General features: G+C 37.5%; 10 protein-coding genes across 19 annotated transcripts; 4 read left to right on the top strand and 6 right to left on the bottom strand.

The window, feature by feature from the left end:
* Positions 1-1,441: 1,441 nt before the first annotated feature.
* Positions 1,442-136,682, top strand: LOC131433834 (uncharacterized peptidase C1-like protein F26E4.3). 3 transcript variants are annotated; one of them, XM_058600439.1, is made up of 9 exons: positions 1,442-1,994; positions 21,913-21,944; positions 134,203-134,386; positions 134,464-134,638; positions 134,698-134,990; positions 135,056-135,239; positions 135,297-135,496; positions 135,559-135,716; positions 135,786-136,682. In XM_058600439.1, the coding sequence occupies exons 3-9, from the start codon at positions 134,239-134,241 to the stop codon at positions 136,014-136,016; spliced, it is 1,389 nt and encodes a 462-aa protein (XP_058456422.1). In that variant the 5' UTR covers positions 1,442-1,994; positions 21,913-21,944; positions 134,203-134,238; the 3' UTR covers positions 136,017-136,682. The 3 variants fall into 3 exon arrangements, with proteins under 3 accessions (XP_058456422.1, XP_058456424.1, XP_058456423.1); XM_058600441.1 differs by lacking the exon at positions 21,913-21,944; XM_058600440.1 differs by lacking the exons at positions 1,442-1,994; positions 21,913-21,944 and adding an exon at positions 113,934-114,350.
* Positions 69,840-85,148, top strand: LOC131434397 (uncharacterized). The gene is made up of 2 exons (XM_058601065.1): positions 69,840-73,253; positions 84,807-85,148. The coding sequence occupies exons 1-2, from the start codon at positions 69,840-69,842 to the stop codon at positions 85,146-85,148; spliced, it is 3,756 nt and encodes a 1,251-aa protein (XP_058457048.1).
* Positions 136,683-164,290: 27,608 nt separating the features above from the next.
* On the bottom strand, positions 164,291-165,330 carry LOC131438182 (trypsin-like). Its single transcript, XM_058608018.1, has 2 exons — positions 165,210-165,330; positions 164,291-165,153 (listed from the first exon to the last, which is right to left on the bottom strand). Exons 1-2 carry the CDS (start codon positions 165,304-165,306, stop codon positions 164,309-164,311), a joined length of 942 nt encoding a protein of 313 aa, XP_058464001.1. The 5' UTR covers positions 165,307-165,330; the 3' UTR covers positions 164,291-164,308.
* Positions 165,331-287,123: 121,793 nt separating this feature from the next.
* Positions 287,124-860,329, top strand: LOC131439112 (RNA binding protein fox-1 homolog 2-like). Of its 6 annotated transcripts, none has more exons than XM_058609730.1 (16): positions 287,124-288,353; positions 404,414-404,937; positions 655,558-655,899; positions 655,968-656,222; positions 712,325-712,795; positions 721,268-721,321; positions 743,113-743,205; positions 770,348-770,402; positions 770,970-771,011; positions 790,619-790,648; positions 791,657-791,954; positions 828,476-828,542; positions 833,905-833,952; positions 852,998-853,140; positions 853,210-853,273; positions 853,342-860,329. In XM_058609730.1, the coding sequence occupies exons 2-16, from the start codon at positions 404,545-404,547 to the stop codon at positions 853,384-853,386; spliced, it is 2,400 nt and encodes a 799-aa protein (XP_058465713.1). In that variant the 5' UTR covers positions 287,124-288,353; positions 404,414-404,544; the 3' UTR covers positions 853,387-860,329. The 6 variants fall into 6 exon arrangements, with proteins under 6 accessions (XP_058465713.1, XP_058465712.1, XP_058465711.1 ...); XM_058609729.1 differs by having other exon boundaries at positions 712,310-712,795; XM_058609728.1 differs by having other exon boundaries at positions 712,307-712,795.
* LOC131439114 (PI-PLC X domain-containing protein 1) lies at positions 317,285-335,612 on the bottom strand. The gene is made up of 3 exons (XM_058609734.1): positions 335,155-335,612; positions 334,655-335,077; positions 317,285-318,302 (listed from the first exon to the last, which is right to left on the bottom strand). The coding sequence occupies exons 1-3, from the start codon at positions 335,252-335,254 to the stop codon at positions 317,308-317,310; spliced, it is 1,518 nt and encodes a 505-aa protein (XP_058465717.1). The 5' UTR covers positions 335,255-335,612; the 3' UTR covers positions 317,285-317,307.
* Positions 860,330-868,019: 7,690 nt separating the features above from the next.
* On the top strand, positions 868,020-963,589 carry LOC131434714 (CYFIP-related Rac1 interactor B). The gene is made up of 4 exons (XM_058601751.1): positions 868,020-868,858; positions 961,242-961,505; positions 961,573-961,835; positions 961,896-963,589. Exons 1-4 carry the CDS (start codon positions 868,676-868,678, stop codon positions 962,158-962,160), a joined length of 975 nt encoding a protein of 324 aa, XP_058457734.1. The 5' UTR covers positions 868,020-868,675; the 3' UTR covers positions 962,161-963,589.
* Positions 963,590-970,389: 6,800 nt separating this feature from the next.
* On the bottom strand, positions 970,390-972,530 carry LOC131438442 (zinc finger protein OZF-like). Of its 3 annotated transcripts, none has more exons than XR_009230939.1 (4): positions 972,312-972,530; positions 971,899-972,204; positions 971,057-971,821; positions 970,390-970,992 (listed from the first exon to the last, which is right to left on the bottom strand). XR_009230939.1 is itself a non-coding variant. In XM_058608467.1 (4 exons), exons 2-4 carry the CDS (start codon positions 971,914-971,916, stop codon positions 970,590-970,592), a joined length of 1,212 nt encoding a protein of 403 aa, XP_058464450.1. In that variant the 5' UTR covers positions 971,917-972,204; positions 972,312-972,529; the 3' UTR covers positions 970,392-970,589. The 3 variants fall into 3 exon arrangements, 2 of the variants coding, with proteins under 2 accessions (XP_058464450.1, XP_058464449.1); XM_058608467.1 differs by having other exon boundaries at positions 970,392-970,992; positions 971,873-972,204; positions 972,312-972,529; XM_058608466.1 differs by having other exon boundaries at positions 970,398-970,992; positions 972,005-972,204; positions 972,312-972,529.
* An 8,610-nt stretch (positions 972,531-981,140) lies between these two features.
* LOC131438303 (U3 small nucleolar RNA-associated protein 4 homolog) lies at positions 981,141-983,389 on the bottom strand. The gene is made up of 3 exons (XM_058608208.1): positions 983,206-983,389; positions 981,868-983,147; positions 981,141-981,803 (listed from the first exon to the last, which is right to left on the bottom strand). The coding sequence occupies exons 1-3, from the start codon at positions 983,325-983,327 to the stop codon at positions 981,184-981,186; spliced, it is 2,022 nt and encodes a 673-aa protein (XP_058464191.1). The 5' UTR covers positions 983,328-983,389; the 3' UTR covers positions 981,141-981,183.
* A 3,265-nt stretch (positions 983,390-986,654) lies between these two features.
* On the bottom strand, positions 986,655-988,627 carry LOC131438533 (zinc finger and BTB domain-containing protein 24-like). Its single transcript, XM_058608625.1, has 4 exons — positions 988,412-988,627; positions 988,133-988,323; positions 987,261-988,064; positions 986,655-987,201 (listed from the first exon to the last, which is right to left on the bottom strand). The coding sequence occupies exons 1-4, from the start codon at positions 988,529-988,531 to the stop codon at positions 986,733-986,735; spliced, it is 1,584 nt and encodes a 527-aa protein (XP_058464608.1). The 5' UTR covers positions 988,532-988,627; the 3' UTR covers positions 986,655-986,732.
* A 5,603-nt stretch (positions 988,628-994,230) lies between these two features.
* On the bottom strand, positions 994,231-995,455 carry LOC131434396 (uncharacterized). The gene is made up of 2 exons (XM_058601064.1): positions 995,087-995,455; positions 994,231-994,897 (listed from the first exon to the last, which is right to left on the bottom strand). The coding sequence occupies exons 1-2, from the start codon at positions 995,383-995,385 to the stop codon at positions 994,231-994,233; spliced, it is 966 nt and encodes a 321-aa protein (XP_058457047.1). The 5' UTR covers positions 995,386-995,455.
* Between the last annotated feature and the right edge of the window lie 7,666 nt (positions 995,456-1,003,121).

Below are 1,003,121 nucleotides of genomic sequence, written 5' to 3'. Positions count from 1 at the left end.
GGACATACGTGGAGTATCGTGATGTCAGATCTAAACTAATAAATTCTTTGCGTACCCAAAGTAGACTATCCAATGTCCCAGTTCGCGACATTCTTGCTTGTCGTGACCTTTCTTACATGAAACTTTTTTATCATTTCATAAAGACAATTGAAATTTCAATTTAATAATTAATAATAATAATAATAATAATAATAACCCTTTTAAGGGTTAGTTCTGACTCCTACTGCGTCCATTAGTTCATCCAATAGCAAAATTTTAATAAAAATGATGTGCTGATAAAAACAAACTCAAAATAGGTTACGAAATCAACAACAAAATAAATAAAAAATTCAGCTTATTTTATAATTTATAGCAGTTAATCAGTTGGTTCAAATAATGTTCTTAAGTAGATTTAATAATAAATAACGAAATACGTAATATGACATTTAAAAAAATAAGAAGAATATGTTTTATTAAACTCAAATCGTTGTGACTATATTAGTATTATATTAGAATAAGAATTTTATGTAGAAAGTCATGCTACGGCGAAGAAAAACTTATGTAAATTGCCTTAAGAAATAAAATTACAGTGTGTATAGATTAAAAATTTCTATTTCAAATTACTTACTCACTTTTCTTAGATTTTCACAAATTTAGGTTCAAATGAAACGTTCTCAATTGGATTGGCATCGGGCGACTGAGAGGGTCAATACAAGGTCACGACAACATTTTGCTCCTTTGCCGATTCAAGACAGTTTTGGACATATTTTGCACTCAACATCGGTTTTTGCAAAGTACTTCGAAATTTCAAATTATTTGCGATCAAATGTCTGCGAACAGTTCCGTAAGATATATTTAAACCTTTTTCGGCCAATTTTGAAGCACCTTCGCGTAAAGTTAATGTCGGATTCTTCAAAAACAGGTTAGATCTATTTAGCAGATCTTGTTTGATTCCTGATTCCAGAAATAGTGGTTAAAAATTCCAGAATAGAAAATACTTTACTTTACTTCGATTTCGGAAGGGGACAGGGCCCCTTTAACCAACTTTTCTGGTGTACATAATCAGCATCTCTCGGAATCTATCGCGCATCGGTATACGATGAAAACGCCTACCGATAGGCTTCCGAACTTTGGCTGCTCATCAGCCGCAATCCAGTTTAGAATTATCAGAGAGAGAAAGAGAGAGAGAGTGTCCGGGTGCATTTTGCTACTCAACACCACCCACACCCGTTCTTCCACAGGGAAAATCTTCAAAACAATCGACCACTCAGCGGCGGCTAACATACAGTTTGAATTTGAGTTCCACCGGCGCGCGGTATGTAATCGATATGCACACCAGCGACCCACAGTCCCGTAGTCAGTGCTGTCGTTCGTCGATGGGATTTGCAAAGAATGAACGGCGGAGGTGATAGAGAAGGAGTCCTGAATAATAAAATATCAACAGTTTGCAGAGAGCGATTGTGGTTAGTGTTTTCCGCAACGTCGAACTTCGAACATCGCGCGCCGATTAACGCAGCATTATTTCCACGTGAGCAGCCAGTCATCGGTGTGTGTACGTGTTGGTACGAGTGTGTTTGTGTGTGGGCGCAATACTCCAGCGGAGATCCTATGATTTTTTTTTTGTTTCGGGCGTAGTGGACAAAATTTAATAGGTCTTTTTTGCCGTGAGGTGACTGGGAAACTGCGAGCCCGGGGTGTAGTTGAGAGGTGACTGCACAGCACACCACTCTGGTAATCGGAGACGGACTGTGAAATGAGCCAGTGCATGCTTGGATGTGCAGTTTGGTTTTCGGTTCCCTTTCGGAAGGTGGCTGGGAAATTACTAGTGGATTACTAGATTTTGCACTGTTGACAAAAAATAAAAACACAAAAAAGCGCCGAATAGAAACGAAATAAATAGTGTGGCCCGGAATTTGTCGGGTGACGAGAAGAACTTTGATTTATTTGTTGTGTTTGAAGCATTCGGACTGAGCGTGTGCTAGTAAGTGTCCATTGCCCACTGATCGAGTTCTCAGGTATGTTCTTTTTACTTGATTTAACTGAATATATGTTAGAAAAAATCGTGCCTTATCTTTTTAAAAATTTATTGAAAAATTACATTTAATTAAATTCTAGATAAAGTGACAGATTACAGTTTTTATTTTGCAATTGAAACTGTATCCGTGTTAATTAAAATTCAACGTTTCATTTAATGTTTTGTATTTAGACTGAATAATTTCGAGTGATTTAAATCAAATGAATAATTAGAGATGACAGGGTCAAACTTCACAAACCTGGACTCAAATGAACGGGTTTTATGCTTAAATTGCTCTTCGCATTTTTGAAATGCTTTTCTAGAAACAATTTAGACATGCATCATCGATTTGATATCTCTCAGCTACAACTTGTATGGCATCTAATTTCCAACCTTCTTTTTGGATCCTGCAAAAATACTTAAAATCACATTTGAACCATTGGAATCTCTCACGATACCGTCAATTCATGAATCTTTCCGCTCCGTACGTATCCAGGAATAACGCTAGGCCTCAGGCGCACTTTTCTTCACATAGAGAATGGAAACAGCGCAAATTAAGCTCATTTCGTAGACAGAAAAAAACAGATGCTTGTAGAAATTAACAATCATGTTGATGACAGATGTCAATACTTTCAGTATGACATATGAAATCTAAGTCTTTTTCGGAACATTGGAACCACACTTAGGACGAGTCATTGAATATCTAGACATCTTATTCCTAGACATAGATATTTCCCGTGTAGTCCAGAGACGTCATCTGGTAGAACTGCGTGTTTTTCGCACCGAGCTTAACGAACCAAACAAATAGGAGAACAATCAATTATTTACGATGTCAACATCAACAGCTCTTTTCACCGGTCCAGCAAAGTGCAGCAGCAGCACCACTGAAGACGCTGAAGCTCGAAACATTCGAGTTCTATTTTCAAATGAATGATCGAGTTCGTAAATTACCTCGAGTCGAATGCAAAATTTTAAACGGACAAAAACAAACCCATTTAGATTCCTGGTTGTTGGTTTGGCGGATGCTGCGTAGGATTTCGTTCACCTTGTTGCGTCAAGTAGGTGCCCGATTTGCGGCAGAAAGCGAAATCAGCAAAAATACCTCGACCAGGCGAAACAACGCAAAACTGCGCACACAGAGTTCTCGTCCTGGTCCATGCCATATTAGAGTACGGTTGCGATTTGCTAATAAACGGACGATTGATGGCAGATAGGTGTCAATGAAAAAGTGTTTTTTTTTATTATTTCTGTTCAAATTAAGACTACAGATGTTGGAATAATTTTACGTATTTGATTAAGAACTCGTGCATTGGATATTGTTTTCTATTAGATTTGATTTCTACGATCTATTTGATCGTTTCTACGATTGAATATGACGATACTAACATTATGTGTTTGTGTTTTCTGATACATCCGCGAATAAAATTTTGATTTAGCAAGGGATATGAAGTTGCACATAGAAGCTAAAGCCTTTAATCACAACGACAAGAAAGGCAATGTTGAGCAAAGTTCTCTGAAGCTGAGGATCTATAAAAGTATTATCTGTTCACTTATACCGACATACATTGATGAGGCAGTAGGCGTTCGCGTTGGACATGGAAAATATCCACTTCCTTAAAAATTTTGGTAAAGTGCTCTGAAAAACATGAAAATAATCCCCTATAGGCGTTTAAAAAAACCGACAAGTGTTTAGAAACACGACCGATCACAATGACATTGAATATGCACAAGCAACAAGAGTGTAAGTCGGTTCGATACTGATCAGGGTTGCCATAGATACGAATTAATCTGTGACTTGCAGATTTTTCAGACAATTTCGTGATCTTGATTCTGTATAAACAGGTTACAGATTTTTTTGCCAGTTATACAGATTTTTATATATACGAATTATAGAATCAATAGCAATTGAAATCCGAAAAATTAACAATTTTTCACATTGTTTTCCTAAGGTTACGGAGAAAAAGTGATCGTTGAATAATGTCTGTATCAAATTGCGTACAATTCTCGTGTGGCAGTTTCTCTTAGTGTGCTTTCTTTTGCAAAAAAAAATATATCCTAATCTTTTTTTTCTGCGATTGATTTATGAAGTAGTTCCAATAATATCTTTTTTATTCGGAATGTTACGATTTTTGGACATTTTTTTGTACTGATATTCAATACAGTTTTCTGATTCTCTGATACCGACTTTCCTCCCAAATAATACGGATTAAGATGTGGTAACCCTGATACTGATCAGCAGTGCCAGATAATTGTATGGTCATTTCTGTAGATTGACTTTTTTCTCGAGAACTCCAGCGGTGTCAAACACGATACATACAAGAGAAGACCTTTCTGTTTTTAACCACCATGGAAAACAGTTTCCGTAGGAACATTGAAATTACCGTAGATTTTTTCTGCAGATCCGTAGAAAATTTCCAAATCCGTAGATCAACGGAACTTCCCGTGGTTCTGACGTCGTTGCCACACTGCAAATTGAGCAGTTGACTATTCGGTGAACGGATGACACAGTGAATATTTCGCCGATCCGCTCTACATGGAGGCAAGCGTTGAATGAGTAGAAAAATGTGACAGAGCATATATTTACAGATTCCGTTTGGTCTGAAAGTTCATACTGTGCACAATGGTGCGTCATTTTTTATGCATAACGCAAAGCCGAACGAAGCAGAAATGCTACTGAAAGAAATACGAGGTATGAATTACGAATCAAAACCGACGGCCGCATTAGGGGAATCAAGTGGATGACATCATTATGACATGCTGTGACTGGCTCGTAAAAACATAGGTTTATTTAAACTAATTTTTCAATGGTAAAATGGTTATTGAAATTCAAAAAGGACGTTGTAATACCTGTTTAAGTTGAATGTTTCCGGCTCGATTAGCAAGATATTGCTGGGTTATGTGCGTTCAAAATCATGACAGAAAATCACACACAGCTAGTTTTGAATTTTATAATTAGCACCCAGCCCCGTATAGTAAAGAGTAAGGCATTTTCAATGCCAAAAATTAGTTTTCAGTTTCAATTACTACGCAGAAACAGTCCAAGAAGGATACAATACGGAAAACTCCCAATTCAAAAAATTCAAAAATTAAAAATGTTGTTTCAACTAAAGTATTTCTGATTTAACTAACGCATCTGTTAATGTTCTAATTCCAACCGCGAGTATTGTTTTTTCGGACATTCCATGGCAATATAATTGAAAATACTCAAAAATCAAAAATCGCTTCCGAGATGAAATTATAGTATTCGTATTTGCTTGAAAGGGCAGAGTTGCTCGAAAATTGAGCGTCACTCAATTTTATAAAACGTGCACGTTGTCAAAATTTGAGTTTCCTTCCATCTACTCATTTTTCAGCAACAAAGCTATCAAGTTATTTTTTATTCAAAATATTAAAAATGTATTATCAAAATTCGAATGAATTTGACACTAAATTTTATGGAATTTCACTCAAAAATTCGCTCTACACTTATGTCGAAATACCTAAAATTCCCTGATTTTTCTGATTTTTCAGGTTTTTCTTATATTTCTGATATTTCTGATATTTCTGATATATCTGATATATCTGATATTTCTGATATTTCTGATATTTCTGATATTTCTGATATTTCTGATATTTCTGATATTTCTGATATTTCTGATATTTCTGATATTTCTGATATTTCTGATATTTCTGTTTGTTCTGATTTCTGATTTCTGATTTCTGATTTCTGATTTCTGATTTCTGATTTCTGATTTTTGATTGCTGATTGCTGATTGCTGATTGCTGATTGCTGATTGCTGATTGCTGATTGCTGATTGCTGATTGCTGATTGCTGATTGCTGATTTCTGATTGCTGATTTCTGATTTCTGATTTCTGATTTCTGATTTCTGATTTCTGATTTCTGATTTCTGATTTCTGATTTCTGATTTCTGATTTTCTGATTTCTAATTTCTGATTTCTGATTTCTAATTTCTGATTTCTGATTTCTGATTTCTGATTTCTGATTTCTGATTTCTGATTTCTGATTTCTGATTTCTGATTTCTGATTTCTGATTTCTGATTTCTGATTTCTGATTTCTGATTTCTGATTTCTGATTTCTGATTTCTGATTTCTGATTTCTGATTTCTGATTTCTGATTTCTGATTTCTGATTTCTGATTTCTGATTTCTGATTTCTGATTTCTGATTTCTGATTTCTGATTTCTGATTTCTGATTTCTGATTTCTGATTTCTGATTTCTGATTTCTGATTTCTGATTTCTGATTTCTGATTTCTGATTTCTGATTTCTGATTTCTGATTTCTGATTTCTGATTTCTGATTTTCTGATTTCTAATTTCTGATTTCTAATTTCTGATTTCTAATTTCTGATTTCTAATTTCTGATTTCTGATTTCTGATTTCTGATTTCTGATTTCTGATTTCTGATTTCTGATTTCTGATTTCTGATTTCTGATTTCTGATTTCTGATTTCTGATTTCTGATTTCTGATTTCTGATTTCTGATTTCTGATTTCTGATTTCTGATTTCTGATTTCTGATTTCTGATTTCTGATTTCTGATTTCTGATTTCTGATTTCTGATTTCTGATTTCTGATTTCTGATTTCTGATTTCTGATTTCTGATTTCTGATTTCTGATTTCTGATTTCTGATTTCTGATTTCTGATTTCTGATTTCTGATTTCTGATTTCTGATTTCTGATTTCTGATTTCTGATTTCTGATTTCTGATTTCTGATTTCTGATTTCTGATTTCTGATTTCTGATTTCTGATTTCTGATTTCTGATTTCTGATTTCTGATTTCTGATTTCTGATTTCTGATTTCTGATTTCTGATTTCTGATTTCTGATTTCTGATTTCTGATTTCTGATTTCTGATTTCTGATTTCTGATTTCTGATTTCTGATTTCTGATTTCTGATTTCTGATTTCTGATTTCTGATTTCTGATTTCTGATTTCTGATTTCTGATTTCTGATTTCTGATTTCTGATTTCTGATTTCTGATTTCTGATTTCTGATTTCTGATTTCTGATTTCTGATTTCTGATTTCTGATTTCTGATTTCTGATTTCTGATTTCTGATTTCTGATTTTTTATTTCTAATTTCTAAATTTTTATTATTTAGCAATTCCAAGACACGAACAAGATATATGTCCTAAAAAAATTCGTATTATTTGATAAAATTGTTCTTCATCGAAAAATATTAACCCCGTACTTTTTGATTTTGCCATTAGGGTGACCATTTCCATGTTAGGGTGAATAAAAAAAATCGATCTTTTGGAAAACAGGCTTTTTTGAAGTATTCCTGACTTGGTAATCAATTACCAGAGTTTTGAAATTTTCGTATATGTGATCAAGATAGAGGGCGCTACATGTTTTAATTTATTTTCAATTTTTACGTAACATATTTAAAATTAGCCAAACGAAATTTTTTGTTTTAGAATAAAAAAAATATTTTTAAAATTTCAAGTTTAAACTAAGTACAAATTATGAAAACTTCTATTCATAACTACCATTTCTAAAAAAAGTTCAAAAATTATTTTAAAAAATCGGTTCAGTGGTTACCAAAGTATGAATTATAATTTTACTTTCTAAAATCGATAAAGCTTAAAAAAAAATTAAACTTAAATTCAACTGATTCCCTTTAGCAAATGTAGAAGCGAAATAAAAAAACAACATTGTAAAATCATCCGATGATCTCGGTTGGCTTGTCGCCTAGCCAAAACTTGTTTGATTCACTACTAGAATGTTTCGCCAGTGACGTTTAACCAAACAATACAATCGACTGATTCCTCCCAAACGGACAGTTGCCAATTCTTGTGTTCGTGAATTAGAATGGAGACTGGCAGAGCCGGTTTAAATTCGATTGTTTCGGACAATATGCAGTGTAATTTGGGGTAATTTGAATATCGATTTAAGTTGATTGATGTGCAGATAATAGAAGGTCAAGCAAGGGTACCGATACAGTTCAGTCGATTCAGTTCGTTCGAATAAATTATTTAAAATGAACAGACTACTTTCATTTAGAAGTAGAACACATTTTTCTTCCTCCCAAGCCGATGATGGAATGATTACCTCGGATCGTGTCGTGACAGATAATTTATCAAAACGCAGCAACCCGGGAATTCATGGGCGCAGCGCGCGCACACACACAGTCAGATTACGTCATTCACCGCAATAAACAATTATCTTCCACCAGCAGCAGCCGATCCAGCCGCCGAATGCTTCTGCGATTCACGTGCCACCCAAGATTCGGCCACAGGAATGCCGCGTGCGAGTTTGAATTTCGCTTACCAGTGGCAATTCTCTGCGCATCGGGAAAGGCATTAACCATTAATCTAGAAGCGCCTCGAATTTGACACGCTTCCATCTGTGCGAATGTGTGGCGGCAGTGGCACAGGTTGTAACCGTGTGAAAAAAAGCGTTAAATCGTAGCACACTGTGAAACACGTTGGGAGGAGGGCCAAAGCCAAAGCTGTCAGTTTCAACTCTGTTTTCGTTCGTCAATTTACTTTACTTAGAGAACCTAACTCTCCCACGACTGTCCTCGCCCGCGTGAAATGTTCGTTTCTTATCGTAATCAATCACAATCAGCCTGACTTATGCTTTGTTTACCCACACTTGATCACTCTTTTGTGTTTATCGGTTGTTTACTGGTGAATTTGTGCTTTGGTAGACGAAGAACTGATGACCCGCTAGACGGCGCTAGTTGCGTGTGCAAATAAAACAGTTCTACATTTTGTTTGTGTGTACTGCGAACGAAGTGCGTTTTGTTGGGCAATCTTTTTTTTTTCAAGCTAAACAAATCTGATCGATATATGTTTCCTTGAGGAGGCGCTACGAGTTCCTAACTGATAAGATAAAAGTGGCCAAAAATAAAAAAAGGTCGGACTCTCGTGCGGCACTTATCTTCCAACTATTGTGGTACCTTCTTGCGAATAGTCACTTGCCATAAAATCCGTAATCTGAATATGAGGCAATTATTTTCTCGGAAAACAGTGACTGCACACTGGAATTCAAAACAAGGAAGCTGCTGCTCCTGTTTGACAAGATTTATCAGCGAGTGTAAATCAGTTGAGCGGTGTTTCGGACTGACAGACAGCCACTTGAATTTCAAGTTCGCATATTTGTTTGGGGCTTTCGACGTGCGATTGGCGACAGGAAACATTTGTTCTGGAACTGAAGAAGTAAGACAATATATCATACTAGGAATGCGATAGCACTCTCGTGGATGACTAGGAAATATCATTTTGTGTTTGTGATCGGGTTATATAAGAAAATCTGTGGCACACGTGGACCTAAATGAATGCGATAACAATAGGGTATTCGGTGTAATGTTTTCACAAATTGAGTTTCATTGGAATCTTGGATGATTAGTTTAGCTTTCAGTAAAATCACGGGTGGGTAATGTCAGAGACATACATGGATGACGTGAATACGAATAAAACTGGAATACTTTCCCATACTTCGGATAATTTTTTTTTAGTTTGAGCAAATTCTATACCTATGTGTTATAAGAAAAGTAAACAAACATAATTAAAATAAATTTTTGTCAAGTCTTACGAAAAATTTTTGAAATGATTGCATTTTTCATGATACTGTAAGTCAAACGATGTCAACGACCAACGTCTAACATGTAAAAAAAAAATCAAGAGAAACCGAAAACTTACAAAAATGCTCGTATTTAAGTTAATATGTTTATGTTTTCTTTTAAGGGTCGTGAAATACTCAGAGTATGAAGTGAAGAGAAGAAATGTAGAAAAATTCTTTCACGCATTTAGAGACACGAGTTCTTGTAGCATCTTCTACTGGATTGAAAATGTTGTATACAACATAGATAAATATCGAGCAGCTTCTGTCAATTTATCGTCGATCATCAACACTGATCAACCCTCCGGAATCAAAAGTCACTCTCACAGATCTTTGAATTTGATCGATGACTCAATAGTAGCTTTCAAATGAGCCTAAGCTCTTTTAAATCGGTTTGGCAATTTCTGAGAAAATTGCGTCGTAAAAAAACAACGTGTTTGTCGGTTACCTCATTTATATCATCATATCTCCATAACCAGATGTCACAACCATTCGATTTTTGAACTTGATCAAAGAAAAATATTTTGAAGAATACCACACATTTATACATGAGAATGTGAGAGATATGAGAAAGGCATCATTACACCACTAGGTGGATTAAAAAAGGGTTTCGATTATAAGTTTTTAAGGTAAACTTTTCCAAGTGTAGGACTCGATAAGGATTTCATCCAATATTTTTATTCCAAATTTCACAGATTTTTTTTATTCACTAATACATCACTTTTTTGTAGGTGGATTTGGTGTAATCTCAAAAATTTTTGTTTTGTGAAAATCGACTTTGGGGCTTGAGAATTTGAGACCATGTAACTACGGAGATCCGCGTGGAAATAAACCGCATGATGGGAAAAATATTTTTTAATGGAAATGTATGAAACGTCCAGATCTGGTATAACCTGAAAAAAACAAAATTTGTGAATATCGACTTAGGGACTTTGATAGTGGCATAAAGCGATAATCGGTCAAAATAGTGGAGTACAGGGTTACCAGATAAACGGATTTTTCAGATACTGAATTTTAAACGAATTTTGCAAAAAATGCTGATTTCATACAGATTTTTAGGCGAGTCTGTTTTTCTATAATATAATGAAAGAGGAGCGTTATTAATCGGTTGGACAAATTTCACTGGATTAAATCATTGAAAACATGCGCAAGTTAAACTCAGTAGCACTAATGAACTCTTGAACTTCCAGAATGCACCCATAGTTTGTAGTACATGTCATAGTTATGAACGATAATAGCTAAGTCATTTTTTTCGAGATTGATATAATTTAACAACCAATTGATCCGGAAACATTTAACTTAAACATGAATGGCATCGTCGGTTTTCAGTATTTCAGTAGCGTACTATTGAAAAATTGGTTTGAATTGAGCTATGTTTTCACGAGCCAATCACAGCATGTCATAATGATGTCATCCTTTAGTCACTTTTGTCACTGGCTGCCTGCGAACGAAACATGTAGCTTGTATAGTGAATCGGCAACAAATCAGGAATCAGAACAATTTGGCTCGAATGGCACGTTCTCCTTGATATTTGGAGATTTGTGGCTTGCCATCCATATTGTTTGTTTTCATTATTTTCCCGATATGTAAGAGGGAGGGATCGAAGGGAAATGGTAAGATTTGAACTACAAGAATGAGGAAAATTGACGACACAAAAACACATAAAGCAGAGTTGCTATTAACACATATAGCAAACAGAGTAACATCCATATCCAGCTCGCTAGATAGTCACTTTTACGCGATGTATGGATGCCATTTTCCGTCTGCTATATAGCGTGTTCGCTTGAGTATATTGAATACCGATCAGCTGTTGATTCTCCAATAACTAGCAGGGAAATTTAGAACTATCGGCGATAGATTTTTCGTACCTAATTTAAAGCGCTTGTATCTCGCCTATTTGTCGATGGATTTGCCACACGTGAATCGAAGTCATTACTTGAATATTGTAACTTAAAAATAAATTGATTTTTCGATGGGATTGTGCGTATACGGAAAACTCTAATGGCTTGTTAATGGATTCTAGATTCTAACACAATACAGTTATAACATAAAACGTATGTCATGTCAATTTTGGAATACAACAGCATACTATGGAACCTATGTACTTCCGTACACGAAGAATGCATCGACTCTATCCAAAAAACAATTTATACTGTATGTGTTTCGTAAACTAAACTGGACTAAATTTCCCCTTCCATCATATGAGGCTCGTTGTAAAGACTGTCCCAGAAAGTATGGACGCACTTTGATTTCGCTGTAAATAAGTCACAAGTGTTAGATATTCAAATTTTATTCGATATACTGATAATATTAGACTACAACAACAGAATATTATTCTCAACATTTGCTACTTAGCCATTGTAGACTAGCTGGCGCACCTTCTTGCGAACGTTCCTCATTAAATTCCGTACAGACTTCTTGGCGACAAGTTTTGACACTTTTTTCCAATCTTTTTCGAACTGTTGAATGGTTTCGGCTGCCGAGACATGTTTCCTAAGATGTGCCTTCGTCAATACCCAAAATTCCTCAATTGGTCGAAGTTGCGGGTAATTTGGTGGATTCATGTCTTTTGGGACGAAAGTGACATTTTAGGTAGTATACCATTCTACCGTTGATATCGAGTAGTGGCTAGAAGCAAGATCTAGCCACAAGACAACAGTATCATTGTGGCTTCGAATCATGATTAGAAGTCGTTCTTGTAAACATTCCTTGATGTATATTTCGCTGTTCATTGAAGCAGTGGTAATGAAAGGTTTCGAAATCTTACCGCAGCTAAAAATTGCTTGCCAGACCATAGCTTTCTTATCAAATTTTTCGACTTCAATCGATGTCTCGGACTGGTTTAACACTTGCCCTTCTCGCACCATATAATATTGTGGTCCCGGCAAGGATTTGTAATCGAGTTTCACGTAGGTTTCGTCTTCAATGATTATGCAGTTTAAATTTCCAGCAAGAATCGTATTGTACAGCTTTCGAATCCTCGGCCTGATCGATGCTTCTTGTTTCGGACTACGTTTTGGTTGTTTCTGCTTCTTATAGGTTCGAAGATTCAAACTTTCTCTAGCACGAATAACATTTGACTTCGAAGTGTCCACTTTTTTGGCCACATCCCGAACTGAAACCTTCTTCTTTTGCTCGAACGCCTTCAGTATACGTTTATCCACCTGAGGGTTAGCAGGACCTTTCTTTCGATACGTTTTCGGTTTATCCTCAAAGGTGTTATCCTCATCGAACTTCCTGATTGCATTTCGCACAGCTTTTTCACTTAATCTTTCCATTTCTGCTATCTTTCTCAGTGACAGTCCGCGTTCTGTGTACCATTTGTACACAATTTTTCGACGTTGTTCTGCTCAAAATTCACGCATTTCGAAACAAACTAATGAAAACGAATAAACAACTGCACAAGTGGTTAGAGAAGAGCGTAAACAACAGAACGCAGTCAGCATTCGACAGAGTTTGGCACAAAGGTTTAATAGCAAAAATGTCTGATTTCCAGTTTCCTATTTATTTGATCAAAATGATTCAAAATTATTTAATTGATCGTACTCTTCGGGTTAGCTATCAGAATTGTAAATCTGATTGGCTACCCGTACGAGCCGGTGTTCCGCAGGGTTCGAGTGTAGCTCCAATCTTGTACAATATTTTCACTTCTGATCTTCCAAATCTACCCGTTGGTTGTCAGAAAACGCTATTCTGTGACGACACAAGTCTGTTAGTCACAGGTAGAAATCTAAGAGTGATCTGCAGTCGCCTACAAAGAAGTTTTAATATTTTCAGTGATTATCTGTCAAAATGGAAAATTAAACCAAATGCAGCAAAAACGCAATTAATTATCTTTCCTCATAAGCCAAGAGGTGCTTTTCTTAAACCAAACAATAATCACATTCTCAAATTGAATGGCTTGGAATTGACATGGTCTGATCAAGCTAAATATTTAGGTTTAATGTATGACAAAAAACTCACTTTCAAGGATCACATTGAAGGAATCCAGGCAAAGTGTAATAAATATATTACATGTTTATATCCTCTTATAAACAGAAATTCTAAGCTCTGTCTAAAAAAACAAATTATTAATTCATAAACAAATTTTCAGACCAGCCATTCTTTATGCAGTACCAATTTGGTCAAGTTGTTGTTCCACCAGGAAGAAAACGCTTCAAAAGATTCAGAATAAAATTCTGAAAATGATTTTGAAGCGTCCTCCCTGGTTTAGTACAAATGAGTTACACAGACTCACAAATATAGAACCAGTAAGTTAGTATATAAGTTTCTTTTCCTTATTACACAAAACAAGTAGGTTTAGAATTTTCCCTACACAAAAATCTCAGAATCGCGGAAGCAAATGATGTCTTCGTAGCAAAGTCCTGGTATTACATTCCTTTTGTGGAATTTTGCCTTTCTGTTTCAACAGACTTCGCAGCCGATTCTTAGTGTACCGAATCATTGCATGGCTAGTACTATGGATCCTACTGACACTAAGAATCCTTCCAGGTCAGGGCTCGAACATACGACAACTGGCTTGTAAGACCAGCGTTCTATGCATTGAACCTCCAACTCGGGACAAATGATGTCCTCAAGGTAACAACTTAATCATATATATATATATATATATATATATATATATATATATATATATATATATATATATATATATATATATATATATATATATATATATATATATATATATATATATATATATATATATATATATATATAATAGGGCTGAAAAGTCACCACTTGTGGCTGAACACCCAATGTAAATCCTAATAATTTAATTTTAACTAATATTCCAATAAATAGTTAGTTAAAAAAAAACAGAACGCAGTCTTGAAAATTGACAGATTCTGAACCACTGCGAAATGGCAGCGGTTTTTGGTTGCGTCCATACTTTCTGGGACAGTCTTTATGCTCTTAAACTTACAAACACTCGAATAACGTCGCAAAGCTACAATGCTTTATTTTATCAACGACATTGTTTCTCAACAATTGCTGAATTATTGCTGTCACAGCTAACATTTCATGCTACTAGCAGCCTCTTAGAAGTCGTCAAACCCTGTAATTTGTTCGTATTAAATAAAAATTTGTTCGAAAACCAAAAAAAAAAAAGCCTTTACATAAATTACGTAACAATTGATATAAAAAGATGTAAAATAAGTTATACGGATTTTTTCTCCTCTGCCACCATGACACAAAATGAAATACGGAAATTCAAAGCGTCTGTTGGCAAACACAAACCCATGTTTGATTTCAACAACTCAAATTGTTTGATATATACTGAAAATTAACTAAGAACTCATATGCATTTCGGCCACTGTATGGTGAAGTGACTCAGTAAAGCAGTGCTGGTGACTGCCGATAATTTGGCAGAGAGCGGCTCGATATTTCTCTACATTGTATACAACATCGTCATTCTGGTAGATGATGCTACAAGGACTCGCTGCCTCCAATACATGAACCGTGAGAGAATTTTTTTAATTTTTTTCTCTCCGCCTCATACTCTGAATATTTTACGGCCCTTACCCAAATAGATACAGTTTTGCAATGATCGGTGTTGTATGGAATTTACCAAGAGAGAATCACAGATTAACAATTAACAATCGCAGAAAATCGAATCGATGATTCGACTTGATAATTCTCATACTAGGTTGCAATATTCCAAAACCCTTGTGTGGATCATTCGCAGGCATTTTCATAGACACAACTTATACAAAGGGTATATAATATTTTTAAAAGAAATTACTATCAAACAAAAAATCTATTCAACAGAATTTTCACTGCCTTATCGTTTAACCTTTTCTATCTACAAACAAAACTTCTCGTAAATCTTCTCAGCAAAGAAATCATTGTTTTTTGAATTAACAAAAATATTACTGGTTTTAAATCTGTCAGAGCAACACTAGTTGTTAAATGGTTTCCGCCAAATTATACACTCCTTTTCATTGAAAAATACTTTGAGAGTTCCTGTCTCAAACTCTAAGCAAGCCGGGATAGGTATCGAACCAAGATAATTATTGTGAAGAACGGAATTCTATGTTTCTTTCGACATAGCAACCGGGTTAATTCTAAGTATCTCTTACTCATTAGTTGCATTTTCAATGACATCGTGATCATGTCCACAGAACACACACAAAAAAAAATCGAACTCAAAAATTTTAATCACAAAAACAAACTTAGCACAAATCGATGCTAATTTGCTCGTCGTAAAAATTAATTCAGCTGTCACAGTTGTTCAGAGAAAGAAATGTGTCGCTGCACTCCACAAATTTTGGACAGTGTGGACATGTTGGTCAGGTCCGTCGGAGTGGTGCAATGGTAAAAAAAATCAAAATGCAAATTTGGCACTTGAGCGGTAAATTATGATTACTGCGCGCATTCGCCTACAGCAAGCAAGGTCCTATTCGGAATGCGATTTGCCACCACAACCCGTCAGAATTCGGAGCAATTATATCGAGTCCACTTGTGTTGAACATATGAAATACATGAAAATAGAGCTATCGGCAAAGGTTTTTATGAAAAGAGGGAGGTAGGTGGGGGTCAATGTCACTGTCACCAGCAGTTATTTCACTGCGACTTAAACCGAAGGCTACGAAAAACATATTTGTTTTCAGTAAAGAATGCTGAAAACACTTGTGCCAATAAAAACTCTCAATGTTCGTTGTGTGGTGGATCCGAAACGTTGGAAGTTCCAGAAAATTTGTCATGTGTTTTAACAGTTAAGTTTCATGTTAAGCCGAGCTTGTAACTGACGTCACAGCCTGTCACATGCAAATAAGTGCCACGTGACCGTTTTGTTTTTATATTCAACTTTTGTTCTGACATTTTTTATCGGTCAACTCAGTCGATACTTAGAACCGAAAGCTATTCAAGTCGAGTTCACCGAGCCGAAGAATTTCGTCACCTGTATCGATGTCGGCGACTGTCGTCATAAACTTCCTTTCCTCACCACCGATCTTTACTTGTTTGCATCTCGTTTCACTTTTTTTTCAGCCTGAATCCGCCTCGTCACTGTCACTGCATTGTCGCACTCTCTCGGTATCAAACGACGGCACTTTACCGGTTTTCGTCAGAGTCTGCGGCTTCGATTGGAACAGCTGTCAGCACGTTTCAGTGCTGCGGTTTTTTCTATCCAACCATCCTGTCCCCCCGCCCTCTCTCGGTGTAGTGAGTCATGGCTACTGGATTCTACCGGCCTACTCGGATTTGGTTCTTGGACCGCGTTCTACGCACATCAGGAACCAATCAGCTGAGGTTGGCGTAATTTTTGCTGGGTTTTGTTTTTGTCTGCGGTTCACTTTGTATGGTTTTTTTTGTTGTTGTAAATACTGCTGCTGCAACCTGTCCACAGCACATGTCAATCGATCAATACTGGATGTGTCTAGAAAATGAATACTCTCATAGCTCCACTCTTCCGGAGACTACAAACAAAACTTTAAAATGCGCTTTCCTTTAGAAGTGGGTAACCCATATTTCCAATTCAAATCAGTCGAATCTGTGACATCATTTTCAATTCGAAAGATGTTTTTGCGTCTACCCATTCAAGGGAATTCTGTTAAAGATTGATAAGCTTTGAATCATTATTATTATTATTAATTTCAACTGTTGGGTCCTAAATAGTACAAAGGGATAACATTAAGTGTCATTTCTCACGGAAAGAAAGAGTTATTCTGGGAAGAATTAAACATTTTCCGACAGAAAATGTAAACTACTAGGTTGAAACAACAGATAGAAACAACATCAATTTGATCTTCTTCAGCTTCTCAAACTGTTCTACAAACCGAGTGACTCTGGAGATGCGATGAAGCACAGTTCCGACCCTAATGAACGGAGCATCGTACATGTACGCTTTGTACGTTCGATGAAATTTTTTTAAATAACTATTTAACTAATGAGTTAAAATTAAATTATCAAGATTTAAATTGGGTGTTCAGCCACAAGTGGTGACTTTTCAGCCCTATTATATATATATATATATATATATATATATATATATATATATATATATATATATATATATATATATATATATATATATATATATATATATATATATATATATATATATATATATATATATATATATATATATATGATTTGGTTGTTACCATGAAGACATCATCTGCTTCCGCGATTCTGAGATTTTTGTGTAGGGAAAATTCTAAACCTACTTGTATTGTGTAATGGAGAAAAAGAGTTTATATACTAACTTATTAACTAATACAGAGAGCGAATCGATTCAATTGAAGATTGCATCGATTTTTGTCGGAATTTGCTTATAATATTATTTGACATTACATCTAATGGTTCTATATTTGTGAGTCTGTGTAACTCATTTGTACTAAACCAGGGAGGACGCTTCAAAATCATTTTCAGAATTTTATTCTGAATCCTTTGAAGCGTTTTCTTCCTGGTGGAACAACAACTTGACCAAATTGCATAAAGCATGGCTGGTCTGAAAATTGGTTTATAAATTAACAATTTGTTTTTTAGACAGAGCTTAGAATTTCTGTTTATAAGAGGATATAAACATTTAATATATTTATTACACTTTGCCTGGATTCCTTCAATGTGATCCTTGAAAGTGAGTTTTTTGTCATACGTTAAACCTAGATATTTAGCTTGATCAGACCATGTCAATTCCAAGCCATTCAATTTGAGAATGTGATTATTGTTTGGTTTAAGAAAAGAAGCTCTTGGCTTATGAGGAAAGATAATTAATTGCGTTTTTGCTGCATTTGGTTTAATTTTCCATTTTGACAGATAATCACTGAAAATATTTAAACTTCTTTGTAGGCGATTGCAGATCACTCTTAGATTTCTACCTGTGACTAACAGACTTGTGTCGTCACAGAATAGCGATTTCTGACAACCAACGGGTAAATTTGGAAGATCAGAAGTGAAAATATTGTACAAGATTGGAGCTACGCTCGAACCCTGCGGAACACCGGCTCGTACGGGTAGCAATTCATATTTACAATTTCGATAGCTAACCTGAAGAGTACGATCAATTAAATAGTTTTGAATCATTTTGATCAAATAAATAGGAAACTGGAAATCAGACATTTTTGCTATTGAACCTTTGTGCCAAACACTGTCGAAGGTTTTTTCTATATCTAGAAGAGGAACCCAGAAGATTTATTTGCTTTTATCATGTTCGTTACTCTGACAAGTTGATGAGTAGTTGAATGTTCATGACGAAATCCAAACTGCTCTGGTAAAAAAATTGAATTTTCGTTTATATGAGACATCATTCTCAACAAGATTTCACTTTTATTCAATATAAGATAGCTGGCTATTGGTTGAACTCATGGAAGAGAAAACAGTCTAATTTGCCATTTTTTTTCAAAGTTATCCGTTGCAAATTTTCGACTTCGAGATTCAAGTCAACTCTATAACATTCGATTTAAAAAAAAAATCTCGACGTTTCTAATTCAACGCTATTCTAAGACATATGACATAAAAAAGAATCGGAAATCTCAAAATTTCAAGTCGATTTTTTTGTTTAGTGGTGCGAATTTTTTCTACTCGGATTTCTGAAGTAGCGCGGTTCCAAATCTACCCTAGATCACGACGTTTCAAAAATAATTTTTGATTTTAGAAATTTCGAATATTTTTGAAGTCATAGAGTCGATTTAAAACTTTGTTGTCGAGTATCAAAGAGGATAATTCATAAGGCGCGTTTGCCTTTCTCGTATTTCTAAAGCTCATAGCTCAGTAATTTGTGAAAGGATTTATATAATCTATGTTAACTACCAAAAGAATCGAAATTTTTCAACTCAAACGTGTATTGCAACAACATTGAAGTATTTCAATAGTACACTATTGAAAAACCTATTTCATTTGACCCATGTCAACACCAGCCAATCAGTACATGTTCTAAGGAAGAGAATTTACATATCTGCTGCTGTACAACAAATCGTTCTAGAAAAATGTTTCGAACAGTGCTTAATATCGTAGTGAGTTCCACAATTTGGTCCTTCTGAAAGGCAGGAATGAATCCCGTACAGCATCCTGATAGTTTCTTTCAATGAGACGCAAATGTTAGGACCACCTATTAGTGAAAAAGCTACAAACGAAATCACGTAAAAAGAAACCTCTTAACAAAAATTGGATAAGTTTGGATTCTATCGCCACTGCGAGCAGATGTATTGTGTGTCGTTTGCACAGCTAGTTTCGCTTCCGACTACGTCACAGCTGCTAGTCGTTTGCATTGGTGAAAAAACAACGAAAAGAGGACAACGGTGGGGAGCATCACACAAAATGAGCCGTTCTAATGGCTTTAAAAGTTTTCTAAAGATCTATTAGGATTTCTTCTTCGTGCATCGAAGGTAAAAATCCTCAGTTTAGTGCAACTATAGAACAGTTTGGTTAGATTTGTGCACTTTTCGCTGTGTGAAATTCACAGTAATCGAGATCAAGTGAAACCTTCTTTGTTTTTGCGAAAAATGTGAAAAAGGGGAATGCTTGCATAATTCATACAATTGATCAACTAATTGATATTCTGAAGTGCTACGGAACATGCCAGTTGTTTTCGTATTCACGACATCTAGTTATGTCTCTGACATTACCCACCCCCCTTTTTGCTTTCTCATATAGAAAGGTTATGCAATCACTTGAAAGACCGACCCGGAGGGCCAAGTGTCATATACCATTCGACTCAGTTCATCGAGCTGAGCAATGTCTGTGTGTATGTATGTGTGTGTATGTGTCAAATAATCTCACTAGGATTTCTCGGAGATGGCTGAACCGATTTTGACAAACTTAGATTCAAATGAAAGGTCTCGTGGTCCCATACGGAATTCCTGAATTTTAGCCGGATCCGACTTCCGGTTCCGGAGTTATAGGGTAAAGTGTGTTACATATTGTACACCGTAACTTAAACTGGTGGAAAAAACCGTAAAAAATGTTGTAAACTGGACTCAAAACCGTTATTCCCAATCTTAGGGTCAAATGGACGGTCTTTTGGTCCTACCAAAAATAACTACGGGTTCGAATCCTCTCTCTGCGGTAACATTTTCGCAGTTTTGTTAGATATTGATCCAATTAAAAACTAACTCAAGACGTCTCTACGTCTTAAAAAGACTTGTTAGTCATTGCAGCGTCATGAGTTTTTCTCTTTAATACTCGTTGAAACTAAACATTTTGGAAAACTATAATTTTGAGTTATTTGTGGTTATTTCGTACTACAGAAAATTTTGTCATAAATTGCTGATCATATTTCCGACATCTTGGGGAAGAAATTTTGTTGTTGGTTCAGATACAACAAGAGATATTCACGATTAAGTTCTACCCATTCCTGTACAGGGTAAATTTTCAAAAGGCGCCCCGTATTCACCTCAGACAAAGGAGACCTCAGTTTATTGAACTTAGTATAATAAATCATCATTACAAACTTTATTGGAAAATTATTTTGTCGTAGCAATCTCATAACAAAAATTGTTACACTTCAAGCATCCTAATAGCTTGAAATTATAGAAAACTCAAGTAGGTTGGCATAAAGCGTTTTTTTTATTATAACAACAAAACAGTTCTGAAGCTAGCAAATACACCAAATAAAAGATACTGGCTTTGGGCCTTGCGAAAGCTAAATCATACTCTAAACGATTTTAATTACCTGCACAGACAGAAGAAATGTTGCCCTTCCGGCATTAAACAAGTATTTTTGGCACCGGATCGTGTCGAGAGATGAGAAATAGAGTTATTTAGAAAATCTCAAACATATTAAATCATTGGTCGACCTTGGTTCACCATCGACATCAACAGCAAAACCTAAACACTTCGGAAATAAAACGATGCTGTGAGATCGAGAAGGTATCTTGTACTATGAGCTTCTCAAATCAGGGGAAACTGAAAGTACTAATCGTTAACGAGACATGGGAAAGTCATTTTGCATCATGACAACACACAGTAAGTACGGCCTTAAGCAACGTTTCAGAATGTAGGTGGAAACTTTCGCCCCACACGTCATATTCCACGAATTTGGTCCCCTCCGACTATCATTTCTTTTCATCGTTTCTCTGGATAGCACTATTATAGGAATGGCTTCTTGATTGGTTCGCTGTTAAAGACCTGGTTTTCGTGAGTTGGTGAAAAGATGAAAAAAATTATAGATTTCGAAGGTAATTATTTTGAATAAAGTATCTGGAACTGATTACCTACAATAAACATGTTTTTTTCCATTGGAAAAGTGTCGCAATATTACCTGAGGCAACTGGAATATCTCCGAAACTGGAAGTGTCTGTGTTTGTTCTTCTAACTTGGTCTATTAATCAATAGTAGAATTCAAATCGGCAAATTATCGGATTAAGGGAATTGACAAATGAGTAATTGAAGTTTCAATATCTTCTTTTTGCAGGGTTAAATCATTTCTGGAGCGCATTTTGCCAGGTAAGTAGTCAGGAATATTTTAAGGGAAGATAATTTATCAACAATAGTTTTTAAGAGAGGATTGAGGGCCATTTTTCGACACGAATACGTGGCTGAACCTAAATATCGAATATCGAAAAAATATGTTCAGCAGTTTGCGATAAAATTTTCAGCGGTATGAGATAATTACAAATAACTCAAAAATGAAGTTTTCTCAAATGCTCGGTATGAACGAGCATCTATGAGAAATTCAGTGTCAAAGTAAGGCGCGCAAAATTTCAACCGCATGAATTAAAGACTGTCCCAGAAAGTATGGCGCAACCAAATACCGCTGCCATTTCGCAATGGTTCAGAATCTGTCATTTTTTTATGGCTGCGTCCTGTTCTTCACACTCTTCTCTAACCACTTGTGTAGTTGTTTATTCGTTTTCATTAGTTTTTTTCGAAATGGGTGGACTTTCAGCAGAACAACCTCGATTAATTGTGTACAAATGGTGCACAGAACGTGGACTGTCACTGAGAAAGATAGCAAAAATGGAAGGAGTAAGTGAAAATGCCGTGCTGAATGCAATCCGGAAGTTCAGTGAGGATAAACCGAAAACGGGTCGAAAAAAAGGTCCTGCAAACCCTCAGTTGGATAAACGTATACTGAAGGCGTTCGAGCAAAAGAAAGAGCTTTCAGTTCGGGATGTGGCCAAAAAAGTGGGCACTTCGAAGTCAAATGTTCTTTGTGCTAAAAAACGTTTGAATATTCGAACCTAAAAGAAGTAGAAACAACCAAAACGTAGTCCGAAACAAGAAGCATCGATCAGGCCGAGGGTTCGAAAGCTGTACAATACGATTCTTGCTGGAAATTTGAACTGCATAATCATGGACGACGAAACCTACGTGAAACTCGATTAGAAATGCTTGCCGGGACCACAATATTATACGGTGCGAGAAGGGCAAGTGTTTAACCAGTCCGAGACATCGATTGATGTCGAAAAATTTGATAAGAAAGCTATGGTCTGGCAAGCAATTTGTAGCTACGGTAAGATTTCGAAACCCTTCATCACCACTGCATCAATGAACAGCGAAATATACATCAGGGAATGTTTAAAAAAACGACTTCTAATCATGACTCGAAGCCACAATGATCCTGTTGTCTTCTGGCTAGATCTTGCTTCTTGCCACTAGTCGAAATCAACGGTAGAATGGTAGCGAGATACCTCCCACCGATGATAACGCAAATATGTTAATAATTTGTTGCTAATCAGTTAAGGTAATTTAGAATTTGTTGCTCAATGTTTTCAAATTTTTAGTTCATATGAAGTTACCAAAGCACTCAATTCTGCTCAATTTGTTTTATTTTTCCAAGTACTTGGCTAAGTTATTATGAAGTTAACGAAGTACTCCTTTCTAAGTAAGTTTGAAAACAAATTAAAAACCATTGGATTATTTGTTGGTATTTAGTCACGAAAATTTTGAATTTGTTGCTCAATTATTTTAATACTTCGATAATTTCATATGAAATAACCGAAGTAAATTAGAAACCCAGTGGATCATTTGTTGCTTATAAGTTGCTAATTAGCTAGAGAATTTTGAAATTGTTGCTCAATTTATTTTATTTTATCATGTACTTTCCTAAAACATGACTGGCAAGACTGAACCGTTTTTCCTGGGCAAAATAAAACAGTGCCTGAACGACATATTGAACAATAATTATCTAATCACTATAGTCTGGGTCCCGGCTCACTGCTCCATTCCTGGCAATGAAGGAGCCGATATTTTAGCCAAACGTGGTGCTATTGAGGGTGAAATTTATGAGCGACCGATTGCTTTCAACGAATTCTATAGCGCGTCTCACCAAAGATCACTTGCCAGATGGCAAGCTTCTTGGGATAGAGATGATCTGGGTCGGTGGATGCACTCAATTATTCCGAAAATATCGACAAAGGCATGGTTCAGGGGACTGGATGTGAGTAGGGATTTCATTCGTGTGATGTCTAGACTCATGTCCAATCACTACACGTTAGATGCACATCTCCTTCGAATTGGGCTCTCCGAGACTAATCATTGTGCTTGCGGAGAAGGTTATCGGGATATTGATCATGTCGTTTGGACATGCGTGGAGTATCGTGATGTCAGATCTCAACTAATAAATTCTTTGCGTACCCAAGGTAGACTATCCAATATCCCAGTTCGAGACATTCTTGCTTGTCGTGACCTTTCATACATGAAACTTATTTATCATTTCATAAAGAAAATTGGAGTTTCAATTTAATAAAGGCCCCTTTTAAGACTTAGCTCTGATCCCAGCTGCGTCCATGAGTTCAACCAATAGCTAAATTAGAATAAAAGTTATGTAATGATACAAACAAACTCGAAACAGTTTATGAAATTATCAACAAAATGTCAAAAAAAACAGCTTATTTTATAATTTATAGAAGGTAATCGTTTGGTTCAAATAATATTTCCGAGTAGATTTCATAATTAATGACGAGTTACCTAAGATGATATTTAAGCTATAAGAGAATATGTTTTAATAAATTCAAAACGTTGTGACTATGTTAGAATTAAATTAGGATAAGAATATTATGTAAAAGTGATGCTACGGCGAAGAAAAACTTATGTAAACTGCCTTAAGAAAAAAACGTATTTATGAAAAAAAAATGTACTTTCCTAAATTCCTATTAACGTAACGAAGTACCCTTCCTAGTTAAGTTCGAAAGCTAATTTAAACCCATTGGATAATTTGTTGCTAATTTAATTATGGCAATTTTGAATTTGTTGCGCAATTATCGAAACCCAGTGGATAGATTCTTGTTAATAAGTTGCTAAATAATAACGGTAGTTTTCAATTTGTTGCTCATTTTTTTCACATACTGCACTAAGCTCATATAAAGTTAACGAAGTACCCCTTCTAAACAAGTTTGAAATTAAATTAAAACCCACTGGATTTTTTATTACTAAGAAGTTGCTATAATTAGTTACGGTTAGTTAATTAGTTAGTTATTTGGAATTTTTTTTTCAATTTTTAGTGTTCTTCACAAAGTTCATGTGCGTTAATGAAGCACCTCTTCTAAAAAGGCGGATGGGTAATGTCAGAGACATAACTGGATGTTGTGAATACGAAAACAACTGACATGTTCCTTAACACGTTCGAATATCAATTAGTTGATCAATTGTATGAATTATGCAAGCATTCAACTTTTTCACATTTCTCGCAAAATCAAAGAAGGCTTCACTTGATCTCGATTACTGTGAATTTCACACAGCGAAAAGTTCACAAATCTAATCCAACACATCTAGATTTGCACTAAACTGAGGTTTTTTACCTTCGATTTGCGAAGAAGAAATAATAATAGTTCTTTAGAAAACTTTTAGAGCCATTAGAACGGCTGATTTTGTGTGATGCTTACCACCGTTGTCCAATTTTCGTTGTTTTTTCACCGATGCAAACGACTAGCAGCTGTGACGTAATCGCTCTTGTCGGAAGCGAAACTAGCTTTGTAAACGACACAAAATACATCTGCTCGCAGTGGCGATAGAATTCAAACTGATCCTTTTTACGTGATTTCGTTTGTAGCTTTATTACTCATGGGCGGTCCTAACGGCTATAAAAAAGCAGCATACAGAATTTTCTTGTAGATTATTTTATTTTGGATTTGCATTTCATTGAAAGAAACTATCAAAATGCTGTAATGGATTCATTCCTGCCTTTCAGAAGGACCAAATTGTGGAACTCACTACGATATTAAGCACTGTTCGGAATAGTTTTCTCGAAAGATTTGTTGTACAGCAGCAGATATTTTATTCTGCTCCTCAGAACGCGTTCTGATTGGCTGGATTTGACATGGGTCAAATGGAACAAGTTTTTCAATAGTGTACTATTAAAATACTTCAATGCTGTTGCTATACACGTTTAAGTTGAAAAATTTCGATTCTTTTGGTAGTTAGATTATATAAATCCTTTCACAGATCACTGAGCTATGAGCTTTAAAAATACGAGAAAGGCCAACGCGCCTTATGAATTATCCTCTTTGATACTTGTTTACACCAATCATTTCAGAAAAGTTTAATTTTGAATTATTTGAGATTATGTCACACAACTGAAAATTTTATCATTGTGATCATATTTCCGATGGCATGTAGCAAAAATTATGAGATTCGTTAGATACAACAAGAGATATTCACGATCAAAAACTTATCACTCTCTCAGAGGGTAAATTTTAAAAAGGCGCCCCATAGTAAAGTAAGTCGTATTCACGACAAAAGCTTGAAAACAAATCGAAACCCAGTGGATAGTTTCTTGTTAATAAGTTCCTAATGAATTACGGTAATTTTTCCAGGACCAGAATTCAGTTGTGATTCCAAAATTCAATGCTTAAATGCATTCTAGAATTTAGGAACTCAATTTGGAAGATTTTTGAACTATCTAGATACTGAGTTTTGTAGCTGAATTCTGGATCTGAATTTGAGAACTTAATGCTGGACCGGAATTCTGTAACTAAGATTCAGTTGCAGACCAGGATTCAGGTTTAGAATTCAATCCCAAACAGGAATCCTTGTCTCGAATTCAGTTCCAAAATTTAATTCTAGAATTTCGTTTCAGGATTCAGTTTCCGAATCTAAGCATGAAAAATTAGTTTCAGAATTCAGATCCAAAATTCAGCTCCAGAATTTGAGGTCTAGAAATCAAATTCTTCAACATCTTCGTATTCACGTCATCCGGCTCTGTCTCTGACATTACTCACCCGCTTCTTGTTCTATTTGCCCTCGCGGTTTCAGAACAGGTCACGAGCCGATTTTTACTCTTGCGTTGTCGGAAGGATCAGCTGAAAGTGAATTTCAAACATTCCGCCGGCAAATTCCGCTCTGCTGAGTAGCTGACGGGGAGGTCTTGCAATATTTATGTAAATAGCGTGTCGTATCGTGTTCGGAATAGAAAAAATATGACTAAACGTAAATCACTAGACAAACGGGCTTGCACTTAGCTAAACATTCCGATAATTGTTTTGCGAAATTACCATGTTCAGTGTATCGTTATGGGGTAAGTAAGGATTGGTGTCAACCGTAATCTACTTGCACAAACACAAAATGCCCCCCCCCCCCCTCTGATCCGGCCGATCGGTTTGTGATTGAATGTTGCGAGTATGCTTGGCATGAAATTGCCTAAATTACCATTATCTATGTCACAATTTCAAACGGCCTGCCTAAAGCAACCGCTAAGCTTAAGCTTCCAAACAGTATTTCGAGTAGACCAGGGTAAACCGGGGAAAGATGCCAATCGATCCTTGAAACCACTAGCTGCCATCCAGTAGGCCATTTTACCCGCCAGATCCCCTATAATTGAATGTTTGCAACTCGCATATCTCCGTCCATCGACTTGAGGAACCGACAGAACTGGGTGCGTTCCGGTCCCCGACGATTATCGGATTAGTTATTGTTGTAGGCATGTAATCAAACTGCCGGCTGCATGGCACTTGAGGGCGGGAACTGATTCAGCCAACAGTCGTCGTCGTCGTCGTCGATATCATCGTTGACTCATATTTGCATAAATTATTTCTGCCTGCTGCGAAACGGCCTTTGGAAGCCCGAAAGGAACTGCCTATCGGAGATCTCCGCTAATGCACTTTCCTGATAGCGTCGAGAGGTGGCAGAAGAATTTTCCCCCCTACTTCCTGGTTTCGATAGTTGGCTCCAGTATCGAATATCGGTTTGACGCCCGGTTGCAACCGTAGACCGATATCAATTCCAATGCAATTAAGTTCAATGAAAACAAATGTCGATATTCGCTGATGTCATGCGGTAAATCGACGGTAGCCTGCGGCCAGTTATCGGAACCCAGCAGTCGTGATCGTGGAAGGCGATACAAAACCGACCCCACAAAAGTGGGTCGGTCGGTCGGTCGTCATCGGAATACCCGATTGACTGATGACCGAGAAAAACCAAGCCTCAAACGAAAATTTCAGCCTACTGTTGGGGAACCGATTTTAAATTGATTGGTGTCGCGATTCGTTTCATTGAAATTAATTCGCAATCACGAGAGTGATGAGTTATTTATGGTTTTTGCTTACGAACAATCCAATCATAGTTTTATTATGTTTATTGACGAATTTTCTTCGAAACACTCGGGCAGCCCAGAACAACGCATTCGCAGAATTTCGCAACGAATGCCATTCCAACCAGGCAGTGACCCAAGATGATCAAATCAAATGCTCAAAGCTTTCAGCATTCCCTTCCATCGGAACAAACGCCGCTTATTTGCACAAATTAGTTCAGCCACTTGTCAGAAAGGTAAACACAACGCACATTCAATCGAATCCTCTTGAGTTGCATGCGGGTGCATGTTTCAATTAATCCACTTGGCACGGCTTGGTCGTCTGTGATCGCCAATGACCATTTTAAGGCTTACTCCGGCTTATTAAGCTGATCATCGCGCAAACTCCGACCAAACGACTTGGATATAGGTTTTAATTATTTTATGACCGATCTGCCTATACCCGATGCCGGATTCAGTCATTGGATTAAGTAAAAAAAAAACAGGGAGTGGCTGGGGGGCCGAGAGGACAATAAATTGTTGGCACGTGCTTTGGCACTGAGCCCCGCGCAAGGGTTTACATGCTACTGCTGGTAAGTGCAGCACCCCAGTAGGCTATGACTGAATAAAAGAGACTGTCAACAAGCTGTCAAATAGTGAAAAAAAACCTATAATCGCTCTATCGAGTGTGGTAAGATTGTGAAATGAAAAAAAGAGGGGAAAACGAAGGAGCAAATTAGTCACCTCCCGTCCGTATGGATGGGATCGGCCGATCAATGCGAAACTGACTAACGTGTCACGCAATTTAAAAACAATCATCTACTTAATCAAAGTCGTGTCTTTTCATCCATTCTGCACCCATTGGTTTGGCCCCATTCGATGCCGAGTGCTGTTGATTCTGTGCGGTAATAAAGTAAAAAATAAGTGTTTATTAGTAAGCACTTTATAATCAGCGCGTAGTTCGCTTTCTCAGGAAAGATCCGTGTTCGTCGGTCGGTGAACTTTTCAATCGCACGAATCCACTTCTGGTGGATTCTGAGAAGTTTTGTTGCATCTTGATAGAACTGACGGGCGGAATTAATTACCGTCAGCACCTCTTCGCTACGTTGCCTTTCAGTTATGCGATGAATCGAGATTTCTTTTAAACGAATGATTCAGATGAGTTTTTCAAATTGCATTTTGATTGACGTGTTAAGTGATGCGAATGTGTTAATGATTTCATATAAGTGAAGTGTTACACGGAAAACCGTATGAATTTGAAAACTCTTTAGTATAGAATGTTAGTAGTTTGTATTACTCAAAGAATTAGTGAATTCATCTTAAAATAAAATGTAAACTCGTTAAATAGTTTTTAGCTCATTCCTCGATAGTAACTGGTAGAATTCAATACCTAACACAAGGTAATAAAAATGTTGACTCTTAGTAAAAGTAGTTAAATGAACGATAACAAACCACACTAAAACTAAAAACGATTTCGTAGAATCAAGAAGAGAATACAAATTTAAAATATTGTCAAATCGAAGAAGAGAAAAACATCTTTACGACTTGAATAACCAACTGTAGGATACACTTGAATACTGTACGACAAGCTACAAACTAATAGCTTCGATGTCGATGCACTGAAGAGACTTTTTTTTCATAGTATTCAAGAAGATGCTTCGTACTGATAATCAAAGGGACGTTTTTCATTTACAGCACTGTCCCATAAGAGTCAAGACCTAATGAAGAGAAAGGAGCATTCTATGTTCTAACTAAGATGACTGGCTGAATTTGAAAATTTACATCGGCGAAATGAATGCTCAAGTCACAAGTAATAGTTACGGTGATGCTGTTACGAAAGTGTGGTAATACGCACTTTGATTACTCTAAACTTTAAGCAATTTCATAGAGAGCCGTTTTACCGAATTACCAAATGGACTGAATTAATGAAATCTGATTCGTCATATTCCATTTTTTGTTATTTGAAATTTTTTATCAACAAACCTGCGTTGTTAATAACACGAGTAAAAATCCATTTCCGGTACCATGATTAACAATCATGAAATCATGAATAATAAATCATGGTTTCATGAGCAAAATGATTGATATCATGAACAAAATCACACATCTTTCATAAAAATTTTCATGATATCAATCGTTTTGCTCATGAAATTTCTTGAGAAGGCATAGTTCATGATTTCGTGATTAAAAACCTGTTTTAATCCACCTAGTGGTGTAATGATGCCTTTCTCATGTACATATAATATTGTGGTATTCTATTCAAAAATTTCTCTTCGATTTTTGAAAGAAACCAAGTGATTGTTTATGCATAACATACAGAATAAAACAGTGCTTTGATTGCGTAAGCCATCCTTAAGAGAACGAAATGGGTTCACTATTATATGCACTTCCGGCACCGGAACCCGAGAACCGGTATAATCGAAGTCGGTTCGTACGGCCACCAACTAACATGACACACAAACTTTTCTAATACGCACCCTATAACTCCGGATTCGGAAGTCGGATCCGGATGAAACTCAGGAATTTCGTATGGGACCGGGAGACCTTTCATTTGAATCCTAGTTTGTCAAAATCGGTTCAGCCATCTCCGAGAAAACCTAGTGAGATTATTTGACACATACACACACACACACAGACATTGCTCAGCTCGATGAACTGAGTCGAATGGTATATGACACTTTCACTTTTCAATTTTCACTAGTCGGTTTTTCAAGTGATTGCATAACCTTTCTATATGAGAAAGGCAAAAATCATGGTACCGGTAATAGATTTTTTTCCTTGAACGAGTGAGCTTGACACTGACTTAACATGATTATAATGAACACTTTTATTTTTCAGTATCATTGGATTCTTCTATATTAAATAATTATTAGTTAATTTAATAACGTTTTATTAAAATTTAATTTAAAAAAGTTTCGAAATGAGAGTATCTGTTTTGTATTGTAACTGTAACGTATGTTACACTTATATGATAGTTTAGTGACTTTTGATCCTTAGTTATGAATTTTAAACTATAAATTTGACACTTTGAATTTTAAGCTCAAAATTCTAAACTCTAAACTTAAAACTGTGAATTTTAAAAAAAATTTAAAGTTCATATTTATAAACTCTGAACAAGAAACATTAAAATCCAAGCCCTAATTTCTGTAATACAAACTATTTATTTTAAAATTTAAATTCCTAACAAATTCTTAAACTACAAATATAATACTTTTAACTCTGAACTTTGAACTCTGATCTTTGAACTTTGAGGCCTAAACTATTGAGTCGTAACTCGAAGCTTTAAATTTTATACGGTGAATCATTAGTTTTGAATTTGAAGCTCTAAATGCTGGACTCTACAATCTAAATTTGAAACTATAAACTTTTAACTTTTTACTATAAACTTGAAACTCTGGACTCGAAACTAGGAACATAAGAATCTTGGCCCTAATTTTTATAATCTGAACTCTGAATTTTAAACTTTAAATTCTTAACATTAAACTTGGCACTTCCAACTCTAAATCTTGAACTCTGAACTCTGAATTCTGAAGTTTGAACTCTAAACTATGCACTCATAACTATGAACTCTGAACGCTAAACTCTAAGCTCTGACCTTCTAACTCCCAACTCCGAGCTCTGAATTCTAAACTCTGATCTCTGAACCCTGAACCCTGAACTCTGAACCCTGAACTCTGAACTCTTAACTCCTAACACTGAACTCCGAAATCTTAATTCTAAACTTTGAACACTGAACTCTGAACTTCTAACTCCTAACTCTGAACTCTTAATCCCTAACTCTAAACTCCCAACTTCGAACTCTGAATTCTGAGCTCTGAACTCTGAACTCTCTACGCTGAACTCTGAACTTTAAACTGTGAACTCTGAACTCTGAATTCTGAACTCTGAACTCTGAACTCTGAACTCTGAACTCTGAACTCTGAACTCTGAACTCTCAACTCTGAACTCTGAACTCTTAACTCTCAAATCTGATCTCTCAACTCTCAATTCTTAACTCCTAGCTCTGAACTCTTAATCCCTAACTCCAAACTTCTAACTCCCAACTCCAAACTCTGAATTTTGAACTCTGATCTCTGAACTTTAAACTCTGAACTCTTAATTCTGAACTCTAAACTCTGGGCTCTGAATTCTGAACTCTGAACTCTGAACCCTGAACTTCTAACTCTTAACACTGAACTACGAATTCTTACTTCTAAACTTTGAACACTGGGCTCTGAACAACGAACTCTGAACTCTAAACTCTGAACTTCTAACTCCTAACTTTGAACTCTGAACTTTAAACTCTGAACTTCTAACTCTCAACTTTTAACTCTCAACTTTTAACTCTTAACTTTTAACTCTTAACTCTTAACTCTTAACTCTTGGCATTACGGAGAAATGACCTATTAGACGAAACGGACCATATTCAACGAAATAGCTTTCAAAGGGATTGTTGCTTTTTACCTTTTTTTATAAATATAAAAAATAGGTATAGAATTCGCTCAAACTTTAGAAAAATTTTCCGAGGCCCGGAGGGCCGAATGTCATATACCAATCGATTCAGCTCGACGAACTGAGCAAATGTCCGTGTGTGTGTATGTGTGTGTGTCTGTATGTGTGTTGTCAACAAAGAGGTCGAGATCTCAGAGATGGCTGGACCGATTTTGATCAAACTAGTCACAAATGAAAGATCTCCTCGTCACCCACAACGCTATTGAATGGTTTTGAGATAGGATTTTAAACGAAGTTTTATGTCAAAATTTTCAGTTTTTTGACAGTATCTGTCACAATTGACCTCAAAAACAGAATATGTTTCCAGACTTAGATTCCGCATGGTAATAGCTATCCACGAAACCATAAATTGTTAAAATCCGTCCATTTTCAACGGATATATTGTTATTTTTGTATAAGCGACTTTTCGCCTTATTCCAGTAGTAGGAGTTTTGAGCGCTGTATGACAAAGCAATGCTTATGTTATGAGCAATGTGAAATACGATTTTTTATACTGTAACATACAATTGTTTCTAAGTACCAAAAAGAAATCATCGCTCAGAGACAGGACTAAATCTAGCAAAATCTAGTAATCGTGTCTCTGAGCGTCTCTGTTTTCGATGCTTCCGGAATCGGAAATCGAGAGCCAGGACAGCCGGAATTAGTTTGATAGGCTGTCTACTAACAATGGATTTAACAAGGAATTTATCAGTCAGTTCTGAAGGATTTGCACTTCCGAAACCAAAAGTCGGATTCGGAAAGAAATGTCCTGCAAAATTTATAATAATTTTACAACCTTTCGTTTATGAAAATCGGTCAAGCCTTTTCCGAGAAAATCGACTGCGTATTTTATACTTAGTTTTCACTTATTAGCCTATAACTCCGGAACTGGAAGTCGAATCCAAATGAAACTCCATAGCAGGCTATGGGACTATAAGACCTTTCATGTAAACCTAAGCTGGTGAAAATCGGTTACGCTCTATCTGAGGAAAGTGAGTAAGTAATCAGCTTAGGTGCTGGTGTTGGTTTTCTTTATAGCGTGTACGAAATTGCACAAAACCTCCTGTGTGCATTGTTTGTGAAGGCGAGTTGTGTTTTCTTCTTCCGTACCAGCACGTAGTGGTTGTGTATCGTCTTTTTATATGGCGATTTGAAAGCTTTGACACTCATCGCCCTGTAATTGCGGAATCGGAAGTCACGTCTGGATGAAATGTTACAGTAGTTTATAAGTCAATATGAGCTGCATTTTAAATCAAGATGTCCAGCCAGCGACTGGCACCATTAAAGAAGGTGACAAGCGATTATAAATGCACTATCCTACTCAATGCTTGATCGGAGAAATAGGTATGAAGCGAGAAGATTAGTGTTTGATGGACAGAGAAGATGTTTGGATGTAAGGTATCGGTCGGGTGACGGCCAGGATGTAGACCATGTTCGGTGTACGTTATACTGTGTCTGACTGGCGTTTTAGAGTGACTAGAACAAGTTTCAGAGTGGCGAAATGGTAGCGCGTATGCACGGAATGCATAAGAACGCAGGTTCGAGTCCTGTCTCTGAGCGTATCTTTTTCCAAAAAATCATCTTTTCTGTTATTTTTCATTCATTTGACTTCTCCAATAGATGTTTCCGCTGGGTCATTGCAAAACTGCTTAAATTAAAGCTGGTTGATTACACTGCACTATTTAGTCAAACCGAATAAAACGCTTTTTAACAGAAATTTGATTTATATAAATAACAGGAGCGCAGCATTGTGAGCATGTCTAGAATACATAGTAGATGCAGTGTTTGAATTGACGTAGCGGTAGTCTGCGCTCCTGTTAATTCTGCGTACGTTATTCAAACAAAATTTGCTAATATTTATTTAATTATTTGCAGTTAGTTTTTATTATCATTATAACAATTATTAATAACAGCACTTGCTGCTTTTATCAATGATATTATTCCACTAGCACGGTAGTACCGAATAAATTTCAAATACATCACCACTATTGATCCACTTATCAACCACCCTTCGCACACTGAACACTTTCAGAAAGGTTCACTTCTTGTCCATCGGCGAATTTATTCATCAAGTATTCTGCAAAGGGTTGAGTCATAACGGCTATGAAAATTCATTTCACCAAAATCTTCTGCTCCAGAATCATATCAGATATATTCAATATCATCGAGGAAAATTTTCGCAAGTGAACTTTTCAGAACAGATTTTTTACCATGTGAAACCAGTTTCAGTGAGAATCGCGTACTGCACTTTTCTGCAGTGAGTTTTCTTATCGATGATTTTCTATCTGAAACATACTTGTGAAAAATGTGAGTCTCAATTTCGAAGTTTTGATTTTTTCCAACATGAAAATCATCTTCATCTAATGGGTCCATTTCTTACCAATTGGGCTAATGTCACTACACCCAAACCTCCGTTTACGAACACTTTTTATACGTTACCTCTTTTTACGTACCTCTTTTTACGAACCAAATCCCAAACAACGTGAACTTTTTTTACGAATCTACTTCGTAAAAAGAGGTTTTGTCATTCATCGAAAGCGATTTCCGACTCCATGGAAACTACTACAATATGGGTATTTTTGGAACGGGTTTACAGAGTAGATTCCGGAAAATGATGTTTGAGGTATTTTGGAAATCCAAGATGGCGACTTCCGGTTGATTGATATTCCTCGAAAACCCTTACAATAAGGGTATTTTCGGAACGGGGTTAATGAGTAGATGTCGGAAAACGATATTTGAGGTGGTTCTTAAATCCAAGATGGCGACTTCCGGTTGATTGATATTCCTTGAAAACCCTTGCAATATGGATATTTTCGGAACGGTATAGTGTTTTAAAGGAATACCAAGTTAAAGGAAAATGGCAAAAACTTTCAAAAGATACTAATGAACCGGAAATCACTGTCTTGCATTTCAAAACCACCTCAAATATAATTTTCCGACGTCTACTTTTAAATCTCTTGCCGAAAGTACCCATATTCTAAGGGTTTTCAAGGAATATCAAGAAACCGGAAGTTGCCATCTTGGATCTAAGAACCACCTCAAACATTATTTTCTGACATCTACTCATTAATCCCGTTCTGAAAATACCATTTATGTAAGGGTTTTCAAGGAATATCAATCAACCGGAAGTCGCCATCTTGGATTTCAGAACCACTTCAAACATCGTTTTCCGACATCTACTCATCAATTCCGTTCCGAAGATACCTATATTGTTAGGGGTTTTAGGCGATCTCAATAAACCGGAAGCGCCATCTTGGATTTTGAAACGAGCCCAAACATCATTTTCTTGCACTTACTCTTCACATCCGTTTCGAAAATAAACATATGATGCGCGGTTTCCACAATAATCACACAAAACTTGTTTTACGAAGTAAATTCCAAATAACGTAAACTTTTTTTACGAACTACCTCTTTTTACGAACCCCCCGTTTAGTTCGTAAATGGAGGTTTCGGTGTAATATGTTGAAGAGCAGAACGGAAAGTCTGGTACCGATTGACAATCGGTAGAACCTAACCTTTCAAAATTACGTGTGAGCAGAGTAATTGGAGTCATATTCGGTCCTATTTTCTGAATTGTTAGAAACGTACCGATTAAACGAAAATTATAGTTTTGTAATTATTCAATCTCACATCAATTAGTACTGTGCAGCACAAAGGATCGTGAGAAAAATTACGATAATTTTTATTGCAGTGTAAACGAGCAGACGATTTGTCAAATGTGACAGATGCACTGAAAATCTATTTTTAAACTTCTGTTGTCAGCGTTTATGGCTTCTAATTGTAGTGCAATAAACTGAACCGCGCCTGCATAGCATATTTTACGATCCGCTGAATTGGTAGGCTACTGAAATTCTCCGAACAATGAATGACAATTTCACACGCGTTTTCAGCGATCGGCAGCGAATCGCAATTTATAATTTATGAACTCTTCAAGAGGCGTGAAGACAAATCATGCAAATCTTGGACGCGTGTTTCCCGTGCATATTTTGATAACAGACGAACGGACAAACCAATCGGCTCAGGAAGTCTCATGTCGAGACGGCGGTATGCAAATTTTCTGATTGTCAAGTGTCAAAACGATCGTAAAAATAGTTGACTTTACGGCTTGTTGATTTTTACTACCCATTGTCGGTGAGTACTATTTTCCAACAGACGGCGGAATCCTGCCGGAGCCGATCGTATTATGATATCACGTCCAGATTAAACGGTGGTAGAGGCGAAAACTTCGGTAATCAATCTCGTCCCGGATTCATTAGCATTACAAATTGGCACGGTTTTGTTAGGGAAATTCTCCTGGAATTGGCTTGGTTGGTTCAGCAGGTGAGACTATTCCAAACAGAAGAAAAAGCACCGTGATTTACGATCTCTGCACAGGCGGGATTGTAAATATTCCACCACAAATTTGGACTAATCGCATCATCGATGAATTTACCGCTCTTTATTTGCCTGCGATCTTCTCAGGTTTTAATCGGTCTCCAACCTTGAAGCCGCTGCTGTGAGAAAAGTGCGCGATGATTTGCATAACAGAGAAGGATGATGTCAAGTTGAAAGCCGTTGGCAGTTTGGCACATTTTTAAGACTCGTATGAGACGTATGAGACGACTGCAGTTTAAGATATTCCAAACATGGCTTCTGAAATGTTGACCATACACGCGACATACCGAAGTGCGATGGCAAGTCGAAGTTCAAGGTTATGAACGGAATGTTAACGAATCACATGGGTTGAGTTCAGTAATTGCGAGCGATCGAATACAGCTTTCAAATCGCAACACCGAAAACTTATTTCACCATTTGGTGTAGATTTGTTTGTTTTCCTCAAAGGTTTCATAATTTGAATCACTCGTCTTCACAGGAAAAATAAACTAAAATTCACTTCTACGAAGCATAGAAATCACAATCACAAAAATTTCATTTATGACATTTTCCATAGGAAGGTGACAAAAAGTAAATTTTGGAAATTTTTTTTTTTACGGGAGCGAAAAATTTGTCCTACGCGCACGCCTACTGCGATCGTTCAATTAATTGTGGGAATATTTTGAGGATAAGGCATACAAGGCATTATCACAGACAACATACATCCGAGCTAGTACAAACTTTGTCAAAAAAGCTGTGTAAAGCAAAGTAAAATACGTTGAATAACCTTGAAGGGCTTAGAAAGTAACAATAAAAGTTGAAAGTTGAAGAAAAAAGTTCAATTAATAATTCTGGTGAACTCTTAACAATGAATTTTGACACAGGACCACGTCTTTATTTTCTATGCGAATTTAAAATACGGAAAAACTGTACAAACAGTGGTCAGATTTTTAGCATCTTGAACTCAACCAATTTTAAACATTCTTTCGATATCATTACATTTTAACATATTTCTACACATCGATTTGCTAAGATAAAACTGTATAGTTTAGACCATTGGACGGAGAAACTTCAAGTAATATCGAACAATGTCTAATATTCCATGTTTTTTATACCATTTTCTTGGCTTTCCTAACAGAGATGTTTTTATAAGAATTCAACTCTTCAATGTGTTTGTTCGTTTTTAAGAAAAACCTGTTTTAATGCACCTAGTGGTGTAATTAGTCCTTTTCTCATACTACTTATATTTTCATGTATATCTTCAAAAGATATTTTGAACTTGAACACAAATAATAAAGTTTATTCGAGAATAAACTAACATAACCTTTTCAATTTATAATCAGTTATAAACGAATAATTCTATTGTTTTTTTTTTTTGCATCGTCGCTCTAAGTAAGTATTTAAAATTCTGAACATACTTGACTCTACTTCCGGAACCGGAAATCGGACCGGCACAAAATTGAATAGCAACTCTTAAGACCATAAAACTGTTCACTTGAGTCTCGGTTTAGCCGACTCTGGAAAACTCAAATGAGTTCCAATTTTTTGACCACGGTTTCCGGTATATCTGGAATCGAAAATATGGATCCGATGTGGTCTAATATAACCTACAAATTGAAATAGTTTTGTGTTTTATTAGGAAGAACTTGTCCATTTTTCGCATCATATATGATATTTGGACATATGGGTCAATTTCGGCTAGTCGATTTTTTAATAATTGCATAATATGAGAGAGACAAAACGAGAATTGGAATCGAAGCAACTTCCACTCTGTGCGGCTCGTTAAAGCCGTAGATAAAGTTGCTATGCACTTCTGAAAGTTGATCGTTTGTGGATTTGTTTTATGCGCCGTTCGCCTTGCACAAAAAACGTACTCAGCGAAATTCTGCTGTTTATTCGCATTCGATGAAAACACAGGATGATCTCGATCATGGAGTGCTCGTTGAACGTGATCAGCACTTTTCATTACCTGCATCAGCAAATCGAACGGTCCTTTTCAGGGCATCCAAAAGTCTCTAAGTATTATTTTCGAAAGAATATTTCGCATAAACACAAATAAGTGCTTATGGAACACAAGAAATCTGCTGCATAAATATTCAAAACAAATGTTAGCAGTTATTTTAATAATAGTAATCCATCGTAAACAGTTCGAGATATTCCGTAGAGCTGGTGCTCCTTGCAGTTTTTTAACTGAATTAGAGTTCAGAATTTAAAGTAATAAAATTAGAGTTGAAAGTAAAGAATATATTCAAATTCTTTGAACTTACAAGTTTTGAGTTTGAAAACTAGAATCAAGAGTTTAAAATATAAAGCATAAATTGGGGGTTAAGATTTCCAAATTAAGAGTTAAGAGTTAAGAGTTAAGAGTTAAGAGTTAAGAGTTAAGAGTTAAGAGTTAAGAGTTAAGAGTTAAGAGTTAAGAGTTAAGAGTTAAGAGTTAAGAGTTAAGAGTTAAGAGTTAAGAGTTAAGAGTTAAGAGTTAAGAGTTAAGAGTTAAGAGTTAAGAGTTAAGAGTTAAGAGTTAAGAGTTAAGAGTTAAGAGTTAAGAGTTAAGAGTTAAGAGTTAAGAGTTAAGAGTTAAGAGTTAAGAGTTAAGAGTTAAGAGTTAAGAGTTAAGAGTTAAGAGTTAAGAGTTAAGAGTTAAGAGTTAAGAGTTAAGAGTTAAGAGTTAAGAGTTAAGAGTTAAGAGTTAAGAGTTAAGAGTTAAGAGTTAAGAATTGAGAGTTAGGATCATCTTTTCTGTTAGTTTTTTCATTCATTTGGCTTCTCCAATATATGTTTCCACTCAGTCATTGCAAAAAAAAAACAGAACTTAGTTATGGCGGCTTTACGTCAAACAAACTAAAATTAATAAATCATCGGAAATAGTGTTTAATTATTCCAAAATAAAACTCGAACTATTTTCTTAGAAATAGTTTGCCCGATTTTCATGGACTTAGGTTTATGTAGAAGGTGTTATAATCCCAAATAAAATTTCTGATTTTTATGTGGATCTGACTTCCGGTTCCGGAGTTAAATTATGTTATTACGGTGTTAACATTTTTTCGGTGACAGAGCGCCATATAGCTGTAAATTGCAGAAACCATTTCAATCATTTATGTTGATTGAAAACAACGTTTTATTTCTCTAATTCAACTAAAAAATTAGTTGAATGGATATGAAGTGTGCCTTAGCTAAGAAATGACAATCGGTGAATTTAACTAAAAAAATAGCCATTTCAACAAATATTTTATTATTATCAAGGGAATTAGAATTAAAAAACCTAAATTAGCAAAAGTAAGATTTTTTTAGTTGTCTCAAAAACTAACTAACTAAAATCAGAAATCAACTATTTTTTCGCAAAAAATGCTGATTTCGGTCTTTCCGTGTAAGTGTTTTTCTCTTACTAAAAGAAGAGGTGAATGAAATACAATCTACAATACACCATTTCAAATCAAATAAGATACGACAATAATATTTTACATAAAAATAATCTTAGATAAACTCAGATACAATCGATACAAATATTTTATATAAAATCTTGAAATTTGTACATCTAACCATAATGAATTTATAACGAATTCTGATAGGTTTTGCTTAGTTTAAAATATCTAAATTTGATACAATTTTAATCATCACATCTGATCGAGTAACGGTGATTCGAAGGTGATTCCAGCCCAGCAAAATGAAGCATTGCACAGTGGGAAAAAAATCTATGAAAACCCGCAAAGAATTCTGTAACTCATGAACTAATTGAGATAGGTCATCAAACTAAAGCGTTTCTTGTGTAAAAATGTCCAAGGAATTCAATGGAATGGTTTACAATGGCCGCACGAATCGCAATCCTGCTCGTTTTACCCCAAATGTATAGCAGTTTTGGGGTTTCCTATAACATTCGCTCTGTAACTTGAAAAGAAGTCGAGTCCGGTATTCTGGAATAGCCTACTTTTACCCCATTTCCTCCATTTTATAGTATTTTATTGTAAATCGGTCTTAAATCATGGTAAAACTTATTGGAAGTTTACTAAATCTAGCTTTCTTATAGAAAAAAAAAATCTGTAGAGCCGAATGGAAGAACCTACACTGGTCGCACGAAACGTTTTGATGACTATTTTACCGAGATTTAAGGACGATTTACAATAAAATACTATAAAATGGAGGAAATGGGGTAAAAGTAGGCTATTCCAGAATACCGGACTCGACTTCTTTTCAAGTTACAGAGCGAATGTTATAGGAAACCCCAAAACTGCTGTACATTTGGGGTAAAACGAGCAGGATTGCGATTCGTGCGGCCATTAAAAACCATTCCATTGAATTTCTTGGATTTTTTTTTACATAAGAAACACTCTTGTTTGTTACCTTTTTCCACGGTTCCCGATTTCTTTGCTGGTTTACTGGTTTTTCTTCCCACTGTGCATTGTTTCTCTAATTATTTCACACTGATCTATAGTGTGGATACACAAATGTTAACACTCAGAAACATTCAAACTTGCATAGAATTTATAAACATAGTGTCATTCTTTCCTGTTTATTCCAATTGATCATTTTATGATATTTTTTTTCATTTCTATGGACGTTAGTCGAGACTGGTTAGGTTAAAACAAATACACTTAATTTTTAGGGGAATCTTAATTTTTTTAACTCAAAGTATTATCCTGTTTTACCCATTTCTCCAATCTTCTAGATATTATCCCGAAAAATGCCTTATTTAATTCTTTCTAGTAGAGATAGTCGGGTATCGGGTATTTTACCCGAAACCCGACCCGTACCCGTACCCGACGGGTTTTTGGTCGGGTACGGGTAAAAATTTTTATTTTCAATCGGGTACGGGTCGGGTACAGGTAAAAAAAATTTACTGCTTACTCGGGTACGGGTCGGGTCGGGTAAAAAAATTTACTACTCACTTTTTTTTTCTGATCGATTACCCGACCATTTGTACTTCACATAAATATGTTTACACGTTGACGAGAATTTTTTATTGCAAAACAGTTGGTCCAAAAAATAAACAATTTGATTCAAGGGGTTTTGACATTCGCGCCTAGAACCAGACCTGAAAACTGGCATCTTTTTCCAGAAAAAAACATTTCTTTTCTTCATTTAAAAAAACAATCAATCATAGTTACATGAAAAGTTATGTGAATATTTTCCACCCTACTTTTTTATAACATATTTAATAAGACACACTGCCTTAGCTCTAAGATGTTGCGGTCAGACCCTACTTTCCACGTAGGTTTTAATGGACTGCCATTTTAAAGCTGTTTAATGCACAATCAAGTAAAAATTATTTGATTAATATATAAAATGTAGTGTAGTACTCATATCACATTCAGATACCAGAAAACTGTTATTTTAAATATTGGTTGGAGATTTTCTCAAATTGTCATATAAATCATTAGGATTCTAACCATGAAAACATGAACATTTATTTCAGAAAATCTGCATAGAAGTTCTTCTTATTCTTCACTTCTGGGTGGTGTCACCTCACTTGAAATGACACCGATACGGGTCGGGTACGGGTAATTTTTTAAATTTTTAATCGGGTACGGGTCGGGTACGGGTAATTTTTTTGCTGATCACTCGGGTACGGGTCGGGTTCGGGTATAAGAATTTCTATACCCGTCCATCTCTACTTTCTAGCCAAACCATTTGACGAGCCATATCTCAACCTCTTCGAAATGGGCAACGCATTGCGCTGCATTGATGCAGGAAGGTTACAGTTGGACGGGGCAGTTATTACTCTGAAATGGCTTAATTTTTTGCAGCGTGTTTTGCGGTGACATGTTTGTTTACATGTCAATAACAGCTGCGCAATCGATTGGTTTCGGTACGGTTTTTCGTTTCAATGATGAGTCGAATTGATCCGGAAACGCGAAAGAAAATTCTGCACACTTGGTGCTCAGGAAGTGGTTTCACGTACAACGAAATTGCAAAACGGGTGAAAGTGCACCACACCAGTGTCAAAAATATTATCGAGAAGTTCGGTAAGACCCTTTTCATGAAGGATTTGCCCCGATCCGGTAGGAAAACGGGTCTCAGCCAGCCCGGCCGGGACTTAAAAGTGGTTGAGTACATCAGGAAAAACCCATCGGTGTCGACGCGGGATTTGGCCAAGCAGTTCAACACCAGCATCGGGATGATTCAACAGATCGAAGTTCGGAACTCCCTGGAAACCTACAAGAAACAGAAGGTGCCGAAAAAGTCCCTGGTACAGCAAGTTCAGGCCAAAATAAGAGCGCGAAAACTGTAAAACCGGATTCTACAGAATAAAGACGGATGCATCTTGATCGACGAAGAAACCTACGCCAAGGAAGACTCTCGAGCGCTGCCCGGACCGCAATATTATACGAAATCGGTGTACCAGGACCTGGACGACTCTGACACCACGGTGGCGATGGAAAAGATTGGGCAAAAGGTGTTGATCTGGCAAGCAATTTGTATCTGTGGTTTGCGGTCGTCGATTTTCTTTACGAAGGGCACAATTAACGCCAAGGTGTACGAGAAAGAATGTTTGAAGAAGAGAATGCTGCCAATGTACAGAAAGCATAAGGCTCCTCCTCTCTTCTGGCCGGATTTGGCTTCAGCCCACTACGCCAACTCCGTTCCACAGTGGATGTCAAAAAATAATGTACAATTCGTGGAAAAGGACATCAACCCACCGAACTGCCCGGATCTTCGGCCAATTGAAAGGTATTGGGTAATTGTCAAGCGGCACTTTCGGAAGGAAGGTACAGTGTCCCAAAACATGCAGGAGTTAAAAAAAACTGGACAGCTGCCACCAGGAAAGTCACAAAAGTATCTGTGCAGAATTTAATGAATAATGTCAAGTTCCAAGTGCGAGCGTTTCACAGAAAATAGGATTTTCTTCAATATAATCAGTGAAATGCATAAAAATGTAATTTTTCTACAATATATCGAAAACTGATGTCAAAATATGTTTTTTTTTCGCTTTTTTATTCAATAATCAATGTTGCTAATTACTTTTCGATACACCCCTTAAGCTCTTTTAATGTGTCCTTTGTTGGTTTAGTGCTATGATACGGCTTTGCTATGTTTTCGAGTCTTTTTTTGCAGTTTTCAGATCAGCGTATTTTTTAGATTGATAATTTTTTGTCGGTAGCGAGCTTTATTAACCGTTACCCTTATGTGATTTGGAACGAAATTCAATTTATTTATTGAGGTAAACAATTTCAACAGTAATTAATTAACACAGTTAATCAAAAAAAAAATTGCTGTTGCCCTGATACATAGGCTGTTTCACAGAAAAAGATAATTTCCCAGATTATCAGCGATTACTAATTTAAACAGAAGATTATCGAATTATTCAAACAAATGACAATAATCTCCGATAAGGTCTCACTGCTGACACTGCTGCTCGAAGAAAATATCTTTTCTGTTAATCTGTCAAATATTATAAATCGATTTGACAAAATTTACACTTTAATAAAATATATCATAATCCATCCGATCCATTGTTCGGTACTTAAGGCAAGATCCAAGATATGATGATACAATGATTCAGAAGCGATTCTTGGGTGGTCGAATGACTTCCGAACTTGAATGCTCAATTAGAACCAATCAATCGTTCTGCCTATCGGTAGAATCTGAAGGTTTTCGCCAGATGATATCATCTCTGGTCGACTAGGCTCGAGGTACTCTGGCCACGTCTGTCGAATGAGAAGCCACGCCGTGTGCTAAGTGGCCTTTACCATTGACAGCAGCTGCTTTCCTTCGTTGGTCTCTTCTCCAATGGCCTAAGGCCTTCGGTGTGATTTATGAGTGTGAATTACAGCATTGCCTCTTGTTGTTCAAATCTCCTAATGAATGATCGGACAACGAGTTCAGGTATTGTACGCTCCCCCCACAACAGGAGTCATACGGATCAAAAATTTCCATCCGCCCGGTTGCGTCCACCGGTGGAATTCCGCTGAAGGTGAAGGTATGATTTATTTGTACTAAACTTCATTGTTTGGAACGATGGAACGATCCTAGATCTTAGATAGGATTTCTTCTATTTATTCATCTACTGAAGGTGTGTTTCTTTTCGCTGCAACTAATAACGGCACAGGTTTATCGATGGCGCTTGGGGTTTCACTGGAATGTGACCTATTTTCAGGTTCTTGCAATTCCGCTTGTATACAAACATGATAAATCATCGTGTTTTATTGCTGCATGGACGTGTTCAACCATTTGGACTGGTTTTTTCACGCCCGTCGGTCGATTCATCATCCAGCGGACGGACGGACGGTTGAAGATGTGCAAAAGGGTTTATCTTTTTGTATGCAGATATCGTTTCCAGTTATCAACTTGTCCGACGAGGCGTGGTTTCCAACAGTTACCTTAGAAATATTATGACTGGAATATGACAAAATACCGCGATGATCACTGGTTTTGATGACCATTCGCCATGAACCTTGATCACATAATTATTTTTCCGTTATTCCGATGCCTGAGAAGCTATGACTGTAATCGATGGCACTTGATCAAGTACCAAGTTAGTGCTACCTTCTGCTGATACTAACCAACTAAGCACAGGTATTGCACATCGTCACCCCAGGCTACTCCCAGGAGGGGAGGCGATCTCATTAGGTTGACATGACAAATGATTTCTGTCACGAATAATTACCGGTGGCGCCAATCAATCAAAGCACGGTGCCGGTCTTTCACTCAATCTTCTGTATCTATCTGTCTACTGTCTGTTTTATGCAATGGCGATGCCCGGCAAATGAACGAAAAATGTCAGCAGCTTGAATAACATCACAATTTAGCACTTCGGTCGAATGAGTAATTAAAAACAAACAAACTCGCGAAGGTACTCCGGCTTGTCACATTTGTGGTGCAGGCGAAGCGTTCGTTCAAGTAAAAATACAGGATCCTATTCGGTACTATTCTGTGTCATTCGACTATTAGTTTTATTGTAATTCGAGCCTCATGGTACTAATGATACTCGTGTGCCATTCGATCGAATTCCCGTTGTCTTATGCATTCCATTCTACTTTGTTTTCTAATTATGACTACTGGTCGGTAAAGGATTCATGTTCATTTGATAATACTTACCCAACTAGACAGAATTAGGTACTGAAAGGTTATGACAAATATAGTGCTCAAAATGAATTCTCAAGTAAGAACCAGGAGGTTAAGATTATGTCTCTAGTTAGTTTCGAAACTTCACACTTTTTACCGAAGCTCAGTTTAATCACCGTCAGTTTATCAATCGAAGTAACAAAAGATCTACAATTGAATGAGAGAGCGGACTCTAAGTGAGGTTCATGTAAACATTCGAATTGGTTCAAGATAATGGATGAAAACATTAATCAGTCATGATAACTGAAATATCAATTACAAAATAAACATTATTTAATTGTTCCCTCTTTCAGTTGTCATTTTTGATACTTTGAAACACATCTCAATTCATTTCAAACAGTCGAAAATTATCAATTCAAACTTGCTGGTGATAATTGAAAACCTCTATTTATCATTATGGTGGGAGAGAGAGTTTTGGTTATCGAGTTGATGTGTATGCCTATTCATTCGCACTTGCTCACTACCCACAGTGAAGACAATGGAACAGGTAGACTACTTGGCACTACAAACTGAGCAAAGAAAACTTCAAGATGAATTCTGCTAGCTTTGGCAACAAAAGTAAAATGAATGAGAAGGGATATGCTGGCAGTCAACGGCCATTAATTTAATTTTCTGCTAATAAAATGCGAAATAATTTTTTATTTTAGTAAAGTTGTTAAAGGATTTTTTTAAAGATTCTACAATTACCACCTGTTTCAATACGGCTCTAACTATTGCATTGTATTGCAAACAATTAATTTATTTCAAAGCTGTCTTTAGTGGTCCTACAAAATTTTCTCGACGACCATTTCCTTAGCCTGATTTTAGTCACATTTTTGGATTTTAGTTATTCAAAAATAAAATCATCATTGCCATTAATCTCAATGTCGCTCTCGAAACTTCTTCATTGAAACGATGTTAGTACACAGAATAGAAGATGAATTTTACAGGTGAACTCATCCCTCATACGACCTAATTTGTCTAATGACGCTAAATTTCATTCAACTAACGGTCGTAATTCCATATAATGGAATTTTTCAATTACTCTCCATATTTGCATGAACTGCGAAGCTCCATCTATGAGCATCTTATGAGATGTAAAATCGCAGGGTATTTTTTCCTAAGTGTGTAGTGAAAACCTTTCATAATACTGTTTATGTTTTCGTTGATTTTATTTAATTCCGTTAGCTAGTTTTATTTAATAATAAGTGAAAAAGAAAGAAAAGATCCAAAAACTACAAATGACACCCCTATGTGATTGTTCAAATAGTTGACAACTTTTGGCAAAATTACTATCAACATTTGTATTGAATATTTAGGAAGAAGATTTTGAGTGTTTCATATAAACTGTTTTAATTTTGGAACAACGAGATTTTGATGTAAATGTCTCTCGATCGAAGCTAATGGCACAGCAAACAGATTCACAACCGGCCAGAGATTATTCGTTACTAACTAAAGCTTCGATCACCAATTACCTGAAATACATGGTTTTACCTACTCGAATCGACGTGTGGAAATGTTTTCTGTTTAAAAAAGACCACTGTTTGTACGGTTTTATTTTCCGTATTATAAATTCGCATCCCTGTAAGGATAACGAAGATGTAGTCCTACGCCAAAAATCCAGTGCCTTCCAAGCGTTGAAAGAAAAGAACACAGAAGAAAAAGCAACTAAGAGACTGTATTAAGAAATTGAGATTTTCATAGACAGTCGTATGGTTTTTCTATTTGTTTTTTTTTATGTAGGAAATCATTATTCGCTTTATGGATTTCATCAATATGTCATAATTTTGTCTTATAATCTCGTCACGACTTGACATTGTTGAAATTACTTTGGGGAGATTTTTCGCAGAGCCATCAGACAGAAAAAATGTATCCAAACGATAGGAAAATCAATATTATTTTGATTGAGGTGAAAATTTAACTTGTACTCTCTAATCACTGGAATCACGAGATATTAAAGTCGCGAATGTATTGGAAATAGCAAAATAGTTTTTTTAACAGTAGGCACATGAAATAGTAAAAATCAAATTTTAAATTAAATTAAAGAATAGAATTTACTATATTACAATTATTATTATCATCAAACGTAACGTATGAAATTTATTTAAACATTTTCGTGAATTTCATTAGACTATCTTTTATATGTTTTCTACACAGAAGCAAATTATGAATTTTACAGGTTACATAATTCTACAAACGATACAATTCGCAACTACTTAATTTTTCAAATGACGCAATATTCTACTGGCACATAATTTTACACGCTACGAGTGTAATTTGCACTCCGGTATCCAGGGGCCGCTGCATGGATTTATATGCATCAATTATTCAACAAACAGATAAGTGCTTCTGTGGTTCAGTCGAGTAACCGGTGAGCTTATGATCTAATGTTTCTCTGTTCAAGTCGCCCTGCTATTATCGATATTTTGTTTTTTTTTTTATTTCATTCGAATTGAAACCATGTAATTTTCAAATCACACAATCTTACATGTTCTTGAATATAAATTTGTGTTTAATACGACACTCCATTCATGTGCATCTTACAAAATGTAAAATGGCAAGATTCTATCGAACTGTGTAAATTTATATCTGAAGTGAAATATTGAAGAATTTCTCTTTTATATCATAAGACAAACTTATTAAATACATTTATTATCTTTATGTCTGAAAATCCTAATTCAATTTATTCCATAAAATTTTGTCTGGGTGAAACTTGACGCTATCTAAATATATAATTTCACTAAATGCAAATCTATGACTTCAAAGTTGTTTTATTGTTGTTTTTATTTTTGGGAGCTACAGAATTTAACACAACTCTAATTTTGCATCATTAGTTAAAACAAAGTATGATCGCCATTATGATAATATACCGTATTTATTAGTATAATATGTTTCTAACTTTATACTAAAAGCGAAAAAGTTTCATACAAGAATGAAGTTACTGAAACTAATTTGTAGATTTCTTTTGTAGATTTTTGTTGAAACTACGCATTTTAAAAGTCGGTCAGAAATAATTCTGTTTTGTATCGCCACTTTCAAGATTAAAGTTTTAGCGCATGTTTATTAAGTTTTATTATTTAATTTAATTTTATTATTTAATAATATTACACACTTCACTATTATTCGTTCCACAAGAATGTGACGTTCACTATTCGTTACGTTTCGTCTTCGAATCGTCAGTGCAGAGCAGTTCAAATAGAACTGCTTACTGCAAAAACTGAAACAGTTCAATTTGAACCGCTAAGCAGACTTTAAATTAACGCTATTTGCGAAACACATTTTCAAATTGCGCCGAAGCGCAATGTCTTTTCTGACGTCCCGAGCGAAACGAATAGGCGATTGAATTGGCCGACCACATATTTTGGTTATTTATGGCAGTTTTAGTGCTTTAGGCACATAACAGATTTCACAATTGTTCACGTTTCGTATAAAAATGACAGTTTTGTTAATTGAAGAGTGTTCAAAAACCATACTCTTATTTCGTTTTCGCTTGGCGCTAAACCTAACCCAGTTTCTATCCTAAATGCTATCAAACCGTTTTTTTTGCAATCTGTTTTGATCCTAGTTTCAACGTCTTTGAACTGAAAATCGAGTCATTTTCGAACCTGATTTTTATATCCCGTTGCTAAGTGTGAACCCTACGCAGTTTCGTGAAATGTGTTTGTTTAATGGCACTACCCAGAGCCACTTTCAGTTTTCTCAAACGAAACGATGACACGATTTATTTTTACATGCTTTGGATAAGTAAACTTGAGTGAATTGTGATCCTTTTTTTATGTGCTACTTTTATCTACAAAACGTAAATTTACATGATATTTTTTAAGGGTGCACTGTTCGAAAGATGGTTGGTTCACTTTGCTGAGACATGGTTCAGTTGGTCATGGTGGAGTTTTATGTTCCAATACTAGTTATATGATTTAACCTTTTAAACTGTTTAGTTTATTTCAAAACTAAAATTGTTACTTGAGACTATAGGATGGCCGCTATATACCAAAAAGCGAAATAACCTAATTTTTATGTTTTTGGGGTGAAAATACCCATTGCCTAAGTTCATATACAAACTACAATGTATGTTTTTTATAACATACAGTCTTGTTTATTGAAAAATCAATGCATTCCGATTTAATTTAACATCAATCATGGTTTTAAATCAGATTCTCGATTCAATAGTACTAGTGATTTACACTTCGTGAAAATTTCATAATTTTTTTCTGTGTGATTATTTATTTGAGGGAAGAGGGGCTGCAACTATCTACTCGGGCCTAAAATCTTCTGGCAGGTCTGTCCGGAATTTAGAATAAAATTTAATAAACCAGTCTGAAAAATGGGACTCGAAGTTACTACAATTTGTTTGTTTTACTGAAAGAATTGTTCTACTCATCTCTTGTTTTATAAGGGAGACTTTTGGTCTTGTGCGGAAAAAAATATTTTCACTCGGAATGTTATATACTGTTTAAAGCTATACACTTTAATTTAAAATGGGTGGGACGAAAATTTCTTATCATATTTTGACGCATAAAATAATCAAACGTAACCAAATATTGTGTGTAAAGGAAATGTTCTAGCCTTATTGGTATTTTGCAACTGCTTCGTACAAGAAACATATCAATTCAATTACTGATTTTGACAAAGCAGTATGAAAAATTATGAGAAAAAACTATGTGAAATAAAATGCGATTGTCCTTGAATTAAGACCAAAATTCAAGTAAGTAAAAAAACGTTTGATATACACCATTTTCCAACCAAATGCTTTTGTGATTCAGTAGATTAACGGGTGTACTTTGCGATCCAATGATTCTCGGTTCAAGCCGCGGCGTTCGCTTTCGGCATTTATTTTTTATATGTATTTTATGCCTTGTTATTTTCCAATCACACAATACTACCCGTTCTTGTATTTAAATTAGCGTGAACTACGACACTCCATTTATATAAGATATAAAATCACAGGTTTTTTTTCGAGATGTGTTAGATTAAATAAGTCAAATGATTCGATATTTTGTAACCAACACATCTTCTCTGTTCGAAACAGTGAAATAGGATGCATATTTCAATCCTCTATCTTAGTAAAGATCACATTCATGTGTCATTTGTTTACTTTAATTCAATTTTACCATGAACCCATCGGCGGAGTCAATCGCCAATCGCCCTGCAAGCCACTTGTAATCCACCCTTTCAATTGTCGCCATCGCATACTCGAATAGGTTAATAAGATTAATTAAATTAGTAAACAATAAGTCCTCATCCGATCTTGACGGAGTACTGCGCCGTATGATCAAACTAGTCAGAGGTATTATTTAGAAATGCTTATCCGAAGTGATTATTATGGACAAACTTGGCGTCTCGGCAGCGAACTACCGAACCGGCATAATTTAATGAAGTGTTTATTTTGATTTGTGGTCCTCAAGCGAACCATTCTAAGCGCGATGGCGTCGTCATTGTCGTCAACAGCAGTAATGCTTTTTATGGTGGCATAAAATAGTGTCAACAATCGACTTTCCGGATGCACGATGGATGCAAATACTGATAGAAGAAACTATACTATGAATGATCATACAATGCTCGGAGACACAATCAGTTCCAAAACATTCTAACAGTCTATTATCATAAGTCAATTTGGCGATGCAGAATATTATCGCAGTAAACGAAATCGCGATTTATTGGTCGGTCATCTGCAATCAAATGATCATAAATCAATTAATTTTTGTCACTTTCAATGACGCCTTTTCGTGACATTGTAACCTGAACAATTCAGGTCGTCAACAACAACGACGACAAAACAATGGTTAGACGTTCCAAATAATTTTGTCATGCGATGGATGACGATGTAGATAAACAAAATACACACGTCACCAAAACATAACTTGGATTAATTTTGAAATGAAATATACTTAACTCATTTGCCACACTCGTCCAACAGTGCGAAGAAATAAACGTCAGGCAGAGGCGAATTAATTGCACAGAAGAAAAACAAAAAAAAAACAATCATGACAATAAATTCAAAAAGTAGTGATCTCCTCTAAGATTGGACTCCACTGTCAAGGTCAGCTGTGTCGTTCGTTTCACGCAGTAGTGGACAACGAACCGCTCGCACATTGATAGGCACAGAAAACAGCAACAGTGTGAAATTCGCGCACTCGTGACGCCTCAGTTCGCGATAAAAATCGAATCGAAGCCGGCGGCGATTGTGCGAGTGCAACCAAACAAACAACAGTAGTAAGCTCTGTGTTTTTTGTTTTCATCTGCTGACGGAATGTGGTACGTTTCTGCCAGTCAGTTTTGCTGCGTTTTATGCAGTACAAATCTGGGTATTATTTGTTGAAGAAAGTGAACTGCTAAAGTTAATTGAAAATTGAAGTTAAAATTAAGTTAATCGACGAATTAATGCGTAAAGCGCCGTTGGAAAATCCAATCTATCCATCGAAAAGTATGCAGAAAACTATCTTATTTCCTTTACTCTAACTGGAGAGATAACCAAAATAGAAATAGAACCCTACACATAATTTCGCAGCCAAATCGTATTCGCTGTGTGTAACACTCTCTCAGACTTGAGTGAAACTTTCAGGACATGTAGACTTTATCAAAAAGCCAGTTACTTTGTTTTCCCAAATTTGAGATATGAACTGCTTTTTTGAAGAGGACTTCGTTTTTAACATTTATTTTGCAAAAAATATAGTCCAAAAATGACAAATCCCTAAAAAAAATGGTGCTAATGATATTAACATAATTAGTTAAAATTAGTCGAATGAAAATACTAATAAAAATTGCTTATCAAACGATAAACTGAAAAAATTGATACTTTAAATTTTAAGTTGAATTACAAGAAACACCATGCTTTATTTGAATGAAATTTTCCCAATTTCTGTCAACTAGAGATGTCCGATACGCGAGTCGATACTTTCTTTCAAGAATCGGGTATTTTTGGTATCGATATCACATCAGAGCGATACTGTTAGTATCGATACTTTTGGTCTCGATACTTACAGTATCGCAACAGATCAAAGTCAATTCTCATTACGACGGAATAATTTTTGTTTGTTTCAATTATAGAGGCATAAATCATTAAAAATTTCATAAGCCTGTGTGCGGGGTTGGGAATCGAACCCAGGTGGGCTGCGTGAACAGGGTTACCACTGATTTTCAAGTACATTGGTAAAATTTACTGAATTTCATACGGATTTTGTAGAAAATACTGATTTCATACAGATTTTTACGGAAGTCTATTTTTCAATAGTATAATGATAGAGGAGTGTGATCCATCGGTTGTAAATTCGGGCCGATTCTGGCCGACAAATTTCGCTGGGTTAAATCAAGTATGCACAAAAATTTTGTAGCACATGTTATAATTTTGCACGATAATGACTCAGTCATTTGTTTCGAGTTTGTTATAATTTAACAACCTATCGATACGAAAACATTTAAATTAAACATTAATGGCAACGTCGTTTAAGTATTCCAGTAGCGTACTATTGAAAAAATTGGTTTGAATTGATCTATGTTATCACGAGCCAATCATAGCATGCCAATATGATGTCATCCCTTAGTCACTTTTGTCACTGGCTGCCTGCGAACGAAACATGTAGCTTATCTAGTGAATGAGTTACAAAACAGAGTTACATCCATTCGCTCACTGGATAGTCACTTTTAAGCGGTGTGTGTATGCCATCTTCCGTCTGCTGCATAGCGTGTTCGCATGAGTGTATTGAACACCGATCAGCTGTTGATTCTCCAGTAACTAGGCTCTAACTTCCTAAAATTAGCTTTAGTTCAATATCATTTAGTAGAAACCCTATGTCTTCTTCTATTGAAATATATTTACGAAACCAATCAGTACAAAATGTAAAATTATTAGAGGCCTAAGCGTAATTTTAGACCCAGAACTTACTTTTGTAGAACATTATAATACATTTGTCAATAAAGCAAATAGTATGTTAGGCTTCATTAAACGTTTCAGTTATAAGTTTCAGGACTCTTACACAATAAAATTATTAGATACAACTTATGCTAAATTTGAGATACTACAGCATAGTATGGAACTCACGTACTTCCGTACACGAAGAACGCATCGAATCTATCCAAAAACAATTTCTACTGTATGCGTTTCGTAAACTAAACTGGACTACATTTCCTCTTCCATTATATGAGGCTCGTTGTATGCTCATAAACTTACAAACACTCGAAGAACGCTGCAGAGCTACAATGCTTTATTTTATCAACGACATTGTTTCTTAACAAGTACTGAATTATTGCTTTCACAACTAACATTTCAAGCTCCTAGCCGCCTCTTAGAAGTAGTAAAATATTCTCGGAAAAACAAATAATATAATAATAATAATAATAATCCTGTTAATATTATGATGCGCTTTAACAACGAAAACTGCCAAAAAATTTAACAAATTATATCCAGAAAACAAATAAAAGAAAAATTGAGACCAAATCGTAGAAATAATGAATAGTAGATAAGAAACCCGGGTTGGCGGTTCAATGAATAGGGCGCTGGTCTTACAAGCCAGTTATCGTATGTTCGTGCCCCGACCTGGAAGGGTTCTTAGTGTCAGTAGGATCCATAGTACTAGCCATGTAATGATTCTGTACGCTATGAATCGGCTGCGAAGTCGATTGAAACAGAAAGGCCAAATTCCACATAAGGAATGTAATGCCAATACTTTTTAGATAAGAAACCTTTGTTACTTTTTTTTGTGAATTTGGAAAAAATGCCTTCACGAATTTCCATACATGACAGTCACGATCTTGTTTGGCGCACATCTACGGTCCCCCGTGAAACTGGCACCAATGGTGATACATTGGTTGCACTGCTGAGTTCCCATCATACATTCATAATGCAAATGTCAAACCGTGAGAACCCTTTCGATTCGGTAGCTCATTTGTATATATTGAGATTTTATGGCACACTTGGTTGAAATGATAACAATGCAATTAATCTTGCGTTCCACCAAGCGATGAGTGCGGTCATTTCAGAAGGTACCAGGAACAAACCACATTTTTTTAAAATATTTATAAGCACGTACATGTCTTTATTATTTATCTTTGGTACACAACCGTGTAATTTTTTCGAATAAAAGAAAAATTTCCTCAAAAATCAAATAACGCCCTTACATAAAATACGCGACAATTGATATAAAAAAGATATAATAGATGTAAAATAAGTTATACGGATTTATACAGATTTTTTCTCCTCTGCTACCACGGCACAAGATGGAATACGGAAATTCAAAGCGCACGATCTGGCATCGCTGTGCGTGAAAGGTATAGATTATACCCGTTCCCAATGGAGCATTTTTTTTATTCGGCTTTGACGAAGTGCCAGGCTCGTGCATGGATTGGTATGACGTGTACTAGCCGTCATTGAAACTCGTTCCCGACAATCTCGCTTCGTCCCACGAGTGCACTGAAAGAGAGTTCAATGAGAGAAAACCATCAACAAAACACGCCCATAAAGGCCATACTCTCAGAGGATTCAATAGTATCATTTTTCGCACTCCTAGCACTTTCTCTCAGTGCGCCTGTGGGACGACGCGAGCTTGTCGAAAACGAATACCAACGACGGCTAGTCCACGTCATACCAATGCATGCGCAAGCCTCCTTCTGCTTCCGTTCCGTCCGTCCCCGGTCCCGTCGTAATAGCAATAGGAATTGTTTCTGTCTTTTCGCGTTTCGCCTTCGACTCATCAGTGCTTAAAGCAGTTCAAATTGAACTCATCTCGCGTCTAGCAGTTCAATTTAAACCGCTAGCTTAGCACTGATTATCCGAAGGCGAAACGCGAAAAAAAAGTGCTTTTGCACAAACCAACAAAATCCCTAAATATTCAATAGGAATTTGCCTTTAGTGTAGCATCCGTGTATCGACATAAAGGTTATGACATGAAAATTTTTGAGAAAATAGGTGAAATATTTTATATGTATAAATTTTTATTTTTATTTAAAAAAAACAAGATTTTCGTTCTTTCAAAAAACATTTTCATGAGTGCCTAAACAGCCAAAAAACATAGAAAATGCTCCTTCAGATTACACCGTGAAATAGATCAAGCTCGCAGCGACAAACCCTACGAAACGGTTTCAATAGATAGTATCGAAACTATTTAAAATGGAGCAGGATGATTCTAAAGTGAATGTGCGCGAAGTAACAGATGCTACAAGGATTACTACTAAGCGCACACGTGTCGTTGTTTGGGGAAGATTCTGCAGATTGGAAAGATATCCAATGAAAAGGAAAATAATGAAAACGGTTATGTGCCCTAGCACAAAATTTGGCTAACCCCTAAATGAAGATATCCATGCTTATTCGGGCGAACGCGAGTGCATTTCGGAAGCATGTTTGGCATCCTAAACGGGAACTTAGCGAGACAAAAACATTTTCGCTAATAAATATAATTTTTTAGTAGTTGGTGTCTTCACAAAAGTCGTATTGTAATCAATGTAAAAGATCATTAGTGTGGTCCATGTTTGGATTTAAATCTGAACTCAAACTATCTTAAATAATAATTTTGAAAATTATTGCGCTTTACAGCAAAATTGTAGGAAATTTTATGTTGAGCAACTTTGCTGAAGAAGCTATCTTCCTACCTCTTCGTTTGATCGAGTTACATCAATTTTTCGAAGTAAACATAGGATTGCTCTCCAAAAATCACATTTTTTGTTCTAGCATTTTACTAAATCTAACAATTTTGCCCAAATAAGGTTTTCAATTTAGGCTACCAACCAATTTTCAAAAACTAGTTAACCTTTTAATTCAACAGATGCCAGATCGATAAAAACTAATCTTATACGGTTTTTGGAAGGTCATAAAATAAGAAGAGTTTAATGAGAAATCTGGAAGGATGTTATTTTTTTATCTCATTTAAATTAGTGTTCAAATTGCCTTACAAAAAAATATCAAAAAAGTCATATAACTCTTAAACGCCAAAATGTAACAACATACTACATTCAGCAAAACGGTGGTTTTAAATGAGTCCTATGAGTGGTGAGTTTGGTAACGCGCCATACGGTATTTCTGGGCAATATCAGCTGTTTAGCTAGCCTAGGTGTAGACCACAATGGATTTTCCAAATAACTGTGCACATTTTTTTCCCTTCTTTCGGCTTCCACAAAAAGTAGAATCGATTGCTTCGGTTTTTAGGTTTTGATGACGGGTGAATGACTGAAGCTCTGTTGACCCCATTGGTTTCCAGAAGTTCCGGAAGTAGCAGCCCAAAGAGTAGCAACTCTTCACACGATTGAATCAGCGCCATTAAAGAGAGATGGATATCATCGCAACAACAAAAACCCGGCATGCCTCATTTAACATAGAATGGACACCAGTGCGAGAGCGAATTTCTCTCGATGACATTTCTGAGAATCAAAGCTTAGCACGCTGCTGTGAGGATCCTCTCTGAAGCAACAAACGGTCGCTTATTTTCGTTTCGCGATCCGATTCTTCTGTCAAATTATCGGCAATCACCAACACTGTTTGGAGCTGACAATGTCAATCACATTTGGACAGGTTATGGCGAACATTTCCGGTTCAAAAGATGTACTGTTATATGTGACGTAACCGACAAATCCCAGTGCTTTTCAATGCAACAAACGTTTGAAAGCTACTATTAGGCTATTTGATGAGCTCACAATAGCGATGGCCGAGGATAGAAGCTTTCAAATGTTTGAAAGAAACTATTTGAATGGCAAGAGAAAAACATTATCACACCACTAGGTGAGTTAAGAAGAGTTTTTGTTTTGTTTAATTAGAATTTGACATTTTTGACACGAATTCGGGTTCAATTTTGATACAAATTCATCCAGATTGATTCAGATAGTTCACAAAAGCATGCATCGGCGTTTTCGTCACAAACCAAATGAATCAGCAATACACTGAGGTCTCATTTTTCGCGGGGTGACGTATCGCGTAAAAAAAACGCGTAGCTTCGGAAATTTGCATAAAAAAGTTTCAAAACTAAAGATCTGATGTTTTCCAAAACAAAATTTTTGTTTGTAAAAATCAACTTTGGGACCGATTTTGAGACCGCGTAACATCGGAAATCCGCGAAATAGAAGAAAATTTTTTTTTGTTAAAATCGACTTTACACAGATTTCCGAAATTACGCGGTTTTTTTCGGAAATCCGCGTAAAAAGAAACCGCTTAAAAAATCACGTAAGAAAAGACCCCAGTGTAGTACATTGGAACTTCATCATTGGTCACATTCTGAAGTAATTGGTTCATTCATGTCCACGAAAATTGAGCTGTTTTGTCGTTTATGTCACTTTTACCATTATTTCTCCGGAATCGAAAGTGATAGCAAATTGATATTCAATCGTGATTCACAACTCAAAAGTATTTTTTAAACGAGGCTAAGTGATTGAACAATTATGCATGGAACACCAGCATAGAAAAAGGCAAAAACAATTCCTACTTCGCCTAGTGAAGTGAGGTAATGTTTGAAACAAGTTTGGGTAGATACAAAAATTTCCAGATTGATTCGGGTAATTCACAAGTTGACGCTTATTTGATAATACTATTTTCGGTATCGCAAGTATCAGCAACAATGCAGTTGAGTGTTATCCTTGACTTTTTTGCAGCTTTTAAATCATTGAGAAAATTGTGCGTATTGAAAATCCTATGTCGCTTACGTCACATATTCGGTTATATCGCTGAAACCGAAAATTTCTACTATAATTGTAGTAACACTTGATCCAAGTCCTCATTGTAGCTTTCAAATCAACCCTAAATAGCCGGAACCGATTGAATCATAGTTGAACCATGCGCTTAGCATACTCCCTAACTCATTTGAACTTGATAATTTCAAGGTGAAGAAAGCTTACCCCCAAATTTATGCTAGGTGCCATTTGAAATTGATTGACGACTTCAGTTTGAATGAGCTCAAGTTTGTCGAAATCGGTTCAATTAAGAGTGCTTATAGAAAAAAATTACGATTTGACGGTTACGCCACTTATACGATCATATCTTCGAAACCGGCGGTGTTTGCCATCATGAGCCTTAAAAACTTGATCAGTGGCTAGATAAGGTCTTTCTAACTAGCCGTTATTTTTTATTTGTTTTGTGATAGATGTTTGAAACCGACGTTTCGAAAGAATTTTTCCTTCATCTTCAGGGTAAAACGACAATAAATATTTGAATCAGTCTACTTGATGAAAAAATATCACTCAATTAAAAAAAACTATCTTCCAGTACATAGCAATTACAAAAAATACAAACGTCTCATTCAGAAAATGAAACGCGTGACGTAAATTTAACAACCAATCAGTATCGGTATTCATTTTGGTGTTCGAAACGATTTCGGTCCATCAGCTTGAAATCAGTGAACCGTAGATGTTTTCAGATCGAATGCACGAGTTGAGCAGAACCAAAACGATCGAACGATGTTGTGTGCAGTTTTTACAAACTCTCGCTAATGGAGGGTGCCGTGTCTGTTTACGGATTTGACGAAACTGAGCGTGTAGCAATCAAAAAGCGTACGACTGATGTTGGTTTTTTCTTTGTTTTTGGAAAATTCGTTCGTTCGGTGCGAAAAGCAAAAATAAAAACAAAACTTCGACATGGCATGTTAAAGGTGTTAATAATTTCTTCGTGCAGTCGTAAAAGCATTTGCCGATGGATGGTTGGATCAGTCCGTCAACAGCCGTCACATGTTCGGTGATACTCTGGTGTTTTGTTGTTCTTTCCGATGAGCGTGTTTCGTCGGATGTCCGGGATGTTTAAATTAATCTACGCAAACTGACCGCCGTAGGAGTGCAGTTAGCAAACTTGACCTTGCGAGTGGTGTCTGTTTGTTTACATGGCCAAGAACTTCGCGCACTGCCGAATAATTACCCGAAAGATATTTAAGGAAATTACTCAACGGGATGCCATTTATCAAACCGAGTAATCGTTTGAAATTGAATACAAACTTTTAAAATACTTTGATGGGCTATCTGTTTCATTGAAGTAACTGCTGATTGGGTAAAGCAAACCTGACATCCGGTGTAACGTTTCGGCTCAGATAGTGTCAATCACAGCGCACGCTAACAGGTGATAAAACTCCTGTGACATGTGGACAGTGAAAGACAGCGACCTTGGCGGGGTGCCGGCAAGACCGGTAACATATCATTGTTCAAACATCTTGCGTTGCCCGGGGTGTGACGAATCACTCACTTCATTCAGCAATGTACTTATCGGTAGTTGTTATAGTTTTCATGCATGTGTGTGGGCTTCAAACAACTAATTTTCTGATTATTTGCATGATTTAAATAAAGAAGAAACTTCCTTGAAAATAAGTTGTAAAGTGACATTTTCAGCAGTTTAACACAAACCGGTTGGTGAAAAACAATGCGTTAAGTTTCCCATTCTTTTCGCTTGGGACATCAATGGAGACGCTACGCTTCAAATTTTTCCATTTGACAGACGATTCAAATTGAATAGAGATTGTAGCTTGTAGTAGCGGATCATTTTAGACATATTTTTTTTGCATACGAAACGTAATGCAGAAGGAATTTCTTGTTTACGATAACGAATGGAGTAGCAGCAGCAAAGCAACGCCAAACGTCCCGGCTCCCGCGACGAAATTCAATACTGTCTCGATTCGCCATTCTCCGTGAAAGTGCTTCGCCAGCATAACAACGACTGTGCTTCTGAAGTGTTAGACAAATATATACACTCCTTGTGAAATTCCTTTCCGCTGTAGGCTGTGTGACGTTAATTTAGCATTTGGCAAGTTTTTAAAAACAAAAAAAGCCAGCAACATTCTTTCCATTCGACATATGGTTTGCTTATTAAATCGTTCGCTGAGAGAGAGAGAGCAGAAAAACATGCTGTTTATGTTTGGTTAAAGTTATTTATTGTTAGAAAATGGCACATTTTAACGCAATGATTGGCATGATTCTAACTTTGTATCTCTATCTATTCTGTAGCAAGATGGATTAGAATTTTAAATTACAATCATTAAAACTTAAACCAGCTATGGTTTTGATTGCTTCTTTTTTTAATTGTAACTTAAACTGAAACAAAAGATGCTATTCAATAAACGAATAACCATTATAAATCATAATCTAATGCTGCTTCGGGCCACCCTACTAGATGGCATTAATTGATGATTTCCATTCAGATATGACTTTGATCCACGTTCAAATAAACGGGTTGAGAGAAAGCGGTAGAACGGGTTTTTATCTTTCTCTGAGGAAAGGATATATCATTGCTGGACAAAGCCACTTTCATTCGGAGCCTCAGAGATTCCTAGAGATTTTGCCGAATGCCATATGAAATATTTTCGGATATTATCGTCTTCCATTTGTCTTTATCTTGAATCAATTCCAATTACGATATTAACACAATTGAAGAATTTGGCGAAATTATCCTTTCGGCGAAATGGCTTTCGGCGAAATTGTTTTCGACTAAATGGCTATATCTTTATCGACGATATTATTCACCGAGTTTTTCGCACTCAAACGAACTGCGCGAAACAACACAAGTAAATCGAACCTCATAAAACAAACATTTTATCGAAATATTAAAAATTATTTTTGTTATAAACCGCCGAATGATTTTTCACACTTTTTGGCGAAGCTGGAGAAAATTATACTATCAATATTTTCTTCGTCATTATTAATTCTTAAACATTACTTTTTGCTTCAAAGTTTGGACCAAACGGTTTTGATCATTGATTTCCTTGCTTCATTATTATTGAAGGACACCATCTCTTGTTTTTTAGTTGACACAGAAGCACATGGATTTTCAAGCATCCAAATCTCGAAATTTGATTTTAACTTTTTCCGAGCTTCTTCCACGAATATATTTTCGTAATCCAAACGTGTGAAATGCTTTGAGCAAACCAATACGCTCTTGGTTTTCTTGAGCTCGCTAAACAGCAACCATTGCCTACGAATTTCCTTTCTTGCTAGCAATTGGTGTAAAATAACAGGGAAATCATTTTTTTTTCACTCAATAAAATCTTGAACTACAACTTTTTAACAGTATACGAAGGAATTCATCATAATGTGCCTGGCGAACAACAATTGGTATGACGTACTTTGATTTCACGAATTCGTTGAGCATTACATTTGTTTTTCAAATAGTAAAGTGTCTTTATTTCCCCACCTGGATGCGTACCGGTTTTGCATCATCATTTTGTATGACAGTTTGAAAGTTTTGATACTCATCGCCCTATAACTTCGGAACCGAAAGTCAGATCTGAATGAAATTGTACAGTAGCTTTAAAGACACTAAGAGCTTTAATTCAACTTTAATTAATTTTTTTGAAAATCGGTTTAACCGTTGCTGAGAAAGTCGAAGTAAGTTCCGTGTTACGAGCTTTTCTTGACTATTACCGGTGCGTTCGGAAGCGGAAACCGGGCACTAGTGGCTCCAAAGTAGTTTTATATATTCACTAACTAACAAGGTCTTCGCCATCGCTTGTGCGAAAATACTCATGAAATTGAAATGTTTTACTAATCGCATTTTAATACCAGAACCGGAAGAGGGATCTGGATCAAATTCTCGATGACGTTTTAAAGAATTTCAAGACCATTTATTTGTAAAATTCGGTTAAGAAATTTCCGAGAAAATTGAGTGTGCATTTACTCAATTATTCGAACATGTTTCCTGGTAATTCCGGAACCGGAAGTCAGATCAGAATATATATTCTATGGGACCGTAAGACCTTTCATTTGAATTTGAGTGGAAACTGGTTCAGCGATCTCTGAGAAAATCGAGTGACATTATTTGTCACATACACACACATATACATACAAGCACACACACAAACATTTGCATAGTTCGTCGAGCTGGGACGAATGGTATATGAAATTCGGTTCAAAAGTCGGTTTTCACCTTTCTATATGGAAAAGGCAAAAATTATTTCAATTATTATATCGACTTTGGGATTCAGAAAAAAAGATTGAGATTCCCGAAATCGAAAATTTTTTTTGACGCCAAATGTCTTAGAAACTTTGAGATATGGTGTTATCAAAAAATATTTTTTTGGAAAAAACGTTTTTGATAGGTATTATCGCCTGGTAGACCACTATTTCCCTTTCTTGACGCGAGAGGTCTATTATGTCTTTTCGGGATTGTATTGGATTCATCAGAGTGATCCATATTGGTATATGATTCATTGGAACTCAACAGTAATATTCAAATGGATATTTGAGTCGTCTCATAAATTCTTTTGGAATTATTAAGATTGAGATTTATTTTTATATCTATTCAACAATGTTCTGCTCTACGTGAAAATCTCATTATTTCAGTCATAGGGATATGAGGTGAGACCATCATCATCATCATCACCATTATCATTATGCATCAGTAAGGCTCGTATCCGTACTGTATTTTACAATATTTTACTGTATTTTCGACTCAAATACTGCGTGCTGTATTTCCCTCAAATGTACTGTATTCTAATATGCACTGTATTTTTCAACTGAAATATACTGTATTTTTCACGTCAAAAAATAAATTCAGAATTTTTAATGTTTAACGCATCGAATTTCGATTTGCTGCAATACAAAATGTCAGAAACAACTGTCACAACACGTAGTGAATAAAAATACACGAATACAACAAATAGGTTTATCTCTTTCTCTGCTTTTCATGAGGTTTTCACGTGAATACGTCTTACTTTACTACCCGGGTAGAAGTGATTTGCAAACCAATACCAAATTCTGTCATTAAAATTAAACATCTCAATGGTAGAAATTAACATTATTTAGTTTGAAATAAGAGTTAAAATATCAAAAATCATATCAAAGCTTGCATGAGAAAATAGTAACAAAATAAAAAATTCTGTCATTGTAATATCAAACCAATAACAAAATATTTATAGAAGATGCATTTGGTAATTTTTTTATAATCTAGCATTTAGAATAGAGTAATATCTTAAGTATTTCTCTTATCTGATTCTGATGCAGTTTATTCAATGGTATTTTATTTGAAAATAAAACTACTGGGTCAATTTACTTAATGAAATTGAAATAGCTCATCAATAACGAAATAAGATATTATAACTAATTTTGATGCTGAACAGATATTATACAATGTCTTGATCCCTTGATGAAATATCACGAAAATATCAAGTATCGCTCTGACAACACAGAAACATCAAGCCAAGATATGATGGTTAAATTTTTGTTATTATTTTGACCTTTGTTTGTTATTTACACCTACCCGGGTATGCGACGCCTATTCAAAATTCGCCATGTGGAGTGAATATCGTGAATATTTCGAGTTGTAGTAAACGCAACAACAATCTGTCACGCATGCGGTAGAGGATTGACATCCTTACTTAGTATGTAAATCCACAAAAACAAATGTAGCGTTGTTTGTCGTTTGGTATTACTCTCATTTGTTTAGCTTTATTTGTGTGGTAGACTATGTTTTTTCGCCGATAAGTCGGAACCGAAGCAAAATTTACACAATCAATCAACTAACACAAACTATTATTGATAATCGGAAGTGTGAAAGTTGCATGCCAGTTTTATTCGTATTCACGTCGTCCAGAAATGTATATGGCATTACCAACCCGCGTTTTTCATTAATCTTTCTTGTTCAGAGCGCGTTTGAAAAAAAAGAGAAATGTCTCTACAAAAAAAAACCTGTTCTAATCTACCTAGTGGTGTAGTGATACCTTTCTCATATCAATCATACTATCATATATAATACTGTGGTATTCTTCACAATAATTTTCTTCGATTCTTAAAAGAATAACCAAAATCGGTTTGTTTGACCGTCTACTGATAAAAACTATCAATTGGAGAAGATTTGAGGTCGACTTAGCAAACTTTTTACGGTTTTTCGCCCTTTTCAGTGATGGTATAAAATTTTCAACACACTTTACCCTATATTTCCGGATCCGGGTTAAATTCAGGAATTACGTATGGAACCACAGAACCTTTCATTTGAACCTAAGTTTGCCAAATCGGTCGCGCCATCTAAGAGAAAAGTTAGAACACATATTTTCATTTTTTTGCACATTTTACCCCATACCTCCGGAACCGGAAGTCGGATGGATTCAGCCATCTCCGAGAAAAGTTAGTGCAAAAAAACGTCTCATACACACATACCCACATACACACACATACATACACACACAGAGACATTTTGCGTACTCGACGAACTGAGTCGAATGGTATATGACACACGGCCCTCCGGGCCTCGGTTCAAAAGTCGGTTTTCACAGTGATTGCATAACCTTTCTATATGAGAAAAGCAAAAATGAAACTCGCTCACTTTTCTCAGAAATGGCTTGACCGATTTTCACAAACCTAGATTCAAATGGAACATTTTGCAGTCCCATGCTTAATTTCTAAATTTTGAGTTTGACGAATGCTCAAAATTTCAAGACGTCGTTAAAAGCAACGATGCATAAAAGGGCAAAAAAATCTTAATTGGGTTCAAAACTATTCCAATTTGTACGATATATTTGTTGCTGGTCGTTTGAATCGACTTTGACTCTAACGGCTTCCGGAAACCTGGCTGGAAAATCTTACAATTTCAGTCGTAGGGGTATGAGGTGATACCATCATCATCATCATTATGCATCAGTTACACGCTCTTTGAACGTAACTCATGGTTTGAGTTGCGATTACTCAAATTCATAAACTGGAACAATATGTCAAAATTTGAGTAAAACTTACTCAAGCCATGAGTTCTCTCGCTCTTAATAATACATTAGAGTAAGCAAAACATTTGAGTGAGAAAAATGCTTCTTGCAGTTCAGTGCGTTTTTATTCTCGGAATATTCTTATCGAATTTAAGAATACTAGGTTTCTGATACAATGAACCACCAATCATAGATGATTTTAAAAAGAAATTTTGTGGTTTCAATTATGCTAAGTGAGACGTCCAATATAAGAGTATCAAAATCGTTCACTATTGACTTCAAATCGGTCAAAATGAAACGACTTTGATTCGCTTTTTGCGCTTCCCATTTAAAAGAAAGAAGAATGACTTTAAGTAGTTATTTTATGTATATATATATATATATATATATATATATATATATATATATATATATATATATATATATATATATATATATATATATATATATATATATATATATATATATATATATATATATATATATATATATATATATATATATATATATATATATATATATATATATATATATATATATATATATATATATATATATAGTGCAATGAAGTCAAATTTTGAATTAAACTTACTCAAATTTGAATAGATATATTTTTTTCTTATTTTGAGTAAAAAATACTCAAATTTTGACAGCTTCGTCCCTTAACTCAAGTTTAGACTACGACGTTTATGAAACGGTTTGTTGTTTTGTCTCGCGTTTTTCATTCACGATATTCGATATTCCGAAATCGAAAAAAAAATTTTTTTTTAGATAACACTAAATCTCGATGTTTCATGCAATTTTAAGATTTTTGGCATAAAAAAAATGTTCGATTTCGGAAATTTCAAGTACTCCCCCCTATGGTGCTTTTCCAAGATCGAAAATTTTCAAACTTTAACCGCTGGGCAGCATCCCTTACCCATGTCCGATTTAGCTCAAATTTTGCATGAGGACGTTTTTCGAGATGTTTAAACTTTTGAACAATAGCGCTTAGAGGTGATCCCAAAATATTGGCACCCTTATAAACATTAGAGTGGTAAAAACAACGTGTTTTGGCGGTTACGTCACTTATACCATCATATTTCTGGAATCCAAAGTCTCAGCCATTTGATCTTTGAACTTGATCAATAACCCGATAGTAGCCTTCAAACGAGCATAAGTTTGTTGAAATCGGTTCAGCCACCTCTGAGCAAATTGAGCGCGTATAAATATCTTCGAAAAATGCACACACACACACATACAATTCTTTCAATAAAAAAAAACGTTGCGTGAAACCCAAATTTGGTCATTTTTATAATTTTGTTCTCTGCGTTCTCCATCATAGAAATGTTCACACCTATATTTGAGCATCTTGCGAAATGATTTTTGACATTTTAATAACCTTTTTTGACATAACAATGGAACCGCGATGAATGTGGATACATTAATGACAAAATAAATGAAAAGAGAGATTTCAAGAAAAGTTTCAATTGTATATTCGTAAGTGCAAATATAATAATTTTCCTGTGATTAAATTATCAATTTTGCTATCAAACTTTAGTTTTTCATATACGCATAATACTTTGTTTATGATAGACTAGTTTTTATGTTGTCGCTAAAATGTTTCAGTTCGTCAACAAGGCAAAAATAATATCGCCAACAGTGTATGATCACAACCGGGGATCCGAGGGGGGTCCACCCAGCGTGCATCCAATTACCAAAGCAGTCGATCAAGGCTTTGGTTGTTTGTGTATATGCGAGTGTTGTATGAAAAGTTCAACTCAGCAATAAATTTTGCTCATTTCACTTTTCATCCATTCAGCAGCATAGCGTTCATTGATTTCTCTGACCCGGCTGATCCGCGATGGATCTCCTGAGGATTCCTCCTTCCACCTACACCCGCTGTTAAGCGCACGAAGTGTTTGACGATCAACGGCAACTTCTTCGTCTCCCGTTTGAAACCCCGTACCCTGCTCGTCCACCCCTCCGCAACATACTTCTATTGGGAGCTATTTCGGCCAGTACTGCACAGAGACCAGTTTCCTCGATTGTTTGTTGCGTTTTCACGCCGGCCGAGTGCAAATATTGTTGAAAGTAAACAAAACATTAAAAAGTTCCGCTACTGCTACTGCTGAGCTAATCAGCGGTTGGGGTGCAGTGCGATGAGGGTGGCGGCTTTCACACCACTAATTAAGTCCACCGAAGTATTTGCGATCGATTTGCTGCTGCCTTCTCACTTCACTTCACTTCACTGCGGTCTGTCGTCTAGACAAACGAAACAAATTTTTTCGAGTGGTTTGCTATTTCACGCCACATTCCACGTTGACGAGACGAAGGGGACGCAAGCATCGGGGAACGGACCCGGGGTTAGAACTGTTTTTGGGCATCGGCCCCTGAGCTTCGGTTGTTTTCTTTTGCTAATTAATATTGCATGTTCTTCACCGTCCCGTGCTGTGGGAATTTCCGTTGAAAAATTGGTAAAACGTGCCACCTTCAACACCTTTCGTTAGTTATGAGGGCGCGCGCTCATGACCCGGAGTCGGATTTCTTGTAGTCGTGAGATGTCGTGGCTAAATTTTCGTCAGAGTAATTTTCGTTTCCCCCAATATCCGTCAGTTTTATTTATTTTAAAAAAATTCACTGTTCATTTGATCTCGAGTTCAGCAATTGAATGCCGCTTGAACTACAGCTCGAATACCGCAGATACTGTTCCGGCAGATTAGGTTTAACCCAATCGTGACACATTCGCACGCAAGTGCAATTCCGAAAGAGAGAATGTATGCACCGTACCCGGCTGGATATGGCGTCCCTTCGGAGGATCGTGTCATGCACTAACTCGAACTCGGGCCGCTATTTGCATGCACACTTTCGCTTTCTCTCTCAACGACGACGACGACGGCTGCGGCGCCAAAGATGACCGCTGGGCGGTTGATATACGGTTTACAAGTACCCCATCAGGCACGCCACGGTACGGTGCGAATAACGTCCGAAGCCTGCCGTCTCATTCAAACGACCCTCCAACGACCAACGGAACACGCGGGTAACAGTTCGGAAGTGGACACCCATTAGATCCATTCCGCAGGTTGAAGGAGAGGCAGAGGGTGTGTAATAAGCAATGAGACCGGATACCCCGTCGGGCGTGCCACGGACAAGTATCGCGCGCAAGAGTGTGGCGCCAAGAAGCGGCGAGGCAATCAATCGACCAAACAACTTTTGGCCCCTTTTGCAGCTTCTCAATTGCTTCAACTACGAACCGATGGTTTACTGGCACCTTGGTGGTGATAGAAGTAACGATCGGTAATTAGGATGCGGTGTCGGATCTTGAATTGACCTGGAAAGTTGGCTAGGGGCCATGATTTTGGTAAATGTTTTTGAAATTGTTTTCCGTGACGTGTGAGATATTAAATAGACACACGCTTCGCTGAAGTTCGTAATGTACCGTAAGCTCTGATCGCTTAAGCAATACGCAAATATAGCTGAGTTTCTAAACATTCAGTTGTTGAATCTAATTATGTTAGTGATTTATCTACATTGTGACGCTTTATGGTTTGGTCATCTCTTCGAGACACGACTGTTGGCGACCTACCCTATTTTTCTGTCATTCCCCTGTACTGAAGTAGCGCAATTTTGGTTACCCAGCGAAGCTCGAGCTACCAGAACAGGCAGCGCGGCAAAAAAGGGAGTTTTTTTTTTGGCTTCACCACGCAGCATCCCAGACAGATCAGAATTGGCTTCCAACGATTAAGCTGCGCCGAGTGCTCCGAGAATTTTTTTGTATTAGTTATAATTGTGTAGCGTTAAATATAATTAGATAATAAAGTTATTAAAGTGGTTTGAGTAAACGTTTAGACTTTATTAAGCCGAACTGGCACTGTCTCATCGCACACTTGGAAATAGTAAGAACTAAGACGAGCAGAACAGCACAATCCCGTGATCATCGGTAATAAGTATTGGCCAATCGATTCCGAATCCTATGAACTATCGAACAACTGGTCCTTCGAGCCGGATCGGTAATACGGACATCTTAAACCCGCCAAACTTACCGTTACCATTTATTCATCGTGCATTCACATCGCGTTCGTGGGAGACGCCATCTTGTTTAAAGCGTCGGTAGCATCACCGAAACGATTTCAGTGGATTATCCAATAATACAAGGCCTTATTCCTAGGAAAAAATCGGTGAGTGCAATTCCAATGATTTAGCTTCCAAATCCCAGTACTGCTCGCGGTCTTTTGTTTTACAAACGAATAGGTGCCTCGACGCATCACTAACGGTTAACCATCATTCGGAACAATCACCAATTATATCAACTTACACAAGTAAAACATTATTATCTCTGGTGAGAGACACTTGGTTCGAGGAGCATCTTTAATAATACACAAGGCTCGTTTCATGAGCCATCAGGTAATTGGCTCTCCAAACACTTCACCTCCCCCAAACTTTGCTACTTTGGTCTCATTTTTTGAGGAAAACAGCATGCCTGCTGCATCGAAACAGAAGTCACCACCACTGAAAGCACTACAAACTAAACTTCGCGGCTTGCAGACATCTTTCAACAATATGTACCAGTTCATGCAACTGTGCCGTACCGATACTAAGCTGGTAGAGGTCAACGTTCGACTGGAGCAGCTGGATCCAATGTGGGATAAGATGATAGAGGCCCTTGACGAACTAGAATCTCACGAAGAGACACCCGATAACACCGAAGACTTCGTTAAAGATCGGATTGACTTCGAAAATCGATTTTACGAATTGAAATCGTTTCTCGTCGACAAAATTAAAGAAGATGGTGATACAAGTGCACTCAATCAGACTACTCGCTCACTCGATAATGCCCCCACCGGTTCCACTCCACATGTGCGTTTACCGCAAATAACCCTTCCAAAATTTGATGGAAAAATTGATGAATGGCTTACATTTCGTGATCTTTACACTTCTCTTATACACTGGCAAGCAGATCTTCCAGATATAGAAAAATTCCACTATTTACGTAGTCAGCTGGAAGGAGAAGCACTAGCGGTTATAGATTCTCTTCCTTTAACCAAAGCAAACTATACCGTAGCATGGGAACTGCTAACCAAACGATACTCAAATACTAAGGTTCTCCGTAAACGACAAGTTCAAGCTTTGTTTGAGTTACCTTTCGCTAAACGAGAGTGTGCTGCTGATCTCCATTCATTATTGGATACATTCGAAAAAATCGTAAAAACCTTAGATCAGGTGACACCTCAGCAAGCTGATTACAAGGATATGTTGTTATTACACCTGCTGAGTTCTCGTTTAGACAATGCTACAAGACGAAGCTGGGAAGAATGGTCATCAACCAAGGATATTGATACCGTGAAGGATCTTACTGAATTTTTACAGCGACATATTAGAATTTTGGAATCGTTGCCTAATAGGTCCACTGATCAGAAAATGGAACCTTCCCAATCCAAATATCCAAAGAAGGCATCAACGGTGAAGGCATTTAATACTACGGTTCAGAACCCTTCGGCGTCGGCAAAGTGTGTGGCATGCTCGTGTAATCATCCTCTTTATCAATGCCAATCATTTCATAGCCTACCTGTACCAGAAAGAGATGCACTACTACGAAGTAACTCATTGTGCCGAAATTGCTTTCGGCGGGGTCATCATGCAAAGGATTGTAACTCCAAGTTTACTTGCCGACAGTGCAAGGGGAAACATCATACACTCGTTTGTTTTAAGGGGAAGGCAAACGAAGGCAAGCCGAATAACAATACGGATCTGAAAGCGTCTGATAAGAGTGAGGAAATACCCGAAGCAAAGGTGGTCAATCTGGCGACTACTACCAATACTACTTTATCCTGCAATACGACTACTAGTTCTACGGGTGTACTCTTGCTCACAGCTGTCGTTATTTTAGAAGATGATCAAGGTCATAAGGTTCATGCAAGGGCACTGTTGGATAGTGCAGCAGAATGCAATTTGATCAGCAAGAGGTTGAGGAAATATTTATCAGTCAAAGAGGAAAGCAGCATGGTCGAAGTAGTTGGGATTCAAGGTTTAGCAACAAAGGTGCATGGGAAAATTACAGTACATATTCACTCTCGCGTGTCGGATTTTAAGCAAACGATGGAAATGTTTGTTTTGACCAAGATAGCTGCCCAAATGAATACAGCTTTAATCGACGCTGCCAAATGGAATATACCAAGTGGGATAGAATTAGCCGATCCAAATATTCTCCAAGATGATCATGTTGATCTCGTCTTAGGTGCAGAATTTTTCTTTGAATTCTTTTCCAGTAACCGTCGCATTCGATTGGGAGATAATTTACCATCGTTAGTTGACTCAGTCTTTGGATGGGTAGTTACAGGACGATATGCTGTGAATGCTCCTACTAAATCGGTTTTATGTGATGTGGCACTTACGAGTCGGTTGGAGGATATGCTAGAAAGGTTCTGGAAATGTGAAGATGTTGGTTTGGAAACTAATTATTCGCCAGAAGAAACTAGATGTGAGAATTATTTCCTTCAAACCACACAGAGAGATGCTTCAGGTCGGTATATAGTATCCTACCCTAGGATTGACGAACTGCTGACAAAGTTAGGCGAATCCAAGGCGATTGCGGAACGGCGATTCTTGCAATTAGAAAGACGGCTCGGTCGCGACGTAGAACTCCAGAGGCAGTACAAGGCATTCATGCTAGAATACGAAACTCTGGGTCATATGAGGTTGGTCTCCCAGGAAGAAAAGGCGGATATCACCCGTTGTTATCTTCCACATCATCCGGTGGTGAAGAACGAGAGTACTACCACCAAGGTACGGGTGGTATTCGACGCTTCTGCTAAAACTGCATCAAATCTTTCCTTGAATGACAGTTTATGTGTTGGACCGACCATCCAAGAGGATTTACGCTCGATCATCTTACGCAGTCGTACCCGTCAGATAATGCTTGTAGCTGACATAGAAAAAATGTTTCGACAGGTGGAGGTCTGCCCTCAAGACAGACCCCTTCAATCAATTTTATGGCGTACTTCCGCAAACGACCCACTATCAACATATGAGCTGGCAACTGTAACGTATGGTACCAAGCCAGCTCCATTCCTCGCTACCAGGACTTTAGTGCAACTTGCAAGCGATGAGGAAACTCGATTTCCTTTGGCAGCGACAGCGGTTCGAGAGGACTTTTATATGGATGATGCCATAACAGGAGCAGACGACGCTAATACGGCTAAAGAGTTGAGAATTCAGTTGCAATCTATGTTGGAGCTAGGTGGATTCAAATTGAGAAAATTTGCCTCCAACTGTGAAACAGTACTAAGCGGACTTCCGAAGGAAGACCTTTCGATTCAAACAGATGATGGAATTAGTTTGGATAATGACTGTATGGTTAAGACTTTAGGTTTGATATGGATGCCACACACGGATGTTTTTCGGTTCAAATTCGATATAATACCACTCCATTCTAGCGACCGATTGACGAAAAGGAAAGTGCTATCCATAATCGCCACCCTGTTTGACCCTCTGGGTCTCATCGGAGCCGTCATTACCCGTGCAAAAATCTTCATGCAACTTCTGTGGCAACTGGAAGATAGTTCAAAGGGAAAGTTAGCCTGGGATTCTCCTCTACCTACAAATGTAGCAGAAGAGTGGATTCGATTTCACCAACAATTGCCATCGCTCAACAACATTCGAGTTGAACGCTTAGTAATGTTGAAACGACCAAAATCATCTCAAATACACATATTTTGTGATGCTTCGCAAAAGGCTTATGGCGCCTGCGCATACATCAGAAGCGAAGATGTATTGGAAAGGATTAAGGTAGCCCTTTTGTCGTCGAAATCTCGAGTTTCACCGTTGAAAACACAAACCATTCCTAAGCTAGAGTTGTGTGGAGCATTGTTGGCAGCTGAGTTGTATTCAAAGGTGAAAAGGGCTGTCCGGTTCGCATCAGAAATATTTTTTTGGACGGATTCTTCCACAGTTCTACGTTGGTTAGCTGCCACACCCTCTATATGGACAACTTTTGTGGCGAATCGCGTAGCCAAGATACAAAACTTAACTGAGAATTGTCATTGGTTTCACGTACCAGGAGAGCAAAACCCTGCGGACCTCCTTTCGAGGGGAGTTGCTCCTGAAGATTTATTTGATAATAAATTTTGGTGGGAAGGCCCATCTTGGCTAGGTAAGAACCCTGAAATCTGGCCAAAACAACAATCCTGGTCGTCGGAATGTGTAGAGGAGGAGAGGAGACGTGTTGTGCTAGCGGCAAGTACTGAAGGTCACAGTTCCATAGAACACTATATATCCCGATTTTCCAACTATACGGCTATGGTTCGATGTACAGCATACTGTCTTCGATTTATACAAAACTCTCGGAAACGGAAGAAAGGTAACCGAACGTTTGGTGCTCTAACGATTACGGAGTTGCAAGAGGCCGAATTTAAGATTTTACGGATTATTCAGGAGGAACAATTTAGCAGTGAGATGAAGGCTATATCCAACGGAGAATGCTTGTCACGATCATCGCCTTTGCGTTGGTACGTTCCATTCATAGCAGCTGACGGCATTCTAAGAGTAGGAGGAAGGTTAGGGCAATCGAGAGAGTCTGAAGAAGTGAAACACCCCATCGTGCTTCCCGCCAGACATTTAATCACCAAACTTCTTATGCGTCACTACCATTTAAAATTGATGCATGCTGGACCTCAACTGATGCTGAGTAACATTCGGTTGCGGTATTGGCCTCTTGGGGGAAGGAACGTGGCGAAAACGGTGTGTCATCATTGTTTAATATGTTACCGCAGGAAACCTAAGGCAATTGAGCAGTTTATGGCGGAGTTACCTGCGCAGAGAGTAGCTGTAACGAGACCATTCTCAACGACAGGCGTTGACTATTTCGGACCGGTGTATATACGACCAGGATACAGACGAATTGCAGTGAAGGCGTATGTTGCCGTTTTTGTGTGCTTCTCTACAAAGGCAGCACATTTGGAGTTGGTTACGGATTTATCGACAGCACGGTTTATTCAAGCATTGAGGAGGTTTATAGCACGACGGGGAAAGTGCGCCAATTTGTGGTCCGACAACGGCACCAACTTTGTAGGAGCACGAAATCAGATGAAAGAGCTTCTCTTGAACCTTAAACGTAAAGAGCATCACGATACTGTGGCGAGAGAGTGTGCGGACGATGGAATACAATGGAATTTTATTCCCCCCGGCGCTCCTCATTTTGGAGGTCTTTGGGAGGCCGCAGTCCGATCAGCAAAAACACATTTACTCAAGGTATTAGGTGACTCGGCGGTTTCTTATGAAGACATGGTCACTCTATTAGCACAAGTGGAATGTTGTTTAAATTCGCGGCCATTAACTCAGCTTTCGGATGATCCTAACGATCTACAACCGTTAACACCAGGCCATTTTTTGGTTGGGTCTGCCATGCAAGCTTTACCATCAGCAGATTACACACAAACTGTGATAGGACGGCTAAACCTTTGGGAGACTGTTCAGCGAAGACTACAAGACTTCTGGAAACGGTGGAGGACCGAGTATCTAGTTCAACTTCAAGGAAGAACTAAATGGTGGAAACCTCCGGTAGGTGTGAAGAAAGGTAGCTTGGTGGTAATACGTGATGATAATCTGCCACCAACACGCTGGAAATTGGGGAGAATAATAGAAACACATCCAGGACCAGACGGTGTAGTTCGTGTTGTTTCTCTTAGAACAGCAAGCGGAAGGGTGGAGAGACCAGTAGATAAAATTTGCATATTACCGGTTGCGACACCCGACGAAGAAGAACACGTGAAGAACGTTTAGGTTCAACTGAAACGATGGTCGTTTCAGGGGGGCGAGGATGTTGGCGACCTACCCTATTTTTCTGTCATTCCCCTGTACTGAAGTAGCGCAATTTTGGTTACCCAGCGAAGCTCGAGCTACCAGAACAGGCAGCGCGGCAAAAAAGGGAGTTTTTTTTTTGGCTTCACCACGCAGCATCCCAGACAGATCAGAATTGGCTTCCAACGATTAAGCTGCGCCGAGTGCTCCGAGAATTTTTTTGTATTAGTTATAATTGTGTAGCGTTAAATATAATTAGATAATAAAGTTATTAAAGTGGTTTGAGTAAACGTTTAGACTTTATTAAGCCGAACTGGCACTGTCTCATCGCACACTTGGAAATAGTAAGAACTAAGACGAGCAGAACAGCACAATCCCGTGATCATCGGTAATAAGTATTGGCCAATCGATTCCGAATCCTATGAACTATCGAACACACGACAATAAAGAGAAACGAGATCCAGATTTGTTTTAGCTTGGCTATAATAAAGATGTGTCTTGCCATTAGAATTCGACAACGATGTTCATTCTGGTACTTCATAATTATGAAAAAGTGGATGAAAATCCTCCTTTTGAATTCGTCTTCGGTTCAAGGCATTAGCAGTTTATGCTGTGCTGCTAACGTCACCTAACAGTTCAAAAGAATGCGCTAAGCAAATGCGAAGTTAATACGCTTTTTGCATCTAAATGCCATGTCTTTGCTGTGGTGCCAAAAATTTTTTGCTTCTGTTCAACCAGGACTATTCCGAATTATTTTTCGATTTCATCTGATAGATGGCATTATACTACCATGGGCAAAAAGTAGTATGGTTTTTGAATTATATCTCGCGCGGATACAATATTCGTCGAAATATTTTTTTGTCGTGAATACGACTTACTTTACTATGGGGTGCCTTTTCAAAATTAGCCATATGGAAGAATGGGCAGAACTTAATCGTGAATATCTCGACTTGTATTAACGGTAGCAACATAATTCTTTCACCATTTCATCAAAAATATGATCAGGAATTTAGGATAATATTTTGAACAGCGTGAGATAACCACACACAACTCAAAAATTAAGTTTTCTCAAACTTTGAAAACAAAACGGAAAACTCTTCACTTTTGCTTGGCTTTTTCGCGCAAGGACGACGATATTGACGTAGTCAGGCACATATCTTCAACTGAATGCGTATAAAAGGGGAACCGTGGTCGAAATTCGATCATTTCTTCTTGTGCGTTGGATGCAAGCAGACGTCGTGGGACCAACAGCTTCGCAGAGTGCACCTACTGCGTGGTTAAAAACCTTAAACGCTCAGGTCGTGCTCTCATTTGGACTTCAGCAGTCAGGTGGAGCAGTAGTCAATGAAAGCAGACCTTTAGCGTTGTACAAACCCTCAAACGCTCAGGTCGCAGTGCCAGTTTCCCTTCGAAGAAGATCGATTACATCATCCTGTTGGTGGTCGTTTGCATTGGAGCAAAATACAACGGGAAATGGACAACAATGTGGAACATTATGCAAAATCAGCACTTCTAATGGCTCTAAATGTTACCTAAAGAACTATAAAGATTGCTTCTTTGTAAATCGAAAATTAAAATTATTTTATCATAAAGAACTATACTGGTAATTTTGTAATATTTGTGTGTCAGAATGTTAGATGTAACTAATCTGTACTGTAGTTTGGGTGTATCGTTTCAAATTCTAGTAGTGAAAAATGGGAAAGCTTGCACAATTAACACAATCGATCAACTAATTGATATTCGGAAGTATAAAGAAAGAGTGTAAGTTTTATTCGTATTCACGACATCCAGTTATGTCTCTGGCATTACACACCTGTACTTTTTCTAGTTTTGTATGACTATCAATGACATCTGTGCCAAGTGTCGCGTTAAAATATTCATTAGTGTTTAGTATACGTCTGTCTTTCTTAAGTATTAAAAATGCAATCGGCGATTTTTACAATGAGTAAAACTATTTAACAAAAAAGTTCCTTTAAATTGAATTTACTTTGAGGGGGGCGAAATAGATGTGGAAGAATAAATAAAGAATTTTGAAATTATGAACAAAGTCTTACTATTTTTAGCCCACAGTAGTATCAAATACAAATTATAATACGGAATACTTCGACAAATTTTCAAGGACACATTTTGCATCGTGCGGTACACTGTCATGTAGTGAAAAATAAACTTGAACTATGTTGTTGTGTATGATATATGGTTATTCCATATCGGATTTTGTTTTTTGTCCTCCTTGGCTTTTCAGAAATTTGCTCCTTGGCTTTTCGGAAATTGCTCAGTATCATATGTTAGAATGTCTCGGCACTGTTCACCGAATCGTTATGGTAGCCATCCGTTCTTCTCATTGCAAATCACTCCCGTCAGAGGAGTAGGAATTTTTCCAACATCTGCTAAATGCGGGGAACCTTTACATCATAATACTAATAGAAAATAATTCAATTAATAAGTTTATCCATCGTGAGAGAAAAACTGCTGTGTCTGCCACCATTCGGGCTATAATCAATTTGTCTGGGTCACGCATAGATGAGTGACTATTGGGAAAACGCATACACAGCTTGCATTTGTTTCTCTTTTAACTTTTATTTTATCGTGTAGAGCGCTAATCGCTGTTTCCGTGGTACGTATACGAATCGTACCCATGTTCCACACCAAGGCCCGTTTATGAAATAAAGTCCCATCACTGCCAAAATATATCGCAATTCTTCATCCATCGATTAGCTGGAGTGTACCTTTGAATTTGTTGCAATACAGCAACGGAAAACATAAACAAACAAACTTGTTTTGCGCCGTAGCAACTAGCATAAAGCGTTGCCAGAAACGATCTCCTTCCAAATTTTCAAACTATCGCAATGAAAGGGAGTAATTTGCTAGGCTTACTTGTTCAGGCTGTGAACCAAACATTGGCGGTTCGTTTGTATGGGACTTAGGGGTATTATTATTTGTATTTGGTAGCATGTTTTGTCATATCCGACACACGTTTGTAACTACAGAAACCAAGACCAAACTCAATAATACAAACGCTCAGTTTCGTACGTTCGAAAGTTAGACCAGACCGATTGATAAAAATCGATCGCAGTAGGCTTGCGCGCCCGACAAACAAAATGTTTGGTCCCGTCAATTTTTTTTGAAAATTAACTTTTGCTCGATTTTAGGTAAAATGCAATAAATGAAGTGCTGTTCCTTCGTCCTTCAATTGAATCTTGTGCACGTTCGTTGAATCGAGCTGCATCTGCTCTCTTAGCAAAAAGTCAATTTCTTTTAGAGAAATTAATGCAATTTTTTTACATTTTTTGTCTCGACTGTAAGCGACTTATGACCGTATTAAACTCGTAACCCAATTTTTCAATTTCAATTCCAATCGATTTTAGTACAAATAACAAAAAAATTATACGCAAAAGCATCTAGGACCATCTGAGTATTTGCTGGTATTATGAAAATCAGTAAAAGATATTCCAAGGTCCAAGAACTACTTGGAATATTGTCCTTAGGGACTACACTATGCCACAGCAACTACAATGGATAATGGATAATATGACTGCTTTTCCAATCAGAACACTGAAACAAAGAACCACAAATATATCAACCATTTCTACATATGAACTGGACGAAAAATACTGTAAATACGGCTTAAAATCCCTTATGATATAAGTGTATATGAAATTTATTTTCGAACTATGAAAAACTCTAAATGTTAACAACTAACATGACCTACAAATTGGATCCAGTTTTGAGCCTCATTGAGATTTACGTTTGATTCCGTGTTGAAAATAAATTCAAAGCGTCAAAATTTAAAAAAAAAAGTAACTCACCTCCATATCAAGGTATGACCGATTTCCACATATTCAGATTTAAATTAATGGTCTTCTGGTCGCATACAAAATTACTGAGCTTTATCCTGATCCGACTTTCCGATTCTGGATTTACTGGGCGATGAGTCTTCCAAACGAACAGCTGTCATTAAGGTCTGAGGCCAGTGTTTTTAGGGTGTTTTAGAGGGCTATTTTCACGCTTCAAATCAGATTTTCTCAGAAACGGTGACGAATATTGAAATCCCAACTGACAATCTCCTAGAAAATTAGTTTAGATTATTCTGTGAAAATTTCAGAATGATTCATTGACTTCAGCGGTCGGGAAAGTCTTTTTTCTGAAGGAAGAATTGCAAAGTTGAAAGCGGCAACTTTCAACTTGTTCAATTAATATCTCGCCTTCAAAGGCATGCATCAAAAATCTATCCTGATAAGGTCTAGATAATTTAATTTAGATGCAATTAGTGCATAAAAACATATATGTTGTCGCGATAAAAATGAAGTGAATGTTATTTTTGTGAAGGTAAGTCGATTTCTATGCACGCGCCATTTTTTCTGCTCCAGTTTTCTGGTAACGTAACGAAAAATGAGAGAGAGAAATAAAATCAGCTCAGCAAGGCTGCCAAACAAGCGGTAGCTTTATTGGATGGAGACACATTTTATGCTTATATATGTCAATCCCATTCGACCGATTTATGTAGTCAAACTTGTAACCAAAAATATCGAAACTTTTCTGCCCACCCGACCCATCGAGAGTCACTTTGCACATATGCGAGAGAGCATGGAGAGAAATGTAGTACGTAGAGCAAGTGGTTATACGCAACCTACTGGCCTCAACCCTTAAGGGCTGAGACCAGTGTGTTTTAGGGCGTTTTAAAGGACTATTTTCACGCTTCAAATCAGATTTTCTCAGAATCGGTGACGAATATTAAAAAACCCAACTGACAATCTCCTAGAAAATTAGTTTAGATTATTCTGTGAAAATTTCAGAATTTTTGTTTGACTTCAGCGGTCGGGAAAGTCTTTTTTCTGAAGGAAGAATTGCAAAGTTGAAAGCGGCAACTTTCAACTTGTTCAATTAATATCTCGCCTTCAAAGGCATGCATCAAAAATCTATCCTGACAATGTCTAGATAATTTAATTTAGATGCGATTAGTGCATAAAAACATATATGTTGTCGCGATGAAAATTAAGAGAAAGTTATTTTTGTGGAGGTAAGTCGATTTCTATGTCGGCGCCATTTTGGTTCCCTGGTAACGTAACGAAACATGTGAGAGAAATAAAATCGGCTCAAAAAGGCTGCCAAACAAGCGGCAGCTTTCTTGGATTTTATGTGATGTAGTCAAACTTGTAACCAAAAATATCGAAACTTTTCTGCCCACCCGACCCATCGAGAGTCACTTTGCACATATGCGAGAGAGCATGGAGAGAAATGTAGTACGTAGAGCGAGACACGTGGTTATACGCGACCTATTGGCCTTACCCTTAAGGTGAAATGTAGTCCAAAAAAATGCGCACAAAGTTTCAACCGCTTGAGTTGAACGAATCGTCACACAAAGCATAACAAGTAAAACCGACACAGAGAAATCAGGAATATATTCTGCGTTTGAGCGCAGCGGGCTCACCACACGTTTGTAAAAGAGACTTTTATTGGTTCGTAATAGTTTTTGAATATTTCACACTGAATATATCCTAATTCAATCCGTATTGTTATTGATTTCAATAACACTAGAGTATAAGATTTGGCTAACATTAGGTTATATTTATATGTATTGACAAACATGGTAACAGTGTGTATGCCTAAGTTTAGTAGCAAGCAAAGATTCTTCTTCTACAGAATGATTGAAAACAAGAGAACATTCAAATATTTTCGGTATCTTCGCCAGTAGTTTACCAGGCCCTTCCCGCCGATGAGATGAAATTTACGTAAAAGTATTCACTTGACACGCACAATAGAACGCGGTCAACTTTCATTATCGATTTAAGCACTGTCGAAATAAAAAATTACTGGACATTCACTTTCGATACATTCCATTCCAATTGACTTTCGTAGTCGTTCAGTGACGTTTTGCGTCATATATTATATACCAACAAGTTCGAAAAATTGACATACAAATTTTCATAGTTTATGCAAATCAGTTAAAAACGAATATAGAAATCAAATTTTTAAAATATGTTGAACAATGAGATGTTTAAATACTTATACTATCTAATGATATTCACATAACATTACCACTATAGTCTTTTATCGAAATTATTCCATACAACAACTTTGATGTACTAGCATTCTGCTAGACAACGAAACAACTGTACCAAATAAATTATGTTCTGATCCTCTATACAGTATAATGATATATTTTCCAGAATTGCTACAATTTGAATCAATACCTATTAAATAATATTATTGTGTCAGCAACATCAATGCATAGAGCTCAATAAAGTTGGATATTACTGGCATTATAAACGACAGTTACTTAGAAAATAAACGATTTCTTACAATACCCATTTTATTGTATTCAATTCATTGTTATTTCAACACAAAACCCATTATTGCATAAATTCATGTCATTATTTGGTATGTAATTTTTGCTGACGATATAATGCCACTGAACCCACCGAGAATTTTTCACACATACCATCATCATACGAAACAGCAGCGTGCGGTCAATACAGAATATGCTGAAAAGTTTATGTAAACTTGACCGAATTTCGGTTTGTTTGGGAAAAGTTTTATAATTTTGAGTTGTATTTTTATATTCTTTGTGAAATTTTACAACGAACACTATTTTTCAGTTCTAAAATCAACAGTAACCGTTTGAAATTTTCAAAAACCAATTATTGCTCGTCCAAGCAAAATTTCAAATTTCCAAGAATACTCAGTTGTGATAAATTTGGTTTTTCGAAAATCGGTCTTGTTTTAGAAAAATTGTGTGATTGATCAAAAATGCGACGCGCCCAGTAACGTTGTAAAAAATCTAAGCCCAGTTTTGTCATTGAAGACTCGAATCCTAAGCTTAAAACTCCAAAACTCATTCCTAAATTACACCAATCTAGATCTAGTATGAAGTTCCCCGATCAATTTCTTTTGTTTAAAAAATCAGGGAAAGGTATTTTGAATAATCACAGAGTAATATATGTGAATATATAATTAATAGAATTATAGAAGTAGAGGATTTTACTGAACTGCTCTAATATGTTAAATGGGTACACTCAGACGCAAACGTGATGTTTGTACTTAGGTTTGCGCACAAGTTTAAAACACGATTTTCAAACTTGTATATCGCGCTTGTGTACAAATTTGAGTACGATTCAGCGTGTACAAGCTTAAATATATATATAATAGGCCTGAATAAAAAATCTTTTAAATAAAAAAAAAGCTTAAATTCTTCAGCGTAATCTCCATTTAGAGCGGTACACTTGTCCTTCGGTCTTCCAACAGTTTGATGCCCTTAGAAAAAAAATGAATTGTCAAGGCCTTCAAAATAGGCTTCCGTTTCGGCAATGAGCTCAACTTTCGACCAATTATTACTTTCCCTGGAGAAACCTTTTCAAGTTTGGAAATAGATAATACTCTAGTCATTTAGGTTTTGGTACCTCGTGGGTACCGATTTGTGCAGAAGTGCACATGACTGTTTTGATTGTCTTACGTTTCGCATTCAGCTCATCAGTGCATTAGCAGATTATGTTGACTGCTAATGCCACCTCGCGGATCAACATAATCCGCTAAGCAGACGTCAAGTCATTGCTATTTATAATGCACTTATTTACACCGAAGTGCTATGTCTATCCTGACGTCTCAGGCGAAAACGAATTTACGACTTTATGGCCGCAAACATATTTTAGTCATTTAGGTTTTGGAACCTCGTGGGTACCGATTTGTGCAGAAGTGCACATGACTGTTTTGATTGTCTTACGTTTCGCATTCAGCTCAGATAATAGTCGTTGGGGGCCAGGTCTGGAGAGTACGGAGAATGGTGGACCAATCCGTTCCACAAATCATTCAATTTCACCGTTGCTTTTATGCATCAATACGCTAGTGCGTCTTTTTCTATAGCCTCATGCAAATCAGAACTAATTCGTCTGACACGATCAGCTGGTATTTAAACCTAAGAAAATATTTATCGTAGTTATCCTTAGATCTAAGAAATGTTTCTTATCACGCATAGTATAGTTTTATAGTATTTAGAATAACACTCAGATGTCTGATTAGTTGTTCTTAAACATATCGATTCACAATATCCTGAAGTATGCTTTATTGAATTACGAAATAATATGTTCAAACAGACTCGCTCCAGATCTGTTCCTGTGCACCAGACGTTAAACCGTCTTTCATCTAACGATTCCATTGAGATCTCCAAACCCGTGTGGTACCCGGAATAGGAGTGTCTGGGATCGGAAAACGGCTGAACAAAATCGAGCGAGTTCAATTATCCTTAGGCATTCGTGCAGGTGGTAGCAGCCACCATACAGCCGGACGAAAACCTGGCATTTTATCATAAATCTCCGATGCTATTCGTGCAATAGGAACAACGGTCCCGACGGTCCACATGCGCGATAGCCAGTCTCGACACGCTAGATTTATGCCCAAAAATAATGATAGGTGTAAAACATCAAAACAAAACAAAAACAAAAGGTAGTCCCCTCGTCGTTCGTCGTTTCTAAATGGGGGTAACTTTAAAATTGCACGTTTTGGTCCTATTAATATTGGGTTGGCCTGAGTCCAAATCGGATCGTATCGGGCACTGCGGAGAACATTTGATGCTGAATTTTTTTTCAGAGAGTCGTAGGAAACATCGAAAATCACATTCGTCAGGTACAGACAGAATCCACGATGGCTACGACCTATTGCGATTTTGCTCTAGAAATAGACTGCTTCTTCAGAGTATGTTTTTCCGGTGCTCGGAACGAACGGATGGAATTCGCGCTGAAATGATGAAAGATCTCCGACCGGAATGTATGAAAGGATTGCGAAGGGCGGCAGCGAAACGCGATCGAGACGAACAAAAAAAAAAACGTTCCGAGCAAAGCAATCTCTAAATCTTCGCGCTGATCCTGCACGGTACGGAAACAAGTTCCGGACATGATTTTTTCCCAAACGCCCCAAAGGGACTGGGAACTGCCTCTATTCTATTCGGCACGGTGACGAGAAACAATGAGAAGCCGTTCTCGATCTATCGGATCTAGATGAAATAGATGAGAGTGATCAAGCTTCTGCTCAATCAATCGCCAATGGTGTATTCGACAAAAAACAATCAAAGCAACCCTTGCGTTCGAAACACCGTGCCGGTCATTTTTCACCCTCTGACAGTTGGCAAATCTGTTCACAAATTGTTTTGACCAGAAACCAGCGTTTCCTGGCACTGCCGCACAGACCACCGACGCCAGCCAGCCAGCCAACTTCTGGGTGGCCGTGAATGAATAAAGGTGGAATTTCGAACACAATTGACATCCAAGGAAGAAGCGAAGAATTGATGACTTTATTATTGGGACTAATTCAATTCTGCCTCCAATGCTGGTGACCACCCGGGACGTGAAGGGGACGTGCAGGGCAGAATCTAAACATCGACAAGCATGACAAGCGCGACCAAAAACATGACCCAATTTTGGGTTGTGTCGTCCCCGTCGGTTGTGCTCAAAAACATCTGTTAGCACACGTGACATCACGCCGATCGATTACTTCGCGCATCGATCGCGATCGTGATGACAACCGCTCGGTACCGGGGAAACTGTTTACCAAACGGAGGCATGACGACGGCAGTGAAGCGGGAAAGAATGCGTCTTTCTGATTGATTTATCGCTTGCTTGGATCGGACCTGAGCGGGATTGAACGCATCTCTCCCCGGAGATTAATCGGAGCAATAGCGGCAAAGATGATCAACAAAAGTTGCGCAATCATTCCTTCGTTCCTGCACTATATGAAAGAGGTTGTTTCACTTCACCCTGGACGGGCGGATCGGATGATGCGAAGGTGAAATCGATCCGGGTTTCGGCCGCTAATGGCATTGAGTTGTTTGGTCATTGTTCGATGAGCTTTGTCCGTCGGCGCCAAGCTGGAAACCTTGACGTCAGCCCGAAGCGAGATCAAGCCTCCGCGTGGCGTCAGGAAATGAACCGTTACGCCTACTGCACCACGACTGAATCCCATCTGGCAACGTTCGAGAACGCGAGCACGGCGCAATTGCAGTAGGCTAAGCGAAAGTGATAAAAGTAACTTTCTCGATCGCCATACAGCCAAGGCGGTGTTGGAAAATTTATTGTTTGTTGATTAGAATCTGACGAGAAACGATTTTTTTTTCGCGCGGTGAGTTCGAACTCGCTCGAATGTCCGCTCGCCATCAGAGTCAACTTTCATCGGATACCGTGAGCAGCAGCGACTGCGGGTTGAGGTTAGGTACCCTTCATGATCCGACCGGCATCACTCGCAACTCTAATTAAATCCAGTGACATTTGCGCAGCCCGGGTTGAACAGCTGAGCTGATCTCGCCTGCTTCGTCGTCGGTTTTCACAGTCTTATCATGACTTGCTGATCTTTCCGTTGGCCTGCGGCAACAATCAGCCCGATTTTAATCGCACGCACTGGCTGTTGTTTGTTTTGATTTGTCGTAATTGGCTAATTGCTAGCATAATTTAGCGATCAGCTCAAGCTGATTAACGGCGGAATTCTTTGTGGCTAGCATGCAAATATGAAGTAGTTTTGTTTTGCACAAAGCCCGACCGACATGTGAGTTACGGTCCTGAAGCTGAACTCACGTTGCATGAAAAAACGTTTAACCTCACTCTCTCAACGTGACGTCCTGCCCTGTACCGATGACGTACCGATTGGAAGTACTTCAGTTGAAATTTATGATTTAAATAGTCCATTTGGAGGCGTCATTCTGGACCTCCGCGGCACTTGAAGCCGTCAATATATTCGCGAAGATAAGCGGCCGCACCACAGCAGGAAGCCAAGTTCTATTATTACTTCGTGTTCGCTTCGGAGAATGTTGATGAATAATTGATGCGAACAGAGCCTAGCAAATGGATTTTTTTGCTACCCACCACCTCGGTACTTGAGCGCGGGTTCACATCAATCTGCCGGGAAGAAGTCACGAAGTGAGCTCATTTGGCGATACTTGACCCAAATGTCGACGGATGACGCATCTTGTCAACAGCTCTTCCCGGAATCGTTCGAAACTAATCACATTACGAATGGAATTTACGCAGAAATATTCAAATTGCAGCCGAATTAACTCACACCTAATGAATGAAGTAAACAAAACAATCGATTCGACTGCACCTGAAGCTCATCAACCTCATGGTTGGTCATTACCGAATTTCCCAAAAATAAACATTCATTTTAGAAGACCAAAAAAGAAACACCATGTTCCATTCGCACTGCTGAGCCTGCCGGCGAATTATCCGCTGAACTGGTGTAAGCTATTTCGAGCTCTCGTCAGCAATTTGAATCGCTTCGAGAGTGCACATTCTCAAATAAATTCCCTCCCCGAAAGTACAAGTGGTTGTTATTCGATGCGATGCGCCCCACGGAGGAAATTCTCTGTCCCGGGAATGAGAAACATCCAAGAGTAGAGAAAGAGCTAATTAAAATTGTTGAAATTTTCGATTCTTGTTCTGTCGTTTGTTCGGGCAATAGCGGAACGATCAGCACGTATATGAAGTTTAGCGCGACTATTTGTCGTATCCATTAAGTTTCAGTGAAAACGGTTGGAGCATATTGAAGGATAGGCTAAACGTTTAATTGTGTTTCAAAGTGAGCAAAATGAGAATAAAATTTTATCTAATTGGTTGCCGCTGTATTTAAATGCAACTATAACTATAACTATAACTATAACTATAACTATAACTATAACTATAACTATAACTATAACTATAACTATAACTATAACTATAACTATAACTATAACTATAACTATAACTATAACTATAACTATAACTATAACTATAAACAATACAACAATTACTTGAGAAAAAGGTTTGCAACCTCTTAGAAACTCTTAATATTTGGTACAATCGTTGTCCATCAAAAATATTGAACCCGTATTTTATCATTTTGCCGTTAGAGGTAACCGTTTCTATATTAGAGTGAATAAAAAATCGATTGCTTCGATGTTTTGGAAAGAATATGATTTAATAATCACTGAAACAATTTTTCCAATTATCTTAATAGATAAAGTTCGATTTTTATGATTTTTGTAGTAATAAAAACATGTAGCGTCCTTTATCTAAAACAATCGATTTTTTTATCCACCCTAATATACAAAAGATTACCCTAATGCCTACGTGGAAAATGCATACCATAATGGCAAAACGAAAAAATTACGATTGTACCAAACATTGCGAATTTCTAAGGGGTTGTACATCTTTTCCTCATGGAATTGCTGTAAAACTTTAACTACTTGGCTAAAAATGGTAAAAAACCTATTCTTAATCCACGTAGCGGTGTTTTAATGCTTTTTTTTCATCGATACAGTCTCATTAAAACATTTTTTGCCTTTTCATTGATGTAGATTTTTCTCGTAGATGGTTAAACCGATCTAAGATTCAAATGAAAAGTTTTGAAATCCTATAAAACATCTTACTTTTTAGTCAGATCCGACTTCCGGTTTAGGAAATACAGAGTGATTAGTATAAAAATGTCCATTTCACATAAATTAATCAGGTTTATCGGTATCAGGTTTGAATAGCCGACAACCAAATAAACTTATTTCAGTTTTAACGGTATTCAATTTTTGATGTACACTGATTTTCAAACAGTTTGAATCAAATGTAAAATACAGCTCCTCAGGTGAATTTAACTGACTTCGGTTAAACCGACGTTTTCTTAAAAGAAGGCCAAATCGAATTTCAAAAACAAAAATTCAAATTAACGGATTTGTGGTCTCATACAAAATTAATGAATTTTATCCAATTCTGACTTCCGATTCTGGAATTACAGGGTGATTAGTTTTAAAATTCAAACCGATATAGAAAATGACAAGCCCGAAAAGCTTCAAAGTTGGACTCAGAACTTTTGTAATTTATTCGTCATATGACCATACGAATCGGTTTGGGTTATGCTGGTTCCTGAATACCGGCTCTGGAAGAACCTTAAATGTATGTATGTATGTATGTATGTATGTGTGAAGCCACCATCAGTTCAAGGCATTACCAGTGGATGCAGGTAGACTTACAGTAGATCCGAATTTGATTATCAGATAACTTTCATATTACTGCTGTTAAGAAGGCCAAAATGGGCTTTGAGGACCCGGCGCCTTCCAGCAATAACATCCGGCCATATAATAAAAGAATTCGCTGTACCAGCTTAAACCTGCCTGATGGTTTGTTTGTTAGAAGGGTGCGTCTTACTCATTTCAGACCTTCTGGGGAAAATACACAGCTTTCCCCTGTGAATCGGGTTGACATTTCACTCCTTCATCCAGTCATTCACTTGTAAGATACCCTGATGCACTCCCATCCCTCTTCCCTTACAATGTACTTGAGCATAGTATTATATAATGTAACATAATACACTTTAATATAATTTCCGGCAGTATAATACAATAAAACACAATATAGTATAAAACGGTGCAAAATCGTATGGTACAGTGTATTATAGTCTACTAAAATATTTTTTGATGAATATAATAGTATCATAATGTTATGTGACATAATATAGTAAAATATACCATAATATATTATAATATAGTTTGGCCACTATACGACACTGAATATAATAAAATATTATTATGCATAAAATATAAAAATGTAATACATCACAATGCAATATAATACACTTATAATTGTGTGTTAAAAAAAATGCATTACAATATTATATAAAACAATACCAAACATTGTACCATATTATAGTATAATATAGTACAATGTAATATAATATAATACCACAAAATATGACGTAATATAATATGATACAATTTAATAATATATGTGTAAAGTGAAATGTGTAGTATGGAAATGAAAATATAGCTGATAATGATAAAGATTATAATAATGGTAACAATAGTAATAATAATAATAATAATCATAAAAATAATAGTAATAAAAATAATAATAATACTAATAATAATACTTAAATACTACAAAATAATATAATATAACATAATATAGTATAATATATTTTAATTTAATATAATATAGTGCAATGTCAAACAATATAATATATTATAAATCAATATAGAAAATAACAGTTAGTGTAGAGTGTCAGTTATGCTCTTCTATCTTCGCAATACTGCAGGAAGTAGAATATTTCTCTTCTAATGACAATAATAATATCCACATCTATAAAAATAATATATGTTATTATTATTGATGACAAATTAATATTAATAATAACAATAAATATAATAATGAAAATCATAATAAAAAACAACATAATATAGTACAATGAATTATATAATAAATAATAGAATGAATAAAATGATATGTTGCGGTATGCTATGATATTATATTACTTCAATTTATATGTCATTTCTCATCCTCTCATTCTGCCATCAACGCGTTCCATCGACCAATTGTCACCACAGATACACGTGTAGGCATGAGACAGGAACCAGTGAGGACCAAGCTCACCTTGTGACGACCTTGATATTTAGGTAAAATTTACTTTAAAAATGATAACTTATAAGGAAAACAAATTTATATTTTGCGCAGAGGTACGTAGTACTAGTCATAATAAAACCTATAATATAATTTAATATAATATAATACAACATAATGCAATACAACATAACATAATATAATAGAATACAATATAATATAATAAAATATAATATAATATAATATAATACAATATAATATGATATAATGCAATGCAGTATAATACCATACAACATAGTATATAATAACATAAAATAGTGTAAGACGATAATATGTGAAATAATATGCTATGATACAATATAACAGTTAATAATGTGTAAGTTACTCTTTCTAATAATAATAATAATAATAATAATAATAATAATAATAATAATACAGGGTGATTTTTTAAGAGCTTGAGAACTTTTTTAAACAATAAAACGCATAAAATTTGCAAAATCTCATCAGTTCTTTATTTTAAACGTTAGATTGGTACATGACATTTACTTTTTGAAGATAATTTCATTTAAATGTGGACCGCGGCTGCGTCTTAGGTGGTCCATTCGGAAAATCCGCTTTTTTATCGACAAATTTTGTTCAGCGATGAGGCTCATTTCTGGTTGAATGGCTACGTAAATAAGCAAAATTGCCGCATTTGGAGTGAAGAGCAACCAGAAGCCGTTCAAGAACTGCCCATGCATCCCGAAAAATGCACTGTTTGGTGTGGTTTGTACGCTGGTGGAATCATTGGACCGTATTTTTTCAAAGATGCTGTTGGACGCAACGTTACAGTGAATGGCGATCGCTATCGTTCGATGCTAACAAACTTTTTGTTGCCAAAAATGGAAGAACTGAACTTGGTTGACATGTGGTTTCAACAAGATGGCGCTACATGCCACACAGCTCGCGATTCTATGGCCATTTTGAGGGAAAACTTCGGAGAACAATTCATCTCAAGAAATGGACCGGTAAGTTGGCCACCAAGATCATGCGATTTGACGCCTTTAGACTATTTTTTGTGGGGCTACGTCAAGTCTAAAGTCTACAGAAATAAGCCAGTAACTATTCCAGCTTTGGAAGACAACATTTCCGAAGAAATTCGGGCTATTCCGGCCGAAATGCTCGAAAAAGTTGCCCAAAATTGGACTTTCCGAATGGACCACCTAAGACGCAGCCGCGGTCAACATTTAAATGAAATTATCTTCAAAAAGTAAATGTCATGTACCAATCTAACGTTTAAAATAAAGAACCGATGAGATTTTGCAAATTTTATGCGTTTTATTGTTTAAAAAAGTTCTCAAGCTCTTAAAAAATCACCCTTTACATGATGTAATAAACAACAGAATTATATGTTGTAATATACTATGATAAACACTGCACTTTAGGATGGGCTTCAACCTACAAGCCATTTCGCACCCTCTCATTCTGCTACTAATGCAGAAGGCGATAGCACCCAGTCGACGCCGTTCTATTGACCAAATGTCATCATAGACGCTCGGGGAGGCATGAGATAGGGACTTGTGAGGACTTAGTTATCTCACCATTTGACGACCAGGCTCTGGAAGAACCTTAAATAACCGTAAACTCTAAAGTGGAACCTACCTCGACAAATCATGGAATGTTCAATCGATTGTCACACCTTTCGATTCAAATTCGATCCGATTTGCAGTTTCGAAATCACAGTGTAATGAGTGATTAAAATCTAAAATTGCCACTTAAAACGACGGCCATTAAAATTCTGTCATAAGAACCAAAAAACGCCGAAGAACATCATCGCACTGCTAGGTGGATTAAGCTCGTTTTTTTTATACCCTACTTTAACCTAGTGGCGGTCGTTCGCCATTATTAAAACTAGATTTATCATAAATCAAATTAAAATGTGCATTATATGAAGCGGAGTAATTAAATTGTCTTCAAGAAAGACTTTGTGTCTTACTTATTTTTGTGTCGGATTTAGCCCAAATTGGGTTGGTCATTTCATAGTGACTTTAGACCTGTGCGCCGATTAAAATTGTCAATATCGGTGGCTAAAGCGTCTTTTTGACCAGCGGCGGCGACGAATCGGCGTGTTTTATCTAGTTGAAATAGACAAAAAATATTATTCTTTATATCTACCGTTTATTTCGGCATATGCTAGTTATGATGTCAAACCAAAATCGAAGAAACTAGATAGTCCGTATTTAAAAACAAAGTTTTACGAATTTTGCATTCAAAAACACTTAAACTCTATGAAGAAAGGTGACTAGAGAAAGCATTTAACCATTCATCAAAACACAAAATAACATTCCTCTGTTCAGTATTTTCAATTCAACGAAACAACCCCGAGCTAGAGTCGTTTTCTAACGTCCAAATATTAAATGAATCGAGCATTAATTGCAGATTTAATCGTTAATCAATTATTAAACTATTATTGATGCAAAATAAGTTGTTCTTTGATGTTATTTTATGGAAATTGTACGAGTTTAATCATTAGGTTGTTATGACAACATCAAAATTGTATAATGTTTGATCGATTAGCTCGTGTTTACAAGCAATATTATAATTAATTAACATACTTCTGGAAAAAGAACTAACGTATCTATGAATTCGAAATAGGCATATTCTATTATTCAATGTTAAACATTAAATAAAAACTATGGTTTGTGCATCATGAACATCAATTTCCTTCAAAAGTCGAAACTCCGCACACATACTCTGCATTCAAACTTGACCGTGACTTAGAAATAACAAAATCCGGCATTCTTACGAAGCTTACCGCAGCAAAAAAAAACCGTCAGTACACTTGCTTTACCGAGCAGCAGCTGATGAGTGAACGGTGGGCGGCGAAAGTAAAATATGTGTACATTTCCACTCCCTCGCCACTAACCCCTTTCCGCTGCGACCGGATCGCTTGTCTTTAATTCACATCGGCAGCGCAATCAGCTGCTCACGTGCACTCGCCCAGCTGATCGTGTTCGGCTCAGTTCGCGCAAATAATTGATCGTGAAGGTCGCTCGGTTGCAACAGTGTACTGCATTTTTGTCGCTCTCTTCACGAGGTCGAAAATAAAAATACGAGAAATGAACAAAAATTAAGATCCGCATGATAATCCGTGCTGATCCGTAATGACCCCCCCCCCGTACGATCGCGTGCAAGATTACATCAGAACGCGTCGCGATAACGCGATTATGCTGCGTGTTCTACATACTTTACCTTGTCCACCCACGACTCGGTCGGTTAAGTGACAAAGTCGTAGATGAAACCGCGCCGTGCCAACTCTCGCCTGCCGGCTCATTTGAAGTGCTTTCCCGAATGCGGGAAATGAGATGCGGTTCGCTGTGAATGCGATGGGCCTGAATTTGTGCAGCGTAATTGATATGCGCGCTTGTTTATCGCTTGTTTGATGCGTGATTTCTAAGTCGACTTGCTGATCATGCGGTTCGACTGACCGACGACCGTAGGAGGATCGGGAAGCGAAAATGAAAACAAATTGTCCTCGGGCTTTACTTACTTGCTGACTCTTGACGGTAGCAATTGACAGCTGGTGGAATCGACCGCCACTTTCAGGTTAGTGAGCTTCCCATCTCTGTCGGTTCAAAACTGAAACGGGGGCGATACCGGACTTCTGTACACTCGAACACGTTCTCAAATGATATTTTGTTGTTTCGTTTTCGTCCGTCGGGGGATACTAATTAAACTAATTTGCGTTTCTTAAGCTGTGTTCAAATTGTTTGGTCGTGTGATGATTTTTGTCTGTTTCTTTTATTTAGGAAATTTTGTTTATCTGTACAGAAGTAGTTATTTAGTTCACTCATTTTGTGTGCCACAATAATATATATTTAGGCGATTTATCACTCGAAGCCAAATCTCTCTAAAAGAACTATAATTAATTAAATTTTTTACCTAAGTTTAAAAAATTTTTTCTTACCCAAGTTTAATCAATCACAATCGACTGGCATTGACGTTAAAGTGTTAGTTTTTGATGCATTTTTGGGGTTCTAAAAGAAACACGTCTTATGAGTAAGCTCCTATCTCATACCGTGAGTCTAGTGCCGTTTCCGTGCAGTCGAGCGTTACAAACAGGTGCACTGCTTTTCATTGATTTGCTATTGAAGTGCTTCAAGGAAGTCATTGTGGACCGTTTATATTTTTACTCTATCTCATTGACCTCACCTTAACTGTGAAATGTTTCGAACTGTCATTAGCTGATGACTTTAAACTATATTACAAAATGGTACTGAATGTTTCGAAATGTTTCGTCTACCAACAAACTACCAAAAAAAAAGTTCTTAAATGTGAATCCTTTGTGAATGACTTAGGAGTTATTCTTAAACACAAAATAGAGGATACCAAACTCTTAGGTTTCATCTTATGTGTTACTAAAAACTTTGTTAACAAACACTACTTAGAGGTTCTATATTATGTACTACTCCGTTCAACATTCGAATATGCAGCTATTTTTGGTCACCATACTATAAAATTTACATCGATCATGTCGAAGCCATTCAGCGAATATTCATTGGAATTGCACTCCGCAATCTACCATGGAGAGATCTATTCATCCATCCAAATTACGAAGATCGCTGCCAGCTAATTGACTTGGATCAGCTGTCTGTTCGAAGAAATATGATGCAATTATAGTTTTTTCCCAAAGTGGGTTTTTTTTGCTTTAATAGCTACTCTTGTGACTTTGATTTTCATCTACACTCTTGAGAAAAATTGACTTTAATCGGTGATGACACAAACATGTCAAAATAATCTTTGTGTCTGTATCGATGTAAACATCAGCTAAATTAAGGGACGTGTAGGGTCAAACACTTTTGGGAAATCATTTACTGTTTTCTTTATATTTTCTTATAGTAAATCATTTGAAGAATTTTCTATGAAATTTTCAAGCCTATTGGAACGAAACTCTGGAAGTTATGGACCTTTATCTATGGGTATCTCATTCTACGAAAAAGCAAGAACTCGACGCACAGGCCCAACATTTCTACTTCGATTGACTTCAAAACTTGACAAAACATTTTTGAAATGTTTCGTTATAATAAATTATAGAAGAAAAATATGATTTTTGAAAATGTTAGACCCTATGGGCTCCCTGCAGTAATTAATTGTTTCCATTAATTTTATAGACAAAAACCTTTAAACGCGTTTTCCTCGAAAGCAGGTTTTAAAAGTCCGTGCCCATCGTCATTCAAAAACTACTGCACCAATTTTTTTTCAAATTTTGCACACACTTTCTACATATAAAAAACCAGACCCCAACGTTTTCCTTTTCGTTGTTTGTTACTTTGGGGAGGTTTAACAGCTACAAAATGGCGGATTTTTTCGTGAAAAATCGTACTTTTGAATTTAAACAACCACCAAAAATTTAAATTATTAAAAAAAATCAAACAGAAACGTTGGGGTCTAGAAAAACTTTTACTCTAACTATGCTGCGTTCACTTGTTCACTTCTGATTAGTCTGCGAGACTGAGATACAGTGGACACCGCAAATTATGATTTTAAAGAAGCGTTCTCAAAAATGCCTCTTCACCGACTTTTTTCTCAATATTTTTCCACTAAAAAACTCCAAAATGTTGTTCGAATTATGCTTTTTATCATGCAAAATATTTGAATTTATTTTGTTGAACGATAATTCTGGAAAAAATTCGCAAAAATTAAGATTTTTTTTTTCATCGTTTAGACCCAACCTCCCTCCCCCCTTTATGTTAATGATATGATTTATCTTTACCTTTTTTGAATTGTAAATTTATGTGAAATATTACGGCTTGTTGATCGGGTACCGCTTCATTATTGCACAAAATCTTTCGTTGGTCCGAGAAGGCGGGCAGTTGGGTGGATTTATGTTTTTATCAATGAAATCTACGTTATTATCGTGGCACCATGGGATGACTTCCCAGCTGAAGTGGTAACTCGCCAAGTCTATATTGAATTTAATGAAAGGTCGTACACCGTTTTTTGAGGCATTCTTTCTTGTACAGCTTCGAGTGCATCATCTTATTCGTCACAAAAACTTTGGTCTTTGCTCCGCAGCTGCATATCCCTTGCCAAATCTTGTCCATAAAAGCAAACTTAAACTTCGCAGAAGCATCTCCTCGTGTCGTCACCATGTAGAATTTTTGGCCAGGAAGCTGTCCGAAATGCAATGACGACGTATTGATCGTCGATGAGCAGGCATCCTTGGTACTTCGTCAAAACCTGCTGCTAAATTGTACCACTTGGATATTCTGAATCTGTTTCCAACAGGATGTTACCAAACGAGGAAGAGGTTTTATGTTTATTTGAGAAAGACTTCATCTCCCGAAGGCTTTTCTCAGTTGCCAATAAAATAATAGTTCAGCTTCAAATAACCCTTCGACTTCATGCAAAATACAATCAACATTGTTAAATATTGAAGAAGCAATACCAATTGGCCCTTTCAAGAACCAGCATCTCGATACGAATAAAGCAAAGTCTTGGCATTACATTCCTTTTGTGGAATTTGGCCTTTCTGTTTCAACAGACTTTGCAGCCAATTCTTAGTGTACAGAATCATTGCATGGCTAGTACTATGGGTCCTACTGACACTAAGAATCATTCCAGGTCGGGGCTCGAACATACGACAACTGGCTTGTAAGACCAGCGTCCTATGCATTGAACCGCCAACCCGGGACAAATCGATACGAATAACCTAAGTACTACATTATACTAGCAAAATAGGCACTGAAAACATCAATTCTCGTCAACGAGTGAATTATCTTACTGATTTGACTTGTGCGCCATGTTCCTGACTTGATAATAAAGAATAAAATAATTTAAAAAATCATAAATTAATAACGGAAGGATCGGTTTCATGGTTGTTTCTTTTTCGTTTACGTTAGCTCCGCCTCAATTGCTGACAGTAAACAGTAATACAGATATTTAAACAGAGCCCTGCCACACAATTAGCATTAATATTGAATAGATTTGCATTGTGTTCCGATTTCAAGTAACAGTTTGAGACCAAGAGTAAATTATTTCCTATATAAATTTAAAAAATGTGCCTTTTGTGTTTGTTCTAGTTTTGCTCGAATTAGTAGTGTATGGATTTGAACTGCGAGCTGTTCGCCAGCGCTTATTTTACACCAATTTGATAATATGGAAGGCTCTTTTCAGAACCAAAGTTATTATTCTAGAAGTGAATGTGCCGAATCACAAGTTTGCAGCATTGTCTTCAAAGTACGATACATGCTTACTGAACAGCTAAGGGGCTGGGGTGTCATTCACTGTATCAAGCGCATACGAAGCCAACTAATTCGTTTTATGGATTCTCGTCGAAACTTTAAACTTGATATTTGTATACTTTGAAAAGGAAAAAATACTTTAAAAATCTCTGTGAGAATACAAACTGTTCTAAATGATTTAAAAAACAAAACATTATATCCTTATATAAATTTTAGTTGGTATCAAATCAGGTAACAAAAAATCTTGGCTCGCAAAATCCCGAATTACCATACGTTTTAAAAACTTTTATGCCGATATAAATTTTTTCAAGATTGTTTTAGCAAATATGGAATTATTCTTTTCAAGTAATCACATGGAATGAAAAATCATTAGCCTTTCACAGAAATGACGTGAAAAAATACGAACCGTGTATATTTTTGTTGAGAACAAACCCAAACCCAAATTTCATGATAATCTATCTACTAGTGTTTGAATAACAGCTGATCGTATCAGACGAGTTCTAGTTTTCATCAAGCTATGGAAAATTTGTAAAATTTAATGATTTGCAATACGGATTGGTCCCCCATCCCCCGTATTCTCCAGACCTGGCCCCCAGTGACTATTATCTATTTCCAAACCTGAAAAGGTTTCTCCAGGGAAAGAAATTTTCGTCGAATGCCGAGGTCATTGCAGAAACGGAAGCCTATTTAAAAGGCATTGATAAATCTTTTTTAAAGGGCATCAAAATTTTGGATTGCCGATGGGTCAAGTGTTTCGCTCTAGATGGAGATTATACAGAAGAATACAAAAATTTTCACGCTGAAAAATCGACATTTTCTTTGTTAGGCCCGGGACTTTTTATTCCGTGTAATAGTTATATAGGTTTCATTTTTCGATAAGTAACGAGAATAATAGATTCTGAAACCAAGAGTATTGAATTATTTTGGGCTTATTGCTGGAGAGGAATTATTTTCATCTGAAAATTATAGCTGGTAATTTAAAAATCTCTCGGTCAGTCAAAAATAACGTTCCAACTCTTCACAGTATGACTGGTCAAAGCTTTACTTTTTGTCCTCTTGTTTTCCAAGGTGTTTAAAACTACAGATTTTGTTCTCGATTTTCAAAAAATGTTAATGTTACACGAAAATGTGGTGCAGTTTTTATTTGTTCTAAAGACAAAGTTCAGAATAACTTAATTCTTTCCGACTACTCAATAAGGTAGAGTAAACAAAATTATAATTCACTATGCCAATTTTGATTTTAAGAAAAAATAAAACGATAAAATCTCTCAAAGTACTGCTCAATTTATTCCATATGCTGAAATAATTACCTGTTTTCACAATCAGGAACCTGATGCACACGTATTTGAAAAAGCATTTTTCAAGTAATTGAGCCTGAACCCTTCGCTGCGTGAACAGAAGTAGTATTTTAAAGCTTTTAACGATCCATTCAATTGACACTACAGCGTCCTGAATCAACAGAAATACAGAAAAAAAACCTTTTAACACACTAATCGACTGCGATGCCAATCTTTGGCCAAAACAAAGCTGCAGGAACGATTCAATAAAATATTTACTACATCCGCGACAATTACAGCGACGATTTGGCTTCGCCACGGAAACCCATTTTTGCGAGTTTCGCTGGTTCCACTCTCGCCGTACCACGAACGGAACCGAACATGACAATAAACATATGCCCCAATTTATTACTGTCACCGATATTCAGGCAACCATAATTGGTTCGACAGCGTGCCAATCTGTGCGATACAATGATGGCGATAGAAGAGAGGGAAATCGGGTGTAAAGTTTCTGCTCATGTTTTGACAGAAATGCTATCTATTTTATAGAAGAAAAAAAAGTTGGTTATAAGTTGTAGTACAAGTTTTCTCAAATGAAAATGTAATGCATGTGGAAGCTTTGTTTATTCAATTTTTTTTCAATTTGATTTATAAACCACTCTCAGTTCGAACTACAAATTCAGCTACCAATGTATACAAGATACTAGTTCAATGAAAACGTACTCCAGGATTTCGCATAAAATACTTTGAAGTTTTTTGTGCATCTAGTAGTCATCTCATATACGAAAACCATTAGTTAGAGTGAGATCTGTTGGTGATTAAATTAGTTGCCTTCGCTACGAGTCTTCGCGTTGCTATAGCAGCAGTATTGAACAATTTCGAGCTATTTTTTCTGCAGTATTGTTTCTTGGAGCCGAAGCAAAGATATTGTATCCGATTTTATCAAAAATTTGTTCATCGAAAGTCGCGTAATCGGCAACATAATATGACGACTCTACTAATGAGATGACTATTGGTAAAAATCGCCCTGCAGAACACATAACAATTTTCAAAAATCTGCTTGCAATAAAAAATCCACTTTAGAAAAAAATAAATTCCATTTACTTGAACCTTTTCAATTTGTAAACAATGTTCATCCAAATTTGAACGATTTTTTTCTGTTTCCCGCATCGTCGCTCTAAGCGACGGTTTTAAAATTTAAGCCTTTAGCACATTGTAATTCTGGAACCGGAAGTCGGATCTGGATAAAATTTTCGAGTTTTGTATATTACCACAATACCGTTCATTTGAATCTAAGTTAATGAATTCGGAGTAAACTCCGTTTTGGAATATTGAACTACTTTTTCCGAAACCGGAGACTAAGGACTGGTATAACTAACGCTCGCATATGTATTTTGATGAAAAATGGTAGAAAAATCAAGATAACTCATTAAAAAAATCAGTACATTTTGCAGTACGCATTTTTACTAAAAATAGTGAATGAACAACAAAAGCAAAAAAAATTGACTGATATCTAAGAGGAAAATAGATTGGAAAAATGACATGCGAATGCAACTGTGTAATGAAAACCACGATAAAGCTACCGTAGAGACGGGACTCGAACCCGTAACTAGCTCCCATTCGGTGAAATCGTTTCGTCAATCAAGGCCCGGTTCCACCAAACAATTTTCAACAAATAGAAACAAATTGTCCGAAAATTGCTAGAAAATACTCTTACAAATGATATAAAATTATCCGCGTAGGTACGCGCGTCCGCAAAGTTGATCGAGAAAGACGGGATTATGCGTGCCTTCAAGACTATTGCATATATCAATAGGAACCAAACATCATTTTTCCGTTGGATGTCTGGATGGCCGAAACTACAATCAAAAATGTTCATTGTTGTTAGAAAAATTATTAACCAATGAAAGTTCATATAAAGATCGAAAATCGAAAAATGATCTCTATTTTGTGTTTTCTTGGTGGAATTTTACATTCTAGAGAATATTGTTTGCTTTTTACTTTCTTACGATTGGTTTCCTATAAAGTGTCGCCTTATTGAAAAAATAAAACGAATTAATTTTTTATGTTATGTACTTTTATCTGTAAAAAGTAAAATTTTGAAATATTGTTCAAACAATAAGTAAAATTAAAACAAATATGTTTTTTTTTTGAAGAACCAGTAATATATCTATAGCAACCCCACCGCCTGCTGTTTCAGCCCTCAATTAGTCTGTTTCTTCATGTGCTTCACATGCAGGATAGTTCAAATGGAAACCCGATTTCCCCCGATAGGAGGTAGCTACGGGTTCGAGTCCCGTATCCGTGATAGCTTTTTCGCGGTTTTCATAACAAAGTTGTATTCGCATATCATTTTTCAATCTGTTTTCCTCATTAACATAATAGTCCGAATCGATCAGTCGATTGAAAATTACCACAATGAAACAGATCATTAACAAAATTCCACAACAATCCATTCTCCTACGGATCATTTTACCCCATAGGAGAACCCTTAAGACCCATCACCCTCTCACAACATCTTTTCTCTGTCCATATCGCATTCTGCATCAGCCCCACGAACCAAACGTCGCGAATTCCGTTGGACCATGCCACGGCAACCAGCATTCGGGTTTTGTCGAGTTCCTACGAAAAGGTATCGGATATTTTTATTTTTTGCATAATCAACCGTTCGCTAGACGATTCGCGTTGGTGGCTCAGTCGTACCGTATTCCACCGATTAGTACACCTTTTGTTTTGCGAATTTATGATGCTTTTTTACACACACACTCCGAGTTCCACGACGACCACGACTGTTGGTAGCTGATTCGGTTAAACTGCGACCCGGCCGTCGATTTCGTTTTCGCGATATGTCCAACCGAAAGAACCCGGCAGTTAATCTTAGAATGATGTAAGCAAATCAGTTGGGATCGGTGGAATTTGATACCTCAGAAACGGGACACATTCAGCGTGAGCGATTTGTCCTCTTTTATCTTTCCGTTGGCGATCTACGCACAAGTGACAGTTAATTAGCATACTCTGCTCGTTAATAACATTGTCAAAGAAACGACATTCAGCCGGCTTTTGATCTGACGTGCGAATAGAATTAATAGCCAATTGATTAGTCAACAATTATATTTAAAAGGTGTCAACCTCCATCGTAGACTGACTTCCCTCTTTTCGTTCCATTGTTTATCAACATTCCTCGTGAGACGTTTAAAGCCTATCGCCGGGTCGATCGCGATTTTTTTTTGTACTGACTAAAAACAAACCTGTCAGATGAAATCATTCCTCCAGTTTGTTTCATTTCGGTCAGAGAATGGTGAATCAAAAAAAAATAAAGTCAACAGATGTGGTCATTTTTTGACTGTATTTTGTGGCTGGAACTGCACGCGACTCCATCCTGGTAGGATTGCACCTACGCTGGCCGGTTGGATGTTATCTCAAATTTGATTGATTGGACATCCGCAATCTACGATCACTGAGGAGGTGAAGAAACCGCAAAATGGACCCTGCGTTTTTCGAGAATAAAACAGGATCTCCTTGAGTGCACGAATATTTTACTGTGACATCCTAACCTTTTTTGATGGTTATCGGATGTCATTTGTTTCGCTGACTGTAAGGTTCTTTAAACTTTAAGCTATCCCACCTGATTTTTTTTGCATTCAATATATTTCTGAAGTTGTTCTTTTTTTTTTTTTTTTATATCGTTTATTTATACCCGGTTTTAACCTAGTTGCGGTCGTTCACCGGGTTTGTATCGTAATGGGAGGGGAGGGGGGTATCAGTGGGGTGAGAAGGGAAAATGGTTTGGGGGGAATTTGAGGTGGTGTATGTCTTGACAAATCTTTAAAATACATATCATGTTTAGGTTATGTCTTATGGTGGCGCGATATGGGTCGAGGTGTGGAAGCACTAGTGTTCTAAAAACCGCAGACTGGATCCGTTTGATTCGTGGTGACTCTCTGCGTTGCTCCGACTGTCGGCCGCGGGGAACATCCCCGGGGCCCGCCCCGGCGGATGGCCGCTTTTTGGTTTTGGCGTTGTTCGTGAAATGATATAGATGATACAGTAATATTAGAATTTGTAATTTAGAAATATAGGAGGGATGGTTAATTTTGGTGAAGGTGGGTGTATCTGGTGGTGGATGGGGGTGAGGAGAGGTGTTCCTCGGCAGATGTTAGTTCGCTGTCCTGGGTTAAGATCTTATTAGTTCTGCGTCATAGATGGTGGAACCGTACCTTGAAGACCGGGCGGATGTTAGAGATCCGAATTTGGAGTTGCGGAGGCGGTGTCTATTTGTGGCCGAATTTAGGCCAGGAATCGTTTTTTGGTGATTGGTTGTGGAGGGGGGTAGTTTTGGATTAGGTTGCGGGGGGAGTTTGGTTAGGCGGTGGGAATAGGGTTTTGGGTTAAGGCAATGGGTTTGTGATACGAGAGGTAATAGGTGTTTGGGAGGAGATCTGTCGGGCAAGAGTCCGGGTTGCTATCCTGTTGAACTGATGTGTGTGATTGTCATGGGAGAGTTATGATAGGGGTTGTTCGATGGGTTATATGGAGTTGAAGATATTGCCTTTTTTGAGAAGGAGGATTAGGGATGTCTCTGCTACGGAATCATTCGAGAGGATGTTTCTGATGGAGGTGCTCATGTTATGCTGTACTCGGAGGTTTTGAAATTCCGGACAGTTATGGCGTTTTCGTTTTTAATTTGCACTACACCGGTGCAGTGCTACACTGAGGCATGAATAAACGAACAAAAACTACGAAAAGAAAAACAGTAACCATTGACTACAATAAACGATTCCATTGCACAGAGCTACACCAAACTTTTGATGAGTGCTACACCAGTGGCATCGGTGCAGAAAAAGTGTAGCACTGGTGTAGTGCAATTGGTAAAAACGAACGGTTTCAGTGCAGCTTTCGCTACACCGGTGTAGTGCAATTTAAAAACGAAAACGACATTAGTTAAGATGTGCTCTACTGTAAGCTGGATGTTACAGGAGGAGCACATTGGTGGGGGTTGCCTCGTGATATAGTGAATGTGGGTGATGCGAGTATGACCCGTCCGTAGCCGAGACAGTACTCGCTACAAGTTGTTCTTCTGCTGGAAATAACTGAAGTTTTGTGATCGAAGTAGGCACTGTATATAATCTATGTCGGGTTTTCGTAGCGATTCCAGTTTTATTGCCAGGTTGGCAGTTTCAATGAATATGGTGCTGGTCTTACAAGCCAGTTGTCGTATGTTCGAGCCCCGACCTGGAAGGATGCTATATACATGCCATTATATTGTTATTATAAATCTGAAATGATCATATCATTTCTTTTTTATGCATATGAAAATTATTTATTTCCATCACTCCAGCAGCCAAATTCTGCTCTCAAATTTGTTTGAAAGTAAACTCACTGAATTGGGAAAAAATTAAGCTATTTTCCGGTTATTCGAAATGGATCTACTATCTTATTGATTGATATTGATACTGCATGGCTTAAAAAATGCTTCACTTACGGGGTGATTATTGATTCCTCGATTAACTTACCACTTTCCCGGATCGTTTAGCGCTGATAATGCACATCGTGCATTTGTCTGAAAAAATCGTAATCAGTTCTAGGAATTGCGGATTTAATGTCATTGTGGGATTTCCTAGTAAAGTCGAGTCATGGCCAACTGTGCAACATTTTAACTAAACGTGTAATGAGTTGAAATGAAATACTTCTACAATAATTTCTACGTTTCGCCTTCTGCTCATCAGTGCGGCAGATAGTATGTAAAAAACAGTCGATAAAATTATTTGATTTCGGAAGAGGACAAGGCCTTTCGGACCGCCCTCTGGGTACGTGGCAGCCGCATACAATGAACTGTAGGTTTGGGTCTCGTCTCTGCGTAAGTTTTTGCTTCCGCACATTTTCAATTCCACTACTTCACTCATCATCATTTTTTCTTTCAGTTTAATTTCTCGATAGGCGCTAAAAAAATTTTCCAAGATCAGATTGATGCATGGTTTGTCGAAACAATCCATTCAGCGAGACAAAATGACTGTCTTGCGCAGCCTAGACGGCTGAATACCGGCAATCGTCTTTTTGGAAATATTGTCTCGCGGCTAATGGCTCCAGAAAACTTCGGGAAACGGTGATCAAATGTCTCTGAAAAGGGTTGATTTCTCTTGTTGAAGTCAAAGTTTAGGTATAACATTTTTTGTGAATTTTGTCCATTCTATTTTAACAGACCTCGCAGATGATTTTGTAGTGTACAGAACCATGAACGAACATCCTGACTTGTTTCGGCAAGTGACCGGGAAAATCGGGAAAAAGTTGGGAATTTGGTAAAACTGTTACGGGTTCTATGCTAAACAATGGATATTCGGTCAGCACCAGTTTTGAACCAATCAGGAAGCTTAAGAGCTTAGTCGTAGTTGATATCGATGGCAGCACAATAAAAGCTCATAAAGAAAACTAAGGATAATTTGGATGCTTCTGTGGGATATTTATTAAGTTTGGGAATGAATATACAATTTGTTCAGTGGAAACATATATTGAAGAAGCCAAATGATCGAGAAAACCACAACAGAGATGATTTGTTGGAAAAAGATACGCTCATAGGCAGGACTCGAACCTGCGTTCTCATGCAATCCGTGCATATGTGTTTACCATTTTCGTCACCCTGGACTGTGGTAGACACAGTTCCTTTACAGCACCAAGTTGGTAAGCGTACATTGAACAGTGATTTGAATCAATCACGAGACAATACTTGTGTTATGCTCATATTTGTGTGAGATATTGGTTTCCTTCCCAAAATTGAAAAAGTTGTCGACATTGGTTTTATCCACCGTTTGCAGGAAATATTTGATTTCTTTTTTTTTTACTCCTGAGGACTTGTAAAAAATAGAAGGTTTGATTTGTTGAGTGAATCTATGCTTAATTTTTTTTAAGGTCCTCAATCATGGTAGGATCACACGAATGTTGATATTGATGTCGATGAAGCAGCAGTTGATAGACATTGATAGGCATTTCCCAAAATAATTTCAGGTTTTACATCGCTTTCGGTATGAGGTCTGTATCATAGCCGATTAGTTCTAAGAAGGGAGCTTTTATAACCAATTGAATTAATTATTGCTCTATTTGAAATTCTGATTCTGTTCGAGTAATTAGTACACTATCAATTGTAGAAGGATTTCTCATAGAAAATAACCAAGTTGGGCTGTTTGGAAATAAAACTGGCTAAAAATCAGCGTTCTCTCGTTCATTATGAAGAACTTGTACTTTTTGAAATTTTTCTGGTTATTCCACGAGAGATGCTTAGCATCTAGAACCCTAGTTAGGAAAAAGTGGATGTGGAATGTAAGAGACATAACCGGATGACGTCTATACGAATAAAATAGAGGATTCAGATCCGGAATTCAGTGCCGGAAGTGCGGAATCCTGGCCTTGAATTCAGTTTCGAAACTCAGTTCCAGAACACAGGTTCAGTGATCAGTTCAACAATCCGAATCCCGATTTCTGTTCTAGAACTCAGGTTTAGAATTCAGTTTACGAGTTCAGACTCAGCATCAAAATTGAGTCTCAGAATTTAGGTTCAGTTCTTGCATTCGGCTCCAAAATTCGGTTCCAAAATTTCAAGTCTAGAATTCAGGTTCTTTAATCTTTGATGTTAAAGAACCTGAGTTCTGGAACTGAGTTTTGAAACTGAATTCGAGGCTAGGATTCCGCACTTCCGGCACTGAATTCCGAACTTGAATCCTAGCACTGACATCAGCACCTGAATTCTGATCTGCAGCTGAATTTTAGACACCAAATTTGGGACCGGGATTAAATTTTCAATTTCGGATTCAGAATTCAGCTCCAAAATTTAGTTCTAGAATTCGGAAGTTTAGAAGTTAGAACTCTGGAACTCGACTCTGGCCTTGGGTTCTAGACGAGAAAACAAATTTTAGATCTGGATTCTGGACCTGAATTCTGGTCTAAACTGAACGGGTCTATTACGCAGACTAGAATGAATGAAGCATCAAAGTTTTACCTTCTTTACTTATCAATTTAGGAAACTCTAACATCGAGTTGTTTGTGCTTATCTCATGAGAAAAAATTATTTTGATACGTTTAGTAAAATAAGCGATATTCACTATCTAAAACTTCTCACTCACGCATTTGATAAATTCTGAAAAGACGCTCATCAACGCATTGAAATTGTAAACAAGTCGCATTTTGAAAAAGGAATGGCATGATAGATGTGCCAATCGCATATTGACTATAATTAGAAAACAATTGGTGTTTTGGAAGAGTCAGGCTTGGGAGCAGAACAGTTTTGCCTAATTTTAGGTGTGATTTTATGTTAGATTTTATTGGATGAATATTCATTTTTTTTTGTCTGACGTAATATAATCGGTAACTGAATTTATGGCTTTCATTACAATTAGAGCATGAAACTCTCAGGGTTGAGCTCAGGGTTTCGTTCTATGAACAGACGTGTTTGCAAACAAATTATCACAATTTATACAGTGTATGTTCATATGACAATTTGTTGTATCATGACGACCAAAATGATGGCATTGCTGACAAATCGCTATTTGAGAAAAAAAAATAGCTTCAAGGGACGCGGACGAAATGAGCTCACCACCACTATTTCGGAAGTTCCGGAAATAGTGGTCAAAAATTCAAAAACGGAACTCTCTTTTTTTCTCAGCAACGGCTGAGTAGACTTTTGTCTCAAATGAAAGGTTTTATGATTTCTTAGACTGCTATTGACTTTTGTTCAGATGCGATTTCGGGATCCGGAACAACAGAGTGAAGTGTGATTTATACTGTCATGTAGAGCGAAAACGCAAAAGAAAACGAAAACATGACTCAAAACTTTCTATAAATGGAGGTGATGCTACCGTGTGCTCAAACAAACTTGTTTGTTCTTATTCAAGATTCATTTGGAAGTTTCTTGAAGAATTCCTTTAGTAACATTTATGAAAACATGAGTTACATGAGAAAGGTAAAATTACATCACTAGGTGCATAAAAACAGGTATTTTTTGATAAACTGAATTTGATATTGTCTTGTCCCAGAGCTATATTCTTTCATGACAGGAGAGCAAGTTTTTTGTCTGACATTACGCTGCCTAAAACGGCTTAAAAATTCTTTCAATTATTTAAAGTTCAAATATTTATTCATTGGTAGAAAAACGTGGACTACATGTAAAATTCACATTGTTCACTTATATGCTAGGCATTATTTGTAAGGTTTAGCTGTAGTTTTGGGTGGGTTTGACATGCCGAAAATTTGTATTTTGAACCCTTCAGCCTATTTGAGTAACTCCCAAAAAGATGTAAGCATAATTTAATTTTTATTTATGTTTAAAAGGTACATAACCATTTTGTTTTACCTTACCTTTCGTTTTCGACTCATCAGTACATAACATTAATAATTATGCCATTTAGCAGTTCTGTATGTATGTATGTATGTATATGTGAAGCCACCATCAGTTCAAGGCATTACCAATGTATGCGGGTAGACTTACAGTAGATCCGAATTTAATTATCAGATAGCTTTCATATTATTACTGTTAAGAAGGCCAAAATGGGTTATTTGGACCCGGCGCCTTCCAGCAATAACATCCAGCCATATAATAAAGATTTTCGCTGTACCAGCTTAAACCCGCCTGATGGTTTGTTTGTTAGAAGGGCGCGTCTTACTCATTTCAGACCTTCAGGGAGAAACACGAAGTTTCTCCCATGTGACTCAGGTTGGCAATCCACTCCATCATCCAGTCATTCACTTGTAAGATACCCTGATGCACTCCCTGCCCCTCACCATTGTAATAAAATAATATAATATTTGTGACGAAGTACAATATAGTAAAATAATAAGACATAATATAATATCATTTAATATAATACAATACAACAAATCGTCATACAATATAACATAATAAAATATAACATAGAGCAATATAATATCACATAATATAACATATATACTACAATATATTATCCTATAGAAGGGTTCCGTCATCATCCATCATCTCCGTTCCGCTATCCACTCATGTTCGAAAACTGACAATTATAGTAAAATCTGCTATCTCTTATCGATATGTTGACTATAGTGTTTGTCCGAAGAAAAGATGCCTACATTCCGTATCTCCTCGAAGTAATGACAGCAACATTATTATATAAGTAAAATCAAATAATATAACTCATTATAATATAATATAATATAATACAATATTATATAATATAATACAATACATATAGTATAACATAATACAATATAATACAATATAATATAATATAACATAATATAATATAACATAGTATAATATAATATAATATAATACAATATACCATACTATAGAAGGGTTTCCGTTATCATCCTTCATCTCCCTCCGCTAGTCAACTCATGCGCTAAAACTGACAATTATAGTGACATAAGCTATCTCTTATCAATATGTTGACTATAGTGGTTGGACGAACAAAGATGCCTACATTCCGTACCTCCGCGATGTTATAACAGCAGCAGTATTATATAATTAAAATCAAATAATATAACTCATTATAATATAATAAAATATAATACTATATTATATACTATAATACAATACATATAGTATAATATAATACAACGTAACATAATATAATACAATACATATAGTATAACATAATACAATATAATATAATATAATACAATATACTATACTATAGCAGGGTTTACGTTATCATCCTTCATCTCCCTCCGCTAGACAACTCAAGTGCGAAAACTGACAATTGTGAAATATGCTACCTCTTGCTATTGTCAATTGAACAGAATATGAAAAAATGTTTAAGGAACGATCTCACCAGTATCCTGAATCCTGTATTTAACGTATTTTCAGTAATGTGTCTTGGTCGATCGCTTTACCACCTAAATTACGTGCGGTAGACACTAAATCATGCGGCCAAGATGACGCGCCAGTAGCAAAAACGTTGAACATTCGCGATTTCGATGATAGCCATCACTATAATGATCGTCCGAGTAAAACGCAGCAAATGAATTTGAGCGATCTTACGCGACGAGTGCTCCACACGAATCACTACAAATACATCGTCCGATTGATAAATCATACATGAAAAATAAAACCTTGCGACCGAACGTAGTTTCAGCCATTTGTCGTGGAGAGCACACTAAAATGAAAAATCTGTTCTCTACAGCAACTTCTGCTACTTGTCGCAAGATGGCACATCACTTTTTAAAATGTTCAGGTACTCGTGTTAACTATTTCTATTTTGGTGGTGAAATACACGATAGCGACTTGCGTGTTGCAATAATGAAATGATATCAATATTACGAAATAAAATTTGGGATTCCGCACTTTTGATTTCAGGGCATTTTCAAATTTTCACATCACTGCATCATCAATAAAATGACTTCTTTAGCATATAAAACCATGCGAATCCGGGAGGCGGAAACGGAATACGAAAAGACCGACCGGTACAGCCCGAGCGAAACACAATTAACACTGAGAAAGCAGAAAATATGATCTTATGCGATGAGGGCTCTAAACCTGGTTCCTGTCGTTTTCTGCATGCGAAAACTCCACAGTCAGAACACACTAACACTTGCACTTTCATGAATCCGGGTGGCAGAAACCCAGCACACATAGCAGTCCGGATGGCGCAACCCGAGCGACATTCAACGAAAGAGCACAGAGCGAAAGAAAAACACGACCGTGCGCGATGGATGTTATACACGAACTGATAATTATGCCATTTAGCAGTTCTACGTATTTTCTGAGATACTGAACGAAATCATGTTCCAAATACAAGCCGAAAACGAAATATTTTTTACCATTCATTTGGTTTATCATTACGTTGAAACTATTTTTGAAAAAATTTTAAGTCATTACATAGAATATTTTCGGAGGTACAAATATCGACGGAATTCATATATTCAAAACCCTTCTCAATCCACCTAGTGGTGTGATAATAGATTTCTCTTTCTTCATAGCAGTCTCAAGAAATTTGTTTCCATTAAATAATTTTGGACACTACTTTGAGATCATTTTTGACACCAATTAATTCAGATTGATTCGAGTAGTTCACAAAAGCATGCTTCAGTGTTTATGCCACGTCATCATTTTCCAACCAAGCGCTTGACATTTTCGCTACCTATTTGTATGACGCTAATCTAAAAAACCCTTCTTAGTCCACTTAGTTGAATTTTTATAGATCTTGAAAAATCACCATAAATTTGATGCCATAAGTCTTAGAATTGCATAAAACGTCGAGATTTAAAGTCATTTAGAAAAAAAAATTTTTGAAAAAATTGACTTTCTGGGACTGGGAGTTTTTTTAGGACACTAAATAAGCAAACTCGACGTTTGATTCAATTTCAATATTTTCGATTCAGAAATTTCATGTATTTCATTTTCAAACCTTAACCGTCGGACAGCACCCCTTAATGACTATTCACACATTTCAGTTCCGTGACGGTTCAGTGAAAGTGTCTTCAGTGAGCCGTCAGTGTTCTTTTTTTGTCGGAACCCTTCTGTTCTGTTTCCGTGCTGCTTCCGTTCCGGCACAGCAAATGCAGTGAAATGCCGACTTCAGTGAAAATAAAAAAAATATCGGTGACGACGAATTTGTGTTTGCCGGACGGACGCTACACTGTCGGTGAGCTGCACTGAAACGGTACGGTGCCGGATAGGTGTGAATGCGCGCATAGAAAACGAATGAAATAATATCAGTATCCGTGCACGGTGTCGTGCCGGCACTGAACCGGACCGGATCCAATTCAGCTTAAATTTTGAATAGGGACTTTTTTTGAAAAGCTCAAACTTTTGAGCACTACCGCCTTACGAAATTAGAGGGGATCTCAAAATATTCGCACCCTTATATGAATTAGAGCAGTAAAATACAACGTGTTTTGTCGGTTACGTCACTTATACCATGAGATTTCCGGAATCAGATGACGCAGTCATTTGATCTTCGAACTTGATGAAATGCCCAATAGTAGCTTTCAAACGAGCCTAAGGTTGTTGAAATTGGTTAGGCCATCTCTGAGAAAATTGCGCGGTAAAAAAAATCGTTAAAAGGTGCACGTACACAGACATTCTCCGATCTCGTCGAGCTGAGTCGATTGGTACATAACACTGTGGGTATCCGAGGCTCTGTTGGATAGTCGGTTTTCTAGCAATTCTAATACCTTTCTATAGAGAAAGGCAAAAAGTTCACAAAAGCTTAGGTCGATTATTTGGTAACACTTTCAGAGAAAGAAGGCTAATATAAAAAGTACGACTTGGCGGTTACGTCACTTATACGATTATATCATAAGAACAAACAGTATTCGTCATGAGGTTTGTGAACTTATCAACGAATCTAACAGTGGCTATAGAACGCGTCTAAGATATTTGAAATCGGGTCAGACAAAGTAAATCTTTCGTGAAAAACTAAAAAAACGCGAAAGAGAGCACACGTACAAAGTTTGCCAAACAATGCATGATTCGGCAAGCAATTTACTCATGTGGAAAGGAAAGCACTCCATTTGTGACAACCGGAACGATCAACGGGCGATTATACAAAAAGGAATGCCTTCAAAAGCGTTTACGTTCACTTCTAAAGTCACACGGTTTTCTGGATGGATTCAGTCTTGAGGCCAACGTTGAACCAAAACCCCTTGATGACTAAAACGGTTTTTTGATTTTATTGTATGCACTAGTAATAATTAATATTTATGCATCAAGATACCCGAAAAATACTAAAATCCTCTATTAGCGGGCCTATAATAATACGACTCACTTTACTATGGGGCGCCTTTACAAAATCTACTCTCTGAGAGAGTGATAAGTTTTTGATCGTGAATATCTCTTTTTGCTACATCTCACCGGAAAAATGATAATCAGTTTATGACAATATTTTCAGTTGTGGGGCAAAATGACAAATAATTCAAAATTAAAATTTACTGAAATGTATGGTATCAGTGATTATCGAAGAACAAAACTCAAGACGTCTATCGTACCTGGGTAGTTATAAAGGGTTAGCACTTGATTTATTTCGTCCATTCTTACTTGCACAGTTCCAGTTTCAGTTTCTATTCAAAGAAGATCAATTGCGTCATTCTGCTGCTGGTCGTTTGCATGGGGGAACATTATGCAAAATCAGCCCTTCCAATAGCTCGAAATTTTATCTAAAGAACTATAAAGATTGATTCTGTGCTAAACGGAAATAAAAATCATCAGGTTTGTGCAAATCTAGAATAGTGCGATTAGTTTTGTTAGCACTATTCGCAGTGCGAAATTCGCACCAAACGAGTGCGAATAAAGCCAACACTTGACTGCTTCGCGCTCGAGAAAATGGCGGGTGGGTAATGTCACAGACATCGCTGGAGGGCGTGAATACGAAAACTATTTATTTCGTGTTATTCAAATGTTTGGTAGAATATGTTTTTCTACAATAAGTCGTACTTTAGTGTCGATGGAAGTTTCTAAACTTAAACAACCTATTAATACGAACGATTATCTACATTCGATAGTGTGAAAGAAGAGTGTCAGCTTTATTCGTATTCACGTCCTCCAGTTATGTCTGTGCCATTACCCACCCGCATTTTTTACATGAGACATCTGTTTGAAGCTTGAATTAAAGCAATATTAAAAAAAACTGAAAAGAAATGATTCGAACCTATTCTAAAAATCGCCTATTCTAAAAATCGCGCAACGAGAAAAATCGGGAAATTGGAATCGGTAATCGACAATATAAAATCTATAATATATAAAATAATAATATACGAGCCGAGCATCATCACACCGATCGATGAAATGCCACCGGTTTTTTTTTTCGTCACTTTGAGCTATTTGATACTTCCGCACTAGAGAGAAATTCAATCGCGAACATTAATCAGCTACTGCCCAGAGACTCTAGGCCTTGAGCCTTCAGTTGGAAATTTAATCGGAATTTGTTTATTCAAATGACGAATCAGCAAAACATGCCCCACGGAATCGATTCTAGCCTCGACAATATTAGCCATTATAATGAAGAGCCAAGTTTTCTTATAGTTCTGTATCACATCTTAGAAACGTTTTATTTATTTTTTTGTTTTGTTATTCTGAGTTCCGACGGATCCAATTCAAAATGCGCTGGGGATTTCATCATCGATGACGCCACTGACTGACTGACTGACTGACGGTGAACCGCAAATATACATACTTGAACGAAATTGAGTCACGCTCCAACTGCACTAACAGAAGACTATCAATTGACCGGGCGTCCCAGAATAAAGTATGATTAAACGTTTTCCAGAAATAAAATTCCATCAAATTATAATCCCAATGCCAAGTTGGGCGCTAACAATGTGAAGGCTTCGCACTCTTGGCTAGAGGGGGAGGAAAGGGGGGGCATGTGGAACAAACAACACCCTTGAAATTTTTTTATCGATGTAAACAAACCTCAACTTCGGTCAAATTGTCTTAGGTCACCGCCGGGCTGCCGAATGATCTCCCTCCAATAACAACCAATTCGGGAGATTTATTACCAGCAGCTACTGTCATCTTCGACCAATCACTCAATCGGGCTGCGACAATCAATCAACCACAAGTTAAATCACGCCTGCACTGAAGCCGGAATTGTCGCAGGGTGGTCCCTGACTGAGAGAGGTCAAACAACCCCCAAGTTCAACCCCGAAACCTACCACGGCGCGATTTCTTTATCTCCGGCCGGCAGCGTTTCTATGATGACAGATTTCGGTTTGATAAACTCAGCGATGCTAAACGGTTCCACATGCCAAGAAGGATCAATCAACGTGTACCGAATGCTGTGAGGAGGAAGAGTCGTAGATTGAGAGTGAGAGAAGAAGGAGGGAGAGATCGCGAACACGAACGATAAGATTGCATAATTTGCTGACTAAAACTGGCAGCCAATGTCATTTTTATCGCTGTTTTCGTGCTTCACTAGAAGTGTTCTTAGTCATATCAACGGCGGCGAAAGTCGACGCGGTACGGTGATCTCGTGGCAGTCCTGCAGTCTGCTCCCGAACGGCGACCTGAGTAGACGCGAAAGAATTTTTCTAGCCGAACAAGCGCACAAGCGGTTCCTGTTTGTAGTTCGATTCGACTTAGACTTTGACTTCGGTCGTACGTCGCGGCTTTTGCTTTTTAAATCGGTGCCGCACGCGTTTAGAAAATAGATTTGCTGGTGTGCAACTGCAGGAATATTAGAAATAAAAAAAAAACAAGCACAAGAAGAAGAATCGACGGCGACGGTGGCAGTGCGGTTCAGTGCAGTGTGAAGAAAGTGAGAGTGACAAATTGTTTCGACCTGATCCAGATTGCGGGATAAAAACCCATTCCTGGGTCGGATTCGGTGCAGAACGGTCTCCGAGAGTCGTCGTACCTTCGCTCTGAGTCAGCAACGAGGTTTACTGCCTTCATTCTTCGCGGTAAGCACCGAGGGACATTCCGAGACATTGTGTGTGGTGAAACATTTGCGCAAACATTTGGTTAATGAATAGTTTGTAGCGGATTGTAGATGGAATATTACAATCGAGATAGTGTTCGCGAGATAACGGAAATTTTGCCTAGAGCTTCGAAAGACCGGGGAACCTCGTTCGGGTTGGTTGAGATACTTTTCTGGGACGAGGTTCCCTAGAAGGTTTCAAAGAATGTTATTGTAACTGAGAATTTCTCACACAAGCATGCTAATCGTGGGACTCAGGTCGTTTGGTGATGGTTGGTCACATTAGAAAAAATGCTATTTCGTATTCTATACAATTAAAAATATCTCATGAATTTCATCAGAATAATTAAAAAAAAGTTTGAATTTCACAATGGTTAGCAAGACTTCTGAAAAGCTTGGCCTTTGAAGCATGTTAACTATTCTAAAAAGTGTAAAAAAAACTTTCATCAGATCATACTAAATTCTTTCTTGCGCTGATACTTTTTTGTTTCATTCAAATGGAACCGGTGATCTGTACTGGAATGGAGCCCGAGAATATCTCCCTACTCTTATTAGTTTTGTTGCGTTTGTGCGTTCACGGGTCCGAATTCCGAATAATACCGTGCGTTTTCTCAGATCTATCTAACTTTTTATTCAAGTGTTTAAGGTGAAACACAGTGGAATGCGCGCGTCACGTTTTTTATCATTTGTTTAAAAAAAATTGACCAATTTTCGAAAAAAAAAAAGTTTTCACAATTAAATTTATAACAACTAAGTATTCTAAGAATTATGAAATTTTACTTTACCGATCCGTAATTGATTTTTGAAATATACATAAACGGTTACTGTTCCGTTTCACGGGGATGATTTATGAACAGAAAAGTAGTGTTTGAAGCAAAATTTCGCAAAGAACTCGAAAATTCCACTCAAAATTGAAAAACTTCAACCGAATTAACCGAAATTTCAAGTGAATTTCATAAACTTTTCACCGTTTTCCGTATTGCTTGCGTATGGTATTGTGGTTGTGTGAGAAATGCACGGTGGGTTCGGGGGCATTATATCTTAAACAAAATACATCGTAAGTATTGATGAATAAGAAGTGTATCGAAAATAAGCTATCCACAAATCTTTCAAATTATGATTAAAAATGAAATATAAAAAAATTGATCCTTTATTGTATGAGGTTAAACTTGAGCATAACAAAAACCAGATGGAATTCAAGTTATTCCTCCACGAATTCTCGAACTTTTGATCGAACGCTCTTCATCAAGTTCCGGACAAGTGTTGCATCGCATTTTCTGGACGCTTGAGCCCAAATTGTTTTGAACTCCTGCATGTTCCCAGCTGCCTTACCAGTCTTCTTGAAGACCCTCTTCACGATTGCCCAGTAACGTTCGATGGGTCGAAGCTGAGGGCAGTTTGGTGGATTGATATTTTTCTCAACGAAATGTATACCCTTTTCCGCAAGCCAATTGAGAGTGGTTTTGGCATAGTGAGCCGACGCTAAATCTATGCTTTTTATATAAAGGCAGCAATATCTTCTGGAGACACTCAGATCGATAGATTTTTGCATTTATAGTTTCGGTAGTGGTTGTCTTCAAACCACAGGAACATATTGCTTGCCATACCAGTACCTTTCGACCGAATTTCTCCACTTGAATCGACCTGTTCGCATCGTTCACAACCTCCCCAACCTGTGGACCTGGAAGGGTTTTTGAGTCCTTCTTTACATAAGTCTCATCGTCCAAATCCCGTATTGACATTGATTTGTTCTTCATGATTAGAGATACCACTTCCTGGTCCAGTTTTGGGTTGGAAGAACCGGGTTTTCTGCCTCTTCCTGGTAGCTTATCCAAAGAATAGTGTTTCCCAAACTTATTAATGATGGTTTTAACACTGGTATGATGAATTCCAAACCGCTTCGCCAATTTCCGCATAGTAATACCCTTCTCACTTAGCCATGTGTCCAGGACCTTAACTTCCAATTCCTTTTCAATACGCGACATTTTGAAAACGCAGAATTTCAACCGCACAAACAAGTAAACAAACATTAGCTGACGGCCAAACGTACAGCATGCTGTGATCTGAGCATAAAAAACCATTGTTACGCCCTTTGCTAAAAACTCCTCTGTCTAGCGAGCGTCTCGGTCACACCCAGAGCCAGTGAAGGGATTGATGTATGGGGACATCGTAGGTGATATGAGACAAAAAAACAAATCATCAGTGAGCAGCGAAGAAAACGTCTGAAGATTGCTAGTTTCTTAAAATTTGCCTTATTTTTATATCAAATATTAAATTTATTGTTTGAACCAGGACTGAATTCTTAGGATTGGTAAATAATGTGCTTGAAGTGATATTCAAAATATTTAATAAGCGAATTATTGTATTTAATATTTAGGATCGATTGATTGGTATTGTGTTGAGGTTAGCGATAATTGTCGAAATATTGTTGATACCGTGACAGGTAATATTCTATACAAGCTAATGGTTTAAACTTTTAATATAATTCAAACGTTCAATAGTTTACACAGCACAATTAATCCACAATTAAATACATACACGGATATAACGAAATACTGTAATTGACATTAAACGTAAGTTGAAATATTATATGAACTGAACTGTAAAAATTATACGTTACACATTTACAGGAAAAATTTAACAATATACCAGAAAATAAATTCGTTAAATTTTTGGAAATCCTTGTTTCGAATTATCGTAACAACCATCACAAATACATGTACGTGGATAGCTTATTTTCGATACACTCCTTAAGTTAAATTAATCACAACTAAGAATTCTACGAATCATGAAATTTTACTTTGAAGAGCCGTAATTGGTTTTCGAAATGTCTAAACAGTTACTGTTCCGTTTCGCGGGGATGATTTTTGAACTGAAAAATAGTGTTTTAAGCAAAATTTCACAACGAATCTGGAAATGCAATACAAAATTATAAAACTTCAGTCGAATTTATCAAAATTTGAAAAAGTTTCAAGTGAATTTCGTATTATGGTGGTGTGAGAAATGCACGGTGGGTTCGGTGGCATTATATCGTAATCAAAAATCACATATTACATTGATATAAAGAAAAATTTTAATATAATATAACCCTCTACTTCTTCGAAGATGAGAGTGAAATTCAATTGTATGAAATGAGATATATTAACGGTGAATGTTCAGTAATTTCTCATTTCAACAGTTTTTTAAACCGATAATGAAATTCAGCCGCGCAGTCAAATGAATACTTTTTCGTATATTTCATCTCATCGCACAGTGGTTCAAAGGCCCAATTTCACGCTCTTAATTGATAACTCATTAAAAACGTGGCTTTCGAGGTACAGTATCTTCAGCAAAGTTGCTCAGAATGATAGACGCCATCTTTAGGCAAAACTCATTTATAGGAATTAATCACCTCTAACAGTGATATAAAAAGGCGGGTGGGTAATGTCAGAAACATAACTGGATGTCGTGAATACGAAAACAACTGACATGTTCCTTAACACTTCCGAATATCAATTAGTTGATCAATTGTATGAATTATGCAAGCAAGCATTCCACTTTTCATATTTTTTACAAAAACAAAAAAAAACGATCTTCACTTAATCTCGATTATTGTGAATTTCACACAGAGAAAAGTGCACAAATCTAAGTTCTAGATCTGCACTAAACTGAGGTATTTTACCTTCGATTTGCGAACAAGAAATCCTAATAGTTCTTTAGAAAACCTTTAGAGCCATTAGGACGGCTGATTTTGTGTGATGCTCTCCACCGTTGTCCTCTATTCGTTGTTTTTTCACCAATTCAAACAACTAGCAGATGTGACGTAATCACTCTTGTCGGAAGCGAAACTAGCTGTGCAAACGACACACAATACATCTGCTCGGAGTGGCGATAGAATCCAAACTGATCCAATTTGTGTTAAGAGGTTTCTTTTTACGTGATTTCGTTTGTAGCTCTTTCACTAATGGACGGTCCTAACGGCTATAAAAATAGCCGCATTACAGAATTTTAATGTCGATTATTTCATCTCGGATTTGCATAATTTATTGAAAGAAACTATCAATATGCTGTAAGGATTCGTTTCTAGCATTCAGAAGGACCAAATTTAGGAACTCACTGCGATATTCACCACTTTTCGGAACATTTTTCTTGAACGATTGGTTGTACAGCAGCAGATATTTTGTTCTCTTCATCAGAACGCGCTTTGATTGGCTGGTGTTGACATAGGTCAAATGAGACAGGTTTTTCAATAGTGTACTATTGAAATACTTCAATGCTTTTTCTATACACGCATAAGTTGAAAAATTTCGATTCTATTGGTAGTTAGATTATATAAATCCTATCACAGATTACTGAGCTATGAGCTTTAAAAATACGAGAAAGGCAAACGCGCCTTATGGATTATCCCCTTTGATACTCGTTTATACCAAACATTTCAGAAAAGTTTAATTTTGAATTATTTGAGATTATGTCACACAACTGATAATTTTATCATAAGATTGTGATCATATTTCCGATGGCATGTAGCAAAAATTATGTTGATTCGTTATATACAACAAGAGATATTCACTATCAAAAACTTATCACTCTCTCAGAGGGTAAATTTTGAAAAGGCACCCCATAGTAAAGTAAGTCGTATTCACGACAAAATATTATTTTGGCTCAGGGCCAACATAGGGGCTAAGTGACTCCGACAAAGTTGTGCAGATGATTGCTTTTTTTAAAAGTAGTGACAAAACAGTTACTAAACATATTTTGTGACAAGTACCATGGTAACGAATATGAACTGAAATGTGATCTGATATACAATGAACCTCATCATTGCAAATGTCAAGGGCAAGGATATTTGAAAAGTACATATCTCGCCTGCAGACGAGTAATTCTACCACGCTATGAAAGCTCTTTTGAAGTAGTTGTATATCTAAGTAGGCTCATCTGCACCATTCTGCGCCTTTTGATGATAGACAAGTTGGAATTTTGTTTAAAAAGAAACATGAAAAATGGCTCTATTTCATTAAACTGAAATTTTTACTTTTTTTCGTTTTTTAACGATATCAAACTAACTAGAGATTATGAAAGGAGAAAGAATATGAAATTATAGAGCCACAGTACTCAAGGAAGAGCAAAGATGTGAAGATAAAGTGCGGAAAAGTGAGACGTGACAAGGGTCATTTAAGTAAGCAGAAGGCTTCTCGTATCTAAACTTTTACCTTCTACCTCTCCTCCTCCTCTGTTAGAAGGTAAAAGTTTACATGAAAACGTCGAGATCTAGTGTCATCTCGAATACGAAAAATTGTAAATTCCACTGGGAGATTTCCAATATTGAAAAAAAAAATCGAAGCCAAATATCTTAGAATTACATGAAACATTGAAATTTATTGTTATCTCTAAAACAATTTTTGATTAATTCTCGACTGGGAATTTTGATATTTCCGAAATCAAAAATTTATTTTCTATGCCAGATATTTTAGAATTCCCTGAAACGTCGTGATGAATCCATGTTTCATCCATTGTTACATATCGACGCAAACATTCCGGTTTGTTACGTTTAATCATGGCCAAACACTGCTCAGAATCATCAGCACGTTCTTGTTTTTGGTCAACAGTCAACAAACGCGGCATCCATTCTGAACAGAGCTTTCTCATAGTCAAATGCTCATGAAATATAAAACCAATACGTTCTTTTGATATCTTTACGATGTCAGCTAATTCAGGCAACCTTACTTTTCGATCATTCAGAACGATTATATGGATTTTTTTTATGTTTTCTGAGGTTACCGTCTCATTTAGATGTTCAACTTAATGGAGTAATTCAACCACGGTATGAAAGCTCTTTTGAAGTAGTTTTATATGTAAGTTGTCTCATCTGCATATTTAGTTTCGATTTCTTCGCGTTTCGCCATCGGCTCATCAGTGCTTAAAGCAGTTCAAATTGAACCGCCATCTCCGCCTAACAGTTCAATTTGAACCGCTAAGCAGACGCAAAGCAAACGGTCACATAAATAGTGTGGACTTTGCGTCTGCTTAGCGGTTCAAATTGAACTGTTAGGCGAAGATGTCGGTTCAATTTGAACTGCTTTAAGCACTGATGAGCCGAAGGCTAAACGCGAAGAAATCGAAATTATATAAATGGAAAATACTTACAAAATCTGGTTGTTGGACATCCTTTTCAGAAAATACATTAAATAATAAATTACAATCAAGTTACCGGAATAGTATCTTCTGCAAATTTGTTTGAAATGACTTTCTGCACAACTTTGTCGAAGTAACTTAGCCTCTATGTTGGTCATGAGATAAAATGATATTTTTATATCACTTTTAGGGGGATTCATCATATAAATAAAATTTGCCAAAAGAAGGCGTCTATTATTCTAAGCAACTTTGCTGAAGCTACTGTACCTCGAAAACCATGATTTTAATGAGTTATTAATTAAGAGCGTGAAATTGAGCTTTTGAACCACTGTGCATCGGTGGACGGTGGGAAACAGTTGGCGAAATTTCTATTTGGTACTGGCAAAGATACCGAAAATACGAGGATTTTTTTCCTATATTGAATAGTTGTTTAGAAAGAGAATCTATGCTTGCTACATTAGGGTGCCAATATTTTAGGGTCATATCTAATTTCTTTAAACGTTAGAACTCAAAAGTAAAAGGACCTGGAAAAAACCATTTGTAAAATTTGAGCTAAAAATCAAAAAGTGTTGAGGCGTATTTTAGGTTGAATGGATACGTCGGTACCGTATTTGGAGCGAATACAATCCACACGCCGGTCAAGAATTACCTATGCTTCCCGATACGGCCTATGGGCTGATGAAATAATCGGTTCTTATTTCTTAAGAAATGAATGAAGGACGACGCATTACCATGAATGGAAATCGATACATAACCATGATCAATAAATTTTTGTTGCCAAATCTTCAAGATGAAATGAGGTTTCAACAGGATGCTGTCACTTGTCATACTGCGGCCGAAACAATCGACTTATTGAGAGAACATTTCAACGACACCATTATTTCGAGAAATGGACCGGTAAATTGACCTACGCGTTCGTGTGATTTGACGTCACTCGATAATTTTTGTTGAGATACGTGAAGTTATTGGTTTATGCGGATAAACCATTAAGCAACGATCATTGCTCAAATACGCCCTCAAATGCTTGAAAAAATGACCGAAAATTGATCTTTGGCATTGAACTGCTAGGCGGAGATGGCAATTCAATTTTCAAAGCACTGATAAGCCGAAGGCAAACGCGAAGAAATTATTGAAAATTGTTTGTGTTTTGGATGTTCAAAACTTGACCATAGTTTGTACGATGTTAGTTTTTGTATATCCCTATATAGAAAACAAAGACGTTGTTCAAAGCTGTTGGAATCTCAAAAATCACTTGATTTCCCCAGAAATCACAAAATACTTTTGATCGGCTCGACTGCTAAAGTGGCAGAAGTTTCGTACAGGTTGATGTCAGAAAATGACAGATAAGACTAAAGCTGAAGGTTCAAGATTCCTTTCATTCTTCTATTGTTTTGTGGTGGTATTTGTTTGTTAGATTTACTCATTTAAATTGTTTTATTGTCCACTGTAATTTGTATCAGTCGTTTAGGCCGTAATCGATTTTGTTTTTTTTTCTCGACTGTCTCGGACGAGATGTGAAAGCGAACTGAATTTTCAAAATGGCATTACATATATATCAATTCTAACATACTCACACCAAAAAGCTCCGACTTCACACGCTCAACCTGACAACGGTCGTGCTACTTTGTATCACTGTTTGACTTTAACTAAATGACACATCGGCCAAAAACGGTCGCCACCGAACGGAAGCAAACTCATCGCCACAGTCGTCAATTCCCTCATCTCAGCTGATAGGTCGTTCGTTGATGTGTTTTGTAAATTTCCTTAATTTTTTTTTGTTGCTGTCCTCATCTTCATCTGTTTACAGCAAACAGCTTTTCATCCCAAAAAGCAACCTCGTCGAGTGGGGCACGAAGAGTGTTTGCCAACAAAACAGCTCCCAATCGGCTCGATGATGGCAGAGCAGAGAATATTTGAAGAATGCGCGCACCTTAGAATGAATCGGCTGAAGACGTTACCGGGAAGGTGGGGGCGGTGACAGAGTGCAATGACTATAACAACAGAGAGTATTAACTGTCGCGGCCCCGGGCCTGTGCCCGTACGCTCCGTTCGTTTCGCCGTCGATGGTTCATCACAACCATATATGAGGCGATATGAGGTAATACGCCCAGATTAGCCTCCCAGCAGCAGCATCTCAGCATCGGTTTCAGCCGTCATCCACCGTTCATCCAATAAATGAGGGGAGATGCTTATTTTTAGGGAAATTATTTCACATCAACATCATCATTTTCACGTAGGAAGGTAGCAGCGGTCAATTTGATTGATGGGCTCTCGAAGCTCGGCTCCGATCATCCGCACTCGGAACATTGCTTCTGATTGACGGACGAACGATGATGATGATGATGATGATAATGGCGTGTTTGTCGAGTAGGACGGATTCTTAACAAAGGTGCTAAATGGGTGGTGAGAAAATGTTGCCCCGATGAGCGCATTTGCATCGATCGACAGAATTCATGTCATCGCGCTCTGGTAGTAAACAGAGAAAGTTTGCGACTCGGTGCGAAAATGCGCCTGAGATTTGGTCTGACCGAGAAGTGCTGAACTGAACGAAGTTTGCACTGCAAATATTTATGTCTGACTGCTGTGTTTGTCGAGAGGCTCACTGAACTCGCTCAATGTTTGATTACAGAATGAGTTTCGTCAAAGAGTCAATATTTTTGAAAATCTCCGAAAAAGAATATGGTTTTATTATTAACTATTAGAATGCAACCGCGGATACGTGAGACATGCAATGACTTCTGAAATGGGACAGAATAAGTTTGGATTGCATGGATTGGCATGTGTTTCCAAACACATATTTCATATGCATTTATTCCGTGAAAGTTCAGCATGATAAGTGGTTTCATAACTCAGAATTTCTTACGGTGTGTTCAGTTAATTCTTTTCATAAGACCACCGATGAATTTCAAGACAGAAGAAAGATAGAATGTTTTAGATTTTTTTTTGCTCAACGGAGCAGATTGGAAAGCGCATTCCTAGGAAAAAGTGGCTTCTCAAAATAATATTGTAGTTTTTCAAGGTTCGTATGACTAAAAAAATAAATAGAAATAAATATTCAATGATCCGTTACTTCACAAATCCACAAATACGATATGGCATACTATGCACGAGAGCGGGTCATTTCACCGAAAGCCATTTCGCCGAAAGTCGTTTCGCCGAATGCCATTTTGCCGAAAGTCGTTTCACCGAGTGCCATTTGGCCGAAGGCGTTTTGCCGAATGGGTCATTTCGCCGAAAGGTTCATTTCGCCGAAAAGGTAATTTTTTAGGGGCAAAAATATCTTTTTGTTTATATATCTCCGCATGTGGCGCAGCCACATAGTCTAAGCCAAGATGGCTCGGCGGCACAAAGCCGTCGAGGCGACGCCAGCTGAGTTGGCCACTGACCCACCGACGGAAGCGGCGGCCTCTTGCATACAAACCTGTAGCCGCCTCGTTTGCCCGGTCTACACAAAAGCTGGGTTTCATTGCTTCTGTTAGGTCCGAACGAGCGGTAGCGAGGTCGGATAGCATACGAAAAAAACGATGTGGCGAAGCCGCATTAGATAACTGATCGGCTGAAAAGTTATCGTATCGTTTCTATGAGAGGGCGCCACTAGAATTAAATCCATACCATTTTCAGTTAGTACCAACCTTCAAAAGATACGTGTATAAATTTGACAGCTGACAGTCTGATTATTAGTTTGTGAGATATTGCATTTTGAGTGAAGCTACTTTTGTTATTGTGAAAAAAATGGAAAAAAGGAATTTCGTGTGTTGATGAAACACTACTTTTCGATGAAAAAAAGTGCCGCCGATACCAAAAAATGGCTTGATGAGTGTTATCCAGACTCTGCACCGGGCGAAGCAACAATTCGTAAGTGGTTCGCAAAATTTCGTACTGGTCATGTGAGCACCGAAGACGATGAACGCAGTGGACGTCCAAAAAAGGCTGTTACCGATGAAAACGTGAAAAAATCCACAAAATGATTTTCAATGACCGTAAAGTGAAGTTGATCGAGATAGCTGACACCCTAAAGATATCAAAGGAACGTGTTGGACATATTATTCACGAATTTTTTTCGTCGATATATAACAATGGACGAAACATGGCTCCATCACTTCACTCCGGAGTCCAATCGACAGTCAGCTGAGTGGACTGCACGCGATGAACCGAACCCAAAGCGTGGAAAGACTCAACAATCGGCCGGTAAGGTTATGGCGTCTGTATTTTGGGATTCGCATGGTATAATTTTCATCGACTACCTTGAAAAGGGAAAAACCATCAACAGTGACTATTATATAGCGTTATTAGAGCGTTTGCAGGACGAAATTTCAAAAAAACGGCCTCATTTGAAGAAGAAAAAAGTTTTGTTTCATCAAGACAATGCACCGTGTCACAAGTCGATGGAAACCATGCTGAAATTGAACGAATTGGGCTTCGAATTGCTCCCTCATCCACCGTATTCTCCAGATTTGGCCCCCAGTGACTTTTTCCTGTTCTCAGACCTCAAGAGAATGCTCGCTGGTAAAAAATTTAGAAGCAATGAAGAGGTAATCGTTGAAACTGAGGCCTATTTTGAGGCAAAGGACAAATCGTACTACAAAAATGGTATCGAAAAGTTGGAAGATCGCTATAATCGCTGTATCGCCTCTGATGGCAATTATGTTGAATAATAAAAATGAATTTTGGCAAAAAAATGTGTGTTTCTATCAAACGATACGAACTTTTCAGCCGAACTGTTATTTTTACATCTGCACTCAGTTATCAGAAAATTCCGCAAACAATTTCACACTAATAAAGTCAACAAGTTATTTTTGAAATTCCGTTCAGAGGATCATGAATAAACCTACAAAAATTATTCAAGTCTCTGGATCATATCAGAAGTACGATTGTAGGTCAACAAAACGGGAGTAAACATAATCATTTTTTATTTGTTTTTTTATCAATTCCAATTACGATATTAAGACTAATGACGAATTCGGCAAATTTACCCTTTCGGCGAAATGGCATTCGGCGAAACGGCTTTCGGCGAAATGACCCTGATCCACTATGCATCAATTCCTGAAGTGTGGTCAATACAATTTCTTCTCAAGACAGACTATTAACACTTTTCAGTTCTTATAGTGTTGTAAATTGTCGATTATCGTTAAAAATTGTTCGAACTATTATACTAAAAGGTATTAAAATCTGACGAACGGACAAGCCAAAATATCGATGTTTTCGGATTTCAACCACGTCAATGGCTCCAGCACTTTTACTTTTGTGGATACTGGCATTATCCTGCTGGAAAATAAGACCTACGTCTTCTTTTGATTACTGGTAGCAGACCAGCTTTAAAAGTATTTAAATAGTCAGAACTTTTCATTTTGTGCGACACAAATTAAAGTTCCAGTTTGCTGGTTGCAATAAACACACCACAAACCATCACACATCCAACGGCAAAGTTTCTCTTTAAAAAATAGCGTGGTTTCTTACCAAGATCACGCGAATATCCGATAAATCCATCTGGTCCGTCCAGGCTGAACCTTATTTCGTCCGAGAATATCACTTTTCACACATTATTTCGTAAAATGTTTAAATGCGTGATTTTTCAGTATCGAACAACGTGATCTTACATTTATCCAATCTTGGGGCATTTTTCGAAGCGCAAAATATAAGTCAAGCTTCTTTGTCGCGAGCTAGTACATTAAGGCAGTGTTGATGATTGTCGATAATTTGGCAGAAAGCGGCTCGATATTTGTCTACATTGTATACAATTCGCTGCCTCCCAATGCATTTCCATTTTTCTACATTTCTTCGCTTCACTTCATACTCTGAGTATTTCACGGCCCTTACCAAAATAGATACAGTTTTGCAATGATCGGCGCTGTGTGGAATTTACCAAGCGAGAATCGCAAGTTGATAATTATCACAAAAAAAAAACGAATCGATGATTCGACTTGATGATTCTCATACTAGGTTACAGTATTTCAAAACCCTTGCGTAAAGCATTCACAGACAGTTTCATAGACACCTCTTAGACAAAGGTTATATGCATATAGCATATAGTAGAATAAGCGGCAATAGCAAAATGATTCTATCGCAGTTATCCACTGCCCGTATAGAATAGGATCGCAAAACGAGAATGAGTGACCGTTTGTTGCTTCAGAGAGCAGCGTGCCAACTCGCGATGCTCAGACAGGTCATCGAGAGAAATTCGCTCTCGCACTGGTGTCGATTCTATGTTCAATGAACTACACTGAAGTCTTTTTTTATGCGAGTTTACGTACCGCATAAAAAACCGCATAACTCTGAAACTTCGCATAAAAAAACGCATAACTCTGAAAATTCGCATAAAAAAAGTCGCATAAAAAAACCGCATGAAAAAAGACCGCATAAAAAAAGAACTCGGTGTATACCGGTTTTTGTTGCTGAGATGATATCCGTTTCTCTTTGATGGCACTGATTGAATCGTGTGAAGAGTTGCTAGAGAGCGTTCTTTGATATGATAAAAGCCATCCTTGGGGAATACGTACCGCGTAAAAAAAACAGCGTAACTTTGAAAGTTCGAGTAAAAAACCGCAAAACTAAAAAATTTTTTGAAAAAAAATCAACTTTGAAAAAAAATTTTTAGGTCAAATGTTTTAACACTGCATGAAACATTGAGATATAGTGTAATCTGAAATTAAAAAAAAAAAACGTCTTTGGGACTTGAACTTGAGACCGTGTAACTTCGGAAATCCGCGTAGAAAAAAACCCGCAAAATTAAAGAAAATTTATTTTTTAAGCCAAATACCTTAGAAATGCATGAAACGTCGAGATCTGGTGTAATCCAATTTTTTTTTAATTTATCGAAAATTTAAAAGTCAGAGTGTAGACTTCAAAAAAAAATCGGGATAACACCAGATCTATACGTTTCATGCATTTCTGAGACAAAACAAGAAAATCGGAAATTGGTATAAAAAAAACTTCGGAAATCCGCATAAAAAACGCAAAAACCGCGTAAAAAATACCTAAGTGCACTATGTTTGGTGAACGTTTCCATGCCTTTCAAACTGTCAAAATTAAAGTATCAAACTTTTGTTCAGTTCGAAATTTTAGGCCACTCAAGGTAGAATTTGATGCTATATTGACGATTTGACGGGTATCTGACGGTTTCTTTCCACGTACTGTACTATGTTTTTGGCTATACTTTCCCGAATTTTTAAAGAAAATTAACATTTAATTGCTTACTTGTTTATTGTTTAGTTAAAATTTTGCTACGACCAATTTCTCTTGCGATTCTTCTAATTTCATTCTTAAGTAGCACAGATCGGAATCGAAATATATAACGAATATGTTACGAAAGTTTCGCCTCGATTAAAGAACGATTTTCAGGTATTGGTACCAGAATATATACTGGTTTGATGAAATGACATCTTTTGATTAACAGAGGGATTCAACAGTAGCTATTTTTTCACCATTCCCGTACATCACAACGACTTCTATCTTTGCATGAAGAATTATCCAATGTTTCTAGATCAAGTAAAATTGAGGCAATGGGGTGGATTGAGGTCCTTTTCTAGGATATCCGACACGATACCTCTGAAACATCTCTCGTCTGTAGTGGCAGCTAGCGAAAATAGCCTAAAATTTGGTACGTCGGTGGATGGTACATTGCGTTTTATCAGGCACTGTTCCTTCGAGTTCAAGATTTTATAGCAATTCCAAAAAATAGCTCTCCACATCTCCCAATCGCTTGCCGAATCCTAAATTTTCTAGTAATCTGATAAAGGACTTTCATTTCTTTGAAACTTGCAATACGTTATGTATGTAAACTGAAAACTAAGGTAGGTTCTGAAGTTCATTCAAAAATATTTTGTTTATCTGAGCACAAAGCATAAAGCAGCGAAACTTTTAGGAACTAAAGTTTCGGTTAAAATGAATATACATGGAAGAAATACATACACGGACGCTTTTATTCATTGGGCTGGCCTAATGCCTGAGCAGCTCAACGGACGACTTATGAAACTTTCGGGGAATTGATATTTGTATATATCTATGTATGAAATGTGGAAAAATCGTGTCAGTAAGTTTTAAAAGAGTTGTAATCAGCAATTTTCAATAGTGTGAGATCCACAAGCAACTCAAAATTTAAGTTTTCTAAAATGTTTTGTATGAACGAGCATCAAAGAGAAGAACTCGTGATGCCTGTGTTTACCTTTTTCTGTCGTAATTTTGAGCAGTCAGTTAATTGGTGGTGGATTTATATAACTTAACTACCAATCGATTCGATACTGGGCTGCCGAGAGGGTGTGGGAGTCCCCCCGGGCCCGGACGTTTTCATGGGGACCGAAAATTCGAAGATTTTAAATTATCTTTAATTCCCCATAGTAATAAATATTAAAATAAAAATTCACTTGACCTGGTGGGTAAGAGTAAGGGGGGTAAGAGAAACCAGAGGTCATAGTGCGGAAAATAATATTTTTACTCGGAATTTTATATACTGGTCTTATTGATATCTTACAACTGTTCCCTACATGAAAAATATCATTCTATCTTGAATTTACTGATTTTGTCAAAGTAACATGAAAAATGATGACTATTTGATCACGGATGCTTACGTTTGTCTTCTAGGAAGTAAGGCGCCAGTCCAGTAATATGCTTTATCTTTATCTTCCGATTTCCATACTTCTAAGGATAAGTAATTCTTATAGCTGTTCAGTAAATATTTGTAGGGTCGATTCGAGAAAAATCCTCCGTCGTCGTTCGGTTTCTGTTGTATTTGTTTTCAATGTAAACGACCAGCACGAGATGATGCAATCACTCTTATTTGAAGCGAAACTTCCACTGCGACTGTCCCGTAACAGAACTGCTCACAGTGCGGATTGATTCAATACTGAGGCAATTTTTATGTGTTACTTCTCGTTGGCCCGATTTGTTGGTGTCCGTTGTCCAATGCTGATGATATTTTTATTTATCACGAAGCAGTAGTTGAATATTTCTGGAAGGTAGTCTCACTCTCTTGACGTAGATGGCGGTCTGCGCACTCGATGTGTCTCTGTTCATGCATTATCAAACACTAATTGGGTATGTTTATAGATTTTTATGTCTTGTGTTTAGACATAATGTTTAACTATTTAAACAAGATTTACGCAATAAACGTGATATTGGCAACAATCTTACACCTCATCCCATTGGTTACTGAAAGAATTGAAGAAAACACACAAACAGGGAAAAAGTTAAAAAAGTTTCTGGTTGCGTCGGTAATCCTCCAGGATCCTTCGTGTGAACTTTGTTGTATAACAGTAGAACTCGTGTTTTGACCATTCGGTTCTGCTTCGAAGCATTATTTCCCCTTCAACTGACTCGACCTACAACGTTGCGGTAAGTTTCACGTTACATAATACTAATAGTTATCAGTTACCAGTTATCAGCTATTAATACTTGTTGAATACAAGTACCACGGAATGGACAAACCACTTGAAAGCACATTGTAACAACAAATCAATCGAACTCTGTCAAGTGTTTTTCCGGAATGTAACTTGATTGTCGGAGAGATTCATTCGGTTCGAACACTTTATTTGGAAAGTGGTTTCCACTTAAAAATGGCGCCGCTATCCCGATCCGGTGGTCGAAACAAACTGTCAACAAAATTGGAGTTTTTTTTATCTCATAGAAATATTATGAAAGAGTTATCAAAAAATATCGGGTGATCTCGGAGGTAAGTTAAAATCACCGTTTTCCTATATGACTCCTCCGGGGAACGATGGTCGTAACGAATCGATTGTTAGTCGAGCTGTATGGCATGTTGTCCCGTCCTGTTGAAATCAGTAGCCATTAAAACTATTTTCACGAACAATGGGCCTCGATAAAAATCGCCATTGGCAGTTTTCGTTGCTCCATCATCGTCATGCAAAAATAGATAGAGGCTGTACCTCAATTATTGAGGGTTTTCAGTGGCATAGAACTGACAATTTTGCTTATTAACGCATCTACATAACTTTCAGTTTTGGTTTTCACCATTGAGAAGTTATTTTGAATGTAAAGCGGAACAGTTTCAGCGCGTTGTTTTGGTGTGTACTGTTCTATGGTGAAATTATTTTGGAATGACGCCTCCAACGAGGTATGTGATTAGTCGATCTGACAATTCTGTCAAAAGTTTGTGGATTGCCCGAAGCTTCCACTTTCAATGGCCCACCCTGTAAACACTGGTACGCGCAAAAATTGGTCAACAAAAATCGTTCTTTTCAGTCACAATTCATAATAAATCATCTTTTTATATTTCTTTTGGTAGTTCAATTCATATATTTTAAGAAGAAAATGTTCGTTAATTCATCCTTCCACTAAATTTTGTACAGTGGTCTCATTGACCTTATTCGCCGCCGATTGTAAGTTAGATTTAAATTGATACTCGTTTTCCATGGATTTATTTGTTTTCTTGAGAATCCGTTTGACAAAGGCCCAATACCGTTCCATAAGGCGGGGTTCTGGGCTGTTCGAAGGGTTCTGGTCTTTGGGTACCACAACCACGTTGTTCGCATCGTACCACTCGATTGCCTTTTTCCCATAGTGGCAGCTCGCCAAGTCCGACCAGAACAGCACAGGTCTATTATGTTTCCGCAGGAATGGAAGCATCCGCTTTTTCAGGCACTCCTGGGCGTAGATCTCTTGATTGATGATTCCCGTTGTGATTGTGATGAGAATGTCGCATTTTAGACCACACGTGCATATGGCCTGCCAGACTAGGTATTTTTTTTGGGAAATTCGATAGTTTGATGGGTTTGAAAAATTTCGGATACCATCCCTTTTCCTGATGCGATATAAAACTCTTGTCATTAAGTGTCGTCGTCCACGACGACACAGTATTTTTTTGTGAGAATATTCGTAAACAACATTCGGAAGCGCTGCTTTGCCGACGTGTTTTGTTTATAATCTCGGTTTGCCGGTTCGTTCCTTGGCCCGCTGCACAGTAGTATGGGAGACTTCGAGCTCGCCAATCACTTTTAAAACGTTGGTCACGGTCGATTTGGCCACATCCGGCAATTTTTTTTATTTAAAAGACATTTTTATTTAGGCCTATTTGCGTACAAGCTTTACGTAGCCGATTGAGCCGATTTTTTAAATAAAAATTTTTTTGTATTCGATCTCGTTGTCACCCTTTTTCTAGGAGAAGAGGAGCTTCCAGATTGTTCACAAAACGGACATGTAACCAGTTGATTTTCATACGTAATCAGCGTTTTACACGGATGTGTCCCACCTAGACCACAAATGATGTAAGATGGAATTGCCTTACGTAGATGCATACGTACCACTCGCACGCCATTTCGAATACCGGGGAAAAAATCCGCCATACTTCCCTTTCGATGAAAAGAACTTCACCGTACTGCGACATGTTTTCCCGAACGAACCCATCGCTGGTCTGCGCTGGAATGTCATGCACGCGTACTTCTATTGCATTGTCCACCATGTACACAGGGATTTTATATTTAACATTATCATGATCAACACTGTGCACCTCGTTGTTAACCGAAGCGAATGCAATTGCATCTCTTTCACGTTTGAACATAATGTACACACAGTTAGACGCCTCGTTGAATTGAATCTCACTTACATCATTACCGTCTAGATGCATTCTTTCTTTAAGTAAGATTTCAATTTCATTTGCTGCTGGTCTAACTTTGCAGCGCTTGAATTGTAGGCCAAGTTTCAGGCTTTGTTTGTCCATTTCGTACACTCTATTGTTCACTACACTGTATTGTCTTTGTTTCTGTTGTCTCGACCGTAAACGATTTGCGACTGTGTCGGATAAGATGCGAGCACGAACTGGGGTCCGGCAATTTTGACAACTTGGCGTGCGAGAATAGCAGATTCTCTTGCTGCTCGAGCAAAATTTTGACACGCTGCTTCTCTTGCTTGGACGTCATTTAAAACACTGGAGAACAAATGGTGAAAACTTATCATAGCATCCATTGTATATACACTCTACTGGGTCTAAACGATGAAAAAAATCATAATTTTTCGATTTTTTTCCAGAATTATCGTTCAACAAAATAAATTCAAATGTTTTGCATGATAAAAAGCATCATTCGAACAACATTTTGTAATTTTTTCGTGGAAAAGTATTGAGAAATAAGTCGATGAAGAGGTATTTTCGAGAACGCTTTTTAAAAACCATGATTTGAGGTGTCCACTGTATCTCAGCGCAGACTAATCAGAAGTGAACAAATCAAAGCAGCATAGATAGAGTAGAAGTTTTTCTAGACCCCAAAGTTTCTGTTTGATTTTTTTTTTAATTTTTTAAATTTTTGGTGGTTGTTCAAAATGAAAACTACGATTTTTTACGAAAAAATCCGCCAGCTGTTAAACTTCCCCAAAGAAACAAACAACGCAAAGGAAAACTTTGGGGTCTGGTTTCTTATATGTAGAAAGTGTGTGCAAAATTTGAAAAATAATGGTGCAGTAGTTTTTGACTGACACGGACTTTCAAAACCTGTTTTCGAGGAAAACGCGTTTAAAGGTTTTTAATTATTCCAGGGAGCCCGTAGGGTCTAACATTTTCAAAATATATTTTTTCTTTTATAATTTATTATAACGAAACATTTCAAGAATGTTTTGTCAAGTTTTGCAGTCAATCCAAGTAGAAATATTGTTCCTGTGTGCCGATTTCTTGCTTCTTCTAAGAATGAGATATTCACAGATAAAGGTCCATAACTTCCAGAGTTTCGTTCCAATAGGCTTGAAAATTTCACAGAATATTCTTGAAATGTTTTACTAGAAGAAAATATAAAGAAAATAATAAATGATTTTTCAAAAAAGTTAGACTCTACCCGCCCCTTAACGTGGTTTCAAAACAAAACCATCCTGGGTGCACTCCGTTCTCCCTTTTCTCTATCAACTTCTCGATTGCGCATACCTTCGGGACTAATTCTATATCTCTTCTAGGAGTCTTTTCCAGCAATTTGGGGAAAACTTTCGATTTTTTCGAATATTGCTTTCAGGAGCCTAGCCTTAGGATTACCGCAGAAATTGTTGAATTTCTCTAGAATTTATCTACGGGACCGTATAAATTCTCAAAATTCAAAAATTTAAGTAGATTCCCATCGAACTGACCATTGCCGGCGCAAAGTAGCCCCACACGACGGTTCGCGGTGGTGGTTCAATGCAAACAAAACAAAACAAGATCCCGTTTTCACGGCAACGGCTCGTCGGCAATAGTAAACAACAGCCGGGACCACTCACTCCCTCACAGCTGACAATGTGCACCGCGTGAAGGGAACTCACTCTCTTCGCGTTGCTCACCGCATTTTGTCCGGCAAAAACTACTCACAGCGGGGGCTCGCACAGTTTGATAGTCTCGAATTCATAAACAGAGTGATGTTTATTTTTGCTTTCATCAATCAGAAGTGGTTTGGTTTGGTCGCTTGCTGATGATGATGATGATGATGGTTTCCGTGGGCAGTTTGCGTGTGTCGATTTTCGACAATAAACAACAATCACCTGCAGTGCCGCCGTCTCGAGTACTGACACGTTCCTGTTTGCAACAACACACTCCATTGATGATGTCACCGGTCTTCACCGAAATTCCTGATATGATTGTGTTTATTTCGGTTGCCCCCTCGCACTTGAACTTCCTGCAGCAGGCGGGTATCATCATTATGGGTCATGGCCATTGAAATTATGCTAATGAGTATGAGTTCCTTGTGCCCCTTAATTTATGTTACAGAACTACATGTGTCTAGAATATCTCGAGTGAAAATGAGTAATTTGAATTTTCTTTCCAGTTTTCAGAACAAATAATAAATAAACCCTGACTAAGCATGTTCAAGTTGACAGCCGTGCTGTTGGTGTTCAGTCTGGTGGAAGCCAATCGGTTCCGTGCGGAATTCCCGGGTCCCTATTGTGCCGCACGAAGATACGACAAATGCTGTACCCATCGCCAGGATGGCTGTTCGCAGCCCATCTCCAGTGAGTATTGGTTGAGGGAAAAACTGGTTACGGAGATTGCTAACGTAGCTTGGTTTTTTTTTCGATTCCACAAACAGCCACACTCTGCTATTGCGATGAGTTTTGTGAACGTGGCGAGTCCGGAGATTGCTGTCCGGACTACGAAGAGGTCTGTTTGGGAATGATGCCGGAGCCAATACACGAAGCTTGCAAACACAAGGGTCACAGTTTTACGCCGTTCGATCCAGCCGTGATGGATAATTGCAACACTTGGTGAGTTAAACGAACGCGAGAATTGTTTCGTGAAGCTTATGATCGATTCCTATTTTCAGTAAATGTCAAAATGATGGCACCGTTAGTTGTACGGAAGATATTTGCTTAGCAGATGACGATCTGTTGAAGCAGCTAGATCATTTGCAGCGATCGATTGGATGGCAAGCTACTAATTACAGTGAATGGTGGGGACACAAATACGATGAAGGAAAGACTTTCCGATTGGGCACATTTTACCCGAAGTTCAAGGTTAAGTCGATGAGTCGTCTGACCAATGGCCAGGAACATCTGCCGACGCATTTCGATGCAACCACCTACTGGCCAGGTTTTATTGGAGAAGTTCGCGATCAAGGTACAATCAAATAACGCCTCGTATCCGAAGTAGTAATTCCAATTGCCATTTTTTTTTTCATTCAGGATGGTGTGGATCATCATGGGCCATCTCGACAGCTTCCGTAGCCTCCGATCGGTTTGCCATTCTGTCGAAGGGACGTGAAATAGTGCAGCTAGCTCCCCAGCAAATAATATCCTGTGTGCGTCGAACCCAAGGCTGCAGCGGAGGACATTTAGATACAGCCTGGAACTACGTTCGTAGAGTAGGGTAAGGAAAAAGCAAATCTAAATCGTTCGCAACTAAATCTTCCCCTTTCCCCGATAGAGCCGTCAACGAGGAGTGCTACCCGTACATCTCCGCCCAGAATGCGTGCAAAATCCGTCACTCGGACACGCTGGTCACTGCCAATTGCGATCTCCCGACGAAGGTGGACCGCACCAACATGTACAAAATGGGACCGGCCTTTAGCTTAAACAACGAAACCGACATCATGATTGAGATCAAGAAACACGGCCCGGTGCAAGGTACGGTTTTGTCTCGCTTCGCAATCTAAGTTCTGCCCACCAAATTTTATCTACACTTTCAGCTATCATGCGTGTCCATCGTGATTTCTTTTCGTATAAAAGCGGCATTTACCGTCACTCATCGGCATCGACAGCAGCTGATCAACGTGCCGGCTATCACTCAGTTCGAATAATCGGTTGGGGAGAGGAGCGCGACGGCTACGAACTGACAAAGTATTGGGTGAGTTACGTGCTGTTTGTCTGTTTGCCTACCGGTAGGCGCTAATATTGTGAAAAATTTCCTTTCCAGATCGCTGTCAATTCTTGGGGAAAGTGGTGGGGTGAAAATGGCCGGTTCCGGATTGTGCGTGGCTCCAACGAGTGTGAAATCGAAAGTTACGTCCTTGCCTCCCTTCCCTACGTTCACCAACAGGTGAAACCGATGCGACAGTTTGGTGAACTGCAGGAGATGATTGTCGGTACCGGATATGTACCTCATCCCAGCAGGAGGTACCCACCCTACGGACGCCGGACTGGCTGAGTGTGACGGAGAGACAGGAGGACGGGTAGTTGTCAACGAACGGTTAAGAACTGTACAGTATTAAGTTTAGGGTGGAAGCAGCGAGCATCAGCGTGAGCTTCCTAGATTAGCGCGGTACGGACCTGTGTTTTATTTTACTCAGCTAGCGGCGAACCGAGAAAAAAAATTGTCGATATATGTTTTCCTTTTCGAATGTTTACTGCCTAGATCGCTTAGAAATGTTGTATTATTTAGTTTCTCTAATGAGCACTAGTCGAAAGCTCCAGTAAAATAGTGTATTCAGCTTAAAGTGTTCAACTACTCAAAATTATTATGTTTCGTCAGTAGTAGTAAAAAAAACAGCTATAAACGTTTACGATAAGTTATAGTTTCTGTCAGAATAATGCAGTAGTTTATGTAAAATTCAATGGTGCCAAATTTGAACGATACAAAATAGACGATTTATAACGAGAGTTAAGCGAATCGTGTTAAAATCTAAATTCCATGATACTGAACCAGACAGAAAGAAAAAAAAAACTTTTCGGTTGTATATTATTATTTTTATATAACTTTTTTATTACGCAGAAATATTATTTAGGCTAGAACGAGGAAAATTATTATTTGCATGTAAATCTTGGAAGTAATATCATACTTTAATTTGTTTAAATAAATGTGTTCAGAGATCAATTGCTTCGTTCGTTTTGATTTGCTCCGCCAACGAGAAACAAACTCGTTTTCTATTTTGCACGTTAATCTTTATTCGAACTGTCCGATTACAATGCTTAGCCAATGCCAACACAATAATGAAATTTGGTTTGTACGTCTTTCTTCAGAGTAGATTGGACTTATATTCAGAACCTTAGTTCAATTCAAACTACCTGGAAACTAGAGAAAATTAACGTGAACATTAGGGTCGGACAAGATTGTATGAGAAAAAGATGAAAAGGCTTATTCTCTCACTCCATCAAACTTTTCATGTTCCTTCTGGGTCCCATAAGAGTTATGCAAAATTTTAGCTCGATCGGTGAAACTATATTTTCGCGCCCGAGCCTTAAAGATTGTATAAAATTTAGTATGGAAAATTGGGCTTTTCCGAAAAAAACGGTTGGAGATCAACCTATAGACTCTAAAAATCAGAACATGTATTATTTTCGTAGCAAATTTAACGAGGAAGAAACCTTTCGAAGATCGCAAAAAAACCGACATTTGTAGAAAAAGCCATAAAAGCAAAACTAACGCATGGTCCGAGCAATGACTCATTCTTTAATATACCTAGTACTATTGCTGCTAGCGGTCGTAATATGATTTGACATTCTTCTATTATACTGCAAGGATCAGGGTCATTTCGCCGAAAGCCATTTCGCCGAAAGAGTCATTTCGTCTTAAAATCGTAATTAAAATTAATTTAAAATAAAGACAAATGAAAGATGATCGCGCCAACGCCCAATTTGTTGACCTACCTTATGATAAAAAAAGAACCGGAATTTTTATTTTAAAATTCCCGCGCTTGTCCAATCGGTAAACTTTTATTCTCTCAACGTTGGCATCACTTTTATACACATTCTGTCAAATTTTGACGCATATCGTACGATTAGTTTTTGTTTGGCGTCTATACAAAGAAGTTGAAAAATTTTCGTGTGGCGATTTTTATAATGGATGAAAATTTAGAACAACGTGCGTGCATCAAATTTTGTGTTGCAAATGGATTTAAGTGTTCCGAAACGTTGGAAATGTTAGAAAAGGCCTTTGGTGAATCGTGTCTAGGTAAAACACAGGCATATGAGTGGTATAAACGCTTCAAAGGTGGTCGTACAAGCTTGGATCATGATGAGATCCCTGGTTGCCCAACAACATCTGTTACTGAAGAAAACATTGAATCGGCGAAGCAAATCGTATTGCAAAATCGGTCTCTACCGATTAGAGAGATTGCTGTGTTGTTGGGCATCTCTTATGGATCAGCCGAACACATTTTAACTGATGTTTTGGGTTTGAATCGCGTCGCTTCTCGGCTGGTCCCAAAAAGCTGAATTTCATTCAAAAACAGCGTCGGTTGTGTCGCAGTTTTTGGCCAAAAACTCAACCAATATCATCAACCAAGCACCGTACTCTCCAGATATGGCCCCGGGTGACTTTTTCCTTTTCCCCAGACTCAAATTGCCATTGCGTTTTGAGACCATAGAGACCATAAAAGAGAATTCGCTGCGTGAACTAAAGGCCATACCTTCGGCGGCTCATAAAACTTGTATGGAAAATTGGATCAAGCGTTTGCATGCATGTATTGCCGCAGGAGGAGAGTACTTTGAAGGTGATAATAAAGAAATTTATTAAAAATTGAAATTTTGCGTTTTTACCTTTTTTGCCTTTCTCATATAGAAAGGTTATGCAATCACTTGAAAAACCGACCAGTGAAAATTGGTAAAAACGCCCGGAGGGCCAAGTATCATATACCATTCGACTCAGTTCATCGAGCTGAGCAATGTCTGTGTGTGTGTGTGTGTGTGTGTGTGTGTGTGTGTGTGTGTGTGTGTGTGTGTGTGTGTGTGTGTGTGTGTGTGTGTGTGTGTGTCAATTAATCTCACTAGGTTTTCTCGGAGATGGCTGAACCGATTTCCACAAACTTAGATTCAAATGAAAGGTCTCGTGGTCCCATACGGAATTCCTGAATTTCATCCGGATCCGACTTCCGAATCCGGAGTTATAGGGTGCGTATTAGAAGAGTTTGTGTGTCATGTTAGTTGGTGGTCGTACGAACCGACTTTGATTATACCGGTTCTCGGGTTGCGGTGCCGAGAGTGCATATAATAGTGAACCCATTTCGTTCTTTTAAGGATGGCTTACGCAATCAAAGTACTGTTTTATTCTGTATGTTATGCATAAACAATCACTTGGTTTCTTTCAAAAATCGAAGAGAAATTTTTTGAATAGAATACCACAATAATACAGGGTGATTTTTTAAGAGCTTGAGAACTTTTTTAAACAATAAAACGCATAAAATTTGCAAAATCTCATCGGTTCTTTATTTTAAACGTTAGATTGGTACATGACATTTACTTTTTGAAGATAATTTCATTTAAATGTTGACCGCGGCTGCGTCTTAGGTGGTCCATTCGGAAAGTCCAATTTTGGGCAACTTTTTCGAGCATTTCGGCCGGAATAGCCCGAATTTCTTCGGAAATGTTGTCTTCCAAAGCTGGAATAGTTACTGGCTTATTTCTGTAGACTTTAGACTTGACGTAGCCCCACAAAAAATAGTCTAAAGGCGTCAAATCGCATGATCTTGGTGGCCAACTTACCGGTCCATTTCTTGAGATGAATTGTTCTCCGAAGTTTTCCCTCAAAATGGCCATAGAATCGCGAGCTGTGTGGCATGTAGCGCCATCTTGTTGAAACCACATGTCTACCAAGTTCAGTTCTTCCATTTTTGGCAACAAAAAGTTTGTTAGCATCGAACGATAGCGATCGCCATTCACTGTAACGTTGCGTCCAACAGCATCTTTGAAAAAATACGGTCCAATGATTCCACCAGCGTACAAACCACACCAAACAGTGCATTTTTCGGGATGCATGGGCAGTTCTTGAACGGCTTCTGGTTGCTCTTCACTCCAAATGCGGCAATTTTGCTTATTTACGTAGCCATTCAACCAGAATTATGTAGACCATAAATCGGGCGTAAAGCGCGAAACACATTTCGAACCGAACACTGATTTTGGTAATAAAATTCAATGATTTGCAAGCGTTGCTCGTTAGTAAGTCTATTCATGATGAAATGTCAGAGCATACTGAGCAAATACTAATGCATGAAAATCCTAACCTCAAAAAAATCACCTCTTATATGTACATGAGAAAGGCATCATTACACCACTAGGTGGATTAAAACAGGTTTTTTAATAAAATTCCGGTTCTTTTTTGATCATAAGGTATACCTCCTTATCTCTATTGTGAATTTTATGTAAACAGACTTTTTTTGTAATTTATACATAAAAATTGAACTTAGAAATATGTTGATATTTGGCCCAAAGCACCTTCCATGACGGGTACCTTGGGTCACAGCTATACACCCTCAATCTTGTTTACGGCCGTATACGATACGTTCGAAAGTATATCAAATTCGCATTCTCGTTTACGTTCGAATCACACTTTTAAACATCGTACATGCATAAGAACAACGCCAATCAAACTTCAAACTATCAGTTCTGGTACAGACTTAAATTTGTAATGAAAAATGTTTGATATCATTTGTTATTTGAATTGCTTTTTTCGCTGATTTTGATCATCATGCTTGCTTACGTCGGTATCGACTATTCGACGAACACATACTTTCGAACGAATGCGAACAAGCTATTCTTGTTTTCACTCGAATTTGTACGAACGCAATAAAGGCGGGTGAGTAATGTCAGAGACATGACTGGATGTCGTGAATACGAAAACAACTGGTATGTTCCTTTACACTTCCGTATATCAATTAGTTGATCAATTGTATGAATTATGTAAGCATTCCCCTTTTTCACTGCTAGAATTTGAAACGGTGAACTAAAGTTCAGATTAGTTACATTAAACGGTAAACTAAAGTTCAGATTAGTTACATTAAACGGTAAACTAAAGTTCAGATTAGTTACATTAAACAATCTGAGACACAATTAAATATTATGAAATAACCAGTATAGTTCTTTATATAAATACATATCAATCTGTATAACACATGGATCTATAAGTCCCGAGACTAACAATAGAAACAACATTTTATTTGCAAAATTTTTTTTTATTCATCAACATAATCACCTTTTAGGGTGATATATTGGTTCCAACGTTTTTCCAATTTTTCAATACCATGTTTGTAAAAAAAATTATCCTTCGCTTCAAAATAAGCTTCAGTTTCAGCGATGACCTCCTCATTTGAGCCAAATCTTTTTCCCTGGAACATTTTTTTAAGATCAGCAAAGAGCCAGTAGTCACTGGGGGCTAAATCTGGCGAGTATGGGGTGTGGGGAAGCAGATCAAAGCCCAATTCGTTCAATTTCTGAATCATCGACTCGTTGCTGTTTTTGTTCCATCGAAAGCAATCGCGGCACCGACTTGGAAAAAACCTTTTTCATGCTCAATTTTTCATGAAGGATAGTAAATACACTTCCATATGATATCTGTGTCATCTCAGCAATCTCACGGAGCTTCACTTTACGATCTTTCATTATAATTTTTGTCACTTCACTCACATTTTCCGGTGTAACGGCTTCCACAGGTCTACCCGAGCACCATTTGTTTAAACTCGCCGAACCACCGACAAATCGTTGCTTTTGATGGACAAGAGTCCGGATAACATTTTTCAATCCATTGTTTCGCTTGCACGGTGTTTTTACCCATTAAAACACAATGTTTTATCTAAACACGAAACTCGTTTTTTTTCCATTTTTAAACAAACTACAAAACGACTTTACTCCAACCTCGATAACTCAGCTGTTTCTGGTCGAATCGACTTAAAATTTTGACCCGTTTCAAGCAAAGGTTAGTACTCTAGAAAGACGTGGTTACTGGTTTACTACGAGCGCCATCTCTGCTTTAGTCTCGGGACTTATTGATCCATGTGTTACGTGGCAACTCTGTTTCGCACGGCATATTTCCAAACTACACCCGTACTAGTATAAAGATGTGTTCTATATCAATACTTTCATTTTCGCTTTGTGCGATTTGTAATTGAATGTGTTAGTGACGATGCAAACTTTGTCTACTTCTATTTTGATAAATCTGATGCTTTTGGTACGAAAGAGAAAATTCGATTAATTCTTAATGATGATCTGTAGCACTGAAAAGTGATTTTAACTGTCACGACCGACAGGATCTGCATGTAGATCCGTGATAGTTCTTTGCGTGTACACTGATGACTTCAGCTGGCAGGCTTCTGGTGTGGTTTCACTGTGTAGCCGGCCCGATGTTACTCTCGTGTGTGTTTTCCTTCTGTTGCTCACAAAATGATAGAAAAAGTAGCAAAATCACCTTTTATATCACTGGAGCAGCACATATTTTGTTCTCTTCCTCAGAACGCGTTCTGATTGGCTTATGCTGAAATAGATCAAATCAGACAGATTTTTCAATAGTGTACTATTGAGAAACTTCAATGTTGTTGCAATATACGTTCAAGTTGAAAAATTTCGAATCTATTGGTAGTTATATTATATAAATTCTTGCATAGATCACTGAGCTATGAGTTTTCGAAATACGAGAAAGGCAAACAAGCGTGTCATGTGTTTTCCTCTTAGATTCTTGTTGATACCAAACATTTCAGAAAAGTTTAATTATGTCACACAACTGAAAATTTTATAATAAAATTGTGATCATATTTTCGATGGCATGTAGCAAAAATTATGTTGATACGTTAGATGCAACAAGAGATATTCACGATCAAAAACTAATCACTCTCTCAGGGGGGAAATTTTGAAAAGGCGCCCCAGAGTAGAGTAAGTCGTATTCACGACAAAAAAGAAGGATCAGCTGCGCAGGTAGCTTTGGTTAGGAAGATTCCAAGCATCAAAAAAGTGACGAATGCTACATAATAAATAAATATCGTACTCAGAGTCAATTTTATTCGGTAATCGAAATTTTCAAAAGAAACTTTATGTCTATTGTTATACTCTGACAGAAACCATAATGTTTTACCAATAACATACTTATGTGATGTCCAAACGTTGCTATTCATCCATGATAATTTGTATAAATCCACAGTACACCATAACCTACAGTTCCCAACTATATCCCATTCTAGAACAACACGCCGTAGTAACAATTTGTTTCGTGTTCGAGCAGCTACAAGCCTTGGTCAAAGACGGATCCTTTTTGTTGGTCCAACTAAATATAATGCACTTCCGCCTGACATGCGAGGAATAAGCAATCGTGCCACATTTGCGGCTAGACTAAAGTACTATTTTAAGCACAGACTGAACGAGATATTTAGCTAATTTAGTTTTTTGTTTTATAATGTAATGTATTTATCGTCAACAGTATTTCATATTAATAACTAATTACCTAGCGTAGTAATTAAATTGTGGATCCCTTAAAAGGAAATCTTTTCCACTGGGACTCCACTTTAATAAATTGCACATCAAACCATGATTAAATAGAATCTCAGCGGACTTTGTATCAAAATTAAATTTGTATATCTAGTATTATTATTGCCAGTGTCTATTTGTTTCTTGTTTTTCCGCTGAGACTAGTTGCGTCCACTACCAGGGGGCTTCAAATGGAAGCTTTTTGGTGTGGGGGAGTGTGGGGGAGTGTGGTGGGCAAATTAAAAAAAAAAAAAAAAACTTTGTGCAAAGTAAAAAAAATGCATTGAAAATAGAAATCCGATCAGTAGTATGCGAAAAATATGTTGCATTTTTCTTGCAATTTTATCATGTTTTCGATAGTCTACATATTTTTTATATTCTTTACCAATGCATTCAAAATAAAATATTTTTCATAAAGTATCTAATAGTGAAATTTGATGCGTAAAAACTTGGAACTGCGTATATATTCGCAGGCTATGACTATGACCGCTATGCTTTCTAAATGTTTTACTCAAAAAAACAAATTTATAATTTCAAATAACCTTTACATTCGAAAAGAAATTTGTTGGAAATCGGCTCAACTGTTTTCAATGTATCCGAACGGTTGATTCGCAACATCAAACTGACGAATCCACATCACGGCATTTCGTCTATTCGTCCGTAAACGAGAATGGGACTTATCATTCGTTCGAATGATGTATGGATACACGTGATTTCATCATGGCTTAGGCTTTATTTGAAGAAGTTTACTGATATTTGAATATTGTGTAGCAAACGAGTTGCGTTCGAATTCCTTCGAGTGAATACAAGAATGTTTTATTCGTATTCGTTCGAAAGTATCCGTTCGTCGTATGGTCGATACGGACGTAAACAAGACTGAGGGTGATGATAATTGAATCTATAACTGTTTCAATTGATAAAACTTTGAATAATACGAGAGCAAAAAATTGAAAGGTTGTGTAGGGGACAAGACCGATTACGATGACATTAAAAATGCAATGTTTAAATTCATTCATAAATTCGTTTATATGAGAAATACTCACTACAAATCATTTGTGAGAATCTAGGTTTCCTGAGTACAAGTTAGGAATTGATATGACATTAATTTCAATGACTTACTTGTCAAGCCCGTCTTGAAAATAAAATAAATAATACAGCGATTTGAAAGAATATCCACAAATAAAGAGCCACCAACTCGGATATTAGAATTCTAGAACTATAAATTATTGATAATCACTAGCCAGGCGTCAAAAACAAAATACATGAGAGGAAGAGGCTCTAGAGAAGAAACACTACGCCTCCCACCACGAATATTGATAGACGGTGACGATATCGAGGTGGTTGACGAGTTCGTGTATTTGGGCTCACTGGTGACCGCCGATAATGACACCAGCAGAGAAATTCATAGACGTATTTTGGCAGGGAATCGTGCGTACTTTGGACTCAGAAAAACCCTCCGATCGAGAAAAGTACGCAACCGCACGAAATTGACCATCTACAAAACGTTCTCTATGGCCACGAGACCTGGACTATGCTGGCAGAGGACCAACGCGCCCTCAGTGTTTTCGAAAGAAAGGTACTGAGGACCATCTATGGCGGCGTGCAGATGGAAGACGGAACGTGGAGACGGCGTATGAATCACGAATTGCAACAGCTGCTAGGAGAACCACCCATCGTACGGACAGCTAAAATCGGACGTCTACGATGGGCTGTCATAAGGATGTCGGACGACAGCCCAGTGAAAATGGTCCTTGAATCTAATCCGACTGGTACAAGAAGAAGAGGAGCGCAGCGAACAAGGTGGATCGATCAAGTGGAGGGTGATCTCAGAAGCGTCCGTGCCTTGAGTGGCTGGCGACGAGCAGCCATGGACCGAGTTATGTGGAGACGTATTCTTGATACAGCGAAGGACACCCCAGAACTATAGCTGTTAGGTAGGGTAAGTAACTAGCCAAGCGTGGACAAAAAGTACCTATAGTTCTTCCAAAAAATCATGAAAATAGTTTAATATTATTCACTTATAACCAATATTTTACACAAAATTAAAACGAAATGCCATCGCGGGTACTAGAAAGGGAAGCAAGCATGATGAGTTTTCCTTATTGTTTCCAAAAGTTAGAGAAAACTTAGATTTTTAGTTATTTATGATTATGTCAAAGTGTGGAAAATTTCTGTAAATAAATTGCTGATCATGTTTCTGATAACATGGAGAAAGAATTATGTTGTTGCGTTTAGTACAACTCAAGATATTCACGATTAAGTTGATAACAGGTTTAGCTACATCAACTGATCTCCAACCGCTAAAAAATCTACTTCTCCAAAACAATAATTACAATCTCCAAACAAAATGATTACGATACTCAACTCCACGATATTCTCTGAAAGCGTTGCAGCATCAATGAATGATTTATGAGAAATTGAAACGTGTAAATAAGTGACCCCAGTACCAGAACTTGAGCTCGTCATTAGAGTATATTATAACACCGTATTCCATTTTTATTTCATTGAGTACTGAAGAAAAATTAATAGCGACGTCATTAATCAGACTTGTCCATACATTTCCGTGCGTTGAAGTACGTAAAAATTAAAATCTTGAAGTATATCTTCGAAAACATCCGAAACTCGATTTTAAGTCACTGCAATTACGTTCTCAAATAATCATCGATTTAAGCAATAAAAATTCGATTTTCCATAGAGTGGCCCCTTACTGTCCCCTAGTATTTAAAATTTTCGTATTACATTTTAAAATATCAATACCTTTTGACAAACCATCCACCGTGTCGCATTTATAAACGTGACACATTCAAGCAACAAAGTTTGCATGCAACATAAAAATGTTGTGCGCCTGTTTCACAATAATACGTCGCATCCCTCTTTGGTCGTTGAGGCAGCTTTCAAATCTGTCATTCTGTATAAGTGACAAGGATGTAAACAAACAAACACTGTGCATTGAAATTCAGTCGGTTTAACGACGAACAAAACAATAATTTCAGATTTTCTTTCGATTACTGTAATTTCATTTCATTTACAGAGAGGTAATTTTGTTCTACACAACGAATCCAATCGCCGTCTGAAAGAACAACCACAATGTGCAGCGGTCAGTAAAAGCAATACAAACTCGGCCTTAGAATCAAAATGGGAATAAACCGAAAACTAGTTACATACAAATAACGTGCATTCCACATCAGTAAAAAGTTAAACACGTGAACGCTCTAAACGAAACTATCTTCGAGTTTATTTTGAAAGAAATTATTGCTAAATTAAAATCTCTATTTATGCTTTGAAAGATCTTTGAAGATTCTACAACATTTTTAAATCATATGGTCGGGAGATGAAATATTCTGAATAAGTGATGATCTCTGAGTTTTTGTTTGTGGGAATCTAATTTGTCAGATTTGCAAATATCGTTATTCATCGATCAGCAGAAAATCATCTGTTCTGAGTCCATTTTACCGAATAGCGTAATAAAATCCTTTTCTGAGTGAACATTTTTAAACTGTAATTTGCAAAAAAAATGAAGGATTCTAATTACAATTATAAAATATAATATTGACCCATGATAACGGGGGGTTTAAAATTTGAAATGAACTGATATTATCATTTCTATCATATTATGAGTTGAAGATTATGGGGAACTCAAAACCACTGCTAGGAATCTGTTTTAAACAAAAAAAGCTTCCCGTATTATATTTTTTTACAAATGTTAGCATCAAATTTTACATTTTTCCACACATCATTTCGTTATTTTTTGAGATATAATTTTTTTAAAGTCTCTGCTAATGTTTTGTGACAAAATATAGGTATTAGCGTGTAATTCGACCTATAAATACCAAGCAATATATGACTAATTTTTGCACTGCTATTTCTAGTAGTTAGTAAACAAAATACAATAATATATAAAAAATACAAATAGCAACTTTATAACAACATTTTGAATTTTTTTTTTTTGTGGAATAATATTAGGAAATAAATCAGTGAAGAGGCATTTTTGAGGACGCTTCTTAAAAATCATGAAAAATCAAAGCAGCATAGATAGAGTAGAAGTTTCTCTAGACCCCAACGTTTCTGTTTGATTTTTTTTAAATTTTTGGTGGTTCAAACAAAAGTACGATTTTTCACGATTTTGGTGCTGAAAAATCTCCCCAAAGTAACAAACAACAAAAAGGAAAACGTTAGGGTCTGGTATTTTACATGAAAGTGTGTGGAAAATTTGAAAAAAATGATGCAATAGTTTTTGAATGACGATGGACAGACTTTCAAAATCTGCTTTCAAGAAAAACACGTTGGAAGTTTTTTGTCTATACAATCGAAGAAAATTACTACTCTAGGGATCCTAACATTTTCAAAAAAATCATATTATTTCTATTGTATTTTTTATAATGAAACAAATTTAAGAATGTTTTGTCAAAATGTCAAGTCAATTGAAGCAGAACGCTTGGGTTTGTGCACCGAACTCAAAACATTGTTAATTGCTAGCCACAACATTTTCTCATCTTTCGGGCAATTCTCGGGAAACCTTTTCAAAAATTCCATCGGATTGGCCGCAGTCCACGAATCGATCCATTTTTTTTTTACTTCGTCTTAATTGGAGAAGTACTGGTCAGTCAGTCAGTCATGCTTCATCTAGCTAAAAAATAGTAATCGTAAGGAGCAATGTTCAACCTATACGGCCTGAGGGGTAGGACTTCACATTTGAGCGATTCTAAGTTTGTTTTATTGGCTCTGCAACATGTGGGCGGGTATTGTCATGTTGAAAAATTACTTTATCCTATCTCAAGACTGTCCCAGAATGTATAGACGCACTTTGATTTCGCTGTAAATAATTCACAAGTGTTAGATATTCAAATTTTATCCGATATACTGATAATATTAGACTACAAAAACAATATTATTGGCGCACCTTCTTGCGAACGTTCCTCATTAAATTCCGTACAGACTTCTTGGCGACATGTTTTGACACTTTTTTCCAATCTTTTTCGAACTGTTGAATGGTTCGGCTGCCGAGACATGTTTCCTAAGATGTGCCTTCGTTAATGCCCAAAATTCCTCAATTCGTCGAAATTGTGGGCAATTTGGTGCATTCATGTTTTTGGGACGACCATTCTACCGTTGATTTCGAGTAGTGGCAAGAAGCAAGATCTAGCCAAAAGACAACAGGATCCTTGCGGCTACGAATCATGGATAGAAGTCGTTTTTGTAAACATTCCTTGATGTATATTCCGCTGTTCATTGAAGCAGTGGTGATGAAGGGTTTCGAAATCTTACCGCAGCTACAAATTGCTTGCCAGACCATAGCTTTCTTATCAAATTTTTCGACTTCAATCGATGTCTCCGACTGGTGGAACACTTGCCCTTCTCGCACCGTATATTATTGTGGTCTCGGCAAGGATTTGTAATCGAGTTTTGTGTAGGTTTCGTCGTCCATGATTATGAAATTCAAATTCCAGCAAGAATCGTATTGTACAGCTTTCAAACCCTCGGCCTGATCGATGCTTCTAGTTTCGGACTACGTTTTAGGTGTTTCTGCTTCTTATAGGTTCGAAAATTCAAACGTTCTTTAGCACGAAGAACATTTGACTTCAAAGTGCCCACTTTTTGGCCATATTCCGAACTGAAACCTCCTTCTTTTGCTCGAACGTCTTCAGTATACGTTTATTCAACTGAGGGTTAGCAGGACCTTTTTTTTTCGACCCGTTTTCGGCTTATTATCAAAGGTGTTATCCTCACCGAACTTACTGATTGCATTTCGCACGGCTTTTCCACTTACTCCTTCCATTTTTGCTATCTTTCTCAGTGACAGTCCGCGTTCTGTGCACCATTTGTACACAATTTTTCGACTTTTTCTGCTGAAAGTCCACGCATTTCGAAACAAACTAATGAAAACGAATAAACAACTGTACAAGTGGTTGAAGAAGAGTGTAAACAACAGGACGCAGCCATAAAAATTTACAGATTCTGAACCATTGCGAAATGGCAGCGGTTTTTGGTTGCGTCCATACTTTCTGGGACAGTCTGCATCTGTGTACTATGATCGTTTTTCTTGCAATGCTCAGCTCAAATGCATCAATTATCATTGGTGAATTTCTACCGAGATCTTTTCACTCGATTCCAGTAGCTCATCCCAACTAACCAAAAGTTCGAATAAAGGGAACTGATTTGACTTAAGCAACTCTCAAAGTCTACCAATAGCATTCTGAGCAGTTCATTTTTTATGTAATTATCCACACTTGAAAGTGCCCGCGACACAACTGAACGAACTTCTAAGCTGCTTCTAGAATACATTGTTCAGTTTCTATGCAGCGAAAAAGTTCACAAGGAACTTGTTCTGTACTTTCAAGTTGCCAAAAGTACCAGGCGTACTCTTAAGCAGCGAGAAAGTTCACGCGGAACTAATTCTGTACTCCGAACTGTCAAAAATTGCCACGTGTTAGGGCAGCTGTTGGCTTCAATTCATGCTGCACCCAATTAATTACCATTCGGATTATTATTTTTGCTGTTACACGTTGGCAAATGGATGGCTGTGTAGCTTCGACTTATTTTACAAGTTCTTCTGACGTTTGTGACGGGTCTTGATGGAATAATTTCTCCAATTCTTCTTTTTCAAACTCTAAGCCGGAGCGCCGCTCGTTCGTTGTTTTTCAAATCAAAATTGCCACGTCTGAACCGTACAAACAACTTCTGACACGATCGTTTAGCTAGAGCATACTCACCATACGTTTCCACCAAAATACGATGACTTTCGGTTGCGGTTTTCTTTATATTGAAATAACTCCCTGCAAAAAAACTTTATTCGCATCAAAACTCGTAGATTGCATAGTGTTGCTGTATTGTTGCTTACGCTTCAGAAAAATGATGCATAATGGATGGATTTTTTCGAATGCAAACTCATTATCAAAATTGTCTGTCATTTTTCGATATTTGGAACAAAACTCGTCGTACTAAAAATAAGTACGTAGTGGTATAAAACGTTGCCTGTTGTAGATTGAATATTGTTGACAATATTTGTAAGCAGCACAACTATCTTAAATATTGTTCAGAACTTCAATATTTGGAGCCATCTAGTATAGAATTGGAAACTTACAAAAAAGATTAAATGTTCGTATGTAAGAGCAGTTACTTGCAAAGCATCATGTATCGAATGACGAATATTTAAAAAAAATATTTTCGTTCACTTGAGATACGTTAAGTTGATTATTATAAGTGTAGGTTTCATTCACTTCAGTGAATGTCACGAAAACCACACTTTTCTCGCTTCTGTTTTACAAAATTCCTTCAATCGACCGAAAACATAAATAATAATGCTGGTCTCTTTGTAGAGGAATCCATTATTTTCCTGTGGCAAAATTCACACAAACTGTGAACATTTTCAACTTTATTCATACTGAGCAGAGAATACTTGTTTTACAGCTCTATTATCCCGTAGCTCCATTCCATTATAATTGAAAAGAAAAGCAAGAGCGAAAAAGTGGAATTCGGTTCAACTGCTTTCCATCACCAAGCAGTAACGACCGGAAGCAGTCACTTTCGCGAGGGATAAGCCAGCTGAAACCCGTATTTCTTTCACCTAACAATAACAATAACAACAACAACATCTCGGGACTCCCGCCCTGTTTCAGGTGCATGGCTGCAGTTGACGAATGGTTCGGATAGCGCACACAAATTGTTTCCTTCCATTGGATTTGGTCGATCTGCCGAACAGCAGCCGAATGCACAGAACCAAAGTGTAGGTGTATAAATAAAGGATTCTGTGCAAACTAACTTTTTACTCGACCTTCGTTTAATAGTTGCCGTTTTGCCACGGATATGAGGTTGGGTTGCTGGGGAATAGGAAGTTGGACGCTATAAACACGGACTTTGCACCGACACTGCCAACTACTAACTGGCGCTAAAGGGATCTGGAATGAGCAGTGCGAATGGTCGAATGGTTCGCCTTCGGTCCGACAGGAAACTAACAATAAAATTTACTTTTCAAAACAGCATTTAGCTCGATGAGAGTCACGGGTAGGGTTTCAGCTTTTGGGGTGAAAGTTGTAGTTGCTAGTAATTCGTGTTGATGGCATCAACTTGCTATTGTAGGAACGCAACTATTTTCTCGTTCGAATAAATATTGAAAACGATTGAGCTTCGACGGAATCCAAATTGTGATCACCAACTTTCGAAATGTTGATACATTACTTCCCAGAGCCATTGGTATTCTGTTTTAGAGATCAAAAAACACAGTTTCATTCACTATTTACCGTCTGGTTCGTCCAGCAGACCATGAAGCGGGTCGAACTTCATGTCTTCAAGGTAATGAAAGAGTCTAACCGAATCATTAAAACAGAATACGATGGCCGAATGCCGTGCCGAGAAGCTGTACCGCGAGTGCTAGGTGCAGCCGAAATGCATTGAATTGACGACCCGTTGTACATTGAATCCCTGGCCTGGAGTTTTTAGTCCCAGCCGGCTGTTCCAGATGAAAAAAGTCGACAAATTTAGCAAGAAATACTTGGTTTGGCGGACATTCTGTAGGCGCAGCAACTTCTGGATTAACCGAAATCGTGTCGAAAAAAAAGGTCCTGCTAACCCTCAGTTGGATAGACGTATACTGAAGGCGTTCGAGCAAAATAAGGAGGTTTTAGTTCGGGATGTGGCCAAAAAAGTGGGCACTTCGAGGTCAAATGTTCTTCGTGCTAAAGAACGTTTGAATTTTCGAACCTATAAAAAGCAGAAACACCTAAAACGTAGTCCGAAACAAGAAGCATCGATCAGGCCGAGGGTTCGAAAGCTGTACAATACGATTCTTGCTGGAAATTTGAACTACATAATCATGGACGACGAAACCTACGTGAAACTCGACTACAAATCCTTGCCGGGACCACAATATTATAGGGTGCGAGAAGGGCAAGTGTTAAGCCAGTCCGAGACATCGATTGAAGTCGAAAAATTTGCTAAGAAAGCTATGGTCTGGCAAGCAATTTGTAGCTGCGGTAAGATTTCGAAAACCTTCATCATCATCATGCTTCAATGAACAGTGAAATATACATCAAGGAATGTTTACAAAAACGACTTCTACCCATGATTCAAAGCCACAAGGGTCCTGTTGTCTTCTGGGCAGATCTTGCTTCTTGCCACTACTCAAAATCAACGGTAGAATGGTATACTACCAAAAATGTCACTTTCGTCCCAAAAGACATGAATCCACCAAATTGCCCACAACTTCGACCAATTGATGAATTTTGGGCATTAACGAAGGCACATCTTTGGAAACATGTCTCGGCAGCCGAAACCATTCAACAGTTCGAAAAAGATCGGAAAAAAGTGTCAAAACTTGTCGCCAAGAAGTCTGTACGGAATTTAATGAAAAAAGTTCGCAAGAAGGTGCGCCAGCTAGTGTACAATGGCTAAGTAGCAAATGTTGAGAATAATATTTTGTTGTTGTTGTCTAATATTATCAGTATATCGAATAAAATTTTAATATCTAACACTTGTGAATTATTTACAGCGAAATCAAAGTGCGTCCATACTTTCTGGGACAGTCTTTATTACATTTCTTTGCGTTCACTGTCATGTTATTTCTGTAACACATGTCTAAGACCTTCTAAATATTCATATTGCACAACAATATTGTCTGGTGACCTGTGATGGTGTGATTATTTTCTGATTCCTAATTTAAATGACAACAACTCACTGCTTAGAGTAGCACAACCGATTCGTGGAGAACGGAAAACATCATCTAAATTTATAGGTTATATTAGTAGATGGTCATACAAATTTATTTTGGCTATATTGGTTTCAGATTCAGGTTCCGGAAGTAGTGATCTGAAATTCCAAAACGAAGCTCACATAAATTTCTCAGAGATAAATTACCGTTTGAGCATAGATAATAGTACGAGGAAGCCAAATCAGGTGAACGAGGGTACTTGAAACCTAAAGCGTTGATTTTAACCATTGTAGCGATGCTCATGTGTTTCATGTTAGGCCATTTCACAGCAATTTCGGTCTTCAATCGCTTCATTAATGCACGCTAGTACTGGCTTTTTTCTTTTTGTGGTAGTTCTCCAAAAGTATACTATGCCGATCTCAGAAAACCGACTTTATGATCTTTCCGTCCCATTGAGACGTCCTTCGTGGCACTCGTGCCACTTCGGAACACTCGTGCTGACTTTAGTCTAATTATTCTGTTCCCTGACGTAGAACAATGGATTCAGCTAAACATGTACTCGAAGTACGCTTGCGTTCGTCTTTCTAGTCCTAAATAAGTATGTGCGGGATCCAGTGGCAGGATATCTTTCTCATCTTGCTTAACTAAGGCATGCTCGTGCACTTTCTCTTTTCGGTTGTTCAGTACAATTTTATTATTATTATTATTATTGTCATTTATATTACCCGGGCTTCATCCTCTATTTTATATGGTTTTGACTCTGCCACTGCGTGCTTTATCGGCAGTGAAATTTTGATCTCCAGGATCAACAGCACCATAATACTTTACAAACTTTTTGTCGTGAATACAACTTACTTTACTATGGGGAGCCTTTCCAAAAATTAGTTATATTGAAGGATGGGCAGAACTTAATCGTGAATATCTCGACTTGTTTTAACGGCAGCAACATAATTCTTTCACTATTTCATCAAAAATATGTTCAGGAATTTAGGATAATATTTTGAACAGTGTGAGATAAACACAAACAACTCAAAAATTCCGGCGAACAACCGCAACTTGGTTAAAGCCGGGTATAAATAAACGATATAAAAAAAAAAATTAAAAATTAAGTTTTCTCAAAATTTGAAAATAACGCGAAAAACTCTTTATTTTCGCTTGGGTTTTTCGCGCAAGGACGACGATTTTGAGGTAGTCAGGCACATATCTTTAATTGAACGTTATGAAAGGGGACACGTGGTCGAAAATCGATAATTTCTTTATGCGTTGGATCGAAGCAGTCGTCAGGGCGAGAAGACGCATTCAAACAGCGGCATCGGAGAGCGCACCTTCTGCGTGGTTAAAAACCTCAAACGCTCCGGTCGTAGTTCTCATTTGCCTTCCGGTCAAGGCGAGAAGACGCATTAAACCAGTTTCGCATCATTTGGCACTGCGAGCGGATGTGTTGCGGTTTGTACGCAAAGCTAGTTTCAACTCAAACAAGGGTCGTCATATGGTGAGATAACTAAGTCCTCACAAGTCCATATCTCATGCATCCCCGAGCGTCTATGATGACATTTGGTCAATAGAACGGCGTCGACTGGGTGCTATAGCCTTCTATTTTATGTTATTATATACTATGTTGTATGGTATTATACTTCATTACATTATATCATATTATATTGTATTATATTTTATTATATTATATTGTATTCTTTTATATTATGTTATATTGTATTGCATTATGTTGTATTATATTATATTATATTATATTATAGGGTTTATTATGAGTAGTGCTACGTACCTTGTTTTCCTTATAATTTATCATTTTTAAGGTAAACTTTTAACTAACTATCAAGGTCGTCACAAGGTGAGCTTGGTCCTCACTGAGGATGAGAAATGACATATAAATTCAAGTAATATAATATCATAGCATATCGCAACATATCATTTTATTCATTTTATTATTTATTATATATTTCATTGTATTATATTATATTGTTTTTTTATTATTATTTTCATTATTATATTTATTGTTATTATTGTTAATTTGTCATCAATAATAATAACATATATTATTTTTATAGATGTGGATATTATTATTCTTATTAGAAGAGAAATATTCTACTTCCTGCAGTATTGCGAAGACAGAAGAGCATAACTGACACTATACATTAACTGTTGTTTTATATATTATTTATAATATGTTATATTATATTGTATAACATTGTATTATTAAAATATTATTAATAAAATGTATATTATATATTTGTAATCTATTGTATCATTTTATGTTATATTAATTTCATTACACTGTTTCATTGTATTTATCAATATAAAACATTTTGCACGGGGGCGTAAAGGGTAGGGAGCATCAGGGCATCGGACGAATTGATGACTGGACGAGGGATTGTGGATAGCCAGCCCAAGTCACTTGAAGGAAACTTGTTTCCTTCTGAAGGTTTGAAATGAGTCTGACGCGCCCTTCTCAAACAAACCATCAGGCGGGTTCAAGCATGTATAGCGATATGCTTCATCCATGCACTGGATATTATGGTTGGAAGAGCATCTTTTATTCCCGCGGAATACGAGTAAGTGACTCTACTTACGTATCCGCCCAACCCCTTTTGTTCGCTTTTCGGTAACAGCTATAGTAAGAAGGTGAATGGATGAGTCATATCGGGGCTACTGTAAGTCTACCCGCATCCACTGGCAAGTCCTTGAACTGATGGTGGCTTCACTTCACATCACATCACAAAGCTAGTTTCAACTCAAACAAGAGCGATTGCATCATGCAACAGAGCTTCTGGTCGTTTGCATTGGAGAGAAAGAAAATGAGAAGTGGACAACATTATATAAAATCAGCCGTTCTAATGGCTCTAAATGTTACCTAAAGAAATATAAAGATTGCTTCTTTGTAAATCGAAAATTAAAATTAGCAGTATAGTACAAAACTTATCAATTTGATTAGTTATTTGGCGATTTCCACAGTGCTTAATTCGCAACAGTGTTTAAAATCATTTATATCCAATCAGTGTTTAATATTTTAGAGAATTATACAACTTGGCCCTTCTGGGATGCCAGAAATTAATTCCGTGCTATATTTTGATTGATTTGAATATACAATTGAAATCATAATTGAAATACATAATTGAAATCCGAAATGAAATAATCGACATCAAAATTCTCTAAGGTGCCATAATTTTATACCCAAAGAATTATGCGAAATTTTACTTCTCTATACTGTATATGTATTGATATCGTGACGCCTGTAACTTACAAAACGTAACGCTTCGTAACTTTAAAAAAAGGAACGCATGTAACGCATCAAAACGCTTGTAACTTACAAACGAGTAACTCTTCGTAACGTCTATAACTCATAAAAAGTAACGCATGTAACGTTTCGTAACACCTATAGCTCACAAAAAGTATCACTCCGTAACGACTATAATTTACTACAAAGTAATGCACGTAACGCTTAAAACTTAAAAAAGTAACGTATATAACGCTTTAAACATATAAATGAGTAGCGCTTGTTACGCCAGAACTCACAAAAAAGTAACGCGTGTAATGCTTCGTTACACCTATAACTTACAAAAAAAGTAACGCATGTAATGTTACGTAACGACTATAACTTACAAAATAGTAACGCATGTAACGCTTCGTAACGCCCGAAACATACAAAAAAGTAACGCATGTAACGCTTCATAACGCCTTTTAATGACAAAAAGTAACGCTTCGTAACGCCAATGACTCACAAAAAAGTAACACATTTAACGCTTGGTAATGCCTATAATTTCTTTAAATGTGACGCATCGTAACTTGTTTACCACAAGAATCTAGCCCGTTATAAATTTTTAACATGCATAATTTCGATTTTTTTGCATGTCGTGTGCTAGAAACTGCTATCCGGGAAGTCATATATGAATGTCGCGCGAATCGCACAGATGAAAGTCGCATGTGACAGTCATGAGCGAGCGCTACGTGAATGTAGTGGCGACAGTCTTACTCGTATTGGGTGATGAAAGTAACGAAAGAATGATAGTCATCAATAAGATCGGCTGCATTTTGTTTTCAGTGCGAATTACATTGCAGGTCATAACTTTCATAATGGCGTCACTAGTTACAGTTTTCATCTCGATTCCGTTCCATGAAATGGTCACATTTCATACCATTATTGTAAAAGGAGAACGTCAATGTCAATAAAAAATCTCGGATTAGGGTTTCATTTTCACGTTTGAAAAAGATCACTGGCCAAAGATAGGATTTTATAAATGGTTTAATGATACTATTTAAACGGCAAGAGTAAGACATTATCACACCACTAGGTGTATTAGAAAGGGTTTGAAATTTTTTGAAAATATTTGCTTCGATTTATAGGAAAATTAGCGGCGCAATTCATAGATCACTTGTAATAGCATTATTTGTTTAGTGGTATGCAAAATTTATTCCAGTGAGTTGGTTTGACAAAATGTACAAATATTTTCGGACGAGGAAATTATTGTATCCTTACTCGTCACGGCCTACTGTACTAGCCAACTTTTCCACCAAACGCTTTAGTCGATGCCATCTGCTGGTCAGTAGAAAACCTAACCACTCACTCTCACAAGCGATGAACACTACTCATAAACACCCGTAATACTCTCAAGAGAAACATAGAAAAGGCGAGCGCCAAAAATATTCTCTCATGAGAACATTGTTGTTGTGGCAAAAAAAGAGCACTGTTTGCCTCCTCGCAGCATCCAGCTGATCCCGATGGATTACGACAACCGACCAATCCGCTCTGCTAGACCACATCAAACGGGGAGAGGGCTTCGCATATCAGCCTGGCGCGTGCAGCACACCAGCCATCGTAAAGTGTGCCACTGTATCAAACTCACTGAACCAACGCAACGCAACGCAGAGCAAGGACTGGCGAAGGAGGAAAAGCTCTTCATATAGCACACATAAATTTATCCGGTTGGGGTCGCTTTTATGTACTGCCAAGCGACCCCACTTCTGGCTTGCGGTGGAGTTTATTTCGGTTCAAATAAAAAAAAGGGAGAGAAGAAGCCTAGTTATACTTTCATGCTGTTCTTTCTGTTTTTTTCTCGATGGCTTTAATGTTCTTGATAGACTGCGTGCTCCGGCACTGCACTCGTAGTCCTCGCACTTATCTGCCGGTTCGATACGCGTGGGCCCACAGACCTATCCTCGGTTGTGCGAGCCGTCCGTTGTAGAGTTCCGAAAAAGGGTGATCGGTGGCGGATGATTTCCAGACATGAAGTTACAAGTTATGAAGCCGACTAATGGTTCTTTTCAAATTAAAGCTTGCTTCAGATAGAATTGGAACAAAGACAATTGCCTGTATTTCAGTTATTTATTATTAAATTCAAGATATTTTTTTATACAAATGTAGCGTTTTCTTCATACTTTTAAGAAAAAATACGGATTAAATTATTCGTCACGGTTTCGAAGAAATTCTCGAATTTTTCCTTAAACACAACTCTTTAGGCGGCGCACATCTTCTTCGTCTAGCTATCTTATTCCACCAGGTCGTCATCTGATCGATGTCTTTGACAACCTTTCCCTTTGCCTTGAGTCCTCTCTTCATGATTGTCCAGTATTTCTCAATAGGGCGGAACTGAGGGCAGTTGGGTGGGTTAAGGTTTTTCGGAACAAACTGGACCCCTTTCTCTGCATACCATTCTTGAACGACTTTGCTGTAATGAAAGCTTGCCAAATTCGTTTTTGGAGACACTCTTTTTGGTCATTGTCATATTTGTAACGAAAACTTTCGTTTTTTTGCCACAGCTGCAAATGCCCTGCCAAATCATAAATTTTCTTGCAAATATGTTGGCAAAACCAAACTCAAATTTGGCTGGAACACCCCCCCGAGCCGTCGCCAAGTAAAATGTTTGACCTGGCATTTGCCCGAAGTCAGCCTTGACATAGGTTTCATCGTCCATCGGAAGACCCCCGTCGAACTTGGTCAGCACCTAGTCATATAGTTTCCGAGCACGAATTTTGACCAGACTATTCTGTTTTACGGTCCGATTTGGCTGTTTGCTAGCGCGATACGACTTGATTCCTTCCCGGAGTCGAGTTCTCCTCACGGTACTATGGGCAGCACCAAATTTTCTGGCCAAATCACGGTCCGACAGATTAGGATTCCTCTTAATCGTCTTCAAAATTTTACCACGCAGTTTCCGGTCGACACACAGTGGTCCAAAACTGGAAAAAAACGGTCAAAAGTCTGTACTAACTTTCTCTGTATTTTAAGAGCTAACGTGTTTTCGAAGAAGTTTTTCAAGATTATATTACGCTTCTTTTGAAAGTGGCACCTTAATTTTTGTTAAGGGGGTAGTACCAATTTCGAATAAAATTTTTTTTTCACAAAAAAAATTTTGTTTTCTATCTCATTTTGAAGAAGAAAACATTTGAAGTATTTTTGCTGAAGATATAAAAACTGTAAAAAAATATATTTTTTGAGATATATTCACATTATTTTAAAACAGTTTTTTTGAATTTATCTATGTAGAATCTCCCTCTATTACCTAAGTATCTACTACAAAGTGCGCGTAAACACGCAAAAACAAGCAAGCTCATGCTTGCACGCGCAACTTAAGCAAATTGCTGTAATTTTTGTCTTGTTTACTTTTTGACAATTACCAATATTAGAAAAAATCTAAGTGGAACTCGATGCAATTTTTTGGGCCTTTTCAAAGTTAGTTTTAAATATTGAAAATCCGAAAAATTATCAAAAGTTCAACACATATTAAAAAAATGGAAAAATGTTTTCCAAACAAAATATGAAAAAGTATTGTAAAAGTACAAACGACGACACGACCAGGTACTTCGAAGGAAAATCGGAATAAAATATGTTCGTGAGCGATTTACCGCCAGTTACCGCAAATATAGCGACCCCTTGTTAATGATAAAAATGAAATTCTTAAGCAACACTGTTCTGGTTGCTACAACATAGTTACCAAGGTACCCTAGAAATAAAAATTAACAAATAAATTGAGAAAGTTCGTCTGAATTCGAATAACGCAAGATTGCTTCTGGGAAGTTTTGAAGATTATTAAAAATATTTCTCACAACAGATTTATTATTTCAGTTTGACCAGATGGTGGTGTTTTGGAAGAGCCTACAAGCTTTTTAATTCAGTAAGCTTTCAAATATGAATCTCCAGAAAATATACGAAATCTAGCTGTGTATATACCAGATTTCGCTGTGGAGCTCTACATAAACTTCGACTGCGAACTTCACTATCAATATATTCGAACATTTGACGAAGTTACCATTTAATTTTTTCCTGATAAGAAATGAAGAGAGCGTGCCTAAGAGAGACAGCCCAAGAATACGGGCGGTTACTCACTCAAATTGTTATGTGTCCATAGAATAAATATCGATTCTACTATGACACGACCGACCGCAGTAAAATGCCTAAAGATTTATTTTTCAATGAAAAACTTAAAATAGTTGTTGCAAAGGTATTTTACTTTACATCTCGTTCATGGATGTTCTGTTTGTACAAGTACCGAGTGTTTGAATACGGGTGGATTATCTTAAGTATGACTCGCAAAACTTTTAATTTTGTCATATCAAAAATATTTCTTCACTAAGAATCTTGGTGAAGTTAATCTAAGTCGTCTTAATCCTTTTAATTTTTCGTCATATTTGCCCTGTATGAGTTTTTATTGATGTTGGTTTTTATTTTATTGATTCTAAGCATAGGCGCATAAGCTAACGATTTCGCAGCTGTTTTCACAAAAATCGTTAGATGGAATATAAGCTAACCATTTAAATTAAACTCATAATACATTTATAATTGCAATTTCGTCTTCTTCCTTTGCGACATACAATAGAACCATGGTGAAATACTTATTTATTTGTGTTGTTTTATTCATTTTTTTCAATTGAACAACAAACGTAACCAAGGATATTGTTATTCTAGAATCATCAGTTTATCAACCTGGGTTGCCAGTTGCAAACATATTTACCAAGATCTCATTTTGACATTACGAGTTACTGAGTAATTTACGATACAGTTTTAAAAGCGAGTGGCAGGTCGTGTCGTCGGTACAAACCTTTACCACGAGGTTTCATTTTTAAACGTGTAAATAAATTGAGTTATTGCAAAGCAACACGTTTTATAAGACGATCGCTTAGAGATGTGCGAAACAGCTCATACCGGTGAGCAGCTCCGAACAGATCAGCTCACTAAAGGGAATCGATTCAATGTATCAGCTCATCAGCTCATTTAGATTGAACTGAAGGTTTGATTTGAGCGCCGTTTTTTTGGCGCCGTTTTTCTTACTCCGTTTTTCTTTCATATGCATGATCGAAATCATTGATGCGCAAAGAACAATGCTATGCGAATTAACTTGTCTGCGAATTATTATTATGTCATATTTGAATATCTGCATTTTTATTTGAATATGGCATCCCTGAATGTATCTTAGCCTACTGAGTGAGAGGTAAAATTTCTTATTGACAACGGCTCATTCATAGGATAGATGCACATTTGGAAGAACGAACAAAAGCTCATGCATACAGTTCTTCTCATTCATAACTCGCTCTTCAAGAGCCGAAGATCCGTTCAGCTCGTAGCTGGTTGCCACCTTACCAGCAGTGATGCCAGATCATTTTTTCAAAAATCTGTGACCATCCAAAAACTCTCACTATTTCCGCTCTGTAATTTTTGGTGCTAAACTGTGATCAATTTTAAAAATCTATGTTCGATTTCAGAATCTGAATAAATCTGTGACTATTTTCAAAAATCTGTGAGAATCTGTGCCATTTTTGAAATCCGTGCAAAAGGTTGAAAATCTGTGAAATACAGATTAATCTGTGAACCTGGTATCCCTGCTTACCAGAGCGGTGAACTGGTGAGCTGCGGTTCTTTTAAAAAGAGCTGTGAGCTATCAGCTCACTTTAAAGATTCGATTCACTGGAATAGCTCAGGAGCGAATTGCACATCTCTACGCTCACTGCAAAAGTGAGTTACAGAAATAGCAGGCGCGTAACGCCCTCCGTTTCTTAACCATTCATGGTTTCAGCATGGCCATAGTGAAAATGAATCACACGAATAGTACTCAGGATATTCTCATCGGAAAATAAATTGGATTAGGAATATATTTTCCTATGAGTATTGTAAAAGTTTGCTGCATTAAGTTGCATATTTCGCTTCGGTACAAGGTTTCCTAGGTAAAAATAGGTAAAATGATGTATAACTTTTCCAGAAAAGAATAAACCTATGCATTACCTTCTACAAAATTATAGGATTTTATATTTTCTACAATTATTCCAAACAAAGTATGTATAAAAAAATAACTTGAAATTCGTTATGATTAGAAAACTAGGTTTAAGGGGGTTGTCATAATTCAATTACTAAAACTAACTTTGAAAAGGCATAAAAAAAGTTCCATCGAGTTCCACTTAGATTTTTTATTTATAGTATCGTGCATATCTTTTCCTATAAATTTAGTGAAAATCAGCTGCATAAAGTTGCATATTTCGCTTCGGTGTAAGGTTTTATGATAGGTTAAAAAAAGGTTAAATGTTGTATAACTTTGCCAGGAAACAACAAACCTATGCACTACCTTCAACAAAAATATGGGATTTTTTATTGTCTTCAATTATTCCAAAGAAAGTATGCATGAAAAAATAACTCGAAACAAGTTATAAATAAAAAAGTGATTTTAAGGAGGTTACCATAAAAACGCTTTGTATATCCGAAACGGTGCGACCTAGACTTTTGGTATATTTGACAACGTAAATTATATTCAATTCTAAAACATTGTAGAAGAAAAAATATTTCTATCTCTTCAGAAAAAAAAGTTATGGTTACATTTTTTGTCGAAGTAGGCCATGAACAATTAGGGATAGAAGCAAATTACGCGGTATATGTTTGTAAATAATTTCTTAAAAGCAAATATGCATTAAAAGAAAGGTTTGACAGCTACTGATTTATGTCCACGTTTTTATTGATTCGAACCACTGTGCGACAGTTCCACTCCGACGATTGGCTGCCGAATCGTCGTCAATGTTTTCTTATACCGTTTGATAACGCGCCATACGGTATTTCTGGGCAATTTTCAGCCGTTTAGCTAGCCTAGATGCAGACCACAATGGATTTTCCAAATAACTGTGCACAATTTTTTCCCTTCTTTCGGCTTCCATGTTGATTGTTTACAAAGTACAGTCGATTTGCGGAATGTCAAAAATCATATGTGAAGCTGACAAAATTCCCGACACGTGGGCGCCAAGAACTTCCAAATCCGTCCACCAGGAGCGCCACAATATGCGCAAAATTTTTGTTCCAATTCTAAATAAAGCAAGCTTTAATTTACAGATTTAAATATTAGAACTGTCATGAATTATGCATCTAGAACTAGAACACTCCTGAATATGCCCTAAGTGGCATTCTGTAACAAAGTCTACATGTTCAGAAAACTCTATTCAAATCTGAGAGGACGCTGCCAACTCCGAATACGATTTGACTTTTGATAATTTTTTCAGCGCAGCTGGAGAACACAAACTTCAAATAATTTTTTTATACTTCTTCTACACAATGTTTTACTGAAACAAGTCATCAAGTCTGTGTGGCATGCTTCAACGCCAGTGTACTGGGAGCTTAACCCAACTTCGGTTGTGAGCGTAGCGTTCGGCAGCACTGCCAAAAGCGCCATTTTTGGAGGAACAAGAATCCGTCGAGCTTAGTTCACTTCGCGCCCCAGACCGCATAACAGGTAAGAAGCTTCATCGGGTCCAGAACTCAAACAGGACACAAAATGGAGGTTTCATCTACAAACCGAGATAAACTCGGTTTTGCACAAAGTCATTGTTAGTTAGTGTTTGATTTATACTCAGACAAACACATACAAACTCCCACAGTTATCCCCAGCGAAAAAGTAACAATTTGCCATAAATCATCAACCTTGCTGGTAATAACTTTCTGAAACTCATCCACTTCTCGCATAACATTTTCCACTATTACCGCCCAACTTATCGAAGCTCGACTGCAGAACGAGAGGAAACGGAGAAGTACGCAAAAATCTTTTACGTGACTTTTGCACTTATGACTGTTGTTTATTCTTGTCAAGCCGCAAGAAACACACCAAACTAGGGTGGCATCATGTTTGGGGACCAGAAAAAAATTTGGGTCACATGTGGCATCCCGCATAAAAAAAAAAAACACCCCCGGCAGGATTCAACTTTAATAAGAGAATATGTTTTAATAAATTCAAAACGTTGTGACTATGTTAGAATTAAATTAGGATAAGAATGTTATGTAAAAGTGATGCTACGGCGAAGAAAAACTTATGTAAACTGCCTTAAGAAATAAACGTATTTATGGAAAAAAAAAGGATTCAACTTTTTCGAAAGAGCAATTGACAACATATGGAAATATACGGATGGTATCAGATTTTGAACTGTCACCCTCAACTGAGCTCCCCTGTTGACAATGTCGATGCGTGATCTTTGCTGTACTCATAAATCTCATTATATTCATTGGGCTCACATTGCTTGATGGCACAGCAGAACCGAGAAAGACAAACAGATAAAAATCGTGCTCCCGGAAGTACCGATAATCTAATTTTGAAATCAAGCTTCGAATCGATAAATCATCGTTGAGACAGTCAGTCGTTTCTATATTTTTCCATTTCGTTTCAAACTTCAATCAGAAGTCTTATCGCCACCGTTAGCAGAATGGTACAAAAGGATAACAGCTTTAAATTGGAACCATTGCGGTCAACTTCCCGCCGAATCCAATCCACATAGTGATACACGTCCGTGTACAGGCCGGGATGATTGGGCTCGGCACACGCTTTACCATAACTAACGATTCCGTACTGGACCCCGTTGCAAACCAGCGGACCTCCGGAATCACCGGTGCAAGCATCAATTCCGCCTTCGAAAAAACCCGCACAGATAAAGCCATCTGCGATTGGAATGGTCTGCCGTTTTCGGCACTCAGCCAAATTGAGCACCGGAATGATGGCTTTCATTAGACAAGTCGGTTTACGAACTTCATAAAAATCCTGTCTACCCCATCCCGTGACGATGCAGATGGTTTCCTCGGTGACGGGTTTCACCGGAAGAGCAACAAGCTGTATGCTAGATGTTTCACTAGCATCTCGATCCATCATCACCAGAGCCAAATCATGCTGCACCGTTGGAGCCATGCGAAACCTCGGATGGACGGTCACCAAACGAACGCCTCTTCGGTGTGAACTAGTCGATTGCCAAATTCGGTGGGCACTTCCCAACACTACCAGGTATAGTCTCGGATTGACAGACTGGGCTTTCCTGCCAAAACAGTGTCCGGCCGAGAGAACGGCTTTCGCGGAAATTAGCGATCCTCCACAGTGGACGTTCGTTTTCCAATCCGCAGAAAGGTACGTTCGAATTGACACTTGGTAGGGTGCCTCCTCGATGATTGCCGGTTTACCACCCACGATCCGGAACGTTTCGAAGCATTCGTCTTTGATAGTAGTAACAGTCGATACTGGAACTATGCAGAGAAGGCTTTGATAATATTCAAGGTTTTCGGTAGGTTCTGCTACTTACTGTTGGATGATTTGAAAGTTCGCAGCTCTGAGCCATTCTCGAATGACAACGCGACGTTGATGAACAAAGACAAAAAATTGACAATCAAAATAACCATGGTGCAAATTAATGATTTTGTTTTTTTCCGGAGAACTAGATTGAAAATTAGCGGAGAACTAGATTGAATTTTTCAGTTGTTCCAACAAAATTAGTGTAGCAAATTTTAGAAGCGAAGACAAGACGCATTGTAAGAGATATTAATTTATATTCAAATTAAAACTCAAACATTCCAAGAATCACCATGTCCAGTCGGACGGATCGTTTATTTCCGCTGCTCACACAATTACCCGACCCGCCATTCTTCCCTCATTCATCAGCAAAATAAAGAGCCGGAGAACCCTTCCCGGGATTCAACTCGACATGAATAATTTACACGCAGTACAGCAACCGAAGGAGAAAAATAATTCAATTTTCGTCGGTCGCCACCAAAGTTTTACGACAAACTTCGGCCCCCACCCGTCTTTCGGATTGACTTTTTTTCCATTCCACTCCACCCATCTCTCCCCTAATCAGAAGAAAGCCGTTTTGACCGCTGACTTGCGACTACTTGTCATTAGGAACGGGTGACGAAACATCTGTGAAGAACGATGCAAAGGGACCCAACATCCGTTCGGAGACCTTGTCCAGGCATTTAATTTTACGGTTCAATTAAACTGTCGACATCAGGTAAGCGAGACCGGACGTAGAAAGGTGCAACCATAAATATGGAACTACGATGCCTCCCGGGGGTTTACTCTGTTATGGAAGAGTGTGGGCTAATGCAATTTTGTTAAATTTTCAACTATCAAACTTTCTTCATAATTTGATGCCTAATGTTTTGAACCCGGACATAGATAAAGGTTAATTTTAAGGGCTTTCTGAAACAATTCACCTTCAATTTCATGACATACCTGAAATTAAAGAACGATTTCTCTGAATTAGGAAAATTGTTATTTCGAGTGCCGTCACTGAGGTTATTTTTTTCGCAAAGTTTCAATTCTATTATTTCATTCATCAGTTTTTCACCAAACTGTTTCATGTTCATTTCTCAAAAAAAAGTTTGAGCCTTTGTGTCCACAACTTTACCGGAATCGATTCAAGTTGATTATTTGATGAAAGTATTCAGAAAATTATATCACTTTTTATCTTTCGAAAATGTACCTATTTTGAGACATTACTCTCAACGAAACAATCAGTACTAGGTAATTCAACCTCATTGCGAATGGAAAACGGCTTCGAACGTTTTTGTTTCCACTTTATTCAAATTTCCTCTTAAATCGAAATACTTAATGCAATGATTTTTCAACAGCTTTATTACTTTATTCCAGCTAGCATGTTTTGTTATATGTCACAAGAGGAATACCTTATGATCAAAAAAGAACCGGAGTTTGCATTTTAAAATTCCAGCGCTTGTCCAATCGGTAAACTTTTATTCTCTCAACGTTGGCAACACTTTTATACACATTCTGTCAAATTTTGACGCATATCGTACGATTAGTTTTTGTTTGGCGTCTATACAAAGAAGTTGAAAAATTTTCGTGTGGCGATTTTTATAATGGATGGTTTCGGCTCGCCTTCGAAGCGCCATTCGGTCGATTGTTGTGCGATTTCGACGTCATATGCATAGATCCACACCTCATCACCAGTTATGATGCATTCGATGAATGTGGGGTCACTATCTGCGTTGGAAATCATCTCTTTGGCCACATCAACACGATCGATTCAATATATATATATATATATATATATATATATATATATATATATATATATATATATATATATATATATATATATATATATATATATATATATATATATATATATATATATATATATATATATATATATATATATATATATATATATATATATATATATATAAATGCACAGGTGATTTTTTGTAATTGCATCACGTAAGAACGGATGGACGGATTTGCATGATTCTTTTTTTGTTTGAACAGTTTTTACCGCCACTAGGTTCGTACATCAAAAAAAAAATAGGTAAACTTGCCAGAAAAGTGAGAAAAATCTATAAGATGTTTTGTATGGGCAATGAAATTTTCCGGTAAAAAAAGTCGTCTATGCTAACTAGATCATCAATAAGTGTTTGGCGCATAACGAGTTGTTTGACCGTCGAAGAAAAGAATACTAGATCGTTGTAGAAATCGTTTGGCGCGCTACGAGTTGTTTTGTGTGGAGATTTCACAGGCATACTTGATCCATGTGAAATTTCGAGCCACGTACTTAATTTGGTATCAAAATTATGGCTTGCCAAATGACTAAATAACGGAGTGTATACGACTGTTCTAGAAAACCGCTGTAGGCAGGAGAAAATTTTCTAATATCATTTCAACTGGTGATGAATTGTGTTCAATGGAGTCAGATGAATAGTATTGGTCATCGCGGTAAATTTTTTAATGAATCAATGAAAAGATTGTGCTGTGGAAGCGATAATGTCAAATTAAGAGATTTATCTTGCATTTTTCTTTCTTTTGATTCAAATTGGACTAAGCGCACAAGACGTGGCATTCAAATATCAATGTTGAAGATGATTACCATAATAGATTGAGACTGCGATTTTATATTTCATATTCTGAGAAGAATGTTCAAATTGTTACGATCAATATACAATTTAAAACTAAACGTCGTCTCTCCAAGCAACTAAAAGCTTCACAGTACCTGAAAAATATCCACTTTATTAGAGCTCTGAAGTACGCGTGGCACTTTTTGGCAACTTTCTTGCTGCTTGAAAGCTGGAGGAGAGAAGAAGGAACAAGGAACTGCTTAAAAGTTTGTTCTGTTGCGTCAGGTGAACATTCAAGTATGAGTAATTCCTTATAAATGGACTGTTCAGAATACTTTGCTTAAGCCTAATCTTTTTTTACGAACTTTTGGTTACTTGGGGTAAATACAAATTGAAAATATATCCTGCTCTACCGAAAGCACAACTTTGGAAGAGAAACTCTTCAACATTGTGTTAAGTTTATCAATACAAAATTCTGGAATCACATCTGGAAGAGAAAACGTGGCACCTTATATCCTTTATGTCGAAGTCATTAGAAAGGGATCTCTGTTAAGTGCATTGATTCAAAGCATGGAATGACAATCTGCGCATTTACTCAATTTTTGCTTAACAGAAGTATTTCACATTTTCAATTTAATTTTTGATGATATTTCTTTTTTGAGCTGAATGTTTGTCGAATTCCGTTGATTGTAGGTTAAGTAATCAGAAAAATAATGGAGAGAAACGTTAACCACTTAGTCGTTTGACAATTCTGAGCTCCGAACACATAAATTAGAACAAATAAGTTATGGGCGAGACAAATGTACATTTTCACAAACCAGTGTTATTTTTTTTTTCAATTTTGTTTTCAAAATATCTCGAAAACAACTGCTTGCATCGTCTTGATGTCAAAGAATAGTTTGTTCAAAATTTTAGGAGGATTTAAGAAATAATGAATTTGGTGATGGAGAACCCAGCCTAATGTATAAAACCTGCTTTAATCCATCTAGTGGTGTAATGATGCCTTTCTCATATCTTTCATATTCTCATATATATGTTAAATTTGTGGATTTTCGATAAATAGTTTTCTTTGATCCTCGAAAAACAAAAAGGTTTGTCCATCAACTAGTATAACCTACAGAGTGATACAGTTCTCAGACCTGTAAGACCATCTCTTAGTAAACAAAGTGAGTTCCACTATTGCAGGTACTTCCGAAATCGGAATCCGAGAACGGGTATTATCGAGGTCGGTTCGAGAAAAATGAAAAATGGCCATTGTTGAGTCTATAGTCACAACTTTCGGTCGATAATCGAAAACCGGGAACCTGCAAACCGAAATTAATTTCTTGGGCCGTCTATTAACAATGACTATCGATTGGAATATAGTTTTGAGGCAAGCTTAGAAGTTATTTTACGAGTTTTACTCACCGCTTTTAGTGACGGTATAAATATTTTAACAATCTGCACCCTGTAATTCCGCAACTAGATGTTGGATCCGAATGAAATTCAGGAATTCAATATGGCACCACAAAACCTTTTATTTGAACCTAACTTTGAAAAAATCGCTCAATCCATCACTGAGAAAAGTGAGTGAGATGCTTCCGGAATCGGAAACTGTGTGGGTGCAAATGAGTTTATAATAATCCATGCATAGCATGCCATGACAACTGCAGTGGGGACGATTGCACTACGTCAATTGAATCATCGACCATTCATTTATTGCATCACGGACAGCTGCACAGGTAAAAAGTGATTTACTCTGGGTGATTCCGTTTATAAAGGAAAGTTCATTATTCGCAGAAACCGGAAACCAGAATAGCCGGAATCGATTTGTTTTATTTGTCTACTGATAACGGCCACCGATTGGAATAGTTTCGAGGCCAGTTTAAAATTTGTTGTTTGCGTTTTTTGTATCGCCTCCTTAAGTGACGGTATCAAATTTTTAACACACTTTACCCTATAAATCCGGAACCGGAAGTCGGATCCGGATGAAATTTAGAAGTTTTGTATGGGACTATGAGACCTTTCATTTGAAGTTAAGTTTCCTAAAATCGGTCACGCCATCTTTGAGAAATTTGAGGAATTGAAACGAAATAAGAATTTTTACACTAATCACCCTGTAATTCTGGAACCGGTAGTCAGAATCAGGGAATTTGTATGGGATTTCATTTCACCAGGGTATAATTAATTGGCGAACTGTACTGAGTATAGAAGGAAATGTCGACCACGAAGTAAACAAATTTGATCAAAGTGTAAACAATATATAAGCAGAAACTAATTGCTATATAGTACATATGTCAGACCCATTTTGGAATATAGCGGCTAGTATGGAATCCATACAACATTATTCACGAAGAACGCATTGAATCGACACAAAAACAATTTCTTTTATATGCACTTCGTAAATTAAATTGGACAGCATTTCCGCTACTATCATATGAATCACGCTGCATGCTTATAAATATACAAACACTTCAAGAACGCCGCGACATTGCAATGCTTCATTTTATCAGCGACATTATTTCTCATTTTCAGAAAAACATGCTAGAACAAATTATACAAAATACAGTCCAGTCAATCGAATAAAGCGTCATTACAATCAATACTGCAAACCTTACTATGTCAAAAAATTAAATAAATACTCAGCTTTGTCGTAGAAATAATGCGTAGTATGTAAGTGAACATTGTAAACAATTTATATGTAGTCTACATTTGCTTGACGAAATAAATAAATAAATAACAATACCTTTCATTTGAATCTAAGTTTGTAAGAATCGGTTCAGCCATCTCCGAGAAAAGTGAGTGCAAAAAAATGTTACATACATACATACGCTCCACGATCAGATGCGCATAACAAAATCATAACACAAGTATATCAACAGTTGATATGTATAAAAATTTGTGTTATTCTGAGATATTTAACGAATGAAAACAGTTGAAAGTTAAAACTTATGATAACAAGATAATAACAAAATCAGTCATGATGTTTTATTTTCATTTGCAAGATTCATGATGAAGTTCATTAATTGAAAAAATGAGTTCTTCCTTAGCTTTATATCGAAATTTTATGATCAGAATTTCAAAAAACTAAAAGAAGAAATCAGGTCACTAAATAAATTATTCAATCAATAAAAAAAATCTTTCAACAATTTCGGATTGAAACGATTCTAAAATTTAGCTGTGATATAGTTTTTCTGTGTTAAATTTACTATCTAATTTTTTGCAACTATTGTTATAAATTTCTGCTCTCGGACTTTTGTGGTTATACAAAGTTCAATAATAATTGTGATACAAACGTTCCAAAATCTGTTACGATTTCATTCCCGCTAGAGTCTTTCTAAAATAAATTTCTCTAAATGTTATAATTCTGTTATTACCATCTGATCGGGTCACACACATACATACATACACACATACATACATACAAATACACAAACACACATATACAGACATTTTGCGTACTCGACGAACTGAGTCGAATGATATATGACACTCGGCTCTCGGGCCTCGGTTCAAAAGTCGGTTTTCACAGTATGCAATCACCTTTCTATATGAGGAAGGCAAAAAGTCGTATTTTCATGAAATATCCATTTTCTCGATTTTGTCTCTCATATATCTCGGAAATGACTGTGTTTAGAAAATAGTTCTCTATGTCCATTTTTATTGAGCGTAACTTGGAGAATATATCAAAGATAAACTCAAGATTACAATCCATTGAGAAATGTTGAGTTAGTAATCGGTTCAGGAGGATTGTACTTTTATTGACTCTTCCGGAGAAATGCCATGGAAACAATACAGGTTAAAAAGGAAGCAAACATATGTTATATTCAGCACATAATGATTTCTTGCTTCAATTGACTTTAACGCTTCGTGGGATGAGGCAATAACAAACTAAATAAGTTCTAAACAGTCATTCCACGTAGTTTTTACTGCCTTATTTTAAGAATAACTGGATATGAAGCAAAGTTGCTCAATATCGTACAAACTGTAACTTGATATTGTGTCAAACATAAACAATCATTGTCATAATTACGACGCATCTAGCAATCAGTCGCTTGTTGTTTTGCTTCAAAAAACTGAAACTGACAGGGAACCGAACTCATCGCAGGGTACTATTCTAATGATACAAAAGAAGACACAGACCACTCTATCTTAAGTTTATCTTTGATAATATTTCATTACTCAGACAAATTTATTCCTATAAAAACATCGATTTTCGAAAATCGTTAAAAAGTTTTTCTTTGGGAAACTTTTCCATCTTTTCCGTAACTTGACGTTTTTTTGTGATATAAAATCAAAAAACCCCGAACGGAGGAATCACTGAGAATTTTGAAAAATAAAATTTATTATTAAGAAGTAGCAAGACTTTTTATGTAATATTATTTAAAAAAGTCCAATTCATTATTTACATTTTCTTCTTACACACAATTTTCGTCCAAGCTATAAATGTCGAGTTGCAATTGTTTAAAAAAACTCTAGAATAGTGAATAATGCTTTACTTGCCATACCGATCACACATGCAAAGTTTCATGCAAATCGAAGAGGGTCGTACCAGCAGTCAGCCGATTCCGCGTGGAATTGCTCTATATAAACAAATTCACTAGTAAAAATTAAACATATCTACTGGCTACCTTTGTACCACACTGGATTTATGGAAAGGCTAGATAGCCATGATCCCATGATAGCTTCTAGATTTCTTGAACTCCATATTTCAGATCGATACAATATTTGTGTTGAGTCCTGGTTACTAACACTTCACTCAAAAAAGTCAATTTACTAACTAAAAATGAACCTTTTTTGCCAAAAATTGATTTTATTCGTCTATTTTCAAGACCAATACAATCTTTCCAACGTATTTGATTATAGAAGGATATGTATTTTGCCTCAAAATAGGCTTCACATACAGTAATTGCGTCTTACCAGCGAGCTTTTCTTTTAGATCGGCGAATAACCAGTAGTCACTGGGGGCCAGATATGAACTATACGCTGCATCCCCAGAAACCAACTCCTGCTCTCAAGGAAGGAAATCAAATACTTCTTACAAATGGCGAAAAAGCTCAAAAACTTGCTCAGCAGTTCGAGAGTGTACACAATTTTAATTTGAACGTTGTGAGTCCTATTGAAAATGAAGTCTCACTGAAATATGAGCATACTTCAACCCAAGTGTTATCACACGATGACATTATTGAGACGACTTTTGATGAAATTAAATCAATTATTAGGAAACTTAAAAACATGAAGGCTCCTGGTAATGAAGGAATTTTTAATATTCTTATTAAAAATCTTCCCGATGTTGCCTTGAGACTCCTGGTTAAAATTATCAACAAGTGTTTTTCATTAGCTTACTTCCCAAAAAGATGGAAAAACGCTAAAGTAATTCCTATCCTCAAACCTGATAAAAATCCAGCAGAAACATCAAGTTATCGTCCAATTAGCTTACTTTCTTCTATCAGTAAACTTTTTGAAAAAATTATCTTGTTGAGAATGATGACTCATATAAATGAGAATTCAATTTTTTTACCAGAGCAGTTTGGATTTCGTCATGAACATTCCACTACTCATCAACTTGTCAGAGTAACGAACATGATAAAAGCAAATAAATCTTCTGGGTTATCCACTGGAGTTGCTCTTCTAGACATAGAAAAAGCATTCGACAGTGTTTGGCACAAAGGTTTAATAGCAAAAATGTCCGATTTCCAGTTTCCTATTTATTTGATCAAAATGATTCAAAATTATTTAACTGATCGTACTCTTCAGGTTAGCTATCAGAATTGTAAATCTGAATTGCTCCGTACGAGCCGGTGTTCCACAGGGTTCGAGCGTAGCTCCAATCTTGTATAATATTTTCACTTCAGATCTTCCAAATCTACCCGTTGGTTGTCAGAAATCGCTATTCTGTGACGACACAAGTCTGTTAGCCACAGGTAGAAATCTAAGAGTGATCTGTAGTCGCCTACAAAGAAGTTTAAATATTTTCAGTGATTATCTGTCAAAATGGAAAATTAAACCAAATGCAGCAAAAACGCAATTAATTATTTTTCCTCATAAGCCAAGAGCTTCTTTTCTTAAACCAAACAATAATCACATTATCAAATTGAATGGCTTGGAATTGACATGGTCTGATCAAGCTAAATACTTAGGTTTAACGTATGACAAAAAACTCACTTTCAAGGATCACATTGAAGGAATCCAGGAAAAGTGTAATAAATATATTAAATGTTTATATCATCGTATAAACAGAAATTCTAAGCTCTGTCTAAAAAACAAATTGTTAATTTATAAATAAATTTTCAAACCAGCCATGCTTTATGCAGTACTAATTCGGTCAAGTTGTTGTTCCACCAGGAAGAAAACGCTTCAAAGGATTCAGAATAAAATTCTGAAAATGATTGTGAAGCGTCCTTCCTGGCTCAGTACAAATGAGTTACACAGACTCACAAATATAGAACCATTAGAAGTAATGTCACATAATATTATAAGCACATTCCGACAAAAATCGATGCAATCTTCAATTGAATCGATTCGCTCTCTGTATTAGTTAGTAAGTTAGTATACAAGTTCCTTTTCCCCATTACACAATACAAGTAGGTTTAGAATTTTCCCTACACAAAAATCTCAGAATTGCGGAAGCAAATAATGTCCCCATGGTAATAACCAAATCACATATATAATGGGGCTGAAAAGTCACCACTTGTGGCTGAACACCCAATTTAAAACTTAATAATTTAATTTTAACTCATATTCCAATATATAGTTATTTAAAAAAAAACTATGCGCTGCACGAGGAAGAAATTCGACTTAAAATTCGTTCCAGTTAACCATAGTTGCCATCGACCTGGTAATTGATCTTGGGAAAACAGTGGTTTTTTCTTCTAGATATGAGATTGTTTGATTTTACTTTCAAACGACCTATCAACGCTATGTAGTATTCCCTCGATGAAGATTATATCATGTGCATCCAAAAATACTGAAACCACATCCTTCCCAGCTGACTGTTGTGACATTGAACACTTCGGACGCCGGTGTAGTCTACTAAGATGATGATCGTTTTGATTCCGCAGTAAAGTGATGGATCCATTTTTTCGTCCATTGTTACATATCGATGCAGAAAAATCTGATTTGTAACTTGTAAGCAAGACCAAACACATGCTCTGAATCATCAACAAGTTGTTATTTTTGGTCGACTGTGAGTCATGCATAATTGTAAGCTCACTGCCTTCTGATATCTTTGCGGAGTAAGCAATCTAATGCAATTTCATAATATATAACCAATATTTGGACTTTATTGGTGTTTTCTGGAGTAATTTCCTAAATTGGACGACCAGAAAATTCACCATCATCGATGTCTGTACAACCACGTTTAAATCCGGCAAACCAATAACAAATTGATGATTTGATGGAGCAGAGTCCAAATAATACTTTTGAAGTCTTTGCTAAGCTTATACAGCATTTTTTTCATCCAGAAACAATGGCAAATTAACACAAGAAATTGAATTTGAAAATGACAAAAGTAGCTTCACTTAAATGGCTATCCATTTTTTTCTGATCTATCGATATGTCATGAAATTTCACACATAGCCTTTTGAAAGTGGGTACTTCATAAACATCATATGAATTTGACAATGGTAACGCCATCTGTGCGTCAGCCATACGGCTTCAGTTTGAAAATATGCGTAGGAAAGTAACAAAATTCGCATTTGGTTATAGAAAGAGTTATTCTTCTTTTTAACCATAAAGAGCACAAGACCACATGAATCGAGATTCTCACTTCCTTCTCAAAACCGAATCAATTCACCTTTCATTGGTAGCAAATGCTATTCCTCTTCTCGTTCTTCCCAGAAACCCAACTAAATAAAAAAATCTCGGGATTCAAAATCAACTTCGAACTTCTAGGTTCATTTTCATTTTGAGGTGCTGACGATAAATGCATGATAGCATACAAGGATACTCAACCCGAAAGGAACCCATAATGGCCACAGGCTGTTGTTGTGATGCCATTGAAGAGGCAACGTGAGCTGGAATTTATTGGAACTAAATTAAACAACCTAAATAGAGCAATGCTTTCCTAACTTGTGCAGATAAGGGTTGAATCATTATCATTCCTTCACTGAGGTGAAAACAGATATTGAAAAATTTACTTGTAACATAATCTCTTATCAGAGTATTTGATTACTGGGTATAAATTTCCGGACTGAAAGAAGCATCAACAGGAAACAGTTCATCCGCGGCATCCCGGGTCGGTTTTTTATTAAAACGTTAAAACGTTAAAACGTTAAAACGTTAAAACGTTAAAACGTTAAAACGTTAAAACGTTAAAACGTTAAAACGTTAAAACGTTAAAACGTTAAAACGTTAAAACGTTAAAACGTTAAAACGTTAAAACGTTAAAACGTTAAAACGTTAAAACGTTAAAACGTTAAAACGTTAAAACGGTGAAACGGTAAAACGGTGAAACGGTAAAACGGTATTTTGCTAAGTTAGTACATTTTATAAAAATTTTTATGGAATCACACAAACTCTAGTTTTTCTTGCATTTTCACGATTACGAAGTTACAGAAATTTTATAACAATTTAATATATACGTTGGTGTCATACCTCCATAAGTTATATCTATATATATAAAAATGCAGAGATCATTCTTTGTAATCGCATCACGTAAGAACGGATGGACGGATTGAGATGCTTTTTTTTTTGTTTGATCAGTTTTTACCCCCACCGGGTTCGTACATAAAAAAAATTAGGAAAACTTACCGGAAAAGTGGGAAAAACCAATAAAATTATTTTGTATGGACAATGGAATTTTCCACTGAAAAAGTCGCCAATGATTGCTAGATCATTGATAGCTGTTTGGCGCATAACGAGTTGCATAAGTGTTTGGCCGTCGAAGAAAGGAATACTAGATCGTTGAAAGAATCTTTTGGCGCGCAACGAGTAGATTTGGGTGGAGATTTTACATGCATGATTGATTCGTAATTTGGAAACACGTGCTTAATAGCGTATCAAAATCATTACTTGCCAAATGACTGTTTTAGCTATACCGTAAACAGAAGCAAAAGTTCTAATATCTTTTACCAGTAGATGTAGTTAGATGAATAATGTTGGCCATCGTGGGCGTGAGTTGAACAAATCAAATAATGTAACGATTTTTTTACGTATCAATGATAGGATTCTGCTGTTGAAATAATGAGTTCAGATGAAAATATTTTCCTTGCATTTAGCATGCTGAAGTTTGTTCAGCCGATTCGGGTGAGTTTTCAAGAGTGGTTTACTTCAAAACGGATGGTATTCATGACATTTGTAAGCTGCTTAAGTCAAATCATTTCATTTTCCGAACTTTGGATTATTTGACGAATTGGGATATGGGAATCGTGAATATCATATCTGAAGGAGAAATCGTGGCATGTAAGAACCATTAGTTGTGAGATCTGCTGTTTTATACATTGGCTTTAACGATAAGAAGAATACTGGTATAATCACTCCTCATGTTCACTCCGCTAGAACAGAATATTGATTCTCAGGACTGAATACTAAGAAAAACGATGTGGTGGCTCGACGAATGAGAGACCTTTTGATACAATTCTTGAACGAATCCAGCGTTCATGTCAAAGTTAATGGACACAAAATTTAACAAAAAGGGTAATTTGAACTTTCGAATGTCCAAGTATTTTTCATTTTATCGCTAATTCGTTAATCGAAAATTGATCCTGTCATTATCCTGCTACGAACATTCATCAAACACGACTAAATACTATCACTAGCGGTGAAGCAAGTTATGGACAACCGTTCAAAATTAGTTTATTACTTTCGATAATCCCTAAGGATTTGCTATTAAATTTTTAAACGTCTTCAGTACAAATAAGTCTTAACATTCAATGACAAACAACCATCCCCGAGGGCTGCTTTTGGAAAGTATTGTGGGGTCAATTTAAAGTATTTATCTTGGTCATCTCTTTTTCATCCATCTGTTAATTTGTTTATTTGTTTATTTAGGAGCAAGGGAAAAGCCTGCTGGAGCTGAGATTTTGGTTCTCCTTCTCCAGCCAGCATAAAACCTTCTCATCTTTTGTATCAACAGATAACATTTGACCAAATGATACATAATGAAATATACTCTTATTTAAACTACAAAGCTAACTAACAACTATTCATATCGTCTAACTAATGTAAATAAAACTAGCGGGAAAAGATTCGGAGATAACGGGTTTTAATGGTGTTACGAGATAAATTGAAATCAAATTCATCAGAGCAAGTATTGAATACGCGGCACATACTCGAAAACGGTTCATTGAAGCCATAGTTAGTTCTAGCACGAGGAATTCTGAGAAAGGGATTAAACCGCAAATTACGCCGAAGAATGTCAAAACTTAGCTGTTGTAGGAGATCTGCACTATCAATTCGAGATTGGATGTGGTCTAATAATTCATGATGTTGGATATGAATTTGTCGTAATTCGTTTATTGTAAGCCAAGTAATCAGTAAAATAATGGAAAGAAACATTAACGTTTGACAACTCTGCTGTCCGAAAACACAAATTTAAAAAAATAATTTCAGGCGAGACGAAGTTCGACGGGCCAGCTAGTTATATCTAAATAACTTATCTCTAAAAACCATCTGAATGCCATTTTAATAATAAAATAGTGCCTAAAGAAGCAATTATAGTAAAATAAACTATTGCTTTGATGTTAATTGGTTATCGCTTTTTATTCGGTGTAGAATGCTGATCATGTGGCTTTGCTCTCCTTTCACAAGTTCATATACCTTGCCAAATCTTCAATTGGCGAGTAAGTTTATCTTGACAAATGTAAGCTTAACTGGAGCACCGCTGTTAGGTTTAGCGAGGTAAAGCTTTTCAATACGAAATCAATTTTGAGGTAAGTTTGATTGTCCATCGGTACCCATCCATTATATTTGGTCACAGCTAGATACATGATAATTCTGTGTTAAATTTTTAATCACTTTTCGAAATATGGAATTTCATTCGCTTTAAAACTAAAAAAATATCTTCAGTTTTTTTTCATTTCCAGTAATTCTAGACACTGCACACTGCACTTTGCGTTGTTCCGATACACGGCACGCGGCCATACATCGAGGCACATTGAGAAGCCATAATCCTCTCGATCATAAATTATCGGAAATTATTGCTTGTCATATTTCAGCACTCGTGCCAGCTAGGATACCAAAAAGCCATTAGTAAGAGGTCGTGGCAAGGCCATCGCAAAATACTCCAGAGAGTCAGCGCGCGGATCCCGGAGCCGGTTTTGGCCAAGGTACAGTACGGTAGGTCGTATAATTTTTCACAACGTGTACTCGTGCACCTTCCGCTTCCTTCGGGCCGGCAAAGCAAATAGCCGGAAAAACTCCTCGCGAATACAAAAAAAAACCATCAACATCACCACTTTTTCGCACGGTTCACATTTTAGCAAACACACTCCCGGCTGACTGGCTGGCCGGCTGACTGCCTGCTTGCCTACCGGGAGGGTGGAAGTGCATTTTCTGGGCAATGTAAAATGCATATTTATGACCTTATAAGATGCAAATAAAAACGTTCCTGGCTGGGTGCAGGATCCAAGCTGGAATGGAATCAAGTTATAAATATGATACCCGACCTGGGGGTGTTTCAAATGCCAAGTCTGGCTGGCTCGTGGCTGCTTCCCAGCATTGAGCCAAACGTTTCGGGAATCGACCCAATCGGTCACGGCGAAACAACAGCAACTACAAAGTAGGGAATAATAGAATTGTTATACTGCCTTTTGTGGGTCGTAATTTCGTTTGAAGCGAATGGTTGCAACTTCCGTTCGTGTGAAAATGGCGGGAAAATGGCTGCTAAAGTGGGGCTTTGATTTTTCTTTCCGCTTCGCGTCAACTGAAAAAAACGGTTAGGTAGTTCTGAAAGGGATACAACATCCGCTGTCGTCGTTCACCTCCTCATCCTGTAATGTGACTAGAAGAAAAAAAAACATGAATAGAAGATTTATGACCGTTTTAGTGGGAACAGCCCGCCCGAAGCAGCTTTGGTCAGTTGTGTGACCCTCGTATGACGACAAACGTTCCCATTCGATGGTTTGCTTGAATGAGGAAAAACAGTTGACGGAAGTTGTACATCGATGTGGTAAGACTTCATGTGGAGAACTTTCGGAAAATTTTACTACCAAGGATGTTCGTGTAGCTGAATGAACGATTGACGAACGGTGGCATGTCGAGTTTCCGGTTTTGTTGGCAGTATCCGGAGGAATTGACCTTTTTCAATTAAAGTTCTTCAAGAAATTTACATGCACTTTTCAACAATCCATTAAATGGCAATCCTTTGTTGCTGTCTTTGTTTGAAAAGTACTATTTTGAGTACATGCAAAGAAAATCGATTAGACGCACCACAACTTCAATCGGTAATTTTTGAACAACCAGACTACCGAATATTTCTAATCAACTGATGTATCATTACAAATAATCATTTGTTGACAGAAGAACTTCAAAGTACCGCTGTAATGGAACGTTATTTTCACTGAAAATATCACTCACCGCGATTCTAACAGCTGAGAACCCATAGCTCTTTCCATCCCGAAAAGTCTATTTGTTTTCTTTTAAAGTACTGTTTACTATTCGAGTACAGGCAATAGTTGAAAACTAAGCTCCAGACGGTAATTGAGAAACAACGAAAAACCAATCGTCGCACAAACTGCCCAGTTCACCACCGTTCCACTCCTCCGCCTACTCGGATCGATGTTTTGTAAAACAAATGCATACCAATTCAGGATAACCGCTTTTTCTTTAGAGCAAATCAGATTTATTCCAATCCATGCTTGACGTAGAATCATGACCGGAAAACAATCTCTGTTTTCTGAACGATACAAAATCCCATTGAATCCAGGTGGAAAGTTTAGCTAAAAATGGCGTAAGCACCGTTCGTTTTTGGTTTCAAAACTTATCGATTGATTGTGATATTAGTTTTTAATTGAAAAACACAAAGGTATTTTTCTCCAAGAAAATTGGGTAAATAGGACTCTATCAAGAATATAGTTCTCCTCCTTCCTGGTCTATGAATTCAACCAATAGTCAGCCATCTTACTTTGAAAAACATTCTTAAGGGCTGAGGCCAGGGTGTTTTAGGGTGATTTAGATGATTTTAGATTCTCAGAAACGGTGATGACTATCAAAAAGACCAACCGACAATCTCTTAGAAAATTAGTTTAGATTACTCTGTGACAATTTCAGAATGATTCATTGACTTTGATGGCCGGGGAAGTCTTTTTTCTGAAGGAAAAATTGCATAGCTGAAAACGTCGTCTTTCAACTTGTTCATTGAATATTTCGCCTTCAAAAGCATGGATCAAAAATCTATCCTGACAATGTCTAGATGATTTAATTTAGATGCGATTAGTGCCTAAATGCGAATGTTATTTTCGTTTAGGTCGCTCCAGTTTCCTGGTAACATAACTTTTTCTGTTCCAGTTTCCTGGTAACATACCGAAACATATGAAAGAAATAAAATCGGCTCAGAAAGGCTGCCAAACAAGCGGTAGCTTTATTGGATTTTATGCGATGTAGTCCAACTTGTAACCGAAAATATTAAAACTTTCTTGGCCACCCGGCCCATCGAGAGTCATTTTGCACATATGCGAGAGAGCATGGAGAGAAATGTAATACGCAGAGCGAGCCACGTGGTACGTACGCGACCTACTGGCCTCAGCCCTTAATCCACCTAGCAGTAAGATGATACCTCTTTTATCAATCCGCATGTCTTTGTTGCATGAATATTCTTCGAAGTTTTAGTTCTCATGACATTATTTTAATGACCGTCGTTTTAAGCGGCAGTTTGAGATTTTTATCATTCATAACTTGAAATTAAACGTGAGACAATCGGTGAGATGGCGAAGTAAGTTCCAATTTAGAGTTATTCTTCATTATTTACGGTACTTCCAGAACCGGTACTCAGGAACCAGCATAACCTAAAACGATTCGTATGGCCATAAATTAATATGACAAATGAATTGCAATAGTTTTGAGTCCCACTTTGAAGCATTTTTGTGATTCTATATCGGGTTGAATTTAACAAACTCATCACCCTGTAATTCCAGAATCGCAAGTTGGAATGGGATAAAATTCACCAATTTTGTATGAAACCACAAATCCTTTAGTTTGAATTTTTGTTTATGAAATTCGATTAGGCCTTTTTTAAGATAATAATTGAGCTTAGAGAAACGATTCGATACCGGAACCGGAATTCGAAAATCGGTGTAGCCGAAGTCAGTTCAATGCACCTGAGGAGCTGCATAGTTTACATTTGAAATTCAAAATTTTAGACAATCAGAATAGATATCTTTGAGAAATCGTATTGAGAATTAAATTCTTTAGTAAATTCTGGATCGGAAACTCAAAACCGCTTGAACTAAAATAAGATTATTTGGTTATCGATTATCCGAATGTGCAAACACGACTAAAAAGCAAGATGTTTTATAGGTTCTTAAAATCTTTCATTTGAATCTTAGATCGGTTCAGCCATCCACGAGAGAAATTTCGTTTCACATATCATCCTGTAGTTTGGTTCCGGAACCTAGAAAACGGTCGAGCAATCTCCGGAAAAAAAATGAGTGAAAGTATTTGCCACACACGCATTTGCTGATCTCGACGAACTGTTTCGAATGGTATATTGGTGTTATGTTCTTCCAACATTTATTGCTGTAAGTAGTTTAAATCAATATAACTATGGAATTGCTATCAACTCGAAAATGTTGCCATCATCTGGTCTAAATATGTCATATTCGAACGATTATGTTGCCAAAAACGAACCGTGCTAAAATCGGTCCGAGGCAAAATGTCATGAAAAAGGACACTGTACACAGTCTTTTTAGTACTTAGAAACTTAGCACGCTTATCACGTTGCTATCAAGTAATGCTTTATCATACAACATTAAAAACTCCTACTACTAGAATAGGAGGAAAAGTCGCTTACACAAAAATATCGATATTTCCATTGAAAAAGGACGGATTTTAACAATTTATGGCTTGTTGGATAGCAATTACCGTGCGGAATCTAAGTATAAAATCATATTCTATTTTCAACGTCAATTGTAACAGATATTGTCAAAAAACTGAAAATGTTGACATAAAACTTCGTATAACTCAAAAAGTAAACATCCGATTTCTAAACCATTCAATAGCGCTCTGGGTGACGGGGATACATTTCATATGCGACTAGTTTGATAAAAATCGGTCCAGCCATCTCTGAAATCTCAACCTCTTTGTTGATAACACACACACAAATGTGTCTTAAAATTAAATAAATTATACACGCTATTGAAACGATGTCGACAATTTTCCATTGAATGTTCTGGCCGTATGTGTGCGATGAAATGAGCGAAGAAGAAACTTCATTCTCTGTAATGATCTTCCCGGAATGTTGAAATTAATGTCCTTCCAGTATTATGGGCAATCGATGTTATCATTTAGTAAGTTGAAAGAAAAGAGATGCTACAGGAATAATCGTCTGTCTGTCGAAAACAAATAATTGCATTACATTTCTCAACGTTCACTATCATGTCGTTTCTGTCGCACCATTCCAAGATTCGAGCAATGTCTATTTGTAGAGCACAGCAATGCACAAGGCTTGAACTGATGCGATAAATTTAGAGATCGTCTGCATATATTACATTACTTACTGTCATTCACGAATATCATAATTAAATTATCAAAAATATGTAATACATATGTTATGCATTTCTAGGCTTCTATTTTCATGATAAGTAATTATGATATAGGCATATCAAGTGGTTTTTTTTTACCAGTATTGTAGTTTGAGCTATTATTATCTTTCGTCTACGACTCATCAGTGCAGTAGCAGTTTATTTTCAACTGTTGATGCCACCTCGCGTCTCAACATAAATCGCTAAGCAGACATAAAGTAAAAGCTTCCTGCATCTCGCTTATGTTGCACTTGTCTCGGACGAACACAAAGATGAGAAGGCAACATAAACTGCTTATGTAGTGATGAGTGTAGGACGAATGAATACAGTCTAAATTGATCATGTTAACGTAGCACCAACCGGCACCGTTCAGGCCTCAAAATGACTACTGTTTGCTTGAAGTCATGAGGTCGAAACTCCACTTTCAATTAGAACGTTAGAAAAACATTGCACTTTGGTGCAAAATAATTCCTTCACCTCTACCAAACGGTTCATTGGCAGTTCAACATTAACTGCTAATGCACTACACAGCCGAAGAGACCTTAGTGCAACCGTAATAATTTACGTACAATGTTGTCTAAGAGATATAACCAAGAAATGACCGAAACGATAGGCATAAAATCTTACAACAGAGTTCCGCATAAGAAATAACGCCGATCGGAAGGACACTACAAAATGAAGAAACTCGCGAACTAACCATAGCACTTAAAAACCACACCTCAATGTTTGTAGGGCAACGGCTCCCTATTTCATCTGAGCTCCTATTTTTATCTCATCCCGTCACCTCATTACTTTGAACATGAATAATATTGTACAACCTACCTGAACCAAACTGTGGAATGTTTTAAAATGATTATTCAAGCTATTGTCACACTTTCTCATTGGAAGAAATGGTTTTAAATTCTTCGGTGATCGTTTTTTTCTCATTTAAAACAAACTCACTTTTCAATTTAGGACACATTTTCGTCTCAAGATTTACAGTTCGTCATGTTTCTGACTATCTACTAATCGATTCGACTCAAAACATGATTACTATTTCTCGCAATTACACTACTATTGAATGCTGGATGACTTCATAATTAGTAATGTTAACTTGCCACTTGTTTAATTAACGATTAAAAACTTAAAAAACTACCCGACAAGCAATAAAAGTCTTCAAGAATATGAGATGATTACTTAGTTCACTTGATTGCGCTTTGTTTTCATCTCATTTGGTGTCGCAAAGTTGCCAAGTTTTCTCATAATGTTACAAAAAAAATTGTTTTCCTTCTTCAAATTATCATCAACAAGTTTTTTTTTGGTATCCGTGACATTAGTTTAATTATATTATTGATATGAATATTTCAATAAAACTGTTTCAGCTTCGAATATTACCAGAAAGAACGTGTAAAATACTAATGAAATAACCATTGTGGCAAATCTAGTAGCACTGGTTTCATTCCGCTATACGTCAACATAACGCTGTGAAGTGTGCGTGTTTCATCGGCTGTGCACAGAGATGCCAGATACTTTCATAGAAAATATGTATCTGCTCTATCTGTTTTCACTAATAAAATGAATCAGTCCAAATTTTAATATAAATGTTTATCAGTGTTCACCATCAAATATTTGAACAAAAGATTTCCATTTTAACATGTGATTTGTCCGTTTATAAATAAACTTTTAAAGAAGTAGTGTAATCAAATACTAACAGATACTCAGAAAGAAAAGTCTAACTTAGGGGACGGGTATAGCGTGATGGGTAAGTCGATGCCTTTCACGCCGCCCGCCTGGGTTCGATTCCCAACCCCGCACATAGGGTCAGAAAGTTTTTCTGGCCCGAAGAGGCGAATGACATTAATGTTAAAGCCTCTATAATTGAAACAAAAAAAAAAAGGCTAATTTTTTACTTCTTACTTTTTATGAACCTTTACAAATCTGTATGAAATTTAGAAAATTTGTACTCTGATTTAAATCAGTATCAGTCGTGTAACAAGTGTAATTCTTCACCACACTATGCCAAACACTATGTCAAATATTTTGGAAATGCATGAAACGTCGAGAGCTGGTGTTACCTAAAAAAATCGATAGTTTTCCAAGTGTCAGTGAGTTGACTTTCAACAAATTTCGGGATAACACCAGATCCCGATGTTTCATGCATATCTAAGACAAAACAAGAAAACCGAATAACTTTGAAAATTCACATAAAAAAATCACGTAACTTCAGAAATTCGTGTATAAAACCGCGTAACTTTGGAAATCCGCGTAAAAAAGACCTCAGTGTATATTTAATATGATATTGAATACTCTATGCAGCTATCATTGGAAATTCCAATAGTGGAAATACATTACAATATCATATAATGTGAAAGAGAAAATTTAACTCAGTGTAGGTTTAGCTATAAGGTTAGTTTCAATACTTAGTATTAAGCTTCCACATATCAATATCCAGCGGAGTGACAAATGGTAAATTGGATTGGTGATTGTTTGTATGAGATTTTATTTCAATAAGATATCCTTCTGAATTGTGTTTCCTATTCTGAGTAATTCAATTGGAAACATGAGGGGAATATTTACGTTATTTGGTTATAACATCAGTTTTATTTTGCCATTAATTATTAATCATTAGAAGCAGTACTCGAACCTAATTTGGTATTACTCTTCCATGGAAATGTTCTGAAAATGAGTTAGGCAGAAGTGTATATAAATGCGTTTCATACACAGAATGAAAAACATTTCCACGCCCCGGTGAACGACTAGATAGTTAATGACGGGGTAAAATAAACGACATCTAATTTAATCTAACATTCCCACGCAGTGAAAAGGTTGAAAGTTTCAAGTCTTGTCACTTTTATCGTAAGTTTTTATTCTGCTATTTCCTGCATCTGACCCTTCCCAATATGTTTCTTATACATTACATATCACCAAATTCTTTGGGATAGTTATTTAGCGGTTTTGGTACCGGTTTTGTGCTAAGTGCACATAACTATTTTCCATTTCTACGTTTCGCCTTCGGCTCATCAGTGCATCATTAGTTTATGTTGAACTGTTAAAGCCACCTAACGGTTCAACATAAACCGCTGAGCAGACGTGAAGTTAATGCTATTTGCCGAAATGCTACGTCTTTGGATTGTTTAAATCTTTTCAATACAAACATTTCCCTAGGACGGGTTTGATAGATAGAAACACATATCCGGAATTTTGTTTGCCTTGTATTCATACACGAAATGAGTTATTGAAATTGAGCAAACATCTACCCAAATTTATCATTCAAACACGCATACAAAATACTTATTTTCCGAAACCCGTTGCCAAATAGTAGAATCAGCAAGAGGTTAAACATATACCTATCACTCCATTTTAGCTAAACAATTCCTTCCGCAAGCCTTGATCAGCTTTTCAAGCAGGGAAATATTGAAATTAATATTTGTTTTTCGTATCCCTAAGCGAATCTAAATGTTTGAGTCCGAAAAATTATACAAATATTACATCCCGAACATGTCATGCTCTACTACTCCCGAAATTATCCAACTTCTATTCCACACAGACTCTTCCTATACGTCAATTATACATGCAACAGAACTGGTCATTGCCAAAAATTTGAAACGCTTCCTGTTGCATATTCGTAGTCGTTACATGTACTGATTCCTTGTTTCAACAGGAGCTTGAGCATCATATGATTCCAGTGGCCTGAAGCACGAGCAATCGTACCGTCTACAGGATGTTTGAATAGTCCAGTGATAGTCTTTCCTTCGTACGATGAAACTGGGCCTTGCAATGCCAGCTGTTGCCCATGTCCTTTCGATTCCCGTTCAATGGGTGCTTTTTTCGTAGATGCCAAATGGGTGGATATTATGCAGTTATCCATAGTGGTTGTATCTGGATTCAATGCATTTTAATTGAATTTTGGGGGTGAGGGAACCGTTGCTTCACAAGACCGTTGATACAGGATAACACGCTCAAATTAGTTGTGTGGTGTTTGATTTACTGGTTTATCGGTTTTCTGGGAAACAAAAACCTAAAATGTGATCGAGATTTTTTGGTATTCTGAATTACTTAGTAGCGAATCGATTGCTGTACTAAATGCAATGGTGCATTAGGATTATCACTCAAAGCCGTCTAACAATTTTTCTAAATCGAGTTTTTCGGTTGTGTCGCTATAGACATGTAAAAGAGAGAGTTGGCATCACTTGGAGTACGATGCGGTGCTGTGTTGCCCTAGAAAAGTCTAATTACAATGTGTATCAAACAACTTATAGAGAAGTGATTGATCGAAACAGTTATATTGAGTGATAGTGCAGCTGTGACAAGTGTGTGTTGATAAGTGAAAAGTGTTATTTATTGAATATTGCTGATTCGCGAAGCTAGAAAAAACTCAAGCGACGGAAACTGCGAATTTACCGCCCAAAATTCTAAATCACTGTCGATGTTATCAGATTTAGATGGAATGTGAAAATTTATTGCAACGTATTCTCGGGAGCCGGCTATCCAGAGCAATAAACACATGATAATATTAAATGTCTACAAGCTCCCTCAGACTATTTGCCTGTTCATTTTACCTTTTCAGTATCTTTCCTTGTCAAAATCGTTCCCAAAACATTTCCCAGTTTCATCGATATCTGCAGGCTGACCAACTGCAAATATTTCCAATAGTTTGAAAAATCGCGCAAAATTGTTTTAGAGTTAACTTATAAGTGACGGAATCAATTGATCAAAAACTTCAAAGTAAGATTTGCCAACAAAAAATCTATCGATTCTTCAAATTCAAAGCTCTTCGTCTTTCCTTGCTCGAAACGTTTTGAAATTTTCCGTCGTCCAATGTTGAATCGCGTGAAGCATTAAGAACAGCGGAAACTGCTTATGAGAAAATACACAATTCGATGAAGCAAAGAGTACACCTTGCAAAAGAATAGTATACCCAAGTAACCAATAAGCATTAAAACGATCTTGCATATTTTCCTTACATACAAATATGAAATTGCCATTAAAGTCTCATCAGTCCTATATGCTATTGTAAAGCTGATAAAAAAGCCCCAAAGGCGAAATATTTAACTGTGATAATGCAGAGGTTGATTGCTTGATTTTTGCACTAGCAATGTTATTATAAAACATAATGTGAAAATGTTAAAATTGAAAGCCCGAAAACAGCTTTCCTAATGCTATTAAAAATATGAATAACAATTCGGCTGAAAGGTTCGTATCGTTAAATAGAAACACACATTTTTTTGCCAAAATTCGTTTTTATTATTCAACATAATTGCCATCAGAGGCGATACAGCGATTATAGCGATCTTCCAACTTTTCGATACCATTTTTGTAGTACGATTTGCCATTTGCCTCAAAATAGGCCTCAATTTCAGCGATTACCTCTTCATTGCTTCTAAATTTTTTACCAGCGAGCATTCTCTTGAGGTCTGAGAACAGGAAAAAGTCACTGGGGGCCAAATCTGGACAATACGGTGGATGAGGGAGCAATTCGAAGCCCAATTCGTTCAATTTCAGCATGGTTTTCATCGACTTGTGACACGGTGCATTGTCTTGATGAAACAAAACTTTTTTCTTCTTCAAATGAGGCCGTTTTTCTAAATTTCGTCCTTCAAACGCTCTAATAACGCTATATAATAGTCACTGTTGATGGTTTTTCCCTTCTCAAGGTAGTCGATGAAAATTATACCATGCGAATCCCAAAATAATCTTACCGGCCGATTGTTGAGTCTTTCCACGCTTTGGGTTCGGTTCATCGCGTGCAGTCCACTCAGCTGACTGTCGATTGGACTCCGGAGTGAAGTGATGGAGCCATGTTTCGTCCATTGTTATATATTGACGAAAAAAATCGGTTTTATTTCGATATAACAGCTCCAAACACTGCTCAGAATCATCAATTCGTTGTTGTTTTTGATCGATTGTGAGCTCACGCGGCACTCATTTTGCACAAAGCTTTCTCATATCCAAATATTCGTGAATAATGTGTCCAACACGTTCCTTTGATATCTTTAGGGTGTCAGCTATCTCGATCAACTTCACTTTGCGGTCATTGAAAATCATTTTGTGGATTTTTTTCACGTTTTCATCGGTAACAGCCTCTTTTGGACGTCCACTGCGTTCATCGTCTTCGGTGCTCATATGACCAGTACGAAATTTTGCAAACCACTTACGAATTGTTGCTTCGCCCGGTGCAGAGTCTGGATAACACTCATCAAGCCATTTTTTGGTATCGGCGGCAGTTTTTTTCATCAAAAAGTAGTGTTTCATCAACACACGAAATTCCTTTTTTTCCATTTTTTTCACAATAACAAAAGTAGCTTCACTCAAAATGCAATATCTCTCAAACTAATAATCAGACAGCTGTCAAATTTATACACGTATCTTTTGAAGGTTGGTACTAACTGAAAATGGCATGGATTCAATTCTAGTGGCGCCCTCTCATAGAAACGATACGAACTTTTCAGCCGATCTGTTATGTTATTTAGCTACATTTAGCTTCTATGATTGGTATTTTGTCTTTGATGCATCTCGAACCTAGAAGCTTTTTCTTGGTATTCTTTGTTGAAGTGCAGCTTCTTCTATTTGACCCATGCCGAATATATTCGAGCTTGGTGAAATATATTCTATTTGAATCTATTTTCTTCAGAAACTTCTCTTTAGTAGTGCTTTCTAGTCGGATTATATGATTATTCGATTTTAAACTACATTCGTTTTGCATGAGTAGAATTAGCCGAAACAATATTTCAGGAATTCGATGGAGCTATTAATTTGTTAACTGGCGAATCTTTTGATGTAAAAGATCATTACGGTGGTCCATGTTTGGATTTAAATCTGAATTCTAACAATCTTAATTGAATTTAAAAATTATTGCACTTCACAACAAAGTTATATTAATTTTATTTTGAGCAACTTTGCTGAAGAAACCATCTTCCTGCCCCTTTATTTGTTCGAGTCATCAATTTTTCGGAGTAAAAGTAGGGTAGTTTTCAACAAATCACCTTTTTTGTGAACAGTTTTCCGAGAAAATCGTCTTCCGAAAATTTGTCGAGCTAATTATTGCACACAATTTTACTAATCCTAGCTTAACAATATAAGCTTCGATTCAAAAGATATGTTTGTTTTTTCGCCAAAAACTAGTCAACCTACTAATATAAATACCACATTGATAAAGACTAATCTCATGCGGTTCCTGAAAGTTCATAAAAAAACGAAAATTTGAAGAAAAATCTGGAAGGTTTTTTAACTCATTTAAATTAGTGTTCAAAAGTGTTCGATTCCTTACGAAAAATCGAAAAAGTCATATAAATCTTAAACGCCAAAATTTTTTGTAACTCGAACAAATAAAGAGCTTGCTTCTTCGACAAAGTTACTCAAAATAAAATCTCCTACAACTTAATTGTGAAGTGCAATGATTTTTAAATTCAACAAAGAAAGTTAGAGCTCAGAATTAAATCCAAACATGGACCACCCTAATGGTCTTTTACATCAAAAGATGCTCCAGTTGTCTCGCTAATTTCCTATTTCGGATTACTGAGCAATGTGAGCAGAGCTTAAAATTGTCACGCATTCTCAACGAAAGAATCTAAGCCAACAGCCTCTTTTTCAATATTTTACTGTCTCATTCGTAAATGACCGACACCAGAATAAATGAAGAGAGACGAATCATTTTCGGCTCTCATTGAAAAAAGAGAGAGTATAATTGCCAACGTCACTCTTTCCTCTATGACAAGACGAAACCAAACTAACGTCTTCAGGGAGCATAAGCAGAATTTCAATTCTCTTTCTTTGATCGATGTATCGAAAATCTGTTTCGCTTGGCTATAAAGAGGGACTAAAATATGACAAATCGAAGTAATTACATCCCAGAACCTCTTTGGAAACCAAAAATACTACAAATTCGAGCAGCGACAGATAAAAGTCATTGTGAAACCTTTTTCTGTCATTTTCGATTCTCAAAGCTTCGGTTGAATATCGACACGGTATACTATGGGATTTTCACTGAAACCCGCAAATGACTGAAAGAGCAAATGAAAGAAAGAACACAATTTTGAAACTACTGTCCCGCTTATGCCCTTGACTGGACATGGATTTCGTTTTCATAGTTTGCAAGCGAAGCTGAGAGTGACAATAATTTCTTGTCATTGTCGTCTATTTCGAGTGAATAAAAATGCCTTTTACTAGCTCTGAATGGGAGCAATTCCTTCGTTTCTACTTGATGAATGCAAAGCTTCACTTTAAGGAAATTAGTCTCAATATCAATATCAATATCAACATTATTTTTTATGCTCATGTTATGTTTTCGTCAGGCAATCTTGACAACGTAAATTTTCAAAAAAAAACGAAAGAATTATTTCGGTATTATACTTGTTCAATAGTGGCACTAAATTAATATTTACAGTATAAAATCGCTAATGCTTGTACATTCTATATAAATATTTTAGAGCTTTATAATCACATCGAGTCAACTATGATGCTACGTAATTGCAGTGTTTCTATACATTTAAATTTCAAATATATAGCTTCAAAGCAATGACATTTATATCATGTTGATTTTATACCAGTTCAGTGCAATCACTTATTGGTAACAGTTGCTTGGGTAGGTCATTTTCGCATCGTTTTACGCATTAATGTGCAACTCCTTAAATATTGCAACACGCTTCGATGAATCTCTTACAAAATTCATTAATTCCTTTATCGTTCCAATAAATTTTCTTCAGTTTTGCAATGACTGAGTGGAAACATATATTGGAGAAGCAAAATGAATGAGAAACTTAACAATGATTTATTGGAAAAAGATAAGCTCAGAGACAGGACTCGAACCTGCGTTCTTATGCATTTTGTGCATACGCGCCACCATTTCGCCACCCTGAACCTTATAGTAGACACAACTCTAAAACACGGATAGGCATGATATAACGTACATCGAACATGGTCTACATCCTGGCCGTCATCCGACCGGTACCATACATCCAAACATCTTCTCTGTTCATCAAATACTAGTCTTCTCGCTCTATACCTATTTTCCGCTCAAGCAATTAATTTTCTTGCCCACAAAACTCTTTCAATTGAATCTTGAACAAAATTACTTTCATTATATGTGTGTACTATATCCGTATTCTATACGAAATCGGTATGTGCAAATACAAAATAAATACAGTACGGATAAATCTGAGTAAATGGCTACTCTGATGACAAATAAAAAAATAAACTCAGTCTGTAATACGAAATGGGTGTTTTTGACAGGGGAACGGGTGTGTTAGTGGCGCCATCATGACACATGTGACTACAGTACCACTTAATGGCTGAGGCCAGTGTGTTTTAGAGGGCTATTTTCACGCTACAAATAAGATTTTATCAGAAAACCAACCCAACTGACAATCTCTTAGAATATAAGTTAAGATTATTCTGCGAAAATTTCAGAATGAATCATTGACTGTAGCGGTCGAGAAAGTCTTTTTTCTGAAGGAAGAATTGTATAGCTGAAACTTGTTCATTGAATATCTCGCCTTCAAAAGCATGGATCAAAAATCTATCCTGACAATGTCTAGATAATTTAAATTAGATGCTATTAGTGCATGAAAACATATATGTTGCTGGGGGACGGGTATAGCGTGATGGGATAGTCGATGCCTTTCACGCAGCCCGCCTGGGTTCGATTCCCAACCCCGCACATAGGGTCAGAAAGATTTTCTGGTCCGAAGAGGCGAATGACCTAAGATGTTAAAGCCTCTATAATTGAAGCAAAAAAAAAAAAAATATATGTTGCTGCGATAAAAATGAAGGGAATGTTATTATTATGAAGGTAAGTCGAATTCTATGGCGGCGCCATTTTTTCTGCTCCAGTTTCTTGGTAACGTAACGAAACATGAGTGAGAAATAAAATCGGCTCAGCAAGGCTTCCAAAAAAGCGGTAGTTTTATTGGATGCAGACACATTCTATGTAAACTTGTAACCGAAAATGTCGACACTTTTCTGGTCACCTGGCCCGCTGAGAGTCATTTTGTACATATGCGAGAGAGCTTGGAGAGAAATGTAATACGCAGAGCGAGACACGTGGTTATACGCGACCGACCGGCCTCAACCCTTAAGTTCCATCGTGAATGATTTTAACCTTTGGTTAAAATTTGACATTCACAATTCAAAGCATGTAAAGATAAGTCATATCATTAACTTCACAGTTCATTTAGCTGAAGCTTACATAGACACAGATGCAAAATTTATTTTTTAATGTTAGTAGAAATAATATTATGTCATCACCGAAGAAATTACGGCATGCTTTAACCATCTTTACGTCAAGCGTAAATTTCATTTTTTTTAAGAGTGTACGGCCCAATTTGACGGATGGAAAGTTATTTGGGTTAATTCTGCACTGGAAATAGAATGATAACAAGTGGAATTCTTCTGCAATTTTTTTTTTTTGCTGTGTCGAAAAATAGTTACCGAACTGTCAAAAATAACCTTGCTCTCAAACGCGGTTATTTTTGACAACGAAAAAATAACTGTTCGACTGTCAAATTCTAAATTAAAGTAAAAATAGCTCGTGAAATAGTTCACAACCTATGTTTTATAGATTTTCATAAACAGTTCTATGATTTTCTGAACTGTTCTTTAGGCATTGTATTATTTTTCATTACATATATGCCTTCAACAACTGGTACGGTGCGGCTCGACAGTATACAAAGTATTTTACCAACTCGGTTGGTTTGAAATAACTTTAACCATCTTTTCTAGCATTTACTCGTAAAACATATTCCGAGAGTAACGTAAGTCCTGCTGAGAATAGCGTATGCGAAAGATTGACTGTAGTGAAAGCAAACAAAACGAAAACAATGCGAACCATAACTCAATGTGATATAATCTAATAATCAACAACTATTTACACATCCTAAAATCAACAAAGCGGTCACTGAAGCAATAAATTTTAGCCACAAGTCATCACAAATCAATGCGGCAAATATCGAAACCACGGAGAGACTAAATCAGATGATAATTTGACTTGATTAACAGTATGGCTTTACACGTTTAGGTTGGAATGTATATTAAATTAAACAGTAAATCATAGCGGTGCTGAAGGCTGTAGTGCTACGGCTAACTACTGGACATACATCGCGTATTGGTTTGTTTCATCAGTCATTTAAATCCATGGTGCAACATCATCAAACTCGAATCATAATCAATATCAAGCGGCCTAAATGAACCATTATCAGTCACAAATATTGTCACGTTGTTGCAAACATCAATTAAACGTGTATCGGTATTCACGCAAAGTCAAACTAATAAAATGTAGCAACAACAAACAAAAGTTTTCAGATTAGTCAAATTCGAATCCAGTCAGACATATGCATATATGCAAACAGAAGTCACAGACAGTCTATCGATCCCTTCTCGATACCACACTGATGAACTACGAAAATTTCTGCTTCTGCTTCTGGGACTGACGGAGGCATCCAACCAACTATTTTGCCTGTTTCGAATATTGATTACATTACGGTGGTGCTGCCTCATGCTGCTGAAAATTTATGCTAACTAGTGAAGGTGATTTCTGATTTCGATGTGCTATGAATTCAAAACGAAACGAGATAAATATTTAACCCAGAATCTATGTACAACCTACCTACCATATGTAGGGTCAATAACAGGGACAGTATGAGATATTTTCATGCAATTTTCAACTTTCACATACGGGGAGAGGGAAATCAGTACCGTCGAAGCGTAAACAGGTTCAAATAGTTGTCAATCTGTGCGTCACATGTTACCTTTATGTTGAGTGGATGCAATATGCTTTCGATTATAAGTTTAACTTTGTCACTAAAACGATGGTAAAGCGAAACCATGTCAATCGATGTTAGGATCTGATTGCAATAAAATTGTTGTTTAAAGGACATACCTCAGTATGTAAACCGTAACCATGAACAGGGAAAGGAAAATATTTATTTAAATAATAAAATTTTTTCACATCTCTAGAGGTCGCCAAAAGGTTAGATAACTAAGTGCTCACAAGTTCCTATCTCATGCCTTCCCGTGTGTCTATGATGACATTTGGTCAATAGAACGGCGTCGACTGGGTGCTATAGCTTTCTGCGTTAGTAGCAGAATGAGAGGGTGCTAATTAGTTTATGGGTAACAGTTCATTTAAAACGCGAAAATTATTAAAAACTTTTCAAATAGGTCAAGTATTTCGCATTTTGAAGCTTTACAGAATGGGTCGGTTCATGTGTGACGTCAAAAAAATTCTATAAATTTCAATTTGTTTTAAACTTGACATTAGTTTGCAAGTAAGTTTTTTCTATCGAATTTCATGTGTTGGCAGTTGGAATGAATGCGGCTGGTAAAACAACTATCCTGTATAAATTAAAGCTTGGCCAAGTCGTGAAAACTATTCCTACGATCGGTTCCAATGTGAAAACAGTAGAGTATAGGAATATTGGTTTTGTGTGTGTGTGTGTGTGTGTGTGTGTGTGTGTGTGTGTGTGTGTGTGTGTGTGTGTGTGTGTGTGTGTGTGTGTGTGACAAATGATGTCACTCGATTTGCTCAGAGAAGGCTGAACTGATTTTCACAAACTTAGATTCAAATCAAAGGTCTTACGGTTTCATGGATCGCTATTGAATTTTATCCCGATTCGACTTCCGGTTCAGGAATTACAACGCAATATGTGCAAATCTATGATAAAATGCGCATGCAATTTTCTCGGAAATTTTTTAACCGATTTCTACAAACTAAGATCAAATGAAAAGTCTGGAAATTGTTTAAAAAGTCCCCAAGAAGATGATCTAGATCCGATTTCCGGTTCCGGAATTACAATGCCATTAGAAAATTTGTTTCAATTCAGTGTGTATTTTTTCTAAAGCGATGGCGAAACGAAGAGCACATTTTTATAAAATTTACTGGTAAATTAATCTAGTTGGCAGACCTTGTTAGTTGGTGGATTACACTTTTGGATAAAAAAATTACAAATAACTAAAACAACAGGGCGGGTAAGTTCTAACACTTTTGAAGAATCATTTATTTTGTCCTTTGTATTTTCTCATAGTAAAACATTTCATGAATTTTCTGTGAAATTTTCAAGCCTATCGGAACAAAACTCTGGAAGTTGTGGGACTTTATCTTTGCTTATCTGATACTGCGAAGAGACAAGAGCTCGGCGCACAAGCCCAAGAATTCTGCTTCGGTTAACTTGAAAATTGGACAAAATATTCTTTAAAAATTTATTGTGACAAAATACAAAGAAAAAATACGATTTTTCGAAATTGTTGGACACCATGCGTTCCCGTAGAAAAAGAAATTCTTTTCTTCGATTTTAAACTTTAAACGCGTTTTTCTTGAAAGCAGATTTTGAAAGTCCATGCTCATCGTCATTCGAAAACTGCTTCGTCAATTTTTTTCAAATTTTTGCACACACTTTCTACACGTAAGGTAATAGACCTTAAGGTTTTCTTTTTCGGTTTTTTGTTACTTTGAGGAAGTTTTACAGCTACAAAATGGCGGATTTTTTTGATGTGGAGCACATCTTTATTTTCTATATAGGGGTGCGAATCAAAAACTCATGGGAAAATACACATAGTGGTCACGTTTTAAACATTCACAGCTCAGTATATTTTGTATCAATTATTAATATTATTTCATTATTTCATTGGAAATATTTCTAAGATTCGATTTGAATGTATTAAGCCACGTATTTTCAATTATAAATGATTGAAATTTTGATTAGTAGCGAGCAGTGTCCGATTTTGTCTGCTAAAAATCTCCGGCATATCGGATTTCCCTGCCATAGTCTACGGTTTTGAAGGGGTAAGCGATATATCAAAGGGAAAGCATCGCTCTGATTGGTTAATCGATGCAAAAGCGAAACTGTTGGAAGCACGCGAATCTATAAATAGAAGCAAAATTATAGTTAACGTTTCAGTCCTACGCGTAGCATGCTAGAGGTAGGTTGTTGCTAGACAGCAAGACGAAAAGTGCCATAAAACGATTTGAAGCTTTAATTGGTATGCTCTGATCTTGTGTCATGCAAGCTCGGATGAAATTAAATGTCATGTCGTTTCACCTGAGAAATAGACAACTACCCCAGGGTAAATGTTGAGTGCGTAAGATTAATTCCTAATTTTTATATAAAATGAACTCGATTGATATTGAGAAGAAGTTTATCGCTTCAACCGAAGTCGCAGAATGGGAGAGAAACCTAACGCTCTAAAAATCACTGCTTGCATACAAAACCTGAACACAAGCTTGACGAAGAGAAGCTTTAATATCAAAATACGTATCGCAAGTATGTACAAAGATATAATTGCATACATTTGGGATATTGGTGTAATTTCGTCGGCTATAAAACAAACAATTTTCGGTGTTGGTTCCTAATCATCTCAGTCAACAAAGAGAAGAGAAGTTCAACCAACAATGTGTAGAAAATAATCTCAGCACACATTTATGTGCGCATAGAGTGAGTGTGCAGAACTGTGTGCACATTGAGAGCCCCACTGTATACGCCCATTGAAAATACATGGAACGACACTGACGATTTATACCACACTGCTAAAAATCAACACTTTTTTCAGAAGTGCTTCTCTACATGAATTTCATGTTTCTAATCGCACTAAAAATCAAGTACGCTTTATTTTCAAAAGTTTAACGCATAATTAGAAAGTATGTGGTCATACGACACGTGCAAGTTTCATCTCTTTTAAATCCTAGGTGTGGAAATATTGCTATCGAATGCTTTAAAAGTAAGACTAAAATCTGTAACAAATTTTCTCCATATTATTTATATATTCTGACAATTGCGACAAGTGCCAAACATACGAGTAAGAAGTATTGAACAAAATGGTTGCCAAAGTCTTCGTGCAACCAATGGCATCTGATTTAATCTGACTTTTAACTACATGTTTTAGAGATTGTGATGAGTAAGTATATTTATTTAAATTCTTGGCGCATTTTTCAACAGCCCGTATTAGCAGTGACTGTTCCGTTGTGCTCACTTTCTTTTCTATTAATTACTAAACATTGCTCCCAGTTTCCTCACAACTCTTTGTAAATGGAACGAAGCCTGAAACTATCGAACACATGTTATTACTGGGAACATAATAAAAGTATTCGTGAACTGGCTTGTTGTTTCATTTTTATTTTTATGATTCATAAGATGTGTTTGTTTTTTTTTCAGGCAATGGAATTGTGGATCATCAAAAAACATGATAGTGTTTATGCACGACAAGGATTTTTGATCAGTCTTCGAAAAAAAAATTTATTTGTATAAAATTTACAAAGAATGAATCATATTTATCATGTTATTTAAAACCTTATTTCATCACGCATTCAATAAGAAAATGTATTCTACATGATACTTAAGTCTAAGATCTCCTGAAATCTATGAATTTTTATCAGTTTAAATGTAGGGGAGAGTGTTCGGTTACCGGCACCCTTTTATTTTAAGCTTATAGAGCTCTGACTAAGTTCACATTATGCGGAAATATATGCATCAATGGACAGCTAAGGTTCTTTCGCCCTGGCTCTCTTGGCCGGTGGCGCCGTTGGTGTTGATTTGGTCGGTCTTCCACCGGCTTTGCTAATACTGCAGTCGAATTTATTAGATTCTTATTCACTAAGCAATGTTTAATGGCATTATTCAGTGCAATAAAGTTTATTTTCCTTGACTTTGACGATTTGTTTGGAGTCGCCATGGCTAACAGAACCAGAGAACCAAAGTTTTTACTTATATGACGGATGTATTGAAACTGTCAATTTGTCCACGTGTTGCGTATCACCAGAGATGTCAGTTAATACAATAAGTTTAGCTACCAAACACAAAAAGGGCGCACCAATTTTCAAAAGTCTGTAAATTCTGACGAATGTCTGCAAGCAATCGAAGTTTCAAAAGTCCGCAAAAAGTTTTTAGACGAAAAAAGGTTTGCAGTTTAACTAGGAAATTTGATAATTTATAGACAAATTTGCAGATTTCTCATCACTGCATGTCACTGACAATTTTTCACGAATTGTCGAAAAATGGGGTGCCGGTTATTGAAATCGGTAAACATTTTGAAAAAAAAACTTTGGTTGCGAAAATATGGATAGCATTCGATATTAAACTGCAAAAAAGATCGATTTCACCTCATAGATAATCAATCCACTCACCTTTTCGATGCTCTTCAATTTATGATACTATGAAAAAAATCAGAAAAAACTTTTGTGTTGATTTTCACGCAATTAAAATTTGTTTTGAGCGCAGCACAAAGTACACGCGTCTGTTTGCTTTGGCATTCGGCACAAAAAGGACGTGCTGCTATTACACACACACATAACATTTGTCGAAATGACGCTATCTGCTTTCTGTCAAAAGTTACGGTGAGGTGCCGGCAACCGAACACCTTCCCCTATTTTTCTTATAAATTAAATTTCAATATCAAGCAAGTTGAATCATAAGTGTAATACAGTTGGAATATATTTACTGTTGGGTTGATGGATTTTAAATATAATATCTATGGGTATTAATATGATTCCACTTATAATAGCTGTGAAGTGATTTACACTTACAATTTAAGTATCGAGTCTTATGCGGCGAAATTAAGTGTAAAACACTTTTAATTTCACGAATATGTTTATATACATGGTGACGTAATATCGAAAAAAAGTCCTTTACATTAGAATAATAACTCCTATACTGTGATTATTTAGTTAATTTTGTTACGTCGGTTCCAGAAGCACTGGACATAGTGGTCAAAAACCCTAAAACGGAACACACTTCATTTTCTCAGAAATGTCCAAGCCGATTTTCACAAACTTAAACTGTCATCATAGATTGCTGTTGAATTCACCCGGACTTGATTTCCGGTTCCGGAACAACAGGATGAGGTGTATTAAAATTCTCAATCAGATATTTAGAGCAACGACGCAAAATACGGAAAAATTCTTCTAAATTCTGATAAAAATTCGGACTTTCGAACTGATTTCTGCTTTATCGGATTCCTGTTTTCAGTTTCGAAACTGCCGGAAATGGTGGTACAAAACTCTAAAACCAGAGCTCATTTAATTTTCTCAGAAACGTCTGAACCGATTTTCGATAACTTAGGCTCAAATGACAGATCTTATGATCCAAAAAGCTGATCTTTTGGTATCTAAATTTCAGGGCGAAACGAGTTTTAAATTTCCAACCATCATTTAGAACGAGGTTGCATAGACTTGTTACAAATTCTTGTTTTGCTGGGCAAACGAATCGATCTCGACTATAGTGGATCGTAGTTCTCAATTTCAGAAGTACTGTTAATAGTGGTCTATAACTCAGAATATGGAATTGATTTCATTCTTGATTTTATTCAAAATTCAATGAAAAGTTTTTCAAGAACCCCATCGTTCAAGACGATATTAATGATTTGAGAAAGAGAGAGAAATTTGAGAAATTTTTTCTCCTTTTTTGTCATATCAGTGTGCTAACATTACCCGCAAATTTGTCAATTTGTCGAGTTAAGCAATATCTGTGTGGAAACAGTATCTGTATTTGCAAATAACGTCACTCTCTTTTCTGCGAGATTGCCTAACCGATTTTTTCAAACTTCAAATGAAAGGTCTTGCAATGCCATAGACCTTTATTTGATCTAGAATCTAGTAACGATGTCGATAACGGAAAGCGGAATTTCAGTGAATAGTTTATTTCTCTAGTTGTAGTAAACAGTGTTTCAACTTCTTATATTTGATCACATAACCGTTTTGTATACATTATGTTTCGTCTTCGAGTCGAATTCGAGCATAACAGTTTATTATGAGCTGTTATGCTACCCATCAGTTCAACATAAATCGCTAAGAACATTTTATAAGTTTTATCATGATTGATTTTTAACACATGGAAATGAATCACCATGGTTGGGTAGATTCACGATTATTGTTGGCTTTTTTATTTGTGGGACTAAACAATAAATGACTTTGAAAATAACCTTCAAATGTTGGTGTAAGAAACTTTCAAGCCTCAGTGCTATTCACATTAAATCTAAGACGGCCATGCGATTACTCATCTGCCTTCATAAGTTCCTGTACAATATAAGCAACTGCCCCAGCAGGTTAAATCAAGGCTTGCTTGGTTGATCGACGTTCAAATTTTCGATTGACCTCCCCCATAAACACTAGATTTATATTTCTCGTTTCAGTAGTCAGGTACGGAAAACGCTGACCATATTTCCATAAATTTGTCAGCATTGCAAATACAGTACTACTATGTTGTGGGTGCATATCACATACGTATATGCAACTGGGTCATCCGGCAGAATTATTTTGATTGCACAATTGAATATTTAAAATGTCACGGGAAGCTGGCTCGAGGTTCTTCATTCAATTTTGCGCTCACTCCACCGGTCGCACGAATGTTTGTAGGCGAACCTTCATCCGACTGTATCCCAACTCATGTCCGGAGGACAGTTCACAGGCTGTATAGTGCCTGTTTTGGATTCTCTAACGGAACGCTAGGACATCTGTGTACCGGTAAAATTTTTATTTGCCCGCACGAATTTGTCACTGAGGTAACCGATCAAAGCCCTTCGACGTGAGCCAGATACGCAGTGCCATTGAAAGGGAATGCATTGTCCGGTTGCGGAATTCCGTGCACCGGCTGTTCGCCATCTGTATGATTTCAGACTCACCGTAGGTGCATGTATGATATAATAGAATTATCCCAACTTTGTCGGTAAAATGCACGAACCACAACGACGTGCATTTGATCATGCTCGAACAATAGTGCTTGAGTTTAACATTCAAATTGGCGGTCAGATGACGGAATGCCTCGAAGCAATAACACACGTCCCGTTAGTGTGGGATACAGATAAACTGTTCACCATTTTCAACGTGAAACTTTACTGTCAGAGTTTTCGAAATTAATTACTAATTTAATTAGACCTGTGTGTTCGAGTTTCAACAAGAAGAAAGAACATTAAAAACAGGATCGTTTTTAATCTTATACAACTAAAGCTGCTAGAATAATTCGTGTAATAGCTCAACGGATTCTGTAATACAACAGTTGGACCTTTTCTGTCGAAGGAAAATCAAGACATCATAACTCATCGTCCAATAGAATGTATTATGGTATTAAATTCATGAGCGAACAAGTTCTGTAATGAGTTTCTGAAAACTCTGTTAGAAAGCAGGGTCGACGAAGCCCTTGCCGGAACAAAGCTCCGATGGCCTCATTCGGTACAAAAATTCAATTCGCAATTAATCTACTCGGAATTCCGTTTTCTCGATGAGCCCTCAAAACAATCAACCCATGCTGGCACCGACATCCGTGTTACGTAACCAGACTGTTTGCTTTGCGCACTTTCAACTGCCTAATTAAAAGCTTATTATGTCTTCATTAATTAGCCTTCCGAAAGTGCGAAACATAATGAAGCAACGGAATATTTCGGAAAGGGCAAAAATTGAACTTCCCGCTTTAGTTGAATGGAATGGGAATGCGAATTATTTCGAGATTCGGTCGTTTCTCTCTTTATGTGTGAGCATGCCATTCTCTGGCGCTGCGTGGAAATGGTAGAGACACAATTGTTCCTGCACTCGTCGAAAACCGCGTGCCACAATAATGTCATTAACTTTGATTAGCGGGTGCTCATGAATGTCACCTGATAGTGTCACGTTTTGAATTGGCTGAAATTTGAAGCTCGACAACGGATTCTAATCGAAGAAAACTTGCGATTCGATTATGATTGCTGTAATAAACCTCACCCGTTAAGCCCCTTCGAACCCAATTTATTCAAATTATCTAGCAATAGTCTAATTATCTTTATCATTCCCATCACATCATGATCACATCACAATCTCTCTTCAACGTGGCTTCTTTGTTCCATTTTCCTGTCATGTACTTTATCCAAGAGCAGCCTGCCACCTCCGGCTATGATTAGTAGAGCGATGTTGAGATAGCGAGTGTTTTTTTCTTTCTATTCAATGCCTAATTACCGTGAACTTTCCGTTTCCGTGATTATGCGTATTAATTTGGTCTACATCGATAGGAACAGACCAGGATGACAGCGAGGATAAACTGCCTGTTTCAGAATTATAATCCTTGGATTTTCAATCGCGATGTGCTCCGATAAATTCGATCAAAGCAGTCCAGTTTTTTTGAAAGGAAAAGATGGATTTTCGAGATTCAACTCCAATGAATGGCACCGTTGAAGGGAAAAGATTCATAACTAACTTTGGTTGTAATACACATTTAAAAGCAATTCTCAAGCTCGGTACAGTAAGATGCCGAGACAGTTCTAAAATACGCACTTTTGATAATTACTCAGTAAACAGAATTATGTTTTCCGAGATTCGTTTAGTAAATTTATTGATTTTTCGGTAACTCATCAGCACTGCACTTTACCTCTCTTCTCGATTGTGGTTGTGAACCTGGACCTACCAAAGATCTAATTTTCAGAGAGCAAACCTGCAAACCTCTTAAAAAGCAAAAATTAGATTTTCTAAAAGGTTCCCTGAAAGCGATTACCATTCCCGAAAATGGACTATTAATCAAATGTGCAAGTGTACTACTGTTCACTGAACTGATATCGCACGTTTTGACGTGGGACTACTCTTTCAATTCTACATAGGAATGCGAATTCAAAATACGAAAAAAAATGCAAACAGTGGTCAGGTCGCATCGATTTTAAGAGATAAAACTATATATTTGAGATAGTTGGTTGCCGAAATTTTAATTAATAACGCACAATGCATAAATTTCCATCTTTACCAAGCGGTACAAATACTATGTATTTGGTCATAGCTCCCACTAAATAAGATGACAATTTCGTATACACTCTTTGAAATTCGCATAAGGACTGTTCCAGAAAGTATGGACGCAACCAAAAACCGCTACCATTTCGCGATTGGTTCATAATCTGTCAATTTTTATGGCTGCGACCTGTTGTTTACACTCTTCTCTAACCACTTATGCAGTTTTTAATTCGTTTTCATTGGTTTGTTTCGAAATGAGTGGACTTTCAGCAGAACAACGTCGAAAAATTGTGTACAAATGGTGCACAGAACGCGGACTGTTACTGAGAAAGATAGCAAAAATGGAAGGAGTAAGTGAAAACGCCGTGCGAAATGCAATCAGGAAGTTCGGAGAATAACCGAAAACGGGTCGAAAAAAAGGTCCTGCTAACCCTCAGTTGGATAAACGTATATTGAAGGCGTTCGAGCAAAAGAAGGAGGTTTCAGTTCCGGATGTGGCCAAAAAAGTGGACACTTCGAGGTCAAATGTTCTTCGTGCTAAAGAACGTTTGAATCTTCGAACCTATAAGCAGCAGAAACAACCAAAACGTAGTCCGAAACAAGAAGCATCGATCATGTCGAGGGTTCGAAAGCTGTACAATACGATTCTTGCTGAAAATTTGAACTGCATAATCATGGACCAACGTGAAACTCGATTACAAATCCTTGCCGGGACCACAATATTATACGGTGCGAGAAGGGCAAGTGTTAAACCAGTCCGAGACATCGATTGAAGTCGAAAAATTTTGTAAGAAAGCTATGGTCAGGCAAGCAATTTGTAGCTGCGGTAAGATTTCGAAACCCTTCATCAGCACTGCTTCAATGAACAGCGAAATATAAATTAAGAAATGGACAAAAACGGCTTCTACCCATGATTCGAAGCCACAAGGATCCTATTGTCTTCTGGCCAGATCTTGCTTCTTGCCACTACTCGAAATCAACGGTAGAATGGTATACTACCAAAAATGTCACTTTCGTCCCAAAATACATGAATCCACCAAATTGCCTACAACTTCGACCAATTGAGGAATTTTGGGCATTAACGAAGGGCACATCTTAGAAAACATGTCTCGGCTGCCGAAACCATTCAACAGTTCGAAAAAGATTGGAAAAAAGTGTCAAAACTTGTCGCCAAGAAGTCTGTACGGAATTTAACGAGAACGTTCGCAAGAAGGTGCGCCAGCTAGTCTACAATGGCTAAGTAGCAAATGTTGAGAAGAATATTCTGTTGTTGTAGTCTAATATTATCAGTATATCGAACGAAATTTGAATATCTAACACTTGTGAATTATTTACAGCGAAATCAAAGTGCGTCCATACTTCCTGGGACAGTCTTTAGAATGGGCGCGATCATTTAAACTGAGCCTCTTTACACAATTGAAATTAGTATTGAATTGACTTACATTCTGTGCTGTTCGTTTGTGTCGTGGAAAAGGATTTTATGCTCATCAGTGTTCTGTGGGTTTTAATGCGCTGTACGTCTTTCATGAGAGATTTTCGCAGGAGTTCTGTCGATTTTTTCCATTCGTGATGCTGAGCGCTGGGAATTTTGAGATCTTCGAGATAGTAAATTTATTGCTGATGCTAAATATCTTAAAATTGCCTTAAACGTCGGGGTAACACCAGATCTCGACATTTTATTCAATTTTAAGACATTCGGAAAAAAATTTCGATTTCGGAATTCCGTTTCAGGCAAATTTATTACATTTGACATAAACATTTCTTCAACCTCAAAATTTTCCTGAGTTTTAGAGTCAAGTTTTTTTAAATAAATTTTCAAATTTTAGATCTCGATTTAGGAAAAAAAAAATAGAGGGTTGTATTCAAGACACAACCGAGCACAATAACATTAAAAATGAAACGTTTCTAGGGTCTTCATAATAAATACAAAAATAAAGAAGATAATGATGATGATACACTAAACTTCACAACACTTCAAATATACTTGAAAGCTCAATTTTGGATACAAAAAACGTGATTAATCCACCTAGCAGTGAGATGATACCTTTTTTTTATCAATACGCATGTGTTTTTGCATGGATATTCTTAGGTGTTTTAGTTCTCATGACATTATTTTAATTATCGTCGTTTTAAACGGCAAATTGAGATTTTAATCACTCATTACCCTGTGATGCCGAAACTGCAAAACATATCGAATTTTAATCTTAGCGTGCGACAATCGATTGAACATTCCATGAGATGTCGAAGTAAGTTCCACTTTGGAGTTTTTCGTCATTATTTATGGTACTTCCAGAGCCGGTATTCAGGAATTAGCATAGCCCAAAATGATTCGAATGGCCATAAATTATTACGCCAAACAATTTACATGAAATTTATAAACTCATCATCTGTAATTCCAGAATCGGATAAAATTCACCAATTTTGTATGGAACCTTAAGTCCTGTAATATTTGTTTTTGAAGTTCGATTTGGTCTTTTTTGAGAAAATGATTGAGCTATTAAAATCGATTCCTTGGGGGACGGGTATAGCGTGATGGGATAGTCGATGCCTATCACGCAGCCCACCTGGGTTCGATTCCCAACCCCGCACATAGGGCCAGAAAGATTTTCTGGTCCGAAGAGGCGAATGACTTTAAGGTGTTAAAACCTCTATAATTGAAACAAAAAAAAAAAGAATCGATTCGATACTGGAACCGGAATTCTAAAATCGGTGTAGCCGAAATCAGTTAAATTCACCTGAGCAGTGTGTAGACATCTTTGAGAAATTGTAGTGCGAATTAAAATTTGGGGGTACATTCCGAATCCAAAAAAGAATACCACTTAAACTGAAATAAATTTATTTGGTAATCGACTATCCAAATTTGCAAACCCGATAAACCTGATTAATTTATGTGAAATAGACATTTTTATACTAATCACCTTGTATCTCCTAAACCAGAAATCGGATATGACTAATTTTTATAGGATTTTAAGACCTCTCATTTGAATCATAGATGATTCTTAGATTTCATTTGAATCTTAGATCGGTTCAGCCATCTACGAGAAAAATTAATTGCATTATTTTAATTTCGTTTCACAGATCATCCTGTGGTTCCGCAATCAGAAGTCGGATCCAAACGTAATTCAGGAACCTTGTTTGGGAGTATACGACTTTTCATATGAATCTGAGTTTGAAGAAAACGGTTTAACCATCTGCGAGAAAATTGAGTGAAATTATTTGTCACACACGCATTTGCTGATCTCGACGAACTGAGTCGTATGGTATATGGAAGTCATGTTCTTCCAGCATTTATTGCTGTAAATAGTTTAAATCAATATAATTATGGAATTACTTCCAACTCGATAATGCTGGTATCATCTGGTTTACATATGCCATATTCGAAAGATTATGTTGCCAAAAATGAACCGTGCTAAAATTGGTCCGAGGCAAATTGTCATAAAAAAGGATGCTGTACACAGTCTTTTGGTACTTAGAAACAATTATATGTAACAGTATAAAAAATCGTGTTTCATGTTGCTCCCAAGCATTGCTTTTTCATACAGCGCTCAAAATTCCTTCTACTGGAATAAGGCTTACACAAAAATATCGATATCTCCGTTAAAAATGGACGGATTTTAACAATCTATGACTTGTTGGATAGGTATTACCGTGCGAAATCTAAGTCTGGAAACATGTTCTGTTTTCAAGGTCAAATGTGACAGATACTGTCAAAAAACTGAAAATTTTGACATAAAACTTCGTATAACTCAAAAAGTAAACATCCGACCTCAAAACCATTCAATAGCGTTCTGGGTGACGGGGAGACCTTTCATTTGCGACTAGTTTGATCAAAATCGGTCCAGCCATCTCTGAGATCTCGACCTCTTAGTTGACAACACACATACAGACACACACACAGACATTTGCTCAGTTCGTCGAGCTGAATCGATTGGTATATGACATTCGGCCCTCCGGGCCTCGGAAAATTTTTCGAAAGTTTGAGCGAATTCTATACCTATTTTTGCCTTTCTCTATAGAAAGGTATTAGAATTGCTGGAAAAACCGACTTTCGAACGGAGCCTCGGAGACCCATAGTGTTATATACCATTCGACTCAGCTCGACGAGATCGGAAAATGTCTGTGTGTGTGTGTGTGTGTATGTGTGTGTGTATGTGTGTATGTGTGTGCACTTTTAGAAGATATTTGAACGCGCTCAATTTTCTCAGAGATGGCTCAACCGATTTTAACAAACTTGGGCTCGTTTGAAAGCTACTATCGGGGCATTGATCAAGTTCGAAGATAAAATGGCTGTGACTTTTGGTTCCGGAGATATGATTGTATAAGTGACGTAACCGACAAAAAGCGTTGTATTTGAACGCGCTCAATTTTCTCAGAGATGGCTGAACCGATTTGAACAAACTTGGACTCGTTTGAAAGCTACTGGCGGGCCATTGATCAAGTTCGAAGATCAAATGGCTGTGACTTTTGGTTCCGGAGATATGATTGTATAAGTGACGTAACCGACAAAAAGCGTTGTATTTGAACGCGCTCAATTTTCTCAGAGATGGCTGAACCGATTTGAACAAACTTGGACTCGTTTGAAAGCTACTGGCGGGCCATTGATCAAGTTCGAAGATCAAATGGCTGTGACTTTTGGTTCCGGAGATATGATTGTATAAGTGACGTAACCGACAAAAAGCGTTGTATTTGAACGCGCTCAATTTTCTCAGAGATGGCTGAACCGATTTGAACAAACTTGGACTCGTTTGAAAGCTACTGGCGGGCCATTGATCAAGTTCGAAGATCAAATGGCTGTGACTTTTGGTTCCAGAGATATGATTGTATAAGTGACGTAACCGACAAAAAGCGTTGTATTTGAACGCGCTCAATTTTCTCAGAGATGGCTGATCCGATTTTAACAAACTTGGGCTCGTTTGAAAGCTACTGTCGGGCCGTTGATCAAGTTCGAAGATCAAATGGTTGTGACTTTTGGTTCCAGATATATGATGGTATAAGTGACGTAACCGACAAAACACGTTGATTTTTACCGCTCTTGTATATATAAGGGTGCCAAAATTTTGGGATCAACTCTATTTTCGTAAAGTTCTAGTGCTCAAAAGTTTAAGCACCTCGAAAAAAGCCTTCATGCAAAATTTGACCTAAATCGGACATGCTTAAGGGGTGCTGCCCGGTGGTAAAGGTTTGACAATTATCGATCTTGAAAAAGCACCATAGGGGGGAGTACATGAAATTTCCAAAATCGAAAATTTTTTTTGATGCCAAAACTCTTAAAACTGCATAAAACATCGAAATTTAGTGTCATATCAAAAAAAAATTTTTTTGAAAAAATCAACTTTCTGGGACTTAGAAAAATTTTCATTTTTCTAAGTCCCAAAAAGTCGATTTTTTCAAAAAATTTTTTTTTTCGAGATGACACTAAATCTCGACGTTTCATGCAATTCTAAGCCTTTTGGCATCAAAAATTTTTTTTCGATTTCGAAAATTTCATGTACTCCCCCCTATGGTGATTTTTCAAGATATATGAAAACATCACTAAGTGGACTAAGAAGGCTTTTTTTTAGATTAGCATCACTGTTCTCATACAAATAGGCAACGCAAATGTCAAGCACTAGTTTGGAAAAATGATGCTGACTGTGTGACATAAACACTGAAGCATGCTTTTGTGAACTACTCGAATCAATCTGAATCAATTGGCGTCTAAAATTATTTAATAAATGTATGAAACATATTTTCATGAGACTGTTATGAAAGAAGAGAAAGGCATTATCACACCACTAGGTGGATTAAGAAGTGTTTTATATATATAAAAAAGGTAAAACATAAAGATTTAAACCTGAACAAATAAAACTATTTTATTTTATGATGATAATTTTCGAGCAACGTACAAACTTATTAATTTGATTTATATCGTTTATTTACCCCCAGTTTTAACCTAATAATGGTCGTTTCGGAATTTTGTTCATATTGTAACTTGATGTTATTAACACATAAATGAACATTGTCATAGTTACAACGTGTGTAGCCATCAGACTCTTATTGTTTTGAAGCAAATAATAATTGAACTGAAACTGGCGGTTAACCAAATTCTACGAGGGTTCCTATTCAAACGATACATGTAAAAACGCAGGTAAACTTACCTTGAGTTTATCTTTGATACTATATGATATTGCATCTAATTGTACTGTATATGTGAGCCTGTGGAACTCAATTATACTACTAAACCGAGGAGACCGCTTTTAGATAAGTTTCAGAATATAATTTTGAATCTTTTGAAGCGTTTAATTCCTGGTGGGACAACAACTTGTTCAGTCACATTGTCACGTTTTGTTCGTATGGGAATGGAGATTTAAGTATGCAAACCGATCCGTTGACAAATTAAAACATTTTTAAGCTTACAATATTGAAGCTTTGGAATCATTTAAATGAGGAAAATCCATTAACAAATCATCGAGGAACAAACGCTGCAAATTAGATCCGAAAAATCTATCGCCGATAATTCTAAATTGGCCTGATAGTTACCAGAGAACCAAAATTAAATACTCAATTCAAACCAATTTTTCAATGGTATGCAATTGAAATATTCAAATGAGATTATCTCATAATAGGCATTTTTAATGGTAAAATCGACCAACAATTTGCGAAATACATGGGATATTTCAAAAGAACCGATAACCACGCTAATTCGGTTCTTCAATAGCTAGATGATATATAAGATACTCAAGCGAACACGGTGTTGCGCAGACAACAGGAAATTTCACCAACACATAATGCAAAAGCGACAATCCAGTAAGTGAACGCATATACAATTCAGTCATCAGCTCACTGGACGAGCTACTTGTTTCATTCACAGTCAAACATCAACTAGGCAAAGAAATTTTGTGCACCCTCTGTTTATAGATTTCTATTCATACTACGCATAACGATACGGTGTTTTTATGCATGACGCAAAGCCTCCTATGCCGAACAAGAAGTTGACGTCATTTTGTACAACAGGGATTGGTAGATGAAAACATAGGTCGATTCCAACCATTTTTTCAATAGTATGCTATTGAATTGCTGAAAAGACGTCGTCATACATGTTTAAGTTAAAAATTTCCGAATCGATTGGTTGTTAAATTATAACAATCCATCAACAAATGACCGAGTTATTAACGTTCAAAATTATGACACAAAAAGGTTACGCGACTATTTTTGAAACTTTTAATTGACACCCGGCCCCATATAGTGAAGAGTAAGGCATTTTTAATGCCAAAAATTTGTTGAATTTGAGTTCCCGAAGTTTTAAATTCTATGACATTTGACATAAAAAATATCATACCATTCTAAGATAAACTTGGTACAAATTTTGGTGAACAGTCGAGGAAACAATTATATGTTTTAGTCCTTAAAAACATCGCACGCCTTGAAATGATCTCGACAGCGGGAGCGATTTTTTTGGGAAACGTGTTATTTTACTCTCAGGTTCGTCTTTTCAGGATGCGCCGAAATTGCTAAACATAATAATTTTAACTCTTTACCATCTGAAATATGTTTACCTATTTTCGATAAAATTTTCAGTAGTATGAGAATCGCAAAAAATCGAAAAAAAAATTTCTAAAACTTTTGGTCCTGGGTCAGAATCCAGTTCCAGAATTTTGGTTTAGAATATAGGTTCCAGATTTCATTCCCAGAACCTAGGTTCAGATTCTAGATGCCGAATTCAGGTTCATAATCCACGTCAAAAATTCATGTCCAGAATCCTAGTACTGGTCAAAACTCTGAAATTCATGTCCAAAATCCAGTTCTATTATTCAAGTCCAGCACCCAGGTCCCGAATGCTGGTCCAGATTCCAGGTTAAAAATCTAAGTCCAGAAATCAGATTCAAAATCTAGGTCAAAAATTTATTTACAAAATCCAATTCCAGAACAGATTTAGAATTCATGTCCAAAATTCAGATACAGAATCCATTTGTAGAATTCTGGTCTAGAATTCAGGTGCCGAAACCAGACCAAATTTATTTTTAAGATCTTGAATTCAAGTCCAGAATCCAAAGTTCCGGACCAAAATCCATTTCCAGAATCCAGGTCCAGAATCAAGATTTAGGATCCAGAATCTGAGTTCTACTCCGAAGTTTAGTTAAGAATATAGTCCTAGAAGGCGGGTCCAAAGTGTACGTTTAGAATTCAGATCCAGAGTTAATGTTCAGATTTGGGATTCAGATTTCATTTTCAGGAGCAGAGTCCGATTCCATAACTCATGTCCGAAATCTAATTCCAGAATTCAGGTTCAAAATACATTTCCAGAATCCAAGTACTGGTGCAGAATCTAAAATTCGTGTCCAAAATTCAGGTCTCCATTACATGTCCAGAAATATGAAGCAGAACCAAGGTCCTGATTTAAAGTTCTGAACCCAGGTTCAGAATTCATTCCCAGTCGCTAGAACCAGGATCCAGGTCTAAAATTCAGTTCCTAATCCAGAATTCATTTATGGAATTCTACTCCAGAATACGGAGCTAAAATTCATGTCCAGTATTCAGAATACAGTCATTCAGCTAGTATACTATATTATCGCTTAACCTAACTTATACTAGAAGTGCAGTGATCGATAAATATCTATCTTAAATTGCTAAATGCACATAATCAACTTTATTTCCACTTTTCGTTATCGATTGTTATTCCTCGATCTCTTTAGGAATGAAGAACATCCATTCTCCGTAAAACATCGAGAATGATATAAGATTTGGGTGCACTTTCTTAAACAATAGAAATAATTATCCTTTTCGTTAAGCAGTAGTTCGAATACCAATTTGTTACCAACAGGATACCAATAAATCTTCGTTAGATGGTCTAATTTGTTGTTTCGCTTTCCCCATCCACCAGACTTCCCTCATCAGTATTATTTTTTCATCATTTCACTTCCAGTGATCGCGGTGCCACGGTCTTCTATTTCCCCATTCTCCAAGAAGCTTGTAATTCAAAGACTAACACCCAGTGCCGTGTGAACTATTGGACCATAACTAGATAAACGACGTGTGTGTGCCATATCAGCAATCGATCTTTGACGGGATGCTGTGGCCCAACCAAACGGTTTACACCAAGATTGAATAATAACCCATGCCCTGCCGCGCTCTCCCGGGCGGTCCAACGAAGCGAGAGACTTTGATCAATTTTTATTCTATTTCCACGCCAACCATCGCGAACCGTCGTGGGAGAAGTGCTCCGTGTTGATAAATTGATTTTCCTGTACTTGGCCCCCGCACTCACCCGCCGTTGTGTTTTCAAGAACACTTACGTTCGATTACGCACCAAGTGCTCTCCAGGCAACACTCGATAGACATATGCTGGTGCTAGAAATACTTCTCGGAAGATATTAAAATTGACGTTAGCTGCATCGAAAGAAAATTTGATACGTTCTAGAATGAACAGGAAATACGGAAATCAAATCTTCCTCTTCCGATGGCAACAAATTGACCGTGTTTTCCGGAACATTATCCACTAAAGTCCAAACCGCAACGTGTTCCAACCGATAGCCCATCAATAAAGTCCGTCAAAACTCGGTATCACTTTGAACACCAATGGATCCAGTTCCAAAGGCGACGATGATAAATTGTCCATTCAAAGGGGACCATAAATAATTCATCCATTCGTTCCGCTCTTTACGTTACCGTGCTCGCGAAAGTGGATCCCGGGTAGGTAGAACCGACAGGGCACTCAATTAACGAGCTGCCATTCAGGTTGACACCATTTATTCCTACATGGTTGCAGGACGAAAAAAAGGCAAATGTGTGATAAGGATTGGGCTGTATTTGCCAGGAGCTAGCCGGGGCTTTGTGATCTCTGATATATGTTATTAATACAATGTTTCAACGAGTCAAATGTTGTCCAAATTCAGCATCAATGGAGTCGTAGTTTGATGACTTAGGAGAGCGTATATGGAAATTTTGAGTTTATCGGAACAAGTGAAGTGATTGAAGTCAAAATGATTCCATAGAACTGTTGAAACTAACAAATCTGCGGAAAAAGTCATATCAGTTTATTTGCACTCCCGTCATTCTGATGATGTCCCTGATGCGACTTCACTCGACAGTAGCTTCATTTTTTTTTATAAATTTTTTTTTATTCAGGCCAATTCGCGAACAAGCTTAACGTGGCCGTTTGAGTCATGTTTTTATTGGATAAAATAATTTTTTACCGTGAAATCTCGTTGTCACACTTTTTCTAGGGGGAGAAGAGCTTACATTTCTATCTTGCGATGATTGAGGGGCACTTTGTCCGTGGCTCGTCTCGTCCTCCATTGCCGCATCGGTGGTATCGTTGTATCGCTTCGTACGTTCTCAGCGCATTTAGCCAAAAACGAAGTTCGAGTGGTTCAGATTAATAACATTTATGCAATTTTATAAGAATATTAAACCCTACATCAATTTATGATCTAGAATAAAGAAAGAGTAATCACGTTAGTAATTTGAGTTATTTTAAACTACTTTTTAAATCTTATAATATCGTTGGTTGAAGTAATTTTTTACACTTTAACCACCCGGTGAATGACAATTAATGGTTAAATCCGAGATGAATTAAAATAACAATGTAATAATAATAATAACAATAATTCACTTTAATGAATTATGATTCCGAAAAACATTTTAATAGAAATATATTATCGAATAAGATCAAAATAAAAATATCTGATTTCTATACAATTAGATTAAAATGAAAGGTTCGTCCTCAATATCCCGTATTCAAAAATCGTAAAAAATTTCCATGTAAAAATCAACACATTTGTTCTGAAAGTACCGGCTAGGTTTTTATCCGGTTATCCTATTCAAAGCTTTTTGCCCGGTTCTTGCACTAAAAAAGGCTCTAAACGTTTTCTGCTCTGGAAAGTTCAAGTCCGATTTTGGCATACAAAGTATTAATTCTGTTTTCGTATTCAAAACTAATTAAAGGGGGTTTCAACGATAAGTTGCACTTATCAGCCGTTCATATAACGCTCAATCACTTTTTAAAATCACGCAGAGATTTTTTGATAAAAAGCTTTGGAAATTAATGTTTCATTCATGTTAACTTGAATATTGAGTATTGGGCCGCAGATTTTTTTTAGATTCAAAACAAAGCTATTATGAATTGAATTTTATTCAGATTCAACTTCCGATTTCGCAATTTCTGAATTATGAGGCTTTTCACCTCATGGTTCATCAACTCTTCGGATCAGAAAAACTGGCATATAATTCCACACAAAAAGGTTATAAATCTTCAAAACTGGTCTCACACATACATTTCAAATTACCTTTTATGTCGAATGAATAAACAGAATCAGTAATTTATTCAAAAAAAAATTACGAGTTTGATTTTTTTACTTATTTGACAGAACGTTTTGCTGAGAATCTACGAATAGTTAGGGCATCATTTTTTTATCTAATTAGAAAATTATGTAAAAGATCCTGCAGTTGAATTCTTGAACTTAACAGACAGTGAAACTGTTAACTTCGAAGATACTCTTGAATCAGGTCAGAAAAAATCATAATCAAAAAATCATAAAATCATAATCACTAGCGAAGATGATCGCTTGTGATCTTTACCAATAAAGATCACTACTGAACTAACCCTTTTAAGATCAGTTGATCAGTGATATTTGAATCACATCGATCTTCCGTCACACATAATCGGTAGTGATTTTGAGCTACTATTTCCCCGATTGCTGTAAAATCAAATCACTGGACGATAGCCCGGGTTGGAGGGTCACTGCATAGGACTCTGGTCTCACAAGCCAGTTGTAGTATGTTCGAGCCTCAACCTGGTAGGATTCTTAGTGTCAGTAGGATCGTAGCTCTAGCCATGCAATGATTTTGTACGCTATGAATCGGCTGCGAAGTCTGTTGAAACAGAAAGGCTAAATTCCACGAAAGGAAGGTAATGCCAGGACTTTGATTTTCGATCAGCTTTGAGCATTGTGGAAGAAAATCACACATGAGCAGAATTAGACATGAGTGCCGATTGTTTTACTTCTAAAATCGTTGATTACGATGAGAGGTCCTACAGGAATTTTTAACTATGCATGACGCGTATCAATGAGACTTTAAAAATCATAGAAAAACTGCCAATTTTGTACCTTTGGGAAGTTTAGTGATGGGTGATAAGGAATATTAAAAGAGCATGTACATCAATGTTTTTCGTCAGATCATATGCTTGAGGATGCTCAAATTGGGGAAAATTGTCAATTTGTAACTTTTCGGAATGCTCCTTCAGCAGTATCAGGGAAAAATACCGGTTTCATGGTTTGTTCATGCACTAATTAGGTTAAACTTAATAAAACGCTATTTGACTAGAATTTGATTATTATAGAAGTAACAAGACCGCAGCATTTGGCGCAGCGTTTGAATTGGTGTAGCAAATCCTGCACTTCTGTTACTTCTATGTATGATATTCAAGCTTCAAGCACTTTGTGATTGGACATGTTTTTCTTATCATTATAATCATTATTCATTGCAGCATGTAGGTTAATATTATTAGCTGCTTTTATTGATGGTATTTCTCCATTACGACGGTATCACTAAGTAAATTTCAAATACATCACGAAACATGGAATTTCGATGCGATCGATGAAATAAACTCACCTAACGAGCCTAAAATTATTAATATCGGATAATCCATATCCGAGAAAACTGAGCGGTAATCAGTTTTGACGTTTTTGTCACTTATACCATTATATCACCGGAACCGTAAGTGACAGCCCTTTGAAGTTCAAACCTGTTTAAGGAACACAAAGTAGCATTAATACGAGCCTAACTTTGTTGAAATGTTGATTCCGGTTATCAGACAGTTATACTGATAACGATGAAGACATTTTTAAACTCTATGTGAAACCAAAATTTATCTTATCAAAAATCATTCGTTTCAAAATTCATTATAATATCTACAATAAATATGTGATACGAAAAAATAATACTGACTATTTTTATTTACTGTGAATCAAAAAAACCCCTTTTCGTACACTCTATTGTTCACTACACTGTATTGTCTTTGTTTCTGTCATCTCGACCGTAAGCAATTTTCGACTGTGTCGGATGAGATGCGAGCACGAACTGCAGCTTCAAATTTTATTATCAATCTAAATTCAACATACCGCTGTATGATGGAGTCAAAAGGGGTTGGGTGGCACTGTGATTCAGAAAATCTCCTTCCAACAGTGAGATTCAAGTAAAAAGAGAGAAGCCACTGGGAGTGTGATGCTGTGCCCTGATGCTGTTCTCAAAAAAGTATAATTTCAATGTGTTGTTTGATACGTATAGTTAAAATTTTTGTTTAAATAGTTATTTTGAGTGATAGTGCAGGTGTGGCAAGTGTGTGTTTAGTAGTGAGAGTGCTATTTATTGAACAATATTGATCCGCGAAACTAAAGATGCTAAAGCGGACAAAACTGAGAATTTACTTCCCCAAAATTCAACGATGTTAACCTGTTAACCGATCGGAGCGCCGTCTGCCTGTCATTGTCGGTGTTGTCGGATTTCTATGGAATGTGTGAAAGTTTACAAGTCGATCGTGTCATTCAGACTGAAGGTCTAGGGTTGGTCTGTAGCGGACCCATTCGCGAGTGTTTTTATTTTATTCTTTCAGTGGTCGTGTTTCATCTTGCGTTGCTGACAGCAGTGCGAGCAGGAGAAAAGGAATACTGGTGAGATCGTTCCTTGGAGATATTTTATATTTTTATTACTTATTACTTAGGGAGGGCTAACAAATCTGCTATCCCGTGATGCTCGTGGAGATACAGTGGTACCCGCGGTCTCTAGAAACAACGAGTATCGGACTAACATTCCTTCTTTTCCCTCAGTAGCACAGCGTTTGGTTGTAGCCAGCGTCGTTATTGATCATTTAATAAAAAGTTAGGAGTGAGCGGGTATGTACAGTGAAAATGATTTGCTTCTCCCAAGATTCATTTTCTTGGTTAATTGTACATTTCCACTCTTTCGGTCAATCATGAAGTGCAATTACGGGCGATTTACTTCTTCATCTTAGCTCAGCTCAGCTCTAACAGTGAGATTCAAGTGATCAAATAGTCAAACTTTCCACGAGATGGCTTGTTGATGGAGGACGCGTTATAAACCGACAAAAGAAATATGATATCCACCTCCATAAGCTTCCCGCTTCAAGGTCATTCCGATTTTTTTCGATTTCCTCTCCAATAACCACTCTTGATATTATATCTTCTCGATCTTGATGTATATTTATATATATATATATATATATATATATATATATATATATATATATATATATATATATATATATATATATATATATATATATATATATATATATATATATATATATATATATATATATATATATATATATATATATATATATATATATATATATATATATATATATATATATATATATATATATATATATATATATATATATATATATATATAGCAGCTCTCTCAAGCAGGCAGGAAACGTATTTTTTTCTTGTATCATTACAAATTAGCATAGACTATTTTATGTTACTTTGGATTCAGTCATTCAGTAATGAAACGGAATAGATATGTTACTGAATGTTTGAATTCAAAGTTTCATTGAAAACTGGTGCGTAAATCTAGTAATCAACGAAAAGAGAAAAGATCGAAAGATCTTAGGCAGCTTGAGAAAAAAGAGTCATTCGTTTGGTTTTATAATTACAAGATTACTATTTACAAGTTTGATAATTATATGGAGCTCGCTTGTACCTTGTATAAATAATAGAAACAGTTTTACAGAATGGTTACAACTAAATCGATTACCTTCACTATGGCGACCAACATTGAATAATACGTTTGAAAAATACAGCAGCAAGTCGAACTACTTGACTATTCATGAATAGTGCAATTTCAGATTGGCAATAACTTACAACCCGGTTCGAACCCTCTAAATACAAGGTGAGATGAAAAAACTGCAACCAACTTCAGACTGCTGTCATTTCTAAACCGCTCGTCCCACAGCTGTCAGATTTATTCTAGTGACAGCTCATTATATTATTTACAAGCGCACAAAAGCATTTTGGTGGGAATTTTTCAGAAAAAAAGTTATTTGTGATGGAATTCAAGTGTGATAGTGTGATTGCTTTGCATTTGGCTGGAAAACCACAAGTGGCTATCGTTAGAGCCCTCCAGCATTTAAAAGTGAATAAATCTTTTGTGTCTCGTACCATCGCTCGTTACCGTGATACTGGTAGCGTAGCCCGACGTCAAGGAAGTGGACGAAAAAAAACAGCAACATCGGCAGAAATGGTTCGAAAAGTGAAGAAGCGAATTGAACGAAATCCGCGTCGCAGTGGCCGAAAAATGGCTCGTGAGCTGAACATATCGCAATATGCCATTCGGCAAATATTGAAAAATGAGCTTGGACTAAAGCCATTGAAGTTCCAAAAAGTGCAAGATCTTACTGATGCGCAAAAAAAAGTTAGACTCGAAAAAGCTAAAGAGTTGCTTCGCTTGGCCGAAAGTGGTGAACTGCCGAATTTGGTTTTCTCCGATGAGAAACCATTCGTTATCCAGCAGTTTGTAAACAAACAAAATGATCGTGTTTACTTGCCAGAGAGGTCAGCTGAAAATTTGCAACTTCGGTTGGCCACCAGAACTCAAAAGCCGGCCATGGTGATGGTGTGGGCCGCCATAACAGCCGATGGTCGCTCGCCGCTCGTATTCATCGACCGTGGGGTCAAAATAAATGCGCAAATCTATCGCGAAAATATTTTGGAGGGAGTTCTGAAGCCCTGGGCATGCAAACATTTCGGCCGCAGACCTTGGACATTCCAACAGGACTCAGCACCATCGCACTCAGCACGCGCCACCCAAGAATGGTTAAGAAATGAGGTTCCTCGCTTCATTTCCACCGCACAATGGCCACCAAAATCTCCGGATGCCAATCCGTTGGACTATTGTGCCTGGGGTATTTTGGAAAGCAAGGTTGGCACTAAAAAATACCAAAGTGTCGATCATCTCAAGCAAGCGCTTCGCCGAGAATGGGACAAAATACCGCAGAGCCACTTTCGGGCAGCGTGTGATGGTTTCATTGGCCGTTTGAAGGCCATAGTTCGTGCCAAAGGTGGCCAATTCGAACAAATCTAAACCGATTCTCAAATTTGATGTTATTTCCGACATTTTCTGCTTTCATTCATTAAAATTTAAAAAAAAATGAAAAAATTATGGCGTTTCACTTTGTTGCAGTTTTTTCATCTCACCTTGTATGTTGCTCGGTTGATAGTACGCGGTCAACCCTGGAAAATGCTTTACAAACCAGTAGCAATTTTTTTTATTTATCGCAATTATAAAACCTAGTAGTAGTAGGAAGCTAGTAAACACTTTGCCATCTTAGCTTTTGTCGTCCCAAAATAAATATTCCAACAGCTATAAACAACGTGTATCGAATTCATATATCAAAATCATAATACTAATACTAGGTGTGCGGAATCAAATTGCATCAAGAAAATTTTCGTAAAAATTAACTCATGCAACCGTCTTTCAAGGGAATCAAAACAAAGACATTATTTAACTCTTCTGTTTTAGTTTTATTCAATTCAACACCGTATCCAAATGCACGATCCTTCTTAAAACTATACATGAGATTCAACATTATCTTGTCCAAGGCCTATATTTTTATTTTGTGTGGAATCTTCCTCAATCAACGGGAGTTTAAAACAATTATCTTAAAAAGTTCTTTACGTTACTTTTGGGGTCCTGAAGAGGACCGTCTTGGAAATGACTATTTGGTTAAGGATGATTAAGTTTGTATTCCAGGAAGTAGGGCGCCATTCAAAGTCATTTGTATGTTTGAGCTTCGATCTAGAAAAAATGATTACATAAATACAATCGTAACACAAGTCGTACAATAGCTCAAATATTTCAATATTTCATATATCTCAATATTTGTGTGAAAAAACTATCAAAATGCTGTACGGGATTCAATTCCGGCTTTCAGGGAAAAATTGTGGAATTCTATACGATATTAAACACTTTTCAAACATTTTCTCGAACACGAACACTTTCGTTATTGTGAAATTTTGAAAATGCATCCAGGTGAGCATAGTAAAGAAAGACGTAGTCCTACGCCAAAATGAGCTTTCACATGCAGGGTACACAGAAAACATTATGAATTTTACAGGTGACATAATTTTACAACCGATTCTAATTCTCAGTAGACGTCGCTTGAGCTACCTTAGGATGTTTCCGAAGAACGTGCTTCATGATTCAGTACTTTTCAATTGGCCACAATTTCGGTGTGTTTAGGGGGTTTAAAGTCCTTCGGCATGAATTTGATCCCATTAGCCTTGTACGGCTCCCAGGCCCGTGCGCAGAAATCGTTCATGGGGAGGGGGGGGGGGGGGGGGCAGGATGCAAGAGAGGGTTCAAGGGATGGTTCAAAAGGGAGAGGGGGGTTCAAGGGAAGGATGATGGGGATTCAAGGAAGGGAGGTTTCAAACGGTGGGAAAAACGCAAAAATTTGAAATAAAAGTCAAGTTATTTGCACTTTTATATAATAAGTACTCTATTGTTCATGGAACTGAATATTGAAAGATCTTCGCACGGGTCTGACCACTCCAAAAAATCTTTCGGGTAATGGCACGAAGCTAAGTCCTGCTAGACAAGCGTAGGACCATTGTATGTCCTTACAAGTGAAAAGAAGATGCTTCTGAAAGCATTCTTTAGCTATACCAGCCCATTGATCATCCCGGTTGTCACATATGAAATACTACTTCTAGGGCATAAAAGTTATGGAAAAACAGTGAACAGCAGGATTCCCGGAAGCTACCGGAAGTCTACATTCACGTACATTTCGTCATCCATAATGAGGCAATGCGGTATTGTCAACATCTGGATGTAGAGCCAAATACAATTTTTTGTATTTGGTAGAACTTCCGTGCACCTGATTTTCCCACTGTATTATTCCATTTTTGCGATTCGGTGTCTTGAAATTTGCATGTTCTTTTCGATCTTGCACGAAAGTTGAACTCAACATCTCTTAAATAACTGTTTCTAATCCTATTTAAAGCTTGAGGCTCTTTCCCACTATACGGAGATCTATTCTGAACACTTTTTATTCTACCGATCAACAGTACAATGTTCGTTGAACCGATTAAAAATACGAGATAGAGTAGATTGTACAATTCCCAGCTTCCTATCGATGGTACGATGAAAGAGATAGGGATTTTCAAGGTATGTGTGAAAAATTATTTTGATTTTCAAAAAATACAAAAAGTTTGAGAAAATTGATGAATGTTTTATTGGAATCGATAGAACGATCAATATAATTTAATGTTTGAAGAGGATTTCATGCAAATGTTGTCCGCGGGTCCACTTTAGATGGCTCATGCGCAAGGTCCAATTTTGGTACACTCTCTCTCTTCAACATATCGGTTGGTATTTCACGAATAATGCTACAAACAGTTCATGCAATGCTTCTGACTGGTCTTCACTCCAGATACGGCAATTTTGCTGGTTGACGTATCCATTCAACCAGAAATGAGCTTTGTCACTGATCACAATTTTTTGATTAAAAAAAAGTGGATCTTCTTCCAACTTTACCAGCTCCCATTCATGATTCAATTATAGACCAAATGACGATTCATGATTAAATTATAAATCAAACTGAACAAGTTTGACAAAAAGATACTAGCAAATTATCACCCTTTACTACTGTCACTTATACAATGTAAAAATTAAACATTGAAGTTTATCAAAAAAATTTTAAAGTGGCAGCGATTTGAAAGTGACGCAACTTGATTCCGTACGAGATCTGTTCAAAAAGTTCCCGTAATTTTTTAATTGTGCGCGTCTGGAGAGTCCGGTGGTCAAAATTTTTTTTATTGTGTTGGTACATATGTCTCTAATGTATGGTGAAATTTTCAGCTGTATTCATTGTTTACATTCTGTCTTGTAGCGGCTGGTGTAGACGTGTTTTTTTGAGCTCGGCGATTTTTCTTAGTTTAAACAATGGAAGAATTGAAGAGTCAAAGAATTTGTATTAAATTTTGCGTGAAAAATGAAATAAAGTGTAACCAAGTGTGCGAAATGTTACAGAGAGCCTACGGTGAGTCTGCTATGAAAAACACAAGTGTTTACGAGTGGTATAAGCGTTTCCAAGATGGCCGCGAAGACGTTGAAGACGACGAACGCTCCGGTCGACCCAGCACGTCAATAATAGATGAAAATGTGAGAAAAGTGGAAAAAATGATTATGGATGATCGCCGAATCACTATTAGAGAAGTTGCTGATGAAGTTGGCATATCAGTTGGCTCATGCCATCATATTTTTTCAAATGTTTTGGGCATGAAACGAGTGGCAGCAAAATTCGTTCCAAAACTGCTGAATTTTGATCAAAAAAACAAACGCATTACCATCGCTCAGGAGCTGTTAAACGACGTCAACGACGATCCAAATTTACTTGAAAGGGTCATAACTGGTGATAAAACATGGGTGTACGGTTATGATGTCGAAACAAAAGCACAATCGTCCACGTTGAAGAGATAAAGGCAGAATCGCTGAGAGTGCTACACAGCATTACAAAAAGTGACTATCAGGGGTGTTTCGAAGACTAGAAAAAACGCTGGCATAAGTGTATTATATCTAGGGCGGATTACTTTGAAGGAGACCATATAGATGTAGACTAATAAATAAATATTGTTTTAGAAAAATGAGAGTTCCGGGTACTTTTTGAACATGACCTCGTATATTAAACACAACTCATAACAAACAAATTACTAAGCGTCTCCATACCAACAGGAATAACACGTAGACCAAACATCATAAACATAAAGAAATATCAAACATTAATAAATATCTTTGTTCGTTCGAAATCTGTTGGTTCTATACTAGCGATAAACCGCCAGTACAAATAATACAAAACATGCCCAGTCAACGTAACATTTATTTGCTTTGAAGTGAAGAAATCCGGTACAATGTCAAAATAATCAATCACCTGCATTTTGTGTGCATAAGAAAATATTTTCAATTCGAAACATCCCGGTATCAAGTCGGATCAGCAAACCACAACCCGGGTGAAAGTCGCTGCATTCATCGATCCTTCGTTCAATCAGCCGAAACTCGATTTATGTAACACAGAAAGAAAATCCATTCAGATCCAGACATGGCATCCAGATGAGCTTCATTCTCCAGTCGGGAACGATGTCGTAATTTCATTTTCTACCGCGAGTATTGAAAAAAGAAACCTTTTTTTGCTGAACGCTATTCCTTCTGCCTGAACGTCAACTTTTCCGCCGAGTTTCACTCTACTGTCGCTAGTGTCAGGCGACGAATGATTGAAGTCTGATCGAAGAGTTACACAGAATGAGTTGACCTACATGACCAATTGTGCATAACTGCATCGAAAAAAAACACTTCTGAACGTTCCTTTAAACCCTTATTTCCTACATCGAATCGTTTTTATTGCTCAAACCAGTAAAAACGAACTTCACTTAATGCGACTTTTCCATGCAACACAAAAACTTTTATCCATCAAGTTCCGGTTAGCGACAGGAAGCTTCGGCACATATCCTGTGCTGTGGCCATTATCTCCTACAATGAGGTCATTATTTGTCAACCTTCCAGACGTCCATTTTTCTTGTTCCTACACTCGCCTTTGTTCCAGAAACGTTTTCTTCTGCTGAATATTAAACAAAAGGCTCATACGGTGAAGGTTATCATCATCGTATTTCAAAGCCTACTGAGGCGATTAATTCATTGCAACCGGAGCAACACCCACAAACACACCGAGACACCATTAATTCTGTTACGGTTGTTTAGCAATCAACGGGTGTTAATTATCGGGGACCAAATTATCCAAATCCGTTCCGATGGAAGCCACAGCAGCAGCCAGCAGATTCAATTACCTAATCGACGGATGGCGAAGGAGGGCCGTCGCCGGGTCGACCGGAGCTCGTTCGTGTCTGCTAATTAATGGGCGGAATCTATTCGGGCGTGTGTTGCTTTGCGGTTATGGGAGTTTATCTTGTTTACGAAAATTGAAACGACCTCCAATTATGGTTGAATTGTTCAACTTTTTGAGCCCGGAGCGACGGGGGCCGTAGGCAAAAACGGGTAAACTCTGCTAAATGTTTGCCGGGTATCCTTACGATCGTTGCTCTCCGCGAGGGATTACATCACCAATCAATTTTCGTTCGTTCAATGAGAACCGATTATCTAGCATAATTGTAAGCGGCTCTGTGCTAGACTAACTATTGTTTCGTTACAGTTCAGTTCTGGAGAAATTTGTAAACCTACTCTTCTCGTTAAGCGGGAGCGAGAAGATGAACTTTAAAACTAACTTACTAGCCAATATAAACAGTGAATCCACTCAATTGAACGATATTTTATTCAAACTAAAAATTGTTCCTTTATTGTACGAGCTTAAACTTGAGCATAATGAAAACCGGATGAAATTTAAGTTATTCCTTCACGAATTTTCGAGCTTTTGATCGAACGCTGTTCATCAAGTTTCTCCACTTGAATTGACCTGTCCGCATCGCTCACACCCTTCCCAACCTGTGGACCTGGAAGGGTTTTTGAGTCCTTCTTTACATAAGTCTCATCGTCCATCAAAACGCATGCATCCGGAAACTGCAAATGACGCGAATGCAATTTCCGGGCCCTTGTTGCTGCTCGCTTCTTCTGTTCTACACTTTTTTTCGCGATTTTCTGCTTCTTGTAGGTTTTCCGGTGATTTCGCCTCTTGATACGCTGGATCATTCCGACAATCGTTCCTACTTTTTTGACATTGATTTGTTCTTCATGATTAGAGATACCACTTTCTGGTCCAGTTTCGGGTTGGACAAACCAAATCCAAAATCCAAAAAATAGTGTTCCCTAAACCTATTAATGATGGTTTTAACACTGGCATGATGAATTCCGAACCACTTCGCCAATTTTCGCATAGTAATACCCCCTCTCACTTAGCCATGTGTCCAGAACTTTAATTTTCCCTTCCTTTTCAATACGCGACATTTTGGAAACGCCGAATTTCAACCACGCAAACAAGTAAACAAACGAAAGCTGACAGCCAAACGCACAGCATGCTGTGATCTGAGTATAAAAAATCATCACAAATACATGCGTACAAGACAATTGTATGTGGATAACTTAGTTTCGATACACTCCTTATTGCCAAAGTTTTTTTTTTTCTAAAACATCATCTTTATTTAATACATTTAATATTACATTGTTTACATGTTCCTATTTCTAAATATCCCTGTCATCTCAGCATATATTTAGCCATACACCGAAATCCCGTTTTATTATCTCCTTCCTGTTCCACCTAAATTCTCTTATACTTTTTTGAAAAACATACAAGCTAAGATTGGGAAACCTACTCACACAGTATGCAGCGTAGTGTGCTGTTAACCATACTGCAGCCTTCTGACGATCACATGTTTGTTCCATTCCCCAGGACAAAATATCTTCCAGTTCCAAAGTCTGTATCTTGTGACGCACTCTAATCGTTTTTAAAACCCATTGTCGAACTTCTTTACCAGCACTGCATGTTCGCAATCGATGGTGATTGGTATCAACTTCTCCACATACATCAAAATTTTCATTGCCTACTCTCCCAATGTTATATTGGCGTAGTTTGTATTTATTGGGTATTAGATCATTAAAAAGAAGATATAATTTAGATTTTTGGTCAGCAGTTATGAAAGGCAGATCGATGGTTTGCCATAATGGCTTCCAACATATATCATGGAATTCCATTTCAACTCGTGGTATAAACGCATTTCTAGTAATGAATATTCGATACATTTGCTTGGTAGATGTGATTGCAATATTTCCACTATCAATTTCCATGGCTTCTTGAATCCACTCCCGTGCGTTTCGAGATAATCTGATTGGATGTCTTAACGTTAAAAGGTATTTCTCATCTGGGTCATTTTCTTTAAGCATATTTTTTTATGAATAAAGCCTTACATTTTGCTTCTGGGTCTATCAGACCCAAACCACCTTGGTCAATATCTAAATACAATTGTCTTCTATCTACTCGAAACAACTGTGTTTTCCATAGAAATGTACCTATTGTTGTTCTAATTGAAGCAACGTGTTTATTTTGTGAAGGGAAAACTTTTGCTAGATACCATAATTTTGATAGTAAAAAGATATTAGTATACCATACTTTGTCTAGTACACTTAAGTCCCGAAAATTATTTTGACTAATTCTGAATTTTATGTTATTTATTGTTCTAGTATAGTTAAAGTCGATCTTATCCTTCCAAGTTTTTTTAAATGTCACTCCCAGTATTTTTAGATTCTCGGTTTCGGCTATTTGAAATGGACCTCCCATACAGTTATTAATTCGCAAGAATCCTGATTTATGAAATTTTACTTTTATTTTTGCACACTTTGAAAATTTTGTTATGATCTCTAGAGCTTTGTCAAATTCTTCAGCATTCCGAATAAATATATTCAAATCATCCGCAAAAGCTATCACTCTAAGGAACTTACCATACGTAAGCACCCCGAGTATGCTCGGATCAATCTTGCATATCAACGGTTCAATGTACAGCACGAACAAAATCATGCTGAGAGGGCAGCCTTGTCGCACTGACGCCTGTATTTTAATTTCATTTGTAAGAAAGCCATTGTATAAAACTTTCGATGTTGCAGTTTCGTAGAGTCGTTGTATGCACAAAACAATTTTCTCAGGAAAACCAAATTTCGCTAGAACTTTCCAAAGAAATTCATGATTAACTCTGTCGAAGGCTTTTTCGAGATCTAAGCTCAATAACATTCCTTTGAATTGTTTATTCTCGATGGCTTTAGTTAATACACGACGAGCATCATTCAAATTGTCTGTACATGACAGGTTCGCCCTACATGCACTTTGTCCTTGGCCTAATAGATCAATGGCTCTAAGTTGCATACGATTTGCTAGAATCTTATGGCGTTTTCGTTTTTAATTTGCACTACACCGGTGCAGTGCTACACTGAGGTATTAATAAACGAACAAAAATGACGAAAACATAAACAGTAACCATTGACTACAATAGACGATTCCATTGCACAGAGCTACACCAAACTTTTGATGAGTGCTACACCAGTGGCATCGGTGCAGAAAAAGTGTAGCACTGGTGTAGTGCAAATGGTAAAAACGAACGGTTTCAGTGCAGCTTTCGCTACACCAGTGTAGTGCAATTTAAAAACGAAAACGACATTAGTAAACAGTTTATAGTCAGTGTTTAGTAAACAGATTGGTCTGTGGTTATTCAATAGAGTGATGTCTCCTGGTTTCGGGATCAATGTTACTATTCCACTTGTAAATTCTTTTAAAGGAATGCATTCCCCATTTAAATATGAGTTGAATAGGTTGCAAAAATCGTTCTTTATGGTTTCAAAGTTTGCAATATAAAACTCGTACGTCAATCCATCCGGACCAGGTGATTTGTTCTGCTTACAACATTTTAAAATATTATAGATTTCTTCAATTGTTATTGATTTCTTTAGGTCTCTCTTATTCTCGTCATTTAAATCTTTATTTAAAGATCCAAGAAGGTTGTCCATTTCATTTTGTTCACATGTCTCAGTCTCACTGTTGAATTGTTCGGAAAAGTGGGCGTGGATCATTTTACCTAGTTTTTTATTGTCGGTCATAAGTTCATTACTCAAGGCATCTTTTAATTGAAGGCCGAATGTACTTCCTCGATGAATATGTTTTGAGAGATGATAGATTGTAATTTTCTTTCTTTCTACAATTGTACTTGACATTTTTTTTTCAAGATTTTTTAGACGATTTTGCTCCAAGTCCATCAGTTTTGACTTAACTATGGTTATGTCATCTGTCACATTTTCACAATTCTTCATTTTTTCCGATAAATCATACAATTTTTTCAACAACATTTCTTTAGAGTTTCTATTTAATTGATTCATCTGCCAACTTTCTCTTTTGAAAAAATTTCGAGCTTTATTTTTAAAATGTATATTCCACCATCTGTTCAAATTGCATGTGTATGCATTTATTCGTTTAAAATTATCATATTCATGCTTAAATTTATCAATGACTTCATTTGAAGATATCAGCGATGGATTAACTTTCCAATATCCACGACCCCGTGTTACCAAAATCTTACCATCAATTCTCAATTTAATAATCACCGAGTGATGGTCTGAAAAAGCTAACGGTACAGTGGAGCAGTTTGTGATTTTTTCTAGCAGCGTATCTCCTGCATAAAAACGATCTATCCAAGATGCTGAGTCTCCTCTAAAGAAGGTAAAATTATTCACTTGCCTCATTTTTGCAATGTCTTTGAAGTCAAATAAGTTTATCAAGTGTTTTAACCCACTGGAGAAGTACTTTTGGGTTCCCCTGGTGTCGGTTGCTTCTAAGATACAATAGAAGTCCCCTCCTAATAAAGTTCCTGTAGAACCTGGCTTATTCAAGTGAACCGTCAAGGCCTCTGTGAATAGGTTGTCCCTTTCCCTTTTCTTGTTATTTCCTGAGTGAGCATAGATGTTTATCAAATTTACATTGTTGACCGAAACTGACGTTATCCTACCTGATATATCGAAAACACAATTTGAATAAGTAAAGGACTTCCTAATCAGTATAGCTGTGCCTCTTTTATCACTGTTAATATTCACTAAGGCGTTATGTGTAAAGACAAAGGAAAAATCTTCGTAACTCACTTCTTGTAGAAATGCGACATCGATATTATGATTGTTAATAAAATCATTCAATAAACTTTTGTTCACTCTGGTATTGCTGCTGTTCAGATTGAGTGTCGCAATAGTCATTGTATAGTTCATAATCTGGTCAGTGTTGTTGGATTTGTATTAGTAACTATATATTTAGTGTTAATGTACAAGACAATAATGGTAGTACGAATCGTTAGTGTAGTATAATGGTATATGTGAGATAGTAGTATTCAATATGGCGTTACTTTTCTGATAGATTACTGGAACGGTTTTTTGACTTTGATCGACTACGATTAGCTTGTTAGCGAAGGAAATCGATTTTCGGTGTAGGCACAATAAACAGCTTTTTACCTACCGTGTCTGTCTCAGATGCTTCGGAATCAGTACTTTTTTCCGGACAGCAGCGCTTCCCTTTCTTGTGTTCTATACAATCCATTGTTTCCTCATGATTTGTCTCGTGGTTCTGCTCAGTATTTTGTGCATCTTGCGTTTGGTCCAAGGTCATTTGCATAGACGAAGTTTTATTGGTTCTGTCTAGGTTCAGAGGTGTCTCATTTTCTGGCACCGGTGCTATGACCTCCTCGTGTCTAGGTTTAAGCTCCGCAGCAGATTGTAATGCCGGTGACTTATATGTTTTGAGTACAGTCATTTTGGATGTTGATGGTTGGTTTTCTTTTTGACCATTTGCCACAACACTCGCGAAGGTGTCAGTTTCGTTCGTTATATTTTCCAGCCTTTTATTCACACTTCTTTTTTTAGGACAATCGGCTTTTAAGTGATCTAATGAACCACATCCGAAGCATTTGTTAGGAATTCCTTCGTAGTAAATTCGTGCCTTACCGTGTTGGATGTTAAGCTGCGCGGGAATTTCTGTGAGAACTTCCATGTGGACTCCACGTTTTCCACTCCATATTGGAAAGCCTGTTCCTACCGGAAATTTTTCACGTATTGTTGTCACAATAATCACTCTTGCTAACGGGTTTTCAAATCTAGAGGAAACAGAGGACTCTGACTCTGACGAAAATAGTGAAGGTAATTCGTTTATCACTACCCAAGGGTCAGTTAAGAGAAAGAAGTCTTCTTCCAAATTACCAAAAAAGACACCTAAAGTTTCATCTTCAAAAAAAGATCCCCGTGTTAAACAAAAAAAGTCAAAACCAAAGACTGTGCCTCCTGGTTTGTCAAATTCACAAACCAATCCAGGATCTAGCACAGAAAAAGGTAATAATCCTGTGGGCTCCATTTCACAGCCACCAACAGGATTACTGAAGTTTTCGGAAATTGTTGAATGGATTTTCTCAGCATTCAATATATCTGAACCCTTAAAGACCCTCATAATGGCATTCCTTCCAATAGCTAGAAATTTTTTGAAGCAGTTATCAGCTCAATGGCCAATTGTCTCAGGTTTTGTATCTTTTGATGGATAATTTATCACCCGCCGCAAATGATACAATCACTGTCCTGCAGTGGAATTGTCGAAGCATCATGCCAAAACTTGATTCATTTAAAATTTTATTGCATAGTCAAAAATGTGATGTATTTGCTTTATGCGAAACATGGCTTACTTCAAACATAGCTTTAAATTTTAATGATTTTAACATTATACGTCTCGATAGAGACTCTCCGTATGGTGGAGTGCTTTTAGGAATTAAGAAATGTTATTCCTTTTATTGATTAAACATTCCTTCGACTTCTAGTATAGAAGTTGTTGCTTGTCAAATAAACATTAAAGGAAAGGACATTTGCATTGCTTCGGTATATATTCCTCCAAGAGCTCAAGTTGGACAACGACAGCTTAATGAAATTGTCGAAGCCCTTCCTGCTCCACGTTTGATTTTAGGAGATTTCAATTCGCACGGAATGATGTGGGGTTCCGTTTACAATGATAGCAGATCATCTCTAATATATAATATTTGCGACAATTTTAGCATGACGGTACTAAATATGGGTAGCATGACACGGATCCCAAGACCTCCGGCACGTCCAAGTGCATTAGATTTATCTCTTTGTTCGACTTCAATTCGACTAGATTGCACCTGGAAAGTATTTCCTGATTTACATGGTAGCGATCATTTACCAATCATCATCTCAATTAGCAATAACAAAGGCATTGCTAATTCAGTTAATATTCCATATGATTTGACAAAAAATATTGACTGGATTAAATACCAAAGTAATATTTCAAGTGTCTTAACTTCAATGGAAGAGCTCCCCCCACTTGAAGAATATGACTTCCTCGTTTGTTCGATTCTGGAGGCCGCAGAACAAGCCCAAACCAAACGATTTCTTGGTCCATCGTCTAACAGAAGGCCTCCAAACCCTTGGTGGGACAAAGAGTGTTCAGATGCTAAGCACGCGAAACAAAATGCTTTCAAGACGTTTTTAAAACGAGGAGGAGGAACTCCTCAGAATTTTGAATATTTCTTGACTTTAGAAACCAAGTACAAGAGCATACTTCGGGCCAAGAAATGTAGCTATTGGAGACATTTTGTCGAAGGTTTGTCAAGAGAAACCTCAATGAGCACTCTTTGGAATACGGCCAGACGAATGAGGAATCGTAACGTGGGCAATGAGAGTGATGAATACTCGAACCGATGGATATTTGACTTTGCTAGGAAAGTTTGCCCAGATTCTGTTCCTACGCAAAGCATTATACGGGAATCTCCTCCAAATAATGGTTTTATTAATAACCCATTTTCAATGATAGAATTTTCTATAGCACTCTTATCTTGTAACAATAACGCCCCTGGGTTGGACAGAATTAAATTCAACTTGGTGAAGAATCTGCCCGACCTCGCAAAAAGACGTTTGTTGGAATTGTTCAACAAGTTTCTTGAGCAAAATATTGTTCCACCTGACTGGAGACAAGTGAAAGTTATCGCCATTCAAAAGCCGGGGAAACCAGCTTCCAATCACAACTCATATAGACCCATTGCGATGTTGTCCTGCATCAGAAAATTGTTCGAAAAAATTATTCTACGACGTCTCGACACTTGGGTCGCGACGAACGGTTTGTTGTCAGATACTCAGTTTGGCTTCCGTAGAAATAAAGGGACGAATGATTGCCTTGCATTACTTTCGTCTGACATCCAAATTGCCTTCGCTCAAAAGCAACAAATGGCATCTGTATTTTTAGACATTAAAGGAGCATTTGATTCAGTTTCCATTGATGTTATTTCAGACAAGCTCCACCAACATGGACTTCCAGCGGTTATAAATAATTATTTGGTACAACCTTTTGTCAGAGAAGTGCATGTATTTTTCACATGGCGATTTGGCAACATTCAGAATTAGCTACATGGGTCTCCCGCAAGGCTCATGCCTCAGTCCGCTCCTCTATAATTTTTACGTGAATGACATTGACAGCTGTCTAGTAACCCCATGTACACTAAGACAATTGGCAGATGATGGCGTGGTTTCAGTTACTGGGCCCAAAGCTATTGATCTGCATAAACCATTGCAAGATACCTTAGATAACTTGTCCGTTTGGGCTGTTCATCTTGGTATCGAATTCTCTGCGGAGAAAACAGAGTTAGTCGTCTTCTCAAGAAAGCATGATCCCGCGCAGCTTCAGCTCCATATGATGGGAAGAATGATCCAACAGGTTTTAACTTTTAAATACCTCGGGGTGTGGTTCGATTCCAAATGCATGTGGGGAGGACACATTAGGTATCTGATAACGAAATGCCAACAAAGAGTAAATTTTCTTCGAACAATAACAGGATCTTGGTGGGGTTCTCATCCGCAAGATCTAATAAAATTGTATCAAACAACGATACTTTCAGTGATGGAATATGGATGCGTTTGTTTTCGTTCCGCTGCAAACTCTCATATTATCAAACTTGAGCGAATTCAGTACCGTTGTTTGCGAATTGCCTTAGGCTGCATGCATTCAACACATACAATGAGTCTTGAAGTTCTGGCGGGAGTTCTTCCATTAAAAGATCGATTTTGGGAGCTTTCATCACGCCTGCTAATAAGATGTGAGGTGCTGAATCCCATGGTAATTAATAATTTCGAACGACTAGTCGAGCTTCGATCTCAAACAAAATTTATGACAGTATATTTTAACCATATGTCACAGGAAATCAACCCTTCAAGATATATTCCTATCCGTGTCAGCATCCTAAGTGCCCCTGACTCAACTTTATTTTTCGATACATCCATGCAGCGTGAAGTGCGTGGAATCCCGGATCATCTACGCTCGACGGAAATCCCAAAAATATTTTTAAGTAAGTTCAGGCATATTGACTCTGAGAAAATGTTTTACACGGACGGATCGCGAATTGAAGAAGCGACAGGGTTTGGTATGTTCAACAATAATGTTTCGGCCTCATTTAGGCTTCAAGAACCTGCATCTGTTTATATAGCAGAGCTAGCAGCAGTTCATTATAGTTTGAGTGTAATCGTCACATTATCTCCAAACCATTATTTCCTCTTCACAGATAGTCTGAGTGCAATTGAAGCCATTCGCTCTAACGCTGCTGGCAAAAATGAACCGTTTTTCCTGGGCAAAATAAAACAGTGCCTGAACGACATATTGAACAATAATTATCTAATCACTATAGTCTGGGTCCCGGCTCATTGCTCCATTCCTGGCAATGAAAGAGCCGATATTTTAGCCAAACGTGGTGCTATTGAGGGTGAAATTTATGAGCGACCGATTGCTTTCAACGAATTCTATAGCTCGTCTCGCCAAAGAACACTTGCCAGCTGGCAAGCATCTTGGGATAGAGATGATCTGGGTCGGTGGATGCACTCAATTATTCCGAAAATATCGACAAAGGCATGGTTCAGGGGACTGGATGTGAGTAGGGATTTCATTCGTGTGATGTCCAGACTCATGTCCAATCACTACACGTTAGATGCACATCTCCTTCGAATTGGGCTCTCCGAGACTAATCATTGTGCTTGCGGAGAAGGTTATCGGGATATTGATCATGTCGTTTGGACATGCGTGGAGTATCGTGATGTCAGATCTCAACTAATAAATTCTTTGCGTACCCAAGGTAAACTATCCAATATCCCAGTTCGAGACATTCTTGCTTGTCGTGACCTTTCATACATGAAACTTATTTATCATTTCATAAAGAAAATTGGAGTTTCAATTTAATAAAGGCCCCTTTTAAGACTTAGTTCTGATCCCAGCTGCGTCCATGAGTTCAACCAATAGCTAAATTAGAATAAAAATTATGTAATGATACAAACAAACTCGAAACAGTTTATGAAATTATCAACAAAATGTCTGAAAATAACAGCTTATTTTATAATTTATAGAAGTTAATCGTTTGGTTCAAATAATATTTCCGAGTAGATTTCATAATTAATGACGAGTTACCTAAGATGATATTTAAGCTATAAGAGAATATGTTTTAATAAATTCAAAACGTTGTGACTATGTTAGAATTAAATTAGGATAAGAATGTTATGTAAAAGTGATGCTACGGCGAAGAAAAACTTATGTGAACTGCCTTAAGAAATAAACGTATTTATGGAAAAAAAAATCGCTCTTGGTCACCCTAGAAATAAAGTAGCGCCAAAATCATCTTCTTCTAATGCCAGTCTACCTACAAATATTCCTTCAATGCCATTCGCTTCTTTAAATGAAGTCGATTTAGGCGATATAACTGAAAATAAAATGATCTACCTACAAGATCAACTTTTTCAAATGATCATCCAAATGAATTCGACTTCATCACTTTTTGAAGCATTTCAAATCGGATGGAAATTTGCAAATAATATTATAATGAATTTAAAATTTAACAGTGATGTTAAATAATTATTTGAATATTTTAAATTGGAATGCTCGATCTTTGAAATCGAGTGAAGATGAATTTTATAATTTTCTCAAAGTTCACAAAATTCATATTGCCATTGTGACAGAAACTTTTCTTAAACCAAATGTAAAATTGAAAAGTAATCCACATTATGTGGTTCATCGATTTGACAGGTTTACTGGAATTGGTGGTGGAGTTGCCATTTTTGTCCAACGGCAAATTAAACATCGAATTTTACCTTCTTTCAATACTAAAGTTATTGAAAGCTTGGGAATCGAAGTTGAAACCATTCATGGAATTTATTTCATCGCTGGAGCATATTTGCCATTCCAATGCACCGGCGAACAATTAAATTTCTTTAAAGGCGATTTGCAAAAACTTACAAGATATCGATCGAAATTTTTCGTAATAGGGGACTTAAATGCTAAGCATGTCCAGTGGAATTGTAGGCAAAATAACAGTAATGGTAAAATACTTCATAATCAACTCTCAGCTGGTTACTTCACAGTTCTTCATCCCAGTAATCCTACTTGTTTCTCTTCCGTGAAAAACCCGTCTACAATTGATCTGGTTCTAACAGATCAAAGTCACATTTGTAGTGAACCGATTACTCATGCTGATTTTGACTCAGATCATCTTCCAGTAACATTCAGACTTTCCAACGAAGCTATAATTAATCCAATTAGTTCTATTTTCAACTATCATAGAGCTAATTGGTTGGATTACAGATCTCACATTGAAAATCATGTGGATCATGAAACTATTTTAGAAAATTCTGCGGACATCGACACAGCAATTGATAATTTGAATCATTATATTATCGAAGCTAGAAATCTTTCAGTTCCCAAAGCTCAAACTAAATTAAATTCTCCTATCATCGATGACAATCTTCAACTGCTCATTCGGTTGAAGAATGTTCGTCGACGACAATATCAACGTTCTCGTGATTCTAAACCTTTCTGGAAACTTTCTAAGGTTCTTAAGAAACCTCAGAAACCAATTCCTGCTCTCAAGGAAGGAAATCAAATACTTCTTACAAATGGTGAAAAAGCTCAAAAGCTAGCTCAGCAGTTCGAGAGTGTCCACAATTTTAATTTAAACGTTGTGAGTCCTATTGAAAATGAAGTCTCACTGAAGTATGATCATATTTCAACCCAAGTGTTATCACACGATGACATTTTTGAGACGAATTTTGATGAAATTAAATCAATTATTAGGAAACTCAAAAACATGAAGGCTCCTGGTAATGATGGAATTTTTAATATTCTTATTAAAAATCTTCCCGATGTTGCCTTGAGACTCCTGGTTAAAATTTTCAACAAGTGTTTTTCATTAGCTTACTTCCCAAAAAGATGGAAAAACGCTAAAGTAATTCCTATCCTAAAACCTGATAAAAACCCAGCAGAAACATCAAGTTATCGCCCAATTAGCTTACTTTCTTCTATCAGTAAACTTTTTGAAAAAATTATCTTGTTAAGAATGATGACTCATATAAATGAGAATTCAATTTTTTTACCAGAGCAGTTTGGATTTCGTCATGAACATTCAACTACTCATCAACTTGTCAGAGTAACGAACATGATAAAATCAAATAAATCTTCTGGGTTATCCACTGGAGTTGCTCTTCTAGACATAGAAAAAGCATTCGACAGTGTTTGGCACAAAGGTTTAATAGCAAAAATGTCCGATTTCCAGTTTCCTATTTATTTGATCAAAATGATTCAAAATTATTTAACTGATCGTACTCTTCAGGCTAGCTATCAGAATTGTAAATCTGAATTGCTACCCGTACGAGCCGGTGTTCCGCAGGGTTCGAGTGTAGCTCCAATCTTGTATAATATTTTCACTTCTGATCTTCCAAATCTACCCGTTGGTTGTCAGAAATCGCTATTCTGTGACGACACAAGTCTGTTAGCCACAGGTAGAAATCTAAGAGTGATCTGCAGTCGCCTACAAAGAAGTTTAAATATTTTCAGTGATTATCTGTCAAAATGGAAAATTAAACCAAATGCAGCAAAAACGCAATTAATTATCTTTCCTCACAAGCCAAGAGCTTCTTTTCTAAAACCAAACAATAATCACATTCTCAAATTGAATGGCTTGGAATTGACATGGTCTGATCAAGCTAAATACTTAGGTTTAACGTATGACAAAAAACTCACTTTCAAGGATCACATTGAAGGAATCCAGGCAAAGTGTAATAAATATATTAAATGTTTATATCCTCTTATAAACAGAAATTCTAAGCTCTGTCTAAAAAACAAATTGTTAATTTATAAACAAATTTTCAGACCAGCCATGCTTTATGCGGTACCAATTTGGTCAAGCTGTTGTTCCACCAGGAAGAAAACGCTTCAAAGGATTCAGAATAAAATTCTGAAAATGATTCTGAAGCGTCCTCCCTGGTTTAGTACAAATGAGTTACACAGACTCACAAATATAGAACCATTAGATGTAATGTCACATAATATTATAAGCAAATTCCGACAAAAATCGATGCAATCTTCAATTGAATCGATTCGCTCTCTGTATTAGTTAGTAAGTTAGTATATAAGTTCCTTTTCCCCATTACACAATACAAGTAGGTTTAGAATTTTCCCTACACAAAAATCTCAGAATTGCGGAAGCAAATGATGTCTTCATGGTAATAACCAAATCATATATATATATATATATATATATATATATATATATATATATATATATATATATATATATATATATATATATATATATATATATATATATATATATATATATATATATATATATATATATATATATATATATATATATATATATATATATATATAACAGGGCTGAAAAGTCACCACTTGTGGCTGAACACCCAATTTAAATCTGAATAATTTAATTTTAACTCATATTCCAATAAATAGTTATTTAAAAAAAATAAAAAAAATAAAAAAAAAAAATAAAAAAAAAAAAGTAGCGCCAAAAGGTTGTGAACAGTGACAGTTTATATTATACGAATCACACTAGCAAATATTTCTCATTATACTTTCTCCTTTGATTGAATCAGGAACATATCGTTAGAAACATTACCAGCAAATTGAGTTTGAGAGTGTTTATATTATCGGTTTGAAACCAAAGCGCCAAGGCAAGATAAAATACTCAAAATTGTAGGTACAATAATGTAGCATTGATTTCGAATAATAAAATAAAATTATACAGTTGAAGCTGATCAACACCCAACTGAAACATCGAGTATAGATCTGCTATCAGAATTCAATACGTGTCCCGCCCTGGTCGCAACACGTATCAACTGTTGTACCCTACCAAACTTCGACATGACCATTGCTATGTGCTTGTCATCCACTTCCGGTGGAAGTCCAAAGATCCGAACGTATTTGAATGAACCTGTAGCAGCAGTAGCAGTAACTTCTATTGTTGTTTCGTCATCATATTCAAACGTTGTTTTAGGTCCGAGTTGGATTAAAGCCTTTTCCATTATATCATCCGATTTGAAACGAATGAGAATTGAATAGTCTTCCCGGTATATGGCACTTAGGTCTTCAATTGTCCATTCCTGTTTCTGGAAAAACTTGAAAACTTCCGCATTTGTAGGATTCCGTGTTTGTGCTCCGAAACGGAGTTTGATGGTATGTTCCCGCTTGGGTTCCATTCCTAAGCTGTGCTCACAAAATTAAATAATAGCAATTGTTCCGGAGAACAAAGGCTTTTTTCTATTCTGTTGGTTTTCACAGATTACTCAATATGCGATAGCTCTCGATAACACGTCTACTTCACTTGAGATGATGCTGTAAACTGCGATCTGAGCAAAGCTCACAGCTCGATCTATCAAAAATCTGCTTGTTTTTAAGCACTGCTCGTTAATTGAGCGTTGTCAGACAATTGTATGTGGATAGCTTATTTTCGATACACTCCTTATTGCCAAAGTTTCAGACTGTTCATCATGTTGGAATACATTCGTCTTAAACTTTTCATTCTTCACTTAATACCCAATTCATTATGCATAGCTCAGACATTTTTCGACATCTATCTTATTGTCTTCCGACGATTCGAATGCGAAACAACCAAATAACTTTAATTCATGTTCAGTGCCACCATAATCGTTCGAGTGTAGGAAAATTGGCCGCATTGTCTACACAACAGCCGGAATGCTCGAATGCCCCGAAGGTGCTGCTACAGAGTGCTGATGCTGTTTGTAGAAAAGGAAAATAATCAACACACACAAAAGAATCAAAAGTCTTCATTGTAAGGAAAAACAATGTCCTCCGGCAATTTGCCCGAGGAATGTGGAAATTTAATTTCCACGTATGAATGAATCGAGCCAACCGCAGCTTCGTGCCGGAGAGGGCCCGAGAATCTCTTTGTTTGTTTTTCATTTCGTATTTTCTTTTTTCCCTCAAAGTACCTTCCATGTGAGATATAAGATTAGTTGTTGTCGTTCTGTTTTGGAAGGAACATTGAATAGGACGCATCAAGTGATGAATGGTAAGTTCGAATCTATCCGGCCTATAGCGATGTTAATCCTTTTCGTTTGATTTATTCATTGCTTCAACAAGGTTAAAGGAAAAACCAAGCTCCAGTGGAAACAGAGAACTGCCACCGCTTCGGGCTTCAAATGAGATCTGTTCTAGCGAATGTTCCCAGTTCTGGTTAATGTTGTTTCGCCAGATTCGTTTCCGAGTCGTGTCGTACGTGCTCTAGTTGAAGTTAGCAATTTTAACCGGTGCAAAAGATCCAACCTCGAATGGATAATGTCACACCTTTACCGATAGGCATTGGTTGATCCGATTATGCGGCGATTTCTAAACATGTACCGAATTTCAATTGTCTTCCGGGGTTTGCAGAACTGAAAGTTACGATTTGCGGGAGGGCAGAACGACACGAACGATGCTCTAACAATCTGCAGGGAATTCAAAAACCAATTTCGCAGATTGCGTGATTGGAATCTGGATTAGAATCAACTGTAATTTCCGTTGGTGTAAATTGGGAACTAATCCCAGGTGACTGTCGGCTTGTTGCTGAGTTGACTCATGCAGATGACTGGCCTGGAAGTCACTTTGCATATTTCCAGTTGCTAGGCTGCCATTTCCAATAGCAATAATGGTAATTGCAGTTTGGCGTGACCCGGCATCTCCGGCTGTATCAGATGTTCAAACACGAACACCAAAGAGGACATCATCTTATCAGAGCTCTTCCGTATCTCAGATACAAGCCAGCCAGGTCAGTCATCTCATTCTCCTGCTACGTTCCGCAATCACTTCAGATGGACAAACACATTTCCTTATACAAATTGTGATTTAATGTATGTTCCGAAGCGTATGCTCCCTGAGCAAAGCGCCAAACAAACACTGCAGAGAACCTTTCGGTTCGGCCGGGCTAGTCTGCTCCAGAGCTTGACCCTCATCATTAAACATAACGTAGTCACGGTATCAAGTGAAAGGATCTGGAAGGATAGACAGCATCTCTCTTGGGAACAATCTTTCTACCTTATGACGTTGTCTTCATTGTCGTGTCTTCGGGTGGAGGCTACTTGGTTAAATCTCACCCTACCGCAAGGCAAATACATAAATATCCGAGACAGTGCTTCAACCGTTGTTGCTCCAAGCTCCCGTTTGTATACTCACTCACTCGCTCGCTCTCTACACACTCCGTGCTTTCTGACTGGTTTTCGAGCTCACATTTGATCTGAATAAAACAAAATAATCGGAATGTCAGATACATTTTTGATGCCGTTTCATTGGACCCCGCCTACTTAGATTCTACGAAATGATGGTATTCGGTAAGATTTTAGGCAGGAATCTTGCCATTAGAATAAATTTTCTGTTCGTTGTGTCATTTTGTAGCAACACTAAACTTAATGGGGGAAAAAGGTATACCGAAATAAGCCGATCATATCAACGGATTAACGGGAACGAAGGGCCAGCGGTGAGTTTGCATGTTAATATTTTAACGGTATCTTGCTATCTGGCTACAAACGTATTGTTATAACAGCAATTAAATAAGATGAATTTAGATCAACCCATAAACTGAAATAACTGTAGCACAGTATGATTTTTGACGAGAATACATCTTACTTTACTATGGGATGTCTTTTCTAAATTCGCTCTGTGAAAGAATGGGTAGAATTCCATAGTATTTATCTCGAGTTGTATTAAATACAATCAGCAATTTATGATAAAATTTTCAACCCTTTGGGAAAAAAAATTAACTCAAGAATTAACGATTTGAGTTTTAGTTTTTGCAAGACGTACAGCCGTCTTGAGCTAGTTTAGAAATATGATCAGTACGGAACTCGAACCCGTTAGAGTTCCTCCTAACCGAGGAAATTGTTTTGCCAAATAAACGACCCTCAGTCGGTGTTGAACAGTCGTTCGCACCGCACGCGTATAGCTCTTGGCTCCTGGAATTTTTTCTGGCTACCTAGAGTTTCATTGATTCAAGGCTTCAGTCTTTTTCAAGGCTACCTGAATCACTAACAGTCTTTTTAAAGACTAACAATTAGACAGCCTCTCTCAAGGCTATACAAAAAGAGTGATATTCTAATATAATCAGTCTTTTTCAAGACTAAGAAATTAATCAGCCTTTCTTAAGGCTAGCTATTTAAAGAACTATTCTTCGAACTAATCAGTCTTTATTAAGACTACCACAAAATCAGTCTTATTCAAGACTTTTCCAAACTAGGAGTCTAATCGAAGACTAATTTAGCCTAGTTAATTTAATTTAAAATTTCATTCATTTCAAAAATGCCTGCGTCCAACCGGAAAGCCAACAAGCCTAAGGCTTGTTACGGAATAAATCACAATCCGCTATTCAACATTTTTCTAATAACATTCACGATCTTATAAAATTTGAATGTAAAAATAAAAGAAATCTTAAATAGATAGGCTATGCAATCACTGTGAAAATCGATTTTTTAACCGTCATATACCATTCGACTCAGCAACATGACGAATAACAAGTGTGCATATAGCAAAACTGTGCAGTCGATTTTCTCGGAGATGGCTAGTCCGGTTTCCACAATCTTAAATTAAAATGAAAAGTCCCTTGGTCCCATAGCTTGCTATTGAGTTTCACCTGGATCGGCTTTCCGGTTCGGGAGTAACGGTGTAAAATGTGCAAAAATTGAAGTAAATTTCTTCAACATAGATTCAAATCAAAGGCTCTATGATCCCATAGCCTGCTATTGAATTTCATCTGGATTCGATTTCCGGTTCCGTAGTTGCGGGATAAAATGGGCAAAATGAACTAAAGAAGCTCAACCGATATCCTCCGACACTGCTCATCCTATTTTCTAAAACTTTTAAATGAAAGATCTTACAATCCAATATATAACCCTACCGACATTCATCGCAATACGACTTCCGGCTCCGGAGTTACAGACTGATAAGTACAGGGTCCGACACTCGAAGTGTAACCAATGAAAAAGGCCATAAATTCAGTTTGGAAAATTACTTTTACTTAATTCAAAGTACAAAATGTGTAAAAATAATACAAAATTCAGAATCAATTCACTTTTGCTCGATATGACCACCTTTTGCCTTGACTATGGCCTTGAGACGGTCAAAAAACGAATCGCAAGCTGTCCGAATGTGACTTGCAGGTGTATTTTGGCCCACTCGCGGACAATAACTTTTTTCAGCGCCTCGAGACTGGTGTATCTTTTAGTTCGGACTTTGCTCTCCAAAATGGCCCAAAAAGAATAATCCATTGGATTCGCATCTGGTGAATTCGAGAGCCATTGTGTGGACGTGATGAAGTTCGGAACGTTGTTTTTCAGCCATTCTTGGTTCACTCGAGCTTTGTGAGACGGTGCCGAGTCCTGCTGAAACGTCCATGGTCTGCCACCGAAATGTTTGTCTGCCCACGGCTTCAAAGCAACCTCCAGAATATTTTCCCGAAAATATGTCGCATTTACCTTGACGCCAGGCTCGATGAAAACGATTGGAGAGCGCCCATCTGCGGTTACAGCGGCCCAAACCATTATCTGTTGCGGGTGCTGCCTCCTGGTGGCCAATCGATGACTCAAATTCTCGTATGAACGGTCGGTCAAGTAAACCCTATCGTTTTGAGAGTTTACGAATGGCTCAATTGGAAAAATTTTCTCGTCAGAAAATACAATGTTCGGAAATTGACCGCTTTCGGCCAAACGAAGCAACTCCTTCGCTCTCTCAAGTCAAGATTTTTTTTCGCGTTCACTTTTGGCAAAATGCTTTCTTGCGCTTGTAAACAATACAACTCCGAACTGTCATTTTGCAAATTTCTAGAGAGCTGATGCCCGTGCGTCAGCTGCGCGAGCGGTCTGAAGTTGGTTACACTTCGAGTGCCGGACCCTGTACAAAAATTTCATTTTAAGTATAAGGACTTCGAGTATACCGATTCATCGTTTTTTGTTCCGGAAATACCGGAAATCACACCAATTTCTCTGAAACGGCTAAGCCGAACTTCGCAAATTCAGATTCAAATGAAAAGTATTATATTTCTTTAATATAATACTTTTCATTTGAATCTGATCCTGCACCACAGCTCCGGAAATACAGGCCAGTATGTATGAAATTGGAGCCTGTCATGAAAGCATTATTTGGTTCAAATCTGTTTCAATTTATATGTTATGCTAGTTACTCGACAAACGAATTTTCTCAGAAACGGCTAAGTCGATTTTCACAAACTTAAACTCAAATAACGTTTATAAAAATAGACTACATTTGACCTTTGTTCGGATCTCACTTCCGATTCCGGAACAACAGAGTGAGATGTTTTTAAAATTTCAAATCGTCATTTAGAGCAAAAATGCAGAAAAACGAAGAATTCCTATTAGCTTGGGTTGAAACTGTTTAAAATTGAAAATGTTGTACTAATGTATTGCCATACAAACTTTTTCGCTTCTATTCAATATTCAAAGAAAAGTTTTTTGATGAATGCCTTAATAATAATAATGTAAATATGAGCTATTTGAGAAAGGTCAATTAAAACAAGTTTTTCGTATGAGTTATTTAGGATTGTAAATACCGTATGGGTACTGGTTTGTGCTCCGTGAATAAATTCCATATTTTTACATTTCATCTTCCACCCATCAGTGCATTAGCAGTTTATGCTGAACTTCTAACGCCACCTTACGATTCAACATGAACCGATAAGCAGACGTAAAGTTAATGCTATTTGCAAAATACTTTTTGCACCGGATATCCATGTATTTACTGAAGTGCCAAAAGAACGAAACTATTGAAGTCGTTAAGTTGGAGTGTGTAAATATTACTAGCTATCAACGTCATCAACAAACTTGAATTTATTTTTGTTGATAAGTTTACAAGGTGATTTTGGACCTAGCACGTGGTTTTTCGTTCAAGTTTGCGCTACAAATTAGCATTAGCATTAGAGCCCGTCCGTGTGTTGCTACTCCGTTCTGGATCAGACCCAATTAAGCTTGCAAAAAGTTTTTCTGAAACAACTTTCTTGGGAATAGCACGTAGCTTTACGTCCACGTCTGAATGCAGAAGGAAGGCTTATTAGCTCAATGCATATTGCTACTAGAAACCGAGGAATCCTCTGTATTTCCACATGCATCACAGGAAGGGGTTGTTTACTAGTAAATTTTCGAATAATGTAATCATGTGTTTATTGCTCTGGGTAGCCGGCTACCTAGACTACGTTGCAATTTTATTACGTTTTTTATTAATATGTGCTTCCTACTAAAATCTGAAATTTCTTTCGAAACTCATGAAACTCCGGAAAGCCGACTGTCGGAAGGTTTCCTTCTAATTCTTGCATTTAATTCATTGTGTTCTGTTTTTGTTTTTTCATTAGACAGCCGTAATACTGGCAAGATATCACTTGATCGTCATCAATCGATGTCAACAACAATGTTGATATCTACTCCATAACCAGAATAATAAAATGCCAAGTGGATCCTCCTCGCGGTCTAAACTATATTTACATAAGTTCTTGTTAAGCACGGTCGCCAGAAATATCTGCGCGTTTATAAACTTAGCGTTAGCATTTAACCCGTCTTAAACTTAGCGTTCAACCCGAAGAAAAATAGATCCATTGGACAAACGTTCTCCGAATAATCAAAGGAATTTAATGTGGCCCGATTTTTAGTGAGGAGAAATATAATAATACATGGTAAATAGGAAACAACGAACGATCTCAACAGACTGCATCTGTCAAAAAAAAACTCGTTTAAAAAATTCAAAATGATTTGACGGAATATAATCTAGGTTTTGAGTTTAATTTTTCCACTAAAAACAACGGGAACGTTCTTTTCCTGTAATGCGGGAATATTATTTTCTGGTTTCAATATTCAGATCAGGCTTTCTAATTCAACGTACAATAGCTATTATCACATGCATTCCTACATTTTTTCGAAAAATTATGACGAAAAATTCTATAACTAGAGTAACAAGAAACTCTATTAACGAGTCTACAGGATATACTTTTAGGGATTTACAAATTTTTAGCATTCCAACTCATTATTCTAGATGGGAAAAAATAAAATATTCTCATATATAAAGGTTTTACAATCACTGTGAAAACCGACTTTGCAACCGAGAATCGGAGGGCCAAATGTCATTTACCATTCAACTTCGCTCGACGAACATCGACTGCTATTGAATTTTATTCCGATTCGACTTCCGGTTTCGGAATTACAGGGTGATATGCACCAAAAAAAATGAATAAAATTGTCACTTCTTTTTTTCAGAGATGACTGAACCGATTTTCACAAACTTAGATTCAAATAAAAGGTCCCATGGTTCCATAGGTTGCTATCGAATTTCATCTATATCCGAGTTTCGGTTCCGGAATTACAAGGCAATATGTGCAAATCTATGAGAAAATGCGCAGAAAATCGAGTCTCGGAAATTTCTTAACCGATTTTTACAAACCAAAATGCAAATTAAAGGTCTTGAAATTCTTTTAAAAGTCTCCGGAAAGTAGATCCAGATCCGACTTCCGGCTCCGGTATTACAGCGCGATTAGTGATAAATTTTTATTTTCATGAGTATTTTTTCACAAGTGACGGTAAAATGAGGTGCGAATTTTTATTAATCCTACTGATAAATTCATCAAGTTGGTAGACCCTGTTATTTAGTACATATATAAATCTACTAGTCACCGGTTTTCGCTTCCGAACTCACCGATAATAGTGAAGAAAAAACGGAACTCGATTTCGCACCAACGATTAAACCAATTTTCACAAATCATGATTCAATTTGAAGCTTTGAACTTCATCCAGATTCGACTTCCGGTTCAGAAATTATATGGGCAATGAGTATCAAAAATTTCAAACAGTCATACGAAATGATGCAAAACCGGTACGCTTCGGTACATGCTGGTACAGAAGAAGAAAACACCACCGCCTAGCAGCGTGCTTTGTTCACTTTTGTATAGCGTGCAGAGTTGCCACATTTAAACCTATAGTAACTTGATATAACTGTTTTTAAAAATTGAAAAGGTTATAGTAATTTATCCCCAAAGAAAGGTTTTGAACAAACAATTCTTGACATTGAAAATTTCTTGTCATGTTTTTGAAAATTTAAGTAATATAGGAAAAGCATTACATCACTAGGTGGATGAAAAACGACATTTGTACAATATTCGAAATCATCTTCAGAGCCATATTATCCTAAGTGGCATGTTAAGTTGTTGTCCTGTATTTTTCTACTGATTGTGCAATTTACCAAGTTAGTTTATATTACGAATATTTATTCACAACGATTGTGCAATTTATATAAAACTCATGCGTCGATCCCATCACAAAGGCAGTAATAAAATCAGCGAAAAAACAATTGTGAAACTCGTGAAAACTAATACGTAATGTAAACAAGATCTGGAGAGACATTTACAAAAACATAACAAACTTAATTTCTAATGAATAAGTTTCACATTTAATTTTCAATACAACTGCTCTTAACACAAACGAAAAAAAAATAACCTGCACATGAAAAATGATAATGCTACATATTGTAGAATGGACTTTTGTGTTTTTGTAAATGAAAAATCGACAACGAACTGCATTTTTATGGTGAAACATGTATTCCCACACCCGAAATTTTCAAGCGCCTTCAAATTAACGTGTTTTGATGATTGTACACCAATTTCATCATCGGAATGGTCTTTAAAATACGTGTATTCAAACAATTTTAAAATTTTCAGAAGATTTTGATCAAAAAACATTAGTTGAACATTCTCATGTCTGCAATTTTTGCGTTCATTCCAAACAGAAAAGTCATGCACACATTTATTTGCAACTTTTGAATTTTATATCATTGTTTTTCTAAAACTAACTCAGCAGAAAAATATGTTTTACAGCAAGGTTCTCTATTCGGCTTATCATTTTTTGCATTGCGGAGAGCAGCATTTCACTAATTTTTCTTCCACAAGAAATTCATAGCAATTTCGATGTCTATTGTGTTCGATACAATTATGATATCCATTTGTACAAATTTTGATAAGTTGCACAATTGTTATAGTTATTCCCGTTTTATATGACGTTGTGAATTTTTTTGCAGAACTTCTATAACTGCTAGTTAAACATAAACAAGTTGGTTATTTGCTGCACTATGGGAAATTAGCGTGACAAAAATATTTTCACTATTAAATATTAGTTGTTTGTAGTTTTTGTCTTCACAAAAGTTTTTTTTTTTTTTTTTTTTGTTTCAATTATAGAGGCTTTAACATCTTAGGTCATTCGCCTCTTCGGACCAGAAAATCTTTCTGACCCTATGTGCGAGGTTGGGAATCGAACCCAGGCGGGCTGCGTGAAAGGCATCGACTATCCCATCACGCTATACCCGTCCCCTTGTTTGTAGTTTTTGTCTTCACAAAAGTTGTTTGTAATCAAATGGCGCTCCTTTTGTTGAAAACAGTTACTAGGGTGGTCCTCATTTAGATTGAAATCTGAAATCTAACTTAAAGTTGTAGAAAATTTTATTGCGAGCAACTTTGTTGAAAAAAGCACCTCTCTAGCTCTTCATTTGATCGAGTTACATACATTTTCCCGAGTAAAAGTAGGGTGGCTCCCAAAAAATCACTTTTTTTGTTCTAACTTTTTTGTGAAACGTTCTATCGAAAAGTTGTCTTTAGAAGAGTTGTTGAACTAATTTGGCAATAAGTGTTCTTTTATAAAAAAACGTCGTTATCATGATTATGTGATAATACTAACAAGTAGGTACATATCGAATAAAAGATTTACAAATTTACATATTTTTCACCTGAAAAATATAGATTGAAATGTGGCCACCCTGCACCCATACGAAATTGAACAAAGCACGCTGCGATCGGTGCAAAGCCGCACGTACCGACGCGAATGAGTTTTGCATCGTCATTTTAAATGACGATTTGAAAGTTTTGACACTTATCACCCTATAGTTTCGGAGCCGGAAGTCGGATCTGGATGAAAATACACAGTATCTTTTAAGACAATGAGAACTTCAATTTGAATCATAATTTGTGAAAATCGGTTTAACCGTTGCTGAGAAATCCAAGTGAGTTCCGTTTTACCTTTTTTTATATATATAAAAAATAGGTATAGAATTCGCTCAAACTTTCGAAAAATTTTCCGAGGCCCGGAGGGCCGAATGTCATATACCAATCGATTCAGCTCGACGAACTGAGCAAATGTCTGTGTGTGTGTGTGTGTGTGTGTGTATGTGTGTGTGTCTGTATGTGTGTTGTCAACTAAGAGGTCGAGATCTCAGAGATGGCTGGACCGATTTTGATCAAACTAGTCGCAAATGAAAGGTCTCCCCGTCACCCAGAACGCTATTGAATGGTTTTGAGATCGGATGTTTACTTTTTGAGTTATACGAAGTTTTATGTCAAAATTTTCAGTTTTTTGACAGTATCTGTCACATTTGACCTTGAAAACAGAATATGTTTCCAGACTTAGATTTCGCTCGGTAATACCTATCCAACAAGCCATAGATTGTTAAAATCCGTCCATTTTTAACGGAGATATCGATATTTTTGTGTAAGCCTTATTCCAGTAGAAGGAATTTTGAGCGCTGTATGAAAAAGCAATGCTTGGGAGCAACATGAAACACGATTTTTTATACTGTTACATATAATTGTTTCTAAGTACCAAAAAGACTGTGTACAGCATCCTTTTTTATGACAATTTGCCTCGGACCAATTTTAGCTCGGTTCATTTTTGGCAACATAATCTTTCGAATATGGCATATGTAAACCAGATGATACCAGCATTATCGAGTTGGAAGTAATTCCATAATTATATTGATTTAAACTATTTACAGCAATAAATGCTGGAAGAACATGACTTCCATATACCATACGACTCAGTTCGTCGAGATCAGCAAATGCGTGTGTGACAAATAATTTCACTCAATTTTCTCGGAGATGGTTAAACCGTTTTCTACAATCTCAGATTCATATGAAAAGTCGTATATGGCATTGCCGTTTCAACCTTCCGAGTGAACGGACGTGCTTTGTGTTTACTGCGAAAGCGTTGAAAACCAGTGCCGTGTGTGATAAAGTGACCGGACGATCAAAACTAGATCGCTATTGTGTAATAGACAATAGTGCTTTTTCCTGTGAGAGGTTTTATGCACATTATATACTGAAGCAGTGTATTGTTGTGAGCGGACGATCGAAACAGTACCGTTAGCCGGTGATTGTTCGATCGATCAAAACAGGCCCAGCGGTGTACGTGATATCACTGTGCGGATTAAAAATAAGTGTGTTTTTTCCTCTCGGAGGTTTTTTGCACACCATCGCAGCGGCGATACGCCGATCGACGAGGGCTAGGCCTTGGTGGCCCCCGTTGGATTTAAGTTAAGTATCATTATTTAGTTTTTTTTCCTTCCTGCATTCGACTGTTCTATTTCTCCCCGATTCACTTAATTCTGTGCGGAGGTAGCTCCGCAACATGTCTAGTCTAAATTCTGACCCCCCCGTTCCCGATGATCAAATGGAGACTTCCCTTGACTATAAAAAGTCTCGCATAAAGAGCTATCCGGATGGGCTCGCACTACCGGCCGGTCCTTATGCGGTCTATTTCCGGACCAAATCGAAAGAAAAAAAATTAAATATTTTAAAAATATCGCGGGACCTGTCCTCGCGATACAATACTATAAAAAGTTTTGATAAGATACGTCCAGACAAGCTCAGGGTCCTGTTTACCAGTTCAAAACAGGCTAATGAGCTCGTTCAAAATGATCCTTTTACGCGGGAGTACCGCGTCTACGTGCCAGCTCGCGAAGTAGAAATCGACGGTGTGGTCACCGATTCGAGTTTGACTTGCGAGGACGTTCTTAAGTACGGGGCGGGTTGTTTTAAAGACCCCTCACTTAAGAATGTCAAGATACTGGATTGCAAGCGATTACATTCAGTATCGATCGCCGGGGATGGAACAAAGTCCTATCCCCAATCATACTCTTATCGTGTGACCTTCGCCGGTTCTGCTTTGCCCAACTACATCCTCTTGGACCGGGTTCGTTTGCCTGTTCGCCTATTCGTACCCCGAGTAATGAACTGTACTAATTGCAAAAAACTGGGGCATACAGCTACCCATTGCAGCAATAAGCCACGTTGTGCTAACTGTGGGGAAGCTCATGCGGACGGCTCTTGCGGTAAGGATGCTGAAAAGTGTCTCTACTGTAAGGAGGGTCCGCATGACCTCTCTGATTGTCCCGCTTACAAACTGCGAGGTGATCGAATGAAGCGTTCCCTAAAGGAGCACTCCAAGCGTTCTTTCGCAGAGATGCTTAAAAGTGCCACCCCTCCTAAACAGACAACGAACCCATATGCCTGCTTGTCAACTGACGAGAGCGATTCTGACGACCCTTTGGAAGGTCCATCTTCGGCGGTCCCTCATAGCTGTAGGAAAAGAATAAATAAATCCTCTCATAAGCTACCTAGTAAGGGTTCGAAGGTGTCTTCCGAAGGGCTTCGAAAAGTTACAGCTAACGGGAATCGGGACACAACACCGAAGCAAAAAGCTCCTGGTCTCGGAAAACTCAATTCCGAGATGGAATTCCCACGACTTCCCGGGACTACAAAATCCCCAAGCGTCCCAGAAAATCTACCAGAGAACCAACTAGGTGCTGGACTTATCAAGTTCTCTGATGTTGTGGACTGGATTTTTACAACTTTCAATATTTCAGACCCTCTTAGAAGCATTTTAATTGCTTTCATGCCAACAGTAAAAACATATTTGAAGCAGTTGACTGCAAATTGGCCCCTTCTCTCAGCGATTGTATCCTTCGATGGCTAAATCATCCACCGAGGTCACGGATCTAATCACTGTTTTACAGTGGAATTGCAGAAGTATCATCCCAAAAATAGATTCTTTTAAATTTCTAGTAAATAATCTGAAATGTGACGCATTTGCATTGTGCGAAACTTGGCTAACTTCTGAAATATCCTTAAACTTCCACGATTTTAACATTATTCGCCTGGATCGAGATGATCCCTATGGAGGAGTACTTTTAGGGATCAAAAAGTGCTATTCTTTTTATCGAATTAACCTCCCCTCGATACCAGGTATTGAAGTTGTCGCATGTCATGTTACAATCAAAGGTAAGGACCTTTGTATTGCTTCCATCTACATTCCCCCTAGAGCCTTGGTTGGGCATCGGTGGCTCAGTAATATCATAGAGCTCCTTCCCGCACCGACGTTGGTTTTAGGAGACTTTAACTCACACGGTACGGGATGGGGCTGTCTTCACGACGATAACAGATCAGCTATGATCCATGATATTTGCGACAACTTCAATATGACAATCTTGAATACGGGAGAAATGACACGGATTCCTGCACCACCAGCAAGACCAAGTGCGCTGGATTTATCCCTTTGCTCGACATCGCTACGGTTGGATTGCACGTGGGAGGTAATTCCTGATCCCCACGGTAGTGATCATCTACCGATCGTAATATCAATCACCAGCGGCTTAAAACCATCGAAGACAATCAATGTTTCGTATGACCTCACACGAAATATTGATTGGAATAGCTATGCGACCTCGATATCTGAGAAACTTGAAAGAACTCAACAACTTCCTCCGGAGGAAGAGTACACGTTTTTGGCTGGCTTGATTCTCGATACTGCGATTCAAGCTCAGACGAAACGTGTACCCGGCGCAAAAACTAACATCCGTCCTCCCAACCCGTGGTGGGACAAAGAGTGCACAAATTTAAACGCGGAGAGAGCCTCCGCGTATAAAAAATTCAGAAAAAATGGAACACCTGATAATTACCGGAATTACGCGGCGTTAGACGTTAAAACTAAGAACTTGATTAGAGCCAAGAAACGCGGTTACTGGCGTCGGTTTATAGACGGCTTAACGAAAGAAACATCTATGAGCACTCTTTGGAACACAGAGCGACGAATGCGCAATCATAACACCACGAATGAAAGCGAGGAATACTCCAACCGCTGGATATTCGATTTCGCTAAAAAAGTATGCCCAGACTCTGTTCCGGAACAGAAGATCACCCGCGCCGCGACACCAAATACAAACGAATCACCGTTTTCGATGGTAGAGCTCTCACTTGCACTTTTGTCATGTAACAATAAAGCCCCGGGATTAGACAGAATAAAATTCAACTTGTTGAAAAATCTGCCTGACCCCGCCAAAAGGCGCTTGCTGAATTTATTCAACAAGTTCCTCACGGGTAATATTGTCCCACACGACTGGAGACAAGTCAGAGTTATCGCCATTCAAAAACCAGGGAAACCAGCCTCCGATCACAATTCGTATCGGCCGATTGCTATTCTTTCCTGTATCCGGAAATTGTTCGAAAAAATGATTCTGTTTCGTCTAGACAATTGGGTCGAAACTAATGGTTTACTTTCAGATACACAATTTGGTTTCCGCAGGGGCAAAGGAACGAACGATTGTCTTGCGTTGCTCTCAACAGAAATTCAAATGGCATTTGCTCGTAAAGAACAAATGGCGTCAGTTTTCCTAGACATTAAGGGGGCTTTTGACTCAGTTTCTATAAATATCCTATCTGAGAAGTTGCATCAGCATGGTCTTTCGCCAGTTTTAAACAACTTTTTACATAATCTATTGTCTGAGAAACACATGTACTTTGCGCATGGTGATTTGTCGACAATACGATTCAGCTACATGGGTCTTCCTCAGGGCTCATGCTTAAGCCCCCTTTTATACAATTTTTACGTAAGTAATATCGATGAATGTATCAACACATCTTGCACGCTAAGACAACTTGCCGACGACAGCGTTGTGTCTATTATAGGACCCAAAGCTGCCGATCTCCAAGGACCATTACAAGATACTCTCGACAACTTATCATCATGGGCTCTTCAAATGGGTATCGAGTTCTCTACGGAGAAAACTGAGCTGGTTGTATTTTCGAGGAAGCGAGAACCAGCACAATTACAGCTTCAACTAGGGGGTGAAACCATAGCTCAGGCCTTCACATTTAAATATCTCGGGGTCTGGTTCGACTCCAAAGGCACCTGGGGATGTCACATTAGGTATCTGAAACAAAAATGCCAGCAGAGAATCAACTTTCTTCGTACAATAACCGGAACTTGGTGGGGTGCTCACCCAGGAGACCTGATCAGGTTGTACCAAACAACGATATTGTCCGTTATGGAATATGGATGCTTCTGCTTCCGATCAGTGGCGAACACTCATTTCATCAAGCTGGAAAGAATTCAGTATCGTTGTTTGCGTATTGCCTTGGGTTGCATGCAATCGACTCATACGATGAGCCTCGAAGTGCTGGCGGGCGTTCTTCCACTGAAAAACCGGTTCTGGGATCTCTCATATCGTTTGCTCATTCGATGCGACATTTTGAATCCTCTGGTGATTGAAAACTTCGAAAGGTTAGTTGAGCTTAACTCTCAAACCCGTTTTATGTCCTTGTATTTTGATTACATGGCTCAGAATATTAATCCTTCTTCGTTTGTTTCCAACCGTGCTCATTTCTTGGATACTTCTGATTCTACTGTGTTTTTCGACACATCCATGAGAGAAGAAATTCATGGAATTCCGGATCACGTGCGCCCTCAAGTGGCCCCAAATATTTTTTATAATAAATTTAGAACAGTCAACTGTGAAAAGGTGTTTTACACTGACGGATCAAACATCAACGAGTCCACAGGCTTCGGCATCTTCAATCAAAACATCACCGCTTCTTACAAACTCAGTGATCCGGCTTCAGTTTACGTCGCAGAATTAGCTGCTATTCAGTACACCCTCGAGATCATTGAAACCATGCCCAAAGACCATTACTTCATTGTCACGGACAGTCTAAGTTCAATAGAAGCTCTCCGGGCAATGAAGCCAGGAAAGTATCCCCCATATTTCCTGGGGAAAATACGGGAACATTTGAGAACTTTATCTGAACGGTCTTATTTAATATCGTTAGTCTGGGTCCCTTCGCATTGTTCCATTCCGGGCAATGAAAAGGCAGACTTATTGGCTAAAGTGGGCGCATTGGAAGGTGATATTTATGAAAGACCAATCTGCTTCAATGAATTTTTCAGTATTTCTCGTCAGAAAACTCTCGAAAGTTGGCAAACTTCATGGACGAATGACGAACTGGGACGATGGCTACACTCCATTATCCCTAAGGTATCGACGAAACCTTGGTTCAAGGGGATGAACGTGAGTCGTAATTTCATTCGCGTTATGTCACGTCTCATGTCAAATCACTATACATTCAACGCACATCTCCGGCGTATCGGGATCGTGGAGAACGGGCTCTGCACCTGTGGCGACGGTTATCAGGACATCGAGCATGTCGTGTGGTCGTGCGTAGAGTATCGTGACGCCAGGTCGAAGCTACTGGAATCCCTCAGGGCCCGAGGTAGACCGCCTGAAGTTCCGGTTCGGGATGTGTTGGCGAGTCGGGATAGTTCATATATGCTTCTCATATACCAGTACCTTAAACACATTGATATACAAGTGTAATGTGTTATTCCTCGCTCAGAAAATATAATCTCTACCTACAGGTTCGACACTAACATCCGCCCGATTCTCTCGATCCCCGTCCCTGTCCACCATCTTCATTGGAATTAACAAGATCTTTTTTTTTGTCACTAACTTTTTCGTTCCCCTTTCCCTGTTTTTTCACCATCTCGATGGCAACTAATTAGATCTCTGTCGTTTTCAAACATTTTGTTCCCACACCCCTTTTTTACCCCGTTTCCCACAATATTTACTTCTTTTTTTCATTCTCTTCCGTAACATCACCATCACCGGAAGACCGCTCCAGTCAATGACCAGCATGCGGGCCACCCGCCGGGCTTTCGTAGCCTGGGGGTGTTTCCCGCGGACCCTCACGGACCGAAGAATGCGGCCAACATAGAAAATTACCATCGCCATCTGGAATCATCTCATCCTAAATTCAATTCACCGGCCACTACCGATCGCCAGATACTATATTACATAATGATACTACTCTAGTTTTAAGTTAGACGATAATTAAGATTAGTAAATACCCTTGGCATCTTAGAGCTTAAGCAGTGTGCCTTAATATTATATTATATTATTGAATAAAAAAAAAAAAAAAGTCGTATACTCCCAAACAAGGTTCCTGAATTACGTTTGGATCCGACTTCTGATTGCGGAACCACAGGATGATATGTGAAACGAAATTAAAATAATGCAATTAATTTTTCTCGTAGATGGCTGAACCGATCTAAGATTCAAATGAAATCTAAGAATCATCTATGATTCAAATGAGAGGTCTTGAAATCCTATAAAACCTCTTACTTTTTAGTCAGATTCGACTTCTGGTTTAGAAAATGCAGGGTGATTAGTATAAAAATGTCCATTTCCCATAAATTAATCAGGTTTATCGGGTTTGCAGATTTGGATAGTCGATTACCAAATAAATTTATTTCAGTTTGAGCGGTATTCGTTTTTGGATTCGGAATGTACCCCCAAATTTTAATTCGCACTACAATTTCTCAAACATGTCTACACACTGCTCAGGTGAATTTAACTGACTTCGGCTACACCGATTTTAGAATTCCGGTTCCAGTATCGAATCGATTCTCAAAGCTCAATCATTTTCTCATAAAAGACCAAATCGAACTTCAAAAAGAAATATTACCGGACTTAAGGTCCCATACAAAATTGGTGAATTTTATCCGATTCTGGAATTACAGATGATGAGTTTATAAATTTCATGTAAATTGTTTGGCGTAATAATTTATGGCCATTCGAATCATTTTGGGCTATGCTAATTCCTGAATACTGGCTCTGGAAGTACCATAAATAATGACGAAAAACTCTAAAGTGGAACTTACTTCGACATCTCATGGAATGTTCAATCGATTGTCGCACGCTAAGATTGAAATTCGATGTTTTGCAGTTTCGACATTACAGGGTAATAGGTGATTAAAATCTCAATTTGCCGTTTAAAACGACGATAATTAAAATAATGTCATGAGAACTAAAACACCTAAGAATGTCCATGCAAAAACACATGCGTATTGACAAAAAAAGGTATCATCTCACTGCTAGGTGGATTAATCACGTTTTTGAAGCTTCACTTCACTATCATCGCTGCTTTCGGAAACGGAAACCGGGAACTAGTAGTCCCAAAGCAGTTTTATATATTCACTAACTAACAAGATCTGCCAACGAGAAGAATTTAGCAGTAAGTTTTATAAAAACTTGCATCGCGTTTCGCCATCGCTTGTGAAAAATACTCATGAAATTGAAAATTTTCACTAATCGCACTTTAATACCGGAACCATAATTCGGATGTGGATAAGTTTATTGGAAACTTTTTAAATAATTTCAAGACCTCAAATCATACTTCTTGTAAAAATTGTCCCGTTGATTTTTGAACGCACCTGATCTATCACAGTTCTTATGTTTCTGATAATTCTGGTAAATTTATTTCAAATTTGCTTGAGGTTCAACAACACTACTAACTTTTTCGATGAATTGAAATTTAGATCATTAAATTGACCAAAATCGAAACATTTCGCAATATTCAGTTTTCTGAAACCTACGATTTTTTTTGATAAACGAGAAGATCATCAAATCATTCATAGGACACTTTGTGTCATACGAGAGAACTTTGGAATATTGTCGATACTAGATGGCAAGTGCAGAAGTAGCTATTGGAGACATTTTAGTGAGACTTTGATGCGAGAAAACGTGACGAATACAGAATACAAAATTCGAGAAACACCCTCAACCGAACGAGGGAATAAATCGCAACGAAAATTTAAATTTATTGATTTAGTCTTCGTCAATTTACATGTTTTTAATTACGGTTTTTTTTTTAATTCATTTTCGCTATAATTTTTCCAGTCTGAACTGAGCTTTGAGAATCCGTCTGGCCTTTCTACATGACGCTTGAAGAAATTGATAAGACATTTAAAACCAAAGCAAACCATTGTTTAATAACAACTCATATAGAGCAATCATGACCTGCATGGCGACGATTCTAACGATTGCACTATGGTCCGAAACGGGAAATTAGCGTGACAAAAACATTTTCACTATTAAATATTAGTTTTTTGTAGTTGGTGTCTTCACAAAAGTTGTTTGTAATCAAATGGCGCTTCTTTTCATGAAAAAAAGTTACATCAATTTTCCCGAGTAAAAGTAGGGTGGCTCCTAAAAAATCACTTATTTTGTTCTAACTTTTTTGTGAAATGTTCTACGGAAAAGTTGTTTTCAGAAGAGTTATTGAACTAAACATTGCGCACAATTTTGCTCAACCAGGCTTTTTCATATGAGCTACCAGTGAAAAGTTATGATTGTTTTTTTAATCAAAAACTAGCCAAGCTTCAAGTATCAATATTCATTAGATGCCAGATCGATGAAAATGTATCCTATGCGGTTCCTGAAATGAAGTGCTTTGACTTACAAAAAATCTATTTTCGGCTTTAGTTTTTGTGTGTCTCATTTCTCGAATGTACAATGTATGGAACACTCGTAGGACTAATTTTATACTATTATTTTGCTGAAGGAAGTATGTTGATACGTTGAGGTGTTTAAGAGTTATGCAATGTTTTTTGTTTTTTTAAGGTATTTTTAAAACTAATTTAAATAAGTTAAAGAAAAAACACCCTTCCAATTTCATTTAAATTTTTACTTATATTACGACCTTTCAGGAACCGCATAGGATACATTTTCATCGATCTGGCATCTAATGAATATTGATATTTGAAGCTTGACTAGTTTTTGATAAAAAAACAGTCATAACTTTTTACTGGTAGCTCATATGAAAAAGCTAGGTTGAGCAAAATTGTGCGCAATGATTAGTTCAACAACTCTTCTCAACACAACTTTTCGATAGAACGTTTCACAAAAAAATTAGAACAAAAAAAGTGATTTTTCAGGAACCACCCTACATTTACTCGGGAAAATTATTGTAACTCGATCAAATGAAGAGCTACAGAGGTACTTTTTTGAGCAAAGTTGCTCGCAATAAAATTTTCTACAACTTTATTGTACAACGAAATGATTTTTGAGTTCAACTAAGAAAGTTAGATTTCAGATTTCAATCTAGAGGTTTTAGATGTACTTAAAGTAGTTCTACAATGATTTTTTCGCTAGTATTGTGAAACTTAACAGTGATAAGTTACACAACCAATTTTAATATATTTAAAAATCTTTCTGAGCGTATCTAACATATATAACAATTCTAAAACAATTGTTGACCATCATGAAATTTTAATAAGTTACATTAGCTACTGGGATGTATAATGATTATACCCGAATAAATAAATAAATCAGGGTTTGAATTAGTGCACTTGTAACTGCACTAATTCAAACCGGAAAATTAAAAAAAGAGCGTATTGCAAACTACTGACCTACTATTCTATTCAATTCACTAAATGTACGGCATATATGGAAGTTACTGATGAGTTGTTGTCTTTCCGTTGGGTAGGTGAAGCTTTAGTGTGTCATTTTTTCCTTATCCTGTACCATTCCCTGAGGTCGAAGGAGATTGGGATGGTGGGCAACGGCAGTTTTATTGATTTGAAATGCGTGATTTGAATTGGTATGAATTCAAAAGTACTATTCTGTGTGTGTGTGTGTGTGTGTGTGTGTGTGTGTGTGTGTGTGTGTGTGTGTGTGTGTGTGTGTGTGTGTGTGTGTGTGTGATTTCAATACACACTTCTGACGAGGTCACCGATTGTTGTTCAGTTAGAAAGATGCAAAATTAATTTGCAACTCGTTATATTTAATTTCTGGAATGAAGTCAACCCCTTCAACAAACTGTGGTTCTCGTTACTAATTGCGTCATTATATATTTTGCAAACATATTCCATCATTCGGCTCGATAAATCCTTCCGTCGGCTCTGCGAGATCAAACTAATGAGAGTACATCGAAGTAGCCCGTTTTTTTGCCTCCATTTCCTGCTACTCATTTCCGTGGCTGCTGCACGGAAATGAGTAGCTAGACAGTGATAATCAAAAACGAAGACTACCGCAGTAGGCCTTAATTGATAGCATTAAACTGCGGAACGTTTCATTCCGGCCGAGTAGAGGCCAACTCAATGGCACCGACAGACTCGGTACGAAAAAAAAACATCCCTGCTAACTTAGAACATCTTCCTTCAACAAATTTCTTTCCCATCTCAAGTAACCTATCTGAGGGGCCATCCCCCAATCGAGTGAGACGATGATGGGGAGAGCAGTGCCGACGAGCGAACGCATGTCACAGTGGAACAAGTGGCATCTGCCTTGCTCGTCTCACCCTCGTCTACTTTTTACAGTATTATAATTTTATTAGCATACGAAGTTCGTTGCAAGGCTGGCGGAAAACTCACTTCGTCGTAGTTCCCAGCAAGCAAATATATCACTGATGCTAAAATCCTCCGAAGATGTAAAACATCGAGTTCCGGTTTCAGGGGAAAACCTTGTAAAAATACTGCTAACAGTAAGTACTTTTGATAAAAAAAAAGCTTTAATTTTGTGACCCACAAACCATGCGCCTCCTTCTCGCCTGTGCCTTCGGGATTGAACCGAGCGAGCGACGTCTGACTGGTAGACAAACAAAGGGAAAAGTTTTTCCGCTACTTTCCATAAGCGTGGCGCCTTCCTTCGAGTTTTTCGAGTCTCGCTTGCTGGCAGTTAGCACCAAGAGTTGGCAGACCGACCACCTCCTTCCTCTTCCACACTACACCCACACTCACTCTCACACACACACACACACACAAACAGCTACGATTTCTAGAATTCCTGAGACACTGACTGTCATATGGTTTGCGATTGCAGTAAATGAACGGGAACGGAGATCTTCTTTTCCTTATCGTGAAAAGTGGCAATAATGCGTAGCGGGCCAAGTTGACAGTGGTGGTCTGGTACGGTTTTGTACAGAAGATAAAATATGATGGAAATTTGCATATGGCACCGTTTGTCTCTCTCGTACCGTTTGCTGTCAAGACTGTGTTCTTGTCGGTCCGGAAGATGCTACGGATAAATCACATGAAGAATGATTTCATAAACGTTTATGAGCAATAGAGCTTTCCATTTCATTTTTGCCACACATGTCGAGAAACGTTTTAGTTGAATGGATGACACCGGAGGATATTCACCGTTCAATTTGTCGTCTCTGAGCTGAATCGGTTTAGTGACACCTTGAGATCAATTGAGATCACTGGGCATTATTTGGCTAAGACCGTGATGATAACATTGTGATGGATTTAACGAAGCATTTGATGCTCTTTCTTGTTGCGATATTGCGACAAATATCACGGAAGCGAGAATCGAATTAGTGTAATTTAGTTTGGCAATTGAAGCAGGTATGAATTTTCCAGTGCAAAAACCGGATCAAAATTTCATGGTCGAAACTAATAGTTAAATTTTATAGCACAGAACTGGTATAGCAAAATTAGGTTTTGTGGTGAAATACAGTTAGCTTTTTCTTAGATTTTTTTATGTTTTGAACAATTCCTGAAAGCCCCATATTTGAATTTGATATTTTAACGCAGAATTACGTCTTTATAGGGGAGACGGAGGCTGGTTGACCAAAATTTGCTTTCGGAATTTATATACTCATTCTGGTTAGACTTTTTGATAAACGGTTTTGCTCTGTCATGAAGCACCTATATGATTTTTTTTCGTTCCTGAATAAACAATTTTTTAATTCCTAAAAATTAGGGAAATAGTTATGCGGAGAAAAAAATTGACCAACCAACCCTTGAGCCGAGTTTGAAAATATATATAACAGTTCGGCTGAAAAGTTCGTATCGTTTAATAGAAACACACATTTTTTTGCCAAAATTCGTTTTTATTATTCAACATAATTGCCATCAGAGGCGATACAGCGATTATAGCGATCTTCCAACTTTTCGATACCATTTTTGTAGTACGATTTGCCCTTTGCCTCAAAATAGGCCTCAATTTCAGCGATTACCTCTTCATTGCTTCTAAATTTTTTACCAGCGAGCATTCTCTTGAGGTCTGAGAACAGGAAAAAGTCACTGGGGGCCAAATCTGGAGAATACGGTGGATGAGGGAGCAATTCGAAGACAAAAATACAGACGCCATAACCTTACCGGCCGATTGTTGAGTCTTTCCACGCTTTGGGTTCGGTTCATCGCGTGCAGTCCACTCAGCTGACTGTCGATTGGACTCCGGAGTGAAGTGATGGAGCCATGTTTCGTTCATTGTTATATATCGACGAAAAAAATCGGTTTTATTTCGATATAACAGCTCCAAACACTGCTCAGAATCATCAATTCGTTGTTGTTTTTGATCGATTGTGAGCTCACGCGGCACCCATTTTGCACAAAGCTTTCTCATATCCAAATATTTGTGAATAATATGTCCAACACGTTCCTTTGATATCTTTAGGGTGTCAGCTATCTCGATCAACTTCACTTTACGGTCATTATCAACACACGAAATTCCTTTTTTCCATTTTTTTCACAATAACAAAAGTAGCTTCACTCAAAATGCAATATCTCACAAACTAATAATCAGACAGCTGTCAAATTTATACACGTATCTTTTTAAGGTTGGTACTAACTGAAAATGGTATGGATTTAATTCTAGTAGCGCCCTCTCATAGAAACGATACGAACTTTTCAGCCGATCTGTTATGTGAAACAAATCAAATGCAACAATGGAAAACATTTATTAGTGAAAAAAAAGAAAGTTAGCATGCATCATTTTGTATTTTATATGTACGTAAAAAAATGTTCCTCCTTACTTTTTGCTAATTATTTAAAACATAGTTCCAGCAGCAATAATTCTATACTAGAAGATTCTATACTGATGGACGAGTTTTGTTTGGGGTTGAGTCAATCTGCGACAAATCCTGCCTAGTACTCTAAATGCTTAACGTTTTGAGAGCAATTAATTCGTAGAATATTGGAATCATCTTTTGCAAAATGTCGATAAGACAATAAGAATTTAATTCTGTCACGAAACGAATGAAAGAAGGTGTACGATTGTTGTTAATATCACGAGTATTACGCAAGTGTTGTTTAAGTAGTAAAAAAATACCAACCACAAAACATGAAAATAAACCGAATCAATAAATAGACCCTGGTGTACGCTTGCTAGCTTCAGTCTATGAATATCCATGAGCGAAGACACATCGGGTGCACAGTCCGCCATCTATGTCAAGAAAGTGGAACTAAACCCGGTATTATTCAACTGGTGCTTCGGTCAATGGCGAATATGAGTCTCCGTTCCTCAAGCCTAAACGCAAAAAAAACAATCGGTTCTTCTGTGAGCAGTTCTACTGCGGAACGTTCGCAGTGCGAGTTTTGCTTCATACAAGAGCGATTGCTTCATTCAGTTGCTGATCGCATTGCTTTGAAGAAAAATACAACGGAAAGTGAGTAACGACGGAGGACGTTAACTAAAGAACTATGAAGACTACTTCTCTGCAAATCGGATGTAAAAATCATCAGTTTTGTACAAATAGAGAAATTATTCAGCTGGTGAAATTCACGGATCGGAGATAAAATTAACATTTTAGTGCACCGTTCGCCTTTACGATGAATAAAACCAACATCCAGCTGCTTAATGCTACAGAAAAATGCACCGAACAGTGTTCAATATCGAAAAAAAACTCCGTAATTCATCCCTCCTGAAAGCCAAAAATGAGTTCCGTGTGACATTATGATAGTTTCTTTCGTTGAAATATGCAAATCTGAAATTAAATAATCGACTTTAAAGTTTTGTATGTTGCTATTTTCCCAGACGTTAGGATTACTCATTTGCCAGAAAGTTTCGAACTAAACGACATAAATTGAAAACTTCACCAAAATTGCCTCAGTATTGAATAAATCCGCACGGTGAGCAGTTCTGTTCCGCAACAAACAAGAGCGATTGCATCATGCAGCTGTTAATCGTTTGCATTGGAGAAAAATACAGCGAAAATTAGCCCTTATAAGGGATCTAAATGCTAGCTAAAGAACTATAAAGACTAATTCTCTGGAAATCAACAAAAATGATCAGTTCTAGAATAATTTTATTCCAGATTTTCTCTAAACTGATCATTTTTGCTGATTTGCAGAGAATTAGTCTTTTTTTTTTTTCATAAATACGTTTATTTCATAGGCAATATACATAAGTTTTTCTTCGCCGTGGCATCCACAATACATAGTAGTTTAAACCTAATACATTTCGAATATCATATTAGTATGTTGGTACTCATTAGTTAATCTAAACACTGTTTTTATCAAGCGAGTTGCTATTTTAAATTACATTAAATAAAATACATTTATTTTGTACATGATCTTATAACTATTTCAGGATTGTTTGTATCAGTTCACCACTTATATTCAATATCCTATAGTTGGCTATTGGTTGAACTCATGGAAGAGAAAACAGTTTAACATAAAATAAAATTTAAATTGGAACTCCAATGGATTTAATGAAATGATAAAGAAGTTTCATGTATGGAAGGTCACGACAAGCAAGAATGTCGCGAACTGGGACATTGGATAGTCTACCTTGGGTACGCAAGGAATTTATTAGTTGAGATCTGACATCACGAAACTCCACGCATGTCCAAACAACATGGTCAATATCGCGGTAACCTTCGCCGCAAGCACAATGATTAGTCTCGGAAAGTCCAATTCGAAGGAGATGTGCATCTAACGTGTAGTGATTGGACATGAGTCTGGACATCACACGAATGAAATCTCTACTCACATCCAGTCCCCTGAACCATGCCTTTGTCGATATTTTAGGAATAATTGAGTGCATCCACCGACCCAGATCATCTTTATCCCAAGAAGCTTGCCAGCTGGCAAGTGTTCTTTGGCGAGACGCGCTATAGAATTCGTTGAAAGCAATCGGTCTCTCATAAATTTCACCCTCAATAGCACTACGTTTGGCTAAAATATCGGCTCTTTCATTGCCTGGAATGGAGCAATGAGCCGGAACCCAAACTATTGTGATTAGATAATTATTATTCAATATGTCGTTCAGACACTGTTTTATTTTACCCAAGAAAAACGGTTCATTTTTGCCAGCAGCGTTTGAGCGAATGGCTTCAATTGCACTCAGACTATCTGTGAAGAGGAAATAATGGTTTGGAGATAATGTGACGATTACACTCAAACTATAATGAACTGCTGCTAACTCTGCTATATAAACAGATGCAGGTTCTTGAAGCTTGAATGAGGCCGAAACATTATTGTTGAACATACCAAACCCTGTCGCTTCTTCCATTCGCGATCCGTCCGTGTAAAACATTTTCTCAGAGTTAATATGCCTGAACTTACTTGAAAATATTTTTGGGATTTCCATAGAGCGTAGGTGGTCCGGGATGAGAATTAGTCTTTGAAGCTCTTTAGTTAGCTTTGTGCACTTTTCGCAGTGCGAACTTCGCACCAAACAAGCACTTATAAAACTAGCATTTGGCTGCTTCGCGTTCGAGAAAAATGCTTCAAACAGTGTTTAATATCGTAGAAAATTCCACAATTCGGCCTTTCTGAAGGCCGGGTATGACTCCTGTACAGCATTTTGATAGTGATAGTATTCAGTGTGAATTAATAAATCGTTTGGATAGCGCTTATAAATACCACCAATAATTAAACAAATTCATCTTCCAGTCGTTACAACCATCATAAGTATTCAGTATGTAGCTATTTTTGCAGCCGTTAGGACCACCCATTTGTCAAAAAGTTACAAATGACATCACGTAAGAAGAAAACTCTTCACAAAATTGCTTCAATATTGAACCAATCCGCACTGCGAGTAGTTCTGCTACCGGGTGGATTAGCAAATAGTGATGCCAACTTTCCCTGAAGTAAAATCCGTGGAATCGGTTTCAAGCGTACCTATACTCGTATATTTAAATCTAACAGCTTAAAGCTCTAAGCCATAAAGACAGGATTTCAAAAATGAGTGATCGGTGACGAATAGATGAACTTTAATTAATAAATTTTGAAGTATTGATTTTATGAATGACTCTTAGTGAGCATCGTTTCATTCAAAATCTTTCTTTTAAGTGAATGTTGACATATTTATTGGCCGTTATCAGAGAAAAGTACCGAGGAAACCGATGATTGAAATCTGCTTTGTTCATCGCTCGCACCGTAGGATTCGTTTAGTGCAGAGTTCACAGTGCGAGTCTCGCTTCAGTAGGATTACATAATCATTCAGTATTATAGTGAAATTCATCGAAAAGTGAACGATAAAAAATTCAAATAAATGGCTCTTCTAAAGGCCGCAAAATTTTCCCTAAAAATTGTAAGAGATTCCTCCATTGAGATATGTTTGCAAATCAAAAGTAAAATTATTAGTTTAGTGCAAATCCAACACAACATTATCAATTAGTACACCGTTCGCAATGCAAACTTCGCATCAAACGCAGATAAATGCAACATTTAGCTGCTTTGCATTTAAGAAACACACACAGTCCAAGTAACAATTCGAATGCCTTATGGTTTTGATTATAATTTATAAGAGTTTTGTAATTGATTGTTCAGTCACTACTTGTTTTATAACAACTATAATAAGTGTCGCTTTTGACTAGTAATATCATAGTTTTTAAAGCTTCTATAAAACCTTTTACCGAGACCAACAACTGGACTGAAAATAAATCAATTTGTACTAGAATAAAACCATGCAAACGCTCTTAATATTGCTTTAAAAAATTTTCTTTAGAGCATTATTGTCAGTTAAATTCTTTCATAAATCTAGTTTTGTGTGTGTGCGTGTTCATTGAATGACAGTTTCACTCAGAGTAAATTTGAGGGTTCTAAAGTACATTTATGACACTCTTGTTGTGGGCTATTTAATTTATTGCTTCTTAGATTAAGTGTAATTTGCATTAAAGAAAATTTCAAGGTCGCCATTATGATGTTCTTTGCCGTAGCCATTATTGACATCAAATAATCTTCGAAATGCAAAATCGAGGAAGTATGATGAACTGTTATGATTCATTTTCAGAACGTATGCACAAGTTTTATCGTCACGAAATAGTTTTATACAAAAAAGACGATGAATTATAGAAAATTATTTTCATAAATCATGGAGACTGTCACAAAAACCGTATTTATTTCAAGGCGATTAGTTATAATTCTCATTTTTATCCATACATTCACGATAAAAATAAAAGCGCATGAAGTTTTTACGTTCGGTAAAAGCCTCAAACTTGTAAATAAAATCCAATAAATTCTTACTGTTTGCATTCAAAGCAGACATGACACACATATAGTGAAGAAAAATATTATCAAAACGACAGTTTATTCATAGCGGAATTCATTCCATCCAAATAAATTTAATGTTGATCGTAAAGCTGGTTTCAAAATTTTCTTGAATTTGAAGTTTTAACGCAGCTTTATGCTGATTCTTTAGTTTGCTTTATAAACCTTATGAAGAATGGTCCACTTGGCAGGAACATGCTCTTATAGAGGTTTTCAGTAGGCTTTCGTGGAGTTTAAAGTTTTAATGCAAGATTTATTATGTAGCATTGCAGATAGCTACAAGTATTTATTAATATTAAAAATGTTACTTGGGAGAACAGTTTTCAGTATCGAAAAAAATTTCACAATGCAGCACTTCTATGGGTCAGCAATGAATCTCAAGTAGCATTAATCAGTTTTTCACTGAAAAATACAAATCCGAAATGAAGTAATCAACCTCAAAATTTTGTATGCGGCTATTGTATTAGCCGTTAACACTTCCCATTTGGAAAAATGTAAAAAAAACCCTTCACAAAAATTGCTTCACTATTGAATTAATCCGCACTGTGAGCAGTTCTGCTGCAGAACGAACGTGAAGCCTTCTGAACCAGGGAAAAAACGAACGACTTAAATCATCATTGCCATCGTTGGATTTGTTACGGTCAAATCGTTTTACTCCTAGCTATTTTTAGTGTCTCCACATCAAAACAAGCAAAGAGTTAATTCGATTTCCCTCTATTCATAAATTTCATTTAAAAAATAGAATTCCAATAAAAATAATACATACATTGTCCAACTTCAGTATGGGGGCTATCTTAGCGTTGCAGGGAAAGGCACGCAAGCAAGTGATAGATTTATTTTTAGCTTCGTTCGCCACACAAGAGGCAACCGATATTTTCGGAGTTTTGCTGGTGGAAATAACTCAACTGTGATGAAAATCGGATGGTAACTTTTGATTCTTTTCAGAACCCAAAACATTTTACAAAGAACTAATGAGCCTTCGACGAAAATAGCAGTAATATTGTATCAATCTGCACTGTTAGCAGTTCTATGGGGGAACAATTTTGTCGTGAATACGACTTACTTTACTATGGGGCGCCTTTTCAAAATTTACCCTCTGAGAGAGTGATAAGTTTTTGATCGTGAATATCTCTTGTTGTAACTAACGAATCAACATAATTTTTGCTACATGCCATCGGAAATATGATCACAATTTTATGATAAATTTTCAGTTGTGTGACATAATCTCAAATAGTTCAAAATTAAACTTTTCTGACATGTTTGGTATAAACGAGTATCAAAGAGGATAATTCAAAAGGCGCGTTTGACTTTCTCGTATTTTTAAGGCTCATAGCTCAGTGAGCTGTGAAAGGATTTATATAATTTATCAACTTAAACGTATATAGCAACAGCATTGAAGTATTTCAATAGTACACTATTCAAAAACCTGTCTCATTTGACCCATGTCAACACCAGCCAATCAGAACGCGTCCTGAGGAAGAGAACAAAATATCTGCTGCTGTACAACAAATCGTTCGAGAAAAATGTTCCGAACAGTGCTTAATATCGTAGTGAGTTCCACTATTTGGTCCTTCTGAAAGACAGGAATGAATCCATTACAGCATTTTGATAATTTCTTTCAATGAAATGCAAATCCAAAATGAAATAATCGACATTAAAATTCTATATGCTGCTATTTTTATAGCCGTTTGGACCGCCCATTAGTAAAAAAGCTACAGACGAAATCACGTAAAAAGAAACCTCTTAACAAAAATTGGACCAGTTTGGATTCTATCGTCACTGCGAGCAGATGTATTTTGTGTCGTTTGCAAAGCTAGTTTCGTCTCCGACAAGAGCGATTACGTCACAGCTGCCAGTCGTTTGCATTGGTGAAAAAACCACGAAAAGAGGACAACGGTGGAGAGCATCACACAAAATCTGCCGTTCTAATGGCTCTAAAAGTTTTCTGAAGAACTATTAGGATTTCTTCTTCGCAAATCGAAGATAAATATCCTCAGTTTAGTGCAAATCTAGAACAGTTTGATTAGATTTTTGCACTTTTCGCTGTGTGAAATTCACAGTAATCGAGATCAAGTGAAGCCTACTTTGTTTTTGCGAAAAATCTGAAAAAGGGGAATGCTTGCATAATTCATACAATTGATCAACTAATTGATATTCGGAAGTGTTAAGGAACATGTCAGTTGTTTTCGTATTCACGACATCCAGTTATGTCTCTGACATTACTCAACCGCCTTTTTACCTTTTTTTATTCCAATTTTCAACTTCTGATCCTTTTTATTTGAGTGAAATGTAGTGAACAGTGTAAAAAATTAGAGAAGTAATATGAAGCATTACGATATTATCAATTGATATGATAAATAACACTTTTCAGAACTCCAAAGCTTCAAACGGTTCTTTTCAGAACCTCAAAAAGATCATAAAGAAAGTATTCGGAAAATTTGAACTATCAGCTGCAGAATTTTGAGAAGTAGTAGGACACAGAATTTTAATTTAGTTCGACAGCAGTCCTACGTCAATCTCGCGTTTATGTTTCTGACATTACCGACTCCTATTTTGCAGTAAATGTATACTTACATTACTTTACTTTAGATTTCCAGGACACTCGATCTTCCTCGATAGCGCACATCGAGCGAGTGCGAGTTCTACCCCGCAGTCGACGACCTTACAGTGTATAAAAGATACTGTTATTCAAATGCTTTGAAGAAGTGGTTTACTGATCACATCTTCGTCCCTTATTTATCGTCGTTGTTGAGGTTGTTACAAAAATCGCTTTGTAAAAACAGTAACAAATAATTTCTTTTAATGTGAATAGTATGGAATTATCGTACTTTAGTATGGAGAGCTTTTCACAAAACGTGTTATTTTCTTGAGCAGCATTGATAGCCCGAAAACGAAAATTTTGAATAACCAATATCCTAAAATCATATTTCGTCGAATCCATAGACGAATTGGTCGAATCGAGACCATATATTTTTCATTTACATACATTCTTTTTTTTTTTTCCATAAATACGTTTATTTCTTAAGGCAGTTTACATAAGTTTTTCTTCGCCGTAGCATCACTTTTACATAATATTCTTATCCTAATTTAATTCTAACATAGTCACAACGTTTTGAATTTATTAAAACATATTCTCTTATAGCTTAAATATCATCTTAGGTAACTCGTCATTAATTATGAAATCTACTCGGAAATATTATTTGAACCAAACGATTAACTTCTATAAATTATAAAATAAGCTGTTATTTTCAGACATTTTGTTGATAATTTCATAAACTGTTTCGAGTTTGTTTGTATCATTACATAATTTTTATTCTAATTTAGCTATTGGTTGAACTCATGGACGCAGCTGGGATCAGAACTAAGTCTTAAAAGGGGCCTTTATTAAATTGAAATACCAATTTTCTTTATGAAATGATAAATAAGTTTCATGTATGAAAGGTCACGACAAGCAAGAATGTCTCGAACTGGGATATTGGATAGTCTACCTTGGGTACGCAAAGAATTTATTAGTTGAGATCTGACATCACGATACTCCACGCATGTCCAAACGACATGATCAATATCTCGATAACCTTCGCCACAAGCACAATGATTAGTCTCGGAGAGCCCAATTCGAAGGAGATGTGCATCTAACGTGTAGTGATTGGACATGAGTCTGGACATCACACGAATGAAATCCCTACTCACATCCAGTCCCCTGAACCATGCCTTTGTCGATATTTTCGGAATAATTGAGTGCATCCACCGACCCAGATCATCTCTATCCCAAGATGCTTGCCAGCTGGCAAGTGTTCTTTGGCGAGACGAGCTATAGAATTCGTTGAAAGCAATCGGTCGCTCATAAATTTCACCCTCAATAGCACCACGTTTGGCTAAAATATCGGCTCTTTCATTGCCAGGAATGGAGCAATGAGCCGGGACCCAGACTATAGTGATTAGATAATTATTGTTCAATATGTCGTTCAGGCACTGTTTTATTTTGCCTAGGAAAAACGGTTCATTTTTGCCAGCAGCGTTAGAGCGAATGGCTTCAATTGCACTCAGACTATCTGTGAAGAGGAAATAATGGTTTGGAGATAATGTGACGATTACACTCAAACTATAATGAACTGCTGCTAGCTCTGCTATATAAACAGATGCAGGTTCTTGAAGCCTAAATGAGGCCGAAACATTATTGTTGAACATACCAAACCCTGTCGCTTCTTCAATTCGCGATCCGTCCGTATAAAACATTTTCTCAGAGTCAATATGCCTGAACTTACTTGAAAATATTTTTGGGATTTCCGTCGAGCGTAGATGATCCGGGATTCCACGCACTTCACGCTGCATGGATGTATCGAAAAATAAAGTTGAGTCAGGGGCACTTAGGATGCTGACACGGATAGGAATATATCTTGAAGGGTTGATTTCCTGTGACATATGGTTAAAATATACTGTCATAAATTTTGTTTGAGATCGAAGCTCGACTAGTCGTTCGAAATTATTAATTACCATGGGATTCAGCACCTCACATCTTATTAGCAGGCGTGATGAAAGCTCCCAAAATCGATCTTTTAATGGAAGAACTCCCGCCAGAACTTCAAGACTCATTGTATGTGTCGAATGCATGCAGCCTAAGGCAATTCGCAAACAACGGTACTGAATTCGCTCAAGTTTGATAATATGAGAGTTTGCAGCGGAACGAAAACAAACGCATCCATATTCCATCACTGAAAGTATCGTTGTTTGATACAATTTTATTAGATCTTGCGGATGAGAACCCCACCAAGATCCTGTTATTGTTCGAAGAAAATTTACTCTTTGTTGGCATTTCGTTATCAGATACCTAATGTGTCCTCCCCACGTGCATTTGGAATCGAACCACACCCCGAGGTATTTAAAAGTTAAAACCTGTTGGATCATTCTTCCCATCATATGGAGCTGAAGCTGCGCGGGATCATGCTTTCTTGAAAAGACGACTAACTCTGTTTTCTCCGCAGAGAATTCGATACCAAGATGAACAGCCCAAACGGACAAGTTATCTAAGGTATCTTGCAATGGTTTATGCAGATCAATAGCTTTGGGCCCAGTAACTGAAACCACGCCATCATCTGCCAATTGTCTTAGTGTACATGGGGTTACTAGACAGCTGTCAATGTCATTCACGTAAAAATTATAGAGGAGCGGACTAAGGCATGAGCCTTGCGGGAGACCCATGTAGCTAATTCTGAATGTTGCCAAATCGCCATGTGAAAAATACATGCACTTCTCTGACAAAAGGTTGTGCAAATAATTATTTATAACCGCTGGAAGTCCATGTTGGTGGAGCTTGTCTGAAATAACATCAATGGAAACTGAATCAAATGCTCCTTTAATGTCTAAAAATACAGATGCCACTTGTTGCTTTTGAGCGAAGGCAATTTGGATGTCAGACGAAAGTAATGCAAGGCAATCATTCGTCCCTTTATTTCTACGGAAGCCAAACTGAGTATCTGACAACAAACCGTTCGTCGCGACCCAAGTGTCGAGACGTCGTAGAATAATTTTTTCGAACAATTTTCTGATGCAGGACAACATCGCAATGGGTCTATATGAGTTGTGATTGGAAGCTGGTTTCCCCGGCTTTTGAATGGCGATAACTTTCACTTGTCTCCAGTCAGGTGGAACAATATTTTGCTCAAGAAACTTGTTGAACAATTCCAACAAACGTCTTTTTGCGAGGTCGGGCAGATTCTTTACCAAGTTGAATTTAATTCTGTCCAACCCAGGAGCGTTATTGTTACAAGACAAGAGTGCTATAGAAAATTCCATCATTGAAAATGGGTTATTAATAAAACCATTATTTGGAGGAGATTCCCGTATAATGCTCTGCGTAGGAACAGAATCTGGACAAACTTTCCTCGCAAAATCAAATATCCATCGATTCGAGTACTCCTCACTCTCATTTCCTACGTTACGATTCCTCATTCGTCTGGCCGTGTTCCAAAGAGTGCTCATTGAGGTTTCTCTTGACAAACCTTCGACAAAATTTCTCCAATAGCTACATTTTTTGGCTCGAAGTATGCTCTTGTACTTGGTTTCTAAAACCATAAGTCTTTCAAAATTCTGAGGAGTTCCTCCTCCCCGTTTTAGAAACGTCTTGCAAGCATTTTGTTTTGCGAGTTTAGCCTCTGAGCACTCTTTGTCCCACCAGGGGTTGGGAGGACTTCTGTTAGTCGTTGGCCCAGGAAAGCGTTTAGTTTGGGATTGTTCTGCTGCCTCCAGAATCGAACAAATGAGGAAGTCATATTCTTCAAGTGGAGGGAGCTCTTCCATTGAATTCAAAATACTAGAGATACTACTTTGGTATTTAATCCAGTCGATATTTTTTGTCAAATCATATGGAATACTAGCTGAAGTAGCAATGCAATTGCTATTGCTAATTGAGATGATGATTGGTAAATGATCGCTACCGTGTAAATCAGGCAATATTTTCCAGGTGCAATCTAGTCGTATTGATGTTGAGCAAAGAGATAGATCTAATGCACTTGGGCGTGCAGGAGGTCTTGGGATCCGTGTCATGCTACCCATATTTAATACCGTCATGTTAAAATTGTCACAAATGTTTTGTATTAAAGATGATCTGCTATCATTGTAAACGGAACCCCACATCATTCCGTGCGAATTTAAATCCCCCAGAATCAATCGTGGAGCAGGAAGGGCTTCAACCATTTCATTAAGCTGTCGCTGTCCAACTTGTGCTTTTGGAGGAATATAAACCGAAGCTATGCAAATATCTTTGCCTTTAATGTTTATTTGGCAAGCAACAACTTCTATACTAGAAGTTGAAGGGATGTTTAATCTATAAAAGGAACAGCATTTCTTAATTCCCAAAAGCACTCCACCATACGGAGAGTCTCTATCGAGACGTATAATGTTAAAATCATTAAAATTTAAAGCTATGTTTGAAGTAAGCCATGTTTCGCATAAAGCAAATACATCACATTTTTGACTATGCAATAAAATTTTAAATGAATCAAGTTTTGGCATGATGCTTCGACAATTCCACTGCAGGACAGTGATTGTATCATTTGCGGCGGGTGATAAATTATCCATCAAAAGATACAAAACCTGAGACAATTGGCCATTGAGCTGATAACTGAATTTGACAAACCAGGAGGCACAGTCTTTGGTTTTGACTTTTTTTGTTTAACACGGGGATCTTTTTTTGAAGATGAAACTTTAGGTGTCTTTTTTGGTAATTTGGAAGAAGACTTCTTTCTCTTAACTGACCCTTGGGTAGTGATAAACGAATTACCTTCACTATTTTCGTCAGAGTCAGAGTCCTCTGTTTCCTCTAGATTTGAAAACCCGTTTTCGGTTTCCAAAGGGGGGACATCAATGACCGTTTTAAGCATTTCTGCATATGTGCGCTTAGACCGTGCTTTTAAAGAAAGCTTAATTTTGTCTTTGTGCGTTTTAAATTCAGTGCATACTGAAATATCCTCATGAGGACTTTCCCCACAATAAATACATTTTTCAATTTCCTTGTTGCAATCATTATCTTTATGAGGTCCTTCACACTTAATACTTAATTTTGGTTTATTGCTACAGTAAGTAGCTGTGTGTCCGAATTTTTTGCAGTTCGTACAATTCATTACATTTGGAACAAAAAGCCGCACAGGGAGGCGAATTTTATCGACATAGACATGGGACGGCAACGCAGATCCGGCAAATGTCACTCGAAACGAGTCTGATGGGCGATAAACTTTTTTTCCCTCTTCATAAACTACTGAGTACAGTTGTTTGCACTCCAGTATTTTCACACCCTCAAGCATAGAGTTCTTGAAACGACCAACACCATGCTTGAGTAAATCATCTACCGAAAGACTCGCTTCGGTAACAACACCGTCAATTTCGACATCTTTGGAGGGTATGTAAACGTTATACTCTTTAATGAAATGTTCCGAAGAGACAATATCATTCGCGTGTTTCAAATTATTTACCACAACACGAATTTTATCGTTATTTACTTTTATGATCTCTTTGATTGAAGAGTATCGTGATGTCAAACCTTTATTAATTTGTAAAATGTTTAATGGCTTTGATATACGTCTAAAAAAGACTATCCAAGGCCCAGAAGAGCTCTCCTGATATTTTTTCGTTCGTGGGGGTATAGGATTCATGCTAGGATTTACGTCCATGGATTCATCCATCACATTAAAATTTTTAATTAAACTTTAAAGTAAAAAATGAAACCAACACTACACAGTACTCAATCAAAAGGAAAAGAAAAAACTTCTACCTTGAAATTGTTGTCTATCTCCGTTGCACTGCCGTGTAGATCCTCGTTGCTCTAGATGTTCTTGTTGGATGCTGATTGTTGGATGTGATGCTACTGCTACCTGACATCCAGCACCACTCGAATTCCGATTTGCTTTCGTCTTCGCCAGCTGTAACCAGCGCAGGTCACCGGTGTATACCTGCGTGTTGTATGGCAGTGGAAAGACCGAGTTGTCTTGTCTCCTTCTTCCTAGTGCTCCGCACCGATATGCTTCTGCACCGAAGTGCCTTCGCACCGGTGTGCCTTTGCACTCTCCTGCTTCTGTGTGACTTTGCACTCTTCTTCTTCGATGTGCCTTTGCACTCTCCTGCTCAGCACTTGTGGCTGTATATTGTGGCCTGGGTAGAGCTTGGGAAACGCCCTTTGTTGTTTCCTTCACCAGCTTGGCCCAGCACTAGGGCTCTCTTATGCAGCACGATTTTACGTTTTAACGGCTGCTGCCAACAGGTCTCTACCTGTAGTTCAACCGTTGTCGTATTTAACGCGTGTAAACTAACCAGCGTTATTAAACTGTACGCTTCTATACACAACCTTCTCGGTTGAACGGCTATTACTGAATGAACATACATACATTCTTGTTCCATGCATTTTCCTCATTGAAGCTTGTTGATTCCAAGAGCTTTCCTTAGGGCGAGCCGTTAAAAGTAGCAGAATGTGCGGCTAACATCTGCCTCTGGAAGAAAATTTTTCTAAATTTTCAAATCGACTAAGTTAAATAAATTTCGATTTTCTGTTATATTTTTAATATTTCATAAATATGACACTGGAAAATCAGTAAACCCTTGAAATTCAAATTCTACAGAACAACTTTTTTATTTAACCTAAACCAAAGCTGACAGCCTTTTATTCATGTCTGTGAAATTCGAACGTTTCGTATAACTTTTATTCATTTATAAAATTGTAAATGTCTCTAACCTAAAAATAATGAAAATGTTTCTCAAGTTATTCAACAATGTTGTAACTGGCTGTTGTTACTGGCGGCACTATGACATGGGTTAAAAAATATCGCAGAAAATCAACTGCCATTGATCTTTACAATCCATGCCAAACAATCACTGCTAGCTAGACTAGACTAACTCCTGTCTTGTTGTCCCGGAGGGCACAATCAAAGCGATGCAGTCCATTTCAATTTGGCAGCCTCCTTCGGGGGACAGTAATCAATTCCTAATTGACACCCGAACCCGCTCGGTTGCTTAATTTTGCGAACGACAAACCGATGAGAGCTGATTGGTTCGTTCGAAGCGATGTTATCTTGGCTTAATTACAATGGAAAGGACAACAATCAGGATAGTGCTTCGAGCTGATTGAACATTTCGTCAACGTTCCGCTGCCTGCGGGCAGGAAGTTTGTTGTATTAGGATAATTATCCTAATTCTGTACTTCTCGACACTGCGATTAGTAATGTAGCCGGAATCTAATTTGTAAGTAATTGCGATTATCTGTAATCAGTGAACACTTACTTACGAAAAGCAACACATTTTTGTGGATAGCCGACTGTTTATGTGTAGGTTTTCTGGAAGGAAATTATGTAACTTAAAACGATAGGGTTTTGTTGTGCGTTATTGTCTGACTCCGATTTTTTTCTTTCCGTGTTCCTGTTCGTAATACTCGCATGATTGGGTCATCTCGTTCTACATCATGCATAAGTAATTTATCTATCTATCTATCTATCTATATAAAAATGCAGAGATCATTCTTTGTAATCGCATCACGTAAGAACGGATGGACGGATTTACATGATTCTTTTTTTGTTTGACCAGTTTTTACCCCCACCGGGTTAGTACATCAAAAAAATTTGGAAAATTTGCCGGAAAAGTGGGAAAAATCCATGAAGTTGTTTTGTAAGGACAATGGAATTTTCTATTGAAAAAGTCGCCAATGCTTGCTAGATATACGATTGATGTTTGGCGCGCAACGAGTTGCATAAGTGTTTGGCCGTCGAAAGAAAGAAATACTAGATAGTCGAATAAAATTTTTGGCGCGCAACGAGATGTTTTGTGTGGAGATTTCACATGCATACTTGATCAATGCGATTTGTCATTTCGAGTCACGTGCTTAATTGGGTATCGAAATTATTGCTTGAAAAATTACCGGATGGCGGAATGCACATGACTGTTTTAACTGACCCAGGGTAGTTGTAGTTTCATCAAACAGACACTTTTCACGAAACTGTGTTGGGACCGCACTTAGCAACGGGGGTTTGAGCAAACCTGATATAAAAACCAGGTTCGAAAATGACTCGATTTTCAGTTCAATAACGTTGAAACTAGGTTCGAAACTGACTTTAAACAAACGGTTTGACAAAAGTTGGGGTGAAAACTGGTTTAGGTTTAGAATAAAGTGAATACGACATAAATAAATTAATGGCGAAATGCATATGGCTGTATGACCGCTCTACTGCCCATACTTGCATATCAGTCCCATATGGAAAACCGGTATGTCAAGAAAAAGACGATTGTGCTACCTAATGCTAAATCATGGTATTATTACATAAAAATCGGTAATACACCTTATCTATTCCAATATTGCAACAAATGAAGTTATTGAAATTTGCACTGAATGGGACTGATATGAGTTGATATTTTTTCACATTTTACTGAACAAACCCTCAACTTTTATTTCAATTTCTGAGAGTATATTGACGATAGATAGCATTCTCAGATAACTCAAATTTGGCCAAAATAGATATGGGACTGATATGCGAGTATGGGCAGTGTAGGCAAAAGAAAAAGTTCTGATATCGTTTAGGGGCTGTCCATAAAAGACGTCATGCTTTTTTTTACTATTTTTGACTCCCCATCCCCCCTTTGTCACAAATTGTCACAGAAGCAAAGACCCCCCACCCCACCTATGTCACATGTCACAAATTCAAAAAAAAAATCATCTCAATACATACTCAATATGTATGACAAACCATACAAATATGAGGGAAAAAACGATTTATTACATGCTGTCATTAGATTGAAAAATATCCCTAAAACTACAAAATCATCGGAATTATTTTATTAATATCAATTATATAAATTAACAAAAATATTGGGTTGGAATTGATGAAACATTTAAATCATCTGTTTTATTCCTCCTAGGGGTACACAGATATATTGATGTTTTAGGTAAAGAATAATATTTCCTTAGTGTAGCATACAGAGCTGAGAAAATAAAGACCAAACCATCATCAAAACGAGATCACTGCCGGAGAATCTTTTCATGATCAGTTGATCAGTGAATTTTAAATCACATCGATCAATATCGGTACTGATCTTCCGTCACACAATGGGTAGTGATTTTGAGCTAAAATGATTCTTGATTTATGTAAGTTCAATCATTGGATGATTCGATAAGCTTTGATGTTGGTGGAGGAAAATCACATATAATCAAGATAAGACATGACATGATCTACGTCTGAAATCGTTGATCTCCCGCACTTTTTCAAATGGAGTACAATTGAATAAACTGCATCAGAATCAGATAAGAGAAATTCTTATGATAAACTATTAACAATGCTACAAAATCAAATTACTGAAAAAATTGTCAGTGCATAACTTAAGTTGAACCGTTTGAAGGCATCTTTTTCTGTTTTACTTATATTAGGCAAAATTTATTAATTTCGCTAATTTATTCGCTCCTCCGTGCACTTTTGCTGATCACAACAGAAATGATTTCCTGCATCATTCCTTTCCGAATTTACAAGAAGAAGCTTTTACATCAACAAATACACGTTTTCCTATAGAATGTAAACGTTTATTGTGGAGATTTTTTCAGGAAATAGGGCAAAGCAGTAATATAATTAGGTATTTATAAAAAATGCGCTCATTGAAAACATTGGACGTCACATTCCAAAAACCTCCCCCCTTCCCCCTGTCACAAAAGGTCACGTTTTATGAAACACCCCCTTGCGGCGTGACGTCTTTTATGGACAACCCCTTACCAGTTAAAGGATTGTGTGTGATGAAGTCAGATGAATAATATTGGCCATTGTGAGCGCGAGATTAACAAATCAGATTTTTTTCAATGAATCAATGAAAAGAAGCTCTAAAGTCAAACTAAGAAATTTTTCTTTCATTTTGCTTTCGAATGAATTAGACTACACTAAGCGTACATAATAAGTGGCAATTAGATCAATGTTCAAGATGATTACAATAATGGATTGAGACTGCAACTCTATATTTTCTGTTCTGTGAAGTTTTTTTCAAATTGGTAAGATCAATACAAAATTAATATTTAATCGTCGTCTCTCTAAGTAACCAAAAATTCCACAGTGCCTGAAAAATATTCACTTTGTTAGAACTCTAAAATACGCGTATCACTTTAAGGCAACTTGAAAGCACAGAAAAAGTTCTGAGGATACTTTCTCGCTGTTTAAAATCTGTATTAGGAACTGCTTTAAAGTTTGTTCTGCTGCGTCGGGTGAACATTCAAGTATGAGCAATGCCTTAAAAACGAACTCTTCAGAAGGCGTTGTATGTTGCTTAAGTCAAATCTTTTTTACGAACTTTGGTTACTTGGCCTCTTTAATTTAAGATTCAAGATTTAATTTTGCTTAACAGAAGTATTTCACATTTTCACATTATTTTTTGTGATATTTCTTTTCGGGCTAAAGCAAATGTGTGTCAAATTCCGTGGATTGCAGGTTAAGTAATCAGTCGTTTTACAATTCTGTTGTACGAAAACATAAACTCGAATAAATTTTTGGGCGAGACGAAGTTCGACGAGACAGCTAGTAGTATATAAGTATCTTTGGGAAAGAAGATCGTACTTTCAAAATAAACTACATCACATCATGAATATCGTGGGAAATTTTCAAAATTATGAACATGGTCCTCCAAATTAATGTGACGATTATAATCACATACGCTGGAAGTACTATCTTAAATTGCAAAAAAAGACAAGAACCTATTGATTATGTAGAAATCAAAATTTCCAGAGCAGAGTCGATGTTGAATAGTCTTTCGTACCGCATACAAATAGCTGTTGGCTCCTGGCAAAGTCCGGGTTGGCGGTTCAATGCATAGGGCGCTGGTCTTACAAGCCAGTTGTCATAAGTTCGAGAATCGACGTGGAAGAATTCATGGTGCCAGTATGATCGTAGTACTAGCCATGCAATGGCTATTCTGTACGCTAAGAATCGGATGCCAAGTCTGTTGAAACAGAAAGGCCAAATTCCACAGAAGGAATGTAATACCAAGACTTTGCTTCCTGACAAAGTTTCTGGCATTCAGAGTTGATTTGATTTAGCAGTTTTTTTTTTCCAATACACTCTGAAACACTAACAGTCTTCTGTAAGACTAATAACGTATTAGCCTTTTAAAGACTATTTATTTAAAGAAATTCAATCTAATCAACGATTTTTAAAACTACTACTATATCAGCTTATTGAGGCTTTATGAAAATCAGTCTTTCTCAAGACCAGGCATCCCATAAGTACCGCCGCACGACAGTGTTATTATTATTAAGGTCATGCTCCTCTTTCCATAACAGCCTTCAGATTGCTTTCATTGTGACAGCCCGCAAAAAGACCGCAATGTACGTCCAACGTTTCCGTCTTTCACAACACTCGACAGTTTGTTACCTCTCATGACAGTTTTTCGTTCTCCGCGACAGCTGGCCAAGCGTACAGTTTTCGTTGTTACTGTCGAGAGCGAAGTCTCACTCTTTCTTTCAACAGCACTGCGACTGTACCCGGTGCGGTTTGAATTTATTTCTCTCGGCTTGCTATGATGATTCGAGACGAGCATGTGGGTTTTAAGTCTTATCTTTGGTGGTTGCAATGCGCAACGGTTTCACGTAATCTGTTAGGATATTAATAACAGTATTAGCGTTCACTGGTGAGTAAACAGAAATTATGAAACTACTAACACGAAATAGATATTCTATGGATTAACGTATCGACTATTTTGATCAATGTTCTATGAATCGATCAATCAATGAAATTCAATGAATACACAGAAAAAAACCTGTTTTAATCCACCTAGTAGTGTAATGATGCCTTTCTCATATCAATCATACTATCATATATAATACTGTGGTATTCTTCAAAATAATTTTCTTTGATTCCTAAAAGAATAACCGAAATCGGTTTGTTTGACCGTCTATTGATAAAAACTATCAATTGGAGAAGATTTGAGGTCGAGAAAAGTTGGTGCATAAAACGTTACATACACACATACGCACATACACACACACAGACATTTTGCGTACTCGACGAACTGAGTCGAATGGTATATGACACTCGGCCCTCCGGGCCTCGGTTCAAAAGTCGGTTTTCACAGTGATTGCATAACCTTTCTATATGAGAAAGGCAAAAATATGAATTTTACAGGAGACATAATTCTACAAACGATACAATTCATAACTACTTAATTTTTCAAATGACGCAATATTCCACCGTCACAGAATTTAACACGCTATGAGTGGAATTTGCACTCCGGTATCAAGGGCCGCTGCATGGATTTATATGTAGCAATTATTCAACAAACAGATAAGTGTTTCTGTGGTTCAGTCGAGTAACCGGTGAGCTTATGATCTAATGTTTTCCTGTTCAAGTCGCGCTGCTATTATCGATCTTTTGTTTTTTATTTCATTCGAATTGAAACCATGTGATTTTCAAATCACACAATTTTACATGTTCTTGAATCTAAATTTGTGTGAAATACGACGCTCCATTTATGTGCTTCTTATAAAATGCAAAATCACAAAAATTTTTCGAACTGTGCATTTTCATTGGGCGGCTCATCAAACCCATCCCGATAATATCAAAATTGTAAGGGTTTTTAAAACCTCACGAAGTTGGTAAAAAAAGGTGAATTAGCGAAGCAGCAAAGCAGTGAAGATACTCTCTTTCGCAAGTTTCATTTAATTATTCATTGTTTCGTTGTTCTTGATCTATCTCAAAATAAGTATCGATATAATAGTCCAGTTTAACATTGAGTGTTGACGGTTATAAAGCTTATTCGCGACAGAATCTGGACACCCGTGAATACGTATATCTCTGGATGACTGATGAATGTCCTATATGTCCGTTCATTATTTATTCATTCATGGCGTCTAAAGAAGAGCAAGTGCAAAAAGCTATTGTGTGGGGTCTAGAGCTGTGCGCCGATCAAAATTGTCAACATCGGCGGCTGAAACGTCTTTTTGACCAGCGGCGGCGGCGAATCGGCGTGACGCTATTTCCTGAAAACATCGGCGGCGGAGGCGGCGCGATTCGGCGTAATCAATTATAAACATATTAAAAATTTTAATATTGATTCACACAGGACAATTTCTCTATCTTATTGTTTTGTCGACCTACAATCAAAGATCCTAATGTTTATGTGATCCATTAAAGCAAACGTAGTGAATAGAGATGGTAAATGGTTTCGATTGCATCGAATTAGAGGAGAAGTTGAGATGAATATAAGTGCGATTATTTGGAGATGGTTTAGTATTGTTTAAATAAATATTTCATTCATATACAAAGGGTTTTTTTTTATTATGAGCAAGAAATATGAACAATTTAATAATTTTTTAGTTTGACGTAAAGCCGCCATGACTAAGTTCAGTTTTTGCAATGACTGAGCGGAAATATATATTGGAGAAGCCAAGTGAAAGAAAAACTAACAGAAAAGATGAATTTTTGGAAAAAGATAGGGGTTTGTCACAATTATTTGTCACATACGCATTTCCTGATCTCGACGAACTGATTCGAATGGTATATGGCTGTTATGTTTTTCCATCATTTATTGCTGTAAATAGTTTAAATCAATATAATTATGGAATTGCTTTCAACTTGAAAATTCTGCCATCATCTGGTTTTCATATGTCATATTCGATCGATTATGTTGCCAAAAACGAACCGTGCTAAAATCGGTCCGAGGCAAAATATCATGCTGTACACAGTCTTTTGAGTAGTTAGAAACAAATGTATGTAACAGTATAAAAAATCTTGTTTTATATTGCTCCCAAGCATTTCTTTGCCAGACAGCGCTCAAAACCTTTTAAATAAAGACAGAAAATAGACTTTGAATCAAATGACATTGGCTTCGGTTGACATCGGTAGTACTGATTTTCAGTATAAGTAGGAGGAAAGTAACTGTACTGTAATTTTCAATGAATTTTCATAAAAACTGTAAACAATTTTCCACATTGATAAAATCATTTTTTCGGCTGATGTAATATTATCGGCGGCACGATTAAAATGTGATAACCGGCGCGCTGATCATCTTTTTCTTAATTGGCGGCGTGGCGCGGCGGCGCACATCTCTAATGGGGTCGCAATGAAATCCGGATCTGTCAGTAAGAAAATTTGCTAAAATGCTTGGTTTTCCTGCAAGCACTGTCCAAATTGTTCTTAAATCTTTCGATACACGTTCGACAACAGTCGAGAATGCTAAAAGGGAAACAAAACCGGATCTCATGAACCACCAGAAGGACGCGCAGGTGACGCAAATATTGCAGATATAACCAAATCTTTTGGTACGTATTATGGCTAGAAAAATAAAAATGTCTCCAACTTTCGTGCATACTTTAAAGCACCGGCAAGGTATGAAGTCGTTCAAAATGAAAACTGTACCGAACCGTTATAGTGAACAGAATGTGACGGCTAAAACCCGGGCTCGAAAGTTGCATCGTGAATGTTTGAAAAGGTTTTCCTGCGTGATAATGGAAGACTTTATGCTGCTTCCCGGAATGTCTTTTATACTGCCATTTCAGGACGAATAAAAAAGTTGTTTTCCAAAAAAAATTAGTTTGGCATGCAGTATGCAGCTGTGGTCGAGCAAGCCAAAGCGAATCATTACCGGAACGGTTAACAAAAAAAATACTGTGAAGATTGCCTAAAGAAGAGCTTTTTACCATTCCTACTCAACCATGACCTTGTTATTATGCCAAAGACGTTTTGGAATGGTTTAAAGTGATTGCCCAAAGTGACGATCTATTGAGCGGTATTTGGGCTCTCGTGAAGAGAGAACTCTTTCAATTTAAACAAAAAAGCTACAACTATAGACAATTCGAGAGAAATCTGCACAGACCAATGCTGTAAAATTTTATTTTCTATCGAATGATAACAGATGAAAATGAAATTTATGGCCACTGACCGTCAGCATATCGATACCAATTCATATGACTTTTGCTGCCATTTTCAAGTCAAGCTCCCAGAATTCATCGTCAGTTGAATAGTCGTACCTAGTCAAGTTTTGCTTGCTCAGTTTCAAGTGCCAAGTAGTCTAGCTCCATCATTGTCTTCGCTGTCGGTAGTGAGCAAGTTCAAATATAATTATAAAAGGAGTAAAGTAATAAAAATGAAAATTAAGGGCTGACGCCAGTAGGTCGCGTATGCGTGCCACGTGAAAATTTTGATTTTTTCGGTTACAAGTTTGACTACGTCACATAAAATCCAATAAAGCTACCGCTTGTTTGGCAGCCTTTCTGAGCCGATTTTATTTCGCTCTCATGTTTCGTTACGTTACCAGGAAACTGGAGCAGAAAATATGGCGCGTCATAGAAATCGACTTACCGTCACAAAAATAACATTCACTTCATTTTTATCGCGACAACATAGATGTTTTTATGCATAATTTGCATCAAAATTAAATTATCTAGACATTGTCAGGACAGATTTTTGATCCATGCTTTTGAAGGCCATATATTCAATGAACAAGTTGAAAGACAGCTATGCAATTCTTCCTTCAGAAAATCGACTTTCCCGTCCGCTAATTTAAGTGAATCATTCTGGAATTGTCACAGAATAATCTAAACTAATTTTCTAAGAGATTGTCAGTTGGGTTTTTTTGATATTCGTCACCGTTTCTGAGAAAATCAGATTGGAAACGTGAAAATAGCCCTCTAAAACGCCCTAACGTTGAGTGCGCCAGAATGTGAAGTTTACTGCAGTGTGTTTCACATTCGGTTTCAATTGAATTGAATGAAGTTTTACTACAGTGGCACAGACCTCAACGGCTGAATAAACTCAAAAGTTCATAGTTTCTTCATGCAGCCTAATTGGATTGAACTAGGAGCAATTTTTTTTTATTCCAAATTAAATCTGTCCAGATTTTGTCGCGAACAATATTTAATTATAATGGTTAATGCTAAACCTAACTAACCCAAGTAGCATTTAAAACTGGTTAGAATTGGTATGTTTTACAATGGCTACATAACGGTTATTAATGTGGAATATGTTAAACTCTCCACTGTAGTAAAATTCACTCTCTGACACACACAATGTTTGCTGACGACCCGAACGAGCAGCATTCATTTCTTCAATCGATTCTCTACAAATCAAAGCTCAGTTTAACCACTGTCACTTGATCTCTTGAAGTAACAAAATATCTCTTTCAATAGTGTGAGAACGGCCTTCAAATGAGGTTCATGTAAACATTCGAATTGGTTCAAAAAAATAAATGAAAGACAAACCAGATAGCTGAAATATCAATCACAGAATACACATAACTAACTAATTGTTTCCACCTTCAGTTTTCATTTTTAATACTTTACTCCTTTTATAATTCTATTCATTCGAACTTGCTCACTACCAAAAGCGAAGACAATGAAGCAGCTATACTACTTGGCACTTGAAACTGAGCAAGCAAAACTTCAAATGACTAGGTACGATTATTCAACTGACGATGAATTCCGGGAGCTTCACTTGAAAATGGCAGCAAAAGTCAAATGAATTAGTAGGGATAGGCTGACGGTCAGCGGCCATAAATTTCATTTTCATCTTATATTATTCGATTGAAAATGAAATTTTACCGCACTGATACTATGTAATTTAAAAACTGTTTAAAACTATTTTCAGCGCTCAAAATTTATTTTTGCGAGAGGTCCGTGGGAAATAATTATGTATGCAATAGTGTCCGCGATATGCAAAGATTTATGTAACAAATGAGAAAATATTGTGGATGCCACGGCGAAGAAAAACTTATGTATATTGCCTATGAAATAAACGTATTTATGAAAAAAAAAAATGGGAAAATCATTTATATTACTGCTAGCAAAACAAATTCAAAAAGCTTCATTACCGGTTTCCACTTCACAAATATTGCTACTGTGAAACATATCAAACAAAAAACTATTACCCCAAACAAAGTGCGCTATTCAAATCGCACAATTATTGCGAAAAGAGTTAAGAAAAACAGTACAAGAACAATCCTTGCTTGGCTAGCTTCCACTCTAGTTGCAGGTAAATCATTTGTTTGGAGCCAGTTGCGCCACAAGTTTGACGCGATTGAACTGAAATTCATGCCAGTTTCGAACCTGATTCTTATATCGGGTTCACTAAGAGCGCACCCAAATCAGTTTGTGACAGCTGCTTGCTTGAAGCAACTACCCCAGATCAGATTTAAATTTCTCAAGCGAGAACGAAGCTTAATCATTATTATTTCACACTTCTCATATGAGCTGTTTCTGTGTTTAAATGACTTAATTCGTAGAATCTAGGCTAAGTTTTGACACCGGTTACGGTTCGGTCAGTAAACAGGTTTACTTTAAAATTGATATCAAGTTGTGTTTTCAACTGTTTTAAACCATCATTCGTCCAAGATCGAGAAAAAATTCTTATCAACCCCAATCGAAGCGACACCTACATAATTCTAGTCCCCCGATGAATTTCCAAGTGAAAATGAGATCCCCGGAGCGAACAGTGCGCACCTACTGTAGCTCTCCTTCGCTCACAACCGGTCACTCACATCCTCTCACACAGCAAACGCTGAATTTTCCGGCAAACGCGCGTTCCTTCTGCATTTCCAGCAGCCTCGGCCTTCTTGGATGCGTGGTGCTTGTGCAGTTGACGAGCATCACGAATGAAAACAGATCTCTGCCCGTCGCCATCGGAGTCAGTCACCAAAGTTTCAGGTCGGTCGGTCGGTCGGTCTGTCAGTCGGTTTATGTGCTAGTGTTTGTGTTGATTTCTCCGCACTACTCCGCTAGTCGGCCGTGTGCCATACGAAGAAGCAGTTTCCCCCGTTCCCTTCCGGTTAAACGCTGCTGGCGTAGTCTGGCGTGGAAAATTGATCGAAGGAAATTGCGGAAAGCGACGTACGGAAGCTCGGCATCCACCCGTCAATCGGTGATAGTGGTTTAAAAGATTGGTGAAAAGTGTCGGCAACAGCAGCAGCAAGTGTTTAGTCGCAGTTTGCGAAGATTTAAATATATTTAGCGTGAGTTTCGCTTTGCATTCTTTTTTATCAAAAGTATAAACAAAGAAAAGGGGTACGACGTGCTCCGGTAGCAAAAGTTTTCTGGAATTTGTGAGCGCTTCTACGGCTGATGGTAGGTGCTGATAAAACCGAGTCCAACGATACTCGATATTTTGAGAAAGGTGAAAAAGTTTTCTCCTAAGCTAAAACGGTGATAAAAGGAGTGAGAAGTGAATTGCGAAATAAATAATCACTGGATGATAGATAACAAGAAGCAAAGTGCCATTTTTCTCGTTTCGCTTCATGAATATTTTGTCCATGAATAGAAAAAAATTGTGAAAAAAGTTAAAAGTCGAATAAAATTTAAACTTATTCCAGTGGAAGGTAAAAAAAAGCAAATCAAAATAGTTTAGCTACCAAAGTGGCAACACATCTTCACTTTATTGTAGGAAATTCATTGTGTCGAAGATAAGCAGAAAAAAGTTTGAAAAAGTTGTGTAAGTCGGATTGCGTATTCCAAGAAAAATTAAACCCGAATTATTTATTGTTTCACAAGGAGCTAACGAAAAAAATTGTTGTCTTCTAAGTGGAATAAAATAAGAGCAGAAAAAAGTTGTGCGAGTGTCAACGGCAATTCAATTTGTTTTCCGCCGCTGCAACCGGAATCACGTGGAATCCCGCTATATTTTTTTTCTGATCGACGAAGGAGCAAATTCAGCAGTAGTGTGAACGCGACGAAACGAAACACGATCGAGTCGATCGGTCAATGCTACGGCACTAGCAAGAAATCGAAATCTTAATTGGATTATAACTTTCGCCGGAAGAAGGTGGGAAACGAACTAGCCGCGTGCCAATCGTAAATTAGTAGTCGATTGCCAAAGCGAGCGAGCAAGGAACAGGTAAGAAATCTTTCAGAGGAAAAGAGATTCGGAAAAAGCAGCCAACGGAAAACATGTCGCGCTTGTCTCGAAGTTGATTGGCAACCGTCCGTCGATCGAACTGTTTGCGAACGACTCACCTCAATTTCCTGGAATACTCTTGGGATTTGGCCGTTTGGAGAAATCTATGTGTGAAACGTAATTGCGTTTTCGTTTTTCTGCACCAATAGCATACTGGCGTTGGACTGAAAAAATCTTTTTTTTAATCCACCTAGTGGTGTAATATTTTCTAAACCAAAAGATAGAAAGATTCTGTCTAGAAATTTGTTTCAAACTTGAATAAAAATTCAATTTGTAAAAAGTTAATATAGATTTAAATGTGGCAACCCTGCACGCTATACGAAATCTAACAAAGCATGCTGGGTTCTAGGCGGTGATGTTTTCTTATTCCGTACCAACGTCGTACCGATGCCTACTGGTTTTGCATCATTTTCTATAACAGTTTGAAAGTATTGATACTTATCGTCCTATAATTTCGGAACCGGATGTCGGATCTGGATGAAATTGCACAGCATCTTTTAAGACAATGAGAGCTAGAGTTTGAATTATGATTTGTGAAAACCGGTTAAACCGTTGCTAAGAAATCGAAAAGAGTTCCGTTTTTGGAGCTTTTCTTCACTATCACCGGTGCTTTCGAAAGTGGAAACCGGAGACTAGTAGTCCCAAAGTAAGTTTATATATCCAGTAACTAACAAAGTCTGCCAACTAGATGAATTTACCAGTAAGTTTTAAAAAAATTTCAATCTAGTTTCGCCATCACTTGTGAAAAAATATTCATGAAAATGAAATTTTTTCGCTTATCGCACTGTAATACCGGAACCGGAGGTTGGATCTGGATAAACTTTTCGGGGACCTTTTAAAGAATTTTAAAACCTTTAATTTGCATCTTAGTTTCTAAAAATCGGTTGAGAAATTTCTTGAGTGCGCATTTTCTCACAGACCTTGTAATTCCGGAACTGGAAGTCGGATCGGGATAAAATTCAATAGCAGTCTATGGAAACATAAGACCTTTCATTAGAAACTGAATCCGTCAAGTTCTAAAAGCCTTTTTTTGTGCTAAGAGAACCTAACCGTTTTAAGCTGCTCTGCATTGACGAATCAAAGACTTTTTTAAACAAAAAAAAATCATTCTTCTATTTCGGTTAGAGTATCCAATCGAAAGCTAATGGTACTGTATTTAACTCTAACAAATTTCTCGTGGAAATGAAATGCTGTTCATTTACTTATTAAAGCGATACTAGAAAAGACACATCACTAAATATGTCGTATAACCAACTAAAGCTTGCTTCAGATAGAATTGAAACCACGACAATTGCCTGTATTTCAGTTATTTATTATTGAATTCAAGATCTTTTTTTTATACAAATGTAACATTTTCTTCATACGTTTAAGAAAAAATACGGATAAAATTATTTGTCACGGTCTCGAAGGAATTCTCGAATTTTGCCTGTAACACGGCTCATTAGGCGGCGCACACCTTCTTCGTCCATCGTTTCAGCTATCTTATTCCACCAAGTCGTCTTTGACAACCTTTCCCTTTGCCTTGAGTCTCCTCTTCATGACTGCCCAGTACTTCTCAATAGGGCGGAACTGGGGGCAGTTGGGTGGGTTAAGGTTTTTCAGAACAAACTGGACCCCGTTCTCTGCATACCATTCTTGAACGACTTTGCTGTAATGACAGCTTGCCAAATCTGGCCAAAACATTACGGGATGGTCGTGGGATCGAATGAACGGCAAAATTCGATTTTGGAGACACTCTTTTTGGTATAGTTCCGATGTCATTGTCTTATTTGTAACGAAAACTTTCGTTTTTTTGCCACAGCTGCAAATGCCCTGCCAAATCATAAATTTTCTTGCAAATTTGTCGGCAAAAACAAATTTAAATTTGGCTGGAACATCCCCCCGAGCCGTTGCCAAGTACAATTTTTGACCTGGGATTTGCCTGAAGTCAGCCTTGACATAGGTTTCATCGTCCATCAGAAGACACCCGTCGAACTTGGTCAGCACCTGGTCATATAGTTTCCGAGCACGAATTTTGACCACACTATTCTGTTTTATGGTCCGATTTGGCTGTTTGCTAGCTCGATGCGACTTGATTCCTTCCCGGAGGCGAGTTCTCCTCACGGTACTATGGGCAGCAACGAATTTTCTGGCCAAATCACGGTCCGACAGATTAGGATTCCTCTTAATCGTCTTTAAAATCTTACCACGCAGTTTCCGGTAGACAGTTCCACTCCGACGATTGGCTTGAGGATTCCGAGTCGTCGTCAATGTTTCCTTATACCGTTTGATAACGCGCCATACGGTATTTCTGGGCAATTTCAGCTGCTTAGCTAGCCTAGATGCAGACCACAATGGATTTTCCAAATAACTGTGCACAATTTTTTCCCATCTTTCGGCTTCTATGTTGATTGTTTAGAAAGTACTGTCGATTTGCGGAATGTCAAAAATCATACGTGAAGCTGACAAAATTCCCGACACGTGGGCACCAAGAACTTCCAAATCCGTCCACCAGGAGCGCCACAATATGAACAAAAGTTTGTTCCAATTCTAAATGAAGCAAGCTTTAATAAAGAGTTTTCACCAAAAATCGACTCTATTCTTCAATGTAATCTCTTTCAAGAGTAATATAAACATTCCATCGCTTCTCTAGCTCCTCGATGCCATGCTTGTAAAAGGATTATCATTTGAGTTAAATTTCATACCGGCGAGCATTTTTTTTAGATCAGAATATAGTAACTAGGGGCCAGATCTGAACAATACAATGGATGAGGAAGCAATTCGAAACGTAATTCTTTGGCATCGACTTGTTAATCGATGCCTCGTCTTTTTGAATCAGTGTTCTGTTTTCTTCGAAAAATGGCAGATCCTTGATTCTTCTGCCTTCGAATGATCCAACACAGCTATGTAGCATTTGCTTTTGATTGTTTTTCCTTTCTCAACATAGTCGATGAAGATTATACCATGTTCATCTTAAAATATCGAAACTATATCGTTCCTAGGAGACCGTTCTGTCTTTGTACGCTTCGGAAGTGACTGCACTCAAATGATTACCGTTTTGATTCCGGAGTGAACTAATAGATCCATGATTCATCCATTGTTACATATCGAAACAAAAAATCTGATTTTCACTTGTAAACATGACCAAACACTGCTCTGAATCAACAATATGTTGTCATTTTCAATCGAGTGTGAGTAAGCGCGGCACCTATTTTGGAAAGATTTCTCGTGGTAAAGTAATTAGTATAATTGCAAACGCACTGCCTTCTGATATCTTAACGGCCTCAGCTATGTAACACATTTTCAATTTACGATTAGATATAACCAATAAGTTGACTTTTTATGTTTTTCTAGAGTTACAACTTCAATTGGACGACCAGAACGCTCACCATCACGCTGAAATTCAGCAAACAACTAAAAATGTATTTTTTTTTTCGATGGAACAGAGTCCGGATAACACTTTTGAAACCTTCGCTAATCTTGTACAGTATTTTTTATTCATCAAGAAGCAATAATGAATGAACGGAAATGTTTTGAATCCATCCAAAATGACGAAAATAGCTTCATTTAAATGTCTTTACGTTTCGTCTTAGACTCATCAGTGCAGAGCAGTTCAAATTGAACTGCTTACTGCAAACTTAAACGCAGTTAAGCGGTTCAATTGAAATCACATTTTTCTGACTAATCGAAATGTCTTGAAATTTTACACATAGTCTTTTGAAAGTTGGTACTATTATTACGACTTATTGAGTTGTTCGGACGATTGTCTGTTGTATGGTCGTACTGGTGCTGGTATCTACTGTCGTGAAATTATCCGAGAGTAATTTCTTTCATTAGGTAGATACTGTGCTGGGTTTCAAGTTGAAATCTACACGACTCTGTGTGGTGTACAATCGATGCTTATGTAGATAATCTGTGGTTCTATTTATTTATTTTCGTTCTGACAGTCGCCCGACTTACGGTCGAATATCGTCCTGGACATTTCGATTGCTTCTTATGGGTACTCGGCTATTCAGGCGTTACTGGAAATTATGGCCTGATAAGTTGACTAGAAATAACGAATGATATCGTTGAGCCAGAACCAGCTTTACCACTGTCAAAAGCAAAACCTTCTTATTACATTTCATTTGCGGAATTTGAGCTTCTGTTTCAACAGACTTCGCAGCCGATTCATAGAGTGCAGAATCATTGCATGGCTAGTCCTTCTGACACTAAGAATCCTTTCAAGAACCGGGTCAACTAACAGGATAAAGCACAAGATTCGTTTTTGGGGCTGAACATACCAGCTATTAGCTCAGCTCACTGAAGTATTCGAATCCAGGCTTTTGGTTCTCTATATATGGTTAAATCTGTGTATGGAGAACTAAAATAGAAGATATTTCATCGATTGTGGTAAGACGCTATAGTCAGAGGCATTCATCATTCAAATTTTGAGTAAATACCTGATTACTCTTTCTGTTTTTATAGTAATTAATAATTAAATCGCTTAAATTAAAATTAATTAAATAATTTTGACTTGATTGTAAAAAAACCTCATTTAATTCATCTAGTGGCGTAATGATGCCTTTCTCATATAACATAAATTTAAAAAAATACCGCTTGAATATTCTGTCAAGAATTTTTTGTTCAAACTTAAATAAAATTTGAGACTTTCTTCGGGTATAAACTAACACAACCTTTTCACACCTTATGTGTTAGTTCCTTAACCGGAAGTCAAACCCGGTTGAAATTCAACAGCAACCTATGAGACCTTTCATTTGAGACTATGTTTGTGAAAATTGAGTGAATTTCGTTTTAGAGTTTTAGACCACTATTTCCGGAACCGGGAACTGGAAAACGGTACAGCCAAAGTCGATGCGTTTAGTAAGTAGCTGATATAGTTTACAAATTAAATCATTTTGAGTTAAATCTAGAAGAATTTCACCATGCTTTTTTGCATCGTCGTTCTAAATGACAGTGTGCAATTTTTAAACACACTTCACTCTATGAAAGCATGATGAAATTCAATAGTAATCTATGGGACTATGAGATTTTTTATTTGAGCCTAAGTTTGTGAAAATCAGTCAAGCCACCTCTAAGAAAAAATAGAGACATTAGTTGACACATACACATTTTGCTCAGCACGACACAAATTGAATAAAAGATAATATCAAGGACTGTAAAAATTACAAATGGTTCCATCTGCTAATGACGGCTTATCTATATTGCTTTTGTTGCAATTATTTTGGCATTTAATTGGTATATTATGATAGTAAAATAAATGTCAATTACATTACAATAAACGCTATCTTTAACCAAAAAGTGGCTGTGATTTGTAGATTAGGTTTAATGACTTTCTCCTTTCGTTGCACTTTAATTTCTTATCAATTTCGTATACAGATTTTCAATACAGAATTTTGATTTCCCGATACAGATTTACAGATTTTTCTCCTGAAAAATATAGATTTAAATATGGCAACCCTTCCCGCTATATGAAATTCAGCAAAGCATGCTGTGTTCTTCGAAAATAAACGAAAATAAACGGTTGTGCAACAAAATTCAAAATTCTTAGAAGGGTCTAGAATAGAATTAACGTCTTCTCAGAAAAAAAAAATTGCCTTTCTCATATAGAAAGGTTAGACAATGACTTGAAAAACCGACTAGTAAAATGTGTCATATACCATTCGACTCAGTTCATCGAGCTGAGCAATGTCTGTGTGTGTATGTGTCAAATAATCTCACTAGGTTTTCTCCGAGATGGCTGAACCGATTTTGACAAACTTAGATTCAAATGAAAGGTCGCATGGTCCCATATTCGGAATTCCTGAATTTCATCCGGATCCGACTTCTCGTTCCGGAGTTATAGGGTAAAGTGTGTTCAATATTGTACACCGTCACTTAAACCGGCGGAACAAAAAACGTAAAAAAATTTCTAAACTGGTCTCAAAACTACACAAATCGCTAGTCATTATCAGTAGGCAACTAAACTAACCGATGCCGGCTACGCTGGTTCCCGGTATTCGGTTCCGGAAGCACCGGAAATAGTGGTAATATATACCAAAACCACTCCTTTTCTCAGCGATGATTTGACCAATTTCCACAAACTTAGATTCAAATAAAAGGTGTTCCGGACCCATACGGAATTTCTGAATTTCATCTGGATCCGAATTATTATTTAGATACTAATTAAAATACCATGACTTGTGGTATGCGAATAATTCGATCGTCACGTGACAAAAAGGTCAAATGTCTTGAATAGCAAATTATAATTGGAAATATCAATCAACAGCTTAGTTTTTAATAATTCAGAAATGAATATAAATTGAAATAAAAGTTGTATCTAAAATTATCTTGCATATTAGTTTTAAAGAAATCAATACAATTATTACCTATAACTAGAGTTCGTTTATTTAAAACTAATTCTTCAAATTTAGTTTACTGTTGTGTGACACCCAAATTCAGTTATGTTTACAATTTTTTCCCTGCGTGTATGAGCTGCCCAAAATTAGGCATGAAGAAAAATTTGGCTGCCTCCCAAATTTTGGGAAAATAACCGATTACTCTTTCTGAGTTCATAGTGGTTAGAAACAGAATCGTTATCTACTCAAAGTTTGACTTGATCGTAAAAAATAGGTAGTAAGCATTACCAAAGTTGCCATGACAACACTTTAGGCAATCTCTCATTTACCTAAACATTGAAATTTATGTAATACGCTAGTTACCTAAAATTTACGGAAATGCACTTTAGTTGACTTTGGGTAGGTTTCGACTCAAAATAAGGTAGCGGCTGGTAAGAGTGGAGCGTGATGAACGAGGCGAGGCCTACCTGGATTTGTTTAAAAACTCTACACAAAACAAAAATATACTCTTGCAAAATGACAAGCAGACATTACTTGGTTACTACAGTCCTAAAAAAACGAAATCTTCATTTTCAGACCAAACAAGGAACGATTTGCTTAAAAGTAAATAAACAAAGGCTGTATACTGCAATTGTTCTGCAGTAACACCTACCGTATCACTGATGTCAATGTGATATTGCAGGGATTTCTGCTCCAAGCAAAGACGTTAGCATCCAGATCCTCAACCCCAGTCAGAAAACTACCTGCGACGGCAAACTTCAGCCCAAGCAAATTTTCCATTCGTTCTTGAAATGTGATAAAACGCAGCAAGCGCTGAACGAAGATAATGCAAAGTTTATAATCACTGTATAATCGTCCAACCGGGTGAGTGAGTGTATGTATGTGTATGTGTGGGTGTTTTTCGGTATGGTGGATATCACAGTGGATGTTTGCGAAAATGGGGATATAAAGATACGGTTTATCGTTTATATTCTCAGCCCCGGTGTAAAAGTTGTTGAATTTGGAAAGGTACTTTGCAGGTTACTTCCGAAATAAAATTAGCCATACTATAAATCCTGCCTTCAGCTACCGGTAGCTCGCTCGCTTCTAAATTACCATATTTAAATACTGTTGTTTTAAGACAATCTTCTTGATTTAGGTACACACGCTAATGGATTCTGGTCTCATTTGTCACACACTTTCCGTTTGAACGCATGAACGTAAATTCATCTTTGCTCAACGTATTGCTTTTGTTCAAACGGCCAGCACTTCTGGAAAAACTTCTCCACAAAAGCCTCACAATCGGTGATTTGCTTCTCTTTTCTGCACCGGAAAAAGCTACAATATTGGATTATTATTATTAATTTTCATTCAGGTTTTTATTCCCTACATATACTCTTATTAAATTCGTTATGTTGCAAATGAAGGTGAACTATAATAATAAGCTTCTATGATGGTTTCAAACGACACTCAACATCTCGATCGATTTCAGTCTGGTCCTCGAACTAAACAAGACGGGAGAACTTCTTTAAGATTTCCATATTTGTTATTGGTGACAAATTCATCCGAGTTTTCATGATCTGGCAAGGAATTTGCGGCTCCGTACTCATAAATCGCCAGCAACAGTGTCCGATGAATTGTGACTCGTCCTAAGCAAATTTCACAAGCTACTCTTACAGATGAAAGGTACTATATTTGTATTACGACAATGATGTGAAATCGCATGTTTTCATGACACAAACAAAAAAAAAGGGGGGCGGGTGGGTAATGTCATGAGACATAACCGGATGACGTGAATACGTATAAAATGAATGATTAAGTTTCTTTGATGTTAAAGAATTCTGAATTCTGGATCTGAAATTCAGGAACCGAATTTTGAAGCCGAATGCTAGAACTGAATTCTGAAACCTAACTTTGATACTAGATTCCGGAGCTGAACTCTAAACCTGAACTCAGACTGATTGTTGAACCGATAACTGAACCTGTGTTCGGGAACTGAATCCGAGTATGCGATTCTGGTTAGACACTAAATTTTGAACCTGAATTCTATCACAGAACTATGGAAATGAATTCTTGTATGCAATTGAATTTTAGCTTCAGAGTCATGGTGTAGGATTCAGCTTTTAAATTCGGATCCAGGATTCAGCTCTGAAATTCAAGTTATGAATTCAGAACCTGAATTCGGGCATGTATTTTAGTATCGAACACTGGAAATACAACTGAATTTTAGTACCAGGACTCAGTTTCAATATTCAGATTCTAGTCCAGAATTAATTTCCGAAATGTAGTTCCAAAGTCCTGGTCTAGAATAAAGATTTTTACTCCAGATTTCGATTCCAAAACCTAGGTTTGTAGCCATGTTCTGGAATTTGGTTTCAGTTCCAGAACACTGCAACTCGAATTTGGCCTCGGATTTTTGATGGGGAACTGAATTTTAGATCCAGATTCTGAAAGTCTGGTCTTAGGTTCTGAAACTGAATTGTAGACCCTGAAGTCAACAAACGCATTGAAAACAAAAAACCTGTTTTAATCCACCGAGTTGTGTAATGATGCCTTTCTCATGTCAATCATACTATCATATATAACACTGTGGTATTCTTCAAAATAATTTTCTTCGATTCTTAAAAGAATAACCGAAATCGGTTTGTTTGACCGTCTACTGATGAAAACTGACAATTGGAAAAGATTTGAGGTCGATTTAGAAATTTTTTTTAAAGTTTTTCCCCATTTTCAGTGATGGTATACAATTTTTAACCCACTTTACCCTATATTTTCGGATCCGGAAGTCGGATCCGCATAAAATTCAGGAATTACGTATGAGACCACAAGACCTTCCATTTGAACCTAAGTTTGTGAAAATCGGTGGCGCCATTTATGAGAAAAGTTAGAACACATATTTTTTTTTTGCCCATTTTACCCCATAACTCCCAAACCGGAAGTCGGATCCAAATGATATTTAGGAATTTTGCATGGGACCACAAGACCTTTCATTTGAATCTAAGTTTGTGAAAATCGGTTCAGCCATCTCCGAGAAAAGTGAGTGACGTTATTTTCCCAGTTTTGGTGCATATCACCCTGCAATTCCGAAAGCGAAAGTCGGATCCAAATCATATTCAGGAATTTTGTATGCGACTATGAGATCTTTTATTTAAATCTAAGATTGTGAAAATCGGTTTAGTAATCTTTGACAAAAGTGAGTGACATTATTTTCACATTTTTGGTGCATATCACCCTGTAATTCCGATACCGGAGATCGGATCCAAATGAATTCAGGAACTTTGAATGGAGCCGTAGGGCCTTTCATTTGAATCTTAGTTTGTGAAAATCGGTTCTGCCATCTCCTAGAAAAGTGTGTGACGTTATTTTCCCATTTTTGGTGCATATCACCCTGCAATTTCGGAACCGGAAGTCGGACCCAAATAATATTCAGGAATTTTGTATGCGACCATGAGCCCTTTCATTTAAATCTAAGATTGTGAAAATCGGTTTAGAAATCTCTGAGAAAAGTGAGTGAGTTAAGTTATTTCACCCTTTTTGGTGCATATCACCCTGTAATTTCGGAACCGGAAGTCGGATGCTAATGAAATTCAGGAACTTTGTATGGGACCTTGAGACCTTTCATTTGAATCTAAGTTTGTAAAAATCGGTTAAGACATCTCTGAAAAAAGTGAGTGATATTTTTTTCACAATTTTTGTACATATCACCCTGTAGCTCCGGAACCGGAAGTCGGATCCAAATGAAATTCATTAACTTTGTATGGGGCTATGAGACCTTTGCTCAGTTCGGCGAGCTGAGTCGAATGGTATATGACATTCGGCCCACCGGGCCTCGGTTCAAAAGTCGGTTTTTGCAGTGATTGTATAGCCTTTCTATATGAGAAAGGCAAAAATCTAAATTAATAAAACGAGAAAAATTTTCGAAACCTTCACTAAACTTATTACTTTCACTTCCAATTTGCATATTTCAACAGGCAAGTAATTCTAATAGTATTTTAGTGAACATTCATAGCCCTTAAAAAGGTTGATTTGTGGAGGTTTTCACGGTCGCAGTTCAATTTCCGGGGCATTTTCCTCCAATGTAAACGACCAGCAAGTGGATGACGCAATCGCTTTTTTTTCTAAGCGAAACTCGAACTGCGAACGACCCGCAGCAGAACTACTTCCTGTGAGGATTGATTCAATACCGAAGCAATTTTCGTGAAGGGGTTTCCTTTCTCGTTACTTCGTTTGCAGCTTTTTCAGCCCACGAAATAGCAAACTTACTGAATTTTGATGTTGATTATTTCATTTCGGATTTGCCTATTTCAACGGAATTTCAGGAGGGTCGAATTGTGGATTTTTTTTTTCGATATTGAACACTGTTCGGTGTATTTGTCTCGAACGCAAAGTTGTCAAATACTGCCTTTATTTGCACTCGTTTGCGAACGGTGCACTGAAATGTTTATTTTCACTTTCGATTTGCATACTTCAACCGATTAGAAACTCCAATAGTGTTATCTTTAATTTTGAAAGTTCTTTTGTAAACATTTATCGCCCTTAAAAAGGCTGATTTATAGAAATTTTACTGTCGTTGTTTACTTTTTGGTGTGTTTTGTTCCAATGCAAAGGATCAACAGCTGAATGCCAATGTAATTGCCCTTGTTTGAAAGCAAACTCACACTGCGAACTGAATTCTGAACCTAAAATTATATTCAGAAAATGAATTCTTGATACTGGAACTGGAACAAAGCTCTGTACCTGAACCAACCGAAATGCACTTGCTTTACTTCCTGCCTAATCAATTGCGCAGGCTAGAATGAACGTAAACTTTTATACTTACCCAGTAGGTAGCTCAGAAATGAAATGTTGCATACTACATCAAAACAGTTGAGTCAGGTACGAGAAACGCGTCTTTCTTCTTTGATACGCGTTGATAAGGAACATTTCAGAAAATTTTAATTTTAAAATAATCGTGATTATGTCATACAACTGACAATGTTATCATAAATTGATGATCATATTTCCGATGGTGTGTAGCAAAAATTATGTTGATACGTTAGACACAACAAGAGATATTCACGAACAAAAACTCATCACTCTCTTAGAGGATACATTTTGAAAAGGCGCCCCATAGTAAAGTAAGTTGTATTTACGACCAAATATGCTCATTTAAACAAAACTGGATTCTGGAACTGGTACGATTCTATCTGGACTGTAAATTATTAATTTGAGATGTATAATCAAAAACTGGTAAAGCTGTAACTGAACAGATCAAATCTGTTTGCATTTCAAGGTGCATGCTGATAATAAGATAGCAAATGTCTTGTAACCTATTTGAAAGATAAACACCAGATACTTTCGTTATGATCTTGTTATTGTTCTTACGACTCCGACTTCGAGAGCACATCGTCTTGTTTCAATGCATCGAATTTCAGATGATTTATTTTGCACTTTAATCTGTTTGTCCACTGTTAGTTTGAACCCCGGTTTTTTTGCAAGCCAGATTTGTTTCAAAAATCCATCACCATGGACGAAAAATAAATTCTATCACTTCGCTAAGCCGGAAAACTTTGCTGAAAAAAAACAACATGCGCTCAGTTATTCCCAATGCTGTTGACTAACTCAATAACTCATTTAAATGTTATTTCACGGTTCACCGCTAGTTTGCGGAAACTCATCAGCACCATAGTTATCCGTCGGTACGGTCCCGCGGTAGCTCAGAATTTCCCGCACAATTTTCCTTGAATTAATTCAATCAAGTAACCGTGGCTTCTGCATCGTTGTATTGCTCTCGATGCACCAAATACCCGGAGAGTGAAATGCGCATTTGCTCTCGGGACCAATCGCACGCTGAAAATTGATGGAAAATCTCTTCAGACGTCCTTCGACATCACTACGGTCCTAACACTTAGCCCACCGGAAAGTAACTTCAATGTCCATGCCTAACGAAGCTTCCATTTGATCGTCCTCATGTCCATTTCGCATGTCAACTTTGAAATTTCGAAACAGAACCAGTAGTAATAACTAGTCCAGGGGTCAATGGGAAAGTCCCTAGTCAATGGCTCCCGTTCTCGATAGAACACGCCATCCACACCGGAGCGACTGGAAGTTACTGGCTGGCGTTAAATTGAAAAACTTTTTTTTTCCGGTGGTTTGCGATAGACATTCTCGGCTGGTTTTCGGTACTATTTGAACTATCAGTAACGATAGTTGGCTAGAAGTTAGAGTTACAACACTAATTGATGATTTGGCTATTGAAGTCACTCGCTGCATACGAGCATTCGAAATTGATTCTGATTAATATTTCTAATGAGTAAAGTTTTAACGCTAGCTGACCAAAATTTTCTCCCCCAGGTGTCTTTGAAATAAACGTATATGTTCCTGTCGTCATTGTTCATGAGAAAAGTTACATATTCGTAATTAGAAACATAAATTGCCAGTTTATGTTCTCATCTGCATCGTAATATCCACCCATCCAAAGTCCACAAACACACCGGTCTCATCGTTTTGTAGCTAATCTTGCTCAGCGCTTCCCGATCGGAGTGAAGTGATAAGATCATAACAAAAGGCCCTGATGTTTATCTTTCAAACGAGTTACTGAACATTTGCTATCATTTCATCAGCTTGCACCTTGAAATGAAAGCAAGTAAGAAAGTAAATTTTAATGTTCGGTCATCTGGGATTGATTCTACGAGCACAATACACAATTTCATTAAAATATGTTTATTTTTTGTCATGGTCATAACAACATACAAATCTATAATACTGTCGTAGTGAAAAGGTAGCAGCATCTTCCTTCTGTAAGGGCAGCTTGTGGAATCTGTTCTGAACTCTACTGAACCTCTGTAAGCCTCAATTCTGCAGACACTCTCACATACACTAAGTAGTGTATCAATAAAAAGCTATCCACAAATTTTTCTTTCAAATTATGATAAAAAACGATATTTTATTCAAACTAAAAATTGTTCCTTTATTGTACGAGGTTAAACTTGAGCATAATGAAAACCGGATGAAATTTAAGTTATTAATTCACGAATTTTCGAACTTTTGACCGAACGCTCTTCATCAAGTTCCGGACAAGTGTTCCATCGCATTTTTTGGACGCTTGAACCCAAATTTTTTTGAACTCCCAGCTGCCTTTTAGTCTTCTTGAAGATCCGCTCACGATTGCCCAGTAACGTTCGATGGATTGAAGCTGAGGGTAATTTGGTGGACGAAATTTAAACCCTTTTCCGCAAGCCAATTGAGAGTGATTTTGGCATAGTGAGCCGACGCTAAATCCGGCCAAAACAGTGGAGGTGGAGGTACGCTACTTATATAAAGACAGCAATCTCTTCTGAAGACACTCAGATTGATAGATTTCTGCATTTATAGTTCCGGTAGTGTAAACAAAGGTTGACTTCAAACCACAGGAACATATTGCTTGCCATTCCAGTACCTTTCGACCGAATTTCTCTATTGAATTGACCTGTCCGCATAGCTAACATCCTCCCCAACGACGACAGTAAAGTATTGTGGATCTGGAAGAGTTTTGTCGTGAATACGACTTACTTTACTATGGGGTACCTTTTCAAAATTAGCCATATGGAAGAATGGGCAGAACTTAATCGTGAATATCTCGACTTGTATTAATGGTAGCAACATAATTCTTTCACCATTTCATCAAAAATATGATCAGGAATTTGGGATAATATTTTGAACAGTGTGAGATAACCACAAACAACTCAAAAATTAAGTTTTCTCAAAATTTCAAAATAATGCGGAAAACTCTTTACTTTCGCTTGGGTTTTTCCCGCAAGGACGACGATTTTGAGGTAGTCAGGCACATATCTTCAACTGAATGCGTATAAAAGGGGAACCGTGGTGAAAATCGATCATTTCTTTTCGTGCGTTCGATGGGAGCAGACGTCGTGGGAGTTAAACCTTCAACCAGCAGCGACGGAGAGAGCGCCTTTTGCGTGGTTAAAACCTCAAACGCTCAGGTAGCAGCTTTCATTCGCTTGCTGGCCTTCAAGGCGAGCAGACTGCCATCGCGGGAGCAGCGACGGAGAGAGCACCTGCCATCATTTGGTTTTCGGTAGTCGTAACGAGAAGTTCAATTTTCAGATTTTAGTTCCGCAATATAGGTTTAGATTTCAGAGCCTGCGTGCTGAAACTGGATTCTGGAACTGTATTCCGGAACTAATTTGAGTTTCGAAATTGCAATTCTAGAATTGAAACTGGATTCTGAGTCTGTTATTGGTTCTAAATTTAGTTCTTGAACTCTGGATCCACTTCTTTATTCCAGACTTCTTCTATTCAAGTTTCAGAGCTTAGTTCCGGAATATGGGTTTAGAATTCAGAGTCTGCGTGCTGAACTAACTCAAATCGTCACTCTTCATCACGAACGCTTTCATAAAAATTTCTTTTCAGAGCCACCATATTTTTATTATAAAGAACTATACTGCTTATTTCATAATATTTAATTGCGTTTCAGAATGTTTAATGTAACTAATCTGTAATTTAGTCTAGGCGCATCGTTTAAATTTATAGTAATGAAAGAGGGGAAAGTTGCACAATTCAAACAATCGATGAACTACCAATTCGAATTCGGAAGCATAAATAAAGTGTGTCATATTCGTATTCACGACATCCAGTTATGTCTCTGACATTACACACCCGTACTTTTTGAGTTCTCCTTTACATGAGCCTCATCGTCCATCAAAACGCATGCATCCGGACACTGCAAAAGACGCGAATACAATTTCCGGGTCCTTATTGCTGCTCGCTTCTTCTGTTCTACACTTTGTTTCGAGATTTTCTGCTTTTTGTAAGTCTTCCGGTGATTTCACCTCTTGAATCATTCCGACACTCGTTCTTGCTTTTTTAGCCAAATCACGTATTGACATTGATTTGTTCTTCATGATTAGAGATACCACTTTCTGGTCCAGTTTCGGGTTGGAAGAACCGGGTTTTCTGCCTCTTCCTGGTGGCTCATCCAAGGAATAGTGTTCCCCAAACTTTTCAATAGTGTTCCCCAAAGTTTTAACACTGGCATGATGGATTCCAAACCGCTTCGCCAATTTACGCATAGTAATACCCTTCTCACTTAGCCATCTGTCCAGAACCGTAATTTTCACTTCCTTCCCAGTACGCGACATTTTGAATACGCAGAATTTCAACCGCACAAACAAGTATACAAACGAAAGCTGACAGCCGAACGCACAGCATGCTGTGATCAGAGCATGAAAAAACCATCACAAATACATGCATACAACACAAATGTATGTGGATAACTTATTGTCGATACACTCCTTACACTAAGCTCGAACCCATCGTTTTGACGGCGTAGTTGTGCTACAGCTGCAAATTCATTGCTAGATCAAGAAAACTTAAGTGAACTTATCATCAAAATTTATTTGTTTTTGATGATGAAAAACCATGGAATAATCACCCCTTGTCTTGTTTTATTTGAGAACCAGACTGAAATCGATCAAGACATTGGTTCCCTGGGCCATATGAAACCATCATATAAGTTTCATCTTAACTGGAGATACAAACGGTTAAAAAAAAGCAAGATCTTCTAAAACAATTAACCTATGTACCTATGCGTCTCCATGACCGCTTATCAAAAAGTCTAACCCGAATGTGAATCTCCCTTGGTCTCTTCGGAGTACTTGTTCCAGCTTCAGTCAATTGCCTACGGTGGCCTGATGCCAAAAGTCCACCCAACTCCACATGATCATAGCCAAAAACGCTTCCGAAATATGCTCGCAGTCGTATTGTCGGGTCAAAGAAAACATGCGCGATACAGTTGTTCAACAGTGCCAAATATTCTTGTACATGCTGTTATCGGTTCATAAAATCCAAACGTCGTCCAGCTCATAATATTTTCATATATAAAGACTGTCCCAGAAAGTATGGACGCAGCCAAAAACCGCTGCCATTTTACAATGGCTCAGAATCTGTCAATTTTTATGGCTGCATCCTGCTGTTTACACTCTTCTCTAACCACTTGTGCAGTTGTTTATTCGTTTTCATTAATAAAAAAAGATAGCAAAAATGGAAGGAGTAAGTGAAAAAGCCGTGCGAAATGCAATCAGGAAGTTTGGAGGATAACCGAAAACGGGTCGAAAAAAAGGTCCTGCTAACCCTCAGTTGGATAAAAGTATACTGAAGGCGTTCGAGCAAAAAAAGGAGGTTTCAGTTCGGGATGTGGCCAAAAAAGTGGGCACTTCGAAGTCAAATGTTCTTTGTGCTAAAGAACGTTTGAATCTTCGAACCTATAAGAAGCAGAAACAACCAAAACGTAGTCCGAAACAAGAAGCATCGATCAGGCCGAGGGTTCGAAAGCTGTACAATACGATTCTAGCTGGAAATTTGAACTGCATAATCAAGGACGACGGAACCTACGTGAAACTCGATTACAAGTCCTTGCCGGGACTAATATATTATACGGTGCGAGAAGGGCAAGTGTTGAACCAGTCCGAGACATCGATTGAAGTCGAAAAATTTGGTAAGAAAGCTATGGTCTGGCAAGGAATCTTTACAAAAACGACTTCTACCCATGATTCGAAGCCACAAGGATCTTGTTGTCTTCTGGCCAGATCTTGCTTCCTGCCACTACTCGAAATCAACAGTAGAATGGTATACTGCCAAAAATGTCACTTTCGTCCCAAAAGACATGATCCACAAAATTGACCACAACTTCGACCAATTGAGGAATTTTGGGTATTAACGAAGTCACATCTTAGAAAACATGTCTCGGCAGCCGAAACCATTCAACAGTTCGTAAAAGATTGGAAAAAAATGTCAAAATTTGTCTGCCAAGAAGTCTGTACGGAATTTAATGAGGAACTTTCGCAAGAAGGTGCGCCAGCTAGTCTACAATGGCTAAGTAGCAAATGTTGAGAATAATATTCTGTTGTTGTAGTCTAATATTATCAGTATATCGAATAAAATTTGAATATCTAACACTTTACAGCGAAATCAAAGTGCGTCCATACTTTCTGGAACAGTCTTTAGATTGAACTAGAACAACTTCAAACAATATTTATGGATATTTGAAATCACGTCCGATTTTAGCAATGAAACCTAATTGTCGGGTCGCTTTTCCAATTAACGATGAACGAGGTAATTTAAAAATGCGTTTGGAATTCAACAAAACACCAAGCTCATGAGCACATCATTTTTTTACCGTTCAATTTTCGCAACGATGGCTGAACCGATTTTAACTCGTTTGAAAGTTATTATAGAATTGCAGATCAAGTTTGAAAATTAAATGGCTGTCACTCCTGGCTTCGGATATATAATGGTTTAAGTGGCGTAAGCGCAAAATGCGCTGTTTTTTACCGCTCAATTTTCTCAGGTATGGCTGAGCCGATTTCAACAAGCTTAAGCTCATTGGAAATCCACCGTTGAATTGTGGACCAAGTTCAAAGATCAAATGGCTATGATTTCTGGTTCCGGAGATATGATATGATCGTAACCGACAAAACCGCTCTTTCACCGCTCAATTTTTTAGCGATGGTAGAGCCGACGTTCGTTTGAAAACTTCTATTGAATTATGGTTCAAGTTTCACAAATCAAATAGTTGTGACTTCTGGTTCTGAAGATATAATAGATAGATATAATAGTATAAGTGACGTGAACTTTCTTATTTGAAAACTAACAATGTCAATCAAATTTGGAAGGGCGAAGGAAAAAAAATCAATTTCGAGAGATATAATTTTATATGTGATGTAACCGACAAAACCCAGTGTTTTTTTTCAATGCAACAATTTTTCGGAGATGAAAGAATTATTTTCAAATGACTCAGGCTCGTTTGAAAGCTACTATTTGGCTATTTCATAAGCTCACAATACCAATGATCGAGGATAGAATCTTTCAAATTTAAATGAGTCTATTTTAATGGCATTTCCTGATAAATCCGGAAGAAATTGAATGATCTAGCAAGGTATTTACAGCTACGGAAAAAAAACCCGGTAGCAAAGCAGATTTGACATCAATTGAATACTGGAAATAATCAAAGCATCGAAAAAGCAGCCATTCTCATTCTATAAATGGCACAACATAAACAAAACACCTTTCTTCGTCCAATGAAACTAAAACATCAATTTTTGAAGGAAAATCTTCATTGCAAATTGTCAAACGCTATTATAATCGTACTATTTCTCATTGATCGGGATGTCAGTAAATGCCACTTGGCTCACCTCTGCCATAGGCCGCAATTGCCGGCACGGAACCCTGTCGGGCAATGATACTAAACCTCGATCCCTATCCGTGTGTGTTCTGATACGGCTAAAGCACCGCACCGCACCGCACGTTGTGATGTGAAACCAACAACCAACGAAGAATAAACAAGCAAAGTTTCACCATACAAAACCGGTATTCTCCGTGTGACCACGCTCAGGATCTAGATATGCCGACTGAGCCTGAGTCTGAGCTTGTGCTTACGTCAGGACAACGACGCAGCTTATTTACCAAGGTTATGAAGTCGGAAACCGGAAACTATCTAATCCCGTAATTATTTTCTACCTTACCCAGAATTACACTCGAAGATATAGGGAAGTATGGGGCGCATGGTGAACGATCAGAAAAAGTCGCTAACCCTGCGAGGTTGGAAATCGAACCCCGTCTAGTAAAGTGTGAAATGCTATCTTCTAGCTCCTTCCGCAATGCTCACTGCCGTGCGTAATTTGATTGGAATTGGAAACGATAAAGCATCCGACTAATTAACCAACAAGATGAAATATCAGAAAACAAGTCATAAAGTCCCGATAACTAATAACGTGTCAGACGCACCAGACAACAGACATCAGGACACCCTGCATAGCATCATCCCCGGGGCTATCACATTTGCAATTTGATCTTGACGTGGAGTGCTTGCTCTCCCCATACATTACGGTATATTAAAATTAGATTAGACCGGGTTGGGAGTTCAACTTTTACATACATTCCTCCTCCCATCCCCCCTCGTGAAAACTTACATACTCACACTACAAATGCAACAGTCGAGTGCGGTTGGAAGTTGAAACTAATCAATTCCAGCTTGGAATTAAAACAAATTTTCTGCATGGGATTTTGAATGGAAGCTGCTCAAACCAAGTTTGTTGACTGGTGGTTCTGCGCCACAGCAAAATGTGGTCGTCATAACTTTCCTAACCGGTGGTTGCCACACTGTTGATTGACAACACTTGTTCTATCTAGACATCGCCTGGGTGTTCGAACGAATGTTCAGTGTAACAAGCGTGCCGGCAACAGGCAGGCGTTTGACAGAGTTTCACTTTTGTTCGATCCTTCCCCATGGCTTATTATTGACAATTGGTATTGGAATTCGCAGGCATAGCCGGGAAAAGGTTTTCAGCACATTAATTGGATGTTGGGCAAATCGGGAAAATTCTATGCTAGAGCAAGGGCAACCGGGAAAATTGCGTACCAGTTAATGAGCTGGCGAGATTTGTGATAATTCTAGAATTTGTTGTGATAACAGTAGAAAACATTGTTAACGATATTGTCCTTATTTGCATGTGTACCCACATTGTTTATGGAACATTCATGCTGCTCGTATCAAACTTTTCTCACTACTATCAATATAATTATTTGTAATTACAGCAGGTATGTGAATATTATTGACTGGTTTTTTATTAACTTAATATTTATTTCATATACATCACGAAGATTCCAATGAATGCCTTTTCATTCAAACTTTAATCCGTTGAAATTCTGTATTGATGTGGAACACATCTTTATTAGGGGTGCAAATCACAAACTACACGTAGAAATGTGGTCAGGTTTTAAACACTTACATCTCAGTCTGTTTTGTATCAATTATTAATATTATTTCATCATTTGATAGGAAATATTTCTACGTATTGATTTGAATGTTCATAGCCATGTATTTTGAATTGTATATCATTGAAATGTTGATTAATAGCTAGCAGTGTCCTATTTGTCTGCAAAAAATCTCCAGCATACTGGATTTCCCTGCCATAGTCGACGGTTTTGAAGGAGTAAGCGATGTATCAAAGAGAAAGCATCGCTCTGATTGGTCAATCGATGCAAAAGCGAAGCTGTTGGAAGCACGCGAATCTATAAATAGAAGCGAAATTAAAGCTATCGTTTCAGTCCAATTCCTAGCATGCTAGAGGTAGGTTGTTGCTAGACAGCAAGACAAAAACGTGCCATAAAACGATTTGAAGCTTTAAGGGCTGAGGCCAGTTGTTAGCGTAAAACCGTGTCGCTCGCTGTGCGTATTACATTTCTCTCCATGCTCTCTCGTATATGTGTAAAATGACTCTCGATGTGGCCGGGTGGCCAAGAAAGTTTTGATATTTTCGGTTACAAGTTTGACTACATCACATAAAATCCAATCAAGCTACCGCTTGTTTGGCAGCCTTGATGAGCCGATTTTATTTCTCTCTCATGTTTCGTTACGTTACCAGGGAACTAAAATGGCGCCGACATAGAAATCGACTTACCTCCACAAAAATAAATTTCACTTAATTTTTATCGCGACAACATATATGTTTTATGCACTAATCGCATCCAAACTAAATTATCTAGACATTGTCAGGATAGATTTTTGATCCATGCTTTTGAAGGCGAGATATTCAATGAACAAGTTGAAAGTTGCCGTTTTCAGCTATGCAATTCTTGCTTCAGAAAAAAGACCTTCCCGACCGCTAAAGTCAAACAATCATTCTGAAATTTTCACAGAATAACTAATTTTCTAAGAGATTGTCAGTTGGGTTTTTTGATATTCGTCACCGTTTCTGAGAAAATCAGATTTGAAACGTGAAAATAGCCCTTTAAAACACCCTAAAACACACTGGCCTCAGCCCTCAATTGGTATGCTCTGATCTTGTGTCATGCAAGCTCGGAATTCCATGTTATGTCGTTTCCCCATGAGAAATTGACAACTACCCCTGGATAAATTTTGAATGCTTAAGATTAATTTCTAATTTATATTAAATGATCTCGATTGATAATGAGAAATAGTTTATCGCTTCAACCGAAATCGCAGAATGGTAGAGAAACTAAAAAACTGCTTGCATAAAAAACTTGAACACAAGCTTGGCGAAGAGAAGCTTAATTATCGAAATCGCAAGTATGTACAAAGATATAATTGCATATATTTGGGATAATGGTGTAATTTCGTCGGTCATAAAACAAATGCAAATCAAGACAAATGATGTTCGGTGTTGGTTCGGATTGATTGAACTTTTTGATTGTAGATCATTAGAAATTTGGGTTGCCTTGTTCCACATCAACGGCTCGAACAACCCCATGGGGCTGATCCTTGTAGTTTTTTTTATATAATTTAATTTTAAGACAAAAAAAGCATTATTTCATAAATGCGCATAAAAATTGTTTTAAGGGTGGCGATTAGTGCGCACATAAGCTGTTTTGCCTTTTTTATATAGAAAGGCTATGCAATCTCTGTGAAAACCGACTTTTTAACCGAGGCCCGGAGGGCCGAATGTCATATACCATTTTCACAAACTAAGATTCAAATGAAAGGTCTTATGGTCCCATAGCCTGCTATTGAATTTCATCCCGATTCGACTTGGTATTACATTCCTGTAGTGGAATTTGACCTTCTGTTTCAACAGACTTCGCAGCTGATTCAGAGTGTACAGAACCAGTGCATGGCTGGTGCTACGATTCTACTGACACTACGAATCCTTCCAGGTCGGGGCTCGAACATACGACAACTGGTTTGTAAGACCAGCGCCCTATGCATTGAACCGCCAACCCGGGACGAATATAAAAGCGCGCATTGCTTTATGGTTCAAAATTCAGTTAACCTATCCCATGGGATGTTCACATAGGGCATAACAACCTGTCCATAAAGGATGATCCAGAATACAGAATTGCCAAAAGTTCAATCTGTACTTTTCAGTAGCCAGAAAACTCACGTAAAACTAAAACGGAACGCTTTGTAATTTTTTTGAAGGTGATTTTTTCAGGTTGGATTTTGGATGGTTGGAAATTCTTCGCATCAGGCACGTATCTAAAGGGGGGCCCGAGAGGCCCTTGTCCTTCCCGAAATCAACACCTTCATCAATTGCTATTCATACAGAAATTATGGTGCCAACACTCCTTTAGATTACGCCGTGAAATAGTGGTTTCGATAATTTCGTGGCGATCGAAAAATCGCTGCCGATGAAGCCCGCCTCCGATGCGCTTGCAAAGCATAATGTCAGAGCTACATGAAATGGTACTGAATGTCCGGTAAATGTAGGTGCGCGAGATAGCAGATACCACAAAGATTAGTACTGAGCGCACACACCATAATTTGAGCTATATTCTGCAGATTCCTGTCGTTTGGTACCGCGCTTGCATACTCAGAACTAAAAAGATGAACGCGAGTGCACTTCTGAAACATGTTTGGCTATGCTGATGCAAATTCGGTTGAATTTTTGGCATCGGTTGGGAACGGTTATCGAAATCTGAATCCATTATTATACGCAACATAAACTGATTGACAGTAGGGATTGGAACAATCATGGCGTCAGTTTTCTGGAGTTGTTGTGGTATAGTTTTGGTGGACTATTTTGAAAAATGAACAAAACCATCAACAGTAAGTGTTGGTGTGTATTTGAGAGCGATTTAATATTTATAAAATAGTTTTAAGAGACAATGCGACGGTACACAAGAACATCGCTACCATGGTTAAAATCAATGATTCATGGTTCCAAAGGCTTCCCCATTAAACTTTCTTACCCGATCTGTTTTCCTCGAACTATCAAGATCTCCTTTCGCTTATCTGTTCCATAACCTTATACCCGGATTTTGCATGCCATTGGAAAGAATTGATTTTAACATTAACGTGTCTGTTTGATGGGCGAACACTAATCGAAGACAATAAAAAAATATATAACGGTTTGAAATTTTGAGCTCTCATCTATATATCTATATATATAAAAATGCAGAGATCATTCTTTCTAATCGCATCACGTAAGAACGGATTGACGGATTTACATGATTATTTTTTTGTTTGATCAGTTTTTACCCCCACCGGGTTCGTACATAAAAAAAATTAGGAAAACTTACCGGAAAAGTGGGAAAAATCCATAAAGTTGTTTTGTATGGAAAATGGAATTTTTCACTGAAAAAGTCGCCAATGCTTGCTAGATCTACGATTGATGTTTGGCGCAAGACGAGTTGCTCAGTATTTGGCCGCTGAAGAAAAGAATACTAGATCGTTGGAAAATCGTATGGCGCGCAACGAGTAGTTTTGGGTGGAGATTTCACATACATGCTTGATCCATGTGATTCGTCAGTTTGAAACACGTACTTAATAGAGTATCACAAATTATTGCTTACCAAATGGCTTATTGGTGCAACGCATACGACTATTCTCGCTATACCGTTATCAGGATCAAAAGCTCTGATATCGTTTACCAGTAGATGCATTGTATGCAATATAATCATCAAGATGAATAATTTTGGCCATCTTGGGTGTGAGTTACACAAATCAAATTATAGAAAGATTCTGCTGTTGATGTGGTGGTTCGACTAATGAGACGAATTTAGTGTTCATGTAAGGATTAATGAACACCATATTTAATAAAATGGTAATTTTCTACTTTCGAATGTCCAAGCCATTTTATCGCTAGATTGTTAATCTAAAATTGATCCTGTGATTGTCATGCTACGAACATTCATCAAACACGACTAAGTAATATCACCAGCCTAGCGGTGAAGCAATTTGTGGAAAAGCACTCAAAACAAACACTTTATTCTTTCCGATAATCCCAAATATTTGCCATTAAATTTGCGGAATAACATGTTCACAATAATTTATAATGATCCTCAAAATTCGTTCATTGTAGGCCAAGTAATCAATAAAATAATAACGTTTGACCATTTTGCTGTTCGAAAACATAAATTCAAAAACATAATTTCAGGCGAGACGAAGTTCGACGGGTCAGCTAGTTATTCTTATTTATTTTATATTACGATATATAATTTTGTAACTAGATCGCATCATATTCATCAAGACTTTTTTTTGTCGGAAAATGAATAAAAAGAATAAGAAAATAAATAAAAAAATAAATTGAATAAATAAATAAATCTTTTATCTTCGACTCGTCAGTGCGCAGCAGTTTTTGTTGAATTATTAAGCTACGTAGCAATTCAACATGAGTGACTCAGCAGATATAATGTTCCTTCTACTTGCAACACATTTTAAATACAGATTAGCATAAAAATATGCAATAACGGCACAAAAATTTGTTAACTTCTTAAATTACCATCAATTGTCATGTTTTCTTGGAACCGGGAGTCAATTGTCGTCAATTGTCGATTAAAAAAGGAGTAATGAAAGGTACTACTTGAAGTATGTTGAAAAAATTCAATGACTGTAACTTTTTTCATGTATTTGTATAGTAACTATTTTCAATCCAAACTTTTGTAATTTTTTTTCCAAATGGTTCTAAAATCTGTGAAATATTGAGAAGTTTGCAAACAATAAACACATTCTTTTGTAAAATTTGTTCATTTCGATTGTATTTCAAATTAAAATACTATAATTTTAATTGTTTCAGAAGATCTGGCCAAGTGTCATATACCATTCGACTCCGTTCATCGAACTGAGCAATCTCTCTCTCTCTTTCTCTCTCTGTGTGTGTATGTGTGAGTGTGTGTATCGTCATTTAGAGTGCGATGGCAAAATTGTATAAAATCTTCAAAATTTTAATAAAAACTAGTAGCATTTGTACGTCATGTTAGTTGGTGGCCGTACGAACCGACTCTGATTATACCGGTTCTCGGGTTTCGGTGCCGGAAGTGCATATAATAGTGAACCAACTTCGTTTTCTTAAGGATGACCTACGCGAGTAAAGCACTGTTTCATTCGGTATGTTATACTAGTAAATGCACAAGCAACTCCTTGGTTTCTTTCAAAAATCGAAGAGAAAAATTTAGAATAGGATACCACAATATTATACATGAGAAAGGCATCAGTACATCGCTAGGTGGATTAAAACAGGTTTTTTCATTTGTTTTTGATGATAAATTCACTCATGTTTTCGTGATCTAGCAATGAATTTGCAGCTGTAGCTGCGAACTCACAGCTACGCCGTAAAACGATGGGTTCGAACCTAAGGAGCGTATCGAAAATATTCCACAAATTTTACTTTCAAATTATGATAAAAACCTATTTCAATCCACCTAGTGGTGTAATGATGCCTTTCTCATATTACTCATTACATCTAAATATAATCGTAAAATTCGCAAAAACAACTGTTAATGAATAGAAATAGGATAATTTGTTCGGATCTCACATCTCACAAACTCTATAAAACTTGTTTACCCTGTAGTTCCGGAACCGAAAGTAGTATCCACAACAAATTAAGGAATTCCGTATGAAACTGTAAGCCTTTTCTTTTGAAAACCGATTTGGCCATCTCCAAGAAATGTAAGTGAGATCCTTTTTGCAGTTTTTGATCACTATTTCCAATTCTTCCGAAACCGGATTCAGATAATCGAAATAGCCGAAGTTGGTTCGTTTACTCCAAACTAATATGACCTAAAATCGGAACAGTTTTTAACGTAGTTATTGACATCACTACACAACGTGTACGAAATAGAACACAGCACGCCGTGTTCGTTTTGTGTTTTCTTCTTCTTTCGGTGTTGTACATATTGTCACTCTATATGGCGATTTGAAAACTTTGACACTCATCGCCCTGTAACTGCGGAACCGGAAGTCGGATCCGGATGAAATTTCACAGTAGCTTTAAAGACAGTATGAACTTTAATTCAAATCAAGATTTGTGAAAATCGGTTAAACATCGCAAAGAAATCGAAGTGAATTTAGTTTTAGAAGTTTTTATTCTCCACTTTCGGTGCTCTCGGAACAGGAAAAGAGGGGACCAGTAGTGCCGAATTAAGTTTTCATGCCCACAAACTAACAAGCTCTGCAAACTTGAAGAATTTATCGGACAGTTTTATGGGATTTGTACCTGTTTTTAACCATCGTTCGTGGAAAAATACTAATAAAATTGGTAATTTTCCACTTATCACGATTTAGTTCCGAAACCGGAAGTCTGATCCTGATGAAATGTTCCACAAATTTTCAGGATATTATAAGACCTTTCATTTGAATCTTAGTTTGCAAAAATCGGTTGAGTTGTTCCAGAGATAATTGAGTGTAAACTTTTCTCAAATTTTCACATATTACCATATAACTCCGGAACCGAAAGTCACATTCAAATGAAATTCAATAGCAAGCTATGGGACTATAATACCTTTTATGTGAATCATAGTTTGTGAAAATCGGTTCAGCCATCTCTGAAAAAAGTGAGTGCATATTTTTTTCACTTTTTTGGTACATATCATCCTATATCTCCGGAACCGAAAGTCGGATCGGAATGAAATTCAATAGCAGGCTATAGGACTATGAGACCTTTCATTTGAATCTTTGTTTGTGTAAATCGGTTCAGCCATATCTGAGAAAAGTGAGTGCATATTTTTGTTACATACACACACACACACAGACATTTGCTCAGCTCGTCGAGCTGAGTCGAATGGTATATGACATTCGGCCCTCCGGGCCTCGGTTAAAAAGTCGATTTTCACAGTGATTGCATAGCCTTTCTATATGAGAAAGGCAAAAACGATATTTTATTCAAACTAAAATTTTATCCCTCATTGGATGAGGTTAAACTTGAGCATAATGAAAACCGGATTTTTTTTAACTCCTGCACGCCTCCTGCTCCTGCCTTACCAGTCTTCTTGAAGACCCTCTTCACGATTGTCCAGTAACGTTCGATGGGTCAAGGTTGAGGGCAATTTGGTGGATTGATATTTTTCTCAACGAAATTTATACTCTTGGCCGCAAGCCAATTGAGATTGATTTTGGCATAGTGAGCCGACGCTAAATCCGGCCAAAACCGTGGATGTGTACTTACTTCTTATATAAAGGCAGCAATCTCTTCTGAAGACACGCAGATCGATAGATTTCTGCATTTATAGTTCCGGTAGTGTACAAAATGGTTGACTTTTACCCCCAAATTTATGCTAGAGGCACATTCCCGTTTTAATTTATGCTAGTTGCACATACCCGTCCGCCAGCGGTTTATGCGAGCCGTCAGATCGCGCTAACAGTTCAACATAAACTGCACCGCTCTGATGAGTCAAAGACGAAAGGTAAAATCAAATCCATCAAAAATGTTTTGATTTGATTTCCAGCAGTAGAATTTTCTTTTTGAAATTTCCGATGTTTTAACTGGAGCTGTGAGGAACTGTCTGTACAATTATCGCACTATTTGTCTATTATTAGTCACTCACCCAGTTCAAAAATCGGTTTTCACATTGATTGCATAACCTTTCTATGTAAGAAAAGCAAAAAACCATTGAAACCAAGCCTACTTAGTTTTGGAAATTGTGATATGATGTTTTATCTACACTATAAAAAATTTAGAATTTTACAGGTGACTTAATCCCTCATACGATGTAATTCATAAAGACCTAATTTGTCAAATGACTGAAAATTTTATTTGTAATGACTTAATTTTAGATGAGCTTGAATTTTACTGGTTCTGACTGTAACTTGCGTTCTGCTAACAGGTATTATGACTTGTATGAATTTAAATGCACCTTTTTCCAACCAAGCTGATACATGCTTCTGTGGCTCAGTCGATTAACAGACGCACTTGCGTTCCAATGATTCTCGGTTCAAGTCGCGTCGGTTGCTATCAGTATTCTTTTTTTTATTTCAATGAATTTCATGTCATGGAGTTTTAGACACAATATTAAATGTTCTTCGACGTAAATTTGCGTGAACTGCGACGCTCCATTTATGTGCATCTAATAAGATGTAAAATCACAGGGTTTTTTTTAAGTGTGTATGAATATGAGTTCTTCCATAAGGTGGAGAAAAGTTCTATATTCAAAGTGCTATTGAACAGTATCGATAATAAAATCAATCGAGTACGGGAGTAGTTTTTCAGTGAAAGTGAAAAAATCATTGATCTCTCGCAAACCTGGGCAAAAACTACCATTATGGCTTCGTCGACAGAATGTCATTTCAACTCCCCGAGTAGATAGAAAAGTTCACAAAATCAACAATAGCACAATTCAGCTCCACTTCTCGACAGAAGAATGCCTAACAAGCCAGTTAACAAATGATCTATTCAACGTCTTCTGGCACAATGCAAAGTACAACTACACATTCCCGAAGCCATGGGGAATCACAGCACAGGAGTGTGGCGAGGGTGGCCGGTAAATATCTTCGCGCAAAACTGACTGGGTAACCCAAGTCTCTCACATCCTTCGGCAGACATAAGCATAGATGCCACTACACCTACAACCATTAGTCATTCCTGCTAGGCCAGGTGCGAATCCCCCACCCCCTCCTCCGATATGTTATACACCGTGTGCGAAAGGCTGAGAAAAAGTTGCCCATAATAAATCACCACTAGTATAAAACGTGCCTGCCTTTACTGCTGTCTTTCGTAGACGATGATATTACTGCTGACGGCACAAACGGACCGAGCCAATGTCATCATGAATACACAAGCGGAAGTGCGGAGTGCGAATGTGTAAAGCCTTTCTTGTTTTGTGTCGTTTCCTTCAAGAAGAGTTAGAAAAAAAAAACTACCAACGAAAAGTTCCATTCGATTTATTTTCTAATGATCGCTGGGCATCCGTTTCAAATTCCAGTAAATGGCTGCATCGATTATGCTGGTTCCGCGCACGAAGTCTACGGCGACGATGTTGGCGGACGGACCGAGTTCCTCAAAGTACCACTTGCTAACGAATCGATTCACGGAATCGGCCATTTTTCGCAGGCCACCGTAACGATCGGTGATCACACCCCACGGATCGGGCGTGAGTTCCGCCATATCGGTTACCGGGCGATTCGAAAAACTGAACATGTGTCGCTGGTGGATCCGGAACAGATAATTTTTCAGTCCTTCCATACTCTGCACGTCACCCCATTTTTGCTCTGTCGATCGCCACACCAGGTGCGAGTAACTTCGGATGACATATTCATGATCGTAGCACAAGATCACGGTTTTGTTCTGAGCCCAAACGTCCTCCAGTCGTTCGCTCCAGGTAATGGCCGCATCAGCCATAACCTCGAACAACGTTTCGTTCAACAGACGGACCAGTTTGTCGTGAATAGCGTAGTCCTTACCGAATCCAACCGGGAATTCCTGCACATCCAAGATGATAATCTCATTCGTTTCCAGGGCGTAATCTCTGACCTGCTGCAGAATGTTCTTCAACGGGTGCAGTCTCGATATGCCATGGTTCGCCCAAAACAGCGGATTCGTTGATCGGTAATAACCGACCCTTAGGTCGATATACCGAATTCCCTGCAACAACTGCTGCCTGATGTCATCGTCCTGAGTTAGTGTGTATTTCGTTACGATGTTCTCCTGATGTTGATGATTGAAATTCTTCTTAAACGAAGCCGAATCGTGCGTACCGGGAATGAATAACTCTCGCATCCGGAACTGACCCAGATGTGTCCGAAGGTCGTTCATCCACGTCGGGTAGAGCTTCATGCAGTGCTCGGATTGAATCGTACCGTTGGCATTGATAAAGTATGCATAATACCCGTAGCAGGTGGTTGTGATGTCAACGCGTTCCATCAGCTCTCGGTTGAAGATAATATCTGTGCAATTAGAGAAACGGGAAAAGAAGGAAGTGAGTCAGTTACTATTAGCTGTAATTGCGGGTCGAGATTTGTCAGTCGATGTTCAGTATACGAGGTTCAAGTGTGACTAAAATAAAACGCTTGAAAAAGATTTTTCATCTTTTTAAAGTGCGGTCCATTATTGAATTGAAATGATGGTTTTACAAAAATCAATATGCCAAAACAAATAATATCATCTGGAAGCAAATAGAAAACCCACCCGCGACTCATCCCTGACAGGTGCAGCAATCGGTGGAACGGAGTTAATTAAAACTCACCGCATTCAAACAAAATCATACAATTTGAAAAGAAAAATGCACCATCAGAACAACAGCCGACGGAATTATGGATGAGAGTAGCCAGGTCAAATTTAACGCAGGCCACCTGGCGATCATCTGACGATGCCTGAGGGGAAATTAAATTATCATTGTGCACAATTGGGTGCAAATTAATGCATGATGGTGCATCGAAACGTTACCCATGGCATACAATGTGATACAATCGATGCTGAACGGAACGATTGAACAGTATACAAAATCCATCTAAGAATATTCCTGAATTAAAGTGCCACTGGTTAAACTTTTGTGTTGTGTTAATGGTATAAACGACTTAACCGACAAAACAAACTTTATTTCTTACCGCTCAATTTTCTCGTGATGGCCGAACCGATTTCTATAAAATACTATTGATTCAACAAACAGGTTTGAAATTCAAATGGCTGTCACCTACGTTTCCGGTGATATAATGGTATAAGTGACGTAAACACCAAAACTCATTGTCGCTCAATTTCTTCGGATATGGATTAACCGATATCAATAATTTTAGGGCCTTTCGAGTCTAAAATTGTTCTGTGGATCGATTTCGAAGATCATATGGCTGACACGTCAAATGTCACAGGTATAATCGTTTATGTGACGTAATCGACAAAATAATTTTCTTCTATCCATATAATCATTTCCGATTCTGTTTACCTGTGTATCTAAAATAAGCTATCCACATAAATTTGTGTTGTACGCATGTATTTGTGATGGTTTTTTATGCTCAGATCACAGCATGCTGTGCATTTGGCTGTCAGCTTTCGTTTGTGCGGTTGAAATTCTGCGTTTTCAAAATGTCGCGTATTGAAAAGGAAGTGAAAATTATGGTTCTGGACACATGGCTAAGTGAGAAGGGTATTACTATGCGAAAATTGGTCAAAAGTTTTCCAGTTCATCATGCCAGTGTTAAAACCAGTACGCATTGACATAAACGCTGAAGCATGCTTTTGAAAACTACCCGAATCAATTTGAATAAATTGGTGTCAAAAATGAACCCATTTGACGATGGAAGAGAAAGGCATTATCATATCAATTGGTGCGTTGAGAAAAGGTTTGCGTTTTCCAAATTACTCCATCAACTCAACCGATTGATTGCTTTTGAACGTATTTGCACAATAAAAATGGCACTTGAACTATTCGTTTCGTTCAAGATGCACTAGAATAAAGTTTTTACAAGGTCATATATAGTAGTGTTCTAGTTCAAGATGTATAATTTATGGCAGATTAAAAATTTAAATCTGGACATTATTATTACAAGAAAAACTGGCAGCCCCAACAGTGTTTTACTCGTGTTTCATTACCGAATTCTGGGGATACGCTTTTTTTCAATTTCAGTTCTGTTAAAAAAATTCCATATGAAACTTCCAACTGCTGAATTTGCTCTAAGGGTGATTTTTTTGCCGATATCTTTTTAACAACACTGTTTTTGACACATTACACGTGAATCGTGTCGTGTGTCATTGTCAAACTTGTTCAGCTTGGTTTATAAATTAATCATGAATCGACTTATCGACTCAAATTATTCATTTTTCGATTTACTAAATTCATAAACGAGTATCGAAAAATTGTGTTCAGCGACGAAGTTCTGGTTGAATGGATACGTCAACAAGCGAATCTGAAGTGAAAACCAGCCAGAAGCATTGCCAGAGCTACCAAAAAAGTCACTGATTAGTGTGGATTATGGGCCGGTGGCATCATCGGGCCGTACTTTTTCAAAGGCGACGATGGACGGAACGTCACTCTGTGAAGATTGACGATTTTATTTTGACTAAAATGAAAAAAATTGGACATACCTGACATGTGGTTTCAACAAGACGGTGCCACATCCCAAACGGCACGCGAAACAATGGCCAAATCGAGAGCGGCCTTCGGTGAACAGTTTATCTCACGTTTTGGGTCCGTCAATTGACCGCCTAAATCGTGTGATTTAACGGACTTTGGACTATTTCTTGTGGGGTCATGTTAAGACTTATGTCTACAGAATAAACCAGCAACGATGGACACACTGGAAGCCAATAATGAAGCATTTATTCGTGAAATACAGGCCGATATGTTCGAGAGAATGTGCCGAAATTGGACCTTGTGCATGGGTCATCTAAAGCGAAACCGAGGCCAAGATTTGCATGAAATTACCTTCAAACATCAAATATATTGATCGTTCTATCGATTCCAATTAGAATTTAATCAATTTTGACATTTTTTTTTAAATCAAATTCTATACCTCTTGAAAAATCACCCCTTAATTAAAACAGTGAACCCATGATTAATTGTTTTGTCGATCTAAGTGATATTTTTGATATGTAAAATAAAAGATGTTGAAATAGTTTCAACCCAGCACTCCGGTCACTACCGTCATTCTAATGTATTCACGTGATTTTAATAACTAAAATAATTGTATTAAATAGCATCGCACCTGCTTCGTGTGAAATCTGTCCCCAAAGAGAATTCATATTTTATACCATATTTGAAAGAGTATGGACTGGAGAAAATTTTCCTTAATTTTCAAATTAACCGACTTTCGGTGTTTCGATAATATCAAATTACGAAATATCACCGCTGGAAAAAAAATATGCTGATAGTTTTACCTAAATTTGTGACAAAAATAAGCTCAATGAAACAAACGTTATAATCAGACTATTTGAATGACACGATTCGGAGAAATCGTCAATGAGATTATCGTTCTTATCGTGTCAGCAAATAAGCCAAACTATACACTGAAATTAAACCCAATAATCAAAACACGAGTCCAAAAGTTACGTAGAGAGCTTCTTACGTCGTACTAAAGATGCATAATGATGGACAACAGTGCATATGTAAACTCAACGAAAAATGCTTTATGTGTAGATTCACTACAAAAAAACATTCTGATTTGGCAAGAGATTTGCAGCTTGAGATGAAAAAAAAGTTTTTTTCCGTTGCATTCAATCTACAAACTGAAAGCGTTAACTTCTCACATAACGTTACGCGGATATCAAAGGAATTGAGTTGAAAATGGGATGTTGATGAATTTCGTTTCTACACAATTGTATTAAATCCCGAATCTCAGGTTCTGAATAAGGACTACTAAGGAATCGAGCAGGACCCGTATACGCCCTCGGAGACTGAACGACCGAGATCTGACAAGAAAAAAAACAATATGTTTTCTTGTGGAAAACGAGCCCCCCGTCAAGACCTGTACGCAGCAACTAGAAGTTTGTTTTCACTGAAAGATGATCTGGCAAAACATCATCTTCAGAAAACGTCAAAAAACAAAACTTTTCCGCACAAATAAAATGTAGAGTTTAAACCTGTACAAGCAAGTGTCTGGAGAGTTGTGTACTACCCTTCATTAAAGCTCACAAAGATCTTGTGAAGCTTTGGCTTGATTTAGCAAGCTACCACTTAAGGGCGAACACAAAAATTGACTATAAAATTGATCGGGTGAAAACGAACAGCTTAACGCGTGAATTAAAACGTTCCGAGACTGATACATAGATGGCATTGCCAAACAAATTTCCGTATAGTTCCGAGTACCAACCTTCAAATTCAAACAATATCTCTAACATTCTTATGTTTGCTCCACGAGTTACAGTGATTCGACTGGCACTAGTCCTCATTTTCTCAAAGCAATGGTTTGCAAACGATCTCGTGTATTTTTTATCATTGCTTTTTGATAAAAAAATACACTGTAAGCTCAGCAAGGCTTAAAAAATGCTTCGGGTCGGTGCTATGCTAAGTTTAATAAACGTGCTCGTGCTGACAATGTCTTGAACGCTTCTGCCGGCCAAATGAAGTAATTAAATCAAAAGCTTTGGAAAAAAGGCCAAAAAATCGGATTAGGAAACTGTAAATTAAAATTGCGTTAGATAGTTGACATCCTAAAGCGTGTACACTATTTTGCATAATCATTTGTCTAAGAAGAAGCTGTTGTCAACCCGTATGCCGTGTTTCCTCACAGTTAACCATGAATTGGACTTCAAACTGTCACTGGTCCCCAGTGACAACCATCTGTTTGTAGGCCTCAAAAATTGCTCCCAGGATAGAGATTCTACTTCAACGAGGAAGTCGTCATTCTACAATAACGATACTGAAATGTTAGAGAAGCATAGGACTGATTGTGTTGCTCTTCAAGAAGTCTATGCTGATGAAAAAGTTGAGTTTAGCAACAAAAAAAATGTATATTTTTTAGTAAGTTCCGAGACTAATTAATCCACGCGTTAACACTCCAAATACAAAGCCTCAAAAAAAGTTGGAACGGTAACTTTTAGCTGTCATAGCTCAGCTGTTTTTCAACGAATCTCAATAAATTTTACACCCTCGAATTTTGTGAAGTTCGTAGATTGATTCCAAAACTTTGTAGCAGACGATTGGTAAAGAAAAACCAATGAAAATTTGATTTTTCCCGTTCCAAGTTTTTTTCACGCACGCAATATGCCCTATCTGCTTTCCAATTTTCTTTCCTTTGGCAAAATCGTCGCATAGAAAATATTGAATACTTCAACTTTACCGAGTCATAACTTTGTTGTTAGTCAACCGATCTTCAAAATTTTTTCACCATTGGAAAGGCAATACTTCCAGAAATAAAATGCTCTGAATAAAACTAAAAATAGAGTTGAATACCCAAAGTTATAATGAAGACTTTAGATAGATGACCTAAGAAAAGATGAGACTTTTTACAATGATCGTAAATATCTCGAAATTCAAAGCGATGACCTATATATTTTTATACATCATTCGATTGCTAGTGATTCCAGCTACAATTTTCGCTGAACTACCATTCCTGCACAATCAAAAGAAAATTGAATTATATATATATATATATATATATATATATATATATATATATATATATATATATATATATATATATATATATATATATATATATATATATATATATATATATATATATATATATATATATATATATATATATATATATATATATATATATATATATATATACACCTAGAAAATATCGTGTAAATTTACGTCTTCTAAGACCGACATATACGAGCGTCAAAAATGACTCATTTTTACATTAGATCTAACACATATTTAATGCATTCTGACATATTTTTAAGTGCTGAAGCATGTAAATTTACTCGTCTGCTGTAAAAGTAGTATATGTTCGACACATACGTAAATCATTCTTGTAAAATTCTGTCATTTTACGAATTACGTTCTTATGATTTGAGTCATATGCGGATTTACGTCACCGGTGAATTTCATTATTTTTTGCTGTATATATATATATACATGAATTTTTCATTTTTTTCACATGTTTGTATATAACTCAAACATTAAAGCGATGACATGTACATTTTTTTGATTCAAAATATTGGAATCATTACCAGAAACAATGTATTGATGATCAAAATTATATATCCGTTCAAAGAATCTCAAGAAATTCGGTACAAATACAGAGAATTTCTATTATTGGTAAAATTTTTCCAAAAATAAACAAATCAAAACTTTGAAATTTTATGACATATATTTTTTTATTATTTTAGTTGGAAATTTATTATGAACAAAATTCACAAAAAAACTGAAACTTGGATTTAACTGAAAATCTTAAAAATTTTGGTAAATATACCTAAACTCTAAAAAAAATTATGTTTTTGTATTGGACGAAAGATCTAAACAATTTTTATGCACAACCCAAACGCAATTGATAACTACTAAAATTAGGTTTTTTTGTTTTAGGTTTTCCGTAAAATCTAAAAAAAATCGGTAGAAGATCGGAAATTTCAAAATTTCTGTTATATATTGCGTTCCAACGTTTCTGCAAATCAAACTGAAAATATTGGAATCCGTTTTGATTTCATCTGTTTCAAAGAGACGTAGAATTTGTTTCTATTATTAAAATAAATTTTGTGACAACACGAAAATTTAAAATTATTTCAATGGCTTTGAACAATAAGAAATAGAACGTAAAATTATATGAATTTCGTATACTAACCCATGGCAAAAGAAACCAACTGCAATTAAAAAAAAATATTGCTTGATTTTTGTTTTACAAGCAATTAAGATCAAAAACATATATCTTAAAATTTCCGCTATCCTAAACAACATCAATTATAATCGATAGAATATTAAAATTTAAATATCACAAACTTAGAATTATTTCGGAATGTATAGAATTCGAAAATTATTTGAATTTTCTATTAGTAAACAATTCAGAAAAAGTATAATTCTGAATTTAGCACAAAAAATCACACGAAATTAAGTAAAATTTGTTTTTATCCACCTAGTTGTGTAATGATGCCTTTCTCATAGGTATCCCTCTTATTCTCATGTATTCTTCAAACAGTTTTGTTTGATATTTGAAAAACATGAAAGCTAGTGCATGAACTAGTGTAACCTACAAAACAGTTCTCAAATTGGTTAGTCCATCTTTCTCAGTGAAGTGAGTTCCACTATTTCAGGTACTTATGAAACTGGAATCGCCCCGAATATTGGCTTTGCAGCAGCCTTTGAGATTAGCACCAACCAACCAATCTATTTGCAGCTTACAGTTGTCTTCGTCTCGAAAAACAACCTCTTCGTTTGAATGCTTTTTACTGAATGAAACCCTGCACCTATGTTATCAGAACTAATTGGCTCAAGTGGCATGTTCCCCTAGTTATTTGGTGATTCGTGCCTTGCGTAACTTCTCATTAACTTCCTGATGGGAAGGAAAGAATAAAAGGAACATGTAAGGGAAATGGGAATTGGGTGAGGTGGGAAAACAGCACAAAACATAAAGAAATAAATCGTCCTGCATTTCCGAATGGATGTTGAACGATCTGCAGGTGCCAAAATGCACGGTTGATAAAACCTCCAACCACCGAGAGGCCTTAGAGATTTTACAAAAGCGACACCATTCTGCATTCCCCGAAGAATGCAGACCGATTTCTTTCCTAAAATGAACTTGAATTAATTTAACACTTTAGAAGACAAAAATACCTTATTTTCATATATAGCTTATAAATGACTTACATGATACGAGTATTTTCTATGAAAAAACCCAATGTTTGAACATAATTTAAAAAAATATCTCCTCAAACATGCTCAAACATGCTCAAAAATATTTTCTGCATATACAAAAAACGGATTTTTTTTTCGTTTGCCTCAATGTTAGATATAGCAGTTTAAAAATAACCTGTTTTTGAACTAGTTTTGTTCATAACTTCGGTTCAGAAAACGCTACCTGAATACGACAGTCATTAAAAAAATGGATGTTCAAAGATATCTATACGAAAAGAGAAAAATATAAATGCTAGAGCAAAAAATCTGATTTTTTGAGGAACACCCTAAGTTGCTCTTTAAAAATAGCTGCAACACTAAAACCGTTGCAGATACTACTATGATGTCCTCAGCAAAGCTGCTCGATATAAGTTTATCTACAATTTTGCCGAAGAATGCTGTCCTCTACCTCAATACATCCGGAAAATAAGTTTTGGATCACTTTAATAATAAGAGCCACCCTAATACCATGTACATCGACATATGGCTTATATTCACTGATCATTTGTTTTAAAGACATCATAGCTCTAAAGTATAAGGTTAAGCCACAAATGTTTTTGTCCACTGTGCAATGCAATTTAACTCGGAAATTTTAAAATTTCCGATCTATTATCTATTTTTGAGATTCTACGGCAAACCTAAAACAGAATCAGAATTTAGTAGTTAACAATTGCGTTTGGGTTGTGCATAAAAATTGTTTAGATCGTTTGTCCAATACAAAAATATAACTATTTTTAGAGTTTTAGGTTATTTACTAAAATTTAAAAAAATTTTAGTGAAATCCAAGTTTCAGTTTTTTTTTGTAAATTTTGTTTATAATAAATTTACAACTAAAATAATAAAAAAATATATGTCAAAAAATTTCAAAGTTTTGATTTCATGTTCTTTGGCAAAATTTTCCCAATAATTCAAATTCTCTGTATTTGTACCAAATTTCTTGAAATTCTTTGAACAGATATAAAATTTTGATCATCAATACATTGTTTCTGGTAATGATTCCAATATTCTGAATCAAAAAAATGTACATGTCATCGCTTTAATTTTTGAGTTATATACAAACATGTGGAAAAAAACGAAAAATTCATATATATTTATAAATTCATCGATTTTTCAATGTTTTCTTTTGATTGTGCAGGAATGGTAGTTGTAGCTGGAATCACTAGCAATCGAATGATGTATAAAAATATATTTTGAAGATCGGTTGACTAACAACAAAGTTATGACTCGGTAAAGTTGAAGTTCTCAATATCCGCTTCGCGATGCAGGTGCCGCATGAATGCAGATAGGGCACATTTTGAGCTTAAAAAAAACTTGGAACGGGAAAAATCAGATTTTCATTAGTTTTTCCTAAAAGGTCGTCAATAATGATATACTTAAAATAATCTACAAACTTCAAAAAATTCGAGGGTGTAAAATTTATCGCAATTAGTCAAGTAACAACTGAGCTATGATAGCTCAAAATTACCGTTCCAACTTTTTTCGAGGCTTGGTGCTTCGCGTAACTCTTTTAGGCTTGGTATTAGGAGTGTTAATACGTGAGCTGAGCTCAGTTTACAGTTTAAACAGATTGAATCAATTGTTGAAGGTTGTTTGATAAAAAATAATTTCGCTTCACACCATTCTTCGGAGCTTATGAAGCCGTATTCGGAAACTTTTTCACTATTTTTGCTGCTTCCTAAGCAGAGCTAATCAATCTTAGCTTCGCTTGCAAACTATGAGAACGAAATACATGTCCAGTCAATGACATAAGCGGAAGAGTAGTTTCAAAATTGTGTTTTTTCTTTCATTTGCCCTTTCAGTCATTTGCAGTATTCTGTGAGAATCCCATAGTATGCAGTGTCGATATTCAACCGAAGCTGTGAGAATCGAAAATGACAGAAAAAGGTTTCACAATAACTTTACCCTGTTGGGGCTCGAATTTGTAGTAGTATTGGTTTCCAAAGAGGATCTGGGATGTAATTACTTCGATTTACCATATTTTAGTCACTTTTTATAGCCAAGCGTCACAGATTTTCAATACATCGATGAAAGAATGAGAATTGAAATTCAACTGATGCTCCCTGAAGACGTTAGTTTGGTTTCGTCTTGTCATAGAGGTCATTATTCTCTCTAATTTTTTTTAATGAGAAACGAAAATGCTTCGTCTCTCTTCGTTTGTTCTGGTGTCGGTCATTCACGAATGAGACAGTTAAATATTGAAAATGATGCTGTTGGATTGGATTCTTTCATTGAGAATGCGTGACAATTTTAAGCTCTGTTCCTAAGCATTGCATTTGCTTCTTTTACTTTCTCCTCCGTTTTTCTGAATTCCCGCTTGAGAAGTCCCTTTAGGCTTCGATTAGACGTGCTTCAGAGTAATTCGAAAGATTCTGGTCCTTAGAGACAAAATGCACTCAGTTAGCTTCATATCATTGCATATGTAATGGCCTGACCATTACAATAGTGGCATAGAGCTAAATTCCATCAAAATTGTGTCATTTCAGAAAAGAAGGGCAAAAGTTGTTTATGGGAACTGCCAAATGAGGTACTTTGTTTCGAGTTTTTTAACCGGTGTCAATCCAGTTGTCGTACACGGAACGACCGAAATTAGCTCTGCGCCTAATTCGTATTACTGTTTTTGAATTAGTTGATTTTAACAACAAAATTTCCAAAATAACTATAAAATTAGTTAAAATTGAGAATTTACTTTGCTGAAAAAACTCTTAGTTTTAGAGAATGTGTTTAGTTGGTGAATATCCTGGACTCAAACCAGCAATATTTCAATCCAACACGAAATTCTCATTGACAACTAATTTTGTTATTAAAATCAGAAAATTTGTTTCTATTTATCTATCACCATCATTACTGAAGGACAGCACAAAAAAACCAAAACTGAAATGGGTATTATTAACAAGTTTATTAGCCAAAAACTCATGAGAAGTGTCAAAGCAAAACAATCCATTAAAAAGCTAAAAAGGACAGTCTTATTGAAACTGCTTGAACATTGTTTTGATGTTTTTCGCATGTGTGCGATATATCTTTATTTAAATTTCTAAACCGATATGTAAAAATGTCGTAAACTGTTAGTGGAAATCGCATTTATTCAGAATTTGTGCGCACTTGAAGCGATTGTGCGTAATAATGTTTTTACGCGGAACAGTGAAGTGAATTTCGAATGTTTCACTCTAATTGTGATGAAGTTTTTTTGTATCTTCAAACCTTCCGAGCTGCGCCGTCCGGTGTACTATTTGTATTCGGTTTTTGTTTTCCGAGTGCTCAAAGTTTTCAGTGAGAATGAAGAAAACAGTGATTTAGAAGAAAAAAAATTCAAAAAGATGTTTACGTTTCGTTTATGTCTTTTTCTCCAACACAACATCGTATTTATACCTGCCAATATAGAAAAGACAACCGCGTCTGAATTTTTTTCGGCAGTAGTGTGCCATCTAGTGGCTAGTAGTCATTAAGGTGTTACCGTTTCGGTGACAGGGCGCCATATAGCTGCAGATTGCAGAAGCCAATTCAACCATTCATATTGGTTGAAAACAACATTATATTTCTTTAATTCAACTAAAAAATTAGTTGACTGGATATGAAGTGTACCTTAGCTAAGAAATGACAGTACGTTTAATTTGTGAATTCAACTAAAAAAAATAGTCATTTCAACAAATATTTTATTATTATTAAGGGAATGAGAATAAAAAATCTAAATCAGCAAAAGTAAGATTTTTTTAGTTGTCTCAAAAAATAACTAACTAAAATCAGCAAATCAACTAAATTTTTCGCGAAAATGCTGATTTCGGTCGTTCCGTGTATATTCGAGTCATGACCTGGAAGTATCGGTAGGGTCGTAGCACCAGCCGTGCAATAGTTCTATACGCTGTGGATCGGCTGCGAAGCCTACTGAAACAGAAGGTCAAATTCCACAATAGGAATGTAATACCATGGCTTGGCATTTTTTCGATGAAATCGTCAAGGATATAAATTCTTTGTATGATATCGTCAAGTCAATAAACTTACTGAAGAACAAGCTACGTATGGAAAGCCTAACAGAAAAAGTTCGGTGTAGCAACATTTAACTTGTGAATTCTATGAATATTTTGTTTTGCACACGGAAAGACCGATATCAGCATTTTGGCGAAAAAATTAGTTGATTTTCTGATTTTAGTTAGTTATTTTTTGAGACAACTAAAAAAATCTTACTTTTGCTAATTTAGGTTTTTCAATTCTAATTCCCTTGATAATAATAAAATGGCTATTTTTTTAGTTAAATTCACCGATTGTCATTTCTTAGCTAAGGCACACTTCATATCCATTCAACTAATTTTTTAGTTGAATTAGAGAAATAAAACGTTGTTTTCAACCAACATAAATGGTTGAATTGGTTTCTGCCATTTGCAGCTATATGGCGCTCTGTCATCGAAATAACGTTAATACCGTAATGACTACTAGCCACTAGATGGCACACTACTACCGAAAAAAATTTCAGTCGCGGTTGTCTTTTCTATATTGGCAGGTATAAATACGATGTTGTATTGGAGAAAAAGACATAAGCGAAACATAAACTTCTTTTTGAACATTTTTCTTCTAAATCGCTGTTTTCTTCATTCGACTTCGCAAAATCGACTCTCTCACTGAAAACTTTGAGCACTCGGAATATCAAAACCGAATACAAGAAGTACATAGGACGGCGTGGCCCGGAAGGTTGGAAGATACAAAAAACATCATTTGACATGTACAACTAGAGTACAACATTCGAAACTCAATTCACTGTTCCGCGTAAAAACATTATTACGCACAATCGCTTTAAATGCGCCCAAATACTGAATAAATACACTTCCCACTAACAGTTTACGTCATTTTTACATACCGGTTTAGAAATTTATATATGGATATATCGTAACACATACGAAAAACATCTAAACAATTTGCAAGCAGTTTCAACAAGACTGTCCCTTTTAGCTTTTTAATGGATTGTTTTGTTTTGACACTTCTCATGAATTTTGTTGGTAATAAACTTGTTAATAAAACCAATTTCATTTTTGTTTTCTTTGTGCTTCCTTCAGTAATGATGGTGATAGATAAATAGAAACAAATTTTCTGATTTTAATAACAAAATTAGCTGTCAATGAGAATTTCGTGTTGGATTGAAATATTGCTGGTTTGTGTCCAGAATATTCGCCAACTAAACACATCCTCTAAAAATAAGAGTTTTTTTCAGCAAATAAATTCTCAATTTTAACTAATTTTATAGTTATTTTGGAAATTTTGTTGTTAAAATCAACTAATTCAAAAACAGTAATACTAATTAGGCGCAGAGCTAATTTCGGTCGTTCCGTGCAGGAAAAAATTGACCAGACTCTTTTCCTACGCGGAGAACAGAGCGTTCTTCAAATTTAGATTTTACTCTGAGTTTTTAATTGGTGGAATTTGCAATACCACATTAGTCTTGTAACAATAATGCTCCTAGGTTGAACAGAATTATATTATGAAATTGATAAAAAAATATTCTTCCACGTTTATTATACCATACCCGGTTTGGCTTCCGTTAAACTAAAGGAACAAATGATTGCATTGCATGGTCTTCAACTGACCTCCAAATTGTTTAAGTTCAAAAACAACAAATGACAATTTTTACACAGAAATGAAATATTCCAGTGAGCTTCCAGTGAGGTCGACTTTCGGTTCCAGAAAAACAGGGTGATTAGTGTGAAAAATCCGATTCAAATCTACTTCCTCATTTTTCTCAGAGATGGCGAGACCGATTTTAACAAACTTAGGTTCAAATAAAAGCTCTCATTTTTACTGGCCAAGCGAATCGATTTCGGCTATAGCAGTCCCTGGCTTCCGGTTTCGGAAGCACCGGGTATATTGTTCACAAACTCTAAAATCGAACTCACTTTTCTCAACGATGGTTTGCCCTATTTTCGTAAAATCAGTTTCTAATGGAAAGTCTTGTGATTTCATTCGAGATTCCTGAATTTCATCCTTCTGGTTCCGAAATTACAGGGTTATGAGCAAGGTTGGCAATCATCATTTTTTACTTCATCATCAGTGAGTTTAGCTCACCTGCAAATCGGTTTCAGAAGCATCACTGAGCGAGTTGAGTAACTGGGTAACCATTTGTGTAGATTCAATCAATCAGCAGATCATCAAATATTAGAACCCACTGAGAGACGATTTGTGAGTGTTGTGATTTGATGTGTTTGTACATCAACACATTGAATCAGATTCTTATGACACTGTCTCGCTTGTATTCCCCATCCACCAGGGTTCCCATGGGCGGCCAACGCTCGAATCGATGTCATTTCAATCCAATACTCAACACATGTTCTCGTATGCTGGAAAACGCATTCAGTTCAGTAGCCAGTTGTGTTTAGCTCGAGACATGAAATTCAGTCGTTTAAGGTATACATCACTCTACGGTTCGACTTCTGTTTTCGTACATTAATGCTCGTGCTCGGTTTGAGTACCAGCAAAAACAAAACCGAAAATCAGGGTTGTGTTGGCAGCTCTGTGGTACGGTGATGTCAAACTCAGTACTCACTTTTTAAAACTAGGAATGAGAGTTAGATGCTATGAAATCAAAACTGAGAACCATCAATACCATCATAGTTTGATGTCAGCGGTGCTCTGTATAGGTGAGTGTGTTTGTTTGGATCGGCGATGAGTTTCATCTTTACCATCATTTTACGGATTCAATCGTAAATCATTAGGTGAACTGATGAATAGAAAAAATCGAACCTCATGAGCGAGTTTTGGCCACCCTTGGTTGTGAGTGTCAAAAACTACAAGCTGACATATAAACTTTCATATAAGTACGTACATGCGCTGATACGGAAGAAGAAAACACAACACCGTCTTTACGAACGATGCACGCAACGTGCGCTGTTCGAATTCGTACACGGTCGAGACACGACCGAACATAATGACATCAAAAATGCAATTTTGAAACTCTCTCAACAACAGATTTAAATTTGAAAAATAGGCAAATAATTGTGAAACACTAACGTTACTAATATATCATCGTCAACTGTATTTATAACAATATTATTTGCTTTTTTAAGAACTTCGGCTTCTGTTCGTAAATGAAAATTTCTGTTCACAGCCAGCGCAGTCGCAACCTAATATAATGTTCATCAAGAAATAATATAATTTCATGTTCAAATCACCTAGTGATAAGCGCTTAAAACTACGGTTATTCGTTTTCTGCAACCACCTGAACGGGCCTCGTCCGGTAGTACCGGGCCTAGCGAATTTCTGCCGGGTCGCACGTGTAACATTAGTTTAACAAGTGACAATCAGGTCGGAGCTACTGGAATCCCTTAGGGCCTGAGGTAGACCGTCAAATGTTCCGGTTCGGGATGTGTTGGCGAGTCGGGATAGTTTATATATGCTTTTCATATACCAGTACCTTAAACACATTAATATACAAGTGTAATCCGGAATAATCTTCACCTACAGGTTCGAGACTAACATTCGCCCGATTCTCCAAATCCCTCGCGTCCACCATCTCTGTAGAAAATAACAAGATCTTTTTGCTGTCACTAACTTCTTCGTTCCCCCTTTCTCCGTTTCTCCACCATCTCGATGTCAACTAATTAGATCTTTATCGCTTTTGGTCATTCGTTCTCATACCCCCTTTTTCACCCCGTTTTCCACTAAATTACTTCTCTATACTTTTTTTCATTCTCTTAGGCAAAATCATCGCCCACCGAAAAACTGCTTCAGTCGATGAACAACATGCGGGCCACCCGCTGGGTCTCTGTGACCTGGGGGTGTTCCCCGCGGACCCATTGAAACGTATAATCGTCATCTGGAAGACACTAATGTCATATTTAATCCACCGACCATTGCCGACCGCCAGCTGCAGACCGAATCTGCCAGAATCGACCATTGCGACCGGAATAATACCCTAGTTTTAAGTTAGTTATAATTTAAAATAAGAAAATGCCCTTGGCATCTAAGAGCTTAAGCAGTGTGCCTTCAAATTTGTTACTATTGATTAAAAAAAAACAAGTGACAATCCAAAAAATATTATGTAATTCAAGCACGATTCTCTGATGAACATTCAGACTTTCTAATCGTCAACAGTTTCCTTGGTGTTCTGTTTCAGTTTTCCTCAATTCATCCAACGATCCCCTCGCTCACGTGCAAATAGTTTTTTGTTAGCCGGACGAGAGAAGTTAACATGGTGGTAACCATAGCAACCCAATCACTCACCGGTGAAGCGAATTGCAATGCAAGTGTATTCACTGCACAAACGAATTCATATTGGACACACAGCGCCGCACTGCACACATGTTAAATGTGGCAAATCCATCAACAAATCACCTAGATACAAGCGCTTCAAATTAGGTCCAAAAAATCAATCACAGAAAGTTCTGAATTGGCCTGCTAGTTCCCGTAGAATCAACAGCTGATAATATTCAATATACTCAAACGAAAACGACGACGCAAAACAAAAGCCAAGCATTCAGCGAGCGACAAGCAGCCGTTCACGAAAAGTCAACAAGATGACATCATTTGCTCTTCTGTGATTGGTTAATAAAAACATCGGTCGATTCTAACCAATTTTTCAATAGTATGCTATTGAAATACTAAAACGTCGTTGCCATACATGTTTAAGTTGAAAGTTTCCGAATCGATTGGTTGTTAAATTATATCAATCCATCAACAAATGATTGAATTATTAAAGTTTTAAATTATGACAGAAAAAGGTTACGCCGCTATCTTTGAAACTATTCATTGACACCCGGATCCGTATAGTGAAGAGTAAGGCATTTTAAATGCTAAAAACGGCTTTATCTCTATAATCAATATTCATTGAATTCTTATTGACTAAGAAAACAATTAAGATGTTTCCTTAAGAATCCGTCAAACTTTACCCATTTCTGATTTAGCTCATATTTAGCATGGGAACTTTGTTTGAACGTGCTTAAACTTTTGAGCACTATCGCTTTACGAAATTAGGGATGACCCCAAAATATTGGCACCCTAATGTTCATGCATTCAATACTAATAACCAAAAAACCATTTTACACCGCTTACCAGTCATGGTCCATCCGTTCTTGAAGATTGGCTTAATCGCAAACAGCACCTCCTTCTTGCGTTCTCCGTACTCATCGCGAACGTCGTACTCCCAATAAATTTCCACCATCTGCGTGGTTGCAATCACCGGGTCTTCCGTCGTTGTCACCGTCGGTTCCGTTCCTTCCTCGCCGCCACTACCTTCTTCGCCGAGAGACACATCGGTGCTACTTTCCGAGTCGCTCGCTTCCGTTGACGATGACAGTTCCTCACGCACGGTATAGTAGTAGAACTTCTGCTGAAACGCTTTAATGGGGAAATCTTCCGTCAACAAGATGTACCCGTCGGGGTCGTCAAAGTTTCGCCAAGTCAGCTCGAGCGTCTGATGACGCGCGTTCACCGTAATGTACAGGTCGGAGATCTTGGGCTCGTACACGCGATCACCTACGGGACAGTAATCAATTGTAAATTAAATCCACTTACGGCGTACCGAGAATACCGGCTGATGGGAAAAACCTCACCAATAAATCGCTGCGCTTGGCCTAATTGAATAATCGTGAGTAGTTGCAGCCACATCACTCCTGCCGCAATCAATCTTGCTGCACTATTTTCCGCGTTCATGTTTTTATCGTTGTTTTTGTAGATCGGCTACCGAAAAACAAAAAAAAAACATAATCCCACACAAACCGGAAGTTATTTAACTGATACACCAATCACTTTCACACCGAAAGGGGCTCCGATCGTAGGGAGTAGGGAGGCCTTAAAAGCAACTTCGCACTTTAGCACTTTGCTTTTTTTTCACTCACTCACTCGCGCTATCTCTCTCTCTCTGTCTCTATCTCGCGCAGCTACACACGACGCGGCAGTAATATTCGCATGTCGCGTTCAGAGCGTCGATCCGTACCCAAGCGGCTCTGTCACCCAACTGATTAGCACTGGCACCAAGTAACGGATCGACCGACCGACCGACCGATTGACTGACTAACTAAGTGTGTATCTCGCTTTGCTAGTTCAGAGGCTGGATCAAACCGAGATATTGCGGTGCGGTGCCACATGAAGTGTTCCTACTGCCTCATCTAGTGGAGAGCTAGTAGTTTGTGTAAAGTTTGTTGTGCTCTCGCGTTTAAAAGAGTTCGTATGTTTCTTTCTGGGTCACAAGTGTTACCTTCTAGGTAGCTCTAGAGTTTGGCCCTAGAGAACGTCGAGTTGATAAGTTCGGTGACCCACATTCGACTGGTATGGTATTTGAAGATAAATAAAGATGGCATAATTTACGTTTTAATCTCGCAAACTGAACAACGAAGCCCAGATTGTCGATCACGAGCAGGCTTGCTTCATTTGTTTGTCCTAGCCGTGCTCCAATTTTCGCACTCCTTTCGTCAAAAATTTTCCCCCGAAGTCTAATACCTGACGCTGATGAGTTTGTTGTGTGCACTCTTCATAAATATAATATTAGGATTCATCAGCTAGGTAGCTCCACCAGCCTAGCGCCGCTGTCGACACAAGCACCAGAGCCTGGCAGCATGTTTATCAAACAGGAACATGTTAAAGTGGTCTTCAGAAAAAATTTATTCCGTTCATCGCGATTCCAAGCATATGTAATTTGAGAGCGGCATGATGAAATTATGTTGTACATCGCTTTATGTGATTTAATACTTGATAGGATGAATAGGTAGTGGGTTCCCAAGCCTGTTGACGTAAGTTCGAGACTCAATCTAACCATTCAATTGCCATGTACACTTACGAATCGGATACGAAATCTATTGAAACAGAAAGCTATATTCCATATCGAAATGTAGTACCCTGATTTTACTTCACATGTTAAATGCTTCTATATTCGGTTGAATAAATTATAAAAGTATGTCCCCTGTTTATTACGTATACCGAGTAGTACACGTTATTACATTTTGATGACAATGACTTGAAGCAAAAATGAAACATTAATTTAAACACAAAAAAGCGTAGGACTTTTGCGACTTAGCGAAAGTTGCCAACCAAGTTTATCTGAAATGTTTGTGGATATTTTTTTCATTCAACAATTGTTTTAACGATGATTGGCATTCGATAATCCTAACTAATAAGGAGTGTATCGAAAATAAGTTATCCACAAATTTTTCTTTCAAATTATGATAAAAAACGATATTTTATTCAAACTAAAAATTGATCCTTTATTGTACGAGGTTAAACTTGAGCATAATGAAAACCGGATGAAATTTAAGTTATTCCTTCGCGAATTTTCGAACTTTTGATCGAACGCTCTTCATCAAGTTCCGGACAAGTGTGCATCGCATTTTTTGAACGTTTGAGCCCCAATTTGATTTGAACTCCTGCATGTTCCCATCTACCTTACCAGTCTTCTTGAAGAACCTCTTCACGATTGCCCAATAACGTTCGATGGGTCGAAGCTGAGGCCAATTTGGTGGATTGATATTTTGCTCAACGAAATCTATACCCTTTTCCGCAAGCCAACTAAGAGTGGTTTTGGCATAGTGAGCCGGCGCTAAATCTGGCCATAACAGTGAAGGTGTACTATGCTTCTCATGTAAAGGCAGAAATCTCTTCTGGAGATATTCAGATCGATAGATTTCTGCATTTATAGTTCCGGTAGTGTAAAAAATGGTTGACTTCAAACTAGAGATGGTCGGGTATAGACTGAAATAAATGTTCATGTTTTTATGGTTAGAATCCTAATGATTTATACGAAAATTTTAAAAATCTCCAACCAATATTTAAAATGACAGTTTTCTGGTGTCTGAATGTGATATGAGTACTGCACTACATTTTATATATGAATCAAATAAGTTTTACTGGATTGTGCATTAAACAGCTTTAAAATGGCAGTCCATTAAAACCTACGTGAAATATAAGGTCTGACCGTAACATCTTATACCGTTTTCGTTTATTGATCAGAGCAGCCCGAAAGCTGACTCAGAGTCGCCCAAACCTGAGGTCGCTCTAGATCGGACTCCAATCGCGTAGTTTCGCTCTGAAAATTTTCTCGGGTCGCACCACGCATCCATGCAAGTTTGTTTATTTTTTCTTTTTTTCATGAGTTGTTGTTTAGGGCGCGTACCACGTGTTCGTTTTACTCGGAGTCAGAGTCGCCCGCGTCTAGGTTCAAAAACGAAAACGGTATTAGAGCTAAAGCAGTGTGTCTTATTAAATATGTTATAAAAAAGTAGGGTGGAAAATATTCACATAACTTCTCACGTAACTATGATTAATCGTTGTTTTTAAATGAAGAAAAGAAATGTTTTTTTTCTGGAAAAATATGTTAGTTGTCAGGTCTGGTCCTAGGCGGGAATGTCAAAACCCCTTGAATCAAATTGTTTATTTTTCGAAAGAACTGTGTTTATATGAAATACAAATGTTCGGGTAATCGATCAGAAAAAAATTTACCCGTACCCGAGTGAGCAGTAAATTTTTTTACCCGTACCCGACCCGTACCCGATTGCAAATAAAGATTTTTTCCCGTACCCGACCAAAAACCCGTCGGGTACGGGTACGGGTCGGGTTTCGGGTAAAATACCCGAGACCCGACCATCTCTACTTCAAACCACAGGAACATATTGCTTGCCATACCAGTACCTTTCGACCGAATTTATCCACTTGAATCGACCTGTCCGCATCGCTCACATCCTCCCCAACGACGACACTAAAGTATTGTGAACCTGGAAGGGTTTTTGAATCCGGGGCCTTGTTGCTGCTCGCTTCTTCTGTTCTACACTTTGTTTCGAGATTTTCTGCTTCTTGTAGGTCTTCAGGTGATTTCGCCTTTCGGTACGCTGGATCAATCCGACACTCGTTCCTGCTTTTTTGGCCAAATCACGTATTGACATTGATTTGTTTTTCATGATTAGAGATACCACTTTCTGGTCCAGTTTCGGGTTGGAAGAACCGGGTTTTCTGTCTCTTCCTGGTAGCTCATCCAAAGAATAGTGTTCCCTAAACTTATTAATGATGGTTTTAACACTAGCATGATGAATTCCAAACCGCTTCGCCAATTTTTGCATAACATAGCAATACCCTTCTCTCTTAGCCATCTATCGAGAACCGAAATTTTCACTTCCTTCTCAATACGCGACATTTTGAGAACGCAGAATTTCAACCGCACAAACAAGTAAACATACGAAAGCTGACAGCCAAACGCACAGCATGCTGTGATCGGAGCATAAAAAACCATCACAAATAAGGAGTGTATCGATAAGTAGTTAGCAACATTCAAACAGTTATTACTCTTATTGATCCGGAAACGCGAAAGAAAATTCTGCACACTTGGTGCTCAGAAAGTGGTGTCACGTAACAGATCGGCTGAAAAGTTCGTATCGTTTCTATAAGAGGGCGCCACTAGAATTAAATCCATACCATTTTCAGTTAGTACCAACCTTCAAAAGATACGTGTATACATTTGACAGCTGTCTGATTATTAGTTTGTGAGATATTGCATTTTGAGTGAAGCTACTTTTGTTATTGTGAAAAAATGGAAAAAAAGGAATTTCGTGTGTTGACGAAACACTACTTTTTGATGAAAAAAAGTGCCGCCGATACCAAAAAATGGCTTGATGAGTGTTATCCAGACTCTGCACCGGGCGAAGCAACAATTCGTAAGTGGTTTGCAAAATTTCGTACTGGTCATATGAGCACCGAAGACGATGAACGCAGTGGACGTCCAAAAGAGGCTGTTACCGATGAAAACGTGAAAAAAATCTACAAAATGATTTTCAATTACCGTAAAGTGAAGTTGATCGAGATAGCTGACACCCTAAAGATATCAAAGGAACGTGGTGGACATATTATTCACGAATATTTGGATATGAGAAAGCTTTGTGTAAAATGGGTGCCGCGTGAGCTCACAATCGATCAAAAACAACAACGAATTGATGATTCTGAGCAGTGTTTGGAGCTGTTATATCGAAATAAAACCGATTTTTTTCGTCAATATATAACAATGGACGAAACATGGCTCCATCACTTCACTCCGGAGTCCAACCGACAGTCAGCTGAGTGGACTGCACGCGATGAACCGAACCCAAAGTGTGGAAAGACTCAACAATCGGCTGGTAAGGTTATGGCGTCTGTATTTTGGGATTCGCATGGTATAATTTTCATCGACTACCTTGAAAAGGGAAAAACCATCAACAGTGACTATTATATAGTTATTAGAGCGTTTGAAGGACGAAATTTCAAAAATTTTGTTTCATCAAGACAATGCACCGTGTCACAAGTCGATGAAAACCATGCTGAAATTGAACGAATTGGGCTTCGAATTGCTCCCTCATCCACCGTATTCCCCAGTGACTTTTTCCTGTTCTCAGACCTCAAGAGAATGCTCGCTGGTAAAAAATTTAGAAGCAATGAAGAGGTAATCGCTGAAACTGAGGCCTATTTTGAGGCAAAGGACAAATCGTACTACAAAAATTATATCGAAAAGTTGGAAGATCGCTATAATCGCTGTATCGCCTCTGATGGCAATTATGTTGAATAATAAAAACGAATTTTGGCAAAAAAATGTGTGTTTCTATTAAACGATACGAACTTTTCAGCCGAACTGTTACAACGAAATTGCAAAACGGGTGAAAGTGCACCACACCAGTGACAAAAATATTATCGAGAAGTTCGGTAAGACCCTTTCCAGCCCGGCCGGGACTTAAAAGTGGTTGAGTACATCAGGAAAAACCCATCGGCGTCGATGCGGGATTTGGCCAAGTAGTTCAACACCAGCATCGGGATGATTCAACGGATCAAAGTTCGGAACTCCCTGAAAACGTACAAGAAACAGAAGGTGCCGAAAAAGTCCTTGGTACAGCAAGTTCAGGCCAAAACAAGAGCGCGAAAACTGTATAACCGGATTCTACAGAATAAAGACAGATGCATCCTGATCGACGACGAAACCTACGCCACTTTACGTGGCAATGGAAAAGTTTGGGCAGAAGGTGTTGGTCTGGTAAGCAATTTGTACCTGTGGTTTGCGGTCGTCGATTTTCTTCACGAAGGGCACAATTAACGCCAAGGTGTACGAGGAAGAATGTTTGAAGAAGAGAATGTACAGAAAGCATAACGCTCCTCCTCTATTCAGGCCGGATTTGGCTTCAGCCCACTACGCCAACTCCGTTGTACAGTGGTTGTCGAAAAATAATGTACAATTCGTGAAAAAGGATATCAATCCACCGAACTGCCCGGATCTTCGGCCAATTGAAAGGTATTGGGCAATTATCAAGCGGCACTTTCGGAAGGAAGGTACAGTGTCCCAAAACATACAGGAGTTCAAAAAAAACTGGACAGCTGCCACCAGGAAAGTCACAAAAGTAACTGTGCATAATTTAATGAAGAATGTCAAGTCCAAAGTGCGAGCGTTTCACAGAAACTAGGATTTTCTTCAATATAATCAGTGAAATGCATAGAAATGTTATTTTTTCACAATATATCGAATCGCTTTTTTATTCAATAATCAATGTTGCTAACTACTTTTCGATACACTCCTTATTTCATGGCCTGTGCTATGATTCCTACGGACACCCAGTGATGGGCTGCAGAGACCAGTCACTGTTCTAACTAATTAATTTTTATACATTAAATAAATGAACTGGGAAGAATAGACACTCAATTATATATTTATCTTATTTTCTACACACAAGTGCAAAGAACGGAGTCTTCGATTGGCATTTTCAATTCAAATTCCTATAACACAAGTACTTCAAAATGTGGCTGTGAATTGCTTCTTCGAGATAGGGTGAAGATATTGGCACCGATCTCGTTCATTGTATTTTTTTTAAATGAACATAAATCGGTTTAAAATTCTTTCACATTTGATGTGCTCTTATCGATAGAATACCGACCACAAAAATAAAAACACATATCTCTAAGATCGTGTGTTTATTCCTAGGGGCAACAAAATTGAAATCGAGAACAAATTGCTGATTGTATTGAAGTGGTAGCAATCAACAACCAAAATTTTCCCGCTAAACGCTTTCAATAAAAATGAAATGCTACGAATATTGAACAGCGCTCTCGTCGCTTAAAACGAATCGAGTGCTCCATCGCATAAACGAATTGGTGTTAGACAACGACGACGAAATGCGCTGTAATCGAGCGCGGTTGATAGCATTGTTTGCCCCCGATCTCAATGTTTCAATACAACATTCGGCGCAACCCAAATACGGAAAAACCCGACACCAAGTCGTATAGAATAGCCGGCATGCTTCCGCATCGATTCGCCACAATTCAAATCGAAGCAACATCAGAGAGAATGCGGACCAAACGAACGGAAAATAAAACGCAGCGGAACGAAGCTGGGTGGTGGGTGGTGCTTTCGGATCCAGCGGATGCTGGCGCGCTCACTATTATAGTGACTCTAAGGCTTATGAGGGGTAAATATTGGCATTCCGGTACAATTTTCTTTAATCCTTGTTAGTACGGGAATTTGTCGGATTCGTCTGCGAGGACCTCGAGAGTCTGCGGCTTCGAATAAAATTGATCTAGACTTTTGATTGCTCGTTGCTCGTGCTCGAGTGGAATCTAATGAATGCTGCCGGTTTCGAAAGCGGTGAAAGAAACGAAATTCTCTTTTGTTCTAGATTCTAAGTTAACGACCGGACTATGAACCTTTTATCAGTACCTGACATATTTGAATCAATTTTGTCAGCTTGTTTTGGGAAACTTTTTCCGGTCGCACTGGTCAAAATGTGAAATACTAACCAATAACCAACGCTGAAAAATGATCGGTGCTTCATCCTCTCATCCGAAAGAATGTCGTCTCTACCAGCCATCAGCCTTTTGCAACCTTGGGTAATAAAAGCAAAACGATTTACAATGACCCGTTTCCCTTTGCCATAAGCTCGGTGCCATCCCAGAAGCTTGGGAAAGCCGTTGAAAGCGAACTGTTAAAGCCTATATTGACACTGTCATGTTTATCATTCTTCTTTTTTTATCTTCAACCCATCCAAAGAACACCGTTCTGAGCAGACCGTTGTCGCTGTCTATCTGCCAGCCGGGAGTCTTCCGAACCATAAGGATGGTGTCCACAGAAGGGCATGGTGTCTTCACTGAACTTGCTCTTAGCTTTCCATTTTACTTCGTTCAGGACACCGTCTGTCAGAGGACGGTTTCTTTACCCTGTCGTTTGCACTAGAATCTGTTTCATTCATCTGCCGCCACCACCGGTACACGATGGTGATGTGATGAAAGATTGTCCCTAACGCATTGAGGTGCTGCTCGTAGCAACCGGCTGCTGCTATATTTGGATACACGGGAAAACGTTGACAAATTTTGTTTGCTCTCGGTTGTTTTTCACTCGACATTGAGGCCGGGAAAAAATGGGATCTAAAATCCTTTGAGTTCTCGATGCCGATGCCATGGATGACGGAAATATGCTCAAGCTCAAGAACAAACAAAGAACAAGATTTAGTGCCATGCGATAGATAAGGAACATTTAGGTACCGCCTGTTTCGTGTAAAATCAATCACCGCAAAATTAAACTTGTATCAAACGATTGTTGCTTCAGAGTATTTTAAACAGAGATTTTCATTGATATTCCTTCCTTGCCCAACTTGTGGTTATCGAAAATATTGAGCAACATCACTTATTTTCGAAAATATACTCGATTGTGGTCACTCGCTTAGTGGAATTATTTTTTTTGCGTATAGAGTGAATTTCAAAACCGTAAAAGTCAGTAGTTATTTTCAGTTATCTTATAGAAATTATTTAGTAGTTTTTCTAATCAAGTTAAGCAGAAACAATTATTTGGAAAAAATGTTTGTATTCACACAATTACTCTTATTAATAAATTTTCTGGCTTGAAGTAGTCTACTGTAACAGAATGGTAGTCAACGCATTTTAGCCTTGATTAGGCTGTCTGTGATCCAAGAGGAACAATTTTGGTAATCGAATCAATAGTTAAAATATGACAATTCAAATACGAAAAGGATATTTACGGGATTTACGTCAAGTGTAATCATCGTCGTTGACTAAGAATGCGCTCTTAGAAAAAAAATCAGGGTTGTGTACGAGACACGACTGCTCACGATGACATTAAAAATGCACGAGCAATCTTTCCTACGGCATTATCGAACCGCATCGAGTGTAAGTCGGTTACTGATACTGATCAGCGATGCCCGATAGTTTTCGTGTCCTTTCCGTAGATTGACATTTTCCCATCACGCAAAAAGTTTCTTTAAAAAAATTCCAATTTCCGTTTTTTTATACGGCCTCGGTAGGAAATCTTCGAATACAGAGATTTTCGCAGATCTGACATCACTGCCACACTTCAAAACGAACAGTTGATTATTCATCGAACGGATGGCAAACCAAATTTTTCGCCCATCCGCTCTGCACGAAGACAGGCGTTGACTGAGCGGAGAAATGTTACAGAGCCTATATTTTCCGTTTTGAGCAAAGGTTCATACTGTGCAGATCGGTGCGGTATTTTTTCATGCAAAACACGAGCCGAACTACTACTGAATGAAATGCAAGGTGTGAAGCAACAATCGAAACCGTCGGCCGTTTTAGAGCCAAACTTTGATTGGATAGTAAAAAAAAAACATAGGTCGATTCAAACTGATTTTTCATTGATGTACTATTGAAATATGAAAACGACGTTGCAACACATGTTTAAGTCAAACATTTACGTCTCGTTTAACAGTTTCATTATGTAAATCCATCAACAAATGACTGAGTTATAAGCGTTTCATATTATGACAGGAAAAGGTTACGCGGCTAGTTTTGATTTTTTAAATTGACAACTGCTCTCGTATAGTGAACAGTAAAGGGCTCTCCGCATTTGGCCGATCCGACCGATCCGAGCTCTCCGGCATCAACTTTTTTCTGCTTCGGCTATGGTTGAGCTACCGGCGTGCGCATGTATAGGTACACCGGACCCGACATAAAATTAATATCTTTGGCAACGATATTTTTTACCGAGTTTTTCGTATCGTAGCGACGGCCCGTACAGAAAGAGCGTAAACGAGAGAGCAAGAGAGAAAAGAACTTCGTAGATAATGGTTTTGTTAGCGTTCGAATGTGGAATGCATTTTGAATCAATATCAGCGCATTTTCCTGGTTTATTGAAAGATATTCATAAAATCATATCGAATAGAATAAAAATGGTATATATTCATTTGGAGGTTTGGAACCTCTTCGGTTCCAGTTTGTGCTAAAGTGCACATGACTAAATTGAATTATTTACGTTTCGCATTCAGCTCATCAGTGCATTAGCAGATTTTGTTGATCTACTAATGTCACCTCGCGGATCAACATAATCCGCTAAGCAGACGTAAAGTCATTGCTATTTACAACGCACTTATTTTACACTAAATGTGCAATGTCTATTCTGACGTGCCGAAAGTAACGAAACCAATTGATGGCAATGCTGGCCGCCAACAGATAGTAGTCATTTGGGGGTTTGGAACCTCTCGGGTTCCGGTTTGTGCTAAAGTGCACATGACTAAATTGAATTATTTACGTTTCGCAACATCTTAGGACCTGTTTTCACTTAATTTCTTGGATTACTGAGAACATATCTGCAACTTCTTGATGACAAACTTGATTTTAAGAATCACATTGACTACATGATTTCGAAGACATCGAAACTCTTAGGCTTCATATTTCGGATTATCGAAAATTTCGTTAACATACACTGCTTAAAAACTCTTTTTTGTGCACTAGTTCGATCATCGCTTGAGTATGGGGCTGCCGTTTTGGCTGTTCGGCTCTCCGAAATCTACCATGGAGAGACCCATTAAACCTTCCAAGTTATGAAGATTGTTGCCGACTTATCGAACTGGATCCGCTGTGTATTCGTAGAAATGTTTACAAGGCTGTTTTCATCGATGATTTATTACAATCACATATTGATTGCCCTGATCGCCTACGATTGGTCAAATTCGACATCCATCGTCCCATTCTTCGTTCTCATCCATTTTTACGAATCCCTCGTGCTAGAACTAACTACGGATATAATGAACCGTTTCTCAGGATGTGTCTTTTATTCAACAGTTGCTCGCAGGTCTTTGATTTTCATTTATCGCGTAATGTGATGAAACGCTTATTCAATGATTCCTTAATTATCCAGTACATAAATGTTCACCAACTTCATTGGAAACTAATCAGATTCGTCGAAACTAACCCGTTCGTCCTCCCTCTCATTTTCTCCGTCTTTCACCATCTTTTTGATCACTAATTAGATCTACATGCCGGTTCTAACCCCGTCGTTCGCCCACGCTCATTCACTGCTCCCTTTACACTCCAAATACCAAGCCTCAAAAAAAGTTGGAACGCTAACTTTGAGCTGTCATAGCTCAGCTGTTTTTCAACCAATCTCAATAAATTTTATACCCTCGAATTTTGTGAAGTTCGTAGATTGACTCCAAAACTTTGTAGCAGACAATGGTAAAGGATAACCATTGAAAATTTGATTTTTCCCGTTCCAAGTTTTTTTCACGCGCCCAATATGCCCTATCTGCTTTCCAATTTTCTTTCCATAATCGCATAATCGTTGTTACTTGACCAATTTTGATAAATTTTACACCCTCGAATTTTGTGAAATTTGTAGATTATTTCAAGTATATCATTATTGACGATCGTTTAGGAAAAACTAATGAAAATCTGATTTTTCCCGTTCCAAGTTTTTTTTCAAGCTCAAAATGTGCCCTATCTGCATTCATGCGGCACCTGCATCGCGATTCGGATATTGAGAACCTCAAATTTACCGAGCCATAACTTTGTTGTTAGTCAACCGATCTTCAAAATTTGTTCACCATTGGAAAGGTACTACTTCCACGAATAAAATGCACTGAAAAAAAACTAAAAATAGGGTTGTCTACCCAAAGTTATAATGAAAACTGTAGATAGATGACCTAAGAAAAGATGAGACTTTTTACTATGATCGTAAATATCTTGAAATTCAAAGCGATGACCTATACATTTTTACACATCATTCGATTGCTAGTGATTCCAGCTACAATTTTCGCTCAACTACCATTCCTGCATAATCAATAGAAAACATTAAAAAATCGATGAATTTATAAATATATATGAATTTTTCATTTTTTTTCACATGTTTGTATATAACTCAAAAATTAAGAAATTTGGTACAAATACAGAGAATTTCTATTATTGGAAAAATTTTGCAACCAACATGAAATCAAAACTTTTAAATTTTATGACGTATAAGTTTTTATTATTTTGGTTGGAAATTTATTATAAACAAAATTTACAAAAAAAAACTGAAACTTGGATTTCACTGAAAATCTTAAAAATAATTATGTTTTTGTATTGGACAAAAGATCTAAACAATTTTTATGCACAACCCAAACAGAATTGATAACTACTAAAATTAGGTTTTTTTGCTTTAGGTTTTCCGTAAAATCTCAAAAAATCGGTAGAAGATCGGGAATTTCAAAATTTCTGATATATGTTGCGTTCCAACGTTTCTGCAAATCAAACTGAAAATATTGGAATCCGTTTTGATTTCATCTGTTTCAAAGAGACGTAGAATTTGTTTCTATTATTAAAATAAATTTTGTGACAACACGAAAATTTTAAATTATTTCAATGGCTTTGTACAATAAGAAATAGAACGTAAAATTATGTGAATTTCATATACTAATCCATGGCAAAAGAAACCAACTACAATTAAAAAAAAACATATGGCTTGATTTTTGTTTTACAAGCAATTCAGAACAAAAACATATATCTTAAACCTTCCGCTATCCTAAACGACATCATTTATAACCGATAGAATATTAAAATTTAAACATCACAAACTTAGAATTATTTCGGAATGTATAGAATTCGAAAATTATTTGAATTTTCTATTAGTAAACAATTCAGAAAATTAGAATTCCGAATTTAGCACAAAAAATTACACGTAACTGAGTAAAACTTGTTTTTATCCACCTAGTTGTGTAATGATGCCTTTCTCATATCTCTCTTATTCTTATATAAACAATGTATTCTTCAATCAGTTTTGTTTGATTTTTGAAAAACATGAAAGCTAGTGCATGAACTAGTGTAACCTACAAAACAGTTCTCAAATCGGTTAGTCCATCTTTCTCAGTGAAGTGAGTTCCACTATTTCAGGTACTTATGAAACTGGAATCGCCCCGAATATTGGCTTTGCAGCAGCCTTTGAGATTGGCAACAACCAACCAATCTATTTGCAGCTTACAGTTGTCTTCGTCTCGAAAAACAACCTCTTCGTTTGAATGCTTTTTACTGAATGAAACCCTGCACCTATGTTATCAGAACTAATTGGCTCAAGTGGCATGTTCCCCTAGTTATTTGGTGATTCGTGCCTTGCGTAACTTCTCATTAACTTCCTGATGGAAAGGAAAGGATAAAAGGAACATGGAAGGGAAATGGGAATTGGGTGAGGTGGGAAAACAGCACAAAACATAAAGAAATAAATCGTCCTGCATTTCCGAATGGATGCTGAACGATCTGCAGGTGCCAAAATGCACGGTTGATAAAACCTCCAACCACCGAGAGGCCTTAGAGATTTTACAAAAGCGACACCATTCTGCATTCCCCGAAGAATGCAGACCGATTTCTTTCCTAAAATGAACTTGAATTAATTTAACACTTTAGAAGACAAAAATACCTTATTTTCATATATAGCTTATAAATGACTTACATGATACGAGTATTTTCTATGAAAAAACCCAATGTTTGAACATAATTTAAAAAAATATCTCCTCAAACATGCTCAAACATGCTCAAAAATATTTTCTGCATATACAAAAAACGGATTTTTTTTTCGTTTGCCTCAATGTTAGATATAGCAGTTAAAAAATAACCTGTTTTTGAACTAGTTTTGCTCATAACTTCGGTTCAGAAAACGTTACCTAAATACGCCAGTCATTAAAAAATTGGTTTCAACAAACTCTAAAAGATGTTCAAAGATACCTATACGAAAAGAGAAAAATATAAATTATAGAGCAAAAAATCTGATTTTTTGAGGAACACCCTAAGTTGCTCTTTAAAAATAGCTGTAACACTAAAACCGTTGCAGATACTACTATGGTGTCCTCAGCAAAGCTGCTCGATATAAGTTTATTTACAATTTTGACGAAGAATGCTATCCTCTACCTCAACACATCCGGAAAATAAGTTTTGAATCACCTTAATAATAAGAGCCACCCTAATACCATGTACATTAACCTATGGCTTATCTTCACTGATCATTTGTTTTGAAGATATCATAGCTCTAAAGTATAAGGTTAAGCCACAAATGTTTTTGTCCCCCTAAATTGTGGATCCGGACCACTGGGCAATGCAATTTAACTCAAAATCAGAATTTTAGTAGTTATCAATTGCGTTTGGGTTGTGCATAAAAATTGTTTAGATCGTTTGTCCAATACAAAAATAAAACTATTTTTAAAGTTTTAAGCTATTTACCAGAATTTTTAAAATTTTCAGTGAAATCCAAGTTTCAGTTTTTTTTTTGTAAATTTTGTTTATAATAAATTTCCAACTAAAATAATAAAAAAATATATGTCATAAAATTTAAAAGTTTTGATTTCATGTTGTTTGGCAAAATTTTCCCAATAATACAAATTCTCTGTATTTGTACCAAATTTCTTGAAATTCTTTGAACGGATATATAATTTTGATCATCAATACATTGTTTCTGGTAATGATTCCAATATTCTGAATTAAAAAAAAATGTACATGTCATCGCCTTAATTTTTGAGTTATATACAAACATGTGAAAAAAAAATGAAAAATTCATATATATTTATAAATTCATCGATTGTTTAATGTTTTCTTTTGATTGTGCAGGAATGGTCGTTGAGCGAAAATTGTAGCTGGTATCACTAGCAATCGAATGATGTGTAAAAATATGCAGGTCATCGCTTTGAATTTCGAGATATTTACGATCATTGTAAAAAGTCTCACCATTTCTTAGGTCATCTATCTACAGTTTTCATTATAACTTTGGGTAGACAACCCTATTTTTAGTTTTTTTTCAGTGCATTTTATTCGTGGAAGTAGTACCTTTCCAATGGTGAACAAATTTTGAAGATCGGTTGACTAACAACAAAGTTATGGCTCGGTAAAGTTGAAGTTCTCAATATCCGATTCGCGATGCAGGTGCCGCATGAATGCAGATAGGGCACATTTTGAGCTTGAAAAAAAACTTGGAACGGGAAAAATCAGATTTTCATTAGTTTTTCCTAAAAGATCGTCCAATAATGATATACTTAAAATAATCTACAAACTTCACAAAATTCGAGGGTGAAAAATTTATCGAAATTGGTCAAATAACAACAGAGCTATGTAGCTTAAAGTTACCGTTCCAACTTTTTTTGAGGCTTGGTGCTTCGCGTAACTTTTGTAGGCTTGGTATTAGGAGTGTTAACAAACCTTATTCTTCCATCTTCATATCCACTTCTCTCTTCTATCTCGCCTTTAAAGGAAGCTGCTCTGTAATGCTGTGTAATCAACTAGTTATAGGGTTAGTGGTTTAGCTTTAATTGATAGTTTTAATTGTTAGTTTTAAACCTGAATGTATCTGGGGTTGGGTCATTGTAATCTGTAGATACAAAAGATGAGGAGATTTTATGCCTGCTGGAGAGAGTGATTACTATATTTCATCCCTATCGGGCTTTGCCCTGCTCCTCAAATAAATAAATAAATAAACTGCTATAAAGAGACAAGTTAGCAATGTGTAGGTCTAAAAATACGAAAAGCAAACAGATAATAGATATTACCCGTTGCAGTTTTTGCTGTAGCATAGGACAATATTCCAAGAAGTTCTCGCATCTCGGAATATCTCTTAAAGATGTCTATAGTCTCAGAATATGATCGTAGATGCTTTTGTGTATGAACGAATTTTTACGCAAAAAATGACAAAATAACGCGATGTTTTATTTAATTTACGCACCCATTGGTTCTGCCATTTGTGGGAAAAGTCAGTGCAGCGCTGATGTTTTTTTTATTCAATAATAACATATTTAAAGGCACACTGCTTAAGCTCTAAGATGCCAAGGGTTTTTCCTAATCATGATTAACGACTAATTAAAAACTAGGGTATTATCATTAGGGTAGTGACGTATTACGGTCGCAATGGTCAATTCTGCAGATTCAGCCTGTAGTTGGCGATCGACAATGCTCGGTGGATTGAATATAACACGAGTGTCTTCCAGATGACGATTCTACGTTTCAATGGGTCCGCGAGAAACACCCCCAGGCCACGGATACCCGGCGGGAGGCCCGCGTGTTGGTCATCGATTGGAGCAGTTTTCCGTGGAGCGCTGATGTTCTTTTCGTTCAATTGGTGTTTTATTATGTTTCATTCCTTCAGCTCTATTTTTAGTGTTTTCGATTCTGACGATAAATCCTATAATGTTTAAATAAAAATTTACAGAAAAATGAAGATCTGGTTAAACTTATAGGAGCAATAACAATGTTAGATAGTGGAAATTAATGATTTATATTGTTACTGATGCGAAACGAGCTCCCCTTCAGAATTCATTCGCTACTGATGAAAATCAAATACTGTCTTGACTATTTCTTTGTACTATGAAAAAGTGCTCACTTATCGCACCGTTCCCTCGTAGAAAAATGTCCAATAACAATTACGCCGTCTCAATCGTTTTCCATCCATCTTTCAACACGCTTTATTTCCGAAGCCGACTTATCGAATGATTCCAGGCAGGCAGTTTTGCAACCATCCCAAGTGACATCAACTTCCTAAAAGCTCTCTTTAATCCACTTGAGTGAGCACTGACCAGATGCTGTTAGCATTGCTGTTCGAAGGGGAGAAAAAATTCAACGCACGCAAGGTTAGATATCCTCCAGCGAGAAATAAAATCTGCCTCGCAATCCGGCGATTTCCTGTCGGAGGGATTTACCCCAATCTCTCTACGGGATTGCTTCAGCGATTGTTTTCTCTGTCGTTGGAGAAAACGATCCTTTTTCCAGATGCCGAAACGGAGGGAGGGGAGCGAGAAAAAATCTAACGAATTTTTCATTTACTGAAATCAAATACAAGTAAGATAAAATCACTACCACGGACGAGCGGAAAATGTTTATTCAATAAATTCAATAGGAAATTCATGGCAACGAAAGTTCGAAAAGTGGAAAAAGTTAAATTCGAACGATAATAAAGTCTACCGACACGAATTTGTCATTTGCTTTCCCGTTTTCGGCTGCAGCCTCTTTACAATGGGATTTTCATCTCCTTCGGCAAAGAACGATGGGAAAACAGTCAGCAGAACAAATGGGCGTGTTTTATGAGTCTATCGCCAACTATCGAGATGGCGAGCTTTGATTCGTTTTATACTGATTGCCGTCATAAATATTGTGGTGTGGCAGTTAGATGCTGCCACGTATTCTGTGATTATGGTTTTCTCGCCTTAAAGCTATAAATTATACCCGTTTTATTGCAGTAGGATATCATTTATCAGATACTTTTTTATATAAATGCCAACAAAACTAATTAAAAAACGAGTGGGTATTATCTGAATTAAATTTTTAATATAATTTCAAACTGCTACCTACCCATCATGCAGGTTTTGTCTGCTATCCTGTCAAATAGTTCTGTCTGACAAAGTGGACTATGAAACTTTCTATACAATTTGAAATTTTCCGCTCCATGCCTGTGTAGTTCCTTGCTTCCCCTTCGGTGGTTATCCTTGTTCGTATTTAATGAACATTCCTGTAGTATGATTTCACCAGCAACGAGCAACAAATTGCCACAGTCTGTTCATTTATTTGCACGCAGGACCAACATTTTGTGTTCGGTCATAAAAATTTATTAAACTTTTCATTTTAACGATCATTCAATGGCGCAGAGGATGAGAGCAAACAAAAAATAAAAAAAAAACCACTCGCCACGCCACCAACGGAAACAGCAATTCAAAATGCATCCTAGCCTAAAACAAAAAAGTTGGCAACGGAACATTCCAAAATGATTGTGGTGGGAATTGGGTATTTTAGACTTTTTAAACCATCGTAGCAGGCGATTGCTCTCGCGCAGTCATCGTTACCGTGGTTATTGATTCGAACCGCAAACATTGTGGTTTTCTAGGTTCGTGTAAAAAAATAGCACATGCTTAGGTGAGACTTCGGCTAGATTCTAATCTAGAAAAAAAAATATTTCTCGTCCTCGTAGAAATTGCTTCTGTTTCCGGTTGGACGTTGAGAGCAAAATTGAGAAAATATTTCACCAGATCCACCCAATACTACCATTAACAAAGTGCTACATTTTTATGGATCCTTTGTGTGTTATTTTCTCTTTGCAGGAGGAGGAGGAGGAGGAGGAGGTTAAAATATTGCACCCGAAGGTGTACAGGTATACTTTAAAGACGTTTTGCTAAAAATGACTTTGAAAATTATCCAACAACAAAATCTTTTTGTAAATTGAGAACAAACTGTTCCCATTCACATACTGAACTCAGGTAGCTAGCAAGCAATTTGAATAGTTATTATTAAATGTTTGAGCAATATGAATATTTATCTACTGCAAACCGGGTTAGTGAAAATTATTCAAATGAAATTTGTGAAAAACTCTCTCACGGATCTAGATCTAGTAAACCTTCTCTGAACCGTGTACTTTTTCTTCAATTAAGCTATTTCGGAGAAATACGGAAATCCCAAAAGTCAAGTCCCAAAGTCGATTTTTTTTCAAACATTTTTTTTGTTGAGATAATCATCGACTAAAAAAAATCTGCAAACCCGATTAATTTATGTGAAATTTACATTTTCACACTAACCAACTAACCCTGTACCAATGGAACTGGAAGTTGGATCTGATTAAAAAACAAATAGTTTTTTATGGGATCTTAAGACCTTAAGAATGAATCTTAGGTGAAGGGAGTCGGTTAAGCCATCTCCGAGAAAATAGAGTGACATTATTCGCACAATCGCACAAGTTCGCTGATCTCGACGAACTGATTCAAATTCAAATGTCCTTTCAGTAATTATTACTGTAAGCAGCTTAAACCTATATAAATATGAAATTGCTTTGAATTCGAAAATACTATCATCTTTCTGATGACCTCATATTCGAACGATTATGTTACCAAAAACGAACAACATACCAAAAAAATTTGAATTTCGCAGTTGACTTAATCCCTCATACGATGTAATTCATAAAGACCTAATTTGTCAAATGACGGAAAATTTAATTTGTAATTACTTAAAGTTTGATTAGCATGAATTTTACTGGTTTCGACTGTAACTTGCTTTCGGCTAGCGGTGCGACTGTATGCATTTAAATGCACCTTTTACCAGCCAAGCAGATGGGAGTTTATGTGGCTTAGTCGATTAACGGACGTACTTTGTGATCCAAAGATTCTCGGTTCAAGTCGCGCGGCGGTCGAAATCAGTTTCCATTCTTTTTTACTATAATAAATTTCGTGTCATGGAATTTAAGACACAATTTTGAATGTTCTTCCACGTAAATTTGTGTGAACTGCGACGCTCCATTTATGTGCATCTGATAAGATGTAAAATCACAGGATTTTTTCGAAGTGTGCATGCTAAAATCGAAACGAGACAAAATGTCATGATCTTTTAGGTGCATTGATACAATTGCATACAACAGTATCTGAATTCGTGTTTCACGCCATTCCAAAACATCGCTTTATCTATGGCTTAGTTATTTAGGGGTTTGTGGAACCGCGTGGGTTTATGCTAAATGCAAATAATTATTTTCGCTTTTTACGTTTCAGAATTTCGGCTCATCAGTGCGTTAGCAGTTTATGTTAAACTGCTAACGCTACCTAACGGTTCAACATAAACCACTGAGCAGACATAATGGTAATGCTATTTACTAAAGAGAAACTCCATGCGGAATCGGCTGTCTGTTGGCACGACTCCCTTCGATATGCATGAGACTTCACATGTTATAGCAAATAAAGTATTTCTCACTGGTCTAGAGATTTTTTGCACTCAAGATTAATATATGAAAAGGGCGTATGTGTTTTAGCCACATTAGTTATAGCTAGAATTCTATAGATTCTACCAAAAATATGCCCAAGAAGAAGTTGTAGGTAATCAATTGAACTTTCTAAGAAAAACGTGCTTAATCCACCTATCAGTGAGATGATACCTTTTTTTATCAATCCGCATGTGTTTTTTTCATGAATATTCTTTGGTTTTCATGACATTATTTTAATGACCGTCGTTTTAAGCTGCAATTTGACATTTTAATCACTCATTACTTTATCTAAAAAGGTTACAATCGATTAAACTTTTCATGATATGTCGAAGTGAGCTCCACTTTAGAATTTACGGTAATTTAAGGTACTTCCAGAGCCGGTATTCAGGAACCAGCATAAACCAAACCGATTCGTATGGCCATATGACGAATAAATTGCAATAGTTTTGAGTCCAACTTTCAAGCTTTTCGGGATTATCATCTTCTATATCGGTTTGAATTTTAAAAATTCATCCTCCTGTAATTCCAGAATCGGAAGTCAGCATTGAATAAAATTAATTATTTTAGTTTATTTTAATTTGAATTTTTTTCTGAAATTCGATTTGGCTTTATTTGAGAAAACGATTGAGCTTTGAGAAACGATTCGATACTGGAGCCGTAATTCGAAAATCGGTGTAGCCGAAGTCAGACAAATTCACCTGATTAGTTTACATTTGTTTCAATATGTTTAAAAATCAGTATAGACATCTTTGAGAAATCGTAGTACGAGTTAAATTGTTGGGTGCCTTCCAAATCGAAAACTGAATACCACTAAAACTGAAATAAGTTTATTTGGTTGTCGACTATTCAAATCAGCAAATCTTAGATGATTCTTAGATATCATTTGAATCTTAGATCGGTTCAGTCATCTACGAGGAAAATAAGTTACACAATTTTAATTTCGTTTCACATATCATCCTGTAGTTCCGGAACCAGAAGTCGGATCCAAACATAATTCAGGAACCTTGTTTAGGAGCATACGAATTTTCATATGAATCTGAGTTTGTAGAAAACGGTTGAGTCATCTTCGAAAATAAGGTAAAAAATTGAGTGAAATTATTTGTCACATACGCATTTGCTGATCTCGACGAACTGATTCAAATGGTATATGGGTGTTTTGTTCTTCCAGCATTTATTGCTGTAAGCAGTTTAAATCAATATAATTATGAAATTGTTCAGAATTCGGAAGTACTGCCATCTTTCCAATATGTCATATTCGAACGATTATGTTGCCAAAAACGAACCGTGCTAAAATTGGTCCGAGACAAAATGTCATGAAAAATAATGCTGTTCACAGTCTTTTTGGTACTTAGAAACTATTGTACGTAACAGTATAAAAAATAGTGTTTTACGTTGCTCCCAAGCCTTTCTTTGCCATACAGCGCTCAGAACTTCTACTGCTGGAATACGGGGGAAAAGTCGCTTACACAAAAAATTCGATATCTCCGTTAAGGCCATCGTCCAAGTACCATGCGCGCGGGTGGTTTTAGGAAATTTTCGATGGAAATTTCGAAAAATTTGACAAAACCAAAAACATACAGACCTTTGAAATACTTTTATCTATCTACAGGGCGAAAATGACTGGAAAATTCGGAGGATTTAACGAGTCTTATTAAAAATAGCGCTGAAAAAATGAGCTTTTTTTGTAAGTTTTCACAATTATTTGAAAAAATAATTCGATGGAATGAAATTTTTTTTTCAAAAAAAACCTCATGCTGGCAACAAGGATCACATTCGAAAACATTTTTGGAAAACCTTTTCACGCTTTTCATGGAAAATCAACGAATTTCATATAACCGATTTCGTGGAAATTTTTGAAATTCGTGGATTTTCTATGAAAAGCGTGAAAAGGTTTTCCAAAAATGTGTCCGAATGTAATCTGTGTATCCATAATAAAGTTTATTTGAAAAAAAAAGTTTATGTCATAGCTTTATTTTTCCAGATAATTGTGAAAGATCTCAAAAACACTAATTTTTCAGAGCTATTTTTGATAAGACTCGGAAAATCCTCCGAATTTTCCAGCCATTTTCACCCTGTAGATAGATAAATGTATTTCAAAGGTCTGTATGTTTTTGGTTTTGGCAAATTTTTCGAAATTTCCATCGAAAATTTCCTAAAACCATCCGCGCGCATGGTACTTGGACGATGGCCTTAAAAATGGACGGATTTTAACAATCTATGGCTTGATGGATAGCTATTTTCGTGCGGAATCTAAGTCTGAAAACATATTCTGTTTTCAAGGTCAATTGTGACAGATACTGTCAAAAAACTGAAAATTTTGACATAAAACTTCGTATAACTCAAAAAGTAAACATCCGATCTCAAAACCATTCAATAGCGTTCTGGGTGACGGGGAGACCTTTCATTTGCGACTAGTTTGATCAAAATCGGTCCAGCTATCTCTGAGATCTCGACCTCTTTGTTGACAACACACATACAGACACACACACATACACACACACACACACACACACACACACACACACACACACACACACACACACACACACACACACACACACACACACACACACACACACACACACACACACAGACATTTGCTCAGTTCGTCGAACTGAATCGATTGGTATATGACATTCGACCCTCCGGGCCTCGGAAAATTTTTCGAAAGTTTGAGCGAATTCTATACCTATTTTTTATATATATAAAAAAAGGTAAAAATATACACTGAAAAAACGGTGGATATGGGAGAAATTCGAAGTTCAATTCATGTAGTTTTGTCATTGTTTTGATTGACGTGTGACACGGTGCATTGTCTTGATGAAACAAATTTTCAATTTCAGCTTTCAAACGCTCCAATAACGCTATATAATATTCACAGGTTGTGGTTTTTCCTTTCTCAAGATAGTCGTTAAATATTACACAACGTACATCCCAAAATACCGAGGCCTTAAGCTTTCCAACCGATTGTTGTGCTTTGGATGAGATTCATTCCGGATTCCGGAGTGAAGTGATGAATCCATGTTTCATCCATTGTCACATATCGGTCACATATTCCGGTTTATTGCGTTTAACCATGGTCAAACAATGCTCAGAATGATCAACACGTTCTCGTTTTTGGTCAACAGTGAGCAAACGCGGTACCCACTTTGAACAGAGCTTTCTCATAGTTAAATGCTTATGCAATATAAAGTAAACATGTTCTTTTGAAGCTTAAACTTACAACAGTTAACGGTTAATATTCAAAACACTAAATTGTTTTTGATAATAAAAGTAGCGTCACTCGTACAATAATAATTCACAAATTATCATGAAATTTTAACAGCTGTTGTTTAAAGATTAGTATTAACTGAAAAAACCCTCTTAATCCATTTAGTGGTGTGATAATGCCTTTCTCTTTCTTGAAAATAGTCGCATGATGGCTCATTTTTGACACCAATTAAATCGGATTGATTCGACCAGTTCACAAAAGCAAGCTTCAGTGATTCTTGTCACATACTCGGCATCATTTTTCCAATCTAGCGCTTGGCATTTGCGAAATATGAAAAAAAAATTTTTTTCGTAAAATCGACTTTCTGGGACTTAAATCTCAAAAGTGCCAGAACGTCGATTAAAAAAAATTTTTTTTTTGAGATGACACTAAATCTTGACTTTTCAAATTTGGAAATCCCATCCCCTATGGTGATTTGTAATCGAGTTTCACGTAGGTTTCGTCGTCCATAATTATGCAGTTCAAATTTCCAGCAAGAATCGTATTGTAATGCTTTCGATCCCTCGGCCTGATCGATGCTTCTTGTTTCGGACTACGTCTTGGTTGTTTCTGCTTCTAATAGGTTTGAAGATTCTATCGTTCTTTAGCACGAAGAACATTTGACTTCGAAGTGCCCACTTTTTTGGCCACATCCCGAACTGAAACCTCCTTCTTTTGCTCGAACGCCTTCGATATACGTTTATCCCACTGAGGGTTAGCAGGACCTTTTCTTCGACCCGTTTTCGGTTTATCCTCAAAGGTGTTATCCTCACCGAACTTCCTGAATGCATTTCACACGGCTTTTCACTTACTCCTTCCATTTTTGCTATCTTTCTTAGTGACAGTCCGCGTTCTGTGCACCATTTGTACACAATTTTTCGACGTTGTTCTGCTGAAAGTCCACGCATTTCGAAACAAACTTATGAAAACGAATAAACAACTGCACAAGTGGTTAGAGAAGAGTGTAAACAACAAAACGCAGCCATAAAAATTGACAGATTCTGAACCATTGCGAAATGGCAGCGGTTTTTGGTTGCGTCCATACCTTCTGGCACAGTCTTTAACACGCACAAAACTTGCTCAATCCAAGTCGTTGTGGCACTATCGTTGAAAAAAACAGATATTCGAGTACTCAGTGCCTTTGAGAGAAAAACCCGGCGCTCAATACTCAGTGCTAAAGAAGAGAATCAAGCATCGGAAGCCTTATAAAACACGGTAGACTACAGTGTGCTGGACATGTAGCAAGAATGCCGGAAGAGAGAATGACCGATCGGAGAACTGTGGTCCAATATCGAGTACACTGGGGTCTCTTTTTACGCGGTTTTTTTTACGCGGATTTTCGAAGTTACGCGGTTTTTTTTACGCGGATTTCCGAAGTTACGCGGTTTATTTTTACACTGATTTCCCAAGTTACGCGGTCATTCCGTCTGTTTGGGGCACCCAAATAAGTCTTGCCCCCGGGCCCATTATTCGTGAAAGTGAGGCTGGGACAGTGAGTATCTTTATATAAGTTATTAGTGGGAAATTAATGAAAACGTTCGTGATCGCTTCTCAACAATCGGAAAAGAAAATAAACTGCAGCCTTTTGTGAAATCCACTAAGAATTGATATATTTTTATTTGTATGACTGATAAGATGTATTTGCATTTTCAAGCTATGCAAACAACATCATCATGCATTCTACATGATAATTAAGCCTAAGCATTTTCAGCAGTTTAAATGACAACTAAATCGCAAGTGACAAGTCAATTGAATGTTGGGTTGTAATACATTTGTAGTATATCTACTGTTCGATTGATGGAAAGATTTATATTGCATTTAATTTAAGTGTCGAGTCATATGCGACGAAATGAAGTGTAAAGTACTTCCGTCTAACGTGTCGATTTCTATCAGTGTAAGACAGTTGGTTGATAGGTTACCAGAGTTGCCTTATTTCCAAATTCATCTAACATTTGCCATCTTATCATTTCGACAGACACACTTGCAAATCAGATCTGATTTTACCAATCACTCCTCATAGTTTTTAAATTTCAGCATACCTCAATAGGGGGCGGCCCGTTTGGCATAAGGTCATTTGGCATAATACCGTTTGGCATAACGCTATTTGGCATAATGGTTATTTGGCATAACGGTTATTTGGCATAATGGTCTTTTGGCATAATGGTCATTTGGCATAATGCCATTTGTCATAATAATAATTGCATTTGTAAATTTTCGTTAGCGTTTCGATCGAGTTATGTTGTGCAAAGAAAACTCGAACGAAATATGTGAATTTTATATTCGGTCCAAATAGTTCGATAATATTAGGTGAAATAGCATTATTACATATTTTTTTTATATTTAAAATTCTGTAGTAAATAGCACACTATCATTTTATACAAGCAACTCACTTAGTGCTAGCACAATATTCTGTTCGTCATAGATGATTCAGGTCGAGACGGCCGAAGGCCGCGAGTGCGCCGGCGACCCGTCGTCGGAAGCTGCCCCCCCGCAGAAATCACCTCTGTCTAGTTGCGGGCGTTTGCCCGGATTACCCAAAGCTAGGAGCTATCCCTTAGTTAAGTCCGAACGAGCGGTAGCGAGGTCGGACAGCAGGTCATTAAAAACAATGAGGCGTAGCCGCATTAGACCTTGCAAAATTGCAGTAAATTAGAACAATTTCTATTACGCAGCATGTTCATCTGTTATGCCAAATGACTGTTATGCCAAATGACCATTATGCCAAATAACCATTATGCCAAATGTCGTTATGCCAAACGGTATTATGCCAACCGCCTTATGCCAAACGTGGTAGCCCCACCTCAATAAGCTCTAGTTGAACTGCTATGCATATATTAATGCACGAGTCAAACAAATCGAAGATGATACGTAGAGTAATAAAAATAAAAATAGAACTTGGCATCCCTGATGTGATCATTTTTCAAATCACCGCTATTATAGAGAATTTGCATTCTTTTCTTGATTTAAAATTAAACATTTGTAAGATATATCCGAGCGAGTAATTGATTATTCGTTGACCGTTTACTACGACCGTCTAGTTAGATAGTCACGATAACGATTACAGGTATGTTCAGAACAATTTAATATTTAAATACGGTTTAATATTATATAATACGAAGGATGTTTGTGTGTATGTTTGTAGTGACATAACTCCGACGGAACGGAACAGAGATTGTCATAGGAGAACTTTCAGAGGGAAGGAGGTGTAGCAAGTATTTCTAACAGGAGAAGTGAGTCGTAGCAAAAATGACCTGATTTAGACAAGAACGGTACTTTTTGATTACAACTGATACTTTTTGTTTAATTTAGATATGGTCCACATAGGGCGATCGTGGGTGGTAGATTTAGTAAGCAGTCCAGTAAAAGTTTCTTGCATTCAATTGAAACCGTATGTGGCCTACACTGCTGACGTGTCGAATGGACCGAATTCAGTTCTCTGTTAATTTCTCTTTCAACCGAAACTCTGTTTATCCATAGTCAATCGACCCCTTGAAATTACAAATATCTCTTTCAATTGTATAGTAAACCAGCCTCAACAGCTAGAGTATCTATCACAGAATAAAATGAATTTATTATTTCCTATTTTATTTTTAATAGTTAGAAATACACCTCAATTCATTTCAATCAGTCAATAATAATGAATATTAGTCAGGATTAGGTTTAGAAAGTGTTTCTAACATCGAAGGGAGTGGGATAAACACAGTTATTTCTTGCAACTAACAGATGGTCGTAGGGATATTTATACGACTTAGCTGTTGTACTGGTACTTCTTGCACTTCAGAAGGAATCGTAATAGTAATGGTAAAATTGTTCGACCATTGCAAAATGTATGTAAAATAATTGCGGAATAATTTTCATGTCATAACAAATTTCCACCACTGGACACCCGTCTGTGAGTTTGTGAACACAGTAACAGAGTAAGGTTTCTAGTCTTTGCTTGTGCTTGGGCCATCGTTCAGACAAGATAGATTGACAACAGACGAAATTTCCTGTAGCTTCTTTAAATTTATGTGCAAACTCTGAATATATCATCGTAACATTTGAACAGATCGTGACGCTCGCAGCTACGCGTCACACACGATTTACGAGCGATTTTCCCCGAGAGGGGAAATTCATCGACCATTATTTGCATATGCAAAAGACTGTGAAAAAATGTGAATATCCTTACTGTGATGTGAAGCGTGTTTGTCAGTTTAGTATGATGTTGTACAAATCGTTTAATAAAACATGTTTTATAGAAGCGCAATTGAGTGTAAAGTTTAAATGACATATGATTGCTAGGACAAATAAACCCCTCCTCTGCTTTCGAAACTACAATACGTAATGTGTCACCAGCAAAAAAGGATCGATTTCTAGGTATCATCATCAAAAAACCTATACCCACATCGAGTATTGCACAATTTTGCACGTTCCATTAGGTCGGCAACGGGAACGAAAATAACTTCTTGATTCGAAGCTTGAGCAGGTAATGACGAGCAACAATGTTGGGGATGAAAGAGAGCCTTTCCCCGGAGTGCCGTATCAACTTTTCCGAAGAGCACAGCACAATGATTGACAAGGACTGTTGGTCATGATGGGTTACCGGATCCGGTCTCAATCGATTGCACGTCTTCGAGATCTTCGACAAGCTTTGGGTGTTGGGTTATTGCCGTAGCAAGTGTTTGTAGCATCAGTAAGTAATGATACTCGATTTACGTGACTGACTCGGGAGCTGCATCTCACTCGGTGATGAAACGGATGTTTCAACGAGCTCAGAAAATGTCATGTGCTAAACGTTCTTCAGCAAAAAACATGCTGCTCAAGCAAACACGTTTCGGGAAAAGCAAACAAAACGTCAGCTGAATGTACGAGAATATGTATGAGATTTGTGACGCTTGTCGTTTACTGGCTAAACTTTGAAAGATTTTATCATCTGATCAATACGAACCCATTGAAAATGATTTGGAAGCATTTTAGCGCAAGTAAGTAAGTAAGCAAGTAAGTAAGAGAGTGAGTAAGTAAGTAAGTAAGTAAGTAAGTAAGCAAGTAAGTAATTAAGTAAGTAAGTAAGTATATAAGTAAGTAAGTAAGATGAATAACTATTTACTACGAGCTCTTAAAACCGGGTGAAACCATCACAGGAGATCGCTACCGAACGCAACTGATGCGCCTTAGTCGCGCGCTAAAAGAAAAGCGGCCACAGTATCAAGAGCGACATGGCAAAGTCATCCTCCAACACGACAATGCTCGGGCTCAATCCTTCGAAGAGTTGGAAAAATGGATTGCTTCATGGATAGCGTCAAAAGAGGACTCCTTTTTTCGAGCCGGGATCCGAAAATTTCCGGAAAGATGGGAGAAAGTTATCGCTAGTGACGGACAATATTTTGAATGATACATCTGTTAACACTTTTTCGCAATAAAGCTTTAAATTTTGGAAAAAAACGGCGGAAGCAAAGTTGTACACCTGATATTTAGTTTGCAAAATTCCTTGATTATTTGTCGAACAGATGGCCGAATTGATTTCTACAAATTTATGTTCAAATTACATCGAGGTCCAACTTTCGGGTCTGAATCAGCGATGTAAGTAAGTAAGTAAGTAAGTAAGTAAGTAAGTAAGTAATTGAGTAAGTAAGCAATTAATGTAAGTAATTAAGTAAGTAAGTTAGTAAGAGTAAGAGTAAGAGTAAAAGTAAGAGTAAGAGTAAGAGTAAAAGTAAGAGTAAGAGTAAGAGTAAGAGTAAGAGTAAGAGTAAGAGTAAGAGTAAGAGTAAGAGTAAGAGTAAGAGTAAGAGTAAGAGTAAGAGTAAGAGTAAGAGTAAGAGTAAGAGTAAGAGTAAGAGTAAGAGTAAGAGTAAGAGTAAGAGTAAGAGTAAGAGTAAGAGTAAGAGTAAGAGTAAGAGTAAGAGTAAGAGTAAGAGTAAGAGTAAGAGTAAGAGTAAGAGTAAGAGTAAGAGTAAGAATAAGAATAAGAGTAAGAGTAAGAGTAAGAGTAAGAGTAAGAGTAAGAGTAAGAGTAAGAGTAAGAGTAAGAGTAACAAAGTAAGTAAGTAAGTAAATCAATAAATAGCAAATAAAAAAGTGACTAAATAAGTTAGTGACCACTGTCTCTGGTACAATCCGGAACCGGGAACTGGGAATCGGGGTAACGCTGAAGTGAAGATAATATTTCCACATTCTGCATCGCTGCTTTAAATGACGGTTTGAGATTTCAAACGCACTTTTCCCTGTAGTTCCGGAGGCGAAAGTCGGATCCGGATGACATTCAATGGCTGAGCAAAGGAGTGCATACACCCGGGTTGGTGGTTCAATGCATATGGCGCTGGTCTTACAAGCCAGTTGACGTATGTTCGAGTCACGACCTGGAAGGATACATAGTGTGAGTAGGATCGTAGTACTAGCCATGCAATGATTCTGTACGCTAAGAATCGGCTGCGAAGTCTGTTGAAACAGAAAGGCCAAATTTCACAAAAGGCATGTAATGCCAAGACTTTGCTTTGCAAAGGAGTGAATTATCAACTTGAGTCACAGGAAGAAATTTTATGTTTTCCCTTGAATTAGACACACCCTTCTAACAAATCAGAGTTCATCCGGCGGAATCAAACTGGTATAACGAAACTCGTTGTTTTATGACCGGATGTTACAGTCTAAAAGGAATTCTTAACTCCATGGAATGTGCGTAAGTGACTCTGCTTGCGAGTCCGTCCAACCCTATTTTGCCCCTCTGTAACAGCAGTTATACGAAAGCTACCTGTTTATAATCTACCGTAGCGGTCACTGTAAATTTCGATCTATTGTTAGTAGATGTAGCAATCACTGAATAACTTTTTATTCTTCACTTGACCCATCGGCCCTCCCCCATTTTGATGCCCTTTAAAAAAAACAAAAAGATTTATCAAGGCCTTCAAAATAGGCTTCTGTTTGCGCAATGACCTCAGCATTCGACGAAAATTACGTTCCCCTGGTAAAACCTTTTCAGGTTTGGAAATAGATTATAGTAGCTGGGGACCAGGTTTGGAGAATACGGGGGATGGTGGACCAATCCGTACCGCAAATCATTCAATTTCACCATTGCTTTTATGCATGATTGGCTGGTCCATCTTTTTCATAGCTGATAAAAACTAGAACTCGTCTGATAACAGATCGGCTGAAAAGTTCGTATCGTTTCTATGAGAGGGCGCTACTAGAATTAAATTCATACCATTTACAGGTAGTACCAACCTTCAAAAGATACGTGTATAAATTTGACAGCTGTCTGATTATTAGTTTGTGAGATATTGCATTTTGAGTGAAGCTACTTTTGTTATTGTGAAAAAAAAATGAAAAAAAAGGAATTTCGTGTGTTGATGAAACACTACTTTTTGATGAAAAAAGTGCCGCCGATACCAAAAAATGGCTTGATGAGTGTTACCCAGACTCTGCACCGGGTGAAGCAACAATTCGTAAGTGGTTTGCAAAATTTCGTACTGGTCATATGAGCACCGAAGACGATGAACGCAGTGGACGTGAAAAAGAGACTGTTACCGATGAAAACGTGAAAAAAATCCACAAAATGATTTTCAATGACCGTAAAGTGAAGTTGATCGAGATAGCTGACACCCTAAAGATATCAAAGGAACGTGTTGGACATATTATTCACAAATATTTGGATATGAGAAAGCTTTGTGCAAAATGGGTGCCGCGTGAGCTCACAATCGATCAAAAACAACAACGAATTGATGATTCTGAGCAGTGTTTGGAGCTGTTATATCGAAATAAAACCGATTTTTCTCGTCGATATATAACAATGGACGAAACATGGCTCCATCACTTCACTCCGGAGTCCAATCGACAGTCAGCTGAGTGGACTGCACGCGATGAACCGAACCCAAAGCGTGGAAAGACTCAACAATCGGCCGGTAAGGTTATGGCGTCTGTATTTTGGGATTCGCATGGTATAATTTTCATCGACTACCTTGAAAAGGGAACAACCATCAACAGTGACTATTATAAAGCGTTATTAGAGCGTTTGAAGGACGAAATTTTAAAAAAATGGCCTCATTTGAATAAGAAAAAGTTTTGTTTCATCAAGACAATGCACCGTGTCACAAGTCGATGAAAACCATGCTGAAATTGAACGAATTGGGCTTCGAATTGCTCCCTCATCCACCGTATTCTCCAGATTTGGCCCCCAGTGACTTTTTCCTGTTCTCAGACCTCAAGAGAATGCTCGCTGGTAAAAAAATTAGAAGCAATGAAGAGGTTATCGCTGAAACTGAGGCCTATTTTGAGGCAAAGGACAAATCGTACTAAAGAAAGGGTATCGAAAAGTTGGAAGATCGCTATAATCGCTGTATCGCCTCTGATGGCAATTATGTTGAATAATAAAAACGAATTTTGGCAAAAAAATGTGTGTTTCTATTAAACGATACGAACTTTTAAGCCGAACTGTTACGATCAGCTGTCATTCAAACACTAGTGGATAGATTGTCATGCAATTTGGTATTGGGTCATCTGAAAGCTCGCTCTCAACAAAAACAATACGGTTTAAAACTCAATGCTCATGAAGCAAGAAAACTTATAGGCAAATGATTTTCTGCTTTACTAAAATAAAATCATACACATACAACGGATATCAGTCACTGTCTGAGATTGAATCAAAACCATAAAAAAGCATAAAGTATTTTCTTATTTCTCTCTGGATGGTTGCGATGAGATCGGCACAGCTCCGTTGGAACTCCCTACCTCCAGAAGATTCTTTCCTGCTACATTTTCTCTTTGAGTTGCTGTAAAAAGTTACAGCTTCAGTGTTGGAATCGGATAACGAAATATTCATCGAAAGAGAGACAAAAATGTTCCTACTGTTTAGAAAATCATTGTCAGAAGAAAACTCAATGGGATAATGTAAGCATTAAAAATTCAATTCATTATTTCCGAAATCTTCTCAATTCCCAAAACGGATCTCTCGTTCTTCGAATGTTAAACTCGGTACTCCATTGGTAATTAATCATTCCCTTAGCGATTGTCGACAGGGGAGGGTTTATTGATCGGTTTAAAACAATAGCATGCATCAATCAGAAATATTTCCATTAAACGAAAAATAATAGAGGCTGGAAATATAATCCTATTTGCCCGACAGAACCGCAGTTTTATTCGCGTCACTAGCTTCGCCAGTTTCCTGTAACCGTTGAAAGCTTCTAATTAAGCTCAGCGTTAATTAAAACGCCTCCAACGAAACGCTTGCATTCACTGCGGTAAAACGCCACCAGCAATAAGCAGCGGGGTTTGCTTTGCTATGCTCATTCGCACTTTCGCAGACCATGCGAGGCCTCACTCGAGCCATTGCCGATGACGCTGATGGGCTAAATTCAGGAATGCACACACTAAAGAGCGTTCCCCTTGCGGATGATAGGATTATTTCTGTTATCGATGGAAGATTTATGTTTCCATAGGGGAAAATAATTATTGAGTGAAGAGTGAACTGCAATCTCAGCGCATTGAGTGGACATGAAGTTCCCGAGAAAATCATTCCCGACAAGAGCGCTTCAATAAATTCAATAAAAATGAAAAAAAAACTGTTACAAATAATTTTCCTTTTTATTTCTACGACAGTGAGAAATGACTTTGCTGCAGTCTCTGAGTGTCATTTGCACTCGGCTACCAAGTCACAATTATTCATTGGTAGATATGTGCTTTGTGGCTCAGTCGATTAACTGGCGAGCGTTGTGATCGAATGTTTCTCGGTTCAAGTCGCGCTGTTGCTATCGATCTTTTATTTTTTATTTTATTTGATTTCAAACCATGTAATTTTCAAATCACATAATTGTGCATTTTTTAACATGTAAAATCACAAAATTTTCCAGAATGCATGAATCATCAAACGTAAAAGTACGTCATTTGTCTGGCTCAGCTGGCGTAAATTTACGATGATTAGTTCTGAGAGTGTACAAGCAAATTGAAGGAGATATTATAATTAATATACGTTTGACAAAAATGAGGAATTTTTAACTACACACCAAAAAAATTGAATTTTACAGTTGACTTAATCCCATCATACGATGTAATTCAATGACTTAATGTTAGATTAACATGAATTTTACTGGTTTCGGCTGTAACTTACATTCCGCTAGCGGTGCGACTGTGTGCATTTAAATGCACCTTTTACAAGCCAAGCAGGTGTGTATTTCTGTGGCTCAGTCGATTACCAGACGTACTTTATGATTCAAAGATTCTCGGTTCAAGTCGCGCAGCGGTCGCAGTCAGTTTTCATTTTTTTTCGATGAATTTCATGTCATGGAATTTAAGACACAATATTGAATGTTCTTCCATGCAAATTTGAGTTAACTGCAACGCTCCATTTATGTGCATCTTTTCTTTTTATTTCACATCTTATCAGATGTAAAATTACAGGGTTTATTCGAAGTGTGTAATCTTTGTCCGGAAATATCCTAATACAATTCCACTGTGAAATCAAATCGTTTAAATCTTTCCAAAATGATCCAATTCCTGAAACAAGGGATTCGGTGAAAATTGACCAGTCTCATTCAATTTGAGCACATCATGCGAATTTACCCTATAGTTTTCTTTCCAGTGTCTCCTCAGCTGATTTTTTTTGGTAAATTTTAGACTCAGGACTAAAAAGTGTTTGCTAAAAACAGTTTTTTCCTCTAACATATTTATAATTTATAATTTATAATTTATAATTAATTTTCAACAGTGTGAGATAACCATAATAACATATTAGTCCCGATGTTCAACTGTACAAGTATAAAACTTCAGCCATGATCGAAAATTGATCATTTCTTCTTGTGCTTTGGACGGAACTGGATGGCTTGGTGAGGATCAACCACAAACAGCAGCAAAAAGAAACCTTATGCATGGTATAATGCTCCCTAAGCACAGATCGTTTTCTCAATCGCATTTCGGACGTCGTGGCGAGCAGTTGCCTTCAAACTTGGAATTTTGGAATAAATTTTTAAACTTAATTCTAACACTGAATTCGGAACCTGGATTCTGGTTCATTGACCCTAATTTCAGGATTAGAATTTATTTTCTGACTTCAGTTTCAGAATTTAGTTCCAAATTACAGGTCTTGAATGGAACTTGGAACTGAATCCTAATTCTGAATTCTGGAACTGATTTTTGATGTGGAACACATCTTTATTTTCAATATAGGGGTGCAAATTAGAAACTCAAGAAAAAATACACGTAGAATTGTGGTCAGGTTTTAAACACTCACAGCTCAGTATACTTTGTATCAATTATTAATATTATTTCATTATTTGATTGGGAATATTTCTACGATTCGATTTGAATGTATCAAGCCTATTATAAATGATTGAAATTTTGATTAGTAGCGAACAGTGTCCTATTTTGTCTGCTGAAAATCTCCGGTATATCGGATTTCCCTGCCATAGACGACGGTTTTGAAGGGGTAAACGATATATCAAGGGGAAAGCATCGCTCTGATTAGTCAATCGATGCAAAAGCGAAGCTGTTGGAAGCACGCGAATCTATAAATAGAAGCAAAATTATAGCTAACGTTTCAGTCCTACGCGTAGCATGCTAGAGGTAGGTTGTTGCTAGACAGCAAGACAAAAAGTGCCATAAAACGATTTGAAGCTCTAATTGGTATGTTCTGATCTTGTGTCATGCAAGCTCGGATGAAATTCTATGTTATGTCGTTTCGCCTGAGAAATTGGCAACTACCCCAGAGTAAATGTTGAGTGCGTAAGATTAATTTCTAATTTGTATAAGATAAACTCGATTGATAATGAGAAAAAGTTTATCGCTTCAACCGAAATCACAGAATGGTAGAGAAACTTAACGCTTTAAAAATAACTTCTTGCATACAAAACTTGAACACAAGCTTAGCGAAGAGAAGCTTTAATATCAAAATCGTATTGCAGGTATGTACAAAGATATAATTGCATACATTTGGGATATTGGTGTAATTTCGTCGGCTATAAAACAAACAATATTCGGTGTTGGATCCTAATCAAGATAAATCTAGGCATACTCTCGTGCAATTGCGGATTCAAAAGTGTGACGATTGATTGAACTGTTTGATTGTAGATCATAAGAAATTTTGGTTGCCTTGTTCCACATCAATGGCTCGAACAACCCCATGGGGCTGATCCTTGTAGTTTTTGACTAGATATTGAAATTGATTTCAGATCCTTCGGGGATTCGAATCAAGAATTCTGATTAAGGATTTCAACTTTAGAATTCATGAACAAAATTCAGTATTCGGGAACTAAATGTTAGTCCTGAACACCAAACTTTAGAACTGATTTCTGAACCAGAATTTTATTCCTGAATTCAGTTTCAGAATTTGATTACTAAACTCAGTTTAAGAATTCAACTGAATTCTGAGCCTATCCCAGATTTCGAATTTAGTAATAAATCTAGTTCCAGAATCCAGTCCCGACCTAAAATTTTAGCTCTGGTGTTGATTAATATACTAAGGCAAAAACGACTGAAACAGACCCGTACCCAGAATTTCGTTTCGGGAAGGGCCCACAAATAAGGAATAACGTGTCTAACTGATGATTATTTATTTACCTAGTTCTAGGTGTAGTAATTTGCAATTTAAGTAAGCAGTCACATATTTTGAATTGGAACTAAAGCAAGAAGAAAGGCACAAATCTCCAAATAACTAGGGGAACGTGTCACTTGAACCAATTAGTTCTGACTAATAAAACCTTCAATTTCAACGGTATTTTCTTATAAGTGACAGTGTTAAAAGGAGCAAATACTTTGAAACTATCATCGCAAAAGTGGTCAAAAAGTACCTGGAAACGCTGAAATGGGAAGACTTGCCCCATCCGCCATATTCCTCAGATGTCGCCCCTTCTGACTTCCATCTATTCCGTTCGATGGCACACGGCCTGGTAGATCAACATTTTCTATCCTCCGAAGAGTTGGAAAAATGGGTTGCTTCATGGATAGCGTCAAAAAAGGACTCCTTTTTTCGAACCGGGATCCGAAAATTTCCGGAAAGATGGGAGAAAGTTGTCGCTAGCGACGGACAATACTTTGAATAATTCATCTGTAAGCACTTTTTCGCAATAAAGCTTTTAATTTTGGAAAAAAAAACGGCGGAATCTAAGTTGTACACTTGATATTTAGTTTGAAAAATTCCTTGATTATTTGTCGAACAGATGACCGAATTGATTTCTACAAATTTATGTTCAAATTTCATCGAGGTCCAACTTTCGGGGCTGAATCAGCGATGTCAGATCTGCAGACTTGTCTATAAATCAGTTGATTTCTAAAATGAGCTACCGATATGTTTTAGTTACAAATTTTTTGCAGACTTTTGAAACTCACTTTTTTCGTAAAAATTCACAGTTTTTTTCTGCTCTCTAAACCAATTCCGTTTATAGAAATCTTGAAGTTCGCAGCCATTTTTTTTAGCCTGAATATATTTGAAATTTTTACCTTGCATCCCTGATCGGATATGTAGGGTGGTCAGTATTAAAAATTAAAATTCGTAATTAAAAGTGACGAGCAACAACAACAGATAAATCGAGATAGTTCAATCCAAAGAACTGATTTCAGAATCATTCCGCCCAATTTAGCCTTCCTAGGCCGCTTCGGAGCACTCGTACCGATTTCAGTCCATTGTCGGTAAATCATTCTGTTACCTGGCGTATAATAACGGATCTAGACTACGTCGACAGTAACCAACCGACACCAATCTGCATCAGCATAGCCGAACATGCTTCCGAAGTGTGTTCGCGTTCGTCTTTTTAATCCTGATTATGCAAGTGCGGCACCCAGCGGCAGGATATCTTTTTCATTTACAGAATCTTGCTAAAACGATTATATGTTCACTCAGTTCTAATCCTTATGGCTTTCGGATGTGGAATTATAGGGTGAAAAATACTAGTGACTTGCAAAAAATGCGAAAGGTCCTATTAGTTAATGGCCAAACAAAGTGGTTCTGGCTATACCGGTTTTCAGATTTCGGTTCCAAAAGTACCGGAAGTACTGGTCAAATGAAAGTGTCCAATTTCGGGAGGAGCCAGGGCTACTTGCCCACCCCCCTTCCCCCCTCCGATGGATACGTGCCTTGACTCAATAGTCGCAAACACTGAATAATTTTCAGAACCATCAAAATATTCCCAAAGAACTATACGAAATTTACCTCTACTGAGTATCTGAACCTACAAAAACGGTATATGTCACATGTTATTTATTTGTATGGTACAATATATATATATATATATATATATATATATATATATATATATATATATATATATATATATATATATATATATATATATATATATATATATATATATATATATATATATATATATATATATATCGTGAATAAATTGTACTTTAGAATAGATACCGCGTTTCAGTTCTGTTAGCAAAGAAGGAAAAGTTTCAAAAACAGTTTTTTTGGTTTCCCGAGCAGTCCAACCCAGAGTACTAAAACACAAAACTACAAACTACAAACGAAACGACCGCGAAACCAGAGACCCTTTGAAGAAAACAAAACTACTGGAATATCACTTCAAATAACAATACATGAACCCAAGAACTCCTGCACATTCAGTAATAGCCGTTCAACCGAGAAGGTTGTGTATAGAAGCGTACAGTTTAATAACGCTGGTTAGTTTACACGCGTTAAATACGACAACGGTTGAACTACAGGTAGAGACCTGTTGGCAGCAGCCGTTAAAACGTAAAATCGTGCTGCATAAGAGAGCCCTAGTGCTGGGCCAAGCTGGTGAAGGAAACAACAAAGGGCGTTTCCCAAGCTCTACCCAGGCCACAATATACAGCCACAAGTGCTGAGCAGGAGAGTGCAAAGGCACATCGAAGAAGAAGAGTGCAAAGTCACACAGAAGCAGGAGAGTGCAAAGGCACACCGGTGCGAAGGCACTTCGGTGCAGAAGCATTTCGGTGCGGAGCACAAGGAAGAAGGAGACAAGACAACTCGGTCTTTCCACTGCCATACAACACGCAGGTATACACCGGTGACCTGCGCTGGTTACAGCTGGCGAAGACAAAAGTAAATCGGAAATCGAGTGGTGCTGGATGTCAGGTAGCAGTAGCATCACATCCAACAATCAGCATCCAACAAGAACATCTAGAGCAACGAGGATCTACACGGCAGTGCAACGGAGATAGACAACAATTTCAAGGTAGAAGTTTTTTCTTTTCCTTTTGATTGAGTACTGTGTAGTGTTGGTTTCATTTTTTATTTTAAAGTTTGATTACAAATTTTTTATGTGATGGATGAATCCATGGACGTAAATCCTAGCATGAATCCGATACCCCCACGAACGAAAAAATATCAGGAGAGCTCTTCTGGGCCTTGGATAGTCTTTTTTAGACGTATATCAAAGCCATTAAACATTTTACAAATTAATAAAGGTTTGACATCACGATACTCTTCAATCAAAGAGATCATAAAAGTAAATAACGATAAAATTCGTGTTGTGGTAAATAATTTGAAACACGCGAATGATATTGTCTCTTCGGAACATTTCATTAAAGAGTATAACGTTTACATACCCTCCAAAGATGTCGAAATTGACGGTGTTGTTACCGAAGCGAGTCTTTCGGTAGATGATTTACTCAAGCATGGTGTTGGTCGTTTCAAGAACTCTATGCTTGAGGGTGTGAAAATTCTGGAGTGCAAACAACTGTACTCAGTAGTTCATGAAGAGGGAAAAAAAGTTTATCGCCCATCAGACTCGTTTCGAGTGACATTTGCCGGGTCTGCGTTGCCGTCCCATGTCTATGTCGATAAAATTCGCCTCCCTGTTCGGCTTTTTGTTCCAAATGTAATGAATTGTACGAACTGCAAAAAATTCGGCCACACAGCTACTTACTGTAGTAATAAACCAAAATGTATGAAGTGTGAAGGGCCTCATAAAGATAATGATTGCAACAAGGAAATTGAAAAATGTATTTATTGTGGAGAAAGTCCTCATGAGGATATTTCAGTATGCACTGCATTTAAAGTACACAAAGACAAAATTAAGCTTTCTTTAAAAGCACGGTCTAAGCGCACATATGCAGAAATGCTTAAAACGGTCATTGATGTACCCCCTTTGGAAACCGAAAACGGGTTTTCAAATCTAGAGGAACCAGAGGACTCTGACTCTGACGAAAATAGTGAAGGTAATTCGTTTATCACTACCCAAGGGTCAGTTAAGAGAAAGAAGTCTTCTTCCAAATTACCAAAAAGACACCTAAAATTTCATCTTCAAAAAAAGATCCCCGTGTTAAACAAAAAAAGTCAAAACCAAAGACTGTGCCTCCTGGTTTGTCAAATTCACAAATCAATCCAGGATCTAGCACAGAAAAAGATAATAATCCTGTGGGCTCCATTTTACAGCCTCCAACAGGATTATTGAAGTTTTCGGAAATTGTTGAATGGATTTTCTCAGCATTCAATATATCTGAACCCTTAAAGACCCTCATAATGGCATTCCTTCCAATAGCTAGAACCTTTTTGAAGCAGTTATCAGCTCAATGGCCAATTGTCTCTGGTTTTGTATCTTTTGATGGATAATTTATCACCCGCCGCAAATGATACAATCACTGTCCTGCAGTGGAATTGTCGAAGCATCATGCCAAAACTTGATTCATTTAAGGTTTTGTTGCATAGTCAAAAATGTGATGTATTTGCTTTGTGTGAAACATGGCTTACATCAAACGTAGCCTTAAATTTTAATGACTTTAACATTATACGTCTCGATAGAGACTCTCCGTATGGTGGAGTGCTTTTGGGAATTAAGAAATGCTATTCCTTTTATAGATTAAACATTCCTTCAACTTCTAGTATAGAAGTTGTTGCTTGCCAAATAAACATTAAAGGCAAAGATATTTGCATAGCTTCGGTTTATATTCCTCCAAAAGCACAAGTTGGACAGCGACAGCTTAATGAAATGGTTGAAGCCCTTCCTGCTCCACGATTGATTCTGGGGGATTTAAATTCGCACGGAATGATGTGGGGTTCCGTTTACAATGATAGCAGATCATCTTTAATACAAAACATTTGTGACAATTTTAACATGACGGTATTAAATATGGGTAGCATGACACGGATCCCAAGACCTCCTGCACGCCCAAGTGCATTAGATCTATCTCTTTGCTCAACATCAATACGACTAGATTGCACCTGGAAAATATTGCCTGATTTACACGGTAGCGATCATTTACCAATCATCATCTCAATTAGCAATAGCAATTGCATTGCTACTTCAGCTAGTATTCCATATGATTTGACAAAAAATATCGACTGGATTAAATACCAAAGTAGTATCTCTCTTCTAACAATAACGCTCCTGGGTTGGACAGAATTAAATTCAACTTGGTGAAGAATCTGCCCGACCTCGCAAAAAGACGTTTGTTGGAATTGTTCAACAAGTTTCATGAGCAAAATATTGTTCCACCTGACTGGAGACAAGTGAAAGTTATCGCCATTCAAAAGCCGGGGAAACCAGCTTCCAATCACAACTCATATAGACCCATTGCGATGTTGTCCTGCATCAGAAAATTGTTCGAAAAAATTATTCTACGACGTCTCGACACTTGGGTCGAGACGAACGGTTTGTTGTCAGATACTCAGTTTGGCTTCCGTAGAAATAAAGGGACGAATGATTGCCTTGCATTACTTTCGTCTGACATCCAAATTGCCTTCGCTCAAAAGCAACAAATGGCATCTGTATTTTTAGACATTAAAGGAGCATTTGATTCAGTTTCCATTGATGTTCTTTCAGACAAGCTCCACCAACATGGACTCCCAGCGGTTATAAATAATTATTTGCACAACCTTTTGTCAGAGAAACGCATGCATTTTTCATATGGCGATTTGACAACATTCAGAATTAGCTACATGGGTCTACCGCAAGGCTCATGCCTCAGTCCGCTCCTTTATAATTTTTACGTGAATGACATTGACAGCTGTCTAGAAACCCCATGTACACTAAGACAATTGGCAGATGATGGCGTGGTTTCAGTTACTGGACCCAAAGCTATTGATCTGCATAAACCATTGCAAGATACCTTAGATAACTTGTCCGTTTGGGCTGTTCATCTGGGTATCGAATTCTCTGCGGAGAAAACAGAGTTAGTCGTCTTTTCAAGAAAGCATGATCCCGCGCAGCTTCAGCTCCATATGATGGGAAGAATAATCGAACAGGTTTTGACTTTCAAATACCTCGGGGTGTGGTTTGATTCCAAATGCACGTGGGGAGGACACATTAGGTATCTGATAACGAAATGCCAACAAAGAGTAAATTTTATTCGAACAATAACAGGATCTTGGTGGGGTTCTCATCCGCAAGATCTAATAAAATTGTATCAAACAACGATACTTTCAGTGATGGAATATGGATGCGTTTGTTTTCGTTCCGCTGCAAACTCTCATATTATCAAACTTGAGCGAATTCAGTACCGTTGTTTGCGAATTGCCTTAGGCTGCATGCATTCGACACATACAATGAGTCTTGAAGTTCTGGCGGGAGTTCTTCCATTAAAAGATCGATTTTGTGAGCTTTCATCACGCCTGCTAATAAGATGTGAGGTGCTGAATCCCATGGTAATTAATAATTTCGAACGACTAGTCGAGCTTCGATCTCAAACAAAATTTATGACAGTATATTTTAACCATATGTCACAGGAAATCAACCCTTCAAGATATATTCCTATCCGTGTCAGCATCCTAAGTGCCCCTGACTCAACTTTATTTTTCGATACATCCATGCAGCGTGAAGTGCGTGGAATCCCGGATCATCTACGCTCGACGGAAATCCCAAAAATATTTTTAAGTAAGTTCAGGCATATTGACTCTGAGAAAATGTTTTACACGGACGGATCGCGAATTGAAGAAGCGACAGGGTTTGGTATGTTCAACAATAATGTTTCGGCCTCATTTAGGCTTCAAGAACCTGCATCTGTTTATATAGCAGAGCTAGCAGCAGTTCATTATAGTTTGAGTGTAATCGTCACATTATCTCCAAACCATTATTTCCTCTTCACAGATAGTCTGAGTGTAATTGAAGCCATTCGCTCAAACATGACTGGCAAGACTGAACCGTTTTTCCTGGGCAAAATAAAACAGTGCCTGAACGACATATTGAACAATAATTATCTAATCACTATAGTCTGGGTCCCGGCTCATTGCTCCATTCCTGGCAATGAAAGAGCCGATATTTTAGCCAAACGTGGTGCTATTGAGGGTGAAATTTATGAGCGACCGATTGCTTTCAACGAATTCTATAGCTCGTCTCGCCAAAGAACACTTGCCAGCTGGCAAGCTTCTTGGGATAGAGATGATCTGGGTCGGTGGATGCACTCAATTATTCCTAAAATATCGACAAAGGCATGGTTCAGGGGACTGGATGTGAGTAGGGATTTCATTCGTGTGATGTCCAGACTCATGTCCAATCACTACACGTTAGATGCACATCTCCTTCGAATTGGGCTCTCCGAGACTAATCATTGTGCTTGTGGAGAAGGTTATCGGGATATTGATCATGTCATTTGGACATGCGTGGAGTATCGTGATGTCAGATCTCAACTAATAAATTCTTTGCGTACCCAAGGTAGACTATCCAATATCCCAGTTCGAGACATTCTTGCTTGTCGTGACCTTTCATACATGAAACTTATTTATCATTTCATAAAGAAAATTGGTATTTCAATTTAATAAAGGCCCCTTTTAAGACTTAGTTCTGATCCCAGCTGCGTCCATGAGTTCAACCAATAGCTAAATTAGAATAAAAATTATGTAATGATACAAACAAACTCGAAACAGTTTATGAAATTATCAACAAAATGTCTGAAAATAACAGCTTATTTTATAATTTATAGAAGTTAATCGTTTGGTTCAAATAATATTTCCGAGTAGATTTCATAATTAATGACGAGTTACCTAAGATGATATTTAAGCTATAAGTGAATATGTTTTAATAAATTCAAAACGTTGTGACTATGTTAGAATTAAATAAGGATAAGAATATTATGTAAAAGTGATGCTACGGCGAAGAAAAACTTATGTAAACTGCCTTAAGAAATAAACGTATTTATGAAAAAAAAAAAGACCTCCTGCACGTCCAAGTGCATTAGATTTATCTCTTTGCTCGACTTCTTTAATTCGACTAGATTGCACCTGGAAAGTATTTCCTGATTTACACGGTAGCGATCATTTACCAATCATCGTCTCAATGAGCAATAACAAAGGCATTGCTAATTCAGTTAATATTCCATATGATTTGACAAAAAATATTGACTGGATTAAATTCCAAAGTAATATGTCAAGTATCTTAAATTCAATGGAAGAGCTCCCCCCACTTGAAGAGTATGACTTCCTCGTTCGTTCGATTCTGAAGGCCGCAGAACAAGCCCAAACCAAACGATTTCTTGGTCCATCGTCTAACAGAAGGCCTCCAAACCCTTGGTGGGACAAAGAGTGCTCAGATTCTAAACACGCGAAACAAAATGCTTGCAAGACGTTTCTAAAACAGGGAGGAGGAACTCCTCAGAATTTTGAAAAATTTATGGTTTTAGAAACCAAGTACAAGAGCATACTTCGGGCCAAGAAATGTAGCTATTGGAGGCATTTTGTCGAAGGTTTGTCAAGAGAAACCTCAATGAGCTCTCTTTGGAATACGGCCAGACGAATAATGAATCGTAACATAGGAAATGAGAGTGAGGAATACTCGAACCGATGGATATTTGATTTTGCGAGGAAAGTTTGTCCAGATTCTGTTCCTACGCATAGCATTATTAGGGAGTCTTCTTCAAACAATGGTACCATTGATAGCCCCTTTTCAATGATGGAATTTTCAATAGCACTCATGTCTTGTAACAATAACGCTCCTGGGTTGAACAGAATTAAATTCAACTTGGTGAAGAATCTGCCCGACCTTGCAAAAAGACATTTGTTGAAATTGTTCAACAAGTTTCTTGAGCAAAATATTGTTCCACCTGACTGGAGGCAAGTGAAAGTTATCGCCATCAAAAAGCCGGGTAAACCAGCTTCCAATCACAACTCATATAGACCCATTGCAATGTTGTCCTGCATCAGACAATTGTTCGAATAAATTATTCTACGACGTCTCGACACTTGGGTCGAGACGAACGGTTTTTTTTTATTCAATAATATAATATAATATTGAGACGAACGGTTTGTTGTCAGATACTCAGTTTGGTTTCCGTAGAAATAAAGGGACGAATGATTGCCTTGCATTACTTTCGTCTGACATCCAAATTGCCTTCGCTCAAAAACAATAAATGGCATCTGTACTTTTAGACATTTAAAAAAGCATTTGATACAGTTTCCATTTATTTCAGAAAGCTCCACCAACATGGACTTCCAGCGGTTATAAATAATTATTTGCACAACCTTTTGTCAGAGAAGTGCATGTATTTTTCACATGGCGATTCGGCAACAATCAGAATGAGCTACATGGGTCTCCCACAAGGCTCATGCCTCAGTCCGCTCCTGTACAATTTCTATGTAAACGACATTGGCAGCTGTCTCGTAACCCCATGTACATTAAGACAATTGGCAGATGATGGCGTGGTTTCAGTTACTGTACCCAAAGCTATTGATCTGCAAAAACCATTGCAAGATACCTTAGATAACTTGACCGTTTGGGCTGTTCATCTGGGTATCGAATTCTCTGCGGAGAAAACCGGAAATCGCAGTACGAACTCATATTGGGCTACTCGGAATCGAGCCGAATTCTCGTTTTCCCTTTAGTAGTCCCCATCTAACCGTCTCATACCCCAAGTCAACGAACTTCGGGTCAATATTTGAATATCAAGAACATGACAAGTAAATCTCATCGTCGCTTCGCGAGTCCAAAGGTCACGATACAGTAAAGAGAGACAAAATTGGAGAGAATAGGCCATCGGCTTTTACGCAAGCCGCTTTTACGCAAGCCGCTTCTACGCATGCGGCGCATTCTAAACAACCGTCCAATGTTCATTCTTCAAACTTTAGGTAGGGGAAGAAAGTTTAATCGATAAACTGGGCAACAATAACGAAGTGACTTTTTTATTGAAACCACGTAATTGTTACAAAATGTTTCAAGATAAGTCTGGTTCAATTCAATTTCGGTACTTTTTTCAAACTTTTCAGCCGTTTTCTCAGCAATGGTGCGTTTAGATTTATTTATAGACCTGAGATTTCAATTATGTTCAAATAATAGACTATAAACTTGTTTTACGGTTATCTTGATAACCGTCTCCTTGTCGATAGTTTTTGCAGTGTGAACCTTGTATTATTCAAATTTAACAAAATATAGTCTTGGTGGATATTTGACTGTACAGAAACGTGAAATTGATTACTCATCGAACTCGACTCCTAATTGATGCATGGTTTCTGGTACAGTATGGCATGTGGCACCGTCCTGTTATAACTCGATATCGGTCAACGCCAATTTTTCGTTCTGGATAAATAGTCTGTCGTCATCGATCGGTATTTTACACAACGTTGCGTGTTTCATCTTATTTGCAAAAAAAATTTAAATTTATTTGGTTTTAAAATCGAAATTCCACTGTCGATAGTAAAAGAATTAATCACAAATAAAATATTCCAAGAACAAGGTTTTTTACTCTGTTTTCTGTTAATTACTCTCCAAAACGTGTTTAAATATTCTAAATCTCACAGCAGTCTATCTTTAGACAGAAGACACAAGCTGGTAAAATTGTTGGAATACAAGACTGGATAAATTATGAGAAGAATTTGGGTCTTGCGCGCTACGGGTATGACATGTCAAGCTTTACCGCTCGGATGCAGAAGCGTTCTGAACCATCAAAAGCAGGACTCCAAACCTGGTCCCTCGGAATGACGATGGCACATCGTAATTGAATTTTGTACCGTCGAATTCAAGTGTAAACAATTTAAACGTTGAATGCGAGGGTCACCATGTTTTTAGGATCACCACATCTTATACTGCGGGAGGAGAGACAGCAGCTGGTCGGGCGCCGGAACAATGTACAATGTCCCTTAGAGGCGTCTGGTAGCGAGATGACGCTCATCATCATGAAATGACAAAACGTGGGGGAGTCGGCTGTTATAATTAAAATAATAATTAAAACAGGACCGACAATACTCGAACGAGTGGAAATCAGGGCACTGGTGAATGCCATGAAAGTGAAATTTGCCTTGGCTCGAGGTAGACAGAAAACTCCATCGTCAATATTATCTGTCCTTGTGTAAAGCTACTACTAAATTGTATCCAATCGAAATTCACATGGTTTTGACGACTTTATACTTTATACTTTCGCTGTCAGTATCCTGTCCTTCAAAGTGTCAACATTTCCTTTCCTTACATTTCCACTAGCTGTTACGTGAAAAAGTTGCCTTCATTCACGCAACTTTTATGTTATCAAAGCGGTAAAATGATTTCAATAAATGTAATTGGAAACGATAAATTGTCCATTGTTTCATTGTTCGACGCTCTCGCTTGGTCACAAACCAAACAGAGTACACCCACGTACACAAACACACACACACACACGTACGCAAACATCCGATCACAATGGACCACTTCTGGGCAACCGAGCCACAGCACAAACCACGCAACATTTTGGCACACGGAGAAGCTAACCGGAGCAACGCCCATCAGTCGGCGGAAACTTTGTTTGCACTTTTTGTGGACATTTTTAGCCACACATTGGCCGTCGTTTGGTGATAAAAACAAATGTCAGTTTGTCGAACTCAACGAGTATATATGTCACCAATTTCCCACGAGGGACAGCTCGGCTTGTTGGTGAGTTAGCAAATCCGGAACATCCGGCTAGTGTATTAAGCTTTCACCGATGGGAAGAGGGGGGGGGAGGATAAAGTGTAACCGAACATCACCGGAAACGAACCGTTTTTGTGGTTTTGATGAAATCGAAACAGGAAGTCCGACTATCGACGCTGTCGTATGGTTTAAACTGTGTTAGAACAATGTGCACCCATTATGTCGCTTATCACATATTTAATGACTGTTTTTGTACAATAAACGGGGTTTAATTATACATCGGATTAAGTCATGATTCCATCAATTAGTATTAAATGCATAATACTACCTTTCGTCATTGGATCCTTAGTACGGAACAGCTTCGATCGAAGCAGGCGGCTGAAGCTGAAATGCAAAGAGTGGTGAAAAGAGTTGAGACGACGAAGGACACCTTTCACTCGGCCTACTCGGATTTGGTTTTCAACTTCCGTGTATAGAATAAGCAAATCTGTGCAACCGAATAATATTATGTTACACTTTACGTAGTCAAATCGTATTTTGAAGCTATTTCAAGCTCAATTTACTTGTTAGTAATTATCATGCCTGAACTTGAAGCTGGTGATGTTTGATTTGTGTTCACTGGAGTCTCTTTTTACGCGGTTCTCTAATGCGGTTTTTTTACGCGGGTTTCCGAAGTTACGCGGTTTTTTTCGGCATCAAAAAAAAATTTCGATTTTTGAAGTATCCAAATTTTTCTATGTCCCAAAGTCGATTTTCATTGAAATTTTTTTTTTTGTGATTGCACCAGATCTGGACGTTTCATGCATTTCTGGACGTTTCATGCATTTCTAAGATTCTAAGGCGTTTTTTTTAACGCGGTACGTATCCCCCGCGTAAAAAGAGATCTCAGTGTAATCTATTAGTTGCCCGTAACTTTACTTATAAGCATCCAGCAATCGATCACCCAATTGAACAATTACTCCACAACTACGAATGTCCGGCCAAATCGGGTACTTTTTGAAAAATTTCAACCACTTTTGGCATTAAAACAATTGTCAGTCTTGCCACGTTATACTACGGCAAAAAATTCAAGACTAGAAAGTTTGACATTTGTTTCATCTTTCATTGTTCTCTCGTTTACGATGCGGTTTTCTGTCGTTCGTTTCTGTTTGAGGATTATATCACCGTAAGCGACCTATGTCCTGCCACTTTGTTCACTTTTTAGGCACATTTCGGATAGAAAGGATCAAGATTCGCTTCAGGGAAGGGGTTGCATAAACATTTATTTTCAAATAATTGTTATTCTTTATTTGAGACTACTACAGTATAAAGTTTATGTAAAAATATCGTGTTGTTCCTGAGACATGGTTGCTAAAAGTGGTGTGCATTGTAGTGTTTTTGAAGTTGAATCTGAAACCAATAATATTAAACTACCTTGATCAAAAAGTTTCCAGAATCACCACCGTGTGGCGCTCTCAGTCACCCAATTAAAGACTGTCCCAGAAAGTATGGACGCAACCAAAAACCACTGCCATTTCGCAATGGTTCAGAATCTGTCAATTTTGATGGCAGCGTCCTGTTGTTTACACTCTTCTCAAACCACTTGTGCAGTTGTTTATTCGTTTTCATTCGTTTGTTTCGAAATGGGTGGACTTTCAGCAGAACAACGTCGAAAAATTGTGTACAAATGGTGCACAGAACGCGGACTGTCACTGAGAAAGATAGCAAAAATGGAAGGAGTAAGTGGAAAAGCCGTGCAAAATGCAATCAGGAAGTTCGGTGAGGATAACACCTTTGAGGATAAACCGAAAACGGGTCGAAAAAAAGGTCCTGCTAACCCTCAGTTGGATAAACGTATACTGAAGGCGAGCAAAAGAAGAAGGTTTCAGTTCGGGATGTGGCCAAAAAAGTGAGCACTTCGAAGTCAAATGTTCTTCGTGCTATAGAACGTTTGAATCTTCAAACCTATAAGCAGCAGAAACAACCAAAACGTAGTCCGAAACAAGAAGCATCGATTAGGCCGAGGGTTCGAAAGCTGTACAATACGATTCTATCTGGAAATTTGAACTGCATAATCATGGATGACGAAACCTATGTGAAACTCGATTACAAATCCTTACCGGGACCACAATATTATACGGTGCGAGAAGGGCAAGTGTTGAACCAGTCCGAGACATCGATTGAAATCGAAAAGTTTGGTAAGAAAGTTATGGTCTGGCAAGCAATTTGTAGCTGCGGTAAGATTTCGAAACCCTTAATCACCACTGCTTCAATGAACAGCGAAATATACATCAAGGAATGTTTACAAAAACGACTATACTACCAAAAATGTCACTTTCGTCCCAAAAGACAAATGTTGAGAATAATATTCTGTTGTTGTAGTCTAATATTATCAGTATATCGAATAAAATTTGTATATCTAACACTCGTGAATTATTTACAGCGAAATCGAAGTGTGTCCATACTTTCTGGGACAGTCTTTACATTTTTTTTGATACCTGGACATTTGTCAAAGTTACGCTGTATTGAGTACACCTTCGATTGTGCGTGTCCTCGATGTTGTATAATTTTCAAAATGAAATTGAATTTGCAACAACGAGTTTGCATTAAATTTTGAACAATTTGAATAGTTCGACGACACGTCGAATGTTAGAAAAGTGTTTCGGCCACGATACTCTGAAGAAAACAGTCGTTTATCAGTGACACGAACGTTTCAGAAGTGGCCGTGAGTCTATGAATGATGGTGAGAGAAGCGGTAGGCGATGCTCACAGTTGTCACTGATTACATTGATTATATTATGCATTCCTTCCACAAGGCCAGACGGTCAACAAGGAACATTATTTTGGCGTTATAAGACGTCTGCGTGAAACAATTCGCACGATGCCATCGATATACGTGAACATTTGGCTAAAAACGAAACGAATACCATTCAGCAGTCACCGAATTCACCGGATTTGGCTCCCTGCAACCTTTTCCTATTCGATCGACTCAAGAAACCGCTCCGTAGAAGACTTTTCAGCACCCGAGATGAGATTATGGAAAAATCGCAGATGGCTCTGATGGTCATTCCGAGAGCTGAATATAAAAAATGTTTCGAGGATTGGATCAAGCGCTGGCATAAGAAAATATCGATTTCGATGAATAATCTTGTATGTTTAATTTTCTGAATAAATTCCGGGATCTTTTTGATCGAGGTAGTATGCTTTTTGTTTGTTTTCCCCTTTGAACGGAACGCCGTTTTTGTTTTATTTTAATTAATTTTTACAATTTTCTTTTCATTAAATTTGTTTAAAAAAAACTAGGATAATTTTTGTTCTTCTTCTTGATTTTTTCCACGGTGTTCTATTCAAAATTTAAAACGCCTCACGTATTTTTAAACCGGCCAAGCTTTTCGTTAGTTATCGTGGATCAGGGTAATTTCGCCGAATTCGTCATTATTCTTAATATCAGTGTTGTTCGTATGCTATCCGACCTCGCTACCACTCGTTCGGATCTAACTGAAGCAAAGAAACACAGCTTTGAGTAGACCGGGCAAACGAGGCGGTTACAGAATTATATGCTAGAGGCCACCGCTTCCGACGGCGGGAACATCCGGAGATATAAAAACAAAAAAAAAAATTTTTTTGACCCTAAAAAAATGACCCTTTCGGTGAAATGACCTTTTCGGCGAAATGACCCATTCGGTCATTTTTTTTCGGCGAAATAGCATTCGGCGAAATGACCCGCTCCCAGTTATCCTGTTCATCAGTTTGACAGTGTGTCCTACTTTAAGCAACCATATCTCGGGAACAACTCGATAATTTTACACAAAATTCAAACTGTGGCTGTATCAAATAGAGAATACAATAAATACAAAACATTAAAGATTAGGCAACTCGTAGATTTTTTTTCAATCCATGTTCGTTACGGACATAACTGAAGGTCGTGACTGTTGAGAACAATCTATTTATCTACACAAGAACCAAAATTCTGGACCAGGACCCAGGAACTGAAATTGAATTCAAGATCTGGAAACGATAATATGCAACAGACTCCGAATCCAGTTGCAAAATTCTGGTTCGGAATCTAGATGAAGAATGAAGAAAGTTCATGAGTTTAATTTAGAATTATGAAATTGAATTTCGAGCCTGAATCAGAATTCATGTTCCGAATTTAGTTCCAACACAGCAGGTTCTGAATTCTGAAATTGAATTCAGGAATTAAATTCTGAAACTGAATTCAGGAATTAAATTGTAAAACGGAATTAGGGAATTAAATTCTGGTTCAGAAATCAGTTCCAAAGTTTAAGTTTGAAGTTCAATTCTAACATTTAGTTTCAGATTCCTGATTCATATTCTGATTTTTTTTCCATAGTTTCGAGGTTGAAATTCTGAATCAAAATTCTAGATTCAAATTTCATTATATTTCATTCGTTTATGAGTTCAGGAACTAAATTTAGTTCCATTATCTAGTCAAGAATCCAGTTAAGATTCAGTTCCAGAATCATGATTTTACTTTTTAAACCTGTTATCTGAACAAATATCTGAAGCTGAAGTTCAGAATTCAGGTGAATCAGATCCCAGGCTCTGAATTGAGTTCCGGTATTCCGTTTTCGGATTTTGTTACAGAGTCCAATCCAAAATTCAATTCCTAGATCCAATTAGAAATTCAGTTCCCAAATCCAAATCCAGTATTCAGAAGCTGAAAGCGATTACTGATAATCTGTTGTTGCTGCTGTTAGTAGAAGGTCCTCACCACTATGTCCAGTTCCGTATAAAGCACAAGAATTATGTTGTTGCGTTTAGTACAACTCGAGATATTCACGATTAAGTTCTACCGATTCAACCACAGGGCTAATTTTGAAAAGGTGCTCCATAGTGAAGTAAAACGTGTTCACGTCAAAAACCCTCGTTCACAGGAGAAACTCCCCTCAATCCGCCTAGATACTGTTGCGATTTGAAGTTATCGTTTCACTTGCTGCCATGTTTGAATCCTCGAAGTATTCCTGAATGATACTTACTGGCTCCATTTTCAAAGCAATGCTTTTATGACAGCGAACCGTGTGTCGAAATTTTCACATACACACAATGACACTGCGTTAGCGGTGTTCGTTACATCTTTACATAGGCAGTTAAATAAATGTGGCTAATAAACCATGGCTACCTAGATTTTTAATAGTGAGAATTGTACAGGAACACGCGTCTTTGCTTCCAGAATTAGGGTGAAGCCAGAGTGGGAGCGACAAGCGACACGAAGCGATGCGAATATTGAAGGACCGCACGGCGAATCACAAACGAATTTCATCCACTCAACAAAAATATACATGCATGCCACTGTAAACACGATACGTTGCGTAGCGACGAGCGATTTTCCGCGCGACAAGCGACCAAACACCACGTGCAAAGTTTTTCACGCGATTTACGAGCGAACAGAGGTTGAATTGATTTTTGTTATGACTGAACAAGATAATTCGATTGATGTTGAAGCGCTAATCGGTACTATTCTTAAACAAAACAAGCTCTGGGATCAACAATATCGTAATTACCGGAACCAGGTCCCTGTGAAGAAGTGTTGCGAAAAAGTTACGGAAATATTAGGAACTACATTCTTTTGAAAATGTCCATTTTTGTTTACTTCTGGCGCTTTTGAGCATCGCTTCTAGTTGCTTTTGTTTTTGTGTGTCTCATTTCTCGAAAGGACAATGTATGGAACATTTGTAGAACTAAAAAAAATCGGTGACTGCATAGCCGTACCATTTCTAACTAACTATGGGGTACCTCAAGGTAGTCATCTCGCACCCTTTTTATTTTTGCTGTGTCTGAAAGATTTGAGACATGCGCTTGTATGTCAAAAACTATCATTAGCAGACGATTTTAAGCAGTACTATCTTATTAAAGATATGAAAGATGCCAACTTCCTGCAGAAACAGTTGGATATCTTCTCCAGTTGGGGCGACCTCAACAGAATGGTATTCAAGGCTTCAAAATGTTCCGTTATTTTCTTTTTCACGTTAACGCACAGCAGTTGTTTTCAACTATACTATTTCCCAAACTTTTCTCAAATGAGACGATTTAGGATTCCTGTTCAAAACCTTATTTTGAGGACTGCATCGAATATACAATATCTAAGGCTTCCTAAGGATGGTAGCACTATGGTATTGTGCGCTGGTTTGCTCTATTCTCGAATATGCTGCAGTCGATTCAGTATTATCAACTTGATATCCAACTCATCGAAACTATTCAGCATAAATTTATTCGGTTTGCCATTCACAGTCTTCCTTGGAGGGATTCCAACAACCTCCCAGCTATCGTGAGCTCTGTAAACTTATCGATATTCTCAGAATTCAATCTGCATCGCACTAATGTGTCGTCTATTTAATCGATGTTCTCACGTGTTCGATTTTCACCTATTTTGTAACGTTGTAAAAAATTCGTTTTTAAATTTCTTCTCTAGTTCCTAAGTATTATGGCTAGCAATAGGGTTAGTTTTCAATTATTAGTAAAAAGTATATGATGAAGTATCTGTTGGATTATTGTAATCTGTTGATATAAAAAGATCAGGTGATTTTATGCCTGATGATGAGAGAGACTATGAGATTTCAACTTCATTGGGCGTAACTAGGTTGAAGCCGGGTATAAATAAACGACATAAATTAATTAAAAGATCCATTGGGCTTTCCTCTGCTTCCAATATATAAATAAAAAAATAATAAATCCTCTCACTAGTGTAAGAAGTGCACAAAGTGTTAATGAAACTAATGCTGAAGCTTGTTGAATGAAAAGATTCTCTTTAAATACTCAACGCACAACTCGTTTGCATTCAGTAAGGCGGGGCTAACGAGAGTAAGACTATAAATTGCCTATCCAAAGACAACTTTACACGGTGCGAATAGTATTCGATATCGCTTTTCAATAGAACTGAATATTAATATTTAATTAATAATCAATTCACCAGAATTGATTTTTGGTCGTTGGAAAACAAAATTTTCAATTTCCTCCACGTCAAACAATGTCGAGAGCATTTTCTTTAAATTCAAAGCTTCTGCTACTAATTATTAGAAATCAGTGCTATTTTCGATGTGCGCAGCAAACAAAACTATCTCCTATAATGCCTCAGGTTCACTGACTTTTATTGCAAAGAATTGTAACTGATTCAGTGCTACGGTACTCAAAACTTATCGGCCAATAAGCCACAATAACTGTTTCCTCGTTTTCATCTGATAGGAAGTACCAGTAAAGATAAACAGCAGGACTGATATGTATCTGACTTCATCAGAACCATCATCAGAGTGCGAGAAAGGCCAGCACACGTGATACTCGCTGATTCCAAAAGTTAGAGAAATCTTAATGTTTGAATCTTTTTCAATTATAATCATACCAGCTAGCCCGGAGAATTTCGTCCCTGAAAAAATTCATATCTGGATTCAAATTATTTCTTGCAATCATCTTCATCCGAAATCAAACCATATTCAAACTAAAGAATTATCAAAAATCTCAAGTTATTTGCATTTCACTCCAAACTGGAGTTATTAATTGAACTCTGTACTTTGCTTGAGTTAATTTAATAAAGCCTAAGCACACTCTTGTTTCATTTTACTCCCACATAGAAAAAAAGGAGAACCGATGAATGCGCAGCAAATGACTAATGTCCAAATCATCAAACGCTATGCGGAACTAGAGAAATGTTAGTTTTGTTTTCTGTTATATGTCGAGTTTATTCTACGTTTTCTTAGAACAAGATTTGAAGTCAATATTTTAGCTGGGGTCATTTTTGTAGAATTTCTAGTGTTGAGTTCATGCTAGACAAATTAGTAAAACATGTACTCAAAGCTATTCATCAGCTTCAGCGCATTTATGTTTTGTATACCGAAAAGTGAATTAGGAAACATGAATGCTGTTCATGTGGTGTCCCTGTTGAATTAGGCATGCGGTTCGAAATAGTGGAGCACATGGATCAAGTAGGCTCAGTAAAATTCCTCAAAAAATTTAATGACCTTCTCCATTATTTTAGCAGCTGTTTGTTTTTAAAAGTGATTTGAAAATAAGTCGTTAAATTATGTGTACGATAAGAAATTTGAAGTTTTTCTATGAGAACACGAATATAAATACCACGACACCAATTCCAGAAACTCATTAGATTCTTTACCTTTACGAATCAGAACTCAGTATCTAATAATAAACCTCCGAAGAAAATTTTTTCCAAATAATGTTTGAATGCCGAACAGCTCCTCAAACGGCCTATACGAGTTGTGATAGGATGTTAGTATTCCCGGTTTGCAAGCAACCTAACAAGTAACTGTTCGTTCTTCAATTTGGTGAGGATACAAGCATCTGAAGGTATCATCAGTCGCCACATACAACGACTAGGAGCAGTTATGCAACTGAAACGTTTTACACACTTTCAACAGCAGTCAACGGATCATCCACTTTCTGCAGGCACCGGGCATATATTTTCTCTGGCGTCCATCGTCGGTTGGTCAGAAATCTCGCTCGGATGTGCGGAAAACACTGTCTGGCAGCAAGCCAAACAAGCATCCCAAGAAGAGGCACTATGGCTATGGCCAACAACAGATGTACGTTCTCGTCCGGGATCCTTACGTCGTCGATGCAAATAGAGATGAAGGAGGATTCGTTGGTTCCTCGTTACTGTTTGGTTCGCCGGCTTTGAGCAGGGTTGCCGAAAGCAGACGCGGTGGTCTTTTACAGGAAGGAATAGCATCTAGCTTGGATGTTTTCCCGGAGATAAATTGCCTACTTGTTGATCAGAATGAAATGAATGCACTTTCAAATGCTAGTATCTTCTCGGTCGGATCGGACCAGGCATTCAGCGCCAGTAGTCGACTGGTTGCTGAGCAACGCCTTGATTAATGAACTCTGGCTGGCTGTCATAAAACTGGATCAGCATGGCTGGAATTGTGCTGTGTTAGCTTCGAGTTTTCATGATAAACAATGGTCATTGTGGTCGGATTATAGAAGGTGTCAGACGTTTATTTATTGGTCAAGTACGACAGTATCCATTCACCGGAGAAAGAATTTGCTCAAGCCGATTAAAACATAATCTTGAAGGAAATCCTGAAACCTAGTCTCAGATCGGTTTGTAAAACCAAATCAATTAAAGACGACGCAGATTGGTGTTTTTTAAGGAAAATTTTACAGCTGAGTACGGTATTCCCAATTTAGATAGTAACACGAATTGTTAAGCTTAGGATTGAAAATTTGTTATACTCTCAAGTCTTTTTTATGTAGGGGAAACCACATAACTTGGAAAATTCGCATCAAAAACCGCATAATATTGGAAACTAGCATAAAACGAAACAGCTTAAAAATCGCATAAAAAGAGACTTGAGTGTACTTTCAAGCAAAACTCACCGTCAGAGGAAAGGAGTGCAACCGTATGTACAAATTGCTTGCCAAATCAAAAATCATAATAGACTCTGAAATTTTCTATTTATGACAATCAAAACGTTCTTATTCTTTGCCCAGTTAGGCAGTGAGAAATCATGTGCAAATTCTCTGCGAATGGGTTTTCTTGTTATACAGAAAGATACATGGTTTTTCGGAGAATCGTTTGTTTGATGATTTGTGTAAAAATTGTCATTTTTACATAAATCATCAAAACCGAAATATATCTTCACTAATGGAAGTCCAGACTCTCCTACTCGAAAGGCATGCACACCGAATTATTCTTTTTTATGCCCCCCATTCAGTGATTCTTGAACTAGAAATGCTTTTAATAAAAATGAAACAGAAAAAATTCTCCAATGCTGACGGCAAACATATTTGTCTGAAAATATTTTGTCAATCATTTTAGAATATTTTAGTGTCCAAAAAAATACGGTGGTCACCTAATTTATTATCGCCAGAATTTTTTTAATCCGGGGTTTTTTTCTTTTGCGCCTTTTCAAAATTTACCCTCTGAAAGAGTGATAAGTTTTTGATCGTGAATATCTCTTGTTGTATCGAACGTATCAACAAAATTTTTGCTTCCTACAAGTTCTAGTATCGAGAACTCAGTTCAGTATTGAATCAATTGCGGGACGTTCGCAGAACCATCTTCGCTTCAAACAAGGGCCCTCCTGCTGCTGTTCGTTTGCATTGGAGATAAATACAACGAAAAGTGGACAACGATGGGGAACATTATGGAAAATCAGTCCTTTTAATGGCCTCGAATAGTATCTAAAGTTCTATTAGAATTGCTTATCTGTTCAAATATGCAAATCGGAAGTAAATATAATCAGTTTAGTGAAGGTTCACAATCTGAAAGATTCTAATCAGAAAATTTTCACAGTTTTTTCACGGCTCTTTTTTAAATGTATTTTGCGTGTATTGGTTTGAATGAATTTTGTTGACTTCAGAATGTGCAAGTGACGTCACATATTTTATTGTTCGTTACATTTGCATTAAATTAGAGGAAATTTTTCATATGATATCGAATAAAGAACGTTTTCAACGTGTATGTCTTCATTTTTATTTTAAAGAACTGTACAAATTATACCGAAATATTTAATTGTATGTTAGAATGTTTGACGTAACTCATCCGTACTTTAGTGTATGTGCATCGTTTTAATTTCTAGTAATAAAGAAGGGAAAAGTTTGCACAATTCTCACATTCGATTAACTAATTGATATTCGGAAGTATAAAGAAAGAGTGTCAGTTTTATTCGTATTCACATCATCCAGTTATGTCTCTGAAATTACCCAACCCCTTTTTTAGCAAACGTTATCGTCTTATTGACTGTAAACGTTTAGGTCGTGTTTAACGCTTCGAATCCCAAGGGCATACAAAATGGAAAGGATAATTTTGACTGACTTCATCCCAGCTAGTTTTTAATCGATTTTAATAGTTTTACCATCATAAGAAAGGTACATTCATTGAGAATTAAATTTACTTAGGGTTATGAAAAACAGAATTGGCTACCCAAAGTTTTAAGAAAAACTGCGAACCAAAGTTGTTTTTAAAAGAATAAGAACACTTAATTCGATTGACCATATCTCAGTCATTAGTAGTCCGATTTTGAACATTTTAAGATCATTTGAAAAATATTTTTTTACAAAATAAATAAACTGTGACATCCTTCAATTACATATAGATAATAAAAGTTCTAATTATCAACGTAATCAAAAGTCCAAGCGTAAGTAAAGGGAAACTTCGTATTTGTGACATATCATGAATGTCAAAGCGGTGACGCGGTGCGGTGTATTTTATTATATGCGTCGCTTCCATCCCGCATCCACCGTGAATAGCAGTGTGGCTATTTGAGTATACAGTATAAAAATGTTCTCTTTGTCCTTCTCATATCCAAAGCTGTGGCATTCAAACATAACATCAAATTGAGTTATCTACTTGATCGCACATAACTCGCATATGTAATCACTTTGAAATACAAATTTAGAGCCTCTGAAGACCGAATGTTTTACAGTGAAGTCTTTCACAACACAGTGAACGTGAATTAGAAATCCGGCAATAAGGTATCCCAGATTATTTGTTTTTTCGACTAATTGGGACAATGATCGATTATCTCGCTTCTGACCATAGATAGAACCACAATCTCTTCAGTTCTTGTGTAGACTTATAATTTACGATCATTTGATGCAGAATTAGTCCTGTGACTCAAAATTATGAAGATTTAGTTAGACGGTTTCTTTAGAAAAGTGTATTAAAGTTCCAAGATCTATTAAATGATTGACAAAATACTTCTCATAGTATCTAGCGTTAGTGAGAATATGAAGTTCTAAGCATTTATAACTAGAAATAAGAATTCATTTATAACTAGAAATAAGAGATTATTCGACACAGTTTATAGACTACTTAGGAATATACAAGTTAAACATATATTTCTTGGTGGCTCCTCTAAGCCACTAAAGTATTATTAAGAATTAGCTCATCTCCAAAGGATGGTCCTAATGGCGATGACAGGAGCATTCACGACAACTCATACTGCTGCTCTAGAGGCGCTACTGTGCATTAAACCACTACATGTGTTCCTGAAACAAGAAGCATTATCTTGTGCATACCGTCTTAGGGTTACAGGGCTTTGGAACAGTAACCCATTAGATTATGCTACTAGCCACACTCGCTTGTGGTCTCAAATGGTTACGTGGGATGAGTATTTACTCGCTCCTAGTGACCTAACTCTCACGTGCAGTTTTCCTTTCAAAACATTCAATGTGAGCTATCCTCTTCGTGAGGAATGGTTGTCTGGTTGTCTGGAACGACAACTTGATGAACACATAGTTTGTTATACGGACGGTTCTCTGTTGAATGGTCGTGCTGGTGTTGGTGTCTACTGTCGTGAAATGAGGCTGGAACAGTCTCATTCACTTGGTAGATACTGTACTGTGTTCCAAGCAGAAATCTACGCAATTCTGTGTGGAGTACAATCGGCACTTTAGCAGAGGATCTGTGGTAAACAAATTTATTTTTGTTCCGACAGTCAGGCAGTCTTAAAAGCACTCAGTTCGAATGACTCACGGTCGAATCTAGTGATCGCATGTCGAACTCAAATTGAAGACCTCAGCATTTCAAATGCTGTTTACTTCTTATGGGTACCCGGCCATTCTGGTATTACTGGAAATTAATGGGCTGATGAGTTGGCTAGAGCTGGTGCAACGAATGATTTGGTTGGTCCTGAACCAGCTTTACCACTTTCAACTAGTTGGATAAAGCACAAGATTCGTTCTTGGGCTGCATCCAAACATGCCAGCTACTGGCGCAGCTTGCAAACTTGCGCTCAGACAAAAGCATTTCTACCAGATTTAAATCTGAAAATGTCAAAATGTCTACTGCATTTCTCCAAGCATCATAGCAGTATTCTGGTCAGAGCTCTGACTGGACATTGCAAACTCAATTATCACATGGCTACTATTCAACGTGCTGAGTATTATTCGTGTGATTTGTGTGAATGCGATTATGGTACTTCATATCATCTGATATGTAACTGTCCCGCATTGACGCAGCTAAGTATCCGGGTTTTTGGTTCTCCATACATGGTTGAGTCTGTGTATGCGGAGCTAAAATTGAACGATATTATCTCGTTTCTCACCCAATGTGGTAAGGAGCTATAGTCAGAAGGGTTCATCGTTCTTCCTGGAGTGAATGAATCCCTTCGGTATTCACCTTAAATAGGGTTTAGCAGATTGTTTGGCATCCTTTAGGGGGTACCGAATTTACTTCTGCTCGTACATACTGCAAATCGTTCTGCATTCTTCCGGGAGTGCAGAATGGTGTCGCTTTTGTAAGATCTCTAATTTCTCTCGGGGGTTGGAGGTTTTATTAATAGCAGACTGTTCGGGACCTCGTAGAGGTTCAGAATTTACTTCTGCTTCCACTAAATGTGATCCTCAGCAGAATGTTCGGGATCCCTTAGGGGTGCAGAATTTACTTCTGCTTTTATGTGTTTTTGTGTCGTCAATTTTTCCCATCCTCCTAGTCCAACCCTTACCATTTCCTTTCAATCCTTCCCTCTTATATATCGGGAAAATGAAGCTAAAAACAAATTGATGGCAAGGCACAAATCTCTAAATATCAAGGGGAACGTGCCATTTGAGCCAATTTGTTCTGATTCCTGATCTAGCGTTAGTGAGAATATGAAGTTCTAAGCATTTATAACTAGAAATGAGAATTGTTTTGAAGAGATTCTTCGACACAGTTTATGGACTACTTAGGAATATACAAGTTAAACATATATTTCTTGGTGGCTCCTCTAAACCACTAAAGTATTATTAAGAATTAGCTCTAGGTTCTCAAATCTGAGACATTCAATGCTCGATGTTCGAACTTCGTAAACAATGAATTTTTCCATACTGTTGGATATAAAGCTATGGATATTTTCAGAACGGGTTTGGCGAGTAGATTATTTTCGCCATCCAGGTCCCCGATTTCTGGATGCACTGAAAATAATGGTCTAAGAACTTTGGAATGAACTTCGCAAACATCGAAACATTTTTTTTTTTAAACTGAACGCAAATAATGTTACAGGATCGGATACTTAACGTATCTATAAGGAAATAGATGACGTCAAATATATTTCTCATACCAAATTCAGAAATAAGCTCCTTCTACGGCAGCGAGATGGGAATGCCAAAGCCACTATTCAGATTGACCTGCTTCAGACAAACGTGGTACCGATGATCGCCAATTTATCTAATGCCTCACAGACGTGTGGTTTGACACCAATATTCTCGTGGTTAAAAGGAAAGAGCATTATTTGCGTAGAAGTTGAAAAAATGTTGTAAAAAATCGCGGTTATGATTGCGGTCAACTGCAGGATCTCGGCGGATGTCAAAGCATTTTTGTAAAAGACAACGAAGGATTGAAGGAATAATTCTTCCATTGAAACTTAACTTTGTATTTTTGTGCTGCCATTTGAAATTTGCTCAATTGCAAAGGATTCACTAAGTTGTTGATATTAATATTTTCATTTTTTTGAGTTTCACAAAACTTTTGCCTTTAAACAGCAAAATGATAACACAATGTTATAATCATTGAAAATTTGATGAGTCGATATCATATAAGGATTTCAATCTGATGTTGCTATCATAATCAAATATCAATTTGTTCTAATTTTGATGTTAGACTTTACTCGGGTACTGACTTTACTAAAATTAACTTAGGCCTCAGACCCCCATTCACAAATTCCTTCGAAAATTAAATTTCTTACTTTTTTTATATTGATGTAAAATACTTACCAATTTTAGCGGATGGTCAAATAAACATAACTTTTCTAGCATGAATATTTCAAATAACAACTTATATCAAATGGGGACGGGTATAGCGTGATGGGTAAGTGGATGCCCTTTCACGCAGCCCACTTGGGTTCGATTCCCATCCCCGCACATAGGGTCTGAAGATTTTTCTGGCCCGAAGAGGCGAATGACCTTAAGGTTGAAATCTCTATAATCGAAACAAAAGAAAACTTATATCAAACAATAGGGAGTCGATTTCTAGAGCTCGTCGAACCCCATAGTCAGTTTTTGTTTACTTCGACCCCCGCAAAAAGTATATCGCCCCAAGGATCGCTTTGAGTTCTTTGTACAGTGTCAAACATATAATATTTTAAAAATTTTTATGTACACTGAGGTCTTTCTTTTACGTGGATCTCTGAAGTTACGCAGTTTTTTTATGCAAATTTTAAAAGTTATCCGGCTTACTTGTTTTGTGTTAGAAATACATGAAAAGCTGATTTAAAAAAATTCTGAGGTAACACTAGTGCTGGACGTTTCATGCATTTCTTGGAGATTTCGCTTTGAAAAAAATTCTTTAGTTTTGCGTTTTTTTATGCGGATTTCCGAAGTCCCAGAGTTGATTCATGTTTTTTTTTAGATTACACCAGATCTCGACGTTTCATGCATTTACAAGACATTCGGCATGAAAAATTTCGATTCCGGAAATCTCAAATTTCACCAAAATCCCAAAGTCGATATTTTTCAAAAATATATTTTTTTACATTACATCTGGACGTTTCATGCATTTCTAAGACATTTGATATAGAAGAATCTCCGAAGTTACGCTTTTTTTTGCGCGGTTTTTTACACGGCACGTATCTCTTGCGTAAGTGTAGATATCAACTTTTAGAAATTTTTTTCCGACGTTTTAATTTTAGTTGGTTTGACGTAAAGCCGCCATAACTGAGTTCAGTTTTGCAATGACTGAGTGGAAAGATATATTGGAGAAGCCAAATAAATGAAAAACTTAACAGAAAAGATGATTTATTGAAAAAAAAAATATACGCTCATGGACAGGACTCGAACCAGCGTTCTTATGCAATAGTAGCGCGTATACACGGAATGCATAAGAACGCAGGTTCGAGTCCTGTCTGTGAGCGTATCTTTTTCCAATAAATCATCTTTTCTGTTAAGTTATTCATTCATTTGGCTTCTCCCAATATATGTTTCCATTCAGTCATTGCAAAACTAATTTTTTTTTGTAAATTTGAAATAAATTTTTTCCTAGCAATTTTAGCTTGTATCAAAAAGAATCGATGAAAAGCCAAAAGTACTTAGCTTAGTACTTAGTCCTTTTTTATAAGAGTTTTATTGTAATATTTGAAAATTTCTGTGAAAATATCTATTTATTTTGATATGTTGAGACAACTCAAAACATAAATTTCAAATTCTTGTACCTGGTATTGAATGTAATCTATTGATATATGAAAATACATCTGTCATCGCTTTAAATTTCAAATTTTGTCACAAATACGAAGTTCTCCATTACTTATACCTAGACGATTGATAACGTTACTAAATAAAACTTTTATTATCTATGTGTAATTTCATTTATTTTGTGAAAGAATTATCATTAAATAAAATAACAAGAATTTAAAATCGTAATAATTTTTGCAACATAACGAAAACTTATGGCGTTTTCGTTTTTAATTTGCACTACACCGGTACAGTGCTACACTGAGGCATGAATAAACGAACGAAAATGACGAAAACATAAACAGTAACCATTGACTACAATAAACAATTCCATTGCACAGAGCTACACCAAACTTTTGAAGACCAGTGGTATCGGTGCAGAAAAAGTGTAGTACTGGTGTAGTGCAATTGGTAAAAACGAAAACGACATTAGCCTGCACTTGGACACGAAAGGGTTTTACAGCCCAACGGTTTTCGAAAGTTTCCGAACAAAAATCAACGCCTGCTGCAACGACACGGTTTGTTTCTCTCTGTGTAGAAATTGCTCATGATAAACCATTCCTTCCGCTGTTAACTGACGCCTTCCCCCTGAGGAGCAAATATGCAAAGAAAAACACAAACCCACGATTTTACTACAAATAGGCACTCAGATGTCATCCTCATGGTTGCCTGCATCTGTGAATGCACAGAGAATCTGTTTCCTTCAGTTTGATCTCACATATCGACCGGTGGAAGCGAGAGTGTTGTATTTGTTTTTTTTCTGAGTTCCAACTCAAATGTTGCACAATGAATGTGCCGCATATCCTCCGGTTTCTACAAGGCGTTGTTATGCTGACCTAGCAGCACATGAGGGTGGAATTGCAAATACGCTGGTAACATCTGCAGTAGGCTAGAATAGGTTTACAAAAGGTTGTCAGAATTTGGAGCTTGTTGGGAATGCTCGGCCGGCAATGGAAGGGAGGCGAACGGCATTCCGTATTGTTCCATATCTGCCCTTCGGGCAACCTGTTATCGTGAAAGTTGTTGATACAACGAGCCACTGTTGGCAACCAGTTTTTCCCCGAATAATTGGGTTGGACACGGTCTAGTGTGCTGCGCGTTGCATCGAACGGGAGAAAACAGACAGAAAGTGAATGTGTCAGTCACTGTTCGAGAACTGTTGGTGGGTGCCAGGCAGGCAGGCAGGCATCCAATGAACGTAGGCCTCGTGGGAGAGCAGCATTGCATTGTTCTGTGGGAAAATGGAAAGTCTAAAAGTGACGTGTTGGTGAATGTTTGAAATACCAGAGCGAGAGAGAGAGAGCACAAAAGGAGTGGGACGTCAAAGTTTCAGGTTTCTGGTTTTCATTGGTGATAGATGGAAGTTGTGCGCTGATGTTCAATTGTTACTGGGTTGGAAAACATGCCTCCCCGAAGCTGTAAATCGAACACGGGTATCACGAATCGAGCATAATTATGAGATGAACTGATCGAAAACATTACCATTTTGAGCAGTTTGCAACATGCCGATCAAAATAGTTTCTGTGAGCTTCATGTATTGGAATCAGTACTATTTGGCTCAAGTGGCACGTTCCCCTTGTTATTTGGAGATTTGTGCATTGCTCTTGCTCTTGCTCTTGCTCTTGCTCTTGCTCTTGCTCTTGCTCTTGCTCTTGCTCTTGCTCTTGCTCTTGCTCTTGCTCTTGCTCTTGCTCTTGCTCTTGCTCTTGCTCTTGCTCTTGCTCTTGCTCTTGCTCTTGCTCTTGCTCTTGCTCTTGCTCTTGCTCTTGCTCTTGCTCTTGCTCTTGCTCTTGCTCTTGCTCTTGCTCTTGCTCTTGCTCTTGCTCTTGCTCTTGCTCTTGCTCTTGCTCTTGCTCTTGCTCTTGCTCTTGCTCTTGCTCTTGCTCTTGCTCTTGCTCTTGCTCTTGCTCTTGCTCTTGCTCTTGCTCTTGCTCTTGCTCTTGCTCTTGCTCTTGCTCTTGCTCTTGCTCTTGCTCTTGCTCTTGCTCTTGCTCTTGCTCTTGCTCTTGCTCTGGCTCTTGCTCTTGCTCTTGCTCTTGCTCTTGCTCTTGCTCTTGCTCTTGCTCTTGCTCTTGCTCTTGCTCTTGCTCTTGCTCTTGCTCTTGCTCTTGCTCTTGCTCTTGCTCTTGCTCTTGCTCTTGCTCTTGCTCTTGCTCTTGCTCTTGCTCTTGCTCTTGCTCTTGCTCTTGCTCTTGCTCTTGCTCTTGCTCTTGCTCTTGCTCTTGCTCTTGCTCTTGCTCTTGCTCTTGCTCTTGCTCTTGCTCTTGCTCTTGCTCTTGCTCTTGCTCTTGCTCTTGCTCTTGCTCTTGCTCTTGCTCTTGCTCTTGCTCTTGCTCTTGCTCTTGCTCTTGCTCTTGCTCTTGCTCTTGCTCTTGCTCTTGCTCTTGCTCTTGCTCTTGCTCTTGCTCTTGCTCTTGCTCTTGCTCTTGCTCTTGCTCTTGCTCTTGCTCTTGCTCTTGCTCTTGCTCTTGCTCTTGCTCTTGCTCTTGCTCTTGCTCTTGCTCTTGCTCTTGCTCTTGCTCTTGCTCTTGCTCTTGCTCTTGCTCTTGCTCTTGCTCTTGCTCTTGCTCTTGCTCTTGCTCTTGCTCTTGCTCTTGCTCTTGCTCTTGCTCTTGCTCTTGCTCTTGCTCTCGCTCTTGCTCTTGCTCTTGCTCTTGCCCTGGACCTTCAAGCCAGTTGTCATATGTTCTGTAATTATCAAGATGCGAGTCATAGTTCAAAGAGACCGTTTCATATTTTTAGAAATTTTTCCTTCTTTAAATGATACTTTTCTTTAAGATTCTAGGTAAAGATAGATAAAAGTTATTTTTTGGTGATGAATTCACAAGAAACTTTTCGATTGGGCAAGCGATATCAAGCTGCGGAAGTTTTACTTACAAATGAGTCTTTTAAATTGAGGCTCTACAAGTACCTGAAAATTGTGAAATTTTCAACCAATCATAGACGGATGTAAAGTTTTGATAGAATATTGGATAACTGCCTCTATAAGGCTTGTTCGCGGAAAATCGGGAAGAATTATATTTTGAGTAAAACCAACTGGATGCAAGCTCAATCCTAAATTCATTTTTTATTTCTTTAATTTTGCTTCATTAGCCATCTTGAAACTAATCACAGTTACTTGTTAAGGTTACATAAAAAACTATGAACTTTTGAGTTCACATTGGGGTCTCTGAAATCGATTCCCGATCAGATGCACATAACAAAATCATAACACAAGTATATCAACAGTTGTGTTATTTTGAGATTTTTATCAAATGAAAACAGTTGAAAGTTAAAACTTATGATAACAATATTTAAAACAAAATCAGTTATGATGTTTTATTTTTGTTTGCAAGACTCATGATAACGTTCATTAATTGGAAAAATGAGTTCTTCCGTTACATTATATCGAAATATAATGATCGGAATGTCAAAAAACTAAAACAAGATACTACTGACTACTGATTTTTTTAATAAATTATTTAATAAAAAAAATTATTCAACAATTTAGGATTGAAACGATGCTAACTGTTGGCTGTGATATAGTTTTTCAGTGTTAAATTTTCTATCTAATTTATTACAACAATTGTTATAAATTTCTGCTTTCAGACTTCTGTAGTTATATCAAATTCAATAATAATTGTGATACAAACGTTTAACAATCTGTTACGATTTTGTTCCCGCTAGAGTCTTTTTTGTTATGATTTTTGTTATTTTAACAGCTTACCAGCCAAAAATATTTCGCCAAATTTGTTACAAAATAAATTACTGAAATAAATTACTCCAGTTGTTATAATTCTGTTATTACCATCTGATTGGGTATACCTGCTTTTGTCCAAGATTTTCGAAATTTTTCTATAGTTATAGTTTGTTGTTTATATTGAGATAGTTATATCTTCACGAGAGACCAATACCGCTTGATAGGTTGCGATCAATCGCATCTTTTCGCATTCTTCAGGGTATATCTTGTTTACCGCTCCGGTAGTGATGAAGCTTGGGCTTGCTTGACCACAGCTTCATATTGCCTGCCAAACTAAATTTTTTTTTTGAGAAACTTGGTCTTTCTTTTTAGCCTGAAATATAAAAAGACACTCCGGGAGGCTTACAGTTTTACATCGCATAAGTTTTATCGCCCATTATCACACAGGAAAACTTCGTCGTTTTTATCATTGAATTTTGGTACAGCTTCCACCTTGAACGACTTCATATCTTACCGGTGCTTGAAAGTATGCACGAAAGTTGGAGACATTTTTATTTTTCTACAGATAAATAGATAAATTGATCTCTAAAGTTTAGTTGTTAAGTGAATTGAAGACTGTCCCAGAAACTAAGGACGCAAACAAAAACCGCTGCCATTTCGCAATGGTTCAGAATCTGTCAATTTTTATGGCTGCGTCCTGTTGTTTACACTCTTCTCTAACCACTTGTGCAGTTGTTTATTCGTTTTCATTAATTTGTTTCGAAATGCGTGGACTTTCAGCACAACAACATCGAAAAATTGTGTACAAATGGTGCACAGAACGCGGACTGTCACTGAGAAAGAAAGCAAAAATGGAAGAAGTAAGTGAAAAAGCCGTGCGAAATGCAATCAGGAAGTTCGGTGAGGTTAACACCTTTGAGGATAAATCGAAAACGGGTCGAAAAAAAGGTCCTGCTTACCCTCAGTTGGATAAACGTATACTGAAGGCGTTCGAGCAAAAGAAGGAGGTTTCAGTTCGGGATGTGGCCAAAAAAGTGGGCACTTCGAAGTCAAATGTTATTCGTGCTAAAGAACGTTTGAATCTTCGAACCTATACGAAGCAGAAACAACCAAACCGTAGTCCAAAACTAGAATCATCGATCAGGCCGAGGGTTCGAAAGCTGTACAATACTATTCTTGCTGGAAATTTGTGCTGCATAATCAGGGACGACGAAACCTACGTGAAACTCGATTACAAATCCTTGTCGGGACCACAATATTATACGGTGAAGGGCAAGGGCAAGTGTTAAACCAGTCCGAGACATCGATTGAAATCGAAAAAATTGATAAGAAAGCTATGGTCTGGCAAGCCATTTGTAGCTGCGGTAAGATTTCGAAACCCTTCATCACCACTGCTTCAATGAACAGCGGAATATACATCGAAGAATGTTTACAAAAACGACTTCTACCCATGATTCGAAGCCACAAGGATCCTGTTGACTTCTGGCCAGATCTTGCTTCTTGCCACTACTCGAAATCAATGGTAGAATGGTATACTACCAAAAATGTCACTTTCGTCCCAAAAGACATGAATCCACCAAATTGCCCACAACTTCGACCAATTGAGGAATTTTGGGCATTACCGAAGGCACATCTTAGGAAACATTTCTCGGCAGCCGAAACCATTCAACAGTTCGAAAAAGATTGGAAAAAAGTGTCAAAACTTGTCGCCAAGAAGTCTGTACGGAATTTAGTCTACAATGGCTAAGTAGCAAATGTTGAGAAAAATATTCTGTTGTTGTAGTCTAATATTATCAGTATATCGAATAAAATTTGAATATCTAACACTTGTGAATTATTTACAGCGAAATCAAAGTGCGTCCATACTTTCTGGGACTGTCTTTAGAAGGTAGTAAGTATTTTCTATAAAAAATATTTTCTATAAAAAATATTCTGCAACGGACAGGAAAAATTGTTCAATCAGTGGAGCAAATTTACCAAAAATTAATTAAAATGATTGCGATTAATTTCATTAATATTGTAATCTAATGTGTTTGATTCTCTCATAGTTAGTTTGAAATTCTGTTGAAAATAGCCAAACAGAATAAACAGTAAAATTCAGATGAATTAATCACACACGAATTTCCAACTCATGTTCCACCATCAACATTTTACATCCCACAGGTGTAGGAATTATGCACGGAAACTACAACAAATTTATTGCAAATGGCTTTTGAGTTGGATGTAAAATCACTGCCGGACAATCATTGAAATAAACGCCGTTAGTGTCCGTTGTCCAATTTGACTTTAAAACAAATCACACTGCAAAACTGGGCCCTGTGTTAGTAACTTAGGTTGTTCCGGTGGTTGGCTAACGATGCCAAAGTGTTGAACTGTTGTCCGTCGGTTCAGGATGAGTTATGGGGTGCTAAATTAGCCCCCAAAAAGTTTACTAATATTCTCATTGAGACCCTTCACCGTTACAGCTTCAACACAAACCACAGAATATACTGGCTGGCAAATGGATGCCGGGCGTTCTCTACGGACGGATTGACTACAGCATGTTTGTGTGTTGATCCAAAAGATTGAGTTTGCTGTGGTGATACTTAAGCCGATCTATTCTGATGACCAGTCAGCCGTACTAGCCCTGGTGCTTCCGGATGAACGTTTCGAATCAAACAGGCAAAATATGCAAATTAGAACAGCTCAAAAAGGATGCTTTTCATGTGGTTTAAATAAAGACCAGCAGCTTCCGACAGAACATCACTGAAAGAAAAATGAAAAGCAGGTTCTCGGTTGAATAGGAAAGAATCTAAAATTTCAGGGAGCAGTCAAAAGTGTTTTTTTTTTGTTAGCTCGATAATACAATTCTAGTATTACAGTAGAAAAAAGGGTGGATTTTATTCGACTTGAAAACTTGACTGCTTTTATAAATGTTGGCACCCCTCAAAAGAGGAATATGGCCCCATTTTAATTTTAATAAACGCCTTACATTTTTTCACATTGTGTTTCAGGTCTGTATTTATTTGAAAATTCTGATTTTATGTTCAACAGGGATAAAGAATCGACTCCGGATCGGTAGCATTAAATTCTTTCGATGACACATTCCTTGCCGCATGGCATGTCAGACAGCACCTTCTACCTCTCGTTGGAAACTGTTGATGTTAAACTGTCTTTTTTGTTTCTTTATTATCCACAGAACGATCCGGAATCTAAGCCTGTTAGTGCTCACCAAACATAAAAAAATACCATTGCAGCATCGTATTCAGGTGACTTCCTGCACGGTGCCCCCAACTTGCCCGAAACCCCACCAATCCGAAATCCCCTCAAATGATAAGCATCGATACCCCGGATGCAAACAGCCGACTACAATCGTTCCCCTCATCAACGTCAGCGGCAGTCTCGACGGCCATCGCACAGAACCGATTCCCGGTAGAATTGCCGACCGAGGAAAACGTTGCTTTCCGATCCTGTACGCACGGCACCACCGCCACCAGTGCCACTGTCATTGATTCTACACCCAATAACGACAGCAACAGCAGCGCCAACCGAGGGGAAACCGAAAACAACAAGATGACCACTGCAGCGGCCGTCACCGCAGCAGCCAACAAAGCAGTCGCAGCTCTCATGGAGTACCGGCAGAGGCAGGCTATACAACAACAACAACAACAACAACAACAACAACAACAGCAGCAACAACAACATCACCAGCAAAATAATAATGTAAGTATTATCTTTGCGTGATTCGGGAAAGGGTGCTTCTGCTTTTAAAGCGTATGTTCAAACGTAGGTATTATGACTCAGTTTGCCGGCAGGATTATGACTTGCGGTAAAACAATAATTACTTTTAGGGTTGTCATTGTTCACAATTAGAATCCAATTTTTTTGGTATACATCGTTGTTGCGACTGCTTCTAACATTAACTCTTCGGGATTAGACTACAGTCAATTCGGTGCATTCTGTCTAGAATTCAAGATGTAGTCTTCAGAGTCTGGATTCCAAAGTCCAAATTGATGGGTTCAGATTCCAAAAGTTTGTTAACAGAGTTAAGATTTATGTGTGTTTAGTAGAAGTTTTGATCTCAGTTCATAGTTAGTTAAAGTTCGAGAGTCCAGATTTTACAGTTCAGAATCAAAAGATACGAGTCTAATGTCCAGAGCCTGACGTTCAGAGCAGAGTCAAGAGTCAAGAGTCAAGAGTCAAGAGCCAAGAGTCAAAAGTCAAGAGTCAAAAGTCAAGAGTCAAGAGTCAAGAGTCAAGAGTCAAGAGTCAAGAGTCAAGAGTCAAGAGTCAAGAGTCAAGAGTCAAGAGTCAAGAGTCAAGAGTCAAGAGTCAAGAGTCAAGAGTCAAGAGTCAAGAGTCAAGAGTCAAGAGTCAAGAGTCAAGAGTCAAGAGTCAAGAGTCAAGAGTCAAGAGTCAAGAGTCAAGAGTCAAGAGTCAAGAGTCAAGAGTCAAGAGTCAAGAGTCAAGAGTCAAGAGTCAAGAGTCAAGAGTCAAGAGTCAAGAGTCAAGAGTCAAGAGTCAAGAGTCAAGAGTCAAGAGTCGAGAGTCAAGAGTCAAGAGTCAAGAGTCAAGAGTCAAGAGTCAAGAGTCAAGAGTCAAGAGTCAAGAGTCAAGAGTCAAGAGTCAAGAGTCAAGAGTCAAGAGTCAAGAGTCAAGAGTCAAGAGTCAAGAGTCAAGAGTCAAGAGTCAAGAGTCAAGAGTCAAGAGTCAAGAGTCAAGAGTCAAGAGTCAAGAGTCAAGAGTCAAGAGTCAAGAGTCAAGAGTCAAAAGTCAAGAGTCAAGAGTCAAAAGTCAAGAGTCAAGAGTCAAGAGTCAAGAGTCAAGAGTCAAGAGTCAAGAGTCAAGAGTCAAGAGTCACGAGAGTCAAGAGTCAAGAGTCAAGAGTCACGAGAGTCAAGAGTCAAGAGTCAAGAGTCACGAGAGTCAAGAGTCAAGAGTCAAGAGTCAAGAGTCAAGAGTCAAGAGTCAAGAGTCAAGAGTCAAGAGTCAAGAGTCAAGAGTCACGAGAGTCAAGAGTCAAGAGTCAAGAGTCAAGAGTCAAGAGTCAAGAGTCAAGAGTCAAGAGTCAAGAGTCAAGAGTCAAGAGTCAAGAGTCAAGAGTCAAGAGTCAAGAGTCAAGAGTCAAGAGTCAAGAGTCAAGAGTCAAGAGTCAAGAGTCAAGAGTCAAGAGTCAAGAGTCAAGAGTCAAGAGTCAAGAGTCAAGAGTCAAGAGTCAAGAGTCAAGAGTCAAGAGTCAAGAGTCAAGAGTCAAGAGTCAAGAGTCAAGAGTCAAGAGTCAAGAGTCAAGAGTCAAGAGTCAAGAGTCAAGAGTCAAGAGTCAAGAGTCAAGAGTCAAGAGTCAAGAGTCAAGAGTCAAGAGTCAAGAGTCAAGAGTCAAGAGTCAAGAGTCAAGAGTCAAGAGTCAAGAGTCAAGAGTCAAGAGTCAAGAGTCAAGAGTCAAGAGTCAAGAGTCACGAGAGTCAAGAGTCAAGAGTCAAGAGTCAAGAGTCAAGAGTGTTAAGAGTCAAGAGTCAAGAGTCAAGAGTCAAGAGTCACGAGAGTCAAGAGTCAAGAGTCAAGAGTCAAGAGTCAAGAGTCAAGAGTGTTAAGAGTCAAGAGTCAAGAGTCAAGAGTCAAGAGTCACGAGTCAAGAGTCAAGAGTCAAGAGTCAAGAGTCAAGAGTCAAGAGTCAAGAGTCAAGAGTCAAGAGTCAAGAGTCAAGAGTCAAGAGTCAAGAGTCAAGAGTCAAGAGTCAAGAGTCACGAGAGTCAAGAGTCAAGAGTCAAGAGTCAAGAGTCAAGAGTCAAGAGTGTTAAGAGTCAAGAGTCAAGAGTCAAGAGTCAAGAGTCACGAGAGTCAAGAGTCAAGAGTCAAGAGTCAAGAGTCAAGAGTCAAGAATCAAGAGTGTTGAGAGTCAAGAGTCAAGAGTCAAGAGTCAAGAGTCACGAGTCAAGAGTCAAGAGTCAAGAGTCAAGAGTGTTAAGAGTCAAGAGTCAAGAGTCAAGAGTCAAGAGTCAAGAGTCAAGAGTCAAGAGTCAAGAGTCAAGAGTCACGAGAGTCAAGAGTCAAGAGTCAAGAGTCACGAGAGTCAAGAGTCAAGAGTCAAGAGTCAAGAGTCAAGAGTCAAGAGTCAAGAGTCAAGAGTCAAGAGTCAAGAGTCAAGAGTCAAGAGTCAAGAGTCAAGAGTCACGAGAGTCAAGAGTCAAGAGTCAAGAGTCAAGAGTCAAGAGTCACGAGAGTCAAGAGTCAAGAGTCAAGAGTCAAGAGTCAAGAGTCAAGAGTCAAGAGTCAAGAGTCAAGAGTCAAGAGTCAAGAGTCAAGAGTCAAGAGTCAAGAGTCAAGAGTCAAGAGTCAAGAGTCAAGAGTCAAGAGTCAAGAGTCAAGAGTCAAGAGTCAAGAGTCAAGAGTCAAGAGTCAAGAGTCAAGAGTCAAGAGTCAAGAGTCAAGAGTCAAGAGTCAAGAGTCAAGAGTCAAGAGTCAAGAGTCAAGAGTCAAGAGTCAAGAGTCAAGAGTCAAGAGTCAAGAGTCAAGAGTCAAGAGTCAAGAGTCAAGAGTCAAGAGTCAAGAGTCAAGAGTCAAGAGTCAAGAGTCAAGAGTCAAGAGTCAAGAGTCAAGAGTCAAGAGTCAAGAGTCAAGAGTCAAGAGTCAAGAGTCAAGAGTCAAGAGTCAAGAGTCAAGAGTCAAGAGTCAAGAGTCAAGAGTCAAGAGTCAAGAGTCAAGAGTCAAGAGTCAAGAGTCAAGAGTCAAGAGTCAAGAGTCAAGAGTCAAGAGTCAAGAGTGTTTAGAGTCAAGAGTCAAGAGTCAAGAGTCAAGAGTCAAGAGTCAAGAGTCAAGAGTCAAGAGTCAAGAGTCAAGAGTCAATAGTCAAGAGTCAAGAGTCAAGAGTCAAGAGTCAAGAGTGTTAAGAGTCAAGAGTCAAGAGTCAAGAGTCAAGAGTCAAGAGTCAAGAGTCAAGAGTCAAGAGTCAAGAGTCAAGAGTCAAGAGTCAAGAGTCAAGAGTCAAGAGTCAAGAGTCAAGAGTCAAGAGTCAAGAGTCAAGAGTCAAGAGTCAAGAGTCAAGAGTGTTAAGAGTCAAGAGTCAAGAGTCAAGAGTCAAGAGTCAAGAGTCAAGAGTCAAGAGTCAAGAGTCAAGAGTCAAGAGTCAAGAGTCAAGAGTGTTAAGAGTCAAGAGTCAAGAGTCAAGAGTCAAGAGTCAAGAGTCAAGAGTCAAGAGTCAAGAGTCAAGAGTCAAGAGTCAAGAGTCAAGAGTCAAGAGTCAAGAGTCAAGAGTCCAGAGTCAAGAGTCAAGAGTCAAGAGTCAAGAGTCAAGAATCAAGAGTCAAGAGTCAAGAGTCAAGAGTCAAGAGTCAAGAGTCAAGAGTCAATAGTCAAGAGTCAAGAGTCAAGAGTCAAGAGTCAAGAGTCAAGAGTCAAGAGTCAAGAGTCAAGAGTCAAGAGTCAAGAGTCAAGAGTCAAGAGTCAAGAGTCAAGAGTCAAGAGTCAAGAGTCAAGAGTCAAGAGTCAAGAGTCAAGAGTCAAGAGTCAAGAGTCAAGAGTCAAGAGTCAAGAGTCAAGAGTCAAGAGTCAAGAGTCAAGAGTCAAGAGTCAAGAGTCAAGAGTCAAGAGTCAAGAGTCAAGAGTCAAGAGTCAAGAGTCAAGAGTCAAGAGTCAAGAGTCAAGAGTCAAGAGTCAAGAGTCAAGAGTCAAGAGTCAAGAGTCAGGAGTCAAGAGTCAAGAGTCAAGAGTCAAGAGTCAAGAGTCAAGAGTCAAGAGTCAAGAGTCAAGAGTCAAGAGTCAAGAGTCAAGAGTCAAGAGTCAAGAGTCAAGAGTCAAGAGTCAAGAGTCAAGAGTCAAGAGTCAAGAGTCAAGAGTCAAGAGTCAAGAGTCAAGAGTCAAGAGTCAAGAGTCAAGAGTCAAGAGTCAAGAGTCAAGAGTCAAGAGTCAAGAGTCAAGAGTCAAGAGTCAAGAGTCAAGAGTCAAGAGTCAAGAGTCAATAGTCAAGAGTCAAGAGTCAAGAGTCAAGAGTCAAGAGTCAAGATTCAAGAGTCAAGAGTCAAGAGTCAAGAGTCAAGAGTCAAGAGTCAAGAGTCAAGAGTCAAGAGTCAAGAGTCAAGAGTCAAGAGTCAAGAGTCAAGAGTCAAGAGTCACGAGAGTCAAGAGTCAAGAGTCAAGAGTCACGAGAGTCAAGAGTCAAGAGTCAAGAATCAAGAGTCAAGAGTCAAGAGTCAAGAGTCAAGAGTCAAGAGTCAAGAGTCAAGAGTCAAGAGTCAAGAGTCAAGAGTCAAGAGTCAAGAGTCAAGAGTCAAGAGTCAAGAGTCAAGAGTCAAGAGTCAAGAGTCAAGAGTCAAGAGTCAAGAGTCAAGAGTCAAGAGTCAAGAGTCAAGAGTCAAGAGTCAAGAGTCATGAGTCATGAGTCAAGAGTCAAGAGTCAAGAGTCAAGAGTCAAGAGTCAAGAGTCAAAAGTCAAAAGTCAAGAGTCAAGAGTCAAGAGTCAAGAGTCAAGAGTCAAGAGTCAAGAGTCAAGAGTCAAGAGTCAAGAGTCAAGAGTCAAGAGTCAAGAGTCAAGAGTCAAGAGTCAAGAGTCAAGAGTCAAGAGTCAAGAGTCAAGAGTCAAGAGTCAAGAGTCAAGAGTCAAGAGTCAAGAGTCAAGAGTCAAGAGTCAAGAGTCAAGAGTCAAGAGTCAAGAGTCAAGAGTCAAGAGTCAAGAGTCAAGAGTCAAGAGTCAAGAGTCAAGAGTCAAGAGTCAAGAGTCAAGAGTCAAGAGTCAAGAGTCAAGAGTCAAGAGTCAAGAGTCAAGAGTCAAGAGTCAAGAGTCAAGAGTCAAGAGTCAAGAGTCAAGAGTCAAGAGTCAAGAGTCAAGAGTCAAGAGTCAAGAGTCAAGAGTCAAGAGTCAAGAGTCAAGAGTCAAGAGTCAAGAGTCAAGAGTCAAGAGTCAAGAGTCAAGAGTCAAGAGTCAAGAGTCAAGAGTCAAGAGTCAAGAGTCAAGAGTCAAGAGTCAAGAGTCAAGAGTCAAGAGTCAAGAGTCAAAAGTCAAGAGTCAAGAGTCAAGAGTCAAAAGTCAAGAGTCAAGAGTCAAGAGTCAAGAGTCAAGAGTCAAGAGTCAAGAGTCAAGAGTCAAGAGTCAAGAGTCAAGAGTCAAGAGTCAAGAGTCAAGAGTCAAGAGTCAAGAGTCAAGAGTCAAGAGTCAAGAGTCAAGAGTCAAGAGTCAAGAGTCAAGAGTCAAGAGTCAAGAGTCAAGAGTCAAGAGTCAAGAGTCAAGAGTCAAGAGTCAAGAGTCAAGAGTCAAGAGTCAAGAGTCAAGAGTCAAGAGTCAAGAGTCAAGAGTCAAGAGTCAAGAGTCAAGAGTCAAGAGTCAAGAGTCAAGAGTCAAGAGTCAAGAGTCAAGAGTCAAGAGTCTAGAGTCAAGAGTCAAGAGTCAAGAGTCAAGAGTCAAGAGTCACGAGAGTCAAGAGTCAAGAGTCAAGAGTGTTAAGAGTCAAGAGTCAAGAGTCAAGAGTCAAGAGTCAAGAGTCAAGAGTCAAGAGTCAAGAGTCAAGAATCAAGAGTCAAGAGTCAAGAGTCAAGAGTCAAGAGTCAAGAGTCAAGAGTCAAGAGTCAAGAGTCAAGAGTCAAGACTCAAGAGTCAAGAGTCAAGAGTCAAGAGTCAAGAGTCAAGAGTCAAGAGTCAAGAGTCAAGAGTCAAGAGTCAAGAGTCAAGAGTCAAGAGTCAAGAGTCAAGAGTCAAGAGTCAAGAGTCAAGAGTCAAGAGTCAAGAGTCAAGAGTCACGAGAGTCAAGAGTCAAGAGTCAAGAGTCAAGAGTCAAGAGTGTTAAGAGTCAAGAGTCAAGAGTCAAGAGTCAAGAGTCAAGAGTCAAGAGTCAAGAGTCAAGAGTCAAGAGTCAAGAGTCAAGAGTCAAGAGTCAAGAGTCAAGAGTCAAGAGTCAAGAGTCAAGAGTCAAGAGTCAAGAGTCAAGAGTCAAGAGTCAAGAGTCAAGAGTCAAGAGTCAAGAGTCAAGAGTCAAGAGTCAAGAGTCAAGAGTCAAGAGTCAAGAGTCAAGAGTCAAGAGTCAAGAGTCAAGAGTCAAGAGTCAAGAGTCAAGAGTCAAGAGTCAAGAGTCAAGAGTCAAGAGTCAAGAGTCAAGAGTCAAGAGTCACGAGAGTCAAGAGTCAAGAGTCAAGAGTGTTAAGAGTCAAGAGTCAAGAGTCAAGAGTCAAGAGTCAAGAGTCAAGAGTCAAGAGTCAAGAGTCAAGAGTCAAGAGTCAAGAGTCAAGAGTCAAGAGTCAAGAGTCAAGAGTCACGAGAATCAAGAGTCAAGAGTCAAGAGTCAAGAGTCAAGAGTGTTAAGAGTCAAGAGTCAAGAGTCAAGAGTCAAGAGTCAAGAGTCAAGAGTCAAGAGTCAAGAGTCAAGAGTCAAGAGTCAAGAGTCAAGAGTCAAGAGTCAAGAGTCAAGAGTCAAGAGTCAAGAGTCAAGAGTCAAGAGTCAAGAGTCAAGAGTCAAGAGTCAAGAGTCAAGAGTCAAGAGTCAAGAGTCAAGAGTCAAGAGTCAAGAGTCAAGAGTCAAGAGTCAAGAGTCAAGAGTCAAGAGTCAAGAGTCAAGAGTCAAGAGTCAAGAGTCAAGAGTCAAGAGTCAAGAGTCAAGAGTCAAGAGTCAAGAGTCAAGAGTCAAGAGTCAAGAGTCAAGAGTCAAGAGTCAAGAGTCAAGAGTCAAGAGTCAAGAGTCAAGAGTCAAGAGTCAAGAGTCAAGAGTCAAGAGTCAAGAGTCAATAGTCAAGAGTCAAGAGTCAAGAGTCAAGAGTCAAGAGTCAAGAGTCAAGAGTCAAGAGTCAAGAGTCAAGAGTCAAGAGTCAAGAGTCAAGAGTCAAGAGTCAAGAGTCAAGAGTCAAGAGTCAAGAGTCAAGAGTCAAGAGTCAAGAGTCAAGAGTCAAGAGTCAAGAGTCAAGAGTCAAGAGTCAAGAGTCAAGAGTCAAGAGTCAAGAGTCAAGAGTCAAGAGTCAAGAGTCAAGAGTCAAGAGTCAAGAGTCAAGAGTGTTTAGAGTCAAGAGTCAAGAGTCAAGAGTCAAGAGTCAAGAGTCAAGAGTCAAGAGTCAAGAGTCAAGAGTCAAGAGTCAAGAGTCAAGAGTCAAGAGTCAAGAGTCAAGAGTCAAGAGTCAAGAGTCAAGAGTCAAGAGTCAAGAGTCAAGAGTCAAGAGTCAAGAGTCAAGAGTCAAGAGTCAAGAGTCACGAGAGTCAAGAGTCAAGAGTCAAGAGTCAAGAGTCAAGAGTCAAGAGTCAAGAGTCAAGAGTCACGAGAGTCAAGAGTCAAGAGTCAAGAGTCAAGAGTCAAGAGTCAAGAGTCAAGAGTCAAGAGTCAAGAGTCAAGAGTCAAGAGTCAAGAGTCAAGAGTCACGAGAGTCAAGAGTCAAGAGTCAAGAGTCACGAGAGTCAAGAGTCAAGAGTCAAGAGTCAAGAGTCAAGAGTCAAGAGTCAAGAGTCAAGAGTCAAGAGTCAAGAGTCAAGAGTCAAGAGTCACGAGAGTCAAGAGTCAAGAGTCAAGAGTCAAGAGTCAAGAGTCAAGAGTCAAGAGTCAAGAGTCAAGAGTCAAGAGTCAAGAGTCAAGAGTCAAGAGTCAAGAGTCAAGAGTCAAGAGTCAAGAGTCAAGAGTCAAGAGTCAAGAGTCAAGAGTGTTTAGAGTCAAGAGTCAAGAGTCAAGAGTCAAGAGTCAAGAGTCAAGAGTCAAGAGTCAAGAGTCAAGAGTCAAGAGTCAAGAGTCAAGAGTCAAGAGTCAAGAGTCAAGAGTCAAGAGTCAAGAGTCAAGAGTCAAGAGTCAAGAGTCAAGAGTCAAGAGTCAAGAGTCAAGAGTCAAGAGTCAAGAGTCAAGAGTCAAGAGTCAAGAGTCAAGAGTCAAGAGTCAAGAGTCAAGAGTCAAGAGTCAAGAGTCAATAGTCAAGAGTCAAGAGTCAAGAGTCAAGAGTCAAGAGTCAAGAGTCAAGAGTCAAGAGTCAAGAGTCAAGAGTCAAGAGTCAAGAGTCAAGAGTCAAGAGTCAAGAGTCAAGAGTCAAGAGTCAAGAGTCAAGAGTCAAGAGTCAAGAGTCAAGAGTCAAGAGTCAAGAGTCAAGAGTCAAGAGTCAAGAGTCAAGAGTCAAGAGTCAAGAGTCAAGAGTCAAGAGTCAAGAGTCAAGAGTCAAGAGTCAAGAGTGTTTAGAGTCAAGAGTCAAGAGTCAAGAGTCAAGAGTCAAGAGTCAAGAGTCAAGAGTCAAGAGTCAAGAGTCAAGAGTCAAGAGTCAAGAGTCAAGAGTCAAGAGTCAAGAGTCAAGAGTCAAGAGTCAAGAGTCAAGAGTCAAGAGTCAAGAGTCAAGAGTCAAGAGTCAAGAGTCAAGAGTCACGAGAGTCAAGAGTCAAGAGTCAAGAGTCAAGAGTCAAGAGTCAAGAGTCAAGAGTCAAGAGTCACGAGAGTCAAGAGTCAAGAGTCAAGAGTCAAGAGTCAAGAGTCAAGAGTCAAGAGTCAAGAGTCAAGAGTCAAGAGTCAAGAGTCAAGAGTCAAGAGTCACGAGAGTCAAGAGTCAAGAGTCAAGAGTCACGAGAGTCAAGAGTCAAGAGTCAAGAGTCAAGAGTCAAGAGTCAAGAGTCAAGAGTCAAGAGTCAAGAGTCAAGAGTCAAGAGTCAAGAGTCACGAGAGTCAAGAGTCAAGAGTCAAGAGTCAAGAGTCAAGAGTCAAGAGTCAAGAGTCAAGAGTCAAGAGTCAAGAGTCAAGAGTCAAGAGTCAAGAGTCAAGAGTCAAGAGTCAAGAGTCAAGAGTCAAGAGTCAAGAGTCAAGAGTCAAGAGTCAAGAGTGTTTAGAGTCAAGAGTCAAGAGTCAAGAGTCAAGAGTCAAGAGTCAAGAGTCAAGAGTCAAGAGTCAAGAGTCAAGAGTCAAGAGTCAAGAGTCAAGAGTCAAGAGTCAAGAGTCAAGAGTCAAGAGTCAAGAGTCAAGAGTCAAGAGTCAAGAGTCAAGAGTCAAGAGTCAAGAGTCAAGAGTCAAGAGTCAAGAGTCAAGAGTCAAGAGTCAAGAGTCAAGAGTCAAGAGTCAAGAGTCAAGAGTCAAGAGTCAAGAGTCAAGAGTCAAGAGTCAAGAGTCAAGAGTCAAGAGTCAAGAGTCAAGAGTCAAGAGTCAAGAGTCAAGAGTCAAGAGTCAAGAGTCAAGAGTCAAGAGTCAAGAGTCAAGAGTCAAGAGTCAAGAGTCAAGAGTCAAGAGTCAAGAGTCAAGAGTCAAGAGTCAAGAGTCAAGAGTCAAGAGTCAAGAGTCAAGAGTCAAGAGTCAAGAGTCAAGAGTCAAGAGTCAAGAGTCAAGAGTCAAGAGTCAAGAGTCAAGAGTCAAGAGTCAAGAGTCAAGAGTCAAGAGTCAAGAGTCAAGAGTCAAGAGTCAAGAGTCAAGAGTCAAGAGTCAAGAGTCAAGAGTCAAGAGTCAAGAGTCAAGAGTCAAGAGTCAAGAGTCAAGAGTCAAGAGTCAAGAGTCAAGAGTCAAGAGTCAAGAGTCAAGAGTCACGAGAGTCAAGAGTCAAGAGTCAAGAGTCAAGAGTCAAGAGTCAAGAGTCAAGAGTGTTAAGAGTCAAGAGTCAAGAGTCAAGAGTCAAGAGTTAAGAGTCAAGAGTCAAGAGTCAAGAGTCAAGAGTCAAGAGTCAAGAGTCACGAGAGTCAAGAGTCAAGAGTCAAGAGTCAAGAGTCAAGAGTCAAGAGTCAAGAGTCAAGAGTCAAGAGTCAAGAGTCAAGAGTCAAGAGTCAAGAGTCAAGAGTCAAGAGTCAAGAGTCAAGAGTCAAGAGTCAAGAGTCAAGAGTCAAGAGTCAAGAGTCAAGAGTCAAGAGTCAAGAGTCAAGAGTCAAGAGTCAAGAGTCAAGAGTCAAGAGTCAAGAGTCACGAGAGTCAAGAGTCAAGAGTCAAGAGTCAAGAGTCAAGAGTCAAGAGTCAAGAGTCAAGAGTCAAGAGTCAAGAGTCAAGAGTCAAGAGTCAAGAGTCAAGAGTCAAGAGTCAAGAGTCAAGAGTCAAGAGTCAAGAGTCACGAGAGTCAAGAGTCAAGAGTCAAGAGTGTTAAGAGTCAAGAGTCAAGAGTCAAGAGTCAAGAGTCAAGAGTCAAGAGTCAAGAGTCAAGAGTCAAGAGTCAAGAGTCAAGAGTCAAGAGTCAAGAGTCAAGAGTCACGAGAGTCAAGAGTCAAGAGTCAAGAGTCAAGAGTCAAGAGTGTTAAGAGTCAAGAGTCAAGAGTCAAGAGTCAAGAGTCAAGAGTCAAGAGTCAAGAGTCAAGAGTCAAGAGTCAAGAGTCAAGAGTCAAGAGTCAAGAGTCAAGAGTCAAGAGTCAAGAGTCAAGAGTCAAGAGTCAAGAGTCAAGAGTCAAGAGTCAAGAGTCAAGAGTCAAGAGTCAAGAGTCAAGAGTCAAGAGTCAAGAGTCAAGAGTCAAGAGTCAAGAGTCAAGAGTCAAGAGTCAAGAGTCAAGAGTCAAGAGTCAAGAGTCAAGAGTCAAGAGTCAAGAGTCAAGAGTCAAGAGTCAAGAGTCAAGAGTCAAGAGTCAAGAGTCAAGAGTCAAGAGTCAAGAGTCAAGAGTCAAGAGTCAAGAGTCAAGAGTCAAGAGTCAAGAGTCAAGAGTCAAGAGTCAAGAGTCAAGAGTCAAGAGTCAAGAGTCAAGAGTCAAGAGTCAAGAGTCAAGAGTCAAGAGTCAAGAGTCAAGAGTGTTTAGAGTCAAGAGTCAAGAGTCAAGAGTCAAGAGTCAAGAGTCAAGAGTCAAGAGTCAAGAGTCAAGAGTCAAGAGTCAAGAGTCAAGAGTGTTTAGAGTCAAGAGTCAAGAGTCAAGAGTCAAGAGTCAAGAGTCAAGAGTCAAGAGTCAAGAGTCAAGAGTCAAGAGTCAAGAGTCAAGAGTCAAGAGTCAAGAGTCAAGAGTCAAGAGTCAAGAGTCAAGAGTCAAGAGTCAAGAGTCAAGAGTCAAGAGTCAAGAGTCAAGAGTCAAGAGTCAAGAGTCAAGAGTCAAGAGTCAAGAGTCAAGAGTCAAGAGTGTTTAGAGTCAAGAGTCAAGAGTCAAGAGTCAAGAGTCAAGAGTCAAGAGTCAAGAGTCAAGAGTCAAGAGTCAAGAGTCAAGAGTCAAGAGTCAAGAGTCAAGAGTCAAGAGTCAAGAGTCAAGAGTCAAGAGTCAAGAGTCAAGAGTCAAGAGTCAAGAGTCAAGAGTCAAGAGTCAAGAGTCAAGAGTCAAGAGTCAAGAGTCAAGAGTCAAGAGTGTTTAGAGTCAAGAGTCAAGAGTCAAGAGTCAAGAGTCAAGAGTCAAGAGTCAAGAGTCAAGAGTCAAGAGTCAAGAGTCAAGAGTCAAGAGTCAAGAGTCAAGAGTCAAGAGTCAAGAGTCAAGAGTCAAGAGTCAAGAGTCAAGAGTCAAGAGTCAAGAGTCAAGAGTCAAGAGTCAAGAGTCAAGAGTCAAGAGTCAAGAGTCAAGAGTCAAGAGTCAAGAGTCAAGAGTCAAGAGTCAAGAGTCAAGAGTCAAGAGTCAAGAGTCAAGAGTCAAGAGTCAAGAGTCAAGAGTCAAGAGTCAAGAGTCAAGAGTCAAGAGTCAAGAGTCAAGAGTCAAGAGTCAAGAGTCAAGAGTCAAGAGTCAAGAGTCAAGAGTCAAGAGTCAAGAGTCAAGAGTCAAGAGTCAAGAGTCAAGAGTCAAGAGTCAAGAGTCAAGAGTCAAGAGTCAAGAGTCAAGAGTCAAGAGTCAAGAGTCAAGAGTCAAGAGTCAAGAGTCAAGAGTCAAGAGTCAAGAGTCAAGAGTCAAGAGTGTTAAGAGTCAAGAGTCAAGAGTCAAGAGTCAAGAGTCAAGAGTCAAGAGTCAAGAGTCAAGAGTCAAGAGTCAAGAGTCAAGAGTCAAGAGTCAAGAGTCAAGAGTGTTAAGAGTCAAGAGTCAAGAGTCAAGAGTCAAGAGTCAAGAGTCAAGAGTCAAGAGTCAAGAGTCAAGAGTCAAGAGTCAAGAGTCAAGAGTCAAGAGTCAAGAGTCAAGAGTCAAGAGTCAAGAGTGTTAAGAGTCAAGAGTCAAGAGTCAAGAGTCAAGAGTCAAGAGTCAAGAGTCAAGAGTCAAGAGTCAAGAGTCAAGAGTCAAGAGTCAAGAGTCAAGAGTCAAGAGTCAAGAGTCAAGAGTCAAGAGTGTTAAGAGTCAAGAGTCAAGAGTCAAGAGTCAAGAGTCAAGAGTCAAGAGTCAAGAGTCAAGAGTCAAGAGTCAAGAGTCAAGAGTGTTAAGAGTCAAGAGTCAAGAGTCAAGAGTCAAGAGTCAAGAGTCAAGAGTCAAGAGTCAAGAGTCAAGAGTCAAGAGTGTTAAGAGTCAAGAGTCAAGAGTCAAGAGTCAAGAGTCAAGAGTCAAGAGTCAAGAGTCAAGAGTCAAGAGTCAAGAGTCAAGAGTGTTAAGAGTCAAGAGTCAAGAGTCAAGAGTCAAGAGTCAAGAGTCAAGAGTCAAGAGTCAAGAGTCAAGAGTCAAGAGTCAAGAGTCAAGAGTCAAGAGTCAAGAGTCAAGAGTCAAGAGTCAAGAGTCAAGAGTCAAGAATCAAGAGTCAAGAGTCAAGAGTCAAGAGTCAAGAGTCAAGAGTCAAGCTATATTCTTAGTTCAATATTTAAGAGACTTTCTTATCCCTTATTTTTAAAGCGTTTGTCAAAAAAAACTCAAAATTTCGGTTTTATCGGATAACGACATAAGTCCAATATGCTACAAAAAAAGAGAATGTAGAACTTTCTGTCTAGTCTAGTCTAGAAAAACATATTATTAGCATTGACTTCGTTCTGTCAAAAAAACTTGTTCCAATCAGTGACATTGCTCTTTTCTGATCACACTGAAGATGTAACGAAAGCGCATTTCAGAAGCAATCCGATAGGGAAAAGTGGGTCGCACTTGTACATTTTATGCGGACAGTGAGGTTCTTAATTAATCTACCTTGAAGTCTGCTTTCTCAGGCAATATTTACAGCCGTACTGTATCATGAAGATTGTTTTTTATCTATCATTCGTCGAATAGGGGCAATGATGTAGCGAAAAAAGTAGCCTTTATACATTAGCCAACAAATATGTTTTCAATGCATTGTTTTATTTGATTTTATTTTATTATTGTCATTTTTTATGCTTTTTGGCTTTACAGTTCAATGCATAGATCACTGGTCGTTCAAGCCAGCGCTCGTAGATCTGAATGATCACATTTCACACAAGGATTGTAATGCCAAGAATTTGTCTTTTCTGCATTGCCATGCAAGTGTTTCTCATTTGAAGGAATCAAAAACCGAACTCAACATTTTTTCGATGGCGGTTTTTTGCAGATGATTTGAATTTCTCTTTCGCAATGAAATCAGCTATTATAAAATTCTTTTCTCGTTATTTTGACTGCACAGTAAGTAAAATTTATTCCCTTTTCTGGGCCATTGCAAACAAGAAGGATTCAAGCCTGCGTTGATTATAAGACTCGTGCACAGTTTAATTTTTCCAGCTAACCGTTCGTCCCGTGGCAAACAAAGAAAAGCTTAAATTAATAACCATCCCACATACGGTCACAGTAAATTTTCCCAGTTCAAACCACTCTGAAAAGGGTAATATAGTAATAATCTTGCGGTTTTACGACGTCGTTTGCTTCCAACAACAGCAGCCGGAACCCAACACCATGCGGTACGATTTCCCCCTCATTAAGGGCGAATCCGGACCGAAGCCATAAACTGAGCACGACCAGTGAGCCTTCAGACGAACGTTGCTTGGTACAGATTGACCCTATCTCTCGTGTTTAACGATGCCCACGTGGTTGGGTAGCATTGTATGCAGCATCCACCAAGAACAATCATCCCAACGCGAAAATAGAATGATTTTTCTTGAGCATTCCGAAAAGACAAAACAAAATTGTTTCGCGGTAAGAAATTGACTACCATGAAAATTTGGCATCGCTCCTTTTAATAGAAATTTAAAATAATCGTTCGAAAATAAAATTAAAATAAATCATCCCAACTTCACAAAAATAGCCCTTTGTAGTGCTCATTTTAAGTTCCGGAAAAGGTTGATTGTTGTTTGATTACTTGACAAGAAGAAAACAATTCGAACCCTTTCATTTGGAGTCGTTTCTCACCGATTTCGTTCTTCAAACGCTTCAATTATAACGTTGACTATTGATAAAGTTACCTTTGACAAGAAAATCGATAAACAAAATTGCACGAGCATCCCAAAATAGTTAGGCCATAGCTTTACCGGGGTAATTTTTGATCGCTTTGAACGGTTGCCAAGAACTGTAGTCCACTCTGCTGACGACCGCGTTGATCCCGAGGTATAGTCAAAGATCCATGTTTCGTCCATTGTCACATATCAACGCACAATTCCGATTCATTTCGTCGGAACAGCTCCAAACAGTACTGGGAATCAACGACATGTTGTCGTTTTTTGGTCCAACGTAGCAACAGCTTCCTCAAAGACAAATATCTATGCAAAAAAGTACACACGCTGCCGTATGACATCTTGAAGTTGTCAGTTACCTTACGCATTTTTGATTTACGGTTTTCAAAAACAAATTGATGGACATTGTTTCGGTTTCCGATTTAATTACCTCATAACCAACTATATTTGCGTTTCGTCATAGACTCGTCCGAGCATAACAGTTTATGTTGAACTGTTACGTTTGCCTATTGGTTTATGTTGAACTGCATGTGGCATAACAGTTCGAAAGAAACTGTTATGCACTGACGAGTCTAAGACGAAGCGCAAAGATAATACCTCATTTGGCCGGCCGGAGCGTTCAGCATCTTCAGTTTCAGTGGTATTTTCCGTTTATTAAGTGAAAATGAAAAAAATATCTAATGCGGCAACGCAACATCGTTTTGGTTCATGTGCTGTCCGACTTAGCTACCGCTCGTTCAGACCTAACTAAAGCAAAAACAAACGGGCAAACGAGGCGGTTCCAGGTTTGTATGCAAGAGGACGACAGGAGACGTAACATGCAGGAGATATGCCCCTTTCGGCGAAATGACCATTTCGGTAAAATGACTCTTTCGGCGAAATGACCTATTCGGCGAAACGACTTTCGGCGAAATGGCTTTCGGCGATATGACCCGCTCCCGAAGAAATGAATACTTTAAAACTCATTGGTGTCAAGATATTAAGCATTGTTTATTGGAGACCCCCAAAATCAAGTTTTTCCATCATAACCTTGTTCAATGGTTTTTCTGATGTTCTACAATTATATTTTATTTATCAAATTACATAGTTTAATCAAAAGTAGCATATTTTTATGTTCACAAACTAAACAGTTTTTGGACAAATTCGTAACAAAATACTGCATATTCGAATATCAATATATCAAAAATGTGGAAATTTGTGGAATCAATTTTAACAACGATTGAAACACTATTAGAAAAATTAGTAGTCACATCTTAATCTCACTTAAATTTATAAAGAAAAATGCACTAAAAAAGTATTTCCTATCATACAGTATTCATTAACCCTGCACCTCAAAGTCAATATTGATCCAAGAAATCGAGAAAAAAGAAGCAGCTTGACATTTCAGATGAAAGTAAGAAGAATTTTCTAAAGATAGACGAAATTTTGGACTCCATTTGGAACAAAAACATTGAAAACTATCTATCTTAAAGAATTTTTCTTTTACTTGTTTGCACATTCTCAGCAAATTTTAGACAGGATTCAATGAAAGCTTGTTCGCGATAAAATCTTGACTGATTAAATTTGGAATAAAACAAATTTACTGTTAATTGAAACCAAGATGCATTTTCCATTCATTTGAATGTACATTATAATTTATCTTGAAACTAAGAACTTAAAATTTATTTATTTATTTATAAACGTTTATTTATACCCGGTTTTCACCTAATCGTGGTATTTCGCCGGGTAGGGAACTTGAAACTTTTGAGTTTACCTCAACCATTAAGGTTTGTGCAGACTTCTCTGAAACCATTTTAGCTGCTTTAGTCAAAAATTTTCGAAATTTTTCTATAGTTGTAGCTTGTTGTTCATACTGAGAGAGTTCTCTCTCCCTCCACGCGAGCCTAACACCGCTTGATTTATATAATTTCAAAACATCTTTGGTGTAGTAGCAAGATGCCAAATTCAGCCAGAATAGCGAAGGAGCCTCAAGGCTGCGTAGGACTGGTAACAATCGCTCCTTCACGCTATATTGCCTTGTTCACCGTTCTGGTAGCGATGAAGCTTTGGTTTTCCGACCACAACTGCATATTGCCTGCCAAACCAAATATTTTTGAGGAAACATGGCTTTTCTTTTCATCCTGAAATGCTCCTCTCCGCCGATCCATTGAACGGCAGTATGAAAAGACATTCCGAAAAGCTGCTTAAAGTATTCCAGCACGTAAGTTTTATCGTCCATTATCACGCATGAAAACTTCGTCTAATATTCGCGATACAAGTTGCGAGCCCGGGTTTTAGCCGTCACATTCTATTTAAGAAGTGTATCGAAAATGTGCTATCCACAAATTTTTCTATCAAATTATGATAAAAACTACAAGGATCAGCCCCATGGGGTTGTTCGAGCCATTGATGTGGAACAAGACTACCAAAATTTCTAATGATCTACAATCGAACAGTTCAATAAAACGTCACACTTTGGAATCCGCAATTGCACGAGAGTCTGTTTAGATTGATCTTGATTAGAAATCAACACCGAACATTGTTTGTTTTATAGCCGACGAAATTATACCAATATCCCAAATGTATGCAATTATATCTTTGTACATACTTGCGATACGGATTTCAATATTTAAGCTCCTCTTCGGCAAGCTTGTGTTCAAGTTTTGTATACAAGCAGTTATTTTTAAAGCGTTGATTTACTTTACCATTCTGCGATTTCGGCAGAAATCGTTTTGTGGCATTTTTTGTCGTGCTGTCTAGCAACAACCTACCTCTAGCATGCTACGCGTAGGACTGAAACATTAGCTTTTTTTTTTGCATAAATATCTGTTTATTAATCTTATTTTTGTGTATTACATCAACATTTTACAGTACAAGTGTTTTGACCCTTTGGCCTTTCATCTTTGTTGTTCATACGATTCGTTATTAATATTAGGTGTTTTAGTTACTCTTGTTTTACATACTAATGTTTAATCATAATATTTATTTTAATTATTAATAAAATATCTACCTACTTATAACTATCCCTAACCTAATACGTACAAATTTTGAATTATTTGTATTTCAGAGATTGAGCACCTCTCTTCAAATTTCGTGCAGTATTGTTCGAATTTTTGTTCTAGTATATCCAGTGAGGCCATCTCATGTACTTCACTAGTCCTTGTCCAAGGGGGTAGATTTAGAATCATCTTTAAGATCTTACTTTGAATGCGCTGAAGCCTAAGTTTGTGTGTTCGTGCACAGCCCCGCCAAACAGGGACTGCGTATTCAATTGCGAGGTAGAAGATTTGTTTATAGACAGCCATCGTATTCTGCAAAATTGTATTCTGCATTCGTCTGATGGAACAAGTTTTGGAGATCTTGAATGTGGAAACAAGATGACCTGAGTTTTTGCTGCTTTGATCACAATTTTCCAGCTTGTAAAATATTCCGTTAAAGCGTCCAGACCTGTCTGTAGTTTATTCTTCAGAGCATTAATGACACGACCTTTGTAAAGAATGGCAGTATCATCAGCAAATTGTGATAGAACACCACCACCTGGAAGAGGTGGGATGTCTGATGTGAAAATGTTGTATAGAATGGGACCTAGGATACTTCCTTGGGGTACACCAGCAGGAATAGTAAATCTTTCTGAAAGTGCATTATTCAGAGAAACCTGGAATGCTCTATCTGCAAGATAATTTTTGATAATTTTAATAAGATACATGGGAAAATTATACCGATGCAGTTTGAACACCAGTCCATCGTGCCACACATTATCGAATGCCTTTTCAATATCCAATATTGCCATGGCAGTCGTTTTGGACACTGATTTGTTTTGCTGGATGACGTTGTTAACCCTTGTGAGTTGGTGGACGGTGGATCTTCCTTTCCGGAACCCAAACTGTTCTTCCAGAATTATATCCTGTTCATCTGCGAAAGCAAGAATTCGCCTTTGTATTGACTTTTCAAACAGCTTGGATAGGGCAGAGAGTAAGCTGATGGGCCGATAGCTCTTGGAAAAGGAAGGATCTTTCCCCGGTTTCAAAACTGGGATAACTTTAGCTAACTTCCACATTGAAGGGAAGTAACCAAGCTCCCAGCACCTGTTAAAAATTTTAGCTAAGAAGACAAATGAGCGAATACTCAAATGTTTCAGCTCAATGTTGAATGTGTTGTCGAAACCGGGGGCCTTCATATTTTTGGATTTTTTCACAAAAGCCATCAGCTCATTCGCAGTGACTCTACTTTCCTCAGGAACCAAGCTGTCTGATTGGTCAACCTCAGCTACGCTATCAGCAACGGCTCTTTCATATGGACTAACAATGTTAAGTCCTAAATTGTGAGAACACACAAACTGCTGGCCTAGCGCATTTGCCTTCTCTACTGGTGTGATTAAAGGTATTCCTTCTGGAAAGTGGTCAGAAGAGAGCTCGTTGTAGACAACCGGAGAGCTGTCTATGGCGATGTTGCTGATGAATATATCCAAAATAGAATGAACTCCCGATCTGGAAAGTCGCGTTGGTTGATCCGGAGCGAGGATGTTGTATTGTCCAGCTTCGTAATCTTCGGCAAGTACGAATCCGTTTCGATTCTGTCTTCTGTTTCCCCACAGCTCATGCCGTGCGTTCAGGTCCCCAGCAATGATGAATTTGTTCTGTCGTCGAGTGAGCATAGCCAGATCTCGCTTCAATGATGCACACGTACCATCTCGAAGATTGGTTTGTTTGGGACAGTACGCTGCAATGATGATGATGGGTCTCATCGTCGTTGTAATCTCAATTCCGATGGCTTCTATTAGTTGCAATTTAAAGGCTGACAGAAGCCTATGCTGAATGGATCGTTTAACGGCAATGGCAACTCCCCCTCCTCTGGTAGTTGTCCTGTCTAGCCTGTGAATCCTGTAATTGGAAATAAAAATAGAAATTTCAGGTTTATGATGAGTTTCAGTTAAAATAGCAATATCGGCATTCTTCTCTTGAAGAAAGTCAGACAATTCAGCAGTTTTGCTCCTGAGTGAGCAAGCATTCCAATTTACTATAACCAACTCATTATATTGCATATTCGATGATGAATTTGCCTAAGGCGTTGATTTGATCTAACCGCGTTCTGCAGTTTCGTAGTTTTGTTGTCATTGTTTCAAAAATGACGATCAGTTGTTCAGCAGAGAATAAATCACCAGAGTCATCCTTTGCTTGTGGTTGATTATTGCCCCATCCAGGAGGGATTTTTGAGGAAGATTCTTTTTGTGATCCAGCGGCTGAATCTTTTGGATTGCTGCGGGGAAGTGGCGGCAAATTCGGAATATCCCTCTTCGGTGGGAGCCGTGGGAAATTAACTTCATCCTTCTGTGGAACATTCTTGCGCGTTGATTGTTTGCGGGACGCCTGTTGTCGAATTTTTGTGAACTCAGCACGTTTGGGACACGATTTGCTAGTAGGTGGATGGTCGCCATCACAGTTCACACATTTTACAGCGATGTCATCTAGTAGGCAATCGTTGGTATTGTGTGATTCGGCACATTTCCCGCACCGACTTTTCATGTGGCAATTCCTCGCTCCATGGCCGTAGTTCAAACAGTTCGTGCACTGTGTGACATCCCGATGTACCGGTTTATACTTTTGCCATTCGATGATTATGTGAAATAACGATTTAATCGTTTTCAGTTGACTCATGGTGATGGAGCCCTTCTCCAGATGAATCAGGTACAGTTGATCTCTAAACTTTTTGTCCGTATTATGTCGCTTCATTTTAAATACCATCAAAGGCTTTAGTCCAGCCTCCGACAGTGCCTGCTTTAGTTCGGCTTCCATCATGTCGGGTAGTCCTCGAAGTACAACCTTCATAGGTTTGTTGGCGGCAATATCGTGTGTGAAGTATTCCGCTTTTGTCTGCTTCAGATAGCATTCCACTCCTTTGTAGTGGTTCAAAGCCGGAACAGTTATTTTGTAGCCTTCAGTACATAAACGGATTGTTGCCTGTAGTCCTTTGCTGATCAGTGTGTTGAAATCCGAGCGTAGAGTTGGTGGGAAGCCCTTCAGGTAGAAAGGCGGCATTTTTTCCTTCTTCTGCAGTTCCTCTTCGACATCTACTGGCAGATCAGCATATTGGTTTTTACTCAGCAAACGGTCGTTTACCTGTACATCACTTGGCTTCAGACGCTTAGCATCCTTTGGATCCTTCTCGGATCCATGGCGGTTTTTCCCCATAGCTTGGGTAGGTAGACAACTGCGAATAAAAAATAAAACAAAATCGAAATTAGTCGTAGTAGGTTATTCGTCTATCCACATCGAGTGTTAGATGACGAATATGAAACATTAGCTATAATTTCGCTTCTATTTATAGATTCGCGTGCTTTCAACAGCTTCGCTTTTGCATCGATTGACCAATCAGAGCGATGCTTTCCCTTTAATATATCGCTTACTCCTTCAAAACTGTCGTCTATGGCAGGGAAATCCGATATGCCGGAGATTTTTAGCAGACAAAATAGGACACTGCTCGCTACTAATCAAAATTTCAATCATTTATTGTTGAAAATACGTGGGTGGATACATTCAGATCGAATCTTAGAAATATTTCCAATCAAATAATGAAATAATATTAATAATTGATACAAAATAGACTGAGCTGTAAATGTTTAAAACCTGACAACATTTCTACGTGTAATTTTGCTTGAGTTTCTGATTTGCACCCTTATATAAAAAAAACGATATTTTATTCAAACTAGAAATAGATTTTTTATTGTACGAGGTTAAACTTGAGCAAGTTCCGGACAAGTGTTGCATCGCATTTTTTGGACGCTTGAGCCCAAATTTTTTTGAACTCCTGCATGTTTCCAGCTCCCTTACCAGTCTTCTTGAAGACCCTCTTCACGATTGCCCAGTAACGTACGATGGTGGTGACAAGAGAGAGTGGTTTTGGCATAGTGAGCCGACGCCAGCCAAAACATCTCTTCTGGAGACACTCAGATCGATAGATTTCTGCATTTATAGTTCCGGTAGCGTAAAAATGGTTGACTTCAAACCACAGGAACATATTGCTTGCCATACCAGTACCTTTCGACCGAATTTCTCCACTTGAATCGACCTGTCCGCATCGCTCACATCCTTCCCAACCTGTGGACCTGGAACGGTTTTTGAGTCCTCCTTTACATAAGTCTCATCGTCCATCAAAATGCATGCATCCGGACACTGTGAAAGACGCGAATACAATTCCCGGGCCCTTGTTGCTGCTGGCTTATTCTGTTCCACATTTTGTTTCGAAATTTTCTGCTTCTTGTTCAGACGATTTCGCCTCTTGATACGCTGGATGATTCCGACACTCGTTCCTGCTTTTTTGGTCAAATCTCGTATTGACATTGATTTGTTCTTCATGATTAGAGATACAACTTTCTGGTCTAGTTTCGAGTTTTCTACCTCGTTCCTGGTAGCTCATCCAAAGAATAGTGTTCCCCAAACTTATTATTGAAGGTTTTAACACTGGCATGATGAATTCCAAACCGCTTCACCAATTTTCACATAGTAATACCCTTCTCACTTAGCCATGTGTCCAGAACCTTAATTTTGACTTCCTTTTCAATACGCGACATTTCGAAAACGCCGAATTTCAACCGCACAAACAAGTAAACAAACGAAAACTGACAGCCAAACGCACAGCATGCTGTGATCTGAACATAAAAAACCATCACAAATACATGCGTACATACAACACAAATGTATGTGGATAGCTTTTTTTCGATACACTCCTTATCCTTATGGTTCGGTACAGTTTTCGTCTTGTACGAATGTTTGAGATATTTATATTTTTTTAGCCGCAGTACGTGCCGAAAGATTTGGTCTCTTCTGCAATAATTGCTTCACCTTCGCGTTCTTTTGGTAATTATTAAGATACATTTTTACTCCGTTTTCTGCCTGTCTTGCTGTTCTCAAACGTGTATCGAAATGTTTAATAACGTTATGGACAGTTTTTACAGGAAAACCAAGCTTTTTTTTACTTCTTTAGCACTTGCTCTTCTTTCGACACCATCTTCGATTTAAAAGCTTGTGGTATTACCAAAAATTGATTTTACCATTTTTTCAAAGATGGAACACGAGCTCGAATGTTTTTTTTTTTTTTTGATAATCGGTCAACCGGGCTGTGTTGAAATCGAATATGTTAAAACCGAATCAGCCTTCCGTCATTTTCCGAATGTTAATAACATCCTTCCCGAAAATCTGTTTCGGTCACATGATGCATAATAAAGACGGATAGACATTCGGAAATATTCAAATTCAACACCCCCAACGAAAACGACGCAACTTGGCTCCGATAGTCCTAGTGAAACTTTCTCCCTTCATACCTACCTTCTTCCTCGAGCTCTGATGAATGATGTTGATTTGATTTCGTGTTGCTGCCGCCGTTGCCGTTGATGATGACTGCCGTGGTACCAATCAACTGACACCGACACCGAATCGCTCTATCTCCGAGTCGACATAATAAGGATGATAACAGCTTATCGCACGAGCAACCGCATCATGAATAGTTGGAAGGAGGAGGAAGGTAAGCAAATCCGGGGCCTCCGTTTCATCCAGACTAAAAAACCCGTCAGACCGACTCGTCCCGCTCCACTCAGGGAGGGGGGGGGGGAGCTCAGACGTGAATTTATGTATGAGTGGATCCTTCTCCAACTGGTTACTACAAGCCGGCTACTCCACTAAAGCCGACTAACGAATGAATAGAAATTGGATTAGGAGCAGCTCTTTTTTTTTCGTTTGCGAAAAGGTAGCATGTTCTGCTTCGTGGTGCTTTTCCAGCCGGGAACGTTACGACGATGGTTGGCCAAACTAATGGGTTGGTTCCGGACGAGATTGAGGTTCACAAGGTTGGATGACTTTCGATTTAGTTACTGTTTATTTTATGGGGAAACATTAATTTACGATAAGTGCCAAATGATTTTCGATATTTCGTCGAATCGATCGGGTCACTATTCTATTTTATTACAGCTTCAACGACGTTTTGTGATTTGAATAACAGAACGCTCTGACGATGGGATGGATGGGGATTTTTTAATTATCCCGAGACGCTTCCCTCTTTTCATCCAACAGGCAAACTTTCCAATGATGTTTCCCCTTGTTTTGAACTTATTTCGTGCAACAGAAGCATCCGCAGGAAATAATGGAAATACACCGGAACACAATTAGGTGCTTTCATTAGCCATTCGAAGGGCTTCTGTTGATTCATTGGCTTTGACTTTTGCTACAAGCGCCGGGAGGTGGAAGATCCTGGACGCCAAGTGGCTGCCTGCTGTCGGTGAAAAAAATGTGTGAGACACGGATGCAACGGGACAGCGTGTTGTCAGTGAAGACTTTTATTTATGTCATGAAAAAAACTGTTGATTGCTCGCGTATTTTTAATACCGGTGAAAGCAAAATTTTGCCTGCCTAACTTTGACCCGTGTTTTTTATCACATTGGTTAAATTCGTGAATCTACTGAATCACGTGAACTCCCGCAAATGTCAATTTCTTTTATGAATGACCTCTGCAGACTGACCAAAATCATTGTTTTAACTGTAATCTGTACTGTGAAAGTGACTGTCAAATGAGATATTCAATATAGTGCTATAGCGGCCCTTGCACGGAAATTTTTCATCATTATTCATTTTTAATGATTACTTCGTAATGACATTCCTTACACCCTTACACCAGAGATGCCAGGTAAAAATTTCAAATATCTTCAGACAGGGTTGCAAAAGTCAGTATATTCGAAAAACAAACTGCAGTCAGCAAGTATGTCTTGCTGGCATCAATTTCTCTGATCCGCGAAACTGACTTGGCGAGCAAAAAAAAAGGTCGCCGACAATTTTAAAAGTCTGTCAGCAGCACTATGTACGAACTATTTATGCAAATTTACAGACAAATCTGCCGATCTGGCATCTCTGCCTTACACGTTCATTAAAAATGACATTACTTATGACCAAGTATTGTGGCTTTCAGCGGGGTATAGAGCGTCAAGAGCGTTAAGCGTCAGAATCACACTTGCCAGATTGCAGATTTGCCGATTTCTTTTGTAAGCAGACCCTACTATTTTGCATACTTCTTACAGGTTTTTGACACTTTTATATACAATCGTCAAATTGACAGACTTTTAAAATTGAGTTGGGCTTCTTGTTTGTTTTTTACTTATAAAATTTTACACTTGCACTGAAGTATTTCTAGTATGCAGACGTGAAAATTTAACCTGACATCTCTCCCAGGAATTTGACAGTTGTTTTAACCTCTTCGCTGTCTATTGTGCTGAGGTTTACAGTATTAAAGCGAATAGAAATTAAAAATTAAAGCGAATAGAAATTAAAAATTATCAGGCGGATTAAAGGAAATTACAGATTCAAAAGGTAATATTCTCTAGCGACAAGATTTATTTGTTTTTTCACTAAAATCATCATGTATCTGCCAAGGCGACTGAGTTTTTAAAGTAAACGATTTAGTTTTTTTATAGTAGTTTATTTTTATAGTTACTAATGATAATGTTTCGAGTGAGGCACGAGGATTTGAAGACAAAGACGTCGAATAATACAAAGTATTATTGTATAACTAATCTTGTTATAGAAACATTTTTATTTAACGGTCAATTCAAAAAAATATTTTTCTGGTTTGTGGTCACGAAGGGGTTGAATCGATGCGAATGAAAGTTTCGCTACCTTTGCGGCATTTGTTCGCTACCTTGTCGCATCGCGATCTTTGTTAACCGCCAGTGAAAATTACAATATGATATTAATTCCGTTGTAAGGTGAATTATTTATCACTCCGTGAAAAAAAAGCAAACTTTGCATTGGAACTCGTTTTTATTTTCAAAGCATCCATTTATAAATCCAATTTTGGCAATGAAAATAAAGTAAATCTGGGTTTCTAAAATCAAGTGTAAGAGATAAGAATTTAAATTGAATTCTTTTAATATGGGAATACTTTTACTATATAGTATTAGTAGTTGTTTATAATATTACAAGATTTTAAATACAATTCTAATTTTGCCTTGGAAAGCATGCATCTTATGACGAATTGAAAGTATGTATTTTATTCAACACGGCTTCGTTTTCTCTTATATTTGGCAACACTGCCCATAAACTAACAGAAACGAAACTAAGGGAAAGTGAAAATAAGCAAAATAAGTTTCCATTTTCAGATGGAATTTCAAATATTTTCATCAAATCATTGTTTCGGGACACTCAAACGCAAAAATCACTTGCAACGTTTTTTTTTTCATCTAAAACATCATAAAATTCAGACGAAGAAAAGTTCTGGTGTCTTTAAATTTGGGTTCTAAAGACTATTCGTTTTGTTGTGCTTCGATTTCTTATAATTTTCTTATACAGATTTTCAAGGCAGATTTTTGAACCCGCCGATTGGCATATTGTCGCACAACTGAAATGCAGAGGCGCTGCTTGATTAGAGATGATACTTTCAGAAAGAGCTGTCAAATCGGTAGGAAAATTTCTAATTACTCCACCTTTTCAACGATTTCTTATGAAAACGGGCAAATTCATTTGAAAAATCATAGTAGAAGTTGAAGAAAAAGTTTTTACTCTGAGGCAGTAATGTTGAACTTAGTTCATTGTGCGAAAACTACCGTTTATTCTGAATAGAGTATTAAACATGGTTCGATCCCCTTTTTCAAATGCCTGGATATAACAAATAAAGTATCCAAAATAAATAGTACTCGATCGCTATACATTCTAGTACTCGAGAAATCAACATTACACTGGTTTCTGTTAAAAAAAACGTGATTAATCCACCTGGCAGTGAGATGATACCTTTTTTATCAATCCGCATTTGTTTTGTGCATGGATATTCTTAGGTGTTTTAGTTCTCAAGACATTATTTTAACTATCGTCGTTTTAAACGGCAAATTGAGATTTTAATTACTTATTACCCTGTAATGTCGAAACTGCAAATCGTATCGAATTTCAATCTTAACGTGAGACAATCGATTGAACATTCCATGCGATGTCGAAGTAAGTTCCACTTTAGAGTTTTTCGTCATTATTTATCCCAACCCAAAATGATTCGAATGGCCATAAATTATTACGCCAAACAATTTACATCTCCTATATCGGTATGAATTTTAAAAACTCATCATCTGTAATTCCGGAATCGGATAAAATTAATCAATTTTGTATGGGACCTTAAGTCCTTAAATTAAGTTTTTATTTTTAAAGTTCGATTTGGCCTTTTTGAGAAAATGATTGAGCTTTGAGAAACGATTCGATACTGGAACCGGAATTCTAAAATCGGTGTAGCCGAAATCAGCTAAAGTCACCTGAGGAGTGTGTAGACATCTTTGAGAAATTGTAGTGCGAATTAAAATTTGGGGGTACATTCCGATTCCAAAAACCAATACCGCAATCCAAACGTAATTCAGGAACCTTGTTTGGGAGTATACTACTTTTCATATGAATCTGAGTTTGTAGAAAACGGTTTAGCCATTTCCGAGAAAATTGAGTGAAATTATTCGAACCATATTCGAACGATAATGTTGCCAAAAACGAACCGTGCTAAAATCGGTCCGAGGCAAATTGTCATGAAAAAGGATGCTGTACACAGTCTTTTTGAAACTTAGAAACAATTGTACGTAACAGTATAAAAAATCGTGTTTCACGTTGACAGACGACTCTTTTTAGTTTTTCTGATTCTCCTATTCCCTGTTGAAGTAAAAATATAACAAAGAGAGTTCTAACATTAACATAAACCGATCAAATCGATAAAGTTCATTATTATTTATGAATATATTTCAATATTTATACTGTTCGATTACTATTTAGTCATATTGTATTTGACGCATTGTCGCAAACCTGAATTACCGGTAGCGACACCTGTCAATGAAAAATGGAACCAAGAAAAAAACGGTTCTTCCGAAAATTTTCATGTCGACAGTAGTGATTTGCATTAATTTTATCGTTTATTTAATAGTACAAATGGATATTAGCAATTACAGTACACTCGGAGTAAAAGAGAATCGATTTCAAAGTGATTACTACTACGTTTTTAAGTGTAAACTACGATTAAATATGGAAAATTTTCAGAAATGTGTGAAATTGGGTAAGGTTAGGTTTTATAGGACCAACATTTTTTTTTCAAGCAGAAACCAGTGTAATGTTAATTTTTCGAGTAAAATAATGTTTACCGATCGAAAACTATTCATTTTGGATTATTTTATTTGTTATTTCCGAGCATTTGAAAAATGGTATTGAACCAAATATAATGCTTTATTCTAAACAAGCGTTACTTTTCGCGTAATACATTAAGATCAACATTACCACCTCCACTTCTACTATGATTTTGCAAATGATTTCTGTAAGAAATCGTTAAAAGGGTAAAGTAATTAGAAATTTGTCTACCGATGTGAAAGCTCTTGCTAAAAGTATACTCTCTAAACTAGCAATGCCTCTACATTTTATTTTAGCATAATTCTGCCAATCAAGCAGTGAATATTATATCGATTGCATCGATTACATCGGTAATCAATGAGCATCCTGACGAGCAAAGTTGCCAAACTCAGAAATTTATCTGGATTTGTCTGGGTCTACTATATAAATTACCGGGCTTCATTTTGAGTAAAGAAAAGGTCTCACCACCTACCGTATAGAGGCCAAAACCTAATCTGACAAAATCTAAGCAAAAGATCTGATTAGTTTGAGTGTTTGGCGAAGTGAGCAAAATCTAAATCTGGCAACCTGGCTGCTGACGAGTGAAATATCGAGAGAATCATAACAAGCTTGAACAGTGATGTCAGATAAACGGATTTGAGGTAGTCAGGCACTTATCAGTCCCGATGTTCTACTGGACGAGTACAAAAGGTGAACTTGGATCGAAAATCCTTCATTTGTTCTAATGCATTAGACGGAACTGGACGTCGTGGTGAGGATCTTCCACCAACACGAGTAATAACATACCTTCTGCGTGGTATAATATCTCATATAATCTCATTCGCATTTCGAACAACGTGGTGAACAGTCGCCTGCAATCAGCAGCAGCAGCAGAGAACTGAATTTTGGATTATATTCTAGAACTGAACACTAAAATTAAATTTAGAATCCCGATTCTGGTCTTCCTGGATTCTGAGCTTAGTTTAAACTTTAGTTTCACACTTCAGATTCATAATTTAATAACCCTGCTCAAAATTAAAGGCAATGACTCTGGAACTGATTCCTAATTCTGGAACTGGTTTCTTTATTAGATTTTGGAACTGATTTTAGTTTCTTCAATTATGTTCAGGAATCGAGTTCAGAATTCTAATTTAGGATTTAAACATCAGAACTCATGAACAGAATTGAGGATATGAATTTTCGATCTCAGCTGATCTCCAATTCAGGATTATAGAATTAATTTCTTAACCAAAAATTAATTCCTGGATTCTGTTTCAGAATCCATTTCCAAAACTCAGAACCTGCGTGCTAGAACTAAATTCAGAACATGAATTCTGGAGTTAGATTTTGGAACAAAATTCAGTTTCTTTATTACGGTTTGTAATTCAAGTTTAGGGTTCAGAACTAAATCCGGAACCTTGACTCTGAAAATGAGTTCAGTTTTATAATTCTAGAACTAAATTTATGATCTGGTTTCTTCATCTGGATTCCGAACCTGAATTTCGCAAACTGAATTCTTAGCCTGTCCCAGATTTCGAATTAAGTTCTTGAAGCCAATTCCAAAATTCAGTCCTGGCCAAGAATTTTAGTTCTGGTGTAAATGAATGAAGGCTAAAACAACTCAACAGTTGTAAACATTGGATAAATTCCGCAAATTGTTTTTTAACTATAAAAAAATATTCCTAAAGCATTTTGAGAAGTTTACCTCTACTGAGTATCTAAATCTACTAAAGAAACTGTATTTGTTCCGTGTTATTTCATTGTACGGTAGAATATATGAGTCGTCAATAAGTCGTGCTTTAGCATAAAGACTGCTCCAGAAAGTATGGACGCAACCAAAATCGCTGCAATTTCGCAATGGTTAAGAATCTGTCAATTTTTATGGCTGCGTCCTGTTGTTTACACTCTTCTCTAACCACTTATGCAGTTGTTTATTCGTTTTAATTAGTTTGTTTCGAAATGCGTGGACTTTCAGCAGAACAACGTCGAAAAATTGTGTACAAATGGTGCACAGAACGCGGACTGTCACTGGAAAAGATAGCAAAAATGGAAGAAGTAAGTGAAAAAGCCGTGCTAAATGCAATCAGGAAGTTCGGTGAGGTTAACACCTTTGAGGATAAACCGAAAACGGGTCGAAAAAAGGTCCTGCTAACCCTCAGTTGGATAAACGTATACTGAAGGCGTTCGAGCAAAAGAAGGAGGTTTCAGTTCGGGATGTGGCCAAAAATGTGGGCACGTCGAAGTCAAATGTTCTTCGTGCTAAAGAACGTTTGAATCTTCGAGCCTATAAGAAGCAGAAACAACCAAAACGTAGTCCGAAACAAGAATCGATCAGGCCGAGGGTTCGAAAGCTGTACAATACGATTCTTGCTGGAAATTTGAACTGTATAATAATGGACGACGAAACCTACGTGAAACTCGATTACAAATCCTTGCCGGGACCACGATATTATACGGTGCGAGAAGGGCAAGTATTAAACCAGACCGAGACATCGATTGAAGTCGAAAAATTTGGTAAGAAAGCTATGTTCTGGCAAGCAATTTGTAGTTGCGGTAAGATTTCGAAACCCTTCATCACCACTGCTTCAATGAACAGCGAAATATACATCAAGGAATGTTTACTAAAACGACTTCTACCCATGATTCGAAGCCACAAGAATCCTGTTGTCTTCTGGCGAGATTTTGCTTCTTGCCACTACTCGAAATCAACGGTAGAATGGTATACTACCAAAAATGTCACTTTCGTCCCAAAAGACATGAATCCACCAAATTACCCATAACTTCGACCAATTGAGGAATTCTGGGCATTAACGGAGGCACATATTAGGAAACATGTCTCGACAGCCGAAACCATTCAACAGTTCGAAAAAGACTGGAAAAAAGTGTCAAAACTTGTCGCCAAGAAGACTGTACGGAATTTAATGAGGAACGTTCGCAAGAAGATACGCCAGCTAGTCTACAATGGCTAAGTAGAAAATGCTGAGAATAATATTCTGTTGTGGTAGTCTAATATTATCAGCATATCGAATAAAATTTGTATATCTAACACTTGTGAATTATTTACAGCTAAATCAAAGTGCGACCATACTTTCTGGGACAGTCTTTAGATGCACCGTCACAATTCTGGAAGCGAATCAATTAAATTTGCAATATTCACACAGTTCACTAGAACGAGCGATTCAAGTTAGACGGAACTAAGTTCGGAAGTGTAGAAGAAGCATTTCAGTTTTATTCGTACTCACGTCTACCAGTTATGTCTGTGATATTACCCACCCGACTTTTTTTTGTTCTAATTTGTAATCTCCATTTAAAGCTATACTCCTGATCCATCGGTCCTACAACATTTAAATGCCCTTTGAAAAAAAAATTGTCAACGCCTTCAAAATAGGCATTCGTTTCTGCAATGACCTCAGCATACGACGAAATTTTTTTTCGGATGGTGGACCATTCCGTACCGCAAATCATGCAATATCACCGTTGTTTCTATGTAGGAATGCGCTGGCGCGTCTTTTTCCATAGCTCTATGAAAACTAGAACTCGTCTGACACGATCAGCTTAATAATGGTCTAGCCCAGCCGATTTTGGATTTTTTTCCGATCAATGCACAGATCTGCAGTCGTTTAAAAAACTGATAACTATAAACATGTTAATGTTTTTTCTGCTCTTGTATTATTAGTGAGCTGTGATTAACAATCTGTTGTGATCTCGAATAAAAAATTTTCTATTATAAAAACTATCTGGACTGTTTTTTTTTCTATGGCTTCACAATCTGCATTTGTTTTCCCTGAATTCAATCTTTACACTGATGGAATTACCGCAGGAGTAATAGAAATTGTACTCGTAGTGCATACACGAAGCATTTCACGTTGTTCAATCATCCAGCACAATTTTTACGATTATGACTGAACCGATTCAAACAATCTCGTTTGGAAACTACAACATGGCCAAGGACCACGTGTAAATAGAACAGGAAAGACGCTTCTACTACCACCAAAGATGTAACTTAAAAAGTAACGCAACCGTCAAACTCCATTTTTTTCTATCGATACAATTATCTCGAAGATGGAGGTCAATAATTAAGTTCAAATATATTATTTCTTATACTTTCGGATATGTTAGCAAACAAAAAACAAGAAAAACCATAAGTCTTTAAAGTTGTTCATACTTTTGACGTAGGACTGCACAACTATAGTGATTAGCGTTTCAAGGATGAAAATTTGACAAGTGATTTTCCGCTGGCATTGAGTTACAAAACTGGTCTTATCGATTCTAGATGCTATTAGTTTATTTGGCTTAGGTACGACTGTCAACGCTTATCCAATGATACTTCATCTTCAAACCAGAAGGAGTATAATCATTTTTTGATGGATGGAAACTGTTAATGAATCTTTTCGATCCGAACTTTTGCTATATATCTTTCTAAGCAAGTGTCAGAAATTCACGATATTATTGAATAAATAGAAAAAAAAGAGCTTGTTCTTCCGAAACTTCAGATGCCTTGCCAAATAAGTAATAACTTTTTCGGTGTTCGATGGACTTTCAGACCTAAAAGATGTCTCATTAGTCTCTGCGATAACTAAAGCCGTAATAGTAGTTTTAAAATCGTCCAGATACTAAACAGATTTTAAATATGACACAGAAACACTGAGCAAAACAATTAAATTTAATTTATGCGTTTTTTGCCTTTGGTAGACCATTTGACGAACCAGCACGGCACTACATCGACAACTGAAAACTGGAAATGCACTCCGAGCCCGTTTCCTTGCATGAAATATTCATCCCAACTTACCATCTTCGAATCCAGCAGCGATTCCAACGCCATAAGTTTGAGCTTTGATTTCGTTTACTTTACATCCGCCGTTCACGACGCAGTGCATGACAGTTGGAAATCCCATCAAAACGTAAATGAAACAGATTGAAATTCATGAACTGAATTCAATTGATCCAATTACTTTCTCCGATAATGATTTTCTCCGTTCCGAAGTTTAGCACGGCCGGCTGTGCTGTGGAAAGACGCACGTTCCGACCATCGGTAGGCTAACTGTCTGTGAAAATTGACATTTGCCGGGAAGAATTATGTAAATTTGAAACAATAAAAACCATCAAACGTTGTCGAATTCGTACTAAGTAATGGGAAAAATTTCGTCCCTGTTTTACTGGTTGCATTCCGATCGGATTTGGAAGCATGAACCTCTTTTGACGGCGGACAATTTGCAGTCAGACTTTTTGTTTCGATAGTTGCGAGTGCAGAGGATCGAAGAAGAAATGGCATAAACAGTAATTCGTTTTTATTTTCAATATTTTCAATTATGTGTTCAATTATACTATAAACTGGATTTGTCGACTGGAATGGTTCTAGTAGAACTCGATCTGCCGGATTGACCATTAACCATTAACAAAAAGTAGGATAAGAAAAATCATCAATACAAAATTCCTTCTAATTCCGTCTGTTCCTTTACTTTTCGCGGATAAAGCTTAGGTAAACCTCGAAACGACAAAACAATTGGCAATCATTATGTTCGGATCGACAAGCTGCTACCCACAAACAACGATGTCAATCACGGCGGATCCAACCGCAAGCGCCAAAACGACTAGCTCCACATTTCGCTGATAGACTCATAATCGAATCTGTAAAAAAAACCGACTCCGATCGGCATTGGTAATCTGGTTGCTGTCGAGCAAATCCATTAATGCCTCATACCATTTCCATGCCACGTCCGGCCAAGTCTTCGTCGCCTCAAAGCAGCTGCCGAAGTTGGCAAAGAGGAAAATTGGAAAATCTGTTAAAAATCCTAATTCAATTTGCAGTATCATCGTTGCCGGCGGCGGTTCACCCGGTGCGAAATATCTCCTCATCCCTGTCCTAACGGATAAATGATGATGGCGCTGGCGGAAGAAATATTCAAGTAATCCGTAATAGTCTAGAAAAAGATCTTTTGGAACCTGCTTGATATGGGGTAAAACGGCTTTCGTTTCCTGCTACAGCTCTTGAAAACAAATTACCCTTATTAAAAAAAACCTTCAAACAAAAAAGTCTATGTCCATCGTCTAAGGCTAAAACATGCTCGATTGAATTCTAACTTTCGATTCCAGAGGGACACAATTTCTACCGACTTCACTGAAAGTCAACGGATGTATCGAATTAAATTATCATCAATTCATATTTTACATCCTTCCGTTGTGAGATGGTGTGGCATTTTCCTGTACAAAAACAAACCACCGGAAACAAATATACAATTCTCTAATTTCACTCAATACTCAGAAGCAAACAATTGCTTGTTAGGTAACAGAAATTGCTAGTGGAGCCAAACCAAACGGTTTCCATGGAATGAATCCACATGGCCGTCCACTTTTCCAGCGCCTCTTACAGCAACATCCTGAAACATTTTCCCACTGTACAACACTCAAATCCAGTACAACCGCTACAATCTTGCGACCTTGCTACGCTACTAACCGGAGCGACATCACGCACTCGAATGGAGAGCAGCATGAATGTTGCGCTGGAATATGATGCTTACATATCAGTGCGTGCCACTAATGCCAGCTGGCGACAGATAGCGCAAACTGCTGCTTGCGACAAATCAAGATACTGAATTTTGTCACTCCGCGGCAGCGATGCCAGATTATCGTGCGTTATTATTTCACACAGAAAACCTGAATAATCTAACAGTACAGTTCATGAAAGTTCGAAACATTTGATATATGGTTATTCAAGCTTCAAATAGTAAATTTAATTTTTAATGGTCAAGATAGCCTGAGTTGATGTTATCGGTAATTTATATAGGCTAACTGCATATCTCGAAATAGCGATTAAAGCGACACCTTGTGATGGCTGGCGTCGTCAGCGTGGTACTCTGTAATATTCTTAACCATGGTTTTACAAGTTAAACTCGACTATTTTAATTAATATTATTTACATAGTCAGATGAAGTATAGCACGGTTATTGAAAATCTCTTTCAAACCGTTAAATTCCTTAGTAAATCGTTGAGGAAGGGAATAAAATAAGGAAGAGCGAAATGACAATGGGTTTCTCCAAGGAACTGTTTTGCACACAAATAGCTCGCTAAAGCGCGAAAATGTGTATTATCCTCACTACATACATTTGAATACTCTTGCACCAATGTTTCTGCCTTCTTCTATAAAGGGTAATAGAATTACAGGAAAAAAGACGACTTTTGATCGAGCTCGATCAGACGACCAGCTCGACGAGATAGGAAAATGTTTCTCTGTGTGCGTATGTGTGTTTGTGTGTATTGAAAGCTGAACCAATCAAAGCAATCTAATGTCGTTTTCGTTTTTAAATTGCACTACACTGGTGTAGCGAAAGCTGCACTGAAACCGTTCGTTTTTACCAATTGCACTACACCAGTGCTACACTTTTTCTGCACTGATACCACTGGTGTAGCACTCATCAAAAGTTTGGTGTAGCTCTGTGCAATGGAATCGTTTATTGTAGTCAATGGTTACTGTTTATGTTTTCGTCATTTTTGTTCGTTTATTCATACCTCAGTGTAGCACTGCACCGGTGTAGTGCAAATTAAAAACGAAAACGCCATAAGATTCGTTTGAAAGCTGCTACCCAGTAAATCCGAACATCGGACGCATCGTGCACGAAAGCTTTTGATTGCGTTTCGAGCTTACATAGTGTATCGGTAGAACAAAAGAGTGAAGATATACCAAAGCAGAGAGCGGATGTCTGATACTCAGGGGATGGGATATATCAGGGTTCGATTTCCAACCCAGAACATAGGGCCAGAGTCTTTCTGGCCCTAAGAGGCGAATGACCTTAAGGTTAAAGCCTCTATGATCGAATCAAAAGAATGTTTAACACTCTTTCACACCCTATCGGGGAGACGTCGGCTCGAAAATGCCTTGTTTGATATTACTTCGCTCTGTTTCTCTAGCGATACATAATGTAAACATAAAGCTTTTTTAGGTCGACGCGGTTGATGCAAATGGTGCAGATTTGCCCGATGACGGGCCGATCGAAGCGCTACGATCGGCCCCATATCGTGCTCAATCGGTCCGATAATCGGGCCGATGATCGGACTTATACGGGTCGACAAATTTCACTGGGTATTGAGTTATTGGTGAAGTTTGAAGATCAAGTGGCTATCCTTACCAGTTCCAAAGATATGATGATATAACATAAGTGACGTAAACGACAAGTCAGTTTTTATTTACCAGTAATTGTTTTATTTTAGACTCGTTCGTTATCATTTGTTTCAGATAGGAATAATGAAAGAACATTTTTACACCTCCCAACAGGTTTTAGAAACAACTAAGGAACAACTAACGCATATTAGAGTGCTACGTTTAGTAAGGAATCTTAAGACACTCATTTCTAGAAGTGTATATTCATATTTATTTAAGGCCTGAGCATAGTGAGTCCCGTATAAATTGTGAATCCACCACGTGTTTCCCTCAATTCCCTTTTTCGTCTGTGTGTTTAAGAAAGTTATGATGGAAAAACTACATTTTGGGAGCCTCATATCAATTATGCTCCTTATATCGACACCAATGCATTTTAAAGGGCTCATGTGTTCGGCATATTTTTTGTAGTAACATGTTCTGTAATTCTTCAAAAGTCTTGAATTCACTACCACGCAATGTATGCAAATTAAAACTTATAACTCACTTCTAAGTGAATTTATGACAACTTTGATTTTATTCAAAGAAGAAGACAGTTCCAAACAAAAGTTTTTCTGAATGCAATGAAGACCCAAAATCAACTTCTGAAACTCAAACAGAAAACGTATTTTGATGTGGTTGGGACCACTGAGCACTCTGTTAAAAGTGAATGGATTTTTACAATCTATGGCTTGAAACTATGCAATCCAATTATTGCTATCACAAAAAAAACTAAAAAGTAAACATCAAATCGCTGAACCAATCAGTTGTGTACTAGCTGACGAGAACACCTTTCCTTTGACCTCTTTGTGAACAACACACAACAGTTCGTCGAGCTGAATCGGATGGCCTTCCTTGCATCGGTTAATTTCCAAAATTCGAGCGAATCCTACACCTAATTTTTTATATTAACAAAAATTTTGTGGAAACTCACCAAAAAATCTGGGTTTTGCAGATAATGCAGACAGAAGTGTTCAAAATTTCAGTTGCGTTTATGTAAATGAAGAAAATAGAGACCATTGTAAACTTTGTAAGCTATCACACTTTGTTGGACATTTCATGCGATCGATGCAGCGCACCGCGCTGGAGACGCTATACGCCACATGGTGGCGCTTCCGGAGCTGCGCAGTGGATAATGTCACAGACATAACTGGATGTCGTGAATACGAATATAACTGAAACGCTTTCTTCTTACTTTGGAATATCAATTAGTTGATCACTTGTATTAATTATCCAGCTCTCCCCTTTTTCACTACTAGAATTTGAAACGATGCACCTAAACTGAGCCGGTTCCATGCATTTTATATAGCAAATTAACAGAAAATTCCTACAACTATGAACTCCAATTGGTTGAAAAAAGGATTGTATATAATACAGTAAAGTAATATTTCGCATAGTTCTTTGGGAATATGTTGATGGTTCTAAAAAAACCGACTCGAAGAATTCAGTAATTAGTGACTTGATCTGAGTTCAATTGTTTGAACTAATTGCGAAACTGAATTCAGTTCCAGAATTCAGATCCAACATGCAGGTTTTAAATTCTGAACTTGTATTCTGGAACTAAGTTCCTGAAACATAATTTTGAAACTAAATTCTTCTCCCAACGACCGAAGTCCAAATGAGAACGCGACCTGAGCCTTTGAGATTTTGTACCACGCTAAAAATCTGCTCTCATTACTGACGATTGCTGCTCCCGATGACCGAAGTCCAAATGAAAACACGACCAGAGCGTTTCACGCTTTATACTTGGTTTGTTGTTACTGATGTTGGTGGGAGAATCACACCTCGACATCCAGTTCCGTCTGAAGCACTAGAAGAAAGGAATGATTCTCAATCAAAGAATACTCGTCCAGTAGATAATCGGAACTGATATGTGCTTGACTACCTCAAAATCGTCGTCCGTATGCGAAAAAGGTAAGCAAGTGTGATGAAGTTTCCTCTTTATTTCAAAAAGTTTTAGAAAACTTCGTTATTCAATTATTTATGGTTTTCTAACACTGTTGATAATTTAACCACAAATTCCTGATCAAACTTCCGATAGCTTGCAGGAAAAATATGTTGATGGGTTTAGTACATCAAGAGATATTCGCGATAAAGTTCTGCCCCCACAAAACCACCGAGAACTAATAGTCAAAAAGCAACCATTTTAAGAATTTTAAACGCGTAAAATCTTGATCTAGACTACTGTGAACTTCACACAGGGAAAAGTGCAAAAATCAAATCAAACAGTTCCAGATTTGCACTAAACTGAGGATATTTACCTTCGATTTGCGAACAACAAATCCTAATAGTTCTTTAGAAAACTTTTAGAGCCATTAGAACGGCTGATTTTGTGTAATGCTCTCCACCGTTGCTTTTTCACCAATGCAAACGACTAGCAGCTGTGACGTAATCGCTCTTGTCGGAAGCGAAACTAGCATTGCAAACGACACAAAATACAACTGCTCGCAGTGGCGATAGAATACAAACTAATCCAATTTTTGTTGAGAGGTTTGTTTTTACCTGATTTCGTTTGTAGCTTTTTCACTAATGGGCGGTCCTAACGGCTATAAAAATAGCCGCATACAGAATTTTAATGTGGATTATTTCATTTATTTATTGAAAGAAAATATCAATATGTTGTAGGGATTCGTTTCTAGCATTCAGAAGGACCAAATTGAGGATCTCACTACGATATTCACCACTTTGCGAACGCACAACCACACACATTTTTCTCGAACGATTTGTTGTAAAGCAGCAGATATTTTGTTCTCTTCCTCAGAACGCGTTCTGATTGGCTGGTGTTGACATGAGTCAAATGAGACAGGTTTTTCAATAGTGTACTATTGAAATACTTCAATGCTTTTTCTATACACGCATAAGTTGAAAAATTTCGATTCTATTGGTAGTTAGATTATATAAATCCTATCACAGATCACTAAGCTATGAGCTTTAAAAACACCAGAAAGGCAAACGCTCCTTATGAATTATCCTCTTTGATACTCGTTTATACCAAACATTTCAGAAAAGTTTAAATTTGAATTATTTCAGATTATGTCACACAACTGAAAATTTTATCATAAAATTGCGATCATATTTCCGATGGCATGTAGCAAAAATTATGTTGATTCGTTAGATACAACAAGAGATATTCACGATTAAAAACTTATCACTCTCTCAGAGGGCAAATTTTGAAAAGGCCCCCCATAGTAAAGTCGTATTCACGACAAAATTGATTTATCGAGTGAAGATAGAGCCTTATTGAAATTTTCAGGAAGTATTCTTTAATTTACCAATGTTTAAATATTTTAGGTAATAATATATTTTTACTGCCGGGAGCATCCCCGGGTATGTGTCTGAATTACATCGACACGTGGAAAACCTCCTCCTTTCAGGACATTTCTCAGCGTCTAACGTATTTACGTAATTTTAATTCCAACCAAAACAAAGAAAATATTGAGCAGTCTGTTAGTTGACACTACAAAATTTACTAAATGTTCGGAAGTTGTTTGACAGGTCAACAAAATTTCCATAACCGAACGCTCAGCATGCAATTGAATTTCCGAACCGATCACCGTACGGTCAGCTGCTGAAAATTCGGTAAAATATGACCGAATTGTGCGAATTTTCCTACGTGTATACCTAATATTTTTATTCTGACAGGACCAGCCAAAAGGCCGTGAGGAATTCGGCGTGAACAAAATGTATCAAAGAAGAGATCTTCCTGCTTCCATATCAACAATTGAAACAGTTTCTCTTTCCTTTCGGTAATCAGTTTTATCGTGAATACGACTTACTTTACTATGGGGCGCTTTTTCAAAATTTATCCTCTGAGAGAGTGATAGGTTTTTGATCGTACATATCTTATGTTGTATCTAACGTATCAAAATAACTTTTGCCACATGCCATTGGAAATATTATCATAACTTTATAATATAACTTTCAGTTGTATGACAAAATCTCAAATAATTCAAAATTAAGCTTTTCTGAAATGTTTTGTATCAACAAATATCAAAGAGGAAAACTCATGACGCATGTTTGTCTTTCTCGTATTTTGAAAGCATTGCTCAGTGATCTGTAAATGGATTTGTATATTCTAACCACAAACGAATTTCCAGATATGACAGTCACGATCTTTTTTTGGCGCACATCTACGGTCCTCCGTGAAACTGGCACCAATGGTGATAAATTGGTTGCACTGCTGCTCCCATCATACATCCATAATGCAAATGTCAAACCGTGAGAACTCTTTCGATTCGGTGGCTCATTTGTATATATTGAGATTTTATGGCACACTTTGGTTGAAATGATAACAATACAATTAATCTCGCGCTCCACCAAGCGGTGAGTGCGGTCATTTTAGAAGGCACCGGGAACGAACCACATTTTTTAAAAATATTAATAAGCACGTACATGTCTTTATTATTTATCTTTGTTCTAACTACCAATAGATTCGATTTTTTTCAACTTGAACGTGTTTCGATAGTACACTATTGATCTGATCCATGTCAGCATCAGTCAATTAAAACGCGTTTTGAGTACGAGAACAAAATATGCGCTGCATCGATATAAAAGACGAATATTTCACCTTTTTCATCATTTTTTGAGCAACACTTGTCGAAGCTAGACTTACGACCTACGGGAGAGCAACATCGAAGACCTCACGCTTTTTGCAATGAAGTGAGCGCCGAACAGCAGAATCGTGCCGCAGCCGGCCACACACCAAAAGCCTGCCAATGGAAGTCGTCAGTCGTCATGAAAGCGCTGCTCTGTTAAGTCGCCCGGAATTTTAGTCGGAATTCATTGTGAGCTCCAAATGCACCTATTTATTTCGCCCGAAATGGATTGTTTTATCTTCTTTGGAATCCAATTGAAAATTACAATGAATTCCTAGTCAAATTTCAGACGAGATTACCGAGTGTACATGCCAAGAGCCATCTTAGTTCTGTCTAAATGCAGATCCTGTTCGTCGTGGCAATTCCAACACGAACGCCTTCATTAAAGGTTTTTTTTTTCAGAACCACCATTATTTTATTATAAAGTACTATAAAAATTACTTCGTAATATTTAATTGTGTGTCTGAATCTTATCCGCAATTTAGTGTAGGTGCATCGTTTCAAATTGCAGTAGTGAAAAAGGGGAATGCTTGCACAGTTCACACAATCGATCAACTAACTGATATTCGGAAATGTGTAGTAAGCGTGCCAGTTTTATTCGTACTCACGACATCCAGTTATGTCTCTGACATTACCCACCCGCCTTAAACCAATTTTGTGCTCGATTCTTTAACCTTTACGAGTTTTCAGACTTTTTCAACCCTGCTTGAAGATATTTACCTGACATATCTGCAGATGGAAAAGTTACGTGATGATAAATGGACTGGTGGCGAGATTATTCTATATGTGAGTGCGGTTGTCATTTTTTCTTTTAGAAAAACTGCATAGAAAACACCTCATATTGGCTCTTGAATATGAATTTTTAGTCATTTTTACGTGAATCCCGGCGCCGTACTTAATTTTGTGAGAAAATTACAAACACAGCCAAAACCGCCCTATAAATCCACCAGTAATTCTAAATCGTGACTAAGTCCCTGCAGAGTCAAGGCAGAGAGATTGTGCAACACACCTTTCTCCATTTGTTGACAGCTGTTTTTCGTCTCTCTTCTACCACAGTATAGCTAATGTTGACAGTCAACACAAATTGAAAACAGAGAGCCGCAGTTCACCTTTTCTCTCTCTCGGTCGTGGTCGGTCGTGTCTTGGCATCATCTTCAATGGAAGTGGACATTGTCCCTCTTGCGTCGCTTCTCCGTCGGTCAAACCCAATTCCAATCAATTTCAGTGATACGTACGTGATAGGTCCGGTGCGTTGCGTGCGAGTTACCGTGGTCATCGGATTATCAATGGATTCGGCAGAAAGTACCGTTATTTTGCGCGATCGGACGCGAGCTGGACACGAAAATTTACCGTTTTTTCTCATCTGTGTCTTCTTTCGACCTTTCTAGCAGCAGTTGCTGCTAGTTTGGCTTTGGTGTCGGTTACGGGATTTGGTCCGTTGGTAACTTTTCGTTTCAACCTGTTGATGTCGGTGGGAGCGTTTTCCAGTTCCGGTTTTGGTTTAATAATTTGATGCTTTTGTTTTGAACGGAAATTGGTGGTGCTTAAATTTGCAATATTGTGAAAAAAGAATCCGAGCCGAGCGGAGCGAAAAAGCTTTCTGTGCAATCAGTTAGAGAAAATTGTTGTTTTCTTGTCTCTCCGTTGTTCTTCGCGACAAAATTTGCCAACCCAATCCAGTTAGAATTGAAAAAGAAAGTGGAATGTCGCTGACACCGTTATCTCCGTTTTCCACCAACAATAACAACGATTTTTTCCGCAACTTTGCCATCAACATGGAACTGAACACCGAGTGGGTTGAGCTGAACCGGGAAATTTGGGTAGGTTTAATATTTTTAATTTTTTTTTTGAGTTCAAAGCTTGCTAAATATAGAATTTCTCCGAACGAAATATAAAAATGTATAATCTATTAGAGTTTTGCAATTTTCAAGACGAGTTGGGCAACTCGTGGCCTTACTCAGTCAGTCAGTCAACCGTGGAAAGCTGTTGAATTCTGGAGTGCACAGTAAAAATCTTATATCATTTTTCTTGAAAATATGATTAAATTTTTAAAATGTTTACCCATGAGCTTCGTCAAAATAAATCTTTTTTTTTTCTTTTGAAAGAAACATACTTTTTTAATTGGGTTTTTTCTTTTGAACAAATTACTAGAAAATCGACAGCAAAAATAGACTAAATTCTGCGAATTCAGGATTCAAATTTTCCTTAAATAATGTCTGACATTTTGAATGATTCTATCCGATTATACCTCTCGTTCCATTATTATGATATTGTTTGCAAACTTTCTTTTAACTAATCGAATATCTATGGTTTAATATATTGCCGTATTTTCCAAGAAGCCTTAGCATTACTAGTTAAAACATGAATCAAGTAAACCCAGATTCCTAACTGTGAGGAGGCACTGAATGAGCGCTATAGTGAGGAATAGGTGTACTTCATCCAATGCCTACTTTGACTGTGAAGCATTTCTGCACTGACACAGTACTATTAAATTCGGGTCTCTAGATGTATTTGATTTTTGTTGAAATGAAAAAGAGGCAGTCATTTGCCGATAGAACTATTAGAAATGATTGTCTAAATTTTCTAAATATGGGTATAATCTACTCTCTCATGTTCTCAATAAGATTTTTTATCAATTTTTATCCTGTTTTACATTGCTGCAATCAGTTTAATTTTTGGAAAAATATCAGGTTTTCGTTTTGTTCCAAGTCTACCCAAACCATAAAGAATGAAGATAATTCGAGAAAACACTCTGTGCCATTGACACTTGAAATTCATGTCCTTTTCAATCAACATGCGTTGGAACTGTAACGAAGTTTTGAAATTGTTATTTCATAAATTGAGTTAATTTTAAAACGAGCTCAAGCGCAAGTAGTCGAAACCCTGATGATTTGGTTCATATTGTGTTTGATTACCTCGTTTACATAAATTATAATTCATGAACCGCATTACGGATCAACATGCTTGTAAAAAAGTACATATTCTTATACTATTTAAATCAACATTTATCCCTCATATTTCAATACTTTAATACTTTTTAATACTCTATCAAACCTAAACGAAAAATAAAACAGAAGGTAAAACAGTTTCCGATGTCAAAATGTTACTCTGTTATTCAATCATTTCCCACTGAATATAATCAACTAGGCGTTTTATAAAGAAAGTATAAATATGTTCAGGGCATTCTTATCTGAATATCATCGACTAGATTTGATTGTTAGTCGCATTAACGAACTAATCGTCGATTTTCCCGAAGTTCTATTGTATTTCGTTGCTAGTCCAAAAAAGATAAATTAGTAAGAGAAGATCACATACACCTTTAAATAATGGTAAGCTATGAGCAATATCTGAGCAGAAAAACAGATTGAATAAACAATTCAATGGATACTGCCTGAGAAATGATTTAAAATAAATTGTTAATAGGTAGAAATTAAGCTTGCAACTGAATTTATAAATAAATCGTACTAATTTTTAATATATAAGCAATTCAATTTTGTGCTCGCAGAAATAGTACATAAGTTGTATAAATATGTAAAGGTTATCGTTATTGTCATCTATCTATAATGCCTAGATCTTAGCAGTTGCTATGTTGCAAAAATTAAACCGTACTAAAAAAAATGTTCTGTGCTGCATTGAATCTCTCAAATCCTGAGAAACAGTTTTATAATGAACATGAATTGTTGCTTATTAGTTGCTAATTAGTTACGGTAATTTTCAATTTGCTTTTTTAGAGTACTTCGCTTAGTTTATATGAATTTATCCATTGAGGTTCGATTTGTTTTCAAGTGTTTTTAGAATAGGTTCATGAACTTAGAGATGTAATCAAAAAATTAAAAAGAGCAACAAATTCTAAACCACCGTAACTAATTAGCAACAAACATGAAACACATTATCCACTAATTAGAAACAATTTATGCACCTATTTCCGCTATTATCGGCGAGAGGTGCCTCGCTAGGTTTTTGTGCATAGTTTTATACCACCACATTGGACATTTTGTCCACATTTTCTACCAAACATGTGACATGTATCTTTCTAATTTTCCATACGAAAGCAACAAACCAACTCGCACTCTCCCATTTTGCTACTAACGCAGAAGGCGAATATCCAAAATAGTTTTTTGATCATTTTTTCAGATGAACTCACATACAAATTTATGCCGAAATTTTCCCTTCCGATTGCACTAAAATTAGCATTTATCAAATATGACACTGGTCACAAAACTGAAGAGTTTTTCCAGACTATTTTTATATGAATTTTCGAAATCTATCCAAAACTCCTAGTTATGCATTTTTTCAATCTAGTTTCCAAACGTGAAGAACATGAAGAATTTTCAAAACAATGTGGTATTTCATGTTTCTGGTCTTGTCGTCTTGTGAAAAAAAAATCGGCTCTGGAACAAAATGAATTTCAGATTAGACTTAAAACAATCGTGATGTGCATTTAAAAGACGTCAGTAATCAAAAAAATCGTTTTAACCTTAAGGCCATTCGCCTCTTCGGGCCAGAAAAATTTTCTGACCCTATGTGCGGGGGTGGGAATCGAACCCAAGTAGGCTGCGTGGAAGGGCATCGACTTACCCATCACGCTATACCCGTCCCCTTTTTAGTATTTATGAAATTGTTTTAATGATCGTCGTTTTAAATAACAAAAAAAATGGGAACGCCTACTTCGGCTGGCCATATCTCAGTTGTTAGAGGTCCGATTTTGAAAATTTGTTTATCATTAGACAGATACGTCTATCACAACATAAATGGAACAGAAAAATTTTCAATTACACTTTGTAAATGAAAGTTATGATAAAAAAACGTAACCAAAAGTCCAAGCATAAATTATCGAAAACTTCGTATTTTCGACATATCTTTAAATTTAAAGCGACGACATATGCATTTTTATATACCAATAAATTACATTTGACATCGGCTATATGTTTTAGAAAAAATCAATTTCAACTTTACTGAAAATGTCTCATAAAATTCGATATTTTCACAGAAATTTTAGAATGTTAGAAGTATTCGAAGAATACTAAATATAGTTAAGCATTTTTGTACACAAAACGATTGAATTTGATACCAGCTATAATGTACGGGAAAAAATAGTTTCAAATTTTTTAAAGGAAATCCAAAAATTAGATTAGCATGAAATTCATATCGAACATTTAGGCATTGTTGAGCACCAATCGATTGAATATTGCTTCAATTGAAATCTTTAACAGGAAATTCTATCATATTTACTAAAAATCTCAAGAAATTTTGTATTTTTACAGAAATTTTTGAATCTTAGAGTTTTTTGTGACTTAGCTAAGCACGCATTCAAGAAAAAAATCGATACTTTCACAGAAGTTTTTAAAATTGAAGAAGTTATAGGCACTTACGTGGATTTGACGTAAGTGATTTTTGTTTACCAACTTTTTTTTTTCATAAATACGTTTATTTCTTAAGGCAGTTTACATAAGTTTTTCTTCGCCGTAGCATCACTTTTACATATTCTTATCCTAATTTAATTCTAACATAGTCACAACGTTTTGCATTTATTAAAACATATTCTCTTATTACTTAAATATCATCTTAGGTAACTCGTCATTAATTATGAAATCTACTCGGAAATATTATTTGAACCAAACGATTAACTTCTATAAATTATAAAATAAGCTGTTATTTTCAGACATTTTGTTAATAATTTCATAAACTGTTTCGAGTTTGTTTGTATCATTACATTATTTTTATTCTAATTTAGCTATTGGTTGAACTCATGGACGCAGCTGGGATCAGAACTAAGTCTTGAAAGGGGCCTTTATTAAATTGAAACTCCAGTTTTCTTTATGAAATGATAAATAAGTTTCATGTATGAAAGGTCACGACAAGCAAGAATGTCTCGAACTGGGATATTGGATAGTCTACCTTGGGTACGCAAAGAATTTATTAGTTGAGATCTGACATCACGATACTCCACGCATGTCCAAACGACATGATCAATATCTCGATAACCTTCGCCACAAGCACAATGATTAGTCTCGGAGAGCCCAATTCGAAGGAGATGTGCATCTAACGTGTAGTGATTGGACATGAGTCTGGACATCACACGAATGAAATCTCTACTCACATCCAGTCCCCTGAACCATGCCTTTGTCGATATTTTCGGAATAATTGAGTGCATCCACCGACCCAGATCATCTTTATCCCAAAAAGCTTGCCAGCTGGCAAGTGTTCTTTGGCGAGACGAGCTATAGAATTCGTTGAAAGCAATTGGTCTCTCATAAATTTCACCCTCAATAGCACCACGTTTGGCTAAAATATCGGCTCTTTCATTGCCAGGAATGGAGCAATGAGCCGGGACCCAGACTATAGTGATTAGATAATTATTGTTCAATATGTCGTTCAGGCACTGTTTCATTTTGCCCAGGAAAAACGGTTCAGTCTTGCCAGTCATGTTTGAGCGAATGGCTTCAATTGCACTCAGACTATCTGTGAAGAGGAAATAATGGTTTGGAATTAATGTGACGATTACACTCAAACTATAATGAACTGCTGCTAGCTCTGCTATATAAACAGATGCAGGTTCTTGAAGCCTAAATGAGGCCGAAACATTATTGTTGAACATACCAAACCCTGTCGCTTCTTCAATTCGCGATCCGTCCGTGTAAAACATTTTCTCAGAGTCAATATGCCTGAACTTACTTGAAAATATTTTTGGGATTTCCGTCGAACGTAGATGATCCGGGATTCCACGCACTTCGCGCTGCATGGATGTATCGAAAAATAAAGTTGAGTCAGGGACATTTAGGAGGCTGACACGGATAGGAATATATCTTGAAGGGTTGATTTCCTGTGACATATGGTTAAAATATACTGTCATGAATTTTGTTTGAGATCGAAGCTCGACTAGTCGTTCGAAATTATTAATTACCATGGGATTCAGCACCTCACATCTTATTAGCAGGCGTGATGAAAGCTCCCAAAATCGATCTTTTAATGGAAGAACTCCCGCCAGAACTTCAAGACTCATTGTATGTGTCGAATGCATGCACCCTAAAGCAATTCGCAAACAACGATACTGAATTCGCTCCAGTTTATTTACCAACTTAGCAACGTGTAAAATTTTAGGAGTAAATGCTTATATTTAGATTAAAATCTCAAATTTTCGTGTAAGTTTTCGAATTTAATATATTGGAAAATGTAAAACAAACATCTATGATCTTTAATGTAGATTGAAGTTGGTATTAGCTAAAAGAATATAAAAAACCTCTCATTTGCATTTGATTAAATTCGATCTAGTCATCTCTGAGATCTCGACTTTTTTGTTAACAACATACATCTAGCCACACACACAGGAACATTTGCTCAATTCGTCGAACTGAATGTTTCTAAAGTTTGAACGAATTCTATACCTATTCTACATTCTATCTACAACTCGTTTGATTAGTATTGAGTTAGGTATCTAAATTTGGAACAATTTTTTTTAGTTTCAAGGTCAATTGTGACAGATATTTTTAAAAACTGAAAATTTTGAAACAAAAGTTTTATAACAAAAATAAATTTGAGCGATCTCTAAACTTATTTTCTTATATTCGTAAAAAAGGTTAAAGGGTAAAACTACATTTTGAAGCCTTCGATTCGTGTGCAAAGTTTCATCCAAATCGGAGCAAGTCGATTTTTCTCCTATTCGACTGTTTATAGCTGACACTTCGGGTTTCGAAGTTATAATCTAATAAATGACGTAACCGACAAATCGTTCTTCTTTGTATCGGCACGATTTACGCATGAAGTGGAAAATAATCAATTACAAATGTACACTGAAGACTTTTTTATGCGAATTTACGTACCGCATAAAAAAAACCGCATAACTCTGAAACTTCGCATACAAAAACCGCAGAAGAGAAACCGCATAACTCTGAAACTTCGCATAAAAAACCGCATAAAAAAAGACCTCAGTGTAATTGTAATTGCTGATATTTCTGGGAATGTTACCTAATATGCTTCGTAAGCGTTGAAGTACGCTTTTATGAACTTGAAAATTTATTCAGATTAATTCAGATAAAAAATTAGCCCAAATTTGTGTCAAAAATTATCTCAATGAAGAATAAGTGTTTTAATGAGACTGTTTGAGTGTGTTGAGGTGGAAGAGAATGGCATTATCATAACACCCGATGGATTAAGAACAGACAGAACAGGGAGCTAGTTATGTAAAAGTAAATTAATAATCTAGATTATTTTAGATCGCTTTGCACTCTTCAAAAAAAATCTGCTTAAAAATATCTCAGATTTTCTCGTTAGATCGTTGGTGTTTTGATGTCGGCAGCATCCCTCGGTTTAAAGAATGACTTCCCTGCAAGATTACTGTTTCAATCAAAAAAGCTCATTAGGTTTGGCTCGAAGATTTCTGAGGTGATTAAAATACCTGGCACCAATTCATTGAAGCTATCGACGAAGATTTATTGATTTTCTTCTCAATACCTTTCTAAGACAACCCGATCCTTTTCATTAAACGTCGTTATCACATCGGTCACATTCATCAGCTTGTCACTGCACTTCATTCACAGAATTTTGCTTCATCCGGTAGAATCCTGATTACGTTGGAAATAATCAGGATTCAGGAAAAAAACAGGTAAAAAAATTCAACCGATTCCCACCACCATTTATGTGTTGAATTAATTTATATCTGTTCGATTCAATAGACCCCCATCTTGTTTAGCCATATCTTTCGTTATCGATGTGTGAATGCTGAAAAGGACCAGGAGGCGTGGAGTCTGTAATTGGCTGTTGTCTTGTTGTCTTTTCCGTTGTATTAAAGTTGTATTCAGCATACGACGATGAAAGAATAATTTGAAACAGATTTCATTTCATGGTACTGATAAAGTTTCGAATTTATGCCTCAATTATTTTCCTATGATGACTCTTTGTTGGTGTCTCAAAATTACCTAAGGGAATTCAATTAAAGTGTAAATCTGTACTTTATTGAAATGTTCCAATTATTTTCTTCCTTTCATGTAACTAGAAACAGTGCCGTCTAGCTTAATTTTTAGTGTACCGTTTTTTTTAATTCTAAAATATGAACTTTAAATCATGTTTCCTGCCTTTTGCTTGTAGGAGAGATTGTTCAAAATTACGACCCTTCGTTCGAGTTCCAGTGACCCATCGTAGATACGTTTCTAAGCCGTCAATCATCGCCTACTACGCAAACGTTTCACCTACTGCAAACGATACTCCGCAGGCTGTTCCGAGCGGCTGCCGGTAGATACGACCTATCGAGTCCATTCCAAAAAGGCGCCGAGAAAAAATAACAAATCCTGCTTCCTGCGGACAAACGGCAACTCCTAAATTTAATTTCTTCTCATGACGGCCCTTTGGTTCGCTTCGGTCATATTTCACGACCAGTTCGCTTCCGGTGTGGTCTTTCGGGTATCGCCCAGCGAAACGACGGTGCACCGTGGTACTACTATTTATGGAAAAGCCGTTGGTCGGGAACTCGATCATCACTCGAGAGCTTCGGAATTTTACAGTGGCATCATAGGCGGAGAAGTTTTTTTTGGTTTTCCCTGTGTCACAAAGCTATGAATCACAAACCGTGAAACAAATGATTTATAAATCAAAGTTTTGATTGCGGTGTGAATAAAACCAAATTGTTCGTTCGGACTAGAGCTTTCAAAAAGAGTTTTTGGACTAGAGTTTTTACGGTTCGAAGCATTACTAAATTGCTACAGTTTCTAAGAAGAGGAATGTGTTTCAACTATGTACACGTCGTTTAACTAAATATAAATAATCAATCTAACTATTGATTGGATAGTTGAAAGACGTAGTGAACATTGTCAAAGTTATTGGAAAGACAAAACGGTTTTAAACGGGTTTCAAGTAAATCCAAAAATGTGCGCACGAATAGATGTTAAAACAGTGAACATTTAACAGATAAAACACAGATACGTTCAACAGCTTATTATTCAGAATTTTTATTATTAAAAATGTACTTGTGTTAAGTGTTAAGTGAGTGAATCGTTTTTTTCCTTTATTTTGAAAACTGGCTTTTTCAAATTCATAACTTGGTATGATTATTTCAATTTTTTAATATGTTGTCTAGAAATGGCAATAGTTTCTAGGAAAAATGCAAATGAGGGCCTCTCTTTGCTTTTCTCTTTTGATTATTACGCAGCTATTACTGTAATTTAAGTTTTTAATATAAATCGAAAGCTTGTGGTTTTCACTTGAAAGTGCTTACGAAGAGTAAGGCGTCAAATATGAAATTTTGCATTTGAAAATTTTAAGTCAAGCTTTTATGTACCAAATTTCGACATAATATTTCCAAAAGATTATTACTCAAAAAACGGAAAGTTTCGCTTGGCTAATTGTTTGATATGTTAAGTTAAAAAGTCTTAATTTAAAAAAAAATAAAACATGCCCTCTAACCTCAAACCTTCAAACCACCGCTTAAAATTTATACAATTAGTATTTTCAAACACAAAAAAGACGAAACATAAAGCATTCCACGCAAAATCAGCCACCCAATTTTTTTTTTCATCTAACTATTTTTTTTTTCGATAAAGAACTCGAAAATTGGAATTTTTGAGATATGATTTTTTAAAGTTTATTATATTTCAATCACGACCCGCACGCACGGAGCGTACCGCAGTGCAACTCGCTCGAATACGGGCTTAACTTGTCGACACATGTCGCGCCACTGATCGATTGCTAACTTTGACAGTTTATTGTTAGCAACGTTTCAGTGAAGATCGCAGTGTAAAAACGAATTCAAACATCAAAATCGTCGCTGCAATCCATTTAACTTTAAGACTCATGTTAGCAAAAATCAAAAACATTCGTTAACTCTTCAATTGTCAATTATAAGAATTCAAATTTAATTTTTAATTATTTAACTTTCAAATGACTGATGTTATTTCCGGCAACCTAGAAACCACCAACAATGCGCGCAAAATTTTATCCGCTTCAGTTGAACGAACCGTCGCACAAAGCATACCAAGAAAGACGGACACATAGAAACAATAACTTTTTTCAATGATTGAGCGCATTGGGTTTACCTCTCGTTATATTGGCTTGTAAAAAAGACTGGACGTAATGGATTTTGAATCCTTCACACTTTGAATATATGCTAATTCAATCGTTATTGTTAGTGATTACTCTTACACTAGAGCTATAAATCATGGGTAATTATGAATGACTAACATGAGATTATATGTATATGTATTGACCAACTTGCTAACCATGTATATCCCTGTTGTTTATCAATGTTTATCACATTGTTTATATCACGATAATACTTGGTTTGTATTTCATTCAGTAGCTTGTCAATGATGAAGTCATAGTTTTGTTATAAAAATTGCTACAATCTAAAATAATACCTGATATACGATATCACACAGCCAGGCTTTATTGCTTCAGCAACATCAATGCATTGAACTCAACAGGATTGGACATTATTAGCATTATAAATGACAGTTAATTTCTTACAATACCCATTTTATTGTATTCAACTCCTTTTTATTTCAACACAAAACCCAATGCTGCACAAATTCGCGTCATAATTTTACATGTAATTTTTGCTCACGATATAATGCCACCGTGCCCACCGTGTATTTCTCACACCACCTCAATACGAAACAGCAGCGCGCAAGCAATAAAAAAAATGCGGAAAAGTTTATATAAACTTTTTCAAATTTCGGTTGTTTTAGCTAAAATTTTATAATTTTGAGTTGCATTTTCAGATTCTTTGTGAAATTCTGCTACAAACACTACTTTTCAGTTCTAAAATCATCCCCCTGGAGCGGATCAGTAACCGTTTATACATTTCAAAAACCAATTACGGCTGGGCAAAGGAAAATTTCAAAATTCTAAGAATACTTAGTTATGATAAATTTGATTTCGAAAACTTAAGTGTTTCTGGTTTTTCGAAAATCGGTCTAGTTTTTGAATAATTGATCAAAAACGCGATTTTCGCATTCCGCTACATTTCACCTTAAGAGTATTACTAAAAGAAGCATGGAATCAGAATAAAATGTGTTGATTTTTTGGCAAAATTGCAAGAATTTTAATGCTGTATTCCTTCGTGAAATGCAAGACTGATCACTTTTATCATATCGATCGATTTTTTACGATTTTTTTTTGTTTGAAAAATGGCTTTATTTTAATTCTTAGCTTGGAGACCACTATTTTTTCAATTTTTGAATATGTTATCTAGAAATGTCAATAGTTTCTATGAAAAAATGCGTAGATATGATGAAGCAGGAGTTTTGTGGTTGAATGTGCCAATTGTATAATGTATATTTTTGCGGTTTTTATGGTTTATAGATAGTTTCTAGATAAGTTTTTTTTATCAAACAAACGGAGTGAAATTTCTCGTTTTTAGGTTATAGTTTTTTGAAAATTTTATGTCATTCTTTTATCAACCAAATTTCGGCTTTAAATTTCCAAAAGATTATTACTCAAAACGGAAAGTTTTGCTTGGCTAATGTTTTGATATGTAATGTTAAAATTTCTTAATTTCAAGATAAAAAACGAAAACTTGCAGCGCACTCTACCCACAAACTATAAAAACTTAATCGAAACGCGTTTTCAAACACAAAAAAAGAATCAACTTTTTAAATTTTCATGTTTTTTGAAATATATAAGGTTTTTTATCAAACACATCCAAAAATTCAAAAACCGGCTAAGTCGCTCAAAAGTTATGATTTTTTTATGCGGCACTAATTTTTTGATGTTATCTAGATCTAAATTTTGATTGATAAATATTTGTAGCATAGCAATGGTAGCAATTATTTTCGATCAAAAATTTAGCTATAAAACGGAAAATTCGTGTACATTCAACAGTTAAAATGACAATTTTATTAAATATAGTGTCCATTAACTTATACATAAACAATGAATTCGTTAAGCAATCATATCAATAGTCATCCCATTAGTTAAACCACCACATCATTTTGCAGAGTACTCGGTTCACAGTTAGAGAATGGTTTTAAGTTTACTTCTAAGAATCTTTATCAGAATAAATATATATATGAAAAATGAGTACATAACATCTGTTATAGCGAAGCGAACATGTAAACTGAATGTACCATTTGTCGATTTTTTTCACGACTAACGGTTTTAAGGAACCGCGTTTTCTCTTCCAGATATGATATTTACGATTTGCATTCGATACTTGAACAACACAAATTGCGGAAAGAGGGTATGATCTATCTGGAGCAGGTTCTTAATTTAATGAGTAGTATTCTAAGCAGCCCGATTTTAAGAAATTATTCACACTAAACTATTTACCCAACGAATCTAAACGAACTTCAGATAACAATTAGTGCAAAAGTTAGCTCAGAACTTGTTCTGTGCCTTCAAGTTTATCAGAATAATCGAAATGACGAAACATATGGATCAAGTATGCATGTGAAATCGTAACGCCGCCAAACGATCTAGTTTTATTTTCTTCAACGGCCTGAGCCTAAACATCGTTGCGCGTCCAATACCTATCAAAGATCTAGCAAGCATTAGCGACTTGTTTTCAGTGTAAAATTCCATTTCATACAAAACCACCTAATCCGATTTTTTAACTTTTCCGACGATTTTTTGTTTTGTTTTTTATGTACGAACCCAGTGGGGTCTACCCACACTGATCAAACAAAAAAGGAATCATGTTAATTCGTCCATCCGTTGATGCGATTACAAAGAATGACAAAAATAATCGGTTTTAAAAAACATTAAAAAATAATCGGTTCAGTGGTTACCAAATAGGAATTTTTTTTAAAAAATCTCGTTTTTTAGATTCGACTTCTGGTTCCAGAGTCACGGAGTGAAATGTGCAAAAATAGAAGAAAAAAGGGCTCTCGGTTTTCTTAGAGACCGCTCGATCGATTTACGATCGATATATTAAGCTCAAATGAAAGGTCCTACAAATTGACATTACTTTATCAAATTTGATTCAGAAACGGCTCCCCGTTCGCAAATTACAGGTTAATAGGAAGAAAAAGTGAAATTTCAAGAGCCTTTTTCTATACATGACACTGAAAAAATAAAGCGGATAATTCCTGAATTATTCAGATCTGATTAGCTAATGACAAAAAAAAGTTATTACGGAAATATCGGTATAGGTAGAGTATGTTTAAAATTTCAAATTAAGTTTTTAAATTAAGAGCGAAGAAAAAATGTTTGTTTTTATGAATTTGTCTCAAAACTATACCTAGAAAATACCGTGTAAATTAAGGTTTTTATAGAAGTACATAAAAGTAGTGTCATTATATACTTACAATTCAAAGGATGTAAAAATAAGTCGTATCATTAACTTTACAGTAGCTTTTGCTGAAGTTTATATCGTTACAGACACCAACAATATTTTTACATGTTAAGAGATGTAATATTGTGTCATCACCGAAGAAATTACGGCATGCTTAAATTTCATCTTTTCTAAGAGTGCAGACTTACAGACATTCAACGGTCATTTCGAATATGCCATCAGTTGGCACAGTTACCACATGATGTCATGATGGCGCCATGATTGATTAGGTAATATTGATTGATTTGTTAGTGAGTTTAATTTAAGGCTAGCAATAAAATAAAACACAATGTTGATTCTAAACTAAACTATTTATTAACAATAAGGAAGCAATAATTAAATCGTATTAAATCAAATTAGTTTCTGTCCACTGTGTGCGGCGTTTCGCACACATTTTTATTTTGTATACAGGTATATTCGTATACACTGTATCCGTGTACTTAAAAAGGACGTCAAATTGCTCAATATCTAGTACCTGCAATGACAATTTTCAACCAATTATGTGAGTTGTTTTTGTTGAGAAGTGACACTTTGTAACAAGTTATAGGTGTAGTTTTCGTGAGTAACAGACAGCGTAAAATATCAAAATTAAGTCAAAGAACAGAAATAGTTTTAATGGTGCATTCAATTCAGATTAATATTTTCTAAATCCATTTGAGTAGAATCGTAAAGATCGTTTGAATTCAAGAATTTCCGCTGATTTTTGTAGAACCAGAACAATAAAAAATAAGCATTCTGTTGGGTGGTTTTGATTTCTGTTTTTTAAACAGAAATTGGAAATGAAAAAACTAAACCCAAAAATTAATTCGAAAAAGTTATTGTAAACTTTTCCGGTTCCGTGCACACAAACCCGAACGCTTCCCGAAAACCATTCACAACTTTTATCCGATTTTACTGGTCACCCGAAATCGGCCGAGCACTGGGTTGTCAAAAATGCGGCCATCATTAAAATTACACCACTCACTCTCTGTTGTGGTTGTGTTCTACGTGCCCGCTCTCGTTGGTTCAGTTCAGCATCACACAAAATCATCCGTCACGGATGGCACTCAACCCTCGGTGAAACGGGTGAGAGAGAGTGAGCTCCGAGCTGAGATTGAGAAAGAGATTCGTTGTCTGGCCTGCAGCCGCCATCAGTAGACCATCTTCCTTTAGTTCTTCATAAACCGCACCGTAGTTCGGACGTAGTTTGTTGGAAAAGTGTTGCACGTTGACGCACAAATTGATTGCATTCTGTGGCATTTTCAAAATACTCTCCTGATAGGAGTGATATGCAACATCCGGCTCGAATAGACGTTCGATTTTTGACGTAGGAAGACTGTTAAGGTCGCGGTGAAGGCTTCGCCCCCCCCCCCATTCAGGAACATGTGGAAATTTTCGGATGTCTAAACGATTTTTGATGGTGTGAGTGTGAAGAAAAGTGCTCTGCTGAAAGGAAGAAAGGTGCCCGGGAGAGAAGTGCGCGCCGTATGTTTATACAAATTTTCATCTCAGCTGGCGGAGCAAGTTCTAGGTTCAAATTCGGGGTGCTAAAAGTGTTGATTGGTGATCGACAATCCACAATCGCTTCCAAATACCAATATCGTGTGGTGATTCGAGTTGATATTTTGTGCTTGCGCTGCTTCCAGCAGTCATCATCGTCACACTCTTCCTGGGCCCAGCCTCAGAAAATATTCTAAAGAACCGCGTTAGTGTGCGTTTTGTGTGTTGCGTTTCATCTTTTCAAATGCGATTTTGAAAAGGGATCGAAGGATAAAATAGAATTTTGAGTTCTGCCCTGCTGAAGTGAGAGTGTTAAAGAAGAAGAAGAGGGAGAGCGTACGAAACGCGCGTGTCCGCTGCGGTAACTCAGCCGCACACTCCGGTTCCGCTGGTAACTCTTGCCGAGCATTTCTGTGAAGCGTGCGCGCTCACTCCGGGGACGCGATTTTCGAGCTGTCAAAAGGTCCGAGCCATCATCGCAGCAGCAAGGCAGAGGAAGGAAAAGATACGAAATAAGAAGCTGCCGCAGAATCATCACACACGCAAATCGGCTGCGTGAGTTTATTCACCGAAACGACAACAGCCGGAGCAGCCGCATCTGAGGCACCAGCAGATTCCTCGCCGTCGGGAGTTGATCGATTTGGTCCGGAAAGTATTGTTCGTGCAGTGAAAGTGTCCGCGAATCGTGCGTGTGTGGCGTAGATTAGTGTTCTGTTTATCATCCTACTGAAGTGTCAAAACTGTGAGTGAATCTCTAGAGAAAAGAAGAAAAAAAACAGGATTTGTTGGTGTGAATATTCCTTCCGTCGGTGGTCGATTCCATTTGTATCTGATAATAGTATCTTTTTGCGTGCGAAGGATTATCAAAAAGGCTTCAAACTGTGGTCCTCAGGAGCATACTTTTTACATCCCCAGGGGATGTATTTTCCGGTGGGTGTAAAGCTTTTCTTGCTTGTTTTGTAACATAAAGGATCACACTCTTGTGTAATAACCATCTGTCAAAAATTGTCAAACGCAAAAAGCGAAGTGTCAATTTTGTTTCTATATGCTTTTGACATTATCAAAATATTATTTGGATAGGAGAAGGAATTCAATACCTTCCATAGAAGCGTATTACGATGCGGGATTTAAACTTCCATTTAGGTTTTAGTTATTCAATGAGTGTTGTTTTTATCCCCCTTTTTTGCCTGTCGAGCATGCCTTCGCTGCCTCCGTGTTACAGTCGTGGTGGTGAGCGATTGTTGTTTTATTTTCGATTTTTTTCCTCTTCCACAACTACTCTATTCGAGTGTGTTTGTATGTTTTTATTGACAGCTCTGGTGCGGTTCGATTGAAGACAAAAAAACATAGCGGCACCAGCAGCCGCAGCAGAACACAGCAATATGTTTTCAAGGTCCCCCTGTCCGGACTGTCTTGTCCTGTCTTCGCTAGAATGAAGAGTTTATATTTCGTTATTCTAAAGTTGTGCGATGCGATGTTCTGCACGGATCCGGGTCTGTCTGCTTCCCTGGCCGCGGCGGCACTGTAGTGCAATTGGGAGTTTCGAAGGCGAAGTGAATGAGCTATTTTCGGATGAAATAATGCAGTTGATGTGTGCATGTGTACTTCTTTCTTCCATGGTTGGGTATTTATTTCATGAGAAACATTTGGTGTTATGTTTTTGTGCGCTCGTTTTTGTTTGCTGCATTTCAGAATGCCAAGTTTTTCCTACCGCCTAAAAGAATTTCAGTCTAAGTAACAAACACTGGGAAAGTGTGCATCCTGTGGAGTTATGGAAACTAAGAAATCGAGTTGTTCTGTAATCGTGGGATCAACAAAATCTACAGAATCCAAAAAAAAGCAAGGCGGATGAAATTTTTAATTTATTATCCTAGAAAGAACGAAAAATTCTTTAATTGTGTATCTGAAATTTGGTACGATAAAAAGTGTGTCCAATGTCGAAAATAAAGCAGATCTTATGAAAAAAATAAAGTAGAAAAAATCGCTCAATGGTTTATAGCGTTTAATTCAAATTGTTCAAAAATGTTCATTGTGTGAAAATCGAAAAAAAAATCGAAGAATGGCACTGTTTTTAGTGTTACGAAGAATCCTTTCAAAATATGATAACTTGAATGAATGAAAATCTCTGAAGTGGCTGAGTTTATTTTAGAAAATATCTTGAAACGATTTTTTTCACGAGTGATAATGATATGAACATTTTCTGATCATAATTTCCCCAACACTATTAGTAGCTAATAAAGTCCACAAGTTTTCTTGAGAAATTCCGTTGTGAAGATCTTGAACCAATCAAAAAAATTTTCAATACTATTTGTATTAAACACAGAGAAATGGATTTATCCGTTGTTTTAAATACGAGATATTTCAGTAAGTATTGATTGTAGGTTAGCAAAACCAAAATATGACAAAATCTGATAATGTATCGTTGGACGATTTTGAATCGAAAACTGCTCAGCTTCTCACTTAAGTACTATACTACTTCGTATTTGATCGAGAGGATATATTTTACCAATTAAAAAAATATGCGAAAGAGAAATTGAAACTAGAATTTTCCACCAGAGCCGATATGCGAATTTGTGAGCCATCTGCAATCCGTGGAAGTGCTCTGTTAGTTGAGCTACCCTAGAGATTGTTGATCTATCTATTCTAGTCTTGATTTTGTTTACTTTTCAGCTTCAGTTTCAACTTTGTCAGTGATTTTTTTTTTGCAAATTTGCATTAAATTTATCAAAGAAATTTATTTGTTTTGGTTTAAGTGAGACGGGGCAAATTTCTCGAGGATTCTCAGAAATTTCAGAAAACGAATTTTTTGTTTTGATGCTTTAGAAATACTTGAAATGTCGAGATCTGGTGTTATCGGGAACACATTCGTCTCTCTGGTACATATTACATACTAAATTTCATACTCGGGGCGAGATTAGAGATAAATAATTTGATCACAAGTGGTCTAAACAATCTATTGAAAGAATGAGCGAAAAGAATGTCTATTTTCAGAGAATCATTTGAAAATTGAAAATCGTTTGATTTAGTATCGCAAAACACAATGAGTTACTTGCATTATATTTTTCGTAAACTGTTGCAAACTGTTTTCCCTATCTCTAGTCGAAAACAAGAGACATTTCAATACCATTAGGCAAAAAAAACCATCTGACAAATTTAATTAAACCTAGAATTTCAAACTTATTATTCTTATGACAAATGATGAATGGTTTCGGCTTTAGCGGTCTGTTAAATAAGAACGGTTGTTATATACTGCCCGACATTTCGACCACTTGTTTTGGTCTTTTTCAAAGGAAACTGTAAGTTTATTGGTTATGAAAGTTTTTACAAAAACATTATAACTGTGTGTTAACTCAGTATCTCATCGTTCCTCGTCTAGAAATCGTATGCCCACGAACGGTTGTTTATATAATAAAAAAGCTTCTTTCGTCACTGTTTTAAAATATATAACAAAACATATGTGCGATCACCAAAAACTGTTGATTTTAAAACCATTTACATATATTAATTAAAAAGATTTCTTACGTTGCAATAATAACGTTTGTTTTAGACATTAGCCTGTTTTACCACAATGCACTACCTAACGTCACTTTCAAAGATGGTGGGTAAATGATGAGATGGTGCTGAATTCGGTGAACTCATTCGAGTGGCTGAGCTTAAGCGAGAATGACAATATCTTTCATAACCAATAAACTTACAATTTTCCATGAAAAACACCATAACCAGTTTTCGAAACGTCGGCCTTATTTAACAGACCGCTAGAGCCGAAACCATAATTAATGTAAAATTATTCTTATGTCAAAGTACCAAAGAATCGATTTTTCATAAATCTTCAAACAATATGATGACAATATGATAATATGTATCGCCGGAGAAGTTCTTATTCCTTTAATCTAATTTGTAATAGTTTTGAGTATATATTTTATAAGCTCTTTCCTGTTGTCAAAAAAACACAACACCCAAAACTACCCGAAAGCGAGAGTTATGTTCAATAAGTTGAACTCTAGAGAGCATTTTATTTATATGTTCGGTTTATTAATGAAATTCAATTTGCAGGCCTGGGACATGGTTTATGGTAGAACAACTAATTTTGGACGACCTTCAAGAAATTCGTCGGCCATCGAACTACAACCACGATTGAATTCACTATACCAGTGATTTACAGTGGTTTTTGATGGTGTTTCATCGCCATACAAAGAACTAGGTTCATCGACACACTTTTGTTGAGATAATCGAAATTCTTTTTTCAAATGTCCATTTTATGGCCAAATTGATTTTTTAACTCACTGTAAACAACACTAATAGCGCTTGTCAGTGGCGTCTCGTGACAAAATTGACTAGTTGTGCACTGCTTATGTGGTATGATAGCAGATATAACAGTTCGTTGTAAGTGAAAACTAAAGATTGAGGAATGGAGATTCGCTTGTGTTTTTCAATACAATGAGATAACGATATACTTTCGGATGGGATTTTTTTTTAAACGAACAAATTTTATAGCTGAGCTGAGTAATTCTTTCTTTTCTTGAATCTTTGCAGTAACTCATGTGCACGGAGAAGACACTAACACTGCGACAACAGATACTTGAAATTTTATGTCTGGTGTATATGAGATGCCTGTAAATACACGCAATTTCGGTGCGATCCAATCTGTTTTCATCGAATAAATAAAGATAATTGAATTTGGTTGGGGATGGGGACACAGTTCATTCCTTCAATTGGATTCGGTTGTGCAGTGCACGAGGTGCACATGAGGACGAGACGCCACTGGCGCTTGTACATCAAAACGTTCTAAGTGCGTTTATGTTAAAAAATGTCAAACTTTATTATTGTGGCCAGTACCCGAAATATAAGTAGCGTCCTCCGTACTTAATTTAACATGTGGTTCGAAATAGTGAAGCACATGGATCAAGTAGGCTCAGTAAAATTTCCACACAAAACAGCTCGTTGCGCGTCAAACGATTTCAATAATAATCTATTTTTATTATTTTGATTTCCAGCAGGCAATCATTGGCACAACTCAATGCAGATTTTTCCAATGTAATATACCCAAAAACAAACAAAAAAATCATTTGTAAATCGGTTCACGCATGCCAGAGAACACTTGCACACCAAAAAAATTTGAAATCTACAGGTGACCTAATCCCTCATACGATGAAATTCATAAAGACCTAATTTGTCAAATGACGCGAAAATTTCATTTGTTATAACTTAATGTTAGATTAGCATGAATTTTACTGGTCTCGACAGTAACTTGCATTCTGCTAGCAAGCGCGACTGTAATGCACCTTTTACCTGCCAATCAGATGAGTGCTTCTGTGGCTCAGTCGATTAACAGACGTACTTTGTGATCCAATGATTCTCGGTTCAAGTCGCGCGGCGGTTGCAATCAGTATTCATTTTTTATTTCAATGAATTCATGTTATGGAATTCAAGACACGTTATTGAATGTTTTATACATGACACTGCAAAATCGAGCGAAATACTTTCCACTAGTCATTAAGAGCGACAAAGCAAAAAAAAAAGCAAAACTATTTCAACTATTTGTTGGTTATGTTTGTTTCCAGTGAAACGAACCGATTTTGGCTATACAGGTTCCAAGTTCCCGATTAAAGAAGTACAGGAAAAGGAAACAAAATAACAATAGTTTGCACTTACAACGAGCTGTTACATCTGATATCATACCACATAATCAATGCACAATCCGTGATTTTTGTCACAAGACGCCACTGATTTTGTGAATAGCTTAGTTTGAGTGATTTGTTGCGGTCAAGATGAAAGTGAATCAAATGAAGTCATGTCAGTTCGCTTTCACATTTCATCCAAGTCAGTCGATAAAACAAAACCGCTTACGTTCGGGACAGAAAAAACCAAGTACAGTATTGTGTAGTGAACAATAGAACGATCTCGAAATGAGTGAGCCAAACGAACAAAAGCTACCGCCGCTACGAAAGACTACAAATATTGTTGACTTCAGGCAGTGCAAAATTCGATCCTCGATACGAGAACTTGAAGGTTTGCTTAAGGAGCAAATGCTTTTTGACATTAAACGTGTGCATTTACTTCAACGCAATAGGACAAATAATGTTGTTTACATCCAGTTTTATAAAGAGATGCAATTCAATTCGCAAAAGACAATAATAATGTGCATTATGTGGAGCACGAGTACATTAAGTACAACAATCCAGTATATACGGAAGATAGTGCTATAGAAGTGCGTGTGCATGATCTTCCCTCAAGCGTCACCGATTCATATATTCGCAAAACTATGTCCTAATACGGAGAGATTCTCTCTATGGAAAAAGAAAAGTGGAAGAGTTTTTTCCCCGGTATTCGGTGTACGTTTATTACGCATACACTTGAAGAAGGCTATACCTTCTTATGTGATTTTCGGTCAAGATACAAGAATTCCGTGCAAATCACTTGTTACCCATGACAATCAGATGGCCACATGTCAATATTGCCAAAAAGCTGTTCACTACGGTAAGTCATGTGATAAACTGGACAAGGAGACAACCACACCAAAGGACAACGGTGCTTCCTTCACACCAACCCAGTACACCTGTGACAGCCACCAACAACAATGAAGCATCCCCTTCAACGAATCCATCATCATCCCCTATACAACAAAGTACACCAGCTGCAGTTAACAACTCACCCTCCAACCAACCAGCAATTGTAACCAATGTACAACAATGTGCATCTACAGTAACTAGCAACGAAAAGAAGGCGGAAATCGACAACAACACCATCGATGCGGCAATGGAAGACGAAACGAACCACGAACGAAGTGCACCTCAATCCTCGCAAGAATCTCCTCAATGGAAGCTCCTCTCCCCCTAGAAAAAGGGTTACAACGAGATCCAACTAAAAAAAAAATTATTTGAAAAATCGGCTCAATCGGCAGCTTGTACGCAAATAGGCCTGAATAAAATATATCTTTTAAATAAAAAAATGAAGTCATGAGAAAAAACGACGGGTGGGTAATGTCGCAAACATAACTGGAGGACGTCCTTTCATAGTTCCGAATATTCGTAATAATTGAATATTTTGCTATTTTTATTACTTCATAAAGTACGACGTATTGACGACGAACATATTCTACCATACGGTTAAATAATATGGAACAAAGAAACTGAATTCAGTTCTAGTTTAAGAATCAAAGTTCCGAATTCAGAAAATATAATTTTTGTGTATAATTTGATTCAAAATAACATCTTTTTCAGACAAACTGCTATAGTGAGAATAAATAAATTTGACACGAGGACGGGCATAGCGTGATGGGTTAGTCGATGTTTTTCACGCTTTTCTGACCCAGGCCAAATGACGTTAAGGTTAAAACCTCTATACCGGAAAAAATTGACATGATTATTCTTTAAAGGTTCACGCTTGGTGATACAGACAGAATTACTCGGAACGGAAAGGATGCAATTTATTGTCGAAGGAGTGAATAAGTTCAATTAAAGTTAATAAACGAAACTTTCGGAAAATGAGCCTCATATGCAGAACTCGACCAAGAAAATCTTATTTAATTCGTAAATCTACTCTGCCAATTGGAATTCTGGAGAAATCACATCTCAGAAGCAAATCAATTACTGAAGCGGTAAAGCTAGTTCTGCCAGCTGTGTGGCTTCGTATCTAAAAAAAACTACACTTGACTTTTTGTCTTGAAAGATTTTTTAGATGATTACTTGCACTGGAAAACTTCAACATCAACTGGAAGATGTCAACAGAACTGTCTCATAGAACTCGTCTCACTGAACCGAACCTCAACATACGGGAGCAACAGGCAATGAAGAAATATTGGATCCCACACGTTCCCGGACCGTTAGTAGCTTACGGCACCCGATGGCACGGCTTACGACGATCAGCTTTCAACATCGGCGGCTCCGCTTTACATATTCGATATAACCCTTCCAATTTCCATACTGTAATACCCTATCGCAACCGCATAGACCGTGTATCGGCCGAGAAGCCACTGACTAGTCAGTCGCTGCGAGATGCAACCAACCCCGGGGCTCCGATGCATTGTCGTTTTCCCATCTCTTGACTCAGCAGTCAGACACTAAGCCAAGGCCGATTGAAACACGATTTCTACTCTAACGGGCAGAGCCAACAAGTTCTCTGTCTAAATGTCGCTGCAATCGTCGTCGTCATCACCGTGGAATCTACATAACAATTTTTTTTTATATTTAATCCAATGAAACTTTCAGCTGTACATCTGCAACGCAAATGACATGGGGTACGGTCCGACGAAGCTAATAATATTTGACTGAATGATGGAGTTTGGGCTCGGGGTGAAACTAAGCTCGATTAAATTCCAGTCAAAATATGGGAATACCTTTCCGGGGATCAAAAACATACACACACATGAAAGCCTGCCTTTTGGTCTGGTTGGGTCCCACACATGTGCGTTTGTATTTCAGCCCATCGGTTATCGTCGACTGTCTCGCTTGTTTGTCGGAACGAATTGATTATTTTAACATACATTTAGCTCTACAACAATAAACAACAGAACAGAGCAATCTTTGGCCACCGCCGTGTGTCGACGAGATTCGATCGTTATACACATGTTTGGGAAAAAGATTAAATTACTGTTCGAAGTGGGAAGAAGTGTCGTTGCTGTCGCATTATTTTTTTTTCGCTGGGCAACATCCGGAAAATTGTCATTTGTTTTTCATTGCTGATACTTGGTGATCTTTCTATCGAATCGATCAGAAGCTTATTCAAATTTATCAATTCGGGAAAGCGTCTTTCAATCAGATTGTGAAAACAAAGATTGTAAGTAATTTTTTTTTGCGTTTTGCCTTCGACAGATCACTTCATAGTAGTTCACAAATCGAAACATATGACTAGAAACAATCATTCAGTTTGCTACTGGATTGATTTAACAACCGACAAGGCACTCCTTTGTTCCGTTACGGAGAATTTTCTTTATTACCCTTGTCGGAGTGCATCAAATTTTGTGTTATGTCCATTGTAGTTGCTTTTTTTTGGTGGCCACTATCTGCCATCTATCTATCATCGATTAATCGGAATCATCCTTCGTAGTCCGAAGGGGAAAGAAAACAATTTCGTGCCTTCGCCAAAGTTGGGCTCCTGGGAGATAACTCCGCGTTTTCATTCATTCACGGACTTGGATTGCGACTCACGCTCTTCATAGTTTAATACACCGACCGGGGCACCGAGGGAATTTGGCGGTGCTTTATTTTCAGCTCTCCATCGTAACTCTCCTCATCGACGTTTTCTTCTTCGTATTTGCCCCGTTTTGTTTCGACTGTTGCCATCATCTCGGCTCGGGAATGCGCATCATCACCGAGGCGGGCCGAGAACCGTAGGGTGTGTGTATGTACGAGCGAAAATAAAACAAACACTTACCGATATTGGCAGTACCGTACGAACAAAAATATTATTGCTTTGGCGTGCAACCTGTGTTTGGGTGTTTGGCTGCGAATCAAACGAGGATGAGTCGTGCCTTTAGCTTCTTTTTTTTTTGCTCTCGTCGAGTTATGGTGAAGACACGATGATTCTGTCTCTTTTTCTCGCTGGTTCTTTGGAACTTGAGGACTGCTACTGAGTTGCAAAGTTAATAAACGTGACCTTTCAGTGTCGAATAGATATGTGGTAATTGGAAAGATTTGCTTTGCACGGGGTTAGGCTTAATTGGTACTAAATTAGACCTTTGGGTCATATAAGCCAGCAATTTGAAAGTAGATATGCATACTGAATAAACAGCTCGGAGAAATCTTACCTCGTGTGGTCCTTGATGCAGTGTTACTACACGGAAGAAAATTCGTTCATCTTCTTCGCTCGAGAATACTACGGACAAAAAGTATATGTTCTTGCTCGATTAAACTCTTTCATAAAAAAATTAAAATGTAAATGTGGTTCCTCGGTACGCAGACTCGACGTACGTAAAGAAAGTGTCAGAAATTGAATTAAATAAAACTATGAGTTCGATGATCATTCGGTTTCACTAGTGACACGTTGCAGAAAAAATACGCATAGTGTCCCGATCAACATATCGTATCTAAACTAGTTCTCTTTTTGATACTTTTTAGAAAATTTTGATATTTTTACAACTAACGAAACCAGACTTATATCAGCACTTGTTACGAAAAAAGGTTTCTGTTATAAACTTGTTAAGGCTCAATGATCGACGTCGAACAAGAAAACGGTAAAATTAAGATGCCGGTTCGGATAGTAAATGGTAAAAAACCTTCATCACCTTCATTCGCATTGTTCAGCTGCCTAAGCTCGACTCCTCTGGTAGAAGGTAAAAGTTAAGTTACTAGAAGATTTCTGCTGGCTTAAATGACCCTCTGTCACGTCTCACCTCTCCGTTTTAAAGACTGCCCAGAAAGTATGGACGCAACCAAAACCGCTGCCATTTCGCAATGGTTCAGAATCTGTCAATTTTTATGGCTCCTGTTGTTTACACTCTTCTCAAACCACTTGTGCAGTTGTTTATTCGTTTTCATTAGTTTGTTTCGAAATGCGTGGACTTTCAGCAGAACAACGTCGAAAAATTTTGTAGAAATGGTGCACAGAGCGGGGACTGTCACTGAGAAAGATAGTAGAAATGGAAGGAGTAAGTGAAAAAGCCGTGCGAAATGCAATCAGGAAGTTCGGTGAGGATAAACCAAAAACGGGTCGAAAAAAAGGTCCTGCTAACCCTCAGTTGAATAAACGTATACTGAAGGCGTTCGAGCAAAAGAAGAAGGTTTCAGTTCGGGATGTGGCCAAAAAAGTGGGCACTTCGAAGTCAAATGTTATTCGTGCTAAAGAACGTTTGAATCTTCGAATCTATAAGAAGCAGAAACAACCAAAACGTAGTCCGAAACAAGAAGCATCGATCAGGCCGAGGGTTCGAAAGCTGTACAATACGATTCTTGCTGGAAATTTGAACTGCATAATCATGGACGACGAAACCTACGTGAAACTCGATTAGAAATCCTTGCCGGGACCACAATATTATACGGTGCGAGAAGGGCAAGTGTTAAACCAGTCCGAGACATCGATTGAAGTCGAAAAATTTGGTAAGAAAGCTATGGTCTGGCAAGCAATTTGTAGCTGTGGTAAGATTTCGAAACCCTTCATCACCACTGCTTCAATGAACAGCGAAATATACATCAAGGAATGTTTACAAAAACGACTTCTACCAATGATTCGAAGCCACAAGGATCCTGTTGTCTTCTGGTCAGATCTTGCTTCTTGCCACTACTCGAAATCAACGGTAGAATGGTATACTACCAAAAATGTCACTAATTTGTACCGCGGAAAACGATAAGTTTTGAGCAATCATAGTTTCTATAAAAAACCAAAATTTTCTGCTTCTGTTTTTCGGATAGCTTTGAAACAAACCCTAAAAGAAAAATATTCATCCAACATGTTACACTATTTTCGGAGTTTCCGACAACTCACATTTTTCTGACACTCACAATTCCTTCCGACAATGAAACCATATGATCAGTGCCTTCCACTTGGTAAACAAACAGGCGCCCATGAAATTTTATTACCGACGTCATCGTTCAGGTATTTCAATGCCACCGATCACAATCGAACCGTAGAACCATATAATTTTTTTTGGTTCCATTGAATCGAACATCGCGGCGAGGATGAGTCGCGATCTCACAAAAACCGTCCAGTTATGGACCTGTTTTTTTTCTAGGCTGTTCGACAACGCCGATCACTTTCGGCTGTTCTGATGATCACGGTTTTGCTCAACGACCGGGGGGACTAACTGAAGAGAGGTTTGAAACTTAAATCAGACCGCGTGAAACGTTCACCAACGGATCAGTGACGGACAGAAGGGAAACTAATTGGGTCAACTGGTTTCTGCCATTTGTTGGTCTCTCTTTCTGCCTTTCTCTCCTTTCCTTTTACAAAGCCGATCGCCGTCGGCCGTCGACCTGTGGCAGCAGTAGCAACAGTTGTTGGACCCCCTCCGAAAAAAAACCTGCCCGCTAGTGACGGTCAGGTTGAATAATATTCCAAAATTTGAACCGTACTAACGGTTGCACCACTACCAAAAGCAGCAACAGCAGCAGCAGAGGCAGGTATTGTATTATGTCGGCAGTGTAGGGAAAAGATACAATCGCGACCTGCGATTATTAGTCAATAAGCGAACGGGTTTTCTCATGGATGCGGTCGCGCGCTACTACATAGAGTCGAGTTTCTTTGTTTGGTGTCAGAGGCTATTCGTGATGGCATTCCGGTGATCGAGCCGATTGTTAGCTTCGTCTTCATATGCTTGTGTTGTTATTAATCGAGGTTGAAATTTTTTGACTGCCGTTTGACGCAACTCGTTCTGCATCTTCGGTATCCGCGTGACGGGGAGTGCCGGGGACTGTTTCGTAGCCAAGTTTTCCGAGATAAATTGGAATTGACGACTTCCAGTGTGCGTCAATTTGCATCCCGAGTGTTACTGTGGCAGGGAAGTATTGTGACATTAATGCTATTAGTAACGATTAGAATTTGGTGTGCCAACCGTGAAATAGCATTTTCGGTCCTCCATATCAATCTGAATTACTTTTAGTTTGTTTTTCACTTCCAGTATCAAAATCACAATCTGCCAAACTTCTTTTGTCCTAAAACTCGTTTGAGTTAACTTACACACGCACACACTCGCATACAGTAGATGTCCGTATTTTAATAAATGTAACGGTTTTTTTTGAAGTTATAAAATCGTTAAGCACCTGACTGCAACAACCAACAGACCAGCAGTTTCGTGTTATGACCAGCTCTCAACTGAGATTTATTTGCGCTGATAAGCTCCACTTGATTCGGGACTCCATTCCGAGTGATATTTTAACTGTGGTTTGGCACGATTTGTTGTTTTTTTTTATGAACCTACGTAAGCAAATGTTTGACCTAGAAAATCGTGGCAGGTTCCTTGACACTCGGTTTGTATCCGAAAATATTTCTGTTTGAATTAAAAATGAAAGCGAGGATAATTTTAGGGACATATCCATACTGTCGAGAATACCAATTGAATCGAAAGTTAGCAGCTGTTCATTCTTGATTCAACGCATTGCGTATCTCGATTGTACTATGTCGTTGATTTTAAACTTGTAGAAACACCAATCTTACCTAGCAGTCACTATTTGTGTCATAATTTCTTGTATGTTAAATATCTAAACAGTCGTTGCAATTCAATCCATCTCTTCATAAATCTAACACCAACTCGGCATATGGACGGTACGAAACTAGTAAAATTTCCACACAAAGCTGAAGTTCAATGTTTTTCTTATTTGTAAATTGTGTGACTTCGTTTATCGAAATTTTGTGGTTAATATAACAAAAATATTTTCAAATGTTATGGGCAATAAGGCTTGTTCGCAAAAAAAATGACATTTGCAAACGTATATCTCTGGAAATACTTCATCAACGCGTGAAAAAATATTTCGCAGACTGAAATCAATTTTTGGTGATACTACAAGCTTCGATTTAAAGATGGTGTCAAAAGAAGAGCAACTGCGAGAAGCAATTGTATGCGGTCCCAATGAAAATCCGGATCTGTCAGTAAGAAAACTGTTAAAAAACTTGGTTTCCCTACAAACACTGACCATAACGTTCGTAAATTTTTCGATACACGTTTGATAACAGCCAAGAAGCTATAAAGCGGTACAAAAACGGATCTCAGGAACCACCAGAAGGCCGCGAAGATGAAGCAAATATTGTAGAAGAGGCCAGATCTTTTGGTGCGTACTGTGGCTAGAAAGAAAAATGTTTCCAACTTTTGTGCATACCTTTAAGCACCGGCAAGGTATGAGATCGTTCAAGCTAAAAATTGTATCGAATTGTAATGATAAACAGATTGTGACGGCTAAAACCCGGCAAGTTGTATCGCGAATATTTGACAGTTTTCTTGCGTGATGAAATTTATGCTCAGCTTCCCGGATTGTTTTTTTATACTTTCATGCAGCGGAACGGCGTAGAAGAGCATTTCAGGACGAAGAAAACGGCCAAATTTCTTAAAAACTATTTGGTTTGGCAGGCAATATGCAGCTGTGTTCGAGTAAGTCAAAGTTTTATCACTACCGGAACGGTGAACAAGGAAAAATAGCGTGAAGAATGTCTAAACAAACGATTGTTCCCATTTCTACGCAGCTATGAGGCTCCCTCGCTATTCTGGCGGGATTTAGCATCTTGTCACTACACCACAGATGTTTTGTAATGATATAATGTGAATGGAGTCCATGTTGTACCGAAAGAGGCGAATTTACCTAACTGGTCAAAGTTGCGACCTATCGAGCGGTTTTGAGCTTTCGTGAAGAGAGAACTCTCTCGATTCATACAACAACCTACAATTATAGAACAATGTTTGGGCAAAATCAGCTAAATCGGTTGTAGAGAAGTCTGCCCAAACTCTAATGACTGGACTAAACTAAAAAAGTTCGTAATTTTTCTAATGCAGGCTTATTAAGTAACTGTAATTAGTTTGAAGATGACTGATAATTCACAACTAAATGAAACAAATATGCTTCGTGGATTGAACTAACAGTCGAATTTTGCGACGACGACGATCTTTTTTAAAAAGTCTTGGAATAGAACAAAAAATTATCAGTCAAATATATGAATTTGACTAGTAATTTTTGAAACAGCCTACATTTTTCAATCAAACTTTTGCTTTATTCGGTTTTTATAAAAAGTTTCCCGTGTTCACAAAACCATGCTTCACCGTTTATGTCACCTATTCGACAACATTTATCAGACCAACCGTATCAGCAATAATACATTTAAACCTAATCATAGATCACTATCTCGAACTAGCTTAAAATAATTGATAACGGTTAATTCATATACCATAAAACGTAACTTTTGCCATTATAAGGAGTGTATCGGAAATAAGTTATCCATATACGTTTGTGTTGTACGCATGTATTTGTGATGGTTTTTTATGCTCAGATCACAGCATGCTGTGCGTTTGGCTTTCGTTTTTTTACTTATTTGTGCGGTTGAAATTCTGCGTTTTTCGAAATGTCGCTTATTGAAAAGGAAGTGAAAATTAAGGTTCTGGACACATGGCTAAGTGTCTCACTATGTATTACTATGCGAAAATTAGCGAAGTGGTTTGGAATTCATCATGCCAGTGTTAAAACCATCACTATGCTTTGGATGAGCTACCAGGAAGAGGTAGAAAACCCGGTTCTTCCAACCCGAAACTGGACCAGAAAGTGGTATCTCTAATCATGAAAAACAAATCAATGTCAATACGTCATTTGGCCAAAAAAGCAGGAACGAGTGTCGGATTGATCCAGCGTACCAAAAGGCAAAATCACCTGAAGACCTACAAGAAGCAAAAAATCTCGAAACAAAGTGTAGAACGGAAGAAGCGAGCAGCAATAAGGGCCCGGAAATTGTATTCGCGTCTTTTGCAGTGTCCGGATGCATGCGTTATGGCTGGTATGGCAAGCAATATGTTCCTGTGATTTGAAGTCAACCATTTTTTACACTAACGGAACTATTAATGTAAAAATCAATCGATCTGAGTGTCTCCAGAAGAGATTGCTGCCTTCATATAAGAAGCATAGTACACCTCCACTGTTTTGGCAGGATTTAGCGTCGGTTCACTATGCCATAACCACTCTCAATTGGATTGCGGAAAAGGGTATAAATTTCGTTGAGAAAAATATCGATCCACCAAATTGCCCTCAGCTTCGGCCCATCGAACGTTACTGGGCAATCGTGAAGAGGGTCTACAAGAAGACAGGTAAGACAGCTGGGAACATGCAGGAGTTCAAAAAAATTTGGGCTCACGCGTCCAACAAATGCGATGCAACACTTGTCCGGAACTTGATGAAGAGCGTTCGATAAAAAGTTCGAAAATTCGTGAAGGAACAACTTAAGTTTTATCCGGTTTTCATTATGCTTAAGCTTAACCTTGTACAATAAAGGATCAATTTTTAGTTTGAATAAAATATCGTTTTTTATCATAATTTGAAAGAAAAATTTGTGGATAGCTTATTTTCGATACACTCCTTATCACCGGAACCACAAATCACAGCCATTTGAACTTCAAACGAATCTAATTTTGTTGAAATCGGCTCAGCTTTTTTCGAGGAAATTGAGCGGAGAGAAAAAGCGCCATTAGTTGGTTACGTCACTTACAGGCCTTCCGAATGCTCATGCGTGCAAAAATGCGACAGCGAGAGCGCACCGAAAATGTGTGTGTCGCATATTTATCCTGTGAGCGTGAGCACCGACTCAAAGAGCAAACCAAAAGCAAGTAAGAGACGCGTAGCGGGCACATAGAAACGGGATGTGCTGCTTGAAATTTCAGAGCATCGCATTTTCTTCTGCGCGCGACTCGTGCGCTTTGGTCTCAAGAGACAGCGCACGAGATTTTTTATGAGCGCAGCTTGTGTGCTATGTGAGCCACAGTAAAAGCTGCTGTTATTATTATTTGTTCGTGCCTAGAGCGGTTCGTGCGACTTGTGTCCTATCCTAAAGGAAGAGATGAAGAGGATGAAAATAACGTACAAACCACTCGTAGATCGCATGAAGCGAGCGCGCCGCGCTATCTCATGCGACGAAAGCGCTTGAGCCTCGCTCTTGGCAGAATGCGATGAGACTTACAACGAAGCGTGCATCAGTTTCTGGTGCGGTACGTAAATGTGCCAAAGAGTTCTCTTGAGAGCGGCAAAAGTACGTCGCATGCGCGTGGTTGTCTTATGAGAATGAGAATTTATTTGTCTCAGCGCAAAATAAAGAGCGCGCGTGCATAAGGCCTGGTCACTTATACTATTATATCTCCGGAACCAGAAGTCATATCCATCTGATCTTCAAACTTGATCAATAGCCATATGGTTGCTTTCAAACGAGCGAGTTGATTCGGTTTGTTTGAAATAAAATTGTTGAAAAGTGCACACACAAACTTACACACACACAGACATTTTCCGATTTCGTCGAACTGAATCGAATGGTATATAACACCATAGGTTTCCGAGGCTTCGCCTAAAAAGCGGTTTTTCCAGCAATTCTATTCCCTTTCTATAGAAAATGGCAAAAAAGAGAGCATATGCCAAGTCCGACCATCGCAGAATATTCATACAGGGTAGATCTGCTGTCAATGCAAAGGGCGCTGGTCTTACAAGCCAGTTGTCGTATGTTCGAGCCCTGACCTGGAAGAATTTTAAGTGGCAGTAGGATCGTAGTACCAGCCATGCAATGATCCTGTACGTTATGAATCGGCTGCGAAGTCTGTTGAAACTGAAAGGCCAAATTCGATCTGTTCGATAGATTGACCTGAAGGGTAAGATGAAAATAGGCGCATTCAAACAATTTTCGAACTAGTTTTTCTGCGGTATTACTCCCTGGAGCCAAAACAAAGATGTTGTTTCCGAATTCATCACAATTCGTTGATTGAAAGTCGACAAAATAATATTCCGACACTACGAATGTGATGGCTATTGGTACAATAGTCCTAGATAAGGTCATGTTTTGCATATGGTGGAATCACATAACACATGGATCAATAAGTCCCGAGACTAAAGCAGAGATGGCGCTCGTAGTAAACCAGTAATCACGTCTTTCTAGAGTCCTAACCTTTGCTTGAAACGGGTCAAAATTTTAAGTCGATCCGACCAGAAACAGCTGAGTTATCAAGGTTGGAGTAAAGTCGTTTTGTAGTTTGTTTAAAAAATGGAAAAAACCGAGTTTCGTGTTTTAATAAAACATTGTTTTTTAATGGGTAAAAACACCGTGCAAGCGAAACAATGGATTGAAAAATGTTATCCGGACTCTTTTCCATCAAAAGCAACGATTTGTCGATGGTTCGCCGAGTGTAAACGTGGTCATACCGACACAAATGACGCGAAACGCTCGGGTGGACCTGTGGAAGCCGTTACACCGGAAAATGTGAGTGAAGTGACAAAAATTATAATGAAAGATCTTAAAGTGAAGCTCCGTGAGATTGCTGAGATGACACAGATATCATATGGAAGTGTATTTACTATCGTTCATGAAAAATTGAGCATGAAAAAGGTTTTTTTCCAAGTGGGTGCCGCGATTGCTTTCGATGGAACAAAAACAGCAACGAGTCGATGATTCAGAAAGCAGTTTATCGAAAAAAAAACGTTGGAACCATTGTATCACCCTAAAAGGTGATTATGTTGATGAATAAGAAAAAATTTTGCAAAAAAAAATTTTGCAAAAAAAATGTTGTTTCCATTGTTAGTCTCGGGACTTATTGATCCATGTGTTGTTTCCATTGTTAGTCTCGGGACTTATTGATCCATGTGTTAGCTGTTGCATACCACTAACTGCTTTCCAGATTTGACCTCAGAAAAAAATTTTATTGAATCCTACTGATTGGTTTAAAGCGGAAATTGAATTAAAACCAGGTTAAAATATGACACGGCATAAGCCGGAAAATTTTCATTGCGGGTTCGCTCGGACACATTTGGCGGCTCTCCCACTTCATAGTCCAAACTGGACACCATCAGATCACTGTTTGTTTCGATCGATGCAGCACTCTTCAAACGTGCACGCTTCACTTCTATTGAAAGAATTTTTTTATTTCAATTATAAAAAATTTAACCTTCAGGTCATTCGTCTCTCAAGTGCCTTTACAAAGATAAAACAGCGCATTGTCATCAGCAAACGATCTAGGAACTCTCAGTGTTAGGTTATCAACATCATTGATGTATACTAAGAATAAGAGTGGTCCAATATTGCTGCCTTGGGGAACACCCACATCGATTTGCAGTCTTGAGCTTTTCGCTATCCCTATATTTACAAACTGTGATCTATTTGCGGAATATGTTATTGGCAACTAATCTAATTCCGTACCGGCCCAGTTTCCGAAGAAGAATTCTATCAGACTCTAGGCATTGTATTTTGTTATGTTCCTTAATAATTGGAACCCAACTTTCCAACTTAATTTTTACACAAAAAACAATCAATTTTGACAGCCACTGTCACGGAAGAAATACAGTTCGTCAGACACGCCGAGCATTTTACCGCAGGCAAAAAAATGTGATGTTCGGCCACTGCCACGGATTATGACAAACGGTGTCTTCGTTCTCAATCTTCCTCAATCCGCGCAAGCACCGAACTGTTTTCTAAAAAGCGACCGAACAGTCAACGCCGTCATAAAAACTCATTTTACGGTGCAATTATCTCGTTATTCTTCGCTCGTTGGTTCCATCCGAGGCGAAGAGTCCCCGAGGATTCAGTGTGCCGAAAGTAGAAAGCATCTAGAATAGGCCCCTGGGTAGGTGCAAAACTGGCTAACATCCACGGGTCGTATTTTGCTCAATGTTTCCGAACATTTTAAACGCGTAATTGCGCTTTCGCCTTCCTACGCTTCTATCTATCAGACCACGGCTAATAAGTTCCCGCATTTTGGGGGAGCTTCCTTCCGGTGTGAGAGTTCCTCGGAATAGCGATTATAAAGGGTGATTTTTTAAGAGCTTGAGAACTTTTTTAAACAATAAAACGCATAAAATTTGCAAAATCTCATCGGTTCTTTATTTTAAACGTTAGATTGGTACATGACATTTACTTTTTGAAGATAATTTCATTTAAATGTTGACCGCGGCTGCGTCTTAGGTGGTCCATTCGGAAAGTCCAATTTTGGGCAACTTTTTCGAGCATTTCGGCCGGAATAGCCCGAATTTCTTCGGAAATGTTGTCTTCCAAAGCTGGAATAGTTACTGGCTTATTTCTGTAGACTTTAGACTTGACGTAGCCCCACAAAAAATAGTCTAAAGGCGTCAAATCGCATGATCTTGGTGGCCAACTTACCGGTCCATTTCTTGAGATGAATTGTTCTCCGAAGTTTTCCCTCAAAATGGCCATAGAATCGCGAGCTGTGTGGCATGTAGCGCCATCTTGTTGAAACCACATGTCAACCAAGTTCAGTTCTTCCATTTTTGGCAACAAAAAGTTTGTTAGCATCGAACGATAGCGATCGCCATTCACTGTAACGTTGCGTCCAACAGCATCTTTGAAAAAATACGGTCCAATGATTCCACCAGCGTACAAACCACACCAAACAGTGCATTTTTCGGGATGCATGGGCAGTTCTTGAACGGCTTCTGGTTGCTCTTCACTCCAAATGCGGCAATTTTGCTTATTTACGTAGCCATTCAACCAGAAATGAGCCTCATCGCTGAACAAAATTTGTCGATAAAAAAGCGGATTTTCTGCCAACTTTTCTAGGGCCCATTCACTGAAAATTCGACGTTGTGGCAGATGAAATTATCTTCAAAAAGTAAATGTCATGTACCAATCTAACGTTTAAAATAAAGAACCGATGAGATTTTGCAAATTTTATGCGTTTTATTGTTTAAAAAAGTTCTCAAGCTCTTAAAAAATCACCCTTTACAATTGACCATTGTTGTTTGCAGTATCTTTTCGAGCGATGTCTGTTGGCATTAAATATCTCCACTGCTGCTACCTAATCAGTTCCCATAGACCGATAGGAGACAGTCTGATTAGTATGCACTGACGCGTCGCTTTTGTCGTTGACCGATGAATTATTATTCTGGATGTGATTCCAGCTCAAGCTATGACTAAAGTCTCGGAAGAGATGGTTCATGGTTCGGTTTCGTTTTTATAAATAATTCTGAAATTTTTTAAATATTGTTTTATTCTTTAGTGGAATTTGCAATTGCTAACTTAAAGTAGCCTACGTCTTCCAGCCCGGCGACGCTGAATGTACTTCCGTAATAAAACAATGTCGGAAACCCACGCTCTAAAACCTCATCGCATTCAGCGTCAATTTGTGGCATCGTTATTTTCCACTTGATTAAGTCCGTAAGCAACCACAATTCACGCACGCACTCACACACACACACCTACACACTGTGATGGGGGGAACACTGGAATATCTGTAGAGCAACCGACGGTCAGATGGCGAGCCAGTGTGGCAGAACACAAACACACGCTCTGCTAGTTAGATTGGGACTAATTGAAACCAATGAATGTTAAATTTTTATGATGGCGAACTGACCGCGATTCCTCCCCTGGAATCCGGTCGTCGTCCACTCTGTCAGCTGCAAAAGTTCACTGCCGAAGAGGAGAAATCCCGGTGGCGGCGCGCGTTAGTCAGTCAGAGTCCGCGGAATGGGTCATCTCCACTGTGTTCTTCATTTTCGCATGTTGTTGTGGTTTAATCTTGAGCACGATTATTGCTCGAGGCAAGGAAAAATGCGATTTTCCACGGAAAATTTAATTACATAAACGCTCAAGTGGCAGTAGCAAATGGAGCACGCGGGAAATGGGTTCTAAAATCATGGCTGTTTTTTAATCTGCATGCGGTTGTTATACGACCGATTTGCTCGGCATCTCAAAATTTGTAGATGTTTGAAAGGGAACTAGTTTTGAAAAAGAATGCATAAATTAATTCATTCTTTTGTATAGTAACGTGGTTTTAATATTCATTACGGAAGAATCTGTGATATTATAGTAAAGCTATATTGCTTACGACAGCATTCACGAATAATCAGCAATAATACATTTGAACTTGATCAGAGGTAACTTTCTGGTAAAAGTTTGCGGATAGAAAAAATGCGATTTGTCGGTTACGTCAGCAATTCGATGCTCGAATTTGATCCACAATTTTAATAATAGCTTTCAAACGAGCCTAAGATTGTTGAAATAGGTTCATCTCCAAATCTGGAAGTGTCAGGCATATGATCTTAAAACTTTATTCACAATCTATAATTAGTCTCGAAACAACCTGAACTTGTTGAAATTGTTTCAGCCATATTCGAGAAATTTGAACAGAGGTAAAAATGCGTTTTTTTTAATTCCATCCCTTATATTACAATATCTCTGAAACCAAAACCAACAGCTATTTCATCTTTAAACTTGATTCACATTCCAAGACTAGGCTTTCGAAAGCGCAATACCTTAAGTTTGTGAGAATCGATTTAGCCTTCACCGAGGAAATTGAGCGGAATGCATTTTGTCAGTTACATCACTTATTATTTCTGGAACCGGAAGTGATAGATCATTTGAAAAAGATAAATAAATTTGTAAATTCGAGGAATTTTATGAAGGTTACCAATCATTCAAAAACCACATAGACCGGAAAAGCTCAATGACTTTTCACAAATAAAATATGTCGCTCCATGTGTTGTCGTTTCACATCGATTTCGGTCTTCAATCACTCCAATATTGCGTGGTGATACTTGTAGATGATTTTTTCCGTTTTCGAGGTAGTCCACATCAAATATTCCAAGATAATCCCAGAAAACCAGACTCAATAACCATTGGTCGTGTAATAATAAAACCGATTTCCAATCGATACCGGAAGTCGACCCGATTTAGAATAAGTATTGCTAAACACGCTTCCGAAGTGCGCTCGCGTTTGTGTTTTTCTGTTCCGAATTCAGCATGCGCTGCTCCGAACAACAGTATAATGATTTTTTTATCTGCTGAATCTCGCCCAAAATAAGTCACGAATCAGAACTTTGATCGGTTTTTTCTCGGAACCACGTTTTTTCAACTCGGTGTTACTCGTATTCCAAAACTATTGCACGTATCAACATAAACCAAACGGCATTTTACTCGTTAGATGTCTCTCTATGATCGGAACTACAACCAGTTATTTAAGGAAGTTATTTACAATTGAAAATTCTAAAAAGGTCGAAAAACGAAATATGGTCACTATTTTGTTTTTTTCTTGGTGGAAATTTTTCAGCCAATTCGATACAGAATATGAAACTGTTTTGCTTTTTGCTTTCCGATGTTGGGTTTCCAAGAAATAATTACATCCATCAATAAATCAAAACGAGTTTGGGTAGCTATTCTCAGAGCCACCATATTGAAAAAAAGGAACAAAAATGTGACTGAATGAAGATTCGTATATGAACTATCTTATCTGTAAAAAGTATAATTGTGAAATATTGTCCAAACAAGAAGTGAAATTTTTGAAAGAAGCACATTTTTTTGGATGAACCTGGCCTTAGGGCCTATCGCTGCGGACTAAATCGGCAATAGAGTTTCGCTCACAACGAAACACTCAAAACCAATATTTTACGCGGCGGTCTGAAGAAGTAATAGCTCCATAATATGTCTCTAACATTTCTTTAATTTGTGTTTTTCGTTTCAAATAATAATATTTCATGAGAGAGCGGAATAAACGAAAGAATGATGCCAAACACGTAAATAAAATTCGACTGTCGAAACAAACCAACTGGCTGTATCGCGCCGAAATTCTACATGTAAACCTGCGCAAAAATGTTATATAACGTAAATTTGTCACGATTTAGTCTAAAAGTAGATTTATAATTATATAAAAAATTACAGGATTGTGTACGAGAAACCACCGATCATGATGACATTAAAAATGCAGTTTTTAAAACACTCCTATCAACAGATTTAAATTTGAAAAATAGACGAATAATTGCGAAACACTGACTAGGATTCTAAAGCTAATATTAGGAAGCTAGAACCTCCAGTTACTAATATAGCATCGTCAAGTGCGTACAAGAAGTATTTATAATAATATTTATAGCAAAAGTTTTTTTAGGCAAACTTCCGCTTCCGTGTGTAAATAGAGATGGTTGTTCACGACAAGCGCCACCGGTGATTTGTTTGCTATGTTTGATGCCAATTATTAAGTAACATTGAATAATGGTCGTACGTGAAGTCCACAACAAATTCCTGTTTCCGAAAAGCCTATATGAAAATTTGCAACGCTGGTGCATATCTACGGGTGTCTGTTTTCTCTACAGATCTACTTCTTAGAGCTTATGTATTTTGGTTTATTTCTTTAGAAAACTACAGAAAATTCGAATTGAGAACTATTAAATTCAATTCATACAATTTTTGAAATTGAAAAAAAATATTCTAATAACACAACTTTGAACCGTTTCGCACGTAAATGGAGATTACAGTATGAATACGACCCGTTGATAAATCAATTTATTTTTGAAGTAATGTTTTCTAATGAAGTTAAAACGGAAAAACGCACTCACACAACCGCAACTATCAAGCGAGCGAATCGATATAACTCAGTTTTGTCATCCACTCACTACCCAAGCTATGTGTTTCCTTTACAGGTAACCAGCAGCGACTGAAGAATGAAATGGTAAAATGGCATATATTTCTAGATTCTTCTTTGTGCCCAATTTTCTACAACTCAGAATAATGCGGTATTTGTTTATGCCTGACGCGAAACCTCCCTATGACAAACGAAGCAGAAGCTACAGCCGAACACGAAACACCAAGGAATGACATCATTTTGATTCGCAGTGATTGGCTAATGAAAACATAACCAATTTTTCAATGGTGTACTATTGAAATACTGAAATCACGTTACCACACTAGTTCAGATTAGAAGTTTCCGAATCTATTGGTAGTTAAATTATATAAATCCATCCACAGATCACAGAGTTATTAGCGTTCAAAATTATAACAAAAAATCTAACGCGGCTAGTTTTCTAGTTTTTAAATGTCACCAGTTTAATTTTTATCAACTTCAGAAGAACGTGACAAAACTCTACCGTCCTATTTTCAAGTGATGATAATATCGATTGCTTGCATCTTTCAGCATAAGGATTGATTTATTCAAAATATCAACTGGCAAAGAGATTTATTGTGTGAATACATGTGATATAAGACCGCAGTATAAGGTTAAAAATAGATCCATACCGACCGTTAAATATCTAATCGAACAGCGTTCCTTTCGATCTCCATCTTCCTAGTAGTTCGATTGATAGAAACTACTGTTTCACGAATCGGAGAAAGTTTACGGAATCAAATTCCGCCTTTGAGATATGTAATCTTAATTTGCTAGCCAGTGCTTCTCGTCATAACCAAGAAAAAATAAAACTGATTAAACCTAGGCTGTGTCGGGACACTCGGGACTAGAAATAGAATATCTCTCGTAGATAACCGCTGACTTGTTAGAAACTTCTCGCGCTTCTCTAGTATATGGTTTAAGAACTACCACTTTTATATTAAAATGTTTACAAATAATTACTATATGGAATGAGAAGTACCGGGCCTAACATAGAAAAAGCCGATTTTTTTACCGTGACAACTTTTTTATTCTTCAGTATAACCTCCATCTAGAGCGATACACTTAACCCATTGGTCCTCCAACATTGATGCCCTTTGAAGTAAAAAAGCTTTGTCCAAGCCCTTCAAAATAGGTTCCCATTTCTGCAATGACCTCAGCATTCGTCAAAAATTTCTTTCCCTGGAGAAACGTTTTCAGGTTTGGAAATAGATAATAGTCGATGGGGGTCAGATCAGGAGAATACGGAGGGTGGTGGATCAATTCGTACCGAAAATCATTTAATTTCACCGTTGCTTTTATTCATGAATGCGCTGGTGCGTCTTTTCCATAGCTTGATGAAAACTAGAACTCATCTGACACGATAAACTGTTATTCAAACACTAGTGAGTGGATAGATTATCATGAAATTTGATACTGGGTCTAGAGGCTTGTTCTCAACAAAAATAGAAACGGTTCGAAACTATTCACGTCTTTTCTGTAAGATGCCCGGGACATTTCATTCCATGTAGTATAATAATTAATTCGCAAATCCACACAAAATAACACCACTTTATAAAATCGCAAATCAAAAATTAGTTTGTGCTGAAGTATCTCCATTCAGAGGATACACTCCGCATAAAGAAAGAAATTAAAACTCCGCATAAAAAACCACTTAATTTCCGAGATCCGTACTAAAACCGAAAGTTTTTGAAAAATTCGCATAAAAAACTCCAATTTATCTTATGAATTAACATTTATCATCTTGCAACCTGCTTCTCGTAAGTGACTAATGTTGCACAAGCGTAACCAAAAAAAAAATCACCTGAATTCAATCCTGGGAAGCAACAGTATCCAGCGAAGCATTGATCTTCTGTACGGCACCAATCGTGCCATTATTCAAAAATTTGAATCTGTGACAGACTACAGACTACTGTTCATTCGTCATTCATCCTTCCCATACTCCTCCACACACACACACATTGAGTCCAAGCAAAGCACGGAACATTAGTGCAGTTCATCCTTCCGGTTGCGTGCAGTAGACTCAATTGACAAACGACACGGCACATTGCACAGGTTGAAGTTTTATTTCCAACACGGCTCTGAACAGCGCATTGTCCGTGAATAGAACAGTAAAGTAGTGAAGTGAAAGAGTTATGGATGGACTTGTTACAACCACAAACTACCGGAAAGCACGCATGGTTCAAACTGAAAACCCTTCTTGGCATTCACCGGTACTTAAAGTAGCAAATCTCTTTCTGTCTCTAGCCAACACAACACCCCCTCCAAATCGGTAAATAATAAAAAGAGAAAACCTGGATGAAGATCTTCTCGTTTCGTCTGGAGTCTAGACCTAGTGCTTTGTCCCCGATTCTATCTGTAGAATATTTTCCCATCCAACATGGGGCAAACAACAGAGCGAAGGGTGAAACACATTTCCATCTTTGCTGCCGCGTCTAGTCTTCACCATCAGACTTCGGAGGAAACCCATTACCTTTTCCTGTTCTTTTATCCCGAGCCTGGTTTCCAGCGGAATGATTGCATCCTTGCCCGGCTGTCGTCGTTTATTGGGAAGGTAGCTGACAGGAGTTGGAAGTACTCGAGTTTCCACCGGAGCTAGGGCTGGGCTGGATTATCGATTTTTTTTCGTCATTCTTCTTTACCAACGGAGCTTGCAGGGTTGGAGTCCGCCGTTGCAGTTCATCTGCAGATTTTACATCTATAGAATTGGTTTCCTCAGTAAAGTGCTTGTCAAATTAGATGGGATTTTCGTTCGCGACCGGTCATTTGTAGGACTCATCTCGCGAGATTTTATAACCAAATTTTTCGATATCGTTTCTGTCAGAAATTGATGCTGATGGTGTCAAGGGAGAATCTTTAACGTCGCTTATGGAGTCCTCTAAAGCTACTTAAAATCGTCTTTTTGAATCTTTGAATCTTTTCATCGATTCCGATGATCGCTCCACAAAAAAACGCACTGATGCTTCTGATTCTAGGAAAAATTGAAATTGACAGCTCCCCTAGTCCATTGTCAAGGTTAACAAGTTCATAAATGAATGTCTAACCTCATCGAACACCGAAAATAAGTGACCCCGATAAAGGCGGTGTCGGCTAGGAACCAAGCTGCCAGCTTTCGCAGCAGTGGGTGTCCTGATAGACTGTCAGTGAATGCCAACTCTCGTCCGAAAACGCGGCGGTGACTGTTGCCATTCACGGTTGGATAGTTTTGGCGCTAAATTTATCACATGCACTTTTCGCGTTGACTGCAGAAGGACGGCTGTTTTGTGAGTGTAATGAAAGCGCATATCTCGGCAAAGAGTCCCCGCAGAGGTCCGCGATACTCTGGTTAAAATATTATTTATCGTTCGAAGCAACTGAAGTCGAATTTGTTTGCTTCACCTTGTGTTACATGCTGGTCTGTATCTTTCCAGACCGAACCTAATCGGCAGTGAGAGAGGATCCACTCTCCGCTTTGGCAAACGTTCCAACAACTTGTCCGATCTGACGGATCGCGTTTCGGAAGGGAAAAATATCGCGAAGTGTATCCATTTAGCATTTTGCAGAATAAACCGACTAACCCGGAGCAGCGACGACGGGAGGTTATATTTAGATACAACGTCGTTTGTATTGGCGATTGCCCAGATCTGCTTTGGCTGGATACTGCCGGGACGGCGGAAGATTGGTACGGCAGAGCCGGAGAAGCTGTTGGTAATAAACCATCCAAGTCGACCTAAATTTCGCTCGTATGGAGGAGCGCACGGGGCGACTCGGTTGATGTCGGCATTTGAGCTCACTCCGAAATGGCCGGCCGAGTGCCGAGTGGTAAAATCTCGTAGAACAGCCACCAGCAACATGTTCTTGTTGCGAGGTTGTTTGTTTTTGCGGGGTGGTGTTTCGGGAAAATTGGTATTAAATTAATTTTCCGTGCGGTCGGGTTTGAGATTTTCCAATGGGTTTTGAATAAACAAATAAAATTGCTTCGCAAAACGATTAGTTGGTCTAATTTATGTTTCATTTTTCTTCTCTTTTTCCAGGTGAGTGCAGGATCTCTGGAGTATGACCAATCGTTAAACTTGCTACAAATACTTCTGTAAACTATAGTCAATGTTTGGCTATTCCTTAGAAAACTACCAAATTTTTCCGTCAATATCCAGCGAACGGCAAGTCGAAATTAATAGTTGAATGAGATGGTCAAACTCAGTGACAGAACTCGAGTCGAGTGCCAACTTTCTCCAATCCAAGAAACTACTCACTGTTACTTCTGTGATGTATGGAAAATCATTTTTCAGATGCAACTCGATGACAATGTACAATGTGCCCTTTTGTGCTTTCGAAGGCAAAAAGAGACAACCCGAAAATGTCTCAACCCGGATTTTTTTTAGATAAATAAGCAGAGCTATTCTAATGATAGTAAAAGTTATGCTGGCTCTGTCTCTGTCTCAACCCGGATTTTTTTTAGATAAATAAGCAGAGCTATTCTAATGATAGTAAAAGTTATGCTGGCTCTTGCTTCACCTGGAAGAACAAGTTTTTTTAATTAAATTTCAGTTTCACTTTTTTTGTTCTTACTGAGTATTATCATAAACTCTAACATGGGGACTTGTGCAAGAGTGTTTGGAAAACTCAAATCAAACTCTTTAGAACTCCTATGAAGTTAAGGTTAATTTATGCCTAGTGTTACTCCAACCAAATGGTGTTACAGGTTTTTTCACCGATAAAGATATAAATCCTTCCAACTGTCAGGAATTTCACTGAAACGATAAATATTGCCGACTATCTAGCAGAAAAAAGCTGCAAAGACAACTCAAGACGCAGAAAAACAAATGTATCGCACCAGATTTAATGAGACTTTTTGTACATGAAGACTTTATCACAAAAAGCCACTTTGCCTACTTGGTTTTTCCAAAATTGATCTAGTGGAGTGGATTTTGAAAAGGGCATAACTTTTATCACCATTTTTTTTTCATTTGGCTATAGTTGAATTATGACAAATCCTTAAAAAAAATGTAGCTCAAGTTATTTTCACGAAATTTTTCAAGTTTTCGAACAAAAATATTGAAAATAAATTTTTATCGATTTTAAAAATTTAAAACCGGTTTTTAGAAAAGGTGGGTGGGTAATGTCAGAGACATAACTGGATGTCGTGAAGACGAATAAAACTGACACTCTTCGTTATACTTCCGAATATCAATTAAAGACTGTCCCAGAAAGTATGGACGCACTTTGATTTCGCTGTAAATAATTCACAAGTGTTAGATATTCAAATTTTATTCGATATACTGATAATATTAGACTACAACAACAGAATCTTATTCTCAACATTTGCTACTTAGCCATTGTAGACTAGCTGGCGAACGTTTCTCATTAAATTCCATACAGACTTCTTGGCGACAAGTTTTGACACTCTTTTCCAATCTTTTTCGAACTGTTGAATGGTTTCGGCTGCCGAGACATGTTTCCTAAGATGTGCCTTCGTTAATGTCCAAAATTCCTCAATTGGTTGAAGCTGTGGGCAATTTGGTGGATTCATGTCTTTTGGGCCGAAAGTGACATTTTTGGTAGTATACCATTCTACCGTTGATTTCGAGTAGTGGCAAGAAGCAAGATCTGGCCAGAAGACAACAGGATCATTGTGGCTTCGAATCATGGGTAGAAGTCGTTTTTGTAAACATTCCTTGATGTATATTTCGCTGTTCATTGAAGCAGTGGCGATGAAGGGTTTCGAAATCTTACCGCAGGTACAAATTGCTTGCCAGACCATAGCTTTCTTACCAAATTTTTCTACTTTAATCGATGTCTCGGACTGGTTTAACACTTGCCCTTCTCGCACCGTATAATATTGTGGTCCCGGCAAGGATTTGTAATCGAGTTTCACGTAGGTTTCGTCGTCCATGATTATGCAGTTCAAATTTCCAGCAAGAATAGTATTGTACAGCTTTCGAACCCTCGGCCTGATCGATGCTTCTTGTTTCGGACTACGCTTTGGTTGTTTCTGCTTCTTCTAGGTTCGAAGATTCAAACGTTCTTTAGCACGAAGAACATTTGACTTCGAAGTGCCCACATTTTTGGCCACATCCCGAACTGAAACCTCCTTCTTTTGCTCGAACGCCTTCTGTATACGTTTATCCAACTGAGGGTTAGCAGGGCCTTTTTTCGACCCGTTTTCGGTTTATTCTCAAAGGTGTTATCCTCACCGAACTTCCTGATTTCATTTCGCACGGCTTTTTCACTTACTCCTTCCATTTTCGCTATCTTTCTCAGTGACAGTTCGCGTTTTGTGTACCATTTGTACACAATTTTTCGACTAATGAAAACGAATAAACAACTGCACAAGTGGTTAGAGAAGAGTGTAAACAACAGGACGCAGCCATAAAAATTGACAGATTCTGAACCATTGCGAAATGGCAGCGGTTTTTGGTTGCGTCCAGACTTTCTGGGATAGTCTTTAATTGATAGATTGTGTAAATTGTGCACGCTTTCCCCTTTTTCATCACTAGAATTTGAAACGAATGTACAGATTAGTTACATCAAACATTCTGACATACAATTAAATAACATATTAAGAAATAACCAATATAGTTCTTTATGATATGGTGGCTCTGAAATTTATATAGCAAATCAGCAGAAAGTTCTACTACAAACTACAACTGGTTAAAAAATGGGCCGTATAATGTACAGGGAAAGAAAATTTCGCATAATTCTTCGAGTATACAATTATGTCGATTGTTTCATTCCGGATTTGAATATTTCAATAGAAGCAACTATCAAAATGCTGTACGGAACTAATTTCTGGCAATTCAGAAGGGCCAAATTGTGTAATTCTCTTAGATATTAAACGCTGTTGGATAGAAACGGTTTTAAACACTGTTGCGAATTTTGCACTTTGAAAATTATACAAAGCTAATCAAATTATCCTAGATTTACACTACACTGATGGTTTTAATTTCCGATTTGCAAAGAAGCAATCTTTATAGCTTTTTGGCATTGTTGTTCATTTTTCGTTGCATTTTGCTCCAATGCAAACGACCAGCAACAGATCTTCTTTTAAGAGTATCCGGCTCTGCGACTTAAGCGTTTGAGGTTTTGTACCATGCAAAAATTTGCTTCCATTGCCGACTGCTTCTCCTGACGACCGGAGTCCAAATGAAAACACGACCTAAGTAGAAAATCGGAACTGATATGTTCTTGACAACCTGTGAATCAAGACTTCCCGGGACTTCAATATAGGATATTGTTGAAACGTTCACTCGGGAAGTCAGTGAGTTTAGTGGTGCATTCGAGCATCTTGAAACCGGAACATACTGAGTTGCGCGCGAATAATAGCAATACTGAAATTTTTACTAACAAGTATCTTTCTCTCATGACACTTGTGGAGTGCGCAGTAGTATATACGGCCTCTAATAACAACAAGTGTTGGACTTTATTGAATCAAATTCTTACTCCTGATTTAATTAATAGAACAGATTTGACTTTGAAAGCATAGGGGAGACCAGGGCTCGTTGGTCAACTTTGGCTTTTGAAATTTCTGTACTCATCCTATTGTTTATACTTTTTAGGGGCTTTGTAGGGTTTGACGGGTTGAATCTAACACTGTTTATTTTTTTCTTTGTATTTTCTTATAGTAAAACATTTCAAGAATGTTCTGTGAAATTTTCAAGCCTTTCGCAACAAAACTCAGCTAGTTATGAGCCTTCATCTTTGCTTAGTTCATACTGCGAAGAAGATTCGCTTCGATTGTCTTGAAAACTTGACATTGAAATTCTCTAAACGTTTCATTATTACAAAATAAACTAGGAAAAACTCGATTTTTTGAAAATGCAATAAATTGTTTCCTTAGTTTTCATAGACAAAAAACTTTAAACTCGTTTTTCTCGAAAGTAGGTTTTGAAAGTCCGTGTCCATCTTCATTCAAAGACTACTTCAGAATTTTCATTCAATTTTTGCACAAACTTTCTCCATGTAAAATACCAGACCCCAAAGTTTTCCTTTTCGTTGTTTGTTACTTTGGGAGGTTTTACTCTATCTATGCTATGGGCATCGCAAATCACGATTTTCAATAAGAGTCTTCAAAACTATCTCTTCACCGACTTATTTCTCAATATTTTTACCCGAAAAAATACAAAATGTTGTTCGAACGATGCCTTGTATTATGCAAGACGTTTGAATTTATTTTGTTGAGCAATAGTCCTGAAAAAAAATTCGAAATGTTTTCTAAATGATGTTTTTTTCATCATTTAGAAACCTTTTCTCCTGAGAATGGTTTATTACATTTTGTTTTCTTTTTCTGTATTTTTGTTTGTTTTTCAAGATTATAAATAAGATTATATAGAAATCAATTGTCGCGAAAATCCGATAATATAATGTTAGTAACAGAGCTAATATGAATTGGTATATTGAATAAATAGTATGGAAATGTTTGCTTATTTAATCACCTATAAATATTTGACTCTAGCCTAACTAACGATTGATTTAAAATAAATAATGGTAAATACTAAAATACGAGGGTTATTACTTATGTGTTTAGCCAAACAGTATTATATTTGATCGAAAATGGTTTTATTGTTTTTCATAATCTTCCCTCTAGATGATCAACCATACGCATTCGCTTGAACCAATTTTCATAACATTCATTCCACTTTTCTTGAGGTACCCCTAAAACATGATTTTTGAACGCCTCAACAGCTTCTTTTGGAGTATTGAATCGCTCTTCACGCAGTTTATTATCTACAGTAGGAAACAAAAAGAAGTCGCTAGGTGCCGCCAAGTCAGCATTATATGGCGGGTGATCCATCAATTTGACGTTTTGGGTGCTCAAATATTCGGTTGTTTGAGCTTGCTTTATCGTGATGAAGAATGACTTTGAGTGTTGGGTTTGTTTTTCTTAATTCACGAAAAACTTCTGGCAAACAAATGGTGGTATATCCATCAAAACTGACAACAAATTCAAAGCACCAAGATCGATTTTGTTCAGATTTTTTTGCACCAATCGACACGAGTCTTTTTTGAGCGATTGTCAAATCATGTGGGAACTAACGAGAACAATTTTTCACGACTAAATGTTAATGCAAAATAACATATAAACTTTTTACACTAATGCCCAAAGCTGCCTCCATTTCACGCTATGTCACATGACGATTTTTTACAGTCCCATAGGATGGTGCTACACTTCCAAAAGTCGAACTAAGTTGATTGCAACACTCTTGTATTGATAACCTACGGCGAAAATCGCAATAAATCATAGCACGAAAATGTTCACGATTCAATTTCATTTTTTTACTGAGCTAAAATTTTCCACTCACTGTTAACAAAACAAATAGCGCTCAAATGACAGAATGTTCTGAAGATGGTAATGGTTGAAAATGTCAAACTTTATGATGGAAACGTCAAATCAACCGGGCAACAGTTAGTGTTACCAAGGCTAAAAACGTAAGTAACAACCTACGTAATATAGTGGAAATAATAAACAATCATGACAAGTCTGTTGACCTTTGGTTGGTGATTTAAAATGATTTGATATTATTTCTAGAATAATTAATACAAGTACTCTATTTCTTAAATAGAACTTTCGGTTGATTTTATCTAAATCCCATTCACCTATTTTTTATAGCAGTCTATTTGTGATAATGCATATTATTTTCAGGCTGACAAATTCATACAGATGATTTCAGTTAGATCAGAATAATTTGACAACATTTTCGAAACGAGAAGTATCAGCAATATTTTTTTTTCTCATAAGATATATTTATTAAGGCACAATGCGTTAGCTCTATGGAAATATATCTAAAATTGCCGCATCCTTCTGTGGGTCCGCGGGAAACACCCCCAGGCTGCTAAGACACGGCGGGTGGCCCGCATGTTAGTCATCGACTGGAGCGGCTTTCCGTGGGTGATGGTGATGGTGCCGAATAGTATAAAAAAAATAGAGAAGTAATTGTGAAAACGGATTGTTAAAGGGGGGTATGGGAACGAAATAACTAATAACGACAAATAGTTAGTTGACATCGAGATGGATCAGCGCTAATATATTTGAACTTGGTCGTTCATGATTTTCTGAAAAAAAAACGCGTTTTATCGGTTGCATCACTTTAACCATTATATTTTCAAACCGGAAGTGTCAGCCAATTGACTTTCGAACTCAATTCACAATCAAATAGTAGTTTTCAAATAAGCTAAAGTTTGTAAAAATCGGTTCAGATATTTCCGAGAAAATTGAGTAGAGAAAAAAATGCGTTTTGTCGGTTACGTCACTTATGCTTTTATATCTCCGGAACCGGAAATTATTACCAAATGATCTTTGAACTTAATTTACAATTCCAAACGAGCTTATGTTTTGTAGGAATCGGTTCAGCTATTTCCGAGGAAATTGAAAAAATGCGTTTTGTCGTTTACGTCAATTATTCACAATCCAATAGTAGCTTTCAAACGAGCTTAAGTTTGTAAAAATCGCTTCAGATATTTCCGAGAAAATTGAGTAGAGAAAAAAATGTGTTTTGTCGGTTACGTCACTTATGCTTTTATATCTCCGGAACCGGAAATTACTGCCAAATGATCTTCGAAATTAATTTACAACCTAATAGTAGCTTTTGAACGAGCCTAAACTGAAATTGAAATCGATCTAGTCATCTCGAGGGAAAATTTAGCGTATAGGTATAGAAGTTTCGACGAATAAGAACTGTGAATCAACACTTTCCGGGACTTCAGTTTCGGATATTGTTGAAACGTTCACTCGAGAAATCCATGAGTTGTGTGGTGCATCCGAGCATCCTGAAAACGGAACATACTGAGTCGCACGCGAATACTACCATTAATGCCAAAATTAAAACGATTACTATCTTCAATCCCTGCTGTATCCGACTCCAAAATATCAAATCAGAAAATCCAACATTCGCATTCGATTGCATTCAACGCTATTCGATTTTATATATTTTTTCTTGAAGTCGAATATTCCGGCCTAGCAACCGGATGATGAGCAAAGCTGCATCGTCTCCGATCGGTCCCAAACCGTGCGATGTGAAACTGATGATGTTTACACCACACGAACCATCGGTGCAATTCCTCCTGCTCCAAGCGACCCCAGCCAAAATGCCAAAACATACCGACAAGTGACGCCATATGCATTCCATCGTTCGGCACAGACTCAAGTCTGAGAGAGATCCTTTACACAAAATGAAACAGTTGGTTCGTTTCGGTGTTGTTTTCTGTTTTTTTTTTATATTTATCCGGCGGCGTGCAGCTGAGTGGGCATCTCGGTATGACTCCTGCGGAAGGACGCTCTTCGATGAGGAAGTGTATCTATCTGTGTTTTACTCATTCTCCGCTGTCCGATGCCGAGAGTGCAAATTGGTCTCGACCATTGCAAGCCGAAGACGTGTAATGTTTATTTGTTTTTGTCTCGAAACCGGAAAGGCTATTGGCCACAAATTTATTAGATCTCTAAATAGGATGCAATTATCGAGAGAAAAAATGTAAGCACAATAACTAAACAATGTTGCGTTGTTTGGGATCAAGTCCGGTGACGAGAACGCCACCGATCCGGAACTGAAAATTTTGAGTTTTCTAATTTTGTTACTCTGTTCATGCGGGAAAGTTTTTGCCTCTGACGGTTGGTGATTAATTGGTGTAATTTCACAATCGATGATTAATGGTCTCGATTAGGTTACGGAGAATAAACGAATGCTGAAAAACGGATTTGATTCTTTTAGACATCGTCGCGTTTCATTTTTGTTTATTTAAAACGGAACATTGCTTCAGCTCGAAGACGTCAGAATAAAACAATAATTAAAATAGGAAACTGAAAATATTGAGAACAGTCGTAATGTTTAATCTTAAGTTATTGTTATGAATAAAATACTACGGGTTGTTTTTAGCGTTAAACATAGGAAATCTCACGGCGAGTGAGAAAAGTTTTCAACAAATATAGATACCGTTAACGTCAGTCACCAGGCTTAGTAAAGCTCGACACTGCCAATCCAGAGTTCAAGTATATGGAGAAGTACTCTTCGGTCCCATCAAGGTGTGAAAGCCTTGAAGACAACATCATCTCCACCCACCAAGCTTGGATCAAACCGCAGTGCCAGACAAAGTGGCGCACATCAACTCATCACCGAACTGCAAGACTGGTTACACACCTTGGCTGGCGCATACTCAGCGCTACCAGGTAAGACCACCGGGCTGGAGAAAGAGAGAGAGGTACCACGGCGAAGAAGTGGCACGAACCCATCTAGTGCGAGCTATGACTTGGCACAATTCCCCTAGATTCATTCATACTCGACCTACAACAAAGTGGAAAGACGCTGTTCGTTGGAGCTTGAATTAGCACCGAAGAAGGTGATAATTGAACCCGTCTGTAATAGGGATCAGATCTGTCGGTGTAAGGCGGTTGGCACAGGTAACAATCTATAATTTTATAGTTTTCTTTGAACAAGAACAAGTTTCCGATGGCGGACGTGTGCTGCTCGGTGTGTTGACGGTCAGTAAATAAGCTCTTCAATCAATGGGAATTGTCAGTTTGTCTCCAAGGCAGGAATCGGCTACTGCCCTTCTTCCACCTGTTCAAATATTGACCTGTAAATGAATGTTGAATGAACAGAATAAATCGATTCGTTTGGGTCTTGGCGAAGCGGAACGAACTAGAATTGTGAAACAATATTTACTCTGGCACAGGCTATTCGTAGCGACAAACGAACCGACCGACAGTGACTGGTATCTTTTTGGCAGGTTGGCAAAAGAAAACGGCGAATCCGGTGTGGGGTGGATGAAATTGCAAACCGGGAGATTGTCGGCTTCATTTTTTTTGTTATTTTCATTGACTAAAGTGATTTTTTGCAGTAGGACTGAACAAGCAGAATAGGCAAACAACGCAAAATGGATCGATATCGAGTTTCGGTTATTCTCCACAAAAATAATTAATAAAACGAAAAATCTGCAGGGAAAATATTCTATCGATACTTTCAAACAACTAAACAAAGCTAATTTCTTGCTTCAAGCCAATTAACGAATAATAATTTCCTCTAAATTCAGTTCAACATAAATCATTAACATCTAAACTGTATGCATTCAGCAAAAGGAAATGCTAGATACTGCTCATTTTAGTGGAGATTTTGAGCCTGTGTCATGTAATTATTTTAATTTCTCGAATTTCATGATTTGCACTGAGTATTTTGTATCATTAATTATAATCCAATTAATTCAACTCGGCTCTTCGACTCCGTGTGTTAATTAGTGTGAATTGGCTCAAATTGCATGGCTTGAATGGCCCTGACGGAGGAACAATTTTAACATGTGTGAAGCATCAGACAGGTGGAACGCACGCTGTTTAAAATCATATCAGAAAAAACAGAAATTAGGTAAGATAGAAAGATAGCTCAGATGGCAAGTCTAATGTCGAATTCAAACTAGTCGTACTGTACTGCATGTTCCTGGATTGAGCTCTACTCTTCAAACATCATTCAGAAAAATCCGAATTGACTAACATACTATTCAGTTCGTGCAATGACTGAGTGGAAACTTATATTGGAGAAGCCCAATGCATGAAAAACCTAACAGAAAAGATGATTTATTGGAAAAAGATACGCTCAGAAACAGAACTCGAACCTGCGTTCTTATGCATTCCGTGCATACGCGCTACCATTTCGCCACTCTGAACCTTGCTATAGACACAGTTCTAAAACGCAGTCAGACTACGCAGTACAGTCCTACCCGAATCTGAATAAATTGATGTCAAAAATGTGCCCAAATCATTCGAATAAGTTCGTCGAAATCGCAAAATGTATGTGAGTTTGAGTGTGTAATATTTGTGTTCACTCTCTTCTCTCGGAGATGGACCGGTTTGCCCAAACACAGATTCAAATGACAAATTTCTGAATTATCAGGTGTACAACTTTGCTTCCACCGTTTTCCGATTGGTGGCTGTACCGGCTGAGTCTGGTCAAAATACATAGATGATAATGCCCCTTTAAAGTGAGTGTGTACAGTGTCTAACGAATTGTCATCGCCGTTTCAGTGACAGTTGGTCTTGTTTTCGTATTATTCACGCTCGAAAATGTCTGTTTATGTGCCACATTCTCGCCATTTACGGGAAGTTTTATTTTTCTGTTACAATTCGAAAAAAATGCAACTGAAGCGCATCGAATGCTCTCAGAAACTCACGGTGATGCTGCTCTGAGTAAAAGAATGTGTCGGGAGTGGTTTCAACGTTCTAAAAATGGTGATTTCGATGTCGAAGATAAACATGATGGTGGAAGAGAAGAAACCTTCAAAGATGAACTACTCGAAGCATTGCTTGATGAAGAGCTCTTGAAACCAAGTGAAACCATCACAGGAGATCGCTACCGAACGAAACTGATGCGCCTTAGTCGTGCGTCATAAGAAAAGCGGCCACAATATCAAGAGCGACATGGCAAAGTCATCCTCCAACACGACAATGCTCGGCCTCACGTCGCAAAAGTGGTCATAAAGTACCTGGAAACGCTGAAATGGGAAGTCTCGCCCCACCCGCCGTATTCCCCAGATGTCGCCCCTTCTGACTTCCACCTATTCCGTTCGATGGCACACTTCCTGGCAGATCAACATTTTGAATCCTTCGAAGAGTTGGAAAAATGGATTGCTTTATGGATAGCGACTCCTTTTTTCGAGCCGGGATCTGAACTACTAACGATTTACAGACGGAGAGAAAATATGAAACTTTGCGAAAAGATTATAGTCCAGAACAAGGATTCGAACTTTCGCCCTTCTCCTTATACTGGATGTGCTCTACATCTCAAGTTTTCGAAAAGTTGTCAGCCAGCAGCTAGATGGATATAGCTTGGCTTGTATACTGCACACCATATCAGTGCTAAAGACTGTCCCATAAAGTATGGACGCAACAAAAAACCGCTGCCATTTCGCAATGGTTCAGAATCTGTCAATTTTTATGGCTGCGTCCTGTTGTTTACACTCTTCTCTAACCACTTGTGCAGCAGAACAACGTCGAAAAATTGTGTACAAATGGTGCACAGAACGCGGACTATCACTGAGAAAGATAGCAAAAATGGAAGGAGTAAGTGAAAAAGCCGTGCGAAATGCAATCAGGAAGTTCGGTGAGGATAAACCGAAAAACCTTTGAGGATAAACCGAAAACGGGTCGAAAAAAAGGTCATGCTAACCCTCAGTTGCATAAACGTATATGAAGGCGTTCGAGCAAAAGAAGGAGGTTTCAATTTGGGATGTGACCAAAAAAGTGGGCACTTCGAAGTCAAATGTTCTTCGTGCTAAAGAACGTTTTAATCTTCGAACCTATAAGAGCAGAAACAACCAAAACGTAGTCCGAAACAAGAAGCATCGATCAGGCCGAGGGTTCGAAAGCTGTACAATACGATTCTTGCTGGAAATTTGAACTGCATAATCATGGACGACGAAACCTACGTGAGACTCGATTACAAATTCTTGCCGCGACCACAATATTATACGGTGCGAGAAGGGCAAGTGTTAAACCAGTACGAGACATCGATTGAAGTCGAAAAATTTGGTAAGAAAGCTATGGTCTGGCAAGCAATTTGTAGCTGCGGTAAGATTTCGAAACCATTCATCACCACTGCTTCAACGAATAGCGAAATATACATCAAGGAATGTTCAGAAAAACGATTTCTACCCATGATTCCAAACCAAAAGGATCCTGTTGTCTTCTTGCCAGATCTTGCTTCTTGCCACTACTCGAAATCAACGGTAGAATGGTATACTACCAAAAATGTCACTTTCGTCCCAAAAGACATGACATCCACCAAATTGCCCACAACTTCGACCAATTTAGGAATTTTGGGCATAAACGAAGGCACGTCTTAGGAAACATGTCTCGGCAGCCGAAACCATTCAACAGTTCGAAAAAGCTTGGAAAAAAGTGTCAAAACTTGTCGCCAAGAAGTCTGTACGTAATTTAATGAGGAACGTTCGCAAGAAGGTGCGCCAGCTAGTCTACAATGGCTAAGTAGCAAATGTTGAGAATAATATTCTGGTGTTGTAGTCTAATATTATCAGTATATCGAATAAAATTTGAATATCTAACACTTGTGAATTATGTACAGCGCAATCAAAGTGCGTCCATACTTTCTGGGACAGTCTTTATTTCATTTTTTGCGTGCTGAATAGCGTAGTTGGTGGAGCGTCTCCCTCGGAAAGCAGAAGGGTTCAAGTACTTCCTCTGGGCGTTAATTTTTCTATAGTTGTAGCTTTTTTATATCAAGAGAGTTCCCGATAGTCCAGCTCAATAGGTCGCAATTATGGGCAGTTAGGTGGATTCGTTTCTTTCAGTACAGCACTTGATACCTTTCCAAAATATCTTTCTCGAAGTGGCAAGATGCTAAATCAGGCCAGAATAGCGAAGGATGGTAACAATTGGCATTTCTCACGATATATTTCATTGTTTTCCGTTTCGGTAGTGATGAACCTTTGGCTTGCTCGACCACAGCTTCATATTGCCTGCCAAACTAAATATTTTTGGTCTTTTTCTTCGTCCTAAAATGCTCCTGCATGCAGTACCGTTGGATGGCAGTAAAACGAGACATTCTGGGAAGCTGCTTAAAGTCTTCCAGCACACGAGTTTCATCGTCCATTATCACACAGGAAAACTTCATTCACGATACAATTTGCCAGCTCGGGCTTAAACCGTCACATTCTGCTTATCGTTACGGCTCGGCACAGTTTTCAGCTTGAATGACTTCATACCTTGCCGATGTTCGGGAGTATGTACGAAAGATGGAGGCTTTTTCATTTTTATACCCAAAGTACCTACCGAAAGATCTGAACCTAGTCTTAAAATCATACGAATTTGTAGATTGTTTGTAGATCATGGCCAATTGAACTCACTCCAGTCATGTTGGTCTTCCGTTTCTGGTTTCGATATAGTTGAATGTAGTGGTCAAAAAACTCCTATTGCAAACTTTCATAGATTTCTCATGTCAATCATCAATGAGAAAGGCATCATTACTCCACTAGCAGAACTAAAACAGGTTTTGTATTTCATGTTTTTTTTCTAAATTCATTGAATAAAAAACGTTATTCCATTCGGCCAGTGTGCCAAACCAGCGTACGACGGTGTGGCCAATTTGCGTGATCCATGCATGAGCTAACCGGTGCGATACTCGGTAGGAAGTGCCTTGTCAAAGCAAAATGAAACTGAATTTATAGCTATTTACACTTGCCAGTTGCTTCCATGGCCATGATTTACGGAGGTGCTTTTCAGTACCGTATGCAAGTACCAACCTTAGTTTTCCTGACGGCTGAACTGACGGTCCTTGGACGGTTGACAAAAGATGCAGCCGTTTCCCATTTTGTGGAAGGGAGCTTTCTTCCTCTGTTCGTACGATTAACCAATCAGTATGAAGAGGCCCATCAAGTAGTCTGCTGCGTTGTTTATCTTTCCAATCGCTGTCAGTTAGTGTTTTGTTATAGTTATGTAGTGACGTCGACTGCTGATTCCTCGAAGACAGCCCCGTACCATTGCGGACCAATGAATCGTACGAAGTTTTTATTAAAAATCTACATACTCATTCGATATTTCGATTTATTAAAAATACTAAAATATCTCCTGTTCGCATTCACCGATAATTCCATCGAAAACCTGTCGACGAATTTGTGCAACTTTCTGTTAGCTGTGTTGAAAATTAATGCTAAATAAGAAACCTGTAGATTTATCTTCAACAAACGTTATTTAAATAGCGTTTTTGAAATGGTTAAAGAAATTCTCCGTCCAACAACTTGAACAAATAAGTTCAAGAAGGGATTTTGTTCGTTCACAACCGAGCAAATTTCGGTTGCGTGTGGGCTATCACAACCACCACACTGAGCTTGGCTATCAACCGATCAATACTTGCAAGTGGTTCTCCTTCAATCGAATTTCCATCGAGCATTAATTGAATATATTTTACGAACCGGGCAACCGATGCGTAGGAGTAGGCTTATGGTTCTATGGCTTTTGGAAGAAATTCTTGCTGTTATCGGATTCTCGGCCACTTCACCTGAAGATGGCTGCAAAATGTACAAGGCAAAATCTCCCGGTTATTGCCGAGTTGAAGAGAGGGCTCCATCGAGTGGATGAGGTAAATGAGATAATTGTCGGTGTCGGTTGCTCACAATTATGCCGTGTGATGTTCGATTACTGCCTGCTGGTTGTTTGCCCCGTTTCTACGAGATTATTCGCTTGTGCATGTAATTATCGTTAGTTTTCGGATCCGAGCAGGAGGAGAGCCGGCAATGAAAGTTGATTACAGGTTGGGTCATTTTCTTCGATTAGCTAGGAATAACGACGGGAGGCGTGCGTTTACGCGGTTAGCATCTGTATGGCTGGCGTTTTAAGTTGATGCCAGGAGAGTTAGTAGTAATTCGTAATAATATTTATCGAAGTCTGCTTTAAAATCCAGCAAGCAGTGTGCTCATTATAATAGCATTTTAATATACACGGCACAAAATCTCCGAATATTCGGGTCAAATCCAAACAGAAGCAAAAATTCTGTCGATTGTTCTTCAATGCCTGACTAGCAACATCCACAATAATGATCTGACAACAAGGATGTAAATGTACAAAGAAAGCGATAACTTACTTCCTCCGCATGCGGGTAATAAACCGGTCATTTCTTATTGTCGAATTTAGTGAAACAGGACCACGTGTATTCGAAGGAGAAGGCAGTTCAGGTCCTGTCCCCAGTTGGATGCCAACCAGCCAGCATCCAAACTCTCTCGCACACCGAACGATGAATAATTTATTACATGCTCCAGGCAAAAACAAAGTTCTCTACCGTCATCAAGCAAGAAGCTGAACCGAGGATGAATGAGACAAAAAAAAACGAAAGTACACAACCTCTAAGGACCACGAAATAAGCAGTTTGCCGAAGCAGGACGTGCGTGTAAGTGTGTGCCTGCTTCTTTTTTTGTGCGTATCTTCTGTCATTCTGCACATTTACTGCTGGTAGTCGCGCTGCTGGATTCTTCTGAAAGGAAAAGTTTTTTTTTTCATTTCACAAACTTTGTGATTCTGCGATGTTGCAGAAAAAAAGAAGTCACATAGAAGACACAGATGCACCTGATTTTTATGGAATAAAGGAGGAGGTTCAAGGAAGAAGTAACAAAACCGAAATTTAATAACCTACACAACCGTTGAGGCCGACGATCGGAACATTGAATCTGATGACCGTGGAATTTTGATTACAATCTGAGTTGAACTCAAGGTTGTGCATATCGACTGATTGGGCAATTTCACAAACAAATCGTTTGTCTATGAACCATTTGACTGAGAAAGCCGCACTTCTTCCGATAAATCAGTTGAACGTTATTCATCTAAATGGGTTTTCTCAATATTGAATATGGTTCACAAAACAATTCGAATTGCTAACTGGATTCAAAATTAGGAAAGTAATCCATTGAATACAGTTCCCAAAATATAGTCAAATGATAAAACGTCTGCCAAATTACTAGGTGGAAATGTTTTCACGAGTGATTATTAGTACCCAATCGAAATGCTTTCAAAGAATTTTGCAACAAGCAGATGTATCTGGATGTATTTGTAATTTACTGCGAAATACTGACAAAGTTCGCAGCACATGAGCGACGAAACATAAGTTGAAATAAGTCTCTCAACTAATTCATGCTTTTTTATTTGCATTTTAGCTGATACACTCAAAACTTACTGATTTGGCAAGGAATCTGTAGTTTACAATCAATGATAGTAAATTTTCGGACAAACCACACGAAGTTACATAATTTCCTATATTAAGTACAATTATGATTTACGATATCATTTCCAGGACAATTCTTCAACCTAATATAATGGGTTTATAAATACACCGAAGAGGCGAATAACCTTAAGGTTAAACCTCTGTAATTGAAACAAAAAAGTGTTTTGCGGGACGTTATATTTGAAAGATAATTTTATTCAGGCCTATTTGCGTACAAGCTTACGTGGCCGATTGAGCCGATTTTTTGAATAATTTATTTTTCTGAGTTGGATCTCGTTGTCACTCTTTTTCTTGGGGGAGAGGAGCTTCCATTTCCCTCCTGCGAGGATTAAGGGCACTTCGTTCGTGATTTGTCTCGTCATCCATTGCCGCATCGATGGTATTGTTGTCGTTTTCCGTCTTCTTTTCGTTGCTAGTTCCTGTAGATGCGCCTTGTTGTACATTGGTTGCATTTGCTGGTTGGTTGGAGGGTGAGTTGTTAACTGCAGCCGGTGTACTTTGTTCTATAGGGGATACTGATGGTTTCGTTGAGGGGGATGCTTCATTGTTGTTGGTGGCTGTCACAGGTGTACTGCTTGGAGTTGGTGTGAAAGAAGCACCGTTGTCCTTTGGTGTAGTTGTCTCCTTGTCCAGTTTATCACATGGCTTACCGTAGTGAACAGCTTTTTGTCAATATTGAAATGTGGCCATCTGATTGTCATAGGTAACAAGTGATTTTCACGGAATTCTTGTATTTTGACCGAAAGTCACATAAGAATGTATAGGCCTCTTCAAGCGCATTCGTAACAAACGTACGCCATTTAGAATACCGGGGAAAAAATTCTTCCACTTCTCTTTTTCGATAGAGAGAATCTCTCCATATTGTGACATAGTTTTGCGAATGTATGAATCGGTGACGCTTGAGGGAAGATCATACACACGCACTTCTATAGCACTATCTTCCATATATACACGGTTTTTTATGCGACTTTTTATGCGAATTTTCAGAGTTATGCGGTTTTTTTAATGTGAAGTTTCAGAGTTATGCGGTATCTTTCTGCGGTTTTTTTTTATGCGAAGTTTCAGAGTTATGTGGCTTTTTATGCGTTTTTTTATGCGGTACGTAAATTCGCATAAAAAATACTTAAGTTTACTGGAATGTTGTACTTAATGCTTTCGTGCTCTACGTAGTGCACTTTGTTATTGTCTTTTGCAAATTGAATTGCATCAAACTCTTTATAAAACTGGATGTAAACAACATTATTTGTCTTGTTGCATTGAAGTAAATGTACACGTTTAATGTCAAGATGCATTTGCTCCTTAAGCAAACCTTCAAGTTCTCGTATCGAAGGTCGAATTTTGCACTGCCTGAAGTCAATTGTATTCTTTCGTGTCGGTGATAACTTTTGTTCGTTTGGATCACTCATTTCGAGGTCGTTCTATTGTTCACTACACAATACTGTACTTGATTTCTTCTGTCCCGAACGTAAGCGGTTTTGTTTTATCGACTGACTTGGATGAGATGCGAAAACGAACTGATTTGCGGGAAGTTATTTCAATACGAAGATAACAGTCGCCGAAAGTCATCGTATTTTGGAAGAAGTGTATGGTGAACATGGTCTTGCTAAGCGAACGTGTCGGAAGTGGTTTGCACGGTTTAGAAACTCACACATTTGAATGAAAAAGGAGCCGGAGTGCCCCCAAAGTTTGAACGTGATAAATAGGAAGAATTTCTCGATTAAGACCTGTCGGAAACTCAAGAAGAGCTTGCAAAATCACTTGGAGTTACTCAATCAGCCATTTGCAAACATTTAAAAGCAATGAGAATGATTTGACAGATAGGCAATTGGGTGCCGTATGAATTGAAGCTTAGGGACGCCGGACTCTGTTGATTCACGTGCGTACAAACGGTACAATAGAAAAATTTTCCATCGAATTGTTGTTAACAGTGAAAAGTGAGTCCATTATGACAATCCGTTCAGAATAATCATGACCTGTAGTTAATGCTCTGTAAATGGTGGAACCAATTAGGTGTGATGTATGTATGAGCAGAGCTTAAAATTGTCATGCATTCTCAATGGAAGAAATCATTCCAACAGTCTCATTTTCAATGTTTTTCTGTCTCATTCGTCAATGATCGATACCGGAACAAACGAAGAGCGACGAAGCATTGTCGTTTCTCATCGAAAAAATCAGAGAGTTTAATTGCCAACGTCACTCTTTTCTCTTCTAACGTCTGCAGGGAGCATCAGCAGAATTTCAATTCTCATTCTTTCATCGATGTATTGAAAATCTGCGACGCTTGGCTATGAAGAGTGTCTAAAATATGATAAATAGAAGTAATTACATCCCAGAGCCTCTTTGGAAACCAAAGTACTACCAATACGAGCACTAACAGGTAAAAGTCAATGTGAAACCTTTTTATGTCATTTTCGATTCTCAAAGCTTCGGTTGAATACCGACACTGCATACTTTGGGATTTCCACTGAAAACCGCAATTGACTGAAAGGGCAAATGAAAGAAAGAACACAATTTTGAAACTACTGCTCCACTGATGCCATTGACTGGACATGGATTTCGTTCTCATAGTTTGCAAGTGAATCTGAGAGTGGCATTAATTTCTCGTCATTTTCGTCTATTTTGAGTCAATGAAAATGACTTTTAATACCCCTGATCAGTGCGGTAAAATTTCATTTTCAATCGAATGATATCAGATGAAAATGACATTTATGGCTAATTCATATGACTTTAGCGACCATTTTCAAATGAAGCTCTCAGAATTCATCGTCAGATAAATAATCGTACCTAATCATTTGAAGTTTTGTTTGCTCAGTTTCAAGTCAGTCTAACTCATTCATTGTCTTCGCTCTGGGTAGTGAGCAAGTTCGAATGAATAACATTATAAATGGAGTAAAGTATTAAAAATGAAAACTGAAGGAGGAAACTATTAATTTATGTGTTTTCTGTAATTGATTTTTCAACTACCTGTTTTGTCTTTCATCTGTTATCTTGAACCAATTCGAATGTTTACCTCACTATTTCAAGAGATATTTTGTTACTTCAAGAGATCAACTGACAGTGGTTAAACTGAGCTTTGATTTGAAGATAATCGATTAAAGAACTGAATGCTGCCGGTTCGTCAGCATCAGCGAACGTTTTGTGTGTCAGAGTGTGAAGTTTACTGCAGTAGAGAGATCGTTAGTTTCAATTGAATTGAATGAAGTTTTACTGCACTGCCTCTGATTATGAGCTACTGCAACTGAACGAAAGGATTGCGGGAAAAGTCTACCAATGACGATTGATGCGTTCGAGCCAAGCATTGCAAGAAAAATTGCAACATGACAATGCTCGCTCATATGTTGTATAGTCATTAACACATGCCTAGAATCGCTCAAATGGGAAGTCTTACCCCACCTGCTGTACAGCTCTGACATTGCTCCTTCCGATTACTATTTGCTGCAATTGATGCAGCTTAGCCTGGCTGACTAGCACTTCCCCAATAATGATGAAGGCAAAAAATTTGATCGATTCGTGAATGGCCGCCAAACTTTTTCAAAAAGGGTATTCGCGAATCGCTAGAAAGATGGAAAAAGTAGTGGCTAACGATAGACAACTCAAAATACAAATATAAACTGCACGAACTTATTTATATACTTAATATATTTAAATATTTACCATCTGAATAAAATTGATATTTGTTGAGAATTCCAGATCCTATGTCCGAAACTGAATTTTCCATTACTGCAAGTTCGTCTAAAAGGTATGGTGAATATCGTTTTTTTTAGTTTGTTTTGTCTCCGTTTAGATTGATGCTCTTATTCAAACGGCTTTCCGGGAAATCGACAGAATTCTCCTCCTTGGTGTCGACGATATTCTCGTTCGAGCTGCATTTTTATTGGCGAACAATTTTCTTAAGTTTAGATTAAAATAATGTTAGATGGGGAAGCAATTGAAGTCCATTGATCATTGATTTTTACCACGGTTGCAATGCTGTTGTATGTCTTGTAAAAACATTGAACGTATCTTTAGCCGCTTCGGAGCAGTGGTGCCTGTTACACTCCCTTGCCGGGCACTCATTCCGCTCGCTGGTGTCTACTAATGGATTCAGATTTTATCAACAGCTACCAAACGACGACAAAAGTCGACCCGATTCGGCATCAATACGACCAAACATGCTTCCGAGGTACGCTCGCGTTCGTGTTTATGTTCCAAAGCAAGCCGGTAGAGTTTCGGCCCTACGATACTCTCGAAACCAATATTTCACGGTGGTGTCAGCTGAAGTAGCACTAGATCCTAAATATTTATCCATTTTCTTTGGCTTCCTCTGCTGTTTTGCATCTTCAAAATGATGTGTTATATTAGAGACCGAAAATCGTTTTTATTCTCACACTCAACTAGATACCAAACACGTAAATACAAATTGACTTTCTGAACAAAAACAAATCGTGCTGAAATGTCTGCCTACCAAAATATTTTGAGAATAAGATATATTGTTCATTTAAAATAGGAAGTTATTTCTAAATAAACAATTCTGGACTATATCTTTAACGAAGATACAGACCAACTATCGGTCTCTAGTGCCACCCTGGGTAATCGTAGAATAAAGCGAGCATAAATTTTACAGTGAGATGAGTCAAAAAACATTACAAAAATCACCACAGATACCGTTGCACATGTTATTCTACCATCATATCAGCGCCTTCAAGGATTATCTTTGTTGCAAAAACAAAAACCGCGGAGAAGCTAACCATCTTCTTCTCAATCGCCTCTGTCCTGTCTGTTCCTAACCGCTCTTCGAATTTTACAATAGATTAAGATCCCTCAGAACACAACGCTGTCGCAAGTTCAAAGTCAAATTTTGGTCCAAAAACAACCACCATCCTCAGTTCGCATCGCAAACAACAAACGAAAGTGTTCTCGGGCATCCGAAGACGCAGGACAGAATAAGAATGAACAGGAAAAAAAAACAGATAACGTTTCACCTCGAGGCAAAACCGAACCACGGACTGCTTCCTTCGTTGCATCGTTAGTCAGAATGCAGCAGCGAATCTTCTGGCCAGCCAAAGAACGAATGCTCGATGCATGATTTGAATTTGATTACACCAGCTCCGAAAAAGAGCACTTTGTGTCCGTTTACCGGGTCAGGCTCAGGTCCTGTAATTCCGCATCAATCTTCAGCCAGCTTCGTTGATTAGGGCTACATTTTGGTTCTGCGGTTGAATGTGTGTTTTCTTAGTATGTGTGAGGAAGATGAAGCTTAAAATTTGAAAAAAAAATCCAACTCTTGCACCCAAAACTTCTACCACAGGCAGGAACTACTGAACGAGTTGTGAATTTCAATTTCAGCTCCGTTAGCGGCGATTTTAGGTACTTCAATTTCCGCTCGTATCCGCCATAAGGATCCTAAACTGGACACAGCAAGTGATCCAATAACTTTAAATGTAGTGCAATATTCCGCCTGAAAATGGAGGGGAAATTCCGCACCGTCGGTTTCAGCAAAGCCACCGACCAAGTCCACCACTACCGAAAGCGTAATTGTGCCGAAATTGTGTGCCTGGGTTGTTCGCTCTGAGAAGTTATTATCAAATATTGCTTTAATTAAAATCGTTATCTTGCGCTCACATTCGCCTGTTTGTGCCGGCCCGGCAGGAACGGTTTGGATTCCTCGGCTGTTTCTTGAAATGCTTTGGCAGAATGCGTTACGAATCATTTTCGCTGGGTTCCGACAATGAACGCGAAGATCTGTTTGTCGGTCAATTTTCGATCCAAAACGCGCGATGTTTGATTCTAAGAAACAACGACGTAGTAGTTAAATTCTGAGCAGTTAGCAATTGAAAAGTAAAACATGGCGTTTTGTGCTGGTAGAAAGTGTTTTAATTAAATTTAATTTATTTCTTTCAACGATGAAAATTCTTTAGGCAAAAATAAAGAGAACGTTTTTTAGAGGAAATCTCCATTGGATTAGTATTTCGGCTTCAAGGCACTACATTAAAATACTACGATATTCAAGATACGTTTTGTCTTCTTGAAACGAATATTGTTCGGTTCGACCATGTTGTGTTGGCGCCAAGACATATGAAATTAGCTTTTAGTTTTTTGAATGTGATTATTTAGCTTTAGTTTTTTGAATGTGGTCGTCAAATGGTGAGATCTAAGTCCTCACAAGTCCCTATCTCATGCCTCCCCGAGCGTCTATGATGACATTTGGTCAATAGAACGGCGTCGACTGGGTGCTATCGCCTTCTGCGTTAGTAGCAGAATGAGAGGGTGCGAAATGGCTTGTAGGTTGAAGCCCATCCTAAAATGCAGTGTTTATCATAGTATATTACAACATATAATTCTGTTGTTTATTACATCATGGTTTATTATTATTATTTTAATTATTATTATTATTATTATTATTATTATTATTATAATTATTATTATTATTATTAGAAGAGCGTAACTTACACTGCGACATTAACTATTATATTGTATCATAGCATATTATTTCATATATTATCGTCTAACACTATTTTATGTTATTATATACTATGTTGTATGGTATTATACTGCATTGCATTATATCATATTATATGGTATTATATTATATTATATTATATTATATTATATTATATTGTATTCTATTATATTATGTTATATTGTATTGCATTATGTTGTATTATATTATATTATATTATAGGGTTTATTATGAGTAGTACTACGTACCTCTGCGCAAAATATAAATTTGTTTTCCTTATAAGTTATCATTTTTAAAGTAACTTTCAACTGAATATCAAGGTCGTCACAAGGTGAGCTTGGTTCTCACTGGTTCCTGTTTCATGCCTACACGTGTGTCTGTGGTGACAAATGGTCTATGGAATGCGTTGATGGCAAAATGAGAGGATGAGAAATGACATATAAATTCAAGTAATATAATATCATAGCATATCGCAACATATCATTTTATTTATTCTATTATTTATTATATAATTCATTGTACTATATTATATTGTTTTTTATTGTTATTTTCATAATTATATTTATTGTTATTATTGTTATTATTATTATTAATTTTTTATTGTTATTTTCATAATTATATTTATTGTTATTATTATTAATTTGTCATCAATAATAATAACATATATTATTTTTATAGATGTAGATATTATTATTGTTATTAGAAGAGAAATATTCTACTTCCTGCAGTATTGCGAAGATAGAAGAGCATAACTGACACTCTACATTAACTGTTATTTTATATCATGTTTTGTAATATATTATATTATATTGTATGACATTGTATTATATTATATTAAATTAAAATATATTATATAATATTTTGTTATATTATATTATTTTGTAATCTATTATATCATTTTATGTTATATTAATTTCATTACACTATGTTTCATTGTATTTATCAATATAAAATATTTTGCACGGGGGCGTAAAGAGGAGGGAGCATCAGGGCATCGGACGAATTGATGACTGGACGAGGGATTGTGGATAGCCAGCCCAAGTCACTTGAAGGAAACTTGTTTCCTTCTGAAGGTTTGACATAAGTCTGACGCGCCCTTCTCAAACAAACCATCAGGCGGGTTCAAGCATGTATAGCGATATGCTTCATCCATGCACTGGATATTATGGTAGGAAGAGCATCTTTTATTCCCGCGGAATACGAGTAAGTGACTCTACTTACGTATCCGCCCAACCCTTTTTGTTTGCTTTTCGGTAACAGCTATAGTAAGAAGGTGAATGGATGAGTCATATCGGGGCTACTGTAAGTCTACCCGCATCCACTGGCAAGTCCTTGAACTGATGGTGGCTTCACTTCACATCACATCACATCACACATTTAGCTTTAGTTTTTTGAATGTGATTATTTAGGTACAGAATCAGCATTTATTTACATATTTATTATTCATTTATTTGGAAGCAGGGAACAGCCTTCTGGAGATGAAATTTTTAATCTCTTTCTCCAAAAGGCATGAAACCTTCTCATCTTTTTACCAACTGATTACATTATCCAAATGGAACAATATAAGACTTCGATTAAACTAAATTACATTACAAATTAGTTGTATAACATTTGCTTGTAAAATGGCCCTGGCTCTGCAATTAGATAAGGAATCACGGAACAATCGCTTTATTGCAACTCGGGATAGATGAAAATCAAAATCATCAGAGCAACTATTTAATAAACGACATATACTAGAAAAAAGGCTCATTGTATCAGTAGTTGGTTCTAGCAGTTTCCGCGATGAAAACGGCCTTGTACACATTCCTTCGAACAGACAGCAGTTCCAAATCGATAAGTCGGTAGCGATTATCGTAGCTTCGACACGATCGATTTCAAACTGATAATGAGGTGACCAAACAATAGCTGCATATTTGAAGTTTGACCGAACTAGTGCACAATAAAGAGCCTTCAAGCAGTGCATGTTTCAAAAAGATTAAGGAATTCAAGGAACGGTTCATGATTAATAACGTTTTGCGAGAGGTTGTAGTCATATATAATTATAGAGCGCTTACGAGAGATGGATATAACGGAACATTTAGAGGCATTCAGTACCATTCTGTTGACGTGACAACATTTTACGAAAGCATCGAATTGAGCTTGCAGAAAGCATGCGTCTTCTTGACTGTTTATCAGATGATACAGTTTGAAATCATCGGCGAATGATAGCTTGTAACATTTTACGGTAAAGTTGAAATCGTTGAGATAGAGTAGCAATATAAATGGTCCTGAATGACTTCCTTGTGACTCTACAACTAACAATATGAACTAATGCCACAATATGTAAGCGTAAATAGCTGATATGTGTTTGTATCTTTGTAAAGAATGCTTAAAAGGCGATTTGACAAAATATACATTTACTTCAAATCATTGAAGCCAGCGTACTTTTTTTTTGTTTTGTTACTGATCGATTCACAACAGATCTATAAAATTGCTGATGTGAAGCCAGAAGAATCCTCTGTGTTTTATTTGTCTTCAATTCTCAACCAGTACCAGTAGAAAAAAAAAACTTATTTAATCCAACTAGTAATGTGATAATGTCTTTCTCTTTCATTCAATCAGTCCCATTAAAATATTTTTTACTTTTTTATTAAGATACCTCTGACACTAATTAGGTCTCATTTTTGACGCCAATATATTCAGATTGATTCGAGCATGCTTCAGTATTTATGTTACATATTCGGCATCATTTCTCAAACCAAGCGCTTGACATTTCGTTGGCTTTTTGTATGAGAAGAATGATGCTAATCTAAAATTGAGCGGTACGAATACAACGCGTTTTGTGGGTTACGTCACTTATACCATCATATCTCCGGAACCAGAAGTCACACCCATTTGATTTTCAAATTTGATCAATGTCCCGACAGTAGCTTTCAAACGAGCCTAAGCTTGCTCAAAGCGGTTCAGGCATGACTGAGAAATTTGCGCGATAAAAAAACTGACATTTTTCGATCTCGTCGAGCTGAGTCGAGTCTGAGTCTCCGAGGATCCGTTCGAAAGTCAGGTTTTCCAGCAATTTTATCACCTTTCTATAGGAGAAGGCAAAACGTTTTCGTTCGGCACGTCAGTACGAGCATTGTTTTATGGTATAAAACTAAAAAGTATTCTGCAAATAAATCGCAGATACTATACGTCTGCTTAGCGGTTTCGGTTGAACTGTTAAGTGGCATAACTGTTCAACACAAACTGTTATGCACTAACGAGTCGAAACGTAAAGAAAATTATGTCTTATTATTAACGAATGCGTCAGTAAAAAATGAGACTCAAACATTGCATTCTCACTCTTAGTTTGATCCACAGTTTGATTTGCATTGAGGCATCAGTATGAATATATATATAGAACATACTTACATTTTAGGACGAGAAAAACATAATTTATTTTCTGTTTTGTTGGTACTTGACGAACAGCAAGTTTGGGGAAATACGATAGATGGCGAAATTTAAAATTTACCTGAAAGTATCGTCTAGAATTCCAACTCATAACCTTCTCCAACCGGTGAAAATGCTACTCTCCATTTTAGCCACGCTGGGATATGATCACAATTAAGAAAATTATTACTAGGCTGATTAGGCATAATATGATGCAAAAGGCCAACGGGTATAGCGCATTGGTTTCTCGTCCTCCTGTGCACCTCGTGCACTGCACAATCGGCCAAATTGTATTATTTAATTTGTTAATCAATTATTATGTAGATTTTCAGATTTTAGGAACCGTATATAAAATAATGAGCGATTTCACAGCGTATTCACCCTAAGCTACTTGCGCTTGCTGGTCAATGACAGCAAAACGATCTTTTTACATCTCTTTACCGTAGCCAAAACGTGGCGCTCTGAATTCGAACATTTTGCCTTGTGCACCGGAATTACGTGTATTTACACTCATCTCATATACATTCAACTAAAAATTTCAAGTATCTCTCAGCTCTCAGAAGATTTGTTGTTTTCTCTGTCACGTTTGGCTCTGTGAGAACTTGTATGCGCACCTTCAGGAGAGGCTTCAGTGGCATATGCTTATGGCAGTTGAAAACTAATTGCTGTCTCAGTTGCAACGACTAAGCGGTTTTATTGATGAATTCTTTGATAAATTTGCTCGGCATGCAGAGCACCAAATTTTTCTATTGCATCGATGATACGAAACAAGTTCAATAAAAAATTCCCATGCAAAAGTAGATTATTTCATTGTGTTGAAACACACAAGCGAATATTCATTCCTCAATCTTTAGTTCTTACTGTTACAACGAACTGTTACATATGATTTCATACCACATAAAGACTGTCCCAGAAAGTATGGACGCACTTTGATTTCGCTGTAAATAATTCACAAGTGTTAGATATTCAAATTTTATTCGATATACTGATAATATTAGACTACAACAACAAAACAATATTCTCAACATTTGCTACTTCGCCATTGTAGACTAGCTGGCGCACCTTCTTGCAAACATTCCTCATTAAATTCCGTACAGACTTCTTGGCGACAAGTTTTGACACTTTTTCCAATCTTTTTCGAACAGTTGTATGGGTTCGGCTGCCGAGACATGTTTCCTAAGATGTGCCTTCGTTAATGCCCAAAATCCCTTAGTCGAAGTTGTGGGCAATTTGGTGGATTCATGTCTTTTGGGACGAAAGTGACATTTTTGGTAGTATACCATTCTACCGTTGATTTCGAGTAGTGGCAAGAAGCAATATCTTGCCAGAAGACAACAGGATTCTTGTGGCTTCGAATCATGGGTAGAAGTCGTTTTTGTAAACATTACTTGATGTATATTTCGCTGTTCATAGAAGCAGTGGTGATGAAGGGTTTCGAAATCTTACCGCAGTTACAAATTGCTTGCCAGACCATAGCTTTCTTACCAAATTTTTCGACTTCAATCGATGTCTCGGACTGGTTAAACACTTGCCCTTCTCGCGGCAAGGATTTGTAATCGAGTTTCCCGTAGGTTTCGTCGTCCATGATTAAGCAGTTAAAATTTCCAGCAAGAATCGTATTGTACAGCTTTCGAACCCTCTGCCTGATCGATGCTTCTTGTTTCGGACTACGTTTTGGTTGTTTCTGCTTCTTATAGGTTCGAAGATTCAAACGTATTTTAGCACGAAGAACATTTGACTTCGAAGTGCCCACTTTTTTAGCCACATCCCGAACTGAAAGCTCCTTCTTTTGCTCGACCGCCTTCAGTATACGTTACCCTCAGTTGGAGTTAGCAGGACCTTTTTTTCGACCTGTTTTCGGTTTATCCTCAAAGGTGTTATCCTCACCGAACTTTCTGATTGCATTCCGCACGGCTTTTTCACTTACTCCTTTTATTTTTGCTATCTTTTTCAGTGACAGTCCGCGTTCTGTGCACCATTTGTACACAATTTTTCGACGTTGTTCTGCTGAAAGTCCACGAATTTCGAAACAAACTAATGAAAACGAATAAACAACTGCACAAGTTTTTAGAGAAGAGTGTAAACAACAGGACGCAGCCATAAAAATTGACAGATTCTGAACCATTGCGAAATGGCAGCGGTTTTTGGTAGCGTCCATACATTCTGGGACAGTCTTTAAGCGGTGCACGACCCGTAAATTTTGCCACGGGACTGGTATAGCGTGATAATGATTGGAAAGCTCTATAATCGACTCTGAATGACACTGAATACATTATTTGATTAATTAACCCATCAGCACTGTCTCATTTCGCTACTTTCCGCGATAGCCAATTGAACCATTTCACAGAGCAAATGTTATCATTGGTGTTGGTAAATCATGAGATAGGAACTTATGAACATCTAGTTCATAGGTGACAAGTGATTTACATGGGAGTCTTGTGTTCTGACAGAGAGTCACATCAAAAGGTTTAGATTTTCTCAAGCGCGCACGCGTAACATTAAAAAATCTACCGCATTTTCTCTTCGGTGGAAACAACTTCTCCTATTCCCCCGGCGAACGACCTATAGGAATAAACCCGGGGTATAATAAGTGATTATTGTTATAATAAATCTTTTCGTTTTGAAACATGATTCTAAAAATCGTCGCTAACGGTGGAAGGCAGACTATGCACACATACTTCTACGATACCATGTTATACTTTACGTTATCGTGTTTGAAATAAAAATGAATGCATGAAAGATGATTAGTTCTATTCAGTTGAAGCGAATACACTTACTTTATTTGGAAATCCGATTGCTTTTTACGATTTTGTCTAATTGTTCACAACACTATATTGTTATTTCGTTCTGTTTTTTCGTCCGTAAGCGATAAATTGATCGTTGACCTTCTCAGATGAAATGTTAACACAAACTGTGAATGGCAAAAATGGCAGCACAGATAGCCAGATCCGTTAAATATGCAAATTCAGATTTTCGATTTTTTAAATTTTATTTTCTTGTTCTTATCTAAGTCTGCTTTGCGTTAAGTTTAGGAATTATGAGTGATATTTGATTTACAAATACACGTATTTAGTAGGCACACATCATCAGATCAATGATCGATTGTCATAACACAAAAACCGGCTCTGCTGCTACGATTATAGATGCCGTAACACTTTGAACCCCGTTTTGTTTTATTTTTTTTTTCTTTTCCGCGAATCAATATCAAAAGAAAATAATTACCGCAGTTGACTCGAACAGCGGCGGCGATCGGTTACGTAAAACCAGTTCTACGCCAAGCTACTGTCACTGTCAATCGCGTGAAAGTCCTCCAGTTCCGAAGGGTTTGCTGCAACCACTAAGCTTTCGATGCTACCTGCGGAGTCGATTTGTTGTTACGAAGATTGCGCCGTCAACTATTGGAAAAAGAAACAATTTTTTTTATCTGATTGATGGCAAAACAACAGAAAAACAATGACTCAATGATAGATGGATGGATGGATGTTGTTGCAGAATGTACGGTGTTTCGTTCGAAGATATTCGATAGACTTCTTTGCCCTTTGTCGCTTCTGAACTAATCTAATATCGGAAAGTCGCACTTGAAGCAGTCGAACGACGACCCGTTTCATGGCCTGTGATTATCACTTAGCGACTTTCCCGAAGCTCAGCAGCGTGAAATTATGCACACTCAGACACACATCCGTGCTTCGGAGTGTTGAAAGACAATTTGCAATAATTGAGATTGAATTTGCTTCCTTGCCCTTCGTTTGCCTTGCCTTGGGTAGTCTTCTGCTTCTGCTCTCTAATATGATCTGTAATCAGCAACACCAACATCAGCGCCATCAAGATCTATCGGAGCCAACTTGCCGAAGATGAGGCTCTACTGCTAGACGGTAAGTGTCCGTGGATGTGTGCAAGTGACAGTGTTGTTGCACTGCATCCTGATTGAACTTGCCCGTAGCAAAATGGAAAGCTTTTTACGTTCCATCGTGATCGAGTGTGAATAATAGTTCATCAACAGCGGTGGAAATATCTTCCGGTTTGACTTTTCCCATGGGGGTGGAATATGCTACTGGTATAAATTTTTTTTTATTTTAACCGTGTTGACTTTGCTAAAATATTTTACTTTGAATATTGTGCACTCGAAGCGAACATTTTTGATAACCTTCTGAATAAAAGTGATTAATAAGTCCATTCAAAAGATTGATCTAAAATCTATTCAAAATAAACTGTTTCAGTTGTGGGAAAATAGAGCGTACGTAATACCATAATTTCGAAATAATTTTGATTCAAATAATTTGAGATCAAATTTCATCAAAACAGTTCGTCGAATCATCAGGATATGAAATGATACATAAGTAGTCAATATCCTATAATTGGGTAATCCAGCATGCAATTATTCCATATTAATCATTCAACAACAGCGGGTAGTGCACCCACCGATGCATGCGAAAGGGGGGGAGTAAATTGATTCGTGATAACAAATGAATAAAATATCAATCAGATTAACAACCGAAATGCTCCTTTCATGTACCGGTTTTTGCTTCCCTCGGTGACGTCATTGTTTTGGGACAATAACTACAATGTCGCAGTGATGGGAACATTTGTGCCGGAATTGTTTCCGTGGTCAGTTGTTGTCGGTTTTAAACTGTTTGGATCAAGCATAAGAGAGCAGGTCTACAGGAGAAAACACGGTAGCTCTGGGTGATGCTGTTTGTGGGTATGTTTGTGTGAAACAGAACGGTTAATTGTGCCGATCAAAATCACACCAATAATGGATATTTTCCCTAGTCATAAATAACATATGTGGCTTGCATCGGTATCCAATATAAGCGCAATTTGTTCGTGCAATTATGAATGAGTTCAAATGTTGCACCGGAAATGCATTTGTTTGACCCATTTGGTAATGTTCAATTTGTAATTTATCAGAAGCTGATGGGAAGGGAAATGATTTTGTGCTTCGATCTTATGGAATGATGTTCTCGAGAGGCTACAAAACAAAACAATAAATATTTAAAAATTCCTCGAGAATTTTTATATTTGTTCTCATATTTGTTTATAAATCTTTAAAGGATTTTAGTTTTCAGGCTTTATAAAATACGGACAAACGACCGTCAAATTCAACTAATATTTAGGCTTTACTAATTTAACCATAAACGAATCATTTCAGGCATGTATTCCGCGTTTCGCCTACGACTCGTCAGCGTTTTAGCAGTTCAATTTGGACTGTCACGGCCACCTAGCAGTTCAACTTAAAACATTTAGCAGACGCAAAGTTTACTCGAGCGAGGTACTACTGAGTGTTCTCCTCCAATTGTGAACACTCAGGTTTTTTTGTTTACAAAATGTGCCAAAAGCACATGTCTACTTCAATAAATAAATCTGCGCTTTTTGCACAAACCGGTCACTCTGTAACCAAAAAACCTCTGAATGTTCATATCAGGCAGTTTCGACAAAAACCTGTTCGTTAAAAATCAAAAGTTCCATCAAATGAATCGTTTTTTTTTTCAGTTTTCTGAAACGATGATTTTATAAAAATTGATTACCTTTCACCATGGCTCATCCTTCTTAATCGATTGCTAGTAAATCTCACCATGATTACTAGCCGAAGTTTAGTTCCAGGGATACGTGTGATCGACTTCAAAACTACCTTCGAGTTATGTCGCAAAGAAAGTAAAAGCCTCATAGAAACTTTCTTCAAATTGCATTTACTAGCAAGATTCAGCGATTGACGGTCAACTGAAGAGGTAGAATATTTGCTAAATTTTATTGATTGCCGTTCATTTTTACGACTGACGGTGGACCGAAGTAATAATAATTCCATATTCGGTAGTAGAAGTTCCGAAACTAGTAGTATCCTGAGACCCAGAAGACGCGAAGATATAGTATGCATTTCTCAACGATTACTATCAAGTTTAGCTAGATTCTAAGCTCCGGTTCCAGGTTTACGGATCGATGTGCGAGACCAGTTATAAAGGGTGATTTTTTAAGAGCTTGAGAACTTTTTTAAACAATAAAACGCATAAAATTTGCAAAATCTCATCGGTTCTTTATTTTAAACGTTAGATTGGTACATGACATTTACTTTTTGAAGATAATTTCATTTAAATGTTGACCGCGGCTGCGTCTTAGGTGGTCCATTCGGAAAGTCCAATTTTGGGCAACTTTTTCGAGCATTTCGGCCGGAATAGCCCGAATTTCTTCGGAAATGTTGTCTTCCAAAGCTGGAATAGTTACTGGCTTATTTCTGTAGACTTTAGACTTGACGTAGCCCCACAAAAAATAGTCTAAAGGCGTCAAATCGCATGATCTTGGTGGCCAACTTACCGGTCCATTTCTTGAGATGAATTGTTCTCCGAAGTTTTCCCTCAAAATGGCCATAGAATCGCGAGCTGTGTGGCATGTAGCGCCATCTTGTTGAAACCACATGTCAACCAAGTTCAGTTCTTCCATTTTTGGCAACAAAAAGTTTGTTAGCATCGAACGATAGCGATCGCCATTCACTGTAACGTTGCGTCCAACAGCATCTTTGAAAAAATACGGTCCAATGATTCCACCAGCGTACAAACCACACCAAACAGTGCATTTTTCGGGATGCATGGGCAGTTCTTGAACGGCTTCTGGTTGCTCTTCACTCCAAATGCGGCAATTTTGCTTATTTACGTAGCCATTCAACCAGAAATGAGCCTCATCGCTGAACAAAATTTGTCGATAAAAAAGCGGATTTTCCGAATGGACCACCTAAGACGCAGCCGCGGTCAACATTTAAATGAAATTATCTTCAAAAAGTAAATGTCATGTACCAATCTAACGTTTAAAATAAAGAACCGATGAGATTTTGCAAATTTTATGCGTTTTATTGTTTAAAAAAGTTCTCAAGCTCTTAAAAAATCACCCTTTACATTTCGATTTTGAGTTATGACGCAGAAGGTGAAAAATACAATAGAATATTTACGAAATTACATCGATTGGCGTTTTTAAAATGAGCATGAACTCAGCGAGGCACCTCTCGCCGATGATAACGCAAACAGGTGAATAATTTGTTGCTTATTATTTGCTAATTAGTTACGGTAATTTTGAATTTGTTGCTCAATTTTTTTAATTACTTTTAGTACTTCGCTAAGTTCAATTTTCAAGTTAACGAAGCACCCCTTCAAAATAAACTTGAAAACAAATCGAAACCCAGTGAATAGTTTGTTGCTTATTAGCTACATTAGTTTTTAATTTGTTGCTCAATTTATTTTTTATTTTTACTAGTACTTCGCTGTGGTCATTAATTGAAATTTTTTAAAAAACAATGGAGCGACAAATTCATAACTACCGTAACCAATTATCAACTAATAAGCAACAAATTATCCACTAGGTCTCGATTTGTTTTCAAGCTTATTTAGGAGAAGGAAGGTTGCTTCGGTAATTTCATATGAACTTAGCGAAGTATTACAAAAATTTAAAAAAAGGAGCAACAAATCCAAAAGTTCCGTAACAAATTAGCAACTAAATAGCAACACATTATACCCTTATTTTCGTTATGAACGGTGAAAGGTGCCTCGCTAAGTTCATGTTCATGTTTTTAGAGACTGATTGTTGGCACCATGATCAGTGTTGGAAAAAATCAAAATTTCACAAATTTCGCCACTGAATTTTTTTGCAAGTGATTTTTGGACAAATAAATCAAAGATATAAGAAAATATTCAGTGTGCATTGGGGGGTTGAAATAAAAAAAAGCAGGTGTACAACTTTGCTTCCACCGATAGGTGGCTGTACCGGCTGAGTCTGGTTAAAATACATAGTTGATAATGCCTTTAAAGTGAGTGTGTACAGTGTCTAACGAATTGTCATCGCCGTTTCAGTGACAGTTGTTCTTGTTTTCGTATTATTCACGCTCGAAAATGTCTGTTTATGTGCCCAATTCTCGCCATTTGCGGGAAGCTTAACTTTTCTGTTACAATTCGAGAAAAAATGCAACTGAAGCGCATCGAATGCTTTCAGAAACTTACGGTGATGCTGCCCTGAGTAAAAGAACGTGTCGGGAGTGGTTTCAACGTTTTAAAAATGGAGATTTCGATGTCGAAGGTGGTGATGGAAGAGAAAAATCCTTCAAAGATTCGGTGTGAGCTCTTAAAACCGGGTGAAACCAGCAAAGGAGATCGCTACCGAACGCAACTGATGTGCCTTAGTCGCGCGCTAAAAGAAAAGCGGCCACAATATCAAAAGCGGCATGGCAAAGTCATCCTCCAACACGACAATGCTCGGCCTCACGTCGCAAAAGTGGTCAAAAAGTACCTGGAAACGCTGAAATGGAAAGTGTTGCCCCACACACCGTATTCCCCAGATGTCGCCCCTTCTGATTTCCACCTATTCCGTTCGATGGCACACGGCCTGGCAGATCAACATTTTCAATCCTTCGAAGAGTTGGAAAAATGGATTGCTTCATGGATAACGTCAAAAAATGACTCCTTTTTTCGAGCCGGGATCCGAAAATTTCCGGAAAGATGGGAGAAAGTTTTCGCTAGCGACGGACAATGCTTTGAATAATACATCTGTAAGCACTTTTTCGCAATAAAGCTTTAAATTTTGGAAAAAAGACGGCAGAAGCAAAGTTGTACAGCGCTTTGATTGATAATAGTTATAATGATATAAAAACATGAAAAAAATACAATCACAAATGTTATGCAGCTGGCTAAAAAAATTTTACCAAATTTAGCTTGAATGTCATACGCAGAAGTAACAGGAGCGCAGGTTATCGCTACGTCAATTAAAACACTGCATCTACTGTGTATTCGAGACATGGAAAATGCTGCGCTCCTGTTACTTTTATAAATCTAATTCATGCTAAATAGTGTTCTACTGGGCTTAATCTAAATAGTGCAGTGTAATCAACCAGCTGGAATTAAAACCCCCAAAACATTGTTCTTTACCAGATGTTTGGCAGTGTGCTGAACGAAATCGGTACTGTTTCTCAAACAGGCACGCACCACTCAAGCCCACGCTTCAAAAGTTGACGCTGGCATTAATACCTTTTCTGGTTAGTTTAAACATCAGCCCGCTTCCACATTATCATGTCATCTAGACTCTTTTGGTTTCCATCGTTCAGGAAAGTCATTAACATTTTCAGTTTCATCCACTTATCAGCGAACTCTTTTGATATTTTAAATGAATTTAACAAGCCCCACCAGACCATATATTTTTCCAAAACACTTTCAATCAATGAATGACAGTCAAATTACTTTAATGACAAAATAAAATTGGTTTTGCCTTTCTCTATAGAAAGGTATTAGAATTGCTGGAAAACCCGACTTTCGAACGGAGCCTCGGAGACCCATAGTGTTATATACCATTCGACTCAGCTCGACGAGATCGGAAAATGTCTGTGTGTGTGTGTGTGTGTGTGTGTGTGTGTGTGTGTGTGTGTATGTGTGTGTGTATGTGTGTGTGTATGTGTGTGTATGTGTGTATGTATGTGCACTTTTCGAAGATATTTGAACGCGCTCAATTTTCTCAGAGATGGCTCAACCGATTTTAACAAACTTGGGCTCGTTTGAAAGCTACTATCGGGGCATTGATCAAGTTCGAAGATAAAATGGCTGTGACTTTTGGTTCCGGAGATATGATTGTATAAGTGACGTAACCGACAAAAAGCGTTGTATTTGAACGCGCTCAATTTTCTCAGAGATGGCTGAACCGATTCTAACAAAATTATGCTCGTTTGAAAGCTACTGTCTGGCCATTGATCAAGTTCAAAGATCAAATGGCTGTGACTTTTAGTTCAGGAGATATAATGGTATAAGTGACGTTACCGACAAAACACCTTGTTTTTTACCGCTCTTGTATATATAAGGGTGCCAAAATTTTGGGATCAACTCTATTTTCGTAAAGTTCTAGTGCTCAAAAGTTTAAGCACCTCGAAAAAAGCCTTCATGCAAAATTGGACCTAAATCGGACATGCTTAAGGGGTGCTGCCCGGTGGTAAAGGTTTGACAATTATCGATCTTGAAAAATCACCATAGGGGGGAGTACATGAAATTTCCAAAATCGAAAATTTTTTTTGATGCCAAAACTCTTAAAACTGCATAAAACATCGAAATTTAGTGTCATCTCAAAAAAAAAAATTTTTTGAAAAAATCAACTTTCTTGGACTTATAAAAATTTTCATATTTTTTCTAAGTCCCAGAAAGTCGATTTTTTCAAAAAAATTTTTTTCGAGATGACACTAAATCTCGACGTTTCATGCAATTCTAAGCCTTTTGGCATCAAAAATTTTTTTTCGATTTCGAAAATTTCATGTACTCCCCCCTATGGTGATTTTTCAAGATATATGAAAACATCACTAAGTGGACTAAGAAGGCTTTTTGCCTTTCTCTATAGAAAGGTATTAGAATTGCTGGAAAAACCGACTTTCGAACGGAGCCTCGGAGACCCATAGTGTTATATACCATTCGACTCAGCTCGACGAGATCGGAAAATGTCTGTGTGTGTGTGTGTGTGTGTGTGTGTGTGTGTGTGTGTGTGTGTGTGTATGTGTGTGTGTATGTATGTGCACTTTTCGAAGATATTTGAACGCGCTCAATTTTCTCAGAGATGGCTCAACCGATTTTAACAAACTTGGGCTCGTTTGAAAGCTACTGTCGGACCATTGATCAAGTTCGAAGATCAAATGGCTGTGAGTATTGGTTCCGGAGATATGATTGTATAAGTGACGTAACCGACAAAAAGCGTTGTATTTGAACGCGCTCAATTTTCTCAGAGATGGCTGATCCGATTTTAACAAACTTGGGCTCGTTTGAAAGCTACTGTCGGGCCGTTGATCAAGTTCGAAGATCAAATGGTTGTGACTTTTGGTTCCAGATATATGATGGTATAAGTGACGTAACCGACAAAACACGTTGATTTTTACCGCTCTTATATATATAAGGGTGCCAAAATTTGATTTTTCAAGATATATGAAAACATCACTAAGTGGACTAAGAAGGCTTTTTTTAGATTAGCATCACTGTTCTCATACAAATAGGCAACGCAAATGTCAAGCACTAGTTTGGAAAAATGATGCTGACTGTGTGACATAAACACTGAAGCATGCTTTTGTGAACTACTCGAATCAATCTGAATCAATTGGCGTCTAAAATTATTTAATAAATGTATGAAACATATTTTCATGAGACTGTTATGAAAGAAGAGAAAGGCATTATCACACCACTAGGTGGATTAAGATGGGTTTTTATTTAATGACTTCATTTGTCTCTTTGGTCAGAATAACTCAGATTCAGATTTTGGGGCTTAGAACTCAAAATCAGGCAAGCTGTGTGTGTAATTGGCATTGAATTATCCATCACAATGAACCCGTACCCTGAAAAGACGGGTGGGTAATGTCATGGACATAACTGGAGGTCGTGAATACGAATAAAACTGACATGTTGTTTTTACACTCCGTATATACAATCTTAAAATTTTTTACATCTTATTAGATGCACATAAATGGAGCGTCGCAAGTCACGCAAATTTACGTGGAAGAACATTTAATATTGTGTCTAAAACTTCATGACATGAAATTTATTGAAAAAAAAAGAATTTTGTAGCAACCCACCGCGACTTGAACCGAGAATCATTGGATCGCAAGTTCGTCTGATAATCGACTGAGCTACAGAAGCATGCATCTGCCAGGCCGGTAAAAGGTGCTTTTAAATTCATACAGTCGCACCTGCTAGTACAACGCAAGTTACAGTCGAAACCAGTAAAATTCAAGCTCATCTAACATTAAGTCATTACAAATAAAATTTTCCGTCATTTGACAAATTAGGTCTTTATGAATTACACCGTATGAGGGATTTAGTCACCTGTAAAAATTCAAATTTTTTTAGAGTGTAGATAATCATTCATATTAGATAATTGATTGTGCGATTTTTGTGACTTTCTGTTTCGCCTCCAGTATTGTAACGATACATCTATACTAAACTATGACTGATTGCACTTTTTTCAAATTTACATGCTCAGTTCGTTGGGAATATTTCAATGGTTCTAGAAAGAATCGATATGTGCAATTTATCCGATTTGTGTTGAGAATTTTAGGTTCGGAATCCAGACCAAAAATTTAGTTCATAAATTTAGTTCTAGAATTCCGGAAATAAACTCATTTTCAGAATTCAGGCCATATTCATTTCTCGAACGGAATTCTGAACATGAATCAAGGAACTGTATTCAGTTTCAGAACTCATGTTCCGAATTCAATTCCAGTACGCACGTTCTGAAGTCTGAACCTGAATTCCGGAAATCAAATTCTGAAACTGAATTTGCGAACTAAAAGTAACTAAAACTGTTAATGGAATGTAAGTTAATTCAAGAACTAAGTTTTAAAATTAAATTTTGGCTTAGGAGTCAGAAGGGGCTGGGGTCCACTAGGAGATTGATAGTACCTATTAGCTCTCTCCGGACTGTACCAGCCTAGATGCCGTGTGGAATCCGGCGGAAAAAAATGAACCAAGAATAGATCCACTGGGTTCCTGCTTCCATGTCGTAAAAGGCGACAATTGCAGGAGTTTCTTTTTCCTTTCAGTTATCAGATATTTTCAATGTTTTACTTCTGATTACTCCACTTTACTAAATCATCTCTTTATTCAACCTATCAATTTCCGTCTAGCTTCGGAGAAAAGTTTTATTAGGAATGATTTCTTCTTCCATGTTATTGATTGGCTTTCAGGATTATAAATTGAATGATAAAAATCAACCATTGCGCAAATCCGTTGATATTACAAAGTCAATAACAGAGATAACATATATCGATATATTAAATACATAATAAAAAACACTTGATATTAATATTTCAAACAGTAAATTAATATTTTTCTCGGTAGCCGGCTGCCCAGATCAACTAATATAACCAATTATTAATTTTAATAAATAATTAAAATAATAAAGCGGAAATAATAAAGAATCAAGACGCGTGTGAAATCTGTTGACCTTTGTTTGGTGATTTAAAATGATTTTATAATAACTATTTAGAATATTTCAATGCAATGAATCAACTTTTTTGTCTAAATCCTATTCGCTCGTTTATTTTGTATCACGTAGTTTCATTTATAAAAACGTGCTTAATCCACCTAGCAGTGAGATGATACCTTTTTTTATCAATCCGCATGTGTTTTTTTTTGCATGACTAAAAAAATGCGAAAGGTAGATGCATAAACGAGTGACTACATACTCCACAGCCGGCTGTACGGAGTTTTGTCAATTTCGGAGATTGACTGTTTCGTGCATTATATTGCCAGCACAAAGTAACACATAAAACCATAATACTTTAAAACATTTTTGGTAGCCGGCTACCCAGAGTAATAAACACATGATAACATTATTAAAACATTTACTAACAAATTATCCTCTCCTGTGATGCATGTGGGAATGCAGAGGATTCCTCGGTTCCTAGTAGCAACATGCATCGAACTAACAATCCTTTCCCTCCCAAGTAGATCTGCATTCGGACGTGGCCGGCGTCGGTATTGATCAGCATGCATGGTTCAATACAGTTTGTACAGCGTGAAACAATGTGTTATTCCCAAACATGTTACTTCAAAAAATCATTTTGCAATCTCAATTGGTCCAGATCAATAACGGAGTAGCAGCACACGGGCGGTCTCTAATGCTAATGCCAATGCTAATGCTAAATTTTGGCTTAGGAGTCAGATCCAATATTCAGATTCGGAGCTCAGGTTTTAATTTTTTTCCAGAATTCAGAAGTTGAATCTCTGAATTCGAATTTCGAACTTAAATTTAGTCACTCAATTCAGTTCCAAAATTTAATCAAGAAACCATTTCCAGAAATCTAGTTCCAGAATCCAGAATTAGAATGAATTCAGTTCCAGAGTGTTAGTTTCAACACATAAACTTGTATTCTGAATCTAAATACTAAACCTTTAACCTAACCTATACTTGTACTCGTTCAGATGAATATAGGGACTGATATTTGCCTGACTACTTAACTTTTTGAGTTATTTAAGCTCACACTGTTGAAAATTTAATCATAAATTGCTGATAATATTTTCGATGATATAAAGAAAGAATTATGTTGTTGCGTTTAGTACAACTCGAGATATTCACGATTACGTTCTACCCATTCTACCTCAGGACGAATTTTGAAAAGGCGCCTCATAGTAAAGTAAACAGTATTCACGTCAAAAAGATATCATAAAATATGCACTATTCAAGCCAAATAGATTAGGAACGTCTTGGGGTTCCAACTTTTTTAGCATGAAAGTGATATTACAGTTTCGAATCACATGATCGCACTTATTATCTCGTTACTTTGCAACTGGAACTCTGATCTGGGTGCCGACAAGGCGAGGCTGACGTTAAATTTTGCCCTGTTTGAGCAACAAAGCAACGTGTTCGAACCAAAAGGTAACAGTAATGTGCAAGTTACATAGTTTTTTGAATTTGTTGAATTCGTGATTGGTGAAGATCAAGTTTATACAGCAATAATCAAAGTAAGGCTTGTTCGCAACAAAATCTGACACCACACTAAGTACATATATCTCTGGAAATGCTTCATCAACGCGTGGAATATTTCGCAGACTGATGAACGTATGTCTGTTTATTGTTTAAAAACAATTTTTGGTGATGCTACAAGTTTTTAGATTGAGTCGTAATGAAAATCCGAATCTGTCAGTAAGAAAACTTGCAAATGAGCTTGGGTTTCTTAAATCTGTGGATACACGTTTGACAACAGGCAGGAAGGCGGGGTACGGAACAAAAACCGGATCTCGGAAACCACAAAACAGACGCGAAGGTGGAACATATGTTGCAGATAAGACCAAATCGTTCGGTACGTACTGAAACTAGCAAAATGAAAATGTTTCTAACTTTCGTGCATACTTTCAAGCATCGGTCAGGTATGAAATCGTCTAAGATGAGAACGGTATCAAATCGTAACGATAAACATAATATGACGGTTAAAGTCCGGACTCGCTATTTGTATTGCGAATATTGTGCGTTGAAATTTTTTTGCTAGAAGACTAAGCAGCTTCCCGGAATGTCCTTTCATGCTGCCACGCAACGAAACGGTATAGAGCAGCATATCAGGACAAAGAAAAAGGCCAAGTTTTCCAACAAAAAAAAATGGTTTGGCAGGCAATATGCAGCTGTGATCGAGCAAACCAGAGCTTTCTCACAACCGGAACAGCTAGCAAGGAAATATACCGTAAAGAATGTCGTTTGTTACCATTCCCGCGCACCATGAAACTCCCTCGCTATTCTGGCCTGATTTAGCATCTTGTCACTACACCAAATATGTTTCGGAATGGTATAAAGTCATAACTCTGTACTGGTTCCATCCTGTGTTCCATGGAATTTGACCATCAATGTTAACTTCCCTCTCTGAGCAGCCTAGATAGCCGTGTAGTGTCGGTAGCGGTTTCCCAACTGGCTAAGAATAACGCTACGGTCCACCTGTACCGGTGGTATAAGTCCACCAAACAGGTAAGCCGTGTGGTATCCGGCGGAATTATTTTTTACCAAGAATTGATCCACTGGTTTCCTGTTCCATGTCGTAAAAGGCCACAAAAATAGGAACTCCTAAGTCAAGGTGTATTTCCGTGCCGATGGCTGAATGGCTGCAGGAGGTTAAACATTGCAGTCGTGAACGGAATATCTTGGGTTTTTCCTCAAGGTGGTGTACTATCCCCACTTTTATGGAACCTAGTCGCTGATGGTTTGTTAAGGAAACTTAATAACCTTGGATTTCCGACTTATGGTTTTGCCGACGATTATCATATATTGATGACCGGTATAAGCATTAACACTCTCTTTGATTTAATGCAGCAAGCCTTGCGATCTGTTGAACAATGGTGTTGTCAGGTTGGATTATCTGTAAATCCGGGCAAAACATCAAATGGTGCTTTTCACTCATCATAGGATAATTACAGGAGCTCGTCCGTTGCAGTTCTTTGGTTCAGAGGTCACTGTGGTCGATCAAGTTAAATACGTCGGGGTTATTCTTGACTCAAAACTGAATTGGTCTGCTCACATTGACTTCAGGATTGAAAGAGCTTGCATGGCTTTCGGCCAATGCAGACGAGCTTTTGGAAAATCATGGGGACTCAAACCCAGATATATTCATTGGATCTACACAACTATTGTTAGACCAATTTTAGCATATGGATGTCTTGTATGGTGGCAGAAAGGAGAAGTCGCGACAGTTCAGTCAAAGCTAAATCATCTCCAAAGGATGATCCTAATGGCGATGACAGGAGCATTCACGACAACTCCTAATGCTGCTCTAGAGGCGCTACTGTGTATTTAACCACTACATGTGTTCCTAAAACAAGAAGCATTATCTTGTGCATACCGTCTTAGGGTTACAGGGCTTTGGAACAGAAACCCATTAGATTATGCTACCAGCCACACTCGCTTGTGGTCTCAAATGGTTACGTGGGATGAGTATTTACTCGCTCCTAGTGACCTAACTCTCACATGCAGTTTTCCTTTTAAAACATTCAATGTGAGCTATCCTCTTCGTTAGGAATGGTTGTCTGGTTGTCTGGAACGACAACTTGATGAACACATAGTTTGTTTTACGGACGGTTCTCTGTTGAATGGTCGTGCTGGTGCTGGTGTCTACTGTCGTGAAATGAGGCTGGAGCAGTCTCATTCACTTGGTAGATACTGTACTGTGTTCCAAGCAGAAATCTACGCAATTCTGTGTGGAGTACAATCGGCACTTCAGCAGAGGATCTGTGGTAAACGTATTTATTTTTGTTCCGACAGTCAGGCAGCCTTAAAAGCACTCAGTTCGAATGACTCACGGTCGAATCTAGTGATCGCATGTCGAACTCAAATTGAAGACCTCAGCATTTCAAATGCTGTTTACTTCTTATGGGTACCCGGCCATTCTGGTATTACTGGAATTGAATGGGCTGATGAGTTGGCTAGAGCTGGTGCAACGAATGATTTCGTTGGTCCTGAACCAGCTTTACCACTTTCAACTAGTTGGATAAAGCACAAGATACGTTCTTGGGCTGCATCCAAACATGCCAGCTACTGGCGCAGCTTGCAAACTTGCGCTCAGACAAAAGCATTTCTACCAGATTTAAATCTGAAAATGTCAAAGTGTCTACTGCATTTCTCCAAGTATCATTGAAGTATTCTGGTCAGAGCTCTGACTGGACATTGCAAACTCAATTATCACATGGCTACTATTCAACGTGCTGAGTATTATTCGTGTGATTTGTGTAAATGCGATTATGGTACTTCATATCATCTGATATGTAACTGTCCCGCATTGACGCAGCTACGTATCCGGGTTTTTGGTTCTCCATACATGGTTGAGTCTGTGCATGCGGAGCTAAAATTGAAGGATATTCTCTCGTTTCTCACCCAATGTGGTAAGGAGCTATAGTCAGAAGGGTTCATCGTTCTTCCTGGAGTGAATGAATCCCTTCTGTATTCACCTTAAATAGGGTTTAGCAGATTGTTTGGCATCCTTTGGGGGGTACCGAATTTACTTCTGCTCGTACATACTGCGAGTCGTTCTGCATTCTTCCGAGAGTGCAGAATGGTGTCGCTTTTGTAAGATCTCTAAATCCTCTCGGGGGTTGGAGGTTTTATTAACAGCAGACTGTTCGGGACCTCGTAGAGGTTCAGAATTTCCTTCTGCTTCCACTAAATGTGATCCTCAGCAGATTGTTCAGCATCCCTTAGGGGTGCAGAATTTACTTCTGCTTTTATGTGTTTTTGTGTCGTCAATTTTTCCCATCCTCCTAGTCCAACCCTTACCATTTCCTTTCAATCCTTCCCTCTTATATATCGGGAAAATGATGCTAAAAACAAATTGATGGCAAGGCACAAATCTCCAAATATCAAGGGGAACGTGCCATTTGAGCCAATTTGTTCTGATTCCTGTTCAGACTACATACCCGCACAGGAACATCAATCTTCAAGAGACTGTGTTTTGCCTAATGAAAACCATGATTCAAAAGTAACAGCCAAACTTCAGCCCGTTTACTTCTGTATTTTTTTTTTCTTCTCATCCGTCCCAACCGTTCCCATGAACGTTTCAGATGCGTAATGCAGCTGCGAGTTGGTAAGGAAAATCATCTTCCCTCGGTAGTCCAAGCGTCATTAATCAATCGGTCCCCAGGAGAAGCATTTTTCTTGCTCCCCTTCAACATTCCCTTCTATGACGCGGCGCGGTTTCACGCCATTACCCGGTATGTGATGTGTAAATTCAGGATTCTTTCTTGCGGGGAAATCGAAAGTGGTACTCCTCCGTAAAACCGTACCGACAGCAGTAGCGCATGAGTCAAGATTGACACATCCATTTATCTGTCGTAATTTTTACAGCCCTTTTTTGTTGAACAAGCTTCCAGGAAGTTACCCAAATTCAGCGGGGAGTATCGTGGAAAAGCTTTGATTGATACTTGGGAAGCTTTCCAGCCGCATTGCCAAACAGGACTGGTTCTCGATGCCACGTCGCGCACACCAACTTTGCACGGAACATGCCGAATTTATGACAAATTTATTGGCCATTGCCGAAGAACTGGTGGAAACAACGGGCTTTAAAAAAGTAGTTTTGTTCAGGTGCACCATTGGTGTCACGTGCCTCATTGCCTTCTAACATCGATGAAGCAAGGAGCAAGCGGAAAGGATCCACTGAAAGTGTAGCGCGTTCTATTCTTAGAAATAACAAGCTTCCAGGGAAAGGGCTGGGGGTCGAGAAACTTTTGACTACCTACTGGTCTACCTGCCGTTCAGTTTGTATTACAATCAGTTCGGCTTGGTTTGCACTGCAGTTTCGCGTGTTTCTTACTGAACAGTGAACGTAATTCTGAGCAATGTAAGCCCAACGGGCGGCGAGCGTGAAAATTCGCGGCTTTATGCATGAATGCATGAAGCACCTGTGTTGATGAAATCTGCTCGTTAAATGCTAGTGGGTAATTTAAATATTATAGTTTCCGGGGATGATTTCAGTTTTCCTGCTAGCCAACCTTTTTTCCCCTCTGAGTTCAACTATTAAATTTCGAACATTCCTCAACAAAACGAAGATAAACTCGTGCCACTACCAGTAAGTAACAGTTTTCCTTTTCTTCTTTTCCTTTCAGGTAAGTGTCGAATTCCACTCGGATTCGGGTGACGACAGTGTTGTCATATTACAAGCACACCACGGGAGAGTGAGCCATCAGATTTCGTCTCCCTCCTTGGTGGACCTCGATGGTCAGTGGTTCAAGCATTAATTCCGACACCAGGTGGGAAGAAATAATCATGCTCATCATCCATCTCTACGCAGTCTGTGTGACCTGGGTCGGTAGCGTGGAAACGTGAGATGTTCATTGTTTGCAGGTGCCTTCCTTCCATTGCAAAAAAAAACAAGATGAGAAAATATCGAAAAATGATACACTCATGGATATTTTGTGTTCGGTGCAGAGGTCGGCGGTCCGTTCCTGTGTCAAAAAAAAGACATCAGTCTTGGCAATTGAAACCTGTCTGTCTGCCGGTTGTCAGTCGTTACGCGGATGGATTTGTTTTGACTTTTAACCTGAAATATTAGGAAGACGTTCGTGTGTTAAACGTTTGAAGTGAGGGCACGATTTTCTTCACATCAATCAAAGTAACGCTCGATGCGACTTACTTTGGCTACTGCACACTGAACAGGTAGTCCGCGTCGAATGTTCAACTGTCTAATCAATATCAGTGACAGCTGCGTCGATAGCGCTGCGAAATGTAGAAGCTTTTTCCATACAATATTGCTTCGCGTTCGAATCAGTGAACCAAAAGACGCAGCAGGTGTGCTGCACTTTTCTTCTCTAATGCTCTCTGTGATTTATGATCCCTTTCTACAACGGAATTCGCCGAATCACTCTATCACTTGCCACCAGTCCAATAAATTATAACGCTCTAGACGAAGACCTGCTTGAACTCTACATCTATTCTTTTCAAACAGTTCCCAGTGGGTGGAATACGTTCGTTCGATAATCTGTCATTTTCAATACTGTCAACTACCTTACTTAAGTACTGAACTGAGATCGTACATTGTTTCGTTTGTGTCCTCTCTTCCTGTACCAACGTTTCGATTCATATGTTTGAATTTTTTTATTTAAAAGATATTTTATTCAGGCCTATTTGCGTACAAGCTTTACGAGGCCGATTTAGCTGAGTTGTTAGATAATTTTTTTTGTATTGGATCTCGTTGTCACCCTATTTCTAGGGGGAGAGGAACTTCCATTTTCCTCCTGCGAGGATTGAGGGGCAGTTTGTTCGCGGTTCGTCTCGTCATTCATTGCCACATCGGTGGTATTGTTGTTGATTTCGTTGCTAGTTGCTGTAGATGCGTCTTGTTGTACATTGTTTGCAGTTGCTGGTTGGTGCGTTGGATGGTTTCGTAGAAGGGGATGCTTCACTGTTGTTGGTGACTGTCACAGGTGTACTGGGGTTGCTTGGGGTTGGTGTGAAGGTAGCACCGTTGTTCTTTGGTGTAGTTGTCTCCTTGTCCAGTTTATCACCTGGCTTACCGTAGTGAACAGCTTTTTGGCAATATTGACATGTGGCCATCTGATTGTCATATGTAACAAGTGATTTGCACGGGATTCTTGTATCCTGACCGAATGTCACATAAGAAGGTATAGGCCTTCTCAAGCGCATGCGTAACAAACGTACGCCATTTAGAATACCAGGGAAAAAATTCTTCCACTTTCCTTTTTCGATAGAGAGAATCTCTCCGTATTGGGACATAGTTTTGCTAATATAAGGATCGATGACGCTTGAGGGAAGATCATGCACACGCATTTCTATAGCACTATCTTCCATATATACTGGAATGTTGCACTTAATGTTCTCGTGCTCCACATAATGCACATTGTTATTGTCTTTAGCAAATTGAATTGCATCCAACTCTTTATAGAACTGTATATAAACAACATTATTGGTCTTATTGCATTGAATGAAGTCAACAACAATTGTATTCTTTCGTATCGGCGGTAGCTTTTGTTCGTTTTGTTCACTCATTTTTGAGGTCGTACATTATTCACTACACAAGACTGTACTTGGTTACTTTCGTCGTGAACGTAAGCGATTTTTTTTTATCGACAGACTTGGATGAGATGTGAAAGCGAACTGTTTGAATTAGTCTTGGTTTTTAGACAGTGATACTCAGTATTACTACTATCTTAGTGAATGTGCTTTAAACGAGTCTTCTAAATTTATTGTTCTTGTAATAAATACAAGTATTTATGACTAGTAATCGGTTCATCAAAAAAGGCCTGTAGGTAATGTCAGAGCTGAAACTGATTGACGTGAATACGAATAAAACTGACGTGGATTTTCCATACTTCCGACTATCGATAATCGTACGTACTAGTTAATTGATCATGTGAATTTTGCAAACTTTCAATGCTTCACAGCATTTTGGCTATGCATCGAAAGAGTAAATTGACCGTCATTAGTGCCTGTACTACTAGCGAACAAAACGTATCGTAAACCCACTGTGCTCAATCAATGAAAATATTCCGCATTTCTGTCTGTCGGTTTTGCACGATACGTTTTGTGCGATGATTCGTTTAATTCATTTTGCGTTCAAATGGAGTTTTGCGCATCTTATTCTGGCACTGAATTTAACCGTAATGCTTGTTCATACCAAACATTTGAAAAAACTTACATTTTGAATTCTTTGTGGTTATTTCATGTTGCTGAAAATTTTATCATCAATTGCTGAACATATTTCCGATGGAATAGAAAAAAATATGTTGCTGCGTTGAATACAACAAGAGATATTCACGATTGAGTTCTGCCCATTTTAGTATTCACGTCAAAAAATTTTGACATATCTACTATGAAACAACTAGAACTTTAACTTACATGAAGGAATAATTCACTTCGGTGATATTATATTCTAAAAGGTCAATTTTGATGAATGACCTTCAAGCACTAATCAAATATGAAATAAGAAGATATGTGCTTTAAATAGTTTTTTAACCAAAAAGTCTTCATAGCAAAACCTTTATATGACATTTCTTCTGTGAAATTTGACCTTTTGTTTCAACAGACTTCGCAGCCGATTCATAGCGTACAGAACACTTTTATGGCTGATGCTACGACCCTACTGACAATAAGAATTCTTCCAGATCGGGGCTCGAACATACGACAACTGGTTTGCAAGATAGGCGCCCTATGCATTGAACCACCAACCCGGGACTTCTGACGTACTTATGTACAATATTCTCTGATTCTGCCCAATATAAATTCGCTTCCTTGTTCTAGTCAAACGTAAACGAAAGAGGTTCGGGTTCTTTCAGCGGAAGCCGTTTCGCCTAAGGCCTTTTTGCCGAATCGTGCGTAATAATTTTTTTTTCCATGAGAAGGTGGAGAGCTTCAACGACTTTCTTGTCCTGAATCTTCTTTAAGGGGCGGATAGGATCTAACACTTTTGAAAAATCATTTTTTATTTTCTTTATATTTTCTTATAGTAAAACATTTCAAGAATTTTCTGTGAAATTTTCAAGCCTATTGGAACGAAACTCTGGAAGTTATGGAATTTTATCTATGGCTATCTCGTGCGAAGAAGCAAGAGCTCGGCGCACAGGCCCAAGATTTCTACTTCAATTGACTTCAAAACTTGACAAAAATATTCTTGAAATGTTTCCTTGTAATAAATTATAAAAGCAAAAATTTGAATTTTTGAAAGTGTTGGGTACTACGGGCTCCCTGGAGTAATAAGTTGTTTCCATGATTTTATAGACAAAAAAATTTAAACGCGTTTTTCTCGAAAGCAGGTTTTGAAAGCCGTGTCCATTTTCATTCAAAAACTACTGCGCCATTTTTTTTTTCAAAATTTGCACACACTTTCTACATATAAAAAAACAGACCCCAACGTTTTCCTTTTCGTTGTTTGTTACTTTGGGGAGGTTCTACAGCTACAAAATAGCGGATTTTTTCGTGAAAAATCGTAGTTTTAGCTTCGAACAACCACCAAAAATTAAAAAAAAATTAAAAAATCAAACAGAAACGTTGGGGTCTAGAAAAACTTCTACTCTAACTATGCTGCGTTCATTCGTTCACTTCTGATTAGTCTGCGCTGAGATACAGTGGACACCGAAAATTATGATTTTTAAGAAACGTCTTCAAAAATACCTCTTCACCGACTTAACAGTTCGGCTGAAAAGTTCGTATCGTTTAATAGAAACACACATTTTTTTGCCAAAATTCGTTTTTATTATTCAACATAATTGCCATCAGAGGCGATACAAACCAGATTATAGCGATCTTCCAACTTTTCGATACCATTTTTGTAGTACGATTTGTCCTTTGCCTCAAAATAGGCCTCAGTTTCAGCGATTACCTCTTCATTGCTTCTAAATTTTTTACCAGCGAGCATTCTCTTGAGGTCTGAGAACAGGAAAAAGTCACTGGGGGCCAAATCTGGAGAATACGGTGGATGAGGGAGCAATTCGAAGCCCAATTCGTTCAATTTCAGCATGGTTTTCATCGACTTGTGACACGGTGCATTGTCTTGATGAAACAAAACCTTTTTCTTCTTCAAATGAGGCCATTTTTTAGAAATTTCGTCCTTCAAACGCTCTAATAACGCTATATAATAGTCACTGTTGATGGTTTTTCCCTTTTCAAGGTAGTCGATGAAAATTATACCATGCGAATCCCAAAATCCAGACGCCATAACCTTACCGGCCGATTGTTGAGTCTTTCCACGCTTTGGGTTCGGTTCATCGCATGCAGTCCACTCAGCTGACTGTCGATTGGACTCCGGAGTGAAGTGATGGAGCCATGTTTCGTCCATTTTTATATATCGACGAAAAAAATCGGTTTTATTTCGATATAACAGCTCCAAACACTGCTCAGAATCATCAATTCGTTGTTGTTTTTGATCGATTGTGAGCTCACGCGGCACCCATTTTGCACAAAGCTTTCTCATATCCAAATATTCGTGAATAATATGTCCAACACGTTCCTTTGATATCTTTAGGGTGTCAGCTATCTCGATCAACTTCACTTTACGGTCATTGAAAATCATTTTGTGGATTTTTTTCACGTTTTCATCGGTAACAGCCTCTTTTGGACGTCCACTGCGTTCATCGTCTTCGGTGCTCATATGACCAGTACGAAATTTTGCAAACCACTTACGAATTGTTGCTTCGCCCGGTGCAGAGTCTGGATAACACTCATCAAGCCATTTTTTGGTATCGGCGGCACTTTTTTTCATCAAAAAGTAGTGTTTCATCAACACACGAAATTCCTTTTTTTTCCATTTTTTTCACAATAACAAAAGTAGCTTCACTCAAAATGCAACATCTCACAAACTAATAATCAGACAGCTGTCAAATTTATACACGTATCTTTTGAAGGTTGGTACTAACTGAAAATGATATGGATTTAATTCTAGTGGCACCCTCTCATAGAAACTTTTCAGTCGATCTGTTATTTCTCAAAATTTTTCCACGAAAAAATTACAAAATGTTGTTCGAATGATTCTTTTTATCATGCAAAACATTTGAATTTATTTTGTTAAACGAGAATTCTGGAAAATATTCGCAAAAATGATTATTTTTTTCATCGTTTTGACCCTACCCTATATAATATTAAAACTTGTAGTAGGCAATGCTAGAGACATAATCGCGAGATTGACGTAGGACAATGTATTTGGCACATTGTTCTACTGATAAATCATCAATTTCATGTAAAATTGAATTAGTTCTGTGTAAAAATTCTGGAAGATACCGAAGGTTACCATTTCTCTATCTTTCAACACAGTTGACAATTATTTCCACGAGCAAAATTCCGAACGAATCGGTTGTCTCTGGTTTGACAAACGACGCACAAAGTAAATCCGCCACTTGCTTGTGTGTTCTTCCTTACAGCGCTAACATTCCGCATCGAGTCGTGACACCCATGAAGTTAGACGTTGTATGTATTAGTGACGACACATATTCTGATTGAAAATCGATTTCATGAAATCAAAGATTCTATGTGAAGACACTGAAAATTGTTAGGAACTGAATGATTTGACCGTGAATGCGAATTCTGACACTATCATTTATGGCCCTTAGAACTGTCGATTTGTATAGGTATTCTCTCCGTTGTTTTCATACTTTGATGAATTTTTCGCACTTGTTTGAAGCGAAAGCCACATTTCGAACGGAGCGAACGATGAACATATAACGATCAAAAGAACAGTTCCAACGGCAACAGAAATAACAAAACATGTAGAATTTTGAGGTTGATAACTTCATTTCGGATTATCATATTTCATTTTTCGGGTCGGCGGCACGCAAACGACCAGTAGCTGAATTATGTAATCGCGATTTTCATTTCAGGCTATCAGCAAGTTGTATTTTGGTTGTAAGTCGTTAGCATTTTTCTCGAATGTGGAGCTGGCTTTATTTGCACTTGTTTGGTGCGAATTTCGCACTGTGAAAAGTGCACAAAGCTAATCAAATTATTCTAAATTTGCTGACGGCTTTGAACCTTTGATTTGCAAAGAAGTTCTTCAGATATCTTTTAGAGCCATTAGAACGGTTGATTTGGTATAATGCTCCCCATCGTTGTCCACTTTTCGTTTTCTTTTCCTCCAATGCAAACGACCAGCAGCTGTATGACGCAATCGCGCTTGTTTGAAGCGAAACTGGCTTTGCGAACGACCCGCAACACATCTGCTAGCAGTGTCGATTGATTCCAAACTGAATCAATTTTGGTTAGGAGCTTTCTTTTCACGTGATTTCGTTTGAAGCCCAACGGCCACAAAAAAGTAACATATAAAATTTTGATGTCGATTATTTCGTTTCGGATTTGTATATTTTTAGTGAAAGGAATTATCAGAATTCTGTACGGCATTCATTTCTGGCTTTCGTGAGGACTGGAATTCTCTACGATATTAAACGTCTGTTCGAAACATTTTTCTCGAACGAATTTTGCACAGCGAAAAGTGAACCAAGCTAATCAAATTATTCTAGATTTGCACTAAATTTTTACCTTTGATTTGCAACGAATAGTTCTTTAGATAATATTTGGAGCCATTCGAACGGCTGGTTTTTTTATAATGTTCCCCATCGTTGTCCACTTTTCGTTTTCTTTTTCTCCAATGCAAACGACCACCATCTGAAGGACGCAATCGCTCTTATTTGAAGCAAAACTCACACTCCGAACCTCCAACAGCAGATATACTCTCAGAAGAACTAGTTTTTTACCTGCTTTTAGGCGTGAGGAATGAACCTTATATTCGTCATGGACTGAAGCACCAGTGGAACAATGCCGGGTGTAGTTCCACTGTCTTGGCGTAGATGGCAGCCTGCGCACCCGATGTGTCTGCTTTCATGGATAGATTCGATGATTTTTATGTTTCGTGTTTGGACCTATGTTTTCACTATTCAAACAATGTTTACGTAATAAACGTGGTATTACCAATTAGAGAAAATACTCAAACAGGGAAGAAGTCATTGAAAAATCGAATCTGAAGTAATTTCGATACACTTTCGTTTTGTGAAATTTTGAAAATGCACCCAAGTGCGCATAGTAAAGAAAAATGTAGTTCTACGTCAAAAATGAAAGAATCATTTCTTAATTGAAAAGACGCGATCAAAATTCGCTAATTTTTTCAGTCTGGTGTAATTCTGATAATACCTCTTCACGTCTACTCACCATTCTGCTGCCACATTTCCTCGAACGAGTTAGACCGAAATCTGGTAACCATTGAAAAACAGACACAGATAATAATGTGTTTATTATTCACCACACGATTGCCGCCGGCTCCAGGACATAACATTTCCAGCGTAACCATACAGCGTTGCCATTTTTAATCATCACTTAGAAGCCCGTTTTGGAATGTGACTTCCTGGCAGCGTCCCCGAAGCCGATGTCATTCGCCATCAGCCATCGTAACTATCGTAAAATTATTCCGAATCATGGTGATGTCGATTGAATTGAGTTCGACGTTAACATAACGAGAACAGGCGTTGCCCCGGTTCGGTTAGGATAATTGCACTTTGAGCTCTATTAAATTAATGTCTTTAAATCAATAAATGGGCACGAATGTGTTTTTGTGCGTGTAAACTGGCACTATCTGGTAGCAATGAAAATTTTTGCTCTTGAAACATTCATATCACTGCTGTCGCATCATCATCATCATAATCATAAATGCGATAGAAGCACATCAACGAATTAGTGGTTAATTGACCGAATTAAAGTGGAAGTTCTTCAACCCAACGATTCAAATGTTTATCGATGTGGTTATCGCTAAATAAATTAATAACTCGTATATGGAACTCTGTAGCAGATGGTTTGTTCTCGGAAACGTCCTTGACCAACACCAAGCACTAATCGGAGCATACATGATTTCCCGAAACACTTCTACCAGAAAGCCCGCCAGCCAGCCCCCGTTGTTCACAACTTTTTCGAACAACCATGTTCGTAAAATTAAAAAACCCATCGTCAATTGAAACCGGTCCATTTCAGACAGCCGTTTTCGATCCAGTTTCCGGGCAACCCGGTCGTACATGCACAGGCCTAACACTCATACCATCGGTGAGCGAAGCCGACCCCAAATTAAAGTCATTATTCACTCAAGCCAACTGTAATCATTCAATTGTCGCCAGTCCGATGGCTTGGCAACGACGGGGCGTACGAGTGAGTGGGGGGGGGGGGGGGGGGGGGGGTGACAAAACGAACTCAATCAGACACACAACGATGAGAACCGGGAACCCCTAATTTCTCAGTCGGAAGTTCAGAAAGTAAGTCACATCGAAGCGTCAGTTTCACGAACTAACTAATGGAAGCATTCGCATTGAGTGTGCTTCATCGTTCGCTTGCTTCGGTCTGTGAGAGATGTGAGTTATGGGAGTTGGGCCGAACTAATGTCACCCTTCATTAAGTTTGTGAACAAAAAAAAGGAGGAGGGAACAGAAAATTGTCCGACTAATTGTACTCGAGCTCGGAAGTGGCACAATCGGAAATTTCTCAACATTGGGAAAAAAATTACTTCACTAGAAAATAGTCGGATAATCAATTGTGGTTCTGGTGCTATTACTGAGGCTGAGAGAAAAAAATTACTGATTTGTTTCGAAAACCCCACAAGTAAGCATCCTTCGTTCGTTCATAATTGTTTTCTATATCAATGTCATTATTTCATACCCCAATGATAAAAGTACTTCACTTAATACAAATCTGGATACTCATACACTCACACCAACTAGCTTCTGAGATAAGATAAAATACCAGAGTTAATCCAACACGAAAAATTCTCCGCCTCAAAGCAAGAAACCCATTATGCGACAAAAGTCCTTTCACACTTTTCTCTTCACAGCCAAAAGTGAGAAATGACAAACGGCGCACACAAGTTGGCTGTCATCCTCCAAATATAGCCAGGCCGGGCCAGTTATTTTCCAAAAACCGAGAGCCACCACCGCCGTCGTCCACCGTGTCAGTGCACACTGCAATTGGCAGCAGCTCGAAAGCGATACTTGAGAGCAGGCGGCGTTTATAACATCACGAGCACTCGGTTTGTGCTAAAAAATTTACACCCGCCAAATGCGCCAACCGAGATGGGTATTGTAAGCAGGTGTAGTAGAAAAATTGATTGCAAGCTGGAATTTGTTTTTGTGTGTCGACGAAACCATAGAACCGATTTCGAAACCCGCTCGCTTACAGTTCGAGTGTCGTGCAGCGGATGGGACAGAAATATTATGCCAATGACATATAAATGAATCACGATAGAAATTTTATGCATTGATTTCGTGCTAATGATTTAGTGCACATCATTGTGTGGTATGTGCGAAAAGAGCATGTGGATAGTATTCATAGATTTGATTGGTCGACAAAATTATGATGTGACAAGAATAATAAAACACCTATACTCCATGTTTATCCTAATCCAGTGTGTCATATTTTATATAAAGACTGTCCCAGAAAGTATGAACGCAACCAAAAACCGCTGCCATTTCGCAATGGTTCAGAATCTGTCAATTTTTATGGCTGCCCCCTGTTGTTTACACTCTTCTCTAACCACTTGTGCAGTTGTTTATTCGTTTTCATTAGTTTGTTTCGAAATGCGTGGACTTTCAGCAGAACAACGTCGAAAAATTGTGTACAAATGGTGCACAGAACGCGGACTGTCACTGAGAAAGATAGCAAAAATGGAAGGAGTAAGTGAAAAAGCCGTGCGAAATGCAATCAGGAAGTTCGGTGAGGATAAACCGAAAAACCTTTGAGGATAAACCGAAAACGGGTCGAAAAAAAGGTCATGCTAACCCTCAGTTGCATAAACGTATATGAAGGCGTTCGAGCAGAAGAAGGAGGTTTCAGTTCGGGATGTGGCCAAAAAAGTGGGCACTTCGAAGTCAAATGTTCTTCGTGCTAAAGAACGTTTAAATCTTCGAACCCATGAGAAGCAGAAACAACCAAAACGTAGTCCGAAACAAAAAGCATCGATCAGGCCGAGGGTTCGAAAGCTGTACAATACGATTCTTGTTGGAAATTTGAACTGCATAATCATGGACGACGAAACCTACGTGAAACTCGATTATAAATCCTTGCCGGGACCACAATATTATACGGTGCGAGAAGGGCAAGTGTTAAATCAGTCCGAGGCATCGATTGAAGTCGAAAAATTTGGTAAGAAAGCTATGGTCTGGCAAGCAATTTGTAGCTGCGGTAAGATTTCGAAACCTTTCATCACCACTGCTTCAACGAATAGCGAAATATACATCAAGGAATGTTCAGAAAAACGATTTCTACCCATGATTCCAAACCAAAAGGATCCTGTTGTCTTCTTGCCAGATCTTGCTTCTTGCCACTACTCGAAATCAACGGTAGAATGGTATACTACCAAAAATGTCACTTTCGTCCCAAAAGACATGACATCCACCAAATTGCCCACAACTTCGACCAATTTAGGAATTTTGGGCATAAACGAAGGCACATCTTAGGAAACATGTCTCGGCATCCGAAACCATTCAACAGTTCGAAAAAGTTTGGAAAAAAGTGTCAAAACTTGTCGCCAAGAAGTCTGCACGGAATTTAATGAGGAACGTTCGCAAGAAGGTGCGCCAGCTAGTCTACAATGGCTAAGTAGCAAATGTTGAGAATAATATTCTGGTGTTGTAGTCTAATATTATCAGTATATCGAATAAAATTTGAATATCTAACACTTGTGAATTATTTACAGCAAAATCAAAGTGCGTCCATACTTTCTGGGACAGTCTTTATGTAGAGTTATGTTGTGAATAAATTTAAACTGTTCGAGGGTAAACTAATTTCAATCATGAATATTGATCACTGAAAGTGGAAAAACCAAATCGCAACTATTCATGGTTTTATAATTCACGATGGAATGAAATTTTGTTATTTTGTTTTAATTGAATTGAAGTTTTTTGCATGAAAACAATAGTAAGAAAGCCTAGGCTATATGAAATTGTTCTTCTTGTTGGTTAAAATGATCGATTTTCATTCAATAATCTATCTAAACTTTACTCTCAACCATTCTTAGATGATCGACACAACTGGCAAGCACCGGATGGGTTAGTTCGTCGAATGGATAGATTCATTAAGCAAACGAATTCTTTGAATTTTAATAAAAAAAAACCTGTTTTAATCCACCTAGTGCTGTAATGATGCCGTTCTCATTTTACTCAAAACATCATAAATATTCCTACGCTAAAACAACTGTTCATTGAAGAGAAATTGGAAAGTTTGTTCGGACTTAATCTAACAAACGCTACAAATCCTGTTGACACTGTAGTTCCGGAACCGGAAGTAGTATCCACAACAAATTTAGGAATTGTAAGACTTTTCCTTTGAACCTATAAGTTTGTGAAAATCGATTTGGCCATCTTGAAGAAAAGTGAGTGAGACCCTTTTGCAGTTGTTAATCAGTATTTCCAATTCTCCCGAAACCGGATTCAGATGACCCGAAAAGTTGAAGTTGGTTCTTTTGCCAGCAACAAATATGACCTCTGAATTGGAATAGTTTTGAACCTAGTTGAATCTAGACTTACTCATCTCATGCTCTATTTCGATTAAACCAATTTCACGAAATCCAACAAACGAAGCGAACTTGCGTTTCTGCTACTTCTGCATGTATAAGTCATACTAAACAACATGAATCAGCAGCATGAAGCATGTAGTAATATTATTTTTATTATTATTATTGACATCATTACACCACCCGCACGATATTACTGCACTACCGACTGTGAAAATTGCATATTTTTTCAAATAAATTTCAATGTATTGACATTATTTTATTCTTTCAGTCACACTTATCATAAAACAGCTAAAATTTTTATCAACTGCAGCACCGTTTTTTGCCAATGTCACACACTAGTAGCACACATCCGTACTTACCTTACCTAACAGCTAGAGATGGTCGGGTATAGAAATTCTTATACCCGAACCCGACCCGTACCCGAGTGATCAGCAAAAAAATTTACCCGTACCCGACCCGTACCCGATTAAAAATTAAAAAAATTACCCGTACCCGACCCGTACCCGATCAATAATAAAAAAAAATTACCCGTACCCGACCCGTACCCGAAAAAAAATAAAAAATTTTACCCGTGCCCGACCCGTACCCGATTAAAAATTACCTGTACCCGTACCCGACCCGAATGAGTAGTAAAAATTTTACCAAAATTCAGTATGGAAAAAATAAAGTGTTTTAGATATCGAGCCGTATCAGGCTCTAGTTGGTAAGAAAAATACATTAAAATGCTTGTTATAAATAAATACAATGTGAAGCATGAATAATGTAATGTAACTTTTTTTTAAACATGCAAACCATTTTCGTTCAGCGGAAGGATACAATTAAGTTTCTGTCAAATCAGAAGTGACATTGAGGTTACCAATGTCGAAATAACTGCTAGTTCAAAAATAAATGTTAGATGGCGGACCCTGCAGATTTTCAATGTCTTTGGTATTTTATACTCATTTACAAATGTCAACAAAAGGGAGTAATAGTAGTCAAATTTTTCGAGAAGCATATTTACCCAAAATGTCGTAATACCCGTTGTATTCAATTTTGGGTAGGTATGGTTTTTACGAAACAGTGCGACTTTTGATCCAATTCTTTAGAACCACAAGTAAGCGTGCTCATTATCTTGACACACAAATAAAAATTCACATTCGAATCACTTGAAAAATCACGTAAAATAGTTCCAAATGTCAAATTGAATATTATACGTGACGAAAATGAATGTTATGCGAACATCCCCTAAAATGAATAGTGTGTTATCAGTTCGTTTACGTGAATTGACCAAAGAATCAAACAATGTACGTGTATTCCCGGTGTGAAAAATTCAATTTTGAAAATGGTGAACAGTGAGTCCTTCAAGTGTAAGTAGTTTGAACATTCGTAGGAAATTTTTTTGGTTACAATTTTTTACTACAAAGCAAAATGAATTATGATTTTGATTTAAATTAATTTGTCAACTATGCCCGTTTTGTAAGCCTCACAAACCCACACCCACGATGTTATCGGTAGCTGGTGGTTTTTACAGCCATTGAACCGGTGGAACCCTCAACGAGTGAACACTGTGAAAATTTGAGTATTTCGCGAGAAAAGATTTTCACCCTTACTTTTGCGATTCCACGTTGTCACGCATCGAGATTTTCACTTGTTGTCCAGTGAAAAGAAACGAAAATTAACTAGCAATATAGCCCAACTTGCTGTGCCATCAATCGGTGTCATTTCAAGTGAGGTGACACCACCCAAAAGTGCAGAATAAGAAGAACTTCTATGCAGATTTTCTGAATTAAATGTTCATGTTTTTATGGTAAGAATCCTAATGATTTTTATGAAAATTTTGAAAATCTCCAACCAATATTTAAAATAACAGTTTTCTGGTATCTGAATATGATATGAGTACTACACTACATTTTATATACTATCCATCCTTGCATATCAGTCCCATATGGGAAATCGGCATGTTGAGAAAAAGACGATCAAAAGTTTATTTCCGATTTTTTTATATATTGTGCTCCCTAATGCTGGTCCCGGGTTGGCGGTTCAATGCATAGGACGCTGGTCTTACAAGCCAGCTGTCGTATGTTCGAGCCCCGACCTGGAAGGATGCTTAGTGTCAGTAGGATCCATAGTACTAGCCATGCAATGATTCTGTACACTAAGAATCGGCTGCGAAGTCTGTTGAAACAGAAAGGCCAAATTCCACGAAAGGAATGTAATGCCAAGACTTTGCTTTGCTCCCTAATGCTAAATCTTGGTATTATTACATGAAATATCGGTAATACTCCTTTGCTGTTCCAATATTGCAACAAATGAAATTATTGAAATTTTGCACTGAATGGGACTGATATGCGGGTACTTTAGCATATGGGACACAGAAATGAGTTGATATTTTTTTATATTTTAATGAACAAACCCTCAACTTTCATTGCAATTTCTGAGAGTATATTGAGGAAAGACTCCATTCCTCAAGCTAACTCAAAATTGGCGAAAATCGATATGAGACTGATATGCGAGTATGGGCAGTCTATGAATTAAATAATTTTTACTGGATTGTGCATTAAACAGCTTTAAAATAGCAGTCCATTAAAACCTACGTGAAAAGTAGATTCCGACCGCAACATCATAGAGCTAAGGCAGTGTGTCTTATTATATATGTTATAAACAAAGTAGGGCGGGAAATAACAGTTCGGCTGAAAAGTTCGTATCGTTTAATAGAAACACACATTTTTTTGCCAAAATTCGTTTTTATTATTCAACATAATTGCCATCAGAGGCGATACAGCGATTATAGCGATCTTCCAACTTTTCGATACCATTTTTGTAGTACGATTTGTCCTTTGCCTCAAAATAGGCCTCAGTTTCAGCGATTACCTCTTCATTGCTTCTAAATTTTTTACCAGTGAGCATTCTATTGAGGTCTGAGAACAGGAAAAAGTCACTGGGGGCCAAATCTGGAGAATACGGTGGATGAGGGAGCAATTCGAAACCCAATTCGTTCAATTTCAGCATGGTTTTCATCGACTTGTGACACGGTGCATTGTCTTGATGAAACAAAACTTTTTTCTTCTTCAAATGAGGCCGTTTTTTTTTAAATTTCGTCCTTCAAACGCTCTAATAACGCTATATAATAGTCACTGTTGATGGTTTTTCACTTTTCAAGGTAGTCGATGAAAATTATACCATGCGAATCCCAAAATACAGACGCCATAACCTTACTGGCCGATTGTTGAGTCTTTCCACGCTTTGGGTTCGGTTCATCGCGTGCAGTCCACTCAGCTGACTGTCGATTGGACTCCGGAGTGAAGTGATGGAGCCATGTTTCGTCCATTGTTATATATCGACGAAAAAAATCGGTTTTATTTCGATATAACAGCTCCAAACACTGCTCAGAATCATCAATTCGTTGTTGTTTTTGATCGATTGTGAGCTCACGCAGCACCCATTTTGCACAAAGCTTTCTCATATCCAAATATTCGTGAATAATATGTCCAACACGTTCCTTTGATATCTTTAGGGTGTCAGCTATCTCGATCAACTTCACTTTACGGTCATTGAAAATCATTTTTCATCAAAAAGTAGTGTTTCATCAACACACGAAATTCCTTTTTTCCATTTTTTTCACAATAACAAAAGTAGCTTCACTCAAAATGCAATATCTCACAAACTAATAATCAGACAGCTGTCAAATTTATACACGTATCTTTTGAAGGTTGGTACTAACTGAAAATGGTATGGATTTAATTCTAGTGGCGCCCTCTCATAGAAACGATACGAACTTTTCAGCCGATCTGTTATACTTTTTTGAGAACAGCACCAGGACACCGCATCGCACTCTCAGTGATGCCAACTCTCCTCTCTCCACTTTCAAGCTTCCTCGGTAGCTAGCTACCCAGAAACAAACTTCGAACAGCTCTCGTTATCGAATCAGTGTAACTGCTTTTCCATTGAGCTGCCCAGGAATACTATTGAGCAAATTAATTAACGTATCTTTTCCAGTTCAAATGTCGTTGGGTATTTCTAATAAATTAGAAAAAAATGTAGCCGCCGCTGCAGATTAAAAGTCTTGTTTTTGCTTTAGTTTTGTTAGAAAGAAATAGTACCAATTCAACACAACACATTACATTCGTTGTTCTCTAATTACTCATCATTGTCAAAATTTCATCGAGCAAATTATATTGTACCTGCAAAAGTTAATATGATATTAGTTTCTCGTTTTTAAGAAATTTTTAACCCTCCCGGATCGTGATTTTGCCAACCCTCCCGGATCGTGATTTTGGAATAACGTAAGAAAGGCAGTAAATTTGCATCCGGATTCATTGGGTTCACCACCAATATGACGCGTGACGTAGCGACTGTTTTCAATCCGGGCGAACTTCGTGGTGGATGAGTAAGGGATGCAATTATGGTTTCCACCCAAACACACTCTTACATATGTACTTGCCTGAAGCAAATGCTCGCACCGCTGCGACCACCGAACCAACAGAGAGCTTTTGGTTGTATAGTTAATGGCTAGACGACGCCACACGCGTTAGGCTTCACAGTTGGAACGACCATTATAACAACCTGTCGTTTCGTGTCACGCGTGTGCTGCTTAATACGATTACACCGGTTGTGTTTATGGAAATTTATCTACATATCCTTCCAGCCGCACACACACACGCACACATGGTGGGATACCTACCGGTTCGGCCTACCCTGGCGGAAAACCAAGCTGACGGCGATTTGATGAGTGCGTTTCCGCGAGTCAAGGATGTGCGCATTCGAAATGGGATGACACGTTCAGAAATTGTGCATTGGTTGCAGCCTAGAATGGAGTGGCAGAACTATGGGGAACCGCTCGGAGACTAATGTGCTGTGGATCGGAGCTCGCTCGCCGTACAGGAACGCATCAACGTTGAATGATTGAAACAAAGCGAGGACTTCCGGTGAAACTCTCAACGGGTGAGCACGTTGCATCGTGTTAGTCCGGGGAAAATTCGAGTATTTCGCAAGAAAGAAAGGATTTTCAGCCGTACTTTGACGATTCGACGCAGCCACACAGCGAGATTTTCGCTTGTAGTCAAGTGAAAAGAAAGTCCACTGGACTATAAACGAAAATTAACTGGCAATATAGCCTTAGTTGCTGTGCCATCAATTCGGCGTCATCTCAAGTGAGGTGACGCCAACCAGAAAGGAAGAAGAAGAAACAAAGCGAGTGGCACGTACGAGTGCTGGAATGACACCTGAGCAGCTAGACAATTTTGAATTCTCCGGTTGGGTTATTTTTGTACGGTTTCATTGCGGAACGCGATTTGAATTCATTGGCGCAATCAATTAATGGGACGTGCTACTGGACGTGGAGAGTCGATTCTATTGAAAACAGTTGCCAGACGCACTTGTGGGAATCGACTTTGGATTTTCGAGCAGTTCTATTGTATCAGTTCGCCTTTCGAGGCTCGAGGCGGTTCCAAGAACGGCTCACAATTGAATCATGTTCTGAATTGCTAATAACTACATTTCTAGCTACCGACACCGAATATGATGCCGGGCGCATATTGTTGGAAACTTAGCTCCTTTAAGCACTTAAAGGAACGTACTGAAAATGACGGAACGACGACGAAAACGTCAAACACAACTGAAACCATGCGGAAATGACGCGAGAAGTTGTATAGTTGCTGCAACTCTGAGGTGTTTTGTGTGCCCTTTTCCAAAGCTCATGCCGCTTTCACTTGCGCGTCATTTCCTCCAGTTTCTGCACTGTATTTTTTTTTTCACCAGAACCTATTCGGATAGCTGTGCACAACAACAGCACATCGACTATGTTAAGTACGGTTAGTCGACCAGTTTAACGGCGACGGAGAGGGGCAACCATTTCCTTATTATTATGATCTCTCAGTATATTTCGTGCATTGGTCGTTTTTTTTTGTTTGCTCCTTCCTACGGAGCGAAGAGTTCACTATATATGTATGTCAGTCGGTTGGTTGAATGGGAGATAGAATTCATTCTCAATTTATTTCTCATCATTTCATTCATTAGGGTAAATGGTTTGAACCTCCGGTTTACAAACACCCAAAATTGGACGCTGGCTCTTTTTTTTTGTCGCAATCGATATTCTGAATAATTGATTTATGCAATTTATTGAATTTTACAGGTGACCTAATTCCACATATGATTAAGATTATTAGGATCTAATTTCTCAAAGACGGAATTTTTTTTTGTAATGACTTTATGGGACTGAATTCCGAATGTAATTTCCATTCTGCTAGCAAGTGCGACAGATTTTATATACATAACTTAGCCAAGCAGGTGTGTGCTTCTGTGGCTCAGTCGATTAACGGACGTACTTTGGGATCAAATGATTCTAGGTTCAAGTCACCGCTAGCGCTATCAGTAATTTTTTTTGTTTCAATGAATTTCATGTATATGTTCTTGAACATAAATTCACGTGAACTGCCTTGCTGTAGTTCTAAGTGCATGTCGCTCAATATTTTATTTTTATTTATCTCAAAAAAAAATTCTAACAAAAAGTACTCACTAGTACCGATCTCATGTCCGTCTTTGAAGATATTAAGTCAATAGAACAGTGTCATATGGGTTCTATATTACTGTGCATCATTAGCAAAATGAGATTGTGCAAATCGGTTTCGTGTGTTCTAGTCCATTTCGAATCGCGGAAAAAATCCGTCAAACTGGTATTTATATAACGGGTGTTTTTTAGAAGGTTTGTTTTTTTTTCAATAGGGATTACTCTAATGCCTGAAAGTAGTTTTGACAGTGTAAAGTGACGTCTCTTCGTACGTATTGTTTGGCAAATCATTCATGAATAGGTTAACTCCAGAACAACGGCCCCAAATTGTGGGAATTTGTTTTCAAAATAAGTTCGATTAAACTGTTTATAGCGAAAAATTCTCTTCAGTGATGATGTGAATTTTTGTTTGAATACACGTCAACAAGCAAAATGTCCGTATTTGGAGCAAAGGTAATTCACACGCCGTTCAAGAATTATCGATGCATCCAGATAAATGTACTGTTTGGTGCGGTCCATGAACTGTTGAATCATCAATCTTTATTTCTTCAAAAAAGAGGAAGAACGACACGATGTGGACGAAATGTGGTTTCAACAGGATGGTACAACTTGTCATACTGCGGCCGAAACAATCGACTTATTTAAAGAACATTCGTGTGATTTGACGCCAATCGAATTTTTTGTATGGGAATATGTGAAGCAATTGGTTTATGTGGATAAACCAGTAACTATTGATGCTTTGGACCCCCAGAATGACCTTTGTGGAAAGTAGACGTGGCGGCCATATGCCCGAAATCATATTTAATTGTTAAATGCCAAGAAATTATCTACCAAATAAAACAAAATTTGGCCATTTCATGTTCTATTTAAATTTCAAATCAACAAGCTCTTAAAAACACCCTTTAGTTGAGTATTTAAATCGAGCAAAATTGCAAACCGTTATTTTTATCATTATTGTAAATGCTATTATTTTAACTTAGAATCTATGTACATTGAAAATTGCTTATGGTGGTTATTCTGAGAGCTTTAGCTTGTTTTCGCAGAAATAAGCAGTTTGTAGTATTCTTTGCGTTGACCATCGTACGAGATCTAAAACGATTTAAATCTGGAATCCGGGAACCAGTGAAGTCGAAATCGTATTGCTAACACAACATACAAGTTGGAGTAGTTTTGGTCAAATTTACAGTACAGTTTTTGCGTTTTTTGCTGTTTGAGATCCTGTAACTCCGGAACCAGAAGTCGGGACTAAACTAACAAAATTCCGCAGTTTTGTATTGGTCCATAAGACCTTCAATTTGAATCTAAGTTTGAGAAAATCTGTTAAGAAGTCAGATAAAAAAACTGCCATTTTGTGTCAGATAAAAAAGTTTGTTTCTTGTTTGTTCTCTGAACACTTTTTTTATTCGAAGTTCTATTTCAACTGTCACCATGATAATACCAATAGATGGTGTATGGTTTTTTAGGTTTCAGACAATCAGAATTGCCGGAAACGTGGCAGCAGTGTTGATAGGAGTATATCGGAAAATATTCTGTGATGGATTGAATATATTCAAAGAAAAAGTGGATGGTCAATATCAGAGGCATAACTGACGTGAATGCGGACAAAACTGACATGCTTCGGAAGTGTAAGAATATCAAGTTCATATTAGTTGATCGATTGTGTGAAGTTTTCTATTTTTACTGCTTCGCTTCCTAAATTGTAACGATGCATCTATACTAAAGCATGACTTATCGATGACAAATATATTCTACCACACAAATAGTGCTGAACAAATAAAAGTAAAACACTCCCATATATATACTCTGTGGATGAGAGCTTCGCGTAGTTCCTTTGGAATATTTTAACGGTTCTAAATTGAACTTCAGAACTTGAATTCTAGAAATTCACGAACTGGAACTGAATTAAAGAATTAACATAAGGGCTGAAAAGTTCTGGGCCTAACAATCCCTATCAAGAGCAACGCAATCATTCCAGCGCCGCTCTTACATTTCAATTCCACTTTTTTAGAACGATTTATCTTTTGCCTCAAAATAGGCCGCAGATTTAGCGATAACCTCTTCATTCGTGCAAAAAAAATTTCAGGTCTGCGAACAACCAATAGTTGCTGGGAGTCAAATCTGGCGAATTCGGTGGATGTGGGAGCAATTTGAAGTTCAATTCATGTAGTTTTGCCATTGTTTTGATTGACTTGTGACACGGTGCGTTGCCTTCATGAAACAAGATATTTTTTCTTTGCAATTTCAACCTTCAAACGCTCCAATAACGCTATATAATATTCACTGTTAATGGTATTTCCTGTTTCAAGATAGTCGATAAATATTACACCACGTACATCCTAAAATACCGAGGCCATAACCTTTGCAGCCGATTGTTGTGCTTTCGGGCACTTTAGACGAGGTTCACCAGTTTCTGTTCTCTCAGATGACGATCGTTTTGATCCATGTTTCATCCATTGTCACATATCGACGCAAAAATTTCGGTTTGTTACGTTCAAACATGACCAAACACTGCTCAGAATCATCAACACGTTCTCGTTTTTGGTCAACAGTGAGCAAACGCGGCACCCATTTTGAACAGAGCTTTCTCATAGTCAAATGCGCATGCAATATAAAGCCAACACGTTCTATTGATATCTTTACGATGTCAGCTGACTCACGCAACTTCACTATTCGATAATTCAAAATGATTTTGTGAATCTGTTTAATGTTTTCTGGTGTTTAAACCCCCCCGTTAAATTCAGTTCATGAATTTAGTTCTAGAATTCTGGAACTGAACTCATTTTCAGAATTCAGGTTCCGAATCCAATTCTAGAACTGAATACTGAACGTGAATTTGGAACCTAAATTAAGCAACTTCATTCACTTCCAAAATCTAGTTCTAGAACCCAAGTTTCGAATTCAAATCCGGCGTGCAGGTTCTGAATTCTGAACTTGGATTCTGAAAATGAATTCTGAAACTGAATTTAAGAATCAATTTTAGGTTAAGAAGTAATTCCAAAATTCTGGTTCGAAGTTCAGATCTACAATTTTGTTCCAGAATCCTGATTTAGAATTCTGCTCAAAAATTCTAGATTTTGTTCCAGAATTGTTCATAATTCAGAATTCTGGATACGAATTCCGGACTAGCATTAATACACTTAATTCAGTTTCACAATCTAGTTACGAAACCAATTCAAAAACTCTAGTTCTAAAATCTAGGATTACACACTTAAAAAAAACCCTGTGATTTTACATCTTATTAGATGCACATAAATGGAGCGTCGCAGTTCACGCAAATTTACGTCGAAGAACATTTAATATTGTGTCTAAGACTCCATGACATGAAATTCATTGAAATAAAAAAAAAAGAATACTGATAGCAACCACCGCGACTTGAACCGAGAATCATTGGATCGCAAGTACGTCTGTTAATCGACTGAGCCACAGAAGCATGCATCAGCTTGGCTGGCAAAAGGTGCATTTAAATTTATACAGTCGAACCTGCTAGCAGAACGCAAGTTACAGTCGAAACCAGTAAAATTCAAGCTCATCTAACATTAAGTCATTACAAATAAAATTTTCCGACATTTGACAAATTAGGTCTTTATGAATTACATCATATGAAGGATTAAGTCACCTGTAAAATTCAAAATTTGTTAGAGTGTAGGATTCAGTCCCAGTGCCATAATTTTTACTTTTGGGGCCTGTATTCTGGAACTAAATTCTAAACCTTAATTTAAGTTCAGAATTCAGGTGAAATAGAATCCAAGTTCTAAGTTCAGTTCCAGAATCTTCAATTTTTACCAAAGTTTGAGACAACAGATTTTTTATTTAAAAAATTTGAAAATTTAATCATAATTTGCTGACCATATTTCGGATGACCTCATATTCGTTTTTTGCTGTCTCATTCGTAAATGACCGCATCCAAAACAAATGAAGACAGACGATGAATTTTCGTCTCTCATTGCAAAAAAAAGTATCGCTGTTAACGTCACTCGTTCTTCTATGGCAAGACGAAACCAAACTAACGTCTGCAGGGAGAATCAGTAAAATTTCAATTCTCATTCTTTCATCAATATAATGAAAATCTCTGACGTTTGTCTATAAAGAGAGTCTAAAATATGATAAATAGAATTAATTACACCCCAGAAGCTCTTTGAAAATCAACACTACTACAAATTCAAACACCAACAGGTAAACGTCATTGTGAGTCGTTTTGTGTCATTATCGATTCTCAAAACTTCGGTTGAATACCGACACTGCGTACTATGAGATTTTCACTGAAAACTAAAAAAGGCTGAAAGGGTAAATTAAAGAAAGAGCACAACTTTGAACGCTTATGTCGTTGAATGTCCTTTATTAGGTCTTGTTCTACTCATCCTTTCACAGAGTGAATTTTGAAAAGGCTCCCCATAGAAAAGTAAGACGTAATCACGTCAATAAAATATAACAATTACATTGTTTTACCAGTTTTTTCAAAAACAAATTCCCAAAATAGACTTAAAAACGGCCGTAACACTAGCTCACCTCTTTAACCCGTATCTAAGATATTGGAATGAGTTTTTAATTAGTGTTTCACTGACAGTTTTTTTTTTCGATACCGGAATTCGGGGACCGGTACAACCAAAGTCAGTTCTAATGTCTAGCAACTGACATGATTTATAAATTTGAGTTCATTGTAGAAAATTCTCTACGCTCTTGTATCGTCGATCTGCATAACTGTTTGAACGTTTGAGCACTCATCACCCCATCCAGAAAAGTTCTGTATTTTTGTATGGGACCATGACGTCCAGCAAAACTTACGAATTGGAATAGTTTTCACTACAGTTTCGAGGATTTTTTACGATCTTTGCTTTGAACGACGGTTTGAAATTTTTTACATTTACGCCTCATAATTCTGGAACGGAGAAGAATTCGAAGCGGGTTTCATTTTAAAGTTTTTGACCACTATTTCCGATACTTCTGAAATTAAAACAGCTCATAATGAGCAGTTAAAAGTTGTTTGTTATTATTATTGTTAATTTATTTCACCCCGGTGTTAACCTTCATGGGCAGTCGCTCTGGGTTCCGGCGCGTAAGAAGTTGGTCATTGTATGTTACAACCATTTTAAAGTATGTTCGGTACCAAATCTCATTCACACGTAGGAAGGAATCAGTGAACACATTCGCAGAGCACGAACATCACATCGACGACCAGAAAATATTTATTATTTTATTCATGCAATACAGAAAAAATCTAACTATAAAATATTCCTCATAGAAACATCTCACTTTAGAGTGCATTAGCTCTGGGTATGTTTACGCACCCGCAAGACGAAATGAGCATTATATTAAACTCCAAGCGCATTTTTGTGCTGCAGTCTGCCTACGCTTCCACCGTCGCCGTCGCCGCCGTCATCGCTATTTCCATTGAATACCAAATGAGGCTTAGCTGCTGTCTTGAGAGGGTGCCGCCACCGCCTCAGACCTCTGTCCGGTCGACCGAGCGAAGGGTCAACGCACTCGATCACAGAAAAGTCCGTCTTTCATCCAAGCCTGTGCTCATTTGTGCTAATTGTTCTTGCAGATTGAGTTGTTGATTTTGTCACCGGGGTTCGTTTGGAGTGTGGATGCATTGTTCAAAAGCAACTTTTGTTCAACTCTTCTTTTAGGTTTCAGACCATGCGAATGAAATTGTATTGCAAGAGCAGAATGATGATTTGAGTTGGACACTCTTAACTCGGAATACATCATTATTGGAAGCTCTGAAGTTTGCTTTAAACTTTCCGGGAATAATCATACTGGGTTTTCGATTATGTCACCGGCGCCTCTCATCGCAAATCGAGTTATAATTGTTCTGTTATTGAGTGCCACTACGGGATGACACTCATTCAGTTTTGACTCATCACGCCATCTGTATCAGCATCAGGTTTGAGTGAGTGTTATCACGAATATGCAGTCTCTCCTCTCCCTCTCAGTAATAAAATCGACCGGCAAACGGTTCGGGTGCGGTACTTCGTGGCAGATCATCGCATTACTCTCACGTTCCACTGTCGCACCCAGCCTTTGTGAATCAATTTAAATAAGAATTGAAATAATTGTGTGACCTTTGGAGCGCGGCTGCAGGCACCGAGGGTTTACTGGACGGGGAGTTTGTGCTTGAAAATATTTGCAGTTTTATCACTTTATTCTACACTGCAGCATCATCACCATCAAATATTAACATAATGGATATTATTTCAACCAAGTGACTTTGAATCAAATCAAAATTTTCCATAACATCAAACAAGCCGCCTTCGACAATCGGTAAAGCACTGCCACATCGGCAGTGGCTGAAGTTCACAACTGCACCAGTCGCTAATGAGGATTGGATTATCATTTCAGTAGAGAATTAAATTGACAGCTCAATATTTTTTCCACTTTCGGAATGATCAATTTGTTACTACTGCCGTGTGGTAAGACTGATAAGAATGCCTGTTTGGTTCAGGTCACTAAAATCAGTTGAACTTGCTATCGCTAGGTGGATTCTGTCAACAACAAATTTTGAGGATGGGAGTTTTTTTCCTGGATTCAAGGATAGTGTTGCTGCATTAATGTTTTCTTTATCATTTTGTACTAAATTTGATAGATTAAAATGAAATAAACAAACCATGAAATTAAATTTTCATTTTATGCAATCCATGCGCTACTCTGAAACAGATTAAAGGGCAACGTTGTGTGATTGGAAGCAGATGATCCAATGTAAATATCCACCTAGAAGTTGTCTGATTTGAGAACTGTAAAATAGTCAACTGCAGCGTAGAGTCGATGGGTAGGTTCAATAATGGGGAATACGTGTGCCGCGGAAGTACAAAAAAAAACTTCATAATTTCGGCACCAGATCGATTTTTTTTGTCAAATTTTCAAGCCTATCGGAAAAAAACTCTGGAAGTTATGGGTCTATATTTTTGCTTTTCTCACACTGCTCTTGTCTAAGCTCGGCACCAGACCCCGTTTGATCAAAGTTTGATAAAACATTCTTGAAATATTTAATTATGACAAAATAAGGACTGTATCGAAAATTAGCTCTCCACACATATTTGTGTTGTACGCATGTATTTGTGATGGTTTTACCTTTTTTTATATATATAAAAAATAGGTATAGAATTCGCTCAAACTTTCGAAAATTTTTCCGAGGCCCGGAGGGCCGAATGACATATACCAATCGATTCAGCTCGACGAACTGAGCAAATGTCTGTGTGTGTGTGTGTGTGTATGTGTGTGTGTCTGTATGTGTGTTGTCAACTAAGAGGTCGAGATCTCAGAGATGGCTGGGCCGATTTTGATCAAACTAGTTGCAAATGAAAGGTCTCCCCGTCACCCAAAACGCTATTGAATGGTTTTGAGATCGGATGTTTACCTTTTGAGTTATACGAAGTTTTATGTCAAAATTTTCAGTTTTTTGACAGTATCTGTCACAATTGACCTTGAAAACAGAATATGTTTTCAGACTTAGATTCCGCACGATAATACCTATCCAACAAGCCATAGATTGTTAAAATCCGTCCATTTTTAACGGAGATATCGAAATTTTTGTGTAAACGACTTTTCCCCCTATTCCAGCAGTAGGAGTTTTGAGCGCTGTATGACAAAGCAATGCTTGGGAGCAACGGAAAACACGATTTTCTATTCTGTTACATACAATTGTTTCTAAGTACCAAAAAGACTGTGTACAGCATCCTTTTCCATGACATTTAGCCTCGGACCGATTTTAGCACGGCTCGTTTTTGGCAACATAATTGTTCGAATATGACATATATAAACCAGATGATGGCAGAAATTTTTTTAATTATATTGTTTTAAACTACTTACAGGAATAAATGCTGGAAGAACATAATATCCACATACCATTCGAATCAGTTCGTCGAGATCAGCAAATGCGTGTGTGACAAATAATTTCACTCAATTTTCTCGGAAAATTTCTTTTCTACAAATTCAGATTCATACGAAAAGTCGTATGCTCCCAAACAAAGTTCCTGAATTATGTTCGGTTCCGACCTCTGGTTCCGGAACTACAGGATGATATGTGAAACGGAATCATAATTGTGTAACTCATTCTTCTCGTAGATGGCTGAACAGATCTAAGATTTAAATGAAAAGTTTTAAGATTCTATAAAACATCTTGCTCTTCAGTCAGATCCAGCTTCCGATTTCGGATATACAGGGTGATGAGTATAAATATGTCTATTTCACATAAATTAATCAGGTTTATCGGGTTAGCAGATTTGGATAGCCGATAAAAAAATTAACTTTTTTCAGTTTTAGTGGTATTCAGTTGTCGATTCAGAAGGCACCTAAAAATTTAATTCGTGCTATGATTTCTCAAAGATGTCTTCTCTGATTTTCAAATATTTTGAAACAAATGTAAACTATACAGCTATTCAGGTGAATTTATCTGACTTCGGCCATACCGATTTTAAAATTCCGGTTCCAGTATAAAATCGTTTCTCAAAGCTCATTCGTTTTCTCAAAAAAAGCCTAATCAAATATCAGAAACAAAAATTCAAATTAAAATATACAAAATTAATTAATTTTATCCAATTATGACTTCCAGTTCGCGAATTACATGATGATGAATTTTTAAAATTCAAAGCGATATAGAAGATGACAATCCCGAGAAGATTCAAAGTTGGACTCAAAACTGTTGTAATTTATTCGTCATATGGCCATACGAATCGGTTTGGGTTATGCTGGTTCCTGAATACCGGCTCTGGAAGTACCTTAAATTACCGTAAACTCTAAAGTGGAACTTACATATCATGGCATCTTTAATCGATTATCACACTTCTAGATTTAAATTCGATCCGATTTGCAGTTTCGACATTACAGAGTAATGAGTAATTAAAATCTCAAATTGTCGCTTAAAACGACGGTCATTAAAATAATGTCATGAAAACTTAAACACCGAAGAATATTCATGCAAAAAACACATGCGAATTGATAAAAAAAGGTATCATCTCACTGCTAGGTGGATTAAACACGTTTTTTTATGTTCAGATCACAGCATGCTGTGCGTTTGGCTGTCAGCTTTCGTTTGTTTACTTGTTCGTGCGGTTGAAATTCTGCGTTTTCAAAATGTCGCGTATTGAAAAGGAAGTAAAAATTAAGATTCTGGACACATGGTTAAGTGAGAAGGGAATTACTATGCAAAAATTGGCGAACTGGTTTGGAATTCATCATGCCAGTGTTGAAACCAGCATTAATAAGTTTGGAGAACACTATTCTTTGGATGAACTACCAGGAACAGACAAAAAACCCGGTTCTTTCAACCCGAAACCGGACCAGAAAGTGGTATCTCTAATCATGAAGAACAAATCAATGTCAATACGTGATTTGGCCAAAAAAGCAGGAACGAGTGTCGGAATGATCCAGCGTATCAAGAGGCGAAATCACCTGAAGACATACAAGAAGCAGAAAATCTCGAAACAAAGTGTAGAACAGAAGAAGCGAGCAGCGACAAGGGCCCGGAAATTGTATTCGCGTCTTTTGCAGTGTCCAGATGCATGCGTTATGGCTGGTATGGCAAGCAATATGTTCCTGTGATTTGAGGTCAACCATTTTTTACACTACCGGAACTATAAATGCAGAAATCTATCGATCTGAGTGTCTCCAGAAGAGATTGCTGCCTTTATATAAGAAGCATAGTACACCTCCACTGTTTTGGGCGGATTTAGCGTCGGCTCACTATGCCAAAACCACTCTCAATTGGCTTGCGGAAAAGGGTATAAATTTCGTTGAGAAAAATACCAATCCACCAAATTGCCCTCAGCTTCGACCCATCGAACGTTACTGGGCAATCGTGAAGAGGGTCTTCAGGAAACCTGGGAAGGCAGCTGGGAACATGCAGGGGTTCAAAAAAATTTGGGCTCAAGCGTCCAAAAAATGCGATGCAACACTTGTCCGGAACTTGATGAAGAGCGTTCGATCAAAAGTTCGAAAACTCGTGAAGCAATAACTTAAATTTCATCCGGTTTTCATTATGCTCAAGTTTAACTTATTACAATAAAGTATCAATTTTAAGTTTGAATAAAATATCGTTTTTATCATAACTTGAACGAAAAATTTGTGGATAGCTTATTTTCGATACACTCCTTACAAAGAAAAAATATGATTTTACGAAAGTGTTAAACCCCGTTCCTCGTAGTTGTACCCGCCCCCTAGGAAAATAAAGTGCTTCCTTCGATTTTATAGTCAATAAATTTTAAACGCGTTTTTCTCGAAGCAGGTTTTGAAAGTACGTGTTCATCGTCAGCCAAAAACTGCTTCACCAATTTTTTTTCAATTTTACACACACTTTCTACATGTACATTGCTAGACCCAAAAGTTTGCCTTTTCGTTGTTTGTTACTTTGTGGAGGTTCTACAGCTACAAAATAACGGATTTTGCGTGAAAAGTTTTGCAAAACGTTTGAATTTATTTTCGGAGGAATGAGGCTTTCGGCGAAATGATCCATTTGGCCATATAACTTTCAGTGAAATGGCATTCACCGAAACGATTTCCGGCGAAATGGCTCTCATGGCAATGGTGGTGGCATGGCAATACACAATCGGAAAAATATTAATTTTTCAGCATGTTGTACCAGGAACTGTAGTTCCAATTTTTCACCAATTGATGAATTCAATTAGATTTCCTATAAATTCCCTACTAAGAATAAAAAGTCAATCTGGGAAGATTGAAAACCGATCTGGAAAAAGCGCAAGGAACTCATCTTATTCGTTATTTTAATTAGGCAAAGTGTAAAGTAAACAATTTTGGCTGAATGAATCGGGTTTTCCAATGTCTTACATTCTTCTCTATTTGAAATTATTTTCAATACGATCTTAAGACAATTGAATGATTTGACCAGATGACGCTTTTGGCGAAATAATCTCTTTCGAGGGAATAGTTTTCGGCGAAATTTTCCCTTTCTCATATCTACTTTCTTTTTTGTATGTATAGCGAATTTCGCGCCAAATCTTAGTCGCAGTTGGCAACACTTTCTCGGAATTACTTATACTTTGTTTCGTAAAAATTGATCCAGGCTGTCTTTTGAAAAGAATCAAACTTTTTGTAATCATATTTCTCGTATAAAAAGGCTATGCAATCACTGTAAAAATCGAATTTTGAACGGAGGCTCGGAGGGCCGAGTGTCACACACCATTCGACTCAGTTCGTCGAGATCACAGAATGTCTGTGTGTGAGTGTATGTGATGAATAATGTCACTCACTTTTCTCAGAGATGGCAGAACTGATTTTCACAAACGTAGATTCAAACGAAAGGTCTTGCGGTCCCATACAAAGTTCCTGCATTTTGCTTGGATCTGACTTCCGGTTCCAGAATTACAGGGTGATATGCACCAAAAGTGTGAAAATAATGTCACTCACTTTTGTCGGAAATGGCTGAATCTATTTTCATAAACTGTGATTCAAATGGAAGTTCCTAAGATACCATTGGAATATCCTAATTTTCGTTCGGACCCAACCCCTGGTTTCGGAGGTAGCGGTGCTTGGTGTGAAAAAATCAGTTTCAAGAATATTTGTTTTCATAAGTTACCAATTCTTTAATTTGGCTAGTAAATTTTCCTACTTTACAGACCATAGTGAAAGAGAATCATAAAAATTTGGTAGGTCATATTAGTTTATGGTTGAATGAACCGATTGTCACTAAACCGATATCCAATTTTCGGTTGCAGAGGTACCGACAAAAGTAATCAAATGTGATAAAATGGAGCCCACCTCACTTTCTCACATATAATCATATGTGATTTTCACTAACTTAAATTAAAATGTAAAATATCAATATAGTAGATGCATCAGAACTCTTCGAAACTCTTTTCTATTTTTTTTTAATTGTAGAATTTTCATGAGTTTTCAATCATTATTGTTGAAAAATGACAAATCTTACAAAAAAAGTGTTGTACTAGTGATTTTCACAAAATTTTCGATCAAAATATTAAAAAAAATCTTTATTGATTTACACTGATGAAAAATGACTAAAACTTTAAAATCATTCCTGATCCCCACGGTAGCGATCACCTACCGATCGTAATATCAATCACCAGCGGCTCAAAACCATCGAAGACAATCAATGTTTCGTACGACCTCACACGAAATATTGATTGGAATAGCTATGCGACCTCGATATCTGAGAAACTTGAAAGAACTCAACAACTTCCTCCGGAGGAAGAGTACACGTTTTTGGCTGGCTTGATTCTCGACACCGCGACTCAAGCTCAGACGAAACGTGTACCCGGCGCGAAAACTAACATCCGTCCTCCCAACCCGTGGTGGGACAAAGAGTGCACAAATTTAAACGCGGAGAGAGCCTCCGCGTATAAAATATTCAGAAAAAATGGAACACCTGATAATTACCGGAATTACGCGGCGTTAGACGTTAAAACTAAGAACTTGATTAGAGCCAAGAAACGCGGTTACTGGCGTCGGTTTATAGACGGCTTAACGAAAGAAACATCTATGAGCACTCTTTGGAACACAGCCCGACGAATGCGCAATCATAACACCACGAATGAAAGCGAGGAATATTCCAACCGCTGGATATTCGATTTCGCTAAAAAAGTATGCCCAGACTCTGTACCGGAACAGAAGATCACCCGCGCCGCGACACCAAACACAAACGAAACACCGTTTTCGATGGTAGAGCTCTCACTTGCACTCTTGTCATGTAACAATAAAGCCCCGGGATTAGACAGAATAAAATTCAACTTGTTGAAAAATCTGCCTGACCCCGCCAAAAGGCGCTTGTTGAGTTTATTCAATAAGTTCCATGAGGGCAACATTGTTCCACATGACTGGAGACAAGTGAAAGTGATCGCCATTCAAAAACCAGGAAAATCAGCCACCGATCACAATTCGTATCGGCCGATTGCTATGCTTTCCTGTATCCGGAAATTGTTCGAAAAAATGATTCTCTTCCGTCTAGACAATTGGGTCGAAACTAATGGCTTACTTTCAGATACACAATTTGGTTTCCGCAGAGGCAAAGGAACGAACGATTGTTTGGCGTTGCTCTCAACCGAAATTCAAATGGCATTTGCTCGTAAGGAACAAATGGCGTCAGTTTTCCTAGACATCAAGGGGGCTTTTGACTCAGTTTCCATAAACATCCTATCTGAGAAGCTGCATCAGCATGGTCTTTCGCCAGTTTTGAACAACTTTTTACATAATCTATTGTCTGAGAAACATATGTATTTCGCGCATGGTGATTTGTCGACAATACGATTCAGTTACATGGGTCTTCCTCAGGGCTCATGCTTAAGCCCCCTTTTATACAATTTTTACGTAAACGACATCGATAAATGTATCAACACATCTTGCACGCTAAGACAACTTGCCGATGACAGCGTTGTGTCTATTATAGGACCCAAAGCTGGCGATCTGCAAGGGCCGTTACAAGATACTCTTGCCAACTTATCCACATGGGCTCTTCAAATGGGTATCGAGTTCTCTACGGAGAAAACTGAGCTGGTTGTATTTTCAAGGAAGCGAGAACCAGCACAACTACAGCTTCAACTAGGGGGTGAAAACATAGCTCAGGTCTTCACATTTAAATATCTCGGGGTCTGGTTCGACTCCAAAGGCACATGGGGATGTCACATTAGGTATATGAAACGAAAATGCCAACAAAGAATCAACTTTCTTCGTACAATAACCGGATCGTGGTGGGGTGCCCATTCAGGAGACCTGATCAGGCTGTACCAAACAACGATATTGTCCGTGATGGAATACGGATGCTTTTGCTTCCGATCCGCGGCGAACACTCATTTCATCAAGCTGGAAAGAATTCAGTATCGTTGTTTGCGTATTGCCTTGGGTTGCATGCAATCGACTCATACGATGAGCCTCGAAGTGCTGGCGGGCGTTCTCCCATTGAAAAACCGGTTCTGGGATCTCTCATATCGTTTACTCATTCGATGCGACATTTTGAATCCTCTGGTGATTGAAAATTTCGAAAGGTTAGTTGAGCTCAATTATCAAACCCGTTTTATGTCCTTGTATTTTGATTACATGGCTCAGAATATTAATCCTTCTTCGTTTGTTTCCAACCGTGCTCATTTCTTGGATACTTCTGATTCTACTGTGTTTTTCGATACTTCCATGAGAGAAGAGATTCGTGGAATTCCGGATCACGTGCGCCCTCAAGTGGCCCCAAATATTTTTTATAATAAATTTAGAACAGTCAACTGTGAAAAGGTGTTTTACACTGACGGATCAAACATCAACGAGTCCACAGGCTTCGGTATCTTCAATCAAAACATCACCGCTTCGTACAAACTCAGTGATCCGGCTTCAGTTTACGTCGCAGAATTAGCTGCTATTCAGTACACCCTCGAGATCATTGAAACCTCGCCCAAAGACCATTACTTCATTGTCACGGACAGTCTAAGCTCAATAGAAGCTCTCCGGGCAATGAAGCCAGGAAAGTGTCCCCCATATTTCCTGGGGAAAATACGGGAACATTTGAGTACTTTATCTGAACGGTCTTATTTAATATCGTTAGTCTGGGTCCCTTCGCATTGTTCCATTCCGGGAAATGAAAAGGCAGACTCATTGGCTAAGGTGGGCGCATTAGAAGGTGATATTTATGAAAGACCAATCTGCTTCAATGAATTTTTCAGTATTTCTCGTCAGAAAACTCTTGAAAGTTGGCAAACTTCATGGACGAATGACGAACTGGGACGATGGCTACACTCCATTATTCCTAAGGTATCAACGAAACCGTGGTTCAAGGGGATGAACGTGAGTCGTGATTTCATTCGCGTTATGTCACGGCTCATGTCAAATCACTATACATTCAACGCACATCTCCGGCGTATCGGGATCGTGGAGAACGGGCTCTGCACCTGTGGCGACGGTTATCAGGACATCGAGCATGTCGTGTGGTCGTGCGTAGAGTATCGCGACGCCAGGTCGAAGCTACTGGAATCCCTCAGGGCCCGAGGTAGACCGCCTGAAGTTCCGGTTCGGGATGTGTTGGCGAGTTGGGATAGCTCATATATGCTTCAGATATACGAGTTTCTCTAACACATTAATATACAAGTGTAATCTGTTACATCTGGCTTAGAAAGTTGCTCCTATTTATCGACGTTGTTTCAACTGTGGCTAAGAATAATCTTCACCTGCAGGTTCGACACTAACTTCCGCCGATTATCCCGATTCCTCATCTGTCCACCATCTTCATCGGAACTAACAAGATCTTTGTGCTGTCACTAACCTTTTCGCTTCCCCCCTCCCCGTCTCTTCACCATCTCGATGTCAACTAATTAGATCTCTGTCGTTTTAGTCAATTCATTCCCATATCCCCTTTTTACTCCGTTTTCCGCAATATTTACTTCGCTATTTTTTTTTTTTCTCATTTTCTTCTGTAACAACACCATCATCGCCCACGGAAACTTACCAACAGCATGCGGGCCACCCGCCGGGTATTCGTAACCTGGGGGTGTTTCCCGCGGACCCACACGGACCGAAGAATGCGGCCAACATGAACATTCACCAACGCCATATGGAAGACTCTCGTGAAATATTCAATTCACCGGCCACTGCCGATCACCAGCTGAAGGCTGGATCTGCCAAAGTCAACCATTGCGACCCAAATATGACATTACTCAATGATACAACCCTAGTTTAAAGTTAGTCGTAAATTAAAATTAGTAAAAGCCCTTGGCATCTTAGAGCTTAAGCAGTGTGCCTTAAACATTATATTCTTGAATAAAAAAAAATAAAACTTTAAAATCGATTTACAAAAAAAAATAAGCACTGATACGTTTTTCCAACATCTAAACTGAGTTTCGTTGAAATCTTGGATGATAATGACTTTCAGTTTAGTTTTCGATAAAAAACACTGAATAAAAAAAATATTTTGAACAAGAAATAGTTTTTTTTCTTTAAAAGTGTCCATCTTGCAACGGTTCCCTTTCCCTAATCACCTATCTTGGGACAAAATTTTATCAAAATCAAAAATGGAGTTTATTTTTGTAATTCGAGTTTAAATTTTTCAAGTAAACTTTCAACAGAGTAGGAATCGATAAGGGTTTTTTGCACTATTTTTACTCAAGAGTTTGACTAATATTGTGAATTACTAGTACTACACTTTTTTTTATTAGTTATAGTTTTTCCATTATATTTCAAAAGTTATAGTAATAGTTTTTCCATTATATTTAAAAATATCTAAACTGAGTTTCGTTGAAATCTTGGATGATAATGACTTTCAATTTAGTTTTCGATAAAAAATACCGAATAAAAATATCAGTTTGAACCAGAAATAGTTTTCGTTAGAAATTTTTCTTTTGCTTAAAAATGTTCATAATAATCACCATAATAACATAATCACCTATCTTGGGACAACACTTTATCAAAATCAAAAATGGTTTTATTTTTGTAAATCGACTTCAAATTTGTAGAGCCAATTTTTATCAGTGTAGGACTCGATAAGCTCTTGTTTAGCATTTTTATTTGAAAATTTGGCTAATATTGTGAAAATCACTAGAACTACGCTTTTTCGTAGGACCCCCATTAACAAATTCCTTTGAAAATTCAATTTCTTGGTTTTTTAATATTGATGTAAAATACTTACCAATTTCTGCGGATGGTCAAATAAACACAACTTCTTAGCATGAATATTTCAAATAAAAACTTATATCACGCAATAGGGGGTCGATTTCTAGACCTCGTTGACCCCCATAGTAAGTTTTCATTTACGTCGACCCCCGCAAAAAGGATATCGACCCCAGGGGGTCTATATCGACCACTTTGGGAACCCCTGGTCTAGATCAATTTTGGAAAAACAAAGTATGCAGAGTGGGTTTTTGTGACAATTTCTACATGTCCAGAAAGTGCCATTCAAATCTGAGAGGTTACTGCCAACATTTGTTCGAATTGGCGCGAGATTAGTCGTATATAACATTGGTCTGGCTAACTGAATATCTTGCGCAAATTTTTGGTTGTGGTACCTTTTACCTATTAGTAAAATTTAGATTTTATTTGCCGTAGGAAGAACTCGACAAATGGAGTAATCATTGATCATTGGAATTGATTGCATAATTTCTTTTATCATCGGCTGACAGGTTGCGCCGAGTTGATTTTCATAGTAGACATGGTGACATGCTTCTTCAAACATAGTCCTTAGAAACGCTCGATAAAATGGCTCGCACTTTTGCTGCACCTTCTTCTACGTTTAGTTGTATCCTGTATCTAACATCTTTCATCTTCGACACAATGCACGATACTATTTTCGACAACGAATCGTACTGCTGCATGCTTACATTGCAACACTACTACACTACTAGTTGTGTTTAATTGAATGTCAAACACTTTATTTTCATAAAAGGTGATGTACTGAGAGTCGAAGTCGGCAATGCTCGAAAATCATACTTATGGTAGTACCACCCAACGAGGAACGAACACACAAAAAGACAAATAGCTCTCATCGCAAGGTAGAACTTGTATGCATAACGTGATTGATCTCCAAAGACAGGTTCATAAATTTAATTTTGATCTCTATCAACCATCCAATAGGAACAGTTGCTGCAGTCACTATACGGTATATCCCAAAGCACATCTAATGAACTAAACTTTACGATTTCGGCCAACGGACGGTTTGTTATTTGGCTACCCGCTTCAACTCCGACAGGATCATCATGGTCGTCCATTGAGATATCACTGTGGTTTCGCGAATTGCAGCGGATTTGATTTTTTCCCCTCTGCTTTCGACTACCGCATCCTGTTTGTGTAGTCGAACAGCACAGTTCAGCTCAGCTCAACTGTTGCATAACCCAAAGTAATGGCCCCTGTCTGAACTGGCTTCTATGGTTGCAATATTTTGCGACCAAACCACCAACCGGCAACAATTTCAACCCGGGAATATCGCCGGCGCCGCCGTAGCTATAGTCTCGAATAGATGCTCGCCTGTGGTGAACTACTCGGCTTATTTGCTATTGGTATACTGAGATAGCAAGTCCCCTCTGTTTGGATGAGATTTTTATATCCGTTGATGGTTCCGGTAGGCTTTCTTTTTTGGCACCGATTGCACCCGGATTTTTGATGGACTGTAATACTTGCGGTTTACCATCCGCTGATGTATCACACGATTACGCAAATTGGAGGAGATGTAGCTGTGTTTCCGATCTGTAGCACTAGCCAATCCAGTGATAGGATTTAATGCTTTGCAGAATTAATTTAATATTTATACTGAAAACCACGGAAATCCGTTGTGGTGGTTTTCAATGTTCTGGGTTTCGCGCTTCGAATCCGTCGTTGTCAAGTTCATGCTCCCAACCAGGACTATGGCAATAATAATATCATAAATAATGTTTATATTCTAAGGCAAGTCGTTCGGGGTTGGTTGGTTGGTGTATTCCTTTTCTTCAGGAAAAGGTACATAATGGCTTTTGGATGCCAGGAAAAGACCACTTCCTACAAATGATAAACGACTCATGAAGACCCAAACAGTCTCTACCGACGCTGAAGGTTTTCTACCATCGGCAAAGATGGAAGCATTAGGAACATCTTTACAATAGCCCTGTAAATTTTGTTTTTTCCACTCGCCTCGATTTTACCCGTTTCGTACCGAATACCACACACGTCGGAAGAGGGAAATGAAAAAAAAAAAATCAACCCCAACTTAGAATTATTGCTTTGAAAAACATAAAACCCTTTCGCCAAAACTTAGGATGAAAAAAATTATTATAGAGTCGTACACATCGCCTTTGATCATTATCACTTTGAACTTCATAAATCGCTTATAATGAGACCCGATCGAATCTGCCAACCCATCAGGGTTTTTTCTAGATTCTCATAATTGGTTGTTATCGGGAAAATTCGTTGTGTCCATAATATGGGAAAGCTGATAGACGTAATGATTGCCGTTGGAGGGTAACTTTTCTTCGTCTCAAAAGTTTTTAGAAACCGTTTCGTATTTTTAGATATCCCGATTATCAATTAATTTGATAACTTTCGATCCGTAGAAACCTGCAGCGATAGTTGAGAAAACCCAGAAAAAACTCCCTTCTTTGAAACGTTTGTTTGATACTTTTAGTGGGGATAATCTACAAATAAGGCCACCACCACAGTTTACTTTGAGTAGTGAAATATGTTAAGATACTTTTAACGTTGATTTTCGAGCTGGTTTCGTGGACTAGTGAGCAATTTCCTACTCGGATGAATTATGTGAATTCGACAAAAAATAAACCTATCCCTCAGGTAGCACCACTTCAAATATCACACTCAAGTGTAACCTCTGTATACTCACGGATAAGATGATTGTCTGTTCTGGGTTCTTTCCAAGCTTCGCTGATATGATCAAAAGATGATTAACCAAAAAGTTCAACTCTGCGCAATCGAAAAAATAAAACGAGTAAGAATATATTAACAGATGAAAATAATTTCTCATAAACACCTAGCAATTTGAGCGCATGATAAATCCATTAACCCATGCGAAACTAAATGTTCGCTGTTTGTCTATTGATAACTGCAGCAATAAGAACTGATAAATTTTGACATATGAAAAAACACCATAAAACTAGCTCAAACTCGTGGTAAACGAACCGTTTCGACATACTACGAATTTAGTTTTTGTATGTTACACACGTCCCGGGTTGGCGGTTCAATGCATAGGACGCTGGTTTTACAAGCCAGTTGTCGTATGTTCGAGCCCCGACCTGGAAGGATGCTTAGTGTCAGTAGGATGCATAGTACAAGCCATGCAATGATTCAGTACACTAAGAATCGGCTGCGAAGTCTGTTGAAACAGAAAGGCCAAATTCCACAAAAGGAATGTCATTACATTATTTTTGACTTTGCTATGTTACACTTTTGATTATGTGAAATTGTCTATTTTTTGTGCCGAACAATCGTCAATAGTGAAAAGTGTTGATATTCGTTTTCCTTTCGAAATCCGAAATCCGACTCAGTTCGTATACAGAGCAAATCGTGTTCCGAAGTCACCGTTCCATCGACCAGCCCCGCCTAAATGAAATGTTGGCATCAAATGGATGCAAACATTACAGAAAGATATTCGACCCCTGGCAAATGGCAAGCAATCGACGCCTATTTAGATTATGTTCTTTAGTTTTGTATAAATAGTTAACATTTTAAGATCGTACCAACTCCAGTTTGCATCCAATGTCCTATTTCTTGCCAATCGTATCCAAGTATTTAGTTTTCGGAATCAGCCAAATACACTCTTGGGACATGATATTGCATACATATGCATGTTTTTCCTACGCTTCTACATAAAACACTAATAATAAGAAACGAAAAATTATTTGTATATAAACAGTTACCGTTACTCATAAGGCGTATTTTGCTTTATACGTCAAATAATTTATGGATGGTGCAAAGAATTTTACAGATGGTTTTGAAAAATCAAGTAAAAAAATACTGAATAAGTTTACGACAATTTAAAACTACGTTAAGGTGTTCAAATTTACATTAGCAACAGGAAAGTCAAGCCGAAATAGTTAATCCGTCTGAAGGATTTAAAACAATTTATGCATTTCATAGGATTTATTACTTACAAACCAATTCGCACCCTCTCATTCTACTACTGACGCAGAAGGCGAAAGCACACAGTCGACGCCATTCTATTGACCAAATGTCATCATAGACACACAGGGAGGCATGAGATAGGAATTTGTGAGCACTTAGCTATCTCACCTTCTAACGACCTATGATCTCGAAAAACTAATACCTTAAAAAAATGAACCCGGTTGTAAGAACCATTTCTAGCATTGCAGAAGGATGCCTTAATTTGCTATGCACATTGGAAATTTTAGCTTTGGCAAAATAATATAAACTGCAGTTCCGGTTAATGTTTTCTTTTAATAAAACTATGCACTTTGCAAATAGACAAAGCCCTCTTCCGTACGCAAAAGCAAACTGAATTGCAGTGTCTAACACATGCCTAAGTTTGCCCCCAAAAAGCACGTTAGAGTTTAATAAATGGCGAAAAGTTTCTGTTATCTTTTTTTTGTGTGTGTGAGTGTGTGAGTGTATAAGAGCAAAGACCATTGAACCTACATACGATATACGATTGTGCAATACATTTCCGGCGCAGAGGCACCGGAAGGTCAGCCTCCTGTTATTCATGAACTCATAAATTTTCCCTCAAGTTCTACCGTACAGTCCACATTGTGCTGTTGAATATTGCTCCTCGTTTCGGTGAAAGATACCGAGAATTTCTCCTACCGCATCGGTGATCCTCAGCAAAAAAAAATGTTTTTATAAGTACTAATGCAAACAACATGCATATTGTCGGAAGTTTATCCCTACGAAACATCCCAATTGCTTTTCGGAAACTCGGTGCGTGTTCTTTGGAGCAGAAAAAAATTCTTCTCTAGTTTACGACTTTCCAATAATAATGGTGGTATTCGGCCGGATCTCATAATCTTCTGCCAGATGAATTTATTATTTCCTAGCCCAGCTCCATGTCCTGTGGTTGTGCTAAGAATAAACATCACCGATTTTGCAGTCCGCATCCAAAGAGAGAGAGAAATATGTGAGCTTTGTGCTTGGGATTCAAGCCGCTTCCGATACAAGACCCTCGGGTATTTCGGTCTAATTTGATTTAACCGGGATTCAAACTTGCCAGCAAATAAACCCCTGTCGAGTAGTGGTTTATCGGAAGTCCGAATGTTCCATTTATGAAGCAGAGCTTCTCTAATGGCCTGTGGAAATTTCAGTAATGAACTGATACGCAATCCGGTCATCGTGGAGCCGAAATTAATGGAGAAGTTGATGAAACACCTTCAATGTAGAATCATTGTGTTATTTGGTGGTGCGATGATAAGCATTCTGCGGATTAATTTCGGAGGCTACGAAGAGAAAATGTGATTTTTTGATGGGAAGAGAAAATTTCACTAATAGAAACGGCAAACTAATTTATGGCACCTCAGCTTATATAAACTCTGTCAGTCTATCGTTTACAAGTTTCAACTGACCAGAGAATGCGTACATGAGATCTTGTCAATTCGCCGCACAAACCCAAAATCATACCAAATCGTTTGAAATTTACGTCCTTAGTGCCTAATAGTTTGAATTGAACTGCTACTGCAATTTAGCTTTTCAACTAGAATCGATAATCAATAAAGATAACAAACTAATAACTACTCTGCTTCATAAATAAAAAAATTGTTCGTAATAATTATAGCTTTGAGATAGAACTTTTTAGTGAGTTGAGCAAAAACTGTCTTAGCTAACCGTATCGATTAACCAAAAATTAGAATTGTTCTTAATTGTGTTAATTAGAAATTAGCCAAGTGTCGTACATCATTCGACTCAGTTCGACGAATAAAGCTTGTTCGCGACCAAATCTGGACAGCCCTTGATTTTTATATCTCTGGAAATACTTCTTCAACACGTGAAATATTTCGCAGACTGATAAACGTATGTTTGTTCATTATGTTAAAATTATGTTAAATCTGTCATTAAGGTTTGAGGATAGACGGTCGCGTGTTGAGTTTTAAATCGACCACGTGGCTCGCTCAATTCCCTTTGCGCATCGTATTTCTCTTGTACTTTCTCGTATACGAGCAAACTGTACCGGGTTGCCAGCAAGCATTTTATTATTTTGATGAGAAGTTTTATCCTATTAATCTATCGTATGGGTTGGACATTACATGGATTCCAATGAACAATGAAAAAATATTCAACTTTCACAAAGATTTAATGTCTTTGTGTTTGGCGTTTTTTATCGCGATAACATATATGTTTTTATGTACTAATCGCATCTAAACTAAATCTAGACTTTGTCACGGTAGATTTATGATACAAGCCTTCAAAGCCGAGATATTCGATAAACAAGTAGAGGTATGCATTTCCGAGCGTTCCAATTTTCCGCTGTTCTTCAGTCTGAAAAAAATACAACACGACCGCTAAACTCAATGAATCATTCTGAAAATTTCACAGAGTATTCTCTAATAAATTTCGAAGATATTGTCCGGTGGGTTTTTCTATATTCTGCACCGTTTTCAAGAAAATTTAATTTGAAACGGGAGAACAGCAAAAAACGTACCACTTGACGGTACTGTCCTCAGCCCTTAGGAAACTTGCAAAATCGGTTATACGTCACTTATACCATCATATCTCCGGAAACAGAAGTCGCAGTCATTTGATTTTCGATCTTGATCAATGGCTCAATAGTAGCTTTCAAAGAGCCTAAGCTTGTTAAAATCGGTTCAGCCATCTCCGAGAAACATGTGCGGTAAAAAACAACACGTTTCGTCGGTTACGTCACTTATACTTTTATATCTCCTGAATAAGAAGTCACAGCCATTTGAGCGGTAAAAATTTCTTCGAAAAGTGCACACACAGTCACAGACATTTTCCGATCTCGTCGAACTGAGTCGAATGGTATATAACACTATGGGTCTCCGAGGTTCCGTTCGAAAGTCGGTTTTTCCAACAATTCTAATACCTTTCTATAGAGAAAGGCAAAAAAGAACAGCCAGTAAAGATATTAGAAGGCAGTGTGTTTATAATTATGACCATGAAAAAGCTCTTTTCACTGTGGGTGCCGCGTTTACACACAGTCAACTTGAATCTCCAGCGTGTTGGCGAGTCAGAGAAGTGTTTGGTCATATTAACAGGTAATAAATCAGATATTTTACTTCCATATGTGACAATGGATGAAACATGGATCTATCACTTCACTCTGGAATCAAAACGACCATCATCTGAGTGGACTGCAGCCGATGAATCAAATCGAAAGCATTCAAAGGTTTTACAGTCAGCTGGGAAGGTTAAGTATATTTGGAGGCACACATGGTATAATCTTAATAGACTATCTTTAGAAAGGAAAAACAGTCATAGGCGAATACTACATAGCCATTTTGAATTGTTTTAATGCAAAATTTCAAGGGAAAACGACCTCATATGTCAAAGTAAAAAAAACACTGTTTCAGCAAGACATTGCACAGTGGGAAAAACCTGGAAACCCGTAAAGAAATCGGGAACCATGGAAAAAGGCAACAAACAAGAGTGTTTCTTATGTAAAAAAAAATCCAAGAAATTCAATGGAATGGTTTTTAATGGCCGCACGAATCGCCATTCTGCTCGTTTCACCCCAAATGCCCAGCAGTTTTAGGGTTTTCTGTAGTATTTGTTCTGTAACTTGAAAAGAAATCGAGTGCGGTCTACTGAAATAGCTTGATTTCATGTAAAAATGTCTGGATAATCGAATGGAAGAGTGTACACTGGCCGAACGAAACGTTTTTGTGGCTATTTTACCAGACTTTTTTACATGAAAGTAGGCTATTCCAGAATACCACACTCGACTTCTTTTCATGTTACAGAGCGAATGTTATAGGAAACCTCACTGTAAACTTCTGTACATTTGGGGTAAAACGAGCAGGATTGTGATTCAGGCGACCATTGTAAACCGTTCCATTGAATTCCTTGGACATTTTTAAATAAAAAACGCTTTAGTTTGTTGATCTATCTCAATTAGTTCATGAGTTACATAATTCTTTTTGGGTTTTCATAGATTTCTTCCCACTGTGCATTGCTTCCTGATCCACCATTTAGTCTAGATCTGGCCCCCAGTGACTGCTGCCGATAAGAAATTAAAACAAAATGAAAAAGCAATTGCTTAATATGAGACAAATCCTTCTGAAAGTATGGCATCGAGAAGTTTGAAGAAGATTACATTGAAATCTAAAACAATTTTTTTGCCATGTTGCTAAACTTTTTTTTCTTTTCTTGCTTTTCTTTCCAGGTAAGCATCACAGAATTCGTTTGATTTCTGATAATCGTTAGATAAGTAAAACATTTACATTACTTAATTATTATAGAAACACCTTGAATGAAATTCCTTATAATACATTTAAGATTACCTTCAGAAGCACACACAGCTCAGATAAAAGATTGATAATCAAATTGATTCACATAACTAAAACCGAAAGATCTCCCACGATGATAGATTAATGGGTGAGATTGAAAAGATTGGAATGTTAGACGTCGGTTTACTGATATGCTATCTTTTGATGATTCCCCATGATTAAGTTTACCTCTACTAGATTCCTCCATCAGTTGTGGTTCTCATTGATATGATTCTAGTTGAATGCTCGGAAGTATATCTTTACCACAATTGTATTTCCCTAACCACAAAGATACTCACTTAGGATATGTGCAATGAAACTGTAACGTTTAGGAGTCGTCCGTCCGTGAACCCGGTGTCTCATTTGATCTCGTCCCGTCCGGAAACCGAACCCGGTCGAGAAAAATTCTATCTACCCTACCGTGCAATCTTACTTTCCTGTTTCACCTAACCGCACATTTGTTCCATTCGATCAATCGTCGCCTTGCATCACTCTCGGTTCTGCACATAGCCAATCAGAAACTTTCAATCTAATGAATCCTTTCGAGAGTACAGAAACGCATCAAACGAAAGGAGATAAATAGCCAATGGATGGTGGTACGAACCACAATTTGTGTAAACGAATGCAAGTATTTTGAATGGTATTTACTCCAACCGCAAATACATTCTGAAAAGCAATTGTTGTGCTTTTTTGTACATTATTAGTAGAAATTATTTGTGGGATTTTTCAACATCTTACTGCACTGCAATTTACTACTGCCTTATTTGAAGATGATAATATTGTTCTTATATCTCCGCTAAAAACAAACGATTCTAAATAGTAGCTTTTAATCAGATTTCGTTAAAAGTTTATTGTCAAAGACTACAATCTAGAGAATTTGATTTTTTACTGCCGATCATTTATGGGTTTGAAAAACATTACATAACTGCGCAAAAAACAAATCGGTTCATTTTAGAACCAATAAATCAATCCCAGAGAAGTGTCCAAAAATTTACAATATTTTATCTCATTGGAATAAGCCATTTTCTTATTCATTGCAATCCGGTCACCAGAATAGAACATTCAGATTCAGAAATCCAAAACGGTCACCCATTGTTATCCTCATAAAGAAATGAATCCGCTTACGGCAATTTCCATTTACTTTCCCGAAACAATAGCCCATCGAGGCTATAAATCATGCCGCCGGACAATCGGACAACGATTGGTCATAAAAAGCAAACGTAATCTGGCTCGTTCAACTTGTGCTTATCACAATTTTCATCTCAGAAATACCTCCGCAATCACACGACGGCCACGTTAACCGTGGTGCTACCCTCCCTGGCATAAGCACACACTTCCTTCGTCCAGATGCTAGTCAGTCGGTAGCGGGAAAACTGTTTACTCCTGTTGACCAAACAAAAAAAAACATCTTTTTCTCTGGTTATTTCGGGTACTGGAACAAACCCTCCACAAGCAAACATCGACTGCCCTTGAGCGAAATATCACTACATCACAAAACCGCAACATCAAAGCCAGCCGAGAAGCCAAGGCTAGGCAGTACCAGAATCAACTTCAGCTGAAGCGAGAATTTTTTTCTCTTCTTCCGCTTCTGTTCATCACGGAAGCGACAAATACCTAAGGGGGTGGTTTCTCGGTGGGCTCGTCGATTATTTTTAACACTTTGGACAATCCTACTCGTTGCCGATAAGTGACGCTCAATTAAACATACTGTTATGCGTCGGAAATACGCATTGTGGTGGCTGTGTATGCAATGTAAAGACACTTGATCTTCTGTTTCATTAGGCTTCGCTGTTGAGCGTACAGGACCAGGTCAGAGTCTATCAACCTCAGATATTTCAAAATAATTGAACTGAAATACTTTTTTTTCCGTATTCGTACAGTGTAAACCCCTTAACATTTTTGAGAAATCAAATTATATGCACTGGTGCTCTATAATCCGTATCTGGCTTTTGCTTGGAGGATTCGCAATCTACCGGGTAGCAATAAAAGCATCGATTCCGGTTTGGTTCACTCCCTTTCTAGTCATGTCATTGAGAAAGTTCTGGAATTTCGATGGAGAATATTCCTCTAAATTGGAATACTGAAAAAAATAGAGCGCTCACACACACGCACGCACGAACGTATTGAATCAAGTCCATGTTGCACGCCCAATTGGCAATGGAATGGTTGGGGATGAAAAAATTCACCATCGCAAATTTCTTGGCATAGCGGATGAGAAGTTGGACAAAAAATTAAAATTTTAGCATTTATCAAATTTGAACACTCGGCGACATTTTATTTTGAGTAGCATTCTGTCAAAAGGGCAAGACTGAAGAATTCGGAAACGTCGGCATAATTAGTTTTTCGAAATCCTGCCAACAAACCCAATGGCAGAAGAAAAAAAAAAACTGTCTGCCACGCGTCCCACCGTGCACTGTTTCGAGACAGGCGAAAAACAGACTGCTTTTCTAGTGGGGAAACTTTTCCGGCGCCTTCATCTTGTACCGTACGATGAGCACTCGGGATGTGGCTTACCGGTTTGCGTATGTATGTGTGTGTTTGCGGGTGAGAGAGAGGTGCTCGTGGTGCTGTTCGAGAAAGATTATTTTGCGGTTGATACGGAAGATTGCTTTTCTTTGATGTTCGGTACTCCTTTCGTTCCGATGCTTTGCGAGTATCATCGACAGACGCACATGTGAGTGATCGCTGTGAAGTTTTTTGATTACCGACATTTCAGTAAATTAATTCTTATATTAGTTTTTATGAATGGATTGATTGCTTTTACAGTGCTAGAAAGTTTCGCAACTGTGACGGAAATCAACTTTCAGACGTGACTGTTTTGTTGAGAATATCGGAAGTTAGAAAAGAAATTATTGAAAATATGAACAACAACATCGTGAAATGACATTACTTCGACAAGCAACTAGCAATAGACGATTGAAATCCTACTCGAGGGGACGTCTTCCCTAATATACCGTATTCAATTTCGAAGAAACTGATCGTTCTTTAAATTCTAATGTGGATCGAATAAGTACCATTTAGATCATAGATTTTTTTTAATATCTGGTATCGGTATAACTTGGCAAGAAACGCGTTTTAAAACAATATTGCGCACCAAACAATATTTGTTAAACATCGATTAATTGATGGTCGGTTCGACGAGAATATTATTTCGCTAGGCATTTCCAATTTAGGGCAATTTTTCAGTTGATTTATTTGAAACGGATGTAGCTTACACAAGAAAATTTTTTTCATGCAAATATTTGGAGCAGAAAATTAAATATAGCGTTATTTTACAGTTCTTTAATTTTCAATATACTATGAAAGCAAAACTTAAAGCATTAATTTAAAAATACTGTCTGATAAATCAATGCATTTTAATTAAGTTTTAGATCAATGGTACTAAAAGTATCAAATTTATTGCTAATTTAGTATTACTATTGATTTACACGTCGTGTAAACTTCATTATTTTATTCTGTGTACAGCCGATTTATCGTCCAAAAGGTGAATGATCTTAAGGTTAAAACGTCTATAATCTAAATAAATAAATAAAAACAACTCTCTCAATATTGCTATGCGGCCAACTGACACTATCCATGAAGCAATCCATTTTTCCATCTCTTCGAATTTTTGAAAATGTTGATCTGCCAGGCCGTGTGCCATCGAACGGAATAGGTGGAAGTCAGAAAGGACGACATCTGGGGAATACGGCGGGTGGGGCAAGACTTCCCAATTCAGCGTTTCCAGGTACTTTTTAACAACTTTTGCGACGTGAGGTTTCGATGTCCCTCGTTTTCAACTCGTACGGCACCCAGTTTCCTTCTTTCTGAATCATGCCCAGGGCATTGAGACGTTTTGAAATGGCTTGCTGACTCACTCTCAACGATTCGAGAAGCTCTTCTTGGGTTTGGCACGAATCTTCATCAAGCAATGCTTCTAGTTGTTCATCTTTGAAGGTTTTTTCTCTTCCACTATCATGTTTGTCTTCGACATCGAAATCACCATTTTTAAAAACGTTGAAACCACTCCCGACACGTTCTTTTACTCAGAGCAGCATCACCGTAAGCTTCTGAGAGCATTCGATGCGCTTCAGCTGCATTTTTTTTTCGAATTGCAACAGAAAAGTAAAACTTCCCGCAAACGGCGAGAATTGGACACAAAAACAGACATTTTCGAGCGTGAATCATACGAAAACAAATGTCACTGAAACGGCGATGACAATTCGTTTGGCACTGTAACACGCTGACTTTAAAGGCATTATCGTCTAGGTATTTTGACCAGCCTCAGCCAATACAGCCACCTATCGGAAAACAGCGGAAGCAAAGTTGTACACCTGATAGCGTACAGAGTCATTCAGCCATGCAATGTACTACGACCATACTGATATTAAGAATCCTTCCAGATCGGGCACCGAATATACGACAGTCTACAGACTACAGGCTACAGACTACAGTCTACAGACTACAGTCTACAGACTACAGTCTACAGACTACAGTCTACAGACTACAGTCTACAGACTACAGTCTACAGACTACAGTCTACAGACTACAGTCTACAAACTACAGTCTACAAACTACAGTCTACAAACTACAGTCTACAAACTACAGGCTACAGATTACAGTCTACAGACTACAGTCTACAGACTACAGTCTACAGACTACAATCTACAGACTACAGTCTACAGACTACAGTCTACAGACTACAGTCTACAGACTACAGTCTACAGACTACAGTCTACAGACTACAGTCTACAGACTACAGTCTACAGACTACAGTCTACAGACTACAGTCTACAGACTACAGTCTACAGACTACAGTCTACAGACTACAGTCTACAGACTACAGTCTACAGACTACAGTCTACAGACTACAGTCTACAGACTACAGACTACAGTCTACAGACTACAGTCTACAGACTACAGTCTACAGACTACAGTCTACAGACTACAGTCTACAGACTTCAGACTACAGTCTACAGACTACAGACTTCAGACTACAGTCTACAGACTACAGTCTACAGACTACAGTCTACAGACTACAGTCTACAGTCTACAGTCTACAGTCTACAGACTACAGTCTACAGACTACAGTCTTCAGACTACAGACTACAGACTACAGTCTACAGACTACAGGCTACAGTCTACAGACTACAGTCTACAGACTACAGTCTACAGACTACAGTCTACAGACTACAGTCTACAGACAGCAGTCAGTCCGTCGGTGTTGGCTAGATTCTTCGGCGGGGGCTAGTCGAGCAGTCGCCACAACACCGATTCGAGTCGTCGAGGCGCCAGCGAACCGGAAGACATGCTCCAACCGGAATCGCCGAACCGACCTCGGCACTCCTTCGAATGTCCCGTGTAGTGTAACAGAGAACTTGGTGTCGGGAGAACTTCCTTCGCCGAATAGTCGCCGAGTAGTCCAGATCCTTCGTCGGGGACTAGACGAGTAAATCGTGGCGTAATACCGCTAGGATCATCAGGGCGCCAGTGAACCGGAAGCTATCCTCCAATCGGAATCACTGGATCGACCCAGGCATCCTCTCGGTCGGACGTTGACGGGAATCGAAAGCGTCGGTTTCGGGAGGGCCTCCTTCGTCGGGGAACTCTCCGTCGGTGTAGGCTAGATCCTTCGGCGGGGGCTAGTCGAGTAGCCGCCACAACACCGATTTGAGTCGTCGAGGCGCCAGTGAACCGGAAACCATGCTCCAACTGGAATCGCGGGACCGACCTCGGCACTCCATCGGGTGTCTCGTGTGGTGTAAGAGACTCGGTGTCGGGAGATTCTCCTTCGCTGGGGAACTCTCCGTCGGAGTAGTCTAGATCCTTTGTCGGGGACTAGATGAGTAGATCGTCGCGTGGTACCGCTAGGATCGTCTGAGCGCCAGTGAACCGGGAGTCACGCTCCAACCGGAATCATTGGAACGACTTAGGCATCCTTTCGGTCGAGTCGTAGACGCGTACCGTAAGCGTCGGTTCGGGAGGACTTCCCTCGTCGGGGTAGACTATATCTTTTGACGGAGACTAGTCGAGTAGTTCCACGGCATCAGTTTCGGGTCGTCGAGGCGCCAGTGAATCGGAAGTTACCCTCCGGCCGGCATCACTGGACCGACCTCGTCATCCAACTGGTCGATTCCTCGAGAGCAGGATGCTGATCCCCATTCTGCATAAATCTGGGGAGGGTGCTGTGAGCACCAATAGCCTTCCACCCCGAAGTAATACCTAGCGGTGGTGCCGGGGAGGTAGGGTTGGAGATCCAAGGTGTTTTAGTGGGTAGTCCCTATCAACAGTTGGGTAGTCCTGTAGAGAGTCCCACACTCCGTGCGTAAATGCATTTCACCTTGTAAAAAAACAAATTAAACTACAGTCTACAGACTACAGTCTACAGACTACAGTCTACAGACTACAGTCTACAGACTACAGTCTACAGACTACAGTCTACAGACTACAGTCTACAGACTACAGTCTACAGACTACAGTCTACAGACTACAGTCTACAGACTACAGTCTACAGACTACAGTCTACAGACTACAGACTACAGTCTACAGACTACAGTCTACAGACTACAGTCTACAGACTACAGTCTACAGACTACAGTCTACAGTCTACAGTCTACAGTCTACAGACTACAGTCTACAGACTACAGTCTACAGACTACAGTCTACAGTCTACAGACTACAGTCTACAGACTACAGTCTACAGACTACAGTCTTCAGACTACAGTCTACAGACTACAGACTACAGTCTACAGACTACAGACTACAGGCTACAGTCTACAGACTACAGTCTACAGACTACAGTCTACATACTACAGTCTACAGACTACAGACTGCAGTCTACGGACTACAGTCTACAGACTACAGTCTACAGATTACAGTCTATAGGCTACATTCTTCAGACTATAGTCTACAGACTACATTCTGAAGACTAGTCTACAGACCACAGTCTACATTCTGAATACTACAGGTCTCAGAATTTTCAACAATGCTTGCGTCGGAGGAGGATAACTAGTCCAAGGTGTAATTTTCCGGTCCCTATTCTTTTTAGAGGATTCAAACATCTTTTCGTCTAACATCGCAAGGCTTAGTTTGTAAACTGCATTAGAATCCTGTCTGAAAAGCTCTAAGTTAACAAACCACACTTTGAGAAGTCCCCCTAAATATTCACTTTTACTGCATGTTTGCCAGTGCGCCAAACGAAACCAGTTCTGTTTCTTAACCCAGCACGCTTCATTTGAAGCCTCCTCTCAAACAGTAGTTTTATCCGAATTAATCTTTTCCGCGCACGTCTTAGATTTCTAGATCTTGTTCAGATATAGGTTGCGCTAGAAATAGTTTCGAGCTTGTAGTTTTTTTTTTATTTTGTTTTTTTTTTTTGAGAAAATTTTGAATTTTCTAATAATAAGCTTCTAGATCGTGTCGTGTAAAATTAAAGAACTCTATAAAAAAGTACTAGGCGTTCAAAAATTCGCCACACCCCGAAAAAAAAAGAGAAATATAGTCTGAGGAGGATTAGAACGTTTCTGCTCTGCTCTGAAAACTCATCAGTCGTGAAAACCGAGATATCCACCTTTCTAATGGCCTCGAACAAACATGAAATTATTTTCATAACAGCTTTCCAACGTGTCAAACAGCCAATAAAACTCAGCCGCTGTTGCTGAGGGCCGTAAAACAATTTTCTGTCCGCCCCAAAAATTTTCCCTCCAATAAAATCCAAGGTGTCACACCTTGATTGAACCGGATCGTGAAAATGTCCAATTCTTCTACCGCTGCGTCCGGAGACATATTTCGAATGCGAAGATTAGTATGTATCTAGACCTTCAAACGTACTCTCATTAGCCAATTTGAACAGAAGTTTTATTGTTTTTTTTTTTGTGCGCTGATTTACGGACTACTCGTCCATTGTTAATGTCGCCAATAAAATCTCCCAGCGCTAGACATTTGCACATCTGTTTTTACTGAATTTTTGGCTGTCAGATGTTCACCATCCTCATACTTTTATGGCCTGCCAGCGGGCAAAATGTTTCTTTCTACAGAGCAAGTGTTTTAATTTGCGAGAAACATCAACGATTTGTGTATACGAAAAGCTAAAGGGAGGCCGAGTTTCAGGATGGCAAAAAGCGTTCCGACCAATGCGAATACCGTTCTGTGTAACGATTTGCTCGAAATACGTGTTTCGAGCAAAATGCATATTCTTTTGGATGTAAAAAAGTTTATCTCGTTTGTTTTTGATTATGCTTTCGCAGCCCACCTTCGAGTGAGTTGTATAAAATGAGCGCCAAAGCATCCAGTCTTTGGAAAATCATCTTGACTCGGATGATGCCGGATCAACATTTCGAGTGCTCTCATCCCAATTCCGACTGTGCGTTCCATTAGTGCCAACTTCAACCTCTTACTTACTTACTTACTTACGTATGGCGACGAGAATAACAGCAGCGATAAAACGACGAACGGATATTGCGTGTACACGTGTTTTTCCCACAACCGGGTGTGTATTTCCTACGTATTCTTCAATTAGCTTTTCTCATTTTCTTCCGGAGGATTCGAGAGGAAGTAATAACTTTGCCCTTTCCACGTACACAAGTCGGTATCTGCCATGAGGTACCGTTGTTTGTTTTCATTCCATTCACAGAATGGGAGGATGGGCGTTATGTTATTAGTGTTTTGCTTATCATCTTAAGATGTGTATAATCCCCGGTTGGTACCGCCTCTGCTGAATGAATTTTGTATGCTCAGGTTAACTGTTGGTTTGCTGCTAGGTTAACTGTTACATACAAAGATAGCGTCGTCGGATTTAGTTTCCTCGCACCTGAGTTGGCTCCAAATCCTGTTTGGCATAAGGAAATTTCCACTATGCAATGTAAGTACTGTAAAATTAACTAGATCATCTTCAATATGTGGCCTGAATTCTTTAGAAAGTCCATTTTCTGTTCACCCATGGCGAATGATTCTCAATCGATCAGACAAAGCGTCAGAATGCAAGGGTTAATTGTACCCAAACGGCACAATTAACCACGTTCAGTGGAAGATACAGTAATTAGCACATTCAAGTGGTACGTTGATTTAACATGGTACAAAAGTTTGCTTGTCCAATGGCTCTGTTCAACCACTCGACGAGACAGGTGACATTTTCTGTTGTAAAACTGACAAATCGGCAAATCAGCTGATGACGATGGGCCGCTAGCAAGTTTCGCTCGTTTCGAAAAGAAAAATGAGAGGAGTTGTTGTTTCAGGTCAGAGTATGCGAAAATCATGTAGTAAAGTTTTGAACTCTAGGACTCGGCGTAATGAAGACTGTTTAAATGAGAGGATACTGTTTCAGTCCTAATCTTTAGTGATTTATTTCATGTCTTACTGGGGAAGATCGAGAAAGAGAAAAAGATTTCTTGGCGAATAATAAAACATCTTAGATTTGATCCATGTTCTTTTGTTTGACGCATTCAAACGTAATTTGCGCTTGAAGCTCGTTTTGCTAGACGGGAAATATTATTTATGTTGTTCATTTCGTTTCGACTTTGACTATTCTTTGGCTGCTTCGCTTAGCTGACATTTATTTTTACATTACTTAAGTGTGACCTTTTTAATGATTGCACCTGAGTGAAATTTAAGATTTTTATGAGGAAGGATTCATATCGTCAGTAGGATCGTAATACTAGCCATGCAATGATTCTGTACGCTAAGATTCGGCTGCGAAGTCTGTTGAAACAGAAAGGCTAAATTCCACAAAAGGAATGTAATACCAAGACTTTGCTTTGCTCTTTTAATAAATGATATTTTTTCTTTAAATACCGCTCAAAGTATTTTATTCCATCTTCTACATATCTCTAAATCATCTCGAGTTACTTTTCCAATCAATAAGATGAATTGAGATCCTTTGGGATTAAGTTCATCGTGTTGTCATGATACAACTAAAGAGAATCTTTTGATTTTGGTGGTATCTAACCAAATCCGATCAAAATATTACAGAACTTTTTGCTACGCACCATTTCTTGTTTACCATCGAATGCGCTGATTCATAAAAATTTTTCGTCCCTAAATGCAAATTGCATGAGAAATCTTTCTTATGTCTTTATATCTCCGGTACCAAAAGTGACAGCTAATTGATCTTCGAACTTCATTCACAACCCAATAGTAGCTTTGAAACGAGCCTAAAATTGTTGGAATTGGTTCAGCCATCTCCGGAAGAATTGAATGGAGAAAAAAAATGCGTTTTGTCATTTACGTCACTTATTGGGTATATCTCCTGAACCAGAAGTGACAGGCATTTGATTTTCGAACCTGATTCACAACCCAATAGTAGCTTTCAATCGTTAAAATCGGTTTATCCATCTTTCAGAATATTTAGCGGAGTGAAAAAAGGCGTTTTGTCGGTTACGTCACGTATGCCTTTATATTTCGGAACCGGAAATGACAGTCAATTGATCTACGAATTTGATTCACAACCCAATATTAGTCTTAATTGAGGACAGGTAACATATAGCGTGATGGGTAAGGCAATGCCTTTCACGCAGCCAGCCTCGGTTCGATTCCTAACCCCGCTTATAGGGTCAGAAAGTTTTTCTGACCCGAAGAAGCGAATGACCTTAAAATTAAAACCTCTAAAATCGAAACAAAAAATAGTAGCTTTAAATAGAGTCTAAGCTAGTAGAAATCGGTTCAAACATCTCCAAGTAAAATGAGAACTGACAGAAATAAATGCTTTTCGTCGCTTACCTCACTTATGCCATTATATCTCTGGAAACGAAAGGCACTGCCAATTGATTTTCGAGCTTAATTCATATCCCAAATGTAACTTCCAAATGAGCTTAAATTTGCAAAAATCGGTTCAGTCATGTCCGAGAAAATTGTGCGAAAAGCATTATTTCTGAAAGGTCACAAACACATACTTCCAATTCAACGCGGTCTTTTATAAAAACCTGTTTGTTTGTTTTTGTAATGGTGCCTTTCTCATATGAATCATACTATCACATATAATACATACTGTGGTATTCTACAAAATAAATTTCTTCGATTCTTGAAAGAATAGCCGGAATTACTTTCTTTGGCAGTCTACTGATAATGATAATTGGAGTTTTTTTACGTTTTTTGTTTCACCCCTTTCACTGCCCATACTTGTATATCAGTCCCATATGGAAAATCGGCATGTCGAGAAAAAAACGATCAAAATTTTATTTCCAATTTTTTTGATTTATTGTGTTACCTAATGCTAAATCATGGTATTATTACATGAAATATCGGTAATACACCTTTGCTATTCCAATATTGCAACAAATAAAATTATTGAAATTTGCACTGAATGGGACTGATATGCGGGTACTTTGCATATGGGACAGACATGAGTTGATATTTTTTTCACATTTTACTGAACAAACCCTCAATTTTTATTGCAATTTTTGAGAGTATATTGAGGATAGATTTCATTCCTCAAGCTAACTCAGAATTGGCGAAAATCGATATGGGACTGATATGCGAGTATGGGCAGTTCAGTGATGGTATAAAATTTGTAACACACTTTACCCTATAATTCCCTAACTGGAAGTCGGATTCGGATGAAATAGAGAAATTCTGTATGGGACCACAGGACCTTTCATTTAAATCTTAGTTTGTGAAAATCAGTCAAACCATCGCTGAGAAAAGTGAATGAGTTTCATTTGGGAAAATATGACCATAATTTCCGGTGTCTCCGAAAACGGAAACCGGGAACTAGGATAGCCGAAATCAGTTTGTTTGGTCGTCTACTGATAATGCTTATCGAACATAATAGTTTTGAGGCCAGTATAGGAAAAAAAATTAAGTTTTTTTGTTACGCCCTTTTAAGTGATGGTATACACTTTTTAACGCACTTTACCCTATAACTCCGGAACCGGAAGTCTGATCCAGATACATTTCAGAAGTTTTGTATAAAACCATAAGACTTCATTTTGTAATTTGAAATTGAATTTTTTACAATAATCATCCTATAATTCCGGAACCGGAGGTCGGATTCAGGTGAAATTCTAAAGTTTTGTAAAGGACCATGAGACCTATCATTTGGATCTAAGTTGGTGAAAACCCGTCGCGCCATCTCTGAGAAAAATTAGTACGCATATTTTTATTTGTTTGCCTATTTTACACCATAACTCCGGAATCGGAAGTCGGATCCAAATAATATTCATGAATTTTGTATGGGACCACAAGACATTTTATTTGAGTCTAGGTTTGTGAAACTTGGTCCAGTCATCTCCGAGAAAAGTTAGTGCAAAATAAAACGTTACATACACACATACAGACATTTTGCCTACTCGACAAACTGAGTCGAATAGTATACGACACTCGGTATTTCGGGCCTTGGTGTGTTTCCACAGTGATTGCATAACCTTTCTATATGATAAGACAAAAAGCACTCGAAAATTTACAATTGACAATTTTTTACACTCATGACTTTGTTACTTCGGAACCGGAATTCGGACCCTGAAAAACAGGATATTTTCCATGAGCTGTGCCTTTCATTCTAATCTTTGCTTATGAAAAGTTGTAACTGTCATGTCTGAAAAAAGTGAGTGCATATTGCATCAGCGTGGAAGTCGTTGTAAAAGACGAATTATGGCTAGAATAATAGGTTACAAAAGGTTGGTTTCGTTGGGAGGAAATTTTTATAGAATGCAATTCTTAGGTTGATGTCAGAGTGAGCGCGGAAAGTAAACAATTCAAAAATTTTGTTTATAAAAAATGTGATATGGCAAGCGATTTGCTCCAGTAGAAAAAATTATCCTTGCTTTATGTTGCTACTCAAAATTGGTCTTGAAATAATTGATAAATGGTAGAATGAAGTAAGTTCTTATATGCGTAAGAGCCAAAGTAGTTTACACTGAGGTCTCTTTTAACGCGTAAAAAAACCTCGTAACTTCGAAACCTTGTTACTTCGGAAATCCTCGTAAAAAAACTTCAATGATGCCGAATATCATAGAAATGCATCATAGAAAACGTCCAGATCTGGTGTAATCTCAAACAAATTTTTTTTGTGAAAATTGACTTTGGGACAAATTTTGAGACTTCCAAAATCGATTTTTTTTTTGATTCCGAAAAAAAACCGCGTAACTTTGAAATTCCGCGTAAAAACAAACGCGTAACTTCGGAAATCCGCTTTAAAAAAGCGTAACTTTGGAAATCCGCGGAAAAAAAATCTCGAAAAAAGAAACCGCATAAATAACAACCGCGTAAAAAGATGGGCGTTCCCGATGGGAACAGAAGCAAATCCGAAATATTTTCATAACATGTGAACAGCGTAGTTTTCACCATGATTCATTTTTTTCTACATTCTAATTGTGAGCCGAGACCTGCTGGCATTCTACAACATAAGAAACTAAGAAAGGCAAAGTATTTTCTGCGGCATCGACCTGATTATAGTTCGCGAGAAACAAGTTTTCAAGATGGGCTGTTTAACATTTTCCACCCGCAAGGAACATAGTTGGTAACGTATTTTATTTATGTATGTCACACCCTGTACGGCAGCTTGGAAACACCGACCGGATTCTGCCTACTGTTGAATCTGCTTTCATCCGCAGCAACTTTGTCACACGTTCACGTACCGAGCAATCTCGTGGTAAACGATAAAACTCTTTGAAACGATAGAAGAATATTTATTGGGTCGTTAATTTTATTGCCCCAGATTTTTCTTTCCAGCAACATTTCCATGCTTCAATTCGTTCAAATTTCAAATCGAACAGTTGAACTTTAGAAAAATGGAAACAGAGAAAGACTCAGGAGCAGGTCAGGCATGGGGCTCATAAGATAGATGTCGAATCACACACCAGGGATACTTTTTAGAGCTATCCAAGCAGTTATGGCCTATTCTAGGTATCGGTTGCAAAATGGGTCGAAACAGAAGGTCCAATTCCGCATAAGAATGTTTGAAATGTATTGTGAAAATGGCATATCTAACAAGCGATCTGTGGATGAGAATTTGAAAAAATCTCCAGCAAGTGCCGAATCGACCCAAAAGGTCTCCTGCGCAATTCAATCTACCCGAACATGTTTGACCTTTCGCACTGGTAGCGGATTGCGTATGTTCCCAGTGCGCAATGCTGATCCGGCTTGAACCCCAGGCCAACAATTTTCCACCGCCTGTCACGATCATAAATCAATGTGTAAAAGTCACGTCTTGCAAACACAACAGTGACAGTAGCGACATTGGCAGAAGACGCATCGTTTTTATGCAGCTATCCGTCGTCTTACCAACCAACGAACACGAACCTAGCAGCTCTCTCTCTCTCTCTGATGACGTCCGTTAGGCTGATTGGTTAGCGTACGGAACCAAATCTCTGAACGCCGCCGCCGTCCGAGGAATGAAGCAATGCCGACGCCCGGTAGTTGGTGAATTGGGGACAGGTGGGAAGTGGTGACTTTTGCTTTGATGCCAGGGAGACCAACGGCAATGTAGCGCAAGATTATGGCGAATAAATTGCTCACTGATTTTTGAAGAAACTTGTAAACTGATCCGAGAAATGGTCTGCCTGGGCGGTGGCAGCATGTTGAATCGGAATTTCGACGATTCGGATTGGCGGCTGACGGATGCCGGAGGGTGTGTTGCGGACCCAAAATCATTCGGATTTTTGACATTGCTACATCGTCGGTTGTCAACCGGTTGAAAGGAAAAATGCGAATAATATTTTTCAAATTGATTTTTGATGAACTCGTCCACCGTTTTATGGGCACAAATTTGCATACACTGACAGATAGTGTCTGGAAGTTCCTCATGCATGTCTCATTCTTCAGTTCACGGGACAAATCTCTTTCATCAGTATTGCGTTAAGCAAGTCTTATTCCGTATCATCATCGTAATTGCAATATCTTCTTCTATTCCTTGCGAGCGCTCCCCTGCGGACATGGAATCCATATGTTGAAGTATTACTCCTCGCTAACAAACTCCGTGGCCATGGCTTATGGCAACGACTGCGACATCATCCGACTGACAAGAGTAATAACCAACTCCCACATACTTGAAGCGACATTCCCGGCACATGTGCCTTCTACTACTTCGTTGTTTACATCCGTATAAAGCAGTACAGCCACCAGTCAGCAGTGAGAGGCCACTTGTATCTACGCGCGTCGCACAGGAATGGGCACGGTTTCCATTCATTTCCTTGTTTCCTGCCATTACCACCCACTGGAAAGCTGATTACGATCTGTGTCGTAGTGGTTCCCCATATCCTGGAAACAACAACACGCACATATAAGCTCCAATTTCGCGTGAAATTGATATCTCAAGTGCCGTCAGTCGTCGTGTCCCCCTTTCTTCCCCATTCTTCGCCAAACCTTCCAGTTTGTTCCAGGAGCTATGGTAGCCAAACCATATGCTGCTCCAATAACGTAGAATCATAATAAACAGTTCCGTGCACTAGAGTTAAAATCCGTACCCATATTCAACCCAAGCCTCTCTATCGTTTCGATGGCATCGGAATCGAGGATTTCAATGGTAAGCTTCTTTTGTTTATGAATGTGTGTTCGGTAGGATTCCGTATGGTAGTCGGCAGTTTCGATAACGTTTGGTATTTGATTCGATTAAATTCCGGAATGTAACAGTAACAGAAAAACTTACGCACGATAACACCGATTGACCAGTTGCAATGTAAGGGAAAGGTCAACTAGGATAGAAGCAGACTCTCGCCGCTCTGTTGCTGGACCGCATGTTCGCGTACGTGAGCAGGATTGCCGGTTTTAATTACAAAAGTTACTTCAGATCGAAACTGATTCTATAGATAAGCTTGAGGCTTGAACGTTGTAGCATGAATAGTTTTTGGGGAGATTCTAGGACTCATTTCTGTATATGGCTGTTGAGCTCATTTGGAACGATACATTTTTGCTCTAACTGATTCGTTGTCTCGAAAGAGATTAAAATCGCCTGAAAATACGATTCCGATACTTGCTAAAGTTGCTCATTGAATCTATCCATTATTAATGCCGAATGGAAGAATGGAAGAAGAATCACCTACTAAGAACTGTATCGTTGATTGTAAGTTCATCTGTGCGAAAAAGACTGTATCTTATATGACAGTTTCAGTTTTTTACTTTCTTTGTGAACAAACGGTAAACTTTAGGAAAAGTTTAGATATTACCTTAAGAGGAGTAATGCGAAAGCCAATAGCGGGAAAAATAATCTCAGTAACTCAAAAAATCACGTCCGAGATTTTCATTCATGAAACAAGCATCCACAAAACTCTGAACCTCGAAGTTCATAAGTGTTTTTTTTGTGTCAGCGAAACTTGATGACGAATTTTCACCCACAGAAATATCCCTAAAGAGATAAACGAAAGGGAGAGGTCTCCGATAATATTCCGATGCTGAATTTCCACTACGCATCAGTTCAACACCGAAGCGATTGATGCATGATTTGATTATTATGTTTTCATTAATTAAAAAATCTCTACTAAATAAATTCGCACCCGAATCGCAATTGAGAAATAATGATTGCGATATTTTCGATGCACGTAGGGTGGTCTATATGAACAAAAATAATTGTTTCCAAATTCCAAATAGTGATTATAGCGACGAAAGGCTGTTTTAATTTAAGCTCATTGAACTGCACTATTTAGATTAAACCCAATGAAAGGCTATTTAGCATGAAAGAGATTCATATAAATAACAGGAGCGCAGCATTTTCTATGTCTACTATATCTAAAATGGCTGAAAATATTTAATTTCTTGAAGTAACATTAATAAATAGAGAGCTATACTAAATATGACAAAAACGAAAAGTGTGCTTCTAGTGGAATATTTGTCCTTTTAAAGAAGCACATATATTAACCAGAAATAGTTACAATTTAGGTGATTATAACGCGTTGAATTAATAATTTAATTTAGCTGTTTGTAGACGGTTTACATATAACACGTAGGATAAAAGACACAAAATACATCATTAGTAATTGGTGTATACGAGTTCTTAAGTAGTTTTTGATTCTGGATTTGAATAATTGACAATGTGTGATGTTCTGTATTTCTCTGGGCAGTTTGTTATATATTGCTGTACCAATTAATGTACTTCGTTTCTGACCAAAATTTGAAAATGCGCGGGATCGCGATAAATGATTAACTTGCCTTGTGTTGTGAATTCGAGGTGTTGTATTTATTGTTATATTGTGAACAGTCTCTGGATTATGTATTATGTTGTGGATTAAGGATAATGTTTGTTCATCACAGATACCTAGAATGGGTAAGATTTTATGAGGAAGATCTGTATAAATCTGAACTGTAGGAAATAGAAAGGGTAGATCGAATATTATTCTGATACGACGGTTTTGTAATATTTGCAATCTTTTCAATTTCGACTTGCAGGCTCTACCCCAAACAACAATGAGGTAACTCAATAAGTGTCTTCCGTGGTAGAAAATGAATTACACGTTTTAAAATTCCACACAATAATGAGATTTTCTGTTCGATTTCCTTTATATGATGTTCCCAATACAACGTAGAATCCAAATATTTAAAAACTTCCACTCTTTCTATAACATTTTCCTCAATAATTAAGTTGGGAAGAGTGGGAAAAACTTTCCTAGATGATCGGAACATGACATATTTGGTTTTTTGTAGGTTCAAAGAGAGCAAATTTCTAGAGAAGTGTTCTTTAAAAATCAGCAAGTCGTTATTCATGTTTGTTATAATAGAACTTGCATTGGCATTCGGATGAAACAAGGCCGTATCATCCGCAAATAACCTTGGAATACCAGAGAGATTAATCTTGCATATATCGTTAACATATATCAAAAACAGTAAGGGCCCGATATTACTTCCCTGTGGTACGCCAATGCTTACTAGTTTTGAAGAACTTGTTTCTCCATCGATTGAAACATAATGGATTCTGTTTTCTAAATAGCTTCGGATTATGTTATTAGCAATCCCTCTAATCCCATACTTGTCCAGTTTACGGAGCAGTATTTAAGGATTCAGAGTGTCGAAGAATCATATCAGATATATTCGACGTGCGATCTTTTTTTCTTAAATATCATCGAGAAGAATGAACTTTTCACAACTGATTCAATTTCAGTGAGAATCGCGTTTGACAAAAAAATCAGTACTGAACTTTTCTGCAGTGAGTTTTCTGATCGATGATTTTTTTGTCTGAAAATCACTTGTGATAAATTTCAGTAGCGATTTTCGAAATGTTTGATTTTTTCCCAATTACTGCTGAATACTGCTTGATTCCAGTGCAACTGCTGCATTTGAGTCAAAAATGAGTAAGGAACAAGTTGATGAGGCAACTTCAGCTTTAGCGAAGAAACGACGACAGGTTAACTGAAACAGTCGATAGATGGGTTATTTAGATGTAACTGGGTTTGCGGGAGCGATGTCAGTTAGTAGGAAGTAATATAATGAAAATGTACATGTACGAATCGCGTGACGACTTAAGGGTACTTTCTTGAATTGCACGAATTAATAAGAGTTGTAGGTTCGAGTGCTATCGAGAAAGTTGAATGCATTTTTGTGAATTTTCCTGTATCTATTTTTGTCATTTGAGTAGATCAAATATGCATTTGACTATAATTCACAAGAATGAAAATTGTTAGAAATCAAATGGATATTTGATATTATTGTTTTGATCGTAAAAATACATTTATTTTTATCATAATCAAGTATCAATTATATTATGCGGTTTTTTTTCATGTGCATTTTTTAAGCTGTGCGGTTTTTATTGCGAACTTTCAAAAGTGTGCGGATATTTTCCATGCGAATTTTCAACGTTATGTGATTAATCTGGAAAAAAAACTTCTTAAACAAAAAAATCTATTTCTTAAATCCTAAAATTTCCTAAATCGATATTTTCGAGAAAACACCTGATCTCGACGTTTCGTGAAATTTTTAAGTAAATCTGGTAATAAAAATTTATTTCCTTGGTTTTTGCGTTTTTTATGCGGATTTGCTGCGAATGGCTTCATGAAAGGCATCGACTAGCCAATCTCGCTACACCCGTCCCCACATAGTAATTTAGCGAAACGAGAAGAGCTAGATATTTGAGCCGCCCGAAATGCCCTCAAACCGTTTGGTATGCAAAACACCTTGTAGGATATTTCCGGTGGTGATCAAAGAGAATATACAGAAGCCGAAATTAAATAAACAAATTTGAAGAGCTTAAATTTGAAAAGAGTTTCAAGAAAAAAGAAGCTATCAATCGAAGCTTGTTTGAAAATGTGTGCAGTCAAATTTAGACAGACTTTTTTGAAAATCGGGTTCTGATACTGAACTGCGCAGTTTTGAACAAAAATGACATCTGCTTCGTCTTGGAGGACGTAACGTCCTTGGTAATCAATAAGCACAAATTGATGCCGTATTATGACAAAAATAACCGTTAATGGGCATTTATACAGCCATTAATAGAAAATGCTTATATTTGACTTGTGTGCATTTTGAAAACGTGAATTCTGATTGATTTACAACAGATGAGCTTTCAGCTTCATTAGTGCTTACTGTATAGCTGGGGTACTTCAAACTGGACTAGAATATACTCTCGGTACAGTTTTATACCGTTAAGTATTGAACGCATACATATTCCCATGTCCGGAGAAGTCGATTCTTCGTGCAAAATTTGGAAAAAAAAATTTATTAGGTGATTTTCCAATATGATGATTGTATTGTTACTTTTTTTCAACAATGACAAATATGAACGCCAAAACGTAACGGCAGAAATGTCTGTTGGTCTGATTTGGTGCGTACTACCTAGGAGTAATAACAGCAAAACGATATGCAATTTCCAACAAAGGAAATGATAAATCCTCCTAATTGCGCACAAATATGGCCCATCGAAATATTCGATGGGCTTTGGTGAGTGAACAGTTTGCAAAAGAAGAATAGAGGTGCAGGTTACATCGACGAATCCAAAAAGGACTGTAACACTTCTCTGCAACCGATTTAGCTGATCTTCTAAATTGTTGTTTATATTGAAAGCGTTTTCTCTTTACGAGAGCCCAATACTGCGCTATAGGTCACTTAGTGCAGTTCCTAAACTGTTTGAAAAGATTTTTCTAACACCAATTTTCAACCACTGAAAGCAATATGTTGTCGATACTAAATATGGCCTCATGCGCCTAAGCACCGGAACTCCGCAGGGTAGCCATCTTGGACCATTATTATTTCTACTGTACTTCAACGATGCCAACTTCATTCCAGAGGGTCCTCGTCTATCGTTTGCTGATGACGTTGAGATCTACTATTACATACGAAGCCCAGAAGGTGCAGATTTTCTACAATGACTGTTGTTGAACTTCGCCGAGTGGTGTAAAGTTAACCATATGAAATTGAATCCTGACAAATGCTCTACTATTACGCTCTTGAAGAAAAAAGGGCCATTGAATTTCGAACACTTTCTGGAAGGATCCCCGATGTGTGTTAAAGACCTTGGTGTTCTTCTCGATGAGCAACTGACATTCAAGCAACACTTCAGCCATATTGTTTCTAAAGCTTTCACAACTTAAAATTTTTAAAGAGTGTGGTTAAATATTTCGTAGACATATACTGCGTAAAATCTCTGTACTGTTCACTTGTTTGTCTACCCTAAAGTACTAAGGAGTGTATCGATAAGTAGTTAGCAACATTCAAACAGTTATTACTCTGAAATGGCTTAATTTTTTGCTGCGTGTTTTGCGGTGACATGTTTGTTTACATGTCAATAACAGCTGCACAATCGATTGGTTTCGGTACGGTTTATCGTTTCAATGATGAGTCGAATTGATCTGGAAACGCGAAAGAAAATTCTGCACACTTGGTGCTCAGAAAGTGGTGTCACGTACAACGAAATTGAAAAACGGGTGAAATGCACCACACCAGTGTCAAAAATATTATCGAGAAGTTCGGTAAGACCCTTTCCATGAAGGATTTGCCTCGATCCGATAGGAAAACTGGTCCCAGCCAGCCCGGCCGGGACTTAAAATCAGGAAAAACCCATCGGCGTCGACGCGCGATTTGGTTAAGCAGTTCAACACCAGCATCGGGATGATTCAACGGATCAAAGATCGGAACTCCCTGAAAACGTACAAGAAACAGAAGGGAAAAACAAGAGCGCGAAAACTGTATAACCGGATTCTACAGAATAAAGACGGGTGCATCCTGATCGACGACGAAACCTACGTCAAGGGAGACTCTCGAGCGCTGCCCGGACCTCAATATTATACGAAATCAGTGTACCAGGACTTGGACGACGCTGACACCACGGTGGCGATGGAAAAGTTTAGGCAGAAGGTGTTGGTCTGGCAAGCAATTTGTACCTGTGGTTTTCGGTTGTCGACTTTCTTCACGAAGGGCACAATTAACGCCAAGGTGTACGAGGAAGAATGTTTGAAGAAGAGAATGCTGCCACTGTACAGAAAGCATAAGGCTCCTCCTCTCTTCTGGCCGGATTTGGCTTCAGCCCACTACGCCAACTCCGTTCTACAGTGGTTGTCAAAAAATAATGTACAATTCGTGGAAAAGGACATCAACCCACCGAACTGCCCGGATCTTCGGCCAATTGAAAGGTATTGGGCAATTGTCAAGCGGCACTTACGGAAGGAAGGTACAGTGTCCCAAAACATGCAGCAGTTAAAAAAAAACTGGACAGCTGCCACCAGGAAAGTCACAAAAGTAACTGTGCAGAATTTAATGAAGAATGTCAAGCCCAAAGTGCGAGCGTTTCACAGAAACTAGGATTTTCTTCAATATAATCAGTGAAATGCATAAAAATGTAATTTTTCTACAATATATCGAAATCTGATGTCAAAATAAGTCGCTTTTTATTCAATAATCAATGTTGCTAACTACTTTTATCTCCTTATTTATCTGAGTGGGTTTGAAACAACAGCAGCGTTAGGAAAATTTTGGGAAACTCGATATTCGAGTCACGGTCACTGAATGATTGCTACTACAAAAATTAGCTATGACTGAAATGACAGAATATCAGCAAATCACAGCACATCTCACAATTTCCCACTTTTCGTTACTATTTTTATGAAAACAATACAGCAGAAATTTTGATCAGCAGAAAATCAAAGATGAGCCTTATCTGTTCATTTGAATTCAATTCTGAACGTTAACGGAAAGTGATTTTCGAATACGATTTAAATATTATCTACACAATACTCAAACAGTACAATGCGTATTTTCCTCGCATTTTGCTACGCAGTTGTACAAATTAACAGGTTACGCAGTGGCGTTTCGTTTTCATGTGGAATTAACTACATTCCCATCTGCTTTCAATTATTTCTTAGGTCCACTATTTATTCAATAAAAGCAGGTAAGATGGAACCAGATAAAAATAATGAACGATTTTGTCCATAGTACAATATGCACAAATTCACCCTAAGCAAAGACATCAAATTAACAAGATATCCAGAATTTCAAATATCTTTTACCGCTGGGTTAGTGTTTTTTCCGTGCACCTGAGTAACTGCACAGATTAATGAAGAAAAGGAATTACTCAGCCCAGCTCTAGGATTTGTTGTTCTCTCTTGTACTTGTTTAACTCCTTGTAGCTTGTACGCACAACTCCAGGAGAGGCTTCAGTGGCTTATGCTCATGGTAGTTGAAAACGAATTGCTGTCTCAGTTGTCGTCGTCGTCGAAGCGGTTTTATTCTTGAAATTATTAACAGATTTGTTCGACGTGCTGGGTGCCGAATTCTTCTATTGGATCGATGATACGAAACAAGTTTAATTAAAAAATCTCATCCAAAAGTAAATCGTTATTTCAATATATTGAAAAACACAAGCTAATATTCATTCCTCAATTTTTAAGTTTTCTCTTTCAACGAACTGTTACCTCTGATATCATACCACTTTATCAGTGCATAACCCGTTAATTTTGTCACGAGACACCACTGAGATAAGCAAAGTTTTTAAAGCTGATTTGCTAAAAGCGCGGTTAGATTGATCTGATCTTCTGCAATTAATTATTATTATTATTATTATTATTTTTATTATTATAATTATTATTTTTATTATATACTGTTTATTCGATCTCGTTTTAACATATGCTGGTCATTTACCAGCTTACGTTATTAGTGTGTTTCAATATTCATCATCGGAATCTTCGTCTCTTTCATTTCTTCTTACGAATTTAATCTGCTATAATCACGTTTACATGATGTCATTCTTTATTTTTCATTCTATGATTCTATAGCTGTGTTAGATTTTCATCAATCACATAATTTAAATCCAAGGCTAACCACGACAGGCGAGTTTTCGCTAGTTGAAAGACGCAGGTCAAGCAAATTAGTTGTAGATTACATACCGACAAAAAATGCGTATTTCATCGCATGTTTCCCAATCTTCTAATCAAGTTCTTATTCAGCCATATGCAGTAAGCCAGATTCAACAATTCAATGTGTGTGTAAATGCGCGCGCGCGCGTGTGTGTGTGTGTGTGTGTGTGTGTGTGTGGAAAAAATGCGACCGTCCAGAAATGTACGATAAAGTTTTCAAACAGATTACTTTTGCTGATTCTTCAGCTTATTATACCAGAAGTCATTTGCTGCTTCATCCTGTCATTATTGATAAGGTTCAGAAACCTTGTAAACATATAGCTTTCGAAAATACCATTCGAAATTGTAAATCAGTTAAAATTATAAGAAAAAAGTGCTTTGTAAAAGCTAATAAGAATTGCTTATTCTTAATTAAACCGAACTAATTAACGAAAAAGTGTGAGCCTTTCTAGAAATTGGTAACAACAGTTAAACAATTTGGATGAAACTTTGCACATGTCTCCAGTAAGGTAAACAATTTGTGTTGCACGAAAGGAGAGACCAAATCGACTCGAGACCTATTTTTTTAATGTCGGGTTTTCAAGCATGTTTTTCAAATCGATTTCATTCGGTTATTGATAATTATACAAAAATGGTGATCAAGAAGAAATTGGAGATAATCGATCGAGAATTCAAAAAAACGTATACACTGAAAAAAACCTGTTCTAATCCATCTAGTGGTGCAATGATAATAAAACTTATGTTTTCATGAAAATTACTAAGTAATTCTTAAACAAAATTTCTTGCATTTTTAATAAGAACAAAAGAGTTTGATTGGGCATACATTATGATAACCTCAATTTATGAACAGTTTTGAGCAAACTTCGGAACTCTTCGATTGTTTTTTTGTATCTTCACTCAAAATGACGGTTAAAAGTTTTGAACACTCCACCCTGTTGTTCTGGAACCGGAAGTCGGATTCGAACAAAAATGAGTCCATAAAACCTTTCATATGAGTCAAAGTTTGTAAAAATTGACAAAGCCGTCTCTGAGAAAACAAAGAGTTTCGTTTTTGAGTTTTGGCCACTATTTCCGGTGCTTCCAGAACAGGGAACCCGTAAAGCTGAAATCGTTTCGTTTGGCCTGCAACAAGCGTAACCAAAAGCATAGAAACCATTTTGAGCTAAATTTAGATAAATATTACCATTTTTTTCTCGCATAATCACTCTAAATGACGGGTTTTTCATTTCATACACACTTCACCCTGTAGAACTCTTCGCCAACTTATGGGAACATAATATTTTTCATTTGAATCTAAGTTGACAAATTGAATTGATCACTTTTTCCCGTACTTCCGGAACCTGGAACGGAGATCCGGTATACCAAAAATCAATGTATTTGGTAATCAACTAACCATACATGTCCAATTGAAGAATTATACGGCTAGTTGAAAGTGTATAGCTCGATTACCAAGAGCATGTATAAAAACACGCTCTTGGTCGTCAAAAGGCGAGATAACTAGCTGCTCACAAGTTCCTATCTCAAGCCTCCCCGTGTGTTTAGTGTGACATTTGGTCAATAGAACGGCGTCGACTGGGTGTTATCGCCTTCTGCGTTAGTAGCGGAATGAGAGGGTGCGAATTACAGCATTCCTTGAAATTCATAAACTAGAATTTTGCATATCATTCGTATACAATTTATTCATACAAAACTGAAGAACATAAACTGAATACGCGTCGATTCCTAGCAAGAGATCGAAAGTCTTTTTGTAATGTTTGAATCCATTTGATGCAAACATTTCATTTAGGCGGGGCTGGTCGAAGGAACGGTGATTTGCTCTGTATACGAAATGGGCCATCGGATTTCGATTGAGTCAACACCTCCCTGAGTCCTGAACTACAGTTATTTACGTGTATAAAAATAACACATGGAAACATCTTTTTCTGTAAACCGCTGTCAGACAGTGGAGCTTAGGATAAGTTAAACACATATACACGCACATATATAAAAACACGCTCTTGAAAATAAAATTTGTATACCTATCTACCTGTAATTCCTGAACCGAAAGTCGTATAGGTATGAAATTCGGTAGGATTCTATAGGATTGTAAGAGCTTTAATATGAACTTAAGCTTGTGAAAAGCGATCTTTGAGAAAATCGAGTGCACATTTTCGTTACATCCACACATACTTACACACAGAAATTTTGTGCACTCGACGAACTGAATGATATTAGTATGACATCCTATCGTGGAATTGTGCCGGGTATTGTTTTTTGTACCATATTCAGAATTATTTAACGAGTTTTGCTGCGCCATTTTCCACGAGCATTGTTTGGCATGATACACTACGCTTCCATTTGCAGTTTCCAGTTTAAATTTCCAGTTTGCTGATTCGGACAAAACCAGTGGGATTGCTATTTTCCGTTTAAATTTTAAACTACCATTTGCATCAGATAGAACCGAGTGGTGAAGGGTTTCTGTTTGTTTGCGGATTAAGGTTTACACTTTGTGCGTATTAAAGTGCATGTTTTTTTTGTTAGTCGATAAACAAAATTTGCCTTGCGTACATTCTAATAAACATAAAATGGAAACCGTACTCGAACCACTCCCCACAAAGTTTCGTGGCAAGTAGTTGAGTTTTAATTGAATCCTTCATTGTTTGTGTAACGATGGAAGCAAGTTTGTCATGCCACCGGAATTAGCTCCATCAGAATCAACAGTGATTTCCCTGTTGACTACTAGTCGTTTAGTAGAAGGTAGATTGAAAGGGCGATGATATTTGGATAGTGGCCAACGGACTGGACTGCGTCGTTAAACTGATAATTGAGATAATTCATTTACACTTCAATCTAATTCAATAGTACCAACAATTTTACCTTAAAAAGAATATGCCATGTCAAATCATCTTACCAAAAAGGGGAAAAAAGAAATAGGAAATATATAGAAAACTGTGTTTGAATCAAAACGACAATCCCAAAATTGACCGAGAAACTAATTTGGACTGAAATATTCTTCAACCAATTCGGAGCAGGAATTATAATTAACATTGCCAAACCTTCACCAAAACTCGTTTGCTAGCGTGACTGCGGCAGAAACCATGCAAATTTCACGCTTCGTAGTGACAATTCCAATGTAGAGCAAGTCCAGGACGAAACCGGCCATGGTCGCCATGCCATCGCTATGCGACTGGCCATCGCAACAGTTTCTAGCGCCCGATTCCAAACCGTCATTTAGTATTCCTAGCCGGTTCCGGTTTTCATTCTATTTTCACATTTTACTACTAAAAACGATGGGAAATGTACAATTTAATTATGCAATTATTTCGAATCGATACCTTTTACTGCTCTTAACATGTAGTGTGAATTTGTGCAAGGCATGCCTTTGATGGGGGGGTGTGCAATGGGTGAAGATGAAGAGGAGTCCTGAATCCTGATACCCGGTACCGGTGACGAAAGGCCGAATAGATAAAAGACCGAAGGCGGTGGGGTCGGTTATAAATAGGCATGGCCTTCGAAGGCTTCAAAGAAAATTGAAACGCGAGTTTCATTAGTAGCATTTGCGCTCGACCTTTCAACCCCGACCGATAATTAATTTGGATAATGGTAATCGGAGGTCTTCCCGAAACCCGCATGCTGGGAATCGTTGGCCTTCGTTTGTCGGTTGCTGATGGTTTAATACTTGAATACCTATTATGTAAATAAATTTTTGGGGTCTTTGGGGAGATTAAGATTATTTTTCATTTATGATATAGCGATTCAATACTGAGCTCAAAGGTGAAATATGAAGATCCTGTATACGACGAAACGAAATCGTTCTTTACAAGTTTTATGCTTCCTGGTTTTGCGAGCAATACTGACATTATAGGTCGCATAACAATGGAAGGAAAGCGGTATTGGAATCTTTTAATACGGCAATATGATTGACCATAAACTCAACGAAGAACAAAATGCACGGTGGAAATTGGTGGCGTATGATACGATCTTGGATATGTTAAAAGAACGTATGTATTTTTATGTTTGTTTATACCCAGTAAAAAAATCCAATGAACACAAACTGAATTAGCCAGTAACTCGAAACTAGTTTACGTTCGGCACGCCAACAAGGACGATGCATTTTGGTGTTTAAAAAAAGTTGCAATTTAAATTGTGTTTGGCCTCTACGTGTGATTAGTGTTTTATGTTGCACTGCTCAGTGGCATCACAGTCCAGCATAAACTGATAGGCACTGATGAGCCGAAGACGAAACGTAAAAAAAAAAACAAAAAAGTCGTTCATGCTTCTAGTTGTTCTAGTTGAGAACGCGTGGATGTTGGAGGAAACAGATTTGCGAAAGCTTGACATGCTCTAGAGAATCGTCAGCTATATGAAAAATGAAAACATGCAAACATGGTTGGAAGGGAACAGATTCGCGACAAAATCTGAACACTCCAAAATACGCATATCACTGGAAATACTTCATCAAGGCGTAAGATATTTCTCAAACTCCTTATGCTATTTTTCATCCTTCGACACACAAAGTTCATTTTGAATGAAATGTAATTTATTCGTTTACACACCGTTTTATTACCAAACTTAGCTGAGGTAGGGAATCATGAAAAACATTTAAAGGAATTGAGAAACACTCGATATCAACATTTCGCGATACGTTGATTGAATTTTTTTGTGTTTTTGTGTTATCCAAGTAAAAAAGGAGATAAAACTAATTAAGCTGCCGTTTTCGGAGGAATCAAGTAAATTTAGATTTTCATTTCATATTAGCTTCATTCGGACAGTCACTCGATAGTGCAAACAACCGCCTGCCAATACTTCAAAAGTAACTAATATTCTAATTACTACTTCTCAAAATTCATTCCATCGCCAATTTTTTGAGCCCCCATGAAATGTTTGGGTCAAAAGTGTTGAGGTTTTTTAAAAGTAATTGGTATCATCAGAAAAAAAAATTATAAATCAGTTAAAGCCAAAAAATTTCATTTTGAAATACAGTTAACGTCAAGGTTTTTTAGAATTTGAAAATTCTATTGTTCGGCAAGATATTGTGCAAAAATGAAGTGTGTCTCAAAATTCCCCACTTTCCCCTATATTCATATACTTGAACATATGCGGATGGACCTCGTCAGCAAAATGCCATATTCTGTAAATATTTTGGGATAATCTAACCATTAGATTTATTTATTCGGAGCTACTGGAGAACTAAGAAGGCACCACACGAAAATTCAAACTGAACTAAATTTTCTTTCGTCATTGAGGAAAACTGCAACTCCTGTACCTTTCAGATAGACGAATGTTTTCCCAGTGTTCAACAAACATTATCAGGATTAAACACATCGTCATTAGTTAGAGCTCAGAAAGAGAGAGATGTAAGCTGAACAGTAGCATTCGAATTCTTCCGTCGAACAATAACTGAACACAGGCCGAACAACAGAGTATGAATAATTCATAGAGCATCATATTTCAGCAATGGAACGAAACTCACTTTTCTCACGAGTAAACCAAACTGGCATCAAATATTTCGTTTCCATCCTGTTGAGATGAAGATGTACGTTGTCTCCTAGTACAGTCAGTGTGGTAGTTAATTATGTAAGACAACTTGACTCGTCCTCTATCACTGAATCGATGAATAATTTTGTGTTTTCTGTGAACTCATATTAATCAGAGCTTAGGGCTGGTATGCTCAAGCAAATTGTCTTCCTCAGCTCAATGGATTTTTTTCCTATTTCCTTTCAAAAATTCGATTTGCAGAAATTGATTGTTGATTATTTTATTCAAAGAATGTGACCCAGAGTCAAACCCACGAAAAACAATAGCTCTTGATTAATACTGTAAAGTTCATCACTACTCGAGTAGCTGAAAAGCAGGACAGATACTTTCCCAAGTGTTGACATAATTCTGCATTGAATCAAGTTTGACATTAAAGTGACCGTTTCGTAATAGATCTGTTAACTAAATTTTTACCTTTGTATCTTTTTCACTTACCCTCACATTGAATAATAAATTCATTCAGTCTTGAATGAAAATGTCACTCTGAAACAACGTTCACGAAGACTAATTGTAAATAAACAGCTCTGTTTTCGCAGCTGAACGATGGCAAACGGATTGTAACTTCCTCCGTTAGGCTTTAAGTGGTATATGTGTGCTCTTTTGTTTTAATAATACAGTCCCATCAGCTTGACATCCACTTGGGAACAACGAAATCCATTTGGAAGTTCCGGCAAGTCACGCTCGCTGAAGATATCTTTGCGAGTCGGAGATGATTTTGAAACAACTTTACAACTGAATAGAATTGAATAGAACAATTCTGAAGTACCCTTCCAGTTAACAATCAACCGAGCTGTGCAGTCACCTTGAAACGACAAAGGATCTGTGTTCCCCATGTCCCTGGTCGGAGCCAATTTCTAAAAGATTTCATCGTATTTCTGTTCCCTAGCATTCTTTGAACATGTAAACTTCTGTCAAACTGTTACACACAAGGAGCCGAGAAGACGGGCGAATAAACTTCGCTTCGAAGGCCTGAAGAAACTTTGCTTATACTCGAGCGTCCACCATCAATCCATTCATTCATCAAGCGAGTGTCAGTCGCAAATTTATTCTCATCCACTCGAATAGTAACGCTAAGTGGTTTGATTCCGCTAAACTTTACTCGTATATTTTTTGTGCTGACATCGAATTTCCCCCCTTCTTTTTTGGAGCTATTTTAAAGTCGATAGGAAATATATTATCGCCTCCGGCCTTGTGTCAGGCTTATCAAAACTTTCTCTGCTCCCAAAAGTAAAAAAAACACACACACACACACACACACAACCCGGAACAATACACCATCCGATTCAGATAAGCAAACTTTTTCGATTGAATTTTCCCTGCCACCACTGAAAATTTAGACTTCAGGCACGAAATATACACCGATGCCTTCATTTAGGCGGTAGAAATGAAAGAAATCTTTTTAGAAAAATCGTATTTTAAATTTTTCAAATGTAATAACAGTTCATATTTTCTAAAAACTGTAATACAAAACCAATAATTGGATAACCGTATAAAAACAACTTTCATGTGAATGATTCTTTATTGCAGAGGATATGCAACGGATGAAGAAATTTGTTAAAAAACACATAAAACCAACACATAAAAGACTTCGGTGTACACACATTTTTACCTTTGTCCCTCGTCCAGGCAAAGAATGTTCAACCCGCTGAGATGGATCCAATTTTTTTTATTGTGATGCATCAACATCCAAAGTCCAAACCGACAGCAGGTATTTTTATCTGACCCCCTTGAGGAATTTCGTCTCGGAAGCATCCTGCAGCCCCTTATAATCGGAATGGCATCCCGCTGGCTGTTCGGCGGAATCGGAGCGGATTTTTGTTTGACATAGGCGATTGCTTTCCGGGAAAGTTTTCCACCTTGGATGTCCTGTGTTTGCGTTGAAAGCACCCAAACGGGGAAGAGAGAAACGGGGAGTGTATCTCGATGGAAACTGAAGGCATCTTGGTTCCCCGATTCCCGTGTCAAGTTTTACCAATTCGCGGAAGCACTGGCGGCGGGGGTTTCGCAGAATGAATGAAAACTTAGTAATTGTTGTGCTTTGTAAGGAAAAATAAGCGTTATTCCGAGGGAAGCAAAATTCGAGTTGTCACAGCAAAGGGTGGGTAAGGCAGTTAACTTGAAGTTTGGATGAGTTATATTAAGAATGAATAATTTGTGTTGGGGCAATTGGTGACGATATAGCGAAAAAAACTCTTATTAGAAGGAATTTGGGCACAGCAATTCGCTAGTACGCTTAATCGCGTATGACTAAATGAGTGCAAACTTCGATGGAAAATAATGTACAAATCGAATCGAAACAAAATCAATTTGCTTATTGTGAAGCAATGCAAAAAAATTGTTTATATAATAAAATGATACACCGATTTAATGGGAGTTAACCTTGCAAATGTGGTTTGGAACGTTTTGTCCTTTTCTATAGAAAGGTAAAAGAATTGCTGGAAAACCCGACTTATAAACGGAGCCTCAGAGACTCATAGTGTTATACATTATTCGAGCTTTGTTTTTTATCGCTCAATTCTTTCAGAAATTGATTTAGCCGATTCAAACAAATGTGAAGTCGTTTGAAAACTACTTTTGAGTTTTAGATGAAGTTGGAAAATCATGTTGTCACTTTCGGTTCTGGAAATATAATAGTATAAGTAAAAGTAACCGCACATTTTTCATTGACTAAATTTTCTCGAAGATAATATGTGTGTCGTAAGTAACAAATCCTAATATTTTCAATGCACCAAACAGTGGCGTTGCCCACAGCAAAATATGCACAAATTGACTCAAAGCTGCTAGCGTTTGGTCAATGACAGCCAAACGATCTTTTCATAACGCATTCCCAGAGCAAAAACGTGGCGCTATGAACTGTTTGCACACTTTCAGGAGAGGCGTCAGTGGCTTATGCTTATGGCAGTTGAAAATAAATTGCTGTCTCAGTAGCAATGTCAAAGTGATTTTTTTGATGAAGTTTTGACAGTTTTACTCGACTTGCCGAATTCTTATATTGTATCGATGATACGAGATAAGTTCAATTAATGATTCCAAATCAAAAGAATATTGTAATTTATTTATATTGGTAAAGACTGGCGAACATTCATTCCCCAACCGTTAGTTATTATTTACCACGAGAAGCCACTGGCACCAAAATTTCGCTAAGATGATAGAATCGATTTCGGAATATTTTGACTCGCTTGAAAGTTACTATTAGGTTATTTAATAAGTTGGCATTACTAATTAAAGAAGATAGAATCTTACAAACATTTTAATGAGACTATTCATATGACAAGAGAAAGGCATTCTCACACCACTAGGGACTGTCCATAGAAGATGTCACGTTTTTTTTGACGATTTTTGACTCCCCATCCCCCCTTTGTCACAAATTGTCACAGAAGCAAAGACCCCCCACCCCGCTATGTCACATGTCACGAATTCAAAATAAATAAAATTCATCTCAATACATTCTCAATATGTATGACAAACCATACAAATATGAGGGAAAAATCGATTTATTACATGCTGTCATTAAATTAAAAAATATCCCTAAAACTACAAAATCATCGGAATTATTTTATTAATATCAATTATATAAATTAACAAAAGTATTTGGTTGGAATTGATGAAACATTCAAATCATCTGTTTTATTCCTCCTATGGGTACACAGATATATTGATGTTTTAGGTAAAGAATAATATTTCCTTAGTGTAGAATACAGGGCTGAGAAAATAAAGACCAAAACCTCATCAAAACGAGATCACTGCCGGAGAATCTTTTCATGATCAGTTGATCAGTGAATTTTAAATCACATCGATCAATATCGGTACTGATCTTCCGTCACACAATGGGTAGTGATTTTGAGCTAAAATAATTCTTGATTTATGTAAGTTCAATCATTGGATGATTCGATAAGCTTTGATGTTGGTGGAGGAAAATCACATATGATCAAGATAAGACATGACTTGATCTACGTCTGAAATCGTTGATCTCCCGCCCTTTTTCAAATGGAGTACAATTGAATAAACTGCATCAGAATCAGATAAGAGAAATTCTTATTATATACTATTATCAATGCTAGAAAATCAAAGTACTGTAAATAAGTAAGTTAAACCGTTTGAAGCCATCTTTTTCTTTTTTACTCATATTTGGCAAAATATATAATTTCGCTAATTTACTCGCTCCTCCGTGCACTTTTGCTGATCACAACAGAAATGATTTCCTCCATCACTCATTTCCGAATTTACAAGAAGAAGCTTTTTCATCAACAAATACACGTTTACCTATAGAATGTAAACGTTTATTGTGGAGATTTTTTCAGGAAATAGGGCAAAGCAGTAATATAATTAGGTATTTCAAAAATGCGCTAATTGAAAATATTGGACGTCACATTCCAAACACCCCCCCCCCCTCCCCCTGTCACAAAAGGTCACGTTTTATGAAACACCCCCCTCCCCCTTGCGGCGTGACGTCTTTTATGGACAGCCCCCTATACAAAATTAAACAAAGCACGCTGTGTGCTAGGCGTTGTTGTTTTCGTCTTCCGTACCAGTACGCACCGATGCGTGCCGGTTTTGCATCATTTTGTATGACGGTTTGAAAATTTTGACACTCATCGCCCTATAATTTCGGAACCGGAAGTCAGATCTGGATGAAATTGCACAGTATTTTTTTAAGACAATGAGAGCTTTAATTTGAATGATGATCATGATCAACAATGAAAAATGTTACTGAGAAATCAAAGTAAGTTCCGTTTTTGGAGAGTTTCTTCACTATTCCCGGTACGTTCGGAAGCGGAAACCGGGGACTAGTAGTCCCAAAGTAGATTTATGTATCCACTAACTAACAAGGTCTGCCAACTAGATGAAATTACCAGTAAGTTTCATAAAAATTTGTACCTCGTTTCGCCATCACTTGTGAAAAAATACTCATGAAAATGAAAATTTGTCTCTTATCGCGCTGTAATACCGGAACCGGTAGTCGGATCTGGATCAACTTTTCAAGGACTTTTGGAAGAATTTCAAGACATTTTATTTGAATCTTAGTTTGTAAAAATTGGTTAAGAAATTACCGAGAAAATTGAGTGCACATTTTTTCATAGATTTGCACATATTGCCTTGTAATTCCGGAACCGAAAGTCGGATCGAGATAAAATTAAAAGACGATATATGGGACCATAAGACCTTTCATTTGAATCTGAGTTCGTGAAAATCGGTTCAGCCATCTCTGAGAATATCAAGTGACATTATTTGTCACATACAGACATTTTCTGATCTCAACGAACGGAGTCGAATGGTATATGACACTCGGCTCTCCGGGCCTAAAGTCGGTTTTCACAGTGATTGCATAGCCTTTCTATATGAGAAAGGCAAAACCGACAATTGCAATTTTATTGCAGTGCAATGAAAAACTTTTCCATTCCAAATTGAGCTTTAATAATCCGATGTTGCTAAACACATTTCACATTTGAAAAAGACTCTTGTGGCAGGTACCATGGTTACAGATTGGTTAGCTAAAGCGTAAAATATACTTTTCAAAGCCACCTGAGTTGTGTTCAGTTCTCGCGAGTTAAAAAAATCTCTCCTCTAACTCGTAGAACTGCTCTGACATTGAGCTACCCTGGAGATGTCAGAATACTACATCTCACAATCAACTCGATGGGTGAATATAATTGCTATCAACATTTTAAAATCATCGAAGGAATTTGAATAGCTGAATCGTTTCAACAGGCCTCTGGCGGTTTTTCCTTTTTTCTAATTTGAATTTCATAAAGTGTAATCAGTCAGTCATGATCTAAATCTATGTACGTTTTGTCTTTAATTCGGTATATTTTAACATCAACTAACTCGGATGATATTACAACTACTACAAAATGTTATTTCAATAAGTCATTAGAGCAAACGACTGTAGGGGATACAAGGGCTAAACCGGACACGGGTTAACTTGAAATTGATAATTTTCGACTTGAAATTCTTAATGGATTCATGAAACATAACTAAAGATTAATAGCTATATTCAGCAATTCCATAAGAAACTAATATGCAATCTCTCAGAATTTTAATGAATCGTTCTCCATCGAAAAATATTAGACCCGTATTTTCCTTATTTTGTCATTAGGGTGACCATTTCCATGTTAAGGGGAATCAAAAAATTGATTTAAAAAAAAAGACATTTAAAAAAAAACTTAAACTACTGGACTGATACTGCTAATTTTTGGATATGTTGTTGCCTACAGTTTTTAGGAAAAATATGTAGATATTGTAAAGTTGAAGTTTTGTGTTGGAAAAAGTCAATTGTATAACTTTTCAATGGTTTTCATGATTTGCGACTAATCTTTTTTTGTTTCTGAGTTATAATTTTTTGAAAACTTCAAGTTTTCGCAGTTTCCGCATTTTTGGATTCTCTTTGAAAAATGAGTTTCTGGTAAATTTAAAACTTTTGAACCACTCGACCGATTCCGCTAGTTTGTGGATATTTTGTCAAGAAATGTCTGCAAATTCTGGGAAAAATATGTGAATATGACAAAGTTAGAGTTAAGCCGGCTTCTTTTTTAGCAAATAAGATCTAGAAACGTGTCACATAATAATAATATTTTTGTATCCACTCTAAAATGGCCTAGTGACAACATAAAAATAAAACGGGTCTAATATTTTTTGATGGAGAACGATTCTTCCAAATAATTCTGAGAGATCGCATCTCAGTTTCTCATGGAATTGCTGTGTTTCAATTTTATTTTTTATCACTTATTAAATCTATTTATTATTTATTAATTTTCTTAAATTTGTAACAAAACGTTCGTTCAACGTAGCGGCTTCAATAAAGACTCTAAAGTCGGTTTTAGCATAAACTGTTAGGTACAGCAGGGCGTCAAGTCTCGCGACAGTACCTATATTTTCGGCGAGCAGGATTATTTCTCACGAAAAGTTAAAACCTACACTCCAACAAAATTTGAATTTTAAGGTGACTTAATCCCTCATTCGATATAATTCATAAAGACCTAATTTGTCAAATGACGGAGGGTTTTATTTGTAATGACTTAATGCTAGGTGAGCTTGAATTTTACTGGTTTCGACTGTAACTTGCGTTCTGCTAGCAGGTGCGACTGTATGAATTTAAATGCACCTTTTACCGGCCAAGCAGATGCATGTGATTCAGTGCGATCCAATGATTCTCGGTTCATGTCGTGGCGGTTGTTATCAGTATTCTTTTTTATTTATTTAAATGAATTTCATGTCATGGAGGCTTAGACACAATATTAAATGTTGTTCGACGTAAATTTGCGTGAACTGCGACGCTCCATTTATGTGCATCTAATAAGATGTAAAATCACAGGGTTTTTTTAGTGTGTGCAGAGAATCCATTAAAAACATGGATTTTACTTTTCTCGCTCTCATTAAGGTCTGCTTAGCGGTTCAAGTTGGACTGCTAGGCGGAGATGGCAGTTCTACTTGAACTGCTTTAAGCACTGACGAGCCGAAGGCGAAACGCAAAGAAACTTGAAACAAAATATGTGCTTTTTTGCACAAAACAAAAAACCCCTAAGTGTTCAAACTCTGCGGCGACCAGTAGCCAGTCGTCATTCGTTTACGCCCGAGACGTCAGATAGGATATGGCACCTAGTGTTATATCCTTAAAGGGTCACATAAGTAGTGTGGACTTTGCGTCTGCTTAGCGGTTCAAGTTGGACTGCTAGGCGAAGATGGCAGTTCTACTTGAACTGCTTTAAGCACTGACGAGCCGAAGGCGAAACGCAAAGAAACTTGAAACAAAATATGTGCTTTTTTGCACAAAACAAAAAACCCCTAAATGTTCTCATTAAGGTATTTTCAGATTTGGCGTCCTATTGTATTCGTATTTCATTTTTGTGTAAAACTTTATAGCCCGTTTTAGCCCCGCGATTCCTGAAATATTGGATTTTGGGTTGATCACTTCATCACGACTTTGTACGAAAGCTAATGTATATTCTTTCAAATCACGAATTTCGAATTGTGGCTGAAGGTTTAAGGTAGATAGATATTAGGCAAAAATCTAGGTGTAATGGATTTTTTTTTCAATTTCCAAAAAGTGTCCGGTTTGGCCCCAGTCTCCCCTACTTGTCAAGACATATTTAAGTGAATACAGACATTGTGCTGGTCGCTCATCCTAATCGCGAAACCAACATTTCATAAGGTAGCAAATACAACTAAAGTCCACTTATTCCAACCGAATGCATCATTTTTTGGATACCACCTTTTCACTCCTGGAAAATTTCAGGTCACTTTTCACATTATGACGGTACCAGTGTTTTTCGGCTGTAGTGTCAAGAAGCCGAATCTAGACGACACTTCGAAGAGCTTCAAGTGTATGGACTCATTTTTTTTATCCGTAGCTGCAAAACGCTTGCTAAATCGAAAATTTTTTGCTTACCCTTTCTTCTCGAATCGTGGTTTCATACAATCTCTGAAGTCCATCTCTTCATATTTCGCAGGTTTTGTAACTGTAACTGTAACTTTAGCCAAATTCAATGATTTTTCGTAACACGAATATTATTTAAGCTAAAAAGGAAATACTTTTAGATTAGTTACCCGGTTCTGTAACTTTCGTGAAAGAAATTATTCTTGACTTGGATTGAACTTATTAAATCTAATACACCAAATATAAACACACATCAAACGAAATCAAAAACAGTCGCAATTTCACAGCTGCACAACAACATAACCAACAAATCCTATTCATTGCAGCCTATCGAATTGTTCGACTTTCCTAACCATTGTTTTCTCTCTCTCTCTCTCTCTCTCTTTTACTTGCAGGTGAGTTCACAAAATCGCCAAAAAAACTGGTCCCTATCGGAAGTAAAATGAGCCGAATCCAGGTGAACCGACATGTATTGATGAAAACAAACCTTCGTTTTGGCGAAAAATAAAACAAGCATCGTACAGGTCTTGCCTCAGCCTCTGTATGTAGGCAGGACTACCGGAATGAAAATCAAAATTTATTAGTCTGTTGTTCTTTGGCACAGCAAACAATGTACGTTCGGTGGTATAGTCGCACCCGGCCGCTGCTCATATATTACGATCCTTTCCGGGACAGGTTTATGCCATGCTCCTAGAACTGAATCGACTATTTATCATCATCATCATCATCGTTCTTCTCAGCGGTAACCATGGCGCCACGTCCAATCGTTCGTCATGCTATCCGATCGAATATTACGTGTCGGATCTCACCTCCATCAGTAAAACTGAATGCCGCCAGAACTTACGATAATGGTTCTACTATGGGAATGGTCGAAACGTTTCTCGATGCACCGGATGCATTTTATATCCAAATCCTTTTTATCGGCCTCCTGGATTCCGGTGGGTCAGCAACAGGCTGTCGGCTTTTAAAGGATTTCACAAATTTATTGTCATTCTCTTTTTCGGAAGCTAGCTAGAGAAGGAGCTGTTGTTTGAACCACAGAGCGGTCGAAAAACAGACCGTTTTTGGGGGGTGCGTTTTCCGGTGCAAATTGGTTGACACTCGGTGACAAGGGTTTTTCGAGTTGAAATACGAGTTGTAAACTACGGGGTTGACAAAGCCAATTTGTCTGAAAATCTCCGCACAGACATCCGTTCCAGAATGTTGATTTGCATATACCAGTCCCAGTATCCAATTTGGAAACTGATTCGCCGACCGTGTTAGAGATCAACAGCAAAAGCTTCCATCAGAAAAACAAACCTTTCTTCTGCGGAAATTTCATCTTTCACCGTTTCACCAGTCCGTGACAACGGCAGGACTAACGCCACAATCCTGTGGACACTAAGAATCCAGGCCGTGCTCCGAAAATACAATAACTGGCTTTCAGAACAGCGTCTTTTCTAGCTCTGCCAAAATCCTCTGCCAACAGCGACCGGCACCGAGAAGAACTGGCGAACTACGAAAATATCCTATCCAAGCTTTGCTTCTATATCTGGCTGAAATTGAATTATCATCCCTCGAAAGGTGCTCTGTCAGGAGTAACACCTCAAAAATCATATTTTCTAGTAACTTCAAGTACCGCTGTAAGCTTCACCAACGATAATGTAATAATCGTGGTTTCTCCAAGCCGTCGTTGTTCACCCACACATCGATTCCTGGCTGGAAGGAATGGAAAAACATTTCTCAAACAGTTTCAATGGGGTCGTCAAATGAACATCCGTCGTCCTGTTTCAAAAACATTTTCTCCACAACTTCAGCGCGGTGAAATCAAATGAAGGCAAATAACAGCCCGAAGGGATCAAATATCGTCGACGGCGATGAAGGTGAAATTGCCGAATCTGTTCATGTTCACTGTTCCGATAGATAAACTTCACCGGTAACAGAACGCCAGAAGCTCGTTTCATCGGCTAGCTGTGAAAATCCCTTGAGCGTGCGAACAATGTTCTGAATGTGGTTTTCCTTTTGCCCCGCAGTGGGAGTCTTTTCAATTTCGTTGCTTGAGTGCAGCTCGAAGTCGAAAATTAACAGATGTTAGTGTGTGTGTATAAGAGACGGTGTGATTATGAAGTTGATTGAAAGAACAAATGAACAGCTAAGCTCGGAATTCTTCAGAACTTTTGTCATTACTAACTCGGAAAAAGTTTCTGAAATGTTCCAATCTGGCAAGACACTCTTCAAGCCTGGTTTTACCTGTCATCGTTTATACATTTAACCGAGAAAATTATTCGTGCAAGGTTTACAAATTTTATTTCCGTTTAGTTAAGCCGAGTTCAGTTTATCGAGAAAATTTAACAAATTGATAAAAATGCGTTTTGTCGTTTACGTCACTTATACAGTTATTTCTCCGGAACAGGGAGTGAACGTCATGAATCATATAAACGTGACCTGTGACCATATCATAGCTTTCAAACGAGTTCAATGGTGTCGGGAATCGACTGACTTAACTAGGGAAAATAACACGAATAGTAGAAAAATTGGTTTAATAGTTGCGCCATTTATGCGATTATATCTCTCTTAATCTGTGAAATTGTAGCTTTCAAGTGATTCCAAGTTTTTTAATTCATCTCTAAAAATGTGCAGAGAAAGCTACGGTTGGGTCATTGATCAAGTTCTGTGACTTCTGGTTCCGGAGATATAATAGTATAAGTAACATAAGCGACAAAAGGCGTTGATTTGTTACCATTAAATTTTCCAAAATATGGCAGAGCTAATTTCTACAAGTTTAGGCTCGTTTGAAAGCTACTGTTGAATTTTGGATACGTCTCGAAAAACAAGTGGCTGCCTCTCCCGGTTCTGAAGATATACGTAACCGACTAACCACATATTTGGCATCGGCTGAATTTTCTCGAAAATAACTGAACGAATTTCGATAAACTTAGCTTTATTTGAAATATAACAATTTGACAAATTTGATCAAGAGTTAAGGCGAACATTTCCAGAGATATAATAATATATGTGTCGTGACCGACAAATCCCAGCGTTTTTAAAGCACCAACATTTCTTCTAGATGAAAGAATCGATTTCGCAAGACTTAGACTAGTTTGAAAGCAACTATTAGGTTATTTGATAAGCTCACAATACTAATGATCGATGATGGATTCTAGCTAATATTTTGATGAGGCTATTTAGATGGCAAGGGAAAGGTATTTTCATACTACTAGGTTGATTGAAAAGGGGTTTTTAATCGAATCTAGGAAAAACCACATTCGCTTTTTCCATGATAAGAAGCTTTCCAAAAACTTACGGTTCATCAAGACTGGCGCTTTGTGGCAGTATCCAGCAACTCATTTTACAGCGAAAATTTATCAATTTGTTTTGTTTTTTCTAGGATGTACATTCGTCTTGAGCTTGTTTCAGGTTTTAATCAGCAAAAAAGGTGGAAAAACCTGTTTTAATCCACCTAGTGGCATAATGATGCCTTTCTCATGTAGATATAATATTGTGGTATTCCATTCAAAATTTATCTCTTCGATTTCTGAAACAAACCAAGAGATTGTTTGTGCATTAACTAGTATAACATACAGAATAAAACAATGCTTTGATTGCGTGAGTCATTCACATTTTCACAAACCAAAGTCGGTTCGTACGGCCACCAACTAACATGACACACAAACTCTTCTAGTACGCACTCTAAATTACGATTTAAATGTTTGTTGTATCCGAAAATATTTTAAGTGACGGTGTACAATATTGAACACACTTTACCCTATACCTCCGGAACCGGAAGTCGGATTCGGATGAAATTCAGGAATTCCATATGGGACCACGAGACCTTTCATTTAAATCTAAGTTTGTGGAAATCGGTCAAACCATCGCTGAGAAAAGTGAGTGAGATCTATTTTGGTATATATGACCACTATTTCCGGTACTTCCGGAACCGGATACCGGAAACCAGGATAGCCGGAATCGGTTTGTTTAGTTGCCTACTGATAATGACTTTCTATTTGTGTGGTTTTGAGACCAGTTTAGAAATTTTTTTACGTTTTTTGTTTCGTCGGTTTAAGTGACGGTGTACAATATTGAACACACTTTACCCTATAATTCCGGAACCGGAAGTCGGATCCGGATGAAATTCAGGAATTCCGTATGGGACCACGAGACCTTTCATTTGAATCCATTTGTCAAAATCGGTTCAGCCATCTCCGAGAAAATCTAGTGAGATTATTTGACACATACACACACACAGACATTGCTCAGCTCGATGAACTGAGTCGAATGGTATATGACACTTGGCCCTCCGGGCCAATTTTCACTAGTCGGTTTTTCAAGTGATTGCATAACCTTTCTATATGAGAAAGGCAAAAACAAACAAATAAAATGAACTGACGAATGCAACAATGAAATGAAAATTTGCTAAAAAGTTACCGCAGCAAAAGTTACTGTGTCGATTGGTACAGGACGTTCTTTGCTCGTTAGATACCGATAAAAACCTAAAATTTGTCGCTAAGCAAATCTGATGTAGCGAAAGCGCTGATATGTACGAAATCAAGCTTCTATCCAGAGCTCGAACAGGACTTTCAGGCGTTACTGTGTTTATTGTTTTCTAAAACTGCGTATAGACCTTTTTGCAAAAACTTGTTTTAATCCACCTTGTGGTGTAATTATGCTTTTTCTCATATTACTTATATTTTTAAAATTATCACCAGAGGACTCTGTCACAAACATTTTATTTAAAACATGAAAAAAATAGTTTCTTTGAGTATAAACTTTTCAGTTTATAAACAGTTATGTCAAATAAGGATTTTTTTCCTTTTTTGCATCGTCGCTCTAAATTACGGTTCGAAATTTTAAACACACAATACCCTATAGTAAAGTCAAATCTCGATGAAATGCAATAGCAACTTATGGGACTATAAAACCTATTATTTGAACATAAGTTTGTGAAAATCGGTCTAGCCATCTCTGAGAAAAGTGAGTGACATTATTTGACATATACAATCAAACACAAACATGCATACATACACTCACAGACATTGCTCAGCTCGACGAACTGTGTCGATTGGTACAGGACGTTTCAGTTTTTACTAGTGGATTTTTCAAGTAAAAGCATTACCTTTCTACATGAGAACATAACCTTTCTACATGAGAAAGGTAAAAAGTAGTCGAGATTTAACTAAACAAAGTTGGCAGCTCAATTCTTGTGCAGTTCTAGCAGCAACATGACAAAATGTTTCAACTTAAAAATTGTTAAGTAAATAAATTCCAATGAGCGTTGATCGTATAAACAAATTAATTACTTAACCCGCTATCAGCGTTCTCTGGAATTTTTTATTGTTTGTTCAGATTGAAACCTAATCATGCGATTTTTTTTTTAATTTTCCGTACAGTGATAATTCGTTCACTGGGGGGTGGGGGTCAATAGACAGTTCCAGAAAACGCTATTCATAAGTGATTATTTCAGTTCGGTAAGCATTGTTAATCACAACGCAGCACTTTCAAACCTTGAATATAAAATTTATTTTTGAAAATAGTATAATAAAATGTACCATAAGGAAGCATTCTGAAACTTCAAATATTGAATACATTCGTGATAAAGTAAAATAAATTTTATAAAACCAGTGAAGAAGAAACCAAAATATCCTATTCTGTAATTCCATCGAATCGGAATATTGAATATAAAATTTATTTTTGAAAATAGTATAATAAAATGTACCACAAGGAAGCATTCTGAAACTTCAAATATTGATTACATTCGTGATAAAGTAAAATAAATTTTATAAAACCAGTGAAGGAGAAACCAAAATATCCTATTCTGTAATTCCATCGAATCGGAATATTGAATATAAAATTTATTTTTGAAAATAGTATAATAAAATGTACCACAAGGAAGCATTCTGAAGCTTCAAATATTGATTACATTCGTGATAAAGTAAAATAAATTTTATAAAACCAGTGAAGAAGAAACCAAAATAGCCTATTCTGTAATTCCATCGAATCGGAATATTGAATATAAAATTTATTTTTGAAAATAGTATAATAAAATGTACCACAAGGAAGCATTCTGAAACTTCAAATATTGATTACATTCGTGATAAAGTAAAATAAATTTTATAAAACCAGTGAAGAAGAAACCAAAATATCCTATTCTGTAATTCCATCGAATCGGAATATTGAATATAAAATTTATTTTTGAAAATAGTATAATAAAATGTACCACAAGGAAGCATTCTGAAACTTCAAATATTGATTACATTCGTGATAAAGTAAAATAAATTTTATAAAACCAGTGAAGAAGAAACCAAAATATCCTATTCTGTAATTCCATCGAATCGGAATATTCCGATCGAATGTAAAAATTTGCATTCTGTAATTCGATTGAGCGATTAAAAAAAAGGAACCGAAAATTCGAATAATGATAAATAAAAAATCGGTACCTTTGATGAGAGTTTGACCAAAATTTTTGCAGCGTACAACATTTTCAACCAATTTCAATTTGACGAAATAACTCATTTTATGAATCGGAAAAATCCTTCGGTTTCATTAAAACTGATTAGTGCTTCGAGAGCTACTATAAAAATTATTGTTTCAATTGTTGAATGGGTGTTCGACAACAAAGCATTAGTACACTAAGGTCTTTTTTTATGCGGTCTTTTTTATGCGTTTTTTTATGAGAATTTTCAAAGCTATGCGGTTTTTTATCCGAAGTTTCATAGTTATGCGGTATTTTTTATGCGAATTTTCAGAGTTTTTTTATGCGTTTTTTATGCGGTACGTAAATTCGCATAAGAAAAACTTCAGTGTTCATTAAAATAATGTGCATTTGTCATCACTCATTTATTTACTTTAATTGTATTACACTTTACATTGATTTTCTATCAGATTTTTTTTTCTTTGTTTAAAAAAATCCCTTTCGTGACAAAGCAGTTTTAACTTCATAGCATAGGAAGAAACTCTTAAATTATTAAACTAACTACTAGGTCAATTTCATAGATGACACCAGCTACTTGTGTGGAATCGTTCCTCATTATTACATGGAATGAGAAGTCCCGGGTCTAACAAAGAAAAAAGTCAATTTTTTACCGTGAAAACTTTTTTATTCGCCATCTGAAGCGATACATTTGATCCATCGGTCCTCCAAAACCCTATCAGGTTTGGAAATAGATAATAGTCGCTGGGGGCCAGGTCTGGAGAATACGGAGGATGGTGGACCAATTCAATTTCACCGTTGATTTTATGCGCTAGTGCGTCTTTTTCCATAGCTCGATGAAAACTAGAACTCGTCTGACATCATTAGCTGTTATTCAAACACTAGTGGAAAAATTGTCATGGAATTTGGTGTTCGGGTTTGCTCTCAACTAAAATATACACGGTTCGAAACTATTTACGTCTTTTCTGTGAGAGGACCGGGATTTTTCATTCCATATAGTACCTGAATCGTCCCATTTCATCGGATTTGGAAGCAATCCTGTACGGATTTCGATACCATCCGGAATTTTTTGCCCAATCATTTCACTTTCACTTAGCAAAATTACATTTCTCACTTAGCACTAACTCTCTTCTCTAAGCTAAAAAAATAGCTGATGAAGCAATACAGCGTCTGATAGTTGAAATAAGACTTTTAAGTAAATTTCCATCACTGATTATTTAAAATATATATTCAAAATAGTCTTCGTAGAAGTATCAGAAACCTAAACAAAATTGGGTTTGCAGTAGATTTTCAAAACCTTCTCAAGAGGATCGATTTCTTGATACAAATGAATTTCTCACCTGCCTCAGTATTTTTATACTATTCAAACAAGCAAATGAAATTAATCCCTAGGTCAAATATGGATTGTATAAAAAATTTATAAAACCTGTTTGCTTCGAATTCGCTTCCATTAGTATTATAACATTCGAGCAAAGGTCCCAGTGGAAAACCTTGTATTAGATTTGGCATATTTTTGTTTCGTTTTTTTTTTGCTCGTTGCTAAGTAATTGACAAATTAATGTCTGAATACTATTCATTTTCAAAACTTATTCCACCTACGACAAACAGTAGCCGGAAAACAAATCAAATGTTGAATCGGTGGTTTATTTACAAATTTGCATGATAATAATTTTATTATGCTAAGCAAACTAACTCGTTCCTGTTTACAACAAAAGGCAAATGCTCACCAGAGGCCGGCTTCGGCTCTATTTTTTGCAGCCCTTCGGCTATAAAAGTTATTTGTAACTACGCTCGATGCACCGTAGAGTTCCTACATCCGGACGTCGTGAACAATAGCAAACCCATTGAAATTTAAACTACCACAGTCCTGTATGCAGGAGTGTTATTTCGGTTGGAGAATAAATTTGACAGGAAGTGTGCTACTGTGCCTTTCCATTAGCCGTAGCGATGCGGTGGGTCATGGTTCAGAACTTTCTGAGTTCTGACTTCCAATGTTTAGTGAGAGGTTTGAGTCAAGTGCGATTGTTTACTGTTCCGACAAGTTTCAGTGAACGACAGTTTACTGCATTCGTATTTTTCTAAAGACAACTATGACAAAAAAACGCTCAACCAAGTCTGAAATCAGCAGAGATATATTTTACCCTGAATTCCCCACTGTACACGAGTAAGCCAGTAACGTGACACATTCTATTTTCCATACTCCAGCAAAGCTTTCCAGATTCTCTAACCGGAAGCCTTTCGAAACTGGAATACATGAATGTTACATTTTTGGCAAGCACACAGACCGAAGTGCAATTGTTTCTCAAAAGTCCTTGTTGATGAAGTGGAAACTGAGAATGGATGCAAATTCTCGGCATTAGACGATGATAATGTGTTAATCCGGTTGCATTCGTATCGCAACCACATATTCAAAGGCTCTCGGAGTAAATGTGGCAACATTCTCAACCGTAAAGAATTTCAATGCATTCAATTGTGTCTCGTTGGTAAAAACAAATTCTCTTCTTAAGACCACTAAGCAAAATTTATCACCTTAGCATTTTGCAGAAAAAACTTCTCCGTAAAAAAAGCACACCATTTTGCTTCGACAAACTAAATTCCTGCGGAAGCTGCTTTTCAATTTGCATTTTACAGAGTTAAGCTTCTTTTGGACCAACCATTCTCCATCGGGCGTTGGGTTTCTCCAGCCATAAGGAAGAAATTATGTATTTTTTATGCTTAACCGGCAACATAAATGCACCTACACTTTGTGAACCGCAACGACTAGAAAATTACGAGGAAGCTGCATATTTTCCTACTTCCCTACAGTGGTTTGTGAAATGTCACCATCCAGGGCAGACGGGCAGCAGTAGCGAAACGATGTCTGTCAACCCTCCCAGACTCCGGACGACGGAAGTAATGAAAATTATGCTGACGACGCAACCGACAACTTCGACAGGACGCACCGAGAGACGACACTGCAAAGAGATACCGGCGATGATTGTGACGGTGACGACGAAAATGAAATTTCATTTCTGTTGCGCGCGAAACTACTCTTGGTGTGTCTATGAAAAGGTTCCCCCTTCCGGAAATCTGATGTTTGTGTTAGAACGCCCTGGACGCAATGACGAAATGACAAGTTTCCGGTTCATGGGGGATCTCCTACAGAAGCACCGTACTACGGAGTTCAGCGAAGCAAGGAGTTTTTAATGAGCACGTGCCGTGTTGGGGAGGGGTATGTTGTTCTACAAGTTCACATGGATGCGTCGACGATGACATCTGTGAAATTACACCAAGGACGTGGGAAGACGACTTTTACTTTGTGTTTACTGTTCAGTACATCATTCGCAATATATCAGGAACGGTAGCGCAAGCATAGGAATTTCGTTCATTATGTTGAAACATTGTAACAGCTTTTCTTAGCAGTGTATCATACTCGTAAATTAAAGCGTGTATATTTAATAAATTATTAACATTCAATTTAAATCATTTTTTTTTTGAGATTTTCTTCTACTCATAGTAATCGTTTCTGACCTCTTATCTTCGGACTGTTTGTGAAAGATTTGGAATGAAATTGGCGAGCCTACTCATCTCTTAATATCCTACTGAATGAAGCACAGTCGATTTCTACAAATTGTTTCAAAATACATTTCAAAAACCGGGGTAAAATTGCCTGAATGTTGATGCCTATATTCATGGGATATGGAAAATCTGGATCGCAAACAACATATTACTATTCACCTAAGTTTTGTTATTTGAAACAGGGCCATCGTTCTGAAACTGCCTTCATGTTTACATTTTCCAGAGTAAAGTTAGTTTTGAACCGTATCTATCAGGTACCGAATTTCACTAGTCACAAGAAATAAAATATGTATCTTTTATGTTTACCCGGCAATATAAATTCTTCTAAATCTTCTCACTGGAACTGCGTGACTAGAAAAAAAAATACCATTCACCAGTCTCTTGGATCTGTTCTCGTCACTTTCCTGATGTTCCTCTTCCTTTACTCTGCGATCAACGCCAATGAAACCTAAAGCTTATGATAATTTTCTCATTTTAAGCATCACTACGCGATTGTTAAACAAGCATGCATTTGATCCATTTATAAAAACGCACAGAAACTTGTTACTGATTATTTAGATATTTAACCATAGATGAACAGAAGGAAATTTATCATCATTCTGCAAAAGTTGAGCTATCACCTGAATCTCTCTCAGTTGCTCAGGTTCATCCGTTTTTTAGAAATTGTATTGATTTGCCACTTAGTCGCTACTTATTGAACCGTTTATATATACAAAGAAACAAATGTGACCAAAGTTTCTTTGTTTGGTCATCAAGTTACATCAAGTTACATTTGAATCGAGGTCCGGATGGCCGAGTGTCATATATCATTCGAATCAGTCGAGATCGCAAAATCTCTCTCTCTCTCTGTGTGTGTGTGTGTGTGTGCGTGTGTGAGTGAATGAGAGTGTGAGTGTGTGTGTGTGTGTGTGAATGACAAAAATATGCGTTCACTTTTCTCCAAAATAGTTGACCCGATTTTAACAAACTTAGGCTCAAATGAAAACCAATCTCACCCCATACAATATTTTCTAATTTCACATGGATTTCACTTACAGGATGGCGAGTGAAAAATACTACAAACTCAATAGTTTTTTTGCTATTGCTTAGATTCAAATGAAAGGCCTTATGGTCTCATGCAAAGCTCCGGAATTTCGTTCGGATCCAACTTCCGGTTCCGGAGTTACAGGATGATATGCACCAAAACTGGGAAAATAATACCACTCACTTTTCTCGGAGATGGCAGAACTGATTTTCACAAACTTAGATTCAAACTAAAGGCCTTATGATTTCATACAAAATTCCGCAATTTTGTTTGGATCCAACTTTCGGTTCCGGAATTACAGGGTGATATACACAAAAAATGTGAAAAAAATGTCACTCACTTTTTTGGGAGATGGCTAAACCGATTATCACAAACTTAGATCAAAACTAAAGGCCTTATGGTCTCATACAAAGTTCCGGAATTTCGTTTGGAACCAACTTCTGGTTCCGGAATTACAGGGTGATAAACACAAAAAAAATGTGAAAATAATGTCACTCACTTTTTTCGGAGATGGCTAAACGAATTTTTACAAACTTAGATTCAAATTGAAGGTCTTATGGTCTCATACAAAGTTAAACAAAATTCATTTGGATCCAACTTCCGGTTTCGGAATTACAGGGTGATATGCACAAAAAATGTGGAAATAATGCATGAAAAATGTGAAAAAAATGTCACTTACCTTTCTCGGAGATGGCAAAACCGATTTTCACAAACTTAGATTCAAATGAAAGTTCTCATGGTCTCATACAAAGTTCCGGAACTTCATCTGGATCCAACTTCCGGAATAACAAGGAAATATGTGCAAACTTATAAAAAAAATGCGAACTCAATTTTCCCGAAAACTTATTGACCGATTTTCACAAACTAAGATGAAAATAAAAGGTCTTGAAATTCTTTAAAAAGTCTCCGAAAAAATTATCCAGATCCGACATTTGGTTCCGGTTTTACAGCGTGATAAGTGAAAATCTCCAATTTCATGAGTATTTTTTTCACAAGCGATGGCGAAACGAGGTGCCCATTCATATAAAACTTACTGCTAAATTCATCAAGTTGGCATCCGGTTCCGAAACTATAGGGCATTGAGTGTCAAAACATTCATTCTCGTCATTCAAAATGACAATGCAAAACTAGTACGCAACGGTACGTGCGGCTTTGCTCCATTCCTATAGTCTCATAGGTTGCTGTTTAATTTCTTCCGAATCCGACTTCCGGTTCAAGAACTATAGGGTAAAGTATCTTTAATGATTTCGTGCGACGATGCAAAATAAAGAAAAATTCTTATTAACTTAACATAACTGTTTACAAATTGAGAAGGTTATGTTAGTTTATACCCAAAGAAAGTTTCTTATTTTATTCAATATTGGAAAAAAAATTCTCAGAATATTTTAGTGGTATTTTTTAAAATATAAGTAATATGAGAAAGGCTCCACTAGGTGGATTAAAAAAGGTTTTTTATTGTTTATATCATACGCGTGTTGTTCTACTTACGATCGATTTCAATGTTATTTTAGAACTGGTCTCAATTGATAGGCCTTGCCAGTTGACGTTCAAACGAACCGACTTTGGTTATACTTGTTTTCGGTTTCCGCTTCCGAAAGCAACGGAAATATTGACAGAAACTCCTCAATGGAGTTCACTTAGTTTGCTCAGAGATGAATGAACTAATTTTTCCAAACTTAAATTAAAATGAAAGGTATTAGGTCGATCCCTAAATTATAGGGAATTCAATTTCGAGCAGGTTTTTCTAAATTTGACCTTAAGGGCTGAGGCCAGTAGGTCGCGTAAAACCACGTGGCTCGCTGTGCGTGTTACATGTCTCTCCATGCTCTCTCGCAAATGTGCAAAATGACGCTCGATGTTGCCGGGTAAGCAAGAAAGTTTTGATATTTTCGATTACAAGTTTGACTACATCACATAAAATACAATAAAGCTACCGTTTGTTTTGGCAGCCTTTCTGAGCCGATTTTATTTCTCTTTCAGAAAAAAAATGACGCCCCCATAGAAATCGACTTACCTTCACAAAAATAACACTCACTTCATTTTTATCGCAACAACATATAGGTTTTTATGCACTAATCGCATCTGTATTAAAATTTCTAGACATTGTCAGGATAAATTTTTGATCCATGCTTTTGAAGGCGAGATATTCAATGAACAAGTTGAAAGATGGCGTTTTCATCTATGCAATTCTTCCTTCAGAAAAAAGACTTTCCCGACCGCTAAATTCTGAAATTTTCACAGAATAATCTTAACTAATTTTCTAAGGGATTGCCAGTTGGGTTTTTTGATATTCGTCTGAGAAATTTAAATTTGAAGCATGAAAATAGCCCTCTAAAACTCCCTAAAACATACTGGCCTCAGTCCTTAAACTGTTTCAGTTTATAAGTTATGCTAGTTTAAGCTAGACTTTTTTGATTTTATTCAAGAACCAAAGAAAAGTATTTTAAGGAATCCCACAGTAATGTACATAATGGTTTTAAGAGTTCCCGATCGATTTTCTACAACTTCTTCTCTGATACCATTTTTGTTTATGGTTTTTAAGTTACAATATTTAAGCACAATTCAACGAACACCTGAGTTCCGCGGATAAGCGAACTAATAATATATTTAATTTCAGTTCTGTGATGTCGAATTTATGAGTGTTAAAAAAAAACTGATAATCAAAAACTTTTCCTTAACTTCATGTTGGGTTTTAAATTGTTCGAAAATTCTATTTGAAATTGAAGACGATACCGGAAATGGATTTCACATGCTCTGGTGGATTTTTTTTCTCAGAAAAGTACTTTCAAATTCGTTCGGAACATCAATAGTGACGACAGTACGCTTCGCAGCAAAGGTTGTGAGCAAGTTAGAATGGGATTTTTGTCAGCTCAGCAGTTCGGGTTGAACTTCTACAGCGCACAAGTAATTCAATTTGAAGTGCAATGCACTGACGAGTCGAAGACGAAATGGATTCAAATTTTTCTTCCGATGAGTTAACCTGAAGGTAAATGTAGGATCGATTTTTTAATTTCCTCCGTCAGATACAGACGAATTTCTACTGGAATTTCCAAATGAAAAACTTAGGGACTTGTTTTATTGCAAATAATTGATAAAATCACAAAACTCTTCACAACAGGTTCACAACATTATAAAGCACAAATAACCGAAGGGGCAGTAGTTCATCTTCAATTCCCAACCAAAGGTGGCAATTGTAACACTGCACTAATTAGTTTAACTACCCGCTAGGAAACACTTTGTTTCCACGGAAGTTGTATGGTGGGATCAAATGGCAACTAAAAAAAACCCTAAATAAATTTTGGCATTCGAATGAATGGGGGCCAAAACAAAATTCACACGTTCATACCGTGGTTCCAGACGAAAGGAGATCACGGAATGTGTTGGAAGTGCATACAACTTATTCATATGAATTTTCGTGCGAATGGTATAAACCTGTGGAGAGGTTTTTTTGTTGGTTTGAGACGAGAAAAACCGTTGTATGTTTGTGCATGTGTGTGTGTGTGCGTTTTTATTTACGAACAGAACCAACACAGAATTGCAGCGCACATGTGCGGTGAATTGAAAAGACCAACAGCGACCAAAGAATTCACTATTTGACTGTTGGCAGCTGCGAATGAAAGTTTATTTTTCTCCTTTGGTGTTTGCTTGCGGACTCCGGTAGTCAGTTGACGATCTAAATCGGGTTCAAAAGCAGGCGGAAATGGGAGCCGGAACATTGGTTGGAGCACGTCTAGACAGTCCGCCCAGTACCGCCGGCGGTGCTTTTGCCCTTTGTCTATGGTATCGTGGCTTTTCAGTGCTAGAGTGGTTTTATTTCCCTGCGCAGAATGATGAGTTTCGTCTCTTGATATTTTAATCACCGAGGTTTTAATGCGAGATTCGGTGATGTACTCAACACAAAAATAAATGCTATAAACTTTGACCTTCGGTCAGATTTCAAATGATTTATCTAGAAGTTATTTGTAAGAGCAGATAAGGAGCCAATTATAATAACATGCATGTTTTTACCCGGTTGGAAATGACAGCTAGATCATGTAGTCTAATTATTTTAAGCTTCTTTGAAAAATAGCATCGGAAAACCAATTATTCGCCCAGTGAATTTGCAAATAATCATAAACAATTGCACATTTCTGGCTCCTTAACAAACAGGCAATTCGTTTGATAAATATCAAAACAGTAACTTCTCATGTGGACATGTTTTGATGGGCATTTCGGTATGGTATTTAACTACTGGTTTCACAATCCACCAGGATGTCTCGGCCTAGGACAGAAGAAGCTAAGGACGCGGACGCCGTGATGGATTGGCACCGAAATACCGTACGTAAACAAATAAATAACACCAAACAGACGTGTAACGGCTATGCAAATGATGATGCTCATAATGATGTTGTCTGGCAAACCAGAAATGTGCATCTTTAGAATGTCATTTGTTCAATCAAGTCGTTGGTTCACAAAATGGCAATTTCCGCAATTATCACGGGCAATTTAACCACAAACAACAATAGCAACGCGTAGAATTAAAGTTGAATGCATGATGGGAGGTGCTAAAGCGTTTCATGATAATTGAGAAAAAAAATTACAATTGCTTGTTAAGAATTGAACGAGGTGGAAATGACTTTTTCACACTCTGCAGTGAAAAATTTCAATTGAAAATGAAAAACCAAACTCTTTAACTCATTTTACCTCTTTGCCCGGTGATTGATGTTTCGTGTCCAGCGGAACATTAATTTTCACGCGAGTGGCTCATGGATTCACAACTCAAAAAAAACATCGTACAAGCACCACCACTCGTGGTAAATTGCTGTATGCTGTTCACCTCCCTTGGTGTGGTGTGTTTTGCGATTAAATGCAATCCTTGTCGTAACACTGAAAGGTTTCACCCTGGTCCTAAATAAAATCTGAAAACATCTGCACCGCAACAGATCCCATCGAGATTTTACTGCGATACGAAGCAAAATAGGGCCATCCTCGCCGCGGTTTCCCAACATGATAGCCCTCATCCGACACTTAAACTATTCTATTACGTGCTTCGGCATTCGAGAGAAACTGACTGACATTTAATATTGTCTGTGGGGTAGGACTCTGGTCATGACCCGGTATTTACTAGACTCTAGCTTACATATTTTATTCGTAGCCACGTACGATGAATAAGGATACCGATTCTACAGTCCGTCCTTTTCCGGGAAAAGCTGGTGAAGTCCCTTCCCGGTAATTGAGTTGAAATGCGGGAACATGTTTCTTCTACTGTCAATGTTTTAGTACTCTAGTGCTAGTGTGAAGGATGAATTTTGTAAAACACGTGAAGATACTCGAACAACATGTTTTGAAAATGTACAAGAACTGTGATTTGATGATTACTTCATCCTATTACCAATGATAGGATCGCAATATTATTCTTTTCATTTTAGTCTTTGTGAGATTTTGTGTCCTTGATGCCGACTTGAGTTGAAAAAAAAAACTAAAATCTTGTACAAAAAGGCTGAGGTTTCTTAGTGAACGAGGTTCAGTTTCGTTAGATTACTGGATTATTTTAAAGTGGGAATGAAGTTCATTTAGTCAACTGCGAAAATGTTTTTGTCGAAATAATCCAGTCGGTAAAATGGCCTTAGGCGAAATTAGCCATTCGCTTACACGCTTACGACTTTGAACGTAATGGCCAATTCGGCGATATGGCTCGCAACACAATCAGCTATTCGGTGAAATGGCATTGCGGAGAAATGACCTTTTCGACGAAACGGATCATTCGAATATGAAAATAGTTATTTTCGGATGACGCTTCCGAGTGAACGTGAGGAATGCTATTTGTTTTGAATTTTATGCATCAATCTGTCAAATAAATGTATGTTCATTGGAATATATCAAACCATTTTTTTTATTATTGCATTTTTAAATTCGAAATTTTTCGTGAAACACCCTGTATTTTATGATTCGGGTTAGATTATACTACAAACGAAAATCCATTATCCATTTGAAAAAATTTAGTTGTGCTTGTCTTGTGAAACAGGGGGAATTTTTTTTCGTCGACAACAAAAAAGCAAAAAGAAAAATACTCCTGAGCCAAAATGACTTACTTGAGGGATACTAGAAGTAAAAGATAACAAGATTTTTGTCGTTTGTCTATCATTGCAAGTAATGAAAAAAATATTCATGGCCGGGAATCGAAAATTGAAAATCCACCACTGAACGAAATGAGCTTAAGATAAGGACATCAAAAAACATTTTTTTTTTATTTATTTTCATTTCGTTTATAATTTATTTTGATTCAAGGAGATATGTTACAGCTATTTTTTGAAAATGATATCGCATAAATAATTCTAAATGGCCTTAGGCGAAATTAGTCATTCGGTTAAACGGGTTTTAACATAATGGCCAATTCGGTGCAACGCAATCAGCTATTCGGCGAAATGATCTATTGGACGAAACGGACCATTCGGTGAAATGACATATTCGACGGAATAGCATTCAAAGAGATTATAGTTTTTTTTTTTTGGGATGCGCGAACATGAACGTGAGGAATGCTAATTTGTTGAGGATTAGAGTCAGAACAGATCAGAATTTGAATTTATAAAAGGTTTGATAGATTTCAATGTTTATACAATCATTTAAATGATGAATCCATTAAAAATGTGTAATCATTGAAATCTATCAAACCGGTTTTGCCTTTCTGTATAGGAAGGTTTTAGAATTGCTGGAAAACCGACTTTCGAACGGAGCCTCGGGCACCCACAGTGTTATATACCATTCGACACAGTTCAACGAGATCGGAAAATGTCTGTGTGTGAACTTTTCGAAGATACTTTTACTCGCTTAATTTTCTCAGAGATGGCAGAACTGATTCAAACAAACTTATGCTCGTTTGAAAGCTACAGTCGGGTCATTGATCAAGTTCAAAGATCAAATGGCTGTGAGATATGATTGTATAAGTGACGTAACCGACAAAAAGCGTTGTATTTTTACCGCGCTAGATACTCGGAAATGGCAAAACCGATTTTAACAAGCTTAGGCCCATTTGAAAGGCTTTTATTAGGCCCTTGATCAAGTTCGAAGATCGAATGGCTGTGATTTTTGGTTCCGGAGATATAACGGTATAAGTGCGTAACCGACAAAACACGCTGTTTTTTGCCGCTCTAATATATAGAAGGGTGCCAATATTTTTGGATCACCTCTAATTTCGTAAAGCGCTATTGTTCAAAAGTTTAAGCACCTCGAAAATAAGGAGTGTATCGATAAGTAGTTAGCAACATTCAAACAGTTATTACTCTGAAATGACTTAATTTTTTACAGCGTGTTTTGCAGTTACATGGTTGTTCACATGTCAATAACAGCTGCGAAATCGATTGATTTCGGTACGGTTTATCGTTTCAATGATGAGTCGAATTGATCCGGAAACGCGAAAGAAAATTCTGCACACTTGGTGCTCAGAAAGTGGTATCACGTACAACGAAATTGCAAAACGGGTGAAAGTGCACCACACCAGTGTCAAAAATATTATCGAGAAGTTCGGTAAGACCCTTTCCGTGAAGGTTTTGCCCCGATCCGGTAAGAAAACTGGTCCCAGCCAGCCGGGCCGGGAATTAAAAGTGGTTGAGTACATCAGGAAAAACCCATCGGCGTCGACGCGGGATTTGGCCAAGCAGTTCAACACCAGCATCGGGATGATTTAACGGATCAAAGTTCGGAACTCCCTGAAAACGTACAAGAAACAGGAGGTGCCGGAAAAGTCCCTGGTACAGCAAGTTCAGGCCAAAACAAGAGCGTGAAAACTGTATAACCGGATTCTACAGAATAAAGACGGATGCATCCTGATCGACGACGAAACCTACGCCAAGGAAAACTCTCGAGCGCTGGCCGGACCGCGATATTATACAAAATCGGTGTACCAGGACCTGGACGACGCTGACACCACGGTGGCGATGGAAAAGTTTGGACAGAAGGTGTTGGTCTGGCAAGCAATTTGTACCTGTGGTTTGCGGTTGTCGATTTTCTTCACGAAGGGCACAATTATCGCCAAGGTGTACGAGGAAGAATGTTTGAAGAAAAGAATGCTGCCACTGTACAGAAAGCATAAGGCTCCTCCTCTCTTCTGGCAGGATTTGGCTTCAGCCCACTACACCAACTCCGTTCTACAGTGTTTGTCAAAAAATAATGTACAATTCGTGGAAAAGGACATCAATCCACCGAACTGCCCAGATCTTCGGTCAATTGAAAGGTATTGGACAATTGTCAAGCGGCCCTTTCGGAAGGAAGGTACAGTGCCCCCGAACATGCAGGAGTTATAAAAAAAACTGGACAGCTGCCACCAGGAAAGACACAAAAGTAACTGTGCAGAATTTAATGAAGAATGTCAAGTCCAAAGTTCGAGCGTTTCACAGAAACTAGGATTTTCTTCAATATAATAAGTGAAATGCAGAAAAATGTAATTTTTCTACAATATATCGAAAACGAATGTCAAAATATGTTTTTTTTCGCTTTTTTATTTAATAATCAATGTTGTTAACTACTTTTCGAAACACTCCTTAGTCTCCATGCAAAATTTGAGCTAAATCGGATATGGGTAAGGGGTGCTACCCGGTGGTTAAAGTACATGAGATTTCCGAAATTGAAAATTTTGTTTTGATGACAAACGTCTTAGAATTGCATGTAACGTCAAGATTGAGTGTCATCCCAAAAAACTTTTTTTTTTCAAATATCGTCTTTCTGGAACTTTTGCGATTTTTTTATTATTATTTTTATAGTCAAGACTGACAAGAGCAACGAGTGAAATCATCTTCTTCACTATGGACCAAAAATCTAGACAAATTATCTTTTTTTCAGTCAGATGTATGTCTCCATCGTCGCGTAAACGTTACGTTACGGCAATAATTATAAAGATCACGGCATTTGCACTTTCATCGCCACATTCTGGTTTTTCCTGAAGATTTTTCGTGAAACGAAACGTTTTATCGGAACCAAATGAAAAAGAATCTATGTCATTATTACTCCTATTACTGGACTATATTGTCATGAGCAATTCCAGAAATGAACAACAAAAAAGGTTGCAAAATCAAGACCGACTAGAATAAAATTTTGCACGAACTTTTTGTTTTGCACGGCTGAAGACACCAATTTGACTCCATCAAGGCAGGTACTTTAAGCTGGAGTATGTATTTTGACATGAGCATGAACACTTTTCTACGGTTGAATGAAAATTGAATAATCGAAATTTATTTCCTTTTACGCATAGAATTACATTCTATTGTTTTAATGATTGTTTTTCATCAGAAACATTGTTTCGTCAGAATTGAAGGAAATTACAGTCTGTCTGTCCATGAAAAAACTAAACTAACATGAAAAAAAACCACCATACCGAACCTCTATCAACTGAAGCGTTTTCCTCGAAACGTGATGCGTGACCGCCACACTTGTTTTTTCTTCTATAAACACTTTTGCCACAAAGCACACCAAACATGAAACAGATGTTTCAGATGGTTTTGGCTACTCCACCAAACGACGCATCTCCTCGCGTCCATCCATCTCCGGTCAATGTGAGTTGAGTGTATTTACTGAACCAAATCCAGCAATAATAGTCCATTGATGCCGATAATAAGCCGCTAATGATATCAAGTGGACGGACTCCGGTAGCGGATGCTGCAAACGTGTCTTGTAATTAGTTACGCCAGAGGCCATGTGGTATGGTTAAGTTACCACTGTCAAACAAAAAAATAAATAAAAACGAATTGTCGTTCTTTGAATTTGAGTTTGGATGAAATGGCAGTGTAGCAGTTTGAGACTGTAGCGGAGGACTCATTCTACTAAACTCACCGTAGTGAGTGATTTTCTAGTTTCCACTCATCACTCGGAACGACGAACGACGACAGGAATATAGATTCTCGACCATGGCTCGGCTGTTCGTAGCCAAACGGGACAAATCCAAGCTTGTTTTCTGTGCTATATGTCGTGAGAATCCAACCGTTCGCCAGTGTAGAACAATGATTAATTTGACAAGAAATTATTTTAGCATCTCACTCACCACGCCGTGAAAGAAAACGGCTTGCATACCACCAACACCACGCAATGTGAGTTACATTTGGCTGTCGCAAAATACTGCAACCAGATGGCAACTGATCGACGGTCACTAATTACCCATTTAATGGGGAGAAAATTTACCCCGATCTGGGAAAGACAAGACATCGGAGAGACGTTTGTGAGTACTACGGCGAAACAGAAATATTTGTAGCCTAGCTCCCGTTTGGTTCGCTTTAATCGTGTGTAATTAATTTATCGAAACTCGACTGCACGGTTGCCATCCAGAAAATAAAACATGAGGCCATTTGGTATTCATAAATCAACCACGAGAGTATATCGTAAAACACACACTTCTAATGTCTAATGTACCGCAGGAAGCAGGAAGATAGCGGCTCTTGTTTGCATCCAGACTAGATTGGATCATGTATACTCCAGTCCAGTAAACACCCCACTCTAAGTGGTATTTAAATTTCGTTTACCCAACAACAGAACCGGTTCACGCTTGTTCCGTTCGGGACGGAGGCCAAGGATGCATTATGAATGATACGCTTTGGCAATTGTGTCCCGGTCAGATTGTTTCAACAGGCAACCAGTTGTCGGTTAGTACATTCGTTGATGTGTATCACATTTTATATGCTTGATCCCAGCGGCAGAGAAAACGCCGACGAACACCATCGAATCGGCTGTAATTTATGGTGGCAGAGCTAGTCAAGTGCAAGAAGCGGGAATCAATCGATACACTGCTAATGGCACCAGAAATGGAGGAAACCGTATGCCGAGTTGAACTGACCATATAGATGTTAATTGGGTAGGGCATATGTTTCTGGTTCTTTTTTTTTCGTTTCGATCCGAAGAGGTTTCCCAACGAAAAATTAAGATTCAACTCTGGTTGCTGGGGAGGAATTTATTGTTCCGTAGAGCAATAGAAGAAACGAATGATCTATAGTGAAGGTTTGATTTATTAGTTGCTACAACTGGCCTGAGTATTGTTAATTCCCGACAAACAGTGTATAATTCGATCCTATAATTGAAATCTACGACACTCTCATAATAACTCGACTTTCGAACATTCTTCGCCTTTTCAGATCTCACATAACTTACAGTCCATCCGTTTATTATGCGAAGTAGTTTATGTCACCTTTAAGTACAGCATCCAAAATTAACAGACTATTCAGAACTAACTACAAGCATAGTTCACTTTTGTGTTACGTTCGGAGTAGTTATAAAAGTGTTGACACATTCAGATTGATTCGGTGAGTTAACAGAAGTTGTCTTTAGCTCTTACTTCGCAAATCCGACAACATTTTCGAAACCTTAAGTATCAGTAATAATACATGTGAACTTGATCATTGGTAACTCTCTGAAATAATGTGCGGATTTAAAAACATGATATGTCGGTTACGCCACTTATGCGATTTTATCACCAGAAGCGACCGTAAATTCATATTTGAACTCGATTCACATCCCAAAAGTTCATTTCAGACGAGTCTGAGCTTATAGAAAGGTTTAGCCCTCTCCGAGACAGTCGAACGGGGAGGAAAAAAAGTTCGGTTTGGACGGTTACGTCACTTATACGTCACTGTCTTCGGAACCGAAAGTAATAACGAGTTCAGCTTCGAAATTGCTAAATGCTTTAGTATTAGCTTCCAAGCGAACCTAAGTTTGTAGAAAATAGGTCAGTTATCTCCGAGAAAATTGAACACAGAAAAAATATGGTAACGTCACTTATATGTTACCTTTATATCTTCAGAACGGATCAGGGTCATTTCGCCGAAAGCTGTTTCGCTGAAAGCCGTTTCGCCGAATGGGCCATTTCGCCGAAAGCCATTTCGCCGAATCCTGAAATCGTCTTAAAATCGTAATTAGAATTGATTTTAAATTAAAGACAAACAAAAGATGATAGCGTTAACGCCCGTTTTGTTGACCTACAATTGTACTTCTCGAATAAGAATTTATTCTTGTACTCTTTGTACTCTCTTTCGGCGAAATGACCTATTCGGCGAAACGACTTTCGGCGAAATGGCATTCGGCGAAATGACTTTCGGCGGAACGACCCGCTCCCCTTCAGAACTATATCTTAGAACTAAGGCAGTGTGCCTTATTAAATATATCGTTAAATTAAAAAAATCTTCCGAACTGGAAATTATTGCGCGTTCATGTTCGAACTTGATCAATGACACAGTAGGAGCTTTCAAACGAGCCTAATTTTGTTGAAATCGATTCAGTCATCTCTGAGAAAATTGAGCAGATAGATAGAATGTGCGTTTTGGCGGCTCGAAAACCGCCCAAGGAAAGAAACTTACTTGGTACCTACCATTCCACGGAATGTAACGAATTTTAAATATTGCTATGACTGTTGTCACAGTATACACGCTTTAAAAAAGTTACTCAAAGTTGAGTAAGATCCTACTTATCACCAAAAAAATAAGAAAAAAAAATTAGTTACTCAAATTACATAAGCTAAAAATTACATACATAAGCGTAAATTTTGAGTGAATTCCAAATCATATCGATCGAAAATTGCGTAAAAATGCTCTATTTATGACTATATTGTGTATAAATGCATAACAAAAATACTTGAATTTAGGCAACTGTGTTTACTTACTTTTCCGTTTACAATTAAAAAGGATTTCTTCACTTCAAAACAGCAGATAGAGATAAATTGCACTAATGAATTTTCATATCTATTATTTATATTTATATCTAACGAACCTAACATTGACAGCAAATGGAAAAAAACGTCGATGAATAAAATCCTATTTAGAAATTATCGTATATTTTCAGATTAATCTTTGATTAGTCGATGAATTGTTGGTTTATCTTTCAAAGGCATGCAACTTTTACCACTTTCCTTCTATATCTACTGAATAAATCAACATAAAACCAGTTTCGCCCTTTTTCGATTTGTTTACTTTTATGCTTCCTGTGTGAATTATGAAGTTAATATTTCCAGTAGTAAACGGTTCGGAAACCATCTAAAATAAAGAAAATAAATAGGTTCGCCCTTCCTTACTAGCTATTAAAGTATCGTCCTGTTTGTTGGCATGGAACATGGAGGACGAAACTTACGTAAACAAATGGAATAACAGTTTCGCCATTGATAGTTCTTTGTATTACTAAGATTGAGATTTTAATAAAAATCCGAATTTTTAGGCGAAATTGTAGGATTTTGAAGCATTTATTAGTAGGTGAGAAAAACAGCTGATGTATGATATGGTTCGAGGTTCGGTAATCTTCGTATTTGTGTGATTTTACTTATGATCGTAAGAGTTACGTGCACACGACACTTTAATAAATGTTTGTACCAATTTATTCTCAGTTCCCTCGACGACTAGGACAATCCCAGAACCTTCTGAAACAAGCCAAAGCATGTACTCCGAAAACTAGATAGCATTTAAATAATTATTACCTTGTAATTTCCTCGCTCCGTCCACTTCTTCCGATATTATCTGCGTTCTAGTTAAGATTTCAAATTTAAACAGTGACAAGAAAGTATACTATTCATCTAACAGAAAATTGTGCCTGTTGCTAGGAATGGTTATCACGACTTTTATGCTAATCTCTCGAATAGTAACCTAAAAATCATTTCTTACGTTAAACTCAAATTTAGAGTAAGAGTTACTCATTATCATTGATAGTACCTACTTTTGACCTACTCAAATTCTGAGTAATTTTTCATAAGCGTGTACACATTATTTGACCCAAGCATCGGTCTATACAGCGTTTGAGGTTATTTTCGTAATCATTCCCTTGTTCCGCATACAGTACATATTTTTTCCTACTCGTGTTTCACTTTGTTAAAGTTTGTGCATGTTTATTATGCTATAGTTAAATAATAGGCCTTTAACCGACTGTTAAAATTTCTTGTCTTCAGTAAATAGTATTTCTTATCTAATTTTTAACGCGTTTTCATTTCACGAGTTAATGTTTCTTCTATCAAAATGATTCTCTAACAAAAGTATGTAATTCCAAATGATGATAATTTGAAGTTTAATATTAACTTTTCATCCATGCCCAATGGGACAAAGCTTAAAATCGAAAGATTTTATGGTGCCATGGTGTTAATAGGATCATGCTTTTGTTTTGTAAACTAGTTAATCAGTTTCGAAATCAGTAGAAGATCGATTTCCACGTTAGAATGTTACTTAATTTTGTTGTGAATACGTCTTACTTTACTATGGGGCGCCTTTTCAAAATTTACCCTTTCCAAGAATGGGTAGAAGTTAATCGTGAATAGCTCTTGTTGTGTTTAAGGTAGCAACATAATTTTTTCTCCATACCATCGAAAATATGTTCAGTAATTTATGATAAAATTTTCAATAGTATGAAATATACAAAAAAAACTCATAGTTGATGTTTCTAAAATGTTTTGTATGAACGAGCATTAAGGTGAAACTCAATACCAAAATTAGGCGCGCAAAATTCCAAACACACGAATTGAATGAATCAACGCACAAAGCGTATCGTGAAAATCCGACACAGAAATTCGTAATATTTTCAGTGATTGAGTGCGCTAGTAAAACTGTACACATTATTTGAACCGAGCACCGGTCTATACAGCGTTTGAGGTTATTTTCGTAATCATTCCCTTGTTCTATATACAGTACATATTTTTTCTATACACGGTACACGGCTATAAACCATGAGTATTTTCAATTGACTAATATGAGGGAGACACATTTGTGCATGTTGTTTAAGGCGGTCAATTTGATCATTCAATTTGTAACCAAAATGATCTTACAATTGATTTTGTCGCCTATAGCGAAATTGTTCATTCTCTGTTACAGATTAAAAGTTTTGCTGTGTATTGCTCATTCGGTTCATAAGCGAGAGTTGTGAATGCTGAGTGTGATGTTCTTGTTGTGGTTGACAGATCACCTATATATCTATGTAATTCCTTAAAAGCTCTTTAATGCTCAGATACGTGGTTCTTCCCATAGACAATACGACTAGTAAAAATTTGACTATTCATAACAATACACTACAACTTTATGAATTGACGAATTCGATTAGTTATTATAAATCTCATAAAATGCTTTTTTTTCAATATTCTTATGAATTTCAATTTTCCAAATTCATACAACTGAAACCGAGTAGATTCCAAGAAATTGGTTTGGTTTACTACTATATGTTTAAGATACACCATGACTCTTCCCAAAAGGTATCTCTGACACACAAAAATTCGAATATTTTGCGTTATAAATTGAAAATATTTGGTTTTATTTGATTTTTCACATATTGTACGTCGGTCGTTGCCATCATTTTATTTCTTTTATATTTGTTTACCTGTTCTGTAACAAATAAGTATAAAATTTGTTCAAACTAAAGAAAAAAAAACCGAAATGTGGAAGAGCATGTCAGTTTAATTCGTATTCACGTCATCCAGTTATGTATATGACATTACCCACCCTTGTTTTTGTTGTGTGACTGCACGTCGCAAGTATCGTTTACAACTAGATACATTCATCAATTTATTTATCTTATTTTTTAGTCTGCATTAGAGAGTAAATTTTGGTATCTTTGCTGCTGGATATAGGTATATAAAAAGTTAGAAACATTTCGAAAGATTCGTAACTTTTCAAAATTACTTGAAGACTGTCCCAGAAAGTATGGACGCAACCAAAAACCGCTGCCATTTCGCAATGGTTCAGAATCTGTCAATTTTTATGGCTGCGTCCTGTTGTTTACACTCTTCTCTAACCACTTGTGTAGTTGTTTATTCGTTTTCATTAGTTTGTTTCGAAATGCGTGGACTTTCAGCAGAACAACGTCAAAAAATTGTGTACAAATGGTGCACAGAACGCGGACTGTCACTGAGAAAGATAGCAAAAATGGAAGGAGTAAGTGAAAAAGCCGAGAGAAATGCAATCAGGAAGTTCGGTGAGGATAACACCTTTGAGGATAAACCGAGAACGGGTCGAAACAAAGGTCCTGCTAATCCTCAGTTGGATGAACGTACACTGAAGGCATTCGAGCAAAAGAAGGAGGTTTCAGTTCGGGATGTGGCCAAAAAAGTGGGCACTTTGAAGTCAATGTTCTTCATGCTAAAGAACAACCAAAACGTAGTCCGAAACAAGAAGCATCGATCAGGTCGAGAGTTCGAAAGCTGCACAATACGATTCTTGCTGGAAATTTGAACTGCATAATCATGGACGACGAAACCAACGTGAAACTCGATTACAAATCCTTGCCGGGACCACAATATTATACGGTGCGAGAAGGGCAAGTGTTAAACCAGTCCGAGACATCGATTGAAGTGGAAAAATTTGGTAAGAAAGCTATGGTCTGGCAAGCAATTTGTAGCTGCGGCAAGATTTCGAAACCCTTCATCACCACTGCTTCAATGAACAGCGAAATATACATCAAGGAATGTTTACAAAAACGACTTCTACCCATGATTCGAGTCCACAAGGATCCTGCTGTCTTCTGGCTAGATCTTGCTTCTTGCCACTACGGTAGAATGGTATACTACCAAAAATGTCACTTTCGTCCCAAAAGACTTGAATCCACTAAATTGCCCACAACTTCGACCAATTGAGGAATTTTGGGCATTAACGAAGGCACATCTTAGGAAACATGTCTCGACAGGCGAAACCATTCAACAGTTCGAAAAAGATTGGAAAAAAAGTGTCAAAACTTGTCGCCAAGAAGTCTGTACGGAATTTAATGAGGAACGTTCGCAAGAAGGTGTGCCAGCTAGTCTACAATGGCTAAGTAGCAAATGTTGAGAATAATAATCTGTTGTTGTAGTCTAATATTATCAGTATATCGAATGAAATTTGAATATCTAATACTTGTGGATTATTTACAGCGAAATCAAAGTGCGTTCATACTTTCTGGGACAGTCTTTATACTCAGTCTGATTTCCATAGTGTGATCTAAATTTGAACCTAAGAATTTCATGACTCATGAGTCATAAACTCAATTTCACTCAAGACTTTTTCATATGAATTTTCGGTCGGGAATATGCGGTTTTTATGCGGTGCGTTTCCTCGACATAAAAAAAGAGTTGAGTGTAATGCGTTTCTGCTGGAATACGGATGTAGGGCTTGACTTGATGGGTTGGTTTGCAATTCTTGGCACTGCTCTGTCATTGAGCTACTCTAGAGATAAGTTGGTTGTATCTCTTATTTGTACATTTTCTGCTGAATCGTAATTTGTTTCGAGAAATTAAATTCATTTAAGAATTTGGTTCAAATAAATTTAAATTGGTTTAGCTGTTAAAAGTTTGGGATTTCGTCTGTTTTCGTTCCAAAATTTCACACCTAATTTTTTTGCAAAATGTACCACTTAACCCAATGAGCACCATTGAACATAATTAAGCGTGTATTGATAACATTGTTGCTGAATCAATTTAAAACAATTTCGTGTTCGAAAAAGCACAAGAACAATTCACTTCGTTTAGATTTATATATCTCATGTACAATACGAAAATCAAAGGGCGATTACAACTTCTTTGCAAAGTGAGATTCTTTTTCCTTAACATGAAGAATAGGAACCTCGATCACCTGCATGAACCGAATAGACTGATGTTGTGTAAGAGTGAAGAATCAGACAACACAGGATTACACATTCTATGGCTACCAGAAAAGTCATTTGTCTTCTGTCCTTTGCTTCGACCAGACATAAAATAAAAACTTGTGAACAATTAGCCTTTTTTTCGTTTTGCGGCGACTTAGGAAGGAATGAGTATAAATGAGTATTCGTCAAGGACAACTGGTGCCACCCACCAGCTTCAGTGCCAGTGACAAACAAACCAATCTGCTGACACCACCTTCAGCAGCTACGGCAGAAAACTCGCATCTTGTCAAGGATTATGCTGATGCGATCCATTCTCAAGCAACTAGCAACCATGACAAGGAGACGATAACGACGAAAGCACAAATGTTTCTTTCTGCGTGACACAAAACTCGCACGTTTCGTTTTAGTTATTTGTTTCTGCTCACTCGTACAATCGTCACAGCATAGAAAATCTACGTTTGGTTGCATTTTTCATTTCGGCACTCACAATACTGCATTTGCAAATGCGTCTTGCGAGCGCGAATTCCATCCCAGATGTATCATTTCACTTGCCCGGAATTGAGGCAGTTTCCATCAAACTTCAATCCTTGTATTCTCTGGAGATCCATAAAATTCTAATGCAAAAAGTTTCTTCTTCTCATCAGACGGAAGCTCGCGTCGGTTCGCCCGTTTCGTTCCATTTTTTGCTGCACGTTCAATTTCACGTACCGGCCGAGAGCAGCCTTCGAAGAAAGTGTAGAAATGTTAATTATTTGTAACACGTGCTACGATGCAATTTAATTTTGTACGGTCCTGACTTTCGCCGGTCGGTTGTGGCGATTATTGGCTCGAAAGTGACGTTCTTTATTTCAGTCATTTGTTATTTTTGTCCCGCGTATTTACGTACAGTTTTGGCAGCGGACGAAGGATAACGTCTAGCATCGGATGCTTGTGAGAAGTGAGGTAAGTTTTTTATGTTGTTGGAATAAACAAAGCAATTCTGTGACCCTAGTTTCAATTAACGGAAAACGTTCCCTGAAAGGAGTGTGCGTTTGAGTTGGCTCCTGGGGTGATTGGAGTTTCTGCTAGGGCGTACAAAAACAGCATTTTGATTGCAAATTGCACTGTTTGTCTCGTTTGTTTGCTGCACCCTGGAAAATACTCATCCTTACGAGGATGGCTGAATTTGCTATCTAACCCAAGCTCGAAATACGTAATCGGGTCTCAGGTCTGTTCCTGATAGTAAACAATCTACTGCTCCTGCCGAGATCTCTGTGGTGGTTGTGGTCCACCGAACTCTTGTAAGTAGCATTGACTAAGTAGGGTGCACTTGGGCTGAATCTCTACGGTTATGCGTATCTCCTTGGGAGGGTGGGACTTTGCCTTATGCAATATATACTTTTGTGTAGCAACCAACCATAGCTTGGTCCGTCGGTCGGTCGAAGCTATGTTTGTTACAGTACTTAATGAACGGGGTTAAATCATTCACCATGGCTAGATTAGTGTTCGCTGGTCGAAGGATGAAATTTCAGCATGCATGTAATGAACGCCTCGGGTATACGAGGCATATACTCGGATGTTACGATGAGAATAAATCTGATACCATTTAAGTTGAAGGAAGGATAAGAATATTTATGATCTTCCAGCGAGAACTGCTTCGAACGGTACTTCGTAACGGTACTTCGTATGATGAATTTTAGTTCAAATCTTGAACATTGTTTGAACAGTGCTGTGGTCAATGAAAAAAAAAATACAATATACATTAATTGTGGGTAGTTATGGCTAATGAATACTTATTGAATACTCATAGGGTCTGTCGCTGACGATATCCAGCCAGCGACTGACACCAGTTGACATTAAAAATTACGATGACGTGCTCTTATCCAATTTCACTCGTAGAATCCTACCAGAAAGATACGAGCTTAGCCAGGACACGAGCTAAGCAGAAAACCCGAAACGAGATAATTTGCACAGCAGTATTTTATGGTCGATTTTGTCAAAGGCAGCTTTCAGATTCGTGCAGATGACATACTAGATACTAGACATACTGGATGTATACCTCCGCTGGTATTAGACGATTTTGTACTCTGCTCGTGATTCAAATTAGGTAACAATCGTGAATATAGGTAAAAACGATTGAAAGCAAATAATTTCATGTGGATTTTATTCAATCATTTATAATTTTATACCTCATTACGGCAAAAACAATTTTTTCTTACTGAATTTCGGCATTGTATTGTAATCTGGTTTTCATATGTTACAAACGTTTTTTGAAGGACCCGTTCGCTTCGTCCAATGACAATTTTTTAAGGAAAAGACTTGATTTCGCACATTTGACAAACATGAGTACCATGAAAAATTTAGATATTTTGTATGTTACGCACCAAAAGAAAATTATCAGAAAATGTTTGGGCTAGCTTTTAAAGATTTTTTTTTCATTCACGCTAGCTGAGATTTTTCGTCCAAGGATTTACGAAACTTTCTAGTCTAACAAATAAGTAAATAACTAGAATTGAACTCTGATTTAAAATAGCTAACATTTCTAACAAAATGTTGGACTAAGAGAGAAATCTGGAGTTATTAAAATTGACGCCCATTTCGTTCTAAACTGATGCTGAATGTCATGATGCTATGATAATGATACTAGAAGACGATAGTTAGCTTATTTGAATTTATGCTGATTTTTTTTTTTTTTTTTGAATAAATCTATTCTTACGAACAATTATCGCTTTAGTTCAGTGGTCCTTGGTTTGTCACGTAGTGAAACTTAGGTTCTATTGCTACTCTCATCCTCAAATTTCCAAGGCAAGTTTTGAGCTTGAACTGGTCATACGAAGCTATCACAGTAAACACTCAGACACTTCAACTAGTTCAACTTAAAAATATCTAAGACAAGCAAGACGTCTAAAGCAAAAAGAATTCAGACTTGGCCATATGAACGCCCCGAGACCTACTTAGACTATATAAATCGTAAGCCAGGATGGCTTTTATCGTATCAAAGAACGCTCACCAGTAACTCTTCACACGATTGAATCAAAGAGAGACGGATATCATCGCAACAACAAAAACCCGGCATGGCTCATTTAACATACAGTGCGAGAGCGAATTTCTCTCGATGACATTTCTGAGAATCAAAGGTTAGCACGCCTCTTTGAAGCAACAAACGGTCGCTTATTCTCGTTTCGCGATCCGATTCTATACAGGCAGTTGATAATTGCGATAGAATCATTTTACTATTGCCGCTTATTTTAACTATGTGCATATAACCTTTGTATAAGTTGTGTCTATGAACATGTCTGTAAATACTCCACACAAGGGTTTTGAAATATTGCAACCTAGTATGAGAATCATCAAGTTGAATCATCGATTCGACTTTCTGTCAACTTGCGATTCTCTCTCACACAGCAACGATCATTATCAGACTGTCAATTTTTTTAAGGGCCGTGAAATACTCAGAGTATGAAGTAGAGCGAAGAAATGTTGAAAATTTCTCTTGCGGTTCATGCATTGAGAGACTCGAGTTCTTGTAGCATCTTCTAACGGATTGAAATTGTTGTATACAATAAAGATAGCAATATAGCAGATTCTGTCAAATTTTCGGCAATCACCAACACTGATTGTAAGTCTCTCGAACAGATTTCCAGTTGGTCACACAAACACTAAACATTGAGACAGCTAAGATATCTTCTGTGAGACAGTAAGAAAATATGTGGGACATTTTAACGGGTGTTTTTTTGGGAGGTTTGTTTTTTTTCAATAAGGATTGTGTGAAAGTTGTTTTGACAGTGTAAAGTGACGCCTCTACTCAGTATTGTTTGGCACATCATCATGAATAGGTTAACTCTAGAACAACAGTTCTAAATCGTGAAAATTGATTACTAACAATTAAAACTGTTTATTGCGCAAAATTTTCTTCAGTGATGGGCGTATTTTTGGTTAAATGGTGTTTGCAGGCAAGATAATCCACACGCCGTTCAAGGATTACCGATGTATCCCGATAAATGTACAGTTTGGTGCGGTGTATGGGCTGGTGGAATCATCGGTCCTTATTTTTTTAAACGAACTAGGACGACTTATTACCGTCAATGGAAATCGATACAGAGAGCTATGATCAATTAACTTTTGTTGCCAAATCTTCAAAACAAAGACATGTGGACGAAATGTTGTTTCAACAGGATGGTTTCACTTACCATACTGCGGCCGAAACAATCGATTTATTCAAAGAACATTTCATCGACAACATTATTTCGAGAAATGGACCTGTGAATTGGCCTCCGCGTTCGTGTGGTTTGACGCCACTCGATTATTTTTTGTGAGGATACGTGAAGTCATTTGTTTATGTGGATAAACCAGTAACGATTGATGCTTTGGAAACCAATATTCAACGTGTCATTGTTGAAATACGCCCAAAAATGCTTGAAAAAGTGGTCGAAATTTGGAAAATTGGACAATTGGATTATCCGATATCAATAGTTTTAAGCTCGTTAGGTGAGTGTATTTCGTCTGTCGCATCAAAATTCCATGTTTCATGATGTATTTGAAATTTATTCATAATACCGTCGTGGTGGAGTTACATCATCAATAAAACCAGTTATTAATATTAACATACATGCTGCGATGAATAATAATTATAATGATAAGAGAAATATGTCCAATGACTATTGCTGTGCGTGCTATGCAGCTGATTAATATTACCCTATTCAGCTGGAATTTCATACACAAAACGTAACAGGAGTGCAGGATTTTGCGCGAACGAGTTTTTGTGAGGGCAGCTAACGCTCTTCGCCTGCGCATGGTTGTCTACTGAGAATGAGAACAAGTTTGTCTCAGCGCAATCAAAAGAGTGCGTATGCATAAGTTCTGCTGCTACTCTGTTATATGCAGTTCCTACAGATTAAAAAATTTTTAATTCGGTTTTATGATTCACAATCGAAAATCTTGATTCACATTTTCGTGCGCAAAATGGCCTTATTTCCACCTCTGATTTAAGTATCAAATCAGCAAGCTCTTAAAAACATCGTTTGAATCCATAATAATTTAAGATTTTAATAACTACGAAATAAAGAAAACAATCATAACTTTCAATGAAAGCACCGCTATCGAATCGCGCCATGAGAATAAGCGATAAGAAACGCGTTTAAATTGAACTCAGCACACACTATAGGTTGTCTAACTGAAGAACGTGAAATAACATAAGAGAAGAATTTTTTCCTAGAACAGATCACTTTTAAAAGCTCGAAAGATTAGATAAGAAAACATACGATAGTGATAGTTCAGTAAAAAGAAGTTCTGGTAACTTTTGGTAGAAACAGAGACATTCCTGCAATTGTGGCCTTTTACGACATGGTAACAGGAACCCGAAGGATCTAATCTTCACTACAATTTTGTCACCTCCGCATTCCATGCGGCCTCTAAGTTGGTCCTGTCCGGGGAAAGATAATAAGTACTATGAATCTCCTATTAGATCCCAGATTCTTATGAATTGAATAATAGAAAAATGTTCAAAATTAGTCTCCTTAGACTGGTACAATTGTTTCAAGTTCGTTAAGTGTTCCCACTGAAATTGATCACGAGAACGACGGGACGGGTTAGCAATGCACCAATGAATTGGTTTAAAAACTGATTCAAATATAAATAAATTTTCCGAGAACACCTAATAAGTTGAATGCATGATAAGTGTGAACTCATCTTAATGTTTCTTTCGATCATTTTTGTTCTATCTTCATTAATGATTTTGTCATACGAATTCAAAGTATCTAGACAAAATATTTCACTCACAGACTTGATCAAAACCCAACCAAACTTTACTTAACGCGTACGTCACCGAAAATCCTTCACCCAAAAATTTGGAAGTTGGATAAATATTGCATTACTAACACTAGTGGTATAAATCAAAATGATATCAATCTCTGGTCCCTTGTCTCTAACAGTAAGTACACTGAAGTTTTTTTTATGCGAATTTACGTACCGCATAAAAAAAAACCGCATAACTCTGAAAATTCGCATAAAAAAACCGCATAACTCTGAAAATTCGCATAAAAAAAACCGCATAACTCTGAAACTTCGCATAAAAAAAGACCGCAGAAGGGCAAACCGCATAACTCTGAAAATTCGCATAAAAAAAAACCGCATAACTCTGAAAATTCGCATAAAAAAAACCGCATAACTCTGAAAATTCGCATAAAAAAAGTCGCGTAAAAAAACCGCATAAAAAAAGACCGCATAAAAAAAGACCTCAGTGTATTGCCATTACATTATCAAAAAGAAACATTCTCCAATGATTTGAGGCATGCTCAAAAACAAACCGCATAACTCGAAGTTCGTTAAGTTGTGGCTGATACTTTGTTATCGTCAAGTATCATTTTCATTTCTATTTGCACCACTAGATATGTATATTCTTCCGTCTCGGTCGAAGTGGGTATATTTCTTTCTTAAACCTGAATAATAAATTGTAAATCCATTTAGATTTCCCATGCTCGAAGCTGAGCCTGTTTCCAGATAGCCTACCAGTACCATCCCACCAATCGTCGTCCTAGCCTAGGAACAATATGCAGAGTCACATTCTCGACAAACTGGTGCCTGGTTTTGTGATATCACAAATCCCCATCCCAGTGTACGTGTACTCGTTCTCAGTATCCCTTAATCACCCCAGCGGTTACTAATCCCTTTTTGGGATTAGGGACAATCAGCTAGTGGCAGTTTTCCGTTCAATTGAATCCGATCGGACCGCCCGGGCGAGTCTAGAAACCGGTATCGATATGAATAGCTGTGTAGTGTGTTTTGAGTTTGTTGAATCCTGGGATTTTGCCCATACATATAATGTGGCTTTGTTTCTCGAGTAGTGCGAGAGAGGAAGAGAGAGAGAGAGAGGAAAAGGGAGACCGTGAAAAGTGAGTGGGTGCTCGTATGCTTCGTCTTGTTACGTTTGACCCAGTTTTAGGGCTGGGATTTGCCGTGGTTGAATCTATTTTCCATCTCTCGAACTCAAGAGAAAGGTCAATATAAATACGGAAGACAGCGGCTCTTTGGAACCTTTTGTTGCAACATGAATGGAACTACCGATAAATGCACAGCTCTTATCTGGGTATTGTTTCTCGTTTTTTTTTCTTCTCATTTCTTGTTGCAAGTATTGGCAAAACAAGTACTACAAACGGATTGTGGTCCTGTTCGTTTACATTTCACTAACATGTTTTGCTGTGAAAAATTTTCTCTGATCTTCTTTGGTGCCGGTGGTAGATTATACGAAGAGCAATCACTCGTTAGAAAACTATTAACTCTTGACTCCTCTCCTTCCGCGAACCATGACTGACCGGGGAGCAGTCAGTCTTCTAATCGAGTCATTACCCGATAAAATAGCGAATGAAACTTCAATCAACAACTTTTCCCACCTATCAGAGGTGAATCGAACTTTCTTGAAACTAAACTTATAGCTAAAGTCTCAATCTAAGTGAACCGATGAATACTGGCTAGATAAAATGCCAGTTTCTACGGAACTCGCGAAAGAGTTACTTTGATGATGTTTTCCACTTGCTTTCCGATTCTCAGATCTTGCGGATGAATGACTATCGAACGGAACTGAAAGTAGATGTGCCGGGAAGTGGTTAATGGTAAGTGGATCTCGAATAGAGTTCAGAAACTCTTTGATCGGTTTTTTCTTGCGCGCTTAGTACGCATTGATGGAAAATAATAATCAATTGGTGGGTGGGTGGCTCAACTCAGGAATGCTTTGATGTTTGAGTGGTGAACGTTCGGGAGTAATTTTAATTAAGCTTCGATAGCATTCTACTATGCATAGATGTTTGGAAGAAATTGAGGAATTATTTAAAAAAAAACGCTTCCTAAACCACCTAGTGGTGTGAGAATGCATTTCTCTAGTCATCCTTAGATAGTTCTTGACAAAAATTTTGGTTGATACAAAATTTTCCTGATAGACCAATTTGTAGCTTTAAATATCGGTCGCTGGCTGATGAACGGTAAGACCAATTCTTGGTGATACTACAAGCTTTTAAATCGAAGAAGGTGTCCAAAGAAGAGCAAGTTCGAAAAGCACTTGTGTGTGGTCGTTTTTTTCCTGCAAATAATGTCCATAACGTTCTTAAATATTTCGAAATACGTTTGACAACAGTCAAGCAAATGGGAGCGGAACTAAAACCAAGATATGGAGTCATCCAAAGTGGGTAAAAACTGTACCGAACCATAATAATGAACAGAATGTTACAGCTAAGTTCCGGACTCTCAAATTGTATCGCGAACATTTGATGAAATTCTCCTGCCTGATAATAGATGATGAAACTTATGTGCTGGAATACTTTAAGCAGCTTTCCGGAATGTTTTTTATACTACCATTCAACGAAACGATGTAGAGAAGCATTTCAGGATGAAGAAAATGGCAAAAAATATTTGGTTTGGCAGGCAATATGTAGCTATGGTCGTGCAAGTCAAAGCTTCATCACTACCGGGACGTCAAACAAGGAAATGTACCGTGAAGAATGCCGATTGTTACCATTCCTACGCAGCCATAGCGCTCCCTTGCTATTCTGGACTGATTTGGTATCTTGTCACTACGACAAAGATTTTTTAGAATGGTATAAAGCGAATGGAGTCCATGCTGTACCGAAAGAGACGAATCCACCTAACTGCCCAAAGTTTAACCTATCGATATAAACAAGTTACAACTATCGGTTAAAGAGATCGGTTTCAGAGAAATCTTCACAGACCCTAGAGAAAAAACGAGTAACTTCGGAAATCCGCGTAAAAAAAACCTGCGTAACTTTGAAAATTCGCGTAAAAAACCGCGTAACTTCGGTAATCTGCGTAAAATAAACCACAAAACTAGAGAAACTAGGTGCCAAATAACTTAAAAATGCATGAAACGTCCAGATCTGGTGTAATCGAAAAAAAAAATTGTTTTGTAAAAATTGACTTTGAGACTTGTTTTTGTGTTTCAACTCTCTCTGTCCGATGCAGGCCATTCAGGGGTTAGCCAAATTTTGTGCTAGGGCACATACACAATTTTGAAGTTTACGCTTCGTCTTCGACTCATCAGTGCATAGCAGTTCAAATTAAAACGTAATCTCAAAAAATTTTTTGTAAAAACCGACTTTGGGACAGAATTTGAGGCCGCGTAACTTCGGAAATCCGCGTAGAAAATAACCGAGGAATGGAAGAAATTTTTTTTTGATGCCGAATGTCATAGAAATGCATGAAACGTCCAGGTCTGGTGCCATCTCAAAAAAAAATTATGAAAATCGACTTTGAGACTTGTTCACGTGTTTCGACTCTTTCTTGCCGATACAGGATGCAGGTCATTCAGGGGTTAGCCAAAATTTGTTCTAGGGCACATATCCGATATTGATGTTTACGCTTCGTCTTCGACTCATCAGTGCATAACAGTTCAAATTGAAGCGTAATCTAGAACTTTTTTTTGTTAAAACCGACTTTGGGACTTGAGAATTTGAGACCGCGAAGCTTCGTAGCGTAGCGTAGAAAAAAACCGTAGAATCGAAGAAAAAATTTTTGATGCCGAATGTCATAGAAATGCATATAACATTCTGATTAATGTAATCTCAAAAAACAGTTCAAATTAAAACTTAGTCTCAAAAAAAAATTTTTTGTAAAACCAACTTTGGGACTTAGAGGATTTGAGACCGCGTAGCTTCGTAGCGTAGCGTAGAAGAAAAGAAAAATTTTGTTGATGCCGTATGTCTTAGAAGTGCATGAAACGTCCAGGTAATCTCGACCTAATCTCAAAAAAAAAAAATTTTGTGAAAATCGACTTTGGGACTTGTTTTCATGTTTCGATTCTTTCTGGCCGATGCAGGATGCAGGCCATTCATGGGTTAGCCAAATTTTGTGCTAGGGCACATACCCGATTTTGAAGTTTACGCTTCATCTTCGATTCATCAGTGCATAACAGTTCAAATTGAAACGTAAACATATTAAATCGGGTATGTGCCCTGGCACACAATTTGGCTAACTCCTGAATGACCGAACCTGCATCGGCCAGAAAGAGTCGAAAACACGTTTTCGTTCGGTACGTCAATGCAAAGGAAAAGTGTTCTGCAAATAGCAAAAAACTTTACGTCTGCTTAGCGGTTCAAATTGAACTACCGAGTTTTGCATTAAGCAGTTCAATTGAAACTGCTATGCACTGATGAGTCAAAGACGGATATATATATCGGTTATATATATATATATATATATATATATATATATATATATATATATATATATATATATATATATATATATATATATATATATATATATATATATATATATATATATATATATATATATATATATATATATATATATATATATATATATATATATATATATATATATATAAATATATGTATATATATAAATATATCAAAATCGAGTTTGGCTAACTTTTTTTCGAATAAAAAAGAATTGTTACTTTAATGACTGGATCCAATTGTCATCTTCTTCCTTGGAGGAGAGGCGTTTTCATTGCTATCCAACAATTGAAGAAGAAGCAGTGCACAGTGGGGAAAATGGACCAAAAACGCGACGATTTTTTTGGAGGCATGATACAGCTGACCACAAAGCACTTTTTTGGTGTAAAATGGTCAGTAAAGTAGATTCCATGTACCATTCCATGGACCGCACGAAACGCTATCATGTTCATTTTACCCCAAGTTCTCTTTTTATACTGCATTGTATTCAAGCTTAACTATATAACATGAAACCGAAGAACTTGCAGAAGAGCGAATAGAGTGTTTCCTAACTGTCTAACAAATCGATTGCATAAATTTTTATTGACAGCAGAAAACTCGTTGCACCGATTTACCCCATTTCTTTTCTAGTTATAATATTCAGTTGAAATATGATCTACAATCCAAAAGCAGATCCAATGCAATCTATCAATATTGGTTCATAATACGTGCAAAACATCTGTGATCCAATTAAACACAATGGGAATGACAGTACTAGCCTGTTTAACCCGTTTTACCCAAATTTAATTCAAAGGTCGTATTTCTGGTTAAACTTTCTTTCGCATGCCGAAAGCAGGCTGATTGCGGTTGATGAAAATCGATTGATATTACGAAGAAAGACCTGAAAATTGTATTACAAATGAATTCAATGTGGAGCAAAATCTTAAGACTCTCTTAAAGGATAAATTTTATGTAAAACGGTGTAACAAAATTCGTGCGATCATTGAATTTATTTGTAATCCTATTTTCAGGTCTTTCTTTTTTTCATCAACCGCAATCAGCCTGCTTTCGGTATGTGAAAGAAAGTTTAACCAGAAATACGACTTATGAATTAAATTTGGGTAAAACGGGTTAAACAGGCTAGTACTGTCATTCCCATTGTGTTTAATTGGATCACTGATGTTTTGCACGTAATATGAACCAATATTGGTAGGTTATATTGGATCTGCTTCGGGATTGTAAATTTGAATTCAACATAAAATTTTATTTATCGGAAAATTAGGGTAAAATGATGTAGCACGAAGCATGCGATCATGAACACTATCTGTAAATTATTATTTGAGGTTATATGCGAAACATAGAACTGTCTTGTTTGACAAAAATTGGTCCAAACACCGATCAGTAGAACTTTTATTTCTGTAAATTCACGGAAGAAGATGACTGAGGGTATAACAGAATACAGTTGTTTGCGGTCAATCTTATTAAAAACAATCCATTTATCTAACTTATGAGTATGTCAGGAATACCTTCCGATTGGTGGAATTGAATTTTTTCCTGAGTTTCACAGTTAGTTTTCAAAGTAAAGTCTGAAAAAAGCGGAATTGGAGCAAAACGGTCATAATAGTGAATTTTGCGGATCTTCTAACTATCATAAATCGATTCTACAGAAAAATTTGCATAAGAAATACTAGTTTTGAAAATATTTGCGCATGTTTTTGTAAAATTATTGAGCAAAGTCACGTTTTTGATCGTTTTTTTTTCCACTGTGCAGTGATTCGCTATTCACGCTTCCATCCATTGATTCGGTGTCACTGTTGTTGGTGGAATCTTCGTTATTACTTTCGTTTGCCCAGGTGCTAAGTGCGTTGTTAGTGTGCAATAAGTCTGATTGTTTCGTTGAATAGGATGCTTCATTGTTGTTGATGACTATCACCGATGTACTGGGGCTGAGTGGGGTTGGTGTGGAGGAAGCGCCGTTGTCCTTTGGTATACATGTCTTCTTGTTCAGTTAATCAGATGGCGAAATGCTTTTTTGGAATATTGACATGTAGCCATCTGATTTTCATAGGTAACAAGTGACTTGCACGGAACTTTTGTATCCTGGTCGAAAAGCATATATGAAGGTATAGCCTTCTTCAAGCGCCACTTCCTTTTCGATGGAAAGAATCTCTCCGTACTGGAACATAGTTTTTCCGAATATAAGAATCGAAGACGCTTGAAGGTAGATCATGCACATACACTTCTATAGCACTATCTTCCACATACACTGATATGTTGTACTTGATGTTTTACATGTTCCACTGTTATTGCCTGTAGCGAATTGAATTGCATTCAACTCTCTATAAAACTGGAATTAAATAACATTACCCGACGGGTCTGAAATATTCGTATGAGGCTTTGAGGCTTCAAATTCTTTACGGATTAAGGATACGGATGATCGTTTTGTGCAATACGACAACGTTCAGAAATTCACAGTTGTTTTCACCCGAGATGTCAGGTACTTTTACTAAATGCGATACTCAAGTAGAGTAAACTTTAAGTATGCTGCTTAATGCTTAAATTTCGAGTGCACTCACTTCAACTTGCGAACTCATTCCGATTTTCGAGATTCTTCATTTTCAAGCACGCGCTATTTTTTTATCTAACAACACAAACTTGAACTTAAACTCGATGGATAGTGTTTCTGAAACACTTTAAACTGCGTTGTTTATGCTCTTTCCTAGCCTATTTACATGCCGTGAAATACATAAAGGAAGCAGGAAAAACGGAAAAAAATTATCCACTGTATTTAATACTCAATTTTATTACCTTCTGCCCTCCGGTTTTGTTTACCTAGACGAATTCTACAGTGCAGATATATAAACCACAAAACGAAACACTTGTGGTACGGGGGTCATGCTACTATCAAATAGAGCAGTAACTGGAGGTGGTCTCGGGTCACCATCTACAGTGGATTCGTGTGTTAACTCTGGTCTAGTCTTCTGTGTGTGTGGTGAAAATTCGACCTGCTTCAAGCACAGGTGGGTGAAGTCATCCCCGGCCCGGAATCACCCTTACCGAGAAGGATGGGATAGATTGGAAAAAAAGAAACACTTTTGCATAACCACACTGAACTGACCACTGCTGGTTATCACAGCTTGATATACGCCTAAGAATTGATATGCTTTTGGGGCTTTGACGAGGACAGCTGTCTGTTCTCTTTTTAGCATTTGAAAATGTCCATCGGACGTTCCTTTGTATGGAAGTAGATAGCATTTTAATTTGGTTTCGTTATTCTCTGTTTCTTTGCAGCACATGGTCCAGGGGATGGGGCCATTTCCGGGAGCGGCCGGATTCCCACCGACAATGACACAGACCGGTCTCGCCACCGATGGGCTATCGATGCAGATGGTCAAGGGAGCCGGTGCAGCTGGTGGTGGAGGTGTGGCCGGCGGAGGTGGAGGTCTTTCGGCAGCAGTGGCCATGACTGAACATCCACTCACTAGTCTCAAGCAGGAACTCGGTCAGCACCAGCACCACCACCATCATCAACAGCAGCAACAGCATCAACAACAACAACAACAACAACAGCAACAGCAGGCAGTAGCAGCTGTCGCAGCTGCTCAATTGGCCAACTCACAGTCGCTCAGAAATGTAAGTATTTCGGATCTCTAACATTATCAGTATTTCCTTCGGATATTACCTTGTTTCGTAATTTCCAGACCGTCAGTCAGTACAGCTCCCCATCAGTATTAGGCGTACCACCGGGAAGTGTTCCGCCGCCCACGTCGCTAGCGGCCGTCTCACTGGCGTCACTATCGTCGGCGGTGACCAGTAGCAGTACAGCCAGTGGGCTGACCAGTAGTCCTGTGGCCATTGGAACCACCGCCGGTTCCGGATCCGGATCCACAGCAGTCAGTGCCATTACCAGCGGAGCGGGAATCTCGAACGGAATTGAACAACAGACTGTTAGTATTGTAAGTAGTACTGCGATTTTTTTTTCTTGTCGTTGTCGGAATCTCCAATTAACGCGGAACATTAGCTAGCGAAATGATAATTTAGCAACTAAACAGAATGGAAAACTTTAATGTCCTTTTCGTTCGCGGCTACTTAAGAAGATGACATGATTTTTTTTTCGCTCTTGTGCTTGGTGTCATCCTGTTCCTGCAAGGACGCTGTGGCAACAGTTTTTTTTTGTTCGTTTGCAACCCTTCATAACAGTTTACTGACTTTTCTGCTCTACATGGGCAAATGAAAAGCGGAAAATCTCAGCTACTGGCAGTGCAAACCGCTGTAGCGAAAAACATTATATTTCACCTCCCACTCCTAATGAAGAGAGTGCTGATATGCCGGTGGTCCGCCGGGTGGAACGAATTAAAAGCAATTCCGCATCGGCATCGTCGTCGTCGTCGTCGTTTTTGTTGTTGTCGTCGTCGTCGTCGTCGTCATTGCGCACACCGAAACACCAACTGAAGTACTCAGCTTTTGACTGCGTACCGGCGGATGGGGGTGTGATTAAATAAAAGGACTTCTTCACAGTTATGTCGTTTCGGAATAATATTTGCTTCGTGCCGCTGAAACTGGATTACCCGCTATTTGCTAGGGCTTGAAATAGTGCTAAATGTCGTTCAGTTAGTAGTTCAACATCAAAGCGCAAATTGAATTTAGCGGGAACTCATTGCAATCGGTTGGTTTACAACTTAGGGAGCACAATTTATTCACCATTGGATTTCGAGGAATGTTTTTTTCAACGTGACTGATTGACGTACTTGCATGTACGAGCGGTTTGCTTCATTTGGTTGGTTCTGAAAGGTTCCTTCTGAGATCAGGTTTCTTCACATCTCCAGGGTAGCTCAACTGATAGAACAGTTTCATGGATAATAAAAGGTTCACTGGGTTTCCCATTTGCTTCTTGCTGAGTGCTAACAAAATTTTAAACATGCTCATTATTGTTCGCTGTTTCGAAAGAATCGACCAGCAAAGCTGTAATGTAAAAAAATTATTAATGTTATACAACCGCATAGTTAGACTTATTTAAAGAATCACGACGCACGTCCAAAAAGTAAGTGTACTGGTACTGTCACAGCTGTAGGGAATACTTTTTCGTCATGTTAGCAACACCACCACGAAGCCTGACCCGTTCCTTTCAAAACGAGACAAATCCTTAACGCAGTAGTATCTCTAGGGACAAATCTAGATCGAATTCCCCACTAAGTGCGAAATTTGCGCCGTCATTCGCTACCCCTTTGCGACGCGGTAAGCTCCTGTGAGACGCTAAAAAATTTGAAAAGGGCAATTCAACGTAATGCTAACGAAGGGAGTCTGCCTGCTACACTACAATGCCCGAGCTCACCCGGCAAATGCTTCGAAGAAACTTCTGAATTCTTTTGTATGGGACGTTTCGAGTCTCCCCCCATATTCCCCTGACCTGGCCCCTTCAGATTTCCATCTCTTCACATGTATTTCCATTTTAAGTTGCACATGGTGGAAATAAGTTTTCAACGGACGAGGAGGTGAAGGGGGAGGTGGGAAAGTGAGAGAAAGAGCTGAGGGGAGATTTATTTGAGACAGGCATAAAACATTCAGTTGGTCGAGTGCTACTTCTCGCTTTTATCTGGAAGCCATGTTTTCGGCTTTAAAACCAAAAATCAAAATCTTGATTTTTACATTCCATAGGAAAACTGTACTTTTCTTTTCACCGGAAACGAGTACGACCACCTTTGTTGATTGTCAAAAATCAGGAATCAGAACAAATTGGCTCAAATGGCGCGTTCCCTTGATATTTGAAGATTTGTGCCTTGCCATCAATTTGTTTTTAGCATCATTTTCCCAATATATAAGATTGAATATATAATATATAAGGATTGAAAGGAAATGGTAAGGGTTGGACTAGGAGGATGGGAATAATTGACGACACCAAACACATAAAAGCAGAAGTAAATTCTGCACCCCTGAGCGATGCTGAACAATCTGCTGGGGATCACATTTAGTGGAAGTAGAAGTAAATTCTGATCCTCTACGAGGTCCCGAACAGTCTGCTGTTAATAAAACCTCCAACCCCCGAGAGGATTTAGAGATCTTACAAAAGCGACACCATTCTGCACTCCCGGAAGAATGCAGAACGATTCGCAGTCTGTACGAGCAGAAGTAAATTCGGTACCCCCTAAAGGATGCCAAACAATCTGCTAAACCCTATTTAAGGTGAATACAGAAAGGATTCATTCACTCTAGGAAGAACGATGAACCCTTCTGACTATAGCTCCTTACCACATTGGGTGAGAAACGAGAGAATATCCTTCAATTTTAGCTCCGTATACACAGCCTCAACCATGTATGGAGAACCATAAACCCGGATACGTAGTTGCGCCAATGCGGAACAGTTACATATCAGATGATATGAAGTACCGTAATCGCATTCACACAAATCACACGAATAATACTCAGCACGTTGAATAGTAGCCATGTGATAATTGAGTTTGCAATGTCCAGACAGAGCTCTGACCAGAATACTGCAATGATGCTTGGAAAAATGCAGTAGACACTTTTTACATTTTCAGATTTAAATCTGGTAGAAATGCTTTTGTCTGAGCGCAAGTTTGCAAGCTGCGCCAGTAGCTGGCATGTTTGGATGCAGCCCAAGAACGAATCTTGTTCTTTATCCAACTAGTTGAAAGTGGTAAAGCTGGTTCAGGACCAACGAAATCATTCGTTGCACCAGCTCTACCCAACTCATCAGCCCGTTAATTTCCAGTAATACCAGAATGGTCGGGTACCCATAAGAAGTAAACAGCATTTGTAATGCTGAGGTCTTGAATTTAAGTTCGACATGCGATCACTAGATTCGAACTGAGTGCTTTTAAGGCTGCCTGACTGTCGGAACAAAAATAAGTTAACATCTTCTGTAATTTATAAACTTTGCAGTCGTTTTCTTGACAAGAGGCTAAAGGTATGATTAGTATTTAAATCTTTTTGACAAATTCTTTCCTACCAGGCCGGAGTTTGAACCTCAAATTCCAACACACACTTTCCAAGTAACAATTTTGATAACGGTAACTTATTTGTGTCCAGCTTGCAACAAAAAAAGAGAGTGATTGTTACTTACATATAGTCACTTGCCTGACTAAAAAAGTGCAGTTTTGACTAGTGACTGACAAAACATTGGAGATCAGTTAAAAATAAGATAAAAACAAATTTTTAAGAACTAGTTGACATACTGGAATTAATGATCTCTCCGCAACATGAAAATAACTTATATTGAACAAATTTGTTACAACTTGTCACCCACTACAATGAAAGTAGTAGATGAATTTTAAAACAGAAACTGTTCTAACCATGTTAGAAATAAGCATTTTATTTGAAGTTACAAATTAATGCGATGTCCAAATTTCAAAACGAACTTCAAATAGTCGAGCGAAGTTAAATTCTGGTTAAATAATTCTCAATGCGCCTTCAAATGTGCTTTGTTTATAGTGATATTAGGAACAATTTATGAAACTCATAAAACTTCTTAATACTCAAAAACTCTTAATACTTAATAACTCAAAAAAAAATTTTTGTGACCGATTTGCAATCCATATATTGCACCAGTTTTATAGTTGTGCATTGGAGCATAATAAATATTTAGTAGCTTATTGTTTATTAAAATGTTTGAAATGTTTTTATGTTTTTCTTTTCTTTATCGTGTTTCCTACAAGTCCGAAAGAAAAAAGTGATTGAAAACTGTGGTCAATCCCACTGATATAATTTCGATGTGCAAAAAAAAAAATTTCAAAGAGTTCGTCGTTTGATTCTTTGCAACAGAATATTGCGCCCATATGAGCGTAAACTTTTTTTTGTAAAAATTAAATAAATCCTTTTCTATCCTGGAATGTTGATGTAATGAGTGTATCGAAAATAAGCTATTTACAAATTTTTCTTTCAAATTATGATAAAAAACGATATTTTATTCAAACTAAAAATTGATCCTTTATTGTACGAGGTTAAACTTGAGCATCATGAAAACCGGATGAAATTGCAGTTACTCCTTCACGAATTTTCGAACTTTTGATCGAACGCTCTTCATCAAGTGCCGGACAAGTGTTGCATCGCATTTTTTGGACGTTCGAGCCCAAATTTTTTTGAACTCCTGCATGTTTCCAGCTGCCTTCCCAGCTTTCCTGAAGACCCTCTTCACGATTGCCCTGTAACGTTCGATGGGTCGAAGCTGAGGGCAATTTGGTGGATTGATATTTTTTCCAACGAAATTTATACCCTTTTCCGCAAGCCAATTGAAAGTGGTTTTGGCATAGTGAGCCGACGCTGAATCCGGCCAAAATAGTAGAGGTGCACTATGCCACTTATATAAAGGCAGCAATCTCTTCTGGAGACACTCAGATCGATAGATTTCTGCATTTATAGTTCCGGTAGTGTAAAAAATGGTTGACTTCAAACCACAGGAACATATTGCTTGCCATACCAGTATCTTTCGACCGAATTTCTCCACTTGAATCGATCTGTCCGCAACCCTCACATCCTCCCCAACGACGACAGTAAAGTATTGTGAACCAGGAAGGGGTTTTGATTCCTCCTTTACATAAGCCTCATCGTCCATCGAAACGCATGCATTCGCCAATTTTTGCATAGTAATAACCTTCTCACTTAGCCATGTGTCCAGAACCTTAAATTTCACTTCCTTTTCAACGGAGAATTTCATCCGCACAAACAAGTAAACAAACGAAAGCTGACAGCCAAACGCACAACATGATCTGAGCATAAAAAACATCACAAATACATGCGTACAACACAAATGTATGTGGATAGCTTACTTCGATACACTCCTTGTTGGTTTCATAAACATTCATAAATATATGTAAATGTAAAAACGGGTTAATGTCAGTCATTTTGAAAAATTACCTAATGTAAAATAGTTTTAGTCGTGCTAAAAACTGCAAAATTTTATTTGCCATCAACCGAAATGCTCCTACCTTACCCCTCATTCCCCTATTTACATTTTATCGTTCGGCGAAATGTCCCTTTCGACGATATCAGATTTGGTGAATTGGTCTATGTTTGTCGGCCGTTATCAAAATTATTGAATTTTCTGTTGGTGAATATTGTCGAAGAAATAGGATTCCGTTCCAATAATATTTACTAAAATTTCTAACGATTGAGTTGCTGGTTTTGCTGAATTCCTTCAATTCTTAAATTAGAAAAAAAGCATTTGAAGCCCTAAAATTATTGTTTTTCGTGCGCAGTCTAATGCTAATGTCATTTTCTGAAATGTCTCATTTAATGACCAGTAATTAATTCAGTCATCATCGGAACGGTCGGTTCTGCTCCGAATCATCTTACATAATTAATCACAATGATAGATTGTCTCCGTCCATTATACTCCGCGCGTAGAAACGCATTTCCCAGTGACCTCGATTCCAGTTTCCATCAACAATTATTATCAGTGACAGGGCAAAAAGAAAGCCTTTCTATCAGGAGAAGGAAAATAAAAAGACGGCCCCTTGGTCTCTCACCACGCGGTGGTGGCCATCGTCTGTGCAATCTTGCGTGAATGCCTGCTTCCTTCGTGTTCCAAGCCGTGATGCTGCTGTCGAAGTCGGGATCCAATTAGGTTGATTCATGTCCATTTTACCAGTCACATTGATCGGGGTGATTCAAAGGCGAACGAACAAAATGTGTTTTGCTTTGGTGGAGCTGGGAGAAACGTTACTCATTGTGAAAGATCAGGCGCCTCCCTCACTTCACTGTCGGCTTTTTAAGCCCATTTCCAATGCACAAAACATCCAGCAGACCGGGGAATTCTTTCGGTGAAACATTTCCAACTGTCTACTCACATAGATTTTCGCTGCTTCATATTCTGCTACACACTTAGTACAGTGTAGTGACAGCATATTTCAACGTCATTCCGCCAGTTTGTTGAAATCGCTGGAGTACATTGTTCGGTAACAAAGCTAAACGAGCACTGTTGAATACCTAGACTTCCTATGGCTCACGTTTCTCCATCCGTTTTTCCATCGTCATCGGCATCAAGATATACGGCACCGTGATGTGGTTGTAAGTAAACTTTGAAGACAACGGCGGTTGAGACTTCGACGACAGGTGAACCGGTTTGAAGCTGGGTCGACTACGAAAAGATTCCGGTAGCCGCGCACGTCTGCTGTTGGCGACAACAGCACGGTCACGAACAGCTAAGGATCCGGTTATACATTCAAAGAAAAAATATCTTGGTGCTTGATGTGATAAAACATCCGGCGACAGCAAAAGAACGTATGTTATTCACGCGTTTCATGTTTTTTTTTCTATAACTATTGAAGAATGCCATAAAAAGACCTCTCGTACAAAGTTTCTTGATTGTCTTAGAAATGTAATCGAAAATCTTCAATCTATGAAAATCCAAATTAACCTGAGACATCGTTGATGCTCTAATGTTACTCTCGCGACATTTAGCCCCGGCCATTATAGTTCAAGCCTCATTATCATGTACTTGAGCTGCTATTATTCCCCAGGAACAGTGAAGATCACGTCCAAACCATTCCGTAATAGTGTTGGCGGGTGTGTGCAAAGCTCCCTTCCATCCACCACCAGTTCATAAAATCTCTGATTTTAGACCCTTGACACATTGCTTTGAATCCTTTTCTCCGGACACTACCTTGCCTCTCGCTGGCCACCCTCCAGCCCAGCAGCATTTCAAAACAAGTAGGTCGGCGAGTCGGAAGTTCGTTTGTGCACTGCTTTTGATGCCGGAGTGCGGTGGTGGGCCTCGTGCATTTGTCCGGGAAACCAACGGCAGCAACGTTTAAGTTGTGCGCTTCTGTTCTTTTTCCATACTTTCCGAGCGTCCATCCCAGCTCAGCTTACCGCAGCAGATGGAATCGCCATATTTCCGGAAGTACGAGATGAGTGGTGGTGTTGTGGTGTGGTGTAAATTTATCTCTTTCCTCGCGTGAGAATGCACCCAACAGTGCCGGAGGTTGTCATCCTGCGGTTACCAGAGTGTGGAACATTTGATTTAGAAACCGTGCCATTGTCTTCCAGCCTGGGGAATCATCGCACTGTGCTAAAGCCTGACGGAAAAGGCAGTCTTCCGTGTGGTGGTGTTCGAAACGGTAATTTTAGTTGTCACACTGCTGAATTTCTTAGCAATACCCACCATTCTACTGCAATCAATGGCAGTTATTTATTGTGATTTTTCAATATAAAAGGCCCTCAACCAGCCACTGCGGTAAAGGCGTACTTATTTTCGCATTAACCTTATCTGTGAATTCAGTACATTTTCGAAAATTTCGGTACTTTTGATAGAATAATTATCTGACAACAAATTATAATCTAATTTTGAATAGAAACACAATTTCTCTGATAGGTAAAGCTACGGGTTCGAGTCCCGTCGCATTCGATTTTTTTTTTCGATTATGATTTCTACGATTTCGTTGATAAGTTTTTTTTTTAAGTCTCGTTCCCTTGTTGAATACTGATAATTGTTAATTGTTGTTAATTGTTAACAAATTGTTGTTTACTAGATAGATTTCCAAAAGAACGTACCCAGAGGGGTGGTTCGAGAAATCAGAAACAGAAACAAAAAAAAATGATACGAAGCGAACAGTGTCAAAACTTTAAAAAAAGCGAGGTTAAATCCAGGGCACGATAAACGACAATAATGAAGAAACACTAAATTGTACTGGATGACCGGAAAGGGAAAGTGCGCGAACTTACCATAGTTGAGCAAGATTCTGCTGATGAGAAAGTTATCCTGCCGCTGGATCCCGCACATACTTATTTAGGACTAAAAACACGAACGCAAGTACACTTCGAGTACATGTTTGGCTGAATTCATTACTATACGCTAGAGAACGAAATTATCACTAGACAATAGACTAAAGTCGTGCTTTGAAGCGGCACGAGTGCCCGGGGAAGAGAGGTCCAATGGGTCAGAAAGATTATGATGCTGGTTTTCTGGGATTGTCATAGTATACTTTTTTAGTATTAGCGTGCATTAATGGTGCGATTCAAGACCGAAATCGTTGTGAAAGGTCTTTACATGAAGTACATGAGCATCGCTGCTACTTGTCCATCCACCTCATTCACCTGATTTGGCCGTTTCGAACTATCATCTGTTCCCAAACCTCAAGTCGAAGTCTATCACAAGTCTTGTGCTCTGGAAATGGACATTTAGAAGGTGTTAGACATGTGCGACTTATAGTTCCCCAGTATCTGTTGAAAACACCGGTTAAAGACGCGCCAAAAATTATGCACACTCCGAAAAAATTTGAATTTTACAGGTGACTTAATCTGTCATACGATGTAATTCATAAAGACCTAATTTGTCAAATGACGGAAAATTTTATTTGTAATGACTTAATCTTAGATGAGTTTGAATTTTACTGGTTTCGACTGTAACTTGCGTTCTGCTAGCAGGTGCGACAGTATGAATTTAAATGCACCTTTTACCAGCCAAGCTGATGCATGCTTCTATGGCTCAATCGATTAACAGACGTACTTGCGATCCAATGATTCTTGGTTCAAGTCGCGGCGGTTGCTACCAGTATTCTTTTTTTTTTATTTCAATGAATTTCATGTCATGGAGTCTTAGACACAATATTAAATGTTCTTCGACGTAAATTTGCGTGAACTGCGACGCTCCATTTATGTGCATATAATAAGATGTAAAATCACAGGGTTTTTTTAAGTGTGTATATAAACAATCCTCAGTAACACATTTTTTATGTGAGGGCCCCTCCCGAAACGAAATCTTGGGTACGTGCCTGGTTACTAACATCAAACCTCTTGCGTGACTCATAAAGCGCACTTGATTAGTGACTATCAAGATATTTGAGATAGATTAAAAACAAGTTGTTACGTTGCAATGCCATGCTGAAATAACTTACTTTTCCATAACCGTCATAATAACGTATTTTTAAGTGTACTAGTTAAAATATAGTCACGAACGTCATTGTAAATATTGAATTGAATCCATAATCTTTTCTGTCAACAATAAAATAGCATTATAATCTTTGATATTGCATATTTGATACTATGTACAAATTTAGCAACGATTTTAAAACTGTGGACGAAATTCAATTTTAATTAAGTTTTGAAAATCAAACTTTGAAATTCCTCCACGTTCGAAATGCTCAAAATTAATCCATGTACACTAAATTCTGATGAGTTATTATGTTAAATGCATATACTACATGAACGCAAAGTCTCGATGCTCTAACAGAAAAGATGTGAATAGTTTCGAACCGTGTATATTTTTGTTGAGAACAAGCCTCTAGATGGCCCAATACAAAATTTCACGACAATCTAGTGGATGTATTTGAATAACAGCTAATCGTGTCAGACAAGTTCCAGTTTTCATCAAGCTATGGAAAAAGGATTGCCGTTTCAACCTTCCGAGTGAACGGACGTGCTTTGTGTTTACTGCGAAAGCGTTGAAAACCAGTGCCGTGTGTGATAAAGTGACCGGACGATCAAAACTAGATTGCTATTGTGTAATAGACAATAGTGCTTTTTCCTGTGAGAGGTTTTATGCACATTATCTACTGAAGCAGTGTATTGTTGTGAGCGGACGATCGAAACAGTACCGTTAGCCGGTGATTGTTCGATCGATCAAAACAGGCCCAGCGGTGTACGTGATATCACTGTGCGGATTAAAAAAGAGTGTGCTTTTTCCTCTCGGAGGTTTTTTGCACACCATCGCAGCGGCGATACGCCGATCGACGAGGGCTAGGCCTTGGTGGCCCCCGTTGGATTTAAGTTAAGTATCATTATTTAGTTTTTTTTTTCCTTCCTGCATTCGACTGTTCTATTTCTCCCCGATTCACTTATTTCTGTGCGGAGGTAGCTCCGCAACATGTCTAGTGTAAATTCTGACCCCCCCGTTCCCGATGATCAAATGGAGACTTCCCTTGACTATAAAAAGTCTCGCATAAAGAGCTATCCGGATGGGCTCGCACTACCGGCCGGTCCTTATGCGGTCTATTTCCGGACCAAATCGAAAGAAAAAAAATTAAATATTTTAAAAATATCGCGGGACCTGTCCTCGCGATACAATACTATAAAAAGTTTTGATAAGATACGTCCAGACAAGCTCAGGGTCCTGTTTACCAGTTCAAAACAGGCTAATGAGCTCGTTCAAAATGATCCTTTTACGCGGGAGTACCGCGTCTACGTGCCAGCTCGTGAAGTCGAAATCGACGGTGTGGTCACCGATTCGAGTTTGACTTGCGAGGACGTTCTTAAGTACGGGGCGGGTTGTTTTAAAGACCCCTCACTTAAGAATGTCAAGATACTGGATTGCAAGCGATTGCATTCAGTATCGATCGCCGGGGATGGAACAAAGTCCTATCCCCAATCAGACTCTTATCGTGTGACCTTCGCCGGTTCTGCTTTGCCCAACTACATCCTCTTGGACCGGGTTCGTTTGCCTGTTCGCCTATTCGTACCCCGAGTAATGAACTGTACTAATTGCAAACAACTGGGGCATACAGCTACCCATTGCAGCAATAAGCCACGTTGTGCTAACTGTGGGGAAGCTCATGCGGACGGCTCTTGCGGTAAGGATGCTGAAAAGTGTCTCTACTGTAAGGAGGGTCCGCATGACCTCTCTGATTGTCCCGCTTACAAACTGCGAGGTGATCGAATGAAGCGTTCCCTAAAGGAGCACTCCAAGCGTTCTTTCGCAGAGATGCTTAAAAGTGCCACCCCTCCTAAACAGACAACGAACCCATATGCCTGCTTGTCAACTGACGAGAGCGATTCTGACGACCCTTTGGAAGGTCCATCTTCGGCGGTCCCTCATAGCTGTAGGAAAAGAATAAATAAATCCTCTCATAAGCTACCTAGTAAGGGTTCGAAGGTGTCTTCCGAAGGGCTTCGAAAAGTTACAGCTAACGGGAATCGGGACACAACACCGAAGCAAAAAGCTCCTGGTCTCGGAAAACTCAATTCCGAGATGGAATTCCCACGACTTCCCGGGACTACAAAATCCCCAAGCGTCCCAGAAAATCTACCAGAGAACCAACTAGGTGCTGGACTTATCAAGTTCTCTGATGTTGTGGACTGGATTTTTACAACTTTCAATATTTCAGACCCTCTTAGAAGCATTTTAATTGCTTTCATGCCAACAGTAAAAACATATTTGAAGCAGTTGACTGCAAATTGGCCCCTTCTCTCAGCGATTGTATCCTTCGATGGCTAAATCATCCACCGAGGTCACGGATCTAATCACTGTTTTACAGTGGAATTGCAGAAGTATCATCCCAAAAATAGATTCTTTTAAATTTCTAGTAAATAATCTGAAATGTGACGCATTTGCATTGTGCGAAACTTGGCTAACTTCTGAAATATCCTTAAACTTCCACGATTTTAACATTATTCGCCTGGATCGAGATGTTCCCTATGGAGGAGTACTTTTAGGGATCAAAAAGTGCTATTCTTTTTATCGAATTAACCTCCCCTCGATACCAGGTATTGAAGTTGTCGCATGTCATGTTACAGTCAAAGGTAAGGACCTTTGTATTGCTTCCATCTACATTCCCCCTAGAGCCTTGGTTGGGCATCGGCGGCTCAGTAATATCATAGAGCTCCTTCCCGCACCGACGTTGGTTTTAGGAGACTTTAACTCACACGGTACGGGATGGGGCTGTCTTCACGACGATAACAGATCAGCTATGATCCATGATATTTGCGACAACTTCAATATGACAATCTTGAATACGGGAGAAATGACACGGATTCCTGCACCACCAGCAAGACCAAGTGCGCTGGATTTATCCCTTTGCTCGACATCGCTACGGTTGGATTGCACGTGGGAGGTAATTCCTGATCCCCACGGTAGTGATCATCTACCGATCGTAATATCAATCACCAGCGGCTTAAAACCATCGAAGACAATCAATGTTTCGTACGACCTCACACGAAATATTGATTGGAATAGCTATGCGACCTCGATATCTGAGAAACTTGAAAGAACTCAACAACTTCCTCCGGAGGAAGAGTACACGTTTTTGGCTGGCTTGATTCTCGACACCGCGATTCAAGCTCAGACGAAACGTGTACCCGGCGCGAAAACTAACATCCGTCCTCCCAACCCGTGGTGGGACAAAGAGTGCACAAATTTAAACGCGGAGAGAGCCTCCGCGTATAAAAAATTCAAAAAAAATGGAACACCTGATAATTACCGGAATTACGCGGCGTTAGACGTTAAAACTAAGAACTTGATTAGAGCCAAGAAACGCGGTTACTGGCGTCGGTTTATAGACGGCTTAACGAAAGAAACATCTATGAGCACTCTTTGGAACACAGCCCGACGAATGCGCAACCATAACACCACGAATGAAAGCGAGGAATACTCCAACCGCTGGATATTCGATTTCGCTAAAAAAGTATGCCCAGACTCTGTTCCGGAACAGAAGATCACCCGCGCCGCGACACCAAATACAAACGAATCACCGTTTTCGATGGTAGAGCTTTCACTTGCACTTTTGTCATGTAACAATAAAGCCCCGGGATTAGACAGAATAAAATTCAACTTGTTGAAAAATCTGCCTGACCCCGCCAAAAGGCGCTTGCTGAATTTATTCAACAAGTTCCTCACGGGTAATATTGTCCCACACGACTGGAGACAAGTCAGAGTTATCGCCATCCAAAAACCAGGGAAACCAGCCTCCGATCACAATTCGTATCGGCCGATTGCTATGCTTTCCTGTATCCGGAAATTGTTCGAAAAAATGATTCTGTTTCGTCTAGACAATTGGGTCGAAACTAATGGTTTACTTTCAGATACACAATTTGGTTTCCGCAGGGGCAAAGGAACGAACGATTGTCTTGCGTTGCTCTCAACAGAAATTCAAATGGCATTTGCTCGTAAAGAACAAATGGCGTCAGTTTTCCTAGACATTAAGGGGGCTTTTGACTCAGTTTCTATAAATATCCTATCTGAGAAGTTGCATCAGCATGGTCTTTCGCCAGTTTTGAACAACTTTTTACATAATCTATTGTCTGAGAAACACATGTACTTTGCGCATGGTGATTTGTCGACAATACGATTCAGCTACATGGGTCTTCCTCAGGGCTCATGCTTAAGCCCCCTTTTATACAATTTTTACGTAAGTAATATCGATGAATGTATCAACACATCTTGCACGCTAAGACAACTTGCCGACGACAGCGTTGTGTCTATTATAGGACCCAAAGCTGCCGATCTCCAAGGACCATTACAAGATACTCTCGACAACTTATCATCATGGGCTCTTCAAATGGGTATCGAGTTCTCTACGGAGAAAACTGAGCTGGTTGTATTTTCGAGGAAGCGAGAACCAGCACAATTACAGCTTCAACTAAGGGGTGAAACCATAGCTCAGGCCTTCACATTTAAATATCTCGGGGTCTGGTTCGACTCCAAAGGCACCTGGGGATGTCACATTAGGTATCTGAAACAAAAATGCCAGCAGAGAATCAACTTTCTTCGTACAATAACCGGATCATGGTGGGGTGCCCACCCAGGAGACCTGATCAGGTTGTATCAAACAACGATATTGTCCGTGATGGAATACGGATGCTTCTGCTTCCGATCAGTGGCGAACACTCATTTCATCAAGCTGGAAAGAATTCAGTATCGTTGTTTGCGTATTGCCTTGGGTTGCATGCAATCGACTCATACGATGAGCCTCGAAGTGCTGGCAGGCGTTCTTCCACTGAAAAACCGGTTCTGGGATCTCTCATATCGTTTGCTCATTCGATGCGACATTTTGAATCCTCTGGTGATTGAAAACTTCGAAAGGTTAGTTGAGCTTAACTCTCAAACCCGTTTTATGTCCTTGTATTTTGATTACATGGCTCAGAATATTAATCCTTCTTCGTTTGTTTCCAACCGTGCTCATTTCTTGGATACTTCTGATTCTACTGTGTTTTTCGACACATCCATGAGAGAAGAAATTCATGGAATTCCGGATCACGTGCGCCCTCAAGTGGCCCCAAATATTTTTTATAATAAATTTAGAACAGTCAACTGTGAAAAGGTGTTTTACACTGACGGATCAAACATCAACGAGTCCACAGGCTTCGGCATCTTCAATCAAAACATCACCGCTTCTTACAAACTCAGTGATCCGGCTTCAGTTTACGTCGCAGAATTAGCTGCTATTCAGTACACCCTCGAGATCATTGAAACCATGCCCAAAGACCATTACTTCATTGTCACGGACAGTCTAAGTTCAATAGAAGCTCTCCGGGCAATGAAGCCAGGAAAGTATCCCCCATATTTCCTGGGGAAAATACGGGAACATTTGAGAACTTTATCTGAACGGTCTTATTTAATATCGTAAGTCTGGGTCCCTTCGCATTGTTCCATTCCGGGCAATGAAAAGGCAGACTTATTGGCTAAAGTGGGCGCATTGGAAGGTGATATTTATGAAAGACCAATTTGCTTCAATGAATTTTTCAGTATTTCTCGTCAGAAAACTCTCGAAAGTTGGCAAACTTCATGGGCGAATGACGAACTGGGACGATGGCTACACTCCATTATCCCTAAGGTATCGACGAAACCTTGGTTCAAGGGGATGAACATGAGTCGTGATTTCATTCGCGTTATGTCACGGCTCATGTCAAATCACTATACATTCAACGCACATCTCCGGCGTATCGGGATCGTGGAGAACGGGCTCTGCACCTGTGGCGACGGTTATCAGGACATCGAGCATGTCGTGTGGTCGTGCGTAGAGTATCGTGACGCCAGGTCGAAGCTACTGGAATCCCTCAGGGCCCGAGGTAGACCGCCTGAGGTGCCGGTTCGGGATGTGTTGGCGAGTCGGGATAGTTCATATATGCTTCTCATATACCAGTACCTCAAACACATTGATATACAAGTGTAATGTGTTATTCCTCGCTCAGAAAATATAATCTCCACCTACAGGTTCGACACTAACATCCGCCCGATTCTCTCGATCCCCGTCCCTGTTCACCATCTTCATTGGAATTAACAAGATCTTTTTTTTGTCACTAACTTTTTCGTTCCCCTTTCCCTGTTTTTTCACCATCTCGATGGCAACTAATTAGATCTCTGTCGTTTTCAAACATTTTGTTCCCACACCCCTTTTTTACCCCGTTTCCCACAATATTTACTTCTTTTTTTCATTCTCTTCCGTAACATCACCATCACCGGAAGACCGCTCCAGTCAATGACCAGCATGCGGGCCACCCGCCGGGCCTTCGTAGCCTGGGGGTGTTTCCCGCGGACCCTCACGGACCGAAGAATGCGGCCAACATAGAAAATTACCATCGCCATCTGGAATCATCTCATCCTAAATTCAATTCACCGGCCACTACCGATCGCCAGATACTATATTACATAATGATACTACTCTAGTTTTAAGTTAGACGATAATTAAGATTAGTAAATACCCTTGGCATCTTAGAGCTTAAGCAGTGTGCCTTAATATTATATTATATTATTGAATAAAAAAAAAAAAGCTATGGAAAAAGACGCATGATTTGCGGTACGGATTGGTCCACCATCCCCCGTATTCTCCAGACCTGGCCCCCAGCGACAGTTATCTATTTCCAAACCTGAAAAGGTTTCTCGAGGAAAAGACATTTTCGTCGAATGCTGAGTTATTTCAGAAACGGAAGCCTATTTTAAAGGCCTTGACGAATCTTTTATTTTCCAAAGGGCATCAAAATATTGGAGGACCGATTGGTCAAGTGTATCGCTCTAGATGGAGATTATACTAAAGAATAACAAAGTTTTCACGATGAAAATCGGCTTTTTCATTGTTAAATCCAGAACTTCTCATTCCATGTAATATAATGAGAATTAAAATATTACCGCGATCAATGTTCAATCCATATATTGTTTTCTTCGCTTTCTATGTTTCATTTTTGTTTTATTTACGTTACGAAATCTTACCGATAGCTATTTGAATCAATTCAGAAATTGTATGTAATAATCTTGAAATATTTATGTTACTGCTATATAAATTCACAGTAACAATTTGAACATACGCTCATGTGCTAATAATGGTTTCGTAACATCAAATAAACTTATTTTCAACCAGTAACTAAATCACAACTTTGCTTGAAGATATGTTTAAATTAAGTAAGTATAACTTATAAATGACAATTAGTTCGATATGTCATGAAGATGCGGTTATTGGAAACTTGAATAATTAATTAGTAACTAATTTTGTTATGAAGAAACAGTTCTGTCACCTTGTTTTACCCTGCGTAACATAAGAAAAACATGCTTGTTATTTGTCATTGAGCACTGCAGGAGATGTAAGGAAATCACACCTTGAAACTGATGCCGTAACGTTAATTTACCATGGAATAGAGCAGTTCCTTCCAATTGCGTAAGTTGGTCGATTCTAATCCTGTCTATTGAAAATATATTTCGTGAATTTCTGAATAGTGAAAAAAAAAGTTGAGATAAGTTGATGACGTACTTTTCTTATAAAGGAAAACTTGAAATAAATTATTAAGTAGTGATGGTTAAATTTTACATCGTGAAATATGAAACATGCTGGTGTTATGGACGGTTATTACACACCTGCCAAGTGTATCAAAATGAAATCTCACATCAAAATCTCATATATGAAACTTGATTAACATAGTTAACGAAACGCAATCATTGGGTTGTTTGTAAGTAGTGATTTTCTCACATTCTCACGTTACTCAATTGCAGAGCAGTTCCATGGATGGTAAATGGTTCGGAAAATCGTGCCTTATCTGTTTAGCGTTAATTTATTTTAATCCTTTGAATTTTTAAATCTGATTCTTGAAAACTATTGTGAATAATTCTAAACACTCTCACATATTTGACATCCTCAAAATACTCATACTATTGAACTTTCTACACGAAACTATTTGCGAGATCTAAATAAAACGCTTAATATATCTTAGTAACAAATAATTCCAAAAAATAATCTCACGGCTTAGGGTCATTTCGCCGAATGCTATTTTACTAAATGCCATTTCGTCAAAGGGTCATTTTGCCGAATGACAGCCGAAACGAGCATTTCGCCGAATCGTACAATTGTCTAAATATCATATTATCATAGAATCGTAAAATTGTCTAAATATGCACATTGCAAAATGAAAGAATTTATGTTTTCTTGAATATTTTTTTAGATACCAGGCAAATGTTAGCGGAATTTCCCGTTAACTGAGTGCAAATGAAACAAATATCTAATGCTGCTTCGTCACATCGTTTCTGCTCTCGCTACTGCTTGTACGGGCCTAACTAAAGCAATGAAACCTAGCTTTGATTAGACCCGGCAAACGAGGCGGTTACTTGTTTGTATGTAACAGGTCGCCGTTTCCGACCGCCGCGAAATGACCCTTTCGACGAAATGGCCCATTGGGTGAAACGAATTCCGGCTAAATGGCATTCAGTGAAATGACCGGCTACCCATCCAAATACTCTTCATATTAAACTTTCAACACGAAATTATTATTTTGGTGATTGCGAAAATTTGACAGAAGCTGCTCGATATTTATCTATATTGTATACAACATTTCTAATCCGGTAGAAGGTGCTACAAGAACTCGTGTCTTTCAATGCATGAACCGTGAGAGAATTTTTCAACATTTCTTCGCTCCACTTCATACTCTGAGTATTTCACGGCCTTGAAAAAAAATGTACAGTCTGGTAATGATCGGTGCTGTGTGGAATTTACCAAGAGAGAATCGCAAGTTGACAATTATTGCAGAAAATCGAATCGATGATTCGACTTGATGATTCTCATACTAGGTTACAATATTTCAAAACCCTGGTGTGGAGCATTCACAGACATTTCCATAAACACAACTTATACAAAGGTTATATAAGAGAATGAGCGACCGTTTGTTGCTTCAGAGAGAATCCCTACAACAGCGTGCTAACCTTTGATTATCAGAGAGGTCATCGAGAGGAATTCACTCTCGCACTGGTGTCCATTCTATGTAAAATAAACCAAGCCAGTTTTTTGTTGCTGCGATGATATTCGTCTCTCTTTGATGGCACTGACTGAATCGTGTGAAGAGTTGCTAGTGAGCGTTCTTTGATACGATGAAAGCTATCCTTGCGTACATATTTGAAATGATTTTCTAGATTTCTCCATCAGTATCAATAATGTCATGAAGGTCTACTAAATCGTTCGTATATTATTTTCCAGTAATGCAAAATAGTTTGTGTATTTTACTAAAAATCTAAACTGATTGTCTACAGTTCGTTCTTAGCTCATATCTCAACCTCAAATCTATTGTTTTTAAATAACATTTTCCCACAATTGGAAAAATTCGAACATCTGTTCTCACATTTTTCGTGTAGTTTTTAAAAGGAGTTGATTTCTGAAAAAATCTGTAAGTTCGAGGATTTTTGTTCCCTTTGGAAACACCAAAAATTTTCAAGGAATCTCGTTTCACTCAATTCAAAAAACAATTCGCAGCAATGGTTTTTTTCATAGTTTTTTTTATTCGGCCTCGGGAGAGGCACTTTCGCTGTTATCTAGCGATTGAGGGGGTAGCATTGGTTCGCTATTCACACTCCCGTCCATTGGTTCAGCATCACTGTTATTGGCGGGTAGGTTATTAGCTACAGCTGGTGTACTTTGTTCTATAGGGGATACTGATGGTTTCGTTGAGGAGGATGCTACATTGTTGCTGGTGGCTGTCACAGGTGTGCTGGGGTTGCTTAGGGTTGGTGAGAAGGAAGCACCGTTGTCCTTTGGTGTAGTTGTCTCCTTGTCCAGTTTATCACATGCCTTACCGTAGTGAACAGCTTTTTGGCAATATTGACATGTGGTCATCTGATTGTCATAGGTAACAAATGATTTGCACGGAACCTTTGTATCCTGGTCGAAAATGACAGATGAAGGTATAGCCTTCTTCAAACGCATGCGTAACAAACGTACGCCATTTAGAATACTGGGGACATAGTTCTTCCACACTTCCTTTTCGATGGAAAGAATCTCTTCGTACTGGCATATAGTTTTGCGAATGTAAGAATCGGAGATGCTTGAGGGTAGATATCATGCACATGCACTTCTATAGCACTATCTTCCACACACACTGGTATGTTGTACTTGATGTTTTAGATGTTCCACTGTTATTGTCTTTAGCGAATTTAATTGCATCCAGCTCTTTATGAAACTGGATGTAAACAACATTATTTGTCTTATTGAATTGAAGTAAATGCACACGTTTAATGTCAATATGCATTTGCTCCTTAAGCAAACCTTCAAGTTCTCGTATCGAAGGTCGAATTTTGCACTGCCTGAAGTCAACCATAATTGTATGCTTTCGTTGCGGCGGTAGCTTTTGTTCGTTTGGTTCAATCATTTTAAGATTGTTCTACTGTTCACTACGCAGTACAGTATTTGGTTTCTTCCGTCCCGAACGTAAATGGTTTTGTTTTATCGACTGACTTGGATGAGATGTGAAAGCGAACTGAGCAGCAATGGTTGATTTTTCTTACAAAGATGGTATTCGGTTTTTGTACGAGCTTTCCAGTTCAAAGAAACATTTCCTAACCTTTGGAAACTAGCCATTCATAACGGTTTGAGTTTTGGGTTTGTTGAATAACAGGCATAAATTTTTGTTTGTTTTAAGATAATTAAGTTAATTTAATGCCCTTTGAAAAAAAATTGATTTTAAATTTTGATGCCCTTTGAAAAAAAAAGATTTATCAAGACCTTAAAAATAGGCTTCCGTTTCTGCAAAGATCTCAGCATTAGACAAAAATTTCTTTCCCTGGAGAAATCTTTTCAAGTTTAAAAAAAAGACAATAGTCGCTAGGGGCCATGTCTGGAGAATACGGGGGATGGTGGATCCGTACTGCAATTCATTTAATTTAACCGTGTGTCTTTTTCCATAGCTTGATGAAAACTAGAACTCGTCTGACACTATTATCTGTTATTCAAACTATAGTGGTAAGATTGTCATGAAATTTGGTATTCGGCCATCTAGAGGCTTGTTCTCAACAAAAATATACACGGTTCGAAACTATTCACGTTTTTTCTTCCTTCCATGTAGTATTTCTCAGTATGAAATCACTATTGACATTCGTCGAATTTCAGAGTATTTTAACAGAAATCGTAAGAATAAGCTGTGAATCGCTTAGTTTTTACATATTGCTTTTTTTAATCGAGTTAAAAAATGTTTAAACATGGTCCATTGATTGCCTAGTTCACAGATGAACTATGGCAAGGGAGTTGGAACACGAATGATAATTAATTCGATAAGAACAAAATAAAATTGAAGGAAAATCAAGGGTTCGCCGAAAGCCGTTTCACCGAAGTTATTTAATCGAAAGCCTTTCATTCAATTCAAACATCATTCTTTAGATTCGTATCGTATCGTCAACCGAGTGAATTCTTTTTTTCCGATCTCGCTCGTTCGTTTAACGAAAGCGTTGAATCTAGCTTTGAGTAAACCCGGAAAACGAATAAAATTAAACAGATGGTGGTGAAAATGTAGTTTCATCGATCGAAAAAATGTGATGCGAAAATTTTTTAGAACTGAAATCTGAATGTTGTTCCACCATAAACTATTCATGACTGAAATGATCTGAAAACTTGCCCGATAATACCTCTGAAGTAATTCATCTTCACTAAAGGTCGAAAATGAGTAAGCTGAGAAAGCTACAAAACTATAAAAAAAATTCTGAGCACCCCAAAAAATTATGCAGTTCTAGAAATAATATTGTGAAACTCATACTCGGTAATTTGCGGGAACTGACCTTCGTGCACTCCATTCTTTACCATCTTCTCATTCAACCGTGATTTCACATCATCGTTGGATTTACCACCGGTTACTGTTTGGTGGGAAAGAGAGTGAGACAAAGACTGGAGGTAAACATCCTATGCCAGTGCAGCGCTTCTGCTAGTGCCACCGGGTATGGAAGCAGATGCTAACGGCAGTAGGGTAGGGTACTCATTAAAGTAAAAAAAATAACATAAATGATGTCCTCGTTAACAATGAATCCGAGCGAACAAACCACCACCCACCCGAGCGAAAGAGAACCGAAGGATCGTTCGGTTTTTTTTTCTGTCATTGTTCCCATCAGCGGCCCAGCAACCCAGTATTCTGTGGAAAACTGTAGCTAATGTTTTCTCGCGTAGGAACCGTTCGGATCTAGGGTAAATATAATGAGGCTCACCTGTGCAGAACTTCCCCGGGCAACCAAACACTATTGATTTTATTTTCTGTTGGGAGGCCAATTTGATTGGATTTGTTTTGCGTAGGTGAATCCATCCAATCAAATTGGCAACAACAGTCAAGGTTACCTGACGATGAAGATGTTTTCGTTTGACAGCGTTTAAATCTGCGACTTTTAGTGTAAACAACTTATTATTTATTCTAGCATGAATCGAGCTACAGCAATGTAACATTATAAAACACCTTCAGTTTAGTAGGTAATACCTAGCCTGCCGAAAGCGCTCCCCCTCAAAATTATACTCGGGTCAACTGAGTTTTTCTCGGCTCGGAACCGACAAACGACGTTTCAATGATAATGAAGAGTAGTTTCGGTTGCCATTATCGTTCTCAGGTGCCATTAATTTACGTCGAATCCCGGCTTCCGTGCTATCTCACAAAAGGTTCGCTGAGAAAACGAGGGTTCTGCGATGAATAGCACCCGAATGTATGCAATTACCGGAAAAGGATCCTATTTTTGGACGAAAGCCTCTATTTGCTTGCCGATGCCGCCCGCAACAGGATGAAGATGAGAAATTAATTTGGTTCGGGTTTTCTTCTCGGTTCACTTTCCATTGCCCTGCTGCGTCGTCCGGCGAGTCGTAGTTGCTATCCATTTTCCCGGAAAGAGTGAATAGTCCCGATTGAGTTATGGCTTTTTCAAATGGGCTTTCGTTAGCTGTCTATCTGACTGCCGCTGATTAAGCGTAAGTCACGTGCTTAGAGCTAACTTTGTCACGTAAAGCGATATTTGATTGTTGTTTTCTGGTGGCAGCAAGGCAGATAATAAGGAACAATGGGCAGTGAGAAAAGTTTGGAAAAATTATACTCTCACCTGATCACCCGATCCGGACCAGGATCGGTTTCAAACTTCGTATTCAATCGATAAATTTATATTGAGCCTCACACCAAGAGAGAAAGAGAGAGAATACTGATAAAACTTTGAAAACGCTGTCGGTTGCAAATTTTTCATTAGCATTCACTGTCTTTTGAAACGATTTTTTATTTTATTGCATAAATTTCTGCTGCTCTTGCGTGACGTTATTTTGCCATCCGTTCGTTGTATCAAAATGCCACACCACTGCCTGACGTTAGTCGACAAACTCGACTGCACATGGCAGTACTATTACGAAAGTGATTCTCAAGTAATAGCTTCAAATGTCTCATTCTTTCATCTGTCATGTCAGACACACATACCGCACCACCCCCCACACTCTTCATACTCGTGGATCGTAGAAATGCTGCTTGGCGCTTATTTTTCTCCCGATCCGATCCCGTTGCACATTGCGGGCGGACTTTTGCTGAGTTCGAAAGATGCAATTGTGTGAAGACAGAAGTAAAATCGAATAACACAATAAATGAAGAATGCTCACAGTTTTCCGACTGTTTTCACTAAATTGAGTTTCACGTCAAAAGCTTTCCGGTTGGGACAGCGACAATCTTCCTGCTGAAGGATTTTAAACGCCAGTGGGAACAAAAAATTCTCGTCAAAGCAAAACGTTCGGGATGGTGTTCAGTTCGTTTAACATGCAAATAGTTTCAGCAACTTTATCTGCTAATCAATTCACTTTGAATTTATGGCTGCTGAGACTGATTTATTCTACTCTCTGTTTTTGTTGGGAACTTTCATCTTCTCAGTTCATCAGATGTCCGGCGACCGCTCGATGCAACTAATCACGCCATTTTCAAATTGTATGCCGTCACTTCGTCTAATTGCACCATTGAAATAAATTGGATGAGGTGAGCTGAGTTCAAATAGAACTAAGAAAGCTAGCAAGATTACATTTCGAACTTTTTCATTCCGTTCATCCTTAAATATTCGACTATGCGATTATTTTACTATACAAAGCTTTCGCATAACAGCTGTTCACACTGTTCAAAAGATACAAACATCATTTGGAAACCGGAGCACTTACAACGTTGTCATGCATCAACAGTTTCCTCTTTCGAAAGGACTCTGGTCCTGTGCGAACTGACCATCCTGGGTTGGGTTAAATTTCATGCAATCATTATTCAAATCCGGTGCTTGAAGAAAACGACACCGACGGACTGGTATTCTGTCGCCTGGGAAACGGACCAGGCTGACATAATCTCGCTGCTAGCTGCAACGAGAGGAAACGACTATCGGGCGACTACTCATCCTCTTTGGGTGGCATTTGCTTAATGCATAAACAGTTGATGTTTATGGATGATTGCTGGTCCTGTGAATGCCGCTTTTGCTACTGGTGGGACGATGTGTTAGATAGAAGAAAAAAAACTAGTTCAGTTACTTTTCTTTCAAATGGTATCAAATTGCAGAAATAAAGCTGATAAAACTGATAAAACCCGTATAACAGAGCAACATTGTTTTTCCAGTTGATTGAAATCAAAAATACTGAAAGTTTACAATTGGGCGTTCAAGAAATAAATAAATTAACTTGTTGCTGTAACATACCCATTACTCAAGTATGGATGTGTTTTTTATAGTTTCCTGTAGGACCGAAAGTATGGATTGGGCAAGGAAAACAAATTTAATTTGCGAATGAATACTATCTCAAACTTTTGACGTTACTTTATCATTTCTTTATCATGAGGTAACGTTACGAAAAAAGATTTTAAAACTAATTTTGTATGAGTAATTTACGGTAATCAAGCACGAATGGTATTAGAGATCTTAGTAATGACATAATAGCTTCCCCGTTAGTTAAAATAACGTTACTTAAGGTATCTGAATGGCTTCTACCTAGCAGTAAGATGGTATCTTTTTTATCGATTCACATCCACATACTTACCGTTTTTCTTTAAAAAAAATTTAAGATTTTTCGCATCAACAAAAATTTTCGATTTCGGAAATTTCATGTATGGTGCTTTTTCAAGATCGAAAATTTTCAAACTTTAACCGCTGGGCAGCACCTCTTACCCATGTCCGATTTAGCTCAAATTTTGCATGAGGACTTTTTTCGAGGTGCTTACACTTTTGAACAATAGCGCCTTACGAAATTAGAGGTGATCCCAAAATATTGGCACCCTTAACATATATACATTAGAGCGGTAAAAAACAACGACGTCGGTTACGTCACTTATACCATTATATCTCCGGAACCAAAGGTCACAGCCATTTGGTCTTCGAACTTGATCAATGGTCCGATAGTAGCTTTCGAACGAGCATAAGTTTGTTAAAGTTTGTTCAGCCATCTGTGAGAAAATTGAGCGCGTAAAAATACAACGTATTTTGTCGGTTACGTCACACACACACACACACACACACACACACACACACACACACACACACACACACACACACACACACACACACACACACACACACACACACACACACACACACACACACACACACACACACACACACACACACACACACACACACACACACACACACACACACACACACACACACACACATTCTATAGAGACAGGCACAACAATAGCGTAGATATTCTTTGGGAGACCTATTAGAATATTAGAACCGGAAGTCGGACTAGGATTATGGGACTATCAGTCCTGTTCGATTTGAGTTCGATTTTTGGAAAATCTGATATGAATTAATGGCCGTAGACTATCTTGATCTGCTAACTAAAGAAATTTTATCCGATATAAAAAAAAACTAAAGACGTTGAAGAGCCCATTTAATGTGTTCGCTATTCATCACATGGTTACTTATGAAAAGAAATACTCATGAAATTGACATTTTTACTTTGGGCACCCCATCTCCGTGTACCGAGGATGGATTTGAATAAAAATCGGGATATTTTATGGTATCTGAAGGGGAGCGGATCATTTTGCCGAATGCTAAGTTTTTTTTTGGGAATTCGTTCTGCGGACCATGAATCAATCTAAAGAAATATTCAAGATTTTTTGGTTTAAACAGAGGGTAATCAGTTTATCCGTTATTTTCAATGTGATATATTTCAGAAGTACAATTTTTAGGCCTACAAAACGGGCGTAAACATTATCATCTTTCATTTGTCATAATCTTGAATCAATTCCAATTACGATATTAAGACAATTAATTAAATTAATAAATAAGCGAAATGATCCTTTCGGCGAATTGGTTTTCGGTGAAATGGCTCTGATCCATCTGAAGACCTCTTTGTTAAATCTAAGATGGTAAAAATCGATTGACCCGTTAATTTTATCTTTTTTTGCATATCACCTTTTTTGCATATCACCCTGTAGTTCCGAAATCATAAGTCGAATCCAAATAAAATTTAGGAACTTTGTATGAGACCATGAGACTTTTAATTCGAATCTGAATTTGTGAAAATTGGTTCAGCCATCTGCGAGATAATTCAGTGACAATATTTATCACACACACATACATTTACTCAGTTCGTCGAGCTTGGTGTATGACATTTAACCCACCTCGGGCCTCGGTTTAGAAGTTGGTTTTCACAGTGATGTCACCGAGAAAGGCATAAAGTTGCATTGAAAGTAGAAATACATCGTTACCAGTAGAAAAACTTCAGGAATATGTCACATATTCCGATTTGGATTAAACTTTGCACACGTGATTAGTACGGCAAACCATTCATTTTGCATGCATGGGGAGACTGATTTTGGAAAATGGTCGATGAATTTTGTTTGCACGTAAAATCGTCAATCGTCAAATCGGTGCCCATGAAGAAATTGTAGGAAGTACATGGAGCATATTAAAAAAGGCGGAGTAAAACAGTTCAGTGCTTTTTAAGAGCTTTTTTTGTTTTAAGAGAAGCATTTAACATTTAAATATGATTTCGGGCATATGACCGTCACGACTATTTTTCACAAAGGTCGTTCTGGCGGTCCAATTTTCGACCATTTTCAAACATTTGAGGGCGTATTTCAACAATGATACATTGAATATTGTTTTCCAAAGCATCAATCGTTACGGGTTTATCCACATAAACCAATGAACACAATCAAACTGAATGAATCCCCACAAAAAATAATCGAGTGGCGTCAAATCAGACGAACGCGAAGGCCAATTCACCGTTCCATTTATCAAAATGATGTTTTCGTTGAAATGTTCTTTCAATAAGTCGATTTTTTTGGCCGCAGTATGACAAGTGGCACATCCATGTCTTGAAGATATGGAAGATTAGGCTCGTTTGAAAGAAGCTATTATAGAGTTAATTAATTCGAAGTTCAAATGAATGACACTTTTCGTTCTGGAGATATAATGGTATAACTGAAATATCCGAAAAAATGCACTTTCTCGGAGATGGCATATCCGATTTCAAAAACGCTGAGGCTCATTTGGACGCTTTTTTTATTTATTGGTCAGCTTCAGAGATCAAGTTTCGTTCGCTTCCGATTCCGGAGATATAATTTGATATAAGTTCCGTAAACGACGAAACTCATTACCGCCACGTTTTCGAGAATATGGATAAGTCGGTTTCTAAAAATTTAGGCTCGTTCGATACCACTAGTCTCGGAGATATAATCGTACAAGTGAAACAGCTCGCACAATTATTTTATAAACTGACAAATTATCAAGTCTAAATGTGACGAATGCGCTAAAGAATGCTTTTTTGAAATACCCGAATCAATCTGAATGAATTTGTAGAAAAAAACGAGCCCAAATTCGTGTCAAAATTTATGCTAAAAAAGCAAACTATGTTTTATTGAAACTATTTCAATGACAATATTATCATTATCACATGGATTGAGAATAGTTTATATGATATGGAAGATATACTGGTGTTGGTACTGATTCAGGAAGAAACGGCAAAGCATCTATGACAGAGTGCCAGTGGAATACGGAGACATGCATATGCACCACGAATTGCAACAAGGTTGTCATTAGGCTGAAAGAGGCCAGTAAAAAAAAATGGATTTCTTATTTAATGTGGCAATCACGAGCAGAATAATTTCCACCATTTGAAAACGTACCTATAGTATTTCTTTTTGTTGATCTAGATTCGGATGAAATGCCAAACTGATGAGCCTCAGGGAAGTCTCTATGGACCACTGATATTTGTTTTGTTCATAAATGATGTAAAAACGCGCGTTAAATCTAGAAAGCTATTCTTCTCTGATGTTTTAGTAATTTTACCTCTATAATCTCAATTCTTGTGCACAATAAAATCACTAAGCAGAGGTGTTTGTTGAATTGATTATTTATTACAAATCTTCGTATTCACTGTGTCGAGTGAGTGGATTTCTTTCACGTCTTAACTTTGTTATTTGATATGAAATTCCTTTTTACCTTTTTGCCTTTCTCATATAGAAAGGTTATGCAATCACTGTGAAAACCGACTTTTGAACCGAGGCCCGGAGGGCCGGGTGTCATATACCATTCGACTCAGTTCGTCGAGTACGCAAAATGTCTGTGTGTGTGTATGTGTGTGTGTGTGTGTGTGTGTGTGTGTGTGTGTGTGTGTGTGTGTGTGTATGTGCGTATGTGTGTATGTAACGTTTTTTTGCACTAACTTTTCTCAGAGATGGCTGAACCGATTTTCACAAACTTAGATTCAAATGAAAGGTCTTGTGGTCCCATACAAAATTCCTGAATATTATTTGGATCCGACTTTCGGTACGAGAGTTATGGGGTAAAATGTGCAAAAAATTGTGAAAATAAGTGCACTAACTTTTCTCAGAGATGGCTGATCCGATTTTCACAAACTTAGATTCAAATGAAACGTCTTGAGGTCCCATACAAAATTCCTGAATATTATTTAGATCTGACTTCCGGTTCGAGAGTTATGGGGTAAAATGTGCAAAAAAAAGAAAATATGTGTTTTATCTTTTCTCATAGATGGCGCGACCGATTTTCACAAACTCAGATTCAAATGAAAGGTGCTGTGGTCACATGCGTTATTCCTGAATTTCATGCGGATCCGACTTCCGGATCCGGAAATATAGGGTAAAGTGTGTTAAAAATTGTACACCATCACTGAAAATGGGGAAAAACCTTAAAAATTTTTCTAAATCGACCTCAAATCTTTTCCAATTTGATGGTTTTTATCAGTAGACGGTCAAACAAACCGATTTCGGTTGTTCTTTTAAGAATCGAAGAAAACTTTTTTTTTCGCCTTTCTCATATAGAAAGGTTATGCAATCACTGTGAAAACCGTTTGAACGTTTGAACCGAGGCCCGGAGGGCCGAGTGTCATATACCATTCGACTCAGTTCGTCGAGTACGCAAAATGTCTGTGTGTGTGTTTGTGTGTGTGTGTGTGTGTGTGTATGTGCGTATTTGTGTATGTAACGTTTTTTGCACTAACTTTATGGGGTAAAATGTGCAAAAAAATGAAAATATGTGTTCTAACTTTTCTCATAGATGGCGCGACCGATTTTCACAAACTTAGGTTCAAATGAAAGGTCCTGTGGTCCCATACGTAATTCCTGAATTTCATCCGGATCCGACTTTCGGATCCGGAAATATAGGGTAAAGTGTGTTAAAAATTTTATACCATCACTGAAAAGAGCGAGAAACCGTAAAAAGTTTTCTAAATCGACCTCAAATCTTTTCCAATTGATAGTTTTTATCAGTAGACGGTCAAACAAATCTATTTCGATTATTCTTTTAAGAATCGAAGAAAAATAATTTTGAAGAATACCACAGTATTATATATGATAGTTTGATTGATATGAGAAAGGCATCATTACACCACTAGGTGGATTAAAACAGGTTTTTTATATATATAAAAAATAGGTATAGAATTCGCTCAAACTTTCGAAAAATTTTCCGAGGCCCGGAGGGCCGAATGACTTATACCAATCGATTCAGCTCGACGAACTGAGCAAATGTCTGTGTGTGTGTGTGTGTGTGTGTGTATGTGTGTGTGTCTGTATGTGTGTTGTCAACTAAGAGGTCGAGATCTCAGAGATGGCTGGACCGATTTTGATCAAACTAGTCGCAAATGAAAGTTCTCCCCGTCACCCAAAACGCTATTGAATGGTTTTGAGATCGGATGTTTACTTTTTGAGTTATTCGAAGTTTTATGTCAAAATTTTCAGTTTTTTGACAGTATCTGTCACAATTGACCTTGAAAACAGAATATGTTTTACGACTTAGATTCCGCACGATAATACCTATTCATCAAGCCATAGATTGTTAAAATCCGTCCATTTTTAACGGAGATATCGAAATTTTTGTGTAAACGACTTTTCCCCCTATCCCAGCAGTAGGAGTTTTGAGCGCTGTATGACAAAGCAATGCTTGGAAGCAACGGAAAACACGATTTTCTATTCTGTTACATACAATTGTTTCTAAGTACCAAAAAGACTGTGTACAGCATCCTGTTTCATGACAATTTGCCTCGGACCGATTTTAGCACGGCTCGTTTTTGGCAACATAATCGTTCGAATATGACATATATAAACCAGATGATGGCAGATTTTTTTTTAATTATATTGTTTTAAACTACTTACAGCAATAAATGCTGGAAGAACATAACATCCATATACCATTCGAATCAGTTCGTCGAGGTCAGCAAATGCGTGTGTGACAAATAATTTCACTCAATTTTCTCTGAAAATTTCTTTTCTACAAATTCAGATTCATACGAAAACTCGTATGCTCCCAAACAAAGTTCCTGAATTATGTTTGGTTCCGACCTCTGGTTCCGGAACTACAGGATGATATATGAAACGAAGTCAAAATTGTGTAACTCATTCTTCTCGTAGATGGCTGAACAAATCTAAGATTCAAATGAAATCTAAGAATCGTCTAAGATGCAAATGAAAAGTTTCAAGATCCAACTTCCGGTTTCGGGGATATAGAGTGATTAGTATAAAAATGTCTATTCCACATAAATTAATCAGGTTTATCGGGTTAGCAGATTTGGATAGTCGATAAAAAAATTAACTTTTTTCAGTTTTAGTGGTATTCAGTTGTCGATTCAGAAGGCACCTAAAAATTTAATTCATGCTATGATTTCTCAAAGATGTCTTCACTGATTTTCAAATATTTTGAAACAAATGTAAACTATACAGCTATTCAGGTGAATTTATCTGACTTCGGCCATACCGATTTTAGAATTCCGGTTCCAGTATAAAATCGTTTCTCAAAGCTCAATCGTTTTCTCAAAAAAGCCTAATCAAATTTCAGAAATAAAAATTTAAATTGAATTAAACTTATGTACAAAATTAATTAGTTTTATACATACATACAAACATTAATGAATTTTATCAAATTAATCTTCAAAGTTGTACTCAAAACTGTAATTTTTTCGTCATATGGCCATACGAATCGGTTTGGATTATGCTGGTTCCTGAATACCGGCTCTGGAAGTACCTTAAATTACCGTAAACTCTAAAGTGGAACTTACATATCATGGCATGTTTAATCGATTATCACACTTCTAGATTTAAATTCGATAGTATTTGCAGTTTCGACATTACAGAGTAATGAGTGATTACAATCTCAAATTGTCGCTTAAAACGACGGTCATTAAAATAATGTAATGAAAACTTAAACACCGAAGAATATTCATGCAAAAAACACATGCGAATTGATAAAAAAAAGGTATCATCTCACTGCTAGGTGGATTAATCACGTTTTTTCGAATGATTTTACAACTACAACAACTGTAGCAGCATTCACTGGCGTGATTCCTACCCACTGGAAGCAAAGTATTACCATACTTGGATGTTTTTTCGAATATACCGTACAAGACTGGATGCGAATAAAGAACAATTTCGCACTTTGCCACCATGCATCGATAGATGCAAATCGCTTGATGCATCGATTGCAAGGAAAAATCTCTTCGAAACTTGATGATACTTTAACCTCATCATTTGGCGTCCCTCCTCAAAAGCACAAGACAGAATTGCATACCGCTTTACTTTTCCAAACTTTATTACAAACCATACCGATACAACCTAAAGTGCGTTCCGGAGGTTATTCGGACATTAAACCGACACTCTAAATCGATACTATCACCACGATCAGAATTCGCCTTTTTGCCTACCCAATACTAATCCAGTGCCAACAAACCTGCAAGTGCCTTAATTCACCGAAGGCCTCCGGATTTTATTCGGACCCTTCTGCATTAGGTCTGTCATAAGCTAGCTACGGACCGTAACCCAGTGTCAGCAGATCTTTTCGGTTTTACAACCCGAACCCAATATGGATGATATTATTCTCAATCCTGCCACACCGAAACCGATAAAGACACAAATTCGAACCTGAGCTCGCCATTTTGCTTTCTCTGGTGACATTTACCATCCGGAATACAAACGAGTTCCGAATCAATAAGCATTTGGTCCCACACGGTAGAAACCGTGGCTAAACCGAACGTGCTTAGTTTCGGGTCACATAACAGCATAATCTTAGTTAACCATTTCGCACGTCCGATACCGCTTGGTGTAGAACAAACAAGCCAAATCTGGGTGATTCATGAGAAAATGGTTGTGCACACCATCCCCCCGGTTGTTGTTTTTTTTTTTCTCTCTGGAGGATGTTGACGTGTTTGTGCTATGTTAATAATCTAATCAGTTATCGGAGATTATTTGGCTTTGGGTGCAACCAAGTGTCGTGTGTGTATATTAATTTTTTTCTCCTTATTTTCCTTGCGGGTTTGGATTATCATCGCTGCTGCCGTCAAGACTGACAACGAACGTCGTCCTATGATTAATGCAACAACGGTATCAAGCAAGAAAAATGACTTGTTTTAGCGGAAAGTTGAACGAGCGGAGCTAGTCTTCAATGTCGACGTGCACATTCGTCCAGTTACTCGTTATTATCAGGAACAAAGTTGGTTACGCCTTCCTATGGTACCGATAAATGATAGAGATAGACCGAATAAACAATATTACATTACCAATATAGGAAGATTACCATCGAACAATAAATTTCATCAAAGTTCATGTCATGTTAGTATTGCGCATTAGGAGCTCACGATGGAAGCGTTTTGCGTGAGTGGGAATGGAAATGCCAGCTTCCTGTTGTTAACAAAATTCATTACGACGACATTTTACTACGACTGACTCATGAGGAAATTCTTGATCTATTAACGTACTGTGAATTATTCTTCCATGGTGTACTTTAACGCATGATGCATTTGCGCTATTAACAAACGTCGCAAGTCAATCTGAATTTTGTGACTTTATACATCCGTTATCATTTTGCAGGTATGTTGAATTTGAAAAACTAAATATAATATTAGGATTCAAATATGGTAAAAATGATGGTTTCTGAGTCCAATGATGGTTTGCAGTCAGTTCAGTTATAAAAGAGAGATAAATTGAAGCTCTTTGGTGTGGGGGAGTGTGGTGGGCATAAAAAAACTCATTTTACTAACATACACGCACGAGGCATTTCACGTGTCTTATCAATCACAGTGGAATTTGCCAAGACAAGGTTCTATAACTTTATAACCTTAAAGCTCCCATCTTAGAAACATGATTCGTGAACCGAAAATGAATAAGAAGTCCGTCCCTGCATTCTGCAGATAGTTTTAGTTTGAATTCATAATTACTGTACGTTTAAGCTAATGAGTGGTTTATGCCAATCTAATCGTAATCGCTCAGAGTATTGGGCAATTCATCTCTCAACACTTAATATACAACTAGTAAACATCAATCACATTGGACTTAGAACACCTATTACGAAACATGGAAGGTTTCCTATGGGACATAATAACTATATAATTTCCATGCATTATGAATATTTAAATCGTCTTAGGCTCCAGCAGTCATTCAGTCATCAGTACGGAGATTCAAACCATCATTTAAGCCTTTAACTCTAACGTAAAAACCTACATTAATCCAACTAGTGGTTTAATGATACCTTTCTCATATTACTTATATTTTCATAAATATCACTGAAGAATTCTGTCACAAAATTTTATTTCAATCTTGAATGAAAATTCGAAAATTTACTCGGATGTAAATTAACAGAACCTTTTCAGTTTGTGAACAATTATGTCAAATTTGAAAAAAAAATATTTTTTGTATCGCCACTTCAAAATGGTTCGCAATTTTTTAATACAATTTATCCTGTAGTTTCGGAACTGGAAGTGGGATACGGTTGAAATTCAATAGCAACACATAGGACTACAACACCTTTCATTCAAGCCTTATTTTTATGAAAATCGATCAAGCCATAGTTGAGAAAAAATGAGTGACATTATTTGATACATACATAGGTACACGCATTGCCCAACTCGACGAACTGAGTCGAGTGGTATATGGCACTTGGTCCTTCGAGCCAATTTTTACTGGTCGATTTTTCAAGTGATTGCATAACCTTTCTATATAAGACAGGTAAAAAATGAGCGTTTTGTAGATTACGTCACTTATACCATTATCTCTCCAGAGCCTGAGCTATAGTCATTTATTCTTCGAACTTGATTAACGAGTCTAAGCTAGTTGAAATCCGAGAAAATTTAATGTTAGAAAGTCGAGAGTTTTGTCGGTTACGTCACTTATACTATTATATCTTCAAAACCAGAAAAGTTGATCTTCGAGCCTGACCAATGACTCAATAGCAGCTTTCAAACGAGCCTAAGCTTGTTGAAATCGGTTCAGCCATATCCAAGAAAATTAAGCGGTAAAAACAGGCGTTTTGTCGGTTACGTCACTTATACCATTATATCTAAAGAGCAATGACCCAATAGTAGGTTTCAAACGAGCCATAGCTTATTGAAATCCGCGAAAAATGAGTGGTAAAATATCGAGCGTTTTGTCTGTTACGTCACTTATGCTATCATATCTTCGAAACCAAGAAGGATAGTCATTTGATATTCGATTTGTCGGTTACGTCAGTTATACTTTTATGTTGCTACTAAATTTTGCCAGGGTTAGAATGCCGGTTCCGGCATTATTTTTTACCTTTGACCTTTTTTGACCAACGGAGCCTCAAAACCAATAGTGTTATATACCATTCGACTCAGTTCGACGAAATCAGAAAATGTCTGTCTGTCTGTCTGTCTGTCTGTCTGTGTGTGTGTGTGTGTGTGTGTGTGTGTGTGTGTGTGTGTGTGTGTGTGTGTGTGTGTGTGTGTGTGTGTGTGTGTGTGTGTGTGTGTGTGTGTGTGTGTGTGTGTGTGTGTGTACTTTTCGAAGATCTTTTTACGCGTTCAATGGCTGAACCAATTTTAACAAACTTATGCTCGTTTGAAGGCTACTGTCGGGCCATTGAGTACTTGAGATTTCCGAAATTGAAAAGTTTTTTTGATGTCATACGTCATAGAATTGCATGAAAATTCGAGATTTAGTGTTATCTCAAAAAAAAAAATTTATAAAATCGACTTTCTGGGACTTAGAAATAGTTTGAGATTTTTTTTAGATTAGCATCACTTTTCTCATATAAATAGGCAACGCAAATGCCAAGCGTGTGATTGGAAAAACGATACCGAGTATGTGACAAGAAACACTGAAGCATGCTTTTGTGAACTACTCGAATCAATCTGAATTGGTGTCAAAAATGAACCAAAATTGGTGTAAGAAATTATTTTATAAAATGATTAAAAAGTCATGAAACTGTTTTGAAGAAAGAGAAAGGCATTATCCCACCACTAGGTGCATGAAGAAGGGTTTTTTTTTATGTTGTATCGTCTTCGCCGCTTTAGTAGAATTGTATTCTTAGTCTAACGTATCATCACAAAGCAAGTGTAAAATGTTATTAGTTACAGCAGGAAAAAAATACTATACTTGGGCGCAATTGTTAAAATTTCTATACCAAAGTAGCATAAACTTTCACGTCTGCTTAAGGGTTCAAGTTGAACTACTAAGTTGTACACAGAAAAAAATATGATTTTTACATATGACAGAATTCTACAAACGATACAATTCACAACTACTTAATTTTTCAAATGATGTAATATTCAACTCGCACAGAATTTTACACGCTCCGAGTGTAATTTGCACTCGGTTACCAAATGCCGCTGTGGTTCAGTAATGTAACCGTTGTGCTTGTGATCCAATGTTTCTCGGCTCAAGTCGCGAGTTCAAGCCATGTAATTTTCAAATCACACAATTTTACATGTTCTTGAACATAAATTTGCGTGAAATACGATGCTCCACTTATGTGCATCTTATGAGATGTAAAATTACAAGATTTTTTTGAACTGTGAACTGTGTCGAAAATGTAACATATGAAAAACAGTTTTCCGATTCTTATTTTTAAGGTTACGTCTTCGACTCATTAGTGTATTAGCAGTATGTATTGAATTGCTGACGCCAGCTAACGGTTCAAGAATAGCATTAATTTTATGACAAAGAAGATTCAGAAGGCTATCATTTTTATATTATTATTTTTAAATTTGAACGATTTAGTTTATTTAGCCTATTTCCCACGGTAAAACGAGTCAAACCGAACACAATTTGTACTAGAAGCGAAATATCTGTTTTGGTTTCACCTGGACCAGAAAACACATTCTGCCAACGCACAAGACATTATGCAAATTTAAGCACTCATCTTTCAGAACGGAATAATATCAGGACCAGACTCCTTCCGCCAATCGACTAAACAAACACACACACACACGACGCAACATTCGATTTTGGCCGTCGCCCAGCGAACAGGAGCACCGATCTCAGTACCACCATCAAGATAACTCTGAAAAATGGGAAGGTCGCATTACACGTGCCTCGATTCCCGGTCAAATGCCAATGACAGCATCCCATATCGACAGACAAGTTACGAAATTCTTCCGCTTTGTCATGCATGTTGCTGATAATCATGCTTGATCTACTCAATTTGACTACCGGACCGGTACACGGACGTTACCTGCCATCGTCTCCGGCGCCGTTGAAACCGTCGTCATCGTCGTCACCGTCGACGGTTTTGGCATTATTATCGCCATCTTAGAGAAGTAGGGCCCTTTCCGGGAAGCGAATAAAGTGTGTAAACATACGTGTTGGAAGCGGATAGGCTTTCTGGCATCGTTGCCGCAACGGAATAACATTCTCTAATGGCTGCCATTACCGTTCGGGAAAAAAATCCCACCCACGATGGAGGAATTTTCATCTTCGGAAACATTTTACATTTAATACGTATGCCAACGACGGGTCGCCCGTTATCAATCCAATAAAGGTGCTGAAAGTGAAGTAATGTTCGAATAAATATTTCAAACATGAAAAAGTGACGGGGCGAGTAGGGGATTAATGTCGTTTTTCCTCGTAGTACCAAGGTGAACTACACGCAAATGTCACCTCTACGGAAAAGGACCATTGGGTAATAGATGGAAGTTTTTTTTTTGTGTGCGTGTGGAAAATAATGTATTTTCCATGCCAAAAGCAGAACGATCTGTTTGTTGAATACTGCGAGGGATTTTCTGTCGTTACACAAGCTCAGGTTGGTATTGTCAGGTCAATTTACGGATCCACATTCGAATGTTTGTGATTTGCTTGAAAAAAAAAGTATGTGCTCATCTGCAAGTGTTACATCAACGGAAATCCTTTGCATTGTTTGCGTCTTTATGACCGTACTCGAAAAAAAAAGTAAAAATTCATTCAATATCGGGTATGTTTGAATATGTTTTTGCAAAGCTGGTTTATTCAATCTCTCTTTCCTAGGTTGAATTCCCTCACCTTGAACTAAAAGGTAATAATGGACGTTTATCGCAGATTTTCATAACGATTCTCGATTCAGTTCATCTTCTATCATATTTTTGATTGCCGGCAATATTGCATGGAAGTTGTTGATCAGATTAGAAAGCTGCTGTTATAAAATTAAGCAACTACCACTGATTACTATTTCTCAACTTGCCTCTGGTAAATTAGTTGAAATTGAACTGCGAATCACAAAATGAATGACCATGAGAATCACAAATCATGCTGTAGTTTGCAACTCGTGGTAATCCCAAAAAGGGAGCGAATCATTTCATCGAATGAGTCGTACCATCCAAAGGGTCGTTATACCAAATTTATTATTCATAGGAATACAACACACATATAAATTAAAGCTGTAAGGTAGCGTCCATTTTTTTGGCAATGGTTCAGAATCTGTCAATTTTTATGGCTGCGTCCTGTTGTTTACATTCTTCTCTAACCACTTGTGCAGTTGTTTATTCGTTTTCATTGGTTTGTTTCGAAATGCGTGGACTTTCAGCAGAGCAACGTTGCAAAATTGTGTACAAATGGTGCACAGAACGCGGACTGTCACTGAGAACGATAGCAAAAATGGAAGGAGTAAGTGAGAAAGCCGTGCGAAATGCAATCAGGAAGTTCGGTGAGGATAACACCTTTGAGGATAAACCGAAAACAGGTCGAAAAAAAAAGGTCCTGCTAATCCTCAGTTGGATAAACGTATACTGAAAGTGTTCGAGCAAAAGAAGGAGGTTTCAGTTCGGGATGTGGCCAAAAAAGTGGGCACTTTGAAGTCAAATGTTCTTCGTGCTAAAGAACGTTTGAATCTTCGAACCTATAAGAAGCAGAAACAACCAAAACGTAGTCCGAAACAAGAAGCATCGATCAGGCCGAGGGTTCGAAAGCTGTGCAATACTATTCTTGCTGGAAATTTGAACTGCATAATCATGGACGACGAAACCTACGTGAAACTCGATTACAAATCCTTGCCGGGACCACAATATTATACGGTGCGAGAAGGGCAAGTGTTAAACCAGTCCGAGACATCGATTGAAGTCGAAAAATTTGGTAAGAAAGGTATGGTCTGGCAAGCAATTTGTAGCTGCGGTAAGATTTCGAAACTCTTCATCACCACTGCTTCAATGAACAGCGAAATATACATCAAGGAATGTTTACAAAAATGACTTCTACCCATGATTTGAAGCCACAAGGATCCTGTTGTCTTCTGGCAAAATCTTGCTTCTTGCCACTACTCGAAATCAACGGTAGAATAGTTTATTACCAAAAATGTCACTTTCGTCCCAAAAGCCAAATGTTAAGAATAATATTATGTTGTTGTAGTCTAATATTATCAGTATATCGAATAAAACTTGAATATCTAGCACTTGTGAATTATTCACAGCGAAATCAAAGTGCGTCCATACTTTCTGGGACAGTCTTTAGGATCACAAGAATTTCGATATTGATACCAACGAAAGAACAGTTGATGGTAGGAGAATTAAATCTAGTTTGAGCTTTTGGAACTGATAGACTCCTAACTTCGATCTTGTAATGATTTGTACAATCTATTGCTGTATCGATACCAGCCGAATTTCCCAAAACAATTTCAGGGTTTACATTGCTTCCGATATGAGATCTGTATCTTAGACGACTAGTTCTAAATTGGTAGAATACATAACTAATTGAATTAACCATTGCATTATTTGAAATCCTGAATATTATTGGTAGAAGATTTGAATCAAAATCTGTTTCAGTAATTCATTCACTACAAACGGTACATTAATCTGCTACATCCATACGAATTGTAAAAGGATTTCTCATGAAAAATAAACTAGTTGGGCTATTTGGAAATAAAACTTGTTAGAATTCAGCGAAGAGTTCATTATGAAGAACTAAAACTTTCTGACCATTTTTCTGGTTACTTCACGAGAGATGCTAAGTATTTAGAGCCTCTTCAAGAAAAAAAAACCTAACCTACCGAGTGAAACAGTACTCAGGTCGGTTAGGCCATCTCTGAGGAACGAAAAGAAGTACTTCCGAAACCGGAATCTGGGAACCGGTACAATCGAAGTTGGTTCGAGAAAAGTGACTGGGATCCATTTTTGAGTCTATGGCAATTCGGTAATTCATCAAAAACCTTATTATTTCCGGTGTTTCCGGAATCAGAGATCGAGAACCAGCATAGCCGGAATCGGGTGGTTTGGTTGTCTATTGACAATGGATCTCGATTGGAATAGTTTCGAGACAAGTTAAGAAATTTTTTTACGTGTTTTATTTCGCCGCTTCGAGTGACGGCATCCAGTTTTTAACACAATTTGCCATATAATTCCGGAACCGGAAGTCAGATCTGGATGAAATTTGGCAGTTTTGTATGATACTATTCATTTTTATCTAAGTTTGTTGAAATCGGTCACGCCATCTCTGTGCAAAGTGAGGAAGTAAGTTAAAATATTATAATTTTTAACTAATCACCTTGTAACACCGGAACCGGAAATAAAATTAAAATAAAATTCAGGAACTTTGTATAGGACAATTGTACCTTTCATTTGAATATAAGTTTGTGAGAATCGGTTCAGCTGTCTCTGAGAAAAGTGAGTGCAAAAAAATTACATACATACATACACACACATTCACACATACAGACATTTTGCGTACTCGACGAACTGAGTCGAATGGTATATGACACTGGGCCGTCCAGGCCTCGGTTCAAAAGTCGGTTTTCACAGTGATTGCTTAACCTTTCTATATGAGAAAGGCAATAATCGAAAAGAAGGTGCGTTTTTGAAAATTTCATTTGATTTATTTGCTTATCAACGCGAGCAAGCGACTACCAATCGACGTTCGTGGCGGATGCTATGTCCTGCGGTTTACAAACTGTCGTTAGATAACTGCCTTTGACAAAATTAATCACGCCATTACAGTCGCGTGAGGGGACGGGTGTAGCGTGATGGGTAAGTCGATGCCTTTCACGCAGTCCGCCTGGGTTCGATTCCCAACCCCGCACATAGGGTCAGAAAGTTTTTCTGGCCCGAAGAGGTGAATGACATTAATGTTAAAAGCCTCTATAATTGAAACAAAAAAAAATTACAGTCGCGTGTATCCAAAAAGTATATCGCTTCATCTGGGATTCCACAAGGCAGCCATCTTGAGCCGTTGATCTTCCTCCTGTATCTCAATGATGTGAATCTTTTTTTTTTGTAATGTCCACGCTTATTTTTCGCTGATGATCTCAAGCTATTCCAAATAGTTAGCCTTTTTCAACACCAACTTGAATTTTTTTTAAATGGTGTAAGTTAAATCGAATGGCTTTGAATGTTGACGACCGCTTAGTTATCACGTTCACACGCAAAACAGTTCCTATAAGATACAACTACTACCTTGGTCTCTGAATTGCTTGTACAACACCCGGGTACTACTCTACGGGAACGGTCATTTTGCCGTACGCCATTTCGTCGAAAGTGGTCATTTCGCGAAAGGGGTCATTTCGCCGAAAGGGTAATTTCGAATACATCATATTATTATTTTTTGTTATTATGTCTCCTGTATTATGTCTCCCACATAACCGAAGCCAAGATGGCTCGGCGGCCATACAAACCTGTAAGCGCCTCGTTTACCCGGTCTTAGTAAACGGAAAATATCATATACTTTTGCCTGGTAGATACAGCTATACAATTGCTTTGATGCTTAGTAGCTAATAGTCAACCAGTTTTCTTGGGAACTCCGTTCTGAGGTTCATGAATCAATCTTTATTCAAGAGTACAAGAATTAATCTATTCAAGAAGTACAATTGTAGGTCAACAAAACGGGCGTTAACGCTATCATCTTTCGTTTGTCTTTATTTTAAATCAAGTACAAGAAAATATGATCGATTTCCGACCATGATTTGCATTTCATACTCATCCAGTTCAACACTAGGACTGATATGTGCCGTACTATCTCAAAACCGCCGTCGTGGGTACGAGAAAGGCAAACAAGCGTGATGAATGTTCTTGATTGTTTCCAAAACATTGAGAAAACCTAATTTTTAAAATATTTATGGATACCTCACACTGTTGAAAATTTTATCATAAATTGCTGATGTGAATGTGAGAACTATTTAACAGAAGGCCACCGACTCTTCTACTGGGACATTTAGTCACCGAGTCTGTGTTGTCATCTTTGAATCCAGAGTAACGAACTTTGACGATTATTTGTGCCACATTGAAGCCGCTCGATGACAACCTTTTCTCGACACTGATGAATTGAAAATTGTGACGAGTTGGCAAGTGGCTTGGAATGTTGTTAGAACTGAAGTAAATTTCACGTACGATGCTATTTTTATAATTTACAGCTGTAACAAGCAGCTACTCAACACCCATCCATCATTCCTGAATGGAACTCAAAAGAAACGAGCCTTTCTCGCTCAAAATGCAACGAAACACCTGGCGCTACTTTGGCATGACAGTTCCTAGCCGGGTACTTCATTGCCTCTTGTGAAACCTACGGGTACAGAATCGAGCGCACGTTCTGGTTTCAAGCGAATCTAAAGTGCAGACATTTTTCTTCCTAAAGTGTGCGACTTGTACCGTGATGAGAACGTGCACCTCGCATGGCAGCTCAACAGCCAAGAAGCCCGATGAGAAGTAATCAGAGGGCTCTAGGCGGATGAATAAAGTTGGATTATGATTCACCTTTTCATGCATGCTGTTATATTTTCGTGAATGGATTTCACTGTCGCAAGGAAAGCGTAGATGACACTTCACTTCGTAGGTCTGTTTATCATTTACCGGTTCGTCTCTCATATATCGCGAGACAATCGTTCCCATGTGGCGTAAATCAACGGGTCACACACACACATACTCACATGCACACTCTCGAAGCGTGAAAAATGAAACATGACAGAAGGAGCAAAAAAATAAATTCAACGCCTTTGTTCATTGCATGCCACCCACCACCACCACCAACAGCAGCAGCTCGGCATCAGATAAATCACAAATGGTGCTACGTCTCCATCATCGGCATCCTCCGTCGCCCGCTAAAACACGCTAAAACGGTTACCTAGCTTAAACCCCCGTCACGGTTGGCATCATTTATCATCGAAGCAAACGTACGACGCCGTGGCACACGCTCGTTTCGCACACCTTCACGTTCATGTGTGCATGCAGTTAGTCAGCCTTCGAAAACCAAAATCTTCCATGTAGCAACAGCCAGCACACCGACCGACTAACCGAGCGCACCAAATTCGGTGGGAAAACAATAGCACTTTCTCTATCTAGTTGCTGAATAGAGAGGGTTTTGGCTCCACGAAGGGTAAATCCAGTCGAAGTGGCGAAACTGTGCACATTTATGTTTTCTTTTCGCCGTTGCTTTCGTCCTTTCGGTCGGCTACAGGATTCCGTGGATTATGACGTGATTTCATGACGACTGATTGTTTTTGGTGGTGACGAAATGGTGGAGTCCATCCCGTTCCACCCCAAAATTCGTTACGCTTCAGATCGGAATTTTCATTTCAAATTTTATAGCGGATTATATGGCGTGCTAAATTTAAATATTTTCCTCACGATCAGACAGGATTCGGTTGCCGCCTATATCGGAATGGAAAAATCGTATATCGCCGGGATGAACGAACCGAGTTCTGGCTCACTGTGTGTGGGTGTAATTGTGCGGTGTTTGAATAGACAAGCCATTATTGCGAGTTTTATTATCGAGTTAGATTTTGTTTGACATCAGCTCTCGTGCGGGAAAGTGGATTATCCGCTGCTTGTGAGTTTCATTGGTCGGACAGGCGGAACGAAGTCGTCTGCAGTTCAGTTGCTGCAAATGGGTGAATGCTGGTTATACAATTGTTAACTAATTGATGCTAAAGTTTTGAATAGTATTTCGTTATCGATTGCACGCTACTACGATAGAGAACACTTTATTTGTGGTTTTTGGTTGTCTCTCCGATAACTACTGATCCAATGTACAATCCTAACCATAGATTATTGAAATTTTATCATTAGTTGTTAAAGTTCCAAAATTATTGAATTAGAATCGGGTATTCATTGAAATCAATAAAATAATATTTGACTCTTCGCTCTCCACATCGGGTTACTGAAATTTAACACACAATTTCTCGCAAGTTGTTCGCAAAAGGTTTAAAATTATGAACCAGAAAGCTCAATTTCTTGGTCAATTTCACTTTAATTTAACTGAATTGCACAAAAATGTACCAAGGATTGATAATTCAATCATCCCACGACCAAAGGGCCTAGCTGACTGCAAATGACGGTTTCTCTTGATTTACTTTTTCTTTCGCGAAAAAAAATCAGATTAGTTTTATATTTGGCGCTTGACTCTTCACATAATTTACAAGCCAAAACTACAAGCTTTCGATTTATGTTGTATGCTTTGATGAAATTTCAATAACTGCTCCGTAATAATCTAAAGAGAAAGTAAACATGAACAGGCTCTCATTTGTAGTTAGGTCCTTTTGATTTGGTACGATTTAATGCATCCTAGAATTAACAGATTATAATTTCAAGAATCGTTAAAACTTGATTTACTTTGAATATGGATGTGGGACATCGGTTTCATCTTTGGATTGTTTTGACGAAATGAAACATTGTTAGAACAAAGAGTTTCATTGCACTTTCAGGAACAAAAAATCAACAATTTTTTCCATAATGAAACAAGAATTTCGTTTTGGTTTTGATGAAATGACAAACCATTATTAAAATATGTCACATTTTAAATGCATTCCAAATCAATTTTTCATAGTTCCTTAGGCTTTTGGGTCGGTAGTTCAAATTTACAAAATAGCTGTAGTCTTTTCGAGTCCCCGGATCTGGAGCACTCGATAAATCCAATGCTCTCAGTTCGAGCTCGCATCTCAGCCAACACAGTCGAAAATCGTTTGCGGTCGAAGCAAAAGAAACAAAGACAATACAGTGCAGTGAACAATAGAGTGTACGGAATGGTCAAATACGATTTAACAAAGCCTGAACTTGGCCAACAAGGCCAAATTCAATTTGTATAGATTTCAAGCGTTGCAAAGTTAGACCAGCAGCAAATGAAATTGAAATCTTACTTCAAGAACGAATGCATCTAGACGCTAATAACGTTACTGAGATTCAATTCAACAAGGCGTCTAACTGTGTGTACATTATGTTTAAACGTGAAAGCGATGCAATTGCATTCGCTTCGGTTAACAACGAGGTGCACAGCGTTGAGTGTGACAACATTAAATACAAAATTCCTGTGCACATGCTGGACAATGCCATACAAGTACGCGTGCATGACCTTCCCCCGCAGTTCAGCGATGAGTATGTTCGGGAAAGTATGTCGCAGTACGGTGAAGTTCTTTCCATCGAAAGGGAAGTATGGCGGAATTTTTTTCCGGGTATCCGGAATGGCGTGCGAGTGGTACGTATGCAACTACGTAAAGCAATTCCATCTTACATCATTTGTAATCAAGACGGGAAACATCCGTGTAAAACGCTGATTACGTATGAAAATCAACTGGTTACATGTCAGTTTTGTGAACAACCTGCACACTACGGTAAACCTTGCACTGAAACTGCGAAAAGAACATCTTCAACAAAAGACAGGTCAACCGTTCAACAACGAAAACTAGTGAGCGTAGTACTCCTGTTTCACCATCAAACCAACCAACAACTGCAACCAATGTACAACAAGGCGCTCCTATAGCAACTAGCAACGAGCTCAAGACTGCGAACAACAAGGAAAATGAAAAGAAGACGGAAATCACCAACAAAACCACCGATGCGGCAATGGAGGACGAGACGAGCCACGAACAAAGTGCCCCTCAACCCTCGCAGGAGGGAAATGAAAGCTCTTCTCCTCCTAGAAAAAGAGTGACAACGAGATCCACTTCGAAAAATTGTTTATTCAAAAAATCGGCTAATTCGGCCACGTAAAGCTTGTACGCAAATAGGCCTGAATAAAAAACATCTTTTAAATAAAAAAAAATCCAATGCTCGTTTTCCCTGGCGCAGAAGGCTTCGCTTTTTCTGTTCGTCCTGCAGCAGAACTGCTTCAATAATTGCGGATTAATTCAATACTGAAGCATTTTTTTTTTGAAATGGTTTGATTTAGATAACACATTATGTCAAATGGGCGGTCCTAACAACTACAATAATAACAACATACAGAATTTTGAGATTGATTACTCCAATATGCGAAAGAAATGGTCATAATGCTATTTTGGATTAATTTCTGGGCCTTAGAAGATCTGAATTGTTGAATTTCCTCCGATATTGAACACTGTTCGGTGTATTTTTCTCAAACGCAAAGCAGCCGAACTAATCATTATACTTCTGATTTGCATATATACTGAAGTACACGCATAACTCTGAAACTTCGCCTAAAAAAACCGCATAACTCTGAAACTTCGCATAAAAAACCGCATAACTCTGAAAATTAGCATAAAAAAGTCGCATAAAAAATGCACAAAAAAAGACCTCAGTGTACATTTCAATAGAAAAAAATCTCATTTTGGCCCTAAGAAGGCCGATTTATTGAATGCAAACGACCCGCGAAACTGTGCACTGCGAACACTGCACTGAACGGTGCGAGCGATAAACAAAGATGATTCCATCCGTCCATTTTCCACTAACGCAGTAGGCCAGGGAAGTGCTTGCAGTTCTATTTTATCATCCGCCCGGTCGCAGAACTGCTCACAGTGCGAATTGTTTCAATACTGCAGTAATTTACTGTCCGGTGTAATAACTGTCCGGTGTAATAACTGTCCGGTGCATTTTTATGTAGCGCGAAGCAACCGAATGTTGCTTTTATTTGTACTCGTTTGGTGCGACTGTTTTCGCACTGCGAACGTTGCACCAAATTTTAACGGTTGAAAAATTCTTATAGCTCTTTCGTGTACATTTCTAGCCCTTATAAGGGCTGATTTCTGCAAATTTCTACGCTGTTATTCATTTTACGGGATATTCTGCTGCAATGCAAACGACCAGCAGCTGGATGATACTCGAAACCGAAAGTAATAGTAATAATACATTTGAACTTGACACACACATACCTTATGATAAAAAAAAGAACCGGAATTTTATTAAAAAACGCAAAATTTCAATTTTTAATAAATTTCTTTATTATCGCCTCCAAAGTACTCTCCTCCTGCGGCAATACATGCATGCCAACGCTTGATCCAATTTTCCATACGAATTTTATAGGCCGCCGAAGGTATGGCCTTTAGTTCACGCAGCGAATTCTCTTTTATGGTCTCTATGGTCTCAAAACGCGTTCCCCGCAATGGAAATTTGGATGAGGAAAAAGTCACACGGGGACATATCTGGAGAGTACGGTGCTTGGTTGATGATATTGGTTGAGTTTTTGGCCAAAAACTGCGACACAACCAACATCAACACGACGCTGTTTTTGAAGCTTTTTTGGCAACAGCCGAGAAGCGACGCGTTTCAAACCCAAACCATCAGTTAAAATGTGTTCGGCTGATCCATAAGAGATGCCCAACAACACAGCAATCTCTCTAATCGGTACAGAACGATTTTGCAATACGATTTGCTTCGCCGATTCAATGTTTTCTTCAGTAACAGATGTTGTTGGGCAACCAGGGATCTCATCATTATCCAAGCTTGTACGACCACCTTTAAAGCGTTTATACCACTCGTATGCCTGTGTTTTTCCTAGACACGATTCACCAAAGGCCTTTTCTAACATTTCCAACGTTTCGGAACACTTAAATCCATTTGCAACACAAAATTTGATGCACGCACGTTGTTCTAAATTTTCATCCATTATAAAAATCGACACACGAAAATTTTTCAACTTCTTTGTATAGACGCCAAACAAAAACTAATCGTACGATATGCGTCAAAATTTGACAGAATGTGTATAAAAGTGTTGCCAACGCTGAGAGAATAAAAGTTTACCGATTGGACAAACGCGGGAATTTTAAAATGAAAACTCCGGTTCTTTTTTTATCATAGGGTACATTTTCCGATCTCGTCGAGCTGAATCGAAGGGTATATAATAGTAGGGTTTCTCCTAAGCTCCGATCAAAAGTTGGTTTCTCCAGCAATTGCATTACATTTCTATAGAGAAATGAAAAACGCATACAAAATTCCTTTTTCGATATTCGTAGTTCATTTTATCGGATCAGGGTCATTTTACAGAAAGTCATTTCGCCGAAAGCCGTTTCACCGAATGCCATTTCGCAGAATGAGTCATTTCGCCGAAAGGGTCATTTCGCCGAAAGCCATCTCGCCGACAGTAAATTCACCGAAAGGGTGATTTAGCCGAATTCTTCATTAGTCTTAATACCGTGCTAGGAATTGATTTAAGAATCGTACTTCTAAAATAATCCAGAAAGACTTGAATTTTTTTGTAGGTTTATTCATGATGCTCATAACGGAATTCCCAAAAAACTTGTCTGCGGTATTTGCCGATAACTAAGTGCAAATGAAAAAATATCTAATGCGGCTTCGCCACATCGTTTTGTTCGTATGCTATCCGACCTCGCTACCGCTTGTTCGATCCTGACTGAAGCAAAGAAACCTAGCTTTGAGTACACCGGGCAAACGAGGCGGCTACAAGTTTGTATGCAAGAGGCCGCCGCTTCCGACGGTGGGTCCGCGGCCAACTCAGCTGGCGTCGCCTTGGATTCGGTTATGTGGCTGCGCCACATCAATTATCCAGACGATATGAAAACAAATAGATATTTTTGATGAATAACCAAAATTGGCAGTTTTCCAAGAAATTATGTTATGTATTCAAAATGACCCTTTCGGCGAAATGATCTGTTCGGTGAAATGGCATTTAGGGAAACGACTTTCGGCGAGATGGTTTTCGATGAAATGACCCGCTCTCTATTTTATCTGTAGAATTATACTCTATTATTAAGGTTTATTTTTTTTAATTCTTAACAATTATTTCAGCTGTAACAAGTTCACTTTTTATTAACACCAATCAAATTCACATCAATTTATTAATTGAGATTATTTTGAAGAATTCAAAAAGACGTTGTTGTAATTTGATATTTTGATCAGTTTATCTTTTGATTTTCTATAAATCTTTTAACTTTTTTTCGGTGTATGTCTTCTTTAAGGTGCTCAATTGATGCAAAATACAAAAAAAAATCATTCGCCCATTCGTGAAAAATAAATTGTATGCCATATTGAAGACGTGTGGAGATCTCTGTTGAACTATTGCATGATTGCTTGAGTTTTGTTAAAAGTGGCCTATTTACGATCTATTACGATCAAATCCTTCCGTAATCAGCTCTTTTACTACTGATACTGACAGGTCGCTGATCAAACTTTCGATAGTTGGTTTGTGAGACAACCCCCTTTCCTGCTTTCCGAGCTCAAAAAGTGATCCTTTTTCTGTTTAATTCAATCTTGAAAATTGTATCCGAAAAGTAAAACCGAAACTTTTCAAGGGTCAGTGTCGCGATATTTCAAATGCGAAATTCAAAATTCATTTTACTTTTGGATTTGCAAACTAACATTTCGTAGATAGATGTAAATAGTGAGAAAATAAAAGCTCGTCGAGTGCCATCGTTATTCAATCAAGAAACGATAGAAAACTCAATTTCCTCCGATTTTCTCGTCTAGCAGAAGATGAAGAAAACGACGAGACAAGAAAGGCTGTCGCCAATCGTTGGCCGGTTGTTTCGTAACAGTTATCTGAGTATCATCAGGCGCTGTAATCTAAGCATATTGAACCAAGTTACTGTTTTCCCCTTGTAGCCCTCATCACCTCTCTCATTCCTTGATGATGGTCCACAGTCGTGAGGTGGAAGAATCGCTGTCTCGATCCAAACAGCAAACCTTTAGCATTTCAATCGGAAGCCATTCCTGCCAATTTGTATGCTGCTTTCGAGCACTTTTCGTAGGGTGCGAACGATTGTCGATTGGGAAATTTGAACCCTAAATAGCAACAGGAAATAGTCCATCGGTGTGTCATTTTCTGTTTGATTGGTAGAAAAGTGGGAGGATTTGTAATTTCGGAATAAATAAAACGAGAAATTGAAAGTAAATGTTTACTGAAAAGAATCTGTGCTTTCGTTTCGCCAAGTCTGAACAATTGGCTCTCCCCGATCATGACGGAGGCGCAAGGTGCTTCATGGTTCGTTTGACCTCCTTTAAGCTCTGGCTTCAGCAATAACCCTGAGCTCAACAAAAAAGAAAACCTTCCAGTCAAAAAGCATCACTCGACGCTGTTAGCAAAACCATTCGCTATTGAAAATCACTCTGCGGTAATGTGTTTACCTTGAACATTCCCGTGCTAGCACTTCTTTTTCATTCCGCTACAAATTCGCATTAGTCTATTGTTACTGCCGAATCACCGGCATCATCATCATCATCATCATCACAACCACCACCATCACCATTCGCCGCTCAGTGCCACGAGGGTATTGCGAACCGGGCCGGGATTGTTTTTGATATTCCGTTTTTCTTCTCCAATGGAACTCACTTTGGAAGCAGAAAAATAAGGCTACAAGTATCCAAATAAAATGATCACAGTTGGTTTCGAGTAGGCACACTCTCGAGTCACGTTAATGTTGGTACAATCGGAATGGAAGATTTCGAGAGTTAGCCACCTTACGTCAGCCACGAGCCACGAGAAGCAGCAGCAGCAGCATTGGTCATGGTTAATGAAGTCATAACAGTAATCGTTGGCATAATAATGAACATTTCCTGTTCAGTTAGTAGGACTGTACGAGTGAGCTAATAGCAGTTACCACGAGGATAATGGAAATCGGCATGAGCTTGCACAAACACAACTCGTAAACAATGACGTTTGATGTTTTTTTTTACTTTCGAGCAGACTCTTCGCTTCTGTCCAATATTATCTGGGGAACATTTAAATTCCATGCTTTATTAGACTGTCTTCCGAAGGATGACAAAGTAATTCGATATTATTGAACACGTGAGCAAACATCCAAGGATAACGTTTTTACTTTCTTCTCGTGTATGTTGTCAAGATTTTTGATGTAGCTAAGAGGGCTAGTTACTACCGTCGATTTATAATATCGGCTCAAGTGGATTGAAATTTATCACCTTGACGAAGTGGAAAATCGTGTCATTCTTCTGACGTGGCTTACCCTAGGCTTCATGTGGCCGGGTTTGTCTGTTTTGTTGTTGAAAATGAAGCACGTCGGTCTATTTGCGGAAAAAAGTTTTTTTTTTCATTCGTACTACATCTACTCTAAAGTTTAAAGTTGCTTGATCTTCAGTCTTCATTCCATCAAATTGGAGAGTAAAAATTAATCTCGATTATCGGGTTTTGTTCTTTCTTTCCACTTTAATAGCTGCTATGGTCCTGCCTCTTACTCTACCTAAACAGCTGGAAAAAGTTCTAGAAGCTAGATTTTCTCTTCAAACTATTCTCTAATCAAATTAAACATTGTTTAGTGAGTTTAGTTTAGTTCCGTACTCAATTGAAGTGCCAGTCATTTAGTGCTATTGAGTTATTTTAATCCAATTTGTTTTCTTTCTTTTTCAATGAATTTTTTCCTCCTCATTGAATGAGATTTACGTGTCCGATTGTACAGTTTATATAATGTTTTTTTTTTAATTATTAGCTCTCGTTGCTATTCAGCGAATTAGGTGGAGGCAATTAGTTCGGTTTCACTGTTGGTAATGGAATCATCGTAGTGAGGTTTTCCTGTTTTTTTTTGCTCTAGCTGATTCAGACGTTGGCTGTAGATGATGGTTTTGTTGATGAGAGTGGTTCACTGTTGTTGATGACTGTTTTAGAAGTACTGGGTTGTTTGGTTTGGTTTGACCGGTGTACCACTGTCCTTGAGTGTAGATGACATCTTGTCAAGTTCTTCCAGGAAGATTACCGTAGTGGGATGCTTTTTGGCAATATTGACATGTAGCCAACTGATGGTCGTAGGAGACAAGTAATTTACGTGGAATTCTTGTGTTTTAGCCGCAAGTCACGTAAGATGGTATAGCCCGGGCATATTTCAATCGTCAGGACGCTCGTTAATTGCCGATTAATTGCTGTCACTGCCTAATTACGATCTAAATAATAATCGAACAGCACAAAACTTGAAATATATTCATTTACTCCAATAAACTTCAAATCTGTTAAATTTTTTGCGAGGAAAAATTAACTTTATCGTTTTATGTTTATGCTAGCATTTTTTTTTACTTCAACGGAGAATAGGTGAATAAGAGAGAAAACAAAAAGATTCGCCGGTCTATGACTGAGTATACTACTAAAAGGTGATTTTTTTGAGGTTAGGATTTTCATGCATTAGTATTTGCTCAGATTTTTTGAGGTTATGATTTTCAAGCATTATTATTTGCTCAGTATGCTCTGACATTTCATCATGAATAGACTTACTAACGAGCAACGCTTGCAAATCAGTGAATGGGCCCTAGAAAAGTTGGCAGAAAATCCGCTTTTTTATCGACAAATTTTGTTCAGCGATGAGGCTCATTTCTGGTTGAATGGCTACGTAAATAAGCAAAATTGCCGCATTTGGAGTGAAGAGCAACCAGAAGCCGTTCAAGAACTGCCCATGCATCCCGAAAAATGCACTGTTTGGTGTGGTTTGTACGCTGGTGGAATCATTGGACCGTATTTTTTCAAAGATGCTGTTGGACGCAACGTTACAGTGAATGGCGATCGCTATCGTTCGATGCTAACAAACTTTTTGTTGCCAAAAATGGAAGAACTGAACTTGGTTGACATGTGGTTTCAACAAGATGGCGCTACATGCCACACAGCTCGCGATTCTATGGCCATTTTGAGGGAAAACTTCGGAGAACAATTCATCTCAAGAAATGGACCGGTAAGTTGGCCACCAAGATCATGCGATTTGACGCCTTTAGACTATTTTTTGTAGGGCTACGTCAAGTCTAAAGTCTACAGAAATAAGCCAGTAACTATTCCAGCTTTGGAAGACAACATTTCCGAAGAAATTCGGGCTATTCCGGCCGAAATGCTCGAAAAAGTTGCCCAAAATTGGACTTTCCGAATGGACCACCTAAGACGCAGCCGCGGTCAACATTTAAATGAAATTATCTTCAAAAAGTAAATGTCATGTACCAATCTAACGTTTAAAATAAAGAACCGATGAGATTTTGCAAATTTTATGCGTTTTATTGTTTAAAAAAGTTCTCAAGCTCTTAAAAAATCACCCTGTACTTTGTCATAGAACCATCCTGTATCTCACCTGACAATCACTTTCACAGTACAAATAACAGTTGACGATGATTTTAGTCAGTATGTAAAGGTTGTTCGACTTGGCTGACAATTTCAACTCTGAGTATAGTCTTTTTTATGTACTTATGTACATAAAATGTACTTATGCGAAATAAATGTTAATTCTTCCATTATTATTTGAAAAAGAAAAAAAAAGATTTGTCAAGGCCTTCGAAATAGGCTTCCGTTTCTGCAATGACTCCAGCATTCGACGAAAATTTCTTTCCCTGGAGAATTTTTTTCAGGTTTAAAAAAAGATAATAGTCACTGGGGCCAGGTCTGGAAATCATTCAATTTCACAGTTGCTCTTATGCATTAATGCGAAAATGCTATTACAGCAAAGTTCAACGTCTAAACGGACGTCTCAAACTAAGCAAGTTTAGGCATACTGGCCAATAATCGATTTATAACTCTGCTAATCGATTAAAACCGAATCGATTAGCTTAAAAAATTATATTCTTTTATTAAATAATCGAGATATTAAAAAAAATCGGCATTCCCAGACGTGGGGATATCCCAGATCTGCGTTCTGCCTCTTATTTTCTTAGTTTAAATTTTGTCTTGTAATGTGGTTGTTGTGGCACATATTTCTTGATGATAGGTCATTTGGATCAGGGTCGTTTCGTCGAAAACCGTTTCGCCGAATGCCATTTCGCCGAAAGAGTCATTTCGCTGAAAGCCATTTCGTCGAAAGTCATCACCGAGCCATCTTGGTTTCGGTTATGTTATGGTTATGGATATTTTTGACCCTAAAAAATGACCCTTTCGGCGACATTACCCATTCGGCGAAATGGCATTCGGCGATACGACTTTAGGCGAAATAACCCGCTTCCAGGTGGGAATAATTTCACTATAGACTATTTCGCCGAAGATGAATTCGAAAATGTCACGCAAAGAACACCCGCATTGTTGAATTTAAAATAAAGTATCTACATTATTGAATTATAAATTAGCGTACAGTTAGTTCAAAATGACATTCCTGTTCGCAGGCTTGGAAACAACCGACGACAAAATTATTTTTTACTGCCCCGATAAAGTAACGAAAATGTTGAGTATGTTATCTTACATTCAGAAGAAGACGGATACCATTTTTAAGTGTTTTTATGAAATTTATTTGCATAACAAGTTATGCAACAGTTTAAACTATTTAAAGAGTGGTGAGGAAAGGAATGTTGAAAAAGAAATAAACAAAATTCCAACAACCCTCGCAAAGTAGTTATCGAGTAAGGCGTGTTTGCAACAAAATCTGGACAGATTAAATTTGGAATAAAATAAATTTGATGTTAGTTCAACTCCATGAAGAAACTATGATCCTTACTTCAGCCATTAGGGTCTGTGCAGACTTCTCTGCAACCGTTTTAGCTGCTTATGTCTACGATCTGTAGGTTCACGAAAGTTCAGTGCCGATAGGTCGCAACTCCAGATAGTTAGGTGGACTCGTCTCTATCGGTACAACACGCACTCCATTCGCTTCATATCATTACAAAACATCTTTGGCGTAGTGACAACATGCCAAATCAGGCCAGAATTTCGAGGGAGTGTCAAAGCTGTGTGGAAATGGTAACAATCGCTTCTTCAGGCACTCTTAATTGTATATTTCCTTGTTTACCGTTCCGGTAGTAATGAAGCCTTGGCTTTCTCAACCACAGCTGCATATTGCTTGCCAAATCAAATATTTTTTTAAAAAAACTTGGCCTTTTTCTTCATCCTGAAATGCTCTTCTACGCCGATCCGTTGCATGGTAATATATAAAGACATTCCGGGAAGTTTAATGTATTCCAGCATATAAGTTTCATCGCAGGAAAACTTCGTCAAATATTCGCGATACAACTTGCGAACCCGTCACATTTTGTTCATCGTTACGATTCGGTACAGTTTTCGCCTTGAAAGACTTTTTCATACCTTGCCGGTGCTGGAAAGTATGCACGAAAGGTGAAGAAATTTTTATTTTTCTGATCACAGTACGTACCAAAAGTACCTGGTCTATTCTGCAATATTTCCTTAACTTTGACATCCTTCTGATGGTTCCTGAGATCCGTTTTTGTTCCGCTCCCCGTCTTCCTGACTGTTATCAAACGTGTATCGAAAGATTTTGAAATCGTTATGGTCAGTGCTTGTAGGAAAACCTAAAATTTCACTTAGTTTTCTTACTGACAAATCCGTATTTTCATTGCGATTTTACACTATGAACAAAGATACACGTTTATCAGTCTGCGAAATATTTCACCCAGAATTTGTCACGAACAAGCCTTTCAAACCAGCAAATTCTTTTGGTCAGGATTTGGATTTAGAATTCTTATCATCGGATTCACGTTTCGATACTGACCCCCGATAAACTAATTCCATTGTAGTTGGTTTAGACAATTTGTCACCCACCCCAGCATATCTCTGTGGTCGTGCAAAACAACACACACCGAGCCGTGTGCGTCAATTATCGGGATAATGATATCCTTTCTCTCTTGCTCTATCGCCAGAGGAAAGCCGTACAATATTAATGCCGATGTGGGCAGCATAGACGGCTTCTGTTGATTATACTGATGAAAATTTAATTTCCAGGAAAGCTGGAAACCAATTTTGATACTGATTACGGTTGGGATAAACAGAAGATAATGTGAGATGAGCAAGTGCATAGTTGCTAATTGTTAATTTATTATCTATTCAAAATTCAACTACATTGCAGTCGTGTTTGTGAATATTTAAACAAGCGTGGATTGATTCAACTTTGCGTCTGTGTTAAGACGTAACGTCTATATTGGTATTATTGTATTGCCGTTTCTCATAAAGAAATAGTGATTGCATAGTCGCTGCGAAAAATTTTTTTACTTATCATTATCAAAGGAAAACCAAATCAGACAAAAATTTGAGACAAAATTTGATTCTGACAACCTGGCGAAGGATTCGAAGCGTTTGTATATCGAATTTTCAACCTTAATCGTTTGATTTGGTGTCAGTCAAACGTACGCAGTAACGTTTACGTCTTCAGCACAATTTCATCGGGTTGCTTTCTGGTGCGTTTGTCTCAAAAGATCTCTGCGAATTAGAATGTTTCGATGTTTCATTTATCTATCGTTTCCTTATAGTCTGTTTTTAATTGGCAGTGATAAAAGTAGAGCAGTTTACAGTAAATTTAAGGTGATATATATGACTTTTCAACACGTAATCTGTTCGTTGATCGCAGGGAAGCACTTTAGAGCTTTTGATGTTTATTTGTTTGCTAATGACAATTAATTTTGCTACAATCTGATTCATGGTTTCGAACAAAGAAGCGGAAAAGTAATCTTTAAGTTCAATTAGCAAAAAATTCTGAAAGTTTTGTCACTTGAACAAAGCACCATATCATCTCCAGTAAATGTCGCATTTGTGACTGACAGTAGAACCATCGATTCCGTTTTATTCTTACTTTCTTAGAACACATAAATAATTACGTTCAATCATACATTCGTGAAAAAAGTATTATCCAGTGAGCCGTGAAACATTTGATTGATGATGATATCCGTCACCAAGTTTCCAAATGTAGTGCGATGACTTCTCTCAATAGCGTATTTCTCATTTAATCGTTCCGCTGAATTGAACAATGAATCGAATGAACTGTTTTTAGTTCAGTTCAAAATGCAGCAGTTGTTCAGAAAGAAACAATAACCTCAGACATCTCTGGAACGTTTTACTTTTTCTAACACCAGCATCGTGACATGAATGCACAATCGACCGTCTCACCTTCCACGGAACCATCCGACCATCGGAAAGGCGATAAAGTTTTCCATTCTACCAATGCTAGCCTTTTTTTCTCAAGTCATTTCATACAACACGCGCGCTTTATATTACGATGACTATTACGATTAGCAGATTACGCTAGTTAAGTCCTTAGTGTTCATTAGATTAGTTACCATTAGCTTTGCTTACGATTATTTCAACGCAATCATGGCGTTAACTCCTTCGTCACGCCACTTTAACGGAAATTGCGAATCGTTAGCATTCTAGATGATTACAAGTTTTTGATAGTTTGGTTCGCAGGAGAAAAAAAACATCTAGAAAATTTCCATGAAAATTATTTGTATATGCTAATTTGTTTTCTTCTTTTCTTTTCGTTTCACGCTACCAAAAATGATCGAAATTCAACATTTTATTTCATTGCTTTCGCCGTTGGTTTGCGTTTTCCTAATGTCGTGCTGAATCAACATCAACACATGCCACATTCGTCACATACGCACTCACGCACACATACATACACACACGTCCTCGACACAAAACGTTCGTTTACCACGATAAGAAGACCGAATTATTGCAGCAAACGGAACCAGAAACGCAAGTCTCAAGTGCCAACAACAGCAACCAGAGTAATAACACACCGTCGGACCAGGCAATGTCCGTAGCGGTGGTCAGTTCGATAGCCGCCGGTAGTCCCACCAGTTGCAGCAGTAGCCCCGGCGGGGCCGGCAGCAGCTCCGGTTTGACCAGCGGTTGCAGTACCATGACCACGACCGCTTCCGGAACGGTTGCACTCAGTACGGCCGTCCAGCAGCTGTCAGCTGTGGCAGCAGCGGCCGCCGCAGCCGCCCAAAGCCAAGCAGTTCAACAGCAACACCAACAACAACAGCAACAGCAGCAACAACAGCAACAACATCAGCAAGCCCAGAGTGTGGCCGCAGCGGTGGCAGCCGCCAACGCACTGGCCGACGCCAAAGGACAACCAAAGCGATTACACGTGTCGAACATACCGTTCCGATTCCGGGACCCGGACCTGAGGTCTATGTTTGGGGTAAGTTTTTTTTTAATTTGCACTAGTGAATAGAGTTTAAGCACAGTTGTTATTAGATTCATTCGATCTAGGGTAACGGCACTCCCTTTTCATCTCAGCTCCAGTAGTCATATACGAAAACGATTAGTTAGAGTGAGATTTGCTGTCTCCGTTCGATAGATTGGCTTTAAGACTAAGATGAAATCAAGTGCATCCCGTATTGAGTTTTCGCGTCGCTAAAACAGCAGTAATTTTCGAACAATTTGATCGGCAGTATTGTTTCTTGAAGCCGAAGCAAAGATATTGCATCCGATTTTTTCACAATTCGTTGATTGAAAGTCGAGTAATCGACAAAATAACATGACGACCGCACTCATGAGATGACTATTGGTACAATAGCTATAGTAAAAAAGCTTCTAATCATCTTCATTTGAGACATGATGCAACTCACGTATCAAGATTTTCAAGCAAAATACCATCAATAGAGTTCCTCCTACACGAAGGCGACACTAGAAATTCACAAGAAATTCAATTCTCACTCATCGATGATTGCACTGGATGATTAACCTGGAATCGTTGAGGCATTTTCCCATCATGAAGATATTTAATTAGTATATCGCACGTTCATAAGGAGCACAGATAGTAGTGTGTGTGTGCGCTCGCTCCCTTTCCTGCGACGATGGCATGTGTGTCTCCGTTCATGGACATGTGAAGAATTTCTCGGAAGCAGCAGCAGATTACCCGGCAAATTGCTTAATTACGGAAGCTATCGATGTCGGGGTCTAATGAAATGAACACAAAGTCGCTCAAGCTGAAGATATTTCAAGTGGATTGATGCAAGATAAACCCCGGGTACCAGCACGATTGCACCGTCGTATAGCTACGGACCCGTTGGGCAAACAGAGCTGAGCGGTGACAGTGCTCACTGGAGACCCGATGGTGACACACGCAGTGATGAGTCACTTTCAGTAATTCAATCATTTTGTGGCAAAAAATTTAACTATTTATAGAGAACTGGTATTCAATTATTAATGCTTGCATAATTATTGCAATGTGATTCAACATTTCTACGCGCTTTCGGTATGCTGTGCGGCGCAATAATAAAATAGAGTTCTCAGAAATTATATTTCTGTATACGGGGAAAATGCCATAAACGTTGTTGGAACGCTGAAGAAATCAAAGGAGATATATGATTTAATTTAAAAACACACAAAACATTTAAGAAAATTGATGAAAGCTTTATTGGAATCAATGTATTTCACGAATAAATGCTTCAATATTGGCTTCTAGTGCGTCAGTCGTTGCTGGTTTATCCTTGTAGACATAAGCCTTCACATGGTCCCACAAGAAATTGTCCAAAGGCGTTAAATCACACTAATAGACGGGCCCAAAACGTGAGATAAGCAGTTCACCGAAAGCGGCTCTCAATTTGGTCATTGTTTCGCGTTCCGTGTGGGATGTGGCACCGTCTTGTTGAAACCACGTGTCAGACATGTCCAATTCTTCCATTTTGAGCATTTTTGTCACCGGCCCATAATCCACACCAAACAGTGACTTTTTTGGGATGTATTGGTAATTCTTGCAATGCTTCTGACTGGTTTTCATTCCAGATGCGACAACTCGACAAACACTCTCTTAACCTAGCATGAATTTTGACAGTAAAATTCAATAATTTGCAAACATTGTTCGTTCGTAAGTCGATTCATGATCAAATTATAGACCACACTGAACAAGTTTGACAATGACACAAGACACGATTCACGCGTGATCTGTCGAACCAAGAAACATGTTTCTTAAATTTTTCATTAGCTTTATTCCTCACAGTGTGCAGAGATGCTTGTACAGAGCCCCTTCACAAAACCCACGTTAGTTATGGACAGATTTGCACTCTGTGCGGTTCGTGAATGCCGTGGAGAAGGTCTCTATACCCCTTAACACCTCACATGAAAGGCAATCATTTGCATCGAAGTTCTCCTGTTTTTGTTCCATCCAAGGTAAATACTGGAGGATCCTGATTTGGGGCCAATTTTCGAACGCTTGAAAACTGCGATCAAGTCTTTTAATAGCCCATTTGAAAACGTAAGATAGAAGGAATAGCAACAGTATATAAAATTAGCAGTCTTCACCAGTGCGGTAAAATTTTACTTTCAATCGAAATGATATCAGATCAGATGAAAATGAAATTTATGGCCACTGACCGACAGCATATCGATACAAATTCATATGAGTTTTGCTGCCATTTTCAAATGAATTTCCCAGAATTCATCGTCAGTTGAATAATCGTACCTAGCCATTTGAAGTTTTGCTTGCTCAGTTTCAAGTGCCAAGTAGTCTAGTCTAGTAGTGAACAAAGTCGAATGAATAGAATTATAAATGGAGTAAAGTATTAAAAATGAAAACTGAAGGAAGAAACTATTGATTTATTTATTTCATCAAGTGGATTGAAACATTGAAAATGATCGAAAACGGGAACGGCTACTCTACAACAGTCACTTCCCCCGCACATCAAACCGGATTAAACAATGTTTCAATGGTTAAACTGAGCTTTGATTTGAAGAGAATCGATTGAAGAACTGAATGCTGCCGGTTCGATAAGTAAGCGAATGTTGTGTGTGTCAGAGTGCGAACTGCACTGCAGTAGAGAGATGGTCAGTGTGTTCCACATTCGGTTTCCATTGAATTGAAAGGAATTTTACTGCACTGGTCTTCACATGCACCGCATCGAATTTGTGCCGGGTGCAAAAATGATAGATGCACATTGTTTCTCAGTTGGATCGGTTTTACAGCGCACCACACCGAGCGCGACACAAAGCCGAGTGAAAAATGGGAAAATATAAGTAAAAACTGCCATTATTTAAAAGAAACGAAATTTATTCTTTTCGGAGGCAATTGTGACAAAAGGTCTTTCACCGGCTTCGCGGGATTGAATACGTTGCTGCAGTCGAATTTATTTCCTTGACTTGGACGATTTGTTTGAAGTCGCCATGGCTAATAGAACCAGAGAACCGAAGTTTTTACTTATATGACGGATGTATTGGAGCCGTCAAGTTGTCCACGTGTTGCATATCACCAGAGATGCCAGGTAATACAATAAGTTTAGCTAGCAAAAACGAAAATATCGTGCCAATTCTCAAAGGTCTGTAATTTCTGACGAATGTCTGCAAACAATCGAAGTTTTAAAAGTCTTTGAACGAAAAAAGGTTTACATGTTAACTAAGAAATTTAATAACTTACAGACAAATTTGCAGACTTGACATCTCTGCATATCACTGACAATGTTTCGTGATTTGTCGAAAAAAAATGGGGTGCCGTTAACCGAACACCTTGGGGTGCCAGTAACTGAAATCGGAAGACATTTTGAAAATGATGAAAAAAAAACTTTGGTTGCGAAAATTTTGATAGCATCCGGTATTAAATCACAAAATAGATCGATTTCACCTCATAAATATTCAATCCACTCACCTTTTCGATTGATGCTTTTCAATTTAAACTTCACCGAGATCTTCTATCAACTGCTTTGAAAAACTACAAGGGTTGACTGTTGACGTTGGACTACACAACTATTGTCACTGTTAAAATCTATTTTGAATATTGAAGTAGCAGGGTTTCATATAAACTTATTAGTATTGGCGAAAAAGTTTTGTTTTTTTTTTCTATAGGGGTACGAATTAAAAATACGTGAAATAAAATAAATGGTTGTCAAGTGTTGAACATCTACAGCTTGCTTGTGCTGTTTTATTCATAGTCCTTCATAGACAAAAAGTGCACCAGAGTTTTATGAGTCAAATAGTCCCAGATTCTTGAGAAGCTTTTGAAAACTTTCAATTTAAATATCCTGGATTTCCGCTGATTTATTACTAAAAGAAACTAACGAAATTTAGTACTGAAAAGTACTAGAATACAGTAAATATAAAATCAACACACACATTTAGAGAAGTGTTTCTTCTCTAAAATTGAGATCAAATAATTCTAATGGTTACTGCACTAATCGGATTTCATATGTAACTATATGTTTGATTCAGTGGCGTCTCGTCCGTATGTGCACTGCACAACCAGATTCTCTATTCATTATTCGATGAAATCAGGTCGGATGGTACCAATGATACCGAACTTGGATACGCACCCTCTAGAGAGGCTTCTGTGGCTTATGCTTATGGCAGTTGAAAATAAATTGCTGTCTTAGTTGCAATGTCAAAGCGGTTTTATTGACAAATTGGCTCGACATGCTAAGCACCAAATTCTTCTGTTGTATTGATGATACAAAGTAAGTTTAATAAAAAAAAATCCCATCCAAAAGTATATTGTTATTTAGTTGTACTGAAAAACACAAGCGAAACTATTAGATCTGATATCATACCACATGCTCAGTGCGCAACCACGAGACGCCACTGGTTTGATTAGTGGATATTACTCTATTTGTTGAGTATTTACATATTGATTCACTTGATTATCAACTTAACTTAATTAGCTTTTTCTTCGTGACGTCAGTATTTAATTTGCTTGTTAATTCTTGAGAGTTCACTAGTGCTTTGACATGCCTTTCGGAGTCTTGTAATCAGTGTTGACAATGAATAATTTAATATCTAATGATCCAATTAAATTTATAACATGTATCGTGTTCAGTTTTTGCGTCAATCTTATGGACTTCAAATTGTATTAGCACACCGGTTTACCGTTATACAAACACGCGTATATGAACACGTGTAGTTATTTTCAATGGATTAAAAGCATAAATGAAACGAGAGGAAAAATTTCCAATATATCAGACGGCACATACTTACTTCTGTGACTCAATAGATCTACACGACACAAACAAGGTTCGGTGAACCGCACCCATGCACCCGGTACTTGCTCCGGTTCGGTACAAATACAAATCAAGTGCACAAAACCAGCTTGCATCCTTGCACCGGGTCGGAAAAACTGGAAATGAGTGTCAATGAGAGAAATTCAAAACTTCCGTTTAATACAATGACGGTGAAGAACTAACTCATGGCATAACAATAACACCGTCTAAAGCTCTAATTTGAGTTGTAGAAGAAAAAGAGAAATTTCGAACCATACTTTTTTTTTTTTTCATAAATACGTTTATTTCTTAAGGCAGTTTACATAAGTTTTTCTTCGCCGTAGCATCACTTTTACATAATATTCTTATCCTAATTTAATTCTAACATAGTCACAACGTTTTGCATTTATTAAAACATATTCTCTTATTACTTAAATATCATCTTAGGTAACTCGTCATTAATTATGAAATCTACTCGGAAATATTATTTGAACCAAGCGATTAACTTCTATAAATTATAAAATAAGCTGTTATTTTCAGACATTTTGTTAATAATTTCATAAACTGTTTCGAGTTTGTTTGTATCATTACATTATTTTTATTCTAATTTAGCTATTGGTTGAACTCATGGACGCAGCTGGGATCAGAACTAAGTCTTGAAAGGGGCCTTTATTAAATTGAAACTCCAGTTTTCTTTATGAAATGATAAATAAGTTTCATGTATGAAAGGTCACGACAAGCAAGAATGTCTCGAACTGGGATATTGGATAGTCTACCTTGGGTACGCAAAGAATTTATTAGTTGAGATCTGACATCACGATACTCCACGCATGTCCAAACGACATGATCAATATCTCGATAACCTTCGCCACAAGCACAATGATTAGTCTCGGAGAGCCCAATTCGAAGGAGATGTGCATCTAACGTGTAGTGATTGGACATGAGTCTGGACATCACACGAATGAAATCTCTACTCACATCCAGTCCCCTGAACCATGCCTTTGTCGATATTTTCGGAATAATTGAATGCATCCACCGACCCAGATCATCTTTATCCCAAGAAGCTTGCCAGCTGGCAAGTGTTCTTTGGCGAGACGAGCTATAGAATTCGTTGAAAGCAACGAACCATACTTTGGTTCTGACTGATAACTCATCCGTAAATCGTATTTATTCAAAATTGAAGAAGTGTATACTAAACTAGAAGAAAAATGCCATGGGATTTAGGACTTTCATGTTTTGAAAAAATCGATATATTTAGATGTTATAATGATTTTGTCATTTCGAAGAACCAGGGTTTATTTCGAACCACTTTGTAAATTGAGACAAGTTGAACAAATCTTGATATAAAATGTTAAACTATGAAAAAGCATAAGATTTAACGATTCATTAATTTGATTGGTTTGACATAAAGTCGCCATAAATAAGTTCAGTTTTTTTTCGGGGGTGTTTTCCGCGGACCCACACGAACGAAAAGATGCGACCAACAGTGATGCGTACCAACGTCGTGCCAGTTTACTCCAGCGTACAAGATCCAGCCAGCCACTGCCGACCACCCGTTGAAGACTAGATCTCCCAAAGCTCATATGGTGTGAAAATAAAAAAAATCTAGTTTAAGTAGTTTAAACATATGCCCTCGGCATCTTATAGCTTAACGCAATGTGCCTTAAAATATGTTATTAAATAAAAAAAAAAGTTCAGTTTTTGCAATGACTGATTGGAAACATATATTGGAGAAGCCAAATGAATGAAAACCGTACAGAAAAGACGATATTTTAGAAAAAAATACGCACAGAGACAGGACTCGAACCTGCGTTCTTATTCCGTGCATACGCGCTACCACTTCGCCACCCTAAGTCTTGTGATAGACACAGCACTAAAACACGACTAGGCATAATAAAGCGTACATCGAACATGGTCTACATCCTAGCCGTCTCACGATCGGTACCATACATCCAAACATCATCTCTGTTCATCAAATACTAGTCGTCTTGCTCTATACCTATAGATAAACACAACCCGATTAGATGCACATAACAAAATCATAACACAAGTATATCAACAGTTGATATGTATAACAATTTGTGTTGTTTTGAGATATTTAACAAATTAGAAAGGTTGAAAGTTAAAACTTATGGTAACTATATAATAAAAAAATCAGTTATGATGTTTTATTTTCAATTGCAAGACTCATGATAATGTTCATTAATTGAACAAATGAGTTCTTCCGTTGTTTCATATCGCAATATAATGATCATAATTTCAAAGAACTAAAAGAAGAAATCAGATCACTAAATAAATTATTCATTTAATAAAAAAAATCATTCAACAGGCTGTGATATAGTTTTTCTTTGTTAAATTTGCTATCTAATTTATTACAACTATTGTTATAAATTTCTGCTTTCGGACTTCTGTAGTTATATCAAATTCAATCATAATTGTGATACGAACGTTTCAAAATTTGTTACGATTTTGTTCCGGCTAGAGTATTTTTTGTTATGATTTTTGTTATTTTAACAGCTTACAAATATTCCAAAATTTGCTACAAAATATTTCTGAAATAAATTACTCCAGTTGTTATAATTCTGTTATTACCTTCTGATCGGGAATGGCGGTTTGATTTTCCATAACAATCTGCTCCAGTCAGCGACTGGCACTAGTAGAGAAGGTGACAAGCGATTATAAATACACTCTCCTACTCAGTGATTGAGCGAAAAATAGGTATATTGGTGATAAATTACCTGATATTAAAAACCATTTTAGGTTCCAGTGATTACCAAGTTATGAATTGAAAAAAGCCAGTTTTCCAAAAACTAGAAAAATAATTTGATCCATCCTGACATGGAAATAAAAAAAATACCAGACTAATATTTTCCGATGAAGAACGGTTGTACCAAATATTCTGAGAGATCGCATATCTTTTTCTCATGGAATTACTGACCAATGGTTCGAAATTCATTATATTTCCCTGTCAAACCATAGGACTTGTACCTACACTTTTTTCGTAGATGCTGACCAAGTTTGACGGATGCATCTTTAAGAGTATTGATTAATTGGAATAGGGTTTTGAGCAGTTTCAGGACCCAAACAACTTGAAACTTAATTATGTTCCCAACAAATTTAAGTTTGCTCGAAAGCTACTGATCTGGCAAGGAATCTGCAGTTGTAGTCGAAAAACTTTTTTATCAATACTAAGAATTTCTCTATCATGACTAAATGAATTGAAACAATCATACGAAATGTCTGCATTGATTGAGTTTATCATTTATCTTTGTTGACAAATTTAGATTGGTTTCGACGAGTAGCAATTATAGTAAGATGGTGTTGCTGACTGAATCATAGGTCAGCACTTGTATGTGCGCAACAATTACCAACTCCATGTGTTCAGTAATTAAACAACTTTCCCGTACATCAAAATTCAAAAGCCAAATGCTTCTGATTCGAGAATCGAGTTGTGCCATAGTATTCTGCCAAGTCAGCTCGTCTGCCAAAGCGACGAGTGTGTAACTTTAAATTTAATGCAAACTATTCCCTAAAACCCTGGTCCTGGTAGTAGCAGTCATTAAAATTCTATTCAATTTCAAGTGCGGCATTCGCTCGAATCGGGATTTATTAGCATTAGTACAATTGTAGCTTACTCACTCCAACCAATGTACATTCACAGATTAATTTTAAACTTTCTATCCCTCTCTTTCTACTCGCCCCCAAAACAGCAATACGGAACCATCCTGGACGTGGAAATCATATTCAACGAGCGTGGCAGCAAGGTATGTAGTCGGATTCTCACATGTGCTATGATTATTTTGACACTAATTTGACAGAAATTTATTCTTTGTCAGGATGTTAGGGTTTAGTAGTGATAGGTTAGATTGTTTTGAAATTCATAAATTCTCGTTTTAGTCAGAAGATAGTCAAATCTTTATGACGATAACCTTAGGGATTGTACAAAAGCTTACGAACTCTATCTGAAACAGTGTTAGGATTAAACTTCATCGCCAAAGTGCGGAAACAGAACAAAGGAAACTATTCTTCTTTTCCGCAAATAAAATCTCTAGTCGATTCTAGGCCACCGCGTAATGGCCTTAGTGGAAACGTGAAGAAATGTTGATTAAAATCCTTGCCAGCGTGAAAATTAATTAATGCCTCTCTCTCTCTTTCCCTCAGAGGGTTTCCCAGCAACCGAGAAACTGTAGCGAAACTTTACTATCCGTATCACTGCGTGCCCCCTGCAGGATATATTCCTGGCACAAGTATAACGATGGGTCTGTTTGAATTGCATTATGTCAATTATAATGGTTTGTTATATTCCCTTCGGATGTGAACTCAAATCAAAAGAAGAGTAGTTTCCAACATTGATTTAGCGGTAGACTTCACAGGAGCTGATTTTAATTGAGAATAGTACGTAAGGTCCACAGTAGGTCAGATCAATACATTTTTGTTTTCAAATATCTCAAATTCCTTCATATAAAAAATGAAATTACGCTTAAAAACAATTTGCAATCAAAAAATAATCTTTTCTTTTATTTTTGTTTATAAGTATCTTCAAACTTTTTACTTTGGTTTTTCCAATATCTTATATTTTTTCAATGTTTTTCTTATTTTTTTTCGTTGTTTTCCACGCAATTTTTTTTCTTTTCTCTTCAGACATCTTTTATTTTCGGTCAGTTATTTTCCCCAACTCATGAGGTCTACTTTGCTAGTAAAAACCGTTCTAACCGACATTTTCTTAGGTGCACACACTTATACACACGAACGCTCAACACACAAAGCCACATGTACACTCATTCAATCACACGTCACTATCGAGAGAAAATAATCATTTTTCACCACCTTTTTTGCTCGAACATGCCCGAATCTTTCCTGATGTCTTGAACCGTAGATTAGTTCTGTATTTCGTTTTATTTTACGTCTTCGGTTTAGTGCTCGGATTTTCCCACTTTTTTTTTCTCCATTCAACATTGCGCGCGCTGTACTAACACATGCGTGTCCGGTTCTATTTATTTATTTATTTTAACTTTTCTATTTTCGTTATCGTTTTATTTTTGCTTTCTGAACATGAGACTGTGATTTCGTTACATTTCGTTTATTTTCCTCTCATCTTTGAAGCTTGCGTGATCCGAAGCTCACGGGTTTTTATTTTTTCTCTTCTTTTTGATGGAGTATGGAATGTGAATCTAGTTTTTTTTTGTTTTGATTAGTATTGGTTATGATTGTTACTACTGCTGCACTGGCAAGAGGTTTTTCTTTTATCTGTGTGTGTGTGAGTGTAAAATAGCATTTATGGACAATCGAAAGTTTGTTGCTTACAGTTTGTTTTCGTTTTAGTTTTCTCTTGGTGTTAAAATCTGCATTTTTATGACTTCGAAACTGTCATCATTTTTATGTACTGCGAAGTATTTGCTTTCCCTTAGGATGTTTCGTACTAAATAGTTGAATTGCTGGAAATAAGTCGAAATAAAAATTGCTCCTTTTCATGTATCCTACTGTCGGATGAAGAGTTAGTTTGGCATGATGACGAATTGCATCAGTTAAATGTGCATTTTACCTGTTTGAAGTTTTTCGACTCCACCTTTCGATTTGGATAGTTTTCATGGTTTGATGGTCTAGACTGTATTTGATATCACTTGGGTCGAGCTCTGCTAATCTCATTACTGATATTTTCGAACTTATTTAAAACCTGCTTACTTTGAATTCCGAACTTAATTGTGATATCGCAAAACAAACCATTTAGTGTAAGAATAATGCTTGATGTTTTGTTCTATCCTCGCTATTTGATCCAGAAACAGTCAAAGAATAAAGGAAAACATTAAGTGTTAGAATGTTTTTGAGTTGCTCTTCAAGTCGATTTTCCCGCCCAAGTTTCCAACTAATTCTAATACGACTAAGTACAAACTATGTTGCAACAAGAGTACGGACATGTTTCTTCACAACATAATTAGTTGCCAAATAGTTATTTAAGTTTCCAGTACCACATCTTTTTATCATATTGAACTAATTTATATTTATAAGTTATCGTTACTTATTTCAAGCATATCACAGTTATGCTTGAAAATTGAAACTTGAAACTAGTTGAATATAAGTTTATTTTACGTTACAAAATCATTATGAACAAGTAAGTGTATGGTCATATCGCTACTGTTTGATATAGCTGTAACATAAACATTACAAGGTTATAGCATACAATTTCTGCATTGATTCAGATAGCTATCGGTTTGTTTCCGCAACACAAAGTTAACGAAAATGAAACGTAAAAAACTTTTTGTTGGCCTAAAATTGCATACAAATTGTAAAGTAGCAAAATCTATAAATAGAACAACTTACTTTGCTCGAAACTACTCTTTGACAAAAATAACAAGTGGCTGAATAATCATTTTTCCTTTCGTAGTTTGTTTTTCATAAATTTCAATCGAAGTCGCATCAAAGAACACTCATTAAAAGTGAATTTCGCTCGATAGTTCAACAATTGTTGCAAAATTTGTACATCGTATCAAATTTATAATTTCAAGTATTATGCTGCTTTCTCTTTGTTGATAGAAAACTAACTGTGACTAAAATTAAACAAGCTTAACACATGGACTGAAAAGTCCCGGCTTAACAAAGAGAACATGATTTGTTTGGTTCAAAATAAGCTTTATTCATCAATGTAATTTCCATCGAGAGCAACGCAATCATTCCAGCGCCGCTCTAACATTCAAAATAGGCCTCCGTTTCAGTGATAACCTCTTCATTCGTGCGAAATTTCTCACCAGCGAGCATTTTTTTCAGGTCAGCGAACAGCCAGTAGACGCTGGGAGCCAAATCTGCCGAATACGGTGGATGTGGAAGCAATTCGCATTCCAATTCATGTAATTTTGCCATTGTTTTGATTGACTTGTGACACGGTGCATTGTCTTGATGAATAAAAAACTTTTTTCTCTGCCATATGCGGTCGTTTCTTTGCAATTGCAGCCTTCAAACGCTTCTTTCCAGACTGTTGTTGTGCTTTCGGGCGCTTTGGACGAGGTTCACCAATTGCTCTCTTCTCAGATGACGATCTTTTTGATTCGGGAGTGAAGTGATGAATCCATATTTCATCCATTGTCACATATCGACGCAAAAAATCCGGTTCGTTACGTTTAAACATGGCCAAACACAGCTCAGAATCATCAACACGTTCTCGTTTTTGGTCAACAATGAGCAAACTCGACACCCACTTTGAACAGAGCTTTCTCATAGTCAAATGCTTATGCAATATAAAGTCAACACCTTCTTTTGATCTCTTTACGATGTCAGCTAACTCAGGCAACTTCACTTCTCGATTTTGTGATTTTTTTTAATTTCTGGTGTTACCACCTCATTTGGACGTCCACTGCATTCTGCATCATCGGTATCTCTACGACCAGGCTCCGTTCAAACATGCTAACCAATCGCGTTACTATGGGAATGAGTAACATATACTACTGTGAATTTTTTCCATTAAACATTTCGTGTACTGGGAAAATCGTACTCCGATATCTTTGTTTCATCAACCAGCCCCGCCATAACGCAATGCTTGCATCAAATGGGTTCAATTATTATATTATGATACAACATTCTAACTCCTAAAAATCGAACCTTATTTATTCTGCTTCAATTATAAATAGCAGAATTTAAAAAAAAATCATTTTGATTGACTCAAAATAGACGAAAATGGCATAAAATAAATGTCACTCTCAGCTTGCTAATAATGAGAACGAGATCCATGTCCAACCAACGAAATGAACGGAACAGCAATTTTAAAATTGTGTACTCTCATTCATTTAGCCTTTCAGTCATTTTCGGGTTTTCAGTGAAAATCGTATACTGTTCAGTGTCGATATTGAACCGAAATTTCGAGAATCGATAATGACAGAAAACGATTTTCACCTGTTGGCACTCGTATCTATTTTGGTCTTCAAAGCGGTTCTGGGGTGTAATTACCTAAATTTATCATTTTTTAGACACTCTTTATCAATGGCGTCTCGTCCTTATGTGCCCCTGCACAACCAGTCAAATTGAAGGAATTAACTGCATCCAAATCCGCTTTCAAAGTTGGCTTATGCTTATGGCAGTTGAAAACAAATTGCTGTCTTAGTTGCAGCGTCAAAGCGGTTTTATTGACAGATTTGCTCGACGTGCTAAACAATAAATTCTTCTGTTGTATTGATGATACAAAATAAGTTTAATAAAAAAATCCCATCCAAAAGTATTTTGTTATATTGTTATTTCATTGTATTGAAAATCCCGAGCGATTATCCATTCGTCAATTTTTAGTCTTCACTTACAACAAACTATTACATCTGATATCATACCACATGCTCAGTGCTCAACCCGTAAATTTTGTCACGAGACGCCACTACTCTTCATAGCCAAACGTTTTCAATATATTGATGAAAGAATTAGAATTGAAACTCGACTGTTTCACCCCGCAGACGGTATATTGGTTTCGTCTCGTCATAAGGCAGTGGTCGGCAATCTTATTAGCCAAAGAGCCCAATATGATCATTACAACAATTGAAAAAAAAATTGGGAGGAAAATCTGAAAAATATGAAAAATGGGACCCAAATATGCTGGAAGATTGTATCCAATTATGGAACACAGAAGTTGTCGACTCTTGAGGTTACTGTCAGGGACTATAGTTCGTGCTCTTTGTTTTGAAGTTATTTTTTAAAACTTGTTATAAAAACTTTCAATTATATTTTTATCACACAATTTGGTTTTTAAATTTTACTGGATTCCTAAATATAGCAGTTCGACGTAAAAGGTTTGAGTGCAAAGTCAAAAAAAAACATTGCCAAACAACAAACCACAGCTACTGTTGAAGCACATGTTGAGATGATGAAAAGTGACACGCAAAAACGTAAATTTAAACGCAAAAACATGTTTCGAGCACGATTCGCTGTTCAGACAGGAGTACTGAGCGCACATGATTGATGTACCATTGTAACACACCGTAGTACGACGAAAACGCATGAACATGGTTCAGACGGTCGCTTGTACATGGTTTACGTTTACGAAAACAAATGAACTTGAACTCGCTGTTCGTTACGTATTTTTACTTGTGGTTTGAAAAAGTTGAACATGCTTTCGATTTATAGAGCAATTTCTATTCAACAAAATTAGATGTAATTTTTTTTGCCAAGTTTTATTTATTGAAAATAAAACTTAAGGAGCTTAATAAAAGTCAGAAGCTCCAGTACCGAACTTTGCCGACCACTGTCATAAGGGAGCGAGTGACGTTGGTATTGGTACTCTCTTTTGTTTTCATGAAAGATGGAAATGTTTCGTCTCTTCGTATTTTGCGTTCAGTTACGTATGAGACAGCAAAAATACGAATATGAGGCTGTTGGAATGGATCGTTTCATTGACAATTTTAGGTTCTGATCAAGATTACTAAATTACGTCTCATGTGGCATTTCTGCGATTTTCGTTGTCATCAATTGTCAGAGTTCTCCTCTTTTCATACAAAAACCACAAGGATCAGCCTCATGGGATTGTTCGAGCCATTGATGTGGAACAAAGCAACAAAAATTTCTTATGATCTACAATCAAACAGTTCAATCAATCGTCACACTTTTGAATCCGCAATTGCACGAGAGTCTGCCTAGATTGATCTCGATTAGGAACCAACACCGAACATTGTTTGTTTTATAGCCGGCTAAATTACACCAATATCCCAAAGGTATGCAATTATATCTTCGTACATACCTGCGATACGATTTTGATATTAAAGCCCTTTTTCGCTAAGCTTGTGTTCAAGTTTTGTATGCAAGAAGTTATTTTTAAAGCGTTAAGTTTCTCTACCATTCTGCGGTTTCGGTTGAAGCGATGAACTTTTTCTCATTATCAATCGAGTTCATCTTAAATAAATTAGAAATTAATCTTAAGCACTCAAAATTTACCCTGGGGTAGTTGTCCACTTCTCAGGTGAAATGACATAACATCCAAGCTTGCATGACATACGATCAGAGCATACCAATTAATGCTTCAAATCGTTTTATGGCACTTTTTGTCTTGCTGTCTAGCAACAACCAACCTCTAGCATGCTAGTCGTAGGACTGAAACGTTAGCTATAATTTTGCTTCTATTTATAGATTCGCGTGCTTCCAACAGTTTCGCTTTTGCATCGATTGACCAATCAGAGCGATGCTTTCCCTTTGATATATCGCTTACTCCTTCAAACCCGTCATCTATGGCAGAGAAATCCGATATGCCGGAGATTTTTAGCAGACAAAATAGGACACTGCTCGCTACTAATCAAAATTTCAATCATTTATAATTGAAAATACGTGGCTTGATACATTCAAATCGAATCGTAGAAATATTTCCAATCAAATAATGAAATAATATGAATAATAGATGCAAAATATACTGAGCTGTGAGTGTTTAAAACCTGACCACATTTCTACGTGTATTTTTCCTTGATTTTCTGATTCGCACCCCTATATAGAAAATGAAGATGTGTTCAACATAAAAAAAATAACAAACACGTCGAATGACCTGTTTATTGAAAGAGAAGAATACAGGATATATCTTTGACGAAGAAAGAGAACAACAAACAGCTCAAAGTATTGCCTTGAGTTACAAACTGTATAAATCCTGAGCTCGGTTCTTTTTTGCTAAATATATATCACTGGTACGGCATTCACGCTTCATGTCCAGCCCACTGCGATCTGATGTGTTTTAGCAGCTTGCCGATGATAACAAGTTTGCATATCAGGCATGACACTTCGTCTAAGTTTCTCGGCAGCTTTTTGTTTTCATAGCAACCGCCTAATAACTGCCCAAACCCAGGGAGTATCAGTGACAAATTTTTCGTTTTTTTCTATCTAGAAGCATTATTACACTTAATAATTTATACAATAAATTTTGGCAAGCAGCATCAGGTTAATTAAGGGACACTTGTGCCTTCAATCAAGCTGCTCACGATACAAAACTTCCTAGTGACATCACGATTTTTCTTCTATTATTAACTACCATCACTCGCAGCAGCAGCAGCACCATCAGGATTTCACTGGAAACCATTAGTCATTGTCGGTGTTGATGAACATGCTTGATATGAGCAGTGAGTTCGCCTCAAGTGTCATAAAGAGGCTAACTGAGATATCATTTTACATCTGACAACTCAATGCGAGTCACTGGTCGGTGGTTGGGCCGGTGCGCTTGGCAGACTGCAGGGCACAGTTTGTGAATAAATTGCATCGGACAACTTTTTCCACCGTATTTGTCATCAATCATAAATTAGATGAGCGGCAAAGTTGCTCGTTTGAACAGCAGGGCCTGGTAAATTTGTACTGCTTCTACATCGCAAACCGACAGAACATTGCAATTTACTTCCTTCTGCTTGGGGGCTTTGAAGCGTAACATTCTCAAAATATTTATTAAGTCATCAAGCGAAGAGGTGTGAACACCGTTCGGAAACTCAATCCCTCGGGCGTGGTAGGTAGAACTCTTTACCCGGCCAACAGTAGTTACTTGTCGGGAACAACATCCATGGGTAGCAATGGAACGGAAGCAACAACGACAACAACAGTTAGCTGAAATTTTGTTTGAGTTGTGTTGGGTTGAGGTTCATTGAAGATTCTGTCAAGATATGATGAAATCCGATGCTTGATTAAAATGCTGCTGCTGATGTTGGAACCTAATGCTGTCAGTTGTTAGCCAGAAAGGATAAATTACTCATAACGAAACATCTATGAATCCTAATCATGTATCCCCATCGGCCTCTTTGATCCAATTCAACATGTTTTCTGAGCACTGTGAAAAATCACAAATCTCTGTTTTCATTCACAATAACGCCTCATGGAAACCTACTGAAATCGTCCTTGGTTTTATTTGCTCTGTTTCGCACTGAATCCATCGCCCGCGGGGTCATCCCGACGAAGGTCTCTGAATCTCATTACATTTATCATTCATTCAATTACGCCTCGGCTCATTAAACTATTATGCCATCGCAAATCCCTTCGGTGTCACCTGTCGTTTGCACATTTCATTTCAGTCCATCGGCATCCCTCCGTGTGGGTTCCGGTTTCATTCATCTGCCCGTCACACTGTTGGCGTTATCTAGCGCATTGCTTTGAAGTTGTAAATTCTGACTTCCATGGCGCTATTTGTTAACGAACAAGATGGCTCGGCGAAAACCTCCAGTTGGGCCTTTAATACCAATGAACGAGACCGACATGAATTTATCTGATTTACATCCTTCTTTTTCCGGTTCTCCCTCCAGCGACAGAAGCGAACCTAAGAAATATGGCGAATAACCAGTGCAAGGGGGGGAGGTCGACTGCGAGCACCTTGCTTTCGCCTAGAATGAAGTGAAAAATACAAATATTCGCTTCGCGAACAATTTTCCATCGCCTCCCTCAACGCCGTGGGCCGAACTTTATGACTCACTCACGAAAGCTGCCAGTTCACTGTCCTTGCCTTCGGTAATGGGGAATAACGAACTTCTTCAATTAAGCTAACTTTTGATAGCTGATCTTTAGATCGAATAGGAAAATCAATCTGGTATTCGATACGCTTTTCGACTCTACAGTTTACTGACGTATTGAATTAGTGAAACTTTTCAGATTTAATCAAATCTCTGAATTGCACCGATAACTTTATTGCTTGACTGACTTCTATATACCAAAAAATCATTCACGTGAAATGCGTCGTGCATACTCTTTTTAAACAATCTTAGTCGAGATTGTCAATCTTTGGGTTTCATGCTAAATTGGAGGATTGATTTAATATAGCATCAACTTTTTATCAATATTCGTATCGCCTAAGTGTCTCGAATAGAAGTTGACATCGTACATATTCTTCATTCTCTGTAACTGCTCTGTCATTGAGTTATCCTGGTGGTTTGTTAAAACCACACCTCTCATACGATCAAAAATCGATACGATTCTCTAACAACACAGTTATCGATTCCACAGAGGTATTTTTAACGCGTATTTTACGCGGGTTTCCGAAGCTAAGTGTTTTTTTTTCATGCAAATTTTCAGTTGTCCGATTTTATTGTTTTGTGTTAGAAATGCACAAAGCATCGAGATGTGGTGTTATTCCGAAATCTTTATAAAGTCAACTCTCTATTCGATTTTTTACTAAAATATTTTTTCGAAATTATACCAGATCTCAACGTTTCATGCATTTCTCAGATATTTACCAATATTTTCTCGATATCGGAAATCTCGAGATCTACTACTTCAACGGCACAAAACAAAAGGTTTTTTTAATCGAATTATTACTAACATTGTAAAGCCCATTAAAATGAGGTCTCTTTTTACGCTGGGGATACGTACCGCATAACTTCGGAAATCTGCGGAAAAAAAAACGTGTAACTTCGGAAATCCGTGAGAAAAAAAAACCACCTAATTTCGGAAATCCGCCTAAAATTGTAATTCAAAAAAAAATTCTAAGTGTTAGAAGTTGACATAAAAAAAATGTCGGAATAACACCAGTTTTCATGCATTTCAAAAACAAAACAAGAAAACCGCGTAACTTCGGAAATCCGCGTAAAAAAATTATGTGACTTTGGAAATCCGCGTTAAAACCGCATAAAAAAAATCGCGTAAAAAACCTCAGTGTACACCAGTTAAAAACGCTCAACTGGTAAGTTCTACTCCACTCGCCATATACCCCAGACATTGCTCTTTCCGAGTACTTTTTGTTCCGGTCGTTTCAGCTTGGCCTGGCTGACCAGCACTTCCCGGTCGAATTTTTCAAAAAGGATATGCGCGAATTGCCAGAAAGATGGGAAAAAGTAATGGCTAGCGATGGAGTGAATATTGAATTTGTAATCATTTTTTGTCGATAAAATTTCGAACTTATTTATACTCAAAAAATATATTCTTTGAAAAACCAATAAAGGTGACACAAACTTAAAACAAAAATAAATCGATAGATAACGTTTAAATGATGCCATGGCGAAGGAAAACTTATGTATATTGCCTATGAAATAAACGTATTTATGGAAAAAATAACGTTTCAAAGATTCTTTTCGATGCAGAGATTTTACAAACGTTTTTTCTTAAGGTCTGAGGACAGAGGGTCGCGTGTTGAGTTTTAAATCGACCACGTGACTCGCTTAATTCCCTTTGCGCATCGTATTTCTCTTGTACACTCTCGTATATGAGCAAACTGTACCGGGTTGCCAGCATACATTTTATTATTTTGATGAGAAGTTTTATCACATTAATCTATCGTATGGGCTGGACATTACATGGATTCCAATGAACAATGAAAAAATATTCAACTTCCACAAAGATAAAATGTCGAGCCAATTTTATTTCTCTCTCCTTTTTTAGAATGCTATAAGGAAACCAAAGCGAAAAAAATGGAGGATGCATTGAAACTGACTTTGTTTCACAGAAAAATACAGGACTTTATTTTTATCGCGATAACATATATGTTTTTATGTACTCATCGCATCTAAACTAAATTATCTAGACTTTGTCACGGTAGATTTATGATACAAGCCTTCAAAGCCGAGATATTCGATGAACAAGTAGAGGTATGCATTTCCGAGCTTCCCATTTTTCTGCAGTTCTTCAGTCAGAAAAAAATACAATACTACCGCTAAACTCAATGAATCATTCTGAAAACTTTGAAGAATATTCTCAACTATATTTCGAATACATTGTCAGGTGGGTTTTCTACATTCTGCACCGTTTACAAGAAATTTTAACGGGAAAATAGCAAAAAACCTACCACTTTACGGTACTGTCCTCAGCCCGTAAGGGGCCAGTAGGTCGCGTATAACCACGTGGCTCGCTCTGCGTATTACACTTCCCTCCATGCTCTCTCGCAAATGTGCAAAATGACTCTCGATGTGGCCGGGTAGCCAAGAAAGTTTTTAAATTTTCGGTTACAACTTTAAGTTTGAACCGATTTTATTTCTCTCTCATGTTTCATTACGTTACCAGGGAACTAAAATGGCACCGACATAGAAATCGACTTACCTTCACAAAAATAACATTCACTTCATTTTTATCGCAACAACATATATGTTTTTATGCACTAATCGCATCTGAATTAAATTATCTAGACATTGTCAGAATAGATTTTTGATCCATGCTTTTGAAGGCTAGATATTCTCAATGAACAAGTTGAAAGACAGCGTTTTCAGCTATGCAATTCTTCCTTCAGAAAAAAGACTTTCCCGATCGCTAAAGTCAATAAATCATTCTGAAATTTTCACAGAATAATCTAAACTAATTTTCTAAGAGATTGTCTATTGGGTTTTTTTGATATTCGTCACCGTTTCTGAGAAAATCAGATTTGAAGCGTGAATATAGCCCTCACCCTGAAACACACTGGCCTCAGCCCTTAAACTCCACGTCAATTGATAGGGCAGCCAATCAATAGATGCGTTTTCTAAAATTGGACAAACGAGTGAATAGTATAATGCTTTTAGACAGTACGGGTCAGTGATTTTTTTTTTGCATTTGTCGATTAGCTTTTGCGATAATGGCCTTGCGGTGGTAGTTGAAAGTGTGTTTTTGATCTAGTAATATACCAAGATCGCTGATCAGGTCAGCTCTTTGGAGGATCGTTCCATTAATGCTATACACAAACATAATTGTCTTCTTGATACGGTGGTACGACACAACTATACATTTCGAAACAGTAACCGTTAGCTTATTCCGATGACACCATTCGACAAACAGGTCCCAAGTAGACTGGAGACGACTGCAATCTTCGATGGTATGCGATCCTACAACCAGGCTCAAGTAGTAGCATCACTTCGTTGAAATACAAGATAAATAACAATGGGCCTAGGTAGCTACTTTGTGGCACACCAGAAATTCGAAGACGTTGTCGAGTCGAGCTTAACACGGAGGGCCCTATCCGTCAAGTGAAATTGCAGTCAATTGGTAAATCGTTCAGATACCCTCGAGCTTCGAAAGGTTGGCTATGAGAATTTCGTGGTTGATCGATTTAAAAGCTGTTTTTAGATCAGCAGAAATTGTGTCGATCTGGGGTTCGTTGTCACCGAACGCTTATGTATGAATCCATGCTGATCATTCGATATATAGCATTTAGTCGCCTCGAGAAGTAAACGACTTACGACAGTTTTATATTTGTTTAAAGCTGCGGATAAGCTAGTAATTCTAGCTAGATTGCCACATTACGCTTATCTCCTATTTTGTAAACGGGTACCATTAACAATTGCTTCCAAATAGCGGGAAAACGTGAATCAGTTGATGATTGGTTGTATATTCTGCTAAGCGGCTCAACCAAAATAGCAAAAGTGTGACAAAAAACAATTGAGGCAATACCGTCAGGTCCAGGCGAGATACCCGCTGGAAGAAATTATCACTGATGAATCACAGGGAAAAGTGTCGACCAATGTAAAATATGGACGTTTCTACACAGGAATCAGATCATGTCTTACATCACTTAAATTTTCGTCTTCTGAGACCGACATATTGGAGCATAAAAAATGACTCATTTTTTTTAGAGGATTCAATATAATATGCATGTATTTTGTTTTATTTTTACGTGTAATTTCTCCGTCCTACGTGGAAGAAGGCTAGATATGTAAAACACGGGTCTATTACACGACACACTTGACCCATTGGCCCTGCGCCAATAGAAAAAAAAAAGATTTGTCGAGGCGAGATTTGCTTCCGTTTCTTCAATGGCCTTAGTATTTGACGAAAAAAGAATCCATAGAGAAACCTTTTCAGGTTTGGAAATAGATAATAGTCGTTGGGGGCCAATACTGGAGAAAACGGGGGATGGTGGATCAATCCGTACCGCAAATCATTCAGTTTCACCATTGCTTTTATGCATGAATGCGAAACTCGTATTTTTCCATAGCTTGATGAAAACTAGAACTTGTCTTGCACAATCAGCTGTTATTCAAACGATAGTGGATAAATTGTCATGAAATTCGGTATTGGGCCATCTAGAGGTTTGTTCTCAACAAAAATATACACGGTTCGAAACTATTCACATCTTTTCTGTGAGAGGCCCGGGACTTTTCACTGCATGTAGTAAGTAATTCTTGTGAAATTCTCAGTAACTCATTTCGTTAAGAACAGTTTTGTGGTTAAGAAAAGGTTGAGTTCTTTCATTTGGGATATTTTTTTCTCAATTTATCTTTTATCTACTTTTTCATGAATTTGTATTTTTTCCAATAATATAAGTTTGAAGGCACACTGCTTAAGCTTCAAGATGCCAAGAGCATCCTAGAATTTTTTTGTGAAGAAGTGAAAGTAATAAAACAAAGTTGATGATGACTTTCATGGCATAGCATCGGAACCACAATATTATTATTATTATGTTGCTTAACTGAATCTCCATTTTAACCTTAGGATAATAAGCCAAGAAAACCATAATATAATTCCGATGCATTTTTTTGTTTTCTTCGTCTTCAACTTTTCAGTGCATAGCTGTTCGTGTTGAATTGCTACGCCTTTAGGCAGTTCAATGCTGAGCAGCGTGGCAATTCACCATAAACTACTAAGCACTGATGAGTCGAAGACGAAACGTAAAGTAAAAAATAAAATCTTAGTACGAACCAGCCCTTTCGTATTTTGCAAATTCAACTAAGGCTAAGTTCTAATTCTCATATGTAAATACATATAAAAATTCATATGGAAATAGGAACTTAGCTTTCTTCATATTTGCGGAATACAAATAGACCAATATTTTGAACTATTTTTTTTCTCACAATTCACTTTACTGTATCTTTTTCTTTGTATATTTTCACTTATTACCTCTTCGCTTCGATTGACTTTCGGAAGTTCAAACTTCCTGTAGAAAACAACAAAGACTTTCTAAGATACTAAAACAAGCAGCAAAGACTTTCTAAGATACTAAAACAAGACACAGCATCCGGTTCAGTAATCATTGTCAGTGCCAACAGCCCTAGCGGAAGCCATTTTTTTTTCTCTGTCCATATTTGACAATCGTTAAGAAGTGTAATATTTGGCAGTCGTCCAATGTTTCCGCACCGGCGCATTGTTATCACTTGGACGGAAGTCCTCTTATTAAAAAGTTCCATCCAAACTTTTACGCTTGTATCGAATCCTAATTTTTGGGTGAGTGGCAGCGTCGTTTCGGTGCTTCTCGAAAATTTTACTTTGTTGAACCCAGCAAAACACTAAATTGCCAGCGACAACGTTGTTTACTTTTGCGAAAGTTTTAAGCTTCCTCAGCAGCAGTTCCTTTGCCGGGTTAGACAAACAACGCGGGACGAATATTTATGTAAGGTCTATCGAGCGTGCAATTGCTTTAAGAGTTTCGTCGGAAATTGCGTTTGCCTGCCGAAAGGTTTGCCTCCTGCAAGTCCCTTACAACAAATGTCCTGACGTGGCTATTGAGCGCGATTGGGATTAGCGCGGACCGAAGTTGTAGAAATTTGAAAAGTTTCCTATAATAGACGAATTATTTTTAGTTTACGAGTTCGTGATGTGATCGAATTTCAATTACAAAACTCAGTCGATTTCCTCGAGAAATAGGAAATTCCGAATGCATCAAAAAGTCTCTGCAAAGCAGTTAACTTGCACTGATACTTCAGGCTAAAGAGAAACCGAGCCTGTCGCCAATTACCTACTAATTAGTGTAATGACTTTACTTGTTTTTACAGCATCCAGAAAAGTTGCCCCCTTAACCCGTTCAAATGATGCCATCCTCGAAGAAAACGAGAGGAAAAAGATGCTACGACAGCAAAGGGTAAACTTTTAGTATCCCCCCCTCTGGCTTACTGCTTACTGCCATTCCGGTTGTGGTAATAAAACCCAATCTCCAGTCAGTTTTTCACTCACGTTTTCCTGCGGCTAATTGGAAAATGGTACGATTTATGTCTCAATCGTATCGGGTAGGTCCCTTTTTAATCCCTACTTGGACTCGGCGGAATCGACGACTACTGTCAAACCCATCTTGCTTCTACATCTTTTGGTTCGGGAAATCGAAATGAATAGTGAGTGCGACGAAAAGAGGCCCATCCTGGGGCAAAGGCAGGCAAAGAACATTCCTCTATCCTCCTTTGGCAACCGTCGCACTCTTGCACACGAAATCATTTGCGATTCATTTTTATGTGCTTTTTTGAAGCGTTATGCATCCGTGTTTGATTGCTGATAAAACTGTTTCACTTTGCTTTGGTGTGCATGATAGAGTTTGTTTCGCTTCGAAGCGTACTTCCTGGAGACGTCGAAAAAAAACAATAATCAAAACACGATCTCGTCAGGTTCTAATTAGTAGCCTTTCCCGCATTCTGTTGCCCCCTTCGTATGACGAATAAAGCGACAATTCAGTACGATTTTTATTATTCACTTTTTTGTATATTTGTTAAAGGTTTTCTTCGGTAGCTCTTTCCGCTTCCACGATGAAAGTTTCTGATTGCGTGAAAACCTTCCCAACACTATGCTACCAAGCCGGGTACCTGTCAAAGTAAACTAGGTAATTTTATTGTTTAACCCTCAGGGTACGGACTATAAAAAAGTTACGTTTAGTACGGACAGGGTTAGCCTAACCCGGCGACTTTGATTGGGTGTATATCGAGCTGTACTTTGTCAATTTGAATAATTTTTTTTTATTTTGTGTGAAATTGTCTTAAAAATATAATAGAGTTGTCAGATTAATCATTTAACTGATTGAAAAAAAATTATAATGAAAAATGTGAACGGGTCTTGAATTTTTTCTGTAAAAAACGTTTTTTTTCAAAATGCTGTAACTTTTTGAAAAAAAAAAATATTAACATTGTATAACTCCATAACGTATTACATGACATTGTATAATGTCCATAACGGTTTTTTGATTTATTCCTAAAACTATATTTTTTTTGAAAAATGAAAATACGCGTTTTTTCGAGTTAGCTCTTAGCATGCAGGTATGAAGGGCGGCCGCGTTTGCGCGGCGGGGCGCCTCTCGGAGCAGCTGCTTCTTCTTCGCCTGACAATGGCTCTCCTTCAGATTCTGCGTCTGTTTCAGAATCGTGAGAACTTTCCTCTTCCGCACCTACGGCGTCGTCGGTGTCACTGTCATTCTCTGTAACGCTGTCCTCCTCGTTTTCCTTGTACAACTCCTCCAAAGCAGCAACGCTTCGAGTGATTCGACGCGTTGCCATGTTTTTAATGCGTGTTCTTTAACAAAAAATTACAAGAAACAAAATTTAATGAGTTATAATTCACTACGAGCAGCAAAGATTTCGATATAAGACGTACGTTCAAGTGATTGAGATCTACTACAATACTTCGCTTACACCATGTACAACGCGTTATTTTGAGGTTAGAATCTACAAAATTAAGTTAAGAGTACGTATTCTTACTTACCTTTTTATTCCTCAGCGGCAAACAGACGAAAATTAAAACTTAATTTTTTTGAAAATTTTGGATTTTGTAACGTTCGATACGGACTGGGTGTACCACACCCGAGCACAATGTTTATATGTGTCTAGCTCGGACACAAAGCGGAGACTGACTCTGCCGCTTGGGCCTCTAATAGTGTGTATCTATAAGTTTTTTTCCCCCCTGGTCCGGACCCCCCTCGCCGACTTCTCTTCGTATGGCGCTTCTTTCAAATTTCGCTCGGGTTACGGTAACCCAGTCCGTACCCTGAGGGTTAAGGTTGAAGTTAAAAAGATTGGATTTTATTTTCGATGAGAAATTCACAAGTAAGCTAATTTCGAAAAAGAAATAAATGGCAATGAGGCTATCATTTTGATACTTTTGCTTTTGCGAATTGAAAGCAAAAAAATTCTTAAAAAAAATAGTTCAGAAACAGTAATAATATATCATTTTTTTTTTGTTTTGTGCGGGGTTTGGTATCGAACCCAGGCGGGCTGCGTGAAAGGCATCGACTTACCAATCACGCTATACCCGTTCGTTTTTAAATTGCACTACACCGGTGTAGCGAAAGCTGCACTGAAACCGTTCGTTTTTGCCAATTGCACTACACCAGTGCTACACTTTTTCTGCACCGATACCACTGGTGTAGCACTCATCAAAAGTTTGGTGTAGCTCTGTGCAATGGAAACGTTTATTGTAGTCAAGGGTTACTGTTTATGTTTTCGTCATTTTTGTTCGTTTATTCATGCCTCAGTGTAGCACTGCACCGGTGTAGTGCAAATTAAAAACGAAAACGACATAAGACAACGAAAAATGACCCGAACAATTGTACTGCCATAATTGTTGAAAATTAGTCAACTATTTGTGTCACTGTGTTTTGGAGACCATGCTAGTTTTCAGTATAATATGTCATAATTTTAAACCGCTGGTCTTTCGAGTCAGTTTTCGTATGCTCGAATTCCATCATAAAAGTATTCTAGATATGAGTATGAATCGACACACCATAGGGTTCAACTATTAGGGAAAGTCCAGTTCCACGTCGAAATGTGGTACCATAACCATTGCGTTATTTGTAGCATTTGGTATTAGATTCAGTGATTCTACATTTGAACATAATCGCGAATGTCTGTATAACTTTCAATCTGCATCTACAAATTGCTTGCCAAATAAGGAATTTTTGAAACTTTGAATCAAAGTGTTTCTTTGAAGTAGACTACTTTACATATCTTTAGTCTGAACCACACACAGTTCCTATTGAAATCGTAACGAGGTATACATTGAGGTCTTTTTTACACGGTTTTTATGTGTTTTTTACTCGGGTTTCCGAGATTACGCGAATTACCGAAGCTACGCGGTTTTCTACGCGAATTTTTAAAGTTATCCGGTTTTCTTGTTTGGTCTTAGAAATGCATGAAACGTCGAGATTTGGTGTTATCCTGAATGTTTTCAAGTCGATTCCCTGACAATGAATGATTTATCGACTTAAAAAAATCTCTGATTACATCAGATCTGGACGTTTCATGCATTTCTAAGAACTTTGGCATAGAAAAAAATTCTCGATTTCGGAAATTTCAAGATTTTCGGAGTCGATCTTTTCTATTTTTTTTACACCAGATCTAGACGTTTTATACATTTCTAAGACATTTGACATCAAAATTTTTTTCTCTTCAGGGGTTTTTTTCTATGCTGATTTCTAAAATCGCTCCCAAAATCGTTTTTCGTAAAAAATTTTTTTGGGATTACTCCAGATTTCGGCGTTGCATGCAATTTCAAAACCTTTGGCTTTAGAAAACAATTTCGATTTCTGAAATTTCAAAATTTTCATGTCCCAAAGTCGATTTTTTATAAATAATTTTTTTCTGAGATTACACCAGATCTGGACGTTTCATGCATTTCTAAGACATTTGGCATAAAAAAAAAATTCTTTAGTTTTTCGGTTTTTTCTATGCGGATTTCTAAAATCGGTCCCAAAGTTTTTTTTTGTTAAAAAAAATTTGGTTTTTTTGAGAAAACGCCAGATCTCGACGTTCCATACATTTCCAAGACATTTGGCATCAGAAAAAAATTTTCGATTTCAGAAATCTCAAAATTTTTTCAAATCTCAAAGTCGTTTGTTTGTATTTTTTTTAATTTTTTTCCCAGATTACACAAGATCTGGACGTTTTATGCATTTCTAAGACATTTGACATAAAGATTTCCGAAGTTACGCGTTTATTGCCCGGTTTTTTATGCGGTACGTAACCTCCGCGTAGAAATAGTCCTCAGTGTATAGTAAACCTGTATTTCTGAGAGTGAGATCGCTTGTGTGGTTGTAACTCGTAGCTTTAATCTTTCTACAATGCATATTAATTTCAATTAAACTCGGTGAGATTTGTTTATTCTAGGATAAAAGTCACTCTTGCTATTATCAGCCAATGAAGATTGAGGGTCATTTGATTCGCTGTTTGCAGCGTTATCGATGTCTTTATCGGTGCTGTTATTCAACTGTTCCTCCACTATCTCATTTTATTTGTTGAATATCACGAAAAACTGTTGTCTTTTACAAAATTTCAAAAGAATGCTGCTTAAGACGAACTTGATTGAAATTTTCTAGACATGTAGACTTTGTCATATAAAAGTCGCTTCGTTTTTTTCCAAAGGCTGTCTTTCGAAAAGGGTCAAACTTTTTTACTCTATTTTTTCAAAAAGTTGTAGTGGAAAAACGACAAATCCTACAAAAAAGTGTTGTACTGGTTATTTCACAAAATCAGTCAAACTTTCGAGTATAAATATTGAAAAAAATCTTTATCAAGGTCTACACTGAAAAAAATTGACTTTAAAAATTTAAAATAGATTTATATATTTTTATTTTGATAATATATTGTCCGAAGATAAGTGATTATGTTTCCTACCAACCGTTCATACAATGCAAGACTGAACTTTTAAGGAAAAAAAGTTTTTCCAACAAAAACTATTTCTTGTTTGAAGTGAATTTTTCATCCAATGTCTTTTGATCGAAAACTAAACTGAACTAAAAGTCATTATAATCCAAGATTGCAATGAAACTCAATTTGTGAGAAAATTATACCGAGTAATTCATAGCTAATTGCCCGATGTAAGCAAAAAATATCAGTGCTAAATAAGAAAAAGTTTTTGTAAAAAAAAATTCTCGTGAAAATGTCACAAATGCTACAAATGAAAGCTTGATAGGGAACAGAAAAAAAACAAAATTTCATTCAAATTAAAAATTGTGTTTTTTGTGGTAATTTGACTTAAAATTTTAAGGATCGATTTTTTCAGTGTAGCGTTCGAAAAGTAATTGTTTTGTAATTGTTACTCGAAATTAGAGTAATTTTGTGAAAATTACTAGTGATTTTTTGTAAGATATGTTTTTTTTTTCAACTATATTGGCTTGCTAAAAATTGTTTTAAAAAAAGCATAGCCCTTTTCGAAATTTTCTAGATAAATTTTGGAAAAACAAATTAACCAGTGGCTTTTTGTGATAAAGTCTATATATCGAGAAAGTTTCATTCGAATCTGGGCAGGCGCTCCGCATCCGAATACAGTTTGGCGTGAAATTCGCATATTCGATTCCTACACTGAAAAAAAACTATTTTATATTTTTTGTTTTCGAATTAAATAAAATTTTGTCCCAATGTGGGTAATTATGTTCACATGTTAACCTTCCATATGGTGGGCATTTTTATGAGAAATAAGTTTCTTATCCAGTACCGATACTTTTTGCTAATATAGGGCAACTAACAATAAAATATTCGCTGTAATGTTCTCACCAATTGAGTTTCATCGGAATCTCGGATGATAATGACTTTCAGTTCAGTTTTATTTTCGATAAAAAGACACAAGAAATAGTTTTTGTAGAAAAAAACGTTTTTCTCTAATAGTGCCCATCTTGAATCGTATGAACGGTTAGTAGGGAAAAATAATCATCAATCTTGGGGCAAAATTTTATCAAAATAAAAAAAAATTTAATTGTGAATCGATTTTAAATTTTTAAAGTAAATTTTTATCAGTGTAAGGCTCGATATGAATTTTATTCAGTTTTTTTTCGAAAATTTGACTGATCTTGTGAAATTCACTAGGACAACTTTTTTGTAAACAATAACTTTTTTTAAGTTGACCCCTTTTCGAAAAACAGTCCAGATCATCAATTTTGAAAAAAAGTAAGCAAAGTGCCTTTTTGTGATAAAGTCTTCGTAACCAGAAACTTTCATCCAAATCTGAGAGTTTGGCCAGCTACGAATATGATTCGAATTTATTCAAGCAAATAATTGCTCTCATTAACATCACCAACATTAACTCACACTCGCGCACACACACATGATATTATCCTCACATGCACACATTCGACCAGAATCAGAACAAAATCGAAGTTGACGTTTACTAATTTCTTCGGATTTGCTATCGTATGTTCGTTGCCCCAAGTCGATCAATACTCCTTTCTTTTCAGTTTCCGTATTGTTGTTCGATAGTGTCTCAGTTCTCATAATGAAATTCAATTTTTGATACTCTCTGCTGTTGTTTTACAGTTTAATTGAGTTACCTCCTTTCCCGACCACTATCCAGTCAGACAATTGGTTCGATTCGGACCTCGACCGCCGATCGTTCACTTCGAAATAGATTGATTGAATAATTGTACCCTGCCGTGTCTGTTGGTTTGCAATCCTCTGTACTGTTTGCGCCTGCTATCTTTCTATTTACCTTCTTTCGTTTTCATTATCTCTAATTATTAATTACTGCTGCTGATCTTCTATCTTAATGCCAATTGTTATGATAGCTACATGAGTATGATGATGCTTTGTTTTTTTTTTGTTTTTTTTTTATTTTTTTCTTTTATCTGCCCTCTGACCGATGCGCTATGAATATTTGTTTTTATTTTTGATTGTTAACTGATTGAAAACAATGATTGTCATTATATTTCCTTTCTATCTATACCTACCTACCAGTGCAGACAGTTTGACAGTAATCGTTTTTGAAACCATCGTTTCGTTTTGAGTTTTTTTATATTGTTTCTTTTTAATTTCGTATTGAACCTTTTAAATAGTGCAAGTTCTGTTCGTACAATATTATAACAATCAAGAAAAAAGGCGTAAAATCCATTAGTTAAAAGGAACAATTAAACCAAACCTCTGTTAGAAAGAACAGTTAAGACTTGAGATTTTACCGCTGAGTATATATATACGAAAAAAATACAAGAAAATAATATTTTTTGTTGCACGTTGTTTTTGAGCGGACCGCTGTTTTTAATGCATGTTTCTTGTTCTGTCCTTTTTGCATGTAGGGATTCGGTTTTGTAACATTCGCTAATAGTAGCGATGCGGAGCGAGCACGCGAACGTCTTCACGGCACTGTGGTTGAGGGACGCAAGATTGAGGTGTGCATGAACAGATTTTTTTACTATCCCCTAGTTATAATTCCCTACTATATCATCCCTCCCTCCCCCTCCTCCTCCTCCCGTTGCCATCCTATTGTGAAACTACAAATCCTCACCCAATCACCGAATCTATCCCACTATTATAATCATGAAATTAAATGTTGTTTAGCTATATATAAAAAAAAATCAGAAATCCCCTAGGATATCCGACCGAATAGAAGTACTAATTATTTTGCTAGCTGCTATTGACATACTTAGCGGGCCGTCACCGGAACCGGCTTCGAAATGATACCCTAGTATATAGTTTGCCGTATTGGTAAGCAAGCTGCTCGAAACGTTTATTCTGAGTGATGGAAATGATTTAGTGCTTGACCGTAAGAATAATATTTTTATTAGCAAATTATCTAATTACACTATAGTTGTGATAACTGGTTCATCCTTGCCATGCGTAGCTTCGTGGAGGTTGAAGGTTGCAATCATCTGTTGAGAAAAAGAAACAGTCTCATTAACTAATACGTAGCAGACTCATTGCTTAGCGACAATCAAGATGACAAAAGGTTGATCGATCACTAGCTAACCATATCCGACACCAAGAATAATTCATTCGTTAGAAAAGTGTACACCTAACAATTTCAACCTTTGCCTCCTGATCGATTAGATTGCTTTGAAAAAAAAATACTCGAATGCTTTAACTCTAGTGATGATGAGTAAGTAACTGTCTTGAGCATACACACACACGCCATTAACGATGGAATGATACTAACTTGTTTTAGTTGCTACTTGCAACCACTCTTGAAACAGTAGCTAGTGATAGTATAACAGCTGTAGAACTGGGAACACTGCTGTTCCATGTCCACCATTGAAGCTGTGCGTGACTATTCCTTTTCATGAAGGTTTCTGATTGGTTGAATTGTTGAAAAGTATTATCAGGGACTCATATTGAATTGTCGCCCAAAATAAACTACTATTGCAGTATAGTAGTTCAACTTGAATCGGTAAGCAAATTCGTACACAGAAAGAAATAATGAATTTTACATGTGACATAATTCTTCAAACGATACAATTCATAACTAATGAACTTCTCAAATGACACATTATTCCATTCGTGCAGAAATTTACTGGCTCCGAGTGTAATTTGCATTCGGCTAGCAAGTGAGACTGTATGAATTTATATGCACGATTTACTAGCCAAGCACGTATGTGCTTCTGTGGCTAAGTCGACTAACTGGTGTGCTTTGTGATCTAATGTTTTTCGGTTCAAACCCTGTTGTTGACGCCGATCTTTTGATTTTTATTCCTTTCGTTTTAAAGCCATGTAATTTTCAAATCACACAATTTTACATGTTCTTGAATATAAATTTGTGTGAAATATGACGCTCCATTTATGTGCATCTGATAAGATGTAAAATCACAAGAATTTTTCGATCTGTGTAGATTAAATGTTCTTGATTAGCACAACTAACTAATAGCACTAAAATTTAATGTCCATTCTGATGTCTGATGATGCAAACTGATGACAGTACTATGTCGTACTAGTGTTTCCATGAAAACTGCTATGCGCTGATGTTTCAAAGATGAATATTAAAAGTAAACGTGATTGATTATGCCTACTTAGCACAACATTGATTTTATATACGAAAAATATCGATACCACAAAGGCGCGATAGTTTAGTTTGTTGAAGGCATCAGTTTTCGGTTCATATTCCCTCCGAATTATCTTAATTGACTGATTATTTTCAAAACAAAGCGACACTATTTCGACACTTTCTCGCGGTATATTTGAATTTACTCAACATCGACGAGAGCGCTTCTCTTTGCACATATAAACCACTGTTCTATGCAGTGTGCACGCATCATGAGAGCGTGTGTTTATTTTCTGTCACCTCTAACATCGAATCACATCAAAGTGGTAGAAAAATGCTCTAAAATGATCTAAGGTGCACGCAGAAATTTACACCGATGTGTACACGCCGGTGTGTGCTCTGGTGTACGATTCGCATAGGAAAAGTGTAGGGCTCACATATTCTGAAAAAAAAAAAAAACAATTTATCATTGAATTTTGTTTCCCCCTACTACAATAAACATTTTTATTGTAAAGCAAGTTCTACTCTCTTTAAAACATTAAAAATCGCAAAAACTGGCGCGCATCAGTTTACGCGCCAGTGCGCCCTTGGGTGGATTCAGACGAGAGCACGTGAATGTAATTCACTCACACCAGCTTGTTTAAACGCAACCGCACACTGAAAATTTGTCTATTCAACAAAGAGGGAATGGTTAGTATTTCGGAGATTCTCTTTATCAATCTCCTAGCAGATCCTTGAACTCAGAGAGTGCCTTCAAGTTTTTTTTCCGTGCTGAAGAATTTTTCGGTTGGAATCTTCAAAAAAGTGTTTCAAGGTTTGCGAATAATTTTATGTTAAAAAGTTTGAAAATTAGAACTGCACAAAAATAATTCGCTTTTTTTCATCCTCAGAATGGTTTGGTAAAACTAGTTTTTCAGAATAAACTGGCTCAAGTATCACGTTCCTGTGAATAGTTTGAAATTTGTGCCTTTCGTGTTTGTACGTTGGGTTCATCTAAATTAGAACGCTAGATTGTTATTCTGAGCGGCTTCACCGGAACTAATGTTTTATTTTTTTAATTTAGTTTTTGTATATTTTGATTTGGCTCAAATTTTGCATAAACATTAGCCATTTTGTCACTAGCCTTACATTTGAAAAGGGTCAAAGAAAAAATTTATTGATATTTTCAAGAAAATACATTTCATAATCGATTTGTCCGATTAATTAGATGTCTTCGGTAATGTTTTCTAGCAAATTTTCGGTACTATGAGAAGTATGTTTAAACCAAATTTTTCAAAAAAGGTATACCACGAATTTCGCACCAACTCGGACAAATGTTGTTAAAGTCCTTTCTCAGATTTAAATTTCAAAAATTTTCAAAACAATTAGACTTTGTCACAGAAAGCCAATTTGCATCTTTTGTTTTTCAAAAATTGATCCAGACAGTCTTTTGAAAAGGGTCCAACTTTATTTGACCATTTTTTTTCGAAAAACGAAAAAAGACAAATGCTACTTAAAAGTGTTGTGCCAGTTAAGTTCTTAAAAAAGGTAAAGTTTTGAATGAAATATTGAAAACCAAAACTTATCGAGGCCTACTATTTTGATTTTGATGAAATTTTGTCCCATACTATAGGTATTTTCAGTTCCCGCCAATCGTCATATATTGCAATATTGCACCTTGAAAACAGAATATGTTTCCAGACTTAGATTTCGCTCGGTAATACCTATCCAACAAGGCATAGATTGTTAAAATCCGTCCATTTTTAACGGAGATATCGAAATTTTTGTGTAAACGACTTTTCTCCCTATTCCAGCAGTAGGAGTTTTGAGCGCTGTATGACAAAGAAATGTTTGGGAGCAACGGAAAACAAGATTTTTTATACTGTTACATACAATTGTTTCTAAGTACCAAAAAGACAGTGTACAGCATCCTTTTTCATGACATTTAGCCTCGGACCGATTTTAGCACGGTTCGTTTTTGGCAACATAATCGTTCGAATATGACATATTGGAAAGATGGCAGTACTTTCGAATTCTGAACAATTTCATAATTATATTGATTTAAACTGCTTACATCAATAAATGCTGGAAGAACAAAACACCCATATACCATTTGAATCAGTTCGTCGAGATCAGCAAATGCGTGTGTGACAAATAATTTCACTCAATTTTCTCGGAAAATTTCTTTTCTACAAATTCAGATTCATACGAAAAGTCGTATGCTCCCAAACAAAGTTCCTGCATTATGTTTGGTTCCGACCTCTGGTTCCGAAACTACAGGATGATATGTGAAACGAAATCAAAATTGTGTAACTCATTCTTCTCTGAACTGATTCGGCTGAACCGATCTAAGATTCAAATTTAATCTAAGAATCATCTAAGATTCAAATGAAAAGTTTCGAGATTCTATAAAACATTTTGCTCTTCAGTCAGATCTAACTCCCGGTTTCGGGGATACAGGGTGATTGGTATGAAAATGTCTATTCCACATAAATTAATCAGGTTTATCGGGTAAGCAGATTTGGATAGTCGATAAAAAAAATTAACTTTTTTCAGTTTTAGTGGTATTCAGTTGTCGATCAGAAGGCACCTAAAAATTTAATTCGTGCTATGAACTCTCAAAGATTTCTTAACTGATTTTCAAATATTTTGAAACAAATGTAAACTAATCAGGTGAATTTGTCTGACTTCGGCTACACCGAATTTCGAATTCCGGTTCCAGTATCGAATCGTTTCTCAAAGCTCAATCGTTTTCTCAAAAAAAGCCTAATCAAATTTCAGAAACAAAAATTCAAACTTAAACAAACTTATATAAAAAAAATAATTAATTTTATACATACATGCAAAAATTAATTATTTTATCCAATTATGACTTTCGGTTCTCGAATTACATGATGATGAATTTGTAAAATTCAAATCGATATAGAAGATGACAATCCCGAAAAGCTTCAAAGTTGGACTCAAAACTGTTGTAATTTATTCGTCATATGGCCATACGAATCGGTTTGGATTATGCTGGTTCCTGAATACCGGCTCTGGAAATACCTTAAATTACCGTAAACTCTAAAGTTGAACTTACATATCATGGCATGTTTGATCGATTATCACACTTCTAGATTCAAATTAGATCTGATTTGCAGTTTCGACATTACAGAGTAATGAGTGATTAAAATCTCAAATTGTCGCTTAAAACGACGGTCATTAAAATAATGTAATGAAAACTTAAACACCGAAGAATATTCATGCAAAAAACACATGCGGATTGATAAAAAAGGTATCATCTCACTGCTAGGTGGATTAAACACGTTTTTTTTCCAAAAAATCGACTGATTTTGGGAAAAATACTTATATAACACATTATTGTAGGATTTGTTATTTTTTTACTGTAACCATTTTGAAAAAAATATACACCAAATTTGACCCTTTTCAAAAGACAATCTAGATCAATTTTGGAAAAACAAACTGTAAATATTTGTTCGAGTTGGCCCGAAATTCGTCATTTCGATTTTTTTGGCATGATGTTGCCGACAAAAAAATATGTTTGTTGAACTATAGGTCAACATGAAGCAATTTTTAATCCAATTTTTTGAAAGTGCGCAAGCTGGCAAAAAATAAGACACAAAACATGTTACCGTTTTGAATGTTACTTCAATTCTTATATCTTGTATGGTATTTTTGTATGCTAGAAGATCATGAAAAAGTATGCATTGCTTCAAATGTCACCGTTTCTGTTACAAATCTGTTCAGAAAATAATAACCTAATGATTGCGTTCATTTGTATGTTATAGTGCATAACTAATTTGCAGTTGGCTAAGCGAACTGTTATATCTAGTAGTGAATAATGGATTATTTCCAGCGAAGATTCTTTTCGAAATTTAAAAAGAGTAATAAGATGCGATACAAAATTAGAACAAGCATTGATTTAAAAAAAAATCTTCTTTTTTTCAGGAAATTTCTTTCTAACTAATAAGACGTGAAAGACGGTAGGCGTTTTAAACAAAATTATTTCATTTTTTATAAAACATTTTCCGTACTTTCATAAAATATTGAAAACTTGTTTCTCCATTTTTTCTTAATTTCGATCTATAGTGCAATAAACTTCAGTTGTCAACTACAACACATAAAACGAGTAGATCTTTTATAAAGAAAATTTACTTGGAAGTGTTATTTTCGAAATAAAACAAAAACATAGCAGTTTTTAGACAGTGTATACTTTTTCCCATGTTTCCGATAATTGACTAAATCGTTGCCCAAGACACCAGATCAAATTTTGGCCCAAACTGTATTTTTGATAAAGACTGATACTTAAGCAAAAGTTTATCTAAATCTAAATTAGCAGAAATAACATCGACTTTTAAATGTTATCAGAACTGTTAAATTTGTGGTAAGAGCTGTAAGAGCAAGTGCGCCTAATTATTCGAGCGTCGGTCTCATAAAAATTTTTACCAGTCTTTCCATGAACATCGATACGCTTGTTGTGCACTGAATTTCAAGCACATATCAATCCTCAAACTTAATGCGAGTTCATGTTCCAGTTCAACGAACACAGTACGCACATTAGGTCTAGTTTCCGTGCATGTACATCGTGTACGTGCACCAAGCACATGCTTGGTACAGTTGAACGGATCAGGGTCATTTCACCGAAAGTCATTTCGCCGAAAGCCGTTTCGCCGAAAGGGTTATTTTGCCTAATGACATTGCGCTGAATGCCATTTCGCCGAAAGCCATTTCGCCGAAAGTCATTTCGCCGAATCCTGAAATCGTCTGAAAATCGTAATTAGAATTGATATAAAATAAAGACAAATGAAATATGATAGCGTTAACGCCCGTAGGTCAACAATTGTACTTCTTGAATAAGGATTAATTCATGAACCTCAGAACGGAGTTCCCAAGAAAACTTGTTGACTATTAGCTACTAAGCATCAAAGCAATTGCAGAGGTGTATCTACCAGGCAAATGTATGTGGTATTTTCCGTTGATTAAGTGAAAATAAAAAATATTTAATGCCGCTTTGTGCCGCCGAGCCATCTTTCGGTGAAATGACCCTTTCGGCGAAATGACCTATTCGGCGAAATGACCCGCTCCCCAGTTGAACCAGTGATAGAGTAAAGACAGAACAAAGCAAAAATAAAACAAGTTCGGTAGTAATTATAGTGAGAGAAGGGTGAGTATAATAGAAGCAAGAAAAAAAACTGAGGATGTCAGTGTTGCCGTTTATTTACGTTTATTTGACAAAGAAAGAAAACCAGAATAGAATTTTTGGGTTTTATATCCAAAGATTAATGTGGCTCAATATCCAATATATCGTTTTTCACGAAACTTGCAGAGAATGTGTATTGTACGATTTAGGAGATACTCTGGATTCTACTTGGATTATTTAATTTATTAATCATTAAAGACTTCACACGTAATAAGTGCTTGGGATTCTTATCTGGAATCACTGTTTAGCAGTAGGCAAACATTGAGTCCGTACACAATGTTCGTGCATGGTGTTTGATTGTACCACCGAACACGCGTTCATGTACAAATGTATGACTTGAGAGTTCGGTGTGAGAACAAAACTTCCGCGAGAATGGTGTTCGGTGTTTATTTGGGAAGACTGGTTTTTACCAACGGTCCTTTAATTTTACTCGTTGATTGACGCTTTTCGATGATCGATGACTCGAATGATCGAATACAAAAAATGTTCGATTGAAATCAAATTGAATTATTATTATACAAATGTGTCTCTTTCACCAGCAAACCATAGCTAGTTTTCATTGTTTTAAGTTCCGACTTGGGAAGATAGTTAGTACCAGATGGATCGGGGCAAAGTTCTTCCATTATTATATGAGATTTATTCCACTAGAAAAAAATAGTACTAACCATGCAATTGTCTTGGACAATAAAAGTTCCATGAGAATTCAAACGACCCAAAGAGATATAGTCGGGGTTAAATAAACGATAATTAACTAAATTCTGCAATGAAATATTTTGTCAAAAGTTTAACAATAAAACCTTTGTTGTGTCAACGCCCCGTAGTTGAAAGCACAACTGTCTAGGTTTACTCATTTGGCGAGATTTACCCAATGCTTAGGTTTTATGCTTCAACAAAATTTGAGCGAGCGACAGCGAACTGCCTGTCGCAGTCTTCTGTCACGATTTAAGTGTAGTAAATAATAAATTCGTTTTTTTAATTTAAATTTCTATTCCGGGAGATTCGGTGAAATAAATATTGGCATTAAAATTGCTTTACTCTTCACTATATGGGGCCGGGTGTCAATTAAAAGTTTCAAAAATAGTCGTGTTAACTTTTTGTGTCATAATTTTGAACGTTAATAACTCGGTCATTTGTTGATGGATTGTTATAATTTACCAACCAATCGATTCGGAAACTTTTAACTTAAACATGTATGACGACGTCTTTTCAGTATTTCAATAGCATACTATTGAAGAAATGGTTGGAATCGACCTATGTTTTCATCCACCAATCCCTGTTGTACAAAATGACGTCAACTTCTTGTTCGGCATAGGAGGCTTTGCGTCATGCATAAAAAACACCGCATCGTAATGCGTCGTATGAAGAAAAATCTATAAATATATGCTGCACAATATTTCTTTGCCTAGTTGATGTTTGACTGTGAATGAAACAAGTAGCTCGTCCAGTGAGCTGATGACTGGATTGTATATGTGTTCACTTGCTGGATTGTCGCTTTTGCATTATTTGTTGGTGAAATTTCCTGTTGTCTGCGCAACACCGTGTTCGCTTGAGTATCTTATATATCAACTAGCTATTGAAGAACCGAATCAGCGTGGTTACCGATTCTTTTAGAATATCCCATGTATTTAGCAAATTTTTTCTCGATTTTGCCATTAAAAAAGCCTTACACTTCGCTTCCCGAGGCTGGGTGTCAATTTAAAACATGCAAAACTAATCGGGTTACAGTTTTCTGTCATAATTTTGATTTATATAACTCAACAAACAATCGATTCGGAAACATTTAACTTAAACTTATGAGACGTCATTTGAATATTTCAATTGCATACCATTGAAAAATTGGTTTGAATTGTGTATTTTATTTTGGTTCTCTGGTAACTATCAGGCCAATTTAGAATTATCGGCGATAGATTTTTCGGATCTAATTTGCAGCGCTTGTTCCTCGATGATTTGTTAATGGGTTTTCCTCATTTAAATGATTCCAAAGCTTCAATATTGTAAGCTTAAAAATGCTTTAATTTGTCAACGGATCGGTTTGCATACATAAATCTCCATTCCCATACGAAAAAAACCCTAGAAACGTTCTATTTTTAATGTTATTGTGGTCGGTCGTGTCTTGAATACAATCCTCTAATTTTTTTTAAACCAACTCGAGAACACTTTAAACAAAAGGTAATAAGACCAATGAATTTTTTAATGAATTTTTCAAATCTTCAATTAATCCCAAATGTTTCCGCTTGTTGCTGTAAGCGAAAGTTTCCCACCCGGATGCAGTAAGGAATTGCTCATCATCGTAGCCGGCAACCTCCACAAGCTAAACACACATTAATAACCATATAATGCATAATATAAATATTTTCTCAATGTGAATTAAAGATGGATCATTTATCAAGTCACCTCCGGACTCAGCGTCATACGTTTATATCTATCCCACGTTTCTGGCACGAGCTTCGAGCAGGAGCCAGCACGGAATGGTTTGAGTCAGCGAAATTGATATTATTTCCGCTCAAACTTGGCCAACTTTTGGTAAAACCTCGTTGCTCTATTTTGAAGCGAGAATTTTTCGATTTCATCTAGAATCAGTCCGCTTGCTCTGTTCCCAGTTGCTGGCTTTCCGTGCAATTCGTCCCATTTCAGTGCTTCGAATTTCCTGAAAAAAACTTTTTCATTCCATTCCATTTCTGTATTTCCTTCAATAGAACGTGTGCTCGCCAAAACCGATGTGATGCAACAGCAGTCAGTAGTGGATGGGAAAGTAGAAAAAAAAGTTGGAAATAAAACCCGAATGAAAATCGAAAAAAAGCTGACGACACAAAGCTTTCCTTCCAGTACTGTTGTCTGCTACATATCCATAATCACCGTTCAGCGGGATTAGCAGGATATCGCTCACGAAGCACATTTGTGCCTTCAGTCGGTCGATAAATTTTTCGCCCGAACACGAACCGGATGGAAAAATTGCGACACTTCCTAAATCCAGCCCGGAGAAATACAACGGCCTAAGTATAGCAAAATAATTAGTCTTCTCGTCGGATCCTTATTGATGCTGTTCCCTCCGGTTCCCTCTTCATCGAAACATGGTTCTTTTCCTACCCTTCGGTATCGCATTTCCTTTGTCCTCCATTTTTTAGAAAAAATAAATTTATTTCTAAAAACCGAAAAGTCATGCAGTGTTGCCAGTTTCTATTGTAATATTCTTTACCATTTATATGCCAACTTTGTATTAAACCGGAAAACAGTGATGCTAGTAAATATACATACGCCTTAATAATAATAATACCCTTCGAGCGAGGCTGGTACCACTTGGGAGGGGGGATGCGAGGCTGGACCGAACGGAAGTGCAACCGAAGCTAAATCCTTAATGCACTGCCTCGCAATCCACGTGGTACCAGGTTTGCTTGCGCCTACTGGTTGAAAACGCACGTCGTTCTGAGTACTGAGAAACCGTATTACTTACTTATACTATACACATATATATGCATACGAATACCATTATTCCCCAATTTTTGGAGTGCTACTCTTCTATAGTACAATCGGTATATATTGAATTGAATATATTATATATTTTGAATGAGGCGCCATGTTCCTGTACTTTTCCATTTTCGTACTGATCTGCAACCTTATTATAATCGTTGTTCAGTTGGAGGCATTTTTTTTTCATTGTTTTTGGATTGCATTTGAGCCAGTGCCGTTTGCTGGTGAAAGGTAAATAGTGCTGAAAATCATCCAATAGCTGTTATTGGTTTCGGTTGTTTTCCACATCAATTGATTAGTTTGTGTTTCTTGATCTGGAACAAATGTGCGTATTTCAAGTATACCAGTCGTCTAATTTATCATTGTTTTCTTATAGAGAGTCTTAGGTTCATTTTAATATAATTTTTGGATCATGGAAGCATACGAAATGTTCGTCCTTTATTTTAGTGTGATGCAAGTTGCTACTGAGAACGAAGTATTACCCTGTTTTTTTCTTTTTTAGTTTTCGAGTTTGTCGTTCGATCGTTTCCGACTACTATTTATTAACCGTACTATCATGGAAGCGGCAGTTTGGTGTCTATTATAAACCATACCTAAAAGTATCGTCCTTAAATAATAAAAAAAAACGGATCTGATTTGTAAAGTTGTAAACGAGAGACTCAGTGGTATATTAATATCAGTAAATGGCTTTAGGACTAGTGAAGCGCATCCGCTACCAAAACACGTACACACTGTGACATGCAAGAATACTATGTGTTTCACATTCGCCACACATACTACCGACACGGCTTCCGATTCTCTAGTCAGTCTTCCACTACATACTCGCTACACTCATGTTCTATTGTTCAACTAAGCTATCAAACAGTACCAACACAATCGCCTAGCTAGATTAAACTATTTGCTTTTCGTATCCACCTGTGTACTATTACAACTGCTTCCATTACTACCACTACTACTACTACTCTTTCTACAGTTTTCACAAAATCCTAATAACCACTGTTCATATTGCTATGATTACTTAGTGCCAGCATTGTACAAGTTTTGTTGTTCTTTCTGTTAGATCTCAGAACCTTTGTATGCACACATACATCATACCCTGTTAACACGCATTGACGGCAGCATTCGTAAAAAAGAAAACTATTGTAACTTGATTTAGAACAAGTTTGTGGATGTTGGCGTACCCAGAATGGTTGGAATTAGTGAACGAGCAACGTCGACTTCTTCAGTGCTGTGGAACCTTAACTGATATACAATGATGGGTAGAAGCTGGTTGGTAAAAAAGAGAATGACTTTTTACATTTTGATTGGTCTAAATCAAACACATAAGTTCAAAGTTAAAATTGATTTCCTTATTAGTTTTTCTAAAGGCCAAAAATGAACCTTTTATAGGCCTTGAGTTCCAACCGAACTGCAATTTCAAAAATATTCAACTTAACCTAGGCAGTCACATGTTCCACATACATTCTTACTTCAACGATATTGACTATAAACTTTGAGACACCGAGTTGTTTTACGGTATTTTTTTATCGTTTATTTATACCCGGCTTTAACCAAGTTGCGGTCGTTCGCCGGGTCTTCACGGTATTCTTCGCGGTATTTTTTTAACTATAGAGTTGTTACTCTATCAAAAATATTATAATCTTTGAGTATGCTCCAGATATGTGCGGTATGTACACTCTGGGCAGCCGGCTACCGAGAAATTGTCTTTTTTTCATTTCCCCGTTCATTTGATCAACGCACCGTTATTGTAGTTACTGATGTCTTCAAAACGAAGCTTTTGAATGGTTAGGGTGAAATGGCAACAAATAATCATGAACATAACATTATTGAATGCTATTTCTGTGCAATTCCAGAAATCGCAAACAAATCATCTGACTTCACATACTCCGATGAGAATGCACTTTGCACACGTCTGCAGTATGGCAAACCAATGGAGATAAAAATTCAAACAAAGATTGATTTTTGCAAAGGGTATTTGTATTATTCGTTTTTATCTCGAGAACCTGTATAGAAATGGTTACCAAGAAAAAGTTATAGTAAATCGATTGGACAAGCTGAAAAAATTAAATGCTTTTTCACGTATCAGGAAACAAACAACAGGACAAAACAAAATAAAGTAAATCGTTCTGCATCCACTAAAGCAGGGGTTCCCAAACTATTTTGAGTCATAGACCCCTTTACTAAAATTTACTTAGGCCTCAGACCTCCATCAACAAATTCCTTTGGAAGTTCAATTTCTTGATTTTTTAATATTGATGTAAAATACTTACCAATTTCTGCGGATGATCAAATGAACACAACTTTTTTAGCATAAGTATTTCAAATAATAACTTATATCAACCAATAGGGGCTCGATTCCTAGACCTCGTCGACCCCCATAGGCAGTTTTCATTTACATCGACTCCCGCAAAAAGGATATCGACCCCAAGGGGTATATATCGACCACTTTGGGAACCCCTGCATTACAGGATACTGAACGATCTGCAGGTGCCAAAAGGTACATTTAATAAAACTTCCAACCCCCGAGAAGACTTAGAGATTTTACAGAAGCGACACCATTCTGCATTCCCGGAAGCATGCAGAACGATTCGCAATATGTATGAGCAGAGAGTAAATTCGGTACCCCATAAAGGGTTGCCAAACAATCTGCTCAAACCTTTTAAAGTAGAAACAGAAGGGATTTATGTACTCCAGGAAGAACGATGAACTTGCTCCCTACAATATTGAGTGAGAAACGATAAAATATCCTTCAATTTTAGTTCCCCATACACATATTCAACCATATATGATAAACCAAAAACCCGGATACGTAGTTGCGTCAATGCGGAACAGTTACATATCAGATGCTGTGGAGTACGCAATCGCACTTATGATCAAAAAAGAACCGAAATTTTATTAAAAAACGTAAAATTTCATTTTTTAATAAATTTCTTTATTATCGCCTTCAAAGTACTCTCCTCCGGCGGCAATACATGCATGCCAGCGCTTGATCCAATTTTCCATACAAGTTTTATGAGCCGCCGAAGGTATGGCCTTTAGTTCACGCAGCGAATTCTCTTTTATGGTCTCTATGGTCTCAAAACGCGTTCCCCGCAATGGCAATTTGAGTCTGGGGAAGAGGAAAAAGTCACACGGGGCCATATTTGGAGAGTACGGTGCTTGGTTGATGATATTGGTTGAGTTTTTGGCCAAAAACTGCGACACAACCAACGCTGTGTGAGACGGCGCATTATCGTGGTGGTGATCCAGCCGAGAAGCGACGCGTTTCAAACCCAAAACATCAGTTAAAATGTGTTCGGCTGATCCATAAGAGATGCCCAACAACACAGCAATCTCTCTAATCGGTACAGAACGATTTTGCAACACGATTTGCTTCGCCAATTCAATGTTTTCTTCAGTAACAGAAGTGGCCAGGGATCTCATCATGATCTAAGCTTGTACGACCACCTTTGAAGCGTTTATACCACTCGTATGCCTGTGTTTTTCCTAGACACGATTCATCAAAGGCCTTTTCTAACATTTTCGACGTTTCGGAACACTTAAATCCATTTGCAACACAAAATTTGATGCACGCACGTTGTTCTAAATTTTCATCCATTATAAAAATCGCCACACGAAAACTTTTCAACTTCTTTGTATAGACGCCAAACAAAAACTAATCGTACGATATGCGTCAAAATTTGACAGAATGTGTATAAAATTGTTGCCAACGTTGAGAGAATGAAAGTTTACCGATTGGACAAGAATTTTAAAATGAAAATTCCGGTTCTTTTTTGATCATAAGGTACACAAATCATAAAATAATACTCATCACGCTGAATAGTAACCATGTGATGGTTGAGTTTGCAATGTCCAGTCAGAGCTCTAACAAAAATGCTGCAATGACTCTTGAAAAAATGCAACAAGTATTTTGACATTTTCAGATTCCAATCTGGTAAAAATACTGTTGTCTGAGTGCGGCAGCAGCTGACTTGTTTGGATGCAACCCTAGAACGAATCCTGTGCTTTATCCAACTAGTCCAGCTGGATCTTTAGTCAACTCGTCCGACTGACTGACAATTTCCAGTATCCGAGTTTTCAACGGTGAGTGAAATTCCAACTTTCTGTGGAATAGTTACATAATTCCGCATTTGAAACTCAGATACTTGAGTGAGTTACATAATAATCTCAACAAGCCTTACCAATAAACGTCCCATAATCATCAGTGTTTAAGAAAGATAAGAAGGAATAATAAATATTTCTAAAATAGACATATTTTCTGTTTATGTTTTCAATTAGTCAGTCTAACTGTGACACGAAGTTTTAAGCTCCGCAAGGGCAAAGCCTAAAAATTTTCCGTTTACGAATGCCCTTTTTAGGCTCCTGCAGTCATTCATTCATCGGCACAGAAATACACCTTGACTTGCGAGCTCCCGTTTTAGTGGACTTTTACGACATGGCACAGGAAACCAGTGGATCAATTCTTGGTTGAAATAATACCGCCGAATGCCACGCGGCTGGATTTATATCATCGGGACAGGAGGACAGGAGTGTTATTCATAGCCAGTTGAGAACCGCTACCGAAACTACACGGCTATCTAGGCTGCTCAGAAAGAGAAGTTGACATTGAAGATCAATTTCCATTGGTAGCCGAGCAGCCGGTTAAACATCTCCATGGAAGCTCAATGGCAAAGCAGTTCCACGAGTTAAAGTAGAATCGCAGATTCGATTCTTATGCCTGTATTTTCAAATTACTTTTTTGCTGTAATGCATATCTATTTCTTATCTGTTTCTCACATAAGATTAAACAGACAGAATAAATTTGAATTAATTTATTTATTTATTGTGATTATTTGTGATCTTAACACTAATAACAGTTACTTCATTAGGCGGCATGAAGAAACTATGAACTTTTTAATTTACTCTTTTCGCAAGAGCTCAATACCGCTGTATAGGTAACTCGGAGCCGTTAGATGGATTCTACTATTTCGGTACAACATGGACTCCATTCGATTTATAACATTCCAAAACATCTGTGGCGTAGTGACAAGATGCCAAATCCGACCAAAAGAGCAAGGAAGCATCTTGTCTGCGTAGGAAGAGTAACAATCACTTCTTTAGGCATACTTCACGGTATATTTCCTTTTTTTACCGTTCCGGTAATGATGAAGCTTTGGCTTGCTCGACCACAACTGGATATTGCTTTCCAAACCAAATATGAAACGCTCCTCTACAACCCACTTTCAACACTCACAAACAACCCAACTCTCATCATCTATGAGTTTAGATCTTCTATAATCTGGAAACTGCCGTTTTTTGCGAGTTATCAAATTACTACTCATCCTCCATAACTGCTTTGAGTTTCACAACAAAATTGTAACTGTTTTATTATTGGTCATTTCCTGGATAGTAGTTTTTTTTTAGTTAGTTTAGTTTATCTTAATCAAATCAAGCCACGTACCAACTTCCATTAAAACTGCCATTATCACACAAAATCTGAAAAAAAAGATCACACTATGTTTGCACTAGTTCAGACAGCTAAGCAAGAACTCCCGAAAGAAAAGAAATATTTCGAAAAAAAACTACCAACAAATCCCATATACTTTGAATGTGTTTCTTGTTGTGCGATGCAGATGTTGTAGAACAGACCGTGCGACGCCCTTGAGTAACCAAGTAACCATTTGGCCGCGGAAACCACGCTCCTTTCGTGCGTTTCACCGTAAATGGCACGACACGATAACCGGAGGTAAGAAAACTAGTCGCGCAAATGAACGTACCAACTAATTTCCATACTGAGGCATACTCGGTGGGGGGAGGCAATACCTTGAATCGTCATAGTATAGCCGTTAGTTGATTGTATAATCTTGTTAGCCAAGCAGAAATCATCTGTTCAATTGGGCATTTTGATCGCTATTTTTAATTCTTGGTTTGTTACACCGCTTTTTCCATGGACATTTATGGATTAGTTTAGAAGAGATTGGATTGTAACGATTAGGAATTCTGTGATTTTCAGCCATCCATCGACGAGCATGTGTTTTTTTTAAATGTCACTTTTATTTCCAGCAAGATGACCGCATGACCTTTTTCCAATGTATAGCCAACGAAAATAATATTATTCGATAACTTCGAAGCAGAAATGACCCACTAAATTCACTCAACACAACACAATTTGCCAAATATGTATAAGAAAAAATTTAATTGACTTTTCGTCTCGAGCTCAACAAAGCATAGCAGTTCAAGCTGAGCCGCTTGCTCAATTTAGCATCTACATCTACATGAATTATTAACTATTTGAACTGCTATCCACTGATGAGTCGAAGACAAAATGTTCAAAACGACAACGAAAAAGAAATTCACTATTCGAGTAAAATTTTGTTAATTTGCTTATTTATTTCCTGTATTGACGTTTCGACCCCGATCTTGAGTCTTCATCAGGCCGAGAAGTAATTGGATATAATTTTTCATTAATTTAAATTGTCTCAGCAATTAATTTAAACTAAATTTATTTCCAGTCTCGGTTGGTGTTATTGAAACACAGCCAACAGAACTGAGGTGTATTCTCTAGGTATACCCTAGGGTAGTGCAAATCCGCTAATGCCTCCTCTATCCCATCCCAGCGATGAATCAAACTGCTCACTGGCGATGGTGAGCAGAATGCAGAATGTCGAGGAAAATGCTGACAAGAATAAATCGGTTCACCCAGGTGGCATTTTTGAGCTGGTCTGACAGCAGCAGTAAATAATAGAGCCAGTTGTCGTTGGAATTGAAAAGGAAGGAATTGAACGGAAAAAAACGACAAGCTCTTTTCCGCCGTACTTGCGAGATGACCATTTGCAGCCGTCACTCACCCCGTTTCTACAATCGTGTGGAATTATGGCAAGACCCCAGCGCCCAGAAAAATCGCAATGATGCGTTCTCGTTTTATTAGATTTCTTCGACTCGCTTTTGGTGTCGCTTACGACGGGAGCACCAGTCAGTGTTTGATTTCATTTTTTATCGCCCCGGCGCCGAATGGTTTTCTTTTCTCCTAGAACGTTCGACGCCACCTTCAAAGGTAAATAAAATATGCAACATCTTTTGTTCGGTTCTCGTTTTTTTTACGGTGGTGTGGCATGTTCTGGACTGACGACTTTATTGTCAAATATAAAAAATTCACAGAATTTCATGTGATTCATGACGGTGTTTCTTGGAAACCTTTTGCAATTTTTCGATTGCAGTGGGTTAACAGCTTTTCCGAGCTAAAATATTTATATCGGAACGTGTTTCGGAACACTAAGTTATATTTTGGAGCATTGTCCTGCTAAACCCTCCATAGAATGATTTTTACTGTAACAGACGAGGTTGTCAATTCTTCATAATTAACTTTCGGACTAACTAAATACCTAAATAGCGGCGGGCTGATTACCTGAAATGCATCCCAACCATTCCGTCAACCTTTCAATTCCCCGTAAGCTGCTTAAGCTGTGCTAGCATCAAGAGATTTCCTTTTCGCAGCGCGTTTGTGGGTGTTTGTCTGTCTGTGGTACCAGAATGAAAATCTGTGCAATCGGATTCCGTTCAGAGCTGCGAATATCCTCGTGGAAAATTTACAGACTTGCGGTTCAGTTAGTGAGCAAGCTCCCCGTGCCTTTGCTATGCTAGATGGGATGGCATTACGGTAACCCAATCCTCCCGCGTCGCATTAACTCCCATCCGTTGACACCACTGCGTTCTGTCAGCGGATGAAGAAAAATGGTATAAAAGTTGGAATGAAAAGAAATCACACCAACCCAGCGATAAATTCTCACTGGATAAATCGGTTGGACATTTTTGTTCGAGATACCTTTCTTCGCACCGTCTCTCTATTGGCAACTGGCAACAGTAAATGAAAAAAAAAAAAAGTTAGCGAGAATCGATGTTTCAAGCTAATGAATTGAAGTTTTGAAGAAGAGAGTTGTTGGTTGGAACGAATATTTGCTTTGGTTTGTTCTTGACCATAAATAGTTTTAGAACTATTGAGAGTAGTATCGATGGTGCAATTATCTTTGGTTAGCAGTTTTTGATTGACCAGAGAAACAATTTCTCTCCTATTTAACGTTCTGTTTTCTAAATTTGGTTTTCATTAAATGTTCATTTGTACTCAACGTAGGAAAAAAATTCTACTCGACGTAAAAAAAACTGTAAACAGACAGATTAAAGATGAAAACTTAATAAAAAAAAAGGCGAGTGGGTAATGTCAGATGCATAGCTGGATGACGTGAATACTAATAAAACTAACATGATTCTTTCACACATCCGAATATCAATCATCATTTGTATTAGTTGATTGATTGTGTGAGTTTTGAAAACTTTTACTGGTAACTTGGAGGAAAAAAACTGTTAATATTTTTTACCCCTAAATTTATGCTTCGCTTCTAGAATTGTAACGGTACATCTATACTGAAGTTTGATTCATTGTTTCTATTATGGAAGGTTCGAAACGTAAGGTCATTCGCCTCTTCGGACCAGAAAAACTTTCTGACGCGGAGTTGAGAATCGAACCCAGGTGAGCTGCAAGAAAGGCATCGACTAACCCATCATGCTACATCCGTCCCTCAAAGTTTGATTCATTGATATACATATTCTACCCCCCAAAAACCAACAATGATCCAATGAGAGTAAAACAATACAACAAACAATGTTATATTTGATTTTGTTTTTTTTTTATTTGTATTTATTTATTTGGAGGAAACTTCCCATAGTTCATTTGGAATATTTGAAAGTATCTAAAGAGAACCGATTTAAGAAATTCATCCGATCATTTTGTCACCATTTATTTATCTACACCAGAACTTTCAGGAACTGGAACTAAACTAATGAACGAAATTCGGAACCAGGGATTGGCTTCGAAGTCAGTTGAAAAATTCAGATTCGAAATCCTGATAAAGAAATCAGTTCATAATTCTAGTTCTGGAATTCTTGAACTGAACTCGTTTTCAAATTCCAGGTTCCGAATTCTAGAACTAAATTCAGTTCCAAAATTTTATTCCATAATCCCAATTCTGGATTCAATTCCAACATACAGGTTCTATATTCTGAAACTAAAATTGATACTGAAACTGAATTTAGGAACTAAATTCTGGTTTAGAATTCAGTTCAAAAACTCTGGTTCGGAGTTCAGATATAAAATTTTGTTCCAGAATCCAGATCCAGAATTTTGTTCAAGAGTTCTGAAGTAGAATTCCTGATTCTAGTAACGAATTCCGAGCTAAAATTATGACACTAATTTCAGTTTCAACATCTTCAAGTCAAGAAACCAGTTCCAGAATCTTGAATTAGGATTCAGTTCCAGATTCTTAGTTTAACTTTTAAACTTGTATATCTGAAGCTAATTTTTAAATCTGGCTTCTGAACCTATGTTCTTTACCTTGAACTCAGTTCTTAACCTTAGACCAAAATCCAGTTCTGAATTCAGTTTCAAAACTCAATCCAAAAGAAGTTTTACAGCACGCATAAAGTATGTTGTTGCTGCTGCTGTGGAATGTCACCACGACATCCAGTTTCGACTAACGCACCTTTTGTACTCCTCCAGTTAGACATCGGGACTGATATGTGCCTGACTATCTCAAAACCGTCGTCCGAGTGCGAGAAAGCCGAGCAAGCGTAATGAGGTTTCCTTATTGTTTCCCAAAGTTTGAGTTATTTATGGTTGAGATAACACTGTTGAAAGTGGCATTGAGAACAAATTATGTTATTGTGCGTTTAGTACAACTCAAGATATTTACTATTAAATTTTATCCATTCTTACAAAGCGAGAATTTTTAAAAGGCGTAGTAAGACGTATTCACGTCAAAAATACCGCACACGTGGAATTCAACTGCAAAACCATAATCAATTCTGGATAATCGAATAAACATGTTCAAACTGCAGGTGAGACGTGGTTTCGTTGGCACTCTTAAAAGTTACACTATGTTCATGACTGCATACGTCATAACAAACCAACAACCGGATCAGGGTCATTTCGCCGAAAGCTATTTCGCCGAAAGGGTCATTTCGCCGAATGACTTTTCGCCGAACGCCATTTCGCCGAGAGCGTCATTTCGCCGAAGGGTCATTTCGCCATATTCTTCAATAGTCTTCATATTGTGAATGAAATCGATTTTAAATAAACACAAATGAAAAATGATAATGTTGATTAATGAATTTCCAAGAAAACTTGTTGAATTTATTAGAGTATCTAACCACAGTTTTACTCGTGTGCTATCCGACCTCGCTACCTAACTGGAGTAAAGAATCCTAATTTTAAATAGACCTGGAAAACGAGGCCAATAACCAGAATTTGAAGTTTTTTAATTCATTTTGTGGTGTAAACGAAATTACCCTTTCTGCGAAATGACCTCTTCGGCGAAATGACCCGCTCCCCAAATAAACACATCTTTGGAAACAATGAGGATTTAATTTTCCTTCGCACTTTGCTCAGACATAGAAGCAAGCCGCTACATATGATTAGCAAATACCATTAAGTGATATTTGTGAAGTTAGCGCTTTGTCGTACTGTTGTTCAACGCATAACTGTCCCATGCGAAAAAGTTGTCGTATGTTCCCATCTCGACACGAAAGAATTTACAGTGTTTATAGAACTGATCATGCGAAGGCTGTTGAAACCGTATCGAAAATTAATACTTCGCTCTACTCCGGCTTTTATACAGCGAGTTCCGTACAATGTATTAGTTAGGACAGTTATGCATATAACTGGGATTGTCCAGGGATCATAAACATTAAAACTCTGCTCATTCTAGATGATAGCAGAATATTGCTGATATTTGACGGTTTTATAAAGGTTGTAATGTTTTGGAAATTGATTTTAGTCTTGTCGATTTCACGAATCATAAAAAATGATTAAAATCAACAAAAAAAATCGAATTTGAAAATCACCCTAAATTTGTTATGCCAAATGTCTCGAGACGTAGAGATCTGGTGTTATCTTAAAAAAAAATTGAGCAAAATCGTCTCTGGGACTTTAGAAACCTAAAAATCCCAAAGTCCCAAATAAAAAATTTTTCGTGGTAACACCAAATCTCGACGTTGCATGCAATTCTAAGACATGAGACATCAAAATTTTTTTTTCGATTTCGGAAATATGAAAATCCCAGAGAGTAGATATTTCTCAGATGACGTATCATGCAATTCTAAGATATAGGCACTTCACTGAGGTGTTTATACCTTTTATCACTACCACTTCACGAAATTAGTGAGGACCTCAAATGTACAAACAGTTCTAAATCTGTTAAATTCAAATAAGTTGTATTTTGGATTTGCACTAAGACGGGAAAGTTGAAATTATGAAATTTATATGTTCGATGCCTTCCTCTTTTTGGAAATTTTCATTCATCTTTTTTTTTATCTGACAACGATATGTAAAACTTTTTGTTGAATGCGTAATATTTTTAGGAATCACTAAACTTGAAAATTTTGGATTAGGAGTAGTTTTAGCAATTCACAGAAATCAAAATTGACAATTAAACTTTAGATGAGAATAAATTGTTACACATTTTAAACATTTTTGTTTTCAAAAATTTCGAAGATTATATTATTATTATTAATATTATTACCCGAGAGATTATATTCTTTTTGAGTTTTTGAAAAAAATATCCCTAATCTTAAGGACTTTTCAAGTATTTTTTCAAGCAAAATAATAAAAATTCTCCACTTCTAATTCTAATTATTGTTATGTAATGTTATTCAACTTCGGTTTTAATCTTATTTGTATTCACCGGAGGTTCTTTTTAATATTCAACCCTCAATTTCTATCCTCACAAGCAGCAATTGACGGTTTTCGTCATTCTGTTTCGAATAAGAGGAATATGTGCGTTTTTTTTTTACTACAGTTACAAATTGATTAATAAAGCAACTTTTGTTAAAACATTTTTGAAAAAAAATTATGACAGTTCCCTTAAAATCCACTATGAAAATTTTAACAATTTCGTTATAATACTAACGTAATGCTCAAGGGCCTGGTTTAGTTTCATTCCACTAACCGCTCAAACCCCAAACATTCGAGGTACCGATTTGTGCTAAACGCACATGACTTTTTTCATTTGAGCATTTAGCGGGGTTTTGGTTACAAACAGGCGCGTGCCCAGAAAGTTTTTTCGGGGGCCCTCTTGCTCAGAACATATGTTTCAATTTTCATACGCAAGGTAATATGTATAGAATTACTTTAATTTTTTGTCATAAAGTTGTTTGTTAGAATGTTAGAAATTATTTTACAATTGACTTAATTATCTAAAGAAAAGAGTTTTCATAATATAGGGGAAACCGGAGCTAAACCGGACACTTTTTGAAAATTAAAAAAAAACATCCATTACAAACAGGGTTTTACCCAAGTTATCTCTACCGTTGTGTAGATTCAACCTTCAGCTACAATTCCTAATTTGTGATTTGGAAGTATATAAATTAGTTTTCGTACCAAGTCGCGTCAGAGTGTCCAGCCCAAAATCCAATAATTCTGAAAAAAATACCGCCGGCCAAAACCGGACTCGTTATGGGGAAAAAGCAGACTATAAAGTTTCACACAAACATTAAGAACGATTAAGTGCCAAATCCCGAGATACCTTAATTTCAACCTTTTGTGAGACTGCCCGATCAGATGGTAATAACATAATTATAACAACTGAAATGATTTATTTCAGAAATATTTTGTAACAAATTTTGAAATATTTTTGACTGGTAAGCTGTTAAAATAACAAAAATCATAACAAAAACGACTCTAGCGGGAACAAAATCGTAACAGATTTTGGAACGTTTGCATCACAATTATTATTGAATTTCAAATAACTACAGAAGTCCGAAAGCAGAAATTTATAGCAATAGTTGTAATAAATTAGATAGCAGATTTAACACAGAAAAACTATATCATAGCCAGCTGTTAGCATCGTTTCAATCCAAAATTGTTGAATGAATAATTTATTTGGTGATCTTATTTCTTCTTTTAGTTTTTTGAAATTCTGATCATTATATTTCGATATAAAGCAACGGAAGTACTCATTTTTTCAATTAATAAACTTTATCATGAATCTTGCAAATGAAAATAAAACATCATAACTGATTTTGTTATTATATTGTTATCATAAGTTTTAACTTTCAACTGTTTTCATTTGTTAAATATCTCAAAATAACACAAATTGTTATCCATATCAACTGTTGATATACTTGTGTTATGATTTTGTTATGTGCATCTGATCGGGTGACGTCTTAACCTCCAGCTGATTTTACAAAGTAAATGGATGGATCGAAATTATTGCAGATTTGTAAGATATTTAAGCTGTCCGGTTAACCCCATGTCTGGTCTAGCCTCGCCTAATAATTTCTTAAGTTTCGTTGAAAAGAAGGAAGGTTGAAACCCTACACTCCTCTCCCTGAATACGCCCCTGGTTACAAAGATAGAATTATTTTGGCAGTTTCTGATGAACTACTAATACTATCTCGCGGTTCAACGTGTACCGCTAAGCAGACGAAATAGTAAATGCCTTTTGCTACTAACTTGTTTGCATCTAAGTGAAAGGTCTACACTGAAGTCTCAGACGAGACCAAATGAAGGGAAGACCGGGGCTGTTTGGTCGAGTTTTGCTTTCGGAATTTCTATCTATTTTTTCAGGTTAGAATTTTTGATAAACGGTTTGCTCTGTCTTGAAGATACACCTTTTGAGCACATGTGTAATTTTATTCATTCCTGAATAAATATCAGGAAAATAGTTATTAACAATCAAATGCGGAGAAATAAAACTAATCCCAAAGCCAGGGTTGGTTGGCCGAGTTTGGCTTACATCTATCGCAGATTCTATATTGATGGACGAGTTTTGTTCGGGGTTGGGTCAATCTACGAAAAATCCTATCAGGAGTAATAAATGCTAAAAGTTTTGATGGCATTTAAAATATTGGAATCATCTTTCATATCGACAATTTCCAACATTTAATGGTGCTAATCTCTTATTTCTATTTGTTAATAATTTAAATTTGTTTCCACTTTGCCCTAAACTAATATTACAACTCGGTCAACCAACCCCCACACAAACCTCGGCCAACCTGCCGATTAACGATTAACAAAAATAAAAATTTATGCCATTTTGTAAAGTTTTGAATATCCTTTCCAATAGTACCACGTTTTTGGAAATCGGATATAAATTGATCCTATACAAACGACAACACAAAAACACCTTAAATTACGTCGGTACATAGGTCACCTAGTACTCCTCCAAAATATCTATAGATGTCGCCACTGCGCATAATAGTCTTTTCAGAGAAACCACTCGGCCAACTAGCCCCGGTCTCCCCTACATTTTGTCTTCGTCTTATCACTACAGTACTTATAAGGAGTGTATCGAACAGTAGTTAGCAACATTGATTATTGAATAAAAAAGCGAAAAAACATATTTTTATATCAGTTTTCGATATATTGTAGAATAATTACATTTTTATGCATTTCACTGATTATATTGAAGAAAATCCTAGTTTCTGTGCAACGCTCGCACTTTGGACTTGACATTCTTCATGAAATTCTGCACAGTTACTTTTGTGACTTTCGTGGTGGCAGCTGTACAGTTTTTTTTAACTCCTGCATGTTTTGGGACACTGAACCTTCCTTCCGAAAGTGCCGCTTGACAATTGCCCAATACCTTTCAATTGGCCGAAGATCCGGCAGTTCGGTGGATTGATGTCCTTTTTCACGAATTGTACATTATTTTTTGACAACCACTGTAGAACGGAGTTGGCGTAGTGGGCTGAAGCCAAATCCGGCCAGAAGATAGAAGGAGCCTTATGCTTTCTGTACAGTGTCAGCATCCTCTTCTTCAAACATTCTACCTCGTACACCTTGGCGATAATTGTGCCCTTCGTGAAGAAAATCGACGACCGCAAACCACAGGTACAAATTGCTTGCCAGACCAACACCTTCTGCCCAAACTTTTCCATCGCCACCGTGGTGTCAACGTCATCCAGGTCCTGGTACATCGATTTCGTATAATATTGCGGTCCGGGCAGCGCTCGAGTGTCTTCCTTGGCGTAGGTTTCGTCGTCGATCAGGATGCATCCGTCTTTATTCTGTAGAATCCGGTTATACAGTTTTCGCGCTCTTGTTTTGGCCTGAACTTGCTGCACCAGGGACTTTTTCGGCACCTTCTGTTTCTTGTACGTTTTCAGGGAGTTCCGAACTTTGATCCGTTGAATCATCCCGATGCTGGTGTTGAACTGCTTGGCCAAATCCCGCGTTGACGCCGATGGGTTTTTCCTGATGTACTCAACCACTTTTAAGTCCCGGCCGGGCTGACTGGGACCCGTTTTCCTACCGGATCGGGGCAAATCCTTCATGGAAAGGGTCTTACCGAACTTCTCCATAATATTTTTGACACTGGTGTGGAGCACTTTCACCCGTTTTGCAATTTCGTTGTACGTGACACTACTTTCTTAGCACCAAGTGTGCAGAATTTTCTTTCGCGTTTACGGATCAATTCGACTCATGATTGAAACGATAAACCTTACCGAAACCAATCGATTGCGCAGCTGTTATTGACATGTAAACAAACATGTCACCGCAAAACACGCTGCAAAAAATTAAGCCATTTCAGAGTAATAACTGTTTGAATGTTGCTAACTACTTATCGATGCACTCCTTATGCAAACAAGTGATTGGTAAAAAGAATTTAGTTATATAGGGATTTGGCTTAAAATCGTGTTTGTGCTAAGGCCTCATAACCGTTTTCTCATTTCTTTATGTTTCGTCTTCGACTCGTCAGTGCAGAACAGTTCAATTCAAATTGAACTATTTAAGTTTGCTTGCTACAGTTAAATATTAACTGCTCTGTACTGACGAGTCGAAGACGAAACGTAAAGAATAGTGAACCGCGAGAAGGCATTAGCAGTTTAGCAAGAAACTGCTAGTGCACAGATGACTCGAAAACGTTCAAATTTACACCGTTCAACATTTCTTGTATCCAACGACGTACAACGAGTAAACAATTTTCTTCTGTGTCGTTTAGTGGATGAAGCACAAATCAACAATTTGCCAATCAAATGCATAAGATCAAAATTTGACAATACTGAGACTATAAACCATAGTCACAAAGCAAGATTTACATGGCTTTTGTGTTTGTGTGGTCATTTCTGCTTGATATTATAAACTGTCCATGTTTTTTAGGTCTACTTGAATCTGTTTTCAGCTTCGCCACGTCCACGTCCAGCCTCAATCGTTTTGGGGCCCATTGAAATCATTTGACAAACGTTTAATTTTGTAGTTATCCTGCACGGAATTTCATTACAGGAGAAAACGCTTGGGATTTATATTTTTATTGCTAATCAACATTAATAACTTTTTTTCCCGCAGCAGTTATAGTGGCCGAGGGTGATGATAGCGCTTGGGTTGAAGGGCTTAAGTTTTATATCATTTACAGCTAATTTTCCAGGGCACCGTCGCTGGATCGTCGAGACTAATGAAATTAATCTCACCGCTTAGGTATCGTCCATTTCAACCGGCTCAGAATCAACGATGGTTCATAAAAGTCAGAAACTGGCACGTCCCTTAGCTGCTACCGAAGCTGCTACTGAAGAGCGAGTTAATTAAGTTAGTCCTAAGAAATTTGCAGACCACGAATCAAGTTGGTCGCTTGATCCGTTGGTCGACGTCGTTTTGACGTGCTTCCAACTAGAAACATAAACTGCATGATTTAATTGAACAGATAAGATAAACTTTTTCGGTTTTCCTCCTTTGTGTTCCGTTCTATTTCCCCAATTTTCCCATTCTATGCCCTGCTCTATATATATTTATAGTCCAATTTGAATGCATTTAATTAACTTTTGTTTCTCTTCGTACGATCACCAACCAACCAACCAACCACGATTACAAAAAAAAACAAATACAACAAAAATATCACCACAAAATCCGCCAATCTGTGCATCCCCAAACAACAATACCGCCACGTAGGTCAATAATGCAACCGCACGCGTCCAAAGCAAAAAAGTTCCAGCAGTTTCAAGCGGTAAGTGCCCTCCATTTACTATTATGTTTCTCACCTAAATGGCTTTCATTAGACTACTGAGCATAGTTTTGCGTTCGCGGAATTTTCCGGTTTTTTTCCTGCTGTCAAAATTATTCGATTCTTTTTGTTAGACTAGTCTGCTTCTGTTGCTTAGCTGGAAACGGAATGCTTTTCTTTGAGATTTTTTTTAACCACTCAAATTGAACTTAGATCGTTCAGTCCGATTTCTAGTTGCCTAACTGTTTCATTGCGCAATGAACACAATATCATCATTAAAAAAAATAAACGTTCAATAAATTGTTCGTAAATTTTTGAAACGATTTTCTTCTTCTTTCTTTTCTCTTTTTTCTTTTACCCTTTTGGAATATACAATTCTGTCAACCAATATAAAAACCACAACCACCAACCATGAACCAACCATCACAAAAAAACTGTATTTATCACTTACCGTATGTAATTTGTAAACCGACCCGAAATTGCATCAAATATCATCAATTGAATATCGCCTTATTGCAACAACAACAACTACTACTACAAATAAAACAAACAACCACGCAAAACATACAGTTTTCCTGGCAAAACCTGGCGCCGTAGCGGCTCCTCATCTGGGTGAGCAAACAATAATTTGTTACTCGAACGCAGTAAAAAAAAATAAAATAAACAAACGTTCATAATAGCTGCTACCAACATTGTACCGAATGTAACAATATTTTTTTTTTTAAGTTGTTGTACACCGAACATCCCGAACTCTACCGAAGGGATGAATGGTCGACGCAGCTTACAATGCATTTATCCGATTCGTTCCGAAAGTCGACCAAACACACACTCGCCCACACAAAGTCACAGTTATATATAGATGTGCAGTTTTGACACGTTATTTGTTTTTTTACTTCTCGGACAATTACACAATCGGAAAGTTGACAAACTAATAAACAAACAACAACAAAAAAATACATGCATGCCAAACAAGCTGACAGTGCGACAATTGTTCTTTTTTTTGTACAAATAACAACTGCTCTGTACCTGCATGTGGCTTGTAAAATATTATTGTAATATAAAAACCAATCACTATGGAATATGTTTTTTTTCTTCTGTGCTTGCTATTCGGTTGCTTATTGCTGGAAATTTATTGTGCAAGCGAGGCTGTTCGCAGTATGCTAATCTATGTATAATATGTAACTGCTACAGGTTACTTATATAATCGGAATTTCCAACGGGGGGGACAAGCATGTATCCCACTTCGGTTAAGTTTGTTGCCAAAAAAAAAATCGAACTCCCAAACTCGAATCGGAAGAGTGAATTGTTTAATAGTGACTTTGTGCTGAAGAAGTAGAATCCGTTGGTAGGTTTTTCCCACAATTGACGATATCTCACCTCTCAATATCTCATTGCATCGCAATACTAAAATGATAGCTAGAAGAAGAACGAGTTTTTCGATCAAAATCCGTCTCAAACACAAGAGAAACTTGCTAAATCACTTGGAATTATTCAGCCAGCCATTTGCCAGCGTTTGAAAGCAATTGGAAAGGTTCGAAAGGTAGACAATTGGGTACCTTATGAATTGAACACAAGAGACATTTTGTATTTGTCTCTCTCATACAGAAAAACTATGCAATCACTGTGAAAATCGACTTTCGAACAGAGGGCCGAGTGTTATATACCAATCGACTCAGTTCGTTGAGTACGCATAATGTCTGTGTTGTGTATGTAACAAAAAAGATGCACTCGATTTTCTCGGAGCTGGTTCGATCGATTTTCCCTCCTGGTTTCATAGTATGCTATTGAATTTCATTTGGATCAGAGTTCCGGTTCCAGAGTTACAGTGTAAAGCTTGCTTAATTTAAAATTGGAACAAACTTTCGCTCATATTGTGGCGCTGCTGGTGGACGGATTTGGAAGTTCTTGGCGTCCACGTGTCGGGAATTATGTATGCTATTGAATTTCATTTGGATCAGAGTTCCGGTTCCAGAGTTACAGTTTAAAGCTTGCTTAATTTAAAATTGGAACAAACTTTCGCTCATATTGTGGCACTGCTGGTGGATGGATTTGGAAGTTCTTGGCGTCCACGTGTCGGGAATTTTGTCAGCTTCACGTATGTTTTTTGACATTTCGCCAATCGACTGTACTTTGTAAACAATCAACATGGAAGCCGAAAGAAGGGAAAAAATTGTGCACAGTTATTTGGAAAATCCTTTGCGGTCTGCATCTAGGCTAGCTAAACAGCTGAAATTGCCCAGAAATACCGTATGGCGCGTTATCAAACGGTATAAGGAAACATTGACGACGACTCGGAATCCTCAAGCCAATCGTCGGAGTGGAACTGTCTACCGGAAACTGCGTTGTAAAATTTTAAAGACGATTAAGAGGAATCCTAATCTGTCGGACCGTGATTTGGCCAGAAAATTCGGTGCTGCCCATAGTACCGTGAGAAGAACTCGACTCCGGGAAGGAATCAAGTCGTATCGAGCTAGCAAACAGCCAAATCGGACTATAAAACAGAATAGTGTGGTCAAAATTCGTTCTCGGAAACTATATGACGGGTGTCTTCTGATGGACGATGTCAAGGCTGACTTCGGGAAAATCCCAGGTCAAAAAATTTACTTGGCAACGGCTCGGGGGGATGTTCCAGCCAAATTTAAATTTGTTTTTGCCGACAAATTGCAAGAAAATTTATGATTTGGCAGGGCATTTGCAGCTGTGGCTAAAAAACGGAAGTTTTCGTTACAAATAAGAGAGTGACATCGGAACTATACCAAAAAGAGTGTCTCCAAAAACAAATTTTGCCGTTCATTCAATCCCACGATCATCCCGTAATGTTTTGGCCAGATTTGGCAAGCTGTCACTACAGCAAAGTCGTTCAAGAATAGTATGCAGAGAAAGCGGTCCAGTTTGTTCCGAAAAACCTTAACCCACCCAACTGCCCCCAGTTCCGTCCTATTGAAAAATACTGGGCATGAAGAGGACTCAAGGCAAAGAAAAAGGTTGTCAAAGACATCAATCAGATGACGACCTGGTGAAATAAGATAGCTGAAACTATGGACGAAGAAGGTGTGCGCCGCCTAATAAGCCGTGTTACAGGAAAAAATTGAGAATTCCTTCGTAACCGTGACGAATAATTTTATCCGTATTTTTTCTTAAAAGTATGAAGAAAACGCTACATTCGTATAAAAAAGATCTTGAATTCAATAATAAATAACTGAAATACATGCAATTGTCTTTGTTCCAATTCTATCTGAACCAAGCTTGAAAATATGCAAAATGAACTAAAAAAGTGCATTCTTGTTTCTCATAGACAGCTCACCCAATCTTTATAAGCGTTGGTTCAAATGTAAGATCTCACAATCCCATACAATCCTACCGAATTTCATCTGGATACGTCCTCCGGTTCCGGAATTACAGGCTGATAAGTGTTAGGATTTCATTTTCAGTATCGTGTTTTTATGCATGAGACGGAAAAATCAAACCAAATGCATTCAAATAAATTTCATAAGTTGATATAGAAATTTATCCAGATCTGAATTCCGGTTCCGGAAGTACAGGACAGTGTGTATGAAATTTCAACCTGTCATGTAGAGCGATAATGCAAAAAGCGTAAAAATTCTACTAAATTTGATTCAAAAACATCGAGCAACGCATAGGTTACGCTAGTGGCTGGCCAAACGAACCGATTTCAGCTATAGTCAGCTTCACCCGGAAGTATCGGACATAGTGGTCGAAAGCTTCAAAAACGGAACTCATCACAATTATCGAAATTATCACAAACTTTGTCTCAAATAAAAGGCTCAATCGTTATAAAAATAGATTACTTTTGACCTTCGTTCGGACCTCACTCCCGGTCCCAAAACAACAAGGTGAGATGTGTTTAAAATTTTAAACCGGAATTTAGAGCGAAAACGCAAAAAACGAAGAATTCCTATTAACTTGGGTCAAAACTGTTAAAAATTGAAAAGGTTATGCTAATGTATGCCCAAATAAACTGTTTTACCCTTATTCAATACCCAAAAAAAATTTTGTTTCATTAATCTCTCAGTTATATTAATGAAAACACGAGCTATATGAGAAATGTATTTTAACACTAGTGGTGGACACTAGTGGATTAAAGATTTTTGCATCAAATTGTTACGGGAGATGAAAAGTGGGTCCATTACGATAATCCAAAACGTCGAGCAACGCATGGTCATACATCATCATTGACGACCGTTGAAAATATTCATGGCCTGAATATTGTGCTCTGTATATGGTTAAACCAGCTGGATATGGTGTGTTATGAGGTACTGCAACTGAATCAAAAGATCACGAAGAAGGGTCACCATTAACCAACTAACTATTATTAAGCAGTTAAATTTGAACTGCTCTGCACTTCTGAGTCAAAGACGAAACGTAAAATTATAGAAAACGTATCGAATATTTTTGAGCTCTAAACTGAAAAAAATAGTTTGATTAAAAAACACTTCTGCTGATAGAATTGCTGTGCTGTTTTCAAAACGTAATACGCTATTTCACCATCCCATTGAATGTTAGACTTGGAAGATTCCTCATAACACTTGAATAACATATAAGAAACAAACAGCTCCTTGTCATTCTAATGAGAGTTCTGTTTTGCAATGAAAAATAATGCGTGATGATCAGCACAAACAACTAGGCGTTTACATTGTTCATAAAAATGGCTGATTTAGGACAGGAATGATCTAAACACAATTTTAAATCACGGATTGAATTTGCTTCTAAAAAGTTAAACCATGATAAAATAGTGCTCGGTGTATCCAAATGGAATAGACAGTGGCGTCTCGTGAAAAAACATACGGGTTGTGCACTGATTATGTGGAATGATATCAGATGTAACAGTTCGTTGTAAGTGAAAACTAAAGATTGAGAAATGGATTTTTTCAGGTTAGCTATCAGAATTGTAAATCTGAATTGCTACCCGTACGAGCCGGTGTTCCGCAGGGTTCGAGTGTAGCTCCAATCTTGTATAATATTTTCACTTCTGATCTTCCAAATCTACCCGTTGGTTGTCAGAAATCGCTATTCTGTGACGACACAAGTCTGTTAGCCACAGGTAGAAATCTAAGAGTGATCTGCAGTCGCCTACAAAGAAGTTTAAATATTTTCAGTGATTATCTGTCAAAATGGAAAATTAAACCAAATGCAGCAAAAACGCAATTAATTATCTTTCCTCACAAGCCAAGAGCTTCTTTTCTAAAACCAAACAATAATCACATTCTCAAATTGAATGGCTTGGAATTGACATGGTCTGATCAAGCTAAATACTTAGGTTTAACGTATGACAAAAAACTCACTTTCAAGGATCACATTGAAGGAATCCAGGCAAAGTGTAATAAATATATTAAATGTTTATATCCTCTTATAAACAGAAATTCTAAGCTCTGTCTAAAAAACAAATTGTTAATTTATAAACAAATTTTCAGACCAGCCATGCTTTATGCGGTACCAATTTGGTCAAGCTGTTGTTCCACCAGGAAGAAAACGCTTCAAAGGATTCAGAATAAAATTCTGAAAATGATTCTGAAGCGTCCTCCCTGGTTTAGTACAAATGAGTTACACAGACTCACAAATATAGAACCATTAGATGTAATGTCACATAATATTATAAGCAAATTCCGACAAAAATCGATGCAATCTTCAATTGAATCGATTCGCTCTCTGTATTAGTTAGTAAGTTAGTATATAAGTTCCTTTTCCCCATTACACAATACAAGTAGGTTTAGAATTTTCCCTACACAAAAATCTCAGAATTGCGGAAGCAAATGATGTCTTCATGGTAATAACCAAATCATATATATATATATATATATATATATATATATATATATATATATATATATATATATATATATATATATATATATATATATATATATATATATATATATATATATATATATATATATATATATATATATATATATAACAGGGCTGAAAAGTCACCACTTGTGGCTGAACACCCAATTTAAATCTTAATAATTTAATTTTAACTCATATTCCAATAAATTGTTATTAAAAAAAAAAAAAAAAAAAAAGAAATGGATTTTCGCATGTGCTTTTCTATACAATAAAATAACGATATACTTTTGGATAGGATTTTTTATTAAACTTACTTCGGCGCTCTGCAGTCGGTAAAATCTGTCAATAACTTCATCAATAAAACCACTTCGATGTTGCAACTAAGACAGCAATCTACCACAAGAATAAGTCTCTTCTGAAGGTGTTCATAGTAGTACTCGAAGAGCCAAACCTGATAGAGAGAACAACAAGTCTTTCTGAATTTGTGCAGTAACTCATGTGCACGGAAAAGACCCTACGACCAGAGATACTTTAAATTTTAAGTTAGATGTATTTGAGATGTGTTTGAATACACGCAAAGTACTCGAGTTCAGAGCGGCACGGCAATGCGACATAAAAAAATCGTCTGGCTGTTATTGACCAGCAAGCGCCAACAGCTTAGGAAAAATTTGTGCATACTGTGCTGTGAACAAAATCGCTTATTATTTTATATTCGGTACCCCTGACATGCTTTCATCGAATAAATAAAGAATTTAAAATATAATTTAATGTGGTTGGGGAAGCAGCTAATTCCTTCAATTTGACCGGTTGTGCAGTGCACGCGGTGCACATTAGAACTAGACGCCACTGGGAATAGACCATTATCATTATTATTATCGAATGATCAAGAATATTTCGAATAATTCCAGTGTTTCAACCGTTCAAAATTAAATGCTATTAAATTAAATCGACATTCAGTAGTTGCATATGTTTCAAAAAAAACCATTGCAAAGGAGATTTACAAGCGGAAATTCATTCGCGTGCTGTTGCATGATTTCCATCGCGTTATTCCCATAATCGAAGTCCCGTGAAACGGTGCAGGTGTAATCAATTTGATCGTTTGTTATCAATCAGTCGGTGTTCCACGTATCTTCGCTATAAATCTACGTCCAATGAACGTGGGAAAAGTTTCTCCTGTCACGCGACAACATGACATAACACTGTAAGGGGAAACATGACAGCGGTTGCCTCGTTGTTTCACGGTTCACGGCTAAATCGGATTGGACGGTTGTCCTGTGCCGGAAAAGTTAGTTCAATTTTATTGCCAATCAGCTAGAAATGAACAATGTTGTCAAGTACTGACTAGTTTTTAGAAATTTCATGCGAAATAAATACAAATGAGAATTTTTAGTAAAACAGAGTAATACTGGTGAGCATCTGCTGATCTACGAAAACCGGTCACATGTCAGCCCTTCTAGCCCTTCTCTTTCAAACGATTTAGCTTCAGGCTTTTTGGTTTGTTTTGAAAAAAAAAACAAGTACTTCGACAAATTAAAAAAAACCTTTTAGAATTTCAAAACCATAGAAAAGGACACTCTAGCCTAGCGTCCATCCAGCAGGGAAACAATAAGCCGCACTGGTTATTTAACATTTCCCTTTTCCAATAGACTGCCTCGGGGTAAGGTCATGAGAAAAAAAAGTCACATTATACAGAACTGCAGACTGTAGAACTCTTCATACATAAAACAGCATCGGCATCTCCATCTGAGACACGAGTAATGAGGAAAAATATTCAAAAAAAAAATGTTACCAACTAATGGTAACTTTAAAAGCGGTAGAGTAGAAAGAAATACTCCAATGTATTATACAAAATTGAAAGAGAGGACCTAGTGGGAGCTAGTGAGGATCTTAGTTCAGTAAAAACAGGAACAACATTGATCGTGGCTTTATCTGCAGCTGGAATCAAATTACGTTCACTTGCACAAACAAGTACAAAATTCAATCTGAAGGACGGACAGTTTGCGAAATAAAAACAAGCAGGGAAAAACTATAATACAAACAAAACCGTTAACCTGTAAAACCGAGCAGCCAGCACAATCCAGCAGCAGCGAAGGGATGTGACACCAGAGGCGGCAACAATGCAAACATATGCAGCATAAACAACTAGGCGTTTACATTGTGTGGCTTTGAAAATCGTGTTAGTTTTGCAGGGGGAGAAGTTTTTGTACCGGATGTACCGAACCTACAGCAGCACTTGATTATACACCGATGTCACAGAAAAGTCGGGTTTGTTCGGTACAAATGTTTGAAGAGTACTCTTGAAATGAGCTTATCAAAATGAATCTCATTTCAGATTCAAGACACTACAAGCATTTCAAATCTCTCTTGTCCAATGCAAGGATATGTGCGGTTTAGGATATCGTTAGTGGACTACATTTAGTGTGGTTGTCTAGAATCAAAATATTTAATTGTTATATTATATTACACATTTAGGTCGCACTGTTGTACCGTTTTCGTTTTTGAACCTAGACGCGGGCGACTCTGACTCCGAGTAAAACGAACACGTGGTACGCGCCCTAAACAACAACTCATGAAAAAAAAAAGAAAAAATAAACAAGCGACCCGAGAAAATTTTCAGAGCAAAACTACGCGATTGGAGTCCGACGTAGAGCGACCGCAGGTTGCAAAAACAAACATATTTAACGTTGTTTGGGCGACTCTGGGTCAGCTTTCGGGCTGCTCTGATCAATAAACGAAAACGGTATTAGTGCATCGCATTCACTATGACAGGCTTGCTTTGATCGAATGTAACAAACTCACATGCGCATCCTGACGATTCGTGTGACGCTTGAACTCTGATAGCACTCTTAGGGCTTGTACATGGAAAGACCGAAATCAGCATTTTGGCGAAAAAAATAGTTGATTTTCTGATTTTAGTTAGTCATATTTTGAGACAACTGAAAAAATCTTACTTTTGCTAATTTAGATTTTTTAACTCTAATTCCCTTAAGAATAATAAAATATTTGTTGAAATGGCTATTTTTTTAGTTGAATTCACTAATTAAACGTGCTGTCATTTCTTAGCTAAGGCACACTTCATTTCCATTCAACTAATTTATTAGTTGAATTAGAGAAATAAAACGTTGTTTTCAACCAACATAAATATTTGAATTGGTTTCTGCAATTTGCAGCTATATGGCGCTCTGTCACCGAAAAAACGTTAACACCGTAATGACTACTAGCCATCTAGTGGCTTTACCATCGAAAAAAAATTCTAGTGGCTTTACCATACCATTACCATCGAAAAAAAATTCAGTCGCGGTTGTCTGTTCTTTATTGGCAGGTATAAATACGATGTTGTATTGAAAAAAAAAGACATAAACAAAACATCAACTTCTTTTAGAAAATTTTTCTTCTAAGTCGCTGTTTTCTTCATTCGACTTCGCGAAATCGACTCTCTCACTGAAAACTTTAAGCACTCGGAAAACATAAATCGAATACATATACAATTTGAGCGCAACATTCGAGACTCACTTCACTTTTCAGCGTAAAATCATTATCACGCACAATCGCTTCAAATGCGCACAAATTCTGAATAAATACACTTTCCACTAAGAGTTTACGTCATTTTTACCAATCGGTTTAGAAATTTATATATGGATATATCGAAACACATTTGAAAAACATCTAAACAATTTGCAAGCAGCTTCAACAAGACTGTCCTTTTTAGCCTTTTAATGGATTGTTTTTGCTTTGACGCTTCTCACGAGTTTTTGGCTAATAAATTTGTTAATAAGACCAATTTCATTTTTGTTTTCTTTGTGCTGTCCTTCAGTAATGATGGTGATAGATAAATAGAAAAAAAAATTCTGATTTTAATAACAAAATTAGTTGTCAATGAGAATTTCGTGTTGAATTGAAATATTGCTGGTTTGTGTCCAGGATATTCGCCAACTAAACACATTCTCTAAAAATAACAGTTTTTTTCAGCAAAGTAAATTCTCAATTTTAACTAATTTTATAGTTATTTTGGAAATTTTGTTGTTAAAATCAACTAATTCAAAAACAGTAATACGAATTAGGCGCAGAGCTAATTTCGGTCCTTCCGTGTAGTTTTCAATTATTTTGGTGTGTACAATATAAATATTCACGTTACTATAAATTAACTAGGCTAAGCTAGCTAGCATAATCAGTTAAAGCGATCCGATTTCGTTGCCCATGGTTTAAATGAAATTAAAATTTTCTGAAGCTGTCACCAAAAAATTGCTCATTCTGTAATGACTATTAGCCACTAGATGGCATACAACTGTCGGAAAAAATGGATTTGTCCTTACTATTTTGGCAGGTATAAATACGCGAACGACTTCTCGCACAGACATAAACGAAAAGTCTGCTATCAGCGTAACTATTTTTATTCAAAATCACTATTTTCTTCATTCAATTGCGCGACAATGACTCTCACTGAAAACGTGGCGTAGCCCGAGCGAAAACAAAAAACAGCTACAGGAAAAAGCAGCCGCCTACTACAAGCATTCTACGCAAACTGTGTTGGATCTTATTTTCTAGATGTTGTGGACAGAAGAAAACATACCTTTCTTCTTGTTTCGATGCAGCTTTCTGGTGAATAAACCATAACCAGCTGCAATATTGTCATATTGGAAGATACAACGAATTTCGTTTGATAAAATAATGATAAAATCAATACAATTTGCAAGCAGTTTCAACTAGACTTGGCCCGAGTTGGTGGTTGAATGCATAAGGCGCCGGTCTTACAAGCCAGTTGTCGTATGTTCGAGTCCCGACCTGGAAGGATTCTTAGTGTCAGTAGGATGCATAGTACTAGCCATGCAATGATTCTCTACACTAAGAATCGGCTGCGAAGTCTGTTGAAACAGAAAGGCCAAATTCCACAAAAGGAATGTAATGCCAGGACTTTGCTTTGCTTGCAACTAGACTATCCTTTCTAGATTTTTAATGAATTATGTTGCTTTGACACTTCTCATGAGTTTTTTACTAATAAACTTGTTAATAAAACCAAATTCATTTTTGCTTTCTTTGTACTGTCTTGAATTGAAAGAAAGGTGGTTTGTGTCCAGAATATTTGCCAACTAATCACATTCTCTAAAACCAAAAGCTTTTTTCAGCAAAGTAAATTTTGAATTTTAACTAATTTATAAGTTATTTTGACTATTTTGTTGTTGAAAACAACTAATTCAAAAACAGGAAAACGATTTAGGCGCAGAGCTAGTTTCGGTCGTTCCGTGTGTAAAAATAATTTTCATAGTGATTTTAAAGTAAATATCAGCAGAAAAAAAAACAAACTATTCTTCTAATACATCTCGCATCTTCTTTCGGACACTTTGTTTGTCAACTTCACCGGCCACTTTCTTTCTTCGTGAAGTATCCTATATCACTGATCTATTTCCAGTGCTTACCAATTTTTCAACATTCCCGGATGGTAATGGTGTGGGTAGAGGTCTTTTCAAACGAAATCCATTCTGTTTCGATGTCTTCGAAGTTTTTTTTTGTCCGCAGCTGCAGATCGCTTGCCAAATCAAAATCATTATAAGAGCATCACTATGTAATCCGATTCTCCAAACGAGCCTTTGTTTGAACTGTGTTTTATGACAAATTTGCCTTGTTTTTTGCACGGAAATTCGGTATTGATGATAAATGGCGGTGCAAAACTGTTACTACCCGGAAGCGTTTTAAGATTCAAAACAAACATTTTTTTTCCAAAATTTACACTAAAGGTCTAGTACACTGAAATCCTTTATACTGGGTATGAAACGTGAGTACCAGAAATATTCCGAAACAACTAAAGACTATGCCAACTTTATATGGCGTTCCATTACAAAAATGGCCAGGTCTTATTCCGAGTAATTCCGAACAACTATTCCGTGGAATATCACTATTTTTTGCATTCACATTCGCGGATGTGTTTTTTTAAATCATCTAATGTGAATATAATGATTAATTGCTAGCGATTTCATGAGTAGCATATAAAGGAAATATTTTTGAATAAGTTTTTCAACTAAGTACATCTGTATTCATAGAACATAATCGATTCTGCAATGTCAGGCATCCGAAGAAGTTTGAGCATCGTTTATCAAGGATGGAAAAATATTTTTGCCGTCCAGGGATGCTCGCGGAAAAAATTATATAATACTTCGAATCGAATCAGAGTAGAAATCTGATTCGATTCGAAGTATTATATAATTTTTTCCGCGAGCATCCCTGGACGGCAAAAATATTTTTCCATCTTTGATAAACGATGCTCAAACTTCTTCGGATGCCTGACATTGCAGAATCGATTATTCCTCGTTTTATTTTTTCAGTAAGATAAAAATACCAAAAGATCAGGTCTTGGCATTCGCGGACAAAAAAATAAAATTATCTGTGCTCTTTTTTTCTTGTTTTCTTATCTGGAAACTTCGTCAAACTGTCATGAGTAATGCTTTGGCATTTTCATCGCTATAGTCTATGATTGAAGTCAAATCTATTTTTTTATAAAATGTGATATCTTTTTAAAACAAAAGAAAAAACGTTATCCCAATGAATTGCAAGTATCATTGCAAAAAAAAAACGCTTGATTCCGCGGTTGAAGGATAAACAATGAATGGAGATGGAAACGGATGAAGAATGATTTTGTTTCCGCACGCAAGTATAGGAAAAATAAATGGATTATTTTTTTTTTTTGAAATGAATTACTTTCCTAAGAAAACTGTGGTCCATTGTTCAGTTAACAGACACATGCTGCTGGTTCTCATAGTAGTAGATAGTGATTGCAGCGTTTCACTCCTTTCTGTCTCGTTTTTTTTTTTCTCCGTTGACTGCCATTCGCTCCATGTAGAATAGATTGGTTCAACAATTTGTTGAAATCAGTCTGCACCACTTCAATGATTCTAATGGAGTTCAAATTTGTTATCTTAGTTGGAGTTTGTGAAATCTAAATAAAAACTATTACACATTGTTTCCGCTGATGAATGGGCATGATGCAAAATTAAAACGAAAAATTCCTACTAAAAATAAGTATAAGATATCAATCAATGCGTTTAAGCCGAGCATCATCCAAAATTAGCATCATAGCCTATTCAGTAATACTTTCGTTCATTTGAAACTGTGAAATATTTGATAAACTTGTAGTTTTAGACTGACACGATTCCAATACTAGTAATTTATATATGAATACCGGGTCGCAACAATCGAGTTCTATTAAGTGTTATTAAATTCGGGTTGGATTCGTAATTTTTCAGATTGAAATTTTCGATTTCATGTCGGGATATTATCCGTCTTTTTCTTTAGCGGAAGGTCAGTTAAATTTCTTTGAGATTTGAAACTTTCGATCTAGAATTAAGTTCGAGTATTTAATTGGAAGTACGCGCAGGTGTTTTGAAAAAAAAATAGTTCTGGATTAGGGTATTTTATGAATTTTTCTGGTTGGTGCAAGGTTTGATTTCTTACAATGTTTCTTGGGTTTCAATTAGTGTTGAATTTTTTGAATACATTGAAACTATTCCAAAACTTTATACCCATCCCCGAAAAACTCGAATTGAAATGGTTCTAACACTATTCGATGGAACAAAACCTGATTTGTCACTTCTAAGAGACTCATGAATAAAAGCATGAAAATATATTAGGTGTACAACTTTGCTTCCGCCGTTTTCCGATAGGTGGCTGTACCGACTGAGGCTGGTCATAATACATAGATGATAATGCCTTTAAAGTGAGTGTGTACAGTGCCTAACGAATTGTCATCGCCGTTTCAGTGACAGTTGTACTTGTTTTCGTATTTTTCACGCTCGAAATTGTCTGTTTATGTGCCCAATTCACGTCATTTGCGGGAAGTTTTACTTTTCTGTTACAATTCGAAAAAATGCGGCTGAAGCGCATCGTGCGCTCTCAGAAACTTACGGTGATGCTGCTCTGAGTAAAAGAACGTGTCGGGAGTGGTTTCAAAGTTTTAAAAATGGTGATTTAGAAGTCGAAGACAAACATGGTGGTGGAAGAGAAAAAAACCTTCAAAGATGAACAACTAGAAGCATTGCTTGATGAAGATTCGTGCCAAACCCAAGGAGAGCTTGCCGAATCGTTGGGAGTGAGTCAGCAAGCCATTACAAAACGTCTCAAGGCCCTGGACATGATTCAGAAAGATGGAAACTGGGTGCCGTACGAGTTGACAACACGACAATGCTCGGCCTCACATCGCAAAAGTGGTCAAAAAGTAACTGGAAACGCTGAAATGCGAAGTCTTGCCTCACACGCCGTATTCCCCAGATGTCGCCCCTTCTGACTTTCACCTATTCCGTTCGATGGCACACGGCCTGGCAGATCAACATTTTCAATCCTTCGGAGAGTTGAAAAAAGGGATTGCTTCAAGGATAGCATCAAAAGAGGACTCCTTTTTTCGAGCCGGGATTCGAAAATTGCCGGTAAGATGGGAGAAAGTTATCGCTAGCGACAGACAATACATCTGTAAGCACTTTTTCGCAATAAAGCTTCTAATTTTGGAAAAAACGGCGGAAGCAAGTTGTACACCTGATATTTGCCAAGCAATTATACTCAATAGCTTTTAATGGGAACACAAGACCTTGCATTTGAGCTTAAATTTGTGAAAATCGGCTTAATCATCGCTGAAACACTTTTGATGTTTTGGACCACTATATCCGGCACTTTCGGAATTAGAACCTGAGATCTGATATAATCCCGGAAATGGTTCTTTTTGGTGGCAACTAACAAAACATTTTTTAATCAAAATTTACATCTTCACTTTAAATTACGGTTTAAAAATTTTAGAAAGCACTTCACCCTGTAATTCCGGAACCGAAAGTCGGATCCAGATAAAATCCAATGGTTTGTGAAAATCGGTTTCGCAATCTCTGTGAAAATGAGGTACATTCCTTTTTGAGAGTAAAAAAACAAAACCTTTGTATTCCTTTTGTGTAACCACAAGCCGGCCACTTTTTTTCAACAACCTCAAGAATTGTACGGCTACACTATAAAAAAATTGAAAATTACACAAAGCATGCCGTGTTTTTGGGAGTGAAAATTTGATATCACATCGAATAAAATTTAATTCAGTTAAATTAGCTATGGAGTTACTGACATGATATATTTTTACATATTTTGCAATGTAAATTTACATCAATTGCGGTGCTCCATTTATGCGTATTTATCGAGACGTGAATTTACATAATTTTTTCGTGCTGTGTAGTTGAAAGGATTTTATTCGTTTTTTTTGTTCAGCATCATGTGTAGAAACACACGCTGAAATTTAATTTTTCGTCAGTCTGACATTGCGGAGCCGGAAATCGTATATGGATAAAAATGGTGTTGTATAGGATTGTGGAACCATTCGTTCGAATCTACACTCTTAGAAAAAATGAAACTTACATTTGACGTAAATTCATGCATGCCGTAATTTCTTGGGTGATGAGAGAGTATAGCATCTTTAAACATGTAAACATAAATATTGCGTCTGTTTCAATGTCAACTTTAACTGAACTAGCTATGAAATTTATGATAAGATTAATTTTGACTTGCTTTGCGAAGTAAATTTAAGTGAACTGCGACGCCCCTTTTATGTGCATCTATAGAGACGAGTGCATTGTTTTTAATTTTTTACACATCTTACTCCGTTACTCCGAAACGGGGAGTCGGATGCAAATAAAATTCAATAGCAGGCTATGAGGTTTTTATTTGAATTAAAGCTTGTGGAAATCGATCTAGTGGTGCATAGTTTTTACAAGTTTTTTGCCCATTTTACTCTATTACTCCTAAACCGGAGGTTCGATCCGAATAAAATTCAATAGCACGCTATGGCACCACATTTGTTTGTATGTAAGTTTGCAAAATATCGGTACAGCCATCTAAGAGAAAATCGAGTGCATATTTTTGCCTCAGTTCCAAAGTCGGGTTTAACAGTGATTATTGCATAGCTTTTCTTTATGAGAAAGACTAAAAGAATTGGAAAAGCGATTGTGAAGCTTTCAATTATAAAATTCGAGATTTTTCACTATACAAGTTTTGGGCTTATTTTTGTCTTTCTCTGTAGAAAGGTAATTGAATTGCTGAAAACCCCGACTCCGGAGACCCTAAATGTTATATAGCATTCGACTCAGCTCGATGAGATCGGATAATGTTTGTGTGTATATGTTTGATGGCTCCGGAGGTATAATGGTATGAATGACGTAACCGACAAAACGCACATTTTAAAAATCTCCTTGAATCTTGAAAGCTACTACTAGGTCATGGATCAAGTTCGAATACCTGGCTGTGAATACCGGTCCTACAGATATAATCGTATAAGTGTCGTAACATACAAAGCGCAGATTGTTTCTCTCTGCTCAACTTTGTCGGAGATGGCGGAACCGATTTCTAGAGACGTAGGCTTGTTTGGAAGCTAATTTTGGATCATTGATCAATTTTAAATCCGACTTCGAAGATATAATGGTATAAGTGCCATAACCAACAAAACGCACATTTTATCTCCGCTCAATTTGATCGGAGAGGGCCGAACCGTTTTCTACACGTTCAGATTTGTTTGAAAGGGAAGCGGGTCATTTAACCAAAAACCATTTCGCAGAAAGTCTTTTCGCCGAATGGGAATGTCGGTTCACCGAAAGGGTTATTTCACCGAAAAGGTAATTTCGTTTACATCATATATAGTGAATTAGAAAACTGCCAATTCTGGTTGTTCATCAAAATTATCTATTTGTTTATATGATTCCTGGATAGTTAATGTGGTGTAGCCTGAAGAATTCGGCTTTTTGAAGAATTCGGCGAAATGAGCCCGATATTTTTGAAAGATACTTTTGGGTTGTGTATCAAGTTCAAGCATGAATTTGCTGTCGCTTCTGGTGATAGTTTAATCGTATAAGTGACGTGTTCAACGTTTTTTCTATCCGTACATTTTTTTCAGAATGTTCAAGTTCAAATGAATTATTGCTGATACTTTTAGTATCGAAAGCGTGGTGGGATATGCGACGTAAACGCTACAGTCCACTTTTGTGAATTAACCGGATCGATCTGAACAAATTTTTGTCAGAAATTATCATCTCTAATTTGTGTCATAAATTTTCCCAATGAAAAAAGTATGTTATAATGAGACTGCTAGAATGACGAGAGAAAGGTATTATCACATCACTAGGTTCTAATTACAAAATATTAGAGCTTCAGAGAGTGCACAATTTGAACCGCTAAGCAGACGCAAAGTTTACACAATTTATATGACCCTTTAAGGATATTTCACTAGGTGCCATATCCTATCTGACGTCTCAGGCGAAAACATGTGACGACCGACTACTAACCTCGCATATAGGGTCAAACAGGTTAGATGTGGCACATCTACAGCTCAATCGATTTCAAACAGATTGTCGATATCATTTCACCTACTGATTGGAAATCGCATCGCATCTAAACTAGTATAATTTAGATTTTTGGTGGTCAGCACTACAAAGGATAACAAACAATGTCTAATCTTCCTCGTTTTTCACGCCATTATCATAACGCCCCCCTACAGAGACGATTGTTTCGTATACATAGGCTCACGGTCCTCATAAGAATTCAACTCTTCAATATGTATGTTTGTATTTGAACAGAGCCTCTTCACAAAACATGAACCATTATCGAACCGACTTGCACACTGTGCGATTCGTTAAGACCGTATTAAGGGGTTTTACCGTGAAAACCTTTGAAGAAAAAGATTTGCAAAGACCTTCTAAATAGGCTTCCGTTTCTGCAATGACCTCAGCATTCGACAAAAACTACTTTCCCTGGAGACAGGTTTGGAAATAGATAATAGTCGCTGGGGGCCAGGTCTGGAGAATACGGAGAATGGTTGTCTTTTTCCATAGCTTGATGAAAACGAGAACTCGTCTGACACGATCAGCTGTTACTCAAACACTAGTGGATATCATGAAATTTGGCATTGGGCCGTCTAGATGCTTTTTCGCAACAAAAATAAGGAGTGTATCGGAAATAAGCTATCCACAAATTTTTCTTTCAAATAATGATTAAGAACGATAATTTATTCAAACTAAAAATTGATCCTTTATTGTACGAGGTTAAACATGAGCATAATGAAAACCGAATGAAATTTAAGTTATTCCTTCACGAATTTTCGAACTTCTGATCGAACGCTCTTCATCAAGTTCCGGACAAGTGTTGCATCGCATTTTTTGGACGCTTGAGCCCAATTTTTTTTGAACTCCTGCAAGTTCCCAGCTGCCTTCCCGGGTTTCCTGAAGACCCTCTTCACGATTACCCAGTAACGTTCGATGGGTCGAAGCTGAGGGCAATTTGGTGGATTGGTATTTTTCTCAACGAAATTTATACCCTTTTCCGCAAGCCAATTGAGAGTGGTTTTGGCATAGTGAGCCGATGCTAAATCCGGCCAAAACAGTGAAGGTGTACTTTGCTTCTAATATAAAGGCAGCAATCTTTTCTGGAGACACTCATATCGATAGATTTATGCATTTATAGCTCCGGTAGTGTAAAAAATGGTTGACTTCAAACCACATGAACATATTGCTTGCCATACCAGTACCTTTCGACCGAATTTTTCCACTTGAATCAACTTGTCCGCATCACTCACATCCTCCCCAACGACGACAGTAAAGTATTGTGGACCTGGAAGGGTTTTTGAGTCCTTCTTTACATAAGTCTAATCGTCCATCAAAACGATTTCGCCTCTTGATACGCTTGATCATTCCGACACTCGTTCCTGCTTTTTGGCCAAATCACGTATTAACATTGATTTGTTCTTACTGATTAGAGATACCACTTTCTGGTCCAGTTTCGGGTTGGAATAAACGGGTTTGCTGCCTCTTCCTGGTAGCTCATCCAAAGAATAGTGTTCCCCAAACTTATTAATGATGGCTTTAACGCTGACGAGATGAATTCCAAACCGCTTCGTTATTCGATTTTCGCATAGTAATACCCTTCTCACTTAGCCATGTGTCCAGAACCTTAATTTTCACTTCCTTTTCAATACGCGACATTTTGAAAACGCAGAATTTCAACCGCACAAACAAGTAAACAAACAAAAGCTGACAGCCAAACGCACAGCATGCTGTGATCAGAGCATAAAAAACCATCACAAATACATGCGTACAACACAAATGTATGTGGATAGCTTATTTTCGATACACTCCTTATACACGGTTCGAAACTATTCACGTCTTTTCTGTGGGTGGCCTGGAACTTTTCGTTTCGTATGGTATGTACATCAATATGTGGACCATTTGTGGATTTGTTTTGTACGCCGTTCGCTCCGCACAAGAATAATTTTCATTGAAATTCTACTGTTTCTTTCCATTTGAGGAAAACGCAGTATGTCCTTGAGGTCATGAGGTACTGGATGATCGTGTTCAGCCTCTTTTATCACAACACTAAACGGTCCTTTTTAGGGCATATAAAATATTCAATGAACAATTTTTGAAATACACATAAGCTATTTTAGTGGTTTTGGTTAAAAGTAATCGGTTAGCGGTATTCGTCTTCGACTCGTCAATGTAAAGTTAGTGATGAAATTTGAGCTGCTTTACGTCTAGGGAGAAAACTTGACAAATAAATGTGTTTGAAACCCAAAAAATAACTACCGACTAAATTTTCGAAACAAATTTAAGCATTGATTTTGACAATAGTTTTGTAGTCCTACGTCAACAGTTGAAACAATCACTTGAAATTTTGCATTCGAGAGCTGCCAATTTCTAGAATCGAAGAAAAATTCTTTAGATTCCATAACATATCTAGTCCTTCGTCGATTCTTTTCGTTCATACGGTAACCTCTCATCCAGCAAACACTTGTAACCTAATGTTATCATATGACGAATGAAAATGTTCGGTTACTCAAGCATGATTGTTTAGCATGCCAGCATGGTGCTACAGTTCATTATTTGTAAGCATATTTATATTGTAAATAATTTATTTATTGGAACTGGAGTAGATGGACGGTGGAGACAAAAACAATGTGTGTTTTCATGATGTTGGTACTTTGAGTGTATTGTTTATGTTAACACAGCTATTCTGAAAAAAATGACTCTATCGAACATTACTAAATCGCTACTGGCATGTTTATTAGCCATATTATCCATTTCACAATTATCATCATACATTTTTCACGTAGATTTGTTTCACATAATCATAATCGACAAATAGACGTCATTTAAGTATTCGGTAGCCAAACTAGCCAAAAAAAACCTAATCAGTAAGACCAACATTTCCAACCAACATTTACTTATCCTAACCAATATACATTTATTTAGATAAAATACGCTGTTCGACGTGGAATTAATTGAAGTATTTTTTTCTTTTCCCCTTCTACATATCGTTCCTGCTATGCAACGGCTCACCGATCGATCCGGCATTCCGACATACAAACACACTCACACTCACTCAACCCCGATGAAATTCCGATCGACCGAAAGCAGCAGCGGTTTGCGTACCGTGGCCACCAGAAGGTAAGAAGTTTTTCAACCTCCCTCCGAGTGGAAAATTTCCCTGATTTTATCCCCAGCCCCAGACCAGAATCAGTGCAGGGCAGGCTCCGTAAAACCGGAGTTGCTGCCCACCCCCACCCTTTCCACATTGTTTGTGAAGAAAGGGAAAAAAAGAGGACAAATAATAGCAATAATAATAAAAAATAGTAGCCATAAGTCGAGGTAGAGAGAGAGAGAGAGGAAGTGTAGTGTTATTTGGTTTATCCCAGAGCAACGTTTTGCGGTAGGACTTTTTATTTCGTTTATTTGTATTGATGGAGGGCACTTTCGCTCGATTAAATTGGCAATAGTTTAGGAGTAATATAAGAGAAGAAAGGAAAGGAAAAGCAGCGAGTAGGGAGGTAACTTTTTAATCCCTTTTGCCAGAGCTGGCTGGGTTAGTTTAAAAGCCGTTTTGTATAAGCAGAAAGTTGAACAAACAAAGCGAAGGTTTTTTTGTTGTTTTTTTTTAATAAGAGAGAGATAGCAATACTTTCCATTCAATACTTTGAAGGCGGATGAGTAGTTAATTGTATATAGGCTTAAACCCTAGAGAACAAATTCCATCTAAGTGAAAAGATTTTGATTTTTATTATTTTAGACAGTGAAGTATTATTGTTTTTTTTATTAAACTAGTGAACTGTTATACAGAGAAACAAAATGTTAACGATTTTTAGAGATGGTATTATTTTTTTTTCAATAACTTCTGAGCCTTTTCTAATGAGTCTTGAGATTTGAATCGGTTTTATTGAATTTGAAATCATGTTCACCATTAAAACACCTCACGGAAATCATATATCTGAATCGAATTGCTACTCTCCAATCACCTACCGTTTGTTTAGTCTTCCTCATATGAAAAAAAAATTGAATATGGATAGATTTTGATTGACGCAATTTTTATATATTCAATTCTTGAAGAGTCGTTCGCATGAAATATTAATAAATCTATATTACTAACTATAACCATTAACAACTGAAACGACCCTTTAGGTTACCGTCTGTCGATGGGTGCCTGGCCATGGCTAGGAGCAACGGCGGCCACCGTAGGTGCTACGGGAGGTCCGACGGCGGCACATTTGGCCGCCGCAGCAGCAGCAGGAGGTCCCACCACGGCCGCAGCACACGCGGCAGCAGCAGCAGCGGCAGCATCTAATCCGGCGGCGGCCGCAGCGGCAGCAGCAGCCGCTAATCAGCTTCCGAACGCCGCAGCAGCGGCAGCAGCAGCCGCCTCGCCTCTGCTAATGGCTCAAGCCGCACAACGGGCTGCGGTCGCCGCCCAACGGCGAAGGTCTGTACTTTTATCTGGTTTTCCAGCTGTGCCGTGAATGTTTCGATTTACTCCAGTAAGAAAAAAAAACGCGACGAAGTTGCTGTTGCGCTACATACCTGTTAGACCATTACCAAACTACTGCTACTATCGTATCCAGCGAATGGCTTGGTTCTAAAAGCAAATGGTACTACTTTGTAATTGAATTAGTACAAGTTTGTTTCTCGCCTTTCTGCTCTTTTAGCAAGCATCACTTCGATATGACTCCACAAATTACATAGTATACAGCACTTTTTTTTTATTAGACTGAAAAGCACTTAAGGAAAACTTCTACCGCAGCATCGAACTCCCATTTCGGTACGGTAGATCAATCGATTATTCCTGCACATTCAGGCACTTTCTCGGTTGTAAAAGTCAACAAAAAAATCCTAACGTTCCCGTTTTCACACTTCGTCTTTTTCCCGTTACCACCATATCTGGAATCAGGAATCAGAACAAATTGGCTCAAATGGCACGTTCCCCTTGATATTTGGAGATTTGTGCCTTGCCATCAATATGTTTTTAGCATCATTTTCCCGATATATAAGAGGAAAGGAATGAAAGGAAATGGTAAGGGTTGGACTAGGAGGATGGGAAAAATTGACGACACAAAAACACATAAAAGCAGAAGTAAATTCTGCACCCCTAAGGGATGCTGAACAATCTACTGAGGATCACATTTAGTGGAAGCAGAAGGAAATTCTGAACCTCTACGAGGTCCCGAACAGTCTGCTGTTAATAAAACCTCCAACCCCCGAGAGGATCTAGAGATCTTACAAAAGCGACACCATTCTGCACTCCCGGAAGAATGCAGAACGACTCGCAGTATGTACGAGCAGAAGTAAATTCGGTACCCCATAAAAGATGCCAAACAATCTGCTAAACCCTATTTAAGGTGAATACAAAAAGAATTCATTCACTCCAGGAAGAACGATGAACCCTTCTGACTATAGCTCCTTACCACATTGGGTGAGAAACGAGAGAATATCCTTCAATTTTAGCTCCGCATACACAGACTCAACCATGTATGGAGAACCAAAAACCCGGATACGTAGCTGCGTCAATGCGGGACAGTTACATATCAGATGATATGAAGTACCATAATCGCATTTACACAAATCACACGAATAATACTCAGCACGTTGAATAGTAGCCATGCGATAATTGAGTTTGCAATGTCCAGTCAGAGCTCTGGCCAGAATACCTCAATGATACTTGGAGAAATGCAGTAGACACTTTGACATTTTCAGATTTAAATCTGGTAGAAATGCTTTTGTCTGAGCGCAAGTTTGCAAGCTGTGCCAGTAGCTGGCATGTTTGGATGCAGCCCAAGAACGTATCTTGTGCGTTATCCAACTAGTTGAAAGTGGTAAAGCTGGTTCAGGACCAACGAAATCATTCGTTGCACCAGCTCTAGCCAACTCATCAGCCCATTCATTTCCAGTAATACCAGAATGGCCGGGTACCCATAAGAAGTAAACAGCATTTGAAATGCTGAGGTCTTCAATTTGAGTTCGACATGCGATCACTAGATTCGACCGTGAGTCATTCGAACTGAGTGCTTTTTAGGCTGCCTGACTGTCGGAACAAAAATAAATACGTTTACCACAAATCCTCTGCTGAAGTGCCGATTGTACTCCACACAGAATCGCGTAGATTTCTGCTTGGAACACAGTACAGTATCTACCAAGGGAATGAGACTGCTCTAGCCTCATTTCACGACAGTAGACACCAGTACCAGCACGACCGTTCAACAGAGAACCGTCCGTATAACAAACTATCTGTTCATCAAGTTGTCGTTCCAGACAACCAGACAACCATTCCTCATGAAGAGGATAGCTCACATTGAATGTTTTGAAAGGAAAACTGCATGTGAGAGTTAGGTCACTAGGAGCAAGTAAATACTCATCCCACGTAACCATTTGAGATCACAAGCGAGTGTGGCTGGTAGCATAATCGAATGGGTTACTGTTCCAAAGCCCTGTAACCTTAAGACGGTATGCACAAGATAATGCTTCTTGTTTTAGGAACACATGTAGTGGTTTAATGCACAGTACCGCCTCTAGAGCAGCAGTAGGAGTGGTCGTGAATGCTCCTGTCATCGCTATTTGGACCATCCTTTGGAGATGATTGAGCTTTGACTGAACAGTCGCGACCTCTCCTTTCTGCCACCATACAAGACAACCATATGCTAAAATTGGTCTAACAATAGTTGTGTAGATCCAATGAATATATCTGGGTTTGAGTCCCCATGATTTTCCAAAAGCTCGTCTGCATTGGCCGAAAGCCATGCAAGCTCTTTTAATCCAGAAATCAATGCGAGCAGACCAATTCAGTTTTGAGTCAAGAATAACCCCGACGTATTTAACTTGATCGACCACAGTGACCCCTGAACCAAAGAACTGCAACGGACGAGCTCCTGTAATTATCCTACGATGAGTGAAAAGCACCATTGATGTTTTGCCCGGATTTACAGATAATCCAAACCTGACAACACCATTGTTCAACAGATCGCAGGGCTTGCTGCATTAAATCAAAGAGAGTGTTAATGCTTATACCGGTCATCAATATATGATAATCGTCGGCAAAACCATAAGTCGGAAATCCAAGGTTATTAAGGTTCCTTAACAAACTATCAGCGACTAGGTTCCATAAAAGTGGGGATAGTACACCACCTTGAGGAAAAATCCAAGATATTCCGTTTACGACTGCAATGTTTAACCTCCTGCAGCCATTCAGCCATCGGCACGGAAATACACCTTGACTTAGGAGTTCCTATTTTTGTGGCCTTTTACGACATAGAACAGGAAACCAGTGGATCAATTCTTGGTAAAAAATAATTCCGCCGGATGCCACACGGCTTACCTGTTTGGTGGACTTATACCACCGGTACAGGTGGACCGTAGCGTTATTCTTAGCCAGTTGGGAAACCGCTACCGACACTACACGGCTATCTAGGCTGCTCAGAGAGGGAAGTTAACATTGATGGTGAACTTCCATGGATGGCCGAGCAGCCGAACAAACACTTTTCACACTTCGTCTTTTTCCCGTTACCACCATATCTGAAACTGTTTGCATATTCTAACATCGAGAACCCTATGAAGAAGTGAGGGAGAATAATACGCAACGCGATCTTGAAAGGAGTGCTCCAAGAAGAAAGTTTCCCAACGTCAGTATTTAAATTTCCTTATCCTTTTAGTTGCACGTGATAAGTGCTCAATACCAGCGATTCAACACTCCGTGGTCTATGAACTGCCGAGCGGAGAAGTTTTTAGCTGCACATCGCTAATCAAAACACGCTGTATAACTTGTTACAACACTAGGGTAGTTTTTACTTATGAAGATTGTCAACAGATTCGTCGGACAAAGTACAATTAAGTGAGTTTATCGAAAACTTGAATAAAATTTGTTGAGACTGACATCGGATGTTACGGATCAGGGTCATTTCGCCGAAAGCCGTTTCGCCGAAAGTCATTTCGCCTAAAGCAAAGAAACCTGGTTAGGTTTGGGCCTAACTAAAGTAAAGAAACCTAGCTTTGAGTAGACCGGGCAAACGCGGCGGTTACAGGTTTGTATGGAAGAGGCCGCGGCTTCCGGCGAAATGTCCCTTTCGACTAAATGACCCTTTCGGCGAAATGGCATTCGGCGAAACGATTTTCGGCGAAATGACCCTCTCCCTGTTCTTACGTCACGTTCCTATTGTAATTAGGATTTGTAATAATTATTAGCTAACCGGTTCTTAAAGCACTGATTATAAAATTTTAAAAAATTGTTCAAAATGGAGTGTTTAAAGATTGGTCGTTTTAATTACAATAACAGAAAAATCAATTTTAATTGTTTCCTATCAAATACTTAAACTACAAAAGGCTAATATGTAGCTGAGAAGATCGGATAAGCAATTTCCTAAGCCCGACACCAAAAGACTGTCCCAGAAAGTATGAACTTTGATTTCGCTGTAAATAATTCACAAGTGTTAGATATTCAAATTTTATTCGATATACTGATAATATTAGACTACAACAACAGAATATTATTTTCTACATTTGCTACTTAGCCATTGTAGACTAGCTGGCGCACCTTCTTGCGAACGTTCCTCATTTAATTCCGTACAGACTTCTTGGCCACAATCTTTTTCGAACTGTTGAATGGTTTCGGCTGCCGAGACATGTTTCCTAAGATGTGCCTTCGTTAATGCCCAAAATTCCTCAATTGGTCGAAGTTGTGGGCAATTTGGTGGATTCATGTCTTTTGGGACGACCGTTGATTTCGAGTAGTGGCAAGAAGCAAGATCTGGCCAGAAGACAACAGGATCCTTGTGGCTTCGAATCATGGGTAGAAGTCGTTTTTGTAAACATTCCTTGATAAATATTCCGCTGTTCATAGAAGCAGTGGTGATGAAGGGTTTCGAAATCTTACCGCAGCTACAAATTGGTTACCATACCATAGCTTTCTTTCCAAATTTTTCGACTTCAATCGATGTCTCGGACTGGTTTAACACTTGTCCTTCTCGCACCGTATAATATTGTGGTCCCGGCAAGGATTTGTAATCGAGTTTCACGTAGGTTTTCGATTTCCAGATTCCCAGCAAGAATCGTATTGTACAGCTTACGAACCCTCGGCCTGATCGATGCTTCTTGTTTCGGACTACGTTTTGGTTGTTTCTGCTTCTTATACAGGGTCCGGCACTCGAAGTGTAACCAACTCGTTTTCATCGAGCCTGGCGTCAAGGTAAATGCGACATATTATCGGGAAAGTATTCTGGAGGTTGCTTTGAAGCCGTGGGCAGACAAACATTTCGGTGACAGACCATGGACGTTTCAGCAGGACTCGGCACCGTCTCACAAAGCTCGAGTGAACCAAGAATGGCTGAAAAACAACGTTCTGAACTTCATCACGTCCACACAATGGCTCTCGAATTCATCAGATGCGAACCCAATGGATTATTCTCTTTGGGCCATTTTGGAGAGCAAAGTCCGAACTAAAAGATACACCAGTCTCGAGGCGCTGAAAAAAGTTGTTATCCGTGAGTGGGCCAAAAATACCTGCAAGTCACATTCGGGCAGCTTGCGATTCGTTTTTTGACCGTCTCAAGGCCATAGTCAAGGCAAAAGGTGGTCATATCGAGCAAAAGTGAATCGATTCTGAATTTTGTATTATTTTTACACATTTTGTACTTTGCATTAAGTAAAAGTAATTTTCCAAACTGAATTTATGGCCTTTTTAATTGGTTACACTTCGAGTGTCGGACCCTGTAGGTTCGGAGATTCAAACGTTCTTTAGCACGAAGAACATTTGACTTCGAAGTACCCACTCGTTTGGCCACATCCCGAACTGAAAACTCCTTCTTTTTCTCGAACGCCTTCAGTATACGTTTATCCAACTGAGGGTTAGCAGGACCTTTTTTTTCGACCCGTTTTCGGTTCATCCTCAATGGTGTTATCCTAACCGAACTTCCTGATTGCATTTCGCACGGCTTTTTCACTTACTCCTTCCATTTTTGCTATCTTTCTCAGTGACCGTCCGCATACTGTGCACCATTTGTACACAATTTGTCGACGTTGTTCTGCTGAAAGTCCACGCATTTCGAAACAAACTAAAGAAAACGAATAAACAACTGCACAAGTGGTTAGAGAAGAGTGTAAACAACAGGATTCAATCATAAAAATTGACCGATTCTGAACCATTGCGAAATGGCAGCGGTTTTTGGTTGCGTCCATACTTTCTGGGACAGTCTTTACCCAATCGAAAGTAAAATACCTTATGATCAAAAAAGAACCGGAATTTTCATTTTAAAATTCCCGCGGTCGGTAAACTTTTATTCTCTCAACTTTGGAAACACTTTAATACACATTCTGTCAAATTTTGACGCATATCGTACGATTAGTTTTTGTTTGGCGTCTATACAAAGAAGTTGAAAAATTTTCGTGTGGCGATTTTTATAATGGATGAAAATTTAGAACAACGTGCGTGCATCAAATTTTGTGTTGCAAATGGATTTAAGTGTTCCGAAACGTTGAAAAAGTTAGAAAAGGCCTTTGGTGAATCGTGTCTAGGAAAAAAACACACGCATACGAGTGGTATAAACGCTTCAAAGGTGGTCGTACAAGCTTGGATCATGATGAGATCCCTGGCCGCCCAACAACATCTGTTACTGAAGAAAACATTGAATCGGCGAAGCAAATCGTATTGCAAAATCGTTCTGTACCGATTAGAGAGATTGCTGTGTTGTTGGGCATCTCTTATGGATCAGCCGAACACATTTTAACTGATGTTTTGGGTTTGAAACGCGTCGCTTCTCGACCACCATCACGATAATGCGCCGGCTCACACAGCGTAGTTTGTGTCGCAGTTTTTGGCCAAAAACTCAACCAATATCATCAACCAAGCACCGTACTCTCCAGATATGGCCCCGTGTGACTTTTTCCTCTTCCCCAGACTCAAATTGCCATTGCGGGGAATGCGTTTTGAGACCATAGAGACCATAAAAGAGAATTCGCTGCGTGAACTAAAGGCCATACCTTCGGCGGCCTATAAAACTTGTATGGAAATTTGGATCAAGCGTTGGCATGCATGTATTGCCGCAGGAGGAGAGTACTTTGAAGGCGATACTAAAGAAGTTCATTAAAAATTGAAATTTTGCGTTTTTTAATAAAATTCCGGTTCTTTTTTGATCATAAGGTATGAGTACCAGGATAAAATCATAAAAGTCAACCGGTTTACTCTCGTCTTCAATCGGTTTCACTTATAAAATCTTTTTTTTTTTTTCATTCTGTGGCAAGTTCATTATTTAGTTCAGCTAAATTGAGTACAATTTCGATCCAATGACGTTTACAAAATCAACCGAACTTACATATTGAATTTTCACGAAGCATGCCTTGGAATGCAACATTCTTGGTCGTTTAGCTCACGTACGAAAAAACGGCAGAACGGGTTTCGCTTACCCGAAACATTCCCAACCGAAGTAAGCACGTTTTCAATGTGTTTGTTTGCTTATTGAGCCCCTTTCCCGGAGTTGAATGGAAAAGCTGTCAAGTTGTTGCGAGGAGAGTGAAATTCAACAAAGTACAACAAGAACCAACAACAACGAAAAATAAAGGCAAAACAACGATTGAGCCGCGGGAGCTGGCAGGCGTGAAACATTTTTCCCTGACAAGCCTCGTTACGCTGTGCCTTTGATCGAAGGCACGAAAAGTGGATCGGAAATAGGTCACCAGTGAAACAATGTTTTGATGTCAGTTTGCCGTTTTCCAGTTGGCATATTGGGTTGTTGTTTTTTTTTCATAAGGGATCAAGGAACTTTCGAATAACGACGACGGTATGATGGATTCCGGCAGTGGAAAGTTTCTCTTAGATCGATAGTCTTTGAACAAATCGAAGCGTTATGTCGTCGCATGGTGCATCAGCATCTATTGAGATTTGCCGTGGTTGTTGGATGCTTTCCAATCTGAATGCTAGAAGGAATTTTACGTAATTTGTTTTCAACACGAAAGATATTTCATGGAAGAAAAAATAACAAAAACAGTTTTTTTTATCTAGTCCATGAACAGACATCGACAAATTTTTAGAATCATACCGAGCAACTGCTTCGAATCGTGCACTGGTTTTCCCGTGAGTTGGGACTTCACAATCCTCGGTACTTATTTTTCGGTTGACATCAAGCCACGGTGGTAAAGTTACAACCATCTTGTCGGCATTTGGATTTGGGTTGAACAGCTCTAAACTCCCAAACGGTGAGAAAAGCACCCCAAATCACGGACTAAAACTTTTTGGTTCTTGATGGAATGTGTATTGCTGGCGGTTGTGGTTCAAGTTTCTTCATCGGAAAAAAGTCCGAAAAGTTTCTTCATAGGAAAAGATAAGTTGGGTCTAATTACGATCTTTGCTTATTCCAAGCCGATATTTCACTTCCGCCTCTTGTAAGCGCTGTTCAATAGTGCTGGAACTCGCACATATTCCCCTCTAAGTCAATTAATCTTAGGTCTAATGCGGTCGGAAAGAGAGATTTTTCTACAATAAATTGACTTTTGTTCCATCCAACTTCTCAGACAAAAAGGTTGGAGTTCCTCTTCGGTTGTGACTGTATAGGTCTGTAACGAAGAAGGTCACTGAACTGTTTTTGGAATGTTCTTAATTTTTCAGCCACTTTTGATTTCAGTGATAAATTTGTGAAAAGATGTTTTATATATTCTTCGACTAAAGCCTTCTGTCATAGATTGGTTTAATCTCATTAATTGTAGCCAAACTTTCGTCACTTTCGGGAAAGAGCTTCCAAACTATCGACTGTTAAGACCAGCAGAACCGATCACCTGGAGAATTTAAAAAAAAACAATTCGACCAGGTATTAACAACAGACACCTGTGTCCAAACAATATATTTGTTGAGTATAAATAAGTTCGTGCCGAAATTTTATCGACAAAAAGGCCCTGATCACCGTTCTCACTACCACTTTCACATTCACTTCACTTACATGTCACTTCACTTGATTTTACCTATTACCATTATCACGCATAGTGAAGTGATCACTGTGGTGGAAAAAACTATTTTTTTCAACAAAATGTTGGTGGCATGATGTTCATAATGACATCAAGTTCATCCAAGTAATTACTTTTATCTCTGAAGCGACTTCCGTAATAAGGACCTACATTCACTTCACTTGGTTTTCACCGTGTAGTGACACCGGTAATAAGGGCCAAAATTATTACAAATTCAATATTCACTCCATCGCTAGCCACTAATTTTTCCCATCTTTCTGGCAGTTCGGGGATATCATTTTCGAAATATTCGACCGGAGAAGTGCTGGTCAGCCACCAGGCCAAGCTGAATCGACCGGAACAAATAGTACTCGGAAAGAGTAATGTCTGGGCTATATGGTGAGTGGAGCAGAACTTTCCATTTGAGCGTTTGTAATGGGTGTACACCGAGGATTTGACGCGGGTTTTTTATACCGTTTTTTTACGCGGAATTCCGAAGTCACATGTTTTTTTTTTTGTTTTGTCTTAGAAATGCATGACAACTAGTTTTATCCCGAAATTTTATTTAAGTCAACTCTCTGACACCTGGAAAATTCCCGATTTTCTTCAAAACAATTTTTTTCAGATTACACCAAATCTCGACTTTTCACGCATTTCATCAAAAAAAAGTTGTCGACATAAACAATTTTTTTTTCCTATTTAGCGGATTTTTTCCACGCGGATTTTCGAAGTTACGCGGTTTTTTAAATCTGGATACATACATACATTCATACTTTTTCAAGATATTTGCACCAGGAAAAAAATTCTTCTTTTTTTCTACGTGGTAAGCATCCCCGCGTAAAAAGAGACCTCAGTGTAATGAGCGTTTCATCATTAGTAATAATTCGACCATTTCTTTTGTGCCGTTGAAGTAGTTGTTCACACGTGGAAAAACGGCGTTCGACGTTCCTTGGCTTCAATTCGTACGGCACCTGATTCCCCACCTTTCGGATCATTCCCGTTGCTTTTCAACATAGCTCCAAGTGATATTGAAAGTTCTTCTTGCTATTCCTTCAATTGATTATCTTCACACTTTGTCGACGCTCCGGCTCTCTTCCGAAACAGTTTCTCAACTGAAGTATGCTCACTGTACAGTTCCACAGAAATACGTGATTTTAAACGGATGTTTTTTTTTCGCCACAAAATTTGACGTTCACATAGAAAAACAAGCATTGTTATTTACACTTCAGTTTAATGACATATACTGATTCTGAAACTGTGCGACAGTAGCTTTTCAACGCAAGATTCAACAATTTTCAACGGAATGGTAAATCACTGGAATTGAAATCATGTTACGGTCATCTGTTAGAACGAACGACACGAACTATTTTATACCTCTGTTAGAGCACAGTGTCTAGATCATTTATCGGCTGAACCGTTCTGATTGAAACGAATAAGAGTAAACTTAGTGCAATTTAGAAAGCAGCTGTAGTAAAAAATGAAGTAGTTTGGAAAATACCTTATAATATCATCGCATCATTTTTTATGACAGATAGAGAAGAAAATCGATTCGATTTTAAGGTAATTTCAACTCATTTGAAAATTATTATAAATTTAAACAAAAATTAATTCTGCTACAAGTGCAAAAAATTATATTTCTATGATGTGGACAGACAGCTTAGATTTTCTGGAAGTGCTTTAAATTCCTATTGAAAAATTCAAATCGGGATCTTATCAGATGCACAACCCAATATCATAATTTGCTCCATCCGCAATCGTCTTTGGTGTGCTGGCGGAGACATACATCCAACTTCAGACTGATTTTGAGAGTATCGGACTAACCGAGAGCAGCAGATATGAAATGCAAAAAATATTAGTGTGTGGTGGTTAACCTATCCCAAGCCCCACTATCTGGCTGCAGTTTAAGGAAAAAAAGATGTTTCCATGTGTTTTGTTTACACATGCAAATAATTTCAATTCAGAACTCAGGGAGGTGTTGACTCAATCAAATTCAGATGACCTGTTTCGTATAAAGAGCAAATCATGTTCCGTTCCATCGGCCAGCTTCGCCTAAATGGAATGTTAGCAAACCATCAGTCTTCTGAACCAGTCAATTACACCCTTGGCACATAGTTTCATATTGCACACTTCCGGTTTTTTTTTCTATAGACGCTCCTGCATAATACACTAATAATAGGGATAGAGTTATTAGTTATACCCAAACAGTTATTCTTGCCCATAAGACGAATTTTGTTGCATACGTCAATATATGTAAGAATATGGAAAATGCTAATTTAGGAATTACAAGAAATGCTACAGAAAAAAAGTTACATAATGGGATTTAATGTACATCAGCAATAAAACGCCAAGGCGAAATACTTGACCAACTCGAAAGATTTTCAATAATTTTCGCGTTTCAAATGCATTATTACATACAAGCCAATTCGCACCCTCTCATTCTGCTACTAACGCATCGATTGATTGAAAAAATCTAAATTCTGAGGCAATGCTGGCCAATTTCCCTGTGTATATCCAACAGGTTTAGATGAATAACTGAATAGAACAATTTATCAGAAGTTGGTTGGTAATCTACCATCATGTCCTTGCGATTTCAATAACTACAATAATAGCAAAAAAAATTATTATGCTTCCGAGAACGAGAGTTGTTAAATAACTCCCCTCACAAATATCTCCACCAATGAAAAAAAAAAACGTCAAAACGAAAATGATACCAAAGAAGATTAGCCTCAATTTCCACCGTGGCTAAGTAGTCCACTAACAAAGTTTTATCCGGTGTTCGCTTCAAGTGGGGAGGTGGATTTTATACCAGCGGACCGACCGCCACCGCAGACCAAATCACACTGCATCGACAGCCAAGTGGACTCGTTTTTGTCCGTAGCACGGCGGCACAACACCGGCGGCGAAGGATTTAGAGCTTTTAAAATTACAGAATCTGCGAAATGGAAAATTCTCACCCGGTTTCAGTTCAGCTGGTTTTCTTTCTCCGTCGTTCCCATCCGGCACTCTGCTTTTTGTTTTACTCTGTTCCTGGTTTGCTTGCGGCTGTAGGGCGGTGGCGGCAGGTACCGAGCACCGATAGTGGCTGTTATGTGGAACAAAAGCTTTTGGCGATTTTTATTTTTCATTCATTCATTCTGCGGAGTACAGTTTTCCTATTTGCAAAACTTTTAACGTTCTAAGCAGATATGGACGGTCTTCGTGCCGTTTAAATGTTAGACAGATAGATTCTTGTTTTCGATGATGGATACAGTGGTTTGTGTTGGAATTTTCTAAAAATCTGTGAAAGTTTTAAATCCAAAATTTCGATTTACGTTTTCATGCGCAAAACACTAGCTCAAATTCGAGAGTGCCTCAGGGTAGTAAAGGGGAACCTTTGTTGTTTGTTTTGTTCTCTAATGATGTTTCAACTTTCACATATAGAATGGTTATGCAACCTCCAAACCCTATGTAGTTCTGATTTTTAGTGTTGTTTCAGTTTTAGTGGGAGTGGGTAAAACTAAACGCAGATTAGAGTATCATTGAACAAGCGATTATAAGATAAAAGTATCTAAACAGATACTTTAAATTTTTCACAAATAAAAGCACAATCACGGTGTCAGGCCAAACAATTTAGTTTTGCTCTCTAGGCATGATATTCGGCCAAACAATTTAGCCATGTCCAACAACACCGCCTTAATGAAGACACGTTCCGGTACAAAGTTTAATGACAAACGCTTCCGAGTTTGCCTCCCAGCGGTTCTCCGAACGAAGCTCCGAACATCGAAAAAACAAAATTCTATTAGTTATTCCCCACTTTTCAGCAATCACAATTCCCTAAAAACTGCACTGATTTCTTCCAACCCATTCGGAGAATCATTTATCAAAACGTGCTGTTTCATTGTCGTGTTGGCTAGCTCCGGAAAAGACAACTTCTACTGCACCGGAACGGAAACTTTATAACAAGGACAATTTGTCCTCGCGTAGAAGTGGAACAGGCAGTGAAGCGACGCGAACTCTTAGCGAAGATTTGTTTCAGTTTTATTCGAGTTTGTTGTTTATTTTTTGCTAAGTACGAAACTGTAATGATTTTAAATTTTTCGTTTGTCTTGTTGCTGGACAGTAATTAGTTTATTCAGCCCCACTATCAGGATGTTATTTTTATGTGTATTATAAATTTGAACTGCAACTAAAGGATTTTCATTTAAGAAATTGGTAATAAATTCTAAATGAATTTATTGCTACCTAAATACAATCGAGCATGAAAAGTAGCGTAAAATTATTCCCCAAAGGTGGGACTCGTATCTCACAACTTTTTCAACTCGTGGAAATGCTCTGCACCATTTGAGCTACCCTGGAATGTCAACAAACACATTCGCGAGATAATAACCATTGAAACAGAGCAAACCTTACATGTCGGATGAAGCTCAAATTCTATCGTTTCCTTCTGATTGACTTATTTTATGAAATTCATTCCCCTACATCTTCTGTGGGTATCATTAATACGAGCACTTCGTGAATTGATTCTGATCACACTGTAAAAAACACTCTCGTCTCTCCTACCAGTCGACGGAACTCAAAAACATAGCCAAAATTCACGTTGTGTGATGCCCTGACTAAAATATGTGTTACGTGTTTTGTGAAGTTTGCTGAAAAGCGAGCAATCTGTAGTAGCGGTCAGATAAGTTATTTTAGAATTAAATATTCCTTACGTCCTAGTTTTCACTGATTTAGTGACGTTTGTACTGTATTCCAAAATTTTGACATCACTTTTGTATCACGATCAGTGTTACCGGATGTACGGATTTTTCAGTATTTTACTTATACTTATTAAGGTCTGAGGCCAGTGTGTTTTAGGGGGCTATTTTCACGTTTCAAATCTGATTTTCTCAAAAACGGTGACGAATATCAAAAAACCCTACTGACAATCTCTTTTAAAATTAGATTATTCTGTGAAAATTTCAGAATGATTCATTGCCTTTAGAGGTCGGGAAAGTCTTTTTTTTTCTGAAGGAAGAATTGCATAGCTGAAAACGCCGTCTTTCAACTTGTTCATTGAATATCTTGCCTGCAAAATCATGGGTCAAAAATCTATCTTGACAATGTCTAGATAATTTAATTTAGATGCGATTAGTGCATAAAAACATAGGTGTTGTCTCGATAAAAATGAAGTGAATGTTATTTTTGTGAAGGTAAGTCGATTTCTATGCGAGGCCAATTTACCCCAAAATTTCAATCATAATAATTTTTTACACTTTCTTCCATTATTAAAAATGATGAAACTTCCCTTTTTCGACCGGGCTGTGCTCTCCTGGATGTATTTAGGCACTTCAATGAGTATAATAAAGAAAGAGATACTTTACTCTGGATTAAACTACATTTTTTCGTGCTAAATAATAAGGATTCTTTTAAACACCAAAAAATCACCCTTACATAAATTATGCAATAATTGATATAAAAAAAAAGGTAAAAACGTGTAAAATAAGTTTTTTTTCTACCACCATACCAATAGCGAACAAGAAATTCAGCGCGAATGATCTGGCATCGCTGACCACGATTACTCCTTAGCCTCACAAAGCGCACCAGTTTTAGTGAAGACCTCATCATTTGATGCAAATTTCTTCCCAACTAGCAACTTTTTCTGAAAATAGTTACTGAGGGCCAAATCTCGTGAATATAGTGGATGTCATGATAATGCTATTTTATTAGAACATTAGTAGCTGAGATACTGTGACAAAATAGTGAAACGCGCAAACGTTACGTCACGTGAATTTAATTTTGATTTGAAGTGTTCGGCTGATATATGTGATTACGAGAATGGTGTCTAAATGCGCAAAAAGTAATTTTCGAGAGAGGCGTAGAGCTCACAGAACCTTAACGCTATCTCCCACAAAATGGAATGAGAAACTTTCCTATGGGGACCATTTAAAATGGAAGCACCGGCCACCGAATGACTTTTGACAGAATAGTCAGATCGTCTAATGACATACCGCGTTGGAAGCGTCATTCCAAGACAATTTTATCCTGAAACAGCACACCAAAAAAACGCTCTGGAATTATTCAGCTTTACATTTAAAATAACTTCTCAATTGTGAAAACCATCCGTTATAAGCAAAATTGTCGGTTCTATGTCACTGAAAACCCTCAACTAATTGAGGAATAGACTCTGTACGAGGCTTCAATGCATAGGACGCTGGTCATACAAGCCAGTTGTCGTATGTTCGAGTAGTACTAGCCATGCAATGATTCTGTACACTAGGAATCGGCTGCGAAGTCTGTTCAAACAGAAAGCTCAAATTCCACAAAAGGAATGTAATACCAAGACTTTGCTTTGCTCTATACGACAATCCGACAATGGTCCCGGGTTGGCGGTTCAATGCATAGGGCACTGGTCTTATAAACCAGTTGCCGTATGTTCGAGCCCCGGCCTGAAAGGGTTCGTAGTGTCAGTAGAATCGTAGCACCAGCCATGCAATGGTTCTGTACACACTGAATCGGCTGCGAAGTCTGTTGAAAGGTCAAATTCCATTACAGGAATATAATACCAACACTTTGCTCTATACGACCAAAACGTTACAGTTTGGTGTGGTGTTTGTGCGGATATGATGATTGCTCCCTATTTTTTCAAGACGATGATCGACCAACGAAAACTGTTAATGGTGATCGTTATCGAGCCATGATAAATGATTTTGTTATGCCCATTGTTCGTGAAATGGTTTGGATGACTACTGGTTTCAACAGGACGGTGCAACATGCCATACAGCACGACTAACGATCGATTTGTTATGACCATTGTTCCCCGGACGAATCATATCGAATAACGGTGATTTGGACTGGCCCCCGAGATCACCCGATTTGACACCACCAGACTTTTTTTGTGGGGCTATTTGAAATCCAAGAATAAGCCAAGAACTCAAAAATAACACACGACGTAAAATCGCCGCCATATCGACCGATACATTGACCAAACTCAAGGCCAAAGATATCATTTTTCAAAAAGTAGCTGTAACATATCTCCTTGAACCAAAAAAAATTTTAATCGAAGAATTATCCAATTAAAGTTCTGATCAAAATACTTTTAGCTGTATCTTTGAGTTCAATGCGATGTCTTATGTGTCTAGTGAAAACTTTCATTGATTTCCCAGAGATGACCGGATCGGGTTGAACAATTTTATATTAAATGGGATAGTTTATTTTTGCTACTACTGAAATTATTAAAATCCGACTACGGTTTCCAAAGCTTCGGGTCGGTTAAAAATGCCTGTGTTTTACTCATTAGGTTTTCTTTCGGATCATTTGATTTTAAATATAATATGGCCGTAAAAGATTATTTTCTTATAGCTGAATCACGTTGATATCTACTTCCTATCCTGCGAATGAAACAATGATCCCCCATTCACAACCCTCTTATATTGGTTCTGTTCCGCTGTTATTGTCGGGAACGCGTTGGTTTTGTCGTAAGCTGACACGGGAGTAATTTGTTCCACAATAGCTTCGTCGATGAGAGTATTTCACTGCTGTTGATGGTCGATTTGGACGAAATACAGAGGTTACTTGAGGCCGGATAAAAAATATCGTCGTCATTGAGGATTGACGATTTTAAATCCAGTTTTTCGCAAAGTTTATCGCTTTGCACGAGTTTTTTGGAAATATTGGTATGTGGCCAGTTGATGTTCGTATGTGACAAGCGGAGTAGGCGAAATATGTGTGTCCCAACAGAATGTCACATAAGAAGGTATAGGCTTTTTCAAGTGCATGCGTAACAGATTTACCCCATTGAAGATACCTGGGGAAAAAAATCCAAGCTTACTTTTCGATAGTACATATCTCTCCGTACGATCATAGCGTTCGATAGAGCTTGTAGGAAAGTCAGACATACGCACTTTTATTACACTATAAACTGATTTATTATACTAGATATTTTCATGCTCCACATAGTTCACGTTGTCGTTGTTTCAGAGAATACAGTTGCTTTGGACTCATTAACGAATTGAATGTATATAACATTATTAGCTTTGTTCAATTGAAGCAAAATTGTTGTTCTTTATGCTAAGCTTCAACGCATTTGTTCCTTAACTACATTTTCAAGTTCTTGTATCGAAGTTCGATTTTTGCACTGCAGGTGTTTGAAAAAGTTCCGAAAGTAGCAGCCTTAAGAATCTAAAGAAGACTTCTAACAAATTGAAAACAAAAAGATTAATTTGAATAAACTGCTGTCAAGCGAATTCGTAGAGCAGAGACCATGACCTTTGGCAGAACAATAGGAAGTACTTATGATTTGTACAGAGCAAGGTTTAGGCGTCCGTTTGCGATGATTACGAAGTCTGTAAAAAGTCATACTGTTAATAGTTTTGAGCACAGAGTACAGGACTGCCTCAGCCTCGTCTGATTGCACTATTCATCCTACTCCCGATCAATCACTAATAATATCAAATATTATATTTTAATTTCATTTGCTTATTTTTTTTTCTTTTTTTTCATATTCATCTTACTCACCAAAACCATCTATCGTTCACTACCACCTAAAAATAAACCAAAAAATGAAACTCATCACCGGGGCTGAAAATTAAAATTCTGCACCATCACTAATCACCTACGCCATCGGGGATGCATACCTCTTTTCGTGCACGTCATTATACGTGCAAATTGGTCGTCCTGTCTGTCTTGTCCACTGTGCCGTACGACCTCGTTAACGGTGCCGTGTTTTTTTTGTTTTGTTTCGCTGGAAATTTACCCCTACACAGTGGCAGCAATTGCCGCCATACGGGGTGTAACGCTCCAGCGTGAGATGACAGTTCAGCAGCTACAGCAGGGCAGAGCAGGCTCGTCACTTCCGGCCACAGTTGGACCAGCAGCAGCGAGTTCCACATTCGCTGCCCGGCAACTTCCGATCCCACTAGCCACAGCGCTGCACGGATTTTCGCCGTAAGTACTGTGAAAATTTTATGAGCAAAATAGTGCGTATCGAGCTGGTGGAAAACTCGTTCGACGTGAAATTCATCCGGAGAGTTTTGATCCGGATAAAAAATATGTTCCGTTTTGGATTCTAATGAATCAAGTAACGCTGTAGTATTAGAGATGGGCGAAACCGTTCATTTCAAAGAACAAATGGAATGAATCTATTCACTAATGTTTGAATAACAGCTGATCGTGTCAGACGAGCCCTAGTTTTCATCAAACTATGGAAAAAGACGAGTTTCGTGTCCTGATAAAACAGCAACGGTCAAATTGAATGATTTGCGGTACGGATTGGTCCACCATCCCCCGTATTCTCCAGATCTAGCCCCCAACGATTATTTTCTATTTCCGAACCAGAGATGGTTTCTCTGGGGAAATTTTTTTTTCGTTAAATTCTGAGGTCATTGCAGAAACGGGAGCCTATTTTTAAAGCCTTGACAAATCGTTTCAAAGGGCATCAAAATGTTGGAGGACCGATGGGTCAAGTATATCGCTCTAGATGGAGATTATACTGAAGAATAAAGTTTCACGGTAAAAAAAAACGACTTTTTCTTTGTTAGGCCCGCGACATCTCATTCCATGTAGTGGCACTATCGAAAGAACTAGTTCTTTCGTTCTTCTGAAATTTCTAGTAAACAGTTTCAATGATAGTGAGTACTTTTTGCAGTATACCTTATGATCAAATAAGAACCGAAATTTTATTAAAAAACGAAAAATTTCAATTTTTAATAAATTTCTTTATTATCGCCTTCAAAGTACTCTCCTCCTGCGGCAATACATGCATGCCAACGCTTGATTCAATTTTCCAATCTTCCAGTGCCGAAGGTATGGCCTTTAGTACACGCAGCCAATTCACTTTTATGGTCTCTATGGTCTCAAAACGCGTTCCCCGTAATGGCAATTTGAGTCTGGGGAAGGGGATAAAGTCACACGGGGCTATATTTGGAGAGTACGGTGCTTGGTTGATGATATTGGTTGAGTTTTTGGCCAAAAACTGCGACACAACCAACGCTGTGTGAGCCGGTGCATTATCGTGAAATTCAGCTTTTTTGGCACCAGTCGAGAAGCGACGCGTTTCAAACCCGAAACATCAGTTAAAATGTGTTCGGCTGATCCATAAGCGATGCCCAACAACACAGCAATCTCTCTAATCGGTACAGAACGATTTTGCAACACGATTTGCTTCGCCGATTCAATGTTTTCTTCAGTAACAGAAGTGGCCAGGGATGTCATCATGATCTAAGCTTGTACGACCACATTTGAAGCGTTTATACCACTCGTATGCCTGTGTTTTTCCTAGGCACGATTCACCAAAGGCCTTTTCTAACATTTTCAACGTTTCGGATAACTTAAATCCTTTTGCAACACAAAATTTAATGCACGCACGTTGTTTTAAATTTTCATCCATTATAAAAATCGCCACACGAAAAATTTTCAACTTCTTTGTATAGACGCCAAACGAAAACTAATCGTACGATATGCGTCAAAATTTGACAGAATGTGTATAAAAGTGTTGCCAACGTTGAGAGAATAAAAGTTTACCAATTGGACAAGCGCGGGAATTATAAAATGAAAATTTCGTTTTTTTTTATCATAAGGTATAGTACATTTTGTAAGGTCACGAAATTCTTCCAGACCCCTGAAACATGCAACCGTTCCGAAATACGCAGTTAATTTGTATACATCCTCAAAGAATTCCATTTTTTCTCTTTTCTTTCGAAAAGAATAGCGAACTATCATTATTTCATGAAGAATTCTAGTTCAGTCAATCTTCGAGAAGAACTAGTTCTTTAAGACCGTTCACTAATCATCTCTAACTGGTTGATTCCAGTCTATCTTCGAAGCGCCAGAAATTTGATAAACTGTCTGCTTTTAGAAAAAATGACAAAATCTCTTCTCTACTTGTTTGAATAAATCACTGAAAAAGTTTGGTGTAATAATGATCATGACTATTTGCACACTAATACCATCATGCTTTTTGCTGGTAACTTTTCAACTCATTTTAATCATTTCTACGGCACGATCTCCATTCATGTCCGTAGGGCATAAAGAAAATATTGATGCTTCACCTACTTGACGGAAGGACGACGACTCATCATATTCGAGTTGCGTAGCTTATAATTATGACGGGTATAAAGTCTAGAATTTTTGCTAGACTACGAAAACGATTCGAACATAGAATTGAATTGAATCGCAATAAAACTATTAAGTAAAGAAAATATCCCAGTTTATTTCGAAGTTGAATTGAAAAAGACTCGCAGTCGAAAACCACGAAGAACATTCTAAGGATTTTCATCTAATTTTCACTATATTTCACTATAATTTTCGAAAAAAAAAACAAAAATTTGAGAAAATTGAAGAAATTTTTATTGGAATAGATATAACGATCAATATAATTTAATGTTTGAAGATGATTTCATGCAAAAGGTGGCTGCGGCTCCGCTTTAAAAGGCCTATGCGCAAAGTCCAACTCTCTACAAGATCAGATGTCGTTTGTTTTACCCCGGTTTTAACTATTCAGTCGTTCACGGGGGAACTCTCTCCAACATATCGGTCGGTATTTCACGAATAATGCCACCGGCCCATAACCCACAACAAACAGTAACTTTTTTGGGATCCATTGGTAGCTCTTTCCCGGGTTGACGGTTCAATGCATAGGACGCTGGTCTTACAAGCCAGCTGAGAGAGAGAGAGAGAGAGAGAGAGAGAGTATGTGTGTATGTATGTAATAAAAATATCTCACTTTTCTCAGAGATGGCTGCACCGATTTTCACAAACTAAGACTCAAATTAAAGGTATTATAGTCCCATAGCCTGCTATTGAATTTCATTTGGATCCGACTTCCGGTTCCAGAGTTACGTGGTAATATGTGAAAATTAGAGAAAAAGAGTGCATTCAATTTTCTCTGAAATGGCTTAATCGATTTTCGCATTCTACGGTTCAAATGAACGGTCTTATAGCTTCCTGAAAATTTGTTAAACATTTTATCTTTATCCGACTTCCGGTTCCGGAACTAAAATATAATAAGTGGAAAATTACTAATTTCATTTGTATTTTTCCACGAACGATGGTCAAAAACAGGTACAAATCCCATAAAATTGTCCGATATTTTTTTCTAGTTTTCAGAGCTCGTTAATTAAGCACTACTGGTCCCCCCCTTTTCCTGTTCCAGAAGCACCGAAAAAGTGGTGAAGAAAAACTCCAAAACTAGAGTTCACTTTGATTTCTCTGCGATGCTTGAACCAATTTTCATAAATCTCGATTTGAATTAAAGCTCATATTATCTTTAATACTATTGTGAAATTTCATCCGGAACTGACCTCCGGTTCCGCAGTTACAGTTACGATGAGTGTCAAAGTGTTTTCAAATCGCCATGTAGAATGACAATATTTACTACACCGGTACGTACAACGTGGAAGAAGAAAACACAAAACGAACGATGCGTGCTTTGTTTAATATCGTACACGCTATAAAGAAAACGAAACGGTTACGGATGTCTGCTACTAGTATGTGATATTGGTAAAAGACGATAAAAATTTTAGCTATTTTATTAAAGTGCGACCGAAACAATAAAAGAATGTAAAGCCGGGGAAAAATAAATGTTATAAAAAAATAAAAAAATGTCAATGTCGTCATCTGAATCCGGTTTCGAAAGAATTTGTAATGGTGATGAAAAACTGCAAATCATCAAACTTTCTTCAAGAAAGCCAAATCGATTTTCACAAACTTATTGGTTTAAAGGAAAAGTCTTACAGTTTTATACGGAATTCCTAAATTTGCTGTGAATACTATTTCCGGTTCCGGACCCACAGGATAAACAGGATTTGTTGAGTTTGTTAGACTAAGTCCGCACAAATTTTCCTACTTCTATTCAATGAACAGTTTTTTTTAGCGAATACCACGGTAATATTTATGATGTTATGAGTAATATGAGAAAGGCATCATCTAGGTGGATTAACACAGGTTTTATATTGAGAAGCTGCCCCGTCCGATACAAAAACTACATTTTTGCATTTCTCTATAGAAAGGTATTAGAATTGCTGGAAAAACCGACTTTCGAACGGAGCCTCGGAGACCCATAGTGTTATATACCATTCGACTCAGTTCTCAGTTCTCAGAGATGGCTGAACCGATTTTAACAAACTCGGGCTCGTTTGAAAGCTACTGTCGGGCCATTGATCAAGTTCAAAGATCAAATGGCTGTGACTTTTGGTTCCGGAGATATGATGTTGATTTTTAACGCTCTTATACATATAAGGGTGCCAATATTTTGGGATCACTTCTAATTTCGTAAAGCGCTTGTGCTCAAAAGTTTAAGCACCTCGTAAAATGTCCTCATTCAAAATTTGAGCTAAATCGGACATGCGTAAGAGGTGCTGCCCGGTAGTTAAGGTTTGAAAATTTTCGAGCAGCACCATAGGGTGGGGGGGGGGGGGGGGGATGTCGTACATGGAATTTTCGAAATCGAAAATTTTTTTCCGATACCAAAAATCTTAAAATTGCATGAAACGTCGAGAATTAGTGTTATCTAAAAAAAAGTCCCAGAAAGTCGATATTTGAAAAAAAAAATGTTTCATGTAATGCTAAGACTTTCGGCATAAAATTTTTTTTTCGATTACGGAAATTTCATGTAGGTGATTTTTCAAGATATATGAAAATTCCAATAAGTGGACTAAGAAGGGTTTTTTAGATTGGCACCACTCTTCTCATACAAATAGGTAACGCAAATGTAAGCACTAGTTTGGAAAAATGATGCTGACTGTGTGAATTGTTGCTTGATCATTGTTCCGATGATGATTTTGAACAGCAACTTGAAGCAGCTTTCCTCAAGAATTGAAGAATTGGGGCATTTCTTGCATTCGCGGAGTTAACAATCCTTCGTCCTTACCGGTGAAGTACACAGTAATTTTACACCAATCTATTTGAAAGGAATGTTTTTTGAAGCTGTGAAGCATTAAGTCAACATTTTCATGAACATCATGACAACCTGAAGTATTGATTCTTTATATAAAATTTTCTTTTATGTCTACACTACGGATCGCTTGCCAAACAATTGATTCGTTTAAGAGTTTACCAAGACACCGAACGAACGTGTGATAATAATTTATTGGTGTTCTACTTGAATAACCTTTCATGAAAACGTCAATTATGACCCAGTTCATGATGCCAGCGGGAAACTACCGGACATACCTACAGGAAGTAGCTTTCATCCGTACGGCAGGTCGAAGCATCCATTGTGGGGGTAGCCGAGAGAAAAAAAACCATTTGTCTTCGTTTCATCATAACGGGACTACCTGACGGGAAGGAAGCTGCCGGATGTGTGAAACATAGCACAAGTTATGGAAAATCGTTCAAACTTCAGTAGGAAAATTACGTCCTAGTTTTCCTTCAAACAAACACCGCCGCCCATACAACGATGCCCATATTGGTGATACATGCCAAAGAGAGGAGATTTCATATTGACGTTTACCTTCATACACTGCCTGCCCCGATGGCGTGACCCCGGGCTACGCACAAACAAACGGATCCGTTACCGTATTCTGACCAGGTGAAGGATCTGGATGGAAAAGTCTGTGAAAATTTAATTGCAATAGCACCGAATAAGCCAAGCCGGCCGACCGGTTTGCAACCCTACTCCGGGACAGATTTTTGTTTTTTTTTCGAAGACCCGAACAAATCACCATGGGGTCCCCATGGGACATGAAACGATGGAATGGATTATGGATGCGGATGGGAAAAATATTTGTACAGTGCTATTTATTCGAACGGTATAACGAATCTGGACCTCGGATGTTTCCTGGCCATCATCTCCATGTAAATAATAATACCAAAGCATCGACAACGCTTCGGTATCGCTTTTTGGCATGGCATTCACTTCGGACATCGAACACGGTGCTACCACCATCGGACGTCGGATCAAGTTTGTGAATAAGTGTTTACCTGCTGTGATTGAATGTTCAATTGGGTGTTGGTCCGATCCGGGGCGTTTCACTCCCTAGATGTTGACATGATTGACAGTATTTGCCATCATCAATGAGCTCAGCTTGTTTATTCTCTGACAGGGGTATTACAGGAATTATCATGAGGTCATGTTACTCTGATTCCGACCAAGACCAAGGTAAACCCAACTCAAATGAATCAACGATGATTTAATTGGATTGTATCATAAACATTAACAGGCTTCCAAACAAGCTACCGGCTCTGGTTCTTGCTTTCGGTTTAACTTGCTAATTTGTTCTCGTTGGCGATACGTACTCACTCGGATATGATAAATAGTAACTTCCGGTCAACATCGATAAACTTCAGTCATCCAACCAACAATGGCTTCGGGTGGTAAAATTTTTCATGCCCGCCGGAAGCATTTTTCGCAATGGGAAAAAAAATCCAATAAAATGTTTTTCCGTAGAAATTGAACCTTGTTTGATGTAATAACGATATCCGTTTCCTTTCCTCACACTCTGCCTGGGATTGAGGCATTGCATCCTGGATTCGGGTGAAACTCGTGAGGATTGACTGACACCGGATGCGAGAGAGAGATTCGATTGACGACGTGTCAGCGTGGAAACAGAAATTGATCGCATTTCTCGTTGTGTCTGCTTACGCCCTTTCGATTCTGCAAATCGATTTGCCCAAGCATTTTTTCCAACGTTTTTTTTTTCGTCGAGACGCATTTGCTGCTTCCGAGCGTAGGAATGCTGCTGACTTGCCTGCAGGCGTTCGATTACTCTTGTTCCTAGCACTTCAACTGTCGCAAGGGAAGATGGATGTGTTTTCTTTGCTATTATTGTTTTTTTTTAATTTCCTCGGCAGATGGAGTGACTGAGCTGTATTGAGAATTGCCAGAATCAAGTTTTCACGGTAATGGATCCTCAAATTTTGCCATTACTATTGAGTGCTATCGTCACTTTTTTTTCTACGAACGGAAAACTTCATTGAACAAGTTCGAATCTCATAACCTGAAACTCTGTAGAATTGGTTCCGAATTATTGATGAAGGAGAACATTCACAGTGTGTTAGTGAATAATTGCAAAATATTATAATTCTATGCAAAACTAACTTAAAGCTAATCGATTGGTCATACTTTCGACATAGTTAGTCTGGCAAGTTTAAAGTTCGGGTAGCTCATCCACTTGATCGGTTTACCATACGTGAAACGGAACAAGTAACTTTTCAAATGTATTTCTTAACCACTAAGACACTCAGTCAAATTTCTATTGAAAAAAAAATAACCGGACTAAAATACAAGTCAAACCGGACTAAAATACAAGTATATACTAATAATAATAGTAATACTCCGGTCTATGAAAAAAATAGTACGAGTCAGATGTGTCTAGGTTTATTCGTTTGCGTTGTTTACTTAAGGGCTAAGGCCAGTAGGTCGCGTAAAACCACGTGCCTCGCTCTGCGTACTACATTTCTCTCCATGCTCTCTCGCATATATACAAAACGACTCTCGATGGGCCGGGTGACCAGAAAAATTTCGATATTTTCGGTTACAAGTTTGCATAAAATGTGTCTGCATCCAATAAAGCTACTGCTTGTTTGGCAGCCTTGCCGAGCCGATATCATTTCTCTCTCATATTTCGTTACGTTACCAGGAAACTGGAACAGAAAAAATGGCGCATGCATAGAAATCGACTTACCTTCACAGAAATAACATTCACTTCATTTTTATCGCGACAACACTTATGTTTTTATGCACTAATCGCATCTAAGTTTAGTTATCTAGACATTATCAGGATAGATTTTTATGTCATGCTTTTGAAGGCGAGATATTCAATGAACAAGTTGAAATACGGCGTTTTCAGCTATGCAATTTTTCCTTTACAAAAAAGACTTTCCCGACCGCTAAAGTCAATGAATCATTCTGAAATTTCCACAGCATAAACTAAACTAATTTTCTAAGAAATTGTCAGTTGGTTTTTTTTATATTCGTCACCGTTTCTGAGAAAATCAGATTTGAAGCGTGAACTAGCCCTCTAAAACACCCTAAAAAACACACTGGCCTCAGACCTTAATGCTAGATTTTCGGTCCCGGTTAATTTTGAATAGGCGCCCGGTAGGGTAACGGCCATTTCGCCGAAAGTCGTTTCGTCGAAAGAGTCATTTCGACCCACCGTCGGAGGCGGCGGCCTGTTGCATCCTATCCTGTAACCGTCTCGTTTGCCCGGTCTACTCAAAGCTAGGTTTCTATGGTTCCGAACGAGCAGGAGCGAGGTCGGACAGCACACGAATCAAATCGATGTGGCGTAGCCGCATTAGAAATTTTTCACTTAGTAAACGGCCTGGTAGATACAACTTTGCAATTGCTTTGATGCTTAGTGGTTAACGGTCAACAAGTTTATTTGGGTTTGCTTCCGTTCTGAGGCTTATGAAACGATCTTTATTCAAGAAACACAATTGAAGGTCAACAAAACGGGCGTTAACGTATAATCATTCATTTGTTTTTATTTTAAATCAATTCCAATTATAATTAAGACAATTGCAGGAAACGGTATTCAGTTTTCGTTTCTGGACGTACCGGAAATGGTAGCCCTAAATTGGAAGTCGCTTTAATTTCCCTGAGATGATAATACCGATTGTCACACACTTACATTCAAATTAAATGTTTCATAGTGTCATCGAAAGCTACTAAATTTCATCCAGATTCGAATACCATTCAGGGCTATAATTGATAAAAGTCACCAAAATGGAACTAAATTTCATGGTCCCATACGGAATTTCCGAATTTTATCCGGTTGAAACTTCCGGTTTCGGAGTTCCAAGCTTCATTTCTTGCTAAGCTTGCATACTAGATACATGCACCACTCGTATACAAGCATTTGTTTAGAACTTTTTGGCGATACTAAGCTGCCCATACTTGCATATCTGTCCTATGTGGGAAATCGGCATGTCGAGAAAAAGACGATCAAAATTTTATTCCCGAATTTTTTTAATTAATTGTACTACCTAATGCTAAATTATGGTATTATTACATGAAATATCGGTAATACACGTTAGCTATTCCAATATAGCAACAAATAAAATTATTAAAATTTGCACTGTATGGGACTAATATGCGGGTACTTTGCATATGGGACAGGCATGAATTGATTTTTTTTTCCACATTTTACTGAACAAACCCTCAAATTTTATTGCAATTTCTGAGAGACGATATTGAGGATAGATTTCATTCCTCAAGCTGCAAAATTGGCGAAAATCGATATGGGACAGATATGCGAGTATGGGCAGTTATAATATGGCCGAACATTGAAAAAATTTTATTGTGCTCAAAATAAATATAAAATCGGTTATTCACGGTACTTCCAGAGCCGGTATTCAGGAACCAGCATAACCCAAAACGATTCGAATGGCAAAAAAGAATATTGCGAACAGTGCGGTAAAATTTCATTTTCAATCGAATAATATAAGATGAAAACGAAATTTATGGCCGCTGACCGTCAGCATATCCCTACTAATTCATTTGACTTTTGCTGGCATTTTCAAGTGAAGCTCCCGGAATTCATCGTCAGTTGAATAATCGTTGATAGTCATTTGAAGTTTTGCTTGCTCAGTTTCAAGTGCGGAGTAGTGTAACTCCTTCATTGCCTTCGCTCTTGGTAGTGAGCAAATTCGAACGAATAGAATAATAAATGGAGTAAAGTATTAAAAATGAAAACTAATGGAGGAAACAATTAATTTATGTGTATTCTGTGATTGACATTTCAGCAATCTGGTTTGTCTTTCATCTATTATCTTGAACCAATTGGAATGTTTACATGAACCTCATTTGAAGGCCGCTCTCACACTATTGAAAGAGATATTTTGTTACTTCAAGAGATCAACTGACGGTGGTTAAACTGTGCCTCGATTGAAGAGAAACGATTGATGACTGAATGCTGCCCGTTCGGGCCGTCAGCAAACATTGTGTGTGTCAGAGAGTGAAGTTTACTGCATTCGAGAGATCGTCAATGTGTTCCACATTCAGTTTCAATTGAATTGAATGAAGTTTTACAGCACTGATGGCGAAATTGCAATCGTTTTCAGTCCAACTTTGAAGATTTTAGAATTGTCATCTTCTATATCGGCTTGAATTTTAAAAACTCATCACCCTGTAATTCCAGAATCGGAAATCAGAATCGGATAAAATTCATTAATTTTGCATGGGACCATAAATCCTTTAATTTGAATTTTTGTTTTTGAAATTCAATTTTTTGAGAAAACGATTGGATACTGGTACCTGAATTCAAAATCAGTGTAGCCGAAGTCAGTTAAATTCACCTGATGAGTTGTGTAGATTACATTTGATTCAAAATGTTCGAAAAGCAGTGCAGACTGTCTAAAAAGCAAGATGTTTTATAGAATCTTAAGACCCTTCATTTGAATCTTAGATCGGTTCATCCATCTATGAGAAAAAAAAAGTTACACTATTTTAATTTCGTTTGACATATCATCCTGTAGCTCAGGAACCAGAAGTCGGATCCGGACGTAATTCAGGAACTTTGTTTGGAAACACTTCTCGTATTATTCTGAGTTTATAGAAAATGGTTGAGTCATCTCCAAGAACATTGAGTGGAATTATTTTCCACACAAGCATTTGCTGATCTCGACGAACTGATTCGAATGGTATATTGGTGTCATGTTCTTCCAGCATTCATTACTGTCAGTAGTTTAAATCAATATAATTATGCAATTGTTTTTAACTCGAAAATGCTGCCATCTTGGCCATCATCTGATTTACATATGTCGTATTCGAACGATTATGTTGCCAAAAACGAACCGTGCTAAAATCGGTCCGAGGCAAACTGTCATGAAAAAGGTTGTTGTACACAGTCTTTTTGGTACCTAGAAACAATTGTATGTAACAGTATAAAAAATCGTGTTTCGCGTTACTCCCAAGCATTGCTTTGTCATACAGCGCTCAAAATTCCTACTACTGGGTGACGGAGAGACCTTTCATTTGCGACTAGTTTGATCAAAATCGGTCCAGCCATCTCTGAGATCTCGACCTCTTAGTTGACAACACACATAAAGACACACACACACGGACATTTGCTCAGTTCGTTGAGCTGAATCGATTGGTATATGACACTCGGCCCTCCTCGGGCGTCGGAAAATTTTTCTAAAGTTTGAGCGAATTCTATACCTATTTTTTATATTTATAAAAAAAGGTAAAAATAATGTTCTCATTCATTTGGCTTCTCCAATATATGTTTTCACTCAGTCATTGCAAAAACTGAACTTAGTTATGGCAAGTTTATGTGAAACCAACACAAAATTAGTAAATCGAATTAAAATAGTCATTTTTTCTGGGCGATTTTACGAAATCTAAACCACCTTCTACAGAACAAATCTTTAATTTTGACTTTCAATTGCTGCAGGTATATTTATTTATTTATTTATTTATTTGGAGCAGGGAAAAGCCCACTGGAGTTGATGCTTATTAAGTCTCTCTCTCTCCGGTAGGCATAAAACCTCCTCATCTTTTGTACCAACAGATAATCATGCTTGATACTTGTTCGTTCTTCGCATATTTCGTTCTAGCAAACTGTGGGACAAGAAAAGGGTTATCCCGGAGAAGTCTACGTCTGATATTTCTTTCGAGTTGTCCGAAAAGGCTGGAGCAGTCGATGTTTTCCAGAATTCAATCGGAATGGCAAGGTTATGGAGGTCTCTTCAAGGACGAATTTATGCTGTACAGCTTCAATGCGCTGTATCCCGTTATGGTAATAAGGTGACCACACAACTGCAGAAAACTCAAGAACAGAACGAACCAGGGCAACATGTTACTGAATGATTTCGTCTTTGGCTATCTATTTTCAAAAACAGTTTGAAGTCGTCTGCGTACGAGAGCTTCAAGCACTTCAGGGAGAGATTAACGACGTTGATGTCCAGCAGGAACAGGAGAGGTCCAAGGTGACTACCTTGTGGCACACCAATTTTTACCGACATTTTGCGGTCAACGAGATAGGACCTTATCCAGTCTAAAAATCTACTATGGAAATATTAAGAATAGACCCCGTCCTTTAAGCTAACCTAAATATGGCGAAAATCGATATGGGACTGAGAATGCGAGAATGGGTGGGAAATTCCGAAATTGGAAAGTTTGAAGATAACAAAATTTTTCCGATTTCAAAAATCTCAAAATCAGTCGATTAAAAAATTTTTTTGTGTTTCGTGCAATTTCAAGATATTGGCATCTAATTCGATTTCGGAAGTTTCATGTACAACTCCCCGAATAAGTGGTTATTTAGCTTCGAAAATTTTTAACCCATATCCGATTTAGATCAAATTTTGCGTAAGGACTTTTTTCGAGTTGCTAAAACTACCGCTTAACGAAATTAAAGATGACCACAATATATTGGCTTCCTGAATTATACACGTAAGATATGTATCGATATGGGCTGATTTGTTTGCTTGACAGATTCGAAACTTGAAAGATTTAATTTATGTTTATCAACTGGTGAGGTTTCTGTGAGTTTATAGTTCATAAGCCACACCATTCTGAATTACTGAATTTTTAGGAGTAATCGATTGGTATATAATTAAACAATTTTGAGTCCCAGTACGAAGATGCCAAAGGTAGGTAAATAATACGAAAGGCGGTATCTTGGCTAAGTCCCGAGACGTGGAATAATTTCCCGGGCAAGACCTAGATTCTAAATAAAGTTTGCAGTTTTCTCTGCGTGTGGACAAAAGGGGCGTCCGAGAGTCAGCGAGGAAAAGTTGTGGAAACACTGTAGCTAAGTGCAACCGTTCTAGCATCAGAAGCTACCCAACCACAACAGCAGGTGACTAGAATGTGTTTATAGTCCGGGGATTCTGGAACGAAGCAAGAGTCACGATTCCGCTCACCGACAGCCGGGACTGTAAGGGACCACTCGTGTTCTCGTAGCGACCGAACGAGTTTTGTTGAATGTGCTCACTTATCTCTCTATTTGTTGCGGAATCGAGTTCCAAGTTGTGGAGAAAAAAACACACACACACACAGAAAAAAACTGACTCACGTGTGCATAGGAACACTATAAATCACAAAAATATTTTTTAAAAACATTATAGTTTTCCCGTTATTTCCGCCTATACCGTCCGGGACCGGGCAAAAGCGAATGCATTGCATTGTTCGGAATGTATCTGTCTGGCATTTCAGTGCATTACCAACCGGGAGCGAAAGGAAATGGGAAAGTTTCCTGCCCATCGAAGTAGAATTATTCTCGAGTTCTCCAGCCACGATAAAATCAGCTTCCCGTTATATCTCGGGGACCGAAAGTGTCCATCTATTCGTTGCAATGCCCTGCTGCCCGTCGCATTATGATTCGAACACATAATCTGGATGGTCGCCATTCCGAGAGTGAGCAAAAAACCCCAATCAAACTGCCAATTTGTGCGATCAAATTATGCTTCGATCGGTTCAATTGGGACATCCCCCCCGACTTTGCTACCCCGCACTACTCTCGTGCATATTTCAAACATGGTGCATGATGGCAGCCTTCAGGCACATCGGTGAATGATTTTGGATTGCTATTTCCTTCGAATACGGTTCGTCGGTGGGGGACTATTTTATTTTGCCACGTGACACGTGAACCGTTGAGTCTGCTATCGGATCGCGGCCCGCAACCAATCGGACTGGACGTCGGGTACTATTCCGGATCGAAAAAAATGCAAACCAAACGAAAATAACAATGGGGTAGCGCTATTTCCAAATTGCGCTAACCGATTGTGATAATGAAATCTAAATATAGGCTAACGCAGTGGTTTCAAAAATGATTCCTCACACAAAATTCGATCATTTTCGCATTTTTTTGTTCGTTTTGTTAGAAGAACGAGTGTTGAAATTACTAGAAAAATGGGACAGGTATAGCATGATGTGATAGTCGATGGCTTTCACGCAGCCCACCTGGGTTCGATTCCCAACCTAGGATCAGAAAGATAATTCAGATCAATAAGGCCGATTTTATTGCTTCTTAGGTCGGCCTTTTTTAAGACGATCTACAGTTTTCGGTGCGCTGTTTTTCTTGCTTGAGTAACATCTTTTACAAAACAGCATTTTATTTACGGTAGCAACAGTTGATTTGTTCAAACACTCGGAACAGAATTCATGGAAATCTGGAAGCGAGGGGCCAGCTTGATAATAATGCAGCGAAACAGGGTCAAAGCAATTCAGTTTATAATTTCGAAAAACATCTGGAAATTCTTCCAGTTGTGCCACACAAATGAACAGTTTTTCCATCCTTACTCAACGCATATTTAGAATACAAAAGGCGAGGAAAAGTGCATTCAGTGCAGATAGCAATCATTCGTGCACGGGATGCAGCTAGTGGAAATGAAGGTTTTGGTAAAGATGACTCAATAAACGCAGTTTTCGAATTTTTACTAAGGAGTGTATCGAAAAGTAGTTAGCAGATTATTGAATAGAAAAGCGAAAAAAAACATATTTTGACATCAGTTTTCGATATATTGTAGAAAAATTACATTTTTGTGCATTTCACTGATTATATTGAAGAAAATCCTAGTTTCTGTGAAACGCTCGCACTTTGGACTTGACATTCTTCATTAAATTCTGCACAGTTACTTTTGTGACTTTCCTGGTGGCAGCTGTCTAGTTTTTTTTTTAACTCCTGCATGTTTTGGGACACTGTGCCGCTTGACAATTGCCCAATACCTTTCAATTGGCCGAAGATCCGGGCAGTTCGGTGGGTTGATGTTCTTTTCCACGAATTGTACATTATTTTTTGACAACCACTGTAGAACGGAGTTGGCGTAGTGGGCTGAAGCCAAATCCGGCCAGAAGAGGGGATGAGCCTTATGCTTTCTGTACAGTGGCAGCATTCTCTCCTTCAAACATTCTTCCTCGTACACCTTGGCGTTAATTGTGCCCTTCGTGAAGAAAATCGACGACCGCAAACCGCAGGTACAAATTCCTTGCCAGACCACCACTTTCTGACTAAACTTTTCTATCGCCACCGTGGTGTCAGCGTCGTCCAGGTCTTGGTACACCGATTTCGTATAATATTGCGGTCCGGGCAGCGCTCGCAGAGTCTTCCTTGGCGTAGGTTTCGTCGTCGATCAGGATGCATCCGTCTTTATTCTGTAGAATCCGGTTATACAGTTTTCGCACATGTCACCGCAAAACACGCTGCAAAAAACTAAGCTATTTCAGAGTAATAACTGTTTGAATGTTGCTAACTACTTATCGATACACTCCTTAGGTACATGCCTATCGTGTGGTTCTTCGTGACCATAGACAGATTCAAAACCCTTGAATTTGTCATCAATTGGTTCTGGTGATGGCATCCACAGTATTTTATCGAAATCGACCGTATCCATTCGCTTTTTCAGGTGAAACTTGCATTGATGATCAGTACACTTTTTGATTTGTAGAGCATACGTTGTCGATCTTACATGTGATTCGAAAAATTTCGAGAATAAAGAGTTACTAAGAGCCTGTTGCTTAGAAAGTTGTTTATCCATTCTAATTTCATTCCATATATTGGATATTCTGCGTTTCAGCGCATCGATCTCATCTTCAGAAGCAGGATCCCCAACTATTACTTTATTTCCTTTATACGTTAAGGACTCAAATCGTTTTTTTAACAGGCTTCGAGCATCTTTAGTTCCATCCAAAGCTAGTTCTCTATAATGGACATTCGGGTGCTTCACTTGGGCATCTCTCCACTGTTTTTTAGACAGTAGAGAATGTACCTTTTGCTCATCTTTGCCTAGGGAAATGCGTGCCAAAGATACTCCCATCAATGCAATATTAGCTGTGCTCATGAATCTTTCGGCTGGGTTAATAACCGAGAAATTTGGCGGTGTTCTAATGATCTGGTTCACCACCTGTCCCAATAAACATCATGGGTTTCTGTTTGTCAGTGTCAGATAGGTGTTTGATCAGCTCAGAGGCATGTCTAAAAGCACTAGATGCTTGAAATATTGCATCCTTGAGGATGATCAGTGATTCTCCTCTGTACCATGATTCGTTGATCTCCTTCGGAGGAACAAAGTTTAATGAGACTGATGGGAAAAGATGTTGGGGAATATTGTCATGATCCATAGCATTTAATCGCCTGGAATCTAACCCTGCCATAAGCACAGAGCGTTGCCGTCTGGTTGCACTAATTGGAGCTCCTATAAAGCCAACTGGAATGGACGCTTTGTCATCCATCAGAAAGACCAAAGAATGCACTGAGAAAAGTCCTAATTTTGTATTATTAGAATTGAAATCAGAGTTTAGCAAACGTTGAATACTCACCAGCCATTTTTTTTAATACTGAAACTGTTTAGCTCCTTAATGCTGGTCCACATGAGCTTTATGAAGGGTTCGTTTCTGCAAACCAAATTTGACGTCAAAACGACCATAATAACGTTTACTAACAGCGGATTTTCTGTTCCTTGGTTGAAATTGGATACGAAAATATTCGTATGATGGGATAACGTTCTGATCACAGTGTGGGAACGTTTCTTCCATTTTCCTTCCACATTTATCCATCAGATCTCGCAATGATACACATAATGGAGAAATCCAAGATGTTTCCCCATGACACCTCTCTTCCGCAACAGCGTAGTCATTCTCTGCTAGTAGCCTCCCAAAAATGTTTGAATCGATCCTTTCGGCAATCTCGTGCATCCTTTTCTAGATCGACGATCTCATCTAACTCATAGCGTTCGTCGATGAGTAACTTAACACTATCTTTAACATTCGAGGGCGAGCACTCTTCGTCTGTGTCGTTACCTACGTAAAAGATCGTTTGTAAATATTGTCATAGACATATAAAACATATACAACACCTTCTATCAACGAAATAAACTGATTGATAGTTGTGGCAAAGGCAGATGTATCCTCGATATCAGGAATGCGCCAGATGAAAGTTGACACTGGCTTAGGGTTAGCGTACAGCGAATGGAAGGACTAAACCAGATATATAGTTGTATTTCGCTCGTCTATCAACCGGTGCAAAAAATATCATATTAACTTCTACACATGATTATTGCTTCGAAAGATTACCTTCTAGAGTGTTATAGAGTACTTTTTTTAATCTCACTTCGCGTAAAGACTGTCCCAGAAAGTATGGACGCAACCAAAAACAGCTGCCATTTCGCAATGGTTCAGAATCTGTCAATTTTTATGGCTGCTTCCTGTTGTTTACACTCTTCTCTAACCACTTGTGCAGTTGTTTATTCGTTTTCATTAGTTTGTTTCGAAATGCGTGGACTTTCAGCAGAACAACGTCGAAAAATTGTGTACAAATGGTGCACAGAACGCGGACTGTCACTGAGAAAAATAACAAAAATGGAAGGAGTAAGTGAAAAAGCCGTGCGAGATGCAATCAGGAAGTTCGGTGAGGATAACACCTTTGAGGATAAACCGAAAACGGGTCGAAAAAAAGGTCCTGCTAACCCTCAGTTGGATAAACGTATAGTGAAGGCGTTCGAGCAAAAGAAGGAGGTTTCAGTTCGGGATGTGGCCAAAAAAGTAGGCACTTCGAAGTCAAATGTTCTTCGTGCTAAAGAACGTTTGAATCTTCGAACCCATAAGAAGCAGAAACAACCAAACCGAGGGTTCGAAAGCTGTACAATACGATTCTTGCTGGAAATTTGAACTGCATAATCATGGACGACGAAACCTACGTGAAACTCGATTACAAATCCTTGCCAGAACCACAATATTATACGGTGCGAGCAGGGCAAGTGTTAAACCAGTCCGAGACATCGATTGAAGTCGAAAAATTTGGTAAGAAAGCTATGGTCTGGCAAGCAATTTGTAGCTGCGGTAAGATTTCGAAACCCTTCATCACCATCGCTTCAATGAACAGCGAAATATACATCAAGGAATGTTTACTAAAACGACTTCTACCTATAATTCGAAGCCACAAGGATACTGTTGTCTTCTGGCCAGATCTTGCTTCTGGCCACTACTCCAAATCAACGGTAGAATGGTATACTACCAAAAATGTCACTTTCGTCTCGAAAGACATGAATTCACCAAGTTGCCCACAACTTCGACCAATTGAGGAATTTTGGGCATTAACGAAAGCACATCTTAGGAAACATGTCTCGGCAGCCGAAACCATTCAACAGTTCGAAAAAGTTTGGGAAAAAGTATCAAAACTTGTGGCCAAGAAGTCTGTACGGAATTTAATGAGAAACGTTCGCAAGAAGGTGCGCCAGCTAGTCTACAATGGCTAAGTAGCAAATGTTGAGAATAATATTCTGTTGTTGTAGTCTAATATTATCAGTATATCGAACAAGATTTGAATATCTAACACTTGTGAATTATTTACAGCGAAATCAAAGCGCGTCCATACTTTCCAGGACAGTCTTTAATGATCTATTGCCGTATCGACACCAGTCGAATTTCAAAAAACAATTTCAAGAATTGCATTGATTCCGCTACCAGATCTGTATCCTAGACGATTAGTGCTAAAGTGGTAGAATACAGAACTAACCATTGCTTCATTTGAAATCCTGAATATTATCGGTAGATGATCTGAATCCAAGTCCGTTTGAGTAATCCATTCACTACAAATGTTACACTAATCTACTAGATCCAGATCAGTTGTAGAAGGGTTTCTCATAGAAGATATACTAGTTGGGCTATTATGAAATAAAACTGGTTCGAAACCGGGAATTTTTATCTCACAAACCGGGAAAATCGGGAAATTGAAATCGGTAATTCACTTGTCTTGCTGTTATTTTATTATTGGGATTAAAACACCCAGTTCGATGACTAATCATAATACTTGGGAATTGATTCCCGTACCAACTGACAGTAAACCACACAAACAGCTCCCACAAGAGGCACTTAGTACACAAAACACGCTTCGTGAATCAATAAACCAAAACAATCGATTAATCATGTCAACACCTAAAACACAGATTCCCACGAGTTCGGAGCCACAGTGTAGTGGTATGCAATTGAATATATCCTAATAACCGCAGCAGCAACTTCAAACGTCACGAGCTGTGGTATCAATCGAAGTCATTCCAGGTGTCACACCGTCCCAGCATGAATAAATCAACTTAACTAACGATGTCGTTTTCATTTTTGCTTTCATTTTTTCTTTCTTTTCCTTACCAAACAATCTAACGGAATGTTTCCGGTTCGCCCTTCACCGTTCGCAGTGTGTATTTTGATCCATACCTGGCAGCAGCAGCAGCAGCAACAGCGGACCAAAACTATCGTCTACAGGTGAGTGATTGCTTTTTCTTGCTCCATGAGAAAGTTTTTTTTTGTTGTGCATGCATTCGAATTGTTTGACATAATAATTTGCCTTCCGTCGTACAACGATGGAAATGTGATACCGAGCTGTAAGGAAGGATACTGACAGACAAGTTGAGTGTCAATTAGCACACCCATCGTCCATCGTTTCACGCCGATGGAGACGCATAGTTGCTTGTGCAGAGTGCAGAGTACCGAGCGTCTCCAGGAAGTGAGTCTAACTAAATTTCTCAGTGACGGGTATGGGAAATTGCTACGGCGCTTGAGACAAAGGCATTTAATTACAGTCTATTTGTAGCAATTTACTCAATAATCAGTCTAAATAACAAGCACCATAACGACATGCAGATGATGTTGCTTCAGTTTACAGTCGTAGCCTACTGACATGACGCAAACCAGGTCGAAAGATTATCAAACTGTCAACGTGGCATGCGAACACCATCTGCCGGCTTTCCCCACACCACCACGTTCGACGCCAGTTAACGATCCGTCAACTTTATGGCAGTATGCTCAGGTGTCAACTCGACACGGCAGTATAAAACCTTTCGCTCCGCACGCCGGAAAATTCGACGAAACATGTTGAGCTATATAGTTTAGCTGGTGACGTGTGATGACGGCTGGTTAATCAAATAAAAGTGCGACACTACCGCATAGCCACATCCAGATGCTCGGTGATTGTGTGGGCGTCCGGTTGACATAAGTAATAAATTACGATGTGTGGTTTATTTATTTTGTACAAGGGGTTAATAATGGCCGAGATTTTCCGTGTTGCAAAGCAAACATATATTTGCGCTTCTGATCTCAAACGGTTATTTGTTTGTTTTTTTTTCAGTGGCCTTCTTTGATTAGCGTAGATTGCGTTTAAATCGAAAAACAACAAAATCAAGCAGGTGCAAGCAAACGAAATGTTATTCACCGTTAGTAAACATTTGCGTGGAAAATATTTCACCGTTATTTGTTCTAGTTTTTTTTTTTGCTTGCGCCTCCGAAAACCAGCACGATTTTAGACTTTATAATTGAGTGTTTCATTTCACAAAAACAATTACGAATCATAAATTGAGCAGCTTGTTTTCCCGGTGGCTTTCAATCAGCTAAAACAAAAATCCCGCACATATACGATTCGGAAAAAATCCACAAATTGGAGTTTGATTGGCAAAGCAGAGCATTTTTTTGTGTTGCACAGCTCCTAATTTGCATGGTTTGAATTTTGGTTTTTTCTCTCTCCTGGGAAGCGCATTTATTTTTGTGTTTCACTCAAACAAATGTAGAAAAAAGTTTACGGTAATTTCGCCGATTGTAGTGAGTGTTCGTTAAGCCAACCAGTTCCTGGTGGTTCACTGTTTTGCATTCTTGATTTTATGACAAACAAATTTTTCTATGTCGTTTCGTTTCTATGACATAAGAGAACTCAAACAACCACTATTAATGAAGTATTGAGTAACAGAGGCGAAGGTAGGCTTAGACGAAAAAATTTCCCACCAAAATCATTTGCATTTATACAAAAGCATTTTTAACAAATTTGAATCTGAAAATGTCGAAATGTCTACATTGAAAACTCTATTATCACATGGCTGCTATTCAGCGCGCTGAGTATTATTCGTGTGATTTATGTGAATGCGATTACGGTACTTCATATCATCTGACATGTAACTGTCCCGCATTAACGCAACTACGTATCCGGGTTTTTGGTTCTCCATACATGGTTGAGTATGTGTATGCGGAGCTAAATTTAAAGGATATTCTATCGTTTCTCACCCAATGTGGTAAGCAGCTATCGTCAGAGGGGTTCATCGTTCTTCCTGTGGAGTGAATGAATCCTTTCTGCATTGGCCTTAATAGGTTAGAAAAATTAAATCTGAAGCCTGGTTGTGTTCTTATTTTATTTAAGACTAGTTGACCCGTCGAACTTCGTCTCGCCTAAAAATTATTTGCTCGAATTTATGTTTTCGGACAGCAGAATTGTCAAACGACTAAGTGGTTAACATTTCTCTCCAATATTTTTCTGGTTACTTAACCTACAATCAACGGAATTCGGCACACATTCGCTTTAGCTCAAAAAGAAATATCACTAAAAATTAATGTGAAAATGTAAAATACTTATGTTAAGCAAATTTGAGCAAATGCACACATTGTCATCTCATCCTTTGAGTCAATGCACTGAACAGAGTTCCCTTTCTAATGGCTTTGACATAAAGAATATAAGGTGACACGTTTTCTTTTCCAGCTGTGATTCTTGCTTTCGGTAATCAATAAAAAAGCTCAATACACTGAGGTCTTTTTTATGCGGTTTTTTTACGTGAATTTTTTTATGCGAATTTTCAGAGTTATGCGGTTTTTTTAATGCGAAGTTTCAGAGTTATGCGGTTTTTTATGAGAATTTTCAGAGTTATGCGGTTTTTTTATGCGAATTTTCAGAGTTATGCAGTTTTTTTTATTCGGTACGTAAATTCGCATAAAAAAAAATTTCCGTGTAATCAGATTTTTGTATTGATAAACTTAACTCAATGTTGAAGAGTTTCTCTTTTAGGGTTGTTCATTCGGTAGAGTAGGATATATTTACAATTTGTATTTAGTCCAAGTAACCAGAGATTGGTAAATAAAGATTTGGCTTAAGAAGCATACAAAGTATTTTAAGAAATTACTCATACTTGAATGTTCTCCCGACGCAGCAGAACAAACTTTGAAGCAGTTTCTTGTACAGCTTTCAAACAGCGAGAAAGTTTTCTCAGAAATTTTGCTGTGCGTTCAAGTTGCCAAAAAGTGCCACACGTACTTCATAGCTCTAAGAAAGTGGATATCTTTCAGGTACTGTGGAACTTTTGGTTGCTTGGAGAGATGACGCTCAAGTTTTAATTTGATAATTATCTTTCCAATTTGAACATTCTTCACAGAATATGAAATATAAAATTGAAGTCTCAATCCATTATGGTAATCATCTTGAACACTTATATCTAATCCGCAAAATGTAAGTAAAGCCTCTTAGTTTGACCTTAGCACTTCTACTGCACGATTCTTTCATTGATTCATTCAAAAATTTTCTAATTTGTTAAACTTACGCTCACAATGATCAATATTATTCATCTGACTTTATTACACACAATCCATTAACGATATCAGAACTTTTCCTCCTGCCTACATAGGTATTTCTAGAACAGTCATATGGATTCTGCCAGTCATTTATGTTGTTTTCGCTTGATGTCTAACCTAACCCAGTTGCCACCCTAACGGTTGTCAAATCGTTTTTTTTAAACCAGTTTTGGACCTAGTTTCAACGTAATTGAACTGAAAATTGAGTCAGTTTCAAGTCTGATTTTTATATCGGGTTTGCTCACAACCCCGTTGTTAAGTGCAAACCCAACTTAGTTTCGTGAAAAGTGTTTACTTGATGAAACTATCCTGTCTTTTTCAGTTTTACCAAGCGAAAACGACATTACTAAGCAATAATTTTGATACCCAATTAAGCACGTGGCTCAAAATGAATAATCACATAATTCAAGTATGCCTATTCACACAAAACAATTCGTTTCGCGCCAAAACAATTTTTCCAACGATCTAGTATTCTTTTCTACGATGGCCAAACACTTATGCAACTCGTTATGCGCCAAACACCTATCGATGATCTAGCAACCATAGCCGATTCATCAAGTTCCGGACAAGTGATGCATCGCATTTTTTGAACGCTTGAGCCCAAATATTTTTGTACTCCTGCATGTTCCCAGCTGCCTTACCAGTCTTATTGAAGACCCTCTTTACGATTGCCCAGTAACGTTCGATGGGTCGAAGCTGAGGGTAATTTTGTGGATTGATATTTTTCTCTACGAAATTTATACCCTTTTGCGCAAGCCAATTGAGAGTGGATTTTTTCTAGTGAGCCGACGCTAAATCTGGCCAAAACAGTGGAGGTGTACTATGCTTCTTATATAAAGGCAGCAATCTCTTCTGTAGACACTCAGATTGATAGATTTCTGCATTTATAGTTCCGGTAGTGTAAAAAATGGTTGACTTCAAACTACAGGAACATATTGCTTGCCATACCAGTACCTTTCGACCGAATTTCTCCACATGAATCGACCTGTCCGCATCCCTCACATCCTCCCCAACGACGACAGTAGAGTATTAGTGTACCTGGAAGAGTTTTTAAGTCCTTCTTCACATAAGTCTCATCAACTTAAATGTATGTTTACAGCTTATTTTTGATACACTCCTTAGTTCGCTATTCGCTTTACATGCGTATATAAGGCAGATATAAAACTTCAGTGGCATACATTGGCACATTGAACCAATTTAGATTTCATTTTTTACTTTCATATTGTTCTTGGTTATGTACAATTGTTGGAAGTTGAAGCGCCAAACCGCTTTACCGACCGTTTTAGATTGACGTTTCCCAAAATTGACTCACTCACTCGAACCAGAGCAGGTGAGGCGCCCCATTCCGGATTGCGGATTCGTAGTTCCGGCCACTACTTGCTGCTGCAAGCAAAGATAAACGAATCATATTTTAGCCAACCAACCGACCGGGCACCGATTGCGAACGTTCAATCGGATGACGATTTTACTGACGGTTTGCTGGTATCGACTGCGAAAACAACCCATCTCTGGAATGCAAATACGTATGACGACAACAAACCACTGGGGATTGGGTTTCGGAAAACGATTCATTTTCCCGGCTGGAATAAATTCACAAACATGTCCTAATTCGCCCGAGGGAACGAACAGCGACGACGGTAATCAGTGCGGAAGCTGCGGTTTTTTGATAAATTGTGTGCAATAGCTTCAGGATACAAATTCATTTCGGAGGTGGTTCTGAATTTTGGAGGTGGCGTAACGCAAAATTGCTCTGCAGCTATAATAAATGGTAATCATAAATTGTTGTTGCAACAATTAGGCGCTCTTTGTCTCATTAAACATTCGATCGATTCTGCCCCAATGGTTTTTTTTCTTCTTCGAAAATACATTTATTATTTCAATCAGGATAACACTTGGTTGATGTTATTTTTTTTTGTTCATCATTGCTTCAATACCCAGCCAATGGCCGAATGAAAATAAATATTAAAATCAGTTGAACAAACAATTGTCAATCGATAACTTCTGGACCGAACATTTTTTTCTTCTTTCAGTGGGAGTCATGGGTGATGGGATTCCATTCAGATTGTGCTATCCTTTGTCCTTGTAGCTCGTTATCGCTCCTGGGATTCGCCCACTTCGGTTTGCGTAGCAACTATTGTAGCCCGTAATCCCTGTGACAAACTGTGAAATATGTGCTAATTATCGACTTTTCTCTTTCTTTCCTCTTCTTTATTTTGCCGGTCAACCCTGTTTTCCCCAAACGCAGGCAGCGAAACCAGTGACGGAGGTTCAAGCGCAACCGACTATTTTGAACGTAAGTAATCCAGTGTTAATCTTTTTTTTTTGCACTAGAGTTAATATTTGAAGGGGGAAAGTTTGAATACTACCGGTGCTACCGAAAGGATTATTTGCGGGTTCATTACCGAAATGCGCTCCGGCGAGTCCTGGGGAACTCATTTGTAGCCTGAGTACGTGTTAACTGGTGTAATTCAATCTTCACTCAACAACACTAGTCTGTGTTTTTTTTTTAATTATTAAAGGCGTCAATGTACTAGGTTATAGTATAGTTATACCAGGACTGTGAGTTCGGCGTAGAGCGCTGGTCTCGCATGCCAGTTGTCGTATGTTCGAGCCCTGACATGAAAAGTTTCTTAGTGTCAGTGGGATCGTAGCATTTTAACACCTTACAATCGTTCTGTACGCTAAGAGTCAACTGCGAATGGTCAAATTTCACAAAAGGAATGTAATACCAAGACTTTGCTTTATAAGCATTGTACGTTCCTGAGGATTTATTGGCAATGAAATTCCTATAGCCCTATATCACTTTGTATGGCAGCTATCTTGTTGCAAATCGATCAGTAATAAGAATTTAGAATGCACGCTGGCCGCAAATAAGCATTATATTTGATGCGAATCGAATATTATAATTAATTGAAAACAGCCTTTGGTCAGTCTCGAGAAAGGATTGAACGCCTATTGGCAATAAACTAATTTCCAAAATACTCAATCTGAAAGTAAGTATTCCGTTTCCTAAAAGCCAGTACGAGCCCGTATTATCAAATCAATCTTCTGTATTCGATTCCAACGGTTCTGTTTAGCCCTTATTAGTATTAGCGAAGAAACAGATTGAATGCGAAACTCACTGGTAAGAAGCTTTGGAAAAATATGCGTCCCGGAACAGGACTCGAACCTGCATTCTTTGCACGGATAAAATTCCATTTTCGGTACCATGATTAAGTTAACAGTTAACCGGAATATTCGCCATGGCGGACGAAATGTGGCGTGTAGGCGTGTTTTTGAGTTCCTTCTTCGTTTTATTGATCAATTCCTTCTCAGTTTTCGCCAAAAAATGCTGGTGGAGTAGATTTTACGCTTCAGGTAGGCCCAGAAATTCTTGGGAGCTTGGTGTGTGAAATTAACTTTACCTCGGAGCTCACTTCCTTTGTGCAGGAAGTAAAATATGAAGTCGTCCATCACCACCGGAATGACGCGATCTTTGCGGGGAAAATCGAGTTGACCATCTTTGTCAGCCGCTGTTGCTGTGTCATTTCAGGCAGCTCCAAAACCAGTGGACGCAACTTCCGCTTCCTGACATGTATGGTCTCATGTTCGTCAGATACGTTTCCACTGTTTGACCGTTTGCACCAACTTCCCGGCTGATGCTCTGATTGTTGTCTAATGGTGCCAAGATATTGCCATCACGGTTAGAATTCGACTGAAGGTCAAACCGCATTCGGCCGACATTTCCATCGCCGATCTTTTTTTCGCTCTTCGGTTATGACTGAGCTGCCGGCGTGCGCATGTATAGGTACGCCGGACCCGACACGATTGATGCGGTGCCATAGCCGAAGTCAACGCCGGAGAGCTCGGATCGGTTGGCTCGGCCGAATGTGGAGTGCCCTTGATAGAGCTGTCAAGTATTGTCTGCTAACTCATGGGTTACTATGATTGAAACTGCATGGGTAGTTTTGTCAGTGCAGGTGAAGGTAAATCCATGAAAAATCGGCTATTTTTATCAATTTTTTCAATGTAAACGCTAGAAACCTTTTATAAATTTTTTATGACGGTTTGAAACCTTATCAGACCTGTTAATTTGAATTTATGATACTACGTTGATCTGCAAACTAGAGAAATTTATTAAACAATTTTAAGAATTCGCTACACAGTACAATACACGAAGAATTGACATTTTTCTTCAATAACCCTATCTCTAGAACCGGAAGTTGGATTTGAATAAAAACCAGAACATTCTTATGGTATCTAAAAACCTCTCTGTAGAATCTAAGGTTGTAGAAATCGGTTAAGTCATCTTCGAAAACACTGATTTATTTTCATGTGTTTTGTGCATACCACCCTGTAATTCCGGTAGCGGAAGTCGGATCCAAATGAAATTCATGAGCTTTAAGATCTTTCTTTTGAATTTTGAGAATCGGTTAAAAAAATAGTCATTTGTGTTGTTCATGTTGTTCTCATCATTTTTGTCGTTTTTTGTGGTTTTTTTCATTTTTGTTATTTGTATCTTTTGCCAGATTTATTGTTCGGTTTTGCCATTTTGGTGAATTTTAATTTATTCGATGTTTTCGTCATTTTTGCTTTTTCTGTCATATTTTTCGTTTTAACCGTTTCTTTTATTCATGTCATATTTGTTGTTTTGCCATTTTTATCGTTATAATCATTTTTGTCGGTTTTGCCTTTCTTGCCATTTTGTTTTTCTGCCTTTTGCGTTTGAACACAAACGATGAATTGCTTATTGAGAATTGGAAATTGAAAATCAAGCAATACAAATTGCAAATTCGAAACTGGAAATTGCAAATTGGAAATAGGAAATAGCGATCAGGAAATAGGAAATAGAAAATAGAAAATAGGAAATAGGAAATAGAAAATAGGAAATAGGAAATAGGAAATAGGAAATAGGAAATAGGAAATAGGAAATAGGAAATAGGAAATAGGAAATAGGAAATAGGAAATAGGAAATAGGAAATAGGAAATAGGAAATAGGAAATAGGAAATAGGAAATAGGAAATAGGGAATAGGGAATGGGAAATGGGAAATGAAAAATGGGAAATGGGAAATGAAAAATGAGAAATGGGAAATAGGAAATAGGAAATAGGAATTAAGGAATAGGAAACAGGATTTCAAATTTGATTTTTTCATATTAAAGTACAATCTTTCCGGTAAATTGTGGAATAAAATTTCATTCAAATGGCTGCCTCGGCTGGCCTTGAAGTACGCCATACGGTCGGTCCAGTGTTTTAGTACATTTTCGATTGTATGCAGCTTTATTTCAGCTATGGCTGCACGAATGTTGTCCTTCAAGGCTTGAATTGATTCTGGCTTGTCCACATAACACTTATCTTTGACAGCCCCGCAAAGATAATAGTCTAACGGCGTCAAATCACAGTTCCGAGGCGGCCAAACGACATCCGAATTTCGACTGTTATTTCGATCTTCGAAGACTGTGCGCAGAAGATCGATCGTAGCGTTGGCTGTGTGGCACGGAGCGTCGTCTTGTTGGAACCAAATGGTGTCCAAGTCTTCCTCTTCAAGTAACGGAAAGAACCAATCGCTAATCATGGCGCGGTAGCGCTCGCCATTGATCGTGGCGGCGGCTCCTGTCTCATTTTCGAAGAAAATGGCTCAATGATGCCGCCAGACCAAAATCCGCACCAAACCGTCACTGGCTTCTCCATGATAACGTGCCCATTAACATGATTTTGCTTATTAACATACCCGCCGAGATGAAAATGTGCCTCATCCGAGAAGATGATTTTTTAGCACACATTCCGCAACATTACCATGATTTTCAAAGTAAGACTGCAGTATTGTCACGCGTTCCTCAAGCGTATACACAACCATTTTCGTTCAACGGAAGGATAAAACTAAGTTTCTGTCAAATCAGAAGTGACATTCAGGTTACCATTGTCGAAATAACCGCTTGTTAAAAAAAATGTTAGATTGCGGACCCTGTATCGAATCCATTTTTAAAACTGCTTGTGTTGAATCCCAGTAAAAATTACCAATCTAATCAGAAGATGCGATGTAGCATAAAAAATATCGTAAGCATACTGAATGGCAACGATAGGAATAGTTTCAAAAAATAACCTTGTGCCTTGGAAAACAATCACTTGACGAATAAATTCTTCTTAAAACAACTTTCAATAATGTTCTGATCCGTGAAATTCTAGAACGAATCAAATATACCTACCTACGTAAAAAAACCGGTAAATACACCAACACGAATATTCGAAGCACAACTTTCCGCTCCAGTTATTCCTCAGCTAATGAATGGAAAATATAGCGATTTTCCGCTCCAAGAGCACAATTTCGGGCCATCCCCATCGTGCAGATTAGAATAACCGACGATTTTGGAACACAGCACAGATATGGCGGGTGCACCATTTTCGAAACGGGTGTTCAGATTAGCTGGCAATCTCGGTAGCATCGGCCGATAAAATTTCACCCATTGGTGAATACTCACATTTTCGGAAACAGACGGCCGGTGGGTTTTTCGGGGACAATCGAGTTTAGGTGGTTGTGTTCGTAGAACGAATTCTGTTCATTTAAATACAAACGGAATTTGGTCGTAAGTGCCACGAGTATCATTGAAATGGTAATAAATTTGTGAACGATTCATTTGATTGAATTTAGCCAGGGAAATAGAATAACAGATGCAAAGAGTTTTTTTTCTGATATTATCGGGATGGGAGAGAAATGTGTAAATGGTTTCTGTTATCGCATGCCATGTGGATGTGATCGCGCCAATGAACGACAACGCAGAGCGACTGTTGAAGCTATTGAATGCTTCATGAATGCCGTCGTGATGATGTTCTGATTCACCTAATTTTGACACAGTTTTTTACATGTTGGTAACACTGATTGAACTCTCCTTCACTGATGACGACTCACTTTGCATATATTGACCATGGATATACGTTTTTTGTTATGTTCCGATCTTTGAAACAACGTTGATTGATATTTTTTTGCGGTTCAAAAACATTTTATGAATTTGGAATAAAATGAGTAGGCTGTGAATCCGGCCAGGTGGGAAAATTTTGGCACGTGACATAAAGCATAATAGGATGCTTTGATTATACCCTAATTCAAGCGATTTTTGACGGTTCCAAATCCGTGTAAAGCAGTGATTCCCAAACTTGTTTCGTCGAATGCCCATTTTGGATACATTATTCATTTTACTGACCACCAAGTTAAAATAAAATAAATTTTGCATTGATGAATTGCAGTCGCGTAGCCAGAAATTTTTCTCGGAGGCTTCAGTGTAAAATTCGAAGTATTTTCCATTCAATAAATTAGACTTATCTTGAGAACATCACAAGCACAACAATTATGTGGAGGATTTATCAGTTTTCATTACAAAAAATTGGTAAAAATATCTAGTCCTTTTCCAAAAACAGGTTTGGATCTATTTTTGAAAAATAAAGTGACCAAATTTTTGTGATTAAATCTATATGCTGCTAACTCTGAGAACGATTTTGTGCGAAACTCGGCTATTCGAATCGTACAGTAAAAAAATCGGTTTTCAAAATTGAAAGTCAATTTACAACATAAGAACACCACTTTCGAATTCAATGAAACTTTGTCCCAAGGGAAGGTTATTATGTTCCCTTTCAACTGTTCATGTACTGTAAAGCAGGCAGTTTCAGGAAAAAAGTGTTTCTAACTCAAACTTTTTCTTGTCCATAAAATAATCTTGTCTGAAGCTTTTTGTAAATATCGGGCAACCAGTATTCTGTGAAATTTCCTATTAAATTGAGATTTATTAAATTCTTTGATGATAGTGACTTTCAGTTTAGTTTAGTTTTCGATAAAAAGACACTGTAACTTTTTTTTTGTAAATTAATTTCAAATATTTACAATCAATTTTTTTTCAGTGTTGCACTCAATAAGGATTTTTTCAGTATTTTTATTGGAAAATTTGACTGATTTTGTGAAAATCAATAGTATAATACTTTTTTGTAGCATCACTAGTATAGCACTTTTTTATCATGTTTAACAATGTCTCTTTGAATTTTTTTTAATGTTTAGCCGTTTTTCAAAAGACTTTTTGACACAAAGTCTACATTTACAGACAGTGTCATTCAAATCAGAAAGGGTGCTTTGTGTGGGTGGGCGCGAAATTCGTCATATTTATAGAGAAGAGTTTTTATGATATATTTTTTTAAGTTTCGGGAGGGGTTTGAACCCCTACAACCCCCCTTGTATTCGCGCCTCATGAATTGACAAATAGCTTCTAGAAATTTCTTTTTAATGCCGAATGTCTTAGAAATACATGAGACGTTCAGATCTGGTGTTATCTCAAAAATGTTTTTCTAAAGATCTACTTAGGAACTTAGAAAAAATTTAAGATTTCCGAAATTACTTTTTTTAATGTTAAGTGTCTTATAAATTTATGAAACGTCGAGATATGGTGTAATCTAAATGTAATGTGTCTGTTGATTTTTTAAGTGTCAGAAAGTTGACTTAAAAAAATCGGGATAACACCAGATCTCGACGATTCATGCATTTCTAAGACAAAACAAAAAAATCGCCTAACTTCGGAAATCCGCATAAAAAACCGCTAAACTTCGGAAATCTTTCGCGGTTTACTTCGGAAAGTCGGGTAAAAAAACCACATTAAAAAACCGCGTAAAAAAGATCTCAGTGTAGTGCAATTGGCAAGACGATTTCCGCGGATCGGAGAAGATTGTAAAATAAGAACTGTCTCTGATAATTGGTGTCACCAGGTTTTGTATTTTGTTATTTTCATTTTACCAGTCATTTATTTCAGTCTGTCTTTCCGTTGAGTAATTCATTTAAAATATAACATTCGGTGTGTTATCATGCAAAATATGATTTAGGCATATGTGGCCAAAACTGTACTTTTCCTTGGCGCGAAATAGTTTTTCTAAAAATTTGATACAGAACGTAGACAGGAATAAAAAAAAAATAATCGCCAGTAATTCTGATTTGACACTTTTATTAAACAAATCTCTCTACATATTAAAACAAGAACATTTATTAATTCCTAAGAACATCTTGATTTAACATATCGTCAAATCTCTAAATAAAGTCCTTCTGAGAAATTTCTAAATGAACGCAGTATTCCTGCAGATCTCTAGCCTGTAGATTGTGAAAACTTTCGGCATTCCATATTTAAATGTCAAAGGTTTGCAAACGTTTTTTTCGTAATTATGTCGCTTTAGACCTCATCAAACATCATGCTTACTGTTTAACCGTTGTGCACTCGAAAAAAAAAACACCTTTAACCACCCGAATGGGTACCCGGGTACCCATTTTTTTAAATCGCTGTAAGTTGAGCATTTTTCAACCGATTGAAGTAATTTTAGCACTGTTGGATTCAGGAACTTAAGCTCTTTGGGATTGGTACCCATAAAGATGGACATGGTGCTCCTGGTTCCCAGGAACCCGGATATCCTAAATGAGTTCCGACATCGAGGCATTTATACACGGATTTCACGTATTTTTGTAATCTTATCTAAGAATTGCTATATGAAATCAAGTGCTATGCTGAGTTGTTATGTTTATATATTTCAGGGGGCATCCGTTATGTACGTAACATAAAATTTTGAATTTTTCTACCACTCCTTTCCCCCTTTGTCGAGCATTTCTCAATCTTTTCACCATGTATTGTCACGTATTTTTGAAACCTCTCCCCCCTAAACGCGTGACGTACTTTATGTATGTTCCCTTATATACTTCACTTTCTTATCTTCAGTTTGAAAATTATTATGTACTTCAGGCCTATTGCGAGGAGCACGCAATACAATTTTTAATTCTGGCAACAAACATTTCGAAACATCACGAAGTTACTTCCCAAACAGTTTCGTTCTCATTTATATTTCCTTTTTTTCGTTCTATGAGAGTAAGTCCAGAATAGGCCAACTACCCTTTAGATGACGTCATTTTTCTACAAAAGGTTCATTTTGGTACGGCCTTTCTCAAATAGCTGGTTTGGAAAAGTTTCAAAGTAGTAAATGACATTTATGGTGGAAAACACAAGTGTCGGAACATTCTACGGAAATCCGGATTAACGGGAACCAGAAGAACCTACTACAGCAATATACACGGCCATCGAAAAGTGGATAAATTTCTGAATTTACCCGTACTGAAAAAATTCAAATCGGATGGAATTTGCCTTAGTTACAAGCATTTTTATTTGTGGGTACCCGGGTACCCATTCGGGTGTTTACGTAATAAAAAAAATTTGAGCCCCCCCATTCGACCCCCCTTACTGTAAAATGAAAAGTCAAAGCATGAGAAGTTATGGTCCAACTAGTTCTTGGAATTGACCGAATTGCAGAATCTTAGTTTAAACCTAACTCAGAAATTTCTTATTTTGAAATTCGAAAAGGTACCCGGGTACCCATTCGAGTGCATAAGGGTTAATTTTGTTATTTGCTTTTTGATTGTTAAAATGGCTTCGAAGCAACAATATCAACTGGTCAACATTTTGCTCGTACATCGCGAAAATCCAAACTACTCGCAAGCAATTTGAGAAATCCGCCTAAATTCGGAAATCCGTGTAAAAAACCGCTAAACTTCAGAAATCCGCTTAAAAAAATCGGGTCAAAAAACCACATTAAGAATCCGCGTAAAAAGAGACCTCAGTGTAGTGCAATTGGCAGAACGATTTCCGCGGAGAAGTTTGTAGAATAAGAACTACAATAACTTGTGTCGCCAGGTTTCGCAATTCGTTATTTTTATTTTATCAGTTATTTTTCAGTCTGTCTTTTAATTGAGTAATTCGTTTAAAGTTAAACATTCGGTGTGTTATCATGCAATGTACGACTTAGGCATATGTGGCCAAATTCCTTTGCTTTGCTAAAAAAAAATATAGGACTTAGACAGGAATATCTGACTATTTCATACATTTGAAATTAATTCCACATCATAAAAAACAGGTTATCGTCAGTAGTTCTGATTTGCAAATTACCTAACCTGACACTTTGATTTCGCCATTGTGCCGATTTATGGATGAGGGTTTCTGCTAAACAAATATTTCCACGTATTCACAAATCTAAATTAAAGATATCGTCAAATCTCTAAATAAAATCCTTCTGAGAAAATTCTAAATGTATGCAGTATTCCTGTTGATTTCCATCTCTAGCCTGTAGATTGTGAAAACCTTCGACTCTCTATATTGTGTTCAAACTTCAAAATGTTTCAAGTTTGCATGTGTAGCTGACTTACGTCCATAGAGTACGCTATGTCGCGTTCGACCTCATCAAACATCATGCTCACTGTTTAATTTTGTTATATGCTTTTGGATTGTTAAAATGGTTTCGAAGTAATAGTAGCAACGTGTGAATGTTTTGCTTGAACATCGCGAAAATCCAAACTACTCGCACGCAAAGTAGTCGAAATTACGAATGAATGAATAATGGTAGCAGAATTTTGAACGATAGAATTGACTGTTCCGCTTGACTCCGTAAGGTCAATGTTACCGTTCGTCCTCGTGCTCTCCGCTTTCCACAGTAACTATGGAATTAACGGTGCCGTTATTGGCTTACAAAGATCGTTCAATCGAGTATCATCTGGGTTTGACTGAAATCTTCCTCGTAATACAATACAAACCAACTTTTTAACTAGTATTAGAAATTCTCATTTGGACTACAATATGTCTGTTGATCTTTTAATAAATGAATAAATAATATGTTAATATGTTATTTGGAAACGTTTGACGATTGGCAAGCAGTCTTGACGGGAGGAAATCGAACGCCAGATGTCAGAAAAACGGTCGTAAAGAGTTTCAAGCGGATCTCCAACTTCTCAATCCAAGATGTCACAAGCAAGCTTGAAATGCCATCTACAACCGTATATCGAATTTAAAAACTAGCAGGGCTCTCCACTTACAAGAACGTGATGACTACAAATCGTGCGATAAGTTGCTCATGGAGGTTGATTACAGGGTACAGGATGATAAAACCTACACCAAGACATTCAGATTTTAAACTTTTCTCTGGACAGAAATACAGACCTGAATCATTCGCCAGAAAATTTATGTGCTGAAGTTCCCGAACAAAGTTTTGTTTTAATTCCTCAAGCAGTACAGCAGTGTTTCGTTCTGCATTGGCTGCATTTGTCATCTCGTCACCATGGAATAGTAATGTACCAACAACGTTCTGCTCATGAAAACATGAGACCTTCCAAAACGCCAGAGCTCCGTCGAATAGAAAAAAAATATTGGAAGCGCGAACTTAAGAAAAACCAATAGGCTATTGTTCAAAGCAAATTCGCATTTGCTGAGAAGAAAGTATGAGTAAATATTTTCTCTATACTCTGCATAAATTGATTCATTCGTGTTGAATCAATTTTCTAACCTTACACCCTTCAAGTTTTCAAATGTTTTGCAACTAGTAGGTTGGCTAGATCCTTTAGGATTTAGTCATGATTTTTTAGAAAATTTTTCCACAAGGTTGGCTTGAATACATTTGCTATGGCCCTTTCTCGGAAAGTTTTTTTTAGAAGCCTGCTATTTGAGACTCTTTAGCAAACCTGTTGAAGACTTAGAATCTTTTGAAACATTATCTTCTATGGCTACATCAGCAGAGCACTTTCCAAACCATGCAATTTCCGGTTAAAGTGGACTGTTCATTCTTCCCGACAGTCTTAGGAACGACAAATCAGGTTTTGGTGACTTCTGAAACAGATAATAACATTCGTGTTCTCTGTAGACATATTTTGTTGACAGATAAAAAGATACAAACAAGGGGAGAGTCACTTAACACAAACTATATTGTGCCTCTAAAAAAAACACGTAATATACTGTGAGTCTTAGTGTGCCATGCTGTGCCCCATGAAACAGATACTTGTCAAAACTGAGCCCTTTGTGTGCCGCAACTGTGCAACTGTATGAAAACGAAAGTGCCAATATTGATAAATGCACCAACGCATCGTGTTAATGTGTGATTGGCACATTGTTCTAAGCGTCCTCCCCTTGGATACAAAACTATGTTTGTCATTTTACATAATACACTTTTCAATATTCAATTGCCATGATTTGTTGACAACATGGACAATAAGGATTAGAGTAAAATTATTGCTATGTTAACTCCATATAAATTTGACCACATTCGTTCGCTTGGAACGAAACTAACTGAAAATATTTCTTTCAATTTTGATATTGTCGTCCCTCTCCCTCTATTCAGTACGCTATTATTTCGCACACTTCACACATTTTGAACCGCTTTCAAAACCAAGCAAGCCTGGCGTCTGTGCCACCCCGTCATTGTACCGATTGTCAACAACCGTGATCGTACAATACACGGCAAGGTTTTCATTGTGTGAAAAGGTAAACGTCAAAATAATTCCCGTTTTCATACCCAGCGATCCCATCCCATCCAGCTGAATTTCACTTCAATTTCGCACCTTTCAGCGAAATTAAAATGTTGGTACGCACTGCGAAATCAATTTCCCTGTTCATCAGGCCCGAGCCGACATTTAAATATAGCCATAGAGAAGCCAGGTACGTGTTGTTCAATCGAGCTTTCACTAAAATGAATTTGTAATCGAAGAGCACAATTGGAAAGTGCACGCGGGAAAGTGTCGGAGCCGTGGTGCTGAAATTAGTTTGTTCGTGAATTAATCAACGTAGAATGTAACGAAGCCGGTATGTCCTCATCTGACTGAAAACAAATATTTGGCTTCAAACCAAATGTGTGCGGTGGTTCGATATTGTTTTTCCCGCGACGAAGTTGTGAATAGGTTGTTGTTTTTTTCCGACCTAGGTTTATTGGCCACGGTTGGGGGGTTTGTGGATTTCCACTGAATTTTACATGGGATGTGCCATCTCTATTGGCACAGTGACGTTGAAATGAAATCCAGAGGCGCTGCTCGTTCGGAGACGATACTTTCAGCAAGAGCTGTCAAATCGATAGAGAAATTTTAAATCTATTTAGGTTAATTTCTGATAAAAACGGACAAATTCAATTAAAACATTTTCGCAGCTGTTTGTTTAGAAAGGAACATCGTGCTTGGATCAATACCATTTATCAAATGCCTAGGAATAGCGAGTAAAATATTCAAAATAAATGGAATTCGATTGTTGAGAATGATCGCAGTTGGCTTGTGCGTCGGACGTCAAAAAATTTCACTTTCGTCAATATTTTTCGAAAATTAACCTTTACTCATTTGAATGAAAAATGTATTAAATGTAGTCTTCGTGATTGTGATTCTATCCTGAATAGAAGTCCATTTAAGTTTATTTTTCGTGAAGAGACGTGTGATTCGAATTACGAAATCTATGTTGTTTTCATATAGACTGGCTCTTGAAGTCTTTTCATCAGTCTACTGATCTTCTGTGTGTTAAATTGGTGATTACATGGAACTAATGTTTATGGAGATTGCACTCTCGATTGGACAGGAATGGTGATTTCAACTCATATCATGATCATATCTCTTACCTACCCAAATATTCAACACCGAGACACCTATGGAAGAGAATGATGAGTCGTTGTCCTTGTGGAAAGTAGGTAAAGCATCAATATTTTCTCTCCTCCATATTCTTTGCCTTTCCCTGTGAACGATGGAGATAGAGGTGGTCTGCAATAGTGGCTACCACATCTCTTTGAGTTTGAATAGCATTATTTTCAAAATACCATGCTCTATTCAACTCTTATTAGTTGTCTGAGGGCTTTGGCAGGGCCGCCGAGAAGATGTCAATACGGGCCCTCTCGTTCTGTGAGGATTCCCTCCTCTCGGCGGTCCTGGGCTTTGGTACCCGTACTGCCCATCAAAAAAGGAACACTTTTCTTAGTCAGTCGGCAGAAAATATGATCAGTGTGCAATCCGTCAAGACCATCGTCACATGGTAACATAACGCAAAATAAATGTTATTCGATTGTTGAACATTCTGGTACTCGAGTAATATGCTCGACACAGGTTGTGATTGAAAAAACTAACCTAACCAAGTTTTACTCATTCCTAAAGATACCCCATGTTTAATTGTAGTTCACACTAGAAAAAGTAAGACTAATCACGGTCAAAATAATTTTCTTAAGCTCCGAGTTCATTTTTGTTTATTGAATAAACGAAAAAACCGTTACATGAGAATGAAAAACTCTGAATAATCATCCTTTTCTTAATTTCTCTGTTCATAAGCAGATGTCACTACCGATAATTGAGCTTTGCTGCACGCATCAAAATGATTTGTAGTCGGAGCTGGCGCAAGACTATCTTCAATTTAAATTAAACTTTCTGGAAATGTACATTTTGTCACATTTTTGTCACTTTGTATTCTTTCTTTTTCTAAAGTTGATCTAGATTGTCTTCGTGAAAGGGTCAATTTTTTCATCATTTTTTTTTTTTTCAAAAAGTTTTGGTCGAAAAATGATAAATCCTATAAAAATTTCAAAATTAGTCAAATTTTCGAATAAAAATACACAGACTCGAGATTTCCGAAATTTGAATTTTTATGCCAAATGTCTTAGAAATGCTTGAAACGTCAAGATTTGGTGTAATCTCAGTATGTCAGAGAGTTTTCATAAAAAAAATCGGAATAACACCAGATCTCGTCGTTTCATGCATTTCTAAGACAAAACCAAAAGTCCGGATAACTTTGAAAATTTGCCCAAAAAAACGTGTTGCTTCAGAAATCCGCGCAAAAAAAATACTGTAAAAAACCGAGTTAAAAAGCGTATAACTTCTGAAATCCGCATAAAAAACCGTATAAAATACTGCGTACAAAAAAATCAGTGTACTAAAAAAAAAAACAAATTGAATCCTACACTGAAAAATTCGAAATTTCCGAAATCGAAAAAAAAATCGATGCCAACGTCGAGATTTAGTGTGATATCAAAACAAAAATTTTGAAAAAATTGACTTTCTGGGACATAAACAATATCAAAGTCCCAGAAAGTCGATTTTTTCCAAAAAATGTTTTTTTTCGATTTCGGAAATTTCATGTGCTTCCCCCTGTGGTGATTTTTCAAGATCGAAAATATTCATACCTTAACCGTCGGGCAGCACCCCTTACCCATATTCGATTTAGCCCAAATTTTGTATGGGGACTTTTTTCGAAGTGGTCAAACATTTGAGCACCACCGCCTTACGAAATTAGAGGGGATCCCAGAATATTCGCACCCTTATATATTAGAGCAGTAAAAAACAACGTGTTTTGTCGGTTACGTCACTTATGTCATCATACCTCCAGAACCAAAAGTCACAGCTATTTGATCTTTGAACTTGATCAATGGCCCAAGAGTAGCTTTCAAACGAGCCTAAGCTTGTTGGAATCGGTTCAGTCATCTGTGAGAAAATTGAGCGGTAAAAATATCTTCGAAAAGTGTACACACACAGACATTTTCCGATCTCGTCGAACTGAGTTGAATGGTATATAACACTATGGATCTCCGTTCGAAAGTCGGCTTTTCCAGCAATTCTAATACCTTTCTATAGAGAAAGGCAAAAAAATTTAACAAAAATTGCGTTACTTTGTAAATCGACATTTAATTTTGAGTGCGATTTCTTTCAGTGTAGGGTTCAATTTGGAATGTTTTAAGTAGTTTCCGGAATTTGACTTGAAAATTACTAGCATATTTTTAGGGTTTGTCATTTTTCGACTATAACCATTAGAAAAAATAGTTTGACCATTTTCAAAAGACAGTCTAGATATATTTTGGGGGAAAAAAAGTATGCAAAGTGGCTTTTTGTAACAAAGTATGCATGTCCAAAAAAATTTCATTGGAATTTAAGAGGGTGCTGCAAACATTTACTCGAGTTGGCACGAAATTTGTCAGCTAGTTTCAGATTATAAAACATTAGATCAAGCTCTGCAGCACGATGTTTTGTGTGGAATCTCTATAATGGAACTGAAACTAAAACAAACGTATCACCAGCAGGCCGTTTATTTTGTTTTATTCGAATAGTTATAATGACAAATTCTGGTGATAATCAATTTTCAATACTGTTGTGTGAAACCTAAAAGACTGTATGCAACATCCTTTTGCATGACATTTTGCCTCGTTTCGATTTTAGTACCGAATACTGCTATAAAACGAGCCTTATAGCAGTATTCGGGTTTCGATCCCTTAAGGAACCCATAAATTTTAGTTGGAACGCACTACGATTTCTCAAAGACACTGCTACACTGATTTTCAAAAAATAGGAATCAAATGAAACGGTCATTAATTCCTTAGGTAAATTTAATTGATTTTACGATTTCCCGTTCCGAAAGTATCGGGGATAGAGGAGCTCATTTTATGATCCCACACAGTTCGAAAAATTCTTGTGATTTTACATCTTATCAGATGCACTTAAATGGAGCGTCATATTTCACACAAATTTATATTCAAGAGCATGTAAAATTGTGTGATTTGAAAATTACATGGCTTTAAAACGCAAGGAATAAAAATCAAAAGATCGACATCAACAACACGACTTGAACCGAAAAAACATTAGATCACAAAGCACACCAGTTAGTCGACTGAGCCACAGAAGCACATATCTGCTTGGCTGGTAATTCGTGCATATAAATTCATACAGTCTCAATTACTAGCCGAGTGCAAATTACACTCGGAGCCAGTAAATTTCTGTACGAATGAAATATTGTGTCATTTGAGAATATTGTGTCATTTAAGTAGTTATGAATTGTATCGTTTGAGGAATTATGTCACCTGTAAAATTCATAATTTCTTTCTGTGCATGCAAAATTGCAAAATTTTAACTGATTCCGGGATCCTAAAATTACATGGTGATGAGTGTTTGACATTCAAACCGTCATAGAAGATGACGATAGCAAAAATCTTTTAAAAAAAATTAAAAGTTCGACTCAAAACTATTTCAGTGTCAATGAAATGGAAACCGCGAAAACAGCTACCGCAGAAACGGGATTCTAACTCGTAGCTAGGCGTAGATTGCTGGCGGAGTTGTTGCCATAGAGATATGACTCGTATAATTGAACTGCGTGGCGCCCGAGCACAGCTGAACATGTTCGGTTCTGCTGTTCAGTTAGGCTGTTTCTTTATGTGTTTTCACATGCAGGGTAGTTTAATTGGCAAAACAGTTTCCACGGATAGGAACTAGCCTATGGGCTCCCGTCCTGTCTCTGCGGTAGCTTTTTCGCGGTTTTCTTTGGGTTGCCTAATCGATTGTCATACGTTTAGATTCAAAGGATTATTTTGTGATTTTATACAATTTTTACTTAATTTTTTTTTTGAAAACTGAAAACACACAAGCGGATAGATAAGACAAAGGTATCATCTCATTTTGCATTCTATGTTTTAATAAAAAAAAAAGTTATCAATTTTCTCAAATGGTCAAAATGCACCGAAACTTCCAATTACGAACTAAACAGGAGTTCACAAATTGAGTTAGTTCGTAAAAAAAGTTTACGGTATTTGGGGATCAATTCGTGAAAAAAAATTTGTGTTACGAATTTGGAAAACTCCAGTCATATGACTATTTTCGAAACGGATGGGAAGAGTAGCTGAAAGAAAATGATGTTTATTGTCGTTTCCAAATCCAAGATGGCCACTTCCAGTTTATAGACATTTCTTTAAAAAACGCTTATAGTTTTAACATGATCAGTATCTAACGGGGAAACAGATTGGAAAACCGACATGTGAACACAATGATGTAATGAAAACCGCGAAAATGTTACCGCAGAGACGGGACTCGAACCCGTAGCTAACTCCTAACCGGGGAAATTGTTTTACCAATTAAACTACCCTGCATATGAAAACACATGATCATGTTAAAACTAGCTCAAGGCGGCTTTACGTCTTAACAAAGCCTAAAACAAAATCGTTGAAGGACAATAAAAGGTTTGTCTACCTTTACCATTGTGTTTGAGATCACACAATCGTCACTGCTGCTACCACACACTAGTGGAGATCCATTTAATCGATGGATGAAACTATCGTGTGTTATCCCGTAGATAGCGAAATAGACAAAAACAAAAGTCTCAAATCAGTATCGTGCGGCAAGAGCAGATGGGTAGAAATAGACTCGTGATCATTGTATGTGTTTCTGTTGAATTTGTTTCCGTCGATACGGGACTGTAAGTGAATACCGTAGTGGCTAAGTAGAGCGAAGCATGCTTAGTTTCGTCCAATCAATTGGACTTTCTCTTCATGTGTTTTCATATGCAGGGTAGTTTAATTGGTAAAACAATTTCCCCGGTTAGGAGTTAGCTACGGGTTCGAGTCCCGTCTCTGCGGTAACATTTTCGCGGTTTTCATTACATCATTGTGTTCACATGTCGGTTTTCCAATCTGTTTCCCCGTTAGATACTGATCATGTTAAAACTAGCTCAAGGCGGCTTTACGTCTTAACAAAGCCTAAAACAAAATCGCTTATAGTTTTGTTATTTTCAGAACGGATTTGATGAGTAAATACCGGAAAACGATGTTTCAGGTGGTTACGAAATCCAAGACGGGGACTTTCGTTTTTTTCGGAACGGATTTCATGTATTGATGTCAGAAAATGATGTTCGGTGTCGTTTTCAAATGCTTAAAAACTTTACAATATTAGTATTATATTTTCTGAACGAATTTATTGAGTAGAATTCGGGAAACGGGAAAAATCCTTACAACGGGAACAGGTTTGGTGAGTAGTAGAACGAATTCATTCTGAAAATACCCGTTTTGCAAAGGTTTTCAAGGAGTATCAATAAACCGGAAGTCGCCATCTTGGAGTTACGCAAAAAAAGGTTACGTAAAAAAGTGTACCGAAACGGGGTTTTGAGTGCGCAGAAAAAATTCCAATAATAAATATTAAAAATAGTTTGACCCTTTTCGAAAGACATTCCAGATCGATTTTGGAGAAGCAAAGTAGCTCTTTGTAACAAAGTCTACATGCCCGAAGAGTTTTATTAAAATTTAAGAGGCAGCATTCTTATTTCAAAATATAAAACATTATAGTGAAACCTCAAAGTTCTATATGCAAGACGAATAACAGTACTTAAACTGAAACATATGTTACGCTTCGTTTTTTTATGTTCTCTGCGAATTTGAAACACGAGAAACACGCTACTGAGGTTGCCAGTTCTTTTTTTTGTTTTTATTTCCTGATTTAAATTTTCAAACTTTAAAAAATGTTGCATCAACGTAATCTCCTTCCAAGAGCAACGCAATCATTTCAGCGCCTCTTCAACATTTCAATACCACTTTTGTAGAACGATTGATCTGTTGTCTGAAAAAAGGTGTCATTTACAGCGATAACCTCTTCATTCGTGCGAAATTTTCTACCGGCAGGCATTTTTTTCAGGTCTGCAAACAGCCAGTAGTAGCTGATTGCCAAATCTGCCGAATACGGTGGATGCGGGAGCAGTTCAAAGTTCAATTCATGTAGTTTCACTATTGTTTTGATTAACTTGTGACACGGGACGTTGTCTTGATGAAACAAATTTCTTTTCTCTGTAATATACGGTCGTTTTTTTCAATTTCAACCTTCAAACGCTCCAATATATAATATTCACTGTTAATGGTATTTCCTTTTTCAAGATAGTCGAAAAATATTACACCACGCACATCCCAACCTTTTCTAGCCGATTGTTGTGCTTTCGGGCGCTTTGGACGAGGTTCGCCAGTTGCTGTCCACTCTGATGACAGTCGTTTTGATTCCGGAGTGAAGTGATGAATCCTTGTTTCATCCATTGTTACATATCGACGACAAAATTCCGGTTTGTTACGTTTAAACATGGCCAAACACTGCTCAGAATCATCAACACGCTCTCGTTTTTTGGTCAACAGTGAGCAAACGCGGTAAGAGCTTTCTCATAGTCAAATGCTCATGCAATATAAAGCCAACACGTTCTTCTGATATCTTTACGATACTTAATTCTTCGATCATTCAAAACGATTTTGTGGATTTTTTTATGTTTTCTGGTGTTACGTTTAAAGCCCGCAAACCAACATTTTATTGTTGTTTCTGATGAAACGGGGTCTCCATAACACTTTTCTAGCCATTGCTTTGCTTGAACGGAATTTTTCCCCATCAAGAAGCAGTGTAAAATTAAAACACGAAATTGTTTTTGATCCATTGTTCTGAAAATAACAAAAGTAGTGTCACTCTTAGCACAATAACTCACAAAGTAATGAATAGAATATCACGAAATTTTAACCGCTGTCCTTTAAAGGTTAGTATTTAATGATAAAAAAGGTGACTGCAATAAAACTAGCGTCATCTATGTGTTAGGCTCGGAACTTTTCAGTCCATCATTCAAATACAGCTTCAACTACAATAACTGTGTGATAGTTGATGTCAACAAATATCAGCTATGGTGTCTTTCTCTCTGCTGGCATTCGTGATTTATGTCCAGCACACTGTAATCTAGCGTAGTTTTATCAACATTGTGTCGGTATCTTCAGGATTGTGATCAAACATTTTTATATCCATTGCAGGCACAGCCGCTGCTTAAGACGCCGCTTTCTCAAGCCCAGCAGGCTTACAATGCTGCTACCTACACGGCCGTAGCAGCCAGAGCCGCCTATGGAGCAGCGGCCGCTGCACAACCGGCCGTAGCAGGATACGCTACCGTTGCTGGGTAAGTAGTTTAAACCGTGCCCTGTCATGTGGTTGATAACAGCGCATGTGTCCTTTCTACAATTTCCAGATACGGACGTGAATATGCTGACCCATATCTAGGTCACGGTATCGGTCCGGTTCCCGGATACGGGGTAAGTTTTTCCTCTTCATCCGCTTCAATGAAATCGTTTTAATGCTAATATCTATGTTTTTTTTTCAGGCCACAATGTACCGAGGAACCTACAATCGATTCGCGCCATATTAAATTTAAGCTTAAAATTTATTACGTTCGATCATCTCGCTTAGGACGAAATTTCTCTAGTTCTGCAAGCAAATGCAAACAAACCAACATAGAACCTGCGCTATTAGCGCACTTCCACGGTCTCTGCTCGACAGAAACGAGCAGACGGCAAAACTGCGACAGGAATCAAGGATCAATACCAAAGTTGTAGCTTACAAGCATCAAGCAAGCAAGGCCTACAACAAAATTAATCTCAGTCTTAATTTGTCTCGAGTAAGAAGCGGGGTAGGCTCCAGTAGCGAAACAATTGCGACTGCCTTCGATTGTTTCGAATGGCACAACATAAACTCTAAAACAGGACAAACAGTAACCGATAATCTCTCTTTCACAAAGTCACAAAGGCTCTCTCTCTCTATCTCTCTATCTCCTTTCTCATTATCGGTATCACTACATACGGAATACCGTCTATTTGCCCCTAGGATATAAGATATAAAGTTAAAGAATTCTTTTCCTCACGGGAAATGTAAAGCTCTTCAAGTGTTCGTCCCAGTCGGGATAGATCGACCACAATGCTCCTCCAGCAACAAGAATGATATTAGTTCCTTACACTTGTTTTTTTTTACAGCCAGTCCAGAATCTTCCAGTTGTTATCGATTATAGTTTTTCCACGATCGAAAATGCAGGTCCCAAGAACGTTTAGATTTTGCACTAACCAAGATAGATAAATAGATTATGTTTTCAATATGAAATTACATGCAAGATTAGAAAGCAGAAGTTGATAAATATCAACTTCTGCTTTCTAATCAATGCTTAGCAATGTAGAAATTACTGAAGTTGTTCTTTTTCTCGGTATTTGGCATGGCAGGTGCTCTCTGTAGGAGGGTTAGTTGCTCAATATTAAGGAAACAAAAGTGTATTTTCATAATAAATAATTACCGAGTGAAACTGGATGCGTATGCGGATTACAGCCTACAGGATCACTGTGGGATTCTAACTTCTGCAGTACTAGAAGAGATCAGTTTGACATTTCAGCTTGTTCTAGTACTGCTCGAGTGCTCTAGACCCTAACCATGGTAGGTGATGCGTTTGCGCTAGCACAAACCAACTCTAAGCGGAATGATTTTACATTAAAATTATTCTAACTTACGAACCAACCTTCGTAGTGTAGAGAATACAACAACGTAACACAAAAAAAAAAAAAACAAGAAACCAGCCAAAGTTATCGACTAACGAACTAACCCGAGTTCAGTATAGAACCCAACAACAGATTCAAACAAGCCTGCAAAGTATAGTCAGTAAAGAAACGTAGCTACCGTGATAGACTCATATACTTAGTATTCAGTGCATCGAGCTAATTCCCCCTTCCGGCTCTTCCAAATCAGCAGTCGTCGACCCGCGAGAAAGTTTTCCACAGCGCTTCAACGGGAGCGAATCGTAAAATACTCAAATACCACTCAATACCACTGAGACTATTGACTATTGTTGACACATCATGCACAAAAGCAAAGCGAATATTATTATTGTACAACTTCTTCTCGAGATTAAGATTTATTTCCTTCGCTTAAGTGCAACGCCCAACAACAACAAAAGCTCGATTTGAAACATATCGCGATTTTAGTTTACGTACAACTACGTGTGTGTAGGCAAGAATTAATTAAGGCGCAAAGCTGATATTTTCGAGTTTTTTTTATTTAGTCATACAATAACTAGGTATAGAGATTGTAGCTGTTGCGTAGAAGCGTAGAAGGCGAATACCGAGTCATCATCACACAGAATGAAACCGAATCAAAACAAAACACAAATAGTAGTAGTTACACACATATTCTATAATCAGGGCATTCTATAGTTTTGTAAGATGCGTTTTTATGCGACGACCTAGTTAGGTTTACAGTGTTTTCACTAGTACTTTTACGGGATTATTTTATTTTCGGCGAACCGCACTCTTCCTCTGGTTGTTGTGTCGTGTGAATCTGATTGGTCGATTGTAATTCAATGGTGTTTTCAATCTATTTTTTGTACATTCTTCATTTTTACTTTTTTTAAATTGATGGGCATTCAGTACAATACTCATTATCCACTGTATGGTAGCTGTTTTCAAATCTAGGTGTTCGATTGATAATGTGTATGAAAGTTTAATCACGTCTGTTAACTTTAGTTCGTATTTGCTAATCGTTTGATCAAATCAAAGTTGATTTCTGACGGAAGGTAAATGAAAATGGTCTCCATGGATTGGAAAGTTGACAAGCGGTTTACTGTAGAAGTTCGGCAGAAGTCATGGCATGCCTCGTCACCATCTCGTGACAGCAGTTTTTTAAGGGCATGCGGTCCACATTGAAAACAAACAAAACGGTGATATAAGGGTGTCTAAAATAGGTCAAAATACGAAAGGCCGAAATATATAACCCCGACGATGTTCTTATCTAGGACAGAACCTGACAATTGTTAATCCACTTCTAGAACCAGTTTCGAACCAGCTCGTGATTGGTTGAAATTGACATAAACAAGTACAAGTTGTTGAAGTTAATATTACTGCAGGATGGTAGAAAAAGTGTTGTCAGTATCGTCACTTGCAATGTAGTTTGATATTGCATATTTTGGTTTTCAGATCATCTTTAAAAAATTATTAATTTCAATAGGATCTACGTTCAATTTGTTTATAAGTCCTGTCAATGTGGAAAGTATGCGAGTACATTTAACAATCACTGGATGATACAAAGAGAAAGCCAGAAATCACGAAGTGTGATATGGACGAGAATATTCATTATGTTAGTTGTACTTGAGAATAGCACCAAATCTTTGGATACATCTATTTGTTAGTATTTTTCTCAAATTAAATATTTTGGATACTTTGATTAAAAAAGCTGCAATAATTGAATACCCAAAAATGTGATTTAGAACATTTTTATTAAACTTTTTCTTTAAAACAAATGTCTGATCCAAATAAATTCAGAGCTATATTTTTGACTGATATAACTTTTGTCTAAGTGTTTTCAAATGATAAATAATCGCACGTCATACACACTTAAATTTTTTAGCTGAGTCTCGGCAAAAAAATGCCGAGATTCGCACAGCCGAGTAATCAGCAATCATCTCGGCAAAAATAAAATTACTGAGCGTCTCGGTATCCTAAAATTTGACAAACGTCAAATATTGCCGAAATCGTCAGCATAAGATTTACTGTTTGCTCAGTGAAACGTTCACTGAATATTCGGCAATCCAATAAAACGAAAAAATGGAAAAAATAAATTACCGAATCATCAGTAATTAAAAATCTAGTCAAATAATTTTGTTTGTATTTTCTCAACATTATAAACACGCCATTCAGGATAAAAAATTCATTTTATTAACACTTAAAGGAGGCTTACAAATTTGTTGCCAATAGTGCTTAAAGCCTACCTGAAAACATGTAGCATAAATAAAAAGCGGCGTTTCCAGATGCGGCCACCTTGAGTCGAGCTGGAAATATGAAAATAAAAATATATATTGATTTTTGGCTTACAAAAATGTTCAATATTTAATGATGCATATACGGTATTGTTCAAATAAACTTACCTTGATCTATTGAATTATTCCATGCATTGGGTTATTTTTTCGCATATCCCCCAAAGTTTTGTCTCGAGGACGCTTTGAGACCCGTGTTGGGTGTTTTTCCCTTATAATCGCGAGTGCTCTGATAAAGACGCTTTTTATAAAGCGAAACATGTCACTATATTTATTCAATATTTTTACTTGCAAGTGGTTCCACGCTTCTTCGAAGATTATCCATTTTTTCACTCGAGAATTTCATTAGAAAATAATCGCACAATGCGAAGCGAAAATGTAATGTAATGTAATTGATTTCTTTTACCTGAGCAGAAAAGATATTTATTTAAATCTGGCATCTCTGCAGTGAAGTTTGTTATTGTTTATGTGATGACAGATAACATTTTTTTTTCATTATTCCTCTCCCAACAACTGTCTTTCGTGATCAAATTTGTTAGTTCTTTTTCGCTGATCTAATTTTTCACCGGTTTTTAGCGTTGTAAAGTGCTGTGTTGGCCTAGATTTTCTAATTTCATTTCAAAAATTGAGAATTCATTCTAGTTTTGTTGACTGTGAACAAGGCAGCTAAGCCGAAGATTTTCTTACATAATTCAGAAAGCCGAAACGATTCTTTCAACAGGTTGAAAGAATAGTTTCGGCTTTCTAAGTCGCGGTCTTTTGTGTTTTCGGCTTTCGTATTTCGGCCTTTTGTAGTACTCCCGTGATATTCAAACGAGAATCAAATACTTCGCTCTAAATCTTATTATGTAGTTTTCGCTTGAAATAACTGAAACTGACACTTTTAATGAAAGTGTGTTGGTTTCGCACTTAGCAACGGGCATCAGAGCAAACCTGACATAAGTGCCAGGCTCGAAACTGACTCGATTTTCAGTTCAACAATGTTGGAACTGGGTTCGAAACTAGCTTCAAACAAACGGTTTGACAGCAGTTAGGATGGAATCCAATGATGGCAACAATTTTTGTTTCTGTGCAAAATTTCCGGTACCAAGTTTTTCTGAGGACCGATTGTCAACAGGTTTACTTGTGACATAAGAAAGAATAAGTCAAACATTGGAATAATTCCTTTGGATTTTCTAATTAGCCTCTGATATGCAAGTTCCACGAAAATGCTTCGGAGGCCTTCAAGCAATCGGAATCTTAGCAATGGCCGATAAAACGATGAATGTCGGCATGCTCTCCAGCTCTTTCGTGGTCTTGTTGATCTAAAAAAATGATGGAATAGTTTGACGCTCGCTCAAATTATTTTCTTTTTGACATATTTCTGGTGATGTTTTTTACCAGTACCTCCAGTCACTATTCCTGGAAGATTGCCTACTGCCCAAGCACAGCCAGTCTCGATTGACACCTTGGTCTATTTTATCCAACTACTATTGCGCCGTTAAGCCTTTTGTTCTGACCTCTCAACCTTCCTGTTTAGCTTTCTGACTTCATTTAGGTTTTGTCTGAAAGGGAGAGGAAGTAACCTTTTGGAACTTGTATCAGTAGTGACTATTCCATAGCTCACTTCTATTCTTCACCTTCTGAACAATTACTCGCTTTTTCTTTCACATCTTCTAAAACTATTTCCAAAAACCCAACGAATTATGCAATCAAACAGTTAGCCGGACTTTGAACAGTTAGGATAGCTTGATAGCACCGATGCTGAATTCCACCAGCAAAACGGATCCGACACTAACGAGAAATCAGCGGTTACTGGGATTTCTTATGCGGGTACTCCTCGACACAAAACAAACAGCTCAAATAAGAAAATAACAAAAAAAAGAAACAAACGCGTAAAACAATTGTGAATTATATGTAAAACCAAATTATTAGAACGCTAACTAGAGTTATTGTCTAACAAAAAAAAAACCGGTAGTAAGGGGACAGAAGGGTACTACACACAACTTAGGGTAGCCGAGAGTGGACGGACGAATTCACTCAGAACAGAAGAAGCGCCGTATCTCTAAGAACGCGCAAGCCATATTCGATGTAAGTGTCAGACAAGTGTTTTGTTTTATTACACCGTTTTAGTTTGTTATATTTTAACATTTCTCTACGTAGACTAGAACTTTCAAGGTAGTGCATAGATAAACAATTACAAATATATATATATTTCTATAGTGACGATAGATGTCTATGTCTCTCTTAGTATTGTTCCCTTGCAGCTGAAGTCATTGTTAAATCGAGCTTAGTCTGCTTTCTGCATTCGATTTTTACGTGCAAGGTCGATTTACTACCGCTCGGTTTTCCACGAATCTCGTGACGGGTAGTGGCTTGGACATTTGTTTCTATAATACAACTTTTCACCAGTAGCTTCCCTGTTTAATGGAGATTTGTATAACCGATATGCTCGTGTGTACCAGTTCTGTAAATAGTCGAGTGTCTATATTTTTGTCTCCCCAAAATAAAACAAAAAATATACAAAAAATAAAATTTCAATTCGAAATCGTGGAATGTTTTCCATCTACAAGTTATTATAGAACAGCAAAAGCATAGCAAACTAGAGCAGCTTGTAGCCGATGGCACGATTAAAATTAAAATGAAATGGAACGCAGTAAGAAGTGCAGCGATGTAGCTTCAAATTAAACTCTTCCAGCGGAGACAGAACTTTAAGAAATTCGAAATACATCACATTTTCACACACACAAAAAAAACCCACGCAACATTAAACAAAGAGTAATCGCCAGGAAACAAGTAAGAAACAAAATAATTCGAAGTACGGTCTGAATGAAGTTAATAAGTCTAAAACGGCGAACAAAAACGCAAAATAGTAAGCTCAAATATATTGTCACAAAATACAAATAATCTTAGTGCTTAGAAAAGTCAATAAAAACATTGCAAAAAAAATAAAAAGCAACAAAATAAAACCTAGTAATAGTGGTAATTTTAAACCCAAACGAGAAAGTCAAACACTTCTCATTTTCGCCAAATTATTATTACTATATGAAAAAGTATATTAATTATAATATTATTAAAAAAAACTCTAATCATAATGTTATAGCAGGTAATGTCAGCAAACCTATGGAACGAGGAAACCAAAATACAAACCTGTAACAGCTGTGTAGGCACACACAGATAGTAATGCAACCCAGAATCAAACGAATACTTCCTCATTGACAAACAAGAAAAAAAAACCCCGGCATCACTTCGTGACATTGGACCAAACATTCAATCGTACCGATGTCCGCGGTTTCACCAAATAGAACGATAATAGAAACCAGTCACATACTCTCACACTCACGAACTGCAGATGATCAAAAAAAATGGACGATTCTAAATTTCTCGATTCAGACAAAAACAAAAGATACGATTGTAACACTAAGGAAACTCTAATCCTGTTTTGAACATCCTCCAGGAACTAAAAGAAACATTGAAATTATTAAAGAAAGTACCACATGTTCTTCTTATTTTGTAATAAAATCTCGTAAAATGCCAAAAAAATATATCATTCACAAAAATTGTACTTTATCCGAAATTCAACTAGGAACGGATCGCTCAAAACCTTTATTATACTTTACTAGCAAACCCCTGCACACTTCGTAGCGCAATAAGATTAGATGAGATGTAAATTAATAGATAACTACTTTCACTTCATTTAGGAGTTAACCTTGTTTTGTGCTAGGGCACATAACCAATTTCACTATTTTTATGTTTCGTCTTAGACTCGTCAATGCAGAGCAGTTCAAATTGAACTGCTTACTGCGAACTTAAACAGTTCAATTTGAACCCCTAAGCAGACGTAAAGTTGTTGCTATTTGCAACACACTTGTAACAAGCACCGAAGTGCTAAGTCTTTCCTGACGTATTATCCCAAAATATGTTTTCGTTCGGTTTCAGAAGAGCATGGTCACGATTGCTCGCGATCGGTGAAGTATCCTATGGAAAGGGTAATTTTTTTAAGAGGTATAGAATTTGTTTGTAAAAACTACAAGGATCAGTCCCATTGGGGTTTGTTCGAGCCATTGATGTGGAACCAAAATTTCTAATGATCAGAGCGATGCTTCCCCTTTGATATATCGCTTACTCCCTAAAAATCGTCGTCCATGGCAGGGAAATCCGATATGTCGGAGATTTTTAGTAGACAAAATAGGACACTGCTCGCTACTAATACAAATTTCAATCATTTATAATTTAAAATACGTGGCTTGATACATTCTAATCGAATCTTAGAAATATTTGCAATCAAATAATGAAATAATATTAACAATTGATACAAAATAGACTGAGCTGTAAGTGTTTGAAACCTGACCGCATTTCTATGTATATTTTTCCTTGAGTTTCTGATTTGTACCCCTATATAGAAAATAAAGATGTGTTCTACATCAAAAAAACATAAATTTTGAGAAAATTAGTGAAATCTTTATTGGAATCGATAGAACAATCAGTATAATTTAATGTTTGAAGATGGCCCAATTTTGGCACACTCTCTCCAACATATCGACCGGTATTTTACGAATAAATGCTTCAATATTGGCTTCCAGTGCGTCAATCGTTGCTGGTTCATCCTTGTAGACATGAGCCTTAACATGGCCTCACAAGAAATAGTCCGAAGGCGATTCAACACGATTTAGGCGGCCAATTGACGGACCCAGAACGTGAGATAAACTGCACAGACTAACAGACATGACAGTATGAGTAAATTCTTATCAAAATAATTTTTCGTGATTCACTAGTTCCACCTATATTGTACTGCGCGAACTATTTACTATCGGTACACCCCTTGTGTTATGTGAAAGTTTTTTTACTAGTTGGTTTCCCCTCGTTTGTCAACACCGATCAGCTGCTTGCAGGAATGCCTGATTTCATCATAATATTTGAAAATGAATCATCACAATAAATTATTGGATTACGTTGATAATATACTTAACTTTTTCAGCGATCTTGGAAGGTAACCATTTATTTTTCTCAACGTTGCTCATCTAGATTATTTTTTATTGTGTTGGTAATTTTCATCCGAAATTAAGTGGCGGTAGACCAGAAGCAAGTAAATATTGTAACAAAACGGGTTCGATTTTGTACTGCGTTGGAGGATGAGAAGTAGCACAATTATGTATATAGTTTTGGCAATATGTATTAAATCTGTATCCTGCATGAAATTCGCATGGACGTAGACAAATCAATACATTACAAGTAATTCTGTATGAATGGCAACTCTGTTGGTAAATGAAAAAAATAAACACAGTCTAGATGACAGAAAGGATATTTTTGATAGGGTAACGTGGCGCCATCATGACACAGGTGAGTACTGTCCCAAATAAAGGAATATTCGAAATGACCGTTAAAATGATTGACGAATCTAATTTGAGTGTCCTGTCTGTTAGTCTGTGTAAACTGTTCACCGATGGAGGCTCTCATTCGGTCATTGTTTCGCGTGTCGTGTGGGATGTGGCACTGTCTTGTTGAAACCACATGTCAAGCATGTAGAATTCTTCCATTTTGGGCAACAAAAAATCATCACACGGTTGCGCTCGCCATTCACAGTAACGTTCCGACCATTGTCGCCTTTGAAGAAGTACTACCCGATGATACCGCCGGCCCATAATCCACACCAAACAGTGACTTTTTCAGGATGCATTGGTAGCTCTTATCTTCTCTCCAGATGTGGCCATTTTGCTTGTTTATGAATCCATTCAACTTGAAATGAGTTTCGTCGCCAAACACAATTTTTCGATGGAAAAGTGGATAATCGAACATCAATTTTGATAGTAAAATTCAATAATTTGCTAGGGTTGTTCGTTAGTAAGTCGATCCATGATTGAAATATAGATGAAACTACACAAGTTTGACAATAACACATGACACGACTTACGCGTCATCTGTCAAAAACAGTGTTGCCAAAAGAAGATACCAGCAAAAAATCACCCTTTATAAGGTATACGTTCATTTTCGAGCGCAGTGGACAGTATTGGTTTTAATTTGATCTCAGCGTTATTTTCAAAATGAGTACTAGGTACGCTACGCCCTTCGAAGCAATTTTTTCATGCTCGCTTTTTAAGGGTCTCGAAAAACAAGCAAAACTCGAAACAGTTTGTGAGCAAGTGGATGAATCATTTTAATGAGTTGAAAAATTGTGCGGAACCATAGCCAATTCAATGCAAATAATTGGAAATTTCAAGGTAAACTGTAGAAATCGATATTGAGTGAAAAATATGTTCAATAACGTTCCGAATGAGTTGGTATAATTTGTATCGTGTCTGGACCAATTAAAGAAAAAAAAATTCGCGAAAAATCTCGTTCAAAGCATCTTTCGAAGGTATCAAGCCATTAAAAGAACCTCGCTTTCTCGCAACAGCGACTATGATCTTATGTACCATGTTGTATTCGCATTTCACTCCTAATTTATTTAATTTATCGATTGAATATACTTTTCGTATCACCGTTGTGTTTGGTTTAATCTAATGAAGCTCAATATTTTACTTACAATTTACGACTACAACTGATGATGCAAATTTTACTTTTTGGGCATCGGTAATGCTTATGCAAAATTGAAACCCAAAAAAACATCCTTCCAATTCAAATAGAATTGCTCGATAAAGTTGAGAGCTAAACAGTTTTAGTGTTTGAGTTGACGGTAAAAAGAGAGTCAAATTCAGGAATTTTAGGAAAACCTCGAATCACATAATAACCTACCCTGTTGATTTGGCGTCCAAATTTAATTGAGCATGTGATTCAAAATAGTGAAGCACATGGATCAAGTAGACTCAATAAAATTTCCACACAAAACATCTCGTCTGTTAAAACACAGTGCTTCGGTGCAAGTTAAATTTTTTATATACTTTATATCTGATTAGCGGATTATGTTGAACTGCTGACTGGCATGACAGTTTAACGTGAACCGCTACGCGTTGAGTCGAAGACGAAACGTGAAAAAATTGAAAAAATAGATGATCGTTGCATTGATGAGCCATATCCGTATAAAAGAATTTCTGCTCGTCCATTCAGATGACGCAAAATGATTTTTGCTTGTCTATGGAGTGAAGTGCAATTATAGTTTCAAACTACTTCCTGTGGATTTTTGGCGATCTTTTTTGAAAAAGTTTACGGATTTTGGTAAAAACGGTTTTTATTTTCAACCTTTGGCTGCTTTTTTGGAGAAGCCTCAGCAAGTTTGAAGTGAGCACCAACTAAATTAAATTAATCTTTAAATAGACTAACAGACAGCAGGAATAACAACCATAATCGTACTGACAAGTAAACCTCGAATTCGATAAATGGTACCTTTAAATGAACCTAAGCTTGTTGTAATCTATTCAGTCATCTCTAAGGAAATTGAGTGGGCAGAAATATACCATTAAATTTCCGGAAGTGATTTTGACGAGTATTTGTTCTTAGAACTTGATCAATAAACCAATAGTAGCTTTCGAACGAGCCTAGGCTTGTTGAAATCGTATTGGCTTAATTGACTGGCTTCGATCAAAAGTCAATCTTTCCAACAATTCTATATCCTTTCTATAGAGAAAGGCGGGAAGGTCAGGAACACTTGTTCGAACTAGATGCGACTACTTACCGTACAGTGATATAAAAATAGACTATCTGTATTTTTTTTTGTAAACAGTGATTTGAATAGAAGTTTTTTCTATTGTCTTGAGAATTGAAAAAAGGTTATACAATTTGTCCATTGAACCAAATCAGATGCTGCAGTCTTTATGTTTTCGCGATCAAGTTCACTCGTTTGGTACGAGCTTCGCACTGCAAACGGTTAACTAAATTGATTATTTTCTCTTCCAATATGTATATTTCAACAGTTGAATCATTATAGCTCTTTCCTAAACATATACAGCCCTTAAAAGGACAAATTTGAAGAATGTTCTCCACACTGCAAACGGTACACAACATAAATCTTCCCACATCAGAGTGACCACTACTTGAGCTGCAAGCATTCTTTATTCTTTACGTTTCGTCGTCGTAAGCAGTTCAAATTGAACTGCTTACTGCAGAAACTTAAACAGTTCAATTTGAACCGCTAAGCAGACGGAAAGCTAACGACGAAACATAAAGAATAATGAAATCGGTTATATGCCCAAAGCACAAAAACGGCTTTTAGCCAAGCCCCCAAATAATCAAAATCTGTGGTCGGCCAGTTCAGTCGCCTATTCGTTTCGCTCGGGACGTCAGAAAGCACACTGCGCTTCGGCGCAATATAAAAAAGTATTTCGCAAATAGCGTTAACTTTACGTTTGCTTAGCGGTTCAAATTGAACTGTTTAAGCTGTTGCAGTAAGCAGTTCAATTTGAGCTGCTCTGCACTAACGAGTCGAAGACGAAACGTAAAGAATAATGAAATCGGTTATGTGCCCAAAGCACTAAAAAGGCTTTTAGCCAAACCCCCAAATAATAAAAAATTCTTTGCGAAAAATGGTGGATGCTCTGGAAAGAACCGATTATTGAAGTCACTTAGATGCCACATAGTATTGATGTTATCTACTTCATTTTCTAAGGTCACAAAAAGATCCTACGCTTTAATGGGCGGATTGAGCCTCGTGCCATTACTCGAAAGATGTTTTAGGGTGGTACAAGTCTACTAAGGTAGACTTCGCAACGCACCGAACTGCGGGTAATTGAAATGTACTTGGCCACCATGTAACATGCGCTTTGGTAATATCCTAAGAAAGAAAAATCGGAAAATAATACGATGAAACTGGTAAAATGAAGGAATTTTTCCGATTATTTACTGGTGCTGCAATTTAAGTCCATACACCCTTTACCTCCTACTCAGTCGACTGCTCACGCAATTCAATGAACGTAATATTCCTTTTACTGACAGAGGTGAAGTGTCGTTTATTTAGAAAGGAGTACTAAATAAAATAATATTTCTCATTTGGATTTCCGCTCAACGATCGCAAAGAGAACAGCTTTTGCGTTTGCAAAACGAGTGTTTTCCTTCACCGAATATCTTTATTTTAAGGTTCAGTTATCATTTTTACAGTTACGAATTGTAAAATATTATTTCCACTGGACTATTTGTAAAATTTATTCAGTTCAAGGTCATCTGTCATTTCGGTAAATCGTATAAAAATATTACGAAACACTTGATTCTATATTACTTTCATGATTTGTAAGCTATGAAATGCCATTTACTTTTTTTTCCAATTCAGTAAAAATTAACCAATTTTTAGTGAATCAATTAATAACAATGAAGAAGTTCAGTTAACATTACTGAATGTATCGGTGCAAATCATATCTGTCAAACTGTTTCATTTTCGGAAGTGAAAACTTGTCTCGCATCGGAAAAAACTGAACGAGAAACGCTTTCAGTTTTGTTTTGTTTGTCGTCTCTCTCAGTTAATGCTTACCGAAAAGAACCAATCAAAATCGATATAGTAGACATTATGCGGCAATTAAAACCAAATAACATTTACATTGTATTTGACAGGATGTTTGCTCGTTTGGAACAAAGCTGTCATTCCAAACGAACAGCAGTCATCACTCTGATTATAGGCACTCTAGCTCAACGCACAGCCAAATCTAACCGCTTTTTCAGTGGGTTGATCGCAGCGATGCCAACCCTATGGATTGGCATCGCGAGATCTACGGACGTTTGTCTTTTCTACGGATCTGCGGATACACCTTTAAAAATCAAAGGATTTTTCATTATTTCTTCAATTTATTTGCTACAGATATGTTTTGCAAGTCCAACATATTGTTAGAGACATTTAGTGAGTTGTTTTGTCCATATTGAGAACGATTTCGCATGACAAACTCATCTCAATGAAGCATTCACGAGAATAAATAGATTTGAAACTGAATCTACGAATTCAATTGCGGGGAAAAGTGGCATCACTGGATGTTCTTTACGATGTCGTTCTAACGTATATATTGAGACATGCTTTGTTAAGATTAATAAAAATATTCGGTAGTTCAACGACACCCACGAAGCTTGCTCTGTATAAACCATTGATCTTTTTCCCCTAGTATTGGAATTCTGGATGGTTTACATACGGAATATTCATAAATATAGAGCTTTCATAAATATAGAGCTTTACATGCGTATATAATGCATATATAAGACACAACTTATACGGATTTCGAAACCAACTAACTATACTAGAATGATACATAGAAGAAACACACTAAACGCACCTCGATGTACAGCAATAACCCATTCGAAGCTCCCTTGGTTTGATGTTTGACAAAACAATCTTCGTTTCTGAAGGGCAGCTCGAACAAACCACACGAAGTTTGACATTTCAGTTACTGGCAACAAAACGAATGTTTCGAATGCTTGCGAGAGTAAGCAGCTTGCTAATGATGAATAACCGAATGAATAAACATAAAGCGTTATCTAGTTAATTTATTTTGTGTAAAATTCAATATATCTTTAAAATTTAGTTTTCATCTTTGATATGCTACAGATTTTAACGTCGCATAAAACGAAATAAGACAATATTTGATTCGATAGTATTCTGTAACAATATCCAAACAAAGGGTGATAAATTCTAAGAATGAGAGAATCGTAGTAAAATCCAATGTCTGTTCGTTTTGCGTGAGTATTTATCATTGGAACCAGGGTTGCCACATTTAAATCTGCATTTTTTCAGAAGAAAAATCTGTAAATCTGTATCGGGAGCTCAAAAACCTGTATTGAAAATCTGTATATAGAAGTGATAAGAAATCGAAGCACAACGGAATGAAAAAGTCTTTAGAACCCAAATTTAAAGAAACCAAAACTTTTCTTAGTCTGAATTTTATGATTTTGTAGTTGAAAAAACGCTGGAAGATGTTTTTGCGTTGGAGCCTTTATTAGCAGATAGAACATCTGTATTTACTGTCCTTAACATACTTTTTTATATTTAGTTTTATCCTCTTTTTTTTTAATTAACACACAATCAGGATAATGTTTTCACTTTCAAAAAATAATCAATACCATTATTTAATAATCTTTATCCATTTTTTAATCCACGCTATCAAAAATCTGTACAAATTTGTATTTTTTGCCAAAAACCTGTAATCTGCATATACAGAATCTTGGTCACAAATTTATCAGAAAAATCTGTAAAATGCAGTTTAATCTGTATATGTGGCAACCCTGATTGGAACTATTCGCAGCGCAATCCCCGTCAATCGACTCAGTCCAGTCAGAACCCAGCGGTAAAGCAAGAAAGAGAGAACAGGCAACCGAAAAGTGTAATCAGATGCATCCACTCTCCGTGTAGAAATCACTGAGAGAGAGAAGCGATCAAAGCAAACGCAACGGAATCGGAATCGACCACCACTGCAGCAGTTGTGTGGTGATGTTCGCGAAATAAAGAAGGAATTTTTATCTGTTCTTGGTTCGGCTGGATTGGACGAGGGGATTTTTATTGTGCAGAACTGAAAGGCAGTGCGGAGGTGTTTATCTAGGAATAGTGCAAAAATTTTAAGAAGAAGGCAAGTGTTTTTGAGCAGTGTAAAGTCCAGATTCTTACGGTTTGGCCTCCTGCGTATCAGAGGAAAATCTGGGTGCGGTGTGAAAATATTTTCGTTTCTATCTGACAAGCAGAAATCGGAGGAAACGCTGTAAGGGTGGAGTACCTCACTTGGCTTTGTGGGAGATGTGTTTTTACTGACGAGTAGGAGTGAAGTGAGTTTAGTTCAAATTGAAGCTGTTCTTTTTTTTCGCCACGAGCAATTCTGCGATACCCCCGTCGAGTGGATTCCGATTAGTAACGAGAAAAGAAGAAACCCGTACGATAAGCAAGTGATATCAGTTGCAAAAATAACCACACGGAAGTTGAAAAAGTGCCGTGAGGAGTAGTTAGAAATTTTGATTTTCAATTCACTGACGCAAAGTTTGGTCAGCAGGATTATTAGTCATGGGGAAATTACTCAGCCTGCTGGCCCGCGACGATTCCACCTGCTGTACACCGAAAACCTATGACGTATTCCTGGACTTTGAAAATGCTGCTCCGACCGATCTGGAACGTGCCGTCTACGAGGAAGTTGACCGGGTTCTGAAACAGTCCGAGATAGTCCTCGATGAGATTCAGTGCTACAAGGTAAGTTCCTGGTAAAAGCTAGAATATATCGAACACATACCGAACCGCAAATCAAATACCTGGAATGGGACACTGGAGTCTATGTTGGGATAGGATTAGAAAAAAAAATAGACATGTTACGAACGGCGCTGTGCGATTCACAGTACGCGCTCAAGGACAAAATTCACCAATTTCTGTGTCCCAAAAGAGAACTAAAGAAACGATGAAAAAAAAAGACAATGATCTGGGTCCTTTGTAAGACAACATAATCGCAAAATTGAATGCTGCTGATTTAGCTAGACAACTATTTCCTCTAGTTCATAACGAGAAGGATCATTCGCTGGCAATGTGTGTGTGTATGCGCACTATACGAGACAAACTCAATAGCACGAGAAAGGATGCTGTCTGAGAGCAAAGAAATTTCACTGTATGAGAAGAGAAGATGCGATTCGAGCCCTTGTCGGTGCATCGTTTCCTGTGTTGGTAAGTCTCGTTATCAGACTGATGCTGAATGAAATGCAACGAGACGAGGAGAGGTCGCATGAAAAGAGTGGGTTAATGGGATTTTTATCCTCTTGTAAACTTGGCTCTGTGTCACTAGTCGAAATGCTTTACGCGTTCAGCCAATTTCCGCGATGTTTTTTGGTTTTATGTTTCTTTGAGTGGGACAATCGTGCCTGTCGTTAGAAAAATATACCATGATTAATCGACATCGCATGCTTTGGGGAAATAAGTACCGTCCTTCAATGCATCTCATTAATCGGGGTAGATTCGATGATCACCAACTAGAATTGTTTACATAAAAGATATCAATGGAATGTTCAAAATGGAACAAAAGTGTCCGAGATATACCTATCTCTATTGCAACTTGTCATTTGCGTCATTATGTTTAGTATTTTTTAGATCGCAGTAGTCATACCTGTTGGAATGTTCTCTTTGTTCTGACGTTTTTTTCCGTAACTATCCAAATAAACAATTATTGATCGTTCGTTTTACAGTGCTTACTATGTCGTCGGAAGCGACGACCTTCCGCAAGCAATTCTGTAATTCACCAGTTTACCCGGTCTACTCGTAGATGGTTTCTATGCCTTAGTTGAGAATCGCAATATTTTCTATCGAAACTTGGGTTTCATTGCGAAAACCGCCTCGTTCGATTGGCTTAGCAAAATCCATTATATTCAACATAGTTAGTATATTCTAGTTTTGAAACGACAGTGAAATTTGAACAGCACACGCATCAAAGCAAACCGTATTAGGCATATTTTTTTCTGGCGTCCGCATAACGGATCAACACAACTGGTTTTGCTCAAAATTTATTTTCTTCACGTCTTGTCTTCGACACGTCAGTGCCCCTGAATGATCATAAACTTAATCGGCTAATACGTCAAAACTTGTTTACGTTCGACACATCAGTATACTTTGAAAAAGCTGCATTTCAGAGTATAAGCGTCTGCTTAGTGGTTTATTGATGAACTGCTAGGTGGCATATCAGTTTAACAAAAACTGTTACGCACTGACGAAGTCGAAGACAAGAAAAATACATTTAATTATGTGCAGGGTTAATACGGTCGCGCGGATTTCGTGATTTTCGCGGATTTACCACGGTTTCTGCTCACATTTTGATGCTATGGCGCGGATTTTGCGCGAATTTCAAGAAACATGTTTTTCTCAGTGGACAAAATTTCGATTTCATGCTTTCCGATCTCGAGTGGTACAAATTGATATTTCAGCAGAGCAGTTACCAGGAATTACAAAAACTTTTGTGATTGCGTTTCCCCATTCTAATGCGGAAATCGAAAGAAGATTTTCGCAATCAAAGATATTGATGTCTGATTGAAGATATCGTCTCAGTGAAAACACATTCAATAATGCAAAGAACGTGATGAATGGAATGCTATTCTTCAATAATTTGGTCACAAATTTTGTGTGTGATAAAAATCGCGGTCTTGAAGAAAAATTTGCACGACAGGCTTATGAAGCAAAGTTGGACAAAAAATGAAAAGAAACGACGGGATTCCATCCGTGGTGATAAGAAATTTTTCTAATAGTTTGTCTGGTCCACTATCCACCATGTTTTTTGCATTCTGGATTTTTTCCTGAAATATGGAAGAAATCCTATGTGAAAAAGAAAATAGTATCTAACAATCGTGGAATTGCTGCTTTGTGAGCTATATCGAAGCTGTTCGAAATTATAGTTCTGGATTTTATAACACATAATTGCACTGATTACATATCTGAGACTCAGCATGGATTCATGCCAAAGTGTTCAGCTACTCAAATGTAGTAACCTACACTTTTTTCATCATACTTTCTTTACAAGCAAGACTACAAGTAGATTCTATATACACCGGTTTCGCAGCTGCGTTCGACAAAATCATTCATCACAGAACGATCTCTAAGTTAAGTAGAGTGGGATTAAATGGATCGAGACTGTATAACTTCACCATTTGCTGGACCTTGGACCGTTTATAATTTTATTGTAACTCAACGATCCAAATTTTTCATTCAAGCGTATGGAACTATCGTTCGCCGATGACTTTAGAATATGATGCAGATGGCTCAGAGCTCCTACAAGATTGGTAATTGGTGTAACATCAACAAAATGGTTTTAAATGCCACTAAATGATCCTTCATATATTTTAGTCGCAAAAAGTCTGAATTCAAGTTCTATAATATTTCACAAACTGTTCTTGAACGCGCATCGTCTGTTAAGGACCTGGGTGTCTTCTGGATTCCATGCTAAATTTTAAGGAGCACATAGAATTTCCAAAGCCTCTAAGCAATTAGAATTTATTTTTTGCGCTACTAAAAAAATCTCTGATGTACATTGCTTGTAAACTTTGTATTGCGTTTTACTTCGCTCAACTCTCTAATATGCTGCTGTTTTCTGGTCACCTTTTTACTTTCACATTCAGAGTAAAATCCGACATCAGGAGAAGGCGCTGTCTCAGAAAACAAAAGTTAACCAGGAGGCGATGAATAGTTGAAACTGAAATAAAAAAGAGTGAATCTTACCAAGAAGGAAAAGCTTGCCGAGCAAGAAGACGTTAAAGCAAAAAAATTGTCTTCGCTGAAATCTGTTTAACTTCTCTCAAAATCACAATTGTAAGCAATTCTATTTTTAATTCAATATTTTCCATACATCAGAGAGTATAAATTAACTAAGGACATCGAAAAAGATGGAGAATAAAAATGAAATCATTTTCATGGGGTTTCTCAAAGTGACGTGTTGTATGTGGACTTATTTATTGTGTTTATATGACAAATTTATGCAGATTTTTAAATTATATTTAAGAGGATTTTCAAATTCTGCGGAAAGTATCACCTGCATAAAAATAGTGGTGTAAGGCTTCGCTCGAATATCACGCGTTTTAGTTCTCAACATTTTTTAAACTTAAGGTAGCGCTTCGCCGTGGTCAGGTCGAAGTCAATGTTTCTTCTTGTTTTGTCGCCGAACTTTCACCCTAAATTGCAAATTTCTCCAATACTAACCCGATTCACGAAAAATCAAAAACATACGATTGTAGATAAATGATTTTACTATGCATTTGGCGAAAAATATCAGTTAGAAAGCATTTCTTTCGCGAGATTTCTTGCGAGTTTTGTTAATCATTTTGTTTTCTTGTGTGTTGACATTGTGAGTGTGCGAAAGAATAATGAAAACCTCATTTATTTTTACAATTCGCACGAAATCTTTCGATAAAAACGTTTATTAGGCACAATTTATATACGAATCGATAGAAAAACTAATTATCTAGAATCGTATGTTCTTGGAATTTTCGTTTTCTCCCCCGTTCTCTCGCAATTTACAATACCTCAACATAATGCCAAATACAGAAACAAACATTTGCTGATATAACAAACCAAAAGGCTGTATCGCGCAGAAATTTGACATGTCTGTCTCTATATAGCCTTTTATGCCTAAAAGTTTTATGGAAATGTCCACCTACCTTGCCCAAAAGTATGTTACCAAAAATAAGTAACTAAAGTTTCAAAATGACAATTTTAGTAAAACTACCCTCAGGTAGCGAAGTTGACACGATCCGAACCAAGGTTCCAGTCTCAAAACTAATCATCGCTCATTGATGTTCCTCGTCAACTCGAGTAGCTCATCCGACATCACGCCATTAAATGCATTGCGCCACAAATATAAAATTGACACTCGAGTGGAGTTGTTTTTAACTTCGTTTTATTTTCTTCTGTTTTTTGAAAACCATTAGTGAATTTTTTGTCTTTGCTCGGTTGACGTTATTCTTCGAGGCTCTAAGCTTTTTGAAATATGCAATGGTAATGGGCCCGTTTTTCGTCCTGATTTTTCCTGATCTGTAAGAAAAAATCAGCATTTGCCAGAATCCTGTAGCGAGCTGCTTCGATGCATCAATCTCAGTTAAACGTTTACAATGATGCACCATTTGTTACCGAGCAGTTTTCGTCGTTTTAACAACTCACTCTAAATAAAATACGATATACAAGAGAAACCTGTATTGTTTGAACTTCATGTCTATATATCTCGAAAAAGGCCACTTCTTGAACAAAGTTTACGATTAGCAAATTTATTGATTTTGCTCTGTAGAACTATATTCTATTGTTTAAATAACTATTGTTCATCATAAATTTGTACAAACAAACTAGAGATGCAGCTTTTCAATTATTGGCTTTTTAAGCAATCCACATTTCTTATCAGTTGTTAATTGCTATTGTTAATTTCGGGACAATTGCACAATTGTGTTTGCCTAGCTGAAAGCCCTGACATCATAACACACTCATTTAATCAACTTTTTCTTCAATTTACCAACAGTGTACTTACATTACAGATGTTGAATTCCAAGAATTACAAAAGCCTATCGGCTTATACCAATTGCCAATGGGTCCGTCGATCGAGTCTAACCATAAATATCCAGTACGCAACAAACAATAATCGAATGAACAAGCAATTGTTCATCGCAAAATCCTTTCTCGTACCGCTCAATAGTCCAATTGAACGGTTCCTTTCATCAGCCACTTTAGTTGAGCATTAAGGCCTCAAGCGCAAAATTCTCGCGTCAATGCTAATAAATCCGATTAGTTCGCTTCACACCTTCACACCATTCACGGATTGCCAGAATTCGCCATCGTGTCGCAGTCGCAGACGGAAGCCGTATATGCACTGACGGAACCGCCGCCCGCGATGCCCACACGGACAACGCGACAAGCGCCGTCGTATCAGAAGTCGGTCTTTCCTTAGGCCGCCCGCAAATGGTGACACATTAAGTTGACACGGATGAATGCGGAAGAGTTAACTGCGGAAAGTGAAGGTTACCTCCCCCGGTACGGGTGAACGATAAAAGACCTTTTTGTTTTGCTATTGATGGCTCTATGTTTTACTTTTACGCTGGTGGTATGCGTTTTCGTGAAATTCTGATTGCATGTTTTGTGAAAAATTAGGCGGAAATTTTTTCTTGTTCGAATATTCAATCCTATACCGGAAAAGAAGTCATCAAGGGTATCATAGAGTATCCAGTAAAAAGATAGACATACTAGTCGAACTTCCAGATATCTGTAATTAATGGCTGTTGAAGCACTATCTAAGGACGCGGAAAGAATGCAGGTATAAAAAAAACGAACAAATTTATGCTAGGTATCACCTAGGACAGAATCTTACAACTGACTTCTTTTTTCAGAAAATAATAACAGAATATAACAGGGCATAAAATCCGGTGGAAAGTGATAACTTGGCATTTGGCTACATTGATGATAAATTTTGTACACCAAACCTTATGAACGTTGTTAACAAATCTTTAAATCATACGAGTAGATATATTTACAACCAGATCCTAAAAGCATTGCAACATCGTTGGAAAATAATACAAATAGAAAGGGTGCTAAGTTACTACCTTGCGAAACACCTGATTTATTCGAGATATAATTTTTACACGTAGTTGCCTATCGGAAAGATTTGAGCTAAACCAAGACACGAGTTACGATGATAAATCAAGTCGAGACAATTTACACAACAGTATTCAATGATCAATCTTGACAAACGCTGCTTTTAGACCGATGTAGGTAACAATGTAATTTTTGCGCGATCTAATATAAAACCACTCGCAATTATTTCGAGTAATTTTGACAAGGTTGAGAGGATGATTATTTCTCGATTATATCCCTCGCGAGCACTGTTACTTCTAGATGTAGATAGCAAAAGAGACAAAAAACAATCGCAAATCAGCGTCTGACGACAAAGCAGAAAGTGAAGATAGACTTGCGATACGACGGTATGCGTTGTTTTCTGATCGATTGGTTTCCATAGAGATAGCACTATAGTTGAATGCTGTGGTGGCCCAGTAAAGCGAAGCATGCTTGGTTCTTCTAGTCAATTAGGCTGTTTCTTCATGTGTTTTCAATTTCCCCATCTTCATGGTAATATTTTCGCGGTTTTTGTTAAATAGTTGCATTCGCATGTCATTTTTTCAATCTTTTTTCCTCGTTATATACTGATCAAATTTAGAACTAACTCAAGGTGGCTCTACATCTGAAGAAGACTAAAAAAAATCATCAATAGAATTAGTTATTCGTTCTGAAAAGCATCTCCCCGTATTTCATGTAGTTCTCAAATGAAACACAAGTTTGTTTTGAAAAGACAAATATTAATTCAACCAGAATTATAGTTCTCAATTCTTTTTAGGCAGAAGTTTGTTTAAAGAAATCGTTCAGTGAAAAAAATATTACAAATTTAAAAAAAAAACTGACGCGCGTCTTAAGTACAGCCTCTAGTAAACTACAGGGTCCGGCACTCGAAGTGTAACCAATTAAAAAGGCCATAAATTCAGTTTGGAAAATTACTTTTACTTAATTCAAAGTACAAAAATGTGTAAAAATAATACAATATTCAGAATCAATTCACTTTTGCTCGATATGACCACCTTTTGCCTTGACTTGATGACTTGAGAGAGCGATGGAGTTGCTTCGTTTGGCCGAATGTGACTTGCTCGATTTTTTTATCCGAAGGTAGATTTTTAAGAGTGTCTAATCGATTGTGCACCATTTTTCTATCGATAACAGTTTCCGACTATAGTTTTTAACTATTTGAAGAAAAATGCAAAAATATATTTTTCCTTTGTAAAAGTCTGTCTTGAATCAAATTGGCTCTCCATCCGTGAAAACAAATGATTTGTTTTACTAAATATGTGGTCATATTTCATATAAATCGGAGCAAGTCGAGTAGAACTTCGCCATCTTTTTTGCTGTTTATTGCTCATGTGTTATTCCACAAAGACATTGAAACTGCTTCCTAACATGACTACAGCCCTGTATACTAACTTTTCCTTTCCGTGCTTTCGTTATTTATCATCAAATCGTAACTCTAAAATGATGATTGACTGTATCGAATTGAAAAACCCATCAAAACAAATGAAAATCAAATAAGCTATCGCACAAAAACGGCTCGCCTTAGTCATAGACCACAGAGAAAAAAAAACAAAACAAAACAGTTCAAATTCCTCCGAAGCATGTCTGACCATTTGAACGGGGCACTCGGAAAGCGGATGCACGATGCGCAGCATAGCCGTCGACCGATTCGTGATCGAAACATTCTTTTGTTTGATCCGCAACGGCGCGATAGATTTTAATCAACTTCCGCAGTTCCAGCACCAGTCAAGTGTAGATTTTATTTTTTGTTTTGTTTATTTTTTTTCGCTACTGCTACTAGTTGAATCAAATGAATTGTCCATCACCCAGCGAAATTTAATGAAACGCGGGCACGGAAAGACCTGCAAGAGCATGCTACGATTACTCCGTTTCCGCACAAGCATAATGATGGGATATATGGATGTAGAAAGAGATAGATAGGTTTTTTGTTTGTATCCCTGGGTTGCTGAGACGAGCAGCCCTAGGCAATCGAGGAATCATTCGATTAGATATAATTGACTTGTATGTTTTTTCTTATGCGGAATACTTTATTTTCTATTGAAACGACAGAATCGATACTCGCTGAAAGAGGGAGCATCTTAATTGCCTTGGGTCGATATTATTGACAATATTGTCAATTGCCTCAATTGCGTTAACTTTTCAAGTACACCAGAAACTTCCTGTAGTGAATAATTGCAAGTCGTTCCAGACAGCAAATAGCACATTTTTGTTGTTATTTTTAAACTCAATTTTCACTTTCACATTCTATCACTCAAATTTTTCAACTGATGGCCCTACTTCACACTAATGGATTTTGTTCTCGTCTCTCTGTTTGCCAAGTGGCCGCCTTTTTGTCGGATGAGATTTACAATATTGACATTTCATCATCACCTGAAGCATGGGTAACTTGAAGATTTGCTAAATACTTTAAATCGGCACGAAAAATACTACAGTCGCAGTTTTATGTAAAATAACGATCAACAAAACTTTTACTAGGATCTGAAGAACATTTAAATAGTGATTCCGAACTTCAATATTTTTTCGTAGTTAAAAATATGCAGTCGAAAAAAAATAACGTCTCTTTCACTTTCATGAGCTTTCAAAACATGGGGTTGATGATGCACGCCAGAAAACCGGCGCCGGTGCAATGTCATATTCATATACGAAAACAGTTACCGAATGTTTCCAGTCTGTTTGTCATCATCACAGCGACTGTCGTAGCGACTACGAAATAAACGAAGCTAAATTATTTCCCCTGCAGGAAAGCAAATAAACGCCAGTCCCCCTAGACACAATACTGTTCTGCTATTGGTGCAATGCTCACACGGCTGACAGGTTTAATGATGGAACTCTTTGTCGAGAGTGTGATGCTACCCACTGGCGACTCCGGCCCGACAGAGTTGCTGAAAAAAACTGCAACCAACGAGTTTCTGTGTCGGTTATGTGTATCTAATTAACATTAGTTCAAATGTACTTATAATTCAAACTAGTGTTGCATTGACGTTCGGGGGATGGACTAACGCCCACCGTTGAAATTCTCCCTTCATATCTCAATAGATATTGTAACGATGTAGTCAAACATTAACTGTTTTTGCCTTTCTTATATAGAATGGTTATGCACTCACTGTGAAAACCGATTTTCGAACCGAGTCTGGAAGGCCGAGTGTCGTATAACATTCGACTCAGTTCGTCGAGTACTCAAAATGTTTGTATGTGTGTCTAGTCCCATACAAAATTTTATTCGAATCTGACTTCAGGTTCCGGAATTACATGGTGATATGTGTAAAAAAAAGAAATTATTGCACTAACTTTTCTCAGAGACAACTGAACAAATTCTCACAAACTTATATTCAAATGAAAAGTATAATTGTCCCATACAAAGTTCCTGAATTTTATTTAGATCCGGAAGTAATAGGATCCTGGTTCCGGAATTACAGTGTGATTAGTGTGAAAAATCCTATTTCAAATTACTTCCTCACCGTGCAATCTCATGGTTTCATACAAAACTCTCAAATATCATCCGGATCTGACTTCCGGTTCCGGAATGATAGGGTAAAGTGTGTTAAAAATTGTACAACATCACCAAAAGCAGTGAAACAAAAGAACTAGTTATCCCATATTGAATTCCTGAATTTCATCCGGATCCAACATGCAATATTGGAACTCACCCATTTGCTATTCACACCACTAGGTGCATTTAAACAGGTTTTTTCGCATACAAAGACTGTGTGCAAACTCGGATTCATGGAGTCGTTTGACAAAAAGCCTGTAGATTAAAATACATTGAAACTTTTAATTTTTGGATATTTTTTTTTCTTCGTGTGGTTCAAAGCGCAAATACGCTTCAAAAATCATATTGATGTGGAACACATCTTTTTTTTCTATATAGGGGTGCAAATCAGAAACTCAAGGAAAAATACACGTAGAAATGTGGTCAGGTTTTAAACACTTACAGCTCAGTCTATTTTGTATCAATTATTAGTATTACTTCATCATTTGATTGGAACTATTTCTGAGTTTCGATTTGAATGTATCACGCCACGTATTTTCAATTATAAATGATTGAAATTTAGATTAGTAGAGAGCAGTGTCCTATTTTGTCTACTAAAAATCTCCAGCATATCGGATTTTCCTGCCATAGACGACGGTTTTGAAGCAGTAAGCGATATATCAAAGGGAAAGCATCGCTCTGATTGGTCAATCGATGCAAAAGCGAAGCTGTTGGAAGCACGCGAATCTATAAATAGAAGCAAATTATAGCTAACGTTTGAGTCCTACGCGTAGCATGCTAGAGGTAGGTTGTTGCTAGATAGCAAGACAAAAAGTGCCATAAAACGATTTGATGCTCTGATCTTGTGTCATGCAAGCTCGGATGAAATTCCATATTATGTTGTTTCGGCTGAGAAATTTTTCAACTACCCCAGGGTAAATTTTGAGTGCTTAAGATTAATTTCTAATTTATATAAGATGAACTCGATTGGCAATGAGAAAAAGTTAATTGCTTCAACCGAAATCGAAGAATAATATAGAATTTTAACGCTATAAAAATAACTGCTTGCATACAAAACTTGAACACAAGCTTGGTAAAGAGAAGCTTAAATATCAAAATTCGTATCGCAAGTATGTACAAAGATATAATTGCATACATTTGGGATATTCGTCGGCTATAAAACAAATACAAATCAAGACAAACAATGTTCGGTGTTGGTTCCTAATTGAGATCAATCTAATCAGACTCTCGTGCAATTGCGGATTCAAAAGTGTGACGATTGATTGAACTGTTTGATTGTAGATCATTAGAAATTTTGGATCCCTTGTTCCACATCAATGACTCGAATTGGGGCTGATCCTTGTATGTTTTTCTATCAGTTAAAAAGTAGTAGTTTAGATTACTGTGGACTGAGGAGATCTGAACTGTTCCACAAATAATCCCGGATTGGTGGATCAAGACATAAGGTCTTACAAGCCAATTGTCGTATGTTCGAAACTAGACCTGGAAGGATCCACAGTGTCAATAGTATCATGGCATTAACTATGCAACGGCTCTGTACACTAAAATTCGGCTGCGAGGTCAGTTGCAACAGAATGAACAAATTCTACAAAAGAAACATAAAACCAAGAATTTATTTTTTTCTTCAAAATTAAACGTGTTATACTAGCCATATATTTGTTCTATAATAGCACTACATCACTGTTAATGCTTGTACATTTTATATCACATCAAGCTAATTTTGATGCTACGTAACTACAGTGTTTTTAAGCATTTACATTTCAAATGTATTACTACAAAATATTATGACTATGCAATATGACTTGCAATATGATCTGGAATTTAAATGCATAAAAACAATGTAGTTGCATAGCGTTGTAGCATAAATCAAATAAACATAGATTTCCCAGTGTAATAGTAATGTAGTTGAGCAACCCGTGACACTAAAAGCACCGTCTGGTGGAGAATGGGTGCGTAAATGCTCCTAAAATGCATGCAAAAAGTTGCCTGCGCATTTAACACAACCACAGTAGCTAATGGAGAAAAGTACACCCGTTTGTCACTAGAGGTGCTGTTAGTGTCACCGTACAGTGAGAAATCTATGTTTATTTGATTTATGGTTGTAGTTAGCTTGACAGATTACAAAATATGAAGTCGTGCAATTCATCTCTGTATGATTACAGCTTAATACTCCGCCGTTTGTGGTTTTCAATCAACTTCATAGCGGCAAGTAGAACTGGGCAATACAAAATCTCATAATAATTGGAATACTGACAATAAAATATACAACAAGGTTCATCATCTATAACTCCCCTAGGTGAGCTGCAGGCAGCGTTCCTTCAAACCTTTCTGATCCGGTTCGGCACCGGCACTGATGTTATGCATATTGCAATGACGACGAAACCGATTCGGTCGGGTGTAAATACACTCTTAGATGGAGGAAGATTTGAATTTCTCCAACTTTGACATCAGGCCCGTATCCAGGATTTCTTTTCGGGAGGGGCCCAAAGATTAAAAAATAATGTTACTGAAGATTGCTTATGTACCTAATTCTCGGTGTGCCTTTTACGGCTGTTTTGAACGTAGGTTTTAAACTGTTCCACTGGAACTGATATTGTATTACATTTCATTACGTCTACTGTCTTGTTATTTCTGTAACACATGTCTGACACATTCTAAATAATTATATGTTCTTGATTTCAGAAGGGGCCAGGGCCCCTCGGGACACCCCTCTGGGTACGTGACTGTTTGACACAGATGTCTCCTTCTAACTGAAAGTTTGAGATGTGTGTTCCTGGAATATTATGGTTCATGTGGATCATTTCATACAATAACACCTTGTCACAGACAGCAATGTTGTCGATTTTAGAATACGATGTAGTTTCCCTTTCCACAATACTTATACCCTTATTATCGGTATCACTTCACGGTGAAAATCGAGTGAAGTGAATTTAGGTCCTTAGTACGGAAGTCGCTTCAAAGACAAAAGTAATTATTTGGATGAACTTGATGTCATTATGAACATCACGCCATCAACATTTCGTTGAAAAAATTAGTTTTTTCCACTACAGTGGTCACTTCACTATGCGTGATATTGGTAATAAGGAAAATCAAGTGAAGTGACATGTAAGTAAAGTGAATGTGAAAGTGGAAGTGAGAACGGTAATAAGGGCCTTAATTTCTTTCTTACTCTAACTTCATCACTCTCAGCACGTAACTACGATTAACAAAGTGCTCAATTTATTTCTTAAAGGACCAAAAAACTACTCCGCACATTGCAATGATTATGATTGGACGGATACTGCTGACTGATCAGTGTGCATAGATTACAATGTGTATTAACTCATTGACTCCTTGGGCTCAGAAATGGGAATGGAATCATGTCCTCTTTGTAGCCTCTGGAAGCCGCAGACGGTGTGGAATATCCCACTATGCGAATGCGAAAAAAATCAAACAATACATCGACAAAGTTAGAAACTATCACAGCAGATGATAAATGTTAGTGTTAGTAGAGCAATCATTTCTATATAATTAAAGCAATAATCAGATGTATCGCTTCAGACATACAAGACCGAACCAGATACAATACGAAGTACTCCGAAGTTTCATCAGCGAAGACATTCAAAATACAGAATCAGTTGGTACGATAACAAAATACCGACAGACGTACGACCCAATGATTGACTGGTTACCGTGTGAAGCACATTTCCTGCCCAAGTGACAAATTCTCTGGCGAACTTGCAATAGAAGAAACTCGTATCTTTCGTTGCAAATTGGTTACCGTAAAAGAATCTGTCGCTTGGGTTACATGCTGGAGTGTTTCCCCCTTCGTTTCTAGTGATCATTTGGGCATCATAGCCTAGTTCGTTCGGTATGGAAAGAGTTCAGCTTTGTAACCCCCACTCTCGGCCAGAGTGGGGTTATTAAGGGTTCATCATCTATAACTAATATCGACACTCGTGAACGGTAATAAAAATATTCACAACAATAAAAAATGAGCAAAGATGTGATCTGCTAATCAACTGTTCCTCAACCCTCGCTGGATTATAATAGCACTCTTTCAACGGAAGGGTTGTCACAAATGATACAAATGTTGAAAACTTGCGTAATCCACCTAGTGATGTAATGATGCCTTTCTCATATCAATGAAACTATCATATATAATACTGTGGTATTCTTCAAAATATTTTTCTTCGATTCTCAAAAGAATAATCGAAATAAATTTGTTTGACCGTCAACTGATAAAAAATGTCAATTGGAAAAGATTTGAGATCGATTTAGAAAACTTTTTACGGTTTGTCGCTCTTTTCAGTGATGGTATAAAATTTTTAACACAATTTACCCTATATTTCCGGGTCCGGAAGTCGGATCCTGATGAAATTCAGGAATTACGTATGGGACCACAGGACCTTTCATTCGAACCTAAGTTTGTGAAAATCGGTCGCGCCATCTATGAGAATAGTTAGAACACATATTTTCATTTTTTTGCACATTTTACCCCATAAAGTTAGTGCAATAAACGTTACATACACACATACGCACATACACACACACACAAACACACACAGACATTTTGCGTACTCGACGAACTGAGTCGAATGGTATATGACACTCGGCCCTCCGGGCCTCGGTTCAAACGTCGGTTTTCACAGTGATTGCATAACCTTTCTATATGAGAAAGGCAAAAAAAAAAATTTTCTTCGATTCTTAAAAGAAAAACCGAAATCGGTTTGTTTGACCGTCTACTGATAAAAACCATCAAATTGGAAAAGATTTGAGGTCGATTTAGAAAATTTTTCAAGGTTTTTCCCCATTTTCAGTGATGGTGTACAATTTTTAACACACTTTACCCTATATCAGGAAGTCGGATCCGCATGAAATTCAGGAATAACGTATGGGACTACAGGACCTTTCATTTGAACCTAAGTTTGTGAAAATCGGTCGCGCCATCTATGAGAAAAGTTAAAACACATATTTTCTTTTTTTTGCACATTTTACCCCATAACTCTCGAACCGGAAGTCGGATCCAAATAATATTCAGGAATTTTGTATGGGACCTCAAGACCTTTCATTTGAATCCAAGTTTGTGAAAATCGGTACAGCCATCTCTGAGAAAAGTTAGTGCACTTATTTTCACAATTTTTTGCACATTTTACCCCATAATTCCGGAACCTCCAAATAATATTCAGAAATTTTGTATGGGACTACAAGACCTTTCATTTGAATCTAAGTTTGTGAAAATCGGTTCAACCATCTCCGAGAAAAGTTAGTGCAAAAAAACGTTACATACACACACACACACACACACACACACACACACACACACACACACACACACACACACACACACACACACACACACACACACACACACACACACACAGACATTTTGCGTACTCGACGAACTGAGTCGAATGGTATATGACACTCGGCCCTCCGGGCCTCGGTTCAAAAGTCGGTTTTCACAGTGATTGCATAACCTTTCTATATGAGAAAGGCAAAAAGGAATTTACACATGATGTTTCCATATATTACGAACAAACGATCAACACTCAGAACACGACACTCGGAAGAAGCGCACCCGACTAAAAATCGCCACAACTCAAACTAGGTGGTTCCATATTGCTATAAATAAAACTGAAATAGCGCCTACGGGATAAATTCAAAGCAAAACAGGCAACAACGATAAGCCTGAGCAATTTCGGTGTTCTTCCACAGACAAAAAAAGACAGAACCGGGAGCGTCTTGATCGCCGAAGCCCGGCGGTAACCAACAACCGACAGGTTCAATGACCAATGGACAGCTAATTGGCTCAGAACAGCCGTACTTACCTTTCTTCACCCGACACTGTTGCAATCCATTACCGATAGAGTAGCTTGTAGTCCAGCTCAGGCGGAACGGCGGCTGTGGTTGTAATAGGCCGCTCATCTTCCGGAACGGATTCGGTGCAGAAAAACCGGAAGAAACCAACCGGGGAAGTTCATAAATTACCTTTTCTCCTTCAAGGGCTTTCGGCGAAAAGCGGCTTATGCAACCTTACTCCCGTCTGTCTACCCGTTCCGTTTCGAGTTTAGAACTGTCAGCAGACGCTATGAAGGACTTCCCTATGACTGTGAGTGTACTGATTTTATGTTGGCTTAGTTATTACCCCGTAGCATGCGAAGAATCCGCGACGAAAGTGCCCAACAATTGCATCGCATGCTACACGGTCCTCATGTAAGGGTCTATATTTAGGCAACGTGTATGCCACCATCACCCACCAACCATTCCACACCTGCATCCTACTAACCACAAACCGTGAAATGCACCAAATTGTGGGATTGAAAAATTGAATTGCCTCTTGGCGTGATGTCGGGAAAATGTGTCAATAGTTATTACTGACATGGTTTGTACTGCTGTCGTGTTACGTTTCTGGAACAGTTCTGTTCTGATAGATTACCGCAACGTTAGTACAAGGAAAAGAAGTTGCCCATTTCGGGGACACGATTTAGTGCCGCAGTAAATGCAGTCAGCCTTCAAGTGAATGGACAAGTCATCCGAGTTATTTTTTATGTAACTTTGATTGGGGTGAAATAATGCACCCTTCTAATTTTGGATGTCCTGAAACTAATGTTTTGAATCATACGAATTTTCACAATGGAATTCACCATAATTCACACGTCATTTATCAACTGTAAATGTGCAAGTTTTCCGACGTTCATTCCCAGTGTCACTCGATGTAGCAAAATTTTGTATTTTATGTGTGTGAAGAAACTGCCTCGCCGATACACAGCAAAACTTACCGAAGTGCTAAAATTCGTGTAATGCCAGAGCTAACAAAAGGGGAACATCATGAAAAAGTAGAATCAAATTATTTCATTATCAGTCGGTGTTGAACAGTATAGCTCTTGGCTCCTGGAATTTGTTTTTCTGGCTACCTAGAGTTTCATTGATTCAAGGCTTCAGTCTTTTTCAAGGCTACCTGAATCACTAACTAAGTGATACAAAGAGTGATATTAGAGTGACTAAGTGATACAAAGAGTGATATTAGAGTGACTAAGAAATTAATCAGCCTTTTTTAAGGCTAGCTAGGAGTCTAATCGAAGACCAATTTAGCCTAGTTAATTTAATTTAAAATTTCATTAATTTCAAAAATGCCTGCGTCCAACCGGAAAGGCAACAAGCCTAAGGCTAAAAATAATTCAATACGGAATAAATCACAATCCGTTATTCAACATTTTTCTAATAACATTCACGATCTTATAGAATCTGAATGTAAAAATAAAAGACAACGGACGGATTTCCCTTCCGTTGATTCTACGCCGTCTAACAATATTTACGAGATTCTTCCTGAATCCGATTGTAGCGACATAGAAGAAAATTCTTCAAAAATTCCCAAAATGGACGCTTGTCGTTCTGGGAAGAAACATCAATCTATGCCACCAGTGACGGTGATGATTTCCGACTTCAAAGCATTCCGTACTGAGCTTTCTACTTTTCTCCCGGAAGTAAAAGTCTCATTTCAAATCGGACGAAGAGGAGAATGTCGAGTCTTGGTGGATGGATTGGAAGATTACGAACGTCTTATTCGATATTTGTCCGAGAAACTTCATAAATTTTATTCATATGATATAAAATCAGACAGACCCTTCAAGGCTGTCTTGAAAGGATTATCAAATGATCAAAGTATTGATGAAATTAAAAATGAACTAAAAGAATTGCTTGGTTTTGCCCCTTCCCAAGTAATACTTATGAAAAAAAGAGCGAATGGTACTTCTAAACCACGCTCTGGAATTTCCCATGAACTTTACCTAATACACTTCAATCGAAGTGATGTAAACAATTTGAAAACTTTAGAAAAAGTACGTTTCATTTCCCACATTAAAATTCATTGGGAACATTATAAACGGCATAATCGTATTGCAAACTTAACGCAATGTCGTCGTTGCCAAGGCTTCGGTCATGGAACCAAAAATTGTCATATGGATATACGGTGTTTGAATTGTGGTAAATCACATTCGAAAGACGATTGTCCAACGAATGAAACCACTGATAAATTTTCATGTTCAAATTGCAATGGAAATCATAAATCCAATTATTTGAAATGTCCTGTCAGGGAAAAAATTTTAAACGCTCGTTCGCTTCGACAACAAGTCAAATCAACGACCCTAAATTTACAGAACATACCTGAAAATCAGAAAACCGTTACAAATGCCACGCCTAATTCGGCACTGATTTCTTCGAAACAAAAAACAGGTACGCCTGCCAATTCGTCTTCTAACGAAAACAATTTATTGACAGGTAGATCGTCCTCGTCATCATCTTCTTCTAATGTCAGTTATGCTGGTATATTAGGTAGAAATCTATCACCTATTTCTTCTAATGTAAATAATCAAAACACAGGACCGCCTTGCAGTTCTTCTTCTAACGAAAACAATTTATTAATAGGTAGACCGGCCAAATCATCTTCTTCTAATGGCAGTCTACCTACAAATATTCCTTCAATGCCATTCGCTTCTTTAAATGAAGTCGATTTAGGCGATATAACTGAAAATAAAATGATCTACCTACAAGATCAACTTTTTCAAATGATCATCCAAATGAATTCAACTTCATCACTTTTTGAAGCATTTCAAATCGGATGGAAATTTGCAAATAATATTATAATGAATTTAAAATTTAACAGTGATGTTAAATAATTATTTGAATATTTTAAATTGGAATGCTCGATCTTTGAAATCGAGTGAAGATGAATTTTATAATTTTCTCAAAGTTCACAAAATTCATATTGCCATTGTGACAGAAACTTTTCTTAAACCAAATGTAAAATTGAAAAGTAATCCACATTATGTGGTTCATCGATTTGACAGGTTTACTGGAATGGGTGGTGGAGTTGCCATTTTTGTCCAACGGCAAATTAAACATCGAATTTTACCTTCTTTCAATACTAAAGTTATTGAAAGCTTGGGAATCGAAGTTGAAACCATTCATGGAATTTATTTCATCGCTGGAGCATATTTGCCATTCCAATGCACCGGCGAACAATTAAATTTCTTTAAAGGCGATTTGCAAAAACTTACAAGATATCGATCGAAATTTTTCGTAATAGGGGACTTAAATGCTAAGCATGTCCAGTGGAATTGTAGGCAAAATAACAGTAATGGTAAAATACTTCATAATCAACTCTCAGCTGGTTACTTCACAGTTCTTCATCCCAGTAATCCTACTTGTTTCTCTTCCGTGAAAAACCCGTCTACAATTGATCTGGTTCTAACAGATCAAAGTCACATTTGTAGTGAACCGATTACTCATGCTGACTTTGACTCAGATCATCTTCCAGTAACATTCAGACTTTCCAACGAAGCTATAATTAATCCAATTAGTTCTATTTTCAACTATCATAGAGCTAATTGGTTGGATTACAGATCTCACATTGAAAATCATGTGGATCATGAAACTATTTTAGAAAATTCTGCGGACATCGACACAGCAATTGACAATTTGAATCATTATATTATCGAAGCTAGAAATCTTTCAGTTCCTAAAGCTCAAACTAAATTAAATTCTCCTATCATCGATGACAATCTTCAACTGCTCATTCGGTTGAAGAATGTTCGTCGACGACAATATCAACGTTCTCGTGATCCTGCTATGAAAAACATAGTTAAGGATTTACAAAAAGAAATTAAACATAGATTTACTCTTTTGCGAAATGAAAATTTCGCTAAAGAAGTTGAACAAATTAAACCATATTCTAAACCTTTCTGGAAACTTTCTAAGGTTCTTAAGAAACCTCAGAAACCAATTCCTGCTCTCAAGGAAGGAAATCAAATACTTCTTACAAATGGTGAAAAAGCTCAAAAACTTGCTCAGCAGTTCGAGAGTGTTCACAATTTTAATTTAAACGTTGTGAGTCCTATTGAAAATGAAGTCTCACTGAAATATGATCATATTTCAACCCAAGTGTTATCACACGATGACATTATTGAGACGAATTTTGATGAAATTAAATCAATTATTAGGAAACTCAAAAACATGAAGGCTCCTGGTAATGATGGAATTTTTAATATTCTTATTAAAAATCTTCCCGATGTTGCCTTGAGACTCCTGGTTAAAATTTTCAACAAGTGTTTTTCATTAGCTTACTTCCCAAAAAGATGGAAAAACGCTAAAGTAATTCCTATCCTAAAACCTGATAAAAACCCAGCAGAAACATCAAGTTATCGCCCAATTAGCTTACTTTCTTCTATCAGTAAACTTTTTAAAAAAATTATCTTGTTGAGAATAATGACTCATATAAATGAGAATTCAATTTTTATACCAGAGCAGTTTGGATTTCGTCATGAACATTCAACTACTCATCAACTTGTCAGAGTAACGAACATGATAAAATCAAATAAATCTTCTGGGTTATCCACTGGAGTTGCTCTTCTAGACATAGAAAAAGCATTCGACAGTGTTTGGCACAAAGGTTTAATAGCAAAAATGTCCGATTTCCAGTTTCCTATTTATTTGATCAAAATGATTCAAAATTATTTAACTGATCGTACTCTTCAGGTTAGCTATCAGAACTGTAAATCTGAATTGCTACCCGTACGAGCCGGTGTTCCGCAGGGTTCGAGCGTAGCTCCAATCTTGTATAATATTTTCACTTCTGATCTTCCAAATCTACCCGTTGGTTGTCAGAAATCGCTATTCTGTGACGACACAAGTCTGTTAGCCACAGGTAGAAATCTAAGAGTGATCTGCAGTCGCCTACAAAGAAGTTTAAATATTTTCAGTGATTATCTGTCAAAATGGAAAATTAAACCAAATGCAGCAAAAACGCAATTAATTATCTTTCCTCACAAGCCAAGAGCTTCTTTTCTTAAACCAAACAATAATCACATTCTTAAATTGAATGGCTTGGAATTGACATGGTCTGATCAAGCTAAATACTTAGGTTTAACGTATGACAAAAAACTCACTTTCAAGGATCACATTGAAGGAATCCAGGCAAAGTGTAATAAATATATTAAATGTTTATATCCTCTTATAAACAGAAATTCTAAGCTCTGTCTAAAAAACAAACTGTTAATTTATAAACAAATTTTCAGACCAGCCATGCTTTATGCGGTACCAATTTGGTCAAGTTGTTGTTCCACCAGGAAGAAAACGCTTCAAAGGATTCAGAATAAAATTCTGAAAATGATTTTGAAGCGTCCTCCCTGGTTTAGCACAAATGAGTTACACAGACTCACAAATATAGAACCATTAGATGTAATGTCACATAATATTATAAGCAAATTCCGACAAAAATCGATGCAATCTTCAATTGAATCGATTCGCTCTCTGTATTAGTTAGTAAGTTAGTATATAAGTTCCTTTTCCCCATTACACAATACAAGTAGGTTTAGAATTTTCCCTACACAAAAATCTCAGAATTGCGGAAGCAAATAATGTCTTCATGGTAATAACCAAATCATATATATATATAACAGGGCTGAAAAGTCACCACTTGTGGCTGAACACCCAATTTAAATCTAAATAATTTAATTTTAACTCATATTCCAATGAATAGTTATTTAAAAAAAAAAATAAAAATTATTTCATTAACGTGTGTCGGCTGGTGTTCGTCATACCGAGTTCGACGTGCAAAGGGTCGTATTCCGGTGTTCGGGGCCATGGCCCAGTAGCAGCAGCAGCAGCAGCACCAAGCGTCACAACTCAACCGTTTTATGTCTCGTGCCGAAACCGGTGGAATGACAAAGTATGCTGCACTTGTTGGCGGTTGTGCGGTAACAACAACAACAACAAAATCGGTGTTCTTTTTTGCGCTCCGATGCGCATTATGTTCGCTGCTGGGTGGACATATGATCCGATAATTTTCCCCTGAGACGACCACCGGTTCTCCGGTGACGGCAAATGACATTTAATTAGTTGTTAGTAGGAAGAACCGATGATTGTACCACATATTTAATAAACTCACGTTTTTTTCTATCGTTGTGCTACGATTCGTTCTGCACTGAATCATCGGAGCACTTGTTTGGATTTATTCGATACATTTAATTGCTAAATATCTAAATTGCGAATTGTGTTTGCAGGGTTGAGCAAATGGTACACAAAATTGTGTGGTATCCATTGTGTTTTTTTTTGTTTCACCCTAACGCAAACGAATACATTGTTTTTATGCGTACAGACGTACATAATCTTGTGGTCGTTGTAAATTAATACAGTACAAATTGTTTCATTGTATGTTTCCTATAAATGTGTTTTTATATTAGAAGCCCGTCACAACTCTAACATGAATTTTGTGAGCTTTTACTAGGTGAAGAAATTCAGCTTTACTCAATTAAGCATCGAGCATTTCCATTTAAATATTCCCATGATTATTTAGAAGTATTGTTGAATCAGTATAATATTGTTTGAAAATTTCCACCCCACTCAAATACTTGAAAAAAGGGAGAACTCGAAATAATTTAATTGATCATTTGAGATAGTTGTTCTTGTTGGGCAATCATTTATCTTTCCGTTATTGTCCAAATCAACGTCATTGAAGAGAGCTAAAAACGCTATTTACAAAATTTCCAACTTTTTAAAACGCCATACAAAATATTTTGTGAACAACAATAAATAGCACTTGAATGAATTATGTTTTTTTTTATTAAAAAACCTGTTTTAATCCATCTAATGGTGTAATGATGTCTTTCTCATATTACTCATAACATCATAAATATTATTGTGGAATTCGCTAAAACAACTTTTCATTTAATAGAAATAGGAAAGTTTGTTCGGACTTAATCTAACAAACTCTACAAATCCTGTTTATCCTGTAGTTCCGGAACCGAAAGTAGTATCCACAACAAACTTAGGAATTCCGTATGAAACTGTAAGACTTTTCCTTTGAACCTATAAGTTTGTGAAAATCGATTCTTGAAGGAAAGCGAGTGAGATCCTGATCACCGAACTTGGTTCGTTTGCTAGCAACAAATATGACCCACAAATTGGAACAGTTTGGAATCTAGTTAAACTTAAACTTACTACATCATGCTCTATTAAACGAAATCTAACAAACGAAGCGAACCAGCGTTTCTGTTACTTTTGCGTATGTAAGTCAAGCTAAACAGCATGAATCCGCAACATAAAACATGTAGTGTGATTAATATTATTATTATTATTATTATTATTATTATTATTATTATTATTATTATTGTTATTATTATTATTATTATTATTAATAATAATAATATTAATATCACTATTATTATTATTATTATTATTATTATTAATATTGACATCACAACACCACCGGCACGGTATTAGTGCACTACCGGCTGTGAAAATTGCACATTTTTTCAAATAAATTTTAATTCATTGACGTTTTGCCTTTCTCTATAGAAAGGTATTAGAATTGCTGGAAAACCCGACTTTCGAACGGAGCCTCGGAGACCCATAGTGTTATTACCGCGCATGTTTCTCGGAGATGGCTTAACCAATTTTAACAAGTCTAGGCCCGTTTGAAAGCTATTGTTAGGCCATTGATCAAGTTTGAAGATCAAATGGCTGTGACTTCTGGTTCCGGAGATATGATGGTATAAGTGACGTAACCGGCAAAACGCGGTATTTTTTACCGCGCAAGTTTCTCGGAGATGGCTGAACCGATTTTAACAAGCTCAGGCTCGTTTGAAAGCTACTATTGAGCCATTGATCAAGTTCGAAGATCAAATGACTGATGGTATAAGTGACGTAACCGACAAAACACGTTGATTTCTACCGCTCTTATATATAACAAGGGTGCCAACATTTTGGGATCACCTCTATTTTCGTAAAGCTCTAGTGCTCAAAAGTTTAAGCACCTCGAAAAAAGTCCTCATGCAAAATTTGAGCTAAATTGGACATGCGTAAGAGGTGCTGCCCAGCGGTTAAAGTTTGAAAATTGTTGATCTTGAAATAGCACCATAGGGGGGAGTACATGGAATTTCCGAAATCGAAATTTTTTTTCCGATGCCAACAATCTTAAAATTGCATGAAACGTCAAAATTTAGTGTTATCTCAAGTAAAATTTTTTTGAAAAAATCGGCTTTCTGAGAAAAATTTTGATATTTTTTTAAGTCCCAGAATGTCGATTCAAAAAATTTTTTTTCGAGATGACACTAAATCATGAAATTCTAAGCCTTTTGGCATCAAATTTTTTTTTCGATTTCGGTGTTGTACATATTGTCTTTCTATATGGCGATTTGAAAAAAATTGACACTCATCGCCCTGTAACTGCGGAACCGGAAGTCGGATCCGGATGAAATTTCACAGTAGTTTTAAAGGCAATATAAGCACTAATTCGAAGCAAGATTTATGAAAATCGATTCAAGCATCGCTGAGAAATCGAAGTGAATTTTATTTTTGGAATTTTTCTACACTACTTTCAACAGAAACAGGAAAAAGGGGAACCAGTAGTTCCGAATTACATTTTTATGCCCACAAACTAGAAGAATTTATGAGAAAGTTTTATGAGATTTGTACCTGTTTTTAACCATCGTTCGTTAAAAAATTAATGAAATTGGTCATTTTCCACTTAACACGATTTAGTTCCGGAACAGCAAGTCAGATCCAGATAAAATGTTCTAGAAATTTTTAGGAAACTATAAGACCTTTCTTTTGAATTTAAGTGTGTGAAAATCGGTTGAGCCGTTCCCGAAAAAATTGAGTGCACATATTTTTTCTAATTTTCACATATTACCATGTATCTCCGGAAGTCGGATCCAAATGAAATTCAATAGCAGGCTATGGAATCATGAGACCTTTCATTTGAATCTAAGTTTGTGAAAATCGGTCAGCTATTTTCGAGCAAAGTGAGTGCATATTTTTGTTACATACATACATGCATACACACACAGACATTTGCTCGGTTCGTCGAGCTGAATCAAATGGTACATGACATTCGGCCCTCTGCGCCTCAGTTAAAAAGTCGGTTTTCACAGTGATTGCATAGCCTTTTTATATGAAAAAGGCAAAAACTAATAAAATAATAATAAATTGCATGAAACGTCGAGATTAAGTCTCGAAAAAAATATCGACTTTCTGAGACTAAAACTGAGAAAGTCGATTTTTTCCAAACAAATTTTTCGAGATGACACTTAATCTCGACGTTTCATGCCATTCTAAGTCTTTTGGCATCAAAAATGTTTTTTCGTTTCCGGAAATTTCACAAAGCACTTATGGAAAAGCGAAATTTTTAGTTATTAACAAATAATTTTAGAACGCATTAAACTTCAACAGTTTCATATGTTTACCAATTACCCATACGATTCCATTGAAGTTCTATTAGAAAGAAACTTATGGTGCTTAGTTCAAGTAGTTATAAACAATGCGTTTCCATCTAATAGAACTTTAATGGAGATGCATGGTAGATTGGTTATTTATTAGATCGAGTTTAAGCTTATCCACATTATTTTGGTACTGAATTACGCCGTAATACTTGTTTATACTAAACATTGTCGAAAACTTCAATTTTGAGTGATTTGTGGTTATCTCGTACTACTGAAAATTCTATCATAAATAGCTGACCATATTTTCCATGATATGGAGCAAAATAAATGTTACTGCGTTAAATACAACAGGAGATATTCGCTATTTAGTTCTACCCATTCTTGTACAGGCACGACAAAATTATGAAAAAAGATTTTTTTTATTTTATCTTATACAATAGGTTTAAGTTTATTGTATTATCTGCGATATGTGAAATTTCCATTCAAATATGTTTATGTTCCTAATTAACAGGGTCTGAGTGTTTAGTAGAATATTTATGTTAAACAAAAAAATGTTTTACACCATCGAATTCTACTATACCTATAGTAGAATTCAATGGTGTAAAAAATTTGTTTTCTATCTGTTTATGTTGCCAATGATGCCATAATTTTGTTGAAAAAGTGATGAAAAATTTAATTTCAAAATAACAATAAAAAATTTGGTTTTAATAATTATTTCTTTTGGAATATCATTTTGATGATTGAATAGAACACAATTATACACACAATTTCATACACACAAAAAATAAAAATATTTCTGGGCGGTTATACGAATTCTGATTCATATTTTAGTATTGAATTCGTTTGAGATGTATTTGGAAACTCTCACTAAACTGACTCTTTATTTCTGATGCAAGCATGGGAAATCACTCAGAGAAAAAGTCTAAGCATAGTAAAAGAAGTATAGAGGAGTACAAGTATAGTAAACAATTAACTAAGAGTGAATTGACGGTTTCAGTTGATTGCACCTCGTCCAACTCAATCGAAAGCTGCTTACGGTCGAGACGACAAAACCATAGAACCGTAAAATATAAGATGATTTCGGAATGAGCGTTATCGTGACGAACAAAAGGTACCGGTGCTTCCGCATCCAAAGTTTTCCGTTATTGACTTCAAATTGTGCAGCATTCCTGCTTCGGTTCAATTCGGATTTGAAAAAAGGTGTATGAAATTTAGCTAAACAAAATTGATAACGTAATATACATTCAATTCTTTTCTGATCGCGTGGAAGTCGCTTTTCTTCGACTTCCTTTACGCCGCACTAACTACGTGATAAACGGTGCGATTATCAGCTTACAACGGTCATTCAATCGAGTGTCATCTGAGTTCGACTTCAATCTTTCACGGCATAAAACAAGTGTTTGGAACCTCTTGGGTTCCAATTTGTGCTAAAGTGCACATGGCTAAATTGAATTATTTACAGAAGCCAACATTGCCGTCATTTGGTTTCGTTACTTTCGGCACGTCAGGAATTTCGTGTGTTGATGAAACACTACTTTTTGATGAAAAAAAGTGCCGCCGATTCCAAAAAATGGCTTGATGAGTGTTATCCAGACTCTGCACCGGGCGAAGCAACAATTCGTAAGTGGTTTGCAAAATTTCGTACTGGTCATATGAGCACCGAAGACGATGAACGCAGTGGACGTCCAAAAGAGGCTGTTACCGATGAAAACGTGAAAAAAATCCACAAAATGATTTTCAATGACCGTAAAGTGAAGTTGATCGAGATAGCTGACACCCTAAAGATATCAAAGGAACGTGTTGGACATATTATTAACGAATTTTTGGATATCAGAAAGCTTTGTGCAAAATGGGTGCCGCGTGAGCTCACAATCGATCAAAAACAACAACGAAAAACCATGCTGAAATTGAACGGATTGGGCTTCGAATTGCTCTCTCATCCACCGTATTCTCCAGATTTGGCCCCCAGTGACTTTTTCGTGTTCTCAGACCTCAAGAGAATGCTCGCTGGTAAAAAATTTAGAAGCAATGAAGAGGTAATCGTTGAAACTGAGGCCTATTTTGAGGCAAAGGACAAATCGCTGTATCGCCTCTGATGGCAATTATGTTGAATAATAAAAACGAATTTTGGCAAAAAAATGTGTGTTTCTATTACACGATACGAACTTTTCAGCCGAACTGTTAGTATTAGAATTAATCATTAGGACCACATCGTGTCTGTTGATTTGACAATAAATAAATAAATAGGGTAGCGTGACGCCATCAAGAGTAAATACGCAACAGACAACAACAATATGCACTATTTTATATTGCTACTTCAAAGTTACATGCTTCAGGTGGTTAAAGATACTTGAACCATCTCGTTAAGCATATACGACGGAGCATTTTTCCAGTAAGTAAAACATTGGAAAAATAGTTTTCCAAATAGGCTTGGTCATACTTTCAAGCGTTTTATTAAGGTTTTGGGATCTCCGTTTTTATATCTCGAAGCTCAAAATAGTTTTTATAAATTTTTCAACCATTTACCAACAAAAATTGAAGGAATTTGATAAAAAAAACTGTCACATGAATATGGGCAATTGCTAGAATATCCTGCTTCATCGTTGGTCCATCACCGTAAGCTTATTTCTATGTCATGTTTACTAACCCGAGAAACCTTCACATTTCACATGTTGATTCTAACCTAGTCTATTACTCACAGAAAAAAAATACACAGAAAACAGCTATCTCCGGTCGTATTCTTCGGTTCCCTGGAGGGACCTAGCCTACCGTTGGAATCTCGTGCATGCATCGTTTGTCGGGATGTGAGTATGGATCAGGCGTGGAAGAGGAACCGAACCGAAACCACTTTTCGAAGAGCAAGTGCAAAATCCCCGAGCCAACGGGCATAGTTTCAAGGGAATGGTTGTGAAGCAGTGAGGTTATGTTTGAAGAGCAAAACACATTTTTGTACTGAGGTGGGATGAATTCATTAAAAATTAACAACTCCAATCATGTTCTTGTTTGTCGGCTTTGTGAGCAATTCTGTGACTGTTCTAGTTTGTTTCATATTCTATACAGCTTTCACATTTGGATTAAGTGCAGCAGAATATGATGCTACTTCACTGTACATTATCATATTAAAATGCAAAGAAGTGTACGAATACATTGTATGCGCTTATCGACCTGCACGTTGCATGTGACGACAAGCGCAAAAGACTCTCTTTTATTTGCGAATTTATCGAACTCGGTTTCTCGGTGCTCACGATTCCTTGCCACTGCCGACGAAGAATACGAAAGGATGGAGAATATCTAGATTAGTTAGATTGCAAATCGTAGCGTTTGGCCTTGTTCTCGACTTTTTCTCTTTGCCGTTATATCGCTGAGTCAGACACAGTGATCGGAGGGGCATTGGCATTGGCATCGTATGCAGGTCAATAGTCAGCTGCCAGGCTTGGTCAAACCGGTGCCCCAACATTCGCCAGATGGTGCTGTCAATGAACTGAATATTTGGAAATATATGTCTTGCAAATCCTGAGAACAGAAGATAATTCATGTTACTCTCGATTTAGATAAAAAACAGCTACAATTCACTTGCTACCAGTTGAAGAAATGTCTGATTCCAAGCGACAAGTTTCACTATTAACTATTTCTATTGAGAAACTTTTACAATACCGAAGTTTACTGTATAATGTATATTTTCAGCACGGCTAGAAGTTTCTCCTGTTTCAGTAGAATACATTATGAGAAAATGTGCTATGCGAAGGCAGTAAGTAGAGGCAAATGTGCGGCAAAATAACTCTCATTGTTACACGTACAATATAGCTAGCGCTGTTGATTTCATTCCGGGAGCAGAGTTGTGCGCCGATCTAAGATATTAATTAATTTGGCCTTTCTAAGTTTTTATTACTTTTTCATTAAATTCATAACAGAGAACTATTGTAACTGTTACCTCTAACTTCAATTAACAATTCGCTAGAACTATGTCATTTCGCCGTTTCATTTATCTAGACATTTCCAGACGTTGGACTCGTTGTTTGCTGGAGTTTGTTTATGTTTTGTTGTTTTTGACCTCCTTTGCGGAAATATTGGGGTTGCTTCTGTAGAAGCGCCGGTGTGGAAGAAATATCGTTGTCCTTGGTTGTAAATGACTTCTTGTTCACTTTCTCGACAGAATTTACCATAGTGAACAGGTTTCTGGTAATATGGTCATATAACCAGTTGATGATCGTAGATGATAGGTGATTTACATGGAATTAGAACGGTACATAAGAAGGTATAGGCTTTTTCGAATGTATGCGTGAAAAACGTAAGCCATTGAGGAAACCGGGGGAACATTCCCTTTTCGAAGGAGAGAATTTCTCTGTAGCTTTTCGAATATATTTTTTATTAGCGTCGGATGGCAGATCGTGTACCCGCACAATCCTCCTCATACACTGGTATGTTCTACTTAATGTTTTCATGTTTCTAAAAAAAATCCATTGTTTACTACTTCTTTCAGAACAGTATGTAGATTACGCTATTCGTTTTATTCAGCCGAAACGAATATACCAATTCTAGATCCAGATACATTTGCTCCTTGGGCATAGTTTCGATTTTTAGTGTTTTTCTCCTTTCTCAGTCTTTTCAATCACTGTGAAACCAACTTTCATGTACCATTCGACTCAGTTCGTCGAAAACTCAAAATATCTGTGAGTATGTGAGTGAATTAGAAAAATAGGCACTCACTTTCATCTGACATGGCTGAATCGATTTTCACAAACACTCAAATGAAAGGTACTGTTTTCCCATAGATTTTTTTAAAAATTCGATATGTATCTGACTTTCTGTTCCGGAACTACAGGGTGATGAGTGAAAAAACTGCAAATTCAAAAGTGTGCCTTCATAAAAGAAAATGTAAAGATGATTTAATTTTTTATAAATGAAATATAGTTCTTTTAGTTTACAGATCTTGTCGGTTGAAGACCACACATCGGATATGTCGGTTCCCGAAATCCAGTTCCGGAAGTACTGAAAATACAAAAACTCCAACTGGTCTACGCAGCGGCTTAACCGAACTTAGATTCAAATGAAAAATCTTGTAGCCCCATACAATGTTCCAGAATTTTATTCGAATCCGACTTTCGGTTCCGTAAATACCTGGTGATATGTGCAAAAAAATTAATATAAATTCACTAACTTTTCTCAGAGACGGCTGAACTCTACTCTCTTAAACTCAGATTCTTATGAAAGATTTAATTGTCCCATACAAAGTTCCTGAATTTTATTTCAATCCGTCTTCCGGTTCCGGAATTACAGGGTGATTAGTGAAAAAAAATCCTAATTTAAGCTACTTCCTCACTTTGATGGCGTGACCGATTTTTACAATCTTAAGTTCAAATGAAAGGTCTAATATTCGCAAATAAAACTCCCAAATTTCATCCGGATTTGACTTTCTATTGCGGAATTATAGGGTAAAATGTCTCAAAAATTTGATACCGTCACTTAAACCGGTGAAACAAAAAACGTGAAAATTTTTCTGAACTGGACTCAAAACTACTTAAATTGATAGCCATTATCAGTAGACAACTGAAAAAAACCTATTCCGGTTATTTTGGTTCCCGGACTCCGGATCCGGAAGCACCAGAAATAGTGGTCATATATTTCAAAATGGATCTCACTCACTTTTCTCAGCAATGGCTTGACCGATTTCCACAAAATTCAAATGAAAGGTCTTACGGTTCCATACAGAATTCCTGAATTTCATCTGGATCCGACTTCCGGTTTCAGAGTTATAGGGTTAAACGTGTTGAACATTGTACACCGTCACTTAAACCTGCGAAACAAAAAACGTAAACAATTTTCGTAACAGAACTCAAAACTACACAAATCGAAAGCCGTTGTTAGTATGCAGGTAAGTAAACCGATTCGGGCCATTCTGCTTCTCGGTTTTTGATTAACGACGGGAGATAATAGTCATATGCACAAAAAATGGATCTTACTCGCTTTTCTCAGAGATTGCAGAACCGATATTCCCAATCTTAGGGTCAAATCAAAGGTCTTGTGGTCCTACCAAAAATACTGCATATTTTCGGATTTAACAAAAATTTAAACCGTCGTTAAGTTTGTACGTTATGTTAGTTGGTGGCCGTACGAACCGACTTCGATTATACCGGTTCTCGGGTTCCGGTGCTGGAAGTACCTATAATAGTAAACCCATTTCGTTTTCTTAAGGATGACCTAGGCGACCAAAGCATTGTTTCGTTCTGTAGGTTACACTAGTTAATGCCCAAAAAATCCTTTGGTTTCTTTCAAAAATCGAAGAGAAACATTTTGAATAGAATACCACAGTATTATATATGAGAAAGGCATCATTCTACCACTAGGTGGATTAAAACAGATTTTTTACCGATAAGTTTATTGGAAACTTCTCATTGGGCAAGCAGCTTGTAGCTACGGACAACGAACTCAAGTTAGCATTACTAGTTAGTATAATAACTTGAAGCAAGAAAATGCTTTTTACTATTCATCAAAGCATAATTAAAACCCTGTAAAGTTTTAGACAGATTTGGATGGCTAGGGCTAGAATCGAAAAAGTATCCGACCACTGCACTCAACAAAATAATTACATTATGGTTATGTGAATATTTTTCACCCTATTTTTCACAAAGTTTTAAATGGGCCTTTAGAAGCTATTTAATGTATAATCCAGTAAGAGTTACGTGTTTCATGGAAAAACTGTAGTGAGTGTTGGATCAGGGTCATTTCGCCGAATGGACTACTTCGCCGAATGCCGTTTCGCCGAAAAGGTCATTTGAAAGATTATAGCGTTAAAGGACAAATGAAAGATTATAGCGTTAAAGGACAAATGAAAGATTATAGCGTTAACGCCCGTTTTGTTGACCTACATTTGTACTTCTTGAATAAATATTGATTCTTTTACTCTTGAATAAAGATTGATTCATGAACCTCAGAACGGAATTCCCAAGAAAACTTGTTGACTATTAGCTACTAAGTATCAAAGCAATTGCATAGGTGTATCTACCAGGCAAATGTATGTGTTGTATTTTTCGTTTATTAAGTGAAAATGAAAAAAATATCTAATGCGGCTACGCCACATCGTTTTGGTTCATGTGCTATTCGACCTCGCTACCGCTCGTTCGGACCTAACTAAAGCAAAGAAACTTAGCTTTGAGTAAACCGGGCAAACGAGGCCAGCTCCCCTGAGTGTTCATATCACATCCACCTACATACAATTGTTATTTTAAGTATTGGTAAAAGCTCCATGTAATTAAACTGCACATAATACTACGGCAACGTTTATCTTAAGTCATGATATCTTCTACGATAATTTGTAGATATTAGCACGAAAGCAAGCCACATACTACATGGAATGAAAAGTTCCGGAACCAACAATAAAAATAGTCGATTTTTTACCGTGAAAACTTTTTCATTCTTCAGTATAGTTTTCATTTAGAGCGATACACTTGACCCATCGGTTCTCCAAAATTTGGATGCCCTTTGAAAAAAATAAAGATTTGTCAAGGCCTTGAAAACAAACTTCCGTTTTGTCAATGATCTCAGCATTCGACGAAAATTTCTTTCCTAGTCGCTGGGGGCCAGATCTGGAGAATACGGTGGATGATGGACCAATCCATACCGCAAATCATCCTTTGCTTTTATGCATGAATGCGCTGGTTCGTCTTTTTCCATAGCTTGATGGAAACTATAACTCGTCTAACACGACCATCTGTTATGCAAACACTAGAAGCTTGTTCTCAACAAAATTCGAAACTATTCACGTCGTTTTTGTGAGAGGCCCGGTACTTTTCATTCCATGTAGTATAAAAGTAATAAAGATTTTCTCACATTTTCGTATAAATAAAAAGCATTCTAACCAAGAAAACAAATATTGTTTTAAAAGACAAAAAATTAAAATATGAAAGTTTATGATTTGTTGTCATTAGTTTATAAGACCATCAAACTGTAATTCGTGTCTCCCTGTACAGGATGTTGATATAATTTATTTGTTGCCAATAAGATCATGGGAGTGGGAGAGCTTATAATTTAGTTTAAAGTAAATCACAATTCATTTTGCTATGAAGCCTTTAAATGGATTGTTTTAGGAAATTTCCAAACTACTTACTCTCTAAGGATTCACTGCTCGCCATTTTTAAGATCGAGTTTTTCACACTGGAAATTCACGTAGACTAGTCAACTCATGTAAATTGTATATTCTATTTTTTTAACGGTATGCTCGCGGTATGGTTCTTCACAAAAAATATTCAGTTTGACGTTTGAAACCATTTCACGTGATTTTTTCAGGTAAGTCGAAGGTGAATTTTTATTTGAGTGCAGAAAAACTTAATTGAATTCCAACCCACTGTAAAACACTTAATCGTGGAATGTTGAGTAATTGTTAAAAGTTCATTAGAAAAAGTGTCATGCGATGCTTCATTGTATAATTTCATTGTATTTATTCATTTATTTATTTATTTATTTATTTAGGAGTAAAGAAAAAGCCCACTGGAGCTGAGATTCTGTCATTCTCCTTCTCCAACAGGCATAAAACCTTCTCATCTTTTGTATCAATTTTAGATTATTCAAAGCAAGACGTCTGGCAAGCAGAACCAACCAGCAGAAACCACATCTGTCTAGGTTTACTTGTTTTTCTCGGTTTGCAGATAACACATAATAGATGTGGTTTGATGTTAAATCTTAGTCCAAGATCAGAGTACGATGCGTTAAAACCACGGGTTTGAAGTTCCACATTTTTAAAACTATAATATGAAATCAATTTGAATGAATTTTTAAGGTGTCACCGAAATGTTGAGTAAAAAGAATTATCTATGAAACGATCCAATAATGATGAGCTCGATACACATATTATTTCGGGAATTGAGAGTGTGTTAAAATTCTCGGCAACGGCACAGATCTATCCGGGAGCTGCCTGTCGAAGGATGTCGTTCGTAACTTATTATTAATGCCTGTAACATGTGCCCATTTTCAGTGCAAATGCAAGTAGCATAAGTCATGAGGAAATTTATACCAACAACATACGTTCTGTTGGAACATTATTTACTGAACGAAAAGCTTTACAAACGGAATTGAAAAACGCACATTGCATCTGCACTTTTCAATTAAATTTCAATCGAGCATCATTGAAATATTCCATCCAATAGGACATTGCTCGAACAAAAAAAAAGAAATAAAGAGAACCATGTGGTCAGTCATCATCGATTAAATTATTTTCCCGCACCTCAATTTGTACCTTGTTACCGCAGAATCAAACCAACCAAGAAGTGTAGGTCAGTCGGGGAGAGAGAAGTTATAACCGCATAACCTAGCGCAACATTACATGAATTTTCATTGAAGGGGAAAAAACCAACATCACCATCCAGATTTTATTCCTTGTTTCTGCTCCTGGCAGCCGGCAATTGCTGATGTTGTGTAAGTAAGACATAGTATTTCCGCTGCCTTCTTGAGTAACTCGAACGTTGAATGTTTGCCGTAGTTTGTTCGGATCCCTTGTACAGGACTGCTGGCATGTGAATTGTGAAGAAAGAACTGCACATGATACAAGGCAAGAAACGAATGTGGTTCGGGTGCTTCAGAACAATATCGATTATTGTTGCAATAATTGGTTGAATTATAATGCTTGTTCGGGATACAACTTGCTTATGGGATGAATAAAAATCGAGTGCATGTTCTAGCCGATGTTTCCTTCATTTTTCCTCAGAAAAATCAGAATCGAATGAAGGCGCATTCACCCCGGCACGGGTTGGTGGAAAGCCCATTAGTGTCGATGAAGAAGGAATTGCTTGAAAAGCAATCATAATTTTGCAGTGAGAGCGTTGCTGGTTCAAGTGATTTAAGAAACTGCTGCAATGATTGAACCTGAAAGGGCAATTCATGCTCATCGGGCTGTGCAAACTGTTTGTACCCGATAGTGCGAGGAAATAATTGCTATGTCGAGTCGAACTATTAATAAAGGCAATTTTCCTTTTGTCTTCTGTATGCCGTCTTCATTGGTGCTGTTTTGTTGGAAAGGAAAAAAATTGAATGATTATGAAAATTCATTACTAAGAGGACCATCATCGAATTGTCAAACCAAGTGATGCTTCGGGCTTGCTTTGAATACGGACAATAACGACTAGATATTCAATATTCAATTCCTTTATCAAACACTGTTCAAGAAGATTTTGTTAAGCACAATTCGTCAAATTACTTCGTCTAGCAGTGATGAAGCTCAATAAAGTATTCTTATTCCATTCGAAAATAATGATCCTTATTCAAATTCATACCAAGTATGTTTGATATAATTTGGAAGATTAGATACCTTCTACTAGTGTATATCGATTATCTATTTGCATGTTGAAAAATTAAAGGAGAGCTGAAAGCAGTGGATTTTTAGATATAAATAAAATGTTTGTTGATACTGATTCGCGGCATTGAAAACGACCATTTTTTTGCACAAATGCAGATAAAATTGTTTCATGCTGGCACATACTGGGTTCCGAACATATTTAAAAAGGAAGCGGGTCATTCCGCCGAAAGTCGTTTCGCCGAATAGGTCGTTTTATCGAAAGAGTCATTTCGCCGAAAACATAATTTCGAATACATCACATTAGCTTTTTTTTGTGTTACTTGATAATTGATGTGGCACAGCCACATATCCAAGATGACTCGGCGGCACGAAACCGCCGGTCTCTCGCATACAAACCTGTAGCCGCCTCGTTTGCCCGGTCTACTGAAAGCTAGGTTTCTTTGCTTTAGTTAAGCCCGAACGAGCGGTTGTGTGGTCGGACAATACACGAACCAAAACGATGTGGTAAAGCCTGATATTTTTTTTTCATTTCCACTCAGTAAATGGAAAATACCACGAACATTTGCCTAGTATATACACCTATGCAAATGCTTAGTAGCTAATAAAGTCAGCAAGTTTTCTTGGAAACTCCGTTCCAAGGCTCATGAATCAATCTTTATTCAAGAAGTACAATTGTAGGTCAACAAAACGGGCGTTAACACTATCATCTTTTATTTGGCTTTATTTCAAATCAATTCATATTACGATATTATGACAATTGCAGGATTCGGTGAAATGACCGTTTCGGCGAAACGGCTTTCGGTGAAATGACTTTCGGCGAAATGACATTTAAAAACGTGTAAACTATAACATTTTGCATCTCATATCGACATTAACTTTTCTTGGTTTTATTACATGTAGCTCGTCAGTTTCAAATACTCATGTTACTTTTTTTTGTAGTACTCACTTCGCGTTGTTGAATCGTGTAATTCAAACAAATATGTATGTTTATTATCCAATATCTGTACTTGTTCTTGTATTAAGGCTCTTTATGGCACAATTGCACGAAAACCCTAATTTCTCAAATTTTATCTTAGTGAAGCAGCTATCGCCGTTGATAACGCAACTAGGATTAATAATTTGTTGCTAATTAGTTACGATATTTTTGAATTTGTTTCTTAATTTATTTTTTATATTTTCAAGTACTTCGCTAAGTTCATATCGTTGGCTTCATATGAACTTAGCGAAGTACTCAAAAATAAAAAATAAATTGAGCACCAAAATCGAAATTATCGGAATTAAGCTTGAAAACAAATTGAAACCCAGTGGAAAATTTATTACGAAATAGTTGCTAATTAGCTACGATAATTTTAAATTTTTTGCTCAATTTTGTTTTGAGTTCTTTGCTAAGTTCATATGATGTTTACGAAGACATCTGTAATTATAGCACCCCTTCTAATTATGCTTGAAAACAAATTTAAACCCAGTGGATAGTTTGTTGCTAATTAGTTACGGTTATACTTTGCTAAGCTCAGATGAAGTTAACGAAGCACCTCCCCGAAATCCCCGAAACCCAGTGGATAACTTGTTGCTAACTAGTAGCTACCCAAGTAACAATTTTTGTTACGCTAGCTTGTTTATGACTAGTTTGCAACCAGATATTTGAGTGATTGTTACTAACATCTAACCACTTGCATGACTCAAAAAGCGCAGTTTCTACTAGTTGTTAAGTCAGCTAAAAATAAGTTGTCGTTACGTTGTAATGCCATACTGAAATAACTTATCTTTTCATAACATGAAAATAACTTGTTTCCAAGTAAACTAGTTGAAACTTAGTCACCATCGACATTATAAACATTGAATGAATCCAGAATACTTTTCTATCAACAATAAAAAAGCAGAACAGTACTTTAAATCACAAACTTAATACAAGGTACAAATTTCACAACGATTTTAAAACTGTCGAGCGGAATTCAATTGTACTTAACAGTTTTTTATGCGCCTTCAATCGAAATCTGTTTGTAATGATATAAAAAATAAACAACAAAATAACCCTATGTTCAGAATGCTCAAAATTATTCCAAGTAGAGTGATTTCTCATCATTTTAAATTCATATATCATGAGAACTATAATATTATCACAATCGATGTTCAATCCCTATATTATTTTCTTCGTGTTTATGACAGTGCATAGAACAAAAATGACTTTTCTGCCTTTTACTATTTTTGGCAAAAAGTAGTTTTGAAAAAAGTAATATCCTGGTTTTATTTATGTTTCATACACTTCTTGAGACTCCATATTGTGTTCGCCATATTCAAGCCAACAAAGGTTGTTTTGTTTGCATTTTCGTTATCATAACGTTGGGAAAACCTACCGATAACTATCTGAATCAATGAAGAAATTATATGTTTTAATCTCGTAATATCTAAGTTATTACTACATCAATTCACATAGTAACGATTTACATATACGCTTACGTATTTATAATGGTTTCGCAACCTTTTTTCAACTAGTAGCTAAAACCAAAACTGTGATTAAAGATATGTTAGAATCAAGTAACGATAACTTACAAATGATAGCTAGTTCAATGTTTATGCTATAAAGAAACACTGCCGTCACCTTGTTTTAACCAGCATAACATAAAAAACATGTTCGTGTTCTTGTTGCAACATAGTTGGGCTAAGTGGTATCAGAACTAATTACGGGTTGCCAATATTGGAGTCAAATAAACTTATTTTCAACTAGTAGCTAGAAATAAAGTTGTGATTAAAGATATGTTTGGATTAAGTTACGATAGCTTATAATTTATAATTTATTCAATATGACAAAAAGATGTGGTGATTTGAAACCTAAATAACTATTTCGTAACTGGTTATGGTATGAAGAAACATTGCTGTCACCTTGTTTTAACCAGTATAACATAAAAAACATATTCGTGCTCTTGTTGCAACATAGTTTGGACTTAGTCGCATTAGAACTAGTTGCGGATTGCTACTTGGGTAATTAGTTTCGTTAAATTGAATTTTTTTGCTCAGTTTTGTTTTGAAGTTCTTCGCTAAATTTATGTGAATTTAACGAAGCACTTCTTCTAAATTTGCTTGAAAACAAATCGGAACCCAGTGGATAATTTGTTGCTAATTAGTTACTGTGGGTTTGAATTTGTCGCTTAATTTTTTTTAGTACTGCTAAGTTGAGATGAAGTTAACGATGCACCCCTACGTAATAAGATGGAAAACAAATCGAAACCTAGTGACTAGTTGATTGATAACTTAGCGAAGTACTCATAATAATAAAAATAATTGAGCAAGAAATCCAAAATTACCGTTACTAAACAGCAACTAATTACATACAAATTATCCAATGGGTTTCGAGATGTTTTCAAGCTTATTCAGAAGGGGTGCTTGCTTAACTTCATAAAAATGTAGCGAAGTATTCGAAAAAAATTAAAAAGAAATGTACAATAAATTCAAAATTACCCTAACTAATTAGCAACTGATTAACAACAAATCATTCACCTATTTGCGTTATCATCGGCGAAAAGGTGCTTCACCAACTTCATATTTATCTCCAAAAGGATTTCAACTAGAAGAAAGGTTACCATACGCAAATTTATTTCTTTTTATTTGGGAAATCGTATTCTGGTCGTTTATCGGCTATTTATTTTTAGCAAGAACTAAATGAACAAGAAAACAAGAAACTAGAGTGCTTGTAGATTGTTTTAGCCAAGGATGGCTTTATCGTATGAAAGAACGCTCTCTACCATCTCTTCACACGATTCAATCAGTGCCATCAAAGAGAGACGGATGTCATCTCAGCATAAAAAAACCAGCATTCATTTTACATAGAATGGACACCGGTGCGAGAGCGGATTTCTCTCGATGACCTGTCTGAGCATCACGGGTATGCCTGCTGCTGTGAGGATTCTCTCTGAAGCATCAAACTGTCGCTCATTTTCGCATATAACCTCTGTATAAGTTGTGTCTATGTAAATGTGAAGTGAAGAAATGTAGAAATACTCTCTCACGGTTCATGCAGCATTATCTACCAGATTTTAAATTTTGAATACAATGTAGAGATTGAGCCGTTTTCTGACAAATTATCGGCAATCACCAACACTGGTTTTAGCTATAACTTTATCGTTTTGAAATAAAAACTAATAAAATTTACGTTAAATGTTGGTCTTCAATACTACTTCAAAATAAAAATATTGCGTGAATAATTACGGATTCGATACATTTAAATTTCATTTTTTCGGTTAGTATTCTAATTACTCAATTGATTTCTTACAACTTTTTCTTCAATACCATTTCTATCAGTGCTAAAATTCTAAAATTACTCATAACCTAAAAACAATTAGATCATTGAGACAAGCAAAAGTCGCAATTTATTGAAACGTACTAACTCGAGAAATGGCTAATTCGACAATGACAAATAAAATTTAGCCTTGCTTTTGTCTTAAATATAGTACAAAAAATGTTTTGTGGATAGTATTAATTTTACGCCTGCTTAACGGCTCATATTCAACCGGTAGGTGGCGTTAGTGGTCCAACATAAACTGTTAATGTACTGATGAGTCGAAGACGAAACATAAAAAATAGAACATAATTATCAACACTTCACGAAAACCGGTTCCACCGTGGTATTACAATCCCAAAATAATTGTTTAACGTTTGTCGATTTGACACTGGCGTCTCGTGACGAAATTGACGGGTTGTGGTTGAGGTATGGAGTCAGTTGTAGCAGTTCATTGTAAATGAGAGCTAGAAAAATAGATATTCGCTTGTGTTTTTCTATACAATGAAATAATGATATACTTTTGGATGGTTTTTTTTTTATTAAACTTATTTCGTATACTCGATACAATAAAAGGATTCGGCGCTCTGCGCGTCGAGCTAATCGGTCAATAACTTCTTCACTAACGCCGTCTCGACGTTGCAACTGAAACAGCAATTTGTTTTCAATTACCATACACAGTAAAAAATAATGAAATTTACCGGTGACGTAAATCCGCAAATGACTGAAATCATAATAACATAATTCGTAAAAAGACTGAATTTTACAAGAATGATTTACATATGTGTCGAACATACACTACTTTTACAGCATCCGAATAAATTTACATGCTTCAACACTTTAAAATATGTCAGAATAAATTTACACGATATTTTCTAGGTGTGTAAGCATAAGCCACTGAAGCCTCTCCTGGATGTGTGCATACAAGTTCTCGTTTGGCTGTTATTGACCAGCAAGCCCAAGCAGCTTAGGGAGAATTTGTGGACAAAATCGCTCATTATTTTGTATTCGATATGCTTTCAACAAATAAATAGAGAGTGTAAAAAATAACTGAATGCCGATGGGGACGCAGATTCCTTGAATTTGACCGGTTGTGCAGTGCATGAGGTGCACATAATGGATGCTTCAATAATTACCCAATTTTTCGCTTGTGGACGAAATTTGCGGTAATTGGTTGGGTTAATATTCTTTTTCGATGGAATCTATTTAACAGTTCCAATGAAGTGTTTTCAAATAATAGTGGTAGCTAGCCAAATCCGTCCAAAACCTCACCGGACCTTTGTTTGATTTGATGAATGGTAGTATCCGTCAGTCATTTGAACGAATATATGGTCTATACTCGGATCAAGCTATGTGACAGTTGAATTATATTTGCTATCAGGTATTTATTTTATCTTGAAGCACACGATGTTAAACGTCGAATCGACATCGTCTGACTAACGTTAAACCGACGTTTCTATATTGTCTGTGTCCAAAGTGCTCATAATTTTGTAACATTCGGTGTTTTCTCTGGCGCGACTAGAACAGTTTCAGCCGGTAACAGTTTGAATTGCTTAAATATTGATAACATGCATCATGGAGCAACAGAAGTTGAGATAATCGTTATTCTTTGTTATCTTCCGCCAAACTGGACTAGCTAGAGATTGCTATCTGGCCGAATACTGTTTTCTCAACTTTTATCCTCGTTTTTGCTTTCCTTGTTTAAACATGAATGTAACTGACCTAGATTTTTTGTTACTGTTTTCTACTTGCAGGTATGTCCAGTTTGGAACTGTTTTCAGTATTACAGCTAGGTATGTATTCAAGAAGAACCATGGATTGATTTTACATGTCAACGTTCAAGACTTTTACAATATCTTATCGATAAAATAGTGGTTACTGTTCAAGTTATTGTACGATGATATGTTTGGTACATTAAATTGAATATTTAGCCACGAGTAGCCTAACCTCAATTTTAATGATCTGACGAATAATGACATTCTCCTTGAAATTAAATTAGACAATTATTTCTACTTTTCCGATATGCGTAGCGCAGTAAAATTTAAACAGTCAGCAAAACTCTAATTACTAAATGTTCGTTAAATGATGATGATTTGTTTGACTTGTAACTTCAAGTTCTCTTCGAGTTGAAGGCCTCCGATAATGAGCAACATTGGCCTTGGTCAGCCAAACGCTGAGGTGAATTTTCCCTAACCTAACATACATCGCGTGAGTTTAGTCTACAGCTGACTAGGCGGCAAGATTACAGTAATCACTGTTATGCACTCGTAGCACTTTAGATAATTCTCTGAGTAAGTGAGAAGGTTTCTTGTCGATCATTCAATCTCGTGTCGGTGAGAGGTGTGCTGTAAAAGGGGGAACTCCGCGATCTTTACTGGCTACCTGTGTTATGAGTCACGTACATGCGCTGACTATGAACAGTTAGTCTGGTAGAGTCTGGTAGCGCGAATCGATCGGCCGACTGATAAAGATAATAAGCGGATACCGCGTCGCGATCCACTGAACTGAGAGATAGGCACTGCTTGGAACCACTACCAATGTTCAAGTGTTTATCAAAACAAAAAAAAATACTTGCTATTAAGTCAAACCAACCATAACCTACTTTCAGCTTCCGAAACGAGAGAATCATCCATTCGTTGAATTACACTTGCAGCCGTCATGGAGAAATTTAACACCGTACCATCAAACAGTTCAATCATCGTTAATAATAGGCGTGTGCGCGCTCGAATAGGGATGGTTTAATCATACTCGAAGTAAACAGTTGGCACACGAACACAAGTTAAAATTCGAGCATTAGACATTCGAAATGTAGCATGTCCCGTTTGATGTCCAGTCCAACATCGTATGTCAAAAGGGGAGAAACTGACGCAAACAAGTTGTTTGCATACCATCAAAATAGTCAGCTTTTCATCTTTAAGTGACGACTAAAGGTAATGTGTTTTATTTTTTGTACTGCGACCTTAAATATTTGCTTACTCTGAGTGGCTATTATGTTACTAAAATATAGTCCTCAACTTAGTGGTAGGCTCTACATTGTTTCTAAACCGCTTAAACTTAGGCTTTGCTAAGGTTCTATCAATCAGAATATTTTTTGTAGTGCCTTTTCAAAAACTTGTACTTATCCTGGAGCACATAATAGGTTTCAGTTAACTCTGGATATTAAATAAGCTTATTATCAAAAAAACTCACCCGATGGTAAGAAAGATTTGGATACTGCTTTAATAAGTTTTTCGTTTCAAAATTCCTTGCATTGAATGTCTCACAGACACCAAATCTCAACGTCATACTAATTTTACTTTGCGGGACACTGTTACGTCGCAGCTAAAAACATAACCAAGATCAGCCAATTTAATCCTTTTGCGGTGAAAAATGCCATTTATTGAGCGATTTAGAAATTACCTTAGTATCAATTTCTCCAATTCGTAAAACAGCTCCACTAACATAACTCCGTTGTGGGTAAACTACATCTCCAAGGTAGCTCACTAGCATAGCAGTTCCATCGATTAGAGAAGTTTTGTTTTATGTTACGTTTTATTCTCTGAAAAAAAAATGGAAAATTATGATTAATTACAGAGTTGGAAATAAGTATATTTTCTCGATTCGCTGTGAATAAGAAAAGTCATCGCATCGATTAATTTAAGATAAAAGACCATTCTGTGAAACCGAGTAGCGATAAGTAATAGCCTTTTTACTTGGAGTAAAACCCAACCCGGTTTGGTTTTTTAAGTTATTTACGTTACGAAGTTTTCTGAGGCCTATTTGAGTCAACGCCTATGTAATGTTATTTGTTTCGATTATAGAGGTTGTAATCTTAAGATCAATCGCCTTTTCGGGCTACAAACTGCGGGGTTGGGAATCGAACCCAGCTAAACAGGGTTGCGTGAAAGGCATCGATTTATCCATCACGCTATACCCGTCCCCAATATGGAAAAATGTTCCATTTTTGACGAAACGTTTCACTCGAAATTATCGTGAGATGGGAAGCACTATGTTAAGTTAAAGAAACTAGAAAGCGTTGCATACGATAATTTTCTTAAATTGAGGGTTACAAATCGGGTGAGTAATTTTGGGGAAATTATGAATTTTGAAAACCGTTATGAGGGTTAGATTCTTGCGGTAAACGAGTGACGATGCGTAACTTTTAAGGAAGTTATAGGTGTTACGAAGGGTTGCGTTACTTTTTTGTGAGTTATAAGCGTTACAAAGCGTTGCATGCGTTACTTTTTTAGTCAGCTATAGGCGTTACGAAGCGTTACATGCGTTATTTTTTTGTAAGTCATAGGCGTTACGAAGCGTTATATGTGTTACTTTTTTGTAAGCCAGGCGTTACGAAGTGTTACATGCGTTACTTTTTTGTAAGTTATTGGCATTACGAAGCGTTACATGTGATACTATTTCATAAGTTTAAAGCGTTACGAAGCGTTACATGCATTATTTTTCATGACTCATAGGCGTTACGAAACGTTACATGTGTTACTTTTTAGTAAGTTTCAGGCGTTACGAAGCGTTACACTTACAAAAAGTAACGCATGTAACTCTTCGTTACGCCTATACCTCATGTAAAAATAACGTTATTTTGTGTAAGTTATAGGAGTTACGGAGCGTTACATGCGTTACTTTTTGGGAATCATAGGCGTTACGAAGAGTTACATTTTAATAAGTTAACCCCGTTACGGAGTGTTATTTTTTTTGTCATATAAAGGCGTTTATAAGTTACATTTTTGTGAGTTATGACGTTATGAAGCGTTACAATAGTTACTCATTTGTAAGTTACATTAAGCAAAGTCTTGACATTACATTCCTTTTGTGGAATTTGGTCTTTTTGTTGCAACAGACTTCGCAGCCGATTCATATAGCGTATAGAATCATCGCATGGCTAGTACTATGGATCCTACTGACGCTAAGAATCCTTCCTGGTCGAGGCTCGAACATACGATAACTGGCTTGTAAGACCAGCGTCCTATGCATTGAGCAACCAACCCGGGACATGCATTATTTTTTTGTGAGCTACGAAGCGTTACATGCGTTACTTTTTATGAGTTATAGACGTTCAGGAATCAGAACAAATTGGCTCAAATGGCACGTTCCCCTTGATATTTGGAGATTTGTGCCTTGCCATCAATTTGTTTTAGCATCATTTTCCCGATATATAAGAGGGAAGGATTGAAAGGAAACGGTAAGGGTTGGAGTAGGAGGATGGTAAAAATTGACGACACAAAAACACATAAAAGCAGAAGTAAATTCTGCACCCCTAAGGGATGCTGAACAATCTGCTGAGGATCACATTTAGTGGAAGCAGAAGTAAATTCTGAACCTCTACGAGGTCCCGAACAGTCTGCTGTTAATAAAACCTCCAACCCCCGAGAGGATTTAGAGATCTTACAAAAGCGACATCATTCTGCACTCCCGGAAGATTCGCAGTATGTACGAGCAGAAGCAAATTCGGTACCCCCTAAAGGATGCCAAACAATCTGCTAAACCCTATTTAAGGTGAATACAGGATTCATTCACTCCAGGAAGAACCCTTCTGACTATAGCTCCTTACCACATTGGGTGAGAAACGAGAGAATATCCTTCAATTTTAGCTCCGCATACACAGACTCAACCATGTATGGAGAACCAAAAACCCGGATACGTAGCTGCGTCAATGCGGGACAGTTACATATCAGATGATATGAAGTACCATAATCGCATTCACACAAATCACACGAATAATACTCAGCACGTTGAATAGTAGCCATGTGATAATTGAGTTTGCAATGTCCAGTCAGAGCTCTGACCAGAATACTGCAATGATGCTTGGAGAAATGCAGTAGACACTTTGACATTTTCAGATTTAAATCTGGTGAAAATGCTTTTGTCTGAGCGCAAGTTTGCAAGCTGCGCCAGTAGCTGACATGTTTGGATGCAGCCCAAGAACGAATCTTGTGCTTCATCCAACTAGTTGAAAGTGGTAAAGCTGGTTCAGGACCAACGAAATCGAAATCATCGTTGCACCAGCTCTAGCCAACTCATCAGCCCATTCATTTGCAGTAATACCAGAATGGCCGGGTACCCATAAGAAGTAAACAGCATTTGAAATGCTGAGGTCTTCAATTTGAGTTCGACATGCGATCACTAGATTCGACCGTGAGTCATTCGAACTGAGTGCTTTTAAGGCTGCCTGACTGTCGGAACAAAAATAAATTCGTTTACCACAGATGTGCCGATTGTACTCCACACAGAATTTTGTAGATTTCTGCTTGGAACACAGTACAGTATCTACCAAGTGAAAGAGACTGCTCCAGCCTCATTTCACGACAGTAGACACCAGCACCAGCTCGACCATTCCACAGAGAACCGTCCGTATAACAAACTATGTGTTCATCAAGTTGTCGTTCCAGACAACCAGACAACCATTCCTCACGAAGAGGATAGCTCACATGGAATGGTTTGAAAGTAAAACGGCATGTGACAGTTAGGTCACTAGGAGCGAGTAAATACTCATCCCAGGTAACCATTTGAGACCACAAGCGAGTGTGGCTAGTAGCATAATCTAATGGGTTACTGTTCCAAAGCCCTGTAACCTTAAGACGGTATGCACAAGATAATGCTTCTTGTTTTAGGAACACATGTAGTGGTTTAATACACAGTAGCGCCTCTAGAGCAGCAGTAGGAGTTGTCGTGAATGCTCCTGTCATCGCCATTAGGACCATCCTTTGGAGATGATTTATCTTTGACTGAACTGTTGCGACTTCTCCTTTCTGCCACCATACAAGACAACCATATGCTAAAATAGGTCTAACGATAGTTGTGTAGATCCAATGAATGTATCTGGGTTTGAGTCCTCATGATTTTCCAAAAGCTCGTCTGCATTGGCCGAAAGCCATACAAGCTCTGTTAATCCTGAAGTCAATGTGAGCAGACCAATTCAGTTTTGAATCAAGAATAACCCCGACGTATTTAACTTGATCGACCACAGTGACCTCTGAACCGAAGAACTGTAACGGACGAGCTCCTGTAATTATCCTATGATGAGTGAAAAGCACCATTTGATGTTTTGCCCGGATTTACAGATAATCCAACCTGACAACACCATTGTTCAACAGATCGCAAGGCTTGCTGCATTAAATCAAAGAGAGTGTTAATGCTTATACCGGTCATCAATATATGATAATCGTCGGCAAAACCATAAGTCGGAAATCCAAGGTTACTAAGTTTCCTGAACAAACCATCAGCGACTAGGTTCCATAAAAGTGGGGATAGTACACCACCTTGAGGACACCCACAGACACTCAGCTTTCTAATCTCTGCTTGCCGAAGCGATGAACAAAGAAGTCGATTGCTAAGCATTGCGTGTATCCAATTTGTGATACTTGAAGGTATGCCATGACCACGGGCTGCTTCCAGAATTGAATTGAAAGACACGTTATCAAAGGCACCTTCAATATCTAGGAAAACTCCCAAGCAAGATTGTTTGGATGTTACAAGCATTGCTTGTTTGTAAGTTACAAGCATTTCATGCATTACATTTTCAGTAAGTTTAAGGCGTTACCTTTTGTAAGTTACAGGCGTTATGAAACGTTTTCTTTTTGAAAGCTACAGGCATTACGAAACGTGACATGTGTTAGTTTATTGTTAGTGTTACGAAGCGTTACATTCGTTACGGCAATTTGTTGGTGATTTTTAGGTATTACAAAACGTTAAATGTGTTATATTTTTAAAACATACAAGCGTTACGAGGCGTTACATCCACTACTCTTTTGTAAATGTTGTGTTTTACGAAACGTTTGATGTGTTACAAGAGTTTTGGCATCCTAAATTTACCACATACTTTTTTAGGACTAGAAAAAAGAACGAATACATTATTATACGCCAAAGAACAGAATAATTACCCGACAATAGACAGAAACCAGCACGAGTGTTTCAAGCCGGCACGAGTGCCTCGAAGTGCGTCTCAATGGGACGAAAAGATCGTAATGTCGACTTTCTGGGACCGGCGTAGTATCTTTTTGGAGGACTATCTCAAATCAGAAAAAAGCCAGTATTAGCGTGCATTAATGAAGCGATTATAGACCGAAATCGCTGTGAAATGGCCTTACATGAAGCACATGAGCATCGCTACTCTGGTTCAAATCAACGGTTTAGATTTCAATTACTCAGGCGTCACTCTCGTTCACCTGATTTTGTTTCCTTGTACTAATATCCATGCTCAAACGTTAATTTATCTCTGAGAAATTTATGTGAGTTTCGTTTTGCAATCGAAACCAGTATAACCAAAGTAAATTTGTATGACCATCTACTAATATGACATATAAAACATCTTCTAGTTTTCCGTTCTCCTCGAGTCGGTTAAGCTACTCTATGCAGTGAATTGTCGTGATTTAAATTTGGAATGTAAATGATCATCATCACAAATATTGTGGATTGTTGTGCGATATAAATATTTAGAAGGTCTTCGACATGTGACACAGCTTCTCTCGGACACAGTCACAAATTTTATTTGAATACTCCATAATGACAGTTCCAGTGGAAAAGTTTAAAGTGTCTGTTAAAAACGATAATAGAAAGCACACCGGGAATTAGATACATAAAATATTTTATCAATCGTAGTTTGATCTCAAACTTGTTTGCATCTGAGTTTGATTGCAATGATTGCATCTAGTTTGATCTCTTTGATGTGGACAAAACTTTTTCTGTATCAGGTGTATTTTAAATATTCAAAATTGAACCTAAAATTTATAATTGTGTTGCAATGAGCATTGCAAGAAAAACGGTCACAATACACCGACAGATACGGCAAAGTAATTTTGCAAAATGACAATGCTTTCCCTTATGTAGCAAAGCCGGTGAAACATACTTAGAAACGCTGAAATGAGAAGTCCTGCCGCACCCACCGTATAACTCTGTCATTGCCCTCTCCTATTACTATTTGTTCCGATCGATGCAGCTATCCGAAATCACTTCAAAAATACGCCAGTCATGGAAAGAGCTCATTTATTTCAATGCAGTCAAATATTGTAGCAATTTATGTTAAAAATTTCTCAATCTGAAATGGCAAACTCCTACTGGATCTGGTGCATACTCACTTCCATTGCGCCACTCTGAAATCAATCATTTCAGAATACTATAGATTTCGTAAATTGCATTGAATTTTACCAAAGATTACTTTTGATTCGTTCTTCGTAATCATACTATCTTTTCTATATTTTCTACTGGTCATGGTCATGAATTTTGTTGTCCCAAAGCTGAGAATCCATTAACATAATGACAGCTCTAATTCAACAAATTCTGCGAACTAGATGATGGAGAAGTCTTACCTTGCAAATCCTAATGCAAAGTTTGTGAACTATGAATTGAACCCATTTAAACAGCAACTCGGGCAAGCTTCTTACAGGCTTCGGCATGCCGGTAGGAAAAAAAATTTCTCAAGCGTTAACATTTCACACCTAGCACAAAGCGTCTGTATGTAAACAAAACAAAAAATACTGTAAAAGAGCACTTTCCGCCGACACTCGACTTTCAGTATGCCGTCATAAGCGGGAGTCTGATTCGTCTCGAACCGCCAGCTTTCCGTGTCTGTTCGGAGGTCGGTGTCAATTGAGTAAGAATAGGTGAAAGCAAAACACAGCAAAGACCTTGGTGCTTCATAGAGTAATTCACCGTCAGCTCGAGGTGATGGGTTCAAAACGATTTGTTACGATAGTGATTCTCGGGGAATGTCGCATTTCGGATTGCGCGATTGTTCTTTTTCCGATGGTGATCATGTTAGACTGTTTTGAATGAACAACAGACAAACTTGAAGCAAAGACAAAAGCACCAACCTTATTTTAGCGCATGCTTCGTGCCTCTTAAACAGTATAATTGGTGTTAAGCAACGTGGAGAGCGTTCTTTTTTCCATGCTTGAGATCGATGCTTGCTAGTGGAAAGGTCTTACTAAGTAGTAAAAGTGAACAGACCGAGAGCAAATACGGTCAACGCGCATTTTCAAAAATTTTATGGTATTGTGTTCACTTGAATAACATATGCATACGGATAGGTTTCAAAATACAATGCGTAAAATATGATTCCAGTGTTGCCTGTCAGATATGCAAATCCTCTCTGCATTCACCGCTACAAACGACTCGCATGAAGAAATCGCCAGCTAGAAAAAGAGAAACAGGAAACAGGCTTTTAAAAATCTATCAAAACAAGCGCTTATAGTAGTCATCTAGCGAGCGTTATGTTAGCAAACTGTGATGATCGAAAAATTCGAAGACTCATGTTTTCTTAGCGAGAGGAAGCTCGGTGGGTTTACGACATTGTTTATATTTTTATCGTATGGAAACAGACAAATTGCTGTTCCGATTGTACAATGCACTGAACACGGATAAATTTACTAACAACTTGATAGATTCGTGGTTGCTTTTGAGTCTGCAATCTGTATAATTTGACAATTTTTTTATGTTGATGAATGTAGATTCTGTAGACCCGTTGGAAGTTTAAAATATTGTTCGCTTATTTACATGTCATCTGAAATGTGTGAAAACGTCTTCAAAAATATTGGTCCATAACAGCATGTCACAAACCACACAAGATGAGTATGCTCGGAAATATTCAGGAAAAATAGAATAGCATATTTTAATCAAAGTATAAAGAAATTTCTGTAAACGTCTTCGTTATGTTTTCAATTTTTTTAAATGTTGGATAATTTCATTTTCAATTTAAAGATATGCTTTGAGTCTTCAAGCAAAAGTATACTTGACTGAAAACTAATCCTTATGACCAGTAATGGGAGCGGGTCGTTTCGCCAAAAGCCATTTCACCAAAAGCCATTTCGCCGAAAGTCATTTCGCCGAATGCCATTTCGCCGAAAGTCGTTTCGCCGAAAAAGTCATGTTTCCTGTATGTTATATCTCCTGTATAACTGATGTGGCGCAGCCACATAACCGAGGCCAAGATGGCTCGGCGGCACAAATTTCGTGTAATCATCAAATTATTCCTTTGAATCTAAACGTGTGACAATCGATTAAGTATTCCATGAGATGTCGAAGTTAGTTCCATTTTAGAGTTTTTGGTCATTATTCATGGTACTTCTGGAACCGATATTCAGGGATCCTAAACGGTTCGTATGGCCATGACGGTTTGAATTTTAAAAATTTATCACTTTGTAATTCCAGAACTGGAAATCGGAACCGAATAAAATTCACCTGTTTTGTATGGGACCATAAGTCTTTTGATTGGAATGTTTGGTTATGAAATTCGATTCGGCCTTTTTGGGGAATAATTGATAAAATGAAATAAGTTTATTTGGTCAAGGACTATTAAAATTTGCCAACCCGATTAATATATGTGAAATCTTAAATGTCTTAACCGACTGAACGATAGAAATAGACGAAAGGTTAGAAATGATTTGTGAACGTTTACTTACGATACAAAGCTTCAAGGCTAACGAAAGATCCAAGAATAGAACCAGACCAACAATAAATGTATTAGATATTAACGGGTTTCGGGTGTCTATTCCAGGTACAGGAAAAAAAAAGATTTATATTTAAAGGGTCAAGATTTTTATTTTTTAGCGAGTACTATTTTGAACTATAATTTATTCTCGGGTTCGGGTCGGGTACGGGTACAAGAAATTGCTTTTTCCGACCACATCTAATACGTATGCGTGTGTGTTCTCTCCGGGGAACGAAGTCACAGGGGGTGAGAAGGAGAATTTAACTACGTAGCGACCGTGCAAAGTTGGACATATGCGGAGGTTCTGTTGGTTGATTTCTGAGTTTTGTATGAGTTGAATGGGCAAATGTTCTTCCCGTCTCGTTGGATGTTGATAATTGGTGAAAAAAATGACGATATCTCACGAATCAATGGAAAAACAACTGGTCCACTACCGCAGACGTCGTGATGAAATATAAATCACCTATTTTGTACATTTTGTATGAGGTTTTATGCGAATTTGTAAAGTCATGCGGTTTTCTATGCAAGTTTTAGTAGTTGGGCGTCTTGTTTTGTCTTAGAAATGCACAAAACGTCGAGATATAGTGTGATCTTGAAAAGAAAATTGTTTAAATCGCCTCTCTGAGAATTTATAGAATAAAATCGATTATGAGACTTACATCTGATCTGAACGTTGCATGCATTTCTAAGATATCTGGAAAGGATTTTTTTAAATGGTTTCTAAAGTTAAAGGCAGAACTCGAACATGCAACTCTTCTCCACTCCCTGAAACTGCTTTTTTCTTGATCGACACCGGTGATATGAAAACACTCGTTCTCGTTCTATACTACATGGAATGAAAAGTCCCGGCTCTCTCACATAAAATACGTAAATAGTTTCAAACCGTGTATATTTTTGTGGTGAACAAGCCTCTAGGTGATCCAATATCAAATTTCATTACAATCTAGTGTTTGAATAACAGCTGATCGTGTCAGACGAGTTCTTGTTTTCATAAGGCTATGGAAGAAGACGCACCAGCGCATTCATGCATAAAAGCAACGGTGAAATTGAATGATTTGCGGTACGAATTGGTCCACCATATTCTCCAGACTTGGCCCCCAGCGAATATTATTTCCAAACCAGAAAAGGGTTATCCAGGGAAAGAAATTTTCGTCGAATGCTGAGGTCATTGCAGAAACAGAAGCCTATTTTGAAGGCCTTGACAAATCTTTTTTTTTTTTGCAAAGGGCATCAAAATGTTGGAAGACCGATGGGTCAAGTGTATCGCTTTAGATGGGGATTATACTGAAGAATAAAAAAGTGTTCACGGTAAAAAATCGACTTTTTCTTTGTTAGTCCCGAAGTTGAGAATCAAACCCAAGTCGGCGACGTGAAAATCGATGGTTCCTTAAATTAAGCCTTTATACTAAGCAATTCCAGAAAATAACAGTAGACTAAGTGGCAAAATGATAATCGACTTTTTTCAATTAGATAGCATCTGGGCACACGTTCTTAGAATGGTAAATCATTATTTGCACGGATGAAAAGACTGTTTGGTATTTTTGCATTGGTATTTTTGTTCTTCAAATCGTTGTAACTCGGAAACAATAAATTGTACAAAAATGGTTGCCAAGAAGAAAAAGTTGGGAATCGTTTGGGCACACTTAGGAAAATATACACTTTAAAAAAGTAGAAAACTTTTTCAAAAATCAGAAAACCAACCGAATAACTAAAATTTATAAGAAATGTCTCTTTAATACTAAAAAAATCATTTTAAACCTTAACTTAAAGCTCTCATTTTGATGCAAATTTAATTAGTATGAATTGAAAACTGAAGAAGTTACAGCTAAACCATTTTACCAACACTACAATATAATTCTACAGATTAAAAGAAATAAATTTGCCAATAACAACCTTTCTTCTAGAAGCAGCCGTTCTTGAAATATTTAAACATTTTTAATTCACACTAGTCCAATTAGCATCAAAATGAGAGGTTTAAGTAAAGATTTAAAACCAAATTATAGTGTACTAATTCCTAATTCTAATTCTTCTTAAACTACGATGTATGTTTTTTAAGAGTGCCCAGTCGATTTCCTAGAACCAGAGCTCAAAATTGCCATGCATTCTCAATGAAAGAATACAATCCAACAGGCTCAATTTCGTTTTTTACTGTCTCATTTGTAAATGACCGACATCAGAACAAACTGAGAGAGACGAATCATTTTCGTTTCTCATTGAAAAAGAGAGAATATAATTGAGAATTATAATTGCCAACGTCACTCTTTCCTCTATAGCAAGATAAAACCAAACTAACGTCTCCAGGGAGAATCAGCAGAAATTCAATTCTCATTCTTTCATCGATGTATTGAAAATGTGTGACGCTCAGCTATAAGAAGTGACTATAATATGATACATCGAAGAAATTACATCCCAGAACCTCTTTGGAAACCAAAACTACTGCAAGTGAAGCTGAGGGTGACAATAATTTCTCGTTATTTTCGTTTATTTTCAGTCAATGAAAATGACTTTCATTAGCTCTGCCTATAACTTTTTTAAACATCATTTTTGTGTAATTTTCAGTTACTGAGTTACCACGATTTGAAGAAAGTGCATTCAAAAATACATACGCCCTTCTAAAAATCAGTTTTGTCATACTAAAAACGTGTGCCAAATTTCATCCGAATCGGAGTATGTCAAGTCTGATGACTTGCTAATCATTTCTGGAATTGCTCTACTACATACCTTTTGTAAAATTGGGCCATTCTAATTCAACAGATTTTGCAGCTGATTTCTAGTGTAAAAACCATTCTATGGCTTGTGCTACGATCTACGAGTGCTTTCAGAAGCAAAGTCTTGGCATTACATTCCTTTTGTGGAATTTGGCCTTTCTGTTTCAACAGATCTCGCAACCGATTCTAAGTGTACAGAATCATTGCATGGCTAATGCTATGGATCCTACTGACACTAAGAATCCTTCCAGGTCGGGGCTCGAACATACGACAACTAGTTTGTAAGACCAGCGTCCTATGCATTGTACCGCCAACCCGGGACCGGGGATTTTTGCATGCACTTTCTTCAAACCTTGTTAACTCGGAAAGTATAAATTGTACAAAAAAGGGTGGCCAAGAAGTTGTTGGAACATTGGTAAAAAAATTGAATACTTTTTCAAGAATCAGAAAATCAACAGAAGAACAAAAATTTAAAAAAAATAAATATTAAAAACGGTTATGTGCCCTAGCACAAAATTTGGCTAACCCCTAAATGAATAAAAAAAAAGTTTCTCCTATATTTTTGCCTTTCTCTATTAGAATGGCTGGAAAAAACGACTATCGACTCAGCTCGACGAGATCGGAAAATGTGTGTGTGTGTATGTTTGTGTGTATGTGCACCTTTTAACGTTTTTTTTTATCGTGCGGTTTTCTCAGAGATGGCTTAACCAATTTCAACAAGCTTAAGCTCGTTTGAAAGCTAGTATTGGGCCATTGATCAAGTTCGAAGATTTTTTTTTTCATAAATACGTTTATTTCTTAAGGCAGTTTACATAAGTTTTTCTTCGCCGTAGCATCACTTTTACATAATATTCTTATCCTAATTTAATTCTAACATAGTCACAACGTTTTGCATTTATTAAAACATATTCTCTTATTACTTAAATATCATCTTAGGTAACTCGTCATTAATTATGAAATCTACTCGGAAATATTATTTGAACCAAACGATTAACTTCTATAAATTATAAAATAAGCTGTTATTTTCAGACATTTTGTTAATAATTTCATAAACTGTTTCGAGTTTGTTTGTATCATTACATTATTTTTATTCTAATTTAGCTATTGGTTGAACTCATGGACGCAGCTGGGATCAGAACTAAGTCTTGAAAGGGGCCTTTATTAAATTGAAACTCCAGTTTTCTTTATGAAATGATAAATAAGTTTCATGTATGAAAGGTCACGACAAGCAAGAATGTCTCGAACTGGGATATTGGATAGTCTACCTTGGGTACGCAAAGAATTTATTAGTTGAGATCTGACATCACGATACTCCACGCATGTCCAAACGACATGATCAATATCTCGATAACCTTCGCCACAAGCACAATGATTAGTCTCGGAGAGCCCAATTCGAAGGAGATGTGCATCTAACGTGTAGTGATTGGACATGAGTCTGGACATCACACGAATGAAATCTCTACTCACATCCAGTCCCCTGAACCATGCCTTTGTCGATATTTTCGGAATAATTGAGTGCATCCACCGACCCAGATCATCTTTATCCCAAGAAGCTTGCCAGCTGGCAAGTGTTCTTTGGCGAGACGAGCTATAGAATTCGTTGAAAAAGTTCGAAGATTAAGTGGCTATGACTTCTGGTTCCGGGGATAAGATGATATAAGTGACGCAACTGACAAAACCGGTTGCTTTTTTACCGCGCAAGTTTTTCGGAGATGGCTGAATCGATTTTAACAAATCTATATCCGTTTGAAAGCTATTGTTAGGCCATTGATCAAGTTCGAAGATCAAATGGCTGTGACTTTTTGTTCCGGAGATAAGATGATATAAGTGACGTAACCGACAAAACACGTTTTTTTTACCGTTCTAATGTATACAAGGGTGAGATTTCCGAAATTAAAAATTATTTTTTGATGCCAAACGTCTTAAAATTGCATGAAACATCGAGATTTAGTCTTACCCAAAAAAAACTTCCTTAGAATCGTGTTAACTCGGAAACTATAAATTGTAAAAAATTTGCTACAAAGAAGAAGTTGTTGGAAATCGATCGAGCATTCTTAAAAAGATATACACTGTACTTTTTCAAAAATCAGAAAACCAAAAAAATAGCCACCTTGACACTAGAATATAATTCTACAGATTAAAAGAAACAAACTTACCCATAACAATGATTCTCCTAGAAGCAGCCGTTTTTTAAGATATTTATGTCGATTTTTATTGAAAACACTAGTGGAGTGTTTTGCCCGATTCGTGCACTTTTGTTGCAGTCGAGCAATCAAAACATGTGCACAGTTTCATTGATTTGTACCGCAATTTCGGGGCAATTCGCAGGTAACTATTTTGCACCCGTTTTCCATTCCGAGCAGCAAGTGTGCAAATCAAACTTTACAAAACCGTTTCATTGATTGCCTTCCAAGGCAAAACACTGGCACCGAGCGAGTGAAATCAATGAACCACAATAGACATTTTTTAATTCACACTAACCCAATTTGCACCAAAATGTGGGTTTTAAGTAAAGGTTTAAAAAAAAATTTTATATATAAATATTAAAAAGGCGTGTTTGATTTTAATTCTTGAATAAATATTCGACTTCTAATTCTTGAAAAAGTGTTCGAATTTTTTGCTGTTGATATTTTTTAAGAATGCCCAATCGATTTCCTATAACTTCTTCCTGGACACCATTTTTGTACAATTTACAGTTTCCGAGTTGCCACGATTTAAAAAAAAATGCTGGAAAAAATACATACGCCCTTTTTAAGAATCAGTTTTGAGTTGAATTGGTTCCCTCCGTGCAAAACAAATATTTTGTCATACTGAACACGTGTGCAGAGTTTCGCCTGAATCGGAATATGTCAAGTCTGAGGATCATTTCTGGAATTGCTCTACTACATACCTTTTGTAAAATTGAACCATTCTAATTAAACAGATTTTGCAGCTGATTTCTAGTGTAAGAAAACCATTGCATGGCTCGTGCTACGATCTACGAGTCCTTCCAGGATGGAGCTCGAACAAACGATAAGTGGATTGTAAGACCTGCACTCTATTAGTTCATCTGCCAAACTAGTTTCTATACCTAGGGCAGGCTTCATATCGCAAACAATATTTTCAGATAGCAACAATCATCGATTAATCGTTTTTTATCTTTCATCGGGATGTAAGCATAAGAATTAATCACTAGTTGCAAGTTTACTTAGTACAATATTTTTTTTTATTCTGACTCAGACTGCGTTCGGTTAATTACACTGAATCATCGGTCATAATAACAGCATCTATACTAATATTTGTTGTGAATGGTTGTTACATCATAAAGATATTCATAGTTTTAATAACCGATCCGGTTATACTGCTTGTCTCCAGTCTAATCTAAAAGCTATTCGTCGCAGTATCAATGTAGTCAGTAAAACCTGTAAATCGCACCAATCGGTTAAATTCGCACTTTTAAACACTAGCTCTTACAGAAGTTGGATTCACTAATTTTTGTTTCCTTTTTGCTACTCGAGTAGCCATTTAGGAAGTATTGAAACTTCGAATAGCTGGTGTCTGATGGCCATAGTCTGAGCTACACTCAAGTCTTTTTCATGCAGGGGATATACACTGCATGAAAAAAACTTTAAAAATTCGCATAAAAAACGCAAAGCTTTGAAGAATTGCATAGAAAATCTCTTGAAAAAAAGACTTACATACACTGAAAGATACTGTGCATTTAGACTAATTGACAAGATAAATAACACAAACAAGGAGCATGAAAGTCCATCCTCTTCCTGTAAGTCTCTTCGATATTCTAAAGAACTTCATAGCTTCTCTTTAATGCGGATGTAGCTCAACAATTATTCCATGGTGATTGTTTTCGTAAAACAATTAGTCACTCCTTAAAATTTGTGTTTAGAGCTCGTGACCAAATTCAACCGTTATTTTTTCAAATCTTGTTCAGGTACAAGAGACTACGAAAAATTGCTTGAACAAATCTAATATTACAAACAATTCCTAACCCTGTGTAAAGAGAAAGCAGCTACTGAAATTAACAATGTGCACTGTGTCGAGTATGACAACGTCAATTCTTTATAAACTGAATGTTGTTTTTTAGCTTTAAAATCAATATTTATCATGGCTTTATCAAACATGCAATGTAAATTGTTTCGAATTTCGAAATTTGAAAAGTTTCTCATAATAACGCAGTAAGTCGTACCAAGCAAATCTACGATCAGTTGAAGTAAAAAATAAACTTCGCCTACATTCAGAACAGAACGACCTGGACGGTGCATTTCAAAAACTGTAATCCTTTGTTGTTGACATATATTTTAGCGGGCTTTAGTCACCTGGTTTGTCGTTCATCCGACACTTCTTTCGGTTATATGATTCGGAATCAGCAGAAACCATTCGATGTGGGACGTGATGTCAACGTTAAGTCATAGGTGCGAGTAATCTTCCGGAAGTAGTGTAAATTTTGCTCTAACCAAACTTTGGTGTGTTGAGGTCAATTAAACATTCACGATGATGGGCGGGCACATGGCTTTTATAAAGCATCTGAAGCCCACATAAAGGCAAGCACTTACTCTGTGCACCCGAAATGAGAAAGAACGGGAGACCGCACCAGATCGAGTAGCAAAAAAATGGTTAAACATGTACTTCTATCACGGACTAAACTAATAGAGTTCACTCGCTCGGAACAGAGAGCATTGCGCCTTGTGAATTCACTGGATCTGCTGAACAAGTTTCAGTCAGTGAATATTGAGCGCAGCCAACCTTAGTCTATCGTGGTGCATTATCCCAGCATGGCTCCGTCCAGCTGATACTGATGATATGCATGTGGTTAATGCCGAGAACATGGACAATTTTGCGATGAAAAAAACCAACCAAACACCGACTGATAAAGAACAGTTTTTTTTATAATTTCCTGACGAATAGGTCTCTACGATCAGCTGAGCACAGCGAACCCGTTTCTCACTGGCTGATTCGTTGCCAAGTTAACGGAATTTGCTCCGCGTCAAACAGCAACAGCACTATGCTCCAAAACGGGTGCGGATTGATTCCGCGAATGATTCACCGGCTGGGACTGAGCTGCACAGTGTTCTAGAAGCACGACTTTCACGACCAAAACTCAATTACGCCAAAAAAGGTTGAAACTTCATAAGAAGTTTACTCTGCAAAGAGCTAAGAAAACAAACAACTTTTACTAATTTCACTTTTTAATGTCGTGTAGAGATATTAGGAATTATTAATCACTCCCTTGAATTTGTGTTTCAATTCGCTTCCGTGTCTTCGTTCGATACAGACATAAACTGCTTACGGTTGGGACTACAGCAGCAAAGAACAATAATATGACGAGTTTCGCGCAGCGCCTTCTCAGATTTTGCTAAAACGTAAATGAGAACTTTGTCACAACAACAAAACACAAATTTATGGCCGTTGCTCAGTTTGTAGCGCCAGATAGTGTACCTGTTTCATTGTCTTTCCTGTGTGTAGTGAGCAAGTGCGAATGAATAGGCTTAAACATCAACTCGATAAACCAAAACTCTTTCCGACCATAATGATAAATAGAGGATGGTATTTCTCATTTGAGTTTTGAATTATCACCAGCAAGTTAAAATCAATAATTTCGTCTGTTTAAAATGTATTGAGATGTGTTTCCAAATATTAAGAATGAAAACTGATTGATTTCAGTTATCATTACTGGTTTACCTTTCATCCATGATCTTGAACCATTTCGAATGTTTACATGAACCTCACTTGAAGTCCTCTCTCTCAGTCAATTGTAAGAGATATTTTATTGCCTCAAGATATGAACTGACGGTGGTTAAACCAAAGATAAATAATAAAGACATGTACGTGCTTATAAATATTTTTAAAAAATATGGTTCGTTCCCGGTATCTTCTGAAATGACCGCACTCACCGCTTGGTGGAGCGCGAGATTAATTGCATTGATATCATTTTAACCAAAGTGTGCCATAAAATCTTAATATATACATATAAGCTACCAAATCGAAATGGTTCTCACGGTTTGACATTTGCTTTATGAATGTATGATGGGAACTCAGCAGTGCAACCAATGTATCACCATTGGTGCCAGTTTCATGGAGGACCGTAGATGTGCGCCAAAAAAAGATCGTGACTGTCATGTCTGGAAATTCATTTGTGGTTAAACTGAGCTTCGGTAGAAAGAGCAACGAATGAGGAACGGGATGGTGCCCATTCGGTGCGACAGCGAAGGTTGTATGTTAGAATGTGAAGTTTACTGCAGTAGAGTGATCGTCAGTGTGTGCACACATTCGATTGTCTTAAAGCTATCTTCATACATGCTATTTTTAATTTTTTTTATACTAGGAAAATATTTTTGGTTCATCTTCTTAATTAGAATACCTTTTCGCCTAAACTTTGCCACCAGGAGTAGTCACAAAACTGTTGAATTTCTGAGTGACAGATATTATTTTGACGTTATTATACAGTTCTTCGAACAAACTGTTCAGTGGAGATGTAGCAGAAATTTAATTTCGTAATATTTTTATCAGTTTGTTCAACTACCCAGTTATATAACTCTCGGCGGGGTTGTTACAGTATTTCCACAGTCGCGAGCAAGACTGGCTCTTTTTGAAATTCGCTTGAGAAGACCACGAATAGCATCACAGAGACCTTTTACATGGGATGTTGCCAAAAAATGCCATACTGCGCTTAATTCATACTTTGTCTCGAATCTACACAGGCTTGTAAAGTTTTTTTTTTATTTTTTCATAGTGCTGCTGCTTCATCAATCATAAAATGAATTTTAGAAAAGTTTGTCAATTGTTTCATAAAAACTATCATTAGATGAATAACTAAACTGCAATTGTATCGTGAGTCATTACTTCTGATATGATGATAAAGCTAACATTTGCCAGTTCATTGTCTTTCTTATAGTAAACTCCAAATAAATGTAGTGTTGCTTGCGAATTATAGTATTCCAATGATTTCCTTGAGCAGCTTTTTGAATAATAATTGAATTATTTCAAGAAAAATCACAAATCGCAAGAATTTCATCTTCTTTTCATGAATCTTTTTGCCTTGCTCATATATAAAGAGTATGAAATCAATGTGAATACCGACTTTTGAATCGAAGTCCGGAGGGCCGTATGTGTGACTACTATTCGACTCAGTTAGACGAACTGAGAAAATGTCTGTGTGTGACAAATATTGTCACTCACTTCTCTTGGTCATGACATAACCGATTTTCACAAACTTAGATAGTGAAAGGTACAAAGTTCTGGAATATCATTTAGATCCGACTTCTGGTTCTGGAATTACAAGAAAATATGTGCAAACTTATGAAAAAATGCGCACTCTATTTTCTCGGAAATATCTTAACCGATTTTCACAAACTAAGAAACAAATAAAAGTTCTTAAAATTCTATAAAAAGTCCGGATTCGACTTCCGTTTCCGCTTTAACACCGCGATGAGTGAACAATTTTCAATTTCAAAAGTATTTTTTCATAAGTGATGGGGAAACGAGGTGCAAATTTTTATAAAACTTACTGGTAAATTCATCTAGTTGACAGATCTTGTTAGTTGGAGGATATATAAACCTACTTTGGGATTACTAGTTCCCGGTTTCCAGTTCCGAAAGCACCGATAATATTGAAGAAATACTCCAAAAACGGAGCTCACTCCGATTTCTCAGCAACGGTTATACCGATTTGCACAAATCATGATTCCAATTAATGCTTTCATTATCTTAAAAGATAGTGTGCAATTTCATACAGATTCGACTTCCGGTTCCGAAATTATAGGGCGATAAGTGTCAAAACATTAAAACCGTCATACAAAATGACGATGCAAACCCGGTACGCGTCGGTACGCGCTGGTACGGATGAAGAAAACGTCTCCGGCTTTGATCCGTTCGCAGCGTGCTTTGTTTAGTATATTTTTCAGCCTAATTATTTGTAAAGCTTTTATTCAATTTGTACCTATTTGTTAGTACTATCACACAAACATGATAACGATTCTTTTCTATAAAAGTCTTGCCTTTCTTATATAAATAGTTTATGCATTCACTTGAAAAATTGACTAGTGAGAATTGGTGCAAAATAAAAAAAAATCTTATTAACTTGACACAACTGTTTACAAATTGAAAAGGTTGTGTGAGTTCATACCCAAAGAAACTTTCTTATTTTACTCAATTTTGAAAAAAAAATATCTGGAAAGGATCTTCTAGTGATATTTTTGAAAATATAAATAACATGCGCATAAAAACTTCAAAAGTTCCCAATTTGAATTTTGTGCTGTAGGTAGGAAACATAATCACCTGTCTTGTAACGAAATTACATCCAAATAAAAAATGTTTGTTTTTGCAAATCGACTTTATATTTTTAAAATCGGTTTTTTTTCTGGGTAAGTGAGTGATGTCACAGACATAACAGGAGGACGTAAATACGAATCGTTCGTATTAGTTTATGGTGCAACTTTTACTGGTTCGCTTTCAGAATTGTATCGGTGCATTTATACTAAAAATTGATTTATTGGTGACAAATGTTTTCTACCACACAATTAAATAATGCGGAACAAATGAGAGTAAAAAAATAGCAACATACACAATTTTTATTTCGATTGTTTCATTTCGGATTTGCATAATTCATTGAAAGAAACTATCAAATTGTTGTACGGAATTAATTTCTGTCATTCAGAAGGGCCAAATCGTGTAATACTCTACGATATACGATATATATATATATAAAAAATAGGTATAGAATTCGCTCAAACTTTAGAAAATTTTTCCGAGGCCCGGAGGGCCGAATGACATATACCAATCGATTCAGCTCGACGAACTGAGCAAATGTCTGTGTGTGTGTGTGTGTGTGTGTGTGTGTGTGTGTGTGTGTGTGTGTGTGTATGTGTGTGTGTCTGTATGTGTGTCAACTAAGAGGTCGAGATCTCAGAGATGACTGAACCGATTTTGATCAAACTAGTCGCAAATGGAAGATCTCCCCGTCACCCAGAACGCTGTTGAATGGTTTTGAGATCGGATGTTTACTTTTTGAGTTATACGAAGTTTTATGTCAAAATTTTCAGTTTTTTGACAGTATCTGTCACAATTGAGCTTGAAAACAGAATATGTTTTCAGACTTAGATTCCGCACGGTAATAGCTATCCAACAAGCCATAGATTGTTAAAATCCGTCCATTTTTAACGGAGATATCGAATTTTTTGTGTAAACGACTTTTCCCCCATATTCCAGCTGTAGAAGTTCTGAGCGCTTGATGGCAAAGAAAGGCTTGGGAGCAACGTAAAACACGATTTTTTATACTGTTACATACAATAGTTTCTAAGTACCAAAAAGACTGTGAACAGCATTATTTTTCATGACATTTTGCCTCGGACCAATTTTAGCACGGTTCGTTTTTGGCAACATAATCGTTCGAATATGACATATTGGAAAGAGGGCAGTACTTCCGAATTCTGAACAATTTCATAATTATATTGATTTAAACTGCATACAGCAATAAATGCTGGAAGAACAAAACACCCATATACCATTTGAATCAGTTCGCCGAGATCAGCAAATGCGTGTGTGACAAATAATTTCACTCAATTTTATCGGAGATGGTTAAACCGTTTTCTACAAACTCAGATTCATATGAGAAGTCGTATGCTTCTAAACAAGGTTCCTGAATTATGTTTGGATCCGACTTCTGGTTCCGGAACTTCAGGATGATATGTGAAACGAAATTAAAATTGTGTAACTTATTTTCCTCGTAGATGGCTGAACCGATCTAAGATTCAAATGATATGTAAGAATCATCTAAGATTTGCTGATTTGAATAGTCGACAACCAAATAAACTTATTCCAGTTTTAGTGGTATTCAGTTTTCGATTCGGAAGGCACCCAACAATTTAACTCGTACTACGATTTCTCAAAGATGTCTATACTGATTTTTAAACATATTGAAACAAATGTAAACTAATCAGGTGAATTTGTCTGACTTCGGCTACACCGATTTTCGAATTCCGGCTCCAGTATCGAATCGTTTCTCAAAGCTCAATCGTTTTCTCAAATAAAGCCAAATCGAATTTCAGAAAAAAATTCAAATTAAAATAAACTTATAGTCCCACACAAAATTAATTAATTTTATTCAATGCTGACTTCCGACTCTGGAATTACAGGAGGATGAATTTTTAAAATTCAAACCGATATAGAAGATGATAATCCCGAAAAGCTTGAAAGTTGGACTCAAAACTATTGCAATTTATTCGTCATATGGCCATACGAATCGGTTTGGTTTATGCTGGTTCCTGAATACCGGCTCTGGAAGTACCTTAAATTACCGTAAATTCTAAAGTGGAACTCACTTCGACATATCATGAAAAGTTTAATCGATTGTAACCTTTTTAGATAGAGTAATGAGTGATTAAAATGTCAAATTGCAGCTTAAAACGACGGTCATTAAAATAATATTATGAAACCGAAGAATATTCATGAAAAAAACACATGTGGATTGATAAAAAAAAAGGTATCATCTCACTGATAGGTGGATTAAGCACGTTTTTAACATTCAAATCTGTATTTTTCAGAATAAATAAATTACAGATTAATCTGTATAACACATGGATCAATAAGTCCCGAGACTAACAATGGAAACAACATTTTTTTTGCAAAATTTTTTTTTATTCATCAACATAATCACCTTTTAGGGTGATACAATGGTTTTTCCAATTTTTCAATACCATGTTTATGAAAAAAATTATCTTTCGCTTCAAAATAAGCTTCAGTTTTAACGATGACCTCCTCATTTGAGCCAAATCTTTTTCCCTGGAGCATTTTTTTAAGATCAGCAAAGAGCCAGTAGTCACTGGGGGCTAAACCTGCGAGTATGGGGGGTGGGAAGCAGATCAAAGCCCAATTCGTTCAATTTCGCCATTGTTTTCATCGACTTGTGGCAGGTTGCATTTTGTTCCATCGAAAGCAATCGTGGCACCCACTTGGAAAAAACCTTTTTCATGCTCAATTTTTCATGAAGGATAGTAAATACACTTCCATATGATATCTGTGTCATCTCAGCAATCTCACGGAGCTTCACTTTACGATCTTTCATTATAATTTTTGTCATTTCACTCACAGTTTCAACAAGTTTGTTTTGGAAATTCCATTCTGAGGATCATGAACTTTCTGGACCATTTCAGAAGTACGATTGTAAGTCAACAAAACGGGAGTAAACATAATCATTTTTTTGTCTTTTTTCAATCAATTTCAATCACGATATTAAGTCTAATAAAGAATTCGGCGAAATGACCCTTTCTGCGAAATGACCCTGTTCCGTTAGTAGCGAGGTCTACTATTTCTGACTCATTGCTCATCGACAATTCAGAGTTTACTGACCACTAAAAATGATCTAGTACCCACTGGTGGGCACGAGTGACCACTTCGGGAATCACTGGTCTAGATCAGAGTGACTTTTTGCTACAAAGTCTGCATGTCTAGAACTTTTGATTAAAATCTAATGTCGTTTTCGCTTGATAAAACTGAAACTGACCCAGAGTAGTTTCATCAAACAAACACTTTTCACAAAATTGTGGTGGGTTCGCACTTAGCAACAGGGGGTTTGAGCAAACCTGATTTAAAAACCAGGTTTGAAACTGACTCGAGTTTCAGTTCGACACCATTGAACCAAGGTTTGAAACTAGGCTTGAAACAAACAGTTTAACAGCATGGTTGATACTACAAGTATTTCCAAAAACAATACACTTGTTGCATATTAAGGGCTGAGGCCAGTAGGTCGCGTATAACCAAGTGCCTCGCTCTGCGTATTACATTTCTCTCCATGCTCTCTCGCATATGTGCAAAATGACTCTCGATGGGCCAAGAAAGTTTTGATATTTTCGGTTACAAGTTTGACTACACCACATAAAATCCAATAAAGCTACCGCTTGTTTGGCAGTCTTTCTGGGCCGATTTTATTTCTCTCTCATTTTTTGTTACGTTACCAGGAAACTGGAGCAGAAAAAATGGTGCGCGATAGAAATCTACTTACCTTCACAAAAATAACATTCACTTCATATTTATCGCGACAACATCTATGTGTTTATGCACTAATCGCATCTAAATTAAATTATCTAGACATTGTCAGGTTAGATTTTTGATGCATACCCAAAATGGTTACAGCTGGGGTAAAATAAATTATATAAAAAAAATTGAAGACGAGATATTCAATGCACAAGTTGAAAGACGGCGTTTTCAGCTATGCAATTGTTCCTTCAGAAAAAAAAGCCTCAGACCTTAAACATGCTTTTTCAAGCACCCAAAAGTCCAAAAAGCATCTAGAACTGGTGAATTTTCTAGTTTTAGAAACGTTCAATACACGATTCGTTTATTAAAACGCTACGAAGCAAGTATGAATCTTGCATCGTTGAAGCTTCCGACTTTTTGCCCGTAGTTTGAAGTTCGTTTGAGTTATTGAATTTTAATCGTAAAATTAGCTATTTTGAAACACTGTGAGCCAGCTGAGTTGACTGCGTGGCATCAATTATGCATGCCACTTGATGTGCTACACTACACTGCAGCTCATTAAACGGTATGTTTACATCCGATGAGCTCTGGCACGCGGATGGCTGTAGAACGGCACTCAAAGATGCACCGAAGGGCCGTCATCGTGACCGCAATATGCTAATGCACTGTTGCCGCGAGAAATGAGACTTTAAATATGTGCGAAAAGTTGAAGTGTACTGCTAATGGGCGGAAAATTAAATTTGAACTGGTAGTGATTGAAAGAAACATTTGCCGAACTGACTGCTGCAAACTGAGTGCCATATGCTTCTTGGTTTACGCTTCCATTGTCGTTACTTGCGCAAGGGTCGATCATCGAGCGATTTTCCGTTAGCCAATCTTTCATTCAATGTAGAAAAGTCCTCGATGGAAAATCACAGCGAAAAAACTGTACTGGATCTATCCAATACAGAACCGTGAATGATATTCCGTCGCCACAATTGATGTGACGATTTGTGTCTCATTCACTGCACAATCAACAGTCATCGTCCATAAATGGCACCAGAAAGGCAAACAACAACACACACACCTTCCCCGACACCAACCGGGAGTCTAATGTTATTTTTTTTATTATTATATAGTCAGCTTTCGGTCATTGTGTGCATCGTGGTGGGATGTGCATAGATTGTTATAAATTCTCATTCACATCGACAGGACGATGCGTAGTGCAATATCTCTTCAGACGGGCATGAATGAATCGATAAAAATTTATGATATAATGGCCGCAATGTATGTTTTCTATCACACTAGAATTATACGGGATGCGCTTGATAATTGGCCACATTCGATCTGAACATGGCTATAAATAGGGTTTACCCTACATTTGGTTAGCAGTTCAAAATGAACTACTAAGTTGCAAAAGTAGTTCGATACGGACTGCTATGCACTGATGATTCGAAAGGAATGTGATAAAAAGTTAAAGTTTCAAAGTATGTAAGGCTCGCTTTGAATAGTACGAAAGTTACAACCCAAATTTGAAGCGTCTACGTTGTAAAAGTTTTAAGTGAAATCGACTCCTTTCACGTGTGATTTATTGGGTTTTAAGCAACCGTTTTTTTTTTGCTTAACTCAACTATCAACAATTAAGATTTCATTTCTCCACATATGGCGCAACCGATGGCGAGCGAGGTGCCCCCCAGTAAGTTCGAGGTCACAAATCAGACGTTTCAATTGAACGACATTCAATCCGGACATGGAGTAACGTGTACATAGTCATGCTCGCTCGATCGTATACCTAATTTAGAGTCGCCTAACCATTTCGATCATCGCATCGTCGTTACTGACGTTGGTGGTGTGGTGGTGGAGGCGCACTCCATGAATATTCATACGCGATCCGAATACCAACAACAGAAAAAAAATCGTCCATTTGAAAATAAAAAAAACAGATATCAAAACTCACTGCTGCTGCTGATGATGATGATGATTATGAGTAAGGAGTGCGAAAGTGTGCAACCATTTCTCCCGGTCGGTCGGTATAAACTACAAAACAGTCATCTGTCGCTGTCATATATTTTATGCAAACGATTTCTTGTCCAGATTGAGACGTGCCTAATCCGACACGTTCTGCTGTCGGATACAATCAAACGACGAAATGCGTTGCGAAATGCGAGCTCTCATCTAAACCTTTCCAGAGATGATTTTTGCACATCCAACTGGGGCTGTGGGAGTTCGGGTCTTGAAAGCGTACGGAAACACCCACACACGCCTAGCCACCACGCTATTTTGCTTCCGGGCGTGCCAAATAACTATTCGCTATTAGTATTTAGCCAAGTTGTCGTAAATCATCCATCAGCGAGAGTCGAGTAATATAAAGCAACTGAGCAAACAATGCTCACGGTAATACTTGTGTTTACATCAAATGACTTCATGACATCGTTCAACAATTTGTGGTTTTATCTTTTTCTATAAATATAAAAAATAGGTATAGAACTCGCTCAAATTTTAGAAAAATTTCCCGAGGTCCGGAGTGCCGAGTGTCCAATACCAATCGATTCAACTCGACGAACTGAGCAAATGCGTCAAATATTTTGTTTGGATTAGTTGTAAATGAAAATTGAGCGCTCAGGACAAACCCGAATAAAAAAGGCGGGTGGGTAATGTCAGAGACATAACTGGATGTCGTGAATACGAAAACAACTGACACGTTCCTTAACACTTCCGAATATCAATTGTATGAATTATGCAAGCATTCCCCTTTTTCACATTTTTCGCAAAAACAAAGAAAGCTTCACTTGATCTCGATTACTGTGAGTTTCACACAGCGAAAAGTGCACAAATCTAACCAAACTGTTCTTGATTTGCACTACACTGAGGATAATTACCTTCGATTTGCGAAAAACAAATCCTAATAGTTCTTTAGAAAACTTTTAGAGCCATTAGAACGGCTGATATTGTGTAATGCTCTCCGTTGTTTTTATCCCAAAGCTAATGACTGGCAGCTGTGACGTAATCGTAATTTTTGTTAAGAGATTTCCTTTTATGTGATTTCGTTTGTATCTTTTTCACTAATGGGGGGTCCTAACGGCTATAAAAATAGCAGCATACAGAATTTTAATGTCGATTATTTCATTTCGGATTTGCATAATTTATTGAAAGAAACTATCAATATGCTGTAGGGATTCGTTTCTAGCATTCAGAAGAACCAAATTGAGGAACTCACTGCGATATTCACCACTTTTCGGAACATTTTTCTCGGACGATTTGTTGTACAGCAGCAGATATTTTGTTCTCTTCCTCAGAACGCGTTCTGATTGGCTGGTGTTGACATGGGTCAAATGAGACAGGTTTTTCAATAGTGTACTATTGAAATGTTTCCATGCTTTTGCTATACACGTTTAAATTTAAAAATTTCGATTCTATTGGTAGTTAGATTATATAAATCCTTCCACAGATCACTGAGCTATGAGCTTTCAAATTACGAGAAAGGCAAACGCGCCTTATGAATTATCCTCTTTGATACTCGTTTATACCAAACATTTCAAAAAAGTTTAATTTTAAATTATTTGAGACTATGTCACGAAACTGAAAATTTTATCATAAAATTATGATCATATTTCCGATGGCATGTCGCAAGAATTATGTTGATTCATTAGATGCAACAATAGTTATTCACGATCAAAAACTTATCACTTTTTTTTTTTTTTCATAAATACGTTTATTTCATAGGCAATATACATAAGTTTTTCTTCGCCGTGGCATCCACAATACATAGTAGTTTAAACCTAATACATTTCGAATATCATATTAGTATGTTGGTACTCATTAGTTAATCTAAACACTGTTTTTATCAAGCGAGTTGCTATTTTAATTACATTAAATAAAATACATTTATTTTGTACATGATCTTATAACTATTTCAGGATTGTTTGTATCAGTTCACCACTTATATTCAATATCCTATAGTTGGCTATTGGTTGAACTCATGGAAGAGAAAACAGTTTAACATAAAATAAAATTTAAATTGGAACTCCAATGGATTTAATGAAATGATAAAGAAGTTTCATGTATGGAAGGTCACGACAAGCAAGAATGTCGCGAACTGGGACATTGGATAGTCTACCTTGGGTACGCAAGGAATTTATTAGTTGAGATCTGACATCACGAAACTCCACGCATGTCCAAACAACATGGTCAATATCGCGGTAACCTTCGCCGCAAGCACAATGATTAGTCTCGGAAAGTCCAATTCGAAGGAGATGTGCATCTAACGTGTAGTGATTGGACATGAGTCTGGACATCACACGAATGAAATCTCTACTCACATCCAGTCCCCTGAACCATGCCTTTGTCGATATTTTAGGAATAATTGAGTGCATCCACCGACCCAGATCATCTTTATCCCAAGAAGCTTGCCAGCTGGCAAGTGTTCTTTGGCGAGACGCGCTATAGAATTCGTTGAAAGCAATCGGTCTCTCATAAGTTTCACCCTCAATAGCACCACGTTTGGCTAAAATATCGGCTCTTTCATTGCCTGGAATGGAGCAATGAGCCGGAACCCAAACTATTGTGATTAGATAATTATTATTCAATATGTCGTTCAGACACTGTTTTATTTTACCCAAGAAAAACGGTTCATTTTTGCCAGCAGCGTTTGAGCGAATGGCTTCAATTGCACTCAGACTATCTGTGAAGAGGAAATAATGGTTTGGAGATAATGTGACGATTACATTCAAGCTATAATGAACTGCTGCTAACTCTGCTATATAAACAGATGCAGGTTCTTGAAGCTTGAATGAGGCCGAAACATTATTGTTGAACATACCAAACCCTGTCGCTTCTTCAATTCGCGATCCGTCCGTATAAAACATTTTCTCAGAGTCAATATGCCTGAACTTACTTGAAAATATTTTTGGGATTTCCGTCGAGCGTAGATGATCCGGGATTCCACGCACTTCACGCTGCATGGATGTATCGAAAAATAAAGTTGAGTCAGGGGCACTTAGGATGCTGACACGGATAGGAATATATCTTGAAGGGTTGATTTCCTGTGACATATGGTTAAAATATACTGTCATGAATTTTGTTTGAGATCGAAGCTCGACTAGTCGTTCGAAATTATTAATTACCATGGGATTCAGCACATCACATCTTATTAGCAGGCGTGATGAAAGCTCCCAAAATCGATCTTTTAATGGAAGAACTCCCGCCAGAACTTCAAGACTCATTGTATGTGTCGAATGCATGCAGCCTAAAGCAATTCGCAAACAACGGTACTGAATTCGCTCAAGTTTGATAATATGAGAATTTGCAGCGGAACGAAAACAAACGCATCCATATTCCATCACTGAAAGTATCGTTGTCTGATACAATTTTATTAGATCTTGCGGATGAGCACCCCACCAAGACCCTGTTATTGTTCGAAGAAAATTTACTCTTTGTTGGCATTTCGTTATCAGATACCTAATGTGTCCTCCCCACGTGCATTTGGAATCAAACCACACCCCGAGGTATTTGAAAGTCAAAACCTGTTCGATTATTCTTCCCATCATATGAAGCTGAAGTTGCGCGGGATCATGCTTTTTTGAAAAGACGACCAGCTCTGTTTTCTCCGCAGAGAATTCGATACCAAGATGAACAGCCCAAACGGACAATTTATCTAAGGTATCTTGCAATGGTTTTTGCAGATCAATAGCTTTGGATCCAGTAACTGAAACCACGCCATCATCTGCCAATTGTCTTAGTGTACATGGGGTTACTAGACAGCTGTCAATGTCATTCACGTAAAAATTATAGAGGAGCGGACTGAGGCATGAGCCTTGCGGGAGACCCATGTAGCTAATTCTGATTGTTGCCAAATCGCCATGTGAAAAATGCATGCGTTTCTCTGACAAAAGGTTGTGCAAATAATTATTTATAACCGCTGGGAGTCCATGTTGGTGGAGCTTGTCTGAAAGAACATCAATGGAAACTGAATCAAATGCTCCTTTAATGTCTAAAAATACAGATGCCATTTGTTGCTTTTGAGCGAAGGCAATTTGGATGTCAGACGAAAGTAATGCAAGGCAATCATTCGTCCCTTTATTTCTACGGAAGCCAAACTGAGTATCTGACAACAAACCGTTCGTCTCGACCCAAGTGTCGAGACGTCGTAGAATAATTTTTTCGAACAATTTTCTGATGCAGGACAACATCGCAATGGGTCTATATGAGTTGTGATTGGAAGCTGGTTTCCCCGGCTTTTGAATGGCGATAACTTTCACTTGTCTCCAGTCAGGTGGAACAATATTTTGCTCAAGAAACTTGTTGAACAATTCCAACAAACGTCTTTTTGCGAGGTCGGGCAGATTCTTCACCAAGTTGAATTTAATTCTGTCCAATCCAGGAGCGTTATTGTTACAAGACATGAGTGCTATGGAAAATTCCATCATTGAAAAGGGGCTATCAATGGAATCATCATTTGAAGAAGACTCCCTAACAATGCTATGCGTAGGAACGGAATCTGGACAAACTTTCCTCGCAAAATCAAATATCCATCGATTCGAGTACTCCTCACTCTCATTTCCTACGTTACGATTCCTCATTCGTCTGGCCGTATTCCAAAGAGTGCTCATTGAGGTTTCTCTTGACAAACCTTCCACAAAATGTCTCCAATAGCTGCATTTCTTAACCCGAAGTATGTTCTTGTACTTGGTTTCTAAAACCAAGAATTTTTCAAAATTCTGAGGAGTTCCTCCTCCTCGTTTTAAAAACGTCTTGAAAGCATTTTGTTTCGCGTGTTTAGCATCTGAGCACTCTTTGTCCCACCAAGGATTTGGAGGTCTTCTGTTAGACGATGGACCAAGAAATCGTTTGGTTTGGGCTTGTTCTGCGGCCTCCAGAATCGAACAAACGAGGAAGTCATATTCTTCAAGTGGGGGAAGCTCTTCCATTGAAGTTAAGACACTTGAAATATTACTTTGGTATTTAATCCAGTCAATATTTTTTGTCAAATCATATGGAATATTAACTGAATTAGCAATGCCTTTGTTACTGCTAATTGAGATGATGATTGGTAAATGATCGCTACCATGTAAATCAGGAAATACTTTCCAGGTGCAATCTAGTCGAATTGAAGTCGAACAAAGAGATAAATCTAATGCACTTGGACGTGCAGGAGGTCTTGGGATCCGTGTCATGCTACCCATATTTAGTACCGTCATGCTAAAATTGTCGCAAATATTATATATTAGAGATGATCTGCTATCATTGTAAACGGAACCCCACATCATTCCGTGCGAATTGAAATCTCCTAAAATCAAACGTGGAGCACAATTTCATTAAGCTTGGCTTCGACAATTTCATTAAGCTGTCGTTGTCCAACTTGAGCTCTTGGAGGAATATATACCGAAGCAATGCAAATGTCCTTTCCTTTAATGTTTATTTGACAAGCAACAACTTCTATACTAGAAGTCGAAGGAATGTTTAATCTATAAAAGGAATAACATTTCTTAATTCCTAAAAGCACTCCACCATACGGGGAGTCTCTGTCGAGACGTATAATGTTAAAGTCATTAAAATTTAAGGCTATGTTTGATGTAAGCCATGTTTCGCACAAAGCAAATACATCACATTTTTGACTATGCAACAAAACTTCAAATGAATCAAGTTTTGGCATGATGCTTCGACAATTCCACTGCAGGACAGTGATTGAATCATTTGCGGCGGATGATAAATTATCCATCAAATGATACAAAACCTGAAAGAGCTGGCCATTGAGCTGATAACTGTTTCAAAAAAGTTCTAGCTATTGGAAGGAATGCTGTTATGATGGTCTTTAGAGGTTCAGAAATATTGAATGCAGCGAAAATCCATTCTACAATTTCCGAAAATTTCAGTAATCCTGTTGGTGAATGTGAAATGGAGCCCACTGGATTATTGTCTTTTCTTGAGCTAGTTCCTGGATTGGTTTGTGAATTTGACAAACCAGGAGGCACAGTTTTTGGTTTTAAATTTGGCTTTTTAGCTTTAACACGGGGATCTTTAAAAACTTATCACTTTATCAGAGGGTAAATTCTAAAAAGGCACCCCATAGTAAAGTAAGTCGTATTCACGACAAAAATATTGTAGAAAAACATTACGATTTGCTGTTACCAAACCTTCCACAATTTTGCTTTGACCATTGCAAAATATTTTAATGTATTGTTATACACCATTCAATTAAGTGTGAACATTCTTTTTACAATAGAATGTACAAGTTGTTAAGTATCGTATCTATTCAAAACATAAAATTTTCTCATACATGTTTTCTTGGAAAACAATCAAATGTACAGTTTGCATATTGTTTGAAACACCACGTGTACAATAAATTCAATTGTAGAATCGTAGAAACAATATATTGAATAGTTGGAAATGAAAAAAACCTTGTCAAGATACAATAGAATGTATTGTAAGCCATAGATCTTATTGTGAATCAATTGTTTTTGCTGTAAAATCGATGGTTTATTCTTTTACGGGAAGCGCTGTTTGTAAATAAAGTGAAACACGAGTTTTAATACTCGTAAATACCAAAATAAACATTTTGGCGAGAAAATTAGTTGATTTTCTGATTTTTCTGATTTTTTTAGACAACTAAAAAAATTCCTTTTGTTAATTTAGATTTTTTAATTCTCATTCCCTTAATAATGGTAAAATATTAGTTGGAATGGATATTTTTTCAGTTGAAAACACCAATTAAACGTGCTGTCATTTCTTAGCTAAGGCACACTCCATTTCCATTCAACTAATTTTGTAGTTGAATGAGAAAAGTAACATGTTGTTTTCAACCAACATGAATTGTTGAATTGGCATCTGCGCACTGTCACCGAAAAAACGTTAATACTGTACTGCCTAGGGTAACAGAGGTATTTTGGCACACTTTGTAAAAATATCCACTAAATTTTGTAATATCTTAGAAAAACCCTTCCGCAATAGGTAATTCAATGTGATTAGCTTCAAATTGATGCAACATGGGTTACTTAACATTGATTAAATCCATAAAGTTTGTTAGGTGGGCCAAAATACTCCCGTTACCCTACTAGCCACTAGATGGCACACTACTACCGAAAATAATTTTGCAGTCGCGGTTGTCTTTTCTATATTGACAGATATAAATACGATAGCGACTTCCCGTGTTGTATTGAAGAAAAAGACATAAACGAAACATAAACTTCTTTTTCATAAAATTTAAACTTCTATATCACTCTATTTCTTCGCGTTTCGCCTTCGGCTCATCAGTGCTTAAAGCAGTTCAAATTGAAATTCAAAGCTTAGCGGTTTAAGTTGAACTGCTAGGCACGAGATGGCAGTTCAATTTGAACTGCTTTAAGCACTGATGAGCCGAAGGCGAAACGCGAAGAAATAGAAACAAAATATGTGCTTTTTGCACAAACAAACAAAACCCCTAAATGTTTCTATATCACTGTTTTCTTCATTCGACTCAGCGAATCCAACTCTCTTTTACTCTTTGAGCACTCGGAAAGCAAAAACCGAATACAAGCAGTACTCCGGACGGCGTAGCCCAAGCGAAACATACCATGCACGGAAAGACCGAAATCAGCGTTTCAGCGAAAAAATTAGTTGATTTTCTGATTTTATTTATTTATTTTTTGAGACTAAAAAAAATCTTACTTTTGCTAATTTAGATTTTTTAATTCTAATCCCCTCATAATAATAAAATATTTGTTGAAAAGGCTATTTTTTTAGTTGAATTCACCAATTAAACGTGCTGTCATTTCTTAGCTAAGGCACACTTCATTTCCATTCAACTAATTTTGTAGTTGAATTTGAGAAATAGAACGTTGTTTTCAGCCAACATAAATGGTTGAATTGGTTTCTGCCATTTGCAGCTATATGGCGCTCTGTCACCGAAAAAACGTTAACACCGTAATGACTACTAGTCACTAGATGGCACACTACTACCGAAAAAAATTTCAGTCGTGGTAGTCTATTTTCTATATTGGCAGGTATAAATACGATGCAATTTGCAAGCAGTTTCAACAAGACTGTCCTTTTTAGCTTTTCAATAGATTGTTTTGCTTTGACACTTCTCATGAGTTTTCTAGCGAATAAACTTGTTAATAAAACCAATTTCATTTATGTGTTCTTTGTGCTGTCCTTCAGTAATGATGGTGATAGATAAATAGAAACAAATTTTCTGCTGTTAATAACAAAATTAGTTGTCAATGAGAATTTCGTGTTGAATTGAAATATTGCTGGTTTGTGTCTAGGATATTCGCAAACTAAACTCATTCTCTAAAAATAAGAGTTTTTTTCAGCAAAGTAAATTCTCCATTTTAACGAATTTTATAGTTATTTTGGAAATTTTGTTTGTTGAAATCAATTAATTCAAAAACAGTCATACGAATTCGGTGCAGAGCTAATTTCGGTCGTTCCGTGTGAAATAACAAGAAACCACAGAAAAAAGCAACCGCCTACTACGAGTGAAGGATTTTATTTTCTTGATCCGAAGCTATGTTTTGAACAATTTTTTTTCTTTCAATATAGCCTTCAGCTGAAAAAAATAACAACCAGTTGCAATAAAGGTTGGAAGATACAACGAACTTCGTTTGGCATATACAATTAGAGTGCAACATTCAAAACTCACTTCACTGTTCCACGTAAAACACAATTACGCACCATCGCATTAATTGCGCACAAATTCTGAATAATGAAAAATATCAAAATTTTTTTAAGTCGCAGAAAGTGGATTTTTCCCAAAAAAAAAATTTTCTGAGGTGACACTAAATCTCATTTCATGCAATTTTAAGACTTTTGGCATAAAAAATTTTTGATTTCGGAGATTTCATGTACTCCCTTCCCTCAATGATGCTTTTTCAAGATCGAAAATGTTCAAACCTTAACCGCCTTGGGGTTAGGGGTAAGGGGACTTTTTTCGAGGTGCTTAAACTTTTGAGCACTAGCACTTTACGAAATTAGAGGTGATTCACAACTATTAGCACCCTTATATATAAGAGCGGTAAAAAACAACGTGTATTGTCGGATACTTCACTTATACAAGGTCCGGCACTCGAAGTGTAACCAACTTCAGACCTTCGAGCCTGGCGTCAAGGTAAATGCGACATATTATCGGGTAAGTATTCTGGAGGTTGCTTTGAAGCCGTGGGCAGACAAACATTTCGGTGGTAGACCATGGACGTTTCAGCAGGACTCGGCACCGTCTCACAAAGCTCGAGTGAACCAAGAATGGCTGAAAAACAACGTTCCGAACTTCATCACGTCCACACAATGGCTCTCGAATTCGCCAGATGCGAATCCAATGGATTATTCTCTTTGGGCCATTTTGGAGAGCAAAGTCCGAACTAAAAGATACACCAGTCTCGAGGCGCTGAAAAAAGTTATTGTCCGCGAGTGGGCCAAAATACACCTGCAAGTCACATTCGGACAGCTTGCGATTCGTTTTTTGACCGTCTCAAGGCAAAAGGTGGTCATATCACGCAAAAGTGAATTGATTCTGAATTTTGTATTATTTTTACACATTTTGTACTTTGAATTAAGTAAAAGTAATTTTCCAAACTGAATTTATGGCCTTTTTAATTGGTTACACTTCGAGTGCCGGACCCTGTACAATCATATTTCCGGAATCAACAGTCACAGCCAACTTGATGAATGGCCTAACAATAGCTTTCAAATGGACCTAGACTTGAAATCGATTCAGCCATCTCCGAGAAACTTGCGCGGTAAAAAAAAACAATACGTTTTGTCGGTAACGTCACTTATACCATTATATCTTTGGAACTAGCAGTCACAGACATTTGATCTTAGAACTTGATCAATGGACAGACAGTAGCTTTCAAACGAGTCTAAGTTTGTTAAAATCGGTTCAGTCATCTCTGAGAAAATTGAGCGAAATCGAAATCTTCGAAAAGTGCACACAGAGAGAGAAAGAGAAAGATTTTCCTATCTCGTCGAACTGTGTCGAATGGTATATAACACTATGGGTCTCAGAGGCTCCGTTCGGAAGTCGGTTTTTCCAGCAATTCTAATACCTTTCTATAGAGAAAGTCAAAAAGATTTGTCAAGGCCTTCAAAATAGGCTTCCGTTTCTGCAACGAACTCAGCATTCGACGAAAATTTCTTTTCCTGGAGAAACCTTTCAGGTCTGGAAATAGATAATAGTCGCTGGGGGCCAGGTCTGAAGAATACGGGGGAGCGATACGAAACTCGTCTTTTTCCATAGCTTGATGAAAACTAGAACTCGTCTGACACGATCAGCTGTTATTCAACCACTAGTGTATAGATTGTCATGAGATTTGGTATTGGGCTTGTTCTCAACATCAATATACACGATTTGAAACTATTCACGTCTTTTCTGTGAGAGGCCCGGGACTAGTCTTTGTTCTGTGTAGTCTTCAGCGTGCGTGTGCAGAATTTTTGTCATCTTCTTTCGCGTTCCATCCTAATAATTTTTGGCTGTGTACATGAATTCTAGCAAAATTCTCATCACTAAATGAACAAATTTTCGACATAAAAACGCTATCCTGCTCTATGAACTAGAGGTGCCACAGTAACTTAAAGGAATCGACTCAATGTTATCTTGCGCAGTCCAAATGTATATTTCTCTTGTTTATTGCTCGTCAATGCTCCAAAACGGTATCATGAATAAATTTGTTCTATCAATCAAGAAAATTCACAATATGTTTTCACCTCCAAGAATCCTAGAACATGTTTCCCGAAGGCAATAATAATAAAAACTACATTTACCACACCGAAAAAAATGTTACTGTCTCAATTTCGTGTATGTTTATTGTTCCTATACCTTCCCACTACACGGTTTGTATAAACATGTTTAGGAACAACAAATAAACGAACGAACCGCTACGAGAAAAGCTGAACCGCCGTATTATCAAAAGCCAACTCCTAACACCACGCCGTGTTTTTTTTTTTGCTTCTTTCTCGCATTCAGATGCAATCCAAGATAAGCATGTTTCAGTTGTTTCGAGATGAAAGTGGCCACTTTAACGCACCCTCGCGGAGAGCTGTTTACACTTTCGAAAGATGTTGCATTTTGATTTGCTGTTGACAGACGGGTTCTTGTGCTGATTGAAGCCAGATGTGCTTGTAGATTCAGCTGCCGCCGCCGCCGCAACCGACGGTGGCCGTTGTTTGGTGAAATGTTCCCGAGGTACTTCGGTCATTTTACTTGAAACCAGACGTTTTTAACAGGTTTTTCTTCTCAGTAGGTCAAGGTTGTCCGAAATTATGTCGTGTTTAGTCTACAAAATAATCAAACGAACTAGAATAATCAGTCTTTTTTGTAAATTCACTTTTCGATTTTCACTTCATTTACAACTTAAATCGCAATCTCTCTGTGTGAAATGGACATACTAAGTGAAAAAGGGGTCTAAACGTTATGACCAGCAAAAGTTGTGCTAATAAGCTTTACACAATTTGTTTTCGGGAAATTTTCTTGTACCAAAATGGGCAACCAAATATACACGGTCGAAGATCTTAAACAGCTTCTGGGTCTGGCTTTTTATACCGCAATGTGAAGGGACACCGTTGCTGAGCATTTCCGGACAAACAAGGTGTCTCAATTTCCGAAGAAGTATTTGATTTGGTAGGCGATACGTAGTTGTGGACGAACATTTCGGTTTAACCCAATACTATCAATAAGGACAAGAAAGTATGTCTGCCATTTATCAGAAGCCACAACTCTTCAGCGTTTGTTTTGGTTTGATTTGGCCGCTTGTCACTTTGTGAAATTCGCTCTGAAATGGTGTAAGGTACAAGAGGTGAAATACGCCAATCCACCAAACTCTTCAGAACTTCGCCCGATCGAGAAGTAATGGGAAGAAAGATTAAACTGTTTTTAATGAACAATCTATTTTTCTGAAATAATCAACCGGTTTTGTAGAATTGTGGGTAAATTTTCTTTTACTGCTATTATTTTGGTGTCCGAAATTTAACTTTATTAGCTTTTAGTCGAACCTCAAAACAGTCAAATAATTTCATAATAATTGTCATTTGAGACTCAATCAACAAAGGTCGAAATAAAAAATAGCCAATTTTCGATTTTTGATTTTTTTGTAACGTTCAACTAGAAGATACCTGATTTGTGAATACATTCAACCAAAAAATTTTGATTACTGATTGCTACAGCAGTTCTGCCTATTATTGTTTTTCACCGCAAGAGTTTCACAGACATGTTCGGATTTCGTTCAAAAGCTGATTTTCTCAGTAATTCTATATCATTCCTATAGAGAACGGCTAAAATATTGTACAGGAGGTAAAAGACAGAAAACGCCCTTTTTCTTCCATAAATTTACAGATAAAAAAGTTCTACTGTCCGGCGTTTAGGCCAATTATGGTAAACCAAGACAGTTCTATGTTATGCATATAACCATGACCATGAACTTAGCGAGGCACCTCTCGCCGATGATAACGCAAATAGGTGAATAATTTGTTGATATGTTTACGTTTCGTCTTTGACTCATCAGCGCATAGCAGTTCAAATTGAACTGCTTTATGCAAAACTCGGCAGTTCAATTTGAACCGCTAAGCAGACGTAAAGTTTCTGCTATTTACAGAAGACTTTTTTCTTTGCATTGAAATGCAATGTCTATACTGACGTGCCGAACGAAATCGTGTTTTCGACTTTTTCTGACCGATGCAGGTTTGGTCATTCAGGGGTTAGCCAAATTTTGTGCTAGCGCACATAACAGATTTTGATATGTTTACTTTTCGTCTTTGACTCATCAAATGCCCTAGCACAAAATTTGGCTAACCCCTGAATGAATAATTTGTTGCTAAATTGTTTCTAATTAGTTACGGTAATTTTGAATTTGTTGCTCAATTTATTTTTATTTTATTTTAGTACTTCGTTAAGTACATATGAAGTTAGTGAAGCCCCCTTTCCAAATATGCTTCAAAACAAATCGAAACCCGGTGAATAATTTGTTGCTAATTTGTTACTCATTAGTTGCGGTAATTTTGAATTTGTTGTTCAATTTATTTTTTGTTTTTTTGAGTACTTCGAAGTAATAACAAGTTATTCACCTATTTGCGTTATAATCGGCGAGAGGTGCATCGCTAAGTCTTTGCTCCACAAATTATAAACCAGATAGTTTCCATCATTCCATGAATCGTGCAGCAATTTTCCCTTAAACTTAATTTTAAGTTTAACTCTACTTTACAATCCTGAAGTAGATTCAATGCAACCTATCAATAGTGGTATCCACAGTATATAGAAAACTTCAGTGATCCAAGTATATACAATGAGAATGACAGTACTAGCTCGTTTAACCCATTTTACCCCAATTTGTTTCAGAAGTCGTATCCTTGGTTAAACTTTCTTTTGCATTCCAAAAAGAGGATGATTGCGGTTGAGTGAAATCAAATGATACCACTGTGGGCAAAAAATACTAAGACTTTGATCATAATTTCAAAATTCTTCAGTTATTCTTCCAAATCTATTTCGTCCCCCTCAAAGTATTCTCCACGGCTCAATACACTTGTGCCAACGTTTTTTTTCCAATCCTCGAAACAGTTGTTAAAGTCAATTTCCGGAATAGCCTTCAATGTGCGTAACGATTATCGTTTGATGTACTCGATTGACTCAAAACGTTTTCCCCGGAGCGGTGTTTGAGTTTGCTGAATAGCCAGAAGTCACACGGAGCTAGATCAGGCGAATACGGTGGTTGTGGAATGATATTGGTTGAATTTTTGGCGAGAAAATCAGGAAAAATTGATGCAAAAAATTGAGTGATTTTGGAATCAAGCGGAATACTTTCACTTTTCTTAGGCCCGAATGCTCTTTCAAAATGGTTTTTACTAATCCTTCCGATATTCCAACGAGTTCCAGTAAGGTCTCTGACGAATAAGGTTTTTCGTCCTGAATATAATTCAAAATTCTTACTAGTTTTTTCCCACAATAGTATTACGAAGAAAGCCCTAAAAAGTAGATTAAAAATTTCCCTTTTTTCAGAAGTCGTATCACTGGTTAAACTTTCTTTTGCATACCGATAGGAGGCTGATTGCGTTTGATTGAAATCGATTTTTGTTACCAAGAAATCCCTAAAACGTAGAAAAGAAATAGATTCAATGACCGCTTGAATCATGTTATACCGTTTTACTCCAATTTACTCTATCATTATTGGGGTAAAACGGTATAACATGGTCATTTAGGGGTTTTGGTAACTCATGGGTACCAGTTTGTGCAAAAGTACACATGACTGATTTCAATTTTTTACGTTTCGCCTTCGGCTCATCAGTGCAATTAGGAGATTATGTTGATCTGCTAATGCCACATCACGGATCAACATAATCCGCTAAGCAGACGTAAAGTACTTGCTATTTACAAGTCACTTTTTTTTACACCGAGGTGTAAGGTCTTTCCTGACGTCCCGAAAGAACGAAACAAACTGACGGTATTCTGACTGTAAAAATGGGTATAACATGATTCATGCGGTCACTGAATCTGATTGTAATCTACCTTTTTGGGGTTTACTACGTAATATCAATCGTTTTTAATTAACCGCAATCGGCCTCCTTTCGCAGTGTGAAAGAATGTTTAAACAGTGATAAAATTTATGAAAACATTGGGGTAAAACGGGTCAAAAGAGCTAGTACTGCCATTCCGATTGTATGTATTTGGATTTAATATTTAACTGAGAAAATGTCTGTGTGTGTGTGTGTATGTAACAAAAATATGCACTCACTTTTCTCAGGGATGGCTGAGCCGATTTTCACAAACAAAGATTCAAATGAAAGGTTCCATAGTCTCATAGCCTGCTATTGAATTTCATTCCTATCCGACTTCCGGTTCCGGAGATATAGGATGATATGTACCAAAAAAATGAAAACAATATGCACTCACATTTTTCAGAGATGGCTGAACCGATTTTTACAAACTAAGATTCAAATAAATGGTATTATACTCCCATAGTTTGCTATTGAATTTCATTTGAATGAGACTTCCGGTTCCGGAGTTATATGGTAATATGTGAAAATTTGAGAAAAAGTTTACACTCAATTATCTCTGGAACAACTCAACCGATTTTCTCAAACCAAGATTCAAATGAAAGGTCTTACAATATCCTGAACATTTGTAGAACATTTTATCTGGATCCGACTTCCGTTTCCGGAACTAAAGCGTAATAAGTGGAAAATTACCAATTTTATTAGTATTTTTCCACGAACGATGATTAATAACAGGTACAAATCCCATAAAACTGCCTGATAAATTCTTCTAGTTTGCAGAGCTTGTTAGTTTGTGGGCACGAAAACTTAATTCGACACTACTGGTCCCCTCTTTTCCTGTTCCGAGAGCACCAAAAGCGGAGAAGACAAACTCCTAAAACTAAATTCACTTCGATCTCTCTGCGATGCTTGAACCGATTTTCACAAATCTTGATTTGAATTAAAGTTCATACCGCTTTAAAGCTACTGTGAAATTTCATCCGGATCCGACTTCCGGTTCCGCAGTTACAGGGCGATGAGTGTCAAAGTTTTCAAATCGCCATATAGATTGACAATATGTACAACACCGAAAGAAGAAGAAAACACAAAACGAACAAGGCGTGCTTTGTTCTATTTCGTACACGTTGTGTAATGATGTCAATAATAATAATAATAATAATAATAATAACAATAATAATAATAATAATAATACTACATGTTTTATGCTGCTGATTCATGCTGTTTAGCTTGACTTACATATGCAGAAGTAACAGAAACGCAGGTTCGTTTCGTTTGTTAGATTTCGTTTAATTGGTTTAATCGAAATAGAGCATGAGATAGTAAGTATAGGTTTAACTACGTTCAAAACTGTTCCAATTTGTAGGTCATATTTGTTGGTAGTAAACGAACCAACTTCGGCTATTCCGTTTATCTGAATTCGGTTTCGGAAGAATTGGAAATGGTGATTAAAAACTGCAAAAAGGTTCTCACTCACTTTTCTTGGAGATGGCCAAATCGATTTTCACAAACTTATAGATTCAAAAGAAAAGTCTTACAGTTTCATACGGAATTCCTTAATTTGTTGTGGATACTACTTTCGGTTCCAAAACTACAGGTTAAACAGGATTTGTAGAGTTTGTTAGATTAAGTCCGAACAAATTTTCCTATTTCTATTCAATAAACAGTTGTTTTTGCGAATTTCACGGTTATATTTATGATGTAAAGAGTAATATGAGAAAGGCATCGTTACACCACTATGTGGATTAAAATAGGTTTTTAAATTCGCATTTGCTGCTAAGTTGGAAAAAAATCTTGATTTGGCAAGCGATTTGCAAGCGTGTAAACACAGAACTACAGTGTCCGTTAATAACGAACTCGAGTTTCTATGAGGAAGAATTGGAACAAAGACAATTACCTATATTTCAGTTATTTATTATTGAATTCAAGATTTTTTTTTATACAAATGTAGCGTTTTCTTCATACTTTTAAGAAAAAATGCCGGATAAAATTATTCGTCACGGTTTCGAAGGGATTCTCGAATTTTTCCTGTAACACGGCTCATTAGGCGGCGCACACCTTCTTCGTCCATCGTTTTAGCTATCTTATTCCACCAGGTCGTCATCTAATTGATGTCTTTGACAACCTTTCCCTTTGCCTTGAGTCTCCTCTTCATAATTGCCCAGTATTTCTCAATAGGGCGGAACTGGGGGCAGTTGGGTGGGTTAAGGTTTTTCGGAACAAACTGAACCCCTTTCTCTGCATACCATTCTTGAACGACTTTGCTGTAATGACAGCTTGCCAAATCTCGCCAAAACATTACGGGATGATCGTGGGATCGATATAGTTTCGATGTCATTGTCTTATTTGTAACGAAAACTTTTGTTTGTTTGCCACAGCTGCAAATGCCATGCCAAATCATAAACTTTCTTGCAAATTTGTCGGCAAAAACAAATTTAAATTTGGTTGGAACATCCCCCGAGCCGTTGCCAAGTAAAATTTTTGACCTGGGATTTGCCCGAAGTCAGCCTTGACAGCCTTCATCGTCCATCAGAAGACACCCGTCGAACTTGGTCAGCACCTGGTCATAAAGTTTCCGAGCACGAATTTTGACCACACTATTCTGTTTTATGGTCCGATTTGGCTGTTTGCTAGCTCAATACGACTTGATTCCTTCCGTCGTATTTTCTGGCCAAATCACGGTCCGACAGACTAGTATTCCTTTTAATCGTCTTCAAAATCTTACCACGCAGTTTCCAGTCGACAGTTCCACTCCGACAATTGGCTTGAGGCTTCCGAATCATCTTCAATGTTTCCTTATATCGTTTGATTACGCGCCATACGGTATTTCTGGGCAATTTCAGCTGTTCAGCTAGCCTAGATGCAGACCACAATGGACTTTCTAAATAACTGTGCACAATTTTTTTCCCTTCTTTCGGCTCCCATGTTGATTGTTTTCAAAGTACAGTCGATTTGCGGAATGTCAAAAATACGTGAAGCTGACAAATTTCCCGACACGTGGGCGCCAAGAGCTCCCAAATCCGTCCACCAGGAGCTCCACAATATAAACAAAAGTTTGTTCCAATTCTAAATGAAGCATGCTTTACTATTCATCGAAGCATACAAACACCCTTTGAAGTTTTGGTCAGATTTGCTTTGGAGAGACTTTTTTGTGGTATCCTGATTTCATCGAAAAGGATCCACAAAATTTCCCGAAATTTCATTCGATTGAAAACTATTGAGCGATTGCTGAATGGAACCGGAAAAAATGATGGGAAAGTAATACGGGATGCTTTAGAGATGAATGGCAACTGAAGTTGGCGAACAGCGTACCCAAATAGTCATTTTATTGAGGTCGAAACTAAAATGGGATACTCTTTAGTAGACATGATTAAAAAGACTGCATGAAATATATCGGGGATACATTGGAAATTCCCTGAACTCTGATGCTCGCTTCGCTTCCCATGACAACTCATAACAAATTTGGGACGGCATTTCCAATACCAAAATGAAACTTGAAACATAGGCATTCGACGGAATGGTCCATATTTTCGAAATCGCTGAAAATGAGATGGGAAAATGCATAGCACAGGTAGGTTAATGCTATTAAATGACGTCATAAACGATTATTAGCTTTCAACGAACAATTTATTGTAAATAAATTTAAATCCACAAAACAAATTTTCCACAGCATCACGCCTAATTCGTAATCATTGAAATGGAACCGAAAGGCTTGCGGTGTTACCGAAATAAACGGCTATTTTTGGGCGATCCAAAAGCTATTAGCATAATAGTGCTCCCATACATGCATACGTTACTATTTGGGTTGGCTCCGTACCTCGTTTTTATTCACGCTCTAACTAACTAGCAGTTGAAGATGGTCTCTATCTTTTGCATACGAGCTGTGCGCTCTTATCGAAAGTTTATCGTATCAGCGAGGTTGTAAAAGCTACAAACACTATGTTCGGTATCGTATCGAATGTTATGGGGGCGTAACGATTCGAATAACCCCCTTTTTTCTGAGACCGAGTTAGCAACTGGAAACCACCAGTACGTATGCAAATTGATAGCGGGGGCTGACTGCGAAGAGGAGCTATTTTCTGCCATTTAACGTGAAAAATAAATACTGATCCCGTTTTATAGCCGACTTATCGGCGACTAGATAAATGAAAAAGGAAAATTTTGTCACTACTCCGTTGACAGCTCTTTGGTGCATATCGCAATCTACACTGAAAATCAAGTTTTCTTTTTTTTAGGAAAAAGTGGGGAGCTTTTCTGTAAGCTACCCAAAATTAGGCAGGAAAAAAATTTGGTTACCACCCAAATTTTAGGCAAATAGTCGATTACTTTTTTTAAGTTCATAATGGGTAGTAACATTATCTACACCATCTCAATACCCATTATATACTCAAACTTTGGCAACAAATTTTCGATTATTTTAAGCTTTAAGGCGAATATTCGGAAAACAAATTGTCTACACGGACAAAAATCTATTGCCGGTACCATGATTTTTAGAACATGAAATCATAAACCATGTCTTCTCATGAAATTTCATGAGCAAAATGATTGATATCATGAAAATTTTCATAGAAGATGGGTTATTGTTCATGATATCAATCGTTTTATTCATGAAATCATGACTTATAATTCATGATAGGCATTATTCGAGATTTTATGATTTTTAATCATGGTACCGGCAATGGATTTTGATCTATGTACTCGTGAAAATAAACTGTTTCCCAAATACTAGACTCTTATTAAAGTAGCCGTGTGTTCGAACATTAATAATCTCATGGTCCTTCCGATGGAAAAGCAGCAGATTTTCTTCACTGCTTTATTCATTCTTGTGAATGAAAAGGATAACTGGCATGGTGTTGAATTTCGGTAAATTAATCCATTTCTCAAGTGAAGCGTTTCCACCGGAAAATACGTTTTTCCTTTCTCTATACAAATGATATATAACTCGCTGAGTGCCACCCAGCGGTCAAAATTTGAAAATTCTCGATATTGAAAAATACCATTCATGAAATTTCCGAAATCGAAAATTTTGTTTTCGATGCCAAAAGTCTCGGAATTGCATGAAACATCGAGATCTGGTGTCATCTCGTTTTTTTTTTATTTTTTGAAAAATCGACTCTGTTACTAAGATTTCTGAAATCGAAAAAAAATCATGCCAAATGTCTTTGAATTACATGAAACATGGAAATCTAGTGTTATCTCGAAAAGATTTCATCCAATTCTAAGACAGTCGTTAACACAAAATTCGATTTCGGAAATCTCAAGATTTTTCTAAGTTTCAGAATCAAGATTCTTGAAAAAAAAATTTGAGATAGCACATAATCTTGATGCTTCATGTAATTCAAAGACATTTGGTATAAAAAAAAACTTTTTTTCATCCACGTAGTGGTGTAATGATGCTTGTCCCACATTACTTATATTTTCAAAAGAAGATTCTGTAAAAAAAATTCAATCTTGAATCAAAAAATAAACTTTCTTCGGGTATGAACTAACATAACCTTTTAAATTTGTAAAAAGTTATGTCAAATTATTAATATTATTTTCTTTATTTTGCATCGTACTAAATGATTAAACACACTTTACCCTATAGATCTGAAACCGAAGTCAGATCGGGACGCCTGTTTATTTAAGCCTGTTTGTGGAAATCGATCAAATCATCTCTGAGAAAATTGAGTGAGTTTCGTTTAAGCGTTTTAGACCACTATTTCCGGTACTTCTGGAACCGGAAGCTTGGAACCAGTATAGCCGAAGTCGGTTCGTTTATTAAGTAACTAATACAGCCAATAAATTAAAACAGGTTTGAGCTAAATTTAGAAGAATTTTACCCTCTTTTGCATCGTCGCTAAATGAATGTGTGTGCAATTTTAAACACACTTTACCCTAAGAAAGCATGATGAAATTCAATAGCAACCTATGGGACTATGAGATTTTTTATTTCATGTATGACATTATTTGACACAGCTCGATGAACTGTGTCGAATGATATAGAACACTTAGCCGTCTGGGCCAACTTTCACTAGTAAATTGTCCAAGTGATTGCATAATCTTTCTATATGAGAAAGGTAGTAAGTATACTTTAATAGAAAATGATGACTTTGTGATAATACTAACAAGAATCGATTTACAAATTCACATATTTTTCAAATGAAAAATATAGATTGAAATGTGGCAACCCTGCACCCTTTGAACAAAGCAAGCTGCGAACGGAGCAAAGCCACACGTACCGTCGCTCACTAGTTTTGCATCGTCATTTTAAATAACTGTTTGAATGTTTTGACACTCATTACCGTATAATTTCGGAACCGAAAGACGGATCAGGATGAAATTGCACAGTATATTTTTATAGACTTAAAGCTTAAATTTGAATCATGATTCGTGAAAATCGGTTTAACTGTTGCTGAGAAATCCAAGTGAGTTCCGTTTTTAAGCTTTTCTTTACTATTATCGGTGCTTTCGGAAGCGGAAACCGGGGTCGAAAAGAAGTTTTATATATTCACTAACTAACAAGATCTACAAACTAGATGAATTTAACAATAAGCTTAATAACAATTTGCACCACGTTTCGCCATCGCTTGTGAAAAATACCCATGAAATTGAAAATTTTCACTAATTTTAAAGAATTTCAAGACCTTTTATTTGTTTTTTAGTTTGTGAAAATCGGTTAAGAAATGTGTGAAAAATTTTTTTCATAAATTTGCACATTTGCATTGTGTGAGGCCATAAGATCTTTCATTTGAATCTAAGTTTGTGAAAATAAGTTCAGCCACACAGAAAAAAATTATGAATTTTACATGTGACATAAACCTTTAAACGATATAATTCATAACTACACTCTAAACAAATTTGAATTTTACAGGTGACTTAATCCCTCATACGATGTAATTCATAAAGACTTAATATGTCAAATGACGGAAAATTTTATTTGTAATGACTTAATGTTAGATGAGCTTGAATTTTACTGGTTTCGACTGTAACTTGCGTTCTGCTGGCAGGTGCGACTGTATGAATTCAAATGCACCTTCTACCGGTCAAGCAGATGCATGCTTCTGTGGCTCATTCGATTATCAGACGAACTTGCGATCCAATGATTCTCGGTTCAAGTCGCGGTGGGGGTTGGTACAATTTTTTTTTAATGAATTTCATGTCATGGAGTTTTAGACACAATATCAAATGTTCTTCCAGGTAAATATGCGTGAACTGCGACGCTCCATTTATGTGCATCTAATAAGATGTAAAAAGTTTTAAGTGTGTACTTGATTTTTCAAATGACGCAATATTCCACGCGCACAAAATTTTACACTCTACGACTGTAATTTGCGCTCAGCTACCAATTACCGCAGTATGGATTTATATGTATCAATTATTTAATAAGCTCATAAGTGCTTCTGTGGTTCAGTCGATTAATCGATGTGCTTTGTGATCTAATATTTCTAGGTTCAAGTCCTGTTGCCGTTGATTTTTGTTTTTTATTTCATTCGAGTTCAATCCATGTAGTTTTCAAATCACACAATTTTACATGTTCTTGAATATAAATTTTTGTGAAATACGACGCTTCACTTATGTGCATCTCATAAGATGTAAAATCACAAGATTTTTTCGAACTGTGCATCTCTGAGAAAAGTGAGTGACATTATTTGTCACATACATACACACACTGAGTCGAATGGTATATGGTTGTAAAGTCGGTTTTCACAACGATTGCATAGCCTTTCTATATGAGAAAGACAATATCGAATATTTAAAAAAATCGAGATGACACTAGGATCTCTAAGTTTCAGACAATGCTAAGGCATTTGGATTAGAAAAAAAATGGATTTAGGAAGTCCCAGAAAGTCGATTTTTTCAAGATGATACTAACCATCTCGACGTTTCATGCAATTCTAATACTTTCGGCATTTGAATAAAAAGTTTTCGATTTCGGAAATTTCAAAATTCAAATGTTTTAATGAGTTTATTGAAATGCCAAGAGTAAGGCATTATCACATCACTAGGTAGATTATGTACACCGGTGCTTCCGGAATCGAAAACCGAGAGCCAGGATAGCCGGAATCGGTTCAATTGGCCGTTTACTGATAATGACCAGTTATAAAAATTTTATACGTTTTTTGTTTCGCAGCTTCAAGTGAAAGTATGAAATGTTTAACTCACTTTACCCTGTGAATCCGGAACCGGAAGTCGAAGCCGGATGAAATTGAGGAATTCCGTATGAGACCACGAGACCATTTGAACCTCTATTTGTCAATTGTCGATTCTGCCATCTCCGAGCAAACCTAGTGAGATTATTTGCGTCTGTATGTGACAAAAATATCCTTTCACTTTTCTCCGAAATTGCTGAACTAGTTTTAACATACTTGGTCTCAGATGAAAGCCACTCTTGCCCCATAGAACATTTTGAAACGCACAGTTATGCCAAGGTGTCAACAACTATAAAAAACTACAAGGATCAGTCCCATGGGGTTTTTCGAGCTATTGAGGTGGAACAAGACAACAAAATCTGTCTTAATCCACCTAGTGGTGTAATGATGCCTTTCTCATATCAATCATACTATCATATATAAATTATAATACTGTGGCATTCTTCCAAATTATTATTTTTTGATTCTTAAAAGAATAACCGAAATCGGTTTGTTTGACCGTCTACTGATAAAATCTATCAGGTGAAAAAGATTTGAGGTCGATTTAGACATTTTTTTAAGGTTATTCCCCATTATCAGTGATGGTATACAATTTTTAACTCACTTTACCCTATATTTCCGGATCCGGAAGTCGGATCCAAATAATATTCAGGAATTTTGTATGGGACCACAAGACCTTTCATTTGAATCTAAGTTTGTGAAAATCGGTTCAGCCATCTCCGAGAAAAGTTAGTGCAAAAAAACGTTACATACACACAGACACACATATACACAGACATTTTGCGTCCTCGACGAACTGAGTCGAATGGTATATGACACTTGGCCCGCCGGGCCTCTGTTCAAAAGTCGGTTTTCACAGTGATTGCATAACCTTTCTATATGAGAAAGGCAATAATATATAAAAATGCAGAGATCATTATTTGTAATCGCATTACGTAAGAACGGATTTAGATGATTCTTTTTTGTTTTAGCAGTTTTTACCCCCCATCGGGTTCGTACATCAAAAAAATTATAAAAATTCACCGAAAAAATCCATAAAGTTGTTTTGTATAGACAATGGAATTTTCCGTTGAAAAAGTCGTCGATAGGTGTTTGGCGCATAACGAGTTGCATAAGTGTTTGGCCGTTGAAGAATAAAATACTAGATCGTTGAAAAAATAGTTTGAAGAGCTACGAGTTGTTTTGTGTGGAGATTTCACATGCATACTTGTTCCATGTAATTCGTCACTAACTATAATTGTTCTAGAAAACTGCCGTAGGCAGGAGAAAAACTTCTGATATCATTTACCAGTTGATGAATTGTGTTCAATGGAGTCATCACGGATGCGAGTTTAACAAATCAGAAAATTTTTAAATGAATCAATGGAAAGACTGTGCTGCAGAAGCGCTAAGGTCAAAGTGAGAGTTTTTCCTTGCATTTTGCTTTCTAATGATTTAGATTAGACTAAGCGCACACAATAAGTGGCAATTAGATATCAATGTTCAAGATGATTACCATAACCTATTTCATATTCTTTGAAGAATGTTCAAATTTGTGTACAAGGAACTGCTTCAAAGTTTATTTTGTTACGTCGGATGAACATTCAAGTACGAGTAGTTCTTTAAAAACGGACCATTCAGAATGCTTTGTATGCTGCCAACCCCATGACAATGACAATGATGACAATCTGTCCATTTGTTCAATTTTTGTTTAACAAAAATATTTCACATTTTCACATTAATTTTTTTTTTATATCGTTTATTTCACATTAATTTTTGGTGATATATCTTCGAACAATTAACTTTTGAACGAAACGAAGTTCGACGGGTCAGCTAGTAATCGACATTTTCAATCCAACAGTTCAATTAGAAAGGTCCCAAGGATTGGTTTGCCTGATTTTACTATAGTCTCTAGACTCCAGACATCACAAGAATGAAATCCCTACTCGCATCCAGCCCCCCGAACCATGCCTTTGTCGTTATTTTGCGAATAATAGAGTGCATCCACCGACCCAGATTATCCCTATCCCAAAAAGCTTCCAAGTCCTTTGATGAGAAGCGCTATAGTATTCGTTGAACGTAACCGGTCTCACCCTCGAGAGCTCCACATTTGGCTAAATTATCGGATTTCTCATTGCCTTACTCTGTACTTTGTTGGAGTAAATCTAACAAAGTTCAAGCACTCTCATATTTCATTTTACTCACATATAGCCATAAATGTTATTGAAACAACCGATGGATTTTCAACAAATGACTAATGTCCAAATCATCAAACGGTATACGAAGCTTAGTTAAATAAATATTATTTAATTATAAAATTCATATACCGAATAACGTTGACTTGAAGTCAAGCTCAAATGTATTATTACTGATACTTTGTTTTCGAAAATGTTGTCGGAAGTGCGACGTTAGTGCTGCAGTCCGCTTTCGTGGCCAAACCGAATCAATCTTCCAAAATTTGTGACAGGAATTATCTTCAATGTTAGAATGAGACTATTCGAATGACAAGCGAAAGGCATTTTTACTATTAACAAAATGATGAAGTCAACGGACTACTAGATCAAAAATGACATGTTAAATAATGACAATAGCTTTTCACTGTAATGCTTTTTATTTCAGGGTGCTGGCAAGGAAATCCGCGAAGCCATTGCCGATCCTTCGCCCGAGTGTCAGGAAAAGGCGTGGAACATTGTGATACCGCTGGTGGAGAAATTGAAGCGCTGCTACGAACACTCGCTCGAACTGGAACGGATAGTACCGATGCTGCTGGGTCAGCTAGTCGGTGGCCGCCTGAATCCCACACAACACCTGGAAACACAGCAGGCTCTCGTTAAGCAGCTGGCGGAGATCCTAGAGTTTGTGTTAAAATTTGACGAGTACAAGGTGAGCCCCGCCACGGCAAATACAATCTAAATATTCGACACTAACGGCTGTCAATCGTTGCTTTCAGATGAAAACCCCCGCAATTCAGAATGATTTCAGCTACTACCGGCGGATCGCCAGTCGACAGCGGTTAGACCAAAGCAACGAATTAATCGTCAGCACGGAACTGGCGAATCGAATGTCTCTGTTTTATGCTCATGCCACCCCCATGCTCAAGGTGCTCAGTGAAGCGACATCGAAGTTCGTTCAGGATAATTCCGACAATGTGGACAACACGACGGAAACACTCGGCACAATGGCCAAAGTGTGCCTTCGGATGCTAGAGAACCCGTGAGTATTGCTTTTTTCATTGCCGTACTGGATGAGTCATTTTCTGTTCTCTAATTGCAGTAAACTCCTGGCACAGATCGAGCGGGAAGAAACGCACTTGCTGTTGCTGCGAGTGATGGTCGGTTTGGTGATACTGTACGATCACGTCCACCCGGTAGGAGCCTTCGCGCGCGGTGCCCATGTCGATGTGAAAGGTTGCGTTCGGTTATTGCAAGCGCAACCCGCGATCAAGGCGGAACCCCTGCTCAACGCTCTGCGGTACACCACCAAACATCTGAACGAGGAAAATACACCGAAAAACATACGGAATCTGCTGGCGGCCTAAAGTTCCCTATCCCCCGACGCGACAGCAGTAGTTGTGTGTGTCTGTGTGTTTTTTGTTGTACACAATTCTGCTGCAGATTATTTAAATTTAGCATTTTTTTTAAGTTATATCACGATCCTTTCTTTTGGTAAGGTTATGTTTTCGTGTTTTTTAGAGAAATAACTTAAATATCGAAATGACTCGTAATAAATCTAATTTAATATTACAAATAAACGGTTAAGTGGATGTGAGAAAATTTATCTAGTTAATATATAACTTAAATTTACTGTATAAATCCAACAAAATGAATCAAAGTGCATTCAACTCATTGTCAAGCGAATAGAAATAAATGCCTGTTTTGTTCCATTTACTTGCTTTGATAGATAAAATAAAACTTCTTTACATTTATACTAACTGAATACAAAACTATTTCGATTTAGTAGCAACACACGAAGTTATAAATTATACAATAAATCCTATAATAAAGAAAGAGACGTAAAGTGAATGAATCAGAACAGAGAAAGCACTAAAAAAGAAGTAAAACGAGCCTAGATTGTAGGGGCAAGTAAAAACCTATCAACTTTTTTCATCACTACACTGTTATCGCCTAATAACAATAAAAACTGTGAAGAGAAATCTATTAAGCTAAATAATTGTTGTATAGAACAAATATTTTGAGATTATCGCAACATGACTTGAAGGAGTTTTTTTCGGGGCGCACACTTATTTGTGAAAATTGGATCCACTTAACATTTAGAAAATTCGACCTACTATAATTCATTAACGGATTAATTACTTCCCTTCCGGAAGAACAAAAAAACAGAAAACCGAGATACAACACAAAACTGCAAGAAAAAAATAGATGAAAAGAACAACCAAGCTGTGTTCCTCTTTACAAGACAATTTAAAGAAGAAAAAAACACCTCAAAACAGTTTACCGAATACCGATCAATATATTTTCCCGCATCACACATGTAACAGAAACCAAACCAATCAAAATGAAAACAAAGATGTAAATCAATTAGCAGAAGCTACAGGATTAGTTTATGTGTTCACACTTTAACTGATTTGTGCATTGAACAGACAGATGAACCTTCCCCAGTGATAGCTGCACTTGAAGGTGCGGCCGGGACGTAAATGTAGTAGACGATCACTAGAAGCAACAGAAGAAAAACAAAATCTCGATTGCAGTAAAAATTTTGCCTCCTGTTAGACACTCCGTGGGCGAAACGCATCTAACGATCAAAACCAATCAGAAAGTATGAAAGACAACCGACACATTTATAGAAGTACGCTAGCGATCAACGCGAGCAAATGGTAATAGTTAACATCGTAATTACTGTTCGCTCGAATATGACTCCGCAACGCAACGGAGTTTTCTGTGAACTGAAAGGTGGTCAAAGATACCAAAGTCAAAGTCGAGAATAAAATTCAAACAATGACAAAAGAATGCAGTTTTAGTTACTTTCTTGAAGAATACCTTCTGAAACCTTCTGGGGGAGAGTTGGCATCACTGGGAGTGAGATGTGGTGTCCTGGTGCTGCTCTCAAAAAAGTATAATATACATAAGTCTATAACCAGAGTGACGACTTATCATCCGTAATGTTGGCAACAATTCAGAACATTCCATTAGCCTTACATTGAATTGACAGGTCGTTTGCTCGTTTGGAACTGGTAGCTGTCATTCCAAACGAACAGCTGTCGTCACTTTGATTGTAGTCACTCTAGGTGTCGCCCCATAGCGTGATGTATACCATAAACGATTGAATTTCATGTCTCGAGCTAAACACAACTGGCTACTGAACTGAATGCGTATTCCAGCATACGAGAACATCTCTTGAGAATTGGATTGAAATGGCATCGATTCGAACGTTAGCCGCCCATGGCAACTCTGGTGGATGGGGAATACAAACGAGACAGTGTCATACAAATCTGATTCAATGTGTTGATGTACAAACAAATCAAATCACAACCCACAAATCGTCTCTCAGTGGGTTGTAATATTTAATGTGCACTCAGCGCTCATCTGCTGATTGCTTTTTTTTTTAAACTATTTTATGGAATATGAGTTAAAATTAAATTATTAAGATTTAAGTTGGGTGTTCAGTCACAAGTGGTGACTTTTCATCCCTATTATACCTTATGATCAAAAAAGAACCGGAATTTTCATTTTAAAATTCCCGCGCTTGTCCAATCGGTAAACTTTTATTCTCTCAACATTGGCAACACTTTTATACACATTCTGTAAAATTTTGACGCATATCGTACGATTAGTTTTTGTTTGGCGTCTATACAAAGAAGTTGAAAAATTTTCGTGTGGCGATTTTTATAATGGATGAAAATTTAGAACAACGTGCGTGCATCAAATTTTGTGTTGCAAATGGATTTAAGTGTTCCGAAACGTTGAAAATGTTAGAAAAGGCCTTTGGTGAATCGTGTCTAGGAAAAACACAGGCATACGAGTGGTATAAACGCTTCAAAGGTGGTCGTACAAGCTTGGATCATGATGAGATCCCTGGCCGCCCAACAACATCTGTTACTGAAAAAACATTGAATTGGCAAAGCTAGTCGTGTTGCAAAATCGTTCTGTACCGATTAGAGAGATTGCTGTGTTGTTGGGCATCTCTTATGGATCAGCCGAACACATTTTAACTGATGTTTTGGGTTTGAAACGCGTCGCTTCTCGGTTGGTGTCAAAAAAGTTGAATTTCACGATAATGCGCCGGCTCACACAGCGTTGCTTGTGTCGCAGTTTTTGGCCAAAAACTCAACCAATATCATCAACCAAGCACCGTACTCTCCAGATATGGCCCCGTGTGACTTTTTCCTCTTCCCCAGACTCAAATTGCCATTGCGTTTTGAGACCATAGAGACCATAAATGAGAATTCGCTGCGTGAACTAAAGGCCATACCTTCGGCGGCCTATAAAACTTGTATGGAAAATTGGATCAAGCGTTGGCATGCATGTATTGCCGCAGGAGGAGAGTACTTTGAATGCGACAATAAAGAAATTTGAAATTTTGCGTTTTTTAATCAAATTCCGGTTCTTTTTTTATCATAAGGTATATATGATTTGGTTATTACCATGAGGAAATCATTTGCTTCCGCAATTCTGAGATTTTTGTGCAGGGAAAATACTAAACCTATTAGTATTGTGTAATGGGGAAAAGGAACTTATATACTAACTTACTAACTTTTATAGAGAGCGAATCGATTTTATTGAAGATTGCATCGATTTTTGTCGGAATTTGCTTATAATATTATGTGACATTACATCTAATGGTTCTATATTTGTGAGTCTGTGTAACTCATTTGTACTAAACCAGGGAGGACGCTTCAAAATCATTTTCAGAATTTTATTCTGAATCCTTTGCAGCGTTCTCTTTCTCCTGATCCTCGAAAGTGAGTTTTTTGTCATACGTTAAACCTAAGTATTTAGCTTGATCAGACCATGTCAATTCCAAGCCATTCAATTTGAGAGTGTGATTATTGTTTGGTTTAAGAAAAGAATCTCTTCACTTTTAAGGAAAGATAATTAATTGCGTTTTAGCTTCATTTGGTTTAATTTTCCATTTTGACAGATAATCACTGAAAATATTAAAACTTCTTTGTAGGCGACTGCAGATCACTCTTAGATTTCTACCTGTGACTAACAGACTTGTGTCGTCACAGAATAGCGTTTTCTGACAACCAACGGGTAGATTTGGAAGATCAGAAGTGAAAATATTGTACAAGATTGGAGCTACGCTCGAACTCTGAGGAACACCGGCTCGTACGGGTAGCAATTCAGATTTACAATTCTGATAGCTAACCTGAAGAGTACGATCAGTTAAATAATTTTGAATCATTTTGATCAAATAAATAGGAAACTGGAAATCAGACATTTTTGCTATTAAACCTTTGTGCCAAACACTGTCGAATGCTTTTTCTATGTCTAGAAGAGCAACTCCAGTGGATAACCCAGAAGATTTATTTGCTTTTATCATGTTCGTTACTCTGACAAGTAGTAGATGAGTAGTTGAATGTTCATGACGAAATCCAAACTGCTCTGGTAAAAAAATTGAATTCTAATTTATATGAGACATCATTCTCAACAAGATAATTTTTTCAAAAAGTTTACTGATAGAAGAAAGTAAGCTAATTGGTCGATAACTTGATGTTTCTGCTGGGTTTTTATCAGGTTTGAGGATAGGAATTACTTTAGCGTTTTTCCATCTTTTTGGGAAGTAAGCTAATGAAAAACACTAGGAGTCTCAAGGCAACATCGGGAAGATTTTTAATAATAATATTAAAAATTCCATCATTACCAGGAGCCTTCATGTTTTTAAGTTTCCTAATAATTGATTTAATTTCATCAAAATTCGTCTCAATAATGTCATCTTGTGATAACACTTGGGTTGAAGTATGCTCATATTTCAGTGAGACTTCATTTTCAATAGGACTCACAACGTTCAAATTAAAATTGTGGACACCCTCGAGCTGTTGAGCAAGTTTTTGAGCTTTTTGCCATTTGTAAGAAGTATTTGATTTCCTTCCTTGAGAGCAGGAATTGGTTTCTGAGGTTTCTTAAGGACCTTAGAAAGTTTCCAGAAAGGTTTAGAATAAGGTTTAATTTGTTCAACTTCTTTAGCGAAATTTTCATTTCGCAAAAGAGTAAATCTATGTTTAATTTCTTTTTGTAAATCCTTAACTATGTTTTTCATAGCAGGATCACGAGAACGTTGATGTTGTCGTCACCAACATTCTTCAACCGAATGAGTAGTTGAAGATTGTCATCGATGATAGGAGAATTTAATTTAGTTTGAGCTTTAGGAACTGAAAGATTTCTAGCTTCGATATTCGTACCCAGAATATACAACAAGGATATTCGTTATTGAAAGTCGAGTGATCGCTAAACTAACATGGTGACTCTACTAATGAGATGACTATTAGGTTTTGCACGAACATGACATAACCTCACATAAATGAACAGAATGAACTTTTTTTGACAGTCGACGTGTACTTGTTTACAGTTCAAAAGTTCATCAGAAGTTCATCGTTCGAATGTAAAAGTTGCAAGTCGCCTCACACTCAACAGATTCATACATTTATCGCTCCTTGATGCTGGAAACACATACAGGACAATCTTTTTAGTCATTTTCACTGTGGAATACGTTTTTAGCAGGCACTTTTTCGTCATTTTTTTCAACTTTTAACTTGCAGTCGCAAAACAAAACAAGTACACGGCAACTGTCAAAGATGAACTTGATTCATCGGCAGTTCATTTGTGTCGTCATCGTGCAAAACCTAATTAGGTTTTGCACGAACATGACATAACCTCACAAAAATTAACAGAATGAACTTTTTTTGACAGTCGACGTGTACTTGTTTACAGTTTAAAAGTTCATCAGAAGTTCATCGTTCGAATATAAAAATTGCAAGTCGCCTCACACTCAACAGATTCATAAATAAATCGCTCCTTGATGCTGGAAACACATACAGGGCAATCTTTTTAGTTATTTTCACTGTGGAATACGTTTTAACCAGGCACCTTTTCGTCATTTTTTCAATTTTTAATTTGCAGTCGCAAAACAAAACAAGTACACGGCAACTGTCAAAGATGAACTTGATTCATCGGCAGTTCATTTGTGTCGTCATCGTGCAAAACCTAATTAGGTTTTGCACGATGACGACACAAATGAACTGCCGATGAATCAAGTTCATCTTTGACAGTTGCCGTGTACTTGTTTTGTTTTACGGCTGCAAGTAAAAAATTGAAAAATGACGAAAAAGTGCCTGTTTGAAACGTATGTCACAGTGAAAATAACTAAAAAGATTGCCCTGTATATGTTCCCAGCATCAAGGAGCGATATATGTATGAATCTGTTGAGTGTGAGGCGACTTGCAATTTTTACATTCGAACGATGAACTTCTGATGAACTTTTAAACTGTAAACAAGTACACGTCGACTGTCAAAAAAAGTTCATTCTGTTCATTTTGTGAGGTTATGGCATGTTCGTGCAAAACCTAATTGGCACACTAATTTTAGTTAGGATCTATTAGAGTAGAAATAGTAACTCAGTGTTGTAATACTTGCGTGTGGAATACATGTAGGTATGTATGCATGTGTTTTTGTGTGTACAGGGTCCGGCACTCGAAGTGTAACCAATTAAAAAGGCCATAAATTAAGTTTGGAAAATTACTTTTACTTAATTCAAAGTACAAAATGTGTAAAAATAATACAAAATTCAGAATCAATTCACTTTTGCTCGATATGACCACCTTTTGCCTTGACTATGGCCTTGAGACGGTCAAAAAACGAATCGCAAGCTGCCCGAATGTGACTTGCAGGTATTTTGGCCCACTCGCGGACAATAACTTTTTTCAGCGCCTCGAGACTGGTGTATCTTTTAGTTCGGACTTTGCTCTCCAAAATGGCCCAAAGAGAATAATCCATTGGATTCGCATCTGGTGAATTCGAGAGCCATTGTGTGGACGTAATGAAGTTCGGAACGTTGTTTTTCAGCCATTCTTGGTTCACTCGAGCTTTGCGAGACGGTGCCGAGTCCTGCTGAAACGTCCATGGTTTGCCACCGAAATGTTTGTCTGCCCACGGCTTCAAAGCAACCTCCAGAATACTTTCCCGATAATATGTCGCATTTACCTTGACGCCAGGCTCGAAGGTCTGAAGTTGGTTACACTTCGAGTGCCGGACCCTGTATATACAGAAATAATACTTATTAGGTTTTGCACGATGACCACTCGAATGAACTACCAATGAACTGCCGATGAATCAAGTTCACCTTTTGACAGCTATCAGTGGTTTGTTTTGATTTTCAGATGAAGATTCAAAGTTCGGAGATGACCAAAAAGTGTTTGTTGAAATCGTGTAAAAGGGACTAAAAAAATTGCTCTGTTTGCGTTTCCACTACCAAGCAGAAATTTGTTTATGAATAGGTTAAATGAAAAAAGGAGAGACAAGTGGATTGAAGCCCTCAGACTGAGTGCAGGTTTCCGTTCGCTCTGTCAGCGGGGGACAATCAGTGTGCGTATACGGATAGTTTGTGATTTTGCTTGCTTTCAACTGCATCCATATCGCTAAATTTGATGATCCTTCGTTTCATGTAAGGCAGCGTGAAAAATTTGAAATCAAACGATGAACTTCCGATGAACTTATCCACTGTAAACAAACCACTGATAGCTGTCAAAATTAATTCATTTTGTTCATTTTTGTGAGGTTATGTCATGTTCATGCAAAACCTAATGGGTCCCAAGTGTCAATATAATTTAAATAAAAACGCATGCCTTAGTTCTTTTCCGTCGAACCATCATGACAGGCCTTACAAAGATGTCATTAAAAAACACGAATCCTTTTTTTCTTCTTTTCTCGGAAATGGATGACTGAGCATGAATAAGAAATTCGGAATAAAGGATAAGATATTCAAGAAAAGCAGGAACAAATGTGTTTCAGCTCCATTTAATTTAATTAACACTCTTAGGAAATCTTAGATACAAAATGGAACATGGGTAAGAATAAAAACATCACTGCATACAACTAACTTTTACATTTAAGGAAATAAAATAACATATCAGCAAAAGTACGGAGTGTAAATAAAATAGAATGACAACAAAAGACACTTACGAAACACAGTTGAATAGAACCACTGGAATTAAGGTAAAACAGAATATAAACAGAATGACCAAAGGTAAGAAAACCAACATAAAAAATAATAAAAACTGTTGGGTAATAGTATAATTTCCTCATATTGAAAAAGGCGTTTATATGGCGCGCATGTGCTGATTCGGCCTGATACAAACTAACGGAGAGGGAAACACATTTTGGACAGGGCTGTAAAGCTGATTGGAACCCTTTCCCCACCAAAATGTGATATAATTCAACTACAAACATTCTTTGCCGGCGTTTTTGCTACAAATCTGTTCCCAGAATATACAACAAGTATGTTGTCAGAGCTTATGTTTACAGATTATGTAAAAACTTCTTTTCACGAATTTACGATTCGAGAAAAAAGTATTAGTAATTTACAACGTGAAAAAAGCATGTGGGTTCTACACCGTAAAAAGAGTCATACGTAAATGGAGGTAACCTCTCTACATACACTGGATTAGGTAAGAACTCTACTTCGAATTGCAAATTATTAGGGTTTCCCAAAGTACCCTGGGGGACGAAAAGCGTAGCTATTTGCTACTATAGCAAAAAAGGCATTGAGCGGTCGCCTTCTATTAGAACTGTGATATCACCAGCGTTTCAAAAACTGGCTACATGGTCTGTGTATGATGAGGGAACTGTTAAAATATAACACGAGTCTTTTTTTATTTCAACGATTTTCACGTTTATTCAAACGGTATAAGTTCTCTGCAGTATTGTTTCTTTGGTGTACCCACTAAAATGAACTCTCCATCTCACTTTCCCAGGTTCGGCTATACCGGCTGTACACTCTACCCTCAACTCTTTATTTGTCTAGCCAGTCAAGCGATTTGCTTAAAGGATGATCTCGGTGCTTTTTCGTTTTCAAATGGGCAATTAAATTCCTTTTTTCGGAAGTTTTCTTGCCACATATCGGGCATTCGTAGGCCTTACCATGCTCATGTACCCAAACGTGAATCTCGTATGCTTTTTTATCCTTGAATACCGTATCGCACTGATCGCATCGATACTCTGTAGGGAAATGGACCGAATGCATATGTCGCGCAATGGCTTTACATACGGTTCCACATAAATTGCATTTTTTTAGTTTGGTGCCATCTTCAGATTCTACGATTTCGTAGTATTTTTTCCAATCACTCGAAAATTTTACATCTGGATGCTGTTCGTGTTTCTTCAGATGGTAACGAAGAGATAGTTCTGAAGAGTAGCTGCAAAAAGAGTCAAAATACCTATACGGATCACTATTTCTAAATAAAATTGCAGTTGTCTAACCTTTTATCACAGTGTTTGCACTTCACCTCCTTCGTAGAATGCATTATCTTGATATGAGCCTGCACAGCAGCCAGAGTTGAGAGCATTTTATGACACAAATGGCATTCAAACTTTTTTACTTTCTCATGAGTCAATTCGATATGCTTTCTGAGTTTATGCTTCCCGTGGCATAATTTACCACAAATTTCACAAGCAAATCCGTTAGTGTGTAATCTTTGATGATGTTTCAGTGAAGTAACGGAGGAACAAACTTTACCGCACTGATCACATGTCGTTGGACATGGAGCGTTTTCGCCCAGGTGGTACGTATTTATATGAGCTTCGATGGCCCGTATTTTGCTATATCGCCGGTCACAATGGGGGCATTTATGGGGATTCTCGTGCATTCTCATATGAATATTGAGCGTCGTCACTTTATTTATGACTACCGTCTCCACAACGCAAGCCGCACAAGTGTAAGGCAGTTTATCCAAGTGAGAATCGAGATGAAAAAGTAAAGCCTCAGGCGTACCAAATGAATTGCTTTTACAAATATAGCATTTAAAATCGTTTACTCGGGGACGATTTGGGTCTTCAAAACGGGTTCTGGGACGCCCGCATTTCCGTTTCGGTGCGCCATTCACTCGCTTTTCTTTTAACTTTAAACGTTGCTTTTTGGCATATTTTTCCTCTACTTCTGACAGATCTTCGCTATCGGATAGTAACAACTCTTCGTTGTCTGGTTCAAAGTCACTTTTGTTGTCCTCTCCGGTGACATCAACTTGCCTGGAATATGAAACAATTTTTTAAGAGGTTTTAACCATTAAGTTTTCTGACCCTATGTGCAGAGTTGAGAATCGTACCCAGGTGGGCTTAGCCATCACCCATCACGCTATACCCGCCCCCATAACAATGATTAAGAGAACTTTTACTTTCATAAACCACATGAATGTGTAGTCGAATACGCACAGTTCATTTGCTCGATCTTGAACCGCATTTTCGTGTTCGAGAACCTCCTCTTCAACGTCAACCTGCACGAATTCACCGCATTTTTGCAATCGTAGCATGCTTTCGTTTTCACGAAAAGCCTCTATGGTTTCATGCATTTTGACCAGTGTAGTAAGACACAATTCACAAATTTGTTGCGGTAAATCATCGTCAGCCGAGAGCTGAAAAAATGTGTATTAATAAATTCGACTTTTTTAGGTTTTTTAAAATTAAGTGTTTAGTTACACGAATTTTGTTACGCTACTAACGTTAACAGTATGCTTATTACCTCCAGTTGAAGAATGTTGCTAAAGATTTGTTTCATTGAATAACCATCATGCGCTTCATGAATAGGATATAACCGGCAATTACTATCACAACAAAGACGACAAATTTTTGCATAATCCATGTTTCTGCCTGATCCGGTACCGCATAAGTAAAAACTATAAGTTAATGTTTACCTAGATGTTTACAGTTATTCGGACACAATAAAACTAGAAAGAAATTTCAAAAAGACGTAAGTAAAAATGTAACTTGATTGATTTTCTTTATCAGTCATCATATAATCCAATTTTCAAACTGGTAAGTATAAAATTAGTTTCCGTGCACGAATATAAATAAATCATCTTTTAGCATCCATGAAAAACAGAGAATCTGTCGTTGATACTTACGTCCTAATGTAAACCTACTCTAGAATACTTTGACGTCTCCGAAACAACAGGTAACCCTTTGTTATTTCGAAACTCAAACTAGTCGAAATGTGCACTGACATCATCCAAAAGCGGCTCTTATACGATCATTAAAAGTGTCATTACTAAAAAATAATATGATTTCATGCGAGAACGGCCAATAAACCACCTGTCAACTTTCACTTTCGAAAGAAATTGCAAGCGAGCTATGAAAGATAGAGTATTAAATTTAACAAGAAAACTTTTCTCTGCCGTTCACTATTATGACTTACTCTCAGCGAGTGCCGAGTCATTCGAAATTACTCTTCAAAGTGAATGTTGATGGATGGCTTATTGGCCGTTCTCAAAAAAGGTGGGATTTTAATGAACGTATAGCGGCTTTTACACGAGCATTATTTTTGTCATTTTTAATGATGACTAAGTAATGATGTATTTCAAATTTGATAGAAATCTCGTCATTACTGCACCATTACACGTCCATTAAAATGATATTCACCCTCATTCTTGTTTACGGCCGTATGCGATACGTTCGAAAGTATAGCAAATTCGTATTCCCGTTTACGTTCGAATCAATCACACTTTTAAACATCGTACATGCATAAAAACAACGATCATCCAACTTTAAATTATCAGTTCTGGTACAGATTTGAGTTGTAAATAAAAATCTTTGATATCATTTGTTATTTGACTTGTTTTTTCACTGATTTTGTATCATCATGTTTGCTTACGTCCGTATCGACCATACGACGAACACATGCTTTCGAACGAATGCGAACAAGCCATTCTTGTTTTCACTCGAACGTGTACGTACGCGATTCCTGTGCAAAAGAAGGATCGGTGGCGCAGATAGTTTTTTAAGGAAGATTCCAAGCATCAAGGAAGTGGCGAATGCTACATAATAAATAAATATCGTACTCAGGACCAATTTTATTCCAGTTGGTAAATGAAATTTTCAAATTAAACTTCGTGCAAAGTAAAAAAAAGCATTTGAAATAGCAGTCCGATCAGTAGTATCTGCGAAAAATATGTTGCATTTTTCTTGCAATTTTGTCATGTTTTCGATAGCCTACATATTTATTTCATTGGTAAAATCATGCATTTAATATAAAATAAAGCATGTTTACCCATGGCGTATTTTCCATAAAGTACTTAATAGATGCAAAATTGATGCGTAAAAACTTTGAACCTCGCATATATTCAAAGGCTCCCCACAAAAAACAGCATTTTACTATACTGCTATGCTTTCTAAGTGATTTATGCAAAACACAAATTTATGATTTGATTACAAATCACCTTTAGATTCGAAAATAATTTTGTTAGAGATCGGTTAAACTTTTTTCAATGTGTTCGAATGGTTGATTCGCAACATTAAACTGACGAATCGAAACCACGGTATTTCGTCTATTCGTCCGTAAACGGGAATGGGACATTTCGTTCGTACGAATGATGTTCGAATACACGTTTCGTTTGAAACTAAAATGGCATACATTCTAGCGTTTCGCATATGGTTAATCACATGAATTGGACTGATTACATCAAGGCTTAGCATTTATTTTAAGAAGTTTACTGATATTTGAATATTTTGTGGCAAACGAGTCGCGTTCGAATTCATTCGAGTGAAAACAAGAATGGCTTATTCGTATTCGTTCGAAAGTAACTGTTCGTCGTATTGCGGATACGGACGTAAACAAGAATGAGGGTGATTATTTTTTAGTAATGATACGAGTCATTAAAAATGTCATTACTGAAAAATAATATCATTTTAATGAACGTGTATTGGTGCAGTAGTGACGATATTTCTATCAAATTTGAAATACATCATAGCGGCCCTTACACGAGTCATTAAAAATGTCATTCCAAAAAAATAATATCATTTTGATGAACGTGTATGGTGCAGTATTGACGAGTTTTATACCAAATTTGAAATACATCATTACTTAGTCATCATTAAAAATGACAAAAATAGTTCTCGTGTAAGGGCCGCTAAAGATGCCACTCACATTCATTACCGAATCGGAATAAATTCCGAATCAAATCCGAGTGAACAATAAACTTTTATTAGCGGACCTTACACGATCATTAAACGTGTCATTACTATAAAATATTACCATGTTAAATGAACGTATGGTGCAGTAAAGACGAGTTTTCTATCATTACTTGGTAATCTTTAAAAATGACATTAATAATTCTCGTGTAAGGGCCGCTAATGCGGACTCCAGTGTAACAACCGGCGAGAGAATCAACGAGGATGAATAATTTCTGAACTCCATGCGCAAATCAATTGATTATTACACCGAACGTTAGAAATCTTCAAAACTGAAGAACTGTCGTCAGATTTCCAAGAAGGGATTTTCGAAGTAGTGACTACGAAAACACTCTTCCAAGGAATGCTTAACTTTATTCAATTTTCTTGGGTTTTTATACAAATTTTCAGCTTGCATATCTAATAACAAGTTCTACAAATCGCCTAGGATGAAATGAGAAGGAATGAAACCAACTTTTATTGCACCTATTGCTGATATACCCTACGCTCAAAACGTTATCTGCGCCGGAATGGCTGGCCTATTCGATCGGTTATTTATCTTTTATTTCTTTTATCTTGGTTTCCCTGCTTTACCTGGTGGTAAGAAAATTCTTCTGATTCGTTACAATTACAATTCACGGTACATTTAAGTTTCACATCTGCACTCTCTTAACTCTCGAATCGAACTGACTAGCTTGTCTTGTCTGAATGTTCGTTAGACCTGACTACCTAGCCCTAAACTATTATTAGGTTTTGCACGATGACGACACAAATGAACTGCCGATGAATCAAGTTCATCTTTGACAGTTGCCGTGTACTTGTTTTGTTTTGCGACTGCAAATTAAAAATTGAAAAAATGACGAAAAGGTGCCTGCTAAAAACGTATTCCACAGTGAAAATGACTAAAAAGATTGTCCTGTATGTGTTTCCAGCATCAAGGAGCGATAAATGTATGAATCTGTTGAGTGTGAGGCGACTTGCAACTTTTACATTCGAACGATGAACTTCTGATGAACTTTTGAACTGTAAACAAGTACACGTCGACTGTCAAAAAAAGTTCATTCTGTTCATTTATGTGAGGTTATGTCATGTTCGTGCAAAACCTAATATCAGCGGTTATCCTGTCCGAACATGTCGAAATCGTCGATGCAGCGAAGTGGTTTCAGCTGATGCAATTCGACCGTCCCACGACAAAAGGGCCTAACTGCAAATGACAGTTTCTCTTTGTTTACTTTTTCTTTTACGATTTACCGAACAGATTTTATATTTGACGCTTTACTCTTCGCAAAACTTTCAAGGTAAAACTACAAGCTTTCGATTTATATTGGAAACTTTAGAGAATTTGCAATAATGGCTTCGTAATAATTAAAAGAGAAAGTAAACAAAGAGAAGGTCTCATTTGCAGTTAGGCCCTTTTGTCGTGGGACTATCGTATTACTAATGGTTCTTGGCTGATGCAACCACGGTGGCCGGCAGCGATGCCAACCCTACGGATTTATCCTTTTAATTTTTTTTCTCGTTTTTGGCAATTGCTAATTTCAATTCTAAACATTAAGACGCTTTTAGTGAATTGTTTTGTCTTTATTGGGAAGGATGATTTGTCAGTCGAAAGAGTTTCGCTCGAAAAGTTCATCTCAATGGAGCGTATACGAGCATAAGTAGACTTGAAGCCAAATCTACGGATTTGATTTTAGGAAAAATCCGGGTGCCTGCTACAATGTCAGCGGCTTGATAATTGGTAACAGGGTGGTTGACATCTCCACGCGTTGGATACACAGGCGTCTTACTGCTGGCGCGTACTTTGATGACGGCTGTGCGTACGGGCCATATGCTATTCGCGTTCGTCCATAACTATAGAACTAGTAAATGATCAGTTCTTTCAATAATTACAGCGTAAACTGTTGAAATTTGCTGAAAATAAGGTCTACCTTGGTTAGTACCGTGACCGGGTTGGCGGTTCAATGTATAGAGCACTGGTCTTACAAGCTATCGTTATCGTATGTTCGAGCTACAAGGATTCCTAGTAGGAATGGTTATGTACGCTAAGATTCGACAGCAAATTTTTGATGAAACAAAAAGTCAAATTCCTTAAAAGGAATGTAAGACTGCTTTTTGGCTGACATCATCCATTTCTCTAGCTGGAATCAGACCCTGTCAGCTTAGAGCGAAATCAATCTTCAGTTGTGCAACGCCATCGCACGGCATCACATTCATCATATCATGTCAATTGTATAGGTGCGCAGTGCTGCTATTTTGGCGCGCACGAATGTGACATTTCTCTCCCCTACTTCTATGTACGAGATTCTATGCGGACTCGTCTGAGGGCACCATGTTCGCAAAAATGATGTTGCCAATGATTTGTTCGGGAAATGTGAGAGCTGGATATCTTCAGACCCTGTCAGCTTGGAGCGATCTCAATCTTCAGTTCAGCAACGCCATCGCACGGCGTCTCATTCAACATGTCATGTCAACACAGACTAACAGACATGACAGTATGAGTAAATTCTTATATAAAATAATTTTTCGTGATGCACTAGCTCCACCTATATTGTACTGCGCGAACTATTTACTATCTGTACACCCCTTGTGTTATGTAAAAGTTTTTTTACTAGTTGGTTTCCCCTCGTTTGTCAACACCGATCAGCTGCTTGCAGGGATGCCTGATTTCATCCAAATATTTGAAAATGAATCGTCACAATAAATTATTGGATTACGTTGATAATATATTTAACTTTTTCGCGATGTTTGAAGGTAACCATTTATTCGACTCAACGTTGTTCATCTAGACTATTTTTTATTGTTTTGGTAGTTTTCACCCGAAATTAAGTGGCGGCAGACCAGAAGCAAGTAAATATTGTAACAAAACGGGTTCGATTTTGAATTGCGTTGGAGGATGAGAAGTAGGCACAATTATGTATATAGTTTTGGCAATATGTATTAAATCTGTATCCTGCATGAAATTCGCATGGACGTATACAAATCAATACATTACAGGTAATTCTGTATGAATGGCAACTCTGTTGGTAAATGAAAAAAATAAACACAGTCTAGATGACAGACAGGATGTTTTTGATAGGGTAACGTGGCGCCATCATGACACATGTGAGTACTGTCCCAAATAAAGGAATATTCGAAATGACCGTTAAAATGATTGAAGAATCTAATTTGAGTGTCCTGTCTGTTAGTCTGTGATGTCAATTGTATGGATGTGTAGCCCTGCTATTTTGGCGCGTACGAATTTGACATTTCTCTCCCCTACTTCAAAGATATCATATTAACAAGATATCCAGCTCTCACATTTCCCGAACAAATCTTTGGCAACACCCTTTTTTGCGAGCATGGCGCCCTCAGGCGAGTCCGCATCGAATCACGTACATAGAAGTAAGGGGAGAGAAATGTCAAATTCGTACGCGCCAAAATAGCAGCACTGCGCACCCATACAATTGACATGACATGTTGAATGAGACGCCGTGCGATGGCGTTGCTGAACTGAAGATTGCGATCGCTCCAAGCTGACAGGGTCTGCCTACTTCTATGTATGAGATTCGATGCGGACTCACCTGAGGGCGACATTCTCGCAAAAAAGGATGTTGCCAATTATTTGTTCGGGAAATGTGAGAGCTGGATATCTTGTTAATATAATGTCTTTGATATCTTGTTAGTATGATGTCTTTGCTGGAATGTAATGTACTGGCGTAAGTCGCCTGAGTTTTACACTACATGCTTGAAAATAGTAACTCAAAAATGAGTAAGATCCTACCAAAGACATCATATTAACAAGATATCCAGCTCTCACATTTCCCGAACAAATCATTGGCAACATCCTTTTTTGCGAGCATGTCGCCCCCAGACGAGCCCGCATCGAATCTTATACATAGAAGTAGGGGAGAAAAATGTCAAATTCGTGCGCGCCAAAATAGCAGGGTTGCGCACCCATACAATTGACATGATATGTTGAATGTGATGCCGTGCGATGGCGTTGCTGAACTGAAGTTTGACTTCGCTCCAAGCTGACAGGGTCTGATCCTACTCATCTATAGAAAAAGTGGAACAACTCTAATTTAGAGTAACTCCTTAGTTGCTCAAATTTGACTTCTTCCACTGGAAACGATTTTTGGGTAAAATCTACTCATTTACTGAGTAATGCTTTATTTGCCCATGAGCCAAAAATAGAGTAATTAGTTAAATTCTGAATGAAAATTTATTCCACATATACCAAATTTGCGTAAAATTGCTCTTTTTTTAATTGTATTGTATTAAAATATTAAGTAATTGACACGCAATACATAAAAAATCATACTGTGTTTATTTATTATTCCGATTTCTAACTTCGAGATATCATATCAAGTGGCGATCGCTTGGAGTAGTGTGTCAATCGTAGCTTAACATACATGTCAGTACTGCTCAGATACCAATCAGACAATTGTTCCTCATAAATGACACACTTGAGCATATTTGTTTCCATTCTGAAGCACAGTACGGATCCCTTCTGGACACAATAACTGCGTCGATGGCACAACCAAGAGGACAGTCTAAAAATTGTGGTTTTTGCAGACACAACCCCGTTTGTATTAAGCGACTCACTCTTGAAATTCGCGATCTCACTAACAAAAAATAAAACTTGTTGCTACAAATGGTTAGTACAGCTTTTAGACTGATCTTGCGAATAGTAACATAAAACGAGTTTTTGCGTTAAACTCAAATTAAGAGTAAGAGTTACTCATTATTATTTAAGGTAACTACTCAATTTTTGACGTTTCCATGTATCATTTGAAAATGAGTAACTAGTACTCAAACTCTGAGCAACTTTTTCTAAGCGTGTAACTCATTCTAAAAATGAGAGAAAATTCTAAGCAATTTATAATCCGCAATCGGTTTGTTTGGCCATCTAGGAATTTCGAACTACTCGATTATTTAGTAATCGAGTATAATTTTGAAACTAATCGATTTAAATTTATTCGATTATCTGGGTTATTATTCGATTACTCGATTATTCATTCGATTATTACTATGGGATTTTTTTAATTATTCGATCAGCTCAATAATCGAATATTAGTTTTAAGCTAATCGATTAAATATTACTTAAATATTAATCGATCGATATTACGACATCTCTATGGCCATCTACTGACAATGACTACCGATTGGAATAGTTGTTACGTTTTTTTACTTCGTTGCTGTAAGCGACGGTTTTTTTATTGTGGAAATGTAAATTATTATTTTTGCGAATTGGTTATAAACAAAGACATCATATTAACAAGATATCCAGCTTTCACATTTCACTGATAAATCTAAGGCAACGTCCTTTTTTTGCGAGTATGACCCCTTCAGGTGAGTCCGCATTAGGTTTTTTATCGTGACGACACAAATGAACAAGTATTCATCCTTGACAGTTCAGCGGTACTGTTTACAAACAAGCTTAAACAAAAATCGAAGAGCACATCTTAAACGATCATCTTTAGACCTGGCAGCTAGTCACTTTTATTCATCAAATCTCAAAAACAAACCGTATCCAATCGTGAACAAATGCTTCAAAACTCTATTTAGGCGATATGGACATTAAATGGTCTGATCCAATTTGTCAATAAACAAACAAAAGAAATTTCTATTTACAAACAGTACAGCTGAACTGTCAAAATTTGTTCATCCGATTGAGGTTAGCAGTGACGGTAAAAAACCTAATTGAATCTTGTACAAACAAGTAGGTGAGAAGAATGTGAGACCAAAATTATCCCGAACTGCAATGTTGTTATGGGAAGTGTACACAGATTTTGGACAGACTGATCGTAAATTCACAGATCATTTTTTGATAAGTCGATGAATTGATGGTTTATCTTTGTAAAGCTCGTAAATTTTTCCTTTTCCTTTTTCAATATCCCTCCGGTGTGAATAATGAAGTTACGCCTTCGTACCTTTTCCGTGATATTTAGTCGTTCACCGGGGGAACGTATTGAATTTTGGATTAATACAGGACTGAAGGCTTTGTTGTTTAAATACTGGCAAACTTAAATCTGGAAAAGTCTATTATTCTGAGATGCATATTTTTCGGATCGCATCAAAACAAATGCAAAGCAAAGTCTTGGCATTACATTCCTGTGGTGGAATTTGGCCTTTCTGTTTCAACAGACTTCGCAGCCGATTCTTAGCGTACAGAATCATTGCATGGCTAGTACTATGGATCCTACTGACACTAAGAATCCTTCCAGGTCGGGGCTCGAACATACGACAACTGGCTTGTAAGACCAGCGTCCTATGCATTGAACCGCCAACCCGGTCACGGTACTAACCAAGGTAGACCTTATTTTCAGCAAATTTCAACAGTTTACGCTGCAATTATTGAAAGAACTGATCGTTTACTAGTTCTACAGTTATGGACTAACGCGAATAGCAAATCAAAACAAATGACTATGATATAACTAACTAAATTTATTTCTGTCTGAATCACACAATTACGCCGTTCCATATACCTTTCTCCTATAGGCTGGAGGTAAGTGTTCCACCATCGAAAGAGGATTGGCCACTACGGCGACCATTTCGTCCGTACCCAGCCAGCAAACGTTCACTAATCGGGAAAACTTTTTCACAACTGCCAAACTGTAACGCTTCGTGACATGTTCGTCGTCATTCTCGTCACCCGTTTTTCCGGCATTTTGTCGTTTGCACCCGCTAGGACCTTCTTCACTGTCCTCAAACTGTAGCACTAACACGTTGGAATCATGCTGCAGAATCATCACATCATCATTTCGGGGATCAAACACGATGCTGTTGACTATTTTGTTCACCGAGCAACCCATCAGATTAAGCTTTAGGTACGACGAAAAAGTAAACTTGTACTCGCTAAAATCATAATGGAACACTTTGTGGTCAGGAAATACTGCCGCCAATATGGGTGAGTTTGGTTGAATTGCAATTGCCGTTGGTGGTAGTTTGTATTTGGGTAAATTAGTAAGCCGTTTCCAGCGGCCAAGCTTCTCTCGTTTGAAAACAATGACAGCACAGCACAAACTAGCACAGACCAGGAAGTTATCATCCTGCGAAATAACCACCAGATGAATTTTATCCGTAAACCCTGAACAAAAAATATAAAATCATCATTATTATTTATAGTCTAATCTTAATCACTTAATACTCACATTTGGCCATTTCTATTGTCTGCTTGTGGTCGAAATCGTCTTGATCGTTAAACGCAAAATATTCAATTACTTCTCCATTTTTGAATAGAAACACACCCTTAGAATCATGAGTGAACTGCACTCGGTAACATGGTCCGAATTGTTCTGGAACCGCTCGTAGTGGAACAAGCCTTGTTTCTCTATCTGTGCGGTATTCAAATCGAAACAGACGGATTGTTGTCTCACTCGAATAAATAATCCACTTTCCATCAGAAGAGATATCGGCAGCAACTATGTGTTCGTCTAGTTTACTTCTAATCTGTAAGATTTTTCGACTCTCCACTGACGAAGAACTTAGTAACCACAGTTCCAAATAATTAACGTATTTCAAAAGTATGATTCGACTTTTCTGAGCCACCGTAAAACTTGGTGCTTCTAAAAACGGACAATATTTATCTACCACATAGGGAGGAAACGAGCTGATAACTAATGAGCCATCGATCCCACCGGATACCAATTTGTTTTGGTACATAACTAATGATTTAATGTCATGTGTGTGACATCTTCTAGTCAATGTTCTGACGTAATTCTTCATTTTCTCATTTGCCTTAGTAACTTCAACTTTTTGATACAATTTTATAACCGGTTCCACTCCCGTCACATACAATACCTTTTCCTCGCTATCAGTGGCTAAACTCAGTACATCGGCTTTTGACACCACTATGCTGTCGATTGAAGTGCCCATATTTCCATCGAAAAACATAATCTTCCCGCGAGAATCGGCGGAAACGATGGTAAAATCTTTCAGAACCAACACATCCCATACGATAGTCTCTGCGTCGCGCTGAGAACGACCCGTTGTCATTTTATGAATCGCATGACCCTTTTTTAGATTCCACACTCGAACCGCATCTGCAGAGCCCGTTACCAAGAACTCGCCACTGTAATCGAAACGCACGCAAACAATTCTACCTTCTTGTTTGTCCAAAAATTTTTCATATTGAATTTCATCGCTCTCAACGTTGTACACATTTATATAGCCTCCTTCGGTTCCAACAGCTAATCTCCGTTGATCTTTACTAACATCAAGGCACCAGGCGGCATTGCCAGTCAACAGGATGGTATTTTTAATAGACAACTGTCGTAGATTCCATTCAATTAGCGAACCGGCAAGCCCAACACTAAATAGTCGGTCACTGACCCAAGCCAAACCTTCTACTGAAGCATTCTCATGGCCAGGGATCGACTTTTCTAGAAAGGGTGCACCCGTTAAGTTCCATATCTCAATAGTACCATCATCCCTGCAATCATTTCGACGACATCGTTAAATATTTCTCGTTGAAAACTTGAGATACTAACCTCGATAATGCAAGTTTACCATTCGCTTCATTCGTCGCCATACAGTTTATTCCACGAGGTAGCAGATTGTAAAACTGAACATTGTGCATTCGACACTGACCTGACATAGTTTTTGATATCATGTTCACATGAAATTCAATTGTAAACTATTAGTTCCCTATCGTCAGAAAAGCAGCATGGCCTTATAAACAAATGCGGGATGTTTTTAACCGGTTCGACCTGCCAACTACAAATTTTGCCCTTTGGAAACGTTGCACGTGCGATTGAGTTAACTCATGATGTCACAAAAGCGGGCTACCACATTTATCAATACGTGAGTCTGATCAAACATAAGTATCGAATAGCGGCCCTTACACGATCATTAAAAGTGTCATTACTAAAAAGTAATGACACTTTTAATGATCGTGTAAGGTCTGCGAGTTCAGTAATGACACGAGTAATGATGGAATTCCGGATTTTCCATCATTACCAACATTATTTCTTCTTCTTATTTTTTTGTGGAAGTGCTGAATATCGTCATTTGTATTCAGAGATGCCAGATATTTTCATAGAAAATCTGTATTCTTTGTATAAAATATCTGTAATAATCTGTATTCAGTAATAAAATGAAATTCTTACAACAAAATGATGATAAAAGATGTTATTCCAATAGATTGTCAGTCAATTCAACGACGAAGTTTCATAGTTTTTTTTATCCACAATTGAATTGCAATTCCATATATTTATCTAGTTTGAAATTGATGACTTTATAATTTGACATGGAATTTCAACGCCCAATATGCAACGTCAAGTCGGTTCAGTACAGAGTACAGATTGGTTGAGGAAAAAGGTACAGAGCGTGTTGGTAGTGAGATCTTTTTTTTGTTCGCCAAATTGATTTTGATCTGCTATTATGGTACGGGCAACTGGCACAGATTTTCACAGACATGTTTTTGGCTTGATCAAAGATTTTTGTAAAAATGACCTGGCATCCCTGCTCTTCAGAACTGCACGTGAAATAAAAAATCTGGAAATGACCAACCTTAACGTTTCAATGGCAAATAAAATTTATTTTCAGCTAAACGAAGATAAAGAATATTGCTAATATTCTTTAATTGCTGAGGGAAAGTTATTCTGGTTACAAGCCCCGTGCTGGAATAGTTACAAATACTCATCATTAATAATGAACGTGTAAGACTAAAAAGTAATGATGTACAGTAATGCAGTAATGACGAGCGTTTGAGCAGAAGTGTCATTGCTTAGTAATGACACTTTTAATGATCGTGTAAGGTCCGCTAATGTGAAAGTTTCATTACGAATTTCGAATGAAAGATGTTTTTGCAGAAAAAAATGAAGTTGATCGAAATTTAAAGTGTCTTATTCGACCGAAATACAGAATCGATGCCGTACCGATAATTTCGTTGGTGCCATGTATTAAAAATGGAAAGATCAATAACATATAAAATGGTTTAACCAAAGATAAATAATAAAGACATGTATGTGCTTACAAATATTTTTAAAAAATGTGGTTCGTTCTTGGTACTTTCTGAAATGACCGCACTCATCGCTTGGTGGAACGAGAGATCAATTGCATTGTTATCATTTCAACCAAAGTGTGCCATAAAATCTCAATTATACAAATGAGCTAACGAATCGACAGGGTTCTCACGGTTTGACATTTGCATTATGAATGTGATGATGGGAACTCAGCAGTGCAACCAATTTATCTTCACTGGTGCCTGTTTCACGGAGGACCGTAGATGTGCGCCGTGACTGTCATGTCTGGAAATTCATTTGTGGTTTAACAATTCTTGTGCTAAGATACATTATAAGGCACGTAATTATTTGAGCAATTTTACGTCTACGAATCACACAAGAATACAGTGTGTACGGCAGAGATGCCAGATATTTTCATAGAAAATCTGTATTGCTTTGTATAAAAAATCTGTATTTATCTGTATTCACTAATGAAAGGAAATTTCGGAAATTAAATGATGTTTAAAAATGTTATTCCATTAGATTATTGTTATAGAATGGCAGATGCAAGGAGCATTCCTTTATATCGTAAGTCCTTGCCGCACTGACAAGAACATTCAACGAGGAAGTTTAATTATTTTTGTTATCAACCACAATTGAATTGTAAATCCATATACTTTTTTCGTTTGAAAATGATGACTTGGAATTCAAACATGGAATTAAAACGGCCAATACGTAACGTCAAGTCAGGTTATACAACTTTTCAGTCTGGCAATAAATTTTCATGACGCCATGACTTCCTTGAACATCAGTTCAAATTGGTTTCAAATTATGATATAAATGTATTTCAGCGTTCATCATTCAACAGCTGCACGAAAAAAATTTCATTTTAATATGGGCAATCAAACACGCTCAGACGGAAAAGTTTCATTATTTTTTTCTTACTTTTTGTGGTATCTGTATAAATCTGTATTTAATTCGAGAAATCTGTATAAAATCTGTACTCTGTATTAAATCTGTATGCGCATGTAAAAATCTGTATAATACAGATAAATCTGTATAAATGGTATCTCTGGTGTACGGCTATATTTGTACAGGGAGTCCAGAATGACCTACATACTTTTTTCAAATTTCGTAGAGCACGAGTTATGGTGAAAAAGCATTTTTAATTTTTTGTAACATTTTCCCGTTGATATTCTTCTCAGTTGCCCAGTAAATAATCCAAAAAACATGAGCTTAACATGGTGCATCTATTCAATCCCTATCGCCAGGTTTAACTTAATGTTTGACAAGAAGCTAAACTCTACTCAAACTTCAATTTTATTATTTTTCATACATTTCTCGTTGTTTATTATAATGCATTTTATTAGCTATACGCTAAATTTAAAGTCTATTCGCACTTGGCCGACCAGATCGACCCGAAATTCGTTTATTACAGCTGTGGCGGAAACGACCAACAATTCTGATCGTTGGCAAAGATATTTCCTCTCCGACTTTTTTGCACCGTAAGGACTTTCTCGGTTCCGACCTGCCAATGCATGCACACGCCGGCAACTCGGTCAAATCCGAAGTAAAAAATAAACTTCGGGTCGGTCTGATCGGCCAAGTTCGAAGTTGCTGCTGGAAGTGCCAAATTTTTTCGTTATAATAAAGCATCTAGAATTCTTAAACATGCCTTTAGAACATAGAGATCGAGTTTAATTTTTGATATATCACAGATATCTATCACGGCGTTGCGAATACGAGACACTAAAGTTAATTATAAATTCAGTTTATAGCTTATAATTGTTATACATTCACTACAGTCAATCAAATGAGTGATTATTACAATGAATTGCAATAACAATCTTGTATCTTGATAGGAATTTTGTAACGGCGGTTTTATCGTCATCTGAAATAAAAAAAACTTTCGAGAAATCTAAATAATAATTTCAGGATTAATAGTTTGTCTTTCTCTTTTAAATACAAATAAAAATGGGTTATTTTAATCATTATTTATTTAACAAATCAGGAGCAAAGCGGAAACAAAACTCGTAAGAAATTATATCATGTTTCAGTGATTTGTTAAAATACTACATCAGATTCCCCATCGCAATGTCCGAATCATTCTTGAATTGAGCTCCATCATCATCACTTTTTTTGTCTAACCAATCGAGCGATTTACTTAAGGGATGATCACGGTGCTTTTTGGTTCTCAAATGAGCAATCAAATTTCTTTTCTCTGAAATTTTCTTGTCGCATATCGGGCATTGGTAGGCCTTACCATGCTCATGTTCCCGAGCGTGAATCTCGTATGTCTTTTTAACTTTGAATACCATATCGCACTGATCACATCGATATTCCTTAGGGAAATGAACCAAATTCATATGTGGTGCAATGGCTTTCCGTATGACTCCACATAAATTGCATTTTTTTATAGTGGTTCCATCTTCTTCAGATTTCAGAACCGTATAGTATTTTCTCCAATCACTGGAGAACTTTACATTTGGATGCTGCTCATGTTTCTTCAGATGGTATCGAAGAGATAGTTCAGACGGATAGCTGGAAAACACCAAAAGGTATTTATAAGTTATTTTTAAATAAAATTAATATTTACAAACCTTTTACCACAATATTCACATTTCACTTCCTTGGTAGAATGCATTATCTTGATATGAGCCTGCACAGCAGAAAAAGTGGAAAGCATCTTGTGACACAAATAGCATTCAAACTTTTTTACTTTCTCATGAGTCAGTTCGATATGCTTTTTGAGTTTATGCTTTCCATTGCATAATTTACCACAAATTTCACAAGCAAATCCGTTAGTGTGTAATCTTTGATGATGTTTCAGTGAAGTAACGGAGGAACAAACTTTACCGCACTGATCACATGTCGTTGGACATGGAGCGTTTTCGCCCAGGTGGTACGTATTTATATGAGTTTCGACATTCGGATAAGTGCTGTATCGCCGGTCACAATGTGGACATTTGTGGGGATTCTCGTGCATTCTCATATGAATATTGAGCGTCGTCAGTTTATCTATGACTACCGTCTCCACAACGCAAGCCGCACAAGTGTAAGGCAGTTTATCCAAGTGAGAATTAAGATGAAGAAGTAAAGCCTCAGGCGTACCCAAAGAATCGCTTTTACAAATATAGCATTTAAAATCATTGAGTCGTGGTCGATTCGGATCTCTATAACGGATTCTGGGTCTTCCAAGTGTTTTTCTAATACTCTGTGCTTCTTTCACTCGTTTTTTTGTTTTCTTTGGGCGTTTTCGCTTTGAATATTTTTCCTCTACAACCGAATCAACCTCCGTCTGACTTGCTGTATCGGATAGTACGAGTTCTTCATTGTCTGGTTCTAAGTCATTTTCATTGCTTTCCATTACCGTTCTGTCTTTTTCTCCAATGATCTCAACTTGCCTGGATAAACAAATAGTAGTTCAAAGTCCCATTTCATGGTCTATATAAGTGGAAAGCAGAATACTTACAGTTCATGTGTGGGAATTGGATCCGTTTCTTCTTGTTCGAGCACTTCCTCCTTAATGTCAACCTGTACAAATTTCTGCAATCGTAGCATGCGCTCGTTTTCACGAAAAGCCTCGATTGTTTCATGCATTTTCACCAGTGTACTGAGACACAATTCACAAATTTGTTGTGGTAAATCATCGTCAGCCGACAGCTAAAAAAAATGCATATTTCTAGTGTTGTTACAAGATTTATTATACTAATTTTGTTAAAGCTGCTAGCGTAAACAGTATGCTTATTACCTCCAGGAGCAGAATGTTGTTGAAGAGCTGTTTCATTGAATAAACATCATGCGCTTCATGAATGGGATATAATCGACAATTACTATCACAACAAAGACGACAAATTTTTGTAAAATCCATGTTTTTGCCTCTGTTATCATATGAGTATAAAGTGAGTTTATACTGATTTTAAATACAATTATGCGTCCTATCGTAAACTTTATCTAGAAAACTATAATTTTATTGACGTTTTCATACAAACGGAAAGCCCTCCGTTGGTTCGAAATTCAAACTAGTCGAAATTAGAGTGCCTATAACCAGAGTGACGACATCTCATCCGTAATTTTGGCAACAATTCAAAACATTACATTAGCTTTACATTGAATTGACAGGTCGTTTGCTCGTTTGGAACTGGGAGCTGTCATTCCAAACGAACAGCTGTCGCCACTCTGATTATAGTCACTCTAGTCGAAATGAAAACTGACCTCTCATACAGAGATGCCAGTTCTGCAGCTTTGTCTGTGAATCTGCAGATCTCTTAACTAAGCTGCAAACACAGTTTTATTGCAGACTTTTTCGCCTCGGTTGTTCTTTTTGATGTGGAACACATCTTTATTTTCTATATAGTGGTGCAAATCAGAAACTCAAGAAAAACTACACGTAGAAATGTGGTCAGGTTTTGAACAATTACAGCTCAGTCAATTTTGTATCAATTATTAATATTATGTCACCATTTGATTGGAAATATTTCTACGTATTGATTTGAATGTTGATAGCCTTTTTTTTATTTTATATCATTTAAATGTTGATTAATAGCTAGCAGTGTCCTATTTTGTCTGCAAAAAATCTTTGGCATACCGGATTTCCCTGCCATAGACGACGCTTTTGAAGGAGTGAGCGATATATCAATGGGAATGCATCGCTCTGATTGGTCAATCGATGCAAAGGCGAAGCTGTTGGAAGCACGCGAATCTATAAATAGAAGCGAAGTTATATCTAACGTTTCAGTGCTACGCGTAGCTTGCTAGAGGTAGATTGTTGCTAAACAGCAAGACAAAAAGTGCCATAAAACAATTTGAAGCTTTAATTGATATGCTCTGATCTTGTGTCATGCAAGTTCGAAATTCCATGTTATGCCGTTTCGCCTGAGAAATTGACAACTACTGCAGGGTAAATTTGGAGTGCATAAGATTAACTTCCAATTTATATAAGATGAACTCGATTGATAATGAGAAAAAGTTTATCGCTTAAACCGAAATCGCAGAATGGTAGTAATGGTAGAGAAACGCTATAAAAATAACTGCTTGCATACAAAACTTGAACACAAGTTTGGCGAAAAGAAGCTTAAATATCGATATCCATATCGCTAGAGTGTACAAACATATAATTGCATACATTTGGGCTATTGATTTAATTTCGTCGGCTACAAAACAAATACGAATCACGACAAATAGAGTCTATATTCTGGGTTCGCGTGTTCGGTTTTGGTTCCTAATAAAGATCAATCTGAGCAGTCTCTCGTGCATTTGCGAATTCAAGTGTGACGATTGATTGAACTATTTGATTGTAGATCATTAGAAATTTTGGTTGCCTTGTTCCACATCAACGGCTCGAACAACCCCATGGGGCTGATCCTTGTAGTTTTTTGTTCACTAAATCGATTCCGTGTATCATTCTCTGTAGAGAACTTCGTTTGGATTACACCCATAAAAATGTAGTCCGGGCCAAAATATCTCTGTTACCCTACATATCTTCTTATATTAGCGTATTCACACGCTGGGAAACTGCATTCGCAGATTACTCTGCTAATTTACAGATTTCTGAAACGCTTTTTCGTTTGCATATTTTTCCGTGGAAAAGTTTTGGTTTCAACTGTCATATCAGGTGTCACTTAGGACCTTTTCTAGTGTTTCTTCAATTGATGACGAACACGAGGGAAGATCCTAAAGTTTCTCTTTGTTTACCATCTAAGGATATATTCAGTACCCGTAAAAAATAAACCATTGATTTTACAGCATAAACAATTGATTCACAATTAGATATATGAGTTACAATACATTTTATTGTATCTTGACAAGATTATTTTCATTTCCATCTACTCAATATATTGTTCCTACGATTCTACAATTGAATTTATTGTACACGTGGTATTTCAAACAATATGCAAACTGTACATTTTATTGTTTTCCAAGAAAACATGTATGAGAATACTTTATGATTTGAATTGTTACGATACTTAACAACCTATACATTCTATTGTAAAAAACATTTTCACAATTGATTGAATAGTGTTTAACAATACATTAAATTATTTTTCTAAGAGCAAATTCAGCAGCTATAAGTTCTATATGGAAGATCTATAATAGAACAGAAACTGGAACAAACGTATTCCCAGCAAGCCGTTCTAGTTTTATTTATACGACCAGTTCTTCTGTCAAATTTAAAAATGGTATACGCTGCCGTTCTATTTTTCTATATTTGAAACACAGATAAAAAGGTGCTGGAAATGCCAGTTTATTTTGTTATAAATTCTAGATTTAAATTTTAAAACTGACATAATTTATGCATCTAGAACTAGAACTCTCCTGAACATGCCCTTACACTTCACATAGGACAATAGCAACAACCATCAACTTTCTATAGAAACTGTAGAATTTGCTGGAACTTACTGGAATTTACGGTAATAATTGAAAGAGAAAGTAAACCAAGAGAAACTGTCATTCGCACTTGCCCGCATAGCGTTTTGGCTACCTGGGCAGCCATGGCCACCAGACGGCTACCAAAATTGATTCAGTGACGGTTGTCAAATCCTATTTGACAAAACAATGTCGCCTGTATCTAAGTTAGCCGAGCGTTTTCATCTTCTCACCTTCGCTGAAAATGTCAAAGATTTCAATGTGGAAAAATCCTGGTGGACACGGTTGTATCGTTTGAGTTGTATAACTGCCAGCGGTGAGGCAGTCGGTCACCAGAATGTCTGCCAGCTATATTTTACCAGCTGGCAGCGTTTAGTCAGCCGTCTGACAGCCATGCATATGCGGGTGGGACCAGAGATGCCATTTATACAGATTTATCTGTATTATACAGATTTTTACATGCTCATACAGATTTAATACAGAGTACAGATTTCATACAGATTTCCTCAATTTAATACAGATTTTTACAGATCTTACAGAAAGTAAGAAAGAAAACATTAATTTTTTACTTTTTCTTATTAACGACTATGTATAGTAGTCATTATTTCTTTTTTTCTTTTTGCGATACTCACCTAACCAGATACCATTTTTGTAGAAACAGAAATTGTAAATTATAGAATGATAGTACGCAAGGGAGCGGAAAGGTGAGACGTGACAGAGGGTCATTGAAGCAAGCAGAAATCTATTTGGTAACTGAACTTTTACCTTCTACCAGAGGAGTCGGTCTTAGGCATCTGAACAATGCGAATCGCTCGAGTCTCTGGTATGTCGGAAAGTAGTGATAAAGGTATTTACCATTTACTATCCGAATCGGTAAAAGACCCTCTGTCACGTCTCACCATCCCGTTCTATATTTTCACATCCATACTCTGCCTTGGTACTATCATTCTATAATTTTCATTTTCTGTTTCTACAAAAATGGTCTCTGGTTAGGTGAATATAGCAAAAAGAAAAAAATAAACTTTTCTGTCTGTCTGTATATTCTTGTGAGTAATGACTGATTGAATCTACCATCCTACAAGCACAATCTATTGGAACAACATCTTTTAGCGTCATTTTGTTGTGAGAATTTCATTTTATTAGTGAATACAGATTAATACAGATTTTTTATACAAAGCAATACAGATTTTCTATGAAAATATCTGGCATCTCTACTTGGGACCTTTTCTAATGTTCATCGAGAATTGACATGATATCGATAGTCCCACGACAAAAGGGCCTAACTGCAAATGAAAATCTCTCTTTGCTTACTTTCTCTTGTGATTATTTATTATTGAGAGTGTCCAATATAAATCGAAAGTTTGTGGTTTTAACCAGACCCTGTCAGCTTGGAGCGATCTCAATCTTCAGTTCAGCAACGCCATCGCACGGCGTCTCATTCAACATGTCATGTCAATTGTATGGGTGCGCAGCCCTGCTATTTTGGCGCGTACGAATTTGACATTTCTTTCCCCTACTTCTATGTATGAGATTCACTTCCGGTGAAACTCTCAACAAGTGAGCACGTTGCATCGTGTTAGTCCGGGGAAAATTCGAGTATTTCGCAAGAAAGAAAGGATTTTCAGCCGTACTTTGACGATTCGACGCAGCCACACAGCGAGATTTTCGCTTGTAGTCAAGTGAAAAGAAAGTCCACTGGACTATAAACCACAGACTAACAGACATGACAGTATGAGTAAATTCTTTTAAAAATAATTTTTCGTGATGCACTAGTTCCACCTATATTGTACTGCGCGAACTATTTACTATCGGTACACCCCTTGTGTTATGTGAAAGTTTTTTTACTAGTTGGTTTCCCCTCGTTTGTCAACACCGATCAGCTGCTTGCAGGGATGCCTGATTTCATCAACATATTTGAGAATGAATCGACACAATAAATTATTGGATTACGTTGATAATACATTTAACGTTTTCGCGAAGATAACCATTTATTTGACTCAACGTTGTTCATCAAGACTATTTTTTATTGTGTTGGTAGTTTTCACCCGAAATTAAGTGGCGGCAGACCAGAAGCAAGTAAATATTGCAACAAAACGGGTTCGATTTGGTATTCCGTTGGAGGATGAGAAGTAGGCACAATTATGTATATAGTTTTGGCAATATGCAGTCACGTACCCGGGCCCGGGCCCCTCCCGAAATCAAAAACAGATATATAATTATTTAGAAGGTCTCAGACAATAATACAATAGCAGTTCCAGTGGAGAAGTTTAAAGTGTACGTTAAAAACACTCGTAAAAGGCACACCGAGAATTAGCTACATAAGCAATCTTCAGTAACATTATTTTTTATCTTTGGGCCCCTCCCGAAACCTGGGTACGGGCCTGGCAATATGTATTAAATCTGTATCCTGAATTTCATCGCATGGACGTAAACAAATCAATACATCACAGGTAATTCTGTATGAATGGCAACTCTGTTGGTAAACGAAAAAATAAACACAGTCTAGATGACAGACAGGATGTTTTTGATAGGGTAACGTGGCGCCATCATGACACATGTGAGTACTGTCCCAAATAAAGGAATATTCGAAATGACCGTTAAAATGATTGAAGAATCTAATTTGAGTGTCCTGTCTGTTAGTCTGTGTATAAACGAAAATTAACTGGCAATATAGCCTTAGTTGCTGTGCCATCAATTCGGCGTCATCTCAAGTGAGGTGACGCCAACCAGAAAGGAAGAAGAAGAAGAAGAAAATGTATGAGATTCGATGCGGACTCACCTGAGGGCGACATGCTCGCAAAAAAGGATGTTGCCAATTATATGTTCGGGAAATGTGAGAGCTGGATATCTTGTTAATATGATGTCTTTGTTTTAACTTAACTTGAAAGCTAACAGGGTCTGATACATCTACATCTACGGATATGACACAACTATCTGGCATCTCCGGTTGGGATCGAAACTTGGTTGGATTTAGTTACGAGCGATCTCAATTGGATTATAACTCGAAATAAAACCAAAACTGGAGAATGCGTGTACGTATTCCTCATAATCTAAAAATTTAGGTCGAGATAATGCAAGTGTTGATAACAATGAATCTGGAACACAAAATAAAATTCATTCATTTATTTAAGCGTTTTCATTGCAGTAAGTTAACATTTCACATCCATAAAGAATAAAACAAATTCGATACATTAAAACTAATAATTAAGGACGCCGAGGTACATTAGGTAGATGAAAATTCCAGTAAATGTTTTGTAGGCACTGTGGAATTGGATCGTTTTGATTTGGTGCAAATTGACCGGCATGTAGCAAAATACGCGGTTGGTCTTCTGGGAATAGCTTGTCAACCGTTATTACCTCCATTGAATCCTCTTGTACTTCCGGTTTTAGATGAAAACACACAACTCGTGGCAGCTTAATTTGTTTTTCCGGAATTGGGGGTGGCAACTCATTTTCCGGAATGGGAATCGTCTGTTCGTTAGTTCGAATATCTTCAGTTACACTCAGCAGGTCATTGCTAATCGACGCTGTGTTATCGCAAATTGTTTTATCTTCTTCATTGCAATTATTATGAATTTCCGCAGAAATCACAATGTTCAGCTGATGCTCAACAGCAACATTTGGTATGTCGATGGGTGAGGAAATTGGTTTTCCAGATCCCGGGTGGATTTGAATGGTACCGGGATCATATACTGGTGTAGGTTCAGAAATCTTTATTGGCGAGGATTTCATTTCTTTCAGTTCAAACTCTTCGTACTTTTCAATTTTGTCAGCAACACTTTTTAAACGATTCAAATCCTGCTGGAGTGCCAGTGTGTCCTGACATTCCTGTGATTTTTTCATCACATTTCTCAAACGCGAGGAAACGGTTCTAGAAATACAATGAATTAGGTAGATTCTTGGCATCCCTCACACATTCAGTTTTTCGGAGAGATTCTGAACTTTGTCCCGAATTTAAGACTAAATCGTTAAATGGGTTCAATGTTTCGGTTTAGATTGAAAAAAAAGCTGTCCGTAAAATTGAAGGTGATTGGGGGCCTGTTGAATAACACTACAATACCTTAGTCTCTTCAAATTTGAATGATCGGTTTTGGCTTGCTCCGACACGGCCGAACTGGTAACATTTAAATCAATTTCCTCCATGGATCCCGAAAGTTCACGAGACTGAGTCGCATTATGGCTAAGCACAGTACCCTGCACTTCAGTTTTAAACGAAAACTGATTTTTCTTCCTACGAGAAAAGAGTCGCTTCAAGCGAGGGCAAAATGTATTCGAATTACAAGTTGTTTTTTCATCGACCCTCTTGGACGGTTTACGAAATAATACAGAAAAACATGAAATTATGTTGCAGGGACTCATATTCGTAAAGATTTCACAATAATTAATATCGTTACTATTCACGGAACACACCAGTAACAAACCGTTCTTTTTTTCAATCGTGCTTGTAATTTCTAATCTGAAAATAAAAATTTTGTATTTGAATTTTATGTTGGCAGCACTAATAGGAAAAGCACGTTTTTCAAATTGAAAATTCTAAAGGGTGAGAAGCAGAGATGCCATTTATACAGATTTATCAGTGTTCAATACACATACAGATTTCGTACAGAATATAGATTTCCCTAATTCAATACCGATTTACATAGATTTCGGTGGTATCAGATGAGATAAAAATTTCGTAATCAATGGATGAATCACAAATTTATCTTGGAATCTTAAAATTGTGCTGGTATTTGAACATCAGCACTGATGTATAAAGATATTCATTATTGAAACTTATAAAAAATGGAATTTATTGTCAGACTAAAAGTTGAATGACCTGGCTTAAGGCAAAGACATCATATTAACAAGATATCCAGCTCTCACATTTCCCGAACAAATCATTGGCAACATCCTTTTTTGCGAGCATGTCGCCCCCAGACGAGCCCACATCGAATCTTATACATAGAAGTAGTGGAGAAAAATGTCAAATTCGTGCGCGCCAAAATAGCAGGGTTGCGCACCCATACAATTGACATGATATGTTGAATGTGATGCCGTGCGATGGCGTTGCTGAACTGAAGATTGACTTCGCTCCAAGCTGACAGGGTCTGCTTAAGGCAACATTTTGTAAGTGTATTGAATTGAGATTATATTTTGTTGATTCCGAATATTACAAACATTTTATTTCGTCGTTGTAGAGTGAGATAATAATATCTACCGCTTATTGAATGTCTCATTATAAATCTATAAAAATTTTGAAAAACATTATCTCGACATCATTTCATTATAAAAATTTGAATTAATAGAAAATACCGATAAGCTTAGATTTTTGGTTCAGGATAATACTGATTTTACTGATTTATATCATACCTGAGGAAAAACATCAATGAATTTTTCAACTTTGGTTTTAATTCTTAGGCTGTGAACCAATTCGCGGTTAATTTTAACTTTTGGTTGAAATCTTACACTTGAGTGGTTATTTTGTGTCGAGTAGTTAAATTTAACTAAAACTGCGGCCCATTTTAAAATTTGACGGACGGAAAGTTATTTGGGTTTATTTTCCACTGGAAATAATTTCAACTAAAGAATTAATATTAGAATTTGCATTGCAAGATTTTTTTCAATGTCGGAAAATAATCATCGATCTGTCAAAAATAACCATGTTCTCAAGCAGGGTTGTTTTTGACAACATCAAATTATCCGCTCGATTTTATTCAAAAGTTAAAATTAACCGCAAAATGGTTCAAAACCTTATTAAGAAATTATAGTATATTCTCAGATCAACTTTTGGGTCGATGACCTGTTGGTTCATCCCTAAAAAGTATGACTTTCTCCACTTTCCTCTATATCCATTGAATAAATCAACATAAAAAGCGTTTCGTCCTTTTTAGATTTGTTTACTTCTATGCTTCCTTTGTGAATAATGAAGTTATGCCCTCGCGCATATCCGTGAAACTGGCTGGTTTCTGAGACTAAGACAAATCTGCGGGTAATTTTATCGTCTCATTTACTATTTCCAGTAGTAAAAATTACGGAAACCTATCTAGTTTTTTATTTTTAGCAATTGAAGTATCGCCCGATTTGTTGGCATGGTACGCAGAAGGCGAAACATACGTAAACAAATGGAATGGCAATTTCACTCTATATATTTCTTTGAATTACTTAGAATGAGATTTTTGAAAAATTCGAATTTTTAGGAAAAATTGCACGACCGACACAAAAATGTAAATCTCAGAAGACAGTTTAGGTGAACTTTACTGTACATAAGCTGCCCTTACACGAGACAATATTATTGTCAATCCAAAGTATTGTCAATACCGTCAATCCAATTAACTTGGTAACTTGAGTCTGCATTTTTCGAACAAATCAAGCGTTTAAAGCTTCAAATATTGCAACTGAACATTGAAACATTGAGAAGAGAGTTCATTGCACATATTTGATAGTTTCTTCTCTGGCGAGAAAGTATTGTCGGATTGATGAGCAGTTTTGATTTTTTGACAATATTTTCGTCAATCCAATGAAGTTTCCATTACACGATCAAAAGTATTGTCAATACTCCTTGTATTGACAATAATATTGTCTCGTGTAAGGACAGCTATACAGCAGAAACTGATCAATATCATGATTCGAGTAGTTATACTGGTAGCCAGAATTAGAGATTACGACACATACTTTCCGGTACATTTTACACACTTAATTTTTTTAGCTGAGTCTCGGCAAAAAAATGCAGAGATTCGCACAGCCGAGTAATCAGCAATCATCTCGGCAAAAATAAAATTACTGAGCGTCTCGGCACCCTAAAATTTGACAAACGTCAAATATTGCCGAAATCGTCAGCATAAGATTTACTGTTTGCTCAGTGAAACGTTCACTGAATATTCGGCAATCCAATAAAACGAAAAAATGAAAAAAATAAATTACCGAATCGTCAGTAATTAAACATCTAGTCAATTAATTTTGTTTGTATTTTCTCAACATTATAAACACGCCATTCAGGATAAAAAATTCATTTTATTAACACTTAAAGGAGGCTTACAAATTTGTTGCCAGTAGTGCTTAAAGCCTACCTGAAAACATGTAGCATAAATAAAAAGCGGCGTTTCCAGATGCGGCCACCTTAAGTCGGGCTGGAAATATGAAAATAAAAATATGCATTGATTTTTGGATTACAAAAATGTTCAATATTTAATGATGCATATACGGTATTGTTCAAAAAATAAACTTACTTTGATCTATTGAATTATTTCATGCATTGGGTTATTTTTTCGCATATCCCCCAAAGTTTTGTCTCGAGGACGCTTTCCACACGGTTCCACGCTTCTTCGAAGATTATCCATTTTTTCACTCGAGAATTTTATTAGAAAATAATCGCACAATGCGAAGCGAAAATGTAACACGGCAATAAATGACAGCTGTCGTGCTGAATCTCGGCAACAGCTAGCGCATATTCCGAAATCTCGGCAAACGTCTCTGCTGATGTCGGCATATCTGTTGTTTACTGATAAATTCAGCAAGCAATTATGCCAAATTTCGGCAAAGTGAAGCATTTTACCGAAATATCAGTGAATGCATTTAACGAAGTTCAGAAACATGCGTATTGATTACTGAGCAATCAGCAAATTTACGTGTTGCTGATCAGTTTCGGCATTTTATTATGCCGAGCTCAAGAAATAATTTTAAGTGTGTACGGTATGTGCTTTCCGGTAGAGCCAAATTATGTTCATGTAATAATGTATACACGCTAGAAAAGCATAGTGCAGATCAGACCAATTACGACAGTATAACAAGTTAAGAACAGAAATTAAATCATTAATACGTTAATACTTTTACTCGTTATTAAGTTACAGTTACTGTCTCGTCATAGTCGTAATCGTCCAGTTTAGCCCGCTTGTGAGGAGTTTTGGTAACCGCAGAAGCTTGGCTGCATTTCGACTGCTGTCAAAATTGCCCAGAGGAAATTGCGTCATTCTCTCACTGAACGTGTTTCGTTTATATTGCTCTTCCTTCTTTTTTTGCTCGACTTCATTTGATATTCGTCAATCTCTTTTTGAAAAAGACATGTATTGAGACGAGGTGAATGAGATTGAAATATGTGTACAATAGATATATTCCAAATGTATTACACTTATGATGCAATTGTCCTAACACTTAAAATTTAATAGTCAGAAAAATACATTTAAACCGGTGAAAACTCTTAGATTTTAACTGGTTTCAGACTCAAATATCATGCAGAATACATTCTATAATGAATGCATGATAAATTGTTATTGAAATGTCGTCAATTAGAAATAAGGTTTCAAATAACATGATAAATATGATTTATGCTCCCTGTCACGACGCCTTGGGTTGATTTTCAGCAACTACACCGATTTATCGATATTTATACCAATTTTTGTTTTCAACACAGGAATACAGATATGCTCTCTTAAAATACCGATGATTCAATTTTCATATAGATAAATACTGATTTACAGTGATTTTGGTTGGGTCCATAGAGGTTAACGAACTAAGTGAAGCGACCTTTCTTTTGCTCGCAAAACCATTCTTCTCACTAAGTTGATTTTAGATTTTTCGAGATAGATATTGTACAGATAGATTTTTAGGCCAAATATAGATTTTTGAAAAAGAAAAATAGTTGGCAGCTCTGATCTGCACAATGATGGCTGCTCTTTTATGTATGATTCAGACGGTCCGCCTCCTTCCGTCACCGTCGCCGGAACGTCAAAATTAGTTTAATACTTTCTTTACCGGAAACGTTCACACACTCCGTCCGTTGAAACGTTCCGTGACGGTGACGTTACGTGTGAATGGCTCCATAAGAAAACATGTAATTAATGTTGACGGTGACGGTGACGGAGGATGACTGTGACGGAATTATTTTTGTCCTTTTTAATGATGACTAAGTAACGATATTTCAAATTTGCATGGAGAACTCGTCATTACTGCACCTTACACGTTCATTAAAATGATATTATTTTTTAGTAAGGTCCGCTTTAGACTCTTTTCGACCAAAGACATCATATTAACAAGATTAGAGTGCCTCTAACCAGAGTGACGGCATCTCATCCATAATGTTGGCAACAATTCAAAACAAGTTGGCAGTTTCGTTAGCTTCACATTGTATTTGACAGGTCGTTTGCTCGTTTGGATCAAAGCTGTCATCCCAAACGAACAGCCGTCCTCACTCTCAACGTTGCCCGGTATACCGATTTCACGGTATTTATATAGATATTTAACCTCTATACCGCAATACAGACATGTACTCCCAAAATACCGATAACACAGACTAACAGACATGACAGTATGAGTAAATTCTTATAAAAATAATATTTCGTGATCCACTAGTTCCACCTATATTGTACTGCACGAACTATTTACTATCGGTACACCCCTTGTGTTATGTAAAAGTTTTTTATTAGTTGGTTTCCTCTCGTTTGTCAACACCGATCAGCTGCTTGCAGGGAAGCCTGATTTTATCATAATATTTGAAAATGAATCGTCACAATAAATTATTGGATTACGTTGATAATATATTTAACCTTTTTTGCGATGTTGGAAGGTAACCATTTATTTTTCACAACGATGTTCATCTAGACTATTTTTTATTGTGTTGGTAATTTTCACCCGAAATTAAGTGGCGGCAGACCAGAAGCAAGTAAATATTGTAACAAAACGGGTTCGATTTTGTATTGCGTTGGAGGATGAGAAGTAGGCAGAACGAGGCACAATTACGTATATAGTTTTGGCAATATGTATTAAATCGGTATCCTGCATGAAATTCGCATGGACGTATACAAATCAATACATTACAGGTAATTCTGTATGAATGGCAACTCTGTTGATAAATGAAAAAAATAAACACAGTCTAGATGACAGACAGGATGTTTTCGATAGGGTAACGTGGCGCCATCATGACATATGCGAGTACTGTCCCAACTAAAGGAATATTCGAAATGACCGTTGAAATGATTGAAGAATCTAATTTGAGTGTCCTGTCTGTTAGTCTGTGCCGATAATTCACGGTTCGTACAGATAAATACCGATTTTCGTTTTTAGTTTGGATAGACCTGAGAAAAGGTTGCAGTGGGACCTTTTTTGGAGATTTGGTGACATTTTCTTGGTACTTATGTTACGGGATTCTGAAACCGATATAGTACAGATAGACGTTTGCACCGAAAACCGGTTTTTTATGAAAATGACCTGGCAAAGCTGGTCACTCTGGTTATAGGCACTCTAAACAAGATATTCAGCTCTCACATTCCCCGAACAATTCATTAGCAACATCCTTTTTTGCGAGCATGGCGCCCTCAGGCGAGTCCGCATCGAATCTCGTACATAGATGTAGGGGAGAGAAATGTCAAATTCGTGCACGCCAAAATAGCAGCAATGCGCAAGTTTGAAGCATTCAGCAGGAGCGGACACACTTCCGGACTCACGCAGGCTCTCGGTCCAGTCAAACACATGGAAACTTTCATACTGGAAGGGTCCGGTCGATGTACTAAAAATTGTAATTAAATAACATTTCTCGCAAATATTCACACTACTTACACTTTGAGAGTCACTGTTCGCCATTTTCCAAATCGAGTTCTTCACACCGGAAATTCACGTAGATTGTTTGACGATTGGTCAATTCACGTAAACCTTATGTGATGACTATTCATTTTAGGGGATGTTCGTATAACATTCATTTTCGTCACGTAAAATATTTAATTTGACATTTGAAACCATTTTAAGGCTGTGAACCATTTCGCGGTTAATTTTAACTTTTGGTTAAAATCTGACACTCGAGTGGTTAATTTGATGTTGTCAAAAATAACCCTGCTCGAGAGCATGGTTATTTTTGACAGATCGATAGTTATTTTCCAACACTGAAAAAAATCTCGCAATGAAAATTCTAATACTATTTTTTAGTTGAAATTATTTCCAGTGGAAAATAAACCCAAATAACTTTCCATCCGTTAAATTTTGAAATCGGCCACAGTTTTAGTCAAATTTAACTACTCGACACCAAATAACCACTCAAGTGTCAGATTTTAACCAAAAGTTAAAATTAATCGTGAAATGGTTCACAGCCTAAGTGATTTATCAAGTGAATCGAACGTGAATTTTTATTTGAGTGTACTTGCTGACTGCTGATTTCTCGGTTAATTTTTCAAAATGGCGTGTAACAGTGACAGTTTCTCTTTGTTTACTTTCTCTTCTACACTCAAGCAAATTGAGTAGTGAAAATCATAAGGCAAATCTTATGATGCATCAAAAATCACCAAAATCGAAATTTCATAAGATAAATATGAAAAATATACCTCTGCAATATACATCTTATCCGACGACACGACCTGCCACTCGTCTATCAAAACTGTATCGTAAATTTAACTACCCCTCAGTAACTGGAAATGTCAAATCGAATACGCTAGTGAAATTTTTTAAACTGGCAGCACAAGTTGATATATTTATTGATTTTGAATAACAGTCACCATAACCTTGGTTACTGCATATCGAAGGCAAGATGAATGTAAACAAAATAAATTTCAGATCGGTTATTATATTACGGAACATTTTAATGGATTTACCTGACTCGAGCGGAATGTAAAAATTGAGGAGTATGAGTTATGTCTTTTATAAAGCCAAGTTCAAAATTCAGGTCTTGAATTGGAACCGTTGTGTGAGAAGGAAGACATGGAAATGACCGACAACGAGCTGAGCGAAGCTAGTGCTCTGCGGTACCTGCATAACGTACGGTGAAATGATTTCTTCGTGGAATTCCACTAGTAATCCTCGAATAGTGGCCAACAAAGTGAAATACTGTTTCCACTGCTGCGCAATCAACCGACACAAAACAATTTTAACACCGGCATATTACACCGAATCCTACTGCCCAGAAAAGCTAGCAGTTGAAGTGTACGGATGAATCGCTGGAAGCAGATCATTGTCCTCGTTCGTTGGTTTCATCCATAGTTTCGATTAAATTCCGAAAATCGAACCATTTAAATGCATTTCTGCTTAATTTGGACAAAGTTTAACACTAATAGAACTATTGCACCGCTTTCAAAACATGTTTATTTGTTTTGGGGTTCCTTGGTAACTAGTCCATAGCAACTTAAACAGTGTTGCTCGAA

The sequence above is a fragment of the Malaya genurostris genome, chromosome 3, assembly GCF_030247185.1.
Source record: "Malaya genurostris strain Urasoe2022 chromosome 3, Malgen_1.1, whole genome shotgun sequence".
Lineage (NCBI taxonomy): Eukaryota > Metazoa > Arthropoda > Insecta > Diptera > Culicidae > Malaya > Malaya genurostris.
Note: the sequence above shows the minus strand (reverse complement) of the source record. Positions and strands in the feature narration are given on the sequence as shown.

Excerpts from the sequence above, each read along its gene's own strand:
- LOC131434397 (XM_058601065.1), top strand. The coding sequence starts at position 69,840 with ATGCCTGCTGCATCGAAACAGAAGTCACCACCACTGAAAGCACTACAA. Across the intron at positions 73,254-84,806 it reads CAGCTGAGTTGTATTCAAAG|ATTAATCGGAGCAATAGCGG; the intron begins GTGAAAAGGGCT and ends CTCTCCCCGGAG.
- LOC131433834 (XM_058600441.1), top strand. The coding sequence starts at position 134,239 with ATGTTCAAGTTGACAGCCGTGCTGTTGGTGTTCAGTCTGGTGGAAGCC. Across the intron at positions 135,497-135,558 it reads GAAACACGGCCCGGTGCAAG|CTATCATGCGTGTCCATCGT; the intron begins GTACGGTTTTGT and ends CTACACTTTCAG. Across the intron at positions 135,717-135,785 it reads ACGAACTGACAAAGTATTGG|ATCGCTGTCAATTCTTGGGG; the intron begins GTGAGTTACGTG and ends TTTCCTTTCCAG.
- LOC131438182 (XM_058608018.1), bottom strand. The coding sequence starts at position 165,306 with ATGGTTATTTTGATTGTCAATTTTTTGTCTTTGTTCATCAACGTCGCG. Across the intron at positions 165,154-165,209 it reads AACTTTCAAATCATCCAACA|TTCCAGTATCGACTGTTACT; the intron begins GTAAGTAGCAGA and ends TTCTCTGCATAG.
- LOC131439114 (XM_058609734.1), bottom strand. The coding sequence starts at position 335,254 with ATGAACGCGGAAAATAGTGCAGCAAGATTGATTGCGGCAGGAGTGATG. Across the intron at positions 335,078-335,154 it reads CCAAGCGCAGCGATTTATTG|GTGATCGCGTGTACGAGCCC; the intron begins GTGAGGTTTTTC and ends ACTGTCCCGTAG. Across the intron at positions 318,303-334,654 it reads GAACGGATGGACCATGACTG|ATATTATCTTCAACCGAGAG; the intron begins GTAAGCGGTGTA and ends CTAATTGCACAG.
- LOC131439112 (XM_058609728.1), top strand. The coding sequence starts at position 404,545 with ATGATAAGCATCGATACCCCGGATGCAAACAGCCGACTACAATCGTTC. Across the intron at positions 712,796-721,267 it reads ACCTGAGGTCTATGTTTGGG|CAATACGGAACCATCCTGGA; the intron begins GTAAGTTTTTTT and ends CCCCCAAAACAG. Across the intron at positions 833,953-852,997 it reads CGCAACCGACTATTTTGAAC|GCACAGCCGCTGCTTAAGAC; the intron begins GTAAGTAATCCA and ends TATCCATTGCAG.
- LOC131434714 (XM_058601751.1), top strand. The coding sequence starts at position 868,676 with ATGGGGAAATTACTCAGCCTGCTGGCCCGCGACGATTCCACCTGCTGT. Across the intron at positions 868,859-961,241 it reads ATGAGATTCAGTGCTACAAG|GGTGCTGGCAAGGAAATCCG; the intron begins GTAAGTTCCTGG and ends TTTTTATTTCAG. Across the intron at positions 961,506-961,572 it reads TAAAATTTGACGAGTACAAG|ATGAAAACCCCCGCAATTCA; the intron begins GTGAGCCCCGCC and ends CGTTGCTTTCAG.
- LOC131438442 (XM_058608466.1), bottom strand. The coding sequence starts at position 972,431 with ATGGATTATGCAAAAATTTGTCGTCTTTGTTGTGATAGTAATTGCCGG. Across the intron at positions 972,205-972,311 it reads GCAACATTCTTCAACTGGAG|CTCTCGGCTGACGATGATTT; the intron begins GTAATAAGCATA and ends ACATTTTTTCAG. Across the intron at positions 970,993-971,056 it reads TGCAAACACTGTGATAAAAG|CTACTCTTCAGAACTATCTC; the intron begins GTTAGACAACTG and ends CTCTTTTTGCAG.
- LOC131438303 (XM_058608208.1), bottom strand. The coding sequence starts at position 983,327 with ATGATATCAAAAACTATGTCAGGTCAGTGTCGAATGCACAATGTTCAG. Across the intron at positions 983,148-983,205 it reads GGTAAACTTGCATTATCGAG|GGATGATGGTACTATTGAGA; the intron begins GTTAGTATCTCA and ends AAATGATTGCAG. Across the intron at positions 981,804-981,867 it reads GACAATAGAAATGGCCAAAT|GGTTTACGGATAAAATTCAT; the intron begins GTGAGTATTAAG and ends TTTTTTGTTCAG.
- LOC131438533 (XM_058608625.1), bottom strand. The coding sequence starts at position 988,531 with ATGGATTTTACAAAAATTTGTCGTCTTTGTTGTGATAGTAATTGTCGA. Across the intron at positions 988,324-988,411 it reads ACAACATTCTGCTCCTGGAG|CTGTCGGCTGACGATGATTT; the intron begins GTAATAAGCATA and ends CATTTTTTTTAG. Across the intron at positions 987,202-987,260 it reads TGTGAATATTGTGGTAAAAG|CTATCCGTCTGAACTATCTC; the intron begins GTTTGTAAATAT and ends GGTGTTTTCCAG.
- LOC131434396 (XM_058601064.1), bottom strand. The coding sequence starts at position 995,385 with ATGAGTCCCTGCAACATAATTTCATGTTTTTCTGTATTATTTCGTAAA. Across the intron at positions 994,898-995,086 it reads TCAAATTTGAAGAGACTAAG|AACCGTTTCCTCGCGTTTGA; the intron begins GTATTGTAGTGT and ends TTGTATTTCTAG.